The sequence below is a fragment of the Drosophila subpulchrella genome, chromosome 3L (genome assembly GCF_014743375.2).
Source record: "Drosophila subpulchrella strain 33 F10 #4 breed RU33 chromosome 3L, RU_Dsub_v1.1 Primary Assembly, whole genome shotgun sequence".
Taxonomy (NCBI): domain Eukaryota; kingdom Metazoa; phylum Arthropoda; class Insecta; order Diptera; family Drosophilidae; genus Drosophila; species Drosophila subpulchrella.
The window spans coordinates 24874056-25901862 of record NC_050612.1 but is presented as its reverse complement, the minus strand read 5'-3'; the positions used below and the strand labels follow the sequence as shown (position 1 = coordinate 25901862).

Below are 1027807 nucleotides of genomic sequence, written 5' to 3'. Positions count from 1 at the left end.
ACGCAAAAGCCAAAAGAAATCGAAAGCTTATAGTCAGTAAATTATTTATCGATTATGTACCGTTATTCGAAACGGAACTGCGTGGGATTCTTCTGATTTTAAAAACGATTATACTAGGTTTAAATTAATATTGGGTAGTTTGACGTCTGCTCTAAGAATAGGACTATATAAATGTTAAGGATAATATACTTATAGTATATTCAGTTGTATATAAAATAGTTGTAGTTTGTCCATGTTTTAGTTAAGTGTATTGTGGAATTCAAGAACGCTTGTGTGAATTTTATTTTCTTTTGTGTAAACATTGTTTGTATGTATATTTCCTAAGACTAATATCTTGGCAAGCAGTTACGTAAACATTTTAATACAATCTTGGGAAAGGTCAAACCTAAAAGTAATTAACTAATAGCTTCACCTCTTATTTCTGGAATATTTTCAATGGCATACCAATACTTTTATTACCGAGAAATAATAACAGTGTAAGGTTTAGGGAGCTATGAAAAAGAAAATTGAGCAATTACCTGGCAATTTCCATAAAATGTAATAGATTCTTGGCTTGTGCGGCAATTATTACCGCTAAAGAAGTGCGAAGTTGGCCCATTAAGTGGTCAATCAAAGCGATGTTTAGGCCACTTCTGAGTGGATTCCAACTCTTGTTCGGATCGCAGAGGGGGGCCTTGAGTGGGGCACATCGAATGAATGGAACAAGCGTGTGATGTATGGCTCGAGTTAATCGATTCCACATAAAAATATAGTTTAGCCACGCAGAACTGCATAGAGATGGCTCCCATGGCGAAGTATCATCATTAAGACAGCCACTAAAATGCTAATCGATCCGATCCGAGCTCAACAGGTACAAATATATATATCTCTATATATATTTGGTATGGTATATGTTCGACTTGGTCTTCTTCCTCTGTTTTGCATAATGCCCACACACATACACACTTTGGTATAGAGCTAACCACAAAGTTTGAATCTTGTATTACCAGCTGACGTATTTGCTAACTGATGAATTTTATACAAATTTGATACACTCGAGGTGAACTTGATTTTGTTTGGCGGTGTTGCTTTTTTGTTGTTTCATGTTTTCGTATAGAAGCATCTATGTCTAAATGTATCTCCGTGCAGAAGCAGCGCCTCAACGAGTTTTGATTCGCGGTTTTATTTTATATGAAAATTCAAATTAAAGCTAATAAATACTTAGGCGTTCATTGTGGCTCTAGTCCGAGCCGAACTCTATCTGAAATTCATTAGAAAACTGGTCCATCTAACCTTCGAGTCGAGAAGATGCCACCGAGAGCGGGGATTGTACAGGGGAATTCACACTGATTGACGTCTTCGGATTGCATAATCCAATTAAGATGGTGCTAATCGCCTGAAATGCGATGTCAAGTCGAGTTAATGCCACGAGACATGGAAGGATATCGCAGGACTATAGGCTCCACTTTCTGATGGGTTAGCGTGCCTGAGCCAAGTCTTTGAAATGCGGAAGACAGCGGGTAACTCTTAAAATTATGTGGATGAATGTGTGGTCTTGATCCCCCGGTCAACAAATCATAAATGCCAGAAATTAAATTTATGGCCCGGTGGAAATTATGTGGCCTTTTTCGTGCCTTCACAAGTGCAGAACGGTGTTCGTGGCTACCATTACGATCAGACACTTCCCAGGCCACCGATCGTCCAGACTTCGATAAATTATAAAAATATATATATGGGGTCCGACAAGTGCGACAGTGTGTGTGATATCTGATGAAGCTACTTTAAATCAAAATTAAATGACGATTGCTACTCAAAGTCGCAAGGGAAATACCCTTTATTTCAAGTTATGAATAGTTTGTCACTGTCTAGCGAAATATTTTAAAAAGATTTATAAGTCCTAATTTATTTCTCGTTATGAGTTGATTCTTAGAAACTTCCAACAGGTTATACTAATATTCCGTTTTATACTATTATAGTAAATATAAGTATATAGTATTTGTACGAACAACAAAATAATAATAAAATAAATTGATTTAATTTTTATTAGAAAAGAATTTAAGGAGGAGGCAATTTCTAATATTCTTTTCATCTACCTATTACTCGTTGATACAATCGCTACGGAACTTAAAAACTATCTGATTGGTATCAAATGATAAATAAAATAGTATTAGTAATAGTAATAAAAATATATTTTACTAGAAGATGATAAAAAGAATCACCGATTCCCCTGTAAACCAAAGGGTGTGTTCGATGAAACAATAAAAGACTGACAAATTTGCATGTCTGACTTTTAATTTGGATTTGTGGCCGTAGAATGGACGCTGTCAAAAGTGGTCTGCCTACAAGATATAAGTAAATGGCAATATATTATGTACTGGGACGAACCAGTTGGCTATTAAAATGAGGCGATATAACCAGTTGGCCAGTTCCCAACCCGAAACAAATGAATTTTATTCGAAATTAATTTTTGGCTCGTTGTTTTTATTTTGACCAAATCGTGTAGAATTTATACATCCACATCGAGGGCTTAAGCCTGATCTGTAGCTCCAATTCATACATTATATTTATCTCATTTGTGTATATTTAATTTGGAATTTAATTTTGGCCTTAAACAGCCTTGTGGCCGTCGACGCGTGTGAGTCGATCTGCTCCAATTTCTGTTTTTATTTGCACTCCAAGATGTTTGTGCCTCCGACGAGAGTTTTTTATCCGATTGTTAGTGGCTGTGTCTCTCTCATACCAAAGTGGGCTAATTTGGCAGCCGAGATGGCAGGGGTGAAGTGCACTCTCGAGATGGCCATTAATCAGGTCTTGATGGCTCACATCATCTCAAGTTCCATTTCGAGCACCTTCCGTTTTTTTTTGACCCACGAAGCACGGGCTCTCGAGTTGAACTTGAGACGGGGTGTCGCCTTAAGTGAATAATAGGCTCAATACGGGCTCAGATCTTCAACGATCTTAGCCTGATTAATGAATATCTTGTAAATTCTGGTTAAGCCCGCCACTTTCGCTTCGAAATGCCCGTCGAGTTGGTTAAACTTTCAAGGGTCACTCGGTTATGTAATGGCCAGAGCACAGATTCTGTGCAACCGGTTCTCGTGGTTCCAAAAGCTACCTGTCCCACAGTTCCCAGCACGGTGACCCTCAGCGGTTCCCAAAAAATTGTCTGGGTGTTTCATTTAGCGCGACAAGGATCCCAATGGCAATGGCCCGCAATTGTGGCCCATAAATTGCTGGCCAAAAACTGGTTAACGCTCGCCTTTGGGTGTCCTTGATAAGGCTTATTAATATTTTTGTTGTTTCTGGGTCTTTCGCGGGGGAAAAACACGTTTTATATTTTTTCTCCCGCCGCACCGCCTTTAATTTGACATGTTTTTGTTTCAAGTAAATTTCACAGATTTTATATGAATTTCAAACGCCATTTTATCATCGACTGGGAATATCCAATAACTAAATGCCGTTAGCAAAGTTGTTTATGCGAATTGCCGATTGCGATTGCTAACAATTATTCAATCGCATCGCAAACATTGTACATTTTGCCAAATCATATTCATAAATTTACGGTCGTGATTTCTGTATTGAAATCAAATAACTGTACTTCTTTTTGTTTAAACAAAGTGGACCGAGATCTTGTTGAAAGAATTAATTTTGTCTTTATCACTCGATCTCAGTCAATTTAAGGTGAATGTTTCACAGATCATTGGTTCGATAAGACAACCTTATTTATTTCCATTCAGTCCATCGAGATATGAGAAAAACTCTTAATCGATATTGGAATACATTGTGTCAGTCTGATTAATTGTGTGAATGAATGAAATATGGCTTTTATTCAAGGATGCACTTGAATTGAGTTCAATTTAAAAATAAATATATGGGTTTTTAGGATTTGACGATATTTAAAATATATATTCATAAAATATTTAAATTTTAGTATTTATGTTTTTACGATCTTCAAAAATAGACATTTAAAAGCAGTTGTTCGTTTTGCAACTTTGATTTAAATGATTGAACTTCCTTGAAACAAATCAGCATTTAAAACAGATAATTATTTAATTAGGCTATATTATTGCTAGGACTAACTACATAAATAAAAATTAGATTTTTGATGAAAGCCGTCTTTCTAGAAACTTTCCATTTCCAATTTGGCATGTAAAATCAAGTTTGAGAACCTTCCAATATAACTTAAGGTATTTCCACTTCCTAGACCAGAACACCAAGCCAAATTTTAAATTGGACACAAAAAAGCGAAACAAAGTGGGAAACTAGTTAGTCGGGTTGGGCGTTTGTTTGACTGCCGGATTTACATAAATATAAATCTTAAGCAGAAGACAATATAGTTCGCCATGACTGAAGCCATGTAGAATTTACTAGAGAGACGCGGACAAATGCGTTATGTATAGGGACAAATTTGCATAAATCATAAGCACAATTAACGATGTTTCGGCGGTTTGTTCTCTTCTCCTCGAACCGCTGACGCAGGTGACGTGACATTTGACTCGGAAATTTATATGATTCCCTCCAAGACAAGATCCGCGAAATTTGAATATCCACGCACGTTTAGACGCGTCTTTATCCATTCAAAGATGCGTGAATCTTCTGGGTGGATAGAGAGTCATCGGCCTTCTTATAAATATTCAGTGGCGACATCTTTTTCTTGGTTTTTTCGTTCTTCAGCGAACACTTTTCATTAGGCGCTTTGCGGTTAAACTTTTTTGTGCCTATCACCAAGAGACTTGATTTTAATTTTAATTGCCTGTGCGTGAGGGTATTTAATTTGCTCTAGGATTAGATAAGTTATATCATTTGTCTGGCTGAATGGATACAAGCTTTTAATAACAACAGTCAGAGACATTTAAGATCTCAATGAATCTTACTTAAAAATGATTCCATTTAAAAAATGTTTCCTACAAAGTAAATAGGATTAGGTTTGAAAGCATATTTTTGTAAAGTAGTTTAGAATTTGAAAAGGTAGTCCGTACAAACCATGTTAGCATTTACAACATTTAAATGACCTCACGCAAAATTTTGCAGCAACACTTTAGCTGTTAAAAAATTGTTTATGAAGAGGTTTGGCGTTGCCTGTGTTTTTTGTAAGGTGTACCAGAAAAAATTCAGTTAGCATTATGATTTAAGATTTGTTTACCTCGTTTCTTGCTTGGTTTTTAATGATTAAAAATACCATTTAAGCAAGACAATGTTTGTAGCAACATTCGGAAACAGCGCCAAGACGAGATCTCCACGCTGATAAAGTATAATGAAAAACTAGATATCATGATTTCCGCACCCGAAGACAAAAGCTCATAGCAATTCACACAAAAACCATAACTCCATATCAACAACTATGTTTCTTTTTAATTTAACTAAATAGCTACCTGTCCAGAATGCGGTTCAGAATTTTAGACTTGTTTTCTATGGCAACCGTGTTTCGTAAACGTCCTTCGGTGGAGTCCAAAAAGCGAGGCTTCCAGTTTTTCGGCTCCCCGGCTTGGAAAACGATGAATAATTGTCTTTTGCAACCGTGATGCGACAAAAAAAGGCTTTTCCTCTAGCCGGTATTCGAGAAGTACTTGGCTGCTAAAAAATATCTAAAAACAAATAATAAAAAACAACTCAGTCGCTTCAGTTATCCGCAATGACAAATTTGAAATGTCAGCAGTCGTCGTCAAGTGTCATTGCCTTTGTGGGGATGGGATGTGCGAAGCAAGTTATGACCCGAATAGTTAGCCGGCCATTATGCAATAAAAGCCAAGAATTAATTGTGGCTCTAAGTGCCGTCTGATGGTCGATGGGGTGACAGTGGCACTTCCGTCTGAGTGCACTTCCTTTGGGTGTTCCACAGTTTTGCCCATGACTAGGTGACCACGCACCTTTGGGCCCAAAGAGTTCAAAGTCATTTCTATTTTGGGCTGGCTTCATGACTCCGCGTGGCCAGTGGGTGTCACTCTGATTGGTTCATTAAAATCTAGACGTGACTCTCGGCGAAATAATAAATTCTAGTTATTAAAAAAGGCGAAATGCAGGCGATGACAAATGCTGAAAACCCGTTTGGGAGTCGCTCGAAGAATGCAGCCACTGATGATCAGTGATCACTGATCGCAGATCGGAGATGTTCGAGTGTGCGTTTAAAGGTCATTCCAAGTCGAAGTCGGAGTTGGAGTCGGAGTCAAAGATGAGCTGAGCCTACCTTAACATTCAACTCCATTTGCTGACCCCCGGGCGCACGCATTTTTGGCCAAGTCAACCGGTTCATGTTCAACTCCAACTGCATTTTAGGCCTGCTCCGGCCGGTAATTGCCATTAGCCAACGCCTGATCTTCTCGGCCTTATTTGCCTTGGCAAGCTTCGATGGGAGCCTTGACTTGGCGAGCCAACCTGTCTCATCGATTGATGAAATTCGGTGGCTCCGGCCCGGACCCATTTACCAAATTAAACGCTGCACGACAACGTGTTTAACACTCGCCAAAGACTTCTGCCAAAAGTATGCGAGTATATTTGCCCGAAATCCGAGTTGGCTAAATAGAAATGCCAACAAAGAGCCGGCGTTGGTGGCATTGTATTTGTGGCTGCCTTAGTTGCTCCTCGTCTGCCATAATTACTGGGCCTCAATGTGGCTTAGCCTTTTGTCTTAGCCCTGTTATCTGGCTGTTAACTCACAAACATCAAACAACCGAGACTGGTTGGTCAGCAGCTGACGTCGTCGTCGCCGTCGACAGAGGCAGCGGCTGCGACTGCGACTTCGTCTCATCTTCACCTGGCCAAAACGCTTTCGATTTCGGCTTTTGGCCGTGTGTTAACAGCTGTCGCCCCGTTGAAGATGCCTCTCTGCCGACTTCGCTGTCGGAGTGGGCAGATGCTGGGTCCGAGTATATATAGAAAATCTACAAGTTTTGATGCTTTAGTTGGTATTCCACACTCGACCTAGAAGTTAAACCAACTTAGCTTGGCATCGATCAAATTCAATCGTCCATTGAATTTGATACGATCGGTCGCGTCTTCTCCTTTTCCGATCCTCACCGCTAACGTCCGAAAGGATTATCCACGCACTTACGCACCGCAAAGGATTACCTACGCACCCGGGATTATTGCAACTGCAGTTTGTGGCAGTCCAAAAGTGTACAACATGGTAACCGAACCCAGTTCCCATCTAATCTAACCCTAAAAACGAACAATGATCGTGTGCAAAGTGCAAAAAACATATAACGAAACAAGTGTCCCTCGGTGTGAAGACAAACCAGACATTTCGCAAAGAAAAAAGATATATGCAGAGAGAGAAAGATTAACAGTTGTATAGATCCAAATATTATTGGAGTCTTAGTTTTGTGTTGGAAAAGGATGTTATCAGAACTTAAGATGTGAAACTTTAAGCCATTCATTCGAAGATAAATTGAATATGTTTTTGACTTTAATGTAGAGACGATAGTTTGTATTAAACATGTGCTAAAAGAATATTAATTTTCAAATTTCAACTGGAATAATTTTTAAAAAATTCCACATTTTTTTGGTAAAATCTTGCAGTGTAGCTTTGTATTTTTGATGAATCTTTTGGATTGTTGTTTGATTAAATTATGGTTAGGTTTATATTAGTTTAGAAAAGTTGGCAAAAGGGTCAATAAAAAGGGTAAAACATATTTCAATAGAGTATCCATTGAATATTAGATTATTTTTATGATAGGGCATACATATAGGTGTGAATTTTTTCCCTGTGCATTCCAATTCGTCGCAAACAAGAAGAAAAAGCAAATAGATTGCCAATGCCGACTGCAGTTCCAATTCAATCGCCATCTATTTGCATTTCACATCTTGTTGCTGCGGGTCTGGAGCTCTGGACCCGGTCTATCATCTCGGGCTTTGAGTTGACCAGCTGGCAGTTGACATTTAAGCCATGTAGAAATTAAGCAAGTGGCATCGAGTGCAATGTTACGCATACGCCGTGTGGGCCGCCCACAGAGCCAATTCGCCTTGGTGCGAACCGCAATTTGCGTATTAAGTCATTAGGATGGACCAGCTGCATGTGCATTCTGCTATTCTGGCGGTCGTTTCTATGTCAGCATTGACATGGGTGAAGATGCAGATGAAATTAAAACTTGTTTTTTTCTTATCCATAATTTTTGCTTTTGCTTCTGACATTTGCGAGTGGCAATTTGCGATTGGCGTATTTAGGTAAATAGCCATTTAAAACATTTGCCTTAAGTTAGATTCTTGACGTTGCCATTGAACAGCCGCCCATTAAACCAAGACAATGTTGCTCAAGATGATAAGTCATTTGTTAGTTGAAGGGCTTTTCCCCAGGCCTTAGTTTCAGCCAAATCTCTCACAGTTTTGGACTAATTTGATTGCCCCGCAGACTTGGCATTGGGCCTCTGTCCTCGATGCGGTGTGAATCGGATTAATTAGCAGCCAATTAGCATAATGAATAGTCAAGGGAAGCTCGAGTATCTCTCCAAGTCCTTTCACTTTCTTAACCTTTAATATTACCCGAGCCATAAGTCAAACCCGATTTGGTTCTCAAATTCCGAAGTCAAATTTTAGCTGTTGCGAAATTTAAAACAAGTTAGAATATCAAAAATTTCACGTTCATTAGCATAAATTATTATAAATAATTTACATACAAAAGTTAAATATTTTTTGAAATTAGCAAACAATCAGCATTGGAAAAAAATGTAGACCCAGCCGCTTTTGGAGGTATGGGCTATAATCCACAAGATTTGGTTATAAATGACACCCGAGGCATCCGATTCTTTTTTATGCGAGATGCGTATGCTAATTTCGGTCGGCGGGTTCGGATTTTCTCACTAGTTTTATGGCCTGTCTTGGCTGATTATTATATAATCATGGCTAGAACTGGTCTGGAGTTTTGGGGCCCGGATCCGGGCCGGTTTCTGGCATAATCGGCTATTTTTATAGCCCCCGAAAAAATTCTCCACCGTTCAATTAATTGAGCTCATCGACCAGCTGCGGTCATCGACGAGCACTTTCATTAACTAGCAATGACCTTGCCGAAACTCCAGCTTCAGCTTCAAATGAAATGCAAATGAACCTGCTGACAATATCGTCGGAAGCCATAATTCAGTTGCTGCTTCCTCGGATCCCAATCGAGCTCATATCTCTTGTGTCTCTTCGCATTTGCATAGGCATTATGTATCAATCGAGACAATCTGCAAGATTTACATTGCTTGGGGGAAGGGACTGACCTAGAGATGCTAATGCCTGTCAAAGTTGAATGTCTGCGCTAGCATTTCGGGTGATTTTCAATGCATTATGGTAAATCGGTTCGTCGGCTTTGTTGGCTGAACTTTACCACAGTTTTGAACTGCAGGCCAGCGGATCTTGGCCAAGTTGCCACGAAGCGTGAAGAGGCGATTAGCCTAGAAGGCGATCAATTAGTCGCAATCAGGTTGTTCAAGCCAGTCGTTAGTCTCAGCACCTCTGCACCACGACACCACACAGCCCCTGAAGATGAAGCACCACTAACCCACCCGATTTTCTTTTCTTTTCTTCCCCCACAGAGAAGTGCACTGTTCGTCTTGGCGCTTTGCGCTTTGGCGGTGGCCTCCGCGTCGGCCGAAAGCCATGAGGTAAGTCGCAAGGAGTCTCGAACCCCCGTTCAGAGGATCTCATATGCCACCCACTTTCAGCGCAAGACTCGTGCCGCCGAGGGATACTTCTACCCCCCACCCGAGGTGCCGTTCGATCTGCCCGTGCGCACCACCCAGCCCCCCACGAGGCCGCCAACGCGCCCACCCACCAGGCCTCCCACTAAGCCACCCACTCTGCCGCCCTACAAGCCACCGGCAACTTACCTGCCGCCCACCAACAAGCCACTGCCGCCAGTGACCGTGCGCACCACCGTCAGGACCACTCCTCGGCCAACTCTGCCACCCACTAGGCCACCAACCCGGCCACCGACCACCTACCTGCCACCCCCAACTGTGCGCACCACTCGCCCTACGCCACCACCCACTCGTCCACCAACTTACCCACCCACCACTCGTCGCTTGACGACCCCCGCTCCCACCTACTTGCCGCCTACCAACAAGCCACTGCCACCAGTGACCGTGCGCACCACCATCAGGACTACTCCTCGTCCAACTCTGCCACCTACTAAGCCACCAACTCGTCCACCAACCACCTACCTGCCACCCGTGGTCCGCACCACCCGTGCTACGCCACCACCAACTCGTCCACCGACTCGTCCTCCACCAACCTATCTGCCGCCCACCAACAAGCCGCTGCCACCAGTGACCACCCGTCGCCCGACGCCACCACCAACTAGGCCACCACCACCACCGACCCGTGCGTCGACTCCGGCTCCGACTTACTTGCCGCCCACCAACAAGCCACTGCCACCAGTGACCGTGCGCACCACCCGCCCACCACCACCACCCACTCGTCCACCAACCAAGCCCCCAACCAGGCCCCCAACTAGGCCACCAACCACCTACCTGCCACCCCCAACTGTGCGCACCACTCGCCCTCCTCCATCACCCACCCGTCCACCAACCTACCCACCCACCACTCGTCGTCTGACGACCCCCGCCCCCACTTACCTGCCACCCACCAACAAGCCACTGCCCCCAGTGACCGTTCGCACCACCATCCGCACCACTCCTCGCCCCACTCTGCCTCCTACGAGGCCCCCAACTAGGCCACCAACCACCTACCTGCCTCCCCCAACTGTGCGCACCACTCGTGCCACCCCACCACCCACTCGTCCCCCAACTTACCCACCAACCACTCGTCGTCTGACGACCCCCGCTCCCACTTACTTGCCACCCACCAACAAGCCACTGCCCCCAGTGACCGTGCGCACCACCATCAGGACTACCCCTCGTCCAACTCTGCCCCCCACTAGGCCCCCAACCAGGCCACCGACCACCTACTTGCCTCCCCCAACTGTTCGCACCACCCGTGCCACCCCACCACCAACTCGTCCACCAACTCGTCCCCCAACTCGTCCCCCAACTCGCCCACCAACCCCGCCACCAACCTACCTGCCGCCCACCAACAAGCCACTGCCCCCAGTGACCGTGCGCACCACCCGTCCTCCTCCACCACCCACTCGCCCACCTACCCGTGCATCCACTCCTGCTCCCACTTACCTGCCACCCACCAACAAGCCACTGCCCCCAGTGACGGTGCGCACCACCCGCCCACCTCCTCCACCCACTCGTCCCCCAACTAGGCCCCCAACCAGGCCACCAACCACCTACTTGCCTCCCCCAACTGTTCGCACCACCCGTGCCACCCCACCACCAACTCGTCCCCCAACTTACCCCCCGACTACTCGTCGTTTGACCACCCCCGCACCTACTTACTTGCCACCCACCAACAAGCCACTGCCCCCAGTGACCGTACGCACCACCATCCGCACCACTCCCCGCCCTACTCTGCCTCCCACGAGGCCCCCAACTAGGCCACCAACCAGGCCACCAACCACCTACCTGCCACCCCCAACTGTGCGCACCACCCGTCCTCCTCCACCACCCACCCGTCCCCCAACCTACCCACCCACCACCCGTCGCCTGACGACCCCCGCTCCCACTTATCTGCCACCCACCAACAAGCCACTGCCCCCAGTGACCGTGCGCACCACCCGTGCTCCTCCACCACCAACTCGTCCCCCAACCCGTCCCCCCACTCGTCCACCAACCCCACCACCAACCTATCTGCCACCCGTAACGGTGCGCACCACCCGCCCTCCTCCACCACCCACTCGCCCACCAACCCGTCCCCCCACTCGCCCACCAACCCCACCACCCACCTACCTGCCACCCGTCACCGTCCGCACCACCCGTCCTCCTCCACCACCCACCCGCAAGACCACCGTCTACGTGCCACCGCCGACCGTGCGCACTACCGTGTACGTGCCACCCCCGACTCAGCGCACCACAGTCTACGTCCCACCCGCACCCACCAAGCACCAGGGCTACCAGTACCCCGTGCCCAGCATCCCCTTCAACTTCTAGATCCAGGGGTCTGGAGATGATTAGGGATAGGGCCTTCGTCTAGGGCTAGATTGATCTAGTCAATACTCGTACAGTCTAACGTTACACGAATACGCCGCCAGCGGTGCTAGAGGGCGCCACTGGGGCGCCTGCAAGGACGACACTTGTTTGTTTTTATTTTATTTTTGTAATTAATGAATCGCATACTCATACAGCTAGGGATCATTGTAAATGAGTGCCCCAATTGTACAGCTAACAGTCTATCCAACTCTTGCTATATTCTACCACTATGCCGCGATCGATGGGCGGCCGTCGTCTGTGACGGACGCCAGCTCAAGACTATATAGCTCTATATTACGATTAAATAAACCTTTTATTCGGATTGCTGAAACCTGAACAATAAAATAAGTTTTTCGAATATTTACAAGCATTTTCTTTTGCTTTTTTGGGAAAGGGAAGTGGGCGCTAACATGCGGTTTTGTCAGTGGACATACAAATGTAACACTTTTTTGGGATTTCTGAAAAACAAACAATAAAATACATTTTTCACGTATTTCCACGCATTTTCTTTTCCTTTTTGGCAAACGGGAAATGGGAGCAAATCATGTCCGGGCGATATTGTGGTCTTGTTGGGCACTCATCTTTTGATGGTTATCATAAAAGTCGGTTTTTACGACTATGGTAAGGAGTTTGATGCTGAAAGCGATAAAGATGCGGGTTAGGCAGCTAACCTTGACATTCACTTCTGATGTCTACCAGTTAAAATTCTGCGCGTGTATATACTTGTTTGCTAACTTAAGGCTTTTAAATTTAAAAACATTTTGGTATTTAAATACAAATTTAAGTTTTCACAAATAAACAATAATTAAATTTAACCTCCGGTTATAAGTAAAACGTAAAATATATATAACATCCTGAAGAAAAAATATAGAAATCTAGAATTGTGAAGATTGGTTTTAATTTTTAGACTTTAATTTTTAAACTACTAGTTTTTGTGTTCCTACTAACAACCTTAAAATAAAACAGAAAATAATCAAGAAACTAAAGTGTCGGTTAAATATTTCTGAACGATGGTACAATTTTGATCGGTTTTTGTCTTGATAAAATCTTAAAATTGATGTTTTAATTTCACTTTTATAAAAGGCGATTTATAACCCTGGGTAGAATTCTTATCAACTCCTCCGTCAGAGCATAACCACTTCGGATTTATTACACCCCCTGAGATGTTTCTAGTTACTTCGGTGCGATCTTCAGATTTTCATGGTCAATGCGTTTTTTAATATCTCTTTCGTTTCCACATGCCTGGGAGCACGAATTCGCTGAGCAATTAATTTATTTGTCTGTAGTTGGCCTTTTTGCTTTCGCAGCCAAACTGTATTAAACTTTCTAATTAAGCTGTTGCACTTGGGCCAATATAACCGACGCTTTTTAGGCGCCGCCAGCGCCCGACTGCACTCAGTCATCGTTGCGATCCGCGATGAGGCAGAAGCTCAAGCCCACATTTATAAAGCGATAGGCAACCCGAGTGGTTCGAGCAGCAGAGTCCGGAAAGATGTTCATGCAGTCGGCAGTCAGTCAAGGACAACGAGACACTCAAAAGCGACTGGATCCAGGCGTTAAGAAAACCAGGCGGTGGATTATGGGCCTTATCCTGGGGTACACAATTGTAAGTTGACAGTCTGAGCAGATCTCAAAAAGAGTACACACAGGATACAGAAAATAATTTAGATATATATCTGATCACATTTTAAATGGGATTAAATGACCTTTTGCAAAAATATTCCTTAATCATAAAATACAAAAGTGATTAATAAGTAAAAACTTCAGTAATAAGTAAAAGTGATCTTTGCATTACAAGAAAAAAGAGTTATTGTAAATCTGGCAAAATTCAATCTCATCTTTTCGTGGTCAATTACCTGATAATCTTGATACGATGAAATGGATCTGTAATTGTTCACCTCTCAAGATCCAATTTTTTGAAACAATCACAAGATAATCGTGATACGAAGTGGATTTCAAGATACAATTTTTAGTAACAATTAAATGATGAAATGTTTTTCGGCGTAATAAGCAAACAACTTCAAGTAACTTTATAATCTTTGATCTTATATTGTGTGTGCCTTTGCAGATGTCTCTCATGGTAGTGAAGGTCGCCTCCGCAGCAACTCTATATCAGCAACACCAGCAGCAACATCTGCAGCAGCAATCCCCCAACGACATTGAGTCCTCGGCAGACGAACCATCCACCGAGGAGCCGGAACACTCGGAGGGCGACACCGACATCGAGAAGATGCGGGCCAAGTTGCAGCAACTGCAGCACGAGCAGCAGCAACAGTATCTGCGCCAGCAGCAACACCAGTTGCAGCTGCATTTGCAGCAGATGCAGGCGACGCAGGGAGCTGGAGTTGGTGCCGGGGGAGGGGAAACCGCCTACTTATTGGAGCGTGCCGACAGCAACATCGCACCCATCTATGGGACGTGGCGCACGAAAGCGCAACGGCAGCAACACGCAATATCGTCGCACGAACCGGACGACGCCCATGTTTACGAGCGTCTGCCTAAGCGATCGGCGACCATGACGCCTCTAAGGGGGCTGGGGCTGATGCGTGATCAGATGCCACGTCCACCGCGTCTCACCACCCAGGACATGCAGATGTCCTTGGGGTCGCCCACGCCGCCGCCGGCGCCCACAAAGGGTTTACTGCGACGTCAGTACTCGGAGACACCGGGATCGCGAGCCCAACGGGCTGGTCAAGAGGATCAATTCAAGCCCAAACCCTTTCACTTTCCCTACGAAGGGCCCATGCCTGAGCAGTTCACCAAGGGTGCTGACGGTCGTCCCGAGCTGAACAACATTCAGGACATCCTGCAACACTTGCACATTGGGGGTTTAACTCCCAGTAAACTCCCACCCATGGTGATGATGCCCACTGGCCTTCACATAGCTGGCAGTTTCAAGAACCTCAAGTCCAGCGGCATAGGGAACTTCTTCCGGGGCAAGCGCAACAAGAAGCAGATGCAGTTCAGCATTCCCATGCCCATGTTTCCCATGGCCATGCCCATGCCCATGCAGTGGTACAATCCCGGAGTGATGCCCCACCAAAGGGTGGCCATCGATCAGCTGTATCCTTATAAGCCAAGATCACCACAGGATGTCAATCTGCTGGCCATGCAGTCGCTGGGAAATGGAAAACCCCTTTCCAAAAAGAAGAAAAAGAAGCAGCAACAGCAATTGCAACAGCAGCAGCAGCAACAATTACTGGAGCATGGCAGCCAGCAGCACTTTGTGGCCGATCCCTTCGTGCAGCACTTTGCACCACCTGTGCTCACCCTGAATGCCACCAGGCAGCCGCAGCTGAAGAGGGTTCCGTTCAAGGTCAATCTGGATATATATCCCGTGCTGCCGCCTTCGCGACCCGCCTCCGTGATGCGACATCCCTTCCAGCAGGACTACGCCCTGCCCTCGCCGGCTGCGTTGACGGGCACTACAGCAGCCGCCTTCCACATGGGTCATGGCATCTATCAGACGCCCTTCAAGTTCCCCACCCAACAACCCGTGGTCTTCCCCGATCAGTCCACCAGATATAGTCAGCAACAGGCTTTATATCAGGCACAGGCCCACAAGTATCCGCCTCCGAAGAGCGTGCTTGGTGATGAACCCATCTATGGTCAGAGTCCTGGACATGGTCAGGGTCAGGGGCAGGGTCAGGGTCAGGGTCATGTGGAGAGCCAAACGAATCCCATTATGCTGCACCTAAATGTGTTTCCCAAGCAAAAGCCCACTGCCACGATTCGTGCCTCCACCAATCCCTTCTACAACCACAACATGCAACGCAACACGATTAACTCGAACGATCTGCCACCACCCAACCCGCCCAGTCCCATAGAACCAAGACAGACAGTCAATCACAATGGCACCCACTCGCAGCAACATCATCAGCTGCAGCAACAGCAGCACCACCCATCGCTCAATCAAACGACACAGCAGCAACATCAAACGATACAGCAGATACATCAGCATCAATCCCAAGCCGGCAATCGCTCTAGTACCATTTCCCGCAGCGATCACCTTCCACTGATCGACTTTGAGCATCCCATTGTGGCGGCAGAACTTCCAGATCCTGCCTCCTTGACCAGCATTCGGCAGGATCTTCGCTACAGGAAAACGCCCATTGATGAGCACTATCGCTACCAAAAGAGCGCCAACATCGAGCAATTGGCTGCCGAGGCCCAGACAGCCTCGCTCTTTCGATTTCCCGTCGAGGATCTGATACAGTTCCAGGTGGACGATGCTCTCTAACCACTAACTACGCTAGTTGTACTTAGAGTAAGTTAGGGATAGCAATTCCATATAGCAACGATTAGTTTGGCTTGAACAACTAAATGAAATATAGGCAAAATGTATGTTTTATAAATATAAATATGAATATCAATCTATATCAACAAATGATTTGTATTTATTAATTAAAAGTAATACAATTCAATGGCTTTTAGAATGGCAACACAACACTGCACTTCGAGTTTCCATAACTTGAGTTATTGGAACCTTACTTAGACGTGTGATACCTCTATGAATTCGAAGTGGAGTTCTCTAATAATCTAAGTAAAACTTCTTCTGCTAAGCGATGGTCAAATTTTGAACCGATTTTCATGTTCCATTTTATCATAATTCCAGTGGCATATGGTAACCAAAAACTCCAATGGGAACCCAAAACTGCACTTCTAAATTCCATAACTTCAGTTATTGGACTCCGATTTTGAAGTGTGATACCTCTATGAGTTTGTGGTTGAATTCTCTTATGTTCTGCATTCAAATTTTCCCCTTTAAAGAGGGTCAAAATTTTAACCCATTTTCATGATCGATTTTTTCGTATTTCCAATGGTTTTCGGAATGGGAACCCAAAACTGCATTTCTAGATTCCATAACTTGAGTTATTGGACTCCGATTTTAAAGTGTGATACCTCTATGAGTTTGTGGTTGAATTCTCTTATGTTCTGCATTCAAATTTTCCCTTTTAAGGACGGTCAAAATTTTAACCCATTTTCATGATAGATTTTTTCGTATTTCCAATGGTTTTCGGAATGGAAACCTAAAACTGCAGATATAGATTCCATAACTTGAGTTATTATACTCCGATTTTGAAGTGTGATACTTCAATGAGTTTGTGGTTGAACTCTGTAATGTTCTGGAATAAATTTTTTTCTTTTAAGGAGGGTCATTTTCATATTCGATTTATCCATAATTTTGAACCCAAAAGATTTGGTCCAAAACTTTACTTCCATTATTCATATCTTGAGTTATTAGATTAATGGTATACCTCCATCATCCGAATTAAAATAAATTAAATACCTGAATGCCTAAAAGCCGAAAAACCGATTAACTTCATTTTGAATATCTACTTATTACAGTGAAAGAGATATTTCCTCGTATCTGACTAAAGTATGCTCTTATGTTTCCTGAAAATACTTTTTTTCGCAGCCCAAAAGTAGGCATCCCACCAAGCACCGCATTTTCATTGCCAATTCCATTGCGCGTGCGCGAAACCCGCAGCAAAACAGAACCGGCAAAAGCGGGAAACCAGTATTCGGAGCTGAGTGTCTCTTCGGAGAGCCAAGAACGGGCGGCAACAGGTAAGTCCGGCCAGAAGGTAAGCGAGCGTCGCTCCGTTCAGACGTTGTCGCGCTTCAAACTCGAACCATAAAACGGTTATCCGCGAGATACTTACCATACTTAAGATCCCAGAGCAGCAACAACAAGAAGTCGCAAGATCAAGTTTCGGACCCTAGCGTCATCCGTTTTGCGGTTTTCGAGTGTGTGTGTGATTTTTGCGTGCGTTGGCCAAAACCAAAAATATCTGTTAATAGTTTGCCTGAAATGGTCATTTCACATTAGTGTTTATTATAGTTATTTGCCCTATACTATTGCCCCCCCGGAATTGCATTTGCTTCCTGTTTTTCGCCTCGCTCTCTCCTTCTCCTTCTCCTTTATTTACCTCTCTCTTTGCTGTTCTTTTTTTTTTGGCCAAAACAAGAACCCATAGATACCTACTATACTATACCTGACCATACCTGAACCAGTCCGTGTCTGCCTGTGTTTATTTGTTTTAGCCACTTTTGCACATTCCCCCATTTCGCTTACGAACTGGTGTGGTGTTGGTACCAAAAGAAAGCCATCATCTTCGCCGCATTTGCCAATCGCCAAGAAGTGCCCAATGATCGGAACTGGCAGACAGCAGCCGCCTCATCATCATGTGCCACTTTTCACATGTGCATATAAAGTGAAATCTTCTGTTCGCTACTAAAATTTCTTTTAGATCTCGTCGGAGTATCGGTTTTTTGTTTCCCCCATACGATTTATTTGCACATCATTAGTGGAATGCGATCGAGAGCTGGCAAAAGTTCAAACGGCAAGGCTAAGATAAGCAAATCTGCAAGCTCAGCAACTCGAGCCTCAGCACATTCCCATTCATTTGGCAAGGCCAACTGTGTGGGGGGGCGGGGCAGCTAGCATTGAAAAATCATTGTTTCGGGCCCAATAAATAACCAGAGTTTGTTTTCCATTGCGGCCAGTCAAAGAACGCGAGCAGAGCGCAGTGAGAAGGCAAATATAAAATAAGAACGAAAAACCAAAACTGTGCCGTTCTACATGTGCTAAATACTCGGAGTAAACACCATCGAAAACTTGGACCTAACGGATACGGATACCTAACGGCAATGAAAATTAGCAACGGCAACATGTTGCCGCTGCTGTTGCTATTTTTTCTGAGCCTGACCGCCGGCCAGCTGGTAAATCATCCGCCGCAATTCGTCCCAGGAACGGGTGATATGTCCCGATTCAGCCTCTCGGAAAACACGCCCGTCGGCAGTCCCGTCTTTCAGCTGAAAGGTGAGTTCCACTCCACCCAGGTGTTTCGCAGGTTGTAAATGGGAATGGTGGGGGGTTTTGGCAGGGGGAGTTCTAGCCGAGATTGCATGCTCGACATCTTATCAACATGTGTAGTACGGGGTCGTCACGTTTCATAATTTTATGCGGAATTGCTTCATGGCTTTCGTTGCAGCGCCAAGACAATGTACACCAATAGCCCAATTCCCACGCAGTTTGTGCCAATGCCTTTCACTGGCAGTAGTTCGTTTTGTTTTGGCCAAAAAAGAGATGGATCACAGGCTTGTAGAGTGTGGGAAGATGCGATTAATAACTAAGTATATGTGTTATTTATAGGGGAACACAGATATATATAAATATTTTTATCAAAATTAGACCAAATTGAGAATAAGAAATACTTATCTTGGTTGGTAAGATAAGTTAAGATATCTGAACAAGTTTTCTCTCGAATTAAACCACTACTAGCTGCCAGATAAACTTTATTATTGTGTCAGTCACGAGCTTGGACTAATTATCAAATTACCTATCAAATTGTTTACCTCTTGTCTTTGCTTTTGTGCAAACAATTGTTTCTTAGTTCAGTAACGAGTTTTAAATAAAAATGGGAGCTGGCTCAGAATCGAAAACTATTATGGCTGGATAAATTAATGACTTAAAATACCCTGTTGCTACAAAACGAAAAGAAAAGGATAGGTCTTAAATAGTAATGGAAAATTCACTTACAAACATCATTGCCTTTTTCAATATTTTTTTTATAAAATTAAAATTGTCCCAAAATATTTATGTGATTAAAGATTGATTGCAAATGTAAATAAAATCATTTATCTTTGTCTCTGTTAAAAATATATTAAAGGTATTGATTTAAAATAAAATTTTTGTTCTCTTGCTAACACTATATAAAATCAATTGCACAATTTCTGTTAAAAAATAAAATAAGTATTGATTATGATTGTTATTATTATATGATTTGTTATTTTTTTTAAACTTAGATTTATTTACTAGGATTTGTAAAAAAATATCAAAGTTATTTACAAGTAAAAGAATACAATTGGCATAATAAATTTAACCTTGAATTATTACCTTTTCCCCTCAAAAGATGATTTGGTTTCAGTGCATTCATTACTTGCACTTAAATTGTCTTTAATTTTAATGGGCTATACAAAAGGGTATTCCCCTTTCGGTTCAGACCGGCATTCCACCAAAACTGGCTCTAATAATTTTGTAATTTGGCTTTTGATCATACCTCAAATTACCAATGGTGACTTTCATTTCTTGGACTCGCTTTGCACTGGGTGGCCCACCTACTTCGGGTCAACCTTGTTCGGGGTATTGGATTTTTGTGGTCGCCGCACGTTTTCAGCACCCTCGTATCTCACACTCGACAGATATATTTATTTCTTGCGATTGCATAATGCAAGTTGTCTTAAAATATGCAGTGCGGATCTGCAAGAATTCACGATAAGCCAACAAGATATTCATGTTTTTATTGTTTATTTTTTTCCTTTTGCTATTTTTGTTTCTGGTTTGTATTTTTTTTTTTTGGAGTTAGCTCACCCAAGAATGCAGTTTGCTAATCAATTGACAAACAAATACAAACAAAGACAGCCCAGATACATATGTATCTGATGGGTGAGCAGGCGGAAATGCATTTGAACACGTTTGTGCGTAGCATTAACGATAAGTGTTAGTCCACGATAATGGTGATGGCGGTAAGGTAATGGCCTCCATTAGATAGAGAATGAAAACTGCACTTTTACTCCGATCGAGAGTGGCAATCAATCGAGAGTCGATTTCGTCTAGCTGTATTTTAATAAACTTTGGGGCGGCGACTGTAACTTCCCCCAAATTATATTATCCAACTGGCAAATCTAGTTTGCACCTGCTCCACAGCCAAATGACACCCTAGCCCACTTACAAGATTGAGATACATTTGCAGTCGCAGTTCGTGGACTTCGAGAGGCCTGCAATTTGATGCCGCTCCACGGCAACTTCATAATCAGATGGGGTATTGTCTTAACTGGTTGCCGAGCGTGTGCCAAATCGCCTTGGATGATGATGCTCACCCAGTGACTCCGCCTGCAAATGTAACCGAGACTCGGATGCAGATGGAGACTGGTTCGTTTTGCAAGCGGCATCCGTGAGATACGAAACACGTTTGCTTTGGCTTTGGTGCGTTCGAAATCAAGAGTGCCATGAAAAACCCCCCCAGACACCGAAAAGTAAATGGAAAAACTGACCGGGCCAAGGAAATTGCTCTGCCTAAACGGTGAGCCGGGAAACTGAAACCATATCTGGCACAACATAATCCGGGATTGCAAGTCAATACCGAGTGTCAATGGTTGCATAACCCAAACGTCCACCTGGGATTGCCTGGGCTAGTGTCGAAACTTGAGGATTTAATTTCATGGAATGTTGCAGAGAAAACTCCTATCGCTTAACCACTTGAGTTTTCTTTACAAACCCACTTAATTACACACTGCCCACAAGTAGAAACACTAACTAAAACGAATGTTGGCACATGTCGGGCGTTGTTTTTTCGCTTCTTTCGGACTTATCCCCTTTTCCATGTGTAATAATAACCAAAATATTAACAAATACGCTCCGCCAAGCATGAAATCACAAATTATTTCTGCCGCATCAACAGCAACAATGGTAAACCACAACAATTACATCCTCCCCCTCCAATGAAAACATCCATGTTTTGGGCGAAGTGAAAAGTAGAAAAGCTTTTCCACAACTCGCACGTACCCGCAATTATGGTGTTCATTCAGCTTTTCCACTTTTCCCCCAATTGCCCAAAAAACATGCCCATGTGTACATTTGTACACACATTCTTGTATCGAACACGAGAATTCATAAAGAGAAAACGAGCGAGAATCAAAAGGGGGAGAGGTTTGATCTGGAGATACCCTATATCTCTAATAGATCGATTACATTTTTGCAACTTATCTGATCTCATATAGATTACACTTTTTATTTTATTTTTAAAGATAATATAAAGAAAGTAGAATTTTGTCATAATGAGTTATTATAATGAGCGTTAGAGAAGTTATACTAGATCAATTTTGACTTAAGATCGAATCTATTTACCGAATATATTTTCTGAACAACTATATTCTTCTGATCAATAAAATAATAAAACTTATACTACAATAATACTCAAGCCACGATTCTACATTTCACACCTTTCCTAAGAACTCAAAACTCCCCACCATTACACGGTATGGACAAATGTGAACTCAAAAAAAAATGATTATGTACTTTGAAAAGCCAAAATGGTCACTCACGCGCCAAAGCCAGGGAATCAAGTTTGGGATCGGGATAGAGCAATAAACTCAGGGGAGTTCGGGGCTGGGAAATGATATCGGTGTGTTTGGGTTTTTGGTGAACTGGAGGAGCGGCTGTGCCTGTTTGCTTCCCGCTTTGAGCCGTGCTTATATATCTTTTTTTGTGGTCGTGCTGCAATTGTCGGTGTACCACAGACTCGATCCCAACTATTCCCCAACTATACACCCCACCCCCTGCAAACTTGAAAAATCTTTCAGCCAAAAGCAGTTTCCCGACCGCTTATTGGTCTATGTTTTCTTTTGTATGCTCCTCGGGTTCATTTGTTTTCTTTCTTTTCTCCATGATTGCTTTGCTAGAATTTCTAAAGTAATTTCGTGTTGCCCCCCAGCTGGAATTTTTTCGGCTGCCGGAGTCAAATACTTGTAGATATATTTCCTGTTATTAGACCGGGGGAAGCGAAAAAGAGAAAATGCCGGGGGAATGACACAATCCACTTAGGGTTGGACCCATCAACTAACTAGTTGCCCTAGTTCCGAGGGGCCGGGAAACCGCAGTCGACTGGAAAAGTCGGTTGTGGGAACCGAATTAGCATTTTTCACACGCTTTTACATAAACCGATGGCGGCGGCTCTACTGAACGACTTCCCCGAAGTGACAGCCTATGACGCTGGCTCGGATTACTCGTAATTAAAGCAGTGAGCGTGTCAAACACCGGGACCCAGACCCACCGACAAACCAACAAACCGCCGCCAACTAATTTGTTGCACTTTTTCCGGCTGCCTAGCACACGTCATCCACGCAAAGAAAAATTACTATAAATGTATTTAGTAACTCGATGAAATATTATAATTAATGAATGATACTCTATCTTACATAAAATAGTTGGATGTATGAAAAATTGAATTTGGTAACTTTCTTCTTTTCAATTTTCCCAGGGGTTTTTGGTTGCAAGACCCCCCGAAAGCTGGGATTTTTTATGATTGTCAGATCATTTAATAAAAACAAAATAATTTCTGGGTCTGTCAATACTTAAGAGGTGTTATGAGTAATCAAAGTTTTTAAGGGTATAGCTCTTCCCTTTTATTAATCAGAGAATGCTGTCTCCTTTAATAAAAATGATATGCTCTTAATTTTTCAAGTATGTTCCGAATACCGCAGCTTAAAGATATTGAATTACAAATCGATTTAAATATATTTTATTTTAAATTAAAATTTCCTTTAATAATAAATATATATTTGAATTGCAGGCACGGATCCAGAAGGAGGTCGCTTAAAATACAGTATCAGTGGACCCGTTTTCTCCGTTGACCGGGAAACGGGAGTGGTGCGTCTGCGCCAGGAGCTGGATCGAGAGACCCAAGACACCGTCGAAGTGATTATTAGCATCACGGATGAAGGTGTTTATGGCACTGAGCCCAACACGGTATCTCAAAGACGGGAGATTCCCGTGCGGGACTATAATGACAATCAGCCCATTTTCCTGGGCAGACCCTATACCGCCAGCGTAAGCGAATCTCTGCCAGTGGGTGCGGAGCTAGTGGTCGAGCCACCCATTGTGGTCATCGATCGGGATGAGGGCATCAATGCAGAGGTCCAGATGAAGTGTGTCGAGGTGAGTGATTAGTCGGGCATATAATCTATTATGGATCTCTAATTTCCTATTCCCTTTCCAGGAAAATGATATTTGCGACTACTTTGAGGTGCGTGCTGTGAAAATTTCGGATGGAAATTACACCGCCCGAGTGGCTCTGAAGCAGCCACTGGATTTCGAGAGTCGTCCCTCGTACATCCTGACCATCTCGGCCTCGGACAGTGCTCTGGATAATCGCCTTTCCTCGCTGGCCACGATATCGATCAATGTTATAGATATTCAAGATCAACCTCCTGTTTTTACAAATGCCCCGTACTCCGCAACTGTTCCTGAAAACACACCAGCTGGAGTGAGCATACTCACGGTGAAGGCCATCGATGGGGATGTGGGCATACCCAGGGATATTTTCCTATCTTTGGAGGATGAACCCTTTGGACACTTTGAGCTAGTTTCCTTTGGAGATCCACAGGATGGAACTGCCGTGCTGCAGACCACCTCGGAGCCGCTGGATCGCGAAAACGCTGAAATCCTGCAGAATGGTGGGGTGTATGTATTCTCCATTAGAGCCACCGAGCTGATCGATGGAGCTATTCCTGCCGAGCACTCAATCACGAGGGTGACCATTGTTGTCACCGATGAGGACGATCACCAGCCCACTTTTAGTGGACCTCACTTCAATGTCTCCATAACGGAGAACCTGGCCACTGGAATGCCCCTGCCGGGACTCTCAATCTTCGTGGATGATCGCGACATGGGCGAAAACAGTCGCTATCAGCTTTCTCTAAGGGATGTGTCCAATTCCGCCGGGGTGTTTGCAGTATCACCCATCGAAGCTCAGGGACGGACACCAGTTGTTGTGAAGGTCCTGAATGCCAGTCGCTTGGACTACGATGTTGCCGATCCTGACCTCCGGAAGTTCGAGTTCGATCTGGTGGCCTCGGTGAAAGGTGTGGAGAAAGCCAAATCCCGTGTTGAGATTCATTTGCTGGATGCCAATGACAATGCACCGGTGTTTGACCAAGCTACCTATCGTTTCACGGCAGCCGAGAATCTTCCAGTGGATGCGTTGATAGGTCATGTCAAGGCCACCGATGCGGATTCCGATGAATTTGGACATGTTCGCTATGTGCTTAAGGGTTTTGGAGCAGATAACTTCTATGTAGATCCCGAGACCGGTGGTCTTTACTTGCTGAAAGCCCTCGACTACGAAAAGCAGAGCAGTTATAGCCTTACTGTAGTAGCCATCGATGGAGGTCAGCGCGAGGCGAATGCCAATCTCTTCATCGAGGTCACTGATGTTAATGACAACCATCCGAGCTTTGAGAGCGGGGAATACAGTAGAACCATTCGAGAGGGTGCTGCCGTTTTCGAGCCCCAGTTCTTTGTCCGTGCCCACGATGCAGATGGTCCTAGCCAGGGAAATGGTAGGGTTAGGTATTCCATTGTATCCGAAAACAGCATTGCTGGAAACGTATTCCGGATCGAGCCGGATACCGGAGAAATTGTCATCCAAAAGGCGGCAAGATCCATGGACACAGAACGTGGCGAGTACGAACTGGTGGTCTCAGCCACAGATTTCGGTGGGTTTTTTGCATATTCTCTAAAAGGAAGTTATCAGTAATTAAGTTATTCTTTTCAGGTATTCCTCCTTTGTCTAATACCACTCGTGTTTTGGTACGCGTTGGCATCTCTGGCAATCAGCGGCCCATCTTCCGTGGACACTTCCAGAATATGGAGAATCTTCCCATCATAGGTCCTCCCAGCTATCGCGTCTCCATTCCCGAGAATGCCGTTGCAGGATCGAATGTCACTTCTGTCTCAGCCCACGATCCAGATGGTCTAGACAGTCTACTGCGGTACAGAATTGTGGGAGCCAATGATAACTTTGAGATTGACGAACTGTAAGTCCGCTATTCTGGGTTTTTGGGCTACCTATATTATCATCTCAACTTCTACCTTACAGTTCCGGTTTGATAACCGTTTCTCCGCAAGCCCGCATTGATCGCGACTCGAACATGAACAGCTTCGAGATCATAGTGAATGCAGTGGACTCGGGAACTCCTATTCCGGAAACAGCCACCACTACGGTTTATGTGAATGTCAAGGACATCAACGATGAACGTCCCAAGTTCGAGCAGAATAGCTATGCGGCCTATGTTTCCGAAAGGACAGCCGTGGGCGAGAGTGTTCTGCGGGTCAAGGCCATCGACAAGGACCTCAATTCGAAGTTGGAGTACGGCTTGGTGGGTCCAGTCACCGCCACCACGAAGGCAGGTGTTAACATTGCCAATCGCAGCAATTACCGCCTGCAGGAAGCATTCCGAGTGGACAGCCAAACTGGTGAGATCTTCGTCAATGGTTCACTGCGTCACGATGTGGCCGCCATCATCATTTTCACCGTGGGAGTACGAGATCTCAATGCGGAAGTAGATCCCGAGGGTCAGGTGGACAGCACTGAAGTTACCGTCTATGTGCAATCCTTCCAGGACACCAATCCCGTTTTTAAGAATCCTGGTTGGAGTAGCTCAAGGCCCGTTATCGATGTGAAGATCAAGGAGGAAATGCCCATCGATAGTGCGCTCTTTATTCTCCAGGCAGAGGATCCCGTGACCCGCCAGCCCATCACCAGTTTCGAGTTGGTGGAGCCCAAGCAAGTAGACTACTTCCAGGTGGCAGAGCGAACCGGGGAGGTGATCCTCAAGAAGCGACTGGACTACGAGGCTTTGGGCGATAGTGGTCCTGAGTTTGAACTCCAAGTCCGCGCCAATAGCGCCGATCGCCAAAGGAGCACTGTGAGTCGAGTGAATATCACTGTAGAGAATGTGAACGACAACAGTCCACGCTTCGAGCAGAGTTCCTATCGAGCCACGATCATCGAGAACAGACCCCATCCCGAGCGAGTTATTCGGGTGAGGGCCTTGGACAAGGATGCGGTTCTAAATGCTCGCGATGAGCGTTTGGGTTACCACAAGATCATCTACTCGCTGCAAGGCGAGCATGCCATGCTCTTCGAGATTAATAATACCACAGGGGAGATAATCGTGGCCAGTGGTCAGACTATCGATAGGGAGCGAACCCCTAGGATTCAGCTGCAGATCAAGGCGGAGGATTCACCCGGTCGTCCCACGGATGCCAAGCAAAGCGTGGTTGACCTGCAGATCGAGGTACTCGATGTGAATGACAATGCTCCGGAGTTTACTCAAAAGAAGTACAGCACTGTGATTCCGGAAAACGCTCAGATAGATTCGTTTGTACTTCAGTTAGAAGCCGTGGATGCAGATGAGGGTCTGGGCGGAGAGGTTCGCTACGAGTTGGTCAATGAAGGCGAGGCCAATGGACTCTTTAAGGTCGATCCCAAGAGCGGTCTGATATCCACCCGCCGTAACCTTACGGGTAAAGGTCGCGCCGATCCTTACGTACTGATTGTTCGTGCTCAGGACAGTGGTAATCAGCTGCCCAAGCAGCCTACACTATCCACTGACACGGATGTCCGAATATTCATAGGGGATGTGAGTGCCAATGATGGAGTGCCTTATTTTGTGGCTCCCCGAGTTGGACAAATGGCCAATGTCACAGAGGTGAGATAACGTTTATCCATCGAATGTCTCTTTATAAAGATGCTTCCCTTTTCAGAATGCTGTTATTGGAGCACCAGTATTCCAAGTCATTGCCAGCGATCCGGATGATGAAAACACTCCGTCTGGAACCATAACTTATCGCATCTTGCCAGATACTCCAGATGCAGAAGCCTTCGTCATAGATGCCCACACGGGACTAATAACAACTAGGCAATCCCTAGATCGAGAGACGAAGAACATGTACAGAATCCTGCTGGAAGTGAGTGACAATGGACAGCCCAAGCAGTCGGTTACGCGAATTCTTCAGATTGCAGTCCTGGATGTGGACGATCACGAGCCTCGCTTCCCCAGAGAAGTGGTGAGTAAAGGGAGAATTTCGTAAGAACATCAATTAGTAGTAACAAAAAATTTTCTTTATCAAAGGACGAAGGACCCTTGAGCATGTCAGTTAGAGAGGAGGAACCGGCTGGTACGATTGTGGGCAACTTCAGCGCCTTGGACGAGGATCTGGGCGAGAATGCGGCTATTGATTATGTGATCATTGATGGAAACAACGAGCAGTTATTTACGATAGAGCGGACTAACGAGAGCCTGGCCATTCTCAAGACCCAAAAGCCCATCGATCGAGAGCAGGTAGAGTCCTTTACCCTGACGGTGAAGTGCATGAAACTGGGTGAACCTGGCTACAAGTTTGTTGGAGACCCCTATGATCGTCAGGATCCCTCACACTTGAGAATTACCATTCGTGTGTTGGACATTGATGACAATCTGCCACAGTTTGAACAACCAGATCCCACTGTGGGTATCAGGATCAATGTGCCCATTGACACGGTGGTGACCACTTTGAAGGCCAGTGATGCGGATGCCGAGGCTCCACCCGTGGGTCTTTCCATTGAGAACGTGACCTTTGTTCCTCAGTTCTATAAGAGGAGTCGCAGTTTGGCTGTGGGCAATCTGCAGAGTCTCTTCACTCTGAACAATCGAACCGGAGAGCTGCGAACTGGAGGTTCCTTTGCCGACTACGTAGATGGTTACTTCCTGATGCGGGTGTTGGCCAACAATTCCGCGCAGCCCAAACGTCAAGCCCACAGTAACCTCAAGGTGTTTGTAATCCGAGACAAATCCCTGCTGAAGTTCGTCTTTGCCCGGCCGCCCAACGAGATCCAGCACAACATCCGACCCTTCCAAGAGCAGCTGCAGAAGAAACTAAAGCCCTTGGGACTGGAGCTGCATGTCCTTGATACCCAGGTGTTCACCAGACCCGACATGAGTCTGGACTTTACTTCCACCTCATCCTGTTTCCAGATGTTCAAGAACGGAGCTGCCTTGTCCTTTAATGAGATGCATAAACTGATGAACTCGCAGCAGTTGCGACAGGAACTGATAGATATATATGCGGCATATGGGGTTAGTGAGGTGGAGTCCTGTTCGGTGAGAAGGACTCATGCAGCGGCCCTGTTTGCGGGAATGCTCACCTCGGCGGGGGCGTGGCTGGTCTTCCTGGCCGCCCTAATTGGCCTGGCCGCCCTGGTGTCCCTGTGCACCGCCTGCTGTTTGAAGAAGAAGTAAGTTCAAAAACAAATCCTAACAGAGGGTTAAAATAACTAATGGTTTTTTTGCTTTCGCAGACTGAAACGTCACAGCAAGCGGAGTCTGCAGGCTAGTCTTCGGACTCCCACAGAGCACACACCCACCTCGTACAGCTACTCCATGCCCGCCGTGCTCTACTCCGAGCCCATCTACGGACCCTTGTAGCCGCAGCTCATCTTCTGCACGGGAGGGTCCAGGTTCAACCACTGACCACCAACCACCAACCTAGTAGATTAGTGCCCAAGACTCAAGACCCCTTTGCACCAGCGGAGATCCTCCTCGAATCATAAGGTATCTCCGCTTGGCAACTGCGAACCGGGACTTTTTTCTAGCAGAGATTGGTAGACGGTAGAATGCCAAATCAGTCCATATACAATAAGCTTAAGCATACTATGCGCGTGATCTAGTATGTACGTGTAGCACCATTTAGCATAGGTTAATGTTAATATATATATTATATAAAATGCTGTATAGGGCGTAGCGATTATCCAATTGAGGGGTTAGCGTAAGTCGAGTCAGTTCTTTGTGTCATTTTTGCTGAAGTGCTGGTTTCCCCGGGCCGATTTCGCCGGTTTTCATTCGAACTTTGGCAGGTCTGGAATGCATTTATTTTCATATAATTATCTTATCGTCTATTTGTCCATAACATGTCGAACAAGTGCAGAATAAATATCGCCCCAAACGCAGCCCAATTCCAGCTCCATGGAATCCAATCCTCGACCAGAAGTCAAAGTCAGGCCATGTGCGTGTCGACCGAAAATGAGTTTCCCGTTTTCAAACAGAATGCATATGTTTTCGCTATTAAGTAAATATATTTATATACGACTAAGTAGTTTGTCCAATGTGAACATGTGTGCAAATAAATTCTATTAACTACAGAAATGTGAAAATGTGAAAAAGCGAGCATTTACTCAATTTTTCCGACGCGTTGGCGTTGCGTTAAAAGGCGAACGTGTGAAGTGATATGCAAATGAAATGTATCCCCACTAATGGCCTGAAATCCAGGAAGGTGTGGGCACTAAATTGGGTCTGATCGGTAAAAGCTGGAATTTATCATTTCTTTTTTTTAGAGGAGGATTGGTTTTATTTTTAAAATTTAGTTTCGTTACATTGCCTATAAGTTATGACTTTATAAATTTAAAAATATTTCAGTATAAGGGATTTATAATTAATTATTATATTTTTGTGTCCTATTTTAAAAATGGTCCCCAAGGAAATTCTTTAAATCTTTCATCAGACAAACCACTAGATGATGATTTCGCATTATGCTCTTACCCGTTTCCGAACCTTTTTGAGTACCATCCAATTCTAACTCAAGTTGTTAACGAGCCGCTCTGGATTCCAAATTCCAATTAAACTTGCCGTGCTTATAGTAATTGCAAATTCCCATTTTGAGTTCATTTTGGGACTGCGTCACTATGCAGGCAAGTGAAAATCTAACGTCTAAAGTAAGTATACTGGGCAGAGTGAGGGAGAGAGAGGCATGCAGATGCAGTGAGGGCGAGCGAGACAGGGGGAGGGAAAAACCCATAAATAATAAATGTTGTTAAAACTAATGTGCGGCGCTCATTAGCCCGGGGCAACGAAAGAGCGAACGGGCGGGAAAACAGGGGATGATGCTGGTCCTGCCCCGAGATCCCCGATCCTGACCAAAATCAAAGGGTGCAAAGGATGCCATCGGGGGTTGCTGCTCGCACTCTCCACCGACTTATTTTTATAACTTTTTAAAGCGAAACAACATCAACAACGCAAGACACCGAATCAAGTGTTGTCCGGGTCAACTTAACTGAACCTTTGGGGGTTGCTCGACCCCCTCCCCAGAGATGGAGTGTAATTAAACTTGTTTGCCTTACTAGCGAAAGTCTCGGAAATTTACATAAAGCCCAACTAACCTGGATTGCAGTTTCCCTTGCAGTCTCATCTTTTTTTGGTTTTCAGCTAAATCACCTTCCACTTGAACAGTGATTGATGATGGCGGTGTCATCCTCATAAATCACACTACAAATTCGAGTGTCAAAGCGGCTCGTTTGGAAATCATTCACGGCGCCGACCATCAAGGCCTGCAAGTTTGGTAATCACCAATTAATACCACTGGATACGATAGATAAACCTTTTTGGCGCCAATAGCTTAACTTAGCGGTATCTACAAGTGAGAAACGATTTAGTTCCGATTGTTACAATAACTCATAACATTAAATACATATAGAGTTCCAAATATTAGTTACAAAATAATACCTTTTAAATGATTTAAATAAGTTTTTATAATGCTGATGTAAGTAATTTGAGTACTTTATTTTTCTATTCACATTTTTAGAATGTTTTATATCATTAAATACATTTAAAACTTTATTTGAGGTTAATCAGATCCTAAGCTTATCTCAAAAAATAATAAATCAAACATTGTTTAGAATTATAATGTTACGATACTATGGACCTCTTAGAAACAAAAAGTTATAAACGGCCTTTACAAATAAAAGGAAGTATCTTAAGTACCATCATTCAAATTAAATAAAATAAAGTGTATGGATTTTATCTTTTCAACATTAATTTTGAAATATTACGTTTACAAAGGTAATTCGATCATTACTGTAGATGCTATCTGATTCAAACAACTTGGTTTTGAATGGGTTTATTTGCATTACACATATAACGTGACTAGGCAGGTGTCCACAAATTAACTTTTTACCCCAGATTCAATTCTCTGACAGCTAGTGTCGGGCGTTGAACAGTTAGCCAGATGTCCAACTGACAAGCCGACAAACAATGCCAACAATTAATGACTGAGTCCGGACATTTCCTTTGCTATAGAACCTCCTCCATCTCCCGATCGAGCAACAAATTGTGAAAAACCTTGCGTGCATACCAAAAAGTTAGGCAAGGCATTATAACGGTCGCTTTTCGAGGTGGCAGGACCATAAAAAAGGACTTAGGGGTTGCGTAATTGCAGTTAACTACTAGTTTCGCTACCCATTTATATTTTTGGGGTAATTTTCGCATTTTTTTTTGCAAAGATTTTCCGTGTTTTTTGCCGAATTTTCCCTTTTGTGCATAGAAGTCCATACAATGCTGGATTTACGCGGGATTTTCGCGCGAATTTCTGTTTTAAGCCGGAAGTGGAAATACCAGGAGGCATCAGCTTAGGATCAACGAAAGGATTTCTCCTCCGTAACCCCCATTAAAACGCTCAAACCGTGTCCGATGTTTACATTTAACAATAACTGGGCATGAAACCGTTGTTTTGCCGACATTTTAGTGCCAACCTTCCGATTCATTTTATGCAAAGCGAAAAAAAATTAACAAATATCAACCATAAATTAGAAATGTCAGCTTCATTATGCACATGGCGCTGCATAGTAATTAGGCAGCTTCTCGCGTCCTCATAGCTCTCGGCAAACTACCTATAAATTTATGACCACTTGATGAACTGCACCCGGAGCCGAGTCGAAATCCGGGGTAGGGCTCTCACATTTCGTCCTGGTCGCTGGTTGCTGGCCAACCTCATTTGCATAACAATCAACTCATCGTTTGTGGTACAGCTACCATCTACCATTTGCCACTCCTTGCTGCCAGGATTTTTCCATTTTTAGCTGGGCAAAAGGGTGCTTCCTTCCTCTAATGTTAATGTTTCGCGTACACTGGCAGCGGGTGTGAAGTTGTAAAGTTTAATGTATTGTTTGTCTAACAGTTTATTCATTTGGAAAAGGAATATATATTTGAAATGCGTATTTTTTTTCGGCGCAGTCACAAAATGTGACTGGAATAAAAAATTGTTCTCATATGGGGTTGGAAAATTGCTTGGCTTTCTGATAAACTGTTTCTGAAATTTTCTTTTAATAATCATTCATGTGTAAGACCATTTGTTTTATTTAAGGAAATTTAAACTGTAATTAGATGGAAAGAAGTAAATATTACGCACGAGTTGAGATTATCCAAGAGTAAATATTATTTGTCAGAACATATCTGTACTAAATCGGAACTAATATATTTCCTATCAATCTTCTCACTTTCTTACTCTTTCAATAATAAATAATACTAATGTCTCCAAGTAATTTATATGCAATAAGCCATTGAGGTTCACAATAATCTACGCTATTTCTGATTTCTACATTTATAGCGATTTTCTAATAATACGAAAAAATAATATTCTACTCTATTGGTTTTTTTTATCTTTCTCATTTTAATCATTAAACTTTCGATTCCCTTAAACAACTCATGGCAATTTATTTTTGACCTGCATTCATTTCATTTTCCGCAACCTTAATCGAGTTTTCTGGTCTTATCGGTTGTGGGCTGGAACATGGTCTCAATTCGATTTGCCTAATAGAAGAGCATGCACGATATAGTTATCTGATTCTTGATTTACATGTGTTAACATTTTCGTTTTGTTTTCCCTTGGCTGCGTACCACTTTCTGGCTCAACAATGTGACATAAATCTGCTTAAATTTGACTAAAACCGCTCTGATCGGATTAAAAATCAGCGCTTGCATAACATTTTACAGTTTCAGCCGAGGGCCCATTGCACACAAATGCGACAGATTGGCTTCCTTGCACGGCCCCGGAAACATATAGAGAAATAAATAGGTCCCGGTACCGGGTTCGGGTACTAAATGTAACAAAATACTCGAGCGGCTGTTTGTTTATCCAATGTTTTTCGGTTAGATGAGCACACAACTCGAAAGCGACAAAGGTACGCATTGCATCTCTCCCTGGATTTTTATCTGGAACAGTAACGTATACGAGGTCGCACACCCCGAAAGGCTCACAAAAAAAACAACAACCAGAGGACGTCAGAGATTTCACAGATAAACCAATTCGAGCAGGGCAATGAATGGGCAAAAAGGTCGAGCAACTTGCCGCTAAAAAGCGAACATGTAGCTGTAGCACCAAAGCGAATCTCTGCCGCGAATGTTTGATCAGGACCAAAGGGGTTAATAAACAAAGGATCCTGGGACGGCAAAAAACCCACGTGCACCGGCAAAGGGTTATAAAATATGTGTGCCAACTTCTTGCTAAAAAGGCGTAAAACAATCAATTCGGCAAATAAAATTCGATTTGCGAAATGGGAATCGCAAAAAGGCAAGGACAAATTGGCGAAAGGTGTTGTCTGTAACGGTGTGATATATGATCTTAATATTTCATGCCTCTGAAATTCAGGGTTGAACTCTGTTCTCCGATTTCGTATGCATATCCCACCTTTTGACCCACAATATATACCCACATATATATTTGTAGTTTAATAACATATTTATTAAGGTTTGTGTAGGTTTTTAGAGTTCATTATTTTGTATTTTGTTCCGTTTTGTATTTTTGTTTTAAAACTGTATGTATTTTTTAAACAAATAAAATGGAATGAATGTTGAAAACACTCATTTTCAATTCGGACTTGATCAAAAACCAGATATACTTACAATTTCTAAAAAAAAATATAACTTCTAAAAAAGCAACGGACCAAGATTATTTGATTCGATATGAAAATGGTGTCCTGTCCTTTTTTACTATGTTGACTAATCCCTGATAATCAAAGAAATTTGATTCAGTTAGGTATCGTCGAGTCGAACCCTCCTCCATTAGCCGACCCATCTCCTTTGTGCAGTCTCATCGGACCGCAGATGAATCGCTCTCCAAGGACCTGCACTTGCCGCAACCGAAGATGCCATTGTGTTTGCGCCTTTTAGCATGTCCATGGCAATTTGTTTCCATTTTGGTTTGCTTATCGCCTTATGGCCATCGCCAAATTGTTTTTCCAGCCTCGCAGTGCATTAGCATTCGGGCAAGGGAACTGGGGCGGAGATGTCGTCATTGATCCGCCGATAGCCATCGAAACGGAGCCACCCCGTCCGCTAATGATGGCAGGATTCAAACTCATCCTCATCCTCAACCCTCGACGAGAGTCCTGGATATTGAATGCAGCTTAGCTGGCTCACCCGCTGCGTATTTGCGCCTTTGCCACACAACGGGACAAGAGAATTCAGGACCCATGCCGGTCCATAATAATGATTATTGTAAAGATAAATCCCGACACCTCCAACAAAGCTGCTCAAATGACAAACGGCGGCTTAGTTGAGGAAATACTGGCAAAGTCCTGCTTATAACCCCAAAAATTAGCTCAGTGGAATTTTCTGGTATCCGCAAAAATATTAATAGAATATCATTTCTAGTTGAATTTTATTTTATTTTAGAGGCAAGCCAAAACAGTTTTAAAATTTTGGGATGTCCTTTTCCGTTGTTTACCTTTGGTAATGATTTCGGCAATGAATATTTATCAGTTCCATACGCCTAGCAGAATTAGTTTTCGATTTAATATATTAAAGGTAGATGAATGAAGGCTAACATTTAGAATAGATATGTTCATATGTACTTTACCTTACATATAAGAATTAGCATTATCTTCCAAAAATTTTAAGGGCTAGTTAAAAATTGAACTATAATTTTAGTCTTAGTATTATTTGGTTAAGATGTTCAAACCTGATTCGTATACTTACATTTTTTATTCGTCCACAAGATACACATTAAATTTCATTACTTTTTCTAGGATTTTAAGAAATGGACCCCACAAAATGAGTTGGCTTAGTATTAAGCCTTAATTTTAAAGGGGACTTTAACCCTTTGAAAAGAGGATTTTTACAAAGACTGCTCAAGTCAGATATTGAAAAATCTTACTGTAATCCTCAGTTTGAGATGTCGAATTCCTCACAGGATTTGCAGCATCTTCAGCACCTTTTCACCCTTCTCTCGGTAACGGAAAATGTCAGTTAGTCAGTTAGGCAGTTAGGCGGCAAGGCAGTTTCCCTCGACTCTTGCCGGTTCATTCAACTAAATAATTTGAGTGGCATTCATGCAGGTCCACTGGCTCACGGCTCATGTTTCAGGATTGCCCGACTGGTCCTGACTGCCGCTGCTGCTGCTGTTGGTACATTCGTTTTGTAATTGTGTGGCAGGTGACGGGCAATCTTCCATTGTTCGAATACTTCGAAGGCCGAGCCCGGGAGTACGGAGTTCAGTTTCTACTTGAACTCACCCCATGTCGAATTGTAAGGGCGAAAAATGCCCCCTACGATAAAAACAAGCTGCAGTGCACACACACAAAGCCATTCGTTTTATGTGCACTGCAATATACAATATTTATTTGAATTTAAGTCCATTGTTTGGGATCCGAAATCCGCACACAACCCATACTGATTCTTCAGGGTTGTTTGCTTTGCTACTATTTTTGACTTTGCCCAGGAGTTCATATTCCATTCTTTCCATTTACCATCAATTTTCTGGCTCGTTTTGATCGTCAACTTTATTTGCAAAAATAAATCTTTATGGCTTTACATCGAAATTCAATCTTATCACTTTAAAGTTCTGGCCCTGACTAGCTCGCTTTCCTTGCATTGCAATAACTGATATAGAATCTGGCATAACCTACATGAATACTTAATCGATTGTACAGTTAATTATGGCTAATACCTGGTACATTTCAGTGATCCTTACGACTAGGCTTAGGGGTCTAGGATGGCAAGGTACGTATCCGCTTACACTAAATGGACAACCGATTTGTACTATATAGTCAAGAAGAATATGAAGGGAATATGTTGAGAGGAAGAGTCCTTTTTTGGATATGTTCCGGTTAAGCACTCTTAATTCAAATATTCACTAGAGATCAGCAAAAAAGAAACCAATAACCAATGAATATGAAATGGTATGTTAGTGAAACTGATGTATGGATGGTTGGTTTTGTGATGGATATCATTGGTTAATCTTTTGAAGATCCTTCTATAACATGAAACTAATTGAGTGCACAGATTAGCTTGGGTTTGGGTAGTAGAATTAAAGATCTTCTAGTTCCAAAAGAAAGCATAATCTAAGCAGTCAATTTAGTGCCTCACTTACTACCAATATCAACGGATTGCAAGGGATTCGAGGAAAGTTAAGAAGGAAAATCCTGAGATGAGACCCGTGAGTTACTTTAGTTTTTGGATTAAAATAAGTCAGGGGTGTATCCTTGGGGGATTCCCCTAGATCAATTTCCTGCAAGTCCCTGCAATCTTTATATATATCACGCTGAAAAACCTTAGATCGCCGTAAAGGCCCTCAAAACTGTGCTACACCTGTGGGGCAAACTGTTTGTAGCTGTGTGGATGTGGAATGGCATGCGGATGTGCCTGATCCTCCGGATATTCCTTCCAGGGTGGCGTTTGCGTGTAGAAGCTGCTCTGATGATGAATCCCAGAATCCAAGTTGTTGGGCTGGAGATTGGCAGCTGCATCGAAGGAGCCCCTGAACAGATCGTATTTCTCCTGCGAGAACTGCTGCGGGCTGGACTCCTGCTGGGGATTAGGCTGCAGATGGTGAGGAGGAGGATGAGGATGAGGCTGAGGCTGCTGCTGCTGTTGGTGGTAGAACCGCATGCTGCCTGTAAAGTCAAATCCCGGTGGATGTTGCTGCGGGTAGTCCATGCCCTGCTGGAAGCCCCCCATCGGGGGAGGATGCTCTGCAGATGGAGCTGACGCAGGCTGATTCTGGGCAAGAGGAGCCATACCCTGGCCATAGGGAAACATCCTGCCGCATCCGAACATGGGAAAGGGCTGGGGGTTCACGAACAGAGCATCGAACAGCTCCTTGGTGATCCTCTCACCACTCAGCGTGAAGTTCTGCAGCTTCTCCAGGTCCAGATTTATGGAACCCCCACTTTCCAGCACCTGTTCCAAAGCAAAGATGTAGTTGTGCGCGAACCTTAGGATCTCGATCTTCGTCAGCTTCGTCTCCTCCGGCAGCGAAGGCAGTGTGACCCGTAGTTTCTCCAGGGCATCGTTAAGGTTGTGCATCCGATTTCGCTCCCGATCATTGGCCTTCATCCGGCGGAACCGCTTGATCCTAACCACCTGAGTGGGACTGCGCGAGCGTGTCACCCTGTTCTTGCCGACGGCATATTTGCGCTTCTGTCGCGGCGCATCCGGATCCTCGGGTGACTTCATGGGCGTACTGGTCAAAGGTGGATCGAAGCCAGCGGTGGAGGCTCGACTGTTTAGGTGCTCCACTAGAGTCCTGCCGCTCCTTGTGCTGTGGTTGCTGCTCGTGTCCAGCAGGCCCACGAATCCCGCCGGCGGTGAGTTGAGCGGTACGGCGTCCCAGGCGGCGCCGGAGTACGGCTGCTGGACCGCCGGAGCCGGCGAAGTGCCGCTGTAGCGGTCATCGAAGTCCAGCCGCCGACGGGAGCTCAGCTGGGCCTCCGTCTCGAAACTCTTCTCGTAGCCACTGTCGAAGGAGGCGTCGTCGTCATCCTCGTCGAACTCAAAGGACTGCGATCCAGCGCTATAGGCATTATAACAGGCAGCCATGATTTCGTGTATCTGTATCTCGGTGTGTATATCCTTTAGCACATTTCCGATTTCCGCTTCGAGAAAGAGAGAGAGTGGTTTCTTCGTGTTTCGCGTGCCCGCACCAACTAAAAGCTGGCGAGGAGTGCGCACCGGTTTTATGTGCCCGGCCAGCCATTAAGCCCGCTGATTTGGGTCCGGACTGCCAGGCAACAACCCTCGGCGCATTGTCGTCGGTCGTGGCGGCGCCATGGCCATAGCAAAGTACAGAGCGTAGAACCCCGAACGCAAATCCCAACAGATATGCGCCGTGATTGTCGCCCGGGGGTGGCTTTTGCCCACTCACACACAGACCTCATCTAGCCGGCACTCCCGGGAGCGGGGTGTACTTCCTGGAGATGGAGATTCGTTCTGCGAGCAGCACTACCAGTCAAAATACGAGCATTTTTCACGCTCCGCCGGCGAGCGGTGCTCTCTAAGCCAATCGGAAGGATGTCTGAGTCCGAGGATCAGCGATGTCGCCGACGGCATCATCAAAGCTCACAGCTATTTTTCATACCCTTTCTTAAGGTTATATTTAATTTATATTTATATATAATAATATTTTATATTAAGTTTCGTTATACAAAAAGTACAAAAATGGTATGATTGAAATATTTTTAGAGATGGTTTAAAATGTAAATGATTTAAAAAAAATCCTACAACACATTTATTTTAATTAAAATTCATCTAGAAAATGTAATATAATGTTTAGAACTTGAAAAAAATGTTATATTTTATAAAAAATTTGTATCAAATTTTATGATGCAGACGCGTATACAAAACTTAGAAAATGTTTAAAATATGTGGTTTTGATTTTTAAAACTATCAATAAAATGAGTAAAATAAGTGGTCCTGATTAACCAAAATATCATCATATCCGAAATGAAAAGTAATCTATACCTTGTCATTTCTAGTTAGTGAATTGCCCTATATTATACCTATGAGATATATGGATGAATCTATCATTGTCAGCCCATTGAACACAAAACCAATCTGTTTATGACAATCCCTTGATCTGTTTAGTAAAAAGTTCTCACCCATCTCTATATAGAGTATATCGATTTCGTGGCCTATATAAATTGTTATTTTATTTTATCGCCTAATGCGATTGCAATTCAAACGATTCAATTACTCGCAACTCTTTCGGCTTTCGCTTCTAAACCGCAATAATCGTTTAGGGCTTACGCCTGTCGCTAAACGGGTTAGTGGCACGTGGCCAGGATACCGCCTCCACTTCCGAAAACGCAACATGTGTAGTCGCTCACTCCTCTGCAGTCCCCAGTCCATCCTCCTGATCCAGAACTTAGGCGTTGGCACGTGCCGTGGTCTTAACGGCTGCTCAAGTGGCCAAGAGTGCTGGTGTGGATTTCCTATCTGATGCAAGGCGGTTAAAGGAGGAGCGAAGTTGCAGTTTCAAGTGGCCACGTGCGGATTTGTTATGATATGCGGCAAACGTCGCAAATTACCAGCACGAGGCAGGACTGCTTGAGTGTGAAGGGGGCTAATTTGATAATATGCCATATTTCACATTAATGAACTACCGATTGCATTGTACTAGGTATTAATTAAGTGCTTTTGTGTTAAACACATTATGGCTCTTAATCGGAACAAATATTGGAACCTAACAATTTAAATTTAGATATTAGATATTTTTAATAATGACTATCAAATATACAATATTAACAACTTTGTTATTATTAATTCATAGCTTCGAAAAACAAATCAGACAATACAAGTCCGTTTTAAATTTGTTTATTAATAGAAGTTTAGAACCAAAAACTACAAACAAGACAGAAGCAATTTTCCATCATTAAATTATTTTACAATAGTTAGATAAAAATCTTCCAGTACACACTTAGGTAGCATATACAAAAGACTAATTTACAATTGAACATTTAAATTGTGAACAGTTTTAATACTAACAAGTATCTCATTTGAACAATAGCTATAAACTACTAACAATTCTGATCATGTTTCATGCCAATAGTTTCCCAGCTCGGTTTTTTCACTACCAACCCCTTGGTTATTGATATAAGAATATTGCCACTAAAATTCACACCAACCGCCACGTGTCGCCGATGTCGTCTTCCTTTTTCAAGAGCTCCTCCGACGCGTGTAGCTAATTTGGTTTTTTAGAACCACAATGCATATCAATTAGGCAGTTAATTGAAGAACGGGTGCGTTTGCTTTTTCAATTGAGTGTTGGCCTGGACTCGTCGAGAGTTTTTTACTGTTGGCCGCGGGCGTCGTCACAGTCCAAATAAAAACCGAGCCGGAAACTTGGACAAACAGATGTACACGTAAATAATTTCATCAGAATCCTGGCTATGTTCTTGCAAAAGCAAACACCAAATGTGCCCCAGGCTAATTGCATTTTAACAAGCGAGACAAATTCGATTTTCCCAGCTATACTCCATCTTCCTTTCTCCCTCGGCATTTCCATCGTTCCGCGCTGCTCAACCTCCATGCAACCCCTCTCCAGCATTCGTTCCGAGCACGTAGAACCTCGCCTACGGCACAGAAGCCGGTTCGACTTGTCCACGGCGTGTTAGAAGGGAACGATTGCCTCCTCGTAGAGCGGATCCATCTCCATCACATCCGTGAAGTGAATCATCGGGTTGATGGCTCCAGGCACTGGCGAATTGGAGGAGAGCGAGTCCGAGGACAGCTCGATCACATCCGGCGGAATGGATGGTGTATGCCGTGAAGGGGCTTGGGTTCGGCTCCTTGGACCGCCTCGTCCCTGACCTCGTCCGCGTCCTCGTCTTCTAAGAGAGGAAGCTACATGAGGCACCTCTTCCAGATCTGTCGAGGAATCGGATGTAATGTGCTTAAATATCGGCTTGGGCTCCAAACGAGGCGATGGCGTGGACGATAGCGAAGGAGCTGGCGAGTCCGATGTGATGTGCACAAACTTCCTGAAGCGGCGCCTACCATATCTACGGGCATCGTAGCTCTGCGAGGATGCATTGCTGTCCTCGGTGAGGGAGTGACTCTGGCTTCTTAGGCTCCTTGCGACTCTTAGCTGCTTGTGCATTGCCTGCTCGCGATAGTAATCTGATATGTTGGTGCGCTTGATACGCACCCGCACTCCCCGAAGCTTCTCAATGTCCTGCGCCGTCAATCTATTTAAACAAACTTGGACAGGACGGGTAAGGCACTCGTGGATGAGGCGTTCCCTCTCCTTTTCTGCAGCTTCCCGTGAAGGAGAATTCGGGTTAGATTCCTCGTTTATGGCATCCATCTTCAAGCGCTTGCTTTCTGGTTCATGGTCAGCGTAGTCGAACCGCAAGGACTCCTCCGCAGTGTCGGTTTCTGTGTCCGTTTCAATGCTCGTTGCCAATACTTCAGGTAGATGCGTGCTTTTCATTGGCTCCATGTCGATAAGCTCTTCTTTTTGTTCTCTAGTATTCGGAACGTCTCCTTCCAGCAGTCCAGCTTCTAATGGCTCATTGTTTTGTTCAGATTCTGTTGACTGCTGTTTATTTGCATTTGTTTCATTTTCCACAACCTCTTCTAGCTGCCTAGTTTGTAGGACCTCACCTTCTAGCTGCCTAGTTTCCAGGACCTCCTCCAATAGCTGCTCAGTTTCCAAGGGCTTATCTTTTAGCTGCCTAGGGCGTAGTGGATCCTTGGTCCTCTGTCCAACTTCCTTGGGCTCCTGCGTCAAGTTTTCGCTCTCCAGGGTCTCTGGTTTCACCTTAGTTGCTTCCAGGGGCTCCCCGATCACATGCGTCTGTACTTCTTTAGCGGGCTGCAACACTTGTGTCCCCGTGGTAAAATAAAACTTCGGTGGCGGCGATGGCGTTATCTCTTTACTTACACCGGGGGAATCGTCGCTGGTCTCATCGTTGAATTCGTGCGTAGCCATCGTAGAGGTTTCGGAGTTCACACTCTCGGTTTCCGATCCTGTGCGAGCCATCCTTCCTGTTGGCTGCTCGGGCGCCTTTGCCGCTGCCGTCATCTTGAGGGTCTTCAAGTTCTTGAATTTGTTTAGCACCGAGCTGCACTCCATCAGGTTGTTGACCTCGCTGGCCACGTTTTGGAGCTCTTCCTTCTCAAAGCTCCAGATGTCAGCGAAGGCCTTGAAGCCGCCGGTTTCGTTGCTGTACTTGGTCCTGGCCTCCATAAGATCGTTGATTGTGCGCTTCTCGTCACTGGCGGCTGCTTCTTTTGGGGATGGTGGCCTTGCAGGTTCGACGTTGACCGTCGACGGCGCATCGACTTCGGACTGTGGGTCTGACTTAGCTTCTGATGTGGCTGGAGAGCTCGATCGCCGGCCACCTCGTATACTGCGATCCATGTCGGACAACATGGCATTGGCCACCATGGCTGCCGCTCTAATCCGAGTCCTGCGGCCATTGCCAGCATAGTAGGGCTCCGAGTCGCTTGAGACAGCCTCCTCCTCGTCTTCCGAGAACACTAGGGGATTTTAAAATATTATTGTAACTCTTAGAACTTAAATAGGTAGGGGTTAAAAAGATCAAGTCAAATAATAATATAATATATTCACCTTCATCCCAGAATTTGCGTCTAGCTGGTCTCCGCTTTTTCTGCTGCATGGATTTGGCAGCTTCTTCATCCACTGCAGGCGTTGGTTCTGGTTCCTCCTCCGCCTCCGGCAGATTAGCCGCGTTCTCGTAGCCCTCCTCGATGGTGCCGTAGTCCAACTGCGGTCGATCCCTGTACTTCGCATAGTCGATCTGAAGATACTGCAAGTGGTCGCCTGCCTCGGCCATGTTGAGCGACACAAATTTGTTCTTCAGGTCCCGGCTTTTCAGTAGAGCATGGCATCGTTCGTGCAGCGTGTGCCAATCAAGAGCCCAGGAGTATCGCTTGTTTCGCGGCTGGAAGACCACCGTCAGAAGGTCCTTGATTATACTGCGGGGTAGCCGCAGAGCCTGCAGCGATTTGTATACCGGATCGTAGTCGGCCACTGGAGCGTGATGGTTAGTTATGGTCACAATCTCGTCCACATCGATGGTGGAGCTCAGCAGTTCGTACTTGACAGTGTGGGCGGCCGCAGCTGGCGGCCAGTGATCCTCCTCCTGACGCTTCTTTTTGATCCGCGAACATCGCCTGACCTCGTTGTAGTTCACAGTTATCGGGTTAAGGTAGAAAGCCGTAAGCCAGAATTCTGCCTCCATGAATCCATGGTCGGAGAATACTTTTGCCAAGTCGGCATAGTTCGTCGACATCTTCTGCTCCAAATCGAGCATAAACTCGGTGGTCAGACCGGGATGATAGCGCCATATTTCAATGGCATTCAGCTGCTGACCAATGATCTTTAACAGCAAGGCAATCTTGGCAAACTTCCAGCCTGAAAAGTTCTGAAAGAAAATCAAATGTTTAGACCATAAGTGGCAGGAATTGGGTCTTCCAACTTACACGTTCTGCCAAAAGTTTGTACACAAAGGTTAAAACCTCCTCGTTATTCGGTACATTTTGAAATACCGGATCTATTTGTCGATCCTGTTCCTCGTCTGCCTCAGGCAATGGCTTTTCATCATCGTCACAGTTCTTGTAGTTGCCAATATTACTGGCTCGGTTTCCTTTGCATATCTGCTGTTGGTAGTTTAGATTAAGATCCACCACATGTGGTTGAAAGTGGCTGTTTCGCTGGTTCTCCATCTTCTTTAGCTCTTCCAGGAGGAACCGCTCACTGTTTTCCCGCTCCTCCACATAGCGATACATCAGTACTTTGAACTGCGGCAAGTGCTCCAGGAAATCATGCTCGTTGAGTGCCTGAAGCTCCATCAAAAGATTGCCCAGCACATAGCTGGAGTAGGCCTCCAGCATGACGGCGAATGAGGTGACCATATTGAGCTTGAACTTCTTAAAGCCAATTTGCTCGAAGAAGCCATTCCTGCCGAGATGCAGACGCACGCAAACCTGGGCAATAAGACGAGCTGGTGTGAAGTTGATGTCATGCGAGATTGAAGCTTCCTGCATGGTCTGGGCATAGAAGCGAATGTTGTACATCTGAGGGAGGGTTTTTTAATACATTAGTCTGTAATGTTGTGTCATTCACCATTTCCTACCAAATTATCAATAACGTAGCCGCGGTTTTCATCTCTAACGAATATAGTCAAAAGGTATAGATGCCCCACCAGAGTAATAGTGTTCTGATCCTTTTCAAAGGACTCAAATGGCGCATTTTCGTGGGCCTTTAGCCAAGCAGCCAGCATGCGGAGGGCCAGCTGCTTCACGGCCTCAAAGTTGCCGGCATTGAAGAGCTGCATGAGGCGCAGGATGATCAGGGAGAGACCCTCCTGCATCAGGAAAGCAATGTCTAAAGACGAACAGAGGAATTAGGGGGACATGTGGATAAACAGGACCCTCGAACCTTCTCCTGCCGCCACAGGAACTGTGTGCTCGATGGCATGGTGCTTGTTCATCTTCAGGTTGAGGAACAGCTGCTGCAGGTACGGGGTGCTCCAGGGCTTCGTCTGGTACTGCAGGATGTAGGACCAGTCGATCTTGGCCAGGTCGCCAATCCGATAGAACGCCGGCACCGCCTTGGTGAGGCTGTACAGCAGCAGGTGCTTGAGGCCCTCGGAGCAGGTGTTCCACTCCTGGCTGAACCACATCTGCAGCGAGTGGTGGGCCAGGACCTGGACGATGTGGCGCAGCGCGGGATCCCCGAAAGATTGCGGGTCCCTGGTGGGCAGGTGGCACACCTCCCAGCCGTAGATCAACTGGGACAGCCGGTCATTGCCCATCAGCTCGAACACATCAACATCACTGTGGCCGGTGCAGAATACAAACATTTTCTGTAAATATAGATTTTACCCCTGAAAAAATCAGGACCATGGCGAGTAAATATAGAACGCAATCGCTCACCGCCGAGAACTCATCGTAGTCCAGCTGCTCCGCGCAATCCAGGAACTTCTGCGCGTTGTGCACTTCCTGGGGCAGTATTATCTCCATTTCGCAGCCTTTATTTCATGACAGTCCTGTGAAAACCTTTCGGAAAAACAAATTAATTGTCAGCCCAGCCGGCCTTATATTTATTTGTCTAGCTAGAGATGGAACCCTAATTTATGTTTGCGACAGGGTGGCAGCGCCGGTTGGTGTACTCGCTACGGGTGGTGGCTGCACTCGCTGAGGAAGTGGTTGGTTTTAGCTTACGTCAGACAGCAACGTAATGCAAACTTTCAATTTAATATAACAATAAATATAACAACTAAATTTAATACAATTTGTTATTAATATTGTCACGGAAATATACTTTTGGACTTTTAGAAATAAACAAAATATTTTTAAAGATAATTTAAGTAAAGTTTGGCAAGTGTGTAAAGAGGTTTTCGGTTGGGTTCATATATAGTATTTCCCATTTAATAAGGAACAAATTAAACAAACAAAAAACTAATTTTTCGACTGTACATTTTGTGAAAAAAAATCGTTCGTCTATTTTTTTCAGGTAATTGTAATAATAACAATGGACCGCCCTAAGGTTCCAATGTACCTTCTTCACTGCTCTGCCAACTTTCGTTAAATTGTAATTCCCTCTATAAGGTTTTAAAAATTCAGATTTCACTAAAGGCAGTATTTTCAACCAGAAATTTAACAAAAAACATGCCATCGAAAACAAACGCACACATAATGTGGTAGCAGAATAAAGTAGTTAGTTATTTTTATCAATACGACTTACCCCATATCTCTGTCTTTTCCTTAAGACTTCATAATCCTGATGATACTGTGTACTTCAGTGTAGAATTTGGTTATATTGGTTATTTTTGATTAGAGATGAAAGTCGAGATAATAATAATTTCTTAAGGAGTAGTGTTATGCACAACATTCCACTGGAATGTCATAATGAAACCACTTCTTTGATGTACTCCATTCGTTTCCTGCCCAGAGCACGCAGGAGGCGTCAATCCCGCATGCCATTACGTCGCAGCAGCTCTTCTTGGTGCCCAGATTTTGGTGCGACCACGGAGATTTTCTAAAGGAAGTCCAAGCTTATAGAGGTCACTTCATTCGCCGTTATAGTGGAGTCCTTCTTCAGGGATGTGCTGGGAAATCTTCTGATGAAGCAAGCGGCAATCGACGAGCAGGAAATCCAGAAGGACTTCCCGCAGAACGAAATACTAGAGAATGGCCGATTGGAACAGCTAAAAACGCAGGTTGCAATGCAACACCCAGACTTGCCAGAGTAACCGGGAGAGCAGAATTGGCCATTATCAGAAATCTCACGATGATTAAAAGCCAACTTCTTAGGAGAACGACCACCAAATTGACAAATACATCCGTTTAAACCAGCACTTTTTAGGATGGATGTTTACCAAGATTATGGGCCAGTAACTGAAGGCCACGGCCTTAAAGCGCCATCGCACCGGTGGCGAACGACCTTTTGCTAACCTTTACGAACCAGTTTTTTCTTTCCAATGACTGTCCAAAATTGAAGTGACATATGCCTCACGGCACGAGTAAAAGTAATCGAATGGACGATGTAAAATATCGAATGAACCAAGCAGTGTTGTATAATTTGATATCATATCATCGTTAAAAAAGTTATAAAATATTTAAGAAATACAAGGTTAATTTTAAAGCATTTTATTCTGAAGAATTTTTGGTTTGTTCATAATCGAACTAAGAGCTTTGTGTAATTAAAGGCAGCGAATATGTATGTCTGGTTAAAATGGGATATCCTTGTTCTGAAGAATTCGCGGTTTGATTTTCTTGAAGAATTCATGTACAACTTTAAATGATAAAAACTAATAAATTAGGGATGGAGTTTCCCCAATTCTGAAGAATTCGCGATTGAAATTTGTTGACAAACAAAAATAAATGAAAATCTCATACCACAAGACTTGAAAAATTAAACATAAATAATATTTGTTTTTCTTTAAAAAAGTTATTGCGATCTCCCCGAAACTAAAGTTTGGGTATGATTTAACTTTTGCCTTGACCTCTAGGACGTTGTGTTCCCCATGACTTTCGTACACTCTGCCCCTTTGTTGGCCAGATGGCATATGCAAAGTGCAAACAAATTATTATTAGCTGCCAACAGTGCCAGCTACATCATCTTCACAATGCGCCAAGGGATTCCCATACAAACGTGGCCTTCAGTGGAAAGGCAGAAAGGAGAAGGCGTTTTGGTTCAAGGCGGGGCTTCGCTGCGTTTTTCCATTGGGCGGCCATTGTTCCGCCTTTAAGAGGACCCCATTTAATTCACTTTGTCACCATGCAAATGCAACATTAGTGGTGACGTTCCCAAATAGATCGCTCAAAGGTCTCCGTCGGATCCCAGCAATTAGGCCAGACACGTAAATGGAAATGATTTACAATCGTTTGCTGCTGCTGCTGCTACTGTTGCTGCAGCGTTCCACCCAACAAGTGCACTGAAAAAAATAGTATTATATTACCTAGACATTAAATGTATATGGTGTGGAAGTATTTATTTTCCTTTCAATGTAATTTGTAGATATATTTTTTAAAAACATGATAAAATTGTATCATATTACAATATTAAATCATAATAGTTTATGTCTTACATACAACAAAATGTAAAAATCAATAACATTTAAAATATTTTATTTTATTACTTTTGATAAAAAAATTAATTTATTAAATAAAAGATACGTTCATCTGCAAAATAATAAAAAAAGGATCCAGTTTCATTAAACATTCTAAAAAACTGTAAACTATATTCCTTATAACTTTCATTATTTTTATGCAAACTCAAAATGGCTTTTTTATTGAACGATTTTCTTTAGAAAAAATATATACCATAATCGAATAAGCAATTTTTTCCGTGCTGCGGGGGAACGAACACATGTAGCTGTCACCGGCGTTGAGAGTCGACAGCGATTTATCAGTGGGCAAATCAATTAGTAACTACGTAGCTTATCGTCGGGATGGGTGTTGCAATGGGCGAGGGGCCTCATGGCCCATTCATTATACGCACCGGCAGAGGAGTGTCATAAATATTCCCATCATCGTTTATGCGGCTCCCCATCAAATGGCCGCAAATGAAAACCTGTTGATGTGCCCCACACACGGAACGAGATACACATACAACGCCCACCCAGTGACATCTTCGTGGCGACTCTCTCTTGTAATTGAAGAAGCTCTTTTTTCCAACGTTTTTTAGCCACAAAACGGCGAGGAGGAGGCGCTGTGTCGCCATAAATATTCATGAAGCACTAAAAGGGTTCTCGTCCGGATGCTTAGGTCCTCCTGCTGGGGTGTCGCATGTGAAGGTAAGTGGATGGTAAGTGGCGGGAATCGTATTTCTGTTTGGTCAATTGTCGCCACCCGGCGACACAAAGAAATGCAATATGCAATATGCTCCATTGTAAGTGTGGAGTGTGTTTAATTTTAAATGCCCCAAGGAGAGCGTGTACCTGAATTTGAATGAGTCCAAGGCTGGTTTCTTTCCCCAGGGGATCGGCCCCGGCTCTTCGGGTGTGGGGAGTGTGAACTCGGTGGGCGCTTAAGTAAACAATCGCGCATGTGTGCCCTAAACTCGGGGCTTCCCCCCACTCACCCACACACACACTCGCAAGCTCCCTGCTAAGTAGGCAACACACTTTTCGGCCACTTCCGTTGCACAAACGGCGACAAGCGGATATCCATATCCCCCATCTGCCATTGTGTGCGTGCGCAGCCGGCAGTCCTGTCAGCACTCACACACTCGCAAACGAAGCACCCTTCGTGGACATTGGGATTCCCGTTCGGGCGGCGGTTCGTTTCCGTTTTGATTTATAAGCGAGCGCCGCGCCGGTCTGCGTATCATTAGCATTCGATCAACAGGTTTGTGCACAACCAGGACATCCAGCTGCTCGCCCCACATAAAATCACTTTCACACCGGTCAAGTTGAGAGCGCTAATTGAATTCCAGTCGTGCCCATAAATTCAATTATAAACGCTATTTCATATGGAAAAAAATTGTATAAAAGAGTGACGGCAAAACCCGAAATAAAATTCAAAACCTTGGTCCCAGTTTCCGCTGGCCGCAAAACAAACATACGCAAAAAGTATTTTTGGAAATATTCGCAGGTGAGTGGTCGACTCAATATTCAACACGTTCGTAATTCGATTGTGTTAGATGGAAAACCAATTTCCAAAGTCAATTCGTGTGGTTCGTTTTCTAATTGTAAACCAAAATACCAAAGGAAATAGGCTTTTAATCCTCTAGTTTGCAGGCTTATAGATCCAAAGTAGACTAAATTTTATATCGAAACAGTTTTCATTTATAACTAAATTATTAGTAACGCAAGAGGTTTAAAAATGGTGTGAACTTTAAGTGGTAGCTTAACATAAAGAAATTTTTATTTTAGTTCCTATTACTTTTAGAAATTTTTAATCTCAAGCGTGGTATAAATACCTATAAGTTGGCTTAATATCCAAACAAATTTAGTTTATTTATATAAAATTCAATATATAAATAATTTTACACAAAAAAAAGAAGATAAGAACCAATAATAATGACCCAAAATAAAGAAAAATCTTTGAATGGCGGAAAATGGAAAAAGTCCATGGTAAATGAAGGAAATCAAGTAATAATTTTTTATTACAAAATAATAAAGCTGGCCCTAAAAATGCCTAAATAATTTATTGTAATCCATAAAGATGTATTTTTAACAAATTTATCCACTCCTTAAAAAAATACCTATTTAGCATTGATTTAATTTTGTGTAACAAAGCTTATTAATGCATTAAATTTTAAGTACCCACATATGTCGACGCATGTTGCTGAATTTTTGTTTTGTGAAAAATGTTAACTGAGTCCCCTTGAATATTCATTAAAACCCAACGATGGAATTTTTGCCAAAGATAGCAAGCATTTTTTTTATTTTTTTTTGCTTTTGAAAAATCCAAAGGCTCATCAGCGTAAATTTATTTACCATAGCCAAATTATGCACAACTCCTTTGCAAAACAAACTCACTAAATTGAAGCGAGAAAAGGAGGAAAACCCATGGCTAACCTGCTTGAGACGAGCAGTATATTTACTCTTTTGCGGATATTTTGTTTATCTAAGAATTTTCGTTAATGTCCATGTCCCCGAGAAGATCTCGATTCGACGAGTCCTTGAGCGTGGGTGTCGGTAGGAAACCTATTTAAACAAAATACTTATTGGCAAATGCCATCCTTTGGCAAATATTTACCCCAGCTATTTTTTCGAGACACGCAAAAAATAGAAGAGCAGGCAAATTCGATTTACAGCAAGCTGTTTAATTTTGGCGCGAGAATGTGTTTGCCACACTTGAAGGAGTCGCTATAAGCAGGGCGGGATGTGCTATCCTGATACCACATGAATAATTCTGCAACTGGCTGGCAAATTAATAATGGAGTAAAGCGCGTCAACTAAGAAATTCGAAGGAACGTCAGCCGCAAGGGCCATAAATATTTTCAGTTAATTTCAATTACAACTTGACCAGGCACGTTTGCCTGGCCTTTGTCCCACCGCCATCACCATCACCATCGGGGGTCATAAAATTCGATGCGTGCTCTATCATCGCGGTGGCTATATATTATAATTTGGCGCAAAGCCGCTAAAACTTTCATCTGGGCGACGTCAATCAATCAACGACAAGCGCACAAATTAAATCCTAAGCCGAAAAAAAGCGGCCAACTCCGCACTCGGACAATCAGTCAGGAGTCGGGAGTCAGCAGGAGCTATAGGACATATCCGTATCCGTATCCGGATCCGCATCCGTATCCAACGGGTTGGACACTCACCCACCGCCGACGCTTCTCAATTAGTCGGCCAATCCAAGTGGGCGGCCAGCAACATCATTTAATCAGGCGAGCCCACAGATAAGATACCATTTTGAGATTCGGCTGGGTGGGCTTTGAATAGTTGATTCCCGACTGATGACTTTCCATGTTGGCGCCTACCAGCTGCTGCTGATTTGTAATGACCATAAAATCTGACTGGGATTATTAATGGGCTAATTCAAATGGAAGTGAGGCAGTTAAGGGGTTAGATTTGCCCATTAGGCATTGTTGCAAATGCTTTTTTGGGACCATTCCTAGATATATTATATCAACTCATATTTTATTAGAAATATTTTGGTATAGTATATTAAAACTACTTTTAAGCCAACGATTTTTTGAATTTCTGCTTTTTAGTTTCTAACTCTGGCTTTTATTTGAAAATGGTTTTTAAAAGGGGTTCCAAAAGGTTGTATTACTCCAGAAAACATAGATTAAATGTTATAAGTTAATGGTGCTTTTTCCCAAACTTAATAAATAAAATGGTTTTTAAACTGTGATATAGTATTACAAATTTAGTAACTATAAAAAAGCGTCTTAATAATTATTACTTCTACCCATTTTGAAAAGTTTAAGGGTAACCCTTCATTAAAGGTAATACGGATAAATATGTTAATGCTGAAAAGTAGTTTCAAAGGTTAATCATTTTGTTTAAGAATTTTTCAATATGTTTTCCATCACTGCTCAAACATAATTATTTGTCACTCGTCAGAGCCGTACATTGTAAATTTAAATGAATGCATTATTTATGAGTTTTATGGGTTTTATTGTGTCTAAGAAAATTGGCAATAATGTCAACATAAATTGGTTCCTCTTCCTTGGAGTGTCCTTTAAGCAGGACGCGGCTTTGTTGACAGCTAATCGTAGCATGTATGCAAATCAACATGGTTGCGATGCTCATGCGAAAGCATAGGAAAAACTACTTTAGCAGGAAATGCAAACACGCGCTGCCTTTCCACCCACACTCGGGGAAATTTCAGTGAATTTTCCTCCCGCATTTGTCTAGTCTGTCGAGTGGCCGCAAGTGCAATCGCAAGGCACTTAAGTCGATGCGTAAACACAGCCATAATCTTGACTGTGGGGCAGCATATTAACGTTTTAAGGCATCATTATCGACTGGGATTCCAGCTTGAGTTGCCAATCATTCGCTGCGTTGGCTTTTTACCGCCCCCAAAACTCCCCCATTGTTTGGTCTACTCGCATTCCACGGGGCCTACTGGAATAGGCATTCCATAGGCATACCCCCAAGTAAGCCCCCGCTGGTTGCTACCTCCAAAAGGGACATTAATAGGCCATAAATTGTAACTGTTATGCGCTGCTGCCTTTTAACGCAGCGGTCGACAGACGGCATGACCTCAGTTATCCCCGCGGAGGTGGGCCACCCATTCACGCCCACTCTGCGGCCCCCACCGCTTTCAATTAGAGAGGTTATTTAGCTAAATCGCTACGCTTGTTGCCCGCACTGTTGTTCCATCCGCGTGTTTCCCGTAATTCAGAGGCGCGGGCGGAAATAGTTGCCGCAGGACTCGCTCCAGGACCTTTCGGGACTTCCCAGGACCCCCAGGGAGCAGTCGAGTGGCGGCGGCAGCGGCTTAATTGAGCATTCCGCGAGTGCGGTTGTGACTCCTCCTCGGGATCAGTCATTTGCCGGGCATTTATTCATTCATATTTACACCTTTTCACTAAAAGAAAATAAGTTCGGCTTTTTTTTTTAATTTTTAAAAAATTTGGAATTTAATTTGATTATGTTTATAATTGGGAAACAACCAAAATCATTATAGATACCATTTTAGTATTGTAATTAATTTCATTATTTTTAATTCCCCTAGTATCAAAAAAGTAAAATAGTGGTTATGTAAAGGCCATATAAGACTTGCTTAAGTTTCGACTAACTGACTGGATATATAGATTAGATTAGATTATAAGAAGTATTTAATTTTGAACTGTGGACCTTATTTTTCTATGTTACCATGACATTTTAAAATGAACCAGTAACAACGTCGTAGGAAAAGAAAAAGCCATAAGGCTATAAGCAAATATTTTAAGGCGAATAGTTTAACTAAGTATACTAAAATATCTGGAAAAGTTCTAAGGTATTTAAGAGAAAGTATGCTAAATTTAATGATAAATTTACAATACCTACAAAACAACATTAAACTCTTTAATAAATTTGAGAAAGGATATTTTTTAAAGTGCACTACGGAAACAGCAGCCTTAATTTGGGCATCTATTGACTAAATTTCCACCTTTGATTTTCCTATTTTCACAGTGATGGCTCACACGAAGACGAGGAGAACTTACGAATTTCTGCTGCTGCTCCTAGTCCTGGGCAGTGCCTGCGGCAGTTTGGTGGCCAGTGGCAGTGCCTCCAGTGCCGCCTCCAATGAACCAGGAGGCGGAGGCCTCTCCGAACAGGTGGTACTGGATCAACTTAGCGAGAGTGACCTGTATGGCAACAACAAGCGCGCCTGGCAGTCGCTGCAGAGTTCGTGGGGCAAGCGCTCATCCGGCGGAGAATCAGGGGATCCGGATATCTATATGACCGGACACTTTGTGCCCCTGGTGATTACAGATGGCACCAACACCATTGATTGGGAAACCTTTGAGAGGCTGGCCAGTGGACAGACATCACCACAGCAGCAGCAGCAGCAACAGCAATCGAACCAACAACAATCACAGTCTGATGAGGATTTGGAGGAGCTCGGGAGCGAACCGGATGTGGAGAAGCGGGCCTGGAAGAGCATGAACGTGGCCTGGGGAAAGAGGCGGCAGGCGCAGGGCTGGAACAAGTTCAGGGGCGCCTGGGGCAAGCGCGAACCCACCTGGAACAATCTGAAGGGCATGTGGGGCAAACGCGACCAGTGGCAGAAGCTCCACGGCGGATGGGGCAAGCGCTCCCAGCTGCCCAGCAACTAATCCCGTGAAGAACCGAATGAGGAACACCTAACCAGACTTAATAATCCACCTGTATCTAATCGTATTTAGTATGTGTGTTTCCCCTGCAAAGGGGTTCTGTTCTCAGTGTCCATGTCGCATTAGGTTGTCCGGTAATTCTCCCGGTCCCGGGCCACTGAAAGTCAATTCCGAAAATGTATGAAAGCGCTCGCCTGTCAAAATGAATCCCGATGACATGCGATCCGGATCGCCGTCTCGATCAGCCAGTATTATACGCAATTTATCAGTGTGTCTATAGTCAAATAATCCCCTAGCACCTAGTTTCCAAGTATACAAGAGGACCTTTTCGAAGAATACCGCTTTAAATTAGAAACGTTAACTAAGTTAATGAATTGTGCATATACATTTATACTTAAATATACATCAATACCTACGAAATGACAACTATCAAAATTAAATACAAGTACGTTGAAAGTATTATGAATGAGTATGGATTTCAATGCGGATGGGTCGGAGTTTTTGAACCAACTTAAGATTATTTTAAGCACTATTGGAGATTACTTAAAATGCCTGTTTTTTTATTTAACGGTTATGGATTTAACTAAGAAGGTTTCGATTTCATTAAGCTTTTTAAAATTATTTGAAAAGTTTTCACAAATTGCCTAGATAGTGATTTCGAAATTCCTATTTATAAATGAAACATCTTAAAGGGCTTATATTTAGTTTTATAAAGATATATTAGGTTTTCATTTTAATAACAATGATTTTTATTAAACTTTGTTATGTATTTCAAACATAAATATACGAAACTTAAGTCAAAACCTTAAACTCAGCAAGCGGTTTCTTTAAAGTCAAAAGCGTATAAGCAAAGATTCATTGTATAAAAAAAATCAATTAAAATGATCTTCAAAAATACTAAACCCAAGGATTTGGCATGTTTCGGAGTGACCACATTCGTGTTGGTCGTGTGCTTCACCCTGATCTCAGTCCTCTCAGGATTCGAGCACGAGTCCCAGAGATATAAGACAATGATGGTGACCGTCGTACTGGTGTTCTTTTTCTTGTACCTCGTCTACGAACCCCTCCGGTTCCTTGTGATGGCCATAGATTACGCCACTTGGCCGGACGAAGATCAGCCCTACAAGGCAGAGAGGGGTATAACCAAGCCAAACCACATCGCCTACTTAAAGATCCGTCTGCGTAGTCTGCGTTCCGAACTCCTAATAACCGAGAGACACCAGAACGAGAAACTGAACCGGAGGTACAAACATATTGCCGGGGACCTTTTGCTCTACGGATCGTATTTCGTGGCCCTCATGGTGGTGGTGGTGATGCAAGAGGACCAGTGTCTTTACTATAATACCAGCAACATGCAGCGGCTCTTCAGGGACAACACTTCGGTCACCTATGGCCTGTCGGAGGTTTATTTTATCTATCAGGTAAGTAGTGATTTTTTTGGAAATTCATTCGCAAGTAAATCTGGCTTTTAATACCGCTATATATCTAATAAATATTAGACCAATAAATAAATTTAAAATATATTTAATAACCCTTTACTGCGACTTCAGGAAAATCCCTAAATTGTCCAACTTTGTTCCAAGACCTTGAAATTAAAGCCTTAATATCATGAATATACTTAAGCAAAGGTGGTATTTTTCCTTTCTATAAACTCTATATAATATATAAGAAAACCTTAAACTCCCCTGTTTATCCTAAATCCAACCCATCCCATCCTAGATCCACTATTATCTCAGGATTACCATGATCGAAGCCTTTTTTGCGCCAAACACCTATGGTTACGAGGGCTGGTGGGCCATGGAGCAGTGGCAGAAGATCGGGGTGATTCGGTTGCGTCAGGTGCGTCCCGTTCACAGCCGCAATGGACTGCGCGATCCCGAGTGGGACACCACCACGTATTCGCCCGAGTGGCGCCTCCCCTACCAGCGGCTGCATTATACGGACAAGTTCTGGCGAATTTACGACCCCTTTCGACCGGCCGAGTTCGAGATCACCTTTCTCAATGGCCTCCTACTCAATTTCAATCACTGGGGCTATTTGCTCAGATACCCGGAACTCGCAGGCTACATAGTTCTGTTGATGAGTACAAAGGTTGGAAATATATATTATAACATATATATTCTATATTATAAATTTCATTTTTTACTAGGTAAACTGCCTTAAGCAGATAGAATACCTTAAATCCTACAGTTGGCTTAATAGAAACACTTCGGCCCTGTTCATTGACTTTACCATGTACAATGCGGATATGAATGCATTCACGGTGATCACGTTGCGTGTGGAGAACTCCCAGTTTGGCGTCCAGCTACCCCGGGTGCATGTGGACACTGTGAGGATGCTGGGCTCTGTGGAAACCAGGAGCGGCTTTGAGCTCTTCGTCCTGTTCGTGTACACCGTCCTAGTCATCCAATTCGGGCGTGGAGTTTTTTCCAAGATCTGGCACGATCGGACCGCCCTCCACGAGGCCTGGACCTTGGTGGACCTGGTAATTATCGTGCTGAACATTTTCCTGTTGGGCCTGACGATAATGCGCGACATTGAGACGGACGATCTCTCCGATATGATCGAGACGAACACCAGGGGCCAATACCTTGACTTCCAGCGTCCATTGGTCCTCCATCAGGTGTTGGGCATTGTTAAGGGCTTCCTGGTCGCCATCACCACTATGCGGCTGTGGAAGGTCCTGCAGTTCGCCGCTGTTTTCCAGCACTTCACCCATACCCTCTTCTACGCCTGGCGAGCCGTGGCCAGCCTGGGTGTGATCATCCTAGTCCTCCTCATGGGCATGGGCATCGCCCTGGCCGTGCCGAACGGTAACAATGCCGAGGTCTTCCATCACATCATCCAGGCCGTCATAACCTGCTTGTGGTAGGTACCGGGTCTTAAAAACGAATCTTTAACTAATTGCTTAGGATATTAAACATATTTATTTTCCTAACAGGTATATATTTCTGAACGATTTTTACTTTCTTCAAAAGTGTTTATTTTTGAAAATCCTATACCCTTTTTTCATTGGCCTAAAAAAAATGTGATCCCTTAAAGTTTTCTTCTAAAAAGAGGCCTTTTTATATCTTTGCTTTGATTTTCAACCATTCATTTTAAACTTTAAAATTTCAAATAGAACAATTATAGTACATTTAGGAATTTTAAACCTTGATCTTGATATTAAATTATTGTTCATTCAATTAAAAATGCTTTAAGTAAATATGACTTCAGAGTATCTAATATATAAACATTTACCTCAGTTAAAATATTTAATAATTAAACAAATTAAATATTCTAAATTGAAGTTCAATATGAACATATACATCATTTGTTTTCAGTGTACATCTTAAGCGTTATTTCTTGCACTTACCTTTAAATATTTTTTTATTTTATTTAAACTTAGGTACTCCGTGGGCTTTAGCGGGGGCATCAAGCCTGCGGACTTCTTCCACGGAGGCCGCGTCCTGGGAATTATGCTTTACCTGGTGCTGGTCTTTCTGTTGGCGATTCTCCTGATGAACGTGTTTGCCTCCGTCATCTACGACTACTTCAACGAGACTGGGAGGGACTTGAAGGAGCAGGCGGGCGTGAAGCAAATCACCTTTTGGGAGTTCCTGCGCATCGAGTACGTGGATGTGTGCACCCGGTGGTTCCGATGCGGGCGAAAGAAGTACCAACGTCGTGGTCGCACTGTCGCCCAGAATGTGGAATGGACGCTTAGCCTACAGGAGGAGGAAAGGCTAAACAAGCTACCAAAGCCAAGGATCTCCGACGCGGAGCGCCAGGCGGACTATATGAGACGCGGCGAGCGGATGTTCAAGCTCATGTCCATTCTGAATGCCCAGGTCGAGATGCTGGAGCGTTTGGTTCTCGGCGACGAGAACGGTAATCTGCCCACGCCACAGGCATCCGACTCTGATCCCGAGGATATGCCAGAAATGTATCGCAAACGTCGCACAGTAGAACTGGGACAAATATAATACAACCATAATAACTTTGCCATTATATAACTATACTGTTCTGCAGTTATTGCTAATTTTTTGTGGAAACATAGAGATGAAATAAAAAGGAACCATATAATTTAGAACGAATAGAAGTTATATGAAAGTACGTTTAGTATGGGAAAATACAAAGTTAAACTTTAATACTTCCCATAAAATATGTAAGGTAATTTATGTTTAATTTATTTAAATGCCTCTTTTGGTATTATTTATTTTCTTTCCAGTTTTCCATCATTATATCCATGTACCTCATGAGGTATGGTTCTAAAAGTATCCTAAGGATAATCTTGTAAGTACCCCTTTACCTGAGAAAAGAACGATCTAAAATATTGCGTAACTTTTTTAACAACTCTATTCAAAATTCCTCTAAAGCACTTTCCATAGGCTGAACTTTCTTTTGTACTATAGTTGACTTTTCCCGACCCTCTCAACCTCACCTCCGATCATTCCCCTTGGCTGAGCACCCAACGCTGAAATAGGCAGCGATAAATGATTTAATTAAACGGAGGTTGTGACTTCTGTGTATTTTTTTTGCTGGGGGCGTGAATAACTCCACTAATTTCGGGGGTTACAAATTTTGGGTACGCACGCTTTATTTCAATAAGCCGCGAGAGGGACAAATTGGCAACTACATGCCCACCTGCTCCGCCACCTGATGAAATGCCTGACTAAAGAGTGTGGAAAGAATTCCCTGGCAGTATCTTGAAGAGCTCCCAAGCTGGCGGCACTAATCGCTACCGAAACGCACTGCAGACGTCTCAATGCCAGCAGCCAAGCGGCGATTTGAAATCGCGGCTTGAAATTGTCTGACTGCAATTTGTCGCCACCGCTTGTAATGCCACCCACTCCAGGTGACGACATGTCTGGTTATGGGCTTGAACCCTTATAAAGTCTCCCGATCTGCAGGCGGCGCACTCAGTTGAAATGTTCGCGCTCAAAGGGAAGTTACTCCCGGCCTTTGGCCTTTACCTCGGTCTCTTTATAATCGTATCAGCCGCCCAGGCACAGAATAAATCTAAGGAACCCGAGTCCTGGAAACCCATGCAACCGCAGAAACGTCAAGCTATCGTGAAATTGGACCCCCTCGGCTCTGCAGCAGCCAAGAGCTATGATCCTCCGCCGGAATTTTACCGTGGACCGGGTTCAACGACCTCCAAGTTGGACAGCACAGCAGCTGGCTTTATATCGAAACCCATCAGTTCACTGCCTCCAGCTGGAGGAGGTGGCGGAGGACCTGGTGGTTCCCACATCAGCAGTATACATGAGAGTCTCAGCGAGGCCTACGACAAGTGGAAACTGGGTGGAAATATTCAAGACCGGATTAGCGTGGGTGAGTCAAGAAAATATATATATGTGTAGTATATATAGACGTCGGATTTTATGTGGAATCGCATTTTGTAATCCGATTTTTACTAATCGCTGGCTGGTACCAATTTTTTATAGAAAACCAAGAATAAATAAGATTATCACGGATTAGGTTATTAGAATAACTAATATTAGATTATCTAATTATGATTTTATAAAAACAGTTTTTAATCAATCATATGTAGCTGTAAATCGTACGAAGCCTAACTATAACACGCCTAACAGAATACAGTGATTCATGCATAAAACTGACATAATATGAACTAATATAGTTTTATTTCATTTATCATTATTTATTTAATACACCGCTTTAAAAATTTTAAGATATCATTTAGATAAATTGATTCCATTAAAATTTAATTTATTAATACTTATATTGTGTTTAATGCTAACTACTTTTCCCATGAAATGGACACTATCAACATAATTATTGTGTTTTCCTCTTTTGGAGGTCACATTTTCAATGAAATGGATATTATCGACATTTTCAATTCGTTTTATCTTTATAAAGGTCACTATGCTGGCAGTGGAAGTGCTGGCAAAAGCTACGCCTATGAAAGTCAGCCATATCAGTACGACTACGGATCACCTAATGGGCATGGCTATGAACCAGGACCTGCTCCTGGACACGGTTACTCCTCCAGCGGAGAGACGGGAGTCCCATACCATGTTTACAGACCCCGACCGGAGCCTGGTCACTACCCTGGTTCACCTGTGGACTATTCCTACGGCTCGTATCCCATTGATTCTCACGAGATCGTCTCGCACAAAGGATCGGCGGAACTTTCGCCCAAGGCCCTGCTGGCCAAAAGCTTCCTCATTCCGCTGGCCAGTGCCACCGTTCTGGGCATCGCCGCCGCCCTAATCAGTAATCCTCTCCTGCTGCAGCTCGCTCCCGTTCCCGGAATCGGAGTGGGAGTGGGAATCGGACCTTCAGCAGTCGGCAAGCGGAGAAGGAGAAGACAAGCTGTGCAGCGTGTTCCTAGATCAGGGAGCTACTCGTTCTGATTTCTTAATCCGAGTACTTTCTTTCCTAAACGTTTATAAATCAGGAAGTATTATAAAATATTTAAATAAAGTTTAAAATCTGTTTTTATTTAAAAAAGAAAAACTTATTATGATACTTTAAGATTACATGAAACCAATTACCATGTACACTTAATATTATTTGCAAACTTTGTCTTTTAACTTTAGTGAAAGATAAAAAGTTTGCAATGCTGTTATTTTACAGCGGCATATTTCATCATGTAACTTATTGTTGAGACACCCCTTATTCGCCTTACTTGTTTTTATAAAGCGATGAATACATATGCATCCAACGATATCATCATTATTACAGTGCTCTTTGAAGATTAGAAAATAAATCCAGAATCAGTACTTCAAAAGCCTTTGTCTGCGTTGTTTGCTGTTAATATGCTTAAGTTCGCGACTTATTTTTCCTTCGCATTCCTTTCATTGGGTCTGTATGGATCCGTGGCAGAAGGTCAGGGTGAAGGCCGATCTGTATGCCTACTTCACGACCCGCCAAATCAGTGTGGAGAATTCTGCCTGGAGGCCCTGAAACCAATGCTCGATCACATAGCTTTCCACCAGAAGGAGTGGATCGCCTGCGGAACCCAGAATGAGACCCAGACAAAGTTGGATAAAATCGAGGACTACCTACTCAAACTTCAGGAATCTCTGGAGAAAAAGGAGGCTACCTGGAAAAATATAATTGATCGACTTGAGAAGCAATTGACAGACCTGCAGGAACCACAATCAAAAGCGAAGAATTCTGTGTTATCTTTCCTGTTCCAACGGATTGGGGGACGATTATTTTACATTGAAAATGCAATTCGTCGGACCTGGAATGAATCTGAAGAATCCTGCCGGACGATGGGCGGTCACCTTGCGACTATCCAAAATAATGTAGAACTAACTGCCATTGTCGAAAAGCTGGAGAGGAGTACTAGCTACTGGCTGGGCGTCACCGACGTCGTCAAGGAGGGGGAGTTTGTCTCGGTCGCCTCTGGGAAACCCACATCCTTTTTCAAGTGGAGGAGCGGTCAACCCAACAACTTACATGGCAATGATCACTGTGTGGATATCTATAATGGCGATATGTATGACAGCGAATGTAAAGAGCCCGAATTTTATATTTGCGAGGCGTTGGGATAAGTAAAATTATAATACTTTTTAATGCACTAATTAAAATAATGATCCATCTGTTAAAGAATGGCAATGTGGAAATTAATAAAACAACGTAACATAAACTATATAAGCGAAATTATTGCTGTTTTAATAAGTATTTCAAGAATTTGTCGTATCTTTTGCAACTAAAGCAAGCCCGAAAAAAAACACAACACATATTAAAGTGAACACCTTTCAGTATAAAATGTGATGATTTTTCATTTTACTCCTGGAATATAGAAAAACTTAAAAATAAAATAAGGAAAGAAATGACAAAAAAACAAGGGGACACCCGGGTTTGAACCGGGGACCTCTCGATCTGCAGTCGAATGCTCTACCACTGAGCTATATCCCCATGCTGACACGGCGTTGCAACTTGCAAAAATGTAGCCCCCTGCTGGGGACACGTTTTTATACCCGTTAGTCATGGGAAAAAGGGTACACTGTATTCGTTAAAAAGTATGTAACAGGAAGCAGGAAGTGTTTCCCACCCCCTTAAGTATTTATGTTCTTAACGAGGTTCACCAGCCGAGTCGATCAGCCATGTTCGTCGTTTGTCTGATAATAGCAAGAGAGTTATGACTCAACGTGAAGACTGCCTACGTAGCGCAAGCTTACTCTAAAAAGAAATCGCGGAAAATGTTTCAAAGGGGAATATTATTAAGAAACTACAGATAAATAAAGCATGTCCAGTGACGTCAGCGACAGAGCAGATAAATACGTGGTCTTGTATAGGCCTATCAAATTGTCAACAAAGGTCGCCGTCGTATAGAGCCTATGCTTGAAAATTGGTTAACAGTTTAAGGGGTATCTGATAGTCGGGACACTCGACTATAGCATTACCTCGGGTTTTATATTGAGTGATTAGCTGCCCGCGGATCAACCCGGCTCGTTGGTCTAGAGGTATGATTCTCGCTTCGGGTGCGAGAGGTCCCGGGTTCAATTCCCGGACGAGCCCAAGTGGAAAATATAATTTTTTTTTTGTAAAAAATTAAATTAAAAAATGTTTATTGTTTTAAAATTGAAAAATTCGTTCATGCTTTTCTTAAACCACTGAAATTAGGTTAGTTATACCCGTTACTCGTAGAGTAAAAGGGTATACTAGATTCGTCGGAAAGTATGTAACAGGCAGAAGGAAGCGTTTCCGACCCCATAAAGTATATATATTCTTGATCAGGATCACTAGCCGAGTCGATCTAGCCATGTCCGTCTGTCCGTCTGTCCGTCTGTCCGTCTGTCCGTCTGTCCGTCTGTCCGTCTGTCTGTCCGTCCGGATGAACGCTGAGATCTCGGAAACTATAAGAGCTAGGCTATTGAGATTAGGCCTGCAGATTCCTGAGCTTCTTACGCAGCGCAAGTTTGTTTCAGCAGAGTGCCACGCCCACTATAACGCCCACAAACCGCCCAAAACTGTGGCTCCTACAGTTTTCATGCTAGAATAAAAATTTTAACTGAAATGTCTTGTTCTCATCAATACCTATCGATTGACCCAAAAAAAAGTTTGCCACGCCCACTTGAACGCCCACAAACCGCCCACAAACTTCAAAAAATCGTAAATATGAACGCGGATATCTTGGAAAATATCAAAGATTGAGAAATGGGATTTCAGATTTAGATTCCTTAGGCTTAAGCGCAGCGCAATTTTGTCACGCGAATATGCCACGCCCACTAGAACGCCTACAAACCGCCCAAACCTGTGGCGCCCACAATTTTCACGCTAGATCAAAAATTTTAACTGAAATGTATTGGTCTTGTCAATACCCATCGATTAATCCAAAAAAAACTTTGCCACGCCCACTCTAACGCCCACAACGCTTAAATCTGTCTACCGCCGGTAGGTGGCGCATTTCAATCTCGCTCTGCTGCTTGCATATCTCCATTTTCCTTTGGTCCCTTTAGCTGAGTAACGGGTATCTGATAGTCGAGGTACTCGACTATAGCGTTCTTCCTTGTTTTAATTTAAAACTTCCAAGCTCGTAGTAATGTATAATAAATTAGCCGTTTTGTTGCTTGTCCTAGAAACCTATTTAATTGGTTAATCCACTTTTCTTAACAGTAGGAATTTTGCAATTTTTGCTGCAGCAGTGGAGAAATAGCCATAAACTATCTAGAACTGCAACACTGCTCAAAGAAATATCTACATCGTTTAACATGCATTTTACACTACTTTTCTACACAGCATGCAAAGCGCCACCTACCTGACAAAAAAAATTAATTTTAAATGGTGTATTTTTCGTATTTTTTAAATAAAACAAAAGGTATTTATTTCATAGACGGACGGTATTTTATTCTCCGGTCACACTCAGCTCCAGGCGCCAATTTCCCGGCATTTTCGCCATTTCCTTCTCTCGCTCTTCGCATCTTCCATCTCCCTTTTTCACTGACACTTACGCTGAGGCTGTCTCCCTTTTTTACTGACACTTACGTTGCCTTACGTTTTGTTGACACCACGTTCCAATCTTGCATCTCCCTTTTTTACTGACACTTACGTTTTGCCGACACTTACGTTTTCTTACGTTTTTTGTGTATTTTTGGTATTTTTAAAATAAAACAAAAGGTATTTATTTCATAGGCGGCGGACGGTATTTTATTCTCCAGGCGCCAATTTCCCGGCATTTTCGCCCATTTCCTAAAATAATTCTTTAAAAACTTAAAAAAGAAAATGAATTTCACCAGGAGCAATTGGTAGGTCCCTTGGAAAACTAAATTAGTACTTGAAAAACTAACCATCGAATTTCAACAGCTCGCCGTTGACCAAAAATCCGGTGGTGCAGCGCAGCCTGGACTTGCGATTAAGAGGCGCCCAGGCGAGATATTACCTCAAGTGGTGCTCCATAAATGTGGTGCTCCTGTCGGTGCTCCTCTTCGACATCTGCCAGGTATGTCGATCCGCCTACCGGACGTACTGGTTCCTGGCGGAGTGCACCATTACCGCCTTGATAGCCCTGAGTGCCGTGGCCTGCTTTGGCAAGTATTTGTGGTTATGGTTTGGCGGCGACCAGGTGATAGGAACCGACACCCAGAAGTGCCTGCTGGACGGCAAGGAAGGTAAGGATGGCCCAGGAAATCAAAGCATACCTAACCATCTAATCCCCGCATTTCCCCTAGACAACTCCTTTAGGACAGTCTGCGCCCGTGCTGTGACGAAACCACGCAGCTACGATCCCGACACCGATGTGGAGGACGACATACCCATCATCAACTGGCACTCCTCCTTCGAGGACTCCTGCTGGGGCTCGCAATCCATGCGCCGCAGTCCCAGTCCCACAAGGACTCCCCAGCAGACGAACCAGAACACTTCATACAACTCCTCGATGGTGCAGAACAACTCGCTGAATGCCAGCAACCTAAGCAACGAGTCCACCTACATGTCCCCCTATGCAGAGGTTCGCCGGGATGACTTCATCACCGATATCCGAAAGTTGCCCGCTCTGATGAAACAGGCGGAACGCGAGCGCAGCATGGTCGACAGCTCTGAGGCACCCAATGTCCAGAGCATGGGCTCGGCCAACTCCTTCTGGAACTACTGTAACAATGCGGCCTACATGCTGAAAACCACCATCTACCAGTTGTCGCCCGCACCGGCTGTTTCCACAGAGAACGCTCCAACATCTATTGAGGAGTTTGGTGGCTTCCAGTTCAGGGACAGCAATTCGGAGGTCATCAAACGCATCTCCACTGACAAACTGTCGCAATACGTGGCCAACCTGAGATTTGTAAGCAGTCTGCTCGAGCTTCCCTACAAATTACTAAATTGTAATCTTTCTACAGTGGATTTCCACCACCATACTGCAGCGTTTGGTGAAGGAGATCAACAATGTGGACGATGTGTTCAGACAGCGGGGTCTGATTGACCTTAAGATAGGTGCTGTAAGTTTGGAGAGACTGCGGAAGACAGCAGAGAACCAGCAGTTCGTGCAGACCTGTGCTCCCATGCTGCCCATGCTTTTGCCGTTCCTGGACACCTTCAGCAACCAGGAGTACCTGGTGCAACGCATTAAGGAACTGGCACAGGGTTCCTGCATAGCCGACTACCGCTGGAACTCAGGCAAGGCGCACAATGGTCAGGAGTGGGGCGAGCACTTGCCCACCGATGCAGCTGTAAGAAATGCCAGTTATGAAGTTGCTTTCGTTTTTCTTACATCTCGTATTTATTCCCCAGATATTGTTCCATTTGTTCTGCGTGTACTTGGATAGCCAACTGATGCCGTTGCCGCAGGGCGGCGGGCGACCCTTCCATTCCCGCTACGTGCTCATCCGCGACGAGAAGCGCTCCACCAAAGACGTGGTGAACGCCGTGCATAACAAGGCTCACTGCGCCATTTTGACCACCAGCAACCAGCTCAATCCCAAGTTCAACTTTATCAGCGACAAGGAGCTGCACAATTGCGTGTACGACAGGAACAACCTGTTCTACGTGATCATTCAGTTCCTGATCTACATGCGCCAGCAGCAGGAATCAGCGCTAGAGTGCGTCAATCTGGGCAAGAGCGGCATCAACATTATGTGCGTCATTGAAGACTGAGCTGGCCGCTAATCGGGATAACTGGCTATAACTACTTATACAACCCCCACCTCTAAACACTCGTTATTTCTAAGCATCTTTCCCTGACTCGACTATCGTGTGGTGCCATCAGGTATTCATCATCATTCGTTACTATTAAATTATGCATTTGTAATTATTAAGTTGGCATACGACTGTTGTGGTTTCGCGGTTATCAGGTGTCATGCGGCCTGCGGTCTGTGCAATTAACTTGTTTGAAAGTCAGGCGGCAAGATAGACTCGTGGACGGGTGTGCACAGGTGCCCGGCTTTAATTGCCCTTTCATGATTCTCACTATTGCTCGGCCAGTTGGGTGACCTGGTCAATGGCCCGGCCTGCGACTCCCACATGCTCGCCACTTTACACTTCCGAAAGTGACAAAATTAATGGTTTCCGCCGACGCTGTCGACATTTTGTCGAGTGAGAGACATTGAGAAAATGCTCCAAAGTAGTGCGAAATGAAGGAGTCGCAAACACAGGCCCTCAAGGAAGTGCCGGCACTACCGGAGAGGAGCTGGCTGGCATGATGGGCCCTCTCGACCAGCCGCATTACCATTTCTCTTGGCCATGCTCATTTCAGGGCTCTAGCTTGACGTTGAATCGGTTGGCTGGTTATTTTAATGCTACCCCTGCTCCCCGATGGCCGGATGGCTGGCACCTCGGGTGAGTAATGTGCCTGGGTTGTCAACTTTACACTTTTATCCCTCGCATTATATTTGCTTTACCTACACAAACACCCAACCCCCAGCCACCCAACTTAACGCCCCTGTGTGTGTGGTGTGATATGTTTTCCTGATACTTTTTCTCAAGTTGTAAATTGGCTTAAAAATAATTTGTCAAAGCATTTCAGCCGGCGGAGATGCGATGCCTAAAATGGGAATTGGAGTTGGATCTTGGAACTTGGAGCGGCGCGGAGCCGAGATGCTTGTCTCGAGCCATTTTCTTATAACAATATTTGGACCCTCGGCAGATGGAGTGAAATTCCTTTAAAGAAACGCATGTGCGCGTCTTCATATCCAATTAGAAAAGTTTTCCTTCGACTGCTCCGTAATTGTGTTGATTAGTGCGGCTCGCTGGGTTGCTCCCGAGTGGGTGCTGCCTGGGATTCGGGTGGATTCTCCTCCTTATACCCTGCTGTTGACAAAAGAAGCCTTCTTGGCTGGCTGGGGGGATTGTGTGTGTGTCCCCAGCTGTTGGCACTTTAAAAAGAAATGCGCATTAAATTCGATTGGCAATCGTCTCACACTCTGGTTCAATGGGCTTTTTCTTTACGGCTTACACAAATTTTCATCTAATATCGCTTTGAAGCAGCTTAACTATCCTTCAGATGAGGACGTCTGGTGGGAGGAGTAGCCTGAGTGGGACACTTGTCAGCTGATGAAAGGGAAATTACGAGAGGTGTTGAAAATTCAATGACTATACTATTTTATATAGTAAGTTTTTAACATTTTAAAGCTATAACATATATAGCAGCATATAAGTATATTATTTTTGTATGTAGAAATTCTGATTAAAAGATTGTTCACAGCTTTTCCTAAGAATTACCTTATCGTCAAGCTCTAGAAAGGGTATTTTTTAGTTTTTACGGAAAATCCCAAATATATTCAAACAATATATTACATTTTTTAAATATCAATTAAATACATTTTTTTGTTTGTAAGATTAAAATGATTTTTTAAGCCGACTTTTGGAGGCTTTGTATTTACATAAGCTTGCACGAATTCTTAAATATTAAATGGTTTGAAAAATTAAACTGTTCCATTTTCTAGATCCGTAAAACACGTATTTAAATGAGATCAAAGTCCGGGAATTTAAACGCATTTGTGATATAAAAGAATGTGGACAACATTAAAGGAGCCACTCCTCATTTTAATTTCATTGAGCCCCATAAAGCCCGATCAAACTGCGGGCAGTGAAACTATTAAAATGATTTTATTATTCCACCTCCGCATGATGTTGGCCAGGCACTCACTTAGCCACCAAACTGGATCCGTTGGCCCGGTCAACCAAATATTGACACACAATAAGCTGGTCGCAGACCGGAGCTTTTACTTTTCGGCTTTCCTTTTTGGCTCCGCTTATTTATTTATTTTGCCATCTACTCCGCTGGGGCATGGGACATTAATGAAAAAAATATTTTTGCCCATTATGCGCCAATATGGTCAGCCATATTTCGGTTTATTTAATTTTGCGCAAATAAAACGGAAGTGGCGTTTTTATTTTCCCCGTCGTCTAGTGGCCTTTTCTTTTTTGGGGTAGCAGGGAAACGCGCTACATAAAATTCTGATGCTGATGCCTTGCGACAATGTTCAAATACTGGGGATGCGAGGATGTTGGCTGGGAATTTTTTTTTTTGTTAGCGCATGTTTTTAAGCAAGCAATTTGTGTAGCTCCAGTTTAAAGAGAGCTCCTTGCCGGCGCGCCAGTTGCTAGCTTTCCCAAGCGGAGCTAAAAATGGAAATGGCTGTCATTTCCTTTTGAAACGGCGACTCACGACTCCCGACCACCGACTCTCGCCTTTTTACTCCACAAACCATCGGCCATTAATGGCCGAAATGAGTTGCCATGCTCAGCTATTCTACTATTCAGCTATTTGGCAGCAGCAGTTTTCAAACTTCCACTGGATATGGCTTAAAGCCTCGCAGAGACATGCAACCGGATCGGCCATTGAAATATTAATTAGTCGTATAACCGCTTGGCCACTGGGAATCGCTGCAGTGTTTGCCTGACTGACGATTGCTGCAGAGCAACCACTCAAATCTGGTGCCACCTGTGCCACCTAGGCCACCTCCTCCTCCTCCTCCTCCTCCTTTACTCCTTTAACTCCCCACTGATAACTTACGCAACTAATCTGCGCTATGGATGTGTGTGCATACATACATTCGTGCATTGGGGGCTGCGGGGCCATTTGCATTTAATCGGATTTGACCAGATTTCAGGTTGTTCTCCTGATTCCCGGAGCACGCAGCACGAAGAGGAGTACCAGTACCAGCTTCCAAAGTCCATTTGTTGTGTAATTTCCGTATGCAGCACGAGTATTCCTGGCTGTCCGGCGGATGAGTGGACCACAAGCAGAACTAGTAAGCAAGTGGCATCATGACAAATTAACATGGGCCAGACTCTCTACTCCAGACTCGATTGTTGATGCAATACCCTTAATTGTTACTTCCTTATGTGGAGTAAAGTAAAAAGCCCATGGGTCGAAAATGTAAAGAGGAATAAAGTAACTTAATAGTTTATAACTCTTAATAAGTTTGTAATTTATCAAGTTTTTTTTTGATTTAGATATATTTAAAATATTGTAGAGCTCGATAACCTCTTTAAACAAAGTCCTTGGGGAATAAGTTTGTACTTTATATTCAAAATTCTGATTTTGATTTACCTTTTTTTTAAACTTATTTAACATAACAATTAATATTAAGCCTTTATTTAATAAACTAATGTTAGAAAAGTCTATAATTTTAACCGGAATACTTTCAAATTTCTTAGTCTCAGGAAATACAATATCTTAAATTCATTTAAATAGTGAATTTAAAGATCAAAAAAAAAATATTCAAACATAAAATGCTTCTTTAGCCAAGCCATATATAAAATGTATTTTATATTGTATAAATATTTGGCACCATAACATGTTCCCCCGACCAATTTAAAGGGTATTCCCTGTACGGCAACTTATTTCACTAAGCTCACATCGCGCGTGGGTAACGAACCGGAAATGTTCTTAGCATTTCCGCTTTATATCAAATATAAAAAATGACTGCTTTTAGACGTATTTGACAAAAGTTGTCTGTCACCCGCACTCACGCAGTCCGGGGATACGGCTACACATGCTCCGGCACCCACATATAGAGACATATAATTGCATAAATCAAACTCAAGCATGCAACATGAAAAATCGCATTAATTTATCTGCTCACTGCTCATGCAGCCGCCGCCTATGTGGGGCAGTGCCACGCCCACTTTCCCACACACATCCCAAAAAAAGGAACGCCCCAACACGCTCCGGAAAGGCGCTGGGTAACATATCCGCTTATGTCAATTTTTTCCTACCACTCGGGGATGGGGCAGCAGCATCATCAACGCTGCTCCTTGTGCTCCCCGTCACTCCAGCCAGTTGTCACTGTCAGTTTTGGCTTCCCTTCCAGTGTTTTGTCACAGCTCCTGGTCGGGATTGGGATCCTCCAGCCCCCCCCTTCTAACTCTGATGTCGCCTGGTTTGTTTGTTTAAATGCTACATTTACTTTATGGATTGTTGCTATATTTTTTCTTCAACTGGCAAACCCGAAAACCCGGGAATGCCGTATAAATTTCACGTCAATTTTTATATACAGTGAGACGTTCGGTGGAGGAGCTCAGCTGGGAGCCCTTGACTGATTGTGACCTGTCAGAACTTGCTTCCTTTTAATAACTTGCCCACACAGACACACACCACACACTCAATCGCCCACTCCGGGATATACAAACGGCTACATCCGCTAATAACCTGGCTTTGGCTCGGTTTCCCTTTTTGCCCACTTTAAGTGTCCTGTTCACGCTACATAGTTTAAAATTCTTCATAATTGGATTCCCAGCTTGCAAAGCCCATTTTTTATGGCCAGTTTCGGACCAAAGAGTAGCCGGCTGCATGTCAAAAGGATTTTACAGTTGACGCGTGCAAACCAAAGCTTTTGCCACCCAACCAACCAACCAGCCCACCAACCCATCCACCCAACAACCCACCAACTCACCCACCGGATCCCGAACCCAAGGCACTCATGCTGGGTCCTTTTTTTTGGTGGGTGGCCAGAGATGGTGGGATGAGGCTAACCCGTAAGCCCGCACATGTGTGGACTGGGGATGTGATGATATGTTCCATTTCACACGGCAGCGGCAATCCTTTCGACCGCACACAGACATACCATGCTCCACATACTCCGGCCGCAGTAGCCGAGATTTATGTTTTCTTGTAAACAAAATAACGGACATGCTTGAGGCCTTTCGCCAGGAACAGGACCTTGAAGGTGGAAATAGGGGGTATGGCATCGGAGTCAGTTGCCTAGGGCCATCCGGCTGACAACGGGATTAGGCGCATGTAAACCTGCGTGTTCGATTTGCAGCTTTCTTGGCCCCATCCGCATTTCAATCGGATCATCATGGCTGTGTGTCTCTCCTCAAATGCGGGATGGGATGTGCGTTGCCATAGACATTTTAATTATTCAGGGGTTCTTGGAAAAGAGTTTGCTCGACTGTCGGTTTATATTCCCCTTAATTTTCCCTTTTTTACTCTGTTTTTCGTTTCCCGTTTACATACTTCAAGTGACTTCGCTTATGTTTCTTTAATAATGTGGAAATCATGCCCTAAATAGGAAATCACTGCGTTTATTTGATATGAATATAAAATATATCGAGCTGAAGTGGTGAAGCATTTATTCAAACACATCTTGTTATTGCTTAAAGACCATGACGAATAATTTTTAAGGGCGTATACTTGAGATGAATATAAAAGATTTTAAGGCGGAAAGAGGCCAACCCTTTCTGAAAAATCATTAAGAAAAGGAATTTAAAATCGTTTTTTCAATGGAAAAAAAATATTATAAATAGTTTTTGGAAATCAGGCTCTAGATCAATAAAATTTAAAGGGACCTTAAGCAGAATAAGTCAATCCTTTTATGAAATTCAGTAAAATTTATAATCATACCAGTTTCCCAAAAGCTTCTGTTAAATATCTGATTTTCTAGGAATTACTTGGTATATGCTTGTAAGCTTTATGAAATTAAGACCATTTTCATTAAATTTAATGACTTCAGCACAGACCTGTGTAATTCAAAGAATTTTTGGAAAGTAAATACCTTCCTTTGTTCCACTGACCAGATCTCGGAGCTGTTTCCCAATTATGTCTAGACAATGGCCACCACCAATCCCCCAACTACATCATCATATTTTGTTTTACCTTCCTGTGATTTTTTATTTATCAGACTGATGCCGATGCTGAGGACACACGTGCGGAGGTCCGTTGAGCCTTAGGCTTCCCTGCCATATGAAAATAAACCAATTTGCATATATGTATTTTACATAGTGGGTGGACAAGCGGTGATTTTCGTGAAAAGCAGAATTTCTGGTCACTCATACGCCGCGTGTGCCACAGGTTGAAGGGAACGTTGAAAATCAAAGAAGGCGCAGCTTAATTTAAATCAAAAAAGGAAAAGGCGGAGGCGGCTTTGCAGGTTGAAAACTGCCCTAAGTATAGTTTTTTCTTATTTAAAAAATATAAACAAAAATTAAAGGGACACAGAAATAAGAACACTGAATTTTAAAAATTTTCTTGGTTAATGTTTTCAAAATAAAATATGTTATGGTCATCTTATAAGTAATTTCGTGCTGAAAACTTTTTTGAAAATTATTTTTCCCTATTTTAAAAGTTTACATTGAAATTACAGAACTACAGAAATAACTCAAAACATTTTAAATATTTTATATTATTTAAGCTTTTATTTCGAGTATATTCTCAGTGTATCTCCCAGTAGGCAAACCAATCGGAACCTCTGGATCTTTTGGGTCTCAGTTTCGGTTTCGGTTTCATGTCTGAGCTGGCTAATTGAGCAAATCCGCCAAAACGGCTTTTGTTGGCCCACTTCCGGTCGTCCTTGCTGGTGCGCGTAATTATAAATCAATTGGCGGCAGGGGCATTGGTCTTGGTTTGCCTTTCCGTTTGAACACCATTCTGTAGCTGTGAATTTTTGGAGTTGGAAAACGAGAATCGAGAATCGGGAATCGCGAGATATGCCAGAAAGTTGCGTGACATTTGGCCAATCCCTCGGGCGGTTTTTCCCAGACAGTTCGTGCCTTTTCGCAGGTCTCTCTGTTTGCCATCGTCCATCGCTGCTCGTTTGCTTTCAATCTGCGTCTGGATGTTTTCAATTTCTTTTGGAATTTGTTTTCACGCAAAAAATCGAAGCGGGCGAATCAGCAGAATTCCATAACCCAGAGTTTGCCCACGGTCCACACAGCTGCGGATACGGATACAGCTGCAGATACAGATACGGATTTATGTGTACCCGTACGTATAATGTTTTTTATGTGTTTATATTTGAAGCGTTCGTCCCTGCCGGCGGTTACTTCTTTGGCATGGTTGGAGTGTGAGTGTGACTTCTGGTAAATATTTTCGCAGATTCGTACACCCGCGGCGGCTGTGGGAAATGGCCCCGTAAACGTTTAATAAAATATGATTTCAATTGATTCGAAACTCGCATTTAAACCGACTGGTGCTCCAGATATATACGTGAGCCGTCCCGCCGGCAATCAATAAAGCAAAAAACAAAATGCCCCAAAGAGAGACTCCCCATCCGTGTTCGCAACCCGGACTCGAATCCGCATCTGAATCCTTCGTCGTCGGTCCCTTGAGACTGGCGTTCGCCTTGACTTGGCCCTCGGTTATCCGCTTAGATCACTCAACTAAAAAACTCAATTTGCATATTAATATTATTTGGGGTTTTCTTTTTTCGTTCCTGTTGTTTGGCCTTTCCTCAGCCTTTCATCCTTTTATCAAACAAAAAGAACAACAACGGGCGGAGAATCAACAGTAGTGAATTGAATTTGCTCTGCTCCGACGCCCTTTCGGTCGTCCTTTGATATGGCCAGGATCCGGGGCATACCCACACATGGACAGCTGCTCCCAGGTGCATACTTCGAGGGAGTATCCTCTTCTCCTGCCCCCTAATTCTGGGTAGTCCTGGAGCCTTGGATATCCTGCCTGGTGCTCACCTGGCGCACAAAGGCCGAGCTGTCAGTCAGTGTGTCAGGGCAATTTCGTTTTTATTGGAATTATGTCCGTGTTATTTTAGCATAATCATAAAAATGATTGTTTGCGGTCGTCCGTCGAGAGGAAAAAGCAATGAAGCAAGTGGATTAGGAGAATGATTTCGCTTTAAAGTGGTGCAAGGCGTTGGAATTTTCAATGAGTCTTTAAATAAATGCTTTATAATCAATCAATATATGATTTCTAAGCAGATAAATATATTCATCTAAATAAACTCCAATAAGCTGATTGAGTGTTTCTTAATATACAGGGTAGTTCTTAAAATTTAATAACATTGTTAATACCTACTATAGGTTTTTAAATGAGTTACAATCCTATTTCATCCTAACTATGTTTCATCATTTAAAATTTTAAAACTATCGAAATGTTCTTTAGAAGCCATAAGATTTAAGTCTTTTCAAAGTGAATATGGTTTTTTAAAGTGAAGTGATTGTAAACTTATATAATATTTGTACAGCGAGTTATTAATTAATTTATTATTTTAAATTACAGGGTTATTTAAGCATATCTTAAATAATATTTGTCCAGGGGGGAGTTCTAAGAGGACAACTAGCTGTCGACCTTGAATATTATTTAATTTTATTAAACTATTAAATTAAACTGATAACTATCAGCAATTTAAAACTAAATTCAGCATATAAAGAGAAATTTGTATTGCCAAATGATTTTTTTAGACACCGTTTGATTTAAAAGTAGAACCCATCCCCAACAGCTTGAATAATCACCCCTTAATTAACTCCAAACTTTGGCACTTGATTGGAATTCCAAATCGAAAGCAAATCAGCAACGGGTCTGGTTTTGTGACTGGCTTTTGGTTTTGGTTTCGATTTCGGCTTTATTTTGACAAACGCAAATGAAACTGAATAATTTATGATTGGGTCATGAATTTAATATTTCATCAGGCCGGCGGCAATTAAAATTAGAATATAAATGGGAGTCCATCCAGTGGGACGTGGAGCAGTCATGTTGTGCCATCGCAACAGGCCCGTCTTCCCTGCGGAAAGTTGGCCCCCATGCCCAGGCCGGTGTTCCTATACCGAATCCTGAACCACATAGCCTGGCCGCTGAAGGCGGACTAGCTGGACCGTTTTCGTGGATAGGGTGCTGATTTTCCTGGGCTTTTTTGACCAACGAGGTGGACTTTCATTACCTGATAGCAATTTGACAGGATATGGACAGCCTGCTGATGGGCATGCCCACATATCTGATTCTGGTGGAAATGCAGATACGCTGCTTTCAGTTTGCCTGGCCCAAGGATCGCTTTCGGGCCCTGTTGCAGAGGTTTTATGAGGAAATCTACGTAGCACAGGAGCTGGAGCTCTATTTAATAGCCACGCGCCTTAATTGAACGGTCTATCTTCTGGCCCTGTTCAATTTCGTACTGGTTCCTGTGAAGAATGTCATTTACCGTCAGCTACAAATGCTTCAAGCAGGTGTGTCCCTTTGACAACACGCAACTGCAGTACTTTATCCCGCTTCTGGAACTCAAGTTCTGGGTGGGCTCATCATCACTAGCATGCTCTTCGGGGAACTAAATGCCATGTGTGGGCTTATGATGGTTGTTTTTTAAGGCTTTTACAGGAAATTCATTTTTATTTCTTACCCCACTCTTGGTTTTCTTCTTTAATAAAGAAAATTGTAATGTAGATTACTAGAGAATTTAACCACAAGCTCATAGAGGTACCACACTTCAAAATCGGAGTCCAATAACTCCAGTTATGAAATCTACAAGTCCAGTTTTAGGTTCCCATTCCGGAAGCCATTGGAAATACGAAAAAATCTAACATAAAAATTGGTTAAAATTTTGACCCTCTTGAAAAAGGAAAATTTGAATGAAAAAGATTAGAGAATTCAACCACAAACTCATAGAGGTATCACACCTTAAAATCGGGATACAATAAATGAAGTTATGAAATTTGGAAGTGCAGTTTTGTGGTCCCATTCCGAAAATCATAGGAAATACGAAAAAATCGAACATGAAAATGTGTTAAAGTTTTGACCCTCTTTAAGAGGCATAATTTGAGTGCAGAACATTTAAGAATTCAACCACAAACTCATAGAGGTATCACACTTTAAAATAGGGATCCAAAAACTCAAGTTATGGAATCTAGAGATGCAGTTTTAGGTTCCCATTCCAACAGAAAATGTTGGATGATTTCTATAGTTAATATATTGTTTTAAATACAGTAGATCATACAGGGCGCCCTTTCCTACTCCACGTTTCTGAATTCAATGCCATGAACTGGGTTATGGATTGCCTGCATAATTGTGTTGCCAATCATTTGGAAGTTATACGTTTCCTGACATCATTTGTGGCCTGACCCATGGCCATTTGTCCGCCCCGAAAACAGGATGCATAACTCCCCTACCGTTTGCACTCCCATTTACCTTTTGTATGCTGGATATCCGCTGACAACAATGGAGCTCTCGAGCGCATTCAAGGATATTAACACGTGCATGACTGTGATTTATGCACCTCCCACTGCAGGACCAAGTGCAACTGGAACTGCAACTGCATCTGCCAGTCGGAGCATCATCAATCCACTGGATCTCCACTCACTCGACTCCTAAGCAGCACATTTAGGACGGGGCGAAATTTGCTGCTGCTGCGTTGACAGCTGCAATCCGAAGACGTTACCCGGCATATATCCATATCGATATCCATATAGCCATAACTGTCACCCATGACTGAGTGGCAGCAATTGGCAGGGGAGAGCGGCAGCCGTAGATACCGTGGCACTATATATACATATATCCACAGATTGGAGGGCGCAGTACATGCTCATCCACTAGCAATGGCACAATGCAATATATTCACTATTCCAGCGCTTACAGCAGTGCTCAAAATAATAGATGTAATTTCAGGTTTATGAAATAAAATGGTACTTGTTTCATGGAATGTTTTTAAAACCTCTTGAGTGTGGAAAGTATTATTTCATCATGACGTTGAACAGTCTTTTAAATATTTTTAATCGTAAAAAATACTTCTAGAAACTGATTTTGGGTAGATATAACTATTCTTTTATTTATTTTGTTATTATTTTGTAAGAATCTAAGACAATGACGTTCAAAATATTTGTTCTACCACTTTTTATATGCCAAAGACTATTATTTTGAGCACAGATGCCATATATAGAAAGCATGCATATTCCGTCTGTGTGTATATGTGTGGATACATAAATCGGGGAAAATGTCGTTACAAATATTTTATAACAGGAAATCCGTTATTTATACGCACATTGTGTTGGCAGTGGGAGGTGGGATGGGGAAATGGGTGGTGGGGTGTTGGGGTGTTGGCTTGGTGGGCTGGTAGAAGGTGGTTCCGTGTTGAAGGAGATCAGCAGAATGCAAAGGCAGCTTCAATCGGCACTTGGAAAATATGAATGAATGTTGTTTGCCAGTCGTTCGACAGTCCTGTGGTCCTGAAGCTCCCAACCAAACCCCCATTCCAGAGGCCATCAATTGCCTGATTGAAGCGACAAAATGCGAAATCCTTATGAATTGGCTACAATTTTATTTATTATTACTCGTTCTATTTGCTGCCTTGTACTTAGAGTGGATGCACTGCAAAGAATCAAACCGATAGCAATCCTATATTGCGATAATAAAAATTGAAATACGTTTTAGAAAGTGTTACAAATGAATAATATTTTCTAAGTAATTAAAAAAAAACGTTTTCATATCAATTTTTGAACTAAATGTTATACATTTTAGGCCAAAAATGTCTTTAAAGTGATATTATTTTAGCGTGTATTTGAATAGGAGATCTTTTCTACCGGCTCAATCCCAGTCACTTGCTCCTACCCAACACCCTCCAATATTTCCAATCTTTTCCAGCGTCTTCACAATGCAGTTTTGCAGTTCCGGCGACGAACGACTTGTTTTGAGCCGAACAAAATGACGTTCCCAAGGCGATTCCATTATGATGGCCTGCAAAATGTTGGCAAATTGCAAACGCGCAATTGATATTGGCTCTGTGGATTGTGTGAACAAAGTGTCAATACCGTCAGCTAAAGCAATAACAACAAAAAAAGAGCAAAACATTTTCAAGCGGGAGGAGCTGGAAATGCATAAACTTGTGATATAATTTGAATGGTCAACAAATAATTGGTTCCTTGATGGCAAAATAACATTAGAAATTTGCTTATTTTTAAGAGCTTAGGAAAATGATTGTAACCCATTGCTTGCTTTTTACAAATAAGGGTCAAGGATTTTTCGAAAAATATAAGTACTTAGAATTTATAGGGAGTCATCTGCAACATAATACCAATGGAAATTTTAGGTACCCTATTTTACAGAATGCAATGTCTCTAAAACAAATGTAATTCTCTTACGAAAAATATCTTTATCTTATATTTGTCAATGTTTTTTCTTAGAAGGTTTTATAGTCAACATAGATATCCAAGAAAACATTTCTCTTGCCAAAGTCATTTGTAACTTTAATATCTATCTAGTTGACTGGAGATAAATTGTACTTTGTTTTGTAACTATTCTAGAAAGTTTCAAAATTACAAAATTATTTCATATTCCTTCTGGATGGCTAGGATCCCCGCCAGCTGGCTGTGGGTCCTTCGAAAGATTCGCCTGCACTACGATGTGATCGGTCAAATCGCCGTGCTCTGCCTTCTTGTGCTGGGTGTCCTGGACTATGGGTACCATTTCCACGGATGGGACCTCCTCTGGTGGAGGCAAATGGTGCTGCAGGAGGAGATTACCCCGCTGTCTGTCCTGTTGCACATCGGTGGCGTTAAGGTGGCCATTATCCTGGTAGTCACAATGTGGAGCTATACCCGACAAGCAGCTGAAAAGCGTTTGCAGAGGAATCAGGATATGCCAATCACTCAGGTTCGAAAGCGGTACTGCCGCTTTCTAATTATGCGTCTACTTGCGTCCTTGGACAAGCTCATCCAACACCATCCTCGAATGGAGGACTTTTTGGAACGGCGCAAGGACTTCGCCGATGCAGTTGAGCTCTTTCGCTGGGAGGCTCGAAAGCTCTTCGAACGAACGGATCTGCAACTCTGCCTGCCACTCCACGAGGTCCTTCCTGTGGAGGATCAGTTGGAGCAGGACCTCCTCCGCCAGGGCTACGGCAAGAAATTACATTGGCTGCGTGAACTGGACATTCACATGATGGTCTACGAAAACTGAAAGGGTTTCGGGGATGGGATTGTTACAAACCGCTTTACCAGTTGCCAAACTTTTTAATTGGGTTTCGGCAACAATCTTGGGTTGGCTGTTGTTAATTTCACTTTGCCAACATGTTAATTTTAATGCAGCACACACATGTGAGTGGGGGTCCAAAGTCCCCGAAGTGGCAGGTCCTTCGCTGGAGTGCGGAGGGAGCAGATGTCATGACATCCTCAATGGCAGCTGGGCATTCGTTGGAATTAAAGTTTCACCAGAAAATATATATGTGCTCTTTAAATTAAATACGAAATGTAACTGAGTAATGATGTTCTTAATGCAGAAATAATAAAGAGATATTTTTCTCTCCTATATATATATCTAGGGACTTATTTTATTTCAGAAGTCACCAATTATTCGGTAAATTATATAAAATTTATAAGTAAATCATTTTACTAACTATGTAAATAATATTCATCCGAATGATGATATATTTTATTTTGAGTCTAACTTTACTTTCATAGAAATATATTTAATTTGGTCTATAACTAAATTAGACGCCTTTTTTATGTATACCATTTCACCATATCAGGAAGATGTCAGGCTGATCCGAAAATGTATATTAAATTTAGTTTGTCATTATATATTAAGCTTTGTAAATTATAAGTTAGTTTTTTAGTATAAGTACATTGTTTCTATATTATAGAAAGATGCCAGGCTGATCCGAACTATCGTACTTAAGAGTCTTACGATCATCAGGCAGTAAGGGATTATAGCGATGTCTTGGGGGTGGTTCCAGGGGTGGTCGCTGAGGTGGTGGTCTCAGGGGTGGCGGTCTAAGGGGTGGTGGTTGCAGAGGGGGCTTTTGATGCCCGGGGTCACCTCCCTCCCTTCGCCAGTGACCCACTGGACGCACCGCATTCTGCTGGTAGAAATGCTTGTGGATGGTGACTGGTCGCAGGGCCAGCTTCAGTTTTTCCTCCTGTCTGTGGGCCAGCCACCTCTTGTGTTCGAAGGCGTTAACATTCCGCTTGACCCCGAACACCAGATGCAGGAAGGGCTTGACCAACACACTCAGGGCCACAAAGCCCAGGAATCCGAAAACGGCTGGAGAGATCAGGGTGAAGAGGAATACCCCAAGAGTGAAGGGATTGAGGACCGTGAAGAAGGCCACGAATTTCACAAACGGATACAAAACCTGACCAACGTGGCTCATGTACTCCTTTTTCTTTTTCTTGAAGATGCTGTTGTGTTTCAGGAGATACTTGATCTTGCTCAAGGGACGAAAGGTGGTAGTGGTAGTTTTTGGTTTTTTGGTGGTGGTGGTGGTGGTCAAGGCGGCCAGTAAGGCTGTGGGTATGGTTTGCACTGGCATCTGGTTAGCTGGGTGATAGGGATATCCATGGGGGTGATGGTAGTACGGTGGCTTTGTGGGATTAGCGAAGATCACTTGACCGGGCTGAAAAATGGAGTGCTGCTCATGTTCTTCCGGCTTTTGCTGCTTCTTTCGCTTCTTCCGCTTTCCCCTCTTTTTCCTCTTCTTCTTCTTGTCGCCCTTGTCACCCTTGTGCTTCTTCTTCTTGCGCTTTTTCCGCCTCTTCTTGCGCTTCTTCCGGCGGCGGCGACGTGTGCGTTTCCGGCGGCGGCGAATTCGTTTCCTCCTGCGGCGAATGCGTTTCCGTCTCCGCTTTTGACTTTTCTTGGCTCGAGATTCGGGTTTCAGCTCGGCCTTGTGTTCGGCTAGGGGTTCCGTGGACTTGATGGGTTTTTCCACCAGATAACCCTCTTTAAGATCCTTTCTTATCAAATCTTCTACCAGGGTTCCCACTACATGAAAAGGCTTGACCGTAGTGGTGTGTTTAATTGCCTTAATGTAGTCACTTTCCAGTTTTTGCAGTACAAGAAAGGGCTTTACGGTTGTGGTCTTGAGCTCATAAGCCTTTTGATCCTTGTACAACTCTTGCAGGATATGAAAACTAGTGTTTGGATGAGTCTGCAGCCGCTGAGCCTGCTGCTCCTGCTCCCGGTCCAAGTGCTGAAGGATACTGAAGGGCTTCACTGTGGTTGTGCGCCGCCATTTAGCTTCAAAGTCCTGCTGCAGTTGATCGAAAACATGGAACATGGGCTTCCCCCGGACGAGGTCGCGCCCTTTGACCTCCCGAGGAGGAGAGGGCGTGGTCGACAGTGGCCGTGGCAGTTGTGCACACAAAGTTTCGTATATTTTTGCAAAATTAAAAACAGGGAGAACCGGGCCGCTAAACTCCAACTTTGCTAATCCATCACGCCCGTGGCTGCGTGCCGTACCACAGTTTTGTGCGAGGAAAATCAACAGAAATGTGGCAAAGTTGCTAACACTTTTGGCACTTCGTCCCTGCCCCATTTCGATTCATTTTGCTGGCGGAGAAGTCCTTCCTCTTCCTTTCTCCCTTTTTGGCTTTGCGATTGAGTTTGATGTTTGATTTAATTTCAGCCTCCACTCCAGCGCTGGCTAACTACAACTAAAGTCCGGCTCTTGGCCATTGCCACTTCATCAGCTCGGGGAGCTGGGAAACTCGGTAACTCGGGGAACTCGCCAACTTGGCCAACTTGTTGAGCCCGTCGACGGGGTCAAAAGGGGGAGCACAGCCCATTTCACTTTTCACCGACTCTTGATTTCTGGTTTTCTGTTCTGTTCTGCGCTGTTCTGGTTTGTTTTCGCTTCTCCCCAGAGTTTCTTCGCATAAAAGTAAAATTTATTACTACTTAGTACATTATCAACGGGCTCTGCTACTCGCTTTCGGGGCTTTTTCCCCAACCACCCATGTTATGACAAATTCCCCTACAGCCAAAACAACTTGCAAAGCACTTAATTATGTTTTGGGCACAAAAACCGAAAACTGCTGCCCGCCAAGAACCGGAGGAAAACGAGGCCGAGACTATCACAACACAAATTATGTGAACTGCCATGCAAAAGACTTTGGAAAGTACTTGGTGGCCAATTGCAGTTCCCATTTTGTTGCCGCTTTTTGGGACCGCCAAACTTTTGCCTGGCTAACATGCACATTCACATGCAGATTTATAGGTATTCTTGTGGGTCATAGACCTCTGAAAAACGAATTTCGGACTTTAAAAAACCGGTTTATAAATGTCTAAGCTTTTATTTAATTTTTAAAATCTATGTCTTCCCATTTTAAGTATTTTTAACCTGAATGTCTTTAGTTTCACTCATAATTTTCTAAAGCAAATCTATTATTATATCAATGAATTTTTTAAAAAGTATATATACATTCCAAGTGACTGTTTTTATTTTTTAGCTAGAAAAAACATGGCCTTTGGGTACTATTATTGACTCTTATCAAAGTAGTATATTTCCAAAAATTACCCCTTTGAGAGTGCACTTTTTTTTAGAGATAAGTACAATATGGCTTTATGTATGTACTCTTGATTCCTATCGAAGAAATATATTTTCAAAAGTTTCACATTCTAGTTTTGAATTAAGTTGTAGCACGTTGTTGATCCAAGATGCAGGTTAGTCTCCAAGATTTTGGTACTGCTCCAGTTCAAATAATTATGCACAGCTATTTCTCTAACTCTGTTCTTCCAGGCTTGGTAACATCGACAATATGCTGCATTCTAACCATCGCCATTTACCTATACGTTAAAAAGCTCCGAAATACACTGGGCAAGTGCATTGTAAGCTGCCTTCTAAGCATCATCGTGTGGCAGAACTCGAGGGTTCTAAAATATTGGATCCCCTTGCAAAGTTTATTTTTGGATGGTTAGTGGATACAGTTTATATAATACAAAGTATTTGCATTTTGTTCGTTTTGCAGTTGGTATCTTCATATTCTTCTTTTTTGCTCACAATCTTTGGCTCTCGGTCATAAGCTTTCATTTATGGAAAGTCTTCAAGTCGGTTGCTGGCGAGGAGCACCGACTTCAGTTCCTGGCCTACAGTACCTTTGTCTGGGTTACAACAGCTATCCTTCCTGGAGGATATTCACTGATATCGTTCTTTGGTGGCGATGACAGTCCATTCGCAAGACTATTCGGAGAAAAACAAGGCAACCTTGTAGGTAAATGCACTGTCTTTAATCTATAAATACCTTCTCGAAAAAAATCATATTTTTACTTCCGTCGATAGCTGAAATTTGGCTCTCCGTTTCCTTCTTGGCATTACTGGTTTCGAGTGTCTTTAATGTGATTATGTTCACCCTAACGATCACCCATATTCTGAAAGTGAGGATAACGATAATAAAGATGACAAGAAAGGCTGAACAATCGACAACCTGGTTTAATTTCGACAGTGAAACGTGAGTCATTCTTATCATAAAACCGATACTAATTCTTTACTTTAAACATAGATATCTTTCTTGCGTTCGGATACTTTTTGTGATGGGCATGACTTGGTTCCTGTATTTAATTTCTTTTGTGATGAGCGTCTTCGGGTTTAAGAATCTGCTTCTTGATGTTCTCCGTTATTTCAATTGGTTTTATGGTATTTTCGTGTTTATACTGTTTATCCTAAAGCGTAGCACCATTAAGCTTTTAATGGATAGGTAAGACTTTTTAACTAAGTCTGATCTTCGAATAACCCATTTACTTTTCTTTTAGCATTCGAGAAAAACCAAAAAAGCAGATTGTCCGTGCTCGGAGGACGAAGAAACCCGCCTAATTTTCTGTGCTATGAAGAAAAATGCGGGAAAATTACCTAAAGTTTATCTCCAAGATTTTAAAAAAATATTTTGTAAAAAAATTGTTGATGTAATAAATTGCAAATTATTGAAATTTTATATAAATCATGTTTCTAAATACACGATTTTAAGCCTTGGATTGCCGGTTATTTCGACCATTTATTTCTTCAGGATAATTAATGAATTCGAAATACAGAACCATTTAACAAGCTGATGAATTTGATAAAATGTTCACGACAGAAAATTGTGCACAATACAAATATTTTTCTATTCGCTAGGGTCCTTTTAAATTGGAATTCTTGGTTTTTAATGGTATAAGAAAAGATAACAATCGGCTATAAAAGCCGAGAGCAAACTTCTATCGAGAGTCATAAGTGTTTCGTACGCCGCGTAGCACGATCCCTGTTTCAATATGAAATTGTCGTTGGAATGGTTCTGTATAGTTATTTTTTCGATTGCCTTAAAGAAATCAAGTGCCGAAATACCCGGTTGTGACTTCCAAGATACGGTTGATATCTCAAATGCTGCAATCCAAAACGACACTTATATATATGACGGTCTGAAAATCCCTGCTAACTTAGTCGGGGAGTACAGGACAAGGCAGCTAATAAATGGATCGACAGTGCCTGTACAGAGTCATCTAAGAGCCTGCATCTGCCAGTTGCCACGGCCCTGTATTCGGTTCTGCTGTTTTCAAAATAATTTCTTGGACCAAGATGAATGTAGCGACGGGTTGAGTGAAGTAATTGCCCGGGAAAAGCCTTATCTAGACCTGATGTACATAAACGTTGAAGACATGACTGCAACACTCAGGAGCAACTATCTTCATTCTGAGATTACCGTGTTAAGGAGCCGGACTTTGGGCTGCGAAAAGATTACTTTAGAAGAAAAAGATTCGTTTTTACTGTTTGCGGTTCGTCTTTCGATATTGCGGATGTATATCTTTGTCTAACCCTTGCACTTTTTAGGATGGAGACTTAATCATGCTCACAAAATCAGATTACTGCCTTTCTCCTGAGCAGTCCTTTTCCAATTTTCCAATGTCTCTACAGATTGTCACCAATGAATGCATAGTGGAAGATAATCCAGCGATCACCAATAATGCCGCAGTGGAAGATATACCAAAGGGTACGACTATCAAATTAAACCGTAAATTTTTAGAAGACTCCATAAAATTAACTTGCTTAGGGTTAATTATCATGCACTTTTATTGTTTTACAATCTAAAAATAAAAACCTAACCAAAACCACGGCCAAATATTAAAATATTTTTAATCGTTGGCTTGATTTTATACGAATATTTAAATACTTTTGAATCGATATCGTATGGCAATCCGGAACTTAGTGAGTGGTACTAAGAAAAGTTCCCTTAAAAATCGGTACTTAGACTCGAATTCATAAATTTTAATACTTCATGAATGAATTCTTAATATTTCTCTACACATTATTCTTTTTCAGTTTTTCTTGCAAACTTCAGGATGATATCTATGGTATTCCTTGTCCTTACATTGACAGTGTTTCTTACCCTTAAGAAACTTCGAAATTTTATCGGCAAGTGCCTCATCTGCAGCCTGTTCTGCCTTTCGATTGTGACCCTTATCCGCATTCTGGAAGATTATAAGCTGTTGGGCAGCCTTTCCTCTCCAGCAGGTTAGTTGTTTGAATTTATTTCGAACGTGGTGAGCCTGATACAAGCTTATTTTCTAATTTTATCAGTTATAATAATTCACCTACACTCACTGCATCATCATATATGTACTTCATCGGCATCAAGGAAATTCGTTCTTCTTTAATTCCTGCATATTTAGATGTAGTTTTATAGATAGAAAAATATTACATTTAATAATATTTTCTTTATTTTGTTGCAGCTTACACTTTATTCTTTTTTACGATGACTTATAGTCTGTGGGACTCTGTCATAAGCTTTTGTTTGTGGAAGGATTTCAGGTCGCCCATATCCGAGGAATCTCGATACGGCTTTAAATTCTACACCGCCTTTGTTTGGAGTACAGTAGCCATCCTGACTGCGGCCATTTTTTTGATAGAGGAAGTTAGCGCTTGGAATTGGTCGCTCTTGACTGGCTTTCTTGAATGTTCTGTAACAAGTGGGTTTTAATTTTGGCATGTTAAGGCTGAATCTCTAGCTTAGCAACATTTATCTTTCACAGTTTCGAAATCCTGTTTATTCTATCAAGTACCGATACTGATCCTAAGCACCTTTAACGTGATCATGTTCATCCTGACTGCCATTTTCATCTGGAAAGTGAAGAGCCAAGAGAAGAAGGTAGTGGAAGAAGAGGGAAGATTGACCCATCCCATTTTCGACAGTCAAAAGTAAGGCCTATTTACCTTAGAATATTGTAACTTCAGGTCATGTCCTTGTTTCATTTACCGATCCTAGCTACATGGATTTTTCTCGCCTCTTTATAATGATGTGCATATCCTGGATTCTGAAGCTATTTTTGGTTGGGCGGCAGATTTCCGAACTTATGCAAGACGTTTATTTTGTTATTGACTACTTTGAGTCCATTCTTGGCCTAATCATATTTGTGCTGCTTATACTTAGGCGTAGCACTATCAGCCACTTTTTAAATAGGTAAGTACTGGGTGATTGTTAGGAAGAATTTTTCAAGTAACCTTTTTAATAATATTGCAGAACTTTTCGCACTCCGACGGACGATCAGCCGGCTGATTTATAAAGCCAAGAAATATTAATTCATTTTAAAGCAAATGTCGACAAATTTTTTTGTCTTTGTCTCAATAATCTGTTTAATTATTATGGTTCTTATATTTTAAATTTATGAAAGACTTTCGTGCCAAATTTTAAATGTTGACCAACACGATATCGATATCACCTTATCACATTAATAATAATAATAATTAATAATAAAAGCGACGTAAGTGAGCCGAGGGACAGGTGTCGATAAGCGAGTTCCCCTATTACAGCGATTGTATGTAAAATAAAGTGTGAAGTGCTCGGAAAAATGGTATATGGTATTTGTGGGGCAACATGTGCTTTGGTTATTTGATGTTTACCCATTACATGTGCTTACAACATTAACGTTATGCTATCTGCAGTGAATGCCACTTTGAATTGCCATTATCCTAATTGTTTATTATGGATTTTGATCGGATACTGGGCTGGCATAATGCCTGCGTTTTACGATCCAATCTTTCACATTAATAATAACCTGTAATAAAAACGACGTAAATGAGCCGAGGGACAGGTGTCGATAAGCGAGTTCCCCTATTACTACGATTGTATGTAAAATAAAGTGTGAAGTGCTCGGAAAAATGGTATATGGTATCCTTTTGCCCCATCCCCTGAAAGCGACCTGCAGCACTTATATTGACAATTAAGAAAGGCATGCAATTTGAACAATTTGCGGCAGGGAGACTTGATTGGCATGCTGTGACCTCGCCCTGCGGATTCGCCATCTCCACGTTGTCATGACGAGCAGCTGGCCAACTCAATTTGATTGCAATTTCGCCAGAACACTATAATTTACAGAAAACTTAAAAGGAGAAAGAAAACAGAACAATTAAGGTGGTCACTATCTCCATTATACTGGTTAGTAAATATTAAATCAAAAACACAAAATAAAATTTAAAGTAAACATACGGTGTATGTTAAACCTTGAACTTACAACATTAGGTCTTGCTATTTAATATCTGATTTTAATTAATCTCATAAAATATTTTTAAATTCTAAGTAATACATTTTTTACTTTGTTTTTGTAGTTTTAAAAATGTTTACAAAAATCAAAGCCAGCCAAGGCTAAGTCTATGATTGTTGTATTATAATTAAACATTGGCTTCTAACAATTCATATTTCTACTTAAATAGTCACAATTTGTGACAAAATACTTATCTCCTATTATATTTGCAATTAATAATATAAATATAATTGTTTGACAATTCGATATCACTGTCAAACTTAATCTCATATTTATGAATTTTTAATATCATTATCGTTAGTTTAATGGTATTTGATACTAAACGCATATGTTTGCATTTAATGACCAATAAATGTAAATTTATATTGTTTATTTGAAACTCGATATAAGCAGAATAAACCGCTGATAGCCGCTTTGATAAGGTATTTTCTTTGTGTACGAGAATTCCGAGAGGAGAATGTCAAACCGATAGGAATTTCAATATTGGTCGTTGGAAAAGCCACAAAGGTTTAAAATACATATATATATTTTTCTGGACAATATGCAGCGTTTGCTTCAGGGATGCCGTTCCATCTACATGTCATCCGTGCTCCGGAGTGGAGGCCAGATGGATGCCAGTGCGATGAAGGATATGCTAAAGTTTGAGTTCTCGGAGGACAACCAGCGCAGGGTCAAGGCCCTCCTGGCCTGGTATCCGGAGGCCGAGTGGAAGGGAGCCCTGTTACCACTTTTGGACATTGCCCAGCGGCAGCAGGGATGGCTGTCGATCAGTGCCGTCCAGGCCGTGGCCGAGATTATAAAAGTGGATCCCATGAAGGCCTTCGAGGCGGCCCAGTTCTACACGATGTTCTTCATGAAGCCGCGTGGGAAATATGTGGTTAGTGTTTGCACCTCAACGCCTTGCAAGTTGCGTGGGGGCGATGAGATCTTTAAGGCCTGCAAGAAGGCCCTGAATCTGGTGCATGGCCAGACCACTCCGGATATGCAGTTCACCCTGAAGGAGGATTACTGCATGGGTGCCTGTGTGAATGCCCCGGTTCTGGCTGTTAATGATGATATGTACGAGGACCTGGACGAGAAGAGCCTGGCCGACATCCTGGCGAAGCTCAGTAAGGATAAGCTGCCGCCCGCTGGTCCGCAAAATGGGAGATGTGCCTCCGAGCCCAAGGGTGGACCCACCACCTTGAAGATCCCACCACCGCCGCCCGGCTTCATGATGCAGGATCTGCCTGATCCGAAGACCAAGAAGTGCCAGTAGCCATTGATTAAGTTTTAAAGCAATAAATTCCGCCTGCCATCGGGAAAGCAATTCGCGCTACCCTGACTTTCGAAGGTTTCTGGGGTTCAGGGATCAGGGGTTCGCAGGCCAACAGCTGTTGTTTTGCTAAGCTCCTGCTCAGCGTCCTCCGTTCGCTGCCACTGCACTTTATCCCTGGCCAAAGGACATGCTCAGGATTTCTGCAGCGCTGGCACAATAAACAGACGGCAGCATTGACAAAACAACAGGACAACACAAGATAAGGGCTGTGATAGGTGGCGTCGAAGATTAAATGCCCTTTATAAGGATTTTTATATTGAAAACTTTGGTTTAAAGACAAGCAATATATTGGTTTTTGTATGGTAAGCATATTTGTAAGGACTTTTTGACATCTGTTTAGTTTTTGTTTGTTAAGAAGTTTCTTATTGTATTCCATACATACAAGACTCAAGCTCAAAAACATAACATGTATGTTTTTCAGTGCCATTTATTTATTTAAAATATGAATATTATACATTTAAGAATTACAGTTAATTTAATATTTTTAAATTTTGATTTTATTGCGAAAGTATTTTTTACTATGTTAAAGAATATATAAGGTAAATATGACTAACATCGTATATAATATGTTTTTCCTATCCTCAAATATTTTCCAATTTAGCATTAAACATTGTGTTTTTGTAAATATTGGCATTTTGTATTTGGAATTGTAGCTGAAATATGCAGATAATTTTTTTTGGCATAACAAATGTATTTAAATTATATGCATTTAATATTTATTTTAGTGGTCGACTACTTTTTGTTGTCACATAAAAATCTTCCTAAAGGAAGAGGATTAACAAAACTACATGGTTTAATGATCTATCCATCGAATTTTCATCCAACTGATTTGAATAACCTTGCGGCAAGGGTATAGCCAAGCCCCATGTCCTGTCAGCTATTCCAGCTAGCAATTCGCTTTGGTCTTGTCCTTTCGCCTTCACCCCTTTGCCACCTCCGGGTTGGCCCCTGCCACTTGCCACTCCCAGTTGCCACGCCCCTCTTGCGGTTTGACCCCGGGACCCGGCCTGCATTCTAATAAAATGTTGCTAGTGGAGAACAACCCGCGCATCGAGCAGCAAACAACTGGCAACTAGAAAAGCTGGCGGCGATGGCAACAACCCGATATTGTTTTGGCTAAAATAGTTTTAATTGTTGCCCGCTCCCCAGCCATCATGGCTTTTCCATCGCTGGTGTGCCGTTCCTTTGCCACTCGCACAGTCAAATTACAATGGATATTTTTCAGTTTTCATAAATCTGTTTGTCGCCCACTTCAATGGCCATCAACAAGCGGTTGCCAGCTGAAATGCCAGCGTTCCAACCCACGCCTTTCCCCTTACGCCCAGCACTTTTCCCCCACCCACTTTCCCAGCCCCTTTTCCATTTCCCATTTCCCAGAACTCTCACCGCCTGTCCCTGCGCATGGTGTTGAATTTTTAAATGAAAATTGTTGCTATTGAAAGTTTTTAATTTGTGTGCGTGCGTTTTCATTTTATTTCGCGTGGCTGATATATTCATCAACCGTTTGGGTCATATGACTTTTGCAGGTCTTTTGTTCTTTTTATAAATATTCAATATATTCTGTTATTATACATTTTTAAAAATCTTTAACATGCTCAAAAACAAAGTCAAATTTACATTTTATAAGAAGCAAATGATTCTTATAACTAAAATTATATATTTTAATAGTCAACACAAAATGGACAATATGTAGTAATAATACTTTATGGTCTATTAATGTTACATTTTGAAGTGCAAATTTATGTTATATTTTTAATGGCTTGCTCTACATGTTATTTTCAATTGTTAGTGCTGAAAACATAATTAACAATTCATAGAGGTCTCCTGAAAAGAATTAAAACAATAATTTAATTAGGTGCGAAGTGGTAATGTCGTTAAACTTCACGTTACGGTTTTGTGTCACGTAATCGCACCGAGGCCTGTTTTAAATGAATTACAATCTGCGGGGTAGAGCCGCCTACTTAACATTTTGTGTACGATCCGTGAAGCCTTGAATGGACTACTTTGTATTTCTAATTGCAGCCTAGGGTGTGTAATGTTCTGTTTGACAAAGGGCTCCACTTTTCCGGCTCTTCCGTTAAGTTGTCCCCCGGCTCGTTGGCTGGGTAGCATTTTGCGTGATTTTCGCCAGCAAAAACGGCACCTTTGGGAAATTAATATCCTTTTTTGGGGGCCGGGGGTCCGGAGGCACGAGGCCAGGACAACAGGAGCCCAAAGAGTCGAATCACGTGGCTGCTACGCGTGAGCAGCGTTTGAACTTTCTGCGGCCACGTTGCAGGTCCACGCCCCCAATCCGCTCCCGATCCGCTCCACCGCCCACGGGTCAGGGCTTTGTTTTAGTTGCCATTGCTGTCGTTGACAACTTTTGTTTGTGACCCCCCCTCCCTCCCTCGAACCGCTTACCGCACTCATAACTGCCCGCAGTCCTGGGTGTCCTTGCAGTTATCCCCGCCAGATTGCATGGCCTTTGACCGCCCCTCATGCGCTTTGCGTAACTGCGCGTTCTTTATTACTTTTTTCCCAGCTTTTTTTTTTTTTGCGCAATTACTCGTTACATTATTGCATTTCCTACTGCTGATATACACGCATAGTTGACCGAGTCGGGGCCAAAAAAGGATGTTCCCCCGGCCAGAGCGAAATAATTAGAAAACATCTCTGGCGGCAAGGGAGAAAGGATAAAGGATGCGCCTGGTGGCCACTTCCAATTGCCACTTCTGTGCATCTGAATGAGTTGCATTTTAGCATTTTCTCCGGCTTTTGCCCCGCGGCTTTGACGCCCTCGAAAAAAGTTTTCATTTGCATGTTTTTAGTTAATTGAATTTATGCAGAACTTTCCGCTTTGGTGCTCTGGGCAACGGCATTTATATAAGCGCCAACTGGCTCAAAATATTAAGCATACGCCCCGCAGGTCCGCGGAGCTTATTAGCCGCGCTTCTGCCCCGCAGTTTCCATAGAGCTCTCTGGTACAGCCAGCCAAAAGCCATTTAGCGGGTCGACTGACTCTTTGACTTGGCCAGCTGCGGATGGCTTCCTCTCGGTGGCTTTGATTTCCTTTTATGTGCCAGCCATAAAGTCCAAAGAGTCGGGAACCAAAGGCAGCATCAACTTTATTACATTCCTGGAGCAGGAGCAGCAGCCCGGGCATCGTTGGAAGCCATGTCATCAGCTGGCCATAAATGCCTCCTCTGCTAGCCCCCAGCTCATTTCGTACACAAGGAATATTCAAGAATTTCGTCTTCGTTTCAGTGTTGTTCTAAGAATATTCCTATTATTAGATATAGTTGTTCAATGAACAATGTTCATCATATAACTCTAAATTACTGAAATATTAATAATAACATTTTGGCAAACAGGAGTATTTCTTATTTCAAATATCAGTGTTGTTCTCAGGATATTCTTATTCAATGGACCATTTTCATCATATTATAACTTTAATCTTCACTTAAAATAAATAAATATAATATTTAATTTACTGAAATATTATTAATAACATTATGTCAAATAGGAATATTTCTTCTTTCAAATATCCAAGAAATGATATAAATATTTATCTAATAAAACTACAGAGATATCAAGTAAAAGATTCTTTTAAAAATGTTGGGGTCTTAACTCAGATGATTACAATGATAGTTATTATTATTTTAGTCAACATCAACCTTTAGTATAAAATAATTTTAATTTAATATTTAAGGAACAGCAATCATAAATAATTTAAGCCGACATACTACTACTACTACTTTTATAGAATATTTCTATAGTATGTAATCTAACGATTGGCAGCTAATAATATTTTTTATATCTATTGTTTTAATTATATGATTTATCCTTAAACCCAAACAATTCTATATTATATCCTATTTTTCCTGTGTACTCTTCACACATGGCAATGCGAAGACTTGACGGCTTTTTGGTGCGTTGTCAGCCGCATTTAAATTTGATTTTTATTAAGCGCAGAAATCAAAGTGGAAAATTTATCTTCGGTCCCGCCCATAATGGTTGTATATCTGAGCATGCCGGGAATATTTCAGGCTATTTTCTTCGCTCATCCTCGGCGCAGACTCTCGTATATAAAAGCAATTTTATTGTTCAAGTTGTGCTGCTCGATAGGATAAGCCCCTCATTTATGCCCGTTGCCCGGCAACATGTTGCCGCTGCTGAAGTTGCCTCCTCCGGTTGCCGATTCCCACACCCCCGCCCCCATTTGCCACGCCCCCACCCCAAGTGGGAGTGGCAGGCGTAACTATTAAAGTGCTGTTAACTTTATTATTTCGAGCACTTGTTGTATAATGTGGCAACGCTGTCATGGCAACTTGGAGCCATAGTTTTCCGGGGGTAAAAAACAAAGAGCAGCAGCAGCAGGACGAGGAAACCAGAGAGTCGGAAGGACGAGGACGAGGACGAGGACCCTAGTCATAATTTGTCAAAAGATGCTTGGCAAATATTTGTTACAAAATACGTTTTCTATGCTCAGCTTCCCCACTTCATAACGCAAGTTTTGCTGATGTAAATTCTTGACTTGCTCCCCCTCATAAAATATATTACTTTCAACTTTATTTCTCACAAGTGGCTTGGTTAGAAAAGTTGCTTAATATCATAAAATATTATTAAGCAAAGTTTTCAGCTTCATTGGGTTTTTTAATTACAACATTGATTTGCCTGGTAACATATATTTTATATTCGATTATTTTATTAGATAACTATGAGCGCCAATCTTCTTCGCATCTCTGGTTACATTTGCATTTCTGTAATTTAATATTTGTAAAATGTTAGAAGTAAACTTTGATGACATGACAAGCTTAACAAGACTATTATTTAAATAAATCGAAAATGATGTCTGCAGGTTATTTGCATTTATATTTAATTACGTAATTTAAGATTGTATAAATGTTGAAGTGGCTTCAGGCAATCTGTTTGTCTTAATCAAGGCTTTGAGTTTTATTAGTGTGTATAATATTTTTAATGTATAATATTTTAAATTAATTTTCTTTAGATATTTTCCACTTATGTGACCTTAGATATGTAAACAACATGAACAAATTGCCTTTGGCTAAAAGCATCCCTTTCTTAAATAAATTGTTTTTTAAGTTTATAATTCACTTTGTTGACGATTTATTATTGGTTGCTGAGTTGTATTCTTATTTCGAGCCGCGATGCCCAGTCGCAACCCTTGAGTATTGAATATCAACAAGAATTGCGTTTGGACAATCATAGCTAAAAATCGAATTAACCAAATATTTACTTTATTTCGCTCCGCGGCGAAAGCTTTTTGTATCCGGGTTGGCTGTGGGAACCTGACCAAGCTGCTCCGGGGATATCGACTGACACTCTCTCTCGGGGAAAGTTGAAGGGTCGGAAAATCAAGGGGGTAAATGGGAGCATTGTCAGCTGCGCTCCAATTTTCCATTTTCGTTGCTCGTCTGCATTACAAGTGAACTTTTTCGCTTGCAACTTAATACCGAGATGGCGATGCGATGGCGATGACGATGACGATAGCGATGCTTGCTTAAAGTCTTTCACTCTATTATAGTCAAACACACCCAGCCCTGGGATGTGTACTGTATATATATATGATATGGTATAGAGAAAGAAATGGGGGGGGGGAGGGCTTTCGAGTTTGGTGGGGAGCCTGTCAGCTTGGCTTGGGCCATAAAGTGTCGGAGGAATCACAAAATCATTGTAAATGTTGAACGAATCTCGTATTACACGCAAGGGGCTGGACGTCAGGACATTTTAGGGGGAAAGTAGATAGAAAGTGGGAAATGCCACCGCTGACACTTTGGATCGCCTTCTGCACTGCACTTCTTGATTAAATTTTTGCACTGAAAATGAACTTGGTTTTCGCCCGCATACTGCCACGTCTTCAAACTCGTCCGTACGGACAGCTGTATGTCCTCGGCTATCCTTTTTTTTTTTTTTTTTTTTTTGCTGGCTTCCAGGACCTCGGGTTTGGCGTGTTTTGTGGTTTTCATTTCAGTTTGAGTTCCTGCGATGCCACGCCACGCTTTTATTGTGGCTTTGACCGCTGGCCCATTGTTGCTAACTGCAAAATGCATTGCTGCGTGGCCGTTTCCTTCGCTTTTCCTTCGCCTTTTCCTTGCCATTTTCCTGGGGGCTGCTCCGCCTTGGGCTCCCCCCTCAATTTCCAGGGATCAGATAGTCGTTGTCCGTGTCGGGCAGCTGTTATTACAATATCCCTTCCTGAAAAACGGGTTGCCTTCGAGGAGATAACAACATCAAACCGTTCGAAGCCACAAACTCACCCCCAAGCTTTGTGGTTATATCTACTGCTGTTTGCCATTAAACTTGAAATTAAATTGTCGTTCCATTCTGGATCCAATTTTTATGCCAAAAGGGAGCTGGCCTAATTGGAATTGATTGAAAGTTATTTGATGTTTGGCCTTTTTGGTCCCAAAAGGGATATTGAGCATCAGTTGGTTAGTCCTGTCTCTTTCTCTATGTGAATTCAATGGTCTATCTCGCTCTGCCTGTGCGTTGTTAATAGACTTTGTTGTACGTAATTAACATAATTTAATTATGTGCTTGGCATTAATTTTACGCACGAAATTAAGTGTTGAATTTTAAGTGTCTACACTTTAATTGAGCTACATTTTTATACACTCCCCGCACACAAAAGCGAGCTTTAAGGGGTAGCATTTGCGGTATGATGGACTTTTAATTAAAATAAAAACCATGGTGCAAAATAAAAAATATTAGATGTATAAACTCAAATTGATTGATCTAAAATTTGGTATAGGGGTAGGTAAAACAATATTTCTCTTTATAGCATATGAATATATTTTATATTTTACCAAGTATTACTAGTCTGGTTGGAATTTGTATTTCATCGTCTAAAAGGGTTACACTTTCAAGGGCTTAACCATCTTGATAAGGGGTACTTGTGGATCGTGGCCCGACCTTTTTTAAGCCTAATTGTTATTGGCCCTCTACGGTATGCGACCAATAAAATGCCTGTACTAATAACAATGATATTCGGGGTGTGGGCTTTGCCGTGACTAATTAAATTAAACAAAAAGTAACACTCACTCTTGCAGAGGATGGAGATTGCGATGGGGATGTAGATGGGCTGTGGAGGTGGAGTTGGAAGGATGGAGGAAGTTCTGGGAACTGTTTCCGGGGGACTGTTGCTTTTATGGGCTATGAAACGTTACCCCTCTTAGCTTTTACATTCTGGGGAGTCTGGCGCCGCCTTCGACATTAAAAGGGCTTCGGCGCAGGGCTCGTAAAAAAGGAGATGCCTAATAAAAATGCCACAGCACGTACGTCAACCTGCAGGCATTAGTCTTACTTACCGCTCACACATACACACACACACTCTCACGTTGTCCTATCTGGCAGGATATACAATAACAAAAACAACCAAGGCAAACAGGACACACAAGAAAACTCATCGCTGTTGTTATTAATTTGCAAAGCGCAAACTTGTTCCTTGTTCGCCGGCAATATCCTGCCTGAAATGTTTGGCTTCGAGGAGGCTGGCAAACTCGGGGAGTAATAAGCCGAAGCCTCGTCGTCCTGGGCCATCTTTTTATTTAGCTATTTGCAAGCAATTTGATTTTGTTTTTATGCCCTTCTTGTTTTCCCAATGTATCAAAGTCGCGAGGCCTCTGCACTGCAAAGAAATGATTAATTTGGGCAGATAAATTAATGCTGTCTGTACTTGAGTGTGAATTAAGCAAGGATATGTTCGAGTACAGTACATATATCGTTTTAGAATATTATCTCTGAGGATAAATTTGGGCCTTAGCACACGATGCGCTTACCTGAAACATATAACACATATTTTGGCTATTAAGTACTTTACTGCTTAATTTAAGGAAACCGAAAAGTTTGTATTTCCCCAGGGAAACACTTTTTATTTACACATCTTAACACAAAAACAAAAGGTTTTAAATATTTGAAGAATATGGTATTTGGGAATATGTCACTAGCTTATGGCCATATGACACTCACTCTATTCTTCACTAACTCTGTAGATTTATTTTAAAAAGTTATGGAAATACATATACTCAGCCTAAACAACAAGACTGAGACTTTTTATATGAATTTATTCAGTTAGTCGAAATTTAAGCAATCTCATAATGGAACATTTATTTTTCTTTTAGATATTTCCGCATTATTATTAAAAACACTATTAATAATACATTTTTTAACTAGAATAGAGTCATTAGTGTGAAATTAAACCCACCACCATCCCACTTCATCAAGCCACACGCATCCCCCGAAAAAGTTCGCATCCGCATCGTGGGCATCCGTATCGAATTGCAGTTGGTCGCCGGTCCATTAGGCGTCCACTTGTCGCCCAGTGCTTTTAGCCAAGAGCGGAAGGGGATCCAAAAACAATACCGAGAGGCGAAAGGCAAACGCCCGCAATGCCAAATATTGTTTTGGGCCGATAGCTTTGCGGCAGATAGACGGCGCTATCAGAAGTCGACGCTCTGTAAATTGAGCTGCTAATGGCCCGGGCACACAATGCCAAGCAAATACAATGGCTGATGGGCACAAAGGCACAAAGTATTAAAATAAATGTATGTACAAACGGCCAAGAAGGAGCTGAAGGAGCCAAAGGATACCATGGAGCTCAGAGTGTGTGCTCGGGTTCCCAGGACAACGGCATCTGGAGGCCGGGAGGCAGCCACTTAATCCCGCCAAGACCCGCCTAAGCAACTTTATTAGGCCACGTCGACTGGCACTTTGGCGGCACTTGAGTGCCAACTTGAATGCACTTAGTCCTGCATCTGGAGGTCCTGTTCCTCCGGCTAAATGCCGCTGCCTCATCCGACGGTGCACCTGACAGTAGTTGGCTTCTTGAAAAACTGCCATTAACTTGTTACAACTTCCGGCGCTGCCTGCACTTCCTGTGATAGGCTGAGTACCTGGAACACGGCACCAAACCCAAGCCCACTATCTAACTTTTTGCCATTTTGCTTTATTTTATTTGAGCGCTTAACTTTTGCCAGGACTTCCTGGCGCCCACTTCATCTTACTCACACCGAAGGACGCATATTTAGTTGACATTGGGCGTGCTCATTGTTTACCTGGAGCTGTTCTGGAGTCCCTTGACAGGATCGCAGCCAAACAATTTGCGTCAACGGCACCTGCTCGACTGCCTTTCCCCTACCTTTCCTTTTTTACTTTCCCTGCCTTTCCTTGAAAAGGGCCGGAAAACAGCGAGAGTTTCGCCATCGCCATCATCATCATCATCGTAGTCGTCATTATAATGAGAAAATTGTTTCAATTATGTTTGTGTTTAGTTGCTTCAATTTGCTAAGCAACATCATTAAGTGCCGTAACTTCGCCCCCACTCATAAAAATATAATTTGAGTTCGGTTCAGTTTGGCTGGGACACAAGGGTAGTTTCGCCCAGCACCCAGTGCAAAAAGTCGGGGGCGAATAATGTACTATATATGAATAAAACAGCACACATTCTGGCGAACGCAGAAAGGAGGAAGCTAAATACAAACACAAACACAAATTGCGCACGTGAAAAGTTCACGTTCATGCCACCCACGCCTTATAAACGAGGTCGCAGGAATAGCAATCAGAGTTACGTGGAATAAATAGGAATGGCTTATATTATACTTATGTAAAGTAAATATGTTTATTTAATGGTTTTTGAAGACTGTATTATGGGTTCTTAAAGCCGCATCTGGCATTCATAAATCAAGGACATCTATGATATTTTATAATAATCTCCAATACCCATCTCTGAATATTTATTTATTTCAGAACCTTAAATAGGGAAGGTTTATACAAAATACTTTCTTTTAAAATTCATTTCTAAATTTGTTTTTTGATGTACTACATATTATTTTAAAACTTATGGGCAGGTAAAGTGGAGCTACAATATTGAGCACTACTGTTTAGCCCTTCTCCTCCTCCAATGTTGGCCATGTTTTCTATTTCTGGGCTCACGTGGCCAGCGGAAGTTGCCGCTGCCAAAGTCTGAATCTGAGTTTCGGCCAGAAAGAGAGGCAAGGAGTTGCTAATACTTTGATTTTCCCGCACAACAAAACTTTCACGAGGATTATTTTCACATTACAAACAAAAGGGAACACCGAAACGAAACTGCAAACAATAATAATAACCTAACCAAGCGGAGAGTCGCTTTATGGCTTTGGTTACCCTGGAAAACTCAACATGGTATCCTGTGGATTTCGCTAATTGGTTACTTTTATTAAAAGGCACTCCTCCATACAATAAAATATAGCAAAAACATTATGATTTTAGTTATTTAGAGCAATACTATTTTTATTTTTACTGAAAACCAATAGGAACAATTTAACTTTTTCCTTTATTTTCAATATAAAAGTTGGACCGCATCAAAACCGCTTTATAGAAAACAACATGTTTGCTTTTTGGGAATTTTGCAAACTATTTATGTGCATATTTGGTTTTTATTAACAAAGTTGGTAGCGTTTATTGTTTATGTTAAACACTTTATAAAAGTTTTTTCAATTTAGGAAACTGTTTTTAATGTTATATGTTTTTTAGACAGTTATTCACAATCAAATTTAGTTATACTCTAAATAAGTATGCAACGTGTCGAGTCAGTAGCTTCCCCAATTTAGGTCCTTCAGACAGTTGTAAAATGGAAGTAGTGAGTAACTCCTACAAAAGTTCTTACATTCAGCCACCGCCAAATGCAATTAAAAGCCATTCCGCATAATTGCTCTGCGCATGCTTATTATTTTGGTTAGTTTTTGGTTAGAGAACATTGGAAACGAAGCGTATCCATTGCGATGGCATCCCATTTTAGGCCCTAAAACTAAATCATAGACAAGTATAAACTATTGTCTGGGGTGACTTCGGAAATATCCTTGTGCCCGTGTACATATACAAGTATTGAGTCAGAGGCCAAATGCAATTTATGGAGCATATTGTGCCGTTGGCTGGTATCAGTGCAGGAAATCCCACAAAAAATCTCCTTTATTGCATGCACAGCACGTTTCATGTGTTTGTCTGACTGCTCCTGCCTCAGCTCCTGTTCCTGCTCCTGTCCCAATTCCTGCTGCTGCAGGAGGTCCTGTTCCTGCTCCTGCTCGTCCTGCTCCTTTTGCCAATCCCCCCGTTCATTTGCAAGCAATGTGATCAAGCCTGCAATCTGCAATTTTAAGCAGAAAGCCGAGAGAGAGACGCCCAAAGGTACTGGGGGAAAGGCAAATAAAGTTTAATTTGAATGCTTCTGTTGAACGTCACACGCTCGGGGATTGGGACAGGAATTGCGACTGGGATTGGGCTGTCTGGTGGGCGTGCCCCAGACCCCCAAAAGGATTCCCTGCTCCCCCTTTTGCAAAGGGGCACAAAATCAAAGTTATTTGTATTTATTTGCAAAATCGTGTGGCGCGTGCAGGAGCAGCAACAATGCCCCGGACATGATGTACGGCTGTACATATAGGTTGCAAGGAGTAGTTTCGGGGCAAGTCGGGAGTGAGATGTTGTCTGAGGCCGTGAGGTACGAGCACAAGGTGTGGGTCCTTGGCGCAACTCGCCTCATTGCCTGCGATTGCCGTTGCAACATGCTTGTATACCCCGGTCGAGAACCGAGAGAAAACACGTGGCTATTCCGGTTCGAAATTGGAATTTACTAGATTTAGGTAATCACAGGTATTAAGCCTGGTTTGTCGGTCATTAAACACACTTATTTATTATATCAAAGCCTAGCTGGTGTGAAATATACACATAAGAGAGTTGGTATTCAGAGAAAGATTTCCAAAATGGTATCATTACTCTTATTTATAGTTAACCATTAGTTGGTATTTTTGAAGATTACATAGTTTTATAGCTATATCCAATATTTATGATTTGTACGAAAACAAAAGTTAATAAACTCTAGGATTTATCAGATACTTATATAGTATACTTAGTTCCTTCAGTTTATTTAGTAGACTTAATTTAAGTTTTGTTTTACTTAATCAATACGTACATAAGGTATACTACAATCGTACTTAATTAAAGTATATTAGCATCATACTTAAATTGATTAAAAAGTATACTTAAGTCAAGTATGGGTCATAAATTGATCATTCTTGAATCCAATTTGGATAATATTTTAATCAAGTATGAAGCTGCTAATAAGTAAGTACTAAAAATATTGATTCATGGACTAAATATATACAGAATATATAAATTATCCATAATTAGATGAGGGTTCTGTTCCTGACACATTTTTCCCCGTGCATTTGTACTCAGTTTGTGCCTGGTATTTACTCTATTCAGTTTTCCTTCACTATTTTCCGTTTTGCATTTAGCATTGCAGCACGTTACAAGTGCCGAGGAAAATGTTGGCGTCAATATGAAATGCACCTCTCGGAGTTTTGGTCCTTTGAATTTCTGCACGCACGTGCGTCACGTTCCTAAACCAGGCGAAAACACGTTCCTCTAAGCAGAAGGACCCAGCCAAGTCCAACTCTATTCAGCTTTCAGCTATTGCTATTGAATCGTGCCACCATGCATGGCCACCTCGAGTGTCGGATTGACTTGAGCCCATAACTAAGTGGCCGCTTATTTACACATCGCATGGATTTTTCACAGCTTCAGATTGCGATTCTTTTTGAGAAGATGCTCCAGGGATTTTATTCTGAATTGATGGGTAAATATTTCCATCGAGTGCTATTCATATTTTGACAGTATTTAAATTTGTGCTTAAACGTTTGGTTTTAATTGCTTTTCCCCCCCATCAAATCATATTGAATGCTTATCAAACATTTATTTACGGCCTCCGTCTGGGCGGTGTCTGCCGGATGGGATTGGTTTCGGGTGCCATTGTCAGAGGTCCTTGGCCAATTCCTTGGCCAGAGCGAGTGCAGTTAGTATGTATTCCTGCTGCCAGAATGCAATGCATAAATTTATGGCATGCCGATGCAGAGCAGGCAATTAAGAGGACGGGGCGTCGGAGTCCCGGCCTCTGGAAGGATATTCGAGGAGATTGGCTGGCTTGTTTCGGCTGAGCGTGTGCAGTGAATGCATAAAATGAAAATCTCAAAACCCCCGAATTCAAATGCGGCTCAATGCAAAACCGAAGGCGTTGCTCAGACTTCAGTTGTGGTACACGGCGAAAACCACAATTCAAATTCAAATTTTGATCTGGAACTCGGGTAAGCAGATTTGTTGTTCAATTAATTAAACGGATTACATTTTATGAGAGCAGAGCCTATTATGCAATTTTAATTAGACTTAAAATATGCCAAATTTTTATGCCATAAGAATATCATGATTTATTTAACTCTGTTTATTAAAATATTGGTATTCTATCGAATTGATTTGAACTAAACCTTTTTAAATCGAAAGCTTAATTCTTAGTTTTGATTAGTAGAATGTAGACAAAGAAAACCACAATTCAAATTTAAGATTTTGATCTGGAATTAGGTTAAGCAGATTTATTGTTCAATAATTTAATCGGATTACATTTTATGAGAGCAAAGACTAATGGCATTTAAATGCGATTGTAAGAAGAGTTAAAATATAGTTTCTTATTGATTGATTTATTTTGATTTATCTAGGGATTTTATCAAAGTGATTTGCCGAACTGAATCTTCTATAATCAAACTAAATTCTAGTATCTAGTTCGGCTTGTTTTCTCTGTATAGCTGTTGCAGTTGCACTTGTTATCGTTGCTGTTGCTGTTGCAGCCATAAATAAAACAAGTGAACATGGCGATGGCGCGGCCAAGAACCCAATCCCAAACTCAAACTGAAAACCCGGCCTGTTATGTGTCTGTGTTGCTTGTTTGTTTGTATGTAATATGATTTAAATTCAATTTGTGGCATTTGTTATCGATATCAAGACATGTCCTCCCACCCACGCACACACACTCAAGCACACCAAGTACTGTGCCACACAAACAAACACACTCAATTACATGCAGTAAAATTTGTTTTCAATTATACATACGATATATGGTTTAGATGTCTGCCGTTCATGTTCGTCGGCCCCATGCATGTGTGTGTGTGTGCGTTTGCTGGAAGGCATAATGGGGCGTATACGCAATATTTTATGCATCAGCTTTAAAGCAATCCACCCCACGTTCTTTCCGCTACACGTCCTGTCAGGATTGTTTATGGTCTTCGACTCTTATGTTTAGCCCCTGACTTCGTTTTGGCATTAAGAACTGAAAAATTCGCATTCGCTTTGTGTATCCTATTATCGGATAAATCTTTATGGTTGCCGGTTGTGTTGAAAGGCTTTTTACACGTTTCGGTGAAGAGGCTTTACTGACATGCACAAAAAAAGATATCAAAATATTTTGGCTGGCTTACTGGATTTGAACTAAATTTTTCTTTATATTTTACTTCAATTTAAATGGAAGTTTAAATAAAATAAAATGATAAAAAGAATATACTCACTCTCATCAATCCATATAGGATTTTGATTTAAAATCCTCTTCGCTACCTCTTTTTAAGTAATATTTCATGGAAAATTTTTTTTAAGCCCAGTTGGCATTGCATCCCTTATAAAACTATCTTTAAAATGCATGGCATTCTAGGCTAAAATATCTTTAAGGCTATCACACATTTGCTTCTGTGTAGAGAGCCACAGATGTGGCGGAACAAAACCAAAACCACACATTCAAAAAAAAAAAAAGAAAGAAAAACACTGCCAGGAGTGCCGAAGCTTTTGGCAACTTCAACCGCAATTTACTCATTTCATTTTGAGTTTTGCGGTTTTATTTCGCTTACGAGCGAAATCCATTTGAACAAGAGCCCAACTTTCTGCGTTCTATTTGCCCCAGAGTTTTTGCCGACCAGCCAGCCAGCCACCCACTTGGCAGTCGAACTCCATCCGCAGTCCCCAACTTCAAGTGGCAGGAAAAAGGAAAATCCTTTGCTTTTAGCCTCCTGTTCGCTTTTCGCTATTTGCTCAGCGAAAGTACAAATTGCATGGCGCCCAGCTCATTAAGAGTCGACATGCAATTATAAAAGCAAGGCAAAAACTCAAACGGCGTTGGCATGACGCCCGAAAGCGAGTGAACGGATCAGCGGGCCAACTCAAATGAAACTCAATTCGGCTCAAAGGCAAAACGGTTTATTTCGTGCGAATACGTTCGCACAAAAGTCAGTCAAAATGTGCGTCATTACACACAGATATGTGTGCACTGAAAAAAAATAGTCGGTCTATTATCTTGGTCTTATGGTACCAACAAGATTAATCCCTGACTCAGATAGTACTTTAACAAGATAAAAAGGGATTGGAAAACTGTCCATATATCAATACACAGGAAAAAACTAGTAAAATAAATAAATACAGAATTAATAAAATATTTGAAGGTAAGTTTCGTATTATTTCCATATTTCTGAATACAAATAAGAAATCTTTTGAAAATATATAACTCTTCAGATTGGTTAAATTCCATTGTAAAAACTGGCAATATATATTGTAATATGATTGTAGTTCCAATATTCAATTTAAAATTATAGATAAATTAAAAAAAATTTGTTTTTGATCAACATTAAAATTAAAAAACCATTAAAAACAAAGACAATGTCCACGAATATCAGTTTTCCTTAGTGCAGCTTGCGAGTGTTTCACGTGTTGGCCACTTGACTCATTAAAAAGCCGGAGGTTTTTTCACTCTCCGCCGTGTTTTTGCACGGGTGTGCGGGGTGGTTGGTGTGTGTGTGTGGAAAAGCGCTTCAATAGCTGTTTCAGTTTTCAACTTGCCCTTTGCAAGCTGCCCTGAAGTGTTGATGAAAACCCCCTCCCAGCTTCATTTGCGCTGCCCTTGCGTTTTCCATTTTCCTCACTTTTTCCACAGCCCCCCCCCTCCAACCCCCCGCAGACATTTTCATGTAGCAATTTGTAAGCGCTTTTAAGCCGGGGCACAAGAGCTCGTTATGCCACTTTTCAATGAGGCAGCGGCTCAGTTGGAATGGCAACAGGATTGGTGGGTAGTGGCAAGTGAAGTGAAGTAGAGTACACCAAGGTGAGTGCCTCTGCGGCTCAACAGGTTGTGCATGTCGGGGCAAATTAATTATGCATTATGTACATTGGCATACGGGCGCATTAAGTTGCATAATTTGCCAGACTCGACGGCCACTTACCACTGTCCTTGTGGCTAATCCCCGCCAGCTTTCAGTCCTTCAAAGGCAGCCAAGGCAGCTGCAATGGGAAAAAAAAAGAAGGGCAAACGGATAAAGACAGTCAGTTAAGGAGGCAGCTAAGTAACTCGAAAGAGCCCCATGTTCAATTCACAAATGTGAACCCACTTCCGCAGCTCACTTCTGCTAATGCCGATGTGTATCCCTTGTAATTAATAAAAGTTTCATCGGATAGATAAGCAAGTTTGCCGGGGCAAACTTTGCTCATTTTAGCCACTACCCCACTTTAGTTTCGCTCCACCCCCAAAGGCATTGCATAAATTGCGTCAAATTAGACAGAAATATTTAATTAATCTCGCCGAAAGTTGCTTTATTGAATTATTTGCCGCCTTGGCCACGTTAATGTGCCAGCGCGGAGAAACTGTTGGCAAACTATTTTGGCCAAGAGTCATTAAACGCAATGTACCAGGCATATGGAGCACCCAGCTCTGGGGATAAGACAGAGTGGAGTTGATTTCGGACTGATTTATTAACCAGGAGAATTTATATATATAAAAAAGTATTATATATAAATATAAAGAAAATACGAGGAATTCCTTATGCTTATCGTTAGCTGTGATTTATTAGGAAATATCTATGGTCTCATAGATCCATCTTTTTCCAAGAAAACTTAATTGGTTTTAAGGTTTCAGAGGTGAGATAATTGACATATAAATTGTTCTATAAATATTTTACAATTTAAAAGGTGCATTAAACAAAAATCTAACTGACTTGAGACTCAAAGAAGATTTTGCCTAAATTAAACATTAGAGATGTTTTTTCCATTTCTAGTTAATGAGGAGTTTTATAAAAAATTGTACTTAACTAAAATTAAATTAAAAAACCGACTTAGTCTATTCTTATAGATTATAAAAAATACTTTATTTAATATATATTTAAACATAAGATTTAATCAAACTTAATAATATACTTGTATTTATTAAATGCTGGCGAAAAATAAAATAAAAACAAATTGACTGAGTAATTTGTTATCAATTTTTAAAGATATAAAAATTCCTTTTCCCTATTATATATTAAACTTTAATAAAATGTTTCGACTTTCTCCCAAGGATACATTTTCCTAAATATTTTTCCGGCTTAATTGTTTTGTTTTTCTCGGTGGAGAAACTCCGTGAGCCTGGCAATTGTCATTAGGCGGTTTCGCTTTTCGCCCCGGAATTGTTGTTCGCAGGAAAAGCGACCATCTGCCATTGACAAATGACACGATTTACATTATACTCGATGCAATTTTTCAGCTTGCCAGCCGACATGTCAGCAGTGGACACAGCAGGCAGCCGAGCGGGCAAACAAATGATGATGATGCGGATATCTCCGCCTTTCTGTGTGAGTGTGTGTGCCTGTGTGTGTGTGTGTGTGTGAGGATGTGTTGCACGCGCCATCTTAAGCGGCGGAAACGGAAGTCATTTGGCCGACGTTCATGATGCCGCTCTGTTCATGTCGCTCCGTTTGCCGCTCGATGGCGCCGAGTTTTATGGCGAATGCAAATAGATACGCACACAAGTGCACATAAAGCGTAATTCTTTATTTACGGCAGATTCTTGCCGCGACCTCCTACTTTCTTCCTGACTTTCCCAACTTTCCTTCTTGGTTTTTTTTGTTTTTTTTCCCTTTTTTTTTAATTTGCACCATGCCGGGAAACTGTTGCAGTTCCCTGGCAGCGGAAGTGTTGAATTTCTTATGAAAGTTACAAACGTCAAGCGGATGGCGCTGGCACTTTGTCCTTAGTTTTTCGTTTTTCGTTTTTCGTTTCCATTCCGCTGCCATTTTTCCCCGTTGCCATTTTCGCATTTGTTAGTCGATAATTTCGTTTTGTTGTTTAGCGCTCGCTGCGCATTTTCGCATCGCAAATGTTGTGTCCCCACCGTAATTGACATAATTTGCAAGCTTCTCTCGAGAAGCACGTCTCATAATATATTCAAGTGCTTGCCGGCGAAGAAGCAGCAACCAATTTCGAACTAAGCCAAGTTTTTCGAGAATATCTCTTGGAAAATTGTACGCTTTTTTCGTCTGCATTCACAGACATTTCCCATTAGCCCGGTATACATATATATGTAGTACAACATCCCCAGACACGCTTTATGTATTCTGCATGGAAATCGTGCTACAACGGGGCCTTTTGACCGTCACCGTCCCGTCCACAAGTCGATAAAGACGTCGGAAATGTCAACATGATGACAACAAATTTGTAAAAAATTCTTGATTTATTTGGCCCCGAAACCACAGCAACAAAAAACAAACGAGGGCTAAATGAAATGCTCTTTGGATCGCGGGGAAGGGGGAACTCATGCTGGGCTAATGGCACAAGGGGCGGTGCCACGCCCCCTGGCCATTCAATGCCGCCATCAGCCACACAGCTCACGTAATGAATGCGAGAAAAGCCAAAGCGTAAAAAAATTGCAAGGGAACCGAGATTGAGAATGGTATGGTATGGTATGGTATGGTATGGCATGGTATGGGATTCTTCAGTGGGTGGTTCTTTCAGGGGTGGTGCTGCCAAGGACTAGTCACCCAGCGTGTGTGGTTGCCTGGCATATAATTTTCAATGTTGACAGGCAGCAAAAGTTAATAACGCACCCATAGACGATAATGACCAGTTCGCAACGATATACAAATAGTCATAGGCCAACACGGAGAAAAGCAATCAAGTAATCAGACTCGTCACTTAAAAATAATTAAAGCTATTATAAGTCAACTTATCTGGGTAATTGTCTTGTTATTTAATTAATTAAACTGAACGATGGAATAACAAATTAAGAATGACTTGTATAAGTATGAGTAAAGGATTACTCAAACTTTTAACTAGAATAGAAACCAATAAATGTAATAAAATTACCCGAAATTTCAAGTAAAATACATTCACTTTAAACATATCCCTTTTTTAAGGGATATCAATGAAAACTTTATAAACTAACAATAAAATGAAACTGTTGACTTTAAAGAAATCTTTATAAATTTTTAAAAAGTTACTAGATTGCTGTGCAATTTTTTTTTTAATGTTTAAATCTAAATTCCCATTTTCTTAGGTGACATAAGTGGTAATATATTTTTCCCAGTGAGGAAAGCAGGAAAAAGCTCGTTTGGCAGCGCAACCGACGATGTCCACCCTGTAATAGCGTCACAAATGACCGAGATTTAGCGGCGGCCAACGAGGGTCAGCTCCTGTCCTGACCAGAATCCCCGGCACCCAGCTCCCGGCTCCAAAGTTACCTACATCAATGTGGCTTTGGCAGCTGAGGCTGGGGGGCAGGAGATGAAGTAGATGGACTTCAATTCGATTGATGGGCTCTACTTCTTGCGATTAAGTGCAGGTCGACAACAATCGTCGGGGAACCGAGTTGAATATGTGGCCAAAAGTGGGGGAAACCTAGCTCAGAAATTTAAAATTTAAAGAAAACTAAGTAAGGAAAAGCAAAGCCAGTAAGTTTTCAACATTTGCCGATAAAATGGAAACGATTTAAGTAAGTTTTACAAAAGGTCTCTTGTCAGTTTTCCATGTTTACTTTACTCTTTTGTATGTTTTCACAAGTTTTCCTTTTATAAGATCTGTATTTCAGCATCTTACTGTCCTGTGACTAAATATACAAGAAATAGGGAATGTATTCAAAAAACTTCTTAAAGTTTTGGTTTAGAAAGAATGTATATCCCATTTTCCTAAACATTACTATCCACTCTTTCCTTTAAATTTAATATTAAAATCGATGTAATTATACAAACATGACGAGCGATTTTTACATGATTTCCTTCTGGAATTTAAGTCATTAAATGCAAACACATTTAGTGGCTGGTACTGTGTTTTCGATGGCTTGGTCAGCTGGAACCGCCATTAATTTCACGTCAGGAACACCGCGTGTCACGACTCCCACTCACGACACTTGCCATTTTGGTAAGTCCCTCCGAATTCCTTTCGCCGCTCCGCTAAATCGTGGGCAATTAACTTTCCTGATGACTCCTGCCAATCACAGCGAACTGACCTGGCCACGCTGTCGTCCTTTTTGGTCCTCAACTAAACTCCGACCTGGGCATCCTGCCATTCACCCCCTTGGAGATTTTTAAACTGTCGTTGCGTTGGCCCTCTTGAAACTTGGCTATGTATTTTATTTTATTTTATTTTTTGTATTTTTCCTTTTTTGTGCTGCGGTTTTGCCTGGACAGGGATTTTCATTTTAATTTGCTAAATACGTTGGGGGGAAACTTGGCACACCGGGAAAAAATTAAACTATATTTATTCAAATGGTTGGGAATTTTTAAATTGGATTAGTTTTTTTTGGTAGCCTGGAGTTTTAATCTATTTTAATTTGAACCACAAAGGCAATTAAGGAATTTTTATGGGTTGAATAATATTTCTTGCTATTTAAAGGAGTTTTAAAAGTCTAATTTTATTTGCTATTATTATACTACTTACATGATATATTTAAGCAAACATCATTTTATTTTTAGAATGTTAAGCTCATTTTAAGAGCTAATTCCTTTTTTTTAGTAGTGTACTTCGGTACACCCTTTCGTGTTGTTCGGCTAAAATTGGAGTGCTTCCTCGACGGGGTCGTACATTAAGGGGATTAGCGACCTTAAACGCTTTGATTTAGGATACGTGCGCCACTGCGCGATATGCGATAATTAATTCCCAGCTACCTGGAAACGATGGAGGAATCCGCCATAAGGAGAATCCCCTATGCAAACGGGTATTCGCCGGTGTCACCGCACAAAAGTAATAAGCTGAAAGCTTGACGATGATGAAGACATGGCAGCGGAGTCATTTACAATGCTCCTGCCAAGGATGCACAAGGCAGGAGGCGAAAAATGTGCGCCATTTTGGTCGGGTTGTCGCCGAAATAAGTCAGCCATATCCTAACCCACCTTGCCACTTTCCCAGTCACTTTTCCAGCCACCCAGCCCCCCCTTTTTCCACCCCATTCATGTGCATTTTCGCATAGGCGAAAACATAAAACACAATGCCATTTTCCCGTTGAAAGAGAAGATGGGAAGTCGCAGGAGTCGCGGCAAATGAACATAAAATGCCACTTACTTGTCCAACAGCCACGCCCCGAAAAAAAAAGGCTGGGTGGTGCATAACTTTTGCATTCTTTATGACTATTCCTCGGGTGTAAATTTGGGTTTGGTGTTCCGCGGCGACGGAAATTTAATGCCTGCAGCAACTTCATTTAACTTTTTAACCCAGCTCAAATGTATCTGGTTGCCGAAACCTTTCTTTCTTTCTTTTTTTTTTTTGTCTCCAAGGATCAAAAACATGAAATGGGTTAGGTGAGAGAGGGAAGGAAAAAGAAGCTTGCGGCTGCTGCCACACAATCTGCCATATCACTGACAGTTTTATCGACTTAACAAAACTAACTGCCATTAGTTTCACTTTGCTGCGAGTGTTGCTGAAAAGCTACGACATTTTCCGATGCAAAAAACGGTCGGAAGGAAGGAAAACTCCGGGTTACAGCAGCAAGACAAAGGCAAAATAAACACGGAGAGAAAAAAGAAGGGGTGGAAATTGGAGCGCCGAGGAGCAACAACATCAACAATGGTCTACCAGGGAGATAAGGAAAATGGAACTTGGGATTGGGACAAGGATGTGTGCCACCGGGGGTGGGTGCTCCGGCTGGCAGACGTTGAAAAATCACTTTAGCATGACCCCAAAATGTCTATTTCATTAATACAAATAAACCCGGAAGGGGCCGAAAACCAGGAGAATTGCGAATGCCTCCCCAATCGCGGGAAAGGCCAAAACAAATCGTTTGTGCCCGCTGCAAGGACATTTGGACAAATTAAAATGAACATGAAAAGCGGCGGCAGATAAAGAGCAAATGGCCCTGGTCCTCCAATCCCACAAAAGTCCAAGTCCTGGCCACCATCTCTGGCTTTTTTGCACGTCTTCGGCTATTGACATTAAAATTTGTCATTCGTTTTGCCGTCTTTCTCTTTTTTCACAACTCGATAAGATATTCGCTATTCTTTCAAAGGGTATTTACAGTTTAAGTTTTGCCGAACTACTTTTATGGCATTTTTTATGTATTTTTTATGTAACCTTCCTAAAATAATAATATTTCAGAATAAAATAGTATGTGTGGTTATAGGTATAATATAAGAGAACTTATATTAAAGATGTTATTTTTTAATAGAGAGAGATAATTCTTTAAGACAATCTTCACCCATTTTTATTTCTTTAAGATCTATATATTTTATATCTTACCCCTTTAAAGATTTTCCTGATCAACATTTTGCAGGACTATTTTTTATGTGCCGTAATAAAACTTAAGTGGTTTTTCTCACAATCGCAACTTGTTTGACCATTTAAAGGAAATCAAATTTATAGTCACTTTATTATCCACTGAAGAGCATCCACATTTCGTTTGCTTGAAGGCCGGCAAATGTAGCGCCCATTTTTATTCCTTGTATTTTCCTTCGTTATTTGTTTGCTTTGCATTTTCCACTCTGGCGCAGGTTAGCTTATCCGAACTACTTGAGATTCCAGGCACATGGCCAAGAACGCTGTCGTTGCCGCAAAATGGCTTAGATAAACAGCTGAAAACATGGCATCTCTAATCGGCCAAGTGCTCGAAATAATTTTCAGCAAATTCGCTGTGAAAAGTTTTTCGATTGATGACCATTTCGGTCGTTCAACTGCGGAAGCTGTCATTGTTTGCCCGCCGCTTCATTTATATTTGTATTTCATTAAAATTATTGCCCGGCTATGTGGGTGATTCTACCCAACAGCGGCGGCTGTTCTTGTGTGGAAAACTAATTGATTGGCACAGTTTTTGCCGGGGCTTGATCGATTGATTTAATTTATTGTAAAAAGCTGCTGAAATTGATGGAGTTGAGAGGGCGAGGCCAGCACACAAAAAAAAAAGAAAGAAAGGAGGGCATTGGGCGTAATGCCATTAAGCCATGACGGAACGGAAAGACTGGCCTTTGGATGGGGGTTGTAGATGTGGATATGGCTGGGGGGTTAAGGCCCTGCCCTGGCCATCGCTCCTGGTAATGTCATCAAAGTGGCTACGAAATGCATAAAGCGGCCAACAACGGCAAACACCCGAAAGACTCAAAGGCGAGCGCGGCTAAAAGCCAAGGCGAAAAAATCGATAAGATTCTAAAGTGGCTTGTGGCCAAGGATGTTGGCGTTCCAATGCGATGAGATTGGATGCCGATGATGATGATGATGAGTCTGCCCCATCCGCATCGGTATAACCATCACTATAACCATACCCATTCCCATCGTCTTCTACTTTGCTTTGAGTCTCTTTGTACATCAAGTGTGCAGCGAAAGCAAGGGACTTCAAATTGCACTTTTCATTAATCAGAAAACAGGAAATGAGTTGAGATCGACGATAGAATGCCCTGTGCTGTCCAGTTTGTAAGATGCATAAGTAATTATGTTAAGATGTATGCAGAAAATAACTAATAAAGGCCTTATGATAATAGCTGGATTTTTGAGAAACTTACTGTTTGACTTTTTTAAAGACATGGCAACTTAAACGACTGACTAAAGTAACAACATTTTATGAGTTTCATTACTTCTCTTATAAATATAGTCTGTTAAAAATATGCAAGTGTCCTAAGACCTTAACCCATTAAGGATTTCATAGCTAAATTAAATGACTTAATTCTTTAAGAGGGCATTTGAATAAAATCTTATCATGTGATATGCTTTTTAAAATAAACTGCAAGCTTAAATCAATATATAATATGTTTATAAAAATCTAAAAAAAAATCCTAAACATAAAGATGATTTATTTTCTTTAGAAAATCGTTTGCAAAAGCATTATTGAGTAAATTTGTTTTCCCAGTGCCCTCCCCCATCATCCATCAATGTTCGCCGGCGGAAACGCGGGATCCTTCGAAATTAGCTGGTCTGCACTGGCAACTGACGTCAAAGTGTGTCAAAGGAGATGCACAAAGGAGCAAAAGGAAAGAAAAGACTGCTGACAAGTGCAATGGCAAAATAATTTACACAACTTTTGCCGACTCATGTCCCTGGAAATCGCCCAGGAAAAACGGAGGAAAAGCAACTTTGAAGTTGAAGTTGAAGTTCGGGGCGGTCTACCCACCGGAAGAAGCTTTTCAATTTCCGTGACAAACGCGGCAAATGTTTGGCCAAATTCAATTTGGCACACGCACATGCAGGCAGGCAGCCATCGAGCATTTAAATCCGACATTATTGGGTTTGCCAATGAATATGTCAACAAAAGTGCTGAGCACACGCGGCGGGATGGTTCTTGTGATGGGTCTAGGGATAGGTCTAGGGATGGGGACTTCTGCCGCTGCCAGACGACGACAATCAGCTAAATAGACGAGCCGAAATGCCAAGCCCGCCAAGTCGACTCGACGCAACTGAACTCAACTCAGTCGACTGACTGACTGACTGACATGCTGAGCAAATGATGAGGAATGAATGCGAAATGGTAATCAGCATCAGGAACGGCAATGAAAATGGGGGAATCGCAATACGAATCGCAATCGCAATGGAAAATGCAAATGGAAAATGGCTAGGGATGAGTTGTGTTTGGGGCATGAAGATGGAAATGAAAATGTGTGGGACCCGCACGTTCTGATTTCGTTGATTCAGCGTCAAAGTCAGCCCTAAGCCAGGACCAAATAAAAGTCAACTCCTCCTTTGCCGAAGTTGCTCCTGTTTAGAAGTTCGGGTCAGAGGATGCACATGCTCTCGATGCGAGGGCATTAATCAAACGTATCGAACCATGTGGCCATGTGTGAAATTGTGCAGGCCACTGATTGCCGATAAGGGGGGTGTAGAGGAGATACTTCTGTACTTTGCAGACAGGACCTCCGCGTACGTGGCGCCCTGAGTTATGCAGTGAAAAATTGTTGAGAGCAAGATGAATGGCGGGCACGGGGCAGTAACTCGAAAACGTGGTCAGCCAGCCAACCAACTATGCTGCGGTAATAAGGAGCTCCAAAAAAAGAGTACACAAAGGCCAAGATAAAGATAAAAGGAGTGGCTGCTTTTGGCCAAGCAAATATCACGTTGTCTACCCTCCATTTGCCCACTTTCCGCGCACTTTTAACTTGTCAAACGCATTGGGATTGGGGGAATGAGCCTGATTGAAGTGACTCTGTCACTGCAAAATGCTCAGCGCTCCTCTTTAAGAGCCCTCGCATCTTCCGCCAAGCTTTTCATATTTCAACTCTGCAGCAGACTCGGGATTGCCATGATTAATCGAAGTGGCTGCACATCCTGGCTGCTATTCCAAGGCACTCGGAGGAAAAGTGTATTCTATTGGAAGTAACCATTTAAGATTAAGGACAACATATTTTGAAAAACCTTCTAGGATTATAGAAGAAAATGAATTATAAAAAAAAACCTATGAAAAATATGTTCTTTTAAAATTAACCTCTCAAGATCTCCAAGGTCTAACATGATCCTTGCTGTTATGATAAGATCCCCATATAAAAATAATTGAACTACTAAGCGATTAGATTTCTTTCAAATTTAATTACCTAAAGATCATGTAGTACATATATCCCAAATAATTTGACTGACTTGCTTCAATCTGGCTTAAATGGAATTTCCATATGTAAGTAAATATGAAAAGTTATGATTTAAGCAGCATTCAAAAACTAATGGTTTCTTATACAAGGTCTGAATGACTTTTCTATAAGTTAAGGTTTTTCTTAAAGATTCTAGATGATAAGAAATAAAACTAAAAATTGGTTCTTAGGATTTTTTCCCAGTGCATGTGTTTGTGTCCTGCCTGGCAGCGTAGTTGTCTTTGTCCTGCCGCGACGGCAGAGTCGCTCCTTCGTCTTCTTGGAGGCTCTTGTTCGTCGACGTTGTTGGCAGTTTGTTTTACAGCCGGCAACATAATTACAACAACAGTTGCCCGGGACTGTTGTACGCATAATTGTGTGACAACGGCAGCAGTGGCAAAGGCAAAGCCAAAAGGACGAGAGGCAGTAGCACGAGCAGGATGCAGCCAGGATACACACTCACATGGCGCCTTGGTTTTGATTTTGACACTTTTCAGCAACGCCTCAGCCACCTCTTTATGGCCCCGCAGTGCAAACAAGGCTGTCATAAATGCATTTTATGATTTTAATGAGTTTTCTGTTTACGCTTGTTCCCCTCCAGCCAGCTCTGCGTGGCCTTAACTGCTCAGTTATCGAGAAATTAATTAAAGCAACTGACTTTCATAGAGATCGGATTGAAGAGCCTGGCCAAAATCAAAATTTAATTACACTTTGATGCCAGTTGAGGTGGAAGGACATCAATAAGCCATCTCTTGATTGGCAAAAACTTCAGCCTGAGTAGCAAATTAAAGCGCATTTATGGAAGTTTTAGAGAAGCTTTCGTGATATGTGTCAGAATGTGTGGAACGGAACCCTTTCCTCAATAACGGAAGGCATTAATCATCAGGCAACACCCATTGTTAAGCAAGTGTTATAAAAGTTTGTCGAGTGATAAATGCAGGGGAAACCGCAGAATATCATGTGAATGATTGCACTCATAAATAATGGCCAACTCGGCCACACTCACATGTACTATACTGAATACTCCCCTCTACATCCGGTTGTACCTTTTTGGCATACTTTATGCCAACACGCTGTGCTATTTGTTATTTGCATTTAATTAAAAGCAAGTGCAAATCCAACAATAGGAAGAGCGCATGAATACGAAAAAAAAAAACAGCCATTGCCGCCATGATTTTTAATTAGAAATCAAATAAAATAATCGCTTAAATCAATGACCAGCACGTGTGACAGGCACAACCACACAACAACTGCCTTGCGGCAGACAAACAAACATTGAATTGAAACGCAAACAAACATTAAATTTTCTATTTTTTTTCCTATTCCCATTTTTGATTGCAGTTTGCCCTGGCAAACAATTCAACTGCCGTTCCACCCGCATTTTCCGGGGCAAAACAATTACAAAAATGAATCGAATCAGTGGGAAAACCACCTGGCCACGCCCCCAATTCAGTTGGCACCGCCTGCGTTTCCCCATTTCCGGTTGTTTGTACATGTACATATATGGGATCCAAAATCCAAATCCGGATCCAAATCATGTCCTCTGGCCATCGCTCAAGTGAGGCTGCTGGTTAAGGGGGCTTGGAAAAGCGGGGGGATCGGAGTGTTGAGGCCATTTTTTATGCCACGTCAGACCTGCGGCCATTTTCCCATTTTTTGTTTTTGCATTTTTACCCTTAAATTTATGGCTTTTATTTGGCAGCATCGAAGATTAGTTTTTTCTCATCCACAAATCACAAACTGATTAAAAACTTGTCTAGGCAGGCAAATAATATTGTTGATATTTTTGGCTGCCGCTGGCTGTTGCTGAATAAAATATGGCCCTGTTCAAAATAAATTCTGGGATTTATGTCAGCATAAAATGAATTAAAATAAATAAAAATATAATAAAAATGTAAGACTCTAAGTGGATGTTGAATTCCTATTTTAATCATTTAAAATAAACATTTCCTTAATGAACAGTGTTGTTAATGGAAACGTATTTATCAAATTAATTTATAAATTTGAGTAAGTATACAGATAATTTTCTCAAGGAATTTTTCTAAAATTATTTTTAGTTATGCAGGCTTAAATTGCTAGTTAGACTTAATAGGCTGCTTGGACTTAAATGCGGAATTAATTTCTGTAAAATGTGCTAAGCCCTTTGCCGAATACTTGATGGTTCAGCATCCTGTTTGTTTATCCTCCTTCCGATCTGCATTGTTTTTGCATGTATAATCGAATCAGGATTAATCGCATCTGCCAATTATCCTGGCCATTCTAATTTCTATGGCAGAGGGAAGGGCCTTGCTTGGGTTTATGAGTTCTCTGTTTGCTGGGGGTAGGTGTTGTTTTCCTGTTTGCACCACTCAAACTGGATCAATAAAAACGTATAAATGCGATCAGGGAGCAACAGCAAATAATTGGCAATTTAATGCACATTGTTTGAGTGCACACAAACACACTCGGACTTACACTAAGGAGCACGTTACGTATCCGCAACGTAGACCGAGGTCCTTGCCAGGATACGTATACGTATACGCAAACGTGTCCGTGTTCATAACCATGTCCATGCGCTCTTTCCGTAATTCAATTATGTTTGTCTTTGGTAAATCAGCAAAATAATTTCGCTTGTTTTGCAGCTTGCAGATTGCCAATGCATTTTGGATTTTCATTATGCGTGGTGGTGCGTCACGTGTGCCGAGTTTGTAATTACTCAGCCGGCAGCCATTCAACACATTCATCTTGCACTCGCCTAATTGCGCATAACATTTTAAATGCCAAAGCCAACGAAATGTTGTTTATTGCTTAAACGCAAACAATGCCAGAAGGACAATGCAAAGGACATTTGCCAGCAAGCCGTTGCAGATACAGATACAGATATAGATATGGATTGAATGATATGCCAGCTGATATAAAGACCGACAATGGTGAGCATTTTAATTGAAATTCAATTTAATTGAAATCAGCAAAATCGGAAAATTCATTTGGGCGGCACAAATTAAACACATATGACAGTTGCATAATAAGAAATTGTGATGTCATTTCAGCCCCAAAGAGCCGTGTCCTTTTTTTGCCCACCACAGCGCCACACTCCGCCACTCCGTCTATTTACAGTAAACACACGCTCTGATGGACGGGACAGCAATCAGCGACATTTTCCCCAAAACCACCTCGCAATTTTTAACCATTCTGCGCATTTTCCCAGCGCGCGTGTCCAATTACGTTGACATCCTTGTTGTTGGCCACGGCGCTCTTATTTACATATGCACATTATTATTTTCGTTTCGCTTTCGTCTCACTTTATCTCAGTTTATTTATTTTGGAGCCCGCGAGTCCTGCATCCTGCGTGTGCGATCCTGCTTCTTTTTTTAAACCACCCCCTCCCCCCTTTTTTTTTTTAATTTACGCAAATAAATGGAAAATCAGTCAGAAAAAACTGCTCAGCGCCATCCTTGTTTGGCTTCGGATTCGGATCCTGACTCTGATTCTGATTCTGTTTCTCTTTCGGATGCGGATGCGGATGGGGATGCGTATGCGGATGCGGATGCGGATCCGAAATGCGGATACAGATGCCGAACCGAGTGCGGAGTATCTCAATGCGCTGATGCGTTTTAATTGGAATTTCCGCTTCTCGGTTGCGTGAAAAATTAAAATAATTTCACCAAGGGCTGCGGGGGGCATCTGGCAGCGAATCCAGCAATTTGCCAGTTTTGACGGGAAAATTGTTTTCACCAAGCGCACTTGCAGCACCCCAAAAAGGATGCCATGCGACCACGCCCCTAATGACGTTGGCTGCATTAGCATTAGGTCTTCAATTGTTTTAATTTGCGAAATGGGTGCTGTCGTTAACCGTCAATATTGCAAAATAATCTAGCTAAGTATTTCTAAAGTATCATTAGATATTAGGGAAGGGTAAAACGAATCGGAAGATATTACAAGAACACATTAGGTGGTCATTACCTTTAAAGTGTTTTCTTAAGTGGATTCACATAAGAAATGTATTTAATGTAATGCAGAATTTTTGCTATGAAGTATTATCAAAATAAGCAGAATATAAAATAGAAATTCCTTCCAATTTTAATATATTAAGAACCATTTGGATTTCAATTTAAAAACCTTACAAAACGAAATCCCAGACAAGGAACTTGTCAATATACCATATTTATTAAGTCTCCCAAAACTGCTCTGATAATAAAGCTAAACAAATCTTAAAAACCAGAAATTAACCTGAATTGTACTTTAAAAACTTCAAGACCCTTACCGCTTAAATAATCCCCATATACCAACGCAATGAGCAACAATGACGCCACAACAATATAACAAATTGTTCGTATAAATAAAAAATACGTTTCCCTGAAATTCTGACAATGGCGACATTGATGAAATGCCCAGAAATTTAATTGACCATTTGATGTGGCGCCCCCTGGCGACAGTCCCGGTCCCCAGCCCCCGATTTCCTCGCTGTTTGTTTGATGTGGGCTTAGAGCAACGCCGGCGCCTCGACTGCCTCCCACTGGGCCAGCCTGTTAAATGGGTTTTTAAATAAATTTCAGCCACTTTGTTTGTCTGTTTGCTCCTGCGGCTCATGGGCCACGATTTCGACAAGGCCGCAGATGCCAGTTCCTGATGATGCCCTTTTTTAACGCCCCATAAACGTGCCCCGCAGCAAATACTTTTTTAAATGCTAAATAAACATTTTACGGCTGCCAAACACTTAAAAATGCTTAATTCCATTTTGGCTGGCACCCACAAACAATGCGAAACCATTCAGACAGCAGCATCAACCTTTTTAAGCCCTTTGAATTCAATAAAAAATGTGTACTGAAAGAGTTGATGACATGAATTACTTGATTTTTTGTAAAGTAATTGACATTGATCCATAAAAAAAAAATTGTAAGCCACGGCAAATTTGATAGATATTTTTAAAATAAACTCCTAGAAATATTTTTTGTTATATAATTGTATAAAAAAGTAAGATCCATTAAACAAACATTATGTTCGATATACATTTGATAGATGTTTTCAAATTTTTTTTAGGTAATTGTCTTAGGAAAATATAATTTCTTTATTTCTTAATCATTTAAGACAACATTTTTTATACAATACAAGATAAAAGGAGAACCGTACTAAGTGCTAAGATAAAGGCCTTTGCTGGCATTGTTATTATCAACCTAAACCGAAAAAAACATCCGGATGGGGAAGGGAAACATCTGCTTAACGCCGTGAAATTTAATAAAACACGACAATTCATCCCGAGAAGGGGCAGGAAATTCCTGTTAAAATGCGGCCTGTTGGGCGATTAAGTTGCCAAATAGAGTGCAGCTAGCGCGACGAAGCGCGGCAACAAAGGGTTAAGGGTTATGGGTTAAGCAGGACGCGGCCCGGCATTTAATATCAAAGGAATCCCGACTCCAGGCCTGTCTTGTTTGCGCTGTGATTTCTCTTCTCTGGCCATCGCTGATTTTTACTTTTAATGAATTCATTTTAAAAATTGTTCGTTTCTTTTGCTCCCCTTCTGCTTTTATTTTAACTGCTTTTGTAAATTTTTATGCAATAAGTTTGCCACCCATCAGAAGGCCTTCCATTCCGTCTCGGCCCCTTTTGGCTGTGTGCTGAACATAATTGAAATCCATTTAATGAAAATACGGCCGCAAAAAAATGAAGAAAAAGTTTGCCCCGATAAGATTGGGGCCTCTGGACACTGGACACTGGACCCTGGACCCGAGGGGGTTTTTCTTTTTGATTGAAAGGTTTGGGAGGATGGATCGACGCGTAATTAATGACATGCCAGAGGACGCGTTCGGGCAAAAAAAAAGATTATCTATTAATAGATTACGGAGTGTCGTGCGTTTGACCACATCCGGATTGATTCCGCACAATGGTCGCATTTAATGTTTATAAAGTATAATTATTGATAAATTAGGCCCCGACTGTGACATGACAAATGGTGGCCATTCCCAGTGATGGCTGTTTGTGGTCCGGCCCACCCACCGCATATAGTATATTGATTTTCCGTTCGCAGTTGGATGACTGCAGAAAAGTAGCCGAGAGGCAATCGAAATGCCATTAGAGAGACAAAGTTTAAAGCGCAGAAACAGGACCCATGTCGAGCATTGTCCAAATACGAAAAGTAGCAAAAAGTTATTTATTATATTTGCCCAAGTGCAAACACAAAGGGCTGTATCCTCTTACTTCTGCTCCTCAACCCACCCAACCCCCGGTTCTTCAGACGGGGCACTTCCGTTACGCACTCCTGGGTCTCGGTTATGGCTCCCGATTGGCCGGCATTTTGTGTTCGATTTGAGTCCTTCGACCAGGCCCATAATAAACATGCAAACAACAATCACTGCCAAGTGAATTCTTCAAGTTTTGGGCTCGACTTAAAGCCAAACCAAGGATAATAAGCATGAACATTACTCGAGATACTTGTATGCTTGATTTTGATTGGTTTCACTTAGGTAAAAAATTGTTTCAACTTAATAAAATGTTTCATTCCCTTAATAATTTATTAAAAATTTATCAAATTCAACAATATTAAAAATATGTTTTTACATATTTTAAAGGAAAATACATTTTTAAGACGTGTACACATATATTGTCTGTATTTTATGGATTTAAAAATAAAGGCCTTGCTAAAATATTCTCAGAAAATTTTTTTCAATAAATTTTATATCCCTAACCCATTTACTTTTGAAGTTATTATACATTATAATATATTCCTATAAACATCTTATTTTACTTTGATATCAAAAATACGCAACAAGATAAGCAAATCCTTAAATATTTTTTTCCAGTGTCCCTATATAGGACATCTCTCTTGCCGAGGGTATATAGAAAAGTAAAATATTATAATTTGCGATCAAATGAAATCAATTTCAATACCATTTAAATGAAGAACGCGGCGCAACGAGTGGCTGACATGCCAACTGGGACATGCTACCGCCGTAGTGCTCAAGGATACGGATACAAAGATACAAAGATACACAACTATAGATACAGACACACAGCTAACCAGATACAAATATGTACGACAGATACAAATATACTCGAGTGCAGTTGCTTAGCAGCTATTATGTGCACATGCTCCTCTCCACCGGATTGACAGTCAGCGAGGTTGGAATAGAAATAGGAATACGAATCGAACTGTCCTGGGCCTCTGGCCTCATTTATTCATTCGTTTCATTTGGCTGACTGGATGGTTGGCCTGCAAACTCCGCCGGAGGCCATTTGGGACTGCTTTTAGACGGCGATGTCGACTTGAATGGGCCGGGGCTCCTCCTTTCGACTTCGATGCTTGTTATTGTGTTTATGTAGTTGGCAAATGCCCCCAACGAAATCAAACCACATCAATTGTACACGTAAATGGCCAAGTGGGACCGCTTACATATTCATTTGGGCCCTCCCATTCGACCGCCCTCCCCCCTTAAAGTTGCTTAAATTGTTGGCCGCTGGCCTTTAATGAAATTCATGCTAAACACTTTGCAAACTCATGCAATTGTCACTTTGGGGACGAGGGCGGACTTTTGCAAAATGAAATTAATTTTGCGTTTGCAGTTAGCACAAAACACTCATGCGACATGCTGGCCACGCTGCCCTGCTGGCAGTGACATTTTGCCGTTTTTGTGACCAGCATCCATCCCATCCATCCTGTATAGCATGTAGGTCCCATCATCCCATCCATCGTATCCTTGCTTTCCTGTGCCGCTGTGCATTTCCATTTTAACTTTGGTCACACATGAGTTGGGTACGTCTCGGTTACAGTTTCCAGTGGATCGTTTTGGCCACCTTGCTTTTCCATTTCCACTTCTATTTCCACTTCCATTTGCAACTTGGAGCGAATTGTATGCTCAGAGCGACAAAATATCAACAGGACACACGAAAAAAATGCCAGAGAATAATGAAAAAAGTTTTATAATTGCATAAAACTTTCCAATTAACAAGCTGTCTTTGGTTTTGGCCATGTTTGTGCAAACCGTTTTTTCTTCTGTGGCATGCATTTATATATATATATATTTTCAAGCCACAAAAACTGTCAATGCCGGCTAAGTGGCAATTAGACATTAAGATGTGGGAACAGTCAATTATCGAGAACGGATCGTGTAATTTGCAACTGTGTGTCGACTCTTTTTCCAACCGCAAGGCATACATTTAAATTATTGCACACTTGTTTTAATTGAAAGGCATTCTTCCGAATTCCTCGAGCGTAAATATCAACAACTTCCTTTGAGGTCCTGGTTTCGTTTCGCTTACCCCATTTGCGCAGACATAACTTTGCAGCAGACACATTGTAGGAACAGGGAAACATGTTCATGTCTTGGTCCTGTCTGGGAAACGAGCTAGGCCCGAAACGGAGGTCCTTGCAGGTCCTTCGAGGAGTTGAGACTGTAGCTGCGGCTGTGGCTGAGGCCTGCCAACATTTCATTAAGTTTTGCTGCAAAAGTTTTATTAAAACAAATACGTGCCACAGCCGCAACTCCCTCACACACATCTGTGTATATATACATATATTTAATATGTACAAAGGGAGTTAAGAAGTGAGTGGGCGGCTTCTTGTGTCTCGTTACATTTTGGCCTCGATTTTTTGCCACCGTCTTTGCTTTGTTTTTCCTGTTTTTTTCCCCCCTTTGCGATGCGGCCAAAAGTCAAGTCAAGTATATATTTTTCGGCTCGCAGCGGCAACATACAAAACCGAAATGCAACAATTTCCTGAAAGCGGCTTTCCCACACCCAGTTTGCCTCGGCTTTTCCCCTCGCTTAAGTAAGTTGCTTAACTCTGCGACGATGTTGTCTTTGCAGGCGGCGCCAAAAGTCACAAAAATACACAAGGACACGGCCCAAGGACCAGAGCCACCCAACCACCCACAAAACCACCCATCTCCACCCAAAAAAAAAAAAAAACCTCCAAAGGGAAGGTACATTTCGCACGGTCATGTAAGCCGAACAGCAAAGTAAAGTAGAATGGCATCTGGAAATGTAAACTTTTTTGCAGCTGCACTTCTTTCTGAATACTTTTGCCACCGACTTTTGAGCTGCTACCCCCATCTTATCAGAGTTCGTAACTCCCACTTTTTTTCACCCCAGGGATTCTGTTTGCGTGGGCTGCATTTAAAACAGTCCCGAGAATCTGCAATTCAATGCATGCGAAAACCACCGAAATCCCCCTGCATAAGATTTCTCTTAAGCAACTTAAAGCGGAAGTCGTAGTCGTCTTTGTTGCCATAGCCATCGCCATCGCCATCGCCATCGCCATCATCATCATCATCATCATCATCAGAGCTGATTTGATTGTATGCTCAGGGGATTTGATTTGCAAATGCCGGCGACATGTGTTCCCCAAATTGAAGATGGCATATATAGACATCAAATTGAATGGCGATGGTAAGCGATTGCTCCATTGCCTTCACACATTGTTGTAATCTTTTGGCTTAATTAATGGCTCCTTAAAAGTTAATTGTTCACTCGCCTGCATTGTTTTGCAAAATAATGCGCACAGGTAATGTGAAATTGCCCTTAACGAGGATTTGCATTGTGAAAGGCAAAATCCTGGTGTATTTTAAGCCACAAAATGCAGACAATGTACAGGCCAAAATCTTGTGGAAAATTCGTAGTTTTCATGGCGTTTTAATTGTGCGCTTTTGTTCTCTTAATAATCCCTTTTTCAAGAAACTTGGGACTTAAAGTAGCTGCATGAAGATATGTCGAGAAAACAAAACAAACTTTTCATTAAAGAAGTTCAGGAGAATTTAAGTCAAGGCTTAACTAAATATTTTATTCGGAATCCTTTAATGATCTTTTTTTCGGGGCTCTTCTATTTTTAAACTATTTAACTTGGCCTTTGAGTAACTATATTATTTAATACATGACTTTAAATGTATTATTATTTCTAAATGCATAGACTTCTTGTGATATTTAAACTTGTGAAACTTTCCCGCTTCAATTAAATACTTACCACTTCATGCAGCCACATATGGTCTCATCTTTTTCGTTTCTGAAAAGACAAGAATAATTCTTGGTTAGAACTTTGGCAAACTTTCTGCATTGGCAGAACACTAAAAATGGCAACTGATAACGGAAGAAACAAGGCGGCTCTTGGGGGTGAAAATTAAATTCCCAGACGTAAATTTGTGGCGGCAACTTTGTCACTTGCACAGAGGCAACAACAGAAAGGCAACAACTTGATACATTTTAGTGTTTTATCTCATAATTAATGGCGGCGACTGTTGGGCTTGGTGAGGGAGGCGCAGCGGGACTGGGGGCGTGGCACTGCTGCTCAAAACAGACACGAAATTAATTGCGCTTTACGCGGGCACGATAAACACTGCAGCCAGGACTTCGAGCCAGGGAACCCGAGCCTTGTGCTCCCTACTCGGCCCGTTACAAATGAACTGGCTCGTAACTGAAACCCGGATCGGGGTAAAATGGAAAAGGGGCAGAAAGAATGGGCCACGACATGGACGTGGCCGGAGTCCGGGTTCCGCAAAATTAATTAAAAGTAAATCCAGTAAAAACTATTAAAGTTAAATTTGGCATGAACTCGACCACAAATCAATCTGCCACACAGGGTAAGCGCTTTATGCGAAGGACATCCCACGAAGTGCGGATGCTGATGGACTGAGTTGGAGGTTTTCCAGATGGGGATGGATGGGGCTCGGAGTTGCCAGGACCACCGACAGCTGGAGAGGATTTTATTTTCGGCTTTGGCTCGTCCTCGCGTGTGTGACAACGGCATGTTAAGCCGTTTGAAAAGCGTTTGAAGTCATTTTAGTTTTTTCATCAGATACCCCTTACAACAAATTGGGAATTTAGCACTCAGCTGGGTAAAAAAACACAAATATGGTATAGGTTTAAATGGAATCCTTAATCGGAAATTTTATAAAAACTTATATACAATTTATAATTGGTTCGTGACAATCATTTTCGATTTAAAATATTTCAATGGGTAAGTGTTTAAATGGAATCTTACAATAGAAACCGAAAAAAATGTAAGTCATTTCAGTTTGGATATTTGTTTAAGTCCCTGGCCTTAAATTTTTTTAAATCCCCTTCCAAAACTTGTTTGCTTATTCAAGGGTATCTTTTATTTTCAACAATGAACTTTTTTCTTAATAATCCAAACAGCACTCAAACTCATGCTGAAAGACTTACACGGAGTGGCAGTAAATGTTTTCAAGTTGAAAGTTTTTATGTCCGGTATTTGGAGCTTTTGTTCGCTAGCTTGCTTGCTTTCTGATTTCTCATCTATGCTCGGTGATTTGCTAAGCCATTAATGTATAAGCTCCCCAACCGTAAGACCAAACTCGTATATGATTTGCATTAATTTGCCAGGGATTTTGTCAAATCACAGGGCAAACAAGAATGACAATTAATTGAAACAATTTTTGGGCAACCAAAAGGCGGTTCTATGCGGAGAATTTCACAACAATTCCCAGTAATTCCCCAATAATTCCCCCCCCCCCCACTTGGTCAAAGTGACCCGATTGTACAAAGGAGAAGTTTAGCATGGAATTAATTTAACTTCCCCCGGAACACACAAAGAATGCCATCTAATCTGTGGCCATTTGTGTGCTGCCTTCTTATTGATTCGCCTGCCGAAGGCTCAGGCTCAACCAACTTTTGCAGCCAAACTTCCAGTCCCTTAAAGGACATCCAAGGATGTGTGTGTCAATCAATAGACTATTTACTATATTTACTATAACTGCACTTTCAGTTCAAGGAACCGAAAAGGGCAAAAGCTCGCAATTTGATATTTAGTTGCCATAGGGGCGGGGACAATTTTACAAGTCATTCATTTTGCAATCAGGGCGTTGATTTAATTGGATCGTCATGGCCCACGCTCCACTGTAATACACCATTCATGGCCATGACACGAAACGGTCATATATCAAACTGTGTAGTCTATTTTCCGCTTTGTGCGAACATTTTTCCTCATTTTTCACACAAAAATTCATACGACATTGCAGTCAAAAGCGGAAATTGTCCACCTCAAAATGCAAAAAAAGGAAAAAGGACACCGAAAATATGGAGAGGTAATAAAAATATATATGTTTTGCATTCTGAGTGTCATTTGAAGTTCGATGTTTTCACATTTTTTTATCAGGAATTTTAATTGAATTGCACTCTCTGGTAATGCTCGGGCAATTATGTAGCCTGCATTCGAGAAAAAAAGGCACTGCGAAAATAAATTTAAATAAAACAGTGTCTGCAGCTGACATTGGTTTTATGATCGCCGCAGAGTTTATGAAACTAATTTGAGTTCATGACATTTTCATAAAGCATACATATGTGCATAAATATGCATATAAAAAATGTAGATGACAAAAACGCTTACCAAACGATTACACAAATAAATGAAAATATTGTAAGTAAATTATGCCGACACAAATTGGATTTTGTTTGAAGTAAATTATGAAAATCTACGCCATCGGAATCGTTTGAATTTAATTTAATTACTCGATCAAAATTGTTTAAGCTGCCAGAATCAAAGGGGAATAAAAAGTAGATTTACCTATTTGTATGGTTGCAAATTTTCAATAAACTCTGACTAGCATAATAACAAATTAATTATGACTTGCTTGCTTTTAAATGATTTATTAACTGGTCTTTTAGGTGGTTGCTTTTAGAAAATAACATTTTAAAAGGTTTCTTTAATGTGATTAGAATTAAATTTGTCTTTGGAAAATAATTGAATTAAATTAAAGTAAAAATATTTTTTTTTTGAAAGGCAGTTGAGTTGATATCGGAAACATTTCATCTCCTTTTAGTGTCCAAACTTGGGATGAGATTTGGCTTTACTTTATGGACATTTGACGGAAAGTGTTCGCATTAGTGTGATGAGAACATAAAACGTTTGCAATCGCATCAAACGGTTATTTAGTTAAGCTCCCCAGGCACATGCCCCGCCCCCTTTCGCATAGATCTAACGCCCCCTTCCCCGCCCCCAAGGCCAGATAACGCCCATGGCCGGGAAAAGAAGACAGGGGCAATATTACTTATGTATATTGCCGCATAAGCCGTCACTTGTGGCAAAGTACAAGCAATTTGGCCTGGCCAAGAGGGGGTCGGTGGGTGGTGCCGGATAAGAAACGCATTTGTATTAGTTTTACGCGCATTAGAGTCTCATTGCCTGGCTTAGGGATACCCACATTCACACGCCCAGAAAGCCAAACCAAAAACCCCACCCAAAAAAGCACAGGACTCTACGAACTTGGTAGAGAACCAAAACCGCAGCAGAACGAGCATAAAATAAAGTAATAAAAATCTTAGCTGGAAGTTGCGTGGGAGCTGGTCGGGTTGCCTTGGCCTGGTATCTATAAGATGCAGACATGTATATATTATATTTATATGCTGGGTGCGTGTGTGGGGCACTACGTGACATTTAAAGGGGATAAGGAACGTCTAAGACCCAAATCGAATCATAAAATACGAGTTGAAATGGCATTTGTCGCCCTGGCCGCTGTCAAACTATAATTGTCCTTTTTAAGTGAGCATTTGAAAAACAGTTATCTCCAAGGATCTTGGCTGGAAGTGTGGGATTTATTTAAGACTTTCTTTGGTTTACTCAAACACGCTTTATACCCCACAGGATTTTATTTTGTTAATTAAAAATGGCTTTCTAAAATCGTAGACTCAGATCTGTAAAACATACTACAAATATAAATTTCATTTCATTTCTTAGACCAGATATATTTGCTGAATTTACATAGTATTCAGTTTTTTTTTTATGAAAGCTGATATTTTATTTTATGCGATTTTCCATAAAGATGTTTGATAAATATAATAATTAATAATAAACTAATTTAATTTAAGCTCGAATTCTTTTAACCTAAGTGAACTTCTTAGCACCAAACAATTTTCTATTTTTATGGAAATTTAACAGATTGAATTAGGGAAATCCCCCCAGAAGTCTTCTATGTTCTTCTAGCTTCCTAAGCTCCATCCGCTGCTGAGGTAAAGCCAGTAAATCAGCCGGGTAACTTTGTAGAGCCAACAACTTTGATGTCGCTCGGTGTTTGTCATTGAAACAAATGCAGCACGAAATGCACCCAAAACCCCAATCAAAGCCAAATTACCTAACGAGTAGCGCCATCAAGTGGCATCCGCAGCCACCTCCGCCTCGATGGCATCCACATCCACAGCTTTTGAGGCAAGTAGAAGTCGACGGCGAAGTCAGGCCGAGTGGCAGTAAGCTACTTGAGCTGATCTCGGGCAGCTTAAACTTTTTACGGTCGCATCGAGGGCATCAGCAGCGAGGCATCATAAAACGGCAGTCGTCCAACCGTAGATGCTACGGATTCCGTTCCGACACCCCCAAAGCTGTGGGGGAATGGGAATCGCTCAAATCAAGTCAAGTTTCAACAACTTTTACTTGATTTAAACCCATTAAAAGTCACTTTTTCAACACTTTTGGCGCCCAACGCGGTAGAAAACGTAGGGAGTCGTTGGTATGGAATGGTAAAACTACTCACCTTGTGCCATTAGCGCATGACGAGATGAAGATGGAGAAAAGATGGAACCCGAGCACGAGCACGGTCTCTTGGCTTTGATTTGGAGGATGCTGCCGGTGTCCTGCAGACACAATGGGAAGTATCCCTGTATCCCTGTATCCTGTATACCTGCATAAGCATGCCCCTGGGTCCTGGGGTCTTTTAAAAATGAATGCAAGCGCAAAATCGTAAGCCAGGATGAGATTGCGATGACGGCGGAGGGATGGTTCTGCAGTTTCCATTCCAGCTCTTTTGGTCCTCCGTATCCTTCCGCTCCTGCCCCGTTGATGTCGGGAAGACATAGACAATGACAATCGGATGAGTTGTGAATGATAATGTGTGTGGGGGTCGCAGTGCAAAGCTCTGGGGGAGATAGGAAATAGCGAATATACATAGATGAGCGATGGATTGAATGATAAGTAGCTGCAAAAGAACAACTTAACCCCTTGACAGCACAAGGTAAGTAGGCATAGTCCTTCAAGTAATAACATTCTGGAGTTTTCAATAAGAGTACTTAACGTCATGATTTTTTATGGATGTCAAATATTTGTACTTATTTTTGTATACCTTTAAAGTAATGAACAAAAATATATATAACAAAAATGCCCTTCATATCACAGATAAAATTATTAAATCGTTAATAATGATAGATACATTTAAAATAAATATTATAAAATTAAACTTAGTTAACCCTTATTAAGCATTGCATTGATACAACTTACAAAGGTAGTGAAGTTTTTTTTAAAAATTTACAAATCGGCACAAGACTGAGTATTTTGTATTCAAAGGAATCTTGATTTTTGATGGGGTTCAATTATCAAAAATGTTTATGGAAGTGGTTTTCTTCCCAAAAAAACCTAGAAATATTCCCCTAAGAATTAATTATATTAGGAGAACCCAAAGCTCAAGAGGCATTTGCGTCACTCAATTGCGAATTACTTAAGTGGAGCGGCCTGCATGACAATTTCGCAGATAGGCAGCCGGAAACGCAATGCGGCAATCATGTAAATGCGGCATCTATATCGTCATTGTGCCGCATTAGGGGGCACCTGAATTTAGGGGATCTCCGGCACCAGGTCGTTCCCATTAGCATTTTGGCATACCATTCCATTCAATTCTGCTGGCACGCACGATTGCTGGCCAAACAAAGCGACGCTGCTGATGCGGCGGAAATAATTGTCTTGACATAGATAATCTCGTTACCTTTCGACCAGCAGCAACAGCCGGAAGTTCCCCAAATGCCACACCCTAAGGGCATTTTTTGTTTTCTATTTATTTGCGTAATTTATGCCCCACCAGCACCGACAAATTCAGCCTCATTTGCCATTCCTGTTTCTATTCCTATTCCTATTCCTATTCCACCCGGCGGAGTTTGCCCGTCACCCTGATTTTCGCCTGCTTGTCATTGTTAAGCTCTTTTGGCCTGGCCAGAGCCGCTGTTTAAAATTCAAATCAAATATCTTCATAAATTTGGCACAGCTCGTTACAATAACGAGGCGGGGAAAAGAATGAGGTGAGTTTTTCAGACCATTGCGAGTAAGACATAAAGTATATCAGACGAAGGGATGCTAATACATACATTTTTTTGTTGACTTTTAAAGGTTTTTTAATGCTATAGCGTTATATATATATATATATATATATTAACAGAATGGCCAATTATTTTTTATTCAATTTTAAACAGATTTCAGAGCACAGCAACAATAAATATAAATATTTTGGGAAAATGAAATAAAATATTATTTTAGTTTGAGAGTGGATTCTATAAAACCAAAGAAATATTTATCAGTTGAGTTTTTATTCAACAAATTGGATTCCATAAATTTAAATATATTTTCCTCCTGGGTATTTCGCCATTCCACCTTTAGCTGCCGCTTCCATGTTCAAGTCTCTTTTTTCCTAGCTTTTGCGCTGTCACTTGGCATAGTCTTTAGAAATTTTGATTTCTTGTCACAATTTGTTGACATTCATTATTTCTGCTGGGCTTTTCTGGCCCGGGCTGCGTTTGTCTGGCCACAGCCAATTAAGGTGGCAAACGGCAGTGGCGAGAGAGTGCCAGATAAGGACACGTTCGACACATGTTGGGGACAACGTGGCGCATGCTTTATGTATTGATTTTGCTTAGCAAGCAAGGAGCAAGGAGCAAGGAGTAGGAAAGGAAAGGTCCTTCATCGCCTTTGCTGCACTTCCTGTGCCCGGGAACTTCCGCTTCTGTTTCGGCAGGCCAGATGCCCCCAGCCTTTCCCGCCTTTCACCTAATTGCACAACGAGGACTCAGAACTAAGGACTCGGGACTAAGAACCAAGTTCTGAGCACTAAAGCAAGTGTCGAGTGGCATCGTCTGCTGCAATTTCCGCACTTATTGTTGATGCAGTCAGACAGTCAGTCAGTCAGTCAGTTAGTCCGTTAGTCACTCACTCAGTTAGTCATTCAGCTGAAAGCCTTTAAATTGTTTCCCAGCTGAAAATTAATTTGTGTGCCTTGGCTTGCGAGTGTTTTTCCAGCCCGCCCCCACCATCCGCCATTTGGGCCTTGTTTGCTCAGCTCCGGGGGAGGCAGAACATCTCGAGTCCTTAATGGCTAAGGCAAACATGCGCGCAGCTACCCCCTCATTATTTTTGCACAAACAATAACAATTTGAAAGTGCGTTATGTATTTTTCAACTCAATTAGAAAATGTTTACAATGCGCATGAAAATTTGATGTGGATGCTAGAGCGAACTTTTGGCTGCCTAGCCCAAAAACTTTAGCAAAAACAAAGTTGGCGTTGCCCAAAAATGGATGGAAATGGAAATGGCTCTATTAAGCGGGAGTACAGTCAAGGTAATGCCTCTTACTCATAAGATTATTAAGAGTTATGGGATGGGACAATGGCTGGAATGGCTGGGGATGGGTGGGAGTGCTATAGGCGCCATTCTGGCGACACTCTTGCAACTTGGCCAACTTTTGTCCGCGTCTGCAGAATTTTCCGTGGCGTCAGGTTGTCGCTGCTGCTGTTGCTGCAGCCGGGTTTTCCAATTCCCTGCACCTACACGGTCAGCAGAAAAATGTCTTTATATGCGGAAAGCCACATGGCTTTTCCTCCCTTTTCCCTTTTTCCCCACCAGACAGGCAGACAATCAATGGAGGAGGAGAAGGAGGGGCATAGCCTGCCTGGCCATAAAGATAGCGGACTCTACTCATAACTTTAAAGTTCGAAAACTAATTATGCCCATGGCCTGTCCGAGAAATGGCTGCTGCATTCCCATAAATTAGGCTCGTACTCCCGAGCCTCTGGGCTAATTTGCTTTTGCCTGGTGCTGCATTTTATGGCTAATGGTTTTTGAATAACAATTGGCCGAGTCTGGGCCGAGGAATCGTTGTCGATATACATATTTGCAGGGGCTTAAGTGCCGCATTAAAACAAGAATGCCCAGAAAGTGGAATCCAGGATTCCAGCATCCCAGATACCATATCCCAGATCCATCACCATGACAATAAAGGCAATTGACGAGCAGGCAAATGTCGAAAACAATGATTAACGAGCAGGCTAGATGAAATTGGGAAAAAGGGCAGGGCCTGCCTGCCTGGCTGCCACTCACAGAGGCATATAAAAAGTAAAACGAAATCCGTAGACATTCCAGTCTTCGAGCTGGAGGGGCATCATCAATGATTTAAATTAATCGTCGTAACACACGCAAATCTCGCACATGACAACCGAACGACAACAAAGGAAGTGGGTGGTTTTGGGAATGGAGGGGGTATTCGTATGACCGCCCACCCACCGGATGTAGACGGTTTCTTGCTGCTTTCCTGCTGGCAGCGGATATGAAGTCGAAATCACCATATCAGGCCAAATTACAAGGGCAAACATAAAATGGCTCAGCCAAATGACTAAACGAAGTGGCAAGCGGCAGCACTTGATGGCATTTCGTTCTGGGGAATCAACTTAAAAGGCAGCCGAGGCCAAATTAAAACGAAACGTTGCGATGACGGTGACGATGAAGATGGAGATGTAAGGATGTGAGGATGTGAGGATGTGGATATCCAGGGGATGTCGGTATCCAGGGGATGTGCCTGATATCTCTGCACTCACGCAAGTCACTGCCAGAGAGTTTGGGCCACCAATCAGGGCGGATGGCATGTGAAGTGGCCTGGGCATCTTCCTCCTCTCCCGAATTCTGTCTGCCGCTGAGCTATTTTGACAGATTAACTCACGCGTGCGGCAACATGGCCACCCACAGCCCCACCCATCCCAACACCCATTTCCGCCTAACAGCCCAACTTCCCAACTGCCCAACTCCCATCTGTCAATTGTTGATGGGGCCGGCAGCTTTGACAAACAAGCAGGCAAAAAAAACTGGACACTGCCTGGCCAAAACTCCAGGCTCCCACTGAAACAGAGAACGGAGAAGAAGCAGCCGGAACGGAGTCCCTGCCAGATTCAGATTCAGATTCAGATCCACATCCGAATCCAGGGACTCAGACTGAGTCAGAGAAATCGCGCATAAAAATACAAATGCAAACAGTAAAATACAAACAGAAATGAAGTCACAACTCAACAGCTGAAAATCGAACAGGGAATGCTCTTAATGTTGAAAAAATCTTTAAGATACATTTTGTAAAATTGAATTTAAATAATCAAATTCTTAAAAAATTAAATATTTGTATTTTTGTAAATTATTGCTCACTACAAAATATTTCAGTTAAATACAATCTCATTAATTTTGGAAAAATACTCTAAACAAACTATTTATAAAATTAATTTAATAAATAAATTTAAGAAATTCAGAAAGTCAAAATGCTTGTAAAACTTATTTTTTAGAATACCTTTCAAGACTACAAGCTCATCATCTTATACACATTGACAAAGTTTTTATTAGAAAGTTACTAATGAAAATTGACAAAGATGGCAACTTCAATATATTATAAGCCTCTTAAAAATTATAAAATTTTTTCCCTGAACTACCCCCACTATCTCCACAAAAACTTGACAAAGTTAATGGCAAAGTCTATGGAATCCCAAGTGAGGGCACGATTAACAGTTCTCGACATCCGTTTGGCAGTGTCAGCCATTTGCCGCTGCATGTGTTAAATTTAAGTTTTGATTTACGACCTCAACTTTGTAGGCTGTTGTTGTTTTATATAGGCAATACACCACCCCCACTCCCACACCCCGCACACATGCCCGTTTTGATAGTGATAAATTGCGCTGTCAGAAGTTGGTAGCTACAATCGCAAACGCTCTAGCCTGTTTTTATTTCAGCTCTTTTTCCTTCTAACTGAGTTGAGTTGAGCCGAACTGAGTCGCAGCTGCCGGGGAGTGAGCATAACGTATACGCCCTGTGGCGTATATCAAGATATCTGTGCCATGTCATAGGTTGCCATACTCCACACTCCACACTCCAGTCTGCCCAACATCCCATCCATATAACTGGGTTATGAGCCCAGCTTCGAGCATTTAATGGCTGTTGACAGTCGTGTCGGAACACAAAAGGCACACACACACACACAGCAGAGCCGGCTTTTTGTTTCAAGCCTTTTCTGCCCAGCTCACTTTTTTATGGCCAACTTCTTGACGGTCTGAGCAAGTTATGTGCCCATTTCATTGCATTGTTTTTGTTGGCTCTGAAGTGCGCTTATAAATTTGTAATAAAGTTGCTTATGCGCTGCCATTGTGGGATTTATGCGGCCCGTTGGCACATGCGGCGTATGAGCAATATTGGCCCAGCGGACTTTAGCTAATTGTGTACATTAAATATTAAGAACTATTGGCTGGCCATAAATTGCGCCTGCACTTTGCAATTGCGAGCCTCCGTTTTTTTACACTCCAATGGATTTTTACAAACGGTGGGGGCACCAGATGGATGGAGGATGTCTGGCCAACCGGATTAGCCGGCATTTGGTGGGGCTCATGGTCTACGCATAAATTATGCAAAATGATTTATAAGCGAAATGGCAAAAGCGAAAACCGCACAACGTAAAAACTAAACATTGACCGACCGCATAAATTAATTGAATTATGCAGGGGAAACCCAGTACCAAAACCCAACATCAGACCATCCAAAACGCCCATCCCATGTGCAGCACATACCATCCACCATCTATTCATTATTATTATGTAAATGTTGCATGTGCGTGGGAGTCGATTGCTGGCATTAAATCATGCGATTTGAACTTTCACTTGATTAGCGCCGGGCTTAGTTGACAGATTTATGGTGGCTCTGGGATCCTGGGCCCTTGAGCTTTAAGCTTGGCCAAAACTGAAATCAATTTGCCAGCGCGTTCGGATGGCTGAAGTCCATAAAGAGTGCCTTGGAAATCAATAAACCACGCGCTGCTTTTATGGGCCTGAGTTATATACTTCCAAATCTGGCAGTGGGTGGGTGTCTGCCATGAGCATGACATGTGTCTGGGCCTTTATCCCCACTCCCCCTTGTGCAATCCAACGTCTTCGTTGGCAACAATGTCTTTAATTTCTTAGTAGCTGCATAAATAAACTATAAATTCAATTTTAGTACGGCAACGAGGCTCTTGGCTGGCTAAATAGATCGCTTGCGCCGCATTGTATTGGGCTACAGTAGGGACTCCATAAGGAAGACTAACTTTATTAATAAAAATATGGATTTAATTTAGGGTTTTTACAAAGCAAAGATATTTTATAAACTACGAAATTTAAAGTAAGAGGAATTCTTTAAGCCTTCTTTAAAAACTCACGTATATGTGAATAATTTTAAATTAATGCTTTAATATATTTATCAATTTTAGATAAATTAAAAAACACTTTAAAACTATTTTAAAATGATAACAAATATTTTACAAAAGTATCAAACTTTTAGGATTTAAAACATTTTAAAAGTCAAGCGAGTAAATTTATGTTTATCTTGGTGATATGAATGATTTCCCAAAAAGTCCGAAAAAACTTAAATAACAATTTTTATTTTATTTCAAACTTTCTTTGGTCTTTAATTTTAAATCTGGCTATTTATAATACATTTTTAAAAAATTAGTTTTTCTTACTTAAGATTTTTCCACCCTCCTTTGTAGTTTCTTCGCCATTGTTAGTCCCCACTGTTCGATTCAGAAAGAGCAATCCGGATTGCCACTCGAACTGGTTGCATATTTGCTCAGCTTTCACATAACTTATAAGTATTTATGCCATGCGGCAAACTCAAATAATGAACAGGAAACTGGAACTTATCCGAGAAGAGGAGGGCCAAGCAGCCAGGAGCAGCAAGAGCAGCACCAGCTGATGGAAATGGCCAACGTTTATCGGGCCGTAAATCGTAGCTCGCTTTTATGCAGCAGGACTCTCGCATGTGCTTAAAATTTAATGACCCTTAAAGACCCAGTATGCCGGCATTCGGAGGCAGGCGACTTTTATGAGCTGTGTGATTGCGCGGCAGCATGTCGTGTGGACATGGGGATATGTGTGCCACACATTTAAGGACCCAGAGATTGGCAGCCAGCGGCCAGCAGAAGTCACCGCCGCAGGAAGTCATTGAGACAGGATCGGACAAATGCAAAAATATGCAAAACGAATCGCTGTCATCAGAACTTGCAATCATCGGAATCAGAGTCAGCATCAGCATCAGCATCAGCATCAGAATCAGAAACAGAATCAGAGTCAGAGTCGGGATAAAATACATGACATCAGTGGCACATATGAAAGGCTACGTGCACGAGGTGTTCGCCAATGTAAATTCAAACAAAAGTGTGCAGCATTGATGGCAAGCCAGGCCAAGTCAGCCGAACCCAACCCAATCCAGTCGAACCAATCTGATTCCAACAAAACGAGACCAAAACGGATGGCCAATCGCAGTGCCCAGCTGTCCATGGGATGGCCAGGATTAACAGTTCGGGGCGAAATGAAATGGATAGGACGTAAAAACGTTATGCCGGCCAAAAGGCATACAACAGTTTAAGCACTTGCAATGCCATTTCGCCATTTCCCATACTCTTCAGATGGGCAGCCGCGAATTTATTGACAACTCTCAGGGGGTTTGCCTGTATAAAACAGTGAAAAATAAGGTTTATTTCTAAAAAGTACTCTAAAAATATTAAAAAACCATGCGAGCGCAATCAGCTTACGAATATATTTTCAAATATTTTTTATGAGTATCTACCGATCTGAATAATAAAATCTTACCCAGCTAAAACTTTAAAGCTACCAATACGTTTATTTAGAACTGATTATAGAGTCTAAACCTGTATTTTATTTATCGCTTTCTATCAAAAGTTAAATTTCCTCCTTTTACTTTCACCAAACAACATTAGTTTTAAGAACGAAAGTCTCTAAATATTCTTATTATCACCTCCATTAAACTCGTATAAAAAGTTTGCCAAACAAAACTTTGAAGCGTATTTTAGTTTCGTTGCCAGGAGAACGGAATATTTTGCCTCACAGTTTCCGTTTTTTGCCTCCGCAGTTTTTGCATATTGGCCATGTGCGCTTTGATAAGTGAAAATTGGAAAAATCCTCACTTTGCATGCAAAAATAATTACGAAAATATTTGCAGGCGAACAACAATGTCGTTGTTTTTCCAGAGCATTTTTTCCAACCTTCTCTTTTTTTTTTTTGTTTGGCTACCTGTATATTGAACGTTTAAATTGTGCAACGGATTTGACAACTTTAAGCGGCAACTTCAGAGTAGTTGAGCCGTAGGCAGTTAGTGGCTACACACTGGGGCTTATGGCCAGATACTCTGGGCCGAAAAGGGAGCTAAAATGGCATATATATAGATGGGGAAAGTCCGGCGAACAATGCAGTGCCTAGGGCTCCATTGTCATTCGCTGGGCATGGCCCAAAGTTAACTGACGTTCAGTTTGTTCATGTTTTTCTTCTTGCTTCTTTTTTTTTCAAACCAAACTTGCCTTTTTTCGTAGTATTTTTCTTTGTATTTTGTGTGTTTGTGCAGTTCCGACTGCAAATGAAAAGGCCATCGAAAACAAAAGCTTGCGTTGCCTATAAATAGCGTGAGCCCAACTTGACTTTCCACTTGCCAACTTTCTGCCACCGCCAGTCGCTCCTTTTGGCCACGAGTCTTATCTGTTTATAGCGTTTTTAGCGTGTAAGTCTTTTCTCTCTCTTTCTCGGTGTGCATTTTCCGCTGCCATTTTCCTTTGTTTCGGTTCTGGTGGAAAATTTCGGTGATACCGCCATAGATCTCTAGTAGGGATTTTGGCATTGAAGCGAACTATGTAGCTTAATTGCATTTGCCAACCGCATAACGCGTTAAGCAGGCTCACAAATCTAATTGCAATTATGCAATTTGTAGCCATTAAGGCAAAAAACATATAATGTGCCATAAATTTATGCAACGATAATGCTCCATGCGGGTGCACCGATGTCAACGCTTGTTTGCAAATAAACACACAAATCGCTAGCCATAATTTATTCGGGCGTTTTGTGTGAGTATGTTAACATGGCAACACGCTCCCCGGATTTATGCACATCGGGCCTACAATATAATTAACAAAACAAAATGGGGCACGAAAAAAAAGAGCTGCAAAAAAGATTGCCATCGAACTATGGCAAAACATTGTTTATTGTATTCAATAAATTATTTTTGCAGCGCGTCTCGCGCTTTTTTAATTGCATTTCAATGTGGCAGAGTGCGTGACTTTGGTGCGAATAATTCGAAAACTTTATTAAATTACAAGCAAATAATGCAAATCACGTGTGCAACAAGGCGTGGTTATTTTTCCCACCATTTTTTTCTGAACACGCCCTAGTAAGTATGCTGCACTTTGTCGAGATGGTTTTTTCTGGTTTAACGGCGGTTAATTGGCAAACGATATTGAAGTGGTTGATAGAAAAAGTGTTAGTTTCCACACTTAAAGAGTGTTGTAGTGGATTTTAATGATTTTAATAAATAAATTAATTAGTTTCGGTGTTTTTCATCATAAAACACTTGATAAATATTCAGTATAAGATGGGATGTGCTTAAAATTAAATGTTTAAAATAGTAAACTGAATTAATTCACATTTGAATAAAATGATTTTATAAAGTTAAATGTGCGTGTTAAATTTTTTTTGTAATTTTACTATTTCTTATATTTAATTTAGTGTAACTAAAACTTTTAAACGCTTTAATTGAATAAAAACAGAGTTATTTCTTTAGTTTCTTTGCGTGCATTGTTTTTTGGCATCGCTCTGAACCCAAGTTTAAACTAATTACAATTTAAAGGGCTCTCGCTGGCAACCCCAAAAAGCATTTCGCCAAACTTGGACATACTTAGCTAAATAACAGAATTAATGAAACATTTCCAGACCCTGGCTGTGCAAATACAGTTATTTATACTACACTCAACTTAATTACAAGCAGCAGCAGCCGCAGGAGGCATCGCTCCTCTGACAGCAGCAGCAGCAACACCAACAGCAGCAACACCAACAGCAGCAACATCTACAGCAGCAACATAAGCGGCGAGCTTAATCCGGCTACATAGCCATGGTTCATTAATCAGACGCGACTATAAGCCACAACAAAACCAAGCATCGGGCTACCTACTGCTCTGGGAATCCTGGGAGCTAGGAGCTGGAGCAGGAGCCACCAGGAACCACCAGAATCCCAAGGATGCCAGGGAAAAAATTAACAAGCAACTTAACACTTTAACGCCTTTCACTTCACTTTACGATGCCAGCGAACAATGTAATTACTTCAAAACAAGACGAGGCTGCTGACCTCCCTCGGTTCCAGGGTTCTTTGGTTCTTTGGTTTTAGGGTTTTGGATTTCGCAGAAGCCTTGAGCTGAGTTTAGGATGAACTAACTGAAAGTCCGCCCTGAACGCTCGGCTGGGTTTTCGGGCAGTGTGCAGGAGCCGTTGGCTGGTTGGTTGCGATGCTGTGGCCCTGACTGCATTACCATTTGATTATAGAAAACATTTATTTAAGTTGCCCGGGGAAAGGCAACTATGCCATTATGTAGCCCACAAGCACACTGAGGGAAAAAGCGGAGCCAAACAAATACCACAAACATATAACTCATAAGAAAAATGTGTAAGAAATATAACGTCAATATTATTATAACCTCTTTTCCTAAAATATGTAAAAATTAGTAACCTAGTTCTAAGTGATTTTTTTAATTTTTGCTTAATATGAAATATATTTTTAAGGATTTTTTTCTCTCTGTGGGCCAGCACAGGATGGCTAGGAGCAGCAAGGAAAAGCTGGGCGAGCCAAGCCAAGCCAACAAACTGCACCGCCAACTAACCACAATGCAAATCCGCAGAGCAAACAATGTCAGGTGACGTTCGCCGGGGCCTCCGCAGTGGCTACGTGGGTGGTGCACTAGGTGGTTCACCAGGTGGTGCAGTGGGTGGTCTAGTGGGTCCTTCGGTGGGTGTGTGCCAGCCACTGACAGACTGACAGACAGCGGCACACCTTTGGAATCAACTTTGAAAGGTGCCCCAGCCGCCGCCAGCCCACAAGGCTCTCAAATTGGTAAACGTTGACTCGAGCCTCTGCACGTAATTCAATCTGCAGTTTCAACTTATTCCCATTCCCAGTCCCAGCATTTCGGGTTCGGCAGGATGAGCAAAGCAGGTCGACAGGATAGCAGCATGGCAGGATACTAAAGTAGGGAAGTGGCATCTGTAGCAGATTTACCCGTCAGTCGTCGCGTCTGAGCATGTGTTAACGGCTTCTCCTCTTCATCATCGTCGTCTTAGCCAAAACCTCTGGCCATTTGTCTTGGCCAACTGACAGCCTACTATCGCAAGCCGAAAAGCCCCACTCTAAGTGCACATGGCTATTGGTATTGGTATACGAAAAGCCATTGCAAATGCTAATGGCAAGCCCAAAAGCAGCGATTCTCGTACCAACCGGGCTGTAATTAATGCTATCAGCCCCCGACTGTGACAAGCAAAAGGGGCCTGCACATTGCGACGGAGCTGCCTCGATTTTAGAACACCTTTAAATGAAAATTAGAGGGCTAAGCTGCGAGTTATAGGGTTCCTTGACCTACGGTTTCTTGGTGGAAATTGCCAGTGGCGAAGAACAAATTGTTGTGTGTCCCAAAATGGTTTTAGAGAACCAAAATGCGAAGTCTGTGATTATATGCTAACAAGAATTTTTAACAGTTCATTCTAATATTGCTCAAACTACAACTTTCTTAGTAAATTCATAATGGTATTTTAAGGTATGTCCAATTAAGCTTTTATGACTAAATCTTACTTAAAATCTGATTGGTATTCTTCTTTTTTGCATATGGTCACACCTTTTTTTGTCGTAGGACATATGTACTTAAACGCATATGGGAAAAATATGTTAGTTTATAAATTTCAACCTATCCCAAAAATTAAATATACAAAGGGTGTAAAATTTGTATAATTTCCTTTCATTCTTGTTGAAACGAAATACCAAAATGTGTTTATTATTTTATTACATCAAATTAAAAGTTATAAAATATTTTCAATTATTTTGCATACACTCCTTTCTAAATTTGTATGTTTAAGAAACATGTTGGAATGCAAATGTACAAGCCCCATTAGGTCGTGGAATAACACTTAAGAGGTCTTTGGGAGAACCCCTAACCGTATTGCAGACCCAAACAGACCGGATATACCCCTTTGCAACCCTCGGCTAGGAATCCGCGCAGAAGTTTTCAGTTGATTGCATTCGGGTTGGGGCAAGAATCGAGTGTCGGGGGATCGGCAACCGGGGGATTGGGGTATCGGGAGTCGGAAATCCACCCAATGGTCTGCCGTGAGCCGTTGGCGTTTAAAGCAGCGACACTTGGCCAAAATGCTGTTGCACGAGAGGCGAGAAGCGACGGAAATGGCAGCCTGAACACGCATACTACCCAGCCCGAGAAAGGGGAAATCGGGGAAATCGGAAAATGGGAAAATCGGGGCCGAGAAAACGGTCTGCGTGGGACATAATTAATTTAAAGGCTTGCCTCGCCATGGCAATGTTTGCAAAGAGTGTCAGGTGCTTGGGTTCGCAACTATTTATCATCGGGCGAGTGCATTTGCATGGTGCGGATAGCGATCGAGTTGATTTATTATAATTACGCTGCAGCTGACAGCCGGAGCGGTAAATGCCCTGACAGTCGCTTTAATTACACATATCAATTAGCAATGAGTGGCGAATGACAGGCGGCTTAAGCCAGTCAAAGGATACTTACCATTATCCAGTGATAAGGCTCTCCAATCGCTCTTAAAGGGTTGTCGATGGTTTTTATTTGTTCTTTTTTTTTATTTTGTATTTCATTTTAAAGAGGGGCCTGGTCGCAACACCCACACAAAAGCACACAGAGTAAACATATGGCAGGAGGTCCTGGCCACATAATGTCCACACTTGGCACAGGACAAATGCGCTAAATAATAAAGGAAAGGAAAATGGGCTGAGGGAAAAATAAAACAATTTAAGAACCGAAAACAAGTCATTTGCCAGGCTGCGAGTCCTGCTCGTCCTGCTCGTCCTGCTCGTCCTGTGTGCGTTTGTGTGGGCGTTCAACTTGCCTAGGCCTTGGGCGTAGCCATTGTCGTAGTCATCGGGCCAATGTCTCGGCAGGTCCTTATCTCACTCGCACAATAATGTCCTGAACAGTTTCAGCTTTTGTCACTTTAACCACACTCCTGCGGTGGTTATATTTATTCTTAGTTTATTTTTTTTTCTACTGCTTTTTATGTTATTTGCACACTAAACACTTTTCAAAAGGCGGACAGGCGACAGGAGCTGAGTGTGTGAGTCCTGGTGGCGGATGTGAGTCCAAGGGACGAGCGCACACAACCATCGCTGCCGCAGGACGACAGCCAACTGTGCGATGAGCCCGAATACCGTTGCCAGGACGAAGCCTCGTCCTGTGTCGTCCTGTCGTTCAGCTCGAACTCGAACCTGCTCGGTTCGCTTGCAGACAAGGACTCTCCCACATTGAGGCCTGGAAACACACAATCGACCACCCACTCAGCAACCCACCCACACATCCTTGGTATCCTTGTTTGCCGCGACACTTGTTACGGTTTCTGCGAGGGTGGATGGGCACGTCGCTCGTCCTGGCCGAAGTGTTCGGGCTTGTTTGCTCGCAGCACAACGACAGCGCCTCTCGTACAACGTGTCGTATGCGCACTTTTGCGGCATTTTTAACTGTTTATTCCGGGTGCCCCCAGCACCCTACAAAAAAAAAGCGATATAAAATGGGGAAAAAAAGGTATGTACGCAGGGTTTGAGGCGGTAAACAGGCCTTGTTCGAAACCAGACAAGCGACCACTTCAAATTTATCTTTTATCGATACTCAAGCATTAGGAATTGATAGGAATTCAGTGTCTCTTGCATGTCAAACAGAAACTACAAAATTAGTTTGTTATCTAAAATTATTTTAGTATAGGATTTAATTGTTCAACTATAATTATAATAATTTATTACCTTATAAGCTTAGACATAAGTTTTTTAAGCAGCCAATAATATAATCGCACTGCAGTGTTTGGGAAATTTAAGAGGCTAGCTTATTATTTTTCTCAAAAATGTGTTGTGGGTAAGAGCAAAACATTTTCTATGTGGTTTTTTGGCTCAGCTGGTTTTTTGTTTTAATTAAAGAGGACATTTTTTGCCATGCTTGTTTAATTTTACATATGGCATTTTTGGTAGAAAGAATATATTAAGTTATATGCTTTAACAAATCGACTTGCCAGTCCAAGCTAAATAATTATAAAATAAATACAATTTTATCTTTAATAGAACTGCAATATAAAAGTATTGTAACTTATGTAACCTTTTTATATTAAAAAGGCTAATTTAAAATCCGCAATACAATGTTACGTAGATTGTAATTAACTAACTTTGCTAATCGCTGAACAAACCATAAAATAATACTTTGTAAACAAGGAAAATTATTGTTAGCTATTACAAAGTTTCAATCGATTTTGTAGTGTGTAGTACAGCTTAGTAAGTTTTATCCGAAATATCCATCCCATTTTTTTAACAGCCTCCGGCACGAACTACAGCAAACAATTGACAATATCAGCTAGTGATTGGAAAAGGTCCCTCACTATTATTTAGCAATCTAAACGATTTTTGGCCAACATGAACTAGGCGAGTATTTGCAAACTCCACGGACGTATTTGCCATGATGTGCAAACGCATTTGAGGGTCCGGGTGTATAGAGCTCAGTGATTTGGTAATTGCAGCATCAACAATGATGTCATAGCCCATGCAAGTTTAATACGTTGCCATTGGTGCTTTTGAGTGTGTTTGCGGGCATTGGGCATCCAGTGGCCATAATGTGCCAGCGGGACAATTAACGGCAAGCGGCCAGACAGCCGGGCTATGTAAATATGGCCAACAGTCAATTAAATTCGAACTCGGGAGTGTTAAAGCGCTGAAAAGCAGGACGGCCAGTTCGAGGCCCCTTGGCCTCAGTCCCTAAAAGCCGGCGGATAAACACGTCTACATATGCCCGCCAATTTGATTACATTTTTTCCATTTTTTTTTCCAGCCGAACAAAATTTGTAATTCAAATTAAAAAGCGCAAATAGTTTTTTCAGCAATCAGTGGAGGAGACTGGGTGGGGTATAAAAAAAAGGAGACCGCACTTTGAGAAATTCTTTAAAAAAGTCTGTGATTCTGTAAAAATATCTAAATTGTTGTGACTTTTCCTGACTTTGTCTCCAGCTTTAATCAAACCATTTGGAAGCATATCAGTATTTTAAAATTTTTTTAAATTAAATACAAAATAAATATAAATAAATAAAAAGATAAATAACATATTTATGCTGATGCATACTTATTAATCATTTATTCTGTAATTCGTGCACTGAACTCAACTATGGCTTAGAGTTTTTCAGTTTTCAAACAGTTTTTCTTTAAATTAAAAACATGTTCTAGAAAGTTGATTTCATTACTCTCCTTACTTCGATTTCCCAACTTTCAGGGTGATTTTCCGGCGAGTGTGAAGACTGGGGACAGGAACTGTGGCAGGCAACAAAAGGCATACCAAATTACTGGTGAAGCGTCTGTCTCAGTCGGCTTTTGGTCCTGTGCCCCGGGAAGAGGCCGAGAGTCCTTGCAAAAGGCAAATGAAACGCAGTCAGTGGAAATGACGGCGCTCGGCGCGAGAGAGAAATGAAGGCAACTAAAAAATGCCAAAACAAAAATGGAAATAGAAAATGCCGCCACATCTGAATGCTGTGGAGCAACAATGTTGCATTCCACTTGGGCACTTTGTTAGGGACTTTGTACACTATATATATATATGGTATATATGTATATACGTATGCAGCAACAGTCATATTGTGTGTGGCCACACAGCCTGCGAGCGAGCTGAAGGATCTGGTGGGGGGCACCAGAGGGTTAAGGGTGCCTGAGCGGGCTCTGGGACAAAAGGGCGAAAAGTAAAAGCCACGCAGGCATTTGGCACGGAAAATATTTTAAAATTCCAGCAACGAAAGTGCAGACAAAACTCTTAAATGACGAGCAGCACGTGCCCAAATAAAATGATGCGCATAGTTTTGGGGCATATATGAGTCGGGTTCTCGCCAGCCATTCCCTTTTCTCTACATATATTTGGGTCTATCTGGGATCCCTTTTCCACTTCCTGGTTGCTTCAACTCAATTTCGCACACACATCCTGGCTGGCTGGCGGGTTATCCTGGTAGGCTTTTTGCTGACTTTTCAATGTGTCAAATCGTGCAGCATTAGATTGGACTTGCCAAAGCCAAGACGCTGGCAGTCTGCGATGCAGATGGGTGACAAGTGCATATGCCAGCGAATCGAAAATGGCTTATTTATTCTGATATATTGATAAACATCACTGCCACATGGCAGTGGCAATGGCCATGGCAACGGGAAGACCCGAAAAAGGGCGTCTCTGGGATGGAAATCAAATTGGTTATAGAACGAGATTGGTTTTCCATTTGCCGCATTTAATATTGTTTGTAATATTAATATGCAGTTTTAATATTCGAATTTCCATAGAAATATTTGAAACGAAAGCATGCAGAATTCTTGTTAGTTGTTGAAAACGCACTTGGTTTTATTTTACTTAAATTAAATTATATATATTCCTGCATTATCACAATTTGCCATGCTTTAAGCAATTTAGGAAAGATTAAATTTACTTTACCCCTTTTCATCACTTTGTAATTGTGTTGAATTTCAATTTAATTCGCCGGAGCATCTCAACCGTTTCACTTCTTTGTGTTATTAGTTGATTTTAGCCCGGAAATCATAAAGCATGTCACTCAAATTAACAATAACGCAAATGAACAGATGTGTGGCTTTTTATAGCCGAAGATTATCGCCGGAGGAGCGTAAATCAGAGCACATTATGTAACTTGATATCATAATAAACGGCAGCTAATTAAAGTTCCGCCAATAATTTGCACATTTATACACTCGAGAGGAGTTTTTTCGCATTCGATTTAATTTAAGAAATTTGCATAAAATAAACATTGAAATTTACGAGAAATCACGCAATATTTTCGCAATCTAAAATGGTCCCAACAAAAGCTGGGGCCAGAACGAAAAAAGATTAAATAAATGCAAAAAATTAAAATAATACAAACTCGTTTGCATTGGCCGGACGGATGTCTAGCAATAATCAATCAAACGTGAAATAAATGAAAATACAGCGAATAAATCGAACTACGAATCGTTTGTCAGGACACTGCTTTATTTCTTTTTAATGTTTTTTTTTTCGTATTTTTTATTTATTTTTGTTGTCTTGGCTTGCTGCTCTTTAATACGACTTCCTGAGCCCTTAAATTTTAGCATAACAAACAAAATACTTTCCGACCATTTCCGTTGACTTGTTTCAGTGACATTTAAGCGACACAAAAAGGGGAAACTGGTCGAAAAAAATATACACAAACTGCAAAGTGCAGTAAAAAATTTGTTGAAATATGCGACGAAAAGCGGAGTATCCTCGCCATGTCCCAAAATGACAAAAAAAAAAAAACCGAAGCCAAACTGCTCGGCGTTTTATTTGCACTTCAATTTTGCCCTCGACGACGACCGGCGGCGCACTTTATGGCGATTGCAATCCCAGCTGCACTCGCCTAACTGCACTGCAGTGCAGTCCCGAAGTCCTGGCGTCTAAGGAGTCCTGGCTCTCGACTCCTGACTCCTGATTCCCGACTCCTTGCCACTCGCTAGACAAGTGCTACTTACGGCTATTTTATGTTGGAAAATGTCCTTTGGAGCTTATCAGCGTTTAACATCGGACAGAAGTCAGCCCAAAAATAATGGGCACAAAAAGCAAGCTGCAGGTAAAATGCACGGCCAGCGGAACGTAGCGAAACGAAATAAAATCATGTGACACTTTGTGGTTAATAACGCCCGGCCATGCATATATATGTTCGAGGTCCCCATGCCGGTTACCATTGTCTCGCCGAAAGCCCCGAAAAACCAGGACAGCTCACACAACCAATTGGCTGTGGGGGTGGCGGTGATTTAAATGCAAATTTATCGCCATGCAGCAGTAAAAAGCCAGGGGAGCCAACAAAAAATCATAAACGACCCCACAAAATATAAATAAATGGACACACACGCAAAACGCAACCAAAAGCAAAAAAAAAAGAAAATAATAATATAGGGATGTAATAATAATATTTACAAAATGTCTGTTTGCGCGACTTCTGACGAGAGAACATTTTAATTTTTCGCATTTGCATTTACATTTTGATTAAACGATTTGCATATTGCTGTGCCACCAACTCCCATTTAGTGCCAAACTGATTAATTTATTGAAAGCAATTCGAGGATTAATCAGATCATAATGCCAGATATATAAGCTGCTACTTCAGTTCCCCGACTTGCTGCATTCGGTACAAATCGAACAGGAATCGAGTGCGTTGCGAGGCCCTAATGTGTGCCCAATATTGCCGCCAAACCAGGGTTATGGCCACCCAGGCGTAGTAGACTGCCAGGGTCAACATCAAGACCAGGATCCCGGCGCAGCTGTAGACCAGCGAGATCCTGCCCCAGGACAGCTCCATCCCGTAGACCCTCTCCCGCGCCTGGTACAACAGAAAGCAGTAGCCCAGCGAAAAGAGCGATACGTAGAAGTAGATCGAGTGGTAGAAGGCCGCCAGCCGGTTCAGCAGCCAGTTTGTGTAGTCCAGGCTCATGGTCTCGGATTCGGATACTCAAAATAGAAAATATATATTTTTACGGTGCGAAACTTTTGTTGAAGCAAGGTTCTGGAAGTTGAACGAAAGGTCAACTGGGTCTGAAATATCACAACTTCTTTAAAACCCAAAAGGCATATTTAAAAAATCTGAGTTTTATTTTCTTGGTGATATTTGAAAGATAACCTTGTGATTTGACTCTTTATATTGCTAAGATCTTAAGTAAATAAATATTATTATAGGTATTCAGGTGATAATTCAAAGTAGTGAGATTATTCCCTCAGCAATAATATCATCTTATAATGCGTATTTATTCACCAAATAAATATGTTATTATTATAAGTAATATAATATCAATAAAACATTTAATAAAAGGAATTTGTGTATTATGAGACTTTCGCCTCATCCCTTTGTTTTCTCTTTCCCTGATTTGAATGTGCTAAGCAAATGCGAAATTTCGCACAAGGACCGCACTCTCTGCTCATCGTTAGTCATTCCCATGCGAAGCGGAATTGTTGTTTAAGTTTGCCATTTTTCAACAACTCATCAATCTGTTCGAACTGCTATGCTGCCATAGTTTGCCAGCCAGGCTCAGTTCCAGCTCCTCCTTGTCAGCTCGTCCTGCGTCCTTCGTCCTGATGCCGGTTAACGTTCCTAACTTATGCGAGGCACGCACTCTCACCGCAAATGCAGCAGCATCAGTCTTCGTCTGCATCAAAACACATACAACGATTTTCCTTTGTGCACTGAAAGAAAATAATATTTGTTTTATTTTATTAACCATGCAAAAAGCCCGGCAAAAACACCCGTAATAAGACTCGCAAGGGTCTCGGAATGAGCCTTGCAATGAGCCTCGCATCGACATTCGCAATGAGCCTCGCAAACAGCCTACCAAATAGCCTGGTGAAGAGCCTCGCTAAAAGCCAAGCAGAGACTCGCTAAGAGCTATGCAATGAGCCTTGCAATGAGCCTTGCAATGAGCCTCACAATGAGCCTGGAAATGAGCCTGGAGATTAGCCTCGCAATGAGCCTCACAATAAGCCTCGCTTTGAGATTTTATGCTCTTTCTTGTTTTCTCTCATGCTAAATTGGATGTTCTAAGCAAATTCCCTACAAAAACCCTCGCAATGAGCCTCGCAAAATAAAATAAATATGAATAAATTGTTTCCTATTTTTTGACCGTCTCTAAAAACATGTTTTATTTGATAAGATACAATTTAGATAACATAGCCGAATTTTCCAAGTGTAGTTCCGTGAACAAATATGGCTGGCTGATTTGAAGCTTGCTGATGGGCCTCAAACTGGCAGGAAAAGCCAAGCCGCCTGTCGCCAATGACGCTAAACTTTTTTATTATGTATTTGGCGCTTTTATTATTCATCTATCATCGCTGTTATAGTTTAATAGAAAGTTTAAAAGTCATCATCGTGGCATCGGCACTGCCAATGACTTGCCAAACACGCCGTGCGCCATATGTTCGCTCCCCGCCCAAAACTCCAGTTTCCGGATGTTTCTCTGTCTCTCAGATGGCTCTTTCCCCACACGATGCTGGCCAAAAGGCATTTGGAGGGTCCTGGCCATCAGCCAGCTCAGAAGGCAGATAAACAATTAAATTTATGCAGCGAACGTTTCATTAGCATTCGAGGACTCCGCGCGGAACAGCAATCCTTGTTTAGTTTGGCCGTTCTTTTGGACCGGAGCCGTTAGTGTTAATTAACTTGGCGCGATTTCAAGTGGCCAAAACAAACGAAATGGGTATCCCGCTTACACTTTGAACTTCCTTTGGCAACATAACATGGTCGATACGGAATTATCCCTGCAATTTATATGTATTTGTTTTCCCTTAGAGTTTGTAGATGGCTTAGTGTCGCAAATTCAATAAAACTGCAACTGGCCATGAGACGTTAATAGGACCATCGGCTACGCATGCAAAAAACCAACACAGCCACAAAGTGTTCCTAATAAATTTTGCAACAGCAACTACAACAAGTGTTTAAATTTATCGCATCTGCGATTTACTCCCCTTATGACTCTCGACCTCCCTTTCACCGCCAGTCTCCCTCGGACTGAATAAACAATATTTTATATGAGCCCAGAGCTCGGGGTGCGCTCGTCCAAACTCGCTTAACCATTGCACTGCCCGTTGGCGCTAACTAAACGATGCTGAACATCGATTTCAGCACTTTGGGTAGCTGTGGACTTGGAAATACCTATGCTAAACATTTTTAAAAATATTTTATTTTTAGAGGCAATTATACAAGTGCTTAATTTAAAAATAAAGGAACAAAATGATTTTTAAAGTTGGTAAGCTGTCTGAGAACTTTTTCATGTCCGCATTTTAAACTTAAAGTAGGTTTTAAAACATACCTTTATTTTAACTTTCGGATAATAATAAGGCCTTAAAACTTAAATGCTTGTTTAGAACTACTTGTGAATATTTTAAGATTTAAATCTACTTTTATATTAACAAGGAGATGAAAAAAAAACTTTTTATAATTTTAAAATTGTTTTCAGGTATCTTAACTTTAATTACCGATTTACCACAAACATAAGTTTAATTTTATGGTGCTCTGATATAAATCTTATAACTTTTTAGAAATTTAAGAAGCGTATCAGTGAATACATTTTAATGTAAGTACAGTAGGTCACTTTTAGGTTTTAAATTGTTAAATTATATTTCCTAATCCCTTAGGGCAAAATGAGAATCGATATTTATATATTATAATAGAACACATATTAAAATATTTATTTTTTATATTCTTTGTAGAACTAAAAGAAAACATTAAGTTTTATTAGTATCTTAATTTTAAGAAAATTGTTTATTCATATGAATACAACCTGTTGTATATGGACTCAAAAAACTAAGATACCCATGCTGTGCTGTGGTATTACGGGGTATCGAAACCACGAAGAGCAATTATGATATCGGGCATGATTTTGTGGGCAATTGGCTTTAATGGCTACCAGGGCAGTCCGAGCCAAGTGCTGTCGCCAACAGCAACAGCCCAGCATCGGGCCTTGTGTGTATTCCGGCCATCCATTCCCGATCCGTTCCGACCCCAAACACTAACCGCTGGTCTATATGTACGTGTGAAATTTATTTAAATGCTGCCAAAAGGCAACAGCAACAGCAGGATCTGAGGCTGAGACTGTACAGGATCTGGGAACTGGAACTGATGAGGCTGCCGGAGTTGGACTCGCAGCCGAAGGAGACACCCGGGTGTCCTCCGCTTTTGGGGCTAAAGTGTCGTCCTGGCTGTGTGTTATTAGCGGCGAGGCTGGGTCCTTGCCAGCAAGTACGGCCTAGACTCCGATGCCTATCAGAAACAGGAGGTATACGGAGAGAAATGTCACCAAAAGAAGTCGTAAATTATAATGTCTTTTGTGGGTGCATAACTTCTGTTTGTGCGCCTAGTCAAATTTATTCTTTTAACTGATCAAAATAAAAATATAAAGCTGTTATAAATGTCATTAATAAATTTCAGATTATTTATATAAATTATTTTATTAAACAAGATGAGTTTGTTGATTTATAGCATAACAGACAAAGATTTTATAAAAATTATATAAAAGAAATCCAAAGTGGCTCGAAAAGGCATATCTAAAAATGTTTTATCTTTCATTGTGATACAATAAATCCTATATTTTTATTTAAATTCACCAAATTCACTTTATTTTCCCCTGTGTATACTCGAAGGGAACCAATGTGGCCAGCTTCCCCTTCATTTCCCCATGTCCTGTCGCTGCTCTTGATTTTTCCTTTTTTTTGTTGGCGGGGCTGCAATTTATTTTTATATTGCCTTACATGATAATCGTTTGCATTAAAAATCGGCCGGCGTTGTCTGGCCGTCTGGCAGTTGCCTTTGCCAAAATGTCGTTGTTTGTATTTATTTATTATTCAAAGTGTTATCGGTGACAGAGCAGTGGTGGCGTTGGGGGCGGACCCGGAACACGGATCCGGGGGGTATGGCATCCGAAAACCCAAAGGATTAGTTATGATAAATGTGTTTTATAAGCGTGGCACACACACCGTGGATGGGGCAATGCCGAGCGAACAGAAAAAGGCCAACAACCAAAGCGGGTCGTGTCCCATTTTAATGCACAGATAATGAGTTCCTTTGTTGGCAATATGTCAAATCGCTAGGCCAATATTTCAGACCCGAAAGGATTGGGCTTGGGGATTGGGATCGGGATACATTGTGCCGTTTGCCATTTACCATTTACCATTTACCATTTAGCATTTAGCATTTCCCATTTTGGTATTTCGCCGTTTTGTGTATGCGCGTTGAGTCGTGTTAATTGCGAGCCGGCTCATGGCAACTACTGGATGAGATTATTTGGGCAAGATTATATAAATCAGTGGCATCAATTCTGATCAGTTACGCAAGACAAGCCGCAAACGGGGGGCTGATGAATGCGAGTGTGGCGAAACTTGAGAGGAGAAATCAATTAAAAACGCTTCAATTGCTCTGCCAGCCATTTTCTCCTTGTCGTGGTTGCCGCTCCTTCGGTTGCCATAAGGATAAGGATGGTCTGTCCATCCAGGATAGGCATATAGAAATAATCGATGCGTATGCCACATTAACGTTGTGATTTGTGGTTGCAATTCTACAAATTAATTCACCACTTTCACAGGCCCTAATTGATTGAGTGTCTGAGTATCAATTTTTAAATACCCCTTTTAATGCACATAACACAATGTAATGTCAATTTTAAAATGTTAAAAATGATATGTTGAATGATTAATCAATCCATTAATATGTTGGAAAATTTTAAAACAGTGATCTATTCTTCTCTGACTTTATTTCCGTTCATATATTTAGCTTAGCTCAGCTTTCCCTTTCTTTTGTAAATATTTATTTATATTAATATTCATATTTTTAGCCTAAGACAAAAGTTTTCTTATAACCTATAATATTTAAGAGTTTCTTTCTCTGATAACGCTTACAGCTTAACAATTATAAGAAATCAAAAACCTTTATATTTTTTTTTAATAAAGGGTATACGAAAACATCCTATCCCATAACTTTAGTTGATTCGATTATGGTTCGATCTGCTGTTAGTTTCCATTCACAACTGCTGGTCTGGGAAAAATGCAATTATGTAAGTCAGCAAGCATAATCGATTAACGCTTGGCATTGATGTAGCTGCTCCCGTTCCTGTGCCTCCTGCCTTTCGTTCTTGTTCCTTCATTATTGTCCTACACCATACAATTCCTTTTTTTTCCATTGACTTTCTGTGGGAACTGGTTGCTGCGCATGAGTAAATGGGATTGTGATTGTGATTATCAAGACGTATAGAGGTGCTTATAAATTCGATTAAATTACAAGCCACACCCACTCGAATAACCTTTCCGCGGAGCTGCCTCTCTGGCGGTAATTCCATTTTAATCGCGTGCCCCGAACGCGTGACTGGCGATGTGCCTCGGCTAATAAATATTTCACTTATTTCACGACTTTCACGCCTACTATTTGCTCTCTGGGCCACCTGTGAGTGAATTGTAACAAAACGTTTTCCCCATTTTTCCTGCCTGCTCGCACATTGTCAGCGCTTTGTGCTCTAAATGTGTGGAAAGGTGGGCGTGCCAGGAGTCCGGAATCCGTATAGTCCACCATATTCCGGACTGCCGGGTGCCAAAGTGCCGGAGTGCCTAGTGCCAAGTGCCAAGTGCTGCCGGCGGCGTCTCTCGAAATGAGTTGACACTTTGCATGTCAGTGTAATTTTGAAATATTAATCATATAGCATGTGCAGCTTTGGTGACGATGACTGCCGCCGAATGGCAATGTTTGCTTGGCATGGCATGAGCATGAGCTCTGGGGGGAATCCCGAGGAGGAATGGAGCCGGAGCTGAGCAAGGAGAAGGAGCTGGGTCCACAGGATGATGATGAGGCCGAAACTATTGTTGCTGCTGCATATTACGTTACGGCACACACTGAACTGAGAGCCCGACCAGAACCATAACAAAGGAGCACTGGCTGCATAATCAAATAGAAACTGTTCGCCTAGTGCACTGTGAAAAAATATAGAAAAAAATAAAAATTAAAAAAAAACATATTTAAATTTTTTCCTAGGGTTCAAATATTATTTGGAGACCATTAAAAGTATGTTTCATTATTCTTACAGTATGTCTAAGATTGAATATATTGTTGTATCTAGTACACATAATTTTTTTCTTATAAAACAACCGTCCGTTTAAAAATAAGATAAATATTTAAATTTAATTAAGTATAGTTTCTAGGTAAATAAATAGGTAATTATGAATTAAGATAAATAAAAACAACAAGAAAACTATATTCTTTACCAAAAAATTATGATACTACCCTCATTTAATTTAAATTTATTATTAGCCGTAAACGAATTTTGAAACATTTTAATAGGAGCTGCTAACCTTTTTCTCTCAGTGCACTGTCCTGCCTCGACGAGGTGGCATAAAGCAATTAGTGTTGCATTTTATGGCCTTTAATGTGGTAATGGTTTCGGGTAATTAACAATTATGTCTAACTACAAATGCGACACGTTGCCGATTGCGTGCGTTGGCTGCCCGGTTTCGTCCTTTCCACCTCCCTTCCTCAGGTTCTGCCCACAATCTCAATCTCCTGCCACTTCCTTCTTTGGGTTATTACAAATTTTGCATATTTCAAGTGGATACCAAAACTTGCTTTTAGCTAGCTGCAAAGGAAAACTTCATTTCCATTTTCCAGCTGCAAAGAAGCAGCTGAACAAAGCAAATTAGCCATGGCTGTGAGAAGTAACTAAGTGGTTTGCTTATTGTTAGTTCGTTTGCCATATTAAAATTTCAGAAATTGCCGTGCTGCTGCACTTTTAATGGGCAGGAGCTACGATATCCAAGGGATCCCACCAGATTAATTACCCATGCAAAATTTTCCACTGGCGGATGAGAGTGAATTGGATCGGGGGGCCGTAAGTCCGGGCCCCAGTTTGGGTCCAAATATCCCAAATGGCATACCCGGCGACCTAATGAGCCAAACTGCATCGGGCATTATTATGCACATTGTGTGTGTACTTCTTGCTTTATGAGTTTCGAATGATGTATAGTTCCTTTATTGCTTTGTTCTGCGACTTTAAGGTCGATATGAAAACGCACTTTGGGTGGAGTTAAATCAAGGTAGGAATTTCCATATAACAAGGAGTGCAAGACCATGTTGTAGTATTACTTATTGGTCTTTTGGCATGAGATATTTTACTTAGATCAGCTTTATGGAATGGTTGTTATAATTTTGTGTTTAAGTATTTTACTAAAAATATCCATTAAGAAAGTCAATAAAATGATGACCATTCTTATAAATTGATAAAATATTAAACAATCAAGTAAGCAATGTTCATATATTTCACAGTCTTTTCCTTAATCAACAGTTTAGGGGAAGTGTTTACTTTGTAAATAGACTTTTAGAGACACTTTATTTAAGATCTATACTCATTAGTTTCCTTTGTTTTAGGTTACTCTCAGCCTTGCTTAAGCTTCTCATTAATTTGTTAAAATGTTTCACGAATTAAGGAATAAGGTTTGGTTATTAATGGCGGGATATACTCGCCAGCAGATTTATTTAAGCCATGCTAACCATGCTGAACAGCTGAAAATTTCATTTTAAGCGGCACCAAACGCTCTTTTGGCCATAATTAAAAAGCCCCAACCTAATGGGCCCACTGCCCCCGACTCGCCGTAACCACTGCCACAAGCCGACTTCCCCGGATGCGGATACGCCGGGGATGTGGATGTGGCATGTGGAAAGTGGTTGGGCCTGGGACACTGCAAAAGTCTATTAACGTACATGAAACTGTTAATTTCGCTGATGCAATTTCGGCTCAATTTATTGTGCACCCACAAAACACAATAAAAAAAAAAGTGAATGGGTCGAGCAAACGAGGAAAACGAGCCGAAATTGAAAAGCCAAAGTACATAACAACAAGCTGGCGGCCGACGCATGGCCCCCAAATGCCAATCCCAGGCGCGAAAATCAATATAAATATGCTGGGCACATGGCCATGGAGCCACCACGCCCCTGCTGGCCCCTACGCCCCTGGGCCACTCCCCATCCCCATTATGCCCCCCTCCGCAGGGTGTCTCTTCTGCTCTCGGAACATGACAATTTATGTGCATTTTGTATGCAGACGGCTAAATAGACAAGGCTAGGCGACGTTCATGCTCGCGTTTGTATCAGCACTTAAATAAATATTTAGCAATAAATATAGCAGTATTGCAAAATTTTAAATATACATTATTAAATACTATTTTTCTAAAATTATGGAAAAGTATATTGTTAATAACCGGATGGCATCATAAAATATCAAGTGCCTACATTCATCTTTCAAAAAATATTTGATTATTTGTTGAGCTTAAAAAAATTTAATATTTGGATTGTTTAACAAATAAAATAATAAAACTCCATCTTTAAATATTTTTTTTTCTAAATATAAAAAAAGATCCATCATTTGGATGAAAAATGTGAAATGTACCAATAGGTTTTACAGATTTGACTATATTAAATTTTAAATATTGGAATTCAAAATTGAACCATATCTGAAATTACAGTTCTGTGTTATTTTTGGAAGATATATATACTTTTTAATACGTTTTAATTAAAAAAAAAAGTTTAAATAGTTTTTATTTTGTTTATATTCACTTTATTTAGATGTGAAATAATATTGTGTTACATATCATATTTATTTATTTCTTCTTTTTTTCTTTTTAAATTTTTAAAGATTTTATTTAGTTGTAAAAGCACCTCTTTCTCGCAGTGTATGCGTGCGCCGGCTGAAGGGGGACTGCGCTGAATGCAACGCCTGTGCCAAGGACACCGAGGAGCAGGAGCCAGCGCAAATGCGGCCCCAAACCCGTAAACGCCCGCTCACACGTAACGATATAACTTGAAAATGCTGTTAGCTACGAAAATTTGCTGTCGGACTTTTTGCCCGGGAGTAGGCCTAATTTGACTGCCGCCCCTCGGACTTCTGCCGGAAATAGCAACCCGCCCCCCCCCCCCCCCCCCCTTTTTGGCCCATCCAGCGGAAATGCACGCACCATTGCATCAGTATCTGTATGCGTGCAATTGCAAATTTATGCACTGCGCTGTAAACAAGGCAAACATTTCCGCCATCGAGTGTGCGAGTGCGAAATTCGAATGCGTCGCACAATTGTGAATTATTTACAGCATACTTTGGGCGAGTGGCGCGGTGACTTTGACTCGATTCGTTTCGATTCGATGCGATTCGATTCGAGGCGATACCATGCGAGTCTGGTCAGCGACAAACCTAATTACAGTAGCAGGCGGCAACCATTTGGACGTGGGCAAAAGGACCCAGGACCCAGGAACCAGTACGCAGGACCCCGAGCCTCTTTGTGCACTCGTTTAGCCGCGCAAATTGCTGTCCATTCAGTTAGCTTTTAGAGTCCTTTGCCGCACGCACACCTCGCCAAAAATTCAACAGCCGGGCCACATAACTTTCGATCCCACCGACAACTGACTTTTCAACTCCGGCTGAAAACACAACTGCTCCTTTTCCCTGGGCCCGCTGTCAAGTGGGAGGTCCTCCGGCAAAAAGTGGGTAAAAACTGCCTGCTGCAAAATATTGTGCAATGCGCTGCCAAATAACAAAACAAAATAAAAGTTGCCGGGGACCAGAGATGCACAGCAGAACATAACATAAAAAGCTGAATAGATTAGCCAAAAAGTTGTAAGAAATTTACAAACTAAAAATGAGCAAAAGAGAAAATGTAAACTACAAATTGTGATCATTATTTAAAGTTCTTTTCAAAGACTTCTTGATAAAAATTGCATTGTTTTGAGAAGGGCAGCTTTAATTAGTATACTAATATGGTACTAACTGAAAAATGTCCTTTTTGGGCCAAGTCCCTTACTCAAACACAAAGAAAAGGGCCTAATTTAAAGATACTAATAAGAAACTTGAAGCTAGTTTCAAAATTGGGTTTACCTATCATTATAATTTACTGCTAATTGTTTGCCAACATCGCCTTGGACAATACCATCGTTACGGAAGATTTTTAATTTTGATTTTGGACTTTCACATGTTTTTTGGGAAGGGGACTTTATCTCTAGCAATATCGTTCTGAAAAAAAACCTTTTTAAAAAAAGACAATATGGCAGCACTGACAGAAACATCAAGGCGGAGTGTCGATTCTTAAACAATGGGTAAAACCTATGTAAGGGGTATTTACTAGCCAAATAACACACTTCTTCTATATTATAAAAAAACTTGTTAGATTTCTTAAATACTAACAAGGTTTTTTATGGCATAGTCTATAGTGTGAAAATTATTTATATTTATTTTCTGTTTAAGTATACATAAATGTTTCATAAATAATTTGTAAAAATTTCATTAAGCAGGATCTTTTTAAAAAAATTAAGCAAATTTTAAAAATGAATCTTCAGACAAAATGTTGTTTAAAATATATCTGGAAGAGATATTTAACTTTTGTCCGCCTGGCCGCATATACCCCTTTTTAACCCCTTTTTGGCGGAGATGAGTACATCGAGTGTAAACAGCAACAACGAAAAACCTTTAACGGCAAATGTCGAACCTCGACCCTCGACTGTCGAACGCTGGCTGTTGGTAGTTGTTAGCTGGCATTGGTATTGGTAGTCTTCTGGTTTGGGCCTGCTTTTCGACGGGCCCAAATGCGTTTGTCTGTCGCTGTGTCTGCGCCTGTTTTATTTTACTTTTGCATATTTTTTGGCGTGTTTCAACTATACTGCGGCGCTGTCTCTACATTTTTCAAGTTGTCTGCGTTTGACGTGCACGGATGGGCGCTCCACTGCGTCGGCGGTGGCAAAAGGGGGTGGCAAAAGGGGTGGGGCAAGGGGTGCCAGGGGGTGGCGTAGCGGCAAGGACGACGGCGGTTGGCGTAGTTACAGTTTTGCCCATCGACTGGTTTTCCCCGCGCTCCTTGGTGCGGTTGTGGTTCGTTGCTTGGTTATCGCCAGCGCCACCACTCACACAGCCAAAGACCACTGCCTGCACCACTACGAGTGCAGCGGCAACTGCAGGTGCACTGAGAGAAATATGTAGCCTAGTTTGGAATTAAATAAACAAAGCCTTTTCTGTAAAAATGTTTATTTATTACAACATATGCTTTTTATTCAGCCTTCTAAACACTTTCAATTTGATTTTTAATGTATTTAAGTAATCCATACAATTTTATTTTATAATGAATGATTCTAAGCACTTTTAAATCGAGTTTTAGGCATAGTCAATATTCTTAAAGATTTTTGTATCTTTAATTACAATTGAGAATTTGATGAGAATTGATAATCTAAGGAATAAAAATAAATTTCTAGTGCATAACTTCATATTTAGAAAAATATTACGTTTAATTTTGTTTGGATTTTTGGATTATTTTTTGTTAAGCATTTTTTTATAGTTAAGAATCCATTATATTTAAAACAACTTATTTAAAGCTTAAACTATTTTATAGACCAACTCAAAAAGAGGTTGTGTGTTCCTTTAAAATAAATATAACTCAATATAGGAACCTTTTGGTAAATCTAACAATTATTTCCGACCTTTCAATAACCTACTCCAATCTTATTGCTCATATCGCTGAATAATTCCCTGATTTGAACAAAAATATCCCACTTTTTTTTAGTGCACGCCAGCAGAGGCAGCAACAACGACTTGGGTGCTGTCGGTGAGCCTGTTTTTTAGTGCCTTCCGTAACCATTAAATTTTACGTTTTTATTAGCGCGCACACAGACACACACATATATAAAGAGGAGGGAAAGGCCGAGTGCGGCCAGATAGTAAACCCCACCCCACCACCCACAACCACCCACTCTGCCGACAATTTTTGAATATTTCCGTTTTGGCTGGCAGTTTTCGGTTTTCGGCTTGTCTACAAAATGCAGTTTTGCATGCACTTTGGCCTCGGCGCAAAAAGTCAACCGAAAAGAGACAATAATAAGTGCACAGCACAAAGAACGGAACCAAAAAAAGGGCGAAAAACAGCAAAAACACAGCGAAAAAAGGAAAACCAAGGAACGTGGAAAATGGAAAATTGCATTGCGCTTGGAAGTATGCTATGGTTTTTATTTTTGCCCACCTTATCAACGTCTCAGATCGGTTATGGCTGATGGGAAAGAGGTACGGGGTTTGGGGCAGTAGCAAAAGTTAGCCGAGATAGCGAAATATTGTCGCCCAACAAGGACCCGAATATTTTCGCAATTTTCAGGGCCTGCAGCTCAAAAAAGGTAGAATAAAACTCAATCCACCAACTATAAGGAAGTTCGAGTTGCAGTCGTGGGCGGTTCCAAGCGGGTTGTGGCAACCCAAATCGGTTGCATGTTCCAGGGGAAGGGCTTAAATTTGTTTGAGCCTAGCCAAAAGCTACTCAAACCTTTGCAGACGCCTCTAAAAAAGCTCAAACCTTTGAGACCAAACTAGTTCGACCCAGCCTTTCGGATTTAACAACTTGTTTGACATCCACAATATCTAGGTTGCAGGGTGCGAAGGATAAAAGGCTCTTATACTTTGTCTTGACTCAAAAAATATGAGATAAATTAGAAATTTTGAAAATAAAATAAAAAGGTAAAAAATAATTATTTTCAAAAAAGGGAAGGTAAGATAATGCACTTAAGTTATTATACGAAGTACCATACTCTTCATTTATTTAAATTTATTGCATGTAAATATCAAAGTACAGCTTTAACTTAGTAATAAAATTATTTAGAGGTAATATATAAAATACATATTAAAATAAAATTAAAAAAAAAATAATTATGATATCTCTGTTTGAGATTAATTCAAAATTGCTACGACTATAGAAATCGATAAAAATTTTTAAAATATAAGCAAACATAAAATACACACAAACATTTGACAAGAATTTTGATATTCCTTCCATAGAGGATACTAACATTGCCAAGGCCATAGAAATCTATCTAACCATTCTTGGACTAAACATTTTTAAACTAGCACTACCTTGTTTTATGCAAAAGTAAAATGGATTAAAGGACCAATTATTAGTTTTTATCGCATTGATACCCCAAACTAAGTAGACCCGCCGGAAGACTCAAAGTAAGACTCAACCTTTCGGAACACCCGCACCAAAATTAACCGAATCGAAAATTCAAATCCCATCGGACCCAACCGCTGCCAGCCAGGACCCTCACAGATCTGGAGACCCTTTACACAGGATCCAAGACATAATGGAGCTGTGGCACAAGCTGCGAATGCAGTTGAACGACTTCTTCTATGTGAACTACCCCTATATAGCTCTATATAGCGGAATGGGCGTGGCCATGACCGCCTACTTGCACTACCAGTGGAAAATGCATCACTACGACCTGATGTACTGGAAGCAATTGGCGGAGGCCTTCTCGCAGGAGATTGACTTCTTCCAGCTGGCCATTCTGCTGGTAATATTCGCAATCAATGCCATTTTCGTGTTTATTATCCTGAGCGTGTATTTGCGCCCGGCCATCGATAACAATGGTGAGATGTCGCTGCTGGAGATCAAGGATCGCTATGCCCGCTTTATCCTGATCCGGCTGATAGCCCGTCTCGATCGCATCCAGTCCAAGTTGTCGGCCAAAAGGAAGAGTCTCACCTTCCAGCACTATGCCAGAGCCCATACGAATATGGTGAAGGCGGTGGCCCTGTTCCGCAAAGATGCCCGCAAGCTGATCCTGCCCAACGAGTCGGAGATCCTGATGCCCATCGAGGACATCTACGGCGTGGCCGAGGACGAGGAGCGACTCCTGCGGCGATCGGGCTACTACAAGCTGATCATCGACACCACCGACGAGACGGTGAAGACCCTGTTCAACGCCAAGTGAGGCGATATCCTGTTCTAACTACCTATCCCTACCATCTAGCTGATCCGGTTCCGATTCAAACTTTGAGTAAACTGCAGTTCCCCCACTAATTGCCTTTATCTACTCTACCAAGCGAGGCTCGCCTTCGAAGTCCCCCGTTCTTAAAGCCGTTTTATTGTCTCAATTGTTTGCCTTTGCCAGCTTTTTATGGCCGCATTGTGCGCCGGGCCAACAATAACAGGCCAGTCGGAGACTGTCAGCCATCCCCATACCCATCCCCATCCCCCAATAACAATAATGGCAAAAGAAACAGAAACAGGAGCAGTTGCAGAACCAGAAACAAAACTCCAACCAGAAACAGAAACTAAAACTAAAATGCCAGCCCATGTCTGCACAGCTCAAAACAATATCTAATGTTGTCTACGGCAAAATATTTTGCAAGCGTCTTTTTGTTTTGCCCGCTTTTTGTGTCCTTCAGGCTTTTGTGTTCCGACTTGTCTTTAAAATTAGCTAAAAGGCTGTGTAAATTTAAGTCAGGGTGGGGAAGTGTTGTTTATCCACAAAAATGGTGAAGGCATAGGCTCAGAAAGTTTCATTTAAAAGTTTCATTCAGTGTCAATAAAAATCGTTCGACCTTTTAAGTTTTAGATTAAGGAAATTTAACTTTACTAATTTGATCGAGTTAATTCTTAAAAGTTAATATTAAATACTTTTGAAAACAATTACGAAGGGTGACACACAAATCACTTGGGTTTAAATATTCGTTTTTCAAATATAATATTAGGTGCCTGAAAGTATGCAGTGAATAAAGGATGGTACTTAGAATTTAAAATAAATGGTTGCATACTTGTAGACACCTAAAATGTAATTAGAAAGGGGATTAAAAAATCCTTGTGATTTGTGTGGACCCCCAAGTAATAGACTTTTGTGGAACTAATTAAAACAGCTATCTACAAATGTTTTTCTGCCATAATATTTTCTTTGACATTTTTTAAATGGTCTATTTGAGACTTCCATTAACCCATGGGCTGAAACTCGCGTTATCCAAAAAATGTCTTTATCCTTTCCAAGGACTTCAAAGCATTGTACGCATCGCTGGGCGCCAAAAAGTAGGCAACAAAAGTCTTGATAATGAAAAGCCGAGAAGCGCACGCACTTTTAACTTTATTTTGGAAGCTAATGCGCGAATGGCCAAAAAGTGACAGCCTAATTTCGGTTAATGTGCCGTGTCCTTTGCTTTTGGCCATAAATAAGCGCAGCACGTGTGTGCTCGTTGGCCGGAATGTGGCAAACTGCATTACTTCATTCACAATGCGCACTTTTTTTCACGATGATGATGGTGGGCGATCCCAAAACTCCACCCCCCGCGAAAAAGACATTAAGTAGATTATGGTCTGATTGCATATTTGCGGATATGCGCGCCATAAACACGTTCAGACGTGCTGCAACCGCAACAACGGCGAATGGCCAAAAACACGGCAGCGCAACAGCCGAAAGCCAGCGCGAAAAAATTCACATGGCTGTAACAAAACAAAAATCACAAGAAAATGGGAAAAAATAGCAAATAAAACTTAACAAGAGCATAAAGAGCGGGGAGAAAAGAGAAAAGAAATGCGAACAAAACATGAAAACGTACGCGCATCTAACCGCAGACAAAATGACGCCTTGCCACGCCTCCCCGCCTTATAAACCAACCACTGCCCACTTATTCGCCTACACAGGGAAAAATTATTCCATTTTTTAAGAAATTTGTAAAAAAAAAAATGAAGAAACATATGTTTTTTTTAGAGTTAACAACAAATATTACACTTAAATATAACACTCACTTAAAGAAATTTCATAATAAATATTAAAATAAAATGTATTTAGATGTATCCTCATGTAGGATTCCTATCTAAAGTCTAATTTATTGTATTCCAGAATTAAAACAAATGCACAAATTGTAGTATGCGGAGAGTATAGTTTGTTTTTTGTTTAATAACAGGGCATTTTATTAACCTTCCTTAGGTTTTCAAAAAATAAGGATAGGTATTAAAAATTCCTAAAATATCAAAATAAATACTTGACATATCCAGAAGTGATTTTAAGATTATTATCTCATTATAAATCTCAGGATAGAGGATTCTTTTACTTAAAGATTAGACTTTTTTAAATTCGATTTTTTGACAAGTATTTAAACATTGTAAAAATCTGTCTAGTAAAACCTGAGTTATGGTACCAAAACTGCTAACCGAAAAATATGGATCTTCGGTTTCTGGCCACATCTCCTTGTTGAAACCATAAAGTCAACCCTAATCGATATTAGTTTCTCTCTTAATCACTCTTAAATATTAGTTTTATAAAAAATATGACTTTTTTGCTGTGCAGCATGTGCAGCTTGCCTTTGGCTTGTGCTTCTGCTTTTGGCTTGGCGGAAAGGAACAACAAAGGCGGACCTGCGTCTGTATTTGTGTCTGCCGGAAGCAGAGAAAATTTTCCAAAAACACATGTAGCTTCCCCGTGAGTCCGTGTGTGTCTATGTGTATATGTGTGTGTCATAAACCCAAATAGCAGCTATTACTTTATCGCCGAGGCAACACCACAAAATGGCTGTCTATTGCAGCTAAATGCTGCCAGCGGCTTTGCTTTGCATGTGTGGGTGAGTGGGTGGATGGGTGGTGGGTGCTTGGTGGGTATCTCGATGGGTGGGGTGTTAATTCGCTCAGGTGGAAAGCGGCAAACGACCCGCAAGCAATAAACAAATAATCATAAATAATGTTGCCTTTTTAACATCGACTCTAAATTAGCTATTAATTGCACCACCGTCACCGCTAATGCCCACCCGCATTGTGGGTCAAAGACCACACCCACCACCCAACGCCCACACCACCCACATTCGAGGGTGGCTTGGGGGCCATTCCAATCACAGCTGGTTCAATTAGGCTTACGCCTTTGTATGCAAATGCTGAGCCATATTAGCATACTGCTGGTTCGTATTTCGTTGAAGTGCGAACTATGGGTTAGATTGGGATGTGGGTTCCACTTGGGATTACGGACAGAACAGGAATTTCTCGAGTACCATTTACATTGGTCATTATATATACTGCTTTGGCTTACAACAAATGACGAACTACAAAATTAAAGTCGTTTTAATTAGGTCAGCTATATAAAGAAACTTTTAGCACCTTTAAAATAATACCTAATATCTTACAATCAATATTACCTTATTCACAGAAATGCACCTACTAAAAAATTCCTATTGTAAGCTGACTAACCATTAAATATTTTTTAAAATTGTGTAAACTATGGCTTAATTTTTTTTTAGTATTTAATAATAATATATTTATGTTTAATATAAATATGAATGTTTATTGAATAAATTGTATTTTCTGTTCCACTTAATTGTGGGTGAAAATAAGGGTTCATGATAATATTGTATTTAGGCAATATTCTGTTTTAAATAAGTCTTAAACCTGTCCATTTGGTACATGAAAATACTCTAAAATCAAAGTACATAAAAAGGAGCTTACCACAAAGCAAAGCATCATTTATTTGATTTAATAGCATTTAATAAAAGATTTAATATTTAATAGCATTGAATCAACTGCTTTTTTAAAGATATGTAATGAAACAAATTGCCTCCCAACTAAAATACTAAAAAATACATAAGTAATGAGATGAAAGCGGCTCATCAAAAACCATTTTAATTAATAGCCACAAATTAAGCATTGCAATAGAAATAATAAACAAATATTAAAGCGATCCAGAGGGATGGCCCTAAAGTTCTGGCACTTGAGACCGAGGCACCCACTGTGCCTGGTGGGGGGCACTTTAAATTTGATTTGATATGATTGCCATGCAGAGGATAATTTCACAGCATGAGTTACAGGAAATTCAGTGGGAGGGGGGCTGGCTTAGCATATGCACACGGACTTCAATCAGCTATGTAAAATCTATGTAAAATATTTATATTGCACTGATGCATCCTGGGGGAGCCGGGTCGATCTGGCTGCGTGCGTATCCGTAATCAGGAGCACGGCATGGCCCAAGGATCTCAAGGAGTGGCTGCACGGAATTTGCATAAACATTGCAAATACATGCCGGCCAGATGAGATGCACTCCGCCCCTGGACGCACGCCACTTGTTATGACATTTTGATTATTTATTTAGACAAAAGAGTCGACCAGTCCGGTTGAGTTTCTCGTTATATCGGAGAGCTATAAAGCTATGGAGCTCCGACTTCGGACTTCTCCAGAAAGGCCAACGCAAATAGTTTGTTTTGGAAGAAACCCCTGGAATTATTATCAAATAAATAAGTGCTCGAGTAAACAGAATGCCGTTGCCGTAGCCGATTCGAAAAACTTTCAAGTGCTCCAACTACTTCTACTGCCACACACAAACTGATAGCTCATGTGCGTCCTTATGGCAAATCTATGGCTGGCAACTTTGTCTGGACCAGCCTTTGAGTTTGGCCAAAAACCCGACTTGCCTCAAATGCAGCATAAGTAAATGTTGGCAAATAAATATGCATGCCCGTGCGGAGATGCAGATGCAGATACAGATACAAATACCCACACACACACACTCGGATGCATCCCTATTGCTGCATTTTTCATAGCTCTCGGTGCGTTCTACGTATTTATTGGGCAGCCCCAATTGCGGCCAGCATAAATCACTTAAAATTTGTGCCAAACAAATATATACGGCAAAAGCCACAGGATGCTGGATTTTCATGGTAAAAGTCAGAGGCAAAAATGCTTATGCAAGCTAAACAAGTTTAAATATTTATGCAAATCAACTGCAAGTGAAACATTTTTAAACTTTAATGGTAATAAATGCCTTAAATGGTCGAGGCGAAACGTTTGAAATTAAAGAAAACTTTAAATAATTGAGGCCATCAAGAGGACGAAAAATTGCCCAGAATGGCAAGCCAAACTCAAGGTAATAATGTGTGGAATAAATTAAAAGATATATGCGATGAACCTAAATTAAGTTAGATACAAAAAGAGCTCGAGGGAGTTTAACTTAACAATTTCTTTTGATAAAATCCTACCTCATTATAAAAATACTTTAAACAAATAATCAGAAATAAAAATTAAAATACCATTGCAGTAAAGTGGTTATCTGTGAGTTCTAATGCCTACAAATTTCGTACCCAAGCTGCGAGCAATAAAATTATAAGAAAATAAAAACGAACATAAATAAAGCCAGCCGAATGTGTCTCTCAATCTGCCTGCAAAATCCCCCAGACAAAGGAGTTTGATTTTAAAAGTAGTTTATGTGTGCAGGAACAAAACGTGGATTAAAAACCCGATCCGAGTTTCGGGTAGTGAAATGACAGAGGGCCTCGAGGCGCATATGCAAAATGAAAACTTTGCTGCTGCCGCAGGCCACTCAGCCAACTGCAGAGGCGAGACCGATGTGTCGTATGCGCAACGTAGAACTTGGCCAGCCGTAAATGGATATGGATGCATCTTGGCAGCGGCAGCCGGGTGTGTGTGAGTGCCACACACAGATACTCACACAGCAACGCTCAAACAAAACATGATAACAATTAAAACTTTGTACACTTGGCGTATTTACATTATTCATTTTGGTGTTGGATACTCTTGTCACATTTCGTACCACTTCTCCAGCACTCATTTTTTATGCCCCTCCTTTTGTTGCATGCCACATTCATCTGCAGACACGTATCTGCAATGTGTCCATAGATCCGCAGAGAGTAGTGATGGGAAATGTGTCAGTTTTTGAAGTCCAAAAATTAAATACAAATTAAGAAATATTATCTTGATTACTTGAGTAAAGAGTAAATGGTACAAAAATTTATTAACATTTTGTATTAAATTTTTACATTAAGTACAAAAACAAAATATTCATTACAAATTATGCTAAATTGTAATTAATATTCGTTGTTTAATTTGAAAATTTTTAAAACATTGTAGAAAATTGTAGGTATTATGTTACTTACGTTTATTTTATTTATTTTCAAATAAATGAAAAACAATTTTATAAAAAAAAATAAAGTTCAAAATCCTTCAATGTTAATGAAAATGAACTGTAAAATATTTAAATTAACTATTAGATTAATGGGTACACCAAATTTTGTTTTATTAGCTTACAAAAATAAAATAACAATAACAATGCCACGATTTTGCCTTGAATATTGTGGATATTGACTTAAAAATTCGTAGTTTTCTATATTTTTTACTAAAAAAAGGAAAAATTAAAGGAACTACTCAACAGTTTCGTTTCAAATTATACCAAAAAAATATGTAAAATAAATATTATATGTTACTAAGAAAAAGTAATCACTTCCATCTCTCCTGACAACTGTGCACTTCTTAGTCCTTTCTTTTTGGCCACTTGAATGATGCGGAGCCATCAAGAAAGTGTGTAATCGAATGCTGGGAAAAGGGAAAATGGCGAGTGAGGAGTGGAGAGTGGAAAGCGAGACAGGGACAGCATGTTAAGCACTTAATGACATTTTAAAATAAATGTTAAATTTATGACAAAACGTAATTACCGGCCAGACCGAGGCCGGGACTCCTGGACAACAGCTACAGGTTCGCGCCGCATGAAATATGAAACCATAATTACTTTAATTAAGCAAATATTTTGTGCCCGCAATTCTTTTCATTATTTGGGCGCGGGGAGGCGCGAGGCATTGATTGAGAGTATTTATTAAATGGCTATTATTGCTGGCACATCGTACAGCGCACGGCAATAAATTGATGCATTTTAATTATCGTTTAAAAGGCCGGCACTCGTTGGCACCCCTGGAACTCACCCATTTCCCTGTCGCATCGAAATTAAAGTGCAATCAATGTGGGTAGAAACCTTGTACGTTGCCCAGAAAGGCAAAAAAGAAACATTCACACTTAAAAATATGATTCATCAATCGAACGCTGAGCAAGCCCTTTTGAAATATGTCGTCTTTAAGCTTCATTCTCTTAAAAAGCCAAAAGTGCTGAGCTTTCTTTTTAAATTTATTTCACATCGCGAAGATCTTGACTTGTTTACAATGAGTTCTTTGAAACAAATGTATAACAAAGAAAAAACATTAAATTTCAAACCATCATTTTCTACAAGGCTCAGAATTTAATTTAAACCAAAAGAAAATCATTGTATATTAGGTTGTAAATTTCATTGATTAGCCTATAAAACGACTCACTGAAAAGTTATCAATGCAGTCTACCACTGATGAAATAAATACCATACAGGTTTTATGATTGTGGTTCAACGGTGACTACATGATTCCTTGTTTTTATGACGTCTTAAATACATTTTTTTTGCCAATGAAATATTTACTTTAAGATTTACTCACTCTTCACCTAAAATGATAAAAGCATGAACACAGCTAAAAAGTAACATACAATCACATAATCAAAAAAGAGCTAAGCTAATTGTATTTCACTAAAAAAAGCGATTGTTTATGTTTGTACCTGCGAGCAAACAGACCTACCTCACTGATTCACTGTCGATTTATTTCTAAAAAGGGGGAATAACATCAAAACACAAGCGGGAACGATGTTCATCGGCTCATATTATTTATTATTTTTGTATCACACTTTTATGCCTTAACAATAAATTGAGTATGCCGCTTCTAATTGGTGAGCAGCGATGTGTGATTGACATTGTAAGGCACCGACAATATAGTAACTAAAAGAAATACAATAATTACGTATGTATCTATTTACATTGTAGCTATAAAAACTGTTGAGTTTCGAAGACGCACACAAACAAATTATTCTTTCTGAATTAAGAAATATGAAGAACATTTAATAAATTAACGAAATGTGTTCTACAACTAAACATTTTTTTATCAAATCCAAATTAACGTAGAATTCTTAAAACTCAGGCCGAATATTTTGTTGGTCTCACGTAATCACAACTTTCACTTACTTCTTAGTTATTTTGAGGTATATCATCTTTATTGGCGCAGTGGTAGATAACTAACAATATAATAACAATAAAAAATATCGAATTTACTGCAATTATCAATGGCTTGCTGTTTTCGTATGTCATCATCTTGATTTTGCTTTTATGCGGAAATTTACGTTTTTTCGTCTCAAGAACGCCAAAGCGACTGATCGAGATCGCAAAGTCGAGGTAAAAAATCGGTTTCCTCAGAATCGAATACAATTCCATGCTTTTCCAACGAAACGTTTGATCAAAGAGAATTTACAATTTCTCTGTATACATTTGACTCCCTCTCTTAACTGACGCTCCTTCCTATATAGTCATTAATTATCGAATTATCTGTATTTCCAATGACCTTGGGAATGGGAATCTAAGACTGCTCTTCTAAATTCCGTAACTTCAGTTATTGTATCCCGATTTTAAAGTGTGATACCTCTATTCGTTCGTAATAAAATTCTTTCTCTCTCTTTGTAAATTACAAATTGTAACTACAACAAGAAAGGATATAGTCGTCAGATTTTGATAAAATAAATTCGAAATTCAGAACTAATTAAAAAATGTTATTTCCAAGCGTAGGAGGTTATATGCTAAAAACACCAAAGATATAATTTTTTAAAATTTTTTTTCCGATTATTCTTATGGGAGCTATAAGATATAGTTTTCCGATCCGACTTATATACTACCTGCAGAAGATATACGACTTTTGGGAAATTTTCAGCCCGATAGCTTTAAAACTGAGAGACTAGTTTGGGTAGAAACGGACGGACAGACGGACATGGCTAGATCGACTCGTCTAGTCATGCTGATCAAGAATATATATACTTTATGGGGTCGGAAACATCTCCTTCACTGCGTTGCAAACTTCTGACTGAAATCAATATACCCTCTGCAAGGGTATAAAAAAATGTGTTAATCTGCTTAAATCGGATTAGGTCATTTTAAGAGGTGATACCAAAGACATTCCGTTGTATGGCTGTTACTCATCTTGTAGTTTATATTATCATATACCATGATACCATATATTGTTATTATCTCTGGTAATAAATGATAATCAAATGTTTTTGTTTTTATCTTTGCCCTTAATCTGAAAGTAATCAGCGTCAGCGGTATCTTAAATTTGATTTGTATACTCTAACGGAGGGCTAGCCGTTTAAGTCGAACGATAATTGTTTTTATACGCACTACATTCATTTTTATTGCAATACCCTATAGTGAATCTGAATCACTCCAGCCTTCTAGCTCGGACAACTTCAAGATACTAATGTTCATGTCGCCATTATACACAAATTGTGGTCCCCGCAAGCCCTTGATCGTGATGTGAGCACTGAAGACGGAATCTGGTGGCATGTTGAAAGGTTTGCTAGGATCGTCCTTTCCGGTGATGACATCCTGCAGATAATCGAATAAGCTCTGCGGACCCTGCACTACGAACTTCAGCTGCAGCCGTGAATTGCGTTTGGCTCTTGAGTTTGGTAGGATACTATAGCTGTACAGGGTACCGTCGGCCTCCTTCTGAGCGCTGTATAAGCCAGGAAAGTACAATGAATTCTTTATTCGCCAAAGGCTTACCCAAAATTTTGGTTTTTCTTCTCATGGAAGAGCAGCTCAGCAATGATGACCATGAAGTAGGTACGTTTGTGGGCCCCGCCACTTAGCTCGTTCCTGTTTATAGTTCCGATAAAGGTGTTGTTAAGCTCTACCTCCAGGATCCAGTAGAGTGGGTTAAATCCGAAGCGCAAGATCCGAAAATTTCGGAATTGCTGCAAAGACAGTGTCAGGTAAGATTGGATATCTAAAACTCACTTACTCACTCGCAGAAGGCTGAACAGAGATAGTGTGTACTGGAGGCGCCTAACTTGAAGTGGGTTCTGGAAAACCCTGTCTTCCAAACGGAACAGGAACTGAACAAGGAATTGGCTTAGGTGTTCAACTGTCTCGCATACCGAATCATGGAAAAAAAGCAGACTGATGGCGAGGACAGACTCGTAATCCTTATCGGCAAAGTAACAGGTTGAGTACCGTATTACCTGTAAAAGACTTTTTGAAATTACCCTTCATACAATAGGATTCCCACCTGCAGCATCATCCTAACACCGTACTCCCGATCACTTTCAGTTGGCCGTTCCCGATGGGCAAATTCGTAGCTCTTGTGGCGGTGCATTATATAAGAATTGTTGATGTGTTTCATGTCTTCTGATACCATACGCAATAATTTATGATGGTAGAAACCCAAATGCGACATAACCATCTCCAAGACCTCAACTGGCAAGTCCGTCAATCGAACTGGCTCCTTTTCTTGAGAATCTTTCATCTGGACATCCATGGATTTATCGTGCCACGTTCCAAACATTTTATTTTGAAATTAGTTGTGTTTGACTGTGTGTTAAAGAAATATATAAAAGTTATGTCTTGAATAGACAACAAAACCGGAGCTATTATTTTTTGAAGCCTGATCGGCTTTTTGACCCGAACATTTTTCCAGTGCTATGTTTTTTCATTATTTGGTTTTAATAGAAAAAGATTTTTTCAAAAATAATAATACGTATAAATATATTTTTAAATTTATAGTCTTGATGTGAAATATAATACATCGATTCGTATTTTTTTTATTTTTTACCTTTTATACATTTACAGAAAATTTAAGAATTTTACATGAGTTTAAATGTACTTTTGCTAGCAATATAACAATATTATATAATTTATAATTTAAAATGACAGCTAATCCTATTTTTAAAAATTAGTTTCAGAAATGTTACAAAACTCAACCATTTAGATTTTCTTGCGTTTATGTTAAACAAATAAACCAAAGCGGTATTCGTATTATTTACACTACTAATTTTCCGATCCTCATTATGGCAATAATATATAAAATAATATGGTCATGTCATATTTTATTAAATTCAATTCGTAGTTCGGAAGTATTAAAATATGTTAAAATATACGAAAATAGTTTTTTTTTTTTATTATTTTTCCAATGTTTTTCCAATTGTCACGATGTTTGAAAATTAAATTCGATGAATTGCCGATAGCTACCGATAAGAAAATAAGATAACATTGCCGCTAGCGTTAACAGTGCGCGGTAGCTTTTAACATAGGTTAAAACTGGGAGGAGTGTGTCTCCGCTACACTGGGTGGGTGTGTCGGCTAGAACGTGGTCGCATCCGCTATGTCAGCGAAGACACCACCCTGACATTTTAGCGTGGCCGTTTTACAGACGGTATTTTTAGTCGATAATTTCACAATCGCGCACCGCTCCGCGTAATAAATAAGAACGTTTTCACCATTTAATTTGCGAGGACCGAGAAAATTCCAAACGAAACAGGCGAAGCGAGGCGGCTACTTTCGGTGACAGTTCGAGGAAGCCAGTGTTTTCAAACCAAAATTGTGTCAGTGGAGGCGGTGGCCACGCAATCCGGAATCCGGGCGACCGATCGTTGGGTAACCTAGCGAAAACCGAAAATCCGCCGTAGTCATGGCGTTCCGGCTGTTTGGCACGGCCAAAACGATGGCCGGAATGATGCGGCGCAACTACACGGCGGGCTCGCTGACGGGAAAGGTGGGTTTACCACTTGGACGAGTCCAGTTTTATGATCCACTTCTTGCCCACAGGTCCAACGCACATCCATGGGGGCCACGGGCGCCGGGGTCTACATACTGCCCGCGGAGCTGTCACCCCTGCTCCGCTACATAGTCAAACAGATCCAGCTGCTCTGCAAGAAGCCGCCCAAGGGATTCGAGAAATACTTCGAGGCAGGCGGCAAATCCTCGGGCCAGCCCAAGGGAACCGCCGGCGATAAGAAGCCCCCTTCGGGATCCAGTAAATCCGCCTCGGAGAAACCCAGCACATCCGCACCCGCCTCGGCCAAGCCCCCACGTGCCCAAACGGAGGCCAAGTCGGACTGGAACTTCGGCATGTTCAGCAACAGCACGCGGGGACCGGCGGGCAGGGGCGGCAACACGCCGGGCGGTAGGCCGCTGGGCGAGGGCGGCGGCGGCGGCGACAGGGAGCGGTGGATCCTCCTGGGCGCCATCGGAGCCGTCGTCCTGGTCGGCTCGTTCGCCTTCTTCGAGATGGGCTACAAGGAGATCTCCTGGAAGGAGTTCGTCAACAGGTGAGGTTCTATAAGAACTGGTTTATGTTTTATATTAAAATCAAGGAATGTGAGATGCAAACATGATGAAACTCTATAGACGGCTCTTCTATAATACCATTTTTGAGTTAATCAGTTGGGAACTTTATTCCTAAAGTCACCTTTTAACTTAACTTTAACCTAACTTTAAATAGACGGAAGTTATTTCAACTATTCTATGATTTTAAGGCTAAATCTGACATAAAACAACAGATTATGTGAACTCTCAACTTTTTGTATCTGTTTATCATACAAAAGTTATAAGAAATGATAACACTAAGATACTAACTATATTACTCCTTAAGAATATTTCAATTTACAATACCAATTATAAAGAATACCTTACTTTTATACAAATCCATTTTAAATATTCCCATATTGTTCCAATACTTATAACATGTCCTGATTTTCTATTTTTTTGTAGATCATGATTTTTATTATCAATGAAATCAAAACAAACCTTCACTATATTTCTAGTTATTAATCACAACACATGTTTTATTTCCCGCCCATTTACAGCTACCTGTCCAAGGGCATGGTGGAGAAGCTGGAGGTGGTCAACAAGAAGTGGGTGCGCGTGCGTCTTCAGCAGAACAGCAACAGCGGTAGCGGAGTCTTGTGGTTCAACATCGGCAGTGTCGACAGCTTCGAGCGGAACCTGGAGACGGCGCAGGCGGAGCAGGGAACCGAGTCCATCAACTTTGTGCCCGTAATCTACCGCAACGAGGTGGAGGCCTCCAGTTTGACGGGTCTGCTGCCCACGCTGCTCATCATCGGCTTTCTGGTCTACATGATGCGCAAGTCGGCGGATATGATGGGCGGTGGTCGAGGACGCAAGGGTGGCGGCCTCTTTGGAGGCGTCATGCAGTCCACCGCCAAGCTGACCAATCCCACAGAGATTGGCGTAGGTTTCAAGTAAGATCAAATCACTTAATGGATCCACTTTCTTAACTAATAGCGGTTGTTTCTTTACAGGGACGTTGCCGGTTGCGAGGAGGCCAAGATCGAGATCATGGAGTTTGTGAACTTCCTGAAGAACCCGCAGCAGTATATCGATCTGGGTGCCAAGATACCAAAGGGGGCTATGCTTACTGGCCCACCCGGCACGGGTAAGACGCTTCTGGCCAAGGCCACCGCCGGCGAAGCCAATGTGCCTTTCATCACCGTGTCGGGATCCGAGTTCCTCGAGATGTTTGTGGGCGTGGGACCCTCTCGCGTCCGTGATATGTTCGCCATGGCGCGCAAACATGCTCCCTGCATCCTCTTCATCGACGAAATCGACGCAGTGGGTCGTAAGCGTGGTGGCAAAACATTCGGCGGCCACTCGGAGCAGGAGAACACCCTCAACCAACTTCTGGTGGAGATGGATGGCTTCAATACCACAACGAATGTGGTGGTGCTGGCTGCTACCAATCGTGTGGATATTCTGGACAAGGCTCTTATGCGACCGGGTCGCTTTGATCGTCAGATTTATGTTCCAGCTCCAGATATCAAGGGCAGGGCGAGCATCTTCAAGGTGCATTTGGGTAACCTGAAGACGACGCTGGACAAGAACGAGCTGAGCAGGAAGATGGCGGCTCTGACGCCGGGTTTTACAGGCGCCGACATAGCCAATGTGTGTAATGAAGCGGCTTTGATTGCCGCCCGTGACTCCAAGGACTCAATTGTCCTGAAGCACTTCGAACAGGCCATTGAGCGTGTTATCGCTGGCATGGAAAAGAAGACCAATGTATTGGCGCCGGAGGAAAAGCGAACTGTGGCGCATCACGAGGCTGGCCATGCGGTGGCCGGTTGGTTCCTGGAGCACGCTGATCCGCTGCTCAAGGTATCGATCATCCCGCGCGGCAAGGGTCTGGGCTATGCCCAGTATCTGCCCAAGGATCACTACTTGCTGTCCCAGGAGCAGCTATTCGATCGCATGTGCATGACCCTCGGTGGCCGTGTGGCCGAAGAGCTGTTTTTCAACCGAATCACCACGGGTGCCCAGGATGATCTGAAGAAGATCACCGATATTGCCTACTCCCAGGTGGTGCGTTTCGGCATGAACGAGAAGGTCGGACAGGTTAGCTTCGATGTGGGCCAGGCTGGCGATCCCATCTTCAGCAAGCCCTACTCAGAGGACACAGCCCAACTAATCGATAGCGAGGTGAGGTCGATTATCAAGTGCGCCCACCAGGCCACCACTGCTCTGCTGACCAAGCACAAGGAGGATGTGCAAAAAGTGGCCGAGAGACTGCTGCAAAACGAAGTCCTCAGTCGAGATGACATGATCGAACTGCTGGGCCCCCGACCCTTCAAGGAGAAGTCCACGTACGAGGAGTTCGTCGAGGGAACCGGCTCCTTTGAGGAGGACACCACTCTGCCCGAAGGCCTTAAGAGCTGGAACAAGGAGAAGGAGCGACCGGAGCCACTGGACGCCGGCAGCACGCCCACTCCGCCGCCCACCAAGCCCGTGACTGCCCAGAGCAGCTAGGCTAGAGTTCCTCTATGTCTTGATCTATGGGGAACTTTGTAGTGCTAGTTCGAGGGTGCCGACATCTCTTTGTTTTTGTTGTCATCCCCATTTGCGGACCGGAGAAGGCCCCGACCTGCGATGCGTAGAGAGGGCTCGAAGGAGTTCCTAGATCTAGAGCTCCAGTTCTCCACGACGCGTACATCATTGTTTTTGCATAATTTTAAGATAGCCCCATGGATAGATACCTCGTTCCAGTGTTGAGTATATAAGCGACTGTACTAAATTTCCCGTATGCCGTATTTTCAGAATGCAATAAAAAATGGATAAAACTTGTCAGTGTGGAAAAACGAAATTAAACGATGTTTTCAAGTCGAAAAAAGTTGAAATGGTTATTTTTAATTTGGGTGGAAATGTGTTGGTGTTTAAAAGGTTGTTTTAAAAAGGTTGGAGATTTAATCGCTAGTTCATACTTATTTTGGTAAATTATAGATCTTCTGTATTACCGTTTGTTAATTAATTTTTGAAGTATTACTTCAAATAATAAAAATGTATACATGAAATTAAATGTAATAATACGAAAAGTTAATGGACTTTAATTCAAATACCACATTGATTCATTTTCCCATGCGTGGGTACATCCCAATTTCAATGAACAACAAATACCAAACGTATTTTGTGTACCTAGAAAAACTAGATAAATGTACTTAATATCGTTTTGGCTAAAATCTCTAGGTATTAATATAAAATATAGCTTTATCAAATTGTTCCGAATGAAGCACCATTCAACCAACATGGCGAATGATTAATATTTTTTTTTTGGTAATTTTTTGAAATATTTCATATTTAAAACAAACTATGAAAGTTTTTAACTTCAAGTAATTTATATTTAATTCAAAGTGTGAAACTGTTTAGTTTTAAATGATTTATATAAAAAAACAAAGTGTAATAATACTTAAATATAATTAGTTTATATGTTAAATAAAGTGTGAAAATATTTAAATTAGCTTTTTTTTCTATCTTCTCGTTACTTCCCGAGATTCACGTGCTATTTGTCAGTGTTGTGTCAATAAGCGTTATCAGTACTCTTAAAATATTAACAAACACGTAATGCTAAGTATTTTATTTCCTTTATAAAAGTAATGGTAATGAAGTAATTAAAGTACCTAATTTATTATTTAGCATTAGCATTTAAAATTTCATAAGCATTTCTATTTATAAAGCTCATAAATTACCAATGCAATTCTTAAGTAATTCATTGGAAACCACTCAGCTATTTGTCGCAGTGCAAGCTTTGAAAGCTGCAGACTGTTTAAGAGAACTCTGCTCTTTTCACCGAGCTTTCTCCTCGAACTTTCGCCCGCTCTCTTTCGCTCTCTAGCCGGCTGCCGTGCGCTCTCTTTCGCGCTGCGGCTTATCACTTATCAGCTGTGATGCTGAAGTACATGCGCCATGTGCAGCCGGTAAATAGTGCAACTGCCGCAGTCGCTGCCGCTGTCGCTGCCTCTGCCTCTGCCGACGCAAAGCTCCACCGAGGCAGCAACAACAACAGCGGCAGCGGAGAGTGCAGCAGTGCAGTCGACGTCGCTGCCGCCGGTCGTTTGGGGCCGTCAGTTGGGTTTTGGGGTCTCGCCGCTCAGTGTCGTCTTGTTGGTTGTCGCGTTCGTGTGCGCGCACTGAGAAAAACGGAACGCCACAGTTGCACTTTCAGTTGCAATTCCTCTACATATTCCTCGAGTCCCCCGATTTCTGAGTTGTTCCCCCGCCGCCCCTCAAGTGCGTGCGTTTCAGCCAAACCACAACCAAAACCAAAACAAAACAACTACCGAATCGCGTTCAAGATACAACCTACAACCAATATCAAGAGGCATATATAGAATAGTTTGAGGCGAGGAGGAAAAAAACCCTGCTGCGGAGGGCATTTGCATTTTGTTTACCTCGATGGCTGTGTGGAGTGCAATTTGACGATTATATAATATAACAAAATACAAAATACAAAAAAAGGAAAACAAATAAATGTGCGCGGCATTCGATTTTAATTGCGAACAACTACAATAACCACTGAAGAAGAAGAGTTAAAGCGCAACCTTCTCCCTCATGCCCCAAACGCCCCACCTCCCTCTCGCTCACTCCTTGCCACCCCATTGCATTTGTGTTGATCTTTCCTGCAAAATGGCTGCCGGCCGGCAAAATAACGGAAACATTAATATTTGATCGATAGAGAAAGGGAGACAGACCCCTAAGTCATAAATTTGGGGATATATGTTTGAGTTATGAGGTTTTATTTTCATATTTTTAACAGAAATATGGTATAAGGATATTGAAATATACTTAGTTAAAAGGGACTCTGTATTCTAAGCAGAAATTACAAGGATAGAAGAGTTTCTTAAAGATGGTGTATTCTCTTTCATTATTATAAATTCTTAAATGATTATGGATAAGCTTCAATTTTATTTGTTTTTTCAACAAAAAGATTTGTATTAACAGATTCGATCATAAAAAATATAATATATAGTACAAATAAAGATATACCATAATCTCCAATAACAAGATTCTAACAGTGTCTAGTATTTCATTTAGATCATTTAGATCTATCTTTCATCCTTATCTATAAGATACTAAAAGTATCTAGTACCTCATTTAGATCTATCTTTCATCCATACCTATAAGATACTTAAAGTATCTAGTATCTCATTCAGATCTATCTTTGAGTACAATGCTCTGATCACCCAACCAAAATGGCTGTCTTCAGACAATCTAACGGTAACTTCGATTACCGATCAATAGAGCGCCCCCTATTGGCGATCACCGGCCATCACACATGTGTTATTTTAGTTCTGTTTTAGTTTTCGTCTTTATTTTGTTTTACTTTGTGCTGCCAATTGTCGCAATTGTCGGGTCACGTGTTTGTTGCTGCCGCCAGTTAACTTCTGCTCTCGTTGTAACGGTGCATGTTCTCTGCGTGTGGGGGTGTGGGTGCGGGTGTGCGACAGTGTGTGTGAGTGTCTGTTTGTGAAAGCTTGCATGCTGCGCGTTATTATATTGTTGTTTTTGTTTTTGTTTTTGTTTTTGTTGGGGGAGTCACTGCATGCAACGTTCTTCTCGCCCTTTCGCACTTGCACTCGCTCTCGCTGCCATCTCTCTCTATCGTTCTCTATTATTTGTTGTTGTGGGTGTGGGAAAGATCAAGGCGCGTATTAAACACAGAAAATGCAAAAAAAAATATATATGGAAAACCAAAAAATTCTGGGAGAAAGCAACGGCAAATAATGGCATTAACAACGAAAGTTCAAAGCTGTAAAACTTGAATGCCTGAATTTTAGCCTTAACCAAAAAAGTTGTGGGAATTTCAGGTGTGCCTCTCGCAGCGATAGAAAAAGAGTTCCAAGAATGGTTTAAACTTTAAAAGTACTTTCAAGTTTTCTTAGATTTATTAAAGTTATGAATAATATTTTCTTAAATAGAGAAAGGTTTCTAGAATTTTCAAGCAAAAATAACAATATTGTGTTTCCTACTTCGTTTTTGAATATTACGCATACGTAGATTATAAGCTAAATAATAGCTCTTAGAATTTTTAGAACCTTTCAAGAAGTTATAAGTTCTCAAAAGTTAGCTGCTTACAACATTTTTCCCATCGCTATTATAGTTTCGAATAATATTTTCTTATATAAAGTAAGGTTTCTAATTGCTCTTTGGATATTACGTATACGTAATCCGCAAACCAAAATTGTACTACTCAATAAAATGAAAACTCTCAACAGTAAAATACACACAAGTTTCATTTTGTATTTGAAATGGACTTTTTACGGCATCGTTTCTTTTTAGAGATACTTGGCTCATTCTAAGAAATTAATTTGATGGCTGCTGCCATATAAAGTGACTCAAATTTATTTCAAACAAAGATCACTTTGCACTCTTAGTAGCGCATCCCAATTGTCACTCAGCCGTCACGTCGCCGCCCCCTTTTCCGCCCGCTCCTCACCTGCCTTTTCCACCGCTTTTCTCGCTCTCTCTCCCGCTTTTCCCCCCATCGGTTGCACTTTTTTGCATTTTACGATTGTTCGTTGCGAATCATTGCATTTTGCGGGTGGTGCAGCAGCTGCGGATGGGCGGGAAGGTGGGGGAAAATTGCCTTTTCAAAAGTTTCCCTGGGCAAAGTTTAAAATTGCAATTTAATTAATTCTCACCAAACACAACCGACAACAAAACAGAAAAGAACAGATCTTTTGCAGTAATATGTTGCCTTTAAACCAACAACCAAAGTTAACGCAACGTTTCTAAAACTTTAAGTCTAAATACCAAATAATAAATTCAAAGTACACAATTAAATTAAAACCAAACCAAAAGTGGCCTGCAAAACGAAGCAACTAACTAAACAACAACCAAGAAATGTGATTCAAAGTGTGCAATGTAACCAAATTATTAGTAAAAAGCTAAAGCAAACCAAATCGAAGGGAAGGGAAAAGCCGTGGAAAATCAGCGGGAAAACCAAAGCCAGGCCAAATGGAAATCAAGGAATCCGGAAGCGAATCGAATAGCCAACTAGCAGCCAACGTGGCCAATGATTAAGGGAACACTTTGTTAGCCAACTCGTAGTAGCAGCATCCCCGTCCACACATCACAACACCCGGAACACAGCCACTCAGCCAAAACACAGAACCGATTGACCTCCCCTAGCAGCCCCCGATGCCCGGAAAGAAGGCGTTGGAGCAACAATTGTAGAATAGACAGCCAGACAACCACATCAGCGCAGCTCAGCCCCCAGCCCCGGAACACCAAAATCCAAACTCCAGACCCCGAATTCCAAACTCAACTCCAACTCAATCTCAATCACGAGCCAAAACCCCCAACATGGACATCAAGATTGAGCAGCAGCAGCAACAGCAGCAAGTGGAGCTGGGACCCTGTTCCCCCTCGGAGGTTCCCAATGATCCCGGGTGAGTGTACTGGTATGGTATTCGAAATACTAGCTATTTCGAAAAAGGAAGTGATATATTTTTGAGGTTTTAAATGACCTCGAGGGGCCTCTGTTATACCAAAGAAAGAAATTTAATAAGATCTAGATGATAACAGATTTCTTAATTAATAAGGGTTTACTTAAAAATTTGATTTAAGCCTTATAACATATAGGACTAGGTGGTTATAGCTAAAGAGCTAATTTCTTACCGTCAGAAATTGTTTACTTTGGGTTCCTATAACATTGTTGTAATCTAAACCAAATTTGAGTCTCAAAATGTTCTTATATGGTTAAAAAGATCTATTTATCTTTTTTTAGAAATTACTTAAAATCACTACTACGCGTAACGTATTTTAAATAAATATGTCAAATTATGTATAATTAAGCATAGAAATAAACTATAGGCAAATAATGTACTTGTAAAATCATTTAAAAGTATACGCTATATGTGAGGAAATGGAAAAAAAACCTATACACCTTTTACCTCCAAATCTCCAAAATAGCTCAGCTATATAAAGTATTTTTTATTAAAACGTATCTCAATTCGTTTTGTTTTTAATAGGGATATACATTGATATTTAATAGATATTAAGCCCAAAAACTCGTTAAGATCGATCAGTCGTTTTACTTTATTAAAACTGGCATATATAACACCCTTACTTATTTGATAGATCTAAAAAACTCAATATTACAATTCGTAATCATTTCTTTCAAGAACATTACTTATCATTCTAAAAGGGCATCCCAACTTCGAAGTGCCAAAGTAAACGAAAACTTTTTATTTAGTTTGAGGTCGTGGACGTGGTATTAATTGTTTAAGTTTTAAGTTTGTCATTATTGAAGCGCAGGGCGCCGGAAGAGAATGGAGCGTGGCCTGGGGAGTGGTGTCAAGGCAGTTAGAGTTGTTGACAGAAAGTTTTCTATGTCAACTAGGGCCGGAACTGGCCGAAACTGGCCAGGAATGGACGACGGCCCAGCTGGGGATCCAAGTCTGCGAAACTAATTAGAAAACAATTTGCCAAGGACATCAAAATTCAATTAAAGCCATTCGGCTTAGTGCTTTAGTGCAATGCAGTTACTGCTCTCGGCTCGCTTTCATCCTTCCGGCTACAGTTTATAATCAGTCCGATTCCCCAGCTCTCAGCCCCTCATTCAACATTTATATTTGTGCCAAAATGGGTTAAGTTGTGATTGCGGTGTCATATGCAGCAGATTAATTGCCAGCCGCATTGCTGATAATTTGCATCGGCTTGCAGTTGGATTCTTGATGGTCGGAGTGCCGTTTTGCTGTCAGAAAGTCAGACTAACAAATGGATGATCCAGTGATTGGCAGGCAAGTGGACTGATTGTAGGTAGTGGTGAAATGGACTTTTGACGCAGCCCATAAAGTGAACAAATTAGGGTTTTGTTAGAGCGATGCATCGAATATGGTGTTTAAGTGGAAGCAGAATATAAATAAATTATGACAGTACGTTGTAATAAACACTCGAAAACCATAAAGCCAATATTGGAACTTAAACAGTCGTATTCAAAAAATTAACCATTTAATAGAACACCTAAACTGGTATTTAATCTTTCAAATGCTATTAATTATTTAACTAAAGCAATAATTTAATAAAAGTCAACTACTAAATTTAAGCATGTTAAATAAATCTTATACAGTTTGACAAAATGTAGTTTTTCAATGAACTAATTATCATTTTAAATGAAATAAATTGCATTTTTTATACGAAAAGAAAAAGTCATTGCAATTTAACCTGATAAGCAATTAATTGTATTAAATAGCTTTTTTTAGGTTATCAATTTAGTTTTATTCCTTATGTAGCAATCACTGCAAACAGTAACGTTGTTATGCGGCTAATATTTTAATTATAAATATGAGATACAAGTTAGGTGCGCTCTTACTTTTTGCATTGTAATGCTCACTTCATTCAGCTAATATTTATGAGAAGCGCCGAGAAGAGCTCACCAACTGATATACGCCAGGTTAAGCCAGGTGAACCTTTTGTCGTTGAAGTTAGCCAGAGAGAAAAACCGGCACAAAATAGGAAAAGTCAAGAGATGTATAGAAAAGTAGAGACATTGGTACAGCCATATGGCCCGGACAGCCGTCGCAATCCATTGAACACGCAATGCCCATAAATTATGCAGTTCATGCATATACATCCACATAGATGTACGGTTATAAATATATCTATTATCGAAATGCTGCAAATTGTATAACCCAAGTGAATTTCAGCACTCCACAAAGGGGGGCGCGGATGCTGATTGCAGCTCATCTTGTCTATTTGCATTAGTTTGCCAAACTCGCAGCAACAGAGCAAGCAAAAATAGGCTGGGCTGGGCTGGGCTGCCGGATTCGCTTTTCCCTCCAAATCCCTTGCCATATTTCTCGTGGCGGGAAAGCGGAGGCCACCGGATAAAAGAAATGGATCACCTGCTGCTCGCTGAGCTCCGACGATGCTGGCAGGTGCAACAACTGCAACTGAAACACCGGCAACTGGTGCAACTATTGCAACTGCAACTGCAACCAGTGATGGAGTGCAGTTGTACCTAAGGGTACTGAAGTTTTTACTTAGGATTTTTTATATTTTTAGGGTTAGAAGGGGTAAATCTAAAAATTTTTTTGATCTGATTATGATATTTCCGAAGTATTATTAGTACACATTTATTTTGTAGTTCCATGACCCTTTAAATTATTTTAATTTTCGTTAATTATGTTTTTGTTTTGGATGTGGTGTTTAAAAATAATTTGTTTAATTTTTTCTTATATCGAATATGAAATATAATAAGCATTGAAATGGATATTTTCATTTTATAATCGTAATTACAACGCATATGATAATGTAAATTGATAAAAATATAATTAATATATTCCAGAAAAGTTAAAACATCTACAAATAATTTTTTTAATTTATAAATTAGCTTTATGGTACTTATGCTCATCAGATGATCTCACTAAAATATTTATTTTCCACCCAAGTAAATCCAATGCCTTTCCCATCACTGACTGCAACATGAAGTTGGGTAAAAGTTTTGTGGCGATGCGAATGGGAAATGTGGCACCTAGCGAATGTTGAATGCATAAATCTTGAATTAATTCAAAATACCTTTTGATGACGCTGCCCAGATACACAGATACAGATGCATCCGCATCTCTGCACTGGTATCTGTGTCTCTGTATCTTTCTCTATTTTCGTTGTGCAACTTGGCGAATATCGTTGAAAACATGCGAATACAATTCCATTCACAGTTTCGTTGACTGGCGCGGCGATCGCCACGGCTCAGTAATTTTGAACGCTACCGCCCCCCCGCTCACGACGCCCCTCTTCTCGCCTCCCACTCTTTTGGCAAACTTTATAAATCTTTTGAAGGGCCCACGGGCCACAAAATAAAAGAAGACGAGCTGCCTGCTCGGCGCAAAATGGCAAAGTAAATAAACACAAAGGCGAATGAAAATGAAAATAAAACAAGCCAAACCAAAAAACAACACACAAAACTTTGAAATAACTAAATAAATGCCCTGCTATTAATACAATTCACTTTGCCAATGTATTTTTAGTGTAAATGCAGCAAACATGAAGTGAGAGAGATCGTTTTGCGGAGTGATCGATCAGGGTGATACCTTGCTAAGTTCTTTTACTTATACTTTGGGATTCCATTTTAGATTAACAATTATTTATTGTACACCATATATGGGTACGATCTTTATAAATCAGTTTCAAAAATAGTCAAAGTCTCAAGCTACTCAGAAATCGTATGTACAAATTTTATAAAAACATAAGTGACAACTCCTTTTTAAAAATTAAGCATTTAAGAAGTAATCTATGGGCATTTAAGAAGCAATTATATGAATTTTGATTGATTTTATCATATTAAAAATAAAACTCTAAATATTAATATTGAAAATGTAGCTAATAAAGATAGATAATAGCATCTAAAGCTATTTTAAAAGTCAAAGTTAAGGTTGGGATAATATAATATGTTGTGCACGAAGGACCAATTCCTTTATCTACTGGAACTGTAATGTACAATGACTTAAGAGGAGTAATGGAAAACCCCTGTAATGCCATCGGTATCCTGTCACATTTTCCGACCGCCGAGTGGAATCAACAAGTGCCGTTGGGCGGTTCCCACACCTTCGCATCGCTAATCCCACCGCCGCTACCCTTTCGATCCGTCCAAGAATGCCTCTCATCGGCATGCGAGTCCGACAATTATCCATTAGAACCGACACGCGGGGCCCAAGTCGAGGGAAGGGCGGCAAGAAATGCAAAACAAAAAATGGTCCAGGCCCCTGCGTCATTTAACGTGGCCCCAAAAAAATTTGTGCATCGCATCGACAGACGACTGTCGGTGGAATTGCGATTGCAACTGCAATTGCACTCGCTGCTCTTTTCATAATTGTCGTTTTGTTTCTCGTCTCTGTCGCTCTCCCGGCGCTTGTAATTGCGGCTTTGTTACGTACCGTAAATTGATTCATTGTACGCCGTGCTTTGAGCACGGACTGAATACTGACCCATTCCCAGTCCTACAAACATACATATAGTAGCATCCATACAACCCAATGTCCCCCGTGTTTGCCTGATATAATTGCTTTCAAATGATTTTGTGTCGTTGTGTGCGCACTTTCATATTGCCCGTAGTTTTGTTTGTTTGCCCGTAACGTAAACGCAACTGTCATTGTCCGTTGTCCGTTGTCCGTAGCCCGTTGTCCGTATGTTTGTCCGTTTGTCCGGCTGTTTGTGCCGCCTGTCCGTCCGGCCAATAAGCTTCCATTTTGTATGCATAATGAGGCCTGCGGCAATTTGACTCTAGGACAGCCATTAGCTGAAAGTGCCAGCCCCGTTGGCTAGCATCTCTCCCAGGCGAATTTCATTTTACGGCCAAAACACTCACGTTAAAACAATTTTCTCGAAACAGAGCTGATTAAAAAAGGCAACTTTTTTAGTACAAAATAATTGTTTTTGTATAATTGGCTGCTCAAAAGGCTAACTTTCTTCCTCTGCTATTGATATACCAATTTAAGAATTAATCTAATGGAACATTGTTAAAAATATTTATATTTCCAAGTTGGTAGTACTCAAATTAGCCAATTAAGTGACTACACTCTATAATTGCCAAGAGTTCACCAATATTCCTAGCGATACTTTCTCATTGTTTGTGCAAGTGTCAACAGTTGTCCTTTTGCTGCCATTAAAGTGTTTTAAATATGTTAACAAATTGCGAAATATGGCCTCTCGATGGGATTTAAATGTTTGTTTGCGGGTGAGTTGTGTTTGGGCTTATGTTCCAGCCTTGTGCATATGTAAATTGGCCATTTGTCTGCAGCAACTGCAAGTTGTTATGGTATCTGCGGCTGGATAATATCCACTGGACATATTTAAAAAAAAAATCGGGACTGGGCAGATCCACTTAAACCGCAAGAATGGCAAAAACTTTTGTGCCATCCCACGACTGACATTATCAAAATTCAATTTACAATCTCCTCGGAGTCTGACACGCCGAAAAAGAAACTTTTCATTTGCCTTAGTTGCACTTTTAAGTAAACAGTTCGATTAAAATGGAGTGACTTGAGGAAGTGGGCGGGCAGTGGGGGTTGCCTCGAGCACAATACTTGGCCTAAAAGTACATTCCCCCCTACCATCTCATGTGTGTACATATATTTTCTCTCTTTTGAAATCAATGCAAGGCTAAGAAAGTTTTCCCTCTGCTAAATGCAGTCATAACTTTTGGCAGCGGAATAAAACGTAAACTCTTTTCGGTTAGGAAGTATAAGCCGCCATTAGAAAATGACTTTAGTGGGTGGAGTGATAGGTGCATGCAGTGGGAAAAACTCAGGAGATCATATATATTTTTACTATATAAAGTGACCCTCTTCTCTATAAAGATCTATTCGATTTAAATTTATTTTAAATTTATTAAAAATATATATTACAAATACTGAGTGGGAAAAACTAATGAGAACGTACTATATATTACTATATAAGCAGACCCTTTCTTTTCAAAATTCGTTTAAATATATTGTAAAATTGAATGAAAATAAATATTTAAAAAAATACTGATGATAGCAGTATTCATGGTTTAAGAAAAGGGTAAAAAATGTGTTCATCTGTATTTTATAAAATACGTTTTCCGAACCAACTGATGCCGAAAATAAATGTTTTTTTGAAACAGACTTTTAAGATTATTTAAAACCATAAGTTTGTAAATTTTTAAGATATAGCAGGTTCCCTTTTTGGATTTATTTCCTAGGAATGTATTTTATTGTGGTTCGTGAAGTTCCTTGCATTTTTTTTCTCTCTGTAGCAAACATTATATTGGTCGCCTGTTTGTCGACCCACGCCCCCTTCCTGCCTCCGCCCCTTGTTAAGACGAGGCGTATGTTATGCAATATAAGACGATAAACGGGAGAAAGAAATGTGAAAGAAGAAGCGAGTGGAACGGAGGAAAGGAAAGGCGGCGCAAAAGTTTTGCTATCTGTATCGCAGACGAGGCCACAATGCATCCTTTGAACCGCAAAGTGCAGCGGGTTACGGCCTCCCACCCAAACCAACCCCTCCCCCTAACCCACCCCCTGCGACCCTTTTTTCGCCGCCCCTGGCTCGCAATTCATTATAAATTGCATGTACTGGTAATTGTGTTTGTGTTTTGCAGCAGTAGAATTGCTTTAAATGAGCCGAGCCGAACGAAGCGTATCCCAATTTAGGCTGTGCCACACAGCCCCGCCCCCTTTTTGACCCACTGCCACCACCCCTTCGGCCGCCCACCGACCATCGATGCTCCAGACGCAGTTTTCCCCACATTTTCCCCCTATCTTTTCCTCCTTCATATTTAGCTTTCCGCACGATTAAATCGATGCAACTGTAAAGTTCTTTTTCTATTACGCTTTTTCGTGCACATTCGCATTACGCACACCATCAAGTCCACACACACACCCACACACGCACCCACCCATACACACGCACACTCACCCGCACACACAGTGGAATAATATGTAAATAGTTTTCAGTGCATTTTTATTGTCTTAAATTATTTCTTATACTTTCTTTTAGCTTAAGTTTTCTATGCTATTGAATATCTAAAAAAGCATTTCAATGGTCTGCCATAGATTTTTAATCTCTTCGTTTTTCTGGTTGGCTTGTTTCTAAATCTTCTTAAGTCTTTAAAAGTGGGTCAACTCTCTGCTATGTTTGTTAGGTTTTTTCATACAAATAACATGATATCTAGGCAAATGATTTGTATATTACCAAGTTGATAATATCAAGTTGCTATTATCAATCCTTAAAATGGGATGATTTCGTTTCGGTATTAAGATAAGAAATTTTATTATTATAATAATAAATATATATCTGAATCTAAATACTTTATAACTACCATAATATTTTCTTAATGTCTGGACTTCTTTAGGTTCTGAAACTAGCTTGTTTCCTATTACCTTTTGAAGGGTTATAGGATATATTTTCACCACTGTGTCCACATCTCCCATGGTTATCTCTCAGTGGGTGCTACATAAAACATTTGCCTCCGCCTGGCCAACATTTTTAGCCGCCGTTGGCTGGCTTTGTCTGAGGCTCGCTTACCGCTTTCAAGCGACCCTTCCCCCTTTTCGCCTACATATTTCTGCTCTGTTTTGCGTGTTCTGGCTACCCCCCCATATGAACGCCCATGTCACCCACTGTGGGAAACCCCCTTTGGAGCCCCCTTAACCCCCTGGTGCCCCGTGTCGCTTTCACACACTCACCATGGGCTGTGCCTTCGAATGTCTCAGACAATTGTCGGCAGCATATTTATGCGCTGGCCCAGCTTTTCACAATTCTACAGCTCGAGTTCCAGCCTAGGCTATATATAGCTCTCCAGCCTAGGCTATATATAGCTCTCCAACATCTGTCTCTGCACAGTAAAAATCAATGGCGATTTTAATTAGAGTTTTTGAAGGATCTAGTTAGTACCTGGCATAATTAATTTTATAAAAATGTCCTAACCTTTGCTGTCAATATGCTAGAGTTATACTTATACACTTTGATTTTAATAGGTTCCTTGATATTACGAAGAAACATTTTTAAAGTTTCTGGGAGTCAAGTCTCTTTATTATTAATGTCAAATCACAGCAATTTAATATTCTTCATTTACTGAAAATGACTTTGGTAGAGAAGTACTTAAAAGTTTTGATGTTAAACTAAAATCTGAGGTTGGTATGATTAAAGGTTTATTTTCTAGAAACAAAAATGGGGTATGCTTGACATGGTTGCTTTCTGTTTTGTGTTTTAACAGACCAACGATTAATGAGTATTATAAAATAAAAGTTTTGAATAACCATGTTTGAATAGAAAACATATCATATTTTCAAAATATTTTGGATCAGTGGATTATGCGGGGTGTCGCTTCCCCAGACGCGTTCACCGTTTAGTTTTTACTCGTACTACAGTTCTGTGTCCAACGTTTTCCGCTTTCCCGCCCGTCGACCCTTCGATTTCGTAGTGAAAAGGTTGTAACCACGAAGCAATTGCAGTACTTCTTCCCCTATTCCTTTTGTATCTCCAGCTGGATGTTGGTGCATTTTGATGATGTTGTTGATAGCCGCACATGATAGTCATCAGGATGTGGATAGGGATTTGCTCTTGGTCCTGTTGCCCCAGTGGTTGTCACCGCTGCTGTTGCTTTTGTGCTGTGCGGGAGTCAAATTGTCAAGAGGTTTTTCTGGATACTCCTTCATATGCGGATGAGGATTGCGGATGGGTCGGGTCAGAGGGCAAGTAATGAAATGTGCATTGGTTTGTGGACCGGGTCTTGCCAGCTTGTATAAATCGTTTTATAAAAGGTTAAAACTATTACGGGCTGTTAGGAAAGTGCTGCCGTTTGTTGTTGTTTGAAAAGTGTAGCATGTATTTATGAATTGAAGGTTTGAGTGCTTTTCATAGCTTTAGTTTTGCTTGGGAAATGGTAGGAAATAAAAGGGATTATTTAATGCGGTGGCTTACATTTTTGTATGTGCTCTGAAAAACTTTCATAAAAATGGTTCTGATGCAAAAGTAATTATTACATATTACATAAGCCAAATTAATATTATATTACCATTTTATACCGGTGCCAATTAGTTATACACATTTTTGTTTGTCAGAATATGGAGGTATTTTTAATGGATTATATTATAAAAGTTGACTTACGTCTTAAGGCACCACTTTATCCTTCTCTATAAGCAAGTGCTATTATCGCTTAAGCAAATATAAATTAGAACTGAAAGTTAATACCATTTGATTGAGTGCAGATTTATGCGCTATTAAGCCGCAAATCCCAGAACCGCATCTTTAATGTTACTTAATTTAATAATCTGACTGCTGGGCGCCACATTGTTGCATAATGCGGACTGTCCGCTTTCAAAATGCCACAACTCGGCACCTTTTGGATAGACTCTCTTCCCGGCCCCTCGAGTATCTGTGTGTGTGCGAGTGCCTTTGTATGGGTGTGTGTATCTCCATACATGCCCCTTTGTTGGCCTCTCGACATGCAGCACCCCCCTCCTCCTGCCAGTCCCCTAACACCCTGACAACCCATGCCACCCACTTCCCGCTTTGTCGCTGCTCACATAATTTGTCATGTGAAAAATTACTAAAGTTACAAGATCTGCACTTTTATTTCCATGTAAGCGGCAAGTCCACGCAGCGGAGATGATGATGGTGTCGGGGATGCACGGCGAAAATCACATAGAGTCATATTACCATCTTAAGGATTTTTAATTGGCTTTCTGGGTCGGGAAATTTTAAATTTTTTTTATATAAATACCTTTTTTCAGATGAGTAATGAAAAGTACTCTGTAATGAAATTATCTATTAAATAAAAGGAATATTATGGATGGAAATTTCTTGGGTGTACAGAAATGGTTTTGATAACAATCGAAAAGAATAGAATAGCCTATTGAAATTGATTATATTTGCCGAAAGACTCGTTGAAGCGACTTATTTCTTGCTTAAAAACCTAAGAGTTATGAAGATCTTTCTATTATAATCATCCGATTACCCACTTTTTATCACGATTTATATTCCAGTACGATTGTACCACTTTTTTAAGATCTTCAAACCAACCAAAACCTCTAAAAAATATAGTTTTCTTTCCAAAAGTAATTTAAAGCCAGATATACTATAACTAATTATGGTGACAATTTTTTCCCTGTGTAGGTGGGGAAGGGAATTTTTAGGGGAGTTGTAAGCCGAACAAGAGGCATGCGTGTGGCATAAAGGGGGCGGCTAAGGAGAGCGGGGAGGATGAAAGGAGGGGTAGCAGGGGTAGCTGTTTTGCTATTTTCCTTTTTTTCGTTACTATTTTGCACATTTTTCTATTCAACAATGAAGCCACAATAGAAAACGTCAACTAGTGCACAGAGAGAAAAGATGAGGGGCGGGGCTTCGAGGGGCGGCAAAAGAAAGGCAGACAGAGATAGTATTAGATGCAAATGTAATGCAGAAGCGAGAGGGCAACACTTGATGTGCATACAAAGTCTGAACGGATTTTGAATGGCAAACAAGCGGCAAAGCGAACGGCGACTGCGACTGCAGCTGCGGCAGAGCTGCGGCAGCGGCGGGCGCCAAATATAAAGCCCAGCCCAGGGTAAAGCCAAACCGAGCTAGCCGAGCCGGGTCCGGGAAATGGGTACGGGTACGGGAACGGGTACGGGTACGGGTACGGGTCTGCAGCAGAACAAGCACTCGGAAAAACCTTTAAAATATTAAAAAATAACTTATTCATTGAAGCCAGGGAAAACACCATTAAAACTTACTTTTCCACAAAAGTAGTAAAACCAAAAATTTGTTCGATCCTTTAAACATTATTTTCTGTATACGAAATTCTTTAAGCTATTCATTTTTGAAACTTTTTTAAAATAATAATTTTATTTTGATTATCAATAAATTGTTATTATAATACAGTCATATCGAACATTATTGCCACTTTATGGAACTTTTTCTGGCAATGTAACTTTTAATTATTGGAATAGGAGGCTTGATGTAATAGTATTATTACCTACTTATTAAAAGATATGGATCTAATTAAAATTTTTCTGGCAATGTAACTTTTGAAAACGAAGGCATCTCCAATGGAGCGTTTAAATCTTGATATTTGATGGCGCTTTTTCGCCCAGTGTGTGACTGGGACAGACCGTGAATGGGCGCTGACGACTTGCGCATGAATGGCCCAAGTGTGCTGCCTGCCGGGGGTGGGGATGTAGGGGGATTTTCAGGGGGATATAGGGGGTTGGACAGGGGCTATATAGAGAGCGAGCGGATAGACAGACGAAGGCCTATAGAAAAGTGACGTGCGCTTTACAATTATTTCGTAATGCAAGCAAATGTGACCGAGCCGAGCAGAGTAAAGAGCGAAAAGCGCCAATAGAAGCTCAGTACACTCAAAAAAGAAGGCTTCTGATTAAATTGGGTTGCCCTTGATTGATTAGGCCTTAAAGTGCGCCAAAAAAATCTTGATCAGGTTACTGAGAAATTCATGGCTGTTGAAAAACAATTAACACATTGAAGTTCAGCGCCCAGATTCTAGGGAAATCTATATACTGCGTATTAGTTATATAACAGCTCAATTTCTCAGGAAAAGATTTCTACAATTTTGGGAGTTTTCGAATTTTAATATTGAATAAAACAAAAATGTATCAGTTAGTTCTTTATTATGTATGAACTTTGATTAAAGTATTATTGTTGACTTCTAAAAACTAGGTTTTAAGTGCCTAATTCCCAGATAATCTTCTTCAATACTTGGTAACTTGATTAATATAGGGCTCATATGGTTACGTAAAACGTATATCCTTTAATTCCATGCTACTTCCAGGATATGCAAACAGATTTGTTTCTCTTAGTGCAGATTAGAGTTGCGTCTTAGGCTCAGGCAGTGGGTGACAAATGTCAGTCGGTGGTTGCTCTACTAATCGGACATGTTGCGCTGACTTGTTTATGACTCTGGGCTTAGCAGACGCACACTAAACCACTCAACCACCCAACCAACCATCCAACCACCCAGCCACCCAGCCACCCACCAAGAATGAATTGTCTGAGGGGGCGAACTTGTGGGAAATCTGTAAATAGCTGCGAAAAACTGCATAAGCCGGGTTTCCACAACCCAAAGCCTGGGGATCTGGGATAGACAAAGGCAAATGTCATCAAAGTTGGCACCCGCGGGAGAATGAATGCGAAGCCCGAGGAACGTACAACATAAAACAATTGACGAGGGACATCACTGCGTATGCGTAATCTTGTGCAATTTGCTCAGTTGAACTCTTTAAACTGCGTTCAGCGTTGACTTTGACACTTTTCCAGAACCCCATCGCCTCGATGGTTTTCCATTTCGGGTTTTCTATCTAGGTTTTTTTATTTTTCTATTCTGTTTGAAATTACGCGTCACACAGCTGGACACTGCGAATGCAAAACCAGAGCCTCAGTGCACAGATTTGCAGTGTGGGACAAGGTCGCATTTATTTGGTGCACTTGCAATTGGCCAGAGGTGTGGTTAAGGGGGTTTTTGTAGAGCGGGGGGTTCCGTCACGCTGAGACCGAAGGTCACCTGCAGTGCGCCCCATGCCCACAGACAATGTTGCCAGTGCTGAATTATTATGAAATGAATACAAATATTTGCGGATCAGTCAGGGGCGTCATTCTGCGATTGATGGGTGGAGCAAGGGGTTTTCTATGGATGGCAACAGGGGGTGACTGGGTGACAAAGTGGAAACCGAAATGTGATGGATGGTCTCAGCCAAGAAATCGAATGGAAACCCCAAGTTAAACGATAAAATGTTTCTGTTTGTTACACTTGCAATGAACACGATGTGTACACACAAAAGTAATTTGCTAAAGGTTTTTGAACTAGATATTTTATCCAGAAATTCATAAAATCAAATATTGTGTAAGCATTTGTAAATTTTTTTTAAATGTACGTTTCGAAGACTGTTAGAAAACATTCATTTTTCCATTTATAAGTAAATTTTATTTGCTAAATCCACTGAAGCCATTCTGAGACTTTAATAGCTTAGACAAAATAATCAAGATTACGTCCTACTTAATCGATTTATCTTTTTTAATCTTCAGAATATTATATATATTTAATTAACATTTTTGATAAACTTAGGATAAGTTGAAATGCTGACTGCACTTAAAAAGGACTTTCATCGAATAATCACATTTCTGTTTAAAAAATTCCTCTGCCATTTATCAGATATTTTTTCGTATTGTCTCTACTTTTCCATGAAGATTGATTATTTGCAAAAGGCAGAGGCCTAAATCGAAGCCAAGTGGAGAAACAGGAAAATTCCAAACATTGATTAATGACAAATTGTTTGGCATCGTCTAACGTGCAAAAAGTTTTGGGTTTCCTGTCGAGTTGCAATTTGAGGCCTATTTTCAATGGGAAAACTGTGCAAAACCCAGGCCGAAACGGTTCTGCAGTGCTGTTACTTTTTGCCCTACCTTGCCTGCACCCATCTGCCACCCAATTTTCCACCCACCCAACTGCCGCCCATTTTCCAGCTGTTGTTGTTGACGCTTCTTCCGTTCCTTGGTTTAGTTTTTCTTTTAGCTTACTTTAGGCTTTTGTTGCCACCGCTGTTGCATTTGTTGCAGCACATTTTATTAACATTTTCATTTAGTTTTTCTCTCTCTTTCGCTCTCTCCCTGCGCCCCGTTTTATTTCGCTTTTCATTGCAATTTGTGTTCCTATGCATTTTTGTGTGTGTTTTACATTCGTTTTCGTGTCGCCAGCAACATTGCCACCAACTGCATTTTCCAGGCGGACCAGCACCCACCACCCACTACCCAAACCCTACCACCCACCGCCCACTGACCCACCACCCCCTCTTAGCCCGGTCCACTTCCCTTAATGCCACTGTTGCGCTCTTTTGCAGTTTGTTGAAGTTTTCATAATCATTGTCGTAGTCGTCGCTGCTTTTCCTACTGCTACTGTATTTCCACCGCCTACTTTCGTTTCGGGCACAGCCTTTGCCTTTTGTTTTCCACACGCTTTCCCCGAGGAAAAGCCTATTTCCAATCGGTGCTCAGTTTGCCAGCTAAAAGGGTTCATAAGTTCATTTTAAGATGCTTTATCGCTTAATAATCTTTACTTACTCCCCTAATTTCTTTATAATGTATGAGTTTTTTGTGGAAGAAAAACATACGTAGGGTTAGTGGAAACTTCCACAGCTTCCCTTTTTATATATATTTTTTTTATTTTAAAATTGATTACACTTCTTTAAAAAAGGATGGTAATTAAATATATTTAAATTAAATCAAAAATTTTACTAAAGAACTATTTGAAAGTAGTGTAGAAGTTAAGTGCGGATCATGTGTCATTTTTGTTGCTAGTTTAAAATGGTAAATATACTTAAAGTTAGTTTAGGTTACTGCCAAACAATCGTTAGTAAAAATGATAGCAAATTTCCTTAAAGTAATATTTTATCATAATGAGAAGTGCATCTCAACAGTCTCCTAATTAGGGCCATGTTCCTATCTTCTTTTTTGTTATATAAGCTGGCTGGAAAATGGGTAAGAAGGGGGTGGGGGCGGTGAAACAAACGAGACTGGGTGGAAAACCTGGGAGTGAGTGGGTGAGATTTCCAGCATGAAAACAATGCCGGGAAAGCGGCTTATTTTCTATGATTTAAATAATGATGAAGACGGCAGACAACAGGCAGTGGCGGTAGCTACCGCAACTGGAACTGCAAGTGCCACAGCTGATGATGATTGAGATAATGGTAATAATGATGACCAGGGGGGGGGGGGGGGGGGGAGGATGATGGGCCAACTGGCAGACCTACGACAATGCAATCTAAGCCACCTTCGCCGGAGCCAAAGTAGATGGTTGAGGAAGTGAAGCTGGAGCTGATAAAAGATCGCTCAGCTCGCCTTCTGTTTGTTTGTTGTCTTTTGGCCAGGCCATAACATTTATCTAATTTTTTTGCTTGTGCCTCGTACATACAGCTAATGCTTCATTTATCTTATACTTCCCTTCTCTTGGCTCTCTTTCGTTGCAGAAAAATGTTCATTGGCGGCCTCAGTTGGCAGACAAGTCCAGGTGAGTGAAAAACGAGTTAAGTGAAAATTAGTGGATCTGTGCTAAAAATTGGCTTGGGTCTGATAAAAGAGGTCAATTAGCAGGCGAGTTAAATGGCAATCCTGCGCTAACAAGGCACCAGGAAATCTGGAAGTCACAAACAAACTTGGAGTGGTGGAAAACAATTTCCTAAACGGTCGATTAGTAATGAAGGTGTAAATAAATAAACATGTTTTTCTTTTTAATGTAGTATGATAAATTAGATTACTTATTAAATAAAATAAAATATATAAGACCTATTTTGCAATGAAGGCATATATTTAAAACATTTTATAAAATGTATATCAAGTTATAAGCTCATAAAAATTCTCTTTAAGATATTATGTTTCATAAATAGGGGAAACAAATATGGGCAACATATTTTCTTTAAAGGTTAAATTGTATTTTTAATTGATAAAAAAAAAATGTTTTAGAAATTCAGACAATTTAACTTCATATGAAAAGTAATTACTTCAATACTTAGAATATTATTATGCTGACTCCCTTTTTTGCCAGTCTTTAAATGATACAATCCCAAATTAATTTCCTCTTTCTACTCCCTTTTGATTTCTCAACTAAGAAGGGAATTTCTCAACATCTGGATATGTTTGTACAATGTACATTTGTGTGTTACTGAATTTTGTATCTCAATTTGAATGGCCTACGAATTGATTCGGTTTCGGTTTGTGTTTTATGTGATTTCACATCGACAACAATGAAACGAGAGGCGGGGCTTTGTATAAATTGGAAATTGTAATTGATCAAATGCTTGAGATTTGCTCCCTTTTTCAAATTTAAATTTCACGTCAATTGTGGAACGACTTGAGATACGAAAACCGAGATACGAGAACTGCGGGTAGGGGATGCGGATGATTCTCTATCAGATTGCAGTCACCCCAGTCCACCGCATAGTTTCATTAGGCTAATCAAAAGGCAACTTGCCATCAAAGCTCGGCATGCATATTAACCGAATTTGGATGGCACTCGAAAAAAAGGCCGGCAAAGTAGAGATTGCAACCGTCTGGCAAGATGCGCTTGCCTTTTGGGAACCCTTATATGTAGTATCTGCAGTGCTCACAAAATATGGAAAGAAAAAAAATTGGAAACGGGGGGGGGAAGGAAAACCCCATATAGCACATATTTGTATATATCGCTGCTTTGTGTTGTTGCTCTCGGGCCCGCTTGTTTTTTGTTTAGCGAAATTGTTGGCTCCGCCCATCATCAGAGTGCCACTCGGCATTACGCTAACATATTATAACCTATAGCGCATATCTATCCACAAACACACGTATCTACGGCTGTATTCACGTATATAGTTGAAGAGTCAATGCGGTCTTTGGTTTGTCTCTTTATTTTAGCCTTTCTCAATGTTTCCCTCGTGTTCGGGGTGTTTTTTTTTTTTTTTTTTTTTTGATTTTTTCGAGGGCGGAATAAGGGGGCGTGCGGGGACCGGTTTCCTGTACCTGTGCCAAAAAATTTTCAAATTTTCAAATGGCTTCTTCAATACGATTGCCCCTTCCCTCGTTTAGTTTTCGGTATGAGTGTGTTTTTGCTCGGCTCTTTTGTTATCTTTTGCCATTTCGATGTCCGATGTGTGTGTCTTATTTCTTTTTTAATTTTTATTTTCGCTTCTTGGCAGCCGCCAGTTGGCCCCATGGAGCTGGTAAATTAGGCAAAAGCCAAAGGGCCCACAAAAACTGAGCACAGGGCCAAAAACGAATCGCTCTGAGAGTAGAAAAAGTGTCTTTGGCGGAATTCGAGACGGAGCAGAAGTCAATTGGAATGGAAATTGCAGCGAAGGGTCAATGAGTGGCACGTGAGTCGATCAAACAGCATTGCAACGGACGATATTTAATGGCTTTTAGGTTTTGAGTATAAATTTGGTTTAGTAATAAAACTTTGATTCATACGATTTCTTTATAGCAATCCATTTTTTTATAGAGGTGTTGAAACGGATCTTAAAACATATTTACGAAACATTTTTGGAATTAGATGTTCCTAGGTAACCCTTAGTTTGTTGTAAGGTGCTGAATAATGTCTTGATTCAAACTTAACAAACATGCAAGCATCATCATAATCGTTTTATGTCAATTAGAATGTTTGTTTCTAGAACTATTTACTCTTAATTTATTTTTCAAAACTTTGCTATTTAAAAACTCTCTAAATAGTCCCAAAATAAAGCATCTTTGCCTCGTTTTGTGACTAGAGGAAAGCAAACAATTCAATTAGCTGCCGTTTGAGCGCAGGGAAAGAAGCTTTTTGCCCAAGTCCGAGCTTAGAGATGCTCTGGCCGTCTATTTCTTTCTGGCCCTTTCATCCCACTCCCGCCAAGCTCTTGGGCACTACTAGTTGTATTATTGTTAGCCAAGTTGCAGCTCTGGCGCTGAAGGCAGAGGCCGGAACAGCAGAACACCAGAACGCCCGGCTCAAGTGGCTCCCACTTCCACTCGCGCCAAAAGCTTATGCTTTGGATTTTTCGCAGCTATCGCCACTCGAGCACACAGTCGCATAAACAGCTGCGGTCAGGAAAATAGCTCTAATTTGGAAATAAAATATAAAATAAAAAAATTAATTTTACAGTAGATTTTTGGGAGCAGGGTTCACTAGATATTATTATAATACCTGTTAATGCCATGATACCGAACCTTAGAACACCAAGAAAATCATAGTTCTAGAAAAGTTGTATTATTTTTAAATTACTTCAAATATAAAAAAGGTTTGATTTAAAATTTGTTAAATTTTAGACACAATATTTGTAAATACCGCCTGTATGAGTATTTAATGAAATAATAATCTTGATCTTACAAATTTCCCATGGAAGAAATTCAAAAGGGGTTCGTTCAAAAAGAATTTTTATAAGAAAAATAATTTTTTTTTGAATTTAGTGTTGCTTGCAAAAGTAAGACCTACAAAGGTTCTTAGTACAAACATAGAACTAGAGTTCTAAATAATTATAATATTGATCTCCAGAACAAAATAAATTTTTTTAAATGCTTGCCATTATATTGTATCCTCAGTTGTTCCCTCATATGCCCAGCTTCTCCTCCCGCACTACAGTACACACTCGAAATCTGCTGACAAAGACCTAATCTAGGGCGTCTATAAACATGCGCTCGGGTCTAGCGAGTAGCGCATAACGTATAACGTATAACGTACAGGGTCTAACGGCATAGTTAGGGCTGCTTTAGACAGGTCGGACTTGCAGGCGGGATATGGGATGTGGAATATGGGATATGGTATGTGGTATATGGGAGATGAAGCTGAGTCTGAGTCTGAGTCTGCCGACTGCGTACGTGTTGATAACTGCCGAGATGATGATGGCGATGATGAGGGGCAGTGGAATAGAAGCATCCGCATTGCAGTGGGGGCGCAGAAAGCACTCAGGAGCGTTTGACTCTAGCTGGGCCAAGATTTTTAATGATTGGCACGATTGTCTTAGCTACTTAATGACGTTCTCGAGTGCTGCCAACCGCCCCCGATAGGTGCCGCCTTTGTGATGCTTTCGTGTCAACTAGCAAGTCATATACTCGTATAACTTAATGAACTTTGCCGTCTGCAGTCAGCCTCATCAGCCATCCCAGCCTCTTTAGCCTCCCATCCACTGCTCGGGAAATCAGCTCCGACGACGTAATTTAATTTTAATTTCACAAGCAGTTTGCTGGAAGTAATTGTATGCACTGAAAATGTATTTGCTGCTATCGCCTGGAAACACTCGTCGCCCGATTTCGACTTCGACTTGGGGGTCTTTTGGCCTGGGATCGGGCCAGAGTCAGAGTCAAAGAGTTCGCCATTCATTCATCTATATGTGCATACGGATATGTCTGGATGAAAGGCCGTCGCTTGGCTTTTTGTTTGTCTCCGCCTCGTGATTTGTGTCAACTTTAACAACATTTTTGAAACACAATACGCGACCCGCTCCGCGTTTTGCTATTTTGGATGTGCGTTCAACTGAAATACTATTTATATATGCACCAAAGATACAGATACATTTGCATCTGCAGAACGGTGCGGCACATTACTCATGCAACAAATAACCAAATAAAGCGATGGCAAAAACATCCAGAAAAGTGAATTGATCGGGGGGAAAAAAAACGAGAAAAGAAAAGAAAAGAAAACCAAGTGTAGAAGACAAAAAGCAAGTAGAATCTATGCATGCATATCGCTCACATTTCGATGCCGCTTAGCGATAAAAAGCGGCACCAGACTCTCCCCGAGATACTTTGAGCAAATAAATATGCACTTCTCGATTTACCCCTCGCGTCCTCCTATTATTATTATTACTATTATTGTTTGTTTGTTTGTTTGTCAGCTTGTGTCATGCAAATGAAAATGAAGCCAGCTCCAATGAGAGCTTCTGTTTGCGCCGAGCATTATGGCTGTGTGCACATCCGGGCTTATTTCTCTGGCAAGGCTTCTCCTTTTGACGCCGCCAAATTGTCCAGGTAAAGTCAATAGATGGCTGAAACTGAAAAGAGTTCAAAAGGTCGGAGCAAACATCGCCGGGGGATTGTCTATCATGGGGAGGGGGTCATGGAAACGGCTGGCTTTTTTTGGTAGACCTCTTTTACATATTTTAAAATTTAATTTACATGCTAAACAATAAAGTTCCTTATAAATTATTTAATCAATTATTAAACTCTTAAATTTTATATAACTGATAAAACTTACCTATCTTATGGACTTCTAGATCTTCAGATTCGTAGCCATCTGTTTCCACTTACTTGTGATTTATGACTTAGGATGTTCATTATTTGATTTTTTCTAATGTTTAAGCAAAGGAATTTTTAAAATAATTGTTAGAATGGGTGTATTTTAAAGTGCCTTTCGTCATTAGTTAATCAAGATAAGAAATGTTATTTAGGTATATATAAAAAACATATTAAATTGACATACATATAAATATAAACTATGTTATTTTTAGAAACAACCATTTACGGTTTCTGATTTGAGTATACTAAAACCAAAAGCCAAAAACCCACTGAAATATCTGTTATGATTTGATCTCTTCAATCACTCCAACCGGTAATAGACCACTTAAGAAACGGTTTAGTGCGAAAACCATTTACGCGCTGCAATTAAAGTTTCAGCTAACATTCTAAACTAGATTTGCGCCACTCTATAACTCTTCAATTTGTCAACTAATACCGACAGTCGATTGCCACCCTCCAGTTGGAATTCAATCAGGAAACAAACGATGATGAAAAATATTTTTGCCACTGGTTTTTTAAAATCTAAAATTTGTGAAATTTTTGGTAACACGCCTGGGCGGGGCCACCTCAGGATGTACATGGGTGTAGCCAAAGGGGGCGTCACCTTCACCATCGTCATCGCTGTCGTCGCCTCGTTCGATTTCCTGATTAATTTATGCCACTCGGCGACGAAGGCAGTTAGCAACAATTTGCCGCAAGCAGAAGCGTCAAATTGAAATAGCTCAGCTTGGCAGGCGAAAAAACGGAGGAGAAGAAAATAAAATTGTCAATAAAATAAGTGCCGGACGGCTGGTTGCCCATTGCCACCCATTCCGTAGATGTTTCAAAACACCCCCCGCCCCTTTCCCAGTTCGAATCTCAATCTGAATCTGAATCCGAGTCCCAAGCCCTTTTTCCTAGTCTCAGCCAGTCACTCAGTGCGTCCATCAGTCAAAGTTCAGTGCTTCCCTTTCTTCGCATTGAATTTGCCGTGCAACATTTCCTGTTTCTTTCACAGTCGTTGACTGTCACCCTCTTACTTTTCTTTCTACACAATGCGAAATTCGGAAGTGTTCTTAAGATTTGACTGATATGGCAAAGTTATATAAGGTACATATAATCTTAAGGATGAAAATCATTCGAAAGACATACATTTATAAACTTAAAATACGTTTTAAGCCTAGAACACGTTTAGGAATTTGGATTTCAAAACCTACTTTAAGTTTAACATGGAAAAGTAAACATGGTCAAAGATTATCTTATTTCTTTAACAGTTCTGGTTAAAAATATATTGTAGCATACTTTTATGCTTTGCTCTAAGAGAATTTAAACCTCTGCAATTTTGAAAATACCCCAAATATTGTAAATGATTTTAAAAAGCTTAAATGTTAACGTATTTAGTATAGTATAATAGTATAGTAATTAGTATAATATTTTTTAGGGATCAACAATCACAAAATAATCATATCATACATTTATTGATTTAAAAAATATTATCATAAATAACTTTAAAACATGTTATTCTATCTAAATAATTTCTTGTATTTGTTATTATCAAGTTACATTTTTTTCTCGGTGCACTCGTTTTTTACCCACATCCTCCCGTTCTATCTTCGGCGATGTTTTTGCAGCTCGCTTCATATTCTTTTGAATGTGATTATCCCGAGGCTGTGGCCACCGCATCTTGGCTCTGATAGAATGGTTTGTCGTACACCGACCATCCGCCTGCCTTCGCCTTTGCATTGCATTTAATGTCCTGCCAGTTGGCCAATGGCTTCTCGTCCCTTTGCCTCCCGATCCTTTCCATCCCCCTGCCTTCCTCTCCCCTGGCCCATCTTCTGTCTCCAGTTTCGCTGTTTTGTTGACTTTGGCACGAGTTTGGTTAAAAAGTTCACACATGCCGCTCGCTACGTCTCGTTTTTCAGCTGAACAGCTGCGGTCAGAATAACAGCAATGCAGGCCAAGTTTCGGATGGTGGCATCAACGTTTTCATGCAAAAAGTTTCATTATAATATTGTTCTTAATTAAACTAAATTCACCTACTTTTGCTTTCGAATTTATATTTTGATCTTAAATTATGGTTTAAGTTCTCTTTACTTTCTAGATTCAGTAAAGTGTAAAGACAATAAAATGGTTTTTAAGATTTTAGATAGTCGTCTTAGGGAACTGAAAAAAATTAAAATGAATATCAATAATAAATGAGAGACAAGATAATGGTACAACATCAACATATGCACTTCCCAAGGTTTATTTATAAAGAAGATTATGTTTTTGGGTTTTATACAGATAATAATAAATGTAAAATTGTATGGAGAAATATTTAAATCGAATAGAAGTTCGCCGTGTTATTTTTTCAAAGGCATTACAAATATATGATCTTATAAAATTGGTTTTATATATATTGGCTTTCTCATTGCTTTTTTATGTACATTTTCGGAACCAAATAATAATAAAGTATTCCTTTAGTGTAATGTTTAAGTTATGTTTAAAGTGCCATTAACTTTTTTACAGATCTCTAAAATTATATATAATAAAAGAATCTCATGCTTGTAACTATTATTTTGATTCCCGTTGTGAGTGCGAATGTCCTGGACTTCTGGCCATGTTGTTGTGCCTTTGGCTCTGGTCCTAGACACGTTGTTGTTTCACCCGCTGCACGGACGGCTCCTTCATCTTTCCGCCGCTTTCTCGTGTTGGCTATCAACTTAGGGGGGCGTTGCTGGTTTGAATATTTACACAAGTGACACTGAATATATATAGTGTATGCGAGTGTATATATACATGGAGAGGCGACTGTGGACTGGGACGCAGGACCTGCTCCTCGCTCTGGTCCTGCCAACAATTAATTAACTTGTACGAAGTATCAAAATGTCGTGTAGCCTTTGGGCCCCTAAAACCGTTTTGGAAGCGGAGATTTTCAGGCGGGGTTACTGGGGGCCTTGCAATTTCAAGTCGGCGCCTAAGTGCATGCTACGTAAATTTTAAATTAATAAGCATCCAGTCTTATCCTGTACCTACCATCTAGGATCTCCGCCCCCCGCCTTTCTCCCTTCCCCCCAGCTTTCTCCTTCAATTGCAGCCGCATGTGGCGCTTGTCATATGCCATTATTATGGAATGTTCATTCTGGCCCAACTAATAGACAATTTTTTGGCAGCCAAAAACGGAACACGACAATGCAGACAGCGAGGGTTAGGTATAGATATAGAGATAGGGAAGGAGGGCTATAGGGCAGTGGATAGGGACAGGACGATGAGGTAGGTGGAAAGGATACAAGACGAGGCCATGTCGTGACGTTGCCAAGGATTCGCCTCGTGCTCCGTGTGCAGCGGAAGCATTTAAATTAAGGACGACACATTAAAATTATGCAATAACAACAAACTATTATTATTATTATAACGGTAAAGGGAATCAGGTGGGCGGTTGGGTATCCTTAAAATATAGATTAAGGACCGGCATGCCGCCCCTTAACTTTTCAATTTGCTAAATCTTAACAAGAACATTATGAGTCGAGCAAATACTGAACTTTACCAACTTTTAGTTGCAAAAGATAGAGAGATGCTTGGGTGCAGAACATTTAATGAGCGCTGTGAATGTCAACACCAAACTTGTGGGAGTCCCTCCTCTATGTGAGTATCTGTTCGGCCCCTTTCTCCTCCTTTCTTTTTTTTTGGGTCTTTTGGCTTTTTGTCGGCTCGGGAAGTCATAAGTCGCAAGTTCTGAGCTGGCGAGTGAGGCAAAAAAAAAAAATAACCTGAAAATAGGCAAAGCAGACGAGCAAATATGCAGTCAGACAGTCGGGCACAAAAGTCGAGCCACTGCAGCACACACAGCTCCTGGAGCTCCTCCTCCATATATCCTCCGATTCACGTCACACACACTCGCCATCCTGGCCGGGTTATCGACTTTATGTGTTTGTTGTTTGGGCCGTGCCTTCGGTGTGTCTTTGGGCCCATTTCAATTGCAGAACCACGTCTCCCACACAGAGAAAATAGCTGAACTGCATGGTTATTATTGGCCTCTAAGTTTTAGTAACCAGGTAAATTCCATTTGGGAGATGGTTAAACTGATTTAAAGGCTATTTATATGACCGAATACTTTATGCCACTTTCAGTTTAAACAATTGTAATAAAACCATAAGCCGTATTTTAAAATGTATACCAAACTTACCGCACTTATTAACCTGCAGTTAAGGTTAATTTCAAAAAAATGAATTATCAGGTGTAAATAATAGTTCACAAGAAAGTAATCATCTGGAATAATCGTATGTTCCAAATACAATATTTCTCATATTTTCAATAAGATAACAGAATGGTTTCTTTTAACCTACGGTTAACGTAGTGTTTAATTTGCGGTCAATAGAAAATGTAATGTTGGTAATTATTTGTTTTCATTATTTCAAAAGCTAATCACAAGTACTTATTAGGCGGTAAAAGTAAGCTAAGCCTAAGCCTTTTTTCCTGTGCACTTTTCAACCTTTATATTGGTTCTGCGGCTCTGATTTTCTTTGAACAACTGCAAGTTTTTCGTCTGTTCGTGGCCAGTTTTTGACAGGCAATTTTGACACGGCAAAGGTAAATATTCTTATCCTCGAGTGTCCGAGTTCAATAATGAAAGCCACTTCTATATCTTCGCTTCCAGCTCAGTCTCATTAGAAGTTCCAGCAAACCGAACTTCTTCGCACCGAAAACCACTGAACAGCGACAACTTTTGCCTTCATTGTTTCCAGCTCGTTGCTCCTGTTTTTCCCTTTTTCCCTTACAGCCCGTTTTTCACCGTTCTCCTTTCTATTTTTGAGTCTCTGCCGGCTGCAGTGCCTCTAAGTGACATTTTCCCCAACGGTTGTTAACCGCTCAGCTCCGCTCAGCCCAGCCAGTCTGCCCATTTTCCCACTTTTCCCCATTAGGGGGCAAGTCACCGCACCATTGTCAGGGGCCTTAGCTGCGCTTCCGTTCGCAGAGCAGTCAAATATATTGCCAACTTCCTGCCTGCTACCAAAGCCAAGCTCCTACTTGATAGGCTTCCCTCGCAACTCGCACACACACGGCGGAAAAATGAAGGAAATGCCGGCGAAAGACGGATTGGGAGCATTGAACACTCGAATACCCTTACCTTGGCTGCCTCAGGAATATCAATGAATGTTGATAAGGTTTGATTAGATTTTTTATAAAAAATTCCATGTTAAAGAACGTTCAAAAAACCGTTTAACAATCCTAAGATACTATTAAAGCTGTTTTTCGGAAAACTTGATATTTATTGTTAGTCTACATAAAACTTTTTTTAAATTTAAATGTTACCAATAAATTTTTACTATATTTTAAATTTGAAAATATTAAGGAACTCCTTTTTTTCAAACATTGATTATTATTATAGTTATATAGTATTAGGATCTAGTTTACTTTATTAAATGATTACTATTTCTATTAAATTGTAAATTGTAAGTTAATAATAATAAGGATATTAAAGGGTTTAATGGATCTAAAAAAGAAATAAGCAACCATTTCTAATTAGGTAAAGTTTTTAGATTCCCATTAATTGGTTCCAAAGAGTTCCCTTTTCATCCTGCACGTCTCTTCGCCATCAAAACCAATAAACTCCCAATCACTTTCAGGGTATGCGGTACAAAAAAATATCGAAGAGATGGTAAAAATCCTCCCAGAGTCGACATCGATTAAGTTATTACGAAATTGTGCGCTACGTGTCTTCCTAGCTGAATCTACTACCACTTCTTTCCCGACTTCCTGAGCTTCCTATGCCCTTATATATATATATATATTTATATGTGTTCGTGGGTCTTAGTCTAGCCAAAAGCCACCCGCAATCGGCCAGGACCTCACGTAACTCGATGTCTGTGTGAGTGAGCCTTCCATTTCGCTGTTGGCCTTAAACTGGGTCAGACCAAAAATTTTGTGTAGCTCCTTTGCATAACCGAAAATTATTTCGGTTGTTGCAGACAACACGGATCGTTGTTGGTTTTGTTGTTGCTGTTGCTTCCTGATGTTGCAAGTTGTTCTGGCTTTTAACTGGGGTTTATGCTCGGTTTTTGCTTGCCTCTCTGTTATAATGTCAGCTGGCAGTTGGCTCTGATTGACATGCGTTTATGGCTCTAGTCTGGCTGGTGTTGCTGCCGCAGATGTTGCTGGTGTTGCAAGTGTTGTTAGTGTTGCTGCTGCTGCTGCTGCTGCTGAGGTCAAGTCAAAGAGTGTCACAACATGTCTGCTTCCGGTAGACGCACACACTCGCACCGGCACACAGACACAAGGGGGGAGGTGGAGGTGTTGTTTACATATTAAAGTTGCATGACCCCGCAGCAACAGCAGCAGCTACAACAGCAGCAGCAGCAGCAATCATTGCATCCACGAAGTTGCAGCCACGAAGTTGCAGCTCGTTAGTGGTGGAAAATAGTCCTTTAATGTGCCATCATCCTGTTTGATTTGAAGCCTGGCACGTGACTAAAACTAAAACACGGCAGCAACGTGCAACGTGCAACGCGCAAACCTGCAACACCAATCAGCTGCTGCTGCCAAGCTCTCTCGCTCTCGCGCTTTCTCTCTCGTGTCGCTCATTTTTCTCTCTTATTCCTTGGACTCTCTTAAAAACTCTCTTCAAGCTTTGGCGCGTGAAAAGCGCTTTTCATTCATAAAAATGGCGTCAAGCTTTTTGTCGAGTTGCGGAAAAGCCACGCCAGCTGGCGCCACTTCGGCGACGTCTTCAAGGAAATGCCAGGCCGGGAATGGCCCAAAAGGAAAGCCAAAAAAAAAGAAAGGAAACTGCATGTCTCCTTGCACATCCTTTCGGCCATGTCCACAACTCCATGTCCATTTACCAAGTCCGTGTTCGTGTTCGTGTCCGCCCCTAAATGTCAGCGCTTGTTTTGATGCTAGCTCACGCGCCGTAAACAACTTATTATTATTGCAAATGCTCTGTCGACTTTCGGCCGCTTTATCGCCGTCCCTTTTTTGCCCTTTTGGCCAAGGCGACTGCTTTCCCCACACTTTCCCGCCTTGGCTACCTTTCAAATTTCCTTTTTTGTGCGCCGCAAACATTGCAGCACATACCTCTGGGAAACGGAAACGCAAACGCAGGCAGTTCTATTTAGCTTAAGTTATTGATACCCTCTAAGATGGTAAGCCCTATCCATTTAGGGCTTTCTGATCCATAGCCAATAATATTCATCAATATTTATGAAGTAGTTCAGAACATATTATATTATAAAATATTGGTTTTTTTATTTAGGGACCTATATATGTATTCCTTAACAAAGTTACTTGCTCATAATGAACTCAGTTAGCAAAATATATAAAAAAAATAACCCAAAAAATATGAACATTATAATAACCATTTAAAAAAAATTCTTGTAATATTTACTTATACCTTCTTTACTAATTTTCAATAAAATATTATTCGTGATTTTCTTTTGGATGCAATAATTTCATGAAACAAAAATTATCATACATTCTTCATACATTCATCTTAAAACAAAAACAGTAGTGCTAATTAAATACAAATTAAAATCTTGTATCAGATATCTCACAATTTTAATATTTACATTGCTGTAATACTAAGTTATTTTTATAAGGATTATCAAAATAATTAGACAAATACTGATACTTCTGACCCTAGTCCCCGATGAATTTCTCTTTATTGGTCACTTAAAAAGTCGGTCACAATGGCTAACAAACATTGTATCTCCCGATTTGTACCTCAGCTGAATCCTCGTTTATCCTTCAGATAATTGAAGCATTTAATCCGAGGCTTCCCCAGGGTATCGCCGCCACGTCTACCAACCAAGTACCCATTACTTTCGGGGTTTTTGCTACCTTTGAGTCCGCCGTGTCCTGACGTTTGGCAATCTACTCCGGCGGATCAGTGGCCCCCCGATTCGAAGGACGCGAGGGCGGCAGGACGTTGCTTAAGTGGCTCCTGCTTGGCCTCCGTCCATGTCAAAATCTATCTCATTGGCTGTGCCAACTTTCTGACTGCGAACCCCGAACTCTTTCGCCTGCATTTCAGTGCAACTACGCCCCCGACCACGCCCCCGATGCTGTCAAACTTTTATCTACGAGGTTGCCCTGCACAATATATATTTGTACGTTTTTTTTTCTGTAGCTTGGAATTTTTTTTGGAATTTTTTTGTGTTTTATGAGTGTGTGCTTATAAATCATAAATACATATTTTACGAGCTCGTTTGTGGTCGGGACTCACATTTCATTTGAAATAATTTGTGGCATATTGGCAATTATTCATCCTGTTCTTTATTTTTTTCCCTGCCGCTTTTCGCAGTCCTTTCTCGTAACGGCTTAAGAGCGTCGGCAAATTGTTGTGATGTGGATTTCGTCCTGGATTTGGCTTGGCTTTATCTTTCGTCCTGGCAGAATGTTGCTGGTGACATTGCACAATAGGCGGGGCATCTGGGGGTTATCTGGGATAGGTAACAACTGTGCCTGTCTTCCAGGGGCGGGGTTAATGGGGCACCGAGGCAGAAGTTGATTTAGTGCTTCAGTCGTTGATAAGCCGCGCGGACTGCCTCCACCACGGAGCCATCATAATAACTGCTATAGGGAAATTGAGTTACGGCCAATACATGCGGAAATGGCTGAGGACGCACAGACGAAGATATTAGTTTTCGGGGGGTATAGCTGGAAAGGAAACTAATTTCTGTACTACAGGAATAAAGAGTAGTGCTTAAGGGAATAACTCACAATCAGTTAAGAATTGTACTTTAATTTATGTATTTATTGAGTAATAAAGTGAATTTCATTTGAGAACGATTAGCGAATTCTTCAGACAATAATGGCCCAAAGAAGAATGCGCGACGTGCTTTAATTTTTAGAGAGAAAAGATATTTAAATACAAAGTAATAACCAAAAATTTTAAGTCATACCTTTTGGAACTTTCAACATTTTATAAGTTTTATTGACTTAGGAAAAGTTGAAGGTGTCAAAATTGATACCTTTTTTTGAAAATCATTCATTATGATTTTTGCCGAAAACAATTAGAATAAACTAAACCAATCAATGTTGTTGCTTGTTTAATCGGCATTATCAAAAAGCTAGCTGACATTTGGTTTTAAAAGAAGTTAGCAAGTGTGGAAAAAAACTATCATTACAAATTTGACTCGATTAACCTTTTCAATTTAACACACACACTCTGGGAAATACAAAACGAGCCATCAAGTTCACAAGAAATCAAATCAAAAGGCTAGAGAGATCGCCCGAAGGGGGCGTGGCTTGCACTAAACCCCTCTTTATCTATACCTTTATCAGTTTCTCCTTCTCTTTCAGTTTCCGGTTCCTTCTTTACACTCAGAAAACCAATGATCTAAATACCGAATCAGTTTTCAGTTTATTCTTTAAAAAGAATTCACATTCTTATAAAACATTATCATCTAAAGAACTGACATGTTATTATGATTTTCCTATAGCTAACCAAATATTTGTAAATGCCCAATCCTAATACAACTTCAACTCTACTTTGATTGTCAAATTTATGTCTGTACTAAACTGTTAAACCTTTTTCTCTCTCTGTACACAATTTCAATTGCTCTATGGGGCAGGTGTTAATGTATCTTTCAAATGCTGCCATTGAATTGAATTGAAAGTTAATTTGCCAATTGGTCCCACAGCTCCCAGCACAAAAGGGGGTGCAGAAAGGGGGGCTGAAAAGAGGCGGAGGGTGGTAAATTCGTGGAGGGGTAGTTGCAAGCTTGCATTTTCAACTAGTTGTGCAAAGTGTGATTAAATGTTTTGTGTGTTGCAGCTTTCAGCTTTTGTTGCGTGTTTTTATTGCCACCCCTCAAACAAAGAGACGGCTGCGAAGGGGGGTGGTTATGGGGGATAAGGGGGTTTTCTGGGATGGAGTGCACATGACATTAGGCAACACTGTCCCACTGGCGAGGACATTTTCAAAATGTGCTGCCACAGACAAAGCCTTCGAAACACCCCCCCCCCCCTCTCGTTCATCGTGCTTCTTTTTCTGCTGAGTTGCTAAAAAACTTCTTTTCAGCAAACGTTCTGTGGTTAAAAGAGGGGCTGGAGCGGGCTTGGGTGTTGTGTTTGCCGCAAACAAGCAACAAGGAGAGGCAGAGAAAGGGGGTGATGGAGTGGGGGGGGGGGGAGCCACAACATCCCCAATGAAAGTGAAAAAAATCTGTTTGCATATTACATAGCATAGATGTTCGGGGATGCTGGAGGAGGACAGTGGGTCGCAGGACCTTCCTTCCCCACCAAAGTACCCCCCTCAACTCCTAACCATCCAACCAGAATTTCTCGTCCTGCCACCGAATGCAGCTTCCAGCTGTGCACGCTAGGTGTCGCCCGCGATGAAGGCAAGGCACAAGGCGTTCGAGCATCTTCAAAGTTGAAGTAATGCGGCCTCAAGTGGCAGCCACCAAACGGGGAGAATCCGCTTTGCGTTCCCCTACACTCCTCACCATTAATACACTTGGAAAATATAAAAACAATTATAATATTTAAGGCATTGTATTTCAAGAGATTTCTAGACCTTCATAAAAAATTTTAAAAAATCTAAAATATTTCGTGATATAAAATCTGTTAAATTGTTTTGTACACTTCAGGATGCCGAAATCAACAACGCCTTGAAACCTTTTAAAAAGGTAGCGACAAGTATGCTATTTATGCCTATGTTTTTGCCTTATCTCTAGAATTGTCTAACTAAAAGCACATACGATATGCTTAACTCACATTTAAAGGATCTTAAATCTTCAGAAACTTTTGATGCACCCTCTTAATCAATAAATTGTATTACTTACTCAAAGCTCTTTAATGTTTGTTTAGTGAAATATTTCTTGTAGTGTACTTCGGCCGCCTGCCGCCATTTAAAATTGCTTGTCCTCACCTGCGTTTGGGTGTGTGTGTGTGGGGCGTGTGTATCTGTGTGTGTTATGTTTGAATGAACGCCTGCGTCTTTTATCTTTTCATAAATTTTCCCGCTTTTGTGCCTCTTTCTCTGGCGCTTTCCCAACCCGCCGCATGCCCCTCTGTTTCGCTTTCCCCCCCCCGCTGCTGCTGCTGGCACTTACAATCACTTTTATTTCGCGTCGCTTTCTGCGACTTTCCTTCGGCGAGTTTCCCCAAGTTTTCTGCAGTCAGGCCAACAACAATTTTTAATGCTTACAAAATTTGAATTGAATTTGCCAACAGCACAAGGATGCTCTCTAAACTGCCAGAGCGCCTTCTCCGCTGTTTATGTGTTTTCCTATTTTCCATTTTGTACTCCCTTTTTTCCCAATTTGCATCCGCCTGGTGCCTTCAATTTGAGGACAACTTCAGCTTCAAATTCAACTCCAGACTCCGATCGGCATCTTGCCTTGGCATGCCACCTGCCTTTGAGCCAGTTTCCTGCATCCTTTTTGCCTAGTTTCACGCTTTGGTTTTCCTTAATCGCTTATTCCGGCCGTATTTATTTACACATGCAGTGGTAAAAAAAATGCAGCCCCAAAGTTAGGTGCTTGTATACTATTTCTATATAAAATATGTTGAGCTGCCTTTGAAAAACAATATTTAAAAATTCTTAATGGTCCCAAAAAATATATTTCTGGAAAGTTTATTAAAGCCAAAGCCTAAGGTTTATTTGGGATATCTATGATCAATATTTTTTTTAGTTCCTAATCAGTTTACATAATTTTAAATTTATTATCTATTGTTTTAAGTTTTGAATATTTCTAAAGAATATATTTTTTCGAGTCCATAAACTTTTCCCTATCCTCTTTAAGAACAGATTTAAAATCTGAAATATAACATATAACAAACTATTCACTATTTAATTTCCATTTTACTGTAACGGCATGTTATATAGATCTTTTGGAACTTAAGGGGTTGTTTGAAAATCCTATGGAGCCTTAATATTTGTCCCCTCTGCACGAACCTACAGCCCCAATGTGACGTAACAATGCCCAGAGCGACCAAGTGCAATGTAACCGCCCGAGGGGCTGCAGCCCTTGGTAATTGGAGTAGCATCAGATTTCGGGGCGGGGGAGGTGCAAATGTGCATTTAATTCGTGCGAAAATTGTGGCAAGAATGGGGTGGCGTAGGGGGCTTGGAAGGGGGCGTTGCAAAGGCAAGCTGCGAGCCGGATGATGGATGGAGTTGCAAAAGCTTTTGATTTATATTGCCATCGTCTGGCAAGGCCATAAATATATGCTGCTTGTTGATTATGCATTGGACGCACCGAAAACCTTTTAGTTTGTGGTATGCTCATATGTGTGTGCTCCTTACTTGCGTGTGTGGATACCCGTGTGTAAGTGTGTGTGTGACAAGGTTGTGGTTCCAGTTCCAGTTCCGGATATTGTGGTAAACAACAGGAGGAAGTGCTGTCGAAGCTCTGGTAGAGAATCAATTAGAAAGACCAAGAACAAGCATTCTAAATAAAACCCAAGGGAATCGATAAGCTCAGCTTAACCACTCAACTAAATTTTAAAGATCAAAAATAGGGGAAATAATAGTAGAAATTATGTGTATGGTAATGGGAAGTTATTGCTTTTAAGCAGAGACAGATTTTTAATCAGTTTTAATTGCGAAGGAAAGGAAAAATCAATGAATTTTAGTCACCATCTAAAATATAGAAATCCTTTACATTAAATTCCAATTTAAAGAAATTAATTTTAAGTCTACTTGATAACTTGTTGAGTAGATGTTAAAAATCATAAACTGTATTGAAGTCGTATTTAATTGACTTAAAATGTTGACAAAAGTAAGCTCGTATAACAAAAAATTTTAAATCAATTGCCAACTCAACTTAATGCCAAACGAATTGAGTCACCCAAAACGTACTTATTTAAATGGATTTATACAGAATTAAAATTTGTTTATTTTGATAAGTTGTCTGGCCTTCTAATGGATTGGCGGCTGTTCGTTCACAAGCCCCGAAATTCTCCCCTCACCACGCCACAGGCATTCATCATAACCATTCAAAGTTGCTCAATCCTTTTCCATATCCATTTCACAAATATGAAACTTTTTCATTGCCAACTTTAAAGGGACGAACTCGCTTCATCATTTAAGCATTTCCAATGCCAACTCTTTTCCGCTCTTCCTCTTCCCCCATCGTCTGTGTGTGACCAGGCCTGTGTGTGAGTGTGGCTCAGTGTGGCTGTGTGCTTGGACGGGGAGGCTATTTTGCAACTCTCTTTTATATAGACCACAAATGCCGCACTTACGTAATACATCACAAAATGTCCAAACGAGGTAAAAGGATTTGCAGGTGCCCAGAACTGCTGGCTGGCTGGCTGGTAACTGGGAACTGTTCTCCATATTTTTGTAAGCCAAAATGCAGCTTAACATATCAGCGCCAGCTAGCGATGCCAAGCGAAACGAAACGAAGCAAAGTGAAGCGCTGACCGTGCTCCATTCCGTAGCTCTGAATGCCCCCTTTTAGCCCCCCCCCCCATCTTTCCCCACCTCTGCGCGGCCTAAAGCACCTGCCATGGGCGGGGAGGGGGGGAGGGGGCAAGGACCAAACCATGCCGGGCTAACGTGTTAGCTCACACAAACATACACATTCAAGCTTGGAGGCTGCTGCGGTAATTAATGCAGCGCGTTTGCGAAAATGCGAATACATTTCGCCAGCTACGAACGTTTTCAAGGTATGTCCTGGCCAAGGACAGTGGATCGAAACCACACCAAATTGGTTGTAAAGTGGTAAGAGAAAATGGAAAGGATGAAGTAAGCTAGGGGAAAATATCTTGCATTACTTAATTGGAAAACTATTACACTTATAAATTCGATTTATACGAGTATATCCCATGTTTAATCTGAAGTTCATTATTATGCCAAAAATAATCGTAATGAAAATTGCAGGTGTTTTAAAAAGGTTGATCTTGGTTTATCTTAAAGGGTTTTAGTTGAGGCTTTACGGTAATATATATTAATATATTAAATAAATATATAAAATAAATTTTTTTCTGTTCATTCGAATAGTGCCTTAAAGTTTCAGCTAATTTTCATTCAAAAAATGTGAAACACAATGATTGAATGCGAATTCTTCAAATACTTAGCCCGAAAACAATAAAACAAACAAACAATAAAACAATTAATAAATTCAGATTTCAGCATAAATACCGATGAAGGCATTCCAGAGCGCATACCCACCCGCCTAAAAATATCCACCCACAAATAACTTATGGCTAAATTGAACTCCCATTTCACCCAACCCACCAAAAAACGGCCCCTAAAAATCGAATTCATTTTTCCATCTTCTTCGTACGCATTGCAAAAATACTTGCGCAAACTTTTTGAATATTTTAACTAAATTACTATGCCGGGGAGAAACGGAGTTAACTTGAGCCTGTGGTGGCAGTGCCAGGACCACTGTCGAAATTGCAGGATATGCAAAAGGGGGCGGCAGGTCGGATCAGGGGGGCGTGGCCGGGGGTTTGACACATGGAGACGGGGCAAATGTATTCACGCTGAAACGATTTTGGGTGCACGGCGACACCTTGGTTTGGCGCCCGCTAACTGTAAACACATACATATGCACACGGGCACTGGCACTAATACCAACACACTGGCACTAACACACTGGAAATAAATACACACACAGATGCACAAGGCTGCATGTGTGAAAAGTTCCACGTCTCGCGCTGTTTTTGGCGAAAATGCAAACGAAAACAGCTAAAGCGGGGAAAGCGGGAAAATCAGGCGAAATTTTAAATTTGAATATGTTTTTCTTACCCATCTACTTTTACCACTTTCTCCATCCCCCGCCCCACTAGTTTCATCCGCTCACTATCTCTCCTTGTTGGCTGTCCAACGATCCAGTTTGCCATTTGTCTGCTCGTTTTGGATTTTACGGATTTTTTCCCTGTTTTAATGCCCTTCCAGTGGGTATTGTAATGATCTTTTAATTATTAACTCATATAAAATTCATAAATAGAAAAGAAGAATCCACTATTCTGTCAATAGTCTTGACTTCTTGGGAATTACTAATTTCTAATGGGTTTTTAGTGAAACCATGTCTTTATGAAAACCCATAATATAAGTATCTTTTAAAAAGTATCTTTAACTGTTTTGGGAAGAGATTTGCCACATATTCACCCTAAAATATATGAATAAACCAGAACAGCTTGTACCTATGATGTATGACAAATGAAAAACGTTTTTTCTATTTTTTCTGTCCCTAACCCTGAAATATTAAATATCTGCAAGAGTGTAGCAATCATCGGTGCCCAAAACTAGCTTTCCCTCCACTTTGTTTTTTTAGTGTGTTTGTCTTACACATTCCCGTTGCTTGTGTTATTTATTTGTTAGTTTTGTGATTCAAATGTATTCCAGACCCCGAATCCCATGCCCTCCGCCAGGCAGCTTCTCCAACTGATTCTCTAGTCTATATGTAGCTTGTTTTTCTTTTTCATTCTTCTCCAAGTGCCGCTTATTATGCACATTTTAAGTCATCTACGCAGCGACAAAGAGCCAGGGAAACGGAAAGACAAAAGGGGGGACGAAGTAGCAACTCTGGCAGCAGTTAAATTAAGCACATTTTCATACGATGCAATTCATATCTCAGAGATACAGTAGCTCGCATATTTCCCAGAATATAATTCCCCCTTTTTGTACTCACACTCACACTTTCGAGTCACTTTGACTGCATATTGAGAATAATATATATGTGGGAAAAGAGATTATGAAAAATTGGTTTGGCCACAAAAATTGCTCGAGGCTTATGGCACAAGATGAAAAGTGTACGGCATAATCTCCTAAATGCATTTAATTGCTGTCTTTGCGAGCGGAAATAATCTGTGAGTTCCGCACGCATCAAAATAAATATTCAAAGAAATATAATTCGACAGCAAAAGTTTATCCATTATGAAAAGTCTCTCATAAATACTGCACTTTATTCAATGAAATCTATTTTTAATTTCATTTCAAAGTATCAAATCTGTGTAAGTCATCTTAAGTAAAAAAAAGTTTTATTTTGGTTAACTGAAAAGATTGTTTCAAACTCTTAGACTTTTATTGGACGACAAATGTATTTAATTTTTGGCAAGTTGACTTAAGCTTCAGTCAATAGACAAAGCTGTTCAATCTTTGCTGCAATCTTTAAATTCTTAAGTTGTGTAGTCAAATGTTTAAAATATGGGACATTTTTAAGGCCCAGTTTTAAACTGTTTATCAAGAATATAAAGTTAATATAAATGTTTTCATTTTATTGTAAACAAATTAAAATATTCCTTGTAGCTAAGGTTTAAAATACGAATACATAAACACCATTTTCTGGAGTAAATAAACCAGGTCAGGCCGATCAACGTTATTTGCAATGGATGTAAACACATTTTGTGGTTATAAACACTTTCTTTACTTTAATTTAACAGGACACGAACATCCTTGGTGTCTTTTAATACTTACAAACCTTACCGCAATTGAGTTTTATTCCTTTTTTTTAAGCAAACACACTTCACCTGGCTTACAGTTGCAGTTTGCAGTGGCATAACGGTAATTACGGGCCAAATGTCAGGCAGTATTCTACCGATTTCCGCTCTAACTAACAACCATTGATTGCAGTTATTGTTGCTGCACTTTGATTGCTCCCCCTCTCTCTCCCCCCTCACCCATTTTCCCATTTCCCATTTTCCCACTCGGTAAACTCAGTTTACTGCTGGTTGTTTTGTTCGCCCACGTTTGAGCCAATTATCATAAGAAATAATTTATAGACCCAGTGCTGCGTGACAAACGAATAAAAAAGTGCACTTCAACTTTGATATTTTTACCTTGGAACTGTTTCCAAGTTGCCTGTAGATATGTCTGTATGTGCGTCTTTGGCTGCACATATGTGTGTGTGCTGTGCCCTAATGCATGCCAAATGGCTATGGGCATCAATAAAGCGTACGTCACTCTAATTGCACATGCCCCCCATATAGTGCACAAAATTCCGGAGGGGTTCTTATAAGCCAAAAAACAAAACTGTAATGAAGACACATATTATGTAATACAAATTGTTGGACAGGATGTGCTTATACTTATATTTAGGATAGTAATAATATTTTTATAATATAATAGTTAAGATTACTTAAATATCAATGATCTAGTATTTATTTTAGTATTATAACTGATCTATTTTAAAAACTATTAACCATTTTTCTTTATTTCCAAAGATTCAATACAAAGGTTAAGGGGTTAATATGAAGATTCCAATTGGGTAGAAGAATATTATAATGGTAATTAATAAAATGTTCCCTATTTTGAATACTATTTAAGAAATATTTTAAGATCGTTGGACTTGAAAAAATGGTTGAAAGGTTAGTACCTATTGAGATTAAACATATATAAACTGGACAGTTTTCAAGTGTGACCAGTGACCATTTTCATTAAAGGGACGATCATACTATTTTTACACAAATAGAGACTTATTTAATTTACAATACAGTGAATATTCTCTCAGTGCAGACAGACTGGACACACATTGCAGTTACACTTTGCTTTTTCGCACGCTCCCTCTCGTTCTCGGCCTTTGTATGCAGTCAAAGGGGTTAAGGGGATGAGATGGGCCATGGGCGAAGAGTGAAGGGGGGTGGCAAATGGTGGATCTACGATTGGGGGGATCGAGGAGGGGTTGGGCTGGCCGGGAACGGGGTGAACTGTAATGCCATTAGCTGGCAGCGGCGCGCAAAGCCATTTGAAAGTTCAACACGTTCAAAGGTCCCAACATGCTTCACACTCTTTCAGACTCGTTCACCCATTTTTATGGCCATCTCTTTCTGCCGCTCCTTCTGCTCCTGCTCCTTCTGGCCCCCGTGTCTCTCCGACTCTTTCACTTGTGTCTTGGCCGTGTCCTTTTTGCGCAACTTTCACTGTTTATTCTGCTAAAAGCGCTGGCCAACACTCATGCACTCGAAAGACTTACCAGCTCACACACACACTAAGTCTGGACAGTGCACCAGAAATAAAATTGCCCACTTGTCATAGTTTCCTTAAAGAAATCTTGGCTGGTCCCATGGTTTTGACCACAAAATGCTAATTAGAATGAGGAATGAAAGGTCACATGATTATGTCTGGTATTTTCATAACATTTCTCTTTCAATAAAACTAAAAATCATATAATCTTAACATTTACAAAATTATTTATGCTATTTTATTTATACATCATATATTATATATCATTATTTTTACAAGATACAATATTCTACAAGCTAAAAAAAAAATTATATGGTCATTAAGTACAGGTACAAGAAATTATAAAAATAACAAATATTCATATTATATTTAAAATTAAACTCTCATAAGTCGGGCTTATTGTTATGAAAGGCACTTTAATTTCTTTATAAAACGTAAGCATTTTTTCTGCCTGTAAATGGGCGGAAAAGTGGGCGTGGGGCAGACACTCAGACATCTGGGTGTACAAATACAAAAAACTCAAACCGAAGCGCAGCTGCAAAAGCAACTGCCACTGCCTCTTTTAATTGACTTTTTATGCGCTCTGCCCGCCTTTGCCCCCGAAGCAGTTGAATTTAACGCGCTTTAAGTTCGCCAATTGCATTCGTATTGGTTGGGCTTTTCCCCCCACTTTCCACCGCTTTCCCAGCCACCCTCTTGCCAATTTCCATTGCCTATCCACAGGCGCTCAGCCACTGTGACACTTTGCAAGCCATTAAGCATTTTCATTACCTGCCTGCTGCTTTGCATTTTGATAGTCCCTAACCTTAGTATCGTCATTGTCGTAAGCCCAACCCCGGCCACGCCCACCGTTTGCAGGATCTCTCCAGCCGCCCCCTTTTCCCAGCCTTGGACTCTGCTGTGTTTTGTTTACGTGTGCGCTATTAATTGCCCGAGCGTCCAAAATGCAAATTGCAAATGCAACTGCAACTGCAATAGTAACTGCAACATCACTGGAAAAAATTGGGTATAAATGAGGGGCGAAATTATTTAAGATTTTTTATGCGATTTCTTATAAAATAAGCAAGCATTAGCTTGCAGGTTTTATTTTTAAAAAAACAAATAAATAAAAAAAAATTGCTTGAAAAGTAAAAAAAAATGTCATAAATAAATAAAAAAGAAAATCAGAATTTTTTTTGTCTTAAGAGCGGATTAAAATATTTTCTTTTGATCAATCCACCTTAAAAAAATGTTTATAAATGTTTATCGAAATCTATTTTATTTTTTCCAGTGCAACTGCAGTGGTAAGCCCCATTTTCGAGGAAGAGGAGGGACAGATCAGTTAGTGGCTTTGTGCCCGGGGACAATGTGAATTATTGTCCTGGTTTGCATATTATGCTCAGTTTCGTTGCCTTTCGTTTCGTTTGGTGGGTAATTAAAACGCTTAAAGACGCATCAGTGCGTGACAAATCTAGCTTTTCACTTTTCCCTGGGCTGGAGTTGTGGAAAACTGGCCGTGGAAGTGGAAGTGCAGTCAAGTGGCTAAGTAGCCTGGGCCGTGCCCATTGTTTGCCTTCTGCGGAGTTAAGTTTCTTATACGTTTTCAACTGGGACTGGCTTTTTTCAAGTTTACTTTTTAGCCTGTTGAAGATAAAGTCAAAAACGAACTGGATTTTATTTTTAGATTTCTGCTGTTTTTTTCTGGCAACCAAACGATTTGAAACTCCCACAAAGCTGGCTTTTTGCTAACAACTTTTAACTGAAAATCATTGCTCTGTCAACATTTGTTTGGCTGCGTTTTTTAATCAATAAAATGTTAACAGCTATAAATCAGCAAGCACACAAGCTGTTGCCAATGAAATTAGCTTTTTTACAAACTTACATTGGACTCGGTTTTTGCAGTTTGTGGATATTGTATAAAAAAGCGGTATGGTTTTTATCATATGTTGGGCTCAATTCCATTTATTGCTAGCAATACTTTTTGTAGATTTATCACATTAAATTGTGTTGGTTTAAGATATAGTCTTGATAATAATCTGTTGAACCTATTAAGTCGAAAGCACTTAGTCGTAAGACTATTTTTTACAATAATTTTAAATGTTATTATAGAATCTTTGCAATACGTAATTTAAATACAATATTTTGTTTATCAATGGTGACATTTTATACTTTAAACTTAAATAAAGAATCTTCGCAATATGTATTGTAAGTACCCCTTCCAAGAAAACGTCTTCAACCACTTCTTATTGATTTCCATAGAGTTTTGAGTGGCCATCGAGGACATCACTCCTTGCCAGCCACTGCATTCATCCCATCTTGTCTTGTCATTGTTACGGGCACCCTGGTTTTCCCTCCGATTTTCCCGGATGCCTGCCATCCGACATCGTCTGGTCCACTCGAAACTCTGCACAATTCATTCAAGTAAATTCTTATGAAAGAGTTGAAGTTGTGTGGCCAAGAGAAGCAACATCAGCTGCTTCGATTCTGTCTGCGCCAGTGGCAAACACTTGACCAAACCGATGATGGAGGGCTACATGGCAGTGCAGTGCAGTGCTGGCCGGAAAATCCGTCCTGTTGAATCTCCATTCCGTATCGCCGCCACAAGATTCTGGGCAATTAGTGGACGCAACCCCGGGAATTTGTCGCAAATCTAAAAAGCCAAAAAATGACTTAATAGCCAAAAGTTGGGCATGCGACAAAGTAAGCGTTCGTGCGTGGCATCAACGTGAAATGCCACCCAGTGGGGTGTGGGGTGAGGTCCTGGGGTTTGAGTGGGATATTTGCGGCTCATATGAGTGACACAGCCAGGCTGACTTGTCGTCACCAAAAAAGGGATGCCAAGGGGACAGTGGAAGGCAGTGGAAATTCAGGAAGCAGCCAGCGCGTGCCGTTGGGAAAGTTGCCAGCCAAAAGCCGGGCCAACATGAACCGCTCGCCAGTTAGCCAGGCCGCAAGAGAATGCGTGCCTGTGGACAAAACATGTCAGCAGCCTCGTCCCCATCCGCATATCTATATATACATAAATACGCAAATACACACACATATATGTATCTACACTTGCCTTAATTCATAACGCTCTATGAATGAAGTGAAGTGTGGCAGGCCCGCGAGTGCAAACTTTGTCGAGTCTAAAGCAAATGCTCAGCTGGCAATTATAATTTCCCATTTCGTCGCTGTTAAAAATATGATTCAATTTGTTCTGCCTGCCCCGGCGAACGAGGCGAGAAAGAAATATAATTCATAATTTTTTTTCTGGCACACCAAGGGGTATTAAAAGGGCAATGGGTTGAATGAAATTATTAAATCGGAAAGAAAAATGTTTTAAGGGGTAAGGTAATTGCTATAAAGTTAAATATTTTTGAAATATTAAAACTAAAAAATAAAAATATTTAAAATATATTTTAGTTTGCAAAAAACCTAACAGATTCGACTCTATTCATTTCAGAATAGATTGATAATTATTTTCAGGATTTATTCAATTTATTTTAGTAAGATATAATATAAACAAATTATAAATATAAATTATATAAATTTAAGTTTCGGAATATTCTGATAAATATTTATAAAATTTTTTTAGTTGAGTATAATGTAAGCATTTTCTTCAGAATTTTAAAAATATCTTTGGAATTTCCTTTTAAAAATCGTATCTTTCAATTAAACTAATTTTTAAAAATCATTGAAATTTCCGGTAAACGAACATTATTATAATTTAAACACTTTCTTTTTTGTGACTCCACAATATTCCTGTGCAGACTTGCATAATTTTCCAGGGTACCACTCAGCCTGCCCTTTGGCTTAAACAATTTTTTATCAGCTTTTCCTTTTGCCCTCCTCGAAAATCCCAGCAACAAATGCGGCATTAAAATTGATTCGCTTACCCACTTTTTGGGGGAGGGGTAAAACAATTGGAAGGGGCGAAAGGGATGGAGGGAGTGAGAGAAAGAGACGGGGAGAGATTTTCAGAAAGAGATGGCAAACCCTCGACTGATGGCTGTCTGGGCTGATTAGACTTAGAGACGAGGATAGACGACGGCGTGTAAATGGTCCCTGGCAAAAGGTGTTGATGATGATGTACATAAAGTGCCGCTGGCTGAAATGTCAGGGGATCAGGGGGATCCACAGGGGAAGGGGGAGGTAGAGAGAAGGGGGCCTTGGAGAACTGGCTAAAACTTGTCGCCGCGCACGGAAGCACAAAAATTGAATTGACATGACAGTCGGTTGTCCCTTCTCCAGCTGCTGCTCCCAGCTCACTGCTCACTGCTCCAGTTCCACATCCACTTCCACGTCCTTCTGCTCCTGCCACGGATCCCCAGGAACTGACAACAGTTTATGTTGGGCACGACAGTTCGGAGCACGCTTCATAAAATTCATTTCCGCGCCGCCGTCGCCGCTGCTCCTGCTGCTGCAAAAGTGATTAAAATTATAATTAAACTGTGATGGTTGTCCCTCTATCCCTCTTTTGCCAACTCTCCAGTTCTGGTATGCACAGGGAAAATAAGAAGGGGTCTTTTAAAGAAGAAATCGTTCTTGAAATAGGTACCTTCATATTATAAAACTCGAAATTACATAACACCTTGAAATGTTTTCAATAAGATATATTTCTTTTTTTACAAGAAATAATACAAATAAATACAAACTATATGTTAATTATTTTCCACAGTAAGGCTATATTGTATGATAATAATTTTAAGAGTTCCTCCTTTCTGTATGGCCACTATCCATTTCTCTGCGCCGCAGACAGCCCTAGGAATATTCAATTTACACTAAGCCCAACTCTCAAGTACACGCGGCGTATGAGCAATGTCCGAGGGGAAGTAAAGAGAAGGGGCACTTTTCAGGGAGGCATTCTATGCATTCAACATCCTATCCTGCAGTCTGTCCATGCATTCAACGGTTCATTGGTTGCTATAAATATATAATACGTGACAAATACGTGCCGAGTTCTTTTCAATCCGATTCTGCCACCCCAACTCATCCACCCACCCGCACACACACACTGCAAAACGTGTGTAGAGCATACAAATGTATGTACAAATCCTTGCCAGAACATTCGCCATACCTCACACAAAAAAAAAAAGGAAAATATGTGGGGAAAAAGAAAGAAATGGTTAGCAATAAAAGTGTTCAGCGTACTGTTGCATGTGGGGTGGTGGTGCAAAAAGGGGCGGGGAATTTCCAGCTCAGGTTGAGTCCAAGATGGAACGCACTTGTTGATTGGCACTCAATGTTGCGTCTTAAAGGATTGATGTACTGTCGTTGGAGGACCGAGAAAGGGTGTGTGGATGGTGGGTGGAGAAAGTGGATCCGAAAGTGGGGGCAGCAGTTGCCCAGGGCAACCACTGCAGCGATGCACGTGCACTGGCTGCCACCATCCACATTGCCACTGCAAAGGCACTGCGATCCCCTCACTTTTTCTGCCCGGGAAGTCACAAAAAACTCGGCAATTTTCGCTGCCAAATAAGTGGGAATTTTTAGTGGCTACCATGAATATTTTAGGGGGCAGAAAAAGACACTACCTCGATGGGATGGCTAAGTGAAAAATGGTTGCCGTGAATATTATAGGCTGAAAAGATAGATACACTATAGTTGGATAGCAGATAAGCAAGCACTCCCCAAATAAACTAAGAAAATATATTAAGAAGGAAAGACAGAAATTTTAAAAAGCACTAACCTTACCAAAAAATAAGCTCCTGAATATTAAAAAAATATTACATATATATTTTAACATATTTAATGCTAAATATAATGATTTTAAGTATTTTTCAAAGGTTTTTATTGTAAATTTAAGATGAACGAATTTGTAACTGTATTTTTTTGTTTTTAACATATATTTCGGCTTACAATAACAAATATAAAAATAATTAAATTTAGACATTGAATATATCTTAGTATCTAGGTTGTACATTTTGTATAATTTAGTGATATATTCCTGGGGAACCTACGTAATACTTTAAGAGCACTAATGCCTGAACGGTTGTCTCAACCAAAAATGTGTTGCTAAATACCTGCTTTCCGAAAATGTGTATAAAAGAGGTAGGGGTGTAAACTTTCCCTTTCAACCTCTTGACCTCTGACAGAGACCCTTGCGAAGGGCATGCCCGCAGTTGCCATAGTTTCATGGTGGGAATCATCAATCCATCCGTGCACCCATCCGTTCCCTACCCCCGCCTGGATCCTGCGCCCCCGAGTCATCCATCCATCCATCTATCCATCCATCGGCAACAAGCCCGAGCAATGAGCGCGCTTATTCCATTTGCTTAGACATGAACAAAACGGGGGAAAAAAGGCGGAGGACCCAATCCCAATCCCAGTCCAAATCCCAGACGCACAGATCAAAGGGGAATGGGAATGCGAGGGGAGGGGCGTTTGGAGGGGGGGGCTGGAAAAGCGCAAAAAAGGAAACGGAAATTGAAAATCTGAAGCTTTTGGAGAGCGAGTGAGCTGTGAATCCTATTTCAAGTGCAATCTTCAGTCGCAGGTTGAAAGTAATTCAATAGTTGGCGGCTCTGCGTGGGCCGTGGATTGCGCCCAGCCTCGTACCTCATCCTCCATTCCGGGGATTCCCGTCCTAAAGCTGGATCCTGCTGCTCCTGGCATTGAATGGCAATCGAGAGTGGCACGTAATGCCAACAATTGCACACCAATGCAAACACAGACGATGGGGCTGGAGAATAGAAAGGAGGATAGTTGAGGGATTGTAATGGGCTGGGGGTGGTGGAAAATGTGGACTGGCATTTGGGGTCGGGGTTGGGGAAAATGAGGGACCAGCTCATTGCTTGCATGTTGCACATTGCACGTTGCACGTGTGTAGATAACGTTTACTGTTGCGGCAGCAGCTGCTTAGGGCTTAGGTGGCTCCTACTGCTCAACCACTCAACCCGCCGTCGCCCTTTAACCCCCTTTCAAGGACCCCCCCACACCCCAACCCCAACCAGAGCGCCTCCCATGCGTACACGAAATTCATTTATGTGCACGCAAATCCCTAATCCCTAGTTTTTGCTGCCCGTTTGTCTCCTGCCTCCGGAATCCGCAATCCTCGAAGCGAGGATGCGACACCGACAACGATGCCGACAACATTTGCGGAAATGACTTTTGAGCGGTTCCTCCACGGCATCTGCCACCGACACTGCCACAGTCGCTCCTACCGCTTCCCCTGCAGAGAAAGAAATATTTGAGTGGTTACGTACATTTTTTGGGCAATCGAATCATTACAGAGACTACCACAATTCTTAAATAATTATAAGTAATCACAATTACAAGGGAAAACCAAATTTTAAAGTGTTTTTTAAGCGAGCTAAGACTGGCATTTTATATTTTATTGACTTTAAAACAGGCCTAAGTTATTTAAAAAGCCTAGAGGGGCTTATATTTATTTTGTTTACCAATTAAGCTGTATACGGATAAAAATACAAACCTGATAAATATTTTAAAAACATATTTTTAAATAGCATATTTTTATGATCCTTTACACTCAGAAAATAACAGATTAAGTCTTTTAATGCTTTAAAAAAACTACAAAAGACTTTTAATATAAGCATAAATGTGGTTCTTGTATTTGGGAGATATTTTAACAGGTTTTAGCTCGAATGTAATTTTAATATTTAATACAAACTTTTAAAGTCTAAGCTTTTAAAACACCACAAAATAATATCTCAGATTTCAGCTTGATATAGTTTGGCATCAAAGAAATAATAGAAAATTAAGTTGGATGATGTGGACTTTCAGAAAATGAGGGAACAATTAATTATTTTTGTTACAATTTGATACCTATATTATTAAATTTTCTTCCTGTGCACCCATTTCCCGTTTTCCTCTTGGGAAACCAGCGCTGTCCCTGCTCGGGCTTAGTAACAAAATTAAAGTTGCGCCTGCCACCAGTCGTCGCTGGCTCGCTCGTGCGTCCTGCATCCTTTTCGGCGGATGGTTGATGGCTTCTGGCTGTCGTTTGCTGTCCTTGCTGTCCTGGCCTCCTAGGATCCCCAGGTCCTCCTCGATCTCCTCACCTCACGCACCTGGCGACGCATCATCCAGCGCCACCGCCTGCGCCCGACACAAGATTGATGTAGCATTCATTTGATGCGGATTAGTATTTTATAGCTGCACTTCACTGCCACGTGGGGCAGCCAACGCACGAAAAGCAGATCCTGCACTGTTCCTGCTTCGATTTTCTTTTTGGCTATGTTTCTCCTATTTTGCACCCTTTCTTTTTGGAGAGGTATCTTCCATGTTTTCTTTTCTATGGTATATGATATACTTATCTTATAAAATCAGCAATTCGTACTTGCTACTTTAATCTTCTAGAAATGAAATCCGGAAAATATATTAAAATATAGCAATAATCTTGAAGGCCAAGGGAACCACAGTTTCCTAAGGGTAGTGGAGTGTTCGGCCTTTGAAGACGGGTTTAACCCCCGAACCCCTGCTGTTCCTGTTTCGCATTTTTTGTTGCTCTCGCATTCCTTGCAATTGATTGCTGCCCCCCTTTTCGTCCACGTCCATGTTTCGTTTGTGTGCGTGTCTTGCCCCCTCTGATTGGGGTCAGCTATTGACAGGGGCGTAGTGGCAGGGGGGGTGGAGAAGGGGGTGGCATGGTGGTTGTGCCCCGGGCTGTTGTTGTTGTTGTTTAGCTGCTAAGTTGCTTACTTGATTTGTAGCACAAATTCAATTCAATTGGCTCGCACTTTGGTAATCAATAGCATCTGACCCCAGGATTTGATTTCACTCGGCAACAAAGTTGGCAATACAAATCCAAGTGTTATACATATAACACCCAGCTTTTGTTATGAAATCGCTTTTGTAGCTCAATGGAAGAACATTGGATTTGATGTTAGGCAATAAGTAAAGAATTCTTAAAGAAAGAAATTGAGATACGAAATGTAGTCTGTTTTTTATAATTAATCTTTTATAACACTATGTATGGTGTTGTCTTTAAGAAAACTTTAGTGCCACAAGTGTCATTTTAATTAAATAAAAATATTTAAGATCATATCAGATACCCATCTGGACATGATTTTGAAGTTTAATATCAATAGTAAGCCATTTATATCTTCAAGTTTAATTACTCAACTTGAAAGCATAATTTTTCTCAGTGCCTTCGGACCGTCAATCATCTTGTTGGACAGTGTAAATCGTTTGCTGCCTGCTCGGTTTGATTTGTGGACTGTGTGTGGGTGGGGATCTGAGAGGTGGCTTTCTAAGGCATAACCGCAGGATAGGATAGATGGAATGCGAAGCTAAGTCTGCCGTCGGACGACGTAGTCGTTGCTGCAGCAGCGCTGCAAATTAATTAATTTTGACGAGACCAAGGAAATGGCAACCATTTTTCCTGACTGACTGCCTGTCTGCCTTGAAGCCCTGATGCCCGAGCATCAGCGTCAGCGGCAGCTTTGGCAAATATAAATTGTGTGCCGGGGTATGCAAAAGGCCATGCCGTGCCCTGCCACGCCCCCCCCCCTCAACTAACAGCCCCCTAATTTCCAGGCCCCTTCGATGGCTGCTGATGATGGGTGTGAGTGTAATTACTTGCACACCTGTCGACAGCTACACACATTTACTCACTCATTTAGTGGAGAGGCAGCGGGGGCAGGGAGCTACACAGGAAAAAAATAATGTAATTAGATTTCTACTTTAAATTTGTTTTTTTTCTAAGCAAAAAGAAAGGCTTTCTCTAAAACACATAAGAAGTAGAACATTGTATTGGAAGAATGATGTTGATAACAAATCAGCCGCTTTAAGCTCTTCTAGAACACTACAAATCTAACACACAACATTTTTAAAATAAATCAATTTACAAGATTTTTTAGTTTTCAATATAAAATAATTACAAATCATACGAATGGGAAAAGCTAAAAAGTAATTTTGAGTCTACTCGTTTTAGCTTTGATTGGTCAAGTGGTAAATTTCTATGCCCATTTATAAAATTTAAATAATGCAGCACATTTTCGCATATTTTGTAAAATCCACAGAATCTGTACAAGTTGTATTTAGTTGTTGAGTTTTTGTTGCAACAAAAACTAATTATTTTTCTGCCGCGACAGATGTTTCAGTTGCTAACCCTTCATGTTCGATGTTAAACTACAACTTTGCCTCTTTTTTCACTGTGCAAATAACAGAAAGAGAAGTTAGTTGCGGACCCAGCTGGCGGGTTAAAGTAATTTCGACCGCTCTACGAAGCCATTACAAGTCGCCGACTGGCAACTGCCAACTGCCACAATTGCAAATGATTTTCACTTTCAGATCGAAATGAATACTCCACTAGTCGGAGGAGCTGCTGCCCTCCATCCCATCCCCAGGCAGCCTCCCATTGGAGACGGAGCGCATAAATTTCCCGGCCTTACAGACATATGCACAGGTATATTTAGACACACCTTCACATCCTGCCACCCAAATACATATGTAAGTTTGGGGGCTCGAAGGTAGCGCTAAATGTTGCCGCTCTGCCTGATAAATGACCCTTGAACACCTTTAAGTCTTCGCCCGTTTCCCTCGCAATCCCAGAGCCAAAAACTTTGGCCTGACCGCCCTCGAGGCATATAAATTGAAAGCTATTTATCATACACATGCCACACACACTTTCACCCGGGGAAAGTGAGTTGTGCCCTGTGCGGCTGTGTGTGTGCGTGCGTATGTTAACTAAGTTTCTGGTTGCGCTTGGTTAGGCCCAGGATTCGTTCACGATTCGTCTCAGGATATAACTCCGGAGCAGCGAAAAACACGGAATGAAAGGCTGGAGCTACGAAATTGATCAGTGGGATTACGCCCATTAAGCAGGAAAAGGGTTAGACACAAGCTTACTGTGGAAATGTACATTGTCTCACAAATAAAACCATATTCTAAGTGTCTTAATATTTTCTTTGATGAGATACATTAAAAAATTAATATTCCTTAAAGGCTTAACCAAAGGTTAATTTACGTGAAAGTCAATTAACCTGCAGACTTGGTAGTGTTAACAGAAACGGGCTTTTTTAAAGGGACATCCTTCCTTTAAAGAGGTATATAAGAAAAATATTATAAACATTTTCAAATTATAAATTATAATTTACTTAAAATCCATTTATAACACTTGAATCTTAAGGTTCTAATGACTTATTTCTTGTACTCCCCACGGATTGCCTTTTCGTTTATCCCTTGTCATCAAAGTCGCTGCCAATAATCCATTTTGATCACGTTTAGTTTAAAGATAAGTCCCCATTTGGTCGCATTCTGCACGACGAAACCTTGATACCCCACTTCATCATGGGCATGTCAGAAACAAAAGCCCAAAAACACTTATTACCTCCAAATGGGGACGCTTCATTTCCGGCCACACTTCAAGCTAGATGCGGCTGAAGGATTTCTTTTTGGGTCCGGGCTCCTTTTTCATTTTCATTTTCATTTCCCTTTTCATTTTTATTTTTCGGTTTTGCCCGGCTGTTTTTTATATATTTTCTTGTTTTCTGTTTTTTTTTATTAACTCAAGCATTTCACTGTACATTTAATGCAACACTGAGCCGCATAAATTGCCACTGGCCTCGGCTCGTTTCTTGGCATGCGCCAGCTGCTCCGGCCACTCCCACTTCCCGCACCGCCCCTCGCCCAATCTCTATTAGTCTCATATGTGCCATAAAAATTCGTATAATCGTAGAAAGCCTGCGGCTCCCCCTCTGTCACCATCTCCATCTCCGTCGCTGTCTCTTGTCGTTTGTCTCGCTGGTGAATCCGCATCCGCAGAAATCGTTTTCGTCTGCCATCCGCTCGAAATGGCAGCTGGATGCAATCCAAGGCCATTGTTTTCCATAGTTAGCCACTGCCATGGCCGCCTGTGGTGCCCCAGAAATAACCATAATAGTACAGTACAAAAATTGTGGTTGTCCGGGGCTGATAAGGTGGTAAACTTTAAATTGAAAGTCGAACAGGGAATATTTCGACTTAAAAAATATTTTAAATTATGTCTTTAACCTCAAAAAAAATGTTAATTTAATATTTCTATGGTAATTTATAATTTAAAAATAATTTAACATTCAAAGCGACCATTTTATTCTTATTTTATGGTCATTCTTGCTTCTTATGGTATTCTAAAAATGTATACTTTTATAGTGCTTTATAAAGCTTAACGCATTTTAATCTTCGATTTCTTTACAGCCTTATATTTAATAATTGAATGATGGAAATGGTATACATAAGTATATATAAGAAATATGACTAATTTTAAGAATAATTTTCTTAAATATTTTTTAAAATATAAATAAAATATTTTTCCGCTTGCATCAGCTGCCAGAGGGTATATAAAAACAAAATGTTCTGCAGCTGGAGTGCTTCGATCATATTGTGACAATTTCTGAACTCATTTAAAAGTCACTTCCAGGCCATTACTTCTGTATGTCCTGATCCCTATTCCCTTGGCGCTTCCTGCAGCCCTGAGCCTCTCAAGCTCGCCGGCTTAACTTCTTAGCCCAAACTCCTTGGAGTCTCGAATGTTTCCGGCATCAGTTGGCAAACTTCAAAATGCATTCGCACAGCAGGACCTTTGCGCCCCGACCAAAAATACCAGAAATGGCAAGCACAACAAATGACAACAGATTTACGGCTACAAAGTCTAATTAGCGATAAAGACTCCTCTAATATTTGTCACTTGAGACCGAAAAATGGCAGTAGCAATTGCGGTAGGGCTTTTGGGAGTTGGCTTTTGGCTTTTTGGGGGCCAGAGGGGTGAAATCCGCGCCGCAAAACGCTGCCAAATTGCAGCTGGAAGTTGTTGTTTTTCCCGCTGGCAGCCAAAGCAGATTTCCCCCATTTTGTTTATGAAAAACGAAGATAACACAAGCGGGGCCGGGAAGGTGGAAAATCCTGGCGCTTCTTGGGCCAAAAATTTCCATTGAAGGCTGCGGAGGAGGCGTCGGTTTTTCCAGCCACGGATTAATTGCAAAAGGTGAGCTCCTCTCTCACACAGAGAAAAGCCTGAGTTTTCCCGCCCATCCAAAATGGGGCGGGTGGGTTGGCCATTAGGCAAAAGGTGGGCGGGGCCAACTCAACTCATTTGGCATTTCGAGTGCTTTTTGACTGGTTTTATTGTTGTTTTGGTTTTCGGTTTGCCTTCGGTCTGGCTGCCAACAGCGATAAAATAAAATACACAGCAAACGAGCGAAACTCCCAACAAACAAACAACCAAAACTCGGTCTGAAACAGCAGGAGATTATTTTTGGTCTAGATCCAAAAAGTCGTTGGCCATAAAAACTTAACGTTTTTGCCATTTTGACCACAAAATGATGCATTATCCCCAGTAACGATAACTTTCCGGGCACAACCTGAGCCTGATTAGCTCAATTTGACACTAGGGACAGGGTCTTAAAACAAACTATTGGTACTTTATCTACCCCGAAAACTTGGCAGGGAGGGGCTATTGGAAAACAAAAAGGAAAACCGTTCGAAGAAAACTCATTTGCTTACTTGGCCTTATTGAAATTTTATGCAAAAACTCAAAGTCGAATGAAAACTCACGTCATGACTGGGCAATAATTTGTTGTCCTGCCCCACATTTTCCTCCTTTTCCGGGGTCCTGCGGAAAATGTTCATCTAATATTGCCATGGGCCCTCGTGCAATTGCCGTTTCAAAATTTATTTCACTTTGCACAGTCAAATGAAAATGAGAAAATCGGGAAATCCCTGCACGAAAATCGAATATTTGTTACCCTGACTTGGAAAGTTGATTGGATTCCACTTACTCCTTAAAATGAGATTTAAGTTATTTTCATCTGGAAACCTTTAAGATATTATGTGGGCAGCATATATAGAGGTTGTAACTTATCTTTTATAAAAATCTCTAATGATTAAATGATTTTTTATGCCTAAACTTACTATTACTTGTGCTTCCTTAAGAGAAAACCCCTTGATAATTACTTAGGTATCTTTGATAGAAAGCTTATTCTTAGCTATTCAAATTTTACAACAAGAAAAACCTATTCAATATCTTCTATAGACTTCTGCTTTTATCTTGGTACTTTGCTTTTTACCATAATCATAATTTCCTGTGTAAAGTTTTTCCTACCCAAGTGCTTGATTTTTATTCAATAATCTCCTCCACACTTTAGTCCGTACCCACTTCACTTTACTGTGTTATTCTTTATCAGCTTCTTATGGTATTCATAAGACTCTTCTCCGAGGATGTACCATATAATAAAGAACCAAAACACTAAGAGAGAGGAACAGGGAAAAAAACGAGCTCGCGTAACAATGAAATTGATACTTTTTTAAATGGAGGAAACTGCGGGGGATTTTCCAAGGGGTGGTCGATGGAAGAGGGGGCGTTGATTCTTGTGAGGGGGGGATGGTTCTTGTTCTGGGGGGGAGGGTGGCTTATGCCTCAAGAGCTGTTTGCTCGTCAAGTGGGGGCCGAGTGATGAGAGGGCTGGGTTGGGGATGGGAATCATGTGGTACGTGCTGGGAATGCGTGAGAGATTTTTATTTGCGGGGCTATCGATACACTTCCGAAAAAAACAAAACGAAAATAACGCACCAACAGACACAGATAAATATGTATGTATTCAAAAAACAAATGGAAAATTTAATGATTATTTGCTTAGCTAATGCCGCACAAAGTGGACCGAAGTGAGCTATGATCTGTGGCCACTTTTCCACTGGCCCTTCCCCCCACATTGCGCATACGCCCCGTGGCACATTTGATTGCTCGGCATCAATATTTCCATTCCACCCACTCGGCCTTTGACCATTTCCCATCCTGTTGCTCCTATTTTTCAGCTTAGCAAATTAGCAGATGTGCAAAATTTGCATATTTGTTGCTTCCATTCGGGACCAGAGATCTGTTCTGTCGCTTTCACCGTTTCCCCAGCTTTTCCCGGGCATTTCTCCGTTGGCATTTCTCTTCCACTGGCTTGCATTTGTTTACCATTTCGATTTGGCACAATTTGTCACTGGCAGGCTGTCATCTTATGGCTTGTTAGTTGGGTTTGTTTGCCTGTTTGCCCAGCCAGCTTATGGACACCAACAAGTGCCCGGGTCGACTTTAAAGGATCTCTCGCCGGCTTTCGGGCTCCCAGGACTCTCCGTCTCTCCGTCGTTTCTGTCCGTGTCCCTGTCTCATCTCTGACTGATATGTGGCAGGCTTTGTCGCTGTCGTTTCCCCATCCTGTTTTCTCCTCAGACTTTGTGCAGAGGGAGAAATGTACTGCTTAGAAGAAAATCATGTTTAAGAATTCCATTTTTTATTCATATTTTTTGTAAATAAATTTTTTTTATGTACTGTCACTATATCACATTGCTTTTTATAAAGGATGCTATAGAATATTATAGGCAAATTGTAAAATATTATTATACAGACAGGTCTGTAACTAAGAGAAGACTACAAATATGATATTTGTTTTAAATTGTCTTATGATTAGGTATTTTTTTTTAAATATATTACAAATAATATTTAGTAAATTAAGCAGGATACATTTCTAAGCCACACAAATAAACCTTTTTTTATTTAGGAACCGTTTTAAATTTGATAAGAATTATTTTGGGATACCAATTTGTTAAAAAACACTTAAATTTAGCTCTTTTAAAAAGAGTGATTGTATTTTTCTATATTTATAACAAGGATTACTTGTGTTTAGGCATATAGACTTGCAAATTTTGGAAGTTTTTTAAGTACATCTTATAGTAAGATATGCAAGTCCTAGTTTTCTAAAGATCAGCCTACAGGATTCCTTGTTTTTTCTCCGTGCACGAATGTATGTGAGCGCTGTAGCCTTGTCCTCGACGCCGTCGTTTTTGTTTACACAGTTGGTAATGCTGTTGTTCCTGCTGCTCCTGCAGCGCCCATCCTTGGACCCACTTCCCCTTTTCCACTCCGCATTTACCCATCCCCATCCCCAACCCAATCCCCATCCCCATCCACTCAGCTGGTCAACGTGTGGCTGCTTATTGTTGCCTCCCTGCCTCTCCGGTTAAGTGTCAATTTGATGCTGCTGCTTTTTCATGTTTCATGTTGCCACCACTTCTGGGCCCTGCTCAGTTCTGTTTGCCATAAGTGCCACACATTTTGTATAGCAAGTTAAGCCACTAATGAGGCGGCCACCTGCCGCTGCCAATGCCAATCAACTGGGCAAGCAGCCAGCGAGTGTAAACACAAAACTAAATTGCTTGGTAATTAGTATGAAAAATTGCGTGTAACAACAACGGCAAAAAATAAAACCCAGCGAGGGAAAATCCATTTGGAAAATGAAATGAAAAGTTGTTAGGTGGATGTATCTCGTTATGGAATAGCATAAGCTTCAAGCTTTAAAGAGCTCTCGTCAAACTTGGGTGAACCCATATATCTCAGCTTGAAAATCAATTTAATTGATCAGTTTCAGAAACAATTGTTCAGATACAAACATTGAACCCAATAAATATTATTATTCCTTTTAATTTGTGCTAATTAAATTCATACTTCAAATATCAATTCATAAACGATAATCAATTAATAATCACGCTGGCAAATGTCAAATTAAAATTAATTTAAATTTAATTTGAAATGTAATTGATGTTTGAAATATGCTGGGCTTTAAAATATATGATACTATATTTAATATAATTTAAAGAGCTTTAACATGATATTAGAAAATATAGAAAAAGGTACCATTTATTTATTGAATAATAAAGATCCCGAAATGACATTGTAAAAATGTATCTGCCAAGATTTCAACTCTATTATCCTCCCTTCTTGATTATCCGTGCGGTGGAATGTCAAAATTGTAACCTCTAATCTGTCCCTCATCAACATTTCAACAGCTGAAATGTGATTGGGAAATCTATGCCGACTGGGGGCCAAAGCGACCTGGGAGATTCAATTATTGCCGGGCCTCCTTGAGGACGACCTCTGCAACCCTTTCGCTGCATTCCAAGTTTTTGGGATAAGCTCGAGCACACTTTCCACTCGGCGCTGCCACGAAACCCACTTCAATTTTTAATGAATCCAATTTCGGGCTGCTGTTCTGGCTGAGTTGCTGTGCGTACTTTTTCTGTTCTTTTTTTTTACTCCGTTTTTGTTGTTTTGCATTAATTTCATAATTTTCTGCTATTAATTATAATAGAATTTTTCAGTCCGTCTCCGTTGCCGGGGCGCCAAAAGTTTTTCCAACGTTTCGTTTGGTTCGGTTTGGTTTCGTTTCGTGCGCTCTCTTGCCGTTATTATTATTATTATTATCGGCCACCATCATATGCCCGTAATTAAAACTTATTTCGGGGTTTTTGTGTAGCCAACAAACCAAGAACTTAACTCGCCTTACCCTTGGCAATCAGCGGTAGAGATTTCCTTGGATGGATGGGGTTGCTTTTTGGGAGGAAGAATGGGTTGGGGATGGGGTTGCCAACACTTTAATACGTCGAAATCTTGGACGCACGTTCTTAAGTAATGGATTCAATTATAAAGTTAAAATCCTCGGCGGCTTTCCTGCTCATCCTGTTGCCCCCCTTTCCAATGGGGGCTGCGTCATCGCCATCGCGCCGGCAATCCAACTGGAAGTGATTCGCATAAATTCACAATAATTTATAAGGAAATCCTTTAGAGCTCCCCCATCTTTCCGGGCACCGCCTCCTTTTGGCCCGATAGTCGCATTTTGGTTTATTGCGTCGAACGCTTGACCCTTTTGTTCCTGTATCCCCATCATCCTTATTGACTCTGTCTTTCTATATAGAAAATATATCATTGAGCATTGAGAGAAAAATAAAGAATTTATTACTAGTTTAATATTCAATTTATAATATTAAATACTAAAGGATAAACGTATCATTTATAATAACATAAACTTAGCAATTACTTAAATAAGCTTACATATTTCATTTTAGTTTATTAGGTTCACTTACAGTTTGAAAATGGTTATCCATGTTTAACAAATTGGGGGATAAGCTTTCAATATTTAAGGGAAAATTCAAAGTGCTGAATGATCTATCTGTAACCAACGCTTAATAAAGGAATTTAAAACTTTTAAAAAACTTTTTGAAGGGAACCAAGTGAGGCTCTGTTTTTTCCAGTGATTGAGTGAGTGGTGGCATATCTATCTACATACTTCACCTGACTTTGGTCATCCTTTTGCCCTTTCTCCTGGCTGTTACTTTTTAATTTGCTTTCAGTGATTTCCACGACGATTTACCTTGACTGCTGGAAATTTATTCCACTTGGCTGCATTGGCAACAAAAAAGTCCGAGTGCAGAGACGGAATAGGAAACGAGCTGAGGAGACTTTGCATTCAGTGGGAGACTGAGCCCGAGACCGAGACCTTTCATCCTGGTTCGCTTCGTCCTACCGCCGCACTTTCCCAAATCAATTGATTCGTATGCGTTCACAGTCGTCCTCGTCGCATATCCTGCGTGGAGGACATCTGCTGGGGGAACTTAAGACCCCCCTTTCAGGAACATCTTGACCCTTTTTGTGCTTGACTTCTCGGCTCTTGTCTGGATCTTTGTCTCCACTGGACCCCCTTTTATGCGCCGTTGTTTACGTGGTGGGCGTATTGCGGCCAGGGCTGGACATTAGCATGCTTTTGATGCTGCCCTGGGTCCTGGATCCTGAATCCTGGACCCTGTGTCGTGCAGAGATAAGAAAAACCACCCACTTCCACTTTCTTTCTGGTCCGAAAGTTTTGGCTTTGTGTGCGTGGAAAGTTTTCACCGCCTTTTGTTTAACCAGCGCTTCTTCAACTTGCCTACTTTCTGGCCTTTGTTTTCCATCAAGTTTGGACTTTGATTTTTGACATTCTGTTTAGTTTGGAGTTTACCTACCTTGTGTTTGGTGACCCATTGTCCGTATTTAAATGACTTGACCCGAACAAAGGCGGATCCAGATACGGAACACTCGTCCAGGGCACCCCGGCCATTCATCAATCATTTGGTGCGTTGATTTTAATTTGTGCGTCTCAACTTTGAACGCAGCTCACATAAATTATTCAAAGTTGCCGACTCAGATATATTCGACCCACCGCCCCCCAAAAATCTCCAATATCCAATGCAATTATGGTAAGTGCCGTTTGCAAGTTATAGCAATCCATAAGTCTATGACTTGCCATTGCCATAAATCGCACTAAGTTGGGCCAACATTCACCGTAGATCAGGTGAAAATGTTGACGCTTGTAAACAAGTTTTCCATTCTTGAGCCATTGAGTAGGGTTATGGGATTTTGCGTGGGCGCAGAGTTCTCAAGAGGAGAGTGTTATGCGTATGGTAAAGTTTTTCCCATATATTTATCTATCCCAAATCAGAGAGCTTAGTTTCATATGCATGAAGATGTTTACCGCGAAAGTTTCAAAAGGGGCTTGAAACTCCTCTAAGCATATCATAATTAAAACAGTTGCTCCTTATACGGGCCCAGATTAGGTAAAGAGATCAAAGTGGGTCTTATCTGGGTATAATTGTTTGGTTTGGAAATGCCAAGGCTGAAATTATTTCAATTATTGTTCTATTGGAGTTGTAATGTAGTTAAAGAAGGTTTTTTTTTAAGGATTTCAAAGTTGGTTATGTTTTCTAAATATATTTTTAGAAAGCCTAAGTTAAGATTTTAGAGAAAACGTTTTGGGTATTATGGTTTAAGAAGGGTTCCCACTGGCTTTGCTTTGCTTTTAAAAGACGAACAACTTTTTAAGATATTTAAGATAAAATATTTTTATAGACACTTTTTGTATGACTTCAAAATATTATAAAATCTCTTAGAGCATTCGATATTCGATCTTTTTGGTATCTCGCCCTGGCAACTTGTCCAAATATTATTATTTACGGCTTAGGGCGAAGAGCAAACAGCGACAACTGTTACCCGTAGCCCTCGGGGGCTCAACCTTAACCCCTTAAAGCCGGCGTAATTCACTAAGCGAAAGGCAGGCCGTCGCAGGGCGAAGATTCCAGGGGGTCAAAGGGGGACTGGAACGGAACGTGCGTTGTCTTGTCGCAAAGTTTTTAAGACTTGCTTGACCGACCTTTGTCAAAAGTTGTTGGAGCGCATGAAAAATGATGCTACCGACCGGGATGTGTTACAACAGGCTCTACTGGTCCCATCGTCCCGTCTCCCTCTTTATCTATAGCCCCGTCTCTTTCCGCTTCGCTCTGTGTATCTCTGTCTTCCAGTGAATTGCCATCTCGTTTGCTGTTCAGACAAAATAGCAATTTGCGTTTTCCAACAAAACGATACGCTGGGGGAAAAATAAGGACTGCAAATCGTTGTGTTTTAGTAAGTTCTAGAAAATATTTTGGATTAACCGAAACTATAAATGATAAGAGTGACGGATGAAAATACCTTTGTAATCATAGAATAACTTTATATTTGAGTATGGTAGTTTTTAAGTTGAATGTAAATATATAACATTTATTGTTGAATTTTTTTTTATAGTGACCTATCAAACTTTTATATCAAATACGATATATGCGCTTTTTTATTCCAAATTCATTTATAAAATGGAATAGTACACATAGATTTTTATGAAAATAATGTTTTTAACTCCTTCCAAAAAAGTTGACTAACTTGATTTGAAATTCAGTTATCTTTAAAATTTTAGTTTAACACCAATTTTTCTCTCAGTGTGGGTCAGGGCAGAGCTAAACCGAATGGAACAGAAGCTGAGCTTTAGTTTTTGTTGCTCTGACTGCCAGTTGCCTCAGTTCGCCTCACAATTGATTGAAATCCCTTTGCGCACACCTTTTTCACTCGTTCTGTTTTTTGTTGCTGTTTTGCTGCTGTGTAGTTTTCCAGCATTTTCCAAAGACCACCCAGCCCCCCTGCCACCCCCTCCGCCGCCTAAGCTCACCGCAGAGAGCACACAACTTCCGCTTTCTTTGGCAAAAACAATAGAAAGCACATAAATTTATGGTTTCAGCATTGTGCTTTTGACAACATGTGCGGTGGCCTATTGGGGACCTTTTTAGGGGGGCGGGGTGGCGTTGAGGGGTTAAGGGCTGCCAGAACGTTAAGGGGTTAATATGCCTGCAACCGCAAAACGGATTGCCTTGGGTGGATTGGCTGGGGGGGCCACCGAGTTTTCTTATAAATAATCCCAGTAAATGGATTCGGGATAAATTTGCCTGTGAGTGTGTGTGTATTTGTGTGCCTGCTTGAACTAATTACCTGCAAATCCATTTTCTTGCCCAGATTGAACCTATTTTGTTTATCGCTTATTGTTTTCACCCCAAACCAAAAATGCAACAATCAAAATTTCCACTTTTGCGTTGGCCTGGTGTGGTAACTTTAATGTTTTTGGCATTTTCTTGCAGCTGTTTCGCTCTGCGGTCCAGGACCCTCTCGCTCCCTCTCACTCCCTCTCGCTCGCACACGCTATCCCCCTTCAAAATTTATGTTTGCCGGCTATGAAAATGAAATGACTGTGGTAAACATTTTAATTAAATCCAAGTTTGGCTTTTGGCCCGTTACAATATATTTCGCTCTTGTCGCCGCTGCTCCTTTCGTCTTTCCTTTCATCTCCCCTCCGTTTTTGTTATGTGTATTTTATTTTATTTGTACTTTTTCCCATCCGTTGGGTAGCAAATAAATTTTAATTTTATTTTTATTTTTATTTTGCCGCGTTTTAATTTGTTGACCATTTCCTTTTTTTTTTCTCATTTCATTTTTACCAGTTTTTTGCTTCTTCACATTTACACATTTATTTTGTTTGCCAGCTTTTCTATTGGCCATGTTGGTCTTTCGGAGGCGGGGGCGTGGCAGAAGGCGGGTTTTGGCCGGTCAAGTGACAGTTGGCACTGAGCTCTGCTAAATGGGCGGTGAAAGGGGTTGGCGGGGCCTGCAGACGAGCTCGCAAATATGAAATGCAAAACAAACTTTGCAGCTGTCACTCAAAACTGAACGTCGCATTGGATGACAGCAAGGTGGGCGGAGAAGGGGTCTTCCAAGCGGGGAGGGGGGTGGGTGCACTGTGAGAAACGGCGAAGGGTTAATTGGACGGAAAGGTATGCTCTGTGTGTGAAATATTGTGTGCGGCAGTGGGATATAGCGCACTGATTGACACGTTGATGATGACTTCATTTTGGCATTTCACCGGGAATCTGGTTTTAGAGCAGGGAGTCACATGTAAATCAAAAATAAATCGGGGTTCTTATAGGAGGTTCATGAGTGCAAGTGGTAGTTTATTGGGAAACCATGTAATTACCACTTTAAAATAAAGGGTTAAGAGTTAAAGAAAAAGGTGGATTAATAAAAAATGTTTTATTGATTAAAAAGCAGAAGAGGTATTATAGAATTCCAAATGAAAGCTATTGGCTTTAATATTTACAATTAAGTGATCATATTTCATTAAATGAAGCCTTATTAAAATTAAAATATTAAGGTAAATTGGTTAAAAATCATTGAAAAAAGAAGCTGTAACTAAGAGTATAATTTATGTTGGAGTTCATTTAGATTTTATAAGATAGACCTGTCAAACGACTTGCTAACTTCAGTAGCGACCGTAACGAATGAACTGCGAATTCTCATTTCCGGTGACCCACTCAATCACAGCTATGGAGAATGGGTTACTCCAACTGGTTTATTTACACCTCAACTTCAACTAATGGCCAAGTCCTGCCATAGGATAGTGTCACCCCACCTGACCCACCACCCCCCTCCCACAGACCCCTCTCCCAAGGACATAGAGGGGCAATTGGCCATTAAAAGTTAAAGTGTAGCATACTTTGCAGCGCCACATACGCAACGAACGTAACGAAATGGAACGCAACCCTTTGGCTGCCCCATCAATTTGCATGCCGCACACGCACACACACACACACACTCGGCCCCGCTTTCCCATTTCCCCATTTCCATCTACCATTTTCCACATCCACATGCCACTCGAACCGCTGCGCCAGTTGCTGTTGTTATTTATGGTTCCAAAACTGTCATAAGCAAACAAATTGTTTTTTATTGTTCATAATTATTGTGCATACTTATGTAAATCACGCGACGAGCTTCGCGTTTTGCGTTGCATTGCCCCCACTTGACTGTCTGCCTGGGTGTGTGTTGAACCCTCCGCACCCTACCAACCCATTTTTCACCCCATTTCCCACCCTTTTTTTAACCCTTTCCTCCACCCACTTTGTTCATGCACTTGTAAAAAATGTTAACTCGATTTGAAATGAGAAAAAATGTATTCTTTCTGTAATATTACTAAGAAATAGCTATAAACGTTGAGTACGTTAAGTAAGAATGTGCATATGATACTTATATTAAAAGTTCTGTAAACATGTAACAATAGAAAATACCTATCCTAAGACTGCTTTACAATCACTACTTTATGAAGAACGAAAATTACATTATTTTCCGAAATACTAATACTTTCCAGAAATACTTCGAATGAAAATAATATACAATAGGAACTTCAGTCCTATGTGGGTATACCTTTCCAAAGACATCTTTGGAAACACTACCTTATGAAGGAAAAAAATTATATTCTAACCAGAAATATTTTAAATTAAAATGTAATGACAACAGGAACTTGAGAAATATATGGGTATACCTTTCCTTTCCTAAGATATCTTTGGAATCACTACCTTATAAAGGGAGACTTTGGTATTCTTTCCAGAACTTATGTTAGTAAAATATATAATATAATATTTTCAGGTAACCTCTCACTTTTAGAACATTTTATTAGTTTTTTTTTTATAACTTCTTTGTTTAAGTGTAGCTTTTTGCATCGACACAAGGCGCAACTAGTTGCTCTAGCTTTGTTTTTGGTGCGTGTGTGTTGGCGGTGCTGCGATTTCTGGGATGGGGTAGTGGTGCGATGGTGATGGTAATGGTGGTGGAGCTGGTTCCCTGGTGCGATTTCTCGCACCACATTTATGGCCGTAGCGTCTTGGCCACGCGGCGTGAGCGGCAAAATCGTTTGTTTTATTGAATTTTTATTGTAGTTTGAATTTATGACGCAAGCGTCGACACTCGACTGGATTAGGGTTCCTCCGCCAGCAGCCGACGGGCGAGAGATGACTTTATCGGTTTTATTTTGCTTGTTTTTGCTGCATTAAATCGCAGCCAACGAGCCTTGGTATCTGTCGTGCGGCTACCCCCCTCCCATTCCAGTACCCCGCCCCTGGTCGCGTTTGTCTGGCAATTTTGTTGGAATAACTTCAGTGTTGCGTTTGTGTGCGTACGTGCCGCTGAAGTGCTTCCATCCGGACGGAGTCCTGCGCCGCCCCATCCCCAATCCACCATCCGTGATCCTTCATCCTCCATCCGCGTCCGCATCCTCCGAACGGGAGTCAGAGTCAGATTAGCTCGCAAAACCGCAGACAACAGCTGCCGCTGGCAACCAAAGCAGCGAGTCTGAAGTGGTCTGCGTACTTTGTGTGTGTTTACAGGCAGAGAAATGCAATAAAACTCAGGGTAAATATTTAAGAAATATGTTAAAATACATTCAGTTATGATTTGTTATAAAAATATTAGAGGTATAGAAGGTCTTGGATCCTTAGATCAGTAGAATATACATATTTAGGCAGGTAAGTTTCAGAGACTAAAGGGATGTTTATTAATTTTTCAAAAAATTAAACTCTAGAACGCAACTTATTAGAGTCAAAATATTTTTAAAGTGAATGGATGGTATTATCTTTTATATAAAAAGAGGGTGTCTATTTATAAATATTATAAACCTAAGTTTTAAAAATATTTTGGGTCGTTAAGAGATGTTAAAGATATATTTTTCTTAGTGCATCCTGCGAGTATGCATGTGAATAATGTCCAGTTGCGTATGCAAAGGGTGTGGAAAGGGGGTTTTTTCGGGAGGAGACGACCCTCTGCCGGGAGGGAGAAGAAATTTTCGGGGTCCCCAACCAGTTTGTTTATTTGGGCATCACGCGAAATTCGTTTTTATCCCTTTTATTTTTTGTTTTCAGTTTACTTTTATTAAGCGTATAACGAAATTAGTAACTTTGGCATCGTGATTTTGATGGCCGTACTTGCGTGTAACCCCAGTACATTTCATAAACCTGCTTTGATTGATTATTCACTGCATTTGTTTATCTTTCTTTCAGAGAGCTTACGCGATTACTTCGGACGATATGGTGATATCTCAGAGGCTATGGTCATGAAGGATCCCACGACGCGCAGATCCAGGTGAGTAATTTTGGGGTTGGTTGGAAATTGGGGAATAATCTATAGAATGTTGAAGATTTTCTGGGATAATTATAAAGATCTTGAAATAATATCGTAGGATTCTTTTAAAAGCGATAGAACCCTTTTGTAAAATCAAAATGTGTCAAAAGTTGAAAAGTTAACATCTCGTAAGTTTTATTGTACCTCTGGTTTCTCTTTAATGTGCTCACATTTTCCTGGCCTTTGATTTATCAATCAAAAAGTTCTTCCTCATTCTACCCCAATAGGTATCCGAATTCGAACTGATTTTAATTATTTCCTATTTTCGTGTAATAAATTTGTAGCCCCGGCAACCTTTTACCTTTCTGTTGACCTCTCTATCACTCATCTGCCGACCCTACACGTTTGTGCCATCTTTGTTGGCGTTGTTGTTTATGGCCATGCACGGCTGCATCCATTTCCAAATTTGAACAGTTTGGTTAACCGCTAATTGGTTTTCATTTTCATTGATTTTATTTTTTTACCCCCTGTGTTACTCTACCTATTACTCCGTTTTTCCGCCCCCGCTTTTCCTTTGCACATGTGTGTGTGTGTGAGTGTGGATTTCTGTGTTGTGTATTTTTCCCCGTAACGTTTGTCATTTGTTGCGGTTTCGATCAACTTTCAGTTGGCTGAACGTGGCCAATACCCCTGGAACCCCAACGTCCAATCGTGTACTTTGACCTTATTTAAAAATGCTTAACGTAAATTAGCTGGTTTTTGCGGACAGTATGAATAATGAGATGGCATTTAAACGAGTCAATTTCAATTTCAATATACAGCAAATAAAATTGAAGACCAGTCAACGCGGAAGTAATTAAATACAGCTTTCTTATTTAGCTAATTAAGCTGTTTATGAATCCGTTTAAAAGTTTTTGTATTAAGCTTATATCAGGCGCTAAATTTTAAAAGTTTTTTAATGTTTTTAATTTAATTTATCTTGAGCCATCCCCTTAAACAACTTGCTTGTTATTTAAATGTTTGAGGGATTCTGTTTCCATTTTCTACATAGAAAGTTAAAGACCGCCCAACTAGCAAGTGTTTATGTTCCTGTTTCTTTTTGCACTAATTAAGCGTTTTATGGGGCGTATACACAATGCGCGGAAGTCCTTTTTTCCTGGCATTTTTTGTTCGCCTGGTTTAAGCAACTCCTGCTGGAATTCGTCCAACGAAATATATCTTTGTTTTAATTGAATTTCATCTAATGTCAGTGGAGTGGCGGCGAAGCTTTCAGGTTAACAAGCGACGAAAGTTTATGCCACCTTCCTGCATTTCTCTGCTTTTATTTTTACCTCTGCTCCCGACTCTTTTCCACTCGCAGGATCAGGCGTCGTGTGTCCTTTCGCCTTTGTGCATGTCATGTTGGCTGGCAAAATTTTTATGAACTGCGTGCAGCTGAAGCTGGGAGCAGTATCTCGTACTGCCAGCACAGTAAAACAGTTGGCACTTCCCCACTGCCGACGACCCCCGTGGAAAAGTATCTCGAAGGGTGGCAGGTGCTCCCTACCCTCTGGTAGTTGTAAATTCCGCAGCTCTATTTGTTGCCGTCGCCGTTGTGCCGTTCTGTTGCCTGATATCATCGTGTCAGGGATTTCTAGCAAAATTTAATAAAAACTTTATGTCGCTTAAAAGAATGTTTATGGAAATTTTTCACTTAAACTTGCGCAAAGTAATAAATGTAAACAGAATTCCTGAGAAGGTGCGACAACAAAATTCAAAACCGGAAGACAGGGAAGGATACGGAGGATGGAAAAGGGGGGGGGAGGGGAGGGGGCAGAGCAACAAGCTGCACGCAAAGTTGCCGCAGCGAGAGTCAACAGTGTGGTTAATAAATATGCGCCCCAGTCCCGAAACAGGATACAAGGATACGCCGCTAGGATCAGCCATCAGCAGGCAATGCATACTTATAGGCCACCTCCGCTAACTTGTTACACTGCGATAAAAAGTTCTAACCAGAAAAAGGTAGCAAGAGCATTGAGGATTTAGATTTGCTTATTGTGGCGATACCACCGATTTTTTTTAACAATGCTTGAGAATTAATTCTATTAAAAAAGATTTAGGAAATACTATATTGTTTTCATTTTATTTACCAGGAAAAGCCTTATGAATTATACTTGTAATGATGCTAAAAGATATAAACTAAAGACCATAATAAATAAATTCTTAGAAGATGGCTTACTCAGGTTATGCATATATAATGTTTTAAATAATATCAAACCTTTTGAAATATTTATCAAATCTATTCTAGGTTTCTTAAGTATTTTACTGATCCTGAAGGGTAAATGAAAATAAATTCATTTCGTTCTCTGTTCTCATCCCTTCTCCTTTAAGTTATTGTTAAGTTATTTTAAAAAATATCTAACCTTTTAAAATATTTAACAAATTCATAAGAACTTTCTTAAGTATTAATAAAAATATTTTGTTAAGTTAAATGTATTAATTTCTTTCCCTGTACTCATCCCTTTTCCCTTTTCTGCGTTAGATAGATGCCCTAAGATATCTCACTTCAAATGAGATTGTATATTACAATAAAATGGAGTGAAGTACAAATTAGAAAACTTGCAAATAAATTTTAAGAGCACAAAATGAACAACACTGGCAGCGGGAGGAAAAAACCAAAAAAAAAAATGGGAAAAAAGGCAATAGCCGGGAAAAACAAAATGAAAGCAAATGGCAAACAAAACACATTCACAGAAAAAAGACTGAGAGGGGAAAATAGCGAAAAACTTTTGCAAGTTGAGCGGGAATTTTCTTGCGGGTGGGAAGACAAAGCGGGGTCGCTCAAGTGCAGCAACAATAAAAAATTGAGTAAAATGGGAAATGGCAGCGCCGGCTAAGGAAAACTCAGCGCCCAACCACCTCCATTTCTCCTTCGCATAAGTAAATCCAAACAATTTATTGTTGTACTTTTAGCATTCTTCTTGTGCACGTTGTTGTTTTTCTTGGTGTTGTTGCTGCTGCTGCTGCTGCTGCTGCTGCCATTGAAGCAAACATAAGCGACTTTTCAATGAGTTTCGAAAGTTATTGAAACATAAATTATATCGCACGGCGCACGCACGCCAAGAGCAGAAAGGTCCGCCCCCATTTTCCGACCCACGGAAAACCCCACGCGGAAAACACAACCACAGCAACAGCACAACACCCTTTTGTGTGTGCGTGTGTATCTGTGTGTGTGTGTGTGTGTTTGGCAATTAAGTTACATTTTTTTCCGCCGCCGCTTGTTAATGTTTTTCGGTTTTTATTTCGCGTTACACGCGCCAGCAGAAAATTTTCGCTTTTATTTATTTGCCGGACACACACGGCGAATGTTTACCTGAATCTGTATCGAATGAGAAATCGCATTTTCCACCCGCGCGCAATGTTGCATAATAAATTTAACGGGTTTTTAGATAAGAGCCGGGCCACCATATAAAAAAAATAAAATAAAAAGCGGGCTGGTCCAAAGGGATAAGCCAAATAAAAGGGCAAAAAATGGTGGAAACATTTTGCACAACCATTAAATGCTTTGGCTTTGATAAACTTTTAGATAGAAGTTCGATTTCGTAAGGCAAATTTTCGCGACATAACTCAATCGAAATGGCAACTCACTCCCAAAAAAAAAAAGAAACCCGCTGCCAAATGGTTTTTAAATGAGAAATGTTTTTTTTTTTTGGATAAAGAACAAGCAGCGAACTTTGAAAAGATTTAACAAAGACAAAGTGTTTTTGGTGCAAATGAAGATTAAGGGTTGATTAAAGCAATTTCACGCAGGCCAAATGTTTTATATCTGGCATTTAACGGCCTTTGATAATATGCACTTAATACTTGGGTAATCCCCCCCGTTTTGTGCGGCACATTTAATATCCTTGTAATAATTTATGTACAACTTCAAACTCGTATTTGTCTCGCTCTAACGCACTCTCTCTTGGTGGACATAATTAACTCAATTTAATCACTTTGCCGAGCTCGCAGCTTTAGTGCGCCACTTTATGTGTTTTAGTGGGGGTTCCTTTTTTTTTTTGGGTGAAGCAGGGGATTTTTCTTGTTTGCCGGCGACCTTCTGGCATTGACCACTCCGTAGGGGGGGGGTTTTCCGGTAGGTTTGGGGTGGTACTTTAGACCGATCTCACATATTCGGCCAAACGCGAATGGCAGCTGCGCTTTGCCCTTTTCATGTTAATTTCCTACGTACAAAACCAAATGGCTTTATATTTCCCCCCATCCCTCCTCGCTTTTCCCCCTGCTGTTGCATATGTTGAGTGTCCAAGTGTGCGAGTGTGTGTTTGTGTGTAGCAATTTTTCATCATTAATTATGGCGGCGCTGGGCAAGTGTGAGTGCGAGTCTGTGTGGGCCAAACATCAGTCAGTTACAGGAGGCAAAAGACCATTAGGACGTCCCAGTCATCGGCCAAGCTGGTTGAGATGTCACTCACACACGCACACAGCAAAAAATGGTTCATAAGGATCAAGATTCCTTTAATTATTTGCGTTTCCCAAAGGGTTTTCTTATGGAAAAGTGCCCAAATCAGAGTTTTTGATCGATGTTAAGAACGAACCTTTTAATTAGAAAATCTTAATTTGTATATCCTCATGGAAAATTAAAAATATATGAACGTGTGCATTGATTACATACTTTTCAACAGCTTATAAAGAGACTTAAATAAGCTTTAAGGTGTTTTTTGAATAAAATAGATAGGTTAGAGCTTTTTAAAAATGTCCATTGAAATGTGTATTTTAATTAGATTCAATTTACTAAGATATAGTGGTTCAAATGGAATCTATCAGAATAAGTAGTCCCATTCTATCCTCAAACATTTGATATACAACATTTGCTGTTTTACCAAATATTCTATTCTCAAATAAAAAGGTTATTGCAAACAATCCTTTATTTATATCCTTTATTTCCAGTGCACACACACTTGTGTGTTGTCAACGTCAACCCCACTTTTTCACTTTTCCCCGCCATTGTTACTGTTGATTATTTCATGCGCTTTCTCTGCCCGCGCATTTTTATGCGCATTTTATGTTTGTATTCGTATGAAAAGAAAAACCCAGCCTTCCAAAAATAAAAGACGGAAAAAAAGTGCAGAATAAAGGAGGGAATATTTTTATGATCCCCACAGACTCCCCTAATCACTCACTCCCTTGTAATTGCTTTGCGCACCGCACTCTTACATAATAATAATAAAATGAATTATAAAATAAAGTCACCTTTCTGCGGGGACCTGAGACTTTCTGTTAGCCAGCTGCCGCAGAATTTAATGTGGCAACGACACTCAAAAATTGACATTAGCAGCAGGCATACGACGAAACCATAAAAACATAACAAATGGCCGGCCATAATGTGTGTCCTTAAACTGTCACTAAATCGATAAATTTTCATAATGGCCGGGCCATTTAAATATTTAGCCGAAATGTTGGGGCAAAACCCCTTTTCGGGTTTCCTCGCCAGCGCCTTGTTCTTGTGTCTGGATTAATAAAATTACCCAAGACCCACGCATAGATAGCGAAAATGGGGTGAGCAAGAGGGTTTTTTCGGATAGGTGGGTGGGGTCGAGGTTATGGGGGGTTTTTCCGGAGAGGGTGGGGGTTTTACATCAACGCAAGGGCACGCACACACACAACTCGAGGTGGACTCGACATCGTTGACGGGGTGGCGACATAGTCGTCTTAAATGTCTCCATGCCAGGCTTGAGTAGCCTCAGCGCGCTAGAAAGGAAAACAGGAAAATAAAACAAGAAGACGGAGAAAAAATAGTAATAACTACTAAGAAAATGTTTTGATTTGATATTTAAAAATGATATATTGTTTTGAAACATTAAATAATCAGACAGTCATTATTAAGGTTCCATATATGGAATTTCTATGGAAATTATATACGTATTTCAAACCAACATTTATTTATATTTTAACAATATTAATAAAAATAGTATTAAAAAGAATCTTCCTATCATTACAAAAACCAATTTAAATTATTTAAAGGAACATGAAAAAGTTTGAGATACCAAATCTGTAATTTTGTTCATATAACATTTGTGAATAGAATGCAATTTGCTCAAAAAGATCTTTTAAAAGAGTCCTATAAAAGCATTTAAAAATTAAAATATTAACTAAATAAAGTATATTTATTGGAAATGCATTCATATCAAAGCTAATATATACAAGTAAAGCGATCCTGACCAATTTCGTAAATATTTTCTTCGCCTGTAGAAGGGGGTTAGTGGGCCCAAGTAGACCGAGGGGCTGGGGATTGTGGGTGGCAAGAGGTTGCCACTCACGCAGGCCCAGTTAAGTGTGCGTGTTCAAGGATGCATTTTTGTGCCCAGGAAAACGACACGACACAAAACGAAACGAAACAAAGACAAAGGCATAAAAACGTGCAAAATGGGCGTGGGCGGCGCCTCTACTTTGTCCTTACCCCCAACTCACCCTCCTGGCCCCGCCCCTGCTTCTGACATCCCAATTTTGCTCCCCTCGAAAGAGCAGAGCCCTCCGCCCGGCCTGTGTAGGCTTATAAAGTGCGAGGCGAGCCAAGGCAGGAAGCCACTTGTGAAAGTTTCATGCACGCGGCCCCACTTCACACGACAGCAGTCAGCCAGGGGTGGCGAAGGGGCTCGGGGGCGCTGCCAAGGAAAAACTCAAGAAAGAAACTGATCGAATGAAAGATGCCACGCACTTCCAAGATTGAAGGTGATTTTATGGGAAAAAGAAAAGGTTGTAAGACTTTCTTTCATTTTTTTTCCTTCTTCACTTTTAAAAAAAAAAGTTTTGGACATCAATAAGATTTAGATTTTACGACTTTATAGACCATATAACCCCCAAAGATTTTCATAAAAAGCTTATCTTAACTTAATCCTCAATAAACCTCAAAAAACTACTACTCCTAACGATTTTCATAAAAAGCTAATCTTAACTTAAGCCTCAATAAATGTCAAAAAAAAAAAAAAATATTTTTAATTGATTTCCTATAAAGAACAAACGATCTATTCCAGATCCAAGTTGAAAGAAAATATTATAAGTTTTATTTGTTTTACCATTTTCATTTCTGTTTTCTGCATATAACACGTTCGTTTTTAGCCTCTTTAAATATTATGGTTGGAATATGATCAGCTAAATAATAAAGTAAAAATCAAAATAAGGCTTAATACATTTTTTTTTTTAATTTTAAAGAGTTTGGGTTAATTTTATTTATGAATTTCCAACTCAAGGGTATTAAAGAAGCCTGGACGAACGGCACAAAGGCGGCGTCTTGGACCGCCTGCAAGTGCTTGTTAGTGCGCTCGGGATTTGACGTTTCGCTGTAGCCGGGACTTAGAAGAGCCGGCTCTCTTGCAGCTCCAGCCTCAGTCCCAGAATCCTCGGCCTCTTCATCCTGCCACGCCCCCTGCCACCTTGCCGCCACCCCCCTCTCAACCCGCGAGGCACTCCACTGTCGTCGTCTTAAGTTGCATTCCTTCTCGCAATTGTTCGTTCGGGGCGCTTTTGTTTTGTTGTTTCGAAATTTTTACACGAAAAAGTCATTTGAATATGCGTTGCCTACCTCCTCGGATTGAAAGTTTTGTTAGCCGTCAGCTACTTTCGTTGAGCCCCCTCCACCACCCCTTGGTGAAATTCCGCCCCCTTGCCATAAGGTTGAGGGCATGGCTTGCGGCTTCTTTGCTTTTTAGCCGCGCATAGACAATATAATGTTCGCCTGCATTTCCAGCCTTGACTGCAACTTGTATATTAACAATACTAAAGGGAAAAGGGGGCGGGGCTAACAGGAGGGGTCACTAAAGGGGTTAAGAGAGATAAGGGGGGCCAGGGGGATGCCGGAGACACAGAGACAATTGTTTTCTTACTTCCGCTGACTTCAAGAGCAATTCACAGTAGTTTGTCATTCTGTCTGGCACTGAGGTCAGTTGAGGTTGAGGCAATTAAGAGATATAAGAAAATGGTTTGGGCTTCAGGGCGGGGTTTCGAGGGTCAGGATTTCCATTTCCAGCTCCTTCAGGTGCCCATCTAATGGCTTTCATTTGATGCGCATATTAAGTAGTGTACGTAGCACAGAATCATTTAAATTGGAAGTCCCTTAAAAATGAATATTAAATTTGTAGGTACTAAAAAAACGAAATAAGCGTATCAAAATTTAGTATTATTAAAAGCAGTTCCGTTCCCATTTTGACAAACATGAAGTGTTGAGGATTAGAGAATTCAACAACAAACTCATAGAGGCATTCCACTTCCAAATCGGGATTGAATAACTCAAGTTACAGAATCTGGAAGTGCAGTTTAGGGCTCCCTTTCTGGAAGCCATTGGAAATGTGGAAAAATTGAACATGAAAATGGGTTACAATTTGGACCCTCTTTAAAAAAGAAAATTTAAGTGTAGAATATCAGAGAATACAACCACAAACTAAAGGAGGTATCACACTTCAAAATCGGAGTCCAATTACTCGAGTTATGGAAACAGGAAGAGCAGTTTTGTGCTCCCTTTCTGGAAGCCATTGGAAATGCGGAAAAATTGAACATGAAAATGGGTTACAATTTGGACCCTATTTTAAAAGAAAAATTTGAATGTAGTATATTAGAGAATTCAACCACAAACTCATAGAGGTATCCCACTTCCAAATCGGGACTCAATTACTCAAGCTATGGAATCTGGAAGTGCAGTTTTGGGCTCCCTTTCTGGAAGCCATTGGAAATGTGGAAAAATTGAACATGAAAATGGGTAAATATTTTGACCCTCTTTAAAAAGGAAAATTTAAATGCAGAATATCAAAAAATTCAACCACAAACTCAAGGAGGTATCACACTTATAAATCGGAGTCCAATTACTCAAGTTATGGAATCTGGAAGTGCAGTTTTGGGCTCCCTTTCTGGAAGCCATTGGAAATGGGGAAAAATCGAACATGAAAATGGGTTAAAATTTGGATTCTCCTTAAAATGGAAAATTTAATTGAAGAATATCAGAAAATTCAACCACAAACTCATAGAGGTATTCCACTCCGAAATCGGGATTCAATTACTCAAGTTATAGAATCTGGAAGTGCAGTTTTGGGTTCCGATTCTGAAAGCAAATGGGATGGAAAAGTCAAACATGATTTCGGAGGATCGAATTTCAATTAATTATAAGGAGCGTAAACTTTTGGTTTCAAATGTAACCTCTTGTAAATTTACATAGTTTGGAACAGATATTTAAATAGGATCTCCTCCGTGTGTGGGAAGGCAATTCAATCCCCTTGTTCCACTTTGTGCCGTTAAACCTTACTCAATTTCAAATAATCTTTGCCCTGGATATCCTGGATTGTATTTACTCTGTGCCAACCCATCCCCCCGTCATTTGCCTTTAAATGAGCTTTCGGTTACAGTTTTGGCAATTGCCTGGGGGCGGAATAACCTCATCATCATCGTGCACCTGATCACTGGACATATGCTGGGACTTCTAATACTGTTATCTGCTCCCATTACAAACACACACACAGATACACACACACACACACGAGGCAACACCTTGATGTGAACTTTGACCGTTTTGGTAACTCATTTAGTTAGATTATTTACGGTAATCCAAGACGCCAGCCACAAGCCAACCGCCAACTTAACTGCAGACACTCTCTGTTGGCCAGAATAGCATGGCTCCTTTATTTTGCCGCTGCCCCTTCGGGCCAACTACATCCTTTCACCGGAATGGGTATTAGTATGAGTATCTACGGGCTAAATACATGCAAGTTGTTTTGCTAAATTGTGCGTAAGCTCAAGAGCAGCAGCAGCAACAAGGATCTTCGGGAAAGTTTCTCAAGCTCTGCCATGCCAATTCAAATAACACTTTTATTTCGCTCTCAGCCGCCCCGCTCTCCTTTTGGCCCTGTTTTTTGGTACGTGTCTGCGGTGTTTGTATGTGTTACATGATTGCCACGCCCCCTTTTCCTTGGGCTTGGGCTCGAGCTTGGCTCACCTGTCGCACCTTTCCCTAACCCTCTTTTTTTTGGCTGTGAAGGGGGGGGGGGGGGATATACGGCATCATCCTTGGCTGCTGGCAGCTTGTGTGCGTGCGCTCATTAGCATTCTGAAACGGCTTTATAAAATTCAACAAGCAACCCAAGTTGCATGTTCGCTAGGAGGGTGGCGGAGGGGGAGGGTGGGCGTAATACAGCCACCCCACCACCCACTGCCCATTCGGCACCCACGCCACAGAAAACCCCCTTTCTTGTCGGAGGCTGCATGTCTCTGCTGTTGCCCTTGTTGTTGCCTAGTTTCTATTTCTTTGTCTAAGTTTGCACACGGCGAACAAATAACCTTTACACGATCTAAGTCCTATTTCTAGGTTCGAGAAATCTTAAGAACTAGATCTTTAAAAAATTAATACACTGAATATCTTAATATTTCTTAGAATTTATCTAAATTGCTTTGTATAAATATTATTTTTTTAATTCCTAACTTAGTACTCGCCCCTTTTCTGATTTTGATTATCGAAAAAAGTTGGCAATTCGACTTTGAATCTGTTTTTTATGTACTTTGGGAAACTGTTAGTCAATATTGTTATATTCTCCGATCAAATTTATAAATTATATAGTTGATAAGCAACTTGTATCTAAGAATAACATTTTTAAACCAACTTAATATGGATTAATGTGTATTCCAGTAAAGCCCTCTAGAGGGTAAGTTTGACCAGGTTTATTTAAAAATGGAACAGAATATGATAATAAAATATTTGACTAAATAACAAAACATTTTATTTTTGTAGTCTTTGATAATATATTAAATCTACGCTCCTTTTTATTCGTTTCATTTATTACGATACATTTAACTTTCTGCACATTGAAAGTTTAAAAGATTACTTGAACTTGTGTTAATGAATACCAAAGTAAAGTTAATACAAAATTAGCTGATTTGTATGTATCATTTAATTTTTAAACCAATTAAAAATGGTAATTATATTTTTTATATTTCCCATATCATATTTTTTAAGTTCTGATAAATATTATAAAATATTTGCTTATGTCGGTACCCAAGTCCTGGTTCTACTCTCCTTATTTTCCCTGTGTATTTGTGTGTGCGTTTTTTCATTGTTGTTGCCTGCACACATTCTGTTGTTATCCTGAGCACTCCATCCCCCCTCCCCACCACTCTTTCTGTCTCGCTCTTCTGCTATCCCTGTCCCTGTTTCTCGTGCGGATGCCGGTCTGCCTCGAGTTGCATAAATTGAATCTGAATTTGTGAGTAAATTGCACACAGGAGACACATTATTTTTGAGTTTTGCCTTTTAAATTTGTGGCTTTTCACTTTGAGTTGCCCCCACCAGCGCCACCCCAGAAATTGCAACAATCTCTGTCCTCAACTTTGTGGCACTTGCCCTCCCCCTCTTTTTGCTCGGCAATTTTGTGTGACCCACTTGAACATTGGATTGAAGTTACGCCTACTACCGAACCACTCTGGAAAAGCTCTCAGCTAACCAGCCACCCCCAAAATCGCCCATTTAAATCAATATTAATAGGTGCAGGCCTCTTTTTCGCAAATTGCACATTGCACAAATTGTTCGTCTATAAATACGATAAAATGTTTATTTAATATGTACCAGACCGTGCCAGCTGTACGAGAATCCAGAAAGCCAATACCAGGACAACAACAGCCACAGCAACAAATAATGACTTATCCATGGCACGTAGATGGGCTGGAAAATGGGGGCGGGGAAAATCAAAGACACTCGGGTCTGTCCTGGGCAATCCTTTTTCATATGCAAATTGTTTTTATAAATTTGCAACAAGCAATTGTTTGTTGCCATCGTTGTTGAATAGCAATTTATATGGCAAAACACCGATACAATATAGCCAAAAGAATGTCCATTGGAGAGCAGCAAACACATTTTACGGGGGATTATGGATTGTGTGGGGTAATCCCCACAGGAAAAACTTTGATTTTCCGTATTAAATTTAGCACAACCTCAAATTTAATCCTTGCTTATGAATAATTGCCCTTCAGTAGGCAATAAAATTTCAATGAAACAATTACATGTCCGCATTATCTGTTTAACTTTCAATTACAAATGATTTAACTGACAAGTAAATTGTATGGAAAAACGCAAACAATAAAACTGTATGTCAAAAGTGGAGCAGAAAAGGGGTTGAGATGGGTTAAGCCAGCTATACGAATCGGGTTCGGTGGGTTAAGGGTGGGGATAAATGGAAATTACCGAGAATTTCTATGACACGCATGCATTATTGTAATGAAATTAACTAGCTTGGTATTTCAGGATTGCAAAGAAAAACATTTGCGCTTACATTTGTGCTTTTAATTTGGAAATTGCCATTTTGCAAGTGCCTTGCATTTTGTGCTGATTAAATTTCAATTTAAAGTGCCAACTACTATATGAGTTATTTCGATCCATTTGCAAGCAGCTGAACTAGTAACTCAGCTTATTATAAATGCAGTTGTACAAATTAATTGCTCTGCACTTATTCCGCCATTAATGACAGAGTATAGCTTTTAGCCAGTTAATTATTTGGAAATAGCCTGTATTTATGATTTATCGCAAGGTCAGGGCCAAATATTATATAGAACTGTTCTGCGAAATTATATTGATACACTGGCATTTTATAATGCCACTTAAGTTCAAACATATTTAATGGTTATTCCTATAAAAGATATCATACGTTTTATAGCCTTAACATTATTAGATTATGATTTATAGGATTCTATATTAAATATTTATTGGTATTTCTTTATCTAATTGATTTCCGTTGGAACTCAAGTGAAACCCTTTAAATAATCACTATTACTGCTCTAAACATTTCTATCTTGACCGTGACACACCTGAAACCGAAGGTATATGTGTGTTTTCATCACGGGTTGTTTGGCTTTTAGCCATCGCTAGTTGACCATTCGGACCTGAATATGTTAACTGGGCCTGGCCGGCGATCCCATCCTGGTTTCTGGGCCACACAAAGTGGAATCAGGACCGTAACAATTGCCACAATTGCAATAGAATCGTCGTTAATTACTGTCTGTGCTTGCGGTTCTCGGTGGGCTCGGATTGAGTGGGTTGGTGGTGCAGGCCGGGTGGTTTCCGATGGGTGTGGGTGGGTGGGTTACTGGTGGTACTGCCACCAATGGTGGGCTTAAAAGAGCAAGACAAATACGAGCATGTGTCTGGGCCGGGCTCTGAAAGAAGTTGTGAGTTTCGCAGCAAAGGAGGCGAGGCATCGTTAAGCGTTGCTGCCAAGTGGCAAAACTCAAATAAACATAAACGTGCACACAGGCGGCGTGGTGAGGAGGGGTTAAAAGGGGGCAGCACAGCCTTGCCACAGCCCAAAATCTCTGAGCTGGTTTGTTGTCTTTGCCTGTCTCGTTTCGTTTCGTTTCGTTTCGCTGGCATGGGAGACTCATTAAAATGCAGTGCGAGATAATAAGCATTTTAATTAAATATTTAACAAGAATAAGTTTATCACAACACGAACGAAAGAAACGGGCACAGGAACACCATTTTGTAGAGCGAGATGCGGTACGGCGTGTAATGGCTTGTAAGCGTCTGCCTTCGAACAGTTCGGAAAAAGGGGCATTTGCGGGATGGGAGATACTGGGGGGACTTAGACTGCTCATTTGGCCCCGTCTCTTAGCCCTACACTCCCCCCTTTTGCCGGCAATATTTTGATGTAATTTGAGCGCCTAATTGGCGCACGTGCTAAACTGACGATGGCAGGTTCAACTTTGGCCGGGTCTCCTGTTTCGCTCTTTCTGTTTTTCTGGTCCCCGTTCTGGTTTTTTGGTCCTGGCTCTGGTTCAGGTTCAGTTACTTGGCTCTTGGCTTGGGTAAATATTTGCCGAACTTCTCGCTAACCGTCTCCTGTTTACATCTCCTTCCAAATCTACTTGCAGAGGCTTCGGCTTTGTCACATTCAGCGATCCAAATAGCGTAGATAAGGTACTCACCCAAGGCACACACGAGCTGGATGGCAAAAAGGTAAATGTTACACACGAACTCATCGCTTTTTTTTGTTATTTTTCAAACAGCAAAACTCCACTTTAACTATGCTAAATATTTGCTCAAAAGCATCATCATCATCATACCCCCAATATTTCCCCAGCCCTCTATTGACAGCAATTAGAAAGTCAAAGCATAACAGTATGGCTAAAAAAAGAGGCATGCAAAAGTTGCCAAAAAATAGGGCCCAAAAAGCCAAACAATTTTTAATTAGCTGATATGACAGGCGCGATGAACATCAATGAGCTGCAATGGTTATTTTTTTAGTTACCCTTTTGCGAAAAATTTAGCCTTTTAGGACTGGAAACTGATTTTTGAAAAGTAAAAATTAAAAGATAATATATATATTTTTTTACTATTAAAAAAATTGAAGTAATCTGTTTTATGAAAATTAAAATATATATATATAAAATATATTTGTTATATTAAACAAAATGAAGTTGAGTAAGTATACATCTAAAAAAAATTAATTTGAATAAATTGATACAATCTTTTTGATTTTCTAACATTTGGCTACAAAATGTAATTTTTTCTATACCTTAGTTAGGTATATTCCATTCATTTCCAATCCGCGTTATTAGTCAGTTTACCGCCAAGATGTCGTATCTCCATTTTATCCATTTAATTAATCGGCTTCGGCAAGCGCTGTTCATTCCTCTGCATAAATACATTTCCGAAAGCGCCTTCCTTCCGCCTTTTCTATAGGTGGAAATGGCAATTGATTAGCTGCCGGCGGGAGTACAGTGGAGACCCGCTAATGATACATGCCCACGCATTACGCATACGCCGCATGGGCATTAGCCTAATTGAGTGAAGCCGGACTGTTTTGGTCCTTCGTCCTGCGGTCCGATGTCCGTTGTCCATCCGATCATCCTTTTATGCTCGCCAACTGTAAATAAAATGCGCAGCCAGCATTTATGTGCAATTTTTTTTTTGAGCCGCCGTTTTTGTTTGTTCCGCAACTGCATTTACATGCGACTACGTGTAATGTTTATATCTATGTGCATATAGATATATATCCACTATATACACGTCTTCCTGACTTTCGGATGGTCAGGGATTTTCGTGTTTCCGTTTGGCTGCACAGCGACGCAAAACGAAACGAATTCATTTCATTTCGTTACGGTTTTTCGGCCTGATGTATTTCAAAAAGGCAAAAGCATCGACATCGACAACCTCCGAAAACCGTAAACCGTTCGGCACTCAGCGCTGATTAGTTTTAATTTTAATCTAAAAATCAATTTCCCGCCGTGCGGCTTCTCTTGTTTTTCGTCCTGCACACAGGAAATCAACACGGCAAACGGCAAAACACAACACGAACAAAAACAGAAACGGCAATGGCAACCAAAGCTGGCCGCATGTCCTGCCTATCCTGTGACAGATTTTCCCCGTGTATATACACTGTATGTGCGAATTATTATCGCCAGAGGATATTGCGTTGCTTCCTTGCCTTCACGGCTCCTTCATTGGCTTAAGATAGCCGGATAAATGCAACAGCAGCACTTCAGCTGACAGGATTTAGTGCCACCCTCGGCTACCAGATTTTTTATTCCGGCTGTCAGGACGAGCTGTGTCCTTGCACTAATATGAAAGCCGCAGCTCGAACGCCAAATGGCGAAAGGCGAGACAGGAAAATCAGGAAAAGCGCTGGCAGAAGCTGAAAGATAGACCAGGCGAAAATGCTTAAAATTGAATTTTTATGATTTTTAATTATTTTTAATGACGCTGCTTATTGGGTAGAAGCTGCTGCGTTTTTTTTTTCTCCTTACGCCCGCTGGCCGGGCAATTTGTTACGCGTTAATTCGTGCGTGCTCAGCTTGAAGTCACCCGCTAGCAGACACCATCCATAGCAGCATCCAACCCATGGTACCACCCCAACCATCCAACCAAAACCCATACCAAGAACCGCCCCCCTTTCCCCTTGAGGCAATTTCATTTAATGTGCAGTGCAGGCTTATGCATGATTTATGCACGGCTATTAATATGAAGAGTTGTGCGAAATGTTCTTTTCATTTAAATGTCATTAAGCATACGATTTCCTACGGATCTTCCATCGACTCATGCTATATTTTCTCTATCTTTCTCTTTCTTGCCCGCAGGTCGATCCGAAAGTAGCTTTTCCGCGCCGAGCACATCCCAAGGTAAGTACCAAAGGAAATCGAAAAAGTAATATTAATCCCTTTATAATGATATAAGAAAATAAGACAGCAAAATAAATTTACTGTTTAAAGGTAAGGGTTGCTGGAAAAACAAAATAATCCTTACTTTATTACTCTTTATACCATTTAAAACTGATTTCTGATGATTGATATACTAATTTAAAACGATCTTACAAGCACATGTTTTAATTAACAAGTTTCAAAAAATATTTAGTAAGCATTTTTGTAACTAATAGTCTTTTGTATCTTGGTCATGCCTTCTCTAAATTCCTACAAAATACAGTTCTCACTCTGATATACAATCTCCCTCAAAATGCTATATAAAAAAAAGAAGATACAAACCAGCAAAAAAAAAAATCCCAAAAAAAAATTATTCGTTTTCGTGGTTTTTTGGGAGTGTGTGGTTCGAGGTGGGGATGGCAAAAGGATGTGTCATAAGTAGCAGTAAATGGCAGATGAAATTAAAAACGGAAGATGACAACAACAACAAAGCTGCCAGGACGGGCGAAGATAACTTTGTGTCTGACAGGCGTCGGTTGCGTTGGCTTCCTGCAAACCCATCACCCACCACCCACCGCCCACCGCCACGCCCCCTTGGGCCACCCAAAATGCCACCTTAACACCAGCTCTTCTTAAAGTGATGATGACAACAGAATTTCGGCAAAGAAGCAATGACATAAGGGGAACCACTGCGAACTGCTGCTGTCTGCAGCCATCGCTGCCCACCCCTCTCTTTCTTCCGCCGATTCCCCCTCTCTTTCTTCCGCCGATTCCCCATCTCTTTCTCCACTTGGCACACGCACATTTTCTACCGGTTAGACAGCGCGTTACAAATGTGCCTCTGTTTTCGGTTTTTACTGTCGTCTTTATGCTGGTATACCCTTTGTACAGGAAGAGATCCATTCGAACATCTTAAGGGGTTGATAGCAAAAAAAAGGGAAATGTTTTTATATCATATGTTATATCTTCAATTGGTTGGATCTATAATTATTGGGTACATTATACTATTGGTTCCAAACGACATCCTAAAATTGAACATATACGAAAAATGAAAAGTGTTTGTCGACCTTTTATATAAATAAATATATATAAGTAATGTTCTCTGTGAATGGAGGTTGCACCTTCTAATATTTTATGATGTATTAAGGAAATGCTGAAAAAAAAACCTATCAAATATAATATTAATAGAGACTGTATTTGTTCTATTTGTTAAAAAGCATTCTGATTAAATCTAACCTCCTTCTGAAATGAGAAATATTGGGGAATTAGAAACACTTCTAGGGCATTAAAGTTGTCATTACTTGAGGTATGTCTTAAAGACTTATTCTGCAATGAAATCCCCAAACTAACCGAGTATATATTGATATTCGACTTCTTATTCCGGGTAACTTTTTCCCGATTCGGCTGAACGACAAACCGCAAAGCACACCAAAAATACGCACGCAAATGGCACCCACACACACACTGCCACATATTACACCCACACACACACACTCGTAAGACAAGGAAACGAAGTCGAAGGCACCGCCTCCTGTTTCCGGCCACCCAAACATTCTGATCCTTCAGTTGCCGGCAACTCTCCTTGGAGCTATATGCGTGCTTATCAACACGCAGCTGATTTCCGTTGCTATTCCAGAGGCGCGTGCCTCCCAAACACTGCCCCACCCCCTCAAGAATTTCCAGCCCCACCACCCCTACAAAGTCCCCCCTCCACCCAAACACCACCCCCTCAAGCAGCAGCCAACAATTATTTACGTAATGTTATTATTATAATATTTTTTTAAACGCATTCTCACTGGATTTGCGCTGCGTTACCAAGAAGTAGACAGCCACAAGGAAGGAGCCAAAAAGGATGTTCGAGGGGGGGGGGGGGGGGGGGTTTCGGTGGTTTAAGGTTTTAAGGCGCAAAGAGGCTGAGCAGGGGGCGTGGCTAGGACGTTGGCTATGCGGCATTTTGCGAGTGGCTTTGTGTTTTGCTGGGGATCTGCTGCTACGCGCGAATATCCTCTCGCATATTAAAAGGCGTTTAAAAACATAAATCCAACGTCTAACGGCTGCTTATGAAAATTACGAGGAAAAAATGACTGACAGAGCGGGACGGCAAATGGGGTATAGAAAGAGACGGCAGGCGGCTTAGTGCGAGGCAAATGGCAGGGACACCCGAAGGAGTTTTCCTACGCAGTACGGATCAAAAAAAAAAAAAAGCAAGATATCTGGGGGAAAAAAAATTGCAGGCGACATCAAAAGCAAAAAAAAAATGGGAGAAACCCCCGAAAAGAAAGGGAAAGGGAGAAAGGGGAAGGCAGAATGATAGGGAGGACAATTTCTCGCACCGTTTGCCAGGACCAAACAACGAGGACCGGGCTAAAAGAAGGAAGGATTGCCCACAAAATGCGGCCCAAAATGCTTGCGGTTGCAGCGAAAGTTAAGAGTTTTAAAAAAGGAGCGTAGACGTAGGCAGTTGAGGACTTTTCTGGGTCTGGATGGGGCTAACGGAGGGGAACGGGAAGAAACATAATGAAATGAAGCATACTAAATGACGCTGCTAAGTTTTCGCTGGGACACACAAATACACAGAGGAATGGGCACTTGAAAAAAATATCTGATTCTTTTCTGGTTAGTTATATAATGCATTTAAATATGTTTTTAAGAATTTTCTCCTTATATTTTATTACTTAGAAATAATATTTAGAGATCGTATTGTATATGCAAAGCCGTATTGCAATCCAATATAATAAGATATGATGTCAAGTAATAACATTTCTTATCCAGAATATAACATTTTTAGCCAAGATGAAACTTAAAACATTTACATCACAAAGTAGTGAAAAATAGCATTTAACATGTTCTTAGGCTAACACATATTTTTAAATTTAACAATTGAATGTTAAGAATTTTTTTCAGTGTTTTGGCACACACACGCATACCGCGCCATAATGAAATGCGAAAAAATGATGATGATATTTTTGGACCATAAAATGCAGATGAGCCGACTAAGCAGAAAATAGTGTCGCAGCTGGAGAAGAGGGGACATTCTCTGCATCAGGGGCTGGCCGAGGGGTGCTAAGTAGGCCTCTACTCTCGCAGCATACCCTACTTTCGCCCCTTTTCCGCTTTCCACTTTCTCTTCGGCTTTTTTACACATGTCGCCAAACTCTTCCCCCAACTTTAGCTGGAGTTAATTTCTTCGCTTTTTAAGCACTCCCCTCCATGAATATGAAATGTATATTTGTGTTAGTTATATTTTTTTATTTGGGGGGGAGGCATAGAATAATGGGGGCGGGGACGGGGGGAGTGGCATACATATGTCATGTAAAAAAGTTCGCTTTAATGTGCAAAATTGCTGGCGGACTAGGGCCATAAAAGTGCATGGGAATAAGTGAAATGGATTTTTGGGCTACGCTGCCCTGTCCCATATAAGAGCGCTATAAAAAAAATGAATTTCCAGAACGGTCCGGGGCAGCAGATATAGTTTGAACTTGGCTAGGATTTATGGCTGTTTGTTCGGAACAAAAGAAAAGTGGAGGGACCCCATATGAATCTCTTGGCTTATTCCTCTGGAGTGCGTGTGTGCGGGCAAAAAATATCCCGGATTCGTTGAGTTGGGTAAATCCTTTAATGTCGAGTTGAGGTGCGTACACGAACAGGTCGTATAAGTGGATTATACGCACAGATCGGATTTCGGGAATGGCGTTGCCTTAGATAAGGTTATTTTATCAACTTGAACCGCATAGTTATGGACCAAATAATAGCCGAAATAAATAACCGCAGAAAAGCTTTGCACATACTCGAATAAGATGTTCTTATAGTTATTCAATAAAGTTCAGTAGTACTGTCTTAAGAAGGTTAATTTATGTGGATTATTAAAAACACACCGAATGTTTTTGATATTGTAAGTAATTCGTTATGATGGTAATGGTTATATAATGGTTAATACGAAGGAATTTACTTTTTTGTTAGTAATATTTTTACAAATCTCTCTTAACTACAATCGATGATAAAAATTATTGGAATTTTTAGAATTATTTATTTTTGTAAAGTTTTTAAAACCAAGATTAAGTACAAGAACAAACTAAATATCTTATATATCAAATTACATTGTATATCATTGGAAAAACCATCCCTGATATGAAATTCAATCATAGGTTTCTAGAACTGTCAGTAATTTTGTGCTTTTACTTCTACAGTTGTTAATTTATCCTGCCCACAAATTCTCGTAGGTAAATTAGTCGTAAACAGTTCTTTGGCCCATAGATTTCCCAACGAATAATACTTTTGGAACCATCCCGTTGGGGATCTCGTTTTGTGACAAATTCCTGACCAGGCGCAGACATCTCTTTCATTCGAGGGCCCATCAATGGGAAATGCTGTGTCCTGGCATCGTTTTTTCCGTTAAATTAACACGCTCGAATGTTCTGCTCATGTGTGTGTATCTGTATCTGTGTGTGTTCTGCTTGTGTGTGCGTGTGTGTGTGAGTGAGTGTGTTTGTGTGAGTGAGCGAGGGGGAGTTGTACACTTACATTGTGCAAACTTTTCTAATTTAAACCGGCAGTTTCAGTCAATTGCCACAGCTTACCGCTTTCGACATGAGTTTTACTTTTTTAGTACCTTCGGGTGTGCGACGGATGCGATGTTGGCGCATTTTAGAAAGAGAAATGGAGAAGTGGAGAGTGGAGTGAAATGGGGAGACAGAGAAATTTCCAATACATTAAAAGTTGTGTGAATACACTTGCCAGAATCCATTATAACCCAGCCAAACTGAACTGAACAGAACAGACATGAAAGCCAGGCCATAAATCTAATAAATACGTGTGTTTCTCACCCCTTTCACTCCAACCCCCTCCCCCCCCTTCATTTGGTTCATTCCCACACTTCCGGTTCCGTTTGCCGCCCTGTGCAATAACTTGTGAAATATGTAATCAATCAAGATGGAACAGTCGTCGAGGCAGCCAAACTATGTGGCAAGTATGCGTCTGACTGCAGTTCTTGGTGGGTTGAGCTCTGGGGGTGAAAGTTCAGGGGGCGGTCGGGTCGATTAATTCAACTTTCTGCTGCAGACAATGGCATGTGAAAAAGTCAAAAAGTTGAAAGTGCAATTTTGTCGTTATTATTTTACATTTACAACAAAAGATAGCAGCAGGAGCAGTCGAAAAGCCAACCCAAAAAAAAAAATAAAAAATCGCAAAGTTACTCAACTATTTTATACGACGGGCGGCACGCTGTGAGTCTGTCTCTCTCACTCATATCCCCATCTCACTTGCTCTTTCCCGCCTCACCCACACTATCTGGCAGTGTGTGTAATTGTCAGTTAGTTGGCGCTGTCAGTCCGAATGTTGAAATTAATTTATTTCAATTGAAGTTGAACTTTTGCGGCGTTATTACTTTGCGAAACTTTCTCCGAGCTACGCATAATAAACGAGTGTGCGAGCGAGAGGCTCTGAAGTGGGTGCAAGCGAGACAGCTGCAGTCGCCAGGTGCCGAATGACCTCCACCCACAAAAAAATAAAGCCACCTCAATCACCCACTTTGCATACATATTTATTTAGCCTTTGCCAAAATAATCAAATTGCAAAATTGCAAGTGTTGCCGTCAACGTCAACAGAATATCATCTGCTCTTTGTCTCACTCTCGCCATCTCTTTCTGTGACAATCTTCAGCTGTATATCTACCTCTTTCTGCCCCGGAACTCCCTATCTCTTTCGTATTTTATTTTTGATTTTCTATGCCAATACTCGTTGTCTGCTTTCTTTTTTATAACTTTCGGACAGACGGGAAAGAGAATTGAAATGTGAGTTTCGGAGATTCAAGAGGGTGATATAAAGGGCGGGCAGATATTTTTCCGAGAGGGGGGGGGGGGGGGGGGCGTGGCACAGCACACGACAGGTGCCGCTGACGTCTGTGCTGATAATTTGTTGCGCGACTTCAGCATTTGCAAGTGGCAGGCCTTGGACGTCATTGATAGTTATTTGATGTGCATATTCCAAATGTTCGCTAAAAAATAAATACGAATAAAAATAAATACAAGCATGAATATCAGCAAAAAATTATTGATTGAAAAAATGGCGCTAATGACGCGGGTGAAAGTCAGGTGGGCTGAACAGGAAATTGAAATGTCTGCATGACATTAAAAACAAAAAAGTTGTTATTTTTAACACCTTTAAAACATCAACATGGTTTTAATTGCCAAGCAGAAAATGTTATTTCTTTCTTTCAGTTAATTATCCAATTTTTTTTATACGTTTAATTTTGGGTTTTAGCCTTATTTTAATCAACCAATAAAAGCTACATTTTCTTTATAGCTTTAAATATCAAAGAATTGATTCGTTAGCTAACTTTACATTCCATTCCCATTTTTCAGTATCAAAGTTTCAACTTGGAATCAAAAATCAACATACTCCCCAAAAACATATCTATGAATTTTAATATCCATCAATTGCATGTTTTCTTCTTCAATTTTCCATTCAATTTGCATTAGAATGTATGTACTCGCCCGCTCAAAGTTTTCTTAAAGTGTGCCATGGTAATTTTTGGCAGAGCTTATGAACTTCCCGACGGTTATTGGTTTTCTTGTTGTTGTTGTGATGCTGCCTTTTAAACTCAAATCAAAAATCAAAATCCGCACCAGCTACAAATGTTAAATCCGCAAATAATTGACAAAGTTTAGGCATAAACGTGGCTCTGTCTCTGCAAAATTGCTCAGGGGTTGTGGAACTTATGGGGGGGGATGGAAAATTGTGGGGCTGCGAGTGGAGAATTTGGGTGGGGGTGGCGTTGGTGGTGGCTAACAAGAATGCTGTGTGTGCGGGCCAACTTCAAAATATGTTGGCCACAAATGGCAAAAGTTTGACAGGTAAACGGAATTCGGATAGAATATCTATGTACACGGTATACACACGTGTGTATGAGGCAAATTTAGTGGGGTTTTCCAACGGAAACCGCTGAAACAGCTGCGACCATCGAAATTCTGGATTTGGATTTTCGAAAAACCGTCCCAATACTTTGTCTATCTATGCGGTTCTAGTTGAGCGGGCGGACATTTATGTTTAATGAGATACTTTTTAACAGCCTCATAAATGGCTATGATAACCACTTAATGTCGAAAGCAACGAAAGCCGAGTGAAAACAATTTACATATTAAACTTGCGCCGAGTTGCCAGCCTGTTATCCTCGTCGCACATCCTGCCCGCCTTTCTCTCTCTCTCTCTTTCACTCGCCGTATATCCGTCTCTTTCGTTCGGCGTGCGAAATATGTTCGCCTGCGGCGCATTCACTTTAATTTGATTAAATTTTGAACATTTTCACGTAAAAGTTGCTCCTTTGGCTCGGCAGTTCTGTTGGGGCTTCAGTGCATCGCTTTTCCCGATTTTCCCGCTTTTCCATGCTCTCTCATCTGTGCTGGATGGATTGGATGGCCTGCTCCGTTCCGTTCTGGCCGGATCGGATCGGTGGCTCTGGGTCTGGTTTGGTCTCGTTTCGCTCGTTTTGGTTTGGTTTGGGTGAGCTCGGTCTTTCTGGTCGGACCTCCTGCTGTCTCAAAAAAGCTGATGCCACCTTCATGCTCAGCTGTTGTCTGCCTGAATTTATCTCGCTTTGTGTGAGTTTAATAGTTTGAATACCCTGTAAAATAGGGCCGAGGCCAGGTGAGAGATTGCCTATAAAAAAGATCTTCAAAGGAGGCTATACCTGTATTTTTTATAAAAGAATTTAAATTATCTCCCTCATTTAAGTAACATACCAAGAAGGTTGGAGCTTTACTTTTTAATCTGGTGGCTTGAACTGAAAAGGAAGTCTTGGTTAAATATAACCGATACATTCTTACAGTGCTTAATATATTCTTTTAGACACTTAAGGGTATTACTAGATACTCTTAAATATTATTATATTATTTTTCCTGAACATGACTTATGCTTGAATAGAGATCTAAATAATTGGCTTTATTTATTGCTATAATTCCTTTAAGCTTAAATTGTTTCTTATTTTCATATTTATTTACATTTATCCAGTTGTTTTCTTACCATAAATATTTCTTACTGCCATTTTAGGTCATCAAATAATCCTTAACTCTTCTGAGCTCCTCTTGCTTATTTCATTTGAGTATTTTGTAGTTTCTGTATTTTATAATAAATAGTTGTTTAAACTTTCGCCTACGCCAGAGCCTCCCCCTACTTTTCCCCCTTGCATCACCACCCAAAAGAGATGTTTCCCACCAATGTGGTGGGCTCTTGTTGCTGCTGCCTCTGCCGTTGTTGTTCTCGTTGTTGCTGTCCGGCTCTTCAACTATTTTTTATGCAATCTGCTGTGGCTCTACGAAAGACCCCCTCTTCACACATCGAAAGGCCCCGAGTTGCATTGTTTTGTTCCGGGCGCTTCCTTTTGTTTCCCGCATACACTTTTTGCTGTGTTTTTATTTTTTGTCTGTTTGCCATTTCCTTCTCTGGTAGCCGCACATAGTTATGGCCACGATTTTGGCTTTCGGTTATGTGCACTGAGATTTTCCTTGGCCTTGTTTTTTCTCCCAGCCTGGCAATTGTTTTCCCGGCTTTCCTGCTTTCCTCCGCTTTATCCTTTCCATTGTTGTTGTTGCTGTTGCCCAGGTTGCCAATGTGGGGGAGTTGAAAATTCTCCAAATTAATTCGCATCATTTAAATCACAGAGTTGGCACTGGGAGTTTAATGGAGGTGGTGCAAAATCATTGGGGCTGCCGTTAAATCGAACGAAGAGAAAGCAGGCGAAAGATTCGCTTGGGCCAGTTAAATTATGGCCCACATTGAGCCGGGGCAAACGAACAGATAAACAATAAGTAACTGTGAATTATGGTGGCCATTACTTTTGTCTCTCCTTTTGGTCCTTTGTGTTGTTTATGGCAGGACAATAATTAGGACAAAACAGTGGGGTCGACGCCGCCGTCTGTGGAACGTGTGAAATGCTCCCTTTTACATGAAGCGGGGAAAATTGGTTAATTAGGGGGCCCACTCAATTTCCCACCACGAAAAATATATTTCAACCTCAACAGTTGGCAAATCGAATGGGATTCACCTCGATGTCCCTGCGCCCCCCTCGCTGTCTGGGTAAATTGCTTATGAAATTGACATCGAAGCCTCGCCTGTCTGCCGGAAATGGAAACAGCGGTAATGACGAGGCGCACACACACACTCACGCACACCCCTCCCCTAATGCATACCCATACACTCGCAACCCCTGACACACACACCCAAAACGCTGGCAGTATAGCCCACATAATTGGCAAATCACACACATTGATTTCGCCGTGTGCTGGCGTCCTCGTCATCATCCTTATTGCCGCTTTCGCTGTTGTTGTTGTTGTTTGCTAGTTCAATCGCTCACTGCAGCCCGCCCACCAGCCACCCACTCCACCCCCCAGAAACCCCACCCACTCTCGACCACCCACCACATCCGACATCTGCCTAAACAAGACGAGAGATGGAAAGAGCGAATATAGTAACTACACCGGAAAACATGGTTATTTATTTAAAGAAATGTTGTCGGAAATGGGATTAGATCTAGAATCATAAATTAAAAAAAACAAACTTTGAACAAATTTATAAAAAGTCTTCTCAAGACTTTAAGGAACCTTTTAAGGGAAAGCACCAAAGTTCAAAGTAACAAATCTGAAAATCATCGTTATATTATAAAATACATTTTTCTTTAAATCCATATTAATTTATTTATATGTAAACATGTTTTGTAAAGATTTATTATTCAGAAATTATATAATAGATATTTTGAAGAAGTCCAAAATAATATTTAATCATATATTGTGAAAATGAGTCCAGATTATCAAAATATTATGGCCATATAAAAATCCAACTAAAATATTTCAAATAAATATTATTATTATAAGTAAGAAACTGGGATGGTATTTTCTTTTCAAAAGATGGGAAATGATACCCAAAGACAAAATCTAACTTATGTAAGGTGATTTTTCTTTGTGCAGCGAGTTTGTGAGAACTGGAGGAAAATATAGCCTATACGTAATTTAAAGGCAATGATATCCAAAACTCCAACTTAGCCGCAGGCGGTGGAAGGTGTGCCAACGTATATATGTATACATATAACTCGTGTGGGAGTATGTCATATAGGGCATCATTAATAACAGCAAGGCGTAGAACAGGCCAAGACAACATCATTAGATCGAAGCTGGAGCTGCGACTTTGTCTACGGCTTGGCCTTAATTTCCATTGTTCGGCACTGGCATTAACATTTCCCTGCCGCTTGATCCTAAATAATTAGGCAGACTTCAGTGTCTCCGGCAGATACAACCCATCAACCATCCGCATGCTCATCATCATCATCACAGCATCTCAACATCACCGTCATCGTGTGGAGGGCGGAGGAAAAAAATATATCTTCATTGCTGTAATTTATAACGTTCACTTGTCATTAACAGCCATTTTAATCGTCTAGCGAGCAGGCACATACAAACCCATAATGTGTATAATATGTATTCCCGTATCCTGTACGCCTGTTGTGGCATTTAAAGCGTGAAAATATTAATTTATGAGCCTTTTAAACGAGCGCAACAAATTGGCAATGAAAATGAAGCAGTTACAGCGGAAAAGCAATGAGATAAATATGAAAATAAATACTGCGTAAATACCAAATGAAAACCGGTGTATAAATACTAAACGGGCGGATAAATGAATTGATTGAGAAGGCACGCTCAAACGCATTTCATTCGCGCGAAATCCATTGAATTCAACAGTTTTATGCTGAAACTAGTCCTGTACCTAACGGCCAGGGCGGAAATTCACGTTTCCCTCCGCGCGACTCCTTGGGAAAGCGAGAAACCCGAAATCTATTTATGCCCCAGCTCAAGCCCATAAACCACAGCCAAAATCCAGTGGTCGTCGCATTTAAGTGTCTTGAAGGGTTTCTGGGGGGTAATAGTAAGAGGGGTTGCTTTCGGGGGATAGTGAGGGGGGGCTTTTTGGGTGGGTATTTTGGGTGGTAACGAACGAACCACAAAGCAAATTCGCCCGCCGTAATCTGCACTTGGTGCTCGTATCTTAATAAACTATTAAATCAAACGCAAGCATCAATGCATGCAAGCACACAAATTCCCTTTATATATTTATTGGGGAGGGAGCTCGGAATTTTGAAGCTGGCATCCCTTTAAAAGCCCCTCCATATTTTCGTATTTATAAATTCTCACAAAACTGTATTTTCTTCTCTGTTTTCCTTGCCCACAACTTTTACTGCTCTCATATATATAGTAAATGAATAAATGAGTTATATGCGCGTTCACATTCACATTATTCTGCAGCCATTGGGGGGGATTTATCCTTATCCTGCCCTTCCATTTTTTGGCCCCTGTCCGGTCGGGTTTTCGGTTGTTTTTGTTCTGGCTCACAGGAAACCGATAGGACATGGCGATTAAGGATATTCCAGGAAGCCAAGCCGGGGCGAGCCAAAAGCGTTTTCCATTTCAATTGAACGGCCACCGGAACGGGGAGTATTTTGCTGATGAATAAAAGCGATCTCTTACCCATTTTCAGAACATTTAAAGTGCTATTTTGCATTATTTCTTAAACTTGTAAGATAGTGTCGTCTAAAGTAATTTACAATATTTTAGTAAGGTTTATACCATTTAAATTTATGGGCTAAAACTAAAAGAAATCCAATTGTATTTCAGTAAATCAATTTTTGGGAGTATTTACATAAATGAGCTCCAGTTTGTCTTGTAAGAAATACTTACCATAATTGAAGTTAAATAGGAAACCTTTGTAATACATTTCCCTAATTAAACTTACCTACATTCACTTAACATTGAGATACAATATGGATTTTTTATTTTCAAGACAATTTTTAATTTAGTAGTACTCATTATTTCTAAAATTCGGCATATATTGAGTAGTCGAATTTATACATATAATTGCAATTGTTGGTGGCTGTTATGTTGACATTTTTAGTAATAATAATTTCTTTATATTTAATAAACTCGGATTTAAATTATTTCTGAATAATATGCCCATCAACAAGCCTATTTAAGATTCGGAATAATTCTGTATTAATTTATAGAATTTTCTTAACTCATTGAAATATTATATTCTTCGAATTAAAGTTGCTTTAATGGATGCAAATCTATATCGAAATGTGTTAATTAAATTCCCAGAGATATTACAACTGCTGAGTATGACTTCCGTGGATCTGTGGCGATCTGATTTGGGCCAGAAGGTGCCGCTGCCCTTGGGCCACTTGCACCAGATACCCGGGCTTATAGCTCAGATACATGCGCCTTCTCCCCAGCATCCTTGGCTGACTCGGCTGTCGTTATTATTTATGTTTTGTTATCCGTTGACCAGAGCGTTGGCGCTTGTTTTTTCCACACTAGCCAGCTCGCACACACTCGCATGGCTCACCTATTTTACGATAGAATGAATATCTCGTGCTCTCCTGTTTCCAGTTCCCCCAGCGATGGTGTGTAGTTTTTGCCACAGTATTTTTCTCTAAGCTCGTGGCCATGTGTGTGCTTGTGTGTGTTGGCCTGCTTTTCCCCCTTGGTTTTCCACCGCTTTTCCTCCTTTTCGGCTGTTCCTGGTTCTATGTACTTCCGTTTTGTAGTGAAAAGAGCTTTGCGTGTTGCGGCATCTCCTGCTGCTTTCCCCTCTTGATATTTTTGTGCGTGTGTTTGTTTGTTGCTTAGAGAATTGATGGTAAAAGGATGTGTGTGATTTTGCTATTTTTGCCGCGTGTACTCCTCTGTGTGTGTGTGTTGGCCACAAATATCAGCCGAATGAAGTGGCATTTGTTGGCCTGGTTTAAAGCCAAGTGCGCGGCGTAAGCTCTTAACAAGTAGAATGCTTAAATGTGACCGGACGTCCAGGGAGGATTTCCCAGTAGTTCGCTCATAACTTATTCATATTCTGTTGAGAAATGCAGTTGAAATTGGAGAACTAGAGCAATAACTTGGCTATACAAAAATTGAACATTCTGGGAAAATGTATATTTATATCTTCGATTTTTTAGGTCACCTGATGCTGACTTTCATATTTTACTAAGAGAAAACTGCACTGTTTAACTCTTATTTCACCTTTTCTTTAAGTTCAAGGATAAGTTTAAGGAAATTTTATGTAATTCTTTTTTCTGAAAAATACAAAAATATTAAATATTTTTAAATATTTTTCCCCTCCGTTTAGCCTATATATTTTAAAAGTTAAGGTATTTTTTGAAGCAGTTTCAAATCAATATCGTTTGAATACTTAATGTTAACATATTGATTCCCTTCACATTCATCATTTCTTTCTGTTTATCTTTGACTGGTTTTCTAAGTGATTTTAGTTTTCCCGCCGCCGCTTAAATCTGCCCCACACCCATGCATATAAAATAATGTTTTTATAAGTCTGTTTGGAGCTGTTCGATAGCGCAATTCGAGGCGGAATCCCCTCCCAGACGACCCTCCCCCCCGGTGCCTCCCATGTGGCATTGTTTGATCTGGCTTCGGTGGCTGAGGAAAAAGGCAAGCAAAACGTCCCAGCGGAGTCGTCAATAAATGCGATAAAGCCAAACATGTTTCATTTGCAATGGCCAATGGCTGCCGCCTCAGCTTACCCCGACCACTCCATCCGGAACCCGCCATTTCTTACAAGCCTCCTTTCATCTCGCACACATCTTGCAGCGATATCGAGCAAAATGCGAAATTACGAATTGTATTATATTTTTTTTCATATTTCTACGACTGCATGATACCCGGTAGCACCAATCCTGCCAATATCAATAACCATAAATAAGTCAAAATCAATTCAGGGTAGCAGGAATTAGGGAAAAATGATCTAGTTCAAAAATGTGTGGTTAACCTTTTAAAGAAAAAACCCAATATTTACATTTTATAAGCTTTAACAAATCTGAAATATATGAAAACGTATAAACTTGTAGGTCTTTGAATAGAAAAATCTATTCCATATTGTAAATAATACATTTTTATGGGTTTTGGGTAACAAAAGTGAAGAAAACCTTCAACATCTAGCTTTAAATTGGATGCATTTCATCGAGTGTGGGTGAAGCGAAGGTTTAAAACAAGATTTAAGCAGAATATATTACCAACTTTGTTGCCCTTATTACTGCTAGTTCCTGGGTTCCTAAAATTAGCTAAAAGTATGTGGTCGTTATACAGCTCATATACCCCTGCATTGTCCCCAAGCCGAGCATAAAAAGGAGCACAGCCAAAAACTCATAAAAATCTACGCTGAGCTGCGCTGAGAAGCCGAATTTAAAGCTGGGGCGGGGGAAAATAAATAACAAGGAAAGCAAAGAAAAGCAGGGAAAAGCTAAGAAAAGCATCGACATTGGCATTGGCGTCATCTTCAAGTGTTTGCCACTCAGCTCAGCCCGATTCGATTCGCCTCAACTCAACTGAACTCGACTCCTGTGAGGATTTTGACCCATAATTGACTTGTACACATGCCAATTCCCCAGCTGATGCCCGCCCCTTTGCTCCTATTTGGCCATTTTTCGACGCTGCGTGTCCATGCGGCGTTTTGCGGCCAAGTTTACAATTTATCCATTGGCCATGCACCTGCCACTTGGTCCACTTCCTGGTCTTTAAGTCCTGCTTTATATGCCATCCGTTCGTTGCAAACAAAAAACTATTGTATATGACATTTTTAATGCCCCCATAGCTATCATTAGATGGCGAACAAAGCGACGACCGGCGAACAAAGGCAATAGAAATAATCAATACAAATTTTATACCCCCCCTCCCCAACGACACACACACACACACAAACACACTCACACAACAATGAAATACATTACAAATCAATTGCAATCGCTCGAAAATCGGCATGCGAATTTCCATAGACGATGTCTGGTGTGGCCGTGCGATTGGATTGGATTGGCATGGGCCGGGTTTTGGGTTTGGGTTTGCTATAGGAATAGGGATTGGGACTGGGCTGAGTTGGCTTGGGTTCGGTTCGTTTGAGGCACAGAAAGAAATACTGGGATCTATAAGTATCTCATTATAATTATCAAAGAGTCTCTGTTGATTATTTAAAATATATGATATTATTACAATTATAATCCTAAAGGATTGTTATAATAATGTATGTTTATTTATTTAACCCAAAGTATCCGTTGTATTATATAACATATTATATTTAATATGAAAATTGACTTAAGCACCAGCTAATATATCATAATATAAGGGTTCTAAGTTCTATAAAGTTGGGTAAGCAAAAAGGGGGACCAAGTGATTCTAAGGGCATAATTTGTATGCTAGCAATACAACTATTTAAGTACACATTCTTAGAAACCAATTCTTCCTAATAATCAATTAAAGGACAGTATTTTTCCCAGTGCAGCTGGCAAGGGGCAACATTATTATCATCATCAAGCGTACAAAGTTAGTGCCGGCGGGCTTTTCGGCGCGGGGAGATCGGATGAGCGGGTTGCTGTGGAGGACGGTGCTCCAAATCGGCAAATGAAGCAAACCAGGATTTACATGTACACAGTTATTGCTGCTGCTGGTTGCACACCCACACACACACACACACCCGCGCAGCACTCATGTGTGTGTGCAGCATTTCCTTTGGGTTATTTTCCGGGAACAACATTTCATGGCACTGATAAAGCTGCCATGGCAGCAGCCTCTGTCGCCGCCGACTGCGCTGTCGCTTTTCCTTTTGGAGCCAGGGGAAAGGCTTTCACCGCGTTTGCGCAGAGAGCGGGAGAAGGCAGAGAGCGGCAAATCATGGTACAGAGAGAGCAGGGAGAGCGGAAGCAGGTCCTTTTTCGGCGAGAGCAAAATTCCCAGCTGCGAGCATTATTCGCATGTCAGCGAGGAGCAACAACAATTGCCCCGGGGCCAACAAAATATTTGACGCAAGCGGATTGTAAGGATGTAGCTGTAACTGTATGTGTGCCTGGAGAGTCCTCGTTTGCATGGGTATGTGTGCTCGTGTGTGCGTGTGTGTGTGAGAGAGAGCGGTGGCGCGTGCACTCCAGGCAATGTCAAGTTGACACTTTCACCAACGCACGAGACACACGACGAACAACAATGGAGGAGAATGGGAACGACGAGGACGTCGGTGCCCATGATGATGATAACGATGATGATGAGCATGGTTATGATGCAGATACAGCTGCCTACGATGAAGATACGACCAGGAAAGATACTTATGACGAGGATTGCAATCCGGCTGAGACGAAGAACACTTTGATGTTCGTTCACTTGAAGATGATTTCAATGACGATTGAACATAGATAGTTTCAACGATGAGTACTTATAAGATAATTAATCATATTACTCACGATTACCGCATATATAATATAAGCTTTTTTGATTTATATAACAATATTAAGGAAATAACTTTAGTTATGATCCCAATGCTAATATTATTTCTTTTTAGGTGATAATCATAATAGCTGTTAGGGATATTATTATTTAATTGAAGACCTACATATAGCAAATAATTTAAGTAATACAAAATTAAAATCATATTATAATCTTAATAATATCTTATAATAATTACTTTGAGGTTTTAAGTTCTATTATGCAAGTAAATTAGACCAGGATATAAGAGAAATACCCATCATAACCCTTCATCCTGTATTCCTCGAACAAAGAGTTAGGGCTCACCTGGCTACATCGGCATTATCCTTATTCATCAACATAATCATCGGCACATCAGCGACACCCTCTGCAGAGGTTACATGGACATTCTGCCGACTCGAATCGCTATTGTTGTTTGTTTGCGCCATCGTCTCATGCCCCCCTTGCTCCCTCTTCGCTGCTCCCTGCTCGTTTTCCTCGTCCTTTCTCCGCCTCTCTCCCTCTCTCTCCTCCCAGTGCGGGCCACCCACGAAAACAAACATAAAGGTGCAACAATGACGCGCGTGGAGCACCGAGCTCTCTCTCGATTGAGCTCCCTCCCCTTTCACTCTCTCTCTCTCTCCGCAGAGAGAGAAAAGTGTCTCTCGTTATCCTTTCTCTCTCCTGCTATTGCAATGAGAAAGTTTTCTCTCGCAGCGCTGTTAACTCATTTCTCCTGCTGCTGAAAGTGAATGTTTGGTGTATGTCAAATGTTTGTTGTTTGTTTGTTTTCGATTGCAACATTGTCGGTAAAAGTTTTGTGGATTGGGGAAAGTAAATGTTAAGGCCTACAAAATAGTAATGTGTTGCATTTGCATGTGACAAAATTCAAAAGCCATCGATTTTTTATCTTAAATGTTTATTTAAATAGGTTTAGTAGGTTGTTATTTAAAGGTATTTCCTTTTAAAACAGAAAATATTCTTGAGATCTGCAGTGATTTCGAATTAACTTATTATAGATCCTTAAAGTATGCAATGAAATTTGTAGTGATCCAAGCAAGTGATTTAAAATTGATTAGCCAGTTATTTCTTCTTTGGTGTATCCATATCAGAGGTTGAGCTGATTATCCCCTTAAAACTTGTAACTATTCCGCTTTTGCTGTATATTTTCTATAGTGATTTAAGATAACCCTATAAAGGTACCTAAAAGTATGCAATCAAAGTGATTTAAAATCACAGCAATACTTGTTTCCTATTTTTACTGCATTTATTTAGTATGTGGAGCTTATCCCCCCTAGAACTTGTAAGGATTCCGCTTCTGCTGCGTATTATCCTGGAAAAACTGGGCAGACTCGACAACCCTGGCTGTGATGCGGGCTCGCAGTTAACAGAGCTCCAATCCGAGTGGGGGTGCATCCTGCGCTCTCGCTCTCTCTCGCTCTCTCTCCCCGGCCCGTTGTCCTGCTCGCTCTCTCTGTTAACCACTTCCGCTGTTGTAATGCTTCTGCGCCGGCCGCCCGTCGATGGATGGGAAGAGGGGGGAGGGGCGAGGGGAGCGGAAAGGAAAGGCGGCAAGGCAACAGCTACAGCAACTACGGCGCCGACTGCGACGCCGGCAGCGACGCTCAGGAGAATCCCGCTGCGCTCGGCTGTTGCTAAAAATCCTACGCAATTCGCGAGAGTCCTTCAGTCGTTATCAGACAAGCGAGTCCAGCAGTCGTTGCGTTCTGTTCCTCAGCAAATTGAAACCGTGCAAGTAGCCTAGTGTGAAACCAAGAAATCCACAGCCGACAGCCAATCGAGTCATCGAGCCAAGTAATTAAGCCCAAAAAGTCCAACCGCCTTTGAAAAAATTGAATTCAAAAAGTAAAGAAACTCTCTCGCAATCGCGTCCTGAGATTTTTGTCACCGTGTGCTTTTGGCAACCAACGCGTTCAAGTGCAATCAACAACAATCCACAAAAAAAAAACATAAGTCCGAAACAGGAGCAGGACATTTGTCGCGCTGTCTAACGTTGAGCTTTAGTAGTGTTTTAAAAACAAAGATTTAATAAACGAAAATTAAACAACAAAATATTAAGAAATACTGACAAAACATAAAACCGAAACTAGAGCTTCTCAAAAAGTTGTGAACGAACCTACGAAAACAGGGAAAATCCGCTACAGCAGACAGCTACAGAGATACAGCAGCAGCCAGCCAGCCAAAAGATATAGCCAAGATCAGCCAGCCAGCCGATCTTAGCCATTCGAGCCGACGCAGCTAAGTCGGCCCACACAACCACATTTCCTGTCGAAGGTGTTGCTATAAAACCCATCAAGATTTCACACTTTGGAGTAAATCTGTTCTACGTGAAGCAGCCAGCGGAGTTATTTCAGCAGCCGCCGCTTCCGCAGGCGACAATTAAAGCGATTAGTCCGCCCGCCGTCGCAGCGCCGCCGCCGCCGCCGCAGTCGACGTTTGCGCCGCTGTCGACGACAGCAGCCGCCGCCGCCACAATTCCAACAAAGAAGCTAGTTGTAAGTCCCTTAGATATCTAAATCTAACACAAAATAGTCTTGGCTAAATTAAAAAATATATAAAAGTTGTGAAAGGCGCCACAAAAATCATTGGGGTCCTAAAACATTTTATAAGGGTGCCTAAAACTATGCAACACTTTTCCATCAACTCGCAAGGCGACGTTAATTTTTCACTGCATACTTTTAGACACCTTTATAAATTATTTAAAAACCCTTGCGATTTTTGTGACACCCACTACAGTTACATTTTTTTAGAATTAATAAAAAGTTTATCATATACTTGCTTAAAAAATCTTGAGGACCATCGAAGTAACATCCCCTACATTGCTTCAAAACCTTCACCCCCTTTAGTTATAATTCCGAAACCCTAAAGAATAATGTAAATGACTTTCTCTCACATTAACATTACTCATTTTAATGCCTTTATTAAATGTTTTGGTTATATAATATTTAACGCCAGCGAGCCAATAAAGCAGCCCATTGTAAGACCCCTAAATATCTAAATACCCTCTAAATGCCACCCTCATCTCTTAATTATTAATGCTATTTAATGAAAGTTTTGGGTCCCGTCCCAACGAAAAAGTATGCAATGAATTATTTTTATGCTGGCAGCTCAAACAATTCAACGAATCGCGCCGTTTGTTTTTGTTTTCCTTCCTTCTTTAGCGCTTTTTTTTTTTGTTCTTAGCGTTTTCCCATTTTTTCCGTTCAGTACGTTTTTTTTTTCTGTTTTCTTGGCCAGGCGCGCACGCAATAAATTAATTTATGTCCAACGTCAGGCACGTTTCGCACCCTCCGCAGGACTTCTGGTCCTCGGGCACGTTTCTCACCTTGCCTGCCATCCATTACCAAGATTTGCAAGTAAATCGCTTTAAGTGGCATTGCCCGAGTGAAAAGCACAACACAGAAATTAAAATTCCAACGACCATCATCAGTGAGCGGGGGGAATCCGGAATCCGGAGTCGGGAGTCCGGAATCCTCCAAGTCCAAGTCCTCCGGCAGGACTCTAAAATTTAGTTTGTGTCCTTGCTGCCTGATAATATCGCTTCGTTTCGTTTCGTTTCGTTTCATTTTCGTTGCTTCGTTATAATTTGCTTTTAATTTGTTTGGCAAACGCCAACACTTCAACACGGTCGCTGGACAAAAGGACCTCGGTCATATGGCCCATAGCCGCGGCTATCTAGACCCCACACCTCCGCCACTCAAAAAGGCAGGGAAAAATGTCATAAAAATAATTACGCACCAGGAAAATAAACGCGGCATCGGAATTCGCGTGTCTCTCTGCCCTGATCCTCGACCTCTGACCTGCGGACCCATAAATTTTATAACCCGCCTGTAAACGCGAATAAACCCTCATCGAAAAGTGGTCATAAATAAGTTGAAATATATTTATAGTGCGGTTTCAACTTGGTTAGAACTTCTGATGAGCGGTCCGTGCCTCCATCAACTTTTTGTTGATGAATGTTTCAATAGGCCAATGGCTTCATTTGAGCGGATAAAAGAGGATGGGCTGAATAACATGAAATGTTTTTATATGGAATACGTACTGATCATGAAGTATGCTTTATATAGAAAGTCCTTAAACCCTTTCTTAACTTTTTTCTGTTATACAACTAGTAATATCTTTAAATATAATATCATATTTCTCTATAATTCACTTCTATTTAATATATCTCCAAGAAAACTTTTAATTTTCTTTGTATCGTCTTAAATAAACCTTCTTTCTGGGTCTTAAAAAGCATATCTTTTGATAACTACCCATCTACTCAAGCTCGGCTTAAACCATGAGCGTCTTTCATCAGTTTGGCAATAAATTCGCCATCAAACGCCCAAATTGCACAGCTCGAAGCACTTAGTCCCGAGATCGAGGACCTCGCAGGACTGCTCACCTAGGAGCTCCTAGCCGAACCCATCTTCGTAACCACATTAGCCGCTGTCCCACATCGCTCGAGTTGTCTAACTGCCATTTTAGATTTGTGTCTAGTGACTTGGGCTTGTGGTAAACACTTGAGTTTAATGGTTTGTTGACTGCCTCGGCATCGCTCTCAGAGAGCCCAAAAGACGTTTTCTATAATAAAATTTTCGTCTATTGCCGTTGGCCATAAAAGCGGCAAGCGGCTGCCTAAGCGGGCATTAAAAGTCCCTATATTCCACTCGAAAATCCTCGAAAGCCCAAATCCAGTGCTCGACTGTTTTATTATTTACTAACTATTTTATTTGATTTCATTCCGGGCAACGCGCTTAGGTCTTTTCGGCCAGCCTTTCTCTGAATTGTCCGATGCCGCAAAGCCAATTCCGGAGACAGCTACATGGATTACAAATGTCTGGCTTTTGCCTGACATGGAAGCCAGCCAGTTGGTTTTTCAAAAGGGCTTAAAGTTCCAGCCTGTTGTAGTTTTGCAAAATGGCAAAATCGCAACAACATGAAAAAGAGGGAGTAATCTCCGACCCCTCAGCAATTAGCTGTCATTCATGCGGGAAAACCGAAAAAAGCAATTGTCAACCAAATTGGCATTGGCATTGACTGGGCTGGGATTTGATTTATCAACATGTTTCACGTGGAGGCAAAAGAAATCATTGCTGTCAGCCAGCTGGGACTGGGTTTTGGGACCCACGAGTTGGAGTGTGTGCTCGAGGATATATATGGCAATTCCAGCATTATGGCGTTTTCGTTCTTCGTCTCGTCGCCGCATGAAAATGTGCGTTGTGCCAAACCAATTGGGAACTCAACTGTGGGCCAAATGTGAGTTCGGGGGAAATGCGAAAGCGCCCAACTGACGCGTTTCCGTCAAGTGCAACAAGCTGGGAAAAGCGCGGAAAACGGCGGGGCGCAATCGAATGGAGAAGGAGCCACAGCAAAAGCAACTGAAAAAGCAAAGGCAGCAGCTCAAAACGGAGGACCAGCTGAAGAAGAAGATTCCCCCAGTCAACGTGCAGGGGTTTATTAAAATTTTAATATCAACGCGAATGTCGACAGTCAGCCAAGTAAAAAATGTGTAGCGCAAACTTTTCCGCTGGAAAACGGAGCGGGAGCCCAAACAGGACGAATGTCAATGCATACACAATGAGAAAAAATATGTGCTTGTCAAATAGTTTGAAATGGCATTTTTAAATTGGGTTTCAACTTTCAAAATTCAGAAAAGTCAGATATACTAACCATTTACCAAATATTATTTTAGAAATTAAAATATTGAAATAGTTGGTATAACATTATAAGTATTATTGAATAAATGTTTCAGGGCAGTTAAGGATCATACAATTTACTTAGGACAAAAATAAAAGTATTTTTTTTAGCGATCATATAGAACGACAAATAAGGTCCAGATATTCTGTGAAATAATATATTGATGGTTTATTTTATACTTATACAATCACATGAATTTATTTAATGTTTACTGGGTTCGAGTGAATCACAATGAATTTTTTAGACCTAAACCTAACAATGGAACTAATATGTTCAGCAGAAAAAAATTGGGAATAACTTTTATAAAGATAATATATTTTCTGTGTATAGTAAAGAGAGAGAGGGACAAAATACGAGGGGAAGAAAGAGCGGGAGAGCAATCAACCCCGGCGCAGGATGCCAGGATGCCAGGATACTTGGATGCCTGGATGGCAGGATGGCAAGCTGCTGCTTGAGGACTTGTTCAGTGTGTGCGTAAGCAAAATAAGTCATTTTCCCTTATGGGCCATGCGGCGAAGAAGCTGCAGAAATTCATCGATTGAATACAATACAAATATGTCAACGAGTCGCTTGAGATGTCGCTGCTGCTGCTGCCGTTGCTGCTGCTTTTCCTTCAGCTGTAGTGCTGCTGAAATCTCAGACACGGGAAAGTCGTCGAGAAACGGGGGAGAAAAATCAGGGAAATCGAGGAAAACGAGGATAACTTGAGCGGCAGCCTTTGGTTTAACTCATTTCAATGCGCCCTGGGGGAGTTTGCTTTGGAGGCAAAAGCAATCAGTCAGTGGAGTGGCATATTCATCTCCATCCGTGGGGTGTTGAATTACGGGTATTTTGTGTGAATTGAATTTGGCATGCCCCGGGAGCGGGAGCCTGACTTGGGGTCCTGCCTCTTGGTTGGTATGGTAGTGGTGGAAGGGGACTTCGCATGCCGGGCCCACACCTTGCCAGCTATTTACGAACGCATTCCGTTCCCCCACTGATCCTGCGGAAAAGCCAGGAAAAGCGACAACCGCCGGCGGCAATCAGGGCGCCAATAACAAGGATGAAAGATGCCAAGGCGCTGGCGAATTGTTATTTTATGAAATTGCAAACACAATCAAGCTGAATTCCTGCACCCCGCCCACTTTTGTCTTTGGCAAATGTCACACAGGCTTTCTTTTCGTTACGCCCGGAAAATTGTTGTTTTCCCTTTTGCCAGACAAATAAATTGAACTAATAGAGCTGTTAACATTGGCAGGCTGCAAACTTATAACTTCGCATCGGGAAATTCCTCAAGTAAAATATTCCAATTGCCAGAGAACAATGCGAAAAGTGTGGAGTGTGGAAAAGAAACCGCCGAAGCACTCGAGCAACTTGCAAAACAAAATCCGCTTTTCAACAAGCTTTTCCCTTCCCCCCCCCCCAAAAAAAAAACAGAATAGAGGGCATTGTTTTTGCTTCCTGTGTGTGTGTGTGTGTGTGTGGGCCAAGTTATTAGATTCATTTCAAGTTGGCCTGGTAAAGTGCACTCCAAACATTGAGACTCCGTGGCGAGAGTCAGTCAAAGTAAAATAAGCCAAAGAGATGCGAATGCGAAAAAAGTTCAAAAAAGACAAGTAGAGGAAAATGGGAAATGGGATGAGGGTTCCCACCCGAAAATGGGGGAAAAACAAGGGAAACTTGGGGCTGCGGCTGGCGTTGACAACCAGCTGAGGAAAAGGGAAAAGCTTCGACCACAACACTATAAATGTGGGTAGTTTCCAAAGGCGGCACAAAAGAAACCGCAACATCAGCAACAAGATAGGTCTGCTGGAAAGTGGAAAAGGAAAAGCAGGCGGTGGAAAAGCGGTGGGTGGGCCAACACTTATTTCAAACAATTAACTTGATATTGTAACGGGGCTCGGGTTGCTGCTGCTGCTGCTTCGGCTGCCTCGGCTGCTTCTGTTCTGTTTTTCAACCTGCTCAACCTCTCGAAAGGTCGCCGGGGCCAAGTCAAATATAGCCAAAGAAAACTCTTGGCAGCATGTGGCCAAGGGAAAAGCAATGGTGGGCGGGGTCAGCGGGTCGGAAAATGGGGGCCAGTGCGGTCCCAAAGAAAAACATAATAAAATCAAACCAAAGTGAAGATGCCGACGCCGCCACGGCACACGAAAGTAAAATAAACTAAAAGAAAAACAAAAACTCACGAAAAGCAAAGAGCTGCTCAGGAGTTTCCTCGGCGCCCGTTGTTGTCTCTTGGAATTGCTATCAGTGTTACAGCTGGCGGCGGCATTTCCCCCGCTTTTCCTCTATCCAGCCGCCCATTTTCCACCACCATCCAGATGCGAGGCCATCAACAGCAGCCGTCGCAGTTTTTGGCTGCGAGGCGTCAACTCTTGTGCTACAACTTGAACACGAAGTTCATCAACTAACTTGAGGGGGCGTTGGGCCAGTGGGCGGAGGTGGGCGGGGGCGTGCCACAAATGGCAGCGTCCGAGGCGTTAGTCAGCTTGCTGTTGTTGTCCACTGCAGTGAGGGAAAATCCAAGGATTTCCCAGGAAAAACCGGGCTTTGGGTACATAACAGTCCACCAAGATTGAACTTTTTAAAGTTAAATATGAAGAAGGTCTTTGCAGGAAGAGTTAGCTTCACAAAACCTTGATCAATTACCCTTGGAAGTAATATAATATCTTATATCAAGTGGTTGTACTCCATACATGATTTTCTTCAGCTCTAAATGTTCTAAGTTAATCTTAACTATTTCAATTTTAAAGATTTCAAGAAATTGAAATCTATTATACATAATAGGGGGTGTCATTCAAATCCTTTGGGATTTTAAGATCACTTTTCAACGTAATTTAAGATGTCTAAAAGTATGCAATTAATAAAGGTTGGTCTTATTTCTGAATGAATTCATACTACTTCTGAGCTTAAAATTTTGTTGCATACTTTTAGACACCTTAAAATATATTTCAAAGCTTTTTTAAAACCCAAATAATCTGATAAGACTTTCCTTACTCTTTTTCTTTAAATATATTTTTTATAGAGCGTCTCTATATTTAAAGGAGTAGCAGCTGCAGCTCCTCGACGTAGTTTGTCATTAGAGACCTACGCTTTTTTTCTTTCTGTGTGCTGTTGCTGTTGTGGCCATTGTTGCTGCTGCGTGTTTGTTTGCCACCGGAATGAATATTGCCCCGGACCAGAGGCAGAGGCTCCTCTGCTATTCATTTTTCTCTGTCTTTCTCTGGTGCCCGGAGCTGTTTGGCTTGACTTGGCTTCGGCGCTTGGGAGCTGCCCCTGATGAGCGACACAGGCCAGACTTTCCTCGAGGACCTGTACACCTGTCCACCTGTTCACCTCCGCCGCCAACCCCATCCATTGGCCCACTCCCAATCTCCCAATCTCCACCTGCTGCTGCTGGTGGCATCGTCAACAGCAGGTCTCTGTTTTTCTTGGCCCCCTGTTTGTTTGTCTTACAAATTTACTTACGCTTATTTGAGCTGGAAATGAGCTGAGGGCCTGACTCAAGCTCAGGATAAACCTCAGCGAACCCCGGGAGGAAAATATGCTTAAAAGTTTTCCAGCTGACGTTTTTATTTTGCGTTGACAAACACACGCGGCGTATGCGCAATAATTTACAAAATTATTGTGACCAAGCAGCTTGGTCAACTTGGTCGGGGGCGAAATGCTTTCTGTATGATTAGTTGACAGAGCAGAACGACTGCAATTTTTCGACGAGTGATGAAAAACGCCAAAAGGTAGCAAAGGCAAGGTAAATATTTAACCCAAACATCAGGCAATGGGAAATTGAAATGGAAATGCTTTCGCTGGGGATAGAGATGATAAAATGGCAGTGAGAGATTTAAAAAGCAGGTGGAAAAAACAATTACCTATTTAATCCCTGATGATCGCTATAATTGCATAATTCACCATGATTTACTCCCGGTCAAACACTCACCGTGCATTTCAATGGCCAATCAATCGATGGCCCCCGGCATCATCGTACCAAACTCGGGCACAGCGCACAATAAACTATTTAGCCAATTGTTACAACCGCCCAGAAAAGACCTCGTGAACCGAACAGGACCGGAAATGTTAAATGATAATGCGCGGCACGCATAAAATGCAGTCACTCCCCCGTGCAACGCACACACACACACGCACGCCAACGGTGGCGTATACGTAATTTTTATTGCGTATACGTAATGCATTTTGATGGCAGACAACGCTCGGCCGGCCACAGCGTAACAATTTAAATCGTCGGCGGTCATTTACGTGCACACCATGCAAAATGCATTTATTGCATGTCGTGCGCGGAAAGTGTGGGAGAAAGCGGGGGCGAGCGCTGGGTGAAAGGGCAGGGGAAAGCGGAGAAATGTGTGCAGAATGTGTTGTCTACTTTACGGCGCGTGGCTGTTATTTCCGCTTTCCGCTTTTCCTTTCCACTAATAAAAATCGTTTAAAAAACCGCATGACAGCAACAGCAGCGGCCACAGTCGCTACAATAACAGCATTAAATAATAACAATCATGTGTAAATTTGCCCTGTGCGCTGCCATAGATTTATGTGTCCCGACTTCAACTTCAAACTGCAACGTGGCGCAATAAATCTGGCAAAATCTTGGTAGTGCTCTACCCCCTCGCGATGCTGCATTGCTGGCTAAGCTTATTTGTCTCTCCGCATCTTCGTCTGCCATTGTCTTCCATTACTAAAATTAAAATCCAGGCAAAACGCGCTGCGATTCTATTACCAAAGTGACTCATACCACGAGCGTAGAAAAACTCGCGACTGTTTCTTCTTCTATACCAATTTTTTTTTCTCTCTCTTCTTGACGGCTTTTACACTTTTAAACGGCGCTGCGGAGCGTGTTATTTCCGCTGCTTTTAGCCTGTCTGGCAGCAGGACTTCCACTCCGGCTTCTGTTCCGTTCCTGCCGCTGATTGTGACTCTCAGGATCCCTGAATCCGTATCTGCCTCACAGTTATGCTTTCCAATTTCTCCCCATTCCAACGTCCTGCCATCTGTTGTTTTTGTCGCTTTTCGCTGGGTGTGTTTGTGTGTATATGATTCGCGTCTTGTCTTTTGGCAACGAAAAATACGTTAAATTAAATTATGATTTCAGCTCTCTGGCTCCACCTCCACCTCCCTGCAGCCCGCCCCACTTGTCTCGCCGCGCGTCTGCTTTCATATTCGTTAAATTCATTTTTGTGGGAATTTTTTATTTATTTTTTCACGTTCGTCCTTGCAAAATATTTGACTGCCTGTGCACGTTCATCAGACGAGGCTCAAAAAACACTTGGAAAAATTCTTTGGCCAGGCCTGAGTTCCTTGATTGAATTAGGGCTGGAAGCAAACTATACTTTACATTTCAACACTGAATGTAATATTGTATTTAAAAAAATAGACCATTTAGATATTTATCCAGTTATTTAGGTTGTTGTCCAGAAAATTAAGAATAAGTTAAGTCTTCATAAATTTAACATAAAGAGATTCTTTTAAGAAAAATAAAATTTAGATTAATGATAGGGAGTCTGATAATATATCAAAATTTTCACATAGAGAGGTTCCAATAAAATTATCGATTTGAATCCATTAATTACGGGACTTATCGATTCCGAATCATTTTTATGATATGTTATAGAACTGTCTTCATCATTCGTGAGACCTTACGGGGTGTTTTAAATAACATATCAAGTTTTGTATTAATGTACAATTTATTCCTGAATACCTAGAATTTTTGTATAATATTTTTGAAGTGCAGGACAGACAGCTGAGCGAGTCAGTCAGTCACTTAGCCAGTCAGTTAGTCAACAACAGCAGCGGCAGAAGCGCCCGTGTAGCGGGAAACCAGCGAGGCGTGCGTGCCGCAATCCCAGAACCCCCCTTTCCACTTTCCCCTCACCCCACCCCTGCCACCACGCACCTTTACCGCTCCCATTTCCCATTTTCCATTTTCATTCCGGTTCTCATTCGCCCTCGCCTGCCATCCCGTTTAGTTGTGCGGGCTGCAAATCTTCAACAATTGCCCTGATTTATAATTTCTGCTTAGCAATGCAAAATACTTGAGCCGCGTTGGGCTGACTCTCTGAAATGGGGGCGGCTGGGAAGGGGGCGTGGCATTGTAGGGCTTCGCCGCTCGCATGTGTTTGGCTTAGCATACAAATATTTTGCTGTTTGTTTGCCTTGGTGCGCATAAACGGCAAAATGGGTGGTTTGGTTGGTGGTAAGGGGGCATTTCGTTTCGTTTCGTTTGGTTGGGAAGAAATGTGATGAGCACGTTGACAAGTGAGTTGCCAGCCCTCAACTCCCCGCACCTTTCCATCCCTCCAGCTCTCTTACCACCAAACCACTCATACATAATCCAGGCAGCTGCGTTCTGCATCAGACGTCCGCCTGCCTCGTCATAATGTGGCTGGTAGTGCGCTTATGCATAATTTACCCACTCAGCAGTTGGCAGAAAAGCCAGAAAAGGGGCGTACACGGAGAAAAAAAACATTGAAAAACAGGATCCAGCTATTTTTATATACATCAAGCTATTTAGATAATGTAAATGGGTGTTAAGTTATACTGATTACAATTTTATGGCGATAATTAATTGTATATAACATTTATTTGGGTCTTCAGATATTTTCCCTTTTTCTGATATCCCAAAAATTTTAAGAATTTGTTGTAGAGTCCCATATGTAGAGTCTTAGGATATATAAGAAACTATTATTTCTTAGAGAGTTCTTCCTTAAAGAATTCTTTTAAAAATTACTCCAAAAACCTTGGCCTGTAAGTACCTGCCATAAGAAAAAGAGTGTTAAATAAAATCCCCTTAAAATTGACAATCTTATTTATTTTAATTTGCTTGTATTATAAGAAAGACAGTTTTTCTATAGCATACATTAAGAATTCATTAGTATATGACTACCCAAACTTTGTTCTGTAATTATCAAAAAACCCATCAGAATAGATTCCACAGACTGATAGGATTCATATTTTGTACTCCCCCATTTTTCTCAGTGCACGAGGGCGCTGAGGCGGTTGCAACTGGCTGCAGCGCAGGGAAGCCCAGTCACTGGCGATATCGCTTTGACTTTGTAAAACGCCAGAGCCGACCAAAAATAAAAAAAATCCTGTTAGGCCGCCAGAGCTCTCCAATTATCTTCTGATTTATGATTTCTCATTAATTTCCCAGCCAAATCTCAGCCACGTACACTGATAACAGGCTGGTTCATATATGAGGCGGGTCTACACTTATAAATTTGATGGAAGAAAACTCTGGATACTCGTCTCGAGATGCCTTTGAAATGGTGTATTTCTTTGCGGACCAAAAAAAGGACTTATTAGAGAGAGTATCCTTTGAAAGAGTGACTGAAGGCAGGGCTCAAAGCCATGTTGTTTGCTGACTGATTGCTTTGGCCTCAGACCTCGTGGTTCCCCCCCTTTCTAACCCCACCCATGAACAGCAGCGGAAATGAACGGAAAAGGGGCTGAGCTAAACGCAGAAATGCGTGCGCCATAAATTAAAGTAGTTTTAAGTATTTCTGTGCTGGCCATTGTTGGGCTACCGTTTTTCTCCATTTCTGTATCTTTCGGTTTCGGTTAGAGTTTCGGGTTTTTGGGGCCTGTGTTCCGGGGTCTCGGGGTTTTTGTGGCATTCGCGGACCGCCCGCCGCTCTGAAGTTTGAGGTTGAGCTTGTTTCGCCCCAAAAATAGATATACAAATGTGTTTTAATGGTCGCATTTTTTCCGTTTCTCGTCCTTTGTTGTATTACGTTGGCTCATCCTGTGGCTCCGTGTTCCATTCCCTTGGCTGAATCTGTGCGCTTTGTTATGCCGCTTGTCGTTTTTCTATGCGACCGAATTTATTTGCTACTCTCCTCCTTTTAGCCAGTTCTTGGCCCTGTGCGTGTTTGGCCACCATTCGCCAAAAGTTTCCTCTTTCATTTTTTTTTTTGTTTCGTTCGCCGGCCGCTTTTCCTCTTTGTCTGGCCTGGTTTTTCCTTTTGGCTAGGCCTAAGCCCGGGGTGGCAAATGGTTTTGATTTGATTAATGAATGTTCTAATTAAGCAAAACCGTCACCTAGCCCGCCCCGAGTGGCCCGCGTTTTTGACCTTGGCCAAAAACAATCTACGCCAGCGACGAAGTGGGGAAAGTTTCTGGCCCTCTCCGCTTCCGATGGCCATTAAACGGAAATAGAAAGACAAATTATTTGGCTCAAACTGAGTTTCGAGTTGGCTGTGTGTGACTGCAAGTGATTAGCGTTAAATGGAAGCCAGTATACGAATCGGAATCGAGGTAAAACTTTATCGAAATTGACTCCGAATGGACACCACACACACACATACACACAATTTCAATTACCTGCAAGTTGTGATTGCGATAATTATGTAATGACCGAGCGCCTAATGATGATTGGTCCTGGAGTTTATGAGCCCGGCAATTACGTAAGAGAGCCAGGACTCGAATGTCCTGGGCTGACCCTCCTTGACTCGATGCTCTGAGCTCTGTGCTCCTTTGCTACTTTGCTCCCTTGCTACTTTGCTCCCTTTGCTGTGTTATGCAAATTTAAAACTTTAAGCACAAGTTGCGGCCGTCCAGGATGTCCCATCCATGTCCTCGGAGTGTGTGTGTGTGTGTGCTCGCTTGTCTACCATATAAATTTAAACAATGTTGAAAACATGCTGCGTTGGCACTTTTTAACCACGCTCCGCACACACAGGCGCACAAGGACCTCACTCACACATCTGCTTAAGCAGAGGCAAGCATTTATGCTCTGCTCGCCAAGCCAAAAGTGTTGCATACATCGGGGGGCCTGCCGCACAATTTACATGTGTGTGTGTGTGTGTGTGTGCATACATACATGCACACACAGCAGCAGCCTTAGCTGCGTGTGTGTATTTAATGTCGAAATTATGGACGACAATTTTAATGACAATTCAACTTAACATTAGAACGACAGGGGCAGCAACATGCGACCAGCATCAGGAACGACTTTGTTGGTCGTTAGTCGCTGCAGCAGCGGCAATAAAGGGTAAGGAGGTGACTAACTCGACTGGGATACACCCTTGGAAAACATAATATGAACACTAACATTAATCTTTAACTAAATACGGAATTTTTGGATTAACTCCTAGATGATATTAAATAAATACTATCACATAAAATAAATACTTATAACTTATATAAAAACAAAATAGATAAAAAGTAATAATAGCTGCTTTGATTTTTAAAAATTTTATTAGTGAAAATGGATTGACTAAAATTAAATAAAATTTACTATTTGGAAAAGATAATAAAATTAAATGAACCATTTTATAAAATGCAAATGTATAAATTATATAAAATATTTAAGACAGCTTTTCAAATAAAATACTTCTGAGTCATAATGATATTTGGTTCGGAATATTTTTAAAATTTGTTGGGAAAAAAGAAATAAAATATTTACAAAATACGCCAAAAATGCGAATTAAGCTATTTGTGTATTTTTAGCTGTTATGCCCGTTTTAAAAAGATTTTAAAAAAGTGCATTTCATAAGATACCACAAGCTGAAAGGGGTAAACTACAGCGCCAACTTGAATGTGTTTAAATCCAATCAAGCCATAAATAGCACCAATTAATGGGTAAGCCTGGCATCGGCAACAACAATGGCCGGGGCTTCTCTATGGCATCGGCATCAACGGCAGCAAAACAGTTTCCGTATCCGCCAGCCGCCATTGTGCCAGGATGCCAATGCCAAACACACACCGATACACACATACAAGGAGCGAAGGGGTGACAGGGACACACACATGTGTCCTGGTCCTGCTGCCATTGCCTTTGCCTTTCCTTTTGCTCCTGCTGTCGACGACAATGCGTGTGAGTTAAATGTATGCGCATAAATTAATAATTAATTACACAGAATTACATTTCGGGCTTGTTGTATAATATTCATTATTGTTATGCATAAATAAGGTGACTTGCCAGGACTTCTGCCATCCTTTTTGCCACCCACTCGCAACCAATTTGTGAGCGATGCGCCATTTTAGTTCTGGCCCCTCAGTCGCATTATGGAGCTCATTAAAATGCCAACTCAGCTGAGTTCAGATCAGTTGGGGAGCTCAACTCTTCGACATCAATCTAGGAAAATGTATTTATGTGCCCGGCAATATATTTCATTTGATTTACAAGTATAAGCTGGACGAAAAAAAAGCAGGACTTCAGTCGGAATTTGCATTCCCTTTGAAGGGCCGGCATCATGCTCACTCTCAGTCCGTCGGCCCTCGTCCCTGGGGCATATTCAAATGCTGATTTCTCTATGAACCAGGCCCATTATCCCTTGTCAGTGACAGGAGGACAGGAACGTGTTTATTGGCTACGTTCGCTGGGACATTTGCCGCATAAATATCAACGAAATTAAGGAGCGACCGGAGGATGGGACTTCCTTCTGTCAGGGCAATAAATCAACAGGGAAGACGGACGAACGAACGAAGGCTTTTTGTCCTGCCGATTCGACTGGCCAAGCAAATTTCGAAGGAAATTGACCAAAAAGTATTAGTAACGGAAATTGCACAAATTTCGTTTGGGCTCAACGCACTGGGATCAGATCCACATGTGCGTGTGTGTGTGTGTGTGTGTATCTGTGTACGTGGTTGGGGGTGTGAGTGCGTTATGTCCTGTCTGTGGCTGTGTGTGATTATGGTCATTTCAATTAAAAGCCAGACAAAAACAGAAAACCGAGAACGGAAAATGCGGCATTGATGGAGCATATCGAATTATGCATAAGTAAGGATACGCAAACGTGCACTGGGAAAATGTGGGTTTTTGGGATGTCTAAAAGGAATTGAAGATAGAAGATATAAGTAAGGAAATCCGAAAAAAAAATTTATTGTGATTTAAGATGGGTTTACTTTTCCTTACTTTGCAAGTATTTGCTGAACAATAAACTTAGTGTATCTTCATTAAAGTCTATGCACACCTTAGTTTAATTTTAGGAATTCAAAACTTTTTATTAATGCATTCATTACAAGATTTTTAAATTCACTTCTCTAAGAACCTTACTAAATAAACCCGTAATAAATATATTCCTTGGTAGCATTTTATTTCCGAAAGTGTAAAAGGAAATGAACAAAGATAATGCTTGAATAAGCAGCCTCCATACATATAGCCTCCGCCTTCTTCCTGTTATCATCCTGAAATGGCATCCTTTGGCATTTATCAAACTTTCTATCAATGCTCATATTTCAGGCCGGAGCTCTTCGCCAACACTCATAAGTATGCAACACTTTTTCCCACGGCGGCGGGCGTTCAGCTGGCCTCCCCCTTTTATTTTGTATAAAATTTGCATGGATAATTTGTCACTTTGAATGATGTTGGAGCTCTTTTTTCGAGTGGGTTACAACCAATCCCGTTTTCTTTTTTCTTGCCACCCCCACCCCAAACCCTGCGGCTGAAATTCTTGCGGGAAGTGCGGCAAATGTTACAAATTGTTGTCGTTGAAAATCACCCCTTAACCCGTTTTTGGCCGCCCAGCCTGGAAATTCGGGCAACGCATCAGGAATTTTGGGGCGAACTTTAATAAACCCGCTTTTGCGGACTAATTTCACAATAAAACCAAATGGCAGCACAGAAAAAAGGACATCCTAGGGAGGCCCGAAAGGAAAAACCCTTTTTAACCTCACATTTTATGGCACACATGCGCTAACAGGTTTAAAAATTACATTTAATGACAATTGGCAAAGTGCCCCGCATTGCCCCCCCATCCCCATGATTTTCCCACTTTTCCGCTGAACATGTGTCGCCAATTCGAGACATCTCCGCAGTTCCGCGAGCAATTTCCAGGCAAGTTGCTCCCATTAGCCACATAATTTTAAGTGTGTGCGTTGCCCGAATTTCCTCCATTTTCCCAGCCCGCTTTTCTGGGCTTGGGCTGTCGCTGTCGCGTAGAACGAGCTCTTTTAATATTAAAAGGATTTATGAGACATTTTCCTTTCATTTTGACAACGAACGAGGGGGGGGGGGGGGGATGGATGGGTAGGGCAGGTGGCTCGAGCGTCTGAATGGCGAATGAAAATTCTGGCTCGTTGATGAAATTTTCGCTTAACAGAATTTGCGACGCTTGGCGGACGGCGGCGGAGCCTACGCACGGTTAAAGGGTTTTCCATTTTCCCGAAAGCCCCAACCCCCTCCACCAGAAAAACTCCCGATTTCATTGCCTTACAGAAAACCCCTTCCCCAATTTCCGTTTGCCATTGTTGTGAGCTCTCGGCAACTTTGCGCTGGTTTAGCTTACGCCCGGGAATTATTTGAGTGCTTTTTGGGAAGCGCTTCGCAAACGCCGCCACCTCCCCAAAATGCCACGCCCCCATTCCAGAGCGTGTGAAAGTGCAGACGCCTCGAAAATCCTGTGTATTTGTGGGGGTGTGTGTGTACATTTTTGACAGATTTGAAAATTATTATGCAAAATGAATAATTTAGTTGAAAGTGTTAAATTGATTTGGCCTTTCCCACTAGCACAACAGACATCGCCTGCTCCCCAAGAGATGATGGAGATGATGGCCATGTCGGCATCGCTTTTCATACCCCCATCCCCCAATCCAAAGATGCTATCTTGGAGTCCGGATAAGTCGGGGTTATCGATATGGCAGCCATGTCAGAATGAAATATGCATGCGACTTGTCAACCATCTTGCGTATCGATGAAAGGCCGTGATAAAGTGTCGACTTTATTCTATATTCCTATTTATATGCTACGCCTCATTAAAATCCCCGTAATGCTAGGAGAAAGGCGTAAATCTATTTATTAAATAAGCAGACTAGGTGTTGAATTGATTGATTGCCTCTTATTTTATTTGATGGGCGGAGATTACTCTTACTCATCTGATCTATTGATTGGATTTAATGGAATGATTAAGAAGGGTTTGCTACAAAAGTAATTCAATTAACAGAATAGAAGACAATGAAAACATTTTGTAATGAATGCAAGATTTTATTTCTTCTTTCTAACTCTTTATAATATATGAAGGAAAGCCATTGCATTTGATTAAAAGGTGGCAAATTGATTGGACTAGTTTAAAAACGTACAAAGGTATTTGGGATTGGAATATTCATTCCCTCTTTTTCTATTTATCGTATTTATTTAATATTATTTAATTAATAAGTTAAATTATTCCTTCTTTTTTCTTTTTCTGAGAATGATTATATGTATATATTTTAAAGTTGGTTTCTAAGTGTTTTAACCCTTTTGCGTGGACAAAAGTTCCCTTGTCCCTGTGGCGTCTATTCTATAATAGACATCCATCCAAAGGGCGACTTTCTTGTCAACTGCATTGTAACTGGTCCGCCTTCTTGCGCTTCCGTGTGTCCTTTGGCCTTCGTCCTCCTCCCACTCCTGCGATGCCACGCCCACCGCTTGATAACGCCCTCTTCTGACGTCATTTGTCAAATTTTCGGCATTACCCGGCCGAAAAGACATGGCCATGGCCAAACATTGTGCCAGTTGTTGGCCCCACCCGCTCGACCCGTCGACCCATCGCCCCATCGGCCCCCCGCCCCCAGGACATCCGGCGGCTCATCGCAGTCCTTGTGGCTAATATTGACATTCCTAATCTGTGCTCCGCTGCGGTGGCCGTTAAAATGCCGTGTCACTTCGTTAGTATGCGTGTGTGGTGCCATTTGTGTCTGGCCATCTAAGTATCTGTGTATCTGCGTATCCTTGTGCTCCTGTATCCTGAATATCCGTTCTGCCCCGTAGCCGCATGTGTATTTGTCTTGAGGTCGCGTTCGGTTCGGTTTTGGGTGTGTTTTGTTTTTGATTCATGCCCCGCTATCAGCACTGGGCGTGTTCCCAAACTGGTTCATTTATATTTGATGATGACATTGCCGACATTGGTCGAGCAATCAAACTCCCGGCTCCAGTTTATTAGTTTAAGTAGCTCCATTTTGGGAGTGATTAGTGCAGGGCGAAGTGCGTTGTGGTCGACAGCTAAGTGAGAGACTGTAACCGCACGGCGAAACAATGTTGGCTTGCAGAGGGGGATCCATTATCTTGTCGTTTAAGAGAGGTTTTGTATTAAAGGTTACCAAAAGATGTGCCATATCAATGCACTGTCATACCTTTTCTATCGTCAATCAGCTGATTTTGATACCTTTAACTGACTGATTTTTTTTTAAAGGTATAATCTCAAATTAATATTCCATTGGCTAGACATTTATAATCTTGTGTGGGCTTCAAAATATTTTGAATAGAATCTACTGCCAAATCTGTTTATCTATGGCTTTCAAAATATTATTTAATTTATTCCAAATTCATAGACCCCTTTTTTAGGTGCTTTCAAGGCACTACCCATTTGCGATCATAATTTTTTGGCGCTGCACAGACACTCTCAAAGTGCTGGCCACTGCAGTTTGAATCGCTTTTTAACAACGCTGCAATTTCTGTACCCATTTTGTGGCTGGTGATGATGAGCCACATGGGCGGCGCATCAAGGGGGGCTGGCTGGCGAGCCGAGCTTGTGCTGGGGTGGTGCCGGGTTCGACGTTGTCTCGGACGTCATGTTGTTACAGTTACTTTCTTGCAGCGCACTCTCAACTTGATTTCTGCTCGTTTTTTGCTTTTGCAAATTGTTAGAGGGAACGCCCGCGGAGTGCAGCACCACCGAACCACCCAACCACAGGGCCCACTGCTAACTCAACCTGGCTAAAGTGCAGCACAGACGAAAAAAATCAAAAAAAAAAAAAAAAGATACTGGAAAACAGGAGGAGGAAAAACTAAAAGCGACAGGAAGAAGGAGACCAAAAACAGAAGCCAGGAGCTGCTGAGCAAGAAGACAGGACTCTGGGCCAAAGCGATTTGCCTTGCCAAAAGCTGCACGACCAACTTTGTAGTAACATCTAAACCTCCCCTCTCTTGCTATCTCTGTCTCTATTCCTATACCTATCTCTATACCCGTCTCTGTCGCTGCGAGTGAGTGCGACAGCACAAGTGTTTTAATTTTACGACATTGTATGAATTTTACTGCTGGCACTGCAGAAACATCAGCACCGCTGTTACATATCGTTAGCTTCCTTAACGGACATATCCCACATCGCCTCCGCCGCGCGAAACCCCCCTCGAAAAGGGGGTGAAAGCAGGGGGGCCTTCAGCCCCGTTGTCTGTGCCGTGCTCATAAATTGCAGCTTGCAAGCGTCAGTGCAATCAGCGTCATCAGCTTCATCCGGTTTATTCGAGGGTCCCTCGAACCGTGGGCCCCGCACCGCCTCCTCTGCTCCTCGCTGATCCTGTCAAGAACCACGCCCCCCTCCCTCCTCACACCGCCCACTCGGCTTTTCCCATCCAACCGTGGCAGCCTCTGAACTTAGCCGAGGTCTCTGGGGTTTACTTAGCTTGTGGGTAATTTTTTAAAAATTATACAAATTAAAATTGGTGGGGCTCTGCCATGGGCCCACTGTGCCTTAACTGCCGTCACTTAACGTTAACAGTTTACGCTTGCCTGCGGGCTAAAAAGGCTGGCGTTGCACTACACACACGCACACACACGCAGACAGCCAGCAGCTAACACACACGAGTGCACTGCGGGGAAATTTCTGATAACCGTTGGCCTTTCGCGATTCGTGTGCTTTTTAAATGAAAACGGGAAAAGCATCACAAACATAACAATCCAATTTTAGTTGAATAAACAGCTTTAGTTGGAGAACATGCATTTTTCCATCATCATGTTGAATTAAAAGTAGGTTTAAAGCTCCAAATTTATATTTCTAGTTATAAAGCTTACTTTTAATTTACCAAGTAGACGTGAAAACGGTCCTTAGTTGATTTGCTAAATTATTGAATTTTTCTAAGCCGTGACCCATAAATATTCGCATCTACTGTGATGTCTTCCAAATTCACCCATTTTAAGAAAATATTATTTTGAGGTGGATTGGGATTGAGTTATGGTAAAAATCGGACCTTTAAGTACATATACGAAAAGGTCTTTAGGTTGGGTGACTTTATGTTTTCTCCCTGCCATTGGTTTATAAGCTTGTTACATAAAAGATATTATATACAATTAGGACATCTTAATATTTTGTCTTTAAAACGGAAGTGAAAAAAATATGCTTGCTCTGGAGATATTTTAAAACATTTATTTAATGAAATTACAATACCAATCTAAAAGGTTGCTTAAAAAAATATAGTTTATAGTTATTTTGGAAAGAGTTGACTGTCCCAACTTTTTTTTTCTTTTTCCTTTTCATTTCCAAATTTTTATAGCGTTACACTTATTTAAAAATGTATTTTTTTGAGTGCATCTACGTATGCAAGCCTGAGGCAGCCTGCTCGTCCTTGTCTCGCCATCATTTTCGGTGCTGTGTGCTCGACGGCTGCTGCTGCTGCTTTTGCTGCTCCTGCTGCTTCTGCTGCACTAACTGCGTAAAGTTGGCACTTGAAACTGTCAGCTTAAAAATGCCAGCTGCACACACACACACTCCAGCCCACACTCACACACAGGCAGAGGCGAGAGAATGAGAATAAGGGTCCCATGCATGTAGTACGTAAAATGCACAAAATGGTCGAACGACTCATGGCGAAAGTTGGTGGCCATAAGTTACAGGAACTTGGGTGGAAGACGGGCGGGCTCGAAGGTCGAAGCCTCAAGTCCCTGAGCTCCCGACTCCCGCCCGTCGGAGGGGTCATAACTTTGGGAGTAACCCGCGTAGAGTCCCGTATAAAATGCATATTTAAATACCGCCCAACTTAACCTTTCCGCTCATTACTCTTGTGCATATATATTAACCCGTTTTTCCCCATTTTCTTTACTCCATTGCAGATGGTGACGAGAACGAAGAAAATCTTTGTGGGCGGCCTCTCGGCGCCCACCACACTGGAGGATGTCAAAAGTTACTTCGAACAGTTTGGTCCGGTAAGTGGAGAACTCCTATTTCGATATATACCATTTCCTATAATATCCATAGCTACATATTTCGATGTAGAAACCAGTCACATGCCAAAATGCTAAACGAAATGAAGCAAAATAATAATCATAAAAAATCAGAATGACAGGCAGTGGAGCAAATCATGCAATCTATTCGCACTGCGCGTGTTTCCCCCAACAATTGTACGGGTAAATTTGTATATATATTCCTCTTTTTTCTTGCCGTAAGCAGTGACACCTTCACTGGCTGCCACTTGCTACGTTTTGTTTGATCAATAAAAACGCCAAAAAAATAAAAAGAGAAAAAATTACGAAGCCAGCGAATGAAAGAGAAAAACCTCTAAAAAAAAATTCGAACCAAATTCAATCTTGACAAGTACTGCAAAGCCCAGGACTCCCCACCCCCCAAAAAAAAAAAGAAAACTCCACTTAAACACACACATATGCATATCGAGTGTGGAGCTGTGTGTATGTGTGTGTGTGTTTGCGGCTGAGTGCCGTTCGAGTGCTCTTTAAGTTCTCCATTCAGCCATGTTGGGCAAAAGGCCGAAACGGGGCCCTCGCCAGTCTTGTTATAGCGCGAAACACAAATTTTTAGCACGAGCACAGAAATCCCGTGTTGTTGATTACGATACTAAACGAAAATCGATTTGATAGACGCTCTTCAGCCTTCCCGCCGCCGATTTTAATGAGCGACTCTCCTGTCGATCCTGTCGAAGCGCAAAAAAAAAAAATGGAAAAGCCCCAAACACGGATTTTCATTAACGATGTGCTATCGGATGTTAAGGGGATTTTACAAGAGGATAGAACATGTCGAGAAGAGTTTAAGAATTAAATGGTTGGTGCTAGGTAGATATGGTAAACGAAGGGCCAAAGGAAAATAAAGAGGAGAACAGCTCTTAAAAGCCTTTAAAATATAGGGCTAAATAATAACGGCACCCTGTATAAAAGACCTTTAATGTTTCCAAAATAAATGTATATTCCTGGCCAAAAAATATAAATATATAACAACAAAAAGGTATCACAAGATGGGCCCGAAAGCAGTTTGGTAACTCAATTCCAGCCAATATTTAATCCCAATAACTCGAACTTCAATTCAATATCCTCAGCAGGAAAAAAAGGATGCTTCCCTTAAACATTATCGAATTTCCCAGTCACCCAGTGACAAATTTGAATGATGGAAAAAAAATTGGCTGTATCGGGTAACAGCTAAAAATGCCATTATTTGTTTTTCCCCAGCAAATTACACAGCCAGCTCTCGAGGGGATTTTCAACGATTTTTCTCGATTTCCCGCAACCCATCCGAAAAACCCCCTCCCCCCCAAAAGAAATTCAACTCCGCAGGTAAAGCTTCCGATAATTGACATAAATTGGCGCAACTTTTTGTCAGCTCCTCGCCGCAAGACGTCAACTGCCATTTGCAATGCTCCATTGCCCCGCCCACTAAAGCTATATATACAAAATATATATATACATACCGATAGCACTTGATAATGCGAATATAATGACGAGTGAGGGTGAAGCATCCATAAACGGCCATCAATCAAATCAGCGCTGGGTAACGAAATGCTTTTAAGTAATTTTCATCGTGCCCGGCCAACCTGTCAAAATTCATAACGATCAAATAGTGAAGATACTATATATATAGGTAGATTTACTATGTGTACCTACCCCCAACAAAAAGGTGAAACAAAAGGCGGCGGTCGATTTAACCAAGCGCGAATTCTTAATGGAAAACTTTTCAATTAATCCGCATTGGCAAAGGAAATTATAATAATAACTTGGCTGCGAGTGTATAAGCCTGGCCATAAGCTGTGCGGCGAAACTTTCGACAGGCAAACAAAACAGAAGCCCAAGACCAGTTTCCCCCCTGCCCTTGGCCAAGTTATTGATTACAACTAATCCCCTTTGGCTTTTCCCTGCCGCCTCATTGGGCAGCTGGGAAAAGCTGGGGGCGGGAAAATCTGATGCGCGGGGAAGGAAGTTGAGCGATTTTCGCCAGGTCCATAAACAAAATAGCAAAATTGGCAAGCGGCGGCTTAGTTTTCCACCCAGTTTTCACCCTGGTTTTTCCCTGTTTTTCGGCGGCAGGTGACCAGCGAAGCGTTAATGACTTTAGCGGCCATTTTTCTTCCGCTTTTTGGATGAGATGAGCGCGGAGAGATTGCCACTGGCAAGATTGATTAGCCGGACAAGTCAGGGTGCGCCATTCAATATGATTAATAGTTGCATGCGTAGCACCCACAACAGCAGAGGGGTTTTCTATATAGATATCACAGATAGAAATTTATGGCGCAGTCCTGCCAGCCAATTTCATGTTGCCACGGCAACCTTTTCTGTATCAGTTTGCAGCGAATGCCATTTCCCGTGTTTTGTATCTTTTCAAGTGCCGCTTTCAAATGTTTTCATAGTTGTTTAGCTGCATTTCCATTTTCATTTTGCGGTGCAGGAATACCACTCTCGTATGCCCTTCAAAATGTTTAGTCTGGAATTCGCATTTTGTAATAGGAGAATTCACTTAATTATAACTGACAACTAGAAAAAAATGTTTCCTCTCCATATATGCACTTTCCTCATTTTCTAGAGGAATTTAAAATATTGTTTAAATCACCTTTATTAAAAAGGATAAGATTCTTCAACACATCTACCTACATTTATTTTACTTAGACATCCATTTTATACATCTTTATCTGTAAACCATCTAGGGCCCTTAAAGGACCACCAAAAAGCCCCTTTTAAATGCAAATCAGAAAACTATTTTCTAAATGCGAAAACAAATCAAAAGAACTAAGAGAACTCAGAAAAAAAAACGAACAGGATAAGCAAAACACAACGGCTGAAATTCAAATTTTCCCTGCGCAGGTTTTCCCAGCAAATGTTCTATTTAACAAGCACACACATACATGGAAAAGGGGGCTGGGAGTTGGCAATGGGGAAATGTGTAAAAGTGCCACCCAGCTGACCTCAGATGCTGCAACCTTTGGCCACTGATTTTATTGCAACTGATGCAGATGCTGCTGCTGCTGCTGCTGCAAGCTCGGCGATAACGAAAATTCCACATTCGCAGGGGACGGGGAAAACAGGGAGTGGGAATCAAAACAGAAACGTAAAGCTCGTTGGCTAAAAAATTGCAAATAAACTACACATTTTGTAAAGTCCCTTCGCATGGAAATTGCCCAGCCAACTATCAGGATCTGGCAGCCAAGTCCGGTCTCCTTTGGACTGGCTTTTAAAGGTGTTTACGGTGTTTGCATTTTCAGATATCCCCCCTCGCACCCCAAAAGGTTACTAAATTTAAGCGCTTTTCATAAGCATTTTATGGGGGCCAGGACCCCGAAACCATCTGAACCTCGCCAGGCAAATGGCCAAAAGTGCACCATCTCCGGGGGAATGGCAAAGGGATTGGGCCAAACTGTTGGCCAGGGCACTCAAATGTCAGATAACTCTCTTACTCCCTCTGGAGACCCGCCCACTTCGGTATTAATTATGACAAATCATGCAAAGCAAAGCCAAAACGAAAACAGCAGCTCTGAAAAAACCCCAACTAATTTCATTAAAAAACAATTTTTTATGATTTAATTATGGAAAGGCAAGTGAGCGATGGCTAAATTACACTGCAGCGAAAAATAACAAAAAGAAACTCGAGATTAAGTGTGATGAATAATATTAATACAACGCTTGTAGCAGAGTATTCATAACAATAGAAAAAGTATGGTTGACTAGCGGTTTAATAAACTGAGCTGTAAATATCATCTCGAAGCGGTCTGATTTTATTGAGAATATAAGTTTAAGCTGCTCTGTTTCTGTGGTTATTTACGTAACTCTTTTAGATAAATGTAACTTGTTCAAGACTTATTTTTATTAAAAGATTTAAAAACGGGTTAAGTAAACTACATATATTTTAATAATATTAAGTGTTCAGAAGACTGTGAAAAGTTTTCGTAAGATGTGACGAAACTAGATTAATAAAGCTATATTATTGGGAGCCCTGGTATTATAAAGCCTATTTCTTGGTAATATTTTTCGCAGTGCCCAACCCTGGACGTGAATGAGAATCCGAGTGAGTCCTGGCTGCTGTTCCTGATTCTGTCAGAGTTCACCTGGCTGTCATAACTGTGGGCAATTTTTGAGGCGTTCTGAATGAAGTGTCTAGCCCTCTCTCTTTCTTTTCTGCCCCATCCAGCTGTCTCTTTCGGGGAAATGTGGGGCTTGAGGGGCATAAATTATGATGCGCAAATCTTCAGCTAGCTGAATGTAAATGTAAATGAAGGCACGCCATTGCTTCTGTGTGTGTGAGTGGGTTTTAGTTGTGTGTGCGTGTGAGTGTGTGTGAGTGAGTGCACGATGAGTGGCAGATTTGCATAATCCTTAGCAAAAGGTTTCATGACAACGCTGCTCGAAATGTCAATGTGGGCGGGCGGCTGATGTGCCACAGCCCCCTTGACAAACAGCAGGCCCAAACTCAAACTCAAACCCAGAATCGGAGCCACCCTAGGACCTTTCGAGCCACTCTAAACCGGCCCAATCATCTATAAGCTGCGGTTGCCTCTGCCCGTAATTAACAGCGTACATATGTGTAGGCGAAACAAACACACACGCACACACAGGACAAACACTCAGCTGCCATTTACATAGCCAATTAGTTATACATAAACACAGACAGCAGCAGCAACGATGGCAATTTCCACCTTAATCCCTTGGCCGCAACTAATTTAATTGTGTTCAATTTGGCATAAAGGCGTTTAATGCAAAAGGCATTTGGCAAACAAGTACCATCCATCCCCCTCCCCCGAAAAACAATGCAATACACATTTTTCATAGCCTGTCATCTGAGGTTTTCGGATCCGAATACCCTTTCACAAAGCCTTATCTTCGGCTAAAGCTGAGCTCAAAACCGATGGGAAATCAATACGATGCACCCCCATTACTTGCGATTAGGGTATGCGAAAAACTCTATTTGAAACGAAGACGTTTCGGTTTCGCTTTGGTTTCCTTTCGTTGGCCGGGTTCGTTGTTAATGCTTTGATAGACACATTACTTCCGTCTCAGTGGTTAGGCTCGGCTGTACTATACGACCGCCACTACAACTACCACTGTAGCCATGGCCATGGGGAGATATAGGGGCGAAGGGAAATCTAATATGTCTTGCAAGCGAGCGACTCGGCAGGGATAACCGTTTGTTTACACAGCCCAGACTATTTGAACGGACTGAGCTTAGCCACAGCCACAGTTGGGCACTGAAAGAAATTATGGTGTAACTAAGGTTTCGGGAAAAATGTATTTCTTCTGGGTATTCCTTGTGACACAACACAGCCTTGCTTGAAAAGAAGCCAATCTACATCATCTTATTATTCTTAACTTAATAGCTGTTTCCCAATATCAAATTGTAGTGTATCATAATAAAGACATTTAACCGGAGGTTATGTTTCAGTTAAGTTAATGGGACGGTTACTCTGACAATAAAAAGAAAGTCTACATTTCTTTTTAAGACTTGTTAGTAAAATAACCATCACATTGTAAAAACAAATTTGTATTTCCGTACAATTCAACTTTATGTTAACTTTTTCTGACAGATATTAAACTAAAAGCTTAACATGACATTGAGAAATCGACCTTTAACCTGTTTGCAATTAGAAACTAATTTTTAGGTAGAAATCCATCATTAAAAACTTTCCAAGCAAGGGAGGGGAAATGCTAAAATTCTTACGGATTTTAACCTTCACTTAAAAAAAAAAAGAAAAACCTATCTAACAGAATAATTCAAAATATTTTGTTTTACTGACTTTACAGTATGTGAGCACTAATTTAAATGGCTCAAGCTATTCAGTTCTGGAATTTTATTTAAACACTAAGATGTGGAAAGTAAATTTAAAGAAAATCCTATTTTCCGAGTGCAGCTGCAGTCGTGGTCGGATTCGAATTCGGATCGGAGTCGCTGGTTTCCTTCTGGCTCCTCCGAGCTGCTCTGCATATCTGCTTCGTGCCTGGCATGGCTTTGGCAAATTGCGCAAAAAACATTGCGCCAGTAAGCAGGAATAAGAAGGATGCAGGATGGGGCGACCAGCAGAGGCAGCAGAAGATTTCATGCACAACAAATTGTCATGCGGACAGGCAGGCAGCCCGCACAGACAGCCTTGCAAACACACACACACACACACATAGGGCTCTGCGGTTGGTCCTGTTCGGGCTGATCTCCCTCTGGAAAGCCCCCTTCCCTCCTGGAAAACCCCTTCGCAAAAACCCCCTTTTTCCCCAACCCATCGGGCGGCTCAAGCACATGAAATCCTTACCCGGGCGCAAGTCAAGCAAACAAACAAACCGCAATGACATGCAGGCAACTCTGACGAAGGGGAGAAAACTCTGCAAAATTCCACGGGGGTATGGGAAAAGCGCTGCGGACCAGGAAAAATCTCTTGCTGCTACCCGCAAGACATTGGCATTGCCACAGTTGTAACCGGAAACTGTCGCACTTATTTGGCTACGCGCTAGTTTCGCATATTTCACTGTCAACTTGCGGTAAATAGACTTTAAACAAATATGAAAATAACTCGCAAGAAACTTCCACACTCACAAACACACACTGAGACATCAGATATCCGCTCGGCAAGTGGGCAGGAAAAATGAGGGAAAATGTAGAAAAATGCGGAGAAAAAAAGTGCGGGAAAAGATGGGGAAAATGTGCAAGTAAACGGTGGCTAAGCAAATGGCAAGTTGTTAAGTCTACTCTGGCTTCCCATCTCCGATTCCCCAACGGGGTAATGGAAATCAATTGTTTACTTTATATGAGCTTTTCAAGTGCTTATTCAATATCATTAGATGCAGATGAGGTGGCATCGCATGCTGGGCTGCCCGGATACCAGAGCTATCGAGATGCATGCCGACCAAGGCCGAGTAATAACATAATCCGGCTTGAAGTAGTTTCCTCCTGCGTAATCATTCGAAATTAGATTCTCCTCCTCCTTCTCATCCTAAAAAAAACCCATATTTACCAGTCTAGCAAACTTCTGCCGGCCAAAAACTCTCGGCAAACAACTCTCCAAGATGGAGAAATTTGCAAGCGGCCAGCCAGCTGAAAACTTCGCTCGCCAACGGGGCAACTTTTCTCATTTCCAGCTGCTGAAATTGTACAAGAGCTCCCTGGGCTGGCAGGCAGGCGAAATCTTAATTTAAAAGCCAGCTGTTGAATCAAAGGTTAACCCACCGGTGCCCCCAGTTGTCCCTTTTTGCCTCGCACAAAAAAAGAAAAGCGAAAATAACTGGAAAACTCATTTTGTCAGCCATCAGCCAACCACCCAACTGCCATCAATCCGCAGTCGCACATGCAGACTCGTTTTGAAAAAACAGCAGCTGAGACTCATTTGCTTGTATGAACAGGGAGAAAAAGGTTTTAGACCTTAAGGATATAGAACATAACGAGATTTTTAAAGCATTTATAACAGAATTTGAGAGAAGTTTGGCAAAATACTATTTTTAAACACTCGTAAAGGGTGAAAATATATTTAGTTTATAAATTTTGTGAGTATGCATTAGTAACATCGTTAGAAAAAGTAAAGCTTTAATATTTTAAACAACGTTTCATATGTCCAATAAAATAATTAACCATCGCAAGAAAATGTTCAAAGTAATTTCAAGATCCTCTTTCAAGAACGAACTTTATTTTGTGTGTAGTTTAAAACCGAAATCTAAGCTTAATGTTTAATAAAACATAAGTAGTTATAAACGTTTAATTAATAATGTTTAAATAATAAGTCGTATAATTAAAATATGACTTTAAAACGCTTTAATCAAGCTTAAAATGTAATTTTCAAGAACAAATTGCTCTCACTTAAAGAAGGTTTTTTTCTCAAGTGCAAATGTGTGGGTTGGTGGGGTGGGGGTATCTTTTACCACCTCTCGGGAGATGCAAATAAGCGAATATTCATTTGATGATACGAATACGAGTGTGCTACACGTGCGATGTGGTTGCCGCCCGCCCCCGCCTCCCACAGCCCCGCCCCCTTGGCGACAATTTAAATGTACGTTTTATCGCAGCACTGTGGGGGGGGGGGGGGGCGGCGGTTGGGAGGGTGGGGGCGTGGCAACGGCGGATCGACAGCTTGAGATAGTCACGTACGCTCCTTTGTTTTTCTGGCTTTTTATTTCGTGCCAATTGTGCGCCTAATTAGCCTCGAATCGCGATGCCAAACGCGGCGGCATCTTTGCAATTAAAACGCACTTTCGCCCCTCGAAACCCCCTCCCCCCCCCCCAATGCAAAGGATCTCATGTGTGTGCGAGTGAGACGGCACAGGAAAAGCGTGTGGGAGCGAGAGGGTGCCACAAAATGGCGCACGTTGGCTCGCCTACAAAATTAATTTGATTTATGAACGCCGCTCCATCTGAATGTTGCTTGTTCGCAGTTGCCTTTTGCACCTGCCATGTCGTGTTACCTGTTCTGTTCTGTTTTATTCTGCTGTTTTGTTCGGCTCGTTTCTGTTTCTGTTCCTGTTGCTGTTTCAGCCGTCCTGTCCTGGCAGGTAACGAATTTCTGGCAAAACAACGAAAATAAAAATAAATTATTGCCATGGCAAATGTAAAGTGTCGAGTTTTGCGTGGCATATGTGTTCACGTCGCTCCTACAAAACAAGAAGCTACACTGCACGAAACAAACTTCAGATAAATAAATTACCATATTTATTAGGAGTTGCGTGAGTCAGTTAAATTAATAAAATAAATCTTTAAAAATATATTTTTACCCCTCTTTTACAAACTTTGAAGTCACTAGATTAAGGTAAATCAATTAAATACTCATCCGATTTGAGTCTATTAGAATTTTGAATATTTAAAATCCAATTTTAACAATTTCAGAAAAATATATATTCTTTAAATAAACATACCCTTGTTATTTAAGAACTACTTACATAGGATTTAAATCTTACAAATCTCTAAATAAACCTCTTCTGACTTTATAATTGCTTATTCTACCATTCCTTACCCAGATTTTCTCTCTCTGACCAAACCCGATTGCCATGTGTACACTTGCCTCAATTTCGGGGGCTGTTGATCAACTAGGCAACGAAACAGCAACAAGCGACAGCCTTAGCCATATATATAAGCCAACATATGCGACAATGCAAATAAAAAGCCATAAACTTTCATTTAAGTTTAAAATGGCATTTAAATGAATGAGTGCTGGCTGTGCTTCCAGCTAACTGCCTTTTCGTTGCTTTTGGTGTTGGCTTTTGGGCCACTGGAGTCGCAAACACATGTATCATAATTCATTGCCTTGTTTTATTCTGCACCAGCACTCCGGTCTCACTTCTTTTTTGGTTTCATTTGGTTTATTTGCTTTTGGCTGCTGCGTGAAAACATAAATATTCAACACGGAAAGCAACAACATTTTCGCTAGCCAAGGGCAGAAACACATACACCAGAATCGTTTCGGGCTTGTTAGGCATTTTGTTGTGTTCGATCCGATGGGGAACACATTACACGACTGCCTATAAAGCAATAACCATCGATTTGCCATTGATAAGCCCAGAAAACGGACTGATGGCCGACGCGGCGTATGCGTAATGGCCTGAAGCCCAAAACATAAAAAATATAAAGACGCCCGTTCTCAAAAAAGGTACAACACCGAGGAAAAACATGTTCCCTATTTTCTTAGAAATGTGTTTTATAGCTGTCAGTTACTTTAAGAAAGTTTTATCCATCTTAAAAAAATTTAAACATGAATTTCGCCTTGTGAAAATAAGTAATTGAAAAGTAAATTAGTAGCTCGGATGTATATATCTTAATATAAGTATAATATTAAAACATATATATTATCAAGGGATTGGAATCTTAAGCCTTTTTATATTTCATTCCTTAAACAAATAATGCTAAAGCCATTTGTTCAATGTTTTGTTAGATGTCTTACTTCTTTCTGTGTTCGCTCGATAAGCAATTGTTGGCCATTCTTTTAAAAGGGTTTTATGTGGCTCTCCCACTGCTCATTTATGCAGGTATTTTTTATAGCTAAACTCCCATTTGGCTGGCTTATAAATATTAAATAAATTAAAATGCCAGCTAATTGTTAATCTGGCCGGCTTGCGGCTTTCGCATATGCGCTTTTGTCAACGCCGTCGACCATCATCCGACTGTCCACTAACAAGCTCTATCCCATCTAGGCCCTGTGTCTCCGTCTCTTTCTGTGCAGTAATCGCCTCTCTGTCGCACGCTTGCCATTTGCCATTTACCATTTGCCGTGTTTTAAATGTAAAGCACTTGCTGTGGTCGCTTTGAGCGACCCGAAAGTTAATCTCTGCCAACCGCTTGAAGCCCCCTTTTCCCCATGGTTAGATATTTTGCTATTATTTTTTGCAGCCATCTCTTTCGCCGCCCGATTCGTCGTCTCTTTCTGGCCCCGGGTTCGTTTTGATGCAACCGCAACTTACATTTTCACAGAGAGTTGAGCAAAAGCTCGTTTGTTTGTTTATTTTGCTGCCACTTTTTATGCTTTCTACCCGTCTCTTTCTCTTTTTATCATAGGGTGTGGGTGTGTGTGTGTGTGTGTGTGTGTGTGTTTGATTTGTGGGCGGCCTGGGCGGTGGGAGGTGCCCCTTGGAGTCATCTAGCCAGGCAATCACCCAACCAAGTCCAAGATAAATCGTCTTTCAACGCAATTCTCTGTGTGTGTGTGTGGCATAAAAAATCACACGATCAGTCATTACACACACACATATAGCCATGCAGAAGCGGGAACGCTTATATCTGATATATATAAGCACTTATGTTGTGTGTGCCCCAAAGTCATTTTGACTCCTGCATCCTGCAGCCTCTGTAGCAGCTCCTTTTTATCGCCGAGACTGCTGCGCTTTTACAATTTTTTTATGCAAGCTGCGCTGCTGATTTGGCGATAGTGTCGTCGTCATCGCTCCAGGATTCAGCACTGAGAAAAAATATATATATTATCCTTCACTCCATATAAAACACATGCTTCCAAAACCTTCCTAAGGATCAAAGTATGTTTGCAAATATTATAATCGCATTAGGCATAAGGTTTAAAAAAAAGGTTGAAGAACTATCTACGATTATCATGAACATACATAGACAAGATATTTCATTTAAATTCTTATAAGTTTTCTATGAAATGCTATAGCCAACCTAAAAAAAATTGTTAGAAAAATAGGATTAGATTAAATATTTTGAGGCTCCCAAACATGTTCAAAATTCTTTAGCGATCAGATGGCTACTGTTAATGGTCCTATACAGAAAATACAATATTTTAGCCTAGTCTCATATTTTCTCCGCGTGTGTCCGGGCATCCTGCGTCCCATGTCCTTCATCCTGCTTCCTGCGTCCTGCATTCTGCATCCTGCCTGTCGAGTGCTGAGTGCTAGCCCGTAGCACATAAGTCATTTGGCTGCCGAGCGGCAGCGGCAACGGGGCACTTGTAAGAATTTGCACTGCTGCGGCCTTCAATCGTGCCGCCACCCAAAAGGACCACCCCAAAGGACCACCCCAAAAGGATACCCACCCACCGTTATAGTCGCTTTGCGTCTCAATAGTCTGTTACTAATACGTTTTCTTCGCCCCAGCCATCGACGCTTTCACTGTCGACATTTTAATGCCTTTTCTTGCCGAGCAGATTCTTTAGAGTGCATAAAAAGCGTGGAGACTCCTACCCCATTATCCCCTCGAAGAACCCCTTGTTCCAGGCCCTCTTCTTATAAAACCCCCCATCCAAAAGCCAAGTCGAAAGTCCGGAGCAAGCTGCTGCGTCACTGCAGCCAAGCCATTGCAATTGCTGACGGCACAGGATATTACCGCCGTCATTCATCGACATCGCATTCATATTCCCCGCCTCCTTAGCAGCACGCACATATGCGGGGGAGGTCCTTAAAAGGGGGGGGGGGGGCGGAGATATGGGGGTGATAGTGCCTCAATACTCTGACGCTTCCGGTATTTATGACGCAAGTAATCAAATTGAATGGCGCGCTGCAGTTTCGTTCGCCTTTTATTTGCCCAAGGAGCCGGCAGCCAGCATCCGGCTTCTTGCAGTGATAAATTTTTTTGCGTTTTCCAAGCCCCCAGCCCCCTACAACGAACCCGCGCCCACCCGTTGGCATAAAAAATTGTGCGAAACTTTCAGCTTTCTGCACATTTTCGTCGCTTATCATCAACGGCTGCTGCAGCTTAACGCTGGGCAAAAAAAAAAAAAGCACGGGGCTTGAGAAATTGCCAGCTGGGGATGGGGGGTGGTAAAATCAGCAGAAAGGCGATGGAAAAATCCAGAGATTGGGGCCCTGAAGAATGGCAGTTTGGGGGCCAGCAATGATAATAATGAACGTGCATGAAAAATGCAAGTTGAGTGAAAGGCAAAAGCGAAACGCAGCGTTCACCTAAGGCGCAATAAATAATAAGTGGCCGCAAGTAACCGGGGAAAACCCCTGAAGAATGGGCCCATAATGAACGACATCTTGAGCAGTTCTCGACTTGACATAATGGTAAATTAGTGGCCAAGGTGGCTCTGCATCTAGACCCCCTCAAGTGCAATGATTTACGCAGGATTAGAGGGCAATTGCAACTAGTTCAGGGTGGCTTATGGAAACTATCTCGGTAATGTACAGGAAAATACACCCAGCCCTGCGATTAGGCAAAAAAATTCTCAACAGATAATGGCAGTGGAAAATCCTCCTTTTTTAGAAAAACTGCAGATGCTAACTCAGCTTAAAAATAGCAAACGCCATACAGAAATTATCCCAGGATGCTCTTGATTTATGTTTTTGTTATTGTGTTCCATAAACCCTAAACGAAAAATATGAATAGAGTGAAAAGTATGAAATTGAAAGAAAAATGGTGAAAAACGAAAGCTGGAGGGACAGCTGTCGTCTGAAGATAACTGCCGTTTCCCTTTTTGCAGCTTATTGAAAAATTTAATAACAAAAAAAATAGGCAGTATAGCTTAGGTACAGTTTAAAAATTAAGAACATAAATATGCTATTAAAGATTTTAAAAACCTTACATATTAAAAAATGACAATTTATTTGAAATGTCTTTTTAAAGTTTCTTAACATCACGGAACAAGACTTCAGAATCATGACTTAACAATATATTTTTTGAAAAACGGTTAAGAATCCATTATTATATTTTGTGGTTAAAATGAACAATATTAATGGAAACTATAAAAATTGACAGAAATTAATTTGTAATATTATTTACGGTATGTTTCTTAAAAGTGACAGTCTAGAGGTACAATTTGGCTCAGTTTATATAATTCTAAACCAAAAAAAGTTTCAAGCATGTCTAAAGAAAATTGAAAAAAGAAGCAGTAGACAGCTGCTGTCCAAAGATAACTGCAATTCCTTTTTAAGGACTCAATCAAGAGGATCCAGCCAGGTCCTGCTGCGTGAGCGTGTGAGCCCCTGGCAATAAATGAGCAAATTAATTAACAAAACGCAGCCGTGAATTGTGGCACGATTGTCGGAGGACACGGAAATAAATTAATGCAGGCGAAGGACATGGGACACTGGCTGCTGGAAACCGGAGCCGGGGAACAGGACACAAAGGCGACAGGCTACGTTAACGCTCCGATGGTTTTTCCACTGTCGTCGTCCTGCAAATCCTGGAAAGCAGCTTAGCCCGCAGGTGATGCCAGGACGCAAAATCAATCGAGGGAGCTCTGGTCATGCATAGATACGCGATGGGCTATATGGGATATGGGATATCGAGCGGGGAGTTGGGTGGAGGCGGTTGGGCCAGGAGGAGCTGCCATCGCCATCTATCCTGGGGACATGTGTGGGCACGTGCTGGTCAAAAAAAAAAGAGGGGGGAGAAGGAGGACCTGCCCCAGCAGTAGCAGCAGCACCAATAACGACGTAATCTGTTTATATCCCCTTTTCCTCTCCTTTTGGCCCATTGTGCTGCGCACTTTTTCCATTTGCCATAGGAGAGCTATATGCCGAAGCTATAGCTTTTCCCGCTTTTCCTGCTTTTCCTGCTGCTACTTCAATTTTCTGGCCGGCAGTTTTTGTCGTTTGTCGTCCGTTCCGTACCATCCATGGATTGAGTTGTTATTTTTCGCTTAGTGCAATTTATTTTGGCCAAGTGGCAGCCATCGGGCCAGCAGCGCTTAATTTATTATGCCAGCTACTGGCTGTCCTTCCTCCGTGCTCCTCGCTTTTGCCATCTTTTTTTTCTCTTCTCTTCTCGATTTTTTCTCCTCTACCGAAATTGCCCGGCCATTGTTCAATGGCAGATAAAAGAAAAATTAAAGGCAAGCAAAATGAAAATGGTTGGGGGGGACTTGGGAAAATGGGCGAGAAAAAATCGTTATTAATTTCAAGTTTGAAAAATTGTTGAGCAGCTTAGCACCCGGCCATGGGATCGAAATCGAATGAATCCGTCGGGCCATCCATTTATTAGCAGCTTGATAAATACTTTCAATTTCCCCCGCCAAATAAATGATAACGTAATGCGCCAGCATTAAAATAGATCAAAGTCGGAAAATAATCAACGAGCTCAGCTGGCGGAGTTGGGGGCAAAAACTATCTGTTCCTTCTTGATTGTTTGGGCCCGGGCCCGCATAGAAATCCATTATGTCGGCGGGCCATCAATGAATATGGAGCAAGATTCCCATACAATTATGTCCATCATTTGTTATATGGCCCCACTCCAGAGATATTCGGGCCCTAACTGAATCGAATCGAATGGAACTGACTGTCAAAGCCGCACACACGCGTCAATTGTTGTGATTAGCATGGATATCATTACAAACACAAAATGAATGGCAAATCGGAGAATCAGCAACGGCAACCAAAATAAATGGCAGGAGTGACACAAAAAAAAAGATGACAGGGGCGAGTTCCAAAAATAGGAAAGCCAAAAGTGTCCTGAATATTTTTGCCTAAGTTGCTGATTGTACAGGGGAAAAAACTACGAAAATAAGTCTTAGACGACGGAATTTTGAATTGGAAATAGGGATATGTGAGCTTATAAAGGTTATAGGCTTCATAAGAGATCAGACACTTTTAGATATAATATTTAATAGACCATCACCCTTATTAAGTTAACAGTTTTGTGGCCATATCACTTGAAACTCCATGCAAATGTATTATATTTTACTTTAGGATCTCTTATTGATTCTGATATCTTAATAGTATTTCTTCGCCCAGTGTACTAACTTTGTCAAATGTGTTTTTGTGTGTCGTCTCAGATGTGTCAGTGCCAGGGAAAAATGGGTGGCTTGGAAAAATCGACGGGGGGATGGAAAACGAGGGGTGGAGCAGCCAAGCAGACAAAAGGCAACCAGTGAAAAATCGAGTTAGGCAAAACAAATAGCAAAATAGTTTTGGACGGAACGTCGCCAGCAACATCGACATAAACAACAACAACTAAACGGAAAAAACATAAAATAAAAGTAGCTGCAGGGGGGGGTCTTGATTTTCCGAGGGATGGAAGGGCCTAGTGTGGGGAAAAACCTCTCGATGCCTGGGCCGTTGTAAAAGTCAAGCGAAATAATATTTTCCGGGTGCCAGGCGAAGAGAAGCAGGAGGCTGTAACATTTCTTCAAGCGTAACATTGAAAAAAAGAACGAAGGACGAGGAGCCAAGAAGACAGGACGCGAACTTGCGGCCATCATTGTAGGCAATTTGCAAAAATAGCAACGATTTCTCTCCATTTCCCCGTATCTTTCCCTCTCACTCTCTCTTGAGTTAGTTTAAAGGAAATCAAAATAAAAATCATAAAAATGCAGAACGTGGCGCGTGGTAAGCCAGCGAAAGAGACGGCACCATAAGCGAAAGACAAAGAGGGAAAATGTTGCTGCTGCTTGGCACAAAAGATGAAAAGTTGTTGCTGTTTATGGCGGAAGTAGATAATGCCAAAGATGAACAAGGCGAAGGATGTCGCTGCCAGTCAGGAAAGTCGGGCCGGGAGTGGGTGGTAATGGTCTATGGGGTTTTTCGGAGTGAAATGAAGCTCAAGGGTCGCTGGGGTCTATAATTTCGCCATTACAAAACAATAGTAAAAACAAACTGCAACAAAGTTTTAGCCGGCAAAAGAAGTCGAGCCAGTGAGGCGTGTGTAAGCCAAACAACTGGCGAACTAGGGAAACGGAGAAATGGAGAAACGGGCAACGGAGAATCGGAGAACTGGTGCTGAAGAGAAAGCTTTGTCGCATTATGTCCAATTACTGTCGCGATTATGGCCAAAGGACCTGGCACATAAATAGAAAACCGGGCAGATTGTCAGTTGCCAAATCGCATGTGGATATCGCATATTGTTGACACTGCGGCCATGGCCGAATCATTAATAACCCACTGGCTAATCAAGAGCAGATACACAGATATAGCCCACCCCCCGATCCGATCTGACCCACCATTCATCCAGTCAACTGCGGCTAATGGGATAAACCCTTACGTGCGATAAGACAAAGTCACCCCTGGGGAGCCAATCGCACCACCAGCAGCACTTTAACTCCTGTTCCTGCACTGGGGGAAAAGTCTATAGGGTATACTGGTCCCAAAAATGATTTGCAACTTTTAATTAGCTCCCGAATTTAATTACTAATTAATTTAATTAAGCATCAAGAATTTAATTGAAAATATAAGCATATTTTTATGTAATTACCAATTTTATTAGTAATTTTCTTAAAATTCTTAAGTTCTTAAAATTTGTATAACAAAATTATTCTAACATTGAGTTAAACAGAAAGGTTTTGAAAAAAATATTCATGTTAAGGCATAACAAATTTAAATTGAAAATGTATTAGCTCGAGGAATATATTAAAAAATATCTTAAAAATCTAAAATACTCCTATATATAACATTCCTCTTCTTTTTAATACCCCAAAAAATAATTAGAATCACCCGGGCACTTTTAAAATTGTTACACAGCCTGTAATTTAGGCCCATCCTAACTACAAATGATGTTCCTTGTGTACTGCCCATTCCCATCTCGATTTCGGCACGCGTCGTCGATAAAGTTCCACGACCGGAGGCCTATGGCCTATGAGCCTATTCCGGGCTCAGCTGTTTTGTCACTTATTCACAGCACATTAAACAATTTGCTTTTTACGCCGGCCAACATCATCATCATCGCTCCACTCCGCTCCACCCACCAAATGCCAAACATGGGCTCTCTGCTGCCTAGCCAACCGCACATTTTAATTGTTCTCGTCATGAACATGTCATAAAGCAAATCAGATTAAATGCGTCACTTATTATTGTGCCCCAGCTAGGGTCCCCGGTATCGGTCCTCTATATATAATGGGCCCCCAGTCCGGCCCCGCCCCCATCCTTCCGCCCCCCAGCGACCGGGCACGTGATACATCTACTCTATCTATCTGTGTGGGTGAGTGGGTGAGTTGGTAAATGGGTGTTGGTGCCTTCGTGTGGACGCCTTTGTTAACTGCGGTCAAATGTGGCAACGCACCACGCAACCCAACGCAGGATCGGGGTATCGTTTTTATTGCATATTACCTTGTCAAACACGAAGACACACACACACACACACTCATGCAGGGGACAGTGGGGCAAGGGTTATTCGAATTGCGGTTGTGGTTGTCCGGATAATGAGCGAATTAATGCTCGATGCTTGCATAATGCTGCCATTAGTGCACATCACATATCCATCACAGTGCCGATTCAGCCACAAATGTGCACTCAGAAATTAAAGGGATAATATTAAGTAGGGGAGAAATTAGAATCAGATGCTTAAAAATATTATAACATTTTTGTTGATTTGTTAATTTTACTTATAAGAACTTCCTGGGTTATCATCTGCAGTCGTGTTATATTGTCAATTCTTAGAGATCCTGTTAAAATATATATAACAAAATATTTTCAAAGAACATTAAATCCTAAAAACAGGTTAAAATACTCTGCATTTTATTTTAAAATTTATAAGTTTTCACAAAGCGTAAAATAGTAATAAAAATTCGTAAAATTCCGTAATAAAAATTAACATTTCCTTTGTTAGGACTGAAATGGAAATATTTTCAAGCCACTTAAGATCATAAAGGATTGGTTTAAAGGGAGATTTACTTAGAAACACAAATTAGTTCTGGAATATAAATAGGTATATACCAATATACAAGTTCCTAAGTTAATTAATTTAAATTCCTTAGTTTTGCCAGAGTGTAAAATGGAGTGCAGCCCATATCCGCACTTCCATTTCCGCATCCGGTGGCCAACTCACAGGGCCTTGTTGCACTGTGCCGAGGAGAACTAAGTTGTTATTGCTGCTGCCTCCTGCTGGCCGGGTGTTAACTTGCATGTTAGATTGTGCGTGCAGCTTAATTAGTTGCAAACTGTTTTTCATCATCATCAGGTCAAGGGAGTTTGCTGCATGCTTAGCACACGTCGAAGTGGCAGCTCGGCGGGGCACGGGCAAAGGGAAAACTTTGTGCGTTGTGTTTTTCTCATCAACATTAAGCAAATTGACACTGAAGGCATTTAGTCAAGTTAGGGGCACTTTGAGCGCTTATCTTTTAATCGACTTGCCTTAATTCATCACCCTGGCTAAAGCTCACACACACTGGGGCACACACACACACACAGACAGACAGAGGGAATCGAGACCAATATTGATTTCTAATATTTATGCAATTCCATTTTACAAATTTGCATACCAAATCCTGATTGCTAGGGGACTTTGAGGCACCCACATACACACACATCCTGAGAGTTGCCGGTAAAAGTCAATGGTTTTCCCCCATTTCTCAATATCTCTCGTTTTCCGTTTGACTGTTTGCCAGCCGCAAACACAATGAACAAGGGGACAGGAAAGGTGGGAAAGCCTGGAAAAGCTGGGAAACCCGAGGAACCCTGGCACTTGACGCGATCCGACAACAGTCGATTAGTTAGCCAGACAGACAACCGGATAGACAGTCGGACATTATGGACAGATAGTGCTTTTTGTTCACTGTAATCACAGCCAAAGTAACAACAATGGCGACTGGCAATTTTCAAAATGAAAACATAAAATAATAAATACGATTTGACAGCGCTCTGTGGATAACTGCAGCTGTATTGCGTAACCAATAGATACTCGTAGTTTTTGCGGAATGTGTGGGTGAAATTGGTAGTGGTGGTGGTGGTGGTGGTGGTGGTGGAGTTCCCGGTATCCAGCCCACTCAGTTTCCGTTTCCGCTCTGTGTGTGTGTGCGTGTGTAGCAGAGTGTGTGCGAGCATCTACATAATCATATTATGCTTGACTGACACGACAAACCAAGCGCACAAATGTGGGTCCAACTGCATTGAGCTGGCTGAGCTGAGGAGGCGACTGCAGAGCAGAGATTCAAGTAATTTGACAGGCGACATACATTTTCGGGTGCACACACATGCACAGTTGCAGCCACACGCGCACACCCACATCCACGCACGCGGAGAAAATCTTAATGGTTTTTCAATCCATATATGAAATATTATGTGGTTTATAGTACAAAAAACTCTTTAAAAAGTCTTTAATCAAATATTATTCGCCTGGAATTTAAATATTTTATTTTATTTGACTAAGGATTGTGGTACCTCATTGAGAAAATAAATAATTCCGTTCTATCAACACACTATATTACTATGGTATTTTGTACATTTAATTTTCTTTACAAAACAATCTTAAAATTCATGGTCTTGAATTTTTTATAAAATATAAAAATTGGTTTACTGGCATAATTCAAATAAAATACATTTGAAAATGTATAAAAATGAAAGTATATGTCATTAAGAAATATTTCTTCATATTTTTAATGTCTCTTAATTCTTAGGTAGATTTTTTGAAGAGTTATTCCAAGATCGAAATGGTACAGTACGCAAAGCTTTCTCCCAGTTATTTTATAGGGCAAGAGAAAGGCCGAGGGAAACAGCTGCGCAAATCTGTTAGCCAGTGAATTGATGAGGGGCAAAAGCGATAAAAAGGCTTTTGCATTGGTCTGAGCCTCGGAATGGGAAATGGGAAAAGATGCCTGCCTGCCTGCCTGCCATGATATGGGAAACTGCCCGTCCGACAGACAGACAGGCAGTGCGAGAGGGACAGCGAGACAGACAGGCGGACTGAGAGGGAAAGGGATGGCAGACAGTTGGAGAGACAGTGCCACCTGGCAGCTGCCAAAATTGCAAAATTGAAATTGAAATGCGACTGCTGCTGTTTCGGCTGCTGGTGCTCCACATACACAGACTCACGGTTACATCCAGCGCACGGATGCAACTCACAGATACACACTCCTGCATGCATAATACGCATACGCACCGTGTGCACTGCAATCGTCTGTGGCTGTCGCAAAGACAAGCCAAAGCAATTAATGTAATGAGCAGCAGCATGTCAGAGTAACAGCAACGTCGACGTCGACATTTTTGCACAAGAATTTTCAATCAGCAGACAACATTCATTCACACCACGGCCAAGGGAGTGGAGAAAGGTGAAAGCAGATAGAGCATAATGTGCAAAGGCGTCCAATGTAATTGTTTAAAACCCAGCTACTTAAGTGCACTGGGTACGCTCCTCCCATCCACCATTTCCCCTCCCCAAACAAAAAGTCCAATCAGGCCTGCATTAATGAGGCTGTGTGGGCAGGGGGAGGGGAAGGGGGCTTTGCGAAAATGCATGCATTCATTTGCATTTATGTTTTGTGCCAACTAATTTGAAGGCTCTTTGGCCGGGCAACAAAACAAAATCAGCGACGACAAGCCCCTCTTGACGAGACATGCCACCTGGGCACCAAGTGCATCTAGAGTTGTTGCAACAAAGGCGGCAAAGCTACCCCTTTTTTGCCACTTGCATACAATATGTGCATACTCATTAGTTTGGAGTGCTTCCATCAACACGCCAAGACACCAAGACGAAGAAGAAGAAGATGTGTTGTCGTCTCTAGAACTCACCCCCTTTCAAATGGTTGGTTTAAAAAACCACCCCCTTTTTCCTCCCTTTCTATCCCCTTTAAATAAACAAACCCTTTGCGCCTTCCTTTTAAGTTGCAGCTAATTGTTGTTGCCGGCTGGAGTTTCAGGCTTTCTTTTTTTTCGAAGCCTTTTTCCAGCTCATAAATTTTTTTTCACATACTGCTTTCTTTTTTATCATCATCTGCAGCCTCATCTTTCAGTCAGTCGACTTCCAATGTCAACCGGCAGCGGCTTTTGTTTGACGTCGCCCCCGTCTCATGAATAACTGATTAAAACCATTTTCGGTTTGAGTTTTCCTTTTATTTTTCCTCTATTTTCCTGTTATGTTTTTTCCAGTAGCTGTGGGCGGATTGAATAGGTTTTGGATAGCCGGCTGCGCTTTCATTTATAATGACTCGGCTCTGCGAAGCCAAAATGGACAGAAGAGTGCAATGTCACCAGTGGTGCGTTGCTTTCGGGTGGTGCAGCTTTGGCCTTTGAAAACGCCTCGGTCGCAGATGATAAATAGCTGCAGCGTGAGTGGCATTCGCTGGGCCAAGGAAAAATGATGCAGCTGTCAATTATGTTTGGGCTAAAACCATCCACAGTAAAACATTCCGAAATATTGTTTGTATATGAGGAAAAACTACGAGCAAGTGCAAGCATATAAAATATATTTTTCAGATAATAGCTAAGTACTACGCATATAATTTTTTCAATCTTCAGTGGTTTTCCCATTCTAATTATTGGATCATAAAAGTCATTTCTAGTCCTGATTTATGCCATGGTAATTTTTAAATGGGCCTTTAAAGAGCATTATAATGGCATCTAACTGTATTTACAATTTCAAAAGCATTTAAAGAAGGTCATATTAAATATGAATGCTCGTAAACAAACATTTATAAATTTCTTATGAATTTTACAAGGCACAACTTTATTAATTTTCCAATAAATAAATTCTGCTGACCAATTATTCCAGGAACTACTGAATTTTTCTCTCTACCAAATGCCAGTTATTGTTTTCACTTAAATTTAAAAGTTCATTTTCCCAAAGACACCTAAATGCAAATGTGGCTGCGGGCTTGATGGCAAGTTGAACGTGAAAAATATCATTTTACCAGCACTTTATGTGAGTAAATATTTCATATTTCCCGGCCCTTGCCAACGGGCTGAACCTCAAACGTTCAGTTAAAGTTTCCATCGCCTTGCTGCATCAATTGTGCTGCCATAAAACTCTTTAGCCAACTATTCTGGCTCATAAATACAACATTATTTCGCCAACGTAAATCGCAGCGGCAGCAGTCGTCGTCGCTTGTCTGCGAGCGTCTCAATTCACTGCACATTTTGCAAATAACAATCGCATTTTTTGAATAATTCAAATCCACTTTGTTGCCCGTCTATCTGGCTCTGTCTCCCTCTATCTCCTTTCCTGCGAATATACATTTCTCTTTCTCTCCCTGCCAGTGTCTTTGAATCGAGGAAAACGGTCGTTGTGGCATAAGAAAAGCGCTGAGCATTTTCCGTATGTTTTTTGCTTTTGTTATGGCCGCATGAAAAATGTATAGCGCACTTTTGTGCGTTGGCATACACACATACCATCGCATTTAGTGCTCACCAACACCAGTGCGCAATTAGAGCAGCGCACCAACACCATCGCAGGGGCATTCAAATATTTAAGCCTTGCATTATTAATGACAATTTTTTAGTTTCTTTATCTGCCCGCTATGTGTTCGCGTCTTTTTATGCGATTGCGAGATTTAAATTTATATTTAAATTTGGCATTTAAATTAAAAACCAAATTGCACATCGCTGTGAGCAATGGACACATATATTCTTTGTATGTGATACAGAGAGAAAAGTAAAGCTAGGAAGTTTTTTAAAATAAATATTTAATTAACAAAGCGCATCAGTTAGTAAGAAACTAAAAAACAGCTAAGTTCCAAAATGCATATATAGTTTAAAATAAGGAAGGTTCTTTTCAGACAACAAAAATAAAGGTTTAAAATTGCATTTTTGCTTTTAAAAAATGTGAAAATCAGCTTTCACTATTGTTCCCCGTGCACATTTTCTTTTTTGCCAACTGCCATTTGTTGCCGTGTCCAGTCGCTGATTTCATTTAGTTGCTTGCCGGAGTGATAGAGCTCCGGAAGCTGGAGCCCGGGGAAAGGTTCAACGGGACCGGCCACCCACAATTCAAAAATCAATTTTCATTTGCAAAACGATTACATTCACATTCATTCAATGTTCGTTGGTTCGCTCGCAGTTTCCTCTTCTTTTTTCTGCAATTTTTTTTTTTTTTTTTTTTTTGCAGCCCAACGAGGGTTTTCCATGTGTGTGTGTGAGTGTGTGTGGGTGTGCTATCGGTTGCCTTACACTCGAATGAACTTTTATTCAATTTGCAAAGCAACCACAAGCTGCACAATAGCCGTTTTAAACACTCGAACAACCAGTCAGCGAGCGAACGGGCATTTCGTCATTCCAGCAGAAAATGGGGAACTGGAGCCCAGGAACCCATCGAAAAGCCACCCGAAATCCCCCGGAAAACCCCCTGAAAAACCCACCAGCCCACCCTTTTCCGGAGGAGCACCTACATCTCTCGTCACTGCCATTTGCATGTCCAACTGTCTGCATTTTGCCGTCGTTCATTTAAATGCAGCGCTCGTTCTTTTGCAATTTTTCGGCTGTTGTCTTACTGCTTTTTCAATTTCTTTTTTGTTTTTCACAAAACTTAAAATCTATTTATTCATGCGTTTTGCTGCAATTTCGGACCGTCAAAGCGTCATAAAAATTCCAGTCTGTATACCCGCGCTGGGAACAATCATGTTTAATATATTAGCATTGATTTTCGCATTGTACCGAAAGCCCCAACATAATGGGCCAACTAAAGACTGACGCTACCAGAAGAATGTATGTAAAAATAAAACAAATAATAAACAAAACAATGGCAGTGGCGATGGCGAGGGGAAGGGCAGTTGGAAACAAAAGAATGCGCTCGTAAAACCGAGATTTAGGCCCGGCCACATTTGTGACCAAAATATATACAGAAAATATACAGGAAGTGTGTGCGGGCACAAAAGGAAAAGTTGGAGATGGTGGATAGAGCTCTGCTCATTTTATGCGCTAACTGAATCAGCCCGACAACCATTAACTGAGGCCATTTTATTCAATTTGGCTGGCCCCGAAATAAAAAAAAAAGGAAAAATAAAGGAAAAAGGAGGCGGAAACGGAAGTATGTACGCAGGTTACACAACAACAGGAGGACCAGCAAAATGGCCAGGAGATGGTAAATGGAGAATGGAGACAGGAACTGCTGGCTTCACTGTTACTACACTCTGCTACGTGTGACAACAATAAAAGTTTTTATTGCCGCCGCACACAGATGCGACTGGGTACACAGATACACTGACAAACGGGGGGAAATGGTGGAAAAACTGGAGAAAAGGACTGGAGACAAAGAGAAATTAGCCCCCGTTTCGGGTGCGTTTGCCGCATTATGCATAGGAAAATCTCCCATACTTGCCCTTATCTTCCATAAAGTTTTCAAAACACAAAACGTTGGAATCTCCGCATTTCAACTACCGCCGCTGACAACAATAAGTCCGCTGGGCTTTCGCAAAACAATGATGGCCCAAAGGACATTTGTCCATCAGGAGCAGGATAACACGAGCGTCCCCTGCGAAAACAGCTCCTGGCACTCAGGTGCCAACACTTTTGGCCTCAGCCTAACTGGTAGTCAGTCATCGAAGCTACAGCAAATGGAAGTTTCTTAAAGATTGGAATGGTTTACAAGGTTTTGGCTTAATCAATTTAAGAAAATCACCAAACAACAAGTTGAGGGCTACAACAATATCTTCATAAAAGAACAGACTTGAACATCTTTAAAAAAGGAAAGGAAATTCAACCACAAATTCATAGAGGTATCACAGGTCTAAAACGGGATATAATAACTCAAGTTATGGAATCTGGAATTGCAGTTTTGGGCTTCCTTTTTGGATGCCATTGGAAATGCTGAAAAATCCAACATGAAAATGGGTTAAAATTTTGACCCTCTTTAAAAAAGATAATTTAAATGTAGAATATCAGAGAATTCAACAACAAACTCATAGAGGTATCCCACTTCAAGATCGAAATCCAATTACTCAAGTTATGGAATCTAGAAGTGCATTTTTGGGGTCCCATTCTGAAAAGCATTGGTAATATGGAAAAACCGAACATGAAAATGGGTTAAAATTTTGACCCTCTTTAAAAAAGAAAATTCAAATGTAGAATATTAGAGAATTCAACCACAAACTCATAGAGGCATCCCACTTCAAAGTCGGGATCCAATTACTTAAGTTATGGAAACTGGAAGTGCAGTTTTGGGCTCCCTTTCTGGAAACCACTGAAAATGCAGAAAAATCGAAAATCTGAAAATATCAACATATCTTAAAGACAATTTCTTTTCTAACTTTAAAATCCATTTTTATTTCTCTTCCAGAAACTGTTTACATACTTATTTTACTTGCATGTGAATTCATATTTACCAAAACGATAGAAAATAACATTTTGCAAGAAATCCAGGAAAACCAACTGAATCAAATAATAAACAGCTAAACTCACATCTACCTTGATATGAATTTCCATTACTTACTAATCATGTGGTTTCTTTGAAAATCGAAATGGGAGTTCGGCGTAAGCACTTCCAATGAACGTTGTTTCAATTATTATGCAATATTAAAGGAATAGATTTTTCTTGGAATGCATCAAACTGATGCAATTGATTTAATTGCATTTAATTGAATTCTCAGGAAATATCTAAAATATTTTGGTATCCCTTTCTTTAATATTTGGAAAGTAAGCAATATGGTAAATGAAATAGAAAACGTTTCCATTTTGATACATGCCAAATGGCTCTCCGCTGTTTTTCCGCTTTTCCGTTAGCTTTTCCAGCTGCCCCTGCTGATGACGCTTACAAATGATGAGAATTTGAGCAGCGTTTTGTCCATCGCACTTGGCCGCTCTCAAGTGGCCGCCTACGTGTGCCACATGCACAATGGAACGAAAGTCCCCACAACCCCCAAAAAATCCTCACAGTCTTTGTTTTTGAAAAATTGTCTACTTCATTTGGGTCGCTCCAAACGAGAATGGCCATGAAATATAACAGTACTCATTATGTTGGGATTACGATGCAATCAACGCAGAAAAAGTGTCAGTCAAATAAATCACTCGCCAAACATGAGGAATGGAGCATCTGCAGGGGCGTACCAGGAACTGTTACTGGAAGGGGGGTTGGTTTTGGGTCTGGCTCTTATTTTTCGGCCGCCTTGACAGCCCAAGAACGACCAAAAAAAAAAACAAAAGAAGGAAGAATATATATTTCGGGTATTCCAGGCCAGGCGCAATGTCAACATCAACAGTTTCAGCATTCTGCGTCTGTGTGTGTTTAAAGGGCCTGAGTGACTGGGGGGGTGTAAAAACGAAAGCGTAGTTGAAACTGACAGCAACGATGACGCCGGGAAAAGCGGGAAAACCGGGGAAAAGCGGGGAAAATCCAGCGGTTGAGGCTGTCACACTGTTTGCTCCCCGGGATAGCAGAAGCCCGTTCCATCCATCCAACGCCTGACTTTTCGAGGGGCGGGAACTGAGCCAACTGAGTGGCAAATTTTTTTTAATTATTCAGTGGCCAGCCGAGAGGTTAGATTTCTCAAAAACGGCAGAGAGACAAAAAAGCCACGCAAGTGGGTTTGACAGACCATCGGAGTGGAGTTTAATCGATTTGCATGACTGAATCTTGGGAAAGCAATTTAAATATTAAATTAGGCACTTTTAGAGATCAAGCGAAATCGCCTATCAATCATTGTCTAGCCATAAAAGTTTAGATACGCATTTTTAGTGGATTTAAAATGTTAAGACTTTATCTAAAGCCATTTGACAGGTCTAAATAATTTATTTAAAGGCTGGAAAAGAATAGGCACTCTATAAAGGCCCTTATTTGGGTGACACTCATTGTATTTTAGACATGTTAAAAAGTATTCCAACTGTTATAAACAGTTTATATTACAAATATTTGAAATGTTTTATATAGTTTTACAATCTAAAAAGCTGGTACTTGCATTACAATTTTATAATTTTGAGTCAAAGCCGTATTTGTCTGTAAGTTAGAAAAGAATTTACCCCAAAGTAGTCTTACAACATCAACAAAATAATTTCTAAAATGAAACAGTAAACGCTTCTACCTTTTTATAGAAGGAAATGATAAATACATATACAAGAACTTAATACATATTTATTTCTTGCTATCTATTTTCGTATTAAACTCTATTTAGCAGAAAGCTTATGAATATTTTGTTTAATTTAATTACAAACAAACCCTCGAGTGGCAGCTTTTCTCTTGGATAGGGCTTCCATTTTGGACGCTGCGTAAGCTAACCCTAAGCTCCATTTATAATGCTCCTTGCACTCTGTAATCCGTGACCGCGATAATCGCCTCTGGTCTGGCATAAAACTCAATTTCCCACAATTTGCCCCGTCGACTGGCAACAATGGCACAACAAATGAGCAAGCGATTTGCTTGTGTCAGCGGAGGTCCAGCGGTACAGTGGAGCCCCGCAGCATCATCATCATCATCGTCGTATGCCACGCCCCCAGCAACTTCAGGGATACTGTGGGGGTGGCCAGAGCTTATCTCGGTTTCATTACAGTTATTGTCGTTGTCATCAGTTTGCCATGTGCCACAATGTTGCACAGAAGGCAACTTCAGCTGCAACTGCAACTGCGAGTGCGAGTGCGAGTGCGACTGTGAATGCTGCCTTTTGCCACCCCATATTTCCCAGAGATTTTCCTTCAGCTTTTCCAGCCCCCTTTCTTCATCTTCTTCGGCAGTTTCCACTTCTTAGCTGAGCAACAACAAGGGCCACACTTCCGCTGGCTGCTTGAAATAAAAACTTGCTTGATTCACACAAAAGGGGGGAGAGCGTTGGGCGGCTGGGGGGGGGTTGAGAATATTGCACTGCAGCACCGCAACAAAAGCTGCACACACACACACATAGACACACACACGCAAGTACAACATCTAAATGCAATGCCATAGAAAAAATGCAAAAACGCAGTTTCCGTGCAAAACAAAAATAGCGAGAGAAAAAGCAGAAAGCTGGTATAAAATAAAAATGCTCGTACATAATATAAGTGTAAGCGTCGATTTGGGGGCGTACTGCGGGGGCGTGGCACTGCCAGCTTCACACTTGAACACGTACAGAGCCCGCGGCATTCGACGTCTTCGACTTGCCAATGCCAAAACCACCCACCAGCCACCCAAAAACCCACCCAACCACCCATCCACCCATCCACCCATCAGCCTTCGCCTCACATTAAGCCAGCGCTTAAAAGTATGCTACAGGATTTCGCATTTGCTTAAAAGCTGTTTCGACCGATTCGTAGGGATTATTTGATTGCGAGGCGTTTGCATAAATTGATTCCCCAGCAAAAGCAGCAGCTGCACTTCTAAATTCTTCTGGTCCGCCTGCCAGTTGGGTCTGATTTATTACACTCGTTTCGAGCCCTGTGGTTGCTGGCCAGCAAAATGGACAATGCCCTGTGTGCGCTGCTCCCACTGCCTAATGCGGAATACGTTAAATAATAAATAAATATAATGAAATATATGTGTGGGCTGTGCACCGAGTGCATGTCTGGCTGTCTCCTGGTTAGGCATAAATTCATTTTATCTGGAGCCGCAAAACGAAAATTGCATCAAAACAAAGGTTGCCTACACAGGGCAAAAAATGATCAACCATTTAGTAGTTACCAAAATAGCTGCTGTGTGTAAGGCACTCAAAACAAATTTTTGTATCATCTCAATTAAGAAATAAGTAATATTTTTGATGTACTAAGATTTCATTCAATTCTTATTCAATGTGATTTAAAGAATAACGTTTATGTGTGGGGTTATACATAATTTTAAATATTCAAAAAATCTAATTTAATGTGATCTTAAATGGCAGTTCCTTTTAGAATCAGAATATAAATAAATCAATATTTAATTAAAAGATATACATCTATAAATATCCCTAGCATTTCCGTTCTACCAGCGACCTTTGCTGGCCTTAAAATATTTATCAAGGTAAAATGCATATGTAAAAGCGGGTCCCATTTTCCTCTGTGCATTCCCGCCCCCTCAAAACGCCCCCGCCAGCACCAATGGGTCAACAGTTTCGGTAGCTGTTTGGCGGTGACGTTTTTGTATAATTAATTTTTCTTGTTCAGTGGTTTTGTACAATCAACATTCGATGTAAAAACATTGCAAACAACTGCCACGCATACAGGCGCACTTAAAGCGGACACCCACACAGGCACACATGCACATGCACATACCGAATGCCACCGCAGGACAACGAGCAACAACAAACTGCTGCACTCCTGGGACCTGGACCAGGTCCTCCGCCACGTCCACGTCCTCGTCCTCGTCCTCGATTTCGTCCTGGCTGCTTGCATATGCATGCGAAAATGTTAAAGCAAATAAGAAAGAGTGTGAAAACGAGCAGCTTGCCATGTAAACAAGTAAACCAATAAGTGCATTGGTGTGTATAAAAAGGATATACACGATGGCCAGGACGAACCCTTCGAGTGTGTGGCTTTAAAAACTGACCAACTAAATCCCCGGTCTCAGTTGCAGCTTCACTTCAGCTAAGCCTTCGTCCTCGGGCAAAAAAGCCCGCCCACAAAATCCCGAAAAAAAAACGCGCCCCACGATTTCTCGAATATAAAAACCAAATTGTTTAATGAATTACGCGGAGCTCGTGCTGCCTTTTCTTGTTGTTGTTTGCACAATTTGTTTACGCAACGCGTGACGCTTAAATGCTAAATAATGCAAATGAAAATGCGCTGCCATTGTTTGAGTTCGCATTTATTTGTCCTTCCCGCTCGCTGATTTCTGTATCCCTGCAATCCCTTTTTTCCTTATAAGCTGGTAATTATGGCAGGGCTTCGGCGAATCCTTACGCAGTTGGCACAGCACGCTAATAAATTCCCTAATAAAACAACAGAGATTTTGCTTATGCTGCCAAAGGCATTTCAACCTTAATTGAGTGGCTCTTGTGATTGTGTATTCCTTGATTATTTCTCTTTGATCGAATGAATTAATAAGGACTCATACTGGCATTTTTGGATATTACATTTTAGATTGAATTACTTTTTAGAGTTCAAAATATTTTTAAAATAGTGATAAATGCTTTTGTTCATCTAAAAATCCTACCTAAAGGGCCATTTTATCTTCATTTATTTTTGCAATCGAGTTCCCTAAATTTTTTCTAAAAGGGCATTCTATCTTCGTTTACTTTCACAATCGAATTTCCTCGTTCGATTTCGTTTTAATTTTCTTCGTCATGGTGCCGCAATAAACATGAAGGGAAATTAACATATTTTCGTTGTTTTCCTAAACCATTTCTTGGTTTTTGTTTGCACTCTGATCGATTTGTGCCGCGTAACTAACGAGGAAACAGGGCCGCCCTTTTCCATTTTTGGGTAACTTTACAATTGGTCAGGCCTTAAGCCGTGGAACATTTTCAAGTGAATCCCCCTCAACCGAATTGCGGCTCTAACTTATGATTCGCGAAAAAATTACATTAGAATTGCAAATTGGCGGCGGTGGCATTCAACATGGCTAAATAAAAGTTGTGTCTCTCTGCCATGGGTGGAGTCATGTGGACTTGAGTGGGGGTGGGCCTGTGGGTGTGGGTGTGGGTGTGGGTGTGCCGACAACAAACAAACTCAAACATTTATGACAATAACTTCTTAAATGCTTTGTTCTTGCCGCTGTCGTCGGGCCCTCGGAGTGGATTCCGCCAAGGCCCTGCAATCCTCCAATCTTCAAAACCCCCAACCCTGCGAGAAAAAAAACCCCCAAAAGTTATATAAGGACCGGCAGCAGGATGCTTGGCTTTTTCGGGTCCAGCTTCTCGACGTTGAATTGAATTACTTTTGCGCCAGTTGAAATTTCAATTGGCAGAGGAGGCGAGAGACATGGCACATGTGCAGCCATATGCAATGCACTGGCCGGATACGGAAATGCACGCTGCCATTTTAGCATGCCGCCCGCACACACACACACACACACATAGTTACCAAAAGAGAGAGAGAGAGAGGAAGCGGGGCATACAAATGAGGCGTTGAATAATTGAAGACATAAATTCGCACTTGCACATACCGAAAAAAAAAGTTTTTTTATTGTTGCCGTCTTCTGGGCTCTCAGCTCTCGACTTCCGCTGGATATTTTCCCCTATTTTCCCAGCCAGCCCAATTCACTTTTTATTCTTATGTATTTTGCATTGCTCGCTCCCCGGCAGCATGTTTAATTCCCAATCTCGGGCACAGCTCGGCGACCTGGCCACCTTTGCACTCGAGAGAGCCCCGCCCCCTTTGGCAACCTCCTGCAGGATCCCCAGCTTAGTGACCCTCGGAAGGAGCAGGAGCAGCCAAAGCAGTAGCGGTGGAGAGTTGCTCGTTTAACTTTCATGAAATTATAATTTGCTTTGTAATTCGAGCATCCTTAGCAGCGATGACGGGCCAGCCAGGACCAAAAGGAGCAGCAGGACCTTCACAGAACATAGAACCCAGTAAAACCAGTTCGCAAAGCATATAACTACACATTGAAAATATTTTAATTAACGAAAATTGTTCTGCAAGTTGTTTTATATGGCCGTAGAGCAACTTTAACTGCTGCCAGATTGGAATAGAAAGAAAGGTCCCTGGGAACTACCCTTCGCTGAGAAAACCAATCCCATTAGAAATCTCAATTCCACTCGCAAGTCCCTGCAAAAATATTGAGCAGCTGCTTCCATTCTTGGATTCAAACACACACATATACACACACTGACTGTGCGGAGGAGTACATATATCTTACTTATGCTCGCAAAGATTAAAAGTTTTTCAGTGCAAGTTCTTGCCTAAGCTGTAACATCTTTGTATGGCCCCAATGGACCCCCTTTAACCCGCCCTTTCTTTTTTTTCTTTCTTTTTTTTCCTGCTGCCTTTTTTTATGTGTATAACCCGCTCAAGTTGTTTGGCCTGCCGCAAAATGCGAGTGTGTGTGTGTGGGGGGTCCTTTGGGTCGAGCAGGCGAACCTTTTCAAATCCGAAATCGATATTAATTAAATTTTAGTAGCTCACACGAAGAGCTCAAGAAATCTCGGGCACAAAAAAAAACCGAGAGAAAGCAGAGAAAAGTGACAAAGTTTTTGCGGCCAGCTTATTAAAAGTGATGACAAGCTGTGGCCCAAAAAGAAAACTGTGTGCGAAAACTGCTTTCATTAGGGTTATAATGGAGATTGACGCCGCTTAAAATGCAAGTTTATCTTTCGGCATGGCCAAAGCAAACTTTTGCTTGTCCAGCAAATTGATAAGTGGGATAATCCAGGGCCAGAAACTAATTTGAAAATGCTTAAAATATCGGCTGGCAGGCCATCACAGTGTGATGTAATGATCTGGGGAATATTAGATTAGACTTCCGGTCAATCCAATCAAATTAAAAAGGGAGGCCCTGTGACAAAGGAAATTTTTGTGTAAATATTAACTCTTTCGTGCTGCGTGTGCCCTGACCTTTTGAGGTGTCCTGTCCCTTTTGAACCTTAACCACTTTCTCACAGTGCGTGCCCTTAGATTTTGAGCCATTTCATTTGCTTTTTTCCATTAATAGTTGATCTACTAAGCCCGAGGCATAAGCTATGCAAAAGCGTTTTTCATCATTGGCCATTTGCCATTCTCTCTCTGTATCTGTATCTGTATCTGTATCTCTGCATCTGTTTCTATATCTTTTGACCCCCATCTCCTCGACTGCCCGATTTCACAACTCTCTACACAACAATTTAATATTCATACTTGCGTTCCAGTCGTGCAGCTAATGTCGGGGTTTGGTTTTGGTTTCGGTTTTGCCACTGCCACTGCCAATTCCACTGCTGTTGCTGCTTTGGCATAACAAATCAAGTTGCGGATTATAAATGGAATCCTTTTTTAATTGAAATATATATCCTGTGCCTCGACTCGCACGAGTGCGCCTCATTAATGCGCCACTCGACCGTCCTTCCCTCGCTTTTGTCTCTGAAAGGATTCGATTGATGCGTTTTTGATTGCAAGTTCACCGCAAACAGATCGCCCGACTGCAAGGCTATGTGGCACAGTTGCGGTTGAAATTATAGCATTTCCCTGTCAAATGGACATGTCAAAATGTTAATTAGTTTGGTTAGAGCAATATGAAATCGATGTAATGGTCGAAATCAATTTGGTGTACTAACCTTAATGAAGAAATAATGATTTGATGTGGAAATTCAATTTAAAATACATTTTTGTGGGGCTTTAAGATATATTTTAATTTAAAAAACTTAAGAATTATAATTTTGAGAGCACTATTATCTCAACCACAGTTGTGTGGTATGTGTGAGCAAAGGAATTGAGTGGTTTGGGTCTGGACATTACTCATACGCAGCGTGTGTCGGCAGCAAAAAGCAACTTAAATTCTACTTACAGCCAAATATGTAATAAATACGAGCTTAAAAAAGTTTATCTATATTTCAACCGCACGCAGTCATGTGCTTACACACATATAACGCATATATGTATATTCGGTAGTCGGTGGGTTTTGTACATAAGAACTGGATGCTGTTTTTTTGCTGTCGCCCGGCGAAAGTTTTTTGAAAGATGTCCCACCCCCGGGAAACTCCTCCCCCCGCCCGGCATCGCACACGTCCAGCCCGGGAAAAGTTTACTTTTTCTATACCCATTCCCAGTCCACATGTATCCCCCAACAATATCTATCTACTGGGGCTTTTTTCGCTCTCGCACAAACGAAAAATAAGTAAGTGCCGAGTGCTGGGGACAGACTATCATTAGATGTATGACTATTCAGTTGCAGCTTTAAATCGCCGGAGTGTTTGCGTTTTTCTTCCCCTTTCCCAGAATTTTTGAAGAGCGTCGGCTTCGGGGATTTTTCCCATTTTTCCCCCCTTTTCATTTCAATTTCACAGGCAGCGGCAGCCACCACAGCCACCAAAAACCAAATCCTGACAAGCCCGACGCCGTATAAATTGTCGCAATCAAGCAGGCATACAAAAGCGGGAAGCCCAAAAAACGAAGTGAAGCGGCGGCTATGAGTAGAATCCAAGGAAAAAAGCGTCCGAAGGAGAATTGAGAAAACCGCCGGCAAGATGAATTACTGCAAATTATCCAGTTAGAACTTCGGGGACTTTGAAACAAAACCAAAGGCGTGGATGGGCAGGATAAAGCGGTCCGCAGACGGGCGAAAGGGGGTGGGAATTGCTGACGATTTAACGAGTGGCCGGGCAGTGCTTCATCCATCTGCCGCTGCATTCATATACGGGTGTAGATAGGATGTGCATTCCCGGAATCTGACAAAGTAGCGCATTCCTTTGGATCGCTAACAAACGCAATTGTTCGCATAAGCCGCAAGTCTTGAGTTGCTAAGCTTTAATTTCCGGAGAAAACCAAATAATTATGCATTTTTGGGTATCATCCGGGAAGGAACAGAGTGCTGTATTATCCACTACCCCCTTGTTCCAATTAACAGAAAATATTCCTCAAGAGATGAACTTCCATTTCGTATTTTCCCAATCATAGAACTAGAAATATACAATATTTTAAAAATTATTTTTATACGCCAAGCAAAATATATCTCCATGAAACAGTTTCATTTCGATCTCTACTCTTAAAATTGTTTACTATATATCACTACAAATATTAACAATAACTCATCATATTTTCTTTTCTATTAAAACTAGTAGAAAAGCTCAAATCTTTAACTTAAAAGTATGTACTTGCCCAATATTCAAAGAGTGAAACTGCTTCCCTTGACTGTGAAAATGAGACTGTGGGGCACTTTAACCTATCCGCTTTCCAGCCTGCTTTTATTTTTTTTGGTGGTCACCGCCTAATTCTTCGGTGGGCGGGGGCTCAAATAAAAATCACCCGCAGCACTCTTTGTCGGCCACATTCATTAATGTCAACGGCAGTCGCCTCGTCTAGGACTCACTGTAAGCACATAATGTGCCACAGAACGCATAAAATACATACAGACGGACACGTACATACACAGATGTCTGACACTGTAGTCATCGTCTGAATTTCTGAATTCCGTCTGTATTCTGTAGTCTGTAGTCTGTAGCCTGCCCGCTGTTTTATATAACGATTACGATAATGAAGCGTCGCCGTTTCCACTGAGCGCAGCATTTTTGTACACAAAATGAGCCAAATGAATGGCCCGGCTTTTGGGCGGTTCGATGGGAGGTGGGCGGAGTGGACGGAATGGGCGGTCTGGGCGGCAATGGCGGTACAGCATCAACGTCTGTCGTTGATGGCTTTTTGAAGTTCTCCGCACTGCCAGGCGGCGCAATGATTGGGGATTATGACGAATTAATGAATTCAGATTTAAATAAAATTACGCGCGCCTGCTTGTTAGTGGCACACACATTTATATACACTTGAGGCCAAGATAATAGCACATTTGGCTTCTTTTAATTGCCAAAGTTGGTCAATTATCTGTGGACCTTTAGGTAAACGTTGCTTGTGGTTTGAAAGTGTGATTTTAGGTTTAACAACGAGTTTTTTTAATAAATCTCATATGTATCACTATGATAAAAATACTACAAACCTTAAACCATATTGATATACATTTTTTTATAAATATAAATAATTTTATAAATGTATTTTATTAAACTCAAAACACTCAAGACTGTTTCATAGTGGTTCTTAGGTAGTTTAATAAAAATTGATATTTCACCGATTTCATATGCATAATACTCATTACAATCAGCTTAAGAATATTGTATCGCTTTATATTTTTTTCTCTGTAAGCCGTATATATTGCGAAATATTCCCACAGCGGAGATTTGCTACTATATCAACGGCTACTGTAAACAAAATTATATACGTATCGAGCCCCACTCCCCCCATTTACTGTTGCTGTTCATTTAACGTTTGCTAATAGAATTAAAGTTTGCGGTTGCTGGAAATGGAGGGGGTGGAAAGGGGGATTGGGGAAATCGGAAAATCGGGAAAATGGGTGGCATAATGAGCTGGCCACCGATCCGGGGGCAGTGTAATTATGACAGCTATCGGTGGGGCGAAAGGGGCCATTCGGCCATTTGGCCATCGATGGGCGGACATTAACAACAGGCCGCAATTCGAGCGCAGTGTTCGCGTTTCCAGTTTTGCCCGCTTAATTAACAACAACAATTGCAATTGTACTGCCACGCCCCCCCATCCGGTAGTCCTGCGGCCCACCGCCCCCTTATCCTTGCAGCACCTGAGCTGGCAATTTTTGTGTCATTTGGCGCGTGTAACCTTCGCCGTTCGTTTGTATTGTGTTGCGGCATTGTTGTTGATTGTTAATTGAAAAACAATGTTGTAGTTGGTTTCATCGGCGGCTGCACTTGAAGAGCTGCGAATTGCGAGGCGCGAACAACAGCCACACTGCACGGGGAAAAATATGGGATTAAAGGGTATAATCCTTTTGTATGTAATATGAATTATACGGTTTTTTTCCTAGGTAAAAACATATCATTATATTTTTTAGGCGACTGCTAAAATGTGCACTTAAGAAATACAGCAAAATAAATAGATCTACCTAAAGTCTTAAACAGTTTAACCCAATTTTATTTTTCTTAAAAGAAAAATCGTGTGATAGAAAGAGAATTATACTTTAAATAGACTTAAATTTATTTTTATAAATTGCGTTAATATTAAAAAAATATTTTGGGCTACTTAGAGTAACTGCCATCATCATTGTAATAAGGATAAAATGCGATTTTATTTATGAAAATGAATAAATGGACTTGGATACCCGAGGGATCGATTCTTTTTTCCTGTGCAGCTACTGAAGCTGTAGAATTTTCCAGCGACTGGGGTCGAGGGCGGAAAAGTGCGGCGCAAGCTTAATTAATTTTTATAAGGCCGCCTTCGCTGGCATCGTGGCTGCATTTTAATTACAGTGCACAGGAGTTGCGAGTTGCCTTAAGCGCATTGATTAAGTTTAATCAATGGCCCATAAGCAGGCAGTCAGGCAGGAGGAGATTGGCCAAATGGCAGGTGGAGGGGCTGGTGGTTATCCGGGGTCATCTTGCAGCTCGTTAAAGGCCGCATCGCAACTTTGACAAGAAATGTGCAATTAGCAGTTGAGCAAGCGAGCAGCGGCACGAAGGCAAAGTTGTCACATTATAATATTGAATGGCAGACAAGAAAGCCCTTGGGAGCGAGCCAAAGGAGTGAAGGAAGCCAAAGGAATTGAGGTGCCATTATAAGACATTCGCCTTATGCGGATTGTCACCAGATTAAATGAAAATCACTTTAAAATTGTCATTAAAGTATTAGTTCAATTGCCCAAAGATTACGTTTACCCATGCAATCAATATGAGCATTTATAATTTCAATAATCACACACACTAAATTTAAAGCGATAAAATTAATACGTTTATCGGCTAATTGGGCAATTTGTCTGACGCCTTTTTAAATGTGTGTATTTCAAAGTGTTGTAAGGCAAAGGTCTTAGCTATAGATTTTAGTCAGAACTCTATAACTCTATCTATATTACATATTACTGTAAAATTACAAAATATCTTCTTTTAAGTAATTAAAATTCATACTACCTAATCAATTATTTTCAGTTTATCAAATTATCATTTTGAAAACCATTGCATATAAATCATATTAATGGAAAGTTCGAATTCTAAGAATTCGCTGCTCTTTAACAGCTCAATAAAATAATTAGTAATTAGTTGGAAATTGTAAGCAATTAAAAAAATACAGATTATAAACCATTATAAGCCCTAAGCTAAAGTCAGACTAAATCAAAGTCAATTCGACAATTACCTATTACATTACAAATTCGTAATGAGTGTTCTAATCTGTTGCATAGATAAGTTAACATCTAAACAATGGTATTAATTGCGAAGTAGCTTAAGCCATCAAAGGCATTCGATAGCTTCCAAATAAACAATATCAATAATAGCCTTAATTAAGACCAAACAAAATATTATGAAAATAAATATGACACGTTAATGTCTGAATACCAAATGCATTTGATATCTGTCATCTACCATTAATGCCTCAATTCAACCAGTGCACAATTCCCGTTGGCCAATGCAATTGAGCCTCAATCTGATTGTGATGGCCAATTTAGCAGCACATTCGGTGCATTCATTTTCTGCGTCAATTAAAATATCAAATGACAGCCAGTCGTTGGGTCAGTCAGTCAACCAGTCATTCAGTCAGTTGGGGAGTTCATCATTCCCTCATGTCCAGTTAGCGGGTCTGTAATGAGCCAGTCAGCCAGTGGAAAGTCAGCGCAGTTAGTTAGTTAGTTAGTGCGCTGGTTTGACAGTCAACTATCATTATAAGTTCTTTTGCGCCATAATGGGTAAAAGTTTTGCGCCCTCTTCAAAGCGGTGGGCGTTGAATGGGGTGGAGTATTATAGGGCGGATGGTTTGGTCACTCCTTCCCTTTCTCTATATATATATATGTGTGTGTGCTGGCCATTGTGCGCACTCACTTTGCAATTAGCAGCAGTTTTGTCTGCTGCGAACATTTATTCAGGCCATTAATTGAGTTGCTCGCACCGAGGAGGCAAACTTCGAATGCTTATGCACCAACTGAAACAAAGAAGCGAACAAGTGCAGCAAAGTCGCGGAAAATGGGTTGGGAAATGAAAAATGGCCACTTCTTTTTACCAAGGGAAAAGTGGAAGAAGCAATTCCAAGTTGGTTAAAAAATACTTGATACTTATCAAATCAATACAACTTTTTGTCCAACTATGGCTTTTTTACCAAATTAACAATATGGCTTACTTTAATTAAAAAAAATTACTGATTTTTAAACTTTAAGTTATATAAACAATATTTATATATTGTTTTATTTATATTTAACATTATTAAGAACATGTATTTACCTTTAATATTTTCATCCAACATATCTAATAAACCCCTCTTCCAACTTGACTATTTGCAGATCGAGGATGCCATGTTGATGTTTGACAAGCAGACCAATCGGCACAGAGGTGAGTTTTTTTAATATCGTTATCGCTATCGCCATCGCTGGTGGTGCGCAACAATGCCACAAAGCATTTGCTAGCCCGTTTCCGGACTTTAACGAGCCGGAAGTGCGAGAGCTTAGCAATGCACACACTCAAGCACTCCTACACTCTTTCACAATGTCAATGTATCATGCATGGCAGGATGCTCATAAGCAAGGGGCTAATACAGTTTTAAAACGTTGTCGGGGCATTAAAATGGCCGGGCAACAGGATATAGAAGGACCCGAAAAGATTACCTGCCAATGCAACCGGATATAAGGGCCATAAGAGACGGGGCCATCCTCTTGCGCTGGTGGATGGTTGGGTGGTTGGATGGTGGGTGGTGGGTGGTTCAAAGGTGCCCAGTGGGCGGTGCAGGCCAGCGAGGTCAGCAGCTGAGGTGCGCTGGCCGGCAGAAGGCTTAAATCTCCAGTGTACATCCGCTACACGAACTTGTAGCGCACGACTGCGTCCATTGCGTTTGTCCAGCTGTCCGTCCGGCATCCGACTGGCTGTCAGAATGTCCGGCTTGCCGTGCACTGCCAGAAAAGTCGACTGAGATCAGGAAGTAGCTTTGAAAATCGCTATAAGTCTGCTAGCCAGCGGTTTTTTAGCTTAAATATTAATCAATTTGAAACGGTTGTATGAATACTTAAGTGACTAAGCATTAACAAACACGTTTTATATCCTAAGTCCATTTGAGGGATATGAGAATAAAATTAGTTTAAGTGACTTAAACTAACTAAAGAAAACAGCAGACAATAGGGCTACTTCTATATTGTCTTCATAATGAATGAGGACATGAAAAATGATATGAAGAAATATGAAATATGTATACATGCAATAGGTTATAATGTCACATTTACAATTTGTCTGTGAACAAAGTTGTACTTTGTGTTCTTTTTTTGTGGCTTTTTCCCCAGTGCGTGTCCATTTGGGGTCCTCTTGTGTCCTGCGAAGCCTTGTCGTTGTCAATTTTGCTTATTAAAGTTTTAAATGACGCCCCGAATTTCGCATTGCGACCGGGAACCGTCTCGAATCCCATTGACATGTCCCTCTGGCCGAGGAGGAAGGTCCTATCGGGGATCCGACAACAACCTGAGACACGGCGCATTAAGATTGATGTGCCCAATTTTGCACAAACCAAAAACACACGCTGGGCCCACAACCACAGAGGTCCTTGCCACTGCTGAAAAGTAATTAGCTCACACGGATACGAACAGCCGCATGCATCAATAGTTGTGGGTGCACAATCATTGCGCCACTTGCCCGGCACCACCCCCTCACCCCCTCACAGCCACCCCCCGATATCCACCCCACCGGACATTGTTAACTTTTGCGCCCTTCAAATTACGCACACGGGAATAAGAAAACATGATTTTTGCTTGTGCGCGGCCCATAAAAAATTGTAGCATACTTCTGTGCGCCGCATCGCAGATAAGCGCAAAAAAGAATGGGCGTCGAAAAAGGGGGTCGTGAAAAGTGGAAGGGGGCCAGCTACACAGATAGAGCCGTGGGCCCACAGAACATTTCGCTTAATTGGACGCTGGAGTACGCTGAAACTGCATGATGATGCAGTCATACATACATAAAAACCAAAAAAAAAAATGAAACGAAAGCTTGAAAGTGGGCGTCGGCAGCCAATAAAAACAAATATGAGGCATTTTAAAAATAATGCGAAGGCCGCCCAGTCATCGCATTAAAGATTTAGGCACTCGGGGACCAAGCAGCAGCGAAGAGCCATATAAATGAGTTCCACAAATTTTTAACGAATTTCCGGCCAGCTTTTTTTCGACTTTTCCAATTAAAAGTACAAGGGCAGAGAATTATACGTCGTACAGTAAGAATTGGTTAAAATCTAACCGTATTGAAAAGGAAAGTACCCATTGTATTACTAATATACCCTCGCATTATATTATTTTATAATGGTATAGGACACCAAAAAGGCCCCATTAAATCAAAACGTTTTGGCCAAGATACCATAATGACTATGGCTAACCACTTGAAAGGAAATTTCCACGAATTACCCGCTTTGGAGATATTGTGATTTGCCAATTTGCCAATTAAAAATGCATTGGCTGGACAGTTTTAGCCACTGACACGACCCATTGCCTGAGCAATTCATTTTGGCCGGGACATGTCAGCCTTGCAAATTACAATTGCGTGCATCGATCGCCGGATGAAATATGCAGGTTGTTACTTCTGGCGAGCGGTGAAAGCCAACTGCCCAACTTCACAGGCGACCGACCAGCGGGCAAGTCAATAGAAAATGTGTGTCGTTAATCAAAGGGTATTAGTTGTAGCAGGAGCCCTCGGTGGAGGATGGGTTTTTAGCAGGGACGAGGACATCGATGGCGACTTTTTGTACAGTCGGACGATGTACGATGTACGACCTTATTGCCATGAGGAGTCGGAGTCCGTTGCCTACTGGCACTTGCGATATGCCTGTAATTGCATTTTATCGATCCGATCCGAGAGCCCCCTATATATGTATCTGCATCTGTATGTGTGTGGCAATTGCCACGTACACATACACACACACACACACGGCAACTATAATAAAGAAGGGGCAACGGAAAAAAGAAAATAAAAAGAAAAGTGGAAAAGACGTCGTTGGTTGCTCCGGCAGCTACACGGCAGCAAGTTTGTTACTCATTCATAAATCATGTGTGCAGCCCAGCGACACACACACACACCAATGGACGAGCGGACATATAGACAGATAGACAAATAGACAGACATCCTAACATGGTGGCCCAGAACTCACCCGAATCCCAAGCTCACAAACACCCAGCACACATGTATATCCGTCGGCCTGGTCACTGAAAATTGCACCGGCGTTTTTCCAGCTAACAAGAGCGGCAGCAGTTGGCCCAGAACTACAACTACAACCGTTTCATATGGATAAAAAATAACAAGATATAGGAAGCGATATATGAATATGCCATAAAACAATATAGGCAGGCCCGAAAAGCAATAACAACAGCGGGAATGACAACAACGCGGGCGAGGGCAATTGCAACTACAGTGGAGACAAGCTAGGGGGAACCATTTAGAACCCGAATTGAAATTGAAAAAAATCTCTGTATTGATAGAAATGGAAATATGCTAGAAGCTAGAACAGCTTAGAATTTAGATGTAAAAGGAACTTTATAATATTTTTTTAATATTTTTATTGACATATTAAAAAGTACCTTATGTATATTTCATTTTATAATAATGACATACTCTAGCGGGCTGAACAATTTTAAAGTCCTTATTAAAGTTCCCCTTAGGCAATCTCCGCTGTACAAATATAGAGTTCAAAACAGCCGAGCTGCGACCGAAACTATGCTATGAATTTCATTTGGCAAGCCAAGGACATGCCCAACGTGCGCCTAAGCAGCCCGTTGTGGGTGGTTGGGTGGCTTTTTAGTGGGGTGTGTGGGTGGGCTGGGGTGGTGCAGAGGATCGGGGCAACTTTTGGGGGCCGGCTTGGCAGTTGGCGTCGCCAGCCGCCACTAATATTAAAATTGAAAATTTTGTAATTTTTCTTTTTGGCAAGCCGGCGCAGCGCAGTCATAACAGCAGCTGGCTTTGGCTCTTACCCCCCAGCCGCTGCCCCCTACAAAAACCCCTCTACCTTTCGCCTAGAGCATATATCTGTGTCCGCTTCTTGGCAATAACATGCATGAGTGTGCAATTTTTGCAGTTGCCAAGACCATCGTCAGCTCCTATCGCTCCAGCGCCGTCCTGCGGGAAATTTTCGACAGGTAAAAATGGCAATGGCGGACGGGCTCAAAACTCAGACTTACCTCGGGGCCAAGAGGCATAAGCCTCAAGCCACGAAATTAACTGGGCAACGAGCATTGCCTCATTCCTCATGCAACCCGGGCGCATTTGTATCCAGCAGATACATTTTTGATTGAGTTACGTGTGGAGCGCAGAGCTAACCGAAAATGGCCGGCTTCATTTGTTCCGCGGCTGATTTATGAAGTTGCAGCGGAATAGAAGCCCTATGAAACTTGAGGGGCACAGAGGAAAATGGGCTATTCAATTAGGTTATAAAGAATTTATGAACCTTCTGTTACTTTAAAAACAAAAACCTTAGAAAACCTTTGAAACCTCAGAAATGTCTTTACTTTGAGTGTTGAGTGTTACATAAGGTGTCTAAAAGTATTCAGTGAATATACAACTTATTGTATTTCTGGGCTTAATATATATTGTTGCATACTTTAAGACACATAAGTGTTTTCCAAACCCAAGTGACTTGTGAGGCACCATCAAAATAAGCATCACCAAGTCCAAATATTTTGTAATCAGCGTGTGCGAAATAAGGCTTCAAACATTTTATATTCCTTAAGTATATCTCTGCAGAGGGACTTCGATTTTTTTAAATAATAATCCTTTAAAACATTTAAATAAATATATTTCACTGTGTAGCTAACGTGCAACATTGCAACGTGCGCTAATTTTATATAATTAAAGCAAATACAAACACACTCCGGGGCGCTAAGGAAGCAGCCCGCACGTTGTCTCAAGGAAAAGGACCTCGGAGCTTCTTCAGCTCGGCACATGTCGCTAATAAGCCTGCGTGTTTACTGTTACTTGTTTCAACTAATTTGTCAGTTACGCCCAGCTTGGCCACGCCCCCCCATCCGCCCGTCCGCCCAACCGCCCAACCGCCCACCGCCCGCACGACAAGGCAAACACACGTACACAAACAAAATGCGGGCGCCGGGGCATCAGGTGTCTGCACTTGGCCTTGCTAATTGCACAGAGAGAGAGCCAGAGCCCTTCTTTTTCGGCCATGTGAAATCTCAGACAATTGCGCTAATTGAAAAGCCCCGATAAGACCGAAGTGGTGAAATCCGTGGGCAGGAGAAATCGGAGTAGAGAGCAGGGCCTTAAGAGGATAGCGAAAGCCTGAAAGGGAATTTTATAGAACCCAATCAGATGGGAAGTTGCAACTTACTTTGGCCTCTTTCAAGGAGTGACTTGAACGGGTTCTAAAAGAAGTAGCAATTATCAAATATATAATTAAGCCATTGCCTCTTCGTTTTTCGATCCAAACTATTGTTTGCTTTGGTAAACTTTGATAGAATGTGATGAAGTTAGGTATTTAAAAGCTTATAAATAGCAATTTAGCATCCTTAGAATGGAATGGTTAAAAACAAGTTTCATAAAATAGAAATAATTGCATGAAACAAATTTGCACTTAAGGAAGTTAAGACAGCGAGCCAAAAGCATGGCCATAGAACCCATTCCTAGCCAAACCCATCAGTGAAAAGAAAGTCAAGCAACTTAAACTTTCGCCAGCCCAAACTGCAGCGGCAACAAATGGAAGAAATTTAATTAAGCCATAATAAATCCTTTACCAATTCTGGCCGTAAAAACCCCCCGAATGACTTGACATTCCTGGAATTTAAGTTCTTCGTCAGCCTCCAATTGGAAGATATCAAAAATAGCTCCACTGGCCGGCCATTAGGACAAAGTTATTATGCCCGATCCCAAGGCGGTCGTCGGGGGGTTAAGGAGGCGGGTTAAAGGGGGCGGGGCCCTGGCTCAGTGTCCGCTGGCAAAAGTTTATTATGTAAACTCGGAGCGGCCAGTGTTTGAATTACTCGCCCAGCCGCCACTTGAGGCCCTGCAGGGGATGCATATTGAGGTCAGCCGGAGGACAGCCTTCCTTTCCCGAAATGGAGGGGGCTTGGAAGGGATTTGGAAGGGGTTCGGAAGGGGTTCGGAAGGGGTTCGGAAGGGGGTTTCCAAAGGGGGCACCGCCTCTGTCTCGGTCTCGACACTTGAGTAAATTATTTAGCCGCTCGCTCACACAAAAGCATATTTCGTTCAATTTTTGCAGCCCTTAAACTTTTTTGCCCACTCTCACTCAACTCACTTTGCTTCTTTTCTCTTGCAGGTTTTGGCTTCGTTACATTTCAAAGCGAAGATGTGGTAGACAAAGTTTGCGAAATTCATTTCCACGAGATAAACAACAAAATGGTAAGTGAAGCGTGGCGGTCTGAATCGCAGCCGAGCAGGCTTATCCCCTCACCCAGCTTTAAGTTTTTATTTCGCCATATAGAGGAAAATACTGCCCTAAATCGATCATCAATTTGGGATTTTATTAAAGCGGATTAGATGTGCCTCTGACATTTTGCTGGAAAATGTATAGAAATAATATTGTTAAGCAAGTGCAAGGTCAAAAGCTCAATATGCAAATCTAGATCTCTTTGTTTTTTGGTAATAGAATTTTTAAGCACTTTTAAGACTTTAATTAAAATATAAGAATCTTGAGCTTTCATTTTCATCTATGCAATTTAGAAGTTTTGTTGAAGGTTATGTGCAGTTTTCAGTTTAGATTAGGGCCCATTTCTTAATGTATAGCTAAGGTTATTGTTAGCTATCGGTTCACAGTCTGTTACCATGATTAAGACAAATTTTAACTAGAAGTTTGAGTCTAGCTAAGAGCTTTTGTCAAATAAATTCCTTTTAGATATCGAACAAATTTATCAGGACATTGAGAAATCGAACATACTTAGGTGTTGCTAACTTTATATTAAAAAAAATTATTTTGGAAAATGTAGGAGGCAATTTTTAAGCCGTTGTTCTATCCTTTCAGGTCGAGTGCAAGAAGGCGCAGCCGAAGGAGGTGATGCTGCCGGCCAACCTGGCCAAGACGCGGGCTGCCGGACGCTCCGCATACGGTGAGTTGGTAGTCTGGGGCAGCAGCCACGCCCATTCGACGGCGGCCACGACCGCCGCCGCCGCAGGCTTGCTGCCGAGTAGTTTAGCCGCTGCCGCGTCCGTGCTGCAGCAGCACCAGCAGCAGCAGCACCAACAGCAGCAGCAGCAGCAACAGCAGCAGCAGCAACAGCACCACCAGCAACAGCTGCACCACACACACCCACAGTCACCCGCCCACAGCCACGCCCACGCCCACCACCCGCACACACACACGCACAGTCAGTTGTTGAGCTCGCTGCGTTACACGCCCTATCCGCTGCCCGCCCACCTGTCGGCGGCAGCAGTTGCCGTTGCCGCCCAGCAGCAACACCAGCAACAGCAGCAGCAACAACAACAGGTTGTGGCCGCCCAACAGCAGCAACAACAGCAGCAGCAGCAGCAGAGTTTGGCCCAAGTGGTGGCCGCTGCAGCTGGTGCCGCTCCTGGTCTTCTACCGCTCGCCAATCCCGCTCCGCCGGCCACGCCCTCTTTGCTGCACTTTGCAGCGGGCCAGAGCAATGCCGCCTTGGCCAATTCCCTTTATGCTGATGCAGCTGCAGTTGTGGGCTATAAGCGACTCCTGGCAGCAGCGGCGGTGAGCAGCGGTCTGCGAGCACCGACCAGTACCGCCCTGGGCGCCCTGCAAGCTGCCGCTGCCAATAATCCCGCCGCTGCCGCTGCCGCCCAACTGCAGCAGGTGCAATTGCGCCAGAATGCCGCCCTGGCCGCCGCCCACTATCCGCTCAGCGAACTGCTGGCCATGCAGGGCGGCATGGAGATGGGCGCGGGCGCCAATTCCGCGGCGGCAGCAGCGGCCTCACTGTACCAGCTGCCCGGAATCTGACCGCCCAGGCCACAGTGAGCCCTCTAAAGAGTGTACTTCAGCACAGATATTCCTTTCAAATCTTCAATATCCAAAGATATTCAAGCTATGCCAGCATTTAAAAGCCCTTTCAGAAGTCAGGGATTTCAGGGAATTCATTTGGCTTCTATACTGGAATATTCAATCCTAGTATTTATATTCAAAAACATCTTAGAACTTTGTTTTAAGGTAAAAATGCTCTATTCAAACCCCTTCTTTATTGCATTGAAAAGCTCATAGAAGCTCCTACTGCCTGTAATCGGATTAAATTAAATATTAAATGATGCGCAATATCCAAAGAAATAATCAACTGAAATAAGTTTCAGTTCACAAATTTTATTTAACATTTAATAGGCCAATAATTAAATTTGAGGCAATAGTTTTAAAGTCGATACCAATTAACAATGCAACCATATACATTTTCTATGAATTTTTAATAGACCACAAATACTTTTTTTATAGTTAACAGAGAGAAAAGGAATTGTAAAACTTTTCGTTCTGGCTTTAGTTAACTTAATTTTCAATCAATTTATGTGACTACAGAAATCCCTAAAGACTTCAGGGCTTTCCCAAACTTTTACTATCAGATGATAGTTCTGCCAATCCCTATCCTACCAAAAACACACCCACAAGACACTCTCAGAACTCAACTACACCTATATATATATATGACTCTCATTCCGTCTCAATGTCCAAAAAATATGTTAAGCGGCTAGGCCTAGGATTACGTGTACTTTTACTTACAATTAGCCATGTACTTACTTATGCCACATGTACTATATATATCGTAACTTATATTTTGTGACTGTCTAAGCTGCGTTTAGGCCACGCGGCGTATGCGTTATTTAACTAAATTACTCAAATAGCGGCGCATTCGTTTTCTTTCCTTAGACTCTAAGCGAACTTGACTTACTTAAGATATATCTAGGCTAAGTGCAGGTCCTAGAGAGCTGCTTAGATTTTATCGAGGCCATCGATAACCTTAGACCTTAGACGGCGATCGTAATATGTCTTAGACACCTGGCGACTTTTTCTAGAACTTAAGAATGTAACAATATACGAACAATGTTTCAAATTAAATAACAAAAAAAAAGTCATCAGCTCCATAGGAAACACACTCCATTTATGTTTTAAAACGGATTCTCTTGTATATCGAACATTTTCTTACAACTTATACGTAAACTCATATCAATAGCTGTTTAAAGGCGTATTAACCTAGATCCGTGGCCAAAAAAGCGAATCGAATTCAAACCTAGCAAATGTATCGAATTAGCGATTAAGTTGGATTAAGTAAACCAGCCGAAGGAGGCCGAGCCAGTATTAGAAATGCGATGTGTGTAACGAAGTTTACTATAGTTTTGAAAAATTGATGACCGGACTGGGCAGATGCCATCGAAGCGGCCGGACAGCTGTCGGAGTGTAATTTTCCGAAATGGATCATGGATAATGGATGTGTGCAATGGCAATGCATTCGGTCCAATTACAGGGCCCTGGCAAATTACGGCCCAGACAGCTGATGGCCAACTCCCCCAGCTCCCAGTTCGAGTACTCATATACAAACACATATTGTTTGCCCATAGCCATTAATATTTGACTAAACTCGAAACTAGCTATTTATTATACATGCATAAATAACCACATACACACATCTATTGCATTACGATAAGCGCATTAAGCGCTCAAATTCAAATTCAAATTCGAATCAAACTCAAATTCAACTCTAGTTAAATCCAGTGTAACATTAGCCTAAGCTGCAACAGTTGAAGGATGATGATATATGTACAGGAAACGAGCCGTCAGCAGTCCTTCGATGCCCAAGATGAACGAGAAAGTGATGGGGAAAGTGCTGAGAAAGCGGAACGGAACTGGCCCCAGGCCGAAGCAAAATTTAAACAAATTTCTTGATTAACATCTAATAGCTGTCAACCTTCCTATATGCCCCCCTTGATTTGTAGTGTTTATCTAGCCCACATATTTATAGTTTTCTGTGTATTGAGTTCCGATTTCAATTATGCTTTTCCTAAGTTTTCCTAACTCATTAGTTGCGGTGCGGGGCAATGGCCTGGAGATATGGAGCATTTTTGTAGAAATGCACAACGGCAGGCCTTAGAATTGCCCCCACTCAAAGATTAACTCTAAAACATTTTATAATTAGACGAATTATTCAAATTTATACTCTTAGCATAGATACTAAATGTCTTAGATTATAACTACGTACATATCTAATAAGTGTTTAGAATTGTGTCATATCTACGGTATATCGAACAAATGTAACTCTACATATAACTCTATATAAACATAGCTCAAATCAAGGCTGTTAATGCAGAAAATAACAAAAATGGGGCTGAATTTATTCGCCCCCACTAGTTATGCACTTAAAAAAGAATCGAGTGCAGTCGCAGAACATTTCTTAGAACTCGAAACATATATAACTAGTATCTACATATAGCGGCAGTTCCTTAGTTGCCACTCACACTACTTAACTAGAACTCTAAGTACACTTACCGATTACGAATAGTAAAGCAGTCGCTCATATTTACACTCTATAACAATTAGTCCTGATATAATCTCGATAATCTTTTGTTTGAATTCATTAGCTATGATATAATCGTGTGAGTGTCAGTAATTATCTGTTTTTATGCCTTTCTTTTCTGTGCTCTCTCTTGTTTTCCATGCGACTCCCTTAGATAACATCATGTGGGGACTGGGGACATTGCCCGAAGGTGAGAATTACAAATGATATATACGATATGATCCAATAGCTAATATATTTTGTATATTTCTTGGAACAGGTTTTCCGGCAGCTGCCTATGCTGCCTATGCCGCTGGTCGCGGATATTCGGGCTATCCCAGTTTTGGACTGCCCTATCCAACTGGTAAGTGCGGCTCACACCCACATAGACACAATGACAACCATCAGCACACCCACACAAGCCTGAACCTGCACACATACTCGTACATACTCGGCCCCCCTGTTCATTATTTGTATGTGAGTGAGAGTGTGAAGCAACCCCAGTGACTACTAAAACCCCACATTATCCATTGAAACCGAAACCCCACCGAACCGAACCGTCTGTGCCACTTGATATGACGAAAGGCCTCGAGTCACTCCGATAACAACCATTAGCATTACTAACTCAACTAGAACTTGTGACGATTCGTTAGCCTTTAATGTGTTTGCCCGATTCGTGTCTCTTTCATCATCAGATACAATCAAACATATATGTTTCTTTCCGTTTCGCTTGCTTTACTCTTTATTATTTCTCTTCTGTCTTTGTGTTTGCTTTTGCAGCGGGTGTGATGGGCGTAGTGCCGGAGAATCGGATACTGATTGGCGACTACATGGCCTAGGACGATCCCAGCCCCAAGACTATCTATCGAGTATTACTCAGAGATCATGATCATTATTGAAATAAATCACTGTTTTCCAAAGAAAAAGAAAAATACCAAAGCGTTCGTCATATCAATGCACAAATAGCCGAGGATCGGAAACAATCGATTACTCTCACAGCATAAGCCACTACATTTGACATCTAGTACCCCATAGAATTGAGTCCTGCGCATCCTGCAAATATATGTCATTGACGCTGCTTGGCCTTGAGTTTATCATTTGCCCACCACTGAACACACTGACCCAACACTGGCTACTAGGGCTTCTAGCTGATATGAACTGATCCCATGTCCTCGAAAACCCTCTGCCCGAGCTAGAACTGTAAAACTATCGATAGGGATATCGAAATAATCGATTTTTTCATTTCCATTATACTCTGGTTGATTTTAAATATATTTTTAGATGAAATAATTTTTTTATAACGCAACCAAACGGTATCAGAAAAAATGTGCGATAAATTAAAAGAAATGTAATAGAACTTAATAATTCGTTTACATAAAAAAATCGTTCTTCAGTAGGTATATTTTATCAATACATGGTAAAACGAGTTCCGATTTGTTTAACAAAATAATATTCTCGTATACCAAGTTCTAAATCTGGAATAAGTCTCCCAAAATTAGAAAACTGGTCTTTTTATTATCGATATTTATTTCTTATCGAAAAAGGTGTAACTAACTTTCGTGCATCAATTGAAATAGATATATATTCTACCGAGATTTTTAGTTTTTTCAGAATGTTTCAGGTTTTATAGTATAGTTATTTACTTATCGATAGTTTTACAGCTCCAGGATTTTGTGCAGACTGTACCTTTCTGTTTGCCCCCTCTCTCTGTCTATCTCTCTTCATCTATCTTGTATCTCGTATGATTTTGTAGGCTTGACAATTTGCGGCATCGGTAGAAGTTATGGTACCGCTTGTAGCGCTGCCCCGGGCCGCAGCAGAGCTGCCCCCGCTGGCGCCGCCTCTGCTGTTGCGGCGGCGGGTGTCGCCCCCTCCGGTGGCGCCCCTGGCCACGCCCAGTCGGCGTACCACCAACAGGCGTTGACCCTGCCGCTGGCCACGGCGCTCACGGCTCGAACCGCGGCCATCAAATCGCAGTTTCTGGGCAACATAAATTTCTAAACGAGAACTTAAACCAAATCGAATCGAATCGAATCGCACAAGTCTGAGATTGAGAATGAGAATGCTAATGAGAATGAGAATGTGAGATGCAGAGTTCCGTTTACATTGCCGCCCTCTTTTCTGTGTCAAGTAACTATATCATTTGAACGGTGACAAGTAGGTACAGCCATTACAACTCCAATGCCAACAGCAGCTGGAAGAGATATGCAACCCAGAGCGTTAGTTTAGCTTGTAACTACGGTAAATGGTATAACCACTGCAACAACCAAAGTAAAAACCACTGTTAAATCCACGGAAATACTCGAAGGTGGAGCAAACATGCAAAGAACTAACGAGAGATTTGAAAAGAACTACATAGAAAATGTATCTTCGACACACACACACACACACGCAAATACACTCTTAGAGGTGCAGTCTTTATAGCTGACACACAAGCAACCACACATACGAAACTTACGTACTAGACTCTCCCCAAAAAGTATACCCCTTATATTGTTGGAGCAGTTAACCAATTACCGCAGCAGTATCCGTAGTGACTAGAGGCATCCCCAAGTTATAAAAACCTATTATATCGTATCTATAGAGCAGCTAGCACCCGTACTAACCAATCCTAGTGCAGTTCCGTAATCGGATGTAATCGAGTACTTAGAATCGTTTAGATCTAGGCCAGCATAATCACTCAAATACTCACAGACATGCGTACACTTAAGTATTTGTCTCTAGAACCCCTTATTAGAAATGTGACACAGTACTTGTATAACGAAACTTTATAGCGAACTATACTCGATCTTCATGCGCTCCTGCTCACCCGCTCACCCACTCGAAAATAAATATTTAGAATGTCTCGCTTTTTTACACCCTGACCTGTGACCATTTGTGTCCCGTTTCGGGGACGCATATCTATTATTTATAAAACTATTTTACCGTAGCATTTAAATGCAAATTTCATTTGTAGTCCCTATATGCATAAATTAGTTGCTACCTCCCACACACACACACACACACACAACCACGGCGAGAGTGCACATGGAAAAACATTTAGATAACAACAAATTTTAGCAGGCCTGTCACATGTAGTGCCATTATTATCCTTTAATTAATTTGCTGCAAATTATGTATGCAATTTTTCCATTTTCCACAGCGCTTACCATATCCATGTCCATTTCCCAGTCCGTTTTTGTTTGCGTTTTGTTTTTGCTTCCGTTGTTGTCGGTGGTCCCATGAGTTTTTAGATAATTAGCAAACGTGCAGAGATTTTTGCCATAGCTAAAGTTCATTAATTAGTAGATTTGCCCATTATCCGTAGATGTGTTATTCCGTTTCATATGTATTCGCAAACCGCATTTGGCCCACATACGAATTGAAGCCTTGAAGCATTCAAAACTATATAAATTCCTTCCTTCATCGGTGCATCGCAAGAATTCCAAAATGGCTAACGAAAAATGAAAAATACGAGCGAAATTTTTCGACATTTCTATTTAAAGTACATATAGACATTACTATATACATACCTATATACTATACCTTATATACATGAATATTTATATATACATATTTAATATACGACGTTTACAAACTAAGTTGAGTATTCATTTTATACGTGAAGCGTGAATCGATTTGATTTGTACAATAACGAAAAATACAATATTAATGTCCATCCATTTTCGAAGAGCAACTTAGCAGCGCCAAAAAAAAAACAAAAAACTTAATGAAAAACCAAAAATCTCTCTTATGTTGATGAAAAATTCAATTTTTCTATGTCCTCTCCATGTAAGTCTCACCCAAAAACACACACTCCTAGCTATTTAAACACACACAGATCGGTCAATAACTCTATATAGATGGATAAGCTGTTACTTAGTTAATTGAATGCAATTATCGCAACTCTGTGGCATCCGGATGCCCGGGAACCGCTTCGAGGTATTTTGCAACTATTTAAATTGACAATTACCAAACGCTTGCGAGTTATTTACAAAAACCTATATAGCAAAAACACAGACACGAAGACACACACATAGACACACACACACACCCAAACGCATATTCCAATATGTATTTTACACGTATATACTGTGATTTATAAGAAAACGCTTCAAACGAGAACAAGAATACCATTTGCTTGCGCAGAACCGAAATCGAAATGGAAAACGAAATCGAAATCGAAAAGTTATTAACTAAATAAATGCACAAAACTAAGATAAATAAAGTGAAAATAAAATAAATACGGATGCAAAGCCGAAACCAAAAAAAACCCAAGCAAAAGTCTATCCTTTTGGGGCCTCAGGCATTGGCTACCATTTCCAAGCCCGCGATTATTAGCAATTCGTAGGGGAGTGGAGTGGAATCGAAGGGGCCAAGTGAGTGACAAAGTGGCCATCGGGGCGTATGCGTAATATTCTGACAGCAACTTGGCAAGGACATTGCGGCAACAACGGAAGAAGCTTCGGCAGGAGCCAGAAAAGAACTGCGAGAAAGAACACTCCTTCAGTCAACAAGGTCAGCTAATGGTCGTCTTATTGTTCCAATGCATATTCGTACAAGCATTATACTCTTTTTATATACGTATATTCATCTTTATATTGAACCTATAACCGTTTTTTGGCTCCATATCCGAATAAATTTTCACATTTTACGATTATTAACTGTATGTAAACTGCTAGATGATAGAAAAAGTTTTAGCAAAGAGCGCAATAAAAACACACAAAATTGTAAACTGAACGCCCCACGTTGGGCGCCAGTCGTAGTTGACGAACATATATATATATATTCCTGTGTAGTGCTCTTCCGTTTGAGAAACTTTGTTTTATGAAACATTTAACACACACACATCAAAAACTAACAATACCAAATTAGCTCAAGCGTCGGACGAAAATGTAGCTCGAAATAGCATTTAATTTACCGAAAAATGTATCACATAACACATTCATTAGTAGCGAACAGCTGTAACCATAAAACATGTATAACCCCCCCCCCCCACACACACACATATAAGTATCTATTTTTATGTATACCCTAGTTTTAATACAAACCCGCTCCCTGAAGAAAACTTTATCTCGAAACAGTGTAGTGATCATGTAAACGTCTTCTGTTGACCGATTTTGTTTGTGGAAATGTCTCAATTCAACCTTTTATTGTGGCCGTAACAGGGTTGCCAGGTCGACAGCTGGTAACAGTTGTTTTTCCGCAACCGCAAGACTGACAATTGTAATTTTCCCACAAACCCACAGCCCTACCCCTTTCTCCCAGCGGAAACGCATTTCATGCAATGGCAGCCCGAAAAAAGAAAGAATCCCCGGCTAAATAAGTTATTTATTTACAAAAGGCAACTGCTATGGCGATTGCGATTGCTATTGCAACTGCTGCTGCTGCTGCTGTTGCTGCTTTTACTGGCTCTTTATTTCGGTTCGGATTGGGATCCGGGTTTTTCGGGCGCTTCTTTGTATCAGAGTTCCCAGACTCAACACTAATGAAAACAACATGGCGCACCGAGATTTCGCACAAAAACGTAAACTAAACGTAAGCCAAAGTTGATTGGCGCCATAAAACGCACAACGGCGATGGCGAAGGTCGTGGGGTTGAGTTTTGGGGTGGGTGCTAAAGGGTTGTGGGTCGATAGGAAGTGGGTTTATAGGGGGTGCCATAAGCGAAGGACTGCCAGGGACATGCCTCGTTACGTTACGTCACGTTACGTTACATCAATTTTTGTGTTTCCGCAGGAAATGCAACTGCTACGTTTCCTCCCCCTCAAGCCCCCTCAAGCCCCCTCGAACCCCCTCTGAACACCAGATATTCCCACTATATCCCTATTCCGAACCCAACCATAACCCGTTACAACCCATTTTTTCGCTTGCCTTCATTCACATTCGCATTCTGTTGTCATTTCAATATTGGTGCTGGCGTATTTTTACTTGCTGTTGCAGCTGTGACCATAACAAGGCAGAGCAGCCACAAAACACAAAAAAATGGGGGTAAAAAAAGAACGATAACAATGATAACGGGGCGAAAAAGGGGAAAAACTGGAGGGTAGGGGGTGGAAAAATCCGAACAGGAGCGCCCAAAGGAAAGTGCACATCACTGGGCAAACCAAGCGTAGTAACTGAGTTTGGATGGGTTCGGATTGGTTTGGTTTGGTTTGGTTTAGTTTTTGGCTTTGGCTTTGTTTTGTCACTGTAGCGTCAACATCCTCCCCCCACCAAAGCTCGTTTAATAACCGAGCACTTTGTGTTTTCATAACCTGCGTTCCAGTTAGCGCTTCCTCCCAGAAAACCCCCATCCACCCATCCCCCCAGACATCCATTTATACTTTATATATATGTAGGTACTTCCTTTCGCTCTTTGGTTCGTCTTTTGTGTTTGCATTTGGCATCGTAGTTGTTCTGGGACTAGTTAGAGTTGTTTACTTTCGCTTTTGATTGTTTGCTTCCTCGGCACACCGATATAACAGAGCTATAGCTACATGGCTATATGGCCACATGTATTACAATCGCATACTCGAATACTCTCTCTCACTCCATGCCCACTATAAATATATATATATGCCCACTATATATACCCGATCCCCAACTCCCCATCGTGCATACATACTATACCCCCCTAGAGCTCAGCCTTGATTACTTTCGTATACTCTTGTGTCGCGGGCACCTTCTTTATGATGGGTGCCCGACTTTTACTCGCCTAGTTACGATCCACCGTTAGCCACCACGCCCCCACTAATGACACGCCTCTCGCCCTCTTTTGCCACTTACAGTTGATCTAACCAACGGGCAGCTGACCCCCAACAACAATACACCGCTGCTGACCCAGGCGCTGTCAGGTGAGTGACCCCATTGCGAAATGTTTGGTGGGTTTGGGGGTCCAAAGTTCAAGTGGAAGAGATAGTTAATTTAAATAGAAGTCCGAACCTGTTTAGTCAAAGCCATCTTCTGTGACTATTTACTAGTGTCAAATACTTTGGGCGCTGGACAAACAAATGTCCGTCAATCATTTAGGAATGAAATATGGGAGAAAGTAAATATCATACTTGATTGGCTCACATTTCTGATCGATTAGTTTTAATTGGTTCTTAGGACTTCCTAGAAATAAGACAAATACTTTATTTGATTTCGTTAAATATTATACACATAGTTCAGTTCAGCCAATATTACTTATAGCTGTTGTTATATATAAAATGTTATGTCGTATTAAAGTGGAACTGATTTCAAGACACTTGTCACTTTATTTCTATCCTACGTTGTACTAAAATATATAGATTATACGTACTGTTGCCCAAATTTAAGAAATTATTTATTTAAGAATTGTCTTTTTGCCTCGAAAGTAGTAAATACGAGTTTTTACTTAGTAAACATTATTGAAGTATAATTAGTAGAACTCGGATTATATGTGATATCATTTCCTAAGCATTTGTTTACCCACGTTTCTCAACTGGTCACAAATTGTTTGTAAAAAGTTTGATAATTTGATAAAGATTCAGAGTAAATAATATTTATTATATTATATTTATTACTAATACTAGTATTACAAAAATAGTTTTTTACATGAAATACGACTCCAATTATAGATAACCCCGTGCTTCTACAAGAGTTAGTTCATTTTTAAAGAAACCTTGGAGGGCTAAGAAAGATCTTCTTTTTTTTTAAAGTATAAGTTTAAATATTTGCAAAATTCTCAGTGGCTTAACTTTTTACTGATGCCATATTTTTGTTATCCCCTTCCTGTTGCAGTGATGAACAACTATCAGGCGGCTGCCGCGGCCGCCCACAGCTATGGACCGTCGGCCTCGCCGCACGCCGCCGCCGCCAACACGGCCACCCGGCAGGGATTCCCGTCGACCAACTCGCCCGGCCCCACCATCGACATGTACAGCTCGGCGGCCGCCGACAACGTGGGCTACGTGCAGGCCACCAGTCCGCAGCCGTCCGGCTTTCCCATCGCCGTCAGCCGAGCCCCGTTGAACTACAGCCCGGTGAGTCGTCCTTTTGGTCCTGCGGCCAGGAGTCCCGGGTTCCGAGATCTCCGGCCCTTCGGCTCAATAGATCTCTGGACCTGGGCCTACAGCTAGAGTCTAAGCCGGCGATACGAAACATCCAACAAGAACCTCGAATCTCAAGATTAGCGATTCGATTGTGAATCCCTCACACACACACACACACACACACACACGACTCACACATACTCATACCGTAGCGATAAGGAGAGACTGCCGATGTAGAGCTAAACTATTGCGTTATCCTTCTATATATTGTATGTATTTCTCTTTCATTTCGTACAGATTTATTCGTTGAACTTTGCGATGGCTAATATATAAAAGACTGATAACCCAAAAATATAAATGCAAGAGAACAAAAAAACAAACAAAAAAGATATGCAAAAAGTAAATGAAACCAATTATATATTTAAATCGAAAAAATATATGAAAAAAAGATACAAATAAAATAAAAGCTAAACGAAAGCAAACAAAAGAAATAAGAGTATAAACAAAAACGCAGTTGCACAAGGTAGGCACACCAACAAAACTACAGCGTGTTCTCTTCTTTTTTCAACTAAACGATTTCAATTATTAACAATCAAATTCTTTTAACTACAACTAGTCAAACAAAAAAAAAAAAATATTACAAAAAAAAGAAAAAATAAATAAACGTAAAAATATGTATGCACGTCACAAGCACAGTTTTCTAGGCCGTTTCAATTAAACTATTATTATTTATTTAAATTGTATACACCATATATGTATTATATATGAATATATTCATACTTCAGTATTTCAATATTCCCATGCCTCGGTGCAACCTAAAATAAATCATATCGAAGCATATTTATTATCCATGGCTGTCGGCGAGGTTTGATAAAGGACTGACAATCAGTGGAATTCTCTGGAAAAATGCACTTTAATCAAATTAGTGTTTTTATGTTTGGAGGCATAAAAAAAACAGGAAATTTAAAAAAAAATGTTTATCTAACCTGTGATTTGTTATTCAATAAATTTCAATTTGGGGATGAGGGAAAAAAGGTGATTTGACTTTATGAACAGTTTTGTATTTTATTATAAAGTAAAGTATCGTTTAAAATAAAAATCCAGATTGTTTCTCCTTATCAAACCTCGCCTGCCGTATCTCAAAATAATTAGATCTCTTTTTTCGTTTAACAATCGATTTAAAAATTTTGAAAATATGCGATTTTTCTTCTTCCGACAACTTGCCACTTCTTTCTCTATATTCAGTACATATATATGTATACCTCTTAATGTTTACTTTCTATATATCAATACTTATATACCTATACTTATATAAATACATACATGTATGTGTGTGCGTAGTTATGCAACTAGAAATTGCATTTTATTTGAATAATTTTTGGTGTTTGCTTGTTTTGTTCTCCACGAAACGTTTATTTACAGGGACCACTAATTCCTGCGGCATTTACAAATGGATACCATTAAAAGGTGGCGCCGACAACCGCAATGAGAACAACAACAACAACAACAGCAACAAAAGGCAGCAGCAGCAACAACAACAGCATTATTAACAACAACAACAACAGCAACAGGAGCAACAAATGCAACAGCAACTTTAGCAACAAATGACAGACACACACACACTCACACACAGTCACACACACTTACAAACTGCAGTGCTGCAACCGCAGAGCGCAAAAAAAAGAAGAAAAAATAATTTAAAATTATATATATATATATACCTGCATATATATAAATATAAATCAAATAAAGTACATATTACATATTTGTGTATCCCCCACAAATGGCAAAAATGAAATCCGTTAAGCAAGAAAAACCGAGACAACTGCAAGAGCAACAAACAATAAACCAAACACACATATTATAATTAATTAATTAACGTATATTACAAATACGTACATATTAACGCATGGCAAAAAAGAAAAAAAAATGAATATGAAAAAAGTAAAAATGTGGAAAAAAAAACGATGAGGACGAACTACGAGCGAACACAAACAAAAAAATTAATTTTAATTTAACAACCACTACAACAACAGCGGCAAGAACAACGCTCGGCCCCGAAAGATGCAACGTGTGCAGCAAAAATCGTTTAAAATGCAAATTAAACGGAAACTGCGCGTCCAACTGGAGTGGAGTGCCATCGCGGTGGGCGGCTGTGGCCCGGTGGGCGTGGCCCTGCTCACACAGCAAAAAATCCGGAGGCCTCACGCCCACTCGCCGCCCACCGCCCACGGATGACAACCAGGCCAAAAGGGGCGTAACCACTTTTAAGTAATGAGAAACCAACAAACGAAGGCAAAAAACACAAAAAACAAAAAAAGGAAATCACAAAAAAATCGAGGGGGTTACTAATAAAACGATAGAGTTGAAAAAAAAAAAAACAAATCAGATAAAGCAAAAATGTTGCAATAATAGCGAAAATGTTATTATTTAATTGCGTATTATTAAAGGCAAATTATTATTACCATTATTATTGCTATTCTTAACGTATCTAAGTTGTAACTTTTAAAGTTAAAATCGATATATATATATATATATATATACATATATATACAAGAATATACACTCTTATACACGTAAATTAAACTGCAATATATACAAAGGGAATTACTTGAATCAAAACGCGAAATCCAACCACAAGTTATTGTACTTTCAACGATAATTATCGATTTAGCAACACTGGCGTGCAGAGGAGCTTGAAAACGTTAATCGGTATCGGTTGGGCTTAGTTTTCATTTCTCGACTGGGTTGGGGGTGAATCAAATCAAAATTGTGCTTACAATTATATTTATGAATTTATTTTAAAGTACAACAAATCCTTTATTGGCCAAAGTAAACAACAAAGAAACAAAAGCGAATGTGAGCAAAAGTCGAAGGCAATTTGTTATTAACTATGTTGAGGTTCTCTTTCTCATTATTTCAATCGAATCAGGGGAACGTAGAGGCAAAAAAAAGAAAACCTATAACTTTTGTGTTCACATTGAAAGCAAAATGGTAAATAATGCTAATTAAACAGTGGATAGTTAGACAAATATGTTAAAGCATTAAATATGACAATGAAAGCGAAGTGAGAGAGTGAATTTCCGTAGCTCGAGGCATAAATCAATTTATTTGCTAAAACAATGGAGAATCCAAAACAATGAAAACTGCAGAAAGCAACTCCCTAAATATGTAAGAAACACACAATTTTTCAGATACAACACAGCACACACACATATACAAACACTCACAGACACACACACACACACACAGACAGGACACAGATCTTACGGATAAATCAAAAAGAAACACTTAAACAAATTAGTTGGTAAGAGCATATGCAAATATAACAATGAACTATTATACATACAACATATAGTACGATTAAGTAAATAAAATATTTATAAAACAAACGCGCAAAATCGCAAATGTTTGAACACTTAACTAAATATATCTGTAAACAAGCGTGTAAAAAGGATCACAGATGAGCGATGAGCCACATAAAATGGTAGTGGAAAATTGGAAATGCGAATATGGTTATGGAAATCATGATGTCGAGTTGAAATGCAGGCCACGCAATGTGCAATTAATTTTTTTCTAGTCGCTCCGTCCGGCAAATCGCCCGGACGATGGATGTACTAGGCATATTTGAGGATTATGACGATAACGACGACGATGCAATCGGGGGCGTAATAGAAAAATATATTTATATACAACTATATGGAGTATTAAATTATTGGAAAAGCAAAACCAAACAAAACCTATCAGCTAGATAAGTAAACGACATTTGTTACACACAGCAAGTGGGGGAAAATTGCGAGCAACACAAAAACCCAAAAAAATAATAGCAGAGAGAAGGAAATATTCTATAATTGACAGAACAACAATACGTTGCGCTTTTTCTCTGTCTGAGATTTTTTGCATTAGGCGACGTAAAAACCAGATACAAAAAAAAAAACTTAAACAAAAACAAAAGCAGAGACAGAGACAGGAAAAGCCAGTGGAAAAACAAAGCAAATGCCGAAACAGTGAAAATGTTCCTTTCATAACTTTTTTGCCAAATTGTCAAACCAACGCTCTCCAGGACTTTTGTCGAGTCTCGGACCAATAAACTTACACATTACCTATATAGTAGAGGGAAATCGCGGGAACCGAAACCAAAAGATCCGGACAAAAACCATATACGAAGTTTAAGGACGGACAAGAAATAGTTGCAGTGTAACATAAAGTACATTTAATCCTTAAAGTGTTGAGCCCCCCACACACACACACCGATCATTTCAGATTTTCCAAAGATCGCGTCTTGCGACTTTGCCATGTGCATCACACTTATAAATAATCAAAAACAAAATACAGAAGGTAACAAATTAAGGAAGCGAAAAGACAGAAATCTTCAATTTTAGATAGACAAAGATCAGACCACGGGAGTTTGGAAGAGGACCTTTGCCAGGTGTGGATTACTTTAGAAGGTCACAGGTCATTGGGGAGAATTCCAGATGCAGCTTCTGCCCCGCGGGGCGGATATTTTTAAACGGGAAAGCTAGCGAAGGGCAGCAACGGCAAACATGTTATATTTGCATAATATATATATATATATATTAAACCTACTTCTAAGGCATATATAAATATATAAATAAATATATTTTTAAGACATGTTCTAAAAGCAATAATTCAAAACAACAACCAGCGTGGCGGAGGCAGAATATAATTGAAAAAAAAACCACAAAAGGAATACATAAAATATACACCAATATATAAATATACATAAAGATATATACACCTACACGTAAATATATACATGCATACCAGATATATATATTAAAGAAAGCGATTAGCTTGAGTCTGGAGAAATCATTTCGCAGGCAGCTAAGCCTGTGTTGCTACACTTCTTTAACTAGAGCCCCGATCCACGATCAGTGGGCCGGCAATCGTTTGGACTCGTATTATTTGTGGTGTAGGTGGACGAGGGATGGGGGTGCCCTAGATAGTCTCGGGATCCCAGGTCCCACGTTACGTTTATAGTACGTTGTAAGTCGATGCAGCTTTAGGTGTAATGTTGAGTCTTTCCTAGAAGTTTCCCCAGCATTTCCCCGCTAACGATCGACTCTAGGCTTTCTGTTTGTGTTTTGTAGTGCTCTATGTATTCTATAAGAACCTTATGCGGAAGCTATAGCCGATCAGAGACATATATAACTATTGGTATACCGGATCAACTTCAGCTTAAAGAATACCGTAACAACAAGCAATGCGTCCTTGTAAACAAAATCAATTTCAGTCAATTAGAGAATTTCCAACACCAACCAGGCACAGAGACATAAAGACAACAACAAGCTACAAAAAAACATTTTTTAAAAACCAAAAAAAAAAAGCGAACAAACAAAGACATAACAAAAAACAAACATTTTTCATTATTTTTTTACTGATGCGCCGTCATAGCGAAGGGAATACAGGATGAGATCGCGAGAGCTTGACGGCGCAGGCGCAAAAGCTTTAAATTGAACAAAATATGAATAACACGAACAAGGAGAACAATTTATAGAATTCGACAGATGGGCTCTCTTTTTTATATCGAGAACGGAGAAGTGAGTGTATAAAAAGTATGCCGTAACGATTTTTTAAAAATAATGTACCCCATACTTTAAGCTATACGCAACTTTCGGTCAAAAAGTCAATTGGTGGTCGAAGCCGGGTAGGAAGCCAAAAGTTAAATATATAAACGAAAAGACATAAAGTGTAATGTAAAATAGTTTTAAATTGGCGAAACACCAGAAGACGACGAAGATGATGATGAAGATTGGGTGTAGGCGGAGTTACGTAGTTACATATACGAATTGCTTTCCGTTTTTCTCTTATTATTGACTTACAAACATATCAGTTCTTATTATGTGTATGAGTATAGCAACAACATCAACAAATACGATTACAATTACGATAACGATTACGATAATGAAATACAATTTAACTAATATCTAGCGCTAACGAACGAAGAAAATTTCTGTTTACCAAAACCCAGAACAACAATAACCACACAGATGAGTAAGACAAGCCGACCAGCTGGCCTTTTTGAGAAGCGCGGAGAGCGGCGCAAAAGGGCGCCTGGCAGGACTTACGACTTGTGGGCCTTCTACACTTTGACGTGCTTTTATACGATAGCAATCCTTTAACTCACACGAGACATTTCTATCCTTGGTTCTTTTTTATAGACATGTGTACATACACCTCACGTCACTCACATAAACCACACACACTCACAGACACACACACCAATACACACTCAGCCACAGACACAGACACTGGCACACGCATATATACGATGGAGATCACATACAAAAGAACCTTCATACGAACGATCACTTGACTATTTTTGCTATAAGTAAGAAATTCCCCCCAGGAATGTGTCAGTCGGAAGTGGCAGAACTCCTGCTGACAAAACACCTTTACTATATTGACAATATCTCTTATATATTTTACACTATACTATATGGAAAATTATATATTAATATATACAAGAAAATGAGGAAAACCAAAAACAAATAATACATAATTGAGGCAAGACGAACGGCGTGAGTGGCGTTAAAATTGTATTTACAAGAAATGCGTAACCAAGCAAGATGAAATCATTTTAATACTTTATACACATAAAAGTCAAAGGAATCTTTAGAGACAAAACCAGGCGGCAGATGAATATGCAACTACAAGACAGACAACAAGACGATGAAAATGAATATGAAAATGAAGATGAAGATGAAGATACATTTATAAAATGCGCCATAGCAGGGCGTCCAGTTTGTAAGTATTCTAACTATGTAAGTAAAGTAATTAAGGAGCGCAGGACGAGAATCAATTAAACATACATACTGTCTACGAAGTCGCCGAGCCGAGAGCTTTGGCAACTTTCAGTGCGAATACTTTAACACAAATGAATCCAGATGGAATGGAGTGGATGCGATGGGTTCGGGTGATTTGAAATCGGACACATTGGGGATGGGTTGATGATGAATGTTGGATGCGAAAATGGGGATGCGAGATTGCCAATGTGTGTACATAAGCATAAACATAACATAAACTGGTACAGTACTACACTTACAGCAAACTATACAAGGTAAAAGAACATAATAATTAACAGCCAGATGGCGGGAGACACATACACATAAATAGAAGCATAACGAGAATTTAATAAACAGTTTTTCATTTCTATAAAGAAATCCGGTAACGAATTTGTATATTTACTACGAGAAAACGCATAAAACAAAAGACAACAAAATCCCAAGTATATACAAAAAGATATATATTAAAGGGAGGACAGACCCAAAAATATGAAGGCCGACGAACCTTTCTGAGAACAGCAAATATGCCCGTATATACATATATGAGAATAAAACCCAAAATGATATATATACATATATATACATAGTTATATAACCAAGAACAACAAATAACATATAGTTAAATTCAATAATGTTAAGCATTCGATGAGCAAACAGACAGACAGGCACGCATATTGGTGGCAAAAGAAATTCAATTATATATAAGGACCCTCGAACCGAAAAGAACATAACCATGCGGCCACCAACAACAATACCATCAACAATGGCAACATCCTTAAAAACGACAACAGCAAGTGCAACATTTATTAACAGACGACAAAAGGCAAATTGTTGCTTTCAACATACACACCAAATTACATAAGTTTTTAACAAACACCCATACACACCTTTCCCACACACACACACACACACACACACATTGAACACCCCCACTCACACACTCAACCCGCAATATGTATATGCAACAAAAATGCGAACAACTTTAGCAGCAAATTAAAAATCACTTTGTTCACAATGTGCCACGTACAGGGAGGATATAGATGAGGTTCTTGGGGACTAATATCCGTTGTCCCCTCGATCAGGTTAAGATCGGCAGTGAAATCGGCAGAATCAGCAGCAACAACAGAGATCAGCAACCGCATATTAAACGAAAAAAAAAAAGAAAAACAAAAGAACAGAAAACTAAAACATGATTTTAAACAAAAATGAAATTAAATAATGGCATAATAAGTTAAGCTAATGGTACATAAGTTTAAAAAACAAACGGCAAGAAATGCTCTAGAGCAACAAAAAAAAAACAAGAAGAACAGAAAAAACCAAGACAAACAAATATATATATATATATAAAATAAAAATTATAATGAAATAACTGAGAAATAAATAAATTAATTCATAATGATAAATAAACCAATATGAACATTGTTCAAAAACATAAGCTGTCCAAGTGTTTTTTACTGGGTTGTCAATGGGGATATTTTAAATGGATTCCTAACGATCTAAAGGGTATGGTATACAAATTGTGGTTAGCCTAGTCAAAGCCTTTTAAAGGCGTCTGATGTTGGTCAAATCGAACATTACTTGGATTTATTTAAATATAACCTACTTATCCAAGTAGTTGCTCCCAAAATATAAGCTACAGCTCAGAGGTCCATTATTTTTCTTACTTTTTCGTTGCTTTTCCTTTTGCAAAACTAAAACACGGATTTGTAAAACAAACAACAACCATTTTATTTAACAGGATATTTACAGGACATCAAGCGGGGCAGTGAACACAAATCCACTCAGGATATCGGGTAGTACACTATCGTAATGTGGGATTAGCGCAGCTCAGCTGGACTTCTTGAGCTTCTTTGCCTGCTGCCGTTCGTCCCACCACCTGGCATACCACTTGGCACTCCGCTCGGCACTCGCCTCCGGATCGAACAGCGGCATGTAGTCCATGTGGATGGAGGCCCTTAGCCGATTGTACATCAGCATCGAGGACGTGTAGGAGGCGAGGGCGCGTAGGGAGTACCGCAGGCGGTACTTGGTATAGGGATAAGCCACCCGAACCACCACCTCCAGCAGGAAGGCCAGGAAGAAGAACAGGAAGTGGGGAATGTACCACCAGCTGGTCTTCACCTTGAACCGCTCGCCCAGCACCGCCATCTTCTGGACAAATCGGGAGACATCGTTGATGCCCGTGTCATCGGTGACGAAGACGGGAAGTCCGTTCACCGCCTTATCGGATACTTTCAGGGCCTTGTAGGCACAGATATGTCCCCAGGCCACGTTGCCAGCGTATACCAACTGCTGTTTGCCTCCCACGCCCGCGATCCTTGGGAATACCCATCCGCGGGTGGAAAGATACTCAAAGACCTCCGTGATGAAGTGCGAATCACACTCGCCATATGTCAAGGGAGCTCGAATGGCGCTGGTGGCCAGGTATTCTATAAGAAATGGAAATATATTATAAATTTAATAATTGTATCTTTTGAAAAAATATTTTAAAACTAGCTATCTAACTAACTAACTATCTTTAAGCAAGCTAATAATGTAAGACTATGGCTTTAAACTGCTCAACAAAATTTTACATTTCCTTGAAACTTGGTTTACTATTTAAACTTGGGAATAACTATTTTATCTGGCTTACTTTAAAATATACTTAATGGGTTAGGTTTCTTTTAAGTATTTTCGTATCTATTCGATCGAACTCACCTTCCTGGTTCTGTAGAGGAGCTCCATTTGAGTTGAGCACTATGTTCTCCGCCCTCAGCTTGCTGGAGGCGTATCCTGGTATCAGGAACTGGTTGTCCTGCTCCCAGAGACTGGAACTGTCGAGTGTGGGGGTGTCTGTCTTGGATTCCGTGGAGTTAATAATCGCCGAGAAGGTACTACGTCCCTTAAAGGGCACAAAACAAACGGATGTACAGCTAGTATAGACCAAACGCTTAACATTGTTCTGGATGCACAGATCTACTACAGACAGGGTGCCTAAAATTAAATATTGTGTGTCATGATGAGTTGAAAAACAGGTTTATTGGTTAGCTGATCTAATTTTAGTTGTTCACCTACTTGGGATCATATCAAAGTGGTTTGAGGCCCATCATAATCAAAGAAATTTTACCTCGAATTACCTTTCTTATGGGGTACTTTGTCTGCTCACTCACCGTTTATGTTCACGCGTTCCAGTTCGTCGTAGTTGGGCGGATACTCGATTTTCACCGAAGCGGCGCAGTGGAAAACCCCGTCCACCCCATTGAAAATGGGATTGAGTGCCTCCCGATCGCCCGAGATATCGGCCACAAAGGTGCGCAGCAGGGGCGTCTCCTCATGCCCGATGTTGTTCTTGTAGGGCACTATGTCCAGCGAGCGGATCTCTTTGATACCCAGCTCCTCCTTCCGCTCCAGCAACTGCTTGATGAGGTGCTGGCCCAGAAATCCACTGCCGCCGGTTACGAGCAGCACTTCTCCGCCTTTGTTGCTCATTGCGTCCGGGGTTCAAAGTGCACTGCCTTTTGGTTTAACTGCAACGAGACGGACTGCAGGTTAGTTTGGACTGGGTCGAGTAGTTAAGTGGAGTTTCCGTGAGAGTGGCTTTTATGGTCGGCAGCCCCATAAACCCGGCCACTTTGATATCACACATAAACTGGCTCATCATCAGCCGGCGACCTTCTTCGGGGGTCAGCGGAGCAGGTTTCCGAGTGACTCGGCGCGTTTTCAAAATGCTCGGCTTACGTGACGCCCTGGCCCGCTTATAAAAATGGCTAATATACATATGTGTGCACTTATAACTCATGGTTGGGGTAATCAAAATTTTACTGATTACTGGAACTATATATCTTCATAATTTGTGAAATCTACATTATTTAGATTACTGGAAAAATTTACCAAGATTTAATTTGAAGTCTGTTAGGAGCTATTTATACAAACACTTTCAAGGAAAAGAATTGCATTGATCATAAGCAAACATTTTTATATATAATATTATTAATATTAATATACAATTAGTTATCAAAAGTTCAATTTTAAAATCAGAGATCGAACCACAAAAATATATTTCTAATATTAAATTTGTTATCAAAAAATTACTACTTGACATCAAGTTATAATCACCAATCTATTATTTTGACTAACCTTCTTTTAAAACATGACCCTATTTCTTATGGTAATAACTCCATTAACTTTTTCACTTTGCCAAAATTGACTGTTAACTTGCTAATTAAGCAAACCAATATATGGGGAAACAGAAGAGTTTTGAAAGCTGCCTACAAAGTTAGCCAAAAAGGTCAAGCATTGGGAAAAAACTTGTTTTAAAAACAGGGAAAAGTAAAAGAAAACTGATATGCTAATCAAAATCAAGATACATCCGAAAGTCCATTGACACTTTGGCTCAATGGCTTTCGATTTCTACTTCCCCTTAGTGTGTTACTTGGCCACGGTCAACTTTTGTGTGATTTTAATAGACGCAGTCCAGCGACTAAGGCCGTTGAGCAAACTCAAAAAAACAAAACACGAATGGTAACAGCAGCAACATCTGCAACAGCAACATCTGCAGCAGCAACATTTCAGCAGCAACACCAGAAACATGGTTAAATGTGCTAATGTTGACGCAGGGCTGACTTTAGATTACAACACAGCATCATAACAATTACCGCGAACTGGTTTCCGCGTCTATTTCGACATGCACGTCAAGTCAACACTCAAATTTGGCATTTTTGCCTGGCCATATTGGCCACTTAACGTAATAGCACTTGTCCCACCTAGAAGACCGAAAATCTAACTTTAATTGGGGAGAAAATCCCGCTTACCAGAAGAGGGGAGCTCTTTTTGGTGGGCAAACCTTTGGGCTTGCCTGCTGACTTGAAACTGCCTCTTGTTGGCCATAAACAAAACTGGCTAAGACCGAAGCGAGCGTTGCCAAACCGCCGGCCTATCGACATCGCTGCTATCGATCGCAGCAATCGTGCTTTTAGCGCCAGAATTCGAAAGTTTTTCGAAGAACACGGCATTTTGGTAAAAGGTAATTTTTATTCAACAACAATTAAATGAATGTGGACAGTAAGTACGCTTAGTGATTATATAAATAGTTGTCTTCTTTTCCCATGCATTTTGGGGGTGCTTAGGCAATTGCAATATTCAATAAGTACAGTGGTAATTGTTTTCGTTGCATCTCATTCAATAACTTTCTTATATATCTTTATAAACTCCCTGGTAGATGTATAAAGTAAACGAGAAGTAAAGGCCGTTGATACAAATGACTTTGGATTAGATTAGGATTAGGCGCGCTTAACCATTAACCATTAACGAGTACGGGGAATACAATTACTATTACGGATATACAATTACGAATACAAAACGGTGTTTAGTACAATTAAAAATTCTGTTCACATTTCGGTTTGGTTTATTACAACAATATCATGTAAATGCCGATGTAGGCGCCCCCTTCCGTGTGTATGTACTTAGGTTTATGGAGGCCTATTGGGGGTGTATATAAGTTGTAAGTTGTAAGTACCGATTGACTCTGCCGACTGCTTGGTGGATTACATTGCATCTTCGCAAACATAAATAATGGGACATAATATATTACATTAAATTACACGTACGAGTAAACTATAATTATCTAGCAATTTCATTTAGTTACACATACAAAACACAATTGGTTTTCACATACATTTTCCGTTTTCAATTCTCAGCCTAATGCTATTTAGTTGCATTTTGATGCATAATTGGAGTGACGTGAAGCGATGAACTCAGGTTCTACGTAATCGTAATTTAACATGAATGTTGATTGTGTACATTAAACTAGTTGTATGTATGTATAGATAACTCTCTGTACTGTATGTATCAGTATAGTGTGGTATGGTATAGTATTGTATAGTGTATAGTATAGTTTGCATGGGTATTATGGGTGTGCCGTTTTCCAGTAGCAACATTTCAACTAACATTATTTACTTCGCTATTACAAGTACGGTTCTTTATTAGCTATTATTGTTGTTATTGTTTCTGTCGCCGTTCCACAGTTGCCATCCATCAAGGTATCCGCTCCCGATTTCGATTCCTATTCCCATTTTGGTACCACTTCCCGTCGCCGTCTCAATAGGAAAGCGCTGAGGGCGAACGCGAGCCAACTGTGAAATCTTTGTACACCGAAAACACAGATATCTGCGGAAGAGTGAAAATATTAAATTAAAAATACACCCACTATTCATTCGAGGGCCCATCCCAATCCCCCATATTTGCCATAGTTGTGCCAATCCCCATATTGGCCACTTTAATTGCCGACTTGCGTCACAGTCAAGAACTGCAGCGTGGCCCTGGCAGTTGGCCAGCAACCAAATAAAACTTGGCAGCATCTTGTGGGTGCGGAAAATGGGACAGCATCTGCGGCTCTCGGCACATGTGCTTCGTGGATGCGTATCGCTGTGATATCATTTCAAGAGCAGACGCCTTATCACTGCCGGCTAAGTCCAAAAATAGACGTCACTTGGGTGGGTGTGTTTCAAGTAGAAGTGATTTTGTGGGCGGATAGTAATTGCTGAATGCTTTCAAGATATTCTGACCTATAAATTATAGGCAAACTTTGATCTTCTCAAGAGCCAGCTGTCAGAATATCTTCTCATTACACTTTCCTGAGATATACCAAGCGAAAAACAATGATTTATCATAAAAGAAAAACTATTGACTTGTTTTCTATTATTAAACAGCAAAGAATAAAGAGGAATGATTCCGGAAAACATACTTCTATTAATAAATAATAGAAAAAATAATAATAAATATAAGATTTTAAAATGTTATTGTTTTTGAAGAAAATTTAGTTTATACTAGTCTTTTGTAGATATCAAAACATGTTTTTCTTCTGTGTAGGCAAAAAGTACATTTGTTGTTTCACTAGGAAATAATTGACTTTTCTGTGTATACTTCTCACCCGCTGAGAACTAGATTTCATTCTTGGGGGGCGAACATCATATAATACTCATATTTTTCAAACAAAACTTGAGCATAGACAGACAGTCGGATGATGAAATCAACATTCTTTAGAACACTTTCATATTATACTAATTATTGCCACGAAAGAATGATAATTAGTTAATGTTGTTCTATACTTCTTTTTTGGCTGCTATACGTGACTGCCCTTCTTTCCGTTTCTACAACTTTTTAGGCTTGTGTGCAGCCACACATATCGAACGTTCTTTTGCCCACTTCCGGTGCTTCATCGGCGACTCACCTTGTCTTTTAATTGCTGGCACAGTTTCTGGCCATTCATCAGCAGCAGCAGCACATCGTTCAGCCACTGGACGGAGGCCTCCGCCTGGCGGGAATCGAAGCGCATGGTGCCCTGGTTGTTCAGCAGCTGATAGACGGCAATGATCAGCTTGTGGCTCTGCAGGTAGAAGCTCACCGCCAAATCCTCGGGCAGATTGGGCACCAGCGACTTCATGTTGCGCCCCTTGATCAGCTCGTCAATGGGCTTCTTCTTGGGCACCAGCAGGCTGTTTCTTCCGCGCTGGAGGGCATCCAGAATGTTGCCTATCACATGCAGCACTTCGTCGGAGGTTCTGGGGGGGGGAGAACATGTGTGTATAAATACAACCTCGAGTCGCAGATCTCATGCAAAACAAAACGTGACTCACTTGAAGTGATAAGAGTCGTCGACATCGTCTATGTGATTGATGGCGGTCTGCAGATGATTGGCCGCATCCTGGACCTGCTGCAGCTTCCAGGGCGAGTCATGTGTGATGGAGGTACGTTGCGTTTGGCTCGGGGCCTTGCACAGCTTAAAGCTAATGTCCTGGGAAAGGGAATGCACTATTAGGTTGTTTGTGATTTTATGGAACAGATGGGACAGGCATCACTTGTTGTGGCTAGCTAAGTCATTAGATTAATAGGAAATATACACATGTGTCATTTCATTACCAGATAAGGAAAATAAATATATTGCTAAATGATTACTAAAACTTTTCATGTACTAAAAACGAAATGACGTAATAGTACGAAGGAAAGAAAGTTTGCTTAGAACAAGAATGTTGTTAAGTGATTTTGAATCACTGCCTTTGTAGCACATGGCACTAAGAAATAAATAAATTAAAATAAATTGATAAAGTAATTAAGACAATTTTATAGGGAAGTTACACGGATTGTAACGCTGAGTGAAGCTTCTCTTTTTATAAAATGTTTCTAGCTTTATTCTTTTAATAAGAGGTCGAAGGGGATTACCCATCCTAACTGATGCTAAGACTGAATCATCTCTGTCAATCAAACATTCAAAGCATTTAAAGCATCTAGTTAAGTTCTTTCACACTAATATGTGATTTGTTTAATGGCACAGCGGGGGGTGTTTCCCATTGCTTTTGGGGGAGTTACCATATACCAATGACTGAATCATCTTTACGGAACGAGCTTTAAAGGCATTTCTCCTATTAGATTTACAAGACTTTTACGAGTTTCTTTGAAGAAAAGCTGTGGTTCCGGTTGGGGAACTATTAGGGGTATATCCCCGTTAATCTAGGCGGAAGTAATAAACTATTCTTGAACTGCTCTGTGCAAGTTTAGTTATTTATTAAATATATGGTTTTAGTTGGGGATATATTATGGTTACTTTTCGAGATATTATCAATCAAAAAACTGTTCGTTATTTATTATTTCTCTAAAAGTAGGGCTTTAGTTGGTTATCTAGGAGGGGTATTTTCAGAGTATTTACAATCTTTTCAGAACTGTAAGCTCTCTGTTGTTTTCCTGATAAATAGGGTCTCAGTTGGGGGGGTTCCTCAACTGTAATCTCTCTGCAAGCTTAGATATTTCCCTTAAAAAGGGGGCAATTTAGGTATCCAATAGGGGTTGTTTTCTTATCACATTTAAGGGGAGTTACTGGACTTACAGCCTGTGTGATGGCATCGCCCGTGAGTGTTAGCACGGCCTTCAGCTGATCGGGCGACACGGTGAGTATGAACTTCTCAGTCTTCTTTCCCTCGTTCTCGTACAGGGGCACCGGAAACCGATGGGCGCATTCCTATAGGTTAGGATATACATGTTCGTTATCAAGAATTTGGCATAACTCATCCCTACTCACCACCAGAATGGTCCTTAGTTGCTTCAGTATCGCGTGTACTTCTTGCCGCAGCACCCATTCGAACTCAATTTGCTGCGGGCATGATGTGGGTTTTGCATATTTTCGCGTTCCATATATTGTATTTGGTATTTTGTGTTTTTCATGGTTTCCGCCAGCCAGAGATTATATATGTGTGTCGTTTGTGGGTTGGTGTTTTTGCGATAGCGCCACCAAACAAAGCACGTTCCGTGTACAAATCAATAAAGCCGAGTGTGAGAGGGCGGTGGGCGGTGGGCGGGGGGTTGGGCAGGAAAAGCAGGAAGAAGAACAGAACATATCAGCGATAATCGATAATCAATTAGTCAATATCCAGAGTGGTCGAATTAATCGCCATGGTTTTGGTTTTTCGCCAGGCTTGTTATTGTTTTTGTTGCTGCGATGCCGTTGTCATGGATTCGCATTCGCATATCTGCAAAAAGGCATCCGGAAAACTCACCAAGTTGAGGGCCTCCTCACGCTCCGTGTCCGCGAGCATTTTCATCGCGCTTTTCGGCTTTTTCCGCGCTGCTAAGAATCTGCGCTTGTGTCCGCTTTCCGCAGCAGCAACGCCAGCAATTTGTATTGTGAGCGCTGTAATTTTGTTTTTATTTCAGTTGTTGTTGTTTTAATTAGTGGGCAGTGTTGCCAAGTGCCTAACGGGCTACGGCGAAAACCCACGAAAATACCATTTAAATACTAAGCTCGGCAAAAAGGGCGCGTAGTTTAAAAATAAAAGTTGTACTTATGTATCATCCCGATAAACTAAATATTGCAGTTGTTTTGAAGATTTATTTAAAACCCAATTAGAATTTATATGTTGTAGTACTAGTAGACTTAAAGTTAGGTTAAATATTTTTCCGAATGTTTATTTCTTACAGAAATATTTGCAATTGATATGAAATAAAATATATATTTTTGTTAGTATACAATTCAAGTTTGAGCTTACCAATATTCAAAATCTATTTTCCACTTGCTATAAGCCATTCAAATATTTTATTGCATTTTATTTTTTCGTTTTAAAATACTTTTAATAAGTTATTTAATTATAATATAAGTAACTAAAGGGGGTGGTGTAAGCCAAAACGGAGCTTGTTTGGAACTTTCCACAGAAAAATATTTTTTAAAAATGCATCCAGATAAATCTAGTATTTATTCCACAAACCTAGCCACCCTGGTCAAAATACTGCTTGGCACAGTGTTGGTTAGCGCAAAGGTGTAACAGTCATCTGTTAAGTACCTACTGTTAAGCCTCTAAATATATAAAAATCAGACAAAAACTAAATAAAGATGATTGAAAGTTGCAGAATTACAAAAAGTGCTTACACATACCAAATTTTAAAAGGATTGTCAACCAATTAGACCCCAAAATACACCCAATAGTTTTTCCAGCTCAACAGCCACTGTAAACTGCTTTCTGCACTGCTTGCTAGGGCGCCAAATTCAAATGGCGAATGAATAGAAAAACTATGTTACTTACGTTTTCGCGTGGGCGGGGGCGTGGTGAGCACTGCAGTCTCCGGCACCGTATTGAGGACATGCTGGGGATACCCGCTGCTGCTCCGCTGGCGATGGAGTGGCTGGAACGACCAGTTGTTCGTGGAACTTCAAGAAAAAGCAGAGAAACACTCCCATTAGTCTTGGTTAGACGCGAATTACACGCGATTTGTTTGCCTCTTCTTCGCATCGGACAATTGTGTTGTTCGTTATCATGTTTGCGACTGATTTCGGCTTGATTTGATTCAAAGTCAAGTGCTAATTGGTGGCCCATTGTTGTGACTCACGTCACAGGCGGCTGACGTCGGCGTCTGGTTTCTGCCGCTGAACTGCAGAATTTTCCCGTATAGCCAGCTAAAAATTCATAAAAACCCCCTCTCCTGGCCCCAGAATTACTGCAGCGCGTGTCATCCAAACCGGTGGCAATGGCTTTTGTTTTCAATCATGGCTGAAATTACAAAAAGCCACACAAAAAGCGCTTATCAAGCGAACTTGACAATCGCCTCAAGAAAAACACACAAATACTCGAAACACCTCTATTCTCACACGCACAAATTTACAACAGCTCGACGGGCCGTCTTTATCAGGACCAATTTAGTTTTATAATTTATTTGATAAGCCCATGTCAAGTAAAATGAAAAGGCCAAGAGAGTATCGATGAAAGGCAGGTGCCTACCAAAAAACTTTATGCCATCATAAATTTTTATTGGCATGACCATTGGCTCTGGCTTTGCTGCTTCTAACACGTTCGCATTCTTTATTCTTGATTCTTGGCCATACACAAACACACTCACACACCGCATAAGCCAAAACAAACACATTTTGGTCACTGTTATTAGTTATATAAATATCCGTTTCTTTACCTCTGCGGCATATTGGATATATATTAAATATAGAGGGCCTTGTTTTCTTTATCAATCGCGAACCGCGAATCACGAGACTCTGTGTCAAAATGCGGAAAACTCGCGGATAGTTCAGTTTTCGGTGGGGTTCAATTCACGTATCGTTAGGGAGAGCCCCCGAGTTGTAGACTCGTAGAAGCGGTACGACGTTCGACTTCGACGCTCGACGCCCAGCGCTCAACTCAGCGGTACGAAATACCACCAATGCTCGTTTTGTAGACCTGTAGACCTGTAGAGTTACCGTGGTTAAGACGGCGAGAGAGACGTCTCTCTTCAACGATCGAAGCTAAGCTACAAGAAGTCAGCCGGTGATAAAGAGCACCATATTTATTTGTTTATTAAGGGAAAAGTGGTCAAGCAAACAGATAACTATGTATGCTCCACTTAATAATAACCATGAGGTTGTCTTGTCACTTTGAAAACGATGATTAAGACCTATGAGATCTAACAGGTATAGAAAGTATTTCAATTTGGGTTGTACTAGCCAACCCAGGCCGGAAGTCTGTGAAAATAATATTAAATATTGCCTATAAATCTTGGTAAACTATGAGCAAATTAGGCTTACGATGCAGTTAAATATAAAGTACAAGTCATTAAGCTTTTCTGTCTGTAAATCCCAATATTGTTTAAATATTAACAGGAAAATAAACAAATCATAGTTAGGCCTTAAAAAGCAAACGGTTGAGCTTACAACTTTATTTGATGTTGTCAATAAACGAATTTACAACCTTATTATAAATTAAATTTTTAGTTTCCATGTATGGGAAATCTTTGTTGGGCAATAAAAATCAAGGCTCTGTGGCTTTTGGATAATAAAATCAAGAATAAAGCAAACCAAACTGGCTATTATATTAATCTAGCCATGCTAAATCATTATTTATGGGCTAATAAAAAAACAGCAGTGGTTCTTCCTTTTTAAATAAAAAGTGATTATATTCATACAAAGAAAGCGAAATAAGTGGTATTGTTAATCTGTGGCAAAAGGAAATACTAGTACGACAAGAAAATAAAATAAATAAAAATTTGTCACCGAAAAGAAAAGTGTGACTAATGGCCTGTCTGATCATTAATTTTAAGTTCCGTTGCTCGTTGGCATTTAATACTTGTCAAGCGTTGATTTTCGCTAAGACCAGTGGAAGTATAAATAACATTCATATAAGGAGAATAAACCTAGAAGTGTACTATAAACGTGATGAAATCCTACACATATATTGTGACTGAATAAGATTTACGACTCAGTTAGTACCCGCTGTTTACCCGCATTATCAAAGTGAAATATATGGTTTTGTTTGCCTGGTGGGAAAAAGTAATCCCAAAACAAAGGAAAACAAAATGTTTTGGGTTTTTTTTTGCTATAGCATAACATTTATTTTTTCGCATACACAGTATTCCGTTGCTCTTTTAGTATAAAAAAGTAGTACAAAAGTTCTATTTCTACTCGTGTTTGGCATTGTCAAACTGAAGTACGTGGATTTGTTTGCTCCCTTGAAACAAAAAAAAAAAAACCGGGGGAAAATGCAAATAAAAAGTGAAACAAGTGTGCAAATAGGAGCAAACAAACGTGTGCCCAACAGGTGTGTGTGTGTAGTGTGTGTGTTTTTGTGTTTCCAGGGGGTTTTCCGAGGGGGAGGGGGGGTGGTGGTTGTGGGTGTTTTGAGTGGGTGGCAGACGCAGTGCGTTTATTTACTCGCCGGTCATCATCTCCATGAATTCTGTAAATTAAACAAAATGACAGACATTAAACCGATGCCACAGAGCTTCAGAGCAACCGCTATATGCATTTATAAATAAATATTCCATAAACACGAAAACAAAAATGTAGATATACGAGAATGCCAGGGGAATGAAAAATGCGTGTGGAATATGTTCGGAATCGAATTTGTGTGTCGCGACTAAAAATAGCGACCGATATGCTCCATGGGAGCGGTGATCAAGCTGTCATAATCGAGCGATCGCGCGCGATCTCAAGATCATCGCAATTTATGATCACTATATGCTGAATATTATATGTGGGTGGATGCTATGGCAAGCCACTAGAATATGGTATATGGACTCACCATCGAAATCCACTGTACCGGAACCATCGGAATCGATCTCCTCGATCATGATGTCCAATTCCTGCTCGGTCAGCTGGTCGTCCAGCTCCTTGAGGATCTCCTTCAGGCAGGTGGTGGGAATGAAGCCGTTGCCCTGCTTGTCATAGAGACGGAACGCCTCGCGGAGCTCCTTCTGCATGGCCTCCGCGTCCTCCTCCACGATGAACTTGGCAGCCAGCTGCACGAACTCACCGAACTCCAGGCGACCGGACTCTGAAAAAAGCCAAAAATAATAGGTGGCATATAATTAGCTAACTGGAATGATAGGCACTAATGATGGGGGCCCCGAAACAGCGATGATCATAAATCAATGACAGTGGGGAACTGAGATATGATCATCAGTCGATAGTGAATCATCTTTGAATTGGTGTAATAACCAGCTAAAGATAAGATAGACTAAGCTGAAAATGATTTTTGATCACAAAAGTTCAAACCCATCTAGAACTAACATTTTTCTATCTATCAAGCGGAATCTTTATCAAGGTATATGTATATTATTATAATGCTCTGATTTCATTTATCTTAGGTTCACTGATTTATTTAGAGCACTTAAATATTTATTTGCTTGTTCCTTGCTGTAATATGATATTTTTCTGCACATTGTTACAGTTGATTTCATTTGCACAAGTTCAATTGAGCATAATTGGCTATTTATAAAAATACTTTATCGATTAAGTCACAAACAAAATTTTAGATTATTTCTGTATATTAAAGGTATAATTTCTTAAAAGATTTTTATATAAATTTATTAATAGTCTTGATGTTTTTGTATTTTATTTAGTATTTACTCGCACTTTTTATTTTATTTAGGTAGCACCTTTGTTTATAGCAATTTAAACTCACACTGTTATAGTTATTTAAAACCGAATTAAATTAAATGTGTGCCACTGAAATTGTAAATAGACTATTTTCAGCTAATTATTTTAATTGGAAGACTATTTGACATAAATAGTGCGCTTTTTCTAGCTAAAAATTTGATTCTATTTTGAAGGGTGTTTATTAAATCGTATTTAATGGTTCAAAATTATTAGATTAATGTATATAGAGATTTTTACTTACTGTCCTCATCGACCTCCTCGATCAGTTCCTCCAGGATCTTCTTGTCGAAGGGCTGACCTGCAAACCCAAAAGGATTAGTAAGCCCTTACAAAGGAACTCAGCATTCCAGGACTCACCCATCAGACGCAGGATATCGGCAACCATCTCGGTGGGGATGGAACCAGTCTTCTGGTGATCGAAGCTGTTGAAGGCCTTCTGGAGCACGGCAATCTGCTCGGGGGTAAGATCTTCATCCTGGCATAAGCAAAAAAAAGGGTATTCCTTAGTGGTAATCCTGGGAAACTGGAGGGATCTCAAGTGCTTACGACGCTGCTCATGTTGCTGCTGTTTTTGGGGTGTACGTGTCTATAGGATCTGAACTGATCAGCTTTATCTCACGAACCGATCGCCTCGGAATATTCGTTCCAACTACGAGGCTGCGCCGATGCGTTTTCCAAAATATAGACCAGAATCGGTGAACTTGCCACGCACACAAAACAAAAATCGGAAAAGCGGAAAAACACGAATACGGCCGATTGGTGGGATATGCGGATCGTTGGAGTATATGTAGCGTTTTTCCACGCCGCTGCCTGAATTTTATTGTTTTTTAGAAATAACTGTAAATGTGCGATGGGAAAAAGCGAAAATAAAATGCGATCCGAACGGATCCCGCCGCATTCGCTTTCGCAGCCGGAGACTGAATACGAGCCGTATAGTGGTTTTCCATGGCCAATAATCGGTTGTTGTTGGATGGAGCATCCCATGGAGTGGGCTGTGGAGCTGGAGGGGGGGCATCCACGATCTCTGCTATAATGCGATGCGTTGCGTCCCCTCGTAGAACAACACGATCGGTGGAATATATGTATATATCTGCCACCAGATGCACGACAACAACGGGGAGCAATTTGGAGAAATCGTCACTGGAGCAATGCCCCATTCTCACATCCAGTGAATCGCAGGTGGGAGCAACATATGTAGCGATCGGATCTGTGATGTGTTGTTCAAATATAGCATAAACATATTCTCGGAATCGAGTAATGCCATTCACTTTTGTTTACCTATTCCGTTGGCTCTACAATTGTCAAAATACACATTTGTGTGTATTTGGCTTAAAAAAAAAACACTACAAAGGGATGAACATATTGTTCCTCATACATTTAATAAAAGTGGATAAAAACATACTCACAACATTTGCAAGGTCACAGCTGATACATCTTAGCCTGTACTCACAATAAAAGTTCAATCTCCAAATGTGATTAAGTTATTTCAATACTCAGAGATTAAAAATTGTATTATGAGAAAGTAGAATTTAATAATACAAAGTATAATACCAAAATATATTTAATTACAGTAAAAAACTAATAATAGGAACCCAAAACAGCACTTCTAGATACAATAACTTATGTTATTGGATCTCGATTTTGAAGTGGGATACCTCTATGAGTTTGTGGTGGAATTCTCTAATATTCTACATTTAAATATTCTTTTTTAAAATGATCAACATTTTAACCCATTTTCATGTTCCGTATTTCCAATGGGTTTCAGAATAAGACCCCAAAACTGCACTTCTAGATTCCCTAACTTAAGTAATTGGGTCTCGATTTTGAAGTTGTGGTGGAATTCTCGAATATTCTACACTCAAATTTTCCATTTTAAAGCGGGTCAAAATTTTAACCCATTTTCATGTTCGATTTTTTCGTATTTTCAATGGGTTTCAGAATGGGACCCCAAAACTACACTTCTAGATTCCATAACTTGAGTAATAGGATCTCGATTTTGATGTGGGATACCTCTTTGAACTTGTGGTGGCATTATCTAAAAGTCTACATTTTAATATTCTTTTTTAAAGAGGGTTTAAATTTTAACCCATTTTCATGTTCGATTTTTACACCTATGCACTTCTAGATTCCATAACTTGAGTTATTGGATCACTATTTAGACATGGGATACCTCTATGAAGTTGTGATTGTATTTTTAAAACATGTGATAAAAAAACTTGTCTATTAAGTGCATTAAAAGTTGATAAATAAAAATTACGCTTATACAAATTTATTATGATGCATTTATATTATAAAAAAGATTTTCACTTAAAATCTAATCGCCTGGCCCAGTGTGCTGTTCTATCAAATTTCAAAAGCATGATTGATGTTTGGCTATCGATAACACCAAAATATCTTTATAATTAAATCATTAAGGTGGGTGTAATGGCTACCCGGTGGGTGTATTCGCTATAACCGATAGACCGATGTGTTTCGACAAGCAACGCCTGGCGATATCGAAGTCCGATAGGCCTAAACTATTTTCGTGATATTTTCCCCCATTAGCCCTAAAATTAATAACCATAAATGCCAATTTGCCACGAACGTATGCGAAATGACGTGCCTTGCCTGAGCTGCTTACATAACGATGCACTAGCCGCGCAATAGACGGCCCACACACATCGATCACCCGGGATTAGCGAGGCTTACGACTTGGACTCCATGGCGACAGTGACGGAGGGCAGCAAAATGCTCGAGGCGGCGCTCCAGCAGATGGACGGCCTCATCTCCAGCACGGCCACCCAGGCGGGAGCGGGATCGGTAGCTGGGGCAGGGGCTTCCCTGACCCTCAGCGAGCGCAACTTGATTTCGGCCACCAATGTGCTGTCCACAGCAAAAACTTTGGCTCTTGCCCTGCAACAGGTGAGTCACTCAAAACAAGATAAGATACAAGGGAGCTCACAGCTCATATGTCTACCATTGCAGGTCGGCCTGGCTGCTCCAGCCCCGGATCCTGTGACGGCGGCCATCATCAGCGACTGGCTGGAGACGCACATACCGCGCCAGGACTCCGACGAGCGGATGCGTCGCCTGCAGCGCGACAAGGAGGGCCTGGCCCTGCAGTATCAAATGCTGGCCGAGCGCGTCTCGGAGCAGGCCGACAAGATCATCGAGCTGGAGGGCCTGATAACCGAAAAGAGCCAGCAGTTGTGCAACAAGGAGGAGCAGCTGCAGCGCCAGATGATTTCGCGCTCGGCTTTGGAGACACAGAAGCTGGAGCTGATGAGTGCCTTAAGTGAGCTGAAGCTGCATCGCACTGCCCTGGAGCAGGCCAACGATGGAGGTGGTGGCATTACCGCCACTATTCCATATGGCAGTCTGAGCAATATCAACCAGAAGGCCTTCATGGGTTCTCCCAAGACGCCGCCCTCGGCGCTGCGCCACCAAATCAAGCCGCAGTTCCACAGCCTGCCCCGGTCGCATGGCAAGTTGGCCAACAACAATAACAACCGTGCCTTGGACGTGAATGCCAACAGCAGCGGCAAACAGCGGAACGTGGCCTTTGCCTCGAACGAACAAATCTTGATCGAGGACAATCCTCACCAGGCAGAGGATGTCATGACCTCCAGCTTCATGTCGCAGTTCACGCCCTCGCCAAAGCTGAGGGAACGATCTGCCCGCGGCTTGCGCAACATACTCGGCAAGTTGCGGCGCAGCAATAGCAGCAACTGCGAACTGACCGCCTTGGAGCAGGCCGAGCCGCAGTTTCGACGCGGAGGATCCAGATCGACCGCCGGTGGACGCATAGAGTGGAGTGCCCAGACGCCGCTGTTTGGAGAAAACGAAAAGCACTGGACCACTTGGGGAGTTCAGGAGGTGTGCAACTGGCTGGCCTACATGGGCCTGGGATGCTACGAAGATAATTGCCGGTGAGTCAACAATCCGTAATCACAAAAAACAAAATGACTAAATCAAGTGTTCGCCCCCAGAAAATGGCTGAAGGCTAGTCCCTCTGTGTCAATCTTCACCGCCTCGCCAGTTGATATCGAACGAGAGCTCAATCTAAAGCTGCCGCTTCACCGCAAGAAGATTATGCTGGCCATCGATGAGCTAACTGGAAAGGAATTCGACGATCTTACTTTAAAAGCATCCAGCTTGGATGTGGCCTGGGTTCTGCGCTGGTTGGATGACATTGGTCTGCCCCAATACAAGGACTACTTTATGCTGGCCAAGGTCGACGGTCGAATGCTGCACCGCCTAACGCTTGAGGATCTGTCCCAGCTGCATGTCAGCTCCTGCCTGCACATAGCCTCGCTGCGGGCGGGCATCTTGTGCATGCGCCGCATGTCCTGGAACGCAGAAGGACTGATAAGGCGCTCCATCAAGGTGGTCAGCGAGGATGAGGGTGCAGCCAGTCCGGACAAGGAGAACGTGGAGCTCTGGACAGCCCATCGCATAATGGGCTGGTTGCAGACCATCGACCTGTCCGAGTACACGCCCAATCTGCGTGGTGCTGGTGTCCACGGGGCTCTGATGCTGTACGAGTCGCGATTCAATGCGGATTTGCTGGCCGACCTGCTGTCGATACCGCCAAGCAAGTCCCTGTTGCGCCGCCATTTGGCCATGCACTTCAAGGAGCTGGTGGGTCGGCCGGTGATCCTGAGCAAGCGAGATGCCGAATCGGCACCCGGCTACCAGCCGCTGAACATCACTGCAAAGTTGAAGCCGGTGAAACGCACGCAGTTCTCGCTGAAGCGCCGCAAGAGCTCCAAGGGCCAGAGCGACGTAGACTGGACGGAGTACGTATGCCCCATGAATGCCAGGGTGCCGGAGTACTCTCTGGTGTTGACGGCCAAGGAACATGAGAGCTCAATGAGTTCGAATTGATGACGAAGTCGAAGGACGCACAAATCGATTGCAAGCAAAAGGAAACGTGTTTTTTAGTTGTAAGCCCAAGCCTGGCCCAGGATACCCAAATGAATGAACTGCCACCTGAACTAATCAAGCAACCAAATCCCCAAATCGAACGACAATATTAGTGAGAATTTATCTGAGCACGGGCTCGCCCCATCTTCCAAACATCTTTCGATCGAATTCGAGTCAAAATTCAATCGTCTACCTAAGCATACCAGCAAACATTTTGGAAATTTTTTATATATTAACTGTAACTAACATTTAGGATAATCTGGAACCGGGATGCAATGACATCTTCTATATAAGCATAACGATGATAACGAGAAGTATTCGCAATGGCATTGAAACGACCTTGAGAGCGAGCATAACCCTAAAAGACTTATCGCCCATTTTGGAGTTTATCTTTTGTACTAACACGTTACTGTATTGACGTATATTTTGTAAAATACAAACTACGATGCCTTTTTACCATAGACTACCTATAATTTGAATATTTGTATACTTAAACCAATTGGTTGTACCATTTTTAATATGAAATTACTAAGTTATATCTTGTATGGTTAAACATTGAGTTTATTTATTAACAATAACATTTTATTATGCACTAGAAAATCTGATGAACGACTAGGAAGCGCGGCTGAGGATCATTGATCGGATTGTGGTGCAGCCCGCATGGACGGAATCGGAATCGGCATGGGTTGCTCTGCTCCAGCCTCAACTGGCAACGCCGACCGGTGATGGACCGGCCATAAACAGGTCTTAAACTTAAATCTTTGGCAGTGCTTTGTGTGTGGCTTGTTTCCGGATCTCCTGCCGGATGTCCTACGTGGTCTGCGTCTCCCCACCTGGTAAGCTATCCTCCCGACCACCGCTCTGGTGCTTGGCCAGGTCGCTCTCCGGTATGTGGTCCTTCCAGTTGCGGAAGAGGTAACGTGTGAACTTCTTCAGCTGCCTGAACTTGCAGTATGTGGCTCCTTCGGCGGACTGCAGCTGCTGGGTTTGGATGAGGAAGCCCTTCTCCTTGAAGGTCTTCTCCAGCTTCTCGCGCTGCTTGGATCTTCTCGAGGATCGCCGCTTGCGGTCGCTCTCGGAGGAGGATTTCGCCTGCGTCTGGCCAGGCATGGGACTCTGGGAGCTGGAGCACTGGGATGCCGGACTTTGAGGCCCCACGGCAGCCACCAAGTGGTTGCTGCTGGGCAGGAGCAGCGTTGACGTGGGCGACTCCGGTGAAATGTGCAGCAGCTCTGGACTGAGATCGGTGGATGGTGGTGGGATATCCACGAACAGCTTCTCCTGCTGGCCCTGCTGTTGGTTCTGCTGGAGCTGCTGCTGCTGATCGCGCGATATGAACTCGTATCCCCGCATGGTCTTGTCCCCAGTGCCATTGTAGTACCGGTAGTTGCCCTCCGCGTCCACCGAGAGCATCTTCTTCTCCTGCAGCGTGGGCTTGGCCCCGCCGGTGAATTTGAACTTGCAGATGCTGACCTCGTTGGAGGGACTCGACGAGTGCTCGGCGGGCATGGGCGGTATGAAGATGGCCGACCGCTTGCGCTTCCGCATGGCCAGCGGCGACGTCTCATTGGTGAAGAAACCACTTGGTATGGGTATCTTGAGTGAGAGCTGATTGTCCTTCTCAATGGTCTCCAGCGGCATAGGCATCCCGCCCAGGCTGCAGGATTCCACCAGCTGCTGATAGTAGAGTCCTCCTGGCTGTAGCAGCAACTTGGCGGCTGACAAGGACTGATCCTCGCTTCCGGCCACCTCTAGAGTTAGGGGTTTCCCCGAACCAAGTGGCGTGGTTCGGTGGGAGGAGCTGTCCGTCGTCGTCGTGGTCGTTGTGGGCGTGGTCCTCGTCGTGGGCTTTTCACTGTCGCCGCTGGAGATGGAGAAGCGATCGCCGCTTTGGTCTCGCAGGCAAAGATTGAGTGGCTCCTCGGGCGGCACTGATACCGTGGATGTTAACGCCGGCGGAGCAGCACTTACCGGCATGGCTGCCACAGAAGCGGGAACAATGGTGCCGTAGTTCTTGTAGATCAGGTGGCAGATGTCCGCCTTCTTGGGCTTCCGACCGCGACGTGGCTTGTAGTTATCCAGCGTGATCTCGCCCATGTAGGGCAGATCGGCGTACTTCAGGGAGCTGCGCTTGGAGGCGGTGGCTACCTCGGGACTTTTAACAGGCACTACGGATGTGGCTGCAATGGGGGAGGATCGCGAGGTGGGAGGTCCAGGCGGAGGTCGAGGAGCGGCTGACTGCTTCTGCTGTTGGCGCTCCGCGCTGCGTTGGATCTCGGCAATCTTCCGCAGCCAGCTGCGCACGTTCTCGTGGGCCTGACTTGGAGGAGGAGGAGCAGTTGGCGGCGGAAGCACCGGCCTGGATGGCTTCCTTCCCTGGGTGGCCTCGTAGTGGGCGGCGTACTCGGCGGGCAGAGCCTGATGGTGGAATCGCAGCTTCATGGCTCCCGTCTCTCCTCGTTTTTGGGATCGGTTTTGGCTTGGCACTGGTCTTACTGTCTTTTGTGGCGTGGGAGCAGCGGGTTCCAGCTGCAAGGGCTGCCTGTTGGCTTTTCGATTACCCATCAGAAGATTGGCCTTCAGCTGCTGCTTGGTCAGCGGACTGCAGGTGCCGTTGTGCGGAGTCTCGTGGGCAATGCTTTTGCGGGCCAGGAGCGTCTTGAAGGGATGGTCCTCGTCGTGGCCATCATTGGTGGCGCCATGCGAGATCAGTGGGTCGTCGGAGCCCTGCAACAGCAGCCGAGTGCTATTGAGATCCAGCCGGAGTTGCGGATGCTCCGGCGTGGGCAGCCAGCACTCCAGGTCGGGATCGTGCTCTAACTTTATGTTGGGCAGCAGCTGCTCCAAATTGCTGCTGGCCGGAGCTAAGGGGACCAACTCAGCTTTGGCAGCATTGCCGTTCAGGTCGCAGACCCTCGTCAGTTCCTGCATTCTGATCCTGGCTGAAATGGGGAGTTAAAGGAACAGTTAGTTTGTAAATGCAAGGGAAGATGTGGCGTATACGTAATGTACAGGAATATGTTGCGCATACGCAGCATTGGTCTTGACTGGAATACAACATTTTAATAAGAGATGAGGATTGCTTATCAACATGAAACTTGGATGAAAAGGATGCTCCAAGGATTGAGAGTTATTGGCGAACTGGTAAGTTTAGAATTTTAAAAATAGAAATAAGTAGAGTTTGAATAACATCCATCCTGACTAAAAACAGATGGTAGTTAAAGGTAAATATGAAACTAGCCCTACGTTGCGTATACGCGATGTGAGAAACACACGTTTTCGCCTCGGTTTGTGTTGTTATTTTGATGATCGCCGGCAGGGGAAGGGAAAGATGGACTCGGAGGCGGAGGAGCAGGCCTGATCTCTCTCTAGATCGGTGGCCAGCACGGGAATTCTATTTAAAATGTCTACGAGGAACTGGCAAGTGGCGCTCTCTCCGCCAAACACACACAAACGCACCACGATTTGCGCTCCGAAAACGAAATGTGTTGTTTTTGTGCATGAAATTCGATTCCCTGGGCCAAAAGCATGCCCATAAAAGGTTTAAATAAGAGGCCTGAATGGATGATAATGAAATCTAGAACAACCAGTTATAGGATAACATTTAGTGGTCTGGGTTATGGCTATTACCTAGTTTTCCCACGATTTGTACGGTCAAGGTGCCCCGTATGAATATGAATCTCTTTCGGACGGACCCGTCTTCGGTCTCTCAGTCTTGGCTCAAGATGATATATGGGTAATCCCAGCCGGATCACCTCCAAAATTCGTCACAGTCCACAGTTCACTTCACGCTGCCAGTGGCAGTTGGTCGAACAGAATCGCCGCTGTGCGCGTGTACATCGTGTTGACATCCAAAACGCAACTAGTTGCGGGAAAGCCGAGTCGCGGAAAGCATCGCTTCTTCGGAATATGCTCCTTAGATGGACCGCCGCGGAGAGCACAGTTGTACCGCCGCCCCACACACAATAGAGGAAAATAGAGGGAAAATCAAATCAAATTCCTCCGCTCTTTTTCGACTTTTCCGAGATGCGTTGTCGCTTTCGCTGCTCGACACACCGATGGATGTCGTGGTCCGTATTTAACGCCAAAGACGAAGCTATTTCGTGTGTGTTCATTTTTAGAAAAATCCAACTTGTTGCCGGCCATATAGAAGAGCCAACCGACCCCCTCTCTGGCCGATCGGACAAACATCATCCCATATCCACAGCACCACGCAGAATGCGGCGGCCAAAAAACAAAAAGAAGAAAGCGATTTCGAAAGATGTATTTTCCGACGTTTTTCATTCATGGGCTCTGCCCGCCAGCTTGTTTATTGTATCAACGGATCAGGGTGAAAACAAATTGGTTCTGTTTAGGTAGTAGTTTCCCCAAATCGTATAGAGGGTATCACCTGGTCGATCATTTAGTTTCCCATCTCTCTATTTCGGTGGCTATGCGTACATGCGATCGCTCAGTTTTGATGGCATTTTATTTATAGCACCTGGGTACTTCGGGTTAGGGCAACTAAGAATCGCCTGCGCCTCTTTCGGATTATGATTTGTCGGGTAAGGTAAGGAAAGGAAGAGAAAAACACCTCCCGAAATAGACAACGGATCGAGGCGGGTCCTCTATTTCGGGCAGCGCACATGGCAATATAGGTCATCTCCGGTTCTACCTGGAGTGGGTACACAGAGAGAAAGGATCTAGTGGGTAGTAGAAATGTCTTCAAAAATATTTGGAATTTTTTTAAGATAACGTGACTCAAATTATTACATATAAAAATATATATATATATATATATATATATATATATAAAGGAATATTATTATTTTAAAAATAGGAACGATTTTCTTAAAGATAAACAACTTAGTCAAAAACTAAAACTGAAAAGGTAGTATTTTAAGGAACCCCATAAATACAAAAAATAACTTAAGATCCATACTATATATATATCTGTGCTTATATTACTAACAAAAAATATAAGAAATTTCATATTAGTAATCAAAAATGGTTTGTAAAAATGACACCATAATTCCACTAACAAATTGATTAATTTCATATATTTACTGTGTTAACAACCATGATTGATACAAAAAAACTTGATGTCATAATTGTATTCAAATAATTTGAGTATAATAACGTACAAACAAGTATGACGCCATTGCTGTGGCTAAAAGTTATTATTTTCTTGCAATTGTTTGTTCAGATTGTATTTTTTTCAAATGCCTCTAGGCAGTATTGTTATAGTAGGTCATGGGCTGAAGAGTCAGTGGGTTAAGTCACATCTAATCACTTTCTCTGCTGCGCAATCTAACGATACTTGGAATATCGGAATATCAGAATGCAAAGCACAATCGAAAACCCGCCTTTTGGGGCAGCGTTCTTCAAGCGACTCATTTGGCTGTTCCGAGTCGATAAGGGGCCTTATAGCTCAGAACACTCGATAATAAATACCTACCCGATTTAAGCTGGAAGGAATGCCATTTCCCATCGATCTTTTTTCGACTGTTTCGCATCGAACTTCGCAAAGATCACTGTGCAACGATGGTGATGACGCTTTGCCGGCGGCAGTGGGTGGGCGAGTTTTTCGCGACCTGCAGAAGCTTTACATTCTACAAGTTGGCGGTTAGACGGTGGTTAGACGGCGGTTAGACGGCGGTAAGCGGTATGCGGTAAGCGGTAATTGGCAGCCCAGAACCGAACCGGAGCTTACATCACCGGCCAGCGGCGTCCAACCTACGGATCCGTATGGGAGCTCTTGAGTATTGCACATCTATTCGGCAGCTGCGACTTTGCGACTGCTGCTGCTGCTGCTGATATCTCACAGTCAATACCTGCTTACGCGAACGTACATATTTGTATTTATGGCCATAACTGCCACTTCAATCGCCCACGCTGCTCGGTGTGTTGGCCATGTCGATTGCGAATTCTACCGACCAGGTCTTAAGTCTGGCCTTGCCTCAAGTTCACTCTCTTCCCGCCGATATCGAAAGTTGTTCTCATTCCCCTGGGAATTATTTCACTTCACTGCAGGTTATCATAGTCTTCACGTCAAATTTCGATTTGTATGATGATCAGCCGGTTAGAACTTGCGATTCCATATGCAAATGCGAACTGCCGCCGGATTCAACTGCCATTCAAATCAGTTTCGTTTTCGTTCTGTTAGCCAATTTGGCCAGGTGGCCAATGTTTTCAAGACAGGCCTGCCATATCGTTGGAATAAGAATAATAAACAAGGGAACTCAATGATATTTTTATGGTAAAAGTTTATTATTTGCAACTTTATTTTTTAGTTTCTTCTTTGTGTTTTTGTTTTCATGTTTAAATGTCTATAAAGTATATATAATATATATTTCTGCATTTTTTGTGGTTTGTGGTTTTTTTGTTTATTTTTTTTTTAATTTTTCATAATTTTTTTGTTTTTGCTTTGTTTTGTTTTTATTTAACTTGCCAGTTGTTCTTTGTTTATATACCTATTACACATTTGCATAAGTTTTTGTGTATAATAATTATTATTAATAATAATTTAATTGTTGTAATTATAACTTGGTTTATAATCTCCTCCCCCTCTCTATGTCCAATTTCCTGCTCCTCGTTTACTATAAGTCCCCGCCTACTTATCATCCTCATCATCCTTATCAACCCTATCATCCTTATCATCAATGTCGCCCATCAGCGACGCCCAGTTTTTTTTGGCAAACGAAACAAAATGTACACTGCTTGCCCATATTTTGAAACTGGCAATAATTAATACTAGGGTGTTTGATATTTCAGTTATTACGATTTATACCATCTCCATCTCTCCTTATTGTTAGCCCCTCGCCGCGATCTGCATCTAACTAATCTGCTTTTGCTCCTACTGCTTCAGTTTCTGTGTTTTCATAGTTGGTTGGTTCAGTGTGTTCCGGAATTAAGCAGATCTCAGGGAAAGAAAGTGATCAGAAATTAACCTGGGGTTGGTGTGGGGATGGTGTCTTCCTCAATCGATCGGTAGTTATTGTTACTGTAGTATGTACTCGTCTGTTATTATGCTGGGTTTATTTATGTGGTATCCTGCAGTAAGTCGCATAAATAATGTTTAAAATATACTTCTGTTAATAATGCTTTAAGTATTAAAATATTTATAGTTTTGTCCATAATTAATTAATAGTTTTCTTGTTCGATAGCATTTACTTGTGTTGTGGGCTTCCAGCCGCTTTCCGCGTGGCAAAACATCGCGGAAAAGGCCGATTGAGTATATATAGATATATATCTGTATTGTTTTTTCGGTGTTTACTTTCATCCTTTTGTTTTAATGAACGAATGCACAATTTTACACACTTCGCCATTTTGGTTTCATTATTCATAGATTGTATTTAATGTACATATATGTATAGTATATAGCGTATATTTCTATAAATAGTTATATAAAGACCTTTTTGTTGCTATTATAAATGATTTACTTAATTGTTCTTCACGTCTGTCCGTCTGTTTCGATCAACTACTTTTGACTATTACATCCTTACCATCCATCTCGTTAGTTCGGCATTTTATGTGTGTAAATATAAATTTTGTCATATTTAATATATGTGAGTATGCATGTAATAGCTGTGTGCATGTTTCTGCCTTATATCCGTTTCCTTTCTGATGTAGTTGAAAAAATGCGTAAAGTGAGAAATGCTCGATTTGTGTACAAAGTGCATTCGATGTCAGAATTCAAATCAAAGTCAATGATAGACGAAAGACTAGAGGAAAACTCCTGAACTGTTCCGGGCTCACAGTGCCAGTGATCCTGTTTATGCTCTATTTATATTTTATTCTTTTTGATTCTGAAACCATTTTACATTTAACATTTAATTCATGTGTTGTTATTCTTGATTTCGTCTCGTTTGGTTTTGGTTTTGGTTTTGTTCTCTCTTCCGAATTCGAAATTCCTCTTGACAGACTTTAAAGGAACTGATCACGAATCGTGTTGGAATCTGCTTTGCTTCAAATTAAATCGATAAGAATTCTTTATCTGCATTTTCTGTTTTTACATTTATGCTACTAATATTAAGTGCAAGTTCTCTTAATCTTAAATGTCATTTGTTGAATTTTAATGTTAGGTTTTTATTTTAGTTTTCGTTTGTGTTTCTCATTCACATTTTGCTGCTAATTTCTTATTGTTTTCGTTAAAGGTGCTCTTCAAAAATCTCAAATAATGGATTGATGTAATCATGGCTAAGTACTTGTATTGTGTGGGCTTGTTCTGGGGATCGGAAAAGACGAATGTAATTACATAACTCTTGGGCAATAGCAAATCAATTGAAAGTGAGGCTAAGTTACCAAAATCAAACCACATGCCGTTGCTTACGTGTGTGTGAGTGTCTGTGTGTTTGCATAATGCTAAATACGGACGGATTTCTAAACGAAAAGTATATAGAGTGTATAAAGAAGCTGTAGCTGTAGTACTGCATCCGAGAAATAGTTTCTGAAACGCATCTCAAGCTACACTCAAAAAATACCAAGTGTACATAAGTATGTGTTTTTCTGATGTGTTGATGCTAAAATCTAGACTAGCTTTCTTTTTTTTTATGTTTTCTTTTTTAATAATATGCAATAATTCAACCCCCTGGTTCGGGTTTCTGTTTGAGGGATTTTATACTATATACAATATAAATTCGCTTTGACCATTTGGTTTTATTCGATTAGCCTGCTGCCAACTACATGAGTTATATCTCTGTATCTCGTACCTCGATCTAACATTTGGCTAAGTACTAAAAGATAACAGTTTTATCTACAAAAAATAACTTTGGGCCTTTTCAACGCCAATATCTCCAGCCGTACACTTATTCCTCCCATATCATTCCATCCGATTCGGTTTGTATAATTGCAAAATTGGTTTATATAATGCTTGGTTGACCTTAGCTCGCTAATAAATCTTTCTTTGTTCATAGTAATAGTAATAATTGTCATAATAATAGTATTATAATATATCGTCTATATAAGTACGACTAGTTTCTGCTTTTAAAAATGTTTAAATTTCTCCTTTCCTTCCTCCCTTTTGTTTTCATATTTTTGTTGTATTTTAAATGCACTTTCTGAGCTTTCTTACAAGCGCCGCCAATTATTGTTGCTGGTTTTGTTATATTCCTATGGCTACTTCTGCCTTTCCTTGTCCCATCTATGCCCATGGTTGATGATACTCTAAGGATCTAACCCTATGCCTATCCAAGCGAAATCTATTTGGTAAGCAAAGCTTCAAAAGTGTGTCACGAGCTTAAAAATATCGTATCGAAAAAAGTGCGAAAGCTTTGGGGGGAAATTATATTACAAATGAATTGAAATGTTTCGGTATCAATACGAAATTATCATAGTTACTTGATAGGTTTAGTTTACTATGTATTTAGATTTAACTGCATGTATTACCCTGTATCCAATATGTCATTCTTGTGTTCCTATTAAAACCAAAGCAAAAATGCGTTATAAATATTAAAGGCAAAATGTTTTAGGCTTGGCAAAAAGATATGCACCCCTATCCTTCCCTTTCTACCGATCAATCTTACACTAGATCCTTCGTCCCGTCGCCTTTTTGGGCCCTTGTAACTGTGTCTGTGTGTTAGTTGGAGTGTTGATTGGGTGTCCTTGTAGGTGTAGTTAGAAAACTAGTGTATGCAATTTTGGTAAGTCCTTGGTTATGGTGGGGTTAAGTGCTTGTCTCTATCGTTATTTATCGTTATCGTTAGCTTTAGTTTAGTTTTACCTTTACTTTTACTTTCTTTTAAATACCTGCAGAAAAGTGTATCTAAATATATTTTTGATTAGTAAGTTCTAAACTTGGACTCCAGTGTTTTTTGGTTGTTCTTCTTGTTTGTTCATGTTCTTTTGTTTCCGTGTCAGTGTTGTAAGCTTCATTCACTACTTTGTCTAACCTTGTCATTAACTAGTATATAATATATTTGTGTATAGTATATATAATAAATAAAGAAGTTAGTTTTTATTAGTAATGCTTTGTATAGAGTAATAAACATTCTATAAGAATGCCACATTCCGCATTTTGTATAATAAAAATACACTATGCGTAGGACAAAATCTATTCGCATATAGATTAAGTTTAAGGAACGATCATCGATAAGAGACTTCATTTTCATTAGTAATGTACAATGCTTATTCTTAGATTAGCGCTATGCTTAGCCGTCTACCAACGAAAAATGGAAATATAAAACAAACCGAACAAATCAGGAGGAAACGCAATGCCAATGGGGTCCCTTCGATTTCATATCTCTTCGCCGTTAGCTAAACAACTTGAGAATCGCCGAGAAAGGTGCCAAGTTATAGACTACGGTTCGCATATCCGCGCATTTGATATGATGGGTGTGTACATGTAGATGGTGGTGAGTTCGTTGTGTGTGTGCGTATAATTGAGAGACAGTGAAAACGCGGAGTATGACGACGCTAAATGCAGATTGTAGCTCTAAAGGATTTCTCTGGCACTAAACTGGATTTTGGCAAAACTTGCAAAGAAATGTGCCAATTTTCATATCCCCTCAAGCAGATGGGCGAAACCTGTCCATTTTCAGTTAATGTGGTTGTTATCTATGGTTTATTTCTAGGAATACTATAATTTTTACGAGTTCCAATTTTTACACTTTATGCTCAAGGTACAATTGTCTTTTTCTATTCGTTAATGTTTAATATGAATTCGACATGTTTTTTTGTTAGTTGTTTATGTTTTTTTTTTTTTGCTTTCATCACATTTCATTTCGAATTTGAATTAAGCGACTTAATTGTTCGTTTATATTGTATTTTTATTCGTTTATCGAGTTAATTTTGATTTGGCTTTAGTGGTTTCTTGTTATCACCGCTCTTTAAAATTAACATTAAAATCAAACTAAGCGCAAACAATAAATAAATTTGATTTTGTTCACACTTTTTGTTAAACGTTCGTGTCACAGCCCTTTTCGTGTTTTGGTTTTTTGTTTTTAGTTTTATCAAACGATACTTAAGGGAGAACATGGGAAAACGATATTCAAATCGGGGTGGGGATTATGCCAAATTCTCAGTCCTCTGTTGCGAGTTGGGATAGTGTGTTTCGGGGGTATGTGACCTAGTCTGTCCTGGTATCTGCCAATTGAAACGATTCAAAAGCCGGATGTCACAGACGCGGAAAATAATGAGAAAATAAAACAAGTTGGTTGCATTGTATTTTGGTTTTTCAATTTGTTTTCTCTTTTATTTGTTCTGCTTCTCTTGGTTTAGTTTAGTTTTATTGTGTGTTATGCTTTAGAAATAATAGTTACGATAATTTAGGGTTTTAGTATCCTTCCTCTTGGTATATAATTTGCATAATTTTGCCAAAATCAGTTTAGCACAAAATGAATTATTTTGCTTGATTCCGTATGTTTTATAGTATAGTGTATATGATCTAAAAATGTTTGTATAATAGCATATAATAATAATAATAATAATTGTAATAATAATTTTTTATATATTAATTTAAATACTTGTGTTCGTATTTTCAATACATAAATAAATTATAATTCGTTAATCATAATCATAGTACATAATAATAGTAAATTATTATTATCTCAATAGTTTGACTTGGTTTTTATACTTCTTATTCATCATTAAGGTTTAATTTTCATTATGCAATAATTAACTTGAATTTGACTAGATCGATTCATACAAGATCGTAAATACATGTAGTGTGTTCGTGTATCTGGATGAGTTTTTCCGAAGTAAAATTCTAGTTTAGCATTTTAATTCAAAGCTGTCAAAATTCTTGGGTGTCTCTGGCTGAACTACTTTTGAATAGGCGCTAAAATCAGTTTGATAATTTTCATATATGTGTTATGTACTTGTATGTTTGTAGGTATGTATATAATTATGCTTGTATGCATGTGTCGTTAAATAACTGCCATTTTCATTCGTTTCTTCTCAGTGTGGGACTTTCATCCGCCTTAGTTTTCATTTTCTATATTTACAATATTTCTCCTGTCGAGGCCTAACATTTTGTGATTCAAAAAAAAAAAGGAAAAACTAAACAGATTAACTCGATTTTACCTTGAATATAATATTTTCCACAGATTTCTAATACTGTCTCAGTGATCCGACTGGCAATACTCACAACGTAAATGTAAACTGGAACTGAAGTTGAAATTGATATTGGTTGAGAGGGAACCCATAAGTATCTGCACCAAAGTATTTATTGCACTGGTAACAAAATTAACTTTAACTCTGATAACAATTTTATTTTCATATTTAAATATTTCTTATATTTTTTATATTTGTATTTGTTAATATTTAAATTTTATATCTTTAGTATCAAATACGTCCAGCAGGCGGAGATTCCCCTGCAGGACCCACAGACTAGGCGACTCTAAACTTATCATTTTCACTATACAAACTCTAAATAATTGTTAATTTTTTCTCCACCCTCCATTTTTATCTTTTCACTATCCATAATCTTATTTTTTGGCATATTTAGCTGTAGATTTGACTCTTCGGTCCTTCTCCTCTTCTTGCTTTTGTACAGATTTTGCTGCTAAATTGTTAATGATTCGATTCAACAGACAGTTGAGTAAGTGTCGGATAAAGATCTCATTTTTACGTTTCTTTATTGACAATAATATTTAGTTAGATTTCAGTGTAGGTGTGCGGGGGTATTGTGTCGTCCTATGTCGGTGTGTAAAACGAAACATAAGGTTAGAATAAATTTAATAGGCCGTGATAAATTCTCTAGTTTTGCTAAAAAATACTTGCTTCCTTTTTGACTGTGATAAAAATTCTAATGGTAATTTTTTGTTTATAATAACAATCAATAATAATTAATATATGCTTAGTGTTAAATAGTTTGCTTAGTCTGGCTAGGGCGCGTTATGGTCAACTTGATCGGAATCTGATTCTTTAGCTGTATCGGTTTCTTTCTCGGAGCTGGTTGTGAAAATAAGTGGCCAAAACTTTCAGTTTTCTGCTGTTCTGTATATCTATTTTGTATATATTTTTATAGTAATACTTCCATAGCAAAATGTTTTTTATGTTTTCCATTTTTTCAGTAGCCCTATTTATATTTCCTTTCCTTTTCCTTGTGTTTTTATTTACTTTTTGCTTTTTTCTTGATTTTATTATATATTTCTATGTATATATATATATATATATGCATGTATATCTGTAAGTACCTGTAATTGTTTTTGTTGAAAGCAGCTAAGTTTAAGTGTAAAGTTGTTGTTTGATTTTATTCAAAATTTTGTTTATTATTCTATAAAATCGTTTACGATTTTTTGAATATAATGATAAACCAAACGGTATCGAATCAAACAAGTTGAGAAGTTAAAACAATTACAAGAATTTTCTCCCTCCGAGAATATGGGCCAACATAAATAATCGCTTTAGATATTGTATTTTGTTAATCTTTTTAATGTTTTTCGTTTAGCTTTCCGCACTTTGATTCTCTTCAATAGTTCTAACAAATCCATATTATAATATTTCTAAAATTAGTACTCATTTATGTATTATAAAAAATGATATTTTTGCTCGTGGTCAGGCTGGTCGAACCCTTTGGGGTTGGACGTAGCCCTCAAAGCATGTCGCATATATTAAGTGGCTTGCTCTGTCCCGCCTAGTTCTAACTTCCTATATCCGTTTTGTTTTACTTAAAATTAATTAAATTCGAATTTTTGTGTTAATTTTTCATGTGTACATATAATCTGTTTATGCATCTGTTGAATCTTTGCCGTTTTGCTTACCACTAAATGCTAAAAAGTTGCAGACCTACTTTGTCTTCTTTCTCACCTAACTTCCTCTACGTCCCATCTATACTTTAACCCTTTCCTTTAACTGCTGCCTTCTAATTACTCGATTAACTGTAAACTCCGATCGAGTTCATCATTAGATTAACAAATTCAGTTTTAATAGTTGTTCTTTTGTGTTTGCTTTGTTTTTCAACTAATTTTCCTTGCGCAGATTTGTTAATTTTTATAAATTCCCATCACCAATTACTCATATAAAATGGTTGCTGCTCTTATCGTCCTTAATTGTTTTTATTCTTTTTTTGTTTTGTTTTTTTTTTTATTTGAAAACCCAGATAATTTTGGTCTCTTGCCAGTCAGTTTTTGTCTCAAGTTTTGTGTTCTGTGTGGGGAGTGTACTGGTGTGCAATGTTCTTGTTCTTTAGTTGTTAACAAAACTATCAATATCAATGTTTTTGTTCCTTGCTTCTATAAATATATACTTTTATTAAATCGATATTTTGGCAAAAATTCTGTCATTCTTTCGGTTTTTCTCAATTTTATAATTTTGTTTGTGGTTGGTTTTCTCTTATTATTTTGTATGTACTGCTGTACTGCATTCAGTTGAATGTATAATCGGATAAATATATATAAATATATTATATATATAAATCTATTCAATTTTTCAGCTCTAAGGTGTTTTCTTTTTTTAATTTACATTTTTCTTGTTTACTATTTTTTATTTTTTTTTTTTGTTACATACTCTTTGCATGTATTTAGTTTCTATAATCGTTTTCACATAGCATGGCTGACGACCATCTGAAATGGAGGGAAAGCAATGTTATTAGTAGGGCAGTCTTAAGTGGGGATCTATAAGAAATGGATAAGTCTGATATGATATCGCTCAGTTACTAGAATAGAATGACGTATCTTAAAAAATAGTATATCTTGATAAGGCAAAGTGATCTAACTTTTATTATAACATATGCTATTATATATAATACATTTTTGGATCTTAACCATCTTAGTAAATGAGCAATATCAATCGAAAACGCGATATTATAATCAAAACTCAGTTAATTTCAATACCGTATCGATGTTTCTTAAAATCCTTTTCGATCTTTAATCTACAGTTCTGCTCACCCCATCAATAGTTGCTCCTTATTGTAGCTGCAGTTGTTCTGGTTGCTGTTGTGGTTGCCGTTGATCTTGCATTTAGGCCTTTCGCTTTTGTTGCTGCCACATGAATAGTCTCTCGACCAGTTCCACTTTGGAGCAATTGGTATTGGGTTGTTGTGGATCGTTTTGGGACTGAGACTCTGGATCGTTTCTGTTGTTGTTGTTGTTGTTGTTGTCGCTGCAGTTGTCGTTAGTATTATTGTTGTTGTTGTTGCGGTAGCAATAGGTACCGCTGCGCCAGCTGGCAAATGTGTAGGGCATGTGGGCATTGTGGGTGGAGCTCTCAGTGGGCAAAGTTGGCCTAAAGCTGCTGCTAAGGTTATTATAGTGGGCTGTTGTTGTTGCTGTCGCGGAGGCGGAGCTTAGTCCGCCCGATGTGGGCGTGGCTGCGGAAAATGCTGTAGTTGTTGGCAAAGCTGCTGTTGCTGATGTTGTTGCCCCAGTTGGTTGTAGTTGTAGTTGTTGTTGTATTTGTTGTTGTTGTGAATTGCGTTTAAGGAACTCCGATTGTTAATAGGGTCGACTGGCATCCTTTGGCCGCTTCAATTGAACTTTCAGTCTTTTCATGCCAATCTGGAAGCCATTCATGGCCTGAATGGCCGCTTGAGCGCTGGCGGGATTATCGAATGAAACAAAACCTGTCGTGAAAGTATTCATTATAGCTAAATAATTCAGAAAATTCCCAGTAATTTAATTATCACAGTACCGAAACATTTGCTCTGGTTTGTAGCACGATCGATGAAGACCTTGGAGCTGATCACATTGCCAAAGGGCAGGAACATTTGCATTAACTCGGCATCGCCAAACTCTTGGGGCAAATGGTAGATGAAGAGATTGCAGCCCTCGGGTCCGGATATCGAACATCCTGGGAACATCAGAAAATCTTAAAGGGAGACATTTTAAAGAGAAGAAACAAAGTAGAGAACAAATTAAGTTTAATAATGAGGAAAATCATAATTCATAATTTATGAGTTATGTCTGCTTGCTTGTTCTTGTCTTGTTTGCATTGATTTCGATTTTTGTTTGACTTGGTCTGATTTTCTTTTGGAATTTCTCATTTGTGGTCTGTGTGGCTGTGGCTGATCTTGTTTCTGGACTGAATCAACTAAAACTAAGGGCGCAATATAGGAAACCAAAACCAAAACCATGAGCAAACGAACAGTCTAAATGACATACTGTTTAAGGAGGTTTCTATGCATATACTCTAGAGATGCCTAATGAATATACTTAAGTGGATAACTTAGATCTAGCCCAAGTTCCCATATGATGTATTATGGTGTATAATGTGTGGGTATTATTGCTAAATGGGATCCACACGTAGATGGTGTGACTGGGTGTATGTCATGCAGGTAAGGTCTAGAGGATACACAGAGAAACAACAGACTACGGCGCAAAGATATCGAAATGGAACCAAACGAACTTTACACTCAAGTTAGGTTTATAGTTAGCATATAGGTAGTATACACACACCAATACAAATGAATATGGCACAGGCACACACACACACACACACATACACAGAGCTACAACCACACCCACACACTTTGTTTTACGGGAAGAGAATGGATTACTTGTGTCTCTGGCCCTGGCGAAAGGCAAAAAGATGAGCAAAACGAACCGAAAAAGAAACATAAAATTTTATGAGCAAATGTCTTCGAAATACGCCGACGGTCTTTATATGATTTTAAGCAGTTTATATGTAATTTTTACGATCGCATAAAATGCCGTTGAATGCAGCCATTAAAAACGATTTACGCCTTGCTCGCCAGCCCCAAACAAAAGGGTTGAAGACCCATTCCATTCCGGAAAAGCATCCTTTCTACTTTTTGGCACTGGGTGGTCGGTGGCAACGAAAGGGATAAAATGTTTATCAAAATAAAATAAGGACCAAAGAAACGCAGTATGCAAAGTAATTAATTTTTATGGGCTTTTGTTTAAAATTTAATTTCTCTCCGCACAACAAATAAAATTAATTACTGCTCATTGTCGCCTAGATCGAAGGCGATATCAACGAATTTTTTCTCCGAGTGTAAGTGTATCTGTGTGTGTGTGCGTAGCATGTTTACGATGACAAAGAATCGAACAAAATTCTGAATCGGGAGAAACATGTACAATGTAAACAGATAAGTATTTGCATTTACCCGAAATCATTCGATATTGGGAAAAAGGTCAAATGCAATATCGCTTAACAAGAACTGAAACAAACGTACGGATGTGTATCGGGGGGAATCGGGGATGTTGGGCTCATGGGAATATAGGTGATTAACGAAATAATAATGAAAAGCTTACCTTCACGCTGAGTGGGTGCAACCGCCGCTAGGGGAGGTGGTAAAGCTTGTGGAAACTGTCCATAGACGGCGGGAAAGGCTGCATTATATATAAATAATTTTGTTTTTGGTTTTTACACAAATTCCGAAACATTTATAAAGACAACACAACAGTTAAGAATACGTATAAATATATATATATTTGTTTTAGGTATTTAAAATAGTTCTCATAGTTTAGTAATCCACAGACAATGAAACAAATTTTCTAAGAACCAAACTAAATGTTGTTAACCAGCCATAGTAGATCGACTGGATTTGAGAATAGGGTTAGAACGCCGTTTTCATAACAGCTCATCGATTTAAACAAATTTCTAATAACATTTTAGGTCAAAAATATTTTCATTTTAAAATCATAGCAAAAAAAATCAAAAGCAAACGATCGGAAGCTTGTCTTCCTTTGCACAAAGAATAAATCATAACAAGTTTATTTTTTAGAAATTAGAGTTATGTAACACTTTACTAACAATAAATATTTATGGCATGACACAACAATTATTAATTATTCGATAAAAACAGTAATGAATGATTGGGCTGTTTTTTGCTGTTGTGGTTGGGGTTCATTGGAACATAATCCGATGCTAATAATAAAAATGATGGTGGTGACGAGATGATGGTACACAATGCCATGAATGATGCAGATTATGGGGCTAAATGTGTAACTGAACGCGATTCAAATGACATGGCAAAATTACTCATTTCGGGTGAATGGAGACTCAATGACATTTGGAAATTAAGCAAATTGCAATCGAATATTGTCTGGCGGTTATGTTTTTGCCGCCAAGCGTGTCTTGGATCTAATACTTAGGATTAAAATTAATTCTTTTCCGGGGAGAAAACACTTACCAACTCCTGGAAACGGTGGCAGACCAGGGAAGGCATGTTGCAGGGCAGCAGCATCGCCGTTTGGCAAACCTTGTGGCGGTATAGTCAAGTGCAGTGGATCTGCAAGGAGGAGTTCAGTGGCTATAGAAAATACATATTTATTTTATTAAATTAAATTAAAAAGCTATACTGTGAAGTATAAGTATACGCTCTTTGTTTGTTATCTAAAGTTTTTTACTTTTATGTAGGTCTAAGCTGATTTTTTCTTCAAATAAGTTAAGTGTTATAGCTAAAATCTGTTAGAGTTACAGTTCCTTTGTTAATGTTTCTTATGTATATTATAAAAAAACATGATTAGGGTCTTCTTAATTATTTTTATTATTTTTTATTTTAATTTTATATTTTGCGTGGTGTTATATTTTAAACTTGAATTTCTTAACTTTGATTGTTACTTTTAAAAAAATGATAAGGTACTTTTCTGTTTTTGATAAATAAATAAACCATGTAAATCTGGTAAAATTAACTTATATAAACTATTTAGCAAAATATATATTTGAAATTGATTTTGAATTAAGAAAAAAAATGTTAAATCTAATTTTAAATGATACAATGTTGATTAATTACCTATGCTTCTTGTGTAGATAAAAAAACTTTGGTTCTGATCAGGATCTTCTAAATTGTTAATAAAATAGATTTTTAAATGTTAAATTGTTTTTGGGTGGTTTCACTTGGGTTAAACTATGTACTTTCTTGAACTCGTAATGTTACTTTATAAAAAATACTAATGGACGAAAATTAAATTGGTTGAAATATCGTATATAGTTCATTTTTAAAATTTGGCAAACTAATATATCTGCAATACATATTAAGAATTCGATTATTTATTCCAAAGTTTGTGAAAGCTAATGCAAAACAGATAACATTTTAAAATAATATTTAAAAATATGGTCTTTAAAGGGTCTTTTAAATTATTTTAAATTTTCGATTTTTAATATTTAACTTCTTTTTATATTTATGATGGTTTATAATAAAAAAAATTAACAGGAACATTTTGTATATATCTTTTGATGAATTTAAAATATACTCACGTCCTGGGAATGCCGTTTGTGGAATGCCGTTCGTGAAGACGCCGTCCGCAGCGGCCGCCGCAGCGGCAGCGGCAGCCGCTCCGCCGGGCTGGCCGTTGGGCGTGTTGGCGCCCATGTTGAAGTTGGGCATGGTCGGCGAGGGCAGCGAGGGGGGCTGGCCGGTGCCGTTGAGGCCGTGAGGTATCTGCGTTGCCAGGGCCGCCATGGGGTTCATGTAGGCAGCGGATCCGGGCGCCGTGGCAGCGGCTGCCATCAGGGCGGCCTGCTGCTGCTGCTGCAATTCCGGTGGAGAGGGGAGCTGCTTTATATGTAGTATATTTTATTGGGGGGGGCGGGGGTGGCGGACTTACCTGAGCGTAGGCGCCGTACGGACTGAACTGATTAAAGACGAACGGATTGAGGAGGTTCATGTGACCGGCCATTTGCTGCATGCGCCGTATTTGCCGCTCCTTCTCCGTGTCGGCGTATTTGACGACCAGGCTGGAGGATGCTCCCTGGAAAAATAAGTGGAGTGAATGGAGTCAAGTTGAGTCAAGAGTTGTATCGAAATTGCATGTTTATAGGCGGCTTTTCCGCTTTTCCGCTCCACTCTTATTTCCTTTCCTTTCCGCCATCTTTCATCATCTCTGGGGAACAGGAAATCCTATTACAGGCCATTATTTTGCGATGACAGCGTTGGGTACCTGCGTAAAGCACCTGCTTCCTTTGTTCGACTGCTCATTATTATCTTATTATAATTATATACAAAAAAATATATATCAAAATAATTGGCATACGCGCACTTCAATTTGCATTTCTATTCAAAGCGGCTTATGGGCTCCCCCAACCAGCTTTTCCGTCTATTGTCGTCTGTCATTGATTTTGATATATAAATAAGTTTAACAAAGAGCTGCTCCTCTAGGCCTGGGCTCTTCCATTTTCTTTGCTTTTGATGTCAATTAATTAGCATAATAATGGCAGGCTTCACATTACGTACGCACCTCCCAGCCCCAACCGCCTTTCCTTTCGAGGGGTTTCGACTTACGTATGACAATTTCGAATTGAATAGACATTTTCAATATTCGGTAACATTCTGTTTCGTATTAATTAGAAACGTTTTTGTAATGCGAAACCTTTTTCCCGCCGACGACGACAAGGATGATGAAGATGATGATGGATGGAGTGGGTGGGCAGGGTTTAGGGAAGCAGAAAAGCTTTTATGATTTTGTGCAAATCATTAATCAAAGCAACAATGATATTGTGTTGCACAACTCATCCCTTGGCTATATGTATATATATATATAAATTTGTGTGTGGGAGGGCTGTTAATGAGTCTACAACCGAGCAGGTGCTTCAACTATAACGGCTATCTGCTTTGCCTTGAACATAATTTTAATTAATGAAATATGAAACTCGAGATTATGCAAAAGGTCGTTCGGAGGGAGTCCTTGTCAAGGCGAAACTATTCCTGTTTACCCTGCTATATGGCCTGGAGATGCTACGCAGATCCTGTAATGAGTTTTAATGAGCTGCTCTGAATATGAGATCCGGTCTGGCCAGAAAATTAATTTCAGTCTCAAACTATTTGTAGTCGTAGCTTATGGGCAGATTAAACACCAAAACTAGTCCATCAAAATTTAGTATGTGGTGCATTTGGTATTTCAACCTCAATTGCCTGCCATCGGAGGCGATAAACCTTCATTAACCGAAGGCTAATCTGTGGTCCTAATTGTCTTTCTCTGGCCTTGCAGAGCGAGGACCATGCAACAGGCAACAGAAGACTGCCGCAGAAGCTCATAAATTAATTCATTAACGTCAATTTAATTGTCTAATAATCCCCGGCTCATGTCAGCCTGCTGGCTGATGGCCAAAAAAAATACCACAAAATTTGTGTGGCTCACTGGGGGAATTATGGGGTCGAGATTCAGTCATTCACTCAATTTGAACGTTTATTATGTGCTCTATATGTGCAGTTGTTTGGCCTGTTCACTTCCGTTTCCGCTTGACGAAGACGACAACGTCTGCGACTGCGACTGCGACGACACGAAATTCCCATTCAAGTGGATTGCTGCCGCCAAATGAAATGAAAAATTCAACACGGCACACAGAGACACATCCTTGAAAGGACTCGAGTTGGCAGCACGCCTAACCAGAACGAATGGCAGTCGTGCCCCAGTGGCAAGTGGCAAGTGCAACAGGCAGAAGGCAGCAGGCAGCAGGCTGCCAACTAACAAGCCAACTAACCAGAGGAGGTCCTTCGCTCTTGGTCCTTGGGCCTTGGTCCTGGACTCGTGCCAGGCGGCACTTTTGGCAGCAATCGCATGTTGCATGCCACTTTTCGGGGCGGCACAAACGTGACGCCATTAGACGATGGGCCCACAGTCCTTAGCCTTTCCTCGGCCCAATATTTTTTTATTGTTTTTTAATGCGGCTCACTCAAAGTTTTGTGCTTCTCTCTTCGATTCGGGCGGGTTTTCTATATTTTTTATTTGGCAAAGTTTCGAAGCCGCACGGCGGCCAATTACAATTGAGGGGCTTACAGTGCATTTAAAAAGTAATTTGTCTGCCGCCCCAAAAGCCGCGCACGTATTTATATATTTCAATGCGAAATGCAAATGCGAATGGAAATTGCGCCAAGAATACTGCAATCCCAGGGTGAACCTGTCGGTTTTTGGGTGTCGCAAGGGGGGGAAGGGGGTTTCGAGAGGTCGACCCGGGGTAATCACAGTAACCCGTGTTCACTAATGGTTCTACAAGCCACAGGGGCAGCCGGTAAGCCCAGGGACAGGAGACAGGAGACAGGGGCGATGAAATGCAGCCAGAACACACATATATTCCCCCCCTCCCTACATAATAAACTCGCGCCGGGAAGTATGCAACGTTTACCGATTTCAATGGGTGGGATGGTATGGTATGGGATCGTATGGTATGGGGTGGTGTGGTATGGGATGGTAGTACGTGTCTGGGGACATGTTAACATGGCAGTCGTGCCAAAAATTATTATTCCCGCCTCGCCACGAATGCCTTTGGCTGCCTGGCTTTGCATCTGTGCTTTTTCTGGCGCTCCTGCTGCTTTTTGCTTGTTGCATACTTTTAGGCGCGAGTGTGAGCGCCGATTTGTCAACGCCTAAAAGGACAACATATTTCTTGTCCACAGCGTATAAAAAATATATAAAAAACCCTGCCTGCGAAAGCAAATGGCCGGCAAATGGTTTTTAACAAATGAATTATATATATTTTTATATGCAACTGATTTGCATTTTATAGTTTCTTTTCGTTTTGGCCGCAGCTTGTTTTAATTGCTAAATGAATTGGCCTGGTCCAGCAGGCCGGGCCGGCATTTGTTTAATGGTGAGCCATTTTTATCTATCAATTAAAGCAGCGACAGGAAAATGTATTCAAAATGCAAGCACATAAATTTTCCACCTAATGGTAATGGACATTTCTTCTCTTTTTTACTGGGCCATCTGTTGATGGTGTGGTGCACTGATCAAAAAAGCGTAGTAAGCCCAAAGATTTAATCTTATATATTTTGTTAATTAATTGCGGTCTTATTAATAATAAATATGGAAATATTAAATTTAACAATTATTGTTTTTTTAAATTAATATCTTTTTTATAGTGACGTAAGATTATTGAAGTAATTCTGATGCTAGTCGGATAACAATTCTACCTTGATTTGAATATTACCAAATTAAATTATGGAACTTAAAGTTTTTAGTCTTGAATAATACGCTTATGTATTCAATTCAAATATTTAATTTGAAATTCTGAGTTTAATAGGTATGCATATATTTATATTACTATTCAATTTTTTTGTCTGTGTGTCCATTTTTTGTTGTACAGCATTTAGCCAGTAAATGGATTTAAGCCTTTTTAATGCGTGAAATTGATTCAGGGGCTGGTGTAAAAGCCAGTCAATAGAGCGGCTAAAGTAGTTTCGGCCAAAATGATAGAGAGGGAGATAAACCAGCTCAACACTCTGGTTGCGGCACGTTCCGCCAGCTAAAACGCCTAATGACGTTTACACGGCCAACATAATTACAGTAATAATGTGGCTGAGACTCGACTCGCAGTGGTGGCATGTGGCACAATGACGATGACATTAGCGAGGTGTCAGGCGACAATTTAACGAGCAGCCTCGCTGCACACACGTATGCGCGGAAAGGAATCCCCTGTCCGAGCCCGATCCCGGTCCCGGATCCGAATCGGAGGCCCTGTCTCGCGGAGCCATGTGGCATGTGCCGCATGCAACACCATCCTGCAACAAAGCACATTCGTCACGAAACGAGGAAGCGGCAACATCAACATCAGCAGCCAAGTGGAGCTCGTGCGTGTGTGTCGAGCGACCATTTTGTATGCTTTTAAATTAGCCAAAGTGTGAAAGTGTCATGTTTCGAAATATGAAATTAAGCAGGAACAGGAAAAGGAAGAGGTGCTCAACGCAAGGACGAAGGACCTCCATGTTTATGGCTCGTGCATGCTGTTGATATGCCGTAATTTGTTGGGCGAAAATTAAAAGGAAGTGCACTTCAATTATCGTCTGTTGTTCTACAAGGAAATTCTTTAAAGAGTTTCCAGATCCTCAATAAATTAACCCATAAACGGCACCAGGCTAGACCCTTCATTTGCATGGCAAACTCGTCACAATGAACGCGAGAGTTCTCAACGAGTTTTCCAATTAATTTTCACTTAAAAGACAAACCTGTACCGTGGCCGAAAAACTCTCAATAGAACCAAAGTACAACCGGGTAAAAGTGGCAGTAAAACTAATTACAAATTCGTTTCCAGCTTTCCATTCCGTTCGCTGTCTAAAGCAGAGAGTCATGTCAAAATGGTGGCTCAAAAACGCCGCCATCGCCGCCGATGCCTGGAAAACCGCATCACCGAGTAAGTAATCTTTTCCGGCAAATAAATCACACCATTGCCAGTGGGAGTCGCAGTCGCAGTTTGAAATTAGTGTAAATGCCACTAAGCTACCTAAAAGTATGCTCGGCATTAACGGAGCCGGCAAAAAAAAAATCCGGAAATTTACGTACTATGCGAAAAGTTACTACTTACCCCCCCAAAAAGTTGCAATGCGCTGTTAACCGCAACTCCGAACTGGACAACGGGGCGGATGGGGAATGTTGGCTGGCTGGCTGGGCAGGGCAATGCATACATTAAATAACTTTTGGCTCATTGCATTCTGGCCGGGATCGGCAGTCCCATCCTCCCACTTCTCTCCACCAAAAAGGCGACCCGACAAAGGGCCGCCGGCGAAGCGTAAAATGCGGGCAAGCAAAAAGCAGGACGAAGGACGAAGGACTCTGGCCTCAGACGACGGCGTTGACAATGCAACTTGGTCGCGGCCAAAATGAAAAACTTATTTAATTTACTTTGCTTTTTGCCACAGCGCCGGCCATTTAATTCAATTACTCGCCGAGAGTTCTTTTTTGAGAGTTGAGGGTCCTTCTCCTACAGGACCTAATAAGGCAATCAACGGTTTTGAAATTTGTCAAAGACTTGGTAGGCAGATCGCCAGTCAAGAACCCTTTGAAACAAAGCGCAATCTCTAATGGTTTAACTTAAAGGGATAACCGGGGGATTGATCTTCGGGTCCAAAAAGAGCCTGCTAAATGGGCAATCAACAAGCTGGAATCGAGCCCAGGGCAACTTTCCCGAGGATATGCTTGGAATGTGACAGAAAAGTTTAAGGGCAATTTCGCCCCAAGAAGTTGGAAATAGGTAGAGCATAGTTGAAGGTGGCTTCCTTTCCCCGTTTTCGCTGCATTTGTCTTGCATACTTTCGAGAACTCCAAGGAGGGTCAGGACTCGAAGGTCCTGAATGTGTTTGTGTCAACATTGTTGTTATTGTTGGGTATAAATGTCTCCAGGAGTCGAGGGGTTGGCTTACTCAAACAAATGGGCTGGGCTCAACAAGCAGGGGCAGCGGTCACAGGACACAGGACACCGAGCAGAGGACTCAGGACTCAGGACTCAGGACTCCAAAGGCGGCAGGATATTGCATGCAAGCATGATTGAGTTTTGAGAGAACACGACCGAAAAAGAGGAAGCGCACAATTTCATAAATTTAATGCGAAAAGCTGCACAAAAAGGACCTCTGGCCGGGCTGCCCGTAGAAGAAGATCCTTTCTAGCTGGCCGCCTGATTTCAGCTTTTTAGCATAGCATTGCAACAAATTGAATTCAGCACTAAGGACTGGGCCTCTAATGCAGTTAAAATCACAGTCCTCTCGCACTGGCACACACATATATAGCACACTCGCTCAAACAAAAACTAAACCACTGCTGGGATCCTTACTGCAGGATAGTAAGGATAACTCGCCACGCCCCCTGTTCCGCCTTCCTGGCAATGTCTGTCTGCGGCGTTTTTTGCGCTTGATTGAACAGAATGTTCGGGGGGAAGCTAAATTTAATTTACGAGTTGAGGGTTGGGGTTCGGGTTCGGGGTTGGGGAATTGGGAATAAGACGGAGATAGTCGGTGAACATGAATATTTCATTTGCCTCGGCTCTGTGGCAGCACAAAAAGTGCACCAATCCGGCAGACGCCTAAAAAGCTCTTCCCTTTTTTGCCCCATCTCTTCGACCACCAGCCACTGCCGAGTCGTAAACAATTTACAGTCCAAATTGTTAATAAAATTATCAAATATTGTATTTATGGTCAGAGTAATGGTCAAGGAAATGTAAAAGGAGCCGGGGAACTTTTTACGGCTGGAGTTTAATTTGCTGCCTTGGTTTTACGAGCTGTTGAGGCGATAGTTGGTCCGTGACAGGGATTGAGGATAAGCTTTCCACTGAGAGAGAGTTCCTTTTTCAGGGATTACAGAGCCACTTAAATTCGCCCCACACTCCAATATGGCAGAAAACATAATAATCAGAATTAGTTTTCCAATTCGAGTCGAAATCACAATTAACCGCACAGCACGCGAACCCAATTATCCTCGTAACAGGACCAGAGATCCCTTGGCCATTTGGCCATTTTGCAGCCGCAGAACGCACAAAACATTTCGGCGAAGGACATGTCAGGAGCAGGACTTTTACCCTAGACTAAAAACTAAACTAAAATCCAAATGAAAATATTATTAAATTCAATTGGGCAAACATTACAGAAACATGGACCCGGGACACGCACATACACGAGCACAAACATATTGAGACTGGGGCGACAGGACATATGTGAATGTGGATGCAATGTGGCGTCCAGTTGGCCAACGGCCGCCGCAACAAACGACCAAAAATTGCATTGCCATTTTTACGCGCAATTTGTTTTGCGGAAATATTGTGAAAGTTTTGCGAACGGAGGACAGGCTGCCACGTTGGCGACATTTGGCCAAATTGCACACTAATATGTGTGTGTGCGGATGTGACTACTGTATGTGTGTGTTTGGGCCAAATGGCTAACGGCAACTGGCCACAAATGCTTTATATTTTTATTTGCTTGCGTTATGCGTTGATTTCTGATTGTTTCACATTTTATTTAATGCCTGAAATGGCCGCCCACGCATTGAAAGAGATGTCAGCTGAAAATTAAACCCCCCGCCGGCCAAAAAAAAAAAACCACCATCGCTTAAACAGAAACCGAAATGAAGCCATCAATGTCTGGCAGACTCGATTTAATCATTGCCAGTGAGTCCTGGCAGTCCTGGAGTTCTGAGGACTCCGGAAAACCCACAGAGAACCGCCCAAATGCAGTAAGCACAAATCGCTGGCATGCCTGCTGTCCCTCGCAATTGAAAGGCAGGACTCCATTTCTACCATCTCCATCTCCATCTTTATCCCAGTGCATTCCGGGGCCAGAGTGGCAGCCCAAATCATGGCAAATCTTTTCTAACTATTTGCAATTCAAGCGTAAGTCTCTCCGGCGCCCACACACACATCCTGCAAGGAAACTCGCCTCATATGCAAACTGCTCCACCCACAGACAACAAATCTTGCAATGAATATATTTGGCAGGAGCAAGCCAAGGATCTGGGGAAACGAAAAAATGTTGCACACTTCTAGGCGTTGGCGGCGTGAATCGTTTCACTTTGCCAGAAAGCAAAAAAATCTAGGTACACTTGTAAAAAGAAAGGGGTAAATGCAAAGAATTTATATTCAACTTACATATAAAAGTATGCAACAATATATTGTAATCTCAGAAATGCCAAGAAATCATTTAGAAAGATGAGTCTCCTTTACTTTTTGCATACTTTTAGGCACTTTTATAAATTTAAAAGAGATTTGAAGTTAATCTGATTAATATTTTAAAATTATTTCCTGCATTTTTAAATGTTTTGTGTAAATGATTATGTTTCTGTATTATTTGTATCTTTACAACTCCGTTTTTATCTCAGTGTTTGTGGAAAGCCAGGAGGGCTGCTGCTGCTCCTTGGCTGATAAACGAGAGTAGTCCTGGTTACAGACGGTAACAGGAACGGCGGTTTATATTTTGACAATTTTTCCCGGCAGCAGGTAAAGTTTTCTTTTTTCGTCGCCACTCTCGAATTGCGAAAGGAAATGATAGACGGCAGTCGGTAGTCGCTTGTTTTCTAGGCGATTTATACACTTGCCGTCGCCTCCTTGGTCCTTTGTTGTCTGAGTCGGGATGCGGCTAAGCCTAGAAAGCAATTTACCTGCTTATGTGAGCCTTAAACTTGTCAGCCAGGACTTTAAGTCGCCAGCCGACAGAGATTTGCTTTGGGACTCAGTTATTTTTCCATTTCGCCTCGCAACTTTATTCAAACATAAGCAGATATGCAGTTGCATCTGCAAGTATTCCTCATATTATATAAACATACCGCTTCTGCTCGACTTGCTTATCGCAACAAAAGTTGTCTGAGAGAGTTTTTGGGGGGGTAGGGCTATGAAAAAAGTCGAAATAATATGCCAAAGCATTCTTCAGTGATTCTGGCTACGCGTTTTTGCACTTCAAAGTACTTCAAATCAATTTTCTTCACTTATTTTCATAAACCCCGGCGCAGTCCCTTTTTTTCCCTTATACCCATAACCATACTTCCTGCCACCCAACCACCTTCTGTTCGCCATCATCATTGGAGAAAAAAATTTGCCAGAAAAGTTCAATTTTTGAAAAATATTTGCAAATTTCATTCACTGCGCTCGTCCATTCAAATTTCCTGCATTTATGTTGTTGTCCCTTTTGGGAACTGGAAGTGGATATAGCCGGGGCTGTGGGTTCGAAGGGCGAAATATGAGCGGGCCAAGGAAAAATGGAAATAAAGGACAACAGCGGACGAGGGCCAGCAGCTGGGTTGGCTTCGCCTTTGCCTCTACCCCATATTTTCGGCACATTTGCCTGGGCGCAAGGACCTTTTGTTATATTGAGAAGGCAGCAAGAAATTGCGCTAAGATGCTTATCCTTTCTTTTTTTTTTTTTTCTTCCTCTGTGGGCTGCTCCCTTTCGCAGGGGCAAAAAATGGTAAAAATGCTCCATTATTATTTTTATTACTTATTTGCTTTTAATACTTCACGGCGAGGACGAAGGCGATGGCGATGGCGATGTCGAAAGGCGACGACGATGGCAAGGACGAACGTCATCCAATCTCAAAGCGGATGTCGTCTACTTTGCATTTTGAGCCGTTTCTACTTATGTGCTTCCTGCTCCTAGTCCCAGGACTCAGTCGGGGGGCGAATCCTGCCCCGCCCAGGCATATTTTAAACGATGCTCGTCCTGGCCCGTCCGAAATTATAATACCCTCGGTCCTTTTGCCTTGCCCCAAACGGTTGCACTTATTGAAAAATTCGCATCTCACATCAGGAATTGAAGGCAAATTCCTTCTCCATGGCTTCGATGGCTTTCGATTCGCCTTGGTCCTTTCGTCTTTTCGTCCTTCCCACAATTTATCCCCCCTCGCTCGTCTGACTCTTGTTTTAAGTGCAGTCAGTAGTTGGCTTTGTCGTCTGTGTTTATGCAAAAAATTTGTCTACAGTCTGCCGGCGCCCCATTCCAGCTAAACTTAACCGAACCGAACCGAACTGAACTGAACTGGCCTGGTTCTTCGGTCAGGGCTTTTGTTATTTCTTGTGCTTAAGTAGTTTCTGCTGTTTTTCATACTTTTAGCTTGTAATCACTGTCAATGTCGACGACGGCGACAGCCAGGACAGCAGCCCCGGCGGTTTTTCTCCATCGTTTTGTTTCTGACATGCTGCTTAAATGCTTGCCAAGATTTAGCTACTTGATGGGGTTTTGCCTCCTTACAATGTTATTAATAATAAGCTATACAAATTTTTCAGTGTCTTCGAAGGGTTCGGCTGGGATTGGCTCGGATTGAGCCGGACTGGACAGGACAAAGGCACTTGAACTTACGGAACACTTTAAGGATTGATTATCCTGGGGGCTTAGACCTTTTTTTGTACGTACCTGTAAAGACAAAGAGGAAAAGAAAATTGTGGTTAGTTTTCAACTCAATGGGATAGTTAGATTATATTGGTTTAAGTATCAACTCCATCTCCCATTAAGATTATATCCCAAAATCAATTGCCGAATCATTTAAGGGTCCAACCTTAACGACAGTTTTACTGGGTCTTTTCCCTCTCATCTCAAAAGCTGGGAAATTTTAATAAGAGCAAAAAGTTCAATTGGCATTTCAATATTGTCTTTGACCTTAGCCTTCTATCGGGAAATCCCCCACACCATTTTAAGGGCGAGCCTGGGATGATATTATGAGTGTTGCTGGCATTTCAACGATTTTCAGTTTTCTTATTAAATATTCTAGAAATGTTTCGGAATCCAATGATTGTGCAATGGCATGTACGCGTATCCCCCGCTTTCCCTTTCCCTTTTCCCATTTCCCTGGGTGTATGTATGTGTGTGTGCTGGGAAAGCATTTTTCGCTTCTCAGGGATCCTGCGACGACGACTCCCAATGTTGTTTGTCATTTTAAGTCAGTGCCATGGGTATGGAATATGGTGTATGGGTGGCTAGTGAGGTGGAACTATGGGCCAAAGGCAGCCGGCGCAAATGGCATTGTAGAACTCTGGATCCCTTCCCAACTTTTCCATTTCCCTCTGCCCATTTCCATCTGCGAGAGCGCCAACAACAAAGTGAAAATGAAATGACTCGGAACGAATGGCAAAGCAAGCGTTTACATGAAAAGCTGAGTTGGTCTATGGCTATGGGTTTGGTAGGGGATGTATAAGGAGCAGGGAAAGGGAAAGAGAAAGGAACTGGTCACAAACACACTCGCACAGACAGAGGCACACTCACGTAGTTTATGTACCTTTTGGCAGCCAATGAAGCATGCCCTAATTGCTCCTGCAACTTTAAGCTAAAGAGTTTCTGAATTTTAAAGTAGGCATCCAAAAAGCTAAACGACGATTACGTGGGTCAGAAAATGGGAAGAATGGGAGGAAATGGAGGACCAGATTTACATGGAATAAACATTTTACATTGGGCATGAAAAAGATTTTAAAGAATCTGTAGAATACATATACATATATTTTAAAAAGTACATATTCCCTGCATGTTGGTAATTTTGGTAAAAGATATTTACGTTGGAAATAATATTAATATTTTTCAAAATGCCAAGCAGAACAAGTTAAGTCTCTAGGGTTTTGAAATCACTTGAAAATTAATGAATAAAGATAGTTGCCCTTTTGAATGAATTCATTGTACATCTGAGATTAAAGGATATTGTTGCATACTTTTAGACGACTTAAATGACAATTAAGAGTATAAAATTATAGTAAATGTTGATTTGTTATACAATTCTAAAATTGATATTTATCAAAATTAAAAATTCTTATTGGCAAATAAATGTATATGGGAGGAACCAGAACTTTCTTTAATGAATTTAATTAAGTTCTTCAAGGGCATTCATAAGTTCTGTATAATAAATCAAAGCTTTTGCCTTTGGGGCACACTACCACTACTACAGCCGCAGCCGTTAAATAAACAGCTCGAGCGCCCAAAATTATGCAACACAAATCAGCAGATTTTATGCATGGCCAAACATGCGATAAACAGGTATCTAATTTCCAGGCAGTTCTCACTGTCAACACAAAAAATAAATATAAAATGTATAAAATTGAACAAAAATACACAAACTAATTTTACAATGATTTGGTAAAATGGGCATTGAAAGGCTGAAACTGACACAACCTTTATGCAATCGAGTGCAGTGTAAATATCCTGCGGTTTTTAGTTTATTAATTTTTTGTCAACGAGTCCTTTTGCTGCAAGGCTACTGATGCTGTTTGTCTGTCTGCCTGTCACTGATAATAAATTTTCCGGCAGCAGTCAAAAAACTAAAAATGAGGCAAAAAATGGAAATATGGTCGACTGCCCCACCGAAGGCCCTAAACGCTTTTTTGTTGTCATACTTTTAAGCGTCATTTAATTAATAATACAGCAAAGCCCGCCGGCTGGTATTCTGCCATTGCATTGCCGATGTCCTCGGGCTGATTGTTGTCCTGTCGTTGGCTTTGGAAATTCGGTTATTAATTTTCCAAACCAGCCACTTTTTTCCCCAATCAACGTGTGAGGCTTTACGGCTTTTATGTGTGGTCAACGAAAGTGAAAGGGGATGAATAGTAATTTCCAAAATTGGCTAAGTTTTTGCCTTCTGAAAAGTAAACAAGCTAACTAACTGTAATTAGAAAATTGTAAAAGAGAAAAGTATATTTTTTATTCTTAGCTAAAAGGTGTATAAAAAGCATTTTTAAAATTAAATTTTCCAGGAGCTGGCTACCTTTTATCATTATTTCGAAATGTTTACCTTGCCTTTGAAAAGTTATGCACATGATTAAAAATTAATAATTGCACACACGAAAAACCCATCATCCTAGCTCTAAAAATATTTAAACGAAAACCAAAAAGAATGCCCACTAAATTTTTCGCACACGGATGCAGTTTAATATTTTAAATATGTCAATTAAACGGCCGCCGGGAAAGGCGGGATGTGGTGGGCGTGGCCAGACAATCGCTGACAGGCAGAGGCTGCTTATAATAAATTATGAAATTGGCAGCCGTATGAATTAAATAAAATGCAGCCGAACATTTATTCAATAGCTGATAACTGCTTCGGGGAAAAACGGCAAAAAGGATCAATATGAGAGTCGAGCTTTTAGACAAGGCAACCGAGACACTGAGCTATAAAAATATTGAACTTTACGACCATGCACTTGGCCATAATTCCATCTAGACGAGCGCAATCTTTCCTTAAGTCAACCAAGTGGATTCCGTGGATCCTGGCCTCGTGCATCCTGGGGGTAGGCCAAGTCAAGTGCTTAAAGCAGCTCAAGGAGCGACGAAGACGAGGACGAGTGCGCCGTAATGCACATGAAAGGAGACTTGAGCAATAAAAAAAAAAAATATATAGAAGAGGAGCAGGACGAACAGGACTCCGCCGTCAGACACACACAAAAAGGCACTCGTCAAGTCCATGACGACGGGTCGGCCCAAAGCAACACCAAGTTGGGGGCGAAGTTTAAACGACTTAAGCGCCGAAGAAATCATCATTAAAGTCCCGCCGAAGCGCCCCCATTTTTGCCAAGGGGGCGTGGCCCGTGCCATCGACAATGCTGGTTAAGTCAAGTGTAGGTCGTTGGTCGGGTTCAGGATCCGCTGGGGCCTCTGGTCCTCTGGTCCTCTGGCCCTATGGTCCTGTGTGTTCCAGGGACCTCGCTCTCCGTGCGGAACTCCCGCTTTCGGCGAGAACACTCAAGTAAATAGAGTTCAGAATGAAATGCAACCAGCCGCGAGTGAAGTGCAGGCGGCCCTGTCATCGATCCGCACCAGAATGGTAATGGTAATGGCAAGGATTCTGGGTGGAACCGAACGGGATAACTGGATGTGGAGCTTTAATGCCTTGTCTGCATTTGTTTTCAACTGTCCGTGCGTGCGCCATTTTAATTAACATGCAAATCCAGTTGAAAATGCCAATTTATGCTTGACATAATATACCGAGAAAAAACGAATCAACAAACAGCAAACAGATACAGAATGCACACAGTCCTAGGCGCAATAATATGGACCATCCCCGGCGAGGATGATTCCATTCAACTTTTGGTTTCAATCCGATTCTTTTCGCTCATAAATCAACCGAACACACACACACACACACACGCAGTCCTTTTGAACGACCATATATGTACGTATGATTATATAATAATTACACTTTTTTCAATTGAGGGATATCCGAAAATCAATGCATGTACTGAGACACGCATGACCAGATTATTGTTATTATTATTGAGTATTTTTTATATAATTAATTTTTTGTCGCTTGTTTTTTTGATTTTTACATTGGACTGACAGCATTCGAAATCGCCATTGTCCATTGTCAGAAAGTAAATATGAAAAATTATATGCCACACAGTAAAATAAAAATTAAAACAATTTTAATGATTGCCTTTCGCCACACATACACTGCATAAATAAGTTTTAATTTGGTTTCATAATCAGAAATGCAATGCATAATAATCGCTTTAATGAGACGACCTGACAACTACGAAAGTACCTGGTCCCAAGATCGATTCATCAAGTTGACGGGTGTATTCAGAGGTACAAAGGCAGTCAGTCGGGTAGAGTCAAGTCAATTTGGTAAAAATTGAAACACCTGCTTGATTTCACGCCTGATTTAACTTTGGCCATTGTCCTGCGCTCCGCCCAGGAGTTTTATCCTTGGCAGCAGCATGTGTTTGCAATTTAGCAAACAACGGGGCAAACTCGATAAGTTCGCCTCGTTCTCCACGGCAAACACTTGACGCGAACTGAAGTCGAGTTGAGTTGCGAGTGCCAAGGTGGGACGGCAGATTGCCGTCGCCTGATAGAAGGCGGTGAAAAAGCCCTGGCCCTCTAGCAATTTGTCTTTTGTTTGAAGTGAAATTTGCTGTTTGTCATGGCTTGAAAATTTAATGTGTCTGCCCCGTGGCAAGAAGGTGTAAGGAGCAAGGAGCTAGGAGTAAGGAGCAAGGAGTAGTGGGTGGTGGCCAGGCATTAGGCGAATGTTCGATTTTAAATGCCTCCTGGCAGGACATAATTACGACTGCCAAACAATATTCGGTTAGACATCAGCCATAACAATTGTGGCAGCAAGGCAAGCAATCTGAGGTCGAACTTTGGTTACTCTTTCTGAAGAACAGAGATTTAATGGAAAGTATATTTCCTTATGATGAACACAAGATAATGTAACATTTGGGTGTTTAAAAGCGTAGCGTTTATAAAATATTTTTGCATACTTTAGACACCTAAGATAATATTTAAAAGTGATTTAAAAACACCTTATTTTTATTTAAATAAAACGTCTAATTTTACATCGATTATACGTTTTTATTTGAATAAAATACAAGTGATATAAAAACTCCCTTTTTCTATTTAAATAAAAACACCTAAGCTTAAATGATTGATCCGACGTTTTTACTTAAATAAAAATAAGGAGTTCTTAAATCACTTGTTAATATTATTTTAGGTGCCTAAAAGTACGCAACAATATATTTTAAGCTGAGAAGTAAAATGAATTCAATCAGAAAGACGAATATCTATTATTTACTGCATACTTTCAGGCACCTGAAATTATATTTTTAAAGTAATATTAAATCCGTAGCGATTTGTGGGGCTCCACCTTACTATTTTTTTATTTTCTAGTAATTTTAAATATTTACCTATCCTTTTTCAAATTTTACTAAGAAAGGGATATATTATTTAATTATAAATATTATAACGATATCGATTTGAATGCGGATGTAAGATGTCTTGCCTTCTCGCGGCAAATGTGATGTAACTGTGGTAATTGCCCCTGCTCAATAGAGTTTATGGCTGCAACAACAGTTAGTGGCGATGCCATAAGCCATGCCAGAGCTAAAGACATGGTAATTAGTGGCTCACACACACAGGCACACGCACCAACGCACTTTCGCACGCACACAACTGCAAGGCAGAATTTATGCATTTGCTGATGTCGGGTGGGCTTGGTTTGGTTTGGATCGGTCTGGTCGGGCATGTCCTGGTCGGGATGTCCTGGCGCCTACAGCCGCCTACGAGTGTGCCATGCTTTATTTTAAATGCTTTTAATTGTTGTGTCAACACACACACACACGCAGAGAGGCTGCAGGCGGGCGGCTGTCAAACCGCAACGCGCCTAAATGCATGCTTTAAAACTTGTTTGCCTGCAAAGCTAATGAGCTTTGCCATTACACAACAAGCTGGGCTTATGTGTGTGTGTTAGTGTGTGTGCTTCGCACTTTGTTTGCGGTTGTGTCATTAACAGCAGGCGCCACAGCCCTTGGCCAAAAGCAGCCAAGACGCAGGAGGCCAAGAGGCAGAAGTTATTACCAACCAGGCTAAACATAAGTAAGTGATATTTGCCCAGGGGGTTCGGTTAGAGGCCAAATATTAACTCATTTCGGTCGGGTTACAGGTTTCCCCCTTGAGGAAAAACTTTCCCTTGACTGTTCTGTGGCCCGAATGTGGGTTCAATTTGAGGAATTAATTTAATTAAAATTGATTAGAGAACATTGGCAGCAGGCCGGCTGGATTGATTGAGCTGTGTGGCCGGGAGTAACGGAGCGCAAAGAACTTGCCGGAATAGATGGTAAACAAATTTCCATAAATGCATTTAATTGAATTAAGTATTATCGCAAAAAAATCCCTATTTGTCTTTAATTTTTCAATGTCTGACTGAGCTCTGCATTATAAACGGCTTTTTATAACCTTATTCGTATACAGTATACACAGTGTTTTTGCGCCATAATACCTTTTGCTTTAGTTATTTTTCATGTTAATTAATTTTGTAATTAAATATGCATTTATGGCCTGGCGCGAACATAATTCATCTGCCACGGCCAAAAGCACTGGCACACGTGTGAGTGTATATCCGATATGTATGCCTATGCCATGCCATTTTCAATATATTTATCTCAGAGCTCATTTATATTTGCATATATTTTTAGCCAGCGGCCATGTTGACACATGTTTGAAACGTAAATAAATAATGCAACAAACAAACAAGGAGCCATGGACACCGTGAGCGGGGGGGAAAACGGAGAAATATATTTCAAATAAATATTAATGTCTGCGACCAGGCGCAAATGATTTTCATGTAATTATACAAATAGCTAATTATTTTTGATTTTTAATTAAAATTAAAATGGCCGTCGGCGAGGCGGAGAAAGTCCATTAAGGAAAAGCCGCCAATTACAAGATTAACTCGCATAGAAAACAAAAACCTTTGATGGGGAAAAATACCAAACAGTGGTAGTCAAATAAATTAAAATGATTTATATGCAGATTGGGCCTCTATCTATGTATGTATATCCCCCCCAACTGAATGCAAATGAGGCTGTAAAAATGCATTTTCAGTGTTCATCAAGTGCACAGCAGCTCATCAATCGAGTCGCAGAATTTTTGTTATTTGCGGTGCAAAATCATTTGTCTGTCAGCACAATTATAATTATTATATTATTATTATAATTCGCTGGCCGAGCGTGTCTATTTGTTTTAATGGCAATGCATAAATAAATGCCAAATTACATTAATAGCATTTGTTCAATGCTCAGCCATGACTTCCGCCTGTGTGAATTGTTCAGTGGCGAGCGAAACAATTTTTGGAATTTAACCAATGTTCAGCCAGTCGGAGAAATGTTTTCCACTAAAGTTAATTAACAATTGTTTTCAACATGGGGACAGAGCGATTGTTGCGGTTCGTTGGGAATGTATTTTAATGGATTGTTTGTCGGGGATTAGCATTCAGGCAGTGGATAAAGTCGCAAATGCAATATTTTATAGCCATAAGCCCAACAAACCTTACCCATAAAAGGGCCAACAGCTGTCATCGGCTACTGAGCCTCTTCAGTTTACCAAACATTAATCAATCCAAAATAATAAAAATGAAGCCCGTAGGATGTACACATTTAATCTACCAGAAAACACTTGCTGGCGAATCCCTTGTTGAAGTAAATATGAAATTTGAGTAATTGTTTTTGGGGTCATGTCGGGGTCTTGTCATAAATCATAAAAGCTGTTGCATAGTTTTAGGCGCTCGCCCATAAAGCCCTATTAAAATGTAAACTGGCAAAGGATGTGGGGATAGGCTGGGAAAAAGTAGCTCAAGTCTGGCAACAAATTGCAGGTGGGCCCCCCCTTTCACATCGACTAGGATGTGTGACAAAAAAGCAACAATCACCATTAGTGTCACAGGGCATCATCAATCATCGACAGGACTGCCCAAGGTGGACTTGCCAGGATCTGGCAGGACTTTTCAGCGGTCTTGTTGCTCAGTTTAGAGCGCTTTTAAGCAGATGAGCGATACGAGGCTTTGTCTTTGGGTCCATGTCATCGTCAGCTGTTGTTTGCTCTAATATTTTCGTGTTTGGCTTTGTCAAAGGACCCAGAAAGCCTGGGTTCTACGAAGGATCCTTGCTCTTTTGGCAACGACAGGTGCTAATGAAGTGTTGGTCTCTGACGCGGCAGTTTCCCCGCTCTATTTGTAATTGTTTTTGCCTTTGGCTGCGCTCTAGAAGCACTCGAATGTCATCATTTATCACAAAATAATTAAAGGTCTAGGCAACCTTCAAAAACTTTTTAGCACAAAGTGCAGTCAAAGTTTTTTGGCCCAGGTAAGCGAGCGCCGCAACTTTTTCAGGTGTGCTTCAAAGTCGCAAAAAATGTTTACAGATATGCAACTCGAAGGGGGAAAAGGGAAAGCGGGAGGGGAAGACAAAACACTTGGTAATAACTGCCAAAAAGTTTTCAGCTGCTGTTGTTGTTGTCCCTTGTCTCTGGTTGCGACTTCAAAAATATAATTTATGGCCCCATAGCCGCGGGTTCAGCCGGAGCATCGATAAGGTGGCATGAAGTGTGGCAAGATATTTGTACTTTTCCCAGGGATACCCCCAGCACTTATGGGCGAACTTTCAAACACACACCCATATCAACCCACATATATATTATATATATATGTTTGTCTGGCAAAACATTGTTGCATAGTTTTTGGGGCTGCAATTTTTTGAAAGGGAAGATCGCTAATAGAAATAGGAAATGTTTACAAAGTATTTTCATAACTGCAGGCACACTGACACCTGACACAGCTGCGCGTGTGTGTGTGTGCGCCTGGGGGTATGCAATAAATAAGGCAGACAAATATTTCAGGACGCAGAAGGGGCAGTACTTAAGCGAGAAGCAGCTAGCTGGCATTCTGACACTCTGGCTAAATAATTTTGCACACGCATCTTAACCCTTCAGTGGGCCCCGTGGCCCGCCGGGCTGCCTGTCTACCTGTTTATGTGTCTGCCCGACTCCTTTTTGCCAGGATAAATATGAAAAACATGCTAAAAACTTTCAGGGCAACGTCTTTTCCACCACACCCCCCCTGCCTTTCGCCTGACAGCGTCTGCTGTCTCAGCAGCATTTTTTAAGGTGCAACATTGCATGGGGCATCCGCATCCTTTCTGCGCCGCCGCCTCCTTTCGCATTTTTCCATCACAAAAGTGCAAACTCATTTCTTGGGCCCGCCTGCGGAAAAAGCGCGTGGGCGTGGCAGCTGCCGTTATCCTTTCTCCATACATATATATATATTCTATATTTTCCTTTTTTTACCAGTTGCATGCATGAAATTTAATGGCTCGCACTTTGTTGTTGTCGTCGTCGCGACACCCGGAACGCCACTATGCAAAACATTTCGTGCTGTTTTGGCATGTGAATTATGCATCAGAATTTTCCTCGCCTGCGCTGCGACATTGCCGGCTAAGAAATTACTCTTCTTGGCTTAATTTAATGTTGGGCGAGATGAAAAATGAGCTTCCGGCTGGCGGACAACAAGAAATCTGGCTAATAAACAGGGGAAACATTTGGTAGCTCTTTTTTCTACCCCTTCTTTTTTTGATACAATCGAAGTCCCCTGGCCGTGTGTAGATTAAATGTTTAAAAATTAATCGAGCCAAACTCAGGCGCGACCCTTCTTCACACTTGCCGTTTTTGTTTGATTTATGGCTTTTTACTTTAAATGCCGCAGGACGAAGGACGCAGGACGCAGGACGAAGTCGGGCCAGCACACAACAATTTCAAATTGCCAGCTCAAATTTTTTGAAAGGCGGCGACATTTTTGGCAAATTTATGTATTTGTCACATTGCTGTTGTAGGGACAAAAGGCAAAAAACATAAAAAAAGAAATAAAATACCTACGAGTGGAGTGGAACTTTTTGCCGCAACATTGTTTTTGCTCCTTTGCCGTCGCCTCTGCATATGATTTATTGCAGGGGAAATGCATGTGCCCACTGGCAGTGGGAAAAGCTGACTGTTTCGGAGTCCTGCCAGTTTCAGGACATTTGGCTGCAACAAAACGCAAATTTGTCTATTTCGTCAAAATGGTCGACAGGCGTTTGGGGTTTCAGCCTGGTCTGGTCTGGTCTGGTCTGGTCTGCTGTTGACATTTACCAAGCCAACCAAATACAGCCAGCCATCTCTCTCTTATCCCTTCATTTTTTGCGAATCCTTGGATCCTTGGCATCCTGCATGGGCAAAGTTCAGCGCAAAACCAAGACAAATCACATGCTCTTACACAGGGAAATTGTCTGTTGTGTTTTTTGCACGACTATAAATTATGCCTGGGCGTTGGAATTTTTGCATACTTTTAGTTTTGGGCAATCACATGGTTTAAGTGCATGCGGCCACGCCCACAAGGTCACCGCCCAAGGGCAAAGAAAAACCGAACCCGAAATTGATGTGTCTACCACTCAGCCTTCGTTTTTCTTTTTTTGGGCCAGGACTAAATAAACTTAATTTTTAATTTCGCCCCCTGAAGGAAGGAGAAGGAAAACAAAAATATGAAAAGTAAAAGCAGAAGCAAAGAAAAATGCGTTAAGTTCTTCCTTTACCAGAACCACCCCCCTTACTTTTCAAATCCCCGGGGGAGGCAAGAAAAGGGTTTTTCTTTTCGGGAGGAAGTGCAAAGTTTTGTTTGCCCAAAATCAACAAACACACAGAAAAATGTTGGTAAAAATTTCGCTTTTCTTCGGCTTGTGTTGTATGTACATTATATTATAAGCAAACATATATACATATAAATATTTGCCTTAAGAAAAGATATGCCGACATCGTCGTCGCTTTTAGTTGTTCCTGTCGCCCCTTAAATCCTGGGTCCTCGATGTTTGTTTGTGCCTTAGTGCGCAAAAAGTAAATTATTTATCTACGAGGGAAATAGGAAGTGCTCTCTGTGTGTTGCGTATAAATGTTAAGACAAACACAAGACAGGCAAGGCATACATTGCCCCCCATTTCCAAGCGTTTTCCACCCATTTTCCACCCACCCACTTTCCACCCATCAAGTACACACAACGCGGCTTTCAATTAGAACAAGCGAAACGCGCAAAATTAAAAACACGCAGTGCAAGACAAACAACCAAGCCGGAAAAGTGGGCGGGGCGGAGGCAAATCTTCCGGCTGGAGCTCTATTCTCGGGCATCAAATGAAAAACTCAAATAGAAAGTCCGACCATTTCGATGAAAAAGCTTCTATGTTTTCTTTTCTCCCCCCCTTTAGCCAGCATAGATTTTTTCGGGATTTACCGGCAAAAAGTGTGGGATGAAGTGCAGAGAAATGGGGAAATGGGACCTTTTTGGTTCTCAAGCTGTAGATGCAACCTAATTGTTGGACAATTGCCTGAGCTGGCATCTTGAGCGACCAGCCAAGCGGTTTAAGTTGTTGCAATTACAACCGATGCAGATAGAGCACTGGAGCACTTTAAGGCCAAGTGCCGTGATATGGCCAACTGCAAGTACAAGTTGGCCAAGTTGGCCAAGTTGGCAACCCAAGATAAATACACTCTGCTCTGGTCTGGCCTTTAAATTGAGGCGGCTAATGAAAAAATAAGGCAAGGACAGCGAAAAAGGGAAAATATGAGGTCTGGGCGACTACTGACTCCCTTTGCCTTTTTCAATTTTCATTTTCGCAGCTAAACTGTGAAACAATTTTTAATTAACACTTTCAAGTTGAGCAGCGGAAGCGGGAAAAAGAAAATACAACACAGGCACACGCAGATACCAAATATATATATATATATATATATATATATATATATATATAAATGAAAAAAGAAAGTATAAGAAAGGGCAGAAAGAAGGAAAACCTCATTGTGTGTCTCAAGTTTTTCCTTTTCGGGTTGCTTGAGTTTGGCCTTCTCTTTACTTAGCTGCTGTATTTTTTAATTAATTTGGCATTTATTGGAAAAGGGTTCCCCTTGGAACGTTCGTTCCAGCGTTTCATTAATCTAATGCACTGCAGCGGGACACACCTGAGGTTTGGCTTTAGCTTTTTCGAAGGACGAAAAACGAAGGCGGCCACTTAGCCACTCGCCGCTCGCCGCTCGCCGCTCGTTTGTCTCGTGTCAGGGTAAATGCAATGCAATATTCATAAAATGCAATTAGTCACTGGACACTGGGCCATTTATGAGCTCAGCTCAGAAAGCTGCAGCTAGACAGTCGGGGATCCCAACTAGTTGGCCAGCGAAAGTGCCACAAGCTACATTTGCAATTCTTTTAATTAAATTCCGCGAGCACAAAACACTGGAGTACGTTCCGGCACGTCCCTGTTCTTATTCTGCGAGGGTAATTTGAAATTCCAACTTAATTTCCGAGAGGTAGGAGTCGAGGGGTGCGGGATCCCAACACGTTTAAGCTTTTAAAAACCGCGCTAAGCGTTGTGGGAGACGAGGCAGCCAAAGCCGAGACACAAAGCATTTATTAATTGTTATTTATTTTCATTGCATTTGCGGTCACTGGCTTTGTCTGTCGGACGAGGAGCATCGGGGTTAGAGGTGTCTGAATTTGGCAGAGGACTGCCTGATTTAAACGACTTAACAATTTTATTGACCTTTCTATCAAGGGGGTCGCAGAGATTGCAAGGGATTTGAAATTATTTATAAAGGTGTCTAAAAGTAGGCAAGAATATACTCTACTTTTGCAATACAACGCATTTTAATTGCATACCTTTAGGCTGATTGGGTCGGAAACTAATTAACAATTTCATTGGTGTCTAAAAGTATGCAAGAATATATTTTTACTGTATACTTTTAGGAATTTGTATAAGTGTTAATTAGTTCTTAAACGATAAACCAATTCCATTGCCCAAAAAAATCAATACAGTTTTATGAAACATTTTTAAAAATGTCTAAGAGTATGCAAGAATATTTTTTTCCACTGCATACTTTTAGACACCTTTTTGGGGTGAATTCGGAATCCCAGCTGTTTCTGTTGCATCCGTTTATTTTTTCTAGGGAAACTTAAAAATAAATAAATTTACAAATCTTGCAGAACTGAGTTTGAGGCACCTCTCCACCTGCTCACACTTATTTGCCTGTGTCACTCCAACTAATAGCGTTTCCTCAGGCGTTTTTCCTCAGCCCAGCAACTGTCTTGCCCTATTGTCTTCAGCTGCTACTTGAGTTGCATTTGTAATTGCACTTCACTCCAGTTCGGAATAGTTGAGTTCAGTTCGCGACGCGCGTCTGCAGAACAATTGCTTGCCCACCTAAAAGCATGCTACAAGCGGAGAGACAAATTGATGGCATGCTTCATTGCTGCCCCGTTTCGTCCTGCGTCCTTCGTCCTGCTCCTGCAACCGAAAATAGCCAACAAAAACTGAAACCCACTCCCGAAAATACCCGCAACTGCAACTGATGTCTGCAATTAATTATCGAAAGTGGGCGCGGTCGTCAAGTGGGCAAAAGTAAGTGACTGTGCACGGCTGTACAAGGAGTGGAAAGGACGAAGGACGAAGGACTACCGGCTACGGCTATATGGCTCCACGGGGTAATCAATGTAAAGAGCGGATATATATTTTGTTTGGCTTGGCCAGAAGTGCAACCCCATTGAGGCCAGACACAGCAGACACGGTTTTTGTTGCAGGTGTAAATAATTGAAAGATAGTTGCTTCTGTAATTAAATACAAAAGCGTGCGGTCCACAATCCCAGTCAATAGATATAGATTCGCACGGGTATATAGTGTGTACTGGTGTTCATTAGGCGAATGGACTTACGGCTTTGTCAGGACACCAAAATACGACGTCACTTACCTGGAAAGAAAGAAACAAAAAGAAGGGGAAATGTTTTAATTAAATATTTCGTATGAAATTGAAATTCCCCGCCATATCCCAGCGACTTCAATTAATCATTCGGGCAAACAATAAATGAAATATATATGAGTGTAAATAGGAAGAAATTTAACGGCACCGCAACACAATACGGAGTAGAAATAAGCGGAAAATGTCCATGGCATGCCGCGTTTCCCCATCGCATCCTATCGTATCGTGTGTGTCATGAATGCAAACAGCACAGCGAGGGGCAGGAAGCGGCCGCACATATAAACAAGTGGCAGAGGCAAACAATCAAACAGGGCCTGTGGCATAAGGCAATAAAAAAGCGAAGCGAAAGCGACACTGAGCGCTGCCGGATAGGAAAACAAATTAAAACATTCCTACACACACTGGCCACCAGCGCCATCCTGCTCTCCATTTCTCCAGCTGGGAATGAAAGAAGGCCCCGGAAAGTTGTAGGCGGCCCGGGATTGCCTAAAAGAATGCCGGGCCAGGAGGAAAACAAAGGAGCCACCGCTGAATTGAGTCGCTCGCTAGGCTCGTTGAACAAAATCAAAAGGACATTCATTTATAGAGTTTCCAGCTGGCAGCCAGAAGGACCTGCCGCAACAGTTGCAAATAAATTCTTGTGCCATTTGTTGGCCAGCTCTCTGTTGCAAATATGAAAGGAGCGTGCACAAGGATACACACTCACACTCACACACAGAGAAAAAACTGTTGCATACCGCACGGCGCACCGTTGCTCATTTTATGGCTGGCTGACTGACTGGACTGCTAGCCAGGACTCCTGCCCTCCTGCCAGCGCATTGTTTGAATGCCAGGACGACGGCCTCCGCCCCCCAAAAAAAAAAGAAAAAGAAAAAGAAACCCCAAAAACGAAACCCAGCACGGCTCGACTGCAAGTTGGGCAAATATTTGTTTAAAAACTTTACGTTGAAATGCATTTGCGGTTGAGTGCCAAACGTTGCCTGGCGATGATAGAGAGAGAGTGCCGAAAAAAGTCAAGTAAAAGGAGCGGAAAGCTTGAAAAACTGGCTCTGCGGGCAAATTGCTTTTGAGTGTTTTGGCCCCCAGACGGCAAACAGAGGGATTGTCTACCTACGAAATATGAATTGTTGGAGTCAAAGATGAGGTAAACTTTGTGGAGGCCTTTTAAAGAAACCCATGAGGAAGGGATAACCCAGTGTGACTCGAAGTGGAGCCCCGAAAGACAGTTTATTAATACATTATACATCCATTTCCAGTAGGCAAACATTGCCTACTTTCTGAGCCCTGGCCAAGTAATCCCAGTTGGCAGAAGCCTGCCCTGCATAATAAACCGGGCTTTACATCGTTAAGCTGTCACTCAACTAAGACGATGCCCCAGACCGAAACCATAACCAAAACCAAACCAAACCGATCCAAGCACTACTCAGCTCGATCAATATTTGCACGAAATTTAATGTATCAATTAAAAATTATGAAGTTTACTAATATGTAAGAGCACGTTCCGGAGATTCCAGTTGGTTGGCAGGCGTAGAGGGGCGTTGGGTTCGGTATTAGTGCGCCACTTGGTATGCCGGAGCTTTTTTGTTATTGTATAATAAAATGGCTGAGGCTGGCGAAGGACCAGAGCCCAGGATCTGTGTTTACCCAAGGATATTGCTGTGCATATTGAAAGGCAACGGCAGCCAGGATGGGTCGGTCTTAACGTTCGCTCCTTGGTCAAGGCATACTTTTGGCCCTCTTGGTCCTCCATCGCTCTTCCCTTAACCGTAAGCAATTATGCCACCAGCCTCCCTGGTCCTTTGGTTCAGGACCCAGGACCTGTGTGTGGAATTATCGTCAGCGGCAGGACTTGCATCTTAATGGAAATGGATTCAACGGCAATTAACATAAGCAAATATATATACAACGGGTTCGCTGGGGCTCGTATGGTACGTATGTGTGTATGTCCTGGCCGTACGTGAGGGGCGTGCTGCGGTTCAGGACATACGTGGCCTCTCCTGCAGACGCTGTAATGGTCTTATCATAAGGTGGGCGGGCTCTTTGTGGTCCTTCGGCACCAGGACCGCTCCACTCCTCTCTAATCGTAGCCGTGTCGAAGAAAAATGGCTCTTTTAATTTAAATGCAAACACGTTTGACTCTGGTCCTTCGTCCTGGCCTCTATATACGCGTGTGTGTGTGTGTGTGTGTTCTGTGTGGGGATTTATGTGATAATCGTTTAAGTGAAAATTTAATTGCATACTTTATGGATGGGTTTTTAAAAGATTGCCTGGGCTTAGGCTTAGGCCCGGCCCCGAGGCACATAAAGCAAAATTTATGTAATTTTTAAGTAAGCCCCGCAATGGCTATGGAAGGCAATGACGTTGCGTGGGCTTAATTCCGATTCTAATGACAGTGCGCCTAAAAGTGTGCCATAAATCTTGGGCGAAAAGGTGTGTTTGTGTGGCAACGGGGCGTATGAGATATGTAGATGGAGGCCGTAAGCCGTGCGTTTTTCTTACCAGCCAGCTTAGTCCGCATTAGACTTGCAATGGCAAATATTTGTAATTGCCTAATGCCTCAATAAGCCTTGGTCTCTGGCATCTGGTGGCCATAATTATGCACTACAGGAATTACGTGCAAATAGCCGAAAGGGCAGCGCCTGGCCTGACCTGCCCGTTATTAATATGTATTATTAATATTTACTTAGGTCAGACTGGGGGCAACTGACCCCCCCCCTTCACTAACCCCTGAAGCCCCCTGCAAGATGAAAGCTTAGCTTGTAATACATTTCGCTTTAATAATGTGCCAACAAGGGTCCGCTTTCTTTTGGGCGTCCTCCTGGCTCCGTGTTTATTTTAATGTGCCCCGGTAATTGCTTGACCAAAGGATTTTTTAATTAAAAACGTTGTATGTACATGCAAAGGGCGATTCGCACACCCCCTGGTTTTGTTGAAATAATGAAATTTTTATTATTAAAAAAGTGGCTGAGCAAAAGCGCGGCTTACATGGCGGATGGTTAATATTTGCTTAGGCAAGCCATGGCTAATGCGAAGAGCATTCCCTCACATTGTGATCCACCCGGCATTTCTTAATTAGCGAAACTTTCGCCCCAACATCAATGAAGATTCCTATCGGTGTGTTGGCGTTTGTTTGTGTTGCCAGGGAATATTAATTTCTGGACCCCATCCCCCCAAGCTGGGAATCCCCAATCAATTTGTTAAGCTCCTGGCCGAGCACAGCTGTGCAAACAGACACCACTCAGTTGACCATTTTGGCTGGCTGCCAATAAATTATGCCCCATCGCCTAGGCTTTAAACAGCCGTATAAAAATACAAAAAACAAAAAAAAAAAAACAACACTGGCGAACATAATTTCTGCAACTAATCCTGCGGCAGTCGCATTAATATTTATACAAAACAAATTTATGGCCATCTAATTGGCGGGGGTATGCATCTGCTGTTGTGACACATTAATGCAGAGGAAGCAGCCTGACTGACCAGGCAAATGTCGCACAAATTAAAATCAAACGCTAAGCTGGGGCTTAATTTAATTATACAAAAATAAAATGTCAGTAACTCAATTAAATTTTAATACAATGGGCTGGGCGGTGGGCTGTGGGCTGAGGGGGTCAGAGAGCTGTGACCCGCAGGCGGTCCACCATTTTTGCTGTTCTGGTGAGGAGCTAAGCTAAACTAACATTGGGGGCTTGGAGAGTGGGAAATGGTCTGGTCTCGACCCGGGCACAGTAAAAATAAATTTTCATTTGCAATTTCAATCAGCGCTAATCCCTGGCCAAGCGCATGCGGCGGCTGCCCGCTGCCCGCTGCCCCACCTCTGCCGCCACACAGCTACGACACCCCTCCTGCGTATTGCGTGATTTTTGCAGGCCAACTGCAGGCGTGGCTAGTCAGGAGATGGCCAAATGGCCAAAGCCGGGGCTGGCTTAAAAGTGCAAACAAAATTAAGCACGTACGCGCGCTCAGTCCGCAGCTTGGACCGAGATTAAAGCTGTCCAAACTGCGTGAGACACAATATATCCTTATCTGAGGGGAGGGGAACTGGAATGCCCCCCCCCCCATACCAGACAGTCCAACTGTTGTTTGCGACAATAATTCTCAATTTAAAGTGGGCACGAAACCGAAGGGCAACAAAGCAACACAGCGGATGGTTCTTGGCCAGACCTAATCCCTTGTCGATTAAGTAAATGCCTGCAACGTTTGTTTTTCCAGCCAGCAGACAGGGACACGGACCTGGATCTCCGCAGTTCATTGGGATTAAGAGATTCCATTGTGAAATTCGTTATTTGTTGCGCCCAAGGAGGGACCAAGGACAACTTCTGACAGTCCTCGAGGATCTGCTGTGGCTCCCAGTTTAATGAAAATTGAAGGCCGTTTGCCGAAGGAGCAGCCCGGAAATGTATGCAATGTAAATTTCAAGCAGAACGCGCCAAGTTTTGACAGCTGTCAAGTTTTTTTTTGCGGCAACAGCCGCGAGTCTCATGAAATATTTATGCAATAGCGAAGGCGTAGGGTAAAATTTTAATTTCTATCTATTGCATAACTCTTCAGAGCCAGAGCCAGAGCCCTTGGGTAATTTATATGCTATTACTAATTTTGGTAATTTCCTTAATGTCCTTTCGGCTGTTCTATCTGGCAGGGTGATTTCCCCAAAAAAGGAAGCGAGCCAAGCTGGAATAACAAGAGCCCGGCCCCAGGGCGCTGATAGTTGCTCTTACATCCTGAAAAGAGGGGGTGAGGGGGGTTTTGCCAGGACGATATAGATTTGCGGGCCATCCCAAAAGTATGCTGCATGTCTCGCCTTGCTCTTGGGCAGGTCCTGAAACCCCCCCCCCCCACACACACACACATCCCCCTACATTTTGGCTTGCCGTATGTTTGATAAAAGTTCAAAACCCTGAACTTTGCGCATGTTTAAACAACGCAAACGCAAAAATGCTGCTGGCGATTTTAGTTGCAGGTTCCTTCACAGTCCTGGAGTCCCCGAACCCCGAAACCCAAGCCCCAAACCCCTTTTCCCGGATCCTGAATCCCGAAACCCCACCAAAAACCCGGCATTGTTGTTTCGGAAAACTTCCGTATATGTGCTCTTATGTATGTGTGTTGGCCGTAATGTTTCGTTACAGTTTCGTTGGAGGGCAGACACAATAACACACACACTCGAAGGATTGGGGGAAAAACAACTGAGGACCGAAAAATTTAATCTCTTAAAAAGTGTCTAGGCTTTTGCCTCCGTTTTAGTTCCACTGCCCTGATACGGAAATATTGTTTGTGACGCACTTTTGGCACTAATGTCTGCCGACTTCCGTCTTTAGTTTTGCCCGGAGGTGCAGTGCCCTAATGCTTTTTAGCAGCTTTTTACTTTGGCAGTTGGTAGTTGGTACTTGCTGCTTCCAGGCTAGCCAACTTGATTACACTTGATAGTTTTGGCCATGGCTTGTTTGGTTTTTTGCTTTTGAAAGTCGAAAATGTTTAGACTTAGGCTAAAAGAGGAAAAGTTGTGCCGGCTTTAAGTAAGATTGCATTTTCATATTGGGCATATCGGGGCTTTCAAGACGACATTACTCATGCAACGTTGTCTTTGTCCTTTAGCTTTCCTCACACACACTACTCGCATTTAATTTATATTGCACTTATAACTTTGCATATAAATTTCCCGGGCAGCCAGTTACTACTTTGCATACACGCTGGCGCCCCCATAAATAAACCGACGCCCCCCAGTTTTCCACTGTCTATTAATAATATCGTTTGAAGACAAATTTCTTACGAAACGCTAATGACATGCCCAAACATTTCCGTAAGTCGTTATCACAAAAGCAAAGTCATTATTATAATGCCGCAGAGCCACTAAGGGAGACCCTAAGCACATCATCTATTCACGAGCAAAAAAAAGTGGTTGACATAAATACAATTATAGATTTGGCGCTGTGAAAATGAAGATGAAAATAATAAAATTGAACAAAAATTGATGTCAACTTTTGGGCGGCAAAAAAATCGAAGAAAACGAGGGGGCGGGAAACGGAAACGCCGCCATTAGAAGGAAAGAAAAACTGCTGCGCCATTGAGAATTGAACTGCGGGCTTTCAACTTGGCCCTAACCAAACCGAACCGAACTGAAACCGCCAGGGAGGCCAAGGAAAAGGGCGGTTCTGAGGCGGCGTAAATGACAAACAAACAAGCCAAGTCCTTGGCATCGTCCTGGGCGCAGATAAAAAGAATTGTCAAAGCGCCTTAAAAGTATGCAATGCCAGCAAAGTAAGCTGCAAAATCGACAAGTACAATGCTGACAGGCAATTGCTACAGTTCGAAGAACCAACTCCCCACTCTCCGTTTCGTTGTTATTGTAATAATAATATCGATTCCTTGGGGGGGGGGGGGGGGGGGGGGGATGGAGGTATAAGAGGTATAAAAGTGTCCACAGTCTGTGCAGTCTGCCCGGCTTTTCCTTTGCCTTGTCATCGCCGATTCCGCCGACCATTCGCCGGAATTCGTTAATAAAATTTTATTGAAATTGTAGACAAGCGGCGAAAAACTGACGACGACGTGCAAAACAAAAACACCGAAGAGGAAACGAAACGAAGGAAAGAAATTGCAGAAATCGAAGCCAGGGTAAGAAAGAAAACCAATTGTCATCATTGGCACGTAAGGCGGAAGAAGGCTGGGCCCGGCTTCCCATTTTTGGCTTGAAGTGTTTGGCTTGGTCTCGGTGTGTGATAGAAATCTAAAGCAGCCTTCCTGCTCCTTGAGGGCTTTCCTCTTTCTTTTTCTGGGGGGTTGTTTGGAAAGGGTTTTACCCTCTTAAATGCAAAAGCCAAATGGTTGACAGAGCCCCTCAAGGTATGCAACAAACAAAGGCAGGCAAGGTTGTAGTTTCCTTTAGTCATTTCCCTGAACTTTTCCCAGTTCGCAGGGCTGCCTTCCGAGTGCCGAAAATCACGTCAGCATTCAATTTCTCCTGGCCAGTTCGTGTGGCTCATTAAAGTTTATGCAGCAGACGAGGAGGAGCATTGAAGTTTGCTCATCATTCGCTGGCAACCGAACGTGCCCATACATTGATGATGCTGCGTTGCAAGCTTCCCGCTGCAAGCTGCTTCGTTGCATGTTGCCGGCGTCGATTCAATAAGGTTTGGGTTTATGCAAACAGACGTGCATTAAATTAAGTAGCCGCCGCATTGGACGCAGCAGCAGCAGAAGCTGCAGAAGCACGTAGCCGAAACAGACGAAGAAATGCAAAAGACAATGGGGGTCCATCATGGATGATGATGGAGCTGCAGCTGCTGCAAGCTCACAATGTTTCGCAGGAGGAGTGTTTTTCCTCCAGGGAACGGGGCAGGACAGCCCAGTCACCTGCAAATGTTTGCCCTTAAGCAAGTCTATTAAAATTGTTTATAACACGGAGAGACAGACGCAGCTGCAGCAGCACTTTTTATGTTGCACACTCGCACACACTTTTTTCGGCTCCAATGTCGCTTTTAATGATGCACGCGCATTCGGACACAAAAAGGCCGGAAGTTTTGTGCTTTTAGCAGCCATGACTTCGTTTTATGAGCGGAAGGCCCCCAGAAGAAAGCCATTACCAGTGATTCTTTTATGTGGCAAGGAAATGCGAGATTTCTCTTAAAGCCGTTGCACTGCCAACCGACGACTTGCTTCAATTTCCGGAGACTAAAACCAAAAATTTATGTCCACTCCATCCAGAGTTAAGGCTAGAAGTCGGTAGGAGGTCCTTGGATGGCAGGAGTGGGTCCTGGACCATGGAACGTGATGTCAATAGCAAAACAGGTGCCACAGCGGGCTCCCTTCCTTTATGGAAGAGGAGAAAGCGCCGTGTGTGGGCTTTGATTGGCAACTCTGCCGCGTGCCAATTTCACTGTCAAGATATTGAGCAAGAAAATTAGTTTACCTAAAAACGCCGATGCCCTGGCCAAGGCGAAGGTAAACCCAAAGGTTTTCTGAAGAGAGAGTTGAGATGGTTGGATGGTGTGGACCTGTCTGCAGGCTGTGGCAGAAATTGTATGAGGCAGGCGTTGTTTGGATTTGCCGCCGGAGTGAAATTGAAATTGATGGAGCCTGAAAGCAGAAGGGGTGGGTCCAGCGACTGAGTGGATATCAGATTGGCTGCAAATCAATATTAAGACGGTGTGCGATGGGTTACCATTGCCACCCTGTGCATGTGTCTAATATGCTAAACATCAAGCATGATTTAGTGGTGGATGAGTCGACTTGGCTTAGCCGATCTATCCATGATTTATGTCCCTCACTCGGGCTAAATAAGAAAGCTAAGCTTCTAAAAATTAGATGTTTATCTTTTTTCGGTATTATCTATTTCCAGAACTTGCAGTTAGATTGATGATTCTGCTCAAATTTTTTTTTTACTTTTTAGGTTTGACCAGTTTGCATTAATCCGCACACTATTCGATCTCTTTCGAGATCACATATTGAACTTATCCTGATACAATACCTAGTTTCACCATACTTATTACTGAAACTATTCAAATTTTTTACAAATTGAAGAAAAGGTTTGTACCAGGGAAAAGCATTTTAAGATATTCTAAGTGCCTTTTTTACTGGCAATTGAAAATGGTTTTCAATTAAGTTAAAACAACTTACTATAAATATACCCATTCAGCTGGCCTTCAAATTCACTTACAAGTATTTTGGAAGCCACAATCTCATGAAAATGCCCCACCCCCCCAACTTGCCACGTCTAAGGTGGCGTCGCTTGTTATTCGACCATTTCCACACAGGCACAACAGCGATTTAAAAATTGCTTAAACGCGCACATAAGTATGCTTTAGAAAGAAGAATACAATACCCACGCATCCACACACAACAACTAACAGCAAGAACAAGCAGCCAAAACACAATCAGCTCAGCCCCCGCCCCCAATCTCCCTCCAGTCCCGTCCACCTGCCACTCCGATTTGCCCCAACTTCCATTGTTAGCAGCTGCTGCACATTAGAAATTCAACTTCGCCTCGTCTTCTTTTAGGCGCTGAGCAACAATGGCGTGTGAATTAAAATAGAAAGCCGGGCCAGAACAACCGACGCTCTCTTGGTCGTCAGCTTGACGCGCCAAGGTGCGATACGAGTGTGTGTGTGTGTGTGTGTTTGGGCGTCGCTCAAGCGTTAAGAAGAAGAAACTCCCACTCCACCATGGTTCTACCCCCATCTACCATATACAAGAGCAGCCGCAACGCTCTGCCCCACGTTGGGCGCCATTTTTGTACGGCACAGCAATGCCCCACGTTGGGCGCCATTTTTCTACGGCACAGCAATGCCCCACGTTGGGCGCCATTTTTGTCAAGTCGCATTAAGGCAGCGCGCTCTTATTCGACTTGCTCGTTCTGCCCGTCGACTACTGACGAAAATTGAACGGCCAGCAGAACGAAAATTGTTGTATAAATAAAAGCATAATTGATGCGAGACACACACAGCACACACACATCGGGGCTGGGGAGGAAAACAAAAAGCGAGAAGAACAACAAGCAGTCGCACAACATTCGACGATGGCACTGGCATGTGGCATATGTTGCGTCAATCCAGCCATGAGCAGAGCAAACAAAACGACCAAGGAGCCGGGCGGCGAAAGTAGGAGAAGAAAAAATCGAGCTGCGCGCAAAAATGTTTCTTCTTTTGCATATTTTACGGCGCCCGTTCTGCGAAATGACTGTGAAAACAGGTTTGATGGGTTGGAAGGGAGGTGGCATATCATTTTTTGGGACAGCGCGGACTCTCCTCGTATTTATCTGGCACTCCGCTATGTGCGTTGTCAGCTTGCAGATTTCTTATTTCTTTCAATCTTTCCTTTTTTTTTTTTTTTACTTTTTGTTTGCTTCAGCTTCACATGGCGGGAAATTAATTTGAAATTTAAATGCGCACCAAGCAAACTGGGAAGAATGTCTTTGATGATGATGGTGACTGCGTTCGCTGGCTGGGAACATGTGTTTCTGTTTGGCAAGAAGGTGTGACAAGGTTCTCCCTACCCCAAACCATATTGGCCACTATTTGTGGTTGCACCCAGCTGAACAAATAAAAATAGAAATGCTAATTGACTAATTTATTCGGAATAACGACGCTGTCAAAGGTGCGGGACTGCTGTGTGTCCTCATTTCCAGTAACTCTGCCAGTAACTTGAGGAATTTATTTACGGGCGTTGCTTTCATTTCCGTTCCCCATTCTTTTCACCGAGGGTGACAGTTTTTATTTTAAATTCTATTTTCGCTTTATACTTTTTTATTCCCCTGCTGGCTATGCATGTTGCGCGGCTTTTGCGCTTCGTCAATCAAAAGCATTTAGAGGAAAAGGCAGCTTTAATGCATGCGCGCGCTTTCATTAACAAGTGTTCGGGCCACGCCCACTTCTAAGCCGCGCCCCCATTCATGGACAGCAAAAAATCGCATCAGCGGCTTATGCAAATGGCGGTGTGCGTGTGTGTGTGTGGGTGTTGAGTGAATACGAAATTATTGTTTACAACTGTAAACTGTAAACTTTTTTCGCTCTGTCTCCCCCCGCACACAGTGTGTTGTATTTTTGTATCTACTTCCATTTTTTTTTTTTTTTGCATTTAGAAAACGTTTGCCAACCGCACTAAAAGCGACTTATAACATGTTGAGTGCCAAGAGATTAACAAGGGACTGAACGTGTGAGGGATGAGGAGGTGTTTTCCATTCTGACCATCCATTTTCGCCCTGCAAATTCCTTTTTAATGAGCGCTTGGTCCATTCCATTCCTGGACCGGGGGCGTTCATAAGCTGCTTAAGGTTTGGCGTAATCAAAAAATGTTCTTCCTCTGCATCTCGTTTTTTAAAAGCTTTCTGTGGTAACAGAACAGCACGGAACATCAACATGAAAGCCAAAGAGGAAGCCGGGGTGTTGGAAGTGGACTTTGTTAAGCTTAAAATTAACTTGCGGTTTTGTCTGGCGCAACTTTGACGCCTGCAGGTAGGCAATCAATTCGGGCCCTCAAACCCCCATCCCCCAATACTCTATCCCCACTGCACTTGGCCATATAATTAATGTATATATGTACCTATGCTACGCAGAGGAAAAAGTGTGGAATTCTTTTGCGTGGCAGCTAAAAATTTTTATACAACACAGCAGCTGGCGTCGTTTTGCGCTAATTACCTCCTTCCAAAACCCCTTCCAAACCCCTTCCAACCCCCTTCCAAACCCCTTCCAAACCCCTTCCAAACCCCTTCCAAGCTCCTTCCGCACCGCAGTCGTAATGCCAAATTGCAATTACAGCCGCGCAGAGGGTTAGTGGGTGGAACCGAGGGCAAAACTGACATTAAAATGCTTAATGCAGGCAGGTATAAAAAAAGGTGGGTACAAAAAAAATAAATTACTTGCTCTTAAAATTAAAAAAGCAAGTAGAAAAATGTACAACTTGCTTTGCAGCCGTCTTTTTTTCATCTCCTCCTCCACAGCAGCAATTTGCCAGCGTCGTCTTTTGGGGGGTCCTGCTCATCTTAAAAATTGGCCAGGTGAAAAATTGCAGCTGTGTGTTGTGTTAGTCCAGGGGGCGTGACAGGTCAAGGGGCACAGGACATTCCAAGCGTGTAACGCCCGGGGCAAAAGGTGCAGGAATGTGTGTGAGGCACATTCCTGGGTAATTGGAGGTAAAGTGCAGTTGGCTGTAGGCCTCCAGCGGATATTTCCCCTCCTGTCCTCCCCCTAAAAATGTCATTCAGGTGGAAAGGAGAAAGTGCGAAGGGTAGACAAAAATTATGGTAATGCTTGGGTAGATAGCAATTTACACAGATTTCATCTTAGCCTCCCTTTTCGATCGAATTTTGCCCGGGGCCCTACTTTGATTTGTTGTGTATCAACTGCAATCAGCTATAAAATGTGACGGTTTGTGCTTTGAAATTGAAATTGACTTAAGGAGTTCTCTGTTTGCTCTGGTACCGTCTTTACATATTTGTTTGCCTCACTTGCGGCTATATTTTTGAAGTTTTTGAAGTCCGTTTCGGTGAGTGTGTAACTTTTGGCCAACGGCAAGTGTCATTGGGTTTACCTACCCACCCACCTACGCCACACAAACCAAACTAAAGACTGTAATTGCGTGGCAGCCGTTCATCCTTCGTCATCATCATCATCAACTTCCGCCTAAGTAAACACATGATTTCTGTGGAAGCGCCGCGGCGTTTGTTTAAAAACGCATCTAAATTGCAAATTAAGCAACAAATTTCATCAACAATATTTGAATTTGAATTTAAATGCGCCAACGAGTTGTCGACTTGAGAGAGCCGAGCAACCCGCAAACACACAAAACCCAAAATGTAAAATTCGTTTGCTGAAAGAGTGAAGAGCGAAAAGGGACGAGGACTTGGCCAGGGATAAAGCTGGATTGGGATTGGCACTGGGACTTGGAGGAGACTTGGGATTGCACTGACTGCCTGCCTGGCTGTAAACACCGAAAATACAACAATGGCAGCGTTTCAGCCACTACCACTGCCATTCCCCCAGCAGCTGGTTTGTGTATTTGCTTGTTTGTTTGTCAAAAGAAGCAATTTACGTGCAAAATAACTCAAGTGTCATGCAAATTTCATTTATTTTTCGCAAGCAGCAAAGCAAGAAAAAAAAGAGGAGAAATAATTCCCGGGCTACGTTGTCATAGAGCTAACGGCTCTTCTATAAGGCTTCGGTTATATAGCGCCGCAATCTCGGCTATATATGGTGATTCCTTACAAAATTCGAGCATAATGAAGTCACTTGGCGGGAAACCCTGCCACGTTCTCCTCGGCTTTCTCTTCTCCTATGCCCAAAGCTATTTTGATTTACTTTCTCTTTGTGTTTTCCTTTTTTTTTTTTAGAAAATTAGAGTAGAACGAGCTTCTTGATTTGCCATTGAAGTGCGGCGTAAAAGGAAAAAATAATAATAATACGACATTTAATTTAATTCTAATTTTATTTATAAATCATGGAAACTCGGGGCGGTCGGGCACTTGTAGCTTAAATGAAGTTGGCTAAGTACTTTTCAACGATGAGAATCGACAACAACACCAAACGTCGAGTACAACAACTTGAGTATGCATACTTCAGGTTTGAAATTTCATTATTTTCGTATTATTCGCACAGAAGGGCCATCAAGAAACGATGCCTTGGCCAGGGAAAAACACAATTTTCTAATTTCACAAAGGTGCTGGGAGCCCCATTTCGAATAAACCATCAAAGTCGTTTATAAATAAATTGGTATACCCCTACTCACCGGCATAGTTTGACTTCCGTGTAGGTTGGTTATTGCTGACTGGGCCTCCTGCTGCGAACCAAATTTGACGAAAGCGCAGCCTGCAAATGAAATATAAGGCATGATTAGTACTAGTGTTTCAATGGTTATCAAGGGAATTTATTTTTGCATATGACTTATTTCTTCAGTGTGGCTGCCACTTCAATCAGTGGCACTTGTGAAAATTCGTACAATACTGAATATTGAATTTAAAAATCAGTAAACATTCCATAAATACCGACTCGAAAGCCTCGGTGAAGAGTTCAGATGTGGCTACAGCTGCGTTGCCTCGACATGTGTGCGGGGCATTTAAATAAAATTTTAAGTGCAATTAAAAAACATTTTTGCAAGAATCGCTTCGTGCACTCTTGCATGAAAATCAACATCGACATCGGTGGGCGGCATCAGGGATTCGGAATCAGCGCCCATCAACGCCCATTATATAAAAATAATAGTCGGCCCGCGCTGCCCGTTACTGGATGGAATGTAAAATTCAAACTGAACCGAAAAATATACAGGAAAAAAATGAGGGAATTTCCGCTGCACTTGCTCGCTCATTATATTGTAATTTGTGGGTGCCAGCTGTTGGTGGGGACGGGGGACTCGAGGTGGAGGGCGCCCGGCTTCAATGGCATAATTATTAAAAATCATTTATGCTAATTTAATATACAGTAATAACCACAAAAAGTAAGGACCTTCCAGGGCCAAAAGCGGCAGCAGGGGCCTCGCCAAAGAGCGTAGTGTGGCGGGAATAAACGGGGCTTATACCACATGTAAGCCGGTGCTTGAAAACGATTTAAAAATGCGGTAATGCTCGATGGCTTCGAGCATTGTTTTACATTTGTAAATTGAGAACAAATTAAGAGAGTTCTTATTCTGTATAGTTCTATGATGCCTACATGGTTAACTGACATATATATATTTAAAGCTTAAATTATAGGAAGGATAGGTAACAAATTTAATAAAAAGTAGAGTTTAAGTTGACCTTTTCAAATAGAAGTTTTGGAAATAAAATATTATTCATTCAATTAAAGTGTTTGCCCGTTAATATAAATTATTTAAAATTTAAAATAGATTACAGAAAACGTGAATTCTTTAGATCTAGAGGCTAACGCGAATTCTTTGGTTTTATGGGCTACCGCGAATTGTTTAGGTCTAGAGTTTGACAGGCACATTTTTTCTAGACCTCGTATACTTTAACTGAAACTTTCTTTCCCCGAACCCAACACAACAGCCTCTATGTTTGTATACTCTCTACCTTTTAACCCCGCCGCCAAGGAATTAATTAAGGCCTAGCTTAACCCTTGCTCTACGGCTCTTCATCTGTTGTTTCTGTGCTGTACGCAAAACATCAACAATGCTGAAAATTAAGACCCTCCAGCTGGGAAAGCCCGTGGGGTGGGAGTCCCCGGTCTGAAAACCCTGCCAAATGTCTAATTCCCGAACCCGAACCAGAAAGAACCCTCAGCCCGTCGAGGGTTCGGACAGGATGGGTGTCCAAATTGCGGCTTGGGCTGTTGCTGTTGCTGTTGCTGTTGCTATTGCCGCTGTTGTTGTTGCCTTTGTAGTTGACGCTATTCCAAAGGGGCGGGTAAAAAGGGGGTGCGGCAAAACAAATCCCGCCTAAAACCATGCAACATGCGAGCTGACAAGCCGAAAGGCAGACAAGCACAAATTTCGCGTGCAAACAGCGCGAAGAGCAACAGCGAAAAAAAATAAAAAATGAAACGGGGGGCTGTAAGGGAAAATTCCTCTTTTTATTCGCCTTGTTGCAAATGTACAAAAAATAAAGTGTAAAAAATTCAAGTGGATTTTTGTTCGGCCCGACTCGACGCGACTCTTGTGTATTTTATGTTTTGTGTGTTGAAGTGACAACAAAATCCAGAATTTTCCCTGTCCCAGGGTTTGGGTTTTTTGGGGGGCGACTGAAACCGAGGGACACAAGAGTGCAAATCAGCGCTGCTAAGCAATAAAAAAAAAAATATTTTGTTGCCAGTTAATCCACACAGCTGAAAAATGAAAGAGAACAACGAATTCAAAAAAAATGAATTCAAAACAAAAAGTTAAAAAAGCAAGGCAATTGCTAAGCATTTTGGTAAACTTAAATCAAAGTTGATTTTCCTTTTCCATTTTTTTGTTGCTGCTGTGTCCTTTTTGTTTCCTTTGTGTTTGTTTTTGTTTTTTCTGTATATATTTTGATGAAGGCTTTTTCCGCTTTATGTGAAATGTATTTTTCTTGGCATAACTTCTGTGAAGAGGAAACTTTACTTTTTGGGGGCTGGCAGGCTTAAAATGTTCGAACACCTCGAACAAGAGAGCCCGAACAAGATATCAGAAAAAGCTTTATAAATGTTTCCATTGTTCAGATCACTTAGCTGTTCGCAAGTGCGTAAGTTCTATATCTCATTTCGTATTTATGGAAAAGTTTCCTTTAGCCCCCCCCCCCTCTAAAGTTGGACATTCATTAGCATCTTGAACAAACAGTGTGGATTCTTCGCCAGTCGGCTAATTGTATGTCTTTGAGTGAAGTTCGACTAAGTTGACTTTCTTGGGAACCATTTGATTATTTACCCTTTCCAGGCGGTCGCTCAACATCACGGATAATTGTCAAACTTGGAGTCATTATATTAATTAAAAGCAAATTAGTCAGCGAAAGAGGTGACTCAGACGGTTGGCTCAGATGGCCAAGTCCAAATCCGACCTCATCAGCGTTGCTTTGATGTCGGGAGCAGGAAAATTGAATCTACATACAAATCAAGTCGGCGGACAACACTTTTAACAATTAGTGCAGATGGACAGGTTGCAGGACAATCTCTGAAAAGCTAACAAAGTGCAACGCCTTAATTACTTAACGGCCAGGAGGGGCAGAGCGATGATGATGATGATTCCCTGATTCTCGGCAATTAGTTGAAATTAAAATGTGAGCAAGTGCGCCAAGTTTTTAGCGTCTTGTGCAACTTCCGGTGAAGCGTGAAATGATGCAGCCAGCTACTCCTGGTGGAGAGAATAGCTGAGGATCTGAGGAGCTAAGGAGCCGAGCCTAATGACACTTTTTAATCAAATATGCTAATGCTAATGCAAAAGTTGAGCTGTCATTAAAATTATAGTGAGGCAAAGTTGTAGTCCGTCTGTCTTAGTTATGGCAAGTCTCTTTAGGCTTCTTGGAGCATAAGTTTATATTAATCACCAGCTTGCTGATTGTATCGCTTTATCTCGATTTTGAGTGCGCAGAAAAAAAAAACACCAAAGTATCAATTTGATTAAGAAGGGTAAATTTATTAAGCATTATATTTTAGCACTGAATCATTTTATCTTGATATTGAGAAAGGGATTGACTTATATGTCCTCTCTTTGGAAATTCTCTCAATACTTTCTTAAGTAGAAAAAGACTGAGAATTGTATCATCTTATGATCAAATTCATCATCTTATCTTATCAATTTCTTTCCCTGTGTGCAATCCAACTAAATCTTAAGCCATACCCTTCCATCTGTTTGCCAGGCCACATTTTGACCCTAATGGGTCAATTTTTGACCGGCCAAAAAAAGGATATGCTGCGACAATTGAGTTGCACGAGATTTCGGGGCAACACATGCGATTAAATTTATGGGTGGAATCTGAGGGGGCCGTATTCATGCTTGGCCACAACTTGCACATTTGCAATACAAATTTGCAATGCCATTAATGTATGGGAAACCCGAAAGCTCCCTTACTCGCCCCTCAAAAAAAAAAAATGCCTTGCCATGAAAAATCGCCGCTGGTCAAACACGTAACCAAATTGTGCAGAGCGGCAGCAGGAGCAGGAGAAGGCGGAGCTCCATGTGGAGCAGTAGCCAGGAGCAATGGCAGCAGGACATTGGGACAGCAGCTACAGCAGGAAACAAGGATAACGAGCGTGTTGAGGCCCCCATCCCCTTGCCTCAAATGGGGTTTTGGTCGATATGTTGGCCTTGTCGGTCGCCGCCTGGAGGGGCAGGCTCATGTTCTGGCCAGGCCAGGCAATGCCAGCCAGGATCTCCCCTCCCATCTGCCGGTGATGCCTGATGTTGCCTGCCGCTTCCAGTGGCACTGCTGCATGGGACAAGTATTTTAAAATCCAATTAAAAACGCCCTAGTGGGATTTTTCAATCGCTGCCGACCAGGATGAGAGGACTGCCAAGGCAGCTGGACGGCAGGAGGAGCAACAAAGTTGCATTAAGCGCGCGACATTCGCTGGCCACCGGTCGCGTCATAGTCATTTGTTGGCAGGATAGAAGGATGGGGGGCGGCAGGATGCGGGGATGCCAGGATGCCAGGCTACCAGGATGGCAATGAGGTGGAGGTCCCTGGTTTCTGGTCCCTGGTCCTCTGATGGCCATTGCATGTTTGCCTCTTGGGCGCAAAAGCGTAGCATGAATCTTGTTAGCCAACGTTTACGCTTATTATGCGATGGCAAGGCTATCGAATTTGTTTGATGCATGTGCAGAGAGGCAGGTAGAGTTCGGCCATATATGGAATAGGAATGGCTATGGCTATATGTCCATCTCCCCATAGCAAAGCAAATTGCATTTGCGGCATGACACTCGCAGTTGAATGCATCTCGGGAGATGTAGATATATAGAGATGGCAGAAGAAATCAAATAAACTCATCCGAATGCAACATATGATGTCCGGGGCAGGTAGCTAATGTCGTTTTGAAAACTAGATGGGTGTGTGTGTGTGTGTGGGTTTTGCCAAAACTTTGACCAGCATGTCTAATCAAATCTGTCGCTGGCAGAACTTATCAATATGGCCAACTACGAGCTGCAAAACACAAACATTGGAGTCCCCCCAGAACGGCTGAAATTGAACTCTGCAACCAGGCGAGAGGCCCCAGCACTTTGCATACAAATCATATAGACTTTTTGGAGTGGATGCCAGGACACACACTCGGCCGACACGTAGTTGGAATGCCCGATGGGACCATTATTCTTGATTTTGAACCGAAAAAAGGCCACTCGAAGGGGGGCTCTGAGGTTTAGAGTGAAACTTTCGACTACCTTTTGCCAGTTGATAAACAACAAAAGTTTCGGCCCACCAGGCCTGAGGCATTTTGAGGATTTGCAACTTCAGTAAATAAAACTCGAGACCGGACTCTCACTTCATATGCTAGGTTAGGCTCTGGATTTGGATCTGATATGCAGAATAGTAGCTATCCGTACGTGTAATGTGATACATTTTTTAAAGGACTGGACATCCTGCAGGCAAAATTAAATAAAAATCAGTGCCCAGAGTCAGCTCAAATTGCAATTTCATAAGCAATTTGCCAATGGACAAGATCTTTTTGTCTTTTGTGGACTGTTTTGGGGATTCCAAAGCAAGCAAAGGGTCAAATGAAAATTACATTTCAACAAGGCAAAAATTTTCTGGCTTACGTTTAATAGATAAGAGTGGATACAGATATGGTTTGGAATTGCTGACATTTTTATGGGCCCTTTGAGAGTTGGCCGGAAAGTATGCTCCCTCTCGCTCTGTCATCGCATGTGTATGTGTGCATTTGACACACAATAAACACCAATTAAGAAAATAATATTTTGTGTACATACAAATGTCTCTGGCAAATTGAAAAGCCAACGCCAAAGCTTTCGTCTCCCTAGTTTTGTACAAGTGCTGTGCAAATAGTGCACAAAAGTATGCTACAAAATGCGAACAACAAACAAACCGGCACCACAAACACAGCAACAGCATCGCCTCTACGATCCCAAAAGGCGAGAGCCAAAAACCTATAACAAAAGCTGAAATATTATTGCTTTCTGCTCCGACTTACGGGCCAAAAGTTTCTTCGCTACCCGACCACTTTACAGTGGCTCTCTGGGCCTGAAGTCCGAGCCAGCTTGTTATAAGGCATGTTGACAAGCCTCTTTAACAAATGACACCAACAGACGACCAAGAAGAAGCAGTCGTCCTGCGAAGGACAAGCCAAATAGTCACCATCACCCATCCCCGAACCCTTTTTATCCTCCAGCTCCAGTTCTGTGTAACATTTGTTGGGCGCAGCCGAAAAATGTTGCTTCTGGAACTTCCTGTCTTGTCAGTTTTGCCCTTCTGCTGTTTGTTGTTATTTACTATTTACCCCATCCTTTGGCGAATATCCTTGGCATTCCGCACAGACCCATGTCAAAAGGGCGGGGTATCCAACATCATAGGAATTCGACATAGTTAGGGTATAAAGCTAAAAAGCCATTGTCTCTGCTACCAATTCAATTACTTTTGGGCTTCAAATCATTGACGATTGCCCGCAAATTCCAGTTTAAAACTGGTTAAAGAGGGGAAAATCAGAGGAAAAAGTACCTTTTAACCGCCTAAATAAACTGCACCGTCAAAGATTTAAAGCCCTCGCCCCACTACCGCTCCTGACCAAAGTAATTTCAGGTCCTGAAAAACTGTTGCCAGCGCTCAGCGAACCACAAACAAGGTAAATGCTTCTGCTGCAACAGCAACACGAAACTGGTGGCAAGGACTCAGGAGTTGCAAGGATCTGGGGGGAGGGGGTTTCTGCTGGTGGAGGCACAGCAACCGCAACATAATAATTATGCAACAGAAACCGCAATGCATGCGGGGCAGGCGACGCCAGCCCACTTTTTCCCAACCAGATTTGGGAGGAAAATTGTTTTGCCAGGCGAAAGTGTGAACAAAAAGCTGTTGCGTGTGCTGCAGAAGGGGCAACAAAAAAAAACACACACATAAAAACATACAAAACAACAAGCCAAACGCAACAACGTCAAACCGCAAAGTCAAATGCAACTAAAACCGCAGCACAGTTTGGGGCGCCGAGGTTTTTCCGCACCCGGGAAAAAGGGGAAAAAAAAGAAGGAAAGGAGCCTGAAATGAACTTTAATCTCTCTGGCAGGATGGCCAACTATTACTACTACCTTTATTGTTTTCAGCATTTATTCCGCAGCATTTCATTCGCTATCCTTTGGCGATTTATGCGTCCACTTATTTAGCCGAAGGACGAAACAAATTCGAGAAATGAAGGCAGTCAGTACTAAAGCCGCATAACTTAATGGCAACTCGCTTCATTTGAACTTTATTGCTGACTTTGCTGGCTTCAGAAACGAGGGGGAGAAAATATAAAAATAAAGAAAGAAACACAGGGGCAGCGTGGAAAATCAATTTCACCTGGCTTAGCCAGGACATCAAAGCGTAGGCAGGACGATCCAGGAGCAGGAACAGGACCTGGACAGGTGGCTAAGTTAAGCCTAATAAACTGCCCCGTCCGAAAGCATGCAAAAAATGTATTTTTGTTTTCCTTCTCAACGGGCGGCAGAAGGAGAAGCTAATTGTATTGCCAGTCCCGGGGAATTTGATTGCAAGGATTTGGACATGATTGAAAAGGGCCTTTGGGCCAGCTAGCTGGGTAACCATCTGGACAGTGAGTGCATAAATTGTGCGCCCAAGTCGCGCACATTATTCATTTTTAATGCCACCGAGACGTAGACGCAGACGTAGACGGCCACAACAATTTGGCCACATGTAAGCACAGCCAAGTTGGCCATAATTGCCTCGAAGTTGCCTCGACCAAACCGGCGGAAGACCGAAGACACCGTGAGCCGGGCCAACTGCACTGGGGTCCTTATTCAGGTAGCAGCATCATTAAAATGAGTTAGCTTCCCAGACGAAGGAAGTGGAGTCCTGGGACTTTGACTGCCACTGCCACTGAGACTGAGACCTTTTGGTCGCAATTTGTGGCAGTGGCAGTGGCAGTGGCAGCAATTAAGCCATAGGGTAGATTAACATTAAGCTGCCGCCGGGATAGATGCACTTACTGCACTCTCTCACTCTGTCTCCTCACTTCGAAATTTATTTAATTAACCGGAAATTTTTGTAACCAGAAGTGCCTTTCAGGAGAAATGGCAATTTTCTTTTTGCTCCTTAAGGCCATAAACCAGAAAACAATAATTCCTCGATAAAAAATGCACTACAGATCTTAAGCTTGCGGCATGAAAAACTTCTGAAAGCCAAGGAGAGAAAGCATAAATTCTCTAAAATAATATTGCAAATTGAACAAGATTTTCAATTGCATTACGCAAAAATCTGTGAAGCATTGCATTTTCAATTGTTGTGAGGCATGGCATGGCCCCATCTATATATTCATATTCCGTATCTGTGTGTATATACATATATGCATAATGGCAGCTCAGCTTCGTGCTCTGTGATGTGGCAAACAAAACGTGCCGCTTGCAAAATTGTACAACAACCAATTAAAATGCATAACTCGATTTAAAGTTTACATAACATTTTGCTAAATTACAGGTTCGTTCCAGGCATTCAGGCTTATATAAGTGGCCAGCATCCCCAGCCCATCGCCCTTCATCCGTTCGACGGTTCAGTTTGCAAGGGGCTTACAATGTCTGTCGCTTGTTGCTGCTGTTGCTGTTGTTGCTGTTGATGTTGCTGTTGCCCCGGCAACATGCAATTAAAAGCGATATTGAATTTTGTTACGCTCTGCGCTCGAGTGTGCGATTTGCAGTGGCTGTTGTTGGCCGTGGTGGTGGCAGTACGGCTCTTATTTAATTTGAGTCGGGCAAAAACATATATTTTGTTATGTGATTGGCATAACTTATACAATGCCGGCAGCAGCTTAAAACCATGCTTTGAATAATATTCTGTGCTGTGGCAATACATCCGCCTGATATACGTGAGGTTGGTTTTGGGAGCTGATTCCAATTACCAGCTATAAATGCCACACTCACCTCGCAACTGCCTTGTTTTGCCATTTTTCCAGCTTACCACTTTTCCCTTCGATTGTGGTCGGCCTCGGCCAAATCGCCGCTGAACCCTAATATATGGCTATTATGGCATACAGTACTTTGGGCCCCGAGCATTGCCATGACAACGGGAGTTGAGCTAGAGGCCAGAAGGGCATTATAAATCTTCATTGTTGTGGGGCAGTGTTGTAAAGTAGCGCAGGCAGCAGCCGAAAATTTCCAATGCTGCTTCTACTTTTTCCAGGCTTTGTGCACTCAGAAAATAATATTAACTAAACTTTGAAAATTTCATATAAATATATTTTTTAAAGCATTATATTTAAAGCTTGGACTTCAAAACAAATTATATGTACCCCAATAATAATAATTTTTAAGATGTGATTATAAGAGCAATTTTCAATTATTATTTATTAAATTATTACTATTTGCTTTTCTAATTTTAAGTGTAATATTTTTCAAGTGTGTGCATGCATTATGTTAAAAGCTTGGCTATTGTTTCTCAAGAACAATATCTTAATCACATAATTGTAAGTCCTTTTTAAATAAATACTCAAGCTCTATCTCTTTTAAACAAAATTCTACGAAATAAGATTATCGCCTAATTCTTTTGTTTTACTTATTTAAAAAATGTTCCTTTAAAATGTATTATTATTTACCATCCCAATTGTAAGTACAATATTCTTCAAGTGTGTGTGTGCTAAAAGCAACATCAATTTGCATGAATTGTGTGGTTGTGTGCGTGTGTGTATATGTAATTACAAAAACACACGAAGCGAAGCTGAGTACGTGCAAATCTGACCAAAAATTTAAATTGAAGCTAAAATTTTTGCCAAATGCTGTTGCCAGCAACGATGACGATGATGATGATGATGTATGCAACTCTCCAGCCCCCCATTTTACCCATTTTCAGCCACACCCCCAGGCCATAGAAAACATGGTCAAACCGAGGCCTAACTCCTTTCCCCACTTTCCCCACTTCCCAGGCGATCTCTCTGCAGGCCGTTTTGTGAAAACAAGTATATCGAATTTTAATTACATTTGCTTCATCTGTGCGGGTGTATGTGCTATTTGCTTTTTGCGCCAAACAGCCGACACGGAAATGTGATTTTTGATTGAGTGCCGACCAACGGTGGCAAAAGGCTAGGGGAAAAATAAGAGATGAGGCGAAGCAAAAACGCCTTGGGCTTCCACTGGAAAAAAATAGTGGCAAATACGGCTATGATTTTGTTTTACAGCACCAAGGAAAGCTTGTAATCTTAACTCTGGCTGATAAGATCTCAAATGAATTTGAAGTATTTATATGTATATTTATTCATTTAATTCCGATTTCTCAATGTCAAGTTAAATCTTCTAATTAAGTTTAGTTGCTTTTTTTTCAAAAGTAGATTTTTCTAAAAAATTACTAAGCACTAATGGCAATGTTCTACCTAAATTTGTCGGCTGACAAAAGGAAACTGACATCTAAGATTTAAGCAACATCACGTGGAGAAAGTGGTTTTGTCTTTTCGAAAACCCTAACCTAAGGTTAACTTTCTCTTACATATAGCAAAGTAAACCTTAACATGACAATGAGTAATCGTCTCTAATTGTTTTATTGGTATAGCTAACTTTCTTTCTTACTGTGATTCTACTGGTTATGCCACTTTACATGAGACTTGCAAGTGTGATTTCAAAGTTAACTTCCAAAGTGGTTAACCGAGGAAACGGGGTAATAATTATATTATTCAAAAATCTACAAAAGCCTGTCACATATGTGTATCACTGCAGTTTGTACTCATTATTATGCATTGTTTCCTGTCAATTTACTGGTAGTCGACACTTTTTGTGGTTAACAACGATACAGAGTCCATCACAGGGCTCATTTGCATTTCAACAGAGCTGCTACTGCGGTGAATAACATATGCTGTGGTAAATGGCCAATTTGAAATGGGGAAATCTTAGAAATATTCTCTGAATGGGTTGGAGGTAAATACTATATATTGATTTTCATCTGCTTACCGCCACGTGGATCACGTGTTCTGCTGTAAGGATGAAGCCTGGGGCACTTACCTAAAACAGAGAAGAAGAAGGAGAACTCGATAAGTGGGGTTGCAAGAATCGAGCAGGGGATAAATTCAACTTAGGAAACTCTAAAGGGGGGCAAATTTTAAAATCTCTCTCGGCTCATTTGCTGAATTGTTACCATGTTTTTTGGGCTACCCATACCACGAAAAACCAGAACTTAAGACCCTATCCCTAGGCATGCTGTCGACACTTGACGCGGCTTAGCAACCCACAAGCCAAAACAGGCTCAGAAAACCCAGTTTCAGTTTTATATTATTTTATTTTGTGCCTTCGGAGCTTTGAAAAAGCTGGCAGGGGGGCTGGGTCTTAGACGTATCCATTTTCATTAAATGCCTTCGCGGCTCGGCTCGAGCTGCCTTTGCCATGTATCCTGTTACGGGGAGCAAGGAGCCAAGGACCAAGGATCCAAGGAGCCAGGAGGCTGAAAAGGATATTGTCTAACAACAAAAGCGGAATAAATTAATTTAGCTCATGTCTTGGCCCCGGCAATGAGCTAGAAAATGAGCTGCAGAATATGTATGTGGCATACGGTTGGGCGCCTCTCCTTATAACCTCCTGATAATAACAAAATATGTGCAACTGACAGGTGGTGGCAACAGCAACAGCAGCAGCAGCAGCTCCTTGTCTGAAATTTAATAAGTTCCCGACTGCTGTCTTCGTTATGGGGCTTATTAAAAATATTAAAGCCTAAGTTAGCTAAGCTATTCTCTATCAATAACTATCTAGAGAAAGCTAAGGGAAACAACACTGAGTTCTGCCCCTTATTGAATTAATTTTTCAATAATCCTTGGGAACTATAACAAATATCTAAAGTGGCATATTTCATGGCTGATAGGACTAATCTTTTATTGATAGGGGAAGGCGCGCTCAACTGAGTTAATTAAATTTGCTGCAGAGGGTCCTGCGGCCTCTGGGAATCCGCTTGCCTTTAATAAGCACATCCACATCCTTATCCAGCCCTGGATACATCCTCATCAGCCATCGCCGGGCAACCCTTTTCACCGACTTCCTGCCCCTCCACTTGGCCAAAAACTTTGTGCTTAATGCTTAGCCGAAACTTTTTTGACATTTTTATTGACAAGAATCCAGGAACCCCAAGGAAGCGGCTTCTCCGTGCGGCTTGTACAACATTTTTTGCCCTCCTGGGCTGCGGCAAAGTTTCGTCTGGGCTCCGACGGTCTCCTGTGCCCGTGTGTTGCGGTCAAATCTAATTTCCGCAGCTTTTACTACTTTATTAAACTATTACAACTAAAGCCAGCCCGTCCTGTTGGCCCTGTTGGTCCTGCCAGGCAGCTGGCGATGCCGATGGCGATGGCAATGGCAATGGCGATGGGTATTAAAAAAGTTATGTTCCTACGTATATGGGTGTGTAGGGTGTTTGAGTGCGGGCGGGCCACGAAATGTGTTAATAAAGCACACTTGCCACCAACATGGCCACATAATGAAACGAAATTGCGGGCGGCAGCAATATAGCTGCTACTACATGGGAACAGGGTATCACATGGGGTTGAATATTAAACGGGAAATTCCTATATGATACCTCTACGAGAATATCACTTTTAATACTATAAAAAAAGGGTGTTTAAAATGGGAGGAGCATATAGCAGCAAAAAAAGGCTCAACATAGAAGTCTACAAGCAAAAACAGAAAATGGGAAATAATTCAAATAGCTTGCTAAGATTTAATATGTACACAAGTCGGCCATAAAATGTTTTTAAAATTTTAAATATTGATGCCAAATATGAGTGAGGATAGATTTACAAACTTAAAAAAATGTATTCAAATAACTATTTGCAGGCTAAAAACTTTTGATTAGGCTTATATTTCTGCATCTATGGTAAAGTTTTTGTGGAAAATGGTTTTAAAAGTATTTGTTGATATTCAGACAAAGAATGAAACTTTTTCGTTCTATCAAAGCTATTATATTTCTTTATTCCCAATGAAAACGATAGGTATCTAAGGGATAAAGGCTCCCAGTGATATGGTCAGGGTATGAATATGCTTGGCCGTATTCCCTCTTTTCTATTCCTTCTAAGCTGGTGGCGAGTGGCATAAGTTGCTGGCACTTTGTGGTTCTTTTATGACTCGTTGGCCCGGCTTGACGGCATCAAATTTCAGCCACTTCCTGCTCGTCAGCCAGCTCCTTGCTCCTTCGTCCTTTCCTTGGCCACGTTTAATTGCTCTGACCTTCGCCTGTGTATGTGTGTTGCTGTGTTTCAGAATTCACTGCATAGTTTCGGGCGTGTTGCATGTTAATTAGCATTAAGCAGGGCAAGGAGCGGAACGCCTTTTCTACTTGTACCATATATGTGATAAAAATTTATTGGACTCGCCTGCCTGCCCGAAGGCCCCCCCCTCAACTTGCATATGAAACTTTGGCTATAGTGCAATTAAATTTAAGCTGCATCGCACACATACACGTTTTTGGGGTCCGGAGAGGCTCAGGAAAAGGATCAGGATCAGGACTCACAAAAGACTTGTGGCCATGGCGACTATACAACTACGGCGACGGCAAAGTTTTGTTGGGTTTTCTGGTTTCGGTTTTTGGTCTATAGACGCAAAAGTTCGCGTTTGTTTCTTACTCCCTGCCAACACACCATTTTTGATATGTATTTTAATTCCTTAGCCTGTGTGCCATTTTGCAGTCCAGGACTTTTGGCTTGCCGGCGGCACAACAGCAACAAGGATGACTGCGGCTTAAATGGCACTTATGAGCTTATGCCACAACTTACATTATTATTATTACTCCGATTTTTTCTTATGCTTGGATAAATGCCGCTTCTTGGCACGCAATAAATAGTTATAGACTCCGGCGGGCACTTGAAGTTTTGTTTTAATTAAGGGGCATTAAGTGCAGTGTTTTATGGTTCCACTGGGTGATGTGAAGCTCTAATTAAGGAAAGTTTGGACAAATTAGATTTACGATTTGTCAGGGCTGGGAATATTGGGGATAGTTATCTGTTGGCTATTTTATCACAACCCCCAAAGGGTGCGCTTTATTTCCAATCCAATCAGCAGCCTTTGAGCTGACGAATAGCCAAAATCTCATCACACTTTTCAGTCATTATTATAAAGAATCAAATAAAGCAAAGCTCTCGCATGTCATAAGCGTTAAATTCAATTTGAGTTTTACAACAGAGCCCGCGGTTCGGGGCTTTTGTTCGGTTCTGTTTGACAGTTTTTGCAGCGCACTCAATCAGCACTTGTTAGAACTTTTTAGTGTGCTGTAAAATAAACATGAGTATAGAGCTGAAATGAAATGAAATTTAATAAATGCAGTGTGCCAGTGGATGGGTGGATGGGTAGACGGTTGAAACAGGAGTAGAGCAAAGCGACAGCCAGCCTGACATGCACTTCATAAAACTTTGCTCATATAAATTGAAATTGAAATGAAATGATGATGCCAGAGCTGCCACGTTGATATATAGTATGTGGATGTGAATGGGGTATGTGAATGTGGGCAAGTGAGAGTTGACAACCGGCGGAAGCAGCCCATTCCCCTCTCCCGCGATCCCCTGGCTGTAAAAATTTGTTGGCCAAACAACAAGTGGAGCACAGCCAAAGCAGCAACAGCCTGAAAAACAACTTAAACTGTCATTGCAAAGTTTGAGCCAAAAGCCCCGTGAGCCAGGGGATGGGGCATTAAAACTTTTGCTCTGAGCAATTATGTGAAGGCTACTTAACTTTTTTGCAGGCAATAAATTTGCTCTTTAAACTGAGCTGGGAGAGCACGCACCTGAGTTTGCTGCGACACAATTTTGTTGCACATTCGGTTTTTTTTTTTTCCCACTTTTTTTTTATTTTTTCCTAGCATTTGCCAGAGCTATGTGCTGAAATTCAATTAGCCAGCCAAGCGTGGCTGGTTTTGGGGGGGTAAAATGGAAGCAGTTTGCCACTTGGCATGCCAGGCAGTTTTGGGGAATGCTTTGAAATACACGCATGCACACTGGGATTCAGATACACTCATTTGCTCATTGGTTGTGCGGTTGTGACAGGCTACCGATGCTGCTGCTTCTGCTGCTTCTGCTGCATGCTGCATGCTGCATGCGGCATACTTGCCTCAATTACGCCGAAAATGTCACATTAATTATTGGCATTTATGGGGTTTGCGCCGCTTTTGATATGATAGATGACAATGCAGGCCAAACATTTGAAGTCTACTTTACGGCGCGCTATTGTTGTGCTTGTATGCGTGTGTCAGCCGCACAGAAATTTATGCGTGTGTGTGTGTGTGCGTGTGCCATGTATTAATTGGAATTTGTTTTTGTGTGTCAGCTGCAAGACGTCGACGATTCTGCTCTTTGTTGGCTTTTGCGGCAATTAAAAGTTAATTTGACAAAGCGAGACATTTCGAATTAATTTCGAGTCTAAGCGACGCTTTAATTCAATTTATGTTTTTGGCAGCACAACTTGACAATGCCGTCAATTGAGTGGGTCGATTGACTCAAGGTCTTCGATGGCGAAATCTGGGTAAATAGAGTGTGTATTCTTTAAATTAATTGAGTTCCAGAGCGTGGCTCCCACTCCAATTACTTAATGACAGCCCACAGTGGCGGTGATTAGGCCGGAAAGCGCTCTAAGCCCAAAAGGGGCGCCCATTCAATGTCAACTTATGTCAGCAACAGGAGCATTCTGGTGTCCTCCTGGAGTCCTTCTGGCATCCTCCACACTCGTGCGGCTACTTATGCAAAATGCTAGACGACACCACCCGTTGCTGCTCATATATACAAGCACATGGGAGCTTTGATTGCCGGCGAACGGAGGGCGGTACAGTGGGACATAGGGTTCATTCGGGGGGAACGGGACAGTGGGCGACACACAATTGTGTTGATTGCACAGATGACAAGACCTAGGACGAGATGACAACTTTGCTGCCTGCCAGCCTTGATGACAATGAAGTGCATGCATGAATATTCTAATCAAATGAGCCGCCAGCCGCTTCAGACTCCTGGCTTCCAGCTCCTGGCTCCTAGCTCCTGGCTTCTACCTCCTGGCCTCTGGCTGTGGTCCTGCCATTGTCGTGATGTAAAATTTTTCGCCTCCGCCACATGGTTACACACAGAGAAATGGGTCACATATTTTGTTAAAAAACTACACACACAAGAAAAGTTTCTAAACACATAATAACTTCAGAACTGCATTCCCTATCAACCAACAAATTGAAATTAAGCTATGGAGAATTGTACAAATTGTATTTTGTGTGGTTAAATATTTACCTAAGGCAATAAATAATAATTATAAATAAAATTAATTATACTAACTGTTTGAAAATGGTCAATTGTATAAATTAAATTGCAAATTTAGCTCACTGTGATTTATAGTACGTCGTAAATATATTTTCTATGCTCTTTTTGAAAAACCGCTTAGTGTTGTTATTGTTCTGTGGCTGGGATGCAAAATTAATACAATGTTCATAATAAATAAATAAATAAATTGTCATTGAAAAAAGTGCCTAATGACCCCATGAAACTTGCTAAACTTTCGACTAACTTGCTAAACTTATTTAAAAAAGTAAAGGCAGAGTAGAGAAAAAGAGGTATAGGACTTAACAAGGAATTTTAATACATATGTGCTTAGGTTGCTAAAAATTTTTACTGGACCCCTAAGTAGTTTAGTTAAAACAAATGATTGTTATTGATCTCCTAGCCTTCTAAGATGGAATATTATTTAATATTTTGTTGTGCTTCCTTGGATTTTTTCTCAGTGCTGCGCCACATGCTTTGTGTTTTGTGCTGGGCAAAAGTTTCAAAGTCAGCCCAAGTCCCCGGCCAGAAAAACCTTTCCTTTACCTCGTTTCATTTCATTCACTCACTGAAATCGAATTTGCATAATTTAACAGGATGGTTGCGCTTATTCCCGCAGCCTGTCAGGCGCACAGACATCGGTGTTCCAAGGATGTGGATGTGGATGTGGATGGGGGCTGGGTTATTATTGTTCGCCCTCGGATTCGGCGTCACCGCATTTCGCTGCCACATGCATCATCATTTGCATACATTTGCAGTTCGCCCAGTCAGTCAATGTTCATTCCTCATTACCCCTACCCCCCCCCCCCCCCACGTTTACCCCGCCTTACCCCCAGTAAAGTCGATTTTCTTTGAATATAATTCGGAGCGGAAAAGTGCGGAGACGGAGGGCATTGACGTTGATGGATTTTGGCACTTACACAGGCTAGCGCCTGTCACTTTCCCAACACCAACTGCGACTCCGAAAAAAAGGGAGCGCCAGTTGAGCTGACTTTGAAGCGCATTTTAATGAAGAATGATATGTTGGCATCGCAGCCGCAATTTTCCAGCCCCCTCCCCCACCTAAAATTTAACCACATCGACTGACAGTTTTCGCGGCTTTGCACGCAGCCACTGTCGAAGTTGAATGGCGAAGACATCGACAACAAGTTTTCCTGTTCGACAGGAAGTCAAAAAACAGGAAATAAAAAAAAAGAAAAATGAAAATTTGTATCAAATTATGTCGCTGCTTCGTCTACGATTCGTTTGACATTCCTGCATGGGCTGGCAAATAAATATATGCGTGAAATATTTCAGCTATTCAAATTTGTGCGGAAATTTCAGGCATCAATTTGATTGGAAATTGATGGCTGTCGTGAATCTCAGGACCCCACTCCAGGCTTTTAAAGCCTAAGTGCAGCTTTCCCCCCTTCTAAAAAAAACCACCCCTAAACAAATAAAAAAGAAAAACACAGAAGAGTACACAAAAACAAACAGAAATAATAAATAAACCCCTGAACATTTGGTTTCCTATGCAAAGTGTCACATGGCCAATGGGCCACGCCCCCTTCCGACCGCTAAGGCCGACCGCCTCTGCCTTTTCATGCATATCAAAATGGCAACAATAAACGCCAACAAAAGAACAACAATAACAAACATTAACATGGAAATACACACGCACACACACGCAGTTGAAAGGACGACAAAAGGCGGCAGTCAAAAATGTTGCAAATGTAAGCAAAATAAAAATATACAACAAAGACACAATTACACTCACAGACCGACTGTTTGCCAGTGTATTTGTGTGTTGTGTGTGTGCCTGTATTTGTAAAACCAAAACTTTTGACATAATAAAATGAAATGTTATTGTTAAAAAAGTTACTTGCATATTAAAACAAACGAAACTTCCCACTGCCTCTATCTCACTTTTATTTTTTCTGTATTTTTTTTATATTTTTACCATTTTGCCAGTGTGTGTGTGTGTGCGTATTTTTACTTGCAAATGCCGCATACAAATGCAAATGGCCGGCGTGTGAAACGAGCAGCACTGCCAAAAGCAAACAACTTTAATTGAACTGTTTACCCGATTTTTATTTTATGCCACCACCTCAAGGCCCCCAAACTGCAAACTCTGTGTAATTGTTATGGTTATGTTTGTGATGATTATTTGGCTCGTTGCACAGCTGCCCCCATTTTTTGGCTGGGACATTATCGGTTGACTGGAAGCCAGTTTATCAGTTGCCAACCCACAGAGAATTTGCAACTAGGGATGGCAGAAGCTGTACAATATTCACTTTATAAACAGCATTACAGGGGAAACATTGCGTATACCTAATATTCCCCTTAATAACTTCCCAGCTAGGGTTTTGCACAAGCTATACGACAAAGATACAGCCGGGTTTTTAATCTAATATACTCTTAGCACGTCTACGGACAACCAAGCTAATGCCAAAAAACGTAACGATCAACAGAATCTTAAGTGTAATCATAAAAACTGGAAAATACAACAGATAACGAGCCGAACACGTTACGTATACTTAATATGAACAGTATCTTAGGTGGGGAGATTCAAATGGATATAGGCTGTAGATAGGTAGTAAGTACTATATTTATTTGTAAAAAAGATGGGCTGTACTCACCTTTGCTGGCACCGTCCGGGCCGCGAAGAATGGTGCACTCCTCTATAGTGCCGAACGGATGGAAGATTTGTCTAACATCGTCTTCGGTCTGTTGTTTGCTGAGCATGCCAACGAACAGCTTGCGATCTAAATGCTCTGTTTTGGTTTCGGGTTTGTTCATGTTTCATGTCATGTCATGTGATTCGATCGATCCGATTGAATTTGATTGATTACGATTGATTTACGATTTTGATTGTTGCACCAAAAGAGACGGCAAAATGGACAAGTGGCAATGTGTTTTGTTGTTTTGTTTCGTGTGGCAGTGTTCGATCGTGTTTGGTTTTTTGTTTTTTGGTGTGTGAAAATGATAAATTTTCAATCAAGAAGCCATAGCCAGAGAAAATTCGCATTAAATAATATTGAAATTCGAAAAATGAATACCGAAAATCAAAATATATATATATTCTCGATCATAATGTGTAAGTGTGTCGTATAAAGAGAGATGTAAATGCAACAGGGTTACACATTACGCAACATTTTTTTTTGTAACGAGTAACGAACGCAGCAGGCACATTTACGTAATTGTTTTTTTGTTTGGTAAATTTGTTCAAAATTTCAACAGGCGCAAAATACCCAAAGGAAAGTAAAAGCAACAACATTTAGTTAAGAAGAAATTCGTTGGTGTTTGGGTGGATAGTTTGGGCACCAATAGAGCAAATACAATTACAACATTTATTAATGTGGTTAGGTTTCGTTTTTGTTTTTTTTTTTTTTTTTTTTTTGGGTGGGAAGAGGGAGTACAAATTTTGATTTTATAAGCGGAACGAATTTTGGTTTGTTGAAATTGTTGCATCAAGAAGGTAGAAATTTCGATAAGGAAAAAAACCGAATGAAATCAAAATAATACGAATAAGACCACAAAAAAAGTGAAATCAGTTTTAGAAAATAATAAGAGAAGAATTGTCAGTTTTCCAATTTTGCCAATTTTGATGTATTTATTTTTTTTTTTTCGTTTCAATCATATATATTTGATATAGAGCACGAACAAGTGTTACATAAAAAGGAAAGAAAAGAAGATAAAATGGGTGATATTTAGTTAAAATTGTCGTACAATTTGTTTTTTGTTTAACTTACAATTTACGAGAATTGAAATTAGCTATTCATAAGATACGTAATATATAAGTATGATATTTATATGTATATAGAACACACACGCAAACCATCTCGCACACACAGACATACAAGCTGGCCACGCACAGAGCTACTGAGTTAAGGATAGACATTGAAAGGTAATTGAACACTCTATGCCACTACTTGAAAAAAGAATTGGTAAAATTACGGGCGAGCATGAGGAAATATATGGCTTAAAAGTACTTAGAGTCTAGGTTTAGGTTAGTGGTTGGGCTGGTGGGTGAGCGATAGATGGTGGTGATCAGCAGGAGATTCTCTAAAATCTAATCAATATATCTACTGGCAAATGGATAAGGTCGCACAAACGGCAGCTGTCACGACTACCGCCTCTCAATTTCACATTTTCCATTTCTATTCCACATTTTTCGCTTTCCAAAAGCATATAAGCTGGCTGCAAGGATCCAAGGACACTCCGCACTCGCACTCTCACTCGTATCATATCGAAAATTGAGCGTCACATAATTGGCAAAACACTTGCCACAGACAGCACAGCACAGCCAAGCCAAGCCAGTCCGCCCCAGCTGGTGCTGCTGTCGCGTTAAAGTGGCAAAAGCAATCGAAGTAGAAAATAACTAATACGACACGTTGGCCCCATGCACACATGGCCTGCAGGCAATTGTCTTGTGTCCGGGTTAAGCCTAATGGCATTCGGGTTCCTGGTTCCAGGTTCTGGCCACTCTCCTTGCCCCCCCAAGCACGTGCAATAAGCCAAACAACGCCCCTGGCATGCTAAACAACAACAGGAATGGGGCAAAAGTGGAAGGGTTGGCTTAATAAAAATGTAAAGCACGTTGAAACGGAGGGCAGGACATGGTAAAAATAGTGCAGCATACTTTGCGGCGCCTGCTGTTGTACATATGAAATGGCATAGTTCAACTGGCTGTTAACAGTTGCGGCCGAGCCGAAAAAAAAGGGGCAAAAAAAGGTCAGTGGGTGGCAGGCAGGACAAAAGGATTTGCACAATGTTTAGCCTGGCGTTGCAGCAATTTTCTACAATTACCTGGGGCACAACGACACAGACCGGCAGGGATAAAATGCACACAGGGCTTTCAGTGATTCCCTTTTGCTTGTTCTCCACTTCTATACTTTTTTTTTTTTTTTTTTTTGGTTTTTACTTTCTTTTTTCGGTCTCTGAGCTAAAGGAAAGAGCAGTGAAAATAATATTAAAGGCCATTAGGCTCATATAGACAAGTTAAGTGGCTCCTGGTCTGGGTCCTTGGTCCTTTGGTCCTTTGCTCCTCCTGTGATTCCTTTGCCCGCCATGTGTGTGTGTGGCAGTTTTTAGATTTTATTTTTATGCCTGCCCGGGCAAAAGAAGTCATTAACGTGTCGTTGTCTTTGATGCCAACAGCCAAAGTGAAAGGGGGCAGTGCGGCAAGAAGAAAGCCAAATTAAATTAGCTAACCACATGGCAACTTTTGTGCTATACATGTGCTGCGCCGGCAGACGACGAGGACAGGCCACTAATTGTTGCACGTTATGTTTTTGCTTATCTTCCCATCCTGGATCCCCTGGATACAGCATCCAACAGCCAACATCCAGCTGCATCTTCAACGCTTTTTACCCCCTCCCGGGGGAGAGTAATTGTATTTTAAGTCCTGGCCAAAGGTGAAAAAGCCAGTCGCGTCTATGAATAATACAAAAAATTGTGGAGACAGCGGCGCCAGAGGATAAATAAAAAAAAGAGGGGAAAAAACTAAACACAAAGTCGCTGACAAAGCGAAAGTCAAAGCTCAAAGCTCATGTGTCCCTGAACTCCCTCCGCAGACCGTTCTTCTTGCCGTTTTTTCACTGTACTTCCTTTGACTGGCTGGCTGGCTGGGCACTGTTGCCAATTGACATGTAAATTGACGTTTAATGGCTGCTAATGAGCGTCTGAGGATTAGTTCTTCTTCCCGGCTAGTATGAGGACCCATTTGAATATCTAAATACTTCGGAGGAAGAGGAGTAGATAGATCTCAGATGAATCAGGTGTGCGTATTATGATGGAATTTCTCTACTCAAAAGCTGACTTTGCTTCAGGGATTACGTTCAATCTTGTGAGGGCTCTGCTATCCTGTTGCAGCTAATAAATCATGAAACAAACAAATAAATACTCCATTAATTTTCACAGCTTAGCCAGCATTCTGTGAACTAACTAAGCTACAAATGAAGATCCTGCCGTAATGCGACCAATTCATATCTGCAAAATGTTTTAATCTGATTATGGCAGATAGCTCAAACTGCTATGTAAATATGTTTAAGTTATTAATTATTTTGAGGGGATTTTCAAGCTCTCCGTTATAATTACAAAACTTTGTGGGTGCCGTCTTGGAATAATATTTGCTTGGCAAAAACTGATTGAAAACGAAACCCCCGAATCAACCCCCGAAATCATAGCCAGTATCCTGTATTTATGTGCTTGTATCTCTTGTCTGACCACGTTTATTTTGCTATAAATTATTGAAATTCTAATTACTTAGGCAGGAAATGGGTAAATGAGCACCAAATCGTATACTTAATGCTGTGCAACTGGCTCTTTATGTTGATATGCCCGATTTTCTTAGCAGATTGTAATGAAAATTTAATTAGAAATGTATATATACGTATATACATTGATTAAAGCCTAGAGTAAGTAGTTTTTCATTTGCATTTTTCCAGATTTTATTAGAGCCCTCTTCTACTCGTTGTGATTGATGATGTGCTTCGTTTGGGGAGTGTGGGACTGAGTGACTGGTAAAAGGAAACTAATTAATATGTAATTAGTGACACTCATTTGACATGTAACGAGGCTAATGTAAAAATATTCCGGAATCTCTACTTTGGAAATAAGAAGGGGTGAAGTTCAAGGGAGTGGGAAATTCATCCTACTCCAAACCTTTGATTAAAATGTAAATTACTCCGCGTGCAATCAATTCTTCTGCCATATGCTAAAGCCCAATCTGGGGCATCAGCTGTGGCAAATGTTATGCTGCCCCATCAATATTACCCTGAATTGTTGGCCAAGTGTGCCTGCAGGCGCTACTGGATAGTCGACAACATCCCATTTTTATGGCACCCAGACAGTCTGAAAGTCATCCCCCCCCCCGAAAAAAGCCCGTGGAGGTGTCAGTATTTATATGGCAAATAAGCTAAATGCTCCCTTTATGAGTCCCTTAGCAAACAGTTGGTGTCGTCGCCCGACAATTGTGTGGCAATTGTCAAAAGTCCCCCCTCAGTCTTTTGACGTTTAAATATGGCTAGAGATAACTCAGCTTCCACAACAACTCCCCAGATTTCCCGTCTTTGTGTTGCCATTGTGTCGCGAATCCTTTGGGCCTCCTTCCGTCGACTTTTGTGCTTTCGAGTTTATTTGTCAGTTTGAAATTCTTCCGTAATAAGCGTAAAACTCGACTATAGGCTGGGGACAAACTGGCTGAGAAGCGAGAGCCAGGCCAAAGTTAGAAGTAAATTAGTTATTAGCCTTGTAAGTAGTTCAAAAGTTAAGCCAGCTGACATTTCAGTTTCTGAGCTTCTTCTTCTGAGTTTCTGGGAATTGGAAAGCGGCTAAGAAGGAGTCGCTAAAATGCGCCTAATTGTTAATTAGTGTCAGCGTGAATTTGCGTGCGGCTGCAGTGCCAGACATTTCCATAGTCACATTTTTAGGCACAAAAGTTTTCGTTCTGGCCAAAAGGGCCAAAAGTCAAAGGCAGACCGAGACCGGAAATAGGAAGAAGGCGGAAACTTTGTCTTCGTTGCTGTGGTATTGAAGTGTTAATTAATATTGAAAGGGATAAACTTTTGTCTGACTTGCTGAGTAGCGAAGAAAGCAAAGCCATTTGGGGTTGCTTTTAAAAGAAAATATTACTTACAAAAAAAAAGAGTTACTTTAAGATTGAATAGGGTTTTCTTTGGGTAATTGAATAACCCTTTGAACTATTAAAAACTTCAGTATCAGCCGTATTTTAAGCGTGATTCGTGCCTTCTTGGGACACAAAACATTTGCATTTCATTTTGCAGTCGGTGATAAATTTGGACTTCTTTCTTACCAACAGCATCCCCAGCCACTTGGAAAGGCAATCTTGACAAGCCATTAACATTTCATGTGCACCTTGTCTCCGCTTTTTTCCGCTGGCTTGACTATCACACTAAAAGTCAATATAAAGTAAAAATTTTTTATGACCCCGGGATTATCATTTTGCGCTGGTTTTGCTGCGGCTGCAGCTTCAGCTTCAGCTTCAGCTTCAGCTTGACATGAAACTGGCTGCACACTGTGGGTAACCAGAAATTGGCTATAAAAGGCCACCGACGACCAACGACCGACGACCAAAAGGTGCTCTCCATCGCTGCTCCTTTTGATATAAATAAATGTGTAAAAAATATAGAAATTTTTATTTTAAGTAGTGACGCGTCAGGGATAATGTTAATGGCACATGGCATTTTCATTTCAAACGCATAAAAGTGTCCGCAGTTCACGTGAAATGCTTAAAGAAAGAGGGAAAAATAAAGGAAAGTCGACGGAAAAAGGAAAATGTCAGCCGGAGAATGTCCTCTTTGTGGCTGTCGTTTATGTCTGTACAGATTTGTTTTTTATTTCATCTATATATGCACAAGATATGTGGGTATAATAAGGGGCAACTCACGATAAAGCGGAATTTAAAGTTTATGAGCGCTAGACGGAGTTCGTCCTGCATACGCTTGTATAATTATATGGTCTGCCTCCGTTTTATAACTCTTGGCTCTGGATTTTTAGAAATGGCCAAAAGACATGGCCGTAAATCTCACTGAACTCTTAAAATTTTTACTCGAATTAAAGCTTTTAAGAAATATATCTTAGTGCTAGACTTGATGTTAATATTTAATGCTTACTTTTTGGTTGTATGACTAGACTTAGTCTGCTTTGCTTGTTTTGCTTTAGTAACTTTGAGTACCGTGCTTTTTATTGTATTATTCTTGGAATGTAACGGAGTATTGGTAATTAAATTAAGTTCCTATTATATTATTTTTAATTTGATCTGTAGTTCAGCACTTCGTTTCGTTTTGAACTGGTGGGCTTAAAGCTCTGTCTAATTGAGGCACGGCTTATTACAATTACTTATCACGGCCTAATGAAACGGTTGACATTAACAAACTTTGATGCCTTTAAAGCACAGATTTTATATCTAATTTGAATGGACGTTTGCCGGGAGATCTCCTCTTGCATTTATACAATCGTCGAATTATTTGGTACTTAGGATCGTATATATTTTCCAAGCTTCCATTGTGAACTCCTTTTTAGTTGAACGCCTTCATTTCGATGCTTCTCACGCTGATAGCTAAATTCGTGTACAGATTTTTGAGTTTGGTTTTCGTATTTTTGGATGTTTTTCAAAGTTTTTGCAAAAAAAGAGAAGAGCAGAAAAAAGAAAGAGAAAAGTAAGAATAAATAAAGTTTTATAATCTCTGTTGTTGTTTGGGTTCTTCTGATTGGGCGTGGGTTTTTATTGTAGTAAAATATTTACTTTGTCAATGTTGTTGCATATTGTTAATTAATTGGTTTATTTGTTGTAGTATCTTTTTTTCAATTTGATGTATTTTTATACTACGGAAAAGAGCAACACGAAAACAATGCACAACAAATGTTTACGTGGCACAACAATACAAAATTGCTATTTAAATTTCTGCGGCAAGTCGCTTGAAGAGGTACGTAAATAAGAGTAGATATATCACAACATTTAACATAATCGTTTAAGTCTCTCCTGAATTGTGTCGACTATTTTCAGTGGTAAACTGTACGCACAACATCGAAAAACAACAACACAGAGGTATAAAATTTTATTGGGGGCAAAATAAACAGAAAATTTAATTAAGATAAATATGCGGGGGGCGGGAAATTTATGGGTGTTAGAATGGAAACGGAAAAATTCAGCTAAAACTTTATTAAAGTACGATATATATATACGGGTACAAATTGTCTGATATTTAAGAGCATCAAAGTTTGATATGTCACTGATTTGATGGAGATATTATACGCCTATTTGATACGTAATAAAGAATTAGGTAAATATTATAAAATACACGACAACAACAGACGGCATAGGCGTATTTACGGAAATAATGGTGGTTACATATCGATATATAGTAATAGTAAAGGTAACTAGTCTAGATGCTAGCAAAATATAAAGACCTATGGCCAAAGAATTACCACAATAGCAATACATTTTTGTAAGTTAGGTGCGGAATAAAACTAAATGCCCTCTATAGATCTGAAAAACAAAGTCTTCCATCATTTATGCCTCCCCCAAATGGCCTTAATTGAATACATATTGCCTGACTTAACCCTTGGAAAACAACACTCTCCAAGTAGCAAATCAATGCAAAACTTCAGGCGTAGCACACTCTTCAACACCTTGACAGCAGCTGATGCCACAAATCAACAAACAAAATCAACAAAGTGAGAGAAAGGGGGAGAAATGGGGGAGAAAGGCGGAGAAAGGACATTGCAACCAAGTCAAGTTCGTCAATCAAATTGCTTTGGGAAGTTTTAACAGAAAATGGTTCAATAAACATGTCTTACATAAAACATTTTAATTAAATTATATTTTCCACCCCTCTATCCGTCTCTCTCTCTCTTTATAGCCCAGCAGTGTGTGTGTGTGTGTGCTAGTGCGTTTTGCAATATTTATCAATTTTCCAAGAGTCATCACAATAACCATACGTCTTCATCTAGCCCCAAACACAAATACAAACACAAACACACACATACACTCACACAGCCCCACTCACACAGGCAAACAAAAGTGTTTTAGCGCTCTTCATGCACATCACTCATTTACACGAAGGGGTAGAGAGAGAGAAAGAGAGGGGTAGATTGAGTGAGAGGGAGACGGAATGATAGAGGGGGGTGCGCTCTACTTTAATTTAATTTTTGTGGTTGCTTTTCCTTGTTGCCGTAGTTGTAGTTGTTGCTGTTTGTTTGTTTGTTCGTTGCGCGCAATTAATTGAACTTGCAGCAGACTCAGACTATTGACAGCTGAGGGGGGAGGGGGTGGGGGTTTTGCTGGAATGGCAAGGACTGTAAGGAAGGAGCGCCAAAGGACCTCCCCTTCGGAGCAGAGCTGCTGCTGCGGTTGAGTCGATGAACACTTAAGCCGCACTCAATGCACCCCGCTCGTTACCCGTTACGCCTTTCGGAATTTAACTAAGACAAACACCGCAACGAAAACAACAGAAACGGACTGAGCCACACACAGATACTATAGGGTGGACCTTGTTCGTATAAATGAAGGAATGCCACAAGAAGAGATTGGGAACTATTCGCCCTTAGGGTTTGCCTAATAAAAGCTGTGCTGTTATTATTTAAATGGTTAATTAAATAATCATGAATTTGATAAGGCATTCAACATAAACTCATTATAGGCTATTTTTGATTTAATGCGAAACAACAATTTTAAACAATGTTTCAGCCTTAAATTACGAAGGAGGATATGAATCCCGTCCAACTAATACAGCACAAGCCCCTAACAAATTTATAAAAACTAAGGAGAGTTAGATCTATAGACTTTGAAACTGTGTTACCAATAAAAGAAGCTTGAGCTTGGAAATCTCTAAGTGAAATTTTAGCTATACCTTTTAATTCATTGCTTGTCTGACTTTTTCTGAAACATTGTTAAAATCTTAAGTAGTTCTTGAGGTTATGTTGTCAAAAATGTTTAATCAATTTTAAAGTTACTTAAATTTTTATACTTCTTACTAACACTTATTGTAGGATTTACTAAAAAAAAGATTTTCCAAACAATTTGTGGGTTATGTGTACATATTATGGTAACTTAAGGTAAGAACACAATTTTCTCAGTGCTGTTTTCTCACCCACATCTTAAACTTAAAGAAGGCTTGAAGCACAGAAAACGTATGGAAAATTACAGTTAGCCTGGGGACGGCTCTAATTCAATCCAACAAAGGTCCACCCTAAGCTACACAATCACTCGGACAAATACGGCAACACAAGTTTTGCAGTTTGTTGCCTTTCCCGTTTTGGTATATGAAATGCTTTCGGGTCTTATGTTGGCTTAGCAGCAAACTTGTCTAAGCTTTCGGCCAAGACAGATAGACGGGGCCTGTGGAGATGCTTCGCCTGCAATTACAATTACGCATGGAGGGGGAGACAAAACGGCAGTGGATGATGAAGAGCGGCCAACGGTAATTGTAATGGCCGACAAAGTTGGCAAGACGTTTAGCAATTTAACGCACATTTAACCTGATGCAGCAGTAGCATCAGGATCCCCTTTAAAGCCCGGATCTCCTTTGACTTTCAACTACTTAGCGACCAGTAGTAAGGAACTCCACATCCTGGTCAAGGCTCTCGCCTGCCAGCCTCTAAAACATATTGCACAATTACTTGGCACGAACACACACACACACAACGAGGGTAAAAAATAAAATAGCTAACGAAATTTATGTTATTGTTTGTCTGACTGCCTGGCAGCTACGGGCAGAAAGGACTATTCGTACCTTGGTCCTGCAACTCCCTCCCATATTATTTGCACATATTTCTGGGCATGTGTGTGTGTGTGTGTGTGTGTTGGCCCTGTTTGTTGCAACATTTTATTTATCGCACTGGCCATAAAATGCACGCTGGGGGCATTTGTAACAATTTCGCAGCCGCACACAATGGAGGATCCAAGCCCAGGTCCTTTCAGCCCTCCTCCCACAATTCATTCCCTTTTCGCCTTTCTTAGTCAAGTTAAAATATTACAACATCATGCTTAAAAGTCACGTTTAAACGCTGACGACGACGGCGCTGAAAGATTATTGCATTTTTAGACTCCGGGTTCGGTTCCCCTTTTCCCTGCGCCCCGGAAAAGCACCTGGCTTGCTGGATTCCACCTGCGCACAGCCGCACAATCACAAACAAACGTAGTTCATTTCAGTCAGACGTCGTCCTTGTCGTCCTTGTCGTCCTGCGCCTGCCTGTCTGTGAGTGCCGGCGAAATAAGTAATAGTGTTGCAACGTGCCTGCCGCATTTTATTTCCTCTCCAGCCAGATACCAGGATTCAGGGGGTTAAGGCCGGGCGCTTTCGGGGGTTAAGGTGGCAGATCCTTGGAGCTGGGGATTTTGCTCGCTGGCAAGCCATTGATTGTATAATTCCTGTGTTGCGAGTGAAAATTGTATATGCTTGATGTCTGATTGAATTGAATTGATGTGAGAAAGTGACTGCCCCCCCTCCCCTACCCTCCCCTCCCTTCGTTTGGCTTTTGCGGTTGCGAAACCAATTTATTTGCTTTGCCAATGCGCAGGATAGAGAGAGAGGGAAGGACTGTATTTATTTTAAATAGCACTGGCAAGGTGTATCTTTCCTCTTCCGACTCTGGCCCAGAAATCCTTGAAAGCCAAAAATGATTTCATAAGATGAAAAGCGCTTTTCCCACAATATTTCGTGTGGCGGGGTTTGAGCGAGCCGGCAGGAAAAACCACAACAATTTTTGGCAACTTTGTGGCTTGGCAGATTGAAATGTTAGTGGAAGGCTGTGAAAGATGCGGCATTGGATGGGAGTACATATAGAACAGGTAAATGCAATCAAAGGTAATGACAATTAAAGCAAATTGCTGAAGGTAGAGGGAAAGTAAGGATTGTATCTTGTATTGATACAACTGTGTTTTCAGTGTCTAAGGCGTATTCAATTACTTTTAAAGGATGAGCTGGGGAGAGCCCCCAGGATACAATGTCAGAAAGGCAAAAGTCACTTTTTCAATTTTCAAAATTAAAAAAAAACGAGAAAATTCAACGCACACACGAGTAAATCACTGAGTTACTGTGTCGCATTGATAAACCCTTATCAAGCTGCCTCTTTTTTCCAGGCACACACACTTTGCACTCCAACCCCAAGAACGTTGACACTCTGTCAGGGGGCACGCAACTCGATGGGGAAAAAGTCACTAAACGGAACGCGGAAGTCTGACAAGGGTGAATGGGAAACCTGCCCGAAAATAAGGCCTGAATTTAAAAGTCAGGCAATGTAGCTCGCATATTAAAATCTATAAAATATGCTTGTGACTGCTTTACGACTTGAAAGGCGGCAGCTATGTATGTACAAAAAAAAAAGTTCAATATTTGTAAATCTTCTGCCGTCGGCCGCTCGACTCCTCCAAAATGGCTACCAGGCTCTCGTTCTTTATGGGTTAATGGTGCGAAAACGTGACTTAATGTGCGTGTGTAAGAATTTTTTACGCTCCTGGGGAGCCAGAGAGTTATGAATCCAGGGGACGGGGGGAGCCCATCTGGTGCTCAAAGGTCAAAGCAATTTGAGGCTACCAAGGGCTCGTGGATTTTAATAGAAATGTCAGACAGTCTGGCTTTAAGATGGGCATCTTTGGTTATGGTATATTAAAGGCTTTATTAGGCCCTCATTTAATTATCTATTTTTGGCCAAAACTATCTTATAGCGGAAGTGAGTTTAGCGTAGATGACAAATCCCCATGCTAAATATGCTTAATTGCGGCAGACACACACACACACACACTCACACACAGAGGAGCTTACAACGTGCTGTACATATGCTTAATGAAGCTTATAACTCTCTGCACCCATACACTTGCAGCCTGTGCAACACGTACGTGTCCTGACAATCCAGGCAACAGGCAGCATATGCCATCAACTGGAGGCCCGCCAGGCGAAATAATTATAAAGCGCTCGCAGCGGCGGAAGCAGCAACGGAAATGTTACCGTTATACCTGTGCAAAAGCACGTGCAAGGGGGCGGCGGGCAGAAAAGGGGGCGTGCCAGGTGGCATGAGGCATGAGGCATGAGGCATCCTGGTTGCGGGTGCAAATTCTAGCACTGCCAGCCGTTTAGTTTAGCATAATGACAGGCACAGGAGCATGGCCCCGAAATGGAGACAGGGATACTGGGAGGGTTTTTGGGTGGTTTCCAGCGGGTTTTAGGGTGGTGCAACAACTGGGGGCAGCCACTAAACCAAGCCACATTAGCTCGGCAGCAAATGTGGCAAGGCGTGTTAATAACTCACTGTGCTACGAGTGCACTCCGGAGAGCTGAGCTCTCTCTCTCTCTCTCTGTCTACCTCTTGGTTTTAAGTTTTCGGATTTAATAATAAAGTTGGGGTCGCTGCAAGGACGAAGGACGAAGGAGTGGTAAGTTTGTCGTCGCATCTTGACGTGTAATGGGGCCTGGTCCTGGCAGGATCTGGCCCGCTGGCACTGCATGTTTTCCATGCATAATGCATAATTTCGTTTCATCATCTCGGGGCTGCCGGCTGCCAAGGATTCCTGCCTCTCGTCTCGGGCCTAATTTGCTGCATAATGAAGCGTGTAGTGGGTTCTGAAACTCCCAAACTCCCAACTCCTGTTTTGTTTCGGGCTGCATTGCAATTTCGTGTGCGAAATATTCTTAGTGCTTGTCAGGGATTTGCTGTATTTAAGCTAGATAATTGGATAACATCCATCAGGTTGGTGGTTGGGGGGGAAACCTAAACCTAATGAGATACACATTCGACGCTTCCACATCCGCAGCTGCGACCGCTGTGACATTTCATCTAGAATCAATAATCTCCTCTTTTTTTCCGGCCAACAACCCTCTGGCTCTGCTTTTGTTAACCTGAAACTAACGAAAAATCCCAGGGAAAAGCTCCTAACCACAGCACACACACACACACACACACACCTTTAATGTGAGAAGGACTCTGTATGTGTGCTTCATTATTATTATGGTTGTTCGTCCTGTTTTTTCTATATATATACACCCACATATATTTATCTACCTGTCCCTGTCAGTATTATTTTTGTCGTATTGTTTGCTTCCTTGTCACTGCCATTGTTATTTTTCGTATTTTTGTCAGCGCCTCCTTCAGAGTCCTGAATCCAGGATCCTTTGATGGGTACATCCATATGTGTGTGTGTGTGGCTTGTTTTCGTTGTTAGTTTTTAGCTCGGTTGTTCGATTTTCGTCACTAATGAGCAGCCGTAAAGGCGAGCGGTGAACTCGAGAAGGGCGTGACGCAGGTAATGTCCTTTGGACACTGGTGTCCTGTGAGTGTGAGAGTGTGTGTGTGGGTAAACAATGTATTTTATTTGTGTGTTTACGTTTTTAACAGCCCTCCGACAGCTCCGACTGTCTTGTTGTCCTGCCGATTTGGGTCAATATGCGAGCTAACTCTACCCCTTCCATCTATCTATATACATATATATCCTTTTACTAAGATCCTTTAGGTCTTCGTGTCGGGATTTTTCATTTGCCTAATGAATTCAATTATTTATTTACCTTGAGTTATTTTTCTTAGCCACGCTTTCAGCGACAGTCTCTGATTTGATTTTGCGTGCTCGCCTTCACTTCGATGAGAAAAAAACGAGCGGTGGGGACATTTCTAATTAATTTTGTACAAATTACATGGGTGTCGTGCAAAAGGGGGTAGGAGAGGGGCTACAAAAAGTGAAATTTAATTAGTGCAAGAGCAATATTTAATTGGAAATGAAGTACTAATTAAACGGCGACGCAACGATCCTGGGGTCACTTTGCACTTTTGCAGTCAATTGCAAATGCAACTGACGGCGATTCAAGCACAAAATTAATTAACACTCAGCCACACACAAACACACACACACACACACACACACACACACACACACACACACACACATACTAACCCTCATTGTGCTAAAAAGGGCACACAAAAATATGCAATTAAAATTGTAGTCGCTAAAGTTATTAACAACAGCTAAACAATAATAATTCGCAATTTTACCACACAAACACACAGTAACGCAAATAATAAACTAATTAAATCGACAGAGGCCTCTATATACGTAATGTGCTTAATAATTTGCTAAATAAATTGCTTTTTGGCCAATTCAATGAAAGTGTCAAATGCACAAATGAGAGCCAAACCAAGCCGAATTCCGTGTTGAAGTTGAACCCTTTTTGGAAAAGCATCTCAGATACAGGATCAGCAATAAAAATAAGTCAACAAAGAGAGACAGAAATTCTTGGGTTGCAGAGTGAAGAATTTAGGAATTCAGTTGAAAAGATTCTTGGCATAAGTATATGAAACTGTTTAATGGTATTGTTAGTAGATCACAAACTTACTGCGAGCTTAAGGCTAGAACTTCGGGTAGAGAGAACTTGAACTTACCTGTAAGAAAAGAGAATTTAAATTAAATTCAAGGATTTAAAGAATTAGACAGTAAATATTTTTATGGGGATAAGCTTCTGCAGACAAATCAATTTGTGAGATACCAAACTATATTTGCCATTGCCGCACGTTTATGGGTAACACAATTTGTTTTATATTATTATTTGCATTTTTTACCGCCCGCCTCTGCCGAATTTGCTTTTTTTGTTTGGTGCCAGATCCCTATTCACATCAATCCAATGCTAACAGAGTTCTCTTGGTGTCGAGCTGCCCTTTTTTCAGGCTTTTCAATTTCGCATATACCAAATATTTTTTATGTTTTCACCTCCACAACCCCCGGTTTTTGTGTGTGAAACGAGAGTTCTCTCCGCTTTTCGTTTCTCGTCTCTTTTTTTTTCCATATTTTACATGCAAATCGAATTTTCCTCAATTTTAATTGGATTTTTGATTGGTTATACTTGTGTTTATATACGCACATCTCGTTTGGGTGGATCAAGCCCTCGACTCAACTGCTCTCCCCCCTCGATATTCAGAGTATTTATTTGTAAAAATATATAAAAATAAATATAGCTATATATATTTGCATCGTTCAAAATGCTGCCTACACTTCAATTATTTTGGTTTTAAATTTGATTTTTGATTCTCATGTTCGTTAGTTTGTTACACGATGTAAGTTGAGAGTTTACAACAAAATCAGGCGAAATATGCAAATTCGTCATGTGCTCGAACAGTCTGATCTGGATTTTGGCAAATTGTTGAATTTCTGCCGAGTTAACCGATTTGCCTCGATTTAAATGTTTATTCTTTTCGATAACAATTAATTTTCACGGGCTGCACATGAAAATTGAAATATAATTAAGGCCCAGCGATGCGAACCACAAGTTTTCCGAACTTTGTAGAGTAACACCTTTTTATTTTTTTGGAAAAGCCCCCATCTAATCTAATGATACCTTTCCAGCAGTTGGCCTGGGCAATTAACCGAGTCGCGCACAAATTGCTGGCAATTTGTACAAACTTTTAATTGAAGACGACATGAAGAGACTTTCCCCCTACACACATCCATGTACTTAGTAAGGGAACAAGGGAATTCCCCCTGTACGTATGTATATATATATATATAATTTTGAGCACACAGCCCCGAGGGCATTGGAAATTGGTGGGGACAACTGACAACATCAAGGCAGGTCTCCCCGTTGGCTTAGTTTCCTACTTATAATTACAATTGAGACCGCGGTGGCTGCAATGATTGTAATTATGTCCTCCACTCCTGTAGCTCCCAAAAAAGTATCTACAGGTAAGCCAAAACGAGGGGAGAGATGAGGCAATTTCGAAATAAATCACTTTTGGTTCGGTTTTTCACTGGGCAGCATTTGGGCGCTTGGCAAGGACTTATGCTGATTAGTAGCAAAAGCGACACAGTAAATTTGAATGTCAGAGGGTGGGTGGGAAAAAGCGCCCAGCAACACCCAGTAACACCCATAACCACCCACTTTCACCCCCCACAATGCCCTGTCAGGCATTCGAAATGATTTATGCAATGAGCTCAAAAAGATGAAAGTTGTACATTTTCATATTTTAATTGCTTTGCTCTCTTAATACTTTTGGGACCAGGCTCAGGTCTCGTTTGCTTTTTATTTATTTTTGCAACTGCTTTGCTTTCTTCTCCGTATTCCTTGTTACGCTTCTATGGGTCTTTTGAAGTCCTTGCGGGTGGCTAAGGACGAAAGGAGGAGGTCCTGGGAGTACTTCTGTGTGTGTGTGCGTGTGGGCCTCGTAGTTAATGTAAATGTTTGCTGAGAAAATTTTACTAATTTTATAACAAGTTGCGGTTTGTATTTCTGTTGCGTTTTCAGTTTTCCCATTTCCTTGGGCTTTCCCACCCTCGCTGTCATTTGGGCTTTCTTTTTTTTTGTTTTCCCCTCCCCTTTTTTGCGGCAGGAAAAGTAGATTTCGTGTATAAGTAAGCATTTCGCATTTATAATTTATGGCTTTGTATTTGTCAATGGCATTATTATTTCTCATTTTTATGTTTGTCCATTCACCTTGCCTTGGCCTGTATATTTTATGGGGCATTTAGCATTTGAAGTCCTAAAATGTAGGTTTATGGAGTGACAGGCAAATTTGACAGCCAGGAGCTTTGCGTTTCGCTTTTAAAAAATGATAATGAAAACTTTTCCTTGCAGTAGAGGGGGAAAATGGTTCCTTGGCGGCAGTTTAACATTGATTAAAGTGGAATTGTTTTTGTACTTCTTCTATGGGCTTTTCGTTGGGGCCTCCACAGTTTAACCCATGTCACGCAATAAATCTAAAATGTATAGAGACCGAAACACAGGACCCGTTCAGGTTTCGAGGCAATTTGCAAACACATTTTCCATACGCACATTTGCCACTAATTATGCGCAAAATTTCTAGCTCAAGGGCTCCAAGCAATTAGCAGGGCACACACACACACACATATATCAACCCACCCACCCACTTTACATCCCTCTCAAGCAATTTACATTGAAATTAAACAAAAACTATGAGTGTGTGTGAGGGGGAATGGCTCATTTCCCATTTTCCTGTGCATGTGGCCAACATTAATGCAACAAATTATGTTTAGACCGCGCGGACTCGGGGAAAAACTCCAAATGAAAATAAACCGCAACATTTTTCATTCGTATAGAAAATGAAGAAGCGGACTTGGGAGCCCTGGGATCTGAGGGGGCGAATATCACACGGGAGCAATATAACCGGTTTGTATGCCACAAAAGCAATTTTATGATTATAACAGCCGAGGCCCGGTCGAGTCCTTCCCGGTCCCGGCCCCGCCCACGAGTCCTTCCACCGCCCCCTTTCCGCCCATTTCTCCCAGGGAACGATGTGCAATTAGGCGCCATAAAAATGGCTAACCGCCCCAGATGGGCGGGACTGTTTGTCTTCTTTCCGTTGTTTTTATTTGTTTCGTTTGGCAGCCCGCACAACCCGCACAAAATTCGCTGTATTTTTAATTTAAAATCCACAACGAAACGTGAGCAGCGCAAGAAAAGAGTGATAGACCAGATGGGATGGCGGTGGAAAAGTTCATTGAAATATCTAGGTGGCGCACAGTGGGGTGAGTGGGTAACAAGGTCAGAATATTCACTTGGTTCACTTTTTTATGATCAAGAATGATTGCTTTATAAATTCATATGACTAAAATAGCATGTTTGAAAAAAGGTTAAAATTTTGTCCTTCGATCAACAGAAAAACTTAAATGCAGAATATTAGATAATTCCAACACAAACTCATAGAGGTATCCCACTTCTAAATCGGAATCGAATTACCGAAGATATGAAAATTAGAAGTTCAGTTTTGGGTCCCATTCTGAAAACCATTGGAACTACGAAAAAATCGAACATGAAAATGGGTTAAAATTTCGACCATCTTGGAAAGGAGAAATTTAAATGTAGAATATTAGAGAATTCAACCACAAATTCATTGAGGTATCCCACGTCCAAATCGGGATAAAATTACCCAAGTTATGAACGTTCCCATTCTGAAAACCATTGGAACTACGGAAAAATCGAACATGAAAATGGTTTAAAATTTTGACCATCTTCAAATGGTAAAATTTAAATGTAGAATATTAGAGAATTCAACCACAAATTCATATAGGTATTCCACTTTAAAATCTGTATAAAACTACCCAAGTTATGAAAATTAGAAGTCAATTTTTTGGTTCCCATTCTGAAAACCGTTCTAACTACTGAAAAATCGAACATAAAAATGGGTTAAAATTTTGACCATCTTCAAAAGGTAAAATTTAAATGTAGAATATTAGAGAATTCAACCACAAATTCATAGAGGTATCCCACGTCTAAATCGGGATAAAATTACCCAAGTTATGAAAATGAGAAGTCCAGTTTTGGGATCCCATTCCGAAAACCATTCTAACTACGGAAAAATCGAACATGAAAATGGGTTAAAATTTCTACCATCTTGAAAAGGTGAAATTTAAATGTATAATTTTAAAAAATTCAACCACAAACTCATAGAGGTATCCCACGTCTTAATCGGGATACAATTACCCAAGTTATAAAATTTTTCGGAAAATTCGGAATTTTTGGAATTCAATCACAATATACTCCATATATTGGTTTGCTATGCAAAGACAAATGCAATTACAGTTTTATGGTACTTTGGCTACTTATAGTTTCCTTCTTGAAGATATGCCATTAACATTAACGTCCCTTCCATCGACCGGCTTTTGCTAACCACATTAACGCTGACTTCGAGGGGAAAGGGCCCTAAATTATGGTTATTGTTTATGGTAAAACACGGTAAAGGTCGACGGCTAGTCAAATTGGCTGTGCAACCCCCTCCACAATCTGCTGTGCTACCCCTTTTCAAGCTGCCACTGTTTAGCGCAAAAAAAAGAGAAAGAAAATATTTACACTGTATTGCGCCGAGCAGTTTTATAGAAATTTATGAGGTTTATAGTGTCGTGCCATTTCGTGTTGGTTCGGCTTGCTTAAAAGTCCCTCGAGATGTAATCAATTACTTAATGCTATGGAAGAAAGCCCCCTTCCCAGTAACATTCCCATCCCAGTCCCCATCTCCCCCAGCGACTCGACGCCAAACAAAAGCCATTACGCTGAAACTTTTCAATGAAGCGTTGCTCGTTGGTTCGTTCGCCGGATCGTTCAGACCCGTTTTTAGCTCCGTTCGTCAAGGATTCCGGGAGGCGGAGGACTATTAGCTGCCTGGTTGGGATGATGTCCTCGATGTCCTCGTTGTCCTCGCCCTCTCTCTCTCTATTCGGCACAACGCCTTGCGGGGGCATTGCCACAGCTGATGTATTATTATGGCCCTCTAGATTGGGCTCTGTGGGCTGGCTCTCTGTTATTAATATTGTTTTTTCCCTCTGTCTCCGGCTCGGCGGGTCCTGCGAGTCCTGCGAGTCCTGCCAGTCGCTCTCTTTCGTTGGCCCGGCTAATACTGGCGAATCCCCAGCGCATTACGTGCCGAAGGTAAGCAGGCAGCATGTCATCAGAACACGCCCACTTGAATTTTGAATGAGGTTTGGCAGTCGTAGTCGTCGTCGTCTACGGTTTTTAGGTTGAGTTTACAGTAAAATAAATATTTAAGTGGAGCCTGTGCCCACGACGACGACTCCTTTCCACTGGGGTAAGTCACTTGAGCGTTTGTTGGCACGTAAAAGACATCATAATTAGCATTGGGCGCTCGAAATTAGTGTGGCAAAGGTTAAAAAGTGCAAAAACGTGTGCTGGAAAATGGAAAACAGGGGGTGCGGGTGGCAAAAGCAAGTGAGTCACCGACTGGAATAGGAATAGGAATAGGCCAGGCCAGGAACAGGACACAGGCGAGGAAGACAGCATCCTGGCAGAAAAGCAGAAACTTGCAAGAGCCAATTTCCGTGTCATAAAACTTGAAAGCTTTCTCGAAAGACCGAAAACAATTTGCATGCGAAATTCAATTTGATAATGGCAGCATGCAAAATTGGCCAAAGGTTCGGTGTCTTCTGCCTGGAAAAGTTTTGGCCTACGACGCCCTGGACAAAGCCTGGCCAGGTAGCACTCTAATTGGGTCAGGGCGGAAGGAAATCTAAGCTGGCCAGAAGCAGGAGCTGGAGAATTCCCGAGTTCAATAATATTTGCCTCGGCGATAAAACAAAGGAGCAAAGTTTTAAATTACCAAGAGACGATGGGCAAACATTTATATATTTTTGGGGAACGGGACACAAACACAGACAGACTTAGCCGGCGAATGAAACCCAGACGTCGACGGTCGATGTCGATGGCTTTCTGTCGCCACAACACCCGTAGAATTTGTGTAATTTGACCCAGAGCAAATGTAAATAGAACTGCGACTGGCTGAAAGGGCGTTAAATTGTATAACTTAATGAAACGTCGTTGGGCAGAGCCAAGTTGAGCAGCAAAAGCGGCCAAAGCAGCAGCTGGGCAACCAGTCAAAGCAAACCGAAAGCCAAAACCAAACCAAACTGAACCTTTCCAACCCGAACCGTAGCAAACCGACCTCGAGATGGAGGTTTAGAAGGGGCGCCGAGCTGAGCTGCTAACCAGAAAACCAACAGCACCAGCAGAGTCAAAAAGTAAGAGGAGTCCTTCTACCCAGTGCCCATTGCCCAGGGTGAGATATCCTTGCTTTGTGTCCTGCGTCCTATGTCCTGTCTCTCCGCTTTCCTTTTCGCCCGTTTGTGGCTGGCCATGTGCGGATTACGTTTGACTTAATGCAGTCGGGCAGCGAGGAAGGAAAAAAATATGGGAGAAGTGGAGACTCCACACGAAGAGGCAGCAGAAACTGTTGCACGCCATGCCACGCCCACATTAAATTAAAATTAAAATGCTAAAATTTCCCAGCTCAAGCTGTGGGCGTTGGTACACACGCCCCTTTGCCACAGACCTTCTCCACCAACCCACTTTCAACCTCCACCGCAGGCCTTAAAAATGCAAAGCAAAATAGTTTTTAATTAAAAGGTCTGACTGTCACAGTCATGCTGCTTACACTCGAGGTTGCGACATTAGGTAGAGTGCCTACAGAGCTGGATTTCGGAAATCCAGGGAACTTTCAATAAACCTGTTTGTGGTTAATATCTAAATGCTGCTATATAGGTTGTTTTAAAGTGATATTTATTTAAAATAAAACAAGATTTTCAGATAGAGAAGCTTAAACATTTAAAGCTCCAAGGGCTTATAAAAAATGATTATTTTTTTTTAGCATCACATTTAAAAATTTAAATATTAAGAACAAATCGATCCTTATTGAACTCCTAGCCTAAACTTCAATAAATAAATTTTTTTCATTGAATTTTATAAATGTATTGTATAAATGTATTAAAAAAAATATGATCAAAGATTGTAAAAGAATGTTTTAATATTCTCTTTGAATATCAAGAGTTGTTTTAGTTTAAAAGGGTACTTACTAATAATTATAAATTTACATATTTTTAAAATATATTTGATCTATTTCTCGATGGTGAAATTTTGTTCTTCCCTCGGGAGTGTTTTCCTCTGAAATATTGGCATTACCTACCGCACAGCCGACGAGTAATGGCCCAATCACAAACTAACCCTGCCCTTTGATTTACCCACCTCAGCGGGTCTCAATTAAGGCGGCCAAGAATTTTTCGGCAGCCCAACCCCACCGCAAGTCAACAAATAATTTCTATGCAAATATTTTACACTAATTATTTCAAATATTTTGCATGCGGCGGCGGCGGCAACTGACGGATGGGTAAATATTCCCTTCCATTTAGGAAGGGGATTCGTCTGTCTGTCTGCTGCCAAAAATAGTTATTTGCTCAAATTAAATATATACATTTGTGTTTCGTATTTGCACTGGGCAAATATGTCTATGTGTTCGAGTCCCACCCTATTTCTATCCCTCTCTCTGTCTGTGTGTTTGTGTTGAAACAAAATTATTTTATGGCGTTTGCGTTGGGTAAACGCACAGATACGATGGCAGACAACCAAAGGCGGTGAGTCAGTGCGCTGGCCCTCGGAAAACTATGCAATAGAACCCCCAAAAGCTCTTCAGAGTGGCAAAAAGGAGGAGGAGAATCGGGAACCGAGCAATTTTCCAGCCTTTGGGCACGCCTTTTGTTTGGACACAGGCGCTGAAATTGATTAAGTTTGTTGCCTGCCAATGGAAAAGGCACTCAATCAAACGCCGTTCGTTCGATTCGCCCGGCGACAAGGCAAAAAAGTGTCATTGAAAGCGAGCACGAGGTGCACAAGTGCCTACCGAAATAAATGAATCGATGAATGGAGAACACAGCGGGGAAAATCCACTGGTACTAGTAGTGGAACTGGTACTGGTACTGGCATTCAAATCAAGTCAAACGTGAAAACGTTGACTTTACACTCACACGCACCTGAAGGACATGGAAATGGAGAACCTTCTATGTCTATTGATCGCCGCGGAGATTGCAGCTCGGGCTGCGAAAATGAAAAATGGATTTGCAAGAGCAAGTGGCTTCAAGTGGCTGATACTCAGACGCACTTTACATACTGCACATAGTACACAGTGCATTTCCATTCATAAATTCACCACGGCCAACGCTGCGTATGCGTAATGGGGCACTAAAAACCAAGTAACTGCACTGAGTAAACAAAACCGTTCGCCGTCTAAAATTTACAATTTTAGTTTTCGCAATTTCTGCAATCTCGCCAGCAGCCAGAGAATAGAAAAGAAGCTGCTCGCAGGCAGGATAGACAATTCCGACAGCCAAAAAGAAAATCTTATCAAATTTTTCCCAAGCTGGCGAAGTTTTTCGTGATGTCGGGGGCTGGTTGGCTGGCTGGCTGGCTGGCTGGTTGGTTGGTTATCCCCCAAAGTGCCACTGTAAAATATTTTATTGAATATAATAAGCAGTGGAAAAGTTTCTGTGCGCTCTAGCTCTGCCAAACGGAGACAAAGTTGTTGATGCCATTTAATATGAGATTGCAAACATTTTGCCTTCCTTCGTCCAACGTTTATTGCATTTGGTTTTTTTCTGTACGCTGCCTTGGCAATATAATACCTGCGTGTGAAATAACGCAAAGTTTATGCAGCGCAGAAAAACTTTGCACTTAAATGAAAACTACAAAACATTTAACTTTCGGCCAAAAAGAAGGCGACAGAATTTAAATGCCGCATCCCCCGACTCCATGAAACGCAGACTCGAAGCCCTTGGGCAACGAAAATGAAATTTCTTTTCGAAAAGTTTACACTTTGTAGTCTCGTCTTTGATGCTCACCGCTCTCAGAAAGAAAAGAAAGTGTCAAATTAAATTTAAAAAGTGATTTGCCGCGCTTTCAATTTGTTTTTTTTTCTCCCGCCCTTTTATGGAGGTTTTTTCTTTTTCACCGACTTTAAAAGCTTGTAAGCACCAGGGTGGAAATGCGAAAAAAATGTCATAATTTGCCTTTCCAAAAAAAAGTTTTAAGTCTCAACCATTATTGATTTAAATTCACTTCAAAATGTTAAATTAGGTGTCTAAAAGTATGCAACAAAATATTTTTGGCTTACAAAAAAATTCATTGCATACTTTCGGCCACTTTTAAAAAGCACTTAAGAACCCTAGTGATTTGTGTGACGCCCTTATATCACAAAACTTATATCTTAAGGACAACTAATTGCCAGCCATATATTATTTCCAGCCAAATTCGAAACGGTCAAGTTATCTAACTGAAAACACTCATTTAGATGGCGCCCGAAACAAAGAACAGAAATTGGCTGAGCCAATGATGAGCTTTCGACTGTCATTGACCAGCAGGTGTGTTTTGTGCCGACCAGACAGAGCTTAGCGTTATCACCGGCAGCCAAAACCCCCCTTCCCCTTACAAAAACCCCCTTTTTCGGTCCGTCTGGCCTGTCATGATTGACGGTCATTTGTCATTTTCTGCCATTTGCCCATTTATTTGGCCACAACTTTTTTAACCGCTGCCCAGCAAGCCAACACCAAAAACCGCACGCAAAAGTTTGCGACCCCCCCGAAAACCCCTTTTTGGAAACCAAACCAAAAAAAACCCCTGCTTATGGCACATTTGTCAGACGTTGACGTTATGCAAAAAAGCTCAGAAAAGTGGGGCGGAAGGAATTTGTGTAGGTGTTGCCAACATGACGCCTTTAAGCGCGTATAAATTACAAAAAGCCAAAAGTCAGGCAGGAGCACAGAACTGAAAAGGGTTTTTATTTCTGTTATAAATGAAGTTGCATACTTCAGGGGGGCGAAGGATGGCAGGGATACCGAATGCCTGGAAAACCTGACATGTCACGGCGCTTCGCCCTCAACTCCAGACCCCCTTTTCCAGTTATCGTTGCTACCCACGCCCCTTTACACAATTGCCACCCCTTTGTTCAGCCAGTAGCATTCATTAAAAAACGGAAATTTGTGATTTTTGGTTGGGCTTGAGGTAAAAAGAAAAATTGTTGCCTCCGGTCGGGATCTGATTTTGTGTTTAATTAGCCACTCGGGCCAAAACAGACAGCCCCAGGTAGTTGGCCATTAATAAGGGAACGAAATTCACTTACAAGTCTGCCCAGGCAGGCAAACAATTAATTATGAATATGTGGGTTAATGGTAATTTTCACTTTAATGGAAAACCCAGACTTTTGGTCCTTAATCATCATCAAAGAATTAAAATTAAATAGCATTCACGTATATTTATTAGGTCTTAAAGAAATATATACCTCTATTAATAAAAAAACATAATGATCTCTTTGGAAAATATGCCATGCTTTAATGCTTAATGTCATTAGGCTGGGAGAAAGTTTTTAATTTCTTGTAGCTGCCACGCCCCTCCTGGCCATTTGGCAAACAAAGTTTAAATGCAGCTGCGTTAACTTGGCCTCAACTCATATACACACACGTATGCAAATGGCAGGCAAAGTTTGCAGCTAAGCAACAAACAAGGTCCTGCCCACCTCCTGTGCACTCGACAGGAGGCAAAAGCAATCCATCAAAATTGCACCTTCTTGCAGGAGGAGTTGCTCCTGATGCCGCCGCCGCTGCTGCTGCTGCCCCATCCTTTTGATCCTGCCTCCTCGGCTGCTGCTGACTAAATTGAATTTAATTTGTTTTGCGCGTCGCACACATGGAACACAAGGAGCAAAAGCATTACAGCCCAATTCCACCCACCGTCGAGGCCAAGTTAAACACTCCCCAGAGGGGCGAAGAAGACGGCTATTGTTTAACCCCTTGGTGGCCCAGCTTTTAACCCCCTACCCCCCATTCGCTCCCCTGAGCCACCGGCACTCAGAGCGCTGCTTTTGTTAATTATTTGATGAATTTTTAATTGATTTTTCGCACACAGCATGGCGGCAAATAACAAAAGCTACAACATTCTTTGGCCGCATCTACATCTACACTCCGTAGACATGAAATGCGCTACATTTACATTACCAATACATGGCCAAATTTGGTATATATGTGTATGTGTGTGGGGGAAAAAATGTGCACCGTTGCATACTTTTAGTTGCTTTGTTATATTTAAACAAAAGCCCAACGACGCTGCTGCTCCGATGTATTGTTGCAACATTTAAATTAAGATAAATCACCGCAAAATTTATGGTTTTTAATATGCGTGCATGTGTGTGTGTGTGTGCCACACCCACCACGACGGCTTGTTGCCGCTGCTGTTATACAACATGGAAAACAATTTACTAAATTGCAATTAAGTGACATTTTATACCCGACTACAGGCCGAGTCGCAAGTGAGGTAATGGCCCAGTGACCACCCCTTTGGGGTAATAAATTTGAAATTGCGGTTTGGCAGTTTTAAATATTCAATTAGTTGTGAAATTTTTGCGACGCGGCCATGGAAAGAGCCCAGAAAAAAAATGCAAAAATGGAAAATGAATGCAAGAGTTGGCGGGGGATTTATGATGATAGCTGTCGATATTCGCCCTTTGCCAAGGACATGTTGGTGACCTGGGTGGCAGTTCTTAAATTCAGCAGACTGCAGAGCTTAAAGAGCATTTCAGGGATATTTTTGCATTCCGGCGAATGCCGCCAGTGGTCGCCATTTTATTGATGTCTTTTGACGCCGCACTCTGAACCAAGGACAGCAGGGACAGCAAGGACCAAGGACCAAGGACCATGGACCAGGACAAAGTGGGTTCGGACAATGGCAAAAATATGGAAAGAGGGAGAGAGCCTGCATTTCCTGCCCCGGCAGACTGCCTGCTGCGTCTGCTGTCAGTTTGAGAGATGACGGGGCAAGATCTCTAGCAGTAATTTATTTCAGGGGAGTCCCCCTCGAAAGCCCCCACCCCGAGGACCCTCTTCTTTATTGCTACCCCTGACCCTCTTTTCTGTTCCCCGAAACTTATTAATTTAGACTTTTTGTTTCGCAAATTCTCGTCTGTCTGCCCCTGCCTTCAGTTCTTCGGCTCCTCAGCTCCTCAGCTCCTCAGTTCTCTGGGTCGTTGGCCAAAACTAACAACAAACGTGGCTATTTCGGGTTTTTATGCTTTGGCAACATTTATGCAAATTAGTTTTGATTGTCCCTGGCTTGGTTGGTGAGAGGGGCTAGGAAATTGAAAGTTAATTTGCATGCGCTGCCCGATGGCAGGCGCCCACAGTTAAATACACAACAATAACTGTCAGTGGTTGGTCCACCCTAAAAGCAGCATTTATTGTTGTTATTATTGCATTATCCGTTGCACACTTTCAAGCGCTGTCGCTTTATTTAATTGCACGTGCATAATTCTTTTAAAATACAGTTGCAATTATTGCCAGCAGACGTAACTCTTGGGCAGAAATTTATCGTCTGTTTTCCAGTGGGGCTCATTGCTTATGCAGAACGGGCTTAAAGGGAGGGTCCTGAGTCCTGAGTCCGAGTCCTGCCATCCACTCTTCCTGTGTAATTTTAATAAGTTTTCACAGTTCGCTTCGGGCTGGCCAACGAGCAGGAGCCGTTTTAAGGAGCTTACTTGCATATTTATGTCACTTTCGGGGAAAAACCCACCCACATGTCCTTTTCTGGGGATGAGTTGGTAAAATGGATTCGGCTTCGGTTCTCTTTCATAAAGGAGACAATTTTCGAGTGGCAACAGCTGTTGGGCCAATCGAATGGGTCTTCGAAAACTAAATACCAAATAATAATTAGCCAAATGCCTGGTGGTTATAAAGCACAACTGTTGCCAAGGACTGGGGGTTGGCCATCATTTCTGGCCGAGAGACAAGCTGGCAGCACTATAAACTCATCAGCGTAATGAAATTTGCCATTTAGTCAGTCAGTGAGGAGGAGTCCATCAAATAAGCGAGCGAAACGCGCATGTTTTTAATTACAAAAACTGGATAATGCCCCGCCGAGATGAAGGATAACGTTAGTCAGCTACGAAGGACGAGAACGTCACATTGTCTGATAGTAAAAAAAAAGTACTAGGATAATGAGTAAAAAAAAATATGTGCTTGTACTTGAGCCCCTTGAAAATGTCAGAAACTTAATCGAATGAAAGTGAAGATGCGTTCGGCAATTAATAAATAAATGATCGATGGTTATGGGGTATATGGTAGATAAAAAGGTCACCATCCAGTACTTGCCATAAAAATTACATTTTATTGGCTGCTCGTTGAAAATATATATGTGAGCTAGTTTAATTGAAAGTTGGCAGGCGGCGAAGACGACTTTGCGTTTGCGTTTGACTTTGAAACGACATTCAAACGGTCCCTCGCGCTGCACAGAAGGGTAATAAAATTATGATGAAGCTTATGGCTCAGACCACACTCGCATTTGAGTGCCATTGTCTGCCTGTTAACATGCTCATTATGGCCTGGGAAAGGCAGAAAGCCAGACAGAAACTGAAACTCGTTCATGACTTCACTTCAATTATAATTACGTCAAACAGTGCAACAAGAAAATGTGCAACTCGAGGCAAACAAGATAGAACAGGACGAGAACGAGAATGAGGACGAAAAGCAGGACTCGTCGCAGGACGCAGGACTCTGCTCGACAATTGTGTGCGCAAAGGGCGGTTGGGAAGGGGGTTGGGGAAACAGAGAGACAAACAACTTGAAAGTGAGCATTTCCTTTTAATGCCTTTTGCTCATTTTTTCCTCTCGTCCTTTTTCCTCTTTTTTTTTTGTTTTATATTGCATTACATTTGCTCTGCCAGAGAACATTAAAAACAATGCACACAGAAAAGGACTCGACTCGTCCTGGCAACATTATATCCGGCCAGAAGATGAAAACTGTTTTGAAGAAAACTCATAATTGCTTGGCACAAATTGCAAGTTATAGCCAAAGTTAAAGGAGGAAGAGGGCAAACTACGGGCGTTCATCAAATAAGTTTTTCGCCTGGTCAGGTGGCACCGAGATCCTTGGATCCTTACGAAATGAGCTGATAAGGTGGGCTAATCGAACCGCCCGTTGGCATTCCGCTTGTTTGCTATGCAAAAGTAAACTTAAAGCTCTGCAATCCACTCGGTAGCAATGCACTTACTCCTACAAATCGCCTGTTGTTGTTTTCGTTGGGTCCTGGATGGGGATATTTGCCCGGGGCAAATGTGGCCGGCCGGCAACAAAACATAGTCATCGAGTCATACGGCCATCTATATAACCATCTATTTGGAGGGTGGGCTGGCAAGTCATCCATTCAGCCGGCCATCCATCTATCCATCCATCCATCCATCCATCCATCCATCTATGCAGTGCAGCAAGTCATGCAGCGGAGCTCGCTGACCCGCACGATGAAGCCTTTGTTGGTCCTGCTGGCCCTGGTCCTCCTCCACTCCTCCACTCCTCCCATTATCCTGCAGATCCTGCATGCATTTGGCTTTACAAACAATATTTGCCATGGCCCTGGTTGTTGTTGTCTTCACACAACAAACTACATCAGGCTCAGGACTCAGGATTCAGGACTCTGCTGGCTATTTGGAAATCCTCTTTTTCAGTTTTCAGAGACCCCCCTCCCCAAAAAGCCGCCCTCTAGAACAAACTAATATGCTATGCTTAAAGCGTACATATTGGACTTATAGTTGTTGTTGGCTGTTGTTATTTTTGATGTTGTTTGTCTGCCGAGGAGGAGAACAAAAGGCCTCCTGCCGCTGTCATATTTCGTGATTCCCCACTCTTGCTGAAAGGAGTCTCCCGTGGAGGGTCCAGAAACAGGAATAGGACCAAATGCAGGACGACCCCGGAGTTCACAGTGACGGACCCCGAAACGCTTTGCCTGTCCTACGCTTATCATATAAATTCTTCTGGCTGCTTGTTGTTTTTCGCTTCTGGTCCTGGCCACGCTCTCCTGATCCTGCGCCATAACAAAAAGGCTAAAAAGTTTAGTTGCTGCCGGCTCCTGTTATTGAAGGCTTAAGCGTCCTGCCAGCCGAGTCGAGTTAGTTAGCAGGAGCCGAACCTCCATCTCCACATCCCCCATCCGGTATCCCCTAAACAAAACAAACACACACATCTAACGTAAAATCAACGCTAGACGAAAACAACAGCAGAGCAATGGGTCGTCAGTCAGGAATCTGAACTGGGATTGCACTTGACAAAAAATAAATTCCTTCAAAATTATGTAACTACAAATATAAGGTATTATTGATTGTAAATACAAATACTTCCTAAAGTAGTACTTTAATTGCATTATATCTTCTACCAAAATTCTTTATCATAAATCAAAATAATAAATTGTTACTTAAATAAGGTAAGTAGATACACCATAAAATATACAACATAGAATTGCTCATGTAACATTTCCTGAAATGATAACTCCATTCAGAAAAACTTGGACTGAAATAAATTAAGTTTTTCTAAGCTGTTATTGATTTAAAATCCCAAGGAATTCAACTTTTTAAAAATGTTATGAAATCTCGAACTTATCAAGTATCACTGGAAATTGGAAGCTAAGAATGAATGTTACATGTGATCCAACTAGTAGGAATTGCAATTAATATAGCAAGTAACTAAATCTTAAGATACTTAAATCCGAATTTCTCCAATCTACAATCATTTTATAGATTTCTTTCAGTGCATCCCCTGGGCCATGTAGTCTAGAGTCCAGCTCCCTTATCCGTCAGGCCATTGATGTGCCGTGCTGATGCAGTTGCAAGTGCATTTACTCTTGACCGATGACGAGAGACTTGGCTCAAAGCAGTCCCTGGCGAATATTGTTGCATAGTTTTTGTGACACGTACGTGAGATCGGGTTCCTCGATGGGAAGTGGGCAGTGCGGGGTGGCCCCAATAATTTCCATATCCTGTGCAACTCTGGCTCTAATGTATTAACCGACCACAGCTCCTTGTGGCCTGCCAACACGCCATTTGGCCATATCTTCGAAACATTGCCAGTCGGGGGACGTGTAAAGGAGACAGATAGCAGTTTTATGCGTTCCTTGCCCCACCGCACTCCACTTCTATGTACATGTATATATACGGCTCATATACTTTACAAATCTTGATAAGTTAATAGAAGACGCTGCTGGCAGAAAGCAAAGACATGTTTTGGCCAGTTGGCTGATGGCTGAGCGGCGGGTGGCAGGGTGTTTGCGTGGAAATTTTGGCACATTAAGGCCAAGAGTAAGAGTCAGAGAAGCCAAAAAGTAAAATAATATGAAAAGTCTCATAAAAATAACAACGGGGGACACCCGTCCACCGCAACAGGGGTGATACAAGTTTTTCGGGCGAATTTTGTTTGCTTCCAGTCTGGCGACAAGTTTTCTCGGCGTGTGTTAATTTAGGTGAAATCAATATTGGGGCGTAGGTGGCGTTCTAACAACATTTTATATTAAGGCAGCAGCAGGAGGACAGAGGGAAAATCTATAAAAATTAACGAGCTGCAAGTAATGTAGCATACTTGCTGTCATCAAATGCGCTCTGCTGCCTTCAATGGCCATTGTTTCAAAATGCCAAAGCTGCCCTGTCTGTTTATTATTATAATGCCATTATCATTTTTATTATTGCATTTTAAATGCATTTTTTTTGTGTGTTGCCCATCTTTTCATAATTTTTAATGCCCCGTCAGAGAGCCACAGCTCATTAAGCAGGGATAACTGCAAGGAGCGGCGACTGTCTTGACTTGCCGGTGGTGCAGAAAAGATTAATGTTCCTCACGTGTCCTGCGCCTGTCCCTTTGGCCACAGAGTTGCCCTGCTCAAAGTCGCTTCAAAGTCATGTGCATGATTCTATAGGACTCTGCTCCTCCCGACAAATGCATTTAAAGTATGTGCAGCTTATATTCCTTGGTTTGTCCTGCTTTCTTTGTTTTTTTTCTACCCCTAACCATAAACAGAAATAGCCCTGAGCTAGGTCAATCACTCTATATCACGCCAAAGTAAGGAGGAATTCGGATTCTGAGAAGGAAGCTGGTCCAGGATTTGAAAAAGAACATGGGAAATAAGATTGGTCAGAGCTAAGCAAGAAACTTGACTCTTTTAAGTCAGTTAAATATTTTATCTGTGCTGAAAATCAGTTCTTTAGGGGAAAACGTATAAATTCAAGCCATAATAATAAATCAATTACTTTTAACTTCCCCTTTTAAGCCTTAAATAAGTTACCTACTCTCACATTGTTGCCACCACAACAAACTGTAACTGAAACGTCCTGCACCTGCCACGCCCCCAGGTACAATATATACTCCCCCCCCCCCCCCCCCCACTAAGCCAACCCAGCACTCGTAACTATTACCATAACATTTATGATTATTAACCTACAATGCGGGGCACTCTAAATGCAATTAAGATTACGATCTATATTGCATTTTCTGTGTTGCAAAAAGAAGCCTGGCAACTCTGCCACGACAAACAATTAAAAACAATGCGCCTCCATCTTCCGTTTGCGTCCCGCCGGCTCCACGGCAATAAAATGCTGTTCCAGATGTTTATCCAGACCGCTCGCCCATATTGCATAAGAAATAATTACTTTTTATATTACACATACGCCCCGCTGACCCCGCCGGCCACCCGAACTCATCTAAGTCTATTGATTGCGGTCACAATTTCACCTTTCTGGCCCCATGCCCCCCCCCTATAATATCATCACACGAAAGTGTCGCGTTTGCGTGTCGCTTATCATTGGCTCTTGGCCAAAACAAAAATGAAGACACCCCAAAAAGCAGAAAGCCAGGGCAAAAAGCGTCAGACAATTGCCGCACCGATAAGATCGGCCGAAAAGAGAAATGTTTTTGTGTGTGGTGTCCAGCGGGGACACCACCTGACTGAAAGGAAGGCCAAAAGGACCCTAATCGTGGCTAAGCCGCGTCAACTCTATTCAATAAGGCGGAATGGCTCATAAATTGGATGGGGAAGAGGAAACGGGGGACACAATTCAACTGAATTCCCTAAGAGACCTTCTAAATAGAGCTCTTTAAATGAAATAATTATCTCGAGTAAGCCTTAGTTTTTGATCTGTTGGGTCACATAATGTAAAAAATACATTAATGTTATATTATATATTTAGTTAAGCATCAACAACACCATTTTAAATATTTTATTATATTATATTATTATACTAAACCTAAAGAAATATTTTCTACATTTGAAATTCACTAATTTTTCTGGAATATGATATTATATTTATCTATAAAGCTGGGATACTCAAAATTTACTCAACATATTTTTGGATTTAAACCTTTTTCAGTTGGAAAACCTTCTAAGGCTTGGAAAAATCACGCACTGTAACCTTTTAGAGCCCATTTCCCTGGGCTATTTCATCACTGCCTTTCAGTCTCCTGTCAAAGGTAATCATCAGCCGGCTTCTTCCCATCAAAAACGTCTACGTCAACAAACTTGACTTTTGGTATTTTATGCAAATGCTTCAAGTGTCACGGACTAAAATGGCAATTGAAACGCTAATGATGACATTTGGCAGGCCTAAGCGGCCCAAGGAAAACAAAATAACAAAATAGCAGAATAACAAACTAAAAACAAAACAGAGAGCGTGGTCTTCGTGAGCTTTTCCGTTTCCTGTTGGCGCTGCGCTGGGAAAACGAAAACATAACAAATCGTTTTCTTCTTTTTTCTGGCCCCGTTTCGTATTCCCTTCGACGGGAAAATGGAATGGGGAAGTTTCCTTGTAGGCCTCTGGCATTTTTACGAGGCATTCAGCCAATTGACAGGCTTCAGTCGCTCGTAAAAACAAAATCAAGCAACGAAGAAAAATGATGCGCAGAATGGCCGAGGAAAACTGTCGAAGGGAAAATGAAAAGGAAACTATATGGCCATTGAAATGGCCTAAAAGTATACTCAAATATTTAACAGCGAGACCGAAGTAAAAGTTTAAAAAACATTAAAACGCATTTAGCAGGCTGTTTCTGGGCCCTCTATGTGTATAGTACTTTCTATATATAGGCAACCGAATCTGTTTGCCCCGCCCATAAATACTTATTATCGCTTATTTGAACTTGCGAATGCTGCCGGCAGCGATGCTTGTGATTTACTTTTATTTGAGCTGGCTTTTCCTTTCCTTTCCTTCGCTTTTCCATCTCGTCCCCGAGCCAGTTTTGTGCGTGAGTTGTCAGTGCGAAAGTGAGTGCGAAAAAAATCGATTTTTATTTCGTCTGCTCGGGGAAAAAAGGTCAAAAACAATAAAAGCCTAAATACACATACGAGCCTTTGAACTGGCTTTGATAAAAGCGACGCAGTCTCAGCCGCAGGACGAAAAAAAAAAGCGAGGGGAAGGAAGTCCTGCGAGGAGGGTAAGCCTCCAATCAATGGCTGTGCGTCGCTTTTGGTACGTGTGAATTTAAGCTGATTAAAGAATTGAGCTCCTCCGCCGGAGAAAGGAAACGCAGAGGGGAGTGGAAAAAGAGAGGAGAAAGGCGAGAAGAAAAACGCAGAAAGGCAGAAATTGATGTCTGCTTTTAGGCGTAGATGCTGCCTTGGCTTTATTTATGCCTTTTGTCTGGGCTCGGAGGCTTTGTTATTTGGGGCTTAGTGGCGAATATCCGTCCTTTTAATTTGCACCCCACAAAAAAAAAACGCCGAGAAGTGGGGAAAAACGCATGTGGGACAGATAAAAAGAGGCAGTCGCGGTCGCAGCTGAAGCCAATCATCATTGGCAGTCAATCTATATTACAAATTCAATTGAATTTGTCGCTCTTTATTTGCGCTAATCAAATTGCCAGGGCTGCCATAAAAATGTTGACACTAATAGGGCCGTCAAGGCAGGTAGAGAAAGAAAGTGTCGTTGTCTTCTTTATGGTCAAAAGGATATAGACTTTTTGGGCCAAGAATTCCCACAAAGTGGGAAAATACAATTCAAATGCGTAATCAGGCGTAAGAATTGGGGGGCTGGGTAAAGTGAATGGCAGCAAACGAAATGAGAAAAGTTTGTTTTTTCGAGGTTGAAGGGGCGGCCAACGCTGCGTATTATTATTATTATTAGTTTGCGGCCCTAAAACTTTTTGCAGCCTGCTTATTAGCAAGGGAAGGGGTTTCTGTTTCATAGCTCATTGCTTTTCAATTTGATCAGACGTTGTCTATAATGAGCTCTCCAGAAAGTTTGCCTTTACCGAGGGTTTTTCATGCATACACATATGCGGTCTACATATACGGAAGTCCTTTAATTTTCCTTCTTCGATGTTGGGTTTTTTCTATCTTTTTCTCTGTTAATTTTCGACTGTCATTTATCATCTGAGGTGAGGGATGCGTGGAAATTTTTATGGAGTTGATTTTTAATCTTTCGCAATCGCTACCCCGCAAAAGCCCCCCCTGCAGCACCGCAGGAGGAAATGAATATTTATAAGTATGATGGATGAGGCGAGACGGGAAGTGCCCCAGGTGGAAGTGGAGCGGAGCAGCTGATTTACTGACGTGTGACAAGGAGTCAAGGATAAAGGTAAGGAAATTAATGCGTAGTTAGAAGCATAAATCTGTGCGTCGTCCTTGCAGAGGCAGCAGGAAATGGCAAGGATTTCACAATTTATGTTTGCCTTTGCCCGGCTAAAGGCAGATTCTTTGCGCTCACGGGTCGTATGAGTGATATTAATTTGACTTTAAGTCGCTCTCTCTGGCAAACGTAACACGTCAACGTAAACGTAAGCGAACGTATGCAATTTACGTGACATCATTACGTGTTAGACAAGTACAAATTACGCGTAAAGGGGGGTTAAGGGGGCAGTTTGATAATGATGAAGCATGGTGTGTTAGTGTGTGTATCTGCGTCTGTGTGTGGGTGGAATATCAAGATAAATAACTAAGCAAGGACATGTGTGTGTTTGCCAATGAAACAAAAGTCATCAGACTTAGATATGGCACAGTAGATTGCAAATGCGACAAACGTTCTCGGGACGAAGGACTCAGGACGAAGGACTCAGGACTCCAGACTCAGGACACCAGATGAAAGACAAAGGCAACAAATTGTACTCGAGTTCTGGTTGGTTTGGGATTTGGGCTTGGTTTTTTGGGGTTGGGTTGCCGTTGGTCAAAGCCCAGACATGTCAACAATGCCTGCCTCAGTAAGTTAAAATTGATGAAGTTAGCAGGCACGAAACCCTTTTAAATCACTTTTCCTCCGGCACTTGTCAACACTAATAAATGTATTCATATACCTCTCAACCCCATTCATCTGACAGTTTTTAGCCCCAACATTTCATGCTTGATTTGAGTTTAAATAAATTAGATTTCTTTGTGCGGCGGCTGAAAAATGCAAATGTCAGCGGGTGAAAACTTGCAGCAGCCGGCCTGCTCGAGACCGGCAATTAAACTTGTCCTTGTCTAATTGCATTTTGGCCTAAGCCAAGGGGCCAAAGCCAAAGATCCTTGCTCCCCCACAACACACACACACACACTAACACAAATGGGACAAGTCAAAAGTCGCAGGACTCGGTGCCGAGTTGCCAAGTGCTCTGCTGATAGCGGCCCAAAAAGTTTAGCGCTTTAATTTCTTAGAAATTTGTTCCAACAGAGAGGCAGCAAACAAAGTAACAAACAAAAATGTCGACTTGATTGCGTCGCTGATGGTTTGGTGGGCTCTAGGACTCCAAGTCCAAGTCCAAGAGATGCGAGATGCGAGCCTCAGTCCTTTGGACCAGGTCCACAATTGTGCGGACAGATTGCCGGCAAGTTGAGCTGAGCTGAGTCGAGAGTTGCTTCAAGTTCCCAATCCCCAGCGGATTAGAAAAGTTTAAATTGTTGCTGGCGAGAAAGGAGAAAGCGAGGAAGGCAGAGCCAAATCGAAGCAGCCAAAGAAGAAGAAACGGATGAATAAAGGGAGCAACGTAACGATTAGTGCTTTCATGTCCTTTGCCAAAGTTTAAAGGTCATCCGGAGGAGGGTCCTGCGCTCGCTGCTGATTTGACACATCAACTTTGTCAAGGTTTTTTGCACCACCAGCGACAGCGACTGTTATGAGCAATGGCTTCTAAAACCCTCCCCCCCCCCCCCCCCCCGAAGTCGAAGTCCTGCCAGGACCTCTTGTATATGTATGTGTGTGTGTGTGTGTGTGTGTGCACTAGCAATTTGTGCAATGGACATTTTCGGGCGCTGCCATTCTGTGATAAGCGCTGCCAGCTGCAAAATGTCTTAAAAGATTGCGGAGTGCACTGACTTTCGGTCCAATTCAGCCCCACAGGCATCCTGCGATGATTGCGAAATTTGTAGCATACTTTTGTGCGATTGTACCTTTTTCAGTCGGGGCGAGCGAATTCTGTGGGTTCTGTGGGGGCGGGTGATATCGAGGGCTGCCCGCCCACACAGCGGGTGGCAAATATTGAAATTACTTTGAAGCTGCTGCATAATGAGCCTGTCAATAAGTTTATCAAAGCAACAACTACTCGGGCCGTGGCCTGACCCAAAAAACAAAGTTGAAGTGCTGTGTAAATTATGCAAATCTTTATCATTCTTTTTCTGCCCTTCGAGGGGTTTGGGGGGGGGGCGAATCGAGGGGACTTGGCTCGATGGGCTGTCACAAACAAGCGTGAAGCTCGACAACTGTGTGAGGGGCCCAGTAAAAACAATATGGCGCCCTGGCCAGCGAGGCCTGCCCGCTCTTCTTTTTCCATTTCCACCACCCCCGAACCCAACCCCCTGCTGACTGCCATTGACAGTTCAACGTTGTTTTGCTATACGCTTTTCCCATTTTCTCTACCTTTTCCAAAGTATTTTTTCGAGGTTCGCTTTGGTTTTTTTTTCTTGCTCTCCTTATTTTTTTTTTTGTGAAATGTCAAATTTTTGCAGACAGTTTTGACAGTTTATCGAAGTGCGCCCGTAATTTTTGCTGACGTGTGTTGTAGGTGTTGAAAATAGCATGGGCATGTTTTAGGGGTGAGTGGGAAAAACTTTGGCTGGCTCTGCACTTTCCGGCTGAGTGCTTTGGCACAAAAACTTTCCCCCAAAAGAAGACGAAGAAGACGGGTCAAGTTTTTCGTAATTATTTGTTTTGGGTCACCTATGGAGACTCACAAATTGATTTTCTGGCGGGGAGTCGAGAATTCTACGGTGGGGGTACAAACATGAATATGGCAGGTGATTACTTACCGCTGCGACTTTCATTTTCAGCTGGCTTCAGCTGTAAAGCACGGTTCATCTGCAAAGACAAAAAAGAGAGAAAATTATTACATGTATGCACAGGAAAAAAACACATAGGGATCAATTGATATTCGCATGGTAGCTTATGAAGTAATGTGTTAACCACTGAATAATGTAATCTTGATATTGAGAAGTGGCATGTCTTGGATTTTTTCTCTCAAATCGAAAAATATGGGAAAATACGAGAAAGCACCCTAAAATAATTTTGGAATGAGAAGAACGAGAAAGGAATATTCGAAACTCTCTGAAAGAAATCCTAGCTAGTTTTATATAAATGATCATCATATCGTATCCATATTTTTCCCTGTGTATAAAGAGATTTTGCGTTAACGGTGTTAGCTGGCAAGTCCATTAAATCATGGTGGTTGGCACTGGCCCCCTCAAATTCAATCAACTTTCGTTGGCGGTCGAGAGGAGGACCTCTTCATAAACACCTCTCCCAAAACACATTTGGCCAGCGAAGCATTTTCAAGCATTTAAATGCCACTCAATATGCAAGCCCATCTCCTGTCGCCCCGTCCTCGTCCTTTTGATCCCGATCCTGCACATTTGCGCTCATTGCCTTTTACCCACGACTGGGCAGCCACATCCTGTGCCGCTTCATGCATCATTAAAGCTTAAATCTCACCCAAGCGACCCATGTCGATTCTGGCCAGCCAACACTTAACGTCCTCTCTCTCTCTGCTCATCTGGGATCGGAGTTGGGAATGGGAATGGGAATCAGAATGGTATTGGGCCTCAAAGTAGGGTGGATATGGTTCTGGGACGGCTACGTGTTGTGGTCACCTTTTGGTTTATGGCAAATGAGTAATATGCCCGTGCCAGAGCACGAAAAATCCCATTAAAAGACGTTCAAATGAAATGCATTAAAATAAAACTTAATTGAGGGCTTTATACGGAATGTTCGGATGGGTTGGTAGGTTGGTCGGATGGTTGGTTGGTTGGTTGGTTGGCCACCCCCCAAAAACCGCAGAAACCCGAGCAAATCAATAATCAGCCAGAAGGTGAGACCCTTTCTATATATCTCGCTCCCAGGTGTAATTTATTTGCACCACACACACACACACCGAGGCAGTGCCAAAAGGGGCGGCTCCTGGCACGCCCCTTTGTTTCCTGGCCTTAGATTGGCTCATCACCAGTGGTCCTGGGCTCGAGTCCCTGTCATTAGCCACGTGGAACCGCATGGAAGTCTGTCGTCTCATCGCCTGCCGCTTGTCGCATGAATATTTTATAATCAGCCATTAGTTTGCGGCAATTGAAAATGATTGAAGCTTTTAACTGCAAAATTCAATTGCTTTATATAACCGTGAGTGGGTGGGCGAGGACGAAGGGCCTCTGTGTATTATGAAATATTTAATGGTGTAGTTCGCTAGCGGATTCGTTTCGTGTGCTTTTTTTTCGGAACAATCCATTAGTCAGAGGCGAGTAATTAAAATTGCGATTTATGCACGCGCATGGAGCCGAGTTTTTGGGGGCTCCCTTGTTTGTAATTCAATTATGTTAATGATTGGACAACATTTACCGTATTTACATTAATGCATAATGAATGAGAGGAGGCCCTGTGCTGCGATGGTTTTTTTTTTTTTTGTTAATGGCAACTGCAACTGGGGGTCCGCTAAACACGGCCAAACGGCAATTAAGTGCATTTCTCTGTCTGACCAGGGGAATGCCGGAGTTACCATCACTCCTCTTGGCCAGACAACACACAAATGCGCTTTTGCCTTTGCTCAAAGCTCAGCTGGATAAATTAAGTGGTCGATGAACTGAAGCCTTGTTGATTTTATGCGCCATGTTGTTGACAGCGGGGAAAGGAAAAGGGGATCCGTGGTGACGCCGCAGAATTTAAACCAATGTTTAACCGAAAAATGTTCATTTAGAGAGAGGGATGCTTCAGGATGCTCGTCCTTGTGCTCCTGCTGATGAATGATTGATGTGGCGCGGTTTAATAAATTGGAAAATGTTTTCAGCTCAACTTGAGCTTGGCATCTCAAAGGCAAAGGGAGCTAAGCTAAATGCAGGTTGTGCCCTCTGACGAGCACTATCGATTCTCTGGGCATTCGACAACCGACTTTGATTTTTTTTTACATTTTTTGTGAAGGCTTTATCAATGCTGTGGAAGCCCGCAGCTGGCTGCCACATCAATTGGCTGGCGAAATCAGTGCAGCCTGCATGCACATATACCTACATATTGATTGGGCCTGGTCTGCTTTTCCCTTGGCTAATGAACTTCTGGCCATTTATGAGGAGCCAGAAAAAAAATGCTGCAAAATTCGTGGAAATTTCTGAAAATTTAACTTGTTCTCTGGCTGCTCGGACTGCCTTCTAAGGCATCTCTGACTCTGCACAAAAGTCTGGCTAATTATTAGAGCCAGAAAGGGCTTCTACACTCTGCTCCTTTTTTTGGCCGCGTAATTAGCGCACATAATTTGAAATTTAAATGTTGCCAAAAGCCGAAGCCTTTGAGAGTCAAAATGTTAATTAAATCTGGTTCTCTCTTTCTCCCTTCTTTTTTGGGAGGGTGGTGGGAATCAAAAGATGCCTGCCTCGACACAATTAGCCTTCACAATTGCTTATGACAAAGTGTCGTTCTGGGTGGCTTTTGGGTGGCAAAGATGTTGCAGTCGACAGTGGAGAGTCGACAGGCGCCAGTGGCAACGTTAAACCGCAAATTTTAGCGCCCCAGCAAGTCGAGCATGACGAGTTCGAGGGGTCGAGAGGTCGAGGGGCCGAGGGGCCGAGGGTCGAGACTAGCCGCAGTGTCGCCGCCTACGCATATGCAATGCCAATGCCTGAAAGTGCCAACTTGGCCAAGTGCTCTGTGGGCCCTCCCCACTTTGGGTGGCTGCCCTGGGTGCATGGACCCATAAACTGCGTTAGTTTATGATGCCCCAGCGCTAAGTGAGCAAAGCGAAATACGCAGAGAGACAGCGCCAGAGATCCAGAGATCCAGTCAAGCCGTAAGTGCCTTCCTAAAATCCCCACACAACTCTACACAGAAAAAAAACAGGTACGGATCGAATGTAATATAAATAATGTTAAACTGACATTGAGAAATGTAACAGAATGGATTTACAGATCTCCGAAAAAACAGAGATAAGGATTAACTCTATATTCCCATGGTAATTTTATTACCAATGATTTGAGAAATGATATTGATATTGAGAAATGGTATTTCTTAGATTTCCTGTTCTTGAAAATTCTTTAAAATCGCAAAAGAGACCCCCTACGTACAAAGAATTGAAACTGAATTAAAAAAAAATGTTCATCATATCCGATCAATGTTTTTCTATGTGCATACTATACCATCCCATACCACTAGCCTTTGCAATTAGAATGCGGCGGATTGAACCACCCAGAGCACAAAAAGCCGGAGAAAGAGCTTTCAGAACGCTTTGGTCAGTGGTGTGTTGTTGTTTTTATGCATTTCACTGGTCGAACTACATAAAACGGAACAACGAAAATGCAATTAAAACTACGTTTTATGGCTTTGTTATGGCGGACGGTCCTTTCGCCTTTCTCCATCCGCCTTTCTCCACTGAGCGCACATGAAGAGCGATTTTTATGATGCTTTCTCCACTCGATGATGATGATAGTTTGGAAAATGGTTTCGAATTGAGTGGCCCCTGCAACTTTTGTTGATAGAAAAGTAATATTTTATGGGGTTAGCTTGAGGGTAAGCTGGCTGTGGTGCTGGTGGTTTCATAGGTTTGCTTATTGAAAACGCCGCTCGGTTCGCTTCTTTTCTAACAAAAATCATCAAAGTTTTATGCAAAAGTTTTTTCGAGCTGCTGCTTGTGGACACAGATACTTTCTCTCTATCTCTGCCTCTATCTCCCTTTGGAGAAATTTGTCACTGGCAAAGCACCTAAAAGTAGACAATGTTGCCTCAAGCATCTGTCATGTGTGCGGAGTGGGCGAAAAAGAGGTTGTTCCAGAATCCAGAATGCAGAACCCACAATCCACCAGCTGGAGGTAAAAGCAAAACAAACTAACGAGCTGGCTAGGAAAACAAAAGCTTGTAGAGCAGCTACTCTCCGCTCTAACAACCTGCCATAACTGCAGCTTAATCAAAAGTTTTTCACTGCCTGCTCAGCCACAGAGATTCAGCTCCAGCTGGAGGGCAAGCAGCCATAACCATCCAACCATCTGAACAACCGCAACTGTATCATCCTTCGTGATCCTGCTCCCAGGCTCCCAGGCTCCCAACTCCCATTCCCCATCACCCATTCCTTTGATACTAATCAGTGGCTGCTTCTTCCACTTTTTATGCTGTCTGGCCTGGCCTGAGCCACGTTCAATGGAAAATATCTATATTCTTTATGTATCCCGATGTATGAAATATGGGTAGACCATATAATGGCTGTTGCAGGGCTTTCCCTTGGTGGGAGTTTGCAATTAGCAAGTGGCAATTAAAGTTGTGGCATTTATTGGTTCATATATTATCCAGTGGGCCAGACACAGAAAGCTGTTAATAAGTGGTCGAAGAATAAGAAACAAAGAGCACAAATCGTTTAATAAATCTTTAAGTTTTATCTTTAAAAAACCCACACCACACCTGTTTCCCAACTCACAGCGTATTTCATTCAAGACACGACACTTGACTGTCGTATGACACTTGAGTTCCTGCTCCTGTCCATCAGCCGGTGGTCGCCCCACCCTTTTTTGGCTGACACAAAATATGCAAATAAATTACTAATAACCTCAGAATGTAACCCTTGCACGGAAGCAGTTGGTATTTTGGAGGGGGCGAGAGCTATTCCTGATTCATAATTCAAATTTTACGCCGCAATAAACAAAAATGCCTAAAATTATGCAACACAACGCCCATGAACATTGCTGAGCAAGTCATAAATTATGTAAATTTAATTTTACGCCCCCCACCGCGGCATCTATATGTAAGTATATACTACGTGTACATATGTATGTACGGCCACGCCCACAGTCAAGTCAACCACAAAATTGTAAAATGCGCGTTCGTCCCGCAAAGAAGAAAGTATAGGCAAAGGAACGTTATTATTATGTAAATAATTAATGGCGTGTAATTATCTAAATTTCGGACAATTAGAAAAAATTAACACACACCGACAAAGCGAGCCAAAACGAGAAAAACACGCGGCAGTGCCAGAAATTTATGACATTTTTATTACGCCAAATATGATAAAAAAAGGGAATGGAAATGGAAATGAAAGCGAAACTCCATGTAGAGCATGTCCTTTCACTGGCTTTCCCGGGTTTCCGTTACACATTTAACGCCATTTTAACGCATGCTAATGACCACCTAGGCCCGGTCCTGCCTCACAAAAATACTTTGTTTACTTTCGAAAAATACGAAAACGAGAGAGGAAACGAAATATGAAACAAGGTGTAGCCCTTTGAAAGGTTCGCCATTAATTAGCCAAACTTCGAGCCCAATGTCAGGTCAGACAAACATTAGTTTTGGTAATTTATTAGCAGGCCGGAATGCCCAGCGAAAGCTAATCAATACTTTCAGTGGGCAGACGAGCCTCTTCCAAAAATTACTAATTAGCCTGAAAACGGTCGAGTCAGTTGCTTTTGAGTGCGGTGCCATCGCAGGCGGGGTTAATATTATCGATTTGGATTGCGTAATGTGTTAAAGGGTCTGTAAAAGATAAAAATCCCTCTGAAATGTTATGTTTAGGTGTCTAAAAGTATGCAGGGAATAAAGGAAAGGGGTATTTTTGAATAAGTTCATTGTTTCTTTGGAGCTTAAAATATATTGTTGCATACTTTTAGACACTTAAAATTATATTTTTTAGCCATTTTCAAATTTTTAAATTTAAAAAATGAGTTTTTAATCTATTATCACCTCATAAAAACTAAAAATAATTATTTTGTATCTTTTTAAATGCTCTTAGCTATTATTATTTTAAGTTATTTGGTGCGTGCTTTAATTAAAAGCCACGTGGGAATGAACTCCTGAACTACACTTGCTGGTTTGTCATTGTAGATATTTAAATGCCTGTATTTTTGGGGCGATGACCCAATTAATGGCTTTGGTTTTTAGATGGGGCAGCATTGAACGCATACCTTTAAGGGCAATCGAGAAGAACGAACGAACGCTCAGCCCATCCCTCAAGTCCCGTCCACATCCCATCCAAAAACCATCAGCTTGTGAAACGGCAACATGGAGAATTTTTGCTGCATACCAGCAGGCGCGCTAGAAATGCTTACAAATTATATAAGGCATCGTGGAGAAGGATGAGCAGAAGGGGTCCTTCGAGTGGGTGGGTTGGGACTGGGAAAGGGGAAGGGGGCGAGGCTGGGCCCAAACAACGCACTCAACTGTGAAAATGTCTGTTAAGGGCAACAAACACGCACTCATGTGTATTTGCCAGTGTGTGTCAGTGTCTGAGCGTGGGCTACCTAGCCTGTCAACAGAATGACAGTATATATACTATATATACCTAAATTTATACATGTGTGGACCCAAACGCCCACCCCAACATGTACATATTTTCCATGTGCCCCGCCTTGGCCAACTGTCAATTGAGTTGGCATGTTGGCAGCCTCTTGACTTTCAGTCTAATGTGAAATCCTCATAAGCATGATAAGCATAAATATCCATTTGGACAGCTTCACAGGCTCACAAAAAATTTGATTGAAATATTGCCAAGTCAGGAATCGGAATCGGAATCAGGTTTTCCCCCTTCTATCCTAATGCCCGGCACGTATTTTAATTGATTCGTGCCGCACAAGGAGCCGCAGGAGTGGCATCAGCGGCAGCTCATTACATGTCATGAGGAAGGCGCCGATGCTCGGGTTGCAGCAAATTGAAAAACCCATGCCAAAAAAAAAATAAATCAATGGCAATGCAAACAGCACACAAGCCCAGGCACAAACACAAACGCAAATACAAAGGCAAACAGAGCAAAAGGATACTCGATATTTGCTCTACGGGTTTGATGTCTGATGATGATGCTCCATTTATTATTAACTTGAAATGATTTCGGGCAGTCGGAGCCCGCCCTGCGGTCCGCACTCTCCTCGTCGAGGTGACGACGCAGCGATTGAATGCACGACTGCATCGCAGGACTCGCAGGACTGCATGTATCCGTATCGCCAGGACTCGTATCTGTGTATCTGTGTATCTCCGCATCCGCGTATCCCTGTATCCCTGTATCCGTGTATCCGCCTCTGTGTGTACACGTGTGAGTTCAATTGGAAAATCGTGTGCGGCATACGGCAGCGTGTTTTTGTAAATAGCAATCGCGTACGTTTCTCAGCAGGCCGCCTGTGTACACTTGAAAATGTATCTGTGGAGCACATAGTGTACGTGTAACTGCAACTCACATCACCGCAGCGGCAGTTGATGAAATCAGGCGAATTCATATTTCATATTAAATTTTAAAAGCCCTGCCCCGAGGTGCGATGAAGGGATGTGGTCGGGGATTCGAGGGAAACTGCGGCTAAGAAAGCATAATGCCCAGGCGGTAATGCAACTGGATTGGGAAATGGAAATTGCACAAAAATAATCACACTTTAATTTTGAATTTTACATTTTTATTGTTAGATGTGAAAACTATTTCAGAAAAAGAACACACTTTTCTTTACTTGAATTGTTTTATGGAAATTATAGTTATTCAAAGTATGTTTGAACATTATTTAATTGTGTACTAAATTGTAATTGTATCTTAAATGTTTAGAAATTGAGTTTGGGCTTTTTAACTTATTGTTTTAATATATAATATAATATATATATATATATATTATATAAAATATTTGAACATAGTTTTTATTAAATTGGAAATGGAAATAAAACATGGAGTGTTGGAGTACTCAAAGTATCCAGTTTGATTTTATAATATTTGTAAATTCCCATCATATCCAGTAAAGAGATCTGTTGAATTATGTCCAGATCCTTCGGCCCCAGCATTCCCTGTTCATGGGTCTTTAAATTTAATTTTCCCAGAGAAAACTCTGTGTGCTTAGCATACAACACAAAAAATAAACCGCTTAACATGGCTTTGAGCAGTGCAAATAGCACAAACGCATTGAGCGCATGCAAATGACAACACGACACGCCCACGCACACATGCTCAGTTCTCCAGTGTGTGAGTGTGTATTTGTGTGCGCATAAGTGAAGTATATCTTTGTAATCCGAAATGCTCAAGGCGTGCAAATATTCAATTTTAAATATGCAGTCCCCTCCGAAAACCCCCTCCCCTGACCAAACATTAAAATAAAAACGAAGCATTGACAGCAGTTCTCCTCTTCTATATATATTTCTATCTCAAACTCTGCAGCTCGTCATCTCTTTCTGGCCTTAGCAACTAAATGTCATAAACACAATGTCATGACAACTTTTGAAATTTGAATTTCAAAGCAAAAATTTCTCTCATTTATTCATTTGCTCAGTCATTCATTGCCATTTATTTTATTTGCCATGCCTTGCTGCCCGGTCTTCATATATGAGCGAAATTGGTTCCTGTCCATGTCTCAATTTTCCTCCTCCTCCTCAAACTTTAGGATCCCCGAAAATTCCTTGCGAGCACAAGTTCCTAACACATCTTTGATCTCGGAGGCTGTCAATATGGCAGAACGATGCTGCTGAACTAAGCGTAGCGACCCGAAAATCGTATTAATTTAGATTTCATTTAGTCCTGTCCCTAGGGTCAGTAATAGTTCCTTTTCCGAGAGACAAAAACCCAACTCAGTGGGGAAAATTAAGGACGTTACAGTGCGTACAACTTGATTTGATGATCAAAGTGGCACAGATATGATGGGCTTTAAAACTTTAAGATTTCTGGTTTCCCTCTTTTTGGGCCTTGGGCCTTCATTATCGGGGTTGGTTTCCGCATCTGTAATTGCTGGGGTTAGTTTTTCCACTCTGAGGGTTGACTGCATTTGAACTTTACTTATTTTTTCCGCTCGGCCTTGTTATTATTTTAATAAGCAATTTGATGTTGCTACTAAAAATGCTGCCACGTGTCCTGTGACATGGTGTCTTAGTTTTGGGTTTTGTGGGTGTGTCGATGGCAAACAAAGCTGGAGTTTTTTGTGTATTTATAATTAAGGGGCGGAATCATAAGTGCAGACGGTGAGAAAGTGCAATGTGCGAGGCAAAGAAGTCAGGGGGAAATGGGGAAAGGGAAATCAGATTATCTCCTTGAGATATCAGAGAACAATTGGAACTTGAGAACCGCCTGCTGACGCCCTGGTCCGTAAGCCCTATATGAAACATTATATTCGGTTCATTATAATCTCGTACACATTTGTTTATCACTTTGCCTCATTTTCACCTTCTCGTCCTTGTCCTTTAACCTTTGTCCTTTGCCCTTTGCCCTTCGTCCTTTTCCCTTAAAACAGAAGTTCTCTGGCACTGATTCCCTCTGATACCCACTTGAGCCTCGCAGAGATCCGAAAGTTTATTAAATATAAATTTATAACACGCACATGTGGCCCCTTCTTGTCAAACGGAAAACAAACAGAAGTCAAGTTTGCAGCCCCCCCTTGAAATGAGTGGGAGAGCCACCCCTGGTTTCTCCGGGTGGCTGGCTCTTCTCGCCTTTTGCCATAACTTAAATAAATATGCAAACATTTCGTCACATTCCGCCCACGCCCACTTTTAATTTAAGCCCACTTAACACCTCATAAAACCGGCTACGTTCTGCCTGAATAAATGAATGACTGAATGAGTGAATGACTGGATGGCTGGATGAACGAATGGGCCCCCGAGTGAGTGACTGACAGTTGCAGAGTTCCTCCTCTGTTTAATATAAAATATACACATTTTATACATTTTAATTTTTACATTTAACAACTTCCAAGCAATTAGCTCGAAAGGGTTGGTCCTCTAAGCCCAGCCACCCCATTTTACCGCTCTGTTAGGAGTCCTGGCTCTTGGTTGATTGCTACTCTTGGCAAATTAAACTTGAAAGTTGTAAAATTTCCCTTGTCATTGGCAAGGACACGTGCGTGTCAAACGGGCTGCAAGCCCGGTGTTTGGAAACCCGGCATTTGGCATCCCAACCCCCCCAGTTGTTCTCGTAGCTAAATTAAAATGTAAAAATATCTTTGTCATTTCTGAGGGAAAGAGGTTTTGGTTTTTTGGAAGTTGGAAATTCATTAGGCTGCAATTCGAATCCTTTGCCTGATTTTCCAACATTGATTTGTGTGCTTTGGGCGCCCGAAATTACCGCAATTCAGTGAAACAGATGTGGGCCGTGAGCACTGAGCTGATCTGGGCTTCATTCGCAGCCCATAACAATTGCTGTTTATGCTGATTTTTATGCCCCCTCAAGACACACACTTGCCGCCCAGGTCTGGCTATGAATAAGTAAGTAAGCGGCGAGGTTTTCCTTCTGGCCTCCACATTCAAATGTTGTCCTGCCGCTCCGCCAGCTTATTTGCCATGTAATCTTAAGCGACAGGCATTTGTTTACTTATTTATGCACTTTCTCCTCACACTCGAACTCGCACTCGAACTCCCATTGCCCATAAAGGTTAGCAACTTAAAAATCACAATGGGGGCTTTGACTCTGCCATTAGATGGGATGTGGCAATGGTTTGGACTGGGAATCCCTCTTTGGGGTATCTCTTGCTTTATTTTTATGCGCTTCGTGTGAGATTTTTATTGTGTACACACACAGAGGACTCAGGACTCAGGATTCAGGACTCGGGACTCCGAGACAGACGCTATCTTTGCCACGTTTGCTTTTATTATTTAATGGAGCACAAAATGCATTTCACTCTCCTGCTTATTTGCTTTCCTGCCGCTTTTCTGATCCTTCGACTGCTTAGGCGTGCGGTTTTCTTTCGTCCTTTGAGAGGGGGAACTGGGATGGCCCAGGCAGGCATGCGAAATTAATAATTTATATAGGAAAATGTGCGTTAAGAGCGGCAAAATGAGAGGCGAGTGGCGTAGAGTGTAGCCTGTTTGTTTGCCAAATGGCTCAGGACAGAGGCGTTGGGCTGTTTGCCAAGGTCATAAGTAGGACTTGCCGAGACTCCCCCAAGCCCATCTACACCGCCATCTCCATCTCGTTCATCGTAATTTGCTTAATAAAACGCGGTGTGGCATATTGCATAAAATATAAGGCATTCCCTTTGTTTTTCTTCCGCCTTTGCGCAATTTGTAAATTGCAAACCAGATTTCTTTCGTTTCGCGAACATCTTTGCTGGCTGTCGCCTTTCATTTGAGACTCCACTTGAAACGTTGCACTTCGGGGTGGTGCGGCAGTCAGGATGTCTGTCTCTCTCGAAAAGGAGTCAAGTGGATGTTATGTGCATAAATTTCCCCAGAACCCAGACTCCAGGGAGACTTTTTTGCCTGGCAAAAGGCCCTGCGGCTGCGAGTATTTTTATGGAGCAGCCAAATGTCAAATTTATGCATATGAATGTTTATGGCAGATCCGAGAGGGATTACGATACGATAAGTTATATGAAGGCATACCCTTTGCTACCCTAGGAGTGGCAGAGAAAAAACTCAGCCGCCCAACATCCGGCAAAAGTCAATTGAAGTTGTAATGAGAACTGAAATGGCCAGCAATTAAAGGTGATGGTGGGTAAATTTTTATGCCAGGATCTGCTGTCCTAACGCCCGATTTCCCCGCCGTTTTCCATGGTTATACGCATGCCGCAGGCTCAAACACTTTGCATAACATTAAGCAGCCTCACTTCAGTTTTTATTTCTATTCAGATTCCCTTCCGTGCTCGCTTCTTTTACTTTCTGGGTTCAGTTTTTTTTTTTTTATTTTTGTGGGTCTCTGTGGTCGACCGCAGCTCCATAAAATATGCACCCAGACTCAAACACTCACACACAACAAAGTGAAGTATGCAAAATGGAGGGAAAACCGGGTAGAGTCTGTGGGTGGTGTGGCAAAGCGCCTAAAAGCATATTTCAATTAAGCTATCACCTTGAATTATTCTCACGAGCAATGGCACTCACACACACATATATAGAAACGCCAGCGAGAGTTCCGCCTAAAAGCAGACTACATATTTTTTATTTTTAATTTTAATGTTTTCATTCACCGCCAGCGGAGAAGAAGAAGCAGAACGTTAAAACCGCTCGTCAAAAATTTGCATTTAAATGAGGCGCAGAGGCGACTGACTGACGGGCCTGTTTTCCCATTTCCCATTTTGCTCCCCTCCTTGAAAGTGGAAATTTTTATGATTGCGGTGACTGCCAAATTGTCAGTGGATAAAGGCGAGTGTGTGAGTGTGCCCCTCTGTCTGTATACGCGTGGGTGTGCCTGCTGTGCCAGTGTATGCGTTCATAATATGTAAATATTCTCTCTCTTGAGGGGTCAGTGAACACACAAAAGTCACTTTGCCATACGAGAAACACTAAATGTTAGCCTACGCGAATTCTTCAGATCCAACTGATAAGGCAAGCCAATTATTGCCATATTCCATTTCAATCAAACAGGGGGAAAACTCCTTTTTGTCCAGGCTTAAGCTCGTCCGAAAATCACAATTAAAAGGCAATTTCGGGTAAACAGGATACACAGCGCTCCTCTGTGTGGGTTATGCAGAAATTGTTAAGCTCACACACGCATACTCAGACGGTTCATCCTTCATCCAGGGATTTTCCCCCGCTCTCCTTTGGCCAAAAATTTTTGGCATAAATGCCATAAACAGTTTATTTAGCAACGGAAAATTAACTGCAGAATGCTGCCAAGCCCCCGGAAAAAAAGAATGTGTAAGAGCCACCGGCAGACAGACGGGGACTGATGATGATGCTACCCAAGTCAACCGTATATGGCCTCCGCTCGACGCTTTATGACGTTTTACTTCATGTGCAGCTTCATAATTAAGTGACTCCCGAGGGGGATGGGATGTTACGGGATGGTGTGGGATGGTATGGGTCCAAACCCCACCCAAAACTAGCTCAAGATTCCGGGGAAGGGGCCAGGAGCCCACGGTAGACACTCGGGGGAGCTTTTAGTTTTGAGCCACGTGAGTAGCATCATCGCTTGGGCTTCGCCATAAAAACAAGCCCCAAACGAGGTCAACTGAGGGCACTAAAATGCATTTGCTTTATATTCGTGTACACAAACATATATATATATTGGTCCTGGTGGAGGAAATGGCATGGCAATGGAGCAAAAAGGATATATATATATATAGAGAGATAGCTGGGATAGACAGGGAGGTGTATACAGTTAAAGACGCACATAAAAAGTGTTAGCAGCTCGTTTTGTGTACTTACTAATTTGATGGCTGGTGGTATTAATGGATGATGGCAACTTACCTGCAAAGACAGACAAGGGAGAACACGGAAATGTTTAATATTAAGTGATATGGCAGTGAGTGGGTAGGAAAATTGGCTAAAGTATAATTAAGTCATTATGAGTGCTGGGGGTGGAAAACGAAAACTGTAATTAGACATGATGGGCGATAAGATTAAAGTATATTTCCTACAGGAATACACTACCGAAAAGAAACCCCCTTTAAAGCCTGGGTCACGATTTCCAAGCTCAAGCTCGAGTTTCCACCAAAAATTGATTATTGCAAACACTTTAACACGCCCAGGCACAGGGCGCAAAGTTAGCCCAGGGCGAAAACCAGAGAAAAAAATGTCATAAAAATTCTATTTTCGTATAAAATTTCGAAAGTAATCTAATAAATATTGATTTTCATTCGTCATCGCCAACGACGATGGCGATGGCGATGGCAACGCTTGGCGACAACAACATCATCATCAGCACCACAGGGTCACTGGGATGGATTGGTGTGGTTCGGTTTTGGTATGGGGATGGGGATGGTATAGGGAATGGGGATGGGGATGGGTGGCTTGTAACCCTACACGGGGACACGACATCACGGAGCGCCACAGAGGCGTAGTCAATAGTCGTTATTTGATATAGTCGCCAGACCAACAACAAGCTGGCCATGATGAAACGTGCCTGGGACCGCCACGGCCGCCACTGCTGACCAGGACATCGGCCAGGACATCAGGAGCCGGAGGAGCTGACCGCACGTAGAGCGAGTCCTTTGGCTGCAAGGGATGAAATCATGCGCGCAACTCGTTTTCGGTCAAGCAAGCCAGCACACAAAAAATGGGGAGTGGTGGACGGACGTCGGTTGGTTCGTAGGTAGGTTGGGGCAAACAGTTCATTCAATCATTCAAATGTCCTTTGAACTATAAAAATACATGACACTAATAAAGAAAACGAACAAATGACACGACACCGGGCGCTCTCTCGAGGTGGAGCAGCCCAAAATTGCTATTTAGAGCAATTTATAAGCATACTTTGAGGCGCCCTTAGCGCCCCCGGCACACGACATTTGACATTTACGAGTGAGTCCAGTTCCTTCCTAACATCCTTGCCTCCACGGGAACCATAAATTTCCTTCCAGCTATTTATTGCATTTTTATGTAAAATGATCCTAACGGTAAACCTATACACGTTTCTCCCCCTTTTTTTTTGTATTTTATACTTTTGAAAAGTTGTTTATGGGGCCACGAGAAATCGAATTGCTAGTCGTGTTTCACGAAACCCGGACGGCACGAGAACAATTTAAGCAATTAAAGGTGAGCCAGAAGAGGTGTGGGGCTTTCAGGATTCCCGTGGCTGATTTTTACAAGAATTTCCTATTCATTCGCCGACCAGCATTGCATACTTTTTCGGGGCTTTGGCATGATTTATCTAGCATCCGCCACGTCTGCAGCGCATTTTTATGGCCATATGCTCCACTCTGCCCTCGATTGCCGTAACAACAATCGGGAAAACGCAAAAGCAGAATCAAAAGCCACAACAACTGGGCACTGGCACACAAATCAAAACAACGCACACAGCGCCTAAAAAGCTGCTGGGGTTAGGGGTCCGAGGTCCTGGGGGCCGTAAACTACATGGAAGGCTTTCTTCGCCCCGTCTGGGCCCAGGCCCATGTAATCTCTGTTGACCATAAAGATTTATAGACTATTGTGTGTCGTTCACGCGGCCGCCGCAGCAGCGGCAGCAATGAAAGGAAACTTTTTGCAACTTAGCGCCAAACTTTATGCAATAATTTATATATATTGGGCGAGCGCCGGTCTTTGGCTATATAAAAATGGTAAAAGCAAAACAAAACGGGGGAAAAAATATACGAAAAAAAAAGGAAATAAATATAGGAACAGAAAACGCAATGCCGACGACCTACACAAAAGGCATTACCTAAAATAGTCGCCGAAGCAAACAAAGGACGAAGAAACCACCACAGCCAAAAGGACGAAGAATGGGAAACCGCACAAGAAGTTGATGGAAAGACATCATCCACCTGGCAAGTCGAACTGATCATACTCTGGAGAATTCCCAAATAGAATAAACTTTTAGCATCAAGCTCTTTATATCATCAGCGATAACAGATGATGGATATAAATAAACGTCGAACTAGGGCAAGTTGAAAGGTTTTAAAACTTTATTGTCTAGCATCTTGCAAAACTTTATTGGTCATTACCCCGGAAAACAGAGATATTTGTGAACTTCATATGGGACTGTGGGTTGTTAAGATAAAGCAGACTTTTTCCCTATATTTTTCAGAGGATTTTTGGGTTTCTTTAAGTCAGTACTTTTTAGTATTTTGAATAGTAAGATGCTTAGGTTGGTATTTGATATAATACTAAACAGTGTGCTCATTTCTTCATGACTAAAGATATTCCTTTTAAAACAATAATTCAAAATAACATGAGAAGGTCCCAGGTTCGATACCCACGGAATAAATTATGTTATATGTTCTTCAACAAAGGTGTAACATTACATTTGTAGTATTTCTTAATATGATAATTTAAGATTTAAAATAATAATTTTTTAAGGTCCTATTACAAGAACCAAGGTTCGAATCCCACTGTAGTGGTAATAGTGGCAAACCACAATTACAACCCCATTATTTCAGTATTTTAACGAAATGATAAATTCAATTTTGATAATCGAAGCCATCGTTGAGCGCAAAAACTTGCAAATTATCCCAGATAAATCTCGACTACCCCTCGACCCTAAACAAGCGTAACCAGGTTCGCTGCATATCGTTCCAAGTTGGCTGTGGCGCGATAAAAAATTAAAAACTTCCTCCTTCGATACACCGCTTAGGTGTGTGGATCGCGGACGGAAGGACGAAAGGAGGTCCTGGCAAAACGGGAGAGCGCGCCAAGTGTAAAAAAGGAAAACTTTTCAATGAGTTTTTCCTGTCGGCGTCGGCGGCGTCGTCCTCGGTTATGAGCCTGTACCCCACCCCATTCGAACCCCTGCCACAGCCAACGGCGCCACTGTCCCAAAAGCCCCCTTTGAATACAACAACACCCCCTGCGCACCCCCCTGGCGGTTTATTGTTGTTTGCGTTTTAAATAGACTCAAGTGTTGTTGGTAGCTGCCGGTTGCAGGCATTGTCTGAAGTGCGTTTGCTACTAGGGATCCATTGTTGTTGCCGCTGGCGGCTGACTGCTGGGATGCTGCTGTCCTGGGGACTCGAAATCAATCGATAGTTAATGGAAAATCGTTATTAATGAAAAGTTTACCTCTATCTCCCTCGCTCGCTCTGTGAAAGCCGGCAATTGAGCGTTCACTGAGCCATGGCAAAATGGTTGATAAAGTGCAGAAAGCAATAAAAAAGAGAATGGGAGCAGCCAGTGAGAGCGCTACATTTAAGTAGCAAAGTTTTCCTCTTCTTTTTATTTTTTCTCGTAATTTCATTTGAGTGTGAAAAGTTGCACGCACATGGCGAAAAGTTCAGGGGAGGGGGGGCTCTAAAAGGAAACCCCTCCGTTTTTTGTTGCTGCATATTTTCCAGAGCATAAATATTTTATGCATGCAACAAAGGCAGTCAAAACACAATGGCCAAAAAAGTTCGGTGAAGGCGACTTGGTCTGTCTGTTTGTGAGGCATTTGCACCTCTAACAAAGCAGGGTTTTCCTACTTTTTTTTTAAAATATTATTTCTGATTGAGGAACCCGCAAAAGTTTTCCTTTCTTTTTGATATACCTATGTATATTTCGCATCCTTCACTCTCGATAGTTTAATGGCAGTTTAAGTAGTTTGACAGCGGTGAAGAGAAGAGTAAGGGACTGGGGAAATTGATTTGCGCCAGGAACTCATTACGACCGCATCGCGATGAACTCGGATCACGCAGGACATAAATAAGAAGGGATATACTAACCCTGTTCCGCTCGGAATGGTTTTGTAATCACATCAGGCTGGCCAAGGAGTTGCACCATTTTTCGGGGGTGGCTGATTTATTGCAACAACAAAGTTTTATCATGCATATTTTATGCGTGTAAATGTTGCCGTCATAAAATGCCTCCTCGAAGAGGTCCTTTCGCACGCATGTGTGTAGGTGGGAGGACGAAATGGATGGATGGTGGGTGTATGGGTTTATTCAGGATGTAACATCGCCCTTTATGCGTACGAGTTGTAATGGCGGCCAATAAAGCAGCCATTCAATGGCAGCAAATTGGCATTTTATTAGCGCAACCATTGCTGCCACACACACAGTGTACACCACTAATTTGGCTCGTACTTCTCGCGTATGTCATAATAAAAATGAGTGTTGAAAACTTTTAACAAACGACCAAATACCAGCCGCAATCCCCTCACCCTCTCCTCCCCTGCCATCGATCGATGTCCTGCCTGTGGGTGCAAAAGGATGTCGTCCTGCGCTTTGAGGTCGTCGTCGCCGCCGCCGCCGCCGCCGCTGCCTCGGATTTCGCAATTCGCATTTAAGGCTGGGAGGGCATAACTCAAAGTTTACTCAAGTTACTTGCGCCAGCGACAAGACAGAAAACTTTGTACTTTACATCATTAAAAAGTTTCGCTTTCTCCGCTATTTTTTTTCCCTCGTTTTCTCAGTCTCTGTCTCCGGTTTTGCAGTTCTTCCCGGGGCTTTCTCGGCAACTTTCCGGCCAAAGACTGACTCCGACTTTGATTGTGATTCAGGCTCTGACTGGGGAGCTTAGCAATTGACAGTTGGCCATCAATCGGTGGCAAAGGCAGAGCCCAGGAATTTAAAAGGGACTAAAAGGACTCAAGATCTCTGTGGCTGATAACTGATTAAAGGGAATCCCCTGGTACTGCCAGACTAACAAAAAAAAAAGAAACAGAACTGCATGCACTTAGGCGTGAGCTGGAATTCCCGTAATAAACGAGCGAGTAATAGAAAAAATCCCTGCCTCCTGGGGAGGCGAACAACAAATAAATAGTTGCAATGCTCCAGTTTGCTCTACGCTCTGGTTGGCTGCCTGCCACTGGCCACATTCTGGGCTCTAAGGGTTGTGGCAAGGGGGCATTTCGGGGGTTCTGGGAAAGTCCCCAGTCTCATAGTTGGCAGCAGCACTAGTGGTTGCCTTTTTGTGCCCATGCGCATGGAAAATAGTTGCACAAACTTGCACAGAGCACAAAAAAAGGAGTAAAAAAAGGATATAAACGAAGGCATGAAATGTAAGGGGAGTAAAAAAAAGAGGACTACCAGCAAAGGAGGAGGAGTTCCCCGGCTTAGAGTGTCCTGCTTTGTGTATCTGTGTTGGTGCCCCATTGTCACTTGGCAAGTCTCCACCTCCAGCGAATGGCACAAGATTTGCATAAAATTCTCGGTCTCGGACAGCACATGTGACTGCCGGTGCGGGGAGTCGTGGATGTGTGGCATTAAAGTGTTGCGCCCTGGCAATTATTAAGTTTTCTCTCTTTTTCTTGCCAACAATTGCAGTTGTTAGCCCACTAGGTTCCGCTCCGTGTGAATTATGTGCAAGGGCATGCACCGCCGAGCACAAGGCGGCATATTAGTGACAATTTAGCGGGAGGGTCCTGGGGCCAGGACGAGGAAAATAGGCGGCTGTGCGTGTGCGTCTAGCGTTAAATTAAGCCCGGCAGCAGGACAATAGAAGGTGCGAGAGAGGCCCGAAGATTAGTGGCGAAAAAGCCGGAAAATTGAATGTGGATTAGGTGTGAGCCAGTGGATGAGGATTGGAGTCCAAGGGAGTAGACTTTTCAAGTGAACGCAGTGCTCCATGCCAAGATCACATAGAATTTGGTTATTCCTTTCCGAGGATTTGAATGTCATAACAAGAAGTTCTTAACTGAAATGCTAGGTTTTTGAGATCTTTTATAATGCTGTCTAAAAGTATGCTGTGAAAAATAAAAATCTTGGAATGTGAATCATCAACATATCATTGCACAAAGAATGAACAAAATTTTTTTTAAGTGTTCTTGTCTTTAAACTTATTTAATCTTTAAGTGCTTAAGTGTGTAAGCAAAAACAGCTCTGATTTTTTAAATTTTTGATAAAGCTGTTTAAAAGTATGCAATAAAACATATGTACTTTGGGACTCTGTAGTCACTATATTGTTGCCTACTTTTAGACACCTTTATAAACGATTTTTAAACCTTTAAGTAGATGATTTACAATTTTTAAAAATAAAATCATGGCATACAATAAAAACTGTGCAATACTAAGCCTTATTATTTTTCGGTTCCCAGCTAGTCAAACTTATTCTTCTGCAGCCCTATCTAATCCCTGTCCAAGACAAACGGAATCAAAAGGAATGCAACATTAGTTGAGATTGGAGAGTCAGCTCGCCTCGGATGGGATATCTCAGACTATTTCGTTGCCACTGTCGGTGGATAAATGATGCATATGCATTTCTATCTCCATCTCCTTATGCATCTGCATCTGTGCAGCTCGCCGTCGCGAACGGCATTTGTATCTGGGAGGTACATGTGTCATGTATATTTTATATCCCCTGCCAAACATAGTCTTTATGCTTTGACAAAATGTATACGATTTGCATATCCTCAGCTGTTGCAAGGCCCCCAGAATACCGCCTTCCCATCCTTTCGTACATTTTCCCTTGAAAAATGCAGCAAAAGCCAACGAACTGTAACTGGACGTCGTTTTCATCAATATCAATGGGTGAAAATCTCCTCCACACTCCACATTCTCATTCTTTTCCTCCGCTTTTTTTTTTTGCGTTTCACCAACAGAGTTGCAACATATGCTATGCTGCAAAAGTGGGCGGTTGGGGGTGTTTTTCCAACGGGGGGGGCGGGGCAGGTCTGGTGTGGACAGCAGCGCTTTTGCAATACAACGCATCATTTTTATTGTTTGTCGGCTGCAAGAAAACAGCAACAACAACAGCAGCACCAACGACGTCTATTGAAAATAGAAAGCAAAATGCTGAAAGGCATTCCGCGGGGTCGGGGAATCCGTTCGTGCTTTTGTATTTCTGAACCCAAAAATAGAAAAATGCAACTAACTCGAACGCAGAAAATCGAGAAAATAAACTTGAAATGCGCATTGAAGTGGCGGAGGCGTCTAATGCAGCTGAAGGGGCAATGAATGGGGCGGAGGTTACGGACTGACTATACACATTTCTGAGTTATTTCCCCGGCTTCTTTTTTCCCCCAAAATATTGTCGGTTGTGTTCAGTGTAAGATATGCACTTTGGCAGCACAATTTCCCTGTGAAAGATTTGCAAGAGCTGTACTTCGTATTACAAAGAAGATACACTTTTGATTAGGTTTGGTTTTCGGGACAGACTGAGAGAAGTTTGAGCCAACCCTGCTTGGAATTATCGATTCGGGGGTATCTTTTAAGTTCGGAAACCCCCTCTTTTCGCCTCACTAACGACACCATCAACAAGCCAAACAACCAATAACAACAGCAACCGCATTTAACTATCGCACACTTCACTACCTAATAAGTCTCAATTAAATGTACATAAAGCATAACACCTTGTAACATTTGCATGTTTCAACCAACAAACTTGCCCCTGCACGCCCCTCATTTGCGTCCCATCCTCGAATCGTGTTTACTTGAACAACTTTTCAAAAAGTTTCAGCACGCAAACCTTTAACAACTAACGCTGAATACTAAAGCAGTGGCAGCAACAACAGAAATTACTACAAACGTAAAACACCTGCACACTCACCGGCCAAAAAAAAGGGAAAACTGTCATTCTGTCATTCTGTCAGTGTGTCATTCAATCATTCCCTCATTAGTTCAGTCTCTGACATTGTCAATGTCATGAGGCGTGTTTCGATAGTAGTTTAAGTATAGGGTATTTACATTTTTTAAAGGAAATAAAAGGGTTTTAAAGGGCCATTTAAAGAAAATAGTATGGGTTGGGTTTATAAGAAAGTCAATCCATTGAAAAGGTTTCCAAATAAAGAAATTTCTGATTACTAGAAAACTAAACTACTAGAAAACTTTCACCGGTATTTTTTGTTGTTTTGAGAGAATAGCTTTATATAGAACGATTTGTAAATGTTAACTCTTAGTTGTATAAAACATTTTTTATTATATAAGAAACAAATAAATTTTGGAATGTCTTTATGTTAATATCATGAAATACATATTTTAGCTTCGAAATATATAAAAATCCTATTTATAAAATTATGATAAACACAGGTAAATATAAAGAAATATATATAACCCAAGTTTTTTAAGCATTTTAAGGTAAAATCATTTAAAACCCTAAACTTCCTATTCCTGTTAGGGTATCTCGAGGGTCCCCCAAGTATCTCTATGGGTTTCAATTAAATATTTCTGGCTTGACTTGGACTGTCAGCCCCACTCCTTATATCCTGGCTGGAACCAGACCCTCGACCTCAACCTGAGGCACTTCCACTTCCCATTCGCATTGCATGCGTGCGTTTCAAGTGGCTGTTGCTGTTCTGGCCCACTTCCTGTCGTAAATAAAACGAATTCGCTTTTGGCAACCCCCCACCTCGAACGGGACAGGTTGTGCCACCCTTAATGAATACGACATTATTTTTTATGAGCTGTCAAACACTATTTTCCATACATTTCTTCTCCTTCGGTGGCCGCTTTTCACCCACTCGAGAGGCTCATTCCAAGTTTATTTTTGCCATTTTTATTTATCGCCCCCGAGTGTTGGTGTCGGTTGGTATTGGGTTTTGTGTGTGTGCCCCTGTGGTTGTGCGGTTATTGTTATTATTTATATTATTTTTGATAAATGTTTTTGGGAAATTTGTATTTTATTGGTTGTTTATCGACAATTAGCGGTTTTGTTTGCCGAGTTTCCTTTTGCATAATGTAAACATAATGTAAACACTCGGCTTCCTATCATTCTTTTTTGTGCCTTGTTGATTTATTTGGCAAGTAAACTTCTGTAGAAAAACAATAAGCTGTATTCTCAAGGAGCTAGCCACTCGAAGTGGCAAATATCAATAAGGTTAAGGACGTTGTGAGAGGAAATAATTAGTGTACAAAGATGGAAATGGAAAATGCAGAGGAAAACTGGGCTATAGATGTGAGTAGAAGACCGTAAACATTCTGCTGGGGCACATAAATAATAAACAGAAATACAATTTATTGTTCAACCGGCAAAAAGAAAGAGCGAAAAGTCGAAAGCTAAAGGCCTCTTCATGCGGTTTTGCACTTTGGCGAAGGCATTAAAAAGTATGCAAAGTATATACTATATGTGTATATATGGGATGCACAGGGAGAAAAGGGGAGGGCCTGGTACTGGGAAAAGCATCTGGAAAATTTGTTCACATGATGACGCACGCAGCTGCCGCCGCTGGGAAGTGCGAGATTTTCCTTTGCTTGCCCATTTTCGTTTTTGGTATTTTTGCGCTTTTGTTTACATTTTGATTCAGCTATTTTGAGAAGCCATAAACAAAACAAAGGAAAACGTGCAGAAGCCCAAGAAAAAGTAGGAGACCAGAAGGAAATCGGAGCTGGGGGAAAAGTCGAGAGTCGGAAAATATATAACTAATATATATAGCTGGCCATGTATTTGTTCAGCGGGAAACCTAATGAGCTGTGCAGCTTTTGAAGTTGCCTCATTACGGTGATCGAATTGAATGGAATCGAAAATCGATCGATAGTCAAATGGAAGACCCACAATTAAGGCAGGCAGCCATAGATAAGACCTGGCCTCATAGGGCGGGGAATGGACACGCTCGAGGGTGTGCGTTAATCACGCAAGTAATTCTAATGCCCGACCCTCGTGCCCCCCTTGCGATAAGTTTTCCCCTGCCTGGGGGTGAGTTTTCCTGTTTTCCCGCTCTCCTGCTTTTCGATTTTCCCTGGCACAAAGCATAATCAGCGCTGAACATGCCAAGCACAACAAAAGAAGCAAAAACTGTTGGTTAGCTTGCGACTCGGGGTGCATTCAGCATTCCCTGTTAACAAAGCTATAAAACTGTCACCTCTAATAATCAAGAAACTCAAATTAAGGCCCGGAGCAAAGTCCGAGTCGCGTGCCCTTTGACATACATAATGAAAATTCACGTAACTTCAGCCAAGCATAGCGGAATTGTGAACTAAAAGGATTTTATTAAAAGTTCTCAAAGGGGGAATCTCTAAAAAAAGTAATCAACCTGATGAATAACTTTGGTTGTGAATTTCCTTAGCTTCTTTGAATGATCTTTGGGTCATTTATAAAAGTTATCATCGTAATGTTACTTAAAACGGTTTCTATTAATATCAGTGTAATAACTATATACCAACACTTCTTTTCTTGAGATATATAATCGGCAAATATATCAAATCGAAGTTTATAATTTATGGAAGAACATTTGTGAATCAAAAGTGCTGATAATAAAAAACATTTTTGAGATGGTGAAAATATGTTTTATACATTTTGGATTTCATTGTAACCTATGAAATCAAATAATAAATGAACTTTACTGAAAAGTTTAACTAGTTCCTCATGTATTAGATAATTACGATAGATTAAGGTTCGGGTAATTGCATTTCTATTATACATTAAGATGACATTGTACTTAATTTACTGAGCACTAATTCCATGTCTTTTCCCTAATCAATTTGAAGCACCGTCTTAACCCTGTACGAAGTTTTCCTAAGAAATTCCCATTGGCAAACCAATTTTCGCTTCGTCGTTCGCCCTGCCTTCTTAGGTAGTATTTATGATTATTAGGCTGGGCAATTTGCCGACTTAAGCAATTACCAGCAGGCCAACAAAAGGCGTTGGCGCTTTTCAATATTTATACGCCTGTCGCCCCCACCACTGCCATTTTCCTTGGCCAACCCGACTAATGGTATGTAAATGCTTGACGGCTTACAAAACACCGAGCCAAGCATAACAAAGGCGACCACAACCCGTTATTATTATTGTTGCATACGTCAAGGCGTTCTCGCTATGCGGTCTGTCTTGTTTTCCCAGCGACTTTTTGTTTCTTATCTTTGTTTTCCCAAGTAATTTGCAGTGGCATGTAATTTAATAGCTCTGCATGTGTGTGTGTGTTGGCCAAGTCGAGCTGTTGAATGCGCCCCCAGGTGGGCTGTTGTGGGAGGGGTCGTCAAAAGGTATATTATGCCAGCGGCTGACAAGCCAGAGACTCCTTAGGTCGCTCCTCAAGATTATTGGTTTCAAGGGTAAAATTATGAAATGAAGTGGAAAATTAAGTGTATGATTGTGCCAAGTGGCGAGTTTCAAGGAAGCTCCGCCAAAGGACAGGCGATTAGGAGGGGAACGGCAAAGATGAAAGGAAATTAAAGGGTAAAAGGTGGAAGTTATAAGAGCAGATATTGATTTTATGGATATACAAGAACTCGGAGCTACTCTTAACACTATAAATATTAAGGGTGAAAGGTTAAGCCATAACAAATTTAAGACTAAGTTGTACATCTCAAGACTATTTGCACACCAATCTACTAAGTGAATATATTCAGCTTTCCCCCTAAAATTAGACTACTTAGTTGCCTTGCTTGCTCAAAGGAAAACTTAGTTTCGGCCAAAGGATACAAGTTCGAGCGGAAAGTTCGTGTCTCTGAGTCATGGCCCGAAATGCAAGCGCCTTGCTCGAATCGAATGAAAAGAAAAGGACCCCAAAAGAACTGTGTCAACGACTTTGCTCCACTTAACCATTTAACGAGCAAGTTGGCTAACACGTAATGCCAGCAACAACAACTGGAAGCCAAGAAAAAACAACAAAAGGATGTGGAAAAATTCAAAACAAGTGGCACAAAATATTGAACAGCAATGGGTGAGAGCGGGAAAGCAACAGAGAACGCATGTGTCATCATTAGAATAAGGAGAGCCAGGATAACGGAGAGGACTTTCGAACATCCCTGCAAAGGATAAAAGCGGGACGCACGCACAAAGGACAACAAAGAACGCCGGCGACGTCATATAACGCAGCCAGCAGCACGCACCACCCAACTACACCCACCCACCCATCCATGTAGCACCACCACCCTCTGTGCAACCCCCATCTACGTCCATGTAAGCCCGATCCTAGACAGCCACCACCATAAAAGTGAAATACACAATGAAATTTACGCAATTTCCCCGAGTAACAGACTTTTCTGCCTTGGCGTTGTAATAAAATCAAAAAAATAGAGAATTATAGAGAATATAGAATATATAAAATAGAGAAAAAGAGAAAAGAGGGTGACAACTGGAGCGACATCAACAACAACAACATCACCATGTGAGCCACACAAACACTGATAAAGCAGTCAGCTGAAAGTGAAACAGATACATAGATATATCTACTTTATATGGGGGGAAAATGAGAGGGCCGAATGTACTTACTCAACGCAACAGAAATAAATGTAAATCCGATTAGAATTTTTAGTTTTCTTTTCCTTTTCGTAAATTCCACAAAGCTGGTTGACAACTTTGGGGGAATCAAGAGACTAAACAGCAAGTGAATGAAAAAGTTGATAAATCAATATGTGGGTTAAAGATGCGTCCATATGGTTAAAGAGAATTATCGGGTTGAAAATAGGACAGATAAAAGGATATCTAGAGAGCGCAACATAAATAAATGCTAATCTTTAATGGTTGTAGCGCGAGATTTATGATCTTAATTGTGATACAATAGATATTATTGTTTTCTTTAATTGGCACACTAAACCATTCCGTTGGTATGAATTTAATAGTGACTATTATACAAAACCAGTCTTGGAATATTTTCTCTCAATACTTTTTTAGCTAATCACTCTTATTTTTTCAGCTTAAAATGTTAACTGTTCAATAACTTTGCAAGCAAAATGCGAATTTTAAGTAAACAACTTTTTTCTTTGATTTAACTTCATTTTACTTTTCAAATACCTTTTAGACAACGAAAATCTCTTTAAATGGGGATAACATAAAACGGTTTATTTTTCTTTAATCTTTAATCCATGGGATTTATAGTATCCTGACAGTCAAATAAATATTCCTAAGTCATTGTTACTAAGCAAGGTATACTTTTTAGTGATTATGTGAGGCTTAGATTTTTATATATTAAACAATGAATAATATTAAGACATCTTTAGTAAGCAAAATCTTTTCTTGTTTAATATCTGAGATATAGATTTTAAAATATTTTTCTTTAAAAAAACCTAATAATTTTCCATATATCTGCTTTTCCTTGTCTTTAATTTGATAATGTTTCGAATTGTAGTCTGTTTTTTGGATTTTCTGGCATTTGTTTTCCCTGGAGGACGAAAAATGCGAGCTCTTAAAGCCGGGTCCAATAAACTCGTAACAAAGAAGCGGAGATGTTGGTCATTGTGAAGATTGCGGTGTGTTAATGGCCAAGAGACGCAGACAGTCGAAACGAGAGTCACATTGACCTACACACACAGACGCACTGATTTCGAATTTTCGCACAAAAAATGTAACCGCAATCACCCACACACTCGCACTCGCACTCACACTCACGCAGTCGAGGACACACAGACATAGGGAATGATTAATTGTCAAAATATGTTGAGCAAAGCCAAGGGGAAAAAAAAAGAAAATGAAAAAAAGAGAGGAAAAGCGTCACAACAACATAATAAAAAGTGCGTTAGTGTGTGCGGGGCGATGTATGCATATGTATTTGTATTAAGTTGTCATTACGTGACTGCGGACAACAAGATTTATTATCATTTTCGGGCACATTTTCCCGCTTTCCCAGCACTCCCCCCCCCCCCTCCCCCACCCCATCCTGCGGTGTGGAAATTCATTTTGACTCTCGATTTGATACTCACAGTAACTTGTTGAGCAAACTCAACCTTCGGCTGGCCGACCAATTCAATAATATGAACCATATGGAACGATTTGCTCTTGGACGTGGCGCCTTTGCGAGAAAAAATTTTATAACGATTTTCACCGATTCTTTGTTGGAAGCTTTTCGGTTATCTTCCTTTGGAAAAATGGCCGTTGTTTATTTGTCTAAGTTTTTTTGTTTTGGTTAATTTTTAAGCACTTTTTTGGAAAGTTTCGTTTCGGTTTTTCACTTGAACTGTCTTCTCTGTACTTTGTTACTTATTGATTTCAATGTATTTTCGTGTGGTTAGCCTGCTATAATGTGTGTATGGCTTAGTGTTTATAATAATTTATCTTATCTGTATTTTCCAGTATTTAAACACACGCGTGTCTCTATCTCTTTTTTGCTTCTTTCTCTCTCTCTCTCTGATTTTTCAGCTCGTTTCTAAAATCGAATTAAAATGTTGGTCTTGTGAAAATTGATTTTGCTGTAAGCATGGGTAATTTAATGATTTTCCAAGTACAGTTCGCTTGGAAAATGTATCTTTGGCTATAAGTTAAATTGCTTGGAATTGAGGTGAACGCCGGGAATGGAAATAAAATCAATCGAGGTAAATATTTATTATTGTTGGCAAAGCAAATGATTAATGGTTTTGCTTTCGGGAAGGTCAAAGTGGAAAATATGAACATTTTCCGAAAAGGTGTAAATTATTAATTATATAAATGTTATCACAGTGCACAAAATTAAATTTCAAAACACTGTAATGAAAACTAAGCGAACAATATCAAGCACTTTAAGGAAAATATGAAAAAAGTGTTTTGGGTAAAAAAAAATTTCACATAGATGCAGCATACAAAAATTGAAAACTTCTCATGTGCTAACAGTTTTTATTTTCAATCACTCCAGATGTTAAAGCCGCCTCATATGAATATCAAAAAAATTAGTCAAGCGATTTACGAACGTTTTAACACTCATCGAGAATCAAAATTATTTCGATTTTGGGCCGGGGAAAATATTTTACTGTAAATATAGGCCATTCTGGCCACATCAAAGCGGTCGTAAAACGTTTTAGCCATATACCGATGTGGCAAATCGCAGGCCAAAGAAAGGAAATCATGCTCTGCTGGCCAAAAATCATTAAGAGCACTGCATATTCAATTAACAGGGCCATATATATTGGCAGCTCGCACTGGCACAACTACACTTAAAATACAACAAAATACAGCAAACAAAACAGATTTTTGGCGAAAAATGGTTTTCGAGTGCTGGAGAATCGGAATGCCATGGAGATGGAAACGAAATTATGGAATGCTCAAAATATTCAAATTCAAATTCGATGTGAGAAACGTTTTCAGTGCTCCGCTCTGCTTTGCTTTGCTTTAGTTTGGTTGGCTTTTTGGGCCAAAATTTTAATTGAAAATGTTTTCGTGTGCTGCGAGCGTGAAACAATTTTCGTTCGTTTGTTTATCTAGGCAAATTGAAAAAAATACATCGAGAATAAAACAGAGCGTGGATAAATATCGGAAAAAGTATTGTAAACCCCAGGCAAAGAGAGGAAAACAACCTGATCGGCAATTTGGGTTTCCTCTCCGCCCATTTCTGTTTGGAAATCTCGTTGTTTACAAATTGTTTCTAATTATTTTCGGCATTGTTTATCGTGGCAGTCGGTCTATTTCTGGAGCTAATTTTAATGAGGCTGATGGAGAGATTTAACAGAAATCGAGTTCTAATGAGTCAGGAGAAGGTCTATGTGAAATATTTTGGAGCATAAGTTCAGGATGATCTTAGTGGTAATTGCCCTTGCTTACAGATTTAACAGTTATATATTTGAATTAGTTGTAGCTTGTTTTGTGTTATGGGTTTTGAGTAAACGAATTTTGTAAACTTTGTTTGGGATTTGGTGGCGAATTTGATTTGATTAAATTGGTTGTTATATTTGTAATATATTTTTGAAGCGAATTTGAATTTTTAATTTTAATTGGTTGGTTTTCTTTTGTTTTTAAATTTTTTGTAATTTTTTTTATTGAATATTCGTAATTTGTATTATCGCTGTGTTTCAATATGCGTTTCTGAATTGAAGAACAAATGTCACACGACAGTCGACGAGAACTATACGAAATATTCCGACTTAACTACACAGAACTCAATATCATACTGAAAAAGGACGGCGCTTACAACGGCGTCCGGAGCCCCAAAGATCCGAACCGAGCCCGAACCACTTCCTCGTCCGAACCCGAACCCGATTCGGACCGAACTTACGCCCACCCGACCAATTCGAACCAGCGAACGCAACAGCCAAACTCGCCGGCAAAACAACAACGCTCTCAGGTTCTTGGTGGGCGATGGGTGGTGGGGGTGGGTGGTCCACCCCCACGTCCGCTCGGCTCATTTTCCGAGCGTTGGATCGAACATGTGTGCTGTCGAACCGGCCGCAGTCCATAACCGAAGTATCGTATGCCCTATAAGATCCGGAGAGGTTTCAACCACGAGGGGTATGGGTAAGCCTAACTATTTCCACTGATAATGGCTAGCTTGTTGCTCGCCAACCTCTATCCCAAGGGTTCCGATAGTACGCCTTAAGGATCCCTAATTACAACCATCCCCCTTTCGAAGACTTCGAGACCCAATCGTAGTACTCCCGAAACCCTCGTAGAGCATAACAAAAACACAAAAATCACACCGAATAGCGGCACTCTAGCAGAGCAGGCTGGAAAACCCAACAAGGCCTAAAGGGAAAATCCCCGAACTGTCGAAATCGTGACTCGTGTTAGCCGATTCACGCGTAGGCGAGGCTCTCTCGCTAGCGCCCTCTCGCTCTCGCTCTCCAGACCCCCCATCTAATGGATACCGAGTGGGAGCGAGACGGCCAGACGGTTAGTTTTGGGCCCTAGATATGTAAGGTGTCTTGTGTAGTGGAGCGGAGTGCATCTGAGTGGGAGAGCGCGAGAGCCATGTGCCGGGCTTACTGGCTGGTTGTCTGCCCGCCGATTCTAGGGGGTACCCATAGGGTGCTTGGGTGGCTCGATGGACCCTGGTATTCTAGGGGGTGGCAAAGGGTGTTATGATGATGAGGAAAGGCCGAACCGCGAGCGGGTTGGAGAATCGCAAAAACATGTGCGTTTCACTGCCCCTCTTCTTCGGCTCGAGAACTTGTTTTTGCATTTTCTGTTTTGACTGGAAGTGCTCATCATTGCGATGATAATTTTCTGTTGAATATTTATGAAACACATGACTCACAATGTGATTAAGGCTGCCTCCTTGGTGTCCCAAAAGGCAAACACACACAACGTGGCTGGAAGGCTACGCCAATAAGAGCACTGAAGAGAGTCCTTTGCCCAGGACGAAGAGAGTCCTTTTGCGAAGAGCAAATGGGTTGGTACGCAGCACTCACCCACACTAGCACCCCATTCACCGAATCTCTGGCAAATTCATCATCATGAGGCTCCATCCTGATGACGACGCACGAAGACAGGAAGAAATTAATATGCGAAACGCAACAATTTTTACCAACTACAACATCAACAATAACAACAACAACAACAACAACAGCAGCAGCAGCAGATGGAGGAGCACTTTTTTAGTATGGCTCAGAGCCGGCAAAAATAACAGCAGCAGGGAAAACATCTGCGAGGCATTGAATAATGCCAGCCAAGTTTGGGGCGCGGCTTGTTGTGCTTTCTCCCGGGGGTGGGGACTTCCCCTTATGGTCGAGACACACTTTTTTGGCTTGCACTGCGAAGCGGTTGTGGCTGTGATTGATTTCCCAAGGTAATTTCTTAAAAACGGCTACTTAGGAAAATGATTTGGTCACAAAACTGTTTCTAGCGATTATTGGTGGTGAAAGGTAGAAAAGAAGGAACGGCTTTTTTTAAGGAAACCAGAGAAAATCTTCAGTATCTTATATTTCATATGTTTATATTATCATATGTTTATATATATTAATATTTTTTTAATTTAAATTTTTTTATAAACTAGATGGTTGTCAATAGATAATGTTTTAAAAAAAAAAAATTTTTGATCCCAATAAGTAAAAATGAGTTTAATTTTTAGAGACTTTTTTTCTGTACTAAAGTTAAGATATTTATTATAAGTAAAAGTGAATTGAGTTTCACATAACACTCTCCAATAAACTTATTTCAGGGTTCGTAACTGTTATAAGTTTTATTTTTAAAATCACTTTATAATAGTTATGTCATGATTTTTATTTAAAACTAATGAAATAATCGTTATTCTCTCAGTTTCTTATTAAACTTAACAAATAAAACTTATTCTCCGAGTTTTATTTTCCGCTTGAAAAATAACAGTTATTCCTTGAGTTTTATATAAAAATCAAGTAATAAAACTTATTTTTTGAGTTTTATTATTTCGGTCAAAAATAAAACTCAATATCATATTGTGTTGGAAATTCAAAATTTAGAATACTAAATGCGCAGTCGGCAATTTAAAAAAAAATTTCAGATACTATAGACCACCGCTAAAAAACTTTTTCTTATCAAAAAGAAGTTCAGATTAACGTATGTTAGTTAGTTAGGATCGTGTTTTTAAGAAATTTCGCTGAGATTTGTTTATAAAACAGGTATGATTTCAAACGATTTAGTAAATTTAGTAAATGTTAAGACAACAATTTTATGGATTCCGTATAGGTTGGCCAACGTTTATGGCTAGAACTCATCGGGGTCCTCCCAAGCCCGCTGGCCAGGTCGGTTAATCCGGCAGCTAATATGCCAAAATACATCAATAGTCAGCTCAATTCAGTGGCGTTCGGTTCGGTTGAGTTCAGTCAGTCATTCACTCAAGCTGCTAACAATCTCCGCCCTTGACAGACTCGGAAACCTAACAACCTGCCAAAGCAGCAATGAATGTCGTCTACTCAGTTGCCTGTCCATCTGGGCCGCTTCCCCCTGTCCCGTGCCCCACGTGACACGAACCACCGCCCACTTGCCACCCAACCACCCAACCACCCACCACCCCACGGCACTCCATTCAAGCGTTATTATTGTAGCTAGCTGTTATTCTTTTTCCCTGCTATTTTCGCTACGCGCTTTTTGCTCTTGCTTCTTTTTGTGCGTGGGTGTCTGTTTCTATCGCTGGATGTATTTGTGTGTCACTAGGATACGCAGAAAGCATCACGCGCCATGCCACCACCCCCTGCACCGCCGAGCAACCACTAGAGCAGTCGCAACCGGAGCTTCAGGACCCGTCAGGACCTCATCCTTATCCACATCCCACATCCCCCAACCACCCCGACGAGCGTGGCGCGTTGTCTTGGAGTTTTTCAATTTGATATGCTCGACCGATTTTCGCTCATTTCAAGCGCGGGACAACGTTGTCAGCATCGTCAGTCCGCCGCTGTTGTTATTGTTTCTCCGCGTTGCGCTTGTCGTCGCCAATTTATCGCATTTTTACTTTGATTTTGCGTTAATTTTTGGACAGCAACAGCCGCTTCTCCCGCCTCCCGAGAGGCCCTCGTCGGTCCGAGTTTTCTGTGTATTTAGCGCTAAATGGTGTGTTGATATTTTCTTTTTTTTTTTCAACGCTTTTCCCATGCCTCCCAAGCCTCGCAAGCCAGAGAATCCAGATTCCTGCCCCCGGAGGCAGTCAAGTGTTAAGGCATATAATCAGTGTCAAGATGGCGACGATGATATGAAATCAATTTTACAAGCAGAGGAAGCTAGTTGATGGAATGCTATGCGCAAAGCTGACAGAGGAATTCTTGGCTATGCGTTGGTAAAAGTAGATATGCGGTGAATCCATCATTCATAGAATTGTAACAGAAAATTGAAAGACTTAACTTTAGGAAGGTGCTTCAAATGGAGGGCTTATAGCACAAAGTATACAAATAAAATTGGTATAATGGGGTGAGGATTTAAGATCACTTCTGTATCATTAATATTTGCACATTACTGTTTATATTTTGATAGGTGCGTAGAAACAGTAGAAACAGAAAGGATATATTTTCCACTTAGAAAACATTATTCCCAAGATTGTTATTGAAATTTAATTTAAGTTTTTGACTTATTTCCATTACTACCCGGAATAATGGATATACATCTAGTTCAATATGCATAACCCTATTATTATGGAGAGGAAGTAAAGAAAATGGAACATAATCGTAAACGCAAAACTGAGCTGCCATGATAACCGGGGACTTACGATATTTTACGAATCGGTTATGAAACGGAAGCCAACCGGTTATGGGCTAAATACACTCAACTTATCGCTCTTAACATATTTTCAGCCCTTCATGCCGCGGAACTTTGCTGTACGACATTATTAAATCCAGAAATGGCAATAAATTCAATAAAACGAGAAATCACCAATGATTTTTCTGCCATTTACTTGGGCTTTATGCAGTCGGACATTATCTGGCACTCCCACATGCCCACTTACACCGACACCGCCTCAATGTCATTTGGATTTTACATCTTCTATACGTACAACAAGTCGTTAGGCCGAGTCGGGCACTCAGCTCCAGAGCCATTGCCTTTATGCATCAACGAGCACACAAAAGTGTGGAGCCCCCCTGCCCACACCACATGGTCGATATTTATGCGAAAATCAAGCGATAAATCTAAATTATATGCCAGTGCTAAAGCTAATGCCATGACGGGGCAGCCTTGGTTCCAGCCTTATAGCGCCCATCCCCCCCCCAAAACCCAGCCACACAAGGAGTATTATTATGATGATTAGGCATCCTTCGAATGGCCTAATTAAAAACGAAACGAGAGGCATTGCTGATAGATTTTGATTATCATATAATTAGGAGAACTTTCGTGTGCGCTGGTCCACATTTGTCATGATCCATCAGCAGTAGGCAGTGGGGGCCAAAGGTCGCCGAGAGGAATACTTTTCCAGATGCCTGTCAAAAGTTGGCCACCGAACAGTGTCCTGTCATACATGTCGCAAAATTTCATTACTACTGCTGCCGCTGCTGCTCGTTCCTAGTGCTGTGTCGTCAAGTTTTCGTTACGCTGTCAGCCGGAGGGGTCAGAGGGCACACCACCAGAGCATCCTGGGCATCAGCAGAAATTCTCTGCGGTCGAAAATTAATGAAAATTTCATAAACTGACGGGGCCTATATATGTATGTATATGTATATGTGTTATCTGTCTCAGGCAAGCCAGAAGCCATCGCAGTGTTTGCGGTTTGCCATCATAACTTAATTAACAGCCGCATAGCCCAAGCACAGGCCCAAACCCAAGCCCGAACCCTAGGCCAATATCAATCCCAACAGCCAGTCCAATCCAAACCAATCCAATCTGGAACCCAACCCCCGACGACCCCCATGTCCCCCGGAGCAGTGATAGATACTGGGCATGATTCGCTGTCATCCCCTGCTTTGCATCTGACCCATCTAGGGCTGATCAAGTTATAAATAGTATTTCATATTTCACTAGAAACGCTCTCGACCCAAAGAACTATGTCAAAGTAGCATATGTTGGGCCAAGGGGGGTGGTGGATTAAAGGCCGTCGAGCAACCCTTTCGGCCCCTTGGGGCACTGGCTCTCGGAAACTTAAGGGCGGCACCACCAGTTCACTCGCCCAAACACGTACTCATAATAATATTTCACTTTGGTCCCACAGAGAAGGTTTCCGCTTCCTCCCCCCCCCCCCCCCTTCCCTTTTTTTTGGTCTGCTCTGTGTTGATAAATTGGCGACAGGGTATAAATTAAGAAATTGTACACTAATTGCGTAAAAAACTTGTTGTAGCTGCATACTTTCAGGCGGTTTTTCAATGCCACCGCAAGCGGGAAAGGATCGCAGGAGGTGGGGGGTTGCAAAGTGCGTGAAAGTGTTGCCGCATTGTAAAAAAGTTTTATTTATCGATTTTGTTTTGCGACCCGCAGCAACCAAAGAGCCCCCTTCTACTCGCCACCCATGCCTCATTTCAATTCCAATTTTATGTTGTATCAAAAATTGTTAAAGCATACATTTTGGCGTTTGGCAGCCACTGACTAAGTGGGTGGGGTTAGAGGGGATTGGGGGTCGGGGGTCGGGAGGTCCCCATCATCTGCGTGTTGCTGTTGCTTTTGAAGTTTGCACAACACAAAAACCGCAAAATCTAATTAACGGGGCGCTTGGTCTTGGTCTTGCCATTGGAGAAGGGGGCGTGGCTGCCCGAGGGGGCGGCAATTGTGGGCGGAGGTAGTTTTGTGAGGTGGCGCGGTTAGCGCGGGTTTTCTTTTGCTGTTCCTGGCATTTGGCTTCGGGGCCTTTTCTTTCCCGCTTTCTTCTCATTTTAGCCGCTGGAACCGGAAAAGCCAAAAGAGGAAAGCGGAGCTGAGCAGCACTTTTGAAAGGCATTCCCAGAAATCGAAAGTGTTTTCCAAGCAGGTGACAACCAAGAACCTTGCCAACAACAAGCTGCCAGGCCACAGGATCGATGTCTCTCTTAATGACGTGCAAACTCCTTTGAATATCATCTTCAGGGATATTACGTTTAAAGAGATTTATGGAAACTTTAGTTTCAAATTTTATTTGAGTGTCGAAAATAAGCGGGGACATCATTATTATATTTAATATATTGATAGGTGTCTTATATCTCCTTGAATTTTCTACATTCAGTTAGCGAGAAACAAGGAATTTATAGATATGTGGACCTGTTGTTCTTATGAATTTATATACAACTGATACCATATATTCATAAGATTGAAATACTTTTCGTTTAAATATGTCGAAACAAGGAGGAAAAGTGGTATATTATAGTTTTTGTTTTTAATAAAGTAAAATATAAAATACGCAGATCTTTTTGTGCAAGTACCAAGAAAAGATTCACAAAAAAAGATTTTAAAGAACCATGTTTCAATGGATTTGGAATTACTTTCATTCTAGAGATCTTCTGATTTTAAAGTGCGTAAAAGTTTCGTCAAGACGTAAGAACACATCTAAGGATAATGGGCAAACAATAAAGGTATGCATGTGATTTGGTTCCTCATCTTCCACCTACTTCATAGCACACTTTTTCGCATCTTCCTGCTACCATTTCTTTCCCATTAATCTCACTTGAACAGATTCGTCCTTCTGGTCGACAGCTGTGTCAACTTTAAGCATCATTTAAAGTATTTGGTTTGTTTGTCAATCTTGTTTTACATATCGCAGGGAGTCGGGCCCGGGCCCTCGGCTCCGGTCTCTATCTGGATTGACAGACCTCAGTTAGTGTCATCATAATCATTTTGTCATTAATATGTCTGACTGGCCACAGGACGCGTCGTCCTGCTCGTTGAGGTCCTGGCTCCATCCACTCCCCTCGTTGTCGCATAATCTGTGGTTTGCTTTCTGTTGTGTTCATTTTGTGTTTGTCGCCTGGTCTCTCTCCCTCTTTATAGAACTCTCCGGTTCTTCGGGGAGCCAATCCATTGAATTATATGGATTTTTGCTTGAATAAAATATATACACATATAACACACATGCATGTGTGGCCCACCCTAGCCCAACATTTCCGTATTTTTATTTGTCTTGTCTGCGCTCTCGCTCGCTCCTTGTTTTGCTTTTGCTTTTGCCTTGCTTTTGGCCATATATCGCAGCATTCGGCCCTGTGATTGACGTTGCCTTAGCTACCCGGCTACTGAGATCCCGAGCCAGATCCCTCGGCCTCCCCAAAAAACTGAGGCCAAATCATCTGGGCGGCAACCAAAGCCTCAGCCAAACATTCACATTTCATTTTGCCCTTCGTCTGCCTCACAATGTGTGTGTGTGTGTGTGAGATATATCCCTATATAGAGAAAGCGGATGTGTGTGCGAAAAGTACTCCTAGGCCCTTATATAAGTACGTGCCCCGCTTCCCAGACTTCCTATCCCTATCGGTGTTGTGCTATCTCTCCATGCATTTTGACATACTTATGTCGTTTCATGTTTTTGCTGAATTTGCAAAAAAAAAATAAAAAAGAAAAGCGTAGAAGGAAAATCAAAGAAAAACGAAAATCGTCAGAAAAATAAAAGTTTGTTTCCCTTTGTTCGCCTTTGACTCCGCATCCGAATTTTTTGTTTGTCGCTGGCCCGCGTTCTCTTTGGGCGGAAAACGCTCTTAGGAAAATCGTGGAAAAGTGGTCGGAAAAATGCGCATGTGTTGTAGCCATGGCACTCAATTCGCCGCAACTTGAAGGGATTCTGTCGAGGCGAATTGGTTTCAAGAGGGGTGTTTTCATCATATTTTCCTCACTTAAGATGTGTTTTAAGGGATTTTTATCAAGTTTATAAGATAAGATTATTTTTATTATATGAGATAAAAATAATATATCTTAGAAATAATATATTTTTACTTAAAATATAATTTTCGTATTATGATTTCAGGGAAATTTCCCCTTAACCTTTGCTCTTACCCCTGCTGGAATGTTCCTTGCTACCCCTCATTTGTGACTTTGGCTTTACTTTTTTACTTTAGCCTACCACCAAAATCAGTCTTATCAGTTGGCCCCAAAAGATATTGGCTAGTGGGTTATATTTTTTTGTTTTGGGGGGAGGACGGACACCCATGAATATTTCACAGGCGGCAACGAGAACAATTAAACGAGCAATTGCACGCACTAGCGCGCATTTCACTGGCCTGTTTGGAAGTTGGAAGTACTTTCGGCTCTATTAATAGATCGTTTTTTGTGTTATTTGTGCTGCTGCTGCCTTGGTTTGTTTACACCAGAAATACGGGCGGAGATGGGTAAAATGAGCAGGGGAACGTGCTGCCACGAAGGCGGCTAATTATTCTAATCATTGGGAATGGGAATGGAATAGGGAATAGGAATGGCAGGCAGGCAAGAGCAATTGAACTGCTGTTGACCCCAGTCGGTGGATGCAAACGAGGGAAGGCAACGCAAAGATACAAAGATACACCATATGGTTGCGGTTGCAGCAGAAGTAGAAGGAAAGGCAGCAACAAACAGCGAGTGGGAATGTATCTGGCAGATACTTTTAGCATACAAATCACAACAACGTCACAACAAATTGCCAGTATTTTGTATAACAAAGTTGTGGGCTGTCATTTTTGAAGTCTTTACCCTCACCCATCTATTTATCTCTTTCGTTGTTGTGTGTTGGCAGGTAGCCCAGGAAGAACGAAGCGTGAAATCTGTTGAACAAAACGTGAAATGAGCCATGAGATGGTTTAGAAACAAAAAAAATATTCTCCACCGAACACATAAATTACTTACAGATCGGATTTTTTTGGGTCAGCGCCTTTTTCGGCTTTTAAATTCGCTTTTAATGCACTCAAAAATGGTGAACTAGAACTTTAAATTGCTCTGCTGTTGCCATCCATCAAAAAATAGATAACACACACACATGGTATATATGTACACATTTATCACCCCACTCTAAATAATATCCAATCAAATTAGCCACGAAATCCGTTTTGGCTAGCAGTAATTAAGCGAATCTGTCACACGAAATTCAATATTTTGCAACTCAATATTTGATTATGGAAAGCGATACGGCAGATATACGGGGATATATATACACCTGCCCAGGTCACAAACAAGGCAAAAAATCAGTGCAAATAACAAATGACCAAACAAACCCAAACAGAGGGCAATGATGAGAGGGAACGGGGAATCCCCGCCCTTTTGCAAGGGGCAACAAATCATCATCTGACGATGCGTCACGTCAATAACGAACGCAGTTGAAAAATTGTTAAAATTGAATTACAGTTGCAAAACGCTGAATCCTGAAAGAGCAAACACTGCCACGCCCCCCAGGGCGTCACACCGCCCTTCCACTCACACACTCAAACCCACACACACACACAGTTGGAAAAGTCAACGCATATGAAAAACGACAGGAGGCGGAGAAAGGCTCCTCTTTTTTTTGGGGGCGGGCGAGTCAAATCTGCATATCCTTCAGCAAATAGACAACAAATTGCAATGTGATATACAGTTGAGTTGATGGCCGCGTTGTCCTTGGCTCCCTGCTGCCGTTGGACAGCGGTGAAAATTGATAAAATGATATTGATGAATTGCACATGGCAATGAAACGTGGTGGAAGGGGCAGGGGAAAACTGCATATCCTTCAGCACCAGGATCAGCCTGCAGCGTCCTCAGCGTCCGATGATGATGAAAAATTAGCTTCTGCCTTTGCATTCCTGATGGCTTCTCGGTTGGATGCGTGAGTGCGCAAATAGTTAGCGCCTCCGGCCGAGGCGATTCTCCAGGCGAAGTGAGCAAGATTAATGAAGGGACTGCCTCCGTGGGCGGGAAAGGAGGCGCCGGGAACGGCAGGTAGGGGCCAATCCAATTAGAAATTGAGATGGCAGCAAAAGATGGCCAGCTTTGGTTCCATCAGGGGACCATCACAGGCCCATTTATGCCTTATGTTTTCCTTAGACCTAAGGATTATTATATGAAATGTAGTGGATTCTTTAAGAATCAGAAAATACTTTAGGGATCTGAATAGCACACAGTCAATTCTTGAAACACTGATTACAACATTTGCTTAGAAACAAACACATGATTTATTATAATAGACTGTCTTGAGAAAATATTGAACAATTTAAAGTACGATCAAAACTTTTAGGGGGGGTTCGAAATATTATTTAATTTTTATAGAACCTTTGAAATGCAGTTCTGATAGATTCTGGAAATAAAATAAGAAAATGTTATAATGATCTTATAAACAAAAATTAAAATTTTTTTTTATCATTAACCCTCAATATATCTTATGCATCTTTGAGATACTCAAAAAATATATGTTATCGAATCAAAAACATTGTCCAAATGCTTGATTTAGGTGGTAATAATATATCATACTTTTCAAATCGTTTTATATTTTTGCAGAACATTCCAAACAAAATATTATATACCCAGCTTTGTTTACTCCCCAATTATTATATCTGCTACTCGTTCTACTTTCCCCATTGGATTTATAGGCCTTTTCATTACTTCCGGGACTTTATCCATCTCGAGCATTTTAGCATTCATTTGAATTTATTGCCGTTTCCATTTCATTTGGTCGACGCAGCCACAGCATCTCATATTATAGTTTCCTTCATCGCATTTGTTTTCGGCAAAAGGGGAGTGGGTGGGCGGCAAAGGATATTTTTCACCTGGACAACCGCACGGGGACTGCGTGAACGTTGGTGGAATGGTGTCTGCCCTTCGTGCCACAAAAATTTATAAGCGCCTTGCGCCAGTTTGCGATGCTTTTTGTTGTTATTTAAGAGAAAGCCCCAAACGCAATTCTTGTAGTTGCTATAAATAAAACAAAAGCACACACATACGGCCAAACCAGTCAACCACCCACTTCTGCTTTCCCGCTTTCACCCGCTGTGTGTTCGGTTTATATAAACTTAGATAACAAACAGCTTGGTTATTTATTTTTCTTAATATTAACGTCAACATTCAGCGCACATGTTGCACGCATAGAGCTCCAACCTCTCCCCCAAACCGCCCCCCCACTGTTTTGGCCCAGACGCAGACATAGATAAAGTCATTTACACACACTCGCACACCCCCACTCACACACTCACAGACAGATGGAGAGACTGCGACTGTTGTAATATTTGTTGCCATCTTACAGGCGATGGGCAGTGGGCGGTGGGTGGCGGGAGGTGGGAGGTGGGAGGCATGTGGATGCGAGGTGTGCAACTAAATCACATCAACAACATTGCTAAAATTTATAACTGTTTGCCCGGCAAAAAGGGGGTGTGGCACTGTGTGCGTGGGTATTTATGTTGGCTTCTTCTATTCACTTAGCCTTGGTTATTTTGACTTTATTAAGCCAAAACACGTTGCATAGCTGCTAAGCACGCGCAGATAAATATAAACAAAAGAGTCAAATCGGCTGGCTCTTGGATAAGGAGGAGAAAGCTACCGGTAGACCAAGTGAGAAAGTATCCAAGGGACAATCAACTTTAAGAAAAGCTTTTCTTAAAGGGGATCTTTAAGAAGAAAGCCCAGATTTTATTTTGATGATGAATCTTAATACCATTACTAGCTTTGCCCACCACAATTTAGACCTAATACTTAATTGTACCCCTTTCATAAGTAACATTTTATTGAAGAATTTTAGGGAATTCAACTACATACTCAAAAAGCTAGCTTTCGGAATCGATTTACCCAAGTTATGCAACTTAGAAGTGTTGTTTTTGGGTTCCGATTCGGAAACCCAATGGAACTACGGAAAAATCGAACATGAAAATGGGTTAAAAATGTAATCCTCTTTTAAAGCTTAAATTTTAATTTAAATTATTAGAGAATTCATCCGCAAACTCATAGAGGTATCCCACGTCCAAATCGGAGTCAAATTACCCAAGTTATGAAAATATGAAGTTCAGTTTTCGGTTTCCATTCTGGAAACCATTGGAAATACGAAAAAATCGAACATGAAAATGGGTTACAAATTTGACCATCCTCAAAAAGTGATATTTTAATGTAGAATATTACAGAATTCAACCAACAATTCATAAAGGTATCCCACGTCCAAATCGGAGTCAAATTACCCAAGTTATGAAAATTAGAAGTCCGGTTTTGGGTTCCCATTCTGAAAACCATTGGAACTACGGAAAAATCGAGCATGAAAATGGGTTAAAAATTTGACCATCTTGAAAATCTGAAATTTAAATGTAGAACATTAGAGAATTCAACCACAAACTCAAAGAGGTATCCCACGTCCAAATCAGAGTCAAATTACCCAAGTTATGAAATTTAGAAGTCCAGTTTTGGGTTCCCATTCTGGAAACCATTGGAACTAGGGAAAAATCAAACATGAAAATGGGTTAAAAATTTGACCCCTAAAGTTAAAATTTTATTGAGATATTTTGATTGTAATAGTTTTATCTTCTCTTATCTGTCTCCTAGAAAGATATATCTCAACGCTTTCAACCTTTGCCCCAAAAATAAGCAAATAAATCAAAAGGCGACATACAGGATACTTTATGCTGGGTCGGCACAAATTGGTCAGAAACCTGGGCCAAGTCAAAACAGGAAGACAAGTAGAGGTGAAAAAAGAGGAAATATATGAAGGACTCAGTTCAATGCCTTTGATTAGTGTAGCCACATTAGCAGCTCTCCAAAGCCTTGAAAACTCCACCGACTGTGAAACTCCTTGACTGAATGACTGTCAGATATTTTTTGGAACAGCATCAACCATTCGGAATGCACTGCTGAGGCCCGACCGAGAAAAATTCCTTTGTCAACACCTCAGGAAAATTCGAACACTCTTGCTTCCTGACTGAATTTGCAACAAGAACTATTTGACAAGCGTTAATCAATCAAACACAAAGTAAAGTCTGGCTGAGATGTACGTATGACAGCAGGCAAAACCTTTTTAATAATATTTTCTAAGCCAGCCACCCCCATTCAACCTCGCCCACTTAGTCAGTCAGTCAAGATGGGTTGTCAGAGGTAGGAAGATAAAAAAGAGGAAAAACAAATGTAGAAGGCCAGAAATCAGGGAACTTGACTATTAAAGACTAGGGGTAACTACTCTACCAGTTATAAAAAAAAATGTATTTACTTCTATTCATAATTTCCTAATACTTAAAGGACAAAATATGAAATTCCCTATAAAGGACTTGCCCCTAAAAACTCACATAAAGGTATATACCAAGCTGGTCAAAATATATACATCCCCAAAAATCTTGTTAGAGTATCAACGTTGAAAAAAATTGGACATCAGAGCATAAAGCACGCACTCACTAGGGATTTGGGTGGAGTGAGGGTTTTGGATCTGTGCGGACTGGTCAGAATGGGATAAGATGGACCAGGCCGGGAGTCTACCTTAAGCTCGAGACTTTCGGGGGTCTAAGAAATTGCCAAATTTAATAAACTTAAAAGGGTGCGCATGTGAGGATGTCTGTGCCTGACACATATACCCATGCTCGCCCACTCATACGCACGGTCATGTAATCAGCAACAACTTGAGTTGTCAATAAAATTGTGATTTCTTAGGACCGGAAGTGGGATGTAGGGGAAGGATGCGAGCAAAACAGATTATTATATTGTTTGGGCAGCCATAAAAAGAGACCCCAAGAACCCTCCCGCTCTTTAAAGAGCCTTTTTGCACCTGTAGTCCGTGGCAGGGAAGTGGTTTAAAAATTTATAGTAATGCGCCTATGGCTAGGCAACACATTGCTGTAAGCAGATGGCGCCCACACACACACGCATACACGGGGGGCTACAGGATAATAAAGGAAATTGCTGGGCAATTTTGTGGCTCCAAAAGCCTCGGTGTGTCTAATAAAACTAAGTGGGAACCATCGCGTTCGCCGATAAACGAAAATTGATATTTAATGGGCGTTCTTTCATTCCCAAATTGACATTAAATTCAACTGAAATCCGAGTAAGATTTAGCTGACCTCCCTTCCCCTACCAAGGCATCCAAAGTTCATTATGCGCCCGAGCAGGCCTCAAGATATCATCCCCCAGTTTCGGCTCATCCAGGCTCACATTCCTTCATGTCAAAGTCAAAGGACTTCGATGGAGTCGCGCGTGGCAAACCATGTAAATCAATCAGTTCGGCGTGCCTTTCTCAAAGGCCGCTGCCTTATATAAGAGTTCTCAGCGAGGACCCGTCTCAACTCCGCACCACCACCATTACCAACAATGATGTATGGATGAACGTTGTGCATCATTGATGTAGAAAATGTTTTAATGTTATTATTGGCCCTGTGCCATCGGCTTGGATGGCAGGTCCTCCAGCCGCCTGCTGGTGACAGTTCGGTTTTATTGAATTTTATTTGCTCAAGAGTTGTGCAACAGGCTGGGTGTGGAAACTAAGTCAAGGAAATCTGAATGCCACACTTTGTATAGGAGAAAAGGATAAGAGGTCTGCACTTCAAGGGATGTATTAAAACAGGAATGAACGTTATACATTTATTGCAACATTCAACCAACGTATATACTTAGAGATTATAAAGATGAAAACAGCAAGTTTAAGGCCATACTTTGGATACCTTCAAAACTTAAACTCTTTTAAAGGCTCATAGAAAAGAGAATGTAGCTGATCTGCATTCGAAGTCGAAACATTTCCGTGCTCTGTCCGAGAATAAAACTCTTTTCCCATTTTCTCGACCCCCCCTAAGCACTCATTTGTGCAACAAAGTCCGCTTTCCCATCTTCGGATTTTCCTTTTTCATACAACACATAGGAGTCTTAAGTGTGCTTTCTCAGCTGCAGAGCTCCGTTTTACCACCTCCACCTTCTTTATCTGCCCACTCACATTTTCGGGTGCGTGCTGGAAAAGTTTTTCCCCTCATCTTCCATTTTTTTGGGTTGGGAAAAAAGTTTGTTGCTCCTCAAACAAGGCTCACAACAAGAACGGCGAAACACAATGAGAAATATTGATACTGAAATATAAAATGTACCCTGGCCGAGGGGTAAAGATGGGGGGTCTAAAAGGTAGCCCAAATACAAATATGAAAATCTACGAAAAGGAAAAAGTGCGGGGGTGGCGGACCAAGAAAGAAAGACACTCATGTGGACACTTTGACACACAAATTTACAAGTTTGTTGCTACTTTTTGCCGGATCCCCAAATACAAAAGCGCTCGAAAGCGATTTCTCCTTCAAGCCATCCCCCAATTCCAGTGCTTCTCCCGTGTTTGCCGAGACCAAAAGTATTGATGAACAGTTGTTTGTTGCTGTCGCAGGCAATGGCGGCAACTTATTAGAAAGTTCACACACACACACACAGTCGCAATCAGGGATATCTGCGTGGGTGTGTGCGTGGAAAGTCAATAAAATAAACGTTCTATGTTTGCGGGCAAGGAAAGTAAGAGGACTTTTGGGGTAGGGTTGGCATACCAAAAATAGGCAACACATTATGCATACATATCAAAGTTTAATACTTTCCGGGGAATGCGTTCCTGAAATACCCTGGCATCTGGGAAAGGTCCGAATACTATAATACTTTAAGGAAACAGTGAGCTTTGTTTATCGACAATCAATATATAATCTGGATATTGTTGGAAAATTAATAAGATTGGTTTATGGACTTATACCCAAAAATGTGGGGTACAAATGTTAGACGACTACCATCATATTTTTAACAAAAGTTTTTTAAAATCGTTAATGCCAATTGGATTTTTTTTTAATATAATATAAGTATATCTTATATTTTCACATAAGATAAGTTCCTTAGAAAAATGATTTTTTTTTCCGCTTCCAGTCGTTTTTATTCACATCTCTATTCAATATTTAATTCTCAAACGATTCCATTTCTATTCCATTTGAGTATCGTAAACAGAAGGACTATTAAGAACCTTATTAATAACCCATCGATCATCATTTTTCTTTCTGTGTATCTAAGAGCATCTAAGCTTTCGCTTGACACACCCCATATTCCATTCCAACAATCGCCACTCATTTTTCGCAGTTTTTACCAAAGTTGCCTCCTTTGGTTGTCGTTGCTGTTGCTGCTGTTGGTGCTGGCAACTTTCTGCAGTAAATGGTATTTATGTTGGTTTAGTAAACTTTGACGATAACGCTGAATGGTTCAAGAGCCGGCTGCAGGATCCGGATCCTGGGAAAGGACGATTGGCGGCCTGATGGCCCAGCGTCTGTGCATCCAACGTTGTTGCGTTGACGACCTCAACAACATCATGTAGAATTACGAGTATTTGAAAAGTTTTACAAGTAATTTATTTAGGCGCAAGTTTTTGAGACTCCCGGACCGGCTCCCTCTCGCAGGCGGTCAGACCGTGAAAAAAAAAGAAATGTGTATAAAAAAAGAGACAGGGAAAGGATGTAAGGCCGGGGGATGATGGCACATCGACAGCTTCAGCCCCCAAAAGCATGTGTTGCGGTTATGAGCAAACAAATATAAAAGTATCCCGCCGAAATAGCTTACAAGTACATCAAATTTTCATAAATTAGGCATGCATAAATAAGGCAGAGCCGGCAAAACTTTTTCCGTTTGGCTTCCGTTCTTTCTTTTTTTCCACCCCTGCCCCCAAAAAATCCCCTCATCGAATCGAGGTCGTGTCATGAGCTGGCGAAAATTATGTAACGCATAATAATTCATCAGAAAATGTTGGGGGTTGGGGTGGGGGAATGCGGATTGTGTCTGTGCAAATTGCAGCAAATTTGTGCCGAAACATAGTGAAATATGTCCGATCATCATCAAGGAGGTCGGGACCTCGTCTCATTATGAGCATATAGAAAAACTATAATGAAAAGGTCCGCCAACAGCTGTCCCAGAAAGCGAATGAAGATGTCAGGGAAAAGTTTCCCTAATGAAATGCTTGAGCCCTGGACGTAGATGGATGGATAAATGCTCGGTCCCTTGGCCAAGTTGATTTGAGTGGTTGAACTGGCGGTGGGGTTGGTCATTGGGAATGTCAAGGCGTAAATACTGAGAGGTGTAAGCGATTATTAGATGTTTGACATGTGGGAGAAGTTTGCTCGGGGAAATCGCCCCCTCCCTCACATGACCATACCCAAGGAGCAGCCCAAGTCCGCCTTGGGCACTTTTTTGTTTGTCCTGCAAAAGCAGTGAAATTTAATGAAACTAAAACCAAGAAACCCTTCGTCGAAAGCCAGATAGCCTTGGCCATAAGTAAATAAACAGCACTCCCACACACACACACACACTCGCATCTCGGGAATCCTGTCATGTCCTGCTTTCGCTCATATTAATTACAGTCCATGTGAGGAGGCCTTGGGCTAGAACAGAAGGAAGCGCCCGGCAAATTCCTTAGCTCAGCTCAAAGTAATTAAAATTAAATCTCAAACTAATTATTATTGAACTTGGGCCGGGCGGACTTATCCATATATGTATGTACGTGTCCGTATCGGCATAACTGTGTTTGTGTGGCTTTCCCTGCGGTCATTTGCCGAGCGCTCAATCAAACGAAATTTCGTCAAGGTTATCAGAGGGTTGGCCTTAAAGCCGGCAGCCATTAAAGTGGCTACACTGTGTCTATAATAATTTAAAGGAATAACAGTTGGCAACGACATTGCTAATGCAGTTTGCCAGGGCTAATGACATTTATACTTGTACTGTCACATTTGGATATCGAATGGATATCAAATGGATGTTTATATCTAGCACACATACGAATCTCTTATTTGGTATTTTTAATAAGATATTAATAATAGAGAACTTTTAAATGTAAGGCCTTAAACTGGTATTTTGAAAGGGAAACCTTTTAATTTTATTTTAATGATCCTTGAATTCCGATCACAATTTTTGCTGTAATTAATATAACATACCTTTATTTCTTGACGAAAAACACTGTGTTAAATATTATTTAAGCTTATTAAAAAGACATGATTGAAGCAAAATTCAATGTTCTGGGGTTTTACACAAAATTAAATAGTTATAAAGATTTTTTTGATGGGAATGGTTCTATTATGTGTATGTGTATTTAGTTACTGTATCTTATAGATATTTCATAGGTAGAATAAACCCTTCTACAGTTTATCCATTTTAACCATTCTACTAGCAAGGGTATACAATCGTTTTATTTGAGTGTACTATACATTTTTTCATAAATCCATTATTAAGCGACTTTTGTTTGCGCTTCACTAATTACAACAACAATAACAATTAAAAAAGACAGAAAGTTGAAAAGAGAGCGCTGCAGAGGAGCAGTGAAATCGTAAACAATTCAAACAGCCATCGCACCAAAACAATAAAATCTGATTGGAAACATATATGTATGTAGAGCAGGAGTGCCGGAGAAAGGAGCAGATAAATTGTGAGCTCACACTAAAAAGTCACGCATGCAACCATTTTCCATTTTTTTTCATTTCAGTACTTTTCACACTTGAACAAACCAAAAGCCAAAAAAGTTATGCTCTACAAACTGCAAACCAAATATGAAATGTATTTTTCGGCAGACTGGAGCAGGGGACTAAATGCATATAATTTCTGTTTATTAATACGCTTGGCTAGCGGAAAAATAACTTACATTTTTTTGTTGCAACACTGCACAAGTAGATATAATCGTATGGGAGTGAAGTATGCTAATGAGAGTAACCAGTGAAAGGTGTTTCCAAAAAGAGCAAACGGATCAAAGCCAAATTGCATTTCAGGTTTACAAAAAAAGTCGATAGTGAAAAATAGAAAATTGGTTCTCGGTAATAAGAGATTTCTATAAAAGAAAACCGTTCTATTATAAAAAAAGGTTCTTAATGATTAGTTTGCTTCAAAGTAATAAGAGAAATTGAATTTTAAGGAGGAATAGATCAGTAAAATAAAACAAATCTTTTTAAAAAGAATTTTCTGAAATGATATCCTAGGATCCGAAAAACGTAGTACTAAGAGATTAGTTTCCTATCGATAAGTAAGAGATTGTGAATTTTGAAAAGGGGGAAAAAATTATATAGAATAAGTTTGGGAGAAGAAAAAGGCTATTTTCGGGGGAAACTCTTTTCTGGAACGCTCCTCCATTTCGTAGGCTCTTCTCTCCGCCCGCACCTCCATGTGCTAATGCATTTGTCAATAATTAAGTAAAGTTGCATACAGTGTAAACATTCCTCACTAATTGTTGTTTCTGCCGGCGCTTCGCTTGTTGTTATTATTTTAGCATAATATTTTCGCTGCCAAGTGGAACATTTTCCTCCTGTTTTTTCCTGCCCTTTTTGTTACTGATGTTATTTCGGTGTATTTGAGTTTATATAGCGTAGAAAATGTTTATTTATTAAGCACACACATAAATTTGTATTATAAGCGCTGACTAAATCAACAGAGCGTTTTTGGTAAATGGGTTTTTCGGGGGTGGGGGCGGTGTATCCTGGCGCATATCCTGGAGTGGTTGTTTCCTGGCTGTTTACGTAATTGGAGTGCCGTGGTCAAAGTTAATTGTTCCGCTGCCAAATATTTACAGGTGGGATTTTCTAATTGGACTCGAATGACAGATAACTATCGCGTAACCGGGAAATGGAAACTTTCCCCTGCGTTTCAGCCATCGGTAACTTTTGACTCGGCCAAAACAGCTTATAGTCGCGAGCCGCAACCTTTTGCGATCCAATTTGCCTGGCCTTCTCCGATGCAATGGTCCACCCCATTCTAATTAAGCACCAATTGGATTGGCCCGCGACTATCGCATTACCGAACTTTTCGCCCGATCCGAAGTTACTCCTCCAGCATGTGCGGTCGCAATCACCGCGTTGACAGTTTCCGTACCCAACGTGGGTTTTCCTTTCCTTTTGCCGTGGGCAACCTTCCCCATTTTTTCCACGGCCTCTGACAAATTTTGCATATTAGGGCCACCAACAACGCGTTTTGCATTTACAAAAAAAAAATACAAAAAAGAAAAACAAAGCGGTTGAAAAAAGGATTTTTACTCAGCACAAGGTGGACGTGTTGACGACTCCCTTTTTTCCAAGTCGTTTGCTCATGAAAGAGTATTGGGTGGAGGTGGGTGAAAAGAAAGGCCGGGGGAAAGAAATCAGTTGAAAGCTTTGAGCGGCATTAATTGGATTTCAATCTGCATGGGAAAAGGGCCTTGGGGGCGGGAAGACTGGGTTTTGGGTTGTCGCGCTTAATGAGAGGAGGACATTTTTCAGGCGACGCGGCAAATGTTTCAATTTTGTTGAAAGAACCTTTTTCGCCTGTTTGCCTCCGGTAAGTATTTGACACATAAGCCGCCATTTTGTTTGCGGGGTTAGGTCTTATGTGCACCCTATATACCATAAGTACCCTGTAAAAAGAAAGCATCATGGCAGGACACTCAATACATCTTGACATCTATTGTTAAGGGCCGATTTCTCAATGTCCGGTTAGGGTTCTGGTTTGTTATCCGTCAGAAAAGTATAGCATGGAGTTAAATTGTTCATAAAAAAAAAATGTTCTTGGTGTGATGTAATATCACTGATGTTTATATTACGAATGATAGATTTTTATAGAGTTTGTTATCACACGATTTGGTGGTTAATTCTGTCTGTTAAACCTAAGAAGAAAAGTATGCGAACTTGTTGCGGTTTATTTTCTTTAGCCGACCGACAAATATACCTAGAACATTCTCTCTAGTTAGGAATCTTTAATCAGATAAGACCTAACACGATATTGAGAGACACATTTTTCCGAAACGACGAAAGTTAACATGACATTGAGAAATCGACCCTTAAACCAACGAACAGATCTTTTTTGATCTGTGAAAAAAGAAATATAGAGGTAATTTTCCAAGTCGACTTGTTTCCAACATCCTTATTAATTGTTCTATGCGTTTGACAGTTTCGCCACGCTGGCGCATTAATTTCGCTAATTTTGACAGGTTCCTGGAGGTTGGGTTGGCTTTCCTCTTCATTCGGGCTGGTTTCTTTCGAGTTTTTCTTCGATTTTGGCTTGCCACGGATTTCCATGTAATTTATTTTTAATTTCCATCCATTGAGGCATTTTTCAAGCGGCCAGAGCACCGTAATTACGCGTCTAATGAGACAACAAAGCAAGGTCACAGTTGGTCAAAGTTGGCGGAAAGGGTTGGCTGGCCAAGATTAGAAAAGAAACGAAGGAAAGAAAGTGTCACCAATTTGCATAATTGCACCGATTTTTCTTCTTCGCCATCGGCGGCGGCTCAGTGCTTTTCATCGCCCTTTTAATTGACAAAATCGTTGATTAATTGCTTTCGACCGCGGTGCCAGGCTCAATTAGGCGGCAAGCGAGTTCATTTGCCGGACAACTATGGACATGTGCGAGATCGAAGCGCCGCCTTCTTTTTAATTGTCTCTGACATTTATGGTTGACAGGGGGTCGATCTGCCCCACCCACTGAATGCCATGCCTCCCGAACATTTTGACCAATTTGGTTAATGGCCATAATATTTGTTTAGTCAAGGCAAACACAACAACAAGTCCGGATAATGACTTTGGCCATAAAAAAGCGCGGCCCATAAAAATAATGCATAAATAAAAGCAAATAAATGACAGCATGTAGAAAAGAAAGAAAAAGCGGTGTGGGTAGGTGGAAAGTGGAAGCTCAAGCCTTGTTCTCTATGAGGCGGTCATAAACAAAACAAATGTTTTCTTAGCCTGGAAAAGTGGTGGTTTTCAACGGGGGCAAAAACCGGGACTGATGTGGCCACAATGAATGTCAAATTTGTGTGGTTTATTAATTGTCCTTTGCATTTGTTTCGCTTCTAATTAAGACAAAATGTTCTGTCCCATTGTCATTTTTTTCAGCCTTATAGAGCCTACTAACGAGCCTTGGAATTGGGGCAAATTAACTCATTTTCAAACAAGTAAGGAGCTTCGAAAAGTGGATTTCCAGTGCATTCACCGCAGAAAAAAAATCAGTACACAAACACGTTTCGCATTGGCCATTCTAATGACTTCCACTGGGCAGTTTGTAATTACGCATTATTCAAATTACAAATTCGCAGCAACAACAAGGACACTCGGCCAGGAGGGTTAGCTGGAAATTTAAACTCTAAACAGGCGCAAAAACAGACGGCGGACCACAAAAATCGGGTCAACTCAAATGACAAATGTGCTGGGCCCAAAAAAGGGAGAGGGGTAGGGGGTTCCCCGAAATGGGAAAGTGGGCAGTGCATTTTCCGCCCAAGAGCTACCGGTGAACAATATGTTTAAATGCTGCCTGGCTGTATTCACTGCTCTGCTTTTCGGTTTGACTTTCAAAATGTCAAATACATTAAACGTGCATTTGCGTTGGGGTTAGTTGCGATTTGGTGGCACAACCAGCCACAAAGGGGTGGTGGCAAGCAGATCGAAAGAGTCGTTTAGAGTCCCTGACAGTTGAAATTTACCTTTTGGCCATAATGACATCACGTACACAAAAGGTGTGTGTGCTTTTTGGGGGGGGGGGGGGGGGGCCACTAGTGGGGTTGGGGTGTTCCATTCGCCCTACTTCCTGCTATTTCGCCAGTCCATATGCTATTTGTTGCATACTTTCGGGTCAAAGGGATGCGGGGAAAGGGGCAAAAGGATGCGGCAGGACAGCGTGTGTGCGCTTTTGCGGCTTACAGGCCGAAAGCCGAGTGCCGTGGCTAATGCGAATCCGAAAATGGAGCCAATGGACAATCACATAAAACAAATTACATGAAAAGTTTCAGCTGCAAAAGCCCACAAAAGTATGCTACAAAATGCAAGTACCCAACTGCATTACAGGATGGGTTCGGTTTGGTTTGGATGCCCAAAATGCAGCAATTTAGATGGGGGGGGAGGGACATTTTGTCCATCCTTGCACTGGTAATGCCAAAGAATCCGTGTACAATGACCAGGTAAGACCATTTCGGGTAAGAAAGGAGCGCGCAGCAAATCTTCACAATCAACGCTGGGGTTCCCCGTCGGTTTTTTATATGTTTTTTAGAGGGGGCGTGGCAGCTGCCCAGTTACCAAACTGACTGTGCAGATAATCAAATGAAAAAACGTAAATGTCTCGTTAAATTGCACAGAAATTAGATTTTTCTTGCTCCCTCGCTCACTTTCCCTACCCCGCTCCTTTTTTTTCCCGCTCGTTTTTCCCGGGAAAATCAGAGCATGACCACTGGCTGTGTGTGTGTGTGTGTGTGTGTCAGGGGGTGGGGGAGGGGGGCAGTGCGGTGTGGGACCTGTGTGAAAAATCAAATTAAGTATACGTAAAACGCGAGCTGCGACAGGACATCCCCAGCAACCGAACCGAACCGAAGCGGCTCCATCTCTTCCACCAGCTGAAAATCAAGGCGAGTTGTCGATTGGTAAAAGCTTTTAAGGTGCCCAGATAAAGGAGGGCACCGCACGCTAAAAGCCAACTACTATGCTACCTTTAATTGGATTACAGGTGTATGGCTGTGCGTGTGTGAATGTCCACGAGGGTTGGCCAACACACACACACACACACACCAGCGCACAGTGAAAGTTGCGAAAAGCATAAGTTTGCATTTTTATGAAGTTGGCTAACCATATGGCACAAGTGCAGTGGCGTGGGTTTTCAGCAGGATTTGGCCAAGTAGATGGAAATTGAGCATTTTAGGGGAGGGGAAAACTCAAGGTGTGAGATGGCAGTGGTGACAAGATTGGGGGAAACCCTGGGAAAACACACTCGATAGTTAAGCGCTCATTCGGCAGTCCATTTAGCAGCGCTAACTTGATTAATTCGCCCACTCCAGAGGCCTTTTGCTCAAATATTCATAAATATGTTTGCCGTTAACGGAGGACAACATTTCGAGCGGTTACAAAGCGAATTGGTTATTAACGTTTAAGGGCAAACGGCATGCCCCTTATTGCCTCCATTGAGCTGTGCATTTTAATTTAATTAAAAGTTATGGCAAATGTAGCGCAAGGGGGCAAAATGGCGAGGGGGGAAGGCAATAATAAACCAAATTATTGCATGTATTAAATGAGTTTTCCCCAGTTTGTTTGTGTGTGTGTGTGAGTGTTGTTGATGTTGCCTGCAATTAGGCGCAGCTGCTGCATGGAGAGAAAGGTGGAGAGAAAGTGGGGTGGTGTTCGAGCCCAGGTCGCCCGTTTGTGTTTCTGTTTATGGGCCGTGTTCCTGTGGCTTTTGAGCTTTTTGCGCCAAAACATTTGCCCTGCCATAATTGAGTTAGGCATGGCATTTACACACACAGAGACAGACACACACACACAGAGACGAAGAGAAAGTTTACTTTAGCATACTTTCGGGCGGCGAGAATTTCGAACCTTTTGTTTATGGCCCTGCTGCTGCTGTCATAAGGTCTAATCTAATGTCAAATTCTGTGCATAATTTGCCATTGTTCCTGCTGTAATTGGCTTTTGTTGCATACTTTCAGTACGTGTATCTTGGTTGCCTCGAAGATGCTCACATTTCTTGGCTAATTGCATTAGTTTCGGTTCGTCCTGCATACTTTCGACCTGCCAATTAGTTGCAGTCAGTCCAGTGCCTCCCCACACACTTCCACTTCCGACTCAATTAGTCGGCATCAATGATTTATTGCACACTTTTAGGCAGCCGAACAAGGGCGAACAAGCTCTTCCTTCCGATGGATCCTAGTTAAAGTCCTTAAAAGCCTACGCCTTTCAGCTGCACTCTAAGCGGATTTTGAAAGTCTTAAAAGTTTATTAATTAGCAGCAACGCCAGCTGAAGGATTTCCCTGCCGTTTGATTAATTTTTGCATCTCCAACTGCCAGAGACAATTGGTGAAGCCCACTGGAGGATTACCTTGAGTGCGGGCCTTTTGGGAATGGATTCCGAGAATTCCTTTGCCCCCTAAAACGTCCTGCCAATGCCACATGCTGATAGCTCAAATGGCTTCTATCTCACATTCGTTAATTACCCTGGAAAAACCAGTGCAGATGTGTTGCTATCTCATTTACGATAAATTCGAGTCTTAATTAGATTATTATTATTACTGCAATGTGCAGGCACGAAAGGAACAAACAATGGACCAGAAGCTAAACCAGTCCACAGTCCCAGTGAGTTGATCTTGTGGTCTGGGGCCAGAGAGAATAGGAGCGCCAACCACAACAAAATATGTCTGGACCAAACACCACACCCACATCTGCCCCAAAAATGTCTCAGACCACAGCCTGTCCTAGAAACACTGCACCCGGGCAAAACCAAACCAAACCGTACCAAACTCAACTGAACTGAAGCGAACTGTCTGCATAAGTTGAAGATAAACGTAAACCGCATGCACGGCACAATAAACAGACATCCGTGTGCATTTCCCTGACTATTTGTCAAAAACATTGCAATAACAACAGGGACAACAGGCCGAGTGCAGCAGGACCAACATCGGGATCGGGATCAGGTCCTGGATCCCGGGGGGAGTATGACAGGAGGAAGGCAGAAACCATCGCACAGATAAACCCTTGAATGCAGTCCCAAAAGGGTGCCGGATGTGGGGTGAAGTGAAGGTGTTTGCACTGGCAATGCCAGCGATAATAAACCAGCAGCAGCAACAACATCACACGGTAGCAACCAGCCCAGCAACAACGGCAACCTGCGCGAAATGAGAAATGCAGCATAATATTAACCACAAACTGAGATTGCAAGCGCCGAGATGGGCGGAAAGGGATCGGGATTGGGATTGGGATTGCATCCAAACAGGCGCTCAATCTGCAGCACTGGGAGAAATTCACCAGTTCATGCAGCTTGTTATCTACAAAAAATATGGGATTGCATAATCAAATGACAAAGATTTTTTAATTACGTTTAGGTCTCTGGTGTCTGAAAGTATGCAACAAAAAAGTTTAAGCTCAGAAGTATATTGAACGCATTCCGAAAGAGGACTATCCTTTATTTACAGCATAATTTTAGACATATAAAGTTAATTTTGCTTGATCACATTTGAATATCACTTAAGGTGTCTAAAAGTATGCAACAATATATTTAGAACACAGAAATATATTGAATTCTCTCAGAAAAAGGACTATCCTTTATCCACTTCATTCTTTTAGACATATAAAACCCTTGTGATTGAACCCCTTTAGCTATCAATTGTAATCTAAATCGTGTGGAGGTTCTTATTTTAACCCATTCACAAACAAAATTGGTAAAACGTTTATAAATAATATAAAATAAGGGAGAGCTAGCCAATGACTAAAAACACTAGTCTTCTTAATACAATAATTTCTAATAATAATATTAATTTGATTAATAACTTTTAATTATATTGATGCCTACTGTACATTAAGTCATTAAGATCGGAAATATAGAGTATGAAGACTACTCTCACTTAAGTGGATTTCGATCTGCTTTATATATATAGATATCCAAACGAGATATCCATACGAGCTCCATTTGTTGCACATTAGGACACTGTGAATCAATTGAAAATATATGGCTTTATAGGAAAAGTAATTTTCTTGATGCGGCACTAAGATGGATTGGCCCATTCGATTCTCGCAGTGCTTACCCTGTAGCTGGCATGGCCTTCACACCGGCCACGGGGCAACTTTTGCATGAGGGTTTTTCTAACGAAGCCCTCTCCAGTGGAATCCTCCCGGCCAGAAAGGAGGAAATGAGCTGCTGCTGCTGCTGCTTCTGCTGCTGATGCATTTACCCCAAAACCGAGTGCAACCTTCGCTTGGTAATAACAAACCAAACACTGCATAAATTCAGGCATCGAGTCTGGCCAGCCTCGCCCCTCTCAGAAACGGTGAGCTCTTCGTTTTCGCTTTGGTATTTGGTCAAGACTGTCTGTTTGTATTTGGATTTGGCTTGTTTCGCCAACTGCCAACAGAACAGGGCCAGAACAGCCGAACTGCAGCGCCTATTGTTGGGCAATGGCTTTTGTTTTGTTAATTTGCTCGGCCCAACAACACAGCCCAGCCAGCCAGCCAGCCAGCCAGCCAAACGCCTGGCCAACTTTCATGGAATGCGCTTTGCTTAGGCTTGACTTGGATTATTTGACTGGCAGACATATAGGATGTGGGTTTGGGGCTCGGCAGATAACTAAGCTACTTTGAAGCTATCGATAAATGAACACTCTCGAGCGCAGGAAGGGCCAAAGCTGGAGGCTTAAAGGGCTGGATGATGCACCAGACAGTCCTAGTCCTGTTTACTACCCAGAAAGTTATTCACCGAATTTCCTACTCCTCAATCTCCCAATTGCAGGACTCTAATCTCTGTGGGCCCATTTTTGGTCCCTGCAGGGCCTACTTAAACCAATTTTAATTACATGCATGCTGCACGTGGGAGTCCCTCCTTATCGGCACTACAAAAATTAATGCCCTGCTAATTGAATATGGAAAGAGCAGTCTACTGCCTAACCACTTCGAAATCCAAGACCCTGGAAATACGAATGCAGGGGATCCCAGAGTATAAGGACTCAGGGGTGCTGTCACTAATGGAAAAAGCATCAATGGCTTATGGATTCCAGTTTTTCGAATGGCAAATGGGGAATGGAAAAAAATTTATGGATTTCATTCCCTATTCCTCTTGGCTACAGGCCACCTGTCATTTCGCGTATTTGCAGATATTCACCAGCATCCCCCCCCCCAAAGGAGAGCAAACAAATGGCTAAGATTACACGGCAACTGCTACGATGGCCTACGATTTCAAGGCGATGGCAGAGTGCGTTTTAAACTGACGCCCATGACGCAAACAATAACCTTATAAACCCCAAACCCCGAACCCCTCTGCCTCCCTACCCCACTTATCATTGTGGGCTTTGGGTGTGGGGGTGTGGGCGTGGTGCCTGTATACACAAATAAACATTCAAGTGGAATTATTGCAACGAAATTCAAAGGATTACGACAAAAGCACGTTCACAGGATTCAGCAGCAACTACGGACTCCAGTGCAAGGCACGGCCCACGGATCGGCACTACGGACTCTCCGGGTCGCCAATGACAACAATGCGGGCCATTGGAGGAGGCAGCAGGAGGAGGAGGAGAAGAAGGAGGAGCAGCAGCAGAAGGCATGATGAAGCACTGCCGGGGGGGAGGGGGTCAGGGGTCACGGCGGTGGGCGGTGGGCGGCGGGCGGACCCGGCGGACGAGTGTGTTCAGCTCGGCAAGTTCAATGAAGGAAAATTATGAAGCCTTATTTATTGTTTATGCGTGCGCATAGCTCATGCAGAGCGTTCGAAAGTGGGAGCCAGTGGAAGGACTTGTAATTTTTGTCCATCCACTTTTCAGAAGGGCAAACATGGGATAGATCAGCTAGATGATCGATCCAAGTTCATCCCAAAACAATGATTCAAGTATTTTAAAAATGCTATGATATAGAAATATATTATTATAGAAAATATATGAAATTGTAAAAATGATATGATAATGATATTATATGGAAAACTATAGTTAAGAAGTTCATCCAAAATAGTATCTTAAAAAACATATACGTTATGTATTTAAAATATTTTAAGTTACTTATTATAATAATTTAAGGCACGAATAGAAACCACTTTTTTGAGTTATTAGTATTATTAATATTTCCGGTTCGGCTGTAGCGAACTTAAGTATAGATCCTATCTGAATCCTTGCATTATATTAAAACCTAAGCCTCGCAATTTCAGAACCTACAATAATCTAGCAAAATCTTAGCTTTCAGCTTCCCATATCTGTCTTATCCTTATGACTTAAGGGTATTTCGAAAATCGCTATCAAGGACTTCGAGTTTCTTTCTGCCCACATATTAACGTGGAAAGAGGGCGGGAGGATTCAGATGAAACGGAACGGAATGGTAGGGAATGGAGTGAAATGAAACGCGGCTTGGCAAGCAATTCACGGAGCATGTGAAAAATTTGCACAAATAAATATGAATTGCACTTTAATGCATATTAAGCGAATGCGAAGGATGCCTGGTGGAAAAATTCTGGGAGCAGGAGATGTGTGCTTTCCCGAGGAGTTTATTATTAAATAAAGTGCCCACTGTGCGCCATGTTTGTTTGTACTCAATATTTATTGTTGTGTATAATTGAGTGAAAAGTTATATGTTTGTGTGATTACATGAGGGTGGCACTGGGGGTCTTTGGCCGTGGTTATTCTGGCCCAGAGTAGATGGGAATAAATACCGCTGAGAACGGGCGAAATTCAATATTACGGCTGTGCAAATAAAAATGATATTGAATTGTTGGAAATTTTTATTAAGTAAGTATATCGCGTAGGGAGAGCTTGCCACAAACCGCAAGCCACCTTCGACCCTGCCTCAACGTCATCATCGACCATTACTCTGATCCCACTGTAAATATTCGTAATTGGGGCTCGAGATGGGGCGGACGAGCGAAAAACTCACCCGGGAATCGCAAAAGTGTTTAAGGAAATCATTTCACCGAATGCCGAATGAATTGCCAGACTTACCTGCAAGGAAAAAGCAAACGATAAAACAATTAGCCATATGCAAGTTAAATCAGTGAATGTGAAACGTTGGTGGAGTGCTGCAATTACATCGACCGGGAAGGACGCAAAGGAAAACTGTCGATGGTCGGTAGTAATAAATAATGAAAGACGTTTGCAAGGTTCCTTTTTAAGGTTTTTAATTTAACTTAATTATTAAGTACTGCAAGAGGATACTTATCTTTGAACTCTTAAAATGTTCATGACTAAAAAATAAGGGATGTTAAAAATCTTATGCAACAAAAAAGGTACTAGAACATTTTTAGGGAAGAACTATTTATCAAGAATCGTTTTGTTTTGGAAAAGAAACATTTTATAATCATCTCAAAGAATAATACTTTGAAAAGGCTTACACAGATTTGTTAGATTGATTAATGATACAATGATACAATAAGGACATTCCTATTTTGAAGTTAGCCATTTCTTGTTAACTGATTTTTGTTTGCTGATTTTATATAGAAGGTATCCAGTCCATCGGCTCAAATGCCTATAAAGTTTATTACCCATATCTGTACCGCCCCCATCGGTCAGCTTCGTTACACAAAAGGCATTAGCAGTGGCCTTAAAATATTTATGCTGAAATCTGGCGAGCATTTTCGGCAAGTCGCCTTCTATACAAAGTTCGACGCCATTAAATTGAGCCTCCAAACACTTCCAACCCCGCAGCCATCCACCCACGATCCCTTCCAATAGTTTATGAGCGCAGCTTATGAAAATCCTTTTGTTACACAATTTTACAGTTATTTTAAGGGGGCGGAAAGGGGCGGCGAGGGAAGGCTAATTTCGTCGTCTCGGACGTGCCAAAGCAACCGAAGAAAGGCAAGGAGAAAGGAGAAAGTTGAAGGGGTGTTGGTGTGGGTGTGGGTGTGGGGCCCAGACAATGTTGGCTGTCCTGTCTTGGCAATTAAAAACAGTTGACATTCTGCAAACTGAAGCGGGACAAAGACGGCGACGGTGACGAGCTGGAGCAGCAGCAGCTGCCTATAAACTAAGCAACGTGAGTTTGCCTAAAATTATGCTAAGCCGTGCCAGCCCTGGCTAAGAAAAGAGCAGTACACGGAGAGAAATTTAAGAGATATGAGGTTTTGAAAAATATTTTATTGTGTGTTTTAGATAGATTTTATGGTATTATATCAAAATCATTATAGATTATAATTAAAACAGAATTATATTATTTACATACTAAATCATTATTTGAATATCTATTAATCCGCCATTCTTGACTGGTTAGAACTTTGTTGTATACAACCATGATATAATTTTATATGACCCTTTAACACTTAATTATATGGCGTGATCTACAAAATGGTCTGTAAAAAAAAAATTGTATTATTTTAAATTCGTTATATTTTAGATTAATAAATAAAACTCAAAAAATAACTATTAGAAAATGATTTTGTTTTTGAAAATTTTAAATCATTTCGGTCCCTAAAAACTACCAGTGATTTCTGAGAACTTTATATTTCAGATTACATTTGAAATTATTCATTTGATTTGATTAGGGTTAATATCAACAACGATTTTAGGGAAAATGTAGTTACAAACTTTTTGGAGTGTGAAAACATATTATTATATTGAATAAATAAAATAACTAACAGTGATATTTTAGAGTGGTTGACTTGAGATACGGATATGTAATGACATATTTGACCATCGAATATCTTATAGATACAGAGCTGTCTTTTTTATCTGTGTAGCAGGAGTGAAACAGACCATTTCTAGCCCGGACAAAGACAAAGTATTCAACGATGGCGGGCAGGCGAATGCATCTTCGTCCTGGCTGACTTGCCACCCCCGTTCCCCCTGCCATCCCCTTCCCTGGCCCCGACATAAGTACTTAAGGCAACAAAGTAGACTTTTGCATGCAAGCGCATGCCGCCAGCGGGCACTGACAACTTTGTATACTTTTAAGGGGGCGGCGGCGAAGGGGGGTCGTTGCAAGGCTATTGACAGCTTCAAACTGCACACAGCATAAATAATTTTCAATTTTTTCCAAGCAATTTTGCAGAAAAACTTACAAAGTTGTTCGCGCTACTGTGTTCCCGTCAAAAAGTTGTCCGTTTTACTTATATTTTTTGTGCGAGACGACGACTCCCAGGGCTTTAAATGAGTCGCTCTTAAAAACTAGAGCTAGAAGAAGGATCTCCTCATCGCATCACTTCAAAGGGGATATCCAGTTGGGAGCAGCTCAACAAGTTTTCCCACTCACGGCGACAGGAACTGGGACTCGAAAGCCGGGCTGCAGCTGCCAAACCAGTGTCATGCAAAGATGGCTTAGCCTTTTGCAGCCACTGACTGCCGGGCGGCTTCAATTGCATTTTGATTTCCTCGACTCCGGAGTGGCAATGGCACGCAGGACCTAATGTGTCCTGGGTAATTGGCCCGACACAAGATTCTGCATTGTTGTCACGCTTTTCCCACTGTCTGTGTGAGTGCAATGGTGACTGTGACTGCGACAGGGACAGGGACTGATCCTGGCCCTGGAACTATCAACTGGGAGTGGGTAGTGGATAGTGGGTGGCCTGAAACCCAGCCCCGAGGAGTATGCAAATCAAAGTTGTCGTCAATCTAAGGACCTCCCCTTGGCGAGGCGACAAAACTAGCGCGCCAACTAGGCAAACACTTCCGCTGGCCGGAAGCATAAAACAACTCGACAGCGGAAGTTGGCAAAGGCTATGCTTTTCCCGCCTGCCAGCTCCTTCCCTCGGCCCCCGGGATTTATGATTAGAGGTGGTCTGCACAGCAAGCGACTCGCTTATTATAATTATTATTTTATGTGCCGCGTTCGGGCGGAAAAGTTGCGTGCGGCACTTGCACGTGAGCTGTTTAGCCAAAAAAGTGTTAAAAAGCCGTTAAATAGGCGAGCGGGAAAGGTCTCTGATATGTGGGGATACTCTTTTTTAAGAAAATTTTATGGTGATCCAGTCTAAAAAAAAATTGTTTTCATGCATTTAATTAAAACAACGATTTTTTGTGAGGGAAAAAATGACTTACAGCATGATAAATATTAATTTTAAAGAAAAAAAAAATTTTTAATTGAATCACAAGAGATCTTTGTGAATAAATTAAAATAATTTTACCCATGAATTTTGACTTAATTTAATCTAGAATTTTTTGACTTTGTTCACACTTAAAAAAAGTATATAAACATTATATTAAAACATAATTTTTTTTTGTTTTTCAGTTACCTCCATAAGCAAGTAACAACAAAAGCATCTAAAACTTTCACAGTAGCCTGTGGCTTAACCTATTGTGTTTTTATATTTGTGAATCAAAGTCTCCAAATGATGGTCCCATCCAAACTTCCCTGTTATAGAGCAGCCATGATGAAATTGTTGCTTGAATAATATGCAGACGACATGCATGTGAGTGCTGCGATAGTGGTGGTGGACTTTCGGAGGTGTTTACGAGCCCAGGCAATTAATTTAACTGCAGTTCCAAGTCACGCCAGCTAGAGGCCATAACTAAATTTATGGCCAACAACAGTTTTGTCAATAACTTTTATGCCCCATCCTCCTGCTCCTCAGCCACCTAATCTGGGCGGCACTTCATTAATCCAAAGCTCGCAGTTAATGCCATGCATGTCAGAGCAGCAGACAAATGTTTTGCCCCGCCCACACCAGCTGATTCGGCTCCTGGAGATCCTGGAGAGATCCTGCCGCCTGGCTCCGCAAATTTATGAGCCACAGCAAAATGCAACTGCCAAGGCAGCATATCAAATTATATGGGCGGCCACAAAAAAATGTGTGTGTGTGTATGTACAGTATACCCGAGGAGCAACTGCCACTGGCAGGATTACCCTTCCCCGCCAGCTGGCTGCATAAATTCTGATGAATCACTGCACCTTTTGGATGCCAGGTGGTGCAGTGTGCCAGAGCGGCGGCATCCACCCAAAAATGTTTCCACGTAATGCGGCATCTAATAATAAATTTAGCTTGTGCAGCGAACGAACGCGGAACCAAATTTCGCAGAATGCATAATTCAAAATAATTCAAAACACAACGAATGGCAAGCTCTGATTTCTTCTCCAGGTTGCCCCGTTTAAGGTCAGGATGGGGCAAGAAGATAGGCGGTAGACCACAGCCAGACAAAGACAAATTAAAATCATTTAAAAAACATTTTTAACTTGCACTATTCTGAATTTGTGATTCTTTTAGTTAGTTAGACGACTAGAATTAAAATGCAATCTAACTATATAACAGGTGCAAGGACAACATGTTATGTCCGATTTCTCAATGTCAAGTTAAGGTTTCAGTTTGTTTTATGTCAGATAAAGTTACCATGATAATTGCCTCTAGCTTAGAATTTCAGTCAGATAAAACCTAACTGAAACAGCAAATTAACTCAATGACAAAAGTTAACTTGACATTGAGAAACCCAACCATAGTTTTCAAAAACTTTACATAATTTTCTACAAAATAATTTTTTTTTTCAGTTATATTTATGAACACCCTAAAAAGAAATTCATCTGATTTCCTAAGAAATAGTAGCTAAAGTTGTTTTTAGATATTTAAAATAACAGGAAGTACCGCTTGTCTCGATTTTCCGCCACGAAAACCCAATCAACGCCTCTCCACCAACCATTCTTCCTGCCAAAACAACCAGCCCAAAGTGGGGAAAAACCTAGGATAAGCCAAGTAGGGTTGCCACCCATTTCCCGGAGAAAAGCGGCTATTGGGACTGGCTAATTAATTCAAATGCGTGAAATTTTGAAGCAATGCCAAGGCTCGGCAAACAACAGGCAAATGGGATTCACTGGCGGCGATGGGAAGTGGAAGTGGAGCAGGGTCAGGTCAAGTGGGAGGCCCACTGGCACTGGCACTGGTGGGTTAAGCTGCTTATCAAGTTGAGCATTGAAATTATGGCCGCGAGCTAGACACAAGAGCACAACCAGCGAAGGATACCAGGATACCAGAGACTACACAGTACAGAATACAACCGAACACAGGACTTTGTTATTGCGAGTGTATTTGTTTTTGCTGCTGCTGCTACTGGGGCAGCACGGGACTCGCACAAAGGCATCCTTTTAAATTTCCTGTCATTTGCCACACAATACGCCAGAGAGCGGCCACGACGATGACGACGGCGATGAGCAGGACGCTGGTTGGGCACAGAATGGAACCAGGAGCAGGAGGATCAGGGGAAACCGGAGGAGGTGCTCCTTCCAACAGCTGCACTTGCCCAGGATCCAGCTGCTGCATCTTGGTCGGGAGCTGGGGAAATGGGCTGGCCAAATGCTGCTGCCAAGGCAAGTCTATTTGTGTACACTTGAAGAAATGGGAGAAATGGATGTAAAATTAATCAACAGAAACTGAATCAGTGAACCTCTTTAAAATCCATAAAATATATTATAACTGAAAATGTATTTGATTTTACTACACCTAATGATCCACTTACAGAACCAAGTATTCAAAATAAATAAAACAATGTAGAATTAAACTAGCTAGTATTTAATCGAGATGGTGAAGATTTTTATTAACCTCTGGTTAAATACTTTCAAGTCCGCTTTTGCCTTCTAATGATTAAACATTTTATACAAAAATCTTAAGGGTCATTTTCTCATCCATATGTTGAACTAAAGGTAGGCTTTGAACTCAAAACTTTTTATACATTTTCTAGGCTTAAGTTAAAAAGGATTTTTGATAATAGTCCATATATTTGGCAATCCATCTAACATTTTTAACCATTTTGGAGCTGAAAAGAGACTGCATCTTTTGATGGGCTAACTTATAATTGCCAAAAGCTATAAAGGAATAAATCACTTTATTTTTCTATACTTTTAATTCAACCTCTAGAGTTTCTTGCAGTGTGGAGCGGAAAAATGAAACGCGTTGCTCTCGACGCGGCGCGTCGCTTTGCTTGTTTGTTAGAATTTAGCCGTTGGGAATTTGCATTTTTCATTACGCACAGACTAGGTTTGGGACCGAAGCTGAAATAGGGATAAGGATGTGGGGCTGGAGAGCTGGGCGCCGTATTAACGCCTAGACTCGTTCATGGGGTTAAAAGCTAGTTTCCGCCGGAAGTGGCTGCCACAGCGCATTCCGGGGATCTCCCCGCGCGCCGCTCTTCCCCCCCTCGCTGACTTTTGTTGGTGTGTGTAAATAAATTTCTGTGCGAAATGAAATGAATGTGATTGCCATGCCCCAACCACCCAAACTGCCTTTCTGCCTCTCATGGCTGTCGGAAGCAGTTATTATGGCAGCATATTTGCCGGTTCTTTGGGGCTTAGCCAATTCCCTTTTAAAGGGCATAGTCGCTAATTAATTAAGTCAAATAAAAGTCAAGTGTTTTTAGAAAAAATCAAATTTAACATGAAATCATCTCTTATTTTTTACAATATTAAATATTTATTTTTTCATTTAAAGAGTATCACCCCATCGACTTTTTCCCATGACATTGTTTCCATACTTTTTTCGGCATACAGTGGCCAAAGCTGTTGTTAATTCTAATTGACTTGGGATTTTTCAACTCGCCGCCTTTTAAACAATAGCTGCGCACTCGCATGCTTTATTATGTGGCATCAGCATGAATTTTACATTTCAGCTCGACCACTTGGCCACCTTTCAGTCACAGGGAAAAGCAATAGGATAATACAATTAACAAAATTACCAGCAGCAGTTATTCAGAAGGATTCCGTACAAGTTGGCCATCTAATGGCATATTGGCTTGGTATATGGGAAAAGTGCTTTAATTTTATTTATGCAGCTCATTTACGCGCCGCTTTCATTTGCCAGCTACCCCCTGTCTCTACAAACTAATAACTTGTACCTGGGCCAAAGCGCACATTATTAATCAAAGTCAATGCAGCAATGCCCTCCGAACCCAGCTCCACGATTTCACCATCACACAAGTACTCCCACACCCTCTACTCCTAAAATTCACCCTGTAACAACGATTTTTGCGCCTAATCAATTTCCCCGAAAACGTCACAGGACTGCGGGGTTTTTGGGGAAACGGAATGAGGAAAGTACGAGCTCGAGGAAAATTTATTTCATTTGTGTTAGCATTTTGCATTTCATTAGGTTTTCATTAAATAAAATGTTGAATTACACGCATAATTTATTCCTGTGCTGACGAACGGAACGCAGACTGCCGCGTTTCCTGAAAAGGTATCGTGACTTCTGCTTGGGCTTAGACCAACCATGTAGCTATCACTCTGAGAATTTCTGTTAGGGAATTTCCCTCTTCGTTGGCCTTACTTACACACACACATCCACCAATCGAAACAAATTACAATAAAAATGCCAAGGATGCGTGCTAAAAGATTAAAGCCTGACACGAAATGAAGCGTGGCCAAAAACCCCTGGAAGGGCTGGGGTTGATTATCGGGGGTTGTGTGGGTTTGATTTCCATATGGGCATGCCAACAGTTTAGTTTCCCCAGCTTCCTCATCTAAATATACTTTTTCTCTGTGGGTTTTCTGTTAGTTGATCGTCACAAAAGGCAAATATTTATACAGCTTCCTGGCGAAATCAAAGGTTGGCCTGGCTGCCTTTCTTTCTCCCTTGGCTTCGCCCTGACCCCAAATGATAAATTACTTTAATTAATGCCGCCATATTGTCTCAGAGAAGGGAAAATCGGTGGGAACGGGAAAGGGGAAAGTTTGCTCGGCCTGGTCTGGATGGCTATTATGCAAGTTCATTGGGTTTAATTTGTGCGTGGGCCGCTTTTACTCGGTGGCTGATTTATTTAGTTCCTTTCTTGGCCTTTGGGCTCTGGCATTTCGTTACCTTTTTTCTGCCCTCAGACGAATGCAACAGGCGCAACGAGGCCAATTTGCTTGACATATTTGGTCGACGAACCCGAAACTAAAGCCGGCCTAATTAATTGGCTTAGTTTGAACTTTGGGGCTCAAGGAAATTGGAATCTGGGGAAAAGCTTTAAGTTGCTTTCCTCAAATGTATCTGTATCTTTTGCTGGACTTTCTGGTCAACTATCAAACGACACTTTTGCCCACAGACATTGAACATGTCCAAGGAGTGTTTTTGGATGGACAGGACACGTGACCGAAATACATAAAAGGCCTAACGTTGATTGCGGTTTTTTAGGCCATTGAATGGGGGTTTTCGGGTTGGTTTGGTTTGGCTAAATGTGGATACAGGTAGAGGAAGGACCAAATGTGATTTGATTGGCGGGGGAATACATCCTTATTACGGGGTGAAATGAAGTATGGTTAAGCTAGGGCAATATCATTGCCTTAAGTATCGATAAGTTCGATGTTTGCCCTGAACTATTCTTGAAGGTTCTGCCAATTCCGCTGAACACTTTCGCTGTCGACCCAAGGCAACTTACATTTAATTCGAAATTATGTTCAGCTAATACAATTTAAAATTCCACTGGTGTCCACACAAGGTCCTAGCCCACCACCACCACCACCCACTTTATGGAGGGCCAAGGGAAGGAAATCTTGAAATGAGCACTCAAGTGGCAGATGAAGTTGCAACCGGGCAGCAAAGGGAGCAACAGAGCGTTTCCACACAAAATAAAATTAATATTAAATTAATTCTGGACATGAAGTGTGTGAGGAAAATTACAAAAGTCGCAGCGAGGAGCCGAAATATATTTTTCCGATTCCATAAGCGAACTTCAATTTCAATTCAAGTTACGACGTGCCCAGGACAACAAGCAAGGATGCTGGCCTCAAGAAGCCAATTCCATACAAATGGCTGGCCATGAAGGTCCTGGCCCAGGACACGGAAACGCAGCCAAGGACGACTTAAGGCGATTTATGAACAATTTTTCGTTGCCATGACAAGAGATCGTTCCTGATGCACTTGATTATCTTTCGGTCCGCTCCTCCGCAACTTATTGTTGTTGAAAATTAGCCAAAGCATAAAGACATAATGGCAGGACAAATAAAAGCAAACAAATGTCAGCTGCAGATTGCAGATACTCGGTAAAAGTAAGGTTTACCGATAGAAAGCATAAAAAAAACCCCTTTAATAACTTCTCAAAAACCCCAGACCTTGACTTCGCAACCATCTTTGCATAAGAATTTTCATTGGGGTTAAGCCTGGGACCGCCTTCGAGGGCTCAGCCCACCCATTTTCCGCCCATTCCGTCAAATCTGGAAGAGACAAACAACAACAACAACAGCAGGGCAGAGTATTTGCAGCTGCTCGTGCTTCTGGTTGCCCTTGGCAATCTTTAGCCATGTTCACACAAAGCCCGCCCACTGCATTAAAATCACAAGACAAGTGGATAAGCGTTACCAAAAGAGTTCCCAACCCACTGAAAGCCCCCTTCCCGCAATCCTTGCAAACTGCTGGCAGCGTCAACAACAAACGTAAAAACCGCAGCGTGGAGAAAGCTTAAGAGTTACCTGATGCTGGGTGCTCCACACCCCCTTTATAAACCATACCTATACATCCACCTCCCTTTGGTGGCCAGCTACTCAGTTGGTTACCATGGCAAATTATCCTCGGAGATGGCATAAGTTAACAACAACAACATCTCTCTCTACTTGTTTTCGGCGAGGGTAGGGCAAAACGATGACAAATAAAAGCTAAAAACCATCCAATACTCGTGCATACTTCAGTCGGCTTCTTGGCATTCCAAGTTCGGGCAAAAATTTGATAGATTCACTAACCATAAGAACCATTTAAAATAGAGGATATTCCCAACTTTAGTTGTCTTTAAAATTTTCCAATGACATTAAATAAATAAAATAATTTATATAAAGTATATGAAACCACCATCAACATAATATATTTTTTGATACCATAGAGTCTCTGAAGTTCGACCTGCTTATATTCCCCAAGTTCCTTTGCAATCTGCACTTTGTACAGTATTCTGCAAAAGTATTTGCATTCTGCAGTTGGCATGACAAAACGCTTTTGTTACATTAAATGCAAGCAAATGACAGAAATATTCCTTTTCTTCTTATTTTATTTTGGCTTGAAGCTTTTACGAAGAATTTCTGGTTTACAAGCAATTTTACTGCAATTTCTACCTTAAGCCTTACACATTTTAATTAATTTTGTTCTGAGCCTGGCATTGAAAAATCAATACATCAAATTCAATAAAGCAAAATTGACGGAAGTAAGAAAAATAAAAACGTAAAAAAAAATGCATTGTAAAATAAAAGAATATTTTTTCTTTTCGGTTTAAGTCACCCCAGCAAAGTTTCCAAACAAAGTGTATTAAAAAGGGCAGGAACCGAGGATTCAGCAAAGTGTAGCAAATATATAAGTTATTTATGTTCATATGAACAAAAAGCAAAAATAATATACATGATGGAAGTACACGGAACACATACTAAAGCGAAAATCATGTCCCTCAGGGTGGCCCCAGATAGCGAGGCTAAAAAGGAAAAGAATGGCAAGACAGAAGGGAACAAAAGTGAGAGAAGACAAAGCCAAAGCTTTTCAATAACAAGTTAAAATCTTTAAAAATTGAAATTTATTATTTAAACAAGGAGTGGGGAAGGAAATGCACTGCAAAATGTTCTCCCAGTCTGACAGTTACTTGGGGGAGTAAAGACCCCACTTTCTTGCGGAAGTGCGTGCCAAAAAATTATTCTATAGATAATAATAAGATATTAACAACGCGTTTGCGTGGCACTTCCATCCCGGCAAGCCGTGCTAAGATGTTGGAAATTTATAATTTATGATGATTGCTCTAAGATTTCCTTTGGGATAATGCCCGCAACTGATTGATACGCCCATGAGCTTTGTGATTATGTGCAAATGAGAAAGGAAAAAAAACTATTAGATACATTTTAAAATAAAAAATTTTTTAAAACTTAGGGTCTACATTCTGAAGGCCCTTGATATACTTTGATATATTAAAAGTTTGATCCCTGCTTAAATGGAAAATTGTAATGTAGAATATTAGAGAATTCAGCCACAAATTCATTGAGGTATCACATTTTAAAATCGGGATCCAATTACTCAAGTTATGAAAACTAGAAGTCCAGTTTTGGGGACCCATCCTGAAACCCATTGGAAATACGGAAAAATCGAACATGAAATTCGGTTAAAATTTTGACCCTCTCTGAAAACGAAAATTTGAGTGTAGAATATTAAAGAATTCAACCACAAATTTTTAAAGGTATCACACTTCAAAATCGGGATCTAATTACTCAAGTTACGGAATCTACAAATTCAGTTTTGGGGTCCCATTCTGGAACCCATTGGAAATACGGAAAAATCGAACATGAAAATGGGTTAAAATTTTGACCCTCTTTAAAAAACAATATTTGAATTTAGAATATAAGAGAATTGCACCATAAATTCATAGAGGTATCCCACTTAAAAATCGAGATCCAATTACTTAAGGTTTGAAATCTAGAAGTACTGTTTTTGGGTCCCATTGGGAAACCCATTTGAAATTTGGAAAAATAGAACATGAAAGTGGGTTAAAATTGTGACCCTCTCTGAAAAGAAAAACTTAAGTGCAGAATATTAGAGAATTCCACCACAAATTCATAGAGGTATCCCAAATCTTAGTCGGAGTCCAATAACTCAAGTTATAAAATCTAGAAGTCCCATTGTGTCCCATTCTGAAACCCATTGGAAATACGGAAAAATAGAACATGAAAATGGGTTAAAATTTTGACGCTCTCTGAAAAGGAAAACTTGAGTGCAAAATATTACAGAATTCAACCACAAATTCATAAAGGTATCCTACGTCTAAATCGGGATTTAATAAGTCAAGTTATGGAACCTAGAAGTGCTGCTTTGGGGTCCCATTCTAAAAACTGTTGGAAGTACAGAAAAATCGAAAAATAATCGGACTAAAAGTTGAACCTCGGTTCTGAAATCCTCTTCCACCTTCGGTTGCTCGAGAATTATTCGCAGCCCTGTTTGCATTATAACAATGGTAATAGTTCAGGCTCCTCCCACGCTGGCATCCCTTTGAGTCGGAATTTTATTGTACTATCATTGTGCATTGTTTTACGTCTCTTTCTAAGTGTGTGTCTCCCCGGCTGTCGGTGTATGAGTGCTCGTGTTGGCGTTGTTCCTGGCAAGTTATTTCAAGCAAAAGGTAATAAATTTTAAGCAGCTTAACACTGTTGCTCGCTGGCTTGTAAATGCTCTTCGCCTCTGCTCGTCCAGCACAGTGCCGTCCGCAAGTCTAGGCCCAGTTGATATAGTGGGCACAGTTTCCTGCGAGTGTCTACATTAAAGTGACTCGAGGTGTAGGACGGAGGTTGCACCTGTTTAAGACTCAACTAAAAGTATTTGATGCCATTTAATCCAGTTATTTGCGAGTTTACACAATAAAAACCTTGGGGTGGAGAGGTTTGTTGATGGAAAAGGAATGCATGGCCCAAAGTCTAGTTAATTAATTGTCTTTCATGGCAGTCCTTGGAATTATCACAGAAGGAAGATGACTTGGGGAATTTTAAGTGCCCCAGAGCCGTACACTAATCTCATCTCTAATATTTCGAGCAACTGAAAATTTCATTTCGCCCAGCTGTAAATAGAGGCAAACACTCGAATACACTTTGCTGTTACAACTGTTTACTCGCTTTTGGCTTTTCAATAATTTACGTTACATACGTGTGGGCGTGGCTGGTCGTCCCAGGTGCCCACAGTTGGATGGCACTTCTGTGTATAAATAAGTAATAAATACGCTTAGTTGCATCAAAAAGTGCCACTAACCGAAAAATAGTTGGCCAACCCCAAAAAAAAAAAGGAGAGCAGAAAAGAATGCACAAGTGGATGGTATCAAATGGGTGCCGAGGATGTGAGGTTACGAGGATCCGAGGTATAGGGGTACGACGCAGCCAAGCGATAGAAGTGTCGCCTCAACTCACCACACACACAAACAGGCGAGTGCAGGGAAAACTTTTTCAGTTGAGTTTTCATTGGTTACCGGCTTGTGGCTTGAAGGACACAAGAGGATTCACAGAATGAGTGAGAGAGGGATTGGGATCCTTGGGCTGGGGGCCTGGGTACTGTCCCGGGTAGAGGCCTCATATAATTTTAAAGTGCTTCCGTTTGTGGCGTAAGCCGAAGGGGGCTGCCGTCCAGTTTGGAGCCCCAACGACAAACAGTGGCTGAGCATTAAAATATGCTAACGAAAATTAAATTTAAAACTAACTGCGCAACCAACTGAAATCATTGTGCCCGAATCTCAGCACTTGGTGCAAATGCGAAGTAAGCGACTGTAAGATACCCTACGCTGACTTAAAAAAGGTGCTGCATAGCCAATATCAAAAACACTCTTTATTAGAAATCTTAAAAGATTAAACAAGCCAAACAAGCAATCAGATTCAAAATCTTAGCTGAGGAGACAAAATATTTGAAAGCTTTCTTCAATTATAATACTAATTAAATGGAAAGTATTTCCAACCTTATATGATTAGTTATTTAAAGTTGGTCTTATTTTATCTACTAAATTCGTAGTCTGTTATGGCCAAGAGAAACTTTTTATTTAAATTTGTATTTATCTTTCCCTTTTGTATCCCTTCTTTATTGATATTTATCATACTAATATAGACTTGTACAGATCCCAAAATAGTTTGAAAAAATACTCAAACCCACCTTTCTTTTTTCTACTTCCCACTTTTTGCTGCAACCTTTTTTGGAGCTCAGCAAGCCAACACCTGCGGTTGTGGAACTTCAGAAGGGTGTTCACAAGCGCAAATACATGGGAGGATTTCTAGACCCGCTGCACACACATATATGATTTATGACTTCCTGTTTCTGGGGCTAGCATCCGCTGCCGGAGAATGCTGCTTAAATTACCATGTCCTGCCAACAGCTCTTTCCACTTTCCACCACTGGCCACTCAAAGCCAAATTTAATGGTTGGCCCGAATTAAAGTTAAGAATCTGTTCCAGTTTTTATCGAATTATCAGGCGGCAACCGATATCGCCACGATGCGTGTCACTCTGTCAGTTGGACTGTCACTCATTCAAAATCGAATAATGTTGATCTAGTATTCCCCACTCTCGGCGTATCTTTTTCCGTCTGTCTTTGGTGCTCTCTGGCGTCCTTTTCGTTGTCAATTTGCTTGTCTCTATCGAAGCCCTGACAATCATTTGCTGCTCGGCCCCATACAGCTGATTTCCATCTAAAGTGTGTGCCAAACCGGGAAATCTGTGCGAAATATATATATATATATATATAAATTTATATACGTGTGCAACAGAGACAAAGCGACAAGGTGGCAGATGTCAATAAGTGCCACAGTGGAAAAGAGACAGAGTGCGTAAAAAAGGCACGGAAACCCAGTAACAAAGTAACGTTTGACACCCAATTACGGCGGGAAATCAAAAGAAAATTTCTTTGGGGAATATGGGACTGCAGATCGAAGGGAACCAGTGGGGCACTTTCATATCAAGAGGTGCGCTAAATGGGAACAATAAGGTCTCGATTGGCAGGGAAAGCTTTAGTTTACTTGCACTGAATCATTATTTTTGGAGATAGAGCTTAATATATAATCATCAATAAATAAATTTGAATTTAGAGATTAAAAATTTAATCCTTATTATTAGACTACCATTTAAATAAAATTAAGTATATTTTCGTGGAAGCCATTGGACCATAAAATGTGTGTTAAGCTACCACTTAAAATTATAATCTTATCAAAACTCCAAAAATTGAGTACTAAATGCATAAATCTTATAATATATTTTTCAATTCAAAAATTAGAGCTGAAAATAATTATTTAATTGTTTGTACTGTGGAACGGTTTAATACGCTGAATTTAAACATTTATATTTGTTTTCAGAAATAGTAGAAAAAATGCTCTGCTTGAGTCAACACCCAAATAGATAGAGGATATAAGCAAGTCGACCTGCATCAAAAAACTGGAAGCCACAATAATTTTGCATCATTAAGTCAATCTAAGCGAAAATGTAGCTTTCGCAAAGTTTCGGATGGATATATGTCGGGCAAACGAGTTTTTGTGACCTCGGTAAGCGATAATAAAAGCGTTGCATAGCTACGGGCGACGTTGCCTGGGTGACATGTGACATATTAATTACTTGGCTACAGAAAAAGCCAGTGCCGAAGCAATAAGCCAGTTGATGAAAAGCAGAAAAACATTTGCTGAGAGGACAAACAAAATTAGCTTTCGTCAAATATGCGGTGCACAGTGGCAGCTCTTCAAAGGACTGCCAAACTAATTTTCACCCAAATTAAAGTTCATTTAATTAGCTAGAAAATGTTTCCCACAAAAGCAAGCCAAGCATTAGATATGTATATGGTTAGGGAGTGGGGTAATGGCAGTCAGCCAATCTGATGGAGAGATAGGGAAGTGGCTATATTAACATACTCATAAATGGTTAGCTGACCAATGCCTTTGAATCAGTATTTCCGCTTTGGTGCAAACGAAAAAGCCACTAACGATGCTAATCACTTCAACTAACTAAAACGCTTCAGCTGACAGAGCATTCAGTGTGCAGCCTCTGACCAGTGACCCATAATGCACTGCAAAAAAAATTTAACTTACTTATTTTTATTAAAATAATATCTCTCAGAGTCTAATATTAATTTGAAGATTCGCGGGTTTTAAAGTATTTTTAATGGGTAAGTAATATGTCAAAATGTTGGACACCATATTGTACTCAAGTAGAAGGTCCTGTGTGTGCCGGGTTCAATACCCACTGGTCATGATCTTTTTTTCTTTATTTTTTTCTTTTTTTAGTAATATTAGCAAGCCAGTCTAAAAATCCTGTAATATTGATTGTTTTTCAGCTACGTATTTATGTTATAAAACAATTTTACATTCTAGAACTGATCATGTTTAAATGTTCTTCGTTTTTAAATGGCTTTTCTGTCATAGAGTTCAAAGTAAAATCAAGTCATCCCTTGTTTTTCTGCGTGCAAAGACAAGAATAACAGTACCAAACATTTCCAGGTGGCTGACAGTCGACAACTGTCCACCTGTCTATCTATCTGTATCTGTATCTGTGTCCATATATCCATATATATATTCGTGTGTTACTGTGCATGTGAATGCTGCCCCATCCCCCTCAGTTTTGCCCGCTTGGTTGCAATCGTGTGATTTTGATGAATTTGACAGTTTGTGGGCGTTTGCGCTGACAGCTGGCTACATACAGAGTTGCCATGGCAATTGTGGATGGGCGGGAAGGCCGCAGCCACTGCATCGACAGCTCTGGAAAACCGCAACCAAGGACTTCCGTGCACCGGGCTTGTTTGCCCATGGATCGCCATCTACGCCATCTCCTCCATCTGCGCCATCTACGCAACCATGTATCCGGGTGGACGGGGTGTTTTCCGAAATTGTGGGGGGGAAATTGTTGCTGCATTTGCATTAATTTTGAATTGATTGCTTACATTTTGGGCCCCTAATATAATTATAATATCCACGCACATGCACACGTAGCGGGACTGCGGTTTTTGGTTGTCATCATTACCCAGGCATTGTTGCTCTGTTGCGATTTGCTGTCGTCCTGGATATTGCGGTCAGTCCACAGTTGCATTTGCCCCACCAAGGACATGCGAGTCCTGGGAACAATGCGAAAGCCACAAAATTCATAAAACAGCCAAATAATGTCAGAGCCTCGCAATGACATTCTGTAGCCATGGCTGGTGCTGGTTTGATAGGTTCACCGAATGAATCACTGACGAAATTAGGTAAAAATGGCCAAGTGGGGGGATGGCATTTTCAATAAAATGGTTTTGTGTACTCAACCAAAGTTTTGTAAACAAGCCTCTAATCAAAAATGTTGCAAATATTCTTTAAAAGTTGGCAAACATTTCCAACACAACCGCATACACACACATATGTATATACCGGGTAGCATATGGATGGAGAATATTTACGAGTATGCATGCCCCGGGGAGTTAATAATAACGCGTAAGCAAATAATAAATAAACCCCTCGATGCGCAAAAAAAGTGCAATAAAGAATTTTGGGAAAGGGGTGGTGAGTGGGTGAGTAGGGGTCGGGGGTCACAGAGATATATAAGTAAATATTGGCCGAACAAGAAATCAATTAAAAAATAAAAATTGCATTTTCATAAGCTGTCAACTTTGCTCCTTCTCTGTGGCGCTATCTGGCATGTGGATACGTGTGTTTTTGTTGAATATTTTAATTAAATTGTTATTATTTTTGCAGTACCAGTGGCAGCGGCTGTCTGTAGTTGTGCGTGCCATTGCAACTGATTTTGTTGTTATGGCTTGGCAAAGATTTATTTATTTATATTGATGGTCGGTCAGTCGCTCCCATTTCGCACATCAATTTGTTTGCACGGCCAAATGTGGGAGTGGTAATGGCAATGCTCAAGGCAATTGAAGCGTGCGGATGAAATTACATTTTGTCAACCTCGTTTGGTAAATTCGTTTGGATTCTGATTTATGCCGCTGTTGATTTATAAACAACCTGTGTATTATTATTAACCCGAAAACCCGCTGCCATGTAAATGGTCTGTCTGCTGTTATAAAGCTTAATTAAGTGCACCCGAGATAAATAAATTGCGAGTCCAACTTAAAGATTCAATTACCAGATTGAGCAATGAATCAATTCGTAGCTGATTGGAAACTCAGCTAAATTTAGCCATTCCGTTTCTCGAACATTCGATATCCTTAAAATCAAATCACCTGCATAAAAGTCACTCTGAGTTCCAAATTCCGAATTCCGTGTCCGAATCCATTGGTTGCACTTCCAGCTTTGTTTGGTGATAAATTTTTATGCACTTTCGAGACGAGACTTCAAATGTTTTTAGAGCTCATGTGGGAGACAGAATTTTCCCTGGTTTTTCCCCATGTGTTTGTTCAAGTTTCTAATCCAAATCAATTTGCATCAAGAGCCTCATTTCATTCTATTATTTTGCAGCCAATTTGAGCTACCCTCGCTGTCCTGCAGGACGCATCAATTTCGATTACTTTGGCTATAAAAAAAGAGAGTATCCTGCGGCACATTGCCCCCTTTATCCTGGCTTTGTTTGCCTCCTTTGTTGTTGCAATAAAAGTTTATAACGCGCTTGTTGACAATCCTAATACGGAGTTCCCAGAGTCCTGTCAGCAGTCCAGTCTGCCAGTCTGTCAGCAATTGTTTCCTGCCATTTTATTGCCCACCCGCAGCCGCCAGCCCCCCCATTTTGCATTCGTCGAGTGCAGATTTGTTTGGTGTCAAGTTTTCAAAAACTATTTCAAAACTGTAAATGACAAAATGTTAAATGGACTTTCAATGCCAAAGCGAAGATGACTCCGCAGCGACTCCCTCTCCTTATCCCTGGGAATATCCGTTTACACTTCTACAATAAATCAGCGCCTAGTTGGGAATCCTTTTCACTGGAATCCCGATGCCTCGTCCTTTGGCCATCGCCACTCGCCCCTTGTTTGTTTGCCTTGTTTATGCCACTTTTCTTGCATTTCTTGCTGCGGCCAGCAGAAAGTTTTGTTAATTGAGTTTGTTGAAAGTTTTATTAAACAGAGCGACAGCCGCATTCAAGTTTTCCAGAATTTAAAGCCGCAAAAGTCGACTTAAATTATTCGCCGCACTTTGCCCTTCCTTTTTATGCATTGTTGCATCAGGTGGGCGGATCTGTCTGAGGTGGGCGTGGCGCTGGCCAGCTTGTATCTTTTTTTCTGAATTTAATTTTATGCCGTTCGCGCTAAGGTCACACATGACGTATGCGTGATATTTTTTCTGTTTGGATAGCCTGCAGCCGCGTGGTAATTTCGTATTAACTTTTGATTCGGAGTATTTTTAATATTAAATAAATGGAATTCGTTATGTCAAGTTTCACCCACTTCAAGTCAATAGCTTTTAAAATAAATACAATATTTTAAAAAAATAAATACCTACCATTATATTTTCTGAATATAAATATAACAAATATATGCCTTGCTTACTCTGCCAGCTAAATTCCTTCATTAGTATTAATTAAAGCTTTTCCCCCTTCGGCTCAGGCATATATCCTGTATCCTGTATCCAGCTTCTTAATGCCAACCAGTTATTTTAGCTGTCCCTATACTTTCAACACGACTTGACAAAAATTATTAATAAGCTTGCCGGGCGACTGGCGGGCAAATAAATGGCCAGGCGAGTGGAGAAAAACCGAAGGACGAAGGAACATCTCATGTATGCACAATAATGAAGTAAAACCATAAAAAAAGGGGAGAAGATGAAGGAGAAAGGACTCTGGCACACACACACTGGAGAAAGGACATGGACTTGGCTTAGGGGACGGCAACCACGGGCAACAACAAACAAACAACATGTCACTGAAGGACACTTGAAAACTACTATTTAATAAATGAGCGCACCGAGGAGGAGCAGGAACAGGACGACCATGTGAGATACAGGAGAGCTGGGTGTTCGAGGGTGTGTTTGTGTGTGTGTGCCCCAGAGAGCGATGGCAGGAGCGACAGGATTCGTCGTCGTCGTCGTCGCTGGGTAAACAAACAGAGTCATTTTGCAATTCATGCATTTCCTGCGGCAACTAATTAAAAGAGTCATTCATCACAGGCACAGGCAGTGATGTGATGCGGAGTCCAAAGCCACCCAGCCACCCCCATCCAACCACCCACCTCCTTCTGTGGTTTTTGCACCCACACAGGGGCGTGCACGAGGGGGGGGGATGGCGAAGAGGGGTCAGTTCCTGTATGCTCTGCTGCATGCTTATTACTGTTTGCTACGTGTTTGTGTCCCCTGACCCTTGTACCCCTGCCTTCCCTGCCAGCTTGTTTGTTTTAACGTTTTTATCTTTTGATACACTCAAATATGACACACACACTTGTCCCCTCAAACACACACGCACACACACACTCACGAACTGCTCACTTTGTGACTCACACATGCACACAAACCTGGCAAAAGCTCAGAGATTGTCTGTATTTTTTGATGTTTGTTTATCTTTTTCGGTCATTTCAACACATTTAAATGAATGCAATACGAGTTTGGTAAAAGGGGAGCGTTGGGTTTGCCCAAAAAGGTTCATAAACATCTCCATAAAAGTTGCCTTTTGAATGGCAAAATATTTTGTGTTAATTGCAAAGGAGACTCTCTTTAATGAATTCAAATGTAGCATATTGGGAAATCACTGCTGAAGTTCTTTTTTATGTTCTAAAGTTTATTAATTGGTTGTGAAACTCAAGGGTCACTCAACTAATTAGGGGCACAGGGGAAAGATCAAATGATCTAATATATATTCTAAAGTGGCAGATATTTTAGTGTGATCTTAAAAGTTTTTACTAACTAAGTTAAATGTTAATATCAATTATACTGTCTTAGTGATTCTATATTAAATCATCTCAAAACGTATTTTGATTAAAAGCTCTCATCTTGCTCTGAAGCAAAACGGAAACGGAAATGCCAATTGATGCAGTAGCACAAAAAACCAAACCAGAAACCCCCGACAGGCGAACGTTTTTGCTGACAATATAACTTAATACACAACAAGCAATTAAAATTAAATAAAAATTGTCACAAACTATGCAACATCTACAGAAAAGGAAAGCGGAAGGGGGTGGCTTTGGGGAGAGAAGAAAAATTGCTGTGAAAACATATATATGAACGTGTTTTATTTTATGATAGCCCTTTGTCAGCGCAGGACACTCCCACACGGACGCACACATGCACACTGGCTGCACTTGACAGGCAGCGGATGGGAGGTGGGTGGTGGGTGGCTGGGCGGCTGGGCGTTGGGTTGTGGGTGGTAAATCTGCTGCACCGGATGGACAGGCAGACGGACAGAAGGCGGCACAAATAGACCGCACCAAGTGGTAAGGGGGAGGGGGTGGGGCTGGATGGACAATCAGACAGTTGGAGGGGCCCACGCACGACATGACTGTAACATGTAATTATTTTTCAATAAAACCCAAGGCAGCAAAAGCAACAACGCGACGACAGCAACGCCGCTGACAACATGCCGTATGAGTGACCAAGGCAAAAAAAGACACAAATATAACTACAACAGCGTGCAAGGAAATAAAAAATATAAAGGAAAAAATATAAAAATTAATGAAAACTACCAAAATTGTATAGTGAAGATCGAATTCCCTTAAATGCAGGTACTTCTGTGAAGAACTTGAACTGGATTTATTGCCAATAGCTTTCTAATTTCATATTTTCAGCTTGAGTTGGTCTCTCATAAATTCAATTTATCAGGAACTTAAGCTTATTTTGTGTCCTGGAAATATTTTATAAGATATATAGTAAGCTTTCAACTCCTGGGGAAACTTGAAATGAAGGAGCTTTTTCTTATTTGTCGAAATATTGAATAAATAAAACGTATACCTCATAAAGAAAGTAATAACCCTTCTATATTATTTAAGTTTAATTGGTTTATTATTTATTTGTATATAAAAACCCAGTGATAAAGTTCAGCCTCTGTTGAATCCAATAGCCCCTCCAAAAATAGGGTATGCCAATATATATTGCATACGTGATAATAAAATGAAATAAAAGTGTCCAGCATATATGCGTCAGCAACAGTTACGCGTTGCTACAGCTCCAACTTGGCCGGGAAGGGGCACCGAACTTGGCCAGTACTGGCCACGAAAAGACAATAAAAATGAAATTATTAATTTGACAGAACGAATTGGAAGGGGGCAAAGGGGCGGTGGCCGGGGCAGGACAGCTTGAAGGAAGAGTGACCGCAGCATTTTAACAGCCGCAATTTTTATGAAAATGCTCCCTTTCCCGGACTTTCTCTGGCTTTGGCTTTCTTTCTTTTAATTTTCTCTTTTTTTTTCCCTGCAGAGCCACGCCCACTGGATGGAACAGCTGCTGCAGAAAATAAAAACAAAGGACTCATCAGGAGCAGAGGATTCGGGGGAAATGGAGCGGGCAGAGTAAGAGGACAAATGCATGAAAATCTGACAAGCCCGTGGCATCTGACATGCCATCTCTCTTACTCCACCTACCCCTCCCCCAAAGGACCGAGCTCCGAGCTGGAAAACTTTTCTTTTAGTCGGACTCGGAACTGGAGTTGGGGTTTTCCTCCTTTGCTGCGGTTGACAGCCAACAGCGACAACATTTTAAAGTCGCTCTCCGGGCGTGAGGAATGCATTTTTATTGAATAAACAAATTTATCAACCGCACACACGCACGTTGCAATAAGTCCTCACCCATAAAGCGAGTCGAGTCATAATTAAATTTCGTTTTTTGCAAAATCAAGGCTCTTATTGTTCGCCCCGAAAAAGGCCGTCTAATCCATCGGGATATTCATGTGTGCATATCCATGGGGTTAGAGAATCCCAAAAGGAGAAAGGATTGAAGTCCGGCGAGATGTGTCCTTCGGCAGCTCAGCTTGTTGCTCGCAGAAAAACAGCAGCAGCAGCAAGAGAAAAACGCTAATTAATTTCATGCTACACTCACATGATAAGGAAACTAATTAAGCTTCAACTCTGATTAACAGCAAAAACTCTTTCTGTGTGTGTGTGTCCTTTGAAATGACAATTTTTTCGCCTCCGTTTTGCTGCATACTCTTGTGCGCATCAAAGCGAAATAATTAACAAATGTATAACACACACAGCGGCAGAGAAGGCATCATATCTATATCTCCCGCTCATTGCCGCTTTTCAAATGTCAATGGCAAAGGCAATGGCTGGCTGGGAAAAAATACTGCACCGAAGTGGGCTATAAAAACGCACAGGATCGGGGATAACTGGACACGGGCACGTAGACATGGGGTGAGTGGCCATTTTAATTAGCCGAGCATCATCGTTTTTAATGCTCTGCGGCCCATGCATAATGGTCACCCGGCCAACCCAAACTCAGGCCCACACCCAAACCGAACTGCCGCCGTCAATAGTTTAATCATAAAGTATAAGGCAAAAGCGGGTAACGATAACAACCATTCATGAGATCCTGGAGAGGGAAATGCGTTGCGTGCACATGGAGAAACATCTCATCTACTGATTGCCAGCTTTACAACCCATCTATACACAGAAAAAACCAGATTAAATGTTTTTAAATTAGTTAATGATAAAAAGAATAAGAGTTTTTCTCTTCTTTTCCATAATGTATTTATGAAAAAACCCCGTATGATAATATTCTATCTACTTTTTTGGTACACTATAGATATATGATTGTTTACAGTAAATCCTGTCAGTTTTTTCGGGCTTATAACGCCCATTTTTTAATCTGGTATTTCAAAAACATAAAAATCACACATTTTGAAGATATATACCATATGGGCATTATTTCAATGGGCGTTATTGCACTTATCCCAATTTATCACCTTAGTTATGCCTAACTTTACTTCTAGTGAGTAGGATTTTCTTCAACAAAACTACCCATTTTCTTGCAGTGCATCGCATATTGAATGCTGAGGGGTTCAGGGATCCTCGACTCGACCCCCGTGCCAACTGCCATTCAACTGGCTCCAAATCCAAATCCAAAGGAGAAGTGGTCGCGGTGGCGGAGTCGTCGCTAAGCCTATTCAATGCGAGGTTCAATGGGCGATGCCAAACAGCGGCTAAATGCCTTTTGTATGCTATTGAAAAGTCTTTCACCTATTGATGGATGAATCCAGCTGGATTCGGATTCGGATTGGGATTGGGATCCAGATTGCCATCGGCTGGTGGACGGGGGACTCTGCTGCCAAGCGGGGTTGGGAGAGTAATTGGTCGGTCAGTTGAATGTTCCCACTATGCATTATTTATGGGACTTTATGCATTCCACTTTGATTTCCATCATTGTGAAAAAGCTAATTAAGTTTTTATACATATATACGACTGAAAGGAGTGCCAAGAATAAAGCGTAAAGGACACTCCGTCTAGAGCAATTAAAATGATGAATGAATTTCTAAAGGAAAAAAAAATAGCAAGTAATGCCGAGTTTCATACTTACGAAGGAAAAATGTTTTTTAAACTCACCTGAAAAGATAAAGAGATGAACAACCAAATTAGTAAGTAGTCCGATAAATGTAAAACTATTTGATTAACTTAAATTGTGCTTATAACGTATAAAGAACAGGTTAAATTTATAATTTTAATCATTTTTTCATGTCTTATGTTTTAATTTCAGGATCTTAGGAACAGTAAAAGGTGTAAGTAGTTTTAAAAAATCTAAAAATTCTCTTCGTTCAAGTTTCAAATGAATATAATATCTTTTCAGAAGAGTTCGAACTTTGCATAAACTTTCCATTCGCTGTATGATTAGTATCTCACTCAACAAAATATATGTTAAAGTAATGAAATGGGTTTTCTAATATTGCTTTCAGCCTGATTTCAGCCTCGGGCCGGATTTGCGTATCCCGCACTTCTCGGCCATAAAATTCATATGCAGTTAAATGGCAAACAAACTGACACAAAAGGGGGGATCGGGATGCATTGTTTAGGGGAATTCAAGGCGGACAGACGACAGACAGGCATGTTGAAGTCGGTTGGACATTCTCTTTCAAAGCTGCAACGTTTATTTATTTATCCATATAAGGGGAGTTAAGGGGCAAAGACTCCGGGCGCATCGTGTAACTTTGTTGTCAGCAGCAGAAACAGCAACAACATCGTGTTGCATTTATGAAATCCTTTTATCTTTTGGGTTTAATGCTAACACACGAGGAAAGAAAAGGGCGCCGAGGGGGGACAGGCCATCACAAAAAGCTCTTTTTGGCAGCAATATTGTCAGAGACAGGGTTACATCCCCCTTCTCATCCTTTGCCACCCCCTAACTGACTGACTGCATTGTTGCTATAACAAACATGGGTTGACACCTTGAGTGTCATTAATGCGTGTGACATTTTCATTATAACTTTTTATTGTTCTCTCTTTTCCCTCGCTTTTCCTCCTTTCTTTAGCTCCCCAAGGAGGGGGGAGAGTCTCAGAATAATAGGGCGAAATTGTCAGTTTGCTTGGAATTATAAAATTGTTTATTGTTTGGTCCGACAAAACTAAATGCAATTTTCATGCTGCTGACAGGACACCTCACGACATCAAATTGCTTTTGTGGACCAACTAGGGAAGGCTGAATATGTGATTTATGAATGCCGGAGATTTGGACTCCAATTTCGATTAGGCATTAAGACCTGGGCACAAAGGGTTCCTCCAAAATGGATCTCCACCCCAGAGAACGGTTCACTAGTTTCTAATGCAACTGCAATTTTAGCAACAATGCAGCCGCCACTCGAATCCTTTATCGCTGTCATGCAGCTGACAGTCGGTAGTAGGAAAATGCCGCCTTGCGACTACGCAAATTGGCCTAGTGCAAAGCCATTCCGCAATTGTATTAAATCCCAAGGGACCCCCCTCATTCGATCCCGCGATTCTTTTGTATGTGTGTTTTTAAAATTCAAAGGGGAAAACAACAAAATGGCAAAGGAGAATTTCTCCTGTTTTTTTTCCCTCGACTTCCTGCAAATTTCATTTCCGCTTTGATTGCGCTTTTTCCGCAGGGCGGCGGTGGGTTGTGTGGCAAAAGTAAAACAAATGAACGGAAATGCCACACACGCACCCAGGACAACAACGGCAGCAACAACAAGGACGACTGCACCTTTGACACCTTTCGGCCAAAGTGTGACAAAAAGGGAGGCGGTAAGGCAGGTAAGGAGTCGCAGTCAGAGATGAGCTCGTGATGCAGCCACGTGGAGGATCCCTGCTCCTTGGGCCGTGGACTCCTGTCACGCCCGCACCTCTGGACTGATTTGGCGTTGTCCTGGAGCCACAGGCTGCATGCAAAGTATCAGGTGGGTGGATAAGGCCCCCTCCCCTGCCTCCTGCCCCCTTCCTGCTTGCTTAGCCGTTTGTTGTGCTTTTTGCCATGCTTTGTGCCGTCCTACACCTCCTGTCTGCTGCAGGAGCTCCCCTCCAAGTGTGAAAAATGTCGAAAATGCAATTTCCTTCAAGTAAAATGCCTGCCATGCGCTTTTGTCACCCCCATGACCCCCCTCCGAGGGCGCCCCTGGCTACGTGGCCGTATTACAAACGAGTATGCGTTGTCCTGGCAGAGTGGAGAGGTGTCCTGCCCGATTCTCTGTAGCTTAAATAAAGCACTTCCGCTAATAAAGTCGCACTCGGCAGCTCTCTCTATCGCAGGGGGATGGCGGCTCTGTGGGTGACAACAGCAGGAGCTGGCAGTCAGGATCGTGCCAGGACCTCTAACTCTGCACACTGTTGCAGGCCGACTGCAACATGCGTGTCAATGCGAGAGCGAAAGGATAAGGAAACGGGGAGCGGGGAGCGGGAAAGGGAAAGAGGCAGAGGTCCTGTGTGTGCGGCGACTGACTGGCCTAGGTTTGCTTTCGTGGCAAAAACACATTTGGAAAATTTGTGTAGGCGACATTGTTGTAAATCACCGACACATTTTCAACTGGCAACCCAAACACCGAGGCCCATACAAGACCCTATGCTCCCTATTTGCCACAAGGGCACTGTAAGAATTTATTTAGATATTACAGAAAGATCAAGAACAAACAACCTTTAAGCTCTATTGAACTCCTAACTTCCCTGAAATTCCAAAAGTCCATAAAACTGCATTACCTAATCTAATGTAGAGAATAATATATAAAGAAAGCAAGAACAAAAATAAATATTTTGTTACTATGTATATGCTAGCATTACAATTTTTTAATAAGTGAAGAAGCTAATTCTCTTTTTAATTTTTTTTACGTATGCAGGACACATACGTTTTTTGATCGAGGAACTGACAGTAATAAAATAATCTTATATAAATGTTCTTCTTCTGGTTGTACTTTAAGTAGCATTTCGGTAAAAATACCTATACTTCAAGAACTTCGTCTTAAACTGACATCTTAGTTTTTTTAGGTAAATGGTTTTAGAAAACATCCAATAGAAGTCCTATAATATACTTCTTTGGGTATTTCAGATTGTAAATCATGTACTCAGAGCTCAAACCAAGCTATTGAAGGTCTGTAATGAAGGGTAAGAGCAAGTTCTTAGCAGTTCCATAGGATCTCCTTCCTGAAATATTTTTTTCAGTGCATGGGGAACCCACTTGCAGCTCCTTCTTGTCCGCCTGCGTAAATGTTGCGGCTGCACGCACTGGCCTATGTGTGTGACCCGACCCCGATTTCTGCCTTTCTTTTCCCGCTCCTCTCGGGTGTGCAACTCAAAATTACTGCCAACTTCTGCAAGTGACGATGACGACGACTGAAATGTTGCATGCATTGCATGAGGAGAAACGGAGAAGGATGTGTGCGTGTGTATGTGAGAGTGCAGGACAATGACGTTTTGACTTTGCCCAGTCCCAGAACCACACCTCCACACCCCAACACCCCCACCCCCTCACACACACACACACATTCATCAAGGGGCATAATGATGGTCGTCGGCATAGTCGTTGCACAGATTTTTGTTGACAATGGGTGTGAAAATTGAAGGCGAGTGATTGCATTTGCCCCTTGCCAACCTCCCAACCCACCCACAAAGCCCAACAAAAGGGACTTCAAAACTTTTGTCTTTCTCCCTTGGCCAGGATTCCTGGAAGTGTAGGTAATTAATAGACTTGAAATGGTCGCTTGAGCAAAATTTTAATTAGGAGACACATGCAAAATTTTCAGCCAGGATAAACAGAGTGTGTGGGGGCACGGGAGCTGCCTTTTGGCTCCGCTCCTGGCTTTAATTGATAGTCAAAAACTGTCTCGTTCGGCGGCGGTGCTGTTGTCATCGTCATCGTCATCACAATTCGCAACCCCTCGATGCGCTGCAGTTGAAGTGAGGAAATTACAAGTCGTGAATTAATGGCTGCCTTCCTACCGCCCCCAACCCCCGGCTCATCTTCCTATTGCCAGCACAATCACTTAAGGGGGGGGAGTGAGGTCCTGCATATCCTTGGCTACGGCAGAGTATCCCGCGCACGTTGCCAGGATATCCGACGTCGTCGCCGTCTTCGCTGCAATTGCAATTGCTTTGTCAGCTCAAAAACTTAACCTCAGACTTTGGTCTCCCGTTTGGCCCACACGTGTGAGGCTTTGTTTGCCAGCTTCAACATCTTTTGGCTTAATTTAAATTTCAAACATTCGCCGGTGAAGAAAGGCGGAGAAAGGAGCCGGGTCCTTGCCAGTTCTCTGCGCCTTGTTCGAATTTAATTAGTAACGCGTGCTTTCCGTGGGTTTCCTGTTTTTCGGCGTGAAAAGCTCGCAACGGGAAATTGCTGTGGCATTCGCAGAACCTCTGACCCAAACCCAGACCCCAAAGTTCCCATTTACCGCCTCAGCTTCCCAGGTTGCCATTCGTTCGCTTTGAACTTTGACTTTGAACTTGAGACTTTTTTCCAGTTATTGATATGATTGGAGGAGGCCGCCTCCAATGCTGAAGCTCTTTGGGAGGGAAATCCTTTTAAAACAGCTCCCCCATCTTGTGCATCGGAATCTTTAATTACATACACTTCTCCCCCCTCCTCAAGGAACATTTTCTAGGGGTCTGCTGGTGACACGGAGGGTTCAGGAAGTTGGCTGAGGGAATTGACTTCGAGGAGCTCGGGACAGTTGTACAGTTTCTGCGCACTCACTTCATAAAGTCACATCAATTTATTTCATTTCCTTAGTTAATTTCAAAGTGTCAACATAATAAATGAACTGCACGTAGCAACAACAACGTGGCGGAACGAGGGGAAGCGATTGTTGTTGTCCATTGGCAAAAAGTTGTCGCATTTCAAAAATGGTTGCACGCAACAAACGAGCGAAGGACCAGCAGGACGGGCAGGACATTCTGAAATACGCATAAAAATGCAAGACAAATGGTGAGCCAGCCAAAGGAGACCGGGGGAAGACCAAAGGAAGCGCAGACAAGAATGTGCTAAACTGCACAAAAAATGCAGGCGAAATGGGAAAGGGAAATGCGGACTGGGAAAACAAAAATGATTAAAAAGGACATGCAAACACCTAAAACGTCGCGAAGGAGGAAAAATGCCACAAATGCAGCGACCGTGCAAATTTTCTTCATTTCCATTTTGACAAAACGCAAACAGCGAAGGCAGAAGGAGGGGATGAGGTGGGGGTTACCAGGACAGTTGACGGACTGACTCCCACTGACATTGACAAATAATGAATGGCCAGAGCCAGGGGAGCGTGGAAAGCTGGCCAGGACCAGAGCCAAAAAGGAGCAGGAGCAGGACCATAACGCATGAGAGCGGCACAGTGGATCAAGGATAGCCAGGAGCTGCTGGAAATTCGCATCAGTTGATACAGAAAAATATCGAAAATATTTATACCAACACTGATAATAAAATTGGATTGCAAAAATAACTATTCTTAACTAAAACCTAGTACTAAATAAAAAACTATTAAATTGCTGGATTTTGTATGATAATATTTAAGTGAAGATAGATGTGCTTCGTTAATCATAATTACTAAAAATGTTTATACACTCTAAGAAAATTTTTAAATTGAAGTTTAGAATCCTTAAACTACCTTTAATTGTTGAATTACATATCTAAATATTTAAAATAAATAAATTAAAATGAACATAGTTTAAAATTATATCGGAATTCATTTAGTTTAATATATAATACTAAAATATACTATGTTTTCTTGTTGGTGAACCAACTTTTTCCGACTTAGGAGAGTTTTCTATAGAAAGATAAGTTGTCTTGCACTCCTCATACCTATTAGACCTGCTGATATCGAACTGATAATGGTCTGCTTTGCTATCTCTCCCTAAGAGTTAACCCTTTGCCGCCTTGAAGGACCTTTCGTGGCATCCTTTTAGCCACTGTCCTTGGCCAGAAGAGATTCTGCTGCTGACTGGCGCCGCTTGAATGTGTCAAAATTGGAGCCACATTGTCCGCAGCACAAAACGTACGGGAGGAGCCGCAGGAGCTGCAGGACCTGCCGGCGGAACAGGACGTGGATGGGCCGAGGTGCGGGAAGCAGCTGCAGATGCCGGCGTTTACCGCAAGGATGATGACAACGAACGTCGTCGTCGAAGGATTGCGATGGGAATGGAGTGGATCTATAGATGAGGGGTATGGGTATGGGTATGGGTTTGGGTCGAAATGTGAATGCGAATGTGTGGCCCTGGCAAAAGTGGAAACAAACAAAACGCCAGACAAGAAATTAAGACAATTGAACCGTTGAGGCGTGCGAAGACATGACATAGGTGGGCAGTGGGCGCCGAATGGGCGTGGTCATGTTGACATTACAGGTGCGCCATACTAGCCGTGCTGTGTTGTCAATGGCGCAGAAAGGACAACGGCAGAGGGGGTTGGGCGAAGGACGAAGGACGAAGGACACCGCCCGGCGACGTGTTGGCTTAAGTTATTAAAACAGAAGAGAAAGGATAGCGAGAATGTGGGGAGACACTAGAGCTTTTCTCCAGGGAGTGGGGTTGGAAGTAAACAAATAATTGCCATGCAAAAAGTATTAGATGTCCTCCCCCTCCCTACACACACATATAGACAACCCCCTGTGCACTGTTGCGTATCCTTGCAGTTTGAGAAAATAATTTGTTTAATGGAATGTAAATTTCATACTTAAGCAAATAAATGTGCTAGGGGTTGATTGGGTTGGGTTGGGTTCTCTTCGGTTGGTTGGACTCTTAGGATCTAAGTTTATTCCGGCTTTGGCCTTCTTTTGTCGGTAGCGAAAGAATAGTTTTTGTTTGCCTTATGTTGCGGATGCTGACAATGATGATTGTGGCGATGGCACAAAGAAGGGGTGAACTCTTTGCTGAGTTGGCAGAAAGCGGATGACGTAGGTGCTGACCTATAAACATGCGAAACGCATTATTGGAGAATTTTCAAACTTGGTGTCAGAACACATCATGGCAAATTAACGCCCACGAACGAGCTACCTCTCTTCGTTAAACAGCGTAATTCAATTTTAATTAAGCGTGTCACTATTTGCCTCTAATCAATCTATTTAACTAACTAACCGCAGCGAAAAATCCATTTCGATGCCCAACTTAATGCACTTTTCAAATGCAATTAGTGGAGGCGGAAAAAATGAACGTATAAAACCACCTAAAAACTATCTGGCATATTAAATGACAATTAATTTGCAGGCCAATCAAGTGAATAATGTTTTCCGAGAGCAAACAACCAAAATGCATTAACATTAATGCCAGATAGAGCCACACCTGATTGTGCATTGATCTAAAATTGAATTCGGAATCTTATATCCTTGTATTCCCACCGATTCTTCATTTGAGGCCTGCCAATTAACCCATAAACCAAGCTGTGTTTCCTTTTTTTTTTGAGGCTGGACAGGCTTAATCTAAAATTCAACAGCTAATTAGTTGACTGGCTACTAAAATGCGGCTTTCAACGCAGCCGTGTCCTGGGAACAGGTCCTGGTAATCCTCATTAAATAGTTAAATTCAAATTAATTAAATTGCCGCAAATCAATTATACATAAGCGCTGTAATTAGAAGACCTCAACGCGTTGGCATGGGTTGGTTGGCGGGAAAACTTGATGAGTCATAATGGGGCCATCATAGCGGTTTAGAAGGTGGCAAGGGTGTCGTATCGCATCGCATCGTATCGTATCGCCTGTTGCACGACACTGTCACCATTTCAATTAGCTTAACAACCAACGAAACGCATCCCAAATGTTTAGAAAAACATCATCAAATTAATCCCACGGCGCAGAGCACACTCGCTGGACAGCCAGGACATGGCAAGGATTCGAGGAAAGGATGGCCATTGGCCACAAAATTTTCTGCACTTTGGCTTCGATTTTGCATTCGAATCCCGCCTGGACATTCAACGCACCGAGTTGACAACAACTTAATCACTTAACATTATGCAAATTTAATTATTATCGCTTCATAATCATCATCAATTGAAGAGGAGCCCATTCAAGGCCCCCAACTCTCCGTCTCTCGGGCTTTCCCGGCCATGTTTTGCCACCCGGTTTCAGATGGCTATCAGCAAATGGCAACATCATTCGATTGGGGAAATGGGTGGTATACACCCATTCCTATCTCTGATGCTTTTATTGTCAATTTAATCGGAGTCTTGCATTTGTTTATGCAGTTGTACTGTTTGAGCTCCATCAATGCCACTACCATTGATCGAAACGATAACTGGCAGTTTGGGCATACTTGTTAATGGCTACGCGTCAGCGACTTGATTTAAATTAAGTCTTTAATATAGGTTTCCTAAAATTACTAAAGTCTCTATTCCATTTTCCATGAAATGCATTTTGGTACTGTAACTCAGCTGGTTTTTATGTGTCATAACATGTGAGAGTGTTCATACAACAGATCCCACTAGTTTTACTCGCGATCATTAAAAGTTTTTCATGGCATTTGTGTTAGTCCCTGAGTCCCGAAATCCGCGAGCCTATCCAAGCCCATATATTCGGCCATTCGAAGCTTTTTATTTGCGCATTAACACAGGGCAATAATCTACTTAGCTCCATTAAAATGGCTAAAAGTGCTATGCATACATATATGGAAATGGTTTTTTACAGCTTAGCGTAGTTTATTTAAAATGCCATTAAGGGCAAAACAATTTCAGCTTCAGTTTGGGCTTTTTGCTTGTGCACTTCTTGTTTATGCTGCCATCGTTGGCCTTACGTTGATTATTAGAGGAGCTGGAACGTATAATACCCTGGAGAAGGAATCGAGACCCAACTGCCATTCCACCAAATATACCCGCTGACCAGATTTATGGCTCCAGCGCAGGCATAAACATTTACAGTAGAACGAACCACCAACATTTTGATTTAAGATCACCAAATGAATATTGCGATACGGTGGCCATGGAAATCATGAAATACTACACCCAGAGACTAGGACCCATGGAGCAACAGAAGACCATTAAAAAGCGACCCCGGCGAAGGTGAGAAATACATTCGCTCAAAATAAGGGAAGGCGAAGAAATACAACCGAAAGCCTGTAGTTGAGCAGGCAAAAATAGTGGCAAGTGGCAAATGTATTGTAGTAATAACAATAAAAGCAACTGCCAACAGGCTCTGGCCGTGGAAGAAAAAGGACCCTGCGCCTGCCTGCGACTCGCCAGGAAAGCAACAACAAGTTGCACGTGCTTTCAACTTAATAACGTGGCTTTTATTTTTACGGTGCCAGGGGGGGGGGGGGGGGATGAGGCAGGAGGATGGGCTGGATTGCAAGGGGCAGGTTTCCATGAGGCAGTTGGTATGGTAGTTGGCAGTTGGGGCAGGGCCACAGGGATGGAATCGCAGAGGAGCAGCAGCAGCTCGCTTTCAATATCCGGCACATAAACGGTATTCAATTCGCTGACATATTTTGAAAGTGAAATTCTCCTAAAGATTTTTGGTTATCAAGTTGAAGGTCACAGAAAAAATATTAAAATGTTATCAAGCCAGTTTTGGCTTTCACTTTCAAGAATTTTTCTTAAATTTTATTTCCAAAAATGCTTATATTTTTGGGGCTAAAAGTAATAAATAAATATATTTATAAGCATGTAATGAATTAAATCAATAATTCAATAACATCAGAACAGTTCTGTTTGTGTTTATATGCATTAATTTCAATAATATAAATCATCATATAAGTCATTATACATTTAAAGCAGCAAATGTGTGACATAAATTTACTGCTTAAACCTTTTCCTGAATATTAAAGATCGAACCCATTAAATTATAATAGTTTCCGCAATTAAACAGTCATGAAACCAATTTTGTTTTCACGGGACCTAATGCTTAACATCTATTGAAAAGGATAATAGCATAAACTTATGTAAGAAATAAATAAAACTAGGGATTTTGCAATACATGTGATCTTTCCTAATTTTTTTTAAGCTTTCCCAACAGTTCTCCATTCACAAGCTTCAAAACATCGCTGTCGAATCACGAATTCTCCCAGGCACGCTGCCATCCCTAGTCGGGTGATATTCCTTATGCGCACCCACATCTGGGGCACCTTTCTTTCCCTTCGACTCCTTGTGGCGCTATCAAAGCGTCAGCATCGACAAACTGCCGCACAACAGAGGGCGCTCCTTGGTCCTGGCCGCACTTTTCGCACCTTTTTTGCATTTTACAGGCGGTGCAGGGGGCGTGATAAAAAAGGCGGGGGCGGGGGCGGGGGCGTGGCAACGGGGATGAGTGCTGGGGCAGCGCACAAAAGAAAGCACACACAAAATGGCGTAACGTTGCGGATTTTACGCACGGCAAACAGAAAACTACGCGCGCGTACACAAACAACAAGAAAATGCACTCAGGCTTAGTGTCGGTCGACGGCGACGGAGACGGCGACGCCGCCGAGGTCCTGCGTTGGTCCTTTTTCCTGGCAGTTTGCACCTTTTTACGGAGCAGTCCCCCTATGTGTGGGTGGGTGAGTGTGTGTGGGTGCGAAAACTTTTTGAGGTCTGCTTTGGGTAAGTGCTGTGCGGACCGCAGCTTAGTTGCGCTGAGGTTGACTGCGCCGCTGCCAAAGCGGGCATACCTGGCCCTTTTAGAGAGTGTCCTGCGAAAGGACGAAGGAAATCCGCCAAGAGTGGTCAAATCAAAACCGTAGCCCTGGCAACAGCACTAGGCTGTGATCGTTGGTTTTATTAGAACAAGATCATTGTATAAAAAATGTTTATAAAATACTAAAATTTTAAAAATATGTAGAACGAATTTAGAAGGTTGTAAAATCTGATTGAAGAAATAATTGTTTTTTAAACCAGTTATTTGATTTCCAAAATCTGTGACCATAAATACAATAAATTTAAAATTTAAGAAACCTTTTTTTTAGATTTTTAGTTGTTTTAACAGGAAATATTTAAAGGTTTTATATTTTCTGCGAAATATATTTTAATTTTGCAACTATAAGCACAGAAGATTGTAAATTAAGTTTATTTTTCCATTAAAGATTTAAGACCCTTTTAATTTCTAAAAATGTTTCTAAAATTATCATGGAAACCTACAATGCTAGAACAATTAAATTTATTCTGTTTAATGATATTTGAAAATCCCAATAACAAATTGAGGTCTGAAAACTCAGGAACCCTTTCGGCAGTTCGCAAATACCTCACCATTACAATGCAGGGCACTCCGCACACGTGGAGTAAATGCATGGCACACAACACTCAACCAGATTTATGTTTGAAATAATTTATAGAAAAAATACGAAAATTAAATAAAATAGAATTACGCGAGTGCAGCATCAGCGGCGACGTCGACGTCTATCCTATTAAATGTCCATTTGGCGTTTTGTTATGTGAGTCCTTGCTTTTGTTGCTCGCAAAACTTTCAGCCATTTAATTTTGCAATATTTTTGTTGCCTTTTTCCCCGCTTTGCTGGTCCCGGTAGCTGTAGCCGGTCAGCATCCGAACATCATTAAAAAACTGTCATTAGCAGTTGAGTACATGAAAACTGAATTTTCATTACGCCGGGCACGGGGCTGAAGGAAAAAAATTATACGGCGAGATGTAAAAGTTTTGTAATTCGCTCTTGGTTTTTTTCCCCCATCTGCTTCCTTTGTAGCCCGTTGTTGTGTGTTGACATAATCGAATTTTAAAGTTGTGTATGGACACTCCATTTCAGCAATGTCCGCGAACACCTGGCGAGGCTTCAATATCCTGTTTACCGGTGTAGTACCTACATTTAACAGAGTATTCTTGGTGATAAAGGCAAGACAAAGAGATGAATTGGATGCTTCCTGGGAGGCTGTGATGCGGGGTATGTAGCCCCACCCTCACACATAAAGTTCCCTGATGCTCTTATCGTGTCGCTCCATCAATTGTATCATCTGTAGACACACTTTAACACTTCCGTTTTCCTCAGTCATCAAATGTAATATCCTGTTACACTTTGTTTGACTAGCCCGGGGCGCTTTTTAAAATTAATTACCAGAGCTACAAGAGCAACAAAAGGCAGTGCCATCGATGTCGGGATTGCTCCTCAGACGAACATGAAATGTTGACAACATTGTAACTAAGCCCGAGACATTTACTTAAACACTGGCTGCGATGATGGGAGTGGTCTGGGTATCCCCACGATACAACTAATGCCGAGCTGTCAGCTCATTATTATCGACACTTTGGGCAGGATTTTGGCTCCGTTCTCCGTTCAATGCGTTCCATTCAAATCGGGCGACCAAAAACCCACTCAACCAAATTAACACTTTAGACCAGCGCCATGGGAGTGAACTTTCGGCAGGGGGAGGGGACTTCGGGTTAGGATTGGATAGCATTGACAATTGGATAGCCCTTCTACGGCTGTTCAGGCCAAAGGGCAGTGCTCAAAGGCATTATTGACAAATACGAAATGTTGCAATCTTAATCTGTAATCAACATAAAATTCAGTCACTGGAAAATGTCATCGTTGTGTTTGGGTGAAAAGGGGCCGAGGACTGGGGGCGTGGCTCTAACAATTCAATCAAAGCCCCTGCAAATCAGCAGTTGTTGAGCTCTTATTTGCTGGTCAAGTCCCAGTCACCCCAGCCACCAAACTTGGACTAGACATTTACGACTCGAGGGCAGGCAGCATTTGTTTGCGGTTCTTTTCCACTTTGATTTGTGTCGAGATTTGCCGTGCTTAAAGCATCACATTCACATCCAGAAACTAAGGCTCCAGATTTGCGTTGGCTTTTTCCAAAATACGGTTTCCCAATAAATTCTGCAAGTGACTTTTGCCTAAGTCACCGCACAGCAGTCAGACATGAGTGAAACACAAGGCGTTTGCCTGTAAATGATACGAGGCGAGCAGAGTCAACAGGCCTCAACGGCCGGCAACAGCAACAACAATTAAATCAAGTGCAATTTCAACACAAATATTTTAAACTTAAACCACAGTCAGGGAGGCGGACTCGTAGTTAGATAGAGCGGGCTGCGGAGAAGTTGCAAAATATTTGTCATGCCTGGCACGGACACAGGACACACGAAGAAGTCTCCGTGGTCGACAGTGTGAGCCCGTCCAAAAAACCTGATATAAATGTATTTATGATACAAAGAAAGCTCTTTAATAATATTATACACTTAGATCGAATACATATTTACAGATGAAATGCGTCAAGAGTGCATACAATTAAAAGGAAACCAGTTTTTTCAAGAAGCTCTGGGTTCGATACCCACTGCTGCTATGTAAAAGTTGATTTTGATGAATTGTTATATTAGCAGGTATATCAATATATATTTTAATAACATTTTAAGGGATTATTGCATAATTTGTATTTACTGAAAATATCGAATCCATAAATTTCAATGGAAATTTTTTTTTTATTTTACTTAAGTTTTCATAAAACTTATAAAAATTTTACACTAATTTATACCGAATTGCTACGGATGTATCTGGTTCATAAAATAGTACATCAATTATAATAACCTTTTCTACATAAGCCTAGGGAACATTTTGCCATAAGATCGGCGTATCTCGGCCCACTGTGCGACGCCTGAGCTGGCATCGTCGTCATCATCGTCAGAGACACCCTGTGGCCAACCGCAAAGAGACATGACCGTACAGTGTGACATGGCCTTAGTAGACAGTTGTCAAAAGCACTACCCCCACCAGGTCCAACAGATCCAGCATATATGTATGCATGTGCATGTGGGATGCTTAAAATTCATTACATTTCTGTGCAATTTGTTTTTGATTTTTCATTTCATTTCATCACGAATTTATGTGACGAATTTGAGCTCGCTGTTCGCGCAGCGGCCCAGGCCACCCACATTCCCTTCCGAAAAAGGCACGTGCCATCTGCGCTTCCTTGTTGATTGTCTCCCTGCGCCAAAAATTCATCACAGCATAACAAAAATGGTAACGAAAAAAAAGCGCAATATCGAGGATATTCATCGTCCTGCCAGACAGCCAGCCATCCTGCCAGCCAGCCAGTCAGGTAGAAAGCTGTGTGAAAATATCCGTCGCGCTTTTCCGTCCCCGGGGAAATCAAACATTTCATAATTAGTCATTGGCATTGGCCGTGTCCCCCGGCAGCAGCAGCTATGATTCATATTTAGAGCCTTTGGCTCGGCCAGGACACTCAACTCCTGACAACTCCTGCGGATGGTGGGCCGTCGGGCTGTCGGGATCCTGGCACATAGCAATTAAAAAACCGTTGCGCGTTTGTGGCGCTTTTGGCCGCCTTCAGCAGCTCTGAGGCGTATTGAAATTGCTTCTTCGAAATGCAATCGACATTGCCACCATCTGGGGTGTGGGTATATGGATTTGGATCTGAAAATGGGTCTGGGTCTGGGTCTGGGTCTGGGTCCTGGGTCCTGAATCCTGGGCACAAAGTAAGCGACTGCCCGCGGCGGCTGGGAAACATGCAAAGCTAAAGGGAAATCTAGTTTAATTTTTTAATACAAACAGTCAAAGGGGCTTTGGTCAGCAGGGAAGGAACTAAAATAAGGAAACAGTGGCATGGTTTCTAGGGGGGGCTAAACACAGAACTTAACTTGGAGCTCCCATCATTTGAGTGGTTAGAGTATGATTTCTGGGATAACTTTCCCTTTTGAGTGTCCCTTGATTGCCAGGTGACCGAACCCCTCTTGAAATCCCTTACTACCCACCGCAGACGCCCCTTTTTCTGGCCCTGTGATTGCCATTGAATGCAGCTCAGCGTTCGATTCTGTAACGCGTTCTCTTTTGCCCAGCGGCAAACAGGAAAGTTGATTTGTTTTGCTACATGCAAAAAGATTGCAAAGAAACAGGGGAAAAAATGTTGGTGGAAAAATGGGAGACCAGAGCGAGTCAACAGCAAATCGTTTGCTGTGGCAATGGAGTCGAGTTGGGTTCGATTTGCCACAAAAGGAAGTCCCCGCTTTGGCCATGTCAATGCAGCTTCAGCTGCAGCTTCAAGCACAATATGATTTGTGTGTGAAAATTACAAAAAATTGAGGGGGAGAGCGGGCGTTTATAAAAAAATGTGAAATAAAATAATGCCAAATCCGAGTTCCCTATGTAATTGGGAAAGCGTCAATGGCAGCCAGTGAGTGTGTTCTTTAAAATGTTTTTGCTGGCCAATGCAGAGTGAAAATATTTGCACAAATCATTCGAACCGCACACCCTCTCACATGGAAATTGCAAAGCAATTAAATGAATTGCTTAGATATTACCAGGGGTATGGGGGGGCCAAAAGTTCGACTCGACTCTTCTGCGGCTGTGCAGTCAACTGATGCAGCTACGCAGTTGTAACCCGGCCACACTCACTAATAGTTCTAATTGCAAAAAGCAATTAAAACTTTCGCCAACTCCAAGATGCACATACCTACCCACAGCGCTTGGCTCCAAGAAATTCCTCGGCGGGCATGGGGATGCTGCAGTTGGATTGGCAGAAAATAAGACATCAAAGTCAAACGGCGGCGGCAGCAGTGGCAATGTAGCAAAAGCAAAGCACATCAATCACAAAAATTTCAAGTGTGCAAAACTTGTTTGCCAAAAAGCTGCGGCGGCGGCGGCGGCGGAGGGTTAAAACTCGCAGAGAATCAAATTTATAAATTGAATTGGCATTAAGCATAAGGCTGCGCTGGTAAGTATGCTATAAAAAGAGTTAACTCCCTGGGTTGTCAGAAACGGAGATTGTTGTGCTGTTTGGCATTTGAAGTGCCTGCCCGGGATTTTGGGTGAGGATTCCGAATCGGAATCGGAATCGGAGGGGAGCTCGAAGGTCTAAGTTGCCGGATTTGAATCCTAAGCCAGCACTGAGAGTGAAATAGCAGGACGAACTCGAGACTGAAATTGCTTCGGATCAAGGTGTAATCGCATTAATACGGTATAACGTTGATCGGAAAATAATAAATAAATCCCCTTAAGTTGGATTTACAGAGAGTATTGAAACAAGTAAAACAATAAATTACGTGCTAAACAAAGCGTCTTATTTTAAAAGTATTTAGAAGAAAGAAGGGGCTTATAATTATCTTGGGTATGTGACTATCTTTTAATATATTATTCCGTATTAAATAGGAAACTATTTAAAAAATGTGTCATTCAAATAAGTAAGGCTAGTAAAAATATTTCAATAGATTGTCAATAAATTGGTAAAAGAGTTGTTCAACTCAAAAATATTTCATTGGTATTAAAAAGATTTATGTCATTGAAAATATTTCCTAAAATGAATGCTTATAAAGGAGACAAATCCAAAAGGAAAAGAACAACGCTAATTATATTGTTAGCCTACCATTACTAACAGCGTTGCTTTCAAAAAAACCTACTTTTTTGTCCAAATCAGCTATTACATCTTTCATGTTTTCGATACTACGACTGTGTTCATAAAAAAGAACTCAAGAAGACGCGTCCTTACAATGATGACCAAGAATTAGTAGCTTTCTGAAGATTCGATAGATTTTTTCGACCAGAGGGAGAGACATAAATGAAACGCAAATTCTTTAGAACTATGTGTAATAAAAATGGGCCAATAGAAAAAGATCGATTTAAAACATTTTTCCTAACTTTAAAAAAAAAGGTTTTCCGAAAACCCTTAGGCACTTTTAACTTTAAGCACCGTAAATTAAAAATGCTCAAATTCATAACCCGACTCGGGGCGGAAGGAGCTTTCTCCTGGCAAACGGTAGCCAAGCCAGGAGATCCAGCCACAGACAAGAACAGTTACATGGAAGAGGTCCGCCCACAAACACAACAACTGGAGCAGACGAGGCGACCATCAATCAGCCAGACGCAGATAATGGTGTGAAAACGGGTAGTCGAGCAGAGGTGGGCCAAAAGGGGGATTTCAGCTGGCAATGGAGCGGCTGGGATAGGGGGGGACTGGCAAAATTGTAATACATTTAACAGAATTTAATGCATTTGCCACAGACATTAATCACTGTGATGCACAGGACAGGACAGCAGCAAACCGAAACCGAACCAAACGAAACCAAACCATACCAAACCGAGCCCGAAGTGCAGAGGAGTGGAGTGGAGTGGAGTGGAGTCCTGAATGTCCTGGGTGTCCTTGCAGTGAGTCGGCTCGACTGATACAGTTGATTTTTGCAAAGTCTGCCTATGGGCCAAAGGGGGCGTAACGGGGGCATGAGATATTGAAAAATTGAATATTCCATGTCCACAGTCAGGGGGATAGGGATAGGGATCCCCATCCATACACACACGTTTTATTGGCACTCTACGCAAAAGGATGGGGCAGGAGATTTCGCCGAACTCGGGGGAGGCAAAGAGTGGTGCACGATTGAATGCACACTTGGCTGTGAATGATTTTTGAAAAATGATTCTAGGGCCTGGTCAGTGTGATTTCATTTGGTTCGGCAGCATAATTGCATGTACCCCACAGAATCGAGAATGGTATAAACGAACCGCTGATACCTAATGGGATCCGGTGGCCATGGTTCTCGTGAGTCCTCCTGATTGCTGGGTAGCTGCCGTTCGAATCGATTCCCCTGATCTCCATTTCTCCTGCTGAGTGGCTCTGTGCAAATACACGAGGCGAAAGCTCAATGAGGAAAGAAGACGATGCAGTTGCAATATGAAATTTAAAACGCTCAAAGGCATATCCATAACCCAGTCGCAGGAGGAGGAGGAGGAGGAGTAACCAGCTACTGCTCGGTAAGTCGAAGGACGAAAAAAGGACATGCGATGCGAGGGCTGAGCAAATATGAGCGCTTTTTGTGCCATGATAGACGACGACAGAAGATTGAGGGCTGCGGAGTGCAGAAATGGAGAACGGCAATGATTCCAACTGAGACTCTCCAAGGATGTGACCGTTTGGTTGTGTTGGTGTGATTGTACGTGTGTGTGTTTGCCATCCCCAAACACACACACACGCACACCAGCTCAAGTGCCCCGTTGCCATTGACGACTTGAGCAGCGCAGTCGCGTCGTTTATATAGTTGATGCTGCAAGTTGAAGATTTTTGACTTTTATGCAACAATTCGCCAGCGAAACGACGCCGAAACGTCGAAGGCAGAGTCGGGATGGGAGGATGGCTGGATGGGAGGATACCAGGATATGTAGCCAGACAATCCCCTGCCGAATTCCCCGTCTCCTGGCAGTGACATGCCAAGTGGGTTTGGCCCAAGTTTGCCATGGCATCGCAGCACCCACCCAGCATCACGCACTTGGCATGTAAAATAGTTTTTTGCCCGCCCTGCACTTCTTATCCAAGTCGTTTGTTTCGTTCCGTGCAATTAGACTTTGGCAGCTCACAGCCAACTGATCCGCCCACGAAAGAAAACGTTGGGGAACTTGGTTTTATACTATGTATACGAAGCAAGCTTTTTTGGGGTTGAACTGTATGCAGGTGATTTAATAATATTAACACAATTTAATTAAAATCAATTGTAGTTCAAGAGGACAACAAAATTATAACTAGAAATAAAAGTTGCCAATTAAAAGTAGAAAAATCTTTAAAGAAAACCCTCGGCTTGCATACCGAATAATAATCACCTGTGCGAGAAGCCTGCCTGCCGAGCAAAATGTAAAATTCTGCAGCTTGGCAGGGAATTTGCCATTCGATATCTGGCCATTGTCTAGGATAATAAGTCGCTACTGTTGCTGGTGTGACACGTGCTGTTCTGGCTATCAATTAACTGCGCATTACAAAACCCACCCACGCACTGGCAAACGAACACACAGGAGCACGCAGACCAAAAACCAAACAAAATAATTAAAAACCCATGACAGGTTTCGCCCACACTACCCCCTGCCCACTTGCAGTCCATCTGCCTGAATCATATCCAAATTCAAATTTCGAAAAATACGAAATTCAAAATCACAAGGCCCTGTCCTCGCAGCTGCAGCTGCACAGCTACTGCTGTGTGGCATGCAACTCAATGCACATGCATCATGCTGCCATCCCACCAGCCCATCCAAGCCAACTCACATATTCGGCTATCAAATATCAGCCCACGTCCAGGCGTGTCCTGTTCTCCACTCGAAGTGGTGATGATGGCAAGGCCCAGTCACGGTGACTGCTCCACAAAAAGGTGAATAAAATCAAGGGAATATTTACTCAATGAACTCAAAGCAATTTTAAGTAGTGGAGTAAAGAAAAAGTATTATTCAAGATTTCTTACTCTTAATAAATAAAGAACTTGTCTCGATTCAGTCAACCAAAAGTATGATTTATTTTTAAGAGCTATTGTCAAACTTTTTTTTTTTAAATATACATTTTTTAAATATTTATTAAGCTATGGATTAAAGTATGTGCTTAAGTAGACGAGATCATGCTGATTCTCTGCTTATCGACATTTTTTATAATTTTCATAAATGTGTTTTAATAAAAACATTGGCAAATATATGATTAAATTAAAAAAATATATATAAATTGAATTTTTGATTTTTTGTTACATTAAAAAAAAGGGAAAAAATAAAATGTAATATTTTGAATGTTTGTGATTTTTAGCTATCCCTTAAAAGTAACGGTGCGTATACGTATTCGCATTACGCATACGCCACGAGTGGCCACTGACAGACTATACAGTGCTCGTCAGCGTCGCCGCCATTGAGGCCTGGCAGGCAAAAAATGTTTGCCATTATTGCATACACTAATGAAGCTCATGTTACCAGGGTCCTGGGATGGGGACGTGAGTGAGATCCGAGAGATCTGGCCCTGGGGCGAGATGAGCTGGGCAACGGCAGCGGGAAAGGCATCGGCATCAGCAACGCAACTCGACTTGACTGCACTGGACACGCATGATTTTTGCTTGTTGCAATTTCTGATTAGACTTAATTACAGTGTGCGCCTGTCTGCCCATCAACCCATCAATTTGATGGGTTTTCATTTAGTTTTACGGCAGCGGGAGTTAGGCCGCTCGATAGGTACGTATTCCTCGGCCAATCAAAGGTTACATTATATATTTTAATTAAAAACTTGCCATGTGCATAATTCGCCAAATGGATGGACAACACGGTAATTAATGCAAACAGCAAACATCAGCCAAGTACAAACAACAATTTTAATTAAACTAAAAGCAAAAATGCATTACATACAAGAACGTCGGCCAAATGATGACCATTAAATGGACGGAAATTGAAATGTACTGGTGTTAAACATTCAGTTTGCTTTGGTTTACCACAATGTCTGATATACCCTTTTGAGCTGGCGCCATTCGGTGGGGAAAACAAGGCAACTTTCATGGACAACGCGTTGACATACTTGTTCCGAGAATCACCCACCATCCTTCCATTAACGCCTTCGTCATTTGTCTTGTACTGAAAGTGACGCTCAACTTCAAAGTTGATTGCATATAATTCCGTTCGCTTTTCTTTTGTTGTTCGGCTGCGCTTTTCCGCCCGTCATTTGCAAATTTGATGGATGACAATTTCCTTAAGCGGGTTTAAGCTTCAAGGCTCTTGGCTATAATGGTTTTCTAATTAGTCTAATTAATGGCTTCTTAAGGTAACCTTTTCATTTTGATTAGGCTTGATTGGGTTGGAGGAACAATCGAAAGTATTTCGATTATAATTTGTGCTTTTCATATTGATTTTATTAAAGTATCATTTTTCAAAATTTCAAGAAACCTACAGCTAAAATCTTAATTTAGGAGTATTTGCAAAACAATCGATAGATTTTCGATATTATCGATAGCAACCCTTTTTTGCATCTTTTACAGATTTTATTTAAATATCACTCTTAAAACATGAAGATTTTATGTAAGACGAATTAAAGCACGAAAGTAAAAAGAAAAATTTTTATAATTCCTAATAGGCTAATATTTTCATAAAATCTTAAAAAACCATCGATAACTACAATCGCGTAACAACCTTGGCTTGCCGAAGTCAACATATATCGAACTTTAATAATAGGCGGCTTGATTTTAAACACTTCATCGAACGAGATTAAATTGAAATCACAGAAAATATGACGAGCGCGGAATACAATTTCTCAACGAAGTCGTTGGCTTTCGGCGATGAGAAGAGGAATCGTAAAAACAATAAAATTGGGAGGACATTTTTTCGGGCAAATGGCAAAAGGCGGAGTGAAAACCGCAGGACCTCAAGAAGGGAATGGGAAGGGCGAGTGCCCAGAGAGCAGCAAGAGGAATAAGATTTTCAAATAAATCCGATTAAATGGAAATTTATTGTCATCCACTGGCGAACGGCACTTACTACTTCAGTGGGGCGTGTGCTCATCGTCATCGACTCATCGACATCGGCCCAGTTCCAGTTCTCCCCGGTTCAGCTCCTGTCCGTGAACCCAGAGTCCTCCGCCCGGTCATTCCAGTCCATGCCATGCCATGCCATTCCATTGGGGGCACATTGGGGGACTGTGGGGAAACATGGGGGACTTCAACACTTCAATATGCTCGCTGACTGCCATACAACATTCATTTTATTTGCCATCCAGCCATCCCATGTGCACGCTCCCTTCACCATACCCATACCCATTCCCATTCCCATTCCCAATCCCATTCCCGTTCCCATTCCCCGACGGTCGCTAAAAGCCAGTAATGTCCTTTCGCCACACTCGACTGCATTTTTCTTTAACACTTCAATATACTGGTTGGAAAAAAGTCGGACTAGGGCCAAGGGAAAATTCACAACTTGAATGAGAGTGCAGCCAAATCCGTTCCACGTAGTCCTGGCCAGGAGTCCTGTACTCCCGAGCCCCGATATCCATGCAATGCCTTTTTCATTGACTCTTGTCTAGTTTTGTGGTTACCCGGCGACAACTGGTTTTTGGTCCTGCCGCTGATCCTGTGTGTGTGTGTGTGAGTGTGTGCTGAATATGCAAGGAATTAAGTAGTGTAAATAAAAAAGTTAAGCCTCTCTGTCCAGTGCTACGCTTTGCTTGGGGATCAATATGAAAGGGTCCTAAAAAAAAGAACCGGAAAAGCCCTAAAAATATTTCTTAATTAATGCCTCTGCAGGAGCTGGCCAGAATGGGATTGAAAGCTCTCAAAGGAAGTGAGGGAATGGCTGGAAGAAAAAACGGCAATACCTAATGGAGTTTATGGCTTTAACCCTTCTGGAAACGATCCCACGTAGCCAGTTCCATTCCATCAGCACCTCATATCGGGCTTGCTGAACCGAAAATGAAACGATCGTAAAACGGCTAAATCAAGTCATGGCCGCACCATAAAACTTTACTAACCGTAAATGCAGTGCTATCTTAATCCCGCCAGCTGCAGCAGCTCCTGTCTCTGCCCGTTAAGCCACCGACGGGGAATAAAAAACACTTTAGCAGCTAATGCATCAAAATCCAGGATCCACTTATCCCGATGCCTTTGTTGTCCATTTACCACATTTACCACACAGCCCCGAAAGCTGTCCAATAACTGTTGAATGAGATTTACAGCGGGGAAAAGCTGCCTAATTACCGCAACAACAATGACGGAGCAGCGGCTAATGCAGTGCAAAGTCAAAAATATAAACATAAATAACAGTTAAGGCCTGTTGGCCCACGACGAAGACGAGGTCCTTGGGCCTGGCCTAAGGATAACTCGCCGCCCGTTCAAATAAATTAAATCCAGTGCAGCTGAGACAGGACAGCGCAGGACATTCGAGCAGCCGGGAGCCGAGCAACAAATGGTTTTTTCTGCGCTCGGCCACTGGCCTTCAGACAGGAGACAAATGCCAACGGCCAAATGTGTTGAAAGCCAGCACAAACAGCCAAATAATATCGAAAACAATTTTCGAGCACTTAAGTGCAGTCTGGCTGGGTCTGACTGGGGATTTCTTCTAGCCGCAGGCAGGCGGCTCCGGCTCCTTTATCCTTTTTTTTCCTCCTTTTTTACGGTTATAAATTCTCGATGCTTGCACTTATCGATAATAGATTAATCTACTTGGGGCATGTTTGGCATATAAATCCCAGCTGAAGCATTGAACTTGCCGCCAGCGAAAGTCCCAAAAGGAAAACAAGGAGTGGATATGTGATTTAAGTTTATTTTTTAATGAAATTTTGGTTTCCGTTTGACTCATTTTATACTACTGTAAAATAAGGACTCTAAAACCGAGAGAGTCTATCGTCAGCAAAAACGGTTTGTCATAGAAATCTAAAATAAAAACCGAAATTCTGAATGAATTTGAAGAATAAAATATGTAAATATCATGAAAAGCGGTTTCAGTTTGAACGCACTTTAATTAGATGACCTGTCACATCAAACTAAAATGTTTACTTATACTTTTATAAAATAAAGACTTTTAAAACGGGAGGACCAATCGTCGGCAAAAATGGCTTGTCATATAAATTTTTGAATAAAAACGAATTCTGAATGAATTCGAAGAATAAAATATGTAAATAACTTGTAAAGCGGTTTCAGTTCGAACAGTTTTCAGTTTAATTAGATGCTTGGCAGCCGGTGAAATGACAGAGCAGCAAATGGTAAATATTTGCCTGGCAAAAACATATTGGCTTTGCCATTCGCATTTTTATCAGGTGGAAATTGCGGCCTTTGTTTGTGCACGCAAGCATGCATTTTATTAAAATATGGCTCAGATCCGGGGGGACGAGGGCAGACAGTCGTTACCTTGACGAGCATATCATATTTGTCTTCAATACATTGGTGACAATCACCAGCGGCCATCGAAGAGCTGTCAATAACATTGACAACTCGCATATAGACAGATACGCTGGGATGCAGGAAACAGGATGCTGGATGCATTCCTTTCGGGGATGCGCATTGGTGTGGGTGCGGGTGCGAGGATGCAGGACACGTATTGCTTTGTGCCTTCTCCTTTTTCGATGCATGCTTAATATTGAAATATTAATTTCGGTGTCTCTTTGCCCCTTGCCAACCAGCCCAACCAACCAACCAGCCCAACCAACCAACCAACCAACCAACCATCCAGACAGACAGCCGGCTTGTTTATTATTTGCTTTTAGCAAGAAAATGTTTCACATTGCATTGGCTGCAACTGCATGGTGAATTGAACTGCATTGAATGTCAAATTTGCCAAAGTCTATGCGATACCAATATAGCCAGATGAATTCAGCCTGCTGAATAAATTTCAATATAATTCCTAATGAAAATATTGGGAGCCGAAGCGCACACAAAAACGAACTGGCAACATTCAATGAGAATTTCTTTTAATGATGCTGCATAAAGTGGAATTTATGGCATTCGAGTTGCTGGTCAGGGGATTAGCATGCCTAGGTGGCAAGCAATTTGACAAATGCGATTGTTGTTTGCCAATCAAGCTTGGCTAACGATTTGCCCAAAACAAATAAGCTGGCTGCAAAAACTTTAATGCCCTCTTTAAGCAGTTTCTCTGCCTTCGAATTGGAAAACACCCTGCCCCAAAAATGTAACAAATGCCTTCCATTTTAAATATGACAACAATTACAGTTGTACAATTTGTCCCCTTTTGGCATTCCAGCTGCACTCGATGTGGCCAAAGGACCAAAGGACCAGGCACCAAGGCTCCTTACCACACCAGCCAACGCACACATACACATGTATATGGTCAACAAGCAATTTGTCAGTTTATCGATTTCTACCAAACATTTGTGCCAGACACTCAACTGTATTAAATGCTAAAAAACAGCAACAAAAACGGAGGAGAAGGGGCGAATCCAAAGTGAAAAACCTTACACACAATGAAAAGCTGCGAGATTGGTGACTGCCGGCGGTGTGGGGGAAAATACCCAACAGACGGCCAATGGCATATGCTAAAGAGCATGCAGTACGGAAAATTCGGACGAGGGGGAAAAAACCATAAAATAAGAAAAGAAAAATAAAAATAAAAGTAAAAAGAAAAACAGGAAAACAGGAAAAAATAGAGGACGAGGTGGAATCAAGGCAACGAAACACACGGCTATACATGAAATGGGTATTTCAAAGCGAAAAATCGAAAACTGAAAAATAATTTCAAGCATAGACAGCGCCAAATGTTGGTGGGGATAGGGTTTGGGGGTTGGGTGTTTGGGGTGGTGGTCCTGTGGAAAGGGGGTGGCAGTCACATATGCAGGCAGCTGCACACAGACTCAAATCCCGACACTCACACACATATGAGAACACCATAAATAATGGTTGCATGATTTATCGATAACAAGCGCAATTTACAGTCGCACAACAACAACAGCAAGGAGGAAAGCGACAATAGCAAAAAAAGGTTACAACTGCAATGAATTTGTTCGCGATAGAAAACGAAATAAAATAAAAATGGGCACAGGGTGTGTAATTTCTCTGGAACCGATTCCAGGGGTACCCTTGAAAGCCACTTTTTTATAAGTCCTATGCGACACGGTGAAGCCAATCTATAAATAATTCTTGTAATTTTGTTGTGGTATACAAAAGAAAGGTGAACTTGTTTTTAAAATAAGAAATCTGTATTCTTTTAAATCAATTTAATCCCCTTTAAAGTAATCCCCTCCCGATAAAATACACTTATCCCAACGTTTTTTCCAATCCTCGAAACTTGCCGAATAGTCCCTTTCCTCATTTCATCTTATTTTAACACATCTGCATGTCCTTTTGACAGTGAAATGTTATCTTTAAGTTAGTAAAAGCATTTCATATTATTTACATCATTCTATAAAGAATTGTAAATATAATATACCCCATTTGATCTAAAGGTACCAAATATAAGAACAGAAAACAGAACAAACAGAAGCAGAAGCGGGGACAAGCACAAGCAGGATGTAGGAATTGCATTGTCATTTTTTTTTAGTATTTATTCTCTTTTTATATTGTAAAGTCCTTAGGACTATAAAATTTGCATGCAGGCAAAAATCGCATAAAATTTTATTGAAAGCGCATTAAAGTCAAAGACAAGAAATGCAAACCAGACCAAAAGGAGTAAGGAAACCCGTCCGAAGGCCACGGAAAGGACTTTATTAGCAAACGGGGAGCAACTCCGGAGTCCTTAGAATGAACTCTTCTATATCTTTTTTTTTTTATCCCAGCTGGAACAGTTTCGCAGCAGTTAGTCTGAAGTCAGTCAGCTGCCAGTGCCGTAAAAAAGCGGACCGTAAAAATGTCAAAGCATAAAAATGCACACAGCCACCGATAGAAAGCGGAAAGGACTGAGCCAAGGTGTTTGCTCTAAGTGAAATGCCAACGCATTCGAGAAGGGGGGTGGTAGGGATGAGGGGATCCCTTTTCCCAGGACCCGTTCCAGGACCCCCTGCACTAGGAGCAGTGTCGACAAACAAACAGCAAACAAAGCGGACCATTTTCACGCGGCGAAAACGACAGCGATGGGAAAGAAAAGAGCCCAACCAGCTGAGGCCATCAAAGGGTTTCTCGGTTCGGGGCGGAACAGCAGCTGCAATATATGGGAAAGTAAACGACGCGGTTCTTAACAAGTCAGACATACTGCCAATCGAGAAGGGGATCCTTTGAAGACAGCCCAGCAGCCCAGCAGCCCAGGAAACCCAGCCAGAGCTTAAAATGATTTTCCCATCAATTGCCCTGCAAATCCCCGACAATCCATTCCAGGTATTTTCGGCACACACGCGATCTCTTGTTTGCCGCGGACAAACATTCGATATTTTCAAATGCATTTATCAAATGCAATTTATATACGCAAATTCATATGTTTCATTTGATTTACACCATTTGTAGACACGCCTCGCACATATCACTCTAGTCACGTATCCAACAATGGGCAAACATAGACGTGAATGTCGAAAGAGTGAAACCCAACTCCACAACAAAAAATATTCAAAACCAAAACGATAACCAAAATCCATGTGAAAATAATCCCCAATCGCGTAGAATGGGCCAAGTATATATATTATTGTCAAAGGTCACAGGACCAATTTAAGCCCTTGCTGGTGATGAAAGCACATCTAACATATAATTTTAAATCGCTAATACCGGTATGGATGATAAATGAATGTTATATGTGAATACCGTGATCCTGCGGGTATTTTAGAAAAATACTTTGCAGTGCGTATAGAAACGGAAATACTGGTAGTCGAAGCAGGAATACCCCTGTTATTCATTAATCTTAAAGATATCAATTTAAACCTTGCAGTATTTTGCACATAACGTAATGGAATATACGGTTTCATTCATTTGAAAAACATTTTTATGATTAGAAATTATTTACATTATGAAATTTAAAGTTAATAACTCTTTTTCATTCCTTAGTATCAACAAATTATATTTAATTTTATTATGAAATTTAAAGAAAACAACTCGTTACTTGTTAAAAAATATGTTCTTTATATTTATTTGCTTATTTCAAAAAAAAAATTATTACTTTTTCAGTTCGTCACCCTTCTTTAAATTGATGGTTGTCCAGTAACCAGTAACTCGGGAATGTGGTTAGTACTTTCATCTCGATTTCACTGATTTTTTAGAACTTCTATAGAATTGCATTCGATTTCTACACCCGAATAATAATGGTGTTTATTTCTAAACGAAATTTGAACCGACACGCAAGCCGTGAACTGTGAGAGGGGTCAAAGCGGTGTAAATCCCATGGCTCCGACTGTCCCCTGTCATCTGCCTGTGTGTTTGTGTTCGTGCCAATGTTTGGACATTTGTCGTAGCCGTTTTGAAAAATAAAACCCCATCTCGCCCAAAACAATGGAAGCGTTGGGACCGCTTTCCTTTCCCTTTATGTGCCCCCAAATGTTGCGAATAAATCTGCCGCTGGTGCATACGAAAATAAGAACTTGCAGCCGAGTGTGACCATGGACCAAATGGTTTCGGTTTCTGCTAGCGGATTGATAACGCGAATAATTTTATTAGATAACTTCTGAGCATAGCATTTTTCCCGATTACGTTCTTTTATTTTTTTGATAAACTTTAATAATTTTCCAACTTGGAAGCTGAATTATTTAATGGCTGTGCCAACAATTTTCACATAAAAAAGTTGCGTTGCAAAAAAATCTATAAAAACATATGGACCAACTGCAGTTGGATTTTGGGTGGCCATGAAAACCTCGACCCTCCAGTTTCCCGCCCCGCGGAAAATCCAACTGGTCTGCTATCGGGGCCTAAACACGCGTTCAGTGAACATTTGTGTAACCATTTTGTGTTTGTTTTCGTTTTCATTCTCTATTTGTTATTTACAGTTATGCTTTATAACTTTTTCATCCAGCAAAAAGTCGAGGAAAAAAGTATTCAATTTTCACACATCGATGGGAATGAGTGGTTGAATGCATGGCGACGAGGCTTTTGTGGAGTTATCAAATGCATTTTAGGCATTATGGCCGGGCAATAAATTATTGTTGTTTAGCAAATAGTTGAAGGAATCGGCTTATATATAGGGCCTATCCTGATCCGGCAGCAGTCAAATGCAATTCATTTTTCATATTTGCCCAGAGAAAAATGCCCTGCCTGGCCCCTCGAAAATATATGTGCTGTATTGTGTTTGTTGGGCAAAGTAATTTAACAAATGGATTTCTAAACAAATACGGAAGTTTAATTTGTAACCAGAAGGACAGGCGCTCGGGGGGGCGGAGTGGAAGTCGCCGGAAGCCAAGGAAATGTATGCCAAAGGCAGGACATTTCGAGTGGTCGGGGGCTCGGGTTCCCGGGACTCGTGGAATCCGCAGACCGCTACAAGCGGCAACCGCAGGCCAAGACCAAGGCTCCTGCGAGCCAGGACGAGTATCCTGTGGGTGTGCCAGTCACTATGTTTGCTGTGTGTGTGTGTGTGTGTGCGTTCTGACATGCCAGCATATTCGCACTTCAAGATGGCTTCGATATTTCTTAGTCAACAAAATGGCGATTGCAAAATTGTCCTCCTCGCGCAGCTCCAGCGCAGCGTTAAGAAATTACTTTGCGTCTGCGAGGCGAGAGATGGGTGCGTGATGCGATGCACTGAAAAAAATAGGGCTTTACAAGTTGAGAAAAATAATTATAATCCTGCAGTGGTTAAGGAACTTTTCTCTCTTTCTTAAGATCAAGAAGATCCTTGCTTTTGGGAACCGATAACCTAAATATTTATTACCTTTTGAGGGAATAAAGTATTTTTTTAAACATTAAACCACATTAAAAAAATTCTTCCTTAACTTTAGTTTAACTAACTTCATTTTGAAACGCCATTGAATAAATTAATAAATTTTTGAACTTAAGGAACTTTGCAATTGCATCATTTTTTTGGTAAGGAATCAGAATGGAAATACAATTTTTTTTCTGAAATAAGAACGATTTCTTCTTGAAACTAGTTCTCGAAAGCAATTACCCATTTTTTAAATAATCTTAGGTTGTTAGTTAGTTGGTATCTGAGTGCTTGTTATCATAACCAACCTTAAGGACAAAGTGTCAACCGTTTTATTACAATATTTTGAGTTCATTTCTTCAAAACAACAATTAAAGCACACATAAGTCTTTTTAAAGGTAGGAAACCTTTTGGAAAATTCCCTGTATGAAGTTGATATCAAAATCTTTTTCATCGGTGTAGGGAGGACCCACTTTGTCACGCTGGGCACGATCGTCTTGGGAGAATGTGTATGTGGCTCCTTGGTCACGAACCCATCCCAGGACACCCCGCCCACTGGCCATTTTTGTGGCTTGGCCACCGGCACCCCCCCTTTTTCCGAGTGCACCGCCACCACAGAGTTGACACAGTTTACATTGTTGCCACATTTATATAGCCTGGCAGCTTTTATGGCACTTTGGCTTTTGTCTTGAGCTTTTTGCCAAAGTCAACGAAAGTGGGCGTGGATCAGGCTGGGAAGTGGGGGCGTGGCCGAGGCGGCCATCGTAATTCTCAATTTGCCAAGGCGACAATTTAATGGATTTTCAGGTGTGCAACAATCCAACTAGCCGAGCAGCGAGTGTGTTTTTCGAAATTGAATTGAAATTGCAGAAAATGACATTAAAAATTAATTAAATTGATTGGGTTGAGGGGGAAAGTCGGCTGGCTGTCAGAGGCAGCAGCACCTGGCCAAGGTGAGGCGACTGCATTAATCTGCCACATTTTTTCTAATTTTTCTTTTCAACAGTTATTGGCAATTGAGAGAGTCGGGCGAATTGCGAGCTATATCTGTTGGGAACACCTGTTTTTGAACTGCCGTTTAAAGAGCATTCAACCTTCTACGATCTTACGAGTGTTTTCCATTCTGTTTTTATTTGCATTGGCAATTCCAGTTAATTGCAGAGTTTCGCCCGGCTTCGTCTTTGATTGCCTGACTTATGGCAGCCATTTAATTGGCCACCCGCCACGTCAAAGGCAGCCAAAATGAAGAAATATTATAGAAGGTATTCGGTATTTCCCTTCGCACAATCACGCCCAAACCATACCATACACTCCCCTTTTCCGGGGCGACCCCTGCAATGTTGCAAATCAATTTGGCCTTTGGCAAACTTTGGCTACCTGCAAGGCAAAGAAGTAGCAGAACTTCCGTTTGCACATTTGTTTGCACAAAACATAAGGAAAAAGTTTCGCTTACTTATTGGCCAGAAGAAGTTGTTTGTCGGGCTTCTTCGCCTTTGGAATTTGTTTTTTGGCCCCGGATCGGTAATGAGGGAGTGGATTCGAGGCGAATGGCACACCATGTGCCCGGCAAATGCAGCATTTGTGATGCTGCCGAAAAACGAAGGAAGGCAAACAATTTGCTGTCAAGTGGTTTGCGGCTCAGGGGTGAGCTCAACACTTTTGACAAGTTGTCCCCGACATTTTGGGCATGATTTACCACTGGGTTTCGAAATTTAAGGGAACCCGGCAATACAGATAAAAAGAAACAGGATTGCTAGCAATAGGTTATAGCTAAAGGTCGGATTAATCCATCTATTCATAAAATAGTAAGTGTCAATATATTAATTCTCCTTCTTTCCGAGAACCTTGACTGGTTACACAAATTTTAATGAAGCCATAATAGATTTAAGGTTAAAATTCATTATAATTTTATGAAAAAAAAGGAAATGCAAATACATAAATCCATTGGTATTTGACTACTCGGGGTATATCAAATCCCTATAGATGTGAAAAATCGAATTCATATATAATTAAAATCCAAGCCAGTGAATAATAGATACCAAAAATAAATATAATTTAATTTACCTCTCTTTAAATGTTACCCAATCCTTGTAGACGATTGTAATCAAAAGGATCATGTTTAATCTGCTGGCATGTGCAGAGTTTTTTTTTATCAAAAAGCTCATGTTATCCCATCCATTTGTTTGGGGTTTATAATGCTATCAGTCGCCGAAAATGGTTGACTTTTGTGTCGTGTTGTTTTTCACGCTGCCGACGTAAACAACATCGGCGGAGCTAACACCCTTTTGGAGGGCTTCAAAGGCAAGGGAAATTTCATAATTATTTGTTCGAGCCCGCCTTTATCCCCCGTGACCCGTGTCCCGTGACCCCTGTGTACACAATGGTGAGAGCACACTCACAAGGTGAAACAAACAAACAACAAAATGGCGTCGCCGGCAGACGCCACAAGTAACAATAACAACACGGGGAAAGGCTTTCTCTTCATCTCGTCTTGTCGTTGTCTTGTTGATCAAGCGAAAATTTTAATAGAGTCGACGTCAACATCAGCGTTGTTTACGTCTCGTCAACAACGTGATTGCTGTTCTGCGCCATCGTTGTTGTGGTTCCTGCAGCTGCTTTAATTAAATTTTTAAATAATTTTCCCTCCTATCGTTGCATCTGCATCTTCTCGGCCGCTTTTCCCCATATGGGGACTATATGGACTATATGACAATGTGTACGCAAATTAAAATTGCATAAAAATCGAAGAGAAACTGCAAGCGAATGAGATTGTAACATGTCTGCATAATGGCAGATTTTTAATTGCCAGTCCGAAAGTGTTTCGTCCTCACCGCAAAATTATCATAATGAGCTCCAGCTCTCGACCAGATGACCATAACAGGCCGGGCCGAGCAATCGAACTTGATATATTATTGCGCATACGACCCGTGGGCGAACAGAGAAAGGCAGCAAGTCAAAACTGGAGCTTTGGGGTTTCGCAGTAAGTTTTGCTCTTAAATTTGAATGATGTACAGAATACTAACAAAGAAAGGCTCTTTAATTTACATTTGAAATAATTGTAAAACTAGACCACTTAGACCAAATCAAATAGATTAATTTTGATTAATTAATTAATTCTTAAAATTTATGATTTATAAGAAACTGATGAAGCCAATCTTTTGGAAGTGATGTATTTTGAAGATGCATTTTTTTAAGAACTTTCAAGACCTAAATTTTATGGAATATCTCATCTGACAGCTATATGATATACCCTATAATATTTTTTCTTTCTCTGAGCACAACTTTGGGCACCACATATGCTTTATGAGCTGCGATTCCCGGATTTTCTGCTCCTCCCCCACCCAAACCCATTGGAACCCTTGACCATTTCAATGGCTTGCTGCTCATTTTTATTGACGCTGACGTCAGGCCCACAGAAGGCGGCCCAGGATGAAGGACGAAGGACGACAGTGGCCGCAACGTCGCTTTATTTATGTGGCCATATAGTCCCTCGTTGGGAGTGGGGAGGGACGACACATTGGCCAGTCCACATAATTATGCGAATTTTTCGTAATTAAATATTCCTTGTAATTTGCATTCGCCGTTCTTGCATTTTTATTATGCGCGACTCTTTGGGCGGCCAACACCACCTCGCTGGCTCCCACGAGGGTCTTTTGTTGTCAATTTTTAAAGGTAATTGAAAAATACAATAAAGTGGTTTTATAATTATATGACCGAGCGTTGTCAGTGCGTTCGCAGGCGTCCAAGTTGAAGCCGAAAACTTTTTGCCAAAGCAGCAGCAGCAAAGAACAACACCAGAATTTGTGCAATTTTTTTCAATTTCCGGCTTAAGACAAACAAATGTACTGCGAAAGTGCGAGCGGAGCATCTCCGCCGGCGGAAGTTGCCGCTGCTTGTTTAAAACGCGAGGGGAGCGGTGCGGCAGGGGGCCAAAAATTTATTTTTTATTTACACCGGATATTAATTTTATAGCAGGCAGGGGAGGGCGGAGGCATCCTTGGCTTGACAAAAGCGTCAAGGCAAGTCAAGGACTTGGACTTTTGATCTTTTAAGGCGTGTACACACACACATGTACTATAGTACCATCTCATAGGGCTCATTCAATAATTTTAGCTTGACGCTTCCGTCTGTCCAGCTGTCAAGGGGCAAACTTGGCTCGTCGCTCGGCTAATAACATATACAACTTCCGGTGGCGGAAGTGTGCAACTGAGGCGGCCATTTTCAGCATGCTAGGGTGTGTGTGTGCGTGTGTGGGTTGGGGTGTATGCTAAAGGCTTCTGGGTAAAGTCAGAGGCAAACTAGCAGCCGCAGCTTGAACTTCGCTCTTTGGATGCAAAGGTAACCTCACAAAAGCTGCCTCACAGGCAGCCGGGCGGAAGGCATCAGTAAACACCTTCGCCGACTTTTATGTATGTTCTTCTTTTATGTTCTGTCAGCGTAATAAAAAAATGCATGCATAACCCATCCTTGGGGGGCAACCAAACAAACAAAGCCATCCCGCCCCCCAATCTGTCTGTGTGTCCACATGCAATGCTGCCTTTGAGAGCCTGCTCCTGGAGCAACTCCCTCGCCATCTTGACACACGACAGCCAGGCAAACACCGAATGGGTTTAGAGCAGCAGTTGGAGCCCTTTTTCTCCAGGTTGAATATCCTAACCACGTAATGAGGGTGTTGCCAGAAAAAAGGAGAAAAATGCTGGTGTCAAGTGACTCGACAATAAAATACCTGTGAGACCCAAAGCATGTATTGCATTCTATCAAAATTAGAAAATGTATTAAGTTTAAAATTTAAGTATTATTTAGTATCTAATAACCTATGCAAGAGTTAATGATAACAAGAATTCAAAATTGATTTGCGTTTTTCCAAAACTAGAAAATGTATTATATTTAAAGTTTAAGTAGTACTTAACATTTAATAACCTATGTAAGAGTAGAATAATAATAAATTTCTTCCAATTAGTTGTCATACATTTTGCAATGATTTTACCCCCTTTAAACGGAATATTTCTGTTGCGTATCTTTCTTTTCCACAAAAGAGGATTTCTGTAAAAAAGCATATTTCATTTTTTACTTTTTTCTCCGCTGGACATTTTTTAGCTTTCATTGCGGTTACATGTTGCGAGCTCGCTAAATTAGATTAATTAAATCAAAATGCTGAATGTCTCTATGAAAGAGTACCGAGCAAATAAACAATGCAATAAATAAGCAAATAAATGCGAATGCCGCAACAAAACTATTCGCCATGTCAGGGGCACAAAATTGTATTAAAAGTTGTACAATTCAATTAAGACATCAAATTGTGCAAAAAAATTAAAAAACAAAAAAAACCAGGGGTGGAAATGGATTTTACCAAGAGCTTAATTGAGTTAAGCTGGCGTTTTGGGGTAAGCTTATCCCTGACTAAGAGAACCTTTTCGCTTAGCATCAGTTCCAAAAAGCTGGTAGGTGAGATGAAAAAAGAAAAATAAAATAAAAGGAAATTCTCCTTGGCTCCAGCTCGATTTGATTTCTTTTCCACATTTCGCCTTTCATGTGAAATTGAATTATGCAGCAGATTTCACGTTTCGCCAGCCGCTGCCATCAAAATGCAAACGAAGTCTGCACCCGGGGCATTGTTTGTACTCGCTTACATTTGTAATAAACTTAAATCGAGTGTGAATTGCACGGCGCACGCGGCGTATACTTAATGCGCGAGAAGGTGCCTGGGCTTAATTCGATTTTATTTAAATACTTTCGCAAATGCAGCGTCATAAATAATGAAGCAAATACCTTGACAGCACCCAGTATCTCTCGACATCAGCTGTTTGCTCTTGTTTGTCGCCAATGTCGCTTCATTAAACGGCAAAGTTATTAAATTACCACAGCCATCGAGCCGACCAACAGTCGCCTGCAATTTGCACAATGTGAAATATGTAATTGTCAAGGCGTCTGTCCATTTGGCGGTCCGTCTCTTTTTGGCTTCATGTTTAATCACACAAACCAACGGCTGGGCAGCGCGCAGAAGAAGCGACCGAAAAACCGCATTCGGCAAAAGCCAGCGATGAAAATCGATGCCCGAAATGACAGTGACAATTTCATTTAATTGGTTTTAATTAAATTAATGAGTGAATTTTACAAATTGCAGCAAAATGATAAATAAGTAATTTAATATATATTCCCAATGCCCATCCCAATCCCTAGACCGATCCCCCCGCCGCCTCATGTTAATTTAATTTAATATCGCAAAAGTTTGTCGACTCGATTATTTTTTTTTTTATGTAATTTTGTTGCGTAAACGCCATCAAATTTAATTTAGTTTAATTAATTTTGCGAACAAAAAACAGAACCAGGCGGCAGGAAAAAATATTGCTATGTGGTACCGTAATTGACGAGTGATGCATGACAAATGACTGATTTACATAAATTCATCAAGGCTGGTCAACTTTAAAGGAAAACAATATAATTTCATTTTATTAAAATCATTTTAAAGAATTATAATTTAATCAAAAAATATAAAAGTTAAGTGAAGTATAATGTATTGTTTATTTAAACTTCAATTCATTGGGAAATATGCATACCAATTTGTAAAAAAATCCTACTTAAAATAAAAAAAAACTCTATTAGTCAAAGATCCCTTAAAGTTATGATGACACACAACATGATCTGCCTTCTCCATCTTACTCTCTGGAGTTCCAAGGAAACCCCCATTCCTTAAAGCCTTTCACAGCTGACTAAAGCGGCTTATCGATAACATACTATCGCATGACATCCAACAAGGCACAAGCCATTAAACTCCAGAAGCCCGTACTGTGGACCCTCGATATGTGCCCTTGCACTTGTCGCCCTGCATGCATAAATTCCCCGGCAATAAGATGCCAGCAACAACTGCTGTCAACTTAATGGGACGCGGGAAAGAAGGCTCTGTGCGCTGGCATGAAAAATTGTTGGCGACTTGCAGATTAGACTGCTCCTCTATCTTGGTCCTTTCGATGGAAAAAGTATGGCAGAACCGGGATGATGACTCGCTGGCCAAACGACTAATCAGGGGGGAAGGGCTTTGGGAAAATATGAGCAGATGAAGTCCAGGAAATTGACGGCAACAACGGCAAACAACATTTCCATTCGAACACATAAATTTCCACAACAAATTCAATTTCCTCTTTGATTTTTAGCAAACGAGCAGTGGGCAAGTAGCCGCTGGTGGAGCAGGGCAAATAAAATAAATAACTTCCCCAAGAGCGCAACAGTTGCCAATAAACTGGGGGCGAGGTAAGGGATGGAAAAGGGGCAAAAGGAAGAACGAGGCTCGTCTAACAAAACGGAAGCGGAAATGCAGCGTGTGTTTGTGTACGTGTGGCTGAGTGCGTGTGTGTGCGCGCTTGTGTCTATGTGTATGTGTACAAGAACAAATAGCAAATAAGTGCAAAGCAACCAATTGATAAAGTAAAAAACACTTCAAACTGCACCAGCCCCCAGGCATCGCAGGGCCCACTCCTGTAACAAAGGCACAAACTCCGCCGAAGAGTGAGTTGCGAGTCGAGTCGAGTGTTGAGTGGGGAAAAACAGCAGCATGGGTATCGCAGGCAGCGGAGAAAACCAGAGCAAGCCAACCACTTCATAAATAATTCATTTCCCGCCTGCTAACTTAACTTGAACAGCCTTTTTTACGAGGATATCCTGTACTCGAGGGGAGTGCTCGAAGCAGAGATGAGATGGAAAACCCTTAGGATCTGCTTTTTTCCAGCAGAATAGCTAGTGGCTATATTTGGTTCATTGGAATTACTGTTGCTTATGGCTTGTAATGCTCTTAGAATCGATGTACTTAGCAATGATTGAAAATCTTTTACAACATTTTTTACTGAATCTTAAATGGTCATAAATTAATTGATTATATAATAAGATGGTGTTTTGATTTTACTGAACTTTAAATGCTAAGAAAAATATTGGTTTAATATCTAAAACTTTAATTTTTAAGATGGTCTTTTGATTTCAATAAATTTAAATGTCTTAAAATTCATTGATAAAATATCTGAAATGGAAGTAAAATGTTTTTTAATATTACTAAATTTTTAAAAGTAAAGAAACTAATTTATTAAATATCTTAAACTTAATTTTAAGCATGGTCTTTTGATTTTACACAAACTAAAATTCATTAAATAAATAAGTAAAATTAAATTTTTAACCTGTCCGTTTTTTATTCAGTTTTGTGCTTAAGCATGGATTTCCTTACACTCCAAGAGAGGTACCTTTCAGTCCAAATTGGCAGCCAGAGCCCCTTCTTTTTCCTGTGGCTACGTGGCGAATGCGCAACATATGCAACAGTCAGAGGCATTCGGCACAAGACGGAGTGGGCAGAGGATGCGAGTCGCCGCCGCAGACGCCAAACTAACGTGAAATAGACACGAACAAAGGCTTTTCATGCCTTTGCAAGCATAAAATTGCTTTTTTGCAACAAATATCCTGGCAGGCAGGACGGCCGAGAGACCCGGCATGTTTGTCTAGCAGCCAGCTCGCCCATTTTCTTCTGCCATTTGCTACTCCTATTGGTCCAACTCCATCCCCCCCCCCCCCCCCATTTGTTTGCAATTGCATGCGTATTTGATTCAATTTCTGCAATTTATTTGCAATTTGGCAGACGCCGGCGTCTTTTGCTTTGTATCTCTTTGATGATTGAAAGCACACGTACCAGGATCACTGCTACCATCGCTGGTCCACCCTAACACTCCAACCGCCGCATATCCTGTCAGTTTATTAAATTCTTTAAGTGACAATGGGTATGCTGGCATATAATAGATCTACATATTCATATTCCACGCATACCAGGCCATCGCATATGTATGGCCATGCATCGTTTACATTGTTGTATTGTCATCCATCCGAAATGCATAAATTTAACACCTAGTAAGCAATTCTCCCCACAATGCCGAAGGAAACTAACACACTCACGGGACTCACCAACAATGTGCAACACCCAAACATCCGTTTCCGCTGCATCCGCTTGCGCCTTTCGCGTTGTTTTGCATTGGCTGCCCCGACCTCAGTTGCAGTTGATGCTGTTGCTGCTGCTTTTGTTGCTGTGATGCATCGTGTGCATATATTAAATGCCACTAAGGCAACACACACTCACACACACACACACTCCAGCACTCTGAATTATAATTAAATGCATTGGTCGCAGCTGAGGTTATGAGGGGGGTAAGCCGGGGACTCAGGGGTCTTTGGGCACACCGGTTTGATAGGCAGTTTCCTCGGAGGACCCTCATATCTCAGCCAAAGACTGGGCTCTACAGTGGAGACTCGATTAGTTTGATAGCTACAGTAAATATCTAAACAATCCTAAAATCTATGCAGATTAAAGCTTAGTTGATATTAATTTGGTGCCCTCTTCTGCCTATTATATATTAGATACCTCAAAAACTGCCATTTCATTACTAGAATCATATCATTTTATCGCACACATTTTTCTCAGTGTTGCAGGCGCCATAGAAGCGACCAAAATCAGATATGTGTTTACTTTGACCGGAACCCCGGCGGCCTTTAACCCAAACCATGTCCTCCCTCGCGGTCGCATCGCCAGGAGCAAATGCAGACAGGATGAGGCCAGCAGCGACGCCACCAAAAAGGGGTAAACAAAGCCAAAAGCAGTGGCAGGGGGGCTACAGGGACAATAACAACAACAAAGGCTATGATAATGAAGGCATTCATTATTATTCCAATTGCTGGGTTCGCCCAACTGCCATCCTGCAGCCAGAATCCGCCCGCCGGCTGCTTCAAATGGCAGTGTTGGCGCCAAAGAAGCGATTAAATGGAACTGTGTCACAAACAAAACTCGCTTAAAGACAACGCAAACAGCATCTAAGTCTTGCAGTTGCAATTTTGACATCAATTTTGGTCTATATATTGAGTAAGCTCAGCCATGAAAGTTATCTATAGACTGTCGTTTGCAGCTGAAACGGGGCAAGATATGTTTAAAGTTTCCATTTTGGTAAATGTAAAAATTTCATTAAACTCGCAGATGGACAGTCGTTAAAACATAAAAACAAAAGCCTAAAAACTGATTACAGGAAAGCAATTGCTACAAGTAATTCAGGGGGAATAAGCTATTAGAAGGATAAATGGATTCTCTATGTCAGGTTTAGGTTCTAATTTGGTACCTAAACGTTAACTGAAAGTTAAAATGCTGGAAATACAAATTCGTTTCACCAATGTGATGTTAGTTTCGACAAATCTTCTTACAAAAATGAAAAAAAAGTAAAAGAATTTAGACAACACCTAACATGATATTGAGAAACCAATTCTTTACGAAACAATAATTAACTCAATGACTAGAGTTAACTAGCCATTGAGAAATCGGACTTAAATGGGTTAGAATCGCAGCAAGGTATGGACGATTAGAGGCTGAGCTCCTTTCGACTTGTGCGTCACATGTGGAAAACAGAATTGTAATTCATGTTAGGCCGTCGCATTTTCCGCCTCCACCGCCACAGCCGTTGCATAAATTGCTGCTACCCAATTACGGGCACTAACAATGAAGGCTACTTCCCTATAACCCATGCCCCGCCCCCCAAAAACCCCACCCATCCATTGTCTGAGCCTGGCTCGTTGTAGTTGCCAATTTTAGGCCAAAATGTTATCATGTCACTCGCAGTCGTCGTCATTGTGCCACCCAGGCCTCCACTTCTCCCCGCAAAACCCCTCCCCAGCAAATGGGCCACGTCCAGTTGCAATGTCCCACGCTTTTGGAGTGCGAATTTGCGTAAATATAATTTATTTACGCAACGGCAAAGGACCGGAGAAGGCTTCCAGGATTATATAAGCCTGGCCATGGAGGCAAAGTGCAATTCGGCTGCAGTCTGCAGCTTTTGTCTGTCTGACATTTAAGGCTCTGTCACATTGGTCACACAGCCACATCCTGCAATGTGTCTAGGCCCCAAAGTCAGGGCGTTTAATTAGAATGCGGTTGGTGCTTTGGGCCGGGCCATTTGGCTGAAAGGGACACTGGTAAGGCCATGCATTTATTTTGAAACATTTTTTTTTTTTTTTATTTTTCCGCTACAACGGATTGTTGCTCGATTTCTCGATTGGCAGTCCGACTTCAATCAAAGCTCAAAATTGAAGTGAATCTCGTGTCTGGGGAATCGCGTCTGCTTACAAATGGCAGAGTGGGTTGTTGGTTAGAGAGCTGCGCCAATGGCAATTGCAATTGCGAAAGCATTTTCCTTTTCCACGTGTATTAACATAATCAAATTGGATTTGTGCACAGGATAATGATGAGCTTCATTATTGGTTATATTCCCGCTGTTGTTGCCGCCATATATGTGTATTTTTGTCGTCCCTGTCAGCGTTGTTGCTTATTATAAATTATAATGAATTTGCCCCAGCCTTCCGCCAGCCAGCCACTTGTTGTCAGTGGCAACTCCACTCAGGATCCACACACACACACCCCACACACTTGCTCAGTCCGCTGGAAAATGAAGGCACATGGGCGACCAGGCAGCGAGTCTGCCATAATCGAAGATCTTCCCAGACTTCTGGCGAAAAAACCTGTCGTGTGTCGCCATCGAAGGAATATATTTTAGGAGCTCCACTCCCTTCCGAATGCCTGGCAGCTACAACATTTTCAATGCTTATTATGCAAATTTTGTCAGAGCTTCCTCTGCTTCCCCCCGAAAAAAGCGTAGAAAACTGACAGTGATAGCCGCGGGACAATTTGCATCGTCTACAATTAAAATTTAAATCACAAGTAATTTAATTGAGCCAAACTCCTCGGGCCACTTCAATTTCGTAATGGCTGAGGGAGGGGACTGGCTTTCGGAGCGCAATTAACCAGCAATTTTCGCATAAACGTTTCTTTCATAATTGAGCTCTCGCCCAACAAAGCCAAGTCGTGGAGTATTACCACAAAAAAAAGAAAAAGAAAAGAATATGGAAAAAAAAACGTTAGAAAGAAAGCAAGAAAAATAGACAGGAGCATCCTTTTCAATTGGCAGCGCTTCTGCTGAGAACAGCATTATCTCCATCATCATTATACCAGAGTATACTACAGTAGCGATGATTGCCTTCATCAACTGCCATATTATCGTTGCTTTTAATTTTTTTGCCGGCTTTTGTGTTGGCAGTCGGTGCAGCCATTGCAATTGTTAGCCCAAAGCCAAAGCCAAATGTCAAGGTGGGCTAAGAACTCAACGAGTTGGGGCCAAACATTGATTCATAATGACAAAGGGAAGCCATTTACTTATATATATATATAAGAAGTGTAAGAGCCGTCATTTAGCCAGGGATTGCTGAATATTTCCCCCACTCAACACGGCATTAGCCCAAACAGATCTTAAGGCCAATTCGAGAAGCCTTTAAATGCACCAATTGCGTGGGGAAAGCCACAAAACAGGACATCGCACAATGAAGCGTTTATGGTTATGAGTCCCGTGGGCGCAGGAAGAACAATTCGCTGGGTCCTTTAGCATCTCCGATTCGTTGGTTAGGAACTGGGAACACTTTAAGGCCCATAAACGACCACCGAAAAAGGGAAGAAAGGCTGTGTTTCCTGTGCAAGCAACCCACATATATCTGTGGCCCTTGAACAAGACACTTGAGGTGGTATATTAAAAATACATGAGCATACGAGAGCTTCGTTTTGGGCTCTACTTGAGTTACAAGTGGCTTATTTACCTCACGATAAGTGCAGCCTGGAGTGCCATGACTCGACTATCAGGCTCTCGAAACAACCTCTGCCCACGCCTGTGCCTTAATCATATCAATTATTATTTCTTTGTCGAAGGAGTAAGGCCTCTCCAGGGCCTAATCGACTTAAGCATTGAGTTATCTTGGCCAATTTCTTTATTTTTCAAATTAAACAGGCTGCCGAAAAGCATTATTCAATATCAAATTGAGCACCAGGAATGAGCTTGAAGTTCATCCCGATTTTCTGGCCAATAAATCAGGTAGAATTTTGCAATAAAATGATGCGAGAGGCCTGTTGACGACGAAATGCGACCTTCCATTCCGGCCCAGCTTTTTGCGCCCTAGGGCCCACTGGCCCACTGATGATTTATGCCCTGACCGCAATGATAACCCAGCAAACATGGTCCTGTACGGGGCCCAAAAACGTTGAAAATTAAACGCCCGGGAGGAGTCTGCCAAAATATTTATGACAACAGCAAAGGGCAGCTGGCGACGGTGGAGACAACACTGCGTATGCGTCATATTAATGGACAAGGCTCGGCCGGTGGAAATTTTTTGGAAAGCCAATTTGCGTATGGTTTTCAATTAAAATGTCACATGAGCTGTAAAACAGTTTGATGAGCCTGTCGCCCATGGGCTGGAAAAATGAGATATTGACGACGAGGTGGGAGATACCATCTTGTGTGTCTACTTTAGAGAAAAGCTATGTAAGGTTCATGTGATTTCATGGGAATTCTGGCAGATGTTCAGGAATTTTGGTGGCAGCTCCTCACATTTTCAGACGCAAATTAGTCGCTACAAATATTTTCTTATTTTGCTTTATTTTTTTTGGCGAGCAAATTTAATGGGATTTTAATTTTTTTGGTGGCTCCATCGACATCAAACAAATTTCTTTGCAACTAATTAAGGCGGATTAGGGTGGCCCAAATCTACCGCACACACGAGTACATGAAATGCATGCCATATACAACGTATATCTATATCTGGGAGTCGGAGTCTTTTGGCCGGATGTCAGTGTAGGATCCTTCGCCAGGATTGCATGCGCACATATTATCCTCAATTAGCGCGCTTATTGTTGGCCCAAAGTCCCCGGCACATCCCCACTTTCAGCGGATCTGCCCGGCATCCACTGCGAGGAGGCTTAGGCTTAAGTACCTAAAGTTGGGCGCTTGCCATGAAATGCAAACTTTACGTTTCGACTGCCACTATCCATAAACCATCGTGCCGTCTCCCTCTGCCGCCCGCCACTCGCCCTCTCTGTCGCACTTGTGCTGTTGTTGTTTTTATTTGTTATGCATTTTGCCCGGAAATTGGAGATAATAAGCATATTGTTGTGCGAAAACAATGGCCATGCTAATGATGTACATCTGTGTGGGTGCGGCGCTTGCATGTGTGAGTGCGAGCATGGGTGGGCATGTGTCCGTGTGTGTGTGTGTGTTAATAACTGCACACGTAGGCAACTCATGGAGTTTAATTCAGACAAGGCAGCCCCAATTGATCCCTGAAATCTAATTTAAATGTATGCTTCTACCAACTGCTTCATATGCGCACTTTATATGAAGTGTTCAATTCCATAGACCATTAATCAGGTATTGTTTTATCCTTCATATCCATATATTATATCACATCATTTATTATATGATTTATATCTAGGTATATCTTGTTCCAACAGCCTTACATCATTTATATGAACAATTTTTGGAACTACCAAAAATGATTTAATGCTCAGTTGCATTTGCCAAGGTGATTAATTTTACCATGTTATTTATCCTATTCTAAACACATAATTTAATCAATTGCCACCCAATATAATATAATATAACAAGCTTAAAAAATGGCATAACGATAATATGTCGTGGTTATAAACAGTAGCGGATCCAAAACTTGGTTGTGGTTCATATAAAAAAAGTTTGTTGAGTAGAAATAACAAATTTGGAATATTATGCATAATACATATACTTTTTACCCGAGTGGGGGGACGTATTCCCCATACCACCTCGCCCATCACCACCTCACCAATTCGTATTTAAGGAAAAATACCAAACTGTTTTCTTTATAACAATTGTAATATCTGAAGGACAATCCAGGCTTTGAACTTTGAATTTTATTATCTAAGCATAAGCGTCGGCTTACGTTCTGCACTCACCTTGAAGCCTTTACTCTGCAAGGCTTAAACAAAGTGCATTACAAGACTCGGGGCGAGGACCGAAAAACTTCCAATGGAAAACACAACAGAACTAATTGAATTAAAACTAAATGCAACTTTTATCCCCAGCAATTACGGGAGTGGATGAGAAGGGCAGGCGTCGGCCTGCCGTAAGGAGGCGGCCAAACATCAAGCCATAGAAATACATTTTCATTTTCATTTCTATTTCATTACAATTTCATTTAAGTGAAGCTTAAAAGCGCACCAAATGGCAAATGGCTGCCTGCCGTGGCAATTATTTTTGTAGATTTTCCACCATCCCAATGCCCAGGATCCCTTTTCCTTCGCCACCCCCAAATGTAGGTAAACAATGGCAAAAACACTGGGTAAGAGGCACCTGTAAAACAATAGAAATAGACTGAGAGGAGGCTGGTTGGGTTGAAAAAACAACAACAGCAGGAAGCAAATAGAAGCCGGGCGTGCCTCGAGATTGAAAAACAAGTTAATTGCAATGGCTTTGGTTGGCTTGGGCTTGTTATGGTCCAACTTCTTGGTCTTCGTCTTGTTCTTGGGATGCCCAAAACAATGGGAGTTTGCCAGTTTAACATAATGCTTTTGAATAAATCTCTTCCTTTTTCCAAAAAACCCTGATTCCCCACGAACTAGAATGATCAACTCACACGTTCGTTTCCATGGAATCCCTTTCCATTTGTTTGATACTCGAAGTGAAGTAATTAATTTACTAAACACACACACGTTCCGAAACTCCGATAAGACTAGACACAAGTCGACTTACATGTTTACAATGTGGGTGGAAGACCCCGTAAATACTTTGGCATATTCAATATTTTATTTATTCGAAGCGTGTCAAGTTGCAGTCCCTCACGAATTGTTTTTCCCTTGCTGTCTCTGGCTTCGATTTCCTTTTCCCTCCAACATTTTCCGGGCTTTTCCTTTAATTATACACCCCAGTCTCATGTGCTTAAGCACTTTTCAATTGTCTTTTAATTACATTTTCGCTAAAAGAAGAGCAACACCTAGGAAGGTAACCGAATCGGTCCCATAAGTTCCTGCGGCTATAAATTTAACGCGACTGTGGGCCATAAATTTTCAATTGCCTTTTAATTTGCATATACTTAGAGGCCTGGCGAGGGACATAACAATATCATCCATATAAGCCCAGTCCAACGATTGGGCCACTAATTACAGTTTGTTAATGAATAGGCACGGCGCGGCACTTACCTGAAACGAAAACGGAAATTGGTTTAGGCGATTACAAAAGTTGTTCTGTCATTTTCATTGAACATTAAGGGAAGAACAAGTTGGCTATATGTATAGAAATATTCATTAATGGCTTATAATAGGTCGTTCCATGGAAAAGTTGGAGAAAATAATTATTAAGCTGGAATTTGGAGTATATAAGCCGGAACAATCTCAATTGTGAGACTTTCATAAATAGATTGGACTACATAAGATAAGTGCGGACTTAAGTTTTTATTTCCCATTAGACAGTGCTATAATTTTAATCAGGAGTTTAACTTTAAGATGGGATCCACTCAAAATAGAGTACTACTAAAATACTTAGAAAATGGCTAAAACCATTAATTCATTGTGAAGCACAAATACCCCAAAAATTAAGCTCATTCTTCTTGAGTATTTTAACCCCAAATCATATATTAAAATTTCCCAGATTTTCAAGACAAATCGTGATGTGCTAATGTGGCAGCCATAATTTAGTACCCAGCAAGATATTCCTAAGCCACAACAATTCCTGCATTCTCTCCACTCGAAACGCAGTCGAGCAGAAAGCGGCTTAACTATTTTTCCTACTAATTTTGTTTTGCATATTATTTTAGACATTTATCCCCTCCTTTTTTCGGTAGTTCTGCAACAAAAGTTGAATTATTATGAAGACCTATTAACATGCTTGCACTGGCTCATACCCAAATGTCTGCTCGACTTGCCGAATCGAGTCGAGTCGAGTTGAAAACTCTCAATGGGGAAGGCGTTTAGTACTCATAGGATTGCTCACTGGGAATAATTTACGAGCCGCCCTTGATCTGGTGCACATAAACTTGCAGATTTTTGCCAACATAGTTCAGTTTGCATGTGCGGTTAGATTTTAATACCGAAATAATTGTCGAAAATAGTTTCCTCTGGGAAAGAAGAGGGGGTTAATTAGAAAAGGTCTGAGTCGGGGAACTTAGGGAATATATCCATCGAACTTAAGCAGACAGTTCGAAACTTAATTAATAAGCAGTGCATATAATTGATATGATCCTGGCATTCCGCCTGGCTTGTTTATGAAACAAAAGTCAAGTGCTCTTCGGTGGCTTGTGTGGCATTTAAAATCAACGAGAGAAACAGCCAGCGATGGACGCACAATCAATGCCGAGTATTGTTTTTCTGACCTCGTACTACCACACCCTTTACCCTTTTTCCGCCGAATCGCCGTCGGAACCATTGTTATTATGGATTATTGCCCCACCGGAAGCTGGCGCACATTGCGTATACGCAACGGCCCTTTTTGCCATGCGTATTTTCGACGAAAACTCAGCGCACAAGATAAACAGGCCAGGCCGTAGAGTCCATGGAGTCCATGGAGTCCATGGAAATTAAGCCAATGCCAATGACTGGACTGCGGTTGCTGCTCGAATGAGTCTCGGCCACGTTAATTGCAGCGCTTTGTGAAGTCTTCCATGCGGCTCCTCGTCCTTCCCACCGAAGGATGCGCACACATATATACTCCACACATGCGGCACTCGAACGCACTGAGTGTAATACAATTTTTTCACAGTGCATTGCGGTTTTCACACCCCTTAATCACCCCCTCAAATTTTCCCCAACTGCGTGGCGAATATTTACTGCATGGCACATTAAGCAGGCAAGTGGTGGTGATATGATTGAGTTTATGAGTGTCTACGATTTTCCTCCCATCCGAAAAAGTTCTAAAATTAACTATCGCATTTTTTTCGAGTAAATTTGGGTTGGCAGAGTGCAGTGCAGTGGAAAATGCTGGCTCTTTTTGCATGTGTGTGTGTTGCCAACTCAGTGAGCTAAGCCAAACCGAAGTATTGATAAACTGATATTGCAGATGCCGTGGATAATTAGTGGCAGGTTGCAGTCAAGTGGAAAATGATGTGAGAAAAAAGCGTAAACGCAATCAGGAAAACTTGTATTTTTTTTTTGTAGTCAGAAGGTTGCACCGCTTTACCACTCATTTACCCACCTTCAGGGCCATTTTCCGATTTTCCCTGCCCTCAGGAGCAGAATTTAAATTTTAAACCGCAGAAAAGTAAGTTTCCAGCAGCCGCAAAACTTTGCCCAATGCAAAACTGGGCAAATATTTGCCCTTCGACTTTGGCAACAGCATCTGCAGTCCGCTCGGGTCCAGGATCAGGCGGTTCTCGGTGGAGAGGCCGCAGGCGCATTTACTTCAAGGTGCACGAAGGTAGGACTATGCAACTCTGCTGGGGGGGGGAGGGCAATTCCTGGTATCAAACAAAAGGCAAAATGCAGAAAACATTTCACTTGGCTTTTGTTATTAAAAAATTCCTAAAATTACCAAAGATAAATATTAATAACAAGCCGCAGCTAACAGTTGCTCCTTCGTCCTGGCAATGGTCCTTCGCCTGTAGTTGTTGTTGTTGTTAGCAGGTATTTTTTAATTTGCATTGAGGTAAACTGAGCTTGTGTGTGTGGGTGTGGGTGCAAGGTGGGTGGGTGCTTGGAGGCAAACTCAAACAATTTGCGGTTTTCATTAAGTCATCTTTCCCCGCCCCTTTGCACTGGCAACTTGGGAGTTTATTATATGAAATAATTTATCCGAGTGGCATGCCAGGAGCACAGGACTCGCAGGACTCGCTGGGACAGCTGTCATTAAATGCAGGAGCAGGCATTTGAATAAGCTTACTCGTACCCCAGTTTCCAGGAGATGCGCTACAAGGCAATTTGGAGGTCCTGCAGATGGCTATTCTTCTGTGGTCAATTCCCTTTTTCGGGCAGGGCATCTTCAGTTCGTCTCGGCTGATGCATGAGGCCAAAAAGGTGAGCCAAAAACGAAGACCTTGATGGACCATCTCAGGGGTCTGGAGTTCAGTGCATTTAATAGTTTCCATTTTGTTAAATTTCTGCTGCTGCCTGCGGCTTTTGACGTTGGCACTTCCGTTTCCGCTTGAATTATCGCGCACAGCAGGCGATTGGGGCAGGGGCGGGGGCGGGGCCACGGGAAATTGCATTAACTGTGGCAAAAGTCGCTGGCAGCCTTTGGGTTTGCTGTCTGCGTTTAATATGCAACTTTCCACACGACACACACCTACCTACCTCTAGCTGTCTTGCGTCATTTTGAAATATTTGTGGCATCAAATGCAGTCGTCAACTTGATTAAATGTCATGCATAAAGCAACAGCCAAGCTGCAGATGAAGATGGGTTTTGCGGAGGGCACTTGGGCTGGTCTGGGGGGGGGAGGGGGAAAGGCCAGGAGAAATTGCAAGGCGTTTGAGGGAAAGTACGAAAAAAGCTGGCGAACGGAAGGCGAATTGCGTAAGGGAGGAAGCTGGCTAAAAGCAACTGCCAGATGAGTTGAGCAATGGAAGCTGCAACCTGCCGGGCTGACATGACCCCAAAGTGACATGCAGATTTGTTTGCCACAAATATTCCTTATTCCTTATTCCATATGGCTGCGGTTACAGTGCCATTACCCAGTGGGCTGCCTTCGCAGGAGCAGATCAATTACAAAATGAAATGCGACTGACTCATCAAAGAAAAATCCTCGTCAGCATAATTAAGGGAAGCTTTCGGAAAAATTACAGATAAACACGAAGCCAAATGTACATATATTATAATACATATTGGCGAAAGTAAGTTCTTTATGTTTCATTTAAAAAAGATATGTTTAATACAACATTTAGTTTTTCGATAAAAATGAATTTAAGCTGACTTTATAATATTTAAAAATTATTTTTTTAATTAGGCCTGGGTTATCTTGGGTTTCTGAATTTGTTCTTTAATATTCCTCATTTTCTTTTTTTCTTTACTTTTCTTCTACCATTATCAAAAATAGTGTTCTGATGTTTCTTAGCAGTTCCAAGCATTTCGGTTTGTTTTATCGTCCGCATATTAAACATAAAGTATTTTTCAAACTACGAACAGCTATTAAAGACTTAATTTATTTAATATTAAATAACCGTCATAACAAATGAAAAATATTTATAAATACTGATCAACTGTAATTCGAAATACACAGGGAATTTCATTTAATTTGTGAAACTTAATACACAACTTTTACGCAAATTAACGAGCTGCTCGGGCCTCAGACAACCAAGAGAATTTAGAATACAAATGAATTAAATGCATTTTCATTTGTACAACAAAGGTAAACAAAATTCCGAACAGGAAATGAACGATGCATGAGCACTCTATGCAATGAAAAACCCAATTGTACATTAATTACATTTGCTTAGGCCTGACTGGAACTGAGATTATTACACATACGCAGTGTTGACAGACTAAGTCATCAAGTGGCAACGCCTCATTCTTCTGCCGCCCACAGACACATATTACTTTAATTTCTTTTGACAAACCACACTCACATACTCCACTCAAATGCACACAAATGCGAGATATATTTGTAAATTAAATCAATTTATTTGAAATTTCTTGGGCCCGGACGAAGGCGCACGAAAATATGCAGCAATTTATTTTCCCCGATTCCCACAGCCAGCCCCTCTGTCTGTTCATTTGATTGAAAATGCGAATTACTCATGTATATAGCCGAGTATTCTGTGTTTGCTATATAGGGCGAGTGGCAAATCTAAAATCAAATCAAATCAATTTTCTCAAATGTTACTTGGTAGCTCCAGCTCCATCTTCCTCACAGCATTTCTGGCCTTGACGCGCATCGTTCTGTTCAGCTCGGCATTTTATTCCCGTCTGTCTGCGCAGCTCTGATTGATCGAATTTAAATTTTTGTGGCACATTTCAGAGTTGGCAGTTGATAGTAGAAGAAGTCACTCCCTGACGGGTTGCTTTAACTGGGAATATATGTCTAGAATTTTCTGCCGAAGGAGTAAAGATCGCCGCGATGAGGACCAATAAAAGCACATTTATTGGTTTCCTTAAAAATTCTATTTTCAATCTGCAAACATCCATTGAACGGGGAAAACTTAAAACGACCAGACTCTAGTCACTCGTATTGCTTCCAGCCCTTGCATTCATTCGAGAAGCCCAAACATCCGAGAAAATAGAAGGAACGGCCAACGGCAAACAAGCCGCAAAAATGTTTGAAATTTTACAAATTGCTATTTTATTGAGAGGTAAGGCCAGTGGAAATATGAGGATATTCACCATCCCTTTTCTGGGACGGCGTATGCACAACGAACCAGACATAATTAGCAAAAGAATTTTCTCATCAAATGTGCAAAATGGTCCAAACAGCCAGCCAAGTGTCGAAAAAGCCGGCAATAAAAACTCACAGAGGAATACGAAAAGTTATGAATCAAAAAATTATAGAGAAAAAAGTCAGCCGAAGAGATGAGGCTAGAAAGGGGGGGGAAACTTTTTATGATTTCAATAAAGTTGTTAACTTTATTAAAATTTTTGCTCAGCTCAAGAAAAGTTGTCTAAAAGCCAGCCGAGCATAGAATTACTATGAGAAAATACTTTCGCCGACTACGAGGTCCATAAATTGACAATTTAAGTTGGGATGGCACAGCAGAGGAAAAACCGGGGAGTAACTAGCGAAAAAGTTGTACTGAAATCGCGCATCAATGAAGCATAAATGCATAATGCCAAAGGCAAGTCAAACTAATAAATGTTCAACAATGAAAGGGGCAGTATTCAGCGATCTCGTCCTTGTCCCCAACGTCATCGTCCTTTATGGCCATCATCGTTACATGCTAAATTACACGCCAAATTGCGCACAGCCAGCCAGCTCCTCGGCTTATTGATTTTAAGTAAAAATCTTACTCTGACTCTGACTCTGACTCTCAGCCTCTGGGTTCTGCAAATCTAAATCGAAATAGCGACGAGGGGCAGGGGCATTTCGAAACGAAAACCTAAAGTGCTGGCCACTTGTGCCATAAACAAATCAAATATTTCTCATATTTCTACGATTTTCACGCATAACTGCATCAAAGAAGGATTGCAAGGCAGTTGGAAAATGTGTTGCATGGGTGGGTTGAAAAGGGGTTGGAAGGGGGGGGCGAAATCCAGGTAAGCGATGCCCAAAGCTTGGCTTTTCCAGCAGACGAGACGAGAAAAGAAATGCATAGTTAAAGTTTGCTTTTCCCCATTTCCTTTGTGCATGTGTTGTGGGCTCGTACTCATAAATTCATCATTTAATCAGGGGCGGCGGCAGGAGGGGTGGCAAAGTCATCGATAGCATCGAGCATCGTTTTACGGCTCACTGGCTGGCAGATTTATTGAGCGCGTTTTGCTTGTTTGGGCTGTGGATTTGGAAAAGCGTTGGATTTTCCTCTTTTCACCCCTCTACGAAAATTGCCTCTTACAAATCACAGACAAATCATTATCCTTCTCAATACCAAACTTAACTTTTAGTTAATTTTAACTTTGTAAAACCATTTGTCCGGCTTTGTTGGCTAAAAACCTATATATGCCACATAATTAAAAACCCAACTTTATCAGCAGATAAACAAGGAGAAAAATCATCAGGGGCGGTGGAGAAAAAAACATCCAGGTAAACAAGTAAAAAACAAGGTAAATAAGAGGTACAAATTATGAAGCACTTCATATTCCTATCTCCTCCACCGTTTCGTTCGTTTTCGAGCCAAAAACTCAAACCAAAGTCGGTGGGTTTGGGCAATCAACACAAAACGACCTCGTCAACAACTCCAGCTTAAGAGCAAAAATATCACAAGTGGGTGGCACAAAAAAAAGTGGGGTGGTTCTGGGGTGGCCCAGCATCATCATCCACATCACCCATGGCAACTTTGTTGCTGGCAGCATAGTTGGCAGCAGCAAAAAAAAGTTCCTTGGGTTTGGGTTTTTGGCCGGGAATGGGGGGAGCTGAGGGCGCTCTTGCCGATTGCTTAGCAACGCAACAGTTTGCCATGGCTATAATACGTTATAATTTGTTATTGAGTTCTCTTCAGAGCAGCTGCAAAAATGCAGGAAAAAACGAGAGACGAGAGTTTGAGCTGGGGCGGTGGGAAATATGCGAAAAAGTAAACAAAAATCGCAAAGGCATTTATTTCATATCCGAAGAGCAGTTACCCTTCCCCCAAAAAATAGGTTTTTACCTCCCAAAATAGGCAGCATTTTGGAGAAACCCCTTACCGAACTTTCGTTCATGAGAATGTAATCATACCTCAGGGATAAAAACTTCTAGGGAAAGAGTATGGGATCCTGTGTCATAAGTGCCCTTATCCTTGTTGTTGGTTTTGGGTCCGAGAAAGGCCTCCGCAAAAAAGTATATTTATATATATATATATATGTATGATTGGCAACAACAGCTTTTTAGTGCCAGTGAGTCCCTTTTTTTGTATTTTATATTCCATGTTTTCCACCTCATACCCCCCACCAGCTTTGCTTTTTGTCATGAGGAGAAAATATAAAAATAAACTTTTTTCCAATTTCGTTGTTGCTTTGTGTGCCTTATGAAATTGATGCTCGAAAATCGCACTCAATTAGTGGGGATTTCATATTTATTTATTGTAGCTGCTGCTTTCGCATCATTTGAGGGAGTGAAGCCTGGCACGCGTGTCCTTATATGGGGGGTCTCGGGGATTCTGGAAAACCAGTTGCTTGGCTCAGAGGGTGTTTATGCGCTTCATTTAATTTATTGCCGATTTTATTTGAAACCCAAATACCAGCCTTGAGCCCTGATGTCAAGAAAACCGCCGAAGGGTGTTCTTGTTCTTTTCAATTGACAAGGCCTAACTTATTCCCAAGAACCCTTTAATAGAACAAACAGAGTAATATGTTTCCGGCACCACGCTGAGCTAATAAATAATATCTATAAATAGTTAAAAGTTCCTTTGTCACATAAAAAGGACCTCTTTTGTCGGAATCTGCAAGCTTCCTAGATAGTTGGAAAAGTCCTCGGAGAGCTTTTTTAGTTGGGTAGAATGGAATAGCTAGAACTAGCTTTCTCTGTAAGTGGTTTCAATCTATAAAATGTAATACTTTTATAGTAAGGTAAATAAGTGGAACATTTTCATGTTGAAATAGAACGAAGCAAGCTTTACAAGGACTTTTAAAAAATTATAAAGCTCCCATAAGCCCATTGGACGGGAGAGAGCTGTTTAAAACTTTAAGAGTAGAGAGAGGAAAGGGTTAGTCCTGGTTATAAAAGCTTTTCAGCTTGTATAACAATTTATCCTCAGCTTTTTAACAGTGTTCTAACACTTTATCATGAGCTTTTTAACAGTGTTCTAAAAATGTTATAAAATGCTAACAGACATTAGCAAATTGTGCGTAGTCCCTGGAACCCCCAATGTGGATCCCCATTCCCCATCCCCCTCCCCACCGCCTGGCAGCCAATATCTCGTTAGTGCGTCTGTAGCTGTAGCTTAAACACAGGACATTTACTTTATGTGTTCTTAAATGACAGTCCCAGGATGAGGACCAACCAGCAGCCGGCGAGGCGAACCGAGAACCGAGAACGGAGAACTGAGGCATAACGATTACATTAGAAGCGAGTAAAATTTCATAAAAATGCTCTACGTGCGCTGCCTTTTTGAATATGTAATGATGCCACGATGGGAGTGCAATTTGCACACACACACACACACATAAACTGGCACACTACCACACTCGCACACAAACTAATACCCACGTAGGAGCCACCGAAAGCGCCAAAAATTCTATTTGTGGTTAGGGCGGCCAACTTTATTACGGCTAAAGTATGCATGAAGAGTTAAAAAACGAAAGCCACAGCCAGTAGCAGCCAACCAAAAAAAAAAAAAGGCCAAAATATTTTACTATCAATTTGGGGGCTGGCATTAATTTGCGCAAATTTTCGGCACTCGAGTTTGATCAATTGTGGCCTATGGTTTATTTTACGCCAGTTGGCCGTCGGTTGATGAGGGTGTTGTCAGTAGGACCACCTGTCAAAACGCTGGCCGCCCTGCCTGCGGTCAGTGGACAGTGGACAGTGGGTCAACTAATGAGTTTACACAATTGCATTCATGAGATTGGCTGATTTATGCATTTCGGAATTTGGCAATGCAATTGCTGCAATGAGCTAGATATTTATGAATTTATGAGATTTATTCTGTTATGGTATTTGCCATTCGAATATTTGAAGAATGCGAATTCAATAAAGTAATTCCTAAATTTAGAGAAACAAAGGAAGGATAATGTGATGAAAATTAACTATCATTAAAATAAAATAACATTTGTCATTTTGAACGTAGAAACTCAAGCGATTTTAAAAATGATGCCAAAAAGTATGCTATAGTATTATTTGTGCTCGTCTATTTTATGGATTCGTACAGGAATGTGTCGAGTTTTTATTTTTAGAGCATACTTTTAAGCACCTTTATAAAAGTAGGCTTAAACCTTAGAGATTTCTGAACACCCATGAGATATTATAGGAATGTTCCGGAAGATTAATGTTTTTGTTGATTGAGTTACAACAGAAACAGAAACAAGCAAAAGAATTGTTTTTTGCTATTGTTTAACTTTCAGATACTAAAATATTGTAAGGAATACGATTGTTTTTTAGTGTTCGACACAACCACCTTCATTTCTAATCGATGAAGCATACATTACCCTACTCCCACTAAGTTTTACTGCATAAAACTCGTAGAAGCCCAAAGGAAGGCAAGGCCTTAACGAACCGAGTGCTGGTATTTTATGGTCAATAATTGAGCAATAAACGTAAGTTTTAAGTGTTTGAAGAAACACAGCACTTCTATTTGGGGGATATTCCCACATTTCACCTGTGACCCCACCGTGCAACGTCTGTTTTTCAATCCGTTCAAGTTGCCTGTAGGCCTGGTCGGCACAGTTGGTCGTAGGCGTCCTGCGGTTTTCATTACATTTTCGATTTTGTACATTTTGCAGTCGTCGTCGCCATCAGAGTTCGTCATCGTCCTGTTTCGCCACCCATGACCCATGACCTCTCCCCTCTATTTTCGCCACCGTCTGTTTGGGCTGCAACTTAAGCGGCTTTTCCCTGTAAGTGCGGGTGTTCTCTGTATGGGTATCGCTGTGTGAGTGTGTGTGTGTGTGTGTGAGAAAACTGCCCCGGACGGCGGCAATTTGGCTAAAACGGTAAGCACACGCCTACCTGCGCCCACAAAAACGCACTACACAAATTGCTATTTATGTGAGTGCCCCCCCCCCCTCGCAGTTCAACCTTTGCCCCTTTGCCTTCTCTGTTGGTGCGGTTGAAATGAGCAAATTGTATGCGATTGTGGCAACCACAAAAGAAAAAAAACGAGTGAAAAAGGACCCCCAGTTGGAAAAGCAGAACCTGTAGTGCAGCTTAGTTTTCTTTTTTTGAAAGAGAGACGGTTGTGTATGCTGAAATATGGGTCACGTAGTTAAATTTTCCAACTCGTTTCGATTTTTTTAAGCAACTTACTTAAAATAAATTAGTTTTGCCAAACCACAAAAACGAAAACCCCCCGACTGCAGGGGGTGAGGAGGAAAAGCGAAGAATATCAAAAGCAATGTATGAAATAAATGTGAAGAAATCAGTGCCAATGCCCAAAGGACTTCCACGCTGCAAACAGGACTCGGAATGGACGGAGTAGGTCCTTTAGCGGTGGTCAGGGAAAGGATGGCGCCGGGCAGGCAATTTTATGGTCAGACACGCAATTTACGCCCTCGTCTATCTCGGTGTGATTGTGTGAATGCAAAGAGGCAAAGGCAGCGGCAACGGCAGTGGCAACGGCAATGGAAATGGCAAAAAATGCCCAACTATTTGCCATTTTAGTCACCAGGGGGCTCATGACTCGGCCAGGACGAGGGCTCGGCCAGCTGGTTGGCAATTCTATTAAAGCCGTAACGCGCTAAGCATTCGAAATCGAGTGCATAACATGGGCCAGTCAGGTCCTTGGGCCAAAGCCAACACAGAGTGGCTGGGTGGCCAGTGGGGTTGGCAAAATGGCCTCTGAAGGAGCGCAAGGTGACAAATTAGCAACTGCCAGGGGTTAGGACCTGGCTGATCAACAATTGATCAAAGTTTGCGAGGGTCAGACAGGGCTTCTCCAATGGGAGACTCGACAAGCAATTTGGCTAACATAACCAGCGAGCTTGATTTTCTGTTATATTTATATCACAAGCTATATTTGAAAGTCCCCAAATGAAACAAAACGAACAGAAATAGGAGCTGCGCATTTATCCATTGCTTAATAATATTTCATTCCATTCCAATACACAAAGGAAAGAAAATAAAAGGCGTTTAATCTAAGAATGGGGAAGGAGCCTGAAAAGTTTGGAAGTTAGTAGTGTCGATACGTTCCAGAACTTGCCTTGTATTATTATTCCAAATATATTTTTTAGCAACACCCAAAAATAAATTTTACATTTGATATATTTGATATTTAAATTAAATATAAAACAGCTTATATAAGGGCTTTAGTTTTATAAAGGGCTTGGGAAAGAACACAGAGCCTTATTAAAGAGGGACTTGTTAAAACAGCCATTATGCTTTAAATGAGACTTTCGCCATACAGATACCATACAGATTTTGAAATGATCTATAAAATATTACGTAAGGGTACCCAACGTACAGTTGAACTCCCATATAAAGCTAACAGATCAAACTTTCTAACAACAAAAAACAAATTTAGCTTAATAAACTAATACAAAAACAAAATGGTTTCCAATCGACAGACCTATCCGCTATTAATTCTTGATTTAAATTAGATTAAGGCCCGTCTTTATATATAGCTCACAGTAAACGTTGTTCATTCGAGTTCGAAACAGTTTCCACCATCAACATAACCATCTGGCCCTACCGGTTGGCTAAATAAAAACCAATTACTTACAAAAAATCCCCAGCAGGCGCAACTAGCCAACGGGCTTCCAAAAAAGACCACCAAGAGCTATTGAATTTGAAATAAAACTGTAGAGAGCTAAACTTTATTGCAAAGGCGAGTGGTATCTATGCGATCAGAGCAAATTAAAATTCGAATATATCTGCATATTGGACTAACAAGTGCAGTCAGAGATTAAATAAAATACGTTTTTGTTGAGATTTTTAATCAAAAGGGAAAAAGCTGCGTTGGAGCAAAAGTGTGATCAAAAAACCAAAATATTCCTCCTAAATATTCACCACTGGGGAGTGTGGGCGTATTCGGTCGTGGGTCTGGGGGGAATAAGACCAAAAAATTACACATACGTACTGTGACTGCTGGCCAGCCCACAACAGCAACAATGCCGTCCCAATGGCAGCTCTGCAATGCAAAACTGTCCGGTGTGTTTGATGCACAAATCCCTCAACTGAAATAGATTTACGTCACTGCCAGACGACGGCATTTGGTAGTACGGATTCGGAAGTCGGGGTAGCACGGGTTTTTGGGGGCGGGTCGGGGATCGGGGGCTCAAGCTGCAACTGCAATTGCGTTGGCCGGCCATTTTCGGCTGCTCTATTCCAAAAACCCCTCCATCTGACGCTCTTAGCTTTGGCAATTTATTTGCAAATATTTTTCAACATCAAAAATATGTTTTCTTTTTTTCCCAACGTTTGTCCTGCTTTGCTTTTTTACCCAGTGTTCGGGTTGTTCGAGGGCATTTTAGATTTATAGTAGTTAGGGGAGCATTTCCAATTGAACAGGTAATTAATATTCTGGGCCACTATCTGTCTGCATGTAAATTACAAACTACATCTAAATTTAAGATCAAATTTGGTTACAAACTGCATTTAAAGTCTTAAGTTGGACAAAACGATTGTGAAATTCAATGGTATGGAAATACTTTTAATATGTACTTTAAATATTTTTTAATAATTTAAAAGATAATCAATGAGAGAAAGTACAAGCCACGTTTCTTAATCATTTAAAGGTGAATCAATGAAGGTGAATACAAACCACATAACTGAATGTATTATTATGCAATTGAAGTTCCAATGTACAGAACATTTTATTCACATCCATTGAATAAATCCTATGAGAATATGAAATATTTTTAATATTTACTTGATAATATTTTTAAATATTTTAAGATTAATCAAAATACAAATACAGTAAGTATTTTAATACAGTTGAGCCTTAAATGATTTTAAAATGCATTATTTTAATTACTACCATGTTTTCCCTTCATTTTAACAATTATATGTATATATTTTACCAAAGATACTAAAGCAAGGTATGCCTCGACTACTGCAAACTACGATAATGAGTGGGACAGGACGTGCCCTGTAACATCCGGATAACAAATCGAACGACATATCCCTGTGCGTGCGTGTCCCGATGAGATGTCACATGTCGTCGCCTGCAATCCGGTGTCCTCATCAGCAGGCTCAGCCCGAAGTCTGGCTGCCAGCTACCAGTTGTTTAAGTCCCTGGATGCGGGAATGTGTTCGCTTCGAAATATGGAAAGTTGGCCAGCAACTATTTTTTAATTAACTGGATTTTGGCTTGAGTTGCTCCGCCTCAACTCGAACCATCCAGGCAGAGCCAGCCAGCCGGAGAAAAAGAGTCAGTTGGTGCAATTCAAGCTGATGTCAAATCCATTGCTGGACGACTGGCTTGTTAAATGTCAGGAACACGCCTCACTGATTTTCCAGGGTGGCAACGAGTGGGTGGGCGGCTGTATGGGTGTGCTGGGCAGAAAGAAAAGGCAGACGCAGAAATTTATCTGGCAGGAAAATTCGATTTTCCTATTCTCATTCTGTATGAGAGGCTGAAAGCATGCATCTGGTTCCACAATCAGATTCATTCATTTTCATTTATTGCCACGATAATACAATGCCAAGCTGTCAAGTTTGGCTAAAGATAGGAGTAAAAACCCTGCAGTGGATGGATGTGGCAATCTACATGGGATTATTTAAAAATATTATGGAAAGCACACAATTTTTTCAAAGAAACGTGTAACTTTTATTTAATATAGTCAAATATCTCAATCAGATTTCCCCATTGAAAGTATAGAAATGGGTTCGTCCTTTAAAATTTCAAAGTAAATATATATATTTATAAGCTTTATATAGGCAATTGAGTAACTTATTTGGGTTCCTAAAGTCAATATTTCTGTCTGCTATTTATTTCTTTAAAAACTCTGGCAAATGCAAAACAGAGAGCATTGAAATGTAACATAATTGGCAGCCAAAACACTACAGTTTACCTTCTTTTTCGCAAACTGGCTACTCTGAGTATCTTATTGTTAATCCACTCGACATCAGCGGTCTTACTTGTGTTTCGCTGTACCTAAGAGCCCCAAGCGGCTTTTCACTTGAGCCAGGTCCATGCCTCAGTTTTCTTCTTCAGTTGACTAAATTGCTGCCAGTTAAAAAGCACTTAAGAGGTGTACTTACTCTAGTATTCCACTTTACGCTAAAAAAAAAGACATTTCATCGTCGGCAGTCACGTTTAGGAGCTTGTCCCACGGACAGTCGTTCCCAGATACCCAGTTTAGTAGAGTAGGCTTTTATATCGCAGATCTACCTTGAGTATTTGCCTCCGGAGGGTACTTTGGTGCTACCACAGTCCGAGCTCGAGAGGTTAAGCAAACATTGACAATTTAAAAAGGACATTGAAAAATAACTTGGGAATTTCTTAATTTTTTTCATTCTCAACTTAATTATAATAAATATTTCTTTTAGATTTAAGTTTTTAGTTACTAACATTAAATTGAAGCACTGAATATATCCGAATAAGCAATTTAAGCCAACGTCATAAGTTATTCTTACATTGAGAAATCGGATGTAAATACTTCTGGTTTTGAAATTTTAATAGTTAATTTAATATTCTTATATACTTTGAGTTATAAAATAACTAATTTTAAATTGCAACATGAATGTTTCCAAAAAAAGCAATTTCACCCAACGTCAAAAGTTAACATGACATTGAGGAATGCTTCTGATTCACCAGTTAATTTAAAGGTGCCGTAGCTCACATATTTATCCGTGAAAAGATTCAATTTAAAGGGTGAGTCGTCGCCTAAGGAGTCCTTAAAACGGCTATGGAAGGCGTAAGCTGAGTCATTTATTTATTTATAAGCACACAATCGAGCAGGGGCACACAGACAGGAAGCGTTGTTGGGGCAATCCATTTACGTGCCACGTCCACGTTTTCGTACTCGTTTTCGTCCTGGACTCTAGGTAGTGGCTAATTAATTTTACACCGTTTATCGCTGCGTTTCACGGGCATACACTCGTGGCTTAAGTCAAACAAATCAATCACGGGGGGCGATGTTGGGCGGAAGGATGGCGCCAGTGGTCGGTGGCCAATTAGCAAAGCATACACCGCACAGCTGCTCTTTGCATGGCGACAAGACGACGCCGTCGCAGGAATCGCTGGAATCGCAGGACTCGCAGGACATCCACGATAATGTCAGTGCGGTAAGCCCTTAAGACAGATGAATGAAGTGGCAAACACAGCAGACAGTTCCAGCCGATTTACAGCCGAGTCCGGTTCGGAGGCGACGACTGGCTACTGACATTTACAAATCAGCAGTCATTACTTATTGCCCTCAAACACACAACGTCAGTGGCGCACATGAGGGGCCTTAATCAGATTTTACCGAAGTTTGCATATCCATATAATAGGTGGAGGGAATTGATAAAAGTTTGCAATGACTTGCTTAAAGGGATATAACAAATGAAGAGCCCCTAAAAATAATAGGTAGTCATTGAATATTTCAATAAAGTATGTCAAAGTATTGTTAGATTGGTTGAGATATAAAATTTGGCCAATGATTGCTATAATCGTCCAAAATTACACACGGCTAATCTGTTTATTATTATAAAACAAGACATATGACCCATGTATTTTTAAAGCTCTCAAGCAAATCCTTTAATTTATGGGGTAACAATCGGAACCGCCAATCGGAAATTCGACTTTGGCATTCCCATTTTTTAGGGACAAGTTCCCGACAACTTTTTTCCGCCTGCTATATAAAATTGCGCGAGTGCAATATAGCCATGTACTTCACAAGTTACGCACATAAAAACCGACGTTTAAAATCTGACAGTGAAAAAAATGCTAGGTGAACAAATAGACAGGAAGGGTGAAAAAGGGAAAAAAGCGAAGAAAAATGCAACAGCATTGAGAAGAAACTGAGTTCAAATAAAATAATAAAACCGAGGCATTTTTCAGCTTCATTAAATACCGACAAAGTTTGTTTTATGTATATGCTGCAAGTTGCAGGCCAGAAACCAGCGAAAGATGGAGTTTCCGCCTACATATGAAAGGCAGGAAAAACAAATAGAAGGGATATTTTCGAGACGATCGACTGTGAGATACCCAGTGCTTAGATACTTAAGGTTATTAAAAAAAATGTAGGTTAAACTTAAATTATTTTAAGGGTCTCCAAATATTTAACAGCATCTTACTAAGGAAAACTAATCAAAGGGGAATTAAATTATGTCTTATTTATTAGCTACTTCTTGGCCACAGTTACAGATAAAATACACTACTTATTGCAATTGACTTTCTGAGTAAACTGCCAGGAAGAACCGGATAAATATACTCTCCTTGAGGTTGGAGGTTGCTGGCACGGCCTTTTGGCCATTGACAGTGGTCGCAGTCAAGACTTAATTTTGGCAAATGAATTTGATGGGGAAATTGGCTTTTTGATTGGCAAACATCTACCTCTGGTGCAATGACAAAATATTTTCCTGCATTTATTATCAGTTATGGAAACGGTATGACAAAGTTTCGATTCAGACCACTGTAGATCGGACATTGACAAATATTCAAAGCGGAGGCAGAGCACAATTGCCCGAACGACATTGCCTGCAGTTTGTGTTAAATCAGCAACAATTGTTTGAATTGGAAGCTGGTCTCATATCTGTTTCAGGCTTTTGGCGTCGCTGTGGCTCGGCTTGGGCTTAGGACTGGGCTTTGGCCAGCCGCCAGACAGAGGAAATTAAAATTTATATAGCCAGCCCAGCGCGGCAGATGCTGACTTCAGCACATTGTTGGTTGGGGAACTCTGAATTTTTGGTACTTAGCATGCCTTCTTGCATCTCGTCGATTTCGCTGAAAAACTGGGTTAAGAATGAAACGTGGAGCGTGGCTGCCAATAAGCTTCCAATAGGCCATTTGTCAGCTCTGACCATCACGACAGAAAAAAAAAAGAAGGAGGCCATGGCAAGAATCGCTTTTTTCCTTCCTTCCTTCCTGTTGCCAAATGCTTGCCAATGGCTTTCAATTGGGTTAAGTGATTTGGCATTCAATCAATGTTCGTTTTTCTAACTTCCCCTTCAGCGCAATCACCACATAATTATAGCGTTTCCCGGCTGTTTGTTTTTGTTCTGGTTCTGGTTGTGGCATATAATACATACTCCGCCGGGCTCAAATGCATGTGGCAAATCAACAGTTGGCAGGACGAAAGGAGGTGGAGTTGGGGCCATAATGACTTTATTATCTGCCCCGATAGAAACTGATCTGACCAGGGTCCTGCGAAACATGTCCATTGTTCTACTCGCTCTGTGCGTGTGTAATTTAAATCAATTATGCGCTTGGGACCGAAAACATGTAACCGCTGTCAGAGGATTTGGACAATGAACTCGGCAAAAATGAGCAATAATAACAGCAAATTAATGAGTCGGGCAATTTATGGCTCTTTTCCCGTTCAATCGATTAATTCAGCCGCTGCAATCAGAATTCAGCAAAGCGAATGTCCTTTAAAGCCCCAGAACATTATTCTGTGTCTGCCACCTCGATTTCATTTGACATTTGATTTAGAACGCATTGTCGAGCAATCCCTGTCTGAGTTGCCGAAGGAGACGAGCAAATAAAAGGCTCAGCCCGCAATCATTGCGGTAAACAAAAGACAACTGCAGGGTTCACGAGGACACATGTTTATCAATGTCCTTTTGCAAAAAATTAGTTCAAAGCGGAATAGAAGCTCTGGGCGCAAAAAAATGCCACGATATACCATATGCCAGTGGCAAAAAGCAGCAAAACCACAGACGCAGAGATGCTGAGTCTCCAGTTGCAGATAAAAAGCCAGGCCCTAAATTGACAGACCACATATTAAGCCAGGATATGGATTGATTTATTGCCTTCAGACTGACTCTTCCCTTAACGTTATTTTTTGGCTTTTTTTAAGTGGTAGAAAAAAATGTGTTAGCCAGCCCGCACATTTTTCAGCAATTAGGAAATAATGTGTGGAAATTTAAGAACTTAAGAGCAACACAAACAGATACTTTAAAGGTATTACTTTAAGAGCTACTCACTTGTTTCATATTTATTGTGAGCTATACTTACCTAAAAAAAAGAAAGGAGAAAAGTAGAATTAGTTCTTTAATACAAAATATATAATTTGTTCTTGAGCCAAAACCAATCTTAAAGCTTTTTGTATATCCCTACAAAAACCCATTTCCACATCATCATAAACTTGACAGCACATGAGGCCTATTTGCTCCACACAAAGAACCAAAGAAAGGCCATCCCAATGACAATAATGTATTACAGTCGATGTCGATCACAAAAACAATGCCTACGCCACATCGACCTCCACTTGTAAAGAAAAACCTAAAGGCGATAACAAAACCATATACAGAAAAAGTTGAAGTTCTTTAACAAGGACATGCCGAGAGAACACACCCAAACAGAACCAAGGAAAAACAGACACGAGTGGAATCTCCCCACAGGCAAGACATAAAATATTTCTGAATGGACAAGAGGAGCAACAGAATTTCCAAGTGTTTTGTATTGGTTTCAATTGTTTGTTGGCACCCAAACATAAATATGATATTGAAGGAGGATATATAAGGAATACTTGACGTAGACTTGGAAGGTCAGTCACACGAAAGCAATATTTTATTTTCGTCCCTTTAATAGGAATAATATATCTACCGGTATTGATATCTTCTTACACTTTTTTGGTCTACATCTGAAATAAACTATATTCAATCGCCAACAAATATGAAATCGATTAATATATTAAATTCTAGGTGTAAGACTGTAGAATTCGCGATTTTTCACCTTTAGATACTTGCATAAAAAAGTTAAAGAGATTAGGCGTCCACTCGAACGACTAGGATTGGTGGAAAGTTCATAAAATTCCTGAAAATTCGTGGTCTAGCGCTTTTCGATTGGAAAGATATGACTTTGTAAATGACTTTCGTGAGCAACTAAACAAATTGGTTAAAAGGTGTTTTGCCCATGTATACGTGTGGCCGTCGATTTCGTGGCTATATTTTAATTATAGACTTTTTAAGTTTGTTTTACCTTTGCGTTTAGTTTTTCCATTTTAACTAAACTGTCTGCGTGTTTGCATATTTAATCAACATTTTTTCTTTTTGTTTGGCCAACTTCCGACTCGGCTTCTGAGTCGTCCCGCCTACAGTTTTCGTTTAGTTGGACTCTCCTCTGCGTTGGCATTTATAGCTCAGTCCAGGAAGGACTAAAGTCGGAGCAGTTGAAGGAGTAGGAGTGTATGAGTGGGTTGGTCGTCTGAGAATGACTGGCATAAATCACAGAGGGCAATATGCAACACTATTTCCAGAGCCGCACTGCGAATACTCCTGGCTGCTTTATGACCCCGCAAACCTGAAAGCCATTCCAAGTCCTCTAACTTCTTGTTGCAGCTTAACGCGTTAACTCGTACCTAAGCCAAAGTTTTAATGGGAGCTTGAGGAGTTCCCCGAAGTTCACTGGCGGTCTTACAGGTACGTTGCAAAATACCTTCTTGGCGTTTTATTAAGCCCCTGTGATCGATTGTATTGGCCCAGGCGGAGACCGAAAACTTGGTGTTAGTTGGTATCACGAAAATAACTAAGTATCAGGGGATAAAAATAAGATGAATGTAAATCGCACAACTGAGATCTTTTCTATTAAAACATGAAAGTCATACAACTGCCAGCAACTTAAATATTTATCCAAGTAGGAACCCTGCTATGGTATTCCAAAAAAAACTTGTTGGCCCAAGAGAAACTAGCCAAAATAAAAATAAAATGTTAGTCCTCGTCATCCTGGACAGCTTCCAAAAAAAAAAAAAACCAAAAACAAAAAAAGAGGAAACTCCTGCACACGCAATCCAGGCAGCTGCATCTTTGGACTTGTAAATTGCATTTGCAGCCAATTTACACAAAATTAAATTGAATTTACGCTACGCTTGCCCAAAATATCAATGAATGTCGCCCAGAGAGAAAGCGCACAGATGGTGGGCGGGATGTCCTTGGCACATGCAAGGACTCCACAGAGCACCGCAAAAAGTCAACTGCATTTTATCAAAATTCAAATTGTATTTCGTTGCTCGTCGCCGGGTCCTCGAGTAAGAGTCCTCTGCTTGTTTAGCATGCGTGATAAGCAGCCAGCAAAAAGCAAAAAGGACTGTCACACAAAGTTGAAAACGCACACGGTCGCACATAAATGAAGTGCCTGCAAGTTGGCCGTGTAGTTTGTTGCATGTTGCACATGGAACAACAACTACTGGCGGCAGTACGTAGTTCCTAAGACAGCATGGACAACAAACTAATGCACTCACTCGTGTGAGGCCAGCCCACCTTCCCATTTCGCCATTCAGTTGGCCATGGAACTCGCTGAACTGACTTGCTCGACAAATCACACGAGCTTCACTACGGGCAGCAAATGAATCCAGGCACAAGTTTCCTACCTGCGTTACTTTACAAGTGTTGAAAGCAGGTAAGGAATGGGCTTGAGCAGATAATGCCGGCGGACTAAAAGTCAGCTAAGTCTGAGTGTCGACCAATAGCAACTAGCTGGATTAGCAGATTGGGATATGCGAGGCTTTAAATATTTAAGAAGCAGTTTAGGTTAAACCTATTTGTAATCAGAGTGGGACCAAAAACTGCACTTCTGGATTTCTTAACGTAACTTATTGGATCCCGATTTTGAAGTGGGATGCCTTAATGAATATGTGGTTGAATGTTCTAATAGTCCAAATTAAAATACTTCTTAAAAGCGAGGGTGAAATTTTTAACCCATTTCCATGTTTTTTCCGTATTTCCAATGGCTGTCAGTATGGGAACCCGAAACTTCACTTCTATTTTTCGAAACTTGGGTAATTCGATTCCGATTTAGACGTGGGATACCTCTATGAATTTGTGGTTGAATTCTGTAATATTCTACCTTAAAAGTTTGCTTTTCAAAGAGGGTCAGAACTTTAGCCCATTTTTATGTTCGATTTTTCGGTATTTCTAATTGTTATCAATATAGGAACCCAAAACTGCACTTCTAATTTTCATAACTTGGGTAATTCGATTCCGATTTAGACGTGGGATACCTCTATGAATTTGTGGTTGAATTCTGTAATAGTCTACATTAAAAGTTTGCTTTTCAAAGAGGGTCCTAATTTTAACCCATTTTCATGTTCGATTTTTCGGTATTACCAAATGTTTTCAGTATAGGAACTCAGAACTGCACTTCCAATTTTCATAGCTTGGGTAATTCGATTCCGATTTAGACATGGGATACCTCTATGAATTTGTGGTTGAATTCTGTAATATTCTACATTTAAAATTTGCTTTTCAAAATGGGTCAAAATTTTAGCCCATTTTTATGTTCGATTTTTCGGTATTTCTAATTGTTTTCAGTATAGGAACCCAAAACTGCACTTCTAATTTTCAGACCTTGGGTAATTAGATTCCGATTTAGACGTGGGATACCTCTATGAATTTGTGGTTGAATTCTGTAATATTCTACATTAAAAGTTTGCTTTTCAAAGAGGGTCAAAATTTTAACCCATTTTCATGTTCGATTTTTCGGTATTTCCAATTTCTTTCAGTATAGAAACCCAAAACTGCACTTCTAATTTTCGAAACTTGGGTAATTCGATTCCGATTTAGACGTGGGATACCTCTATGAATTTGTGGTTGAATTCTGTAATATTCTACATTTTAATTTTAATTTTCAAAGAGGGTCAAAATTTTAACCCATTTTCATGTTCGATTTTCCATATTTGCAATGGTTTTCAGTATAGGAACCCAAAACTGCACTCCTAAATTCCATAGCTTGAGTTATTACATCCCAATTTTGAAGTGTGATTTCTGTATGATTTTGTGTTTTAGTTCTCTAATATTCTACATTTAAGCATTCCTTTTTATGGAGGGTTAAAATTTTAACCAATTTTCATATTTGATTTCTTCTTATTTCCAAGGACTTTTAGAATGGGACACCAAAATTGCACTTCTGGATTCCATAACTTAAGTTATTGGATATCGATTTAGACGTGGGAAACCTCTGCGAATTTGTTGTGGAATTATTACAACTGTACCTCTATATTACTTATTTTAGAAAGGTTATAAATTTTATTTATATTTTTTGTGTAGGCCTAGCACTGTTTTGTCATATTGAATTTTTTATAATGCAGCGTGGTTGACAGCAGGAAATTTAAAAAGCTTCACACTTCCTAATACCTGCTAAATATGTAATGAATGTGTCTATTATTGATAAGTTTACACATTTAATTTGTAGGCCTTAGGTCATTGAGTCAGTTTAGATGACGAAAGTATTAAATAAATATAAATATGTTGATTAGAAGCCTTTCTAAGAAATTATTCTCAAATTTAACTTTATTAAAAAGCTTTAAAAGAGAGCAGTGATCTCTTTGCATTTATACTTCTTGCCTGCCATATGCTTTATTGAATATATTGATACGGTGTAAACAAATCATTAGTTAGGCGTTGTCCCAGGCAGGGACACCAGTGTCCCAAGGGTCGCCAAAGGTCTAACTGTGTTTCCTGAAAGCAACGTTAAGGATTCCGTGTGCACTCTCATCAATATCATATTAATGCTCGGCTGCCAACAAACAATTGAAAACAATACAAAATACTTAGGAATTCCTTTGCCCCTCAGCCAGTATTTATTCCCTGCCTGGTTCGTGACGTGTTTGTCTGGTTGTTTGGGACCGTGTGGATGCCTCAAGTTTGGCCTTGTGCCAGAAATCCTACCTTCCTCATTTTTATACATGTATCGTTGTGCCATCCCTTCTTGGGATCGGGTTTTGTTTTCGTCTTAGAAAGGGGATATCCAAAATGGAGAGGAAGAAGGCCGGAAATACTTCGAGGTTTGGGCCGTTATGCATATTTGCCATTTGTTCACCTCTGGATCTGTTCTTCGCATGCCAGAAATAAGCCGCAAGAGCTGTCAATTGTTGATGATGTGGGAATTGTTGGAACCTAATGTTTTTAAGGAACCAATAATTTCAGCAGGTCTTTAATGTGTTATTTTGGGTTGGGCTTTCTTGTAGTAAGTGGAGATTAAATTTACTTTATTATGAAAAGTTCCCGATAGATTATAAGGATCTAATCTATTCGTATAGATCTATTTATTCGTATAGCTTGTAACACCTCTAGAAAACGGTCGCTTATCTTCCTATTCATATTATTACATTCGTTTAGACACGATTTTTAAAGAGGTCGGTAAAGATACCAGTAAATGAGTCATATGGAAATACCTTTCAATATTTGAATGTTTAAACGCAACATTATAAACATGTTTTAAAAACATAGAGCAATTTAATTCAGAAAACCTGTTCCCATGTATTAAGTGCTTTTAAAAACAAAGAAGTCAGGGCGAGTATCCACCAAACTTAAAGTGCTTAAACTGCATTGAGCTGGTCATGTCCAGCGCTTCTGGAGGGCAGTTCCGTGCTCCGGCGCTACATACACGATGGAGATTGGGAGGTGGCAGATGAGCCCCATCCTGTTGGCAACAACATCTTGCTTGGAATTTACGTGATGTACATTTAAACGCGGGTGAGCAACCGGAATTATGCGTCCACCGGGTCTGGAGCTGCTGCAGCTCTGGGAGTCCACAGATGGGTAAGGGTTGGGGGATGGCAGAGGTGGAGGAGGGTATGGGTATGGGATTTTCGAACAGTTTGCTAAATTGGCATGGCCAGACTGAAGGCAAAAGGCACGCCTAGGTGAGCGCGCGCCCTCCAATATTTCTGGCTCGACTGCGACGGGTCTATAAGTATGCTGGAGCATCGGCAGGGAATCGCACATCTGCTGAAAAAATTGATTGATGATTGATGGCAATACAAAAAGGGCGACGTATGCCTCCCGCACATGAGCGTTTCCCGGGGAAAGGTGCATCAACATCCATATCCACATACAGATATAGAGGGAAAACCGAATGGGAGAAAAGCGCAATTTCACATGTGTACATACATATACACTCGTTTCTGAGTGGGCGGCGCTGAATGTGTGGGCGGGGTTTTAGGGGTTTTGGGCTGGCACAAATATTCATGAGCAAAATGCCGTGTGCTCGTCTCCCGTCGCGCGGCTCAGACAAAATTTGCATAAATTTGGAATTTGAAAAGCTATCCAGCCTGATGGAAATGATGACGAGAGCAGCACACACCTAAACACCCACTTCAAACAAACCGGGGACGAAGCGACGATGAAGATGGAACGCCCCCAGTCAGTTTGTGGCACGTTGTATTAAGGCATTAAATGTTTGCCGCACACATTGGAGAACAAATATGCTGAAGCCTGAAATGGGAGCGGAAATGCCAGCCGGCATTGCTGAATTATAATCGAGAGTTTTGGCTAAGAAGCCTTGTACATATCATTTTGCAGAACACTGATAGAAATGCCAAAAATGTTGACATTTGTTTGCTAATAGGTTCATTTATAATGTGGCTTGGCTCGGGCTGTTAAATATTTTTCAAGCTATTGCAAATTAAATTATGAAACTTGTCATTTGGATATGTATTAAGAATGTCCTTGAACATTCAGATAAAATGATCATAAAGTAATTATTTGAATATGTACGAAGAATGTCAGTCACCATTCAGATGAGGTTGAAATTCTTAAAGGAGACCTGGAAATTATATTAAAAATTGTTTTCATATTTCGTTCTCAAGGTGTTCTAACATCTTAATATGATGATTATAGAGAAAACAAATATTATAATATTAACCCATCTAATAAAAATATGCTTCATGAAAGTTAACAAGTTGAATCCATTGAAATGAAAAATATTCATAAATATTTAAGTCAGATATTCGCGGTGCCACCAAATCTCTAGGGTTTTAAAACCACTTTTTTAAATTTTAGGTAAGGTCCAACAATTTGGTGGAAGGATAAGCCTTAAAATAAGTTTAAAGTTTTTTTATGTGTCGAAAAGTATGCAACACTTTTTTAAACTCAAAAGTTCAATGAATTCATGCAAAGAGACGACTATCCTTTATACATTGCATACTTTTAGACACCTCATTGGTGTGGCACCCCCATTATTCATTCCTATGATTATTAGTCCCCATTTTTACTACGATTGCTCTATGTGATTCAGGGTTTTGGCTAAGACTGTGAGTCACCTACCAATTTTCTGTGACTAATCTGCTGCAGTTGCACTTGCAGCTTGTGCGATTGCAGGAGTTGACCTGTTGGGCCTGATATTGTTCCTGGACTGCTTGATGTTGGGTTTCTTAATGATGATGTTGTTGATGATGTTGTTGCTGAAGTGGCACTTGCATCGCTGGCAGCGGAATGCACTTGCTGTTAGCAAATTGCTTGGGTCTTGCAGAAATCGCGCAAATTGTGGCGGCTGCTCAAACTGAGGCGGCCGGAACTGGATGGCTGATTTTGTAGTAATTGCTGTTGGTGGCGTTGCAGCTGCAGACGAGGGTAGGGATATCCAAGGGATTGGGGACTTTGCTGCCAACGCAAGCGCCGCACGTTTAGGGCGCCACATGGATAGGCAACCTGCAAGAGAATTGATGAGAGATTCAAGAAAGAACACAACACAACACGAACTGTTCGACAGACATCCGAAGAAGCTGTCACACGGAAAATAATAAGAAAAACAAATGCATATTTACTGTCAAGAAACAACAACATCAATGAGCAGGGAGCACAACATCGATTGGTAAATGGTTATATTTATGAGTTAAATGGAAATCATGATTACAGATAGTGGTCTTGCGGTATTAGAGAGGCTTATGAGTATGTAGTAGTAGCAGTAGAGTAGTAGAAACAACATCAACAACAACAACATCAATTATAGAACAACATCAATATATTGGAGTCAGTAACAACATTGATTCTTATAATTTATAACTTATTTGCGTTCCCCAACAATATATAATGGATTTAATATAAATTGATATGTGTCTTTCTTATTCTTACCCAGCTTGAAAGAAAAACATACACACACACCTTAAGATTTGATTTGAGACTTAGAGACATTCAAGAAAGGAACATTCCGACACACTTAAGAACATATATTTTACTTACCTTATCTTATTAATACAGGTTAGTTTCTTTAAAGGTTATACTTATATATAAATTGACGATGTAAATAATGTGCTAAAAGTACAAATAGATTATTTCATGCACAAGTACTAACATTTATCAAACACATAGTATTGGTGCTGAAATCAAGGGGAATACAATGACTAGGGTATGTGTTAATAAATTAAATAAGGTACCCTTTACCCAGATCTCCGAATGTAAATTAAATACAAAGAACTAATAAGTTATTTAAAGAGGGTTTGGGAATACCTAAATTCTCATAAAATGATCTGTCATCATTGCGGGTTTATTTTGTTTGTTGGTGATTGACGAGGTAGCATAACACCCACAAAGACGCACTGCCAGATATACGGCTGCAATGTAAATCGACATTTTTATTACGGTGTTGGAATATGTCATGCTCCTTTCTCCACAATAAAAATGTCGCGCATTCGGCTTTGAAATGCAAAAAAATGTTCAAGCGTTCCCACTCCATCCTTTGTGACGGAACATTTTCGAGTTGAGGAGCTACCAGTTTTCTAATAAAATATATTTTTACACATGCGCATGCATAAAATATTCTCTTTGTAGTCGGTGTCGGCAATATTTCACGGGCTTTATAAAGTTGAAAATTGTTCCTTCTATGGCTCAGACAGTTTTTATGGCCGCAGAAGAATATAGTCAGAGGCTGGTTCTTCAAACATTAATCAAATTCTTTATCTCAGTTGGGGCCAACTTTTAGGGGGTATTAGTATAAATTTGTTTGAAAATATAATTTTAGGCATATTTATTTAGAATTTTGTTATTATAAAGAAGTCAAGTAAGACTAGTTTTACTTGGTTTGAAAAAAAAATTTCTATAAAATATTTTTCTTTAATAAGTGGTAAAAATCTTTAGATGTCATATAACTAAATAACAAGAGTATTATAACTAAGGCCTGACGATTGATTTCCTTCAACTTGCTAAATCTTTCGTTACACTCTTCTTAGCACAGCTGGCTATCTTAATTAATTAACTGATTTGCAAAAATAATAATAAAACTGTCAGCCGCAAGAGAGAGCCGACTGAAATCTCCTGTCCGATTCAACATACTATGTGGCGAATATATATATTTTTTCTTATCTCAAATTCCTCTTGGCCAGGACACGGGACCATCTCACTTTCTCGCTTACTCTCTTGCTATCCTGGCCATGGGCAGAGTGGCCGTGGTCCTTGTTTTTCTGGAAACTGGCATCCGCCAACACTTAATTAAAATGGCATCCGGCCGAGGCGGAAAAAATCCTGAGCGGCCCAGCATGCCACTGCCATCCCCGCCATCGTCCACCTCTATATGGATGTATATGTAGACCATCCATCGCAGCGCGTCCAGTGGTGTGAGTAAGTGAATTCGTTTCCCGCTTTTGGCCGTTGATTGATATGCCAATGAAGCGAACGCCGAGCTCAGGGCTCCTATTCCATGGCCAGACATATCTGGATCCCAGGGTCCAGGGACCAGAGACGATATACGGGAGAGACCCAAGGAAAGAATGCGGAAAAAATCTAGTTCGTTAGCTCTTATGCAAAGCGGGACAATAGTGTACACTGCGGCCCAATCGCTGGCGCAAAGTCAACAAATGCAGATGGGGCCAGATAAATTGCCAAACTGAAGCGTCCAGCACCAAAAGCGGCTTCGGGCCCAATAGGAATGGCTTGGCTTTTAGCTCAGTTAGTTGCGGTTCAGTTCGGTTCGGTTCAGTTCGTTTCGGCAGAGGCCTGCAATGGATGGTATGGTCAGCTTCAGCCCTCGTCTGGAATAACAACACAAATTTTTGCTTTTTTCCCTGCCGAAACAAAGTTTAGGTGAATAATGAAAAGAGGAGTGGCATCCGAAAGGTGTGCTATAAAATCAAAGGGCTTCATCAGCACAGTGATACACTTTACAAAGTTAAAACAAGTGTGGAAAACAAGTGTTGGGCCAAATATTATAATATGATATTATATGAAATCTACTCTTGAGATGAACTCTTGTTTCAGTTGCACCTCAAATCTGGAGACCAAAAATATCTATAGTTATTTCTCATCCATAGTTAGGGTATTCAGAATTCATTAATTGAGGAAGACCCACAACTAACCACAAAATCCATTCATTCATGAATTGTGCTACATCATGGGCGAGCGTGATTAATTGCAGGCTGTGGTTAAATCCTTTTTAGTCCTGATTTCGGAATTTTTCAGGTTAACTCGGCTAGTTCTTTTTACTTTCCCATCCTCTTTGGGTAAGTGTACCGACATAGGAAAAAATGTACAACAGCCCTTGTGGCCAGGTAAACAAAAATTCCACGTTAAGAAAGGTTCAATTAATTTTATGCTTTTTCAGGGAAATTTTCAAGCAGTTGAAGTTAGTTTGATTAAGAAAACAGGACTTAATAAATAAAAATCTTTTAAAAATAATAAGCTTTACGATTTTTAAAGGCAAGTAAAAGAAAAAACGGTTAATTTAAATTCAGACCGGGAGTCTTGACCCTTTCCGCCTAGCATTTCTTCGACTTCCGTTCCTAAGGCTTTTGAATTATCAGCGACTGCCAGTCCCCGGCATATGTGCAAAGTTTCTGCCCACTTGCCGTATTTGCTGCCTTCTCTATCTACTTGGCAGCAGATATTTTTCATTTTTGAAAAAAGAAAATTATGACTTTTCCCACCCAATGCCCGGCTCCGCCCACTTTCGCCTCGTTTTGGGAAATTTGAATACGACAAAGCGGCGCATAAGATTCAGATAAAGCTAAACTGCCAGTTGCCATGAAAAGTTGAGCGGTGTTTCAGGCTTTTTTCCATGACCGCCGCCTTGTGAGGCCGCAGCTTGACTTTTTATTTTTATGCTAAACTGTTTCCTCTCTGCAAAAGGCCGTATTTCGTTGGCGCAAAAAACTGGCTGCCAAACTGTGGCACAAAGAGGAAACCGGAAGTTATATCGTCCTCCGGATGATTACTGCACTTTCTGTGCGCAAGTTGTTGCCCCTGTTGAAGTGGTCTCCGGGCCTCGAGTTGAAGGATCCTTCACTTATCAAAGCACTCGATACGTTAATTAAAAGATCAGGATCCGAGCCCGAACGGGTTAGAAGCCGTCTCGATTTAATAAAACAACTCTTGATTATGCAACAGGAAGAGTGGCTTCCTTCGGCCAAACAAAGGCGGAGAACAAAGGTGGAATTCCTCGGGCTCGCCCCCCAAGTTTTAATAAGTAGCACACATGCAGCAACAGTCGACTTCTTGCCACACACAGTGGCACATTGGCAAGTGCACAGAAACCAGAAACAAGAACAAGCACAAGAACAAGTATAGAAAAAGTCGGGTCTGAAAGTTCTGAAAGAAGCCGGAGAGAAGAAAGATAAACTCTTCCCTACGCAATCCAGCCGGGCCTAGACTAAGAAAATGTAATAAATTTCCACACAAAAACAGCCACAAATTTCCCTCTCAGTGTTTGTCAGAGTAAACAAAGGAAAATATGAAAACAAAAGGCTGAAGGAGAGAATACTTGGATGGCAAGGGATTGAATGGACCAGCCTATCTATATTCTTCTATCTTGGAAAAGCAATGGCAGAGGGTGTCCTCCGGTTTGTACAACTCAGCTGCAGTTCACAACATTTTGCATATTCAATAAACTGCTTCTTGCCGACTTGTGTTTAGTTTGATTTCTATTTGAAGACTCTTTTTGTGTCGTCCTAAGCAAAATTAAATTTCAGTTATGAGTTTTTAGACCAGAACCAGGCAGAACCAGAGGCGGGCACACAATCAAGATTTGTTGTTTTTTCCAACAATCGAAATAGTTAAGCGGTCAGAGGAAAGGGCCTCCAATTTGCAGAGAAACAAATATTATGTTTTATTTATTTTCTTTCGGCCATTCAAATAAGTTTACAAAATTTTAATTACTTTTCCAACCACATGGCCATAATACCCAGCAGGTGGGGGGATAATCAAAGAAAACATGAACACATGAAACATGTGTTCCCTAAACGCTTTTACATGGCTACACATGTTCGGCATTTAAAACTAAAACTCAATTAGGGCAAACATTAACAAACATAAATCACAAAACAAAACAAAATATATCTATATATTTTGGACAGTGAAAATTGCAATCAATTTTCAAGCCCTCTTTTGTCGGCCTGTCATAAAATTGCCCCGACCAACGCATTTAAGGATTGGCAGAGTTTTTGCAGAAATAATTTAGCACAGTGGCAGCAAAATCCACAAATATCAAAATCGAAAGCAATCAAAGGGGATTTGCACAATTTTCAGTTGGGCATGCAAGTTCGAATTTTTTTGAGAACACAACATACAGGTAGAAATACATCAACGAGTAAATCCTTGTGGGGTATATTTTATCTCATTTCCCTAAAAATTTTAGTTGCGGGGAAAGAGTAGTGAAAGATACCACAACAAATTATAAGAACAACACTCAAACAATGTGCATTTATGAGAAAATTATATGTCTAGCTACTTAATTGATGAAATTGAGGGCATTGTCCCTGGTCACTTACCCCTGATATGGACTGCTTGTCATTGTGGAGCGAAGCCTGTGCCCCCGAAGTGGGCGACGTGGCGGGCGTGGCGGCGGTCTCCGGACTGAAGTAAGTCAGAAAAGCGCAACCTGCAATGACAATCATTATATTATCAATCAATAAACGCAAGTGTAAGGCGAGGAATGTTTAAAGGATGATTTCCAAACTATCTCTTAGATTAATTTTATCTATTTTACCCGCTAAATCCATGTTCGTTTTATTTCACAATTAAAGCCCTGTCGGGTGGAATGTCCTGGTGAAAGGGACTGCAAGGACTAACCACCACACACACACACACATGTCGGTTTGCGTGTGCAAAGCGTCAACGTGTTTAGCACAGTTTTGTGGCCATTTTCATAAATCCGTGTAATTTTCCCCACCGCTTGCTTTCCCATTGTTTGCCTGTGGTGGCCCGCTAGGTGTTGTTTTTAAAGGACGGCAGGGGGATCCTCCTGTCTCTGCTCCTCATTAACTGCTCAACTGCCGCCCCGTATTTCACCTGCACGGCGACAGGCTCGTGTCAGCCTAAACCGATTTAGCAACACATATTCCACCAGCACGAAGCCAGCCCCTGACATGTGGTCATACCAGGAGCACCCTGCTTTCCCCATTGACTGTCTGTTCCCACCCCGGGCTACACAGGAAAAAAGAAGGCATATGATATGGCTTAGGTGATCTTTATATCGATTGCTCCATAGTTTTAGAAATGGTATCACTATGTTTAAGAAAATTTATCTAAAGTCTGTATTTATATAGCTGTTCTCTTACAACTCAGAATCAACAGTAGAACCCACTTGAATGAAATGGCCTATCGCTTAATTCTCATAACAGTAAACTGGTTTTCTAAAGTAAGTGATCATAATTTTTGTCTATATATAAATCTAAATCTATCCACTCGAAACTAAGAATCAACACACAGTAAAATCCACTTGTATGACACCATAAAAGTTGTTATTATTCAATTTTTAAAACTGTGCATATATTAAATTCCCAAGGTAGAAAATAAAAAATAAAAATTGAAATGGTAATCTGGGTCCTACAAAATTCCCAAGTGATCGAAAATAAATTTTTATTCGTTTTGTTATTCACTGCACTGGGATCTGATGATAATGAACCACATTTAAACGTATAGACGTATATACCAGTAGTGGTGATCGAACCTGCCCCTTTTTTTTTGCCTCGGAGACAGAAGTATATTACATTACATTGAGTAATTATGATATAGGAATATTTTTTTGGAATTTTTTACTTATCAAAAATATGTGAATATGTTAAAAAAAAGCTTTTTTAACCGTGTAACCACTGCAACAGCAACAATTATATTTAACTTTTAGCCCAAAACGCGCGCACGTTTAGGCCAGGAGTAGTCCTTTAGCCCGACTCCCTGTCGCCCAGCCTTTTCCCGTGGCCTTTTGTCTGGGCAACTCAAAAGGCCACAGCATGCAACACGTCAAAAGTTGAACGACAAGCGACCAGCTACAACAACTGTAGGTACAAGTGCAAGAGCAACAACCGAACAACCGAGCAACTGAACAACCTGCCAACTGTCGACGTCAGCGCCGTCTAACAACATAAAAATTGTCGGCACATTGTTGAAATGCCAGGAAATTATGTGCAGCCCCACAGGACGAATGGCGAAAGGAAAGCCGAAAGAGCTGTGGGGGATAACAGCTGCCAGTAATTAAAATGAGCAATTCACATAGTGTAGCGGCAAAAACAGTGACCAGACCTCGCGCCTAATGAGTTTATTAATTAAAAATCACTCTCATATATACATGAATGTACAGTTGCGTGCAGTGAAATAGTAAAAGTGCAGGAAAGACAAAAAAAATTGCAGCATTTTTATTCTTTAACAATTGTGATTGTTATTTATTTGTTCAAAATTATAGCAAATAAATTTTAGCAAACTCTCAAAAATACTAGTAACGTCTAAGATAATATTTGAACAACTTTAATAACGATTTAAGAAATTTCCAGTAGTCGTTCATTAAACGACCTTAAACTAATTTATTTTAATTGCACCTTATTTCTGCCAATTCACTTTGCCAGAGCAAATCTCAAACTCTTGCTCTTTGCCTCGCCCCCTAATTTACTTAAATTTATTAACCCACATTAACCACATTCCTGGCAGAATGTTGCTCATGGGGCCTTCGTAATGTGCCTCCGAAGCAATATTATAAGTTGCTTTAGGCTTTTAAAACTTTTCACTTTCCAGAGGAAAGTGCGGTTTGGTATCTCTTTTGCGGCAAATCAACTTTCAAACTGAATGCTAATGAATCATTTTCGCCAGCCCACTGACCGCAGTCGGTAAAGGTAGCGGTAGTTGGTCCACCCCACACCATTTATTAGTGGTTCTTGGCGAGGCCAAATTTATGTTTGCGGCTTGTTCAAGCAATAAACAAGACTGGATATGAAAGACCGGATATGAAAAAGGACCAGAGGTCGGACTGAAAAATTTAATTATCGCTATATTTTGCACATTTTTTATTAAACTTGCTCAGATAAAGAAACAGAAAGTAAGATAAAATAAGTTGAATGAAAGTGAATTATAAAAAAAGAAAAACCAAAAGGAAACAGAAATCGAAATTGCCAACAAATACAAACTACCAACTCTCATCTTTATCTTGGAATTCTATAAAATGATACTTAACTCAAGAATCCTTAAGAAAATGAAAGAATTTTTTTGGTGCTGCTTACTTATTGTATTGTATTTTCTCATCTCATCATCAACATCTGACGATGTCTAAAAATTTCATTTTTGATATTTTTCAGAAAGAAATATATTTTAAAGGCACGGTTACCTCCACTTAATTTTTTGCGCGTTGCAAGAAATTATATATATAGAAGAGCCACAAAAGATTCCCATACCATATTTCCATGCCATATTTTTCGGGAACAAAGTTTGGCAAGTGCCCGAAAAGTCGTGTGTCTATTCTTAAGCAAATTGCAGACTTATTAGCCGCCACTGAATTATACACCACTTCTAAGTAAACCACAAAGGCAGCAAACAAGGGTAGCTTAAATTTTCTAATATGTATGGCTCAGGCGGCTAGGTAAATAATTGATACCACTTTTTCAAGAAGAGGCAGGAAGCCCGTCGCCAGTGTTCTTTTGGCCTCTTTTTATGGTATTAAGTTATTATGTGCTTAAACCTAAATATAATGCCGAGGGGCTTCAGATGTTGAACGGCAGCCGTGGCTGTGCTTTTATTGTTTATTGAGAGCTGGGCCGATGTAACAGGCCGATTTAACTGTCTCACCACTCTGGCAGCACAAAGGAGCAGTGCTGCCTTCGTTGAAACATCTTAAGTGCAGCCTCGAGTTGCTGTTATTCTTCGTTGCCTTCCATTTCCATCACACAGGAAATTGTTATACTTAATGGGTTTTTCCCAGTCTATGGCCGTCGGAGGTAAGTGGGCAACCTTTAAATGTTAAATGGAGCCCGCTTAATAATTGATTAGTTTGAGGCTCACAAGTAGTTAAGTCCCTAACCGCCCGATTCTCGGGCACAGAGTGCGCATTGTAGCATTTACAGCTCTCCTAACAAATTTGCAAATGCAAATTGATTTTGCGGATGGATTTTGGGTTATCTCAACATGGTATCTCACTTAGTAGTTATACTGAAATTTTGTATTAGGGTAGCTTAAGCTTTTTAACTCCCAGATTCGTAAATAAGTTGTAATTATTTTATTACGCAGAGTGGAAATTAATTTATATTTTATACTTACTGGCAATATGTTCGTTGTGAAAGGCCAACATGATCGTTTTTTTTCTGGTACTGTTTCTTAGGTTTCCGGTGCCGAAAATTATATATAGGGTCGTGTTATACGGTTTTTATTGTTCCTGATATTTCCAGCGCCTGCAATATCACACTTCGATTTTTTCTGAATTTAGTCGTTGCTAAGACCTGAAAAAATAATGAGGATTTAAGTTTATTGTGGTCTGTTTTTAATATCAATTTTAAAATATGTTATTATGCATTATTTTTTTTTAATTTTAAGAATAAAAACACTTTTCTAATAAATTCGCTTAGATCTAGAAATTTATTAGCAACAAATCTTAAGTTATGTTCTAGTCGGCTGACTTTAACTCTTGTTATTCCTTTAAGATCCCGCCAAAAACTATTGTTTTCCGTATATGTGCAAATATGAAGCTCGCCATTACCAGAGTGCTAGTAGTCACCCTTTGATTTTTAGTTAGACTCTCAGTAAGTTTGACTGCGCAACTGTGTGGCATTTCCGCTTCCGCAACGGAAGCTAATGGAAATGGAAGGGAGCAATTGCGAGGGTCCAAATGACTTGGAAATTCCAAGCTGGAATTGAAAAACAATGCACAAGCCATTTTTAAATAAATAAAGGGCCATAAAGAATTCTTTCTTACATGTGGCTAACAAAGTTTGTGTCTGGAATTTAAATATTGGTGTGCTCTGCTTTTCCTAGCCAGGTTTGCTTCAATTCGCAACCTAATCTAAATATTATAAGAAACCTTTGTAAGCCAACATAAAAAGCTTAAAGAAATTTAAGCGTGTTTATAATATTTTGCAGCAACGCATTAGCCCCATTATTGGCAAGCTACGTCGAAAAGGTGTGACGAAAATAGGGCCCTTTCCATCTGCCGCCCCTTAAATGCGTCTGGTAAATCTTTAATGAGGGACCTAAACGCACTCCAAGTAAATATCGATTTTATTTTCTTGCTAATTTTCTGCTCGTTATTGCTATTCCTGCCCCCGAACAACAGGACAGCACACACGTGGGCCAGTGTTGAGCTGCTCCTTTTTTGTCCTCAACCAAAAAACAATGAGCTTTCCAGCTCGTTCTTTCCTTTTGCTGGCCCGGCTATGTTTGTGTTGTCTGCAACTTTTCTGACCATTCCACCAAAATAGTCCGGGACATTGTAGCAAAAACAAAGGGAGTGGGAGGGGGGCTTCCAAGGACTATAAGGACTGCTACTGCGGGGATGAGGTTGATGATGACGATGACGATGACGACGTTCACGTCGACAGACTTCCTGACTTGCTGAGTTTCCTGCCTCGGCTGGCTGTTTTCATAAGCTACCACTGTGAACTTTAAAAAGGTATATTGGACTAAGCAAAGTCAGATCAGCTTATCTAAGCAGGGTATCTTCTGGTTCGATAAGAACGGTCTATGTATTTTCTCATGCTTGTTTGGCTCTTCGTACAGAACACAAAACTTTGGGTGTAGGATTCAGATTTGCATTTACCAGTCCACAGCCCCGTTTTCCCCAACCATTTCACTTTACCCATGCAGAAGCCTAAGCAATTGGTTTATCTGTATATAAGCTGGGGCATACATGTGTCTGGATGTTAGGACGCCCCCTGCAGTAGGCATTCGATTTAAAAAACCCTAATAATGATAGCTATGATGATACTGTAGGTGATTCTTTTTCGCCTAAATTGGCAATTGGATTTCCCTGCTATTGGCTAACTACTGTTGAATTATGTTAAATGAAGTTTGCATTACTTTTAGTCTGCCCTTACCGACTCATGGCTTTAGTCGTAGCCCATTAGCATGGCCAACAAATTCCATTGTTTTGGCTTTCTGTTTAGCCCGCATTTATCTTCTCATTTCCCACCCGCCGAATTTCGGCAATCATAATGGAATTTTCGTGTAAACAATTTGCATGCTTTCAGCTTTACCTCATTTTACATGGTTTGGTAAATGAAGAGAGTCTCTGCAGTGAAAAATTGACTTAATCAATTAACACATCAAGTCTTTGTAGAAGTTAAGGTTATAATTGAGAGATCTGGGATAGAGCAATTTTAATCATTTGTTTGCGAATAACCCGCCCTAATGTGTTGGTCACCTTTTTGCTTGGCTTTCTTTCCATTAATTTCCGTAAACCCTCATTTTGCCTTTTTGTCCTTGTGTGAAACTGTTTGTCAGGCTTATGAGCTTAAGCGAGGACACTCTCACATAGGAGGCGAAGAGATATTGCCGAGTAGATGAGCATATAAACACAAACACTGGGAGAAAAATAAATGCATTTAAAATCATACTAAGGCTCTGAAGAATATTTTCTCAATTCTTTAAAATATTGTGAGCTTCATTTAAAGACCAGGTGTTAATTTACTTAAACCAAACTGAACTTAATTAGTTTGACTGACTAAGGAGGAAGATGCCCAGAATTTCGGCCAAAAGTTGTAAAAGCCCGAAAGGCGGCTTCTTTGTGTCTACAAAGAATTTAACTACATACCTTCATAAAAAACAAAAGAGCTGAGCTCACTAAAACTTACAAATTACTTTAATACTGATGATTTAAGGATTTTTTACCACTTTAGAATTTTTTATCAATCTATAAAGTGTAAAAAGATGAAAATATTTCCATTTCTATTTAGCAGAAGGTAGCAGCCTACTCGCGTTTCCAATTAGATCTCAACAACTGTAACCTGTGTATCTGCGGGTGTACATGCATGGGCATAATAAGTCAAATTAAATAAATTTAATTACATAACCAGCCCAATGCCAGGCAGAAGAGGCCCCATCAAGCCGGATACTCAACTTTTGCCAGTGAGTGTGTGGGTGTGTGGCTGTGCGGTTGTGTGAGTGTGGCACAGGACACCCGCACATCCTTCCAACCGCCCATCCTGCCAACCACTTACCCACACAACTGTCCCGTAGATAGACCGAGTTGTTGTGCCGGAATGTTTGTGTGAATGCGCCTACTTAGCCTTTAGTTTCAAGTGCATGGCCTCTCCGGAACCCCCTCTTTATAAGGGGGGGTTTCATAGCCCCTACCCACAGGGTGCAGGTGCTCAAGCGAAGCCACACATATGCATTGGAGGCTGTGTGTGAGAGTGGGGCTCCTGTGTGCAAGTTCGTTTAGTCCTGGTCGCCGTTCATGTGAGTGGTGCTCTGAATCAGGAGCACCCCATCCCCATTACCCACTCCCCATTTTTATCCTGCCACCAGGACCTCGTCCGCAATCGTCCACGAAACTCAACTGACTTTCTCCGTGGGCCCCCCACCTTTCTCCCGATTTTCCCTTTCTCTGTTTGACTTAACAAGTCGTCGTCGTTGGGGCGGCGAGTAATTATGAAAATTTTCAAAATGAGCTCTCGTCCTGAGCTCTCCAAGCCCACGGTTCAGTTTTTGAAAGTTGAGTACGAGTAATTAAAAATTTCGTAGTGTCGCTGCCACTCAGTTCCCCGGTCTAGATTTGACTCCTGCCCCAAACAGAATTGTCTGGCATATGCTTATTTAGCTGTTGTTCCCGGAAATATGTAGGTATATGAATTTAAATTAAATTCATTTCGCTTTCCTATTTACCATACCTGCAAATATATATATATAAACACTACACTATTAAGCCGTGTCGGTGAATGTGTTTTGTGTTGGTGGGTTTCCTTTTAATTAGAAAAGCGAAAAGGCATTTAGTTCTAAAGCGTTTCCATATAAAGGCTTAACATTACTGCAATTAGTTTTGTTGGCATGCCCAAGATGGCAGGTGCCACATAAAAGTACTTTTAAAAAGCATTTTAATTGAGTTCATGTAGGATGAAAATTAAGTCTTAATTAAGTAAATATTTGAAAAACAAGGTTAGGATATCAACAGGGGAGAGTGTAGTAATCTGCTTTATTTTCCCCATTTACCTGAAATATTGTTAAGTGAAGGGTGAAGTCAAAAACAGTTTAAAGAGACATTTTATTCACAATCCAATATGGTTTGAGTTAGATACTAAATGCCTCTACTCAAGCGGAAGTGTACCTTAATACTCTCTTTGTTTGCGCATTATTCTTGCCACCTAATTTCATCTCAAGAATATGATGATGCACATTAACAACTTGGCTAGCCACAAAGCAAACAAAATGGCATCTAATCTCACCATTTATGTGAGTATAAAGTGTTAGATAATGGTGCTTTTGTGGGGAGCAAGACTTTAGTTTTGAGCTTCTGAAGATGTGGCATCGGATGAAAATGCTTTAAAACTGGGACAATGCTATAAACTATGACATAAACATACACTTCACATAAAAAGACTACAAAAACTATGCTAATAGTTAGTTTTTTGTTTCAAAAATTGATTTATTGTTCATTTCTTGCGTTTAGTGGTTTTCTTAATAAGCCAATTTTAATAATAATAAAAAAATATGGCATCTATATATATATAAATTCAAGAACATTCACTTAATACCTCAATAACTTCGCACCCAATCCAAGCCAATGGAATTAACTCGACTGAAGCAGCGAAGTCACTCAGGTCTGTTCAAGACAGACCCGAAAATTAATAATTAATCATGCTGTAATTTGCTTTCTTGGCAGGCCAGACATTATGGCCAGATGACCTTTTGGTCATTTACGCTTCTGGCTAAAAGCAGACGAATCCCAGACAGTCAACGCCAAAGGGATGATGATGGTGCACATGAATATTTAAGGGACACCTACATACAAACACGATTCGGGCTAGATGGAGATGTAACTAACTTGCGGTTTTCCATTTGGCCAGAACTGAGGCAGAATTCTGGACCTAGAATGTAGCTATAGGTATTCTAGATAGCAAGAAGAGAGCAAAGAGGAATCGAGTCCAATAAATTTGACATATTGTAACAACGAAACAAAGGATGGTTCTACTGGACGGTATATGTCACTGGCAGAGTCTGAACTTCTCTGTACTCAATTCTCATTCCATATCAAAAGTTGAATTCTGGATTCAATAGGAGAATGTCAACGATTGTCATTTCTGGCATTCCTTTTTTCTACATTTATTGGAACCCTAACCGCAAGAATCTTTGACCTTTGTCTAAATGGACTGACTATAACTCATATGCAAAACCACAAAGAATTGCAAATGTAATTAACAATGTAATTTTGGCCTTAACATGTACCTTTACCACCTCGTTTTCCTCATTCTGAACGTGTACGTGGGTTCGAAAGACAATTGAAATGAGTAAGGTGGTTGGCTGGGGCAAAGGGCAGGGGTCTGGGCAAAGTCTGGGGCTGAATGTTAACAATAACAATGCCACTGCAACAATTGTAATGATGAAATAAAAGTCAAGTGAATACAATGGCTTCGGAAAACAACAACAGCAAAGGCAAAAGCGGCAAACCAAACATGAAACTCACTCACTCAGAGTGCGACCATATATATGGGGGTAGAAAAGGGGAAACGGAAATACGACTACACCTATTATCAGAATGGCTACCTCTCACCCCTTAACACCGGACTTGTATTTGGCGTGAGTTGGTTTGGCTGGTTGTTGTTCGTTACATGAAAGGGCAACTTTGTAACAACAAAACCCAGTACACAGTTTTATAATAAAAACCAGAAGCAATCCAGCCAGTAACCAGTAACCAGCAACCGGCAACCGTGTTGATAGACGGCTGAGCTACCCCTCAGCTCTCTGTGGGCGAAACTTGTTGGCCTTGTAATATCAAAAATCACCGCCCGACTGTTAATCATCGCCCCGAAATTGTAATGGCATGTGCAGTCAGTCCATCCTGCCCCATTCACTTATACTCTCCATAAACATGTAAACAGCTTGTAACAGATTTCAGGGCGAACAGAGATTTTTGTTTTTGCCGGCTTTTTGCAAACTCTTTTCGGTGTAACTCATACTGTGTCTCTGGTCTCTGGCCTTCGAGCTTGCATGCGAGTTTAAAGTTGTTGGGGTCCCTGGTTTAGGTTTACCTCTGGCCCACCTAAAAGCCCCATTCCATCCTCCGTAGCTCCCAAAAAAACACCCCGTTCGTGTTGCCGAACTGGGAACTGGGAGGTGGAAAGTGGGAAATGGGAAATGGGAACTCTAAACTGTGAGGAACTGGGAGCCGAGAGTTGAGAGACTAACAGCAAGCCAAGCGCCCCAGGTGCAAAGTGTAAATGAAGACTGATTGCAGTTCACATGAAGAGGGGGGCTCTGGATAAAGGAGAGGTTACGAGTACCAGAGTGGCATAAAAAACGCTGCTCTTTGCCCGACGCTCTTGTTTGCCGAAAAACGGGGGGTAATTGCGGTTAAGTGCTGGTTTATTGGCTTGGCAAAAGGACTTAAAAGATATTTGAATTTGGCAACGCGACAAAAATACACCCTGAGCCATTCTAGCCAGAGCCCATGTATACAATTACAGGGCTAAGGTAAAGGGTAAGCCTTCGAATGTGCTTCGCTGTTGATACCAGTATAAATTTCTTTTACAATCCATTATGCCAACATTTTTTTTTGCCATCCAAACTTAATTTCTAAAAGCACTTGCCATTCACTGGATTGCAGCTGCACATCAGCGGGTCACATTAAAAAATTAATTTTTTAATTGAAATACAAACCTCCTGGCAATCCGCAGAGTTCCCTAAAGGGGTGGTTCCAAGGGGGCTGGCTCCACATATATGTACAATGTACATATGTGTATGTTTTCACGGGGTGGGGGAGGGGGACAGCTGCTGTCGCTCACTTAAGTTAATACGCAAACCAAATGTCACTCAACATTATCAACAGCAAACGTAATCAGTTAAAACTTTTTCCTGCCTCTCCGCCACTGTTGTTATGGGCCTAAACCATCCCACAGACCGACAGACTGAATGACAGACAGTGGTTGTTATTGTTGTTGCCGCTGTGCAAAAAGTTGGCAACATGTTTGTACTTTATTTCAATTTTGTATGTCCTCTACTTGACTCCGCTCCGACAAGCCAGCCAACGTTGTGAGTGCTCAAAACAAAGGGATGTGAAATAGCATTTTACCACGAATCCTAGATGTTCTGTCCTTGAACATGTGTACTATTCAATCCAATCGGTTTCCAATCCACTTTTCGTTAACTAAAAACATGATATTCTATCCAAAACATACTGTTTGGCACCGAAGGACAGAAAGAGATGTAATACCCATCAAGGAACCAACAAATGTACTATCCCTGTCATTAAGTTTCCTATTGACTTTTCCCTTACTAAAGCAGTATTTCCTCACATAACATATTGTTTTGACCCGAATTGAAGTTCCCCCAAAAAAACAAAGATATATATAGAACCGATTAAGGAACCAATATGTGTGCTATCCCTACCAATGATTTTTTTTTATATTTTAAACATAACCTATGCTTTTGACCCCACCAAAGAGTTTTAGATCATATAAAGGATAGAAAAATGTATAATACCCATCACAGTGCTAAAACTCTCCATCGCTTTCCCATCGACTGTGCCCTATTCCCTGGAAAAATAATATTTTTTATTTGGTTTCACTTTTCGGTGAATGAAAAGCGAACACAGAACTGTAGGCTGAATGTCTAAATTTTGCTTTGGAGGGCCGCAACCTGATATAGTCCTTCTGCCCCTCGGAACGAGCTTGTCGTAAGTGCTCGCGGCTTTTTGCATATTTTTGGGCAACTCGCGTCACTTTGCAAAACTGCTAACAAAAAGGGGGCAAAAAGGGCAAAGAGGGGTTTCAGAAGCGAAGTGGCGTGTGTGGGCCACTTGACAGCCGTTTAAATGCATTAAAAAATTACCTACTCTAACATGAGCAATGGAAAAGGAAAAAAGCAGCGGCAAACATGTCAGCCGCCCAATTTCACATGTGACAGAAAAGCGGAAGCGGGAGAAAGCAGGAGAAAGCGTGAAGGCCCACGTGGTTGTCACGCTCAATGGCAAAGTAGGGAAAAATCAAATCCACTGCAACTGGCGTTCGATCCAAAGAGGTCAGCAGCGAAAATGGGATTCGTTCTGGGGAGTGGTGCACTTTTTCCAATTTCTATTGAACAAGCTTCAAATTTAAAGAACAGGACTTCCTGAGTTTGAAGACCTCTCAAAATACATTCGAACTTCCATAACTTGAACTTCCTTAACGCGAAACAAAACATTCTGGCAATAGCGTTTAGCGACCCCATTTCATACAATTCTGTCTCAGTAAGTAAAATTTCATTACTCGAATTTCTCTATAAATTAAAACCATTGTTTGTCCCGAGCTCGTTTTTACAACTATAAGCCGGAAAACATGTATTGTTTATTTAATTTAAGAATTATTTATTACTTGTATTTTTTATTTTTTTACGAATGACAAAAATATGTTCCTTTTTTAATAATGGTTGTAGTTGGTTCCAGTTCTTAATTGCTAAAAATTGCTGTTCTAAGAAAATAAATGTCGTCCCTATGGCATCCCTATTGTTATACTATAGATTGTCATAGAAAACTGTGGTTTCAAAAACGGTTCATAATTAATAAAAGCTCAATAAAAACATAGCTTTGGTTTTAATAATTAAATTACAAGCTTATTATTTCTGTAGAACCGCAAATCCTTTTCACGACAGGTTCATCCTTTTTGTTAGGATATCAAAAGAAAACCGCAACGGGAAAAACTCAACGGGATGCCGAGAACTGAAAATTACGAACCTGGGTGACTGACAGCGTCCGACATTTTTTTGTTGGCCTTCCTGTCCTGTTCTGGGTGCAAAAACGCATTACGCATTCACTTTGCTCAACACTTGTGTTCATTTTATGCAGCCTATCCCAGCCCCGCGTTTCGATCCCATTACCACTGCTCGCTTACCACACTCTGTTTTTGGTCTGTGCACGTTTGTTCAAATATTCATTGCGAATTCCAATTAAATTTTCGCTTAAATTGGCAATACCAACAGCGAAATCTGTAGTTGATAGCCGCTCTAAAGTTTGTTTTCTTTAAAGCTGTTTTTCATTTTACCTGGAACTCTCAGAGTATTGATGTACCAAGTAAAAATTCTCCTGTATTTATAATACTATTTTACAAGGATTGAAAGGGTAGTTTAAAATTAGGGAAACGTGTTTAAGAGCTAAATAAATGTTTTTATGTACATAAATGTCCCATCTTAATCAGCACCAACCATATCAATTCAAACTGTTTAAAAAAATATACATTTTGAGTAGAGGTGCGACTAAGAAAGATAAAATACTTAAAAGCGTTTATATGATTATTAAGTTCATTTGTTAAGTTTATTTGACATTATTATTTTTATGAGATAATTTCTTTATTGTCTCGCAATGCAACGAATGAAAGGATATTTTTTGTTACCAGTTTGGTTCTAGGAGCTTGGTATGCTAAATAAAATGGTCCCATGCTGGGACTTTCTCCGCCTTATTGCTTTAAGATTTATGTCTTTGGATTGCATCCTACGTTGGCTGATTTGGGCCAACTTGGTGTGGACTAACTTGGCATGAGTTCTACAACTTCAATAAATGGGCACACGCTGCGTATGAGCCATATTTAAAATATGTATATCCGAAAAGTGGCTATTTTTCATAGAGTTACAGATTATTTTAATAAACTTTTCAATAAATCTTGCAAGGTTGTACCAATCAAGAAAGAACTTCTTCAAAACCAACACAAAATAAAATAGTGGCAATGACTGATCTAGTGATTTTGAGTCCTCTTTTAAGGCCGCCTCAAAAGGTCAAATGACATCGGAAGGTCAACGCTTGCTCCTTACTTATAGAAATCAAATAAACCTCAAAATATAAAGACAAAAAGCACGGGGAATTTTTTCTTGGTCTGTCGAGTTGATTTTTAGTTGTGGCACTGGCTGACAGAAAAATGAACAATAGAAAGGCAGTCGGAAATAAAGAATATCCACAAGTTGGATTTATCCGTCCCAGGCTTGACCTGGAAATTTGAGGACCTTATGTCTGAAAGCATTAAAGAAAAAAGATCAATAGACCATTTCTCAATTTTCATTTTCCAATAAAATGTTATTACTACGTACCACACAAAAACCTAAAATTACATTGTATTAGTCTGCTTAACTAGCTTGCACTTTTCATTCCCAACTGGTGTTGCAAATGCTTGCAATTATTTACTTACTTACTTCCAGAAAGGTGAAATTATGGCTTGTGTAAATCCTATTGATAAATCCCTGGCCTGCACGTAATATGGAAATTAAAACACAACTCCAACAAAGTGCAGTCCGCAAATGGGCAAAACTTCACATTCACCCACGCATTAACTGAGGGTGCAAATGCTACCTTACATGCACGAAGGACATGCAACATTGTTTTCATTTTTACAGCCTTCTGGAGTAACTTACTTAGCAAAATGAACACGCCTTTGGTATGTCTATAGAGTGGGAAATTCGTAGACCCTTTTTTTTTGATTTAAGAATCTGAAAAACCATAGCAGGGAATTGCACATATCTAAGGATTTATGAAATTTATTTGCAATTATTTATTTGTACTCAAAGATAACTAGGGATAACAACATTTTCTCGAAACAGAGCTTTGGTTTCATTATAAAGAACATGTTCCCTGAAGCCAATTGGAATGATGTCCTGTGCAATCCTTTCCTGCAATCCAGACATAACATTTGTGGTCAGACGTTTAGTTAGGCTCCCTTAATGGAAAATCTGGACAGTTACATTTCTGACCCAAGAGCCTAGGAATATTTCTGCAACCTCATGGTATGGGGAATGAAAAATTGTTACCTAAATATCGCAGACTCTTCCAGAACCGAGCTTCCGTTTGCAAATGTTTCAAGTTTAAAATGAGCGTGTAATTAGAAATGTAAAGAGGGTAATGAGGAAAGCGGGGAAAGTGGGGAAAGCTATGAAAATGGGGAAAACAGGAGTCGAGTCAGCTGCAGAGCAAAAGTCACTGCTGCGTTGAGTCCCCAGGAAATGTCCCACGCAAAAGGAGGAAAATGGCGAATAAAATTGAAATAAAGTGGTGCAAATGCAAAAACGTGCACACACCCAGTCACCTCACCGCAAAAGTGCACCATTCCACACACCGGTCCTAGGAAGTTTCTGGCCCCAACAATGAGTAGCATAAAAAGTTATGTATAAAAATCTTTCGCTATTTTTTGCTTGCACTTCCGTTACAAGGCGAACAGAATTTGCATGTGACATTTGTGGTTGAGTTTTTGTTGATGGATGAGGGTAGACAGATATCTTTGCATCAGCAACGTCTGCTGATAAAGCAATAAACCAGGTTTTATATGCGTGTTTGAATTAGAGATACGGAGACTTGCATTCTTATTTAAATAAAATGATTTGTTAGTGGCTGGTTATTTTCTTTTAAGGTGGAAAAGTGTTAGGTGAAGAATGTATACTTTAATTAATTATTTAAATAGTTACGCTAGTTCTATAGATTTCATATTCATCTCTGTTTATTTTTTGGTTTTCAAAAGTACTAAATTCTAGAATATTTTAACATGAGCTAATTTTTTATTTTTGTTTAAGGTAAATCAACTAAATAAATAAGCAAGAGTGTAAGTAAATTTAAGTAAACAGTCAAGCCCCGATTGTTTTACCAAAATTATTTTTAAAATCGAAGTAAATACCCCCAACACCATATTTTATTAAACCAGTCGAATAATATAATGTTCATTTACAATGTACAATTCTTCCATCCTTTTGGTAAATATATAAATAGTAATATTTTTATTTTTTTAATATCACCATCAAGAGGAACAAATCCTTAAAATACACTTACCACTTTGTAACCCCCAATTAAGTTGTACACACTTCAATAGCCAAACATCCAATAACACGACGGCAAGTATTTGTTGTTTAATTTGCTGTATAATTCAATTTGCTTTCACGGGTAGCATATGCGATATTTACTCTGCTCATTTATTCAATAATATATATAAATTTGTATTTCATATTTTTCTTTGTAACTGTGTTTGCGGGTATTTAATGATCTGCAGCACCTCCTGGTCTACTCGGTTTTATTACACATTGCATTAGGCACTACATTAATTCCTGATGTTTTTGTTGTATTCTTTTTTTTTTGTAATTTCGTTTATGCTGTTTGCAGAATTAATTTATAAAATATTTAAAGAACGACGCGCCGCAAGCTTTTATTTTTGGTTATTTCTGTTTGTGTTGTTTTTTTCCATGAAATATTGATGGCGTTTGTTTTGTATTTTGTTATTCATTTATTACTTTTGATAATATTTTTTGCAGACGCTGTAAAACATAAATGCACAGGGATGTTTAAAGAGGATAAGAGGGTGGTGTTGCAAGCCCATATGAATTAAGGGACGCGATAATAAACATGCACAAACACAATAAATTTTACATTATAAACAGCAAGAACAACAAAATGTACAATTAGCAACAGCAAAAGCATAAATTTTCGCTTAAGAGTTTAAAATGGTGAAACAACAGCAGAATCGCGTATACGCCACGTGGACGCGTGATAATTATGGCCTTTGGGCACGAAGTGTAGGCCACAGAAAATATCTTAAAATTTTTTCCTCCACATTCCTGCCCCCCCCACTCCTGGAAAATGAACGTTGAAAGCGAAATGTTTTCAGCAAGGACATGAACACGAGGTGGCGGGGCAAGGTCTGTCAATAGCTAAAGTTGGCTGACGAAGCCAAAAACAAAACACTGGCCGGGTTGCGAGAAGACGCAAAGAAGCCAAGCGCAGCCTTTTGGCAGCTGGAAAAACATATATGTACATGTCTATGTGGGAGCTGTCTGGGTTAGTAAAAGGCAAACGCGCAGGAAAAGGACTCTGGCTAAAGCGACAAAAGGAAAATCAAGCCAAAAGCTGAGCAAAAAAAAAGCGCAAGCAAAACAAAGTCGAGCGGATGATGAGACCTGACTGGCCCAGAAGAAAATGGAGAGAAAAGCGGCGAAAGCCCAGAGAAAAATGATACAAAAAGGTTATACCTAACCCATTAAAGGGGAAGTGTTCATTTTGGATACTCAGTATATACTCCTTTCTAGGTGGAAATTATGATATCTTGTCTTGATGCAGTTATTGCTTTTAGGCTACTAATTTAGAGGTGTAAAATATGATTCTTCACCTTGAGGACCCAATGCAGACAATTATGTGACACTGAACAATTATGGGTCAGTTATTGGCCATCTTTTTGCCATTGTCACTTTTCGGAAATCCCCTTTTAATGTGATTTATTGATTGGAGGTCGAACTTTATACGTCCCACTACCTCAGGGCCTGTTCTTGTAATATAAAAACGGCAAAGAAAACGTATTTGTCATGCCTTCTATCCTGTTATCTTTCCCATCCCACGGTTCCCCTCTGTTTAGCTATATAGCAGATATATATATATATATATTCCATGATGACTTTGCTTGTGTACGCCCGACTAGGTTTTTGCTATTTACACACGCCTACATGGCGGGGGGCGAACCTCAACCTTCAGAGGCCATAATATCTTCTACCCGCCAGAATGGCTGCGTCGCCTGTTTTATAATTTTCACAGACGTCGCCCTCGCAGTCTCCCACTCTCAAGTGCCCTGGGTTGACACTCGCACATTCAAACACTTCATAAAAAAGCCGCGCTTGTGCCCATTATTTATGTATATTTTCACCTACATTTATTTTATTTATGGAAAGGAAAACGAATGGAGACAGTAAAACTAAAAGGGAATGTTGTGAGTTAAGGTGGGACCAAAGCCTTAGGGAGAAAACATCAAAAACACCAGATGAAAATGGAAGAGGATAAGCTAAACACAAAAACATCCATGGAAATAAAATGCCTAAAAATAAGCCTATATATTGTCAGGGGCTCATTTGTATTGCAAAATTCAAAAAGCTAGGCAAAAGCAAATACAAATGTTTATTTTGGTCCTTTTTTTAGTAAAGAAACATAAAAGCCTTAGTTAAACAAGCATCACCGTATTCTTTGTGCAAATAAATCAGTATAAATAAGTCATATAAATTTAATTATAATAATAAAAAACGGAAAAACAACGTAAACAGAACGATAAACCAATTGCGTACAAGCCATTTTAAATAGGCCAATAAAGCAATCTGATTTTATTTTAAAAAATTGAATTTATCAATTAAAGATTTTTTATCTTCATCCGAACTCAGCGCCAAGAACACAATAAATATTTAGTAGATATGTATTTGTGCCATAATAAGCATATTTAATAGAAGCTGTGCCAGCAGTCATGATGCATTTGCATATGTGTCAGGGCATAAATATATAGAACGCAATTTCTATATGCATCTAGTTAAAGTTTTTCCTCTTTTTGGTTGTGTCATGGTGGGGGGGGATAGGGGGGATAGGGGAGCAGCAGGAGGAGGGGTCAGAGGGCACGTCGGGATGAAGCCTGCACTTGTCACGCCTTGTCTTCTTCTCATTCACCATGTCTATGTGTGCGGCGCTATTTGCATGGGGGCGTGCGTGTGTGCGGTTTGGCCTCGTTGAAAATGCAAAACAAAAATACAAAAAATGAGCAAGCGAGATAAATAAAAGGACAACAGTGGGGAAAAAAGGACGATTCTAAGAAGGCAATGCCCGTGGCTTTTTGAGTTTGCCCATAAGTGTCTGTGCTTGTGGATGTTTACTTCTGTGTATGGATTTGACGACATTTGCTGTATTGTAAACTCTGAAACGAGCTTAGATCACACTACTATGGAGAGATTTATTGAGAGAGAATCCTTTTAAATTGCCCCGCTATTGTGTTACTTAAATGCCTTGTAGCTGAATTTCTGGATATAAGGAACTGGATCTTTAAAATACTTAGAAGATTATTTTAGAATTAAATTACTAGGAAATGGGCGCATGTTTTGTGGATGTTCTCGATAGTTTTAATGAGCTTTAAGTATATAAGCCTTAATAATTAAAAAACATTTAAGAGATACGGAAAAAATATATATATTTTTAAGTTGATAAAAGGAATCAATGTTTTGATGGTAATATTTATTAACCAAAAATAAGTGACTTGAATTTACAACCCCATCTAAGGTTAATTCTAAAATTAGCAGATTACTTTTTTATATTACTGTCTTATTTTTTGTAACCAATTAAAGTAATATTAATACATGAATTTCTATTTGTATATATTAACAATTAAATTAAAGAATTCAATTATAATTAATAATTTTAAGAGCACATCTACGTATTAAAAGCCACAAAAAAAAAGAAATTATAACATTAATTAGTCATCTCCGCACTTTCCATCTGTGGATTCTCAGCTTTCAAAGTTGGTAAAAAGTCAGAGCAGCTTGAGGAGTTTTAAAGCACTCGTAAAAAACCGAGTTCAAAGTTACGGAGCTTGAACAGGGCATTGTATCAAAATGAAGCGTAGAAAATAAAGGTTGAAAATAATCAATAATAAAATGAAGGAGTTTCCCGAAACTTTGGCAATAAGTGGTTTCGGGCTTGGTTTACCCCTGGGGCAGGCTCCGAAGCTTTCGGTTAATTTTGATGCTTTACTTAAATGCCAAGAAAAAGTTGATATAGCAACAGATGCAGCTGGCGATAAAAGCAACTTTTGTGTGAATATTTCTTTAGCTTAAATATTACATTAACCCCTGCCTAAGCCGGCCACTCCTTCTTAGCCACAACGGGGTAATGAACTCAATGCGCGGGAGTTGGCCGGAGGCAGGAAAGCCCACGTTAAAGGGGTAGGCTAAAACAAGTTAGGAAAATATAAGCGAGATTCACCGAAATTATAATACACTTTCTCCTAATCTAAAAACATATCAGGATATTATGTAATAGCTCAATATATGATAGCTTTTAACCGCATTAAACCCATTTGATAAACCTTGGTTATAATATTCTAACACAATATATGATATGTTGTATAACAGAACACCCATTCTTAAGATGATGTCACTCCTTGACTAAGTGGTATATGGTTATATTCTGGAAGTCTGGCTTGGGATAATCCATATTCCATCATCCCAAGTTAGGGTACAAATAACAGGCCGCCGCCTGTAGCGATTGGCTGCACAAATGGAGCGTTTCAGGCCGGCAGCTGCAGCTTTATCGAAAAACAAGCGCCTTCGCACGTGTACGTGGCTATGTGTTCTGTGGGTGTCAACAATTGCACAGCTGGGCACACACAGCACCCACACACACACACCCACACACACACCTAAACTAAGATGCTGGCCAAGGAAGCTGCGGAAGTGGAAGAAATAATGGCTGTGGCGGCTGGGAGAATCAGTAGTTGCCGCACTCACACATAAAACTTATAGTAAGTCCATGGGTGGACAACTTTAAAAGGTTCAGTGCTAACAGGAAGAAAGGACCCCAGAAGTAGACACGGTCATAGGTCAGCGTTTAAAATGTAATCAACATTTTTATGGGTTCTTTCACATCTAACTTAAACTGCAGCCCACTGTGCGTATGAGTAATGTCTGTTTAACAGGTGGGAGTTCAATCGAAAAAGTTGTGGCTGCCATTTTTGGAAATAGTTTTTCGTTGAAGATAGTAAAACTATTTATATGTTTTGTTGCTGTTTAAATTGTACACTTTTATAGCATTCAATTGAAAGCCACTCGAAATTGCTTATTTAAGTGAAGAAAACCAGGAAAGACTTCTATAAAACTGAATCACTTTGATAGTCTAACTTAAGAGGCTATATAAACATCTTATAAGGCTTTAAATTAATTCAAATAAAAAAGCAACAAAGAAAAAGCGACAAATAAAAATGCAAAACACAAGACAACTTTAATATTAAATTAATGGCAGTCCAAAGCGGGAATGCTTTCAATTTGGAAAATGTTGTAAAAAGCTTTTGCGAATCAGCATTATTAAAATGAGTTGGTAATTAATTGCATTTTCCGAAATACTTTTGCTTTCCATCAGCAAGATGTTGTCGAATTTTTTTTTTGGAGCACAGAACTTTCACTGGAATCACAAAACACTGGGGGGGGCAGAGGGGCGTAATGGCGGAGGGGCTTTAATTCTCTTTGACGCTCGTCAAAGTTACGGGCCAAAAATGTATCAACACCCGAAACGTCGGGATGGCAGATGCTATGGGTATATGGGTATGGGTACACGGGTATATATATGGGTTTGGCCAAAACAAGTGATGCAGGATCTGGACCGAGAGGAGACCGATGACGCCGATGACGAAAACTCGTAGCACAAACACGGAGGAGGCGACAACAAGGACGACGCGGTGGGTGAACGACGATAAATGTTTACAAAGCGGCTACTGCCACACAACTGAAGCGACAGGATGCACTGGCTGGCTGGAACAGGCGGCTGCGGAACGAACGGAATTGGAGCAGTCAAAACACGACTTCGGCTTTTCCGAAGGACTCTTCATGGGTTGGATGGCGATGGTAATGGTGCGGGGCTTTTCCGAATTAGGTGGTGGTGGGGTTTATTTCGGGAAAGGGTTTGGGGAAAGTGAATTCGCCGGCCGAGGTTGGTGGGTGCCCCCAGCCTTTTCTTTTTTTTTTTGGGGTTGGTCGTGGGGAATTCGCTTCGACGGCTAACTAACCTACCGCAAAAACTCTAACTCTAGAACTTGTAAACATAAAGATAAGAAAACAGCCAAATGAATTATTCAAACTTGCACGAATATAGTCGGTTATCCTGCGCCTGCGCCAGGACCTCACACATATAGTTTCGTCCTAGGACGAAAAGGCCTAGACTAGAAAATAGGCCTAAGCGAATCAACATTAAGCAGAAGTGCAGCCCACACACGCCGCTTGAGTCGCTGCCAAAAAGACTAGGAAGTGGGTGGTGGTGGTTTATAGGTGGGTGGTGGGTGGTGGGTGGCTTTAGGGGGTGGCACCACCCCACTAGGCAGAAATGCTGAGGAGGCAAAAGTTTAGGAGCACTTTGCGGAATATGCAAAACCAAAACAAAGGCAAATTAGAGGCAAAAGCAGAGGGCAAAAGCACATGAGTCTCTTCGCAATTGCTTTCTCTCTTTTGCTTTCTAAATTTCTCTGCAAAACTCTCTCTTTTGTGAAATTCCCCACTTGTGTGTGTGAGAATTCGCAGTTCAAAGTTATTAGCACAGCTATACTTAGAAACGGAAGGACTTACTAATTAATACATGACCAAACCAAACAAAATCCTGACTTCTAATTGAATTATTAAGAAGCGGGGTGAGTCACACTTGATTAATGGTCATACCATTAAGAAAATACCATCTTGAATTAGGACTTACACGATCTTTAAGTCCATAATCAAATTAAAATACCTTGAGCCGGGCACGTTAGGTAAACAGAATCGCATGAAAGGTGATAATTACCATTGAAATGCCATGGCTGCCATCCCGTGATGTAAAATTGAAGAAGCTCTATATTTACCAACAAAAACTTACTTTCGAGCAACTAGCATGCAATCTATAATATAAGTGAAATGTAAGAAGTGAAAGTAATTCCTACAAGCAGCTACATTTTGCAACCGGACCTTAGGAAATCGTCAACAGCCCAAGGCGTTGTGCTTTTCGTGTGACATTTTTATAAATTACATAGTAAGAGTGCCCTTCAACAATTTTTGAAAATAAACCTACAATCCAATGAAGCAATCACAACAAGAAAAGAAACATTGGTATAATTGAAACCCTATATTTAAGGTGATTTATTGCACGAAAGTTTGTTTTCAGATTTAGGATAAACATATTACAGGCCAATGAGGTTTAGAACCCAATTATCTCTAGTTTACATTTTCAAAGATAGACCACTTTTCTTCGGAACACCTGTTAAAATGTGAATAACGTTTTCCAAATTTCTTGCCAATTTCATAATGTCCTTTACAATTGAGTGAAAAGTCCCAGACGAGTCGAGTTAACTTAGACATTTTGTAAAAGCAGGTGACAGGTGAGAATCGTGACCCGCATGCGAAACAAAAACTACCTGGCACAAACATAAATACATACATCACCTGTTAAGGCATAAACAACGACAGCGAAAGCCCTGTCGAAAATGTACCTGCCCATGGAAATAAAAAAACAGAAATAAACAAGGACTTTTTGCAAGAGTCATCTCCGGAAAGTCACTAATAACGATTTTTCAATAAATACGAGTCCCCTAAAGGCGTGCTGACCTTCCCCATTTTGTTTTATCCCAACTTGAGTATTTTCTTCCTTCGCTTTTCGCCTTCTTAAATATAGTTATTATGTTGGTTTCTGTATTGTGTTCTACTTCAGATTCACTTTCACTTTTTAAGGCTTTATTTTCACTTTTGTGCTGTTGTTTCCTGGTAACATTAAGAGATAAACTGTAGGGAAAAGTATAAATATGCAAGGTTGGTATTGTAACGAAAATTAATTGAACAATATCAGATTATAATTCAAAAGCTATGAAGTCTTAGGAGATTTCCTAAACAAATTCCTATAGCTAAAATGTTTTATTGTACATCGTTGTGCTGTATTTTTTAGACAGTGCTCTTCATTTTTGAGAATAGAGATATTATCTTATATATAAACTCCTTTAAAATTATAAGAAATCAAATGGTTATAACTTAAAAAAAATATTTACTAACTCAACTTATAGCTTTTTAAATTCAGAGTATTTTTATTCATGGCGTTGCATAAAAAATAAAACCGAATGGGCTGCATGGGACTGCCAAGAGACGAGGCAGGAAAAGAGTTAATCTGCGCTGAGCAAGCAAAATAATTTCCGATTTTTGCAGAAAGGCAGACACAGACTAATTAAGGAAGTGAAACATGAGGAATGCGTTGCGTTTCCTTGCTCAGGAAATAATCAAGTATTCCAAATGTTGCCAACTAATGGCGCATCACAAAGTGGGTGAACGCCTCGCGTCCTTCTAGACCATATATATTTTAGCTAATCCGCAGATATGCAGCCAAAAGCTCTTAAAAATGTTGAGTACTTTTTAGAGCTCTTAGACTTTTCAAGGCTTACATCTGCGCTTAATTATCCCGTCGTCGCTGGAAACCAATTACCTCTCCCTCCCCATTACTTATTTAAGATCCTGGCCCGCTTTTCGAGGCTGTCTCATGCTAGATCGTTTTGGGCCTATTAGCCTTAATGGGACTATCATGCCTGACTACGGAAACTTTCCCATATATACTCGTGTGTACATACTTTACCAGCGAGTCTGGCAGACATTTTTTAGATGTCCGACTTGCGCTGACCTTTGGTCTTGCAATTTTTTGCACGTCTTTGCAGTTTTCAATTATTTATGGCTTGTGGACGCCTTTGCATTAAAATTGCCCAAGCAGGCTTAACCAAGTCCATAACCACGTTCAGGCTGAAACGGGTCTAGCGACCAAATTGCCGTACAGAAATATTACCTCCATTGCATATGACTCACTCTCTGTGCTATTCTGTTTTTGACCCGCTGCAGTCTGTTCATGTAACCTGCAAAAATTGCTTTATTCCATGGCAATATATGAAGAGGTGAGAAAAAAGTTAGGAATAGCCTTCGGGGCCTGGGAACACACAGGTCTTTTAGTCCGAAATGACTAAATTAGCATGTAAATATTTTCCAGCGGACTGGCAAAAGTTTAAATTATGATGAATTTCATGTTTGGTTGGCACGTCATTGAAAATGGGCCTAAATCATGTAAACCGTAACCTTAATTGGATTACAAAACAGTATATGTAAAAAAAAATATTTTTTCTACAATAGAAACTTCATTTACCAACACAAAGAAAATAGAAACAATTTTTAATCTGAAGAAAACGATTTTAAATTTTAATTTTGAATCTTTAAAAACCTAGTCAACCCAAAATCATTAAAGATTACTTAATATCTTTCCTCACTTTTTGTTTAACTGATAATATCCACGTTTTGGTGGGGAGAACCAGGAAAGGTTGGCCACAAAAAGCCATGAAATAAATTATTTCAAGATTCAATTATTGCTAATAGCATAGCCCAAATGGAAATCAATTCAATTCACTTGACAGGCAGACACAGCAGCACTCAGGGAGGACCACAGCGGATAGGAATAAGTTCAAGCCTCGTCGCCTCCTTCTGAACATATATACCTACATGTATGCTGTGTTTCATTGAACGTATATGTATCGCATGTGTGACGATTTAAGCTAATGCATAATTGATTGTAAGGTATCGACAAGACGATATCAATTCGCACATTACCGTGTGGCTTAAAGTCTTCCATTTTTTTTTGGTACATAACTTAAATATATTTTATTGAACATACAATTCAATAATTCTTTAATCACTGTGGATGGCAGTCTGAGTAGTGACGACTACTATATATACATAATAAAATAAAAATCTGCTGTGATGGTCCGATAAAAACAAGTGATACTCCAATCGGAAGGTATAACTAAAAGGATTGCATACCAAGACTTTTAAAATTTTAATTGGTTTGGGAGAAATATCAGTGAAAGTGTACATTTTTAAAAATTACATCAATAAATGCACAAGTTTATTAGGTTAGTTGAATTTTTATTGAAAATATGCGTCGAATCACACCTCATTTGTTGAAATCCGATGCTCTGTTCAATCTAGGAATTCTATGATTTAAATTTATGATTCGACTCTTTGATTCGACTCTATTATTCGACTCTATGATTCGACTCTATGATTCGACTCTACGATTCGACTCTATGATTCGACTCTATGACTCGATTCTGTGATTCTATGATTTGACTCTATGATTCTTTTCTATGATTCGGCTCTATGATTCGACTCTATGATTCGATTCATTGATTCGACTGTATGATTCGACTCTATGACTCGACTCTATCGTCTCTAGTTTTTAAGTACATGCATTTACTAATAAAATAGCTATAACAATATACTGCCAAAATCTTTTGACTGGACTGCTTAGGCTCATGAGCGCTATGCAGTGCATCGGGAAATTAACTCGTCCAAATTCTTTTTCCATGGAAATCAGCGAGGACGTTGCGCGGGATGAGAATGGGAATGGGAATGGAAATGGGGATGGCATACCTCTAAGACCATTTAATCCAGTCCTCTCCCAGACTCGCAAACATGTCCAGTTCTTTTCCGCTTTGCTTGTTTCTGTAGTTGACGGGCTTGCAAACCCATAACTTTTGTCAACTGCAGCCGTAACTCCCCGCCACTGCCACATCCCGTTCCCAAGGACCGAAAAACCACTCCCCCTAAGCAACCACAAAATATGCTCTGCGCAGGGAAAATTTCATTTTTCTTCTGGTTTAGTTTACTGCAACTCGTCGTCATCGTCGTCGTCGTTGGAGTTCTTGCGTGGGCCGGGTATAAAGAATGGGTAAAGAAGATAAGTTTTTGCGGCCCAGGACTGGAGGCAACTTAACGTGTTGCAGCCGGGAAGCAGAGCTGCGGCAGACGCAGAGTTAGAAGCAATGCCGGGGCAACGAAATTAAGAATTAGTATTCATGCCCCACAGTGTCATTTCCGCGAATGCGTGCGGGCGCAGAAGACTTGCAAAAAAAAAAAAGAGAGAAATATAAAAAGAAAAACTTTTCGCAAGCATTTCTTGATGGTATTCGGCGTGAGACAGAAGAGCACAGGCGATTGATATGCATACTATCAAAGGAAGGAGGTGGCTTGTGGGTGTTGGATGGTAAGTTCAAAATGTGTGACAAGAATACGTGTTAATGTGTATATGTGTGTGGTGGAGGGTTTATTGCTCAACTTTTCATATAAATCCTTAATTATGACATTATTTTGCATATTATAAAGTTGCCAGGCCCCTTTTTAAGCATACCCCCCCCAGAAGATTGGTGCCAAAGCATTGATGGGTGGGGGGTACGAAGGAGACCCCCTGCCGTCCACAGAATATGTGCAATAGAGTCCGATGCCACAACGAATTTCACATACTACAAATTTTGCAGCTCGTGCTGCGAGTGTCAAGCGGACAGAATTAAGCCTCAAATGGTGGATCTGTGCGAGCAGAAGGATGCAGTAGGATGTTCGAGGAGCGAGCATCGAGGGGTAACAGGTCGCCAATAGTCAGGCAGTTTGAAATATTTTGTATTTTATGCCAGCAAAATTCCGTTGGCCAAGTGCCAAGTTTGCCACCAATGCTGCAACAGCCGTCTGTGCATCAGCAGCACCACCAGCCAGGCATCATCGCATGAACGGTGGTGTAGGTGGTGTCGGTGGTGTTGCTGGTGTTTGGGTTTCGGATGGGGTGGCTGCCAGGACTGCCAGGACTGCCAGGATTGCTAGGGAGCACCACCGACCACAGGCGAACGTGGCGGGGCAGGGCAGGGATTTTCGATTTTAGGCTTAACACGGCCGAGCGCAAAAGTTCAACTCGTTGAACAGCCAGCCTAGGCATTGTCCTCGTCCTGGTTGACATTAAAACTGATGCAAATATGCGCTCCAGGACATCGTCGAGAGTGCCTGCTTTTATTCGTTTGCTTCGTCTGCCTCAGCTTTTTTTTGATCCCAAGCCGACTGGCTGGCTGGCAAATTTTTGTGGCTTGACGCCCTTCCCATGTGACGTGCCACCGCTGAAAGGACAGGCCAGCAGGGGACCATCGGAAATTATGAAAAATATTGACTATAAAGTGACAGGTTAACACATAATAATTTATGCAAGTCAAAACATTTTTTTAATTAATTACAAAAAAATCTTGACAAGTTAATAAAGGGAATAGCAGGCCTGTGATATAGTAGATGATGTTTTTAACTCTGTTTAGCATGGCTTTAAATTTATATTTTATGAGGGTTTTAGGGCTTTCTAGGGGTTTTAAGTACCATTTTAGTTTAATTTAAGGTGCCTAGAAGTATGCTTCACTATATAATTTTAACTCAGATGTTAAATGAATTCAATCAGGCGACATACCTTTATTCATTGCATACTTTAAGACACCTAAGTAAAACTCATAAGTAATTTCAGAGCCATAGAGAATTGTGAAACTAATAACGAAATTTAACGAAAACGAAAAATTATTGTAACGTTATAACATTTTCTTTTAAGGTAACCCCAATAAGTTATTTGAAAATTCCGAATCGAGTTGAAGTGTTTCTTCCCCAACCCTTAAGCCAAAGTGAACCTTCTGGAACGGAAAGACCCATTCGATTGCTCGCCGATTGTAAATCGTATAGCCTGAGTTGGGTTAGGGACGCACACGATATATTTGACTGTCCCAAAGTGCGGCCAGACCCAATTCGAACATCCTTCCAGCGCATATCTTTCACGTATTCCCTGAGCCTCACTCGTACTGCCAATCCGTATGTGTGTGTTTTAATTTATTTCACCCGCATGAGCTGTACAATCCTGCGCCTGCATGTACTCTAGACATATTTGCGTAGCCGCCTAAGCTTTAAAGTTAATCCAAAACTTTTGACCTTGAAACGGGGGGTGGGATGGTGGGGTGGATGTCCAACTGACTGGTCTGTCTGGCACTTCCTTTTTTTTCGGTCATTCCCTTTGGTGGCACACGACCAGACGCATGGCAAGTTTGTTCTTTTACCAGTTTAGGCTTACAGACTTTAAACAAAAGATAACCCCCAAGCCTGCCACGCCCACGAAAGAGGCCAAACCCGACCGCCCACTCTCACATTTACAGTTGGCTTAAGTAAACAATAGTGGAAATTTGAAATTGTAAATATTTGCACTCCGTTTTCCGAGAGTTAAACTCAAGCGGGCATTTTGGTGGGTGGAGGCGGTGGGCCTATGTGGAAATTGGGGGCGTGGCAGCCGCAGATGGAAAGCCAGGGGGCCTTTGCCTTTTGCATCTATGTTTAACTAAAGTTTCGTGCGCTTGTGCAAATAGCACAAGGATTCGCCTTCGTCCTTTCGCCAGCCTGGTCGTCGTGGACCTTGCCCAAAGCGGATTACAATCATAAGCGAAAATTAATGAATTTCTTACCAGCATCTTAGTTGGGCGCAATGTGCTCATAAGCAGCCGCCTCAGCCAAATTAGAAATTTTGCCTCCATCCCGCAATCTGTGCCAAACTGAAATACCTTACCGAAAAGTCAAAAGTGGCTGCAAAGTTGAATGTTGTCTACACAACGGTTATACGTGAAGGCTAAATCTTTCAGACGCCACGAGGTAATTAATTAGGATAGTCATTTGTCAATATTATCTGCGACTTTTATAAATGGCTGCTAATTTTCCCAGTTTGTTTTCAAATAAATAACCGAGATTGGAAGCTAAGTCCCGTCGAAAATAAATTTTAGAAACTAATTTTTATGCCGACTTGACGCATTTCTAAATTTGTTTCTCCAAATAATAGAATCAGGAAAATAAGCTGGAAGTTATTTTATTTTTTTTTGAAATTCCCATATAAATCCTGATTACGTCTTTCGTTAAAATAAATTAAGTTTTGGTATTTTTGATCTAATGAATATATGGATTCAATTGGCTGCTTATATAATATTAATGTAGGTCAGAATCTATCCATGCTAATGTCTGTTTACTAAATGATGAATCATTAAAACGCATCTCAGTTTCCTCATTAAGATGATAAACACTCACACTCACTCGTAAACACTCATTTTGGCCACAATTCAACCACATACAACTCACATTTGTGGTCAATGCAACAACAGGAAAAGTGGAAAGCATTTCTTGGCCATTTTCCAGCTATAAGCAGGAACTTTAAGACATCTGCAAGGGCTATTATCCTTCCTGCCCAGAATGTTTGTTTTTTGTTTTTCTGCAGCCGGCGGCTTTCAGCAAACACGGTTTTCACACATGACTACCCAACATATTAAATTGTAAACATGCATAAATGTTGTTTATTGGGGCAAGCACTAAAAATAACACAATGAAATGAGAAGGTGACAAGATTTGATTAATATTAAAGTGACAATGACAATTTCTTTTGTTTAACATGTTATAGCATACATGTTTCATTTCATTGGAACCTAGTCTTCCTAATTTTCTAATATTTGCCTCATTACGGGAGCCTTTAATTCCGATCAAACTTCAGTTCAATCAGTTAAATAATTACATATACGAAAAGCTCCAATGACGTTTAAGTTCTGGAGGTTTTTTACCTCCATTTTTATCCTGTCTCAGGTTTTTTTCATTTTGTAATCTTGAGCGAGAAATGACGAACCAAATGGCCTTCTACCAGATATTTACAAACCCAAGAATATAAAAGCGTAATATTGAGATACATGAGATGCAGCGCACACACACGCGGCATTGAGATTCAATCGATATGCAATTTTCCTAAATATCATGTAGATAGGTAGAGTGCCGTATGCCGCTTAAAAATCTAAAATGCAAAAATCGTTTATTTGCTCAAGAGCCGTTAAAATGTACAAATGGGCATCGTCTTGAGGACCGGAGCCCAGTGGTGGGGCGAGTGAAATGAAGTGGGAAAAGAGTAGGACTCGGCCAAGTCAAACATGGCCATTTGTTGCAGGTTCAATTTCAGAAGATTGCATACGTAGAAAGCGGCACAAAGATGAAGAAGTTGTTGTTGATATTTGGACGTGCAGTCGAGCGCAAGGAAGAACACAGACCTCTCCCAACCTTTCGGGATGGTATGGGACCTAGCTCTCTCCAGACCTCCAGACGGACGTATGTAGAACACACATACAAAAATTATAAGGATATGTGCTACGTGTAGTCAATAAATAAAACAGTTGTGCAGTTTTGCTACCAAAATAAGAAGAACCATCTGCCAGGAGCGGATTCACAATACATTTTAGAAATAACATAACATACAAATAAAGTTGCACATATCCCAGGATAACAATCTGTAAGCTCTAAACCATTTTCCAATTAAAATTGTTGTACTAAGGACCTGCAATTTATTTTTATTGAGCACATACGTTTAGTTATCATTTTATAAAATATATCTTAGCTTGCCTAACATTGTTAAAGAAATACGTTAAAGTATTCGGGATAAACATATCAACTAAGCTAGGTGACCAAAAATTTAATTAAAAGGATACATTTTAGTTGGTAATGTATTTATTATCTCGTATATATGCTTTGAGAGTTCCTAAAACCACCCAGTTCCGCCACTGGCTCCAAAAGTAGCAAAGGCAGCAGCCGGAAGTCTTGGAAATGGCAAAGTGGAAGGCTGGGAGCGAACACGTTCGATTTAATACAAATGTGCTTCGGTGTGGGAGGAGCTCAAAAAGCAAGGGTGCCCTAGCTCTGGGTGGGATTTATGTCGAGCGACGTTTTAATTCTTCGTCGCCAGCAACAGCTGTTCCACAGACTCAGTACTCTCGACTCTATATAGTGCCTGTTTAGATAGGGGTACTTCTGCTTATGCAGCTGCAACAGCTGCTCTTACAAATGCGCAGCCATAAAGTCATTGCGTTCGCCTTGGCCAGCATTTTTCGAATAATTCTTTCAAAGCTCATCTGGTTATCTAATTTCGATGTGACAGACTAAATAACTCAGCATATGAAAACTGCTGGTTAGTTGGTTAGTTTCACCTGAATTCTCAAAACTCCGACTCTGCCATCGGTCATTGACTTTTGCCTTTTGATCACAGGCATTCCCCTGGAGATAAGACCACAAATATGATTTATACGGTATGGGCTCGAACTGGCATTCTAGCAATTGCCTTTGCCCCAACAGAACGATAACAGTTATGGGCATTGGTCGAAAAAGTTTTGCATACTTCAAGGTGCACATTTTGAGCCACAAGGATTACGAGTACTAAAACCGAGTTGCAACTGTTAAATTGCCGGCAATTCAAAGGATGCAAGAAAATTTGTGGCTTCTGCTGACTGAATTGCCATTTTTGTACTTAAGACAGACACCCACACACACACACAGACACACACGTGGGTGCCTATTTCCGGTGGGAAGTTTGGGAGAGCGAGAGGCAAGACACATTAAGTTTGCCATTAAATTCAAAATACGTGGGAAACGCATATGGGAAGTGCAACAGCTGCATATTGTTTGATAAATAAATAGTAAAAATACACACACTCACGCAGAGCACCTAAATCACGCACATTCGTTTACACTGGGAGAAATGTGGTATCACATACATATATATGCATATATATGCTTAAAAGATCTAATTCTAAATTAAAATTTTAAGAAGTTCTTAAGTTATAGCTTATTATAAATGACTTTAAGATGCAACAAGGGAAGCTCGTTCAGGGGATCAAATTATTTAAACAAGATGATATAGTATCTTAATAAATTTCGAAAAAAATGTTTAATTATTTCTTATTAAGAAAACCATAAGTTTTTAAGTAGCTGAAAATTTATCCAAAAATCAAAGTTACAAATTCCACGTAAAAAATTAAAAGAAAAATTCGTATCTCGTATCTTTAATACGTTTATGCACATACTATATGTACAAAATCTTTAAGTCTGATCATTTAAGTGGGTTTGTCTTGATTCATTCGATGGTAACATATTTACAATCATTACTCTATAATCGTTTATAATTTAAATTTAAATTCCTTTTATTTTATTTCTTTCAGTGTTAATACGTACGAACACTGGTACGTACATATGCTATGCTTTTATCTCTTCGCATGCACAAAATTCCATTGCAATGCTTTTTGGAGCAAGCTGTTGTCAGTGATGTTGGTAAGATAGGGAATAAGGGTGAAAGAAACGAAAAAACCTAGAAAAAGTTAGGATGTGCTTATTGATTTGGTATTCCCACCACTCACTTTCACAGTTCCATAACATTAAATGTGTATATTTATTGTTATTTGATTGACTGGCCTGAAGTGTATGTCACAAATGCACTTTGTCGCTCTCACCACTTAAAATAGTTTCCCTAAACAGAACTATTACACAATTTTCAAATTGTAACGACAATGATAAATAAATGTTAACAATGTGCAAATTGTTTAAATTTGCCACAAACAACGTGAAGAGTTAACAACAAAGGCAACACATTTACGACCACAATAACAATTGCATTATCACATGGTGGAGTTTCCTCCTTATACATATAGAATTCTGTGTTTGAGCAAAAAACTTGTACGTTAAGTTTGCAGTTTGTGGGTTCTACTTGTTTTTGGTTTTGTGTTGTTGGCTGTTATTGTTATTGCCGTTTTTGTTGGAAGAATTATAGTTATATTTTTTGGTCTTTCTATGTGAATGGTATACCTCTTAAATAGAGGGCGAATATATAGCCAGCCAAATAGATGTGGGATACAAATTGACCAAAATAGAGAAGGATCTTTATAATGCCCATGGGCATATTATTATTATTTTCCTTGTTTGAGGGGCACAGACATTAACGTTTTTACAGAGTTTAACCAGACAAATTAAAATGTTACATCGAAACGTCCATTTCTATTCAAGAACATTGTTGTGTAAATAAATTTCACTAGTCAAACAAAGACAAATTAATTATGCATATCTTGGCAAAAATAAAGACGGCTATAACTGCTTACACTTGGCTAGTTGTGCCGGTTAAAATAATACGTGTTTTGTTCCGCCGGAGTCCTTCCCTTTTTCTTGGCCGTCGCACAAAAGGATAATTTAATATTCACGTCGCCTAACCTAGGTAAATTGTTGAATCATACAATAAATAAAATAGAAAGAATGTGAAAAAGTTGCTCGGCATATATGTAAGTGCAGTGCCGGCGGGCTTCTTTCTTCTTCAACCCTGCTTTTATTGTTCAAGTTATTGCAACTGAATTAATATCAGCCGCACAACTTCATTGTTGTTATATTTTTAATGTGCCTCTGTCTGCAGCTGAATGGCACGCATGCACCTTCAGTCCATGTGAATATGGGGAAAATAAAAGCATACAAAAAGCAAACTACCCACAATAACACTTAATTATTGAAATGCAAATGCAAGGACGGTTAAGAGCAGAGTCGGACTCAGAAGTCCGCCAACTTTTCATGGGGAGTCAACTTATCATAAGGAGAGGTGCCACAACAATATGAATGGCTGGGCAGCCAGAGAAAATTCAACCGTTGCGGACATTGCCATAAATTAACTTCAAATTGCTCAGAATTTTCCCCTTGTGGAGGTACTAAGTATTAATGGTAAGCACATTTTAAATGAATTGTCCCTTCAACTTAACAACGGAAGTAAATGGAAAGCCTACTTATAAATGTAGGTCGATTTGCAAAGGGCATTTAAAATGGTAATTACTTGTAAGTACTTATCGTAAACGTGAAATTATAGTTCTAATTTTTGAAACTGAGAATATTATAGGGTATGGTAAGATGGGATATTTTACCATTAGCTCCAATTGACAATTTAGTTTTAAAATATAACTGAATTTAAAATATGATTATACAAAATTGACTTTAAGAATATGATATGACCATATGCCATAATGTGTATATAGATTTACAGGCAATTTAATCATAACGAGATTGATTGTCATAAACGGAACCTCTGGCAATCCGACAAATTATTAAAATGCCTCCTTTACACCTGCGGTCGGTTCAGAAATCCTGTTGTCCTGTTCGATTTTAATGTGCATCACGCAAATGTCAAATACCAAACTGTCACCGTCGGACGTCCTGTGAGTCCTTCTGCTCCTTTGTCCATTTCCTAGGTTTTTAGCACTTGCAGATTCCTCACACGTGCGTGTACCTTTGCTGCCAGGTTAATGTCCTCAAACGAACATGTCCACCTACATACGCTCCCTTGGGAAACTCTGAGTGCCGCCTCACATTCTTTCGGTTAATTGAGAGAGATAGGAGAAGGCAGGAGGGACACCGGATTGGAATATAAGGATAATTACACTTCCGAAACTGCAGCTTTCTGCCTACAACTGCATCCTGCAATTGTCGGGCGAAGGTGTTGACATGAAATTAAAATTAATTGAGAATTCCGTGCACATAGCAACGCAATCGTGTCGTCCAGCAGCTTAAAGTCGGAAGTCAGCAGCTCCACCGAGTCATTAACGGATGGCCAACGTAATCTGCGGAAAAAGAGGTAAAAAGGACACTCAGACTTAGCCAACAATTATATCCTGCTTGCCACCAGAATCACGGCGGCCGAATTCCCACCAAAAACCAAATCTGGGTGCCACACAAATCTTATTAGCTTTAGAAACATCTATTTTTTAAATACCAAAGAGCTAATAATATTAACAAAGTCGTACCGTTTTATAGAGCTGTTGTTATTTAGTTAGGATACATTAAAAAAAACTATAAGAAGCCTTATAAAGTATTTTGCCAGATTAGCTTTTACCTCCCATAAAAAATTTAATTATAATCTTGCCAAAAAATCAAAAGATCTTCACCTTAAATTATTCCATAAAGTTCAAAAATTAAAAGTAAAGACATAATAGCTTTGGGCTAGGGTATTTTATTGTTTTGACTATAAAAATTAGTTTTTATCTATGCATTTTCCATCTCACGTGCCAGCCGTAACGTATTTTAGCCAGCTTTTTCTCGCCTTCCTAAACCAAGCATGTCCAGCATCCTGCTAAACTTTGACACTAACTCCAGAGGGAGGAATAAAAGATATAAAACTGAACTGCGTTAGACAGAGTTTGGCTAATCTTCTTTCTAAATGATTTCCATACTTTTTTAAAAACTTTTTAAAAATAAACAATGTTGAATTTTTATTTTGAATCACTACAAGAACAGTTTTTCGTAGTGGATCTTAAGTCAATTTATTAAATTCCCAGCATTAATATAGTATACTATACAATTTGTAATGAGCATACTACTATGAACATTTCAATGACTGACAAGCTCAGGTCAAGATGGTTAACCACTCCTAATCGTAATTTTTATTTCCAAGTTCCACAGCCGTACTTCACCACTGGACCAAGTCACTGATTAGTATTTGGTCAATTTACAAAGGAAAGCTTTCAAATAGCCCTTGCACCCCACCCCGGGCCACATGAAAACAGGCTAATTTCCGAAAACTGGATGCTGTGCTTGGCCTTGTGCTTATGCAAACCGAAATCGGCTTCCCAGGCATTACAATCAATTATGCATTGGCTTAAATCATCGCATATGTGATTTACATACATACACCCAAGGCGGGCAGAACCGAGAACGAACACATCCACCCACCCGGAGACATTGGAAATCAACGGAAGGCATTGGGACCACTGGGTCCTCGATTTTGAAACCCCCTTCGTCCTTTGGCAAACGCGCTACGTATGCAGCTCAAGTGAATTAAATTGGTTTCCAGCTGGTCTGTGCTATTAGTTGTAATTGATTCTTGAAATAATTTATTTTATGGCTTTTTGTCGCCAACCGCCTCCGGCTGACGATTCTCTTCACTTAACGATCCCTTACTGGAGTTGAAAGTTCGGCAAATTGCATATAATCGGGATTTCCTGTCAATGTCAATGGCTTAAATTAATTATAATGGATTTAACACGTTCACTTTGATTTACACTGATTGGAATTAGAAAAAGGTTTTATAAAAGAGTTACAATAGGTTTATATTTTTTATTTTATTAAGATTTATTAGTCCTGAACCTATTTTGTTAGGGTAATTAGAAGTAAAATAAATAATAATATATTTAATAATTATTATTAGATTTAGTAATCCTGAACCGTTTTTTTTTCTATAGATACTACACAACTAAATTAGTTTTTAAATCCTCTTAGGAGGCACACTAATGAGGGGTTTAAAAACTGCATAGATTTTAAAAAAGTACCTAATTAAAACCCAGAATCCTATTTAGGAACATGTAAGCTTGTTTGTTTCTGAAAGTGCCCCACTCATTGTTTAAGGCCTCCATCGCAGAGTTGCGATACTGAACCTATTCTGCCGAGTGTATTTACTGGTTGTACCCTGATGGCCGCTGCATTATGTATTCGCCACTCTACAGCCATTTGCCAGCATTCCGAGTCCTTGGCCAACCTCGCTGGTATTATTAAAAATTCGCTCCTTGCATAAGCGACTACTTTTCGGTGGCAAATGGTCGACCTCTTACTGCTTCCATCCTGTTGCAATTCTTGCTCATTGCTAATTCCACGAAATCGAACCATCATAAAAGCTTGATGCCCTGTTCCCCTTTCTCTCTTTCTCTGCTGGCATATTTTTAAGTTTTTCGAGCCGTTCCAATGCCACTTTCTTACCCACTTTTGGTGGCCACCAGTCTATATAGACGATGCAGCGGCAAAGGACAAACGAGGCTGGCGATGTGGGTGTGACTGAGGTTAGGGGTGGAAGTGCCAATGATGGGTTCTGTGTTGGGGCTGAAATTTATTTATAAGACTGCTGTGTTCATGAATATTTTGTTTTCCGCCGGCCACTCCCGATTCCGCCCGCCTCTTCTAGTGCTTCCTCTATTTTTCTTCCGCTCAGTTTCGGTAGCTTCAATCTTTTAGTTGGTTCTGGTTCGCATGGAGTACTTAAGTCCTATCAAATTTACAAGGTGCCTTGTAAACTCTTTCTTCCAAGGACATTGTATTCGGTATTTATTAATTTAAATATATGTAAATATACAATTTCATATACGTAGTAAACTTTTTTCAACCAACGTACAAAAATAGAAAGAAAAATCATCAACTCAGTTTAACGAATAGGCCTTGATTTTATCCATATTTTTAAAATTACAGAAGAAAAACGTTAATTACGTGAAAATTTATCTTAAAATCCTTTGAAAAGTATTCGAAAATGGGAACGTGGCCAACAGCTTTATTCTAGCATTCCTATTTTTTGGTCTGCTGGTTCAAAAATTTCAATTTGTGTTAACTAGTCGACTCAGTCATTTCGGCCCTTTCCTCTGCAACACTGTGGCAAACCCTTTTCCTGTCCGGGCAGACAGACAGCCACGCCAAAGTTATCCTTTCACCATTGTTGTAGTCATTGGCTGGCGCGTCCTTGGCTGATGATTTGATTTTTCCCGGCCTGCTAGTGGGCGTAACATCCCCGTAGACCATTCCTCTGTTCCCATTTTCCCCTGACTTTCCGAAAGTCTATCGCATGTGAAAATTTGGCGGATGTCATGTTTGCCCTTGCCTCTGTTTTGTTTTGCTCATGTTGAAGAAGGTAATATTTTAATGCATTTAAACGACTGTCAAGTGGCACACACACGCCAAGTTGGCTATGATTCCTTTCCTGAGTTCCCTTACGATCTGCTATTTGTTTCCTGTTTTCGGGCCTCCCCAAAAAGTTGTAAAAGTCGCGAATATTCACGTAGAGGACTCTCCAAAAATTCTGTGGGAAAATGAGATAGGCAATTGCACAGCCTATGTGCGAGGACTCGTTTTATCTGGGGGCCCACAAAAACTAAGCAAACTTAAATTTTATCGAAATTGGCACAGTAAATTTTCTTTCACTTCAAAAAATTTAAGATGATTTCAGAAATGCGCATTGGTGTTCGGACAATTGCATGCCCCTTTAAAGCTTTATGTTAAAAGTTTTATTGCCACGATTAATTTAAAATTACAGTTTGGTTATTCCTATAATAAACAGAATGCATTTTATTGTCATAATTGTTAATTTTTGGCATAAAGACCAATTAATTTCTTTCCTTTGATAACGGCCAAGCCGATCCTTTTGTTTTTACATTTTATTATGGACATTAAACATATATATATCTTGTTTTTCTTTTTGTAGAGCAATTGTTGTTGTTCACGGTGTCTGCGGTTCCAATCTGGAATGGCTTAAAATATGCAATTAATTGCAATTGTCGCCCGGCAGTTTGAAGCCTTCATTGGATGTCAATGTTTACCTTTCCAGGGAATGTGCACAGGCAGCATCATTATTTTTCCATACGAGTATAATTAAATTGCTCAATTTCGCAGGCGACAGTATGCTGGAATGGAATGCGTATGAATATTCTGACAAAAAAATAAAAACAATAAAAATGATAGCGTAGTGGAAAAAAATGTGTTGCATTCCAGAAAGAATTCAATCCATCTTAAGCTGTAAATTGTTTGTGGTTGTTTCAGTATATCAAACAACTTTCCCTCCTCCAAACTACTTTTGTCTGCACACAACTATTTAAAGATGTTAAAATATTACAAAATAAACATTTTCTTTTAAACCCAGCGGATAAAAAAAATTTAGAACTACAGTTTTGGGTCACATGGAGACCATTGGAAATACGAAAAAATCTAACACGAAAAACGGCTAAAATTTTGACCCTCTTATAAAAGAACAATTAGAATGCAGATTATTAGAGAACTAACCACAAATTCATACAGGTATCCCACTTATAAGTCGGGATCCAATTACCAAAGTTATGAAATTTAGAACTTCAGTTTTGGGTCCCAATCTGGAAACCATTTGAAATACGGAATAACCAAACATGAAAATTGGCTAAAATTTTGACCCTCTTTTAAAAGAACAATTTGGATGCAGAAAATTAAAGAATTTAATTACAATTTCATAGAGGTATCCCACGTCTTAATCGGGTTCAAATTACCCAAGTTATGAAATGTATTACTATGGTTTTGGGTCCCATTCTGGAAACCATTGAATATAGAAAAAACCAATCTTGTAAGTCTGCTTAAATTTTTAACCTTATAAAATGAACAAGTTGAGTGCAGAATATTTAATAATTGAACCACAAGCTCATAGAAGAATTCCACTTTGTTTTTTTCTTTTGTATATCTTCAGCATATTTTATTTTACTAAATCATAGTAATCATAGGTACCTATTTTGGGTAAATTTTACTATGGCTTTTATGGCATTATTAGACCCGTACATCTGTTAGAAGATTATTCAGCAGGCTTTCGGTTCCAGATGGCATTACTCTACCTGTACCCTTATAGGTATGGATTTGGATCCGTAGGGTTTTCCACGGGCTCTACCTGCACCAAAGAGTAGAGTTATGAAGAAAAGTTATACAATTTACCTGCCTAGATCTATATAAAGCAATGCACGGATAGTTTCTAATCATTCTGCGTCAAGAGTTTCTCCCCATCGCAACACTTTAAAATAGTTTAAAATGACGAATGTCGTAAACGTATCATCTACTGAAAATTCGTCCGCTGGACAACAGAAGAATCCTAAGAACAGTACGATGACACCAATTGAGATATCTATTGAGAAATTGCCAAATCTCGCCTCAAACTGGTCCACATTTTTAAGAGACATAACCAATGACCGAAAGCTACGAGCCGAACGTATAAATCGCCAGTCGGAAGATGTCATCCAATTCATAAATAGATTTCCCCTCTTGGAATCTTAAGAAAACCGTCTTGAGAATGATGCTAGAAGGAAAAATCAAGTCACCAAAAGCTTTCAATTCAAAATTATATATAATTAGATTAATGTAAAAACAAAATTTATAAAATAAAGAACAAAATGTACCCAAATTAAGTCACATGGAATTTATTTTTTAAGCATTTACTGGACAAGGACAATATTTTATATTCAATCACCGAAGAGATACATTCCCCAAAGTGCCTCTATGTTTGTTTAAGCGAGATAAACTTTATGCTCCCCTATCTTTTACCATTTCCCTGATTTTCTTTCATCATCCTAAAAGAAATTTCATCCGATTTGGTTGGAAAATATTCCTTCTGAGCTTTGGGTATACTATAACAAATTCCTTTTTTATTGTTATTGTTGCTGTCCATACAGCATACAAAGATTATAATCTTTATGGCCGAAAAACAACTCAAGCGACAAATAACCAATGAAAATGAAAAGCATATGAGCCGTGGTGCGGACGTTGCGAGCGGTCATGAGAAGAGTCAGGGAATTTTGTGCAGGCCACACAAATTATGTGCTGCCGAATCAACCATTATTTATTGAAATCTAGTGTGCCATAAACATCCTTGTTTTCGTAATCTGCATTTTAACAGAATTTATTTTCCCAGAATATGGCTGGGAGAATTCAATTAGGCTTTTCTCACAGAGAATTTCCAATTTATTTTACTTTAAGTTTATACTTTTATGGCATATTTCTTTATTTGGCCTTAATTGTCTTAAATCAACGATTTTAATATCTTTTTAGATTATTAATATATTACTTTCCTTGAAATCTATGAGAACTTTCCGAATAGGGCCCATTTAGTAGACTAACATAATAGAATAAATTAAGTTATGGAGCTAGAATCAAATTTTCTTGGGAAATGTTGAGAAATAGGTCGAGTTATTAAAGGTGTTTATCAAGACTCTCCTTAAAATTCATTCTTGATCCCTGCACTTTGTATTTGACCAAGAAGACAATAAGGTTGCATTTCCCGTAGTGAAAGCATGCTACAGCTGATACAGCTTCCAGAAACTCCTACCGATTCTATTTAACTTGATTGAATGAATTGAGCCCAACGCAGTGGGTGTAAAGCCAGCCTGTCATCAAGGCAAGTGTCCTGAATGCCCCCTCTCCATTCAATCCGTTTGTCTTTGTTGTGAAGTCAATGACGTCAGCTCCGTTTATCCTGTGAATTTATTATACGCACACAAACGTAGTATACCAGGTATTGTCTCGAAAGGCAGCAGACTGATGCTCGTATACGGATTTCAAAAATCTTAATCGATTGATGCTCACAACAGCACGCAAGCTTATGATGCTTTCTTATTAATGAATTCCTTCATATTTAATCACTAAGACAATAGGCATAATAGAAAATCAAATAAAAATTGTCTTCCAAATTAATTTTCATATCCCTCAAAACCAGGACAAACCAAGACAATGCCGAATACGGAGTGCCACTCCAGGACATAAATTTCAAAACAATAAAGGCAAGGTCTAAGGCCTTGGTATACCTGAGAAAGCGCTCCTTTATGATTTATGGGAACAGAGGTTCATCGGCATGGCTATTAATAGTACTCGAATTGCCATCGACCACAGGAGCGAACCTCCCCTGAGTTATAATCTCGCATCGATGTCACTTCGGTGGCTGGCGTTTAACATATGACCATTTGCATAGCGGCTTGCTGCTCCCCACACATTAATTGCCTTATCGTTGACGGGGCTTACGCAAATTTATATGGAAATAGGCTAATATATTTGAAATTTAGGCTTACATTGCCAAATTAGTCGCTAAACATTTATATATGGTTAATTCTATTTGAATTTTATTATTGGAGCGAACAAAGTGTTTTTTTAAGCCTTCAAATTTATGCTTTTCTTTTTTATTCTTAAAATTTTCTGTCAACAAAATTTCTTATCCAGATTTATTTGTCGTGGAAAAGAATGTTTTAGTCTTTATCAAATTGAGTCATCGTCGAAGGTATAACAAAAATTATATATGTAAATAATATTTTCTAAATATCCTAAACAATTCGATTAAAACTTTTGCTCGCGAACTTAACGCAATGGGACTACGATTACCTTGAATAATTTATAAAAACACGAAAGGCGCATACATAAAAGCGCTGTAATTTAAATGTATGCACATGGTACAATACGCTTCTTTAAGCACAGAACCATGAAAAATCCTCAATGGACTCAGCGAAATCCAGTACCCATTAAATAAATAACCGAAAAACTTTTCAGCTTTCATGAATATTAATAAAAGGAGTTTCCAACGAAATCAAATGATGTGACGCGGGAACTCCAGTTGAACGGATGGTCAGCTCGGACTAAATGTAATATGTGCATTTAAATTGAGTTTCTTAACGATATCGTGGGATACAGGTATGAACAAAAGAATAATTATTAGTAGAGGTATAGAGACAGGTACACACTATATGTAAAGATGTTTTTAAAAATACGTTCTGTAATCGATATAATACAATTTTTGGACAGAGATTAGTCCAAAAATTGTATTATGTCGATTTCAGATTTAGGTTAATACCAAATTTTGTATATTATACCCAGCTTTAATATAAAGTCTTAATATCCCTCCCCCTTTCGAGTTATTTACTACCTGCAACAAAAATAAGATATTCGGGAAAGTTCCAGACATATATCTTTAAAACTGTCGGAGTAGGTACACAAATGTCTCCTACCCATCGGAATTGATTTTTAGAACCATATGAAATGGAATCATAAGTAGATTTAAATATAGCTTGAATGTATAAAAATAAAAACTATGTAAGAAAATAGTTAATTTTTCACAATTTTGGAAAATTGGTATTGCGTTTTATAAAATGTAATTATCTGACTCAAAAACGGAAGCAAGGGTATACAATTCGTACTTAATGACTTTTGTAAAAACACAATCAACAGATGCACGCGACAACAGATGGCAAAAGATGCAAAATATAATGCGAAATGATAAAAGGGGCCCACAGCGAACAAAGGACGATGTTTACAGAGCGACTGGCTCCACACAACTGATTCGCCAGGATGCGGTGCTGAGCATTTCGAAACCGCTTTGGAACGATATGGTAAAGGACCGTATAAAACACAACTTCGAGACCCAAGCCGAAGCTCTCTTAAATCCACTCTGAAAACGTAATGGAGAGTCTTTGCCAGAGAGAAAAGAAATAAAGGTGGGAAATGGGGTTTGCAGTGGGGTAAGATCCGCAGTTGGGGATTTGAATTCGCCGAAAATGGGTAAGCGGACCAATTTTATAGTCTTATTCTGAAAATGTGATAAGAACACCAAAGCTGCTACCCATATTAAAGACAGATACAGGGATTAATTGTCCTAGAAAATAAATAGCATCGAAACTATATATAGGCCCATTAACAGCCAAATATAAAATAATGCAATAAGTCTCTTTTTATTCCTTTCTTTCTTTTGAATAATATTGTATTATTGGGTAAAATCTTACAAGTTTAAAAAGTACGAGTTTAAGGAACAATGACAGTACCAATTTTGAAAAAGGAAAGTGTTTTAAATGTTACCAATATTTATAGATGCTAGGAAGCAGCTATGAATATATAAAACTACAGCTTGATAAATTTATGTTGACTAGTGCCTTTTGACATATTTAAGACCGGATTAAAACTTTTCGCCTTGAGGCTTGATGGTTATGTTTTGGACCTGAAATGGTAAGAAAATCTAATTGGATTAACATGGCACCAACATGATGTAATCTAAATAATATCAACCAATTACAATAAAAATACCAATAAACTATTATATTTAAGGATGAGCAACAAAATCTTTGGTTACATAGAACACGTCACCGCATGGAGTTTACCTGAACGTTAGGCGGAGTGCCGATAACCCACATAACCGCATCAGCGACGTCAATACTTCGCAGCATGGGCATGTGCTGTTTGACAACATCCTGTATCTGGTCCGGTAGGATGTCCGTATCAACCATGCCGGGGCTTACGGTCTACCAAAGTAATACAAGTAAGGCATTGCTTCTTAAGAACCTTGGGATTAACTAACCGAAACTCTAACCGGGGTCTTGTGTCGCTGGAACTCCTGCCGATAGATCTCGTTCATGGCTCGAAGGGCAAACTTGGTGGCCGGATAGATATTGAGCGAAGGGAGCTGGGGACCAAGGTTCGGAACCTGGTAACCCGCCACGCTGTTCACAATGACCACGTGACCTTCGGATCCCCGCTTTCTCATCGAATGAAAGGCCTCTCGGACGCAGTAAACGGTGCCCATGATGTTTGTCTCAATAGTGGACCTCATGGCGGCACCGTCTTTCCGCTCACTGAGTTCTCCGGTGCCTATAATACCGGCATTGCTTACCAAGACGTCCACACCTCCTAAATTCCGGCTTGTCCAGTCGAAGGCTTTCAACACCTGGTCCTCCTGTGTAATATCGCATTTGATTGAATGCATCCGGGACTGCTGTTCGGGACTCAGTTCACTACGGAGCTGCTCCACTCGCTCCTGTCGCCTTGCCAGGCCCACAACTACCATTCCTGCCCCGATTAGAGCCCTGGTGCAAGCCGCACCAATTCCGGCACTGGCTCCGCTCACCACGGCCACTTTGTTGCACCAGCGCTCCATATGATACCTTTCAACCGAGGTCCAAAACTCGAGTGAATGGGCTTCTAATCGTTAAGAACACAACCACCTTATGACGAAGCCATAGAAATAAACACTATTGATTGCTGCGAGTTCGCGCTTCAAAGTGGGTCACTTGAAATGACTCCGCTGTTGACTTTTAGGAACTACGTTAGATTAGCGATAAAAGACCAAATAACGCTCTGCCCTAATGCTACAAATGCTTGACCGAACAAACACCTCATTAATTTAAGGTTAGGTTGCAGTTGAGGTTAAGGTTGATGAATTAGGTGTGTACTTTCTATACCCTTAGCAAAATCAAAAAATATAATCTTGGCAGGAAAAAGTTTTAAAAATCTAAATTCAATTTAAATTGCACTTAATATTCCTAGATGAATTAAAATAACATTTTTTTGATTGTCCAATGAGTTACTAAAAGTTTATTCTGCAAACTCCCCAGCTTTACATTGTATCTTAGACGTTGTTTGTAGCTTTCCACTCCTTGACTCGCCTCTGAAGAACCAGCAACCGACTTTTAAGATCTTCAGTTACATTTGGGCTGTTTTTCGCCACTGTTCTGTGTGGTTGAATCATTGATATTTTCAAGGGATTAAGTCTTTTTCCCGGAGTTGGCCGCTCTATCTTAGTAATACGAGGCTGTTGCTCAGAAATAGGCATCTTGAGCGGGTTCGGAATCTTAAGCATAATTTGGAATTAATGTACGCGTTCCGAAAGCCACTATAAGTACTGATGATTTATGATATAGGTTATTTGCAAAATATTTTTTAAAAAATTTTAAATGCCGAGGCTAAGACTAATGAGGTGAAGTGTTTGGCAAAACCTACTTTGACTTCTATGTATAAAAACAAAGATATAGGAAGAAAATGTTTACAATAAATGTGGAGTGATGAGAACTACCAAAAGCGATCGCATCCATATAATTTAGTTCAAAAATATTTTAATTCATCAATTACATAGATATTTTACAACAACTTCGAGGTCTAGTAAAAAAGTTCAACTGGTGGAGTTGTTTTTTGTTGCTCGTAGGTGCTATTGTCTGAAAACGGTTCCATATGGCTGGCGATAGTGCCAGTGATCAAATAAGAGTAACGAACATTGCGCCCCCATCTGTGGGTTTCTCTTTTTCCAGTCTCTGTTTTAAAATTTTTGGTGGATGGACAGTGTTTTCAGTTTTGTTTTGCTAAGCTAAGCGAGACGCTTGAAAAGTTTCGATGAGAGTAACCCATAGAGGGGTTCGTAGAGAGTTATAAATGTATTCTCTGTGGTCTCTTACTTTCGCTGCTTTGAACTTGCCACAGAATGTTGCCTCTCCCAACAGTTCAGTTAAAATTTTACTGTCTACGGTGCCGGATCGAATAAAAGCGAGTTTAAATAAGTGTAATAAGTTTCGGCTTAGGAGTATATGCATACCCACATAATTGAGCATGCAGTGCACTGCCCTTACTGATCGCTGTCCATGTCGCAATTATTGCATTTCGTCATAACAGATTTGGTTCTAATTTATTTTAAGCAACCACACCCGCTTTGATATAAACATGGGTTGCTGTTTTAATTATAAATTGGTACTCAATCTATGTAACTTTCTGTTTTTGGTGAGTTAAAGTGAAAGTTTCATTGGTTCCTACGTTCGGAATCCTTTTCCCTGTGAATCGTGTAAATCATAGTTGATACTATCCATTTTTCAGATATGTGGCTTGCTGCTGATTGCATCAGGCTTGTATATCTTTTCGGATAACAAGCGCATTCTGCTCTCAAGACTTTTGGCTGCCTCCAGCGATCGGTTGAGCTCACTTCCCCAGCCCTTGCTGTTCTATATAGCCCTGGGCGTGGCCATTGCCGGATTTGTGGCCACTCTGGCTGCGGTCGTGGGTTTCTGGGCCAGCTGTCTACACACCTACTGCTTCCTGACCATATATTTCCTGAGCGTTGTGATGCTGCTTCTGACCGAATCGGTTTTGTGCCTGGCCATTACATTGTGGCCCCATTGCCTGGGAATTAGCCTGGACGAGAGTCAAATGGTGCGATCCTTGCAGGTCAACTATGGAGTTCCTGGACAGGAACAGTTCACCAATGCCATGGACTTGGCACAGGCACGTTTCGGCTGCTGCGGGATGAAGAGTTCCCTGGACTACGACACATCGTTGTGGCGTTTGCAGGGCTATGGACAAAGAAATTGGCCGGTTCCTCTCAGCTGTTGTGTGCTGGAAAATTCGGAACACCCCTTATCGTTTCTGGATCCCAAACCGGCCAACGAGTCCATGTGCCAGTCTCTAGAGCGATTATCCTACGAAAGGGAGCGCAACACAGAGTCCTGTCTTCCCCATCTGGACAACTGGTATCGGGAACAGTATAGCGTCTTCCTTGGTGGCAGTCTAATTTTGGCCCTCATTGAGTTCAGTGTCCTGCTGGCAATTATCATGAGCTGCACTGGTCTGGCCTCAAAACGGGCCAGACTCAAGAAACCCACTCAGGAAAGGAAAGGCCAAAAGGTGAAGTCTCGACAAACACTGATAGAAAACATATACGAACCCGAGGTTGAACTCAGGGAAAATTCCAGTCACAGCATGGAAGGAATATATCTGGGACCAGCTAGTCGGCATGTCAGCAGTGAAGATTTTAAAGAGCTGTACATTAAGCCGAGGGACCTGTACAGACAACACCATTTGGGCACAGGAAAACCCATTCCTGTCGACCGTCCAACGCAAATGAGAAATTATTTGGTATAAACCTAAATAAATCTTTAACGTATTGTTAAGCAAAATGATTTCGCTCAATAATATTACTAAGGTAGGTTAGTTAACAGAATAAGTGAACTGTATAAAATGATTGTTTATTTAACTTTCGCGGTTACGGATATAAAATTAAAATAATCAGAATATATTTAATTTTAATTAGTACTTACTGTAATGTGGTAGCTATAAAACAAATTAATTAAAGAATTGTAAATTGTTCGATTTAGAGAAAAATCAAAATTTACGTTCGATTTATTACAAAATTCCCAGAGCATCTATTTATTTTTTCCTTTAGGAAAATAAATTGTCATTTAAAAACCTATAATTACAGTTTTTAAGCATAATTTTTTGATTTTTTGGCGGTCATGGGTCAAAACGAATTTTATGCTCCTCCGAAACGTGAAAATAGTGGCGCCCCCTGTTGTTGAACTAGATAGCAAAAGGATGCACTGCTTACTCAAACTTGAACTGCTTGCACCGATAACATTTAACGGTCTCGCGGTCCGTTGAGAATTCAAATCAAAAGACTTGCCTTGGCATAAATTAAGTCTTTTATAATCCAGCATTCAAGTTCAATGATATAATGTATTCTTATGCGTAGTACGTATTTCATTCATAGGCTGCTGCTAGACCAGATAATTTGAGTGGCGACGTAACACCAGATTGGGTTTCCCCAAGGCAGCAAATTCTTACCCCCCATGCGGACCGTCGTAGAGTTATTAGATCTGTAGGTCCCGGAAGTGGCACTATCAACCAGGCATTGGCATCAGCATAAACTTGGCACAGTTATGGTACATTCGCGATGCTAATTTAAGCACAGCAACGCAGATAAGCTGAAGACGGTGCTTTTTTAATTGCGGATTCTGGATAAGTCGTGGGCGTTGACCCTAACTTTTCAGAGTCGTTTGATAAAACAGCGGGGCCACCAGGCTATAAAAGGCGATCCCCATCCATTGGCACCATTAGTCGCGATCGCGCTTCGAAGTCGTCAAGTTAAGTGGATATAAATAATAACATACAAAGTGAAAAGTGCCTATAAGTGTTAATAGTCTGGAACCAGATCTTCAGGAAGGACTAACAACTCAGCAGTGTCCTGGCAGTAATGGATTACCAGTGCTAACTACTAACAGGATTATCCTGTAAAAAAAATTGAGCATAAAACGTACTTATTAGCCAAACAGAATGGCAAGCAAAGTGATTTTTGTATCCTTGTGGCTGCTATTTATGTGCTCTGTGTGGGCCAAGGATGGAGACATTATAATGAGCGATGACGAGGATATAAAGTGAGTGATGCCGAAAGTGGAAATTTATGTGAAATTAATCAATTAATATGATTAGCAATGTAAAATGGTGGATTGCCAAATTTATTATTATCATACATTTAAAAACTTACTAAAATACCACAAGTAAAATATTTTTACTAATGGAAAGTGATCTTTTTTTCTGCTTACAAAATTGAACCAAGTTTAAAAATGTAAAATGTTTTGAGTGAAGAAAAGCAATGATCTTTTTTGACATAAATATTAAAGTTAAATAAGTAAATTATTTCCACTCCTTTCTTAACTAAATTTATTTTTTTATTTAACTGTCGCAAGTAAAATATTTTTAGAAATGAATTAAGAAGTCTAAGAATTAAAAACAAAATGAAAATCATGTCAACACTTGACTCATTAAATAATAAACTTATTATTTAAAAGCAACCATAATAATAACTTATTTCTAGTTTTTTTTAAGTTTCAATAGCTAGGTTTAATTTAATATAAATACTAATATTTTTCATCTAGGGAGGTCCAACAAAATGACTTCCTTAAAATATCCCTTTTTATCCTAATCCTTTAAATATGTCGTTGAAACTTTACTGCTCAAATTTATATAAATGATATATAATTTGGGAAAATTTTAACTGGGAAACGTTCAGCCATTGGTAATGGAATTAAACATAAAAAAGAGTTAAACAAATAACTTGTAAAATCAGAGAGATTTGGAACTAAAAATAAACTGTAAGAAACCAAAACGAAAAGATTTAATATTGTTATCTGTGTAAAAATTGGCTTTGTGCCTTAGTAAATGCATATATTATTCGCAAATTCAGCCCGCTGGTCCAGTCCGCACCGGAAGCCGTCGATAAGGAGAGTGAACGCGACCAGCGCCACGTTAGCCTCAACATCCTCCAAGCCCCCGCAGTTAGGTAATGATAAGTCGGAAGAAATGGCGATAATTCGCCAAGTTCAGCGGGGGTTATATAACTCGATTAATTGTGTTTTGTTACAGTGCGAGATACAGTTATGGTGGTGGAGGCACTGGAGGTGGAGGATATAGCGGCAGTGGAGGATATGGTGGCAGCGGAGGATATGGCGGCAGTGGAGGATATGGTGGCAGTGGAGGATATGGCGGCAGTGGAGGATATCCCGGCAGTGGAGGACATGGCGGCACCATAAAGACTTCTCATTCTGCTGGAGCTGGGTAAGCTGAATCCGCCAATTGAGTAAACTTTCTTCAAGATAACAATTTATTACAGTGGAGGATTTCTAACCAAGATCTGGGGAATGTCTGGCTTTGGGAAGGTGTAAGTAGATGTCATAAAAAGGTTATCAACAATCTAGTGTATCGTATATCCTGTATTCTATAGAGTTCCGGGAAATTTCTACGGAGGAGGTGGTCAATTTCTGGCAGCCTTTGGAAAGTGTTCGGTCATGCAACTGCCCAACAATGTTCAGTCCGAGTGTCACAATGGACGCTGCAAGGTCTTTTGCCCAGCTGGCTACAGTTTCGGCCAGGACACACAGTTCCTGGAGTTGTTCTGCAGCAATGATGGATGGATCATAGGCAATTCCGTGTACACGGAGGTGCCTCCCTGCCAGGCCCAATGCCAACCCAGATGTCAGAACAATGGTATATGCATCTCTGCTGGAATTTGCCAGTGTCCGGAGAATTACTATGGACCCTTGTGCCAGCAAAAGAAGTCAATATGTGCTTCACTTCCAAGCCCGCCAAAGAACTCCAAAGTCTCTTGCATGAATAAGTGAGTTCCTATACGATTATTTGCTCTATGGGGCCCAAAACTTTACTTCAATTTCAGTATGTGCAATGCCGTGTGCATGAGAGGGTTCAAGTTCCCAGATGGCAGTGATATTACCAACATTGAGTGCCGCAACGGCCAGTGGGTCCACACCAAAACAGGGCTGGCCAAGGCCCCCGATTGTGCCCGTGGGTAGAGCCACTGAAAAGTTGGGACTCTTCTGATTTGAACTTAATCTTTCAGCTACTTGTTCGCCCGCCTGCCAGAACGGAGGACAATGCATTAGCTTCAATGTCTGTGAATGCCCCAAGATGTTTCGTGGAGCCAATTGTCACTATAGTTAGTATATAAACTAAAGGTTTTTTTTTTAAATAGGTACAATGGCTACTCGACAAATAATACTAGTAGAGAACTACCCGCTGTTGAAATCGTATTTTGTATTATTTTTCTTTAATACTAAACACTTTAATTCATTATTATAATTCTACAGATATTAATGCATGCAGTGTGAATAATACCAACTTTAATGGCAACTATAAGTGTGCCTATGAAATGGAGGAGGCTCGTTGCACATTCAGTTGCCCCCAGGTACCGGAATTAAAGATCGAAGGTCGCATAGACATTGAGTACAAGTGTAGCTATCAGCAAGGACACTATCTCCCGGCACCAATTCCAAAGTGCATATTTCGTAAGTTTTAATTATTTTTGTATGAATATAATAGGCTTCTTAACTATAAAGACGCTTGAACATAGCACAAGCAAAGCTGCGTTGTCCTTGTCGCCCTTTTTAAAAGTTTTCATTAAATAAACTCTAGAAATAGCTATATTACCAAAATATAAAAAAATATTTCATTTTCAAAAAATATTATGGCAGCTCCTGGATATAGCGTTCGCTCGACATCATCCATGCATGGTGTAATGCATCAGACGGGGATCTATCAACACGGAGTCAGTGGAGAAATGTCTTACGAAATCCAAACCGAACGTGAAAAGCTTTTGGCCTTGCTGGCGAAGTATCGGGATCTGGAAAGAAGAAGTGTAAGTTAATAGTAAATGTGCATAAAGTGGTCTCGACTTATACTAATTGAATATTATTTAATTAGGAATGGTGGTCATCGGAGGAATCGGTTGTCACCCTCAGTAGTTATTCCCTCTACCAAAGCAATGATTTAGAAGTCGTTATTGACAAGACCCCGCGACCTGCTCTTTGTACTACTTGGGGTGGTATTAACATGAAGACTTTCGATGGTCTGGTCTTTAAGTAAATACAGGGTGATAAAACTGAATGAATAAAATTTAATAATATATTCCCCACAGGGCTCCTCTTTCATGTTCCCACACGCTGGTTACAGACAAGGTTTCGGGTACTTTTGACATTATCCTTAAGGCTTGTCCTTATGGTTCCGGGTATGGGTGCGCCCACACCCTGAAGATTCTGTGGCAATCGGTTCTTTACACTTTCGAGAATCTAAGTAGGAGTCTATAATCCGAATCAATCACTTAAAATGATTTAAACCATAACATTTTTTTTTAGATGGTACCATGCAGCTAAGCACACCCGTAAAAAAACTACCCATGCCCGTCCAGGTTATGGGCATGAAGGTCATGCCTGTGGCCCAGCATGTCCAGATCGACCTGGAGTCCGTTGGCCTGAAGCTGGATTGGGACCATCATCAATATGTCGCCGTACAGGCTGGCCCCCAGATGTGGGGAAAAGTGGGTGGTCTATGCGGATCTCTGGACGGTGATATCAATACGGACTTGTCCTCAAGAACGGGCAAAAAGCTGGCGACTGTGAAGGCCTTCGCAGATGCCTGGCGCGTCGAGGATCACAGTGAATTGTGCCAGGTTGAGAACAGTGCCGAGCTAGAATTTGGCATTGACTCCTGTGAGCAATCCAAGCTCCAAAAGGCTGTCTCCGTCTGCGAGCGTTTATTGGGCAACGAGAAGCTTGGGGATTGCATTAAGCCCTTTAATTACGACGCCCTGATCCGCACCTGCATGGCGGACTACTGCAATTGTGCCAATCGGGAGCATCCGGAAAGCTGCAATTGCGATGCCATCGCCATGCTGGCCAAGGAGTGCGCCTTCAAGGGCATCAAGCTGGAGCATGGATGGCGAAATCTGGAGATATGTCGTAAGTAAAACGGGAAAATAATACAAAATGGAATATAATCTAGTCCTTCTTGTGTACTTTTTCAGCCATCAGCTGCGGTTTTGGACGTGTCTATCAGGCTTGCGGTCCCAATGTGGAACCCACCTGTGATTCGGAGCTGGCTATACCAGCCTCGAAGGGCGCCTGCAACGAGGGCTGCTTTTGTCCGGAAGGAACTGTCCAGTACAAGGAGGCCTGCATCACCCGTGAACTTTGCCCCTGCTCACTGCGCGGCAAGGAGTTCAAGCCGGAGTCGACGGTCAAGAAGAATTGCAACACATGTACCTGCAAGAACGGTCAATGGCGTTGCACGGAAGATAAATGTGGCGCCCGCTGTGGGGCCATTGGAGACCCACATTATCAGACGTTCGATGGCAAGCGCTACGATTTCATGGGCAAGTGCTCGTATCATCTGCTGAAGACAGAAAATATGTCGGTGGAGGCAGAGAATGTGGCCTGCTCGGGAGCCGTTTCGGAGGGAATGAACTTCGCCGCTCCCGATGACCCATCGTGCACCAAGTCAGTGACCATCCGATTCGTCCTACGCGATAGTACTCCATCGGTGATTAAGCTGGACCAGGGACTGACCACCGTCGTGAACGACAAACCAATTGTCAAGTTGCCCAAGATGCTGGGGCTGGGCGAGGTCCTCATCCGTCGGGCGAGTTCCACCTTCCTGACCGTGGAGTTTGCAGATGGCATTCGCGTCTGGTGGGATGGAGTTTCGCGGGTCTATATCGACGCCCCACCCAGTTTACGTGGCCAAACGAAGGGTCTGTGCGGAACCTTCAACTCTAACACCCAGGACGACTTCCTAACACCCGAGGGCGATGTGGAGACGGCCGTGGAGCCTTTTGCGGACAAGTGGCGCACCAAGGACACTTGCGATTTCAAGGCCGAAACTCACCAGGGACCTCATCCCTGCACTCTGAGTCCGGAGAAAAAAGCTCAGGCGGAGAAGTATTGCGACTGGATTCTGCAGGACATCTTCCAGGACTGTCACTTCCTGGTCGAACCGGAGCAATTCTACGAGGATTGCCTGTACGACACCTGTGCCTGCAAGGACGACCTGTCCAAGTGCTTCTGCCCCATCCTGTCGGCCTACGGCACCGAGTGCATGCGACAGGGTGTTAAGACGGGCTGGCGTATGACTGTCAAGGAATGCGGTGAGTATTATGAACCTTAGTCCTTAAAAAACTGAGCTCAACATATTTACGGGGCTTCCATTTTTACGCGGATCCCTAGGACATCATTTAATACAACTTATTCCATTGTACTCCTTCCCCAGCTGTGAAATGTCCCATGGGCCAGATCTATGACGAGTGTGGCGACGGATGTGCCTTGTCCTGTGATGATCTGCCTGGAAAAGGATCCTGCAAGCGGGAGTGCGTCGAAGGATGTCGCTGCCCCCATGGCGAATATGTCAACGAGGAGGGTGAATGTGTGCCCAAGCAGAAGTGCCATTGCAACTTTGATGGAATGTCCTTCCGGCCGGGCTACAAGGAGGTGCGACCAGGACAGAAGTTCTTGGATCTCTGCACCTGTACAGATGGTGTGTGGGATTGCCAGGACGCGGAGCCAGGTGACAAGGATAAATATCCACCTTCATCGGAACTGCGCACAAAGTGTGCCAAGCAACCCTTCGCCGAGTTCACCAAATGTGCGCCCAAGGAGCCAAAAACCTGCAAGAACATGGACAAGTACGTGGCCGATTCTTCGGAGTGTCTTCCCGGATGCGTTTGCATGGAGGGTTATGTCTATGACACCTCCCGCTTGACCTGCGTCCAGCCCTCCAACTGTTCCTGTCATCATGCCGGCAAAAGCTACGATGACGGCGAGAAGATCAAGGAGGACTGTAATCTTTGCGAGTGCCAGGCAGGCAACTGGAAATGCTCTAAGGATGGCTGCGAGTCCACATGTAGCGTCTGGGGAGATTCCCATTTCACCAGCTTCGATGGCCATGACTTTGACTTCCAGGGAGCCTGTGACTATGTTCTGGCCAAGGGAGTTTTCGACAATGGCGATGGCTTCAGCATAACCATCCAGAATGTTCTATGTGGCACCATGGGTGTGACTTGCTCCAAGTCATTGGAAATCACACTGACTGGCCATGCTGAAGAATCGCTGCTCTTGAGCGCGGATTCTGCTTATAGCATCGATCCCAACAAGACGCCTATTAAGAGTGAGTATATACCATTGTTTAATATATCCCCAAGTGATATCTATTTTATATTTCCCTAGAACTTCGCGATAGTGTCAACTCGAAGGGTCACAATGCCTTCCACATCTACAAAGCTGGAGTCTTCGTTGTGGTGGAAGTAATTCCCCTAAAATTGCAAGTGAAATGGGACGAAGGAACTCGGGTTTACGTGAAGCTGGGCAACGAGTGGCGTCAGAAAGTTAGTGGTCTGTGTGGTAACTATAATGGCAATAGTCTGGATGATATGCAGACTCCCTCACTGGGTTTGGAGACTAGTCCTATGCTCTTTGGCCATGCCTGGAAGCTGCAACCCCACTGCTCGGCTCCGGTGGCTCCCATCGACGCCTGCAAACAGCATCCGGAGCGTGAGACCTGGGCCCAGCTAAAGTGCGGGGCTCTGAAGTCGGATCTTTTCAAGGAGTGCCATGCCGAGGTGCCCCTGGAGCGATACTGGAAGCGCTGCATCTTCGACACCTGTGCCTGTGATCAGGGCGGCGACTGCGAGTGCCTGTGCACCGCCATGGCTGCCTACGCGGATGCCTGTGCCCAGAAGGGCGTCAATATTCGCTGGAGGTCCCAGCATTTCTGCCGTAAGTCATTGAGATTAAATTGTCTTTCATTTATCTTTAACTTTTCTTTAATACTTTATCTGAAACTTAACCATTTGCTTGTTTTACATTTAGCCATGCAATGTGATCCCCACTGCTCGGACTACAAGGCCTGTACTCCAGCGTGTGCTGTTGAGACTTGTGACAACTTCCTCGATCAGGGAATCGCAGAGCGCATGTGCAACCGGGAGAACTGCCTGGAGGGTTGCCACATCAAGCCTTGCGAGGATGGATTCATCTATCTGAACGACACCTATCGGGATTGTGTACCAAAAGCCGACTGCAAACCCGTTTGTATGGTGAGGGAGGGCAAGACCTTCTACGAGGGCGACATTACCTTCACGGACTCATGTGCCACCTGCCGATGCTCCAAGCGCAAGGAGATTTGCAGCGGAGTCAAATGCGATGTTCCCCTGACGACAGCACATCCGGCTCCCCTCATCGAGGGCACCACAGCACCAACTCCTCTGGCCACTCAAAATCAGACCAAGTGCGTCAAGGGATGGACACGATGGTGCGACAAGGATCAGGATGCCTCAGACAAGAGTGTGCGGCTGAATGATGAGGAGAAGGTCCCTCGTTACGATCGAATGGAGAATGTCTATGGAACGTGTCTGAAACAATTTATGACCAAAGTGGAGTGCAGGGTGAAGGGAACCCATGAAGCCCCTGAACAAATGGACGAGAATGTGATTTGCAATCTGGAGGAGGGCTTGAGGTGTATTGGCAAGTGCCACGATTATGAACTGCGTGCCTTTTGCCAGTGCGATGAGGCGCAAGTTCCCGAACTGCCCAAACCAACTGAGAAACCACAACTCGGTCTGACCTGCGATGCTGGGATTGTGGAGTACAAGGAATTCCCCGGAGATTGCCATAAGTTTTTGCACTGCCAGCCCAAGGGAGTTGAGGGTGGTTCGATCTACGTGGAAAAGACCTGTGGAGAGTACATGATGTTTAATCCCACCATGTTTATATGTGATCGCATAGCCACTGTCTCCGAAATAAAGCCTAGCTGCGCCGTGAAACCCAAACCACAACCTGTACCGGAGCCCATCAAACAATGTCCTCCCGGCAAAGTTAAGTCGGATTGTGCAAATCAATGTGAACACACCTGTCATTATTATGGCAGCATCTTAAAGAAGCGGGGTCTTTGCCAGATTGGCGAGCACTGTAAGCCTGGTTGTGTGGATGAGTTGAGACCAGATTGTCCCAAACTTGGAAAGTTCTGGCGAGATGAGGACACTTGTGTTCATGCCGATGAATGTCCTTGTATGGACAAGGCTGAGCACTACGTTCAGCCTCACAAACCCGTGATCGGGGAGTTTGAGGTATGCCAGTGCATCGACAATTCCTATACCTGTGTGCCCAATAAACCGGAACCCGTTCCCAAGGAAGAAGGTTTGTAACTGGCTAAAAATCATATACCATATACAATACAATATTCAATGCTTTATTTCAGTTGATGAAAAGGATGTGTTACCTATGGTTCCCATTTTGCCTGTTACCCTCACCCCACCTCTACAGTGTGCTTCAGAACGGTGAGAAATCCCTAATTTTATTATTATCCCAAGACAGTTAAGATTTGTTCCTTTTCAGCCTTATTTCCAAGATAGAAAACCCGGAAAATGCTGAGCCCGACAGCATTTTTAACGCAAGTTCTCAGCTGGCACCCGAACACGGCGCGAGTATGGCTCGTCTGACCAAGGATCATCCGAAGGGCAGTTGGTCCCCCAGCATCAACGATCAAATGCAATATCTGGAACTGAACTTTGGAAAGCCAGAACCCTTCTACGGTGTGATAATGGCCGGCAGCCCTGATTTCGATAACTACGTTACCCTTTTTAAGGTGAGTCCCTCCTAACAATATAATAAAAATCCTATTTTATATTGCTCTCATTACAGATCCTTCACAGCCATGATGGAATCGCTTATCATTATCTGGTGGACGAAACAGAAAAACCCCAGATGTTCAATGGTCCCTTGGATTCACGGGCTCCAGTACAGACTCTTTTTAAGATTCCCATCGAAGCGAGCTCCCTTCGCATTTATCCCCTTAAATGGCACGGCTCTATCGCCATGCGTGTGGAACTGCTGATATGCGGAGATAAGGTGGCACCTACACCATTGCCCACTGTTCCAACAAGCCCACCCATAACCGAGAGCCCAGCTAAATTGGTGGATCAGGAATGCATCGATCTCATGGGAGTGGATGAGGGTAAGATGCATCAGGACCAGGTGCAATCGAGCAGTTTGTGGCAGCAATCGAGCCCTGGAAAGAAATCACAGCTTCTGGAATTGCTAAAATTGTCAACACCATTGGCTTGGCGTCCCCTGGCCAATAGTCAAAACCAGTTCATTGAGTTTGATTTCTTGGAGCCACGAAATATTTCTGGATTCGTAACCAAAGGAGGTCCGGATGGATGGGTCACTGGCTACAAGGTGATGTTCTCGAAGAAGAAACCCACCTGGAACACAGTACTCTCAACTAACGGACAGCCACGCATCTTCGAGGCCAATATCGATGCCGAGTCTGAGCGCAGACATCATTTTAAGAACCCTATACTGACGCAGTATATAAAGGTTGTACCGGCTTACTGGGAGAGAAACATAAATATGCGCATTGAGCCCCTGGGATGCTTCTTGCCATATCGTAAGTATCAGCTATCATAAGATCTCCGACAAGCTCGTCCATATAAAGATTTCGATATCGTAAGAACTACTTTCCCCTCGAAAAACAACATCGAGAATACTGCATCTCAATTTAAAAAGCGCTTTAGCTCAAAGATAACACAATCAAGAGTACTTCGGTCTTGATTTCAAGGACATTTCTTCTCAAATAAGTGGAGAGATGAATTCTCAGAAAGAGATGATTTGATCATGCATTTTTTCCATTCTCAACTTTTCTGGGTGTACAAGTTTCGTATCCTTCTTATCCTCCTGAACAGCTGAAATTCAAAGACAAGTGCCTGTGGAAGAAAGCAAGGCAACAAAGTGCAACATCTGTGATGGTGTCTCTACTGCCAATTCGACCACCGAATGCCAGTGCCAGGATCAATACTTCTGGAATGGCAGTGACTGCGTTCAGCACAATCTCTGTCCTTGTATAGAGAACTATGTTAGCTATCCAATAGGTAGCAAGTTCGAGAACTCGGCCTGCGAGGATTGCGTCTGCGTACTCGGTGGCCATAAGAACTGCAAGCCCAAGAAGTGTCCGCCCTGTCAGGATCCCAAATTGCGGCCTGTGATTACCAGCGACTGTTTCTGTAAATGCGAGGCCTGTCCCAAACACCAAAGATTGTGCCCATCCAGTGGAGATTGCATTCCCGAGGTGCTTTGGTGCAACGGAGTAAGGGATTGTGCTGACGATGAGGACTCCAGCTGCAGTGACTCCTTTACGGTGGAGCCCGAAATCGAACACAAAAAGAATGAGTGTAAGTTTAAGCTTAGTAAACCATAATACCATATAAAATGTATAATATATATGTATATTCTTCTCCAGCTGAGGTGATCACATGTCCCGTGCCCGCTTGCCCGCCTCTAATGACGATCAGAATAACCGAAAAGAAGGCTAGAAAGATGTCCAAGATGTTCACCTTCTCGAAGCAGGTATCGATAGTGGACGATGGAACGACCATTACCAAGACCAAGTTCATTTCGTCCAAGGAACAAATTCTGGCAATGCCCAGCCAGGAATTGGACTTCCAACTGGAGGAGCAGTGTGACGAGTTTACATGTGTACCCACTCCCAACAAGCAAGTGAACAAAACCGAGTCCATCACATGCACGGAACCCAAATGTCCTGAGAAGTACGATGTGGAGCTGGACATGAGTGCGGCTAAGGTGGGTGACTGCATGAGATACGCCTGTGTCCTTCGACCAAACAAAGATGATGTGTGTGAGATTAGCGGCAAGAGCTTTACCACCTTTGATGGAACAGTTTTCAAATATGGACCCTGCAGCCACATCCTGGCCAGAGATATTCACAAGAGCAGTTGGTCTATATCGGGTAGGACATATTACTCAACTTCTTTACTGTCCTACCACTTTTATATTTCATATTTTTTCAGTCCATCAGCAATGTAGCGACGAGAGCCGCAAAGTTTGCCACAAAGTGATCACCATCCAGGACACCGAGGCAGGCAACGAGTTGATTCTTCTGCCCCATCTAAAGCTCAAGTTCAATGGCTTTGAGTTCACGGTTCAGCAACTGATCAATTCACCAATTTGCAAGGCTTCCTTCGTGGTTTCCCAACCGGGCAAGACCCTACTGGCCGTATCCACTAAATATGGTTTCTGGGTACAGCTCGATGACATTGGAATCGTCAAGGTTGGCATCTCATCCAAATTTAAGCGTACTGTCGACGGTCTGTGCGGCTACTACAATGGAAACCCAAAGGACGACAAGAGATCGCCGGAGGGAGAAATTATTCCGAATACTGAGAAGTTCGGTGACAGTTGGTATGACAAACGGATTCCCAAGGACCAGTGTGGAGATCTCAAGTGCTCCAGGGAAATGCAGGCTAAGGCTTTGCAGCTGTGTAATATCATCCAGTAAGTAACTTGTAGAGACCTGCTTGAATCAGATGTGTGCAAGACAATTTATGTTTCGAAACATTATCATAGTTTGGTTCTAATGTGTCTAACGCCATCAATCTTCTAAAGAATTCACGTTTTCTTGTGCCATTGTGTTCTTAAACTGAACTTTTTTGTCTTATCTACTTTTCTAAAGAATTCGCGTTTTTTATATTCTTGCGTTTGGCCTCCCAAAACCAATAAAATACAAAAATGGCACCTCGAATTCTTAAGAAATGTGGAGTTTATGTATTATTCCAAAACCCATGATTTTAAGAGATTTGATATTTGGCCGTTTTTCTCCACAGTCATCCAACCTTTGCTCGATGCCACAAGGCCGTTAATTACAAGCAATTCCTCAACAATTACTGCCTAGAAGCTGCCTGCAATTGCATGATGGCCAACAATGGGGATCCAGCGGCCTGCAAGTGCAACATCTTGGAGAGCTTTGTGAAGAAGTGCCTCAGCGTAAATCCGCTGGTCCAGTTGACCACATGGAGAGCCGTCGCTCAGTGCGAAATTAATTGTCCTGCGCCGTTGGTTCACACGGACTGCTACAAGCGACGCTGTGAGCCATCCTGCGACAATGTTCACGGGGACGACTGTCCTGTACTTCCAGATTCCTGTTTCCCGGGATGCTATTGTCCAGAGGGAACAGTTCGAAAGGGACCCAAGTGCGTACCCATTTCGGAGTGCAAAGATTGTGTGTGCAATGCGTTGGGTGCCTCCAAGTACATGACCTACGACCGCAAAAGCTTTAGCTTTAATGGAAACTGCACATACCTTCTGTCACGGGATGTGGTTCTCCCTGGTGTCCACACATTCCAGGTGTATGTCAGCATGGATGACTGCAAAAAGTTGGGGCAACCCACTCCCGTGGAGGGCGGCAGCTGTGCCAAATCCCTGCACATCCTCAATGGGGATCATGTGATTCATGTCCAGCGCGTTCCGGATAAACCGAAGTCTCTACAGGTCTTGGTCGATGGATTCGAGGTTAAGAAGATACCGTACAAGGACAGTTGGATTAGCCTGCGACAGGTGGTGGGCAAGGAATTGGTCCTTTCCCTTCCCGAATCTCATGTGGAGCTGACTGCCTCCTTTGAAGATCTGATCTTCTCCTTGGGCGTACCAAGTATCAAGTATGGCAGCAAGATGGAGGGTCTTTGTGGCGATTGTAATGGCAATGCGGCTAACGATCTTCAGGCAAATCCGGCAAAGAAGAAAGCGGGGATTGATGTGATCCAAAGCTGGCAAGCGGATGAACCCAAGTTGGGACTGGTGGAAGAGTGTCTTAGTGAGAATGTGCCCAAGGAGCAGTGCATTCCCCTGCCACCGGAGAGGGATCCCTGCCTGCAATTCTACAATGCTGAGCTCTTCGGCAAGTGTCCTTTGGCGGTGGATCCCATTTCCTATGTCTCCGCCTGTCAGCAGGATATCTGCAAACCTGGCAACACCCAGCAAGGAGTCTGCGTGGCCTTGGCTGCTTATGCCAAGGAGTGCAACCAGCATGGCATATGCACCAATTGGAGAAGGCCCCAGCTCTGTCCATATGAGTGCCCAAGTGACATGGTCTACGAGCCATGTGGCTGTGCCAAGAACTGTGATACCATTAAGGCCCTGTCCGAATTTGATGCAGTGAGTCTTAAGAGCCAGGCGGTGATTCACACCGTTAAGAGTGATGAAATGTGTTTGAGCTCGGAGCGTTTTGAGGGCTGTTTCTGTCCCCCAGGAAAGGTAATGGATGGTGGCAAGTGTGTCCTTGAGATAGCCTGCACAAAGTGCGATGATGGAGTCCATTTACCCAACGACAAATGGCAGAAGGATAAATGCACCGAATGCCAGTGCGATCAGGGTGGAAAGACCTCTTGTGTGGAGAGGAAGTGCCAGGTGGAGGAGAATATCTGTGCCGAGGGCTACAAGCCGGAGACCATTGTCAGCGTGGAGGAGTGCTGCCCGAGATATCGATGTGTCCCGGAGACCAAGAATCCGACCAAGCAGTGTCTGGCTCCTCTGATGCCCATCTGTGGGCCTGGGCAGTTTAAGAAACAGAAGATGGATGTTAATGGCTGTGCCCAGTACATATGCGGTAAGTTCTTATCGCTACAGATAAGTTCTCAATTCAATCTTAACTTCTTTTAGAGTGTAAACCCAAGGATGAGTGTGAGATTGTCAAGCTTCGAGAATTGCTACCAGGCGAAGTGGTTGTCAAGGTTGAAGAAGGTTGTTGCCCCACTCAGAGCATTGAATGTAAGCCACAGTTGTGCCCCCAACCACCTGTTAACTGTCAAGAGCGATTCTACGAGGTCAAGACCACCAAGGAAGGCGGAGCATGTTGCCCCAAACACGCATGTGGTATGCAAGGGATCGTTAACGGTACACTTTTCCATCTTTAAAAATACCTATATTATTTTTCAGTACCCCCCAAGGACCTGTGCATTGTGCAATATGAGCTCGAAGAGTCCTCGAAGTTCACCAAGCAGGTGGGTGATAGGTGGACGCATGCCAAGGATGTTTGCAAGCAGGAGACCTGTTCCTATGGTCCCGATGGCAATGCCCAGGTGGTCAGCACTTTGGAGCAGTGCCTTACAGACTGTGCCCCAGGATTCAGCTATCAGAACTTGGACAAGACCAAGTGCTGTGGCAAATGTGTCCAGACATCTTGCATTTTTGAGCAAAAGCTATATGAAGTCAATGCCATTTGGAAATCGGCCGACAATTGCACTACCTACAGTTGCTTGAAGAAGGATGATCAGTTTTTGGTTACCACCTCAAAGGAAGTGTGTCCAGATGTTGGTAGTTGCCTTTCACACTTGTTATACCAAGATGGCTGCTGTCAGCGATGCAAATTGGAGCCACTTATAGAGGACAAATGTAAGTAGATTCCTTATTCCTTAGATCGATCTAACAAGATTCTTTGGTTTTTGCAGCAACTTGCCTACCTGTTTCTTTGGCTGAGTCGCACACGAAGGAGATTCTCAAGTTCCCCGTGCAAGGACATGGATCCTGTGTCAATGCCGAACCCATTCAAGGCTTCACCGACTGCGAGGGTGCCTGTTCCTCGGGTTCCAAGTACAATACACTCACCGACATGCACGAAAAGTATTGTACCTGCTGCAGCATTAAGTCCTACAATCCGATCTCAGTGAAAATGATTTGCGAGGATGGCCACACGTTTACACAGAAGGTATGAAGGGGTATAATTTAAAATTAATCAACAAATCTAAATATATATTTATTTCAGCACGAGGTGCCTTCCAATTGTGGATGCTCGCCGTGTTCGGAATTCTCGAATGCCGTAATCGATGTGCGAATGCAGCCGGATGTTCAGTCCCCACTTCTGAATTTACTCGGCAACCACAGGCACTAACAAATAATCGATTGTCTGGAAAAATTATTTAATTATTTTTAAGCAAAGCGAACATTTAAAATAAAAATTTGAAAAAAACAAACTGGTCTTAATCCTAAAAGATAATATCAACTCGCTAAACGAAAAAAAGGTTTGCATACTCATAGGCTTATTGTTTATATACGGAAACAAAATTTCAATTCTTGAAATTCACGTGGTCGGACTGAAATGGTTATATCGACTGCGGAGGAGACCCCGATCAAGAATATATACTTTCATATATAATTTTAAGGGTCTGAAACATTTTCTTCTTTTTACTCTACGAGTACAGAAACCATGTAACAAATTGAAACACCATAAGTTTACAAAATATACGTAACTTTTTAATAACATTTTTTTAAACATAATATACTTAATATAATCAAAACTGTATATATACATATTACAATGGAAGAAATTCGTGTGGGGCTCCCTACGTTTCTAGATACTAGAAGATACTTGACGTACAGAATAATGGTTATACAGCGTAAAATATATATATGTAGATTACGGATAAATGGCACTAATGCTAATCAAATCAAAATTTTGGCATTACAGCTAAACAAATCAAAATTTTGGAGAGAACTTGGAGTAGGGGGGGTCAATGCTAATTGGACAAGGGGCCGAGGACATTAAGGGGATAATGGAATAATTTAAATATCCTTGGTGGCTAAAGCTATTTTGTGCCCGGGCGGAGAGGCATTGGTGGTGCTGACGGTGGCATTGGCCAACCAGCAGGCACTGCCTCAGACGGACTTGATGAGGCGATCCTGTCGCTCGAAGAGTTTCGTCTTGTTGGCCAGCGTTTCGGCGGCGGTGGCGATGACGCCACTGGTGGCCGCCATGGCGGCGGAGGCGGCACTGGTCAGTCGATCCTGCATCACGGCGGTCAGACACTCCCGGAAGGCCAGAAGGAACTCATCGGCATTCTCCCGGCTGAAGCACATCGGAGGCTTTAGCTTGATCACGTTGTCGTTGGGACCGTCGGAGGAGACGAGCACTCGGTGCAGCTGCTTCATCCGGTTAACCACCCAGTGGGCGGCCTTCTTGTCCGGAATCCGCTCCTCCCGCGACTGAACCAGCTCGATGCCCACAAAGAGTCCAGCGCCACGTACATCACCGATGCACTCAAAGTCCTGCTTCAGCCGATTGCACTCCTCCAAGAGATAATCTCCCAGGACCAGGGCATTCTGCTGCAGACCCTCCTCATCGATGACACGCATCACGGCATTGGCGATCGCACAGGACACCGGATTGCCTCCATAGGTATTGAAGTAAGCCACTCCGGTGGCATGGAAGGCCTTGGCGATTTCCGGGGTGGTGACCACTGCACCCACCGGATGACCATTGCCCATGGGCTTGGCCACGCACACAATGTCGGGGATGACGTTTTGGGTCTCAAAGGCCCAGTAGTGGCTGCCCACGCGTCCGAATCCCACCTGGACCTCATCGGCGATGCAAACGCCACCGGCGGAGCGTACTGCCTCGTATACGGCCTGGAAATATCCAGCTGGTGGCAAAATCTGGCCACCACAGCTTTGAAGGCTCTCGGCAATGAAGGCGGCCACACCCTGGCCCTTGGCCAACTGCTTCTGGCAGATCTCCTCAATGGGTTGGGCATACAGAGCACCCATGTCCGCATCCGGATACATCTTGTCGGTGAACTTGCCGCCATAGATGTCGGGGCAGGGAGCCACATGGACGTAGTCGGGCTTTACCTCGCCACCAGGTTGGTTGAACTTGTACGGAGACACCTCCATCACCGACTGCAAGTGACCATGGTAGGCACTGCAAGAAAAAAGAAAATTGAAGATCAGTAAGATTGCTTAAATAAAACCTAATATATTTTAGTGTTAAAGTAAGAAAAGAAACTTACTGGTCAAGAGTAATGACATCCTGGCGCTTAGTAAAGTTACGGGCCAGACGAAGGGCCAGGTCATTGGCCTCCGATCCGGAATTGACGAAGAAGCACACAGACAATGGCTCCGGCATTTTGCTGGTAAGAGTACGGGCACATTGGACCAGCTCGTCGTGGAGGAAGCGGTTATTGGTCGAGATGGTGGCCATCTGCAGGGCTCCAGCTCGAACCACCTCCGGATGACAATGACCCACTGCAAAAAAGAAAGTGAAATGTAAAATTATATTTTTATGTCATATACACCAAAAGTGATTTATAAATAACTTAGATTTACTAACTAATTCAGGGAACGGAAGAAGAATAGAAAACCGTTTAAACTATACATACTTAAAATGTAATTTTAGGTACATTTAAAATCTTAATGGTTCCAGTTTAAGCCTAGCAATCTCATAATCAATATAACATTATGGTGTTTTGGGTACTATTGCACTCAATATTTAATATCAAGCAACAAAACAATAAAAGGCCAAATTTCAAAGTGTTCCAATAAGACTTTTAATATTACCAATAATTCTAACAGTGAGACCGCTTAGTAAATCAGGCACGTGTAAGGCACCATCAGTTAAATGGTGCTGAAAACCCCCAGAAATAATTATTTTGTTGGTGGTCGTCAACTTAAGAGTCGATTATCAATTTTTTTTTATAGGTCTAGCGATTAGCATGGGCAAACTTCACCCACTTAAGTACTGCCAGTCTTCGGGCGTGCCTAAAAATAAGCGAGTGGCGCACGTGATTCTCCTCTGCCCATTTAATTGCCCGTCGGTTTGCGCATCGCACCGCCTATAAGCAGGCGAATCCGACTCGGCACCGAGAATAAAACGCTTTCAGACAGGCCCGGATCCAATTGAAACGGCGTCGCCACCCATAAGTATATCGTTTTTCCGTAGGCCCCGACGGATGGGCGATAAGCCCCGGACCCAGACCACTCCGCCACCGTCCACACGGGCAACAGATTGCGTCGTTTGGGGGTCAACTAATTCTAATTCTATCGCGTACTCTCATTAGTAGTATTTGGACTTGGACTCACGCCTTCTGATAAGACGTAGTGCTCGGCGAGCTAGAAATCACGTGAAGTTCACGCGATGCCTTCACGTTTCTAGTTTCTATATCAGTGCCCTGAAATGCAGTATTATGTTCCCCTATTGCTGATTAGTTTTGCAAGTGACCATGGGGGAGTCTTTTGGCTTGGGTTTCTTATTTTCTTAAGTAGACAGGAGTACAGTTGTGCTGAGTACGACTAAGTATTCACTAACTGAAGTGACATGAAGTTCCCTAGATATAAACAATCTTTTTTTAGAACTTTTAGAATAATATCTCAGAACCAACGATTTCATTACCTTCTTTAATTTATAAAGAATCTTGCCTTGAGTAATAAGCTAAGCTTAAGCTCCAACTAAAAATGTAATATTTTACTTCTTATAACCTGAAAATAATCTTTAAAATAGGGCATTCCCCAGATGATCTTTATGTTCCCTATAAACCCAAGACCAACTTGTTTATCTATTTTTATTCGTTTACCCTTTGTGTACCTAAAATGTGCGAATTTCCTAAGCATCTCGCGACATTGTCGCCAATCTACAAGTGTTCGCTATGACATGATCACTTCCAATTGCTCTTGCTTTTATATCGGCTGTTTGTCCGACTTTTCACAACTCGGGGTGTTTTTCCGACTATCTGGTCAGAATTTTCCACTCGCAATGTGTGCCGAGTGGCACAGCTGATTGCTCAGATCTCGTGGGGTAGGGGCACTAAGACAAATATTGGAACTAGACTACGGGCACAGAGCAATGGACGGTTGGATGGGCAGACTGTACGCCTTATAGATGTGGACTCTCCCCGGGGCGGTTCCTCCCCCTTTTTTGTTGCATTGTGCTTAGCCGCTATCTCGAGTACATTTCCATTCGCACGAGACGTTCACATGTTGCTGGTTCTCGGAGGCCCGGAGTAGAAAAGTAGCACGAGATTACGCGGAACGTGGTTCCAAGTTTCATAACAACTTGTTATTCAGATCGTAGATCGTCAACACGTGCACTCGACTCGTTATCTGGTTTATAGTGCCAGTTCCATGTTATGTTTGCTTGAGTACTGATGTCTTACTTTGTTATTAATGACTTATGGGTATAGCCATCAGTTACGAGACTCAGCGCGGGTCTTAAATATATTACGGTCTGGAGGTGGAGTGGCAAACTATCAGCCGTCAGTTCGAGGTTGAATAAAATTTGCGATCTTTCGGGTAATGTGCAAATGCCTAAGTGGGTCAATAAATCGGAGGGAAATATTTCGATTACTTAGTGCTTAGTGGAGCAAATGGGACTATAAATAAATTCCAAATGATTTCTAGTTTATAATTGACCCAATTTTCATCTAATAAAAGTTCTCATTTGAAAGTGACCATTGTTTAAAAACAAGCTATCTATTTATTTATCTGACTAATACCTCAAAAATATTTATGATCTATTCCATCCATTCACTTGATAACGCTAAAAGGTGCAAACATCATCAGGTGACTATCACTCAGCTGTAAACAACTTTACCATTTGCCCTGGGCATGATAACCCTTAATGGAATATAGTTTTGGAACCGGTTGATGAGCCCCCTTTTGTAGATAGGCATAACCCAAAGGGACGCTACTATTTAATTGAAGAGAACAATGGCTGACGTTATCAAGTCCCATTGCATTTCTAAATCTATTTAATGATTTTTCAGTGCATTCGCAATGCCAATGGCCTCAGCTTATCAGCACGAGTAGCTCTAATTCGGAAAAACTAAATGCTTCATATAAATAGCTTGCACCTAAGCTGATTAAAATAGATCGGCTGTTTTGTAAATATTACGTTGTAATAATGTTAAGCTCTAGGCGAACCCATTGAATTAATATTAAATTTGCATTTTGGCAAAAAAAACTCCTGTCGACTCAACCTTGTAAATGGAAAATTCCGTTGTAGGAAGTGTTTTGGAAAAATACAAACAAGACGCAAACAATTTGAGCTCCCTAGATTCCAGAAAAGGCAAATTGGCAAATTGGTTGCCGACGTCAATCTTCGTTGTTGTTGTTATTGTTGATATGGTTACACTGGATTTGACTGGCCCCCCTCGATGATATATGTGCTCGTAATACGCGATGTATATTTTATACGCAAGCGGGCCCGTGGTCATTTGCTATTATTATTATTGTGATTGTCTCGATGACACTGCTGTTGTCTTAATCACCAGTTATTGCTCTGCGGCTCTGTGTCGGGGCCCGAAATCTGAAATCAGAACCAAGTGGCCAGGCCCGCCCGCCTTATTCCCATTCACATTCCCATTATTCCCAGGCAGCATCTAAAATTCGCCGGTGGGCGATGTGATAAGGCTGACTCAGTGGCAGAGGGCTTCTCAATCGGGGCCTGAACATGCCGCCGACGTCTGGCCCGGCACTCGTTCTATATCTATTTGTGCGGCCAACCTTGAACTTGTTGCCAAATGCGAGAGTCCGCCCATTCCACTTCAAGTCCCCCAGTATGCTTTTTACTACTCGTATATGGCATGCACTTTGCATCCCAGCGTTTTTGCCATTTGTTGGGCGTGTGCCGCTGCTAATCAGCATAAACAGAAATAGGATCTGCCGTCGACCAAGTGTCGACGTCCGGACGGTAGGTCCAAAATAAAACGTCATCAGGCCCCGGTTCCAAATTTGCCGCCTAGGCAATCGAACAACAGACCATAGCAACAATCTTGAAAAAACCCAAGTAATTTTCACGTTTTTATGTTGAATATATAAGATTGCTTAAATCAATTTCCAAATATTCTTTACCTTTTAAATACTTTAAATGTTCATATATTCTTAGTCATTCTATCTTTTAAGATCATGTTTCTAAAATGATACATCATCTTTAAAATTACAATATCTTAGTAATACTTATTTTTTCCATAAAAACCCTAAAGATTTGTCACTGTGATATTTTTTACCCTTAATATTAGTAATAGGTAGAGTCACTTACCATGAGCAACATTGTTGATGCAGTCCAGATACCGGGTGCCCTCCTCATCGAACATATATTGACCTTGGCCGCGTACAATTTTCAGGGGGTCAGAACGATAGAACAGCTGGCAGGCTTGCCTACAGAGAAACAATTAAAACGTATTAACTTGGTAATAGTAAAGTTGTAATAATCACATAAAGTCCCAGAGACAGTGTAAAATGCAATGACGTATATGGCACTCTAGTTACACTATTAACCGGGGCCTATTTCAACAATTCACAAGTATCTGCCTCAGCTGTGGTGATAATTACTAAGATTATTCCCGTGCCCACTCCCGAATTTAATGGTTATTGTATTTGTGTTTGCCAGACAAAAACAAGGCCTCTTGCAGTGTTTGATAAACATTTTATGGTTGACTTTAGGCAAACAAAGAAAACGGGGGTACAGCTGCTAACAATTTAACGGGGACAAATAAATGCACTTTGATCCTATAACTAAGACAATTGCAAATTTAAAATGTCCTTTTAAAAGAATACCATTTTGTTCAATTGTTTATAAAAAATGTTAAATATATTCCACCTTACACTTTATAATCTATAAAATTGTTACCTATTGTTTGGGAAATCGGACGTTTTCAACGTTTAAATGACGTACTTTGTAAAGGTACAAAGTCATAAAAACAAACCCGTATACTGTTCCTGTTTTTTAATTTGTAGGTTTGTTAAATTACAACATTTCCATAAAATGGGAAAGTGAAATTAAAAATTTGACCAACCTGAAATTGTTTATTGATAACTTAGATAATGTGCCTACAATCAATCCTAAATGGCTAATTAAATTCGATTAAGCGAGGTTTTCGGAACCCTATACCAAGAATAAACTCTCCTATTATTCATTGTGAAACTTTTAAAATTATTTTGAAAAGCCTTTCTAATATAGGGCTCCCATTATTTTGCAGTCAGGCGATAAAAATCAATAAAGCCAAAATCTAAAAAAGCCGCGCTGCTGCATGTTTTTGTTTTTCGGTGTGTGTTTTGTACTTTTTGTTTTATTATATCTTTTTTTGGGGGGCTGGGGCTGATGTTGGCAACAGTGCCAAAAATACAAGAAAAGCGGGCTGGCTATTTTGTAGTGCGAGCGACAGGGAGGAAAGGCGATGAGTGGGCCGGGTGGGGGATGCCGCCTGACCTTGACAGCCACAGCGAATTCAAGGCAAGGTCGCAGGCTCACGACCCGGACCAGGGATTACGGATTACGGAACAAGGAGCAAGGACTACGGAAGGATATGACTTACCCGATGTGCTGGTTGCGCAGCTGGATGGTCTCCGATTTGCTCAGCTGCTCGCTGGCCACCACGTTAAGTTGCTCGTGTGCGAAAGGCATTTTAAAGATATTTATTTATTTGATTTTTTTTTTGGATATTTAAACTCGGCTAGGAAGCGCGCACTTTTTAAAATGAAAGCGATTTTTCTTTAGTTTGAATCTGAACCGCGTGTTTGGGCTGTATGTCCTGGCAGGATTTTCTGAACTCCTGGACAGTCGCTGGCAGGCACGGTCGCCTTTAACGTCTTGTTTGAAATTGTTGCCGAACCAAGTTTTGTTCTCGCTTATAAACACACAGTGCGGCATGTCTGGCCATCTCTCTCTACGAATTCGAACTCGCTCGGTTCTATCGATAAGCCGATTTTTCATCGCATATGAGGGCGTTGAGGCGCCATGGTTTGAAAAAATATTCAAATAAAATACTCAGAACAAGTAGAGATGCAAAAACACTTTTAAAATATTATTTTTTTGATAATAAACTAGTTTACCATACCCATTTGAGATATTTTTCTATAGTTATCTACGCTTACCCCAAATGATCAAAGGTTTATGTTAGAAAATTTTTATATTTTAGTATTTTTTGTTAAATAACCCGAACCTGAAATCCGTAGGATACCCATACCATAAAAAATAATATTAAGTCAATGAAACAATTCCAACCCACCTAGATCAGCGGTCGAAAAGATATCGGTTATATAAAAAAACGTTTTCTTTTTATTTTTCTTGTTTTTTGCTGTTTTTCTTTATGTATATGTAAATACCAAGGACAATATCATTTGTTTTTCACTTTGTTGTTTGCAATAATATAATTAATAATATAATATTAAATCAGCGCTTTTTGTGTTCATTTTCATTTCAATTTATGTATACCATTATCTTTTGCTATGCTAATGCCTTAGATTTGTTTTGTATTAATTTTGATAAATACAATTATTTTATTAATGTTTCAATAAATTGTTGAATTATTTTTTAAATGTTTAACTTTATATTTGTTCATTTATAATTGTTCTTTACAATATACACAACTGAAATACCTTTATTGAAATTGTTTATATTTAAACACTAAGCACTAGTTTAGCTCGATCTTTTGCGTTTATGCCTGGTGTTATCGTTCCTAATTGTCATTTTGAATGGGTTCGGAGGTGGAAATAAAATTGAAGTATGGGGTTTTCCAGGGGATTTTGTCTCGCAAGCAAAGCAAATTGGCTCTAAAAAGCAATGGAACGAATATCTAGGCATATAGAACTTGTACACTATATATAAATATATTCTTTTGGGTATGAGAATTTTTCTATGTTTGTTCGGTTTTGTGGTTCAGTGGTTCTTACGGTGCTTCATTCTGTGTCCTTTCATTAGCTTTCTCGATATAAGTATGTATGTATGATAAAAAATATAAAAGTGAGCATTTCTTGTTATGTATGTACTAGGTGGCACAGTTTGTTTTGGTTGTAGTTAGTTGTTGGTTTTTTTTGTGGTCTGGTCTGAATGCATTAAGGGTTTTGGGGACTTGATATATATTTGTTGGGGCCCTTAAGGAGGATCAACTCAAAAGCGAGACCTGGAAATCATAAGAGTTCTTTTGTTAACCGGTAATATACACAATCATACACTTTATATGTGATATATCGATATATCTACAAGTTGGATTATCTCTGGTTAAAAGTCTAGCTCAATCTTAATCGTACAACAAGTTTGCTTCGGCTGAGGCTTTGCTATTCGGTAATATAGCTATCCGTATTAACTATAACTAACTGCTATTGCTATTTACGATACGATATTTACGTGGTACATGGTTTTATGGATCTATATGGTATGGTACATATACGGTTCTATATGGTATTTATAAGCTTTCATTTCTTTCCCGTGTGATGCGGTTTCTGTTTGTTTTTGTTGAATGAGTTTAAATGCCGTTTACCCTTTCATTAGCATAGCATATAGATAGCCTTGTTGCTGTTTGTAATCATAGTTATATATATAGTTCTATACATATTAATTCACATAAATGGTTTCATCATCCGAGTGTGTTTGCATGTGGGGGTACTGAAGTTGAAATTGAAATGGTTTCTTCATTTTGCTTAAAATTGCTTCTCATTGTCGTTTACAATTTAGATATAGTTTAGCATACGTTTTATATACGGTATATTTTTATATGTTGCTTGTATATTAAATAGATATTTATCTGGTAGTTCTCAAAGTTTAAGTTAAGCCTTCTCATCAAAATGTATCGCAATATACAAAGGCGTAAGTGCGTCCACAAGGCAATCCCCTTGATACGTTTCGTCACGCATGAACGTTGCAAAATGATTTTATAGTTTTTATAAATTTTTGAAAATTTAACTTGAGTTTTTTGGTTTTCTTAGATTTTTGTTTCATTCTTTTTTGTGGTAAATTCACTAACAATAAGTAACAGCATAAGCTTCTTTGCTTGAATTTAGTTTTTAATTTTTACTTTTAGCTAAAAAATGTACATAACCGATATTCAGTAAAGCGTTTAATTACATAATAGTCAACAAAAATACAAGTACAATATCTCATATAACGATTCAATTTCAATTTTAATAATTTTGTATATTTACTTTCCACACAGACACATACATAAAGAGAGTTAATAAGAGAGAGTTAAGCAGAGGAATAGTTGTCGTTTCGTAGATTTGAGATGATAAAAACAAGCCCGGCATTGGAACCATGCCCTATACATATCATTAGACACAAAGTTAACTTTTTTGGGGGACTTAGGGTGAACAAATTGCTCTTGTGACATGCAAAAGTTTCATTTTATTCCAAACACTATCACACACAACAAACGAAATCAACAAACTTGCCGAAACGATTGACTGGACGATTGACTGAATGAGTGAGTGACAGATATAATAGGTAGATCGTAGTTCGTAGATCGTATAATCGAAAGTGAAAGATAGAGAGAGCGAAAAATACGTTGGTTTTTTTTTTGTTTTTGATCTATAAAAAGGAATTCGTCCTTTGCTAATATTTTACACAATACGTATGAAGTTATAGTCAGCACAATCTGTTGTTCATCGTGCCTGTTTTTTAAGTTGTTATATAATTTTTTACTTGCTCGTGATCGCGCCCTGTCGGCTCGGCTCTTCCTGCTTCAACATCGTTTAACTTTTACTTAATGCCAATCAACCTCAAATTTTAAGCGTTAATTTCTCCTTGTCTCTACAGCGTTAATGTTATTTTTGCATTTTTAGTGGCAGAGCAGACATAGATGTCCTTCTGCCCTAGCAGTTTCATAATTCGTTTACCATTTTTTCACGGTTGGAGTTGGTTCTTGGGATCGATTTGGGGTGCGAGGGATTTTCCTTAGTTAGTTTGTGGTGAGGAGAATACAATTTTGCAGCGGATTTTCCTGGTGTCGGCTTTTGCTCTTTAAAACATTTAACAAACATTCAAAAATTGTGCAGTGTGCAGTTTAAGTTGTACTAATAACAGGGATATGCCTTGCGGTGTTGTCAGATTGATCAAGAAATATGATGGATGGACTATAATTATAGTCTAGAAATAAATTCCAATTGAACATAAGAGAATTTCAGTCGATGGAAAAATTTAGAAACTTCGATTAACCTTACAACACTGCGGGTATATGTATAATTTGATATTTTGGTTAAAATTTAGAATTGATGCGCTTTTTGGGCTAATTATTTCTGAGTGGGTGTTAGTGTAAGTGTTATCGTGTGTGTGTGTGTTTGTGGCTTCCTTCTTTAAATATATATTTATAGCTTTTTACATTTCTTGTGATTTAATTTTAAGATTATTTTTAATTTTTACAAATTATCTTTTTGCTTAGGTGGGCTTCATTTTTGTTTGTTGTTGGTTTACTTTTAGTTTTGTTCAATTTGCTGCTGTAAATACAATCAATTTGGCAATATGCATGCGTGTGTGTGTGTGTGAGTGCCGTGCATGCGTGTATGTTTGTGTGTTAGTGTGTGTTTGAATCTAACAAAAGCGATAATTCGTTACTAGTTATCTGGTTATTTTTATATTTTACAGTGTCTGTGCCTTTAATCTTTGTTTTCATATTTCATCTCTGCATCGTCTTCTTCTCGCTTACTGTTTAAGGGATTTTTAGATATTTTACTTGTTCATTTTAAACACTTTAAGCTCTTGATTTTCTTAATGTATGCCTTATTGGGTTGTGGTTGCTTTTCCTTGGGGGCTTTTGTGGGTTTATCATCAAATAACATTGCTCTTACAGTAATCTCGTGAACCAAAACTTGTTGTCTTGTCACCAGTTTAAACAAGTAATGACTAACGGTCTAAGCTACGTTGCTCGCTTGATAATCAATAGTAATAATAATCATACAATAATATGTTTTAGAGTTTACACAGATTTACACAATTCGACTAGCGCGTGGTTCGATAGAGGTTCTTAGGATACCTAAGTTCTGGATAGGTCTTGTCACTGGATATTCTAGTTGAGGATCGGAGTGGTTCTTGGTTCTAGTATTAGGATAGTTTCGTAGGGAGACACATATGCAGAACGGAAAGCCAAGTGAGGTAGAGAGATGCCCTGGTTTTTTTTTTACTTTAACCTCGGCAGTGTTAAAATTTTACTTTTGATATTTCTGAAATCATTCAATATATTTAACATAAAAAGAAGAACTTATAAAGGATTTCTTACAAACAGGTCTCTTAGACTTCATTTTCTTTGAACATTTTTTTGTTAGGGCATCTCTTCAGCTACAACAAATAAACACATTTCTAGGGGGCCTACTTAAGCGGGATAAGGTGACTCATAGAATACAGTTTAATTGGGACAAAGCCGGAATATTTTTGGTTCAATTTCGTTTTTATATTCTGTCAAGCGCGTTGTGTTCAGTGAAGAAAGAGGCGTGCATGAGGGGCAGAGGTCTTATTTTATGTTTTAAACATAGGTAGCACAATTAAACTGTTTACTGATTGAATTGCTGTTGCAGTTTTGAAAGAATGTTTCCAAAAAATTGTTGCTCCAATTGCTAGAATTGCATTTTTGACTCTTGTTTCTCGGTTTCTCCTTACTGGTAAACGGAATTATTATGAGATTTGTAGCTGTTGCTGCTGCTGTAGCGTTGGTGTTGCTGCTGTGATCCAGATGAATGATGATGATGATGGTGGTGGTGGTGTTGTTGGTGTTGTTGGTGTTGCTCGTGGTGGTCACGATGGTGTTGGTGATGGTGTTGTTCATGGTGGTGGTGTTGTTCATGTTCGTGTTCGTGTTGGTACTCCCGCTCGCGTTGTTCGCGTTGCTCGCGATAATGTTGCTGCCGTTCGCGATGATGTTGCTGCTGTTCGCGTTGGTGTTGCTGCTGTTCGCGTTGCTGCTGCTCGCGTTGTTCGCGTTGCAGTTGCTGCTGGCGGGTGGGCGTTTGCTGCTGATGTTCGCGTGTGGGCGTGGCATGTTGCTGATGCTGATCCCTTGTGGGAGTTGCCTCACGCGAAGCTTTTGTTGGTGTGTTGGTGTTTCCCGGTGGTTGTTGTTGCTTGGTCGCAGTTGTTGCTGCTGCTCCTCCGGTTGGTGTTGCTTGTGTGTTGTTGTTCGTGTTGGGCGTTTTGGTGTTTGGATGTTGCTGCTGCTGCTGCTGCTGTTGCTGCTGCTGCTGCTGTTGTTGCTGCTGCTGCTGATGCTGCTGCTGCTGGTGAGTGTGTGAATGCGGATGCGTATGCGGATGAGGTTGATGATTGCTGATCGCCGCACTGCCACCATAATGGGCACTGATGTTGTTGTGCATCTCATGCGGCAGTGGCGGCGGATTCTTGGCTTTCGTTAGCGGTATTGGTGTTGGCATTGGTTTTGGCGTCTCCGTTAAATCGATGCCCCATTCGTAGAGGAACTCCAGCTTTTGGCGTTCCAATGGGTCACTGGCCGGCAGGGCAAGCAAATGTTAGGCTTCTAAAAATATCAGCGCCGTCGGCTTCGGTTCCAAATTTGATTTTTTTGCTTCGACAACTAAGAAGGTTATTTCAGCCTTTTCACGATTAGCAAAGCATTCGGCTATAAGTCGAGCAACCTCCTGAAAAGGCAAGGAAATAGTTAGCAGAGATGTATTAGATATGGAAAATATAGGAGGTGTCAAATTAAAAAAAATATAAATTAATGAATTTTAAGGTGCCTAAGAGTATGCAATGAATTAAGGATAGTTTTCTTCCTAGAAAATTTATTGTAGTTCTGAGTTATAAAACTATTGTTGCATACTTTTAGACACCTAATGACATTTTATAGTGATTTTAAAACCTTGGTGGCTTATGTGGCACTCCCTATAACTATATTTTAAAGATATACTCAAGATCCAAGATTGAATTTTACCTGATGATGTAGACCTTCCACCTTGGTTCCATCTACCTCCAGTATGAGTTGCCCGACTTCTAGGCCGCCCGCTTCAAATGCTGCACCATTTTCCTATTGCAAGTTCAATTTAAGCATAAAAGTACTCTAAATGATCGATTGCATACTCACATGGATATTGATTATCCTAGGGAGCGGGTGTTTTGTATTAGCACCACCTTCGATAGCAATACCTAAAATTGGTTTGGTTTTCTTAACTGTAATGTGTAAGTTGCCTCTATGATCAGGTACGACGTTTGGATTGTGTTCATGTGTTTGTTCAGTCGTTGAACCACCATTCTGCTCCGCTGACAGACGCTGCATGGACTGCAAAACAAATAAATCGAATTCATGAAATATATATAAAATATTTAAACCATTTCATTTAATATTTCCAGTTCGATAAAAACTTCTTTGATATCCATTAGTTCTAAGTTTAGCTTAAAGTTCAAATTGTGTTTGGGTTTAATTAAAACTTGGTTCAAGCTGTTAAAATAGATTTTGTGATTTGGTTAAGGCAAGCAATTTAACATTTGGTTGATTCAAGGACTTTGGTAAATATTTGTTTTGGGTTGTTGTACTTATTTACGTGTGGTTCAAACAATAGAAAACGGTTCAAGCTATGGAAAGGTAGGCCAATTCAAATTTACAAATATTTCTAGTTAAAAATATTCAATGGCATAGTTGTATATTTTGGAGTTAGCTAAAGAGAGATAGAGAGAAAGTAGAAACTTTTGTGTGATTTGTTTGGAATGAATCATGAAATGTTCTGGGGTGACCGAATTGTATAAAATGTAATTAGAAAAACCGACGAAAATATTAACTCTGATCATTTCGAGCCGTAACTGAATTGGTTTCTCATACGTTTGTTTTCTGTTTTTTGTTATATTAAAGTTGTTGTTGGCATTCAAGTGCTGTATTCAGTTATTAGTTGTAGATATAGATATCTGTTATTTTAGTGTGATTGCACTAGTTTTGGAGTAGCACTCACCTGATGCCTTCGTACACCTTTATCGCCCAGCAATGTGCCGCCTTCTTCCTTCATATCGAAACTTCGTGAGAGTTTTGTGGCCAACTCCTATTCATTTTAATTTTATGTTCGGTTTTCAGATTTTGGCCACATTGTATGTTGGCAATGAGTTTGTTTGTTTGTTTGGGTTTTGCATAGTGAGCAAACATTTGATTGATTTTTGGTCGTACAATAAGTTGAATGTAAAATGAAAATAGTAGAGATATTTGCATAAGAATTCGTTGTAGTTGCTTGTAGTAGAGATAAAAAACGTAGTTGATTTCTTGGTAGACTGTATTGGTTGCGTGTGAAATATGGTTAGAATATATTTATAAAGTTCTTGATTGTGGCCGCTTTAGAAAGTGTTTGCTTGTTTCTTTTTTTTTTGGCTTTGATTTTCGCTCACTTGCAAACATACAGATAGAAATTTAATTGAATAAAGTATGACAAGTTGACTATACGGTGGGTTAAATTGAGTGGTGGGTTTGTTTTTGGGTCGGTGGATGGGTGGTTCTTGTGGGACAGCATATGCCAAAGCGTGCTTTAGAGAGAGATAAACAGAGAGAGAAATAGATAGAGATAGAGGGGGACAGTCTGAGATTCTGGATATCGATTGGCATTCGAAGTGAACTGAACTGAGCTGATTTGCTTTGGATTGCAGAGTTGTCATTCTTCCTTTTGCATTCGATTTTTGGTTACCTTTCACATTATTGGACTATTCGTTGATGTAAACTTTGATTGCTTGATTGGCTTGGCAGTGGTTTTTCAGTTTGTCACTGGCGAGAGTGCAGCTTATCTTATATTTCGGATTTTATCGTACAATCGGAAAAGAAGGGCAAAAAGTAGTATGAATACATAATATTTTTTAAATTTACTGTGGTTGCTAACCCTTTGTATGGCAATATTGCATAGCTTTAACATTCTAATTTATCTCAGTATTATTTATAATTTAAGGCAAAGTTTTTAAACATTTATTTTTATTATAGAAAGAATTATACAAAAAAAAAACATTTTTAAAGAGCAGTGAACATTAAAGTCACAAAGAATTTTGTATAACATCCTACAAAAACCTTAAAATTACCATACAAAGGGCTAAAACTTTGGGAACCCTAAAACAATTTGGATAGTTTTTAGAGCGGAGTTAACTTTTTTTTCAGCACTTTTAAATTAACACCGAATGAAATGATTTTTTTAAGCCACTGTTGTTTATTCTTATACAATTGGCTTTTCACCAATTTAATATTTTGGACTAAATTCAAGAGTGCAATTTATGAATATGCGAGTGCTGTGTGCGTATCTGTGGATTTTGTCTGTGTTTTTGGCTGGGTTGTGTTTTGTCTTTGAGTTTGTGCAATTTAAGGCTTTGCAACTATATAGTACAATAATTATACAGTCTATTTATAAAAGCTAATGGCAAGAGTTGGCAACTAAGACACTTAGATTTTGGTAACTAGACTAAGTCGGACTAGGTGGGACCAAATGTAGCGCTAACTAAAACTTCAAAACTTCAACTTACGAGTATTTTACAGGACTAAGAGCTGCTAACTACAACTAGGATATTGGGGTGCGTGTGTTGTTTGTTAATTGGTGTCGTTGTGTGGGAGAGCAGCAGCTAAAATGAAGGCCAACATAAATCGGGATTTACACTAATTACAGGGCAAATGAAAAGAAATGGTAGAAACACTACAAATCGATGTGTGAGAGGTGAATCGGTGAGTTATGGCTGGCGGTGAACCATGACCAATTTATTCGATGCTGATACGGATATTGATATTGATATTTTGCGTGTGTTTAGAAATCGGGGTGACTCATGCGTAAATGTGCAAATGTATTTTTCAAGCTTTTCTTTTTCATGTTTTTTCTCTTTTTATATTCACTTTTTGTCTTAAAGGCTTGACCTTTCGCTTTTAAATGCATTGTTGGCTTTTAAGTCTTGTGTCTTGTTTAGCTTTTGTTTTAAGATACTTACATTGACAATTACTTTACAAAGAGACTAAGGAAATCTATATGAAACGTTTTCGAGTGCGCCACGAAAAAATGAAAATAATAACAGAACGAAACACAATGAAACTAATGTGGTTGTTTAACTTGTGGGGCAAGCAAAATTTGACTTGGAATGAGAGCACAAAACTAAAACACAGTTCCTACGAATACAACACAAAATGCTGGAAATGCAACCGAATTCGAGAAACGAAATCTTTTAATTTTGGTAGTTTAATGGCACTTGCACTTGCAGTTGCAGTGGCTTTCGTTGCAATGCACATTCAAAACGGTTAAGTTAGTTAAGTTAGTTAGTTAATAGAGAGAGACAGAGTTACAGAGAGATAGAGAGAGAGAGATATAGAGAGCGAGTGAGATAGTGAGATAGCAACAATACTAAGTAGTTCAGGCTAAATTGAATGCAACGAGATGCAAATTGAACGGTCTGTACCAAAAGAAAAACAAAATGCAGACTGGTGAAAACATTTCGCAGACAAAAATTATTCCACTCAACTTGCGAACACAATTTCTATTTTTGTGGTTGCTGGTGTCGTTTTATTATTAGGTATTTGTTTTGTTGGTTTTCGTTTTTAACGTTTTAACGAAAAATACATTGGCACTTACTAGAGGTCGTCCCCAATACCATGATTTGACACGTTGTGTTAAACCACCCAAATGTGAACGCAGTCCATCTAAGTAGCCGCCCTGAAATGCACACAAATGAACAAACAAGAACAATTTCGGGGAGTACGGGACAAGAGGTCACGGAAATCCAAACTCAAAAGCGATCTGGAAGTCTATGGATCTGATGGAACAAAAAAAGTGGTGAGGGTGCCGGGGTGAAATGAAAGACTCGAGTGGAAATCAGGGGGGAAATCAGTGTGCTGGGTTTAAAGAGAGAGAAAGTAATTGAGAACAGGAGGATTCTGTGGGTCTTTGTGGGGTTCCTAGGTTATATTTGTATTCAACTAGTCAAGCTACTTTTAAGTATTTTACTGGTTATATAGTTGAACTGGATACTTATTGAAGATTTACGGGAGGTTACAAGTTACTGTTGATCGTAGTAACCATAACTACTTAGATGAACTATTTGAAAATGAGTACCTAACTATATAACTAATGTCTTAACTATAAAATGGGGTTTCTCTACAATCGCTACTGCTGTTATAGGTCTAAATACATTTTTTTTAAATTTCTAAATCAGCTAGTTTAAAAACTGCTGGTTTAATTATGAGTTTTCAAAGAAATCTCTATATTTTCCTTGTAGCTCTTGACAACAAATGTTGCTAAGCAACATGTTGCTTAAAACAAGATGTTGCTGGCTTTGTGTAAATTTTAATAGCATACTTTTTGGCCTCAATTTAAATTGCCTTTGCTCAACTGAATAATCTGGGATTTAAACTACACCCGCTATAACGCGTTTATTTGCTAATTAACTTTGGTTATGTCAAAACTTTGTGAGGTAATCTTCTCCAAAGCTCCATTGCATGGGCCTGTAATACGCCCACATACACTGGTCGGCATATGTATTTTGACAAAATAAAAGTTAAGTATACTCATAACTTGAATATACTTCTTGTAAACTATAGGCATCAATGGAAAGGTAATTTCAATGCCGTTTGAATGATACAATACATTTCTTTACCCATTCAGTACTTATTGAAAAGGACGAATTTGTGTAAATCAACTTTGAAATTTTTTTTAAAAACTTTTTTCCTCGTCTTGAAAACTTAAATTTTTTGATGCAAAAAGTTTCTTCAAACAAAAACAATAGTAACTGCAAAAAGAATTTTTCAAAAATCATTTTTCTTATATTTTTTATGAATTTTTGAAAATGCTTAAAAACAGGCATTTGAGCCATGTTTTTGTCTTTTTCATACAAATTTTTTCCGACATTGTCACCTTCAAAAAATCATAAAAAATATAAGCAAAATGATATTTGAAAAATTCTTTTTGCAGTTACTATTATTTTTGTTTGAAGAAACTTTTTGCATCAAAAAATTTAAGTTTTCAAGACGAGGAAAAAAGTTTTTTTTAAAAATTTCAAAGTTGATTTACACAAATTCGTCCTTTTCAATAAGTACTGAATGGGTAAAGAAATGTATTGTATCATTCAAACGGCATTGAAATTACCTTTCCATTGATGCCTATAGTTTACAAGAAGTATATTCAAGTTATGAGTATACTTAACTTTTATTTTGTCAAAATACTTATGCCGACCACTGTACACGTCCCAAACCTCTTGCATTCGGAAAATTATGCACACGAATCACCAGAGGCGAAATTAGTTAAAGAAATGGCTTAAAACAGAGTAGCGAGCTAAATATTTACAAGAGTTTTTGTTGCTCTTTGGTTACGATTGCTTCCTTATTGGTTTTTCCTTTGTTAAGTATGTACGTTTGTATATATATTTATTGGAGTTTATATGTTTATATGTGTTTTGGTGTGTGTGTGTGTGTTGGCATTTGGTTGTGTGTATGTGAGTGTCGAAAAGATAGTTTCGAAAAGTGCTTAAAGTGTAACAAACGGCGAATGCAGCGAACATCGAGCTTACCTGTTCCTGTATCCAATTAATGCGATTTCCATCCATTGCGCATACGCAGCGTGGAACGGTGGCGAAAAAAAGAAGATTGAAAAACCGAAAAAGAAAAATTAATTACTCCGCTTAGTTGCTAATGAGCATCATCTCTTTTCAATGCCAAATGCAAGCGTCTTTCTGGCCATCAACTCCGCCACTCAGAGTCAGTAGGCAGAAAAAACAAATTTTCCATTTACGTCATGTTCAAGCAAGACAAAACAAATAAAAACCCAAGGGGTAAACAGAAAAATAAATAAAAAAAAATAATAGGGGGCCGGAGGAAAGAAACACAAAACCCCGCACAGCTGCAGTCGATGTCAGCTGCAGTATCCCACAGATACATTTTATTTATTTGTCACTCCAGTTCGAGCATTGCGTAAATCGCGCACTTATATCTTGGCGATATAATTGCAGTATAATTTTTAGTCATAAATATTGACAGTCTTTGTTTATCAAATCGCCTGCCATTGTTTCTGTCGTCGTTGCGGGTAATTTTTCACATTACTAGGCCATAAAAAGTAGTGGGAAAACGTTCAGTGGCAAAACGTCAAAGAAAGCAAAATTCAACGCTACTACGAAACCCCAGGATAAAAATTGTGTAGATGCCAAGCCAACTCGAAAATGCTCTAGCAAATTTAAAGGTTTGCATTTTATTGGGTGTTGGTGTCGTTCTTATAAATGTAAGCTGATATAATCGAAATGGTATGGTACTTGAATTAAGGTAAAACCTTCATCATAGTTTAACTACATTTTAAAAATTTTGGAGAAGGGTCCGTAATTTATATTTGTTAAATTTAAAAAATGCACAATTTTTTAATTTAAGTGCATATGTTTCTTTAGAAACCTACGTTTTATTTGTATATTTCCAGAAACTTTATAACACCCCGTAATAGCAACACAATATTATGAAATGAAAAATTTTTTTTGGTATACAAAAGCGAAAAAGAAAATGATGCCATAAATCTGAATGCTAATTAAATTATTTTTGTAGATGTTAGGTCTTAATTTCTAAGCCTATTTTCGAATACGTTTAAGTGTATTAATATAATTGTCGTACTTATTCTAAAAGATGGGAAAGTGTTATTGTTTCTAAAGAGATTAAGAGTTCTTAATTATTAAGAATAGTACATGAGAAAAAAATCTTCCCAGCCAAATTGGCATTTGCTCATATTCCATAAATTCTCTTCTTGAAATTTAATTCATCTTACTAATATTTCAAATTTAAATATATAGATATGGACTGACTTTGTATATTTTACCCTGAAAATTTTAAATAAGTGTCAATTTTGTTTTAAATATTAGAAACACTATTTTTTTTAGTTATTATAAAATGTTATTTTTATTCATTTATCATCCTATTTTTCAATTCCAAGGATTTTTTTCTTGAGTAGGCTTATTTTCCTCGATTTACTTGGTATTTTTTAATACGGAAGTTCAACTCCACTGCTATTTATATCATGTTGCAAGGTCTTTTGATATTTTGGTCAAACGCTCTACCATCTGCCCACGACTCTGGCCAAAAAAGAGTAGCTCTGCTGCTGCGGCTGGCTGGGCATCGTTGGCTTTTGGCAGCAGCAGCAGCAACAGCAAAGCAGCAACATGAGCAACTACAACCGGCAGCAGCAACTTTGGACTGAGCCGCAGCTCTACCTTCAGAAAAGTCTGCAGTTTCAGTCGCGCGTCGTCGGTTCGAGCGTGAGGTTGAAATCCCAGTCATCAGAGGGCTCTGAATATACGTTTACCACAATTTTGTGCGGCCAACGAGCATCAGCTAAAAGTGCGTATAACCAGGCTTAAATTGAACGAGAAACAAGTTGCCTGTGGAGTTGACAAATCTCGCGTTTCGTTACATTTCGCGCTCTGTTTGCCACCGAATTATTGCATAAATATTATTATAGTAAAGCCAGCAGAAGTTTTGCCTGGCTCTTCTCTGGTTATATCATCGCAATTCGTTTTTTGGGGCCTTTTTTGCCAGAAGACAGACACTGTTTTATTGCTTTGCATTTTGCATTCAATTAACTTCTATTTCTCACCTTTTTTCGGCTGAGCTAATTTCCTTTGTTTTTCATTTTTTTTGTTGCCTTTTTTAATTGCCACAATGAAGTTGAATCGTTTTGGTTGATCTGTTGTCTTTCTTTTTTTGCAATTAAGTTGCTGACGAAAATGGTGGAGGAGGGAGGTGGGGGATTCTAGGTGGTTAAGACTGCGAAATAGTTGCTAAACATTTCGACCCAGAAAAAAAGAACATCGGCTGTCGGCTGTAGGGAAAGCCGAAAAGGTTCAGAAGAAATGCGCATAAAACACAGAACGAACGAAATGCTTTTAATGGCTTTTTGGACAGCCTTTCAGAGTGTCTCTGGGCCTAAGGGCACTGACAACTGACTAAAGTAATTGCCATTGGAAAAGGCATAAATAAGAATACCCCTTTTTCCGGAGGAGAAACTTAATGGAGATTGCTCCAATAAAAAACGTTGTTCCGCATATTAACAGAAAGACCGCTCTTTGGGCATTCATCAAAATTGGTTTCAGTCAACCAATCATTTCCAGCCAACTCTGACCCACTTCTCATCCCAGCCGATCGACAAAATCAGATTTAGAGATTTAATAAATTATTCTTAGACATTCGGTCAGCTGTCAGTTGCTTTTTAGGTCAATGAGCTAGACCCGAATGTGAACAAAAATTATTCATATCCCAGTGTCACAACAAAGAGCTCCAACATCTGACTTCATCGCTGGCATAACAATAGTGTGAATACGACAACAAATTAAGTGTTCACCTTTTGTTTAAGTTTTTGGAAAAGTTTAAGAGAAAAAAAGCTTCCGACTGGCAGAACCAGAAAAATTTCACCAGAAGGAACAACTTTGACTTCAACGTTTAAAAACCGGGAAGCACAACTTTCACGGGAAAGAGAAAGAGAATTTTCCAGACAATAATGAAAACTTTCAGTCAATTGTAAGGTTGTCAGACCTTTTAACTGTATTTTCCCTACGCACACATTATTTTCGTAGCATTTTTCAATCGTTTTTGGAGTCTTTTGGTAAGCTGCTCAGGGCAACCATTTCAAAATCAATCAAATCTATGACTTTGCAAACTTTTGCAGCCAAGATTTGTGTTGTCGTGTTTGATGATGACTTTTTTTGTAGCCACATCTTATTGGTAGTAGCTCAATTTTTGTAACTCGAATCGAAAAGCTGGCAATCATCATTCATAGCACATGCCATTGACCTCGTTGTCCATTCGGTGGCTGAGGGGTTTTTGGGGAACTGTCATTAGATACGCAATGAAGATAGGGGGGGGAACCGATTTCGAGCTCAACATTGGTCCACCGCATCGATGGAGTTGCCGAACGTTTTTCAGTCCCCAAAGCTGGATTTTATTAATGCCATTGCAAGGTCGAACAAATTAGGTTTTTTAAATTCAAATAAAATTGAGGCTTGCGAAACTGTCACCTATCGAAAAATGTCAAATGCAATAAAAGATATTGACCCCAGGCAACTCTATAATATTTAGAGATTAACAACTTTAGTTGGTAGGATTTCAAAGAGTATAGCTATATTTGATATGGGATTTTTTTTACTAAATTTAAATTGATTAATAAATAAATAAAGTAACTGAATAGCTAAAGAACACTTGACTTGTTGCTTAATATACATTCCTTCAATGATATAAATTTGAAATTCATTTGCGACTATGTTAGATTATAAATATAACCTTCGATCTTCGAATACCACCTTGAGGCATCCTAAACACTTAAAATTTTCTTAGGGTATCTAAAAGGTAACTTAATTACCTAACCCCCGGGGAACCCAGTCGAGTATAATGAATAATGTCAAAGATGACAAGCTGCCCGGATTGCTAAAACAACATAATGGATAGACGTAAAAGAGTTTGTCATAACGGTTAATCAAGATTCAAGACTTCACACCTCCCTAACTCCCCAACCTTTCCCCTCGCCTCAATTAAGGTTCTCATTATGATGGGTAAGAGTGTTCTCCATTGACAGAATGGGGGTCTTCAATCTGACAGCCAACCAACTGGGCCCCAATCTCATAATTATATTTCACACCCATTGAATTTGTAGACCGGATTTGGATTTGTTTTTGTTTTTCAGCTTCTTACTGGTTTTCGCTACGCATTCAAATGGTTTATTTACATTATAAACAACTTCGAAGCATGTACAGGCTACAACAATTTACTTTCCATTTACGTTTACGTTATGCTCTTGACAAAGTTTTGTACCTTATTTAGTACATTTCTCTAATGACCCACTTTTGAGTTTTTGGTCTCCGGCTGATCTCCCGCTCCCATTGCCGTACCACCTCGATTTCTATCCCCTTCTCTGGGTCCCTGTAATTTCGAAAAAGTGAGTGTCCCATAAGCCAGACAAGCGACATCCAACAAAAAGTTGTTTGTCAGTTGTAGTTGAAATCAAACTGGTTACTCAGCTGCCGTCTGGGTCGGTTCCGTCCATCGTCCGTCGTCCATCGACCATTGGCCATTGGACCATCGTTCATCGGTCGGTCAAGCTGGCCCAAATGGTGTCAGCTGTGTAAACAGGGCTAAGCAAGCGGATCGCAAGCCGTTTAGCTTCTCAGTTCCCCGACTGCCCTGCCGCCCCACCACCAAATCCAAATCAATTTTCGTGCGAACCAAATGAAAATCCTGCCCTGAACTTGACTGCCTGCATGTGATACGGTTGAACGCCTTTTGCGGAAATTATTGCAATTTTCCTGTCTTGTCTTCTAGCCCGAATACACCACATACCGTACCATTGGGGTTTTGGCGGTGAGTTTACTTTCACTTTTTCTGCACTTACTCAACAAGTTGTGGGTGAGAGCCGAGTGGCCTGGTCGGCGAAGTTTGCTCAAAGGGGAAACATTCATCAAAAGATTCAAGTACGAAACGTTTCCCTCTAAATCAAATAAGAACTTAAGTGAATAACTGAAGTTGGCTGTTCATTAAAATAGGTTTTCATTGCAGAGTGATTCTTGCTCTAAGGAAAGAGTTTTAACGGAGTTGGGTTTGCAAATAAATTACTGAATCTTTGGGGATTCTTTGAGTTTCCAAGCACTTTCTTTTGGAATTCTTCATCATATTATTGCCATGATTTGTACTGAGTTAAGTAATTATGATACCATGAGTCAAATCGAGTTTACTTTGAAAGCTTTACTTAGTTTTAAATTTTTCAAGTCCCTCGAAAGCCATTTAATATGTTTTGCCTCACTTTCAAAGTATTTCTGCTTTCAATCTAAGACATTAGCTAAATAGCACTTTAATAAATCATGCCATAATAAATTCTGTCTTAATTGAATCACAAAACGAGTGTAAAAACCCCTATCTATCAAAATACCACTTCATTAGAACTGCAATTAGAATTGAACTGGTTTGCAAACTTTACGCTCGATATCCCAGGACACCTAGGACCCCCAAGCCCTTTATTTATTTTCCCTGACTTTTTCCCATCGAGTGCAATGTCAAACCGTCAAACAAAGTCCACTCCACACTGATTGCAACTTGGCCAAAGAACAACAAATCATTTAAACAAATCAAACATCAACAGGCGACTGGCGACAACATGGAAACCTATTTGACGGAGATCAAACAGTTGCGCATACCACGCCCGAAATTTGAGCCCAACAGTTGCCATCAGCAGCACCACCATGCGGTGGCGACCACCGTGACCACGCCCATCCAGCCGCCCCCGCCCCTGCACCACCGCCAGTGGCGACACTTTGTGCGACCCTTTACGCCGCCCCGCGATTACCATCTACCCATGGTGGCCGAGGGCTCCATGCACGACAAGATGTGAGGAGGTCTTACTGGCTAGGCAAACATGCTGCCCATACATATATATAGCCCCACATAACCCACATATAGGTTATAGTGCTTAAGTCTAGTGTTAGTTAGATTAACATACTATAGATACAGTTACAGATACAAAGAATAAAGTACACAACAAATTAAGTGGACATTTTCTTAAATGGTACAGTTTCAAGAGGTAAGTTCAAAGAAGTGTGTGCTGATCATGAAATGGATCTTCATGAAATGATCTAATGGAAGATTTCGAGTGTGTAGAGTTTACAGAAATCTATCTAGCTATACCCTGGGATATCCTACAATAAAATCGCGATCGCTTCGCTTACTCACCGCATCTGGTTCGTATTCCGGTAAAAGGGTTTCGCTACCCCGGCGAGTTCTGTGCTCATCACAGCCGTATTCCTAAGCCGGGATAAAAGAGTTTACATAGTATATATTGTTCGACGGCTTAAATGCTTTTCTGCTGTTGACCAATTCAGTTTGGCACTGGTCTGGTCTTAATGCGACTTAACAGTATTACAACACTCAATAGCCAATTGGACAACATTTAAAAAGGAAATACAACATAACCGGAAACAGAGACGAAAACGTAAACATAAACCACATTGAGCAGTTGGACAAACATGGAAAAAGATTTAAAACTATAAAAAAAACGACAATAGACGTTACACACAAAGAGAGACAACGATACAAAAAGTAGAAAGAGATAGAGCAATAAAGACACTAAAGATACAAAGTAAAATAAAACATATACACCAGACAGACAAAGAGCTTGAAAACGTAAATCTCGGCGATTTTATAGCCGAATGTCAATTTTTTTCTTAATCAAAAACCTATAAGGAAATAATATATAAAAACCCTATGGAATATATTATAGAAATAGGAAAGTTTTGGAAAACTTTCTGAGAAGACTCTGCAAGTACTTTTTATATAGAAGCGTAAAATCGAATGCTTTGAGATAGAGATCTTATCCAGATCTGAAAATTTCAGAATAGAACAGCTTGAGGAACAGTGAAAATAGCTTTGCTACCCTATGCGCCCTACTCGTTTCGGTCCTGACCTGTTGCTGATTGTCTTTGGCCTGCTTGAATTTCAATTGACTTGGTCCCAACGGATAGTGATGATGACGACCAGATCCCACGTTGCCTCCGATTCCGCCCAGATGACGCAATGAGGCATGATGGGGTGGATAATGTTGCTGCTGTTTCAGATGTTGCTGCTGGTGTTGCTGCTGTTGTTGTTGTTGTGGAGGCGATAATGATGATGAGGACTGGTTGCTTGCTGTCTGATAATGTGATGCTGGCTGTGAGCGATGCAGTATGGGTCCCGCCGACATGGGCCGATGGGGCAACTGTAGTGCGGGTCTATCGTATACATATACACAGGTCAGTTAACAGTTATGGTGGGATGGTGGGTGGTGAGGGATCAGTGTTGGAGATGGTCTATAACAATATTATTTTCATTTTCTATATAACTAAACTATAGCTTAAATAAAGTTAGCGACTCATTATATTCAACATACGGACTTCAAATAACCCTGGACAAATGATTCATTTGACACTGAGCTACAATAATTTGTTAAAGCTTTTTCTATGTTATAGGATAGGATAGGATATCATTTTAACTTAATCAGTTTTCTAACCATTAGACCTAACTCAAGCTCTAAACTTCATCAATATTACTGGCATAATATTTCTTTGGGATAATTACTACTATCTTTTCCAACACTGTTCAGGACGGGACTGGAATATTTTGGGAAATGGTATAGGGGTTTTTGGTTATTGACTAGGTACCGTTTATGTATATCCGTTACGGTCATGCCCAGGCCCGAGTCCGACGAAGGACTCCGTCCGGTGGCGGCTATTATTTCCAAATCGTCGGCTGTTACCTGTTGGGGAACGGATTCGGTTTGCATACGATTCAGAGCGAGAGTGAGTGAGACAGTGACAGCTGAACAGTTTGAGAGTGAGTTGGTGAGTGACAGGGGTTCTAATCTAGGCTTCCGTAGAATTCTACCGAGCATAGACAGAGACAGAAAGAGGTAAAGAGAGCTAGACAGAGATAGCGTCTAGAAGTCAGAGCTGTAGAGCGACAGAGATAGAGTGTCTGGGAGTGCATTCGTAGATCGGTCGATAGTTATATTGATTGGTATTTATATGCATATTTTGGTGCTGATTCTTGGTGACTGTTGTGGTTTCTTGGTTAACCTTTAGGTGCATTTTCGGTGTGGGATTACATAGATTCGATGTGATATTTTACAGTAACTTTGTTACTTAAACGTAGTACTAAATTTAAAAATAACTATTTTATCTAAGTGACACCTTGTCACAGCCCACAATTGTATTTACACTTACAGTTTGGCTCAATAAGAGTCGACTGTACCTTTGTAAATAAACAAATTGGTTCGAATTTCCCAATGTTTTTGATCGAATTTATTTCGTTTTAGCTTAATTTAAATTAATCCGCCAACGCCTTTTTTCTTATGGCTAAAAATGATGTAAAAACTTTGCCACTACAATGTAACTAAAGTTGTATCTATGTATATGTGTTTTTGTTTTGGAAAAATTGACATTCGATTTGATTGTTTTTGTTTTGAAATGCAATTTTACTTGCAAAGGGCCGAATCAGATGGAAGCGAGTTTCTGAAAGCTTTGTCAAAAAGAAAACTAAAAGAAAATTACATGCAACATTTGGGGAAATGAAAGAAGCATTAACTGGTTTGGAGTTGGGTGGCTAAAGAAAGTATCAAGTGTATCTCGTTCAACAATTAAACTACAAGTTTGGTTTGGATTTTCTTTTGTCGAGTGTTATTTGTATTTCGTCTACAGTTGAAACAGATAAATTAAATGTAAAAGTTACAAACATACAGTGACAACAATTATCAACGACAACAGCAAGAAGAGAAAGATATACTAAACAATAAACATTTCGTAGGCGATAGATATAAGTAGAGTAGATATAGACGAATAGTAGACAGTGGACCGGTTGAATAGTAGTCAACGTTTAGTTAGAGTTTATTTGGCTGAACATGCTCAGTGTGTATAGTTTGGGGTAGAGAGTGTCTCTCTTAACTAAGTATATATTGTGTCTGTGTCGTAGAATAAATCTTCTAAAAAGCTTACCGGCAAATCACGGGCGGGGTCTCCCTTACGCTGTAAAAGATAGAGGGGTTTACATAGGGGATAACCGAAAATGTGGTTTTACGGGGACTTACCCTATGCCTATCCACGCTATAAGGATCGCGTTCTCTGCGATAGACGAGCTCATCGTATCGCGTGCGATCCTCGGGGAACACCAGTTCCCGTATTTCCGTCACTAGCGTGTGCTGTAAGTAAAGAAAGAATTTTATTTTTAAATATTAATAATAAAAAGGTTATAAACTCCCCTTCCCTAACCCCTAGATCTCAGAAAACATCTTGAAAACTCACCTTCTCGTACGTATCTAACATCTCTAATAAGACGGCAACAAAGGCATCTATGGTCATTGCTTTCGCACTATATTCGGCGATATAGTAGGAAAGGCTTGCAAAGTGATGACGGGGCAGCAGAGAGCGCGCCTTCTCCTCCACCATGGTCGCAATTTGACCTTTTCGGCGTGCTCTGTATGGTATCAAAGGTACTTATCTAAGTAGAATTCGAAAGCAAGTTTCTCAGATGGACCCACCTTGTGCCCGTTGGACTGTAGGCATCCCAGGGCTCCATCTCGATGGAGGTGCAGGAGTGCGGCACCTTGCCCACGTCACGTATCACCAGCGACATGCGCTTGTGGTACTTCAACTGACCCACCGCCTCGTCGTGCGTCACATCGAGAAAGGACTGCCCGTTGACCTCGAGGATCTCGTCGCCGATCATTAGTCCGGATCGATCCGCCACACTGTCCTTATCCACGCCAGTGACGAAGATACCCAGGCCGTACTCCACGCCGCCACGGATCATCAGGCCCAGAGATTGACCAGGCTCGATGAGCAGCTCCACACGACGTATCCTGATGGGTTGGTAAGGGGTTAGCTTGTTAAGAAATCCTAGCGATCTTGGTTTCTGTATATTTAATAATCTCTTGACATGTACTGTTTTAAGGTTACATTTTAATTAAACTAAATATTTATCATAAAGCTTCCATAGCTTTAAGAATTTCAAGGAGTTATTATTTGTTTTTCATACTAGAGCATATAAGTCTGAATACTTAAATAGTCACCAGCAAAAACAGTAGGCCTATATCTGGGGCTATGTTTTTTCAATGCCGACGCTATGCCGACACATGCACAGTATACAACATACGTGGACCAGAGAAGAAATCACAGACACAAATGTTTGTCAAAACATCATACTTATCAAGTATGCTGCCTCTGCTGGTGACTACTGAAATACAGACCTAGTTGAGATTAAAAATCTATAAGTATGTAAATGATAAAATAAATATTCTTTCCAAATCTCAAGAGATTTTAGCACGATTTAAAGTAGAGAGATTTAAAGTAACCAATAATTGATCAGTCCTTTTGTATTGTAAGAGATATGCATGTGGAAACTTTGACATGATCTTAAGAGATTTAAGTCCTCAATGAAGAGTTAAAGATTTCTTAAATAACCCATCATTTATCGTCCCTTTTTGGATTATAAGAGATGTACATGAGATATACAGAGCTAAGAAATGATCTCAAGAGATTTAAGTCCTCAAAGAAGTGTTAATGAATTTTAAAATAATTCATAATTTATAGCTCCGGTTTGGGTTTGTTCGAGATATGTGAGCGGTAACATGAATATGATAGGTAGTATATAGGGTACTCACCGATCCCGTCGCTCGCTGCGCCTGCCCCCGTACTCCATGGGCGGGGAGGCGGGTCGTCCGTGGCGGTCCATCCAGGAGCAGGTCTGGCGGAAGGGCAGACCCGCCCCGGAGGCCGCCGCCGCCGCCGCCGCTGCTGCCGCCTGGTTCTGTGGGTGGAGGGGGGGTGCCATCGACGCGTACATGGGGTCGCGGGAGGGCGGACCGAAGCCGTGGAGCGGGGCGGTCGAGTTCAGAGTGGGCGGCGCTCGCACCGTCATACTGATTTGACGTGACGATTTCAATATCTGCACACATCTCTGCGTTAAGAAAAAATGTGGCAATAGAAGAGACACAAAAAAGAGTGGACAGATGCGAGCAGAACGGAACGGAATGAACCAACAAGAAGAGATAGAGCGAGGAAAAGGAGCAAAGTACTAAATGAAAATTAATAAACTAAAATTGAAATTCGCAAATTGCTAGGACAAAAACGTGTACGTAGAGTGGTGGCGGAATTTTCCAAAAATTTGCTCGAAATTATTAATTAACTTTAACGGTGGGCGTGTCCTCTGAAATCCTCGTTTCCCCGTTCGAAAATCCCCAAAGGCCTGGCTTTTGCGGTCTAGTTTTGTTGTCAGTTTTCAGTGTACTGTCACTTGCCACAATTTGCCGTCATTATTTTAATTGTTTCTGACCAAAAAACTAATGTGAGAATGTGCAAAATTGTGTTTGGTCCAAGGACGAGGACGAGGGGGCAGGTGCGGGTGCTGTGTGCAAATTGGTCTGTGAATCCCCACAGGTGTTGTCCGCTTTCAGGGGTTTTGAAGCTTCGGTCAGAGTCTTAATTTTTCGGTTTGCGGTCGGCTTTCCTTGGGCTTTTCACCCGACTGCACCCATTTTTGATAATCTTGTAAAGTTCTGTCAATCTAAAATGCAGCACCATAAGCTTTTATGGCTGAATTCCCTGTCATTCAGCAGGAATATATATTTATTGTGAAATCCTTTTCAGCTTAGTTTTCTATTTAAAAGGATGTGTAGCTCAAATGGAATTTTTAAAAGGCAAAAGCAAAGCAAAGTTGACTACTTTATTTGCAAAAAGAAATGCCAGTCCGGTCAACTAAAACTACCAACTTATAAAAGTCTAAAACTTATAAAACTGAAAACCAAATATACTTAAAAAAAATTCGAATACAAAATGCGACTAATCTATTGCCAATTTTTTCTCGGTGTATATTTGTATTAGTGTGTTATTGATTTTATTTTCATGGTTTTTCTCAAATGTATGTTCGTATTTGGTTTAGTAATATTCACACAAAACTGTATCAAGTGCATAAAGATTTATATACTTGTATAGGAAACAACTACGAAAAATTGCTCAAAGCATACAGCAATCGATCCGGGAAATGGGGAAAATGTCAATCTATATATTTGCATTTGTGCTCGACTTCGATGTGTGTGTGTGTGCTTTCTGCCAAACAAGTTCTGTCGAAAACGGTTAAAGTTTAAATTGATAGAAAGCGTGAGAAATGGCACACCATGTGCCATGCCAGAGCCCATCGTCCTTTTGGCCAGATAGTAATATGTTCGAGAATGAATTATATTGACTATCATAACGTGTCACATAAAATATTCCACAATAAATTGACTTTCGTTCTTGGGCAGCTGCCACCGTCGGTGGGCTAAGAAAATCCCTTTCTTTTGGCTACTCTGTCAAGTGTCGGCCATAAAAGACGATGGTGGCCTACTGAATACAGTTTACTCGTTGTGCGGGTATATAAATGTGTGGCATGCTTGCACGCCTGATGGATAGAACCCCATTATGGGCAACTATTAAGAGCCAGCGATTGACAAACTGAGGCTGTCGATACACCAGGATGGCCTGGCTAGAAAATCGCATTAAAAATCAATAAAGTGTACAATAAAATTAGATATTTTTTGATGGAAGAAACAATTTTGACAAGGCTGTCAGGGTCGAACGAAAGGCAGCTGAGATTTAAACGAAGGGTGGACAAGAAGAAAATACACAGAAAAGAGAATTGTTCGTGACTCTAAAAATATTGAAAATTTCTCTCCGTATTTCTATTCATTTTTATTTCTTCTCACAATTTGTAAAAGTAAACTTGAATTTAATTGGTTCCACTCAAAGCACATTGCATTTTATTTTACATATTTATCAAACTGTTTTCTAAGCTTTTCTTTCCATGTACACTAGGGAAGGCCCTAGACATATTTTGTTGATTTATTAGAGTGACATTTTTTGTTAATATTTTGTCAAAGGAATAACCATCCCCTAGTCAATACATTCTAATATACGACAAACATTTATTTTTGAGAGTTCAAAGGATCTATTCTCATCTTCCCACTTTGCTGTATGCTTTGATCGATTTTTGTCTAAGTATAAATAACATTAGCTACTACAAAATATTTAATAAAGATCAAAAGAGATATAAATATTTATGCGGGCGTAAATATTCTGTTGGATGCTCACCTTCAGCGCCTCCTCGTGATTGATTGAGGTGAAGGGGGTGCCATTCACCTCTAGGATTGTATCACCGGGTCGCAAACCGGCGCGCTCGGCCACCGAATTTTCCTCGATGCGTGAGATGTAGACGCCTAAGCCTGAACCGAACAAAAATTGGAAAAATAGAAGAGGAGGGGCAATCAATTAGCCAGCCCAGCTCACACACTCAATTTTTAATAAAAGTTCCCCCAAAAACCCCGCAGGCTAAAATTACCCAGACCCCTTTTCATCCATGGGCCTCTGTGTTTTTCCCATTTTTTTTTTCGATGTTTTTCATTAAGCTCAGCCATTTTGCAGGGGATTGAGGATGGAGTGCGGCAGCCATTTTATGTTTAATTTATAAAGCACATGTGTCTGTGTGTGAGTGTTCACAATGGCGGCGAGGTAAAGAAAGGAGGGAAAACCAAAGAGGAGAGAGTGGGAGAAAGGGGTGATGCAGAGGCGAGAAAAGAAAAGCCTGCATACGGGGGCAACTTAAATAGATTTTTATCGATTTTAAAGCCGTCCGCATATTGCAAACTAAAAATAAATTCTACAGCAGGAAATGGGAATGGAGAGGAAGAAGGTAGGTACGAGGGGCAAAGGTGGAAATGGAGGAAAAGAGGCAGGAAAAGCTGGTTAGCCAAAAAGGTAGTCAGGTGCAAAATGCACTTGGAAATGTCAAAGCTGCTGGCGGTTTGTCACACACAAACATGCACGCCAATACACGTGGTTACTGCAACACGGACGGACACACGGCTCTCGGAGACCCGGACAATAAAACGAAATTGAAAACTAAATTGCACCTAAGAGCTTCCCAGGCCAAAAAGGAACTAAAGGAAGGGCCATCACCCAAAACCGACTGGGCGTGACATCAAATCAAACAGCAAGGGGCGTTCCACCAGATAGATTGAATGGGTAAAGAGGGGTCGGGAAATTTCAGTGGAATAGATTTTTTGGCTACGCGGAGGGCTCAACATATCGTTTTCACTTAAGCTAGCATTAGATGACAATATATCAATGAAACCCAAAATAAATACCAAGAGGTGGTACATATAAACCTTGAAATTCCCGAATAACATTTTTGAATACATAAAAAATGTCTACCAAGGACTAACACGAAAGACTATAATCACACATAGGTCCAAAATAGTTTTTAAAATTAATGAGTATCAACTTTTTTACCAATCCAAAATCCCCTTACTCACCTGAGTCTTTGCCTCCTTTGACGCAAATGCCGAATCCATGATCGATTTGCTGGTCGCGCGACATGGAAACGGTTCGCGTCGTAAGTTCGTGGATATTCGGGACACTGCGATCCCTTTCCCGCTCCCGATCCCGATAAATCTGAAAAATTAAGAGATATTAGAAAGACATATAACAACTTATTGAAGGGAAAACCCACGGCCACACGGAAAATTATTAAAATGTCATACAAATACATACGATCTGAAAGATTTCATAATGCTAATTGATATAATCAGGATGAAATTATCTTTTTCAGACTTAAATCTATGGCATTCCTATCGTTTATTCTAGAACCTTTCAAGTATCTTTCTATTTGGTGTTGAAACTGATGTAATACCAAAATATTTTATATACGATTTCTAAATAGGTTGATACTAATATCATGCTAGAACTTTTTAAATATACTTGCTTAGAAGATCGAAAATTATATCGTACCATAACTATTTAACTACCATTCTATTTCAAAATAGATCTATACTGATATCATGCTAAAACTTTTAACACAACCTTCCATTGAAGTTCGAAAATTATATCGAATTATAACTTTATAGCTACTGTTCCTTCACAGATTGCAAGTGCTATCATGCTAGCCCTTTTCAAAAACCTTTTCTGCTACTTTATCTTTAAAGATTGGGACTGATATCATGCTATCTTTGATTATCCCCGTGTGGCTTAGAGAGGCACTTACCTGGTGGGTGGTGGAGGGCGGACTGCTGGCGGGGCTCCGCCTGCCGGTGCGATCCCGATCCCGCGTGCCGCCGTTGCTGTAGTGATAGCTACTCGTAGGAACTGATGACGACTGGGTGGCGCCGAACATGCGGAGCACCTGCTCCGGCGAGATGGGCCGCTTCTTGTTGCCATTGCTGCTGGCGTGCTGGCCCATCGACCGTCCGCTGGCCGCCGTCGAGGTGGGCAGGGTGCCCGCCGTTCCAGCGGCCATGTGGCTGGCGGGTGAGGAGCTGAGATACGCGCTGCCACGCCCCGGCAGCGAACCGCCCTTCGTGGGCACGCCCGCCGAGTTGAAGTAGTAGTGCGGCGAGTGGGGGCGCTCGATGATCGTGTAGGAGGTGCCCGGCGGCGAGTAATAGAGTCCGGATCGACCGCCGGCACCGCGCAGCGAACTGGTGCTGTTGCCAACGCGTGATCCTCCGGCCGCCGCCGCCGCCGCCGCCGCTGCCGCCGACGATCCGCCGTAGGGTCCGCTGCCCGGCGGTGGACTGATCATGCCGAAGGCCAGACCAATGTCCTCCGCCTCGAAGCTGCTCGGACCCGGCGCTCCACTACCGCGCAGGTGGTGACCACTGAGGCCCGATGAACCGCCCGTGGGCACGCTCGATGACGACTGCGTCCCGCCCATGTTGGGCCCAAGGCCAAAGCCGGCGGCTGCCGCTGCGGTCGCATTGTATCCGTAGGGTCGGGCACTCCATCGCGAGGGTCCAAGATCACAGAGTTCGGCATAGTCGTTGCCAGCTGCGCTCATTGTCAGGGGGTCGCCGTCGTATGGAATGCCACTGCCCCCAAGGCGCATTACACTGCTGGAGCTGGAACAGAGAGGATATCGTTAAATATAAGGTAAACATACTATTAAGTATCTTTCAAATGTAGCTGTTATCGATATCTCCCAGTTTATGAAGACTTTTCAGCTATAACTTTTGATATTTGTATTCAAGATTCACAGATATTAACACTTAAAAGTTCTGAATTAATTTCTAAATATTTTTAAAATATTGATATATGTATGATTTTAAAGACACTGTAAGCTTTTGTAAAGTCTCTTTCATTATGTAAGTATTTTTCAAACTCAACAAGAATCGATTTTCCCAGTTAGTAGACTTCTAGAATGAAGAATTTTATCTGAATTTATTAATATTAACATCTGAAGTTCAGTTGGGATAAAATATTTAAATATTGTTAAAATAATTTGGTTAAGATCTTTTACAAAAAAACCTTTGATAGGTAGGTGGTACTTATGAATCTGGCTTTTAATAAATATTTATTCATTAAAATATATATATATTTATTTATTTTATGTGAACTGAACGAAACTGCTAATATCCTAATTTCCCATTTAACTACAGCCAACGTAGCCTTTTAAAATTAGGATTCCCAAACATGAGTCTATTCAGCATGCGTTTATAAAGACCTAATCGACCCCTGCTCTCGTAACAGGTACCATCCATCCGGAATTGGGTTAACACACCCGCTCCTCCATCCAATCTGCAATCCCTTGAACAACTTTTGTTTGCGTACGCAGGCCGCTAAGCCGCGGCTCAGACTGAGCGCCACATTCAGTGCAAACAATGGCTTAATCTCCAGAGTCATATGGTATACTGCCGTCCCTCACCCCCCCTCCATCATGGCCGTAAAAACACAGACACACTCATTTGCACACACTGCGAAATCAATGGGAACTTATGCCCCGTGCTTCATTATTTATGTGCCAACTTTGGTTGGCAAAACAATAACAGGCTAGCACAAAGGCAACACCAGCTACATGGGCCAGAGTCCCGGAGGAGGAGAGCTTTTCCCCGTAAACCATCCACACATTTTCACACCGTTCCGTTGGTATGGGGCTCCTGCACTCATAAATAGTTGAAAATTGCCGTGCTCACACATTGCCACTCACTTAGCCATGGCCCTGGTATTAGGATCAGGAATGACGTGCAGACGATAGCCGTTATGCGGCACTGGCCATAAAATATTTTCAATTTTACAGAATGGTACCAACAAATTCATTGATAACCCTTAAGAAGTGACTGCTATACCAAAAAATACAAATGGAATAAAAAAACTGATGTAACATCTCGTACTAAAATAATAATATCAGACTGTTTTTTATTTTCGAAAAATTCCACCATTAGAAAATAAAAATCTAAAGGATACAACATTTTAAAAAATTAACATTTTTGAATTTTACTTTTCCAAGCACAAACCCACCCATATGATAATGTTTAGAGCGAAAAGTAGTTTTTAAACATAGAAAACGTATTGAAATTTACATTTTCAAATATACTTTAAGTTTAACATGACGAAGATAAGGCAAGCCTTAAATTGATATTTTATTATTATATTTTTCACTCTGGAAATTTCGATCCCTAACTTCAAAATTGTTTAAACTCTCCTTAATCTTTTTAAAAACTCTTAAGTTCTTTATAAGGTACACCCTATACAAACCGAATTCTTTATTTAATATTTATTACAAATCTCTCAAATAAAGCACAATTTACTTTTAAAAGTTGAAGTTAAAATGTTATACATAAATAAGCAGTTGAAAACTTACTGGCTAAAAGGGAAGTTCCTCAACATTCCATCAGGCCGTCGAGTTCAATTAAAAAACTTGCCCATCGATTATGCCAATAAAAGTTGCATCAAAGCCATAAACGAAACGCTTTCGATTAATCGAGTGTGAATAGCAAATAAGTTTCGAGTACTCAAATACTCGTGCGTGTGTGTTTGCAGTTATTTATGTATTCATTTTTTTTCTTCTTTTGCATTTGTGTGAGTTGTAAAGTTGTGGGGGTGTGTGGAGGGGGTGGGAAATGGAAAGTGGGGCTGGGGGTGGAGAAAGGTAAAGTGCACTTTCAGCTAAGCGCTGAAGAACAAAGCGCCGGCCAATTTGGATTGACGCTTAAGCGCACTTAGCGGTCGACCATTGGCAAACACAAATACAAGCACACAAACAGGACATGCCAAACACGCACACTAGCTCAGCAAAGTCACTAGCACACACTGACACACACACACATGCGGACACCTAACTACGTAATGGCTGGCAATTGTGCTTACGTCTAACAAGCAGCCAATAATGTCCTTTTTGATTTACCGATACACATTTGCATTTCTTTCTGCCACACAACAAATTGGCAAGCAGACGCCATTACAAATGAGGCTAACACACACACAGGCGCAGCAATGGCAAGCATATGTGTTTGTGCCAATGTATTTTGTATAAATATCAATAAGAAGCATCAGCAGAAGCTTCCCTATATTATATAGATATGACAATAAATTTCTCTGCTCTCTCTGTCTCTCCCTCTTACCATATCTTTTGTTTCTCCCACTTTCTTTTTTTTCATGTATTTCATTTTATTTTATTTATTTTTCTTTGTGTTCTTGTTGCTGCCTTGGCTTTGTTAGGGAATAAACGGCAAAAACAGCATGCTCCAAACGTATTTACTCATGACCTTGCTGAAGCACAGCCAGCACTCACACACTTGTCCAAGGATCGCACACACACACACACACACACACACACACACACACACACCACCACACACACAATTCACAACCACAGTTGCCGCCGTTTGGCGTTGGCGCTTGTCACAAGGACATTTTTCATGTGCGCAATGTGACATTTTTCGGAATTGTTAGTCTGACTCTGGTTTGTGAAAGGCAGTCGAGAGTGCATAGATGGACCGTGTCATGAAGTGGTGAACTCAGTAAATGGTTTAAACACTCAAGAAATATCTAAAAGATGTATATTTTGAAAGGAATATCTATCTGGAAATATCGATTTTTGGGTCAAAAACATTTTGTCTTTTATTTTCAGACCCATCTTAAGAAACTACAATTTTATAAAGCTATTTAGAAATGTTTACCATAGCGAAAAACATATTACACCCACATCACAATTAGCTTTATTAATTAATAATATCATAAATATAAATATGATTTGAAATGATAATCAATCATTATCATATATGATATTTTAAAGCTACATATAAGCTTGACTCTAAACCCTAATACCAAGTATAATTGTTATAAATTAAGTTATTATGATAATATCATATTTATATTTTAAGGTACCAAATTTTAAGCTTTAAGCTTTACTTAAAATCTTGAGACCAATTATCCTTTTTATTATCGAAATTCGTGCAGTAAAAGTAATCAATTTTGACAGATTTTATGTAAAATTGGTAGTCTTTTAAAAGTTCTGATTTTTTTTAAAGTCTAATCCCACTGTACTGAATTCCAATTCACTTTTTTTGTCTACTACCAGCATCTGGCACTTTGTTGTAACTGTTTCGCTGTTGTCACTGCCACGCCCCCTGCTCTTCGCCCCCTATTCCGACATGGACTCTGGTTTTTGCTGTTGCTGTTGTTTGATTTGAAAATAAGTTTTGTATATTGTTCACTCCAGTTTTTATGGCACTCGAGCCTAGGTAGTTTGCATGTTGCATTGCATGTTCCATCTAGTTGTGTCTACACAGGAAAAAAGCTTTTAAATAAGGGTCAAGACGATCTTATAACATGTTGAATATATATGTTATTTTGGCAGCAAACAAAATATTCGCAAAATATTATGTATTATGTATATATTATATTATTTTTTTACACCAAATGCAAATTGGGAAAAATGGTTTTACATTTTTTTTCTGTGTCCTTGTGGGCATGTGTCTCTTATGCATTGCCCTTTTTGGTCCAAAGCTCAACTGCGATTGCAATTGTCGTAGTAGCTGTTGTTTTCCCCCGAGTTGTGTGCATTTTTAAAATAATTGCTAAGCACATTTCGATGTTTGAGTATTTGCATACGAAGTGCACATTCATATGCACAGACTGAAAGGAGCTGGATGAAAAGGAGGGCCCCCAAAAGTATGCTATGCAAAAGACTTTATTTCATCGCCAACCCTTTTTCGCTTTGGCATTAATAATTGATGTTTAATATGCGCCTGGCATTTAACGTTCAGCTTTTCAAGTGCGCTTAATAGTGCCAGAGGCATATTAAAACATTAACCAAAGCTGCAGAATTTCGCTAAGGCCCAGGGCATTCATCAACGTTCATCATCATCAGCAGTCTCTTTTTTTTTTGTTTTTGTTCTCCTCCCTTTTTTTGGCGGTAAATTTCTGGGGAAGTAATTATGATAAATGCAGGATATACACGAGTGCGGGGGCCGTTTGCCGAAGCGGCATGTCGAACTTGTAACTGGGTTAATTGCGCGTAAATAAAAGGCAGGTAGCACACGGGGAACATGTGCCTCGCCCATTTCCCATTTCCGGTGCTGCTGTCAATAAATCTTGAGCAAGATCTTGGGGCACTTTGATAAGCAAAGCGTAAGACTTGAGTTACGTGACTTTGTCTTGTTTACTCTGCGTACCGACTTGAATAAAAATATGTGCATTTTCACTTTATTCCGCAAGCTTTGTTCTTGTTAAATTGGTGATAAGTGAAAGCAGCGAGCTGGTTGATAAATGACCAAAATATGCTTTGGTATTAACGAATCATTTAATTATAACATGAGATTTGAAAAAATAGTTTAAAAATTTCTTGTACCTTACAAATTTATATGAAAACATGGTTTCGGAATATCGAAAGTTTTTGTTAAAACCAAAATAATTTATATTGTTTTAAGGCAACTTATATGATTTTTCCCACTGTCTCTTCTATTTAATGTTAAATTAGGAATTGAAAATTGTAATATGAAATTCGTTTCCTGATTTGCATACTTTAATACTATTTCCAGTATTAATCAATAATAAATTGTCATTGTACTCTACTAGATTTTGCAATTATTATTTATATTTAATCTTCCTTAAGGATGCAATTAAAATGGGACATACCGAAAATCATATCCTTGTTCAAGTTTCTACATTTCTACCAATACATTCATATTGATTGGCCCGCAGATGGAAGATATTCCAAGGACATCACCCACTCGACTCTGAACAATGGCGCTGCTCCTTGTGCCATGATGCCAAGTAGTGCAACAAAACATAATGGCAATGCACTTGTTCATTTATTAATCAGCTTTGATAATGCTGCTGCTCAATCACCTGAAGCCTTTGAAAATTTGCACGCCTAGCAGGCATATGCTAATGTATAATCCTCTTCGATCAAAAATTAAAGAGTCAAATTGGATTTTAAATAAATCTCAATTAAATAGAAATTGGCATCTTATCGAATATGATTTTTCATGAAAGATAAATCAACGAGAAAAGCAAAATATTTCTGAGCTACCTTTTAGTATGTATACTATGTATATTCAACACATAAGAATTTGTCCACATGTCTATTCGCCCTTTTTGGTGGCTTTTCAATTTTCTTTCGCCAGCATTGAGGGTGTGGTTTTCTTAAGATATTCCTCCAACTGAAGCGTCACGTAGACGACATGGAAGCCAGAAGAAAATCTGCTATAATAAGATATGCACAAATGCACATGCATAAGTTAGGACGGACCGTTGGAAAATCGTCCAAAGAAACCCGAAACGTGGAAAAGGTACGACAAACCAGGCCCAAAAGAAGAACAAACCAAGTTGACTTACATGTCAACTATTGATTTTTTAATTAAATATTAATGAAGCACGAAGAACGGCAAACAGCAAAGGTAAAAATGGCACAAAACACGCTCGAAAAAAGCAGAAGGGAAAAAGTTGAACAGGGAAGTGGAACGCCTTTAGGTATGCTACAAAAAACATGACACACAAAGAGGGTAGCAGGTGAGCTGGGGAGCTGGGGAGCTGGGGAGCCAGGTATACAAAATATACGGGCAAATTACGAATTTTTAATCACACGTCGCGTTTGTTACATAAGCGGGAATATCAAGACCCCGCCAAACCTAAAAAAAAAATAAAGTAGGAAAAAGCGAACAGAAATCAAATAAAATAAATATGCACAGCGTCGTCTCGCTGTCCCTACAACCACCACCCCGCCCTTTTTCCCGCCCATATTTCCCTCTTTTGAGTAGGTCGTCTATGCACAGACACGCAACTACACTGATAACATGGCTTATGGAATTTTGGAATATTATAATATTTATAACAGCTAAAAACACAAGTCCTAGAAACAGGGACCGAGAATAATCATTATTTGGGATATTTTATTAACAAGACTTCTGTGATTTGTTCTTTTAACAGAAAGAATAATATATTGTCATTTCTTAGAAATAAAAATATTTATTTTTTTAAAATAAATTAAATCAGACAAGTTGGAAACTAAACTAAACAAAATTAGTCGTAGCAGACCTTCAAAAATAACAATTAGATGAAATTGATACATTTGCTTGAGAACTATTTTACATTCATAGATATTTCTAGTATTCGGTTTTAACCACCTATTGCAAATTTATTGGTTAGTCTTAGACAAGCCAATATTTTTTAAGCCATTAATTTATGACAATATAAATCAAAGTTCCTTAGAAATATTTTTAGATACATAGTTTCAACATTTATATTTGCTTGTGGTTTCAAATCGAATTAGAATTTTTGAAGTTTATATTTTAAACTATATAATTTATATTTTTTTTCTTATAGGTCCTATAAAATCTAAACTAAGCTTCGACATAGCTATAGTTTTCTCTCAGTGCACAGGGGCGAAAAGTCGGAAATGTGTGGAAATGTAAAAGGCAAATGAAACTAACTGGGGAAGTCAGGACCGGGGACTCACCGGGGAGTGTGTGTGCCAACGAGAGACAGGACAGCCGGGACGGGCTGGCATTTCCTACAAAACGCCGAGCAGCATTTTGTCCAGTCACGAAAAGTTTGGTCTAGGCAAAGACAAAAAAGCCAGAAAAAACATACAAAAAGCAGCGCAATATACACACGTACCGCTGAATGCCCTGGGTTCGGGTTAGCAAGAAGCTCTCGAGTCGACAAAGTCTCAAGTTGAATGAAGAACTCACGCAACTTACACACCAAACCAAAGGTGGGGTAAAAAACACAAACCCCACTAACATATTATGCCGGGCAGGAATTCTAGTTGTTTTCCTTTGCCTCGTTGGCCATGTTTACTATGTTGCTGGTACTACAAAATTGGTGCATTTGAAAATTGAAATTTATGACGGGAATAAATAATCAAGAGACCTAGAAACCGGTGAGGCGTTGAAAGTGTGATATAAGTAATATGTTGACCTAGGGTTAAATTACCATATATCCCAATTATGCGTCAATTTTATCGACATCTTCAGCCCTTGGCCTGTCATTCGTTTGTCTTTGCATTAAAGTGCTGATGGGTTTTATTAATTTTCCCATAAGTCTATTGGATTTCGCTTGCCAAACTGCAGCCAATAAGACCCTTAATTATTGTGTCAGCTAACTGAAAGTTAATAAACCAGCCATTGTCATGAAAATGAAATCCAAAAATAAACTGCCAGACCAAATGGGGCACGAGCCAAAATCAATAATAAATACATAAACAGGCCAAACAATGGTGCACAGAAGGAAGACAGAAGAAAAACCATTACCACGATGAGCTATGGAATACTCTTCAATATAAGTGCAAAAACTAATAAATTCAAATGCATAACACACTCTTTAGAAAAGTATGCATTAAAATGTCCATTCTGTTTAAAACTTCAATGAAAAATAATTTAGGAAAATGTATATTTATTTATATCAGAGAATTCCATGCCATAAGAAGCTTTGTCTACTTTAAGTGGCTTTCAGTAGAACACACATAAAGAGAAACTTCTATATTTATTTATGAAATAAAATCTGTTGAAGCATTTTAAAGTGTTCTGAATTTATCTTGAAAGGCATATTTAATAGGAGGACATAAAGAACGAAATATATTATTTATATCCTTCACGTTTGTGCAGTTTAGAATTCCCTCTCGAATTTTGGCAACCCAGCAATGCAATAAATAATACAGCGTTTTATCGGAGTCATCATAATCGTTGAATTGCGTGGGAAAGCCCCAGACGAGGAGCTCCACCACAAACAAGGATAATAAGCCAGCAATTAGTGTCACCCATAGACTCGCTGAAGACTCAAACAGAAACATGGCCCAAAGCCAAAGCTAAAGCCTTCAACCCATTTAAAGCAATTTTCCCTGGGTTGAAAATGCAGAGAATAACAAAAAAAAAAAAAGGTTAAGCGAGGCTCTCGCACAGACGCAAATCTATTATCCTACATCCTTTTTAGCTTCTACGGTAGAAATTGAAATTGGAAAAAAAAAGAAAACGAGAAGGAAGAAAAGTTGCAAGGACAAATCGCAATTCCAGTTTTATGAATATTTTTCTATTTGCCTATGGAAAACTGCTGAATGGTCCTTACTTTATCAAGACCTCCTTTTCGACGCAATTCAATGGCTAGAGGTGGAAGAAACTTTCTTAATACAAGATACTTAAGGGACTCGCACACGGTCGCAGAAAGAGGCGGAGTCCGACATTCAATTGCCACCATTCGGATATGAAGGATATGCCATTTATAAGGTGTGTGCGTGTGTGTGTGCGTGTGAGTCCTGGCAGGACTCAAACCGAAAGTCTTAAGTGAATTAAGAGGAAAACTTGCAACATTTCTAAGACAACCCCAAGCCACCCCGACCGTCCTCCATCAAGGTTAGCCCACTTAATGAGCTCTTGAAGTGTTCAAGTTTGAGTTGGCTAAATACATACATATATATGTATGTATGTGCGAGCATGAACAAAAAAGGATTATTTGATATGGCAGCCCCGCCTCCCACTTAAGCATTTCCTTCTGGCTGGACACCTGTGTCCATCTACCACCCCATCCACCACCCCCCTTAGGCTTCAAGATTGATTGTTATGCCACCGAAAACTAAGCGCAGAAAGGGCTCGGCTCCTTGGTTTTGCTTTAGTTGGGTTTGGGGCCACTTAATGATTGCCAGCCAAAAGATTGTGGATGGTGAGAGGTCAAATGGGGTGGGGGAGTGCTTTCTCTGGAGGGGGTGTCACCCACACCTTGAGTTATACCATAAAACAATTATTGGAATTTCTTTCTTTTACCTTCCCTTTTCGTTGCGTAGGGTTGGGTTTTTCTGGGCTTAGTTTATGATGGGTGTAATTAAAGTTGGGGAATGGGAAGCAGGTCACGTAACTTCAAATCGATAGCAGATATATCAGCATTAAACACCATTATGGATTAACATTTAAACGAATGACTGTCAAAGGACTAACATAATACTAGTGCTATAATATCATATGATATTTTTGATATGATTATTTTTTGATTTTCTTTTTATAATACCTGATAATATAAACGGAAGCTTAGCTAATATTATAAAAAAGGCTTTATAAAATCGTTATACCAAAAATATCATATCATATCAAAGACCTATCATTTAGCTAATATTATAAAAAGGGTATAAAAAACATCATATCGATATAAAAAATAAAAAAAATATAAAATAATAATTTAAAGACTTGCCTATAAATATCTATTACTGATGATACAATAAATAACATCAATGGTACTATATAAACTAAAAACGAATATTTAAATATTCAATATTTCCCAATATAAAAAAAAAACTTATGATCAATCACTTCATTATTTCATGTAATCTATAATATATTGTAAGATAGGTAATTTAGTTTATTTTAAAGAAAATAATTTGAAATGCTAGATCTCATTAGTTGAAAAGTTTACCACAACAGTACTTTAACTATTTCTAGTATCTAAACAACGATTAAAAATTGAAGACTTTCAAACTCGCCCACCTTGACCTCAAAGATACATAGTTTTTCACTATAGCCACTATTAACGACAGAGTGTCAACAAAAAATTCGAGTAAGATATTAATAACCTAAAAAACACACTCGTGGTTGACACTTGCCGGCGACATGGGCTGAGGCTGAGTAATAACTATTTAATGAGTTTGTGTCACAGCTCGGCGTTGTTGCGGAGAACAAAGTAACTTGTCCGTGAACCAAGTGCCAACTGCCGTCATCGGGAGAATGCTTCCCATCCACTGACGCCATTTAATTAAAATTTGCGCCTAATTAATTACCGAAAAATGCCCGAAATGGAAGCGCACAGCCTGACAGGACATTGGGTGTACGTGGCGTATGAGTGATGTTTGTCCGTTTAAATTTGCTGCCGTTTGATTGGGGCTCAGCACACTAATTGAAAATGAAAATTTGATTTTTGCGCATTTCTGTGGTCAGCACATTCAATGTGCAGTTTGCATCAATTATGCCATTATTATTATTATTATTAAGCCCCACCACGCGCTGGTCAGCCTAAAAGTATGCAACACTTTTGTTGCTTTTTCCCTTTTTTTTCGGTTCGTTGCCATCATTTTAGCTCTGCATAATTGATGGCTGAGCTTTTAATTGAAACTGAGATGTGGTTATTACGAGTGTAACGCACAGAAGGGGGTGAATCGCGGAGAAATTTATGCAAATTAAGACTACACCGAGGGCGGTCGCAATTAAAGGAAAATTGCATCCTGAGGAGCGGAGAAAGAGAATGAAAGTGCTGTAATTGAAGAGCGTTTGAAGGGTGCGAGTGCCGAACGCTGCTTGAGATAGCAAAGAAAAGGGCGTCCTTGAAGGCCTGGGAGTTTTTTCGTTAGGCGATCGGATATTCTTTAATTATTCGTAGAAAATAAGGTTTCTGAGAATAAGTTGACACGACCTTTGGCAATTGACATTCGTTTTATAGTCCCTAACTAGACTAATGAACTGAGTTCCATTTAATTGGACATTATTATAACAAGAAGTATTTTTAGATACGTCTGTTTAAGGCATACAATAAAAATAGCCCTCGATTATCTTTTCAAGAGAATTAGAAATAGAAAGAAACTAAATTGACAAAACATTTGATCAACCTTTTGAAAAGTATAATACATAAAAAATTTCCGTTAAACAAATTAATGTTGTTGCAATATATTTACGTTTTTATTTTGCAATACTTTTGCTTAAGATAAAATCAGGTTTAATTTAAAAAAAAAAATCTCTTTCTTAAACCTTTTCAATGACTTAAATTACCTATTATTTATTTAAATGTTAATGATATTGCCTAACTCATTTAATATAAGTTCAACCAAAATAGTTTTTAGAATTCTTATGTATGTTTGGATTCAAAAGAAACCAAAATGAATGCTCAAAAGATTAATTTTCACCATAACGTCTGTATCCTTATTAGAAGACTTAATAGTTCTCATTAAAATATTTTCTTATATATGATAAATAGTTTTAGTTCATGTAAAACTATAAAAACAATCCTTTAATAAGCACATTTTTATCGTGATACCGATAAATAAGAAACTTTTTAAAATTTACTTAATTATTTGGAAAAATTACTACATTTCTCAGGCACTGAACTTATAACTAAGTATATTTTTATCACTTTTACGAAATAAATGGGCTATTAAAAAATCTCTAAAAACCTACGCTCTTCGGGAAAGTTCTCTGCTAAATAAATGCCACAAAAGCGAGCAAAAAGTAATTGCTGAAACAATGAGACTACTTTATTCACTGTATCCCTGTGACAAGTTTGCAACTTTTTATGTGGCCCACTCTTGCGAGCCGGGACATTCAAACTTATCGCCCACTCAAAACTATAATCACAATGGTTTATTATACGAGTATCAAGTCCTTTCACCGCACATTATTTGTGCCATATCTGTGTTCAGTTTTCGGGTTGCAAGCTCACCTGTTTGGAATTCTAAGGATACATTAAGAGTGCCGTTTGCTTGGGCGCGGTGTGTGTGTGTGTTGGTGAGAGGATCCTGCGGATGGAGGAGGCCTCTATTGAATGGCTGGCAACTGGACAGGATGCTCGTCCTGTCCGCAACACAGTTGTCCCGCTGCCAGGCTTCCTGCAGCAGTCAGCTGATGCTGATTGTGGGGCTCCTGCTGCTTGTGGCATGCAAAAAGTTTTCCCTTTGAGTTTTCCAGCGCCGTCCGTCTGTCTGTGTGTGTGTCTGTTTGTCTGTTTGTCACTCTATGCGCTTCCTGCCTCTCGATGCCGCCACGTTGTGGCGAGAGTGAAAGTATTTTTTTTCTGTTTTTTTCTTCTTCTTGGCTCCTTTGTTGTATTTTATCGTGGTGAATTTCGGATTGGGGGTGCTCTGCTCTCTATCTTTCTCTCGGCCCCAAGCTTTCTCCCTCGCTCAGAGAGCTAGGCACATTTTCTGGTTGAGTAAATCTTTATAATATTTTCTTGATATTTCTCCCGTAACAGAGACACTTTGTTTAAGGCTTGTTTTTTAGATTATTATATATTTGCATATGTTGTATTTCTTTTATAAATCTTTGGTAAGCGGTAGTTGGAAAGTTTTTTGGTAATGTTATGTGCTCTATAGGTTGTGCTCTCTGCACGCCTATAATCTGGATACTCCGTATCCCGACCGAGGAGTCCGAAACCGAAACCGATTTTCGGACTGGCGACTCCGAAACGACTGTCGTACGTGGCGAATTTGACGTTTTGTGTAATTTAACCTTCTGCCCTACTCTTCTCGAATGCGTCATCGGGAATCGCGTAGAGTGGAGGAGTCGTCTCGAAACGCTTATTTATTTGCTTAATATTTTATTTGGCACCCACACACGCGTACGCACACTTTGTTGCACATGTTTTCATATTTGCGATTATTTTGGTTTTATTAAGCATACGCCATGTTGTACGCGAGCCCTCGAACAGTTCGAGTTTTGGAGAGCCTTGGCCAGAAGCCTTCAAGGTTATTATTTCCTTGGTGGTTTGCCTCAAAATTTAACCCTCATCTTTTAGTGTTTCGGTTTCTGTTTTTTTTTTGTATTTTCCTTCTGTAACCAATTTAAAGAAGAGCCCTTAGCTCTATTTCGGCCTGTTCTTGGCTGTATCTACATGCCCCATGCATATTGCCAAAAAAAAAATTGTTGGAGGAGGAAAATCGTTTCACACATTACACACAACAACATGGAAGAGCCAGAGTGGCCCTGTCTCTTTCCTTCTTTCGCCTCAGGGAGCCCATAATTGGCGTATTTGCCTAACTGGCATTTCTAAACACTTTTTACTTTGGTTGGTTTTTGTTTTCGGGTTATTTGGCTGAACCCTGTGCAATTATTTTTTAGCCAACTTTTTTTTTTCTTTTCCACGAAGCGCGAATTGGGCTGCGATTTTGTAGTTTCTTTCCCTTTGCTCTCTCCTTGTGTATTTTGGTTTATTTTTTCAGCGGAGCTCCGCGTCTTGACCGTTTGGCTCCACTTCTCCGACTACTTTGGAGGCTTCGCTTTCGCAGAGGCCTCGGCCCAAAAGCTTTCCCCGATTTTGTAGGCTTCCGTGCAGACGGAGAGAGCAGGGCAGCGAGAGCGGAATCCCCGCCGAGACTGACTGGCGACGTCCTGGCGAGCTTCGCTCTCTCTGATTCTACATCTAGAAAAATGTTTCTCAAAATTTTCCCTGCTTATAAAGATTATTTTTAGCCATGGTACCAAAATATGAAAACTCTCTTATTATACATCTATAAAAATGTGTTTTAAAATTAGTCCTGTTTATAAAGATTAAATAACAATAATAAATAACAATAATATCAAAATATTACAATATCTTATCTCAGTTTTATTCCAAGAGCGTTATCAATAAGTTTAGAAAAAATCTAAAAAACATTTGAAAAAGCTTTTTCAGTAAAAATGTAATTATCCTTCCCAAATTTCCTACACAAACAAAAAATGTGGTAATTAAAAAAATAATACTTTATGATATAATATGATATGATATACGATATATGAGATATATGATTTAATACTTGGTTCGGAATTTTTGTATTGTTTAATTTTCCATAAAACTTTAAGCTAGTATCCTTTTTTCCAAGTATACCTCTCTCTGGCCCTGGTTCCTAGGGTTCTCTTGTTGGTCTTGCACTCAAAGTTTGCGTTGTTTGGATTTTGTTATTTTAATGTTCACTGAGCAGTCCCAGAGCAGGTGGACGAAAGGAGGGGAAGCCAGGATAAAGGGAATACGAGAGAGGGGGTGTGTATTCTCAGTCTCGTTTCCCGTGTGCTTTTGGAGGATTTCTTTCGTGTAATTGTTTTCGTTACGTTTGTTACGTTTGTTATGGGCACCAGGTCCACATGCACCTAAAATGTAGACGTAATTATGCACTACAAAAAATGTGTGGTATAAAAGTAAAATGCTTTTTTTAACTGTTACCTAGAAAATATTGGTCTTACTAGCATAGTTAGTAAGCACATTCCTTAACTTTAAAATCTTAATTTTTCAAAACTGTTTAAATATTACGAAAATGGAATGTTAAGTTATCGAAATGTTCTCAAATGCTCTGGACTAATACACAGAAAAATTAAAAAGCATTATGAAAAATGTGACTTTAAATACATTTTTTTATATAACTTGAGCTAATATATTATAATATTTACCGTGGTGGGATTTATTATAATTGAATGAATCATAAACGATTCTCTGATGTACGAAATCAAAGCAAAATAAAAAGAATTAAAATAAAATGTTACAAATTACAATTACTCGGCTTACGGTCTAGTAGCTTCAATGGCTTAATGCAACATTTTATTGAAGCTTTTGCCCAATTAAGTGTCTTGGTGTAGCCATAAAAACCATCCAACAAACCCGCGCCCAACAAAAGCCCTCCCAGGCACCCCCACCTTTTCCTTTATTTTCCTGTCCCTCTCGAATTTCCCCGAAGAGAGGCAACTCACTCAATAGTCCGAAAAGCAAACTGAGGCCCATCCGCTGAGACCCAAAAGAACCAGGTAATGCCAGAGCTTTGCAGAAAAGCTCTCTTGCGTGAGTTCTCTCAAATTTTGGACAACTCTCCCACGCAGGAACTCAACACAGCTGGCGAAGAAACGTCAAAAATGTGTGACAGGAGCTCCGTGCTGAAGAAGAGGCAGAGAAAGACCAGAGGTCCTTTACTCTCTCTGGGGAGGCTGTATCTGTGTGTGTGTGTAGGAGATAAGGAGAAAGTGTGAGAAAGGGGAGAGATGTAGGTGTGAGCGAGGGCCCGACACGTTGTTGCATTTTCGCCTGCCAGAGAAAAATGCTCAAAAGCAGGCAACTGAAAATAACGGTTTGATTCCTTTGGCTTTGGTGTTTTCACACTCTAGCTGGTAATATCTAAATTCCTACTCTTTTGGAATAGGTTCCTGATTTACATTTTTAAAGCAGTTTTTAAATGTAAAGTAAATTAGAGGTTAAAAAATGTTTTAAGTCATTCTGAATATATTACTTTAATTGATAACAAACTACAAGGGTGGTCAAAAGTATTTTCACAAAAAAAAAGTTAAATATATTCATAATTTGAACTTACATCTTGTTAACTTTGGCATCAATGGAAAGGTAATTTAAATGCCGTTTGAATGATACAATACATTTCTTAACACATTCAGTACTTATTGAAAAGGACGAATTTGTGTGAAAATGTCCTTTTTGAACTTTTTTCCTCGACTTGAAAACTTAAATTTTTTGATGCAAAAAGTTTATTCAAACAACAATAATAGTAACTGCAAAAAGAATTTTTCAAAAATCATTTTGCTTATATTTTTTAAGATTTTTTGAAAATGCTTAGAAACATGCATTTTAGCCATATTTTTCTCTTTTTCATACAAATTTTTTCCGACATTGTCACCTTTAAAAAATCATAAAAAATATAAACAAAATGATTTTTGAAAAATTCTTTTTGCAGTTACTATTATTTTTGTTTGAAGAAACTTTTTGCATCAAAAAATTTAAGTTTTCAAGTCGAGGAAAAAAGTTCAAAAAGGACATTTTCACACAAATTCGTCCTTTTCAATAAGTACTGAACGTGTTAAGAAATGTATTGTATTATTTAAAGGGCATTTAAATTACCTTTCCATTGATGCCAAAGTTAACAAGATGTAAGTTCAAGTTATGAATATATTTAACTTTTTTTTTGTGAAAATACTTTTGACCACCCTTGTATACAGTTTTAGTCTACACTTGGTAAAATTTTATGATATGATAAGGATAATGATATGATTCTACCTAAAATTAAATTGTAATCAAAAAAACTTTATCTGAAATCTTAACCTGATACTTAAAAACTTAAGGTGGATAAATAAGAATTTTGGTATCTCTTGGCTTTAAAGAAAATAGTTTTATAACGAGCCAATATTTATATTAGATTATTCGAACAACAAAAGCATTCGTTTCACAAGGGTATTTGAGACCCCATGTCTTAATTTCCCGTTTTTTGTATTTTTTGTGTTTCTCTGCTTTTTGTTTGAAGGTTTCACCTGGTGTCGATGGAAATGTACACGTGCTATATGGTGGGTATATGGTCGAGGGAATCGTTAAGGAAGAGGGTGTAACCCGCAGAGGGTGGGGGCGCCTGTGTGTGGTGTGAAGGAATGGAGAAGGCCAAACTAGACTGTCGTCATGATACTGGCCACCCTTAATCCCCCTCTTACTTCTAGGACTTTCTAATTGAATTTCTTGTTTTGACCTGCAGTTGTGACCCTGTCTTATCAATTTTCTTTGTGGGTATGTGTTGAATTATGTCACTCCAACTGCGTCATTGTGTCTGCTTGAGGTTATCGATTATTCCTTCTCAGTTATGACGAAACACGTTTGTACGCTAGAAATTGGTTATACCCCGTTCACTATCCCCACCCCCGATATTTTGCTTCCGTTGCACAAAGAAAAATGTCATTAAAAATGAACAGAAAAATATTATATTACACTTACACATGTAAAAACGAATTCTCGAATTTTAATAAAAAAAAAATATCTTATAGATTTTAGTTCCTCAGATTTACCTAAACTATTTTTAACACACGATTTTATTTTCAACGAATGTGGTATAGATGGATAGATGATGGTATATGGATGGTTATAAAATGTGCTCTTTAAATTCTTAAAGTAAGCTAGTACAACTAAAAAAAAAATGGATTCCATTGTTAAATAGTTCTCGTTACCATTTTTTTTTTTTGCGTGCTCATGACTTGCACAACTATGACGTCATTGTTAACCCCGGAGCTTTCACTATGGCCCAATCCGTCGCCCCGCCACTCCCCCTTTGGCAGCCCTTAATTTTGATGTCACCACCCACTTTTCAGCCCTTTTGAGCAGCCTCAACTTGAAGTCAAGTCAACTTATTTCCATTTCCATTTGATGCTTGATGCGGATTTTTACCGACTAGTTTGAGAAAGTTTGTTTTTTCAAGAGCTTTTTAAGTTCTTCCCGCCACATTGCCACGCCCCCTCGCCCTAAAATCTCCATTTGTTCGCCTCTGTGAATTTTATTATTGCGGCACGAGATTTATTTTTTGTCATTGAAGTGATCTAATTAAAGTTTGTGTGGGCCGACAAATTATACGCGCCGAAAAAGGGGTAAGGATAACGAAATTTGCTTTCAGCGGAAGTTGGGGGCGGGTCACGCCAGTCGGAGGTGCAACTTGTTTTCGTTTCCGACCAAAAAGTTGTTAAAAAGCCAAAACAAAAAAAAAAGTAATTTATTTCACTTTTACTGCCTTCATCTCGGCTGTGTGTTTTTGTGTGTGTTTGTGTGTGTCAGCCTGCAAATGTAATGAGATGTTTTGACCCGCTAACTTGGTCCTTTCTTCTAACCCCTTCCCTCAGCCTTGCGGACGCTGATTTGGTTTGAAGCCTTGGCCAAGTTCTCTTGGCATCGGCTGCTTGATAATCAGATTTTTCCACTTTCCGTCCTCCTTCGCTTTTCACATCGAAATGGGTTAAACTTTTTGCGTCGACTTGTTGGGGGTTAAGTTTTCCCATAGACAAGCCAGGCTAATCAAAGTTGGGAATCAGTTTGGTTGGACTACTAATACCTTTAATGGAATGACAAATTTCATGACAAAGATGGGTTGGAAAGATTCTTGGGGATATCCTAAATCACCATCAGAAAAGCCCTGAAATCGATGGTGTGACACCTAAAAAGGTTTTCTACAATTTGATATATTTCGATTGGTTTCGAATCGAATTGGTATCTTTTGTTGTTCATAAAATAAAATATACCTAGAATACTTTTAGCTTAATACCCTTGATTCTTTTTTTAACTTACTTCAACCGCAAAATTTATTATAAATTCAAAAGGCAATCATTAAGTTTTCTTTTGGTACAATTTATTTTTCAGAAGAACGCAAATTATAGCATTTCATTTATATATTTACAATATTTCTCTGTTTTTCCTCTTTTGCTTACTTCATTTCGCATTTAAATAACTAGCATATTTAATATGTATAAATCAAAATAGATTCTTAGGGTATTCCATAAATGTATAATTGTTTCGTACTCTAATTTTCAATGTAGATAACTTACAAAATCTGAAATACAGTATCTTAACCGCCTAAATTTATCAATAATTATTATTTGTTGTTGTGCACTCCACACGGAAACAGTTACTAATAGTACTTATTGTTTAATTTGTATTTATAATACACGTACAGTGGGTAAAAACATCTATACAAATATGCTTAGTTGTTTGTGTTTGAAAGACCTCAAAGTAAAGTTCTGACAAGGAGGATCCTTAAACCAACTCAATATCCGTTTCAAGATCCCAAATTATTGTACCACATTTAGAATATCAATTGTTGTATATAAGTATGTGTGTGTGTGTTTGTAAATATCAGCAAATATTCCAGTAGAGTCTCTATATTAATATATGTTTTGGATTGGATTTTCGATATACTTATACAATAAACTCTAGGGCTGGGAAAAATAAGAGATTACAAAAGTTTGCTAAGTGCTAATTGACAGGTTTGAATCGAAAGACATAAATCGAAATATAATCAGTATTCGAAATAATTTCTTCTACTATTCCATCACTTCTCAATAAATAACTTAAACAAATTACGAACCTAAATAGAAATTGGTTTATCCAGTTTTGTCATGGGCGAGTCAAGCTCTAGCTATTTACATACAATTTCCGACTCCTACCAAAATGTAATCCTCAAACCTCACTACTCGCCCTCGTATCCCAGACACCATAATTGGGACAGGGGCACGGCTGTGGACTAGCTTCCGGCCACGCCCTCTTCCTTTCGCGGTCTCAGGATAAAGTTGAGGTTGTAGGTCGTGTTCACCGCATAGTAGACATTCGCATTCTTCGGCATTACCAGTTCTTTATCGGGCAGAACCTGGGCCAGCGTATACCTATCCGGATCATCCTCCAGTCCCAATTTTAGCATAGCATTTCGTATCACCTGCGGCGTTCGCTCGTTATTTCCCAGCATAATGCTCTTGTACAACACAATTCCGTCCAGCTCGATATTATCCGTTTCGTAGGTAACCCGGATGATATAGAAATCCGGAGCGGACTGGGGAGTTCCACTCGATGGCTGCACCAGCTGGGCGTTGATATGGGGTGATCCACCATTCGTAGTGCCATTCCCATGCGATTTCAGGCCATTTCCCATGGACTGGGAGTGCGTCAGTTTCCCAGACTGTCGACCGCCAGAGTTACTGGAATCCAACGATAGATTGGACACACTACTCGAGGCGGACATTAAGGAGGCGTGTTGATGGTGGGCATCTCTGTCCAGGGAATTGTGCCTGGAGCTGGTGCTGCTGTTCAGTTCGCAGTAGAACTGCGATCCCGCACCGCTGCTCGAGTTGGAGTGTATGGAGTCAGTCTTCCGGTGGCCTATTATAGAGGCCGTCGATGAGGCGGTCGTGTTTGTCAACGAGGTGTTAGTGCTGACCACCGATTTGCGGGGCGCCGGCGGTGGTGGTTCCAGTCGGCAACTCAGCTCGAAGGCCTCCCGCTCATCGAAAACCGGCATCGAGTTGAACCAATGATCAAACAGGGCATCTCCCTGGAGATTATAAGTGTTCGCCGCTCCCTGTAGCAACTTTATCTGGGCCAGCACCTCGAATTCTTTGCGCTTCTTGTCGAAGTTGATGAGCTTATCCTCGGTGAGGTAGTCCGGATTGGCCGTATGGATCATGGTCAGATCGGTGAGGAAAGTACCCAGATAGGGTATCGTTCCGTGGGATGTCTGAGTTCCTAAATTCAGAATGAGCTTCTGAAGGTGCCTATCGCTCTGGTCACTCTGTCTTCCAGGATCGGGATTCTTGGCTGTACCCTCGCGTTTTAACACTTCTCTCAGGGTCCACGCATTGTTGTCCTCTGAGCAAATATTCGCCAGCTCCGTAAAGACTTCCATCTGTTAAAGAATAATATTATTCGGGACTTTCTTTATAAGTATGTAACCAAAACTAACCCTTTCTTTAGGCAGCACTTCCCAGATCTTGGAGAGGCGGTATATGGAATTGGAATTAAGGGCAGATATAATGGCCTTGAGCGAACTAAAGTTCTTGAGCATACGCAGCTCCTGGGCAATATCAATCCAACGTGAAATGTTTAGAGCGCGCTCCTGTTAGATAAAAACCATATATATATAGTAATATATAATAATATTCTTAAGACTTCATAGAGACACCCACCTGAGGCTTCAGGCGATCGATTAGGATGCTAGACACCACCCTGAAGAGCACCGCATTGAACTGGTTGATGGTGGCCACCACAGTCTCCGATCCTCCACTATCCCGTCGGGCCCAAGTGTGCCCGAGGCATTGGTGAGGGATCAGTCGCTTAAAGAGTTCCGAGTCCATCCGGGTCAATTGCTCGGCAAAGTGCCGCACGGGTACGTGTGGAAAGCGGAAGGCCTGCAGGAAGTGGGTGGGTCCGCGGTAGATGGGCCCATGGACCATTGGCGTGAGATACATGCCATTGAACTGATCCGGCAGGTCATACGATGAGCCGTAGTGCGTGGGTATCATGAATTGCTGCATCTGTTGCGAACCCGCCGCAGAGAGCCATGAAAGACCATTGCCCTCTGAGCCACCACCGCCGCCTCCTCCTCCATTTCCATAGGCAGTTCGGAGGAGCCGCTCCAGACGATTAACCACCTTAATGTACAGATCGGATCGTTTCAGTCGCTTGGAGGCAAAGGTCAAGATCTAAGGATACAGATATATAATCAGTAAATTACAATTATTAAATACTGTCTACTATATCCCATACCTGCTGCAGATTGTCCTGATGCCAATCCTCCGGGAATCCATCTAGCCAGACGTGCAGCGCCGAGACCAGGGTTTTCTTGTGCTGCTCATGGATGGACGCATGGGGATCATAGGCGGGATCCATGGCCTGGCCATTCTGCTGCGCCTGCTCCACCTCCTCCAGGTGCTTCTCGTGCAGAGTATCGTAGCGCTGCGTCAGCAAACTCAGCACCTGCTTGGGCGTGGAGAAGGTGCGGTAGGTGGACAGGAAGACGTTGATGAAGGTGGACTCCAGCTCCCCATCGTCGGTGGCCAGGGCCTCCACCAATCGGGCCAATGTGGCCGCCTTCACGAAGCGCACTCGCACTGTCTCCCACTCCAAATGGGAAATCTCATCATCCGAGTCCTGCACGAAAAAAGGAAAATCGTATTATTTAGTAATATATATTATTTAAAAAATTTTTAAAATAAACATCACCATTTTTAAAGCCTTAAAATTATAAAAACAAATATTTCGAAACCTAAAATCCTAAGTATGATATTTTAAAAATTATCACCAGCATATTTAAAATTTAAAAATCTTAACTTGAAAAAAACATTTCTATTCTTAACCAAGTACCAAATACAAATTCTACTTTAATTAAGTAAAAAATATATTTTGAAGCAATAACTCAATAACATTCATACACAAGAGCGTTAAATATGTTGTGGCATTTTTTTAAAGATGAAATATTTATTGCCTTTGATTTAAAATCAAGAAAATGAAATTAAAAGCTTGAGGAGATTGTTTTTTCTATCTTAAATTGGTTCCACCAAACGATTCCGTCCTACTAAGTAATTGATATTGGCGATTACTTACATTGCTGGCGGTGGGCGTGGGTCGGTGGTATCGCACCTTTTTCAGGTACACGGTGAAAATTGCATTCTTGTCATGCTCTTCGCCCCAAAGGCGCCACGTGGGCTGCAAAATAATGAAAAGAGAAAGTGGATTAGTCTTCGTCTTGTTGATTGCTTTTTAGTTTTCTAGGCTGCCTGATTTTCCTTGAACTTTGAGTGAAAACTTTGTTTTGACAATGCCAAAACTGGTTTAATATTTTTTAAAAGCCAAAAAGAAAACTTAAAGTAAGTATATAATATACTCGCTTTTATTCAATAAAAATCGATATAAACAATATTTGAAATCTGTGTCAAAGCCAAAGATCATTGCTAGTTTATAGGCAATCAAATGTATCATGCATCTAAATTTAGCTTTAGTTTCCGACGTATTTTTAATTTATTTCCCCTTAATTCGAGTTCAACAATTTTTAAATATTCCCAATATAAACAATATGTCTTTAGATATTTGCAAATTGTTTTCAATCCGAAATTTGTTTGTTTTTGTGGAAATTCGGTTGTCTGGCATTTCCATTTCCGTTTCGTGTGGCATCTTTGGCAATGTTAAGGCCCAAAGAACATTTGTTCATGTCTAGTCGTGGTATTTTAATTGATACATAAATTCTTTGCTAATTTGTTGGACAAAGCAAAACTAAATGTGTTTTTAAAAGAGATGAAAATGTGAATGTTTTTACGATTGTTTGGCCTAATTGGAAAGGGCAGGCGAATTTAAAATGACATGAAAAATTGCGCAATTTCAAATTGCAGTTCCAAATAGTTTATTAAAATCTGAAGACAATAAATAGGGCTGCCAAGAAATCTTTTGATACAAAAAGTTCAGTTTCACACGCACTTATTTTTGTATTTATACCATTTTTTTCCCAAGGCCCTATGCGTCCGGAAAAATGCCTAACATATTTTCGCTTAATCAACGCCAAAGCATTAAAATTCTAATTAGAAAATCATGCAACACACAATGGCAGCGCTTTACAAAATACCTTTTGTGTTTATGTAAAAACTATGTAAATACCCCACACAGACAGACGGGCCCACATAAAGTGAATGCATGAGTGTTTAAATTGAAATTTACTCGCAGCAATGCCAAAAGCGTGAAAAAGCATTAAACGAGAAGTGAATGAATAAACGAGCAGCAACAGCAACCACAAGGAGAAAGGCACGCAAAGTTCGTTTGTGAGTGTTGGCGCCCCCCAATAATAAACAGCAACAAAAGTTACAACAAAGCTGCGGATTAACCCAAGTCACTATAAAAAGATTTTCCTGCACGGAAAGAAAATACTATCGGAAATCCCTATCAATTGGGGGGGTTTTATTGTTCTGCTGTATGTTTAATAATATATTTTTAATTCATTTTTATTTAGTTTATATTTCTTTGGGTCAATGTTACTTGTTTTTATAATGGATGTATAAATACATAAAAATGTTCATTCATGCCTCGAAAGCTTAATATAATAAGATGTATTCGTATTCAATTTTAAAAATAAACGAAAAATAAGCAAGCTTTCAAGAATTATTCATGACAGTATTTAAAATACAAAAGTAATACGAAAACAATATGTGAATAATAAAAACTAAAAAGAACATCACATAAAATATAAAACATATTCAACATAAAAGTGAATATTTTTTTAAAGTATTTAATTTTTTTAAGTTTTCGAAAAAATATCCCATCTTCATCGAGCTATTATTTTACATTATTTATGTATTATAGGCATCAAATGATTATTTTCAAAAAATTGCATGCTTATTTATAATCTTAAGTTGTATTAGAAAAATAACCACATAAATAACAGATAAATTATTATTTTCCCCAAGCTTTCACATAAAAATTTGGTTAAATATTAAATAAATAATAAACACAAAATTTAAATATTTTTTCTATAAAATAAATTCATCAAATACACAAAAATGGCTAAATATTTATTAAATATTAAATTAAAAATTCAAATATTTTTTCTTCGTGAAGACAGGGCTACAACAGCAACAACATCCAGCTGACCCCAAATGAGAATGTGAAAAGGAATGCAAAAACATAAACAATCTTTGATCTCACACGTACACGGGGTCATCCATCCTAGACAGACAGACACGAATCTCATGTTGATCCAATTAATTGCCCGCATGCGCTTTGATTACACCAAACAAAGACGAACCAAATTGCTTCAATGTTTAGTTCACTTCGCCATCATTTCGTAATTTTTTATTGAAGTACTTTAATATTTCGTAAAAACATGGAACTACAAAATGAGCCCACACTTCTTTTTCCCCCAGGGCGTTAAGTGGCGGACATGGGAGGGCAATTTGTTTTTTCTGTGTAATTGTGCATAAATTTTTGTTTGCTCTAAGATGAATCTGGAAACAGCTGAAACATTTCGAAAAGGCCTTGCAAAAATAGAAGACACGATGTGGCAATGTAAGGGCATTTGGAAGAGCGCAATCTTGCAATCCATTTGCATTAAAAAAAAAAACTTAGCAATAGCCGGCTATTAGTAAAAAAAATTCAATAACAACAGCTGGGAAAAAAAGATGCCTAACTACTGCTTCCTGCTGAAAATTCGAAAACATAAGAAACAAAATTGCAATTGTTTTTAGCCAATTGTAGCATGCTTGAGCTTAATTGCCGCTCTCTGTTTTATTTTTCGGCTGACTGATTTACACACACTTCCCCTTCCCCAAGTCATTAGGCATATATGTACAGTGGACATTGTACACTGATAAAAAAAGGAATAGTTGAAATAAATATCTGCATATTTTCTTATAAAATATTGGAACTACATACAAGAAAAGCAAAACATAATAAAGTCCATAATTTAATATATAAACCAACGTGGAAAATATTAGTTTATATTTAGATACATAGATATATTTACTTTAAATAATTTACGTCATTAAAAACAATAATTTCATTATAAATTCATATTTTAAAATCTTTAAGGTAAATATAATTGTTAAATCAAATGTTTTCATATTAAAACTAAATAAATCCCGAATTGGATGAAAGGCATAGCAAAAAATATTTAAATTGAATATAAAATCCTTGGATTTACTACGTTTTTATCAGTGTATGCATAATATAAATATGTACAATGTGAAGGCAACATTTAATCAATTCCGATCCACGATCATCGACGCCGGCAGCGACTTTTCCTTAGCAGCATCTGCCAAAAAATCTTTTGCCGCTGTTCTTCTTGATTCGCATTGTTGAAATACACGTACATATAGCGAATACGTATTTATTTAATTTATTTGTTATTTATTTGGCATTTTTTGTTTTGGATGCCTTATACGCGCTGGGATCATTTGGTTTTTGCTGTTTAATTAATGACGCATTATGGCAGCTCAGTTCAATTCCCCATTTGCGTCAAAAACTGAAGGAAATACTAGTACAGCTACTTAAAAATGATTTAAAGGCACATATTTGCTGGTAAATCATGTTTTAATGGACTTTGATTTATTATTTGCAAGCTGAAAAATTGAGTCATTTTCAAATATTGTCCAGCCAGAAATAGAAAATTTTAAGATCTTTATCAATTAATGTTGACTATGCAATTAAATTATTCTCTAAAGATTTTAGCTTTATTGGCATTTCCCCTGAAAATAAGATTAAACGGTTTTCAAGCGCCAATTTCATTCATTCACTTCCGTCTGTGAATCGCACATGTCTATTATTATCACCAGGTTCAAGTTCACAGACAATTAAGTGATATGCTTTGCTATCAGACAATTGTTTGGCTTGGTACATTTGTATACAAGTAAATAACTAAATTTGTGGTTTTGTATTTAAAATTGTGGATTTAAGACATTTTTTAAGCTACTCGTTATTTGAGCAAATGTCTCCATGCAAAGCTGGTTATTAGCAAATAAAATGACCCAGCAATTTTGCTTCAATTAGAAGTCTATTGCATCAACCTACATGCCTGAAATTCTTGCATGCAATTCAAGCAATTAATTAGTGTCAATTAGTCAATCAATTGGGCAAACATAATTAAGCCGGATGTGACTCAGGTATCTGTAACTCAACGACTGTCTCAAACCAAATAAAGCCAAAGAGAAGCAAAACTTGGGGAAAAATGGCATGAGAAGATATATTATTAGGTGTTTTCAAGAAAATTATATTATTTAAGTGACTTTTTAAAGAGAAAGTTTTTTTTTTCACATTGTTACAGAAGTTTTTTAGCTGAAAACTTTCCGGTTAAATATAGCTATGTTTTGGCATTAAAAAAAATGTTGAAATAATAAGTTCTAGAAATAGAAACCTATTTTTCGGTACATTTTACAATTACTTGTAGGCTAAAATAATAATACGATAATTAAAATGTATCAAATGGTTATAAAAGTCTTAACATGCATAAATATACCTAAGCATATCAGTTTTGCTTAGGTATTTATAAAATATGGTTGGGAAAACCGGATGAATCACAACTTTGTAAGTAATTTACCTTCGTGTAGGTATAGTTTTTGGCGTGCAGATCTTTGGTCTTCTTGGAGAGATTCCTTAGAGTGGCACCTGTGCAGGCACACAGGTACTTCAGGCTGGCCACCACCTTTCTTTCCGCATTAAGGACCGCTGATGAAACATCCAGATCATCATATGAGTGATACGAGCTGTTCCTTCTCGGTTTGGCCGATGCAGATCGGGATCGACGCTGCGGCGTTTCCTGGTGTTTTTGGCACTTGTGAGTTGGCTCAGCTGTGATCAACGACTTTTTCCTCTGCCTTGGACATGTGTGATGGTGGTACTGCCTCTTCTGATCCTTTGTATCCTCCTGCTGCTGCTGATGGTAGGCGCAGGACTGGCTGGTAGTGTTGTTATTCACCAGCCGCCAGGCACTACTAAAATCGGTATTATCCAGCGGAGGCATTAGGGCGCGGTTATATCCTGTCAGATCCTGCAGCTGATAGGCGCAGGTGTGGCTCTTGATCAGAGCGGGCTTCTGCTGGTGCTTTTGGCTATGCGGGCATTTGCAGTTGGCGCGACTTGTGAAATTCTGCAAGTTTTTTGGGGGGTTTTGTGTTTAGATTCATATAGTTTTTTTTGGGGGGTGTTAAACTCTCAAGAGGTTGCTTTGTACTTGATCTTGGCAGCGGGCTGCGGTTCATTGATTGACTGCGACCCTCAACCCACTTGAGCTGTCTTCGCAGTTCGTTCACAGAGCCCCTGACCTTGGCTACGATTTGACTCCAAAGACAAACACACACGAACACAATCCACTCGCATTGTTCAGCTGTATTTGATGTTTATGAGCTACTCACAAAAACCAAAAAAAAAAAACACCCAAAAATAGACAAAAAACATTCCACCAAACAAACAAACGAAAAGTGTATTTTTGACAAGCGACTTTGTACTTCAAGTGGCGCTCACAACTCACTCATCCCCTCCATATTTGGCTAAAATGGGAAGTGTTTACCCCTCGAACCCCTATCGTAACCCCCAATGCCCAGGGGTAAATTTACCGGCAATCTTTGTCTAACAATTTCACATTGAGTTAGGCGCGTTGTACATCCCGGCCTTTAATCGTAAACAACATCCCAAGTATGATCATTCAGGCCCCCATTCAAGATGTGTTCAACTTTTACCAGGAAGTTATTACGGGCAACTAGTTTGTTTTTGTTGTTTTTGGGCCTTAGTATTTTACGCCTATTGACAGCTGCGCACAGTTTCAGCCAAGGAAATATTCATCCGAAAATACTCTAACAAAGGAAAGCGACCGGAAGAATTTCCACCAACAAAATAATCAAGATCAAGATGATATTTTTCAAAATCTACATCATATTTGATGGAGATAAAATTTATATCATTTATAAATATATAACATGGTATTTGATACATATTTAAAACATTTAAAAGAAATTTATCAGATCTGCTTTGGTTTTTTGATAAAACCAAGTATTTCTTGCTTCAAAGAGTATTTCCGCTTCGTTCAAATCAACCGTAACTCTGCAATATTTTGCCTAGATAAATATTTTCCTATTTCTGGTGTGGAAACTGCGTTGCGCTTTCCTTTTCTCCATCAGTTTTATGGCATTTACCTCGCCAGAGATGAACTGGCCCAGCCCATTTCATGTTGAGTTAAGCCATAAATTCAGGCCAACTCCGACCATTTTGCAGTATTTTTTTTTTTTGCTCAATTACAGCCCGGCCTGGCTACATTGCCAATTACATAACTTGTTTCTGGCCAAATTCGTGCGAAGAGAAATGTCATTTGGTCGGTAGGTCTTTGAGCCAGTTAATCTCGGCTAGGAGGAAAACACATTATTCAGAGACAGGTCAGCGGTTGGTCGTGCGTGAGGAAGGGGGAAAAAGGTCGGGTCCAGAGGTCTCGAATCTGGAACGTGCCTCGCGTGGCCAAGTATATCAAATTATATGTGATGCCTTGAAATTAAATTATCAAGAAATGCAGCGAAAACCAAACAATCAAATACGCATCACGAAAATCAAATCGAGCAGCAATCGAATATAAAACCCACATCCGAATGCCACCCGATAATTGAGGCACGTCCGTCTGGCATGATTCATTCTTCAAAAGGGGGTCTAGGATTTCTTCCCGGAGGCGAAGCCATAAACTAGATGCAATCTCCTAAGTCGAGCATGAAATATTTGAGATTTGTATATTGTAAACAAAGTGAAACATTTTCTATTGGAATTAGCAAATATATTTATGAGAGAAACTATTTTAAATATACTAAAAATTTTTTAAAATAGGTTTCTAGCAATTCAAAACTCCTATGAAGATGAAGTGAATTGTTATTTTTTTATTGAAGGCAACACATTTATTTCGATTATTATCATATAATTATTATATTAATTAATATATTTCCTCTATAGAAAATAAAAAACATTTTAAAATACTTCTTAAAAATTTTAAAACAGAGAACTATTAAGGAAAACCTTCAATATATTCCCACACTAGCAACGCTTACCCTGAAGATTGCATACTAATTACCATGAAATATTTCCCGCTGAACTAGAGGCGATAAGAAAATATGCTAGCTTATTACTTAAATAGAAAACAACAAAGCTTTTCCAAGTCGAACTTTGAGCGCAGAACTGATTAGAGAAAATCCTTCAAAGCTTCAGAACCAACAGCCCAGACCCATATTTAGATACATATAGGCGCATACATATTTGTAATTGTTTTGTTTGAGATGCCTTCGTCTAATCAATATGCACATATATTGCACTCGATTCGTACCAAGCCCCAGAACCTGAACACACTCATTTCATTCACGATTATTATTACAACGAATGCCAAACGAGACCGATGGAAACAGAACACGACTCTGGGAGGAAACGACATTTGCATACGGTTGAGTTTTTACCTTTTGCGTCCGAATGAATCATCAGAAAATACCCAGCCCAGTAAAAAAAACAGACGCAGAAATAAAGCTCATTAAGTACTGAAATATTATAGTATTATAATGCCAGACGGGGCAATTGTCAAACATTTTCGTGTTTGTGTATACAAGCCGCTCATTTATAAAGAAATAGCATCCAAGTATGATGGGGCGGCTAATTGGTACGGCCCACATCATCTGTCTATATATAGATCAGGTGACCTTTACTCCAGAAAAGCGTGTGGGTGGTGGGATTTCTGTTTTCTGCAGGGGGGTTCTTTCAATTACAGATTTTTGCAAAAATAGCCAGAAGCCAGAAACCAAAACAAAGGGGATTCGAACAACAACATCAAAGCGGATGGCCATTGGTTTTGCATTTGCATTTTGGGGTGAATTTTTCAACAAACATCTGTACAATCGAGGTCAAAATAATGGAAATGATTTTTAAATAACATTTAATAAATAATTTAAAAATTTTAATTTCAAACTTTAATGGTACGATCTTATTATGTTTTTAGTTTGATTTTACATTTTTGGAGTTACAATGGAACTATTTAAAACTAGTTTCCAAATGATTGGCAAATTCCTAGAGCAATAAATTAGGTGCCAGAAATTAGAAACAAATTTCGTTTATTTTCTAAAATATTTGAAATCATTAATTTTGACCAGAACTGTAGGCACAAATATCTATTTTTAATTCGACGACCCCTGGCACGAGTTTGTGAATTGCAGCAACAGAAGCAGCGGCAAAAAAAACAACGCAAAACAAAATTGAAAACGCCAAAGGAAAAAGAAACTGAAACTAAACACCACTCTCCCCTCTGTCATCTCTGACTGACTGGCTAAATGACTCTGACTGACTGTCAGTTACATGTGACTGCATCCGACGCAGTCAGCTTGACAACATTTGTTGCTCCCCCCGGTATACAGTAAAAAATTTAAGGGAATTGCGACATATTTTTATGGCTATGGTCCACTTTTACATACCTAATAAAATTTAAAAAAAAAATATTTTTCCAAAAAGAAAAAATATTGTTTCCAAATGTAAACTTTTTTGTATGGTATGTAGCACCATACTATCCTGATAGATCCAATACCATTTTTCATGCATCTCCATTTCAACAATTTTAATATCTCCTAATACTAACCGCTACCACATCCTGTTTTGAAACTTTTTTAATTTTAAAAACAATTATATCCAAATAATCTTTTCTGCTTGTGCACCCATTTGTATCTACTACTCAGCTTCCGTCCCGCTCTTTCGACTATTATCAAACCACATCCATCGGCCGGCAGAGATGATGTACAAACAATACGAAAACCTACATATCAACTTGAACTAAAGCTTGAGCCACTGAGCATAGCTCTCCACGTAAATTATTTTTATGCACTCTCCATCATTTTCCAGAGGAAGAGGGCGGAGCTTTTGTTTTGCATACAATGGGAGCTGATAAATGTTTTTGAAGGGGTCCCGAGCCCCCAACATAAACGGATGATAAAGAAACAATACCCAAAACGAGACTGCAACTGAAATAATATGTGGCCTGTTCTCAAATGATTCATTTTTAAATTCATAACTTTCGGTGCCTGGGAACAACAGAAACTCCGTACCTTCATTATTCATCACTTAAATATACCCCAAATACATTTATACAAAACTTTACTATGCTTCTTAAAAATCATACAATTTCTAAGCCCCTGTTATGCCAGTTATGTCACTTCTCATGTGAGTTATTTATAACTTATCAATATTATCAACTTTTATCGATTCCTAGTCCTTCCCCCAGAGACGTGTTTTATTTCTGAACTCCACTAAGGCGTAAAGTTTCCATGCCATTGCCTTTTTACCCATAATCGTTGTTGGCATTTCTTTGTGATTCGACACTCAAGACACTACAGTAATCCCTCTCCACACGTAACCAGATCAAGTACAAAGCAACTAGTTTTTATGATTGAGAATTGTTGGACTACAAAAGGTGCGCATTATCGATAATTATCCATGTTGTTGATTTAGGGGCGAGGGTCAATAGTAATGAACAAGATAAACCACCTACAACTGACATGCCCTCACAGTGGTGTCACTTATCTTATCTTAACTTTTCCACTCTGAATCAATGAATAGAATGTTATAATCCAAAATATATTTGCTTTAAACATATTGGAAACTTAAAGATTTTAATGAATCATCAAATGAGTGACCACTGTAAGGGCAGGATAAGAACCCATAGATCTTGAGAGCGCCCCTTTTTATTAGCCCTGATGGATTACGATGCTTTATTTTTTTTACCATTTGAGATTGGCTTTTGTTCCTTGAGAAATGTGGCTGAGATTCCCGGTGATGCACTGCTAGGTTTTTCCTATACGTTATCCTCTTCTCCTTTCTTCTGTTTGCCTTAATATACACGGCTCCTTTGATGGCTTCTGGTGTTTTATTTTTACACCCAAGTGCAGTTCAATGGATGTGGGGGAAGTGGGGGTGGTGTATAAGTAAAGGCAAGTAAAATCGATATTCCTGCTGCTCTTTTTATTCTGGGCTTCTGTGGGCTGCTATAGCAGCTATACCGTTGTTCAGCTTCCTGGGAACGATGAGTCAACGGGACATAGGAGAACACACCCAGGAGCAATATTTGTAGGTGGGGGAGGGTTTGTTATATTGTTTTTTTTATTACTGGCTAGTGGTAAGTGGTGAATCCTTGGTCCGCGGAGAAGGGTTCGTTGCACTACGCCTCTGCGTCTGCTTTGCAGTCTCCTTTTGCTCTCGTGCTTTAGCACACCGTTCCTTACTATTTATTTGTTTTCACTTTTATCTCTTCTTCTTTTTCTGCTAATTTTGCACTCGCACACAGGTAAACAGCGATTTTCGGGATACCGCTTGCATTTTCATTCGCTTGGCTGAAAATCTCAACATGAGATATCCATGTATGTAATTACAAAAACATTATACAAAATTCACATTCGGGGGTTTCTCCAATTGGAAATGGGGGGGCGGCAAAACGCGCGCGAGACAAACACACAAAGCTCTCGGCAGAGAGACACGCGACACAACCGCCGCCAACAACAGTCGAAAACGAACTCTGCCCGCTTAGAACAAAACGACCGCCCGAAACCCCATCGCTGGCATCCAGCCCTCTCTCTTACTCTCTCCATCTCTGGGGGATCCACTCTCTCCCAACAAGAACACAAGCAGTTGGCGAGGGTTGTTCTTACTCGACGCCAGACGGTTGTAACTGTAGCATCCCCATGATGCGCTCTCCCAACTGCGCGCTCTCTTCGCGTTCTCCCAGGTATTCCAGTTTTGAAGCGTGGGAACTTTTAAACCTTCACCTTGTCTAAGGGAATATTGGAAGTATGGAGCTCTTTGTAACATGCTTAAAAATATGAAAAAATGAAACAAGCACAAAAAGTCTTAAAGTTATAAAGAATTTATTTGCTTTAAATATATATTTTTTCTCTTTTAAAATCATGTACAGTTGTGTATCTTGTGTTATTTCCAATATCCATTGCCAGTAAATAGACCAATAGATAAAGAATTCTCAGAATTATTTTTCTATTAAAAATTGAACTTATTCGTTCGTCTTGACTTGACCTTGACATCGACCTTGACTTTCGATTTCAATTAAGTTAGTACAGATTTTTGATTTCCCTTAGAGATAAATTATGTAATAAGTATCACTTAGTCGGTTCACGCTTACAAACAACTTTTTGCTTGTTCCAACCATTCTCGCTCTGTTTATGTTTTTTCTGATGAGCAATTGAATGGCTTGTTTGTTTCTCATCAGAACTCTCTCATCCACTCTCTCTCAATGGTGGTTGTGTTTTTTTTTAGTATTTTCTGGGACAACTTTACACTGACCCCCACAATATCATTTGTTTTCATTATCTGTTCACATTTATCAATGGAATTTATGATCCTATTTAAATTTTAAGACCTGCCTTGTTTTTGATTAATGCCAAAGAAGATATTTAAATAATTTTCCCACTTGTGTTGTTTGAATTTTTGGACTATCTATTGACCAGCCGGCCAAACATGTGAACAGGAATGACATAATTATGGAAATGGGAATACCTGAGTTTTGTCTGGTATTTGGTTACGATATAAAGAAAGCTGACGGGGAAATCAATAAGCAGAAATATTAATAAAACGTACATTTACGTAAGCGCCAATCAAACGATGTCTGTTGTTTTGTTTGTTGCTCGTAGACGTTGGATAAACATTGGACATCGAAAGCACGTCAATTGATCAATTAGCGAATGCAACAAGTTTTAAGACAAAGGGCGGTGATATATGTATACATATCTATGAGTTATGCACTTGGGGATGCTGATAACGGTTGTTGCATAACACAATCAAAAGAGATCAATTGAAGATGGAGTTGTAATGGGGTTATTAAGCTGGAACTCAATTATTAAGATTAAAATTTATATAATTTATTTCATTCATAATTTATATCATTATAAACATATATTGTACCCTTCTTAAAAAACGGAATTTAAGATTAAATGGCGAGGAATAGAATTTAAAAATAAAAATGTCTCATAACGAGCATATTTTTTAAATGACCAATTTTTTTTCGAAAAGTTTAGTCATAACAAAAGATTTCTTGTGAATTTGAATTAGTAATAATAAAAACCCTAAATGAAATGTCGAAAATAGATTATGGAATTAGAATTTAAGTGTTGTTGTAAAATACTTATAAGGGTATCACAATTTCTTTCGCTTATTCACACTTGTACACTTGATAAATTATTTTCGATATTTCGAAATTGGTTCAATAAAAATGTTACAGCTATTAAGGCCACAATTCCGGGTTCACATTGATTCGGTCTACCAAATATTTGACCAAGTAATTAGCAGACTTCGGCAAAAGCTTCCACACAAAGTTCGGCGCTCTGCGAGATACTTTCAAAATGACTTTCTATGCATTTCCCTGTTACTTTCTACGCTCGCTATATACTAGAGAGTACCATGTACGAGATAATAGGTTAGCTACTCACCAAACTATCGGCCACATTTTGACTCATTATATTCCGCAGCGTTGACGATGGCCAGATGCTGCAATTACTTCAAGGTGCGTGCTGCTCAAAATCTGGTGCGATGCAATTGCCGTTGGTGGTGGTGATGTGGATGCGGATGATGATAGTGATGACTGGTATCTGTTGGATACGCGCATTTTGGCTTGGCACAGCTAACGACGAACAAAGACTCGAAGACACACACTTTGGCGGACACGTGTAACGCGTTTACTTAGTTATTTCTTTTGGGGTTGTGCAATTCGCTCGGCCAAGCGGATGTATCTGCAAGATACGCGACCAAACTTGCAATCGTATCGGCACACAAATTTCAAGTTTTCTTTTCCATTTCGTTACCAAACTGCAAGAAAGCGACAAAACATTCGGGTGAAAACCATATCAGCTCAATGGAAAGTGCGACAGTGGCAGCAGCCCGTAAATGAAACGGTCAATAAAAGTTTATAGGAAAAAAAAACACTCAAAAATGAATCAAAACCCAACGCACACAAATTGTTGGCATTCCAGAGACTTAGAAGCCCAAGACCGCGGAGACCAAGCGCCATCGACCGCCCAGCAACAACTAACCCGAAGTGGAATATCATGAATGCGGTTTGAGCGTGGCGCGCAACTGATTTACGATATTCGCTGCACGGCCACAGTGGAATGTATCTCAACAAAACCACTTTCGCAAAAAATCTATCTTCAAATTTGGTTTAGCTCCTCAGATATACAACTATTTAAGCACTAATAAAGAGTCTCATTTATAATACTAAAATACCAGTAAACAATATAAATTACTATACGGTATTCGCTATGGGGGTAATAAATATTTACATTTTTGGCTTAATCAAACATATGACTAACTTAAGGGAGTATCCAAGATTTTTATCAGGCAAGTACGTCTCATTGTCGTAAAGTTTTCTGTCACATTTAGCATAAATTTATTTCGTTGGATTGAAGTGAAAAATATTTTAATTACAGAGATGTGCTTTGACATCCGAGGTAATTGTTATGCCGCCATATTTAGTATATATGCATTAGGCGCTCTGGAATGTGGCTTAAGAGTCTACGAGTTGATATTTATATACAAAGCTACAGGAGTATTAGGCTGCTTTATATTCGCCATACTGATTTGTTGGGTAGTGGTGTTCATTTTCAACACGATCCTGCTGGTGGCTGTGATAAGGGCAAGTATAACTTGATATTTTACAAGTTACAATTGTTAAAATCTTTATTTTTAGGAGAACTCTAGACTGGTTCAAGTCTATTTGTGGGTTGGCCTGGTATTTGGGATTCTTTTGTGTATAATGCAGTTAGTTACTTATGTGAATTTCCCACGAAGCCTGTTTAAGGAAGATAAATATCTTATGGAAATTCTTATGGCTTTGCTTATTCCGAGTTACATTGGTGAGCCTGCCTTCAATATACCGCTTAGAAGGTTTAACTAGCAAATTGTTTTGTATTTTTCAGCACTATGGGTCGGTTTTATAATTTTTCCCTGCTATTATTTTGCAGAAATTTATGTTGAGTAGTGCATTTCCTCACCATATTTGTCAGAAGTCCAAAATATATTGCTTACAACGTTCTGGAAAAGTGGGTAAGATTAAGCCGAAGGAATTGCAATTCTTTTTTGGAAGAAGCTCTGCACATCCCACTGTGCCAATCTAAGCAAGTGACATTGGCTGTGGACTTGACAGCACCTAATGATGGATTTCTTTTTTAAGACTCGTAATCGCAGTTACCCCTTTTTCTAAGGGGAAAGAGCCGGGCAAAAGATAGCGGCTCGTCTCGAAATATTTAGCTAACGCGAAACAAAAACATTAATGAAAGTTTTTCAGCCGATGTTTTTGTTATTTTATGCTCTTCTACCTGTTCGCATTGGATCGCTGGCATGGTATGTGTTCTGGATAGTTCGCTCAGACACACATGAAAAAATGCGGAAAATGTTTGGCCAGACAATACCTGGCCAAAGAAAACAAAACAAAACAAACGAAGAACAGGTAGACGAATATCGTCAACACTTAAAGGCCTGCCAAACGCACAGGGAGAAACGAGATACAAAATCTTAGAGAACCTAGAGAGAACGCGGAACCGATCAGATGTTTTTGGAACGAATATCGTAATCGGAGTTTGGTACTATAAATGAGTTTTCAAAGGGCATATAACCAGCTATTGTTTTGAATATGATTATATTTAATAATAAAGTTATACTTTTATATATTCTTGATCTTGGTAGTACAAGCTTTCATTGTTGGCTTGAAGATAACTTTAATAATCTCTACTTTAAATTTGTATTTCTTACATTTAGTATATACGGAGCGCCCATTAATATGCTCAATTTAAAAAAGGTTATTAACTTTTTTTTAAAAAAGATCCTAAGATTCACATTTCAGTGTCATTAGGGGCAAGTTTGTTTGTTCAAACACAAACAAAACTTGAAGTATCATCAACCTTGATTACCTTGAGCTGAGAGTGACCCTTTTCAAAACCCCATAAATAAGAAGCAAAAGATGAGGTACACAGAAAAATATTGGAGTTACTGATTCTTTTTTTTAAAGTGAACTTAAAGGAATATTAAATTGTACCTTGATATTAAAAAAAAAAAACTAAGTCTAAAGATATACAAAAAAAATTTAACAAATATTCTTTAGTATCTGGTAAAATATGCTCAAATTTCTTACTGTGCAGCTTTATTGCCAAGCTAAGCTCTTAATTATAAGTTGTGGATCTCCCTCTCCATCCATCCCTGTATACGCCCCTTCTCCCCCTAGTTAGTTCTTAGAACCATAAGACATCATCAATTCATTAGCATTTTAAATTTAAAACAAAAGTTAAAACAAGCTGCTCTACGTCAGCGTTTCGCTCTTTCTCTCTCTTCCATTTTTTTGCCTTTCTGTCAACTTGGCGAGCTTTTTGCGAAATTGGTTGCTGTTTTTTATATTCTCGTTTCGCTTTTTTGTTTCTTACACCTCCACACAGCTGAGTTTGGATCCATAAACGATATAAAAATATTTATATATGTTCCAGACCCGGTGATATATGGGCTACCTTTTGTTGCTGTTGTTGCTGCTGGGCAGTATTGACAAATGGAAATTCTGAATCGGTTGCTTCGTTGCCATTTATTTTTTGGCCTGGCTTAAACTAAATTAACTCTCTCCCACTCTCTTTTTCTCTGTTGCTGTTGCCGTTTGTATCTTTTTCTCTACCTCTCTCTTTTTTTTGCGATTGCAATCATGATCTCACTCTGTTGTAGTTCTCAGTGTTTTTAGCTTTACGATATCGAATTGCTTTATTAGCCAAAAAAGAGGAAAGAACGTTGCCGAGTAAAGTCTTTTTAATTCGTAGTTTTTGTTTTCTTCCCTATTTTGTTCGATTCCATTTCTGTGATTTCGTCTTTGTCACTTTAACACTCGTTTCGAACGTGTTTTTCGGCGGTAACACGCAAGCAGCTCTATAAAATGGTAGCTTTTGATACCAATTTATCTTCAGATGAATTTTGTCATGTTTCCAACTTTATTATTATGTCGTTAAGGAACATTCCGTTAATTACACAAGGTATTTGGGGTTTCTCTTTTTATAAGGTAGAAATCCTTTTAGCTGTTATGAACTTGTTTTCGATCGAATAATGTATTTTACACCAAATTAGTAATGGTTAACTCCCGTTGATTTTTCCACGACAGCTTCACAATTTTCTAGTTATTTGTTGTATACTTTTTTGTTGGCTATCTCTTGGGCCAACAACTCAAAAAAACACGTTGCAATTGGCAACTGGTTTACAGCTATGCAACGGCAAACACACACACTCGCGGCTATATATTTATGTGCACACACTTGCCAGCGTCTAGGTAGACACAAATACAAAAGCAAATAAGTGTTGCAGGTGTGTAAATGCCAATTTTTTTTTCCACTATACTATATATAAGCACTTTTTTTGTAAAAATTTTACATTTATACTTTCGAGTAATTTGCACAATTAATGGTAATTATTTGATTGGGTATTTTCGATAAGCCCAAAAAAAAAGGCATGGATTTCGCTGTATACCTTTTAGATTTTCATGCTGCTTGATTATTTTTTTGTTGTTGCCACTTTTGTGCACCTTTTTTTCACACACAAACTCGAAACAGAAAATGCCATTAATGATACGATGTTGTTGTCTTGAGCACTGGAAATTTTCGTTACGCTTTGGCAGACATTACGAGCCACGCTCCGCATCCGCGACCCCCAATCCACATCCGCAATCCGCCAGCAGCGATATGATGGCTATATCTATCTGTATATTGTTGTTGCTCGCGGGTGTTGCTGCGGTAGTTGAAAATGGTTGGAGCGGTTTTGGGACTACTGGGATCGGAACCCGGACTCGTCTATCTTTGGTTACACGTAGTTTGCGACTGAGGCGCGAGCAACTGGCGAAACACACGCCGAACTCAAAACTGAAGCTGGTCCCGTCTTTTTGGCCCGGCCAAGAGCCTCTCTCTCGCCAGTTAACAATGGCAGGTGAGAGCCGCTGCAGCAGAGAGCCAGGTATCAGGTACTGAGCGAATCGTGGTAGCTCAGATTTGTTGACCAAACGATCTACCTGGGTGAACAGCACCACAGAGCCATGGCAAAACGATCCGGCGAATATCGTAAGCGATATTGCTACGCTAGTAAAAATATTCAGAAATCTCTTGGAAATCTATATACGACCAAATTCTGAATTCCAATGGCATTCAGTATGGGAACCAAAAACTGCACTTCTATAATCCATAACTTTGGTAATTTGATCCCGATTTAGACGTGGGATACCCTTTGATTTTGTGGTTGAATTCTCTAAAATTCAAATTCAAATTGTTCTTTTAAAAGAGGGTCAAAATGTTAACCCAATTTTGTTTTTTTTTCCAATTTCCAATGGTCTCCAGAATGGGACCCAAAACTGCAGTTCTAAATTTCATAACTTGGGTAATTCGATTCCGATTTAGACGTGGGATCCCTTTTTGAATTTGTGTTTCAATTCTCTAATATTCTGCATTCAAATAGTCATTTTAAAAGAGGTTTAAAATTTTAGCCTATTTTCATGTTCGATTTTTTCGTATGAATTTGTAGTTAAATTTTCTAATATTCAGCATTCAAATTAATCTTTAAAAAGAGGTTCAACATTTTAGCCTATTTTCATGTTCGATTTTTTCGTATTTCTAATGGTTTCCAGAATGGCACCCAAAACTGCAGTTCTAAATTTCATAACTTGGGTAATTGGATCCCTATTTAGAGGTGGGATACCTCTATGAATTTGTGGTTGAATTCTCGTATATTATAAATTTAAATTTTACTTTAAAAAGGGGGTCAAATTTAAATAGGGTACATTTTCATTATCGATTTTTAGGTAATTCCAATGGCTTTCAGAATGTTTACTTATTGGATTGGATATTGCAAAAAAATTTGGTCGAGCCCAATGTACAATTAACCATTAAGTGATTGACTTAAGAAAAGAAAAATCGGTAACTATTTATTAAATATTTAAAATCAATGTTTGCTCTTCTTCTTCTTGGTCTTGTGTTTGGATTTGTCGCTCTTTTTGGACTTTTTCTTGGACTTCAGTTTTGATTTCTTGGACTTTTTTGCGCTGGAGCTCTTGTGTGACTTCTTGGCTTTGCTAAGTTTCGATTTCTTTGCCTTGCCGTCAGAAGAATCTGAAGATGAAGAGTCATTGCTGGAACTATTATCGCTGTCTTCGCTGCCGGAGATGGTTTTCTTTTCGACCCACTTTTCAGCTTTTCGCTTTTTAGGGGCGTGCTGCTGCCAAAGCTGTTGTAGCTTTGCATCAATGTTGACTTCTGCATGGTCCTCTGGGGCTGCAGGTTTCTGGGGAACTGCTCCTGGCAACTTTGGCCCGTAGATATCCTCGGGCGGCACCTCAGCCATTGCCAACTCTTTATCGTTTCTCAGTCGTTCTTCTCTGGATTTAAAAGAGATTTTCAACTTATTACCCTCAATAGGAGTGAACTTGGGTGGAGCTGGCTCCTCGGGGGCCGGCACTTCCTTGGGTTTAAATAGAGCTGCAAATATTCCTCTGGGGGGAGAAGTATTCCTCAGGACATTATGTGCGGCAGCAGAAGTTGCTGACATTGAGGGTAAGCCTAGAGCTTCTTGCAGAGCTGCTAATTTATCCTGAGCTGGATTCTCTGGCTTTTCAGCAACTGTCTCCTCCTCATCGCTGTCATCGAAGATGCTTTTGAACAGGTCCGTTTTCTCTGAAATGGGTTTGTTGCGCGATTCATCCACCGCCTGTTCCAAGGGAGTCTTGGGCACGAAAGTAAACTTTGATGGCTCTTCTTTCGTAGTGGGTTTATCCTGTTCTTCGACTGCCGGAGGAGGAGCTGGAGATGGAGTTGGTGGTTTCACTTCCTTCGGCTTTTCTATGTGCTTGGGTATAATGGAAGGAGTCTGAAAGTTTGCTTTCGTGTTAACAGACGTCTCCAGATAATCAAATACCGAAATCTTCGGCTTGGTTTTGAGTTCTTTTTCTGGTTCAAGCATGGCGCCGCCAAAGGGCTCAGCAATATTGTACCGCTTACAGAGCAGTGAGGTGGGTTTCCACATTGTCTTGGTCCTTTCCATTACGATCTTTCGCTCTTCCGGCGTCTTCTGTTGCTCCTTGACCTTCTCTTCCTGTACATTGGCTTCCGATACAAATCTGTCGTTCATAAGGCCGTCCAATGGACGATAGATCTTTGCCGCCTGAATGAACTCCTTCTTCTCCATTTCTCTATCCCACAGGGAAAGCGTAACAGGTTGCATGGTGGCCAGGAGCTCTGTTATTTCTGTATCATTTGTAAGCTTTGAAGCTACGAATTTTTCATAGCGGAGCTGCTTCGCTTCATGAGCCAGAAATGGTTTAAAAGCCCCTGAAGATGATGTAGCGGGTGCTAAAGAAATATATATATGTTAGTTATATCATTCTGAAATGGCGACATCATTGCTTACCCAAATCCTTGGTCTTGAAAGCAGCTTTCTCCAGTATGGCCGCATTCGATTCCTTTACTTCTTTAACCAATTCAGATTGTTTCTCCTCGCCACTTTCGGTGATTACTCCTCCCTTGGTGAAACCCGCAGTCCTTGCATTGATGCGTTCCATCAGCGATTGTCCTCGATCCTTGAAGGGGTTCCGTTTGGGTTGCTCTTCCTGCGTTTTTTTGTCTTTCTTCTGCTCTCCTAGAAGCTCCGCCCGCTGATCAGGATTGAGATCATGCCTTCCCAAGCCCGATCGTTTGTACTCCGTGGCTGTTTCCAGTTTTTTCGCTCGTTCCTTGTCCATGGGAGCAAAGCGACTCCTTCGCTGTAGCCAATTCCTGGGCTGGAAATCTCTTGGTAAATCAATAGCATAGGGCTTCTGCAGAGCTGCCCCCGATTTATCCTCACTGAAGCCATCGATGACGTGACGCTGCTGGACATGTTGCTGCTTCTTTTGCTTGGGCTTCTTGTCCGCCAGCGAGAAATCGTAGCGGGTCATATCATCGCGGGCGTAGATATCGTCGTCCTCTTCTTCAAAGGCTCCCACACCAAAGGCTTGACCCCGTATGGAGAGCTGCTTTTTGTTGGCCTGCTCTTCCAACTGGCCAAAGAGATTAATGTGCTGCATGGGCTTGGCAGTGCTAGAGGAAGATTTGGACAGGATGGGATCGCGGCTGAGACCGGAGTAGCTCATGCCGAAGCGATTCTCCTTGGGCGTGAAAAAGATGGGTTCGTAGTCGTCAGGCGCAAAGGTAATATCCTCGTCGTCTTCATCCTCAGCACTGCTATCATCTTCAGTTGGCTCTGCTTGGGGAGGTAAGCCCTCCGCGCCGTAGTGCTCGAGGAGATACTGCTCCCTAGTGTTCCTAGCGGTGGCCTGGCGCTTCTCCTTACGGGTTTGCCGCGGCCCCACTCCCTGACCGGGTTTCCAGCCCATGCTCTTGAGTATGCGAACGGCCACTTTGTCTCGCACCGGACGAAGTAGTTTCTCTAGCACAGGAACTCCTGGTATGGGTCCTGATCCCAGTTCCGGCTGCATCAACTTGCGACGTCGTTGACCGGTACGCTGCTCCTGCTCGTCCTCCTTGGCGAACTCATCGCGGGTGCGAATTCCTTGCGGTGCGATGCCAAATTCACCCAGATCCTCTTGGTCCATGAAGTCCTCCGGCTTAAGCTGAGCCCTCGGCGTGGCCTTCTCCGCCCGCGAGCTCTTAAAAGTCTGAGGCGTCCAACCCTCCAGGGAGCCCACGGTGTTCCAGAATCCAGCACTGAAGCCGCCGGTGAAGGCACCATGGAACCTCCGCTTGCCATTTTCATCCTTCACAATTTGATCCTCGATGGCCACTGGCTTCTTGGCCGGCACAACATCTGTAAAAGGGGTTTGGGGTATTATCAAGGTTCCAATTGAGTTTTATAAATACATACCCTTCTCTAGAGCCGGCAGTGGTGTGCCAAACCTGTGCAGGTGCTCTTCCTCGTCCATTTTAAGGTAAAAATATAGAAATCATATGTTGGCGAAATAATTTGTTTGGTCCGGGTGCCAGTGTGTGCACACCACAAAAATATATTTAAATCAGCTGATGGGGCTGTCAACTTAATGGTCACAGTTTATTAGAAAGAAGTGACTGATACATCGGTTGAAGTCACGATATATTTTGAGAAAATTATTGCAAGACAAAAAACTGCCAAAATATAAAAGGCCCACAAGTAGTTGGAATATTTTATTTGAATCAAACATTTTGAATTATTTTTTTTTGTATTTGTTGCTAATAAAATGTTTCTATAGTTTAATTTGTATCTTATTATTTGTAATCAACTTTGTTGTTTAACATATGTTCTAAATATTTTGTATCCTAATGCACGGTAGCAGTCACGGCTTCGGGTCACGATATTTTTTGCAATCACCACAAGTGGCTGTTGCCATCTCTAGTTTTATCACACGGTCACACTGCAGACATAGCAAATATTTTAGGAAAACTATTTCGTTGCAATTTTTATTAGCCTCCAAGAGGAATAAAGGAATTCAGTGCAAATGGTAAGCGTGGCGGCGGAGACAAAGAAAGGAACACCTGTCCGATTGGAAAAGCAGGTAAGCTCGGAGAACTAGCCCACTTAGAGGACAGGCAGACTGGAGCTACCTGTGCTGTCTGTATGGGTGACTAATGATGTCAACATTTTGTGTTTTCTCTCCTCAAGCCGACGGCCATTTTTTGCTAGCTAAGACGTGACTGTTGGCCAGAAAGCCGAGCAAGTGCAGCGCAGTAAGTGGGCTTACAATTCCAGGGCCAGGAACCCGCTAACCACAACTCCATTCCCATCGAACAGCATTCATAAACCCATCAGTCAAATCCACATCCTGGTCACATACACGCACACACCGAGAGCGAGATGTCCGAGAAGAACCTGAAGGTGGGCGCCCGCGTCGAGCTGACCGGCAAGGATCTGCTCGGCACGGTGGCCTACGTGGGCATGACCAGCTTCGCCGTCGGCAAGTGGGTGGGCGTCGTGTTGGACGAGCCCAAGGGCAAGAACAGTGGCTCCATCAAGGGCCAGCAGTACTTCCAGTGCGAGGAGAACTGCGGCATGTTCGTGCGTCCCACGCAGCTGCGCCTGCTGGAGCCGGCTCCTGGCAGCAGGCGCAGCATCGAAGATGTCAGCGGTGCCACGCCCACGGCTGCCCAACCCACAAAGGCGCGGCTGAGCAGTTCTCGCACCTCGCTCTCCTCCAGCCGCCAATCGCTGCTGGGCTCTCGCACCCAGTTGACCAACTCTCTGAGTGAACGCACTGCCTCCAGCAGCAGTATTGGCCCCAGGAAATCTCTGGCCCCCCAGAGCAGCAGGGATAAGGAGTCCTCCAGCACTTCGTTGGCAGAGGGAGCACCAGCATCAGCTGTCGGTGGCAACGGAGCCGGTTCGCATGCCTCCTCCAAGCGGGCTTCCTTTGTGGAGACTGGTTTCCTGGAGATCCTGAAGCCACAGTTCACGCCTTCGCAGCCTCTGCGTTCGCCCTCTTTCACCATGCCCTCCAACTCCGGTGCCGAAGACAAGACCGCCTTGCTGGAGGCGCAGAAAACAAGCGCCGAACTGCAGGCCCAGCTGGCTGATCTCACCGAGAAGCTAGAGACGCTCAAGCAGCGCCGGAACGAAGATAAGGAAAGGCTGCGGGAGTTCGACAAGATGAAGATTCAATTCGAGCAACTGCAAGAGTTTCGCACAAAGATCATGGCCGCCCAGGCTTCGCTGCAGAAGGAGCTGCAACGTGCCAAGCAAGAGGCCAAAGATGCAATAGAAGCCAAGGAGCAGCATGCTCAGGAAATGGCAGATCTCTCGGACAACGTGGAGATGATCACCCTAGACAAGGAGATGGCCGAGGAAAAGGCCGACACGCTTCAGCTGGAGCTGGAGTCCTCCAAGGAGCGTATTGAAGAGCTGCAGGTGGACCTAGAGCTTCTGCGTTCCGAGATGCAGAACAAAGCCGAGTCCGCCATCGGTGGCATCTCCGGCGACGGCGATTCCCCCGGCCTCTCTACCTATGAGTTCAAACAGCTGGAGCAACAGAATATCCGTCTGAAGGAAACACTGGTGCGACTGAGGGATCTCTCTGCCCACGACAAGCACGACATCCAGAAGCTGAGCAAGGAGCTGGACATGAAGAGATCCGAAGTCGCGGAATTGGAGCGCACCAAGGAGAAGCTTAGTGCCAAGATCGATGATCTGGAGGCCACAGTGGCCGACTTGCAGGTAAGCTTCCTAGTCTAAATATATGACATAAGCCCTTCTCACTGCCCGCCACCAATTGGTTTTTCCACAATCCACACTGCAATAAAAATTCACAGCTGTTCCGCTCTTTTCGCTTTTTGCTTTCCTTGCTCCGCTAGTTTACGTCAATTTTCGCTGTTTAAAAAAGGAACATATCGGTTAAAAGCTTTATTAAATTATATATCCATTCATAGTTGTTCGCGTTTTGATTTACCTAACTTAAAGCATTTGGTTTAAGATATAGTACATATATTGCTTTTATAGCTTGAAATTTCAAACATCTTTTGACCGGTATCTTCTGTTTACATGTGTAATATATTTTACTTAAGGTCGATATAAACATAAACTTTTCCATTGCATTTCTTTTTACCGGCCTGCCTTAAAAATAATATTTATCGGGGTTCAAGGAGGTAAATTGTGTATATTTTTAACATTTCCCCAGACAAAATTTTAAACATTTTCCCAAACCATTTCGCTTTTAAATTTATTTTAAAAATGAGCAAAATAAATAAACTACCTTTGTCCCAGGAACAAGTCGATGCTGCACTTGGAGCCGAAGAAATGGTTGAACAGCTGGCCGAGAAGAAAATGGAGCTGGAGGATAAGGTGAAGCTGCTCGAGGAAGAAATCGCTCAGTTGGAGGCTCTGGAGGAGGTTCACGAACAGCTGGTGGAGAGCAACCACGAACTGGAGCTGGATCTGCGAGAGGAACTGGACTTGGCCAATGGGGCCAAGAAGGAGGTGCTGCGGGAACGAGATGCAGCCATCGAGACCATTTATGATCGCGACCAAACCATCACAAAGTTTAGGGAACTGGTGCAGAAGCTGAATGACCAACTAACTGATTTGAGGGATCGCAATTCCAGCAATGAAAAGGAGTCGCTGCAGGATCCCAGCTTGAAGCTGGCCACCGAAACCATCGACTACAAGCAGATGTTCGCTGAATCCAAGGCATACACGCGAGCCATCGACGTTCAGTTGCGCCAGATTGAACTCAGTCAGGCCAACGAACATGTCCAGATGTTGACCGCCTTTATGCCAGAATCGTTCATGAGCCGTGGCGGCGACCACGACTCCATCCTGGTGGTCCTGCTCATTTCACGCATTGTCTTCAAGTGCGGCATTGTCGTTTCGCAAACGAGGGAGCGATTCCCAGCCGTGGAGGCGATCACCAGGGAGGCAGTGACCCAGGGCCATGCTGTCCAGCAGTATGCCTTCAAGTGCCGCCTGCTGCACTACGTCCACAGCCTGCAGTGTGCCCTTCACCAGATCCTCTACGGCCTCAATAGCTGCCAACCCGATACCCTCCTGAGAGCCGGAAGTTCCCTTCCCGAAATGGTGGCCCAAGAAAAGATAGTGGACGGGATTATTGAACTTCTGAAATCCAACCAGCTGGACGAGAACAGTACCACGGATAATATTGAGAAATGTGTGGCCTTCTTTAACGCCATGAACTCTGTGTTGCTGGCCGGAGAACAACTCCTCAACGAGATCCAGATGATTCGCGACTGTGTGGCTTCCCTGGGAGCAGCTTGTGAGAGCATTCTCAGCGATACTGCCATCGCCAAGGTGATTATCCAGGAGGCAGGTGCAACCAGCGACTCGGTGCTGCTGATACAATTCCTGAACGAGAATATGGAAAGCGTGCGGCAGCAGGTTAAGTTGATCAAGCGCCGCTTGCCGAGCGACCAACATGTTATCAAGAGCGGTCTGTCCCAGCACAAAGTGGAGGCGATGCGTGGGCTTGCTCAGAACATCAGTCGCATCATGTCGGCGATGCACCAGGCCACCAAGCAATCCTTGGCCGCCATTGTCACTACCATCGAGAGCGACAATGCGGCAGAGCATACGCTGCCCCAGGAAAAGTACTGGGCCCTGCTGTCTGCAGCGTGCGAACGCATCTACGAGCAGGATGACCGTGGACCAACGCAAAACTTTAAGACATTGCTGGCCCAAGCTAACTCCGACCTGCAGCACATTGCCCAACATCTGCTGGACAAGGAGTACGAGATCATCTCGGCAGCCAACAATGCCGGTGGTCAACAGAAATCGGGTGCCCACAGCACGCCCATCACTCAGCGGGCGCAGTTGATCAAGAAACAGCTGGAGCAGAAGAACGTGCTGGCCGCCACGCTGGAAAATCGCGAGGCGGACGTGAAACAGTTGAAGTTGGCTGCCAAGATGAAGCAGAACGAGTTGAGCGAGATGCAGATACGGAAGGATCTCGCCGAGAAGAAGCTGAGCGTCCTGCAGAACGAATACGAGCACGCGGTGGACAAGTGGAAACAGCAGTACGAAGAGACGCGCCAGCAGCTGCAGCTTAAGGAGAAGGAGTTCGAGGAGACGATGGACCACCTGCAAAGCGATATCGACGCACTGGAGAGCGAGAAGAGCGATCTGCGCGACAAGCTGAAGTTGAACTCGACCACGGGCAAGGTTCAGTCTGGTTCGGATTCCCACTCCCCGCACAATATATCGGTCACTGGCTCTACGTCCAGTGCTCCGGGCATAACCAATGTATCCTACACCGCTCCCGCAGGCACTGCTCCAGTTGTGGCGGAGGAGGTGCAACTGCTGAAGAACGCCTTCAACCAGGAACGCAACGAGCGACTGCGACTGCAGGCTCAGGATATGCGTGCCAAGCTGTCCCAGTTTGAACCCCTATATGTGCCGCAGCCACAAGATCAGCGCATCACCGCCTTGGAGTCGGAGCTGACCAGGATGAAGCACGCCTGGGTATTGTCTCTGCTGCAAGTGCGCTCCCAGGATTCTGTGAATGCCGGAACACGCATCGACACGGTGGCCCTGCAAAGACGCAACCAGCCAGTGCCCCTCAAGGGTGAGATTAGCTCGAAGGCCTCTCAGCTAGCCTCCGATATCCTGGCGGAGTATCTGCAACGGAAGCCACATCGCGCAGCCCATGGACAGTTCGCCTCCTTTCCCACCGTCGATGTGAAGCGCGTGCTGCAGATTTAAATGGGATTCATCATGGCAATGGGATCGCGGCCAGGGGCAATCTGAATAGATTATAATGTTATTTGTACTGCTAGCACAATTTCGGATTTCGGGGGCAATCTTCCCTCGCACAAGCAGCTTCCCCAAAAACCCAAAACACACAACTCCTCAAGACTCCCTGCTCCTGTGATGAGACCTAAACATGATAGCTAAACAAAGAGCAACTGAGAAATTATAATTCTACACTTAATTTATGTTTTTTGTATAAAGATTATATTCCTATTGTAATACTAACTTTGTGTTTAACTCCAAAAAAGCCTGTTTCGAAACTAAACTCAAGCGAACTAATACCGGTATTATCTATGAAGTCTATGGTAGGGGAGAAATATGTGAAAGACACAACTAAACCAGAGAAACAAATCTAATTTGCATACATGAGAATAATAAATACATTATATATATAAAGTAAATATATTTTGCTGATGTTGTATAACTTAAAATAATATGTATTTTATTTGGGATCTGGGTGAATGAAGTTGTTATAAGAATGATTATTGGATTGTATTTATATATAATTCATTTTAAGGATGGAAACTTAGAGAAATAACTAAATTGATATATTCCTTCAAAAAGTATTGAAGCATTTATATGCTTCAATCCATTCTAAGTACTTTAAAGGTAGTTATAATTACCCAGCTATTTTCCAGAATTTAAATATTTAAAGATTCTTTCGCCAGAAAAAAAGATATTCTGATTTCACATCATTCAAGATAATATACCTAATTTATTTAAATCACAAGCCAAGCTTAGTTAGATTTTCTGGAGCCAACTGAAAGGCGTTTAAGCCAAGCAAAGAACCATAAACAAAGATACGATCCCAATGAGATCCACTTGGAGTCCACATAAGAGAGTTCTCTTCGTTTAAATGCAACTCTCTTACAGCCCATTTCCGTCCACTTGCCCAACAACAACTACAAAGGCAATATGCTTCAATGCCGCTCGGTTGCAGCAACAACAATTGCTGCCAGCAATGACAACAACGCTGCAATAGCAAGAAACTATTACATTAGACCAGGCCATAAACCATGATGGCCAAAATAGCCGCCCCCTTTACTTCCCCCTCCCTTCACACAACTGGCCATTCAACAACCCCTTCTGCTTGAAATGTAAATTGAAAATAATTTTCATTTTCTGGGTTTTTCCTTGGCATCGCCACTGCCCTTTTGGCCAGAAATTGGTGCTTCTTTTGACCCCATTCTGTGGCTTGACCTCTCGAGCTTAGCTCTTCCTCCCGAGGAAAGTATAAATGAAGATGGAAACATTTGCAATTATAAAGAAAATGATTCTTTATTTGAATGAGCAAAATTTAATCTTGTATATTAACATTTAACCAACTAGACCTCGAGTTCACAAAATAAACTGAAAATAGGTTTGAATTGGAACGTTAAAAATATTTGATTCTCATCAAAAATATAATCTTAAATATGAAATGTTAGCTAAAGATTGTAAACTCAACCGCTAAGGTAGGTACTCTCATAAAAAACAGTTTTTTATTATAGAATTATTAGGAACTACTATATCTCTAGTTCACTAAATAAATAAAGGTTATAAACCTTAAGGATAGCACAGGTAATTCCCTTATAAGATTGATAATACTGCACACAAAATTATAGTATTGAAAGATGATGACGTTAAATATATACATTTTCTTAAAATCAAATTTGTAGACTTTTATATTTATTATATCAGATAATATTACAAATGCTACATTTATTTCGTAAAAACATCTTAATATTTAAGCGTGGAAAAAATAGTCAAACAATTAGAATTAGCTCCCAAGCGCTCCGATTGCTGTACATTTATGGAGCGACTTCTGAAGTGTGTCGCCTTGGATGCGGACCCCATCGGCCCATAAAGCCATTCTCACGCCCAGCACTCGGCCAGGGGCTGACCTTTTTGCGGTAGTTTGTCCGCCTGCCTTTTCGTTTATGGCCTGGCACTGGGTTTTGTAATACGCTTGCTGTTTACCTTTCGGGCTTTAACATTTTTCGAGGGGCCAGAGCGCAACAGGCGGCACAAGAGCCGGACTTCGCGCTCTGCTTGCAGCGACTGCCAAAGTGACAGATCCTTCACCAAGTCACCAGTTTACCACTGTCACTGACACACATATCTGGTAACGTAGCTATTCTTCTTCAGCTCCAGTTCCACTTCCAGTTCTTTTGTGGCCGCAGAAACCAAAACTTTTGACCAGAAAACGCCCGGTAATGCCCCAACTTGTTGCTGTTGACTCATGCCGAGCACTAAAAACAACATAATTATTGTACATATTAAAAACCTGATGGATGTGTGCACCAAATTGTAATTAAAACGAAAAATGGTATACCCTTAGGCGAAAGAATATATGGATATTTAAGAGCATAATATTTTTGTAATAGAATAAATCAGGCAGTCCAACTTTGCTCATATTATTTTAGGGGTAAATAACATAAAATCTATAAACGTCACATTATTTACTGTTATCTTAGTGATATTTTCAGAGTTATCAATATTATTATTCTGCTCTCATATTTTTAAATCGAGTACCATGAGATATCTTGCTTTTAGTTATTAATATATTGCTACTGCCTGCGCAATTAAGCCTTAAGATCTTTATTTCCTTGAAGGTTTCATTGAAGCTGACTTCTTATGAAAAACATTTATAAAATTAAACATTTTTTGTGCAATTATAAATAAGTATGTAGCCTCTAAATTTTAATTTGTTTCTTATATTTATATTTTAATTTGCTCGAAATCCTTCAAGTGTAACAACCTTCATGGTCACCTGGAATCTCTCTGTTCTTTCCGATTGGCTTGAAAAAAATTACACCAACATGCCAGAAAAGTTAATCAACCTCCCATAAGAGCAAAGCAAAAAATAACAGAAATAATTAAAGAAAAAAACTGCGATACAATGCAGAGCAAGAGCAAGATCGAAACCAGTTTAGGTGGGGTATGCTATAGTACGGATCGGTATGGTAGCCGTACCCCCAATGAATGGATGGTCGGAGTACGGACCCCAACAAGAGCGAGAGTGTAAGACAATAAGGCAGCTCAAGAACACTCGATTGCAGGTGAACACCCAACTGAAGAACTGAAGAACTGAGGAATGGAAACCGGAGATGAAAAGATCCACAAAGAATTCCACGCAGATGCCCCACAAATGTTCAAGGAAGACTCCACTAACCCTTCCTCATTAGGCACATCAGCAAAAAAAAAAAAACTATAGATCGAGCTGCGGCGGAAGCACGGAAGTTTCACTTGTGATTAGGAAAACCAGGTAAAACACAAAAAGTTAGTTACGCCTGGTTAGGCCGCCATCCGAAAGCTCAATTTGGGAAATGGCCAAACAGTGGCCCATACAGTGGCCAACATAAACAAGCGGCCACGCAACATCAGCATTATGGATAAATCAGAAGGCGGAGACGGCGATGCAGATGGTGATGGCCACCAAGAACAATGGTCTGGTGTCGGTCTGAAGCTCATCTTCATCTTCACTTGGCCCGGCCACTTGAGTGTCTTATTGTGCATGTTGTTTGAAGTTGAGCAGAGGGGAGGAGCAGGAGGAGGTCTGGAGAGACTGTGTCTTAGTACCACGCACTAGACGGTCTGACCATGTCTATAGCCCCCTTTAGAAATCTTCCCCCTTTGTTACACTGAAATAAAGAGGCTTAAATTATAGTACAACCTATTACGAAGTTTTTTGGTTACTTAGACTTTGTTAACCCATCTATCAAGTGATCTTTGTTTATATAAAATACCATAGGCCCATTAGATTCTCGAACCTAATATATTTAATTCTGATTACTTTTGGTATTTTTAAATTGCTTGGTAAGGTATAGAAAAAATGAATAACGTAGGAACCAATTTCTATTTTTTCAAAAATCGTTGAGTTTAGGATTAATAAAGTTGATAGAAAATAAGTTCAATAATAAACCAAATAAAATGTGTAATATTTATAAATATCTTAAAAGATTGGGATATCATATCTTATCAGGCCCATTGTTATTATTATTCTATTTCTCAGATCTTATAACTCAGGTACCCAGAATATATTTAAAATAAAGTAACTAAATCGTTTTAATATTCCAGAGGCAGTTTGCATATTATGATTTTGTTCTTTAAGTGTACATCCATTGTTATTGCCATTCTTGGGTGCCCATTGTTTGTGTTCTTGCCGTATGTAAATTTTGCATTGAAATATGTACATTTGGGTACATGTGTGTATGCACGTCGTGGTTTTTGGAGGTCCAGGTCTCTGGCCCTCCCTCTTGGCCCCCTAGCTCCCCTCTTCAGTTCCAGTACCGTACCCCTGCCCTATGCGAAGCGTCACTCCGTTTCATTATTGTTCACTTGGCCGCTTTCGTAAGTCAGTCTCAATGCAAAACAAACGGCGAAGAGCATTCGAGAGATGGGAGAATAAACAAATCGTATGTCGGCTAAGAGAAAGCGACTGCGAGGCCAAATCAACCATATGCCAGTTAAAAGGGAAGTCGCAGCAAGAGAGCGCCAAATGGAGCTTACCTTTGGAGCAGTGTTATGGTTTTACCAGGGTTGCCAAGTGTAGAGTGCTTTTAAGAATTATAAAAAATAAGTTTTTAAATATTATATAAATAATACATAGTCTGTTTGCGTTAAATAAAACTATATATCAGTTCTATTTTAAAATGTTAAGTTATTATTGAAGTAAGAATATTTAATACAACTTTTACTACCTTGTTTTGCATCAAAGCTTCTGTTGTATATGGTTTGAAGATAATTCTATTTAAAACACCGATTATAATCACGACTTTTGATATTGGTAGACTTTGACTGTTTCTATTATGATTTGGTTATCACCTAGAAGTTAGAAAGCGAGGTCCAAGAACTAACTCTGCCGTTAAGAAGGTAACTTAAGCCACACTCTGTGGTAGTATAATATTATTATTTAATAGAACTAGCTTGGTCGATTTTGTCTGTTTCTATTATGATTTGGTTATCACCTAGAAGTTAGAAATCCAGTCCCCAAACTCATACTGACCTTAAAAAGATAACTAAAGCCGGACTCTTTGCTCAAAGATTTAACCATCTGTTATCTGTACCCCCTGCATTGCATTTTAATACTGCCCAGCTATCTGCGTTACCTTGTAACCAATAATACTCCACTGCAATATCTCTTATCTAGACACTCGACAACCCTGCGGGGGCAGTAGTAACTCTCTTTAAACCGAAACTTAAGAGAGGCAACCGCCGTTGGTTGTTGGTTGTTGTTGCCAAGATACGAGGCTTAGCCAGTCGGGTCAGTCGTCGCTTGGTTACTCATTTGTTTTGCCAATTTTCGTAGCACGGCGCTACAGCTATTCATTCAGTTAGTAACGAACGTTCGCGCCAGACAGACGTATACGCCACGCCACGCCCACGCGTTGCCGCCCCCCGAAAAGCTGGGGAAAGCCAGAAAATCGTAACCGAAGCGAAGCGAGCGCGCGATATACGGCATCGGAGAATCCGAGAAGCGGAGAATCGAATCGGACATCGGAAGTTCTGCTTTGGAGTGGAGCAGCGTCGTCGTGACCGAGGTTTCTGCCCTCATACATATACGGATAACCACTATATATATATATATAGATATATGTTTAACTAAAAATATAGGGCCAGACTCTAGCGCGAAAGTGGAAAGTATCTTTTGGATACTTGGATACTTTCCGTTTGGGGGAATTAATTAGACCAATATATCCCATGCATTCCGCGCGTTTATTTTTGTTGTTTTGTCAATAATAATGCCAAACTCTGGCCAAAACCGACATATACAAAAGCGGAAATGCAAAACAATAATACCAACAATTTGAACAACCAAAGTCTGTGTATTTGTGAAATGTGTCTGTGTTACTTCCAAAAAAAAAAAACGAATTAAATAAGATAAAAAACACAAAAAGTACATAAATAAATAAATAAATGTTGGCTAAAAGCTTAGCCTGAAGCGTATTATATATTATAACAACAGTTGCTGTTGCTACCAAAAGCAGCAAAGCGTGAAGTGCTTGCCAAATGAATTTTCTATATAACAAATGCGAAACTACTTAAAAAGGGAACATATATAAAAATCAGTTAGAAATTTATGTCGAAAATTAAGACGATATTTGTTGATTTTTGGGGGTCTGTGGCTCCCATGGTTTTTTTTGCTTTATTGACGTGTATAGTTGCCAATGATGCACTTAGAATTTTACTTCTTTTGTATATATTTGGGAATTCTGAGCCAAAAGTGGATCTATAAACTAACCCCCTGGTGCATACACATTTACTAAAGAAACTTCTGTAAATTACCAAACCCATAGTTCCGAAATTCATTTAAAAAAACATTCCTATAAAACACAACCCTCCACCAATAAAAATTCCCAAACATTTTGTAAATATTCAATCATGTAAATACACCCCCAAGAGGCTTAACCCCCCTGATAACCAAACCGCATGGAGCTTAACTAAAGACGAACTAAAGACGGGCTAAAGGCAAATTCCGTTTATATTAACCCTCTTGCTTAACACTGTAGTTATATGTCATCCCCCCCTAACCAAGCAAACCCCGACCCCACCGAAAAAAAACGAAATAAACCCAGTAACAAGTAACTGAAAACGTGCTGGCAAATGCTCAACGTGACCGTCGCTCCCTTTTGGCCAATGATTAGACCCGTCTTCTCGGGCATATATACCCCACATTTAATGCTAATTCTCATTACGGCCTGTGTACTTACTATACTACAATATATCTAACCGAAATCAACTGCAGCTCAAACATCAGTCGCTTTAACATCGGTTCTGCTCTTTTTGGGGGCAGATGGTGGTGCCCATGGAACCATGCTCGGATATATCATCGTAACGCCGCGCCAGCTAAAGCTAATACTACGACCAGATCAGATTAATCTGAATACCTAACCTCCGAAATAAACGATCTCTGCATCGCATTAAAACTATAACCAAACTGAAAAAAACAAACTGCATCTTACTTACTGTGTGTGTGTTATGTCTGTAAATTTGGTTCGTTGTTATAATCCGTACCCGTAATACCACACACCACACCACACCTACCAATACCAAATCCAAAAGCCTGCCCGCTAACGATCATGCATAAACCAAAGCTAGCGAATGCTATAACCGCTGCCGCCATTGCCTCATCCATATCCACCAACAAAAACAACAACAACAGCGGCAGCAGCTCCGGTGGCAACAAGTCGAAGAGACCACGTCAGTTTGGCAAACACTCGATTGGAGCCGGAGCTGGAAGCCTGGGGCTCCACCGGCCGGACGACTCCGGCTTCGACCACCTCGACCATACGTCACTAATTGGGGATTCGATTGATTTAGAGCACTACATCAGCGCGATGGAGGCACGTCGACACGACCAGGAGCCGGATGTTTGGGCCCAGCTGCAGCAGAAGGAGTCGGACATCCTTTTGGCCGCCGAACTGGGCAAGGCGCTGCTCGAGAAGAACGAGGAGCTGGTCAAGCAGCAGGAGAAGCTCATCGAGGACTATTCCAGCAAAATTGAGGTGAGTCATAAACAAACCGTGTAGAGTGCTAAAAAGCTTGCAAGTGGAAAACCCATTATGAATGACAAGTAAATATTATAGCTATTTGTGGGGAAGAGAATCTGGAAATTAAAGAGAAATTTAAGTTGGAAACCAAGTGACTTAAGGCCCTATGACACTACTTTATTTTTGATCTTGTCTAAAAGACTGTATGTATATAAAAATGTATTGAAAATCCAGAGAAAAGAAGAATCTAGAACATTTTATAAATATATATTTTAAATCATCTTCATGTTACCTTGAATTTTTAAAATAAAATCAGCAAGTTATATCAAAATCAAGCAAGTGTCATAAGGTCTTCAGAGTTAAGGCTCAATTTTTCACCTGAATAAAATAATATATTGGTATCTAATAGAGGATCATGTATCAAATTATATAGATATATTTTCTGCATATCTATTATAACCACAGTTAAAAAGTTTTAAGCTGACTATACTTAAAGAACTTTTCTTTTCAATATTGAGAAACAATATGTAGAGGTCTTTTAAATCTAAGCTGCCTAGCCATTATTACTAATGGAATTCTTCCATCTTTCTATATATGTCTGTGCTATCTGATTTGGCAAAGTGTGCGCAATAAATAAAATAATTACTTTGTTGCTATCTATACAGCAGTTATTTTTCCATTTTTCTTAAAACGAGAGTTCCTAACAGTGTTATTTGTAGAGCTTAAAAAGTATATGTATTGTCTATCGGTTTATTTACTAAATAATTCACAGTTTATATTTTTATTTTGCCATATTAAATATTTCTGAACCATCAAATGGTTATCCTTAAATTCCTTAAATCAAATTGGCATTGGCAGTTATACCGTATTATCTGAATTTTGATTGACTCACCTGGTGATTTGCATTGATTATTGCGGACATGTGTCCGTACATATCTATAATATGACCCCTCATTGACGCATTGCTCGCATTCCCAGGTCGTGAATTAAATAGTACATATGGATATTGATTTTTTAAGCTGAAACACGGCACCTGTCCGCACATCCAATGCAGCTCTGTAAACCCAACTTCTCCCCGACTGTCAGCTGCAATTTAATGGCAGGGGGAGAAAGGTGAGCGGGCACTTTAACTATTTAGACAAACAAAAAGAGGGACTGCGAGTGTACGGGTCATGTCATTTTATTGGACGGTGACAAAGTGTGCGCAGTAAACTACTAAACTACATATATCACGTAGGGGTATCGATTTTTTACAGTGTCTATCTACCACCTCGGCACATGTTCTACTGTAAAAATGATGGATGAAAAAAGCTGCAGCTCTTTCTGGAGTCTCTCTTCGAAAATTGGCTTTATTAAGCACTTTCCTGATAACATGGTAGAAAACCCTAGACCGTTCCTAACACCACCTAATTTTTCCAAAGTTTCTGTCTGCCGCTCGACCTTGAACCGCTCGAAATGGGTGGTTTGTGTGGGTGGGGTGCGGTTCGTTCGCCTGTCACCTGTTCACACACATACACATAGTTTCAGGGGGAACTGACAATAGAAAGAATTTCCGATAGGTAAACATAAAGCACCCGTTCCAGCTATCAGTCCAAGTGAAGTTCAAGCCGCGGCTCAAGTTCGTGGCCGTTCATTAGCATATTGCTAGCAACGACATTACCTCAAACTTACCCCGATTAGCTGGCTTTTCCTAGCTTTTCCACCCACAACCGAGGCTAATGTGCTTTTGTTGACCAAACCCTACACAATGTAGTCTTATCAATTACGCTCCCGCCGACCGATTAATGGCCATCCAATGCACGGAATTACCAGGAAATGCTGGAATGGTTCGGGGACCACCTGATGGTGTCAGTAACCCAAACAGAGGACACGACAATGCGTTGAACTTGAATAACTTCGTTGGTACGCATTATTTCCGTGGGTTTGGGACATATTTACATAGTTGGCTTAGTCACTTTTACTCACTTTTGGTATTCGCCTTATTTCCCACTGGTTTTGTTTTTATTTTTAAGCACATTGAGTGACTTCATCTTCATTGAGAAATGAAAGTGCGAAGGCCAATTGCTGTGGGGCTAGCAGCGTAATATCCTGGTAATACTGTCAGATGATGTCACCGGGGAATCGATATGATAATTTCAACCAGTTTGGAAACTCAATTGAAGTCATAAATCTCAGGAATTGCAACCTTTAACTTGATAATCATTTAAAAAAAATATATTAATTAAATTAGAGATACATAACTCTATAGAGTTATACATATTAACACCAGTAACTTATTATTTTTTAAAGGCTCTAAAAAAATAAAGCACTTTTAAATTTAAAAAAAGTTATAACAAAGTATCAACCTCTTATTATTTTTCAAACCTAAAACTCAGCCTTACTAGTACAGCCAAAACGAAATCCAATAAGATGAAATATTTTCTGTATCTCAAACTCTGCTCCCATAAAAATAATAGTTTCCTCACTTCACTTTACTTCACACATTCCATACCCATTAACAATTTAAATTAAAATCATTTGCCATCTCAGAAACCATTAGGTTTATTATAGAGCGCTCCAATTAAAACCCAAAAAGCTAGGAATTCCCATGTTCCATTTTCCATTAGTCATTAAACGGAAATCGCTTTAGCCTAATGAAATTGGGCCAGGCCAACAAAAAAGGTCAACTCCTGACAGTTGAACAACGCCAATTGTCATTTTAATTATTGGCGTAGTTTTAGTTTTTTAAGTCATGATGATGGGCTTAGGGAATTCTGCCGTGGGCCTGTCGCATAAATCTCTTGGATTTGGTCACCTTGAGTTTACCTCTGGTCTTTGTTTAGCATGTGACGTGAGGCGTCTGCCAAAATTCACTTTTATTTGCGTGTTTTTGGCAATATGCAAAATTGCTGTTCGCGTATCTAATTAATTTCCTCGACGTTTTGGAGCGCACAATGTCACTGGATGAGCCAGTGGTCAGCTAAACCAGGCCCATCCCATGGTATATATACTAAATATATATGAGTCCGGTCTGTTGCGGACTGACGTAATTAGACTGCTGCGTTGTAGGTGTTTTGGTTCTGGCTAAAATGGCAGTAGTTTTGGCCCGGGTTTTCGTTATTGTCGTGGTCCGAAGCTTGCCCATTTTTTTTTATTTCGCGGTCTGTTGAAGCGTGTGTGCCAATTTACGAGCATTGGCTTGTATTTTTAGCTCCGATTTGTTTTTGCATTAACTTTTATATACGCCATAATATAATATCGTTCTGTGCCCAATTCTCACATGCTAATGAGTTCAGAGGCCTTGGCTTGAGTAGTGGTCACATTTAGGGTTTTACGCAATGGATAAGGGAGTGGGATTACTTGGAAAATGGTTCCTGCGTAATTTTATTCATGGTATAATCCTGAACTAAATATAAAAGTTTTGACGTTTACAGCGCTGACAGCCAGTCAAATTTTGCAAATCCTTTAGAGTAGGGGTTCCAACCATGATCTCAAGTTTACTTAGTAAATAAATTCGATTATATGTATATTCATATTGTTAATTTAGTTATATAACTGTTGTCCCACTTGATAAACGAAGTCTCACAGTTTTTAACCTCTTCAATCTCAACTGAAAAGCTTTAAGTATAAATACCCTGGTCTGAATCAGTCTTTTATTCTCAATATGTTCTCAGCCATATTTCATTTCGTTTACGAATTTTCCAAGCCCACTCCATATTATCTAGTTCACAGACAATCGACCAAATAGTTGACCATTGTCATTGTCTGACTACCAAAACGTGTTTGCTTCGCCCAGGTTCGACTACAAGCCCAGTTTTCAACTCTCTGGTCGAGGAGAACAATTGAGTGGAAATCAATTGGAATCTATCGCTGTATTGTAGTTCGCTTTAAGTCGCTCGTTTATCACGATCTGCAGACAATTGTTGCTATTACTGGTTAGGAAATTTAAACCCAACTTGAGAGGATGAAGTGTTGCAAATGGCAGCCGAAAGTAAAGTATATAATTTGGAACGTAGGCGTCTGTTACGGTTAGGCATTTAAATAATTCACATTACTATCGGGTTGGACCCCCTTTGGCCTTTTCGAAAGTCTACACCTCTGAATTTACGGCTTTAATAACTTTTGTTGTTTGGTTTTTATTTATTTCTGACATTGGGCCAACTGGTTTCAGTAATTTATTTTAAGAGCTCTTAGTAGAACGGCAAGTCACAACCAATGGCAATTTGTTCTCTGATCAATTACGATATTAAATTGAAACTTTCAACCGTTTCCCCGATCAAAGAATGCTAATGAAAAGGTAATTCCATTTAAACGTTCTTTGATTAGCCTTGATGGTTGTTAGTTGAAGTCTTTGTGTAAACAGGATATGGTTAACCATAGAAAATGGAAGTGAAGAACTATGGTTTGTGCTTAATGAAAGGAAATTCTGCGGGAACTGATAGATGGGGCATAACTGATCGATGGAATTTTTACATACCATACTGTAGTTTCACTAAGAACGAAATAATGAGGAAGTTTTCTAAAAAGCTTAGATAAACATTTCCTACTATAGACCAAGCTTTAAATTGCAATGCATTATATGTTACTCAATCCAATTTAAAATATATAATTAAAACATATAACCCAAAACAAATTTGATTTTGCCTTTGTGTTATTTTAATAACCGTCAACAATCGAAGTTATATTTATATTTATTTCTCTACCAATCCACATGAATCATGCAAATGAACGTATCTTCCGCCTTTCCATCGAGTCCCACGCCCACAATGCCCATCGTTTCACTCAACTGACCATGCCAGGTGGGCGGACTACTCGAGGCGCCCAAGAACATAATATACTCATAATGGTTACCTCTCAATCGAAGCCACCTACTGGACGCCTACTTCATCTTGAGTTAGATAACCAAACGCGTTCTACATGCGAATGTGAATAAGAAAAAAGTTCGACCAGGGGCCCAACGTAAAAATTAAATCAAAATAAAACTCTCCTCACGTTTGCGGACCAACTTTTTTTATTTTTGGTTTGAGGTGAAGTCATCAACACATTGTCGACTGCTGGCTTTGTTGTTTTTTCTTTTTTATTTTTTTTTTGCAAAAAAAACATTTCAAAATCAACCAATTTGCATGCGAATAATACGGGTTTATATAGCAAGACACATATGTATATATTTCGAGCCGTGTCCATCTCATTTGCTGAAAACCAGTTTGATTGATCTTCAAAACAACAACGAAAAGTGTTTATTTTTTGTAATCTTCTTTGGTGAGTCACAACGTGAATCTGAGACTGAGTGGAGCTCATTTACCTGCTAAGCATTTCTTCGAGTACCCCAAAGTTAAATCCCAGTCCACAAGTTTTTGGCCCCATTAGCTGGACGGGTATGCAAATTCGCTCATTCATTTGCAAACGAAAAAATGTTGGGCCTTCATTTTGGTCAGGGCAAAAGGTTTTCAGATTCGAAGTCGACCAAATTCTGGTCTTTCCTCATAAATGGGGGTGTATGATCTGGGGTTGGCCCCCATTTGGGCGGGAAATTGAGGTCGTTCAACATAGTGTGCCACGATTATTATTGGACATTAGTCGTCAGCGTCACCCTATTCGCATTCGCATTCGCATTGGCTCTTGGCCAGTAATAGCATTTCTTTGGCCATGTTGCATGGATGGGGTCTGCAAAATGTCACGGTGAGTGCTTTGTTTTCATCAGCGACTTTTTGCCCAGGGAAATTACTTTCCTTATTGGCCAGCCTGTCAGTATTTTGCTCCCACCTTCTTCGTTTGGCTTTTTGTGTCATCAGGGAAACATGAGTTTTTAATGCGGATTTTCCGGGGGCGTCCGAGGTTGTATTTAGCTTCTTCAGCTGGTAATGAGCTTTATGGAAAGTCTAAAAAACGAAACTGTATCAAGCGGGGTTCAAGCTCTTCCGTTAAAAGGTTTCCAAGAATCACAATATTCTTAGAAATTCAAATTTCATTTAACGATCACCCCTTTTATCATTGCCCTTCCTTTGAGTTTATTTAATTCTGTACCTCAAAGTTTAACAACCGAATACATTAACTACAGACTGCAATGAATGAGAATGAACAAAGTTCCAAAAATAAATTATAAACTCACAGAAGAAACGCTTCAAATTTAATACTTAACCGCCACGCCTTTAAGTATTACAAAATATCCGCTTCCGAAGCAAGTCAAGTGTTGGTAAGCATGCTAAAGCCGCCAAATGCAAAATAATTATAATAAAATATCAAAGTTTCAAAATTCGAGTCAATTTCAGTTCAATAATAAAGATTCCCTTTTTATATTTCTTCATTCCTTTAGGAAAATATGTCTAGTAAAAGGGGATTTAACTTAAAACATAAGGAAAAAGATCTTATTTGACCCACCCAATATTTTTATTTAACATTAGCGTTTTCCGGCATCCAATTGACTAATTGCTTGGACGGCCATAAAATTCTCTCTGTAGTGGTTGTATGTGCGTGCTCTCAATACTCTTTTTTTTTTTGTTGTTAATCAATACGTATTTGACTTGACCGCCACAAATCTGTTCAGTGTGACCAAATTACCAAGAACTTGTGCGTCGTTAAGTATTGCAAATTACCAGTGTTGGTAAACGTGCTTAAGCTGCCGAATGCTAAGCTCTCAAAGTAATTACATATATGAAAATTATACCGGTTCGATTCCTAGCAAGGCAAAAAGTAGCATTCATACTTTTGTTTTATCTTCATGGTTTAAGGAATTTACACCTAGAAAAATAGTGTATAATAGGTTTTAGGGTGATTTTCCATAACAATTAGTGTTTGGAAGAGCAGTTATTTTGTCCTACTTCATGTTACCATTTTACGTTGCCGTTTTCCGGCCGCCCATGGCGTAATCGTCTGCGCGGCCAGAATTTGCGTGGTTGTACCAATGCAGGAGTAGGTTCGATCTCAGCCGCAGATGGTAAAGGACTTCTACGGATTTAAGAGGGACGTTCTCTCGCCTTTACCCCGCAAATTATTTTCAGTGAGCAAGATCCCTAGCAGGGGACGCCCAGCAGATGCCACTTCAGCATTTAAGGGCGTAATTCCAACAAATATAACAAGGTGTTAACGCTTTAAAAACCTACAAAAAAATTATAAAACTATGTAAAAACTATTAAATAAAAATATGAACTTAGATTTAGTTTTGTTAAGTTAAATTTTTTAACCAAGTTCGATTTTATGCATTTTATATATATTCTTCAAAAATCAAAGTCTCGAAAAAATATATTTTTTTTATGCTTGGCGATGATAATTAACTAAAATTTTTGGTCATTTGGGACTTGGTTGTCCTGACTGTCAGTTTGGGTAGGTGGAGATGTGAGGCGACGGCCTTCAGGCTCTGTTCACGATCAACTAACTGTGGCAATCACGGCTCCATTACTATCTTAGTTAATCGTTCGGAAGAGCAGTTGGCAGGAAGCGAATCTAGCTCAAATTATAGTTGCTATTGATTCAGGCCTTACATAATCGCTGCATGGCTAAATGCGGTAGAGTCCGTGAGCAAACGGTACCGCCTCACTGTCAAAGTCTATTGATGTGCAAATTACGGCTAACAACTGAAAATTAAAAACTGCTAGGAAATTAATTCGAATTTTACCGCGACTGACAGCTAAATTGCAAGTATTATCCATCGGGTTCCCCGACTTTGACTTTGGGATCTTAAAGAGAGCGAAGTCTGAGACTACCGCAACAATGCGGCATCTTCGAGTAACCCATTGTTTTTGTCATACCCAAACCTTTGTATGTTTGTATGTTGCATGGGTATAATTTTATGAAATTTATTTCTACCATCTTCTTTCCTACACACACTCACAAATGATGATTTTTAATGAATTGCAGAAGGTGAAAGCAATTTCACTTTCCAAAAGCAATTTTCGGTGTCAAAGCGATGCTTGGGAACAATAGAAGTCGACTTGGCAATGTCGCCGGAGTCACAGTCTGAGCTGAATCGTAAACAAAATTAAATAAAATTGAGTCAGTAGCTACTGCCAGCGGAGCTGAGTTATTGAACTGTGAAAGAAAATGAATCAAAACTGCAAACTAAATTTATTTACACTTAACATTCAACTGGTAAAAATGATTTAGTTAAAGTATTTTGTGCTAATTTTTGAGGACAATTTGTTTTTATTTAGTATTCAATTTGATAGTTATAGTATTTAACTTCCTTGCCAATCTTTTGATAATATTAAATTGTTTTTTAACAGATGTATAATAAATGTTTTTATCTATAAGACTCTATGTAGTCTTTATCTTCAAAATAGTGAGTTTATGAAGTTCGATTGCACTTGGAAAAATATAACCTTTTGTGGAATAACGTATAATACTTTATGGATGGACAATCCGACATGCATACTTCACGATTTCAACCTTCAAAAATCAATTGTTCGATATATTTTTGATGAGTAGGGAAAAGTACCACAGCCGATGGGCTGGAACATCACCCACAAACCAAACTTGCCCTTTACTTACCAGCTGACTCATTGACAATTAATTAACAATATCCCCAGAGCCTACATGTGGATACAGAAATTCACTCCCTTCGATGTCATATCTCTGTCATATCTATATGTGGATATACGTACGTATGTATCTACATTGCTAATTGGGCAGCTTTCATTGCAACAATAAAAATATATACACACAGAGTCACATATAAACACATTTTGTGTGACTAAGAGCCAGCCATCGAATCGGCCAATTGGCAAATTTCAAAGGCCAATACAAATGTAAATGAAATATACAGAAAATATTCATATATGTATATGGCCATCGAACGTTAGCATGATGACAATAATAGACGATTTCACAAAATACGATATGGCCCCGAACCACACCCCCCGCCCAAAAGGCCAAAAGTCGAGCCGCAGGGCGAAAACTTTTTCAAAGGCTCACGCAAATCAGATAACAAATTCGAGTGTCAGACCAAGTGGCATAAACAATGTGCCCATCGCAAATGGAGGAGCACTATGGATGGTAGAGGGTGTTGGAGGATGGCTCTTCGGTGGAGCAGGCAGTCTCCTGCCAATGACAGTAATTTATGCACCCAACTTTCGATTCAAATGACTAAACCATAACTACGGTCGGGGGATCTGTTAATTGCAAAACTGAACGATGGAAGTGTGTTATCGTCCATAGATACATATGTACATATGTGGGACTCAATCTGGGAAAGGGAGTTATCAATGGAAACCAGAATGTGCCAGAAATGTGGGTCACACTTTGATACTTTACTGAACAATGATATAAAGATTGAATTTTTACATGAAAAATTGTATATCATATCATATCATATAAGACAACTAAGAGCTATTCCTTATTTTAACATCAATTACATTTATTTACAACTTCCCACCTTAGCTAATCACACAATTAAACTTTATATCTACCAAGATCAACGACTTCAACCACTTTTAGATTTAAGCCGATTGTAAACTCCATTTTACAAGGTCAGCATTGACAGATACAATTAATAGACAATTTAATGGCCAATTATCATGTCATCAGTCACAAACCCCATCCAAAAAATAGTTTAAGATGAATCTTTTGTTTTGTTTACACATTTCTGTGACCATTTACCTTGCACAATCGTATTAAAATTAGTTGAGCATCCGCACAAATCGAATTCGACTTATTTGGTGAATGACTCAGGTTGAGATTGGGCCAAAAAAAGAGATAGAAATAGTGGGACGATCGCTCTACTGCGCATGCGCAACGACAATCGTTTGGAGATGGAAAGAGAGGGACATAGAGCAATAGAAGTAGAAATGCTTTAAGCTGCAATCGAAACAGTTTTTGTATCTGATTGTTTAAGAGAGTGCCTGTGTGTGTGTGTGCCCAGGTGTTATGTAACGGCTCTTTCGGCTAAGCGGAATTATTTTTGCGAATTTGTATCTTTTTTGGAGTATCTCGCCTATTTTAGAGTACATCGTGGGTACTCTAACTAAGCGTTCAATTAAAAGTAATTGGCAAAGATAGACATTGATACTGGATTCAAGCGTTGCAAATCTAATGAATTTATATACATTTTTATAATAATTTGTTTAACCAATGAAATAAAATTATATATCTTTCTACTTGTTAACTAAATATTTTATTGTCAAAATCAAACTATAGCCGCAGTCAACAAACCTAGTTATACTTTATTTAAAAAGTGAACATTTTTAAAGATCTTAATATAATGTGTAGAAAATAATTTGACTTCGATTTAAAGATGAAAAAATATTTTTAATTAGAAATAGTTAAAAGAAATTAGGTAACCCATTTTTTTTTTTAAGGTTTAATAGTCTACAAATTTATATTATTTACAAATAATTTCTTTGGTTTTTTCGGAAACTCTTTGTGGAGCCCAACACGGCTATTTAAAATTTCCAAATTTAATTTTGTTTTGTGCAAGTCAGTTTCTGGAATCCCCCTTATATTTCGCTGCATCGCCTTTTCCCACTTTTTCTTGCACCTTACCCTGCTTTTGCAATTAGCGCTTGCATTTTTTGTGCCATTGTTTGCGTAAATGTTTCACCCACAAGCCTTTTGCCCAGGTGAGTGTCTCTTTTTGCAGGTGTGCGAGTGGTGATGCCCTGCTCCCAGGAAACCATTTAGCATTACAGCCTGAGAACTAAGTCGCCTGTCACTTTGTCTTGTTGCACTCCAATTTGGCTTTAACCGGGTAAAAGGTGGCGGCTCTTGACTGTTATTGTCGCTTTTTCCGCTGCTGCTGTTGCAGTATTACGGGTATCATGTAAGCCCAACAGTTTGAATTATGGACAGATTGCCACATATATTTCTTTAACTGTAAGTGGAGTCTTTCTCTCTGTGATTTTTTGCGGTTTCAGTTTTAAGGTGTTGAACGAGTTGGAAAAAATTACACTACCGTGCTGACTTTTTAATGGATATGCATAAACACAACGTTTATATTACCTGGGAAAACTGCCAAACTGTTGCAGTGTTATGGGTTATTTACAAGTCATTATTTAAGTCATCTCCATATGACGAAAGTTCCGAAAATAAACCTTCCTCTGGATACCATAGATTAATCAATATCGACTGGGTGCTCAAGCCTTATGAAAAATCTTTGCCAACACAAAAAATGTTTATTTATTTGTATTTATGACGAGCAAAACATAAACAAAGCCAAAGACACAAAAAGAGCCATAAAACATGTCTTCCCCGTACATAATTGGGCCATAAATTTAAAGATTTTCCTTCAACTATAGTACAACCAAGGAATTATATGGAAATAATCTTTTGGCAAATGGCGGAGACCATTGTTCTTGGGCTGAGCTCATCATCAACAGTAGCCGGGGAGTCATAATCTTAAATCTTAAGTCTCCAACTAGTTACCCTCGCTCATCATCAGGCCATATAGTTGAGAACTTGATGATTGTGTTTTTGAAGTCTTTTAGTCACTTTGACTGGCCCTGAGATGACCGCTTCGCTGCTCTTGGCTTGATGGTTTGGGTACATTTTTGTTATTTTCTGTGTCATAGTTTTTTTTTCGTATGCTTCTGGCTAGTTAACCACTGCAAGATTAATGACATTTCCAGAAACATCTGTCGTACAACTAGGAAGTTGGCTTGGGGAGAAATATATCTTTATTTTTAAACGTTTCATTTTTGGCGCTTATGAACTCTCTGAGAAAGTGAAATTTAGCCGATGGCTCACAGGTGCTAAATTCCAGTTACGTATTGGGGAGCGTCCCCAGATTTCCAGTGGTTAATTTACATCTGAATCGGAAGTTGTAAATATACCAAAAGAAACCAAAGAAAAAGAGGTGTGGGGAAAGACTAATTAAATAGTAGGAAGCACACGCCAAGTGATAATTTAATTTAAATCACTGCAGTGATTTGCATTATAGTAATTTTAAAAACTACTTTTTAATTTATTTGCCAACTAATGGTATTAATAAATTTCAAATAAATCAGTGGTAAGCTTGGTTATCAACCTTAAGAGATTTTCAGCTCGTCAGCTTTAAAACTTTTTCTGGCCATTGAATAATCATCAATTTTTTTTTTGCTTTATTCCAACAACTGTTTAAACAAACTTCTCCTTTGTTTGGCCTGGAGTTCATTTACTCGGCCACTTGTGCCGCAATGATAATTGTTTTTATATAGCCAAGTATGTTTTTTATATATTCGCTGTTAATGATACTTTTTTCGCAATCTTTTTTGGCCGAGCGCGTCATTAGCGGAGGCAGCATAATTAAAAAACTCTTAGTTGGCAAGACGAGGGTGCTCTTTTTGGGCGGGGGGATTTGGGGATGCAGACAAAAGAATTGTGGTCGAAAAACAAGAGACCTCAAATTGCGTAAACAACCTAGAGAACAACATCTGAAAAACACTAGTTGTGTTTTATTTTGAAATATTTAATGAGTTGGTGAGGTATTAGAATGTTCAAAGCAATACAAATATTTTTATGGATTCTGTTAGTGAATAATAGCGGGAGGTTAAGCTATTATAATTCCAAAATTAGTCATAATAATGTCTAGTAATAAAAAAAGAGTTACATACATTTTTGAAAGACACCTTGTAATAATTAAGTAAGGTAAGATTTAATTTACCTGATTAATTTTTTCAAATTAAAGAAGAGAGATCTTGGTGAAGTTTGACTGTATTTTTTATAGGTTTAGCATTCTTTTTCGCCTACCTCTTTTAAAGATCTTGACTTTCCTGACTTTGTAATCGTTTTATGCGCAACGGTGACTAATTGTTAAGACCTCCTCTTCAGGTGCCTTTACCTACAATTCCAGCATCTTTTCTACCTCGCATTTGATGACTCTTCTTGAGAGCTTATTTTGTTATTTTGTAAGTCTGGTTGACTTTACAAGAGTTTTTTTTGGTTGAAAGTTAAGAAACCCACGCACTGTCGCTTTGAGTGAAAGAAATTTTGGGATCCAACGTAACCCGGGTATTTCCCCTTCCCTGCCCCATTTCATCGTCTCAGATGTGTGCGCATGCGCAGTGGGCGTTACATTTTGCCGTAAGTATTTATGGCCTAATAATTTTTGGCCTGCGCTCGTGGCAGCACAATCAGATCTAGAAATGAGTTAATTTCGGTGCAGTTCTATAACTGCTTACCTCATTCCGACTGCAGAGCCACTATCTGTATAGCTCTTATCGGTGGAAGTGCTATAAGTTTTCCACTTCATTTTGGCCATGTTTTGCGTGTGCCGGTGATAAGATAAACGCAAAAACCCCTAAACAAGGGCAGCGATTTCATTTCACGAATGAATCATTCAGTCTCTGGTTGGAAATCATTTTTTATAAATATTTTGTAAACAAAAAACACTCCCTCTTTGTGTCTCACGAAGAGGCGCTAATTAATCATAATTACCGTTTCCGACATTTTTGTCACATTTTAGGACCGGCCGAAAATTGCGACACTTAAAGTTTTGGCTCTGCTCCCCCGTCTTGCCAATCAAAACAAGCCCACAAAAATGGCAATCACCTGAGGCCAGCCCCCTCATCCCAAATTCAGTTTAATTAACTGTCTTGCGGCTCTACGCTCTCGAAATCGTTTTCGTCTTGGTTTGAGATAAAAAATACAAAATATTTGCTTGCCCAATTCTTTGACGTTTTCACAATTTCCTTAACAATGGTCCGCGGGGAATGTCTGGAAATCATCGGCACACAAAATTGTCAATGCCAAACACTTGAAATTAAAGACGGTGAATGCCGATTTTTCTGCATTTTTCTTTGTAGTTTGAGGGCTTTTCTTCGGCATGAAATTGCAAAATAATAAAATTTTAAAATAGAGCAGAAAATAGGTAGCAAAAAAATGTCGGCTTATCGATACTTAAAGTAGTTTTAAAAGGTTGGGCAAATATACTTTCCTACTGTTGAATTTGATGCACTTAAAAACTTATAGGGCAGATAAGCTGTAAAACGAATCAGGAGAATGTTAAACCATTTATATTTTTAGCTTATATTATTATTATTATATTTATTTTGAATATATAAGGTATAAATATCTTGACTTTGAGCCATGAAATAGAGTTCATTTATTGACACACTTGATTTCGGTATTTATTTTCTCGAAGTTAATGTGTCAACTGCCCTTTAATCTGGGCAATTGTGTGGAGTAATAATCTGTAAGTAAGTCCCCCAATAGTTGTCATCCCTCGGCAACTCACCATGACCAAGTTGGCAAAAGGTCTTGCATGGCTTACACTCCCCCACTTCCAAGGGCAGTCGAAATTGCACTGCCTGACGAGCAAACCGAACCGAACACAATGGCAAAGATCTGGCTTTTGCCTTATTGTGGCATTATTTTTATTATTATACTTATTAGCTGCCGCTTCTTTTTGTGCTTCTTTTTTTTTGTGGGGAGAGCTCTGAAAGTCAGTCAAGTGTGGCGGAGGCTCCAGTTGTGCCACGCCCACCGCCGACTGCGACATGACCTTAGGCGCATAAACAAACTTTTGGCACAAGCACACGATTTGGCTCTTTCGGACTTGGTCTATAATCTTCTTTTATGGCTGCAAAGCTTAAATTCAGTTTGCGACGCTCTCTATGTGTTTGGGCTATACTATAAAATGGGGCTGGTGGGGTCAATGCTGCACTCTGGTGCATTGTCAATGGGTTCGGAGAATAGAGATACTCGCGTATTCCAGAAAGTTCCGGGTTATAAGAACGTCTGATAGTTGCATTTAACTGCCAATAAAACGATTCTTTTTTTGGAATATTATAATACTTTTTCACAATAATAAATCATATTGTTGTGAAATGTTTCTGATTAAGATTTTAAGATATCTCAGTAATATACAACCAATTCTTGTCATCATTTCAATCTTATCTGACATGACATTTCGAATTCTGAATTATCTTTTCAACATTTTAGCTGTTAAATTTAACAACTTAGGTTGAGTGAATTCTTATCAATTTATACATGCATAAGTAAGTTAATAAGATGATACGTGATAAGGAATTTCATTGATAAAAAAACTCTTTAACTTTCACGGAAAGAGTTAAGATTACTATTATAATAATTGTTATTATTTTCTTTTCAAATCTAATAATAATAATATTTAATTTTTTTGATTTTCCTTTTTTCTAAAGTGTAACCTTTAGGCATTTGAAAGGGTGTTCTTAATAACTTTTTATATTTATTTCCACATCTATAATAACAAAATCAATTTTTTTAGCACTTCCTTTTCTTAAGTGTAACTTTTGGCCATCTGCCAGGCTTTGTGGACTGGTGACAATTCAATTGCTGGTTGGTCAACAGTGCTTGGCACCCGAATTGATTTATGGCCGATGTGCAATGCAACTGCATTGTGGGCCAATCCTCGCTAATGGCTGCATTTCACACTCCACTCCAAATGGCTGCTCTCGCTTCTTGGCCAACTTGCAACCGAGCTGCAACAATTAGCCGTGTGGAGAGACTTTTTCACAAGACTTCCCCCTTTGTTATCAGCGATCATTAATCGGTTTCTATTTAAATGAGCTGAAATTAGTCAAAATGCTGGCGGCTAATCGTGCAATTTGCATAATTTTTGCGCTACATTTCGTTTTGCATGCCAATAAAATGCATTATGGCATTTGCAATAATGTGTGAGTGCCGCCAATTAAAATTGTAATTGTGGAAAACTCTTGTGAAAACGGAAAGTTTGCAAGTTTTCCTGGCTGCCAGCCCGCTTTCCACCCGCCGTCTAAGTTAATTTTGTGCAACGAAGTGCAGCTGATTTATCTATGAACTCTGGTTTTTGTTTTAGACGGCCAGACTAAAATACGCACAACGAAGAAAATTACCTTTGCAAAAATGCTGGCTAGGCATGTGGAAAATGCATTTGGAAATGTTCATCTACCAATGTTAACCGGGCCATTGACTCACCGCCCAAAAGATCCGGACTCGGCTGAGCTCACCGGCCTGAGTCACTGCTATTTGCAGTGTTTAGCAATTCAAAAGCTAAGCCATCCGAAGGTTTATTAATGCACAGAGAACGAAATTCAGTCAAATTGGTTTAGTACTTAACGTAACTTGACAATACTCAAAGTTTATTAGGCAATTCTGCGAAAAAGGTTCTTTATAATTCAAGAAAAACTTGTAAAACCTAGTTATTTCTTATAAACTTAAGGATTTTTATTACCTATAATTCAAAATAGTTAAAATATTTAAATAACAAACTTAAAAAGAATGTATTTAATACATTCTAATATCCTTCAAATAAAATACTATTGCATGTTTGCAGTACTTGCATGTTTTAATTGTTGTTAAATTTTTAAATAAAACTAAATAATTCTCTCTTAAAATAATTGTAATCAAAATTGTTGGATTAATATTACTAAATAGTACCTTATATTAATTTTATTTTTCTTTGTATATACGTTCGAATCCTCATTTTAATAAATCATTTTTGTTGCATATTTTGAATGAATAAAAATCTATAAATACTTCTGAAAAGTCTTGTGTTGAATTGATTAAACAAAGTTGTGGAATTAATTTTGATTTATAGTTATTCAGTATTTTATTTCTCTGTATACCCTCTTACTTCTGAGGTAATTCCCATTCATTTGACATTCGAAACTGCAGTTTACCTGTTGCATCCGTCCTCAAGAAGCGAGCCTTGTCAACTCATCGGTTCGGCAAAGCGCATTCAAGCGAGTCATCAGCAGCCCCGCCCACCTTCCTGCCGCCCCTTGGCACGATTCTGGCCGGGCCAACATGACTTGGCTGGCAATTTAGTTAATTATTTTAAAACAATTATCGAATGCATTTTGCCGACATGGCGGCACGCCGCTTTCAACACCAAACTCATCACTGGAGTTTTTGAAGCTGATGACTTCCACACTTAAAACATCTGAAGAACAGACAAAACAACTTTCTGCAATCCGGAAATTAATATAGAAAAATATTAGATTGATAAGCAACAAATATATCTTAAGGTAATTTAATTAAGAAAAACAATGATAGATAAATAAAAACTATTCTTACTTTTTTAGCTAGTTGGGAAAAAATATAAAATATATAAAAATGTATTTGTGAGATACAGCCTTCAAAGTTTTCTTCAATATTCTTGCTATAACAGATGGTTTTTGCATAATTTTTATTTTATACAGATTTTTTCAAAATAATTATAAAATAAGCTTACATTACAGGAGTGTTTTAAATTATCCCTCAAACACTTATTATATCTTATATATATATACTTATACAATAAAGCAAACAAATGTAGTTCTTACTTCTTCAGCGATAAGGTGTCAAAACAAACAGACCATCAGCCCTCCACATTCATTTCCTTTTATTTACCTGGCTCACTTCAGGCAGCATTAGAGAGGTATTTGCATAAGTGCACCTGAAAGCACTTGGCCCATTGATGAGTCATTTAGCATTTTGAGCACCTGTCGCCCGGTTTGTCTATGCCGCTAAGCGTGTCAATTGCTACGACATTTCCTGCACAAAATTTCGCTGCACAAATATTTATAATTTTCATACCTCGAAAATGGCTGCGAATGAACAACAATTGCCGCGGAACGTTTAGTTGGAAAGTGGGTCGAGTTACGTCGCATTTGAATAAGACACATAGACCACGGGTGGCAAAAAAAAAGAGCTGGCAACATGTTGCCAGTTCGGATGGGCGGGTTTGTTTACAGAGTTGGATGCGATCCATACATATATCCCATTTCAGGTGATCATGCAATGCAATTAGCCGTGGATGAAAAAGAGATCCGAAATACAAATACGTAATAAAATTAACGCAAAAACAAAACTGGCTTGTCCATCATGAAATTTGAGGCTGATTTTGTTTTGTTATTTCGTCTTCAGTTTTCCTACAATTAAAGTCTGCCACATGATTTTGCTTTTGAATATGTGAACTCATTTTTTTGCGGCGCAGCGGCTGCTGTTGTGGCGGCTAGTTTATGCACAGAGAGAAAAATTGGCTTGAAATGGGTATACATATATATGTTCTATCATTAATATACAACTTCATAACCACGACTTTTAGGAATAAACATATTAAGTTGTCTTTTATCTGCTTAATACAGTATAATACTTTAATTTACATGCCTAGGTGTAGTTAATAAATCTTTGAGATAAAAGCATCCAGATGGATATTTTATAAGATACTTCATTTGAAAAATAAAGTTTTAGAAGCTCCTGAAAAAATGAGAACAAAATAAGGCCAAGGTCATTTGTTGTCAATTTAAGAACTCCTCTTTTCACTAGTTCGAGAAGAAACGTTCTTGAAATTAAGACGAAAGTGCTCTCAAATTTTTTTGTTTATTTGTAAGTTAGGAAATTTTCTTAAATTTAATAATAAATGATTTTAAATTACTAAACTTAGTTAGTTTAAGCTGTGACACTTTAAAACATTTAATTAACATGTGTAAATTTTTTTCTCAGTGTAGTTGCTGATGGCAACTTCCGCTGTTGCTGTTGTTGCTGGTGCTGCTGGTGGCAGTTGTAGTGGTGCTGCTGCCATCATCAACACATTTCATTGAGCGTGAAATAGAAACAGAGAAAGTACAATATGTACAATAATTTTATTTGTGCCTCGCTTTATCTCTGGCTGCTCAGTCTCCTCTGATTTTAAAAATCCAACTCTGCGAGTGCAATTGTGTTTTGTTATTAAAGTTTTCCATTGTTGCAAACATACTGCAGTTTTCCTTTTGCTTTTGGGCTTTTGTGCAGCGACAACTAGTTTGTGGTTTTTTCGGCATCGTTGGCATCGTCTTTTGCATTTTATGCAAATTGCCCGTAATTTTATTTAAGCTTTTCATTTACAGTTTTGTCGCTCCAATTTATTAGGTTGTTGTTATATCTTGTGCTGTTTCTTTGGTCTTGCAGCTGTTTCGCTGATAGGCCAAAACAATCGCGTTGACTTCTCAGATTTATTGCCAACTCGTGATTTTCCCCAGCTCGATACGTGGTCGCATTGGCTTTTCCGCCTTCCGAGTTGTTGCGGTGAAATAAAGAAGCTGCATTGGTTACAAGGCTTGACGGGTTCTATCGCCGGCTTTATTTTCTTTACTTTTTTATTTTTTGCAGGCCTTTTGCCTGTGCTAGCCAGTGTTTGCCAATTGAAGGTCCAATTATCGATTAAACTTTGCATGCAATTTTCAATGTCTCCGCAAGCCTTGATCCAAAAAGGTCGGGTTATAAAAACACAAATAGCCCCGAGCTAGAGCCTCTTACTCATAGCTACCTGGCGAAGACTGACACACGCCTGTCAATTATGCAAATTAATTGCTGTCGTTTCTCGCGCCGATAAGTCCAAGTGGCATTCGAAAAGCGGGCTTAGATCACTTGTGGCCCAACACTTATCGATCTGAAAAGACCTTTGATCCAATTTAAATTATGAAAATCAAAATTGAAAAGTTTGAAACGTTTACGATGTCTTTATTTCGTGTTATTGGTTCGATTTTAGAATAAAGAGGTTTATGATATAAGTTTACTAAGGTCACTTATGATCTAACACTTATAGACCTGAAAAGACTTTTAATCCAATTAAGGTTATTAAAAACGTGAACAGATAGATTGAAACGGTTTAGGATGTCTACTTCGTTGTTATTTGTTTAATAAAGTTAGAATAAAGAGGGATGATACAAAAATACTTAGGTCACTTATGATCTAACACTTATTGGCCTTTAAAGAACTTTGATCCAATTTCGAACTTATTGGTTTCGATTTTTTCTCTTTGGTTTTATTTTTAAAAACTAAATAGTGATATTAAATATAATAGAATAAAGAATCAAAACTTATCGAAAAAAATGCATATGGTCCTTTGTCAAAAAATAAATACATTTAAAGAAAAAAACTAAAGAAAATCTATTCCAAATGATCTCCCTTAGCATTTACCTTCAATTTTTTTAAACAATTTTTGTCACGTTTTGGAAATATAAATTTATTGTTTTCAATTAAAATAAATTATTTGTGACACATGTATTTTGTAATAAATGTTACATACATTTAACTAAAAATAGCAATATACATTATTAATATAAAATGCAGATGCTACTTTATTTTACCTGCACCTAATGAATTGCTTTGGCCATAAAACAGTATAACCAAATATATACTTATAGTTTTTACTGCCGGGTAAATAATAGTGGAAGATACATACATTGAAGAATGTTTACTACCCTCTTAAAACTCCCAAGTGCTTCCACAATTGGATGAAAACTCCCAAACGTTTGGTGGCTGATGCGCTTTTAATTTTTCACCAGCCATTTGTCTGCAAACCGCATCTCGGCAAAGCGGAGAAGTGAAAATTCAATTGCATTTTAATTTGAATAATGGGAATTTGTTTCTTTTGACGGCTGGCTTTTGCAGTCGTTGGTGTCAAAAGTCGTTGGCATTGTTTTGGGGGCTTGGGAGTCTCTTGGCCGCCGGCACAGTGGGGCAAATTGGTGCATATGGCAAACAAAGTGAGAGGTGGTGCTGGCAACTCTTTTGTTTTTTTTTTATCTTTTGATTTTGCATCTTGGCCGGCCTGCAGCCAATTGTAAATGCAAATAACTAAACAATTAGTAGTCGAGAGCTGAGAGCTGAGTTAACCTTGCGGTTTTGCCTGGCGTCGAGCTTTGCGACTGTGTACGTGCCCATTGTTGGCTCTACTTTCATTGTCTTGACTGACTGACTGCCATATAATTGACAACACGTCATAGAACCAACAATACGCCAAATGAACACACAATTAACTTTCATTTTTTTTTGTTGCCCCTTTGCAGAAACTCGAGCAGGAGAAGCATGTGCTGCGCCAAAAGCTGGCGATCGCCGAGGACGAGAGCGATCAGCGGGTCCTCGAGCTGCAGTCCGATCTCACCGAGCTGAAGGACAAGCTGCAGACCCAGGACACGGCCATCAGGCAGGCGGAGAAGGAGAAGACCATCCTGATCGACGAGCTGCAGCACCAGAACACACGCCTCACCGAACAGATCCAGGAGGCCCACGCCACCGAGCTCAAGCTCAGCGCACAGATCCAGGAGCTGAAGGACCAGTATCACTACAGGAACAGCAGCCTGCAGGTGGGTTTTATCTCTAAAATAAAAGTATTGTTATAAAAATATGAATACAAAAAATATTTCATATTTTATAATTATAATTATATAGCAACATCATAAAAAATGTTACCTATTTGTCAGGAGTCGATTAAAATTTTGGAGATCAAAAATATTGCATTCTTTTCTAAGTTCTTTGAATATATATTTTATAAAACTCTATAATAAACTCAATTTAAATACTTAACAAGCAAACGCTTTATTAACAAAAAAAAAACGATTGAGATGGTTCCAGATGACTGGAATAAATTCGAACATAAATAATACTCAATGCTGTAATATTCTTTCAATCTTTATACGTATGGAAGCGGATATCCTTATGGTTTTTTATTACGATTCTTACAAAATATCAGCATTAATCTTGGTTCCTTAAATATAAATGAAATTATCTTGCTTTACCTCATATGAAACGTCTTATTTATTGAGTTAATATATTAAATAATAATTTAATTTAAATAATATCATCCCTGCAGGAACATGTCAACAGCCTGGAGTCCATCAAAACAGAACTCAACCTCACGACGGGCAAGCGTCAGGAGCTGGAGCGCCGCCTGCAGCAGGCGCAGGAGGAGAAGGAGAGCCTCACCTCATCGCTGGAGGAGTCCTCCGACAGAATTCACATGCTGGAGCGCCATGCACGCGAGCAGGAAACAAAATTAGAGGTAAGTCAGCAACAGTTTTTATTAAGAAAAGGTGGCGGAGGTGGAAAATAAGAATTGGCTTTATCACGTCGCGTCAACGGAATCGTGATTTACCCACCAACCGAAGATTATTTATGGGCCAGCGGAGCCAACTGCGCAGTATCTTGAGTACCTATTCCAGGTTTATCTCCCCGCCAACAACTTTCTTTTTTCTCTACCAAGAGCAAAGACTAATCTCCATTCTATAAATATTTCCTAACACGGATTCATTAATTAAGTCTAAAAGCAAGGTATCTAATCAGTTATAAACGAGAAAAAACATTTTGCAATGATTACATAAATTTGAAGTTACCTTTACTACTTAAAAGATTAAAAACAATGTCAAGGGTAATACAAAGTATTAATAATTTACTTCTACAATTTAACTTTGTTTTATATCCAGCATTTTCATATTAAATACCTTTCTCTTATTACAGACCACCTTACAAGCACTGGAACGCTCCCAGCGCGAAAACAATGTACTCAGTGAACGTTTGGGTGCCGTAAGTTGTCCCTTTCTTTAACTTTATAATTCCTCATTTACTAACCAAACATTATGCGCTCCTTAAGGAAGTACAACTAACCTCATCTAAATTCGTATACAGGAAATTGTTAAGGGTTTATCCGAACAACATACATTTTTTCCTTACATCAATCGATTCTGACTGAAAAAATCAGATCAAATTTTACCTCTACTTTGATTTAAAAATAAAATCCCTATTTCAATCCTTGCCCACAGGACACAAACTCGAGCACGCCGGGCAGAAAAAGTCTGCAATTCGAAATGGAATGCGACGAGGACGATGGCAGCTATACTGAAACGGGGAAGCCCAATCATATGTGGGTAGAAGCCCGATCCGTCTACATACAACTTAAATCCCTGGTGGATTCGCTGAAAGTGAGCCATGACGACGATTCAGGTGGGTTAATGTTAACTTTAGATAAATGTATTTAGAACAGAAATATTTTAATCTCACAAATATACTATCAATATCCGTTGCTATCTTAGTGTATGTTTATGACAAATCATTAACTCAAGATTACTTTTGATGGTAATAACACTTTAAACAATGTGTCAAAGATAATATTAATATCAAATTATTCATATCATTTCGACCAAAGTATAACTTTCGAAAATATATTATCTTAAAGATAGTTCGTTTATCTTAAAGGTAAAGATATCTTAAAGATAGTTTTGAAATAAAAATTAGTAAATGTTCACTAAAGTACAAGAAAATTGAAATTTTAAATCTTTATCGCCTTTCCAGGTCTGAATTCCGACATATCGCTGGAGCTGGAGTCGATGGACAACACCATTTCGAGCTCGGAGCGCCACGAGGACGGTCACCTGGCCATCGAGTTTCGCCAAGGCATGCTTTCATCGATGTCCGACGAACTGACCCGGTTGCTGCTCAACCTGGACGCCGGCAACTTCAAGAAGATGCTGGACCAGACGCGCAATCTGGTCCTAGAGCAGGAGGACGAGATCAAGCGCAGTCACCAGCTCATCCAGCAGCTGGAGGCCAAGGTCACTGTGACGGACGTGGAGCTGCAGAATGTCAAGGAGGAGCGGGATCAGGCCCGCGGTGATCTGGAGGACAACACGGATCGGGATGAGCTGCTGTCCAAGGCGCAGACAGAGCGAGATGCGGCGAATGATCGTCGCACCAAGGCCGAAGTGGAATTGGCCAAGACGAGGGTGGAGCTAATGCAGGCCAACAGCCAGCTGCTGGAGTCCATTCAGCAGAAGGTGGAGCTGTCGCAGCAGCTGGAACAGTGGCAGATGGACATGCATGAGCTGATCGACGAGCAGATGCGCTCCAAGCTGATCAACAACCGGCGGGCGATGGCCGCCGAGTCATCCGCCCCATCGCCACCCAGCAGTGCCGCCGCCAATCTGGCCAAGCGGGTGACCAGCTACAAACTCTGGAGTTTATTTCAGCGGTAATTGGACAAACCTCACTACCCGCTGGAAGGTATACGCCACCCTCCTGTTCTTAATGTAGGACAGATCTATATATTTTTAATATTTATATTTATACACAACAAACAACACACACAAATCGGAGGAGTCTAGGCATTATAGGTATTGTACTTTATTGTTATTTGTATACTGGAAGCATCGCCCTTCTTCTGTTCGTAGTGAAATCTATCTAATTACGCTTTATTAATTTTAAACACTTACCGCATATTCGATATGATTATTGTACCTATTGTAATTACTGTAATGTAACCGTATTTGTACCTACGTTTAAAGACAAATCGTCTAAGCGAACGCTTTGCCCCTCTATCTCTCTATTTAGTTTTGTCCAGAATTGTTCTAAAATCCTCATATGGACCCCACAAGTAATCCGGAATCGTTACAGAAATTTTATGTTTTTCCTAGGACCTGAGGCGTTACTTGTTGGGTCCGTTTAGGTCTATACTGTTAACTGATAATCAAAAAAAAGGAAAACATATCGCGCCTTTACGTTGAAGGCTTAAAAAGCCAGCTCTTCTCGGGAGAAACTGTTGCGATTCATCAAAATCAAAGTGAAATGAAAATCAAAATCTGTACGTAAGCAAATATAATTGTAAGCAAGGCATTTATGTTATAGCAAATAGAATTATTCATCATGCTGGCAATCGGAAGGAGCGCAGAAATTGTTAGAAACTGTGCAACAGACAAAACTTGCCTTAATGAACGGACAATGAAATTTTAGATTGTTTAAATAACATAACTTACCAATAAACTTACGAATATACTACAACCTTATTTTTGACATTTAAATTTTCCATATATATTTTGCAATTGACCCTTCATTAAAAATAAATTCTTAGGTATATTTGTAACAAAAAACTTATTAAAACTTATAATAAGTTTAAAAATTATCTTTTTTGAGTCCACGTTTGTGGAAGAATATTTGAACATGGTAGTATGATATAATACATTTCGTGTCTAAATGGAAAGCTACTTTTATTCCTTCGATTTGTGCACGCGTAGGTGTTTGTTAAAGCTCTTCTCGGAAAAGAATCCTTCGTCACAATGCGGACATGGGTGGGGCCGAATCTTATGACTACCAATATGCTTGTCCAATGTCTTCTTTAGGGCAAACCTGACATCGCAGTGTGGACATTGATGCAACGTTTTCGGCTCAACGGGCTTTCTGTGCGCCTTATCGTGGCCCCGTAAACTCTGCAGTGAGTCAAAGGCTTTGGGGCATTTGGTGCATTTGAAGGGCCTATCATTGTTTTCCACATGCCAAAGGACATGCTTTGCAAGAGACTGATTCGCACAGAAGCCCTTGCCGCACTGGTCACACTTGTAGGGCTTTTCTCCGGTGTGGATGCGTAGGTGACTCTTCAGATGATGGTTGTGCGAAAATGCTTGGCCGCACTCCTCGCACTTGAAAGGCTTAAAGCCCGTGTGCGTGCGCTGATGCTTCATCATGTTGGATTTCTCGAAGAACGACTTGTCGCAGTCGGGACACTTGAACGGGCGATCCCCGTTGTGGACCCGCAAGTGGGTGATCAAATGCTGGTTCTGGACAAATCCTTTGCCGCAGAGCTCACATTTAAAGGGCTTTTCCTCTTTATGCAGACGACTGTGCAATTTAAGGCCCGAGTTCTTCGTAAAGGTCTGATGACATTCGGGACACTCATATGGTCTTTCGCCAGTGTGGCGTTTTATATGGGCCCTAAGGTTGCCCCTAGTGTAAAAGGTCTTATCACACTGCGGACAATTGTGAGCTTTCTGCTCGTCGTGGGTGAGCATGTGCGACTTTAGGGTAGGACCATGGGTGTACTCTTTTGGGCAGAGGGGGCATTTGAAAGGACGTTCACCGGTGTGCTTGCGCCTATGGGTTGTTAGCTGGGCGTTGGTACGGAATCCTCTGCCGCAGAAGTCGCACAGGTGCGGCTTTTGAGGATCATCCTGCGCCTTGTGCCTTGCAATGTGTTTCTGCAACGCCTTCTGCGACGAAAAAGTCACTCCACACTCTGTGCACAGCAGCGACTGATTCTTGTCGTCGGTCGTTAATGGCTCTCCCTTGCCTTGCATCCAGGTCTCCTCTTGGTCCTCTTGGTCCGACCAGCTAGGTGACCATTCATCAGATTCGTTTTCACTTTCGTCAACATTATTATCGTCTTCTGCAAAGGCATCTTCGAATGTCTCACCGTTGGACAATTCTTCTTCAGTTTTTATATCGCTCATAGTTACTGAAATATTAAGAGAAAATACCTTACTTTACACAACCTTATTTAGTTAACGTAAAAGAATTCCAGGGGTGGCCCAAAGCAGTGTTATTACCACTACATATCTGATAGACCTACTTTCAAAGACTTCCTGCAGCGGTTGACCGTCCTGTTCCTTAACTGGCAAGCCATCCGTTGGCTCGAAATCATTATCCGTTTTCAAAACAAGCCGATCCTCTTCCTTTCCAGAAACATTCGTGTCCAGCGGATCCTCGCAGCCGACCATCTCGAAATCCACTAGTTGATTTGTATCACCCTTTCTGCCCCGAGTTCTACCTTGGTTAGTGGGAGCGGGATTGTGCAGCTGGAGGAGGTGGGAAAAGTACTGGAAACTCTGCTCGCACTTGTGCCTGAAGTGAAAGGCGTTTTGGGTGGCCACCAGGCATGAGGGGCAGATCTTCTGCGGCATTGCATCTCGGTTGACGCGGCAGTTCTCGGGGAGAAAGGAGTTTAGCATTTCCCAAACGGGTGGGTCGCAGATATCCGTGGAGAAGAGGTCCACCAGCACGGGCGAGTGTTCGGCGCAGGCGCGGCAGTTCCTTCCCATGGTGGCCACCGATGATTTATCCATTTTCCACAATGATTTTCCAACCAAAAAAGGCCGGAATTTCAAAAACTTCAAGAACTGTTTTGCACTTTCTGCCAAATAGATAATGTGAACGTATTCGATCAGGGTTGTCAGCTGCTCGCGATGATTGGCCGATAGTTACATTGGCTCCATTTTGCATCTCTAGTAACGTCGTGAGGGAAACTGTGACTGTGAACAGTACTGATTAGATTTAAAAAGTGATCAGATCTAATATTAAATAAATAATAAATCAAAATATAGGAATAAAAACAATTAACTTGCTTCTACAAAATTAATCCATATAATTTATGCTTTTTTAAATCTTTAAGTAGTAAATTGTTCGCTACAAAAGAGCTTGAAACAAATATCCTCACTCAAAAATCGTTTGTTCTGAAATTACATAATTCTGAAGTTAAATATTAGCTACTTATAAAATTTTAATTAGTGTTTTTTTTTTCATTTTTATATTCACCTTCTGTTGCTTCCCTTTCGCTTTCAGTCACGCCAGTGACTCATCGGTTAAAAATACTCGTGACTCGTGACTCGCTCGCGGATATCGCTCATCTCTATCTGCGTTGAGCAAAATTGGTATCTTGTATTAAACAAGCGAGCGAAGGCCTTTTTGTTGTCGTTCCCCGCAATGAATTAGGTCTTCAAACCAAGTGTTTTAAGATAAGCATAAAGATTCGCTCATCCCATCGCTGGACATGGATATCCTGGACATCGATGAGGCGCTAAAGGATGATTCATATATGTGAGTGATGCACTCCTGTTGTTTCCGTGTTGTTGTTGTTGCTGCTGATGTTGCTGGCACAGCAGAGGCAGCGATGCTATAAATACTCATATACGCCTGGTACTCCTTGGCAGATTTCTGGCGGATAAGACCCACGACGATGTCTCCAACATATTGCAGCAGTGGAAGACGAACAACCAGCCGCCGTTGCAATTGCACTTGCAGTACAACAACGAGGGTAAGCCTTTCCACACGCATACCGATGCACCCACACACTCGCTCTGGCACTCAAACAATCAAAGTCACACACATGTGCAGCACTTTTTATGCAGTTGCGCTTTCTAAAAAAAAAAAAAAACAAATTTGGGTTAAACTCTGGCGGTCTGGCGGCTACGTTGACAAAGTTCGGGTCGCATGTGGGCGGTTTATTACTTGGCCAGCACTTACCGTTGTCTTCCAAGTGGCCGATTGCCATAATTGGCATCAGCGCCAATGTTATTGTTACGGTAATTAATCAAGCCCCAAAGGCACACACACACACACACACGGTCCCATTTCGAACAGCTGTGCGTGGTACGGCAAAAATAAGAAAAATAAAAAACTGGCTATGCTAATATGGCAAGAATCTCGCATAATATGCCAACATTATATAAATCCAATTTACTTCCTGCCCAGCCAGCGAAAGTCAATCGAGCGATACGCAAAACACTTTAAAGAAAACAATTATCGAACTGGAGGAGAGGATCAAAAATCGATTGCGTGATTTAATGCGTGCGAATGCGGTCATGCCGAGCTTTATTTAATGATTTTTCGAACAGAAATGAGCGTCAGCACTATCAAAAACCAAATAACATATTATCAAATGCTCAAAGTTCACCGTTAAATAGTAATACAGGGGTAATACAAATAGTATAGTAATAGTTATAAGCCCATGGAATTATATTTGAACGAAAAAAGATTTAAGTAGGAAGGTCATATTCATTTAAAATTTTATCAATTTGCTATCTAATAGATGAGAACTTACTCAAGTCGACAGCTATTCCATGGATTTCTTAATTATTTTAAACTTGAAAAATCTATTTAAAGTACTGATATATCTGTTTTTATTAAATACGTTGGTTTTCAAAAAGAGCAAAGCTTTGAAAACCGAAACAAATATTTTTCCAATATATGTTAGGTAATAATTAAAGTGATACTACACTTTACAATCGTTTATTTGCCACTAATGGACTAAACTAAATTCTTGTTGATAGTTTTTAAAGAAGTTATCGGACTTTAAATTAATACTGCGATTAGAACGGTAAAATATAAAATCCCAGATCTAATTTGGCGGCAGTGTTGCAAAACTCCACGTGCCAAAGCGTCCTTTTGTCCCTTGACAACACTTCTTAAACGGTAAACTTCTGCACAGAGTGCATGGAAATTGGCAACTGCGAAGTTTATTTCTGCGAAAGGCTTTTAGTGTTCCGATAATTAAGAGAAACTGCCGCAATGCGAGTCCTGGGCACATCCAAGTCCTGTAATACGGCCAACCGGCTGAGCGTGACCCTGAAGACGCAGGCGAATCCGCAGTCCCAGCTGAACGATCTCCGCAAGAATCTGAATGACAAAACCCGATTTCGCGAGTATGTACAAAATATGATCGGTGATGAGGAGCACATGGGCTCCGTGCTGGACACGATCTCCTCCACCGAAGAGGAGCACCGCCTGGCCACCGTCACCGGCTGGTCCACGGTGAACATAGCCAACTGCGCCGGCGTCTCCAATTCGTCCATTTATCTGGCCCTCAAGTGGGTACTGATGCCCGTCAAGGTGGAGATATTCAACTTCAAGCGCAGCGGACCGGAGGACCAGATGGCACGTGGTCAGTTCCTGGTGGACAACCTGCTGAGCGCCAATCGCTTGAAGCGTCTGCAAGAGGAAGTGGCCGTTCTCTACACGCGCCAGAAGATCGAGGTGCAGGTCACACCGGGTCTGCCCAAATCCGTGATTAACGCCCAGATAACTGAGGGATTCACCATTGCCATGGAGGCGGCTATAAAATCGCGCTATGAACCGGCCACACGTACCCTAGATCTCACCCGATTCCACGCCAGCCCTGAGCTGCACCTTCATTTCTGTCCGCTGCATGTGGTCAAGCTACTCGAAAGCGTACTCGTCCTGGCGGGACACGTGTTTCCCCAACTGACCGGCATTGTATTGAGCAACAACTATTTGTGCACCCTGAAGGCTTTTGCAGGCATTGTCCATAACTTTGCCAGCCTGGAGCGTTTGGATATTAGCGCAAATAGGATCAAGGATTTGGGAGAGCTCAATTACCTGAAAAGACTGCATTTCAAGACCATGTACCTGTCAGGAAACGGTCTGGCCAAGCTAAAGACGGACGACATTCGACAGATGCTGCCCCAATTGAAAAACGTTCATGGTTGCGTGCAGCCTGAGGAAAATGTAAATGTGGCTGAAACTCTACCCAAGTTTCAACAATTCCAGAGTGGTGGAAGTAATGGCTTGATGTTCTGCACTAACTTCATTAGTTTGTACTACAATTTATTTGACGATCCAGCACAGCGCTCACAGCTTAAGGAGTACTACCACGACGAAGCCATGTTCTCGCTTAGCGCTCCCGTACAGCTGGATGTCTTGGGCGCCTATAAAATGTACAATAGAAACCAGAAGCGCCACTGCTCATCCTTTGCCCGCAATGCCAGGCTACAAATGGGCAGCCCGGCTGTGCTTCTCGCCTTAAGCCGCTTGCCTTCGATGATGACAAACCGCCAGAATGCTGGGCTGGACATCCAGATGTATACTCCGAATTTGCGCATCTTTACGGTGACAGGATACTTTAAGGAGATCACCTCCGATGGCTGGGAACCAAGGCCCTTCCAACGCACCTTTGTGCTACGCCTTCTCAATAGTCCTGGCTGGCTAATAACTAACGACATGCTGTGCATAATTTCGGCTAGGACGGAGCAGAAAAAACCAGTCGAATTTCAACTGGAAGTAGCTAAGTTAAATAGCGTTCCATCCATTAAGAAAACAATCAACCCTGCAGTCGGATTTGTTAAAGGGCTAAGCATCAAGACAAAGGCTCAAAAGAATGCTTTTAGTCCCCCCTCGAAAGCGGTGGAACCTTTAAATCAAGCGGTGGAGAATTTGACGCTGTCGAATTCCAAGATGGACTTAATTTCCAGTGACTTTGATGACATGCCTCCACTGGTTACCATCACTCCATTAAGGGCCGCGCCAGTCGATTCTTTGGAACAGGAAATCGAGAACACTTTGCTGTCAGATGAGGATAACTTTGAACTCGTCATCGACGAGGATGTCCTAATAGGAGATGATTTTTAACAACTACATGGGATAAAATACAAACAAGTAGCAATAAGAAAGCTAAAAACATTTGATTAGGTTAAGACATCATCATGCTCATTAGTCTATAGTTCACCGAGTGCGAAACTCAAGAATCTAATTTATTTTAAACTCTTATTTTTTACGAAAGCCTTCAAACACAATTCTAAAACGTTCACCCGCCCAAAGCGTCGGAATCTGGATTTCGTAAGTAGAAGTCGCAAATTTTAAATTACTTTTTATTATAATTAGAACCCTTAATTTTTCAGAGCCAAAATGGAGCAGGAAATGATAGCGGAGTTGGAACCGGAGCGGTCTCGGGTACCCCGGCCATGCTTCAGTTGGAAATTGGCGGTCTGGTCACCACGAATATGCACAAATCCTTCCTGCAAGACACCTCGCCTCCGTCTTCCATATGCTCCTCTATGAACACGGAGCGAATGAACAATTCGCTTATCACATCGGCGGACTTCACGAACCTAAACTTCCTCCAATCCACAATCGGCCTGGAGCAAGAGCCTAGCCTAACCACCACACTTACCAACCAGACGACAGATAACATGGGAATGGGCGGCGGCTTAGGCGGATATACGCTAAGTGACATGATTCGGGATCGCAAGGCGCTAGAGTCGTTGACCATGTGCGAGGAAGATGGCACCCTTATCAAGGACTCGCACATCGGCCAGATCGACGAAATATCTTTGACTCTGAGCAAAACCGCTTCCGGCTGCAGTACTATGGACAACAGCACAGACAGCATGTCCATCCCCTTGGCAGCGGATCGAACGATGCCCGCAGTGTTGCCTGTTGTTTGTCCTGCCCTGCAGCGTACCATGATTCTGGGCGAGGAAATGATTGGCGACACCACTTTTAACCTGGTGGATAGCCTCACAACATCCGCCCTGCAGTCAGAATCTGTGTCCCTGCCAGTGGATGGAAATGCGACCTTCAAGAAGCCCAATGCGAGTGCTGCACAGGCTGACGAGACTCAGGTGTTGACAGGAAGGCAGATGAACACTACCTTCACTGAAGGTTGCAACACTCCAGAGGGCCGCTGCGAAACACCCGAGAATATTGACCGAAAGCTGGCCTTGCTCACCATGGAATCCTCCACCCCACTGACAACAAACATGCGCTCCCACTGCTACCACAACAACAACAACAATAATAATAACAAGACAGGATATACCCCCACCCTAAAGGGACGTGGTGACATTAACCTGTCCCCGATTGTTAACGCTACTCCGCAAAAACAAGTCAGTGCAGCACCAGGGCGACATAACAACACCTTTGAGCCCGCGGTCAAGACAGCTCCATTCAATGGCGAGAAGTTCGTGCTGGACACAATGGAGCTGCTAGAGCAGATCGAACAGCCGCTGGATGGCACCTACAGCCTGCAAATGTCCGAACAGCACAAGCAGATGCAGTGCGTCATGGACTTGGCCGAGGCGGAGGTGGAGATGTTGGCACAGCAAGGCGACGAGGAGCAATTCGAGCACATGCTTTCCGAGTTAGGAAAGGTCAACACGCTAAACAAGGAGCAACTAAAAATGCAGAAGTCGTTGGAAACCATCAAGCGCCGCTTCCACAGGGATGAGCCGGAGTCAGAGGAACGGGAAGAGGAGCAGCCTCAGTCGACAGCTCAAAAGGTTGAAACCCCAGTTCTCAACCAGAGCCACTCCAGCAGCAACAGCAGCGGTGGTGGTGGCGAACGGCTGCTCAGTCGTCGAAGTCGCCTCTACGACGATGTCAACCTGAGTGCTATGCACGGCAGCAATGCCAGCTCGGCCAGCGGCAGCTCTGCCTCATTCATCGTCCAACGGAGAGATATGCCACACACGGAGCAATCAGCACCCGAACCTGAACCCGAGCCAGCGGAGGAGCCTCCGAAGTCCCAGGTGGCTACAGAGACTGACCCGTCCAGCTATAAGCTGCCGGAGCGAAGGGAGCGGGATCGGGATCGCTTCAAGACCATTAAGATTTCAAAAGAGATGCGACTCCAGCAAGAGATTATTGTGCCTTGTATAGACGATGAACCACAACACCTAGAGGGACAGCAAGAGCAGTTGGTGGAAGATGTTCAGCACGAGGAGGAGGAGCGGCAGGGCTCTCCACCTGGTCGTCTTTCTCGTCGAGATCAGAACAGCGTGTTAAACAACAAAGCAGAGAGTAATGCAAGTAACTATCTGACCTACAAAAAGCCCAAGGAAAAGAGCCTGCTTCAAAGACGCCCTCTGCAGCAAGAAGCACCGCCACCAGCGGAGCCGGCGCCTGCGTCGACTCTCCCCCAGCCGCGCTCTCTCTCCCGGCCTCGCTACATCAGTGGTCTGCAAAAGTTTACCACGGTGAGCAAAGCCACATCCGCCGGAGCCGGCCTAAACGCCACCCCTGCAGCTACTATGCCAGCAACTGTCACAGTGCCGGCCACCGGTAGCGGAGAGTTGAAGAGTCCCATGGGCATTAAGTCCAAATCGTTCCACAATTTGTCCTCCACGATGAGCGGCATTGGTGCTGGAGCCCTGCCAAGACCCAGTTTGGGTGGTGGTCTACGTCGACCGGGTGCGCAGCCCAGCAAGCTGATGAGCGGATTACGCGGAGCAACGCAGACCCAGGAAGTGAGTTTGCAATAGTTTCCCAACGATCCTTTTTAATTCTTACTTTTTTACTTTTCCAGGATGACTCTGGTGTATTTAAAGTGCCCAAGTTGGTCAGTGGACTTCGTGCTCCTGGTCTTGCTGGTGCCAAACGGGCAGGTGCAAATGGACTGGCACGTCCATCATCGGGATATTACAGTCTTAGTGTTAAAACGGCTCCAGAGGCGGAAACTCCTGAGGTTGGTCAAAATAAGAAAACACATTTTAATTGGTTAAAACCAAGATCAAGGTTGAATATTTCGTTTTTTGTAAATTTAAATATTCTTTGTAATAATAAGATAAAAATTGATATTAGTTGATAAGTTATTGGTTTCAACATCCTGGTAATTTCAATGATACCCATTCCAGAGCCTCTCGTCAGCCTCCTCGCGTGGCAGTCTCTATGGAAACAAGGACTCCGGCAGACCCGTAAACGGCGGAAATGTTCCTCAGCAGAATCCCCAGCACACTTTCGACATGCAGGCGCTCTCCTCGAAGCTTACCCAGGTGACCACGGGAGCCACTGGCATACCGAAGCCCTCGGGTTTGCGGCCACCCTCGCAAATGAAGCGCAGCGGTCTGCCAAGGCCTTCCAGCATTGTTAGGCGCTGAGAGCAGCAGATCACTTTCTCCGCCGCCGATTGTACGCCCATGTCACATCCCCCGCCTGAACCGAATTTCCATGTTATCCCTAAAATAGTCTATCATTTTTTGTACTTTGTGTTTAGCTCTCTTTATCATCCCCCCATACAAGCTCCACTTGCCTAGTGATTTCGAGGCACTAGCAATTATTTTTATGAATTAATATTACGACAAATTATGCATTTAGTTGAACGATACAGAAACAGAGAACTTGGCGACTTGTAAAACAATTAGGCACCCCATACATTTATATATAGAACAAATACATAACCACGAACTTTGCCTTACGAATCATAATAATACAAACGATTGAGGGGAAAAGTAGGAGGAGATATAAGCGAGAAATGATAATAACTGTATATTTTTGTAAAAGCGATGCAAAAATTCTACGAACGTTATACTTTGTGGACGCACCAAGTGATGCGGCAATCAAGCAAGCAAATCGAATACATAATACTAATTAAAAATTATACAATAAGATCTGCTCAGTGGCCACGAAACCACAAAAAAAGAACGAAAGAAACCAAACTAAAATTGATAGTAACTGATAAGAGTATTGAGAAACGTGTTAAAAATCGAACTTACAATATTATCTAATATTATCGCATATATATACAAAAACGAAAAAAAAAATAAACGATAGCAATATACATTGTCTCATCAGATACTTAGACCAAAAGGTTTATGACATGTTTATATTTTGCTATTACTAGCGCCAAAACGAAAAATGATCATACTCGTAATTTCTTGAGGTGCAGAGTATATTACTATTTCCATTGTATCCTAAACGAAAATAAATACTTCGGCTCTACTTATGTGCTATAAATGTACATAATATATACATTATTGTAAAACATCCGAAAACATTCATTTTTAGTTATTTTTATGTTGCCAAATTGAAAAGTGAAACTAATGTTTTGTTAGTTACCCGCAAAATTTCTTAATAAAACTATGCCGCACTGTGCGAGAATTATTATCCTAAAAATCTTCAATCTACCGAAGCTTTTGTCCATCACATATGCATATCCTAAGTTAAGTTTAGTCCGCATCGTTTAACCCTAGTGTAGAATTAGTTTAATCTGTAAAGGCCCTCTGAAGGGTCAAGTATTGTTTCACCCTCATCAACTGACTAATATTCACACAAGTAACCCAAATCACGCCTCTACTTTATCTCCTAGCGCTAACCCACTAAGCTTTAACCCTATTAGGCGATGATTTGCATGAATCGAATTTAGTTAGCCACTAAGACTAGTATGGATTATTATTTTTGCTAACGCTTTCATATATGAGCCTTATAATGCAGCGGGTCAGATCCGTGTGGTTTTCCCAGTATCAAGTTAAGAATGAAACCGTTCCAGCAAGTCTCTTTTTTGACCAAGCCAGACTTTCAAATAAAACCCAAGAAATTTGTGCTAAAACATGGCAAACGTATTTTATTGACTATTGATTTAACCGAAGAGCTTGCAGATGCCCCATTTGCAAACCCTCGTGGTGTTCGAGGTGGGACGGCACCAGTTGTTCTTCCAGGAGCAGTAGACTATATTCTGAGTCACGACCGTTGTGGTGGTGTTCGTTGTGGATGTAGAGTTCGCAGAGGATGTGGAGTTCGTTGATGTTGATGGCGTATTTGTGGTCGTGGTCGTGGTCGTGTTTGTGGTGGTTACAGGCATCACATAGACAACTCGCTTAAAACCCGATGCAGCCTGAAGAAGGACTAAAGCAGCAAAAGCACAGATCACAAAGTATTTCATTACAGAAGTTGTCTGTGGACCGACTTCAAAACAGTAAATGATTCTAAGCCACTCAAGTCGGGTACTTATAATCTTATTTATTCTATTATATGTCGCTACAATAGACGTACAAAAACATCTGCTCGCAAGGCCAAGACTCTGCAGATTTGTGGTAAGACATGAGATGTTTCGAGCAGTTTCTATCTCGATGCACAACCTTGACTTTGACTGCCGTATTAGCTTTAAACTTTTGTATATTAACAAATGTCTTTAAGTAGTTAAAGTAAATACAGACATATATGCAGCTTTGTTTGGATCAAAAAAACGGAAGCCGAAATAACGTTTTATCAAATATTTAGTAATAACTCGGTTGTTTAACTACTTTGATTTTTAAAAATTTGTTAAACATTCAATTTCTAATTATAAAAAAATATTTTAGGAGAATGAAAAGTATTTCCATATTATAAGCTAGAATAAATAATATTGAAGGGTATCCAAATACCAATATTATTTCAAGAGGAATTAAAAGAAAGTACCTAAAGAGCAAGAAGAAAATACATTTTCTGTTTTTATTTTGTATATCTATTGTTTCTCTGTTTAAGTATTTTCTTTGGTCTGCGGGTACCAGGCTTAGGAGATTAATTTTTCTAATAAATCATTTTATATTTATTTTTAAGGTGACGTAGGTCTTCGGGGCTCAGTGCCAAATCTCCCCAGCATAGATCAGATTCGGTTATTATTACTAGATGTAGGACAACATACTGCCAGGTGAGACAACTTAATCCATCCCAGAACCGAATAATACCGATGTTATGTTGCAGAGCATGAGCATGGTCGATAATCGAACGATTTTGGCAAGGGATCGGTTGTCGCAACACTCGGCCCGCCAGTTGTCTGGTGGCATTCGTGGCGCGTGCATCTTGCAATTTCTCAGAGATCGATATAGTTAGAGATATCCCAAGAAAACCCCCTTGAAGACGAGGTCGGGAGTAAGGATCAAATTGGATTTCATTGTGGCAACGTGAGGATAAACGGAAGACGCTGTGGAGCTGCAAAGAGAGAAGGCGCTCGAATTCTTCCGAGTCTTGACCTTCGTGCTGCTGTTCCTGATCATCTCCCTGTATCTATATCGTTTCGCCTTCTAAAGGATAAGCGCTGACTGCCCGGGGAACTTGGGTGAGGATACACTCCGTTGTGTAATCAGAACAAAAAAAAAGAAAAAGGGGGAGACTGTGATTTTAATTTCATTTTCGATTCCGAATCCGATTCGTTTCGCCTCGTTCTCGATCTCTCTCTGCGGGACCTTGACGTGGTGGTGGGGTCTAATTAAAGCCACAGCCGAGATGCCCAAATTACCAGCGGTTGGCATTGATCTTGGTACCACGTACTCGTGTGTCGGCGTCTTTCAGCATGGCAAGGTGGAGATCATCGCCAACGACCAGGGCAATCGCACCACGCCCAGCTATGTGGCTTTCACGGAGTCGGAGCGTCTGATCGGCGATGCGGCCAAGAACCAGGTGGCCATGAATCCCAACAACACGATCTTCGGTGAGTCTCATCTGCCATGTCCTTGCCACAGATCTTGCAATCTTTGCCTGGGATTTGCCGAAGATCTAGTCTAATTACTTGCAACATTTTCATGAATGAACTGTGCGCACATTTTGTTTATTATCTCGCTTTGGGGTTTATTTTAAGAAAATTCTCACTCGCTGGCGCCAAAATGCAGTCCCATTTGCGGTCGAGCAATTTTCCTCCCATTGCGAGAGAATCTTCCCTCCCACTTGAGTCGACATCCACCCCCTCAGGCTTTCCCCCATTCCCCCAATTTGGTCTAATGACACCTCCACTTGTTGTGTCAGTTCTTTCGGCCTCTTTTTCCCGCCTCCCGGGGCGCGGTCTATGATGCGGCTCCCCATCCTCCCAATGGCATCCAAGTTTGTTTGGTTCGTGCCAACAAAAATTGTTGCCATGCTTATTGGCATCATTTGTGTCGGCAGAAATAATGAAAATAAGTCTCAGTGCAAGTTGTTATGGATTGTCAGAAGCGTTTGCTTTCGCATAAATAGTTTTCATGCTGGCTGCGGAATGTCGCAGATTTTTCTATATTATGACTTCTGAAAATCTATTAAAAAGATATAAAAAGCTATGAAAATAAAAAAAAATAGATCATAAATAAGGAATACCGGGACTTAGATAATTTTGCAATCTAAAATATGATTGCATTAATTCAGAATATTTTACAAAAAATATCATGATCTTATAGTTTTAGAAAGTTATAGAATAACTTATAAACACAGTCTTTTAAGCTTTGCTTTTCTTTTATTCTAAACTGATTTTAAATCATGGTATCTTAGAAATTTCAATATTTATTCTAGATATGACACCAAACAGCTAATACTTCAAGTACTGTAAAATCTTCATTCGATTTTTAAATCCACCGAGAATCTTTGAGGGTATAGCTAGAAGAAACTAATCCGTATAACATAGTTAATCTTCAAAACTCCTCCTCAATAACAAGGGATGCCAAAATCTGTGTAAATAGTTATCCAGCATCAGTTTTCAGTCCTTTCTGCACATATTTCCATGTTCCCATCCCAGAGATTTGCTGAGCAGATCTAATGCAAGTCTTCTTTCTTCTCTTTTTTGTACTTTCATTTCAGTCTCAGGGTCCGCATAGAAATCCGCCTAGAAAGCCTAGAACTGCCCAGACACACAATACAAATCCAATTATCCTCTACCCTACCAACCCCTTAAATGTTAGCTAATAAAGCGAATCTGTTGTCCAAGTGCGCTGATGTTGTTTTATTGGATTCTGACCGAGTGATTCTGACTTGCAGATGCCAAGCGGCTGATTGGTCGCCGGTTCGACGATGCCACCGTCCAGTCGGACATGAAGCACTGGCCCTTCGAGGTGGTCGCCGAGAACGGAAAGCCCCGGATCCGGGTGGAGTACAAGGGCGAGCGTAAGAGCTTCTATCCGGAGGAGGTGTCCTCGATGGTCTTGACCAAGATGCGTGAGACGGCCGAGGCCTATTTGGGTGGCTCTGTCACGGATGCGGTGGTCACTGTTCCGGCCTATTTCAATGACTCCCAGCGCCAGGCCACCAAGGATGCTGGAGCCATTGCAGGATTGAATGTCCTTCGCATCATTAACGAGCCCACGGCGGCGGCCATTGCCTATGGATTGGATAAGCAGGGCACCAGCGAGCGGAATGTCCTGATATTTGACCTTGGCGGCGGCACATTCGATGTATCCGTGCTGACCATTGAGGATGGCATCTTTGAGGTGAAGGCCACCGCCGGGGACACTCATCTGGGCGGCGAGGATTTTGATAACCGCCTGGTGAACCACTTCGTCCAGGAGTTCCAGCGCAAGCACAAGCGGGATCTGGGCCAGAACAAGCGGGCATTGAGACGCCTTCGCACCGCATGCGAAAGGGCCAAGAGAACTCTGTCCTCCTCCACTCAGGCCAGCATCGAGATCGATTCCCTGTTCGAGGGCGTTGACTTCTATACCTCGGTAACAAGGGCTCGCTTTGAGGAGCTGAACGGAGATCTGTTCCGAGGTACCATGGAGCCGGTGGCCAAAGCACTGCGAGATGCCAAGATGGACAAGGGACAGATTCACGACATCGTCTTGGTAGGTGGCTCCACCAGGATACCCAAGGTGCAGCGCCTACTGCAGGACTTTTTCAACGGCAAGGAGCTGAACAAGTCCATAAATCCCGATGAGGCGGTGGCCTATGGAGCAGCCGTGCAGGCAGCCATCCTCCATGGCGACAAGTCGGAGGCTGTGCAGGATCTCCTCCTGCTGGATGTCACTCCTCTGTCCTTAGGCATTGAGACCGCTGGCGGAGTTATGACCACGCTGATCAAAAGGAACACCACCATACCCACCAAGCAGACGCAGATCTTCACCACCTATGCGGATAACCAGCCAGGTGTGCTTATCCAGGTGTTCGAAGGTGAGCGGGCCATGACGCGGGATAACAACAGCCTTGGTAAATTCGAGCTGTCGGCCATTCCGCCCGCACCACGTGGTGTGCCCCAGGTGGAGGTGACCTTTGACATTGACGCAAATGGCATACTCAATGTGACTGCGCTGGAGAAGTCAACAGGCAAGGAGAATCGCATCACCATCACCAACGACAAGGGTCGTCTCTCCAAGGAGGACATCGAGCGGATGGTCAACGATGCGGAGTCTTATCGCCAGGCGGATGAGCAGCAGCGTGACCGGATCAATGCCAAGAACCAGCTAGAATCCTACTGCTTCCAACTGCGCTCCACCCTGGATGATGAGCAGCTGAGCAGCCGGTTCAGTCCTGCGGATCGGGAGACCATTCAGCAGCGCTCCAGTGAGACAATCACCTGGCTGGATGCCAATCAATTGGCCGAAAGGCAGGAGTTTGAGCACAAGCAGCAGGAGCTGGAGAGGATTTGCAGCCCGATCATCACGAGACTGTATCAAGGCTCTGGAATGGCTCCACCTCCGCCTCCCACCGGAGGCTCCAGTTCGGGGGCAACTGGCGGCTCTGGTCCCACCATCGAGGAGGTGGATTAAAGGATTCTTGTTCGTTGATTTCAAAATTGTTTGTTATCCCAAGAAGCTCGAAAAACCTTATCCAAATTAGGCCAATTATTACAATCCTTTTTAGCTCAAATAAATTTATCGTATCATAAATCGTATAGTATCTTTAAATTTTTTCCAAGAATATGACTACATCCGCAAACGTCTAGAAGTTCTACGTTCTAAGATCTTGGAGTTAAGAGACAATGTTGATAAAGAATGATAGTACATGGTTAAAACATCTGAGCTAACTTTGGCATCCATTAAAAATCTATATATGTAAGGCTATCACTTTATTTATTAAACAAATCCGTAACAGTCTGAAAAAGTAAACATCCATTAGTTGTTGAAAACACAAAATTCCATTTATTTATACTCCCAACATCAACCAACACTGAACTCCAGATATGTGTCTACTCATCGTATGTATAGCATAGTTAAGTACAAATTTGCATACACTTAGGTATACGCTTGTATAGGTGTATATTTAACGATTTTTTTATAGCTGCTGTATTTCGTACTATTGAGAACGGATCTATAGATAGGATACGATAAATCATGGAACCAAACGATGTAGAGAACATCAACTACAGTCAACAACCTTGGTATCAAATATTAAATAATATTGCCATCGAGTAAGTAATGTACATTTGATCTACACATTTTCGATTATTGTATTCACTTGAAACGCCTCTGTAGAAAAATTCGTAAGTCGTAAACTAAAATTGACCTAGCACTTCCAGCGATCGGAATGTGCGTTAAAGATTCCTATTTCTACAAAGAACGAAATAAGTATCTCTTCCCTCACTTAAACCGACTTACTTTTCTCTATTAACACTTTTGATTTATTTCGTGACGATGGCTTAACATAATTATTGATTTAGCTAGAACAATCTGGCATATTCCGATATAGTTATCATCGTGAGTACAATGTACAAGAATCTACTGTTGTATAAACCGATTTTGTATAAATTCATCTTGCGTATATTTTATCAGTACTATCTCACACTAACGATAAACACTAGACTAATTTAAGCTAATCAATTCATGTCGATCTACATAAGTGAAAAGCCTAGTGGTATATCAATTCTTCAGTAGCTTTCTAATCGGGCTCTACCATTTCTTGGCCTGGCCTTGCCTTTTCTCAACAGCTGGTTTTCGCTTGTATAACTTCTACAAAAAATTGTATGACAATATACACACACGTACAAAATGTTTCGATTAGCTCCTACGTTTTATGATACACACTAAGGCTGTCTAATTTGAGAACTCGCTTATGACCTGGTATTAGTTCTAAACTTAACCTAGTTGGTTTACTTACTATGTTACACATAATCTAAGCTGACTACAACACGTTTGACGTTCAATTTGAATTCAATTTAATTAGCAACGGTCTCATAACGCAACTCCTTGCCTACTACGCAAATTAGATGATAGATCATTGATTACTTACGAGCTAATTTTAAACTTGGGCCTACTTATGCACGAACTAACTTTAGAGGGCCTCAGTCGAAGAGCTGCAGGGGCCGTGATAACCATTCGAACTGCCCGGGGATGATTGGGAAGCAGCTGCTCTCAATGCGGCTCCAGCTCCGGAGGAACCTGCTCCTCCAACCTGAGGCTGTATGAACTGCTTCAGCGTCGTCTCCAGTCTGGGAGGATACTGTGGATAAAGGTTGAGTGTGGTGGAAGAAAATCTTGTAATACATACATATTTTTTTATCAAGCCACATCAATATCAAAACGATCAAACTTAATCCGCGAATTCTTCAGCATTCGGTCATATGCCAATTTTTGTAATTTGTATGCCGCGAATTCTTTAGGAAAATTTGAATTTGTAAAATTTTCAAATGAAACAAATTTGTAATCTCTGTCTCTAGTATCATTTTTATTCAGGAACACCATTGTTTCAAGGGTTTCATAACTCACCTCCTGATTTTCATCCAGCGACGGCAGCAGCTCGTCCAGTGAATTGGGCGTTAGGGGACTGGGCGTGGCCATGGTGACGCGACTAAGGGCTCCGTGTTGCATCAGTGCCTCACCGATGACAATCTGTGGCTTGTTCTGCGTCAGGTGCTGCTGCTGCTGCAAACGGGCCAGTCGCAACTTCATCTCCTGGCGGATCTCCTTCTGTTGCGTCTCCTTCTCGAAGCGCATCATGCTGTAACTGCGCACCGAGGAACTGGTGCTGTGCACCGACGCTAGACTTGGTCTTCGAGAACCTATAAACGAAGCAATCATAATACAGGTGTCAGCGAGGTTAATCGATATGGGGTTTGTCGGATGGGGTTGCTGTATCAAAACTGAGTGAGTATCGAAGCGTTTTTTGGTTAGAAGAAACGGCGGAGAGAAAGATAGTAGTAAGATATATATGAGTAAGAAAGGAGACAGAGATGCATAGCCACAGCGAAAGATCATTCCGAAGCGATTGGAAAGCAAGCTAAGCGAGTGCGAGCAGCTGAAGAGTCTTAAGTAGAGAAGTATTGTTGAGTTCGGAAGGAAATTTAATCCTAATGGGATCCTAATTCAGATACATATCCCTAAATATATTTATTTGCTATCCCCCTTTTCTTATCTTGTACTATACCAATAACATCATTATTATCAATTTTATAATTTCGAAAAATATTCCTATAATATTATTCTTATCTTATTTTATCCTAGTAATATTCATTATCATTATCATTATCATCTTTGAAGGACTTAGAAAAGAAGTTCAATAAATGATATCTAAAAATTGTTCTATGTATATCACTCACAGAACCTCTATTTATTATTGTAATTGATTTCTAAATCGGTTAAACAATCCAATATCAAATAAGCTTATACATTTAGTAATATTTACTGCATTTTCTTTGTTTTATTAAAGTAAGCAATTGAATTTTAGTTTCTGGGGAATATCTTGCTACTCCTTCGCGTTCAAACATATTTAAATTTTTGTGATTCCATGTCACCCATACGCCGAGTGGTACAAACAAGACCAATTTTCCTAGGTCTAATCGCAAGATGTCGATTTACAAAACACAAAACTTGCCAATGAACTTCTTACTAGTCTATGGGTTAAGAATGCAGATAGGAAAGAAGTTTATATACGAAAAGTTTGTTTGTCTCGAAATGCAGTCATCTTAAGTTGAAAATTCAAGGCGCACAGGAAGAAAAGTAGAAGACGTTGAAGAAGAGCAGGAAGCGAAGGACATTCACATATAAAGTTGCGGGATTAACATATATAGAAGAAAATTTTCATATCGTTTATCGATTAGTGTGTGTTTGTGTGTTCGAGTGTGTATGCGATAGGGTGTGGAAACTTTAGGGACTCAACCGAATAAGTTCAGGCAAAGGTCAGCCGGAGGTTGAGTGACGTGAACAATCCTGCCGGCAGACAAGTGTCCTTTGCTGCTGGCAGGATGCATGCAATTGCAATTGTGTGTGTGTGTGTGTGGGTGTAGTGTGTCCGTGTGAGTGTGTGGCATAATTTTCTTAATTTGCAATAGTTTAATATATTAGCTAGAAAATCGTGTACGGTTATGCTATATTATTATTTTGGTTTTTTTTTTTGTGTAAGTTGGGAAAGATTTTCTTTGAACATAGTCACCGCCATATTGCTTCAATATCATCTTGTCGAAATGTATCTGTCATCATCCTTAGAATCTGTGGCTTTTAACAATAAATTCCTTTAATTCTCTTCACAGTTATTTATTGGTGTTATCATAATCTCGATAAAATTATTTTGTGGCTTAGTGCGCGTGTGTTGCGTTGTGTTTTGTGTGTGTGTGTGTGTTTCTTGGGTAACGATAGAGAAAGTAAAACAATGTAACAACTTGGTATTTGGAAACAGAGGGAGCTCGGAAGCACATTTAACATCGATCATCAAGAAAACGCAAAAGTTTGTTTGTAGTTTATCGTTTTTAACTAGACAGAGTTGCCAATTTAAACACTAATTAGACAAGCAGGGGAATAGGGATAACCAACGCCAATGTACACAAAATAAGTATCCAACTGTAAGTAAACTGAGCTGAATTAACGATATGAGATTGCATGAGTAACTCAATTTGTGACATTTAATTATGGCTCATGAGACATGTTTGTAATACAGAGTCTGATAATTATGCGGGGTTGACTGTTCACTCTACCGTTGTAAATTTATGATTAAATTCTGGTGAAAAAATGTATTTAAATTAGGTCATGTTAATGGGAGAGGCGAGTTTTTCATCTCCCCCCTCTAAACGTTGGTATTATAATGAGTTTTAATGAATTTCCCATGAACTTAAACTTTTTTGGTATTATTTAATTTGGCATGAGTCGAGCATTAACATAAAAAATAAAGAAAAAACGTTCTTGCTGAAAATTATGGTGAAATTAAAATAATGAATAATCATTTTTGGCTAGTCTTTTTTGGTAACTGGGCGAGTTTTATCAGAATGTAATATTTTTCAACGATCTAAAGTTCGTACACTAAGGACTGCAAGATCTGGAACTTAGAGAAATAAAAAATTACAATACAAACTAAGGACTAGCAGGGACTTTAAAGTATCTCTAACCGGGAGAGGATGCAACGATCGAACAGATACGATAAGCACATAGTTGAGTTTGTTTCTGTTGTAATGTGGAACTGTCTGGGGTGGACATGGCGATACGGAATGCGGATGGGGATGCGGATGAGCAGACCACACGATCGAACAATGGATGCTGGATGACTGATGTTTGAGTTGATTTACCGCAAATCGTGGCGTTTCACTCGCCGGCGTCGGCAGTGCGCCAATTTGCAGGTGTTGCAGCTCGGCGCCAGTGGCATAGCCGCCGCTGGAGTCGCCGCCATTGGTGTCGGCATCGCCGTAACCACCACCAACCACATTAAGATGGCCGTAGCCGTAGCCAAAGCCATTGCCACCAGGATCAGGATCAGCCGGATCGCTATTGTGGCCATGGACATGGACATGGGCATGTCCATGAGGGACTGTTGTTGTGGTGCTGGGATCTATGCTATGCGGACCGCACTCATCGTCCACATCATCATTGCCCCCAAAATTGTCAATGCCATTCATGCCCAACAATGTCCTAAATCTATCCTGATTCCTCGACCTCGCCGGCGACAGCTCGAAGCTGAGCAGATGCCGCTGATGGTTCAGTTGCTTCTGCAGGTGGCGGTTCATCGAGAGCGTGCTCTCGCAGCTGCGGCAACCGCTCCCACTCCCACCTCCGCCTCCGCCACCACCATCGTCAAGGTCGTCCCGCGAATGCTGGCTGCAGCCCGCTCCGGATGTGTGCCGCGACGAGGCCCGGGAATTCTGTTTGGACACCGCCGCTATGTGACACGATATGAGCAATATGGCGGCCGATCTAGCCGCACCTGTTCGAGACGTCGACACCAGGATGCCCTTCGAGCCGCTTCCTGACGCGCCTCCTCCTCCTCCTCCTCCTCCACCACCTCCTCCTCCGCCCGCGCCGCCTGCCACGCCTCCGGCGGCACCACCGACCAGTCCGCCGGACGAGGCACGTCGATTGCCGTAGGATCCAATCGATCCCGTCGACCGGATGCTGGAACGCGACGACGGACGCGCCGAGTGAACGGTGAGCGGTATCCCTGAAATCAAGGCAATCGATCCATGAGTAAACGGGTCAGAAGGAGATTTGCAGGTTAAATAAGAGCTGATTTCTCAATGTCATGTTAAGGTTGTAGATAGTCATCCATCAGAAAATAAAGTCTGTTATCTTACAATTCATGGGCGAATATGGACTGATAAATTTAAAAATGTGAACGAGGAAAACATTTTTCTAGAACATTACCTCAAGTTAAGAGTTTTAGGTCGGATGAAACCTAACATGATGTTAAGAAACTGACTTTTCCGAAAAAGCTAACATTACATTAAACAATGACCCTATGGGAGGAATTAGAGAAACCTTAAACTTATTTTAAGGAAAATTTGTTGAACAGACTAAGGAATTTGAAAATAATCTTGGTACTATATAAAATCTAAAGAACCTTTTTAGAAAAGATTCTCTCTTATGATACTTATAACAACTCAATTGAACAAAGTGTTTTGTGGGAAAAAAGCACACATAAGCACTAATTATAAAAAAATGCCTACAGCAAATAGTAATAGGTGTTCTATTGATCACATTTCCCTTATGATTATTGAACTTTAATTAGGAATTTTCCAGCTCACCTGTATCGCTCGAGAAGAGTATTGGCGGCGGAATGCTGGCATCTCCGTAATTTCGATGCCGCGGATATTTCGTTTTGCTAAACAGATGCAGCACCATGCAGATAAGACCGGCTAGTACGGCTATACCCGTGGATACGCCCAGCAAAGTGGGCAGATCCGAACTCAGTTCGCTGAGATCTGCAATAATATATTTATATTATTATTATTTGTATTTAAAATATAATTTAATCGATCATGAAAGTAGTCTAAAATTTTGACCTCAAGCCTAAAAAACGGCTAAAATTTTGACCCTCTGTTTAAAGATATATTTTAGTGTAGAATATTAGAGGATTCAACAACAAACTTTTAGCGGTATCCCACGTCTAAATCGGGATAGAATAACTCAAGTTATGGAATCTAGAAGTGCAGTTTTGGGGTCCCATTCTGAAAGCCATTGGAATTACGGAAAAATCGACTCGAAAATTGACTAAAATTTTGACCTTCTTTTTAAAGAACAATTTGAATGCAAAATATTAGAGAATTTAAGCACAAATTCATAGAGGTATCCCACGTCTTAGTCGGGATCCAATTACCCTAGTAATGAAATTTAGAACTGCAGTTTTGGGTTCCAATATTGAAAATCATTGGAAATACGGAAACATTGGACCTTAACATGTGTCAAAATTTTTACCCTCTCTAAAAAGAAAAATTTTAATGTAGAATATTAGAGAACTAAAACCCAAATTCATAGAGGTATCTCACTTCAAAATCGGGATGCAATAACTTAAGTTATGGAACTTAGAAGTGCAGTTTTGGGTTCCTATACTGAAAACCATTGGAAATACCAAAAAATCGATCATGAAAATGGGTTAAAATTTTGACCCTCTTTGAAAAGCAAAATTTAAATGTAGAATATTACAGAATTCAACCATAAAATCATAGAGGTATCTTACGTCTAAATCGGAATTGAATTACCCAAGTTATGAAAACTAGAAGTGCAGTTTTTGGTTCCTATACTGAAAACCATTTGAAATACGGAAACTCGAACATGAAAATATGTTAAAATTTTGATCCTATTTTTAAAGTTACATTTTAATGTAGAATATTGAAGAATTCAACAACAAACTTTAAGAGATTTCCCACGTCTAAATCGGGATACAATAACTCTAGTTATGGAATCTAGAAGTGCAGTTTTCGGATCCCGTTCTGGAAACCATTGAAAATACGGCGTTATAAGTTACCTGGAGTGCAAAAGACGCGTCGCGTTGGCTTCACGTAGCTAACGGAATGGAATCCGCTGGCACATTGGCACATCGCATTGTGCCGCACCTGAACACAAAGGGAGTTCTCGTCGTTGTAGATGCATGTCTCGTCGTAGAAACACTGATCGCCTAGTTTTTTAGCTGCCAGGGGGGTTACATAAATGTATAGTATAGGAGAGAGATCCATTGTGTTATTTCGCATCCACTTACGTTTGGCGCAACCCTTTATCAGTCCGAGCTGCACGGGGTAATTGCGTTCGCAGCTGCAGGTTTGCGACTCCTTGTCGCAGGACACGTGCAGCAGCTTGACGTCACACTTCAGCTCGTTGCACGGTGCTCCGATATATTTCCCCTTAGCTGCAATGCGCAAAGCCAATTTGCATTAACAATTAAGCCGAGTATAAAAGAATGCAAATTAAATGAATGCCAGGCCGTTAAAATGAACAGAAAATCCGAACGGATAATTCATTAAATTATCGAGCTTTAGAAATGGGCTAACAAAGTTATTAATTAAAAACCATTGATAAATCAGAATTGTTAGTTGCAGTTTTATACATAATGAGCGTTATGTTGTGTTTTTTTACCTATCAACTATAAGAGGGAGAGAAATTCCTATAAATTGGAAACAGTAAATTGAATTTACTAATAATTTGACGAGTTAATTCATATGGAATTAAATATAATATCTAAGGAATTTACTAATGAGTACACTTATAAACACATAATTAATTGATTCATTAAAATTACTAAATAAAGATATTTTAAGGTGTTCTCATTTTACAAACACTAAATATTTTTCACGAAAATTGCTGAACACATTTGTACCATTAAATATGTGCATGTTCTACATATTTAATGCCATCCTTTTCAAATCTAATATTATCTGCTTGCACATATATTTCTCCAATTACCATTTCTTGGTAATAAATAAATTTGGTGTTCAAATATTATGTGCAGTCCCATTATAAACAGCTATTAGAATATAATAATCAGCTTGCTGTCGACATGCAAATTACTCTGAACATGATTCGCATCTTTGCAACAGCATGAAGAAATATGTATTTAATTATAAACAAAATATTCAATGCAATGCCATTAAAATCCCATTTTATCTGCTGGCACACTCATTGAGTTTCCTTTGCCACTGGCTAGATACGATGATGCCACCAGCCATGCTGTGGTATTTTGTAATTCCCGCATCATGGCCAAAATAAAATGGATGAGCTGGTGAATCATACTGCATGGTCCTTCGGTCGGGATGCGAATGCTGCAGATGTTGCAGTGCCAGGTGGCCCAAAATAAAAGTTAAACAACAACGAAGAGTCCGCGTGGCTAGTGGATGTTATGCAATTTATGGCTATCATGCTCTCTGGGGCTTTCGGTTTGGGACTCCGCACTGACCAAAGGTCAATGCAAACTAACGAAACGCAGACCCCGTGCCAAGTGCATTATCAACACAGTTTTCATTTATTTGCGTTTGCAGCTGCAGCCACAAATATTCATTTACGAAATGGGATTATACAAAGGAGTGCACAGATAAGTTTTCAAAGTAAATGCTCCTATTCATGAATTAAATGATATAAATGGAATAAATTTGTTTTGGCAGACATTGTTGTTTAAGCTTAAATTAATTGTAGCTTTTGTTAAATTATACAGTATAAATGTATAAAGGTTGTACTTGGACTTTGTTTGAAAACTAAACTAGTTATTTTTGTATTGCCTTAACGACGAGTGCTGTAGTTTGAAGGATTTGCTCTAGAATGCAGACCACCTTTGTGGTTACAAAATAAATATTTTAAATATATAGAAATAAAAATAATAAGCTTATTTAATTAATTTAATTAATAAGCTTAGTTTAAAATTCAGAGACTTAAAAAAGTTTCTAGGGGATATTCCAAAATGGAATAAACTATTTTGTATATCATTTTGCCGAAAGGTATGTTGTAAATTGCTTTAAGCTTGAGTTGGTAGAAAACTTTACATAGTTTCGTTATATAATAATAATCTTTAAATTTTAAAATCTTTTTTGCTAACAAATTATATATATATACAAAATTTGTAGACTTAAAAAAGATATAAATAGACCTCGCATTATTTATAAAATCACTTCATAAACAAAAATTTTTTTATGATCCTTAATTAGATACAAATTTAGTGTATAAAATCATAATTGGATTAGACTAATAAAGATTTTATGAAAAATAATTTTAGCCCATCAAGTATCAAAGGAAAACGGGTGTTAAAAAAATGATTTCACATATATCATATCATATTGTTAAACCAGTAAAAATGTTGTTACAAAATATATCAAATTTAGAAATTTAAAAGTGGTTTGAATTTAAAAATGATAAGGTCTTTAATAGGGTTTTCTGATAGACTACCCACCTGACTTATTATTAAGCAAGGCCTCCAACTCGTCGACGTCGTCCGGATAGCTGCCATATTCGTCATCTTCAGGCACATTGGCGGCATCCCGCTTCCGCGGTCGCCTCTCGAGATGCTCATGCTTCTGCTGGGCCGGTGGTGATCCATTCAGGTCCAACGTGGTGGAGAGATTCACCAGGGCCGGAAGGCCACCAGTCGCGTCCGAGGACGTGGCCAGGACAGAGGCGGATACGGAGGCGTGGAGCACCAGGAGGCAGCCGTAGAGGAGCACGGCCTGGCCCAGTTGCATGGCCATTAAGTGGCTGCCGTGTGGATGTTGCTGTTGCTGCTGCTGCTGTTGCTGTTGTTGTTGCGGTTGCTGTTGCAATTGCAGTTGCAGCGCCACCAGCTGCAGTCGCCGCAGAAGAGAAGGCAACGTTAACTTCGCCATTTTGTCATTTTTGCACCGGCTTCTCTTGCACCGGCGGTCCTCTCAACACATAGGCAATTGTTTGCTAACTTTCGCCATTTGGCCAAGAAGTTTCGTTGCCGTCGTTAACGGTTTCAGTTTTTTTTTTGTTTTTTTTTTTTGTTATAGTTTGCAGCAGCTAGAGTTTCAGTTTCAGTTTCAGTTTCAGTTTTCGTTCTCGTTTCCGTTGGCTCACTGGTTTAGTGCTCGCTTGGACAAATTGGCCAAACCCCGGGTGCACATTACGTATACGCCATGGCGCATATTACATATACGTCGCCATTAGCTGGTGCTTTTGCTTCTGATTCTGCTTCTGCTTTTGATTCTGCTGATGTTTAGCCTTGTCCCGCCTGCCGCTGTTGTGGGGCCAACTAGCCAGCTGCCTGCCCTGCATGATAATTTTATATAATTTTCTGGTTGTTATTGCTGTTGCGGTCAGCAGCGTCATCATCTTCGGTTGACCCACTAATGTGTGTTGCATGTGCAGCACCTCCTTTTGGCCGCCCACCTCCTCTAGCCGAGTATTAATTCCATGCAAACTGCAGATTTATGGCACGAACTTTGCAAATCTGGGTCTTCTTGGTCTTCCTACCCTCGTTATCCCAGGCTGAAATTGCACGCAAAAAGGTCAAACATATAAATTTGTTCTTACACTAAAATAACCATAAATAATTTGAGCAGTGCGTGCCTTCACATCAAATAATTACAACCATTAAACGTTTTTAAATGTTTGCGTTTTATGAAAGTGGAATATATCCAAAGTTTTTTAGGGCAACTACTTGCACTTCAACTTTTCTTTATATAAATTCTGTAAATAGTAGATAGGCAGCAAAAGCTTACCAAGAAAATCTTTTGAAAATTCTATAACAAATTTATAATTATAGTGTTCTGCATTAGTGACACAGTTTTGTGCACCCAAATATTAGTAAAAAAAAAAAATACTCATAAAACCATCCGAAAATTCTAAAACAAATAAGAAAAGTGATACACAGCTGGCAAAAAGTAAACTCACGAAACATTTGTGTATTTGCATTTTTAATTTCTCCATATTTACTCTTGATTTGAGTATAAAAGCCAGTGAAATGCGCTTTCACCGGCTAGAAATCTTCCAAAGACGAAGATGAAAGTTCTATTAGTCCTGGCATTGGCTCTATGTATAGCCCACTTGGCAGTGGTACAATCAACTGATACTGCTGCAGATGACGATGATGATACTACTACTACTGCAGATGATACTGCAAATGACACCCTAGATGATATTGCAGATGATACTGCAGATGATACTGCAGATGATACTGCAGATGATACTGCAGATGATACTGCAGATGATAATGCAGATGATACTTCAGATGACTCCGAAGATGACACTGCAGTAGACGATGGAGATGCTGAAGACGATACTGAAAGCAGCTCTGATATCGATAGCGATTCTGATTATGATGAGGAAGCAGCAACTGCTGCTACAAAAACCAAAAAAAAGAGGAAAGGTGGAGCCAAAAAGAAAAAAAACAATAAGAAGAACGGCAAGAAAAAGACAAAACCCAAACGTCGTAATCCCAACGCTGCCAAAAAAAATAAAAAACAGAAGGCTAAGAAGCGAAAACCTGTTGCTAATAAGAAGCGGGCAAATGCTGTGGCCAAAAGACTCAGGCGCTCTGGATTAATCAAATACTAATATTTATTTGAGGTCTTTTTATACCCGTTACTCGTAGAGTAAAAGGGCATACTAGATCCGTCGGAAAGTATGCAACAGGCAGAAGGAAGCGTTTCCGACCCCATAAAGTATATATTTTCTTGATCAGGATCACTAGCCATGTCCGTCTGTCCGTCTGTCCGTCCGTCCGGATGAAAGCTGAGATCTCGGAAACTATAAGAGCTATGCTTGCAGATTCCTGAGCTTCTTACGCAGCGAAAGTTTATTTCAGCAGAGTGCCACGCCCACTCTAACGCCCATAACGCTAATCTCCGTCTACTGCCGGTAGGTGGCGCATTTTAATCTCGCTTTGCTGCTTGCATATCTCACTTTCCCTTTGTTTCCTTTAGCTGAGTAACGGGTATCTGATAGTCGAGGTACTCGACTATAGCGTTCTTCCTTGTTACAGTCTATAAAAATAAAAAAACATGTGTTTCATTCCCTAAAAAAACTGTGCGTTTTACTTAATTACAGATTGATTAGGTTGTTTTACAAGAAAGTTGTATGTATTGGTAAAAAAAAGATTTAAACGATGCATCAGGGATCAGAATATCATATTCTCAAAGAAAATTTTTCTATTAAGTCTTGTTTTGTGGCATATATCATTATCATTCATTATTTGACTCCAACGTCGTCCTCATTTTTTTTGTGGAGATCTATTACGGAAACGCTAAAGTGCTGCAATTTTGAGCCCTATAACCTTGACTCTTTTTTCAGTGCGTTCTTATTATTTCTTTATTCCAATTAACTTTTTTTATTTCTTAAACCCAACTTTTAACAACCCCAAAAATAATGTACATAGATAAAGAGCACACACAGGTGTTCTTGTCTTAGAACGAAAACAAAAATTACGAATTGAAGAACAAACATGTGGATTGTACGTACATATATGTACTTTGTACAATGTACATAGATTAAAGACAAATTTAAAAAAAAGCTTTATAGATTTTCTTACTTCTTCTGACTATAAAAACCCAGTGCTTAAGTAATTTCACCTCAGAAGTTTATATCTGTTCTTTCTCGCTAAAATGAGGCTGTTGCTGGTTTTGAGTCTGGCCATTCTGGTTGCCTATGTGGCGGGTGCTAATGACACTGCTGCCGAAGACGAATATTATAATGATCCCGATTATAACGATGACGGTAGTGAAAATACTACCGAATCTTTCGATGACAGTGAAAACAATACCGACAATCCGAAGACCAGTCTAGCAGAGGATGACAGTGAAACAGACGAAGATTCAGATGATTATGACACTGCAGCTAGCTCATCGGAGAGTTCTGATGACAGTTCCGACACTGATGGTTCCACAAAATCAACTTCCTCCAAGGCAAATAAGTCGAAGAAAAACGCAGCTCGAAAGAACAGACGGCGCAGGCGCACCACTCTGGCTCCAAAACGCAGCTCCACCGCTGCGAAGAAAGCAGCTGCCACGCCAGCCAAGAGGCAAACACCTGTGGCTGCCAAAAGGAACTCCCCTGTGGCCGCCAAGAAGAACACCAATCGTGCCACCAACAAGCGCAAGCGCTCCGGTTAATCAAAATAATTCCATTCCGAACTATATTGTTAATATGGTATAGTAAAAATTGAACACAAAAAAAAATTTAACAAAACTTGTCTCTCATCAGAGATTAAGTTTATTTAAAGAAAAATACATAGATCATTATAAGCACTGCACTCTGATATATACAAAACGTGCAGCATCTAAAAAATATCTTATACAGCCCTCGAATTACCAAAATTCTATGCCATTTATACCTGCAATAGATCTTTAATAAAATAACGAACCAAACAATTTGGTTCTACAGACTAAAACCTACACTAATATTGTACACCAATATTTTATTCCAAAGTAAAATTAATTTATCCAGTGAAAAAGAAGAACATTTTACTGAAACTTTATATGTTGATTCCTATAAAGCTAAAACTTAAATTTAGGGCATAAATCATTTACAAAAACCAAGAAAAAAAACCTGAAGGAAGTAGATTTATATACCAAAGGAGTAAGGAAATCCCAGTGCAGAGAAAAACTGACAAGTTTTTGGCCGAAAGCTAAAATTATCATAGATTTTAAGCCCCCTTTGCTTTTTGCTGCCTACTTTTAGGGCTTCACATTTGGATTTTAATGCGCTTGGCCCATTGTGTTGCCACTCAGACGTAAGCCAATATCATCTATAAATAGTAATTATGCCCCCATACATGTGCACATAAATGCACTGGGACACTTAATTACTGATGCGCACTGGCGACAATTGTTTAATGGCGAAAGGATAACAAAAAGGGAGGAGCAGACACCGCCATCGGCGGCCACAATGGGTCCTTTGTTTTCGATTTCAAAGCCGACATTCTGGCAGTGGCATTGCCAACAGAAATCCCGTGTATCCAGTGCACTGCGGCGCACATAAAAGCCACTCCGCATCCAAGTGTTTGTATGCCCCAGAGAGATACCCGTCCTGTCAGTGTGTTGGTGGCGGTGGATATATATATGTATCTGGGTATCCCACAGCCACCCACACGTATCCCAGCATGCCACCCGCTGTGGCAGCTTAGTGAGCCAAGTGTGGCAACAATCTGAATCATCGTTTTAGTTTCCCCCTTGCCACCCCACCAAGATCAAGAGGGTATGGTGGGTTCGTCGGGAATCGTAGGTCATCCCTACAAGAATTGATATAGCACCAGAAATAAAACATCAAGCGAACCACAAAGGGGTAAATAATAACATGGAAAATGTATATCATTAAAACTATAACTTATTCATTTAAAAAAGGAAAGGATAGTTCTTAAATTATTATTATACAATTCTATGGAACTGTACTTATATTTTATATATTTCGCTAACTAATAACCTTATCAACTAACATTTTAAAAATAAGATGTCAGCCTCCATGCTTCAATGTAGTTTTGGTAAATAAAAATTAAAATTATAATTAATATACAATAAATAAATAATGATAATTCACTTAGTATAGGGAGTAACTTTTCCTTATTTCACCAACCCTTTCCCTTTCCTAAATTCTTTAAAAATAATGTTCTCTATGGTACATATGAACTAGTGGATTTTTTTTTCACATCTACATATTTAATTTTTCCATTTTCTTTCACCAGCTTTCTTAAGCTTCTTAATCTTTTAAGCGGGATCTACAGGGTATATCCCCGTGGTAGCCATGAGTTACCCAGCTAACACCATTTACAATTGTAGAACGTAGAATGGAGGTGGCGGCGGAGGATATGGCTGCTGTAATATCTGTGGCTGATGCCTTAAGAGGAAAATGCGATAATGTGCGCTAAACAATGAACAATGCAGAAATGGCATAAAAATAGCCAGGAGTGGGATATGAAGTGGGACGTAGCGGCGGGAATTATAATGGAATATGTGTTTGGCTCTCAGGATGATAACGATGAGGATGATGTCGGTGGGTGGTGTTGGTCTTGTTGGCACTTACGATGATGATGATGGCAAGTGCCAGATATATGCAGATTGTAGGTGTCGCTGCTGACGTTGATGGGTTTGGTTGGGATGGTTGAGAAGCAGATCGTCAGATTGTATCTGCTGCTTTTGACATTTACATGTTTTGCAACGAACATTTCAAGTAGCAAAGATTGGGGCTAAATGAATTGGAAATATGTATAGACTTTGGCACAGAGCCGATTTCTTAAACAAGGCTTTGGTTTAGGCTTTAATAAAGTGTGTTAGACATATGAGGATGATATATTGAGAATCAAAAAATTATAATTATAATTTTTCTAGAGCAATTTGGAGAGGGGTAACCGCAACATTTGGGAGGGGAACTTTTTTAACTTCTATATTAAATTACTTTTTATGGTTAATCCTTTCCTTTCCTTTAAATCCTTTCCAGGCATAAAAGCGTTAAGTCAATGTACTGGAACAAGCTAATCCTATATGGATTTTGAAATAAAAACTTATCAATTAAATAATTAGTTTTGTTATCTCTATCAGATATTCAATTAATGTACTATCTTAACTGATATCTCTAGCAATATTTAGCCCATCCATCAAATGTTTTTTTAGAATATTCCATTGCTCACTTTTTGATAACAATCTTAAACGCCCAACAAAGACATAAACTTCCTCCTTGTGGAATGTATAATTTGAAAAACAATTTGCATTTCCTTGAGGGCAATTTATTTTCCATTCCTTCAGAGCGTCAGAGAGCGGGGAAACTAAAAGTTTCCGCACTCGAAAGAAAATTTCTCTAACAAGGCATTTAGTTGGCAAACAAAAATACGTGCATATTTCTAACCTGACGGTGGGCAAAATGTTTATGTAATTACAGACACGTTGTAAGGCAGTTGGATTTTTTTTTGGAGGGCCAGAGGGAAAAGGCTTGGAGAAAGTGAGCGAGTAACTAGCAAAGAGCAGAGCAATTTATGTAAGTGCGAGATATTTTTATGTCTCGGCGAACCATTAAAATGTGCATAATGCAATTCCGCCTCGGCACTTTGCATATAAATTTCCACCGGCTGAAAGGCGGAATAGCGGAAATGCAAGTCCAATAACAAGCGGCAGGGATTGAGAGCCCCTCTCGGTGAAAGGGATAGACAGGGGCTTAGTGGACATTGCATACACTCGAAAAAAAAACATTTTGAGGGAGAATTTTTATATATCATTACTGTTGTCATTCCTGATATCGTTTTTATCATTTTTTTGTTAGTTATATAACTGAACAATTTTACATTAATTCTATTATAATAATAGAAATACATAACTTTCCATTATTAAAGATTCAGTATAGTTCTATAGATCATATCTACTAGGTATATTGCTTTTGATTGATTTTCTATACTACGGATACTACTTTTTTTTGAAAATTTGATACATTTCAACCCTGTTCAAAATGGGTTCTAAAAGTAAGGAACCACAAAAATAGAGTGATTTAAATCTAAATAGAAAACTATTTTTAACAAGATACAAAACATATCTACATCTCTATTTTTAACAAACTTCAAGATATATATACTCTATACTTATTTGTCACTCTCTAAAACTAAAAGAGCTTATTTTAGAGTGCACACACTTGCAACGGCGATGTGAATGAACGCACGTCTTGGTGCGCCTGTGTGTATATGTGTGTGCAAGGACATGCAAGGGGGTGGGAGGGAGAGGGGCAGTGTTACAGTAACGGTAACGGAAGCAACGAACGCAAACATCATCCTGCACTTCTGCATCGCCGCAGCTCTGCTCTCGCTGGCTCTCCCTCTCTCGCTCTCTCTTCAAAGAGAAAGTTAGAGAGAGCCGCGCGCCTGCCCCCAGAGAGTGCCGTTGAATCTAGCGGTACATAAGACTTTGCGGACACATAGAACTGCACTGGTGTGCGTGTGTGTGTGTGTGGGCTCCTCTACTTTTAGGCACTGATAAAGGCAAATTTACATACGTACGTACATATATACGCCGAAAAGCCCCCCCTCGATTGCCGCCCACTTGGTTTGGGCCACGGCTTTTGGCTTCTTATGTGTCGCCGATGCCGTTTAAAATGTAGGTTACACACAGCGAAAGAGGACCCGCAGACGCACACAAATCACAATCACACTAACAGTCACACTCACACTCACACACACAGAGAGAGAGTCGGGCACACTTGCACGTGCATACGTGCAATATTTTTCAGGACTTTCCGTTTTCCCTGCGGAGCGGGTCCTGCTCTAAGGTAATAAAAGTTTTACAATTTTTCGGTTACATATAGACACATCTGGGTGTGTTTGGCCTTTGTCTTTCGCTGGGTCCCTAGTCAGCTGGGCCGTACAGATTTTGATTCCCACAAAATCAAAGTTACGGACTCTCTGACCCGTAAAAGTATGCTACCAAAAGCGAACTATTCGTCGTTTCTTTGAGAAATTCTGACCAAACCTAATTGAAAATGTTGAAAACATACTTTTAAGACAAAATACAAATATAAAACTTATTTAGTTGTATGGGGCTGATATATGGATATTTATACATGTTATATTATTATATTCATATTTCCAGAATATCAAACAGTATCCTAGACAAATTTGAAATGTAAAAAATGTATTTAGAATGCCTTTAACAATATCACCATAGGTTTTCAGGACTAGGACATTTTGGAATGATATCTTTTATAGAAATATTAATCTATCTTAAGACTTTTATGCTTTGATCGACGAAAACCCCTAAAACAATATTTATTGTTTTAATGTTATGTATTAATGTTTTTCTTATATCATGAACAAAATATATAAATTTACTCTTGAACCAAAATGCTTTATATTGTTAATATTTCAAACCAGAATTTTTTAACCAACCTAATGCTCGTTCGTTTTTCGCTCTTCAATTTTCAATTATACCTAAAAAGCAGTCAAGGCTTTCTATTATCCTGCTCCTTGTGCCTCTCCACGAACATAATTTATATTGTTTTTGTTGACTTTTTGATGACCGTCTGTGTGAGTTGGAGAGAAGCAGCATAGGGAAAACGTAACAACTGTGACAAGGGCAGGAAGTGCTCCTCTAGGCCCATAATACTACACAGATTCGTACAGAATATATGTATATACCTACAGATGTGTATTGTAGTGTACCTATGTGGAAAATATATACATGGTCGTCTGGGAGTTCTTGTTTTTGTGTGCGGACTCAAAGGGCCTGCCAAACAGCCAACCAGGAACCAATCAGCGATAAATCAAATTTTGATTTGATTTTCAGCAATGTTTCTACCTTTTTCGGGGGCTGTTTTTTCACCACTGCAAGTTACCGGAACACTGTGCTCGCCTACGAATTAAAACTTGCACATAATTCGCCAAACTTGGTGTTTTTTTAATCATTTAACTTTTGCCAATTTGGCGCAGGGTGAAACTTTCCGCATCGCGGACACGCACACAAACACTATTCGTTTAATTTTTAATGCAATTTTAATTGCGACTTTTCAGCGCGCACTTGTATGGGTTGCAGTACATTAATCCACGTCTTACACATTCCCATAGTATCTGCTGTCTAAGTTCAGGCTGTTAAAAAAATCCATGCGATTTGGGAATCGAACTCGTACGATTGGCGAACTAAACGGAACTGAACTGAGCCGAGCCCACACCAGTAACGGTAAAGAACGATGCGTGGGCGAGGACGACGACGATGCTGCTCCTTTGGTGGTTACTTGACATCTGTTCGGGGTCCTTTCGGGATCTCGAGCTATCGGCTCGGCGAAGAGCTCCCCAATGCAGGAGAACTTGACGTAGGTTTAAATTCCAAAAAAGGGGGATGAGACTTCCATACCGCTTACCAGGACTCAGAGAGAAAATAGAGAGTCCAGAGAATAATGTCCTGTCGACTTCTTTGGTGTCAGCTGTTTACCAGGATTTTGCCAATAAAATTTTTAAACTTTACAATTTTTAGATTTTTGTGAAAATTGTATAGTTCGGAAAAAATATTGCTATTTTAGTTATAATCATATCAAATCATATCAGCATTTTAAAATTTTCTCTTTAAGAACCCCTAAACACAGTGGTTTTAAGTTTTATTTTTTAAGAATATTAAATTCCTCACAGTAATACACAATTCCTAATATATTTAAACAAAGTTGTATGGACTCTAATTGATAAGTGAAAAAAAATACAAATCTTATTTAAAATTGGTTGTAATAATAAAAAATGTTTAAAAGATTTGTTGGCAACGATTTTTTATTGAAGAAAAATAAATAAATAGTTCCGTTGTGATATTTTAACAACTTGATCTGGTCACACTAGAAGCTTCAAACATATGTTCAAAACCTTAAGGTATCGATGTTATATCGAGGGTTTTGCCAGTAAACAAAAAGGTAAATGTTAAATATATAAATATTAAAGCTATATATTTTATAATCAATAGAATACACTAACATATGCGCACTATATTTCAGATTAATAGAGGAAATATATGGAGTTCACCTGGAAGGTTGTATGTGAACGTAATTTAAACTCGACTGCCATGTAAAGCCTCTTAAACAAGGATTGGCAGAAATGGAACCCCACCATTCTTACGTCCAAGTAAAGAAAGAAGCTATTGAGGAAGAGTTCCTAGATGAAGACGAAGAGGTTAGCGAATTTATTTTCGACGAGAAACCCCGCCATTTCGAAGCTTTTGAGGTCAATCTGCACGATAGGAAAGATTTCGAAACTTCCAATAGTGAAGGCCATGCTATTCTGGAACCCTTAGTGAACGTAGGGGAAGAAGGTTCAGGAGGGAATGAGGAATGGATCCAAGCTCAAGTGAAAAACGAACCTATTGAAGATGACTACCCGGAGGAAGACGTAAGATTTGATGAAACTTACAGCCAAGTGAAAATTGAAGACGATTTTCAGACTACGGGCTGCAGTGATACGGGTTTACAACCAAAGAAAAAACCTACATCGAAAGAAGTGCCAGATCTAAAATGTCCTTGCTGCCCGAATACCCATTACTATTCATCCATACTTAGGAGACACCTTCTATCTCACAAAAAGGATCGACCGCACCGCTGTTCCTATTGCCCAAAAAGCTTTACACACGCAAATACTCTTAGTCAACACATACGAACACACATCGACGGTCTTTTCAAGTGTCCACAATGTTCTAAGACGTATTCCCACAAGTCCACTCTTAAGAACCACATCTTGAAGCACAGCGACTTGTCGGAGGAGTACAAGCATTCTTATTGCATAAGAAGTCAATCGCAAAATATGATATATAACGTCGACCGACCGAAAAAGTGTCCTCACTGCCCTCAGATATTTAGTCGAAACTCACTTCTTACAAAACATTTTCTTACTCATAAGGAAGTGGGTCCACACAAATGCTCTTTTTGTCCGTTGTACTTTGATAATAGGGAATACCTAGCCAATCATGAAAAGACTCACCGGTAAACGGTCTTGTTAATCTGGGTTAAATTATTACAGGGGCTTTAAAAACATTACTCCCAACATTTCAAACCCATTAATTCAATATTAATACAAATGTGAAATATGTACATATTATATATTATTACATTTTCTTTGAAAGAGTTCCATTATCAAAGTATGTCCCATTCACCTTTTGAAAAATGTTCGCCCAAAAAATCCTTTCGCATTAAGCAATTTTGAAAACCACTCTGGAATGCTAGTGCTTTAAAAATTAAGGTTAATCTAGTTATTAATACATGCTGTAAATTGCAATTTCAATTTTATTAGGCCATTTTTATTTACTTGTATTATATACTGACAATTATTATTTGGCTACAGACCTGACTTAGGTGTAATCTTGAACGAAAATATATTTGAAATGTTTTTATAAACAACGACTAAATGGTTTACTTTATCAAAAAATGTATATTAGCGTTTGGAAAGCGGTTTAAATTTACCTCTCTCATAATTTTCCTTATTTCAAAAAATTAAGCTTCGTGTTTTTGGCAAAAATATTAGCTGTGATTTGTGTACAGTGTACACTGTACACTAAGCACCCTATAATAAGCTTTTTCACCCGATAAGGGAACCTTTTAGCCGATGAATACCGATGTTTCTCACGACGTTATCTCCCCTTTTCCCACTCTTAGAAAGTTGTTGTTAAAGCAGTCGGACTCTAGAGCCGGCAGAACAGTTTAATTCTTCGGAAAGATTGGAAGCAAAGTAAAGTGGAGCTGGATTCATAATATTCCAGACAACTCTGTAGGGAATTCTCCGGAATGCAAGTGTTTTTAGCTTTTGCCCTGCTCGCAGGCCTAGCTTTATCGGGTGAGTATAAACATTAGATTGTAAAAAAGGTTTTGCAAAACAAAGAATAATTGTTTGTGCGTGTGTGTGTGTTGAATAAAACTAATGCATATAAATAACAAGTGAGGGCAACTTCTTAGCATTTTTAACTAACCTTACAAATTTAAAATTCATGAATTAAAAAAAAGAAAGCTTCGGTCTGTGATTTGTTTTCTTTTTCCAAATAATTTATTGAATTAACTATATTAAGCCATTTTTATGTCGCAAAGATAAAGTATTTTCAAATTTGTTAATTTAATGAATTCTTTCGTAGGTCTTAGATTTTAATAATTAGTCGCCACTTTTTTTAGACACATTAATCGCCTTAATTTTAATTATTCAAATTAAATGCTATTCAAAGTGCACACATATTAATATGAACGAAGCTGTACTTTGGCGATTACCTATGTACATACATATGTATGTCACTAAAGCAATGGCGTAAGCTTAAACCTTGATGGCCGCCCTTTACCGTTTGTTTTTGTCAAACTCCCGCTTATTTTCTCCTATCTCTATCTCTCCCAACTTTCGCCGTAAAATAGCTGATGCCACGAATCCGCCGAAATGGGATGCCAACTATATTGTGAAGGGAACCCTATACATTCCGTACGCCGAGATCGCAGAGCCATTCTACGCCTGGTATGACAAGAATACCAAGCGATCCCGCATTGACTACTACGGCGGAATGGTGAAGACGTACCAGCTGGCCGGCGAGGGACAGTTCGGAACCCTGCTGAAACTGGCTCCGATCACCACCAAAACGGAGGAGAACAAGCTGACCTGCCTGCAGGTGAACGGTACCGCCGACCAGTCCGTCCAGATCCAGAGCATCCTGCCCGATGCGAAACCCTTTAGTCTGGTGGGCACGGAGAGCTTCTTGGGCTACACCTGCGATAAGTTCCGGCTGGAGGAGACCATTGGGCAAAAGAAGAACGTCTATACGTTGTGGGTGCGGTACAAGAAGTCGCCTCACTATCCCTCCAGTCGCATGCCCATTCCGGTGCGCTACGAGATGAGGGGTTATAACACCCTGCTGGGATCCCATTACGATCATTACTACCTGGACTACGACAGCTACGAGCATGATGATATCCCCAACGAGGTGTTCGAGATCGATGACAGTCTGCAGTGCGTTGGTTTCCCCGGACCCGGCACCGGTCACTATGCCACCTTCAATCCCATGCAGGAGTTCATAACCGGAACCGATGAGCATGTGGACAAGGCCTTCCACCACTTCAAGCGCAAGCACGGAGTCGCCTATCCCAGCGACAAGGAGCACGAGCACCGCAAGAACATCTTCCGCCAGAACCTGCGCTACATCCACTCCAAGAACCGGGCCAAGCTCACCTACACGCTGGCCGTTAATCACCTGGCCGATAAGACCGAGGAGGAGTTGAAGGCGCGTCGTGGTTACAAATCCTCAGGAGTTTACAACACCGGCAAGCCGTTCCCCTACGATGTGCCCAAATACCAGGATGACATTCCTGACCAGTACGATTGGCGACTATACGGCGCTGTCACTCCGGTGAAAGGTGGGTGCAAGCTCCAAATTTTAATATTGATATATTTAATCTTACACCAATTTAATTATACTTTTGAACTTTGAACTCCTTTCAGATCAATCTGTGTGCGGATCGTGCTGGTCCTTCGGCACCATTGGCCACTTGGAGGGCGCGTTCTTCCTGAAGAACGGCGGCAATCTCGTCCGGCTTTCCCAGCAGGCTCTGATTGACTGCTCCTGGGCCTTCGGTAACAATGGCTGCGATGGTGGCGAGGACTTCCGCGTGTACCAGTGGATGCTGCAGTCCGGCGGAGTGCCCACGGAGGAGGAGTACGGCCCTTATCTGGGACAGGATGGCTACTGTCACGCCAACAATGTGACCCTGGTGGCTCCCATCAAGGGATTCGTGAACGTAACCTCCAACGATCCCAATGCCTTCAAGCTGGCCCTGCTCAAGCACGGACCTCTTTCGGTGGCCATCGATGCGTCTCCTAAGACATTTAGCTTCTACTCGCACGGAGTTTACTATGAGCCCACGTGCAAGAATGATGTGGATGGTCTGGATCACGCCGTACTGGCAGTTGGGTATGGAAGCATTAATGGAGAGGACTACTGGCTGGTGAAGAACTCTTGGTCCACCTACTGGGGCAACGATGGCTACATCCTGATGTCGGCAAAGAAGAACAACTGCGGTGTCATGACCATGCCCACTTACGTGGAGATGTAAACGAACCCGCACTCTCTTATTTCTTATCTTATGTAATCTTTTCTATTATCACGCCCCGAGGGCGCTAAATATGCAATAAACTTCATGAACTCTTTTGTAATCCATGTCTTTCGAGTCTTATCGCTATTGCGGTTGGTCAGAGATGCAGCTAAGTATAGCTTTGTACTATAGTCTTGGCATTCCAAGATGTTGCTTAAGTATTTACTCTAAGTTGGGTGCGATAAGCTTAGAAGGCAATGACCAGTGCTCTTTTGATCTTTGTGCAAGTTGCAAACGTTTTATGGGGTCTTTACCATTGCTTGTGGAAATGAAGTGTTCAGAAGTTCTATGCAATTAATTGAATTTGGTCAGGGATACTAACTGTCAAAAGTTTAAAAATAAGTTAAGTTTAAAAAATCAATCACGAAATTAAATTTATTCCTTGGATTGTATTATTTCAGTATAAATATGTTTGATTCTTAACGCATCCTGATCTTTAACTTATGACGTAGTTTTTTTTATTATATAAAACTGACCCAGAATTACTAAATTTATAAAAATTTATGCTTAAATATCATATCGCAAGATACTTTTAATAATGCTGTTTTTGAATATTTTAAATGATTACCATTAATCGTTTGTATAATCACCTAAAAAATATGTTTATATCACAAAATTATAATTTTAAATTTTGGAGTTTAATTTTATATATATATTTATAATATTAACTAATATGTTGACCTAACATCAAAATATATACAAGAAAAATAAAAAATTTATTGCTTTACCCAAATTCTTAAATGTTCCGCTCTAATTTCTAACGTTTTTCGATTAAATATTTTGCAGCCCTGAAATGGCGCCAATTGGTATTTTTATGCGGTCGCAATACGGTCTGCCACTGCAGTTCTTTCTTTCAAAAAATTTGATTCCGGCCTTCATTGCAAAAGTCAAAAAAAAAAAAAAAGAAATAATTAACTCGAAGCGAATTTGGAAAGCGAATCATGGAGGATCTTGTGAAAATGTGCCGGGTTTGCATGGGCGAGTCGGAGGAACTGCTGGACATCTACGACAACAAGAGCTTCGGAGACGGGCTGACCGCCGAGCTGAAGAAGACCAAGGAGCCGGAACCCACGCCGGCCGACCTGATGCAGAGCTGCAGCTCTGTTCCGGTTTCTTCCGGCGACTGCTTCCCCCTGAAGATTTGCGAGCCGTGCCTGAAGAAACTGCGCGACGCTCTACTGTTCAAAAAGCGCTACGCCAGGAACGTTGAGTGCCTGGGACGCGTGAAGTCGGAGAAGAAGGACCAGGAGACATGCGATCTGCTGGAGGCCGAGGACTGGAGCCTGGTGGATCGCATCAAGGACGAAGACGAGGAAGGGGACGAGAACGACCTGCAGCCGGCTGCCAAGAAGGCCAAGAAGCAGGAGGAGAAGCCACGTCCCTTCAAGTGTACCGACTGCCCGAAGAGCTTCACCGGCAAGGCTCAGCTGACCATGCACAGCCGCACCCACTCCAAAGGAAAGCCGAAACGTCGATCTATTAAGTAGAACCCACTGCGGACCGCGAGTCTTTAGGTTAGGCGCTTGGCAAGCCAAATGTTCAATGCATGTTTATAACATTATCATGTTGCTATATGTTCAACTGCATTCGACGTCTAGATATATAAGGGAATCATCTCGTTAACCACATTATGACATACACAAACTTCCACGAAACTAACTCTTGGCCTTGTTAAAGAGAATTTCATTAAGACATGCTAAAATAAATTAATATAATATAAATATTAAAATGACCAACTATGTACATTGATACGAGTGGATTAAAAATGCTTAATTTGTAATGCAACACTTTGGTTTATTCTTTAATGTTTTACATGGTAGTTACATTTAGACATTTTTAAAAATTACATTTAAAAATCTTAAGTAGGTAAATAAACTCTGCAAGGGTTTCAAAGCAGTTTGAAAACAAAAGATATTACTGGACAATTGACTTATTGTCGTACAGCATTGAAGTCACTTAAAGCTAGTTAATCATGAGTTTTGCACTAGCTGCAAGTTATTTGGCTGAAAACGTTTGAGAATTTGGAAGATTTCGTACAATACTTAAACTTTGTTTGATAAGCCTTTCCACACATAAATGATAATTGTATTGACAGTCTAACACTATCCTTAAATATAGATTCACACAAAGATCTTGTTAAATCATTTACACATTGTGTATTATTGGAAAAAGAAATCAATTCGAGCAACATTCTTATATATAATAAGAATAATAAAAATAATAAGTATATTAACGCATGAAATAATAAAATGCCAATTGGCATCTCACTTATCCTATGTTGATAAACAAGTAGTGAAGTGAAAGACAATGGAAACATTATAAGGAACGTCTTAACATCTATGTATCTTAAACTTTGTTTGTTTTCCTTCGTTGCTTGGGCTGGAACTTCACTCCTGTATGTACGAACATATGTTTCTGCAGGCTGTTATTTTGTGAGAACCTAAGCCCGCAATCATGGCACTTGTACGGCCGTTCGCCAGTGTGGACCCGGATGTGGACACGGAGTTGCCCGATTTGCCGGAATCGGCTGGGACACTGCGGACACTGGTAGGGACGCTCACCTGTGTGAAGTCGCATATGGGTGTGCAGATTGCCCTTCTGGGCGAAGGATCGCGGACAGTGGGAGCACTTGTACGGACGCTCACCCGTATGGACACGCATATGGGTCTGCAAGTGTATCTTATGCATGAAGGACTGATTGCAATCGAGACAGACAAAGGCATCGCGTCCCTTCTTCGCCTTGCTCTTCCTCGAAGCCGGCCAGTTTTCATCACCGTCGTCTTTGGCGCAGTCACTTTCCGGACTCCAGGACTCACTTTCCGAGTAGGACCTGGCCCTCTTTATGCCAGTGCGTTTTTCGTCTGGCTCTTCCCCTTCCGACCTCCTCCCATTGGTTTGCTCCTGCGTGTCTATCGACTTGTACTTCATCTCCACGAGTTCTACTAAGAGATGTTCCAAGCCTTGAGGTTCTGCAGGTTCAACATCCTGCACGCCGGACTCGAGTTTCTGTGAATCGTTGCCTCCAGTATCCATTTTCAGGCGATCCTCGATGCTCTTCAGATCCTTGATCATCTCTAGCATCTGGTCAAAGTACTGATGGCTCTTCCGGCATTGCCGTCTCAGCCGGAAGGCGTTCCTTGTGGCCTCCGCACACTCCACGCAGATGAACTGCGGCTTTCCATCCGCCCTGGCCACGTTACATCCGGTGCACTCCTTTAACATGGTGGCCAATTGCGGCTCCTGCCCCTGATCCCTTCGGAGGCTGCTCGCCTCCGCGAACAGGTCCACCAGACAATCGGATTCGTCGCGGCAAACGCGGCACATTTGCGAAAGGTCCATCTTGGTGAAATTTGAGTAGATTCTAAAAATTCCAGGAAGGTTGGAAGATAAGCAATATCCAAAGCCAGCTGCGAAAAAATACTATACATAAAAATATACCGAAAATACCAAAAGTGCATTTCATTGTTGTTTTTTTTATTGAAGCAACATGCTTGTTTTTTCTTTGTTTTTGTTTATATTTATTTTTTATTAATATGTCATTTAAATTTTGATCGGAATAAAACTTTAACTAAGAAGATGCTGAAAATTTTCAATTTTTTTTTCTTTCAAGAGAAAAGAAAAAAATATTTTTTTCTTTGTTTTGTTTATTTTTATTTAAAGTATTTTAGACATAAAAATATGTATAAGAAACCAGAAAAATCCTATTTTAAATTAACCAAACTGTTTGAACAAACAAATTCGCTTAGAATAATAAATAATTATATATTTTTGCTAATGCAACCGAAAATCATCTGGTTTTCTTTCGAAGACTTTACAAACTGTATGCATTTCTATTTAATAGATTACATATCTTAATTAACTAACAAAAACACTCAACATTAACTTATAGGAATGCAAAATTCGACCAAATCTACTTGGTATTGTTATACATGGATGCGATGGCGGGATCTTCGGTCTCGTAGATGATGAGCACATCCCTGAACTTGTCCAGCAATTGGAGCAGCTGCGAACGACGAAGGTTCTCGAAGTACATGATCTCCTCCAGGTGGTGCTCGCTCTTAAAGTAGCCCATCTGGTAGAGCTTCACCAGCAGCGAAAGATCGTCGACATTGGCGGAAGCGGGAATGCGCCGGATGGCGGCTCGATCCGCATCGCTGAAGACCTGCAGCAGCTCCTTCAGCTTCTGCTCGTCCTCCATGGAATCCAGGCTGTCACAGTTGTCCGTGCTCATCGAGGCGGTGATGCTGAAGTTGGACTTATGGCTGGACGACGGTTGCACGGCGATGTTGTCGGAGGCCAGGGAAGAGTGGTCCTCGGAGGCGTCACGTCGATGGCCACCGATTGACACCGCTGGCACTGGAAGCGGCTGACTGGACATGCTCAACATGGAGCCCTCGTGCAACTCATCCGCATCCTGCTCCTGCTCTCCCTCCTCATCGCTAACGGCATCCCTCAGATGATTGCTACAGGAGGCCGAGTCTCCGAACTCATCCTCGCTGGGCATAAACTGAACGTACGTGTGCAGCTGCATGAGCAAATGGTGCTGCAGCATCCAAATGACCATCTGCGCGAGGATACCCTGGCGCGCCGGCTGCTGCAGAGGCGTGGTCAAATGTCCAATCGAAGTGGGCAGCGAGAAATCCGAGATCACCTCAAACAGTGACATTCCAGCGAAACGAGCGGAGAACTTCTCCACCAGATGAGATTTTGTGTGTAATGGGGCATCTGGCGCGATCACATAAACGTTTGTCTCGCAGAGGGGATATATAATAGTGGCCTTGGCCCAGTAGACTAAATGCGAGACCAGCTTGTAGACATGCTCGATGCTCAAGTCCGCCTTGGAGGCCATGCTTTGAAGGCTGATCAGTGGGTTGTAGGCGTCCACAAGTTGCCACAGCATCCGTGCCCCTGTCGGTGGAACGCAGTCCAGCAGCTCTGCAAAGTCGACCAGCAACAGCATGCCATGATAGGGTTTCAGGGCACGAAGACAGCGATCAATGGTCTCCGGATCCACCATGCTTCCCTTCTTGTGAAGCTGGTGTGCCTTGGCCGGCAGGCAGAAACACAGCGTAAGGTTGTGATTCAGCGAGGTACTCAGCAGTCCGGTGGTGCAAAGATCGTGGAAGATGGAGCGCAGGGCCTGCGCCAAACTACAGCGTTCTGCAATCAGCTCCAAGGTCCGTTCCAGCGGCTGTTGCTGCTGCTCGTCGTGTGTGCGCGCCATGTGGGCCGTCTGCTCGGTGACATAGCCACTGCGCTGCTCCTCGAACTTCAGAGCCAGCCCCAGGCGCTTGCTCAGCTCATGGTAGCACTTTACAATCGAGTAGCTGGCCTGGGCGTGGAGCGCGAAAACGATATTGATGAGCATCTGCTGCTTGGCCATGACTCCAATCCGTTGCTCCTTTTGGGGAATCAGCGTGGGGTGGCTCACGAAGCGCACGTCGTTCAGCTTGAGCTCGAATTTCTGGTTGCATAGCTGTGGCTTGACGGCAAAAAGAGCCGACAACACCTCATCGGCGAATCCCTGCAGCTGTCCCTGGCCTTGGGAAGTCCCCAAGTGGGTGGGTGTCTGCAGCAGGTCGTCCACATGGGCCACGGCATAGGGATTGCGCTTCCTGTGGGCATATCAAGCAGTTGAAATTGAGATAATAACATTCGATATAGGAACTTCACCTGGACTTCCTCTGCTCATCGCTGGCCTCCTCCGTTTGGCCAAGTGTTTGGTAGGGATATCTGTACAACAGCCGGTCTCCCTTGCTATCGAAGTAAACGAGGATTACAGCCAGGGGGTTGACATTCGTGTCCATGGCGGCAGGTTGGAGATGACCTCTCTTCTATCTTTAAGTAAAAACAAAAATATGTAATAATATTTCCATAATCAGCTGGTGTCAGGGTCAGTCCTCGAAATCCATATGGATTTTCGGAACCATATTATCTCGCAGCCACTTTGGCAGATTTTCATCTATTAAAAGTGTACCTCAAGTTGAATTCATAAAATATATATTGCAAAGTTAATAATTATAAAATAACATTTGTAAATATTCTATTTCATTTCTGCATTGCAACAGTGTGGCTGCCTATTATTTCGCTTAAAATACAGCGATTAAAAAAATATGTCAATATTTGAACAAAAATAAAAATAAACTTTTTAATTTAGTTTTTAAATATTTTTTAATATTAAAAACGAGCCAGTATGAAAATTAAAGAAAATAAACAAAGCACGGGTAATCGATCTGGTTCACGGAACTAGTTTATGGAATCCATCGATTGGTTAATCGTTATCGTTGCCCAGCCCTGGTCGAGCGATAACGATTCATCGCCCGCTGTAGTGTGACCGTCTTCGGTTGGTCAGTCGCTAATTTCTAAGAAGCGGAAAGTTGTGAGCAAAACGTGTGAAAATTGTGCTCAAAACGTCAACAATAAATTTGTGAAAATAGCTGGGAGCGTAGTATGCGAGCGCGGCAATCGCAGAACTATGAAATTCCCCCGTGAAACGTGTTAGTTTGGCTGCAAAAGCACTTTTAATTTGACGATTTCTTATTAGCGTGTTGGAAAAGAGGAAAACACACACAATGTGAGAGGCAAAATACGAGCAGAGCGTAGGTGGGAGCGAGATGACGCTAAACGTGTACTAGCCGCGGTCTATATATACATATATATAGTATTTGTGTGAGTGTAGGAAAGGTATAAAGAATTGTACAAAAAGTATAGTTTACTTGACTGTGCGCTCAATTTCTGAATTAATTTCATAGTCTTTGGCCGAAAGGTGGCCAATAAGTTGAATTCGACTTATTGTCATTTCCCCAGTCTATTTTCTTCTCTGTCTTTTGTGTATCTGTTTTTTTTGTTACATTTTTTCGCTAGTCTGCACAATTTGATTGCTGTTAGGAATGTGATTAGCTGGCTTGTTGCCGAATAGTTAATAACATTTAACTATTTTGCTTTTTGTGTATATGTGCGCCAACATCCGTGTGTATAGATTTTACACATACCTACGTAGAAAGGCATGCACAGTTATACGTTTGTGTGGGTATCAACGAATAGGCGGAAAGGCGAAATCGAAATATGTACGTACAGCATTTCGGAATGGCCAGGCGCAGTGGTAATAGGCTAAAGCGGGGATACAGAGCAACACAAAAACCAAGAAGAGGAAGAAGCAGGGCAGGCGAACAAAATAAAATAGCCGATAATAGGGTCGGCCACAAGTCAGAACGGTCACACTAGCTGTGCGCCTGGCCGAACAGACCAGTCGTCTCGCTCCCACACACGTCTTTTGGGCCATCCGTGTATGTGTTTTCTTTGCGCGTTTTGTCTTCTGTTTCTCATGCCATACGGTATTAATAATAATAAAATTGATTAATCAAAGTAGAAACATTTTGATTTGTGCAGGTAGTAAACGTTCAAAACAGCGTCGCGCCATCGTTTGAATGCTGCGAATCAACAATGTGCAACAGAACAAAAAAACAAGTGTACAATTCAATACAAAGTGTTTACAAAAAAAATTGAAATAAATAGCTCTGAGAAGCAATAAACCACGTAGCTTGCCGTCAAATTAAACTACATAAATTGTGCAAAATGAAGTGAAAACTTAAAATTAACAGAGTAAACGGTGAGTAAAACCAATGTGCTTGTGTGTGTGAGTGCGCGCCCAAATCGAAAAGTAACTTTGAATCGATAAAAAGATCCCCAAATAAGTCATGCAAATAAATCGGTTCCCAACTAATGTAATTCCGATTCAATGTTGATTCGAGCAAGTTAAATATTTTATTTGTTGATGCCTTGATTTTCTTGCTTTCTTTTTTTTTTTTTGCATACTGTGTACTGTGTGTCGCCATATTTGATTGCATATTCTTCTCCCCACTGGACGTCAGTATAGCGTGCTCGCTCGCACACGTTCGCGGGTTCATTTGTTTTGCTTTCGATTCCGTTTTGTGCAACGTGAAGTTAGATGTGCGTAATATTGCCCCTAGCACAGTGTTGCCAGCCCGACGGAAATGTTTTGTTAAATTATAATTATTTGCAGTTTGTTTTGCTCAAGTGACCAAAGTAATGAAGTATTTAGTCACAATTCAAAAAGGCACACCCTTGCCGCTTTTTCATTACAATGTGTATGCCGAGGAGTATTTTTGTTGTCTCCTCCAATGTTTTGACATGCGCATCAGACATTCGGGAAAAAATTATCAACAAAGTGCAGCGAAAAGTGCATTTTGATAATTTTAAATCCGTTTAACATTGCTGACGTCGCCATATTGGTTCCATATCCATAATGTTAGCACAAATATAGATTTTATTCGCTTTTCTTTCCTCTTGTTTTCGTCAAACATTTTATTGCGTGTTTCTTCGTTTACACGTTTGTACGCCGCAAAGTTGGCCGCAGTTAATAGTGCGCTAGTGTGTGTGAGCGGTATGTCTGTTTGTCCCGCTCTTGCGCACAGGCATTGCCCGAATGTTCCTGTTCTGCTCCTCGCGCATACGTGATTTTTGCAATTGTTATTTATGCCTTGCGCTCTGTACGCGCGAATTTTCGCCACAAAATGAAAGCAAAAGTTGATAGACAACTTTTTGCACTGCGCTCGTTTTGCGTTATTTTCTGCGCAGCGCAGACCAGACCATCGGATAAATGTAAATTCGCGAAAGCAAGCTACTCATACTCGATAATTCCAAGGGTTGTCGCTGCTCCAAAATCACGACCCCTTCGCAACCCTAAAAACACCTTTCCAACCCTCCATCAAATTTTGAAAAAGGTGTATTTCAATGGTACTCATAAATCTTTGAAATCAAGTCTCAACCATTGTATGGGAACATATCGTATTATGCACACACTTTAGCCATGCAGAAATAGAGAAAAAATAAACTAAAATAAGACGCAATTAGTTGACACTACAAACTAGCGAATAGCCCGTATGCAAAAGCTAATGCCCATTATACGGTCGGCGTTTGTGTCAATGAAAGTACGTACAGCCCAATATTATTGTGCAGTCACGTAGTCCATTGGTCAACAAACTAATATGAGCAGCATTACTATTTTTAATTGCAGGTTCATTTTTATTCAGTAGATCACAATGGGAGTCTTTCTCTTTTCGACACACTGTAGGTGTGTGTGTGTGTCGATAAGCTTTGTATTTGTTCTACTTCATCTAGCGATGCAACAAAAGTCATAGCAACAAAAAAAACCCAACAACAATGACACGAAAAAGCAGGGGCTGAACCGCAAGGGGATCTTTTTGAATCGAGAGGAAACTGTTTGTAAATTTATATTATTTTTATGATTTTTTTTGTTGATATTACAACATATTTTTTGGGGGTAAACAATCCCCAATTATCCCCCTGCAGCCGCCCCTGGTCAAAAGCACCGCGGCCTCTTCTTACATGTGTGTGTGCGATAAGTTTCCAACGTGCATTTGCAGCCACGATTTACGGCGATCTGCTGCTGTCTTGCTCACACCCACGACCCGATAATGGGCTCGAATGGGGCTTATTTTGTGAGCTTGTGTGTAATTTGTTTATGGCGCGCATTTTACTCGCCGATGATGATGTTGTTGTTGGGGTTGGGGTAGGGTTGGCTCTCGCACACGTGTGTGTGCGTGTACATATTTCACCTTTGCGAGGATGAGAGAATCAAATTCAAATTCTCCTCCGTCCCTCTCTCTCGCCTGGGTATTTTTAACTAGCAGCGTTGTAAGATTTGCTGTAAAAGTTCAGATATAGCGCCCGATGCTAGTGAGTGTGTGTGTAACCCAAATCAAAATTTACTGCAGCCCCCCATTTGTGCCGTTATCTTGTGGCCTCTCTTTGTTTCAATTTTGAAATCTAAAATAACCATGAAACGGAAATGAGAAATGCCTACCATCGTTATCGATAAAGTTCTGAGCCCCACTTCCTGGGTCATACATACATATACAATCCAGCTTGAAGCTGTAAAATCCGTTTATCGATTAACCTGTCGGCGGCCTTTACATAATTGCACATTGTATCTGCAGGAAATAGGCAAAAGGTTACATAAGCTTTGGCTGTGCTTTCCCAGATTCACTATTCAATTGGGGAATCAATTGCGCTGCTCCCTGTTCTCTGTTTCAATTAGAAATTGTATCTACAATAGGCGCAAATTGGCAGCCAGCACAATCGCTCTCGCACACGCACACACAGGCACGCAGGTGGGATATCCAAGTGCAAGTTGCCTGTGTAATGTGTAATAGATACAAGAAACTGAAAAGCCAGCGACAAAAGCAACGACAAAAAAAAACCCCACCACAACAACTACAACTAGCGATGAATGCCGCGCCGGATGCCAAGGCGAAATTAGTGCATTCACTTTTCGCTCCGCTTTGCTTTTTTGCTTTGGCTCTCTGCTTTGCAATGCGAAAGACGAGGCGAATGCGCGGAATGTGCAATAAATTAGAGAATTAGAGAAATTGTTAGCAAAACACGGCAAAATATTGACAACTTGCAGGAGGTCAGTGGTTAGTGGTAATAAGTTGTTCTTGGTATTTGGGAGGTATTACCTTACCTTTATGCTTAGTCAAAACAAACTCAGATTCAGTTGAATATTTATTAGATAGTTAAAAATTATTTGTTTAAGGCCTAGTCGGATTTGATTAAAACCAAACGAATTCTATAAAATGTCTCGAAAATAAAATAGCCTAAACTTTGGAAATCATAATCTAAATTAGAAATATCGTCATATACGAAAAGAAATTCAAAGATGGAATTCTTTGTCAATGAATTTGGGACGCTTTTAACAGTGGGCAATTGCATTGGCAATTTAGCGATGCGCATAAACAATGCAAAATAGAGAAAAACTGGTTTCCATAAAAGCCAAATGCACAAGTGCCAAACGTTGTTGGTGTTTTTATTGGCCAGGGGGGTCACACTACACATGCAAAAGCAGACACACTCACACAAGTGTAAACAATGCACAATCCCTTGCTTTGCTTTGGCGCACCTTTCGCACTGTTTTCGCTTTGCCGTTTCGCAGAAATGCTTTTCCGCTCCCTGATGCTGCGTTCAAGTTTACAGCAAGTGCAGCAGCCACCACGAAGCACATTCCGAAAGCATAGACGGATATTGACGTTTGAAGTGCGCATGCGTATTTTTGGCGCCCGTTGGCAGCGCTGTGCTTTTTATTTTATTACATAACACAAATCCAAATTGCAGTTGGCAATGCCACTCCTGGATGTTAGAGATGAGCGCCATTCTTGATTTTATCGATAACAGTGTTTTAAAAAAGAATGTGTACTTTCGTGCCATTTTTGAAATTTTTAAAAAAATGTTGCACGTTTTTAAAATTTAAAATCCCAAAACTCTTTTTCACTAGGGCTTAGTACTGAAACTTTAAATTTTCAACAAGAAAACTACATAGGATTCAGAAATGTTTAGGTATACCTATTGCTTTCTAAGTATTACAAAATTAATAAACATTTTTAAAGCTCATTGTATAAATCTGGAAATTTAATTCATTTTAAAGAAATCCAGTAAATCTGAACTGAAAATTTATGATTATAATAAGAATTTAATTATTTTTCACATATTTAATTGTTTTTTTCTATTTTGACTCATTACAGAAACAACGAAAGATCGTTTATGTGAAGACCGTATCCACAAAATACAAGTTTAAACATACAACGACGGACAACAACGCAAAATCTACAGGGCAGGATTATCATCTTCACAAAATACGATCAGTTTCAGGATACGGATCCATAAACAGGGTGTCAAAGAGAGGAAGCAGGAGCTGAGGAGCCAGGAAGCACGCGGAGGAAGTCGTCGAATCTTTCGCAGCGTTATGATTGTGATGGCTGACAATGTGATGTGGCACAGAGTTGGACACCGTCTAAGCAAATCAAGCGCGCACCATCGCCTACGCCTACAATTTTTACCACTGGGAGTCTTAGCCTCCGTCCTCCGTGCCAGAGCCAGAGGTTATGCATTGAGCCCCCAATGTTTTGGGGGCACGTCAACGAAGGCCCAGCGTCAGCAGGAGCAGAAACTGCATCAGCAGAACCGGCAACAACATGACGGCTTTGCCTGTGAAGTAGTGTTGTGAAATAGAAACTAAAACCGAGACCGAAACCGAACTCTACCAAGCGAGTGAACTCTCAAGCCGACTTAAGGCTCCCTCCCTCTAAATACACGTCTAATTTTAGTTCGCAGACCGAACTGCCGTAGCAGCACCATCACCATGCCCATGTCCAGCCACGACACGGTCTTTGTGGAGCCCGCCGTCAGCAGCAGTGGCGGCGGCAGCACCAGCAGCATCAATCGCGTGGGAATAGCCGGTGGCCCCCAGCCGCCGCCCCCGCACATCGTCATCGATGGCAGCAGCCTGTCCACGCAGGCCCAGCTGCAACGCATCATGCAGCGTCGCATGTCCATCAGTACGCGCCAAATCCTTAGCGCCAGCCAGTCCCAGTCGATGAACACGACGCAAAAGTACGCGGTGCGTACAGCAGCCGGAACCGGAGCATTAGGCGCGACGTCAGCATCGTCGGGCAGCTCCGGCCAAGAGCTGATCAATCCCCAGATCTACAAGATTGTGACCACTGACGGTAGCACCAGCAATGTAATCATCGACGCATCGGCTGCTGCACCTCCGCACAACTCTAAACTGTTGCTTAGCAATCTCACGGTGCTCTCGAAGCAGGCACCAGTCCAAGGAGGAGGCACGCAGCAGCAGCAACAACAGCAGCTGAACTACCTGGGAGCCAAGAGTCTGCCGTATGTGACGGCATCGCCGGCCAAGGCCCAGCAGCAGCCTCAGAAGTTCGGCAGCATAAGCGCATTTAAGGCGCAACAGCAGCAGCAACACCATCCGCATGCCACCCTGCAGAAAGTGACTTTGGGCTCCCGAGTGGCTACCCGCCTGCAGTCCTATGTGCCGGCAAGTCCGTCGCAGATAATGGTGCAACCGGCGCAGCCAAAGTATGTAAATGCCACGGCAACAGCGTTAGGTGGGAATGCTGCTCTTCTCAAGAAGGCCAATCAAAAGATCACGGTCAAGAGCGTGAGCAATATGTCGCAACAGCAGCAGCAGCAGCAACAACAACAGCAGCAGCAGCAGTTACAAGCCCAGCAGCTGAAAACCTTCATTACGCAGCAGCAACAGCAGCAAACCTACAAGGCGGGGGCCAAGGCAAAGTTTGTGAAACAATCGACCGCCTTGTCCATTGCTGCTTTGCCCCAACAACAGCAGCAACAACAAGCGACTACCTATGCGAAACAGCCAATGGTCACCACTCCCACATCCGCGAAGGTCACCAAACTGAACAGCAAGTATGTGCAGCAGCAGATCAGCCTGCCGCAGGGCACGCAATTGCAGCACAAAACGTCGCCGAATGTAGCAGGAGGAGGATATCTGCTGCAGCAAAGTCAGGCCACGGGTGGAGGAACTATCAAGTTCGTCAACTCCCATGGCACCGTCATCCAGCAGCATCCCCAACAGCATCAGCAGGCAACGAAACGCACCCATTACAATAGTAGCGGAAGCAGCGACAGTGAACAGCATGGGGTGGCCAACTCTTCACTGATCACCGATGATGTGATGATTGTTAATGGCACTCAGATGACCGACGAACTGTCTGCCCGGATCCTGCAGAGCATGGCTCAGAAGTCGTTTAGCCAGCAGCAGCAGCGATTCCAACATGTTCCCGCTTCGGGCAGTAGCAACATGCCGCCTCCCACCCAGATAATTTACAGCAACAGCAGCAGCAGTAGCAATGGGACAGCCGCCAGTAGTCCGGGTGGAAATCAGCCGGGAAACCTGCTGCTTGCCCACTATCAGGCAGCCGGCTCAAAGCCGGTCTCCTCGGCATCTTTCCTCACGGTCACGGGAACGCCGCCGGTTACGGTTGCATCCACGCCCTCGGTGAGCATCTCGTCACATGGCTTTGCCAGTGGTAGTGCGGCCATTTCCTCCTACATGTCCTCTGCGACGGCGGCGCGACGTCAGTCTGTGAGTGCGCCCAGCAGCAGGTCGGTATCCCTGGAACGGAAGCAGCACCAACAACACCAGCAGCTGCAGCACGAGGTGATTGGTGGCGGACGCAAGGCTCCAACGGTCATCGAGTATTACAACAAGCACGGGTAAGTTTTTACATGGGAGCACAATTATTGGTCTGGCAAAGTGCAACAAGTAAAGAATAAAAATAATAATATTTTATATAATTATACGCCAAATTTTAAAGTACTAGTAATCTGATCCTAGAAAAAACCAAAACAATAGCAAGAATACCTAGTAAAATCTTGGTATATATATCTAAAATTAGATATATTATAGCAAACTTAATAACGTCGTGCAAAGTCAAAAGATTCTTTCTAAAATTCAAATTCTTTAACAAATTGTATTGTTTTGTTTAAAATAATAATTACTTTGAGACCTTTACTATTTAACTGACAAAAGTGACATTAGAGCTAAAATATTTGGACCGATTTGCGAGCTTTTAATTGTAACCGTTTATAATCGATTTGTTAGTCTAATGTCTCGGTGCTGGGGATGATCGATTGTCAATTTTCTACAAAGCATCGATAGTTTGCTCCTACTACTGTCAAAAAAATTCGTATTTACAACTATCGGCCAGCTAGTCAGTTCTACTGCAGTAGGAGAATAAGCCTCGTCAATGGCGAAGCATAAATTGTGTTGTGATATTTTCAAGACAGCTTTTCAAGACAATTCCTTGATTCCAGCGTGAACAGCATAATCGGCAGCAGCAATAGCCTGACCCAAAGCGCCAGCATGAGTAATCTCGGAGCCCTGCGGAGTAGCAGTGCAAGCGGATTCGCCACGACCACCACTCCGACGCCAGCTGCACCTCTTCACCTGACGCCCCTGAACGTGCCAGTCCACGTGGAAGCTTCAGCACCTCAGTCCTCGCCAGCTCTGGTCAAGGGTACGTCTCAGGCGCAGGCGCAGCCACCACAACAGCCGCCGCATCTTTTGGGACACAACCAGCTGAGTGCCAACGATGAGGAGCTGTACATCGAGGAGGTGCGTCCGGTTCCGGTGCTGACGCAGGATCTACGACTGCAACAGTTGCACGCAATAATGCAGGATCACACGTATGCCTCCCAGCAACAACAGCAACCTGCGCAGGCCTCTGCAGGGGATTCCACGATTCCTGGAGCAGCACAGCAGGTCCAGCAGCCGCAGCAGTGGTCATTGGGCGGAATCGGTGTCACGGTGGCTGGTGGTCAACCAACGCCCACGGCGGTAGGCGGATATTGCAGCTACTTTGGACAGCAAAGTAAGTAAACGGAAGGAAAATTAGATTATAAACCATTTATAATTTAAAGTCTTTTAAAAAAAGTTGTATAATACAATCTGTAATATTTCTTTATTTCATTCTTGTTTACTCAGTTGCTCGCCATCAAGCCGACGACGATGCTCACTCTGCCATTAGCAGCAGCTCCCGTTTGGGACTGGCTAGCGCAGACATTGATCCCGGCGAGGAGACGGAAACGGCACCCGAAGCTGAGGCCGAGGACGACTCGGTGACGCGCTGCATCTGCGAACTAACCCATGACGATGGGTATATGATATGCTGTGACAAGTGCTCGTAAGTATCCACTTTCCATAACGCGAAAGATTGTCATATGCCAAACTCTCAAACTTTAAAAAATGTTGCAAGATTTATCAATACTAATCAAATATTTAACTTTCTAATAGGGCCTGGCAACATGTTGACTGCATGGGCATTGACCGCCAGAACATCCCGGAGGAGTACATGTGCGAACTCTGCCAACCCCGTGCGGTGGACAAGGCGAGAGCTCGAGCCCTGCAGCGTCAAAAGCGCAAGGAGCACATGCTGCTGGTGGCCACGCAAGCGGCAAATGGAGCTGCGGCCGTGGCGGCTGGAACGACGCTCAGCGGTGGACTCGGTGGTGGATTGCCGATGTCCGAGGAGTTGCAGCACCGGCTGGCTTCTGGTCTGAATGGCGGATTTGCCACGGGCACCGGCATGTCCAAGAAGTCAAAAAAAACCAAAGAGAATGCGGGCAGTACCCCCGCCTTAAAGAAAACAAAGAAGAGCGGTGTTGGCATAGGTGGCGAGAAGAGCGGCAGCGGAAGCGGTACTCCCTCTAGCAGCGGCGGCAAATCCAGCAAGAAGAGCAGCAAACGCAAGAGCAAGTCTAGCGGAGATGGATCTTGTGGCGGTGGCAGCAGTCCAGCATTGACGGCCGCCGAAAAGCATGCCGCCAATCTTCGTCAGTGGATCGAGAATTACGAGTATGCGGTGACCAACCACTATTCGCCGGAACTTCGCGCCCGCCTCCACGCCATTCAGAAGCAGCCCAGTCTGTTGCAGAGCATACAAAACACTGAGAACAAGGCTTTGAGGCAGATTCAGCAGCAATTGTCGACTGCCGGCAGCAGTGAGCTTGAGCAACGGGCACAGCTCATCCCGTATGCGGGTGCCAAAGTGCTGATCAGCAGTGTGGAGTTGGCTCCGCATGCCCCCATCCATGAGCTACGCGGAAAGTACATGCTCACCACCCAGTTCCGCACCCAGAACCCCACCGTCAACATGAACACGCCCCCGCCCAGTAATTACCTGAACAGCTTCAAGGCGCACAAGACGCCGGGTCAGTTTGTGTTCTTTTACCAGCTGCCCGGAGTAGAGGCGCCCATGCAAACCCTGCGGCCAGACGGAAGTGTGCCACAAGTGGCGCAGCAACCGCCCTCGTATCTCAAGGGTCCGGAGGTGTGCGTGGATACGAGGACATATGGCAACGATGCACGGTTTGTGCGCCGCTCTTGCCGGCCGAATGCCGAGCTGCAGCACTACTTTGAGAAGGGAACGCTGCACCTGTACATAGTGGCACTGACGCACATACGTGCCCAGACAGAGATCACGGTGCGCCATGAGCCGCATGACCTGGCGGCGGTGGAGCAGAAGAAGTCGCACGCTGCCGTTATCCAGCCGACGAGTACCCGCTGCGCTTGCGACTTGGGCAGTGACTGTCTCTTTGCCCTACCGCTGGCCGTACAGCAACAGCTCCAGGCTCCACCGACCCAGCCACGAAGTAGTCATCGAAACAAGGCGGCAGCAGCAGCGGCGGCGGCAGCTGCGGCCAACAGTGCGGCAGCCATACAGCTAACAATGGGATTGGGCGTAGGAGCGGCGGTGGCGGCAGGAGCGGGTGTTTTGCCAAACTCCAGGAATCGTTCTACATCATCCAGCGGCGAGAGCAGTCAAATGGGTCTAAATAGTCCGCAGCTTGGACAGTTGAATCTGGGCTTTAAGCCCTCTCCGACGGCAGCTTCGCTGACGGCACCTGTACCCGGAGTGCATTGCAACAACAGCGGTGGAAGCAGCAGCAGCAGCAACAACTCGTGCTCTGTGTCCATGTCCAGTGTCCTGCACGACTCTGGCATCTGCACGTCGTCCTCTTCGCCGTCGGTGTCTATTCCATCGCCCACACCCACCCAGCTGCAGTCGCCGACCTTACAGCAGCACTCGCACCAGTTACCACAGCAGCAATTGTCGCTTCTGCAGCGTAGTCCAACGCAACAGCATCAGCAACAGATCCTTGCTGCGTTGCCTACACCCATGCTTACGCCAATGCTTTCCCCCCAATTGCCGAAACCAGCACAGCAGCCACAGCACCAGCAGCCACATGTTCTGTTGCCGATACAGCAGCAATCTTCTTTGCTGCAGCAGCCACAACCACAGCAAAGTCAGGAGCCGTTGGCTGTTATCGCAGCTGCTGCAGCTGCACAACAGCCCATGGCCACCTATGTTGTCCGGCAACCGCAGCAACAGCAATCACCAAAGCCGCATGTTGTAGTGGCGCAGCAGCCACATGTGGCTGGTGCTCAACAGCAGCAAACTTTCATGCAGCAGCAGCAGCAGCAGAAACAACAGCAGCAGCAGAAAATGGCGGATGAGGCTAGAATGGCAGTGAGTGCATTGCAAACTCTGCACGCCGCCCCCACGTCGCATATAGTGACGCCAATCAAAGTGGCAACAGTGCAGCAACAAACGCAACCACAACCGCAGCAGCAACAAGGGATACAACAACAATCACCACCGCAGCTACAACAACAATCTCAGCACCTGAATATCCCGCAGTCGCCCCTACGTCAGCAAAAACCTCAGCCAGTGCAACACCAGCAGCAGATAATCTTTTCAGCCGGGGCCCAGGCAATCCCGGCGACTACGCCCACCAAATTGAATTCACCCACGAAGAGTGCGGCGCCTGTGGTTACCACCAACAATGTCAGTATAGTTGGCCAACCACTGGTGGGTGGTGGAAAGAAGACACCTGCCAAGCATCAACAACAACAACAACAACAGCAGCAGCAGCCATCGACACCTCTTTCGGCCGCTTCAGTTCCAGCCGCATCTCCTTCGTCAGCCGATTCCAGAGAGGAGGATGTTTCGTCTAGTACTACTACGACACCCAGCACAGGAACGACGGCCAAGGATAAACCGAAGCAGTCGCGCGAAGATCGAAAGCTGGAGGCCATTCTGCGAGCGATTGAGAAAATGGAGAAACAGCAAGCACGCGGTAAGAAGGAGACACGTCAGAGTAGCGGTGGCAAGCGGCAGGCGAGTAACTCGCCCGCCTCGCCCAACAAGCGTGGTAGCTCCAACTCCATCAGCGAGGATGTGGACACGCCAACAAGCACCACATCCGCGGCGGCAGCTGCCCAGCGTCGGAACAAGAAGAAGCGTAAAGTGAGCCGCAGCTACAACAACAATACGAATGGCTTGGGTCCGGGAAGCAGCAACAACAAACGGAGGAAGAGCATCCTGGTGGAGTCAGATGGCGAGTCGCATGCATTAACCAATTCGGAGTCGGAGGATCAGGTGCAGCATCCACATTTGCATCACAGTGGATCAGAGGATCAGGCCGCAGGACTTCTTTTAGCTTTGGCTCACAACAACTCCTCGCCGAATGAGTCATTCAAATCGCCCTCATCCCAATCCCATTCCCTGCCAGCGACTCCAGCCTCTGTGAGTAGTGCCTGCCTGCTGATCGAGGCTGCCATGGGACCTCTGGAGCAACAGCCGGCACCGGCGACAGCGTCGCCTTCGCTAGGCGAGTTCAAGTATCCGCCCGGCGGGGCCAAGACCAAGAAGTCGCTCATGTCCAGCTGGTTCCAGCAGGCGGAGCAACAGCATGCCTCTGGCTTGGACAGCCTCGTACAGGCGGCTATGAGCGAAATCAACGGCGAACGGGAGCAACTTCACCATCAACCCGAAGGCCAATCCTCGCCAGCACCGGCACTACTTAAGGTTGAGCAGTTTATTCATCAGGCGGAGTCCACGACTTCAGTCGCTGCCCGAGAGCAACTGCATCTGCCGTTGCAAAACAATTCGTCTGTGAAGAAGCGCTGGCTGCGACAGGCTATCAGCGAAGAGACCACTCCGGTTGAAGAAATTCAGCAGCAGCTAAACCAGACAGTTCCTGCCACATCCTCCCCTCAGCCGGCACCAACCGTCTCGCCATTGGCGAACGGATTCAGTACGCCGCTAAAGAAGCGGCGACTGGTGGTCGTTAGCAATGGATCGAATGTGGAAGCTGAAGAGCCGCACATCGATGTTATCGGAGAGCCCAAGGAGGAGGGAGAAGAGTCTGTCAGTATGCCTGCCCTCAAGGTAGAAACAGAAAATCAACAAGAGCAGGACGACGATGTGGACATCCTGCGTTCTCCCAGTCCGGGGACCCATCAAATAGTGGCCGAGGATAATCTGGTTAAGATCGAGCCAGAGGACACGAGTGCAGCCGCCGATGACGTGAAGATTGATGTGGAACGCGAGGAGAGCCAGGCATGCGATAAGTTTGAGGAAATGGTCAAGGTGAAGCGCGAGGAGGAGGAGCAACGTGAACAGCAAAACCAGCAGCTGCTTGAACAGTCGGAGCAGCAGGCACCCAAAGTTGAACCTTCCGTAGTAGAACCGAAAGTGGAAAATAACGTTGTCACAGCGGAGCCCAAAGTGGAGGCAACCCCAGAGCTAGTGCCGCCTAAAAAGGAGCCGGCGAAAGTGGAACCCAAGCCGGGCGAATCTCTGCTGCGCACGACAGCGACTGCAACTGCATCGGCAGCGGCCGCAGCTGCGGCAGCCACTTTGCTCGATGTGAGCAAAGTGGCAGTCAAGGCTCGACAGCCACCTCTTAAATTGGAGGATGAGCCGCAAAAGAAAAAGCCTAAACTGGAATCGGCAGCCGTTGCAGCACCACCACTTTCGGGACTTCCGGTTCCAGCAGCAGTTGCATCAAATGCAACTCTGTCGGCGACAGCCAACTCAACGGCCGCAGCAGTAACAACCGGAACTGCTCCTCCCAGTACCAAAAATCTCACCGAACACGATATACAGGAACGTTTGCTCTCCTTCCATGCAGCAAACATTTCCTACTTGCAGTCCAGAAACAAGAAGGCCACAGCAGTCTCGGCATCCGCGTCCTCCAGTCAGAAGAGCAATAGCAGCAGCGGTGGCAGTGGCGCAGAGTCTAAAAAATCGTCCAAGGATAAGGAGGAAAAGCGAGAGAAGGAAAAGCAGCTGAAAAAATCCAAGAAAGACAAGAAAAAGTCTAAGGAAAAGGACAAGCTTAAGGCGGCTGCTAATCCCACTCTACCAGTCGTTGAGGCGAAGAAAAAGACATCGCAGCCAACAAAGCCAGAGAGTAAACCGATGACAGCTCCGGTTCTATTGCCACCTAGTCTGCCGGCTGCTACGGTAAATGGGAAGACCAAGCACATGGCACACAACAATGCTGATCAGCAGCAACAGCAGCAGCAGCAGCAAATGAGACGTCGCACCATGTCCATGTGTATTACACCAGTCACGCCTACTCCGGTGCCCATGGTCTCGTCACTGCTGGGTACGCCGCCCACAGCTAAGAAGCGGCAGACCAATTTCGAGCAGGAGCTTACCAAGCCAAACAGTCAGATCCTGAGCAGCAGCATCCTTCTGAACAGCAGCAAGGGACTCGGCATGCCGCTCGCCCCGCCCACGGTGGTTGGCATGCCCATGCCCACGGTGGTTCAACAGCAGCAGCATCGCAAGGAGAACAACCACCAGGAGGCCCATCCCGCTAGTGGAGGACCCATGAGTCTGGCTGCTGCCATTGCTAGCGGAAAACTGACTGCTATCAGTCGGCGAAGGGAGTCCATGTGTGGCAGCCGGCAACAGGCACTCATTGCGGCAGCCTTGAAGAAGGAAAAGAAGGAGAAAAAGAAAAGCAAGAAAAAGGATCGGGAGAAGCAGAAGCACGAGAAGCAGAAGGGCAAGGACAAGGAACGAGAAAAGGACAAGGAGAAGGACAGCAAGCTAAAGACAAACCACATACAGAGGCCAGTACTACCGGCTCCAATCACTGCTCCCAATCCGACTCCAATTCCGACTCCAATGCCGACTGCCACTCCAGTTTCAGTTCCGATTCCGGTTACCACGCCAAAGGCAGCTCCCATCCCAGTATTGATAACCCAGCCCACTCCTACTGCGCTCCATCCACCCCAACCTGTGGTTAACAACTGCTCCACCAAGGTTACGCCGCTGCCATTTTATAACACCATCTACGGCAAGCTGCAGGATCCTCCGACGCCAACCAGCAATCCCAGTCCCATCACTAACACCATGCCAAGTCTGGCCGAATATCTGGAGTCTACGAAAGCTAAGACAGCAGCAGCAGCAGCAGCGACAGCGGCAGTCAAACCTGCTGGCATTGCAGCAGTTACGCCAGTTAGTAGCAACATAGTCGCAGCAACAGTGGCAGCTGCATCCCTTGAAATGCCGCCACCGGCCACCACCCCACTGAAGCTGTACACGCGCACCGCCAGTCATGATCCGCGACTGAATCCCATGCTCACGGTACCAGATCCCACGCCCATGCCGAAACGTAAGCTCTCCATCAGCGAGTACCGGATGCGGCACCGACCTTCTGTGGATACGGCTCCCACCACGCCAACAACACCCACAACTCCGACCACTCCCACCACGCCAACGGGCACCAACAAGGATCGCTGCTTCGTCAAGCCGCAGACCATTAACAAGTGCTCTCTGCAGTCGCCGGAGCGGTTCCAGGCCGCAATCCGGGAGCGGCGCAACTCGATCAGTGCGCACCACCACCCGCAACTGAACGTTAATCTCAACAACAATAAGGGCAGCAGCAGCATCAAGAGCGGAACCACTAGCGGAATCCATTTGCAGCACGCTCTGGGTGTCACCGGTGGAAGGATGCCGACCAAGAGTGCGTTAGTAGATCCAGCAGCCACCACCTTGAGCACGGTCAACAGCATCCTGAGCACGGCTCAAAAGCTGCACATGTTTGATGACAAGCCAAAAGGTAAGTGAGGTCTTTAAAGAACCCAATTATAAGGTTTCAAAACGCTATAATTATGGACTACTTTTTATCTGCAGGTGGCCACTTTAATGCTGCACCCACACTTCTCGAGCAACAGCAGGAGAAGATGAGCGAGCGATCGCGGTGCTTGCAACGGACTATCTCGTGTGACTCGCGGGTTATCGATCGATTGGGCACAGGCGCCGCTGCGAGTGCCTTGGAAAAGGTGACAACGGCGGCAAACAGGCGAGATGGCCTCTGAAGAGGTGAGTAAAAAAGCTTGAAAAGGAAAAGTCATTATTAAACACTTGATTATCCGCAGAAATCCAAACTACAAACTGATGACGAAATAAAAATAATCCGACATCAACAAAGGCCTCTAACCTGCAGATGTATTCCAATTTGCTATTTTAGATGACACCTTTTTCACACCAAACACAAACGTTAACCGTTCCTTGATTTTAAACGCTAAATTAAAGAAAATAACCGCGCATATAGTATGACCTGCATACATGTCGATTGAGCTCAACAAGCAAAGCGAATGCTATTAATGAATGTATATTTCAAAGCGAAGAACATTTTGGTTAGCAAAAACAAATTGGGAAATCCGGGAGAGGAGGATAAACGTTCTACTAAACTACTTAGTTATTTAATAGTATCGTTTTTGTCACAGCAAACAAGCCGCTTAAATTACTTACAAACAAGAAACCTACAATATATACGCACGTGTACATGCTAAACACCTATAATACAATATAATATGTAATTATATTAGGCAGCCAAAATTGAAGTTATTGAGATGTTAGAAACCACTCTTGGCTCGTTTAGTAATTGAATATGTATTTTTAGTTATTAAGTTAATTCAATCGCCGAGGAGCCGGAAGTAGATCGGGATGTGTCCATCCCTACAAAATATATTTTGTGTAACTTTCGTTTAAACTTTGAATTACTTGTAATCGTAGAAATAAAAGAAAAAATATATTTAACTCGGTAACCTACAATATCTACCCAAATAAAATTAGCCAGTCTTAAAAATGCAAGCAATATTTAAAAATCCACTACCTAGAGCAGATCTTGGCAAACAATATAAAATAAGAACGTTAATCAAGACCAAGAAAACAGAATCCGGGACTAAAACACTGTAAATATTATTTTTAAAAAACCAGATACAAACAAAAGGAGAAAATACAAAATACTTGTTATCTTATTAAGCAAGTGATGTAAGTTAAAAAGAGTACAAAGCGAGGGTTAATTGGATGAAACGCGTAAAAAAAATGTAAATAGAGGCAGCAGGGGACAGTTTCCGAAGCCATTTTCGTAATTAGGCTTAACTTTTTTTTTAACTTTTCCGAATTTTGTATAAAATAAAATATTAACGAATTATTTAAGTAAAATATTTTATTTTATAAGTTAAAAACATTTTTATAGCTTGTCATTAGGTTTAGAGAATTTTATTATGATCAATGCACATCGAGGAATGTATACGAAAACTCTGTACACTGACCGTTTTGTATATATTCCTTGCTGCTGCATTTTTCCTTTGTCACTGATATGCACACTTAAAAAAAAGGAATTCAACTCATTTTGACCCTGTGAAAAAATTATTTGTCACTATCAATTCAGAAAGGATTAGTTATTGCGAATAAACTAGACACAAAATTGCGGATAATTTGTAAAGGTGTTTACAAATCTGTTTTTAAGAACTATGTGGAAAAATAGTGTATACATATAACTTTGTACATACGAAATTTTATTTCTTACACTAACCACATAAGAAAATTATGCAGGTGGTCCTAGGCGAAGCGCTTTTTAATTTAAATTTAACTTTTATTTTTGTAAATATGCGTAGGCAACTTTAATAGTGTAATCCAATAAGTGTAATATATTCAATGAAGTTTACTAAGACGATTTTATGGAACGTATGTTGTTAATTTTTTTTAGCGCTGTACAATACAAACAAGACCTATATTAAACCTATTCATAGTTATCTGTAAAACATATATATGGATGGAAGAGTTCGTAGTTTTCGTAATACAGATTTTGATAGTTCTAGCATAAAACATAAACGAAATTATTTATAACTTATTTGAAAGAAAAATACCTACTCGTAATAATTTTTACTCTAAACCTAGATTCTTTATAAGTGCGAATTTGAATTGTAAGTCTAAGCATAATGGTTTTAGTCATAAGTCTATCTTGGTTTAACTGATGTAAATTAAATACGTTAATTGTTTACTAAACACAAACACAAGCATGCCTCCTAAAGAAGTCGGCAAGCAAGCTTCGTCTGTAAAATACATTACAAATGAATTCATAAGATTCTTTACCAATAAACAAAAAACCGAAAAACACAAATAAAACGAAAATAAAATGAAAATATAGAAAATGTTTTTTATTTAGGTAGTTAATTTATACATATTGGAATAAAAATGTGGCTGCATATGTTCATCAGATATAATACCTTTTGGTAAAAGAAAAGGGAAAGTGAATAGAAGTTAACACCTTGCTGATGATAATTTACGATTCCAATTTTCATTGGGTAAGTAGCAATCAGTAGTCCAGTTTCTTCCAAAAAACGTAGAGCAAGTCTTGAATGCCACATCAAGTCATCCAGGTTAATGGCAATCCGACAAACAAGATGACTCACTCTTTGTCCGTTACATTCTTGGGAAAATGCATCACTGTAACCTATTGGGAATTTTAATCTTGTGTGCAAAAGATAAGAAAGTACCAGTCAGTTCAATTTAAACCCACAATAGATTTTGAGTTAACATTATTTTATTTTTCATACATTTCGTACAATGCCTAACTAGTATTAATATTAATTCGGAAAATATTGGCTTTACCTATTTGAAAAGTACTTAACATACTAATAGCCGACAATATCAATTTCTGTGAAACGTTTCGTATACTCTAGGAAATATATGTGTATATTTGTGTGACTTCCTAAAGCTAAAGGTTCCTGAACCTATAAAAATATATAAAATGATTGTTGCATCTTTTATCCTAACACTAATTAAGGTAGTTCTTTGTTATGTGCTACGTTATATATCTAAACATATCGGTCGAGCTCTTAAAAAATAATTTCCAAAACGATAAGGGCCGTTCAAAAATTTTTAAAAAATGAATTTGAAAAAAAGTAGTAGTCGTCAAAAAGTCAACTAAAATTATTTGAACATATAATCTATTTATTAGCATATTAATAAACGAGAAGATAATTCTCTTAAAAATATTTACAACGCAAAGGATAGGAAAATAGTAGACGAAAATAATCTTAATATCTAGGGATGCATTACGTTTACGATGACCGATATGCCTATGTGCCCAAGACCCTAAAATCTCTACGGCTCTAGCAAAGCCTTTATGAATTGACGAATTCTGTGGACTAGTTTCGTGTTGGTATATCATAAGAATTTGCAGGCTATATTATTTTCTTTAAAGCAGCTCCGTTTTCTCATTGCCTTACTCTTACTTACTTATATAACAGCTCGCATAAATTCATTTGTGACTATACAGTAAGTCTGAGACCATATCGCGGGTCTACAATAACCAGAACACTCGGCGCTAGGACTTGTTACTGTTGCAGCTATTGATGTTGTTGTTGTTATACAAGTAGGGTATCAGGTTGGGCTCGATCTCCAGCTGCTGCCTGAGTATCGAGCTCATGACGAACTCCGTGGACACAATGTGGCACTTTGGGTTGCCATGACGCGTGAGATCGGCGCAGAGATGCATGTCTGTGGGACAGGTCACAATGAAGTAGGAGTCGGGCGCCTGAATATGTGTTTCCGCCACTGCTGCACCACTTCTCCGCTTTGGCTCCACTTTGCCCCCGGACGATTCAATCATTCGGATTATTTCCTCGCGCGCAGGGAAAACGTCCGGCGTCACGTAAAAGTATTTTCCCGCAAAAAGCGTGGAACGAGTGGGTGCGCAAAGCACAGTGTTCAGATTGAACTGCAGGTTCTCGTCCACCGGTATGTGCTGGATGCGATATGAATCGGTAGGTACAAATTTACCAGCTTTGGCACTATCCGCAATCCAGCTCGACTTGAGCACATAGTCCACATGGCAGCAGGCCTGAATCAGTTTGCAGGTACGACTCTCGCGTGTCATGACCAGGTGAGTGGCATCTGCGGGGCTGTCCACCACAATTCCACCCAAAATCCTAAAAGATAAAAAAAAATTAAGTTATTAAAATTCGAATCTAGGCAAAGTATTCAAATGCATGTGGATTTACTTACAACACTGCCTTTTTAAGTGCCTCGGCATCTGCGACCTGGGAGAAAATAACCTTCGGTGGCTTGGTGGTTGTGGGATATTCCAGGCACACAATTTGCTCTGGCAGCTGCTCCTGTTGGAATGAGTTCATCTTCTGGCGCTTAAGTTTGTGCTCGTTGCCATAGGGATCGGACAAATGACGCTTGACCCGCTCGTGCGCCTCCTGCGTAAGATTGATTGGCGCCTTCCAAGCAGCTATAACAAGAAAAAATCCAAATAAGCTTACAATAGAACAAGGCAGCAATTAAAAAAATAATTACTTAGCAGATGGGCCACCAAATTGCATTCGATGCGGAAGGGAGAAACCAGATTGTACTGCTGGTACTTGGGATTGTCGTATTGCGAGAGGCCACTAAGATTGCCGATGCAGACGTCGCTCAGCCAAAGGGCATTGACCATCGGGATGTTCCACTCCTTGGCCGCATTGAACTTGTTGCCCTCGAGCTGCTTGCACACGACCACCGTGTTCACTTTGGACAGATAGGAGGTGTAGATGGCTCCGCACTCCTCGGCCATCTGCTGCAGCCGGACCACCTCCTCGCCTTCAAATCCTTCAGAGGTGATTATGTACCGCTCCAACGGCTTGCGATAGCCAAACTGGCTGGGGAAAGGCAAGTGAAGTGGTTGCCATGGGGGCATCAGTTGCCGCTTCAAGCAAATATCACTCAGCCAGTAGGCTGTCACACAGCGTTTGGCATCCCGTAACGCCTGCATCACCACACCGTGCCGCTGAGTGCGACAAATAACGTGGGTCACGCGGGGGCAGTAGACTCGCTCGATGTCGCCACCAAACTGCCTGATCGTATCTAGCCAGATGGGAAGCTCATCACCGTCTGTTTCGTCGTATTCCACGATGAAGAACGTGCAGCCCACCAGGAAGAGATCAGCCGGCAGCTTTAGGTTGGGATTGTGACCGTAGAACTGCGGCATCGGTATCGGCGGCTGTCCGGGACGGGCCTGTATGTATCCGTGAGGTGTCCGCTGCACTGGCACACCTACGCCCACACCCACAGCCATCTGTTGCTGCTGTTGCGGCGACTGTGGCGGAGCCACAACTATCTGCTGTTGAACCAGATGCTGCTGCGGTGCCTGCTGTTGCTGCGGAAGAGTAACAACTCTGCGCATTTGCTGTTGCTGGAGCAGTTGTTGCTGCTGCTGCTGTTGTTGCTGCTGTAGAATTATCAAATCCTGTTGGGTTCGCGGAGGTCCAGGCACTCCGGCAGAGGCGCTGTGCTGCTGGCCCATCATTCTAAGGGCACCAGCTGCCGACGGTGGCTCGACATGCTGCTGCGGCGCCAGTTGCTGTTGGACCACCATTTGTTGTTGTTGTTGCTGCTGCTGCTGTTGTTGTAGTAGCAACTGTTGCTGTTGTTGCTGTATGGCTCCGGTTACCACCACCTGCTGCACAATCTGCTGCTGCTGGGGCTGCTGTTGTTGCTGCCCATCGGTCAGTTGAATGAGTTGCTGCTGCGGGGTCTGAGCTCCATTGTTTCCTAACCGATTGCTCAACATGTTGGCCAGGGCCGTCTTGGTTTTCAGGTTCATTTGCTGCGGCGTTTGTTGCGGCTGTCCATCGGGAGCTGTGTATAAAGGAGCGGATTAGTACATGAGCAGTAAAATAACACATTTCTACCCAACCTAATATTTTTAACTCACTTGTTGATGTCATGACCAGCGTTTGTGTCATTATGTTGGGGTTTCCGGAGAGAACGCCCCCAGCGCCTGGAGTGGTGGGCGTGCCCGGGGTGGACTGTTGCTGCGGCTGTTGGACGATTGTCTGCTGCTCAATTAGCTGACCGTTGGGTGCAGTCATGAGCTGCACCGTTTGCTTACCCAGCTGCTGCGGACCTTGCTGCTGGATGGGAATCTGCTGAACTCGCAACTGTTGGCGCTGCATTAGCATTTGCTGGTTGGGATCATTGGGGTTAAAGGCCTGTTGCTGTGGCGACTGTTGCTGCTGCGGAGCTCCAACTCCCGGCTGCTGCTGAATCGGACTCAGGCCAGGAGTTCCAGCGCGTACCACAACCTGTCGCTTGCCCTGCTGCTGCTGCAACCAGAGCACCTGTTGCTGCTGTGTTAAACCAGGTGGCATTTGATGTTGGACAATAATGTGCCCCGGCGGAACTGGACCGGTGGGACGTGTGGCGACTATGCTGCCCGGTGCCCCGGGTCGTGGCTGGTAGGCAACCTGCTGCCGAAGCATTACACGTGGTTTGTTTTGCGTATTTAACTTAGCGATGTACTCTGCTCTCTTGAGAGCATCCAACGACATGAGGTGCGAGTGCGTTTTCTCATCCAAGACAATTTTCTGTTGCTGTGGCTGCTGTAATACCAGATGTTGTTGCTGGCCAACCTGCTGCTGTTGTTGTTGTTGAGGTGGCGGCAGCACGATCTGCTGTTGCTGCTGAGGAGGTTGCGGCTGCTGCTGCTGCTGTGGCTGGCCGGGCCAAGAGGTTTGCGGGCGCAGACCACGTGGAACAAATTGCTGCTGTGTCTGAGGCTGAGGCGTAGTTGGTCCGCCGGGCAAGGGCAACGGTGACTGCATCCCCACGCTAGTTGGTGTTCCGGGAGTGCTGGGCGCAACCTGACCAGCAGGGCTCTGAAAAGATAAGGGAAAATTTAAATAACATTAGAAAAAATTACTTTTTGTTTATAACAAAGTTAATGAGAATTTTGGGAGTTCCATTCACCTGGGGCGACCAAAGCTGTGGCTGCATTTGCGGATGTTGTTGCGGAGATTGCTGTTGTTGCTGGAGCAGCAATTGTTGTTGTTGTTGCTGCTGCTGCGGGGGTGGCGTGCGTTGCGGTAGTTGTTGGTGCGTGATAAGCTGCATTATTTGTTGCTGTTGTTGCTGTTGGGGATCGTTGGAAAGCTTCTGTTGCAAAATTTGCTGCTGCTGGGGAGCTTGCTGTTGTTGTATAAGGATTTGCTGCTGTTGCTGTCCCACAAGCTGTTGTTGTTGCTGCTGCTGCTGTTGCTGTTGTTTTTGCATCAACTGCTGTTGTTGTAGGTACTGCAAGCGCTGCGGATCGCTAAGAATTTGCTGGTTGACAACAATCTGTTGCGGCTGCTGCTGCATTTGCATCCTTTGCTGTTGTTGCTGCTGTGGTATAATCTGCTGCTGTTGCTGCAACATTTGTTGCTGCTGCACAAGTTGCTGTTGCGTCTGGTTGACCACGTAAACGTTTTGGCTTTGCGGATTTTGCGCCAGAATTTGCTGTTGCTGTTGAACGCTGAGCTGATTAAAGTGCTGCTGACTGATAATAAAGGTTTTTTGTTGCTGCGGCTGTTGTTGCGGCTGCTGAACTCCAAGAATTTGTTGCTGAGATGGTTTAGATTAAAAGAAAATTTGTATAGTAATAAAATAAGAAAACTATGGTTTAAAAAGATATTATATTGGGGTGTGTTAGAAATCTCCGACGGTTTTGAGGACCAAGTTCCGAGTATAATTGCTGATACTAGGAATATGAAATGAAATAATAAGCATACCTGTTGAGGTTGTTGTTGCAGTTGCTGTTGCTGTGAAAATTGACCAATAATCTGTTGCTGTTGTTGTGGAACCTGTTGCTGCTGTTGAACGTTTGTTGGTGGACGTTGAATTGTTTGCTGAATTATTCGCACTTGACCACCAGCTCCAAGAGCGATTTGCTGCTGTTGTGTAAATTGTACTTGTTGCTGTTGCGGGTGCTGCTGTGGAAGCTGCTGTTGTGGAAGTTGTTGCTGAGCAAGCTGCTGCTGAGGAATCTGCTGCTGCTGACCCGAGGGAAGCTGCTGCACTTGAGGTAGCTGTTGTTGTTGCTGCTGTGGCTGTTGTTGCTGTTGTGTCTGCTGTTGGACCTGCAACATCTGCTGCTGCTTTTGCAGAGCCAAAGACATATGGTTTTGAATGATTTGTTGTCCTTGGGCCGTGGATGTGTTTATAACGTGTCGCTGGGTGATAACCTGTTGTTGTTGTGCAGGCTGAGGCTGTTGCTGTGTCAGGACCTGCTGCTGCTGCTGTTGTTGCTGAATTTGCTAAAATGAAAAAAAAATTCTTTTTTGTAAATATATACAGATTTTGGTAATTTTGTATAATTTACTTGGGGATTTTGTTGTTGTGGCTGCTGTTGTAAGGTCGGCGTGGTAGGTTGTTGTTGCAGTGGTGATTGCCGTGGTGACGGGGTATGCTGCTGTTGTGGTTGTTGCTGCGGTTGCGGTTGCTGCGCCATAGTCTGCTGCTGTGGTTGCGGTGCCATTTGTTGTTGCTGTTGCAATTGCTGTTGTTGCTTTAATTGTTGCTGCCTCATTATTAACGAGTCCTGGTTACTGCTCAGGGCAGAACGGCTGAGTACTTGAGCCACTTGAACAGGATCCGTTGGGTCGATAGGCTTCTGTTGCGAGAATGACTGCTGTGGCTGGACGGCATGTCCTGCTACAGCCTGGTGCTGATGCAGCTTTGCCTGCATTGGAGGAGTTTGCGATATCTGGGGCGACTGTGGAGAAATGTGCTGCGGACTCTGTTGCTGTTGCTGCTGTTGTTGCTGGGCCAATTGTTGTTGCTGCTGCAATTGCATGCGCTGCTGTTGATGAACGGGCTGTTGAAAGGGTTGCATTTGCTGTTGTTGCTGCGGGGACATCATAGGGGGCGGCTGTGGCTGCTGCGGCGAACCCATCATGTGTTGCTGACGATTCTGTTGCATTTGTTGTTGCTGCTGGCGCAAATGGTGCTGCTGGGCGCTCTGTGGCGAGGGTGGAGGTGGCGGGGTCATCTGTGGAGCCGGCGATTGCAGTTGGCGCGGTGACTGCGGTGGCAACATATTGCTGGTAGCATGGTGTTGTTGCTGCTGCAACGATGGCGAGGGCGTACTAGGTGGCATTACCGGTGAACGGTTTTGTACCATCCGTGGCGACTGCTGTTGCTGCAGATTCTGTTGCTGTTGTTGCTGCTGCATTTGCATCTGCAATTGTTGTTGCTGTTGCATTACTTGTTGTAGCTGTTGCTGTATGTTTCTCTGCTGCTGTTGCTGTTGTGGGGTCAGCGCTTGTCCGCTTTGAACGATTTGCTGAAGTTGCATTTGATTCTGGTTCAAAATTTGTTGCTGTCGCATTAGATGTTGGTGTATGATTTGCGGTGAAACGGGTACGGATTGTTGTTGCGGTTGTTGTGGTTGCTGTTGCTGAACAACTTGCTGCTGAACAATCTGCTGCTGTTGCACTATCGCCTGCTGCTGACCCACTTGTTGCTGGACCACCTGTTGCTGTTGCACTATCTGCTGATGGTGCTGGGGGGATTGCACGGGCTGTGGCGTTGTGGACGGAGTCCGTGGTGTCTGTCGACCCGTTGGAGTTGTTGGCAGTCTGGGCGACTGCTGTTGCTGAAGCTGCTGTGGATGTTGCTGTGGGTGCTGCTGGGCAAGCGGCTGAGGATGCTGCTGTGGAAGAGGTTGAGGGTGCTGCTGTGGAAGTGGCTGGGAGTGCTGTGGTTGCTCCTGTTGCATGAGCTGTTGCTGTTGCTGCTGCTGAATCATTTGAATTTGCTGTTGTTGCTGAGACTGCTGCTGCGTGTTTTTCAATTGCCTCTGCTGTATAATGTTTTTGATCTGCTGCTGATTTGGTGGATGCTGCTGCAAATTGGCGGGGATAATCTTCTGCTGCTGAATTATTAATTGCTGTTGATGCTGCGGGTGTGGTGTTGGCCCAGGTGCTTGGGGACCGCCTTGCTGCAGCTGGAGGGGGGATGGCTGTGCTGGCTGCTGGGCTTGTGGCTGTGGCTGGGGGCGCACAAAGACCACCTGCTGCTGGGCGGGCACGGGCAGTTGTTGCTGCTGGATTTGTTCGGCTGAGGCTTGTAACTGGGACTTAATGCTGGCAATACTTTTGGCAGCTGCGCTGTCCTCGCCAAATCCAAGGATGTCCGACAGTGTGGATGTAGCTGAAACAGTGGTCTGCTGCTGTATAATCTGTTGTTGTTGTTGCTGCTGCTGTTGTTGTTGCTGCTGTTGTTGCTGCTGCTGTTGTTGTTGCTGCTGCTGTTGTTGCTGTAGCTGTTGTTGGTGCTGCAATTGTTGTTGCTGGATCTGTTGCTGTTGCGTGGTATGCTGTTTCTGCGTTCTCTGCTTTTCACTGGGCTTCAGTAGTCTCGGATGATACGTCTCCACTGGCATGCAATTCTTGTACTTGAGGCTGTCGGTCACCCAGTCAGGGGTGACGATTATGATGGCATTCTTGGGCAGCGCCAGCGCCTTGTTGTAGATACCACCGTTGGCAGCTCCGCATACCAGATGCGTATTGGTTGCCCCAAAGCTGTGCGTGACGACGGCACCATGGTAGGTCAGCATGGCGTAGAGCCGCCTCCGATCACCGGCCACCACATTGGTGATGGCCACCCGAATGCCCCGCATGAGTCGCAGCTGATTGGGACTCGGATCGAAGGCTCGCGTCGAGGCCATTCGTCCCAGTTTGGCGCTGTGCACGATCCATTGCTCTGTCACGGGAATTGCACTGTACAGGTCCAGGTTCATGGACAACTCCTCCTCGTTGTAGTTGGTGGCGCATATCATATGCGTGATCTGATCCGATAGGAACAGTTTCGATTGGGCGCCACCGCTTTTGAGGAAGCGCTCGATCTGAAAGGTAAAAAAAAAAGTTTTTATGGTAAGCACAACTTTGATATTAACATTTTTTAAAAAAGTAAACAATTATAATCATTGTTGGACAGATAAATGAGAAAATTTGTATAGAACCTTAAGTTTTTCCAAACATGTATTCTAGTTTCTACTTCTCTTCTGTTGTTGATTTTGATATATTTTTAAATCCATTTGATAATATATGAGAAATGATTTATTTCTGATATTTTGACTTTTGCAGATGCTAAAATTGTCTCAAGGGTGGAGATACAATACATGTATGTATGTCACATAAACGTACATTTGCCAGTGATCAAAGTTTAACTTTAATCTAAGTGGCGTAATCTTCAATAAAACATTTGTTTTTTTCTAGACTAATTTCTAACTGGAATACATGTCGTATACGCTATTTTTGAGTACCATTTGGGAGTTACTATATCTGTATATGTAGGAAAATATATTTTTCAAAAGCGAACAAGTTATCACTGGTGCCCAATGTCTTATCTTGCACTGTAAGCATTGACTTCTGAGTTATTACCCCTTTAAAGGGGTATTAAAACACAATATTTTGGTTCACTTTGAAAAACCAAAACAAAATCAGTTGATTTCGCACCAATACAACCTAAAGTACACAGACACACAGACGGCAATTTGCCGGCAACATTTATGGCGCGCATTCGGCCAGGTGCCCGGGTCACCCTGTCCGCCCGCGCCTAGAGCCACCCTGTGCGGACGAGCACAGACACACGCACACTCACACACTCACACGCACAATGAAAGTACAGCAACAGCGGAAGATTCTTTTCGCAGATTTACCTCTTCGTCCAGGTTTCCCAGCACAAAGTATATCACATCCTCGAACAGTTTCTCGCTTATCTTTAGGTTCTCCATGGCGCCGCCGTTTGTTTGGCCACTTGCACTTCTCTGGCGGCGCTAATTTCACTTTTGCTTTTGTTATTGCTGTTGCGGCGGTTGCTCGTGGGCATCTACATTTCAGCCTGTTTTCTCGTCTTGGCGCTGGTTTTACCCGTTCGCGCAGTTCGGAAAACGGTTGTTGGCACGGTCCTTATTGCGAAGTGCATTCCAGATGCAGTTTAAATCCAAAAAATTGCATTTAAACTTCAATTTTTCTCTTTTATCACCGCTGTGCCTTTCGTCTAGAGCTGGAACCGAAAACGATGTTTATTACAAACTATCGATATATTCAGCATTGCGCAAAATCGATATATCCTGGAATAATCGATTGTTTAACAAACAATTGGTTGAGAACTTGGATACATTTATTTGACGTGACTCGTTCCTGGTTCCGAACTTTGGCTAGGTCCCACAGTGGGACAAACGGTCTTTATTTGACTAAAATATATATCAATTAGTTAAAGATTGTATCTTTATAACGCCCTTATCTTCGTAATTCGGACAGATCCTATAGGGCATGACATTGTAAAAAATCGAGATAATGGCTTCCAAATAATTTGTTATTTCAATAAATTTAATAAACTACAGAACTTACAACTGTCTCATTATTTTGGCAATCTAATTTGGCTGCCAGTCAATTTGAATAACAAATTCCCTCATCCGAATGTTTTTCAACTAATTAGGCGCATTGCCACCCAGGCACTTATCACTTAGGTAAACATTTGCCCGGCTCATCTTCCGATTCAGTTGTTAGGTTAGCGCCCCAGGAAATCATCACATTTTTAAGTAGTACGTACATACATTTATTTTAGCTCCGCTTGATTTACAAATTGCTTTCAACTCGACAGTTTGGCTTTCGCATTAAAAATTTAACTCTGCAAGCAGCAGCGACCTATTTTATTTCGAGAAATTCCTTCAACTGCTTATGATTGGGTGCTCTTTTTAATTGAAATATTTCCCATGCAAAATTTAATTTTTTTTTTTGAAACTATTATAAATTATAAGAAGTTGAGGGAATCCCAGTAATGTACGAGAACCGTGTGTGTGTGGCTGGCTCCAAACTTAAATTTATTATGCTCGTAATACTTACAGCTACGTACGATCAGGGTAAGTTATGTTAATGTTACAGAGATTTTGCAGAAAAATTTCGCGTTGCTAGGCTCGCCATCATCGCTTCCCCGGCCTGAGAAATGGATCTTGAGATTGGCCAATAAGTTTGCGATTGGCGTTTAAAGTTTTCGGGGTAACACGGAACGGAGAACTACAAATTCAGTTTAAACTTTTCGCGAAATGCCCGCACAATCCGGCAGCAGCCATCTTAGCATAAGGATAATCTTTAAAATTAGGCATACAGAGCATTTGAAGTGGGATCTAGGGACAGGATGCAGTTGAGGTTGTGGCTACAGTAGATGTGGAGAGGTGAGTAAATTAGCTCGTCGCGGGGAACTTGTTACAGGGTTGGATGATCGAAGTCTTGCGCGCCGGCACGGTTTCGGGCGTGGGAATGGCCTCCCCGGTGGTATTCTTGTTGGCAAAGACCTGCTTGACGCCGCCACCCTTCTGTTTGGCCATCTGGTAGTCTCCCGAGTCGAAGAACTTTTGCTGCGTGGAAGAAATTAGTTGCATATTAGAGTGCGGCTAACGACATGTTTACGTCATTTTGTAAATGACAAAGCTATCACTATTTATATTACTTATTTATTGATTTTTACAATGTAAGCCTAGCTAATGTATGAAAACTGTCTATAAAATGAAAGTGTATCGAAAGAACGTCTAACATTGCTTATGGGAATGGTTAAATTTCATTGATTTTCGGAAGTAATCTATTGTTACCAAGTTCCAAATGAACTTGAATCGATTTTTGGTTGGTATATCGAGGGATGAGATGATATTCTATGACACCATCAATGGAAATGTTTTTAGTTGCCTTTGTCATTCGTTTGGCCTGCCGATAAAAAAGGTTTCTTGAAGATTGATTCTTAAAATCTGTCCACTACATTCTAACCACTTATATATTATTATATTGATTGAAAATGTTTTTATTGTAACACCGATAGATATGGTACTCATTATTATGGGTCTTATGACGCTTTAGGGGTCCTAAGCACTCACCCCCTTCTGCAGCCTTTTCTGTAGGAAGGCCGAGTGCCCGCCGGGCACGCGCATCCCGCTGGGATACTTGGACTTGAGCTTCTCCTCCTCGATCTTCTCGAGATCCGTGAGGTTGGCCTGCTCGGCGGCCTCGTTGTCCTGGGGCGTGGTGGCCGGGCTGTTGCTGTTTTCCTCCGCTGAGCTCATCGTGGACTGCCTTGTGGGACAAAAGCAAGTCGGAGATTGGATTGAGATTGGCGAAGGTGCGAAAATGGCGACATGGAAAATGAGAAGCGGGGCGGAAAATGGGGAGGAATCACAGGGGCAACGAAATTCGGAGGCGCGCAAAATGCCAAGATAAAGTTGCATTTCATCACACACACACGCGAAGCTCGCGCACACACACAGGCAAGCAAATCCAGGGCAGGCGCACGCACACTTGTTAAATATATGGACGCGAAATATTATAGTAATAATCGGATGTGCAAATATTGTTTTAATTTTTTATATGCACCCATACGCAGGCGAAAAAGGCCAGTGTGTGTGGCGATGCGGATGCCTGCGAGTGTGTGCGTGTGCAAGGCGTAGTTGCTCACCTTTTCCTGTAAAATTTGACGATTAACTGTTGTTTTCCTCCTCCTTTTGTTCTTCACCCTTCTGCTTATGCGCCTCCTTCCCTGGAATCGAATCGGTTTTGCCAATTAGCGGACCTCACTGCTATTCGCAACGCAACCAATTGGGGAAAATGCTTGCTGTTCGGCTAAATCAGGCTGTTACGCTACACGAATTTTATATATTGAGTGAGGTTGAAAGTCTCAAGGCAATGCGATTCAAAAGTAAAATTATATTAACACATTACAGACGCTGCTGGGAGATGATAGAGATGAGTAACCTTTGGCGATATATCGATAGGCTTTGCGTAACACTATCGGGTTGGCAGTTTCGATGGCAAGCGATAGCGATTGCACGGAGTGCCCGTTAAACTTGAAATTCGGAAGATAAATACAAATTACAATTGTCTTTGCTTAAAAGAGATTTCTTTAAAACCTGCGATAATGATCCTTGGTAAATGTAAACCAGTGACTGTATATTTTTTTTTTGTACAGGGGAACCACAGTAATCGCTTTGTGCTGAAATGGAGTAGAATTTATATTGAAGTACGTAATAATTATGACCAAATTTAGCTTTCTGCTATTTCTTTGGCACACCCAGTAGAAATAACAAAATGTATTAATAGAATTAAAAATGTAGCATAAAATTAAAAAAAAACCGTTTGTAGCTCGATACTATCGCTATCATGGAAAACCCGTAGATAGTGCCATCACTGGCTTGAAAGCACTACCAAGGAAAAAGGGCGATATTCCGGCTGATAAGGAATTTGGAGTAGCCGAGCAGCGAAAAGTCACAGATAAAATTGCTTGGAGTCGTCGATTGGGGAACGGCAACCTAAGGAGGAGCAACCACACAAACCACGCCCACAATGACCGCCCTGCGATACATGGGATGGGTCACCGGCTGTTCGGTCCTCACAGCCTTCGTTTCCATCATTTGGCAGGCGTTTCTCTCGCTGCAGACGCTTAATAGGACCACTGTCCTATTAAGTGGTCTCTTGGCCATCGAGGGGTGAGGATTGTGGAATATTGTCAATACATATCTACATATCTATCTATGTATCTATGAACTGTAGATCCCTAAAGCGCCCCGCCTTGGAACCGGCGCCGAAAGTGGCCATCGGATACGGAGCCTGCACGGATCTGCAGATAAATGCCACCGAGTTTCTGGAGCGCTACTATAGCCGTCGCATTCCGGCAGCCACGACAGGATCTCGGGAGATCGTCAACAACGAGGACGAGCTGCTGCAGTCCTTTGCCTATTACTTTCAGAACGGAGCTGCAGCGGAGTAAGTACCTCAAATCTCTAGTTTGCAGACATAAACGGGTACATTTGTCCCACATCACCATTGAAAATTAATTTCCAATTTGATTCATATCAAGGGAAATTGTTTCCCTCTTATAATTTAGTTAAAACTTAATCCTTTAACATCTTTTTAGTGTAAAGATCTGCAAGAAGTAATGAAAAACCCCTGTAATATAACAATCTTTCCCTTACCTTTTTCCAGACGGGTGATGGCAAACAGTACCCTCTTCAAGCAACTTGTGGGCTACGCTAAGGTAATGGATAAAGAGCGGATCCAGTGGTACATGGGTGGAAATGCTCCGCTGATGGCTGTGCGCTTCTTCATGGAGGGAGCTGAAGTTCTACTGGGCGCCCACATGTCTAAAAAGTATTAACCAATCTCTAAACTCTCTGTTCCACCGAACTCATTATAAAATATTATCCAGATTACGTCCCCTGCTGCCCAAGGAGATTCGTCTGGCTGGCGACGAGATCCCAAACGATGATATACATCTTATTCTGGAGTACAAAGCCGGCGATACCTGGGGATCATACGTGGCGCCTCGGGCCAATCGGTACATTCTACACAACGACCGGAATAATCCGCATCTGAGGGCGGTGGAGCAGTTAACGGATGCCCTGAAGATCTATCAACCACAGCTGCTGGTGGTCAGCGGACTGCAGATGATGGACATGTTCACCTTTAATCCTGGCGAGCGCGAGGCGCGCCTGCAGCAAGTACGGAGACAACTAACCAGCCAGCCCGCAGATACTTTGAATCACTTTGAGATGGCTTCCTACGTGGAGTTGCAGCTGCTGCAGCAGCTACGACGTTATGTCCTTCCCTACGTAGACTCCCTGGGCATGAACGAACAGGAGCTGTCCAATCTGCAGCAGGTGCTCGCATACGGACGGACTACCTTGGCCACCGACTGGAATCCTCGCATTGCCCACACCCTTGACCAGATGCGGCAGGTCTTCATCAGCCTGCTCGAGGATTACGGCGACCGAAGTGGTACGGATCCCAGGCGGCGCCGAGTCTCGCGAATCCACGTGCACACTTTGGCCTACCAGGCTATCCTCACCACTGCGGACTCCAAGTGGAAGAACACCCGAGCTGCGGCGGCCAAGGCGGCTCTCACTGCTCACCGATACGTCTGCAAGTCCCAGTTTGTGAGTCTTATATTCCTGATTTTAATTCGCTCTGTATACTAATTACTTACTAATCGTTTTGCAGATTAATCCGGAGGCAGTGCTGCAGGTCCTGGACGACAGTTTCGCCACCTCGGCGCAAACGAATGCTCCTCGGATGCGGATCGGTGCAGCCAGTCCTGTGCCCTGTTGGCGGGAGTATATTGAGTACGGTCGCAAGCGGCAACGCCTTGAGGTGGAGATTTGTGTGGCCCCGGTGCTGGTGTGCCGCGAGGCCAGGAAAACAGCTGGAGCTGGCGACAACATCTCCGCCTCCGGATTGGCGGCACAGTTGTAGGAGCGACGATGACGATAGAACCGGAAAGACTGCATAGTACTTCACTAGAAACCTGCAATCCAAGACTCGAGTAGAAGGCCAGGACGTAACCCCGAAGCATTCCCCCGCTGGATGGACATGGACTCGGCATGTTTAGCACCTTAGTGACCTTAGAAACGCGTTACCTTCACACAAATCTGACGAAAATGCTCAAGCGATAGCACCAAGCAAACAACGACTCCCATGAGACCACATATCCAGATGAGTTTTAAGGCATAGTGCAGATTTCTGCTTCTGTCCTCTCATCATCAACGTAAATTCCATGTGTTCAAAATTATTCCTAATGCAACAGCATCGATGTTCGGAAACGAAATCCACCTAGTCCTAAGTTTTGTTAGTCACTAATTGTATGTTTTGACATATTTGAGCCATTCCTAATTACAATTTGTTTTGCGCACTTGGTTTCAAACTTAAATAATGCGGCAACGAATTAAACAGGCGTTTACGTACTGTAAGATAATTGTGAACCTGTATACCCAATCTTTAATTTTTACTCATATTATTTCCTTTCTCATTCGGATCAAAACTGATGTGATAATTAGAATTTAAAATTTGTGTTGTCCCCATAAATGTGTTGATATACTTTAATTTTACATGTACATTTGTATACTCAATATCTATTCTAATTTATATTTTTGTACCAGTCCTTACAATTTGTTTTACGCAAATCCTAAAATTTGCAGTGCGTTTCCAGATTGTACCCTTATAATTTGATACCCTTTCAAATTCAGCACACAGACTGCCTTTCCACAACTGTCTTACATCTGCGAAACGCACTGTTTAAACACAGATTTACACATATATTTTTCTACACTTAAGCAAACGCATATAAAACTGGCAGATGTAGAATAAATTCCTGTTAAAAGCTTCAAATTGAAATTGTACAAGCGATGCTCAAGCTGGGAGTCGCGGTCCCCACTCGTTGGTCCCTTAGATGGCGTCACCTGGCAATGGCTGGGATCAGAGGCGAGGCGAAACTCTCTGTGGGCATGGAGAAGACCAACAGGCAGCAGGAGCAGGAAGAGAAGCAGCCGGAGGTTGAGGCGACTGAAGATTCTCCAAGGAGGCAGAGAAATGAGAGTGTGCTGATCAATCATGCCATTCACGAGATAAAACACAGACCATTGGAGGTACCAACAATAATTGGCGACGATCCCGTTTATACCATGGATAAACAGCAGGTCTCTTGCCCGCATCACCTCAAAACGAATCTGGCCCATGTTTTCTACGCCAATCGCAAGCAAATCGAGACGGCAATCAGGTCGGCTCTTTCGACGCAGGGAACTTGGAGTCTGGTACCCATCGCAGAACGCCTGGCCATTTGGCGCCGGGCAGCGGATATTATCGAGGAGGATGAGTTGCGGTTACGAGTGTTCCTGATGCTGACCCTTAGCAAAACATCCGATGATGCCACGCGGGACATAAGGAGACTGCTCAGCTCGCTTAGGGCAAATGCTGATTACCTGGAGCACCTGTCCGAACTACGCTTTGAGATCCAGGGCGATATGAATGTCTTCCCCAGCTTCCACTTGCGACCTATGGATGGCTTTGTGGCTGCACTGGCGCCATTTGAATCGGTGGCCCTGTCCACCAGTTTGGCCCTCTGTCCTGCTCTCATGGGCAATACGGTGCTGTGGAATCCCTCATTGGAGGTGGCACCAGCCAGTTTTCTTATCCACCGGGCCTTCCAGGAGGCGGGCCTGCCCAGCGGTGTAGTCAACTTTGTGCCGGCCAACGAGCGTCTGTTTCTGGACACCATCACGGATGCCGTTCACTTTGCCGGTCTGAATTCCCAGGGCAGTGCGGCCGGGTACAGGCATGTGCACAAGCTGGTGAGCGATCGGATGGAGCGATACATCTGTTTCCCTCGTCTGGTGGCCGAGTGTCCGGGTCAGAACTTCCATTTTGTCCATGCCAGCGCCAAGGTGGAGTCCGTGGTGACGGCTACCATCCAGGCGGCATTCGGATTCGCCGGTCAGTACGCCAACTCGCTGTCCAGGATGTATGTGCCCTCATCCATTTGGCCGCGACTCCAAGAAGAACTGTTGGAGGCCACAAAGCAGTTGAACGTTGGGGATCCCGTCCAGCCGGAAACGGATATGGGGGCAATGGTAAATATAGAGGGATTTCAACGGATGCAGAGCCTAGTGGAGCGCACTAAGAGCATGGAGGTGTTATGCGGAAGCAGCTGCGACGACAGCATTGGTAGGTTTGTCCAGCCGACGATTATCCGGGTGGTGGATCCATTAGATCCTCTGCTTTGTGAGCCCTGCAGCGGACCCTTTTTGCCCGTGTTCGTTTACGCGGACGACTCCTTTGGGGAGGCTCTCAAGCTGGCTGCCAACCAGTCCAGATACGCGCTCTCCGGCTCCATCTTCGCCAGCCGGGATGAGGTGATCCTGCACTGCCTCAACCAGCTCCGCATGTCCGCCAGCAATCTCTACGTGAACGAGCGTTGCACCGGCAGCCACTACGGATTGACTCCGTTCGGTGGCAATAGGCTGTCCGGGACGAACGATAAATCCGGATCTGCCTACTTTCTAATGCGCTGGAGCTCGCCGCTGCTGATCGAGGAGACCGTGGAGGGGCCAGTCCCGTCGCAGGGATCCAAAAAGTTTCCTTAAAGCTGCTGATGGGACGGGGATTCTTTAAGAAGTACAATAAATGTATGTTTCTTAGGAAATTTAATTTGGCTATTACAACGAGTTAGCTGGTGAATAAATAAATGATAAAAGTACTTTTTGGACGGATTTCTTTTCAGTCTATTCAGGAATTTTCATCTCCTTACAAAACAATTTAAATTGTAACGGATTTTAAATTATTTTAAATATTTCCTCAGGAGAAACTAGCCAATCCACTTCACCCAAAAGGTTGTGGTAAAAAGTTTAATTTTGTCAATTCAAAAAAATTAAAATTTAAACTTGAAATAGGATTTAACGGATCGAAATTGTGTGATTTAAAAATGCCGTTTAAAACAAGTCAGTTTAAATAACGCTTATTTGCTTTTGTTTAAAAAGTCCTTTAAATATAATTATAGAGTATAGAACAGATTTATTTTTAAAACGCAGAATAGTTTATTTCGATAATCCTTCCTTCGACCTTCGTCGAGATCGGGGAAACTATAAACTTAATTTTGTAAACTTTAAAATCGAATAACGTCCAAGGTAAAATGTAACGGCCATTTTAGAGTGTGCCCGTATCCAAGGACCAGTTGGTATTCTATCGATTGAAGCTTTAGTACCACGATTGACTTGGTATTATCGAATTTTCTTGCATTGGTCATACTGCAGACAATTAGAAAAAAAAACGTGCGGTGTCGAATTGAAATTGCTAGGACTTACCGTGAACCCGAAGGTGATTTTCCATTATCAACTAAAACGTGCGTAGCTATCTGCTCGAGCACCAATAACTCAAACACGAGAAGAGCCAAACAAACGTTGGCCAGCGCTTTTCCGCACCATTTTTTCGCCCCACTGTGTTTGCGCGTGCGAGCGAGAGAGGCGACCGACGAAGGCCGGACGCTAGAAATTTCCATTCGCAGGCGAAAAGCGAATCCATAATTGATGTGAATGTGAAAAGCATATATCGAATCGAATGTTCTGGACTTGTTTGTCAAACGAAACGAGCAGATAGCAAGCCGACACGTGCGTCGTCGTGTGTTTAATAAACATTTGTCTAATTCTCCGTCACTCACATTAAAAACTTGTATATTTTGCAGTAGCTGGAACACAAAGAGAACGAGAACTCTGCGATCGCGTTGTTCCGCCCCCCCGAAAAAGAAAAGTAAAACACAAGAAGAAAACGGCAAACACCCAAAAGTGTGTCGGCAACTGAATCAATTGAATTGGAAAAGCGGCCAGACGACAAGGAGGCGTTTAGAAAATGTCCGTGATTGGCATCGATTTTGGCAACGAGGGCTGCTATGTGGCGGCGGCCAGGTCCGGCGGCATCGAGACGCTGGCCAATGACTACAGTCTGCGGGCCACGCCGTAAGTACTACCCCCTCCATGCAATTGTCCCGGATTATGGCCCAGTTCATATAGTGATAAGCTTTAGGAGGTCTGGTCTACATAATCGTTCCACTTTTTGCCGTTTTTTTTTTTTTTGGGGTTATGTCGAATTTGTAAGTCATGGCCCGCATATGTGTGCGTGCGATTGTGTGTTTGTAAGAGAGCGCGCCTAGAAAATTCCATGGTTGTTATGGGTAACGCTCCGTAAAACATACGTACGTGTATCCCCAGTTATGTGCATTATGTTCTAATTGTTGTTTGTGTGCTTTGGCGGAGGCCTAAATTTGGCCAACGACTGCACTTCCATAAAAAGTGTTGCAAATTGCAATTTTAATGAGGCAGCAGAGGCACTCGCATATCTTTTCCCTTCCACTGATTTCGCCTCTCTTTTCCAATTTATCGCCGCTGCCTATGTATGGGGGTGCCTTTGATTTAGATGCCGTCGATTGCGTGGGCCCCTACATATTTCCAATCCAATTCCCCACACTCCCACTCCCCCGCTCTCCTCCTCCCGTACTTGTCCGAATTTACTTTTTTGGCACACCACACACACACGCATAGAGAAAGACCTGGCGATGCATGCGTCATGCGGTCAAGAAGGCAGCATCAAAGGTGAGAGCAGCTGTTGTGGTTGCGAAGAGAGAGAGGTTGAGAGGGAGAAAGAGCGCCAACGAAGATACGGCAAAAAGAAGGAAAAACGTGTGCAAAGCTGTCAAAAATAAATTCAAAGCCGGCAAACACAGACAGAACACAAACACACTCGCGTATGCAGACACAGTGGAACCCGCTTATGTTGAACCCTTTAGGTGGTTTAGTTTACTTTTGTACAAAATAATTTTATTTAACTTTAAAATGTTATAATAGTCATGGGAAACAATTATTTAATTTATTGTTTTAATGTTAGGTTCGATTTCTTTAAAAATAGAAGTATTTTAGGCCGTTTACTTATCCTCATGTTAAACTAAAAGTAGGGTTTAAACCTTAAACCTAGAAAGCACGGATATTTACAGTTCTTTTTAATTTAAAAGTAGGGCTTAAAACTAGAAAACATGGGAATTTACAGTTCTTTATATATAAATATATCGTTTTATATATAAAAGACGTTTTAGCCCAAATCCCACTGTACTGACTTAAACTTGATTGTTCGCCAGACATACACTCCTAATACTGACAATTCCGAGATCTTAGCCTTATATGACCTGCATTACTAAGCCACTGACCGGTGTTCTATTTTAATCCCCGCCCTGACTTTTGCAGCTCCTTTGTGGCCTTCGATGGCAAGAAGCGGATCATCGGCGTGGCGGCCAAGAACCAGCAGGTGACAAACATGAAAAACACAGTTGGCGGATTCAAGCGCCTGCTCGGTCGCAAATTCAACGATCCCCATGTACAACACGAACTCAAGAGCATTCCAGCGCGCGTGGAGGCGCGCGGCGACGGCAGTATCGGCATCAAGGTGAACTACCTGGGTGAGGATCAGCATTTCGGTCCCGAGCAGCTGACGGCGATGCTGTTCACCAAGCTGAAAGAGACTTCGGCGGCGGCCATGCAGACGCAGGTGAACGACTGCGTCATCGCCTGTCCCGTGTTCTTTACCAACGCCGAGCGTCGGGCTCTTCTGGATGCCGCCCAGATCGCCGGACTCAATGTCCTGCGGCTAATGAACGAGACGACGGCCACGGCACTGGCCTACGGCTTCTACAAGAACGACCTGTTCGAGGACAAGCCGCGCAACGTGATCTTCGTGGACTTTGGGCACTCGTCACTGCAGGCCAGTGCCTGTGCCTTCACCAAGGGCAAGCTTAAGATGCTGGCCAGCACCTGGGATCAGATCGGTGGACGCGACATTGACCTGGCTTTAGGCGATTACTTCGCCAAGGAGTTCCAGGAGCGCTACAAGATCAACGCCAAGACCAATGCCCGTGCCAATCTGCGCCTGCTTACCGAAATCGAGAAGCTGAAGAAGCAGATGTCCGCCAACAGCACCAAGCTGCCACTGAACATCGAATGCTTCCTGGATGACATCGATGTCTCATCGTCTATGCAGCGTTCACAGATGGAGGAGTTGTGCGCCCCGGTATTGCAGCGCGTCGAGCAGACGTTCAAGCGCTTGCTGGCCGAGTCAAAGCTGCAGCTGGACGACATTCACTCGGTGGAGATCGTTGGCGGTAGCTCTCGCATTCCATCCGTGAAGCAGCTTATTGAGCAGGTGAGTGCCCACACCATGGCCTTAATTAAGATCCTTAATAATTGTATCTCTCTTACGTAGGTCTTTAACAAGCCAGCCAGCACCACTTTGAACCAGGATGAGGCTGTGTCCCGCGGTGCCGCCCTTCAGTGCGCCATCATGTCGCCGGCTGTGCGCGTCCGGGAATTCGGTGTCACCGACCTTCAGAATTACGCCGTTAAGGTGCTGTGGGACAGTGAGGGCTCTGCCGCTCCGGGAGAGATCGAGATCTTCCCGCAGTACCATGCGTCGCCGTTCAGCCGCCTGCTGACAATCAACCGCAAGGGACCGTTCAACGTTTCGATTGTTTATGGACAGCAGGTGCCATATCCGGATCAAACTATTGGCGTGTGGAAGGTCAAGGATGTGAAGCCGACGGAGCGCGGCGAGGGCCAGGATGTTAAGCTGAAGGTGCGCATCAACAACAATGGCATCGTGCTGATCTCCTCGGCCACTTTGGTGGAGAAGAAGGAAGCGGAGGAGGCTGCCGCAGCTGCCGAGCAGGCTGCCAGTGAGGAGAAGCCAGGCGAGCAGGCAAACAACGCTGGCGAACCTGCAGATGGTCAGCAGGAGGTGAGTCAGCCATCTCCCATCCAATTAACCCAATCACTGTCATAATTTTCTGTTACGCATAGGGGTTGCTCTGCTGTTCTTGTTTCTGTTCTAGTTGTATTCTACTAACCGCCCTTCTGGCTTAAACCAATAGGGTGTAGTTCCTCTAGCTGATTTTGTTTGTTGTAACACTGTCTCATAACGTCTGTCCGTCCGTATGTACTTTTCACAAGTTCGCATCAGATCTTATTATAAAAGCTTTTTTAATCGAATCACTATTTAATTCGTATTATTTTTTTCAACATTTTCTACATTATTTTCTTTACTGTTAAATCTTGCAAACTTTCATACTTTCTCATCAATTTGAAATAACTTTTGATTGGTTAACAGAATATCGATGATTTCTTTTCTCATTTTCATAAGCTTTTCAAGCCATACTAAATGGTACTCTTCAGCTTGCAAGATCAATACAATGTAAATGAGAAAAATTGCTTTAATCATATTCCCACATTTCTTGACTAATTTCTTTAAAGCTTCGGTTTTCAATGTCTGGTTAGTAAACCTCATCCACCATCTTTTTTCCTTTTTTATTTTTAAACTTTTTATTTTAAATGTCAGTAAGAGATTATTTCACTGCATTAGTTCAATAAATTGCTCATTAAGATTTTTCGATCGTTACCATAATCGGACATGTGGAAACCGGGGCTGTATCGCTCTTGTTTGAGTATATATAGACACATGAATGTGTATTTGATATAAATCATTCTTATATATAAATATATACCACTCCAATATTTGTTTTTGTTTGTTTTGGATATGTTTGCGAACGCGCGCGTTTTGATCTCTCGTAGGCATATTGTGAGAATGAGGATGATAATAATACATCAACAGCCTCATCACCTGGCGGACCAGGGTGGGCACAGCGGGTCAAGGGCTGGTTTAGTTCGGTACGTTTTCCTCAAATTTCTCAAATTTCAATTCAAAAAGAAAACCAACAAAAAAAGAAAAAAAGACAAAATCAAAATTTGTTGCTCCCACATTTGTGTGTCAAGAAATTGGAAAATTATTAATAACCAAAATTAAAAGCACGAAATAAGAAATTTTGTGGTTTTTGAAATTTTTATGTTTTATCCTTTCCATCAAAAATGAAACGAGTGAAGAAGACCGCTCATAAGCCGCCTACCCTATGTGCTCCCAACAAAAAAAAACAAATGTATTTAAAAAGCTTACACAATTTGCCAATTCGTTTTATAATTTCCACAAGCTTTTTTCGTATTATTTCCATATACACCTGAGAAAAACGCGCGCCCCTTGCTCAAAATTCAAAAACAAACCAATTCCCGCAGTGTCCTATGAACTGTGTTATACAACCGACCCATGACAATTTATTGTGCTCATATTGTAGGCTGTCGCTTGGAGCTGTTTTTCCTCTTCGCTTTATTGATGATGTATTGTTGCTGCTCCAATTTTCTCTTTCTATTGGAAAACTTGAATTGAACCTATGATGAACACCTTTGATTTCCTAATTCGATTAAACAACTTACCTCTCTTTTGCTGCTCAGGGCGCTGATAAGAAGAAGAAGGCCTCCAAGGCCACCGAATTGCCGCTGGAGTGCACTACCCACGGCTTCAGCCCCGTCGACCTGGGCAACTACACACAGCAGGAGTCCAAAATGATTGGCAACGATCAGAAGGAAACCGAACGCATCGATGCCAAAAATGCCTTGGAGGAGTTTGTCTACGATATGCGTAATAAACTGCAGGTAATTAAACAGATAATACATCTCTGGCAAACTCTTTTCTAATACATCCTTCGTTCTGTTTCTAGGGTGGACCTTTGGAGCGATTCGTCGTGGAGGCGGAGCGCGAGGCTATTGTGGCTCAGTTGAATGATCTCGAGAACTGGCTTTACGAGGATGGAGAGGACTGCGAGCGCGAGACTTACACCAACCGCCTCCAGGCCCTGCACCAGAAGACGGATCCCATCAAGCTCCGCGCCAGCGACTACGAGCAGGGCCCGGCTGCCTTTGATGAGCTGAAGAACACCATTGCCATTGCCCGCCTGGCGGTGGCCGAGTTCCGCAAGGGTGTGCCCAAGTACGATCACCTAACGGAGACCGAGTTCATTAACATCTCGGAGACGGCAGACAAGGCGCAAAAGTGGCTGGATGCCAATCTGTCCAAGTTCACACAGTCGCCACGAACTGCTGACAGTCCCGTCCAGGTTTCCGCTGTGCGCCAGGAGGTGCACACCCTGAATGCGTGCGTCAGCTCAGTGATCAACCGAGCGAAACCAAAGCCAACTCCGGCCAAGACGGCGACACCGCCCAAGGATGAGGCTAATGCGGAACAGAACGGAGGCGAGCCAACTGCCAATGCCGGCGACAAAATGGACGTGGATAACAATGCCCAGAGCGCGGCAGGAAATGATCCCTCCATGGATGTGGAGTGAGCGCCGCCAGCTCCTTTCGCTATCCGGTTGTCCCCGGCTATCATCGGTATTGGCTAACGATTAATGATAATAATAATGATAACTTAAACGGTAAACATATATGAAACAATCTTTGTATATGCACTTGCTTCAGGACTAGCAGAGAAAAATCCAACAAAATCAACACAACAAACAAAATGCAACCAACCAATATACAAGTGTAAGAATATGATAAAATGTAACTGCAGCCGCTGATGGATCCGGAAACGGATGAATGGATGCGGGCTAAAAAATAGTAGAAAAAGAAATGGTTAGGAAGGAAAAAGGAACCCTACACACCTGCTGCTGCCCTGTGGATGATGCAAAACGGAACAGAAACAACCCTAAAACAATTTCTAATCGACCATTTTTCATATATTTGAATAACAAAATCAACAATGCGACACTAAATGAATGGAATTCAAATAATCAAATAAAAACAATGATGATTCCAACTAAGCATTTATTGTATTCTTTTTGTGTTTTCATTTTTGGGATGGTAAGGGTATTCTTAAGGTTCCTGTTCTAGAATCATCTTTGCGGAACAAAATGACAAAAAATAAAAACGAACATATATTTCTGTGACAATTTCAATTTATTACCTACCAGAAGTGTAATCTGATTAACTTTGTGATTATTTTATTGGCGCTTACAATACAATACAAACTCGTTTACAAAGAGGAATGCGAATGCGATTTGGTGTGGGTAGTTGCTGAGCGTGATTAAAATGTCATGTTACGAAATATAGGTCAGGAGCTATGCATTTAAAAAGGCCGTGACTAGTGCGAAGGTGGTGTTGTGCGCTTAATGAGATTCGTGCTCCTCGATCCTATCCAGTTTAATTATCAATGCGTTGATTATGCAGGCTCCAGCCTCTTTGGTGAACCAGCAGAGATCGTTCAGCAGATGCACAGACGACTCGTTAAGAGTGGTAGAGGGCGTCCCACCCACACCCTCGGAACCCTGACCCAATCCACCGTGATCGTGATCACCGGATCCCATGCTGCGCCTCTTGGCCTCGGCTGCCGCCTTGCCAGTGGTCACTCCGGAGATGGACTGCCGTCGGACGTAGACTTCGAAGGAGGTGGAGATGCGGTGCAGACCCTGCTCGGAGGCAAAGTGGTGCTGGGGCAGCACGGGTTCGATAACTGTGGCATTGGGCGAATAGTAAAGCTCAAGCCGGGTGCCAGGCTCATCTTTTAGAGCTGCGGCGGCCGGCTCTTCGTCCGGATCCGATTCCAGCGGCAGCGGCTGCCCACGATCCAGTATGGCCCTAATCTTGTCCACCCGCGTCATGTAGTAGAAGGGCAGCCAGTCGCCGTTGAGATCAAAATGCACTTGGGGCGCATTCGACGAGGATGTCGATGCAGTTGTCGTCGAAGTGCTCAGCACATTCACCGTCTGCTGGTTTAGCTTGAAATAAACCCATCCCTCCAGTTTATCGCCATTTCCGCCATTGCTCGGACCACTGCACTTCAGGCAGAAGCACACTGGCTCCAGTCGGCTATCAAAAAAGGCCTGTGGCAGGACCAGCGAGGCACAGAAGCGTCTCACCTGCCGCAGGTATTCGCAGTCGTTCTGCTCCACACTGACGCCCGTGGCAGTGGATCGCAAAGAATCGGTTCCACCACCGGGCCTCGTCGGTCCGAGAGAATTCGAGTCGGACTCCATTGAATTAAGCGAGGGCAGGTCGAGATTCAGTAGAGACGCTTGATCGGGCATAAGATGGTGTCGCGTATACTCGTTCTGCTGTAGTTGCTGCAGCAGCAAAAGGTGGTTCATGTAGTCTATCTCATCGTCTTCCAAAACATTATCGTTGGCGATTGGATCTCCAGATATTTCGCGTTCGTTGCTAGTAATAAGTTCCAACGCCTGCGCATTGTTCTCGCTGTGATCCATCGTTGTGGCTACCGTTGCTGTGGGCCCAGGCCCTTCGTCCATGGAACTAGCCAACGGGTTGGGAGGATTGGGCAGGTCATCGTACTCCTTGTTCGTGTCATAGACGCCTGAGTTACTCAGGTGTTGAATATTGGCTGTGGAGCCACTGGGTCCACCACTTCCCGCTGCCGTGGCTGAAGTGTTTAACGAGTTCTGGAATCTCTGGGTGCTCTGACTGCGTTGTATATTTAGGTTGGTGTTGTGCTGCAGCTGGAGAGACTCGCGAAGGCAACTGAAAGAACACACCAAGAGAAAGTAATTTAAAATCTCAAACGATTGCAATATAATTTATCTGGCCGTGATTGACTAGAGTGGCTTACCAAGTTGACGAGGATCCACCCAGTTCGTTTCGCTGTTGCTCCAGAGTTCGATTTTTGATGGAAATGTTTAGCAGCAAGTTCTCCGAAACGCTTTCCATAACCGACCGAGTCCTGAAAAAAACTCTTTTTAAAAGACCAAAAGATTTTAAATAATTTTTATTACTTACATGGCATTTGATGGAGCTCCGGATGTGGATGGTCCATCCCTGCCAGACTCACACACCTGCTCCGTATCCTTCTCCTTCTCATGCATCTCCAGGTGCGCCTTCTCGCACTGCTGGGGCATTCCATTGTCCAACTCTAGGGCCTCCGGTGCTTCCAGGATTGGAGTGCCATTGGCGTTCCCAGTGCGACCGGCATCATTGCCCGTAATCAGGGTTATCTTTTCGCACTTGCCGTACACATCGAAGACCGGATACACATGGTTGGGCAGACCGCTGGCCAGATCCTCGAGATTTGTTGAACCAACCATTATGACTTAAAAATAATTACATTTATGGAGAATGTCTTAAAATTTAAGATTTTCGCGTAAACTCACTCAACATTCCAGCATGGGTTAGTGTTAGGGTGATCACAGTTCCCACTTGGATCTGCTCCAGGGCTTCGCCGTATTTGGAGGCCATCACTTGGCCGTTGATATTCACGTAATCTTGGGTCGCCAACCAGCAGCTCCTTTTGAAGTCCAACAGGGAAATGGGCGCAGTCTGTGGACTTGCGGACAGAACGCCAAGACTGAGAGTGCCCTTCCACTTGTTGTTAAGGCCATCTACCTTGATGCTAATGCTCTCCCCCTTGCACAGGGGTTTATTTAGGCAGACAATGGCCTGGTTGTACGACTTGATCCTGGTCACACTCCTGCGATCTTCGCTGAGCCGTGCATTCTTTTGTGATACATCCAAAAACTCGTAGTTCTGTGCCTCAGAATCAATTGATTCCAGCATAGAGCTGTCCTGCTTGTTTAGTGGGTCCACTCCAAAGTCCATGGAGTCCTGCAGTCGCAAACTGCACGGGCGAAGAGGAGAGGCTGGTCCCTGGGCGGAAATCACCTGAATACCCATTGTCGAACCTCTAAGTTCTGCCACCACATACACATCGTTGGGCACGTTGTGGAACTGTATGTTAACGTTTTCCGAGTTCAACAGAATGTTTAACGAGTTCTCTACCCGCTCCAGCGTTATCCGATCGTCCACCCTGAGCCACTCCAGCGAGGCCAGTGAGCGCTGGAGACAGCTTGAATTGAGGCACACCTCGTTACCGCTCACATACCAAACGTTTGCCGGAATCCGCCGCAGGCTGGTAGGCAGCTTCTTGCGCACGCTCTCGTCGCTGAGATTCAGATCCGTGACCCCGATGCTGAGGCATCCTAAGAAAGATTTATATATTTAATACATATATTTCTAGGAATACTGATTAGTAGTCATCCCCCTGCTACTTACCCGCAAACATGGGATTAATCGAGGTCAGCTTAATCTCAAAAGGTGATCCCACGCTGAGAGGATGCTCTGAAAACACCAGGCAATGGGAGAGCGGTGCTGCCGCTCCTGTAAAGCGTGAGGCCTCCGTCCAGTCCTTCGTAAGACTTACATTCCCCGAGACGCAAGTCCAGCGGTGTTTCGTCTCCATGGCCGGATGCTGGATTACCGATGTGGCTTGGCAGCTCTGCGAATTCTCGCTGGTTGCGTACGGAGCCCGTATGTCCAGCTGAGTCTGTGTAAGACTCACCTGGGCGCACTGCCCGTACAGATCGATGATAGCCCAAATATTAGGTGCGTGGCATTCGCAGGCTGGTCCCTGATCCATGCCATCAACAAAGAAGTGTATAAAGTCACCATTGCGCATCACACCCACTCGAGTGCTAGGACCTAAGGTATCCAAGTCTAGGAGAATATTCGTGCGTATGGTTTTGCGGTTGTGAAAAATCATGGGGCCGCATAAGATAATGGTGTCGCTGGCCTCCAGGTCGGTGGCGTTTGGAGCCAGCTGAATGTCCTCGGGACGTGTGCCCGTCACCCCGATCTCGATGTTGCCCGACCAGTGCCGAACCATTGTCTCCAGCTCCACTTCGAACAGTTCCCGCTGCCTCAGCGGTCGATTACTAAACACGATGGCGTCATTAAACTCGGCCAGGGAATTGGGACGCGATGCAGTCAAACCACTATTCGAGATGCCCGCATTGGCGCCGTGGATGCTGTGAAATCGCAGAGGAACCTCACTGTACAGTGTTGTATTTGAGATGGTGGAGTTTCCGGTGTCCGGGCTACCGCACTCTGAAGTGTCCACGATGCTAGCCTGTGCTGCTTGTCCGTACAAATCGATTACGCCATAAACGCGCTCCGGTACATTGCTGGCTGCTGGACCCTGGTCCACTCCATTCACCCAAAAGTGCACCGTGCCGTCATCCTTGCGCACCACGCCCACACGATCGCCCACCTGCAGGCGATCCAGATTTTGCCCATACTGCTCGATTACTGTGACGCCGTTCTGCATGACCCCGTTGCCTGTCATCATCCATGTGCCGGAACTGGTGAGGATAAATCACATTTAGAAATAGTTTAAGTGGGTTAGAACCCGGAACTCACCGCACATTGGTCATGGTGAAGGGAAAATCCAGCTCGTCGGCGCTGTGAGTGGTCACACCCATTTCAACAGAACCTGCCCATTTGGTCACCACGCGTTCAAGTCGCACCTGGAAAAGTTCGTTGGGACGAAGAGGTCGTCTTGTCAGCACCACACCATTATTGAAATCATCGGCAGCGCTGCAAAGAGGTTGGGAAAAATGTTTAATTATTTTTACAAAATACCTTAAGCATCAATGAAAAAACAAGGGAGCCTTATAAATTTGTTTCCTTTTTGTCTCTTAAGAGGTTTATAACTTACTTGGGTCGTAAAGCTGTGCGTCCACTTTGGGTGACAGTGGCGTGGGTGCCACAGATGTGGTGGAAGGTTAGACGATCATCGTTCCTGGCTATGGCGCGCGTACTCGAAATCGTTTCACTTAGACCGCCAGCAGCTCCGGCCACATTCATCTCGCTTTCCGGACTAAGAAGGCTTAGGGTGGGAGTTCCGGAATGCTGCTGGTGCTGATTGTGCTGGGCACCAGCTCCGCTTGAGCAGGCGGTCATGCCGGCCACTATGTTGTTTCGACGCGTAACAAGATTCTGCTGCTCACGCTCATCGCGGTCAACTATTGTGACCTTGATGGTCATACCGTAGAGATCGATGACTCCCCACAAAGTAGAAGCCACTCGGGTGGCGGCCACGCCCTGGTCCTGCCCATTAATGTAGTTGTGCAGGTTGCCGTTGGACTTGCGCATCATGCCAACGCGATCGCCCTCGCGCAGCTCGTCCAGATTGAACTCGCCATACTGGCGGCGTGTTCCCTTGCCGTTGGTCAAAATGCCGCAGCCCGACATCATAATGGTGCCCGAGCGCATGTTTGTCATGGTTGCCGGAAAGTGCAGTACTGTGGGATTGTGCGTGGTGACGCCTACTTCGATGGATCCCGACCATTTGTCCACCAGCTTGTCGATGCGAATCTCGAACAGTTCGTTGTCCCTCAACGGCCTGTGGGTCATCACCACGCCGTTGTTGAACTCGTCCAGCGGTCGGCGCCGTTCGGCAGATCGGAAGTTGGGAGAGAGCTTGACCAGCGATCCACAGCGGGTATGGAAGCATAGTCGGTCGTCTGCACCGGAGCTGACCCCAGTGCCTTGCATCCAGGCGTCGGAATCGACGACGATGTTCACGTTCATGGCCACGTCAAGATTCTGGACAACCTGTTGCAGCGGCTGCTGGAGTGGTGAATCCAAAAGCTGTTTTCAAAGGAACAATCATTACTGTCAGTTTGAGTATGCACTAGGCATTTGGAATGCTGTTGCTTGGATTGATAGTTACCTCTCCGGAGCCGGTGCCATCGCGAGGACACAAGGAAACCTGGACACAACGCCCGTAGAGATCGACGAGGGCCCACAGTGGCTTGGGCATGTTTTTGGCCGCCACTCCCTGGGACTCCCCATTCACATAGAAGACTAGATCGTTGCCGGAGGTGCGCATGACGCCCACCCGATCGTTTTCGTTGAGGGTCTCCAGATCAGTGCCGTAGAACTCGAACAGGCGACGTCCGTCCTTACGCACATCGATGCCCGACATGACCCAGGTGCCGTTCCGCATGGCAGTGGCGCAAGCCACCAGTTCCAGGTCATCCGGCGACTCGGCAGTGACTCCTATCTCTATGCTGCCGCCCCAGGAGGTGTTCTGCGGATTAGGGGTTATTAAATGCTCGTTGTAGAGGTCACCTACCCACTTACCTTCTTCTCGATGACGACTTCGAAGAGCACATCGTCCTCCAGGGGCTCTGCACTGAAGACTAGGGCATGGCTGAAGTCCCGCATGGAGCGCTGGGCCATCCGGTTGTTGTTATACAGCCGGATGGAGCGGCCACAACGCGTGTGGAAGGACTGGGCCTCTCTGCCGGTCATGGTTGCTCCTCCAGTTCTGCTTTATGGGCTCTTTTCGGCTCCGCCGCCGCTTGTTGCCGTACAAATCAATGGACGGTCGGAATGGGCACACGGGCGGAATGCGGCTCATCGGCTGTGGGCGATGCACTGGCTCGGCTCTGGGGATGGGCAGACAACCTCTGACGGCGTGGTTTGAAGTTTCCGATATCTGATCTATGCATTATGCATTGTCGTCGAAATTCCAACAGTAAAATAAACAAATAAATAAATTTATTTTTTTCGTATGACCGTTTTGCGATGTTTGTGAAAAACCGAAAGCTCATCAGCACATATCGATAGTTTCAGCCTAGAATTCCTAATTATTCATTACACTATAAATATATTGGTGGCGGAACCTATTTTATTTATAAATATTACGTATTTTTGTATCATTTGGTAATTGATCATGGTAGGTCGCGTAAAAAGCCCTCAGTTTCCAGTGATGCATGTATCAAATCAGTTTTTATTGTCATTAGTAATTTTGATATTTCTAAAAATTATAACATTTTTTGTTTTAAAGTAATGATTACAAATGAAATTTACTCTCCTTTCTAACAACTATTGAGTTTTTCAGCACTGCTTTGCCACACTATTAATAATTTCAACTGGATCCGATCCTTCAGGTTTCAGACTGTTTCATCTGTAAGGTAAAAGTACAAGTACTTTTAAGTACATGTGCTTACATTTTTCATTAAAGTATAAGCATTATAATAGGAACTATTAATCCGGCCCTGCAAGGCAATACAATATGGCACTTGGAATATTTTAAGATTTGAATTCCTTTTCAATTTCAACCGCTTTTAGCATCCTCCTCCGTGGCAATGGATCTGGAAGCCGGTTCGTCCGTGGAAATGGTTTCGGAAGCCGGTTCGTCCGATACACGGCTGTATTCGGGTTGGGACCTGCCCATGACACAATCGTCGGTTATGTGAACCGCCCGTATATCTGAGCCTGGCACTATAAACATGGGATCCAGCAGCAGTTGTTCCATGATAGAGCGTAGTCCGCGAGCTCCCATATTCCTATCCATCGCCAGCTGGGCTACCGATTCGATGGCTTTCTCGGTAAAGGTTAGATCTACTCCATCCAAACCAAGCAGTGCCTTGTATTGATCCACTAGGGCATTGCGCGGTTCGGTTAGAATGCGCACATAAATGCTCGCATTCAAGCTACGGAACGGCACTATAACCGGAAAACGGCTAACAAACTCCGGTATCATACCGAACTCGGTGAGATCCCGAGCCTGCACTTTGGTCAAGTATTTATCCCGCTCCTCCTGACCCTTGTCCAGGAGACTAGAACCATTAAGGCGTCTGGCGATGATCTTGTCGAGACCGTTGAAGGCGCCGGAAGCCACGAACAGGATGTTCGTTGTGTCCAAATGGTTGTGCTTTTTGCCAAATAGATGTTTCCGTTCGATCACGTTCACTACGCTGCCCTCCAGCATCTTGAGCATGCCCTGTTGGACGCCCTCGCCGCCAATGTCCCGACGACATTTAATATCTGGAATGGCACATATCTTGTCCACCTCATCCAGGTAAACGATGCCAGTTTGGGCGCGCTCCAACTGGTAGTCGGCATCCTGAAGGAGCTTCAAGAGAACACTCTCGGTGTCCTCTCCCACATAGCCAGCCTGCGTCAACGCGGTGCAGTCACAAATGGCAAAGGGAACGTCCAGGCACTTGGCGATGGTCTTAGCGATTAGCGTCTTCCCAGACCCCGTTGGGCCCAGCATGATGATGTTGCTCTTTTCCAGCTGAACTTTGCTGTACTGACAATTTGACAGATCGGGCTTTCCCTCTTTCTCCGACGTGGTGTTGGGCGATGATCCGTTTCCCGATATGTCCAGCTGGTCGAGCTTTAGAATGTCATCCAGAGAGGATCCGTCCTGCTGCTTTAGAATGTCATGCTGGTCGGATTCGTGCTGCTGCAATTGGTAGTGGTGGATGCGCTTGTAGTGGTTGTACACTGCTACCGCTAGGACCTTCTTGGCCAGCTCCTGGCCGACCACATGCTGGTCCAGGTACTCCATGATCTTCTGCGGTGCTGGCAGATTGCCCAGTTTGGGCGTGGTCGGGGTCGCCTCCTTGGGCTTTGCCACTGAGGACTCGCATTTGTCGCCACTTTCTGACTTGGTCGAGCTGGTGACAGTTTCCTGTTGGTCACTGGCCGTCCCAAGGGGACTAGATGCTGAGTCAGGCGGATCTATGGATTGGAAGCGATACAACCGCTTTGCCTCATAATAATGCAAACGCACTTCCTCGAATGATTGTTCTTTGATTATGTTGGGGAAGTTGCCCCTTCTAGGAAAAGGGTCATGTTTACTTCAGTTCATACTTAATAACCGATCTGCTTACTTACTCTTTGTGCTCATGGAGGCAAGATGGGCCAGCTGGACAGAAGCCGCTCAGGTGGTTCAAGCAAACAACCATCGTCGTAGTTTCGTATTTTGAATACTAAATTGAATATGAAAGCTCAGATCATATAGACAGTGTTGCCAGATGCAAAATTGACTTATAAATTAATTTCGCACTAAGATATTGTTTTCCGCGCTCATTCAAAAATTCGGTTAATTCTAAATATGTATCAGTTATACTACTACCTACTATTGCCAACAGGCACGTGATTACGTTATTTTCATAGCAGCAGCTATTTCCATTCACTAGGAGGAGTGAGGAGTTAGAGCCTGCGACGTCTTGTTAAGGTCTTCCAGTTATTAAATATATTAAAAAAAACCGTGACTTGTTCCTCAATCACTGTTCTGCAGAACGCGCCCATTTTATGCCAGAAAAATACCAAAATCCCGCTGGCAGTAATATTTGAGCCACGCCAAACGGTCACACTGGCAGGTGTATTCGAACAAAATAACACATTTTGTCAAAAGCAGGATATTTATCTGAAATATATAGATGACCCGGCGTCATGTCCACTACACAACGTCAGAAACAATTCGACAAGAACCGCAGCCGTGCGACTAACACAGCCAGCGGCAGCAGTGGTCCCAGTAACAACAGCAACGCGAAAAATGTGGTTTCCCAGAATCAGCGCAAGCTTCAAACTTCCATGGAACGCCTGCAGGTGCAACAGGCCAACACAAGTCGCCGGGCGGCCGGCTCCAACTGGATGGCCGCCGCTGGAGGAGCAGCTGCCGGAAGCGAGAACCAGGAGGCGAGTGCGGAGTCGACGCCACTGACGAAATCGGCACGCATGCGCATCAAAAAGAAGGCTCAGCGCAATCGCTACTTGGCCATGGACTGCGAGATGGTGGGTGTGGGACACAACGGACAGGACGACATGCTGGCCCGCGTGTCTATCGTGAATCGCGTGGGCCATGTGCTACTGGACAAGCATGTAAAGCCGCGCATGGAGGTCACCGACTACCGCACCAGCGTCTCGGGCATTCGTCCGCAGGACATCGCCAACGGTGAGGAGTTCGACGCCGTGCAGAACGAGGTGGTCAAACTGCTGCACGGCCGCATCCTGGTCGGACACGCCCTGGGCAACGATCTAGCCGTCCTGAGCATCCGCCATCCGTTCGACGATATCCGCGACACGTCGCGCTACAAGCCGCTCTGCAAACTCGTCTCAAATGGCCACACGCCCAGCCTTAAGCGCCTGACCATGGCCGTCCTGGGCCAGGAGATCCAGACAGGCGAGCACAACTCTGTGGAGGATGCACGCGCCGCCATGGGAATTTACAATCGCATCGCCGCCGACTGGGAGAAGTACCTGGAGAAGAAGCGGCACCAGCAGCAGCACTACTAGCTGCCCAATCGGGGAGCCCCACTGCACTCAGGGGAAGAAATGCGGTAGCCTTAAGTTATTTGTATACACGAGTTTCACATACTGGAAACTGTTGTTTAATTCTATAAAACGTTACAACCTAAGCGGTCGTTGTTTTTTGAATTCGGGGAATAACCCTTAATTAAGACTTGGGACTTTATATGATAGGCCAGCTGAAGAAGCAAAATCAAATCGAAATTTAAACATATTTGTTGTATTTACATATCCTTTATATCAAGTAATTTCTTAAGTAGTTATAAAAGGTGTATGTAAATTTAGAACTATGTACTTATCCTATAAGGATGTACCAAAGTGCTAGCCCTGAGTCTAGTATGATACAGTTTTGTCTTTAAACTATAATCCACTTAAGAAGCCTCCACTTCTTTGGGTGGAGTTTGGCTGGTGCTTGATCCGTGGATAGCCTCGTGGCGCGTCATTAGCTCTCGCCATGGATCCTCCAGCATGGAGGGGTGAAAGTACTGCCCAGAGGAGCCTCCGCTCTGGTTGTGCTCCCTGTTCTGTTGGTGGTTCCTCTGATTCTGGTCCCAGTTGGGTTGGTTCCGGCGATTAAAGTTGCCGCCTCGTCCGAAGTTCCTGCCCTGTCCGTAGGGCCGATGCCTCTGCGCCTCCTGCGGTGACTTGTTCTGGTAGAAGTGCGGAGTATTCGGCTGGCCCTGCTTGTCCTCGTAAAAGCCAAAGTTGGGAGTTTGGGGTTTCTGTTGGCCACCAAACTGCTGGGATCTGTAGTCGGCGGACTGCGATGGATAGTGGCCACCGCGCGGGGAGAAGGGTGGCGGGTGGTTGAAGTTCTTGCGAGGGGTGCTCATTTTGGAGTTATTCTAGGACTAACTAAGTTGCCTTTTGCATTTCTTGTTAAAAAAAATGGTAAACAAATTTAATAAACGTTTTCAGTATGACCGTTTTGCAGTAGCCAAAAAATACAGCAAATAGATGGTGGGAAACTTGGCTAAACGTTACTTTCGTCATAATTTAGGATGTTTCATGATAGACTTTTTGACTTCCTTTGACAGACCCACCACGGTCACTTTAATATTCCGGAATATTTCGTAGCAGCGCGGTCGTCGTGCGGTCGGTCGGTTAAAATAAAGTGCATTTAACTGCAGTTGCTCTCGGTTCCCACACTCTCCGCTTCCAGTCCGAGTCTAATGCGCCAGCCAGGCGATATGTAAGCAAATTTGCACGCCCCTCGATCGGAAAAACCTGCGAACAGAGCACAAAAGAGGCGTCGCCTGCCGCAGGAGCCTTTCATCGAAATCTCTGGCCTTTGTCTGTATTTGTTCGCCTGCATTCGTGTGTGTGTCTCTCTGTGTGAGTGTAGTGCTTGTTTGTGTGTGTGTGCCGCCGTTGCACCACCAAAAACAACAACAACAAGAGGAAGAAATTGTGTTTTTGCTTACATTGTCAGAAAGAAGTAGTAAATTAAATTATCAAAATTTGAACACAGCAGTTTTTACTCTATCCAAAACGTAGAATAAATTTAAAAAAAAAAAACCAAAAAAAAAAACATAGGCAGACAAAAGTAATTTTCGATCGGCCCAGTGTTGTTGTGAGCAGCGCGTTCGAGAGCAGCGAAACAGGCAGCAGCCGCTTTGGATATCTTCAACGGAATCAAAGAGCAACTTTCAAGTTGCCCGGAACGCACCCGTGCCCTTTGCCGGACTGTATGGGGTACCCTCTCGCTGTCCCTTAGCACAGCGCTCCAAGCGGCGACCATCGAGGACGCCATCGGCGGCGGCGGCGGCTCCGGATCCAGGGGATTACAGGATCCAGGGGGAGGCGGCGGCGGAGGAGGAGGAGGAGGCTCCGTCTCCGGCTCGAGCTCGGGTCGCTTTGCCACCATAATGGGCGCCGTTAAGTCGCGCACCATCACCAGCGCCGATGTGGACGCCGATGAGCAGCTGCAGCATCCCCATCCGCACTCGCATTCGCAATCACATCACCATCACTCGATGCGCAATGGCCACCAGCACAATGGTTCCATCTCCAGCGGCACGCTGCAGAAACAGGATCTGCGCTATGACATCGGCTGCAGTTCCCAGTACCAACACGTCCGGCAGCCCAGCTTGCGGAGCCGGAGTCAGCAGCCCATGCCGACCACGGTCGAGCTGGACCGGCGATTCGCCAAAGTTCTGGTAAGATGAGATCCCCAATCCCTTGCATTTTATGTTGGATGTAACCCTCGGTCGTGGCTCAGGTCAAACTATTTTAATTCAATACGTTTAAGATGACAACATCTAGCAATTGAACAAAGGATAAGACTTTTTTACATTTTTAAACCAATTTTAAATTATAAATATTTGTAAAGATACAAATTTGGTTTGCGTTTTTGTTTTTTTGTTTAAATAATTGATTTTGAGATTTACAAGAAAAATTCATTTTTAAAATATTTAAAAAACTGTATCATCAGTAATCTAGTCCATCATATGGGTCTCTTTAAAAATACAAACCAAAAATTTTCAATCTCAAAAATTTTCAAAATTTAAATTAAAAAAAAAAAACAGTTTTGAAAATACCATGGAAACATGTATTACCAATCTCGAAATAACACAAAATATTAAAATATGACTATTAAAACTGCATTCAATATTTGTAGACCAAATCGTATGTAAAAAAAAAAATTTGTAAAAAACATTGCCTATATTTTGGAGGAATGTGCAATATGTAATACAAAATTCTTCTTTGACCGTAATCCTTGTCAGATGGATCTAAGGCTTTCAGAGAAGTTGTATCCCTAACTTTTTAATAAATATTAAATAAAGGGGTTGTATTATTGATTTATTAAAATAAAATCAAATTGAGATTTGCAAATATTTTTTTTAGTTTGGAGCTATCCAGTTGATTTCCTTCCAAGTTTTTTCTCTCGCATCTAACGTTGAATGTTTAGAAACAAATACACCCTTTTTGTTTAAAGCCGTGAAATATTTGAATTTCGCTGGAAGAAATGTTTGTTTATATAAAAGCTTTTTGGGAAATTGAGTTTATTAAGCGAATATATGCAGTGGCTGGTATATAGAGACTTAAGGATTGGCTTCCTGCCCCCGCCCCTGTCCCCCTTTCTTCCGCCCTCGCATTTGTTGCATGTGATTGATGACCTCATCGAGTGTGCGGCGACTTGTTCGCTTGAATTTTGTCAGCCACTCACACATGTGCGAACGCGAGTGTTTGGTGGTGTTCGTGAGTATCTCTGGGTTTGTATCTGCGCCTCTCCCCAGTTTTACTCGATTCTGTTCCGTTCTGTTCTCTGCTACGGCTCGCACAACTCCCCAAGCACAGTGGAGTTGTAGGTTTCCAAGATCTCAAAGGCCAAAAGGAGTTGGAGTTACAAAGGCCTCACCTAGTTTTCTTTTCTATATTTCGTTCATCGTATCATATTGCTTAGAAATATTTAAGGGGAGTTCGATTTCCAGGTGGTAAAAGCTATATAACAGGTTCTAAACATCAAGGTATTCCGAAACCGAATCAAAAACAATATATTTTATCTGAGTTCTAAAAAAATATGTTCTTTTTTTATTCAAAATTTGTTTGTTATAACTTTAATTTATTTAATTTTATTAATTAATGAAAATAAGAATTTAGAGATTTTAAAATCGGAATCCATAATATTCTCACCGCACATGTGTCTTAGAACCACTGTGCTAAAAAAGGCGTGTGCCATCTAAAAATGTTTGTCATCCCACTGGATGGTTTTTTTCTCCGAACAAGACTGCGTAATTAAGATTTTACGAGTAAACATATTGCCAAAAAATAAAATAAAACTAAGAATAGAGCGAAAAAGCTTTCAGCTTTGACCGTCATAAAACCGTAACAAATGATTGTGACCCACAGCCGCCATTTGATTCGGCTGCCTCGGTCCTACGTCCCCATTTCCCCCCCAAAAAAGCCACTCCAATTCGGCATGCTAATGGCAATTAAAGCGAATTGATCGATTGTCGCCCTCTCTGTCGCACTGCAGTGCTGACTCACTAGTACCGCCGGTACGGGTCCGCTCGCCTGCCCTCTCTCTCTCACCCTCTGGAGCTGCTGAAGCTGCTGGATGGTTTGGATTCGAGATCTTGCTGCGGCTTATCTCTCTGACGAACTGAACAAAAGGGGGAAGACGAGAGCAGAAATCTTTATTTATATGGCGCAGCTTGGGTTCTCAGTTATCGGCAGTCAGTCAGTCAGTAATATGAGAAATGCTCCCCCAACGGGTTTCCCACTTCTCTGCTCATTTTTGGCATTATACCCATTTTCAAGATCTTTTGTTTTGATCTCAAGGTTGTAAATACTGTCCTGATCATATGGACAAGGTTATTAACATTATCGTTATGGAAAAGTTGTTTTTCGTTTTATTAGAGATTTTATAAAAAATCATATTTAATAAAACTAATTTTTTGTTTGTTTTTATGTCAAGGTAATAAATTTTGTTCTCAGTAAATTTCTCTGCTACTTCTTTTGTCATTATATCTTTTATATGATCCTTAAGGCCTTAAGTATGTTCGTGCGCATCTCGATAAGGAAGCATGTTTTTATTACAGCCATTCCATTTGTGGTGACACGATATATTGATTCGGTTGTAAAAGCCGTAAATAATAATAACGTCATTTCTTAAAGTTGAAATAAGAATCCTTTTAAGGATTATCATTTAAAAGATTTATTATCTTTATTTTTAAGTTGATAATTCATTTGTTCTTTCACAAGAATAAATGTATTTAACGAGCATATCTGTAATAAATAATTATTTTTAAGTTTATTATAATATTTCTGCCCGAAATGCAATCTGTGTTTACAGATCTTATCTACCACATAAACGTAATATCGATTTCGTTGTCGTAATCGAATCAAATATTCGATAATTCAAGGGTGTTTAAGATATTGACAGACCTTAGATAATGCTTTACCCCTAACCTATTTATATTCTTGGTATATTGTTTGTTCAAAATTCATTGCCTTCTTTTCGCACTCAAAATGGGTGTTTTCGTTTGTTTACCTTTGGCTGTTATTTTTTGTTTTCTTCATTTTTTTGCCCCTCCATCTGTTGTTTGTTTGCCATTTCGGTAGCATTGTGGAGGTGCTCTATGCCGGGCCCTGGCGGCCTCGCCCTTGCCTTGTGTCTCTGACTTGGCTAATTTGTGTTTACCTTAATTTAGTCAAATGTGCGGCTGGCTGGCTCTCTGGCCCGTTGCCATTGAAGTGGACTTGACTGGACAAACCGGAGACCGCCAGAGATCTAATGCGCCAAAGTCCGCGCAGTCGCCTTTCGATTGAAAGCAATTGTTTGTCTGATTCATGGTTTAAAAATAACAACCGACCGACAATTTTGCCGCTAATAATTTGCGTTTGGCTGGATCTAATCAGACGCAGTTGCCTGCATATGTTTCCGGTTAAATTCCGATTCTGCCGCGTGGGTTGATTGAACTTTGAAGAGGGAGAGGAAATCTTCTATGCTCAAGGGGTGCACTGTATAGAGCACCATTCAAGCTGATCCAACAATAGAATCATGGTTGAACTTAAGTGCAAATCAAATACTGCGCAATGTAAATTTGTCATGTCTCAAAATATTTAAAATGACCTTTTGAAGATTAATAAAAATACAAGAAATAGTATAAATGTTCTTATAAATTAAGAAATTAGTTTACCCTTGAGTGTTTAAAGATTTGTATTCCTATTCAAAAAAGCTCTATGGAATATTTCCCTAGATTTAAATTCTTCCAGAATCAAGCTGTGATTTTTATTATATTCCCCATCAAGATATTTATACCACAAAGGCGAGAGTTTAACGGTGTTTGTTTACTTATTCACTTTAATTGCTTTAAAATTGGCATCAAGCCAATAAAATCCCCATAGTTTATCCAATTGAAAGTAAAAGCGTATTTATTGCAACGCCACAGAGGCGGCTTAAAATGTATGTATAAATGAGTAAAAATGTTAATTTGATTGCATTATTGGAGGCATTAACTTTCAAGAGACTTATCTGCGGTTTATGTTGTGGGTGTCATTATTCACATATATAGGCATAAATATAGTGAAAGACACAAAGACTAAACCGCATAAAATCCTCATCCCCGATCGTTTACCAGCTTTCCCAAGCGAACCAACTTTCACTCGCTTAATCATCGTTGCCCAAGAGACTTGGGCCTAGAATCTATATCTATAAACAATTGCCTGCAGGGGCGTAGTTGAGGTGGGGTGATTCAGGGTTAGCCGTCTCTCTTAATGACATTTTCAATGGCTGACAAACCGCAAGGCAGTGAGCCACAACACTTATTGTTAATATTGTTAAGCCCTACTTGCCCGTGCGAGGGCAGGTTCAATTGTTTGAATAAATAATATGGTAAAATTTTGGAATTATCAGGATTTTTTAAAGATTTAATATCACTAGGCATTTTTGTGGTCCTATAATATTAATAGTTTGTTTATTTCTTATTTTCTTAATATTTTCGAAAACTCTTCTGACATCCCTCGATGCAAGATACATCCATTCAATAGCATAAATTGATGGCTTTGTTCAACGCATTGTCCATTGGGATTGGCTTTATCTAATGTCAGCTTTTCCTCTGCAAAAAAATGTGGCTTCCACATTATGAGAGCCTCTTTATCTGCCTTATAGGGCAAACATAAGTTTATCTTTGCTTTTCACTTCCTTTGCGGTCGGCAAAAAGACCATAGCGAAAAAGAACTGCTAATGATAAAAACATAGGACCATCTGTTTTTTTTTTTTTGCAGAAAATAGTGGATAAATGGTAATCGACTTTAGACTTCATGGGAATCTTATGTGAGATTAAAAACCGAACCAAAGGAAATCGGTAGTTTGCAGATCTTTCATAACATGTCCGAAACTAAAGAAATATTTTTGTCATGTTCCTTTTTTATACCATTCTCTAAGAAAAAATTAGTCATTGTGTTTCGCACGTACATTCAGAATCGGAATATTTTGGTTTTTTTTTTATACAGGAAATAACAAAAAGATTTTAGATTCTAAGATAAAAGTATTTGCTTTTATAAAACCATGTGTGCACATTAAATATTTTTAAAAAGTCTTTGGAAAATTTCCCCAAGTTATTTAGTGAGTCATATAAATTTAAAAAAAAGAATGACTAAAAATATAGTTGCTCGCAAAAGGGTTTACCATTTTAATTTTATAATTCTTTATAAGATGGGTTTTACTGTAAACTAAAATGACGTGTTTGATTGACTCACTTAGCACATGTGTTTACGTTTTTTCCTGTTGGTGTTCATGATTCGCATGAAAATCACTTTATAACAGCCCATGTGGTTTGTTCTTTATATGGAAGGAAATTGATCGATAGATTTGAAAATAGGAGCTTCACTTTTTGTTTCTTTTGTTTTGTAATTGTGAGTAACCTTTTATTGCTCTCAAAGTACTAATCCATAAATTTTTGGAATCATTCACTGCCATTAATGTATTGTATAATATTTTCCTTAGTCACTACCAAGTATTAACTGTACATCATTTATTGTGTAGTTTTTCTATAACAAGTACCTAAGGAGCTTACTCATTTGGCATAAGCGTAGACGGATTGAAATTGAAGGCGGGAGCGAGGCTTACGATCCGAAGCGCCCCATTATGCAGATACACACAAACGCAGATAGAGGGATACAAAAAATAAAACAAATTTAAAATGCGTATCCGGTATGACGGTCAAGTAATTCATTATGTACACCGGTATATGTACAGTGGTCGGCATAAGTATTTTGACAAAATAAAAGTTAAGTATACTCATAACTTGAATATACTTCTTGTAAACTATAGGCATCAATGGAAAGGTAATTTCAATGCCGTTTGAATGATACAATACATTTCTTTACCCATTCAGTACTTATTGAAAAGGACGACTTTGTGTAAATCAACTTTGAAATTTTTAAAAAAAACTTTTTTCCTCGTCTTGAAAACTTAAATTTTTTGATGCAAAAAGTTTCTTCAAACAAAAACAATAGTAACTGCAAAAAGAATTTTTCAAAAATCATTTTTCTTATATTTTTTATGAATTTTTGAAAATGCTTAAAAACAGGCATTTGAGCCATATTTTTGTCTTTTTCATACAAATTTTTTCCGACATTGTCACCTTCAAAAAATCATAAAAAATATAAGCAAAATGATATTTGAAAAATTCTTTTTGCAGTTACTATTATTTTTGTTTGAAGAAACTTTTTGCATCAAAAAATTTAAGTTTTCAAGACGAGGAAAAAAGTTTTTTTTTTAAATTTCAAAGTTGATTTACACAAATTCGTCCTTTTCAATAAGTACTGAATGGGTAAAGAAATGTATTGTATCATTCAAACGGCATTGAAATTACCTTTCCATTGATGCCTATAGTTTACAAGAAGTATATTCAAGTTATGAGTATACTTAACTTTTATTTTGTCAAAATACATATGCCGACCAGTGTATATCGTGTCCAATTTATATAGTAAATTTTCGCTTTCTGAGCCCGTCTGCCCTGGCATAAATATTGAAGAGAGCTCTCGTCTTTGTCACCTTGTTTATTATTCTCTCTTTTTATGCACTCTTTTATTTACTTATTTATTGTTTTGTTATTATGAAAAGCGCGTCGAGGCAAATCACTCAGTCTGATGGGCTCAGACCGTAACGGACAATGGACTGGGAGTGGGAGTGGAATCAACGGGGATGATGGGAGTTGGGGCCCATTGGCTCACCCATAACATTACAATTAATTAATCAATAAATTTTGCAATCATTCTCGCATTCACATTCACATTTCCCTGGCCATGGCAAATATATTACACTCGTATTCAGCAATGAGCACGTATACAAAAAATTAACAATGCCAAATGTTAAGATAATTGTAATAATTGTTTAGCTTAATTAACACTGGGATAAACTGCGGAGCTCCATGTAAATTTGCAGTAATTGAATGTGAAAAAAAATGTTCAAAAAGAGAATTTCATTATCAACTTGAGCAATAAGATGAATGAGGAAATTGTGTACAAGGTCTGAGAAAAGATATTAAATCTTACTATACCTACAGATTTATAGGTTTAATCTTCATACAATCTTTAAAGGCTTATATCTGATCAAGCTTACTTGTTGGAATTATTTTGTTTTACTTTCGCAAACACTTCTGAAGAATTAAATAAGAATGTTAATACTAAACTTTATAAATCAAATCATTGTATGAAAATTTAAATATATAACTTGACCTTTAATCTCTGCTTTAATAATATAAGGTTCCATAAACAAATCATTTTTTGAAGTATAAGAAGTGTTTTTTGTTTATGTTTTTCAATTGTTATTAAACTTTATAAATCAAATCATTGTATCAAAATGAATATATTTAACCTAACCTTTAATCTCTGCATTTATAATATAAGGTTGTATAAATAGATTATTTTTTGAAGTATAAGAAGTGATTTTGTTTATGTTTTTCAATTGTTGGCTTCAAATGTTCTAATTAATTCTATTGATGCGCTGTGCATTTCAACGCACTAAATAGCACTTTATTCAGAATGTTCTTCCAATGTTGTGAGGGTATACATTTTGCATTTTTTCCGTAGACCCCTCCATCTGTACCACTCCCTTTTCCTGCTCTCGTCCCATTATTGAGTGTGTGTGTCTCTAATTAGAACTTCCAACTGCAGCTGCACCCATAAAAAAGGAGAAAAAGTGGAAAAATTAAATTGAAGTCACGTAAGCATATTTGCCGATTTCATTATTGTGCATTCCCTCCCGTTAAATGGTACATTTAACCATTTTACACAATTGTCTGCAGTTGACCAGGTAAATTGGTTCGGAGTATTTGATTTTTCTTTGTGGTTCAGTGAGCTGCAGCTTTAATTTGGAAAACATGTCACAGTTGACTGGTTTTTTTTTTATTAACAAAAATATTTTATTTATAATCCTTATGATTGATCATTTTAATGTTTAAGCTTTTATGAGAGTTTCTCTTTTAAATTAAAATTAGGAATTAGAGCAAAACCTTGTCGCCTCTTTGAATAATTTTCCTTTTTTGTTGGCTTTTCTTTATGGTGTGGTGACTCTTCCTCACTAATCTTCTGATCAACCATCAGCAGCTGAAGTAATTCAATATTTACATGAGCAGACAAACAATGCACCGGTGAAACAACTCCAGAGATGCAAGACTGGAGACCTTAATGGGCCATAATATGCGGGGTATTTAGGGTTTTAATGGACTTTCCAATTTGCTGGCAAGCTTTTACCATTTTATAGAAATAACTCTGTTTTTACATCTGTTTATCTGAGGATCATGACTTACGCACTGCTTTCCTTTTTTCTTTTATATCTTTTTGCCACAGGCTTCGATGGACTTGCCACCGGATAAGGCAAAGCTACTTCGTAACTACGATGACGAGAAGAAATGGGACATGATATGCGATCAAGTAAGTAATAAACATTAAATATTATAATAAATATATTTTAAAAGGCGCTTTTTCGGTTAAACTTTAATAACTATAAGAATTATTAGTCATTTTTATTTTTTAATATAAATACCAAAACAAGATTCAATTATGTGTTTACTAAAATAACTTAATTTACTCATAACATAACTGTACTACTCTTTTTGAGTATTAATCATAAATATTAAGATAAAACCTAAAATTTTTGAGCTTTTGAAATATTATTGCCTGGAATGGCATTTAGAACACTCATTAAAATACAAGTTTTGCTAAAAACACTTTGTTATCAAAGTCTGAACTTCCTGCTAGCATTTTGCAGATTATAAGTATTTTTTTTTACTCCCAGCTGAGCACTTTGGACCCTTCCTTGGGCGCAGTTCAGAAGGGGTTACACTAGAAACATGGGTATGGCTTGAGAGGGGATCATGTTGATGTCGACACCTTGAACACTGACCTTTAGGCTGCACAATTGTGGCGATGGGGAGGGTCGGTTGGGGCGGGAGCCGCTCTAATTAAGCTCTACCAAATGGCTTTGCGCAATGAAATTGTGTTCGCGTAGGCCAGTTGGAATGTCCAAGGCGTTTATGCGTTGAGCAACTTTACGAAATTCTCTTTCAATTAGCAACTGCCAACTGGGTTGCGAATAGATCAGGCAGGTCAACGCATGGGGAATCTTGATAATAAAGGTACACAGAAGCTAAAACATTTGCAAAGCAGAAAGTTATCAGTAGTTTGTTCTTAAACAATTGATTTCTTCGAAATGCACATATGTGATGATAACATAGGCCTCAGCAGAAGTAAACACAGTTTTATCGTGTATTTCACTATAAATTCCTACGAAACTCTTATGATTGTAATCTCAAACATTTAAAATTCTTTAAAGCTGACGTACTTTGGGTTTCATATACATATAAATAAAGATTAAACTTAATGTTAAGCAAGATCCTTATATTTATTTATAATATGTTATCATAATTGTTAATCATAAAGGTAATGTTAAAGAAAACTTGTATATTAAAATGCTGAATATCAAAGATATATCTGCCTTTTAAGGATTAGCATTAGATGATATGTTAAACATATAATTGGACTAAAATTAAAAACAGGCTAAATTATATCTCAATTTTAAGCTTAACTTTAGTATTTTGCATTGTTAACATGCGACAGTCGTTTAACAATGATTGCTGACCTGGCATTTATAAATTGTAGGACATGTGTTTAAATATATGTCTCTGTCTGTCTAGATAGATAATTATATATATATGCATTGTGTATCAGCTTTTTCAATCATTATGCAGTGCGTGCTGTTTTGTCGCTCGCTCTTTTTGATGTTTTTTGTTTGGATGTTTTTTTCCGCTTCGCACACCAGAGTGTTTAATGATTTAAATTCGCTCGCTGAATCCAAAACACAGAAACATTTTGGCAATGAGAGCGCGGCTCCAAATTGCTTTAGAATTGGGCAGTAAATTGTATATGTACGAGTGTTATATGCTGTATGGGCAAATCTAGATTGCGTGTTTTTTCACTACTGCTGTTTTTGGAATATGACGAAACTATCAACGTGTGCGCTAGAGCGTGCCCCTCTTTGGTGGATTCTATCTATCTATCCATCCATCCAACCAACCAGCTATCTATCCATCTCACTTGTAACTGGGTCACTGAATTTTCAAGAGCTGCACCTAGGAAAATAACAACGGAAAACAACGGCTACGCCAAGCATAATATATTCGCCATCGGCATTTTGGTGGAGTAGCTCTCGAAAAAATACAAAAAAACAAGACAAAAAAAAAATGGAGGAAGGAATGCTCAACACTCTTCGAAAACCTGGTACTCGCGTCAAACATTTTCTGCCATACGATAAAATATCATAAACACCCAACACGGTCCAAAGTTGTTGCTGCTGTTGTTCCTACGACTATTGTTGTTGTCTCCGTCGACGTCGCCGGTTCCTTAACCGCCTGCATGCCTGCAACCCAGACCTGTTTTCCATAATTCAGGCCCACTGCACTGTGGATCATGAATGGGAAATTGGTAAATTAAATCTATAGAGGTGAAGCTACCAACTGGGAAATTGGGCTTTACAAATTTTGTTAATGGGAGAACTGTAATAACTTCAAGCCGATGATTTCAAGGGAATGTTTTCAATTTTAAATTACAAAATAAGTACATTTCGATGATTCAGCAATCAAAATTTTAGTATACATTTCAGTACAAATTAATTTCCGTTATAATTTTATTACGATGACTTATAATGGTATGAAACTATAGTATGATTCATACTGTACTCTTTTAAAAATAATAATGTATAAAACGAACTATGTAAAAACTTTTATCATTTAACAAAGTATTTGAACTGAATTTAAACACCAAATGTAATTTTTTATTTTTAGGGAAAAAACATTTCTGTTTTTTCTTACTTGAAACAAATGTTTTTCAGGATTAGCTAGTTTTCCTCAGTTATTGAAAACATTTTTAATGGAATAAAGTTAAAGGAAACTTAATTGATTGGAATCGTACATATTTTTAGCATAGGAACAATTTCCTTAACTTTTTTAAAATGTTTTCTTCTTGAAAAAGTTACAATATTTTAGCTTTATTAGTTAGATTTGCATATCCTTGGTCCACTGTTCCACTCTAACGTAGTCTAGTCATGAAAATGAATGAAAACGCAGCCCACTGACAGACGGACGGACAGACAATGGGACGGACAGGTCCGGTGATGACGGTGGGTTGGCGGAATGGTGGAACGGTGGACTGGTGGACTGGTGGAGGCGAAGCTAGCCACTCGAGGACGTGGAGCGAAGTGAGGCCAATCCCATGGACTCGAACTCGGTCCTCGCTCGTCTTCCTGTCTCTTGCCTTCCCAGTTGCTCTTCGTGCTCACAGTGACAAAATGCTAATTATTATGACGGCGATAAATTGCAGTTTTTAATCGTTGGAGAGCCGCTTGCAGCGGTTTACATATCCGTATACGTATAGGAGTCTCTATGCTTGTATGAATGCTGATATTTTTACCCCACCTGCCTCCTGCCTCAACTGGGGAAAAGAATCAAACTGGTTTTTTGAGAGCTCTAGCTGCAGTTCGAACCCAATCCCAAACCCAAAACCCACACATAGTTTCGGTTGTAGTCATGCGTTGGCTGTTGGTGCTGTTTTTGTGGCTTTTGGTGGCTGCCTTAGTTGTTGGCATAGTTAAACAAAACCCAAAACAAAGCAACAACAGCAACAAACAAACGCAAGCCAAAAACAAGTATACCACGCTTCATGCTTAAAAATGTTTAAAGTTAGGCAAGCCATCGATGCTTATGTGATCAGGAAGGTTGGGGGGGAATCCAAGAGATACTACAGAGGGGTGTGGATTGCGGTAACCATAAACATGTACAAAAATATGCAGTTAAAGCACAGAAAGAAAAACAAAAGTAAAAGCCGCCAAGTCTCGGTCTAGTGTTAATGCATGTGGAATCGCTTGAAAATCCCCGATCCTCCGCCAGTTTCCCCCCAGATCGCTGGCAGTTCATTGAACAGCGACTTGGGTAACTCCGCTGAAGATGATATTAGTGGCAATTAATGTGATAGGGGGAGCAATTAGTAATTAGGAAGCGAATATAGTATTTCTGGAGTTGTATAGCTGTTAATAATAGTTTTCGAAAGCGTCAAAATATACAATCTAAAAGATAAAGCAGCTAAAAAAGTTTTTTTAATCCAGCTGTGATTCAAAATACAAATAGATTTAGGTATTACCGTAGATAGATTATGGTTCATTTAATTCATTTGACCTTTGTCAGTTGACAGTCAACAGTGTAACATAAAATCAATTAATATAAAGTTCAGTCGTTCAACAAGTTTTTCTGCCCAATGTGGTAATACCATTTTGTATTAACATTCTTAACATTGCCTTGTACTAAATTCGAAGTTTTATAATAATTGTTTATAATAATTTTACTAATTCCCATATATTTCTAAAATATTTTTTAGGAAATGGTGCAGGCCAAGGATCCGCCCTCACATTACTTGAGTAAACTGCGAACATATTTGGACCCAAAGGCATCACGGAGTCATCGGGTATGTTAAGTTCTCAAGCCTCTTTCATCTCTAGCTTCCTGTAGTTGTTTCTATAGTGTGGTTTCTGGTTGTCTTTTAAATTACAAAATAAGTGATTAAGTGATTAATCAACTATTAGGCCTAGCTAATGAAAAACCAAAAGTTAATAACCCTTCTTAAAATCGAAATCTGTTGTTCCAATATTAATGTGTAAATTTCATTTCTCTACTCACAACACTGACAACACACCACGATCCACGATTCCCACACTCTTCTCTCCTTTCTTCCTGTTTCTTCCGATCTTTATCTGTCTCTATTTGTTTACCTCCTGGCACCTGCACTATCCCGAAACGATCCTCGTCCTGGTTCTCCCGCTGTTGATTCCGCATCCTGTCGCCTGTGTTTCCGGCCACCCGTGTTCCAATCTTCCCATCCTCCACTCCACTCTCTCTCTTTGTACACTTACAGCTTTATCTCTTCTACTTTCTTTGTCAGAAACGAAAAATGGTCGGCGAGTCCACGTCCACCCAGGTGCTCCGGGATCTGGAGATCTCGCTGCGCACGAACCACATCGAGTGGGTGAAGGAGTTCCTGGATGACACGAACCAGGGCCTGGATGCCCTGGTTGAATATCTCAGCTTCCGGCTGCAGATGATGCGGCACGAGCAGCGCCTCCAGGGTGAGCTTTGTGCCTCCGAGGAGCGATTGAATCTCACGAGCGGCGGCGATGGCGGTGAGATGGTGATCGGCAACAGTAGTTCCCTAAGTCCCGGCGGCGGAGGAGGTGTCATGTCCCACGGGAGCAGTACAGGTCATGGTCTGGCCAATGGCACTCTGGATTCGAGGCAACAGCACGGGATCACGTTGTCATATGGATTTCTGCGACCCACCATTTCCGATGCCCTCGATAGTCCCAGTTTGAAACGGAGGTCACGGCACATTGCCAAATTGAACATGGGTGCCGCCACGGACGATATCCATGTGTCCATTATGTGTCTGCGTGCCATCATGAACAATAAGTATGGCTTTAACATGGTCATCCAGCATCGCGAGGCCATCAACTGCATCGCTCTGAGTCTCATCCACAAGTCGCTAAGGACGAAGGCCCTGGTTCTGGAGCTACTGGCGGCCATTTGCCTGGTGAAGGGCGGACACGAGATCATTTTGGGCTCGTTCGACAACTTCAAGGATGTGTGTCAGGAGAAGCGGCGCTTCCAGACCCTCATGGAGTACTTCATGAACTTCGAGGCCTTTAACATAGATTTCATGGTTGCATGCATGCAGTTCATGAACATAGTGGTGCACTCGGTGGAGGACATGAACTACAGGGTACACCTGCAGTACGAGTTCACGGCTCTGGGGCTGGACAAGTATCTGGAGCGGATTCGACTGACAGAGTCGGAGGAGCTTAAGGTACAGATCTCGGCCTATTTGGACAACGTCTTCGATGTGGCCGCCTTGATGGAGGACTCCGAGACGAAGACATCGGCTCTGGAGCGAGTCCAGGAGCTGGAGGATCAATTGGAACGAGAAGTAGATCGTAACTCTGAGTTCCTCTACAAGTATGCGGAATTGGAGTCCGAGAATCTTACGTTGAAGACGGAGCGAGAGCAGCTGGCGATGATTCGCCAAAAGCTGGAGGAGGAACTCACTGTCATGCAGCGGATGTTGCAGCACAACGAACAGGAGTTGAAGAAGCGGGACACCCTTCTGCACACAAAGAACATGGAGCTGCAGACACTAACGCGCTCCTTGCCACGATCTTCCTCCAGTGGGGATGGTTCCCTGGTGAACGGTGGCCTCCTGGCTGGTTCCTCTTCGGGGGCAGCATCGCTTACACTGCCACCACCTCCGCCTCCAATGCCCGCCTCACCCACCATGTCAGCTGCTCCTCCGCCGCCACCGCCACCAGCCCCACCGGCTCCACCGCCACCGCCAATGATGCCGGGCATCAGTCCGCTGGGCAGTCCGAACGACAGTTTCACCTCGACGGTGACATCGCCACCACATGCCCCGCCCACGCTTGGCTCCTTCCAGCCACCACCGCCCCCTGTGGCCGGCTCTATGCCCGCTCCCGATGGCGCCATGACCATCAAGCGCAAGGTGCCCACCAAATACAAGCTACCCACCTTGAACTGGATAGCTCTGAAGCCTAATCAGGTAAGATCAAAAATAATGAAGTCATGTAACTAATAAACTTCTTTAACTAATAAACTTCTTATTTATCCAGGTGCGTGGCACAATCTTCAATGAGCTGGATGACGAAAAGATCTTCAAGCAAATCGACTTCAACGAGTTCGAGGAGCGATTTAAGATCGGCATTGGCGGCGCCTTGCGCAATGGCAGCAGTGGAACCGAAGTCGATGGGTCGCTGCAATCCAGCAAACGCTTCAAGAGGCCCGACAATGTCTCGCTACTGGAGCACACGAGGTTAAGAAATATTGGTGAGTAATCGAGATCTATCTTCAATAATATCAATAAACTGAGCTTTCGTTATTTCCGTTAGCAATCTCCCGTCGCAAGCTGGGTATGCCCATTGACGATGTCATCGCTGCCATCCATAGTCTGGACCTGAAGAAACTCTCGCTGGAGAACGTCGAGCTTCTGCAGAAGATGGTGCCCACAGATGCCGAGATCAAGTCCTACAAGGAGTACATCATCGAGCGCAAGGACCAGCAGCTGCTCACCGAAGAGGATAAGTTCATGCTGCAGTTGTCGCGAGTGGAGCGCATCTCGTCCAAGCTGGCCATCATGAACTACATGGGCAATTTTGTCGATAGCGTCCATCTCATTAGCCCGGTGAGCAATTAGATATATGGGTTTATTATGAAGAAAATATATTGAAAGCATTCAATTGTGAAATCTAAAACTAGGATAAACAACAGATTTCTAAGGCCCACTTGCTTAGTCAGCTGTTTGCTGTCTCTATTCTCCACAATATGGAAAAACGTATAATGTGTCAGTGTTTATTAATCAAAATAAAACCAAATGCAGTCAATAAAATTGCAGCTTTATCAGCAGGCACTTCTCAGAGATATGAAATAGAATTAATATTGTTTTTTAAACAGATTGCTAATTTTGTTTTACCCATTTCAGCAAGTGCAATCGATAGCTGGTGCTTCGACTTCCCTGAAACAATCGCGGAAATTCAAGGCGGTTTTGGAAATAGTCCTAGCTTTTGGCAACTATCTCAACAGCAATAAGCGGGGACCAGCCTACGGCTTCAAACTGCAATCGCTGGACACGCTGATCGATACGAAATCCACCGATAAGCGATCATCCCTGCTTCACTATATTGTGGCCACCATTCGGGCCAAGTTTCCGGAATTGCTGAACTTCGAGAGTGAGCTGTATGGCACAGACAAGGCTGCGTCGGTGGCACTGGAGAATGTGGTGGCCGATGTTCAGGAGCTGGAGAAGGGCATGGATCTGGTGCGCAAGGAGGCGGAGCTACGGGTGAAGGGTGCCCAGACGCACATACTGCGTGACTTCCTCAATAACAGCGAGGACAAGTTGAAGAAGATCAAGAGCGACCTGCGGCATGCACAGGAAGCCTTCAAGGAGTGCGTGGAGTACTTTGGTGACTCTTCGCGAAATGCCGATGCGGCTGCCTTCTTCGCGCTTATCGTGCGCTTTACAAGAGCGTTTAAGGTGGGTATATATGAAGAGACATTTAAAAACCTCCTACTTAAGTAAAAACTTTGTTCATTTTAGCAACTCGACCAGGAGAACGAGCAGCGTCTGCGACTGGAGAAGGCCGCTGCGTTGGCCGCATCCAAAAAGGAGAGCGATCAGGTGCTTATGCGCAACAAGGTGAACCAGAAGAAGCAACAGGTGAGTGACGGACATCGACCACGAAGCGAAAGCCATTAGTCCCTACAACTCAGGGTGGCCCAAGTCCCTCGAATCGGTTCCATATCTAATCTAATCTCTCATTGCACTTGATAACCTGTTATGATTTCTTCTGATCTCATTTGATTTGATTTATGCAGCCAATACATTGCCTGCTCGACTTTGCCAATCAGCAACAGAAGCAGCTTGCCCAATTGTAGCATCCACCCACCGGCAGCTTCCTTCAGTCTAAGCACGTTAACTTGGTTATTTGGTTGACTCACACAAATCACACTACACCTCAGTCTAATACTCAACTGGGCAAAGGAACTCGAGGGGGACTTGGTCTCAGCCTGTGCCCCAAATCCCCGTTAAATCCATCACAAAAACCAAAAAAAAAATTGAACCACCAACCTCTACCACCTAGTTGTTGCCCTTGTGGGCGGAATGTGACGGGATTTGTTTTGTGTAAAGTTCCCATATTAGCGTAAGTCGCCTGGCTTGTCTCTACTTGTCTCCTAACACTGTGTTTGTTCAAACTAATCCTCCCCTATTGTGTTGCCTAATCCCCGCTAATTCCTTTGATAAATCCAATTCACTTTGACTGTGGTCTCTTATGTGTGGTTTTCCACATTTTGGATTCGTGCCAGAATGTTATTTGATGTTGTTTATATTTTTTGTACCCTAAATATTTGCACCTTAAAATGCTTTTAAAACTTTTTAAAAGACTTTAAACGCTTTAAGCATTTAAATTACTTATATAATACATTCAAAATGTATTCCGGATATTGTTCGGGAATATATAAGTTAAGACTGAACGGTCTAAATTTAATAAACAATAACACAAATAAATTTATAAACTTATAAATTACCGGAACAGTTAAAGAAACTAAAGGAAGTCTATAAGTTTATTTAAAATTCAAAGTTCAATCCAACCTATAAAAAAAGTTTATGTACATATTCAATCCTTGAATTGTTTTTAAACCCTCATCCCAAAAATTTTCTACTGCACCTTAAATTATAAGATTGTGTTCCTTGGTGTTGGTTTACCGTGTCTGATGCTAACCTGTTTCTTTTTCTTCTAATCCCCTTCCGGTTTGACCATGGTCTGCTCCCAAAAACCCAAAATGCAAACAGTTGCCCTCAAACGGCGCGTTATCCTTGCAGGAAGCGGTCATCAATGAGCTGAAGAGCAAGGCGCACTCGGTGCGCGAGAAGAAGCTGCTGCAGCAGGATGAGGTGTACAACGGAGCCCTGGAGGACATCCTGCTGGGGCTGAAGAGCGAGCCGTACCGGCGGGCAGATGCAGTGCGGCGGTCGCAGCGCCGGAGGATCGACAATAACCGTCTGTCGCGCACCCTGGAGGAAATGGATTGCTAGGCAGGAAATCAAGATCGACGCAACGACGACGACGACGGGGCAATGGCAACGAATCGAAAATCAAAATTCACACTGAAACAAAAACAGAATGAAAAACGGAAATGAGAACTTACAGATACTGCAATATGTGATTGGGCGATTAAATTGTTTTCGACACACTCGTACACAAAACACAAACTCACATTCCCTTCCATACAAAACCTATTACTTTCGAATATTTTCCAATTTAACTATAAGACCAGTCGGATACGGCCCACCGTATCTCGCAATCCCATTACCCAATGGAACTTTTAGCATCGAAAACCGCAAGCACAAGATCCATCCCTTCTGTGAATCTCGCCTTAAATTTTGAGAGACATTTTTTATCGCCAAAATTTTGTTTTTAAAAACGCATTTTAATTTGGTTGCTTAGAGCTTAAGTTGAACTTGAAAATTCGAATGGTGTATTTATCAAATCTTTTATTGTTAAATAATGATTTAAATTTTAATCTGTGTACATATATATACCTGCATATATATAACTATATATGTTCTATTTAATTTTATTTTCTTACGCTTAAGTTTTAACCAAATTTGGAATAGCTTGCTGCATCCATCTGAGATGGCAAAACCGCATGAATATGGAGAACCAAACTCCGCACATTAATTAATTGTATCTTTTTAGTAAGTCATATAAGCAATGAATTGTAAGAAAAGAGAGATGATGCATTAAACTTTTGTATATTTTCCTATTTAAATTATCTTTAATTTTATTTGTATTTTTCCACTCCGCACACAGCCAGCTACGAAAGTCCAAACGAAGCGCCAAAATATTGCTAGCCAGAAGAATCATTTTTAGAATGTTTTACACTTAAAAAGCTACACATTTTATAAAATTTTATTAGAACTTTTATACAAAGGATATATACAACTATATTAACAGATATTCCATTTATAAGCCAATTTATTCTCACGAGCCACAAACAAATTGACGAAGACTGATATGAAGCAGTTAACTATAAAGCAGCAAAGAAAAAACAAAAAACACGCATATATAATTATTGAAAAGCTTTTGTAATCTCTTTCGGATAGTGTCTTCTCTCGATATATACTTAGATATATATTTAAAAAATGCAATAACGAATTTAGTTGAACTATAAGCACAGTTTTATTGTATTTACATATTACAAGTGCCATCGGCATCCTTATGCATATCCTTTCAATATCTTGTTCTCTTTAATTTGCCAAACGAAGGAAATAGCGCAAACTAAGACGAGGGCGTTTTAATGCAAACTTACACAATTAGCACGCTCTGCATTGTTAGTTCTTAAATATTGTGTTATTTATTTTAATAAGACGCCAGCATGGTATACGACGAACGAAAGAGAGGGGAAACGATATATAAAATATAAAATGCAAGATTTTTTGTACACACATTTACACGACTATATTGAACACTCGAACTATTTTAAATAAATTATTATTAACCCAATAAACTAGCCAAAACAAGCAATGGTGTTTTATTTTTTTTAATTTCAGAAAGTGATTGAAAAGAGTGGAATTACATTCGCATAGTAACGGGTTTTTCGGTATTGTGGCCTTAGTGACCTTATATAACTATTCGTAACCAGGAATCCAATATGTAGATAAAAAAAAAGAACGCCCTAATTTTCACCTAAATATGGGAAGAAAAACATCCTTAAATTTGTTTATAAAACTTTTTTGAAAATTGTTATATCGTTTTACAGACCATTTCGTAGATATTTGGTAAACGTTTCAGGTCCTAGGATGTGGATGTCTTTGGTATATCTACAATGGTTTATACTTGGCTAAGAAATACGGGGACTAATATTGAACTTAAGAAGAAATAAACCAATTATATATAAAAAAAAATTCACTGAACCTGACTAACTTGTTCTCAAAACAGTCTGCAGCAGCAACTGCGTCCAGTGGGAACGGCTGTAAAATAGTCCATCACTAACCAGCTGTTTCACCTGTTGCAAGTATCGGCTCAGCTGTCGCGAACTCTCCCATCCCTAATAAAGCAAATTCGTAAATTTCGCAGAGAGCAGCCGTTCGTTTAGTGCAAAAATGATTTAAACCGGGAGCACATCAAATTCGCACACGCCCACGTCGAGAATGTTCAAACGCACTTTTAAGGTGGTTTATCGGCCCGTCAGGAGCAACTATCTGGTGCTGCCGGACCAGTACTACGGCGTCGTTTCGACCTATGTAAGTGTCCAAAGGTCCACAGCCAACCGCCTTCATGCAGATTAGATAAGTCAAAGATTAATCCGGCTTACCATTCCGATTAGGACACGGGTTGCCTGAGTTTGCAGTACAATGGGCGGGTGCACTACGCCTCCTGGGCGCCACAGGCGGGCGGAGGCGGCATCAAAGACACCGAGATTGGGATCAATGCCAGGGCGGCCAAGGAGATCGGTAAGCCATTAGACATTACTTAACGACCGGATGTGCATCGGTTGCCAATGTGCCGTAATATTGGAATCCGGCCATCCGCCCCGCACCTCGTACTCATCACCACATACTCATCCATTTATGTATCCATTCTTGCCGTAGGTCTGCACGAGAATGATCTGGTCAAGTGTGCGCTCATCGCTGACGTTCTCAACCTGCGGAGCGTCCACGTTACCCCCGTCTCGTCCAAGGACTGGGAGATCATTGTGAGTGACGGTTTTCGGCTGCTTGGCGGCGTGGTCAGCGATCAGCGGTCAGCTTAAAATAGACAAGTCCGTTTATATCGGATTGGCATTTGGCGCGGGCGTGCGCTTGGTCTTTAATTATACTGCCATTGCTTGGCCGGCATTGCCATTGACCCGCTGATTTGAATGGATTAACCAATTAATTAGGCGCTAGTCAGGTTTCCGTTTAAATGGGAATAAGTTCCTTATTACTTACATTAGATGTATTAAGATATCTAGCTTCTTATAGAACAGTTCAAGCTAAATAGTCTCTTAACTAATTAATTAGGCGCCAATTAGTTTTTCGCTTACATAGCAATGCGTTCCTTATCATAGCTTCTATTACTTTCAATATTATGATCTTGGAGCTTAGAAGTTAACCTTTAAAGAAGCACTTACTTCTTAACTTGTTATAAATTACTGTGTAATCTTATTACTAGCAAAAGATTTCCTTTAATAATGGGTTGCCATCATATGCATAAACTTAAATTAGAGGTTTTTAAGTGTCCGATTAGTAAAAAACCCTCTAGCTACAGCTATTTGGTTTAAAGAAATGTAATAAAATACGACCGTTTATTTTGGCTGTCTTAGTAATATAGTGACGAAAGTTTAGTCATAAAATATAAATTTAGCTCTTCAAAGAATGCCGCCAGCATATTTTGTATAGGGTATATTATTAAAAAGATTGCCAAGAGCAGCGTTTTTGCAGCGTTTTTAATGAAATATTTTTGTCTTCACAGGAACTAAGCACCGAAAAGATCTCGGGCAGTGTGTTGGAGCAAACCCGCATTGTGAACTCCACCCAGATATTAATAGTTTGGATTAACAAGTCTATGCAAGTGGCGCTGACAGTGGGTAAATATTTGCCATCAAATAAATATATATTGTATTCACTTCCATTTCACCAAACTAGATCGCCTGAAGCCGCACATGAATTATGGCAGAATTGATCATAACACGGAACTCGTGGTGGCTCCCAACCTTTACAAGGGACTCACCAATGGACATTCTAATGGTGCTGTCGAGGAGAACTCAAAACTCTCGAGAAGTAAAACCACTGCCCAAGTTAAGGATGAGCTGGCCGAGAAGCCAACGCCCTTGACTCATTCCTCGACGGTGACCAATGTGAAGAACACGGTGCAGCGCAACAAGCGACAGGATCATATGGAGCGCCTTAAAAAGGATCTGCGCAGGGAAAGCTCGCGCAGCTTCGAGTTCCGTGTGATCCGAGGTCTTTGGCGGGAACAGGCCCAGGAGTCCGATGTCTTTATCAATCGCAAGCATCTACCTGAGTTCTTCGATCTGGATCTGTTCTATTGCATGCACACTGCCGGTGACAAGGATTATTATGTGCGGGTGCGCACAATGGAGGAGGATATAGAGGATGATATACCCGGAACCATTCATCCCTCGATCGAACTGAATGCTAATCTAATGAAGTTGCTGGGCATTAAGGAACTGGAGCGAGTTGTGCTTAGGCCCAAAACGACCGTGGTAAACTTTGTGGAGAAAATTGAGCTGTTTGCCAACAAGAAAACGCACTACAAAATCATTGAGAATGCATTTAAGCGGTTTGTGATAGAGAGAACTCAGCAGAAGCCCATGCTCTTCAACCAGGAGGAGGTAGTGCGGCTGGAGGACGATTTGCTGGTTACTGTCGGCATTTTACCAGAACACTTTCGTTACTGCACGGTGGACGCTCAGTTCTTGAAGGAGTCCAAGATCTATGCCGCAGATCTAGTGCGCCCGGTAAGCGAGATTATCAAGGAGCAGACGCCGCCTACTTCGCCACTGAGTGTCCAGGATCTCATACAGTTACCGGAGTATGATAAGATTGTAGACCAGGTAGTCCAAGAGCTGCGCATGAATTTATGTCTAAATGCCGATAATTCCGTAATGCGGCAGTGCAATGTCTTACTCACTGGCGCCTCGGGAACAGGCAAATCCGTTCTGGTTGAGCGAATCCTGGACCAGTTGTCAGGCAAGCCGGATTATTGCTACTTTGAGTTCTTTTACGGATCGCGAAGCAAGGGACGCAAGACAGAGTCCATCCAAAAGGATTTGCGCAACATCTTCACCAGCTGTCTGCAGCATGCACCGGCCATCGTAGTGCTGGAGAACTTAGACGTGCTGGCCCATTCCGCTGGAGAGCAGTCTAGTCAGGATGGCGAGTACTACAACCGCATGGCGGACACTGTGCATCAGTTGATTGTCCAGTACACCAGCAACAATGCTATTGCCGTGATAGCCACTGTTAATGAGCTGCAGACACTCAACAAGCGATTGAGTTCACCCAGAGGACGACATGTCTTTCAGACTGTTGCTCGTTTGCCTAGTTTGGAGCGAGCTGATCGAGAGATTATTCTCCGAGAGCTTTGCAGCCACATCAATGCCTCCAAGGAGTTGGATCTTGTGAAGTTCTCTAACCTCACGGAGGGGTACCGGAAGTGCGATCTTGTCCAGTTCGTGGAGCGTGCAATATTTTATGCCTATCGCATAAGTGAGTATTTGGTTACATTTTTCATTTACATACAAAACGAATTTTTAATAATTTCAGGAAGGTTAAAATTGCTTAATTTAAGTTTATATTTTTATGAGTTTCAGAAAAGCGATCAATCTTTTTTTGGATTTACGATTAATGTTTCTTATTTATTATCTTTTTCTAGGCAAGGCCCAGCCTCTTCTTACCAATGATCAGCTTATAGAGTCCTTGGAGCACACGAACTCCTACTGCCTGCAGGGAATTCAGAGCAATCAAAAGACTGGAAGCGATGGAGAAGCCAATGAAATGCGCGTCGAGGAGCTGCCTGGCCTGGAGTCAGTTGTGGGCGTGCTAGAAGAGGTCCTTATGTGGCCATCACGAGTGAGTTTTTAGCTTATTACAATTAACTAAAAGTTGTAGGTAATAACTGTGTATTCCCCTTACAGTATCCCAGCATTTTCAATGCTTCACCCCTGCGAAATCAAGCCGGAGTGCTCTTGTACGGACCACCAGGAACAGGAAAGACGTACCTGGTCTCCCAGTTGGCCACATCCTGGAACCTGCGCATCATTTCCGTCAAGGGCCCCGAGCTTTTGGCCAAATACATTGGTCAGAGCGAGGAGAATGTTCGAAACCTGTTCAATCGAGCACGCAGTGCACGACCTTGTGTGCTCTTCTTCGACGAGTTCGACAGCTTGGCGCCGAAGCGTGGTCACGATTCTACGGGAGTCACGGATCGAGTGGTAAATCAACTGCTCACCGAACTGGATGGCGTTGAGGGTCTGCAGGGAGTCACCGTCATAGCAGCGACCTCCAGGCCGGAGCTGCTAGATCCCGCGCTCCTTCGATCCGGTCGCATCGATCGCATGGTGGAGTGTCCTCTTCCGGATGCCTCGGCCCGGGTACGAATCTTCGAGGCCCTCAGCTCAACCCTCAGTCTCGATGAGTGCGTGGACTTCGAGTGGTTTGCGGGAAGAACTTCGAATTACACTGGCGCTGATATCCAGAGCATTCTGACTTCGGCAAACATGGCAGCGGTCAAGGAGGCGCTAGCTCAATTCGGACACGAGGTAAGTTGGATATGCTGTGCACCGGAAACGGTCTTTGTTATAAAAAGATCATGGTAGTCATGTCCATCCCCTTTTTGACATGTTCCGCATTTTTCTCATGTAACAAGTGCAACCGAAATGTTTTCAACTATTTTAGAGCGCGTTTACGTGCTTGGCATTGCAATCAATGTTGGGATATATTCAACTTCCGGCCACAGGGATCACGAAACATACATATATTTATTTATTAACATTAGTCCTTAGTCGCAGACGACCAATAAAATTCCATCGATTTCTTTATTGCCTTCCCAGAAACTGCCAAAGAAAATATCGTTGAAGCAGAAACACCTTGTCGAGTCCTTCCAAACCACACGACCCTCGCTCAGCGCCTCCGATGTGGCAAAATATCATAAAACGTATGTAGCCTTACCTTATTTGCCTATCTTTATTTCATTTATTTTAAATGTCTTATGGTAGGTATGTTCGCTTTACCAACAAGGAGAAGACCTCCAGGGAGTTTGTAGCCAAGCGCGCGACCTTGGCTTAAAGAAAAAGACTTAATTAGCTTAGCATTATCATTATCTTTAATTGTATTTCGTATATTTGTAAATCGGCAAGATTTTGTTGGGAGACGTGAGTCTTTGGGTAGTGCATATTTCATAACTCTTTTTGTTGAGAAATAAAAAACGAATTTGTTTTAATAATGTTGTGATAAAATTTGTATATTTATTTTACACTGAGATTGATCTTAGGTAGTTTGTTGAATGTCTGAATTTTTTCACCTTTTATTTCTTAGTTTGAACTTTAAGGTGGCCTTATAAATTAACAAATTGGGAACGAATACTTTTTATTTTGATTATTTATATCTTTGAATCATAAAAACGGCGCCGATATCCAGAGCATACCGACCTCGGTAAACAAGGCGGTGGTTAAGGAGGCACCGGCTTAATTAAGACGTCAGGTGAGTTGGGTATTGTATTCACCGGAAATGGCCTTACTTATGCCAAGTTCTTGGTAGATAGGTTGGACTGCTAAACTAACACTCCCATTTACCTACCGTTTTCATTTTTGTTCCCATAGCCACAGCAAGTGCAACGAAAATGCATTTAACTATTTTTGGGTAGCTTACGTGTCTGGCATCTGGATCAGGATTTGGACCTGTGTATGCGGGAGCTAGTTGTGGCCGCTTCCAGAAACTGAGATTTTTGGATATCAGTCACGTAACGGATATTTCCTTATTGATATGCGATTACCGCGCATGCGCACGTACTGCACACCACTAAGACAATGGACACATTTTCTTTTGCATAAATTAAGCAGCCAAGCAAACAAACAGGGAGGGAACCCGAAGGCCAGATAATAAAGAATTTCAACGAGTCGAAGCCACCGCAAACATGCTTAGAATAAAACCAACAAGACCCCTGGCAATAAAAAGAAAGGAAACCGCTGAGGAAAACTACCAGCGAAAACAATTGCAACATGCGGGAGGGAGACCACCTCGATCAGGTAGCCATGACCGATGCGATCCCAAACCATCCCATCCACAGACCCTGTGCACAGGATCCTGGCAGACCCTATTATCACAGAGAACCGCTGAGGCCCGATCGGTTCGGATTGGTGCGATCGGTCCGATCGGGCACGTTCGTATTGTACCTCGTAAAAGTTTCTTCTGTTCGATCGTTACTTTCAGTTGTTTGCGCACATTCAAGCCAATCGGTTGGCTCCGCTCGATTCCTCCCACAAAACTTTACGGATTACGGTTAGTGCAACGGAAGTGGACCCTCCACCCTTCATATAATTTTTGCCCTTTTGCCTGGTGTATGCAAATAAAAGTTGGCAACGAAGCGGAAATGCAAGGCGCCTTGCCCTCTACTCCCAGATTTAAGATCTTTATCCAAGCCCCCTTCGCGATTGACAGGCGAATAAACATGGTGACAATATTTTTTTGTGGTCTCATTTGATTGTCCCCGGCTCCTCGCAAATAAAAAACAAAGAACGTGATTTTTTGGTCAAAGATTTGGGGTTGTGGCTTGGCAGCAAAGAATTGTATTCCCACTGGAACTGACAAGCAGCAGTAAAACAAAAATAAAGTCGAACAAAAATAATTTAAGAGAGAAATGTTCCAGAAGTAAAATAAATACAAAACATGTCAAGTGCACGCAAAAGTTCAAAATCAACAGAGGAATACAAAAAACAAAAACCAAATGTTGAGAATACGATCTTAAGTGAAGACAAAGGAGATAAATAAAATAATACAATAATAATCAAATAATAAAAGTAAAATATTATAAGAGAAGAAATTCATTGAATTGCTTCGATAATTTAAGAAAAAAAAGCCCCCTTGACAAAACAGGAAACAAAAATATTAATGTGATTTCCAATTGAATAATTAATAATTGGTTGGTTCTTAAGGTGAAGAACCCTAGCAATCGTTTCACATATAAAGTGTTTGCAATAAGAAAATTAACTAATAATAATATGCGAAATTCCAATTAATTCTGTCCTCGAAATAGCTAAGCAACGAAGTTGAAATGTCAAATCGAGTATGCTAAAAAAGATTCATTCGCTCGATAATAATTCACAAGATAAAAAGGTGTGAGCCAAACGTTTTTGGCCATGTGCGCGCGTTGGCTTCGAATCGAATAATATTGAATGACTGACAAACTGAGTAAAAAATTAAATAAGAAAAGCAATAATACATACTTCAAATACAGCGATCGACTCGTATTTGGCAACAAATGGGAAAAAAAGGAATTGAATAAATTAAAACCTGCGACGCGTGTGCATACATACATAAATCGGGCCTGAAGTCAAACGGCTAGCGGCAATATCGGCTATAACAAAACCAACAATTACTGGTAGCACTAGCACAATATTAACAACAACAATGACAATCACAACGGTTGTCCCAAGCCTTTCAGACAATAAAGTACATTTCGTTAACGGCACAGTGGCTTGGAAGATATAAAACATTTATTTTAAAACTTACAAATATTTTTAATATATAATAACAAAAGCAAATTAGATATTTTCATTAGACCTTTGTTCAGTTAGGTTGATATTTAAGGTGTGCTAAAAATTATGCCTGATATTTGTTAGTTCTGAAAAACTTGCATTCACATTGTCAACAAGTCTGGGGATTTACCCTTAACCTGCATATCATTGCTAGACATCATTAACCTGAAATAAATCTTAGTTTACTAAGAAAACATTTGAGAACTTACTTTAAGCGAAGTTTATGCCTTTTCCTGATTACGATTAAGATTATTCATAATTGCATTTTATACTTATATATTAATAATAAGAACTGATTAAGCTAGCCGTTACTAGTTTTATTTCGAACAAGATGTTTTCTGAGAAAAATTTTAAAACCATGTATAGTATAATAGAGCATTTGAAAGTTCCCTTAGTTGATATATCCAAATGTGTACCGTCATTTGGGTATTTCTCGATTTGCTATTGCAATTCTTTAGCACCTCGGCTGTTTGCTTTGTAAATGCAAGTACTTTTAAATAACTGAAAAGTGTCGAACCCACTGTACCGAGTGATTTCAAGTGATTTTCTAACTGTTTGGCTTTTTGTTGAATGGAAATCGAGAAGCGCATGTGGCACCAACAACAGCAGCATTTGGCGAATGTCGAATATAGACAAGTTATAATGGAGATCCCCTTTGGGAGTGGGTGGCGACGAGTGTGTCCGGCAATCCAGCGGCTTCGACCACGTCTTCCAGCTCATTACGGAGGCAGGGCACACAGTCTTCGTTTTTTTCTGCCGCTTCTCCTTTGGATTTTTGCATATTGGTGCGGACAGACTTGACTTGGCTGTGTGCCGTGTTGGCAATAAAATATTAAACAATAATAATAAATAAATAAAATGACACAAAAAGGCAATCGTAAGGGGGCGACCACGAGGGAGTGAACAAGTTAACCGAAGATTTGGCAATGTTTATTGATCCACAACAGTTGCGGTCAAAAAAGAAGCAGTACTTTCAAAATACGAAAAATGATTTATTGACAATCTCCCTAAAATTGACCAGCCAGAGAGGTCAGAGTTCATGGTACCAAGGCCAACATGATCTCTCAATACATTTAAGAAATTTATGTTTCTAATATATCTTCCGCACTGGGCTTAAGAAAAAGTCTGAAACTGCTTATTGTGTGCGATATTCTATGATGAGTGTTCCAAATACCATTGAAGGAAGTTACACATATGCCAATATTTCTTAAAATTCTAGTTTAGTCATAATATTTATGATTAATATGTTTCACCAACAAAAACAGTACAGCTTATAATCTTGAGTAAATACAAGATTAAAGCTTTTCTTCAAAAAAAAATTAATAAAAAATATTTTTTTGAATTTTAGTTTTTTTTTTTGAATTCCGAGCTATTATTTTTCTAATATTTTTTTTTTTTATTATTTATTCCTACAGCTGGAGAACACTCAAATTAAAACCAAGCTATTCGAATGAAGAAGTGATATAATTCTGACCCCAACTGTATATCGATACATGTTCGTGCCCATCTAGATACGATCTCTTGGTGGCTGTTGAACTCAAGAGAATCCACTTGAACCATGGCAAAAGTGCCGATCACGCTGATGATCATTGCGCTCGCCTCTGCATCTCCGGACCTGGGATGCGACTTTGGCCATCACCGCTGCTCCATCGATGTCACTGCGGAAAACAGTCCCCGCCAGCAGCACCTCCTCCCCGACATGGACATCACGTTGGAATGCCTGCGTCCCACGGCCAAGTGGTACTACCAGGATAAGTTTCAACTTAAGGCGGCGGTTTATCGACTTGATAGAGCCCAGTCTGAGAATTCCGGGAACTACGGCTGCCTGGATGGCCAGAGATGGTATAATATCTCCCTGCTCGTTGGTCATAAAGACCCAGTCGACAATGATATTGCCAGCTTTGCTAAAATGGATGCTGCACGACCAATTCCGGAGACGGATCTCTTCTTTCAGCCCCTGAATGAAAGCCGATCCCTAAAGTTGTTGCAGCCACTACCCGAAACCGTCCAACGAACGGCGGGGGGTCTCTTCCAGCTGAGCTGCAGCCCCACAGATCCGGAGGCGACGGGTGTGAATATATCCTGGCTGCACAATGATACGCAAATCCTGGGCGGCCGTGGAAGGATAAAGCTCAAGAGGTGGTCACTGACTGTGGGGCAACTGCAGCCGGAGGATGCCGGAAGCTATTACTGTGAGCTGTGTGTGGAGCAGGACTGCCACAAGAGCAATCCCACCCAGTTGGAGGTGGTAAGCAGGAGTCACACGGTGCCCGTGCTGAAACCGGGGTATCCCCGCAATGCCAGTGTCCCCCTTGAGGACAATGTAAGCATAGAGTGTCTCCTGGAGGACTCTGCCTTGGAGCCGAAGATCACCTGGCTGCATAAGGAGGGAGTGGACAACATTGACTTTGTCCTGCTGCGGCTGAGAGAACAGTCGCAGATACCGGTGGGCGTTACCCGCTTGATTACCCGAATGGACGAACCCCAGGTTCTTCGCCTGGGAAATGTCCTTATGGAGGATGGAGGCTGGTACATCTGCATAGCCGAGAACCAGGTTGGACGCACTGTGGCGGCCGCCTACTTGAATTTGTACAGCCCTTTGGACACCACCACGGATCGAGGAACCACTAGCACCACCCCGAGCACCGCAGCACCCACTGCATCCACCGGAGAGGACAACGATGAGGAGGTGGATAATGGGAATGCACCCGTCGGAGAGGGTCCTCCCGTGTTTAGAAAGGAACTTAAGCCACTGCAACACACATTGTCTGGAAATACCGTGACTTTGGCCTGTCCAGTGGCTGGCAAGGCAAACATCACTTGGACAAAGGACAAAAAACCTCTGGACCGCAAGCTTGGCGTGTATGTCCAGAAGAACTGGACACTGCGATTCGTGGAGGCCACCAGCGAGGACTCTGGGAAATACAACTGTGAGGTGTGCAACGCTTGGGGCTGCATCCAGTTTGACTTCAGCGTTCAGATAAACGATCGCACCAGATCCAAACCAATAATAGTGGTGCCGCAAAATCAGACAGTGAAAGTAAATGGCAGCTTGGTGATGAAGTGCACAGTCTACTCCGATCTTCATCCCACCGTCAGCTGGAAAAGGGTTGTCCTTAAGAACGCCTCGCTGGACGGTATTCAGTCTGTAGAGATCCAAAATCTAAACTTCACTGTGACGAACGATTCCGTGGTTTTGGAGCTGCACAATGTGACCTACAGCCAGGAGGGCTGGTACACCTGTTTGGCATCTAGTGGCCTGGGAAGTAGCAACTCTAGTGTCTACCTGAGAGTAGTGAGTCCTCTGCCGCCCTTGGAGATATACGCCCTGGTCCACGCCCATCCGGTTGGGTTTACACTAGCTTCTATTTCTGTCGTGGTCTTATTCCTTTTGGGCAGTGCTTTCACAACGTTCATGCTGCGCCGACTGAGGAGGGAGAAGCTGTTGAAGCTCCGCATCGAAACAGTTCATCAGTGGACCAAAAAGGTAATCATTTACCGGCCAGGTGGAGACGAAGGAAGTGGGTGCAGCTCCGGCGATCTACAGATGCCCGTGATCAGGATAGAAAAGCAGAGAACCACCGTTTCCACAACAGGAACGGGTGGAGCTGATCCCGCCCAGGGCTTTAATGAGTACGAATTCCCGCTGGACTCCAACTGGGAGATTCCCAGGCAGCAACTCAACTTGGGTTCCATTCTGGGCGAGGGTGCCTTTGGACGGGTGGTTATGGCGGAGGCGGAAGGGCTGCCCAGGAGTCCACAACTGGGAGAGACCATTGTGGCCGTCAAGATGGTCAAGGAGGAGCACACGGATACGGACATGGCCAGCTTGGTGCGTGAGATGGAGGTAATGAAGATGATCGGCAAGCACATCAACATCATCAACCTGCTGGGCTGCTGCAGTCAGGGTGGACCGTTGTGGGTGATAGTGGAGTTTGCTCCGCACGGAAACCTCAAGGATTTCCTCAAGCAGAATCGACCGGGTGCACCACAGCGTCGGAGTGACAGCGATGGCTATCTGGACGACAAGCCTTTGATTCCTGCACAGCAACTGGGCGAGAAGGAGCTCACCAAGTTCGCTTTTCAAATTGCTCGCGGAATGGAGTACCTCGCTTCCAGACGGGTAAGTCCATGTGCTTTTGAGAATAACTAAGCTTGACGTTTTAATAGTATGATAGACTGCATTACTTAATCCTTTTAGAAACCTTATTTACTAACACTTATAATCTTGTCTACTTATTTGTGTATTGCAAAATTAATTTCATTCCGACTCTATAATTATGATATTTCAGATTAAACTAGGGCTTAGATGCTTCTTAAATTTATTTCAATGTTAAATGTAATATATTTATTTGACTCTTCTTTTTTAGTGTATTCATCGCGATCTGGCGGCTCGAAATGTCCTGGTCAGCGATGGCTACGTAATGAAGATCGCCGACTTCGGCCTGGCGAGGGATATCCAGGATACGGAGTACTATCGGAAGAACACCAACGGACGGCTGCCCATCAAGTGGATGGCGCCCGAATCGCTGCAGGAGAAGAAGTACGACTCGCAGAGCGACGTCTGGAGCTACGGTGTTCTGCTGTGGGAGATCATGACCTACGGTGATCAGCCGTACCCAAACATTCTGTCCGCCGAGGAGCTCTATAGCTACCTGATTACGGGTCAGCGCATGGAGAAGCCGGCAAAGTGCTCCCTCAACATCTACGTGGTAATGCGACAGTGCTGGCACTTCGAGTCCTGTGCACGTCCCACGTTCACGGAGCTGGTGGAGAGCTTCGACGGGATCCTGCAGCAGGCGAGCAGCAATCCAAACGACGCCTATCTCGACCTCACCATGCCTATGTTGGAGACGCCGCCCTCATCGGGGGATGAGGACGATGGCTCCGACGCCGAAACATTCCGGGAGAATTCTCCGCTTAGATACCAGTATACCTATAAGTTTAATTAGTCCCTAGTCTAAGGAAACCAAGAAAGTCCAACGAGTCAATCAGATCCCATCAAAGCATCGCCAACCAACACTCCATCGCTTTTCATCCCAGAAATTTGCCAAAGAAATTATCGCAGAAGGAGAATCATCTAATTGGGTTATTTCAAATACCACAAAACGTGTGCATGATGCTTTATTCTGTATTTAGTCCTGTACTAAACTAATATTGTTTCCGATTTCAGACATGTAACGCAACAAAGAACACGCGATTTTGGCTTAAGGACAAAGACTTAGTTAGCCTAAGCACTGTCTTTATTTAATTACACTTCACATGTCTCTTTGTATATCAGCAATGTTCTGTTTGGAGTCTTTGGGACTTGTATATTCTATAATTTTTCATGTTGAGGCAATAAAAACGAATTTGTTTTAATACATCGGCTTATTTTTTACCTTCGTATTAGAACATTAACCGCAAAATGAAAATTTGAAAAGTACTAAAATTATTGATTATGGGTTATGGGCTTAGCGAATGATCAATTATTATAAAATGTTTATGTTAATATCTAGTTACGCCTCTTCTCCGCATTTCGGAGTGCGGTTCGGTTTAATTAAATTGAATTAGTTTATTTTTTTAACCGCCGTTTCTTCTTGCAGCTTCCAGGTTTTTAGTCCTCGAGTATTGAAGATCCCAGAAGAATCTAAGTAAATGTAGTACAAACGTATAATTTTTTGAAGCTCTGAAACTGTTTTCATAAATAACCTCAGCGATAACCTTCCAACATGCCTTATCAACAAACAACAAGAGCAGAATAAAAATATAATAATATTGAACCTGACTAATATAATACGAAACAGCATACAAATGTTAAGATTTACACATGCTTTTTTTTTGGTTAAAGCCTCGATTACTTCCATCCCTTATTTTAGCAGATCTAGAAGCCTTAGTATAACACAAAGAGTTTAACCGATCTAATGCCATCCAAACCGCAGACCCTATGCACAGGATCCCGTAAAAACTTAGTGACTCAGAGAACCGTTCGGTTCGTGCACGTTCGGATCTTACTACGTATAAGTTTCTTCCGATTTATCGTGACTTTCAGTTGTTCTCGCACATTCAAGCCGATCGGTTGGCTCTGCTGAATTCTTCTCGCAAAACTTTACGGATCTCGGTTTGTGCAACGGAAGTAGACCCCCATTCTCGGTTTATCCACATCTTTGAGCTCATTACGAAGCCAAGGAACACAGTCATCTTTTTTTATGCAGCTTCTTGGGAATTTTGCATATTGGTGCGGAAAGATTCGACTGTGCGCCGCGTTGACAATAAAATCTATATTGAACGATAATAATAATAATAAAGAATTAATATGACATAAAGAAGCAATTGAAAAACCCATTCTGAGAAAGCGAAGAGTCATCCGGAAATTTCTATACAATAATTGATCAAAAATCAGCGCTTTTAAGAAAAAATTCTTCGATTGTTGGGATAATTTTATGCTGATTTTTTTAAAAACTGACAGACTAGCTTGCGTAGAAACGGACGAATAGTCGGACATGGCTAGATCCACTCAACTGATGATGCTTTTAAGGGTCGGAAATGTCTCCTTCTCTGCGATGCAAGCTTCTGACTAAAATTAAAAGGCACAAAGGTATACAAAAAATACAGAACTAATATTAATAAGTAAGTTTAGGCAATACAAATAATTTAAATTTTTATTTGGATTTTGAACCTCATATGTTATAACAATTTATAATATCTTATTTTAATTCTTCTTCATAAACCTGGAGGACGCTCGACTTCATTTCGAGAGCCATGTCAAAAGTGTCGATTACTCTGATGATCATTGCGCTCGTCTCTGCATCTCCGGACCTGGGATGCGACTTTGGCCATCACCGCTGCACCATCGATGTCACTGCGGAAAACAGTCCCCGCCAGCAGCGCCTCCTCCCCGACATGGACATCACGTTGGAATGCCTGCGTCCCACGGCCAAGTGGTTCTATCAGGATAAGTTTAAACTTAAGGCGGCGGTTTATCGACTTGATAGAGCCCAGTCTGAGAATTCCGGGAACTACGGCTGCCTGGATGGCCAGAGATGGTATAATATCTCCCTGCTCGTTGGTCATAAAGATCCAGTCGACAATGATATTGCCAGCTTTGCTAAGGTGGATGCTGCACGACCAATTCCGGAGACGGATCTCTTCTTTCAGCCCCTGAATGAAAGCCGATCCCTAAAGTTGATGCAGCCTCTCCCCGAAACCGTCCAACGAACGGCGGGGGGTCTCTTCCAGCTGAGCTGCAGCCCCACAGATCCGGAGGCGACGGGTGTGAATATATCCTGGCTGCACAATGACACGCAAATCCTGGGCGGCCGTGGAAGGATAAAGCTCAAGAGGTGGTCACTGACTGTGGGGCAACTGCAGCTGGAGGATGCCGGAAGCTATTACTGTGAGCTGTGTGTGGAGCAGGACTGCCACAAGAGCAATCCCACCCAGTTGGAGGTGGTAAGCAGGAGTCACACGGTGCCCGTGCTGAAACCGGGATATCCCCGCAATGCCAGTGTCCCCCTTGAGGACAATGTAAGCATAGAGTGTCTCCTGGAGGACTCTGCCTTGGAGCCGAAGATCACCTGGCTGCATAAGGAGGGAGTGGACAACATTGACTTTGTCCTGCTGCGGCTGAGAGAACAGTCGCAGATACCGGTGGGCGTTACCCGCTTGATTACCCGAATGAACGAACCACAGGTTCTTCGGCTGGGAAATGTCCTTATGGAGGATGGAGGCTGGTACATCTGCATAGCCGAGAACCAGGTTGGACGCACTGTGGCGGCCGCCTACTTGGATTTGGACACCACCACGGATCGAGGAACCATTAGCATCTTACCTACCATTTCAGTACCACCATCCAAAGGAAAGGACAACGATGCGAGTGCATACGTCGAAAATGGTCCGCCTGTATTCAGGAAAAAATTGGAACCACTGATGCACACTTTGGCTGGAAGTACTGTGACTTTGGCCTGTCCAGTGGCTGGCAAGGCAAACATCACTTGGACAAAGGACAAAAAACCTCTGGACCGCAAGCTTGGCGTATATGTCCAGAAGAACTGGACACTGCGATTCGTGGAGGCCACCAGCGAGGACTCGGGAATATACAATTGTAAGGTGTGCAACGCTTGGGGCTGCATCCAGTTTGACTTCAGCGTTCTGATAAGCCATCGCATCAGATCCAAACCAATAATCGTAGTGCCTAAAAATCAGACGGTAATGCTATATGGCAGCTTGGTGATGAAGTGCACAGTCTACTCCGATCTTCATCCCACCGTTAGCTGGAAAAGGGTTGTCCTTAAGAACGCCTCGCTGGACGGTATTCAGTCTGTGGAGATCCAAAATCTCAACTTCACCGTGACGAACGACTCCGTTGTCTTGGAGCTGCACAATGTGACCTACAGCCAGGAGGGCTGGTACACCTGTTTGGCTTCTAGTGGCCTGGGAAGTAGCAACTCTAGTGTCTACCTGAGAGTAGTGAGTCCTCTGCCGCCCTTGGAGATATACGCCCTGGTCCACGCCCATCCGGTTGGGTTTACACTAGCTTCTATTTCTGTCGTGGTCTTATTCCTTTTGGGCAGTGCTTTCACAACGTTCATGCTGCGCCGACTGAGGAGGGAGAAGCTGTTGAAGCTCCGCATCGAAACAGTTCATCAGTGGACCAAAAAGGTAATCATTTACCGGCCAGGTGGAGACGAAGGAAGTGGGTGCAGCTCCGGCGATCTACAGATGCCCGTGATCAGGATAGAAAAGCAGAGAACCACCGTTTCCACAACAGGAACGGGAGGAGCTGATCCCGCCCAGGGCTTTAATGAGTACGAATTCCCGCTGGATTCCAACTGGGAGATTCCCAGGCAGCAACTCAACTTGGGTTCCATCCTGGGCGAGGGTGCCTTTGGACGCGTGGTTATGGCGGAGGCGGACGGGCTGCCCAGGAGTCCACAACTGGCAGAGACCATTGTGGCCGTCAAGATGGTCAAGGAGGAGCACACGGATACGGACATGGCCAGCTTGGTGCGTGAGATGGAGATAATGAAGATGATCGGCAAGCACATCAACATCATCAACCTGCTGGGCTGCTGCAGTCAGGGTGGACCGTTGTGGGTGATAGTGGAGTATGCTCCACATGGAAACCTCAAGAATTTCCTCAAGAAGAGTCGCTTGGGCGTTAGAGAGATGCGGACCCGTTCCGATGGATATGTGGATGACAGGCCTCTGATGCCGACAAAGCAGCTGGGCGAGAAGGAGCTCACGCAGTTTGCTTTTCAAATTGCCCGAGGGATGGAGTACCTCGCCTCACGAAAGGTAAATAAAGGGTAAAAGGTACAGCCGAAGGTTGATATATAATTTTATACAATTGAATAACCATCTTAATTAATTGTTTTAATTCAATGTTAATTTTAGTGCATCCATCGCGATTTGGCGGCCCGAAATGTCCTCGTCAGCGATGGCTATGTGATGAAGATCGCCGACTTTGGGCTGGCGAGGGATATTCAAGATGCGGACTACTACCGGAAGTGCGCCATCGGACTGCTTCCCATCAAGTGGATGGCACCCGAGTCGCTGAAAGAGCAGAAGTACGACTCTCGTAGCGACGTGTGGAGCTTCGGAGTGTTGCTGTGGGAGATGATGACCTATGGGGATCAGCCGTACCATAACATCCTAACCGCCGAGGATCTCTATAGCTTCCTGATAACGGGTCAGCGCATGGTGAAGCCGGAAAAGTGCTCACTGAACATCTACGTGATAATGCTACAGTGCTGGCTAATGGACTCTAGTGCGCGGCCCACTTTCTCGGAGCTGGTGAGAAGTTTCGATGATATCTTGGAGACGACGAGCAGCAATCTGCATCTCTCAAGGCTTTTCACGACGGATGACGATGAGGACAACGTCTTAGAGCAGTATACATATTTATGAGTTTTAGGTGACTAAGAAATTTATTTATTTATTTTATTTTAACAAATTAAAGCTAGTATATAATATTAAAATTAATATTTTAAAAAAGAAATTAAATACCATTATTGAATCAAATCGTAAACTTATCCCAATTCTTTCATTCATCAATGTGAATGCCCAAAAAAGTAGCAATAGCAGAGATAACTCAGTGCATGGTTTGTTATCTGCAACAATACGACAACCTTTAACTCAGAACATAATATAAGTATTTACGTCTATATATACAGAAGCCACCTCAAGTCACTGACCATTCCGAGACAAAATGTTCAGATTAACGTATGTCTGCCTTTGTTTACTCGCTCTGAGTGATGGAATAGAAAGTTTCGGCAGTCCTTGGATGCTGCCCACTTTTAGACAAAACTTAAGATTAACAAAAAAGGAATACAATCAGAGGGAAGGTCGTCAGCGTTTTCTCCTGGACTTACTGCTACAAGTACACAAACCTTTGCTTCATGAGGAACTCATTGCAATGGGAAATGAACTCAACGAGGATCCAAAAGATTATAAAGAAGTAAGAGTGCAGAGAAGAAGTAACATTATATTAAATGATAAGCTTTCTTACAGGGCACCTGGAGATATATGAAGGACTTTCATCAGCGTATTCAACAAAATCAAGTGCCACGCCCTTTTGTCATACTAAATCAGCTGGATGATGAAATGCCACAGAACCTGTTGGGGATCTATCGTTTTTTGACCATGGCCAAGGATTGGTATTCCTTCCAGCGAAACGCCTGCTATGCCAGGATGCACTTTCATCCCCTGCTCTTTGTAAACGCCCTGCAGATGGCAGTGGGTGACAGAGAGGACACCAAAGATTTGCGAGTGCCAGCCATGTATGAGGTCCTACCACAGCTCTATTTCGAGAAGGAGGTGATCCTGGCGGCCCAGGAAATTGCCTGGCATCAATTGACTCCCATCAGGATAGTCACGCCGAAACGAAGATGGAAGGATATCCTTTTGGGACATTTCAATCCCAGTCAACCTTGGACCCCAGAGGAACCCTTGCCTACGGAACCCCTGATCATTGATAACGAAAGACAGTTGGCACACCTAAGTCTGGACTTGGAACTTAACTTACACTGGAGCAATCTGATAAATCGCCTGGTTATAGCAATAGAAGAAGGAAAGGAGCGGATAAACGAACCCATTATCATAGATGGCGATCGCTTGGTGGCTTTTCGAGGATCCTTCGACGAAGACAACTATATAAATAATGTGGCAATGAGACCATATGACTCGCAATATTATCTACACAACCTTCAACAATTTGTGGGTGCCTTGACTATGGAAGATTTGGCAACAGGAGAGAAATCCATGGATCTGATAGATCCGCCCCTGATGACAACTGGTGGGGTTCCATATAAAGGTACCTCCCTAAATGCCAAAGCTGTTAAACGCATCTTAGACTTGACATTGGAAGACCTAAGAAACGAAATTGACCTGGCAGTGAAACATAATAACCATACTTCGGATAATTTATCTATAGCGGGTCAAATGGTAGCTACTAACTACCTTCATATTTGTCGCCAATTAAGCCTGGCTGTGAATGGACAAGGCTTAAATCAACCCAACATGTTGGGCTTAGCGACGGCTAACCTTAGAGATCCCATCTATCGATCGCTGCTATTTCGCTTAAATGAAATGTTAAAGAGTTATGAACATCAGGATTTATCTAAAGTTGAAGAGGGAATGGTGTCCCCAAAAATTCTTAATACTAATGTGAGTCGCCTTGTGACTTATGAGGAGAAAGTTGACATAGATCTCATAAATTTAATTGACCAGCAACTGCTGCAGTCGCATCGAAATAATTTACAATTTCTGCGTCGTCATTTGGTGGCCAGACAACGTCGTCTTAATCATGATCCATTTAGTATTAGTCTGGATATAATGGCTCCAGTTGATATGACTTTTCAAACAAGGATGTATTTTACTCTACCAAATCAATTGGGAACGCGTTTACACCTGGACAGCTTTAAATGTTCTCTAAAAAAGGGTAAAAATCAAATAGAACGCCTCTTTCCATCAGCCAATACTGGACCCACTCTAAGCGAACTCTATGAAGCCGATTTCCCATTAGCAGATGTAACAAGTTCCAACCGGTTTCCCCCACATCTTTTATTGCCAAGGGGGACCAGAGATGGCCTCAAACTTCAATTACTTGTGGAACTCACTGCTTGGACTGGATCGGAGCTGGAGTTTGATGGGGTGTCTGTCCCTGTCCTGGCCGAAACTCTGAAGGATGTGATAATCTTTCATCACCAGGCCTGAAACTATTATGCGATTATATATGCTAAGTGCCTAAACTTCTTAATTGCTCATAGGAACGCACGATTATGAAGGAGAGGGTTTCATATCAATATAGTTTTCCAAGCACGCACGAATTCCTGATTATATATGGTAATACGAATAAAATGATAACTAAGCGTAGAAAAGCACATATATATTAATACACAAATATTCCTTCAAATTTTATAAAAATATATTCTATATTAATAAATATTGGGTTTTATATTTAGTAATTTGTGTTTCTTCTTCAGAAAATATTATATATTTATACATCTAAAGGCTTGTTAAAAAATAGATTTATTAAACACCAAAACATAAGTTGTAAGTAAAGTAATTACCATAAGTTCCAAATAATACATTTAAAATTGATTTAAGTTAAATAAGACATATCTATTTAACATTCCTACTTGATCATTTCTAATTATGTCATACACAAACACACAAGAATTTTAGTAGTCTTATTTGTTGAAAATCAAATAAATGACTGACAAAATGATATACCAAATAGAATGGGGATTTCACTGCCCCCAAAACAGAAACTTGAAAACGAAGGAAAACGGTTTATTATACGAATGCGATGACAACAAAAAGGCATAATAGTAAAATTAAATGTGTCTATTATGCCAGGCCAATACAATGCACACATAAAACCACACTCAAACCCAGCACAACCAAGTCCCATAGAATCATAAATACACTGTGAAAAATATCTAGAAACTGCAATAAAAAATTTTGCCTAGCAGAAAAAAACCTTTTCAACCTGGTTTTAAACATTAAAAATAAAAACCTTACATATTAGATGGTAAAAAACAGTGTTACATTTTTAAAACAAAGCGCTTAAGTCGAATACATTTTTGTAATACCTTTTTTTTTATTTAATAAATAAATAAGTAAAATCTATAGTTATTTTTTTGCGTGCATGCGATGGCAACATTTGGCAGGCAAGAAACGTTTAAGGAAGGATGTCTTGCTTAGGCGGGTGCGAAGTGTTTGAAGTGGTGGAGGATGTGGATGTGGATGGGGATGTGGATGTGGCTGGTTTGTCACTGGCACATTCGCATAAAAACAAATGCACACAATACGACCACCAACAATCCCATTCAATTCCCCTAACAAAAAGCAGAGAAAAGCGAGACAGGAATCGTCATCAAGGAGCAGTCCTCATCCGTGGGTCCAGGCCGGGAAATGGAGTCCTGGGCGTGTTTGTTCCTAGATAAGCGCCATAATATGCACGTATTTTACGGCAACTTACACACAGCCCCGCCCACCAAATCACACCACCCATCTGTACGCCCATTCCGCGGCAAAATTTTCTAAGAATGAGCAAATTTAAATGCGAATTGTTTTCACTTTGTTGCCAGCGAAGCTTTGCCTAATTGACTTTGTGCGTGAGTGCTAGACTTCGTTTTTATCCACAGCCCCAAAAAATATAATAAACGATAAAAAATAAACTGAATAGACGACAATCAGCATTCGCTTTTCTTGGCTTTTCTTTTCATTTTGTTTGAGCCTAATTTGCGTGTGGTCTATCAGAAGAAAAAAGAAACTGAAAGCCTCTTTCTCCCCCAAAATCCCCACAATTAAAAAAGAAAAACGAAAAGTTGTTTCACACTTTAGGGCTTATTAATTTTGCAATTGTTAGGACCAAATTGAGTTTGGGATTTCGGGATGAGGCTTAGCTGGAATGCTTTTGGAATTCCGCTGACCCAACAGAGTGAGGCCATAAAAATGTATTTAAGATAAAAAAATCCATGAATATCTTTTAATTCCCCTAATCTATTTCACGTTTTTTGAAGTGTTATTAATTTTAAAGCATTAAAACTTTTAAGGTCTTGTATTGGCAATTTTAAAAATTAGCTGTGTATAAAAGAAATGGCATAAAAACTGAATAGTTTCTGTTAATCATTTTGCTAAATTGTATTATTGAAAAGGTTTTCTTTAATAGTTTAAATATACATAGGTAAAGAAATTGTACATTTTATTTTTTTCTTGCCTGTTTTTGATTTAGTTTTTCCTCTGGTATTTTTTCCGCTTTCTCTGCCGTAAAATCTCGGTTGTGATAAGTGAAAGTCAAGCTTAAAGGCCATTTCCATTCTTGTGGCATTCCTCGGGTATTGTATTTCATTTCCGTTTTCATTATTATTTGTGGCCGTCCGACTTTGACTCCAATTCCGATTCCCAGTGGCTGTTCACGCCCCCATTCTGTTGTTGTTGTCTCCGCTGCCCCTTTTTTTTATTATCGCTCCAGTCTTGGCCTTCTTTACTTGGCTTTTTGTGGGACGGACGAGGAGGAGCACAAGAACAACGTCGACGACGATGGCAACTTCCTGCTATCGTGCTAATTTCCGTTTCTTTATCTTGACACAATGGTGCGCATTAAAAGCACGTTGGGGGAGGGGGTTTTGGGGCAGGACGAACTTCACAACTAAGGGCTGTTTATGTCGAAGGGAGCTGGGGGCAACCCCCAAAATCAGATGCAGCTATGACCGCTGCGCTTTTATTTCCGCCCCATTCTAAGTGGGGATGTACTTGACCAAGAATATGGCGATATGATGTATTGATGTTCAAGGAACTGCAGCTTGGCCATAAATACTTGCTTAAAAATTCACTTTGATAAGGTTTAAAAATATTTAACTCAATATTTTTGGGAAATTTTAGTAATATTAGTAGGTTGTAAAGAATAAAAGTATCAATGGTATATTATAAAAAATGCATATTCCTTCAATTTTAGATCGTCTGAGTTTTGAATCCCGAATACCGAATCGCAAAGCTACTTATCTAGAATTCTAAGATGTGTTTCGATTACTTATGAAGTCTGATGATGGTACTATCATTCTTATTATGTATAACTACCAAGCAACATAAAATTAAATATATAAATATTCATCCAGCAGATTGGTCATCTTAAGAAAATATAAATAAGTTCTCTATAGGATTACTTGTTCCAGTAAAATTCTCATCTTACCCCCACCTTCCTTCAAACATTTTTGTGTAGCCATATTAGCCGCCATTCTTGTTTTGGCTTTGTCAACACAGCATTGAAACCCCAAATGAAGGAGCCATTTGAATTGTACTGATAGTCCCCATTTTGGGGTGGCTTTAGGAGGCCTAGAGCTCTTTCCCTTTCTCTTTCCCCCTGACTTGCCGTCCCACTCTTCAGCCAGAAAATTTGCATTCAGCAACATGAAGAAAATATTGATAAATGCCCGCCATTAAACGCGATTAACAATTTGAATTATGTGGCAAAGCCAAATTTTATTGCCAACACAAGCGGCCACAACAAAAATTCTATGGCCAAACAAATGGCATCATTATTAAAATATGTATAAATGTGTGTGTGCGTACACCGACCATAATTTCCATAGATTATTTAAGCGCGAAGTATAGACGCGTATTTAAAACAACATTTTGGTCGATTTTTCTTTTTCATATTTAGGTAGGCACGTTTTGAATTTGTGAATGCAATTGCGCGAAAGCGAAAATGATTGGCAATTGTTTGGGTTACCATTCAGTTCCACTTTTTGGGCAACAAAAGCCTTTGGTGACTTAATGCAATTTTAGTCTAAACAGTTGCCATCAAAATTTTCAATGAATTGCATCAATTGCCGGTCCATTGTTGGCGGTCCCTCAATACGATTATTTTTTTTGTATATCCTCCCACCGCCCTCTGTTTGCAATCGAGTGGGCGTGGCACACTGCACACACGACCCAATAGAGTGGGCGGTTGGGCGGTGGGCGGTGAAGGGCGGTTTGGGTAATAAAATAATTGCAGCGCACGTGTCAAAAATATTCAAAAAGGCTTAAGAGGGATTGTCCTGGGGTGTTGGTATTCTGGTGGAGGGATTTCCTGGTCCTGAAATGCAGCATGAAGCGCTTTTTCCTTGGTGGACCCATCATATTTGTATTATTCCTTTTTTCCTTTTTGTTGTTGTGTTGTGTCCAACTGATTGCATAAATTGTTGTGGAATTTCATCAAGTTGATGGACCAAGTCTTTTTATAAAGGGTGAGTGGGCGGACGGCAATGCGGTTAGACTGTGTGACTTTTGTTTTCTGTGGGAACTGGACTTCTTGGTATAAAAAGTGTATTACATCAGTCCTTTCGTTGCTTTTAAACGAAAAAAAAAACAAGATATGATTGTTTTAATATTTATTTTTAATTTAATATAGTTTAATTAAATGTTATTTAACTTTGATTTGTATATATCAATTCATTTTTAAATATATCAAAAAGTGTGTGTCTTGATCCAAAAACATTTTTTTTTAAATGTGCTAACAACATTGCAAATTTGAATACCACAATATGGTCAATGACTATTAGTCATGTTTTTAAATCAAGAAAATGATTTGTATTTAATTTTTTATAAGCATTTAGACCAAAACCATAGATCGCTGCCTTTATAAGTTAGTTAATATTTTCTTAGATAATCTTAAAATTTTTAAGAAATGGTTTTTGATGTCCCATTACAAAAAATAGCATTTTACTAGTCTTTAACATTTATTGATTGTTTCAAGGACAGATTCTTAATAAAATTACAAATAATTTTAATAATCCACATTTCTGGAAAATAAGTAAAAGAGTACAGAGTCTTCGTGGTAAGTTAAAAAAACAGTTAGTCGATTTTTTGTGTGCGTGTCGAGGGCTTGGAATTTGTTTTGATTTGCAACAAATTTGCTTTGGCATTGTGAGTTTTTCTCTGTCTCTGGGCAGAGCGTTTTATTGCTTTTCACTGTCGCCTCTGGGTTCTCCGTAGATCGAGGGTGGTGAGATATAGGGGATAAAGCCGAGCGGATTGGCTGGGGTGGGAAGTCCTCGGGCCTGGCATTGTTTACATTGTTGTGGTGTGAATAGCAAATAAGCCACAACCAATTCCAGCAAATCCCATTTTTATAGCATACTTTACCTCATCTCTTTACCCTTAACGCCAACCACACAGAGATCCAAAATCCCCCCAACCCATAAATTCATTCTAATTGCAGCCCACATAGCCAACGCAGCAAAAATTGTATTTCCACATTTTCACACCTCATTAGTTGGCAAAATCACAGGATGGCTGGTGGTAAAGGTTCATGTAAATTGTAAAAAATAAACATTAAATAGAAATTCTGGGTAAAATGCATTTACCGCTGCAATCTGTGGCCACAAAATCAATTTGCGTTTAAAATACATCCAACCCGATAAGGAAAATGGAAAAGTGCGGCAATATAAATTAAATGGCTTTCGTGTCTGTGGCTGCGAATTGATTGATTTTGCTGTGACAGCAACAGTAATTGAAAATATTTGTTGTTAACTATTAGTTTGTCATTGGAATGTGCCAAGTCAAAGGGGGTAGAGCTCTCCCCCAAATCATCATCCGCACCTGTGTCCGTATCCCTTCCGGTTCTCTTAATCTCTTCATCATCTCACAGGATCCGGATCTTCCTGTTATGCTAAGATGGTACATTTTTCTGGGATACGACTTTTAAATACCTAGCTTAAGTAAGTTATATATATTGAAGAAATGGATATATGTTTATCTGAAATGCTTAAATATTGCATATAAGATTGACATAATATTTTGTATATAATAATAATAGTTAAGAACAATTTTAATATATTATATATATTTTAATATATTAATATATGGTTCGGGATCACCTTTATAGTCGGAAAATTTATGTTATAAAAACAATATTTACTGATTATAATTCCATGAGCTAATGGAACTATCTCATCCATAGTACCCTAGATTCCTGTGGGTTTTAAAATGTCCTGCTCGTCTCAATGTAAACATTTTTTTAATCCCACTCGAAGGAAAGCCTCCAGTAAGAACTCCTTTCCCTCCTGCGCTTATCAAGCGATGCGCCAAAGCGTGTCAGTTAAGATGGAATATAGTGGGTGGTTAGGGGGGCTTTGAAGCGTTGAGGTGGGTGTCTTTCAATCGCACAAAAGCCAGAGAAGAGAAAAAATCCTTTTGACAATGCAACGCATGAATGTATTTTCTTTACGCCGGTCCCTCGATTTTTTTTCTCCCTTCATTTTAATTCACAAACAAATTGAATAGACTAGAGAGAGCGAGAAGAATACGAGGCGATTGCCACGTAGCCATAGATCTCACCTATACAGTATGGACGTTTATATTCAGAATACATTTTTCAGTAGCAATTGGCAATAGACCATCAGTGGCGTAGGCAGGGTTATTTCAAAAGAAGATGTCTTAAGATATTTTATATTTATATCTCAGTTATATTTATAAGAAAAGCACAATGATTTCCATTTTAACATGATATAGGGGTAAAAGATTTTAGCACTCATTTAAGTGCAAGCCTTAAAAAACTATTTTCGCCTAATTAACTCTTAAAAATCATATCTACAAACTTAAAATTGATGATTGTTGGATATAGCTCCATAGAACCCCCTGGGCGCCACTGATCCCAACACGCCCCCTTCCACGCCCTGCTCCATTAGCCTTTGTGTGTGTTTAGGTTGTCGCGCGTATATCACATTTCCGTTTGTTAGCAATTTTTTGTCGTGTACATCTGCATGAATAGCGAAAAGTTTTCTGCTCAACTTGATAGCCTCCCAACCAGAGGCAGCGTGTAAAAATGTTTATTGTATATTTTTGAATGCCACGCTTTGGAGTGGGAAGGAAGGGTTTTGGCCCAAGTTGATTTGGAAACAGCTCACGCCTCCACCCTTCCGTCCAATATTTTCCACACGTCTACCCAGGAAAGGTGGCCAAAGCAAAAAGGCTCGAATTGATTTGGCCCACATCTAGACGGGTAGTTTTCTTAATATTTTGTATAGCTACAAAGGTTTGGGCTGGTCACTTGCTGCATTGATGTCTGTTTAATTTGAATTCTTTGATTTATTTCCCATTGATTAAACTTACACTAATGAATATGCAGGATATTTTTGTTAAATATTGTTATGAAATTAAGAAATCTTAGTCTTATTTTCTACAAGTAAACCTTCCTTTCTAACTTTACAGCCAAAAAAAAATCATTGAAAGTACATTTTCAGCAAATGATTCAAAATCCATTACTTTTACCATTTACTTTTAACCTTAAACTAAATTTAATGTGTCTACTTTTTTCAACCTTTTTATTTGTACAAATGTTTTTGTTTCTAGAAAAGTTGAATAAATATGTCTTTGAAAGTAACTTCTAGGTAAAAACCCTTGAAAAGAAATTATCAGTAAATGACGGAAAACCCTTCACTTTTCCATTCTTCAAAACTACCAAAAAGAGTCGTTCAGTTAATTCCCCTCACCACTCAACCGAATTCTTGCAGATTGTACCAGGCCCCCGTTGCCTTTCTCCACTAGAAAGCTCAACTAACTGCGAAATTGTTTGGCAACCACAAAAAGAACTGACGGAGAAAGGACCATCAGAGGACACGGCACAGATAAGACCGCCAACTTGTTTGCTTAATAAATAAACTTTATATTCATAACTGAAAAAGTTTCGCCAGATGCCTCCCGCCATTTCCCTTGGCGAAACAAACGTGGCCGCTAATTTGCGTGCCAAAAACTTTTGCCGCTGAATAGTATGCTATGAAATTTCGCCAAAATCAGGAGGAGTTCGTAGGCGCGGCAAAACTACGCGACGGCATTTCCGTTGCCAGAGCGCCAAGGCAGAACATAAATTATATGAGCGTTTCCGCATCAAGAGCACTCAGAAAAAATACCCAAATTTAGGTAATAATATAAGCAAGATATGAAATAATCTTTGAAATAGGTGTTAAACTTATACTCTCAAATTCTGACAATTTCGTTTTTTTTATATTTTTAAATAAAAGACCACTTTACAAATTATTTTCAAAAATATTTCAGATCCCTTATAATAAAATATTTTGCAATAAAACTTAGCAAAAACTAAAACCGGTTTTAGTTAGGTTCTCTCTTATATTTTTGAAATTTGGATACTTCAATATAAGGTTATATTTTTATTGTGTTTTCTAATGCCTCAATATTTCAAGATTTCAGCACTTAAAAAATTATGTAAATACTATAATAACACCACTTTGGTTAAATCTATAAGATATATTTTTGTAGTGTCCTATTCTGGCTTTTCTCAAGACGCTATCTTCGCCACAGCAAGGGGCTCCTGCTAATCACAAAAGTTTTCGGTTTTAAGCCACCTTCAGTTCTGACCCGGGAGATGAAGGCAAAAAGGGGGAGGGGCCGATAAACTTACGGGTTAAATACCCTTTGGCCCCACACAGCCTCAGTCTGATTAACAAGACATAATTACTTTCGCATTAAGCGGCTGCCTAATAGCTCGTGTAATTCCCCAACTGCCAGAAACCTCTAATCAGCTCATCAGACACAACAAACTAAAGAAAACAACATTTTAAATTTCAAATTACAAAATACAAAAAAGGCGCAGCAACAACGGTGGCAGCAAAATGAAATGAAATGTACGGCAAAGCCACTCGAAGATAATGAAAGTGCATTGAGGCGGGAAAAGTCGGGAAAACAGTATCAGGTCGAGTGCGAACATTTTTCCATTATGCAACGTGCCACATTCTTTGGCATTCGAGGAGGTAGACCTGGTAAACAAAAAATGTGATGAACTAAGAAATTGCCTTCACTAGATGAAGGTTTTAAAAGCAATACTGCGAAAATAAAATACTATGATGATTATTATAAAAAGTAAGTAGTAGATCATAATAAAAAAAAAGTTATTATTCTTTGGTTTTAAATTTTTAGATTTTTTAATTCATACAATAATGAACATCTTTCGGATATCTTTATCTATAATTTTAAAATCCAATAGTTTGTTTATGGCATTTATGTTTTTTCTTTTACATAATATACGTAGTTCTATTACATTTATGACAGAAATTATATCACATAAACAAGTCTTTTTCTAGGACCCTTATAATATGAATACTAAATATAATACTAAAAATCGAATTTAAAAAAAAATGTAATATAATCTTAAAATTTTGTTTAAATATTGTTATACTGCGGAATACTAAGCTTATATTTTGATGTTACCCCTATATAAAACACATCCCACAGGGTATTACCTCAGGTGTGAGAGGAAAGCAACCTGGAAAAATGCAACGTTTAACCGCCTGAGGTGAAATGTCTGCCGTTCCTTGGTTGGTCGACCTCCAACCTGCTCTCCATTCCCCAGGACCCTCCTCTATATCCCGTTCTGATGAGAAAAAGCTTCTATAGCCAACACATATATAGAGGGTTAAAAGCCAGATCCTTTTGGACCCGAGCCAGCCAGTGACAACGTGAGCTCGACAACGGAAAGTGTGATTATATTTTCATTTTCAATTTTTTACGGCCAATTAATTTGACAATTGACGCTTCGCTGGGCGTCTGCGCCATGGCAGATATATATCTGGGGATCTGTGTATATATCCCCGGCGTTGTTGCAAATTGAGTTGTGTGGCAAGAATAAGAAAAGTCTATTATAGTCCCAGGATGGGTTGCCTGCCAGCTATTTGGTCGCTGCATTGTCTGGCCATCCTTGTTCGGTGGGCGGCCATTGTTTGGGGGCGTGGCAGCTATCTTTAATCCCTACCAGCTCCGGCCCCCCTTTTTTCCATACCCCGCCATTCCCCGATGGACATGCAATTTGCATTGAAATTGTTTTTCGAAATTAGAAAAGCCAGTCAGGTGAAATTGAGAGGGTGGGCATGATGAGGTGTGATAAAACGATAAAACCATCTTGTGGGGGAAAATCGAGAAAAGTGACAATTTCAATAAGGACCAAATTGGAGATTTTGGGAGGGCTATTAATAGCCCTGATGATAGGTAGTTCCTTTATGCCTAAGAATATTCCTTAAACGAGAGTCTTTTAAGGTACAAAACCTGCACAAGAAATAGCTCCAAACCATACATGAACATTTTGAAAAATCCTATCTTACTTCTTAAATGTTTTTATTACTAATCAATGTCCCAAAAAATAAAACAATTATAACATCATGCAAATTTTTTATTAAGTAGGTAACAATTATCTATGTTGTTATTACATTTGTTTTATAAAATAATATCATTTTTATAGAACATTATTATAAAGATTTAATTTTTCCGAAAAGCCCAAATACTAATTGATTGCAGAATGTGGATGCTAGTTCTTAAAAGAGAATCCTAATACCTCAGGGGTTCTAAAATTCAATAAAATCATCGATATGTAATGCTTGTTTGCATTTCTTGCAAAGATTTTAATTACAAATATAGATAAATGGATTACAAAGAGTATTTAACATTTGGCTATTGTAAATTGCTTTACGTTCGATAGACTTAAACTAGGGTTCGTTAAGGGTTTTCCAGATGGGTCCATGGCAAAGCATATGGTCTGACGTTCGGTTTGAAAAATCCTGGTTGGGAAATTAGTTCTCCTGGACGATGGTCACATCCTGTAGGAGGACATTGGGCAGCTGCAGGAGCTCCTGCTCGTTGCGGATGGGGCGGTCAAGAGGGAAGCCCAAGGGGCGGATGTCCTGCAGGGAGGCGGATCCAATGCCAATGCTGATGGCTGGAACGATCTCCTGCACCTCCTGTTCCACCAGAGGAGAGACGACCACCAGGAGTTGCATGGGCAGACCCTGGGGCCTTCCACGGGGCAGCAGCAAGTGCTGGGGGAAGCGTCCGTTCTCGCCAACCAACTCTTGGTTGCCGCCCATAACCAGCTGTTGCTGTTGACCCTTCAACTGCGTCATCACCTGGCGGTAGATCTCTCCCACAGGCGTCACATCGTTCTTGGTCCAGGGGATATCGATGGACCTCAGCTGGACGCGATTGCGTCCATTCTCCAGCTGCACATTGATGGCATCCAGGAGGACAAAGTCACGGCGGCGCTGCTCCAGAGAAACACCCTGCCTGCCCTGCTGATCTTCGCCGGGTCCAAGGAAGACGCGAACTATGGCATCCCGATCCTCATCCGATGTAATCTCCAGGTCAATGGTGAAGTCCTTGTTGTTGAGGCGTCGCTGGCGTCCCACAATCTCTTGCTGGACTCCCTGAACCTGCTGGCGTCCCAAAATCCCTTGCTGGACTCCCTGAATCTGCTGCTGCTGCTGCTCCACCAAGTTGCTAAGATCCAGATCCTGCTCCTCGATGCGAGTGCGCAGCTTGTCCACGCGGACATCGTTGATGGAAACACCACGCATCTGCAGTTGCTCCTGGCGGTAGGCTCCAAGGATCTGCTCCCGCTGCTGGTCCACAATCTTCACAATCCGGCGGAGAGTGTGCTGCACGACGGGATCACTGAGACGGATGCCCAGGCCGGTACGATCGATCTGCTGGCCACTGTACTTGTTGTCCTGGACCACCTCACGAATGATGTTGATGATGCCCACCTGGCCAAGGCGACCCAGCAGGACGTCGGCGATCAGGGACTCCACCTGGCGCTGATCTTCCACTTGGCCACGCAGCGAGTTGACATTAACCTGGTTCACAACCTGAGCAATAACTTGCTGAAGTTGCTGCTCAATCTGGCCAATCTGTCCGAGGATCTCACGGTTGCGCTGGGAATCTATGCGGATTTTGTTAAGGCGGAGGTTGTATCTCTCGGTTTGCGTCAGGCGGGGATTGTTGAGCAACTGCTGCTGCTGCTGCTGAGTCTGGTCGATCGTCTCACCCTGGGAGATGCTCTCCTGGTTGAGGCGGGCCACCAGCTGGCGGAGATTGTGCAGGATGATCTCGCCACGACGGCTGTTCTGCTGGCGGAGATTGGTCAGGCTGCGGCGGCTTCGAAGTCCCTGGCGGCGCTCCACAACCTCATCATCATCATCGTTGTCATCATCATCGTCGTCATTGTTGTCGCTATCGTTGTTTTGCTGTTTCTGCAGACGGTTCCTCTTGAGCATCTCAAGGATCTCTTCGTCGGTCATCTGGGTCAAGCGGTTGTCGCTACGGATGAGCTTCAGAATGTCCTCGTCCTGGATGAGACGATCGCCCATGACACGGCGACCCTCGCCAATGGAGCCGATTCTGCGGGGGGTAATCCTCTGCTGCTGCTGCTGCTGCTGCTGGATGTCCTGGTTGAGGCGACGCCTGTTGATGTGCACCAAGCGGTCATCATCGCGCTCCACGCTCTCCAACTGATCGGCATAGCTTTGACCCTGCTGTTGGACGCCCAAGCGACGACCTTGCTTCTGGGCCTGGATCTGGTACTGGTCCTGGTCCTGCTCCTGGTCATCCTGGAGTCCCAATATCTGGCGCTGACGCTTGATCTGCCAGTCGTTCATTTGACGCACCTCATCCAGCTGACCCACTCGGCGACCCTCACTAAGGCGACCTCCCAAACCAAAGAATCGCTGGCGACCCGTCTGCTGATACTGCTGCTGATCCTGCTGCTGCTCCTGTTGGATGGCATTCAAACGGCGGCGGCTCACATGGAGCAGACGGTCACTGTTCACACTCACGGTGGGCAGGTCATTGGTACCGCCAATGCCGAGACCTCCTTGGCTGATGCCACGCTGCAGTTGGACACGACCCACGCGGATATCATCATCGTCATCATCATCGTTGTCGTTGTCCTCATCCCGGCGGAGAAGCTGCTGGAAACGCTGCCTCTGGCTGCCATAGATGTTCTGACCCTGTTCCTGGTTCTGCTGCTCCTGGAGGCGGCGACGGTTCACATGGAGCAGACGTCCAGTGTTCACATTCTGACCCAGCTCCCCCTGCCTGGTGTTCCATTGCGATTGGCCAATCCATTGATCCTCATCATCTTGCTGGCTGTTGATCAATTGGTTACGACCTTGCACATTGCTGATACGTTGGCTTTGCTCCTCCTGCGTGTCATCCTCCAGCAGGGCCAATTCCTGGATGAGATTTTGGACCAGGTTGCTCAACTCAATGTCGTCGGTTAGCAGAGAGGTGCCTTCGATCTGTTCCTGGTTGTCGGCACGGATCACCACTCGCTTCTGGCCCACCACATTCAGGCGATTCTGCTGCTGCTGCCTCAGAAGAGCCATCTGCATGTGAATCTGCCGCCAGGGCATGAGGATGTTCATCATGGGATTCATGGTATTCTGGCGCAGACCCACAATGTCCATGAGCGTGGGGCGCTGAGTTTGCTCCTTAAGGACTCCACGAACCTGCTCAATCACCTCCTCATCCAGATAGAGTTCGGGGAGCAGTTCCTGGACGGCGGGCACAATCAGATTGCGAGTGTCCTCTCGATCGCGAATGGCCAGAGCCAAGGCGTTGACCAGCAGGACGGGATTGATGTTCCGGCGCAGGTAGACCACATTCCGGCGCAGGGTATCGAAGTCCTGGGCGCGAACCAGCAGGCGGTAAATGCCACGCAGCTGCTGCACATCCTCCAGACGACCCACCGAGTACACCTGGTGCTCGTCCAGGAGGCGACGCTGGCGATCCAGATCGATGACGCGCTGCATCACCACATCGATGCCTCCGCGATACCGCTGGCTGTCCACAATCAGACCCTGGTCCAGTTGGATAAGATCACTCTGCTGCAAAGGCTGTTGGATGTTCTGAACGATGTCCAGGATGAACTTCTGGCGCTGCAGATCCTCCAAGGACAGGCGATCTGTTGGGGAGAGTAAGTAACTCATAAATAAATCCTTACTTTTTGATATAAAAACTTTACCAATACCCTGAACCCTATCGGGATTCACGGTTATCCTTCCAGCAGCCACAAGAGCGGCCGAAAAGGCCATCAACAACAGGATTCTGTTCATCTTGCTGATCACTTATCACTGATCACTTGAAGGATTGTAGGACTGGAGAACTCTGGAGGATTTAGCTTGCTAAAACACAGACCAGCAGGCAACTGCATTTTTCTGTGAATTCTCTGCAGCTTTTATACCCCAAAAGTTCCTATCATCCTATAGGATGCATCGTATAGGCCTATCGCTTGACTCCCGATTGGGTTGAATGCCTTTCAGAGAGGGCGAAAATATGTTTATCAGTCTGCTGAAAAGCGCTCGATCATTATGCAGCTAGGAATGTATTCTCATAGATTGTTCCCGAAATCGGTGGGGCCCCTTGAGAATCGGACTAAATCGGGCACGTAACTCCGGTTGGTTTCTGTTTGTCAGTCGACCTATCTTAATTGGTTCATTGATCTGCGATTCTGCAAGCCACCACCTGATCTTCTGACTTTTGTTTGCCGTACTTGTTTGCTGGCAATTTTGATTGGCATATTTTTAGAACAAACAATCTGTAAACTGCAGTTGCAATAGGTAGCGAAATTAGAAACTAAATTTTGGTTTATAAAAATTGCATGGATTTCATCATAAAAATTCCACTGCTGATAAGGACAAGGAAGACTATATTTGAGCATGGAAGAATTCTGCTCCCAGCTGATAAGAATTATTTTATGAAATTGTTTATGTACAAAAAATAAGCATATTTAAAGTACTGGTGACCTGTTTGACTAATTAGTATATTAATATTGCTAATCATGCAGCTAATTCGTTTGCCCCATGGGTTTGCTAACTGTGTGTTTAATGATATTTGATTTAGACATTTTGAAAAGGTGAGAGTTAAAAGTTTCTATACAGGAAAAGTATTCCTCCTGAATTTTAGAAATTTTAATTAAAGAACTTATTAAAAAATATATTTCTTTGTTTTAATAAATGTACTTGAATCAAAAAACATTTTTTTAAAATTTAATTATTTTTTGTATTTGTAGAAAAGTTTTTTAAATTTAGTGAGCTCTTTTTGAACATAAAAACTTTTTCCATTTTGATATGCAATTTTGATTTCGGGTCTTTCCAGATGCTAACCAAAAATTCTAAAATAAATTCTTCAAATTCCTATGTAAATAGACATCGGGTGCAACCAATGGGGGAATCGAATGCAGAGTGTGAGCCCCAAAATGAAGGCCACGTAGCATTTGGCAGCGGCATTGTTCGTGTGAGTGAGTGATTGGCGATTGTGAAAGGATAAAGGATTGCTGTGGGTGGGTGAGCAATGCGGCGAGTCGATGCAATTTTTCTATTCACATTTAAATTGGCAATTCGTTTGTCCGTGGCTTTTGTGTTCGCCAAACGATTTTTGTTGCCTTTTTTCGGTTGTCTGCGCTGCGACAATTTTGCAACGTGCCTGGCATGCAACGGAAGTGAAAAGCGCTACGTGGGTGGCCATAGCTTAGATCTTCCTAGCGATGTACTATATCGCAAAGAAAGTGAGGGCTTGATTCATCGATAGTAGTCGTAAGGAGGTAATAACGTTAGCGTTTTTAAGATATTTAAAATTTTCCAAAAATTTGGAAAGGTCTTATGACACTTGCAGTATTATCGACCTAGTGACTGGGTTATTTTCTAAAAGTCATGGCAACAGAGTGGAAAGGGTGTCAAGAGCCCAAGAGCAATTTACGAATTTGTGTATAACATCGCTTAGAATGCCAAGATTATCAAAACTGAGGGAAGTGTCGTAAGGCCCAGATCGATTTTGGCATAATGCAACATGCCAATAAAATTGTATACTTCTCAACAAAATATATTGAATTCGAATAATAAATACGTTTGAATAACATATATTTTTAATTTACGTTTTCAATTAAAATATATAATCTTGTCATATTAATTAACCTTAACCATTAACCTTAAATGCAGATACGATAATAAGATATGGGCATTTTGGCCATCACTATCTTGGCCTGAATGTAATCATTGTTGCTGCTGTCCTGCTGCCTTTTTCTAATGTAATTGCAATTGTTTGGCAGCTCCGGCTCGGGGAATTCAGGCTTTAGCTTTCAGCTTTTACTGCCAGAAAATGGGCAGCAAAAGCGACTTTGATTTGCCTCTGCTGCACTTTACACGCGCTTTTTTTCCAATTTGACATTTTTATGCATGCCAAGCGCATTTGTGATGATTAATTGCTTCTTTATGCCGCTCGCCCCTTGCTGCATGTTCAGCAATTATGCAGCTACAATTTCGCATTAATTGCTCCTTTGTGCCGCAGGGGTGTCCTTTTGGCACCCACTGTCCCTGGCCTGAAAAAACATTCCGGCATTGTGAGTTGCTGCATTTACGGCGGAGTCGACTGCTGCCTCTCGGTTTAATTGCTCCCGGCCTCGGACATTGACTGGAATGCGCTTTATGCTCATAGTAATGCCGTTGCCAATTGTGCATTGGACTTCCCCGTTTTTATCCATAGAAAAAATACCTTATGAAAGCCCGGGGACTTACAGTATGACCTCGATTTCCGCTTAAAAAAAAATGAAATGCATACTTTTTTTGATCAACACGTAAAATTCCTTCCTCGATGTTCATATTCATCATATTTTGAAATTGCAATTATCCGTCCATTACACCCAGATCTGCTGTTTCCAAGCGTTTCGCTGAGGCAATTGCAAGATTTGTAGGCTATCAAAGTATGACCAAGCAGTTTACCTATTGGCTTCTTATCGCGGTCCGCAGTTCACCTTTTAAAAAACAGCGCTCGGTTACAGTAAATACTAACTAAGATGATTTATTAAATTAAAGAATTATAAACCTAAAATACAGAAACAAAATGTAGACAATGTTCATTTGATATAATGATTTATGAAATATAAACTCTTTTTCATGAAAGTTTTATCTATAAATAAAAAGTAGCCCAGCAGGCTACAATTTTGCCCCTCTTTTAAAGGAACCATTTGAATGCAGAATATCACAGGATTCAGCTACAAACTCAAAGAGGTATCACATTTTCGGGGTCCAATAACCAAAGTTATGGATTATAGAAGTGCAGTTTTGGGTGCCATTTTGGAAACCATTCGAACTACTTAAAAAATCCGACATGAAAATAGGCTAAAATTTTAACCCTCTCTTAAAAGAACAATTTTAGTACAGAATATTAGAGAATTGAACCACAAACTCATAGAGGTATCACACTTTAAAATCGGGGTCCAATAACCCAAGTAATGGATTTTAGAAGTGCAGTTTTGCGTCCCATTCTGAAAACCATTGGAAACACGAAAAATCAAACATGAAAATGGGCTAAAATTTGGACCCTCTCTTAAAAGAACAATTTTAACACAGAATGTTATAGAATTCATCCACAAACTCATAGAGGTATCATACATCAAAATCGGGGTCCAATAACCCAAGTTATGGATTATAGAAGTACCGTTTTGGGTGCCATTTTGGAAACCATTCGAAATACTTAAAAAATCCGACATGAAAATAGGCTAAAATTTTAACCCTCTTTTAAAAGAACAATTTTAGTACAGAATATTAGAGAATTGAACCACAAACTCATAGAGGTATCACACTTCAAAATCGGGGTCCAATAACCCAGGTAATGGATTTTAGAAGTGCATTTTTGGGTCTTATTCTGAAAACCAATGGAAACACGGAAAAATCAAACATGAAAATGGGCTAAAATTTGGACCCTCTCTTAAAAGAACAATTTTAACACAGAATGTTAGAGAATTCAACCACAAATTCATACAGGTATCATACATCAATATCGGGGTCCAATAACCCAAGTTATGGATTTTAGAAGAGCAGCTTTGGTTCCCATTCTGGAATCACGGAAAAATCAAACATGAAAATGGGCTAAAATTTTGACGCCCTTTTAAATAAACAATTTTAATACAGAGTATTTGAGAATTTAACCACAAACTCATAGAGGTATCACCCTTCTAAAACGGGGTCTTATAACCAACGTTTTAAACGTGCAGTTTGGGGACCCATCCCGAAAAGTCGATAATTAAAACAGAAAGAGGTTTCGAAGTTTATCAGTATACAAATTTTCAAGTGATTGTGTATATGTGTTAACAGTTCAACTAGTTCATGATTATCGGGTCAAAAATGATAAACATCCTATATATAGGTGAATACCATGTAATATATCAATAAAATTATTGTTCTTGATACATTCTGATAAATATTATTGAATTTTGTATTTCATTAAGAATTTTCCGTGCTCAATATATATATATATCCCCCTCGAATTTGGGCATCGCAAACCCTCTTCAAGAAACACCGAGTGATAAGCTGTAGAGAATAGACAACACATCCTTGCCTCGAACGCCAGTTGTCCTTGATATCCCGTAGAAGTCTCAGCCAAGTCAAGTCGAAGTGGTGGATGTTTCTGGCTTCTTTCTGGATTCTAGATTCTGGGTTTCAGGACTCTGTTGGGTTTCGCTTTTGGCTTTGTCGCCGCTCGCTTTGACTTAAATGCGATTTAATGCCTTTTTTGTTTGTCTTCCATGCGTCGGAAATCCGTTCGACGAGCTGTGGGCGTGATAAACCACATCCTCCCCTTGCCACCCAACTCCGCCCACTTTCTGGGCTGCTAATTTGCTTGGCGTTGTTTTTTTTTATGTCTCAACTTTGCCTTGCCGTCTTAATCTTATATCCTTTTCGCGTTTTCCTTTTTTTCGGCTGGCTTGGCATTAAAAATATTGTGCGTCCTTTGTTGGGCTGATAAAACTGCTTACAAATGCTTAAAAAATTAAAATTTATTACATGCGATTAAGTTGGTTACGAAGACCCCTCGACCTTTTAGAGTGGAATGGCCTAAAAAATGCAAATGGAATGTCATCGCTTTGGCGGTTCAACATATTTCCGGGCATAACTTCTTCGTTTTTTTTCTGGACATTGGCCAATTGATTCATGGCCACACAATATCCTTTGCGTAATGGTCTTTCTGGGCCACCTTAAACAGTCAGACGTCAGCAAAATGAAATGGAATGTGAATGGTGGCCCGGAATGAAAGAAAAAGTACAGCAAATAAATATAAATATAGTAATAATGAAGCATTGGGCGAAAAAGAAGAAGAAAAGCCAAAGTCTGCTGCCAAAAGAAAATATTTCTTTTTATCACAACGGATGTGAGTGTGCCAGGACTGAAATAGCAAAGGATGGAGGAAGGACAGGAGATGGAGGTGGGGTTGGGGTTGGGATGTGGAAGTGGCGATAGAGTCTGGGGGCTGGGGTTACCTCCGCCAGCATCCTGCCAAATAAAACAAAAAATTCCACGCCTTGAGTAGTGTGATTCTAGTACTTGGTTCGGTTGAATGGTGAAAGGAAGAGCATAGTATTCGCTGCTTTTTCGGTTACACCGATAAAAAAACGTACAAAATCAGATGTGTAACAAGTTTTCATAATATAAATGTGTTCATTTTTGGTATTCGTGTATTAATATAAATTTGAAAAATTAAAAGGAAAAGGAAAAATAGTTTATATGTTAAATGATTTCTTTAATGTTAGGTTATTAAGAATTTGAGGTATTGAATAAGTTTGATTAGCATTCATACCCACTATCCTTATTATTAGAAGATAGTTGTTAAAAAACCAAATTGCCTTATGGAGAATTCAAGTTTGAAAAGTTCTAGTTGAAATTCATTCGTATTTAAGTTGATATAATTTCTGTCTGTGTATTTTTGTCACCACGATTCTGGGAGTTCTCAAACCCCCTTTCTATACACTTCCTTCACACAAAGCAATTCAAACAAACTTTTATTTCACACGTTTTTCGCTCTGCTATTTTTCTCCCTCACTGACTGCTTTCAATGTTTTTATTTGTCTTGAAACAAGTGAGTATAGCGAGATGATACTGATGATCGGGGGTCGAAGGTGAGGGGTCGCACGTGCTGCGCGTGTCTGTTAGTTTTGATAGCCAGTTGACTTTGCCACTGGATCCCACCCAAGCAGTTGACCCGTTAAATTTCTTGATAATTGCTACATTAGATTTCTGAGTTCTGTGGGTAAGAGATTGTTTTGAATTATATTTTTGACTTAAAAGGAATTTTTTAATTTAAGAAATTTTAATCAAATTCAGTAAAGAAAATTTAAGATTACTTTGCATGTATGATACCATCAAATAAGGTAAAGACTCTTAAAAAATGAAAAGACAGAAAGTGGTGAAAAGACAAATGCCAAATACATTTAAGAAGTCTACATCTATTAGTAAAAACCTTTTAATCAAACTTTAAAAGGAAACTCCCTAACTAAACGCTTACTTTTTCCAAAAAAAATTTCATTATACTTTTAGGGGCAGTCTTTAAAAGTCAATTTAATTCAATTATTACCCCGTGATCTCCAAAGCATCTCGGCAATTTGTAAGTTCCCACAGTCCAACAATTTCATGGATTGCTCTCTTGGGGGTTGCTCACTTTCCCCTCACAATTTCATTGGGCAAATATTGTTGTAGCATTTCGTAGAGTTTCGCACAAGTGATTTTCGGACTGAATGGAAGCTGCTGCCAGCTCTTTTGTCTGTGTTTAGGTGAGGTCAAAATGCAAACATTAAATGCTTATTCAAGTTCGAGTCTGTGACTGTTTCTGTGAATAGGGCCAGGACACTATAAAAACGACCTTGCCAGCAACAAAAGGCACAGGGCACCACGCCACGATGTCTGTGTGATTGTGAAAATGGGCAGACAATCAACACTTAAAAAAATACATGCAAAAAAAATTAAAGAAACTTACAGTAATTGCTTTACATAAAAATTGTCATATGACCATTTATTTCTTAATTGATTTAAGTTTCAAAGGTGTAGCTACAAATTTAAATAAAACCAAAGTTGCCTAATATTTATAAAGCGAACATTTCGGAATCTTATTTATTTGAATCTCAAAATTCAAATTCACTAAATATTTTTTTCAAAACTAATTTTCAATTTTCAATTTTCAATTTGTTTTTAAAGAATTCTTAAAATAAGTGCTTTAGAAGAAGTACTTATCTTTTATTTTTAGAAAACCTCTGAAAGATTTAACTGCTATTCGATATTTCTTTAAATTTTGCAGAAAATGAAAATGCTATCAAAAAATTACCAAATTCATTGTTTCAAAACTAAGAATTTAGAAAAGGTTTTTTTTAGTGAAAGTTGGAAAGTATGTTGGTGTGTGGGTTAAGGTGGCTGAGTTGGGTATGCCATCCTTGGTATTTGGCACTTCTTATCAGCAGTTTCGTTGCGTTGCAGCGTGGCATTTGTGTGACTTTTATGGGCGGCTTTTCAGCTGGTTACGACGCTGTTGCGATTCCTCCGTACCGCCACCCAGTCTATAAGTCACCCAGCCACCCATCCACCCAACCACTGATCCCCCCCTCCAAGGCAATCATAGTGGTGGTTACTGCTTTGTTTTGTCCTGCCTCAGACATAAAAAGTGTCAATTGTTTTTGGGCCGAGAATTATTGACACGCCTCAACGGTGAGCGGTTCACAGTTGGTCGCTTAAACAAGTGGGCGTGAAGGAATCCCATTAAGGACTATCGCCACCCTTCCGAAGAGCGGCAGACAGTCCTGGCCATCGCATCGCCACATCATCATCCATTCATCCCCGCGGCGTGTCGGCAATTTAAACTAATAATCAACGCATCAGCAAACATTGTCGTTATATTCAGAGGCCTGTGGCGTTTGGCAGTGACTCTCGATAGATTGCGAGCACTGATTTTCACTTACGTTTTCACCAGGTCTCCAGATAGGTGGGGTCAGGGGTTAAGCTATCCTACACATGTATCCATCCATCAATTCACATATAGCATACAAGCTTTTTGTTTGCCTGAATGGCCGTATTTTCATCCAGTGCGCTAGTTAAAAATCGTTTATTTTCTCACAGTTTTTAATTAATTTTCTGCTCTTTTTCGTTTATCACATTAAAGTATAGTTTTACAATCATATTTTACATAAAATTGGACATGTTCTTGATGCTTTAACAAATCTAGTGTACTAAAGATCTAAAAAGCAAATTGTTTGGGCTGCGAAAATTGATAACAAAGTTTAGGGAATCTACAAATTATTAAACAATGTATGAATTTCAAATCATGGAAGTAATTAAAAGATTTACCGAAACGTAATCTATTTCAATAAACTCATAAGGATGTTTATAAAGCCCTATAACTTGATTTTATTAATCAAATAACAACAAATCAATAAAACTCTTAGCGCTAAAGGAAAAGTAAGTTAGTAATACTAATAGTTTGAGGAAAGTTAATAAACTCAATTTCAAATATTATAACGTGAGCAATACATTTTGTATTTTAGTCATAATTAATTTAGAAAAAGATAAAAATTGTTGAAGTCTGAGAAATTCCACAATTTAAATTTTCCAAATTTGAGATTTTAAATAAGATTTAAGATTGTTGCTTATCGAACTTCTCAAGAAAGACCTCAATAAAAATCTAGAAGAAACATATTCACCAATATATTAGCATAGTCGCTCACCTATACCATATTTCAATAAGAATCTTAGCTGAACCAAACTGAAATCAAAACCCGAAACATAACTCTTGCAGCAACTAAAGACACGCACAAATATTCGACTAACACTAGGCTCTAACATTAGGACTTTTAACTTGCGGGGCGGGGTGACCAAGTGGCCGATTCCGGAATGGATCCTTGGATGGGATCGATAGAGATTACCATCCAAGTCCACTGTTTTACACCCATCCTAGACCACGTGCTCTGCGGATGAGGACGTGCCGGCGCCGAAGCGCAATGGAGTCGGTCAAATGATGTTGGGCGGACTGGCCGTGGTGGCAACTACCGCATTGGGAGAGGACTTCTCCGACTTGACGCATCCGTAGGATGAGATGCCGGTGCCGCTGCTGCTGGGCGGGGAGGGTGGTGTTTCCGGGCTAATCAGCGGCAGATACCGCCAGGGGTGGTAGATGGAGCCGGCGTACATGGCCTGGAGGCGGGCCTGTAGGTCCAGGGCCAACGTGGGATCTAGTGGATAGTGGGCGAGGCCGGGAAAGGCGTTCGGCAGGCGGGGCAGGGACAACTCCAGTGGTGAACCAAATCCGTACTTGGCACTCAAGGTGGCTGCGGCCAGCTGGACATGATGGGGATGGGGATGCGGGTGGTGTGGATGCGGTGGATATGACGACTGGTGGGCATGTCCATGGAGATGGGGCATATTCTGGCCCAAAGGCGACAACTGGGGTTGCATGTCCTTGGGGGAGCCAACCGATCCTGGACCTCCAGAACCAGGATTACCACCACCATTGGCACCACCATTGGAACCTCCACCACCACCACCACCACCTGGCACTGGTGACTTGTTGAGCGTCTTGGGCTTGCGACGTGGTCGATACTTGTAGTCGGGATGTTCTTTCATGTGCAGGGCCCTGTAAATTGAGCAAATGTTGAAACACTGATCAAAATATCGAACGATTTAAACTTTGATGATATCATAAAGCCAGCGAGCCATCTCTGGTCGTAAACCCCCATAAGAAAGAAGCGGAACCCTTCCATAAACCAACCCCCCCCCCCCCCACTCGGAGATACAAAATGCACAAGTTTATGTGGTTGTGTATTTAGCAAAGAACCTCCTCACCGATCCCAACTTCGATTCCCTTTCCGATTTCCCAGCTGCAACAATGCGCAATTGTTGACATTTGTTTGACAAAACGATAAAACCTGATAAAAGGTGTGTTTTGGATCCTCCTCCTCTTGTTTTACTTTCGCTTTTCTTTATTTTGTTTTCCTTTCTTTTTGGTCAGTTATGTCTGCCTTATCGCGGGTACCGAAAAAAAATATTGTTTTCCTTATCATCGCGCATTGGCAAATATTTGTACAGAATATTTGGTTCTTTTCATTCGATATGCTCGCTCGAAAACCCCGAATGGCCATTAGTTTAAGCCCCTTCAGACGAGCCCTGCTCATTTATTATTGTCATAAAATGTACATAAAATTTCACATTTCCATTTTGGCAGGCCAATCCAATCAATAAAAGGATTATGACAGTGCAAACACGGAGGTTCGTCATCGTCAAAGACCGCACTATCTAATAAGGTGTAAAAAAAGCAAGAAGGTTACCTATTTATTTCTAAGATATGGCTTTTCTAGGTATTCTTGTTATTTGCAGGGGAATGAACTAAGAAAACTTAAACTATATTCAAAAGCTTGTATTTATAAATCACTTATTCAATTATGTAGGTCCTTTTTCTTTAAGCTTTTACTGTTCACATCAAATACCATTTTTAAAACCTTTTGAATCCCGTCTTTTTAAGTAGTTTATGAAAACTATTTTACGAATGTGTTTCACAAATTTTTTTTAAAAAGGGTTTCTTTGTTAAGATTAGTAGTCAAGTTATACATTAATCCCGACGGATATCTCTATTAAAACTAAACCAAACTGAAGGTGCTAAAACCCCTTTGATAGGGTACACTAAGGGTAAACAAAAAGAAGCAAAATGCAAAATGAATGAAGCATTTCATGCGACGTGTCGTCTCTCTTTTGTGTGACAACTTGAATTGAAATGTTTACCCAAGATATGCCAGTGCCAATGAAATTCTGACTAAGCAGAGCGGACACAATCCCCGGCTCCGGAGCTCCACAATGCAGCAGGAGCTCCTCACAATAGGGAGCCTTTGTCTTAGCTAATCGATCAAATTTTGTGGCCAGTCGGCACCGGGAGAGAATGAGCTGCCAACTGGGAAAACTGTAACCGAAACCGAGCTGAAATTTCCCATTTACCCTCTTCTTTTTACTCCCGACTAAGCCTACACAGAAACAAATAATAAGAAAACAACCATCTGCATTGAAAGATTTATAATTTTAAAAGATTTTGCTTAAAAGTTTTATGTTTTGAGTTTTTATACCCGAGTATTCGATTTCTCTGAAAATTATATCCCAATCTATTACAATGCAAAAGAAACATAGTCTCTTAAATTGTAATATACTGTTAGGTAACTTTTTAATTTTATATCACTAACTAACTAAATTTGTGGTACGCCTTTTTAAAAATACTTTAATTTTCTGTAGCCATTCCTGTGACGTGTTTAACTATATTTTGTATTCGATGTGAGAAAAAACAACTAGCTTAAAAAGAATACTTGAACTTTAAGAATTTGGAATTTACTTAGTGCTAAGTTTTTCTTCAAGAACTGCAGTCTTTTTTTGAAAATACATGCCTAATAAGAAAGAATCTTATCTAAAAAGTAAAATTTATCCCGTTAAATTTAAAATTTTCCTAATTTTATAAAGATTTGAATCCAAAACCTATAAATTCATATGGTAATGCATGAAAACGGTAGTTCCTTTCTTTCTTTTTAATGCCTATGAGCTTTATACTATAAATACGTAACTCCCACAAATATGGTTTAATTTACCATCCCTTGGAAAATTTAGCTAAGTTAGAAATGAGTTAGGAGCCTAGTTTCTGGCATTTTTCTTTCCAGTGCATTTTAACCAGGGCCCAGTGAACAGCACTTACCGCAATCGTTTTGCCTCGTCGATGAATGGACGCTTCTGTCCTTCGGTGAGTAATTTCCACTCGGCGCCCAGGCGCTTCGATATTTCGGAATTGTGCATTTTTGGATTGTCCTGGGCCATTTTGCGCCGCTGCCCCCGCGACCATACCATGAAGGCGTTCATTGGTCGCTTAATGTGGTCGTGGCTGTTGCCGTTGTTGTGATGGGATCCAGGATTTGAATTCGAGTGGGAGTTTTGATGGGCGCTGGCATGGTGGTGCGGGTGCTGGTGCTGGTGGTGCATTTTGGGCGGTGCCACTGGTGTGGGTGGGGCAGTCGCTGTCGAAATGGCGAGGTCAACTGGAGGCAATATTGGCGGGGTGGTGTTTCCCGATCCCGAACCACCGACCATGCCCAGACCCAAATTGATGCCGGGCAACTGCGGTGAGAGACTGCTGCTGTGGCTGTGATTGCTACTGCCGCTGCTCGTGTAGCCGTTGCTGTGGCTGTGACTCCGGTGGAGCAGCGCCGAGATGCTCGCCATGATTCCGGGGGGCTCTTCAATGGCGGCGGCTCCAAATGGGTCTTCAATGCGGGGTTGCAGGTGGTAATTATCAGGTGGTACTGCTGCTCCTCGAGCCCTGAAATGCCAACGGAAATGGTATTCAATAGATATGCCTTGTTAGCTTGGGGACGCAGTCTGCTGCTCCCCGTATGAGTCATTTAATTCGACTTTTTTCGTGTGGGGCGAATACTGCAAATAGTTCTCCGAAAAATTCACAATGGCGTTTCTTTTACCCCTTTTAATGTGCCTTAAAGGGGGCTCAAGAAGGTATTTCGGTTTGATGATGAATCAACATAAATATTTGTTTGATTTTTGAACCAGGTTTTGGGACCAATTGCTAATTTGGGGATTTCCCTTAAAAGGATCTCGGGGAAAATATGTTTCTTTAACCATTTACATATTACCTAGTACTTGGGGTTATACGAGTAAGAACCTAAGAAAACATTTATTATTTAACTCTGATAGGACTCAGATTTACATTAAAATGGGTACGGTATGCAAATTTGACCAGATAGTTTTAAGATACAGAATATAACTATGAGAAAAGTAATCCAGTTCAAATCGATTTAACATTTCAGACCTTCTAGTTTTTTAAAGCCAAGAATTTTTTTGTTCCCCACAAAATTCCTATTTTTATAAGAAGTTTCTTAGCAGCACAAGGTATCATATATGATCTATCAAATTGAAATTGAAAAGAGACGGTATTACGATATATGCTTATCTTTTGATTGGAATAAACCATCTATGAAAAAAAGAAGACAGAGGCTATTACCATTTTTAAATGGCCTAATTTGATTTTATTAAGGTTATTAAAAAGATCATTAAGGCAGGTTCCTAATTTCAGTTCGTACTTATGGGAGAAATTATTGGAACTTTTTTGAAAAAGAATAGGTTTATCTTCTACTAGTTACTTCATCCGTGTTTATTTTAACGTTGTCAACACGTTTTAATAGAATACCTTAGATAACAAAAACCTTTGTGTTTTGGGAGTTTTCTAAAACCCTAATTTGAGTAAAACCGTTATATAGAAAACCCAACTTACCGTAATATCTTAAAAAAGCTCTGTTTCTAACACCTTTTCAATATTAATTCCAGTAGATACTTTTCACTCAACTAACTATTAAAGTTCACAAGAGTTTTCAATGCGATCGATGTTTTGTATTTATAAGTATTTAGATCTCAATTGCTGATCACTTTTTGAAGTCTTAAAAATACACGTGTGCACAAATTTGCATTGTTAAATATTTTCCAAACAGTTCAATAATTTTGGAGTCCTCGATTTACGAACTTGGGAAGTATCTTAACCGTTAGATGCCGTTTCACCGTTAGCCGAGCGCAACGCGTCCGTTTCGAGTGCGCGACAGTTTAGATTTGAAAACACATTCGAAAACTTGCGACAAAAACGGCAAACAAACGCAACAAAAAGGGGCAAGAAGCAGAGCAGTGGGTGTATCTGTGTGTGTGTGTTGGGGTGTCTCTGTAGTGGTTGGTCGCTCCTGCCTCGTACTAAGTGGAAGCGAGATGGAGAGCGAGATAGGACGGCGAGAGCGAGAAGGGTAGCGCGAGGGAGCGAGAGAGAGCGCACTTTTTGTAGAGTTTTTTACACCTTCGCTTCGGAGGACGCGCCAACGTGGCGGCTAAGTGATAAAAATTCGCTGCTGCTGCTTTGTATCTTTGTATCTGCGTTTTGTATCTTGTTGACAATTGTCTCGGGTTTGCATTCGTTTGAATTCTTGTTTACCGAACGCTGCTCCTTGCGCTCCTCGCCAGTTTATAATATCAATATCATCTCAATCGTAAAATAATTCGGGTCTCTGCGATCGCCACCCATAAGCCACTTAATTATATTAAATAAATAAATGTTAAATAAATTAAGATAGATTATTGTTCCAGTATCTGCATTTTCTACGGTGTAAATGTTTTTTTTTTAAGACATCTTTTTATTTTAATTTTATTTTTTTATAACTAATTATTTCACAAATTATAAAATCGCCGTTGCCTTCAAATTAAAGTGATAATACTTTGAGTAACAAAGATTTTAAAAGGGTTACAGTTTTAGACTGATGTGTTTGAAATTGGGTTGATAAGGTAACAGATCTTTTTTTGAGGTCCTAATAAATGTATTTTTAATTTTTCCTGAGATAAATGCAATTATATATAAATATTTATGTAAAATTTACAGTTAATGTTACTTTTATATTCAATTTCCAGTCTTAAAGTTGTGGTTAAATTTTTCGTAGTGCATAATTTGGTGTTTGCTCCCACAATCGATCGGTGGCTCATTTGGCTTGTTTGCCACAAACTTTGGTGCTGGTAAGGTTGTCCCTTTTTTGTTGGCGGGGTCGCTCCATTCAATTGCCCTCCTTGTTTGTCACACACAGGAAACTCCCCATCCCCGACTTTGTTGTACTAATATCGGTTTCTGTATAATTGCAACCATAAAAAATCCCTTGATCCGTTAGTAGAACAACCTTTGTGCATTTGCTAAAATTTCTTATAAATGACCCCCTTTATAATTGGGTTCAATGTTCAGCTAAGGGCGAAGTTCCCTTGCCGAGTACTTAGAAATTAGTCGGATTTCCTTGTGTTAACAGTGTAATGTCAACAGAGAAGCATGTAATATTCCATGGGTTACACAAATAAGGTTTTTTAATAATATTACCGGGCTAATCATTTTTCGGTCGAAATACATTTGAAAATAAGCGGAAGTGATAGATTGCAAAAAGTCTAAAAATCTTTAAAATTAAGCAAATGTACAACCTCAAATTTTCTTTAAATGATTTATTGGAATATTTATCTGTGAAGTAATAAATATATTTTCATAAGAATGCTCTATAATAATGGTTCTTTGTAATAGTTAGGTAAGTATAAAAATACAAGTTATTATAGAATATTTTTTAATAGAACACTCTGCTTTTATTAAAAATGTATTTTACTTATTTGATAAACAGTAATTAAGTATTTTGTCTTTCGTTTTTTTTTTAAAACCTCAACAATCGAAAGATTAAGAATTTTTGTCTGCATTCCTGTGGCCCTTTTAAAAAACAACTGTTGGCGCCATAAAAAGATATCTCGCCAAGGGGTTGTTTTGCGCAGGCGTCGCTCTCCAAACGGTCGTAACTGTTGTAGACTTTCAATCCCCGCCACCCCCAACCAACCCCTCTTCTCACCCTTCCCCATATTTTACTTTACCAAAACAAATGCTAAGTTGGGAAACGCATTTGGCGGGCTTCCCCCTTCTTCATCGAACAACAATAAAAATGGCAGCGCTCTGGAAATGTGTGTGTGCTCCCCGAACCCCAATACCCAAACCCCAACCCTGAGACCCCCTAAAATACACCCCCAACACCCACTGCCAACCCCTCCTCGCACTTTTGTAACTGCGCGCATGTCGATTTCAGGCGCTTTGGACCAATGGCGTAGACAATGCTCCGGGAAGTGAGGACCGGGGAATGGGGACCGCTGCTTAGAAGCGTTCTCAATGGTGACGCGTTTTTTATCGCTTTTTGTTTTGCATGCGAATTGAATGCATTTTATTGGCCAAAAGCCAGAACAGACGGGCCCGAAACAAAGGCGCCAGCAACTGGTGGTCCTTGGTGAGAGCCTGCCTAAAGAATCGCCTTATCTTCCGCTGGCAGAGCAGCAGGATATTCGGCTCGAGGACCCTGGACCCTCCTTTATTTGTTGCTGACCTATTATGTGGTCATCTCCCAGCACAATGAAGAGCAGAAAGTGCCGGCAGTAAAACTCGTGAAGGATCAAGGATATACGGGAGGAATTTTAAACAAGTAGCTTATAATAAAGAGCAGTGGTAATATAAATTAAAGATTATTTTCCCCTACTCTTTAAATATCAGAGCCACACAAAACTATTTTTTTCTGTCAGTGTTGTGAACGTTAAAAAACTTGCAAAAAGCTTTATGGCTAACTTCTCAACACTGTTTTACCAACACATCCCCCATTTCCTTTTTTCCCTGCTCTCATAATTTTTGGTTGTTTTGTGAATGACCCACCGCAGACCATCGCAGCATTGTTTGCCTGCGTTTAGTTGCAATAATTTATGGCGGGGATTTTAACAGCATAACGTCGCACAAATTTTTTTTGCAAACTCTGGCATACCGAGGCTTTCTATCTCGTTTGTTCCTGCTTTCTTTTTGGTTTGGGTGGACCAAAAGTGGGAAATGTGCCCGCGCTAATCGTGATTTGTGTTTTAAATGAGGCCAAATGCAAAGCAGTCGAATGAGGAGGCTGATAAGAGAGGAGCGCTCGAAAAAGGTAAAAAATGGGTAGACACAAAAATAATTTGGAACTCCGAGCTTTTTGGCAACTATTTTACGATAACTAAACCATTGAATTTTAAATAGTCATACCAAAAGGCTACTGAAGTCCTAGACCAAAACCAAGTTTTATTTTTAAGGACATTTGTCTCTTGTTACATTGCGATAGTGCGAAAACATAAAATTAGATGAATACCAAACTTTATAGCATTGTTACAGAAAACATACTTTGATTTAAAATAAAATTGAAATATTGCTTCCTTTTATTTTATTGTAATGATTTAAAATACAGGTGAATAACAAAACTAAAACTTTTGCATTTTAAACAAATTGTTTGCTGAAACAATTTAAAAAACAACATTAAGAAATATTAAAATTGTGGAAAATGAGCTAATTTTGCAAATACTTCGAATGTTCACTGTACTTAAAATAAATTTACATGGCGTATTGACAAAATGTGCGACACCTTACGGCGGCGCACAGAACAAGTTAAATTTACATGACATTACGCTTAGTTTCTATACAGTGACTGGAGCGACACCTATCGGCAGAAATTGGTAAGTAGTTTTTAGATGCGCTGTCGAAAAATTAATCAGGTTCAAGAGTAATCCGCTAGGCGCCGCTATTGTAAGTTTGGAATGTACAAACCGTGTAGATTAAGTAATTGTAATTGTAAAAGTAAGGAAGTCGACTTTGTGTGGAACGTGTATTGTTTTATTAAACTTAGTCAAATAATAATATTATTATTCTCAGAAATTAAAAAAATCAAGCGTTGCCACTGGCAAATTAAAAGAATCAAGCGTTGCCAGACCGCAAAAAATCGTATCTTAAGGGGAAAGAAGTTGTGAAGAAAGTGGTAAGGGGTTGTTGCTATGCCGAATGATGGTCAAAGAGAGACACGTGGTGTTACCAGATCAGGAAAAATATGACTCATGTTTATGAAGAGGAAGAACACATGGCGCCTTGATTCAAAAATATTGCATATTTGAGCTTGATAAAGTCTTGGCCAAGTACAAATAAAATGAAGAAGCTAAACACCAATTTTTGTACAGACGTAATGAAGCTGTCCGAATGGATGCAAAATGGAATAAAATTTTTAAATTCTTATGTATTGTTTTTATTACAGTCAAAAGATATAATAAAAGCAAACGATCCTTTTTAGAGTTTTAATTACATATTTATTAGTCTAATAATGACATTGCCACATTTATGGTGACCACGATGGCAAAGCCTTTCCCATGATTGGTTTGCAACCTACCCCCAAAAGTGAGACTCCCACAATTACCACTAATTGCCGGCGCCTAAGAGAGCGTAAAATTAATTAAATTTACTTGGATTTTTGCACCTCAACTTGCGCGCGCCCATTAATTAGTGGCCAACGGTAATTTCGCCGGGGCTCAAACTTGAGCGTTAAGTTGCCGCGGCTGCTTGAGCAATTTATTTTGCCCCGCTGCATTCTGTCAACCTGATTGGCCAGAAGTTGTCGTCATTAGGAAGCGTTTAGCGTTCTTGACTTTTGCCAGCCGACCTTATCCACCCACATACAAAATATTGAGGACAAATATCATCCCAATTACGGAACTTAATATGATTTCCCTTCCCTCCATCACAAAAATCAATCGAAATATTTGCTGCTGATGACAATGCGTCTTTTATTTTTTGTTTTTTATATTTTTTCTGGTTTCTGATGTATGTATATATTTTGTGTGTATTTTGCTTTGTTTGTGTGTGTTTAGTGTAGAATTTAAATACATTTAAATTTAATTTTAAATTTATGCTATGCACTTCTATCTGCGTTTAAAACATAAAAAAATTGCACCGCTCGTTGTTGTTTCAATTTGTTGAAATATTCTTCTCGTTTGCTAAGTGATTTTGCCTCTCTGTAATCCATTTTCTTTTCCGTCCATCGGTTTTCCTCTCCATTTTCTTGCTTGCTCTATTTTAACAAAGCTTAAGTTTAGTTTACAACTGGAGACTTAAATGTAAATGTTGGCTACGTTTAACTTTAATCTCGCATTTTCGGTTGTATTTGTTTTACCCTTTTCGATATATCCTTTTCGGGGTAGATACACCTCGGTTCTCGTTGGCTATTCCTGTTTCTGAATTTTAGGGTTTACGAATTGTTAAAATTGGAATTTACGCTAAGCCAGAAACACCGAGCATTAAATCACTTTTAAATTTATTAATAGGTGTCTAAAAGTATGCAACAATATATTTGAAACTCAAAGGTAACTGAATATTTTCAGAAAAACGACTGTCGTTTATTTATTGCCTACTTTTAGACACCAAAAAATATATTGAAAAGGTTTTTCACCCCCATAGGGCTTACGGATTTTTTAGTTAGGAATATAATTAACATTTTGCCAACAAATATAATTGGTAAACCCATTCAGAACTGGCAACGGAACGAATGTGATCCCCTTTCCTTCTCCTAGGTCATAGACAAGTTCAACTCCTCGCTGCCATTGGAAGATGGTGGTCAGAAGATCACCGTCAGCGGTCGCCGAAAGTCCGCTGCGGTGGCACCACCCCCACCACCGCCCGCTGACCCACCGGCGGCAGCGCCACCACCCACAGCACCACCCGCTGCCGTGGCCAACTGACCGCCATATTGACCAGCATATTGGGCATAATCCAGACCCACATCGCTGGGCGAATGCAGATGGGGCTTAGCCTCCACCGCCTCCAATTGGGGCGTGGCATCGCGGTCGTCCAGTCCGCTGCTGCTGTTGTTGTTGTGCGAGCTGGCACTGCCGCCCCCACCGCTGCCCCCTCCCCCTCCTCCGCCACCACTGAGCAGCAACTGTTGCTGCTGTTGCTGTTGTTGCTGCTGCTGCTGCTGTTGCTGCTGCTGCTGCTGATGGTGGGCCGCTGCATGCTGCTGGGCGCCATAAATCTTGGATATGTCGAAGGCATAGTTGGCCGCCCGATCCTGGTACATCTTGGAGTCGAAGTACGCCTTGGTCAGCACACTGGGGTCCAAGTAGGCGCTGTAGGCACTCGCCTGCGACGAGTTGCTCAGATACGAGCTGCGCTCCAGGGCGAACTTGTCCATCTGTCCGGAGAGGGTGGCCTGGAATATTAAGTGGTGCTTAATAACTTGAAAGATATAGTTGAAAACAACTAAGAAGTAATCTTCTCCCAAACCATTTATTTTCATGTATGTGCTAAAGATTTTTTGTAACTTAAGTAAGATGTTTTATGATCTTATTTGAACTTGAATAAAATAGTAGGCGCTTAATGACTGGACAGATATAGTTCAAAACAATCCGAATCTAATCCGACCTTTACAAAAATGGAAATTCCCACGACCTACTACATATGTAATGGAATAATATATTTAACGTAGGACTTTTTAAATATTTCAATTTTTTGTCTAAAAATGCATACTAATTTAATATCTTATCCAATAAAATTCCATCCGAATAGATAATCGTTATGCCTTAGAAATCTATGGAATCTTAAGAAGAACTTAACAATGGGCTGAACAATTAGTAGGAAAATGTTCAAATCAATTGACATAAACATCAATAGATCTTTCTGAGATATCACTTATTAAAAAAATTTTTTTTTTAAATGTTCTTTTTAACAATGATGCATTTATCTTATAGAGCTTCCCACTAAGCCCCTTTCCTGATCTTTATCAAAGCAAATGGAAACCACCTTATTAATTTTCCCTTTTAACCAATTGATTTGAAAAATCAATCAAAGATTACTGGTAAATGGTGTATGCATAGCATTTCAGATATGTGTTTAGCAACCATAGAAACCATAACCATAGCTCCTGATAGCACCTCAAGCTGTCCCACTTAACTCGAACAGACTCAACCGCAGAAACCTGGAGTGCTTAACCTTCTGATTAGTGCAAATTGCCTAACACTTTTGCGGCTTTATTTGACCAACTAATTGTGGCAAAGGCTGTGGAAAACAACCCCCGGCTGCGCCCCTCACCTCCTCCCCCGTAATGCAAACCGAAACGGTCTCAATTTAATTTTATTTGATTTGCAATACGTTTTTCATTGCTACACCAGTTGCCAGTTCTTCGCGTTGACGATGATGGAAGATTGTCGGGATGGGAATGGGAATTGGAATGGAAATGTGAATGTTAACGGGTACTAAGCACATCAGAGGGTTGTTTTGCTTCATTTCCGTTTTGTTTTGAGTGGTTGCTCTTGGCCGAGGGGTTGTACACTGCGCTCCCCTTTTTTTCCGAACCAAACACTTGGCTCTGGGCTATAATTATGTTGTTAACACATCATCATCACCATCCTCCTCGTCATCCTGGCCTCCCCAATCCTCAGTTCCCTCGGCTTTGCCTTGTCTCTGGTGCCGAGAGCGTTTTGGATTACAATTTGATTTGATTTGCACCCAATTGGGAATTAGTGTGGATTCGTAAATATTTTGATCCATCGCATTAACGAGTGGATATTTTGTTTGTCTTGTTCGGTTCGTTTGGGTTCCGGTTACTTATCCGTGTGGCAGTTAATTGATTTAAAACCCCTTGTTTGCTGAGTGGGTTATGCAACGGGGTTCCAAAGAGCAGGTGGACAGAGAATGACAGTTCAGTGTTTAGTCAAGGATTGTACGGCAGCTGAGTCAATAATTTATTTTTGAAGAAAGAGCTATGGATGTAATTGAAATATAATAGGTATTTAACAGGGTTCCACATGTCAGCCAGAAAATGTAGACTCAAAACTTATTTCTGTTCGAAAATGTCTAATATTTTACAGGAATTTTTTAAGATTTTGAGTATTCTAATATATAAGATGACCTAAAATACACACATTTTTTGGGCTTTATAGAAAATGGATAATTTTTCAATACTTTTGAATGAATTTTGGAATAGTCCTCTTTTCGGTTGAAAAGCTTTGACCAATGATAACCAAAAGATTTAATTCTACTTTTATTTTTCTATAATATTTCTTGGCTTATCAAATAAATAAGTACTCAAAGAAGGCTCCCAGAATACCACTAGCCGTTGGAAAAAGTCTTTTACAAAATTGAGCAGGAATGCTGTCAGCAATTTGCCGTTTCAGAGGATTGAATCCCGCCCACTATGCAATTTTCTTTTAGGCCCCGACTGTCTTTCACTCCATCACTCAATCGAGATTTGTTTGGCTTAAACTTAGTCTATTATTATGGCGGAGGAGCGAGGTGTGTTATTATCGGGCCATGTTAATGCCAGGCCTTCAACACCCGCATCGCATCTGCAACGCCACATCAATCACGGAGTGAAATAGGCATCGCCCCGAGAATTACATGCCCCTGAACAGAATGGACAATGGTCGCGAACCGAGAGTCATGGCTTTTAATGGGCTTTGTTAATCAATTGAAGTTGGGCATGGGTAGCTGACCACCTGATGGGAGGAACAAAGGTCCGAACTTTTGGCTATTTCTTGTACATTCTCGGGATTCCTTGCAGCTTTCCTCTGGGCAGCTGTTCTACTTTAAGGGACATTTCATTTCCCGATCAACCATCCCACCTGTCCAGTTTTGTTTGTTTTTATGTTTGCCCGCCTGCCCTTGTTTATCAACTCGATCTTCTCTGGCCCAAAACGAGGAACCCCCACTCCTTGGTACCGCTAAATGTGTAATGACAACTTGCCGGCCAAATCCTTTGGCATGACATGTCAGAAAACTCAATTGGGCCAGGATCTACCGCTTTCTCGCCTGCTTAGTCACGGATACACGGACAAAAACTATGATATATTTTGAAGGGATTCATTATTAAATGAAATTAATAAAGGAGTTCTATAAATTATTTGGTTATAACTAGACGTGGGACTATATGTTAAATCACTTTTCAAACATCACTTTTTCCGCAATCTTTGACTGGTTTTATATTTCTTGTGAATGAAACCATAATTGAATTAAGGATTAAGATAAATATTATCTTATGAAAAAATTTGTAGCCAATCAAGTGTTACAGTAAATTGGGTGCTCAAAAATAAAGATCACCTATATACATTCCATTTGTGTTTTTACCAATAACTATCGGCTTTTTAATATCTACCTTTAAACCTTTTTTTTTTTCTGTGCAACGGACCGCATGTTTTCCGCCTTTTAAAGTAGGCGTCTTCCGTAGGAGTTTGTAATTATGTTATTAAGGCAACCCCGCAGTAACCTCCGCCCATGTGCACACACTATATATATGTCTGTAATTGGTCTCCGCTACCGTTCAGCCCTTTTGATGGACGTCGTGGCACTTGAGCCCCGCGAGGGGGGAGGAGGGGGTCAAAAAGTGGAAAGGGCACTGGGCAGCGAAACTCACCTGCGTCGTGGTTGGCGTGGATGTCTGGCCGAGATGGCTGCCCAGGTGATAGGCAGCCGCTGTGGGACCGGGCGCAAAGTAACCGGGCGTAATGCCTGCAAGTGAAGTGAGCAAGATGAATTCAGTTTTCAGTTTTCAGTTTACAGAGGGGTTAAGGATAGGGTTAAGGAAAAGGGTTTACAACAATTATCACCGCGAGTCAAGAACAGTGGGGCAGAGTGTTATTAAATACTGTACCTACTTTATAAAGAATACATTTCATGTAATATTTACATCCATATTACTTGATCAAACTAAAATTATGTATTCTAAGATTTTCTTACAAAATAGCAATTACAGTTTATCAACATTAAAGTAATTTAGGTGAAAGAAAATGCTATACCACATTTAATATTATAGTAATACTCTAAACAACCGAATGATCTTCAAATTTATCCCATTCAATTTGCTTTTACTGTTTTAAAAATAAATGATTTTAAATCCTAACTTAGATGACTCATTGCTTAAATTGATTTCCAAATATTTATTTATCTTTAAATATATCTCGGGAAAATAGTTAACTCCACTGTGCATCTTTGGACTTGGATTGCAGCTTCGTTTTGGATCAGTTTGAAGTTGCCTTGGTGTGTGTTTAAAATAATTGCCACTCGAAATATTTGCGTTCTTTGTTCGGCCAACTCTTTCATTTCGTTTAAATAATAATTTTTTCTTTCGGGGTCGCCATCGCCATTTAATTGGGCGCTGAATCAGCTATTTTACTTGGAAATGAGTGTGTCAGATCCGCAGAGAGAGTATCCACATATGTGCGTTCGAGTATCTGGTAGATGAGATGCCTGGAAGTCATTATCAATTGCCCTAAACGGTAGTCGTCCATCTGCTCTCCTGGCCTTTTGTGGCCAAGTTGATAATTACAGGCGCCGCTTATTGAAAGACTTCAGCATTTATTTCATTGATGGCGCTATGGATTTGATTGAGAGTCCAACCGAATTGGGATCTTCCATCGAGTAATTAAATTCGCTTAGACAACAAAGTTTCCATCAGCCACAACCACTAGAAATACAATGTATTTATCTGAAAGACTTCTTTCTATTCAACTCTTTGGCCATTTCAAGTAGCGACGGTTTCGTATGCCATCATCATTGTTATTATGATAATAGCGGATTAGGTAGTTGATCCATTGTTGTGGAACTTTTTGTAATGACCGGTTGCAGTAATCAAACGGAAGCTCCGAAATGTTTAAAAATTTTCAAGCAATACTTTTCAGTGGAATGAGCACAATCTTATGAGAATTTTAAATTTATATATCTTCTTATAGAATCTTAAGCTGTTTTTGAAAAATTATTAGGAATCTATTTTTATTTTTAATCATTTCATGCCTTTTTCTTCTCAGCTTTCAATAGTCCTTTATAAAGTTTCACCATTAAATCCCTAAAATATATTTATGTTTAAATATTTCCACAGTTGGCTGCACTTTCTGCTTTCCAAATCCCATTCTTTTCACAAAGTGCACTGATGGGGAAGCCACGAGCCAACTAAATAGACTAATTCGGTTTATTTATTACGCATTTCCTAGCATTTTTATTATCATTTCCGGTGGGCATAAATCATCCAGCCCCGTAAAAGGGAAAGGAGATGGCGGAGGACGTGGGACTAACTTAAACCGAGAAAACTTGCGTTAAATTGAGGGCCCAGGCTCACGACCGGGATAACAGTCGCTCGGGGTGAAAGACAAAAAACGTGACAAATGCTAATTTAAAACCTCCAACCAGCAGGCAAAAACTACATGCAACCCACCCACTTCCACTCCCCGTTTCATGAGCATAGAAAATCATGAATGGAAACTTATGCTCCTGCTTATGGCTCATGTCTCATGGCTCTTCCCCGACTGTCTGGCCTTCCTCCTGTCACTCGAATGAGTTGCTAAGCCAGGATGATGACTTCACAGTTTGTCAGCCAGATGGGTGGTGCCATATTGCGGTTATAACAGATTGGGGGGATAGTTTTGGCATAGGAATAGTCCTCATACCAACAATTCCTAGTTATTTCGTGTCAAATTTGCATTTGTCTTGGGTTTCTGCCGCTTGTTTCCATAAAACTCAATTATTATTCTGCTTAGTGCTTTGCTTTATGGCTTTCAAGGGTTTCAATGTGGAATTTAGCTTTTATGACTCTTTTAGGGATTTCTTCAACTATGAAATTGTATTTATTAAAGACGGGTATTTTTATTTTGTTTTAAGTATTAAATGGTATTCACACTGACTGAATTGCTGTCGAATACCTTTCTTATTATTTATTTTATTTCTTCGAAAAATATTAATCTTTAAAAAAACGAACATTGGCATTTCCTATATAAACTGTTATATAATTATAATTCCAATATTAGGACTTACCCGCTCTTAACGCCTCTACGGGCACCGAAGGATATGGCATTGGATAGGGATAGCCATCGCGTCTCAGGGCCTTTGGCTTTCGTCGCGGTCGGTATTTGTAGTCCGGATGCTCTTTCATGTGCATGGCCCTGCGAAAAGCAATCCCTTAATGAATAATCCCAGAAAACAAACCAATTAGAACTCACCTCAAACGTTTGGCCTCATCGATAAACGGACGTTTCTCCTCCTCGGTGAGCAACTTCCACTCGGCACCTGAAAATGGAAATAGTTCTCGTTAATCCATTAGATACATTTGCTCTCGAAGCTCTTGTCGAAAATCTGGCTACAACAATTGGAGTGCACTCACGAGAAGCTGTGGCACATAGGCATAAGGACGGGTCGGGAGATACCCCAAAAACTTGTCTTGTCTGTGCAAGAAGGATAACAGCCAACAATGTCGTTGTCAGTGGTTGTCTCTTGTCTCACTCTTCACCCACTAGCCGTCTCTTTCTGGCCCGCCATTGTTCGGGGTTCCCCTTTTCGATCCAGACGAGTTCTGTGCTAGCCCCAGCAGGTGGTTTTGGGTTTATATTTCGGGTAGGGGTCGCTGGAGGTACGTAGAAACGTAGGAACGTTCTTGAGGGCGTTGGCCAGGATGTGTACAAGGCACACCCACACACAGATACACGTGTCACACAGATACCAGGCAAGGACACATACTATAAGGACACATCCTATAAGTGGCACATGATGGTGGTTGCTTTCGGGGAACCAGGACTTCCATTCTGGCTCTGGTTCGTCCATTGTGCGTTTGGAAATTGCAAATGTTTTTAAGTTAATGTAAAACGTTATAATGACATGTGTCATATGACGTCTGAAGAGGGGATGTGGTGTCAAGGAGAGAATATGACGATGGAGTTGTGACAATAACAAGGACCTTTCAACCGGTTGGGGAGTTTGTTTAAAGGTGAGACTGTATTTGCTTGGCTGAGCAGCTTAACCATTTGGGTAGAATGTTTAGGAAATTATGTTGGTTTCCTGATTAAGCTTTGTAATTGCTGGTTTAGAAGTTAATGCAACTGGTTGACTTGGTTTTAATAGAACTAAGTCCCATGCTTCAAATTAAATAATGGAAATTATGATTTAAGAGTTGATTAAGTTAAAGTTAAGCAATATTCAATGAAGAACTTTGAGATAAGTTAGGTTTGAAGAGTTAAGAATTACTATTTTAAGTAATTAATACATTTTGGGAGATAAATTCTAATCCCTACATTTGTTTTGCTTTCACAAAGCCTCAGTCCAACAATAGTAATTTCCTAATAACCAAAGAAAACCCAAGAAAATGTTGACATATTGTAAGTAAATTGGTTGATGGAGTGCATGTGTGGGGGGCAAGTCGCTAATTAGTTATAACGTGTAATTTTAGTGGCTTGTCATGCGGACAAAAAGCCAGAATAATGTCACATACACACTGGGCCACAAAGCCACTCGCACACACACCGGAGGCATTGTTATGACAGACAACGATGACAGGGCCAACTGGAAGTCGCTTCTTGGCCAAAGGAGGAAACGAATATCGAGTGTCAGAGCCAGACTTGGACTGAGGCCCACACAGGCAAGGAAAACTATAACAATAAGGCCAATACAAAAGCTCAAAAGCATGCTATAGCCCACCTCCGCCTCCATCTCCACTTCCACCCACTCATAATGGTAAAATACTAATTTATAGATACATTGACAGAGCCAAGGGCCCAGGCCTCAGTGCCCAGTCCCCAGTCCCCAATCCCAACTGGCCATCAAATGAGCAACTCTCCTTCTGGAGACGACACCTTCAAGAGAATGGATCACTTGGGGCTGCGGATGTGGGAAGAAAGGTGGTGGAAAGGCGCCCTGGACATAATAATAAACAAGACCAGCAGCATTAACCGATGGGAAAGGGGGGCATACTTGTAGATACAAGTTGAGCAGTTGAATAAACTAGACCCACAAAAGGATGACAATGACAATGTCTATGTTTGCCCAATGTCTATGATGTTGGCGCCCCTTGGCCAAATAGACCACTCCGAGAATTTTCTCCTCTCCGCCTGGTTGACCGGCTTAATAATTGATACGAAAAACAAGTCAGCACTTGGCAGTTGCGAGATATTTCCGAGACTCTTTCTGTTACAATTAACAAGTTTTTCCGGCCTGAAAACGTTGCACGTTCGCCTAACCCACAGAGCAAATATTTGACCATCACCAGTTGCAGTTTCCAGTTTGGGATTTCTTTCTTTATTTTTGGGGCTCTGCAGTTACACTTCCCAGTCACTCGGACAATCGGGCTACTTATGGGATTACTTCGCCTCGGTTCTGTTCTGTTCTGGTGGGTTCATTTTGGTGCCCCACTCATAACGCGGCCACAGATTAACTTGTTTGCCCAGCAATTTAATGGCCTTAGGTGGAGCGTTGGGAGTTTTCTCCACCTTTTTCTTACCCTCCACTTGGCCAGTCCAAATCTGGCTTATTTGCTCGCCCTTTGTTAAGGGGAATCGTGAGAAGAAGTCTTAACCTCTGGGTCTGGAATTTATATAGTGATTTTTAAAAAAATTGTCTTGCAACGGAGTTTGTGAACTTTTATTCTGACTATCTGATAGATTGACAAATGATATTTAAATTGAAATTAAAGAACACCCTGTTATCTCTTACGAGTACTTTACCAACAAAAATGTAATATGGCCACTAAATATAAATTAAAAACTGTAAAGAAAATTATCTAAGGGATTTATAGGATTCCTAATTTTAATAAAAATAATCACAAGATTAAACAGATTTTTATCTCTAAGAGTAATTTTTTTTGTTCAAAAGAAGATCTTCATCTTCTTGTACACTGATAATATAAGGAATATTTTATTACCTTCTTAGACAAATATGAAAAACGAATATATTGGCCGTTCCGTCAAAATTTTGTAGCATACTTAAAAGGGGTTCAGCAAATAGACTGATATCTGATGATTTTGTTTTAGGAAGTTAAACATCTTTTTCAGATGAAATCCTATGCAAAATAATGTGCTAAATCAAATGCATATATATGCAAAATATTACCGAGTCTTGGCTATGAAACTGATTATGATCATACTATTTATTATATTATTTTATATTTTACAATATTATTATATATTAAATATATATTATATTTTTAATTATTTCATTATATTAACCCTTTTTATGCCGCAGTTTGCCCTTTACTTAACGATGCCCCCTGAATTTTTTTCGGTTCCACCCATTAAACGCTCGGCGCCCACCTGTCAGTTGCAAGGCAGCGTCGTAACCTTCACGCCCACTCATCAGCCCACCGCCCACGCAAAACTCCTTTCGAAAGCCTTTTCCAATTGCAAACTAATCAATTGTTTGCATTTTATTGAGCAACAAAAGGTGATCGAGGGGGTGGGAAAAGGCTTGAGTTCGACCTTTTGTGATTGTTTTTTTCTCCGTTTCTGCTCCTTGTGCCCATTGTTCCGCCGGGTCTAACGGCCCATTCATCCAACTCTCCTCAGCTTTGTCTGGCATTATTAAATATTCCCGCAGGAGCAGCAGCAGCTTTGATTAAAAATAAAGAACATTGTCGATTCGACAGGTTTTTCAATTATTGCCGAGAAAACAAAACACGGCAGAAAAGCGACTTTCAGACGAAAGGCATATGCATTGTTGTTCTTGTCGCCTTTTGTTTGTGTTGGTAATTCAAATTTCCAGACAGTAATTAATGACAGTTACAATTTCAATTAAGCCCGCGCGGCAGCACAGAATTGTTTTCTATAACATTCACTTTTATTTCATTTTATTTTATTTTACCCACTCATATATATATATATGTATATATACATACAACATTTTTTACAGCCTTTTGTGGGCTTTTTGTGTTTTTTGTTTGGCGAATAAAATAAATGGCAACGCCAGCGGCGACGGCGTCTGAAGCTGAAGAGCCTCTCCACTGTAGCCAGTCTATGCGGCCCTCTCGCTCGCACCCGTTCGCCCCCTCTCTTTCTGCCGCACTCTGGCCGTCTCTATCGCACTGTGGTGAAAAAGTAGCTTTCGCGCCGCCATTTTTTGTGGCGCCTTTGTTTATGCCACAGTTATTTTCCCTCCGCTTCCACTTCCTCTGGCTCGGCCATCATCTTGCCGCTTTTTGTGCCTTTTCTGTTTGGCAATTCCTCATAATGAGCGCGGCCTTTGTCGTTGTTGTTGAATTATTCATTTAATTGAATGCTGGCTTAACTTTTTCAAGTGCAAAAAACTTTGACATTTTGTGTAAATGTGGCAAATGTTTGCTTGCGCTTTCCTTTTTTTCATATGCCCGCCCCTGTTGTTTTTTTCATTTTCATATTATTTGCATTGTTTATTTAAATAAATCGTTTTTGTTCGGTTTTGTGGTGTAATGAAAGTTTTCAAAATTGTCCTCGAGATTATTAATGGCATAGACGAAGTGATAAGTACAGTGAAAGCTGGTGAGGATGGATAAGAGGAGGTTATGAATTAGCCTGAGGGATTAACGCCATCAAAATATATGGCCACTCTAAAAAAATATATCTTAACGCTTTTTACTTCAGTATTAAAGATTTCCCTACGCAAGTAAATAAAACAAAAATAAGAGGTAGATAAAAACAAACTTCGATTTCAATTTTGATATTGCAATACTATAATAAACCGAAACATTGCATGTTTTCCCTTGAGTGCACAAAAATATTTATTTTAAAAAATATCAAAGAACCTTTTTTTTGAAAAGAAAACCACAAAAAGTTAAATACATAAATAGCTTGTAAAGGACAATCCTTGCACTCGCGGTCATACTTTTTATCAACCTGGTGGCTGCCAATTCAGTTTTGCCCCACTCTGTCCCAGTTCCACCTTTTCCAACAATAGGGTTTTCCCAGCTCCCGCTCCTCCACCAACCCCCCCTCCCATTTCCCACCCGCTCTAAACAAACTTAACAAAGACTGCAACTGACAGCAAATATTACTGAAAGAGAGAGGACGAGCGAGAGGAGCTGTCAATTCGAATAATGGATTTGCCAAAAAGCGGACTAAAAAGGAAAATGTGAAAGGCGAACAAAAGCTTTCAGCTCAACAATATCAACAACAACGGGTCAGGAAAAAAAATCGAAGGAAAATAATTCGAAATTCAAGTTTGCTTCTAAATTGTATTTAAGTTTGCAGGATCCCATCGATATGTTTACATGAACTCTTGGCATTGGAAAGGAAAGCTAAATGGAAGTACAATACACGGGCTGGCTTATAAGGAGAAAGGGTTCCTCCAGCGGAGTGGGGGGGGGGCGAAAAACCCTCCCCAAAAGTATACCCCTTTTTTTCGCATCCTTCAGATGCAGCGAACTTCCCTGTTGTTGCTCTTTGGTTCGCTCAACTGGATGGCAAGTGAGTCGCATTTAATTTGCTTTTGTTTCGACGCAAACAATGGTTAAATAAAAATGCAAGAAAAAGTCATTTAACGAGTGCTTGACTCGGGGGAGTTCTGGGTTGGATTGCTCAACCAGGGGAAACCCCAGAGAGTTTTATTAAAAAATTGCACAAAACACCGGCAAAATCCTCAAAGTTCAGATCGATAATGGCCAAGATGAGTTTGTCTTTTGGTTTTGATTTGGTTTTTACTTTTGATTTTTTTTGTTATCGATGTTATGACAGCAGCCACTGATTAGTCCCCCAATCTATGTAGGACTCTCATCCAATATGCATGAGCTGATCGAAAAAAGGTAGTACTAAGAACTGGCATTGTTATGCTAAAGAACTTGCCTGTCAGCTGCCACGTGTCGAGTGTCTGCAAGTTGGATGGAAATTGAATTTACTACAAAGGCTACAGAGAGCAAAATAAGATATAGTCCCTTTTATACAATTCAATATTTCCAGATTCAAAATGGATAACTATTTTTTCCTAAATGGAATTCTACAAATTTTAGAATGTAAAAGAAAAACAAAAAATATATTTCCTTATGTATTTAATATTTAATATTCGATATATTTCAAAAAAACCCGCTAGTATCAATACCCTTAAAAAAATCCTTTTGTAGCAACAATCAAAATATACTATATATAATCTAAAGATGCTTTCAATCTAGATATATTCCGAATTTCAAAATAAACTAAATTTTTTCAGTGAACTGGCTCAAAAACTGCAGGCCGAAAAGGCTCGAGACCCATAGATCCGATAAGACTTGCGTGGGATTATATGACGACGCTCTGAGCCCTCCGAAAAATAAACTACTTAACTTTGCAACTAGTTAAGCGGGTGAGAGACAAAGCTGTTCGTGAATTGGCAAATCAGAATTAATCGGGTGGGTGGTGCCCTATAGACAAGGTCGATGCCAAGAACGAACCCCTTCTTCATGCGTAATCAACAGCTTCCTGAGCTGCTCTTCCTCCTCATTGTTTGACAGCCGCTTGTCACTTTTGACAGTTGCGTTGAGTGGCGGGTGTTTTTGGTTTGTCATTGCCATTGTACAGTAGGGTATTACGTTGATTAGTTTAACTTGCATAAGCGAGCGATAGAGATGGCGATAGGGAGGAGTGAGTGGGTGCGAGAGATTGGCAGGTCGTGTGCCGCATTTTAATTTCGTTTTGTATTGCCCCAACCTTTGTCCGCAGATTATACACATTTGGAAAGAAACGTTGCCACCAGATAACCGGGGCTTTCGCGGCTTACTTTACACAAAACACACAAAAAGAGAAACTGAAGTGAGCTTGGATGGGACTTAAATAGTTTGGTTTGTTCTGGATATAACAGCATTGAAGGAGGCAATTGAGGCACTCATGGTTGGTTGAGTTTTCTTGAACAGTGTTCTGTTCCAAGACTATAAGCCGAAAGCCCAAAAATTAAATAGATCTTACAAGGCACTATGAAACAAAGACTTTTCTATTAAGCCTTTCAGCCTCAAACACAAAAATTACGTAACATTTCATAATACAAAGTACGATGCAATGTAAGTTGTAGCTATTTAATTTATAAGATCTGTTTTAACGTGTCACATAAGAATCAATCCATTGTCTAAGTAAAATATTTGATTTATTTAAAATATTAAAGATTATCGATAGCATTTCTTCCATAGCCCACTCCTTATAAACAGAAGTTCTATTAAAACTCACCTAGCCTCTTGGAAATCTCTGAATTGTGCATCTTAGGATTATCCTGAGCTATCTTCCGTCGCTGAAGACGCGACCAGACCATGAAAGCGTTCATTGGACGTTTGATGTGCTCCTCGTTTTGTCGCTTCGTTGTGTTCTGGATCATTAGACTGAAGAAGACATCGCTGTGGGATGAGAAAATAGCCGAGATTAGTTAGTAAGCCACTTCAAATCTAATAAATATCAAAATAAAAACAAGATTATTATGCACTTTCAAAAAATGCTTCAAAAACCATTTCTCAAAAAATAAAAATGGTATATTAGTTTTCTAACCTTTTTAATAATAATAATTTATTGGTTATAATATACGTGTTTTATATTGCCTATAAACTGTACAGACTTCAAGTTATATTTAAAAAATATTTTTAAAAATTTAGAAGTCTAAAAATTTAGAATTGTAAAATTTCTTCAACATTTAAATACAAATACAAGAAAAATTGTGTGTTACCATCGATATGATCCCGAATAAAATATAGATTTTGGAATTTTACTAGTACTTCTAAAATATATTTGAAGTTTACCTGGCGCTGCTGCCGCTGTTCATGAGGCTGCCCATGTTCTGGTGGAGATTGCTGATGGGCGAGGCCTGCGAATTGTGGTGCAGGTGGGCGGCTGCTGCGGCGGCCATCACGCTGCTGGAGGCCGGAGCACTGTGGTGGCTGTTGGCCGAACCGCCGGCCACTGAGCCGGCACCACTGGCCGAACCACCGCCCAGCTGGGAGCTGCCGTTGCTGTGCGGCTGGTGGCTCAGCGACTGCGACTGGCTGTGGTGCGAACCCGAGGACGAGGACACCGCTGGCTGGCTCTGCTGCTGCTGCTGCTGACCCGCCGGGTGGTGCTGGTGCAGCTGGGAGTGGTGGTGCGCCAGGTGGAGCGCCGAGTGGGGATGCAGGCCCAGGCCGGTGGAGCCGTTGGGGGAACCGTTGCTGCTGTTGCTGCTGCACGGGTGGTGCTGGTGCTGCTGCTGGTGCTGCTGCTGGTGCTGCGGCGACTGGTGGGGATGGTGGTGCTGGTGGTTCAGCGACAACTGCTGGCCGTGCAGGTGGTGCGAGTGGCCGAGTCCCTGGTCGGATTGCTGCTGTTGCTGCTGCTGCTGCTGCTGATGATGCACCGCCGCCGCCAGTTGGCCAAGGTGGTGCGATCCGCCGCCGGAGCCCAGGTGAGTCTGCAGGGGATGAGCGAGCGAGAGGCCGGTGAGCGACAGGTGCGTGGACAGACGTTCCATCATATCGCAGACGGAGCCGGGCTTCCGCGGTGCCTCAATCTGTGGCCCTCGAGTCGGCGGGCGGACTGGGTGGTGCTGGAACTAGTGGTGCTGGAACTGGTGGTGGTTAGAAGTTGTTGATGCGTCGAGCTGGGGGAGAGGTACAAGTTTTGGAAATAAGTAAGTATAAATTGGCCTTTTTCAGTTTTATAAAAGTATGGAAAGCTCTTTTAAAAATATTAATTGAATTTTTTAACTTTTAAGCTAATAATGTCTAAATATCTTATGACACTGGCTTGATTTTTGAGTAACTTACTGGACTTACAATTAAATGTCTTAGAAAACCTAAACTAAAGGGTTTAAAGCTTAAGAAGATTTTCAAATTTGTATATAAAACCATTCTTGGATTGCCAATTCTTCTTAAAAGTGAAATTAAGTCAGTTAATAAAAAAACAGCAGCAAGTGTCTTAAAGGCCTTAAAGAAGCCTCATAAGGCCTTATGTAATAAAGACTATTAATCGTTGATGACGATTAATAATAAATATGAAGGGTTCTTATGTTTTTTTTAAGTATTTTAAAAACAATTAAACAAAAGAAAAACTGTCATTGTTATTAATTAATCAGATAGTGACTGAAAATTTCAGCTCTATTAACTGATGTATTCCCACACCTCTGAAAAAAAAGCCATCTGGCTAACCTAATGGCTTGGAATGGTCTCGAGATGAGGCCACAGTCCAATCCATGCAAATATCCACTGCAGATGACACATTTGAGGATAATGCGAGCAAATAGCAGGCCATATATGTGCAAGTAGGACGAGGACTCGTACTCACATCGGGCATATGTCCCCGGCACGCCCGCACTCGATTGTCCTCGAGAGATCCTGCCCAGGACGAGGAGGAGGAAATCCAAATCCGAATGCGAATCCGAAAGGGACCATTAAACAAATTGAAAGCGTTTAGCCGGACGCTGGCTTCTTGACCCTTTTCCCTGCCTCGTCGTATTTAACACGTTTGCGGTTCGAAATGGAGATGGAGCCGGGGGTTATGGGCATCAAGTGGACCACGTAAATCCCGCTTATAATGCACGCACATGTGGGACTGAAAGACCCAGTATATCGAAGCCTATCAACCGCCACATGACCGACTCATCCCACCGTGTCCAAAACAAGCGGCTTGGGTGCAAATAAAGTACACAAAAATGTAAAATGGGAAAGAAATGGGTTTCAAGTGCCCCGTCGCATAATGGAAAGGATGGACGACGTCGTCGTAGTCGTCTCATTTGTTGTTGTGTTGCCGTATTATTGTGCATCCCGTTCGGTTTTAAGGGTTGACATTTGGCCCACACAATGGGCGTGAAAGGAGTGAGTGGGGGGTTTTCGAGTCCAATTCCGGTCGAGTTGAGGTGGCAACCGCCAGCGCGGCTCGCAAGTGGGTTTTGGGTTTTGGGCTTTCGCCCAGGAGTCCACGACTCCACTCGGCATTGTTTTTTTTGTCCCCGAAGAATGGGCTTCAGACGACATACTTTTAAGAGCTCGAATCAATTAGTTAATTGATTAACAATGCCCCATTGGGCAAGGGTTCACATGGTGGATGGGGGGGCAACGTCTGGGAGTGAAAACAGGAATAATTAATATTATAATTATTTTTGTGTGGGTAGTCAGCTAATTAGAGTCGATTGGGTGCGGTAGGAAGCCATTGATTTATTTTCTTTTATTACTCCATGGCTTGTAAGAACCAACTTATCAGGCCAAATTATTTCCAACTAATGTTGTAGAGCTAATATCAGAATTATCTTAAGCCACCCAAACTGCAAAACCAATCAAAGTTTTTGTTTAAGGCAAATTTGATCCAGTTTTGAAAGTGGTAAGTAAATATTTGAAAATATTTTTACCAAAGATAAGATATTTGTAGGTAGTTTTCTAAAATGAACATTTCACGTTGACACAATTATTGTCTTAATATAAAATGAAGCTGTTTTATCAATGAAATATCCACAATAAATAAATTAAGCAGCGTAAATACTCAAAAATTACTTTAGGAAATAAGAAAATTTTAAAATTAGCTAACATTTTGTATTTTTCTAGTTTTCATATGGACTTCAAAAATTACATTTAGATGCTAACGCGGATGTAAAGGTAAAATTTGATAGTTTATAGATCATTATTTTAATTTATGAGCTCATATAGAAATACAATAATAATAATAATAGATTTGGTCTAAAACCAATTATTATTTTAACTTGAACCAAACCACCTATTAATTAAGTTTAATACATTTATCCATGTTCAATAATTTTTGGATGTTCCAGGGTTTATGAACTGGCCAAACCCGGACTGAATCCATTTATCTTTATCTGTCCAATTCGACGGTTTTTTCTCTGCTGCCATATTCCGCAGTCTCTCCATTTTTTGGCCCTGTTCATTGGCATTCCCGGCCATGCAGCACTTCGTGGTCAATAACTTGTGTTGGGCTATGCGAGGCGACATCTGTACTGCTTCCGGGCATTACCACTTGGTGTTAAAGTAAAAATTGCCAGGCATGCGTATTAAGCATGAAATTTATTTTAAAAGAAAAAGAGGAGCTGAGTGCGGGGAGCCCGGGGACACGCATGTTTGTAATCCTTATGGAGTGCAAACAAATTTCTGTGTTGTCAAGTTGCCCTCCTTATTTTTGCTCCTCTTTTTCACGTTGTGCACTGCCATGGTACACAGCGAAAAATTATTGTTACAAAGTCTGTAAAAGTTTCATTATTATGATAAAGGTCAATTGATAATAAAAGCCTTGGAGAGTGCAAAATTATATCGAGGTTACAAAATCCTGGGAAACAATGTTCAAATTGTTATACCTTGGTAGAATAAAAAAAATCCTAATAATTGTAAAGGAAAAATTTTAATCAGGTGAAAACCTAAATAAATCGAATGCTTAAGTCGAAGGATGACGTTAAAATTACTTTTTTTAGGACCAGATCAACGTCTGATCATGTTATTAGCTAACTACAAAGATGTTATTTTACGAATTTTTATTTATTTATTATTTTACATCAACATGACACACTTGGGTTTATTGCAGTAGTAAAAATGCAATAAAACTGTAAATGACAATGTAAAACTGGAATTTTTCTCTTGATGTGGTGCAGTGTGGCAGTTGCAGTTTCAGTTGCACCACAGGGCCACCGTCCGATTCGACGGTTGCACCACCAGCTGTGCACAAATTGCACTCCAGATATTTTTATTTGCTGTGAATATGCCAGCTCCTCCTTTTTGATTCGCTCCACCATATAGACCGAATGTTCCAGCGATATTTATTTTTAACGGAAATGTGACCGTTAAGCCTAAAAGCGTGGGTATTCTCAGGGTGTTAATCTAGTAGCCTTAATAGATAACCCAGCAGACAGTTTATGTCCAACTTTTCTCATGCAAATCGAGTGCTGAGACCGTTCTTCTGTTTCGTATCTCAGTAGGAGTAAAAATTAACCCGCTGGCCACTTGAGTTTCGGGTGCCATACATATAGACCCACTCGTAACCCCCTTCCAAGTGGGCCTTCTTGTTGTTGCTGCTTCTCGTTCATTTGTTCATCCGTTTGTTGGTGTGTCAAACAAGAATTATGATCGGCTTAGCCACATGCTGAGCTCGAGATCTCTCCCCCGGCCAGATTCTTCATTCCCCAAGGCGGAGAGGAGTCTCGCGGTCTGCAGTCTCCAGTCTTCCAGTCTTCAGTCTTGCAGTCTTCGGACGTAGTCTCAATACAGGTAGAGCTTTAAGTGTCTCCACTTTGTGTTGAAATGTATCGCAGATACAGGGTTTTCGGTCCCAACAGCAGAACCTCCATTCAAAAGTGTCGTCTTGGCCGCCCGCTGGGATCGGATCTTCTCAGGGCCCTAAGCCGCTGGGCCCCCTAATGTTTGTAATTAAGAACTTTCACACTCGCAACAATCGCCTCGTAAACGTACCAGTATCACCATATCCCCTGCTCCCCCAAGGTTTAGTGTCAAGTTCGTGCCAAGGGCAATCGAGAAGAAAAAGCAATGATACAAAGTCAGCCGGAGGTACAGAAACAGAAACAGATGCTGATACAGCCGAATATTAATTAGAATTCTTGGCCAACTCTTCTTGGGATTGTACTTTTTGGTTTTTTATTAGCAAATTCATTAGGCAAACACGATGGCCCAAACAATAGCGCAAAAATATTCGATTGACATCTGGTTCAGCTTCCATTGGGTTGCAAAATAATTTCGCAAAACCCTGTTTGCACAATTGTTTTTTTGTGAGCTCCTCCGAAGTCGATTTCTACATGAAGAGGGCATGTCACATTCAACTCAATTGTTGTCACAAATTTCGTGTAAATATTAATAAACATATATTGTTTTCCCCTATTTCTGCTACTATTATTTGCCCTAATTGCGTAATTTACCATTCTCTGGGGTTTTTGATTCTTTTCATTGCAGCTCTTAACATTCCTTGAGTCGGTTTCCATTTATAGTTCGAAATTAAGTTAACCAAACATCGTTGAATGATTCTCGGAGAAAGAAAAAGAGCTTGCTTTAATTCAAGTGGAAGATCGAAAGCAAAAGTAAACACACCTCGAGTGGGGGCATAAAGATTCCGACAATGATTGGGCAGAAAATGAAAAGAGGAAAATCCTGAAATTATCCAAACAATAAAATCTGTTGATTCCGCATGTATCTTGGGCACTCAGACTCATTTTGAGGTGCTCTCTTCGTGTTTACCTAATTGATGGTCAGGAAAAGTTGTTCAAACTACGTTCTGAACGGCATTGAATCAGTCAAGTCTTTAAAAAGATGAATGGGGATTATAATTGAATTTTTACCTTTAAAATAATTTGGGTTACTATTAACACACAAAAACTTAATAACTTAATGGCCATCGGAGAAGAGACTCTTAAAGCGAAGGTCAAAAGCAATATGCAATATAAAAACCCGTCTTCTTGAAACATATACATTTTAAGAATCTTTGGCTTGGGACGTAAATAATAACCATAGTATATTAAATTTAAAGCAGTTTTCAATCTATGGGTCTCAAAAAAGCTAGGTTCTTAGTCCTGAAATCTTACCTTGAAAAGTTCTGCATTTCCTTTGTATTTTCCCGTTTCCCGGCGATTGTAATCAAATATTCGATGGCGAAATATACTACCGAATCATCTGGATAATATATGTTTATGGTTTGTTGTTGTCGTTTATAAATACCACTTTCCGAACTGCCATAAAATGTCGAATTTGTTGACTTTTATGATCTTGAGCTGTTTCGTAACCGAATCTTTTTGACGAACACTTTACATATGGGCTATCATAGTTAATGTTGATTTGTGTTGTGTTTTGTTTCCATTCAGTGATAAGATACTTATAGGGCCTCCAATTCTTTGATGCTACAAAGAATAAGGCTTGTTTGAGTTGAAGTTTAACGAGGAAGTAAGTAGCTTAGGATTTCACAACTTTATGGGGGGGAAACTTAACTAGGTTTGTTTGTTGTTTTTAAACGCTTGGACTGTATTTTGATTTGTATTTTGTTTGTTTGTTGTGAGCACTTTACGGTCGATGAAATTTGATATTATATGAGCACTGTTTTGGGTATTGGGTTATGTTTTACTATTTTGTAAAATGGCGAAACAGAGTTTAGCTTGTTTATGTTTCACTTTTACTTCTTAGAATTGCCCGTGAAAAGTTTTGTTTATTATTTTTTTGGGCAATACCTTTTTTTTGTATCTGTATTTTTTGCGGTTATCTGTTATTTTTTGCCGTTTCTTGTGTGGGGGCTAAAACCGTCGCTAGCTGTTGGCTGATCGGCTCTTCTTGGCCAAGTTGGCTGTTGCTGCATCTAAGCGCGCTTTGGCGGCTATTCAACGGATCCGTTCCGACGCGTAACTAAAAACTTGGCGCGCGCTCTCTTCAAAAACACACGAGCCAAAAAACGAGTCTTTTAGCCCCCGGAAAGGGGCGGGGGGCGTGGCAGGTGGGGCGGCTGAGACAGCTGCTATGTAACAGTATCGCTCCCCACACAAACACTCACACACACACACACACAACAACAACAACAGCACGTAGCAAATCCTCTCTGCAAAAGCTTGTGTTCTCTCTCGCTCTGCATTGAAACTTTTTTCCGGGAGCTTTCTTTCTTATTGGTTTGTTAAATGTTTTTTATAAGACTGTTTTATAAAGAAACTACATTTACAAAAAAAAAATGCCAAAAGTGAGAGCGAAAATACCTTGGTATTGGTGAGAGAGAGAGAGTCACAACAACCAGGTGACATTTCGGTAAGGAAAAGGTATAACAAAAATCGAAAGAACTGGGATATGAGGAAGAAAAAAAACCAAACCACCAGAGCAACAGAGACAAAGAATGTCAGATAGAAAGAGATGAACAATCCAGAGGGAGGGCAGTAAACACGAGCAGGTGTTGCGTGGGCGTGCGAGCGAGATAAACAGAGTAGCCCATGCCCATTATAGCCATTTCACTCTAAGCAACGAGTCCCATGATGGGCGTTTCCAATTGGAATGCTTCTGGTTGGGGAAGGTTTCGTGTTACATGAAAATCGGGGGGTATTATGGGGGGCTTACAGCGGGAGGAGAGCCCACCATTGGGAGTGAGCTTTTCGGGTGTTTGTCGTTTATTTACCGCATTTGCTTAGAGACCAGCAAAGAGCGCTAAAAAAAAGAGGAAAAAAACAAAATATCGAAAGCAAAATCAACTAATCTTAATGGACATTTATTTCTGAATCGAATTGAACTGTGGAGATCTGAGACTGACATCTTGGCCGCAACTGCGAATCGCCTTTGGCTAATTTCTAAGCTCAAAATGGTGGATATGTTGGCCAAGGTGGGAACAAACCAAAATGGGTCCCGACAAACCACTTTGGGTCATGTTTATTTTTAGGTTGTTTAAGGCCTAAAGCCGTTTTCTACTTTAGTCCTAATGTTACATGTTAGTATCTTGAAATACATAAGCTTAAGTTTTATTCTAAGCATTTGTTTTGATTTTTTTGATTAGGTGGTATGGTATTCCTATGATGGGGATATCAAACTTGTAAATCTTTTACATACAATCTTTATTCTTTTATTTTCTATCACCCTTTTTATGCTGTTAAAATTCCTGACATACCATTTTAATTTGCATTTAATTTAAAATGAAAAAAATTATATCATATTAATTTTACAACTTGGAATAAACATGTTTTATGTTTTATTTACATTTGTTAATATCTATAATGGTGTACTATGTTCTAATTTATTTTCCTTTTACAAATTTAGTTTGATTTGAAAAAGAATTCACTATGGAAGCTACCAAAATTAGAAAAGGTCCACTTCCTCACACCTCTGATGAAGCTTTCCCATAACTTCCATATTTCTTAACTGGCCAAATAATTCATTTCAGTATTGCATCCGCTCTATGTCACGGCTAGCAGTACATAGTCCTGAAAAGTACCTGCCATTGCATTTTTCATGTCTACATTATTGTTTTGTTAATTTGCTATGGTGTAGGTGGCGTTGCCAGGACAACGGCTCGTAACTCCGTACTCAGGACTCCGAACTGCGGAGTCCCAACAATTCCAGTCGCATTTGGTCGGGCTTTGTTCTCCAGGGCTTTTTGTATGACGGGTTTTGGGTGGGCGAAGGCGAGGGCGAGGGCATTACGCAGGTGTTGCCATTGTTTCAGGGCGGTTTTTAGCGCATTTTGATTTACATTCACTCATTCTGGCGAGTCGAGTTCTGTCGTCTGGCACTTGGGCTTCATTTTAATTAACAACGAACTAATGACAAATGCAAACAGTGTATATCTAGTATAAGAAGAAACTACCTTCTAACACTCTAATTTAATTTGACTCTAATGACCTGAGCTTTTCCTACATGGCGGATAGAGGAAAAGTCTGAGAAAATGAGGGGGGGTCTTTGCTGCCTTTTTGCCAATTGTCAGTCAACAATTGCAAGTTGAAAACAATGGTGCACATTTTTCCAGACCCAACTTGACGAACTGAGTGAGTTACGATGGGGGAGATGGATGGATGGATGGATGGACTGCAACTGTTCCATTTATTTGGACCTGGTTCTTGCCTCTCGCTCTTGACTTCTCCCCCTCCTACTCGCACTCTATGTACTCGGCTGTGTCCATTGTCTTTGGCAATGTCTCCTTCTCTTTCGCTGTTTGTTTCCCTCTCTCTTCCTCAGTTAGTCAGCCATTGTAATTATACACTGCACTCACCTGAATGACTAAAATGGCTATAATGGCTGTGGGATGGGGTTTGTCGGAAATTCGAGTTAAAAGGAAATTGGATTTTGCAATAGGGATTTTGTAATAAACCTGTGTGGAGAATAACCATACCAAAGTTGAACAAAAAACTTTAGTTACTTTTAAAGGTGTTTAAAAGTATGCTATGAAATATTTTTAGTCCGTAATACAATCGAATATTGGTCAAGAAAAGCAGCTACATTTTGCACAGCATACTTTTAGGCACCTTTTTTTAAAAGTGTTTTTATATATCTAGATATTTCAAGGGATAAATTTCTTTTGTATAATCTGCACTTCATTGTTTTTAATTTCTTATCCTTAGGGATTTTAAAATACGCTTATTTGGTTTACTCCTTCTTATTTTGTAAATACAAGAATTTTAGAAATTGTATATTCCATTTTATAGCAGGGTAATTTAGAATCCCTGCTTTTCTACCACCTTTTCGACCATTCTCCATCCCTTGCCACCACTTTACCCACTTTTTTCGCAGTGCATATTCGCCTTTGTGTGTTTCTGTTTTCTGTTTGTCTATCTGGCCATTGTGTGTTTGTCATATTTATCATGGCAGTTGCTTTTGCATTTGCCATTGCATTCTCTGCACTTGCAAATAAATGTTAATGAGTAGTTAGACAAAAAGTGCTGACAATGCACCGACTGCAACTTAGATACAGAATAATGTGATGAACAGCCTGATGGGGGATTCACCATCTTGTCGGGGCCCTAAATATGCAGAAAGAAGCCCAACAATCGCAACGAAAAAGATTTCAATGGAGCTCTAATGCCTAAATCGTTATTGTTGGGGATGGATAGGTTGCCGAGGTGGTTGGGGGCATCCACACACTCCTGACAAGCTCCTGTCAAGCTGAATTGAAAATTTTCTAAAGACCCGAACAACAATGGGGGCAGAGAAGCCGCCGTTGCCATGTAGATTTTTGCACTTTTTGTCGCTCATTAATGTTAATCAAAAAGCAGAAAGCTCGAGGAAAATCATTCAAATTTACGGTCGTGTTTGGCAACCGCTTGGGACTTCTAAAAAATAACCACCTTGCCCGTTCCGTAACTCCCTTCTCGGTATACGGATTCCCACTACCCTTTAGATAAACATCGGATACAATTTCATAGGCCACAAGGCAAACAGATTTTACTCAAAAAACGATCGAAGCATCGAAATCAGCATCGATCCATCGATGGCCGAACAATTGTCGCAAACAAATGAGATTGCCATCATCGGGCCTGAGTGCGTTTAATCCTTGCGAATCCTTCCAGAGACACATCCCGAACAAAGCCCAGATTTGCAGCAAATTGATAAAGGGCAGGAGGAAAAAAAACGTACGGAAACTGACAAAACCAAATGCAGTTATGACATACCGATTGATAGGACAGATAGCAGATAAACAGAAACTCACATGGTTTCTGGGGTTTGCTTCTTGGGACATGTGAGCATAGGTGGAGAATTTCATTGGAAGACCACAAAAAGGTTTTTTGGACCATTCTCTTCCGGAAAAATCTGTTGATTAGGAACAGTAACTGAAGGACCTTGTCAGAATTGGACAAAAAAGAGAAGCTATCTGTACAAAATTTTCTATTATGTTTTCCTTTGTGCATGAGTAAAGAGTTTAAGTTATCTGCCAATCCTTAAACAAAATAAATTACTTTATTTTAGATAAAGTTTGAAGAACCGATTTTAAATGTTTTACAAAACATAGAAAATCAAAGATTTACTATAGTAAGAACGGAAAATACTTCTTGGAAAAATATATATATTCAAATAAGACAATCTTGAGTTTTACATATTTATATCTCCATCGCACCGATAAGGATTTATAATCTACCCAGACAGCCTGTCGCGCTGACCAATTGATTAGCGCAGCTACCTCTTCTGCCTTTTTGTATTGTATATCCAGCGCAATCAAAATGCTAAATCATGTTGTTCTCAGGCTTTCAAATTACAAGAAAAAAAACAGTTGCTTAATGTCCCAGACATGTTTAAAAAATGGTATTGGAATGGTCTTTGCTAATGGACACGCAGTCTGGTAGTCTGGGGAAGTAGCCTTGGTCAGGACAGACTGCCTGTCGATCGATCGATTTCAATGCAGACGATTACGCGGCAAGAAAAGGACACGATGATATAGGATTTGCATGCATGGGAAAGATGGCGAGATAACTGGGGAGCAGCATGGAATTTGGAAGCTAAACCTGTTTGGGACTTTAAATTTATCATTTATAACGAAGCTAAAAATAAATAAAGAGGTTGAAAATAATATTTCAACAACAATGCTGTGCATATGAAAGTTTTTTAGTTACTAAACTTATCTTACTGTTTTATTATACATCTATTGGAAGACTTACCAGAAGAACTGACCACAAAAAACATTTATGTTATCCGCTATGTAAACCATTTTGTAGCACCACAATGATAGTGAATATATTAATTTAAAAATGGTTTCAAAGCAGATGTGGCCATGCCCCTTTTGATTCAAATTTAAATTTTAGATAAGCCTTACGGTAATATTTGTGTCCTTTCTTTGGTCATTGGCCACTTGACCTTGCCCGCGTTGTTGACCATAATGCAGGCGTCGGCTGCACTTTGTTAGCGTTTATTGGTGGCTCTTCATGTTGGCTTCCTGCGTCTTCCAGGGTCTTTCACGGCTCCCTGTTCTTTTCTTTTTTGGTGTATCTGTATCTGTAAATGTATCTGTATCTGTAGTTGCATCTGAGCCTGTCCTTTTCCCCTTTCGTGGCATTATCCTGTCGGCCATTCGTAACGCTCCCTGCCGTTTGGCCCCCACCCGCTGGGCCATTGTCCTTTGAGCGGGCAGCGGGGTTAGAAACAATGACGCGGACAAAAAACACCTACGTGCCCGAATGAATCGAATGGTCAGAATGGCCAGAATGGACAGAATTTACAGAATGACTCGAATGGCCTGAATGGCAGGACGCGGGCCGGTTGCCAAGACAATGGACATGCAGCAAATTGAAAATTCATTCATGTGAAACGAGGCAGGCCAGCAAGGTGGCTGTGCTGACCACGTCCCCGTCCCGGGGTTTTGGGCATTAAAACACCTTAAAGCGGATTATAGGAATTTTGACACTTTTTCGGCGTATCCTTGGCCGAGCGGTGTGTCGAGTGCAAAGACGTTGCGCCATTGAGAGATTCGTTCGGGATCCTAAGGAAATGAGCAGCTGAAAAGAACCGAATGGGATGGTATGGTATGGGATGGATGTGGGTTCCCTTGGGTTCCGCCGCCGCTGCCGCCAGTTTGTCTGGATGATGCTCAATGAATTGTCGCCTTCGACTCTGTGGAATCTCTTCTCACCTCATGAATGGTCGGGCACAAAAGTCAATTACATGCATTCTCCTGGCAGCCCGGTCAGGTATTATATTTTGTTATATTTTTGTTATTTTGTGTCTTGTTGCGCTTTTCATCGGATTCTTTGAATTTCTATTCAGTTTTTTCCTTTGATTTTTCCTTTACAATCTGCAAGTTGAAGGGTTTCTTGCTTCGTTCATAATATGATTTGTCTGTCACTTGGTTTTCATACTCTTGGCGAAGGCGTTAACCGGTTGGCTGAGTTAAATGGTGTTCTTTTATGAAGGTCCTA

The 1027807-nt window shown here is 41.2% G+C and overlaps 70 protein-coding genes, 1 long non-coding RNA gene and 2 other non-coding genes across 150 annotated transcripts; 42 read left to right on the top strand and 31 right to left on the bottom strand.

Moving 5' to 3' along the window:
• The first annotated feature begins 6891 nt into the window (after positions 1–6891).
• LOC119554737 (proline-rich extensin-like protein EPR1) lies at positions 6892–12348 on the top strand. Its single transcript, XM_037865759.1, has 3 exons — positions 6892–7102; positions 9486–9554; positions 9615–12348. The coding sequence occupies exons 1-3, from the start codon at positions 7100–7102 to the stop codon at positions 11943–11945; spliced, it is 2403 nt and encodes an 800-aa protein (XP_037721687.1). The 5' UTR covers positions 6892–7099; the 3' UTR covers positions 11946–12348.
• A 1128-nt stretch (positions 12349–13476) lies between these two features.
• Positions 13477–16224, top strand: LOC119554388 (histone-lysine N-methyltransferase 2D). The gene is made up of 2 exons (XM_037865270.1): positions 13477–13590; positions 14053–16224. The coding sequence occupies exons 1-2, from the start codon at positions 13477–13479 to the stop codon at positions 16222–16224; spliced, it is 2286 nt and encodes a 761-aa protein (XP_037721198.1).
• Positions 16225–17586: 1362 nt separating this feature from the next.
• On the top strand, positions 17587–29722 carry LOC119554387 (cadherin-87A). Of its 3 annotated transcripts, none has more exons than XM_037865267.1 (9): positions 17587–17754; positions 18495–18810; positions 23342–23706; positions 23768–25265; positions 25325–25586; positions 25649–27263; positions 27319–27621; positions 27687–28828; positions 28892–29722. In XM_037865267.1, the coding sequence occupies exons 2-9, from the start codon at positions 18639–18641 to the stop codon at positions 29016–29018; spliced, it is 5484 nt and encodes a 1827-aa protein (XP_037721195.1). In that variant the 5' UTR covers positions 17587–17754; positions 18495–18638; the 3' UTR covers positions 29019–29722. The 3 variants fall into 3 exon arrangements, with proteins under 3 accessions (XP_037721195.1, XP_037721197.1, XP_037721196.1); XM_037865269.1 differs by having other exon boundaries at positions 17589–17735; XM_037865268.1 differs by having other exon boundaries at positions 17598–17739.
• Positions 29723–36941: 7219 nt separating this feature from the next.
• Positions 36942–38249, bottom strand: LOC119554969 (basic helix-loop-helix neural transcription factor TAP). The gene has a single exon (XM_037866098.1). It carries the CDS (start codon positions 38175–38177, stop codon positions 36942–36944), a length of 1236 nt encoding a protein of 411 aa, XP_037722026.1. The 5' UTR covers positions 38178–38249.
• A 1767-nt stretch (positions 38250–40016) lies between these two features.
• LOC119553821 lies at positions 40017–46562 on the bottom strand. Of its 3 annotated transcripts, none has more exons than XM_037864449.1 (7): positions 45853–46562; positions 45042–45164; positions 44545–44971; positions 44240–44490; positions 43587–44180; positions 42712–43528; positions 40017–42620 (listed from the first exon to the last, which is right to left on the bottom strand). In XM_037864449.1, exons 2-7 carry the CDS (start codon positions 45126–45128, stop codon positions 40747–40749), a joined length of 4050 nt encoding a protein of 1349 aa, XP_037720377.1. In that variant the 5' UTR covers positions 45129–45164; positions 45853–46562; the 3' UTR covers positions 40017–40746. The 3 variants fall into 3 exon arrangements, with proteins under 3 accessions (XP_037720377.1, XP_037720376.1, XP_037720379.1); XM_037864451.1 differs by lacking the exon at positions 45853–46562 and having other exon boundaries at positions 41782–41960; positions 42022–42620; positions 45042–45219; XM_037864448.1 differs by lacking the exon at positions 45853–46562 and having other exon boundaries at positions 45042–45218.
• Positions 46563–48952: 2390 nt separating this feature from the next.
• LOC119553460 (allatostatins MIP) lies at positions 48953–54465 on the top strand. Its single transcript, XM_037863863.1, has 2 exons — positions 48953–49205; positions 53195–54465. The coding sequence occupies exon 2, from the start codon at positions 53197–53199 to the stop codon at positions 53839–53841; it is 645 nt and encodes a 214-aa protein (XP_037719791.1). The 5' UTR covers positions 48953–49205; positions 53195–53196; the 3' UTR covers positions 53842–54465.
• A 189-nt stretch (positions 54466–54654) lies between these two features.
• LOC119553769 (polycystin-2) lies at positions 54655–57828 on the top strand. The gene is made up of 4 exons (XM_037864375.1): positions 54655–55259; positions 55558–55929; positions 55988–56706; positions 57227–57828. Exons 1-4 carry the CDS (start codon positions 54720–54722, stop codon positions 57801–57803), a joined length of 2208 nt encoding a protein of 735 aa, XP_037720303.1. The 5' UTR covers positions 54655–54719; the 3' UTR covers positions 57804–57828.
• Positions 57829–58748: 920 nt separating this feature from the next.
• Positions 58749–60197, top strand: LOC119552533. Its single transcript, XM_037862152.1, has 2 exons — positions 58749–59154; positions 59701–60197. The coding sequence occupies exons 1-2, from the start codon at positions 58749–58751 to the stop codon at positions 60195–60197; spliced, it is 903 nt and encodes a 300-aa protein (XP_037718080.1).
• A 380-nt stretch (positions 60198–60577) lies between these two features.
• LOC119553466 (accessory gland protein Acp29AB-like) lies at positions 60578–61564 on the top strand. Its single transcript, XM_037863868.1, has one exon. It carries the CDS (start codon positions 60603–60605, stop codon positions 61344–61346), a length of 744 nt encoding a protein of 247 aa, XP_037719796.1. The 5' UTR covers positions 60578–60602; the 3' UTR covers positions 61347–61564.
• A 77-nt stretch (positions 61565–61641) lies between these two features.
• Positions 61642–61713, bottom strand: Trnac-gca. The gene has a single exon. It is a non-coding gene; the product is annotated as a tRNA-Cys (tRNA).
• A 531-nt stretch (positions 61714–62244) lies between these two features.
• Positions 62245–62316, top strand: Trnap-cgg. Its single transcript has one exon. It is a non-coding gene; the product is annotated as a tRNA-Pro (tRNA).
• Positions 62317–63921: 1605 nt separating this feature from the next.
• On the top strand, positions 63922–66044 carry LOC119554971 (transmembrane protein 209). Its single transcript, XM_037866099.1, has 5 exons — positions 63922–64043; positions 64102–64406; positions 64467–65074; positions 65130–65459; positions 65521–66044. Exons 1-5 carry the CDS (start codon positions 64021–64023, stop codon positions 65881–65883), a joined length of 1629 nt encoding a protein of 542 aa, XP_037722027.1. The 5' UTR covers positions 63922–64020; the 3' UTR covers positions 65884–66044.
• A 4820-nt stretch (positions 66045–70864) lies between these two features.
• LOC119552532 (odorant receptor 74a) lies at positions 70865–75266 on the top strand. The gene is given in 6 exon segments (XM_037862151.1): positions 70865–70914; positions 74643–74771; positions 74773–74820; positions 74822–75121; positions 75123–75196; positions 75199–75266. Coding segments are annotated over 6 exon segments (669 nt in total).
• A 2873-nt stretch (positions 75267–78139) lies between these two features.
• Positions 78140–79160, top strand: LOC119554096. The gene has a single exon (XM_037864845.1). The coding sequence runs from the start codon at positions 78233–78235 to the stop codon at positions 78845–78847; it is 615 nt and encodes a 204-aa protein (XP_037720773.1). The 5' UTR covers positions 78140–78232; the 3' UTR covers positions 78848–79160.
• Positions 79161–79523: 363 nt separating this feature from the next.
• On the bottom strand, positions 79524–81203 carry LOC119555411. Its single transcript, XM_037866769.1, has one exon. The coding sequence runs from the start codon at positions 81201–81203 to the stop codon at positions 79524–79526; it is 1680 nt and encodes a 559-aa protein (XP_037722697.1).
• A 3089-nt stretch (positions 81204–84292) lies between these two features.
• LOC119552531 (probable G-protein coupled receptor Mth-like 12) lies at positions 84293–86220 on the top strand. Its single transcript, XM_037862150.1, has 7 exons — positions 84293–84409; positions 84465–84624; positions 84954–85145; positions 85364–85600; positions 85664–85829; positions 85897–86091; positions 86152–86220. The coding sequence occupies exons 1-7, from the start codon at positions 84293–84295 to the stop codon at positions 86192–86194; spliced, it is 1110 nt and encodes a 369-aa protein (XP_037718078.1). The 3' UTR covers positions 86195–86220.
• A 1410-nt stretch (positions 86221–87630) lies between these two features.
• LOC119554322 (NADH-quinone oxidoreductase subunit E) lies at positions 87631–88464 on the top strand. Its single transcript, XM_037865183.1, has one exon. It carries the CDS (start codon positions 87714–87716, stop codon positions 88428–88430), a length of 717 nt encoding a protein of 238 aa, XP_037721111.1. The 5' UTR covers positions 87631–87713; the 3' UTR covers positions 88431–88464.
• Positions 88465–147201: 58737 nt separating this feature from the next.
• Positions 147202–147719, bottom strand: LOC119554557. The gene has a single exon (XM_037865527.1). It carries the CDS (start codon positions 147607–147609, stop codon positions 147277–147279), a length of 333 nt encoding a protein of 110 aa, XP_037721455.1. The 5' UTR covers positions 147610–147719; the 3' UTR covers positions 147202–147276.
• A 12918-nt stretch (positions 147720–160637) lies between these two features.
• On the top strand, positions 160638–161498 carry LOC119553973. Its single transcript, XM_037864677.1, has one exon. The coding sequence runs from the start codon at positions 160789–160791 to the stop codon at positions 161416–161418; it is 630 nt and encodes a 209-aa protein (XP_037720605.1). The 5' UTR covers positions 160638–160788; the 3' UTR covers positions 161419–161498.
• Positions 161499–168899: 7401 nt separating this feature from the next.
• On the bottom strand, positions 168900–169447 carry LOC119555247. Its single transcript, XR_005219875.1, has 2 exons — positions 169279–169447; positions 168900–169035 (listed from the first exon to the last, which is right to left on the bottom strand). It is a non-coding gene; the product is annotated as an uncharacterized LOC119555247 (long non-coding RNA).
• Positions 169448–170465: 1018 nt separating this feature from the next.
• LOC119554172 lies at positions 170466–171737 on the bottom strand. Its single transcript, XM_037864962.1, has 4 exons — positions 171371–171737; positions 171108–171323; positions 170866–171056; positions 170466–170815 (listed from the first exon to the last, which is right to left on the bottom strand). The coding sequence occupies exons 1-4, from the start codon at positions 171644–171646 to the stop codon at positions 170503–170505; spliced, it is 996 nt and encodes a 331-aa protein (XP_037720890.1). The 5' UTR covers positions 171647–171737; the 3' UTR covers positions 170466–170502.
• Positions 171738–172522: 785 nt separating this feature from the next.
• LOC119553822 (AFG3-like protein 2) lies at positions 172523–176260 on the top strand. Its single transcript, XM_037864452.1, has 4 exons — positions 172523–172852; positions 172906–173408; positions 173946–174341; positions 174402–176260. The coding sequence occupies exons 1-4, from the start codon at positions 172769–172771 to the stop codon at positions 175897–175899; spliced, it is 2481 nt and encodes an 826-aa protein (XP_037720380.1). The 5' UTR covers positions 172523–172768; the 3' UTR covers positions 175900–176260.
• A 1250-nt stretch (positions 176261–177510) lies between these two features.
• On the top strand, positions 177511–363316 carry LOC119553817 (RNA-binding protein Musashi homolog Rbp6). 9 transcript variants are annotated; one of them, XR_005219785.1, is made up of 16 exons: positions 177527–177952; positions 180090–180815; positions 195852–195892; positions 243374–243455; positions 257307–257391; positions 259512–259553; positions 298270–298362; positions 337190–337238; positions 343153–343235; positions 343855–343939; positions 347508–347543; positions 347613–347696; positions 354081–354146; positions 355054–355295; positions 355602–355827; positions 356727–363316. XR_005219785.1 is itself a non-coding variant. In XM_037864442.1 (15 exons), the coding sequence occupies exons 2-15, from the start codon at positions 180730–180732 to the stop codon at positions 356766–356768; spliced, it is 1116 nt and encodes a 371-aa protein (XP_037720370.1). In that variant the 5' UTR covers positions 177527–177952; positions 180090–180729; the 3' UTR covers positions 356769–363316. The 9 variants fall into 9 exon arrangements, 8 of the variants coding, with proteins under 8 accessions (XP_037720368.1, XP_037720367.1, XP_037720366.1 ...); XM_037864442.1 differs by lacking the exon at positions 355602–355827; XM_037864443.1 differs by lacking the exons at positions 354081–354146; positions 355054–355295; positions 355602–355827; positions 356727–363316 and adding an exon at positions 349086–351822 and having other exon boundaries at positions 177521–177952.
• Positions 363317–363817: 501 nt separating this feature from the next.
• Positions 363818–366973, bottom strand: LOC119553819 (3 beta-hydroxysteroid dehydrogenase/Delta 5-->4-isomerase). The gene is made up of 4 exons (XM_037864446.1): positions 366901–366973; positions 365260–365616; positions 364808–365083; positions 363818–364539 (listed from the first exon to the last, which is right to left on the bottom strand). Exons 2-4 carry the CDS (start codon positions 365576–365578, stop codon positions 363938–363940), a joined length of 1197 nt encoding a protein of 398 aa, XP_037720374.1. The 5' UTR covers positions 365579–365616; positions 366901–366973; the 3' UTR covers positions 363818–363937.
• A 497-nt stretch (positions 366974–367470) lies between these two features.
• LOC119554397 (protein rogdi) lies at positions 367471–373560 on the bottom strand. The gene is made up of 8 exons (XM_037865282.1): positions 373535–373560; positions 372655–372779; positions 371635–371768; positions 371160–371231; positions 370968–371099; positions 369724–369881; positions 369318–369648; positions 367471–368254 (listed from the first exon to the last, which is right to left on the bottom strand). The coding sequence occupies exons 1-8, from the start codon at positions 373543–373545 to the stop codon at positions 368186–368188; spliced, it is 1032 nt and encodes a 343-aa protein (XP_037721210.1). The 5' UTR covers positions 373546–373560; the 3' UTR covers positions 367471–368185.
• A 1355-nt stretch (positions 373561–374915) lies between these two features.
• On the bottom strand, positions 374916–377193 carry LOC119554505 (troponin C). The gene is made up of 5 exons (XM_037865442.1): positions 377034–377193; positions 376845–376962; positions 376729–376785; positions 375631–375882; positions 374916–375285 (listed from the first exon to the last, which is right to left on the bottom strand). The coding sequence occupies exons 1-5, from the start codon at positions 377043–377045 to the stop codon at positions 375257–375259; spliced, it is 468 nt and encodes a 155-aa protein (XP_037721370.1). The 5' UTR covers positions 377046–377193; the 3' UTR covers positions 374916–375256.
• Positions 377194–378956: 1763 nt separating this feature from the next.
• On the top strand, positions 378957–381855 carry LOC119553042 (liprin-beta-2). The gene is made up of 3 exons (XM_037863107.1): positions 378957–379388; positions 379452–380395; positions 380456–381855. Exons 1-3 carry the CDS (start codon positions 379188–379190, stop codon positions 381351–381353), a joined length of 2043 nt encoding a protein of 680 aa, XP_037719035.1. The 5' UTR covers positions 378957–379187; the 3' UTR covers positions 381354–381855.
• Positions 381856–381941: 86 nt separating this feature from the next.
• On the bottom strand, positions 381942–387543 carry LOC119553040. Of its 3 annotated transcripts, none has more exons than XM_037863104.1 (2): positions 386830–387543; positions 381942–384334 (listed from the first exon to the last, which is right to left on the bottom strand). In XM_037863104.1, the coding sequence occupies exons 1-2, from the start codon at positions 386885–386887 to the stop codon at positions 382203–382205; spliced, it is 2190 nt and encodes a 729-aa protein (XP_037719032.1). In that variant the 5' UTR covers positions 386888–387543; the 3' UTR covers positions 381942–382202. The 3 variants fall into 3 exon arrangements, with proteins under 3 accessions (XP_037719032.1, XP_037719034.1, XP_037719033.1); XM_037863106.1 differs by lacking the exon at positions 386830–387543 and adding an exon at positions 385148–385346; XM_037863105.1 differs by lacking the exon at positions 386830–387543 and adding an exon at positions 385023–385345.
• A 4491-nt stretch (positions 387544–392034) lies between these two features.
• On the bottom strand, positions 392035–671992 carry LOC119553043 (CUGBP Elav-like family member 4). 43 transcript variants are annotated; one of them, XM_037863108.1, is made up of 14 exons: positions 671627–671992; positions 666549–667027; positions 654887–655065; positions 651139–651248; positions 493497–493545; positions 456344–456478; positions 437674–437753; positions 400823–400966; positions 400473–400770; positions 399406–399504; positions 398525–398602; positions 396942–397118; positions 396200–396873; positions 392035–395875 (listed from the first exon to the last, which is right to left on the bottom strand). In XM_037863108.1, the coding sequence occupies exons 3-13, from the start codon at positions 654915–654917 to the stop codon at positions 396746–396748; spliced, it is 1329 nt and encodes a 442-aa protein (XP_037719036.1). In that variant the 5' UTR covers positions 654918–655065; positions 666549–667027; positions 671627–671992; the 3' UTR covers positions 392035–395875; positions 396200–396745. The 43 variants fall into 43 exon arrangements, with proteins under 43 accessions (XP_037719036.1, XP_037719037.1, XP_037719039.1 ...); XM_037863109.1 differs by having other exon boundaries at positions 396942–397100; XM_037863111.1 differs by having other exon boundaries at positions 400473–400746.
• An 18459-nt stretch (positions 671993–690451) lies between these two features.
• LOC119554075 lies at positions 690452–690810 on the top strand. Its single transcript, XM_037864818.1, has one exon. The coding sequence runs from the start codon at positions 690482–690484 to the stop codon at positions 690722–690724; it is 243 nt and encodes an 80-aa protein (XP_037720746.1). The 5' UTR covers positions 690452–690481; the 3' UTR covers positions 690725–690810.
• A 3326-nt stretch (positions 690811–694136) lies between these two features.
• LOC119553897 (farnesol dehydrogenase) lies at positions 694137–695369 on the bottom strand. The gene is made up of 3 exons (XM_037864566.1): positions 694776–695369; positions 694579–694719; positions 694137–694418 (listed from the first exon to the last, which is right to left on the bottom strand). Exons 1-3 carry the CDS (start codon positions 695349–695351, stop codon positions 694377–694379), a joined length of 759 nt encoding a protein of 252 aa, XP_037720494.1. The 5' UTR covers positions 695352–695369; the 3' UTR covers positions 694137–694376.
• Positions 695370–695756: 387 nt separating this feature from the next.
• Positions 695757–696178, bottom strand: LOC119554718. The gene has a single exon (XM_037865731.1). The coding sequence runs from the start codon at positions 696051–696053 to the stop codon at positions 695823–695825; it is 231 nt and encodes a 76-aa protein (XP_037721659.1). The 5' UTR covers positions 696054–696178; the 3' UTR covers positions 695757–695822.
• Positions 696179–696861: 683 nt separating this feature from the next.
• LOC119554625 lies at positions 696862–698095 on the top strand. Its single transcript, XM_037865621.1, has 2 exons — positions 696862–696961; positions 697055–698095. Exons 1-2 carry the CDS (start codon positions 696905–696907, stop codon positions 698093–698095), a joined length of 1098 nt encoding a protein of 365 aa, XP_037721549.1. The 5' UTR covers positions 696862–696904.
• A 983-nt stretch (positions 698096–699078) lies between these two features.
• LOC119555373 (hemocytin) lies at positions 699079–714100 on the top strand. Its single transcript, XM_037866714.1, has 27 exons — positions 699079–699384; positions 700194–700289; positions 700373–700564; positions 700620–700667; positions 700731–701123; positions 701181–701308; positions 701364–701459; positions 701611–701808; positions 701995–702158; positions 702224–702381; positions 702438–702592; positions 702655–703257; positions 703323–704441; positions 704564–705457; positions 705517–706065; positions 706159–707481; positions 707543–707621; positions 707680–707929; positions 707986–708733; positions 709029–709514; positions 709583–710089; positions 710151–710634; positions 710964–712741; positions 712795–713007; positions 713071–713526; positions 713583–713839; positions 713897–714100. Exons 1-27 carry the CDS (start codon positions 699284–699286, stop codon positions 714020–714022), a joined length of 11601 nt encoding a protein of 3866 aa, XP_037722642.1. The 5' UTR covers positions 699079–699283; the 3' UTR covers positions 714023–714100.
• Positions 714101–714362: 262 nt separating this feature from the next.
• LOC119553611 (alanine--glyoxylate aminotransferase 2-like) lies at positions 714363–721507 on the bottom strand. The gene is made up of 4 exons (XM_037864069.1): positions 721215–721507; positions 719939–720057; positions 715917–716151; positions 714363–715828 (listed from the first exon to the last, which is right to left on the bottom strand). The coding sequence occupies exons 1-4, from the start codon at positions 721301–721303 to the stop codon at positions 714787–714789; spliced, it is 1485 nt and encodes a 494-aa protein (XP_037719997.1). The 5' UTR covers positions 721304–721507; the 3' UTR covers positions 714363–714786.
• A 423-nt stretch (positions 721508–721930) lies between these two features.
• Positions 721931–762321, bottom strand: LOC119555568 (homeobox protein prospero). The gene is given in 17 exon segments (XM_037867019.1): positions 721931–727254; positions 727548–727640; positions 727698–727892; positions 728557–728643; positions 733109–733114; positions 739281–739352; positions 740011–740314; positions 740744–740838; positions 742073–742102; positions 742165–742275; positions 742379–742550; positions 742615–742935; positions 743737–744032; positions 746201–746331; positions 747421–747559; positions 748149–749001; positions 760793–762321. Coding segments are annotated over 16 exon segments (3888 nt in total). The 5' UTR covers positions 748989–749001; positions 760793–762321; the 3' UTR covers positions 721931–726258.
• On the top strand, positions 734808–739097 carry LOC119555567. 2 transcript variants are annotated; one of them, XM_037867018.1, is made up of 3 exons: positions 734808–734909; positions 737880–737918; positions 738694–739097. In XM_037867018.1, the coding sequence occupies exon 3, from the start codon at positions 738709–738711 to the stop codon at positions 738940–738942; it is 234 nt and encodes a 77-aa protein (XP_037722946.1). In that variant the 5' UTR covers positions 734808–734909; positions 737880–737918; positions 738694–738708; the 3' UTR covers positions 738943–739097. The 2 variants fall into 2 exon arrangements, with proteins under 2 accessions (XP_037722946.1, XP_037722945.1); XM_037867017.1 differs by lacking the exon at positions 737880–737918 and having other exon boundaries at positions 734811–734909.
• A 4853-nt stretch (positions 762322–767174) lies between the features above and the next one.
• LOC119553171 (ral guanine nucleotide dissociation stimulator-like 1) lies at positions 767175–787705 on the bottom strand. 3 transcript variants are annotated; one of them, XM_037863408.1, is made up of 7 exons: positions 787352–787705; positions 783295–783670; positions 770933–771034; positions 770096–770479; positions 769516–770031; positions 769293–769445; positions 767175–769235 (listed from the first exon to the last, which is right to left on the bottom strand). In XM_037863408.1, exons 2-7 carry the CDS (start codon positions 783319–783321, stop codon positions 768084–768086), a joined length of 2334 nt encoding a protein of 777 aa, XP_037719336.1. In that variant the 5' UTR covers positions 783322–783670; positions 787352–787705; the 3' UTR covers positions 767175–768083. The 3 variants fall into 3 exon arrangements, with proteins under 3 accessions (XP_037719336.1, XP_037719337.1, XP_037719335.1); XM_037863409.1 differs by lacking the exon at positions 787352–787705 and adding an exon at positions 783815–783860; XM_037863407.1 differs by lacking the exons at positions 783295–783670; positions 787352–787705 and adding exons at positions 775404–775952; positions 780587–781306.
• LOC119553172 lies at positions 784237–785473 on the top strand. Its single transcript, XM_037863410.1, has 3 exons — positions 784237–784496; positions 784551–784716; positions 784780–785473. The coding sequence occupies exons 1-3, from the start codon at positions 784293–784295 to the stop codon at positions 784839–784841; spliced, it is 432 nt and encodes a 143-aa protein (XP_037719338.1). The 5' UTR covers positions 784237–784292; the 3' UTR covers positions 784842–785473.
• A 1056-nt stretch (positions 787706–788761) lies between the features above and the next one.
• On the bottom strand, positions 788762–791849 carry LOC119554798 (G patch domain-containing protein 1 homolog). The gene is made up of 3 exons (XM_037865847.1): positions 791723–791849; positions 790271–791665; positions 788762–790212 (listed from the first exon to the last, which is right to left on the bottom strand). Exons 1-3 carry the CDS (start codon positions 791778–791780, stop codon positions 788810–788812), a joined length of 2856 nt encoding a protein of 951 aa, XP_037721775.1. The 5' UTR covers positions 791781–791849; the 3' UTR covers positions 788762–788809.
• A 388-nt stretch (positions 791850–792237) lies between these two features.
• On the top strand, positions 792238–797511 carry LOC119553153 (dynactin subunit 1). 2 transcript variants are annotated; one of them, XM_037863373.1, is made up of 4 exons: positions 792238–792386; positions 792494–792558; positions 792623–794038; positions 794585–797511. In XM_037863373.1, exons 3-4 carry the CDS (start codon positions 792686–792688, stop codon positions 797030–797032), a joined length of 3801 nt encoding a protein of 1266 aa, XP_037719301.1. In that variant the 5' UTR covers positions 792238–792386; positions 792494–792558; positions 792623–792685; the 3' UTR covers positions 797033–797511. The 2 variants fall into 2 exon arrangements, with proteins under 2 accessions (XP_037719301.1, XP_037719302.1); XM_037863374.1 differs by having other exon boundaries at positions 792269–792332.
• Positions 797512–802389: 4878 nt separating this feature from the next.
• Positions 802390–828969, top strand: LOC119555403 (bicaudal D-related protein homolog). 2 transcript variants are annotated; one of them, XM_037866758.1, is made up of 7 exons: positions 802390–802602; positions 803808–804567; positions 825210–825506; positions 826013–826201; positions 826657–826722; positions 826959–827139; positions 827488–828969. In XM_037866758.1, exons 2-7 carry the CDS (start codon positions 804142–804144, stop codon positions 828165–828167), a joined length of 1839 nt encoding a protein of 612 aa, XP_037722686.1. In that variant the 5' UTR covers positions 802390–802602; positions 803808–804141; the 3' UTR covers positions 828168–828969. The 2 variants fall into 2 exon arrangements, with proteins under 2 accessions (XP_037722686.1, XP_037722688.1); XM_037866760.1 differs by having other exon boundaries at positions 802391–802602; positions 804383–804567.
• Positions 828970–829010: 41 nt separating this feature from the next.
• LOC119552530 (gastrula zinc finger protein XlCGF57.1) lies at positions 829011–831158 on the bottom strand (the record flags this gene model as incomplete). The annotated part of the gene is made up of 2 exons (XM_037862148.1): positions 829011–830416; positions 830531–831158. Coding segments are annotated over 2 exons (1869 nt in total), but the record flags the coding sequence as incomplete, so codon positions are not given.
• Positions 831159–831592: 434 nt separating this feature from the next.
• LOC119555399 (putative uncharacterized protein DDB_G0271606) lies at positions 831593–838673 on the top strand. Its single transcript, XM_037866749.1, has 6 exons — positions 831593–831774; positions 831888–831991; positions 835253–835308; positions 835371–837716; positions 837776–837934; positions 838104–838673. Exons 1-6 carry the CDS (start codon positions 831728–831730, stop codon positions 838344–838346), a joined length of 2955 nt encoding a protein of 984 aa, XP_037722677.1. The 5' UTR covers positions 831593–831727; the 3' UTR covers positions 838347–838673.
• LOC119555402 (nuclear RNA export factor 1) lies at positions 832678–835241 on the top strand. The gene has a single exon (XM_037866757.1). It carries the CDS (start codon positions 833245–833247, stop codon positions 835099–835101), a length of 1857 nt encoding a protein of 618 aa, XP_037722685.1. The 5' UTR covers positions 832678–833244; the 3' UTR covers positions 835102–835241.
• An 836-nt stretch (positions 838674–839509) lies between the features above and the next one.
• Positions 839510–840478, bottom strand: LOC119555404 (integumentary mucin C.1). The gene has a single exon (XM_037866761.1). The coding sequence runs from the start codon at positions 840125–840127 to the stop codon at positions 839825–839827; it is 303 nt and encodes a 100-aa protein (XP_037722689.1). The 5' UTR covers positions 840128–840478; the 3' UTR covers positions 839510–839824.
• Positions 840479–840986: 508 nt separating this feature from the next.
• On the top strand, positions 840987–844792 carry LOC119555401 (heat shock 70 kDa protein cognate 1). Of its 2 annotated transcripts, none has more exons than XM_037866756.1 (3): positions 840987–841282; positions 841445–841654; positions 842944–844792. In XM_037866756.1, exons 2-3 carry the CDS (start codon positions 841450–841452, stop codon positions 844665–844667), a joined length of 1929 nt encoding a protein of 642 aa, XP_037722684.1. In that variant the 5' UTR covers positions 840987–841282; positions 841445–841449; the 3' UTR covers positions 844668–844792. The 2 variants fall into 2 exon arrangements, with proteins under 2 accessions (XP_037722684.1, XP_037722683.1); XM_037866755.1 differs by having other exon boundaries at positions 841439–841654.
• Positions 844793–845019: 227 nt separating this feature from the next.
• Positions 845020–863739, bottom strand: LOC119555400. 4 transcript variants are annotated; one of them, XM_037866754.1, is made up of 8 exons: positions 863294–863735; positions 854464–855518; positions 852289–852435; positions 852058–852219; positions 850838–851014; positions 850021–850254; positions 846603–846895; positions 845020–846336 (listed from the first exon to the last, which is right to left on the bottom strand). In XM_037866754.1, exons 2-8 carry the CDS (start codon positions 854891–854893, stop codon positions 846169–846171), a joined length of 1611 nt encoding a protein of 536 aa, XP_037722682.1. In that variant the 5' UTR covers positions 854894–855518; positions 863294–863735; the 3' UTR covers positions 845020–846168. The 4 variants fall into 4 exon arrangements, with proteins under 4 accessions (XP_037722682.1, XP_037722681.1, XP_037722679.1 ...); XM_037866753.1 differs by lacking the exon at positions 845020–846336 and having other exon boundaries at positions 846732–846895; positions 849389–850254; positions 863294–863738; XM_037866751.1 differs by lacking the exon at positions 845020–846336 and having other exon boundaries at positions 846761–850254; positions 863294–863739.
• Positions 855167–856639, top strand: LOC119552529. The gene is made up of 3 exons (XM_037862147.1): positions 855167–855186; positions 856013–856118; positions 856428–856639. The coding sequence occupies exons 1-3, from the start codon at positions 855167–855169 to the stop codon at positions 856584–856586; spliced, it is 285 nt and encodes a 94-aa protein (XP_037718075.1). The 3' UTR covers positions 856587–856639.
• Positions 857633–858139, top strand: LOC119552528 (clumping factor B-like). Its single transcript, XM_037862146.1, has one exon. It carries the CDS (start codon positions 857633–857635, stop codon positions 858137–858139), a length of 507 nt encoding a protein of 168 aa, XP_037718074.1.
• A 596-nt stretch (positions 863740–864335) lies between the features above and the next one.
• On the top strand, positions 864336–865859 carry LOC119553599 (zinc finger protein 575-like). The gene is made up of 2 exons (XM_037864054.1): positions 864336–864386; positions 864468–865859. Exon 2 carries the CDS (start codon positions 864568–864570, stop codon positions 865447–865449), a length of 882 nt encoding a protein of 293 aa, XP_037719982.1. The 5' UTR covers positions 864336–864386; positions 864468–864567; the 3' UTR covers positions 865450–865859.
• A 262-nt stretch (positions 865860–866121) lies between these two features.
• LOC119554190 (digestive cysteine proteinase 1) lies at positions 866122–868642 on the top strand. Its single transcript, XM_037864986.1, has 3 exons — positions 866122–866292; positions 866853–867842; positions 867928–868642. The coding sequence occupies exons 1-3, from the start codon at positions 866244–866246 to the stop codon at positions 868536–868538; spliced, it is 1650 nt and encodes a 549-aa protein (XP_037720914.1). The 5' UTR covers positions 866122–866243; the 3' UTR covers positions 868539–868642.
• Positions 868643–869400: 758 nt separating this feature from the next.
• LOC119554627 (zinc finger protein 8) lies at positions 869401–870357 on the top strand. The gene has a single exon (XM_037865623.1). It carries the CDS (start codon positions 869519–869521, stop codon positions 870062–870064), a length of 546 nt encoding a protein of 181 aa, XP_037721551.1. The 5' UTR covers positions 869401–869518; the 3' UTR covers positions 870065–870357.
• Positions 870358–870389: 32 nt separating this feature from the next.
• On the bottom strand, positions 870390–871981 carry LOC119554626 (zinc finger protein 28 homolog). Its single transcript, XM_037865622.1, has one exon. The coding sequence runs from the start codon at positions 871914–871916 to the stop codon at positions 870924–870926; it is 993 nt and encodes a 330-aa protein (XP_037721550.1). The 5' UTR covers positions 871917–871981; the 3' UTR covers positions 870390–870923.
• Positions 871982–872387: 406 nt separating this feature from the next.
• LOC119554189 (GATOR complex protein NPRL3) lies at positions 872388–874767 on the bottom strand. The gene is made up of 3 exons (XM_037864985.1): positions 874555–874767; positions 874251–874415; positions 872388–874192 (listed from the first exon to the last, which is right to left on the bottom strand). Exons 2-3 carry the CDS (start codon positions 874382–874384, stop codon positions 872488–872490), a joined length of 1839 nt encoding a protein of 612 aa, XP_037720913.1. The 5' UTR covers positions 874385–874415; positions 874555–874767; the 3' UTR covers positions 872388–872487.
• Positions 874768–874906: 139 nt separating this feature from the next.
• LOC119554188 lies at positions 874907–893226 on the top strand. 2 transcript variants are annotated; one of them, XM_037864983.1, is made up of 8 exons: positions 874907–875074; positions 875967–876186; positions 880139–882656; positions 883257–883813; positions 883927–884125; positions 884236–890864; positions 890939–891127; positions 891184–893226. In XM_037864983.1, exons 3-7 carry the CDS (start codon positions 880756–880758, stop codon positions 891121–891123), a joined length of 9471 nt encoding a protein of 3156 aa, XP_037720911.1. In that variant the 5' UTR covers positions 874907–875074; positions 875967–876186; positions 880139–880755; the 3' UTR covers positions 891124–891127; positions 891184–893226. The 2 variants fall into 2 exon arrangements, with proteins under 2 accessions (XP_037720911.1, XP_037720912.1); XM_037864984.1 differs by having other exon boundaries at positions 874907–875151.
• Positions 893227–893621: 395 nt separating this feature from the next.
• Positions 893622–902933, bottom strand: LOC119553021 (PAX-interacting protein 1). Its single transcript, XM_037863077.1, has 8 exons — positions 902565–902933; positions 899223–901748; positions 898633–899157; positions 897833–898465; positions 896799–897741; positions 895403–896722; positions 895106–895337; positions 893622–895029 (listed from the first exon to the last, which is right to left on the bottom strand). Exons 1-8 carry the CDS (start codon positions 902637–902639, stop codon positions 894426–894428), a joined length of 6858 nt encoding a protein of 2285 aa, XP_037719005.1. The 5' UTR covers positions 902640–902933; the 3' UTR covers positions 893622–894425.
• Positions 902934–903450: 517 nt separating this feature from the next.
• Positions 903451–905648, bottom strand: LOC119554865 (alpha-endosulfine). Of its 2 annotated transcripts, none has more exons than XM_037865948.1 (3): positions 905351–905648; positions 904776–904967; positions 903451–904265 (listed from the first exon to the last, which is right to left on the bottom strand). In XM_037865948.1, exons 2-3 carry the CDS (start codon positions 904959–904961, stop codon positions 904092–904094), a joined length of 360 nt encoding a protein of 119 aa, XP_037721876.1. In that variant the 5' UTR covers positions 904962–904967; positions 905351–905648; the 3' UTR covers positions 903451–904091. The 2 variants fall into 2 exon arrangements, with proteins under 2 accessions (XP_037721876.1, XP_037721875.1); XM_037865947.1 differs by having other exon boundaries at positions 903637–904265; positions 904776–904971; positions 905351–905645.
• A 438-nt stretch (positions 905649–906086) lies between these two features.
• On the top strand, positions 906087–908658 carry LOC119554464 (ADP-dependent glucokinase). Its single transcript, XM_037865378.1, has 5 exons — positions 906087–906377; positions 906442–906654; positions 906874–907038; positions 907097–907823; positions 907888–908658. Exons 1-5 carry the CDS (start codon positions 906235–906237, stop codon positions 908137–908139), a joined length of 1500 nt encoding a protein of 499 aa, XP_037721306.1. The 5' UTR covers positions 906087–906234; the 3' UTR covers positions 908140–908658.
• Positions 908659–908798: 140 nt separating this feature from the next.
• Positions 908799–910913, top strand: LOC119554463 (delta-1-pyrroline-5-carboxylate dehydrogenase, mitochondrial). The gene has a single exon (XM_037865377.1). It carries the CDS (start codon positions 909069–909071, stop codon positions 910800–910802), a length of 1734 nt encoding a protein of 577 aa, XP_037721305.1. The 5' UTR covers positions 908799–909068; the 3' UTR covers positions 910803–910913.
• Positions 910914–911410: 497 nt separating this feature from the next.
• On the top strand, positions 911411–917691 carry LOC119555209 (heat shock 70 kDa protein 4). 4 transcript variants are annotated; one of them, XM_037866465.1, is made up of 7 exons: positions 911411–911532; positions 911897–912167; positions 913446–914397; positions 914458–914988; positions 915819–915914; positions 916530–916730; positions 916796–917691. In XM_037866465.1, exons 2-7 carry the CDS (start codon positions 912061–912063, stop codon positions 917417–917419), a joined length of 2511 nt encoding a protein of 836 aa, XP_037722393.1. In that variant the 5' UTR covers positions 911411–911532; positions 911897–912060; the 3' UTR covers positions 917420–917691. The 4 variants fall into 4 exon arrangements, with proteins under 4 accessions (XP_037722393.1, XP_037722396.1, XP_037722394.1 ...); XM_037866466.1 differs by having other exon boundaries at positions 911469–911532; positions 911900–912167; XM_037866467.1 differs by lacking the exon at positions 911411–911532 and adding an exon at positions 911805–911822.
• A 322-nt stretch (positions 917692–918013) lies between these two features.
• Positions 918014–924445, bottom strand: LOC119555208 (neuralized-like protein 4). The gene is made up of 9 exons (XM_037866464.1): positions 924003–924445; positions 923590–923949; positions 922573–923507; positions 922275–922451; positions 921132–922216; positions 920234–921058; positions 919863–920172; positions 919696–919806; positions 918014–919607 (listed from the first exon to the last, which is right to left on the bottom strand). The coding sequence occupies exons 1-9, from the start codon at positions 924171–924173 to the stop codon at positions 918242–918244; spliced, it is 5340 nt and encodes a 1779-aa protein (XP_037722392.1). The 5' UTR covers positions 924174–924445; the 3' UTR covers positions 918014–918241.
• A 267-nt stretch (positions 924446–924712) lies between these two features.
• LOC119554521 (ATP-dependent Clp protease ATP-binding subunit clpX-like, mitochondrial) lies at positions 924713–926794 on the bottom strand. Its single transcript, XM_037865466.1, has 2 exons — positions 926553–926794; positions 924713–926494 (listed from the first exon to the last, which is right to left on the bottom strand). Exons 1-2 carry the CDS (start codon positions 926621–926623, stop codon positions 924982–924984), a joined length of 1584 nt encoding a protein of 527 aa, XP_037721394.1. The 5' UTR covers positions 926624–926794; the 3' UTR covers positions 924713–924981.
• Positions 926795–927025: 231 nt separating this feature from the next.
• Positions 927026–928078, top strand: LOC119554522 (RNA exonuclease 4). Its single transcript, XM_037865467.1, has one exon. The coding sequence runs from the start codon at positions 927114–927116 to the stop codon at positions 927954–927956; it is 843 nt and encodes a 280-aa protein (XP_037721395.1). The 5' UTR covers positions 927026–927113; the 3' UTR covers positions 927957–928078.
• A 104-nt stretch (positions 928079–928182) lies between these two features.
• Positions 928183–928942, bottom strand: LOC119552755 (M-phase-specific PLK1-interacting protein). Its single transcript, XM_037862547.1, has one exon. The coding sequence runs from the start codon at positions 928799–928801 to the stop codon at positions 928340–928342; it is 462 nt and encodes a 153-aa protein (XP_037718475.1). The 5' UTR covers positions 928802–928942; the 3' UTR covers positions 928183–928339.
• Positions 928943–929547: 605 nt separating this feature from the next.
• On the top strand, positions 929548–948361 carry LOC119552754 (formin-like protein). Of its 6 annotated transcripts, none has more exons than XR_005219728.1 (10): positions 929704–930127; positions 938271–938354; positions 942348–942434; positions 942882–944573; positions 944644–944857; positions 944920–945212; positions 945510–946064; positions 946128–946247; positions 946406–946731; positions 947382–947508. XR_005219728.1 is itself a non-coding variant. In XM_037862546.1 (9 exons), exons 1-9 carry the CDS (start codon positions 929837–929839, stop codon positions 947622–947624), a joined length of 3552 nt encoding a protein of 1183 aa, XP_037718474.1. In that variant the 5' UTR covers positions 929548–929836; the 3' UTR covers positions 947625–948361. The 6 variants fall into 6 exon arrangements, 4 of the variants coding, with proteins under 4 accessions (XP_037718474.1, XP_037718473.1, XP_037718472.1 ...); XR_005219729.1 differs by having other exon boundaries at positions 942909–944573; positions 947382–947507; XM_037862546.1 differs by lacking the exon at positions 946406–946731 and having other exon boundaries at positions 929548–930127; positions 942909–944573; positions 947382–948361.
• Positions 948362–949641: 1280 nt separating this feature from the next.
• On the top strand, positions 949642–954518 carry LOC119554511 (peroxisome biogenesis protein 1). Its single transcript, XM_037865453.1, has 9 exons — positions 949642–949835; positions 949919–950045; positions 950184–950287; positions 951046–951160; positions 951219–952805; positions 952972–953168; positions 953234–953857; positions 954149–954252; positions 954314–954518. The coding sequence occupies exons 1-9, from the start codon at positions 949743–949745 to the stop codon at positions 954381–954383; spliced, it is 3021 nt and encodes a 1006-aa protein (XP_037721381.1). The 5' UTR covers positions 949642–949742; the 3' UTR covers positions 954384–954518.
• Positions 954519–955531: 1013 nt separating this feature from the next.
• On the top strand, positions 955532–962214 carry LOC119554349 (fibroblast growth factor receptor homolog 2). The gene is made up of 3 exons (XM_037865215.1): positions 955532–955595; positions 958267–960974; positions 961222–962214. Exons 2-3 carry the CDS (start codon positions 958410–958412, stop codon positions 961801–961803), a joined length of 3147 nt encoding a protein of 1048 aa, XP_037721143.1. The 5' UTR covers positions 955532–955595; positions 958267–958409; the 3' UTR covers positions 961804–962214.
• Positions 962215–963592: 1378 nt separating this feature from the next.
• On the top strand, positions 963593–966739 carry LOC119552526 (fibroblast growth factor receptor homolog 2-like). The gene is made up of 2 exons (XM_037862145.1): positions 963593–966127; positions 966227–966739. Exons 1-2 carry the CDS (start codon positions 963593–963595, stop codon positions 966737–966739), a joined length of 3048 nt encoding a protein of 1015 aa, XP_037718073.1.
• A 301-nt stretch (positions 966740–967040) lies between these two features.
• On the top strand, positions 967041–969273 carry LOC119553443 (fat-body protein 1). 2 transcript variants are annotated; one of them, XM_037863833.1, is made up of 2 exons: positions 967041–967289; positions 967343–969273. In XM_037863833.1, exons 1-2 carry the CDS (start codon positions 967041–967043, stop codon positions 969044–969046), a joined length of 1953 nt encoding a protein of 650 aa, XP_037719761.1. In that variant the 3' UTR covers positions 969047–969273. The 2 variants fall into 2 exon arrangements, with proteins under 2 accessions (XP_037719761.1, XP_037719762.1); XM_037863834.1 differs by having other exon boundaries at positions 967211–967289; positions 967332–969273.
• Positions 969274–979198: 9925 nt separating this feature from the next.
• LOC119553442 (fat-body protein 1) lies at positions 979199–982779 on the bottom strand. Its single transcript, XM_037863832.1, has 2 exons — positions 982626–982779; positions 979199–982565 (listed from the first exon to the last, which is right to left on the bottom strand). Exons 1-2 carry the CDS (start codon positions 982714–982716, stop codon positions 979399–979401), a joined length of 3258 nt encoding a protein of 1085 aa, XP_037719760.1. The 5' UTR covers positions 982717–982779; the 3' UTR covers positions 979199–979398.
• An 8270-nt stretch (positions 982780–991049) lies between these two features.
• On the bottom strand, positions 991050–996023 carry LOC119553151 (transcription factor Sox-14). Its single transcript, XM_037863371.1, has 3 exons — positions 995720–996023; positions 994136–994753; positions 991050–992044 (listed from the first exon to the last, which is right to left on the bottom strand). Exons 2-3 carry the CDS (start codon positions 994654–994656, stop codon positions 991423–991425), a joined length of 1143 nt encoding a protein of 380 aa, XP_037719299.1. The 5' UTR covers positions 994657–994753; positions 995720–996023; the 3' UTR covers positions 991050–991422.
• A 4572-nt stretch (positions 996024–1000595) lies between these two features.
• On the bottom strand, positions 1000596–1021831 carry LOC119554205 (sex-determining region Y protein). 2 transcript variants are annotated; one of them, XM_037865007.1, is made up of 8 exons: positions 1021170–1021831; positions 1021037–1021112; positions 1015281–1016113; positions 1014721–1014884; positions 1007800–1007866; positions 1007615–1007742; positions 1005225–1005319; positions 1000596–1002026 (listed from the first exon to the last, which is right to left on the bottom strand). In XM_037865007.1, exons 3-8 carry the CDS (start codon positions 1015985–1015987, stop codon positions 1001433–1001435), a joined length of 1755 nt encoding a protein of 584 aa, XP_037720935.1. In that variant the 5' UTR covers positions 1015988–1016113; positions 1021037–1021112; positions 1021170–1021831; the 3' UTR covers positions 1000596–1001432. The 2 variants fall into 2 exon arrangements, with proteins under 2 accessions (XP_037720935.1, XP_037720933.1); XM_037865005.1 differs by having other exon boundaries at positions 1021037–1021831.
• Positions 1021832–1027807: the final 5976 nt, after the last annotated feature.

What these genes read in the sequence shown, in the direction of transcription:
- LOC119554737 (XM_037865759.1), top strand. An exon ending in CGTCGGCCGAAAGCCATGAG is followed by an intron (nt 9,555 to 9,614) that starts GTAAGTCGCAAG and finishes ACCCACTTTCAG; the next exon opens with CGCAAGACTCGTGCCGCCGA.
- LOC119554388 (XM_037865270.1), top strand. Translation starts at nt 13,477, where the DNA reads ATGTTCATGCAGTCGGCAGTCAGTCAAGGACAACGAGACACTCAAAAG. An exon ending in TTATCCTGGGGTACACAATT is followed by an intron (nt 13,591 to 14,052) that starts GTAAGTTGACAG and finishes GTGCCTTTGCAG; the next exon opens with ATGTCTCTCATGGTAGTGAA.
- LOC119554387 (XM_037865267.1), top strand. Translation starts at nt 18,639, where the DNA reads ATGAAAATTAGCAACGGCAACATGTTGCCGCTGCTGTTGCTATTTTTT. An exon ending in GGTCTCAGCCACAGATTTCG is followed by an intron (nt 25,266 to 25,324) that starts GTGGGTTTTTTG and finishes TATTCTTTTCAG; the next exon opens with GTATTCCTCCTTTGTCTAAT. An exon ending in CTCGCTTCCCCAGAGAAGTG is followed by an intron (nt 27,622 to 27,686) that starts GTGAGTAAAGGG and finishes TCTTTATCAAAG; the next exon opens with GACGAAGGACCCTTGAGCAT.
- LOC119554969 (XM_037866098.1), bottom strand. Translation starts at nt 38,177, where the DNA reads ATGGCTGCCTGTTATAATGCCTATAGCGCTGGATCGCAGTCCTTTGAG.
- LOC119553821 (XM_037864449.1), bottom strand. Translation starts at nt 45,128, where the DNA reads ATGGAGATAATACTGCCCCAGGAAGTGCACAACGCGCAGAAGTTCCTG. An exon ending in ACTACGATGAGTTCTCGGCG is followed by an intron (nt 44,972 to 45,041) that starts GTGAGCGATTGC and finishes CTATATTTACAG; the next exon opens with AAAATGTTTGTATTCTGCAC. An exon ending in GCTACGTTATTGATAATTTG is followed by an intron (nt 44,181 to 44,239) that starts GTAGGAAATGGT and finishes ACCCTCCCTCAG; the next exon opens with ATGTACAACATTCGCTTCTA.
- LOC119553460 (XM_037863863.1), top strand. Translation starts at nt 53,197, where the DNA reads ATGGCTCACACGAAGACGAGGAGAACTTACGAATTTCTGCTGCTGCTC.
- LOC119553769 (XM_037864375.1), top strand. Translation starts at nt 54,720, where the DNA reads ATGATCTTCAAAAATACTAAACCCAAGGATTTGGCATGTTTCGGAGTG. An exon ending in AGGTTTATTTTATCTATCAG is followed by an intron (nt 55,260 to 55,557) that starts GTAAGTAGTGAT and finishes ATCCCATCCTAG; the next exon opens with ATCCACTATTATCTCAGGAT. An exon ending in GCCGTCATAACCTGCTTGTG is followed by an intron (nt 56,707 to 57,226) that starts GTAGGTACCGGG and finishes ATTTAAACTTAG; the next exon opens with GTACTCCGTGGGCTTTAGCG.
- LOC119552533 (XM_037862152.1), top strand. Translation starts at nt 58,749, where the DNA reads ATGTTCGCGCTCAAAGGGAAGTTACTCCCGGCCTTTGGCCTTTACCTC. An exon ending in TCAAGACCGGATTAGCGTGG is followed by an intron (nt 59,155 to 59,700) that starts GTGAGTCAAGAA and finishes ATCTTTATAAAG; the next exon opens with GTCACTATGCTGGCAGTGGA.
- LOC119553466 (XM_037863868.1), top strand. Translation starts at nt 60,603, where the DNA reads ATGCTTAAGTTCGCGACTTATTTTTCCTTCGCATTCCTTTCATTGGGT.
- LOC119554971 (XM_037866099.1), top strand. Translation starts at nt 64,021, where the DNA reads ATGAATTTCACCAGGAGCAATTG. An exon ending in CCTGCTGGACGGCAAGGAAG is followed by an intron (nt 64,407 to 64,466) that starts GTAAGGATGGCC and finishes CATTTCCCCTAG; the next exon opens with ACAACTCCTTTAGGACAGTC. An exon ending in ACGTGGCCAACCTGAGATTT is followed by an intron (nt 65,075 to 65,129) that starts GTAAGCAGTCTG and finishes ATCTTTCTACAG; the next exon opens with TGGATTTCCACCACCATACT.
- LOC119554096 (XM_037864845.1), top strand. Translation starts at nt 78,233, where the DNA reads ATGGCTAGGATCCCCGCCAGCTGGCTGTGGGTCCTTCGAAAGATTCGC.
- LOC119555411 (XM_037866769.1), bottom strand. Translation starts at nt 81,203, where the DNA reads ATGGGGCAGGGACGAAGTGCCAAAAGTGTTAGCAACTTTGCCACATTT.
- LOC119552531 (XM_037862150.1), top strand. Translation starts at nt 84,293, where the DNA reads ATGACTGCAACACTCAGGAGCAACTATCTTCATTCTGAGATTACCGTG. An exon ending in CAGCCTTTCCTCTCCAGCAG is followed by an intron (nt 85,146 to 85,363) that starts GTTAGTTGTTTG and finishes ATTTTGTTGCAG; the next exon opens with CTTACACTTTATTCTTTTTT. An exon ending in ATCAGCCACTTTTTAAATAG is followed by an intron (nt 86,092 to 86,151) that starts GTAAGTACTGGG and finishes ATAATATTGCAG; the next exon opens with AACTTTTCGCACTCCGACGG.
- LOC119554322 (XM_037865183.1), top strand. Translation starts at nt 87,714, where the DNA reads ATGCAGCGTTTGCTTCAGGGATGCCGTTCCATCTACATGTCATCCGTG.
- LOC119554557 (XM_037865527.1), bottom strand. Translation starts at nt 147,609, where the DNA reads ATGAGCCTGGACTACACAAACTGGCTGCTGAACCGGCTGGCGGCCTTC.
- LOC119553973 (XM_037864677.1), top strand. Translation starts at nt 160,789, where the DNA reads ATGGAGCTGTGGCACAAGCTGCGAATGCAGTTGAACGACTTCTTCTAT.
- LOC119554172 (XM_037864962.1), bottom strand. Translation starts at nt 171,646, where the DNA reads ATGTTTGGAACGTGGCACGATAAATCCATGGATGTCCAGATGAAAGAT. An exon ending in GTGTTAGGATGATGCTGCAG is followed by an intron (nt 171,324 to 171,370) that starts GTGGGAATCCTA and finishes AGTCTTTTACAG; the next exon opens with GTAATACGGTACTCAACCTG. An exon ending in CTCTGTTCAGCCTTCTGCGA is followed by an intron (nt 171,057 to 171,107) that starts GTGAGTAAGTGA and finishes CTGTCTTTGCAG; the next exon opens with CAATTCCGAAATTTTCGGAT.
- LOC119553822 (XM_037864452.1), top strand. Translation starts at nt 172,769, where the DNA reads ATGGCGTTCCGGCTGTTTGGCACGGCCAAAACGATGGCCGGAATGATG. An exon ending in TGGAAGGAGTTCGTCAACAG is followed by an intron (nt 173,409 to 173,945) that starts GTGAGGTTCTAT and finishes GCCCATTTACAG; the next exon opens with CTACCTGTCCAAGGGCATGG. An exon ending in GAGATTGGCGTAGGTTTCAA is followed by an intron (nt 174,342 to 174,401) that starts GTAAGATCAAAT and finishes GTTTCTTTACAG; the next exon opens with GGACGTTGCCGGTTGCGAGG.
- LOC119553817 (XM_037864440.1), top strand. Translation starts at nt 180,730, where the DNA reads ATGGACATCAAGATTGAGCAGCAGCAGCAACAGCAGCAAGTGGAGCTG. An exon ending in CAGTTGGCAGACAAGTCCAG is followed by an intron (nt 195,893 to 243,373) that starts GTGAGTGAAAAA and finishes TCTTTCTTTCAG; the next exon opens with AGAGCTTACGCGATTACTTC. An exon ending in ACGAGATAAACAACAAAATG is followed by an intron (nt 343,236 to 343,854) that starts GTAAGTGAAGCG and finishes CTATCCTTTCAG; the next exon opens with GTCGAGTGCAAGAAGGCGCA.
- LOC119553819 (XM_037864446.1), bottom strand. Translation starts at nt 365,578, where the DNA reads ATGAGCAACAAAGGCGGAGAAGTGCTGCTCGTAACCGGCGGCAGTGGA. An exon ending in GGAACGCGTGAACATAAACG is followed by an intron (nt 365,084 to 365,259) that starts GTGAGTGAGCAG and finishes ATTTAATTTTAG; the next exon opens with GCACCCTGTCTGTAGTAGAT. An exon ending in TCCTCTACAGAACCAGGAAG is followed by an intron (nt 364,540 to 364,807) that starts GTGAGTTCGATC and finishes CATTTCTTATAG; the next exon opens with AATACCTGGCCACCAGCGCC.
- LOC119554397 (XM_037865282.1), bottom strand. An exon ending in GCGATGCCATCACACAGGCT is followed by an intron (nt 369,882 to 370,967) that starts GTAAGTCCAGTA and finishes TCCCTTTCCCAG; the next exon opens with GACATTAGCTTTAAGCTGTG. An exon ending in GCCAGCAATTAAAAGACAAG is followed by an intron (nt 368,255 to 369,317) that starts GTGAGTCGCCGA and finishes ACTCTTCCGCAG; the next exon opens with ATATCTGTGTTTTCGGTGTA.
- LOC119554505 (XM_037865442.1), bottom strand. An exon ending in CGATATCCTGCGTCTGATGG is followed by an intron (nt 376,786 to 376,844) that starts GTGAGTCCTGGA and finishes TTGGGTTTGCAG; the next exon opens with GTCAGCCCTTCGACAAGAAG. An exon ending in CGGTACAGTGGATTTCGATG is followed by an intron (nt 375,286 to 375,630) that starts GTGAGTCCATAT and finishes TTTAATTTACAG; the next exon opens with AATTCATGGAGATGATGACC.
- LOC119553042 (XM_037863107.1), top strand. Translation starts at nt 379,188, where the DNA reads ATGGCGACAGTGACGGAGGGCAGCAAAATGCTCGAGGCGGCGCTCCAG. An exon ending in TGGCTCTTGCCCTGCAACAG is followed by an intron (nt 379,389 to 379,451) that starts GTGAGTCACTCA and finishes CTACCATTGCAG; the next exon opens with GTCGGCCTGGCTGCTCCAGC. An exon ending in TGCTACGAAGATAATTGCCG is followed by an intron (nt 380,396 to 380,455) that starts GTGAGTCAACAA and finishes GTTCGCCCCCAG; the next exon opens with AAAATGGCTGAAGGCTAGTC.
- LOC119553040 (XM_037863104.1), bottom strand. Translation starts at nt 386,887, where the DNA reads ATGCGAAACAGTCGAAAAAAGATCGATGGGAAATGGCATTCCTTCCAG. An exon ending in TTCCTTCCAGCTTAAATCGG is followed by an intron (nt 384,335 to 386,829) that starts GTAGGTATTTAT and finishes TCCCCATTTCAG; the next exon opens with CCAGGATCAGAATGCAGGAA.
- LOC119553043 (XM_037863108.1), bottom strand. Translation starts at nt 654,917, where the DNA reads ATGTTGGCCTTTCACAACGAACATATTGCCA. An exon ending in TCACAACGAACATATTGCCA is followed by an intron (nt 651,249 to 654,886) that starts GTAAGTATAAAA and finishes TTGTCATTGCAG; the next exon opens with GTTGCGCTTTTCTGACTTAC. An exon ending in TGAAAATGAAAGTCGCAGCG is followed by an intron (nt 456,479 to 493,496) that starts GTAAGTAATCAC and finishes AAACCAAAACAG; the next exon opens with AGCATTTAGATCGCAAGCTG.
- LOC119554075 (XM_037864818.1), top strand. Translation starts at nt 690,482, where the DNA reads ATGACGAATGTCGTAAACGTATCATCTACTGAAAATTCGTCCGCTGGA.
- LOC119553897 (XM_037864566.1), bottom strand. Translation starts at nt 695,351, where the DNA reads ATGGAGCGCTGGTGCAACAAAGTGGCCGTGGTGAGCGGAGCCAGTGCC. An exon ending in AGACCCCGGTTAGAGTTTCG is followed by an intron (nt 694,720 to 694,775) that starts GTTAGTTAATCC and finishes TTACTTTGGTAG; the next exon opens with ACCGTAAGCCCCGGCATGGT. An exon ending in GCACTCCGCCTAACGTTCAG is followed by an intron (nt 694,419 to 694,578) that starts GTAAACTCCATG and finishes TTACCATTTCAG; the next exon opens with GTCCAAAACATAACCATCAA.
- LOC119554718 (XM_037865731.1), bottom strand. Translation starts at nt 696,053, where the DNA reads ATGCTTAAGATTCCGAACCCGCTCAAGATGCCTATTTCTGAGCAACAG.
- LOC119554625 (XM_037865621.1), top strand. Translation starts at nt 696,905, where the DNA reads ATGGGTTGCTGTTTTAATTATAAATTGGTACTCAATCTATGTAACTTT. An exon ending in TATGTAACTTTCTGTTTTTG is followed by an intron (nt 696,962 to 697,054) that starts GTGAGTTAAAGT and finishes TCCATTTTTCAG; the next exon opens with ATATGTGGCTTGCTGCTGAT.
- LOC119555373 (XM_037866714.1), top strand. Translation starts at nt 699,284, where the DNA reads ATGGCAAGCAAAGTGATTTTTGTATCCTTGTGGCTGCTATTTATGTGC. An exon ending in CAACAAGACGCCTATTAAGA is followed by an intron (nt 705,458 to 705,516) that starts GTGAGTATATAC and finishes ATATTTCCCTAG; the next exon opens with AACTTCGCGATAGTGTCAAC. An exon ending in GAGCAGTTGGTCTATATCGG is followed by an intron (nt 710,090 to 710,150) that starts GTAGGACATATT and finishes ATATTTTTTCAG; the next exon opens with TCCATCAGCAATGTAGCGAC.
- LOC119553611 (XM_037864069.1), bottom strand. Translation starts at nt 721,303, where the DNA reads ATGCCTTTCGCACACGAGCAACTTAACGTGGTGGCCAGCGAGCAGCTG. An exon ending in CTGCGCAACCAGCACATCGG is followed by an intron (nt 720,058 to 721,214) that starts GTAAGTCATATC and finishes GTTTCTCTGTAG; the next exon opens with GCAAGCCTGCCAGCTGTTCT. An exon ending in CATCAACAATGTTGCTCATG is followed by an intron (nt 716,152 to 719,938) that starts GTAAGTGACTCT and finishes TCTTTTTTGCAG; the next exon opens with TGGGTCATTGTCATCCGGAG.
- LOC119555567 (XM_037867018.1), top strand. Translation starts at nt 738,709, where the DNA reads ATGGAAACCTATTTGACGGAGATCAAACAGTTGCGCATACCACGCCCG.
- LOC119553171 (XM_037863407.1), bottom strand. An exon ending in CCACGCCCACCGCCAGCAAT is followed by an intron (nt 770,480 to 770,932) that starts GTAAGTAATCGC and finishes TTTTTCGTGCAG; the next exon opens with GACTCGGATGATGAGATTTC. An exon ending in AAGTGCTGCCTAAAGAAAGG is followed by an intron (nt 769,236 to 769,292) that starts GTTAGTTTTGGT and finishes ATTCTTTAACAG; the next exon opens with ATGGAAGTCTTTACGGAGCT.
- LOC119553172 (XM_037863410.1), top strand. Translation starts at nt 784,293, where the DNA reads ATGTGCTTTGACATCCGAGGTAATTGTTATGCCGCCATATTTAGTATA. An exon ending in TGCTGGTGGCTGTGATAAGG is followed by an intron (nt 784,497 to 784,550) that starts GCAAGTATAACT and finishes CTTTATTTTTAG; the next exon opens with GAGAACTCTAGACTGGTTCA. An exon ending in GCTTATTCCGAGTTACATTG is followed by an intron (nt 784,717 to 784,779) that starts GTGAGCCTGCCT and finishes TGTATTTTTCAG; the next exon opens with CACTATGGGTCGGTTTTATA.
- LOC119554798 (XM_037865847.1), bottom strand. Translation starts at nt 791,780, where the DNA reads ATGGACGAGGAAGAGCACCTGCACAGGTTTGGCACACCACTGCCGGCT. An exon ending in ACTGCCGGCTCTAGAGAAGG is followed by an intron (nt 791,666 to 791,722) that starts GTATGTATTTAT and finishes CCCCTTTTACAG; the next exon opens with ATGTTGTGCCGGCCAAGAAG. An exon ending in TTTCAAGACCAAGGATTTGG is followed by an intron (nt 790,213 to 790,270) that starts GTAAGCAATGAT and finishes ATATTTCTTTAG; the next exon opens with CACCCGCTACATCATCTTCA.
- LOC119553153 (XM_037863373.1), top strand. Translation starts at nt 792,686, where the DNA reads ATGTCCGAGAAGAACCTGAAGGTGGGCGCCCGCGTCGAGCTGACCGGC. An exon ending in CCACAGTGGCCGACTTGCAG is followed by an intron (nt 794,039 to 794,584) that starts GTAAGCTTCCTA and finishes CCTTTGTCCCAG; the next exon opens with GAACAAGTCGATGCTGCACT.
- LOC119555403 (XM_037866758.1), top strand. Translation starts at nt 804,142, where the DNA reads ATGCATAAACCAAAGCTAGCGAATGCTATAACCGCTGCCGCCATTGCC. An exon ending in TCAGTGAACGTTTGGGTGCC is followed by an intron (nt 826,723 to 826,958) that starts GTAAGTTGTCCC and finishes CCTTGCCCACAG; the next exon opens with GACACAAACTCGAGCACGCC. An exon ending in GAGCCATGACGACGATTCAG is followed by an intron (nt 827,140 to 827,487) that starts GTGGGTTAATGT and finishes TCGCCTTTCCAG; the next exon opens with GTCTGAATTCCGACATATCG.
- LOC119555399 (XM_037866749.1), top strand. Translation starts at nt 831,728, where the DNA reads ATGGATATCCTGGACATCGATGAGGCGCTAAAGGATGATTCATATAT. An exon ending in GAGCAACGCAGACCCAGGAA is followed by an intron (nt 837,717 to 837,775) that starts GTGAGTTTGCAA and finishes TTACTTTTCCAG; the next exon opens with GATGACTCTGGTGTATTTAA. An exon ending in CAGAGGCGGAAACTCCTGAG is followed by an intron (nt 837,935 to 838,103) that starts GTTGGTCAAAAT and finishes TACCCATTCCAG; the next exon opens with AGCCTCTCGTCAGCCTCCTC.
- LOC119555402 (XM_037866757.1), top strand. Translation starts at nt 833,245, where the DNA reads ATGCGAGTCCTGGGCACATCCAAGTCCTGTAATACGGCCAACCGGCTG.
- LOC119555404 (XM_037866761.1), bottom strand. Translation starts at nt 840,127, where the DNA reads ATGAAATACTTTGTGATCTGTGCTTTTGCTGCTTTAGTCCTTCTTCAG.
- LOC119555401 (XM_037866756.1), top strand. Translation starts at nt 841,450, where the DNA reads ATGCCCAAATTACCAGCGGTTGGCATTGATCTTGGTACCACGTACTCG. An exon ending in TCCCAACAACACGATCTTCG is followed by an intron (nt 841,655 to 842,943) that starts GTGAGTCTCATC and finishes TCTGACTTGCAG; the next exon opens with ATGCCAAGCGGCTGATTGGT.
- LOC119555400 (XM_037866751.1), bottom strand. Translation starts at nt 854,893, where the DNA reads ATGGCGAAGTTAACGTTGCCTTCTCTTCTGCGGCGACTGCAGCTGGTG. An exon ending in CTTGCTTAATAATAAGTCAG is followed by an intron (nt 852,436 to 854,463) that starts GTGGGTAGTCTA and finishes TGCGCATTGCAG; the next exon opens with CTAAGGGGAAATATATCGGA. An exon ending in GATAAAGGGTTGCGCCAAAC is followed by an intron (nt 852,220 to 852,288) that starts GTAAGTGGATGC and finishes CCCCCCTGGCAG; the next exon opens with CTAAAAAACTAGGCGATCAG.
- LOC119552529 (XM_037862147.1), top strand. Translation starts at nt 855,167, where the DNA reads ATGGCGCATATTACATATAC. An exon ending in ATGGCGCATATTACATATAC is followed by an intron (nt 855,187 to 856,012) that starts GTCGCCATTAGC and finishes TTCACCGGCTAG; the next exon opens with AAATCTTCCAAAGACGAAGA. An exon ending in ATACTGCTGCAGATGACGAT is followed by an intron (nt 856,119 to 856,427) that starts GATGATACTACT and finishes AAAAACAATAAG; the next exon opens with AAGAACGGCAAGAAAAAGAC.
- LOC119552528 (XM_037862146.1), top strand. Translation starts at nt 857,633, where the DNA reads ATGAGGCTGTTGCTGGTTTTGAGTCTGGCCATTCTGGTTGCCTATGTG.
- LOC119553599 (XM_037864054.1), top strand. Translation starts at nt 864,568, where the DNA reads ATGGAACCCCACCATTCTTACGTCCAAGTAAAGAAAGAAGCTATTGAG.
- LOC119554190 (XM_037864986.1), top strand. Translation starts at nt 866,244, where the DNA reads ATGCAAGTGTTTTTAGCTTTTGCCCTGCTCGCAGGCCTAGCTTTATCG. An exon ending in CGCAGGCCTAGCTTTATCGG is followed by an intron (nt 866,293 to 866,852) that starts GTGAGTATAAAC and finishes GCCGTAAAATAG; the next exon opens with CTGATGCCACGAATCCGCCG. An exon ending in CGCTGTCACTCCGGTGAAAG is followed by an intron (nt 867,843 to 867,927) that starts GTGGGTGCAAGC and finishes AACTCCTTTCAG; the next exon opens with ATCAATCTGTGTGCGGATCG.
- LOC119554627 (XM_037865623.1), top strand. Translation starts at nt 869,519, where the DNA reads ATGGAGGATCTTGTGAAAATGTGCCGGGTTTGCATGGGCGAGTCGGAG.
- LOC119554626 (XM_037865622.1), bottom strand. Translation starts at nt 871,916, where the DNA reads ATGGACCTTTCGCAAATGTGCCGCGTTTGCCGCGACGAATCCGATTGT.
- LOC119554189 (XM_037864985.1), bottom strand. Translation starts at nt 874,384, where the DNA reads ATGGACACGAATGTCAACCCCCTGGCTGTAATCCTCGTTTACTTCGAT. An exon ending in GATGAGCAGAGGAAGTCCAG is followed by an intron (nt 874,193 to 874,250) that starts GTGAAGTTCCTA and finishes ATATGCCCACAG; the next exon opens with GAAGCGCAATCCCTATGCCG.
- LOC119554188 (XM_037864983.1), top strand. Translation starts at nt 880,756, where the DNA reads ATGCCCATGTCCAGCCACGACACGGTCTTTGTGGAGCCCGCCGTCAGC. An exon ending in GAGTATTACAACAAGCACGG is followed by an intron (nt 882,657 to 883,256) that starts GTAAGTTTTTAC and finishes CCTTGATTCCAG; the next exon opens with CGTGAACAGCATAATCGGCA. An exon ending in ATATGCTGTGACAAGTGCTC is followed by an intron (nt 884,126 to 884,235) that starts GTAAGTATCCAC and finishes ACTTTCTAATAG; the next exon opens with GGCCTGGCAACATGTTGACT.
- LOC119553021 (XM_037863077.1), bottom strand. Translation starts at nt 902,639, where the DNA reads ATGGAGAACCTAAAGATAAGCGAGAAACTGTTCGAGGATGTGATATAC. An exon ending in TGGGAAACCTGGACGAAGAG is followed by an intron (nt 901,749 to 902,564) that starts GTAAATCTGCGA and finishes TTTACCTTTCAG; the next exon opens with ATCGAGCGCTTCCTCAAAAG. An exon ending in GCACTTAAAAAGGCAGTGTT is followed by an intron (nt 895,030 to 895,105) that starts GTAAGTAAATCC and finishes TTTATCTTTTAG; the next exon opens with GATTTTGGGTGGAATTGTGG.
- LOC119554865 (XM_037865948.1), bottom strand. Translation starts at nt 904,961, where the DNA reads ATGAGCTCAGCGGAGGAAAACAGCAACAGCCCGGCCACCACGCCCCAG. An exon ending in AGAAAAGGCTGCAGAAGGGG is followed by an intron (nt 904,266 to 904,775) that starts GTGAGTGCTTAG and finishes TCTTCCACGCAG; the next exon opens with CAAAAGTTCTTCGACTCGGG.
- LOC119554464 (XM_037865378.1), top strand. Translation starts at nt 906,235, where the DNA reads ATGACCGCCCTGCGATACATGGGATGGGTCACCGGCTGTTCGGTCCTC. An exon ending in CAGAACGGAGCTGCAGCGGA is followed by an intron (nt 906,655 to 906,873) that starts GTAAGTACCTCA and finishes ACCTTTTTCCAG; the next exon opens with ACGGGTGATGGCAAACAGTA. An exon ending in GGCGCCCACATGTCTAAAAA is followed by an intron (nt 907,039 to 907,096) that starts GTATTAACCAAT and finishes AATATTATCCAG; the next exon opens with ATTACGTCCCCTGCTGCCCA.
- LOC119554463 (XM_037865377.1), top strand. Translation starts at nt 909,069, where the DNA reads ATGCTCAAGCTGGGAGTCGCGGTCCCCACTCGTTGGTCCCTTAGATGG.
- LOC119555209 (XM_037866465.1), top strand. Translation starts at nt 912,061, where the DNA reads ATGTCCGTGATTGGCATCGATTTTGGCAACGAGGGCTGCTATGTGGCG. An exon ending in TGAAGCAGCTTATTGAGCAG is followed by an intron (nt 914,398 to 914,457) that starts GTGAGTGCCCAC and finishes TCTCTTACGTAG; the next exon opens with GTCTTTAACAAGCCAGCCAG. An exon ending in TCAAGGGCTGGTTTAGTTCG is followed by an intron (nt 915,915 to 916,529) that starts GTACGTTTTCCT and finishes TTTGCTGCTCAG; the next exon opens with GGCGCTGATAAGAAGAAGAA.
- LOC119555208 (XM_037866464.1), bottom strand. Translation starts at nt 924,173, where the DNA reads ATGACCGGCAGAGAGGCCCAGTCCTTCCACACGCGTTGTGGCCGCTCC. An exon ending in AACCCATGCTGGAATGTTGA is followed by an intron (nt 920,173 to 920,233) that starts GTGAGTTTACGC and finishes ATTATTTTTAAG; the next exon opens with TCATAATGGTTGGTTCAACA. An exon ending in GGAGCTCCATCAAATGCCAT is followed by an intron (nt 919,807 to 919,862) that starts GTAAGTAATAAA and finishes AGTTTTTTTCAG; the next exon opens with GACTCGGTCGGTTATGGAAA.
- LOC119554521 (XM_037865466.1), bottom strand. Translation starts at nt 926,623, where the DNA reads ATGGTTGTTTGCTTGAACCACCTGAGCGGCTTCTGTCCAGCTGGCCCA. An exon ending in TGCCTCCATGAGCACAAAGA is followed by an intron (nt 926,495 to 926,552) that starts GTAAGTAAGCAG and finishes CCCTTTTCCTAG; the next exon opens with AAGGGGCAACTTCCCCAACA.
- LOC119554522 (XM_037865467.1), top strand. Translation starts at nt 927,114, where the DNA reads ATGTCCACTACACAACGTCAGAAACAATTCGACAAGAACCGCAGCCGT.
- LOC119552755 (XM_037862547.1), bottom strand. Translation starts at nt 928,801, where the DNA reads ATGAGCACCCCTCGCAAGAACTTCAACCACCCGCCACCCTTCTCCCCG.
- LOC119552754 (XM_037862545.1), top strand. Translation starts at nt 929,837, where the DNA reads ATGGGCGCCGTTAAGTCGCGCACCATCACCAGCGCCGATGTGGACGCC. An exon ending in GGCGATTCGCCAAAGTTCTG is followed by an intron (nt 930,128 to 938,270) that starts GTAAGATGAGAT and finishes TTTTTGCCACAG; the next exon opens with GCTTCGATGGACTTGCCACC. An exon ending in GGGACATGATATGCGATCAA is followed by an intron (nt 938,355 to 942,347) that starts GTAAGTAATAAA and finishes AATATTTTTTAG; the next exon opens with GAAATGGTGCAGGCCAAGGA.
- LOC119554511 (XM_037865453.1), top strand. Translation starts at nt 949,743, where the DNA reads ATGTTCAAACGCACTTTTAAGGTGGTTTATCGGCCCGTCAGGAGCAAC. An exon ending in ACGGCGTCGTTTCGACCTAT is followed by an intron (nt 949,836 to 949,918) that starts GTAAGTGTCCAA and finishes CATTCCGATTAG; the next exon opens with GACACGGGTTGCCTGAGTTT. An exon ending in CAGGGCGGCCAAGGAGATCG is followed by an intron (nt 950,046 to 950,183) that starts GTAAGCCATTAG and finishes TTCTTGCCGTAG; the next exon opens with GTCTGCACGAGAATGATCTG.
- LOC119554349 (XM_037865215.1), top strand. Translation starts at nt 958,410, where the DNA reads ATGGCAAAAGTGCCGATCACGCTGATGATCATTGCGCTCGCCTCTGCA. An exon ending in AGTACCTCGCTTCCAGACGG is followed by an intron (nt 960,975 to 961,221) that starts GTAAGTCCATGT and finishes CTTCTTTTTTAG; the next exon opens with TGTATTCATCGCGATCTGGC.
- LOC119552526 (XM_037862145.1), top strand. Translation starts at nt 963,593, where the DNA reads ATGTCAAAAGTGTCGATTACTCTGATGATCATTGCGCTCGTCTCTGCA. An exon ending in AGTACCTCGCCTCACGAAAG is followed by an intron (nt 966,128 to 966,226) that starts GTAAATAAAGGG and finishes TGTTAATTTTAG; the next exon opens with TGCATCCATCGCGATTTGGC.
- LOC119553443 (XM_037863833.1), top strand. Translation starts at nt 967,041, where the DNA reads ATGTTCAGATTAACGTATGTCTGCCTTTGTTTACTCGCTCTGAGTGAT. An exon ending in ATCCAAAAGATTATAAAGAA is followed by an intron (nt 967,290 to 967,342) that starts GTAAGAGTGCAG and finishes GCTTTCTTACAG; the next exon opens with GGCACCTGGAGATATATGAA.
- LOC119553442 (XM_037863832.1), bottom strand. Translation starts at nt 982,716, where the DNA reads ATGAACAGAATCCTGTTGTTGATGGCCTTTTCGGCCGCTCTTGTGGCT. An exon ending in CGATAGGGTTCAGGGTATTG is followed by an intron (nt 982,566 to 982,625) that starts GTAAAGTTTTTA and finishes TCTCCCCAACAG; the next exon opens with ATCGCCTGTCCTTGGAGGAT.
- LOC119553151 (XM_037863371.1), bottom strand. Translation starts at nt 994,656, where the DNA reads ATGGCGAGCATCTCGGCGCTGCTCCACCGGAGTCACAGCCACAGCAAC. An exon ending in GACGAGGCAAAACGATTGCG is followed by an intron (nt 992,045 to 994,135) that starts GTAAGTGCTGTT and finishes CTCAATTTACAG; the next exon opens with GGCCCTGCACATGAAAGAAC.
- LOC119554205 (XM_037865005.1), bottom strand. Translation starts at nt 1,015,987, where the DNA reads ATGATGGAACGTCTGTCCACGCACCTGTCGCTCACCGGCCTCTCGCTC. An exon ending in AGAGATTTCCAAGAGGCTAG is followed by an intron (nt 1,007,867 to 1,014,720) that starts GTGAGTTTTAAT and finishes TTCCATTTTCAG; the next exon opens with GTGCCGAGTGGAAGTTGCTC. An exon ending in CGTAGAGGCGTTAAGAGCGG is followed by an intron (nt 1,005,320 to 1,007,614) that starts GTAAGTCCTAAT and finishes CTTCACTTGCAG; the next exon opens with GCATTACGCCCGGTTACTTT.